Source organism: Eurosta solidaginis, chromosome 2 (assembly GCF_040869045.1).
Source record: "Eurosta solidaginis isolate ZX-2024a chromosome 2, ASM4086904v1, whole genome shotgun sequence".
Lineage (NCBI taxonomy): Eukaryota > Metazoa > Arthropoda > Insecta > Diptera > Tephritidae > Eurosta > Eurosta solidaginis.
The window spans coordinates 148,950,755-150,104,187 of NC_090320.1; the positions used below are offsets into that span (position 1 = coordinate 148,950,755).

The 1,153,433-nt window shown below is 39.0% G+C and overlaps 2 protein-coding genes, 1 long non-coding RNA gene and 4 pseudogenes across 9 annotated transcripts; 4 read left to right on the forward strand and 3 right to left on the reverse strand.

The window, feature by feature from the left end:
* The first annotated feature begins 3,293 nt into the window (after positions 1-3,293).
* Vps11 (vacuolar protein sorting 11) lies at positions 3,294-6,581 on the forward strand. The gene has a single exon (XM_067769702.1). It carries the CDS (start codon positions 3,360-3,362, stop codon positions 5,739-5,741), a length of 2,382 nt encoding a protein of 793 aa, XP_067625803.1. The 5' UTR covers positions 3,294-3,359; the 3' UTR covers positions 5,742-6,581.
* A 50,871-nt stretch (positions 6,582-57,452) lies between these two features.
* On the reverse strand, positions 57,453-58,589 carry LOC137241681 (ATP-dependent RNA helicase Ddx1-like; annotated as a pseudogene).
* Positions 58,590-213,756: 155,167 nt separating this feature from the next.
* On the reverse strand, positions 213,757-877,245 carry cad (caudal). Of its 7 annotated transcripts, none has more exons than XM_067766321.1 (4): positions 876,638-877,245; positions 785,496-785,607; positions 749,747-750,372; positions 213,757-214,275 (listed from the first exon to the last, which is right to left on the reverse strand). In XM_067766321.1, exons 3-4 carry the CDS (start codon positions 750,363-750,365, stop codon positions 213,812-213,814), a joined length of 1,083 nt encoding a protein of 360 aa, XP_067622422.1. In that variant the 5' UTR covers positions 750,366-750,372; positions 785,496-785,607; positions 876,638-877,245; the 3' UTR covers positions 213,757-213,811. The 7 variants fall into 7 exon arrangements, with proteins under 7 accessions (XP_067622422.1, XP_067622421.1, XP_067622425.1 ...); XM_067766320.1 differs by having other exon boundaries at positions 749,747-750,489; positions 785,470-785,607; XM_067766324.1 differs by lacking the exon at positions 785,496-785,607 and having other exon boundaries at positions 749,747-750,489; positions 876,840-877,245.
* Positions 747,560-861,478, forward strand: LOC137240277 (uncharacterized). The gene is made up of 5 exons (XR_010949674.1): positions 747,560-748,768; positions 859,094-859,295; positions 859,355-859,941; positions 860,000-860,161; positions 860,224-861,478. It is a non-coding gene; the product is annotated as an uncharacterized lncRNA (long non-coding RNA).
* A 75,102-nt stretch (positions 877,246-952,347) lies between the features above and the next one.
* Positions 952,348-952,792, forward strand: LOC137241682 (uncharacterized; annotated as a pseudogene).
* Positions 952,793-993,692: 40,900 nt separating this feature from the next.
* Positions 993,693-994,894, forward strand: LOC137241683 (phosphoacetylglucosamine mutase pseudogene; annotated as a pseudogene).
* Positions 994,895-1,069,556: 74,662 nt separating this feature from the next.
* Positions 1,069,557-1,070,501, reverse strand: LOC137241684 (uncharacterized; annotated as a pseudogene).
* Positions 1,070,502-1,153,433: the final 82,932 nt, after the last annotated feature.

Here is a 1,153,433-nt window from a genome sequence, read left to right on the forward strand (position 1 = left end):
CGCCGTGATCAGGAACGTTAGCCAGGAGCGGAAAATTTTTACCTATACATGCCAAACTTTCTTTTCGGCTTTCCCGTATTTTCCATCTATACAATCATGCACTCATACATTCATACGCTTACCGCTCCACACAACGAACACCTACACATATACATTTGGTTCGTGCCTTGACCGCTCACACTGATGCATTCACACGCTCATAGCCTTGCACAAATACATATCCACATACATAATACAGAACAAAACAAACACATAGGTGCATGGCATTCATCAATGTTGCTAAGTTATTAGCAGCATGGTGACATTTTATTTATTATAACAGCATGATGCCAAGCGCAACATCTTACTTCCGCTGCAACATTGTGTTCACTATCGGTACAATGTTGTCAATGTTAATGTTATTATGTTAATATTATGTTGATAGCAACATTGCGGCTAAGGCACTGCCTGGACACAAAACACCTAAACACATAGTCACATATACACGCTGCCACTCATTCAAGTCAGTATGGAGACAGGCTGTCGTTACAATGTTTATGCTTTAACACTTTGTTGTTTGTTTGTTTTTATTGAATTTAGCACTTTGTAGTTTTTTTTTTTTTTGTGTCCGTACCGATCGTTTTGTTTGTTCTGTATTTACATATATGTAAAATAAATGTTTGTGAAAAATTTTTATCTGTTTTTTCTTTTGCCGCTGGTTACCTTTTTTGGCACAAAAGGAAATAAAGTAAATAAAAAGCAAAAAGCATTTTTTCATTTTTGGCGGAATATAACATTTATGATAGTATAACAGTCAAACCTGATATCTACAGTAAACTATCATTTATGACACTTTTTGATAGTTAAGAGTGTCAGCACTGATCCAGGAAAAGGAATGGGAGTGAGCAGTACGGCTATATACTTAATCAGTAGGCCATGTTGGTGTATAAGAAGGAGACAAAAACTCACACGTACACAGTTGTTTACATCACATTTGAGCAAGTCCTCTTAAGTTTGTGATAGAAAGTTTGTATGAGGCGCTGATCGTTAGCTTGACATTGCTGACAATCAGATGATAGTCAGTACTCTTGTAGGGTATTTACTATCTACGCCAATTGGCATCAGTTATTGGTGCCTTAACCTAAGAATTGTGAAATTTTCATAAAAAAGAAGAAAACGCAAAAAATTACAAACATATACCACAAAAAATAATTCTCTTAGTCAAGACGTACCTAAAGCAATAAATAAAATCTAGGTAAGAAGTTAATAAATTCTCCAACTGAAAATTATTAGGTTATATTGCGAAAAACCAAAAACCAATTGCCCTACAAGAAACACTGATAGTTTTACTAATACACTCACACTTGTAATTGACAATGCTGATCCTGCGATGACGTAGACATTGATACTCAAATTTATGTATGTTCCTTTGTTCGCTCACGCATGTCCGCATGTTCCCAACGACAGCCTATAATCATGAAAAAGGACTCAAACTGGGAAAGCTTCGGACACCTGGTACAGAACAAAAGAACATACAGCAGACACCATTATGCATGTGAGACAGATACATAATTCTCAGCGGAATTTTATGTATGCGAGAACAGTTTATCCGATTTAATCATGTTGTCACTACTGACTGTCATATGACAATCAAATTATTATCACGGTTGTTTTGTTATTTTTTAAATTCCGCCATTTTCAACCGACGAAAACCATATAAAAAATAAGTTTAAAAAAAGAAAAAGAGAGCATTTCAAAGCTCCATGCTAAAAGAAAAAAAATCGAAAATAATATTAAAAAATGCCAAACGCTGTCGGAATGTATGGGGCGCACTAAAAAGAATTGATACGCGAAAAATAATAGTGGTTAGTGGTGATTCATTTTTAAATGTGTTTCCGCATGAGAAAAGCGCTCTCCTGTTCTTTTGTTATTTTCTGAATTTAAATTGAACATTCTGAACTCGAATTCTTATAAAACTATTTATTTTAAACAAATAAAAAAACACGTATGCTTTTATCACGTACAAAATTAAAATCGCATTGAAATAAAGTAAATAAAAAGCAAAAAGCATTTTTTCATTTTTGGCGGAATATAACAGTCAAACCTGATATCTACAGTAAACTATCATTTATCGCACTTTTTGATAGTTAGAGTGTCAGCACTGATCCAGGAAAAGGAATGAGAGTGAGCAGTACGGCTATATACTTAATCAGTAGGCCATGTTGGTGTATAAGAAGGAGACAAAAACTTACACGTACACAGTTTTTTAAATCACAGTTGCGCAAGTTCCCTTAAGTGAGGAGCTGATCGTTAATTTGACATTGCTGACAATCAGATGATAGTCATATGATAGTCGGTATTCTTGTAGGATGGTTGACTATAATATGCATATGTCTAGGGCGTTATGTTATGGCACCATTGCCCTATTACGTTGATTTGCATAAGGTTGGTTGGATCAGAAGTTTAATATAGTTATGGATACGTCAAGTTTAAGTTTGTCGCCCGCTATGCATTTACTCCTCTCTGCCCCGGCAAAAATTGTTAGATTACGTGTTCCATTTTTTTCATGTTGGAGTACTCTAACAATACTCCTTTGCAATGCGTTTGCGGACCACCATCAGCCGATCCTTGCTCGTTTTTTAACGACAGTGATCACGACACGATGACGATCTAACAGAGTTCCCAAAAGTAAAATATCGCAAGCAAATAACTAATAATAAAATTTTACTTTGGCAACTCTGATAAAATGCAACAGCGCACTGGTTTTATGTATACATACTATATTATGGAGAAATATTAGTTTCATTATTCACGCAAATGCTAACTAACATAAGAATATTCGTAGTATAAAATATAAAAGCTGTATTGTCCCTCTTCATTTAATTTCATTTTAAATTAAATTCACTTCGATAATTCTTTCCGACACAATTCCTCTTTAGTACTTTGGCATATGATCCTCTGTGGGTGCTCCATGGAGTACTACAGTGAAAGTACTTTGGAAAGTACTCTCAAGTATGTACTCTATGGAATACCCACAAACAAATCGAGAGTGGGATCACCTACTCCTCTCATAAGACATCGCAATGTTAATTGGAGCACATTTTTTGTATGAATACAGTTTAGATTTGGAGTAGGCCTATACTCCCGAAAGAGTATACCTTACGTTAATATAGAGTAATCGCGTTTTTTGAAGGGGCGCCCAATGCTGTATCAAAAGTTTTATGTGTCGGGCCTTTTAGTTCGCGACGAACGAAAAATCGATACAAAAGTATCGATATTATTTGACTTATTTTATCCCTATGTCCACCGTCATATATATCATATATTTTTAGATCGTTTCTCATTATTATATTATAGATAGTTTCTCATGATACAATAAAATGAGTGTGCTTGAATGGAAGAGTTATGACTTCTATGATTTGGTATTGCTTTCGGATTTATGTAAATTTCATGTCCAATCTAAATTAATCGCACATTGTGCTAACGGAGACATATATGTTTTTTGCGAAGATATTGGAAGGGTTCATGTTTGTTTCCGGAATGTATGGATAAAGAGTTTTCGTCAACGTTGCTCTGATATCCGAATGTGCACTCTTACTTCTAAAAACGAATACTTGGTGCTGGTATCACAAATAGAGTCTGAAAGCAAGTTGACAGTTGAAGTTTTAAGCATTTTCAGCAGTAATTACCAAGAACGGCTTACCTGTGTTGGCTCAGCGAATTTACAAATCCACGGACGAATATCAACTCTTCGAGCGTCTGTGTTTGAAAAGGGCTCTATATGTATTTCAATTGGATTAGATACTGGTGATCTGCTTTTACACAAATCCGTCATAAGTTTAAATTTGACTCCCAATTTCAACCATATATCTTTTGGGAAAACCCCAATAATTGGTATCGAGTTTCATCAAAAAAATGATGTTCACTATCTGTTCGTGGCTTCTGAAGATGTTGTTCGCTTGTACTCCATAGCAGATTTTAGTAAAATAGGCGTGGAAATAATTTTAGAATCGCCAACGCTTGCTATTAGTTGTTGCACGCGCCAAAATCTATGTAGCAATTCATTTTTATTAGTCGCTAGGGAGGATGCTGTTTATTGTTTTACTACAGATGGAAGAGGACCTTGTTACGCTATAAGGGGAAAGAAGAAAGCAATGGCTTCTTTAAAACAAAATATTGTTATCTTAACAAAATCGGAAGAGACACAAAGTAATGTTATTATTATAGATGTTTACCACAAAATGATAGTTTTCCAAAAAGATTTTAGAAAAACAACAAATATGATTGTAACAAATAAAATTAGTTGCTATATGTTGATAGGAAATGTAATTTATATCACCATAGAGAGGAGTATTCAAAGCAAATTACAAATGTTAATGAATGCTAACCTCTTTATGTTAGCTTTAAGTTTACTTGAGGACGTCAAACGAGACTTTCATGGATATGTGTTACTGAAATATGGTGATTTTTTTCTACATAAAGGAGATGACAGATCTGCAATTATAAAATATCGGGACACATCTATTTTAGTAGATCCATATGTTATTATAAAAAAAATTTCAGATTCCAAGTACAATAGTAACCTCTTTAGCTACTTGGGGCACATTTTAAATACTGGAGAAACGTCTGCAACACTAAATGAGCTTTTCAAAAGTTGTGGAGAAAGAATTGACTCAAGTAAAGAACACAGGGTAGTTTATAACCGTCTTTCTAGAACTTTGTTAACCTTTTTGAATTGTGTTAATGCTGTACTGGAGAATAATTTTAATGAGCTTGGTAATAGTTTTCGTAATGAAATTATAGTAAACTGCCCGAAAGTAACTTCGCATTATTGGCAAAACATTTTTAGAGTGCTTAAGATGTTTAAGAACCCTGAGAGTTTTATACCCCTCTTGATCGCTTCAGAGGAAAACTGTATTGAATTTTTAAAATACTCTGCTTTAAGTAGTGGAAGGAGTATCTTAGCATTCAGCATTTTACTAGAACAAAGTTTAAGTGAGTGGCGCAATAAAAGGAAGTGTAGTTTAGACATATTACAATTATTAGAAAATTTTTGGACTAGAAACTTGGAGCGAATTCTTATTTTATTTGTCAATAATTCATTCTGGCCTGGTTTTTTTTATTTAAATCAGCATTTTAAAATTTCAGAACTACAATTCAAATCATGTATAAATTATAGTGACTGTCCTTCGAATTTCAAGAAAATTGCATATTTTAATCAAAATACTACAGCGCAAACCTATGAAAACTTTAGCTCTAATTCTCGAGCTCAAACGGAATTCGCACATAAACTGTTTGGAACTCTTTCAAGTGAAAGAAAGCAAACTTTGCTCAAAGTAGCTCGTAGAATATCGGCTGGGAAATGTTTTAAAGTATTACACGTAAAGCAAATATTTTGTGTGGTTGATCCGGAGAAAACAGAGAATACATCATATGAAACAAAACTTTTGCAGAACTGCTTACAATCCCTTAGTGGCAGTTTATTAAATTTTAAAATATGTCCCATAGAGTTTAGGGAAAATATTTGTGTGATCTGCAAACTTAATTTACGCCTTCCAACAATTTATTTTTTATGCCAACATGCACTGCATGTAGAGTGCATTGTGCAAAGCCTGGTTGAAAATATATGCCCTATATGCTCATCGCAAGCTAGTTTCTTTTGCGATGCATCTCGAAACGTGGAACAGGAAATGGTTCCAAATAAAACCATTAACCATATATCAGTCATGTTATCAAAGAGGATTTTAAGTTCATCGATTTAAAGTCTATATCTACTAAACAAAACAGATAAAAAAAATGATGAATTATCAGAAAATTGGGATTGGATTTTAATGAATGCTAAAAAATCTGTTTGCAAGGTATAGATGTTGTGAAGCCTGGGTCGCATCGGGTTTGTGTGTTTCGAACATAGCCTTATGTGGTTTATAACTAGTTCTGAAAATAAAAAAATAAGGTAAAACGGAATACTACCAAAACAATTTATTTTATATCATAAGTGTACGAATAAAAATTAAAACAGAAGCTAAGACGTAAAAAGATAAGAAAACCATGATTGTAAACCATTATAACAACAAAAATTATGAGAAGCGCAAAAACACTAAAAATAATTTTTATATTCTCAGTCTAAAAAAAAAAAATCAGAAATTTCAATGAGTATGGAAAAAAGTTTTTAAATTATTTATGTCTAATTGAATAATATGAATCTTATCTTATGAAACGGCTCAATTGAAAAATTAGACCCAGTTAATTTTAATTATTAAATATTAATTTTAACTTCAAGAAATGGTTAGCTCTATGCTAAGCTACTGCCGTACAGTGGGCTTATCTAGATAAACTATAAAAAAAAAAACGTGGTTATTTATTAATTATAAGTTACGAGTGATTTGGTTAGTGGGAGTATTGTAATTAGAGTCTATAATTATTTGGGATTACATGCTTCAATGTTTATACATATATTAACATGCAATTCCAAATCTGCATTTAAAGTCAGACTAGGAATTGGGGTATTGAAAAAATTCTAAAGAGAATATATGTATGTGTATCAATTAATTCGCAAATACATTTATTTTACAATTATACAAAGATTTTCTTATTTCAAACTGCTTTTTTTGTTTTTTCTTTTACATAGATGCCTCTTTTTTTCTGAAGATAGGTCAGGGATAAGTTTTGTTGTTGTAGCGATAAGGACACTCCCCGAAGGCCTTATGTTGCGAATATGTTAAAAATCGTAAAACGCGTTCTTTTAAGATTCAAATTATCCGGATCAAAAAGTGACCATGCGAACCACCGCCTCTAACACCCCTCTCATTATGGTCCATCCCTGTTGAAACAGCAAGTTTCCTTGGACTCCCGTTAAAGGATATTGATGACAATTTGTGATCGGTCGCACCTATTGTATGGGGCGAAGCACTGCTACAACAACATGTTATGCGGATTACTTACTTAAAAAAATTAAGCATAAAATTCCAAAGTCGTTTTATTCGTTCAACTCGGAAAAGAAAAATCAAGAGGTTTCCAACCGTAATGAATTTTGACGATATAAGCTCTAATGATGACAATGAAATTGCCAATATGTTTCCTACCTTTAAATCTAATTACTGCACTGCATATGACTCCCCGCCATTGAACTATCCATTCAAACTGCCCTCGCTTAATTCAGCATTTGTTCCATATATTCATACGGAAGACGTTCTAAGACATCTGGAAAGGACAAAAAAAGCCAAACCTGATGAAATTCCATCTCTTGTGTTAAAAACGTGTGCTGAATTCCTGTATAAACCTCTTTAACGCATCCCTAAAGCAAGGGATATTTCCCAGAAAGTGGAAAGATTCTTTTATAATACCACTTTACAAAAATGGGAATAGATCATGTGGTTCAAAATACCGAGGAATAGCAAAGTTTAGTGCTATTCCCAAGCTCTTTGAATCGATCGTCACAAAGCAACTAGATCATAGGGTATCCCCAACCAGCAGTGTTTGGCAAGCGCTCCGGGTGTATTTCTGCCATGAAAAGTTCTCAGTGAAAACTCATCTGTCTTGCAGATGCCGTTCAGAGTCGGCATAAAACCCGGCCAATTTGTAGGGAAAGTCAAGAGGAGCACGACGCAAATTGGAAGAGAAGCTCGGCCTTAGATCTCTTCGGAGGTTATCGCGCCTTACATTTATTTATTTACATACGGCGAAAGGCTAAGCAGCGACATCTATTTTTGAAAAAGTAGTTTATATTAAAGGCCGCGTTGCCAACCTAAAAAGAAGTAATTAACAAATTGTCTGGCTCACAAATTTATCTGGCTCAAATCGTTGTTGCATTTACATGCAAAATTATTTATCTGGCTCAGGATTTTGCCACCGGATGATAGCTATCATACGATACTTTTTCAAAATTAGATGTCGCTGCTTAGCCTTTTGCCGTATGAGTTGAATGAAAAAAAGCGGCGACATCTGCCTATCACATTTCACGTGTGCGAAAATTTCACGACATCTGCTTCTTAAGTCTCTCAATGATCCAGAGCATTCCCGTGAGAATTGAGCGTGAGCCGGAGCTGTAAGACTCACTGAAAGACGGCAGAAATCTATTTTATAATGGCAAATATGTTGGTGATTGACATGTTGCGAATACGGAACACATTCGCGTGATCATTCCAATCCCTTGGAACTACCTAGCACCAAGTAAGAAATTGCTTAAGTGACAAATGATAAGCTTTAAATGAAGTTATTTTGCAGATTTGAATGGAAGCATTTTGTTCCTTACTAAACAAAATTAAGGACCATTCCCGCAAACGCTTTCGAGGGAAGGCTGTACCCCTATTTTAAAATTATGCGCCACACTCAGATTCCTTGCTGATGGCAGCTATCAAAAATGCTGTGGAATCCAATTGTCGGAATCGGATTTAAAAACGACAAAATAATTACTTTGGTGTCATGAAATCCAATGTTATCGGTTTAATGTTCGAATTTGAATTACAAGCCAACCTAATATAAACGCACGCAAGTCATTTTCTGTAAAAAATGTCTCATGCACAACTTGTATTGGAGCAACTCAAATTGAATTTGCTGCGTGAAAGCCTAACTCGATTTCCAATTTTTGTTCTGTGTGACATTTAGATTTGACGTTTGCACACATGCTTTACATTGTCGCAACGCATGCTTATTTGGGTTAGGGCAAAAAACGCCGGTTGTTTGCGTGCGCTAAAAAAAACGCAGTGCGGTTTTATTAGGTTGGCTTGTTAGTGTCGGTTTCAGGTGTCACAGAATCCGATAATATCGATTTTGCTATCGGAAACAATCCAATCAGTTAAATGCTGTTGGATTTCATTTTTTCCTAGTTGTATTTCTGAGTAACTTTGTCAATATATTCCCGTTTTCAATCTCGTCGTGAAAGGTTCGCTGAAATTCCTTGCAGCTCAACCATATGAAAAATTGGGCTTTATTGAGCACAAATCCAGACCGCAAGGAATTTCACAGCTTTACGCACAAATTACCGGATTATACATAACGCCACCGTGGATCAACGGAACAAAAAACGGGACTTCTACATAAATGTACATATATGTAATACTGAATCATACAACCATAAAGTGATATTGGAGATTGGAAAAATTTAAACAAAAGAAATTGGACAAAAATACAAACTTAAATTGAAAATAAACAAAAAGTGAAACTATTGTGATTTTGAAGATTTGAAAAAATATCAGCAAATTAATGACTTCTACCAAATTAATTGGACATAAATACAAATTTAATAAATAAAAAACATGCATATAACTGCTACGAGGACATATAACGGGATAGAAAATATCCTCATCTTTTAATGTACAGTCATGCACACATGACTAGAGTGAATGTGGAAAATAATTACAATAATTTAATGAATAATTAACAACTTAAGACAATTGAATATAACCTGGCGTGGTGCCATGAAAAAACCGAACCAAATTGAAAATAACCTGGCGTGGTGCCATTTTAAATACCAGTTTACAAAGCACGGATAATTAAATACAAATAGCAAGCTGCTTAATCATTTTATGCATTGGACAATAACCTGGAACTGGGACTTTCAAAGATAAGAAGGTCCTCTTCCATGCAATCAAATCACTAAAAAAAAAAAAAATAGTTGTATTTCTCTTGCAGTTAAGTATTTTCTAAAAATGTAAGTAAATAAAGGTTTATTTTATAAAAATAAATGTAAAGTTATATATATCTTCATTCTTAATAGGGGAAAACATAAAAATTTAATGCAAAACAATATTTTGACTGAATTTATGGAGAAACATCCAGATATTGCGAAGGGCTTCACGAAGCACATCATCTAAAATCGTTGACACCAACACTCATCCTAAAATGCTTGCCAACTGATCTTTGATAGGATCCTTCAGCTAAAAATCGGGTAATAGTCTACTTGACGGGTCGACTGCTAATACGCTACCAAAAATATCGAGTGAGATGTCAAAAGACGCGTACTAATCTCGAGAACAATAATCCGAAGGCTGAAGATCTCTGTCCGGAGATATTTGCAGTTGAAGTTGGCGATTTCCATGTGGTTGTTGTTGTGTTCGTACCCACAAAAAAAATTGTGCATCACCGTGGCCCAGGGTTAATTTTATAAGCGCGGCCGAAGGCCCCCCACGCAGAAAGGTGTTCTGCGCAAAAATACTATGGATCCGACCCCCGGTTTCGGAGGTACCCGCGGGTCTTTTTTCGGTTTTTCGTTAAAATCTTTTGAACGCGTTAAATTTTTATTTTCCGCCTTCGGATTATTAATACTGATGTCAAGACGCGTCGTTTGACACCTCTCGATATTTTTGGTAGCGTATTAGCAGTCGACCCCTCAACTAGACTATTACCAAAAATCGTAACGTAGCTGCTAGTTGCAGCACTGGCAGAACTTTCGAGCCAGTTAAGCGTCCTTCAGTGGTGTCCAAAACCATTCGCAAAGCCTCTTTGTTTATTCGATAGTATGCAATATAACTGCAAATACACTATCAAACCAATTCTAAACGAAAATTCCGTGCGAATTTTTTCCCTTCTCCCATTCCTCGTATTCTAAATAAAAATTCCTTTTGAGTTTTTTCACTTCTCACTTTCCTCCTATTCTGAACAATGTTCGAAAAAGCGGAAACCGGTTATGGGAGAAAAATAGGTATTATGAATGTGAGGGAGAGGGAGATTTCTCTGCCATTTCATAGGAGTTTTTTCGCTAGTTAAATTAAAGGGAATGCATCAAAATAGTTAAAGGAAATTGGTTATTTTAAGAAAGAACACTTATTTGTAAATTTGTGCTCAAATATGTATTTACATTCTACCACATTATTCTCACTGTTAATACAAAAACAACAACAATATTCTTTAAGTCGAAAAATATATCATAAGCAACGGAAGAGCTCTTCGCATATTTGATGCAGCCATCCAGAAATTGCGCAGGGATTTTTTAAGAAGGCTAAATAGATTTTGGCATATGGCGAAAGCCGAACTCAACTCGACTTGGCCGCCAGAAAATTGCTTTGCAGAATGAATGCAGGCAACTCCGGCGGATTTGTGTTATCCCGCCGGTCTTCTTATGCTCCTCTATTGATGTTGCTGTGGCACCAATTCATTACTCATTTCAGTGAATACCACATGAAATGCAATAATGTGCATTGTTTATACCTTATTTCTTAATTTCAAACAAATTGGCAACAATAATTAAACTTTACAATTTTTTAAACAAAATAAGAAATGCGCAAAGAAATTTCATATGACAAAACAGCTGACTTCGAAAATTCGAAATTCCTATTCCCCAATTATTCTTCTCACTAGGAGAACAGAATTGGAGGAATTTTTTCCGCGGGAATAAAAAAATCCGCGACAATATTTAGAATTGGTCTGTATAAATATTAAGAAATATGGTAATAGTCTAGTTGAGGGGTCGACTGCTAATACGCTACCAAAAATATCGAGAGAGGTGTCAAAAAACGCGTATTAATCTCGAGAACAATGATCTTGCAGTTGAAGTTGGCGATTTCCATGTGGTTGTTGTTGTGTTGGTACCCACAAAAAAAATTGTGCATCACCGTGGCGGTAGCCACGGTTATACCACACATCCGGACTTGGCATGGCGTAGCCCAAGGTTATTTTTTATAATCGCGGCCGAAGGCCACCAACGCAGGAAGGTGTTCTGCGCAAAAATACTATGGATCCCACCCCGGTTTCGGAGGTACCCGCGGGTCTTTTTCCGGTTTTTCGTTAATATCTTTTGAACGAGTTAAAATTTTTATTCTCCACCTTCGGATTATTAATACTGATGTCAAGACGCGTCGTTTGACACCTCTATCGATATTTTTGGTAGCGTATTAGCAGTCGACCCCTCAACTAGACTATTACCAAGAAATATTTTTAATTGCGCAGTCTCTGGCAACTTAAATGGATTGCTGCGATCTCTCAAAATTTTCCTTTTGACCCTCTCGCAACTTTCTTCTTCCCATAATATAAATTCTTCTTCCAATAATATAAATGCTACAACTGCTGATGCCATTTTGATGTCAATAAATTTGTTTATTTCTGTTTAAATGCACAAAACAACTATTTTATAAAATTTTGAAAAAAAAAAAATTAACATCAAAATTGCCGATGCATCGCAAAACAGTTGATTCGAACATCGCTTTTATTTACATTCGAAAAGAGCAAAACCAATGCGGTTTTATGACACCAATTTAATTCAATATTGGTTTGTAATTCCGACAAAACGCCAAACCGACTTGGATTCCATGACAGCCCTGATTATTGAGGAGCATATTTGTGCGAAGTGGATTAAAACCCAAATAGCAAAAATTGTATTTTACTTTAAAACAGGATTCCCAGGAGTAGTGATTAGTAGCAATGAGACTCACGTTCGCATAATTTCACCTATTTGGGCTGCATCCGAACTGCGGCCAGCTTCGTCCAACTTCGGAATGTCGCTCCATAAAGTAAAAAATTTATGCAATGTAATTCTTCGTTTAAACGTTGTTTTTTCTAATAAATGTGTACAAAATTGTTGATTATTGTTTGATTAAAAGAGGTTTAACTACCGGCTTCAAATTTTTTGTTTGTTTTTTTTTTTGGTAACGTTTTATGAGCCCGTGCACCATCTAACTGTTATAAAATGTGGTATCGAAAGACGCGTTTCGATCTCCGTTTTTAGGATTCGAACGCGGAAATTAAAAATTTTATTTCTGTCTAAAACATTTACATAAACCCACAAAATGGCCCGAGAGGCTCCGAAATATAAGGCCCGATCCACAGATTTTTGCACAGAACATCTTTTTGCGTTGGCGGCCTTTGGCCGCGATTTGTAAAAATAACCCTGGGTGGGTGCAAAGCCTTTCTGCATTAGTGTGTACAAAAATCTGGCAAAATACAACAACCACATGAAATTAGATTTTATTAGAAATAAAATTGTAAATTTTTGTTTTCGGATTCTTAAATCGGAGGTCGAAACGTGTCTTTTGATACCAACTTTGAAAATTTTTGTTAAAAATTAGGTAGTGAACCGTCTTGTAAAACGTTATATTTTTCCAAAACAACCGCAAAATTGTATGAGACAACTGCTAGTAATCAGTTGTAAGATTTTGACGTCTTTGACAACTACACCAACACAAGGTTGTAAACGGTAATGCCACAAAAAGTTGTTAGACTAGACAACTCAACCGAAATTTTTTTTGACAGGTTGAGTTTTAATCTGTAATACCAAATTGCGAAATTTCAACCTAACCAGAGTTGAGTTGTAAACGGTAATAGGGGTATATGTTATATTAAATAAATGTAGATCAGAATCTATAAATGTTACTTCTGGTGTTCCTCAAGGCAGCCACCTTGGTCCTTCCAAATGTTTTGAAGTACTGCAAGACGCTAATGTACGCTGATGATGTCAACTTCTTATGCCTATCTGCTCACTTGTGGATAGATCAAATCAACAATCGGATCTGAATAGCCTAGACGAATGGTGTTGTGTAAATATAATGTCACTAAGCCTGCCGAAGTGCAAGTTCATGTACTTTACAAGGAAATCATACTAATCCTACGAGTATATGATTGATGATTACACAATTAACTAAGTCATTAGCTTTGTAGACCCTAAACGTGACTTTAAATTGCATATAGAAGGTTGCGTGAACAGAGCCAAAGAACTTTGGCGTTCGTCAAACGATGGTTTAAGGAATTCGATGATCCATATATTTCTAAAACTATCTTTATATCTTTGGTGCGGCCTATAGTAGAATACGCTTCAATAATCTGGAACCCTCGTTACCAGACGCACTGCGACAAATTATAGTCGGTTCAAAAGCAATTCCTGATTTTTGCGCTAAGAGACTTACCGTGGGACCCCCAAGGATTCTTCCTCCCTATTCCTGCCGTTTAAAACTTATTCAGCTCCCTGCGTTACGGATTTGGGTGGGTGGCTTCAGTAACTTTGGGCGGGTGGCTTGGAATCATGTCCTTTCCAACCTCCCACACATCGCAGCCCTACTTGTTTTATAACATACATACATATACATCAGCTACTCGAAATCGCGTCCATTCCGACAGCATCAATAATCAATTCCCGTTGCTCGGCATCATAGTCCGTCCCGACATCTGATTTAATAATACATATACATATTTTATAATATAATTCTTTTCAATTTGTATGCTTCTGTAATTTATCTGTAATCCGTAACTATATTTAGTCAGTTAGTTGTTAAATTTGTAGACTAATAAATAAATAAATAAAGTGGAAGGCAGAAGAATGAAGTATATTGAAGGAATGATGGTCGGAGTTTTTTCAAAATTTGCCCAAAACCCTGAATCACTAAAAGGAGTTAAGTACGAAAATGTAAAAATGTAGTTAGGTTTTGCTGCTTTTTAGCTGGAAATTTTTATTTTAAAAATGTAATATACAAACAAAAGTTCATTCGATTACTCATTTTATCTATTAGGGCTTCACATGTATAAGGTTCATTATTATCAGCCCAATTCTAAACAAAAATTCCGTGCGAGTTTTTCCCTTCTCCCATTCCTCGTATTCTAAATAAAAATTCCTTGTGAGTTTTTTCACTTCTCCCTTTCCTCCTATTCTGAACAATGTTCGAAAAAGCGGAAACCGGCTATTGGAAAAAAGTAGGTATTATGAATGTGAGTGCCATTTCCTAGAAGTTTTTTCACTTGTTAAATTAAAGGGAATGCATCATAATAGTTAACGGAAATTAGTTCTTTTAAGAAAGAACACTTATTTGTACAAATTTGTGCTAAAATATGTACATTCTACCACAATATTCTTTATTTTAAGTCGAAAAGTATATCATAAGCAACGGAAGAGCTCTTGGTATATTTAATGCAGCCATCCAGAAATTGCGCAAGAATTTTTTAAGAAGGCTTATATGCATATTCAGACCAATTCTAAATATTCTCGCGGATTTTTTTATTCCCGCGGAAAAATTCCTGCAATTCTTTTTTCCTAGGGAGAACAATAATTGGGGAATAAGAATTTCGAATTTTCAGCTGTTTTGTCAATTGAAATTTCGTTTGCGCATTTCTTATTTTGTTTAAAAAATTGAAAAGTTTAATTATTGCTGCGAATTTGTTTGAAATTAAGAAATAAAATATAAACAATGCACATTATTGCATTTCATATGGTATTCACTGAAATGAGTAATGAATTGGTGCCACAGCAACATCAACAGTGGAGCATAAGAAGAAGACGGCGGGATAACGCAAATCCGCCGGAGCTGTCTACTTTTATTCTGCAAAGCAATTTTCTGACGGCCAAGTCGAGTTGAGTTCGCCTTTCGCCATATGCCAAAATCTATTTAAGTCTTCGTAAAAATTCCTTGCGCAATTTCTGGATGGCTGCATCAAATATACGAAGAGCTCTTCTGTTGCTTATGATATACTTTTCGACTTAAAATAAAGAATGTTGTGGTTGTTGTTGTATTAACAGTGAGAATATTGTGGTAGAATGTACATACATATTTTAGCACAAATTTGCACAAATAAGTGTTCTTTCTTAAAAGAACCAATTTCTTTTAACTATTTTGATGCATTCCCTTTAATTTAACAAGTGAAAAAACTCCTATCAAATGGCAGAGAAATCTGCCTCTCCCTCACATTTATAATACCTACTTTGCTTCCATAACCGGTTTCCGATTTTTCGAAGATTGTTCAGAATAGGAGGAAAGGGAGAAGTGAAAAAAACTCACAAGGAATTTTTATTTAGAATACGAGGAATGGGAGAAGGGAAAAAACTCGCACGGAATTTTCGTTTAGAATTGGGCTGATTGTCACTTGCGCAGCGAATGAAAATATCGGCGAATTTCGCAGTCTCGAATTGTAGGATGCGAGTCTCCAGCGAATTTGCCGAAAGTTGGCAAACGAGTGTCGAAAATGAATTCTTGTGTATTGTCACTAGCGAAACAAGCATATTCGCCTCGCCAAAACTGTCGAAGGCTTATTATGTTCGAGTTTACAAATAGAAAGGACGTTAGTAAATTTTAATCGCAGTTAATAAACTTTTTTAAATTAAATACAAATTTAAGAACGAAACGATTAACACAGCAGTTCCAAAAGCTTTTTTAATAAAATAAATATCTTTTAAATAAAAAAAAAAAAAATGAAACGAACAACAACACAGCAGTTCCAAAAGCTGGTTTCTCTAATGGAAAATAATACGAATGTCGCCAGACGAATGCCAAGTTTCGGTTCCGTAGCGGAAGCGAATGGAACAAGGTAAGAACTGATTTAAAAACTTAGAGTACCAACGGACACTTATATATTTGTTTTAGGTTTGGGTGGAATACAAACTTAAACTTAAAAGAAAAATTGGCGCGAACCGAAACAAAACTGTGGCCACAGGAGGAGGTCCGTATACTCAGCAAAGCTTATCTCCACTAGAGCGAGCCGTAGATGAGCTGCTCCATTTGCAAGATGCAGCCAACCCTACATGCTCTTCATATTGGAAGAACCTCAAGACGTGAATCCAGTAGCACGGTCATCAACTCCCCGGCCTAGGATGACTGTTGAGGATAGGGAAAACATTCGGATAAAAGCTTTAGAAAAGCAAACAGAAGTGCAAGATGCCATTTGCCAAGAAATTCTCAAAATGGAGAAAAAACTTGATGAGATCGCGAGATATACAAGGAAGAATTATGATTTAATAAAAGAAGAGTTGAAATTATTAAAACTAAAGGAAGAACGAAAGAAAGAAGAAAGTGAAAGTACTTTGGAAAGTACTCTCACGTATGTACTCTATGGAATACTCACAAACAAAGCGAGAGTGGGATCACCTACTCCTCTCCTAGGGCAATGTTAATTGGAGCTCATTTTTTGTATGAATACAGATTAGTTTTGGAACACTCCTATACTGTTGTTGTTGTTGTTGTAGCGATAAGGTTACTCCCCGAAGGCTTTTGGGAGTGTTATCGAAATAATGGTCCTTTGCCGGATACAGATCCGGGACGCTCTGGTACCGCAGCTTCATTAAGGTCCTAGCCCGACCATCTCAGGAAGGATTTATGTGGCCACATTAATCCTTCAGGCCATCCCCTCCCTCCCCACCCACAAGTTCCATGAGGAGCTTGGGGCCACGGGCATAAACGAGAGGCAACATGTGTCCATGGCAAACGCAGCAGTATTGTTGCAGGTGGCAGAAACAAAAGGCGCTAGCAGCACGACGTTTGCAGCAGCCCCAATGTTGCAGAAGGCTTAGCAACATTACGGAAAATACACGTATGATTTACATCTAAGGGCTAGTTAGTGTGAGTGTGTGGGTGTATAATTGTGTACGTGTGAATACGGGAAATCCGATAGGTATTTTGTATATGTACTTGTTAAAATTTTCCGTTTTTTACTAAACGTTCTATGCCCCAGCAGTAGGTATAAAAGAGAGAAGACAAGGCAACGGGCCAAAATGTAGTGATACCAACATACAGTGGTACAAAAAAAAAATGTTTTAAGTGAAAGTTAAGTGCGCGTATAATTTCACGTTAAAAGTGCGGGCGCAAAACAAGTAAGCGCGAAGCGCTAAAATTACCCAGAGCAGCCCCAGGGGCGTGTGGCGAATCCTCCCCAGGTATTGTCATGGCTATAGGCCCGATATAAAGGTAAGTGGTATCTGTGCTCTTTGTTGCTAGGTATTCCCTTAAAGCAAGGCAAATGAAACCCGCCACTGCTATAACTGTTGCTGGTAGACAGGCTTATGTCGATGCAAGCAACGGAAATCCAAGCAGACAGAGAAAAACAAAATAATTTTTTTGTGTGTGCCCACGTATAGTAGAGGCGGATATACATTTATATAAACCTAATTAGGACCTTTTCTTTGTATTTTTTGTTTTAGTTCACATCCCATCCATGAGGAAGGAAGGGCCATCAACTTGCACAACACCAAACAACAACAACTGAACAACTGAAATTTTTTTGTGTTAGTTAGGTTATAATTAAACTATACAAAGGATATGTGAAAGAAACCATAGTTTAAGACATATTTTAGTGGTAGAATTTTTTTTTTGGGCTTTAAAACACTTTATAAACTGAATTTGCCTTCAAGACTTGTAATTAAGTAGACTAGAAGAAACACAATTATATTGGATTATTATAGTTTAATTTTTTGCTGAGTTCGAATTTTATGGGATTTTTTTTTTTTATTAAATTTCTGTTTGTGAATATCTATTCCGGAGTTTTAATCGTAGAGATAGGATTACTTAGACTAGAATATACCTAGGTTTAAGAGAATTGTTTGTAAATAAACACCTGAATAATGTATCCTTGAACTACGTGATCTGCATTGAAATGCAGGGCTGAGGTAAAAATAATTTTGGTGTGTGGTTTGCCTTTGGGCGCGCTACGGCAGTTGAAGGATAACATGGAGGAGAAATGGCTGAGTGACATATAAGGAAAGAGGAGTCAGCACAGCGCCCATGGTTCAGCGCAAGCTGCGCTGAAGAGGGTGGGAAGACTCCACCTGGCAGGACAGGCCTTCAACCTTTTTCTTCCCCTCCTACTTTCCTCAGGATCCTCCTATTTATTTCTTTTCAGCTAGGCATGAACCACTCTTACTTTTGTAAAAGTAACTGCGGATAAGGAGGGCGTGCATAACCCACCCCATTCGGCGAGCTTGCAGGGGCTTGCAACCATGCCGCATGCCACCTCCGCCTTACCACCAAAAGCCAGTTACGTTACAATCTTCAATCCATTAGGTAGTCTTTTGAATCTGTATGTGCCATTTTCTGCTGTAAATGAGGTTATATCTCTTGAATCTGGGTGTAGTTCTGTTTGATGAAAATCTGACATAAGGTCTGCGCATGAAAAATATTTGGCTCTTCCAAGTTGGTCTAAAATATCATCAATTCTTGGGATTGGGAATTTATCTGCTGCTGAGTTTTTGTTTACTTGTCTGCAGTCCACTACAAGTCTCCATCTTTTTTCTGTCTTCCCTGGTAGTGCTTTTTTAGGTACTAGTCAAATTGGACTATTGTACTCTGACATTGAAGGTTCTATAGTGTCATCTTCGATCAACTTATTAACCTGTTTGCTTATTTCCCCTTTTTGTGTCTGAGGCAATCTATAGTTTTTTATGTATACCGGGGTGTCGTCTTTCATGTGTAGTTTTTGTTTGTAAAAATTATTAGAGTAAATTGGTTCTGTTTCTAGTGCAAATATGTCATGAACTCTATGCATAATGAAGTTAATTGAGAACTGATAAATTTTGGAAAGTTTTTGTCTTTTTAATTTTGCTGTATCATTGCTATTTTTATTGTGTGTGCTTGTTTCGATTAATGTGTAGTCATATAAGTTTTCAGTATTAATTTTTTAATTTTGTATAGTTGCGTTTTTATTTGTTGTATTAATAATTCTGATGAAAGTTTGATCTGTATTTGTGATTGTGTTTGTTATAAAAATGCCTTCAGATAATTGTTGATGGGGTATGAAGATGTTTTTACTATCAGTGTTTACTGTTACTTGTCTAATGACTTCAGATCTAGCAGGGATCGTAATTGTATTGACGGACAGACATTTTGTTAGGTGCATTGTTATTGTTTGAGGAAAATCGTACGGTCTTATGATTAGTTTATCCTCTGTTTTGCCATAATCTAGAATACAATTATATTTCTATATAAAATCTAGTCCTATTATTCCATCGCATGGGATTGGGAAGATGTCTTCTACAACGTGGAATTTATGATAAATACGTAAGTCATCACCCTTTAAATCAGCCTTCACTGTTCCTAATGTGCTGGTTATACCTTGGCCAATGCCCTTTAAGTCTGTGATTTGTTCTGTATTTATTTTAATATTATTACTGTTTGAGATTGGGAATAATTACCCAGAAGCACCCCTCTGCTAGTGCACAAATACTGCGCCCATCTTATCATACAGTTTCGCATATATTACATTGGTATAATATATAAGTACTGCATAACATATTTACCTACATACCTCTGTACATATCTATCACAGCACAGTTAATTGCACGAGAGTCGCACATTCCATTTCAATTCATATTTTCTTTTGTCTCTCTAAACACAATGTACATAAATAATATATACATATAATTTTAGCTAAGTCAATTTGACCTAACTGCATATCAAAAAGGCATATACAGTATATGCATCATGTTTTAAGTTTTAAGCACCGTTTGAATGTGAATTTGGTTTTTTGGAAAAATAAAGTCAGTTGCTGAAATGGTACAGGACAGTGAAGTCCAATTGAAAATTGATCGTGTTCCTTTTAATGTTATACATTTTTTGGTGCCCCCTGTGAGGTACCACGATCACCTACATATATCATCAGCTTATATTTTATGGCTGCATTAAATTTACGTGCCTCAGCACACTCGTCAATTGCGCGTCTTGGAAGGGAAATCCAAGATGAAAACTTCGACCCCGACGACGTGGAGTGTGAGGTGTTACTTGGCCGCGTAAACCAACACTTTGACCGGTTTGTACAGCATCACTTGGATCTAGTAGGCAAGGCCAAACAAGAGGAGGTTACAGCTCATGATGAATTATTTGCTTTTAAGGATTTATTCGAAACTTTGGTACATAACCGATCCGACTTGAACCCCGCCTTCAAACTAGGCAAGCTTCGTCAATGTGTTGACCAAGACAGCGTTCCCATGATTGGGGGATTGTATACTGGCGGCTACGATGAGGTGTGGTCAGAGTTAAAACGCCGTTATGACAATCCCCGTCTATTATTCCAGATAATCCAGCAGAGACTCCGCTTGCGCTGCGAAACATTGTCGATTGTGTGCGCAACTCATTCCGCGCCCTCGCCGTAATGGAAATTCCTGTGGAACACTGGGATGCAATTGCCGTTCCGGTCCTTTTGCCGAAGCTACCGACAACGACGCGAAACGAATGGGGTATGAGCCTCAAAACGTCCGACATACCGAAGCTAGAGGACTTACTACAGTTTATCGAGAGGCGTTCCGACAACATCAATTCTACACCAACGCCTGCTATTATGCAACCTGCGCTCAAGCGAGGCTCTGGACGTACCGTTAAGGCGCACGTTGGTACCGCAAACGCCACGCAATCATTGCGTATGTCACCAGATGCTGTATGCCCACAGTGCTCAGCTAATCATCGCCTAATGAAATGCCAACGTTTTCGCAACTTAGATGTACAACAACGCTGGGAGACTGTCAAACAGGTACCAGTATGTTTCAATTGTCTCCGGCCAGGGCATACCAGTCGGCAGTGCTCGACTTGGTGCTTAAATCTTCTGCAAGTTCTATATGGACGGCGCGTGAGGCCATACACACGAATACTGCCGCATAAGTCTTCGTCGTTACATTTGACCTCTTGCCACCCGTTCGTACATGAAATGGGCCACAATAATCGAGACCGCTGTTTGAAAACGGTGGGGCCACAAGTACTCGTTCTCTAGGCAGCGATGCCATTTGCTGCTTCTGAAGGATTCGCTGATGTCGCCGGCACACGCTACATCTCCAGACGTACGCCTTCACTTGTGACCGCGCGTGTATTACCCAGAATCTTTGTCTTAAATATTGTAACATCTGCTGAATACTTCCATGAAGGCATCGATGATGGGCATCAGCAATTATTAAATTGGCCAATGTACCCTTGGGGATAATAATTGGGTGCCGCTGCTCGTGTGGTATGTTGGCATTTTTGAGGCGTCCACCGACTCGAATTATACCTTCATCGTCCATGTATGGGTTAAGTGTCAAGATTTTACTTCTGCTATCGAGCCTGAAATTTGATTTAAGGGCACTAATTTCAGTTTTGTACTCCTTACCTTGCACTTGTTTAATAGTGAGATGAAGGGCCCATTCACGTTCTTCAGCTGTCACCGGTTTCGACCTCTGACCTTTGTAGAGTTTGAGGAATCGCCGTAGCCTCACTGTTGTGTTCAGGACGCGACCAAGTGTGCTAAATTTGTCAAGAAGAGGAATCCGATGACCAAATGCTACTGTTGTAAGTAATTGATGATCTGGGTTTATAGCTACTAATGCACGCAGAGGGTGACATTCCGCAGTATGCGATTGGTATTGATCATCAGTAAGTTCTGGAACCACAGCCTCATCATCATAACGAAGCTGGCAACGAGGTGGACCTGTCCACCACAATGGATGGCACTGGAGAGCGGAGGGCATAATTCCTCGGCTTGCACAATCAGCCGGGTTGAACTCGGAGCGAATGTGGTGCCAACATGTAACGTTGGTATTGGCCTGTATGAATGCCACGCGATTAGCCACGAATTGCTTTAATGACGCTGGCTGTTTGCGAATCCAATAAAGGACTATTGTCGAGTCACTCCAGAGTATATAAGGTGAATGTTCCAAACGCAAAGCATTCCTTACATGATTGAGGGTTGTAACAAGGAGGTGAGCCGCACATAGCTCCAAACGTGGTATTGTAATTCCCCTTACCGGTGCCACCTTTGTTTTAGCAGTAACAAGTGCCATCTTGGAATCACCACTTGGTGACACACTGTTCGCATAGATAACAGCAGCGTAGGCCCTGGAGCTGGCATCACAGAATCCATGTAGTGTAACCGATGCAGACGAGGACATGTATAAACAACGAGGTACCCTAACTTGCGCTAATTCCTGTAGACCGTTTCGAAACTCGAGCCATTGATCGCGCAAATCTGTGGGAAGTGGAGTATCCCAACTCAGGTCTGCCTTCCACAACAGTTGAATAAAAATTTTCGCCACAACTACAACAGAGGAGCTGTACACTACAATATGTGTTGCGTTACAGCGTCGTTTAAAACCTCCTGCTACTCAGGTGAAGTCTACGATAACCAACCATCAGGCTGATATGCGTCTAGTCCCTTTAACAATTCCTCGTTTTGATGGGAAATCAACAAGTTGGTTGGCTTTTAAGGATTTATTCGAAACTTTGGTACATAACCGATCCGACTTGAACCCCGCCTTCAAACTAGGCAAGCTTCGTCAATGTGTTGACCAAGACAGCGTTCCCATGATTGGGGGATTGTATACTGGCGGCTACGATGAGGTGTGGTCAGAGTTAAAACGCCGTTATGACAATCCCCGTCTATTATCCGAAACACATGTACAGAGCCTCCTTAATCTTCCAGATAATCCAGCAGAGACTCCGCTTGCGCTGCGAAACATTGTCGATTGTGTGCGCAACTCATTCCGCGCCCTCGCCGTAATGGAAATTCCTGTGGAACACTGGGATGCAATTGCCGTTCCGGTCCTTTTGCCGAAGCTACCGACAACGACGCGAAACGAATGGGGTATGAGCCTCAAAACGTCCGACATACCGAAGCTAGAGGACTTACTACAGTTTATCGAGAGGCGTTCCGACAACATCAATTCTACACCAACGCCTGCTATTATGCAACCTGCGCTCAAGCGAGGCTCTGGACGTACCGTTAAGGCGCACGTTGGTACCGCAAACGCCACGCAATCATTGCGTATGTCACCAGATGCTGTATGCCCACAGTGCTCAGCTAATCATCGCCTAATGAAATGCCAACGTTTTCGCAACTTAGATGTACAACAACGCTGGGAGACTGTCAAACAGGTACCAGTATGTTTCAATTGTCTCCGGCCAGGGCATACCAGTCGGCAGTGCTCTTCTGGTGTGTGCTCGATCTGCAAACAGAAACATAATACTTTAATCTGTCGTGGTGGAGATACAGCACAAGGAGTGAGCCAAGAAACTAGAAACTCGGTACCAGCAATAGCCAGCTCCACTTCGTCATCCACCGCGACAAATTCACCGGCACAAGGACCAACCCCGCCTCGAGTGTATTCGCGTCAGCAATGACATACAGACGAGGTCCAGTCATTCATTGTCCAAGGTGACCGGACTATCTTACTTGCAACGGCCAGAGTTCACCTGGCTAATTGCTATGGACAGCGACATCAGTGTCGGGCACTATGCGACATCGGATCTCAGGTGAGCTTCCTCAGTGAATCCATGTTTAAATTTTTGAATCTCCGCAGAACCCCTGGCGAGATACGAGTGGAAGGTATAGGGGCAAACGCAACAATTTATACTAAAGGCACCACGACGGTGCAAATGACGTCCCTCATCGATAACACGTTTTCAGTACAATTCGAGGTTTACATATTGCCAACCATAACGACTACGACACCAGTGTCAAAGGTTGACACCTTTGCCTGGAACCACATTTCAGGACTCCAACTTGCTGATCCAAATTTTGGCACGCCCGACAAGATCGATTTGCTTATTGGTGCCGATATTTGGCCAGCGTTAATAGCTGAAGGTATTTCTGAGGGATCTCTCGACGAGCCGTGTGCGCTGCGCACCCGCCTAGGCTGGGTTGTTTTCGGACCTGCGACAACAAATACACGATGCGAGTCAAAACGCGCTCTTTGTATCAGTAAATGCACCAACACTCAGCGACTGGACGAGCTTTTGCAGAGGTTTTGGCAAGTGGAGGAGATTGGCCCTGCAACCGACCTCTCAGTAGATCCATGCGAACGCATATTCATCGACACGGTACGGCGCATATCAAATGGCCGCTATAGTGTACAAATCCCCTTTCGCCCGGATGCGCCTGCTTTAGGTGAGTCATATCAGATAGCGAGACGTCAGTTTTTCAACCTTGAGCGTAAGCTAGCCGGCGATGTTGAACTTCGCAACAATTACATCACGTTTATGCGCGAGTACATCGCGCTTGGTCATATGAATGCAGTCGATTATGACTCGATTGACCCAACGGATTGCTACTACATCCCTCACCATGCGGTGACGGGAAAATTTCGTGTTGTATTTAACGCGTCTTGTAAAACAACCAATGGGTTATCTCTCAACGACACGCAGTTTGCAGGACCACAACTTCAAGATAATTTGATAGATATTCTTCACCGGTTCCGTCGATTCCGGATTGCCATAACTGCAGATATAAGGAAAATGTTCCGCCAGGTTGAGGTCAATCCATGGCATCGCAAATGGCAACGTATTTTGTGGCGAGAGTCTCCTTTAGATTCACTACGCATATTTGAGTTAGCAACGGTAACGTACGGCATGACAAGTGGTCCGTACAATGCGATCCGTTCATTACGCCAATGTGCCATAGATAATTTCGGCATTGTCGCCAATGATTGCCGCGCAGTTACAGCTAGAAATAGCATACTTAGTGCATTTTATGTGGACGACTACTTGGAGAGTTTTGATTCTTCCGAGGAAGCTGTTCATTGCGCCCGAGATGTGGATAAAGTACTTCGTCAAGGTCACTTCATTTTAAGCAAATGGAACTCCAACTGTGCCAAAACACTTGGAGCGATCACCGTTCCAGAGGAATCATTGGAAGACATCGAATTCAGCGATTCCAAGGCAACTGTTTTAGGCTTACATTGGGATCCACTAACCGATGAACTATTCTTTAAAGTCCGTATTTCCGAAATCCACACACCAGCGACTAAGCGGAATATTTTAAGTGACGTAGCTAAATTGTACGACCCGGTTGGTATTCTAGCTCCTGTTGTAGTTGTGGCGAAAATTTTTATTCAACTGTTGTGGAAGGCAGACCTGAGTTGGGATACTCCACTTCCCACAGATTTGCGCGATCAATGGCTCGAGTTTCGAAACGGTCTACAGGAATTAGCGCAAGTTAGGGTACCTCGTTGTTTATACATGTCCTCGTCTGCATCGGTTACACTACATGGATTCTGTGATGCCAGCTCCAGGGCCTACGCTGCTGTTATCTATGCGAACAGTGTGTCACCAAGTGGTGATTCCAAGATGGCACTTGTTACTGCTAAAACAAAGGTGGCAACGGTAAGGGGAATTACAATACCACGTTTGGAGCTATGTGCGGCTCACCTCCTTGTTACAACCCTCAATCATGTAAGGAATGCTTTGCGTTTGGAACATTCACCTTATATACTCTGGAGTGACTCGACAATAGTCCTTTATTGGATTCGCAAACAGCCAGCGTCATTAAAGCAATTCGTGGCTAATCGCGTGGCATTCATACAGGCCAATACCAACGTTACATGTTGGCACCACATTCGCTCCGAGTTCAACCCGGCTGATTGTGCAAGCCGAGGAATTATGCCCTCCGCTCTCCAGTGCCATCCATTGTGGTGGACAGGTCCACCTCGTTGCCAGCTTCGTTATGATGATGAGGCTGTGGTTCCAGAACTTACTGATGATCAATACCAATCGCATACTGCGGAATGTCACCCTCTGCGTGCATTAGTAGCTATAAACCCAGATCATCAATTACTTACAACAGTAGCATTTGGTCATCGGATTCCTCTTCTTGACAAATTTAGCACACTTGGTCGCGTCCTGAACACAACAGTGAGGCTACGGCGATTCCTCAAACTCTACAAAGGTCAGAGGTCGAAACCGGTGACAGCTGAAGAACGTGAATGGGCCCTTCATCTCACTATTAAACAAGTGCAAGGTAAGGAGTACAAAACTGAAATTAGTGCCCTTAAATCAAATTTCAGGCTCGATAGCAGAAGTAAAATCTTGACACTTAACCCATACATGGACGATGAAGGTATAATTCGAGTCGGTGGACGCCTCAAAAATGCCAACATACCACACGAGCAACGGCACCCAATTATTATCCCCAAGGGTACATTTGCCAATTTAATAATTGCTGATGCCCATCATCGATGTCTTCATGGAAGTATTCAGCAGATGTTACAATATTTAAGACAAAGATTCTGGGTAATACACGCGCGGTCACAAGTGAAGGGGTACGTCTGGAGATGTAGCGTGTGCCGGCGACATCAGCGAATCCTTCAGAAGCAGCAAATGGCATCGCTGCCTAGAGAACGAGTACTTGTGGCCCCACCGTTTTCAAACAGCGGTCTCGATTATTGTGGCCCGTTTCATGTACGAACGGGTGGCAAGAGGTCAAATATAACGACGAAGACTTATGCGGCAGTATTCGTGTGTATGGCCTCACGCGCCGTCCATATAGAACTTGCAGAAGATTTAAGCACCAAGTCCTTCATAGATGTGTATGATCGCTTTATAAGCCGCCGCGGAATTTGTGCTAAGCTCTTCAGCGACAATGGTACTCAATTTGTAGGAGCTGATAGGCAGATGCGTGATGATTTAAAGGCCTGGATGTCAACGTACACGCAGCAGCATGTAGCTTCATCGGGTACTCAATGGAATTTCATAGCACCAGCTGCACCACATCATGGAGGAATCTGGGAGGCGGCGGTTCGCTCGACCAAAAAGCATCTACTTCGCATCATGGGCAGACAATCATTACGTTATAATGACCTTAATACGCTTCTAACAAGGATTGAAGCCTGTTTAAACTCCCGGCCACTTATGGCATTACACGATGATCCGCAAGGTGTCTTGGCTCTAACACCGGGCCATTTTCTCATTGGCCGTCCTCTAAATAGCCGTCCAGAAAGGCCCCTGCCGGACATCCCCGAAAACCGCCTAGTGTACTGGCAACGGTTGCAAAAAATGTACGAGCATTTTTGGGCACGCTGGCAGAATGAATATTTGACCTCGCTCCAGGCACGCAGCAAGTGGATGAGGCCTGAACCAAACCTACAGCTCGATGATGTAGTACTTATTCGAAATGAGAACTTGCCACCGGCGTACTGGAGAATTGGTCGCATTATTGATACCCACCCTGGCAGCGATGGCCTTGTACGAGTGGTTACCATTGCATACAACGGAGACCAACTAACTTCGGAAGGAACATACGTCAAACGCCAATGTCAGCGACCAGTGCAAAAGGTTGTGAGGCTGACTGGAATAACCGAAGAAATTCTGAACCGCGAGGGTTCAGCTGGGCAGGATGTTTGAGATTGGGAATAATTACCCAGAAGCACCCCTCTGCTAGTGCACAAATACTGCGCCCATCTTATCATACAGTTTCGCATATATTACATTGGTATAATATATAAGTACTGCATAACATATTTACCTACATACCTCTGTACATATCTATCACAGCACAGTTAATTGCACGAGAGTCGCACATTCCATTTCAATTCATATTTTCTTTTGTCTCTCTAAACACAATGTACATAAATAATATATACATATAATTTTAGCTAAGTCAATTTGACCTAACTGCATATCAAAAAGGCATATACAGTATATGCATCATGTTTTAAGTTTTAAGCACCGTTTGAATGTGAATTTGGTTTTTTGGAAAAATAAAGTCAGTTGCTGAAATGGTACAGGACAGTGAAGTCCAATTGAAAATTGATCGTGTTCCTTTTAATGTTATACAATTACTGATTTGATTATTTTTAATAATGGACATATCCGCTCCGGAGTCTATTAAGAAATTTGAAATTGAATTATTTAGTGATGGTTTTGTAGATATGTAGCTGTTTAGGTGTAGGTTTAGTACACATATTTTCCTATATACTGATCTTGTTGAGTTCCTGGTTTTCCTGCTGGGTACAACTGCGCACGTTACGCGTCTGATTGTACTGCCTGTGTCATTTTGGGTTTGTGATCCTCTTTGGGCATTACTATTTGTTCGCGAATTATTTTTGTATCTCGGCTGTGGTCTAAATCTTCTGCCTCGGTAATTCCCATAGTTGTTACTTCGGTAACTTCCACGGAAATTACTTCGATGTTGATTTTGTTGCCGTATATTTAAAATTGTGTTCGAGCTGCTTGTGATTTCCGTGCAGCTGGTTTTGAACTTTAAAATTGAATCGTTCATTGTTGTGAACGTTCCCGCCTGCATGATCATTTTCACTTTATAACTGGAGCAGTTATTACACATAGCTTTGACTGCTGCTTGGGTAGCATATCTCGTTGCCAAATCTGGGTTTAATCCATCCGAGATATAGGCTCCCTCCAGTGACCTAGTTATCTTTTCTATCTCCTCAGTGTATTGGTTTGCGGTTTTGCTACGCTGTTGGATATTCAGGATTTTTTCTTTCAAAACCTCTACTGATTCGCCTTTGATTGCAGTTCTTAATTCTAGTTTTATTTGTGTAATTGTATTTTCGTTACTTTTGAAATTTCTTTCCGTGCCTTTTAGCTTGGTCTTTATCATGGTTATAGCAATGGCTTCATGATTATCTTTGATTTGGTCGAGGATACGGGGGCATCTAAGGAACTATGCAAATTTTCAGGCTTACCATCTAACTCTGGTAGCACTGATGAGGCGGTTTTGATGAATTCTACTATGGTTTGAGTCATTGTGATATTAATGAGTGGCAGATTTAGTGGTTTATTTTCTTCCACTGATGAAGTGTTACTCAATGCTGGTGATGGGGTGCGGTTTCGGGAAAGTTTGGTAAGAACTGAGCTAAATTTAACCTGGAGTTTGTCCTCTAATGTAGTTCATATAGGTGTATCTATGTTGTATCCAGCTAAATAGGATACTAATTTGTCTCGTACGTCTGTTTGGTATTCTTTGGTTAGTATATTATTTACCTTATTGATTACCTGCCTTATATTATTTAGGGCTTCTACGATCGTGTAATGTTTTATTATAGTTTCTGGTTTTATCGTGGTGTTTTTATTTATGCATTTGTATGCTTTTTCTGCTTTAGTTTTTTCTTCAGATAGCGCCTCATATATTTGTTCCCATTTGTACAACTAAGTCATCCATGTAAAGGAACGTTTGAGATGGTTTGAGACCTGCGAATGCTAGTGTCATCACTTTTTGGAATTAATTCGTTGCCACCTTGTAACGCCAGCCTTTTACCACACGGGCATAAACGAGAGGCAACATTTGTCCATGGTAAACGCAGCAGTATTGTTGCAGGTGGCAGAAACAAAAGGCACTAGCAGCACGACGTTTGCAGCAGCCACAATGTTGCAGAAGGCTTAGCAACATTACGGAAAGTACACGTATGATTTACATCTAAAGGCTAGTTAGTATGAGTGTGTGGGTGTGTGATTGTGTACGTGTGAGTACGGGAAATCCGATAGGTATTTTGTATATGCACTTGTTAAAATTTTCCGTTTTTTACTTAACGTTATATGCCCCAGCAGTAAGTATAAAAGGGAGTAAGACAAGGCAACGGGCCAAAGTTTCAATAATGGTGCTCATATAATGTCGCATGTTTGTAATAATTGCGAAGTTGCAAAGTTGCCACTACGGTTAAATGAATGCCCCATGGCAAACCGTGATGGCAAAACTATTAAAAGTCAGCTGTTTAGTTTGTTTATTGTCATTTGTAAAAAGTAAACATTTAGAAATGCCGAGAATAAGCGAAAAACAAAACCTGCTTAATTTATTACAAGTAGCAGCTTTAAATGATTTGATGATTGTCGAATTTTTGTGAGGACGAAGGTAATAACTTAAATTGTATTTTGCTTGATATGAGTAAAGTTTTATATTTTTTTCTAGAAGAGAAAGGAAGAAAAGAAGATAAAATATTGGAGGAACTTCTGTTTTTTTGTGCCCTAGGCGAAGAATGCAGATACAATGTGCGGTTTATTCAAAATAGCGTTCCAAAATGTAAGAAGTTTGTAAAAGAAGTGTTTTGGGAGCTTGATGAGAGTAGATTCAAGAAGATTACACGCGTAAGCTGGAAAACCTTCGATGTTATTAAATTTAATAAGGGATGATGAGGTCTTCAACCAATCACGTTCTTGTAAACAGTTCCCTCTGGAAACACAATTAGCAATCGTATTATATCGCTTAGGCTCAAGCGGTGGAGGTGCTACTTGAGTCAAGATTGCCGGTTTGTTTGGAGTTAGTGATGGTGGTATCATTCAAGTCAGTTTCCGATATTGTTTTGCCAATTGATTTTTAACCGTTCAATTTATCTTAGATTATGACCGAGAGAATTTTCAAAGCGCTATTAAAGTATTAAGATCGTTATCTGTTTTGGCAAAATGTCGATGAACGTAAAAAGCTCGTATCAGAGACCTGGCATGAACTACCGAATTGTGTGGGATACGTCGATGGTACAGAAATTCCATTCGCAGAAAAGCCTTCGCAAGGCCCAGAAGCTTACTTTTCACGCAAGCATCACTACTCTGTTAAAGTTCAAGCCGTTTGTGATAATAGGCTTCAAATAAGACATTTGGTGTTGGGTTATCCAGGTAGCGTTCATGATGCCCGTATTTTTAATAATAGTGAATTGTTCAATGAAGCTGATAAATTTTTTGGAGGAGCTGAATGGATCGCCGGCGACAGTGCCTATAAATTGTCTATCACAGTTATAACACCATTTAGAGAAAATTCTCGAGAGCTAACACAAAGCCAACGGACTTTCTTTAACAAAATATTCAGCCGCTATAGGATTAGAATTGAACATTGTTACGGCATGCTGAAGGAAAGGTTTGGCAGTTTAAAAACCTTGAGAATTCAAATAAAAGATGAAAATGGCATGAAAAAAGTGAACAAATGGATTATCTGCTGCGTATTGTTGCACAATCTTATGCTACAACAAGACGATCGTTTCGATTACGAACTTGAGCACGATGCTGGAGAGTCATTACTAAGTGCTCAAACTAATGAAGGGGAAGCAGTGCGACGAACCATCTACGAAATTTTAAGTTATGCACACAATGAATAAATAATTTGTACTAACACGTAAATGGTTTCTTACTTTTCCGAACTAAATTCAATATTCCATTAACATGTTTAATCGTCGTCGAAGGTCTATAACCCCATGTAAAAAATTGTTTATATACATTTACACAACCAAGAATATCCGGCAGAATTTGCTCTGCTCATTCTCTTCCATTTTATGTTCCATTTTTCTTCCTATTATTGTGTGTCCCTTATTCGATTTATCTTTCCACTGCAACTTCCACTCCATTACGGGAGCCCTGGAATCAACCCCGACGGCTGCACTGTATTCTATTCTGCACATTCCACCTGTAGACCTGGTAGCAAAGAACATAGCGTTAACAACTGCAACCAGGCTCGCTGCCTCGTGGCAGCTTGAGCGCCGACCATACGGCCATAGAAGTATAGCGTCATCAATCACAAGACCAAAAGGCCACCTGATTCCCTATCATGACAGCTTTCTGACTGGACACTGCCTTCTGGCTTCACGTGCCTTTAAATTAGGCTTGGTCAGTGATAGCAGATGTAGGAAGTGCGGGTTGGAGGAAACGATCGAGCACGTTCTGTGCTCGTGCCCTGCGCTTGCCAGGCTAAGACTCCAGCTATTGGGAGTGATACAGCTGTCAGATCTAGAAGCAGCAAGTGGCTTAAGTCCTAGGAAGCTTCTAGTATTTGCCAAGAGGACGGATTTATTTTATAACGTAGGTCCTGGTTTTTGATAGGGTTTTTCAGTTTGGTCGTTAAAGCAAACTTCTGGTCCGGACTCATTCAGTCTATGTGAGGTCCTCATGGACCGGTCAGTTCAACCTAACCTAACCTACCTTCCCTCTCATTAAAGTTGCGCCTAAGTAAGGAAAAATAATTGTTCAATTTCTTTTGCATTTAATTTAAAGAAGACCGTTAAACACTTATAAGCTTGTTAGGAATATCTACGAAAGCATTGTTCCCTCTAAATCTGTACGCAAAGCAGCAATCCAACAAAACCATTTTAATAGGAAACTAAAATAAATTTGAAACGCATTTATTTTGACAATAGATGTTCAATTATGGAGCTTTGCACTCCCAGCTTTTAATTTAATTAATACTGATTTAAATAATGTTTTTTAAGTAATGCTAATAATTTAAAAAATGCTTTACATTTTAGCAACTTATGGTTTATTAGAACTTTTCAATCTCTCGTGCTCCAATCTTATCTTTTCCATTTCGATTCTTTCTTCTTTCTCTATTTGTAGTTTCTGCAGCTTGAATTTGTTTTCCTCTTTTTCTTTTTCGAACTCCAGTTTTTGTGATTCCAATTCTACCTTTTTATTTGAATTTCAAGAAATAATGTAAATGGGTTCGAGTTGTGAGATCTCTTCAAATTTCTTTTTGGTGTATTGGTATTGCTTTTCGTGGAAACACTTGATGTGGTGGACGGAATAGACGGACTAATAACAGTACCTGATGTAGAAGGTAGCATAATAGACGGAATGACTAATGGACTCTCGGGCAAACTTGTTGACGATGTTTCGCCGTCAATTTCAGTAAAGATATCTACTTCAATAGGTTCCAGAAGTGAAAGTGGCATGCTCGATTGATATATGGCTGGTGGCTGCACGTTTACACGACGTCCAAAAATTGCGTGCAAGTCATCATAAAACGGACACATTTTTTTTATATACTCTTCAACAGTTTTCACATCTCCACTTTCAAGCAATCCTGCACCTGTTTCTCCCTTCCATTTCAATGCGGACGAAAAACTAGTTTTAAGGTGCCTCATTTTTGTGCGCATAACATCCCATTTAATGCTGCATAAATTTGATGAATTTTGCGTAATGCGCTCATAGAATTTTTGAGCAGTTGGTTTCTATAATAAGTTTATCACATATTAAACAACCTCTTATTGAAAAATGCAAAAATATTACCTCGAAATGTTCTGGATTAGCCTTTACAGTTTCTACTACATTCGCGAGCAAATCTTTGGTTTGCTGTTCTGTCCACCGAAAAGTGCCATTTATACGCCCACGTTTTTTCTGTAAATACGCGTATATTATGCATTAATTTTGTTGTTAGTTATTATAAGAATATTAAAGTTGAATATACTTACTTCATCCATTTTGCAGAAAATAAAATTAAAAAATTGCGCTTTTGTGTGAATTTCTTTGGTGATCAGCTAATATTGATTTGCGATAAAATGCCATGGATGCCACTCAAAACAGCCTCGCATAGTTGCCATTATGTCGCAACACAAATTCCATACATAAATGAGCTGGTGAGTTGCAACTTTGCGATTTTGCGACGTTTGCAACGAATTCAATAAGTATGCGACATTAAATGAGTCCCCTTAATAAATATGTGAAAGTGCGAAGTGTAGTGATACCAAACTACAGTGGTACACAAAAAAAAAAAAATTTGTTTAAAGTGAAAGTTAAGTGAGCGTATAAATTCACGTTAAAAGTGCAGGCGCAAAACAAGTAAACGCGAAGCGCTAAAATTAAACAGAACAGCCCCGGGGCGTGAGGGGAATCCTCCCCAGGTATTGTCATGGCTATAGGCCCGATATAAAGGTAAGTGGTATCTGTGCTCTTTGTTTGCTAGGTGTTTCCCTTGGCTTACGAACAGGGGCATGGACTGTCCAGTCCCCAACGTTAAAGCAAGGCAAATGAAACCCGCAACTGCTTTAACCGTTGCTGCTAGAGAGGCTTATGTCGATGCAAGCAACGGAAATCCAAGCAGACAGAGAAAAAATAATAATTTTTTTGTGTGTTCCCACGTATAGTATATGCGGATATACATTTATATAAACCTAATTAGGACCTTTTCTTTGCATTTTTTGTTTTATTTCACATCCCATCCATGAGGAAGGAAGGACCATCAACTCGCACAACACCAAACAACAAAAAAAAAAAAAACACACCAGAAAGACATATTTGCTTACCAAACAAGAAATACCTTTGGTAAGGATAGTTGCAAGCCTCGGACCTTCCGATTTCGCGGCTCCAAACTCCACATTAGATACACATACCGCCCGTATTTGGTCGCCTCTATCTTCTTTAATTTTTTGGCAGTTTTTTTTATTAACATTTTTTTTATTCCGATTTTTTAGTAAGACGACACATTACTGCTATGTACATATAATTGCGACCACATGGTGTCAAGCTTGTAATACCCCAAAGTTCATGATAGGTGATAGAGCGTAGTGATCACGCTCGCTTTATGTGTGTATGTATGTATGTATATTAGCATATGTGTTTCGAATTACTTTCTTCAGCAACAGGTGCTCAAGAGCGACGGTACCGGAGCGACGGAGTGACCAGGTGAGTGCAAATACAAAACATAAAAACATATATGCGCTTATGTATGCACATAGATTAAGCTAGGCGCTCCTAATTCTATGAAGTTTGAATGATTAGTAGCGAGAGCAAGAAAATAGATGTATGTGCATCCATTGTAGCTGAGAAAAAAAAATATTATACAAACATACATAAACATAAGCTCACCAGAAAAGCGATCTCGTTATTCCTTTTATTTTTTTTCAAAACAAGTTTTTTTTATTCTTTCCTCTCTCCGCAATTTCATATGCATTTTGTGGTAGGTCAGTAATCCTTCACATATAAAAATTTGCAATTATGCGTTAGCGTTAAGCTAAGAGAGATTGTATCTTTTAGATTCGTTAGGTTTGCTTGTGTAAACCAAAATATTAAGATGGGGCGATATTTATATAATAATAAGAATAAAAATAAATTTTTTTTGTGTTAGCTAGATTATAATTAAACTATACAAAGGCTATGTGAAAGAAGCCATAGTTTAAGACATATTTTAGTGGTAGAATTGTTTTGGGTTTTTAAACACTTTATAAACTGAATTTGCCTTCAAGACTTGTAATTAAGTAGACTAGAAGAAACACAATTAGATTGGATTATTATAGTTTAATCTTTTGCTGAGTTCGAATTTTATGGGATTTTTTTATTAAAATCCTATTTGTGAATATCTATTCTGGAGTTTTAATCGTAGAGATAGGATTATTTAGACTAGAATATACCTAGGTTTAAGAGAATTATTTGTAAATAAACACCTGAAGAATGTATCCTTGAAATACGTGATCTTTATTGAAATGCAGGGCTGAGGTAAAATTAATTTTGGTGTGTGGTTTGCCTTTGGGTGCGCTACGGTAGGTGAAGGATAACACGGAGGAGATATGGCTGAGTGACATATAAATACTTAGACGGACGTCAGGTTTGGGGGCGCTGTAAGGAAAGAGGAGTCAGCACAGCGCCAATTGTTCAGCGCAAGCTGCGCTGAAGAGGGTGGGAAGACTCCACCAGACAGGACAGGCCTTCAACCTTTTTCTTCCCCTCCTACTTTCCTCAGGATTTTCCTATTTATTTCTTTTCAGCTAGGCATGAACCACTCTTATTTTTGTAAAAGTAACTGCGGATAAGAAGGGAAACCCACACCATTCGGCGAGCCAGCAGGGGCTTGCAACCATGCCGCATGCCACCTCCGCCTTACCACCAAAAGCCAGTTACGTTACAACCTTCAATCCATAGTAGTCTTTTGAATTTGTATGTGCCATTTTCGGCTGTAAATGAGGTTATATCTCTATAAAATAAATTTTTTTTGTGTTAGCTAGATTATAATTAAACTATACAAAGGCTATGTGAAAGAAGCCATAGTTTAAGACATATTTTAGTGGTAGAATTGTTTTGGGTTTTTAAACACTTTATAAACTGAATTTGTCTTCAAGACTTGTAATTAAGTAGACTAGAAGAAACACAATTAGATTGGATTATTATAGTTTAATCTTTTGCTGAGTTCGAATTTTATGGGATTTTTTTATTAAAATCCTATTTGTGAATATCTATTCTGGAGTTTTAATCGTAGAGATAGGATTATTTAGACTAGAATATACCTAGGTTTAAGAGAATTATTTGTAAATAAACACCTGAAGAATGTATCCTTGAAATACGTGATCTTTATTGAAATGCAGGGCTGAGGTAAAATTAATTTTGGTGTGTGGTTTGCCTTTGGGTGCGCTACGGTAGGTGAAGGATAACACGGAGGAGAAATGGCTGAGTGACATATAAATACTTAGACGGACGTCAGGTTTGGGGGCGCTGTAAGGAAAGAGGAGTCAGCACAGCGCCAATTGTTCAGCGCAAGCTGCGCTGAAGAGGGTGGGAAGACTCCACCAGACAGGACAGGCCTTCAACCTTTTTCTTCCCCTCCTACTTTCCTCAGGATTTTCCTATTTATTTCTTTTCAGCTAGGCATGAACCACTCTTATTTTTGTAAAAGTAACTGCGGATAAGAAGGGAAACCCACACTATTCGGCGAGCCAGCAGGGGCTTGCAACCATGCCGCATGCCACCTCCGCCTTACCACCAAAAGCCAGTTACGTTACAACCTTCAATCCATAGTAGTCTTTTGAATTTGTATGTGCCATTTTCGGCTGTAAATGAGGTTATATCTCTTGAATCTGGGTGTAGTTTTATTTGATGAAAACCTGACATAAGGTCTAGGCATGAAAAATATTTGGCCCTTCCATGTTGGTCTAAAATATCATCAATTCTTAGGATTGGGAATTTATCTGCTGCTAACTTTTTGTTTACTTGTCTGCAGTCCACTACAAGTCTCCATATTTTTTCTGTGTTCCCTGGTAGTGATTTTTTAGGTACTAGTCAAATTGGACTATTGTACTCTGATATTGAAGATTCTATAGTGTCATCTTCGATCAACTTATTAACGTGTTTGCTTATTTCCCCTTTTTGTGTCTGAGACAATCTATAGTTTCTTATGTATACCGGGGTGTCGTCTTTCATGTGTAGTTTTTTTTGTAAAAATTATTATAGGAAATTGGTTCTGTTTCTAGTGCAAATATGTCATGAACTCTGTCCATAATGAAGTTAATTGAGAACTGACACATTTTGGGAAGTTTTTGGTTAGTCTTTTTAATTTTTCTGTATCATTACTATTTTTATTGTGTGTGCTTGTTTCGATTAATGTGTAGTCATATAAGTTTTCAGTATTAATATTTTAATTTTGAATAGTTGAGTTTTTATTTGTTGTATTAATAATTCTGATGAAAGTTTGATCTATATTTGTGATTGTGTTTGTTATAAAAATGCCTTCAGATAATTGCTGATGGGGTATGAAGATGTTTTTACTATCAGTGTTTACTGTTACTTGTCTAATGACTTCAGATCTAGCAGGGATCGTAATTGTATTGACGGACAGACAATTTGTTAGGTGCATTGTTATTGTTTGAGGAAAATCTATGGTCTTAGGATTAGTTTCTCCTCTGTTTTGCCATAATCTAGAATACAATTATATTTCTATATAAAATCTAGTCCTATTATTCCATCGCATGGGATTGGGAAGATGTCTTCTACAACGTGGAATTTATGATAAATAAGTAGGTCATCACCCTTTAAATCAGCCTTCACTGTTCCTAATGTGCTGGTTATATCTTGGCCAATGCCCTTTAAGTCTGTGATTTGTTCTGTATTTATTTTAATATTATTACTGATTTGATTATTTTTAATAATGGACATATCCGCTCCGGTGTCTATTAAGAAACTTGAAATTGAATTATTTAGTGATGGTTTTGTAGATATGTAGCTGTTTACGTGTAGGTTTAGTACACATATTTTCCTATATACTGATCTTGTGGAGTTCCTGGTTTTCCTGCTGGGTACAACTGCGCACGTTACGTGTCTGATTGTACTGCCTGTGTCATTTTGGGTTTGTGATGCTCTTTGGGCCTTACTATTTGTTCTCGAATTATTGTTGTATCTCGGCTGTGGTCTAAATCTTCTGCCTCGGTAATTCCCATAGTTGTTACTTCGGTAACTTCCACGGAAATTACTTCGATGTTGATTTTGTTGTCGTATATTTAAAATTGTGTTCGAGCTGCCTGTGATTTCCGTGCAGCTGTTTGTGAACTTTGAAATTGCATCGTTCATTGTTGTGAACGTTCCCGCCTGCATGATCATTTTCACTTTATCATTGGAGCAGTTCTTACGCATAGCTTTGTCTGCTGCTTAGGTAGCATATCTCGTTGCCAAGTCTGGGTTTAATCCATCCGAGATATAGGCTCCCTCCCATGAACTAGTTATCTTTTCTATCTCCTCAGTGTATTGGTTTGCTGTTTTGATACGCTGTTGGATATTCAGGAGTTATGCTTTCAAAACTTCTACTGATTCGCCTTTGATTTCAGTTCTTAATTCTAGTTTTATTTGTGTAATTGTATTTTCGTTACTTATGAAATTTCTTGCCATGCCTTTTAGCTTGGTCTTTATCATGGTTATAGATATAGCTTCATGATTATCCTTGATTTGGTCGAGGATACCGGGGGCATCTGTGAAACTGTGCAAATTTTCAGGCATGCCATCTAACTCTGGTAGCATTGATGAGGCGGTTTTGATGAATTCTACTACGGTTTGTGTCATTGTGATATAAATGAGTGGGAGATTTATTGGTTTATTTTCTTCCACTGATGAAGTGTGACTCAATGCTGGTGATGGGGTGCGGTTTCGGGAAAGTTCGATTAGAACTGAGCTAAAATCAACCTGGAGTTTTTCCTCTACTGTAGTTGGTATAGGTATTTCTATGTTGTATCTAGCTAAAGAGGATACTAATTTGTCTCGTACGTAGGAAAAGAATTGGTAAGCTTCTGTTTGGTGTTCTTTGGTGAGTATATTATTTACCGTATTGATTACCTGTCCTATATTATTTAGGGCTTCTACGATCGTGTTTAAATGTTTTATTATAGTTTCGGGTTTCATCGTGGTGTTTTTATTTATGCATTTGTATGCTTTTTCTGCTTTAATTTTTTCTTCAGATAACGCCTCATATATTTGTTCCCATTTTTTCATTTCAATCTTGGGGAAACATCAGTAAAAAAAATTCCAAATTTAAAGGGTTTTTATAAGGACAACCTGAGCATTCCAATTTAATGAAATTTTTTTTTTGTTTTGTAATGAGAATTTTCTTTATTTATTTTTTATTTCTTAAGTCTCTAATTTTTTCTTTTAATTTTATTCTATCTTCCTTATTGGTTGTAATATTTAATAGTTTAAAAGTTTCAGCTATTTCCTTCTTCTTTTTAAATTGTTTACCCGTTTTCTTCTTCTTTTTATTATCGGGGAAGATATTGTAGGACTTTCCTCCTTCTTGTAAAGCTTGTTCCGTCGCCGATACTCGTCTATTGTGATCGGTGTCGGACCTTGCTTAGCTGTTTAATTTTCACGACTTCTTCGGAGATTTTTATAAATTCCCTAATTGTGTCTTCACATTTTTTTTTAATTTTATGAAAATCTTCCTCCGTTGTAATCTCTTGCATAGTAAGGAAATAGCTGCAACCTTTAAACAAATTTTTTTTCTACTTATTTCAGAATTTTTATTTATATTTTTTTTCAAGGTTTTTCTATTAAGCTAGTCCTACTGTTTAAAAATGTATTTAAATGAAGGAAGAGAAGAAGAAAAAAATTCCCTAAGCAAAAACGGTGTTTTTGCTCATGGTTTAACGTCCATAAGGCCGCTCAATTGATTCTAAATTTTTATATACTTAATATACGTAAAACTTGTTGCCAATCTTGCTGTTAGCCGTACTGCTAATCGTGTCCTGCTGGTTTGCTATTAGTCTTTTAGTTGGTCTCCGGCCGCCATTCAGATGTTATATTTATTCCACTTCACATGCAATTGTGAAAGATAAACCATCGCATACAGTCCACTCCCCCTGAGCGGGAGAAGTCCACCCGCACCGCACAAGCGAAGTAATCCGGCACAACATTTTTTGGTCCTTCGAGCCAGATTATCCACCAGGAAAAGCTTTTCACCGCATACATTAAAAAACCGCAAATATTTTGCAAATACTATATACATATATACATAACTTATATATTTAATAATCCTGGCGCAACTCTACAATTGCAAGTACCAATCGACTTTCATTTGCTCTCTATATACATACATATTAACAAGGATTGCAAATTCCTTTTATGCTTTGTTCTTCGTACAAGTTCAACTCATACGACTTTAATTGCCCTCTAAGCGAGCAATCAAATACTAAGTAGCAGACTCCGCTTATACGTTTATACCCCCATGCAATTTTGATTAAAAGGTTACTTTTTCGCATTTTTTTGTAACAAATCGGCATTCTACGAATAGAATCACATACACTTCTTGGAATATTAGTAATACCTAACAACAATCAACATGTATGCCCGCATTTGTAAAAACACGCGATTATGCGCTCAATGCAATCAAATGTTGTATGACCAAAAGCACGGATATTGCATTAACTGTATACACCGATCAAGTTGAAAGTTGTTTGCAACTTTTGAATGAGCAATGGGCTCGATTCAACGCTGAACAAAATGAGGTGGATACTGCATGTGGTACAGAAAACGCTGCAGTTGAGGAGAGCACACGGACTCAAGCCGAAATTTGGTACGCATCGGCCCTAGCTAATTTTAATCCTGTTCGCAAATGTCGTGTAGAATCTTCAGGTTCAAACCATTCTACAACAGTTTCTGCCTCCATTCGTTTACCAAAAATGGAGCTACCAACTTTTTCGGGCGATTCAACCGAGTGGATCAGCTTTTATGATTCCTTTTGCTCGCTTGTTGATGGTAATGCTGCACTGTCGGACGGGCAGAAAAGGCATTATTTACGGAGTTGTTTAAAGGGGGAAGCGTTGAACGTGGAGAGAGGTTTCAAAATCTGTGACGCCAATTATAAGGAGGCATGGGACATGCTCAAGTCCCGGTTCAACATTATGCGAGTTATCGTCGAATCGCATTTCAAGGCAATGGCCGATGTCCGCAAAGCGACAAGTGACACCGCCAGTGCAATTAAAGCAGTTCTGAACCCATATCAGTAGCATGTTCGTGAACTCAAGGCATTAGGCCGCCATGTTGATTTCTGGGACGACTGGCTCGTTCATGAAATAGTAGGTAAATTATCTTTTGAAACAAGGAAGCAGTGGGAGCTTTCGCTTTTGACTGATGCACCGCCAACATTTGAGGAGCTAACAACATTTATTGAGACTCGATGTAGATCCCTGTCTATGCTGTCAGCAGCAGTGCCATTACAACCAAGTAAACCCATTACTGCTAACAAACATACCAAAGCTTTCCATGCTATGTCTGATTCCAACACTAATAGTTGCCCTTGTTGCAAGGGAGCGCACAAGATTTATAGCTGCGAAAAATTTATCAGCCTTGGTTCTATCTCTAGATCAAAGTTTGTTAAGCAGTCACATCTTTGCATAAATTGCCTAGGTTCGGGGCATTATAAACCTCGTTGCAATAGTTCTTCGTCATGCCGCAAGTGTTGCCAATGCCATCACACGCTATTATATGGAACGCCAGCAGCAACCAACAGTACCGACTCCGCCGAAAACCAGCAAACAACATCGAACTATGCCGCCGCAGATAACACTTCAGAGAATAGCACCACCGCGCTTTCCGCATCACTTTTTCAACCGATAACCCCGACCCTGAATGTGTGTCTTCGTGTTTAGACACGAATGCTGATCCGCTACCAGAGAACATAGCTATATTGTTGGCTACTGCTCTCGTTAAGGTACGAGATTGTTCTGGTCGCTTTCAACAAGCTTGTTTGTTGTTTGACTCTGGTTTGCACGCCTCCTTCGTAACTGAGTCGTGTGTCCGACGTTTGGGCTTACGTAGGAGCTCGTCTACCGCCATAATTGCAGGCATTGGGTCCTCACAGAGAGAACGCGCTAGAGGTCAAGTTTCGCTGTCACTTTCATCGAACTTTTCTGATCAATACTACGCTATCAATGCATTAATTTTACCAAAAATCACCGGGAATTTACCGACTCAAACCGTTAGTATAACTTCATGGCCACATATCCAAGGGTTGTCTCTAGCAGACCCACAGTTTATGAGGCCTGGTCCTATTGATCTATTGATAGGTATGGACGTAATGGAGACGTTAATTTGCTCGGAGATTCGAAAGGGTCCATATGGGTTGGACGATCTTTGGAAGTGTAGACAATCCATCAACGCCGTGTTTCCAAACATATTTTTGAGAGCTTTGACGAGGCTCTGGGAATTGGAAGACGCGCCGGAGAAAACGTATCTAACAAGGGAAGAACAATTTTGTGAAGAGCACTTCGAAGCAACGCATACCAGATCACCGGACAACCGTTTCATCGTCGAATTGCCGCTAAAGCCTGATGTACCCCTTGGAGAGTCTCGAAGCCAGGCGGTTCGTAATCTCTTACGCATAGAAAGGAAACTCGCCGCCGATAAAGATTTACGTGCCAGCTACAGTGAGTTTATGCTAGAGCTCATAAGCATGAAGCACATGGAAGCTGCTGTCGAAACGTCGAATCCCACATATTATATGCCCCATCACCCCGTTATTAAGGAGCCGAGTGTTACTACCAAATTAAGATTCGTCTTCAATGCATCCGCCAAGACAACAAATGGGAACTCTCTCAACGATGCACTGTTTGTCCGTCCGCAACTGCAACAAAGCTTGGTTTGTATACTTTTACGCTTCCGAACCCACCGATATGCCGTCACTGCGGACATTGCAAAAATGTACTGTCAGGTATGTGTTTCACCGAAACACGTAGACCTGCAGCGGATTGTTTGGCGAAGTAACCCATCACATCCCATTCAAGGCTACAGGATGCTTCGGGTAACGTACGGGGTCGCCGCCGCATCACATTTGGCTGTCAAGGCACTTCACCAAAGTTCACGTTATTCAACAAATATATGCGAAAATGCCGCTGCAATAATACAACAAAATGTCTCCGAAATCCTCATTGATAGTGGGTTTGAACTTCGCAAGTGGGCTTCAAATTGTGTGAAGCTTACCAACACTATCCCAGTGATTCAGAGAACATTGCTCATTACATCGCTGAAGGTAAAGATGTTCACGCGCTCGACCTCGTGTGGAACACGGAGGAAGATTATTTCACTTTCGCAATCAACCATAAGCAACCACCTAGGCTTGCTACAAAGAGAGCTTTTTATCGGATGCTAGCACGCTGTTCGACCCTTTAGGCTTGCTCGCCCCTACCATGATCAAATCCAAGATGTGGCTTCAGTACATCTGGCGCGCCGAGGTTGGTTGGGAAAAACAAATACCTGATAAAATAGCGGAAAGCTGGTGTGAAAATCGATCGGAGCTACAAAGTTTGACGGATCTAAAGGCGCCCCGTTGGGTTGTCTGTAAAACCTCTGAATCAGCAACTGAGCTTCACGTTTTCTCAGATGCATCGGAACGAGCCTATGCCGCCGTCATATACGCGCGTAGAGTATATAGTAACGGATAAGTCACGGTTTCCCTGATTTCGGCCAAAAACAAAGCAGCGCCAATTAAGTCTACCACATTACCGTGTTTGGAGCTCTGCGCAGCTCATCTCGCGTCTAAGCTATTACGAAGTGTACTACAAAGATGGGACGAACTTCGCTACCTGCTATATGCCTGGACTGATTCAACTATTACTCTGGCATGGTTGCAAGCTCACCCAAGTAGATGGGAAACATTCATTGCGAATCGTGTGGCCGACATACAAGGAATTCTACGGCCAGAGTGCTGCCACCATGTACGCTCAGAACGCAATCCGGCAGATTGCGCATCAAGAGGTTTAACGCCGTAAGATTTTATACAATATCAGCTGTGGTGGTCGTGTCCCGACCTTTTGTACAGCGAAGATCAGTTTTGGAAGCAATCTATGCCAGAGCCGCATTTAACTGAACTTGGTCTACGCAAGAAGGTTGCCGTTCACATAACGGTACCCGAGGAGTGCTGGTCAATCATGACTAATTATTCATCATTTTCAAAACTACGGAGGGTTATCGCATATGTATTAAGGTTCATTCACAATACTAGCGCTAGAAAGAACCGCACGCCAAAAATCAAAGATGGTACTCCTAATGGTCAAGAGTTAGCTGCAGCCGAACTAAGTTTAATTAGATATACCCAAAGTATGTATTTTAGTAATGAAATTTTTCATTGCAGGGAGAAAAAACCGATTATCCTGCGAAGTAGCTTGTTGCATCTGCAGCCGTATCTTGATCCGTCAGGTGTTTTAAGGGTCGGAGGTCGTCTAAAATCTGCGGATGTGGCGCTTGACGCGAAACACCCTATTATCTTACCAAAAAATTCACCGCTGTCGAAATTAACAATATCTGACATACATAGGTATACCCTACATGCTGGGCCATGCATAATGGCTGTCTTTTTCAACGCCGCTGTTGGGTAATTGGTGCCCGTAATTTGATTAGAAGCATATACCATAAGTGCGTTAAATGCACTTGCTTGAACCGCAATACATCCGTCCAGTCGATGGGCGATCTTCCTTCGTCTCGCAACACTTATGCTCGATGCTAGACGCGCACAGCTGTAGATTTCGCTGGTCCGTATACTTATAAATTTGCACATGGAAAAGGGTGAAAGTCAACAGAGGGCTACATTTCGTCGTTCGTATGCCTGTGTACTGGTGCCATGCATTTGGAATTTGTTGGAGATTTGTCTCAAGTGCCTTTCTCAACGCATTCAAAAGCTTTATCAACCGTCGAGGTTATTGCAAAGCTATGTACTCTGATAACGGTACGAACTTCGTTGGCGCTGACAGAGAATTGCGCGAGAGATATGAGAAGTGTATGGCAGATGAGAAGTTGCGATCGTTTTTCGCTGACTCCAACATAGAGTGGCACTTTAACGCGCCAATCGCGCCTCATATGGGCAGATATTGGGAAGTCGGTATTAAGCGCATAAAATACCATATCAAATGCATTCTAGAAGGTAACTTATTGTCTTTCGAAAAATTCAACACTCTGCTGACAGAAGTCGAAGCATGCGTCAATTCTCGCCCTTATGCACTGATCCGACCAGCGCAACCGATCTTGAAGCCTTAACGCCTGGCCATTTCCTCATCGGCGAGTCACTGAAGTCGATCCCAGAACCTGAGGGTCAAAGGTTCTGCGGAAATCTACTTAAGCGATGGCATTTAATCTCTTCTAAGCGACAATATTTTTCGCGCCGATGGCGTGATGAATACTTGCTAAATTTACAACGTCGAACTAAATGGTTTAGATCTGCACACAACTACGAAGAAGATGTCGTAGCTTTGTTTGATGAACGAACTCCACCTACGAAGTGGACACTTGCGAGGGTAATTCGTTGCCACCCTGGTACCGATGGAAACGTGCGAGTACGTTCGACCCGTAACCAGACTGTGCCTTTTACCTACAAAAGGGGACTTGTTTTCATCAGAAAATCCGTAATAATTATAAGGTTTTTGTATTTTTTCCATATTTATCTCGATTACTCAAGTTTGTAAAAATATTAAATTTTTCGAGATAGATTTTCAAAATAAAATTTTAAAGCTAATATTTTTAATAATTAAAAATGATAAGTAAATTTTTGTCGACAATTGAAGTTTAAAGTAAACCTTTGCGAAGTCAAAAATTTAAATTAAACTTCTTCGATTATTAAAATTTAAAAATGTTTGAGAGTTAATTAAAAATTGAATTTTTGTAAAGGTGAATATCTTTTCTAATAGTTATCTTAATAACTGAAGACTGAATTTGTAAACATATGATACTCAAAATACATAGTTTGTAATTTCTTGATATTTAAATATTTATTGTCAAATACCTTGAAATATTTATTATAAGATTAAGTTGAACATATCATATGTACATATATAGTTCAAGGGTGGCGGTATGTTGGATCTTAAAGTTATCTTAATAATCTTCGTAATGTTAATGGGGTAACTAGGTGTCGATATGGTAGTGCATCATATACGTCGATAAGGTGGGGTCATTTCTCGCTACTTGGCATTTGACGTTTGCTTTCTTACTTTGATTTTTATACTCAGTTGAGCAGAGCTCACAGAGTATATTAAGTTTGATTGGATAACGGTTGGTTGTACATATATAAAGGAATCGAGATAGATATAGACTTCCATATATCAAAATAATCAGGATCGAAAAAAAATTTGATTGAGCCATGTCCGTCCGTCCGTCCGTCCGTCCGTCCGTCCGTTAACACGATAACTTGAGTAAATTTTGAGGTATCTTGATGAAATTTGGTATGTAGGTTCCTGAGCACTCATCTCAGATCGCTATTTAAAATGAACGATATCGGACTATAACCACGCCCACTTTTTCGATATCGAAAATTTCGAAAAACCGAAAAAGTGCGATAACTCATTACAAAAGACAGATAAAGCGACGAAACTTGGTAGATGGGTTGAACTTATGACGCAGAATAGAAAATTAGTAAGATTTTGGACAATGGGCGTGGCACCGCCCACTTTTACAAGAAGGTAATTTAAAAGTTTTGCAAGCTGTAATTTGGCAGTCGTTGAAGATATCATGATGAAATTTGGCAGGAACGTTACTACTATTACTCTATATGTGCTAAGTAAAAATTAGCAAAATTGGATGAAGAACACGCCCACTTTTTAAAAAAAAAAATTTTTAAATTCAAATTTTAACAAAAAATTTAATATCTTTACTGTATATAAGTAAATTAAGTCAAAATTCAACTCCAGTAATGATATGATGCAACAAAATACAAAAATAAAAGAAAATTTCAAAATGGGCGTGGCTCCGCCCATTTTCATTTAGTTTGTCTAGAATACTTTTATTGCCATAAGTCGAACAAAAATTTACCAATCCTTCTCAAATTTGGTAAGAGCATAGATTCTATGACGGTAACTGTTCTCTGTGAAAATGGGCGAAATCGGTGGAAGCCACGTCCAGTTTTTATACACAGTCCACCGTCTGTCCTTCCGCTCGGCCATTAACACAATAACTTGAGCAAAATCCGATATATCTTTACTAAACTTAGCCCACGTACTTACCTGAGCTCACTTTTTCTTGGTATAAAAAATGGGCGAAATCTGACCATAACCACGCCCACTTTATCGATATCGAAAATTACGAAAAATGAAAAAAATGCCATAATTCTATACCAAACACGAAAAAGGGATGAAACATGGTAAATGGATTGGTTTATTGACGCAAAATATAACTTTGGAAAAACCTTTGTAAAATGGGTGTGACACCTACCATATTAAGTAGAAGAAAATGAAAAAGTTCTACAAGGCGAAATCAACAGCCCTTGGAATCTTGGCAGGAATACTGTTAGTGGTATTGCATATATAAATAAATTAGCAGTACCCGACAGATGATTTTCTGGATCACCTGGTCCACATTTTGGTCGATATCGCGAGAACGCCTTCACATATACATCTAAGGGCCACTCGCTTTTAAAACCCTCATTAATACCTTTAATTTGATATCCATATCGTACAAAAACATACCAGAGTCACCCCTGTCCCACCCTAATGGCGATATCTCGAAAAGGCGTCCACCTATAGACCTAATGCCCCCTCCCTCTTAAAATGCTCAGTAACACCTTTCGTTTGATACCCATATCGTACAAACATTCTAGAGTCACCCCTGGCCCACCCTAATGGCGATATCTCGAAAAGGCGTCCACCTATAGACCTAATGCCCACTCCCTCTTAAAATGCTCAGTAACAGCTTTCGTTTGATACCCATATCGTACAAACATTCTAGAGTCACACCTGGCCCACCCTAATGGCGATATTTCGAAAAGGCGTCCACCTATAGAACTAAGGATTACTCCCTTTTAAAATACTCATTACCACCTTTCATTTGATACCCATATCGTACAAACACATTCTAGAGTCACCCTGGCCCACCCTAATGGCGATATCTCGAAAAGGCGTCCACCTATAGACCTAATGTCCACTCCCTCTTAAAATGCTCAGTAACACCTTTCGTTTGATACCCATATCGTACAAACATTCTAGAGTCACCCCTGGCCCACCCTAATGGCGATATCTCGAAAAGGCGTCCACCTATAGACCTAATGTCCACTCCCTCTTAAAATGCTCAGTAACACCTTTCGTTTGATACCCATATCGTACAAACATTCTAGAGTCACCCCTGGCCCACCCTAATGGCGATATCTCGAAAAGGCGTCCACCTATAGAACTAAGGATTACTCCCTTTTAAAATACTCATTACCACCTTTCATTTGATACCCATATCGTACAAACACATTCTAGAGTCACCCTGGCCCACCCTAATGGCGATATCTCGAAAAGGCGTCCACCTATAGACCTAATGTCCACTCCCTCTTAAAATGCTCAGTAACACCTTTCGTTTGATACCCATATCGTACAAACATTCTAGAGTCACCCCTGGCCCACCCTAATGGCGATACCTCGAAAAGGCGTCCACCTATAGACCTAGTGTCCACTCCCTCTTAAAATGCTCAGTAACACCTTTCGTTTGATACCCATATCGTACAAACATTCTAGAGTCACCCCTGGCCCACCCTAATGGCGATATCTCGAAAAGGCGTCCACCTATAGACCTAATGCCCACTCCCTCTTAAAATGCTCAGTAACAGCTTTCGTTTGATACCCATATCGTACAAACATTCTAGAGTCACACCTGGCCCACCCTAATGGCGATATTTCGAAAAGGCGTCCACCTATAGAACTAAGGATTACTCCCTTTTAAAATACTCATTACCACCTTTCATTTGATACCCATATCGTACAAACACATTCTAGAGTCACCCTGGCCCACCCTAATGGCGATATCTCGAAAAGGCGTCCACCTATAGACCTAATGTCCACTCCCTCTTAAAATGCTCAGTAACACCTTTCGTTTGATACCCATATCGTACAAACATTCTAGAGTCACCCCTGGCCCACCCTAATGGCGATATCTCGAAAAGGCGTCCACCTATAGACCTAATGCCCACTCCCTCTTACAATGCTCAGTAACACCTTTCGTTTGATACCCATACCGTACAAACATTCTAGAGTCACCCTTGGTCCAGCTTTATGGCGATATCTCGAAAAGGCGTCCACCTATAGACCTAATGCCCACTCCCTCTTAAAATGCTCAGTAACATCTTTCATTTGATTCCCATATCGTACAAACACATTCTACAGACACCCCTGGTCCACCTTTATGGCGATATCTCGGAACGGCGTCCACCTATGGAACTAAGGATCACTCCTTTTCAAAATACTCATTAACAGCTTTCATTTGATACCCATATCGTACAAACACATTATAGAATCACCCCTGGTCCACCTTAATGGGGACATCTCGAAAAGGCGTCCACCTATAGACCTAATGCCCACTCCCTCTTAAAATGCTCAGTAACACCTTTCGTTTGATACCCATATCGTACAAACATTCTAGAGTCACCCCTGGCCCACCCTAATGGCGATATCTCGAAAGGGCGTCCACCTATAGACCTAATGCCCACTCCCTCTTAAAATGCTCAGTAACACCTTTCGTTTGATGCACATATCGTACAAACACATTCTAGAGTCACCCCTGGCCCACCCTAATGACGATATCTCGAAAAGGCGTCCACCTATAGACCTCATGCCCACTCCCTCTTAAAATGCTCAGTAACACCTTTCGTTTGATACCCATACCGTACAAACATTCTAGAGTCACCCCTGGCCCACCCTAATGGCGATATCTCGAAAAGGCGTCCACCTATAGACCTAATGCCCACTCCCTCTTAAAATGCTCAGTAACATCTTTCATTTGATTCCCATATCGTACAAACACATTCTACAGACACCCCTGGTCCACCTTTATGGCGATATCTCGGAACGGCGTCCACCTATGGAACTAAGGATCACTCCTTTTCAAAATACTCATTAACAGCTTTCATTTGATACCCATATCGTACAAACACATTATAGAATCACCCCTGGTCCACCTTAATGGGGACATCTCGAAAAGGCGTCCACCGATAGACCTAAGGCCCACTCCCTCTTAAAATGCTCAGTAACACCTTTTATTTGATACCCATATCGTACAAACAAATTCTAGAGTCAGCCCTGGTCTACCTTTATGGCGATATCCCTAAATGGCGTTCATCCATAGAACTATGGCCTACTCTCTCTTAAAATACTCTTTAATACCTTTCATTTGATACACATGTTATACAACCACATTCCAGGGTTACCCCAGATTGATTTTCCTTATTTTGTCTCCATAGCTCTCAACTGAGTATGTTATGTTCGGTTACACCCGAACTTAGCCTTCCTTACTTGTTGATATTATACTTCTTGCTGCTGACACGACCGCCCGTGCTAATTTTACTTGCCCAATTTCTTAATATTACAAGTTAAATTAAAAGTTGTATTTATGTACAGTAATTAAAGTTAATTGAATTAAATGAAAGTGAACTAAAATCACTCCCGCTAAGCCGGAGAAGTCCACCCCCACTGCACAAGCGAAGTTATCCGCCACAACAAACGTTAACGAGTAATTTGTAAACGCAAGCTGATTTTAAGTCGGCCATAACCGTTTAGACGGTTAAGTGCCAATTAAGTAAGTAAGTAAGCTGATTTTAAGTCGACACACTTAAAAGCCAGCCGCGTAAAATGAATTTCAATAAATAAGAATTTGATACGAAACATTACTCATAATTATAAATATACAAACATACAAAAATAGCATGAAAAAAAATTTAAATAACAAAGTCAGCGTATTAGAAACAAATGTATACAGAAAACAATGTAAACAGACTATTTACTTCCCATATCCAGTAACCCCTTTGCAAAAAGTTATAATAGAACTCAAAAGCAATTAAAATCTTTTTCTAACTCAAGCAAAACTCAAGTGGGTCCTTAAGGCTCTGAAAAAGTCAGATACAGCTGTCTCCAATTATATATGCCTTTTTCTTTTTAAGGTTGATGGTGTAGCATTATGTCAATACGTTTGTAGCACTCTACGCCAATGCACTTTCTATGCAGACCACACACACAGTCATATTGCATTCACATTAAAATATCGCCCTAACTACATTACGTTTACCCCAACGCAGCGGGAGTTCAACATCACATACTAATGCCGGTTACATTTATACTGGCGCATTGACCAATTCGTTAATAGCGTGACCGAGCGTCAATGACAATTTGTCAATATGCCTGCCAAAATATTTCTACAGTTACAATTTCTAAAATTAGTTTGAACTAATATGCTGACTGAGAATGTAAATGTTAAGAATGTATTGTATTAGTGTTATTGTAATTTCGTATGTGTAAAATAGATAATTTTGTATAAAAAGAAAGACATTTTTCTAATAAACTCAATGACAACTTTGCGCTACAAATCAGCGGACCTATTTTTATTTCGTACTACCGTCGGCAAGTGTAACGCCACACTTAACAGTTTCATATGCACATACCTCGAAATCCATTATACGTTTCAGATTTGTTATCGCTACGCTTGTTCGAGCGCATGAATCAAAATATGGCTTTCCAGGTACACCGGAAAGTTGAACGTTTGCAATCGGGATTTCAGTACCAATCGAAGTCGATAAGGAGTTAAAATTGACTGTGATATGCGTTGTTTTGGGTTTTTGTTTGCAATTCGTGCATTTGGCACGCGTCACACCGGGAGCATTGCATTCATAGTAAGAAAACACGGGCCTTAAAGCCACAGATTGCGCTATGTTAGCAACATGCATCTCTTTCGCTTCCTCGTTTTTCCTTTTCGTACATACATCCATGTTACGACCTTTCTTGCGGCAATAATTACAACGTCCTGAGTTGTTTGAAGTAGTGGAGAAACTATCTTTTGTTGTATTTTGCCTACGTTCTTGCCAGAATAACTCGGCTTCACGGGCTTCTTTTAGCAACTCATCAAAACTGTTTATTTTCGAACGGTTTACCCTATCGCGGATTTGTACGTGCAGTAACCCAAACAAAATATCTATTTGCTCAGCCTCGGCTGGCAAATTATTTAGTTGGGAGAAAATTGCGCGTTTTTTCCTAATAAAGATATCCGTCGATTCATCTTTCCGCTGCTTGCTATCAAAAATTTCAACGTATATGTGCCACGATAATTTAGGAGGAGCGAATGCTTCACCCAGCATTCGTATAATATCATCAAAAGCTTCGGCTTTAGATTTCACCCCACGCCGCCATTCTGCTGCATCAACTTCAAGGACTATGGGTATACCGCTAATCGCATCCGCATCGTTTATTTTTTTTGTGGGACGACGCTCTCCGCTAAAACGGGCGGTACAATTGGAAAAAGAACCAGGTCGAGAATTAAAATTACTGACGGCTTGTATAAGTCGTTCAATATGTTCTGCAGTGAGGGTCGCCATATTGAAGTTCTCTTGAAAATTTCGAAATTCGGTCGCTTCGGCGAAAAGGAGTGAAGAAGCCACTGGGGTTTGCCACGCAAAATAATGGCTACGCAGTTAGGCGCCAATTTATAACAAGGTGATTGGATTCTTCGATTGTGTAGTGTGATCACAATCAGAATTATACCAAATAATTTCTCTCACAATGGAAGAAGAAGAAGAGAAAACCAGTTTGAATGTTTATTTCAAAAATGTCAGGGTTTCACGTAGGTAGTTAACCTAAATGAACAAAATATACAAAAATTTCATATTTACATTAAACTAGGGTTCACCACTGTAACTAATATACAAAGAATTCAAGTACCGTTCAAGTGACCAGTTTTTCACTATTCGCCTTGTCCCGTACAACAATAAAAAAATATACCTTGTATTGGTAGCAATGGTCCTACAGCATAACAATGAATATACAAATTAACATATGGTGACGAATATTAGCAACGCTAAGGGATACTTTCATCTCTAAGCCAATATTAAGCAGTGACTTGTATGCACATCAGCAAATCAATCATTATGTCTATACATGTGTCCATGCAAGCAGCGGAGAGCAACGCACAAACACATGCATATATCTTAGATACTCCCAAAAGTAGGCAATCATCTATGAAAATATCAGCAAATCCAGCGGACTTAGCCAGCATAGGACTTCCAGCCACGGACCTAGTCGACAACCCTTTGTGGTGGCAGGGACGTTCTTGGCTGCAAGAAGGCAAAGCAAAATGGCCATCTCAAGGCGAACAGGAGTACCACACAGACATCGAAGAAAACGAGTACAAGTGCATGCAGCAACGACCATCAACAATAGCGAGGATATTATTGATCGGTTTTCCGATCTATCAAGAGCGTTGCGGGTAATCTCCTACATTATACGATTCTCGAATAGAACACGTCCAAAAACTAAAACGTCCTTTAAAGCAGAGTCTCAACAGATTTCGCCCGACGAAATCAAAGCTACGACTAGCCGTCTCATAAGGATATCCCAAACTAACTACTATGCCGAGGAAATAAACGCTCTGAGAAGCATGAAACCCACCTCGGTCAAAAGCGAGATTCTCTCTCTAGACCCCTTTATCGACGAAAATAATGTCCTTCGGGTGGGGGTCGGCTCAACGCATCCAGGGACGTTCCCGTCGACGAGCGTCACCCGATAATCCTCCCTTACGCCTGCCGACTCACCCGTCTTCTAGCCCAGTTTGTCCACACCATTTCCATACATAGTGGAAACCAACTCATGCTGCGGCTCCTACGCACGCAGTATTGAATACCTCGTGTCAAAAACATGATTCGATCCATCATTCACAACTGCAAGGCCTGTATGCTATTCCGCAAACGTTCCCCGACGCAACTAATGGGAATTCTCCCTGCGGAACGTACTACCTTTTCTCGGGCATTTACCAGCACCGGGGTGGATTTCGCCGGGCCGTTTGACATCAAGTCTTACAGCGGACGAGGATGCCGCATGTTTAAGGGTTACGTCTGCCTATTCGTCTGCTTTGCGACTAAGGCGATACACTTAGAGGCAACTAGCGACCTCAGCACCGCCGCGTTTCTCTCAGCATTTAGCCGGTTTGTCGCCAGACAAGGATGCCCGAAAAACCTCTATTCCGACAACGGTACGAACTTTGTCGGTGCGTCGAGGGCTCTCCGCTAAGAGCTCAAGGCATTCCTCGTTGATGCGCGCGACAAAACCCTCTTTAAGTATGCCCACAAAACCCTCACATGGCCGTTCATTCCAACAGCTGCTCCTCATATGCGCGGGCTGTGGGAAGCAAGAGTCAAGAGTTTCAAAACCCATTTCAAAAAGATCGCATCGGATTACAAATTCACTCTCGAGGAGTTTAGCACCTTCCTGTGTAGGATTGAATCTTGTCTCAACTCCCGATCCCTGAGCCCATCTTCAAATGACCCGTCTAACCTGGAGCCACTTACCCCGGGCACTTCCTAGTCGGGGGCCATCTACTAGCGCCACCCGAGATTGACGTCAGCGAGAATCGCGCTTCACTCGTCAACCGATGGGAAACACTTAAGGCGCTGCATCAAACCTTCTGCAAACGGTGGAAAACGGAGTATCTCACCGAATTGCAGAAGCGCGTTAAGTGGAAGCATCCACAATCAAACCTTAAACAGGGAGACCTAGTCGTCATTAAGGAGGACAATCTGCCCCCCAACGAATGGAGACTAGGTCGGATAGCCACCCTTCATTATGGCCCCGATAACCGAGTTCGAGTCGTCGAACTGGAAACGGCAAGGGGACAAACCACAAGACCAATCACGAAATTGGTCCTACTACCGCCCTCCAGTGAGGTTGAGGGAGACTTGTAACTCCCACCAGTTTTAAAAAACCCCGTAACCCAGCTCTGGTTCACCACGAACGAGGCCAACAGAAGCCTAAAGCAGATAAACTATCTGCCGCCGCATACCCCCTTTTTTATTGTTTGGCACGTTACGGCCACAACGCTGGTGCTCAACAACAATGAGAGCAACCACCTATCCACAATTCAAAGAATTCTCCCCCTCAGTGACACCTACTAAAGCCACAACAACGTATAAAAACGCGTCTCTTGTGCTTATTAAAATCTAAAGGGTCTTTTTTTTCCAAAAACAGCAGTCTGTGCAATTCATAATAATGCATACAATCTCACGTGACAGTATAATAGTAATTAAAAGTATTTCATTTGATCAATTATGTTGACAGCCGGCAATTATCATTTTTTCAATTGTTGATCCAAATGGAAATTCCGATATAACAGCACCAAATCTGTCTAGCTATCTATAAGATATTAAAAAACAAAATCATCAATATACGTAGAGCAACGAGAGTACTACACAGCCAGCATTACCTTTCTGTCTTCCAAATTCCAAAATGCCACATTACCATTGGTACCTGACCAACTCAACCCCAATCTTGTTTGAACTCATAAGCACCTCATCGAATTTAAAGTAAAGCACACCAATTGTGCCATCTTGATGCCCCACAGCAGCGACATCCAGTGCTGGTGCAGGTTCAATACAAGTGACTTTTTTACCCCACCCAGCCAACGGGCATACCAAATCTACTTTGTACACCATTAGAATGCGACTCACTTCTGCGCCGAAGTCTTCACGTTTTGCATATAACTTATGCGATACCACAACTGCAGGTATTCCAGCTTTTTGTCGCGCGTTCAATACCCATAAAATCGGGCTTATTCGATATAACTAATACCACATCGGCATGCACACCCTGCGATGTATCGCGACAAGCATCGATGAGTGCCATTGCCATTGTCAGATATGAGTACGACAACCCGTTTGCGTGGTTGCTTTGTAATTGTTGTACAAGTTGTAAACAACGTTTGGAACTTTTCACAACAACTTGAGGTTCGTTGGGATTACTGCGTTTATAAACCACACCCATACGTGTAGCCCGTTAACTATATTCAAGTCCCGCAAAAATGGTGTGCTCATGCTCGGGTGCAATCACTACAAAACCAATGCCGCAGTTAAGATTATCAAGAGGGACCTCATGATCCGGTGGTATAATACGTTGCACATCTGGCAGTAAGCCCGTAGTAATGTGCGATATGGCTTTGATTTCGCATTCCCTTAAGAGCACGAGTATTTCATTAACATAAATTCGTGATGGTTTACATAGTTCTTGACCTAATGTTTTACTGCCACTGCTAAATTCGCATTCTCTGATAAATCAATGTCTGCCATTTCTAGCTGTTTTCAACAAAGCATGAAAGCCTGCACAATGTAGGCTGGAACATAAGTGGTACCCACGACTTAATCTCCTCTTTCTCCCGACTTTGCGTTTCGAATGCAAATTACTATACAAGATACTGTCACAAAAAAAAAAAAAAAAAATAAAAACCACCCTCTCCTGCGGCGCTTGCGGGTGCCTCAACGCCTTTACAATGTTCTTAGCACGGCCTACCCAATTTCAATTTTTAAGTGCAACACGACAGTACCTACAAGTAAAGACCAAGTTAATATCATGTGTTTATATGTACATAAATACTCAAAAGACATATAATTTACTTATATGTATATAGTTGCATACGAAAACATATGCGCTAAAAAAAAATAATAATAAAATACATATATATGCGTCACTGTCATAGGACATAGCAAACGCTAAGTACATTGGGGTGGTCGGTCGTACGAACTAAAATTGCTTCAGTCCATCCACTAAAAAGCTCCCTTTTCCTCAAGAAAATAAGCAATAAAAGATTCATTTTTAGCGAATCTACAAAAATAAGAAAGCTTTATCCGATGGATTGTAAAGGTTGCATTTTCGCCGACTACTCTAGTGTACTCTAAGGCTTTTGCCTGAATTGACAGTCACTGTTCAACATAAATCAATATCAATTTGCATACCAATGAATACCCTTTGCACTTGCTTCATCATTGCCATGCCAAGTGAGTAAGTCCTCTTCCCCATGTTCTCTCCTCCACCTCTTTCCTTCTTAAACAACTCAATCTTTGTTAGTTTAAACGGGAAGTTGTGTGTTTCTTATCATCATTGCCACCAATATCATTGTCACTATTATACTTATACATTGCCGATAATCGTTGGCTTAATAGATCCCTGAAACACACTTGACAGGTTTTGCACAAAAGCTGGCCAATAATTAGTGAAACCGATATTGTAAAAGATTTGTAAACCCTTTTTGGAAAGTTTACCCGAACAATATATGGATTATATGCAAACGTGTGGCGAATATGAGGAAGACGATGATCAAGATTCATCACAAGGTCCTTCGTCATCACCAATGAAGGAACAACAGCAAGCCATACCGGTTATGACGCGTATGGTCAGCCAGAACCAATGTCCCCTAACAACCACTACAACAATTGCAAAAATTACCTTCATCCAGAAGAAAGAATCTGCAATATGTCAACGACACAAACCCACTACTAATCATCTCTTCAAGCCGTCCAGGTGTACCGACTACAATATGGACACCTTGTTGTAGTGAACTTTTCTGCGTTTCTAACTTAACACCACCAATCCGTAACAGCGAACGCACATCCGGATTGCTTAAATGTACTCGAAATTTTTCAATTTGATTATAAGTTTGTTCAGCTAATTCACGACTCGGCTCGATAATAATGGCCTGTGGTGCAATAGGTGCTGGCTTATTGGCTGCTGTATTTGTTGCAGGACTAGCAAGCGGATTTTCTTTAGGTGGATACTTAAATTCGCTTTTACCAAAATTAAATAACATTTCAGTATTTTTCAACACAACAGCTGGATAAAATGTTTCATTACGTTGATTTTCAGGTATACGAAAAACTACACCAAGACCTTTGGCATTCTTGGCAAACACAATTTCATTGGCCTGCAAATCGAGAAAACAGCCAATCACGTCATTTTTACCAAATGCTTCCCCATAATCATCAAATTGACGATTATTGGATTTTTTTCCTGTGCCACCAAAGCCATAACCATTACGACATGTACCAAGATCTAGATCGGCTTGCTCAGTAGACTAACCCACACGACAAAGGCCTTCGTCAGTGACAGTAGCTTCATAATAGAAATTTCCTTTGCCACGGACGCCGGTTGTTGCACGGCAACCATGCCATTCTTTTAACTCACGCGATTGACAACGAATTCCATCCGGTGTTACGGCAAGTGCTGCCCCACGATCAAAGAACGACATTGTCCATGGTGCAATAGCGCCACAAGCAGCAACAGTTTTGCTAACCTTTCCCTCCTCTAAATCGCGTAATGTTTCCCAAACTATTTGCAAAATAGGTAAACAGAAAGCTCCTGTTTTACCAGAACCAGTTTCGACAGCCATAAGTACATCGCCACCTCCGAGAATGAGCGGTATTGCTTCAGCCTGTACATCGTTCGGCAAGGTCCATTCCATTTCTTCGATTGCCTTGGCAATTTCCGGTAAAACACCAAATTCTTCAAAGGCAGTCATTTTCGGAGATACAAAAATTTTCACTATGGCTCTAAAGCCGCTGGACAAAATGTCAAATATCTAGAGCGACCGAGATGCTAACGAGCACGAATTCAAGCCAATAAAATTAAATGGTATAGTACGAACACCCACGCAAATAGCGTTGCTGCACAAAATGGTTATACTACTCGCCACCACCACCGTCACCATCAGCATTATTACGCCGCCGACTACCTGTTTTACGTCCCCGTTTGGCGTGCCATCAGTGGTAACTGTGCCTCTGCGTGTACCACGTTTACGTTTACTACGACTACCATAGGATTCTTCGAAGTCATTGTCCGATTCAAAATCCTCTTCGAAGTCATCCACATGATGATAATGTCACATATCAATATATTCATGGAACCAATCTTTTCAGCGTTGGCGTGTGAGTCTTTGCTATCGTTAACACCTGAAACACTCATCGAATTACCATCAGCAGCAACAATTGCTGCACTCTGCCGATGCATTGCCCGTTGCTTGATGATAAGGTGCGCACGATATTGATACGCTCTATAACTGTGATGATTTAGTAAGTACTGCCGCTTTGGTTTACGCCAACGTGCCGATGGATATGTTTATATTTGTCCACCACTAAATCCGGGAATTCGCTGCCGTTATTTCATGAATAGAGCACAATGGGACTGTGCACCACCGGTCTGTGGATCCGAAAATGGCATACGTAGACGGCGTTCCATACATAAACGTATATTAAAATTTTCGCTATGTTCTAGAATTTCCTTATAAGCCGAATCGTTGAGGAAATTCTGAATTTTCCCGAATTTATTGATATTTCCAATATCAGAGCGTGCTCTTGCGAAGGATTAGTAATCAGCTGAAATGAAAAAAAGGAATAAGAAATTAGAAAATGTTACAAATATATAAAAAGGGAACGATACTTATACTTACCCATAACACGTTTTTCTTCATAATGAAAATTCATTCAAAACGTCTGTATACTCATTTCCATGAATGAATGACATTTTTGAATGAACGAATCAAGGTTGCCACTCGATGACATTTGCTTTTGTCTTTTCTTACGCCGTAAACACATTGCGCGCGAAGCCATGAGATCACAAGTCGGATCCGCGGGATCCAACAAACTCGAGTATTAGTACCCGAACAGCTTTACCCTGGTTTTTGTAGTTTGAAGTTCCGATAAAGTTTCGTCAGTCCTTTTGGCCTGGAACCCAAGCAAGAATAAAGTAGTGCCATATATGCTCTAGATTCTACAAACAAGGGAGAAACTAAAATTTTTAGAAAAAATTATAAAAATTTATGTCGCGTCAGAACTCAGACGCGAGTTTTCCCTAAATAATATCGTGACATGACCATTATGTATAATTACACTGCCCCATGGGCAGCACCGCACAGCTGTCTCGCTCAACTCTGTGGGAGAGCTAACAGCTGATCGTTCCACCAATTACCGCACTCGGTAAGGTAGTATATTCCCGCCAGGGTTGTGTTGAAATCAACAAACACACCACAATTTGTGATTCTCAAAAAAAATGGCCAAAATCAACACAAAGAGTGTTCCAGGGCAGCGAATAAAGACCACTTTACATCTGTCGCACATTTATTTGCACGACGTCGCTTAAACGACAATCTGATCCACCAGCTCTGAATTACAAAGAGCCGTGACGACACACGGATTTACCAGCGCATATAAACGCTGAATGCCTGCATCAGGAAAGGAAACAAATGGGAGAAAATACAATTGCCTTAGTTTATGTTCGGTAACCCTATTTTCACTGGTTTTGATTATTTTCAATATAAAAATTGTCACCCTGTTGAAAATATTCAACAAAATAGAATATACATTTAGGCGTACTATCTAAATAAAGGTCTAATAGTGGTTTCAACCACAACAAGCATATAAAATCTCTGCAGAATAACCTAATAAGATTATGCATTCCAAGTTAATCCCTTATCCCGAGTACGCCAACCAATATGTCAGCCAGAATCGACCCCTGGTCTCCATCCATTAGCCACCCAACCAACCTATATTACTAAACGCTACCACTTCCAGACATGCCTGGATTTGCACTCAAACGCTCCAAAACCGAGGCGCGCCCCAATGCGTTCACCATCGCTTGCCGTCTGTGCACCAATCCGCACGGAGTGAGATTGTGCCCAATTTACCGTGGTATGTCGACTGAGGAGCGACTACGCGCAATACTCATTCACCGCTATTGTCCCAACTGCTTATCCCCGTTCCACCGCCTGGAAATATGCCCCAGCCAAGACCGATGCCGACGTTGCAGTGAACCACATCACACACGCTACATATGGACGAGGATCAGCCGTCGCCACCTCAAAGCAAGCACGACGACGACGATGCGAGCTCGGATGGGGTACTCTCCATCCATGTCACGGAGCAAACGAAATCTTGGGCCCAGCAAGTCGAGGAAGAGTAGAAAGAAGAAAGGCTGGCCAATTCAGCAGAGGTAGCCCAATCGGGCAGCTTAGAAACGCCGCGATTCCGTCCACCACTACGTCACGAGAGACCCGAGAACCGCTCGCCTATGCACGGCGCTTTCGCGCGCTTACAAATCGGGGATGGCGCGGAGACTCGTCCTTTCCGCCCATCGCACCGCCCTACTGGTAAACGGTGTGACGACGCGGAACCGCGTCCGTCCCGATCGTCATGACAGTTCACTGGGAGGGCGGCCCCTAATAAGATGCGCAACAACCATAGAGCTCTCGTGAGGCAACAACAAACCCCTACTGGCTTCAGGAGTGGTCGAATCCGGGACAATTTAGCGGCACCGGCTATAACTCGAGCATTGATCGCCATCGCGCCGACAGCCATAGTCCGAATTCAGGCAGGAGGCCGTTTACACCTGGTCCGCGCCCTGTTAGATGCCTGCGCTCCCACCAGCATTATCGATGCCAATCTATGCAAGGATCTACACCTGGAGCGTAACAATACCGCACGTCTTTCGAGGTGCACCGTCGTTCTTCGAGGGAAGTATGGGGTATCGGGAAGGATCACGACCCAAGCCACCGTAATAGCAAACTATGCCAGGTTAAACTCCACGGCAAATCTGGACCCATCGGTAGCTGCCCCATTCCAGTTCATGAAGCTGGCCGATCCGAAGTTTTACCGATCGTCGCCAGTGTTGCTCACTTTGGGCGCCGACGTCTACGCCAGTATTATGGTCTGCGGCACACCCGCGTCGACTGTCGGCGGGCTCCTCACCCAAGCCACAATTTTCGGCCTCGTCGTGTCTGGAGCCCACCCACTATAAAACCTTTAATTATACCAAGCAACCCCACGTACTTGAACACTAACGCTTTTTTCTTTCATCCACAGTTCATCGAGGCTGCCGTATTGAAAGCACGGGTGTCCAACGGAGATCGCACTTACCATACAACTATATATACATATCATATTTTTTTAATTTATTTAGTTTATCCTGCCTTGGGAAGGCTGCTGGCGTACTCACCGATTTTCAAGTTGCTCGCCGCAAGGGGGCCGGCATGTTTAGGCCACCAGCCTAAATATTTCGGACCACCCTAACATGCACTTTAGTTATTTTATTATTAATACCGGTAACGGCTAACACCAGCCGAGAGCTAACTTTGAAGGGGAAAAACTCAACGAAAGTTAGCTATCGGCAGGTGCCGCGGGCTTGTTCGCGGTCTTGGCTGCTTCTTCTATTTTGGAACGTTCACGAGCCAACAGCTAGCCCCAGGTGAGTAACATAAACCAACCATTTCCCACATTTTCCATTTTTTACTAAGTGCGTTTTTCATTGTAATTAATATTTGCAAATTAATAATTTTCATAAATGTGAATTTTCTAAGTGCACAGTGAATTGTCGATTTAATTGATATATATAGCTTTTCCGCATCATAATTGCGCTCATCCGTGGGCATTTTGAATTAGTAAATTTATAATTGTACGCTTTGAATTGCCAAGTGTAAATTTCTTATATCTTAACTACTTGCACTTGCAGTAAGATTGGAAGTAATCACTTTGAATGTGTCAAGTGCATTTTGTATTTCCATTAATTTCGTTCTGCACTACTGCATATTAAATCGGAATTGCTATTTATATTGTGAAATAATTAGCTTTCCTGATGAACAGGAAGTTTGTGAGAGTTGCATTTTTATAAACACATATTGTAGCTCGTCGCTAATTCCTTTCTTTATATTTTATAAATAAATTGTGATTACTCGGTATTAATTCTTCTTTTTTTATTTCGTTTATTTTCGTGCGATCGCGCCCTACGATACGGGTGCCACATTCCCCCCGCAACAGCTTCTGATCTTACAAGCTAATTTGTCGCCCTTATATACGATTTCGTACATCGGCGGACGGTTATTTCCTAAAAACAATTCATCAGTAATAATTCCTCCCTTATAAAATTATGTAGGACTGCGCGCAGGCAGTCAGTAATTTTACAATAACAATTATAAAAGGTGGAAATTTAAAAATCGAATACTAGTTTAACGCTACTTTTGCTCTCAGTGCTTTTGCTTTAAAAGCTCTCAGTGAAAACTCATCTGCCTTGCAGATGTCGTTCGGAGTCGGCATAAAACATGTAGGTCCCGTCCGGCCAATTTGTACGGAAAAACAAGAGGAGCACGACGCAAATTGGAAGAGAAGCTCGGCCTTAGATCTCTTTGGAGGTTAACGCGCCTTACATTTTTTTCTCTTTATACTTTCGATCATGTAGGATAATCCGCTATCCCGGCATTTAGTATCATAATTTTCGGGAGTATCATAATTTAATAGCGAACAGTGTAGCTAATCTCGTACATACATTTGTTGTATGCCTGCCGTGTTTTCCGATCTTCGCTTTACCTATTGAATTCAATCATTTGTGTTTATGCGTATGTTCGCTGTCGCTTTTCTCTGATGGTGCGTTGGCCGCGCTTCATGCTTTCGACTTCTGCTTACGGCGTGCGTTGGTGTGTCGTATGCTCGTGTGTAAGTATATATAGAAAAGTTCCAATTAGGAGAGGCGCTTATTTTGGCGACTTTTGCTGCTGATCTCCGTTTATCCAAATTATTATGTATGTTGTATTTGTAGTTGAGTGCACTGGATGCGCAAAGGGTTGGTTGACCGGCGCAATTTTATGTTTTGTGCGTATCCACTTCCCTTCAAAATGTTTTAGTGTATGTAGTATATTTGAAATTTATGTGGGCGAAAAATGTAAATATTTTGCTTGCGTGCAAAAGTGCGCAAGTCTGGTTTGTCCTTCACTTTAATAAATAATAATTCAATATACAACAGCATATATGTATTTTGACGTGTAATTCATAAAGCTATAATTCATGTCATAAAAATGTATAAATGTTAAATTCAGAGTTAAATTCAATTATTGTATAACATGTATGTGAAAAAATTAAAAAATAGGTATATGTTGTGGGGGTACAAAACCCTCTGTTTTGGGGTCCTCACACTCCCCCCTCACCTACCGCAGTGAAGCTTACGGTCACCATGCCGGTGTGCGTGATCCGTACGCGGAAGTAGTGTTCGCCCACTGGCCTCGCTGGCCATCAGGCTCAATATGTCGCTGTTGTTGTCGTTGAGGCTGCCTTTGACCTCGCTAGCCATACAGTTTAATATTTCACTGTCGCCGTTGTGTTCGTTGCTGGCGTTTCGCTGCCCTTCCCGTCGGTGGTATGTGTGATGCCAGTCTATACTGTAAATGAAAAACTGGTGGAATTTCCTTAGGGTGCTCTCACCGTATATGGTGGATTTAAAAAAAATGTTTTATATCATGAGCCTAGTTACAGGGTATATTAATGTGATTATGTAATTGTGGTTAGAGTTTACCGGGGTTCAGTGGTTGATCCGAAGTTCGGGTACTTCTTGAAATACAATTTCTTCGTGTATGATTTGATACCGTTCCGGTTGGGCGTGTACGTTACTACCGATTTGATTCGAGTTGCAGCAGAATCTCACGTCATAGTTCGTTATTCCGGAGTTGTCTCGGGTGTGTGTTCGTTTAGGGCTGCTATAGCAAACTGCCTTCCTAGGTATAATCTTGATCCAGGTATCGGTCCTCTGGCGATCTGTACTTGGGTTCCTCGAGCGACCTGTACCTGATTTTCTGGAAATGTTCGTACCTGATTCTCCGTATTGTTTTGCACTTGGGCGTCTCTGTATACTACCAGTTGTTGGCTTGTACTTTGGTTCTCTCTTTGTTGTTTCTCGGTCTCTTCGCTGACCCGTGTAAGCGTACCAAAAATGGTTACTTCGCTGTTCTCTCTGTGTTGTTGTACCTCGGAAATATTGTTTGTTGTTCGATTGGACGATGTTGACGGGATTTGATCTTTACTAGCGTTCTTCTTGTTGCTCTGTTTGTGACTTTGCATCCTGGATTCGTTGTTGTCGGCGGCGTAGGTTGCGTGGTATGGTTTCAGCTCACTTAAGTGGGCTGTCCTCCTCCTTCCTCTGAAAACTTTTTCTAGCTCTACGATCACTGGTGATACAAAGTTCGTTACCCGGTGGGGTCAACTGTACCTGGGCGCTAGTTTGGCTGCAAAGTTATCCACCGCTTTTGACAGCTGATGCTCCTTTACCAGGACTAGGTCACCTATAGCCGGTCGCCATTGCCTTCTTCTTAAATTATAATGCTTTCCTTGCTCTGCTGATGCTCGCTCTTGCTTCCGTCGTACCATCTCGAATATCTCCTTCATCGATATCTCCGCCGGATTAGCTACTCTCTCACCTGTACCGAATGTATGCTCGGGAATCCTTGGTTCTCTGCCTTGTACTACATATGCTGGACTGTACCCGGTCGATTCACATACGCTTGTATTTAATGCGAGTGTTATCTCTGGTATCCGCTCGTCCCACTTTCTCAGCTCATTCTCTGAAAACTGTGCTATCATCCTCTTGATGTTGCGGTTCGCCCTTTCTGTCAGATTCTCCTGCGGTATGTATGGTGATGTCAGCTGGTGTTTTACGCCAAGCTCCTCCAAATACTTCTTAAAACGTTTGCTCACGAACTGCGCTCCGTTGTCTGTGATTAATACCTTTGGAATGCCAAATCGTGCCAAAATTCTCTCTCTAAATCCTCGTATTACGCTCTCTGTTGTTGCTTTTCTAATTGCCATTATCCCCACCCATTTTGAAAATCTGCCAACGAAAATTAAGGCCATTGTATTACCATGTTTTGAGCGTGGCATTGGACCAACAAAGTCTGCACACACTGTTGCCCACGGTTTTTCTGGAATTTTAGTTAACATCTTACCCGCGGCCTGTTGTTGACTAGGTTTGTATACCTGACATCCATGGCATTGCTGTACGTACTTCCTTACGTTTCTGAACATTCCGGGCCAGTAATATCGTGTCGTCGCTCGTGCAATAGATTTTCAAACGCCCATGTGTCCTGCGCTTGGTGTGTCATGAATTTCCGCCAGCAGTCTGCGTCTCTGTGGGGTCGGTACACATAGCTTCCACGGTACTGCGTCTTCACCATCAACTTGACTCTCTATTCTCCTGTATAGCTTTCCGTCCTCGATCACATAGTATGGGAATTTCTCCGGAGCCTTTCTCACCTCTGCCGTCTTCGCTTTCAGCCACTTGCACTCGTCTTTGCCTTGCTCTACCGTCAACGTGCTTAGTTGCTCGTCCATCGGCTGTCTCGAAAGTGTATCTGTCACCACGTTTAACTTTCCCGTTGGATTCTTCGGGTAATAACTTTGTTTTATGGGGCGGCCGTCTTTCATCACTATCTTGTGTGTGGCCACGTTGGATAGCCCTGCTATATCCTCGAACATCTGTAATTCTTTGCTGAGAAATTTACTCACAGACTCGTCTGTATTCGCAACTTTTGGGCTGTTATATTCGTGCCTACTTTCGACCATTGTTATTCATGTAACCGCTTATTCATCCTGATCACCTGTTCTCAATGTTAGTGTTTGTTCTCCGCATCTCATCTCAATGTTCACCTTCGCCAGGTAATCCGCTCCAAGCACCACTTCGTCGACTAGTCCTGGTAGGATTAGCATTTCATTTCGCAGCATTTGGTTAGCCATTATCACTTCTACATCTGCCGCTTCTATGATCGTCTTAGGTTTGTCATCTCGCAGTATCACTCGCGTTTCTATCGTCTTGAATATACTTGTCTTCGGCCTTCTTGTCATTGTTCCACTTACAAAGCTTCGTGTCGCTCCTGTATCGATTTCGGCTACCACCTCTTTGCCATTTACTGTGATGCTTGCCATATTCTGGCCCTTTGTCTGTCGTAATATATTTAGTTTTCTCCATGGTTGCATATGGGGGGACCCCACTCCTCGGTGACAATTAGGTCTCTGGACGTTTCCTATTTGCGTCTACAACAGTTTCGTGTGAGTGTGCCTACCTTTCCGCATGTCCAGCAGAATTCGATGCGAGCACTACGGCAACCGTATGCGACATGGCCGCCTCCTCCGCATCGTCTGCACGCCGTACTTGTATCGATGTATCTTGGTGCCGGGTCTGACTTCTGGGATGGTTGTTACTCTGTCTGCTGTTCTCGCTCCTCCACCTGTATATATTGGTAACGTTCTTTTGGGCGCCTTGGTACAAATGGTCTTGCCGTTTGTCGCATCGGATTTCTGTCAGGGGTAATATTTTCATAATCTTCTACCAAACTTACCAATTCTTCCAGGCTGCTGACCTCGCCTCTTTTAACATAAAACTGGATTTCTCTGCGGGAGTTCCTGTATATGCGGTTTAGCTTGTGGTCTTCGGTGTAGGCGGCATGTCGCATCAGCCCTTGTAGTGCTAGCACATAATCTTTGAACTTCTCTCCTGTTCTTTGCATGCGTGCCCGTATCTCGTCGTCCAACTGTTCAAAATATCTGGCACTGAGGAAAATTTTTTGGAAATCCTTCTTGAATGAGTCCCACTCTTTCCAGCTCCAGTTGTTATTTCGGTACCAAACCAACGCTTTGTGCTTGAGTAGCCCCGGCAATGCTCTTGGTATAGAGTTGACGTTTATTTCGTATACTTCTGCTAGTTTTTCAACGCGTTCTATGAACCCCAGAGGATCCTTGCCCCCGTCGTATTTCAAACCCCATTTTCTTACCCGGTCCACAGTGGTTGCGTATATGCCTGGCTGTTGCATCGCATATAGTGGTGGTTGTGGGTGCGCCGGTTGTTGGTTGGGTGCGCCGGTTGTATTATCGTCGTCCGTATGTGGTATGTTTAGTGTAGATGTCGTCCTTGCGTGTTGTAGAGCTAGGTCTGTAAGCTGATCCTGCCATTTCTCGTTGTCCTTTTCTGCTTGTACGAACGCCACCAGTCGCTTCCTTAGTTCGTCTTCCGTGCCTGTATGATCCAGCCCGAACTCCGAGTGGTAACTTACCAGCTCCTCTCGGGTGAGATAATATACCCATGATACCTTTACCATTTTCTTATTTGTGTATCCTTTCCTTGTTAGTTTCTGTGCTTAGCCTTCGTTGTTTTGCTTTCCGTATATCCTTGTTACCTTCCTTTGAATATCCTTTATGTAAAGCCTTGACGATTTCCTTGATGTTTCTTGTCCTGCTCGGGCGCCATATGTGACGGACTTATTTCTGCTGAGGTATGTCCAGACCGTCCAGGGTTCCTATAATTGGTGGGAGAACATATTCCGATTGAAATAAATAAACAAAGGAGTTCCGAAAACGTTATAAGGTTTATTTAAAAATTCAATGTCCTTAATAGCTATTCCTATTCTCTGCCCCAGTCTAGATAAGAGTAGCTGAGGTAGAACCCCTCTGCTAAGCTCTCCTTCAGTTGGAGTAGAAACCTCCTACTGAATATAAAACATAACCACGAGATGAAGTAGAAGCCTTCAGGTCGTGTTCTGGTCAGTGGTAGAAGCCCGCTGACTCATATGCCTATCTCCTAGCTTCTGATCTTACAAGCTAATTTGTCGCCCTCATATACGATTTCGTACATCGGCGGACGGTTATTTCCTAAAAACAATTCATCAGTAATAATTCCTCCCTTATAAAATTATGTAGGACTGCGCGCAGGCAGTCAGTAATTTTACAATAACAATTATAAAAGGTGAGAATGCAAAAATCGAATACTAGTTTAACGCTACTTTCGCTGCATTCTATTAATACATACATACGCTTACATGCTAACATACGTTTTCTCTTCTTCCATTATCATGCCTATGGTTTGTACACATATATATATATATATGCATACTTTCGATCATGTAGGATAATCCGCTATCCCGGCATTTAGTATCCCCATTTTCGGGAGCCCTAATATACATAGCGAACAGTGTACCTAATCTCGTACATACATTTGTTGTATGCCTGCCGTGTTTTCCAATCTTCGCTTTACCTATTGAATTCAATCATTTGTGTTTATGCGTATGTTCGCCGTCGCTTGTTTCTGATGGTGCGTTGGCCTCGCTTGATGCTTTCGACTTCTGCTTACGGCGTGCATTGGTGTGTCGTATGCTCGTGTGTAAGTATGTATAGAAAAGTTCCAATTAGGAGAGGCGCTTATTTTGGCGACTTTTGCTGCTGATCTCCGTTTATCCAAATTATTATATATGTTGTATTTGTAGTTGAGTGCACTGGATGCGCAAAGGGTTGGTTGACCGGCGCAATTTTATGTTTTGTGCGTATCCACTGCCCTTCCAAATGTTTTAGTGTATGTTAGGGTGACCTATATTTGATATTTATGTGGGCGAAAAATTTAAATATTTTGCTTGCGTGCAAAAGTGCGCAAGCCTGGTTTGTCCTTCACTTTAATAAATAATAATTCAATATACAGCAGCATATATGTATTTTGACGTGTAATTCATAAAGATATAACTCATGTCATAAAAATGTATAAATGTTAAATTCAGAGTTAAATTCAATTATTGTATAACATGAATGTGAAAAATGAAAAAATAGGTATATGTTGTGAGGGTACAAAATCCTCCTCCTGAACCGCTTCCAGAGGGCTGGAAAAACATTTCAAGTGTTTGCGTCGTATGTTGAAAGGCTGGCACATTTTGCGAATGCGGACCCACCCGTGGAATACACCGAAAAGGTAAAAATACAGAGCTTTATTAATGGAATACGGGATGTCGAAACGAAGCAAGCGACTGATTCAGGAAACAGCGTCGCTTCTGTGTAAGCCAGTTTTCAAAGCACGCCGTGTGGAAGTGGAAAGACCAGACTGGGTGAACACAATATTGGAGACGCTGAAGGGATCACAACAGAAAAATGACGGAGTTATGAAGTGTTTCAAGTGCGTTAACCCAGGTCACATTGCACGTCATTGCAGCACCGGTCCTGGTAGTTCCAACTTGGGTGGCCGTAACTGCAAAGCTGGAGGAGATGAGCAAGAGCATGCCAGATGTAAATATCGAGAGCTAGCTCCAGCTGTTGAATGTCCTGTGATATCTATCTCTCAAATTGGAAGGAAATCAAGCAGTCTTACCGTCAGAGGGAGTGTGGATGGCAAAGAACGTGTACTGACTGTAGATACGGGCGTATTTCATTCCTTAATCCGATCTGACTTGGTCAGCAGGAGAGGAAAGCCATTACCTAGAGCAAGGTTGCGTACGTTCACTGGAGAGTATAACCAAGTCCAGGGAGAAGTCATATGTGAAGTCTTAATTGGAAAGGTCACGGTTCTATCCAAATTCGTTGTGGCGGAGATCGTTGAGGAAGTCATATTGGGAGTGGACTTCTTAGTTGACCATGACATGAGGATCGATATGCGGAGAAGGATTATGCGCTATGAGAACCAGGATGTGCCACTTAACTTCAGTTTGGAAAAAGGGTTCATAAGTAATCGAGCACTGGTGGAGAAGAGTCGACAAAGACCACGAAAGTCAAAGGTAAAAGTTGATGGAACGAATTGGCCAAACAAATAAACACCCAAGGTACCCGCGAGAAAAACATGGACAAACCCTAATGGATGCAGTAAAACGAACGACAGAATATCCCAGAAAGAATGCAATGGTGGTTTCAAGCCAGCGCGCACTACTGTTGTGAAACGTCAAGACGATACTGATGATGCAAAGTAAATCCGTCAAGATCAAGCTCTGCGAAGTAGTTCTTCATTGCCAAAGAACAGAGTGTGAGGGGACGGCCCAGGGTAATGAGTACTACGATGAAACATAGGTACGACGAGAACAAAAATTCGGAAGGTTTCTTGGAGGGAGATTTGGTACTTTTATACCACCTTCACCGGCAGAAAGGTGTTCCATCCAAATTTCGGTGCAGTTGGGAAGGCCCGCACAAAGTTGTGAAGAAGATCAGTGATACCATCTACAACATACAAACCATTGGGAAACCACGAAATAGAAGGGTGGTTTATTTGGAGATGCTAGCAGCGTTTAGATCAGGAAATTTGTCTGATCGGGACGATCAGACTTAGGTTTAGGGCAGTTAGACGACTACTAGCAACGCTAAGGGATACTTTCATCTCTAAACCAATACTAAGCAGTGACTTGTATGCACATCAACAAATCAATCATTATGTCTATACATGTGTCCATACAAGGAGCGGAGAGCAACGCACAAACACATGCAAATATCTGAGATACTCCCAAAAGTAGGCAATCATCTGTGAAAGTATCACTCACATATACACGCGCTGGGCTATGCGAGAAGCTATAACAATCGTGCATCTGTAGTTATAGCTGAGAAATTTATAGCCGGTAAACGAGTAGTAAATTCTAGAAATAGAAACGCCTAGAAGTATGCGAGCGAGCTAATCACAGAGTATAAAAGGAGTTAAAGCTGAGAATCAGTAATCAGTTTGATTTAAGCACGCTATCTGTTGAGAAGTAGAAGTGTTATTGTGAAGTACTTTAATAAAGGCGATTTTGCAGTATTGAATAGTGGAGTTATTTATTCAACAGTTTAGTGATTCGAACGTTAGTAGAGGATTTAAAATAAGCCGAATTTCCCAAAATTCGTTACAATATATACAAAACATACCTCTCGAGTGCACAGTTAATCACAACGTAAGGCCGCGGCATAATGACATTTTTCATATAGATGCGTTTAACACAAGCTTATGCGTGACAATAACAGTTCCACAAGCAATGATGCAAGATGGCGTATTTGTAAACAAAAGTCAGCTGATATTTATTTTCGCCAAAGATGCGAATTTGTTTATCTAAAAGAAAACTTTGCTTAAGTGTTATAATTAAATAAAAAAATGGAAGAAATAGAAGTAATTGTAATGATTTTCGAAGCCAATCGCAATATTCGTGGCTTTTTCACAAATCATTTCCCTTTTCCTGAAGAGTTTTGAAATAATATAAGAAGGGATAAGGTAACATTCAAGTGTTTGCTACGTTTAATACGAGAGAAACTTGTAAAGCATTCAAATCGGCCGTCCATTTCTGCTGAATGTCGGCTTTACTTAACCCTCAGGAAAAATATGTGCCTATTAAATATAGGATTTATATATGTAATAATGTGTGTTCATATTAGTTACTTGGCTCAGGGCGGAAGCAAACCATTCCATACATCCGCCGTAAAAATTGGACTTTCCACTATTAGGAACATTGTTGGAGAAACATGTGAACAAATTTCAAACAAATTTTTTATTTCCACGCACTGGCATGTGCAAAACACTAGTAGCTAATTATTTTGTAGGCGCCTACAATTCTGATGTGCAGAGATCAGGTGAGTGAGAAAACGAAGAAAAAAAAAAACAAGAAAAAATTATATTCTTCTCTTTACGTATATACGTACGCAAGCATTGACCTATATACATACCTATGTATATGATACCTTAGCCTAGGTCAGGAATTTGCATTAACTTTGGCTGCTTCGGTTTCTTATTGTAACGAATTTACTGCAAATCCTCTTATTTACAACCTTCTGCTAAGTTCGAATCACTAACCTATTGAATAAATAACTCCAATATTTAATAATGCAAAATTGCCTTTATTCAAGTACTTTCAAAATAACACTTCTATTGCTCAACAGATAGCGTGCTTAATCGAAACTGATTATCGCGCCTCTACTGCTGCTGCTTTTATACTGTGTGATTTCCTCGTTGCATCTTCAAGGCGCTTCCAGAATTTACTTAGTTACTGGTATATAATTATAACTACAGAATCACATGTGTAGCTCTCATATGCGCGTGTATTTGTGAGCGACACTTCCACAATTACAATTGCATACTTTTGGGAGCATCTCAGATAAGATAACTGCATGTGTTTGAGCGTTGCTTCTCCGCTGCGTGTACGTACATACACTCAAAAAAAATTTATCATCAAGGCGATGCCTTCTAGGCATCAAAGTGCAATTTTTGCTTATCCTTTTTTCGTCATCAATGATCTTATGTTATTAACATTTTCGAAATATTAGTTTGATACTTGTATTTGTCAAGTTAAAAGACTACATACAAATGTAATGCGTTTTATAATCAATCTAGTATTAAATGTTATCATAATAAAACTAGGAAATTTATACAGGTATCATTTTGATACATTTTAATGGCGAAACAAATATTTTCCATGGGCAAATCAAGATACAAAATTGATACTTTTAATTATACTTTTTATAATATTTATCGTTGCATTGATACCACGAAAATGATACCATTTATAGTTAAATTTTTGCACATCGTGTATTAAATTAATAGTGATACTTTTTTTTTTGAGTGTATGTGTACACATAATGTTTAATTCGTTTATGTAGATACATAATGATTGATTTGTGGATGTGCATACAAGTCACTCTTAGCATCGGCTTAGAGATGACAGTACCACTTAGTGATGCTAATATGCGTAACACTGCCCTTCACCTAAGTCTGACCGTCCCGATCAGACAAATCTCTCGATCTAATCGCTGCTAGCATCTCCAAATGAACCACCCTTCTATTTCGTGGTTTCCCAATGCTTTGTATGCGGTAGGTGGAATTACTGATCTTCTTCACAACTTTGTACGGGCCTTCCCAACTGCACCAAAATTCGGATGGAACACCTTTCCGCCGGTGAGGGTTGTATAGTAGTACCAAATCTACCTCCCGGAAACCTTCCGAATTATTTTTCTTGTCGTACCTGTGTTTCTTCTTACTGCTCATTACCCTGGGCCGTTTCCTCACACTCTGTTGTTTGGCCAATAAACTACTTCGTAGAGCTTGCGCTTGACGGATTGGCTTCGCATAATCAGTATCGTTTCCATGTTTCACAACAGTAGTGAGCCCGGGCTTGAAACTACCCTCGCATTCTTTCTGGAAAATTCTTTCAGTCGTTTTAGTGCGTCCATTAGGGTTTGTCAATGCCCAGTATTTCTCTCGCAGGTACTTTTAATTTCGCTTTGTTTGGCCCATTCGATCCATCAACTTTTAACTTTGACTTTCGTGGTCTTTGTCGAGTCTTCTCCACCAGTACTCGATTACTGCTGAACCCTTTCTACAAAATAAAGTTAAGTGGTATATCCTGGTTCTTATAGCGCATAATTTTTCTCCGCATATCGATCCTGATGTCATGGTCAACTAAGAAGTCCACTTCTAATATGATTTCATTAACAATCTCCGCCACAATGAATTTTTGTAGAACAATGACCTTTCCAATTAATACCTCACGCACCACTTCTCCTTGGACTTGGTTATACTCGCCAGTGACCGTACGCAACCTTGCTCCAGGTAACGGTTTTACTCTCCTGTTGACCAAGTCGGATCGAATTAAGGAATGAAATGCGCCCATATCTACAGTCATTACACGCTCCTTGCCATCCAGCTTTCCTTTGACGGCAAGACTGCTGGATTTTCTTCCAATTTGCAACACAGATATCACAGGGCATTTAATAGCTGGATATAGCTCTCGATCTCTACAACTTACTCGCTCTTGCTCATCCCCTCCAGCTTTTTTATTAAGACCACTCATGCTGTTGCAACCACTAGGATCCAGATCGCAATGACGTGCAATGTGACCGGGCTTCCCACATTTGAAGCATTTGATAACTCTCTCACTCCGCTTTTGCGATCCTTTCAGCGCCTCCAATATTTCGTCAACCCACTCTGGCCTTTCTACTTCCACACGGCGTGCTTTGAAAACTGGCTTACACAGATGCGACGCTGTTTCCTGAATCAGAGCTTGTGAAACCGTTTCTGCGAATGTTGGCTTTGGGTTTGCGTATGTAGCTAGCTTTGTTTCGACGTCACGTATGCCATTTCTAAAGCCCTGAATCTTTACCCTTTCAGTGTATTCCACGGGTGCGTCCGCATTCGCTAAATGTGCCAGCCTTTCAACTTCCCACGCAAACTCTTGCAATGTTTCACCATGCCTCTGGAAGCGGTTCAGTAACTCCATTTAGTATATCTGTCTCCTATGCACAGTTCCGTATCGTCTCTCTAGAGCACCCATCAATGCTTCATAATAGTTCCGTTCGCCCTCTGGAATGGTTTGTAAAATCTCAGCTGCAGGCCCTTTCAATGTCATGAACAGTGCAGCCATTTTATCTTCAGCAATCCAGTTGTTCACTGCTGCGGTCTTCTCAAACTGTAGCTTAAAGACCTGGAAAGGAACAGAACCGTCAAAGGATGGGGTTTTTACCTTTGGATTACTCGTTGAAACTGCTGGGCGATTTAGTTGCAACTTCTCGATACGTCCTCTCAGAGCATCCACCTCGGCCTCGATTTTTTTCTCAAACTGTAAAATCTTTGTATCTTGCGCCTCCAACTTCGACGAAATACGTCCTTCTTGCTCTTCCAGTTGAGCAGAGATCTGCGATGATATCTGTGCTGAAACTTGCGCTTACATTTCGGATATTTGTGCCTCTTGTGCTTCAATCTTCGCTGTTATACGGTTCTCATGCGATTCCAGCTGAGATGACATTTGCGACAACATTTCGGATATAAGTGTCTCCCGTGCTTCCATCTTGGACGTTATACGTGTCTCCTGTGATTCTAATTGTGATGACATGTTGGTCGATATTTCTGATGACATTTCGTACATTTGTGCCGATATTGCAGCCAATATCATGTTCAGGTCTGTGTTCGCCAATGTCTGCGGTGTTTCATTTTTCTCCTCCAATTTTGTTGTCTCATCGCCATCAAGATGAAAGACATACTCTTTCACGTCAATTCCTTCTAATTCTATTGCCTGTCGTAGTCGTTCCTGAAGTTCTAGTTTAATGCCGGTTGTATTCAATCCACGGCTCTCCAACTCCTTCTTCAGTTGCTGGATCTTCAATTCACTTAACTTTGCCATGTCCAAGTTGTATTCGAAATATCCAGAATTTATTCAACAATTCCTCTTCTGACACCAATTGTAACGAATTTACTGCAAATCCTCTTATTTGCCCCTTCTGCTAAGTTCGAATCATTAAATTGTTGAATAAATAACTCCAATATTTAATAATGAAAAATGGCCTTTATTCAAGTACTTTCAAAATAACAATTCTAAAGCTCGACAAATAGCGTGCTGAACCGAAACTGATTATCGTGCCTCTACTGTTGCTTCTTTTATACTGTGTGATTCCTCGTTGCATTTTCTAGGCGCTTCCAGAATTTACTTAGTTACTGGTATATAATTATAACTACAGATGCACGTGCGTAGCTCTCATATGCGCGGGTATTTGTGAGCGACACTTCCACAATTACAATTGCATACTTTTGGGAGCATCTCAAATAAGATATCTGCATGTGTTTGTGCGTTGCTTCTCCGCTGCGTGTACGTACATATGTGTAGACATAATGATTGATTCGTTTATGTAGATACATAATGATTGATTTATGGATGTGCATACAAGTCACTTTTAGCAGCGGCTTAGAGATGCCAGTACCACTTACTTACTTACTTAATTGGCGCTTAACCATATAAGCGGTTATGGCCATCCAACAAGGCGCGCCAGTCCCTCCTTCGCTCCGCCAACCGGCGCCAGTTGATCACACCAAGGGAGTTTAAATCGTTTTCCACCTGGTCCTTCCAACGGAGTGGGGGCCGCCCACTACCTCTGCTTCCATAGGCGGGTTCCGATAGAAACACTTTCTTGGCCGGAGCAGCATCTTTCATTCGCATAACATGGCCTAGCCAGCGCAGCCGCTGCGTTTTAATTCGCTGCACAGTACCACTTAGTGTTGCTAATATTCGTAACATTATTATGTATATACATACCGAAATATCTTTTTGCTATTTATTGAAAGGAAAGATATGACAATAATTTTTTTGTAGAAGCAAAGTATCTTGCTAATGCAGAGTGCATTATGGTGCGACGACTTGTACGCAACCCTCAGTATTGTTCATATACTTTTGTTTAAATTTTTTGTATATTTTTTTTGCTTGAATCTTGATTTGTCTGTGACTTCATCGTAGAAGAATTGCTTAAAAATTTCGAGTTTTTTTTGTTTATATAGGCATACTTTATTACTAAATAGAATTGTCAAAACATTTGTATTCCTTTTGTTTGCGATTATTTTTATATACGTATGATTAAGCCTTTCGGTTAGGGTAGCATATAGTTATTTTGGTTCCGGTATTATCATTAAATGAAAGAAATGTTTATAACGTTATCAAATCGTACAGGTTGAAATTAAAGTTATTTCTGTAATGGAGGGCTAATGTTCCCTTAGGTGTGGGTGTTGCTCGCGGTAGTATGAGGGGAAGCAGGGAGGGAGAATGTCGTGAAAGACCCTTAGACAGACGACCTTGAGTCAGGTATAGGGGGCACTGTAAAGTAATCGGAGTCAGCACAGTGCCCAAGGCTTCGCGCAAGCTGCGCTGAAGAGGGTGGATAGACTCTCCCTGACTCTGGACGGGCCTTCTTTTCTTGTTTCCACTTTCTACTTTCCCTCTATTTATGTGTTCTCCTCAAGGCATGAACCACTTTTTTGTTTAGATAACTGCGGGTAAGGCAGGTGCGCAAAACCCCACCCCATTCGACGAGCCCCTCCTACGCCTCACCACCAAAATCAGTTATCATAACAATGGCGCCCAATGAAACAGCCCGAATAGTTTTTTTTCCCGATTTCGCATAATATTTCTCCAACTTTTAGTCACCTCAATATCCCTTTTGTTATTTCTTTACTCACTTCTCTATCTTTATCTTTCACTACTCTCCGGACAGAGCTAGGGTTTTAGAGATTGAAACCACATATGTATATGCACCTCTAAATCCTCCAAGTACCACTAGTGCCAGTTTTGAAGATAGCAAAATGAACCTTGAAAGGATAGAGATACAACCCCCATCATATTTTATGATGGCTGCACATATCGCTTGCGACTGATCGCTAGTGATGTTGCAACCATGATAAAATATGATGGGGGTTGTATCTCTATCCTTTCAAGGTTCATTTTGCTATCTTCAAAACTGGCACTAGTGGTACTTGGAGGATTTAGAGGTGCATATACATATGTGGTTTCAATCTTCTTTTATTAAAATTTACTTTCCTTTTTTTTTGTTTTTTTTTTTACTATGTGCATGCAATTCCTGAAGCTACTGCACACTCGTTCCAGCAACAAGTGTGAATGAGGCTTGCAACATGCATTCAAATGGGGGTAGTTTTTCAAGGGCTGGATAAATGTGTTGCATACGTACATCAGTACCGAGTACTGGATATTGACGTGCGCCCTTTATAGTAGTATATAAGGGATTAGTTAACTGACGTGACAAGGACAGAATTATTCCGGACTGAAACCTCCCACAATGACCCCACCGAGGGCAACACCATACGCACCAAGAGTAACAACATAAACAGCTTTAGATAAACCAGGAAGGGCAGTTAAATCTGATATTTTTTTTTAAAAGAATCTTTTTAATATACATAGTGTAGCATTCACTCATTAAGTCATTCATTCATTTGTACAAACATATATCTCAACCCGTTTTGGCATGTCTTAAAATGCGTTGACTCTTACATACATGTTAATACATTTGTACATACATATATTTTGGCTCGCTTTGATACGGCCTGAGATTCATTGACACATTTATTCATTTGTACAAACATACATTTTCTACATGCCACGGTAACTAAGCCGTGCACTGTCTGGTAACCTGAACCTTGGTATGTTACTGTTTAGAGCTTGCTCTCCACAAGCCTTTACCTGTTAATAACACATGATTCATTTGTGCTTGCGTTGCTGATTCCACAGCTAATTTTATTTATGCTTAGAATGCAGTTCCCATAGAACTGAACTGAATGTATATATGTAATACACTTATAGAAATTTTGTATAAAAGAAACAGCTTTTTAATAAAGAACTCAATTCCGTCTGGTGCCGCTAAATGGGCACTACACCAAATCCAATTACTTTTTATTCCCATCAGTACATGGCGATCCTGTCAGTTCTGCTTAAAAATAGGCAAACTGCTATTTAAAATGCAGTCTGCTAAACATCTTTAGCAGGACGCCACCATCATTACATGGCGATGCTGCCTAAATTGGCATCCGACTGCCGACCCTAGTACCCCGCTGCCTTATTATTGGCATCCTACATCATTTTGGCATCCTGCCTATATTAGCACCCTGCCTTATTATTGGCATCCTCATCATCATATTAACAAATTAAACAACACTTGTTCCAGTAACTAGGGTTTAGGAAAACCAGTTAGATGATAACCGTTTGCATCTGCCACATTTGTCCACGCAATTGGTATACCTTCCATTGAAATGTATTGCACTACCGCGACCAAAAATGCCTCCACACCGACGCATAACGAAGTGGAATAAATAAGAGATCCTGTTTATGATCACCAGTTGGATGATAACCATTTGCATCTACTACATATGTCCACGTAATGGGTATACCTTCAGTTGAAATGTATTGCACTACCGCCACCAAAACCAACGCATAACGAAGTGGAATAAACAAGGGATCCAGCAAGCTAGAAAGAAGACAAGATCGTGGAGGACCAGCCAAGCAGAATTAGTTACGTTATTTTTAATTTAAGTATTTTAGAAGCATTTGGCAACCTAACGGCTGCCAGTTTATGGGCAAAAAGTAGATTTTTGCCAATAGAATTAAGAATTTTTTTTATCACTTAAATTTTTAAATGAACAATTTGACACAGTATTTTTGCGTTGTAATAGAATAATAGAAGAAGAAAAAAAGTTAGATTTCTTTAAATTCATAAAAATTCCTTAAATGTGAAATTTTTTTTTTTTTAAATGTTTACTGATGTTTTTCGAAAACAGAAAAATTTGTTTAGCCCAAAATGGCATAGAAAGCAAATTAGAAAAAGTAGTAGCAAAATTTTTACAATTATTGTTTTAAAATGGGAGGTAAAGAATCAAAATTAGAAGAGCGCAATGCGAATGTAATTAATTCCATTCAGGTCGTTGACCATAGTGAGGCTTTAGAATTTATCAAAATCTTATTAATAATTTTAACAATTTGTACTTGGCTCAATTTGTTTCTAAAATTATACTCAGCTCATAATAAATTTGTAAAGAAAAGATACATGAGCCGAGCAGATGGTCTAGACAAAGTCTAATTCTAAAGGACAAATATATACCCCAATGGAGAAATGGGAAACCATTCTAAACAAGCTTGTAGAAGAGAAGACCTTGGCGGAAAAATCTTATAAGAGTATCAACAAAAATACAACCATACAAAGATTTACTGTGTTGAAACACCTCACGACAATATTACAGTCGTTAAACTATATAGCAAAAATCGTACAAAGGGTATATAGCAATTTAACAGCTAAACATCAGATAGAAGCACAACAAATTTTTTCCAGTGTCAGGGATAAAGTGGTATCCAACTTTATTAGAAAAGGAAATATAAATAGATTTTGCTATCTTATTACCAGAAACTCAACCGAATTTAGGGGAAGCCCTAAAAATTGAAATTACTGATAAAAATTCGCAAACAGAAAGCGACAAAATGCCAAAAACAATAGTTGAATTTTTAAAGACTGCTTCGTCAGTTCTGCCAGAATTCGATGGTAAAGCTGAGAACTTCAACAGCTTTTTAGATGCTTTGGATATCCTAGAACAAATTAAGGATACCCATGAAGCTATAGCAGTTTCGATGATAAAAACCAAGTTGAAAGGAACAGCCATAAACCTATTAAGCACCGAAAACTCAATCGAAGCAATAAAACAAAAATTAAAAACAGCAATTAAAGGTGAATCAGTTGAAATTTTGACAGCAAAACTCGGGAACATTCAGCAACGTAGTAAAACGGCAGACCAATACATTGCTGAAATTGAAAGGCTTACAAAATCGTTGGAAGGCGCTTACATATCTGACGGACTAACACCAGAGTTAGCAACCAAGCATGCTACACAATCAGCTGTGAAAGTAAAAACTGCTCCAACGACAAGGTAAAAACAATTATGCAAGCTGGAACGTTCACAACAATGAACGAAGCCATATCAAAATTCACTAACAGTTGCACAGAGGTAACTGGAAATCCAAATTCAATACAACAAAATCAGTTCCGAGGTGACTTCCGCAGGAATTACCAAAACAATAATTATAGAGGAAATTATAGACGTTCTTGCAATACCTAATAATAACAATAATAGTAATAACAGACAAAATAACCAAAGATCTGGTCGAAATTTCGGATCGCGAGGAAATACCCGCAATAACACCAGAAATGTCCGAAATGTTACACAACAGGAAAACCAACAAACTCCACCTCAATAAATAAAAAATTATATATTTTCAATGTACACCTTAATAGCTACATATCTTCCAGAACAACTCTGAATGATTCCATATCAACCTTTCTAACCCATACGGAAGCGGATATTTCAATAATAAAAAAGGGTCAAATTGACAGTAATGTCACGATAAATAATTCTCAAAAAACAGATCTAAGAGGAATTGGTCAAGGAATAACAAGCCCTATTGGCACGGTTAAAGCAGATTTAAAAGATGATTACTTATTAATTAGACACAAATTTCACGTAGTAGAAGACACTTTCCCAATCCCATGTGAGGGAATATTAGGATTAGAATTCATTAAAAAATATAATTGCATTTTGGATTATCAAACAGAAGGTGACACTCTAATACTGAGACCATATGACTACCCAGAAAACATAATAATTCAGATGACTAACAAACCAACAATCAATAATATTTCAATTCCCGCTCGATCAAAAGTAGTTCGACAAATTCACATAGAAAATAAAAATTCAGATTTATTAATCCCACAACAAGAATTGTCTGAAGGTATTTTTTTTTGCAAACACACTAGCGAATTCACAGCAAAAATTTGTTAGAATTGTAAATACAACAAATAAAAATGCAACACTGCAAGATTTTAATATACGTACAGAAAACTTGAATGATTATACAATAATTGAAAATAAAAAACTCGAAAATGAGGCCAACAATAAGGAAAAATTATAAAGATTAAATAAAAATTTTCCAAAATTTGCAAAAAAATCACTTAATGCATTATGTGCATAATTCATTGACATTTTTTCATTGGAAACAGAACCAATTACTACTAATAATTTTTAAAACCAAAAACTTCATATGAAAGACAACAACCCAGTCTACGTAATAAATTATAGAATACCAGAACCCCATAAGAGTGAAATTAATAAACAAGTAAACAAATTAGTTAAAGATGACATAATAGAACCTTCAATTTCAGAATTCAATAGTCCAATTTTATTAGTACCGAAAAAATCACTACCGAATAACCAAGGAAAAAGATGGAGAATGGTTGTAGATTACAGCCAGGTAAATAAAAAATTAACCGCAGATAAATTCCCTTTACCAAGAATTGATGACATACTAGATCAATTAGGAAGAGCTAAATATTTTTCATGCTTAGATTTAATGTCTGGATTTCACCAGATTGAACTCGGCGAAGAGTCAAGAGATATCACATCCTTTACAGCGGATAATGGTCTTATCGTTTTAAAAGACTAACGTATGGCCTTAAAGTAGCACCGAACTCATTCCAAAGAATGATGACATTGGCATTTGCAGGCTTAAAACCTTCACAAGCATTCCTATACATGGACGATTTAGTCGTATTAGGATGCTCCGAAAATCATATGATTAAAAATTTACGAGATGTTTTCGCAACTTTTAGAGAATATAATTTAAAATTACATCCGGATAAATGCTTATTTTTCAACCAAGAAGTAACTTACATTGGTCATAAATGCACAAGCAAAAGAAATTTTACCAGACCCCAATAAATTCGAAATTGTTAATAATTTCCCAACACCTAAAAATGCGGATGAGGCGAAAAGATTCGTCGCATTTTGCAATTATTACAGAAGATTTATCCCAAATTTTGCAGAATATTCTAGAATAATAACAAGACATTGCAAAAAAATGTAGTTTTCGACTGGACAGAGGATTGCAAAAAATCCTTTGACTATTTGAAAGCTGCATTAATAAGCCTTAATATCCTACAATATCCCGATTTCAATAAACAATTTTGTATAACAACTGACGCAAGTGGATATGCTTGCGGAGCAGTATTAAGCCAAGAGTATGAAGGAAAACAATTACCAATTGCCTATGCATCAAGATCATTGACTAAAGGAGAAATTAATAAAGCAACAATTGAGAAAGAATTAGCAGCCATTCATTGGGCCATAACATATTTTAGACCATACATTTACGGTAGAAAATTTTTGTTCAAAACAGACCACAGATCCCTAACATTCATATTTTCGAAGAAAAATCCGTCATCAAAGTTAACTCGAATCAGATTAGATCTGGAAGAATATAATTTCGAGGTGGAGTATATCGCAGGTAAAGAAAATTATGTAGCCGACGCATTATCACGCACAGATATTAAAGTACTAAAACAAATATCGGTAGAAGGGTGTAAAATATTAAAAGTTACGACTAGATCGGAAACTAAGAAAAATTATAACAATAAAGATTCCAGTAGTAAAAATGAAGAAATAAAAAGTCACAAAGAGAACCCAATAATATTTGAAGCGCTAAATAAATGTGAAGTAAAGAGACTAGTCCAGCTCGTTTTCGATTCTCCGAAATTACGTTTCAAAAAAGGAAAGAAAATTTGTAGCGAAATTAATATAAAAAATCTAATCGTTGAGGCGAAGATTGATTTAGGTCAATTCTTCGCCAGGCTTATAAAAGAAGCCGGCAATTTAGGAATTAGAAAAATACAGTTGTCCTTAGGACAAAAATTGTTTAAAGATAATTATGCCCGGGTAGACACATTTAAAGAAATTGGTACCAAAGTTCTCAAAAATCGAATTATAGCATTAACTCCAGAAGTTATGCACGTGACAAATACTGAAAAAATTAAAGAAATTCTTCACAAATTTCATGACGATCCTGTTTTTGGTGGCCACCCAGGAATAAATCGCATCACAAATAAAATAAAACAAAAATACTATTGGAAAGGAATGAAAAACTATATCAGAAAATATATCAAAAAATTCACTTATTGCAATAAAAATAAAATAATAAAAAACTTGAAAGAACCTATGATTATAACCGAAACGCCCACAAAGCGTTCGACACAGTACAAATAGATACGATAGGCCCTCTTCCCAGGTCGGAAAATGAAAATGAATATGCAGTTACTATAGTATGTGACTTGACTAAGTATTTAGTTGCAATACCAATACCCAGCAAACACGCAAAAACAATAGCCAAAGCGATATTCGAAAACTTTATCCTAGTTTATGGTTGCATGAATACAATTATAACAGATATGTGAAGCGAATATAAAAATAGCTTATTTGAGGAATTATGCAAGCTTCTAAAAATAAACCATAAAACGTCAACACCTTACCACCATCAAACTTTAGGCACAGTTGAACATAGTCATAGAACATTCAATGACTATGTACGTTCCTACATATCCATTGACAAAAACGATTGGGATGAATATCTTAAATATTTTGCGTATTGTTACAATACTACCCAGGAATGCACCTTAACGTTAAGCTAATCCTTTATCAAAAAATTTCCACCGTTTCCGTTGAAACACTTCGAAATATTATCGATAAAGAAATTATCAAGATAAATTGTATCTCGTTTTTAACCGAAATGAAAAGTTTCGATAACGTTAAAAACGTTAACAAAAACGTGATACTTTATGTTTGAATTGTGCTGGCAATGCTATAGCCATGGTGAAGCCGTAAGGTGGTAACAGCGAGCGGACATACACACACAAACTCCATGTAATTTGTTTGTGTAATTCGTTGGTGGGAATGTCAAAAATACTCTGAGAAATGGTCGTACTGTCAAAAATCATTAGAAAAGTTGCAATCAGCTTGGCTAATGCTTTCACCTTTAATGACTCCGCCATCAATCAGCTTTGCCAGCATAGTTTGAAATTAATAATCAACATAAACGATTTGATTTCGTTTTGATATGGCAGAAAACGAAACAAAATCATTTCGTTAATTTGACGTTCTTAACGTTAATAAACGAAACGAAATGACTTTGTTTCGTTTATTAACGTTAATTATCGTAACGAAATGATATCGGTTCGTTGGTTAAGCATGCCTGATACTACCCCATCTACAGTTCATAATTATTGTCCATACGAATTAGTATTTGCCAAAAAACCCCAGACATACGAATTTTTAAGAGAAAATACAGTAAGCCCATTATACAATTATGAGGCTTACGACAAAGAAATTAAGTATAGGTTACAAATAGCGCAAGATAAAGCATATAAATTAGTAAAACAGGCTAAGGAAAAACAAAAAATTAGTTATGATAGGAAAACTAAATCTCCTATATTTAGTCGATAGCATAGGGTCCCGTGGAGTAGAAAGTATGGAAATCTAAATCATTAATCTTCATTATTTTTTTTGAAATATAAATATAAGTTTGACCTGTTTCATCTAGGAAAACCTCGCCTTTTAGAGGCCATAGATAGTAGAAATAAAGGTCCCTATAAGGTAGAAAAAATTGATAACAATAATAATGTTACTATAATTCCATTTAGAGTAGTAAATATCGATAAAAACAATGTAGAAAATAGAAACATAGAAAACATAAATCAAAATAATAATAATAAGAAAATTGTAATACAAAAAAATAGACTTAAACTCATAGAATAAGAGCACTATAATGTTGTAAACACTAAGAATATTTTTATTGTATGCAAAAGAAAAATACAATAAGAAAACAAAACAAAAGAGAAAAACAAATGTAAAAATCTTTAGAAATCAAGCTAAATGTCATAAAATACTAAATTTTCATTTGAATGTTATTACTTTTACTCATATCAGTTATTGGTATTACCACTTTAGCATACCAAATTGTATTGATAATTTGAATTGCAGAACTCAATTGTTGAATTTTTATTTTCGAAGAGCATTACATTTTATTTTTACTCTCTCGTTTTCTAATTTAATCTAGAGAACTTTGTTTTTTTTTTTTAATGTAGGATTAATTCAAGGTTCGAATCGAGCTCAAGGCCAGAACAATAATTTTTTTCTAATGATAATTATTGTTATTTTTTAATTTATCTAATTTTGAAAAATTGTATTTTGTTTTTGGAATAGTAAGTAGAAAATTTTTCAGACAACCTGCCATAGCTGCGCAGATAGAATCATTTCGAAGGGTGCTAAGCCTTCATCATCAGTACGCTTTAGGCATGCTGCGCTAACCATTTAGCTATACAGCGGTGGTTTGTTTGTCTGGCAAATTTGCTACATCTATTCCTTTTTACCAACTATATTTATTCAGTGTTGCGCCATCTGGTGCAAATCACTGATAATGCTGGATTTTTGTTTATTGGCAATTACTTTGTTTGTCATTCCCAAGTTCTCATTGTTTATTAAAAATTGTTTTTTTTTTTTTTTGTTTTTATCGGCCTATTGATAATTCATTCAAGGTTCGAATCGAGCTCAAGGCCAGAACAATAATTTTTTTCTAATGATAATTATTGTTATTTTTTAATTTTTCTAAAAAAAAAATTGTATTTTGTTTTTGGAATAGTAAGTAGAAAATTTTTCAGACAACCATAGCTGCGCAGATAGATCCATTTCGAAGGGTGCTAAGCCTTCATCATCAGTACGCTTTAGGCATGCTGCGCTAACCATTTAGCTATACAGCGGTGGTTTGTTTGACTGGCAAATTTGCTACTTCTATTCCTTTTTACCAACTATATTTATTCAGTGTTGCGTCATCTGGTGCAAATCACTGATAATGCTGGAGTTGTGTTATCATTAGAAAAAAATTATTGTTCTGGCCTTGAGCTCGATTCGAACCTTGAATGCTTTTTTTAAAAGGCCGATAAAAACAAAAAAAAAAAAAAAACAATTTAGGTTTAATATAATCTTGTATATTTGTTTATTCAACTTTTTATGTCGTTTTTTTTTGTTTAAGATTTGGAATTCTTTTAATTTTAGGGATTGATATCCGAAATTTTTTTGCCACTATCGAAATTATCTATTGGTTTTTTTATCATTTACGGATCTAACGTTAAGGTTGAATTCGTTTGAAATTGTTAAGCATTTTTTATTTATACATACATTTTTTCTAAGTTCCTGGGATTACCCGTTTTATTATCTTACCTAATTCTGCAAACATTTTTTTTTTTGGAACTTATATCTACTTTTATTTTCGGTTTAAATTTTATCTCGATAAATTTCGTTTTTAAACAGTTAGTTGAATTTTTCATTTGTGGTTTTTTTTTTGACATTTTAATTTTTGAATAACATTTTTTTAAACTTTAAAAATTTTATTTAATTTTTTTTTGAAATTTGTTTTGAATTGAACAATCATTAGATTTTTTTTTGCTGAGTTTACCTTATAAATATAATCCCTTTATTACCACTTAAATTTAAGTTTTACATCATTTTTTTATCAATTTTAATTTTCGAATTTTGAAATTAAATATAATTCTGAAGAGCTCTTTATTATTTTGAATTTTATTTTTTCAAATTTCTTTATTTTCTTTACTTTTGGTGTTAATCCAGACTCGAAAATTTACTTTTTATTTTTTGTATTAAATTTTTAGTTTTTTATTTTATTGTAAGTCTAAAGTTATTACCACTTAAATTTAAGTTTTACATCATTTTTTAAATTTATTTTAATTTTTGAATTTTGAAAATAAATCTAATTCTTAAGAGCTTTTTATTATTTTGAATTTAATTTTTTCAAATTTCTTTATTTTCTTTACTGTTAGTGTTAATCCAGACTTGAGAATTTACTTTTTATTTTTTGTATTGAATTTCTGAGTTTTTTATTTTATTTTAAGTCTAAAGTTTTTTCAATCGAAGTTTTAATATTGAATTTATACCTTTTTATTTTTATTTTTGCATTAAAATATTAAAATTTAATTCCTATAATTAAACTTTTTTTTCATTTTTATTATTTCTTCCTTGTCATCCCACTTGAATTATTTGTATTTTTTTTTCGGGAAACTTCTGTTTATTTTAAGTTACACTTGCTATTAAATCTTTAATTTGAATTTTGAGTAAATCACTAGAATTTTTCTTTTTTGTTCAATTGCTTTAGTTTCTTTTTTAAGTACTTGATTCAATTTCCTTGTATTTAGTAAATTTTTTTGAGTTATCGGTTAAGTTTTTATACTTGATTTTATTTTTGTTTGTGAAACTTTATTTACTTCTAAATTTTTTGGGTTCTGATTTTAAATCAGTTTTGTTTAAGTTGCTTACATTTTTTTGGAAGGAAAATTTAAGGTCATTTTTAAGTTTAGGGCGGTTGCTGCGTGTTTGAGATTGTGTGAATCCATAGAGTGTGTCTGGGTACATGTCTGACGGAGACAACAGGGAAGAAAGAGTTTATGGTGGTTTGGGCCTGTTCAGCGGAGACAGGCGTATCACTCGTGGCTTTGGGCGTGCCCTTGGAAATCAGGTGGTTGGGTCACTGTTCAACCAAATTGATACTGGTATTCAACACCCGGTAGATTTCATCCCTGTAGACTACTTTAACCAATGCACAGCTAGGATTTTCGGCTCATTGTGTCCATTGTGAACAAGGTAGTGGCAAATAGGTCCGAAGAAAACCTGAACTTTTCGAAAAAACTTGACGAGATTTTAGAGATGGCAGACGACGAACAGACCGGTGCTGAGAGGGGCATTGGTCCAGTAGGGAATCAGATGCCAGGGGTTCTAGCAGCTGGGGTTACGGCAACAACAGGAAACAGAATGGCTATCACCGAATCAAATACCGAACAACTAAGTCGTTTGATGGCCATGATGGCACAGCAAGGCAATTTAATGGCGCAGTGGACAAAACGAGCTCGGAAACATCAAGACGTATGTAGCCAACCTCTGCGGTCGAGTAGTAGAGATCGAATCACCGCTCCACTCAGGCATTGACGCCGCACAACAGAGGCCAAAGAAACTCAGATGGAGCAAGCAACAACACCAACAACGAGGAAGACGGACGGACGGAGGAAGTCAAGCCACACAGGATGCAGTGGATTGGAAGAAAATGGACCTGGAGAAGTGGCATATAAAGTTTGACGGCACGGACAAGGGGATTTCGGTGGAAAAGAGGACAGTTCTTTTTGTGTGTTCAAACCTCCTAAGGGAAATGGGAATCTGGCAGAGATGACCAGGGTACTCAGCCAGAAGAAGGAGCACCCGGACAACAAGCAATGAAAATTTTAAAAAGAGAAAATAATAATGAAAGAATAGAAAATAGTTTTATGTAAGAAAGAAGAGAGATATAAGAGTTTACATATAAGGAAACTAGAGTACGAAGAAGCCCGGAGGAGAATATTTAATGAGGAGATAGCAGAAAGAAAAAGAAGCAGAAACTTTAAAAAGATACAAAAGATGAGAGAAAAGAGAAAGATGTTTAGAAGAATCAGGAGCAAACTAATTTCGACAATAGTCACTTTAAAGGGTGTTAATAGATTTATTACGCAAACAAAGATAGGGGGTAAAAACGCATTAGCATTGTTAGATTCGGGAGCAGGAGCATGTTGTCTGGGGAAAAATAGTGAGAAGTTTTTAGAAGGGCACGAAGCAAGGATTATGCCAATAACACATCAATTTATTAAGACGGCAAACGGAGGAGAAACACCAGTGACAGGCGTGGTAGTATTATCAGTGATGTGGGACGAGATGTGCAAGGACTTACGAGTTTTTAATAGTACCAGGGCTCTAACAAGAAGTATATTTAGGGATTGATTTTTGGAAGGTTTTCAACCTAAACGTAGTAAGTAGAGGCCACACAGCTCGTCCAACCCACACAACAGTAGCAGAGCCCGCTCCGGCCGAGGGGGACTTGTCCTTCGACACCGTACAACATGTGTTATCCCTAGACCAGACGGTGGCCTTAGAGAGGGTAAAGGCGCAATTCCCATCGTTCGCTGTCTTAGGATTAGACCGTAACGGATTAGAAGAACATGTGATAGAGGTACGCGATGAGAACTTACCTGTTAAAAAACGCCACTATCCCATTTCACCAGCGATACAAAAATTAGTTTAGGCCGAATTAGACCGAATGCTTAGTATGGGGGTAATCGAAGAATCCAACAGCAGTTGGAACTCACCAGTTTCACTAGTAATTAAGGGAACTAAGAATCGCGGCCACCGTGGTGTGATGGTAGCGTGCTCCGCGCACCACACCGTATGCCCTGGGTTCAAACCCCGGGCAAAGCAACATCAAAATTTTAGAAATAAGGTTTTTCAATTAGAAGAAAATTTTTCTAAGCGGGGTCGCCCCTCGGCAGTGTCTGGCAAACGCTCCGAGTGTATTTCTGCCATGAAAAGCTCTCAGTGAAAACTCATCTGCCTTGCAGATGCCGTTCGTAGTCGGCATAAAAAACATGTAAGTCCCGTCCGGCCAATTTGTAGGGAAAATCAAGGGGAGCACGACGTAAATTGGAAGAGAAGCTCGGCCTTAGATCTCTTCGGAGGTTATCGCGCCTTACATTTATTTTTTTTTTTTTAAGAATCGACTTTGCCTTGATGTGCGTAAGGTAAATGAGCGTACCGTCAAGGAAGTCTATCCCCTCCCTCATATCAACGGAATGCTTAACCGGTTACAAAATACTATGTATACATCAGCCATAGACCTGAAGGACGCCTTCTGGCAGATTCCGTTGAAAAAATTCGAGGGAGAAGACAGCGTTCACAGTGCCAGGGAGACCCCTCTACCAATTTACAGTTATGCCTTTCGGACTGTGCAATGCGGCACAAAGAATGTGCCGATTAATGTACAAGGTTACACCCGCTTCGTTAAGTGAATGTGTGTTTGTGTACCTTGATGATTTGCTAGTTTTTTCCGAAGATTTTTCGGCCCATATATGTTTATTAGAAAAGATCGATCGGTGTTTGCACGAAGCAAACCTAACGATAAATGTACAGAAAAGCAAATTTTGTTATAAAGAAGTTCGATATCTTGGTTATGTTGTAGGTGACGGCTGCATTAGAACTGATGCAAAAAAGGTAGCAGCTGTGAGGGACTTTCAAGAACCAAAAACCCCAAAACAGTTACAACGGTTCCTAGGCATGTCAGGCTGGTAACGGCGCTTCATACAAGATTACGCGACTATTGCAGCTCCGCTGCACGACTGCTTCACCAAGGAAAAGATAAAGAAATTCGCTATGGCTGATGACGCTAGAAAGGCATTTGAACAACTCAAACAAAGCCTAATATCGGCTCCCATCCTAACGCATCCATATTTTAACAGACGTTTCTACATCCAATGCGATGCATCGACAGAAGGAGTGGGTGGGGTTCTTTTCCAACCCGACGAAGACAATAACGAAAGACCAATTGCTTACATGTCTTCAAAACTGAACAAAGCACAGAAAAACTACAGTGTGACAGAATAGGAATGTCACGCAGTGGTTCTAAGCGTAAAACGTTTTCGACCTTATGTGAAGGGCTTGCCTTTCACGATAATAACGCACACCCAAGCTTAAAATGTCTTATGAACCAAAAAGACCTTGCTGGACGACTTGCTAGATGGAGTTCAAAACTCAAAAGTTTCGATTTTAACATCGAACATAGAAAAGGCTCACAAAACGTTGTACCGGACACTCTTTCCAGAATGGACATGGAAGAAATAAGACCCAGTGACAGAGTCATGGACATATGTCTAGACTCCCCATATTTTGACTCAGACGAATACCGTGAGCTACAAAAAACAGTGACGGACAACACGGATAAATTGCCAGACTTATGTGTATCTGACGGATACGTATATAAACGGACACAGTTTGACCGGGGAGGTGTACTTCAAGCGGACCAAGCCTGGAAGCTTTGGGTTCCACCGGAGCTGCGATCGGGACTGGTAGAGTCTGCTCACAGCTTACCTTCAGCTGGTCACGGTGGAATCCACAAAACTTTGTCCCGTTTACGTGAACGATATTACTGGCCAGGAATGGTAACAGAAGTTTGCACTTCTATTAAAGGATGTGAAGTCTGCTCAGAAAGTAAAACGCGAAATGTTTGTCACAGAGCGCTAATGGGAAAACAACATGTAACCTAACGGCCTTTTCAACGTTTGTTTGTAGATTTTATGGGTCCGTATCCTCGTACGTCTGATGGTAATGTTTTTGTGTTTATATGTTGAGACCATTTTACCAAATTTGTATTCTTGAAACCTATGCGTAAAGCAACTTCAGCCGAGGTGGTGAAATTTCTTGATCGAGAAGTCTTCCATATATTCGGGGTACCGGAATACATCCATTCGGACAATGGAAGACAATTCGTTTCAGGAACTTTCGCCACCCTCCAAGAAAAATATGGTACTACCCATATCAAGACAGCGTTTCATTCACTGCAGGGAAACGCCGCAGAGGGGGTCAATCGGTCGGTTCTCCAGATCGTAAGATCATTTATTAACGAAAACCAAAAATCTTGGCACAGACATATTAGTGATGCGGCGTTTGCCCTTCGAAGTGCTGTCCACTCCGCAATCAACATGACGCCTTATCATGCCACTTTCGGTATGCCTATGATACTGCATGCAGCATCATACGAGCTATACCGAAAGTTGGGGTCGCTGAAGGATGTTGATTGCGAAGTGGAGACAAATGGTGATAGATTGCAATTATTGAGGGACAAAATTAAAAAGGAGCTGAAGTTAGCACATGAGCGTAGTAAGAAAGTGTATGATCCGAGATGTAAGGACGTTAGGTTTCAAATTGGACAAGTGGTATACCGCAGGAATTTTAAACAGAACTCCCAGATTGACAACTATAATGCCAAGCTGGCACCCAAACAAGTCAAATGTATAGTGCTTAAAACAATGGGAAATTCAATGTACGAGCTAGGGGATGCTAACGGGTAAAGAATCGGGGTATACCACGCGCAGGATATATGTACGAAGTAAATGTTATATGTTCCATGTTAGATGTTGCACGTTGAAGGTTAAATGTTATACTGTTTTCACACAGAAACTTAATGATCTCATTTCACCTTCTAATGAAATCGTAAATTTTTTGCTTTCACACATAAGTAGCTGCTCGATTAGTATGAAGGATGAAATGTCAAGCGAATAAAATGACAATGCTATATGACAGACAATGACATTTATTTTGACAAATGAAATTTTTAAGCACTGAACACACCAAAAACTAAGAAGCTGAACACTCCCAACAGAGTTGCATTGGGCTTTTGATTTCATTAGGCATCGATTAGTCACTAATGAAATAGTTATAGATCCGAATTTTGTATGGAAAGTTGAGCTCAATAAGCGTCTTAATGTAGAAAACTGCCTTTATTATTCAATAAGCTGTGTGTGTGAAAATAGTATTAACAATGTGATGTCAAATACCTGACTGATCTCCTACTTCTGACGACATAATTATTTATTTGCATGCTTGACGATTCCCATATCCGACTACCTTCCTATTGACGTATGATTTTTAGCCTTTTTACACCCAGTGATTTTCTATACGTACTTGACCATTTAGTAATTATTAAACCCCTTTTTATTTATTTGTGCAATTGTTTATTATACTCAGCTGAGCAGAGCTCACAGAGTATATTAACTTCGTTCGCATAACGGTAATTCGTAACGGCATAAACTAATCGAGATATATAGGCTTCAATATATCAATATGATCTGGGTGAAAAAAGAAATTAATTTAGCCATGTCCGTCCGCCTGTCCGTCCGTCTGTAAACACTTTAACTTGAGTAAATTTTGAGGTATCTTGATTAAATTTGGTATGTAGGTTCCTGGCCGCTCACCTCCGATCGCTATTTAAAATGAACGAAATCGGACTACAACCACGCCCACTTTTTCGATATCGAAAATTTCGAAAAAGCCAAAAAGGGCGATAATTCATTACCAAAGACGGATAAAGCGATAAAAATTGGTAGGTGTGTTGGCCCTATGACGACAAATAAAAAATTAGAAATATTTTGGACAATGGGCGTGGCACCGCCCACTTTTAAAAGAAGGTAATTTAAAAGTTTTGAAAGCTGTAATTTGGCAGTCGTTAAAGATATCATGATGAAATTTGGTAAGCACGTTACTCCTATTACTATATGTGTGCTAAATAAAAATTAGAGAAATCGGATGACGAACACGCCCACTTTAAAAAAATTTTTTTTTTAAAGTCAAATTTTAACAAAAAATTTAATATCTTTACAGTATAAAAGTAAATTATGTCAACATTTGGTTCCAGTAATGATAAGGTGCAACAAAATACAAAGATAAAAGAAAATTTCAAAATGGGCGTAACTCCGACCTTTTTCATTTAATTCGTCTAGAATACTTTTAATGCCATAAGCCGAACAAAAATTTACCAATCCTTGTGAAATTTGGTAGGAACAAAGATTCTATGATGTTAACTGTTTTCTGTGAAAATGGGCGAAATCGGTTGAAGCCACGCCCAGTTTTTATACACAGTCGACCGTCTGTCCTTCCGCTCGGAGGTTAACACGATAACTTGCGCGAAAAACGATATATCTTCACTAAACTTAGTTCACGTAAATATCTGAAGTCACTTTATCTTGGTGTAAAATATGGCCGAAATCCGATTATGACCACGCCCACTTTTCCGATATCGAAAATTACGAAAAATGAAAAAAATGCCATAATTCTGTACCAAATATGAAAAAAGAAATGAAACATGGTAATGGGATTGGTTTATTGACGCAAAATATAACCTTAGAAAAAACTTTGTAAAATGGGTGTGACACCTACCATATTAAGTAGAATAAAATGAAAAAGTTCTGCAGGGCGAAATTAAAAGCCCTTGGAATCTTGGCAGGAATACTGTTCGTGGTATGACATATGTAAATAAATTAGCGGTACCCGACAGAAGATGTTCTGGTTCCCCTGGTCAACATTTTGGTCGATATCTCGAAAATGCCTTCACATATACAACTTAGGGCTACTCCCTTTTAAAACCCTCATTAATACTTTTAATTTGATACCCATATCGTACAAACACATTCTAGAGTCACCCCTGGTCCACTCTTATTGCGATATATCGAAAAGGCGTCCACCTATAGAACTAAGGCTCACTACGTTTTAAATAATCATTAACACCTCTCATTTGATAAACATGTCATACAAACACATTCCAGGGTTATCCTAGGTTCATTTTGTTAAATGGTGATTTTCCCTTATTTTGTCTCCAAAGCTCTCAGCTGAGTATGTAATGTTCGGTTACACCCGAACTTAGCCTTCTTTGCTTGTTATACTCAGTTGAGCAGAGCTCACAGTATATCAACTTTGATTGGATAACGGTTGGTTGTGCAGGTATAAAGGAATCGAGATAGATATAGACTTCCATATATCAAAATCATCAGTATCGAAAAAAAATTTGATTGAGCCATGTCCGTCCTTCCGTCCGTCCGTCTGTCCGTTAACACGATAACTTGAGTAAATTTTGAGGTATCTCGATGAAATTTGGTATGTAGGTTTCTGGGAACTCATATCAGATCGCTATTTAAAATGAATGAAATCGGACTGTAACCACGCCCACTATTCGATATCGAAAATTTCGAAAACCAGAAAAAGTGCGATAATTCATTACCAAAGACGGAAAAAGCGACGAAACTTGGTAGGTGGGTTGACTTTATGACGCAGAATAAAAACTTAGTAAAATTTTGGAAAATGGGCGTGGCACCGCCCACTTTTAAAACAAGGTAATTTCAAAGTTTTGCAAGCTGTAATTTGGCAGTCGTTGAAGATATCATGAAGAAATTTGGCAGGAACGTTACTCCTATTACTGTATGTGTACTAAATAAAAATTAGCAAAATCGATGTGCGAACACATCCACTTTTAAAAAAAATTTTTTAAAGGTCAAAATTTTAGCAAAGAATTTAATATCTTTACAGTATATAAGTAAATTATGTCAACGTTCAATTCCAGTAATGATATGGTGCAACAAAATACAAAAATAAAAGAAAATTTCAAAATGGGCGTGGCTCCGCTCTTTTTCATTTAATTTGTCTAGAATACTTTTAATGCCATAAGTCGAACAAAAATTCACCAATCCTTCTGAAATTTGGTAGGGGCATAGACTCTATGGCGGTAACGGTTTTCTGCGGAAATGGGCGAAATCGGTTTAAGCCACGTCCAGTTTATATACACAGTCGACCGTCTGTCCTTAGGCTCGGCCATTGACACGATAACTTGAGATAAAATCGATATACCTTTACTATGCTTAGTTCACCTACTTAGCTGAACTCGCTTTATCTTTGTATAAAAACTGGCCGAAATCCGACTATGACCACGCCCTATTTTTCGATATCGAAAATTACGAAAAATGAAAAAAATGCCATAATTCTCTACCAAATATGAAAAAAGGGATGAAACATGGTAATTGGATTGGTTTATTGACGCAGAATATAACTCTAGAAAAAACTTTGTAAAATGGGTGTGACACCTACCATATTAAGTTCAAGAAAAGGAAAAATTCTACAGGGCGAAATGAAAAGCCCTTGAAATCTTTGCAGGAATACTGTTCGCGGTATTACATATATAAATAAATTAGCGGTACCCGACAGATGCTGTTCTGGGTCACTCTGGTCCACATTTCCGTCGATATCTCGAAAACGCCTTCAGATATTAACTTAAGGGCCACTCCCTTTTAGAACCCTCATTAACACCTTTCATTTGATACCCATATCGTACAAACAAATTCTACAGTCACCAGTGGTCCACCTTTATGGCGATATCTCGAAAAGGCGTTCACCTATAGAACTAAGACCCACTCCCTTTTAAAATACTCATTAACATCTTTCATTTGATACCCATATCGTACAAACACATTCTCGAGTCACCCCTGGTCCACCTTTATGGCAATATCTAGAAAAGGCGTCTACCTATAGAACTAAGGACCACTCCCTGTTAAAATACTCATTAACACCTTTTATTTGATACCCATATCGTACAAACGCATTCTAGAGTCACCCCTGGTCCACCTTTATGGCGATATCTGGAAAAGGCGTCCACCTATAGAACTAAGACCCACTCGCATTTAAAATACTCATTAACACCTTTCATTTGATACCCATATCGTACAAACACATTCTGGAGTCACCCCTGGTCCACCTCTATGGCGATATCTCGAAAAGGCGGCCACCTATAGAACTAATACCCACTCCCTTTTAAAATACTCATTAACACCTTTCATTTGATACCCATATCGTACAAACACATTCTAGAGTCACCCCTGGTCCACCTTTGTGGCGATATCTAGAAAAGGTGTCTACTTATAGAACTAAGGAGCACTTCCTGTTAAACTACTCATTAACACCTTTCATTTGATACCCATATCGTACAAACGCATTCTAGGGTCACCCCTGGTCCACCATTATGGCGATGTCTCGAAAAGGCGTCCACCTTTAGAACTAAGGCCCACTCCCTTTTAAATAATCATTAACCCATTTCATTTGATACCCATATCGTACAAACGCATTCTAGGGTCACCCCTGGTCCACCTTTATGGCGATATCTCGAAAAGGCGCCCACCTTTAAAACTAAGTCCCACATCCTTTTAAATAATCATTAACCCATTTTATTTGATACCCATATCGTACAAACGCATTCTACAGTCATCCCTGGTCCACCTTTATGGCGATATCTCGAAAAGGCGTCCACCTATAGAACTAAGGATCCCTCCCATTTAAAATACACATTACCACCTTTCATTTGATACCCATATCGTATAAACACATTCTAGAGTCGCGCCTGGTCCATCTTTGTGGCGATATCCCGAAATGGCGTCCACCTATAGAATTATGGTCCATTCACTTTTAAAATACTCTTTAATACCTTCCATTTGATACCCATGTCATACAAACACATTCCACGGTTACCCTAGGTACACTTTCCTACATGGTGATTTTCCCTTTTTTGTCTCCATATCTCTCAACTGAGTATGTAATGTTCGGTTACACCCGAACATAGCCTTCAGCTTTACTTGTTTTTTTTTTTATATTTTTTTAGTCAATTAGCAATAGTCAGCAATGTGTGATACTTTTTTTCTATGACCTTAATCCTATCTGCGATATTTACCCTAACAAATCTTGACTACTTAGTTTTTCTCTAACACTGTGATATTGTAACGAATTTGCTTGCAAATCTTCTTATTTGCCTTTTTGCTAAGTTCGTATCACTAAACTGTTGAACAAATAACTCCAATATTGAATAATGGAAAAATGGCCTTTATTAAAGTTCTTCACAATAACACTTATACTTTGCAATTAGCTGGCTTAATAACCAAACTCATAGCTTAAATGAAACTGACTTTCAAAATAATACTGCTATTGCTCGCTAGATGTCGTCTTAATCGAAACTGATTATAGCCCCTCTACCGCTGGTGCTTTTATACTCTTTGATTTCCTCGTAGCATCTTCTAGGCGCTTCCAGAATTTACTTAGTTGCCGCCATATAACTATAACTACAGATACACGTATATAGCTTCTCATATGCGTGTATTTGTGAGCGACACTTCAACAATTACAATTGCATACTTTTGTGAGCATCTCTTCTCTGCTGCGTGTACGTACATATGTGTAGACATAATGTTTTATTCGTTTATGTAGATGCAAGTGACTGTCTGCTTTATTGTTGTTGTGACTTTATTTACTTAGCATCAGACTAGGGATGTTAGTATCACCTGGTGTCACTCATATTCGTCACACTGCCCTCCACCTAAGTCTGATCGTCCCCATCAGACAAATCTCTCGACCTAAACGCTGCCAGCCTTTCCAAATGAACCGCTTTCATTTTGGTTCGTGGTTTGCCAATGGTTTGTATGCGGTGCACTACATCGTTGATCCGTTTTACAACTTTGTATGAGCCTTCCCAATTACACTGCATTTTCGGGGACAAACCTTTTTTTCGTTGCGGGTTGTATAACAGCAACAAATCTCCTTCCAGAAACCCTTCCGAATTAATTGCTTTATCGTACCTCGCTTTCATCTTGTCACTCATAATTTTTGATCGTTGCCTAACAAGATCGTGTATCTCTCTCAGCTCTTCTTCCAAATCACTAGTGGATTTCTTAACATTTTTCTCCGCATCTATCCCAAACTTCAAATCAGCTGGCAGTCTAAGGTCATTGCCAAAAATTTTTTTTGCAGGGGTTTGCCCCGTCGTCTCATGCACGGCTGATCGGTAAGCTATCAAGAATAATGGTATGCGGGTATCCCACTCTTTATGGTACTTGTCTACTACTTTCCTTAAGTGCTCCTCCAATGTTCTATTGAATCGTTCTTCCATACCATCGGATTCAGGATGCAATGCAGCTGTCCGTGTTTTTCGAATGCCCAATGATTTACACATTTCCTGGAAAACAACTGATTCGAAATTCTCGCCTTGATCAGAATGTAACTCCATTGGTACACCATACCTTGCAACTCAATTGTTTATAAACACTTCTTCTACCGTTTCCGCTTCTTGATTTGGGATTGGGTATACCTCTGTTTAATCTTCTCGAGCGTCTTCGTGATTCCAAGATGACCTCCGCTTGGACCATTATGCAGCTCGCTGAGCACGTCAGGAATCCTCTTTCTGGGAACAACTATTAGTTTCTTCTTGCATTTACCATCCTCACTCTCCCATACTCGATGAAGGCAACCGGATATCAATTCTAAACTGTTTCACTGTGCCCAATATGACTTCGCAATGGGACTCTCTGCTGACATCTCTTCTCTGTTTGGTCTTTCGTTTCGTTCGAGCCCTTGCATAACACGTGACAGATCTGTATCTTCTAGCTGACACTTTCTTAGCTGTTCCTTGTCCCATTCATCTGCACATGTTATAGTCATTAGCCGGACATCTATAATGTCTTCTTTAGCCTCGGCTTTTGAACAGTGCTTGCATTCCAAACTACATTGTCTTCGTGACATGGCATCGGCATTTCCATGGGTACTACCTTTTCGATGCTCAATGGAAAAGTCATAGCTTTGTAGTCGCTCGATCCACCGTGCCAATTGTCCTTCCGGATTACGGAACTGCAGAAGCCATTTTAAAGCTGCGTGATCTGTCCTGACACGTAATCGCTTGCCGTAGAGGTATTTGTGAAAATGTTTAATGCACTCTACCAATGCCAACAGCTCTCTCCGCGTAACGCAGTAGTTCCTCTCTGGTTTTCCAATCGAACGGTTGTAATATGCAACTACCTTCTCCTGTCCATCGACCAGTTGTGATAAAACGCCTCCTATAGCATATCCGCTCGCATCTGTATCTAGAATAAACGTTGCTCCTGGAATTGGATATGCCAACATTGGGGCAGTGCACAAACGCTCTTTCAATGTTTGGAAAGCTACTTCTTGCTCCTTCTTCCATTCAAAAACTTTATTTTTTCTTGTTAGCTCGTGGAGACTATGGGCTACGCTGGCAAAATCTGGTACAAATCGGCGGTAATATGTGCACAGCCCAAGGAAACTTCTTAATTCATGCAGATTCTTTGGTCTTGGCCAATCCTTTACTGCCTCTATCTTTTCATTCGCTGTACGGATACCTTCTGTCGTTACCTTGTGACCCAAATAATTTACTTCCTTTTTAAACAGCGCACACTTTTTGGAACTTAACTTCAGACCAGCGGCAGCTATTCTCTGGAAAACTTCATCTAAGTTTTTAAGATGTTCATCAAAGTTCTTGCCCAATACGATGACGTCGTCCAGGTACACCAAGCATGTTTTCCAATGTAGTCCTTTCAATACCTGATCCATGAGTCTCTCGAAAGTAGCTGGTGCATTACATAGTCCAAAGAGCATTACTGTAAATTGTCAAATACCATCTCCGACTCTGAAGGCTGTTTTCTCTTTGTCTTCCTCCTTCACCTCCACTTGCCAGTAGCCGCTTTTCAAGTCCAGTGTGGAAAACCATTTCGTACCAGAGAGCGAGTCCAGAGTGTCGTCAATTCTTGGCAATGGGTAGCTATCCTTTTTCGTAACGTCATTCAACTTCAGGTAGTCTACGCAAAACCTCATTTTTCCATCCTTCTTCTTTACAAGTACTACCGGTGAGCTCCAGGGACTAGCTGATGGTTCGATGACGCCGCTGTCGCTCATTTCTTGTATAATTTGACTCACCACTTCCCGCTTCGCCAGTGGAACACTACGTGGAGCTTGACGTATCGGCCTCGCGTCTCCAGTGTCAATTTGATGTTTCACAACATTGGTGCGGCCTGGTTTGGAACCATCCTGGTCAAATATGTTTGCGTACTTTAGGAGAAGTTGCTTTGCCTTACTCTGATAATCTTCCTCTAGCCCCTCCGTCCATTCCGTGATGTCATTTGAAAGATCAGTGTTACTAGATGAAACGTGTTCCTGGAGCTTTTCACAGTTAATAATTACTTCAGCCTCTTGGCATCTTCCCAAAATAGCTCCTTTGGTCAGTTTGAGTGGTGATTTGAACTCATTGAGTACTCTTACCGGAATACGTCCATCTTGTTTTGTCATAGCCAGGGTTTTTCCTACAAGTATGTTCGGTGCTGATTTGTTTGCTGCTTCGACAACCCACAATTTGTTTGTCCTAAAATCTCCATCAACCTTTGCCCAGATGACTGCTTCGGATTTTGGTGGTATTTGCTGACTCTCCTCCACCAGTACCCGTTTACTGCTGTAGCCTCTCTCGTAGCCGAAATTAGGTGGTAAATCCATGTTCTTATATCGCATCGTCTTGCTTTGCATGTCGATCTTGATGCCTTGGTTGATTAAGAAGTCCACTCCAATTATGATTTCATCAACAATATTTGCCACTATAAAATTGTGTAGTACCGTGACGTTCTCAATTGCTACTTCACATTCTACTTCTCCAATTACCTGGGTGTCCTCTCCCGTGGCTGTACGTAATCTTGCTCCAAGCAATGGTCTTATCTTTTTGTTGACAAAATCCGTTGGAATGATGGAATGAGATGCACCCGTATCTACAGTCAGTAAACGCTCCTTTCCGTCCACATGTCCTCCAACAGTAAGATTGCTCGATCTTCTTCCAATCTGCGAGATAGAGATTTTGGGGTATTCAATTGCGGGAGCCAGCTGTCGCCCCTTGCGGCTGACTCGATTTAGTTTAACGATTAAGTGGTCTTGGAGATTTGCTCATCACCTTCTGCTCTGCGTTTACGACCACCCACATTGTTGGAACTGTTAGGGTTGGTGTTGCAATAACGCGCAATATGCCCTGGCTTTCCACACTTAAAGCATTTGACTGCATCATTATTCTTCTGCTGCGTACCCTTCAATGCTTCCAAAATTGCGTCTACCCAGTCTGGCCTTTCCACATCCACGCGATGAGCTTTGTACGCTAGCTTACTCAAAAGTGAGGCTGTTTCCTGAGTCAGTGCATGCGATACCGTTTCAGTAAATGTTAGTTTTGGATTCGCATCCACATCTCGTATGCCATTTATGAAACTCTGGATTTTTACCCTTTCAGTGTATTCCACGGGTGCGTCCGCATTTGCAAGATGAGCCAATCTTTCAATATCTGAAGCAAACTCCTGCAATGTCTCATTTGCTTTTTGGTAGCGGTTTTGCAACTCAATTTGGAATATCTGTTTTCTATGCTCGCTTCCATAACGTCGTTCTACAGCAGCCATCAATGCTTCAAAATTGTTCCGCTCTCCTTCGTCTGCAGGATTTCCGCTGCTGGCCCCTTCAATGCCACGAACAGTGCAGCAACTTTATCTTCCGCATTCCAGTTTTTCACTGCTGCGGTCTTCTCAAACTGTAGCTTAAAGACCTGGAAAGGAACAGAACCGTCAAAAGATGGAGTTTTTACCTTCGTTTTACTCGCTGAAGCAGCCGGCCGATTAAGTTGCAATTCCTGTATACGACCTCTCAGCGCATCCATCTCTGCATCGAATTTTTCTTCAAACTGCGTTATTTTCTCGTCGATACGCGCTTCGAGTTTTGATGATATACGCGCCTCTTGCTCTTTCAGTTGTGTTTCCATCTTTGATGTAATCTGTGTCGACATTTCTGAAATACGTGTCTCATGTGATTCCAGCTGGGATGCCATATATGTCTTCTGCTCTTCCAGTTGAGATGACATTTGCGATGACATTTCTGAAATACGTGCCTCCTGTGCTTCAATCTTCGCTGTTATACGGTTCTCCTGCGATTCCAGCTGAGTTTCCATCTTGGATGTCATGCGTGTCTCTTGCGCTTCCATCTTAGATGTTACTGTCGATGTTTGAGCAGTTATTGCAGCCAATATCATGTTCAAGTCTGTGCTGGTAATTGTCTGCGATGTTTCGTTTTTCTCTTCAATTTTTGTTGTCTCCTCGCCATCAAGATGAAAGACATACTCTTCCACATCAATTCCTTCTAATTCCATTGCCTCCCGTAGTCGTGCCTGAAGAGTTTAATGCCGGTTGTATTCAATCCACGGTTCTCCAACTCCTTCTTCAGTTGCGGGATCTTCAATTCACTTAACTTTGCCATTTCCTTGTTGTCCTCTGGAATTTATTCCACAATTCCTCTTCTGACACCAATTGTAAGGAATTTGCTTGCAAATCCTCTTATTTGCCTTTTTGCTAAGTTCGTATCACTAAACTGTTGAATAAATAACTCCAATATTGAATAATGGAAAAATGGCCTTTATTAAAGTACTTCACAATAACACTTTGCAATTAGCTGGCTTAATAACCAAACTGATAGCTTAAATGAAACTGACTTTCAAAATAATACTGCTATTGCTCGCTAGATATCGTCTTAATCGAAACTGATTATAGCGCCTCTACCGCTGGTGCTTTTATATTCTTTGATTTCCTCGTGGCATCTTCTAGGCGCTTCCAGAATTTACTTAGTTGCCGCCATATAATTATAACTACAGATGCACATATATAGCTTCTCATATGCGTGTACTTGTGAGCGACACTTCAACAATTACAATTGCATACTTTTGGGAGCATCTCTTCTCTGCTGCGTGTACGTACATATGTGTAGACATAATGTTTTATTCGTTTATGTAGATACAAGTGGGCTCTGGGATGTTAGCACCCCATTTCTGGAATTTTATAACAAAACATATGCCAAATAATTGGTCACTAATTGGTCATAATTGGTCAGCAGGTTTCAGTAATTGGTCATCATTAGAAAAAATTTTATGGAAATTTTAAAATTTTCATGGTCCGGTGTGGGATGTCAGCACCCCATCGGTGGATTTTCGATTCGAAAGGTATGCCAAATAATTGGTCACTAATTGGTCATAATTAGTCAGCGGGTCCCACTAATTGGTCAGTCATAGAAAATTTGTTATGGCCATTTAAAGTTTTCCAAGGGAAAAACAATTTTCCTGTTTAAACACCCTGTATACATAAATTTTCCAAAAAAAAAAATTATGCCAATTAATTGGTCATAATTGGTCAGCAGGTTTCGTTAATTGGTCAGCCATAGGAACTTTTTAATAAATTTTAAAATTTTTCTTAGTTATCGGATGTTAACTTGTTATCGGATGTTAGCACCCCATCGGTGGATTTTGAAATCGAAAAGTATGCCAAATAATTGCTCACTAATTGGTCACAATTGGTCAGTGGGTCCCTCTAATTGGTCAGCCATAGACAATTTTTTATGGCCATTTAAAATTTTCCAAGGAAAATCAATTTTCCTGTCTAGACACCCTGTATACATAATCTATCCAAAAAAAAGTATGCCAGTTAATTGGTCATTAATTATTGGCCATAATTGGTCAACAGGTTTCGTTAATTGGTCAGCCATAGGAACTTTTTAATTAATTTTTAAACTTTTCTTTGTTATCGGATGTTACCTTGTTATCGGATGTTAGCACCCCATCGGTGGATTTTGAAATCGAAAAGCATGCCAAACAATTGGTCACTAATTGGTCATAATTGGTCAGTGTGTCCCACTGATTGGTCAGCCATAGAGAATTTTTTATGGTCATTTAAAGTTTTCCAAGGAAAATCAATTTTTCTGTCTAGACACCCTGTATACATAAATTTTCCAAAAAAAAAAAAATTATGCCAGTTAATTGGTCACTAATTATTGTTCATAATTGGTCAGCAGGTTTCGTTAATAGGTCAGCCATAGGAACTTTTTAATTAATTTTTAAAGTTTTCTTTGTTATCGGATGTTACCCTGTTATCGGATGTTAGCACCCCATCGGTGGATTTTGAAATCGAAAAGTATGCCAAATAATTGCTCACTAATTGGTCAGTGGGTCCCTCTAATTGGTCAGCCATAGACAATTTTTTATGGCCATTTAAAGTTTTCCAAGGAAAAACAATTTTCCTATCTGACACCCTATATTTTCAAAAAAAAATTATGCCAATTAATTGGTCACTAATTGATCATAATTTGTAAGCATGTTTCGTTAATTGGTCCGCATTAGACAAAATTTTATGGAAATTTTAAAATTTTCATGGTCGGGTGTGGGAAGTTAGCACCCCATCGGTGGATTTTCGATTCGAAAGGTATGCCAAATAATTGGTCACTAATAGGTCATAATTGGTCAGCGGGTCCCACTAAATGGTCAGCCATAGAAAATTTTTATGGCCATTTAAAATTTTCCAAGGGTAAAACAATTTTCCTTTTTAAACACCCTGTATACATAAATTTTCCAAAAAAAATTATGCCAATTAATTGGTCAGTAATTGGTCATAATTGGTCACCAGGTTTCGTTAATTGGTCAGCCATAGGAACTTTTAAATTAATTTTTAAAATTTTCTTTGTTATCGGATGTTACCCTGTTATCGGATGTTAGCACCCAATCGGTGGATTTTGAAATCGAAAAGCATGCCAACTAATTGGCCACTAATTGGTCATCAGTGGGTCCCACTAATTGGTCAGCCATAGACAATTTTTTATGGCCATTTAAGATTTTCCAAGGAAAACCAATTTTCCTGTCTGGACACCCTGTATACATAAATTTTCCAAAAAAAATTATGCCAATTAATTGGTCACTAATTGTTCATAATTAGTCAGCAGGTTTCGTTAATTGGTCAGCCATAGGAACTTTTTAATTAATTTTTTTAATTTTCTTTGTTATCGGATGTTATCGTGTTATCGGATGTTAGCACCCCATCGGTGGATTTTCAAATCGAAAAGTATGCCAAATAATTGGTCACTAATTTGTCATAATTGGTCAGAGGGTCGCACTAATTGGTCAGCCATAGACAATTTTTTATGGCCATTTAAAATTTTCCAAGGGAAAAACAGTTTTCCTGCCTAATCACCCTGTATACATAAATTTTGCAAAAAAAAATTATGCCAATTAATTGGTCACTAATTGGTCATAATTGGTCAGCAGGTTTCGTTAATTGGTCAGCCATAGGAACTTTTTAATTAATTTTTAAAGTTTTCTTTGTTATCGGGTATGTTATCGGATGATAGCACCCCATCGGTGGATTTTCAAATTGAAAAGTATGCCAAATAATTGGTCACTAATTGGTCATAATTGGTCAGTGGGTCCCTCTAATTGGTCAGCCATAGACAATTTTTTATGGCGAGTTAAAGTTTTCCAAGGAAAAACAATTTTCCTATCTAGACATCCTGTATACATAATTTTTCCAAAAAAAAAAAATATGCCAATTAATTGGTCACTAAATGGTCATAATTGGTCAACAGGGTTTGTTAATTGGTCAGCCATAGGCACTTTTTAATTAATTTTTTTCTTTGTTATCGGATGTTATCGTGTTATCGGATGTTAGCACCCCATCGGTGGATTTTGAAATCGTAAAGCATGCCAAATAATTGGTCACTAATTGGTCATAATTGGTCAGTGGGTCCCACTAATTGGTCAGCCATAGACAATTTTTTATGGTCATTTAAAGTTTTCCAAGGAAAATCAATTTTCCTGTCTAGACACCCTGTATACATAAATTTTCCAAAAAAAAATTATGCCAATTAATTGGTCACTAATTGGTCATAATTGACCAGCAGGTTTCGTTAATTGGTCAGCCATAGAAACTTTTTAATTAATTTTTAAAATTTTCTTTGTTATCGGATGTTACCCTGTTATCGGATGTTAGCACCCCATCGGTGGATTTTGAAATCGAAAAACATGCCAAATAATTGGTCACTAATTGGTCATAATTGGTCAGTTGTTCCCTCTAATTGGTCAGCCATAGACAATTTTTATGGCCATTTAAAGTTTTCCAAGGAAAATCAATTTTCCTGTCTAGACACCCTATCTACATAATTTTTCCAAAAAAAATATGCCAATTAATTGGTCACTAATTGGTCATAATTGGTCAACAGGTTTCGTTAATTGGTCAGCCATAGGAACTTTTTAATTAATTTTTAAAGTTTACTTTGTTATCGGATGTTTTCGTGTTATCGGATGTTAGCACCCCATCGGTGGATTTTGAAATCGGAAAGCATGCCAAATAATTGGTCACTAATTGGTCATAATTGGTCAGTGTGTCCCACTGATTGGTCAGCCATAGACAATTTTTTATGGTCATTTAAAATTTTCCAAGGAAAATCAATTTTCCTGTCTAGACACCCTGTATACATAAATTTTCCAAAAAAATTATGCCAATTAATTGGTCACTAATTGGTCAGCGGGTCCGACTAATTGGCCAGCCATAGAAAATTTTTTATGGCCATTTAAATTTTCCAAGGCAAACACTATTTTCCTGTCTAAACACCCTGCATACATAAATTTTCCAAAAAAAATTATGCCAATTAATTGGTCACTAATTGGTCAGCAGGTTTTCTTAATTAGTCAGTCATAGAAAATTTTTAATAGCCACTTTTTTATGGCCATTTAAATTTTCCAAGGGAAAACAATTTTCCTGTCTAAACACCCTGTATACATAAATTTTCCAAAAAAAAATTATGCCAATTAATTGGTCACTAATTGGCCATAATTGGTCAGCAGGTTGCGTTAAACGGTCAGCCATAGGAACTTTTTAATTAATTTTTAAAATTTTCTTTGTTATCGGGTTTTCGGATGTTACTCTGTTATCGGATGTTAGCACCCATCGGCGTATTTCCAAATCGAAAAGTATGCCAAATAGTTGGTCACTAATTGGTCATAATTGATCAGTGGGCCGCACTAATTGGTCAGCCATAGGAAATTTTTTATGGCCATTTAAAATTGTTCAAGGGAAAAATATTTTTCCTGTCTAGACACCCTGTATACATAAATTTTCCAATACAAATTATGACAATTAATTGGTTACTAATTGGCCATAATTAGTCAGCAGGTTTCGTTAATTGGTCAGCCATAAATTATGCTAATTAATTTGTCACTGATTGGTTATAATTGGCCAGTAGGTCCCACTAATTGGTCAGCCATAGACAATTTTTTATGGCGATTTAGAAATTTTCAAGTTAAATAAAATTTTCCTGTCTAGACACCCTGTACACATGGAATTTCCAAAAAAAATTATGCCAGTTAAATGTTCACTTATTCTTTATAATTTCTCAGTAGTAGGTCAATTATTTATCCCCTAACCATAAAGAAAATGATGTTAGTTTTTTCAACAAATTTTTCCGGTTGCACTAAAAACTTGGTTATTCCATAATGCTTTCTTAATAATTATTTTTATCTTACGTGACATCACAGTCGAAAAATGCGCGCAGAAAGCGTAAAGCTTAAATACAACATTGCTTATATTTGGAGAAAAGAAGCAATAGCAGAGATAATACGACTCGCGCCTGAATGGATTCGTTCGCAGGTTCTAATCCGTATATTTTATTTTTTTTTTTCATTTAATTCTTTTAACATATTATTTTAATTAATAATTTTATTATTTAAGTATTTTTTTTATTTAAAATATATTATTTTCCTTCCAAATTAAATATAACAATCATATGTTATAGACGTATACAACACAAACCTGCTTACAGCACCAAATTAAATACCTTTAGCTTAATCTCAAAAATAAACAATCATATAAAGCCAGTACAAGTATTGTTAAAATTGTTACAAAATCACTTAACAATAAAAAAAAGCAGCTAAACAGGGAATACAATATGAAATGTTGTTTAATTTGGTTAGAGAATTGACGTTTCACAAATTGATCATCCATAGAAGATTTTTTATTAAGGTTTAAACTTGATCGAGGTACCAAGTTACTTGTCCAGACACTCTGTATAGTTACATGTTTGAAAAAATATATATGCCAAATAGTAAGTCACCATTGGTTATGATTTTTCAATAGGTTTTATTAATTAGAAACTCTTCCATAAATTGTTTATATTTTTCGTTATCGGCTACATTTATACGAAAACATAAAACCCGTTTTGAATATGACAAATTAGTATAAAAATTCATTATATACAGACCAATAAAACCAACATAACATTATATTTTATATTTGGTAAAAGTTTGGTGAGACATGGAGTAACTTTAATTAAGTTTTAATAGCTGTCAGCTTTAACCCATACGTTTTTGCGGAGTATTTTCTTCCTGGGAATTTGAGCTTATACGAATGTTGGCATGTAACTAGATGCACCCCAGTGTTGCCGTTCTCAAATTACCCAAAAAATCAATTTTCAATTCCCCAAAATATCAAAATTTCGTCAAATAAATATTTTTGTTGCTTAGTGATAGGCAAAATAAGTTAACTTCGAACTTGTGACGACTGTAAATTACTTTGAAGCTGTAAAATAAATTGAAGCTAATTTCATTTTGACTATAGCAAGTTATGTTAGCCATTGTATCGTAAGCGCGAAATTATGGATTTCTATTTTTTTAAGTGAATACCTCGCAAGTGATAGTGTAAAATTTCGGGAAATAATAAGAAGTTTATTTTATTTTTTGGTTTGTTTGTGATTTCATGTCATCACAATTATATCGTATTTATGAATTTCAAAGTGTTCCTACTCATAAAATTTTGGACACAGGTCTTTACTTTCCAATGAAAATTGGGTGGGTATCATACCAAATATAATTGAACAATATTTCACACCCATTTTCTGCTCTTTGTTTCCTTTCTGAGATTGTAAGACAAAGGAAGACTTTCCGGTTACCCATATTTTGTATTTTGACATGTATTATTGTTGTTTACTTTAAACATTTTTGTATAAGCCATAAAAGCGACTAAGGCTTATAGCATATAAGAACATTGTAAAATAAGACATATAGGTTTCATAATTTGGTAATAGTCTAGTTGAGGGGACGACTGATAAGACGCGTCCCAAAATATCGAGAGAGGTGTTAAAAGACGCGTATTGACCTCGACAATAATAATCCGAAGTGGGAAAATAAAAATTTTAATTCGTTCAAAAGATATTAACTAAAAACCGAAAAATGACCGGCGGGTCCCTCCGAAACCGGTGGTGGTATCCATAGTATTTTTATCCAGAACACGTTTCTGCGTATAAAAAATTACCCTTGGTGGGTCCAACACCGGTTTAGAGACCAAAACTATATCCGCGCAAAACGCTTATGTTCACAATTTTTTTGTGGGTACTACAACATTACAACAACCACTTGAAAATCGCCAACTTAAACTGCAAATATCTCCGGACAGAGACACAATTTTTCTTTTTCGCCTTCGGATTATTGTTGTCGAGGTCAATACGCGTCTTTTGACATCTCTCGATATTTTTGGTAGCGTATTACCCATAATTTAACGCAATCACGCCAATACTGGCCATGACTTCATGGGGTCGGAATAAAAAAATTAGTTTCAGCCGTGAGCTTTAATAAATGCTGCAAACTACTGCAACTGTAGCCAACGAAACACGACGCAACCGAAATAGTGAAGTAAAAATTTATTTAAGACCTTTCATGGAACTCCGTGTCTTCATAGGTAATAAAGAAGAGCGTACTCGAAAATTACCCACGCGCTTTCGAAAATCCCCAAATTTAGCGAATTACCCAGAAAACGGCAACGCTGGCAACAATATAAAATCTAACTGTTTGCAATTAAACCAATATAACCCAGTTAGCATTAATATGATTAGAAAGTACAAAGTTTTATGAAAAAACCTGATTCCCTTTATTTTGTATATTTATACATATTTTATATATTAAAATGTTAACAAATGTTGATTAGGTAATAATTATTTATTCATATTCATCTCCCTTAATTCTGCCATCCCTTAAAGAAAGGGTTGATTTTTATGTAAATGGTTATTTAACTATATCAACCCCGATTACAGAGAATAAACTAATAAACATGTTTTTTACACGGATATACGTCTATGTTTGCGGTTAAAAAAACGCTCATCCTCACTCAGGTAATGGTTAGGAGACCCATCTAGCGGCAACTAACTACAGAACATGTTGTACCGAAAAGCGGAGACACGCACCTCTGTTGGCAATAGTGTATAACCTATAGCTGAATCGGTTGCGGTGAACAGTGGACACACACCATTTGTAGAGTTAATACATAGAGGTGAAACATAGACACATATTTCAGTTACAACTGAGTATAATGCGTATTGAAATTTAGGAGTACTAATTTTCTGTGCAGCAATTTCAGAAGAATTGTTACGGAGCCAACTGAGCCAACAAAATTTAAGTTCCTGTTTTTATTCGTATGGTAACTCTTATTATTATTAATTGTGACTTGAATTATTAAACCACTGTGAATATTGTATAATTCGATTCTTTGTAATATTGACCGTTTCCGCTTCCTTTTAAAAACGAACGGAGGAAGAGAAGCACGAATAAGTAAGAGGGAGATTTTGTCAAATTATATTGTATCAATCAATAACATTCTTCCAGATATTAAAACGCAACAAATTTTAGAAGTGTATATAAACTGTCGTTTTTAATATATTTGTGTTCTTATGCCACTGCCGAACATTATTTTTAATATTTATTCTGGTGACGCATGTCACGATACAATTTGCGAAACAAAATAATTTGGTCAACCGATAGTGCAAGCATAGACATGACAAATTCCGAACAAAGCTCAGAAAATGAGGAGGAGGTGAATCGCACCGTAATCGATCAAGAGGAGGCAATTTCCAAACTAAAGGAACAAATAAAGAATTTGCAATTTTCTCTTGCTGCTTCTGAGGAGGAGAGGTTATGTTTGAAACAAACACTTTCATTGACACAATTAGGTGCACCTGCCAGCACATCAAAGGCCACTGTCTCTCTTGCCGACATGAGCCACGCCAACACACCCGCCGCCACTAGAAGCTACAGTAGCGCAATAGGCTACTCCGCATATTTGCCAGCCGCTGTTGATAATTTTGCCGATCGTACAATACAATCAAATACTCCTATAAATAACGCCTACCTCAATCGTGCCGACGAAAGCTCCATACGAATGATAAATTCTACCGCCAATCTAAATGAAGTACAAATTTCTACTTACAATAACGCCGCCTCTTTCGCCGATTTACCAGTCTCAGCCAGTATTTTTACTACCAACGCCAATGCTGCTCATCGTACAACAGGTAATTTTCCTTCATTTTACTTGCCCAACGTTAGTTCTGCCGAAGTAAACGCCCCTACAAACACCCCACATAATTTGCCACTAAACAATCAAATAACGTGGACACCGTCGTATAATCAGCCGCCTATGCGAAAATTGCGAGATTTGCCAGAGTTTTCCGGTGCCGCAGAAGAGTGGCCAATGTTCTCGGTTGCATTTAAAGAAACTACAAGCGCATTTGGCTACTCAAATTTCGAAAATTTACAACGCCTCCAAAAATGTCTAAAAGGAGACGCCCGTATTAAGGTAGAATCTTTATTGATTCACCCTTCGAGCGTTAACGCAATCATGTCAATGCTCCAGTTTCACTTTGGCCGCCCTGAGTTGCTAGTTTGGAGTCAACTCTCTAAGGCACGAGCCTTTCCTGCTATCAGCTTCAAAAATATCAGCGAAATTGTTAATTTGTCCACAATGGTTTCAAATCTTGTTGCCTTTCTCGATAATGCTGGTGCCTTGCCCCACCTCTCAAATCCAATGCTGCTTGAAGAGCTTGTAAGCAAACTGCCGCAAAATAAACGAGAAGAATGGGCTCGTCACATATTCGCCATAAATAAATCATATCCAACTATACAAGAATTTAGCATCTGGTTGCAACAAATATCTTTATATATCGCTATGGCTACTGAAGTTAATACGTCAAAAACAAACAAAGATCAGCTTGCACAAAAAAGTAATAGAATTTCAAGATCAGTGTTAATGATAGGAGAAGAAAACCAAAGATGCCAGTTTTGTAATTCGAATCATAAATTGTACCAGTGTACTAATTTCAAAGATGCCGATTATAATAAACGTTGGGAAGTTGTAAAAAAGAATAGATTATGTTTTTCTTGCCTTTCTACAAGCCACAACATGCAAAATTGTCCTCGCCGGCGTGAATGTGGTGTATCAGCTTGCCGTAAATACCACCATAAATTACTCCATAACCACATAACAGCAACCCTACATGCTGGCAACGCCGCTAAAACAGAACAAGCTGTGGCAACTGTTAGCGAATGTCAAAAGAACAATCATCAAAACTATAATCGCAAAATAAACAAAGAAAACTTGCAAAAAGGCAATGAATGTGGTACTTTGCTTAAATTTTTGCCGATAAAACTGCATGGACCAAAAGGCAACTTGGAAGTAATGGCCTTTATAGACGATGGGTCGAAGGTTACACTATTAGAGGAACGCATAGCCAATCGTATAGGTTTGAGAGGTGCAAGTAATTTGTTGCACTTAAAGTGGTTCGATAACCAAACGACAACAGAAGTATCAAAGCGAGTGGAAGTGGAAGTTTCTAGTGCACACGAGTCAACGCGATTTCACATGAAAGATGTACGTACAATAAAGCAACTTCTTCTACCCCCACAGAGTTTATGTGCCGAGCAGTTTAAGCAAACCTATGAAGATTTAGGCAATATTCCTATTGAGAGCTATAAAAACGCTGTACCGCACATACCTGTCACATACCAATTTAGTTAGACCCCTGCGTGTTATAAAATTTGCTGAAGGTTATACGGATCACGAGACAAAGCTAGGATGGACACTTTTTGGTTCCAATGAGAATAGGGAGGATAACACTACCATTTGTCATGTGCATATTTAAGAAAATTATATGTGTAAGGTACAAAAACAAATATCTGATTTCCTTATGTTTGAGAATTACCAAACAAATGCTTTGCCTGAAATAAAATCTGCTAGTGATGTTAGGGCCGAAAAAATACTTGAAGAAACAACCAAGTTAATTGATGGTAGGTATGAGACCGGACTTTTGTGGAAAGATGATGGCGTGTCGCTTCCTGAAAGTTACAATATGGCGTTAAAACGTCTCCAAATAGTAGAAAGAAAAATGATGCTTGATGAAAGTTATGCCAAATGGTATAATGAAAAAATAAACGAGTACGTAGATAAGGGTTATGCTAGAAAGCTGAGTTCAGCTGAAGCCGGTCATGTAGATCAGCGAACATGGTATTTACCGCATTTCGCTGTGTACAATATGAATAAAAGTAAGAAACCTAGACTCGTTTTCGATGCTGCTGCAAAAATAAATGGAGCTTCGCTAAATTCAGTTCTCATGAAAGGGCCCGATTCTTATCAGCCAAAGTCATTGCAGTCGATTCTTTTTAAGTTTCGCGAAGGCAAGATTGGCGTTTGTGGATATATTCGCGAAATGTTCCACCGCGTGAATATACGCAAGCCAGATCAAAATTCTCAGCGATTCCTTTGGCGAGAAGGTGATCATGGTAGACAGCCTGATGTGTACGTTATGGTTGCAATGATTTTCGGCTCCGCTTGTTCTCCATGCTCAGCCCAGTACGTAAAAAACCTGAATGCGAGAAGATTCAAAGAAGAGTATCCGCGTGCTGTAGAAGCGATTGTTGATCGCCATTATGTAGACGATCATGTAGACGGCTTTTCTAGTGTAAACGAAGCTATACGCGTTACAGAGAAGGTAACTGACATTCACCAAAAAGCTGGGTTCGAACTTCGAGTCTTTGTATCGAACTCAAACGAACTTCTGCGAGCAATTTATAAAAAGCCGAAGCCGGAGGAATTTACTAATACTACGAAATATATGTGTAGTGGAGAATCAGTTTGAGAGAAAGTGCTAGGCATGCACTGGCATGCAAATAGCGATATATTCACGTTTAAACTAATGTTTTCAAGAATACCAAAGCAGGTTTTGGACGGTAAACGGCGTTCGACTAAAGCGGAACTGTTGGGCCTCACAATGTCAATCTTTGATCCGTATGGGTTTTTATCTAATATAACGTTAACACCAAAAATTTTGCTGCAAAAGTTATGGCAGTTAAATATTGACTGGCATGAACCCATACCGAATGAAATTAACGAAACCTGGTATCATTGGTACAGGTCTCTCACAGCGCTAACAGCATTTTATATACCCAGCTGTTATCATTTAGATTTCGGGGATCTCTCAACCGATATTCAGCTGCATTTATTCGTCGATGCGAGCGAGCTTGCTTACGCAGCCGTTGCATACTGGCGCATTTGCCACTCAAACCAAGTACGAGTTAGTTTTGTTGCTGGGAAATCCCGTTGAAGCCCACTAAAGCCGTTATCGATCCCACGTTTGGAGCTTCAGTCTGCAGTTCTGGGAACGCGAATTAAAGACGTTATTTTAAGCAGTCACACCGTAAAGCCACAAAAAATGGTGTTCTGGTCAGATTCAAAGACCGTAATCCAATGGATTCGTTCCGATGCGCGACGTTATAAGCAATTTGTGTCCAATAGAATATCTGAAATTCTTCACTCGTCTGAAGTCTTACAGTGGAGGTGGGTTCCTGGATCTCAAAACCCAGCTGATGATGCGACCAGACCGCAGAAGGAAGTTAAGCTTTCATCGAACTCCAGGTGGATTCTCGGGCCCTCGTTCCTCGAGTGCCCAGAAAAAAATTGGCCCGTTATGCCAAAAGAAGTGTCAATTATTTCAGAAGAAGAAGAGAAACGGACAAAGCAGCTCTTCACCATCCAAGCCGATGTAGACGTAATACCATTTATGAAGTATTCCAATTATTATAAATTTTTGAGAGTTATGACCTGTGTAAGATTTGCAATTTCCAAGTTCAAGACATATTTACGGAATAATACAACTACGCGAGAAGATTGCAAAATCAATACATATGAGTTAAAAAAGACGGAGTATATGTTAGTTCGGTTCGTGCAGGAAGCAACATTTTCTGAGGATATTGTTTTACTCCGAAATAACAAGACCCTGCCAAAGAATAGTTCACGTTTGAGTCTAACACCGGTGATTGATGGCGAAGGAGTACTGCGACTGGGTGGCCGAATCGACAATGCTCAATCACTTCCAATGTATACAAGACGGCCAATTATAACGCCAAAAAATCATGCGATGGCACGGTTAATTACTCGTCATTATCATGAGATGTTCTATCATCAAAATCAAGAAGCCATCATTTGCGCTATTAGAAGCAAATATTGGATACCCGATATACGAAACCTCCTACGGTCAGTACAGCATGAATGTCAGCTTTGTAAGAACAAGTCAGCAGCTCCGAATCCCCCACTAATGGGACAAATCCCCATAGATCGACTTACGCCGTATGTTAGACCATTTTCTTACACTGGCCTAGATTATTTTGGGCCCATTATGGTATCTATAGGCCGCCGGCGTGAAAAAAGATGGGTTGCTTGACAGTTCGGGCTATACACTTGGAAATAGCACGAGATCTATCTTCTGACGCAGTAATTTTTATTTAATTGTCTGATCAACGACATAGATTGAAAAGGAGTGTGATGACTAGTACCTAGGACCTACCTAATTATTTTCTAGCTTTTCGTATTATTATTACTTCATGTAAGTATTGTTTTCCATAAAACTTAAACATTTTTTTTTAATTATTTTATTTTCAAGTTTTTAGTCTCTATTTAATTGCCTATTATTTCTCATTCTATTAAGTTCTTTTAGTTACTCATTATTACAAGGACTCTTTCCTGACAATTTGTTACAACCTAAGTGCTCAGCCACCGTGGTGTGATGGTAGCGTGCTCCGCCTATCACACCGTATGCCCTGGGTTCAACTCCCGGGCAAAGCAACATCAAAATTTTAGAAATAAGATTTTTCAATTAGAAGAAAATTTTTCTAAGCGGGGTCGCCCCTCGGCAGTGTCTGGCAAGCGCTCCGATTGTATTTCTGCCATGAAAAGCTCTCAGTGAAAACTCATCTGCCTTGCAGATGCCGTTCGGAGTCGGCATAAAACATGTAGGTCCCGTCCGGCCAATTTGTAGGGAAAAATCAAGAGGAGCACGACGCAAATTGGAAGAGAAGCTCGGCCTTAGATCTCTTCGGAGGTTATCGCGCCTTATATTTATTTTAAGTGCTCAATACATAATCCTTCCAAAGACTTTACTCGACTCTGCGCCACGTATGCTTGTCCCTCCTCCAACTCCAAAATATTTTGATGTCACTTCTACCGGACTGTATGCAATATTTGTTCCAAATATGAGCCAAAGCGGGCATCATAGGTCGCTTTCTATTCATGTATCTATGTATTATGTGTTCCAAATATGGGCAAAATCGGACCACAAATATGATTTTTGTGAATATGTCGATCCTTCCGCCACCTAGCGGCGATTTTTTGTTGATAGGTCGCTTTCAATTCTTGTATGTATTAAATGTTCCAAATATGAGCCAAATCGGGCCACAAATACGATTTGTGTGAATATCTCGATCCATCGCCAAGTTTCATGCTTGTAGCTTATCGGGAAGTTACTTAAGTGTCAATTACAAGATTCGTTCACAACGGCCGTGCAGCCGTGCATGCGGCCATGCGGCCTGTCAAATCAAGCTAAATAAAACCGTTTACAAATCACTGCCCGTTTCCTTTACTGGTTTATCTCTAATCTTAAATGCAGCTACATACATATTTTTTAGTAAGTGTATTCGCAGTTTGTCGCTAAACGAAAACTAACATCATAACCAAAAAAAGAAAATTGACTTATTAACTGAATTCACTAAGTACCATTATATTATGATGTTCTTTGTTATACTTATTTTCGTAAAGTGGGCGTATTGTTTAGTTCTTTATGACATATTTAAACTTTCGGTTAGCGTGCATTCGACGAAAATATGGGCGTACAGGGGCTAAACTAGTATGGGTATTTCCATAACGTGCAAATTGTTGGTGAAGGGACTTATGTATATATCTATATGTGTATTAGCCTAGCATAATATTTTGCATGTAATCTCTAGCACATACATAATTCACCTAAGGCTAGCATGCTCAGACTACCTGCCGCTTCCATGTTCAAAACCGAATCTTAGGTTCAGATTCAGTTCAAAATATGTATATGTTTTTCGTAAAAGAACAAATAAGATATTTATTATAGATACAAGATTCTAGCTTTACGACAAAAAGGTTTCACATATACATAGGTAGGTAGGTTGAACTGGCCGGTCCATGAGGACCTCACATAGACTGATTGAGTCCGTAGTGTTACCAGAAGTTTGTTTTAACGACCAAACTGAAAAACCCTATCAAAAACCAGGACCTATGTTATAAAATAACTCCGTCCTCTTGGCAAATACTAGAAGCTTCCTAGGACTTAAGCCACTTGCTGCTTCTAGATCTGACAGCTGTATCACTCCTAATAGCTGGAGTCTTAGCCTGGCAAGTGCAGGGCACGAGCACAGAACGTGCTCGATCGTTTCCTCCTCCAACCCGCACTTCCTACACCTGCTATCACTGGCCAAGCCTAATTTAAAGGCATGCGACGCCAGAAGGCAGTGTCCAGTCAGAATACCCGTCATGAGTCTACAGTCCTCTCTTTTTAATGATAGAAGCAACTGTGTTAGTCTAAGGTTGTAAAACCTACACATAATCTTCGACACTTTACAGCCCCGCGCTTGAACCCACGCCTTTTCTGCTTGGTCGATCATGTGCACCTCTCGCATTGGCTTAATCTCGCCAAATCTAATTGGGACGTCTACGGAGCAAGCTTCAAGGCATGCGCCCTTTTTAGCTAATTCGTCCGCTTTTTCATTCCCATCTATTCCCATATGCCCTGGGACCCAATATAGATGTATGCTTCTCCCTGTCCCGATTCTCTCCAGAGACTGCTTACACTCTAACACGCATTTAGATGCTGTGCTATGTGAGATTATTGCCTTAATTGCTGCTTGACTGTCAATATAAAAGTTAACACGGTTGCAGCTTAAGCTATTCTCTTCCAGGGTTTCTACTGCTTTGGTTACGGCTAATATTTCCGCTTGGAAAACGCTACAGTAATCCGGCAGCCTGTAGGATCTGCTTAATTCCGGATCAGCGCAGTGTACCGAAGACCCTACTCCTTCCACTATTTTGGAACCATCGGTGTACACATGTATCGCCTCGTCCGCCATTTGCGCACCCTTGCGCCAACCGTCCACCTCTATTGTGGCCTTAAGATCTCCCTCAAAGTGCAGGTAGGGAATCATGTAGTCTGTTCGTCTTGTGACTGAGGACGCTATACTACTATGGCCATATGGTCGGCGCTCAAGCTGCCCCGAAACATCGAGCCTGGTTGCGGTCGTTAACGCTTTGTTCTTTGCTACCAGGTCTACAGGTGGAATGTGCAGAATGGCATACAGTGCAGCCGTCGGGGTTGTTTTCAGGGCTCCCGTAATGCAAAGCATCGATAGTCTGCATACCCCCTCTAACTTTTTGAGGTATGTTGTTTTTTGTGTGGCTTTCCACCAAACAAGAACTCCATAGTATAGAATAGGGCTTACAATCGCTGTAAAAACCCAATGAGAAAGAGAGGGCGATAGGCCCCACGTACACCCCAGCATTCTTTTACATGCATAGAGTGCCGTTGAGGCCTTCTTGACCCTCTCCTCCAAGTTGAGCTTCCATGACAGCTTACTGTCTAGGATGATTCCTAGATATTTTGTGCAAGGTTTCTCCTGTAAGGTCACCGCTCCTAACTTAGGCCTGGTCCAATTTGGGACCTTGTACCTCTTTGTAAACAAGACCATATCCGTCTTCTCCGCATTGACTTTCAGCCCGACATTAGATGCCCAGGTATGAATATCCCGAAGCGCCCGATCCATCAAAGAACTAATCGTTGGAAGGCATTTTCCACTTATGACAATTGCAACGTCATCTGCGTAAGCCGTAAGTTTTACGGGTCCCTCATCGAATTGCCTGAGCAGTTGGTTGATGACCAGTGTCCACAGCAGAGGTGATAGCACCCCTCCCTGCGGCGTGCCCCTGTCCACTGATTTCGTGGCCTCGTACAATCCCCATTGTGATGTAATCTTTCTGCAATTTAACATGCAGCCGATCCATCTGATTAAGGCAGGATGTACTTTAATGTAATTAAGACCATCCATAATCGCCCATTTTGCAACATTATTGAAAGCCCCGGCAATGTCCAAGAAGACTCCTAGAGCATACTCCTTATATTCCAGGGATTTCTCTATGCTTATTACCACCCTATGCAATGCGGTGTCTACCGACTTGCCTTTGGTGTACGCATGCTGTGTTGTGGAGAGCAGCTTTTCATCCACGTTGGACTTTATGTACACATCTATCAGCCTCTCAAAGGTTTTGAGCAGAAATGATGTTAAGCTAATGGGTCTATAGTCTTTGGGATACACGTGACCGATCTTCCCCGCCTTTGGTAGAAAAGCTACACGAGCAGTTCTCCAAGAGTGCGGTACATGATTCAGTCTTATGCACCCATCGAATATTATTTTAAGCCATTCCACGACCGCCCTACTTGAGACTTGTAGCATGGCCGGGAATATACCATCTGGGCCCGGCGATTTAAACTTAGAAAACGTCTTCACTGCCCACTCGATCTTGGTATCGGTCACCAAGCCCGGCACCACTAGCTCCGTGATCGAAGTGTGAGTGATGTCTGCTGGTTCTTCTAAACCGTCTCCCGATGGAAAATGTGTATCAAGAAGCACCTCAAGGGATTCCTCACTATCACGTGACCATTCCCCGTTCTCTTTCTTTATTAGTCCCTGGACTATGTTTCCCTTTGCTAGGACTTTTTTCAACCGTGCTGTTTCACTGGAGCACTCTATGTCCGTACAGAAACTTTTCCATGAGTTTCTCTTCGCCCTGGTAATTTCACGCTTGTAGATCCTCAGTAGATCCCTGTACTCGTCCCGACACGCTTCGCTTTCCGCGGTCTTTGCGAGTTTAAACATTTCTTTTACCTGTCTTCTTAGAAGACTCAGCTCATTGCTCCACCATGGCGGCTTTGCTTTTCCTCTGAATCTTCTTAGAGGGCAAGCTTTGTTATACGCAGCCATAAGCGTCCTTGTTAGGAATTCATTCGACTCCTCCAGTTCCTCTACATTAGCAACCTCTTTGGGTTGTCCCAGTTTCGTTTCTACATGTTTCTGGAATTTAGTCCAATTCGTTGCCCTAGGGTTTCTAAAGGTTCCTCCCTTCTCTACCCTCTTTAGTAGGATGCTGAAGCTTATATACGCATGGTCGGAGAAGGATGGTCTATCGAGAACCATCCAATCATACCTTGATATATCACGCTCGGAGCTCAATGTAATATCCAGAACATTGCTGGATGTTGGACCAATGTATGTAGGAACATTTCCCCTGTTGGCTATCTGCAAATTGGTTTGCAGGATGTAACAAAATAGAGATTCGCCTCTCTCGTTCGTATCTACTCCTCCCCACGCATTGCGGTGCGCATTTGCATCTGCGCCTATGACCAACCGCCCTTTGCGCCCTTCCTCCTGTACTAGCCTTTTGCACTCCATCGGTGGAACCTCCGCAGCATGGGCCATGTAGCAGGACGCCAGGATAAATGCCTGCTTATTCTTTTGCTCAACGGCCACCGCTACGAGATCCTCGGTGGTGTAATTAGGCAGCATATATGAATGCAGCTGTTTCCTTACCATTACTACAGCTCGCACCCGTCCTTCCGTTTGTGCGTAGTAAACGCCAAACCCGCGCGCGCTAAGTCCAGAAACCTTTCCTCCCGATGAGAGCCACGGCTCCTGGATCAGCGCCACGTCAAACGAACCCTCCGCAAGGGTTAGGAGGAGTTCGCTCGACGCCACTTTACTGTGTTGGAGGTTTATCTGTAGGACTCGCAGCACCATTGGGCTGTTTGTCCCCCTCCAGCACCTTCGTCTTGACGTCATCGTCCTCCTCTTGACCTTTTGGTTTAGAGTATTCGAGGCCCCCTTCAGCCCCTCGTGAATGTTGTGCCGTGTGTTCCTCTGTGCGAGTCACAGCACCATTTAGCGGTTGCTCCTCTTCTAGCACGTTCGTGGTGACGTCGGGGACCTCCACCTTTCTTTTTTCCCTTAGGCTTCTGAGGTCCTTTTCGACTTCGCCCACTTCCAGCGTGTTAGGATTTTTATCCTCGGGACTTCTTTTCCTGAGTCGCATGTAAATTTTGCCAGTGCCAAAGGACATTTTGCCAAGCTGCGTATACAAAATATCCTCCGCCTGCTTGTTTATTTGGAAGATGTAGAACTGACCATCCTCGGTAGGCCGAGATACAGTAAGTACCTTCCAATCCTGTGTCGGTATGTTCGGATTCTGATTCTGCAGAAGTCGCAGTGTATCCTCCGACTTCATCACGCATGGTATCCATACCTTAACTTTTGGTACCGTGGGGATTTGCGCTTTATCCACCACCTCAAAACGCGCATTCGTGCCTTGCCTTTGGAGGTTTGGAACGACTTCCTCCAGCCACCGCAAGCTCGCGATGTTGTCGCACGCTATCATCTTCACACCATTATACCATCCCCCCGAATCAAAGGTTGGAAGGGGCTTACTTGGTTGTTCCCGCATCATCTTAAGCATTAAGCTAATAAGCTCCCTTTCCACAGATCTCCACCTTTCAGTAGTCATTTGTCCGAACGGACTGCTACGATCAACCAGCGCCACAGTCAGTGACTGCTTTGCCACATCACTCATCTTCTCGGGAAAAGCAGGAGTCTTAGTGTTATCTCCCTTTGGAACCTCCGAGAACACCGGAGTCTTCGCGTTAACTCCCTTTAGCGCCTCCGAGAAAGCCGGAGTCTTAGCGTTATCTCCCTTTGGCTTATCTCCTACTTCCGTAGTTGGAACTTCCCTCTGACTGGCAGCTTTCGAGGTAGTTGCTACCTCGCTATTGGAACCCATCTGTCTTACAGCTTTGGGCCTACTTGTCTTGTCTATGCGACTGCCCTGCCTCGCGGCTCTAGGACTGGGTCCTTTCTGCCTCTTGAAAGCAGGCTTGTCGCCTTCTGCCGAACGTTGCCTCTTCATTCTGCCATTCGACGCTTCTTCCTCCTCGTACCGGTTGCAGAACCGAGGGTTTCTCGCAGCAAACATTTTGAACTGCCTTCGACCTACTTCTACCTCTTCATGGGCCCATTCCAAGCGCTCGATCTCCACTTCTGTTGGGTCGACCACTGCTCCCAAGCGTTGTACAATTCTTAGTGCTGCACGGTACTGCGAGAGAGCTCTTTTACTTCCTCTGCTCCGTACCCTTCTCCACTCTTCTACTCCGTTTTCATTTGTGTGCTTCTCCAACACGGAGTTCATTGAATCAGCACTACTCTCGCTCCCTGAGTCCGACGCATCGCTTAATTCGTATTTGTCGTCCTTGGATTGCGACTCAGTCCTCCTCTTTACATCCTCCTTATTACATTCAGGTAATGAGTTGTTCATCTTGGTCGTACGACCACCTGCCCGACAAGGCGGGCTCAGCGGTCCAGTATTATATACGGGGAAAGAACTGTCCGCCACAGCAGCGCCCCTTACTGCGGTAAGGCCATAACTACTTCCCGAGATGGCCCGGTATCGGGAAGGCTCCGTTCGAATACAGCCGAATTTATCCCCTGGCTGCAAATCGTCCAATAGGCACGGTCCGCATAACACCCTGGATTAGGGGGTTGGCAGTTCTTGGTCACCGACATCCCGCCGCCTTCCTATGAGGCGATACGGCGTAGATGTCAGTCCTAAACAGCTACGCCTCATAGTCGGGCGCTATGGAGTTCGGCTAAGCCCTCACACCAACGACAAGGTGCCTACCCTAGTGAGGGTCACATATACATAGCTTCGTAAATGAAATACAAACACAAAATATAAAAATGAATATGTTTAAAATCGGTTATTATTAGTAACTATTTTCCTTATAGATGTATAGATATGTACGAGTACTAACGTTGTTGCTACAGTAGTGATACTAGGTAATAACATAACAAAAACATAACCTACTCATTTGAAGCAAAGAAAACTTTTAAATGTCCTTACCGCAATAATTCACTATTTTCCTTATAGATGTATAGATATGTACGAGTACTAACGTTGTTGCTACAGTAGTGATACTAGGTAATAACATAACAAAAACATAACCTACTCATTTGAAGCAAAGAAAACTTTTAAATGTCCTTACCGCAATAATTCACAATTTTCCCAAAACAAAAGTACGTTTTTATTATTTTAATTTTAAAATAACCAAAATATTCAAAACTTGTCTACCACGTAGTGCTGTTATATTTTCATCTTATAGATCAGATTTATTTCAGGCACAAATTCAATTTCAGCTAGTGTGCAATCATAACAAAATTTAAACAACAGGTCTATTCATCAAGCGTGATTTATATTAGTTTGCCTGATTAAGGAATTGAATAGTGCACAAGATGGGATGTCCTTATTATACCGTCTCACAATGTGCGGCATGCCCAGCCGTAGGAGTATTATTCGTAAGCTACCCATGTACACAGGTAGTTACATTAGTCTCTTAGTTTTTCTGCTACATGCACAATAACGGAATTTAGACAATCGATCTCGCGACACAAGTATAAAACATTATATTTGTAGTAATTTGCGTAAGTTTAATGCTAATTATAGCGTTCATTATTATGTGCGAAAAAAGAGCCTTTCTATGACATTGAGGATTGTCAATCTTGCGAAATAATTGTATGTATCCATGTATATGCGTGGGTATAATCTTCGTCGAAAGAGTTGAATAGAAAAGGATCTACATTGGATGTATGTTTTTGGCTAACATTTAATGAGCTCTCACTGGTGGTGCTAAAGTTTTATTATTTTGAAAAATAAAAGATTTTCATGTTTGGAAAATTGCTATGGGACAAAACAAAATTGGAATCTGTACAGCGAGTGTAGGTTTTACGTGAGTGTCTGTCTTCGAAGACCTAACCTCACGCATGTACCAAGTACACAGGTCAAAGCGGGTCTGACCAGCCCCCAAGGCTCGCTTACCTTGGTACCAATCGATAATGTGAGTGGACACATCATCACCTTGGTGGGGTTGGAGGCCTATCTAACACCTCTTCCATTCTATGGGTCATGGCACCCGGTTGCAATGCAACTCCACATTCGAGCTGACCAACTCTTACCGCATTCGGATATCAACCACAGCCACCACGATGCTCCCAAAGGAGCCAACCGCAACCGAACAGAAACGGAGCAAGCTCCGCGGGCTATCTGTTCCCCGTGGTACCACTTTAAAGTCTTGGTCTGACTTTCGCAGCCGAAGCCACTTCCGGTTGAGTATCCACCTACTCCGGACCGGCCGCCTAGGGGTGAGGTGGGGTTAGAACCCCCCCCACATCCACGAACACACGCACGAGTTAACCACCACGGTCACCACCACGTCTCCTCCGTCTAAACACCTCCAAAGCATACCTATTGAGCAAATCAATAGTCCGACTAGTGGAGAGCGCTCCACTAACATCAACTCTACCTTCTTCAACATTAACCCCACAACTACCCAAATCCCTTATGTCCGAGTACTCCGGGCACTCGAACAACACATGCACCCAATCCTCACATGCAGCCCCACATACACACCCCTCCGTTTCGCTCAAGCTCCTCTTATGCAAGAATGCATTAAGAGGACCATGACCAGTAAGCAGAAAGCCCAGGCTCAGATTAAATCTGAAGTCTGGATTTTCCGCCACAAATGAAACGTCCCGGATGTACCCGTACGTTACCCTGCCGTTGGGACTATTGTCCCAGCGCTCCTGCCACTTCCCTCTAACCACCCCTTCTAATCGACGCCTATTCTCCAACCATCCACTCTCCACATTATCGTCGGCGGCCCATTCATCCTCCAAAAGCGGCAAACTTGCCCTCCTTCTCAGCCTGAAGGAAACAGCGAGCTGCATAACCACCAGGTCGAGAGGGGGTGCACCAAGAAGCACCTGCATCGCATCCGTGGAAACGGTACGACACAAGGGCAAGCATGGGAGCATCATGCACCTCTGTATGCTCAGCACGCGTCTCTGACCATGAGCAGTCATGACCGTTCGGTACCATATGGCGGCACCAAAAGTAGCACATGCTACGAATAGGCCACGATATATTGTGCGAACGGCACGGCGACTCAGGCCCCAGTCACTCCGAAGGATACGTCGTAACTGCCCCGAAACATTCTGCATCTTGTCCCTGACATCATCCAAGTGTGGTAGGAAGTTAAGTTCATTCGCTCACCCATTGTCAGCCCCAGGTATTTGACTTTCGTCGCATATCTGATGCTGACCCCGCCGATGCGGACAACCGGTGGGCGATTCTGTGACAATCTGCCTTTCAGCAGCATCATCACAGTTTTGTCCACCGAAATATCTACGCTAACATGGGCGCCCCAGCCAGGCACTATTTGACATAGAGACTCACTGGTACGCTCAATGCTGGCGCGAGAATCCCCCTCCACTAATAGGAGGAGGTCATCCGCATAGGCGCAGAGTTTGCAAAGATGCTCGAGTTGCCTTAACAGGGAGTCCATCATCATGTTCCATATATATGGACCACAGATGGATCTTTGCGGACAACCTCGAGCCACCTCCCTTTCCACACTGGAATCTGTACAATAAAAGCCAACTAGAAATTGGAATTACTTTGCGTGAATTTTCGCTTTTGCACTATGGTTTTGTTGTACATACTAGAGGTTTGCGCCGATCGCTTTATCGGCGGCGGCGGCGTAGGCTCTATTATATACCGGCGGCGGCGCTGTAGGCGGCGCGCCGGCGTACGCCGGTGTTCTTACTTTAAAACTTTATTTTTCTATTTAAAAAAATAATATTTAGGAAAGGTTTTGTTTATATGTATTTAAGGAAATCAACGTGTTGGCCATTTCGGAATTATCCGGGGGTTTTGCATCAAAATCTCGCAGACCATTCACACATTTTCAGGAGTAACTCCTTGCGAAGGGATTGTCCCTCGTTCGCTTGCTCCAGAGAGGCTTCGAACCTAACCCCGGTCTTTGGAATTGGTATTGCTGCGTCTGCTGAAAAGAAATAGGGATACATAATATAGTCACACTTTTGCCTGTATATCTCGTGCAAAGCGTAGTTTCACCTAGGGTTAACTCCTAATAATCGTCGCGAACACAATTTCTTTAAATCATTTGTCGCTCCTTGGCGGTCACGCATAAAGGCGACTTAGGGTTGCTATTAATGGTCTATTAATACTCATGACTTTCGTGGCACAGGGCGCCTCCAGTTTTTTCGGCTGTTTTTAAGAGCTACAATTCCCGATGTGCAAACAGTAGGAATCCCTACCACCAGTCGGTACCACGCCTCCTGAGCCTCACACCATATGCCAGTACAGAAGCTATAGGGCTGCGACTTCGAACTCATACCTTCGTCGACGTCACTTTCCTAGAAGCTCTAGGTTTAGCTCCGAAGACTTTCCAACGGATGCTTTTGTCGCGCTATGCTGCCGAGCTACACCAGAGAAACACCTTGAAACGTTAGGGAGTGACTTTTCGGCCAAGGATGCCGCCCTCGAAATCATAAGCAGTCTAAGTGGATGTCATTGCGACATGGGTGAAAATCGTATAATCCTCGGCGCATCTACATAATTAAAATTTTACAAGGACCCTGGGTAAAATTTTTAAAATGTAGACCAAAGATTGCAGACGTTTGTGTTCACAACATTGATTTCAATAGTCTTCGTTAAATTAAATTTAGAATGAAAGTCGACGCATTTTAAGTTGAAAGTTGTTAACTACTGTTTTCCGGCTTTACGATATAGGAGCTCATTATGGATGACCGCGTAGCTTCAGTTTTCAGACAAATTCGACTGTCCACTACGTTAGGGTAGTATCACACACGGTCATTAGTTCCACTGTCTTGGGAAAGCTTTTGCTTCACCACTTTGAGTGTTATTGCGAAGGACAAAGCCTCACCTGGTATATATATGTGCCTACGTATTCACATTTGTAAAAGGGGCCGTAACGTGTAGGTGATATTTAAACTTGGTTGATAGGCTATACTCAATGTGATTCACTCCAAGGGACTAGTTTTGGATAGGGCCGTCAACTTTAGGAAATCTCAAACCGGGAGACTTGGGTGTTGAAGGATTAAGTGTGAAAATCAAAATTCACATTTCATACGCTATTGTATAGTTTCGCAAATAAACAACAGATGTTTGAATGCAAGACTTAGTGATTTTTCAAACCCTTCTCATAAGTACATATATCCTCAACTTAAGTATGAGATAAGAATAATTTCGAAGGAGTGTTTATGCCCCTAGAACCTACCAAAGGATTTTGCATCACTGATTTCGCTTATTCTTGAGGACAATTTAAAAACATGTTCGCCTTGGGTCATTTTATTTGAATTAATTGTTCATTATTAGTTTTTTCAAAAATGCAAAGTGAGCATATAAATGTATTATATAACTTATCTTTTACCGTTCTGTTTTAATAACTTGCTGAATTGGGTGATGCAAAGTCCGTGTTAATCTGACATCGAAAGCGCCTGTTATTTTAAATAACTTTTGAATAGTTATAAAGGGTTAAATTTGGCAATTAGTTACTTATAACTGGCAGTGATACGCATCCGTTGATACCACTTTCGACCATATCCGACCAATTTTCGACATGAACAATAAATGGCCTAAACAGTCTTAAACGAGTAAAAAATATAGTAACGCGCCGACGCCGCGCCGCCGCGCCGATATTTTTGACATTCGGCGGCGTGCAAAAAACGACCAAAATCGGCGGCGGCGGCGGCGTTTATCGGCGGCGTATATCTCTAGTACATACCAATGTAATAATTTCAAAATGTTTATAAAGATTTCGAAAAAAACTTAAAAAGCTCTGTTTAGAAATAGAGTTTACTTAGAGAGAAATTATATGTAATGCATTTCTTTGATACATACTCAAACTGCGCCATCTTTCCTATTGCATCTACATCGAGGCGAATGTAATTAATGCACAAAATTTTTATTTTAATTCTTTATAATTTTATTATCACATAATTCTTATGTTAACGCTAAGTGGTACTGGTTTACATAGAAATAACTATGTAAAGATTTATTAATTTTCAGTATTATCTTTTATAAAAATTGCTCCACTTGGAGCTAACTTCTGGTCATTTACGATTGATACTGGTTTGTTGCATAAATCGTCATGTAATTCCCATTTTCCATTGCTTCTTCGGCAATACGCTCGGAAGTGTCCGGGTACATAATCAATTATACCTTTCAAACTGAAGGAAGAGATAAAAAAGAAAAGATTTGTTAAGTTTTGTTAATTTTGTATGAGGCTTAGATTTAACGCTGATATTTTTATATATCTGAATTTATTATTTTCGATTGAAAAGTTTATACTTTTTTCAATTTCCGACAACTTGCATGTTTGCAGCTCTGATGCTAAGTCTTTCCTTAGCTCCAACTCTACGAATACATGAGTGTTGAATGATGGTTTTACATAACATTCTTCACTACGTTTGGAGCATCGGGAAGTAAAATTTGTAGATATTTCGGCAAGGTGATTTCCTAGTGACTGATAGCCTTCTTCACACAACCTTTTGTGGTCCTTAATCCATAGTGTCGATACTTCTTTTGAATATTGACCACAATTTTCGCAGTTGTAGGTGTCATGTCCACTGGGGCAATCAAAAAAACATTTTTACCATACCGCTGATAACTTTGAGTACATATTTAATACTTTGGGAAAAAGCGGAAAAAAAGGTTTTGATGGCTTATCTTTTAGTTTGTCTTGAAAATAAATAAATAAATTGTACCTACTCTTGATGCGGTGATGAAGTCCACAATAAATTTCATAATTTTGGACCTACTCGATTTCGCGAAATAGTAGTAAGATGTGTGATCCATCGCTGCTGTTCCCAGTATTTGTATAATGGAGTTAAAGGGGCAGCTATTTTTAATGCTGTAGTGAGTATCACCCATAAGAACTGCTCTGAGTTTCCGTTTTCTAATACTGTAATTTTTTTTACTGCTACTTTAGCATCTGCATGCATATTAATGAAGGATATGCTGCGCTGACTTTGGAAGTAATAGCCGAGTTTCTTTTGCTTTGGTTCCTTCTTTAAAACATACTCCTCTATAGGTTCCTCAAAGTCGTTTCTCTCCCTTTTAGATTTATTTCTCCAATTGTCATAAGAATTTGCGTCTTCGTTGATAACTTTGGTAACTTGAAGTTCAGCTCCCTTCTCTTCTCGTTCTTCGGTGGCTTCTTTACTTATTTTTTGATATTCGTTTAGCAAGTACGTATTTAATATCGCTGATCCTCCGTGATGGTCTCGAAACTCAGTTTTGAGGAATTTATCAGCTCGTAAGAGATTTTTGTATCCCGACAGTACTCTATGCTTCTTGTCATCAAAATAAGCCTCAGCGTAACTTGTACTGGCATGGGTCTGCTGTCCAGGTAGACAAGCTGCTGACCAAAGAGGAAATTCCAAAGCACTTGTTTTAAAAAAGTCATCGATAAACCGTTTGTTATAGAATCCGTTGCTTTTTCTTCCTATTTCAGCAACTTCCTCTGCTGATTGCCGAATTCTACTAATCCATGTTCTCACAGTGGGGCTGCAATCGCTTAAGTTATCGTCCACATTTTGTCCAATTTCATCTGTGGGAGTATATCTATCTTCACTTAGATTGAAAGTGCGATCACCGATTGTCTTTCCATGAGATAAAGTGGAGTCATTATATTGATTTAAACAGACGATACAGAGACTTTTCAGAATTGATTCGAATTCGGCCAAAGTTTGAGCGTCAATCAACAATGCAATGCCAAATAGGTAAAACTTTCTTATCTGGCTGTTCTCTATTGCTTTAATGCACTTCCAATTTGCAATCATTTTAATAAAATGAGCTACGTCAAGCCTTATATATGTAGAGATTGCAGGCCGGTTCCTTCTCAATGGATCATCGGAGGCCACCAAAAATAATATCTCAATATATGCTTTTATATTTTGTTCATTGAACGCTAGAGATAGAGCATTAATCAACGCTCTCGAGCAATCACACGTCACCTCATCTGGCTTAGGAGCACCCATTCGTATCCACTTTTTCAGCCATAACTCTATTAAAATTGTGCTTTGATCATCTGTCAAAAGCTGGTGCACGGATATTGTGGATTGCCTAAAATTAATTACGATAACATATAAAAATATATGGCCACTTTGTTTCCCGTTTTCATATAAAATTTTTTTTTGTGCCTGTTCCATCTATGGCTAGACGACTTCTGCTTTTTAATTTTCATCAAATTGTGGTAACGCTTGTATGCATGCAGCTGGACGTTTGATCCGTAGAACACATACAATTTATCAATTTTTTCCTTCCCAATTCCCAACTTTCCATCGCGATATTCATTGACACACTTTTGAACGACTGCTGCTGTCGGAATAGTAGGAGGTATGCGTTGGGTTTGTAGTCCAAAAACTTGGCTTTTGAGCCAATTTTTAGCTCCAACAGAGGCAGCTTCTTCACCAATCCGAGCACGCTTCAGTTTTCGTGTAGGTCTACGGACATTCTCATGTTGTAGATAAAAAACCATGTTTCTATATCTGACACGCAACACTACAGGAAACGCCTCTGGAACGGAGTCAATAAATCCATAAAATGGATTGTTGCAAGCTTGGCTTTTGCACTTCCCCCGGATCGTTACGTGATGAGCTGCGCCCTCCCTCTCTTAGATCTTGGCATTTTTAAATACAAAGGTGCATTTGGACTCGCTTACTTTCAGGAATTCTTCCGTTATTTAATCAGTCCAAGCATATCTCTGCAAAACGGGGTAATTTCGGTCATCATAGTTAACACTATTATCCTCACGAAGTTTTTTGTAGAAGTTCTCAGATACTTTAATTTCGAAATCATCCAGATCGGGGGCCTCCCAATCTTCCTCACTGTAATTGTCGTTAAATGTAGTATCAATTTCGTTCCCAAAAGACTGCGTTGAATTGAAAGTATTCTCCATCATAGGGTTTGAGTCGGTTGTAGGATACAACTTTGTCCATATATCACGCCGATTTTCGCGGCATTCTCTGTAGACGTCTTGCTCTTTCCATTTTCCGTTGAACCTCTCGCTTATTTTCGACCAAATAGGATGCGATGGTCCCGGAAGCAGTGTTTTGTCTTGAGGTAGATGATCCAAAAACTCTCTAAGTACAGCCAGACAGTCATCTAGCGGCACTCTGGAAGCTCGGCCAGGCTTTTTCTTGGAGTAGCGATCCATTAAACAACTCGTTATCAAATAGCAACGATAGCTTCGCAATCAAATAGCAATGATTTTTTCCGCGAACACTTTAGCGAATATTTGGAATGTATATCTTAATATTCTGTATCGTAACAAAAACAGCTTGATTACGCGTTAATCTTTCAACAAGTTCATCAAAGACTGACTGAAAGTACTTCAGTTTCTTTGTTATTTATACAAAAATCCTTTTCTTTGTTTAAAAAAAAAAAAACGAATATTTGCTACCTAGGAAAAGGGTTATTTCAGAATATTGAGCATTTTTTAATATTTACCGCCTACCTATTACATGTTAGTGCACACGGCACTTGGTAAAGATTTGTTATCATCGACTACCTAAAACTAACCACATTTGAAAGTTCCTTCTTGAATTAATGTGTTCTGTGTGAGTATTTGTAATACAATACTAAAGTATTTAATTTGGCAAAATACCAGATTTAAAAACGCTAAGTTTATTTGTACCATTATAGTGGCGTTCATGACTAAAGCTGGAGACTTTGGTGCTTTATCGGTAACCGTATCGGTAACCATTCAGAAATGATTACGGAAGGGACCCAAAATGACCCCTAAAAGGTCCCGTAGTGATCACGGAAACCACCAAGAATTTATCTCTCAAATTACGCAAATGATCCCAAAAATACCCCGACGGGATGGCGGACGTATCCCGAAACCCATCCAGAAATGATGCCGGAAGGGTCCCCAAATGATCGCGAAATAGTCCCGAAATGATGCCGGAATAGTCCCGAAAATGTCCCAAAATCACCCCGACGGGATCTCGGACGGATCACGAAAACTATACAGAAATGATCCTGGAAGGGTCCCAAAATGATCCCGAAATAGTCCCGAAATGACTCCGGCGGGATCCGTCCTGAAAAAGTCCCGAGATTACCCTGACGGGATCCCGAAAATATTCCATATATTATCCCGGAGTGATCCCGGAATGATCCCGGAACAGTTCCGTAAAAGATGCCGGAAGGGTCCCCAAATGATCCCGAAATAGTCCTAAAAGAACCCTGACTTTATCCCGGACGGATCCCGAAAACCATCCAGAATTTATCTCTGAAGGGTCCGCAAATGATCCCGATATAGTCCGGAATAAGTCCCGAAAAAATCGAACGGGATCCCGGACAGATCCCGAAAATCATCCGGAAATGATCTCGGAAGGAGACCGAACCGACGGGATCCCAGATGGATTCCGAAAACTATCCCGAAATGATCCCGAAAAAGTTCCAAAATTACCCTGGAGGGATCCCGGACGGATCGCGAAAATCATCCAATCCACAAATGATGCTGGAAGGGTCCCAAAATCATCCTGAAAAAGTTCCAAAATCACCCTAACGGGATCATGAAAATCATCCAGAAACTATCCCTGAGGGGTCCCGAAATAGTCCCCAAATGACCCTGACGGGATCCCGGACAAATCCAGAAAACTATATAGAATTTACCTCTGAAGGGTCCGTAAATGATCCCGATATAGTCCGGAAAAAGTCCCGAAAAGACTCCGACGGGATCCCGGATAGATCCCGAAAATCATACAGAAATTATCCCGGAAGGATCCCCAAATAAACCCGAAATAGTCCCGAAATAACTCAGATTTTACCGAAATTACCCCGACAGGATCCCAGACGGATCCCGAAAACTTCTCAGAAATGATCCTGACGGGATCCTGAATACCATCTAGAAATGATCCCGGAATAGTCCCGAAAATGTCCCAAAATAACCCTGACGGGATCCCGGACTATACAGAAATGATCCCGGAAGAGTCCCAAAATGATCCCGAAATAGTCCCGAAAAAGTCCCGAATTTACCCCGACGGGATCCCGGACGGATCCTGAAACCATCCAGAAATTATCCCGGAGAAGTCCCAAAGTGATCCCGAAATAGTTCCGAAAAAGTCCCAAAATAACCCCGACGGGTTCCTGGACTATACAGAAATGATCCCGGAAGAGTCCCAAAATGATCCCGAAATAGTCGCGAAAAAGTCCCGAATTTACCCCGACGGGATCCCGGACGGATCCGGAAACCGTCCAGAAATTATCCCGGAGAAGTCCCAAAGTGATCCCGAAATAGTTCCGAAGAAGTCCCAAATTTACCCCGACGCAATCCCGAACGGATCTCGAAAACTATACAGAAATGATCCCGGAAGAGACCCAAAGTGATCCCGAAATAGTCCCGAAAAAGTCCCGAATTGACCCCGACTGATCCCGGACGGGTCCCAAAAGTCATCCAGAAATTATCCCGGAGAAGTCCCAAAGTTATCCCGAAATAGTTCCGCAAAAGTCCCAAAATAACCCCGACGCGATCCTGAAATTATCCCGGAAGAGTCCCAAAGTGATTCCGAAATAGTCCCGAAAAAGTCCCGAATCGACCCCGACGGGATCCCGGACGGATGCCGAAGACCATCCTGAAAAGATCCCTGAAGGGTCTCGATATGACCCTGACGGGATTACAAATAAGTTGAAGCTGATTATAACAGCATGTTAATAAGGCAGCAGGCGCGTTCAAACGAATGAAGAGTTACAAACAAACATACAATAAGGGGTCGTGGGACCCCCTCACCCATTTCCATGTTCGTAAAAAATTTCGCCAGTAAACTATTATCTCTGTCCCAAATTTCATCAAAATCCGTCTAGCCGTTCTCGCGTGATTCCGTCACAAAGACGAAAAAATACGGCGGGGACATCCCCCTTTTCAAAACAAATATAGCTAGTAGATCCTTCTAGACTATTGGCTATATGTGAGCTAAAATTCATCCAAATCCGTCCAGCCGTTCTTGCGTGATTCCGTCACAAAGACGAAAAAATACAATAATTATATTATAACTGTTGCTAGGGGGCGGGGACATCCCCCCTTTTCAAAAAAATATAGCTAGTAGATCCTTCTAGACTATTGGCTGTATGTGAGCTAAATTTCATCCAAATCCGTCCAGCCGTTCTTGCGTGATTGAGTCACAAAGACAAACGTCTGGACAAACATCCAAACATACAAACTTTCCCATTTATAATATATATTAGATTAGATTAGATTAGATATTAGATTCTATTATATATTAATATAAGATAATATAATAATATTAAGATTCGCAAACGTTAAGTGATAGGGAACTTAGCTGATATCAGAGGAAAAAAACTGGTGAAAATTACATGTCCTTTTCGTAGTTTTTCGATTTTGTATTTAGAAGTATTTATTATTTTGTTTAGGTTCGGTTAGGTTGGGTGGTAGCTTCCCTGATAGGGGAAGCTCACTTGGACAACATGAAGGTGCGTTGTGATGCCACATATAATAAACTAAAATAACGGTAAAGTAGATATTACTACTTAGAGAATCGTTGGGTAGCTACGATAAAGTTCCGAATGATCCCGATCTCAACCTTGGATAGCTCCTCGGGAGATCCAAGTGAGTCGCGACCGAAATACTTTCGCCTAGTTCTGGCTAAAGCTGGGCAATCAAGCATAAAGTGATTTGGTGATTCCACCTCATCATCCTCCATATAGCTGCAGCAGGATGGAGTTTTCAGGATATTGAGCCGTACCGCATGGATACCCATGGGACAGTGCCCTGTCAAAAACCCAATGACCATTGATAGGTGAGCCTTAGTGAACCCAATTATTTTAGCAGACCTCATGCCATCCACTTTCTGCCAGAAAAATCTTGGTACCCTGCAAGACGTAGTGTCCGCCCACCGTTTGCTGAGCTGACTCGAGGCCCAGCTGTGGAAGAGCAATCCACAGGTGGCTAGCGGAATCCCGAAATCCCTAGAGCCATCTTCATCCGGTTCAGTTGTACCGATTTGGGCTAAGAGATCCGCTTGACAGTTAACCGGAATATCACTATGGCCCGGGACCCAGATAATCTTAATTGTAAAATAATTCGATGCAATCGCAAGTGAGGTCAGGCACTCCCAGGCCACCCTCGATCGCACTGTAGTTGAGCTCACGGCATCTATAACCGCTTGGCTATCAGAGTAGATGTTAAATTCCCTAATCGTATTAGCGCTGGATAGCATTTCATCCACCGCATCCTTAATAGCAGCAACTTCCGATTGGAATACACTGCAGTAATCAGCCAACTTAAACCTGCGGCTTACATTTAGCCCTTGACAAAAGACCCTCCCGCCAACCTTTCCGTCCAAATTCGACCCATCCGTGAACAAATTAACTGGCCCCATGCCCCAGATAATTCCGCTTCCCCGCTCCTCCCTCGGGGGAATGACTGGGGTGAAGGTTGCATAGGGAGCGGATATCGGCATGCAATAGTCCGTCCTGTCCGGGATAAAGTCGAAACTAGTAAGAAGGCTAGAGTGACCGAAATCAGAAAGCATATAACCCATATCACGAAGCCTGACCAACGACCGGGCCGCGGCTGCCTTTCCCGCAATATCTACTGGATTTATATTTAGCATGACATTCAGTGCCAAAGTAGGTGTTGTTCTCAGAGCGCCACTGATACCAATAAGCGCCGTCCGCTGCACTGACACTAACATTTTGGAGGTGCTGCACCCCATAGAACAGAATCGGTTTGACCACCATCTCATAAAGCCAGTGTACTACTCCCGGCGAGAGCCCTCATCCCTTTTCGATAGCCTCCCTGCAGCAGTACAAGGCAACCGCGGCTTCCTGGCCCTATCTTCCACATTGGGCCTCCAGGACAGCTTCTTGTCCAGAAAAATCCCCAAATATTTAACCCTGTCAGTAAGTACCAACGGTACCCCTCCAATCGAAGAAGCTCTGAAGTCGGGTATCTTATATCTCCTTGTAAAAAGAACCAATTCTGTTTTTCCCGGGTTGACCGCCAATCCACATGATTCAGCCCACCTAGCCCTGCAGAACATCGCGCAGGGTGCCCAGGAATTTGCCTCTGACTAGGATAGCGAGGTCATCTGCATAGGCAACTACCCGACAACCATTGGCTTCCAGCTCCACAAGAAGCTCGTTGACTACCACAACCCAGAGCAGAGGAGATAGGACACCTCCCTGTGGCGTGCGCCTGCACACCTTCTCCTTAATTATGGCCCCTCCCCACTCCGCTGCTACAATTCTGCTGCATAGAAGATTGCTAATAAATTCAACCAGAGCCTTCGACTCCTAAACCCACCAGAGCTCTTTCGAAAAGCCCCCTCGATGTCTAGAAAGGCACCCAGAGCATACCCTTTGTGTTCTATGGACCCCTCTATTTGCTTTACAATCGAATGGAAAGCCGTTTCCGTCGATATGCCCTTGCAGTACGCATGCTGTGAAGCCGACAGTAACCCCCAGGTATCCTTTCCCGTAGGTACAGGTCAATCAACCGCTCAAAAGTCTTAAGAAGAAACGACGAGAGACTGATTGGACTGAAATCCTTAGGTGATACATGCGAGCTCCTGCCGGCCTTCGGATTGAAGATGACTCTAACCGTGTGTCACGACTTAGGGATATAGTTAAGCCTGAGACAGTTTGTGTAGATGATGGCCAACCAGCGGGCGGAAATTCCTGAAGAATTTCGAAGTTGCGCAGGAATGATGCCATCCGGGCCGGGTGACTTATAGGGCTTGAACGAACTTATAGCCTAGGATATTTTACTTTCCCGTAGTGGATTGCCAGGCATTTCTGCATATCCAGCAACCGCCGACCATGCAAGCGAAGATCCCTGCGCAACTGGGGCATCGGAAAAATGATTGTCCAGTAAAAGTTTTAGGGACTCTTCGCTACTCATCGACCAGTCCCCACCACCATCTCTCAGATACCCACGAGGGACGGGATTCCTAGAGAGAAATTTTCTAAGCCTCGCGGATTCATTGCAGCCTTCTACGTTTTCGCAGAAGCTTCGCCATGAAATCCTTATTTCATATTTATAAATCCCCAGACTCACCTTATAGAAATCCCAGTCCGAGAGTAATTTACTCTTCCTGGCTCTGTTAAAGAGCCGCCTACTGGACGCTCTTAGGTCGAGAATCACACTACCAGGGCGGCTTGCCCTTCCCCCTGTAAGTTTTCAATGAGCAGGACAGTTGAAAGGCGCTATTGCTTGCCGAGGTGAAATTTTCCACCTGACCGTCTATCTCAGATTCGGACAGGTCCGAACCAACGATAGGCGCCTCAGGCAATAGCTCTCCCAACTTCCTACAATACAAGTCCCAGTTGGTACTTTTAGGGTTCCTAAAAGATATTTTACCGGGACGTTCTTCGTTCACCGAGAATTGAATATATCGGTGATCAGAGAAGGAGTGGTCGTTAAGAACCCTCCAGCCAGATATCCGATCTTGCAGTTCTCTGCTAACCAGGGTGAGGTCCAGGACTTCCTCCCTTACCGCAGTAAGTAAAGTCGGGTCATTCCCCCTATTACATATACAAAGTCCCTCATATACAATAAAAGTAAATAAAGACTCACCTCTGGTGTTCGTATCAGAGCTACCCCATATGCTATGGTGTGCATTAGCATCGGCACCTATGATTACGCCAACGCCTATCCGCCTTGCTTCAGCGGTGATTTCGCCCAGTATGACAGGTAGTGGTCCCGTTAAGTCCCCATGGGGCGTATACGCTGAGGCCACCCACAATTCGTTACTGCCTCGCTCGAGGCAGACCGTGGTTACGTCAGAATTGCTGAAATTAGAGAGAATAAAAGCTTCAAATTCCTTTTTAATAAGCACACAGGATCTAGGCCTACCTGCATCCCCATGTACCAAGGTGTTGGATTTTTCCGTCCTTAATCCAGACATTTTTCCGCCGTTACTACTCAGCCACGGCTCCTGGACAAGGACTATATCCACTCCACCTTTCTCAAGACAGAGGAACAAGTTTGCGGAAGCCGCCTTAGAATGACGAAGATTGATTTGACGGATTTGCATCAACACCACTCTTCTTCTTCTGCACCCCATCCTTGCCGGATTCGCCCTCGGAGACTAAGAGATCCTCCTCCCCCCAAACAGACGATTTACACTGATGACGGATCCCGCCATCGATGATTCGCCCTCGGAGGCTAGGAGCTTCTTCTCTGCCCTATCAGCCAGACGACTAGCACTGATGACAGATCCTGCTATTGACGGGACATAAAGAGTGCCTTCGCCAAATTAGCGGGGTCAGCATCCAAAACCATGGGTTCTGGCTCCCCTGCGGACGCCTCCACCTGCCGAACAGTCTCTGGGGGAGAAGAACCATCTCCCCTGGAATCGGCGTGGTAGATTTTGAGAACCACACGCTCGAGACCATAGGAGATAACCCCCCTCGTGTCAGAGAGAGGACCGGTGGACTCTGCGTTTAGCAGAATCAGCACTTGCCGACGTGGCCCAACAGCCTCCTCTACTCTGAAGACCCTCCAGTTATGCGTTGGAAGGTTCGGGTTGCAATAACGCATTAACTTCAGTATTTTCTCCGGCTGAGAGGGCCCGACAGGTAACCACACTCGAACCCTCGGTCGAAGGGGGAGATCCCTCCGTTCCACGGCCTCGAGTTTGGCTCCCCTCCAGACCTCCCCAACCAAAGAAATTATTTTCTTAAAGATACAGGCCGACCGCTCGTCAGCACAAGTAATCAGTCTAAATCCATGATACCACCCCGAGTATTCGAAGCATGGCCGCGGACCTGGGCTCTCCATAACAGCGGTCATATAGACCGCTGATATGGCGCTGGCGACCCACGGCCACTCCTCTCGGAGTGGCACCATCCTCCCTACTCCTATCTAGAACCCCGAGGCTGATGGAACCCGCTCGTTTAGGGATTTCGCTAAACGCGGTCATATAGACCGCTGATATGGTGCGGGCGACCCACGGCCACTCCTCTCGGGAGATGGCACCATCCTCCCTACTCCTATCTAGGACCCCGTGGATGATGGAGCCCGGTCGTTTAGGGATTTCGCTAAACGCAATTGCGTCCCCACCTCCTCGGGCCCTTTTTGTCGTTGAGGCATTCCGCTCATCCGACTTTTGCCGCTTCCTAACCCCCAAACCCTGCTGCTCACCCGCATCGTTCGACACCGGTGTGTGGTCGTCGCAAGCTACGACGCTCCTGGCCCACTCCAGCGTCCGGGAATGCTTCTCAGAAATCTGAGCTGCATCCCATCCGCCGTAGCGCTCCAAGATCTTCTCATCTAGGCGCCGATCACCCAGAGCTTTCCTACGCGGCGTCGATCGCTTACCTTTCCTAGAAGGCTTCGACCCCAGGGCTCCCGTTGGGAAAGCTCCTCGCGACAAGGCTTCCTTACTGGTACTGGGCTGGTCCGTCGCATTCCCCGGACCTCTACTTTTCTCTGTCACAGCCCCATATGGGCCTGCATTGGGTGTCGGTTTCTACACCCCTCCACTAACCGAACTACCCGTACCTACGGGATTTGAAACCAAACCCCTGCGCTGATCCGTCTGATCAGCCCTTTTGACCCGCCGGGAGCTTTCTCGGGTGCCGGCGACCTGCTTCGGAGCGCTCTCCGCAGCTGTCGCGTCCCTCGCCCCATGACGACCTTCGCTGTCACTCCTACCCTCCTTTTTGTTTGTGTTCGTGTCCATTCTAAGAAGTCCTCCCTCAAGGTCGCTATCCGGAGCCGATTGTGTAGTCGCCCTTCAACGGTCCCGTGGTTATCTATGCTGCGCATGGAGGCCACCCGAAGGTTGGCGCATTATCTGGACAATGCGTTCAGAGCCAGACCGGACGCAAAGCGGGAAAATCTTCAACCACACGTACACCACCAACTTAACGGCGACGGAGCCGGAACGAACCTTGAGGCCCGCCACGGTTTTAACGGGACGTGGGCAGGTGCCTACCAGCCGTTTCGATAGGGTTTCACCCCGACCTACTAAGGTGGCAGAATACCGCACCTACCAGCCCAAAGTCATCAATTCCTAAACATAGTCAAAATCAAAGTCCCCAATAATCCAGTTCGTCACCGTTGTGGACCGATCTTGACCCTTAACAGGGTCCTCCCTCCCCTGAGCTCGGCACAATGACTCAGGGGTGCGGGTTTTATCGAGTTGTCCTCTCTAGATCCGCCATTATCAGTAGAAGCAGGGGCACCTCTTGCAGGACGTAATAACTAATCACATGTGACAATTCGTCACTATGGCCGGTCTAAGAATGATACCAGTCCCTGATCCAGAGCCTGGAACCACGTATTATATCCAAGACAAGTATCTTAACCCCCATTTTTATTTTGTTTAAATACTGAAGAAATTCATGCCTTTCTACATTCTTTTAAAATTACATATAAAATTTTAACATGATGGATAATAAGTGGGTCTTTTCCAGGTCTGGTAAAATTATGAAAAATCGGATTTCGTGGAACTGTAGAAAAATGTTGAAATTTGATTTTTGTACTGATAAAGTTTGAGTAAACCGCTGCTAAATAGCGTAAACCATTAGTGAGAGAAATCTCGTCGTTAGAAAGCTCTTCGTCTTGTTTCTTATATTTCCATTCATATTTTGGAAAAAATGTTAGCACAGGAATATAATATACGTCTGTCCAAATATTACAGCCAAATTGAACTGCTAAAGGCGATTTTATCTTCAGAAGGTGGAAGGTGGAAACTAAATATGTAATGGATGGCAGCATCTAATCCAAGCAGAGGTACACTCTTAAAGACCAAATTGATGTAATACATAAATAAAAAAAAAAAGAAGATACAAAATTTGCAAGTACATTCTTTATATAAATGGATCAAAATAAACGAAAAATGTCTCCTCAAACGAAATATAATATTTTTGACCTCTGATGTTCAGCATTTAATAAAACCACTTTAATAATATGTATGTATGAGAAACAAAGCTATAAAGGAGAACCGCACATTACCGAACCTCTATTTGCTTAAAATTGAGGTTGATTGGAAATTCCGTAGTAAAGACAATTGAAGGTACATTTATTGCGCTCCTCCTTTATATTTTTGTTCCTCCTAAATATTCTTATAGTCGTTATGTTGAAATTTGAATATCAAAGTTCAACAAGATTATGTCTGTATTTGAGAAGACGTTTTTCGTTTCTTTTGGTTTAAAGGAAACTCTTAGAAAATTGTTATCTTTTTTATTTTCTCCTTTTTTTTTGCATTGGCTTGGTCTTAAGAACTACAAATGTGTGAGGATGCAATTTTGTAGGTTAATGAGAAGTTACCTAAAATTCGCTCATTTGACTTGAAATTTCGTACCGGGCACCTCCTATTAGAGGTTATCCCCTTATATAATACACCATAATTGGGTTCTCATATACATATCAGTTATTAAGTTTGTAGCTCAGTAGGAGGTTAAATAAGGTTAGGTTTAATTGGCCGGTCTAAGAGGACTTCACATAGATTGAATGAGTCCATAATGTTACCAGAGGTCCACGCACACTGAGCCCAGAAACATTTCCTCCTGGTGAGAGCCATAAATGCCGTCTTGGATGTTCCTCTGTGCGACTCGCAGCAACATTTGACTCTTTGTCCTGCTCTAACACCTTCGTCGTGACGGATGGATTATTCCGGTCAATTTCTGAAAGGCTACCCAATGAACTCCAATCTTAATACCTCATACGTAGTTGAGAACCCGATGAAAATAATTAAATGAGGGTGAAAATCCAGATAGGTAGCGCCCGGGTCGAGATATAAAGAAATTACGTACCATACGGCGTAATCTTGCGATCATAGTTCATAGGACCCGAACAATGCAAACAATTAGAAATTTCATTCAAGCTAAGGACCTAAATTTAGAGCATGGACCAGAGATCAATGGCATTTTAACATGTGTGACAAATAGTTTTGCTAAGAGATGCCCGGCTCTAGATAATTCTGAAAATCGTACTGATTGAATTGAATCCTGCGATACAGTTTTGGGAGACTCCCCACTGAACTGCAATCTTAATACCTCATACGTTTAGTTCTATTTTCACAAATATTTCGACCCATGCGCCACCTAGTGTAAATTATTTCTACTTTTGTTGTATCATCACGGTGACCATAAGTAAGTATTCAAGTTTGAGAAGTTACTTAAAAATCGATCCCAAGATTCCACATGGTCTAATTGGATATTCCATATATCTTGCCTTATTTAGACTATTTTTATCCTAAATATTACGATCATATAAAGCTGTAGTTTATAAGTTTCACGTTCCTCGATTATCGGGAAGTCACCTAAAAACCGATCTCAAGATTCACAATTTCATATGAATCTTTCAATAAGCTCGACAAGTGCGGCATATAGGGGAAATTGTTTCTCTTTTTGTTGCATTGCCACGATGACCTGAACTATGTGTACGGTTTGATCTTTCTACCTCCAAATGGACTTTCTGTATATATCTTTATATATCGACCCCTTCCCCATCTAGATTTTTTTTATTTTGAATATTACAACCCTACTTGAAGCTTTGGGCCTACTTCATTTACCTAGGTTTTCGGGAAGTCACCATACAGGTGACTGGTACTTCAGATTTGATGTTTAATAAACAAAATACATGGAGTGCCTATGTTTTTGCGTATGTATGTCGCGCTTTGTCAACTGGAAAAGTTTCGCAAAGGGTTTCCCCTAAGTTTACTTCTTAATCTTACAGGATATTTGCCAACGGCATAGTGATGTACCAAACTTGCAAAGATTCGCCTTAAATATTGAAATTGAACTTTAATTACTATTCGATACCCCTTAAGCGGTTGCAATTAGGACCAATAGTTATATATTACTTACTTAATTGGCGCTAAACCATTTAAACGGTTATAACCGCCAAACAAGGCGCACCAGTCGCTTCATAGTTATGCGAACTGGTGTCAATTGGTTTCAAGAAAGAAATTTAGATCGTTTTCGACCTGATACTCCCAGCGGAGTTAGAGCTTCCCCTTCTTCTGCTTCCATAGGTGGGCTCCGATAAGAATAACTTTTAGTACGGAGCATCATCTTTCATTCGCATAACATGACCTAGCCAGCGTAACCGCCGTGCTTTAGTTCAGTGAACTATGTTAATGTCTGCATAAAGCTCGTAATTTAATCTTCCACGATACTCGCCATCGCTTATATATTATATAGCTTATTATAAAATTGTAGGATTTGGGAACTAAAAAACGAAAAAATTTAATTTGAAATTACCCTGACGGGATCCCGAAAACAACCCGGAAATTATCCCGGAAGGATCCTCAAATGATCCCGGAACGTTCCTGAAAAAGATGCCGAAGGGTCCCCAAATGATCCCGAAACAGTCACGAAATGACCCTGACGGGATCCAGAAATGATCCCGGAAGGTTCCCATATGGATCCCGAAAACTATCCCGAAATGTTCCCGAAAAAGCCCCGAAATGACCCTGGCGGAATCGCGGACGGATTGCGAAAGTCATCCAGAAATGATGTCTGAAGGGTCCCAGAATCATCCCGAAATAGTCCCGATATTACCCTAACGGGGTCCCGAAAATCATTCAGAAATTCTCCCGGAGGGGTCCCAAAATGATCCCGAAATAGTCCCGAAATGAACTTGACGGGACCCCGCACGGACGCCGAATATAATACAAAAATTATCCCTGAAGGGTCCCAAAATGATCCCGAAATAGTCCCGAAAAAGCAACGAAATAACCCTGACGGGATCCCGAACGAATTCCGAAAACCATCCAGAATTGATCTCTGAAGGGTCCGCGAAAGAGTCCCGAATAAGTCCCGAAATTATCCTGACGGGATCCCGAAAATAATCCAGAAATTATCAGGGAAGGGTCCCCAAATGATTCCGGAACAGTCCCGAAAAAGATGCCGGAAGGGCCCCCAAATGATCCCGAAATAGTCCCGAAAGGACCCTGACGGGATTCGAAAATGAGACCGAAACGATACCGAACCGGCGGGATCCCAGATGGATCCCGAAAACTATACCGAAATGACCCTGGGGGATCCCGGACGGATCGCGAAAATCATCCAGAAATGATGCCGGAAGGGTCCAAACTCATCCCGAAAAATTCCAGAAATTACCCTAACGAGATCCCGAAAGTCATCTAGAAATTAACCCGGAAGGGCCACGAAATGACCCTGACGGGAACCGGAATAGTCCCGTATGGATCCCGAAAGCCATCCAGAAATGATCCTGTAAAAGTCCAGAAATTACCCTGACATTGTCCAGAAAAAGTCCCGAAATTACCCCGACAGGATCCCGGACGGATCCCGAAAACTTCCCAGAAATGATCCCGGAAGGGTTCCAAAATGATACCGAAATAGTCCCAAAAAAGTCCTGATATGACCCGACGGGATCCTCTAAACCATCCAGAAATTATGCCAGAAGGGTTAAAAATTGACCCCGAAATAGTTCCGAGATTACCCTGACGGGATCCTGAATACCATCTAGAAATGATCCTGGAATAGTCCCGAAAAAGTCCCAAAATAACCCCGACGGGAACCCGGACGGATCCCGAAAACCATACAGAAATGATCCCGGAAGAGTCCCAAAATGAATGAATAATCCCACAGTGATCACGAAATAGTCCCGAAAAAGTCCCGAATTGACCCCGTCGGGATCCCGTATGGATCCCGAAAACCATCCATAAATTATTCCGGAAGAGTCCCAAAATGATCCCGAAAAGGTTCAGAAAGAGTTCTGAAATGACCCCAACGGGATCCCGGACGGATGCCGAAGACCATCTTGAAAAGATCCCGGAAGGATCTCGATATGACCCTGAGGGGATTACAAATAAGTTGAAGCTAATTATAAAAGCATGTTAATAAGGCAGAAGCCGCGTTGAAGCGAATGAAAAGTTATATACAAACAAACATACTGGTAATGCTAATAAAAGCGTGCTAATAAAAACAATTGAAGGAAGGCGGATGGCGGGAGGAGAAGGAGAGCACCACTGATCGTTATTCCAAAATTGTTTAGATCTCGATCTGTATGAGGCAGATACCAAAAATTATTGATTTGGGAGAAAATTTACATTGAGTTATAACAATTTATAGATTTTGCACCAGAGTGGTGAGGAGGGGCGGGAGAGGGGGGAGGGAGGTGTCACTGCTCACTTTGTAAGCCCACGACTTATTTGACCCATTGAGTTTGTAATATTGGTGAAGGTCATTTTGGGACCCTCCCGGGATAATTTCTGTATGATTTTCGAGATCTGTCCGGGATCCCGTCGGATTTTTTTCGTGACTTTTTCCGGCCTATTGCGGGATCATTTGCGGGCCCTTCAGAGATAAATTCTGGATGGCTTTCGGGATCCGTCCGCGATCGCGTCAGGGTAATTTCGGTACTTTTTCGGGACTATTTCGGCATCATTTTGGGACCCCTCTGGTATAATTTCTGGATGATTTTCGGGATCTGTCCGGAATCCCGTTGCAGTTATTTCGGGACTATTTCGGGATCATTTTGGTACCATTTCGGGATTCGTCCGGCATCCCGTCGGAGTTATTTCGGGACTTTTCCGGGATCATTTGGGGATCCCTCCAGAGTAATTTCTGGATGGTTTTCGGGATCCCGTCAGGGTCATTTCGGGCATTTTTCGTGACTATTTCGAGATCATTTGGAGACCCTCCCGGCATTATTTCGGGATGGTTTTCGGGATCCATACGGAATTCCGTCAGCGTACTCCCGGAACTTTTTCAGGGCTATATCGGTTTCCGTTAAAAACATTTCGGGACTTTTTTTGGGAGTGCTTCGGGATCATTTGAGGCTACTTCACGGATAATTTCTGGATGGTTATGGGGGTCGCGTCGGGGTAATTTCAGGAGTTTTTCAGGACTATTTCGGGGTCAATTGCGGGCTTTTCAGAGATCAATTCTGGATGGTTTTCGGCTTCCGTGCGGGATCCCGTTAATGGTTTTCTGGGACCTTTTCCGGGTAGTTTCGGGATCATTTGCGAGCCCTTCAGACATCAATTCTGGATGGTTTTCGGGATTCGTCCGGCATCCCGTCAGGGTCATTTCGCGACTTTTTCGGGACAATTTCGGAATCATTTTGGGACCCCTCCGGGATGACTTCTGGCTGATTTTGGGACCATTTCGGGATAATTTCTGAATGATTTTCGGGATTCGTCCGTGATGTCGTGGGAGTTATTTCGGGACTTTTCCGGGATCATTTGGGGATCCCTCCAGAGTCATTTCTGGATGGTTTCCGGGATCCCGTCAGGGCATTTTCGGGACTTTTTCGGGGCTATTTCTATATCATTTGGAGACGCTTCCGGCATTATTTCGGGATGTTTTTCGGGATTCATACGGAATCCCGTCAGCGTATTTTCGGAGCTATATCGGGTTCCGTCAAAAATATTTCGGGCCTTTTTTGGAAGTATTTCGAGATCAATTCTGGATGGTTTTCGGGATCCGTCCGGGATCCCTTTGGGGTCATTTCGGGACTTTTTCGGGGCTATTTCGGAATCATTTTGGGAACCCTCCTGGCTAATTTCTGCCTGATTTTCGGGATTTGTCCGTGATCCCGTCGGCATCATTTCGTTACTATTTTGGTATCAATTATTTACTATTTTATTTATTAACATATAAATATTTGTCCTGATACAACAATTTAAAACAGAATTCTTAAAGTGCCAGCTACGTGGGACCCTTCCGGGATCAATTTAGGTCTCTTGGCAACCGGTAGTTCAGCACACATGCCTTTTTAAGTTATGAGCTTTTATGGCCATGGATTTGCTGCAAATTATTGGTAATTAAAATTCGTTATATTTTATCTATAATATCGAACACAGCTTTTTCGTTCTATTTTTGAGTTTTCTAAATGAATCCTGTAACGAACTGCTATACCTATAATTACACTTTTTGTAATATTTTCATTAACTAAATACCCGAAAAAGCAACACTATTTTCATCCAAAATTCTCTTTGGTTTTAGCTAATTGTAGTTTCACTCCTTTGTTCTATGAGTAGTAATTCTTTAACCCCTGTCATATCAATTAATTTAACTTAAAAACAAAATCTATTTTTTTTTTTTAATTAGAAAAAACTGTATTGTACTATTCATGTAAGCGTGCCTTTCAGCTTATCAGCTCATTTGTTTCGTTTTTTTACTCTATTACAAAAATAAAATACATTAGACAAAAATAATTTTTAACCAGATAACTTGATAAGGAGGCAAACGTGCATAGCACATATATTTTATTTTCTCCTTGCGGACGGGGCCGCGGATAAAGGCTAGTATATATTATAAATGGGAAAGTTTGGATGTTTGGATGTTTGTATGTTTGGATGTGTGTCCAGACGTTTTTCTTTGTGACTCAATCACGCAAGAACGGCGGAACGGATTTGGATGAAATTTGGCACACATATAGCCAATAGTCTAGAAGGATCTACTAGCTATATTTTTTTGAAAAGGGGAAATGTCCCCGCCCCCTAGTACAGTTATAATATAATTAGAACGGCTAGACGGATTTTGATGAAATTTGGGACAGATATAGTAGTCTATTGGCGAAATTTTTTCGATCATGGAAATGGGTGAGGGGTCCCACGACCCCTTCGAATAATTACTTTTTAACAATTTTTACAAATTATAACTTTACGTATATTGACCTTCACCAATGTTACAAACTCAATGGGTCAAATAAGTCGAGGGCTTACAGAATGAGCAGATACCTACCTCGTCCGGGATCCCGTCGGGATCAATTCGGGACTTTTTTCGTGACTATTACGAGTTCGTTTTGGGACTCTTCCGGGATCATTTCTGTATAATTTTTGGGATCCGTTCAGGGTCCCGTCGGGGTTATTTTGGAACTTTTTCGGGACTATTCCTGGATCATTTCTAGATGGTACTCGTGATCCCGTCAGGGTCAATTCGGGACTTTTCAGGACTATTTCGAGGTCAATTGCGGACACTTCAGATAGCAATTCTGAATGGTTTTCTGAATCCGTCCGGTATCTCGTCGGGGTAATTTCGGGACTCTTTCGGGATCTTTGGAACTCTTCCGGGATCATTTCTGGATGGTTTTCGGGATCTTTGGAACTCTTCCGGGATCATTTCTGGATGGTTTTCGGGATCCCTCCGAGATCCCGTCGGAATCATTTCGGGACAATTTCGCGATCATTTTGTGAATCTTCCGGTTTTCATTTCTGTCCGGGATCCCGTTGGGGTTTTTTTTGGGACATTTTTGGGACAATGTCAGGGTTATTTCGGGACTGTTCCGGGATCATTTGGGGATCCTTCCGAAATAGTTTCTGGATGGTTTTCCGGATCCCGTCAGGGTAATTTCGGGACTTTTTCAGAACTATTTCGGGGTCGGTTGCGGACCCTTCAGAGATCATTTCTCTATGATTTTCGGGACCTGTCGGGGATACCTTCAGAGTTTTTTGGCGACTTTTTCTGGGATATTTTGCGGACCCTTTAGAGGTCAATTCTGGAAGGTTTTCGGGATCCGCCCGGGACCCCTCAAGGTCATTTCGGGACTATTTCGGAATCATTTTGGGACCCCTCAGGGATATTTTGTGGATGATTTGCGGGGTCTGTCCTGGATCCCGTCGGAGTTATTTCGGGTCATTTTGCGACCCTTCCGGGATAATTTCTGTATGATTTTCGAGATCTGTCCGGGATCCCGTTGGAGTTTTTTCGTGACTATTTCCGGGCTATTACGGAATCATTTGCGTACCCTTCAGAGATCAATTCTGGACGGCTTTCGGGATCCGTCCGCGATCTCGTCAGGGTCATTTCGGGACTTTTTCGGGACCCCTCTGGTATAATTTCTGGATGAATTTCGGGATCTGTCCGGGATCTCGTTGGAGTTATTTCAGAACTTTTTTGGGACTACTTCGGGATCATTTTTGTACCATTTCGGGATTCGTCCTGGATCCCGTCGGAGTTTTTTGGGGACTTTTCCGGGATAATTTGGGGATCCCTCCAGAGTAATTTCTGGATGGTTTTCGGAATCCCGTCAGGGTCATTTCGGGCATTTTTCGGGACTATTTCGAGATCATTTGGAGACCCTCCCGGCATTATTTCGGGATGGTTTTCGGGATCAATACGGAATTCCGTCAGCGTACTCTCGGAACTTTTTCAGGGCTATATCGGTTTCCGTTAAAAACATTTCGGGAATTTTTTTGGGAGTGCTTCGGGATCATTTGAGGATACTTCACGGATAATTTCTGGATGGTTATGGGGGTCGAGTCGGGGTAATTTCAGGAGTTTTTCAGGACTATTTCGGGGTCAATTGCGGGCTTTTCAGAGATCAATTCTGGATGGGTTTCGGCTTCCGTGCGGGATCCCGTCAATGGTTTTTTGGGGATATTTTCCGGGCAATTTCGGAATCATTTGCGAGCCCTTCAGACATCAATTCTGGATGGTTTTCGGAATTCGTCCGGCATCCCGTCAGGGTCATTTCGCGACTTTTTCGGGACAATTTCGGAATCATTTTGGGACCCCTCCGGGATGACTTCTGGATGATTTTGGGCCCATTTCGGGATAATTTCTGAATGATTTTCGGGATTCGTCCGTGATGTCGTGGGAGTTATTTCGGGACTTTTCCGGGATCATTTGGGGATCCCTTCAGAGTCATTTCTGGATGGTTTCCGGGATCCCGTCAGGGCAATTTCGGAACTTTTTCGGGGCTATTTCTATATCATTTGGAGACCCTTCCGGCATTATTTCGGGATGTTTTTCGGGATTCATACGGAATCAGCGTCCCCTTTCGACCCCTTCGAGCAATTACTTTTTAATTATTTTTACACATTATAACTTTACGTATACTGGCCTTCACCAATATCAAAGACTCAATGGGTCAAATAAGTCGAGGGCTTACAAAGTGAGCAGTGACACCCTCCGCTCCCCTCCCCCTCTTTCTATCCCTCTGGTGTAAAATCTATAAATTGTTATAATTCAATATAAATTTTCTCCTAAATCAATAGTTTTTGGTATCTGGCACATAATGATCGAGATCTAAACAATTTTGGAAAAACGAGCAGCGGTACTTCTCGTCCCGCCATCCGCCCTCCATCAATTGTTTTTATTAGCACGCTTTTATTAGCTTTACCTCTAGGTTTCTTTGTAACTCTTCATTCGCTCCAACGCGCCTGCTGCCTTATTAAAATGGTTCTACAATTAGCTTCGCCTTATTTGTAATCATTCTTGGATGGTTTTCGGGATCCGTCTGGGATCCCGCCGGGATCATTTCGGGACTTTTTCGGTACTATTTCGGGATAATTTTGGGACCCTTCCGGGATAATTTCTGTATAGTTTTCGGGATCCGTCCGGGATCCCGTCGGAGTTATTTTGGGATATTTTCGGGACTATTCCGGGATCATTTGGAGACCCTTCCGGCATTATTTCGGTATGGTTTTCGGGATCCATACGGAATTCCGTCAGCGTAGTCTCGGAACTTTTGGGCTATATCGGGTTCCGTCAAAAACATTTCGGGACTTCTTTTGGGAGTGCTTCGGGATCATTTGAGGATACTTCAGGGATAATATCTGGATGGTTATGGTGGTCGCGTTGGGGTAATTTCAGGACTTTTTCAGAACTATTTCGGGGTCAATTGAGGGCCTTTCAGAGATCAATTCTGAATGGTTTTCGGCTTCCGTGCGGGATCCCGTCAATGGTTTTTTGAGACCTTTTCCGCGCAATTTCGGGATAATTTGCGGGCGCTTCAGACATCATCGTCGTCCGGCATCCCGTCAGGGTCATATTGCAACTTTTTCGGGACTATTTTGGAATCATTTTGGGACCCCTCTGGGATGATTTCTGGATGATTTTGGGACCATTTCGGGATAATTTCTGAATGATTTTCGGGATTCGTCCGGGATGTCGTGGGAGTTATTTCGGGACTTTTCCGGGATCATTTGGGGATCCCTCCAGGGTCATTTCTGGATGGTTTCCGGGATCCCGTGAGGGTAATTTCGGGACTTTTTCGGGGCTATTTCTAGATAATTTGGAGACCCTTCCGGCATTATTTCGGGATGTTTTTCGGGATTCATACGGAATCCCGTCAGCGTACTTTCGGAGCTGTTTCGGGGCTATATCGGGTTCTGTCAAAAATATTTTGGTACTTTTTTGGAAGTATTTCGAGACCAATTCTGGATGGTTTTCAGGATCCGTCCGGGATGACATTGGAGGGACTGCGCATACAACAAAAACTACCAACAACGATTAACTTTAAAAAGGACGTTGATAATATTAATGCCTATGCGACGTCAATAACAAACAATGTCTGGAGGTGACAAGTGCAATATTGTTTTTAATGTTAATAGACGGTATTTTAATGTAGTAAATGTCGGTGTGATTTTTAATTATTATTCTTATCTTTTTGTTATTAATATGTGTACTTATATTTTTAAAGAAATGTTACAAAAACCACTGGTTTAAACAATGTAAGTGATTTAATATTGAACATTAATACCAATTATTGTATTTGTAACATATATGGTTTTCGTATTTAATAAATAGATTCCTTGAGGAAGACACGAAAATGTGTCGAAACGCGTCGAAAAATAAAAAAATTAACTTGTTTTATTTAATTAAATCGGCATAAAAGCTCCAAGTTATATTAAATAACTAAGCAAATATTTGGCCCAACTCAACCATAAAATTCGGTATGTTTTATTTTTTTTTTGCGGCCACCGTGGTGTGATGGTAGCGTGCTCCGCCTACCACACCGGATGCCCTGGGTTCAAACCCGGGGCAAAGGAACATCAAAAACTTTAGAAATAAGGTTTTCAATAGGAAGAAAATTTTTCTAAGCGGGGTCGCCCCTCGGCAGTGTTTGGCAAGTGCTCCGGGTGTATTTCTGCCATAAAAAGCTCTCAGTGAAAACTCATCTGCCTTGCAGATGCCGTTCGGAGTCGGCATAAAACATGTAGGTCCCGTCCGGCCAATTTGTAGGGAAAATCAAGAGGAGCACGACCCAAATTGGAAGAGAAGCTCGGCCTTAGATCTCTTCGGGGGTTATTGCGCCTTACATTTATTTTTTTTTATGTTTTATTTTTGATATCGAACACAGCTTTTTCGTTCTATTTTTGAGTTTTTTAAATGAATCCTCTTATACCTATAATTACACTTTTTGTAATATTTTAACCAACTAAATACCCGAAAAAGCAACACTATTTTCATCTAAAATTCTCTTTGGTTTTAGCTAATTGTAGTTTCACTCCTTTGTTCTATGAGTAGTAATTCTTTCACCCCTGTCATATCAATTAATTTAACTTAAAAACAAAATATTCGTTACATTGCCCTCCACCTAAGTCTGATCGTCCCGATCAGACAAATCGCTCGATCTAACCGCTGCTAGCATCTCCAAATGAACCACCCTTCTATTTCGTTGTTTCCCAATGGTTTGTATGCGGTAGATGGTATCACTGACCTTCTTCTCAACTTTGCACGGACCTTCGCAACTGCACCGAATTTTGGATGGAACAAATTTCCGTCGGTGAGGGTTGTATAGCAGTACCAAATCTCCCTCCAAGAAACCTTCCGAATTATAGTTCTTGTCGTACCTGTGTTTAATCCTACTACTTATTACCCTAGGCCGTTCCCTCACACTCTGTAGTTTGAACGAATGAACTACTTTGTAGAGCTTGCTCTTGACGGATTGGCTTCACATAATCAGTATCGTTCCGACGTTTCCCAAGAGTAGTGCGCCCTGGCTTGAAACCACCCTTGCATTCTTTCTGGGAAATTCTTTCGTTCGTTTTAGTGCGTCGATTAGGGGTTTTCAATGCCATTGTTTCTCTCGCAGGTACCTTCGATTTTCATTTGTTTGGCCCATTCGTTCCATCTACCTTTGTCGAACTACTTTCCTTCACTTTTGTGGTCTCTGTCGAATCTCCTCCACCAGCACTCGTTTACTGCTGAACCCTCTCTCCAAACTTAAGTTAAGTGGCACATCCTTGTTTTTATAGCGCATAATCTTTCTTCGCATATCGATCCTGGTGTCATGGTCAACTAAGAAATCCACTTCCAATATGATTTCATCAACGATATCCGCCAAAACGAATTTGTGTAGCACCATGATCTTCCCCATTAAGACTTCACAGATCACATCTCCCATGACTTGGTTATACTCGCCAGTGACCGTACGCAACCTTGCTCCAGGTATTGGCTTTACTCTCCTGTAGAGCAAATCAGATCGAATCAAGGAATGAGATGCGCCCGTCTCTACAGTCAGTACACGTTCTTTGCTATCCACATTCCCTCTGACGGTAAGACTATTTGATTTCCTTCCAATTTGCGACACAGATATCACAGGAAATTCAATAGCTAGGGCAAGTTTTCGATCTTTACATCTGACTCGCTCTTGCTTATCTCCTCCAGCTTTGCGTTTACGGCCACCCAAGTTGGAACTACCAGGGCCGGTGCTGCAATGACGAGCAATGTGACCTGGGTTACCGCACTTGAAACATTTGATTGCACCATTTGTATCCTGGGCCTCCAGTTTCGTTGATACCCTTATCTCCTGTGCTTCCAGTTGCGAGGATATGCGGGCCCCTGTGCTTTCAACTGCTCAGCCAAGTGAGATGTCATATATGTATTCTGGTCCTCCAGTTGAGATGACATATATGTCTTCTGTTCGTCCAGTTGAGATGACATTTGTCTTTCCTGGGCTTCAATCTTGGATATTATACGGTTCTCCTGGGGTTCTAGTTGTGTTTCCATCTTGGATGTTATACGCGTTTCCTGCGATTCCAGTTGCGATGTTATATTTGTCTTTTCGAGCTGTGCTGACATATTTTTGGATATTTGTGATTTCTGACATTTGTGCCGATATTGCAGCGAATATCATGTTCTGCGATGTTTCGTTTTTCTCTTCAATTTTTGTTGTTGATTCTTCCACATCAGGATAAAAGACATACTCGTCAAAATTAATTGGTTCCAACTCCAATACCTCTCGTAGCCGTGCTTGAAGGTCAATCTTATTGCCGATTGTATTCAATCCACGGCTCTCCAACTCCTTCTTCAGTTGCTGTATCCTCAACTCACTCAACTTTGCCATGTCCAAGTTATATTCGCAATCTTCGGAATTTATTCAACAATACCTCTTCTGACACCAATTGATACGAATTTACTGCAAATTCCTCTTATTTGCAACCTTCTACTAACGTTCGAATCACTAAACTATTGAATAAATAACTCCAATATTCGATAATGCAAAATGGTCTTCATTAGACTACTTTCACAATAACACTTCTATTGCGTGCTTAATCAAAACTGATTTTGTACCTCTACTGTTGCTGCTTTTTATACTCTTAGATTTCCTCGTTCCATACTTCTAGGCGTTTCCAGAATTTACTTAGTTACTGCTATAAAATTATAACTACAGATACAGTGTATAGCTTCTCATATGCGCGTTTGTATGTGAGTGGTACTTGCACAAATTATTGCATACTTTTGGGAGTATCTCAGATATATGCATGTGCGTTTTCGCTCCACTGCGTGTACGTACATATGTGTAGACATAATGATTGATTCGTTTATGCAAATACAAGTGGCTTCATTTACCTAGCATCAGACTAGTGATGTGAGTATTACTTAGTGTCACTAATATTCGTCACAATATATTGGATTAGATATTAGATTCTATTATATATTAAGCTTAAGATAAAATAAGATAAGATAGGATAATAATAATAAGATTCGCAAACGTTAAGTGATGGGGAACTTAGCCGATATCAGAGGAAAAAAACTGGTCAAAATTACATGTCCTTCTCGTAGTTTTTCGATTTCCTATTTAGAAGTATTTATTATTTTGTTTAAGTAAGTGTTAATTTCTTTAGATTCATGTCTTTCTACATTCTTTTAAAATTACATATAAAATTTTAACATGATGGATAATAAATGGGTCTCTTCCAGGTCTGGTAAAATGATGAAAAATCGGATTTCGTTAATCTGTAGAAAAATGTTGAGACTTGATTTTTGTACTGATAAAGTTTGAGTAAACCGCTGCTAAATAGCGTAAGCCATTAGTGAAAGAAATGAAAAGCTCGTCGTCTTGTTTCTTATATTTCCATTCATATTTTGGAAAAAATGTTAGCACAGGAATATAATATACGTTGTTACGGTCTGCGGTTATGGTCTGCTGTTACGGTCTACTTGAGAGAGTCGACGTGCGAACGCCCTAAGGGCGAGGATATGGAAAAAGGTGGCATCGCTGATTAATCCAATGATGTGGGAAAATTCCCGATGACTACCACCACCATGGCGTAAACATACAAGGGGACAGCTGACTCATAGTTTCATGCGAATTGACACCTTACCTTTCAGCGCAGTACGATTTTGACATTAGTCCATCGGTTCGTCAACACGAAATATATCGAACTCGTAATGATGGCCGCAGTATTGTCACCGCGGCTACCACCTGGTGTGGTTCCGCCATGGCAATGACAGTTAAATCACGCGATATTACGGCGCCGTTCCACTGCGCAGTCGCAGTAAAGAAAAAAAGAAAGAATGGAGGATTGGAAAAAAAAACGAATTGGATTTGTTGCAGTGGAAAAATTTTAAAATAAAGCACATGATTTTGTTAAAAATTCGAGACAGTTGCGGAAGATTTTCAGGCGGAGCTGAGCAAAAAAACAGCCCGAAAATTGTATTGTGCGCACAGTGAAGGAGTAGAACAAAATTTTAGAAAAAAAATGAATTTCTCTCAATGTAAAGACATACTTGGCATCAAGTGTATTTTAAATTAATAATCAACATCATACAAGTTTAATAGAAGAAAAATATAAACTTGAACTTTTATGTACATAAATACAATTAAAAATCTATAATCATGAATTCTAATAAAATCATAACGAAATTTCCTAATGAAGCAGCTGTGTATAAAGAGGAATACTTTTTCGAACATGCTTATTGACAATATGTGCATTCTTCAGTTAATCGTCACACATATCTGAAAGTGACTTTAAAATACATGCAGCTGAACTTGGAAGAATGGAACTCGAGAAGGCCAAATTTAGATCAACAAATTGAAGCGGTTATGTGTACCCGAAGGTGGAGGCAGTAAAGTTACAACCACCTGTTGCAGCCACGTTATATGCTCAGGTGCCCGTTGAAACGGCAACAACAACAAACCGGGAAAATTTTTTAAATTAATTGCAACTATATAAAATCGATTTTGTATTAAATACGTAAAACGGTCTTTGGTCACATGAACGTATTGGCACAAATAACAAATGGTAAGATTCAACAACAACAGCCAATGAATTGAATCGGCAGTATCAGCAACATCAACAACAGCAAGTTCAACCGCAGCAGCAAAGGCCGCTACCTATAGGCCCAACGAAATAAGCCGGGCACACCCAGAGCCGGCCACCTCAACCAGAACAACTACCGCAATAACCACATAAAGGGGTGAGTCCGTTCCAAAGCCCCTTGAGTGGAGCTTACATACACTCCTAGGTACACGTACATAAGGGTAGGCACACGAAACATAATATACGACACTAACACTATTTACATCTAATCGCCACCCATTTACACGTATGATTAGCTACCTAAATTGGGTATAGTTATATGCATATATAGACATATACCCAATTAGAGTGCGCGTTGAGTGCAGCCACCTAGAAAATATACCAAGGTGCGTAGTGAGTAGGGGTATATGTACATATAAGCATATGACCACTTAGGTTGCACATATGTATGCAACCCCCCCTTGTGAAATACTTGCCTAAGTTTAGTCAGCTGGAGAATGCCAGCCGTTGTATTACGTTTGAATTCCCCCACTATTGTACCTTTGCGTTAAATACGCAAAACTAATTCTATGCCTTGTGTTAACCCTAAATAAAATTTCGCATATGTCCTGGCTATGCCAATTTCTTATAGAATTTTCTGACTAAGATTAGGTAAGGTTTGCATTAACGAAAGACAAACAAGAAGGCATACCCAATTTGGAAATTTCGGATTATTAAATTTAAAATCAAAATAAATACAATTAAAGATTTGATATCAGATGCATACGCATGATGATAAATACCTTGACTATGTATGTATATTTAGCCTTAAAGGACTAGACATGCCAATTTGTATGTTATATACACATACTTGAAATGTAAAAGTTAAATATAATATTTAAAAAGTGTCAGATTATTTTTATTTGTTCTTATTGAAAATTAGTATATTCATACATACATATGTATATTGGAGTTTTCTTTATTTTTCAACTTCGCAAGTAAACATGTTTTAGATAATTAATTTAGAAAAGTCGGTCTGTATTCCCCCGATGGTATAGCGCGCCTAGTATTTATTTATTTTCTATATATTTTAATTTTTAAATAAAAACCTAATTTACACCGTACACCTATATAAAAATGTAAATTTTAAGTACAGACGTTGAAGTATTGCGTCAAACGCTAAACGTTTATTGGTCAATTCTAACCTGCATATGTTTCAGGGTATTTTGAAGAAAGTTCGTGGTTTAAAACAAGAGATTTGTAAGAACAAATAGGTCTGTCTTTACGTATAACTAAGCATATTCATTTAAAACAATGCTATTCGACATATGCCCACAACAAAGTGAGCAGGTATAAGGAAACTTCCATGTATACCCCTGCCTACCCTCCAATTGGGATGGTCTAATTTTTTTTTGAATTCAGTACCAAAGTAAATATGACCTGGATCTAAATCAAGTTTATATCAAAAGGAATGAATATATATACATACTTCTTTTTCTTACTAATCACTCCTAGTGAACCTCCTTTTTGTACGGCATCATTTCGTTCACTTTAATGTACCTAGCTGTAAACTTATATAAATTTAATCATAATCCTAAGTAATAAGCCGTAATGAAAATGAATTATAAATAAATTTGTAATTGAAATGGGAATGCTGGCGTCGCCAATTATTTAGAGGGCATAAGGTAAGACAGGTAAGGGGCCACCGGAATTTTAGGTGCGACGGTGGCCATGGATTTTGAGGGTGGGCATAGCACCGGGCGTCGCAACACCACCCGCGGCGCCCCTATATATATTCGGCCCTTTTTGTTTATTTTCCTTTTGGTTCTTTTATTTTATTTTCAGCAGTTTTTTTTGAATTTTGATTTCAGAGTAGTAACCGGTCATGTCCGGTTCGGTAATTTTTTTTTGCGTCAGTTTTTTTTTGAATTTTTTGAATTTAGATTTTGAATGCCAACGGTCTGTCCGTGACATCCGGTTCGGCCGGATGTTGTTTTATTTTGAATTTCAAGCGTTTTGAGTCGGTCTCTGCGCTTTTTGACAGCTAGTTTTGGATAGGCATGATAGGAACTTTTTTCTGTTTATGGCGCAGGAACAGTAAGGTTGGCAAGGACCCGCCCCAGCCGACAATGACTAGCCACTGTGCACCACAAAATCATGCCGACCGCCTTCCTTACTGCTTCCATCGTAAATGCGATACCATAACAGATGGCGCCCAGCGGGGCACCTAAGGCGCTGGCCGCGGGGGTCAGTCGGGCCAACCTGTGAGGTTGACCATCCCACCTGTCCGAGTGCGCAGCCACAGAAGCTGCCACCTACGTTGCGGTGGGATGGTTAGACGGATCAGGTTGTCCGGGCTGGTCATCGGGGGCAGTGGCCGAAGGAGCCACGGACTTTACGTCAAGTCTCCGGATTTTTTTTCATTTCACCCGATGAGGCAGTGCTGCACGCACTTGATTTTTTTTGTAGTTGGGATTTTGGTTTGCCGGATGTTTTGTCCGTTAGTCGGCCCTGGTAATAATATGTCCGCTAACTTGGGTTTTTTTTTGTAAAGTAGTTTTTTTTTAGGTTCCTTTAGCCGAATTTGTGTTGTCCAGGGTGAATGTGTGTGTGCGTGTAGTGAGGACCCCAGCTCATCCCATGTCCCAGGTGGTAGCTTGGAATACCACCTGGAGGGTGATGGGTTGAGCTGGGATTCCGAGTGGCACTCCTTCCTGTCACCACCAGACTGGGGAGCGGTTTCGAAACCGCTCCACCCATTGCGGCGGAGGAAGGAGGGGTGTCCAGGGAGAATGGACGGGAGGCCTCAACACCCCCAACCAGTCCCAGGGGCAAGCCCCTGGAGACTGCCCCTGCGTTGCGGCTGGGCGTGGTGAGACCAACCCGTGGGTGCCTGGAACGGACCCTAGTGGCCCCAACCAATCTCGGAGGGGCCTTAAGACCCCCCCTCGATTGCGGTTGGGAGCACTAGGGCCAAGTATGAATGTGTTTGTATCAATTTTTTTTTGCCTGGCCTACTGCCTTCTGATGATGGGATGTCAGCGTTCCCATCACCACCTACATTGTTCATATAAAATTTATAGATAACTAACCGTTTTCTTTTCAGCTTTTGAATTTTTTTTTCTATTTTGGTGCGATCATTGATAAATGATTGCATTAATTCTCGCACAATTTTTTTTATATATAGATATATAAACTTTTTTTCCTCTTTTAACAAACCATCTTCTGGGAACAGAAGGTTTTTTTTTCGAATACTATTTGACAAAGAATTTTTTTTTTCTAACGGATTATGTCGCGTGACCAGTCCTACGGGCAAACGGGCCGGAACACTCCGTTCGAGAGTGCGGGCAGTTTACGAGGGAACCAGCACCGGGGCGGTGCTAATAGGGGGGCTTTTTCGAAAGCAAGGCGTCCTTTGGTGGTGCATACCCCAGTAGGAGGATCCTACGGAAATCCCGCGGGGACTCATATAGGCCCAAACCGGAACGACGACCGCGACAAATTGGACATACCTGTAGGCACCAGCAATTTGAATGCATCGCTGCTAAACACACACAACATCTCGGGGATAATGACCAATGTGTCGAACTATGCACCAGATGGAGCGGGTGCCTTACCACCAAATCATGGGATTGGAAATTTCGGAGACGCTGCAAGTGATCAGGCGAACACCCTAGGAATGCAGGACGAAGCCACTCGTGGAGGCTCGTGGGTGGACGTGCTACACCAACTGTTCCAGGCTTCGCAGGAGGAAATGCGGAGAGAGATGGGCTCAATTAGAGCCAACATGGCCCAGCTCAACGCCGCTCTCGAATCCACGCAGCAAGCACACCAGCAACACAGGAACGCAAGCAGGATGGACCGTAACCCATTGCCATCGGTAGTACCGCCAATGTACCCGACTCCAAGCAGCATAGCAGTAAAACCGCAGGAGTGGAAAATCGCATTCGACGGCACTGGGAGTGTAAGCGATTTCCTCTTCAAATTAAACACCTTGTGTGAGCGCACACAATGCCCTGACGAACAAATAATGGCCAGTTTCCACTTATTCCTTTCGGGACGAGCCGAAGAATGGTACTGGCTGTTCACAAAACAAAACCCAAATGCGACATATGCCTTTTTGTGCTACTCCTTAAAAAGAGAGTTTGGCACCTTGAAAACGGACCACGAGATCATGATGGAGATCTCCATGCGCAAGCAAAAGGCAAGTGAGTGTTATGACGTGTTTCACGCGGACATAATCTCCTTGAACGCGCGCTAAAGGGAGCCGATGTCAGAGCTTCTACTGATTGACATAATAAAAAGGAACGTCAACAGTAGCCTTAAGCTAATGCTTTTTAATGCGGACGTAAGGAACCTCCATGATCTGCGCGATGTAGCACGCCGAGGTGAACAAGTGCTGAAAGAGAGCAAGCTGCTGGGAGCCAATTACCCAGGACGGCATGTAAGCGAGGCACGCGTGACAACCCCGGACATGAAGATGGAAGGCGAGGACGGCGAGATAGATCCCCAGATAGAGGCGCTGGAATATAGACGCAGCAGAAGACCGGACTACTCGGGAATCCAGTGTTGGAATTGCCAGGGAATGGGGCACTCCTATATATATTGCGAGGAACCCATAAAAAGTCCTTTTTGTTTTAAATGTGGGTATAAGGGTGTATTCACTCCTAAATGCCCTAGGGACCATCGCAGGCAGGGAAACCAGTACCCGAGCGAGAAGATGGGGGAACCTCGTTCGGCTTCATAGCTCCCACATCAGCCAGTGCTCGAGGCGTCGTCCCGTGCGCTGAACCAGAGGGCGAATCTCTGCGTGGAGGTGGTGAGCTTCCGAGGTGCAGTAGTACCCTGGCAGAAGAACCCTCGACTGTAATAATAACCTTCCCCGATAGTACTGACGATTCGAATAGTTCTGAATCCGAGAGTCGAACGTCCTCTTTCACGATGGGCGAGCAAATCAAAATTCTGCGACGCCAGCATAGGGATGTCGCGTGCCAAACGCAACTTTTCCCAACCCTAGAAGAAAGGGAGGATAGGTATGAACAAATAAGACATACCATTTTTGACCAATATCCGGTATCGGACAATATTTTGAAGTGTAGGAAGAGATACCACAGGAGAGTACAGGAGCGTAGACTGCTGCAAGCCACCACGTTAACGCTTACTGAGGCCTTTAGTAAAGGCTAAAATTAAAAATAGTTTTCTTGTAGGGTTGTTGGACTCGGGAGCCAACGTCTCCATCTTAGGGAAGAATGGATTAGAATTCCTAAAGGGTAACGGCTTCGAATATCAGCCCTTACATGCGTTCGTATATACCGCAGGCGGCAACAAGCAAAAAATTTTAGGCTCAGTATCTCTACCGGTCACTTTTAAAAATATCACAAAGATTATTCGTTTTTACCTTGTTCCCTCATTGCTCCAGGAAGCATACTTCGGGGTAGATTTTTGGAGATCATTTGCGTTAGCTCCCGAAATATTCCCGAGCGTAGAGTGCTTAGAGACTAGGCTTGAAAAGGAAGAGGAACTTAACCTCCATGAATTGTCACCAAACCAGAAATCAGAATTGCGAAAAGTCATCGAGACGTTTCCTTCGTACGAGAAGTTAGGCCTAGGGCAAACTAAATTAGTGGAGCATCACATCGACACCGGTGATGCTGTACCTATAAAAAGCAAGCATTTCCCTCTTTCGCCGCCGAGGCAAGCCGAAGCTTTTAGAGAACTAGACAGGTTACTACAGTTAGGAGTTATCGAAGAATCCAACTCCCCGTGGTGTAGTCCTGTAGTACTGGTCCGGAAACCAGGCAAAGTCAGGCTGTGCATAGATTCGAGAAAGGTCAACGCGGTGACTAAGAAGGATTCGCACCCCCTGCCTCATATCAACGGCTTATTGAGCAGACTCAAGGACACGCATTTTATTAGTGGCATTGATCTGAAAGACGCGTTCTTCCAGATCAAATTGACAGAGTCCTCTAAGGAAAAAACAGCATTCGCAGTTCCGGGGAGGCCTCTGTACCACTTCAAGGTGATGCCATTTGGTCTGTGCAATGGACCGCAGACTATGAGTAGGCTGATGGACAAGGCGATCCCTTCGCGTCTGCGAGAGAACGTCTTTGTCTACCTGGACGACCTGATGGTATGTAGCACTAATTTTGAGGATCATCTAGAATTGCTAGCGGAAGTGGCGAACTGTTTGAGAGATGCAGGTCTGACAATAAATGTGGAAAAAAGTAAATTTTGTCAGAAGGAAATACGCTACTTAGGGTACTTGATAGGCAGCGGGTGTCTGAAAGTGGATCCGGGAAAAGTAGAAGCAATACAAAACTTCCCGATCCCTAAATCCCCTCGGCAAGTGCGTAGGTTTGTGGGCATGGCGAATTGGTACCGAGCATTTATTACCAATTTTGCTGACTTGGCAGGTCCCTTGACCGACTGTCTCCGCAAGTCAGCAGGCCCGTTTAAACTCACTCCTGAAGCTATAGAGGCGTTCGAAAAACTAAAAGTAGCTTTGAGTTCCGCCCCTGTTTTGGCCCAACCAGACTTTTCAAGGGAATTCGTGATACAATGTGACGCTTCCAAAATAGGTGTTGGCGGAGTATTGTTTCAGGTCGATGATGATGGCGCTGAGCATCCAATCGCATTCGTGTCGAAAAAGCTGAATAATGCTCAACGCAATTATACAGTAACCGAGCTGGAATGTCTTGCAGCCATAATCAGCGTGAAGCGTTTCCGACCCTATGTCGAAGGATTACCTTTTCGGATTGTTACGGACCACTCCAGTCTCAAGTGGTTGATGACACAAAAAGACTTGAGCGGGAGGTTGGCGAGATGGTCACTCTTACTGCAAAGATACGATTTTAGAATGGAACATCGTAAGGGCATCCTGAATGTAGTACCGGACGCGCTGTCGCGTTTTGATGTTGACGAGTTAACTTTCACTACCACGCCCGGAGAAATAGATTTAGTCTCTCCCGAATTTTGCAGCAACGTATATTTAGACTTAATTCGGACCGTCACCGAAAACGAGGAATCACTTCCGGATTTACGAGTGGTAGACGGTGTAATCTTCAAAAGAGTTAAGTTTCGTAAGGGGTTGGAAGGGGAAGAAGACTCGCTGTGGCGTTTATGGTTGCCAAAAGGGTTGACTGAGGAAGCAGTGAGATTAGCACATGACGCTAACCGGAGTTACCATGGCGGATGGCTGAAAACCTTAGAACGTGTTAGGCAGAAGTACTTCTGGCCGCAGCAGGCTAAGGACGTCAGGGACTACGTCCAGCGTTGTGACACCTGCAAAACGGTAAAACCCACCAATCAGCAGTCGAGACCACCTATAGGGAGTGCCTTTGAATCCGAAAGGCCATTTCAGCGGTTGTATTGCGACTTTCTAGGGCCGTATCCGAGATCTAAGCGGCGAAATCAATTTCTTTTCATAGTACTAGACCATTTTTCAAAATACGTTTGGCTAAAGCCCATGCAGAGAGCTACCACTGTTAACGTTATAAATTACTTCGTTTCAGAAATTTTTCCGGCTGTAGGGGTCCCTGAGTTTATTCACAGTGACAATGGTAAACAGTTTATCTCGAAGGAAATGAACCAATTTTTAGGAAATTACGGGGTGACGCACGTGAGGACGGGGCTATATTCTCCCCAAGCGAACGCATCCGAACGCGTCAATAGAGAAATTGTTTCCAAAATTAGGATTTTCCTGAAGGATAAGCCTGACCACACCGATTGGGATAAGCATATACCCGAAATCCTATCAGTTCTGAGAAGTGATTTCCATACGGCGATCCAGTGTTCCCCATACTTTGCATTATATGGCCAAAACATGGTCCAACATGCCTCCACGTACAAAATTTTAGAGAAGCTCGGCAGCCTTCGGGAAGATCAAGTTACGATAGTAAGCAGAGCTGACAAGTTGACTAATATCCGTGAGCAGATCCGTAAAAATTTAGATCAGGCCAAGGATAGGGGAGCAATCACCTATAACAAGCGCTCTAGGCAAGTCAACTACAAGGAAGGTCAGGAAGTTTTCAGAAGAAACTTTGCCTTAAGTAACTTCAAACAGGGCATTAACGCCAAATTCTTACCGAAATACCTGAAGTGTCGCGTGCTTCGAAAAGTAGGCAATGCGTTGTATGATCTCGAGGACCTAAACGGGAAATTAATAGGTCGCTTCCACGCTTCGGACATTCGTCCGCAATGAACCAGAAAACGTTTCCTTACCAAATTACAATTTGATTTTTTTTTATATACACCTACCAATTGGACTTTTTTTTTGTCTGGGCGTTTTGGCGGTCGGGGACATCTCGCCCAGTATTCTCCCCGAGCACTGACCTCATAGGATGTTCACGCGCGTACTCACCGAGGACCGTGAACACCCTGGCAGTCCACGCTTAGGTCGGACTAGCCTTTCGGAGTTTGGACGAGTTCTCCATATCAAAATGTCTATATTTTTTTTGTCTTGCCTTTTGTGGGGGCGATAACCACTAAAACCTTTCGGAGTTTTGACGAGTTCTCCATAACAAATGTCTATTTGCCGCAAAGCCCTTAAACTAGGAAACAGAATTAATTCCCGATTTGACAAAAATTTTTTTTTTTTGATGGACCTATGTTGCCCGGCTAGCTACGTAGTAGGACGTTGAGACTCTTATCTCAGGGGTGAGTCGTGCCCCACGTTGATTGACAGTGGAGGTCCCTGGCAGTGGCTTCCCTCAGATGATCCGGTTCCCTGTTCGCTTCATCGTCAGGTCTTCAAAGCGAAGCAGGTTTGTTACGGTCTGCGGTTATGGTCTGCTGTTACGGTCTACTTGAGAGAGTCGACGTGCGAACGCCCTAAGGGCGAGGATATGGAAAAAGGTGGCATCGCGGATTAATCCAATGATGTGGGAAAATTCCCGATGACTACCACCACCATGGCGTAAACATACAAGGGGACAGCTGACTCATAGTTTCATGCGAATTGACACCTTACCTTTCAGCGCAGTACGATTTTGACATTAGTCCATCGGTTCGTCAACACGAAATATATCGAACTCGTAATGATGGCCGCAGTATTGTCACCGCGGCTACCACCTGGTGTGGTTCCGCCATGGCAATGACAGTTAAATCACGCGATATTACGGCGCCGTTCCACTGCGCAGTCGCAGTAAAGAAAAAAAGAAAGAATGGAGGATTGGAAAAAAAAACGAATTGGATTTGTTGCAGTGGAAAAATTTTAAAATAAAGCACATGATTTTGTTAAAAATTCGAGACAGTTGCGGAAGATTTTCAGGCGGAGCTGAGCAAAAAAACAGCCCGAAAATTGTATTGTGCGCACAGTGAAGGAGTAGAACAAAATTTTAGAAAAAAAAATGAATTTCTCTCAATGTAAAGACATACTTGGCATCAAGTGTATTTTAAATTAATAATCAACATCATACAAGTTTAATAAAAGAAAAATATAAACTTGAACTTTTATGTACATAAATACAATTAAAAATCTATAATCATGAATTCTAATAAAATCATAACGAAATTTCCTAATGAAGCAGCTGTGTATAAAGAGGAATACTTTTTCGAACATGCTTATTGACAATATGTGCATTCTTCAGTTAATCGTCACACATATCTGAAAGTGACTTTAAAATACATGCAGCTGAACTTGGAAGAATGGAACTCGAGAAGGCCAAATTTAGATCAACAAATTGAAGCGGTTATGTGTACCCGAAGGTGGAGGCAGTAAAGTTACAACCACCTGTTGCAGCCACGTTATATGCTCAGTTGCCCGTTGAAACGGCAACAACAACAAACCGGGAAAATTTTTTAAATTAATTGCAACTATATAAAATCGATTTTGTATTAAATACGTAAAACGGTCTTTGGCCACATGAACGTATTGGCACAAATAACAAATGGTAAGATTCAACAACAACAGCCAATGAATTGAATCGGCAGTATCAGCAACATCAACAACAGCAAGTTCAACCGCAGCAGCAAAGGCCGCTACCTATAGGCCCAACGAAATAAGCCGGGCACACCCAGAGCCGGCCACCTCAACCAGAACAACTACCGCAATAACCACATAAAGGGGTGAGTCCGTTCCAAAGCCCCTTGAGTGGAGCTTACATACACTCCTAGGTACACGTACATAAGGGTAGGCACACGAAACATAATATACGACACTAACACTATTTACATCTAATCGCCACCCATTTACACGTATGATTAGCTACCTAAATTGGGTATAGTTATATGCATATATAGACATATACCCAATTAGAGTGCGCGTTGAGTGCAGCCACCTAGAAAATATACCAAGGTGCGTAGTGAGTAGGGGTATATGTACATATAAGCATATGACCACTTAGGTTGCACATATGTATGCAACCCCCCCTTGTGAAATACTTGCCTAAGTTTAGTCAGCTGGAGAATGCCAGCCGTTGTATTACGTTTGAATTCCCCCACTATTGTACCTTTGCGTTAAATACGCAAAACTAATTCTATGCCTTGTGTTAACCCTAAATAAAATTTCGCATATGTCCTGGCTATGCCAATTTCTTATAGAATTTTCTGACTAAGATTAGGTAAGGTTTGCATTAACGAAAGACAAACAAGAAGGCATACCCAATTTGGAAATTTCGGATTATTAAATTTAAAATCAAAATAAATACAATTAAAGATTTGATATCAGATGCATACGCATGATGATAAATACCTTGACTATGTATGTATATTTAGCCTTAAAGGACTAGACATGCCAATTTGTATGTTATATACACATACTTGAAATGTAAAAGTTAAATATAATATTTAAAAAGTGTCAGATTATTTTTATTTGTTCTTATTGAAAATTAGTATATTCATACATACATATGTATATTGGAGTTTTCTTTATTTTTCAACTTCGCAAGTAAACATGTTTTAGATAATTAATTTAGAAAAGTCGGTCTGTATTCCCCCGATGGTATAGCGCGCCTAGTATTTATTTATTTTCTATATATTTTAATTTTTAAATAAAAACCTAATTTACACCGTACACCTAAATAAAAATGTAAATTTTAAGTACAGACGTTGAAGTATTGCGTCAAACGCTAAACGTTTATTGGTCAATTCTAACCTGCATATGTTTCAGGGTATTTTGAAGAAAGTTCGTGGTTTAAAACAAGAGATGTGTAAGAACAAATAGGTCTGTCTTTACGTATAACTAAGCATATTCATTTAAAACAATGCTATTCGACATATGCCCACAACAAAGTGAGCAGGTATAAGGAAGCTTCCATGTATACCCCTGCCTACCCTCCAATTGGGATGGTCTAATTTTTTTTTGAATTCAGTACCAAAGTAAATATGACCTGGATCTAAATCAAGTTTATATCAAAAGGAATGAATATATGTACATACTTCTTTTTCTTACTAATCACTCCTAGTGAACCTCCTTTTTGTACGGCATCATTTCGTTCACTTTAATGTACCTAGCTGTAAACTTATATAAATTTAATCATAATCCTAAGTAATAAGCCGTAATGAAAATGAATTATAAATAAATTTGTAATTGAAATGGGAATGCTGGCGTCGCCAATTATTTAGAGGGCATAAGGTAAGACAGGTAAGGGGCCACCGGAATTTTAGGTGCGACGGTGGCCATGGATTTTGAGGGTGGGCATAGCACCGGGCGTCGCAACACCACCCGCGGCGCCCCTATATATATTCGGCCCTTTTTGTTTATTTTCCTTTTGGTTCTTTTATTTTATTTTCAGCAGTTTTTTTTGAATTTTGATTTCAGAGTAGTAACCGGTCATGTCCGGTTCGGTAATTTTTTTTTGCGTCAGTTTTTTTTTGAATTTTTTGAATTTAGATTTTGAATGCCAACGGTCTGTCCGTGACATCCGGTTCGGCCGGATGTTGTTTTATTTTGAATTTCAAGCGTTTTGAGTCGGTCTCTGCGCTTTTTGACAGCTAGTTTTGGATAGGCATGATAGGAACTTTTTTCTGTTTATGGCGCAGGAACAGTAAGGTTGGCAAGGACCCGCCCCAGCCGACAATGACTAGCCACTGTGCACCACAAAATCATGCCGACCGCCTTCCTTACTGCTTCCATCGTAAATGCGATACCATAACAACGTCTGTCCAAATATTACAGCCAAATTGAACTGCTAAAGGCGATTTTATCTTCAGAAGGTGGAAGGTGGAAACTAAATATGTAATGGATGGCAGCATCTAATCCAAGCAGAGGTACACTCTTAAAGACCAAATTGATGTAATACATAAATAAAAAAAAAAAGAAGATACAAAATTTGCAAGTACATTCTTTATATAAATGGATCAAAATAAACGAAAAATGTCTCCTCAAACGAAATATAATATTTTTTGACCTCTGATGTTCAGAATTTAATAAAACTACTTTAATAATATGTATGTATGAGAAACAAAGCTTTAAAGAGAACCGCACATTACCGAACCTCTATTTGCTAAAAACTGAGGTTGATTGGAAATTCCGTAGTAAAGAGATATGCACAAAAATCGTACTTGTGGTCCAATTTGGCTCATATTTGGAACACATAATACATGGAAGAATGGAAAGCGACATATGAAAAAATCGCCGCTAGGTGGCGCAAGGATCGAGATATTCACAAAAATCGTATTTGTGATCCGATCTGGCTTATATTTGGGACACATAATACACACAAGAATAGAAAGCGACCTATGAAAACAAATCGCCGCTAGGTGGCGCAAGGATCGAGATATTCACAAAAATCATATTTGTGGTCTGATTCGGTCCATATGTGGAACACATAATACACACATGAATAGAAAGCGACCTATTATGTCCGATTTGGCTCATATTTGGAACAAATATTACATACAGTCCGGTAAAAGTGATATCAAACTATTTTGGAGTTGGAGGAGGGACAAGCATACGTGGCACAGAGTCGAGTAAAGTCTTTGGAAGGATTATGAATTGATGACTTATATTGTAACAAATTGTCAGAAAAGAGTCCTTGTAATAACGAGTCACTAAATGATCTAAATAGAATAAGAAATAATAGGCATTAAATAAAGACTAAAAACTTGAAAATAAAATCATTTAAAAAAAATTTTTAAGTTAAACTGGACCTACCTAATTATTTTCTAGCTTTTAGTATTATTATTACTTCATGTAAGTATTGTTTTCAATAAAACCGTTTAACTTAAAATTTTTTTTTAATTATTTTATTCTATTTAAAAAAATAATATTTAGGAAAGGTTTTGTTTGTATGTATTTAAAGAAATCAGCGTGTTGGCCATTTCAGAAATATCCGTGGTTTTTGCCTCAAGATCTCTCAGACCATTCAAACATTTTCAGGAATAGCTCCTTGCGGAGGGATTGTCCCTCGTTCACTTACTCCAGAGAGGCTTCGAACCTAACCCCGGTCTTTTGAATTGGTACTGCTGCGTCTGCTGAAAAGAAATAAAGATACATAAAATAATCACACTTTTGTCTGCATATCTCGTGCAAAACATAGTTTCATACCTTCGTCGACGGCACTTTCCTAGAAGCACTAGGTGTAGCTCCGAAGACCTTCCAACGGATGCTTTTGTCGTGCTATGCTGCCAATCTACACCAGAGAAACAGCTTGCAACGTTAGTGAGAGACTATTCGGCCAAGGATGCCGCCCTCGAAATCATAAGCAGTCTAAGTGGATGTCATAGCGTAATGGGTGAAAATCGTATAATCCTCGGCGCATCTACATAATTAAAATTTTACAAGGACCCTGTAGACCAAAGTTTGCAGACGTTTGTGTTCACAACATTGATTTCAATAGTCTTCGTTAAATCAAAACGATATTTTAGAATGAAAGTCGCCCATTTTTAAGCTGAAAGATGTTAACTGCTGTTTCCGGCCTTATGATATAAGAGCTCATTATGGATGACCGCATAGCTTCAGTTTTCAGACTAGTTCGACTGTCCACTACGTTAGGGCAGTAGCACAAACGGTCATTAGTTCGACTGTCCTTAGAAAGCTTTTACTTCACCACTTTGAGTGTTCTTGTGAAGGACAAAGCCTAACCTGGTCAATATATGTGCCTACGTATAAATATTTGTAAAAGGAGCCGTAACTTGTAGCTGATATTTAAACTCGGTTGATAGGATATAATCAATGTGATTCACTCCAAGGGACTAGTTTTGGATAGGGCCGCCAACTTTAGGAAATGTCAAACCGGGAGACTTGGGTGTTGAAGGATGAAGTGTGAAAATAAAAATTAAGATTTCAGACGCTATTGTATAGTTTCGCAAATAAACTACAGATGTTTGAATTTATGTTGGAAAATATTGTAATACGATTATTACTAAAATATATTTGGAGTTCATGATACGTATTATTGCAAGTGTGTTACAGTGGGTATGAAGCATAATGCTACATTACAGTGGGTATGACGTATAATGCTATACTATCCGCCTTAGAAAAAATAGTGTTATATAATTGTTTTGTGGACAATTGTACAAGAATCTTTGTCGTATTTTCAATGATTTTGATATTTTATTTTTATTTGATATTGTAGTGAAAGAGGTTGTTTGCTTTGCTTTTGATCTGCTGACCTTGCTGTTTTTATTGTTTATATTTTAATGCATATCCCTTTTTTTCAAAAATGTTTACATTTTACATCTATTTTTTTTTCTTTTGTTTTGTATACGTCCTTTTTGTGTAAGCCCAGTGTGTATGAATGTTACAGTGGGTATGAAGCATAATGCTACATTACAGTGGGTATGACGTATAATGCTATACCATCCGCCTTAGAAAAAAGAGTGTTATATAATTGTTTTGTGGACAATTGTATAAGACTCTTTGTCGTATTTTCAATGATTTTGATATTTTATTGTTATTTGATATTGTAGTGAAAGAGGTTGTTTGCTTTGCTTTTGATCTGCTGACCTTGATGTTTTTATACTCAGTTGAGCAGAGCTCACAGAGTATATTAAGTTTGATTGGATAACGGTTGGTTGTACATATATAAAGGAATCGAGATAGATATAGACTTCCATATCTCAAAATAATCAGGATCGAAAAAAAATTTGATTGAGCCATGTCCGTCCGTCCGTCCGTCCGTCCGTCCGTTAACACGATAACTTGAGTAAATTTTGAGGTATCTCGATGAAATTTGGTATGTAGGTTCCTGAGCACTCATCTCAGATCGCTATTTAAAATTAACGATATCGGACTATAACCACGCCCACTTTTTCGATATCGAAAATTTCGAAAAATCGAAAAAGTGCGATAATTCATTACAAAAGACAGATAAAGCGACGAAACTTGGTAGATGAGTTGAACTTATGACGCAGAATAGAAAATTAGTAAAATTTTGGACAATGGGCGTGGCAACGCCCACTTTTAAAAGAAGGTAATTTAAAAGTTTTGCAAGCTGTAATTTGGCAGTCGTTGAAGATATCATGATGAAATTTGGCAGGAACGTTACTCCTATTACTATATGTACGCTTAATAAAAATTAGCAAAATCGGAGAAGGACCACGCCCACTTTTAAAAAAAAAATTTTTTTAAAGTCAAATTTTAACAAAAAATTTAATATCTTTACAGTATATAAGTGAATTATGTCAACATTCAACTCCAGTAATGATGTGGTGCAACAAAATCCAAAAATAAAAGAAAATATCAAAATGGGCGTGGCTCCGCCCTTTTTCATTTAATTTGTCTAGGATACTTTTAACGCTATAAGTCGAACAAAAATTAACCAATCCTTTTGAAATTTGGTAGGGGCATAGATTTTATGACGTTAACTATTTTCTGTGAAAATGGGCGGAATCGGTTGATGCCACGCCCAGTTTTTATACACAGTCGTCCGTCTGTCCTTCCGCATGGCCGTTAACACGATAACTTGAGCAAAAATCGACATATCTTTAATGAACATAGTTCACGTGCTTACTTGAACTCACTTTATCTTGGTATGAAAAATGAACGAAATCCGACTATGACCACGCCCACTTTTTCGATATCGAAAATTACGAAAAATGAAAAAAATGCCATAATTCTATACCAAATACGAAAAAAGGGATGAAACATGGTAAGGTAATTGGATTATTTTATTGACGCGAAATATAACTTTAGAAAAAACTTCATAAAATGGTTGTGACATCTACCATATTATGTAGTAGAAAATGAAAAAGTTCTGCAGGGCGAAATAAAAAACCCTTAAAATCTTGGCAGGTATTACATATATAAATAAATTAGCGGTATCCAACAGATAATGTTCTGGGTCACCCTGGTCCACATTTTGGTCGATATCTGGAAAACGCCTTCACATATACAACTACCACCACTCCCTTTTAAAACTCTCATTAATGCCTTTAATTTGATACCCATATCGTACAAACTCATTCTAGAGTCACCCCTGGTCCACATTTATGGCGATATCTCGAAAAGGCGTCCACCTATAGAACTAAGCCCCACGCCCTTTTAAAATACTCATTAACACCTTTCATTTGATACCCATATCGTACAAACATATTCTAAAGTCACCCCTGGTCCACCTTTATGGCGATATCTCGAAAAGGCGAACACCTATAGAACGAAGGCCCACTCCCTTTTAAAAATATTCATTAACACCTTTCATTTGATACCCATATCGCACAAACAAAGTCGAGTCACCCCTGGTTCACCTTTATTGCGATACCTCGAAAAGGCGTCCACCTATAGAACTAAGGCCCACTTCCTTTTAAAATAATCATTAACTCCTTTCGTTTGATACCCATATTGCACAAACGAATTCTAGAGTCACCCCTGGCCCACCTTTATGGCGATATCTCGAAACGGCGTCCACCTATGGAACTAAGGATTACTCCCTTTTAAAAAACTCATTAAGACCTTTCTTTTGATACCCATATTGTACAAACAAATTCTAGGGTCACCCCTGCTCCACCTTTATGGCGATATCTCGAAACGGCGTCCACCTATGGAACTAAGGATTACTCCCTTTTAAAATACTCATTAACACCTTTCTTTTGATACCCATATTGTACAAACAAATTCTAGGGTCACCCCTGGTCCACCTTTATGGCGATATCTCGAAAATGCGACCACCTATACAACAACCACCACTCCCTTTTAAAACCCTCATTAATACCTTTAATTTGATACCCATATCGTACAAACACATTCTAGAGTCATCCCTGGTCCACCTTTGTGGCGATATTTCGAAACGGCGTCCACCTATAGAACTAAGGCCCACTCCTTTTTAAAATACTCATTAACACCTTTCGTTTGATGCCCATATTGTACAAACATATTCTAGGGTCACCCCTGGTCCACCTTTATGGCGATATCTCGAAACGGCGTCCACCTATGGAACTAAGGGTTACTCCCTTTTAAAATACTCATTAACAACTTTCTTTTGATACCCATATTGAACAAACAAATTCTAGGGTCACCCTGGGTCCACCTTTATGGCGATATCTCGAAACGGCGTCCACCTATGGAACTTAGGATTACTCTCTTTTAAAATACTCATTAACACCTTTCATTTGATAGCCATATCGTACAAACGCATTCTAGAGTCACCCCTGGTCCACCTTTAAGGCGATATCTCGAAAAGGCGACCACCTATACAACAACCACCACTCCATTTAAAACCCTCATTAATACCTTTAATTTGATACCCATATCGTACAAACACATTCTAGAGTCACCCCTGGTCCACTTTTATGGCGATATTTCGAAACGGCATCCACCTATAGAACTAAGGCCCACTCCCTTTTAAAATACTCATTAACACCATTCCTTTGATGCCCATATTGTACAAACAGATTCTAGGGTCACCCCTGGTCCACCTTTATGGCGATATCTCGAAACGGCGTCCACCTATGGTACTAAGGATTACTCCCTTTTAAAATACTCATTAGCACCTTTCATTTGATACCCATATCGTGCAAACGCATTCTAGAGTCAACCCTGATCCACCTTTATGGCTATATCCCTAAATGGCGTCCACCTATAGAACTATGGCCCACTCCCTCATAAAATACTCTTTAATGCCTTTCATTTGATACGCATGTCATACAAACACATTCCAGGGTTTCCCTCGGTTCATTATACTCAGTTGAGCAGAGCTCACAGGGTATATTAAGTTTGATTGGATAACGGTTGGTTGTACATATATAAAGGAATCGAGATAGATATAGACTTCCATATATCAAAATAATCAGGATCGAAAAAAAATTTGATTGAGCCATGTCCGTCCGTTAACACGATAACTTGAATAAATTTTGAGGTATCTCGATGAAATTTGGTACGTAGGTTCCTGAGCACTCATCTCAGATCGCCATTTAAAATTAACGATATCGGACTATAACCACGCCCACTTTTTCGATATCGAAAATTTCGAAAAATCGAAAAAGTGCGATAATTCATTACAACAGACAGATAAAGCGACGAAACTTGGTAGATGAGTTGAACTTATGACGCAGAATAGAAAATTAGTAAAATTTTGGACAACGGGCGTGGCACCGCCCACTTTTAAAAGAAGGTAATTTAAAAGTTTTGCAAGCTGTAATTTGGCAGTCGTTGAAGATATCATGATGAAATTTGGCTGGAACGTTACTCCTATTACTATATGTACGCTTAATAAAAATTAGCAAAATCGGAGAAGGACCACGCCCACTTTAAAAAAAAAATTTTTTTTAAGTAAAATTTTAACAAAAAATTTAATATCTTTACAGTATATAAGTAAATTATGTCAACATTGAACTCCAGTAATGATGTGGTGCAACAAAATACAAAAATAAAAGAAAATTTCAAAATGGGCGTGGCTCCGCCCTTTTCATTTAATTTGTCTAGGATACTTTTAACGCCATAAGTCGAACAAAAATTAACCAATCCTTTTGAAATTTGGTAGGGGCATAGATTTTATGACGTTAACTGTTTTCTGTGAAAATGGGCGGAATCGGTTGATGCCACGCCCAGTTTTTATACACAGTCGTCCGTCTGTCCTTCCGCATGGCCGTTAACACGATAACTTGAGCAAAAATCGACATATCTTTAATGAACTTAGTTAACGTGCTTACTTGAACTCACTTTATCTTGGTATGAAAAATGAACGAAATCCGACTATGACCACGCCCACTTTTTAGATATCGAAAATTACGAAAAATGAAAAAAATGCCATAATTCTATACCAAATACGAAAAAAGGGATGAAACATGGTAAGGTAATTGGATTATTTTATTGACGCGAAATATAACTTTAGAAAAAACTTCATAAAATGGTTGTGACACCTACCATATTATGTAGTAGAAAATGAAAAGTTCTGCAGGGCGAAATAAAAAACCCTTGAAATCTTGGCAGGTATTACATATATAAATAAATTAGCGGTATCCAACAGATAATGTTCTGGGTCACCCTGGTCCAAATTTTGGTCGATATCTGGAAAACGCCTTCACATATACAACTACAACCACTCCCTTTTAAAACTCTCATTAATGCCTTTAATTTGATACCCATATCGTACAAACTCATTCTAGAGTCACCCCTGGTCCACCTTTATGGCGATATCTCGAAAAGGCGTCCACCTATAGAACTAAGCCCCACGCCCTTTTAAAATACTCATTAACACCTTTCATTTGATACCCATATCGTACAAACATATTCTAAAGTCACCCCTGGTCCACCTTTATGGCGATATCTCGAAAAGGCGAACACCTATAGAACGAAGGCCCACTTCCTTTTAAAATAATCATTAACTCCTTTCGTTTGATACCCATATTGCACAAACGAATTCTAGAGTCACCCCTGGCCCACCTTTATGGCGATATCTCGAAACGGCGTCCACCTATGGAACTAAGGATTACTCCCTTTTAAAAAACTCATTAACACCTTTCTTTTGATACCCATATTGTACAAACAAATTCTAGGGTCACCCTACTCCACCTTTATGGCGATATCTCGAAACGGCGTCCACCTATGGAACTAAGGATTACTCCCTTTTAAAATACTCATTAACACCTTTCTATTGATACCCATATTGTACAAACAAATTCTAGGGTCACCCCTGGTCCACCTTTATGGCGATATCTCGAAAATGCGACCACCTATACAACAACCACCACTCCCTTTTAAAACCCTCATTAATACTTTTAATTTGATACCCATATCGTACAAACACATTCTAGAGTCATCCCTGGTACACCTTTGTGGCGATATTTCGAAACGGCGTCCACCTATAGAACTAAGGCCCACTCCCTTTTAAAATACTCATTAACACCTTTCGTTTGATGCCCATATTGTACAAACATATTCTAGGGTCACCCCTTGTCCACCTTTATGGCGATATCTCGAAACGGCGTCCACCTATGGAACTAAGGGTTACTCCTTTTAAAATACTCATTAACACCTTTCTTTTGATACCCATATTGTACAAACAAATTCTAGGGTCAACCCGGGTCCACCTTTATGGCGATATCTCGAAACGGCGTCCACCTATGGAACTAAGGATTACTCTCTTTTAAAATACTCATTAACACCTTTCATTTGATACCCATATCGTACAAACGCATTCTAGAGTCACCCCTGGTCCACCTTTAAGGCGATATCTCGAAAAGGCGACCACCTATACAACAACCACCACTCCCGTTTAAAACCCTCATTAATACCTTTAATTTGATACCCATATCGTACAAACACATTCTAGAGTCACCCCTGGTCCACTTTTATGGCGATATTTCGAAACGGCATCCACCTATAGAACTAAGGCCCACTCCCTTTTAAAATACTCATTAACACCATCCCTTTGATGCCCATATTGTACAAACAAATTCTAGGGTCACCCCTGGTCCACCTTTATGGCGATATCTCGAAACGGCGTTCACCTATGGAACTAAGGATTACTCCCTTTTAAAATACTCATTAACACCTTTCATTTGATACCCATATCGTACAAACGCATTCTAGAGTCAACCCTGATCCACCTTTATGGCTATATCCCTAAATGGCGTCCACCTATAGAACTATGGGCCACTCCCTCATAAAATACTCTTTAATGCCTTTCATTTGATACGCATGTCATACAAACACATTCCAGGGTTTCCCTCGGTTCATTATACTCAGTTGAGCAGAGCTCACAGGGTATATTAAGTTTGATTGGATAACGGTTGGTTGTACATATACAAAGGAATCGAGATAGATATAGACTTCCATATATCAAAATAATCAGGATGGAAAAAAAATTTGATTGAGCCATGTCCGTCCGTTAACACGATAACTTGAGTAAATTTTGAGGTATCTCGATGAAATTTGGTATGTAGGTTCCTGAGCACTCATCTCAGATCGCTATTTAAAATTAACGATATCGGACTATAACCACGCCCACTTTTTCGATATCGAAAATTTCGAAAAATCGAAAAAGTGCGATAATTCATTACAAAAGACATATAAAGCGACGAAACTTGGTAGATGAGTTGAACTTATGACGCAGAATAGAAAATTAGTAAAATTTTGGACAATGGGCGTGGTACCGCCCACTTTTAAAAGAAGGTAATTTAAAAGTTTTGCAAGCTGTAATTTGGCAGTCGTTGAAGATATCATGATGAAATTTGGCTGGAACGTTACTCCTATTACTATATGTACGCTTAATAAAAAATAGAAAAATCGGAGAAGGACCACGCCCACTTTTAAAAAAAAAATTTTTTTAAAGTAAAATTTTAACAAAAAATTTAATATCTTTACAGTATATAAGTAAATTATGTCAACATTGAACTCCAGTAATGATGTGGTGCAGCAAAATACAAAAATAAAAGAAAATTTCAAAATGGGCGTGGCTCCGCCCTTTTTCTTTTAATTTGTCTAGGATGCTTTTAACGCCATAAGTCGAACAAAAATTAACCAATCCTTTTGAAATTTGTTAGGGGCATAGATTTTATGACGTTAACTGTTTTCTGTGAAAATGGGCGGAATCGGTTGATGCCACGCCCAGTTTTTATACACAGTCGTCCGTCTGTCCTTCCGCATGGCCGTTAACACGATAACTTGAGCAAAAATCGACATATCTTTAATGAACTTAGTTCACGTGCTTACTTGAACTCACTTTATCTTGGTATGAAAAATGAACGAAATCCGACTATGACCACGCCCACTTTTTCGATATCGAAAATTACGAAAAATGAAAAAAATGCCATAATTCTATACCAAATACGAAAAAAGGGATGAAACATGGTAAGGTAATTGGATTGTTTTATTGACGCGAAATATAACTTTAGAAAAACTTCATAAAATGGTTGTGACACCTACCATATTATGTAGTAGAAAATGAAAAAGTTCTGCAGGGCGAAATAAAAAACCCTTAAAATCTTGGCAGGTATTACATATATAAATAAATTAGCGGTATCCAACAGATAATGTTCTGGGTCACCCTGGTCCACATTTTGGTCGATATCTGGAAAACGCCTTCACATATACAACTACCACCACTCCCTTTTAAAACTCTCATTAATGCCTTTAATTTGATACCCATATCGTACAAACTCATTCTAGAGTCACCCCTGGTCCACATTTATGGCGATATCTCGAAAAGGCGTCCACCTATAGAACTAAGCCCCACGCCCTTTTAAAATACTCGTTAACACCTTTCATTTGATACCCATATCGTACAAACATATTCTAAAGTCACCCCTGTTCCACCTTTATGGCGATATCTCGAAAAGGCGAACACCTATAGAACGAAGGCCCACTCCCTTTTAAAAATACTCATTAACACCTTTCATTTGATACCCATATCGCACAAACAAAGTCGAGTCACCCCTGGTTCACCTTTATTGCGATACCTCGAAAAGGCGTCCACCTATAGAACTAAGGCCCACTTCCTTTTAAAATACTCATTAACTCCTTTCGTTTGATACCCATATTGCACAAACGAATTCTAGAGTCACCCCTGGCCCACCTTTATGGCGATATCTCGAAACGGCGTCCACCTATGGAACTAAGGATTACTCCCTTTTAAAAAACTCATTAACACCTTTCTTTTGATACCCATATTGTACAAACAAATTCTAGGGTCACCCTACTCCACCTTTATGGCGATATCTCGAAACGGCGTCCACCTATGGAACTAAGGATTACTCCCTTTTAAAATACTCATTAACACCTTTCTTTTAATACCCATATTGTACAAACAAATTCTAGGGTCACCCCTGGTCCACCTTTATGGCGATATCTCGAAAATGCGACCACCTATACAACAACCACCACTCCCTTTTAAAACCCTCATTAATACCTTTAATTTGATACCCATATCGTACAAACACATTCTAGAGTCACCCCTGGTCCACCTTTAAGGCGATATCTCGAAAAGGCGACCACCTATACAACAACCACCACTCCCTTTTAAAACCCTCATTAATACCTTTAATTTGATACCCATATCGTACAAACACATTCTAGAGTCACCCCTGGTCCACTTTTATGGCGATATTTCGAAACGGCATCCACCTATAGAACTAAGGCCCACTCCCTTTTAAAATACTCATTAACACCATTCCTTTGATGCCCATATTGTACAAACAAATTCTAGGGTCACCCCTGGTCCACCTTTATGGCGATATCTCGAAACGGCGTTCACCTATGGAACTAAGGATTACTCTTTTTTAAAATACTCATTAACACCTTTCATTTGATACCCATATCGTACAAACGCATTCTAGAGTCACCCCTGGTCCACCTTTAAGGCGATATCTCGAAAAGGCGACCACCTATACAACAACCACCACTCCCTTTTAAAACCCTCATTAATACCTTTAATTTGATACCCATATCGTACAAACACATTCTAGAGTCACCCCTGGTCCACTTTTATGGCGATATTTCGAAACGGCATCCACCTATAGAACTAAGGCCCACTCCCTTTTAAAATACTCATTAAGACCATTCCTTTGATGCCCATATTGTACAAACAAATTCTAGGGTCACCCCTGGTCCACCTTTATGGCGATATCTCGAAACGGCGTTCACCTATGGAACTAAGGATTACTCCCTTTTAAAATACTCATTAACACCTTTCATTTGATACCCATATCGTACAAACGCATTCTAGAGTCAACCCTGATCCACCTTTATGGCTATATCCCTAAATGGCGTCCACCTATAGAACTATGGCCCACTCCCTCATAAAATACTCTTTAATGCCTTTCATTTGATACGCATGTCATACAAACACATTCCAGGGTTTCCCTCGGTTCATTTTCCTACATGGTTATTTTCCCTTATGTTGTCACCATAGCTCTCAACTGAGTATGTAATGTTCGGTTACACCCGAACTTAACCTTCCTTACTTGTTATTGTTTATATTTTAATGCATATCCATTTTTTTTCAAAAATGTTTACATTTTACATCTATTTTTTTCTTTTGTTTTGTATACGTCCTTTTTTCAAAATTTTAAATTTTTAGATATAGAATTTTTAAATTTTATTTATTTTATTTATCTTGTTTATTTTATTGCCGGATTTTAAATGTGTCAACCCATCTAAAATCCGCTTGTTTTTAGAATTTATTTTTAATATTTGTATGGAAATATGAAGCAGAAGAAAAAAAATTGTTTTCAATTGATTAGATATAAATTATTATTAAACAATTGAATAAATTGGAATGATTATTTGTTAAATTACCAAAAGATATTTTAAATGGGTTTAAGTCTATTTTTATGGATTATTAATTCCTTATCCCTATTGTTCTTATTACTAGACTCCTCTCTATGTGGTATTAAAGTAAAATTGTTATTTTCGTCAATTTTCTTTACTTTATACCGTCCTTTATATCTATGGTCTAGTTTATGGCTATCTTCTTCTCTTACTAATACTAAATCTCCTAATTTCATTTCCTTACTGGTGCTACTTTTATCATAATTAACTTTTTGTTTTTCCTTAGCTTCTTTTACCAATTTTCTACCTCTTTTTTTGTGCTATTTGAAGTCTATATTTAATTTCCTTATCATATGCCTCGTGATTATATACTGGGCTTATTTTATTCTCTTTTAGGAATTCGTACCTCGGGGCATTTTTCGCAAATATAAGCTCATAAGGGCAATAGTAGTGTACGGTCGATGGGGTCGTGTTGTAGCAGTACGCGAAATATTTTAGGTATTCATCCCAATCATCTTTGTCACTGGATATGTATGAACGTACATATTCATTAAACGTTCTATGACTACGCTCTACAGTGCCCAAAGTTTGATGATGGTATGGTGTTGAGTTTTTTGCTCAACTTTTAGCAATTTGCACAGCTCTTCGAATAATTTATTTTTGTATTCGGATCCCATATCTGTTAGGATTATTTTCATGGGACCATAAATCAAAATGAAATGCTCGAATATAGCTTTAGCAAGTATTAGCGCATGTTTGCTTGGACTGGGATTGCTACTAAGTATTTTGTGTGATCGCATATAATGGTAACTGCGTATTCGTTTCCGTTTATTGACCTTGGCAATGGTCCGACCGTATCGATTGTACTATATCGAAAGCTCTTGGAGGTGTCTCCGTTATTGTCATTGGTTCTTTTATATGCTTATTTATCTTGTTTTTTTGACAGTGAATGCATCTTTTTACATATTTTCTTACGTAATTTTTCATGTTTTTCCAGCTATATTTCTGCTTGATTTTATTTCTCATGCGATTTATTCCTGGGTGGCCACCACTAATAGGATCGTCATGATATTTTTGCAGAATTTCCTTAATTTTCCCGGGATTGGTCACATTTATAACCTTTTTGGTTAGTGCTATTCTTTGGCCTTAGAGAACTTTGTTAACAATTATTATTTTATAAATTCGCCTACTGCAGTAAATATTCAATTCTTAATCACCAATTTGTCCCTCAGGACAACTGTGTATTTTCTTATAATTTTCAAGTCCTGGATTGCCGGCATTTCTTTTATGCCTGGTCGAATATTGTCCTAAGTCAATAACTTCCTCAACAATCTGGTTACTTGAAAATTTTCTACGCTACTTTTTTTCTGTCTTAAGATGAAAAACGAGCACGACTAGTCTTTTATTGTAAATAGCGTTTTAATATGTTTATATGTTCTGTTTTGTGACTATTCTTCATTATTATTCTTTTTTGTTGTTATGGGCTGGTTTTAGCAGTTTTGTATTATTTATTTTTTGTTCTTAGTTTTTGCCCATTTCCACTGTCCTAGAATTTGCTATTGTTTCTTGACTAATTTTGTCAAGAGCATTTAGAGGTGTTATGCAAGTTTTTGGTTTGCTGTTCGCTTTAGGCAAGGCTGCCTTTACCGTCTATTGTGATATTTTAAGATTTTCTATTTGAGATTTTATTTCAATTGTTTATTACTCTTCCTCAGTGTGGAATTTGGAAACTTTGGTATGAGACACAAAGGATATTAGACGCGCTGTTGTACGTTATTCATTTGCCTATATTTAAATTTCATATAGGTTTTAAGTATAGCGGCTATCGCTATGGTTAACAGCACGATAATGCATATTAAAACTGCTAGCCAAACATCTGGAATGTTTGGAGCAGCCTTTGTTTCTGGTTCAGCTGGTGGTTCATATTTTACTATCCTGTTCTCTGATGTTTCAGAGTTTCCTTTTCCTACCTCGTAGCCAGCTATGGCTACCATAATGCCTTGGGCTATTTTTGTCCACCAAGACATTTTGAAATATAATTATTTTCCTGCTTCTATGAGTAATGAACTAAATTTAATTTTTAATAAAATTTTCGGTTTTATTCTCTTATCCTATGCGTTCCATTTTACTCTTGACATTAATAAATTTATCTTATTTAATTATTTGATATTTTAACAATTTACCTCTAAAATTGTAAGTTTTGTTTTACTTTAGAATTATTCATTTCCGATTTAAGTATTTTACATTTTTCCTTAAAGAAAATTTTAAGATTTTTATTTTCTTTTTTTTAAATAATTTTACAAAGTAACTAATATTTTTCTTAAATTTTTAGAAATAGTAATTTTTCTTCAAAATATTTTAAAATTAAATTTTGCTGATTTAGTTTTCTTTATTTAAATTTAATATTTTTGACATTTCTTAAAATTGAAAGGAAACAAAATTTCCAACAAATTTTTAAAAAAAAATTTCAAAAAAAATATATATAATTTACCTTGTTAAAATTTAAAGTAAAATTACTTTATGGAAAAAAAGAAGTAGAAGGAAAATTAAAATTTCTTAAATTCAAAAAAAAACTTTACTTAAATTTTTTAAATGTTAAAGTAAATTGGAATGTTTAGGACACTTCTTTAAAATAGTCAGTTAACTTCAGACAGTTTCACCTTTCCTTTTGAGAAAGCCTATAGGACATTTTTATAGATTTAAAAATAAAATTACTCTGTCAATAATAAATAAAAATGCAAAGAGACTCCTCGGACATTCCTATCTATTGGTGGGACGAAAATACCCGACACACTAGGGACCTACCCAAAGAATTAGATGGTTTAAAGAAATTGTGGAAGATAATAGGTATGGAAAGGGAACCCACAATTGAGGACATTATAAACCCCACTACCACGGTGGAAGAAATAATGCGTATGATGTACCGAATTTCGCAGAATACTCAAGAAAATTAACTAGGCTTTGCAAAAAGAATGTTTCCTTCGACTGGACAGAAGACTGTCAAAAAGCTTTTGTCTATTTAAAGGAAGCATTAATCAGCCCAAAACTTCTGCAATACCCCGACTTCAGTAAAGAATTCTGCATAACAACAGACGCTAGTGGGTATGATTGCGGCTCTGTCCTTACCTAGGAACATGATGGCAAACAGTTACCAATAGCTTACGCCTCTAGATCCTTTAGAAAAGGTGAAACAAACAAAGCTACTATAGAAAAAGAACTAGCAGCAATCCATTGGGCCATAACATTCTTCAGACCATACGTTTATGGTAGAAAATTCAAAATCAAAACCGACTATCGCCCTTTAACATACCTTTTTTCGATGAAGAGTCCTTCATCTAAGTTAACACGAGTAAGACTCGATTTAGAAGAGTACGATTTCGAAGTGGAGTATATTGCTGGAAAAGAAAATCACGTCGCGGACGCATTGTCTCGCATTAACATAACAAATTTAAAAGAAATGTCAGTGGAGGCATGCAAAATAATGAAAGTTTTAACTAGATCAGCAGCTAAAAATATAAAAAATAACATTAAAACTGAAGAAAGTCACACAAAGAACCCCAAAATATACGAAGCGCTAAATAAATTTGAAGTAAAAAGACTAGTCGAGCTCGTTTTCAACCCTTTGAAATTCTATTTCAAAAAAGGAAAGAAAATTTGTAGCGATTTTGATACAAGCAACCTAATTGTTGAGGATAAGATTGACTTAGGACAATTCTTTACCAGGCTTCAAAGAGAAGCCGGCAATTTAGGCCTTGTACGAATACAGTTGTCCTTAGGGGACAAATTGTTTAAAAGAAATTATACTGCAGTAGGAAAATTTATTGAAAAAGGAAACAAGGTTCTCAAAAAACTAACAATTGCACTAACCCCAGAGGTTATAAATGTGACTAATCCCGGGAAAATTAAGGAAATTCTGCAAAAATATCATGACGATCCTATTAGTGGTGGCCACCCAGGAATAAATCGCATTACAAATAAAATCAAGCAGAAATATAGCTGGAAAAACATGAAAAATGACGTAAGAAAATGCGTAAAAAGCTGCATTCATTGTCAGATAAACAAGATAAATAAGCATATAAAAGAACCAATGACAATAACGGAGACACCTCCAAGAGCTTTCGATATAGTACAAATCGATACGGTCGGACCATTGCCAAGGTCAATAAACGGAAACGAATACGCAGTTACCATTATATGCGATCTCACAAAATACTTAGTAGCAATCCCAGTCCCAAGCAAACATGCGCTAATAGTTGCTAAAGCTATATTCGAGCATATCATTTTGATTTATGGTCCCATGAAAACAATCCTAACAGATATGGGATCCGAATACAAAAATAAATTATTCGAAGAGCTGTGCAAATTGCTAAAAGTTGAGCACAAAAACTCAACACCATACCATCATCAAACTTTGGACACTGTAGAGCGTAGTCATAGAACGTTTAATGAATATGTACGTTCATACATATCCAGTGACAAAGATGATTGGGATGAATACCTAAAATATTTCGCGTACTGCTACAACACGACCCCATCGACCGTACACAACTATTGCCCTTATGAGCTTATATTTGCGAAAAATTCCCCGAGGTACGAATTCTTAAAAGAGAATAAAATAAGCCCAGTATATAATCACGGGGCATATGAAAAGGAAATTAAATATAGACTTCAAATAGCACAAAAAAAGAGCTAGAAAATTGGTAAAAGAAGCTAAGGAAAATCAAAAAGTTAATTATGATAAAAGTAGCACCAGTAAGGAAATGAAATTAGGAGATTTAGTATTAGTAAGAGAAGAAGATAGCCATAAACTAGACCATAGAAATAAAGGACGGTATAAAGTAAAGAAAATTGACGAAAATAACAATTTTACTTTAATACCACATAGAGAGGAGTCTAGTAATAAGAACAATAGGGATAAGGAATTAATAATCCATAAAAATAGACTTAACCCCATTTAAAATATCTTTTGGTAATTTAACAAATAATCATTCCAATTTGCTCAATTGTTTAATAATAATTTATATCTAAACAATTGAAAACAATTTTTTTTCTTCTGCTTCATATCTCCATACAAATATTAAAAATAAATTCTAAAAACAAGCGGATTTTAGATGGGTCGACACATTTAAAATCCGGCAATAAAATAATAAAATAAACAAGATAAATAAAATAAGTAAAATTTAAAAATTCTATATATAAAAATTTAAAATTTTGAAAAAAGGACGTATACAAAAAAAAAAATTTAAAATGTAAACATTTTTGAAAAAAAAGGGATATGCATTAAAATATAAACAATAAAAACATCAAGGTCAGCAGATCAAAAGCAAAGCAAACAACCTCTTTCACTACAATATCAAGTAACAATAAAATATCAAAATCATTGAAAATACGACAAAGAGTCTTATACAATTGTCCACAAAACAATTATATAACACTCTTTTTTCTAAGGCGGATGGTGTAGCATTATACGTCATACCCACTGTAACACACTTGCAATAATACGTATCATGAACTCCAAATATATTTTAGTAATAATCGTATTACAATTTTTTCCAACATAAATTATTGAACTAACCCAGACGGTTAACTAACATCAATGGAATGCCGAATATGAAACCCTTATCCGTTCACAGCTAATACATTACTTATTACATACAACCCATTATGGGAACTAACTAAAATACTCACATCGATATTCCAACGTTGCGAACAGGCATACAAACTTACAAACTTACGTGTATGCATAGCATTAACCAAAGTACTCACATTGATCTGCTGACGAAGCTAAATAACATATACAAAACTACATGTATAGAGTCATGCATACAAAACTACATGTATACAGAGACTGTATAAAAATTTACTTAGATTTAATGTTTGCACATCGAAGTCGTAACTTCTTTTCATTTTCTCCAAACATTTCATGGCGATCCTGCCATGCAAGTGTGTTACAGTGGGTATGAAGCATAATGCTACATTACAGTGGGTATGACGTATAATGCTACAGTAAGCCCAAGTGATTTTTCAAACCCTTCGCATACGTACATATATCTCTAACTTAAGTATGAGGTGAGAATCATTTCAAAGGAGTGTTTATGCTCCTAGAATCTACTAAAGGATTTTGCATCACTGATTTCGCTTATTCTTTTAGCCAATCGCAATATATAATTTTTTTAAAAATTGGGAACTTTTTTGGGTATTTTGCTTTTTTTTAACAACTTGAGGACAATTTGAAACATTTTCATTGTTTTTTTTATTAATTTTTTGAAAAAATATGCAAGGTGAACATTTATATTATTATATAATTTTTATTTTAGTGTTTTGTTTTAATAACTTGGTGAATTGGGTGATGCAAAGTCCGTGTTAAGCCGACATCGAAAACGCCTGTTTTTTTAAATAACTTTTGAACAGTTAGCAAGAGTTAAATTTCGCAACTAGTTTCTTAGAACTGGCAGTGATGCGCATCCGTTGATATCCCTTTTGACCATATCCGACCAATCTTCGACATGAAAAATAAATGGTCTAAACAGGGTTAAACGAGTAGAAAATATAGTAACGCGCCGGACGCCGCCGCTGCCGCGCCGATATTTTTGACATGCGGCGGCGGCGTGCGAAAAACGACCAAAATCGGCGGCGGCGTATATGTCTAGTACCTAGGACCTAACTAATTATTTTCTAGCTTTTAGTATTATTACTAATTCATGTAAGTATTATTTTCAATAAAACCATTTAACTTAAAAATTTTTTTAAATTATTTTGTTTATCCTGAATATTACAATCAAATAAAGCTATAGTTTATAAGTTCCACGTTCCTCGATTATCGGCAAGTCACCTAAAAACCGATCTCAAGATTCACAATTTCATATGAATTTTTCAATAAGCTCGACAAGTGTAAAAATTACTTGTAAAAGTGCGGCATATAGGGGAAATTGTTCCTCCTTTTGTTGCATTGTCACTATGACCTGAAATTTGTGTAAGGTTTCATGTTTCTACCTCCAAATGGATTTTCTGTATATTTCTTTATATATCGACACCTTCCCCATCTAGATTTTTTTATTTTGAATATAACAACCTTATAGGCACAAAGCTTCAGGTACCTAGGAGTTCGGGAAGTCACCATACAGGTGACTGGTACTTCAGATTTGATGTTTCATTTTCCGGCGCAGTACGACATTGACATAGAACCATGGAATTACATAAACAAAATATAGGGAGTCTCTATGTTTGTGCGTATGTATGTGGCCCTGCTGTCACCTTGAAAAGTTTCGCAATGGGTGTCGCCTAAGTTTACTTCGTAATCTTACAGGATATTTGCCAGCGGCATAGTGATGTACCGAACATACAAAGATTCGCCTTAATATATAGAAATTGAACTTTAAATACTATTCGATACTCCTTAACCGGTTCTAATTATGAGCAATAATTATATATTACTTACTTAATTGGCGCTAAACCATTTAAACGGTTATGGCCGCCAAACAAGGCGCACCAGTAACTTCAAAGTTGTGTGAACTGTGTGTCAATTGGTATCAAGAAAGGAAATTTAATCGTTTTCCACCTGGTCCTCCCAGCGGAGTTAAAGCCTCCCCTGCTTCTGCTTCCATAGGTGAGCTCCGATAAGAATAACTTTTAGTCCGGAGCATCATCTTTCATACGCATAACACGACCTAGCCAGCGTAACCGCCGTGCTTTAGTTCAGTGAACTATGTTGATGTCTGCATAAAGCTCGTAATTTAATCTTCCACGATTTTTATTTTCTTTTTTTTAAATAATTTTACAAAGTAACTAATATTTTTCTTAAATTTTTAGAAATAGTAATTTTTCTTCAAAATATTTTAAAATTAAATTTTGCTGATTTAGTTTTCTTTATTTAAATTTAATATTTTTGACATTTCTTAAAATTGAAAGGAAACAAAATTTCCAACAAATTTTTAAAAAAAAATTTCAAAAAAAATATATATAATTTACCTTGTTAAAATTTAAAGTAAAATTACTTTATGGAAAAAAAGAAGTAGAAGGAAAATTAAAATTTCTTAAATTCAAAAAAAAACTTTACTTAAATTTTTTAAATGTTAAAGTAAATTGGAATGTTTAGGACACTTCTTTAAAATAGTCAGTTAACTTCAGACAGTTTCACCTTTCCTTTTGAGAAAGCCTATAGGACATTTTTATAGATTTAAAAATAAAATTACTCTGTCAATAATAAATAAAAATGCAAAGAGACTCCTCGGACATTCCTATCTATTGGTGGGACGAAAATACCCGACACACTAGGGACCTACCCAAAGAATTAGATGGTTTAAAGAAATTGTGGAAGATAATAGGTATGGAAAGGGAACCCACAATTGAGGACATTATAAACCCCACTACCACGGTGGAAGAAATAATGCGTATGATGTACCGAATTTCGCAGAATACTCAAGAAAATTAACTAGGCTTTGCAAAAAGAATGTTTCCTTCGACTGGACAGAAGACTGTCAAAAAGCTTTTGTCTATTTAAAGGAAGCATTAATCAGCCCAAAACTTCTGCAATACCCCGACTTCAGTAAAGAATTCTGCATAACAACAGACGCTAGTGGGTATGATTGCGGCTCTGTCCTTACCTAGGAACATGATGGCAAACAGTTACCAATAGCTTACGCCTCTAGATCCTTTAGAAAAGGTGAAACAAACAAAGCTACTATAGAAAAAGAACTAGCAGCAATCCATTGGGCCATAACATTCTTCAGACCATACGTTTATGGTAGAAAATTCAAAATCAAAACCGACTATCGCCCTTTAACATACCTTTTTTCGATGAAGAGTCCTTCATCTAAGTTAACACGAGTAAGACTCGATTTAGAAGAGTACGATTTCGAAGTGGAGTATATTGCTGGAAAAGAAAATCACGTCGCGGACGCATTGTCTCGCATTAACATAACAAATTTAAAAGAAATGTCAGTGGAGGCATGCAAAATAATGAAAGTTTTAACTAGATCAGCAGCTAAAAATATAAAAAATAACATTAAAACTGAAGAAAGTCACACAAAGAACCCCAAAATATACGAAGCGCTAAATAAATTTGAAGTAAAAAGACTAGTCGAGCTCGTTTTCAACCCTTTGAAATTCTATTTCAAAAAAGGAAAGAAAATTTGTAGCGATTTTGATACAAGCAACCTAATTGTTGAGGATAAGATTGACTTAGGACAATTCTTTACCAGGCTTCAAAGAGAAGCCGGCAATTTAGGCCTTGTACGAATACAGTTGTCCTTAGGGGACAAATTGTTTAAAAGAAATTATACTGCAGTAGGAAAATTTATTGAAAAAGGAAACAAGGTTCTCAAAAAACTAACAATTGCACTAACCCCAGAGGTTATAAATGTGACTAATCCCGGGAAAATTAAGGAAATTCTGCAAAAATATCATGACGATCCTATTAGTGGTGGCCACCCAGGAATAAATCGCATTACAAATAAAATCAAGCAGAAATATAGCTGGAAAAACATGAAAAATGACGTAAGAAAATGCGTAAAAAGCTGCATTCATTGTCAGATAAACAAGATAAATAAGCATATAAAAGAACCAATGACAATAACGGAGACACCTCCAAGAGCTTTCGATATAGTACAAATCGATACGGTCGGACCATTGCCAAGGTCAATAAACGGAAACGAATACGCAGTTACCATTATATGCGATCTCACAAAATACTTAGTAGCAATCCCAGTCCCAAGCAAACATGCGCTAATAGTTGCTAAAGCTATATTCGAGCATATCATTTTGATTTATGGTCCCATGAAAACAATCCTAACAGATATGGGATCCGAATACAAAAATAAATTATTCGAAGAGCTGTGCAAATTGCTAAAAGTTGAGCACAAAAACTCAACACCATACCATCATCAAACTTTGGACACTGTAGAGCGTAGTCATAGAACGTTTAATGAATATGTACGTTCATACATATCCAGTGACAAAGATGATTGGGATGAATACCTAAAATATTTCGCGTACTGCTACAACACGACCCCATCGACCGTACACAACTATTGCCCTTATGAGCTTATATTTGCGAAAAATTCCCCGAGGTACGAATTCTTAAAAGAGAATAAAATAAGCCCAGTATATAATCACGAGGCATATGAAAAGGAAATTAAATATAGACTTCAAATAGCACAAAAAAAGAGCTAGAAAATTGGTAAAAGAAGCTAAGGAAAATCAAAAAGTTAATTATGATAAAAGTAGCACCAGTAAGGAAATGAAATTAGGAGATTTAGTATTAGTAAGAGAAGAAGATAGCCATAAACTAGACCATAGAAATAAAGGACGGTATAAAGTAAAGAAAATTGACGAAAATAACAATTTTACTTTAATACCACATAGAGAGGAGTCTAGTAATAAGAACAATAGGGATAAGGAATTAATAATCCATAAAAATAGACTTAACCCCATTTAAAATATCTTTTGGTAATTTAACAAATAATCATTCCAATTTGCTCAATTGTTTAATAATAATTTATATCTAAACAATTGAAAACAATTTTTTTTCTTCTGCTTCATATCTCCATACAAATATTAAAAATAAATTCTAAAAACAAGCGGATTTTAGATGGGTCGACACATTTAAAATCCGGCAATAAAATAATAAAATAAACAAGATAAATAAAATAAGTAAAATTTAAAAATTCTATATATAAAAATTTAAAATTTTGAAAAAAGGACGTATACAAAAAAAAAAATTTACAATGTAAACATTTTTGAAAAAAAAGGGATATGCATTAAAATATAAACAATAAAAACATCAAGGTCAGCAGATCAAAAGCAAAGCAAACAACCTCTTTCACTACAATATCAAGTAACAATAAAATATCAAAATCATTGAAAATACGACAAAGAGTCTTATACAATTGTCCACAAAACAATTATATAACACTCTTTTTTCTAAGGCGGATGGTGTAGCATTATACGTCATACCCACTGTAACACACTTGCAATAATACGTATCATGAACTCCAAATATATTTTAGTAATAATCGTATTACAATTTTTTCCAACATAAATTATTGAACTAACCCAGACGGTTAACTAACATCAATGGAATGCCGAATATGAAACCCTTATCCGTTCACAGCTAATACATTACTTATTACATACAACCCATTATGGGAACTAACTAAAATACTCACATCGATATTCCAACGTTGCGAACAGGCATACAAACTTACAAACTTACGTGTATGCATAGCATTAACCAAAGTACTCACATTGATCTGCTGACGAAGCTAAATAACATATACAAAACTACATGTATAGAGTCATGCATACAAAACTACATGTATACAGAGACTGTATAAAAATTTACTTAGATTTAATGTTTGCACATCGAAGTCGTAACTTCTTTTCATTTTCTCCAAACATTTCATGGCGATCCTGCCATGCAAGTGTGTTACAGTGGGTATGAAGCATAATGATACATTACAGTGGGTATGACGTATAATGCTACAGTAAGCCCAAGTGATTTTTCAAACCCTTCGCATACGTACATATATCTCTAACTTAAGTATGAGGTAAGAATCATTTCAAAGGAGTGTTTATGCTCCTAGAATCTACTAAAGGATTTTGCATCACTGATTTCGCTTATTCTTTTAGCCAATCGCAATATATAATTTTTTTAAAAATTGGGAACTTTTTTGGGTATTTTGCTTTTTTTTAACAACTTGAGGACAATTTGAAACATTTTCATTGTTTTTTTTATTAATTTTTTGAAAAAATATGCAAGGTGAACATTTATATTATTATATAATTTTTATTTTAGTGTTTTGTTTTAATAACTTGGTGAATTGGGTGATGCAAAGTCCGTGTTAAGCCGACATCGAAAACGCCTGTTTTTTTAAATAACTTTTGAACAGTTAGCAAGAGTTAAATTTCGCAACTAGTTTCTTAGAACTGGCAGTGATGCGCATCCGTTGATATCCCTTTTGACCATATCCGACCAATCTTCGACATGAAAAATAAATGGTCTAAACAGGGTTAAACGAGTAGAAAATATAGTAACGCGCCGGACGCCGCCGCTGCCGCGCCGATATTTTTGACATGCGGCGGCGGCGTGCGAAAAACGACCAAAATCGGCGGCGGCGTATATGTCTAGTACCTAGGACCTAACTAATTATTTTCTAGCTTTTAGTATTATTACTAATTCATGTAAGTATTATTTTCAATAAAACCATTTAACTTAAAAATTTTTTTAAATTATTTTGTTTATCCTGAATATTACAATCAAATAAAGCTATAGTTTATAAGTTCCACGTTCCTCGATTATCGGCAAGTCACCTAAAAACCGATCTCAAGATTCACAATTTCATATGAATTTTTCAATAAGCTCGACAAGTGTAAAAATTACTTGTAAAAGTGCGGCATATAGGGGAAATTGTTCCTCCTTTTGTTGCATTGTCACTATGACCTGAAATTTGTGTAAGGTTTCATGTTTCTACCTCCAAATGGATTTTCTGTATATTTCTTTATATATCGACACCTTCCCCATCTAGATTTTTTTATTTTGAATATAACAACCTTATAGGCACAAAGCTTCAGGTACCTAGGAGTTCGGGAAGTCACCATACAGGTGACTGGTACTTCAGATTTGATGTTTCATTTTCCGGCGCAGTACGACATTGACATAGAACCATGGAATTACATAAACAAAATATAGGGAGTCTCTATGTTTGTGCGTATGTATGTGGCCCTGCTGTCACCTTGAAAAGTTTCGCAATGGGTGTCGCCTAAGTTTACTTCGTAATCTTACAGGATATTTGCCAGCGGCATAGTGATGTACCGAACATACAAAGATTCGCCTTAATATATAGAAATTGAACTTTAAATACTATTCGATACTCCTTAACCGGTTCTAATTATGAGCAATAATTATATATTACTTACTTAATTGGCGCTAAACCATTTAAACGGTTATGGCCGCCAAACAAGGCGCACCAGTAACTTCAAAGTTGTGTGAACTGTGTGTCAATTGGTATCAAGAAAGGAAATTTAATCGGTTTCCACCTGGTCCTCCCAGCGGAGTTAAAGCCTCCCCTGCTTCTGCTTCCATAGGTGAGCTCCGATAAGAATAACTTTTAGTCCGGAGCATCATCTTTCATACGCATAACATGACCTAGCCAGCGTAACCGCCGTGCTTTAGTTCAGTGAACTATGTTGATGTCTGCATAAAGCTCGTAATTTAATCTTCCACGATACTCGCCATCGCTTATATATTATATAGCTTATTATAAAATTGTAGGATTTGGGAACTAAAAAACAAAAAAGTTTAATTTAAAATTACCCTGACGGGATCCCGAAAACAATCCAGAAATTATTCCGGAAGGATCCCCAAATGACCACGGAACAGTTCAGAAAAAGGCGCCGGAAGGGTCCCCAAATGATGCCGAAATAGTCACGAAATGACCCTGACGGGATCCAGAAATGATCCCGGAAGGATACCACATGCCGAAAACTATCCCGACATGATCCCAAAAAAGCCCCGAAATGACCCTGGCGGGATCCCGGACGCATTGCGAAAGTCATCTAGATATGATGTCGGAAGGGTCCCAAAATCATCCCGAAATAGACCCGAAATTACCCTAACGGGATCCCGAAAATAATTCAGAAATTATCCCAGAGGGGTCCCAAAATGATCCCGAAATAGTCCCGAAATGAACCTGACAGGATCCCGCATGGATGCCAAATATCATACAAAAATTATCTTTGAAGGGTCCCAAAATGATCCCGAAATAGTCATGAAAAATCAACGAAATAACCCTGACGGGATGTCGGACTAATCCCGAAAACCATCCAGAATCGATCGCTGAAGGGTCCGCAAATGACCACGAAAGAGTCCTGAAAAGGTCCTGAAATTACTCTGACGGGATCTGGAAAATAATCCAGAAATTATCAGGGAAGGATTCCCAAATGATCCCGGAACAGTCCCGAAAAAGATGCCGGAAGGGTCCCCAAATGATCCCGAAATAGTCCCGACGAATACCGAAAACCATCCGGAAATGATGCCGGAAGGGACCCCAAATGTTCCCGAAAAAGTCTCGAAAATACCCCGACGGGATCCCGAACGGATCCCGAAAACTATCCAGATATGATGCCGGAAAGGTCCCAAATGATCCCGTATTAGACGCGAAAAAGTCCCGAAATGACCCCGACGGGATCCCGGACGGATACCGAAACCCAAACAGAAATGATGCCGAAGAGGTCCCCAAATGATCCCGTATCAGTCGAGAAAAAGTCCCGAAATGACCCCGCCGGTATCCCTGACGGATCCCGAAAACCATACAGAAATGATGCCAGAAAATACCCTAAATGATCCCGAAATAGTCCCGAAATTACCCCGAAGGGGTCCCGGACGGATCCCGAAACCTATCCAGAAATATTGCCATAAAGGTCCCCAAATGATTCCCTAATAGTCCCGAAATGACCCTGACGCGATCCCGGACAGATCCCGAAAACCATCCAGATATGATGCCGGAAAGGTCCCCAAACGATCCCGTATTAGTCGCGAAAAAGTCCCGAAATGACCCCGACGGGATCCCGGACGGATCCCGAAAACCAAACAGAAATGATGCCGAAAAGGTCCCCAAATGATCCCGTATCAGTCGAGAAAAAGTCCCGAAATTACCACGAAAACCATCCAGAAATGATTCCGGAAGGGACCCAAAATGACCCCGAAAAAGTCCCGTAATGACCCCGGAAACCATCAAGAATTTATATCTCAAAGGTACGCAAATGATCCCGAAAATACCCCGACGGGATGCCGGATGGATCCCGAAACCCATCCAGTAATAATGCCTGAAGGGTCCCCAAATGATCGCGAAATAGTCCCGGAATAATCCCGAAAAGGTCCCAAAATAACCCGGCGGGATCCCGGATGGATCCCGAAAACCATCCAGAAATGTCCCCGGAAAAGTCCCAAAGTGATCCCGAAATAGTCCCGAAAAAGCATCTGGAAGGGACCCCAAATGATCCCGAAATGAACCCGACGGGATCCCGGACGGATCCCGAAAACCATCCAAAAATGATCCCAGAGGGGTCTCGATATGAACCTGAGGTCCAAATCCGTCCAGCCGTTCTTGCGTGATTGAGTCACAAAGCCAAACGTCTGGACATCCAAACATACAAATATCCAAACTTTCCCATTTATAATATATTAGATTAGATTAGATATTGGATTAGATATTAGATTCTATTATATATTAAGATTAAGATAAGATAGGATAATGGTAATAAGATTCACAAACGTTAAGTGATGGGGATCTTAGGTCAAAATTACATGTCCTTTTCGTAGTTTTTCGATTTTCTATTTAGAAGTATTTATTATTTTGTTTAAGTACTAAAAAAACGCATGCCTTTCTACATTCTTTTAAAATTACATATAAAATTTTAGCATGATGGATAATAAATGGGTCTCTTCCAGTTCTGGTAAAATTATAAAAATCGGATTTCGTGGAACTGTAGAAAAATGTTGAGACTTGAGTTTTGTAGTGATAAAGTTTGAGTAAACCGCTGCTAAATAGCGTAGACCATTAGTGAAAGAAATCTCGTCGTTATAAAGCTCGTCGTCTTGTTTCTTATATTTCCATTCATATTTTGGAAAAAATGTTAGCACACGAATATAATATACGTCTGTCCAAATATTACAGCCAAATTGAACTGCTAAAGGCGATTTTATCTTCAGAAGGTGGAAGGTGGAAACTAAATATGTAATAGACGGCAGCATCTAATCCAAGTAGAGGTACGCTCTTAAAGACCAAATTGATATAATACATAAATTAAAAAAAGAAGATACAAAATTTGCAAGTACATCTATATATGTAAATAAAAATGAATTTTGACATGTTTGTAAGTGAATCACTTGGTTCTACGCATAAAATTCGTTCTACCGCTGTTTTCTTATGCTGCGCTTGAATTCGGTTTTAGAAAAAAAAACTGGTGTTGCCAGATGTCTGATTTTTTTTTTGTTAATGATTGGCAACGGCTGAATTTCTTAAAAAAACATAAATAAATTCTAAATGAATAGCCGAAACAATGGGGTTGCTGTCTATCTTAGCGTACATTTTGTAGTATTAGCCGTGGTTGCTACAAGTACTTTGCCTTATCTATCTATATAAATAACAAGTAAGGAAGGCTAAGTTCGGGTGTAACCGAACATTACATACTCAGTTGAGAGCTATGGAGACAAAATAAGGGAAATCACCATGTAGGAAAATGGACCTAGGGTAACCCTGGAATGTGGTTGTATGACATGTGTATCAAATGGAAGGTATTAAAGAGTATTTTAAGAGAGAGTAGGCCATAGTTCTATTGATGGACGCCATTTAGGGATATCGCCATAAAGGTGGACCAGGGCTGACTCTAGAATTTGTTTGTACGATATGGGTATCAAATGAAAGGTGTTACTGAGCATTTTAAGAGGGAGTGGGCCTTAGGTCTATCGGTGGACGCCTTTTCGAGATATCGCCATTAGGGTGGGCCAGGGGTGACTCTAGAATGTTTGTACGATATGGGTATCAAACGAAAGGTGGTAATGAGTATTTTAAAAGGGAATGGGCTTTAGTTCTATAGGTGAACGCCTTTTCGAGAAATCGCCATAAAGGTGGACCAGGGGTGACTCTAGAATATGTTTGTACGATATGGGTATCGAATGAAAGCTGTTAATGAGTATTTTGAAAAGGAGTGATCCTTAGTTCCATAGGTCGACGCCGTTTCGAGATATCGCCATATCAAACGAAAGGTGTTACTGAGCATTTTAAGAGGGAGTGGGCATGAGGTCTATAGGTGGACGCCTTTTCGAGATATCGTCATTAGGGTGGGCAGGGGTGACTCTAGAATGTGTTTGTACGATATGGGTATCAAACGAAAGGTGTTACTGAGCATTTTAAGAGAGAGTGGGCATTAGGTCTATAGGTGGACGCCTTTTCGAGAAATCGCCATTAGGGTGGGCCAGGGGTGACTCTAGAATGTTTGTACGATATGGGTATCACACGAAAGGTGTTACTGAGCATTTTAAGAGGGAGTGGGCATTAGGTCTATAGGTGGACGCCTTTTCGAGATATCGCCATTAGGGTGGGCCAGAGGTGACTCTAGAATGTGTTTGTACGATATGGGTATCAAATGAAAGGTGGTAATGAGTATTTTAAAAGGGAGTAATCCTTAGTTCAATAGGTGGACGCCTTTTCGAGATATCGCCATAAAGGTGGACCAAGGGTGACTCTAGAATGTTTGTACGATATGGGTATAAAACGAAAGGTGTTACTGAGCATTTTAAGAGGGAGTGGACATTTGGTCTATAGGTGGACGCCTTTTCGAGATATCGCCATTAGGGTGGGCCAGGGGTGACTCTAGAATGTTTGTACGATATGGGTATCAAACGAAAGGTGTTACTGAGCATTTTAAGAGGGAGTGGACATTAGGTCTATAGGTGGACGCCTTTTCGAGATACCGCCATTAGGGTGGGCCAGGGGTGACTCTAGAATCTTTGTACGATATGGGTATCAAACGAAAGGTGTTACTGAGCATTTTAATAGGGAGTGGGCATTAGGTCTATATGTGGACGCCTTTTCGAGATATCGCTATTAGGGTGGGCCAGGGGTGACTCTAGAATGTTTGTACGATATGGGTATCAAACGAAAGGTGTTACTGAGCATTTTAATAGGGAGTGGGCATTAGGTCTATAGGTGGACGCCTTTTCGAGATATCGCCATTAGGGGTGACTCTAGAATGTGTTTGTACGATATGGATATCAAATTAAAGGTATTAATGAGGGTTTTAAAAGCGAGTGGCCCTTAGATGTATATGTGAAGGCGTTCTCGGGATATCGACCAAAATGTGGACCAGGTGATCCAGAAAATCATCTGTCGGGTACTGCTAATTTATTTATATATGGAATACCACTAACAGTATTCCTGCCAAGATTCCAAGGGCTGTTGATTTCGCCTTGTAGAACTTTTTCATTTTCTTCTACTTAATATGGTAGGTGTCACACCTATTTTACAAAGTTTTTTCCAAAGTTATATTTTGCGTCAATAAACCAATCCAGTTACAATGTTTCATCCCTTTTTTCGTATTTGGTATAGAATTATGGCATTTTTTTATTTTTCGTAATTTTCGATATCGATAAAGTGGGCGTTGTTATGGTCGGATTTCGGCCATTTTTTATATCGAGATAAAGTGAGTTCAGATAAGTACGTGTGCTAAGTTTAGTAAACATATATCGATTTTTGCTCAAGTTATTGTGTTAACGGCCGAGCGGAAGGACAGACCGTGGACTGTGTATAAAAACTGGGCGTGGCTTCAACCGATTTCGCCCTTTTTCACAGAAAACAGTTATCGTCCTAGGAGCCAAGCCTCTACCAAATTTCACAAGGATTGGTTAATTTTTGTTCGACTTATGGCATTAAAAGCATCCTAGACAAATTAAATGAAAAAGGGCGGAGCCACGCCCATTTTGAAATTTTCTTTTATTTTTGTAATTTGTTGCACCACATCATTACTGGAGTTGAATGTTGGCATAATTTACTTATATGCTGTAAAGATATTAACTCTTCTTTTAAAATTTGAATTTAAAAAAAATTTTTTTTAAAAAGTGGGCGTGGTCGTTCTCCGATTTTGCTAATTTTTATTAAGCAGACATAAAGTAATAAGGGTAATGTTCCTGCCAAATTTCATCATGATATCTTTAACGACTGCCAAATTACAGCTTGCAAAACTTCTAAATTACCTTCATTTAGAAGTGGGCGGTGCCACGCCCAATGGCCAAAATTTTACTAGTTTTCTATTCTGCGTCATAAGCTCAACTCGCCTACCAAGTTTCATCGCTTAATGCGTATTTGGTAATGAATTATCGCACTTTTTTGATTTTTCGAAATTTTCGATATCGAAAAATTGGGCGTGGTTATTGTCCGATATCGTTCATTTTAAATAGCGATCTGAGGTAAGTGCCCAGGAACATATATACCAAATTTCATGAAGATACCTCAAAATTTACTCAAGTTATCGTGTTAACGGACAGACGGACGGACGGACGGACGACTGTGTATAAAAACTGGGCGTGGCATCAACCGATTTCGCCCATTTTCACAGAAAACAGTTAACGTCGTAAAATCTACTCCCCTACCAAATTTCAAAAGGATTGGTTAATTTTTGTTCGACTTATGGCGTTAAAAGTATCCTAGACAAATTAAATGAAAAAGGGCGGAGCCACGCCCATTTTGAAATTTTCTTTTATTTTTGTATTTTGTTGCACCATATCATTACTGGAGTTGAATGTTGACAGAATTTACTTATATACTGTAAAGATATTAAATTTTTTGTAAAAATTTTACTTTAAAAAAAATTTTTTTTTAAAAGTGGGCGTGGTCCTTCCCCGATTTTGCTAATTTTTATTAAGCGTACATATAGTAATAGTAGTAACGTTCCTGACAAATTTCATCATGATATCTTCAACGACTGCCAAATTACACCTTACAAAAGTTTTAAATTACCTTCTTTTAAAAGTGGGCGGTGCCACGCCCATTGTCCAAAATTTTACTAACTTTCTATTCTGCGTCATAAGTTCAACTCATCTACCAAGTTTCGTCGCTTTATCGGTCTTTTGTAATGAATTATCGCACTTTTTCGGTTTTTCGAAATTTTCGATATCGAAAAAGTGGGCGTGGTTATAGTCCGATATCGTTCATTTTAAATAGCGATCTGAGATGAGTGCTCAGGAACCTACATACCAAATTTCATCAAGATACCTCAAAATTTACTCAAGTTATCGTGTTAACGGACGGACGGACGGACGGACGGACGGACGGACGGACGGACATGGCTCAATCAAATTTTTTTTCGATCCTGATTATTTTGATATATGGAAGTCTATATCTATCTCGATTCCTTTATATATGTACAACCAACCGTTATCCAATCAAACTTAATATACTCTGTGAGCTCTGCTCAACTGAGTATAAAAATGAGTTTTGCCATGTTTGTAAGCGAATCAATTTCGAACGGCTCTACGCATAAACTTCGTTCTACTGCTGTTTTCTTATGCTCTACTTGAACTCGGTGTAAGAAAAAAAAAATAAAAATGCTGTTGCCAGTTGTCTGATTTTTTTTTAATGATTGACAACGGCTGAATTTCTTAAAAAAAACATAAATAAATTCTAAATGAATAGCCGAAACAATGGGGTTGATATCTATCTTAGCGTACATTTTGTAGTATTAACCGTGGTTGCTGCAAGTACTTTGCCTTATATTTAATAAAATCAAATTCTTCGAGGACAAAACTCAAATTTATAGGTTCAGTTCAATACCATCGTGTGTTTTTCTATCTGTATGGCTATTTTCAGCTTCTTTTGAAAAGGTCTAGGTTACGGGTTTTCGCAATTCAAGTCCATTGTACACGTGAAAGAACGAATTTTCGCAGTAATAGGCAGATGAATTATTGGTGAGAAGCTTTTTCATGGCAGATCATATATATAACTACTGCAAAATCGGAATTAGAAAATGTCCATTTATAAAAATAATAACTAATAGCCAGATAATTGCAAGCACTGAACACTAGGAAAGTATATATTTGTCTGTATGTATGTCGGTCTGCTGCCACCTTACATATACTTACATACTTTCGGCATGTTCTACATTTATGCGGATTCAAAAAATAGCTATCTTGCAGCATACATTAAAAGCAGTACATTATTTTATCAAAATTGTAATTTACCAATTTAATTGTATAAAAAATTTCACATTTGCGTCATATATTGAGTGAAACCATGTGCCACAATTAATTATTCCTGAAGAGAAGCAGTGTTTTGGCTAAACTTTCACAAAAATGTTAATATGCAAGTAATAAAATAGTTCAGTTGTGAATACTGCATTAAAATAAAAGAGTTTTAATGTTAAATTTAGCGAATTTCAAGTTACATTTTCCCTGTGGTGAATTACCTACCCGTGATAATCTTGGTTTTGGTTTGTCTACTTTGCATGCATGGATAAGATGTTTTGAATGCTTGCTTCACATAAGTTATCGCCTCGAAGTAAAAAAATGGCAGCTTATGAATGAGGCAGATAAAGAGAGTGTAAAGCTACGTTCCAACGAAATCCAGAATAAATTTAAAAGTGTACTTGGATTGATAGTAGATAAACCAAAACCAGGTTTCGGCAATACCGATGACGACAACACTGCTCGTAGGTTGTTCGAAAATTCTGAGGCTAGTGCTGAGAATACGGGATTGGATGTAACGCTCATCAAAAGATTCGACACTCTCCTTCGCGCATTAGCATCTGCGTACAATATAAATATCTGAAAAATTTGCGGTTGAGACTAAAAAACTATATATAGATCTCTATCCATGGTTTAATATGCCTGTTACAGTTCATAAAATCTTAGTGCATAGTACTGATATTATAAAATCAGCAATTTTACCTATTGGTCAACTTTCTGAGGAAGCCCGTAACAAAGGTTTGAGACGATTCAGGGACGATAACACACAAAAGCAGTCGCGTGAAGCCACGAATAGAGATCTTATGAATATGTTGCTTATAATATCGGATCCTTTAGTTAACATTTTTTGGGAGATACCTAAGAAAAAATTTAAATGTCTGACTTCAGAAGTCTTAAATTTACTGTCCCCCTATAATGTTGAGGAGTCAAAAAATACCCCAGTTGTTTCAAGCTTTCACAGTAGTGTTGCTGATGCTCATGACTATGCCACAAGTGACTCATCGAATGAAAGTGATGATAGCGAATAATAACATAATTATAAAAGATAACCTACCCTATAACTTTTTGTTGGATCAGGTTTTATTTAATTTAAATCTATTGTCTTTTCTACTTTGTATGATACTTTACTTTTAAGTTTTTGTAATAAGTAATTTTCACATAATTAATTTAATTATTTACATTGTTATTATTATTATTGTAATTCACTTTTACATTCCTGACTGGTACTATAAAATAATTTTGTAAAAATTGTAGTGTCAGGATAAATACAGTCACTCACATAAATAAGCAGACACCCCTTTTTGGACAATTCTTACAATATTCGCTTTCGCAAATTTATTTTAACAAATTTCCCATAAGAAAATTTGTCACGATCTATAACAAAAACTAAATTATATTTAAAAAATTCGACGAATTTTTATAAAAATTTTTAATTTTTTTCGGAATTTTAAAAAATTTTTAGAGTATTGAGATTTGTAGTCCATTCAATTTAAGTACAATAAAGTAATATTCTTAAGTCCTTTAAATTTTTTTGGACCTATGTCACTTATTCACATCAGTTACTGTATATGAAATAAGCAAATGTATGCATATGAAGTAAAATTTTGGAAAAAAAATAAAAAAAAGAAAATATGGCTGAAAAAAATTACGTAGTTGTAATAAATGACTGCATATGAAACGGAAAATCTCATAAAATAATTTTGTCCAGCTAGCTTGTTTTACACGAAACACTGTGCGCCGGTTGAAATTGTCTTAAAAGAACTCAAAAAGTCTTTCTCTGAAGCAAATAAGTGTTCACCGTGTGAAAATTAAAACCATCACATGTAAATATTATACATTTTATCGGTATAATTATAATTTCTACTTTTACAAATTTATAACGATTTTCATTAAGACTTATGGTAACCTCGCAGGCAGAGTTAACGCATGAATTTTCTGTATACATATATTTTGTTGTTGTTTTGAAAATGGTTTCCTATGAAACGATGCAGTACTATTTGCACTTGGCTGTGAATTCCCTTATATGAAAAAATTTTGTTACCGGGGAACAGGAAGCGGATCATGAATTGGGATAGGTGAAATATACACAAACGAGGGAAACTAAAATTCCAGGCAGGACAACGTCTGCCGGGTTTGCTAGTTCTTTATATAAATGGATAAAAATAAACGAAAAATGTCTCCTAAAACGAAATATAATATTGTTGACCTCTGATGTTCATAATTTAATAAAACCACTTTAATAATATATACGTATGAGAAACAAAGCTATAAAAGAGAACCACACATTACCGAACCTCTATTTGCTTAAAACTGAGGTTGATTGGAAATTCCGTAGTAAAGATTATTGAAAGTACATTCATTGCGCTCCACCTTTATATTTTTGTTCCTCCTAAATATTCTTATAGTCGTTACTAGAAGACCCGGCAGAGTTGTCCTGCCCTAAATTTGGTCTATCTGCATACATTTTAATAAGCTTTTTCCGTCTGACTCTGCCCTCTCCCCCTCTTCAATTTTTCCTAATCCTTTTATTCACTCCTCCCTCCGTCTTTTTCGCTTCATCTATCTCTATCTTCGTCTCATTCTATCTCTTTCTCAATCCCTTCTCTTTTTTTCTGTTCTCTCAATTCCTTCTCATTCTTCTGCATCCCTTATTGCCTGTTTCAGAGGGTGGTATGTATTTTATTCCAGTCCCAGCCCCACTCCGAGTCTCAGTCCCAGTCCTAGTCCTAATCCCAGTCCCAGTCCGTCTCTGGATAATATATAACTCTGTACTAAAGCACTCTTCTACAGCTTTCATTTGATATCCATATTGTATAAACACTGTCTAGGCATTCACTGGCCCACGTTTTGGCCTATATCTCGAGACCCTAGTCACCCAGGGGTATGAAAATTACCCTCTACTAAAGCACTCATCAACAGCTTTCATTTGTTATCCATATTCTATAAACACATTCTAGGGGTACTGGGGTTCACGTTTCGGCCTATATCTCCAGACGATGTACGTCGATCGCAACCAAACCTATGTAGTGACCACCGCGTGAAGTTTACGCAACTTGTGTGAAAGTTTGAACAAAATCGACCGACGTATCTCTTCAAACACCGGCGACCAACTACCACATATTTTAGCCTTTCTTTTTATAAATATAGATTTTTATTTTTCACACTTCACTATAATATTAAAACGAAATGCAGATTTTCGTTGCTTTTGAAATGCGGCTTAAAATTTGCACATGGAACAACTACTCTCCTGAATTAAAAAAAAATGTCATAGTACCTCTAAATCGCGGGCCCCTCAGAACCCTCCCCCCCCCCCCCCTTTTTTTTTGGCGGGCCTGGTGATGTGCTATACTTGATATCATTCGCTATAATATTTTTTATTGATAAGCACGTTGTTTAATTAAACACCAACCAATTACACGGAAGTATATCCGCACCCCTGAAAATGTGAGTGCCGGTGAGTATACGTAATATGTTATTATTACGTATAAACAAATAAAAAAATTTGAAATAAAAGAATATTGCGACTGTAAACTGAGATATAACCTATCCTGTCTCTCAAGCTAGATCAAACTACACACGGGGTGCAGAACGAATTCAAAATCGGTTAAGTAGTTTAGGAGTCCATCTGCGCCAAACATAGTGACACGTGATTTTTATATATTAAGATGTTGAAATTTGAATATCAAAGTTCAACAAAATTATGTCTCTATTTGAGAAGACATTTTTGGTTTAAAGAAGCTCTTAAAAAATTGTTATCTTTTTTATACTCAGCTGAGCAGAGCTCACAGAGTATAATAACTTTGTTCGCATAATGGTAATCCGTAACGGCATAAACTTATCGAGATAGATATAGACTTATATATATCAAAATGATCTGGGTGAAAAAAGAAATTCATGTAGCCATGTCCGTCCGTCTGTCCGTCCGTCTGTAAGCACGATAATTTGAGTAAATTTTGAGGTATCTTGATGAAATTTGGTATGTGGGTTCCTGGGCGCTCATTTCAGATCGCTGTTTAAAATGAACGAAATCGGACTACAATCACGCCCACTTTTTCTATATCGAAAATTTCGAAAAACAGAAAAAGTGCGATAATTCATTACCAAAGACGGATAAAGCGATGAAACTTCGTAGGTGCGTTGGCCTTATGACGCAAGATAGAAAATTAGAAAAATTTTGGACAATGGGCGTGGCACCGTCCACTATTAAAAGATGGTAATTTAAAAGTTTTGCAAGCTGTAATTTGGCAGTCGTTGAAGATATTATGATGAAATTTGGTAGGCACGTTACTCCTATTACTATATATGTGCTAAATAAAAATTAGCGAAATCGGATGAGGAGCACGCCCACTTTAAAAATAAAATGTTTTTTAAAGCCAAATTTTAACAAAAAATTTAATATCTTTACAGTATAAAAGTAAATTATGACAACATTCGACTCCAGTAATGATATGGTGCAACAAAATACAATGATAAAAGAAAATTACAAAATCGGCGTAACTTTTAATGCCATAAGTCGAACAAAAATTTATCAATCCTTGTGATTCTATGACGATAACTGTTTTCTGTGAAAGTGGGCGAAATCGGTTGAAGCCACGCCCAGTTTTTATAAACAGTCGACCGTCTGTCCTTCCGCTCGGCCGTTAACACGATAACTTGCGCAAAAAACGATATATCTTAAGTAAACTTAGCTCACGTACTTATCTGAAGTCACTTTATCTTGGTATAAAATATGGCCGAAATCCGACATGACCACGCCCAATGCCATAGTTCTGTACCAAATATGAAAAAAGAGATGAAACATGGTAATTGGATTGGTTTATTGACGCAAAATATAACTTTAGAAAAAAACTTTGTAAAATGGGTGTGACACCTACCATATTAAGTATAAGAAAATGAAAAAGTTCTGCAGAGCGAAATCAAAAGCCCTTGGAATCTTGGCAGGAATACTGTTCGTGGTATGACATATATAAATAAATTAACGGTACCCGACAGAAGATGTTCTGGGCCACCCTGGTCCACATTTTGGTCGATATCTCGAAAACGCTTTCACATATACAACTAACATTAATACTTTTACATATCGTACAAACACTTTCTAGAGTCACCCCTGGTCCACCCTTATTGCGATATCTCGAAAAGGCGTCCACCTATAGAACTAAGGCCCACTACATTTTAAATAATCATTAAGACCCTTCATTTGATACACATGTCATACAAACACATTCCAGGGTTACCCTAGGTTCATTTTGCTAAATGGTGATTTTCCCTTATTTTGTCTCCAAAGCTCTCAGCTGAGTATGTAATGTTCGGGTACACCCGAACTTAGCCTTCCTTACTTGTTATTTTCTCCTTTTATTGCATTGGCTTGGTTTTAAGAACGACAAATGTGTGAGGTTGCAATTTTTTAGGTCAATGAGAAGTTACCTAAAACTTGATCATTTGACTTGACATTTCGTACCGAGCGCCTCCTATTAGAGGTTATCCAATTATATAATACATCATAATCGGGTTCTCATATACATATCAGTTATTAAGTTTGTAGCTCAGTAGGAGGTTAAATAAGGTTAGGTTTGATTGACCGGTCCATGAGGACCTCACATAGACTGAATGAGTCCATAATGTTACCAGAGGTCCACGCACACTGAGCCCAGAAACCTTTCCTACCGGTGAGAGCCATAAATGCTGTCTTGGATGTTCCTCTGAGCGACTCGCAGCAACATTTGACTGTTTGTCCTACTCTAACACCTTCGTCGTGACGGATGGAATATTCCGGTCAATTTCTGAAAGGCTACCGACTGAATTCCAATCTTAGTACCTCGCACGTAAATGAGAAATAATTAAATGAGGGTGAAAATTCAGATAGGTAGCGCCCGGGTCGAGATATAAAGAAATTACGTACCATACGGCGTAATCTTGCGATAATAGTTCATAGGACCCGAACAATGCAAACAATTAGAAATTTCATACAAGCTAAGGACCTAAATTTAAAACATGGATCAGAGATCAATGGCATTTTAACATGTGTAACAAAAAGTTTTGCTAAGGGTTGCACGGTTCTAGATAATTCTGAAAATCGTACTGATTGAATGGAATCCTGCGATACAGTTTTGAGGGATTTCCCACTGAGCTGTTATCTTAATACCTCATAGGTTTAGTCCTATTTTCGCAAATATTTCGACCCATGTGCCACCTAATGGAAATTATTTCTCATTTTGTTGTATCATCACGGTGACCTTAAGTAAGTATTCAAGTTTGAGAAGTTCCTTAAATATCGATCCCAAGTTTCCACATGGTCTAATTGGATATTCTATATATCTGCCTTATTTAGACTATTTTTTTATCCTGAATATTACAATCAAATAAAGCTCTAGTTTATAAGTTTCACGTTCCTCGATTATCGGGAAGTCACATAAAAACCGATTTCAAGATTCACAATTTCATATGAATTTTTCAATAAGCTCGACAAGTGCGGCACATAGGGGAAATTGTTTCTCCTTTTGTTGCATTGTCACGATGACCTGAACTATGTGTAAGATTTCATGTTCCTACCTCCAAATGGATTTTCTGTATATTTCTTTATATATCGACCCCTTCCCCATCTAGATTTTTTTATTTTGAATATTACAACCTTATAGGCACAAAGCTTCAGGTACCTAGGAGTTCGGGAAGTCACCATACAGGTGACTGGTACTTCTGATTTGATGTTTCATTTTCCGACGCAGTACGATATTGACATAGAACCATGGAGTGAGATAAACAAAATACATGGAGTGTCTGTGTTTGTGCGTATGTATGTCGCCCTGCTGTCACCTTGAAAAGTTTGGCAATGGGTGTCCCCTAAGTTTACTTCGTAATCTTACAGGATATTTGTCAGCGGCATAGTGATGTACCGAACTTGCAAAGATTCGCTTTAGTATATTGAAATTGAACCTTAAATACTATTCGATACCCTTTAACCGGTTCCAATTAGGACCAATAGTTATATATTACTCACTTAATTAGCGCTAAACCATTTATGGCCACCAAACAGGGCGCACCAGTCGCTTCATAGTTGTGAGAACTGTTGTTGTTGTTGTAGCAATGCTTCGCCCCACCTAATAGCTGCGACTGATCAAAAATTGTCAACACGGGTGGACCATAATGAAAGGGATGTTAGAGGCGTTGGTTCCACATTACAATTAAAGATATGGTTGGTGTCATGTGGATACACATTGCAAGCGGGGCATATATTTTGTATGTCGGGGTTGATTCTGGATATGTAAGAGTTTAACCTGTTACAGTATCCAGAACGAAGTTGAGCCAGCGTGACTCGCGTTTCCCTGGGGAGTATGCGTTCCTCTTCCGCAAGTTTTGGGTACTGTTTTTTGAGTACTGGATTCACCGGGCAATTCCTGGTATAAAGGTCCGACGCCTGTTTGTGGAGTTCACCAAGGACTTGCTTGTGTTTTTTTGTTCATACGGCTGAGTTTTCAGGTGCCGTATTTCCTCAAAATGCCTATGGAGGTGACTCCTTAAGTCCCTAGGCGGTGTTGGCTCATCAATCAGATGTCTGTTGGGATGCCCACGTTTCTGGGTATTCAACAGGAACTGTTTGGTTAGCATCTCATTTCTCTCCCTGTTGGGGAGTATTCTCGTCTCATTATGTAGATGGTGTTCTGGGGACATAAGAGGACAGCCCGTGGCGGTTCTGAGCGCAATAATTTGGCAGGCCTGTAGCTTATTCCAGTGGGTAATTTTTAGGCTTGGCGACCATATAGGGGAGGCGTAGCATGCAGTCGGCTGGCCAATTGCTTTTTAAGTGGAAATGAGCGTTTCTTTGTCTTTTCCCCAAGTACAGCCAGCAAGAGATTTGAGGATTTTATTACGGCTCTGGATTTTCGGAACAATTGCGGCTGCGTGCTCACCAAAATGTAGATCCTGATCAAACTTCACACCCAAGATTTTGGGGTGTAGGACAGTCGGTAGCGTAGTGCCATCGACGTGGATGTTCAAAATGGTCGACATTTGGGACGTCTAAGTTGTAAATAAGGTCGCGGAGGATTTAGTCGGTGATAATGCCAGGTTTTGCGAGGCGAAAAAACTGGAGAGATCAGGGAGGTGGCCGATTATTCTGTTGCAGAGCTCATCGATCTGTGGGCCTGGGCGTGTGGCCATTATTGTGCAGTCAGCGGCGTAGGAAACGATAGTAACTCTTTCTGGTGGCGAAGGTAGTTGAGATATGTAGAAATGTGGGGATAGGACACCACCTTGTGGCACTCCCTGTTTAATTCTTCTTGGTTTTGATGTTTCATTTATAAATGTCACCGATATCTGCATACCACCCAGATAATTTGCATTCCACCTTTTAAGACATGGAGGAAGGGTAGACCCCTCCGGGTCTTGCAGTAGCGTGCCATGGTTGACCGTATCAAAAGCTTTTGATAGGTCTAGCGCTACGAGTACTGTTCTATGGTTTGGATTTTGATTTAAACCGCAATTTATCTGGGTGCTGATGGCATTTAGCGCGATGATGGTGCTATGGAGTTTTCTGAAGCCATGCTGATGGCAGGCTAGCTGCAAATTTGCTTTGAAGTGGGGAGCAAAATGGCTTCAAGTGTCTTGGCTACTGGCGATAGGAGAGATATCGCACGATACGACTCTCCTATGTTAGCTGGTTTCCCAGGCTTTAGTAGCGGGACCACCTTGGCCATTTTCCATTTTTCGGCTATGACAAAGGTGGAAAGAGACAGGTTGAAGACATATGCTAAATATTTGATACCCTCTTTCCCTAGGCTTTTAAGCATCGGCATGGCTATGCCGCCTGGGCCCACTGCTTTGGATGGTTTAGCATGACCGATGGCATCCTCAACCTCTTTGGCGGTGATGGTAATTGGTGACGCAATGAATTTGTGTTTATGTGCGCGTCTGTTGGCCCTCCGTCTATCTTTTTCGACCGTGGAATGCATTATATATTGTCGGCAGAAAGCGCTCGCGCATTTTTTCGCATCCGACAGCACTTTATGGCCAAAGGCGATGGAAACTTTGTCATTGTGCCTAGACGGATTCGATAGGGACTTTACGGTGGACCAAAGTTTACCTACACCGGCAGAGAGGTTACAACCGCTTAGGTGCTCCTCCCATTTCTCCCGCTTGTGTTTATCCACAAGCAATATGATGCGTTGGTTTATATCCCTTATTTGGGGTTCGCCGGGATCGAGCTGTCTTATAAGGTCACGTTCTCTCGCTAAACTTGCGGCCTCCGCCGGGAAGTGTATTCTACCGGCGGGAATGAAACGAGCCGAGGCGGATTCAATGACCTTGCGGAAAGCACGCTCCCCTTGGCGGGCATCAGTTGCGATAGGGAGGACAGCAAAGCGGTTGTCTGTAAAGGATTTGTATTAGTCCCACTTTCCTTTTTTAAAGTTAATGAAAGTGCGTTTTTCTGCGACGATGAAGTCGGCGGAAGGCTCGAGCGAAATAAGTATAGGCAGGTGGTCGGATGCCAATGTTACCATCGGCTGCCAGTTGACGCAGTTTACGAGTTCTGCGCTCACGATTGAAATATCCGGCGAACTGTGACAGCTTCCTACCATACGTGTGGGGGCGTCTCCGTTTATTGTGCAAAACGTCGTTTCTTCTATTTGGTGCGCCAATATCTCACCCCTACTGTCCACCCGCAAGTTTGAGTGCCATAGATCGTGATGGGCATTGAAATCGCCTAAGATAATGCGATTGTTGCCAGTGAGTACGGCGTTGATATTAGGGCAGTATCCACTGGGGCAACAGGTGGCAGGAGGGATGTAGATGTTGATAATTTCTAGGTTTGCATCGCCCGACCGGACAGATAATCCTTGACGTTCTAAGACACTGTCCCTGCGGTCGATGTCGGGATCAAATATATGATATTGCACAGAGTGGTGTATGATAAATGCGAGGCCGCCTCCATTTCCGCTCTCGCGATCTTTTCTGTGGACATTATACCCAGAACAGGTCTGCAATGCAGATCTTGCTGTGAGTTTAGTCTCTTGAATCGCAGCAATGCGGATGTTGTGCCGCTTCATGAAATCGACTATCTCCGTGATCTTCCCAGTTAATACACTACAGTTTAACTGCAGAATTCTGAAGTGCATAGGGGGAGACGTCGTCACTCTGGGAGTAAGTGACGGGTGACTACGCCTGGATTGTTTAAGGCCAGGACGCGACTGCTTTTGTGGCCCTGGGACTGGACGTCCTTGGGTAAGCATTGGGGTACCCGGTGTATTTGGGCATGCGGCTTGGCAACATGGCCCAATTAAACCCGTCGGGGGTTCTCGTTACGGTGCAAAGGGAGGTAGGGACTAAGAGTCTGTTTCCTTCACCTACACAATTGCTGCCGGAAAAGAGGAGGGGGGGGAGGGGAAGACGGGGGCCGGGGCTGATACTCGGCATTGCTCGCGACTCTACTACGGAGATTTTAGGTATGAGTGGGAGCAGCCGTGTGAGTTGGTGGCGCAGTGGGGCGCGAGCAACAGCAGGTACTTGTTGTGGCTTGCTGAGCAGCGGGTCTGCTGGAAGATAGCGGGGGCGCTAAGGCGCAGAATATGGGACGTCCTTGGGCGTGAACAGCAAGGAGCCACAAAAGATTTATAGATTTACGTGCACGTCTGGTTTTGCGATCTAGCCCACAACAACCTGTTCGATGCAACCATCCCTTACACGAGACACATGACCGGGGTCAGGAGACGGACCTGGATTGGGTTCGATACCTTCCCGGAGCAAGAGAATATGGAGCAGTCCTGCTGCAAGGAGCTGCTGGGAGGATGACAATTTGTGGGAGGGACGCAACAAATTAAATGGGGTTATACTGAAATGGCCGTCCTTGGTCGGGAAAAATCCCGAGTCGCTCCGGTACATAGAACCGACGGCCTTGGGAAGCGTGCGAACTGGTGTCAATTGGTATCAAGAAAGGAAATTTAAATCGTTTTCCACCAGGTCCTCCCAGTGGAGTTAGAGCCTCGTCTTCTTCTGCTTCCATAGGTGAGCTCCGATAAGAATAACTTTTAGTCCGGAGCATCATCTTTCATTCGCATAACATGACCTAGCCAGCGTAACCGCCGTGCTTTAGTTCAGTGAACTATGTTGATGTCTGCATAAAGCTCGTAATTTAATCTTCCACGATACTCGCCATCGCTTATATATTATATAGCTTATTATCAAATTGTAGGATTTGGGAACTAAAAAACAAAACAATTTAATTTGAATTCTCCATAGAAAAATTTTAACTTTGACCCATGTGCGACACCACCCCCTAATCGCCTCCAATCGGGATCAAAGTTTATGTGTAGTATTATTTATCGTGGTATAACATTTCCAAAGGGTGAGAATTGAAACAAATTTTAACTTCATGTATAAGGACCACCCCAATATCCAGATATATTCTTTCTACTTGAAAAAGTAATCATAATATTGTCACAGCACCATTGAACTAACGCTAGCCACCGACGTAGACACCTGGCCCTGTTGTGTAGTAAATTGATTTGCTGGAGCTGCTGCCACTGCAAATGGATGGTGATGGCTCATATGATGTAATCCCATAGAAGGCATACTTATAGTGGTCATCGAATGCAGAGTGTGTTGGAGGTGAAGTCCTGGCTCAACCTTAGGCTTTGCTCCTATTGAATTTGAATGATCACAATGAGAAACTATGTTTGATAAAGAAGATGGGTCAGCATTCTTTTTGTTTAGCTTTCTTTCTTTGGCTCTACGATTTTGAAACCAAATCTTCACCTGCCGTTCGGATAGTGACAGAATTTGGGCCAACTCGGTTTTACGGCGTATAGTTATGTAGCGAGATGTGCAATATTCCTTTTCAAGCTCTAACCGCTGAAAATCAGTATATACAACCCTGTATTTGTCCTTGGTACGAGTTTTACCTGAAATTAAAAAAATATATCACATTTTAATGTTTTTTTGAAGTATAAAATTGGAGTAATGGCGACAGGTATGTACATATTTTAGTGTTTTTTCTTGTTCCATTGTCAGGATTAAATAGTTGATTATGAAAATTTTAGGCTGGGGGTGTTAAATAAAACAAATGTTTATTTTCTACTCCTCAAAATTTTTAAATTTTTCTTAGGGGAGTATATTTGTTAAAAATGCGGTTTGTTTTACAATCTGAAATATTGCACTGAGCAGAGCTCACAGAGTATATTAACTTTGATTGGTTAACGGTTGGTTGTACAGATATAAAAGAATCGAGATAGATATAGACTTCCATATATCAAAATCATCAGTATCGAAAAAAAATTCGATTGAGCCATGTCCGTCCGTCCGTCCGTTAACACGATAATTTGAGTAAATTTTGAGGTATCTTGATGAAATTTGGTATGTAGGTTCCTGGGCACTCATCTCAGATCGCTATTTAAAATGAACGATATCGGACTATAACCACGCTCACTTTTTCGATATCGAAAATTTCGAAAAATCGAAAAAGTGCAACCAAATAAGGATAAAGCGATAAAACTTGGTAGGTGAGTTGAACTTATGACGCTGAATAGAAAAATAGTAAAACTTTAAACAATGGGCGTGGCACCGCCCACTTTTAAAAGAAGGTAATTTAGAAGTTTTGCAAGCTGTAATTTGGCAGTCGTTGAAGATAGCATGATGAAATTTGGCAGGAACGTTACTCTTATTACTATATGTATGCTTAATAAAAATTAACAAAATTGGAGAACGACCACGCCCACTTTTTAAACAAAAATTTTTTTAAAGCCAAATTTTAAAAGAAAGTTAATATCTATACAGTATATAAGTAAATTATGTCAACATTCAACTCCAGTAATGGTATGGTGCAACAAAATACAAAAATAAAAGAAACTTTCAAAATAGGCGTGGCTCCGCCCTTTTTCATTTAATTTGTCTAGGATACTTTTAATGCCATATGTCGAACAAACCATTACCAATCCTTGTAAAATTTGGTAGAGCCTTAGATTCTAGAACGATAACTGTTTTCTGTGAAAAAGGGCGAAATCGGTTGAAGCCACGCCCAGTTAACACGACAACTTGAGCAAAAATCGATATACATATCTTTACTAAACTCAGTTCACGTACTTATCTGAACTCTCTTTATATTGGTGTAAAAAATGGCCGAAATCCGACTATGACCACGCCCACTTTTTCGATATCGAAAATTACTAAAAATGAAAAAAATGCCATAATAATATACCAAATACGAAAAAAGGGATGAAACATGGAAATTGGATTGGTCTATTGACGCAAAATATAACTTTAGAAAAAAAATTTGTAAAATGGGTGTGACACCTACCATACTAAGTAGAAGAAAATGAAAAAGTTTTGCAGGGCGAAATCAATAGCCCTTGGAATCTTGGAAGGGTAACTGTTCGTGGTATTACATATATAAATAAATTAGCGCTACCCGACAGATGATGTTCTGGGTCAACCTGGTTCACATTTTGGTCGATATCTCGAAAACGCCTTCACATATACAGCCTTTTAAAACCCTCATTAATACCTTTAATTTGATACCCATATCGTACAAACACATTATAGAGTCACCCCTGGCCCACCTTTATGGCGATATCTCGAAAAGGCGTCCACCTATAGAACTAAGGCCCGATCCCTTTTAAAATACTCATTATCACCTTTCGTTTGATACCCATATCGTACAAACAAATTCTAGAGTCACCCCTGGTCCAACTTTATGGCGATATCTCGAAAAGGCGCCCACCTATAGAACTAAGGCCCACTCCCTTTTAAAATACTTATTAACACCTTTCATTTGATACTCATATCGTACAAACAAATTCTAGAGTCAGCCCTGGTCCACCTTTATGGCGATATCTCGAAAAGGCGTCCACCCATAGAACTAAGGCCCACTCCGTTTTAAAATACTCATCAACACCTTTCGTTTGATACCCATATAGTACAAACGCATTCTAAAGTCACCCCTGGTCCACGTTTAGGGCGATATCTCGAAAAGGCGTCCACTTATAGATTTAAGGCCCAATCCCTTTTAAAATACTCATTAACACCTTTCATTTGATACCCATATCGTACAAAAAAATTCTAGAGTCACCCCTGGTCCACCTTTATGGCGATATCTCGAAAAGGCGTCCACCTGTAGAACAAAGGGCCACTCCCTTTTAAAATACTCATTAACACTTTTCATTTTATAACCATATTGTACAAACGCATTCTAGAGTCACTCCTGGTCCACGTTTATGTTGACATCCCGAAAAGGCGTCCACGAATAAAACTAAGGCCCATTCCCTTTTAAAATACTTATTAACACCTTTCGTTTGATACCCATATTGTACAAAAGCATTCTAGAGTCACCCCTGGTCCACGTTTATGGCGATATCTCGAAAAGGCGTCCACCCATAGAACTAAGACCCACTCCCTTTTAAAATACTCATTATCGCCTTTCGTTTGATACCCATATTGTACAAAAGCATTCTAGAGTCACCCCTGGTCCACGTTTATGGCGATATCTCGAAAAGGCGTCCACCCATAGAACTAAGACCCACTCCCTTTTAAAATACTCATTATCACCTTTTATTTGATACCCATATCATACAAACGAATTCTAGAGTCAGCCCTGGTCCACCTTTATGGCGATATCTCGAAAAGGCGTCCACCCATAGAACTAAGGCCCACTCCGTTTTAAAATACTCATCAACACCTTTCGTTTGATACCCATATCGTACAAAAAAATTCTAGAGTCACCCCTGGTCCACCTTTATGGCGATATCTCGAAAAGGCGTCCACCTATAGAACTTAGGCCCACTCACTTTTAAAATACTCATTAACACCTTTCACTTGATACCCATATCGTACAAACAAATTCTAGAGTCACCCCTGGTCCAACTTTTATGGCGATATCTCGAAAAGGCGTCCTCCTATAGAACTTAGGCCCACTCCCTTTTAAAATACTCATTAACACTTTCATTTGATACCCATGTCGTACAAACAAATTCTAGAGTCAGCCCTGGTCCACCGTTATGGCGATATCCCTAAATGGCGTCCATCTATAGAACTATGGCCCACTCCCTATTAAAATACTCTTTAATACCTTCCATTTGATACATATGTCATACAAACACATTCCAGGTATACCCTAGGTTCATTTTATTACGAGGTGATTTTCCCTTATTTTGTCTCCATAGCTCTCAACTGAGTATGTAATGTTCGGTTACACCCGAACTTAGCCTTCCTTACTTGTTTTTAACTATATATATTTGTTTGTAACTACCCTTTGCGCGCCTATCCTAGAGAGTTACAAACAAACATACATACAAGTGAAGCTAATATAAGCGTGTTAAAAGAGATACATCTACAATTAAAATTACAGACAAACTGGGTCGCCCCTAGGCTGTGTTTGGCAAGCACTCTGAGTGTATTTCTACCATGAAACGCTCTCAGTGACAACTCATCTGCCTTCCAGATGCCGTTCGAAGTCGGCATAAAACAAGTAGGTCCCGTCCCGCCAATTTGTAAGAAAAATGGAAAAGGAGCACGACGCAAATTGGAAGAGAATCTCGGCCCAAAATTTCTTGGGAGGTTATCGCGCCTTATATTAATTAATTAATTAGGCGGACAAATTAACCTTACTTGGCCGGACGCGGACGATAATTTTTCATAAAATTGATCCAAAAACCGTTATTAAGCAGACGCTTATATGTTATAACATATCAACTAAGTGCTTCTAAAAACGAGCACGCACCCCCAATAGGCTGACTACGTTTGGGTATGTGTGATTATATAAAAGAGGTCAACGAAATAACGTTAAATATACATATGTAGGTATGTGCAGAATCAAAGAACGCTGCAATGTTGCCGTATATATCTACTGTGTACAAAAAGAAATCTCAAAACATTGTTTATTATATAGTTTGGCAGCTTAAATTGAGGTTATGTTGCGATTAGAGTGGAAGGCTGTCGAATGGAGTGGAATGAAGAACACCAGAAAGAGCAGAGTTGTATTGCATCAATATACATACATACCTTCAATCTTTCTGTGAATATTAAAGACAAATGTTGAAAAAGTAACTTAATACTTGAATATAAGCAAACATTTTTTGTCAATTACTGCAAATAATTTGTCCTAAATGCTATATATTACAAAATGATCACATGTCTGCTTAAAAATTTTACCTGAATTTTCCTAAAGATTTTCGTAATATAAACGTTAGTAATGTTTGCGTGCGTATGCTAATTTTGAGCGATCAGCTGTTAGTTGATCTCATATATATACATATCAAGGATAGATTTAAAGAGGAATGTCGCGAATATTAAATGATATGAAAGATGAATTATACTACTCATACATATTCAAATATCGTTTTCGGTAAAAAGCTATAACGACAGCCTTTCATCAGTAGTGTAGGATTACGCGTGTATTTGTATGTGTGTTATCCGCGATGCAACCGCCCGAGTAAAAGCGTGTATGAATGTGTGGGTGTGTAGCTTGTCGCAGGCGTAGGTGCGATGATAGCAATTTGTTTGAGTGAGACAAATCACATCATCAGGCGGACGGAGCACCGATATCCACCAGCTTCCGAAAGCGATCGAACATTAGAAAATTTTAGTTTCAACGTGTCCAAAAAGTAATGCGGTTCGGTATGCTCCGTTGAATCTTGTAACTTTAAACGAGCAATTCTTGTATATTTGTATATTTGTATGTTTGTATACCCGAACGTTCTCGGGAACAGCTCAACCGATTTAAATGAAATTTGGCACAGAGATAATGTATCACCTTCTAAGACTTTCTACCTAGATGTTGCCACTCCGGATGTTTCACAAGGTTGCCAGCTATTCGAAATTTAAAAAAAATTGCATGTGATATGCCGATATGGGTATCAGACGAAAGGCATTTCACTCCGCATTACAATAGGGACATTTTTGAGTAGGGTTGCCATTTGTATATTTGTAGATATATTTGTATATTTGTATGTTTGTATATTTTTGTTTGTATAGCCGAACGATCTCGGGAACGGCTCAACCGATTTAAATAAAATTTGGCACAGAGATAATATATCACCTTCTAAGATGTCCTACCCAGGTGTTGCCAACTAGAATGTTTCATAAAGTTGCAAACGAAAGGTATTTCACCCGCATTACAATAGGAACTGTTTTGAGTAGGGTTGCCATTTGTATATTTGTATGTTTGTATAGCCGAACGATCTCGGGAACAGCACAACCGATTTAAATGAAATTCGGCGCAGAGATAATGTATCACCTCCTAAGACTTTCTACCTAGGTGTTGCCATTCAGAATATTTCAAAAGGTTGCCACCTATTCGAAATTAAAAAAAAATTGCATGAAATATGCCGATATAGGTATCAGGCGAAAGGTATTACACTCCCATTACAATAGGGACATTTTTGAGTTGCCATTTGTATATTTGTAGATATATATGTATATTTGTGTGTTTGTATAGCCGAACGACCTCGGGAACGGCTCAAACCAATTTAAAGGAAATTTGGCACAGAGATAATGTATCACCTTCTAAGACTTTCTACCTAGGTATTGCCCCTCAGAATGTTTCACAAGGTTGCCACCAATTCGAAATTAAAAAAAATTGCATGAAATATGCCGATATGGGTATCAGACGAAAAGTTTTTCACTCCGCATTATAATATGGAAATTTTTTAGTAGGACTGCCATTTGTATATTTGTATATTTGTATGTGTGTATATTTATGGGTATGTATAGCCGAACGATTTCGTGAAATGCTCAACCGATTTAAATGAAATTTGGCACAGAGATAATGTATCACCTTCTTTCCAACAGATTTTCTACCTAGGTGTTGCCACTCAGAATGTTTCATAAGGCTGCCATCTATTCAAAATTTAATTTTAACAAGGAAGGAAGGCTAAATTCGGATGTAACCGAACATTACATACTCAGTTGAGAGCTATGGAGACAAAATAAGGGAAAATCACCCCTGGAATGTGTTTGTATGACATGTGTATCAAATGGAAAGTATTAAAGAGTATTTAAAGAGGGAGTAGGCCATAGTTCTATAGATGGACGCCATTTAGCGATATCGCCATAACGGTGGACCAGGGCTGATTCTAGAATTTGTTTGTACGATATGGGTATCAAATGAAAGGTGTTAATGAGTATTTTAAAAGGGAGTGGGCCTAAGATCTATAGGAGGACGCCTTTTCGAGATATCGCCATAAAGGTGAACCAGGGGTGACTCTTGAATTTGTTTGTACGATATGGGTATCAAATGAAAGGTGTTAATGAGTGTTTTAAAAGGGAGTGGGCCTAAGTTATATAGGTGAACGCCTTTTCGAGATATCGCCATAAAAGTAGAGCAGGGGTGACTCTAGAATTTGTTTGTACGATATGGGTATCAAATGAAAGGTGTTAATGAGTTTTTTAAAAGGGAGTGGGCCTAAGTTCTATAGGTGGACGCCTTTTCGAGATATCGCCATAAAGGTGGACCAGGGGTGACTCTAGAATTTGTTTGTACGATATGGGTATCAAATGAAAGGAGTTAATGAGTATTTTAAAAGGGAGTGGGTCTTAGTTCTATAGGTGGACGCCTTTTAGAGATATCGCCAGAAAGGTGGACCAGGGGTTACTCTAGAATTTGTTTGTACGATATGGGTATCAAATGAAAGGTGTTAATGAGTATTTTAAAAGGGAGTGGGCCTTAAATCTATAAGTGGATCCTTTTCGAGATATCGCCATAAACGTGGACCAGGGGTGACTCTAGAATGCGTTTGTACAATATGGGTATCAAACGAAAGGTGTTGATGAGTATTTTAAAACGGAGTGGGCCTTAGTTCTATGGGTGGACGCCTTTTCGAGATATCGCCATAAAGGTGGACCAGGGCTGACTCTAGAATTTGCTTGTACGATTTGGATATCAAATGAAAAGGTTTAATAAGTATTTTCAAAGGGAGTGGGCCTTAGTTCTATAGGTGGACGCCTTTTCGAGATATCGCCATAAAGGTGGACCAGGGCTGACTCTAGAATTTGTTTGTGCGGTATGGGTATCAAATTAAAGGTATTAATGAAGGTTTTAAAAGGTTGTATATATGAAGGCGCTTTCGAGATATCGACCAAAATGTGGACCAGGGTGACTCAGAACATCATCTGTCGGGTACCGCTAATTTATTTATAAATGTAATACCACGAAAATTTATCCTTCCAAGATTCCAAGGGCTTTTGATTTCGCCCTGCAAAACCTTTTCCCTTTCTTTTACTTAATATGGTAGGTGTCACACCCTATTTGCAAAGTTTTTTTCTAAAGTTATATTTTGCGTCAATAGACCAATCCAATTTCCACGTTTCATCCCTTTTTTCGTATTTGGTATATTATTATTGCATTTTTTTCATTTTTAGTAATTTTCGATATCGATAAAGTGGGCGTGGTCATAGTCGGATTTCGGCTATTTTTTACACCAATATAAAGTGAGTTCAGATAAGTACGTGAACTGAGTTTAGTAAAGACATATCGATTTTTGCTCAAGTTATCGTGTTAACGGCCGACCGGTAGGACAGACGGTCGACTGTGTATAAAAACTGGGCGTGGCTTCAACCGATTTCGCCCTTTTTCACAGAAAACAGTTATCGTTCTAGAATCTAAGCCTCTACCAAATTTCACAAGGATTGGTAATGCTTTGTTCGACATGTGGCATTAAAAGTATCCTAGAAAAATTAAATGAAAAAGGGCAGAGCCACGCCCATTTTGAATATTTCTTTTATTTTTGTATTTTGTTGCACCATATCATTACTGGAGTTGAATGTTGACATAATTTACTTATATACTGTAAAGATATTAACTTTCTTTTAAAATTTGACTTAAACAAATTTTTTTTTAAAAGTGGGCGTGGTCGTTTTCTGAATTTGCTAATTTTTATTAAGCATACATATAGTAATATGCGTAACGTTCCTACCAAATTACATCATGATATCTTCAACGACTGCCAAATTACAGCTTGCAAAACTTCTAAATTACCTTCCTTTAAAAGTGGGCGGTGCCAAGCCCATTGTCCAAAATTTTACTAGTTTTCTATTCTGCGTCATAAGTTCAACTCACCTACCAAGTTTTATCGCTTTATCCGTATTTGGTAATGAATTATCGCACTTTTTCGAAATTTTCGATATCGAAAAAGTGGGCTTGGTTATAGTCCGATATCGTTCATTTTAAATAGCGATCTGAGATGAGTGCCCAGGAACCTACATACCAAATTTCATCAAGATACCTCAAAATTTACTCAAGTTATCGTGTTTAGAGACGGACGGACGGACATGGCTCAATCGAATTTTTTTCGATACTGATGATTTTGATATATAGAAGTCTATATCTATCTCGATTCCTTTATACCTGTACAACCAACCGTTATCCAATCAAACTTAATATACTCTGTGAGCTCTGGGTATCAAGCGAAAGGTATTTCATTCCGCATTACAATAGGGATATTTTTGAGAAGGGTTGCCACTTGTATATTTTTATATTTGTATGTCTGTATGTTTGTATATTTGTATGTTTGTATAGCCGACCGATCTCGGAAACGGCTCAACCGATTTAAATGAAATTTGGCGCAGAGATAATGTATCACCTTCTAAGACTTTCTACCTAGTTGTTGCCACTCAGAATGTTTCAAAAGGTTCCAACCTATTCGAAATTTAGAAAAATTGCATGATATATGCCGATGCGCTTCCCAAGCAGTCGGTTCTATGTACCGGAGCGACTCGCGATTTCTCCCGACCAAGGACTGTCATTTCAGTGTAACCCCATTTAATTTGTTCCGTTCCTCCCACAAATTGTCATCCTCCCAGCAGCTCATTGCAGCGGGGCAGCTCCATATTCTCTTGCTCCGGAAGGTTTTGCTGCGTCTGCCGCAAAAGAATCTTTTTAGGACGGTCATACTCTTGTCAGTGTGTCTCGTGCAAGGGATGGTTGCATCGGACAGGTTGTTCTGGGCTAGATCCCAAAACCCGACGTCCACGTAACTTTTAAAAATCTTTTGTGGCTCCTTGCTGTTCACGCCAAAGGGCGTCCCGTATTCTATGCCTTAGCACCCAAAAAATTTGTACTTTGCGAGGAAGGATCTCGAAAACTTTTTATTTTTTTTGCAGATTTTTTTTCTCTCTAAGCTCTGTTTTATTACAAAACAAAAAAAAAATAAACTTTCATTCAACAAAATCTATTAACTGATACAAAATTTATAAGCATTCAAATAAATATATCTATATAGTAAAACTTAAGTGCCCTACAAATAATAGCATATGTACATATGATTCTGTCTTAACTCTATGATCTTATTTTATAATTGAAAAAGATATGTGTCTTGTTTTGACGCTTATTTAGATTAGGATCGGTTTCTCTTATGAGAAACCAACAGCAGTCACCCATCATAGCGACATCCCAGAATCCTTGATACCGACGTTCAATAATTTTCATTTGCTGGTGAAACCTTTCGCCATGCTCGTCATTTTCGTCGCCAAGATTTTGCGGGAAAAAATTTAAATAGGAGTGTAGAAAATGAATTTTTAAAGACATATTTACTCCTGAAAGAAAATAATAAAGTAAATTAGATAAATACATAAGTGACACGTTAGTATATTATTTTCTTAGGCTGGATTTATCTTTCAATTCAGAACAAATTTTTTGTTTACATTTTTCTCGTTCTTGTTTGTTGGGAACTGGACGATGAATTCGGATTTAGGGCTATATATTCTCATGTAAATTAAAAAATTTTCATAAAAATTTTATGTTTATCGGGCAGATAGGTTGTAATATGTCTTGAATATGTTTTTTATTTACCCATTTCCTCATAGTTTTTGATTAAGTCGTTCACTATCATCTCGTAGTTAGGAGTTTTGCCTAAAAAGGAAGTAACGAGCTTTTCAAAAGAATCCCACGCTGCCGCCTCCTCTGGTGACAATAGTTCTTTGAAATGGTTATTGGTCATCATTTTACTTATTTGCGGTCCCACAAAAATCTCTACCTTTATTTTCTCTTCTGAAATCTCTGGAAAGATTGTCTTCAAGTGGTGAAAAGCTTCGTCTTCTTTGTCCAAAGTCTTGACGCTTGATGTGGAGCGGAGGTAGAATTATTTTTCCCTCTTTATAAGTGGGGAGTATTTTATGTTATCCACCCCAGCTTGAAACTCGATTCGTTCTGGCCAATTCTTTATGATGAGTTGACGAGCTCGGCTATCCCATTTGCATAGAAAGCAACAGTATTTTGTGCATCCACTTTGTAGACCACATATCATTCCAACGGCTTTTAAGCTCGGCACATATTTTCCAATCCTGTTCTTCGTATTTGATTAATTTGAGCAATCTTTGCATTATCTCATACGTTTCCTTCTTATTTACTGCATGCATGATCGGGATAGATGGCTTTTGGTTGCCAATATGTAATAATATGGCCTTTAAACTTTATTTATTGCCGTTTATGAACAATCACCACTCTTTTGAATTATATGGTTCACCAAACTGTTTGAATAGACCAGCAATGTCTTTGCAGTAACAAACGCTCCTTTGTATAGTACTTGGAAAATTGTTCGTGACGAGTTCTATAATATGTTACCTTAACATCAGATGAAACAAATTTAAATTGTTGCATACGAGAGGCGTGTAGTTCGGCCTTTTCCTTTGACAATTCCAAATCCCTAATCCAATCATTGAGTTGCGCTTGTGACAAAGAGTTTCTTTCGTTTTACGTTTGAAATCCAGTACAACATGATGCCGCGTAATCAGATACTGCTGTTGACAATGAAACTGGAGCCGGAACTAAAGTTAAATTTGATTCTGGCAATGTAGCTTCCGTTGAATTTAGTTCTGGTAATGACACTGTAGATACGCTCGCATAGGTTACTTTTCTTGACCTTCCAACCCCAAGTACTTTTGTAGTACAAATATAGCAGTGCGTTGAATTGCAAGTTGGTTCCCTCCACTTCATTGGTGTAATAAATTTCAAATAGATAGTTTCAGAAATTAGTCAGCTATGCATTAAAAGGGAGCAAATTCCTAATTTTTACAGCGCATCTTTTTGTTCCGGTTTCCGAAAAAATCAATTCGACTGGACTGTGTGGGTATTCGGTGTACATGGTTTTTCATTGTTTTTAGGCTCAATTCCAAAATACTTATAGTATGTAACTTTCAAAGGATTTGAAAACACACGTTGCATCCTTTTAAAGATAAATTGACCGCAGATGAAACAGAACATATCTGGATCCATGCGCGGTTCCAGGGGAGGGGGGAACTTTTTTTGTATTGACTGTAATGAATTATATAATACAAATATACATAGTAGTTTCTTATCAAACAACGGATTTTTAGATTTTTACTACTTTTTAAAATTTCTTGCTTTGTTACGTTCTAGGGGGGGGGGAACTTTTTTTAAATATATGTAATAATAACTAAAAATAGCAAGAAAAATTAAAAATTAGTAAAAATCCGTTGTGTGATAATAAATTACTATGTAGATTTGTATTATATACTTCATTACAGTCAATACAAAAAAAGTCCCCCCCCCCCCCCTTCTGGAACCGGGCATGTCTGTGTATTTGTACACTCAAACTCTCGCGCCCTTTTATTCATATTATATTTTTAAGGCAATGACGGGTTATAAACTGCAATTATAAACTGAACAGTATCCGGCGAGCCTTGCAGATATTATGAAGGAACAAGGCGCATGTACTATTATTTATAGTTAGATCAAGTAAAAATTCAAGCCTACCTAGACAAAAAGGTTCCCTAGTTCTACAAAGAAAACACTACCTGCCTTAAAAATATTCTCTTGCTTGAAATGTACCTGGGCTTGAGAAAACGACACTAACAGTTTTTTATATCTAATAACCCTTCGAAAATCTACCTGCTAACTAACTGATATAGAAATACTAACACATACATATGTACCAGTAGGGTACTTAAGTATTAAAAGCATATTTTACTTGAATGCTTATAACTTTTGTATTAGTCCATCGATTTTGTTGAATGAAAGCTTATGTTTATTGTAATAAAACAGAGCTTAGAGAGAAAAAAAAATCTGCAAAAAAATAAAAAGTTTTCGAGAACCTTCCTCGCAAAATATAAATTTTTTATATTTTTACAAAAAAAAAATTGAAAAATCCGTAATGATTGTTCGTTATCTTTGAATCTGCAGCCCTAGCAAAAAGGGTTGTACGCGCAGTTTATAGAAAATTGTATTGCCTTATAAAAGCTTCAAACCGTTTTGGAATTGCTCTATTCGTTCTTGGGATATATATGATTAAGTGGACCCAATTTTTTTTTTTTTTTTTTGAAAAAAAACGGTAATTCGTAAATGTCTCAAAAACGTTACCATAGAATTAAAAATAACCTGGTTTTTCGGAATCAGGGGGTGATTTTACATAGGAATTTCGTAATAGCGTCTCTGATGCAGAAAAAAGTTGGAATTTGTGATCCAGTGTATTTAGCACATGTCTTCAACCTGTCTCTTTCTACTTTTGTCATTCCCGAAAAATGGAAAAGGGCCAGGGTGGTCCCGCCACTAAAGCCTGGGAAACCAGCTAACATAGGAGAGTCATACCGCCCAATATCTCTCCTATCGACAGTAGCCAAGACGCTTGAAGCCATTTTGCTCCCATACTTCAAAGCGAATTTGCAGTTAGCCTGTTATCATAATTGCTTCAGAAAACTCCATAGCACCACCACCGCGCTAAATGACATTAGCTCCCAGATAAATTGCGGTTTAAATCAAAACGCCATAGAACAGGATTCGTTGCGCTAGACCTATCAAAAGCTTTTGATATGGTCAACCATGGCAATTTACTGCAAGATCTGGAAGAGTATACCCTTCCCCCATGTCTTAAAAGGTGGACCGCAAATTATCTGGGTGGTCGGCAGGCATCGGTGCGATTTAGAAACGAAACATCAAAAACAAGAAAAATTAAACAACACCCCACAGGGTGGGGTCCTATCCCCACTTTTGTTTAATTTCTACATATCTAAGCTACCTTCGCCACCAGAAGGAGTTACTATCGTTTCCTACGCCGATGACTGCACAATAATGGCCACAGACCCAGGCCCACAGAACGATGAGCTTTGCAACAGAATAAACGGATACCCCCATGATCTCTTCAGTTTTTTCGCCTCGCGAAACCCTGCATGAGGTAGATAGATACTTCTTTATTTCAAAATATTTAACATAAGTATTATGCCTTAAATCTAAACAAAATCGGTTGGATTTTCTTAAAAATATGTTTTGAAAAAAAAAGAATACGACAATGACTTGTTAGTCGTCTGTCGGAATTTTTGAATTTATATAAGTTTGGATTCTAGCTTAAATTTATTCACAATTATGAAAACACAAAGTCAAATTAATCTTAATATTCAAATTAAAAATTTTCAAATTCTGTTATTATTAGTTTCTGTTTTTCAGATCACCAGTAATATAGTTAATACATTTTTTCCAATCAGGGTCATTTTCCCCATTAAGCACACTGATTACTTCCTCATCCCCTAAATATTCTCTTTCAAAACAAACTCGTCTAAAAGGCCTTAATATAGGACATTTGCCTAAGAAATGGTGTATGTTTTCCGTTTCATTGAGGTTGCAGAGTGTACAGCCTCTATTGTACCTGCCCTCTAAATAAATTAAGTCTCATCTCGCCTTGAAAATCCACATTGTGGTCGCACGATCTTTAAAATACTGCGTCCCTAAATTAAGCACGGTATTTATAAATTCGATTTTCACTACTCAGTGATTTTCGCCACATTCTCACTCTTTTTCCAGCTTTTAAGTGCGATAATATTAAAAAATTAGTATTTTGCCATGCTTGCCTTGTCTTCATGCCAAACTAGGTTCGCCACATTTCCTAAAGCGTTTAATCTCTGTGCCCAAAATAAATTTTTCTGTAAAACTTTTTTTGACAATATTCTTGGCAATCTATTTTCACTATATTCAAACAATGTCTTGCAAACGTACCTCAGATGTAGATTTAGTGTGTACAAATGTCTCTTTTCCATATCTGATTCCACCATTATTGCGTAAGTTGGAGTGCAGTTGGGGAGCCTATAAATTCTTTTGAAGAAGTAACATTGCAATTTGTCTACCTCGTTAAACATTTCAGAACCCCATATTTGCGTTGCGTACCCTTGTGTAGCTCTACAGCATTGTACATTTGCCACTTTGCCTTCATTGAAATTTGGTCGTTATTTAAATACGTGCCCCAATTTGCATTTACGCTTGCCTTCGCAGAAGCATTCCTGTTTTCCAGATGCTGTGTAAATACCATTTTTGGTGTGAGCGTTACTCCTAAATATGTATATTCAGATACTATTTGGAGTTCTTCCCCTTTGTATATCCACATTTCCATGTTAGATAGCCTACCTCCTTTCCTAAACACCATAACTGCTGATTTGGCAAAATTTACCTCTAAATTCCAACTTTCGCAATATGTTTCAAGGTTACGGATAATTTTCCGTACCGTTTGTGCATAATCGGATAAAATTACTATAGGCTCATTCCATTTCAAGACACCCGGTCCGCGCAGGACATGATTTTTGATTTCGATGAAATTTTAATATGTTGGTCTTTGGTCAAAATAATGTGTACAATATCGTAGTGGCAACGGCGCGCACCCACGGAATTGTATAAGAATAGGATTGGGCGAAAAAGACAAGTGAAAAACACCAGAAAAGTTTCGTATTAATATTGTTACGAATGTTAGCAACACTAACGGGTACTGCCATCTCTAAGCCGATGCTTTTACAGCCGATGACGTTACAATTGGTGTCAGAAGAGGAATTGTTGAATAAATTCCGAAGACTTCGAATACAACTTTGACATGGCAAAGTTGAGTGAATTGACGATCCAGCAACTGAAGGAGGAGTTGGAAGTCCGTGTGTTGGCTACTTTTGGCGATAAATCGCAGCTACAAAGACGACTAAGTATAGCTATGGTATTTGAAGGAATCAATGCTGAGGAGTATGTCTTTCAGCCAATTATTTTGTGGGTTTCGAGCTTTCTTTACTTCGTCCACTCATGCATTCAATCTGAATGGTGCTTTAGTATTTTAGTACATTTATAATTCGACTTGTGTCGGTAGATGTCGCCGAAGTAGTTCTAAAATTTATTTTAGATTTGTGGTGAACTTTATTTTCACAAAAAGTGGCCTGGCATCACACGGAACCGGAAAGACTGTTCGAAACCAGGCAGAAAAGGTATAACAGAGTTGCGTTTCCACCATTCAATATTATTTTCCACGTGTATTGCCGATAATGTTGAGATTCGTGAAATTAAGTATATTAATGAATGATTGATCGCAAAATTTAGTACGCGAAACGTAGCCTGTAGTAGCGCATAAGATATTTTGACATTTGCTACGGTTTTTCACTTCCTGAATGGAAAAAAAGTCATTGATTTAAAGCACGCGGTGGTGAGTATATTTCTGAAATGCGCAATCTGGCCTTTTATTAATTAATTTTTCTTTTTCTTTTCAGATTTTCCTTTTAATGGCCTTTTGAATATCGAGGTGGCTCAATAGTTGATCTGACTATGTAGATAAGTCAGGAGCGCTTTCTGCCGACAATATATAATGCATTCCACGGTCGACAAAGATAGACGGATGGCCAACACACAAGCACAAAAACATAAATTCAGCACGTCACCAATTACCATCACCGCCAAAGAGGTTGAGGATGCCATCGGCCATGCTAAACCATCCAAAGCAGTGGGCCCAGACGGCATAGCCATGCCGATGCTTAAAAGCCTAGGGAAAGAGGGTTTCAAATATTTAGCACATGTCTTCAACCTGTCTCTTTCCACCTTTGTCATACCCGATGGAAAATGGCCAAGGTGGTCCCGCTACTAAAGCCTGGGAAACCAGCTAACATAGGAGAGTCATATCACCCGATATCTCTCCTATCGCCAGTAGCCAAGACGTTTGAAACCATTTTTCTCCCCTAGCTCAAAACAAATTTGTGCTAGCCTGTCATCAGCATGGCTTCAGAGAACTCCATAGTAGCACCACCGCGCTAAATGCCATCAGCACCCAGATAAATTGCGTTTTAAATCAAAACCCCCACCATAGAACAGTACTCGTTGCGCTAGACCTATCAAAAGCTTTTGATATGGTCAACCATGGCACGTTACTGCAAGACCTGGAAGGGTCTACCCTTCCCCCATGTCTTAAAAGGTGGACCGCAAATTATCTGGGTGGTCGGCAGGCATCAGTGCAATTTAGAAATGAAACATCAAAACCAAGAATAATTAAACAAGGGGTGCCACAGAATGGTGTCGTATCCCCACTTTTGTTTAATTTCTACATATCTAAGCTACCTTCGCCAACAGAAAGAGTTACTATCGTTTCCTACGCCGATGACTGCACAATAATGGCCACAGGCCTAGGCCCAAAGATCGATTAGCTTTGCAACAGAATAAACGGCTACCTCCCTGATCTCTCCAGTTTTTTCGTCTCGCGAAACCTGGAATTATTACCGACTAAATCCTCCGCGACCTTATTTACAACATAGACGTCCCAAATGTCGACCATTTTGAACATCCAAGTCGATGGCACTACGCTACCGACAGTCCTACACCCCAAAAATCTTGGGTGTGACGTTTGATCAGGATCTACAGTTTGGTGAGCACGCAGCCGCAATTTTACCGAAAATCCAGAGCCGAAATAAAATCCTCACATCCCTTGCTGGCAGTACTTGGGGAAAAGACAAAGAAACGCTCATTACCACATACAAAGCAATTGGCCAGCCGATTGTATGCTACGCGTCCCCTATATGGTCGCCAAGCCTAAAAATTACCCACTGGAAGAAGCTAGAGGCCTGCCAAAATACTGCACTCAGAACCGCCACGGGCTGTCTTCTTATGTCCCCAGAATACCATCTAAATAATGAGGCGAGAATACTCCCCATCAGGGAGAGAAATGAGATGCTAACCAAACTGTCTCTGTTGAATACCCAGAAACCTGGGCATCCCAACAGACATCTTATTGATGAGCCAACACCGCCTAGGGACTTAAAGAGTCATCTCCGTAAGCATTTTGAGGAAATACGGCACCTGAGAACTCAGCCGTATGGAGCAAAAAAACACAAGGAGGTCCTTGGTGAACTCCACAAACAGGCGTTGGACCTTTATGCCAGGAATTGCCCGGTGAATCCAGTACTCAAAGAACAGTACCCAAAACTTGCGGAAAAGGAACGCATATTCCCCAGGGAAACGCGAGTCACTCTAGCCCAACTTCGTCCTGGATACTGTAACAGGTTAAACTCTTACCTATCCAGAATCAACCCCGACATACAAAATGTATGCCCCACTTGCAATGTGTCGCCACATGACACCAAGCATCTCTTTAATTGTAATGTGGAACCAATGCCTCTAACATCCCTTTCATTATGGTGGACCCCTGTTGAAAACAGCAAATTTCCTTGGACCTCCGTTAGAGGATATTGATAACAATTTGTGATCGGTCACAACTGTTAGGTGGGGCGAAGCACTGCTACAACAACAACAACAACAACAACAACATTTACGTTATGTCACAACGACAACTGCTGCATACGTACATACACTATTATTTCTTATTTATATCGTTGTATGCCGAATTGAAAGGTCTTAGGACAATGTAAAAATACAATTTCAACATCGTTTAATCCCGTAAATCACCACTTATCAATCATTTCTATTATAAAGTAAGGTTATCTCTTATCATTATTATTATTTTTTTTTGGTGATATCGAGAAAACGTCCAATTTTATGGTTGTCCTTAAAAAATTTTTTTTTGAGTCGAATATTAACAAAAGATTTAATATCTTTACAGTATATAAGTAAAAACATTAATTCCAGTAATGATATGATGCAATATAATACAAAAATAATAGAAAATTTCAAAATGAGCTTTGCTCCGCCCTTTTTCATTTTTAATGCCATAAGTCGAACAAAAATTTACCAATCCTTGTGAAATTTGGTAGGGGCTTAGATGCTTGGACGATAACTGTTTTCTGTGAAAAAGGGCGAAATCGGTTGAAGCCACGCCCAGTCTTTATACACAGTCGACCGTCCGCTCGGCGGTTAACACGATAACTTGAGCAAAAATCGGTATGTCTTTACTAAACTCAGTTCGCGTACTTATCTGAGCTCACTTTATATTGGCGTAAAAAATGGCCGAAATCCGACTATGACAACGCCCACTTATTCGATATCGAAAATTACTAATAATGAAAAAAATGCCATAATAATATACCAAATACGAAAAAAGGGATGAAACATGGTAATTGGATTGGTTTATTGACGCAGAATATAACTTTAGAAAAAATCTTTGTAAAATGGGTGTGACACCTACCATATTAAGTAGAAGAAAATGAAAAAGTTCTGCAGGGCGAAATCCTGGAATCTTGGCAAGGTATACTGTTCGTGGTATTACATATATAAATAAATTGGCGGTACCCGAAAGATGTTGTTCTGGGTCACCCTGGTCCACATTTTGGTCGATATCTCGAAAACACCTTCACATATAAAACTACCACCACTCCCTTTTAAAACCCGCATTAATACCTTTAATTTGATACCCATATCGTACAAACACATTATAGAGTCACCCCTGGTCCACCTTTATGGCGATATCTCGAAAAGGCGTCCGCCTATAGAACTAAGGCCCACTTCCTTTTAAAATATCCATTATCACCTTTCGTTTGATACCCATATTGTACAAACGCATTCTACAGTCAACCCTGGTCCACCTTTATAACGATATCTCGAAAAGGCGTCCACCTATAGAACTAAGACCCACTCCCTTTTAAAATACTCATTAGCACCTTTCATTTGATACCCATATCGTACAAACAAATTCTAGAATCACCCCTGGTCCACCTTTATGGCGATATCTCGAAAAGTCGTCCATCTATAGAACTAAGGTCCACTCCCTTATAAAATACTCATTAAAACCTTTCATTTGATACTCATATCGTACAAACAAATTCTGGAGTGACCTCTGGTTTCCCCTTATGGCGAGATCTCGAAAAGGCTTCCACCCATAGAACTAAGGCCCACTCCATTTTAAAATACGCATTAACACCCTTCGTTTGATACCCACATTGTACAAACGCATTCTAGAGTCAAACCTGCTCCACCTTTATGGCGACATCTCGAAAAGGCGTCCACCTATAGAACTAAGGCCCACTCCCTTTTAAAATACTCATTATCACCTTTCGTTTGATACCCATATCGTACAAACAAATTCTAGAGTCACCCCTGGTCTACCTTTATGGCGATATCTCGAAAAGGCGTCCACCTATAGAACTAAGCCCACGGCCTTTTAAAATACCCATTAACACCTTTTATTTGATACCCATATCGTCGTATCTAGAGTCAGCCCTGGTCCACCGTTATGGCGGTATCCCTAAATGGCGTCCACCTATAGAACTATGGCCCACTCCCTTTTAAAATACTCTTTAATACCTTCCATTTGATACACATGTCATACAAACATATTCCAGGATTACCCCAGGTTAATTTTCCTACATGGTGATTTTCCCTTATTTTGTCTCCATAGCTCTCAGCTGAGTATGTAATGATCGGTTACACCCGAACTTAACCTTCCTTACTTATTTTGCTTTATTGTTGTCAAGATCACTAAACACTGCAGTAAATTCTAATGCTTCTGCCGTTTTATATACATCGATGGGTGCATGAAGTGCGGCAACCCAAGTTTATATACATCCTCCGAGTAGGAGGAGGTTTAACTTGCGTTGTTGAAACCTTGAGTCAAAACCATTCTTGCCTTCCAACGGACCCTATACACGTTTTAAGTAATAAACCAAGGGATCTTGACATACTTAGCCGTTTGCTGACACGTACGTATGAATGATTTTTACATTATTAAATGTGAGTATTGATCAGGTACGATAAAAAAGTGAAGAATATGAGTACATAATACGAGTTAAACCCCGATACTTTGCCATCTTACGCTGAGGGCACATCCCTGCGATTAGGTTGAATATAGTTAATTTTGAAACCGGTTTAACTTGATTACAAAGCGGATAATCCATAGCATGTGCAGCTTACGCGTTCCTACTCCGTAAAGGAAATGAGTGGAAACCTACACCCTGCATATAGACAGGTTTTGAAAATATTAAGCTGATTTGCATTGTATCCGTCCAAACCTGTCAAATCAAGACTGCCGTACCAAAAGTGAGTTATTAAAAGTTTATAAAAAGGATTGAACACTGTTTCGATTTTCATATGCTGGTAATACATTTAACAGAAAATCGGGAGGGGGGAGGGGGGGGGGTGATAACTATATAATCGGATGAATAAACACGCAAGTTAAGAAGAAAAGACGCGTATTCCATGCTTTAAGGCAAATCGTAAGACGAATTTTCGTTTCCTCAAGTTCTTTTTAACTGGCCGAGCCGGAAATACATTGAAGCACGGTAATGATCACAGAATTGAGGGATTTTGCAATAGGCAAAGAGATTTTCCTTCCGTTTGTTATGAATTCCTCTTCATATCAATACAATTTGGTTACTTTGTCTGACCAAATAATGAGTTACCATACACCTGAACAAAAGAAATAACCAAATATGAATACTTTGCTGATCAAAAACTGAATATAGTTTTTCGATCATCTTTTGGAAACATATTTGAATCAGGTGTGTTTATTTTAGGTGATCAACAATTTTTAATCCTTTTCGTTCAGCTTCCCGAATCTTTTCTTCTTATATTTGTTGACTGAGTCATGAGTATTCTACTTGTTAAAATTTTACTTCTCATTGAAGATTTTATTTTGCATGAGATACGAAGAATGAATGCATGATAATCGTATGCGAAAATCATTCATACATCTCTACCAAAACGATTGAAAAATGTTCATGAACATGATATGCAAATGACTGTGCAAAAACAGTCAAATATCACTCCAAAACAATTAAAGCTCACTTTGACAATGATATCACTTGTGAATAAAGCGTTTCGACATATGAAATGCTTATTCAAGAATAGTCACATTTAAGGTGCATTTTCTTCCCCACGATACATTAATTTTTTAATCGAAAATACTTTTAAATTTGGACGTTTAGTTCATATGGTATATGATATTTGGGGTTGTAATTTCTAGTTTAATTGCGGATTCTGTGGCAGATAATGAATTTGCGTTAGGGTATGTTGGCCTCGTTCAGGGGAACGAGAGCAGGATTATCGTGTGTTGGCCTCGTTCGGGGTGAACGAGAGCTGGGTTATCTGGGATAGCGGATTTTGGGATCTTAAAGTTCATTTTCCTTGTCGTGGCCGGAAGTAGTACCACTTTTGCGATTGGTCGGGTATTTGTCCTTTAATTGTATTGACGTCAACAACACGTACACGGTTATCGGGACCTGGGTGTGTGTTGACGACTCTCCCCATTCCCCACTCGTTTGATTGTAGGTCATCCTCCTTTATGACGATTAGGTCCCCGGGTTTTAAGTTGGACTGTGGATGTTTACACTTATACCGTTTCTCGATCTCGGTGAGATATTCTGATTTCCATCCTTTGCAAAATGTTTGATGAAGGGCTTTCATCTTTTGCCATCGGTTTACAATTGAGGCAGGGTTTTCATTACAATCGAGTTCAGGTGGCCTGGAATAAGCGGCTTCAGGTCGGAAGGGTCGTTGGATAAGGGACTAAGAGGCCTAGAGTTGAGGCAGGCCTCAATACGACATAAGAGGGTCGTAAACTCTTCGAAAGTATATTTATGATCGGACGCGACTTTTTAAAATGGGTCTTAAAACTTTTTACCCCCGCTTCCTACAAGCCTCCCATGTGCGGAGCGCTTGGCGGTATAAAATGCCATTCTAAAAGGTGATGGCTATATTTATTCAATGTGTCGTCCTTGCTTCACGCAGAAATGCCTTAAACTCAGATCGTAAAAATGGCGAAGCTCCGACAAAGTTAGTACCGTTGTCGAAGTAAACGTGTTTCGGACAGCCTCGTCTGGATACAAATGTGGCAAAGGTAACTAGGAAGGAACCGGTACTAAGGTCGTTTGTCGCTTCTAGATGGATGGCTTTCATCGAAAAGCAGACGAACAGACAAACATATCCTTTTGAAATTCGACTTCCCCTCCCTCGGTAGGATTTTATATCGAATGGTCTAGCGAAATCTACCCCAATGTTGGTGAAGGCCCTAGTAAAGGTGGTGCGCTCTTTCGGAAGGATCCCCATAAGTTGCGTTTATGTCCGCTTTCTGTAAATAGTACAGACCTTACAGTTGTGGATAGTAGTGTGTTTATGTATGTTCTGCACCACATTTTGTATCGAAAACTGGGATCATGTCTCACTCTAAAAACTCTTACTTTTGGTTTAGTCTGTCCCCAGTCTGGCCTTAGGAATGGGAAAAGTTCTTTATTTTCGCCCAGTCTGGGTAGAGTCTGACCGAAGGAATGAATCCAGGTCTATATTTATTTTGACCTGAAATTTTTAACACCTCTCAAGATCATTCAACAATTTCGTTGCCTACATTTAGGCGCACATATTCTTAAGCTTGGAGCTTTTTGCATTTTATATAGAAAAATTCGGAACATGACTCACCCTATCAACTCATCATTCGTTCTTCCGGTTTGTGTTCTGGCTGATGTATAAGAAAAAGCTTAGAGCTTTTTGCCTTTAGCAGAGCTTAGCCGTTCAGGAGAGGATCGAGCTCAGATTTTAAATGGGGGGTCCTAAATTTTTAAAGGGCCCCTAATTTTTAAATAACCCCTCATATTTCTAATGAGCCCTAGACTTCGCCCGAGCTGTTTTAAAGAGTCCCTTAGATTTTTAAAGATCCCCTTGTCTTGTGTACATACTGGCCCATATATATGCATGTGGGAATTTCATAATTAACTAAAGGGTATCTTAATATTGAACTTATGATTTCCATTTGAGCTCCTTAAACATGACAGCATATACATACATTTTAATTGTTTAAATATGAAGATTGGACATTTTGTTTAGCATTTGATTAGATTGTAAGTTTGTGTGTGTACATGCTATCCCATATATATATGCATGTGAGGATTTCATAATTAACTAAAAGTTATCTTAATATTGAACTTATGATTTCCATTTGGGCTCCTTAAACATGACAGCATATACATAAATATAATTTTTTTAATATGAAGATTGAACATTTTCTTTTGCATTTTATTATATTGTAAGTTTGTGTGTACATAGGTTAGGTTGAACTGGCCCATCCATGAGGACCTCACATAGACTGATTGAGTCCGTAGTGTTGCCAGAAGTTTGTTTTAACGACCAAACTGAAAAAACCTATCAAAAAACAGGACCTATGTTATAAAACAACTCCGTCCTCTTGGGAAATACTAGAAGCTTCCTAGGACTTAAGCCCTTGCTCTTCTAGATCTGACAGCTGTATCACTCCTAATAGCTGGAGTCTTAGTCAGGCAAGTGCAGGGCACGAGCACAGAACGTGCTCGATCGTTTCCTCCTCCAACCCGCACTTCCTACATCTGCCATCACTGACCAAGCCTAATTTAAAGGCATATGACGCCAGAAGGCAGTGTCCAGTCAGAATACCCGTCATGAGTCTACAGTCCTCTCTTTTTAATGATAGATGCAACTGTGTTAGTTTAAGGTTGTAAGACCTACACATAATCTTCGACACTTTACAGCCCCGCGCTTGAATCCACGCATTTCCCGCTTGGTCGATCACGTGCACCTCTCGCCTTCGCTTAATCTCGCCCAATCAAATTGGGACGTCTACGGAGCAAGTTTCAAGGGATGCGCCCTTTTTAGCCAGGTCGTCCGCTTTTTCATTCCCATATGCCTTGGGACCCACTATAAATGTATGCTTCTCCCTGTCCCGATTCTCTCCAGAGACTGCTTACACTCTAACACGCATTTAGATGCTGTGCTATGCGAGATTATTGCCTTAATTGCTGCTTGACTGTCAATATAAAAGTAAACACGGTTGCAGCTTAAGCTACTCTCTTACAGGATTTCTACTGCTTTGGTTACGGCTAATATTTCCGCTTGGAAAATGCTACAGTAATCCGGCAGCCTGTAGGATCTGATTATTTCTGGATCAGCGCAGTATACCGCAGACCCTACTCCTTCCACTACTTTGGAACCATCGGTGTACACATGTATCGCCTCGTCCGCCATTTGCGCACCCTTGCGCCAACCATCCACCTATATTGTTGCCTTAAGATCTCCCTCGAAGGGCAGATAGGGAACCAGGTAGTCTGTTCGTCTTGTGATTGATAACGCTATACTACTATGGCCATATGGTCGGCGCTCAAGCTGCCCGAAACACCGAGCCTGGTTGCGGTCGTTAATGCTTTGTTCTTTGCTACCAGATCTAGAGGTGGAATGTGCAGAACGGCATGCAGTGCAGCCGTCGGGATTGTTTTCAGGGCTCCCAATGCTAAGCATCGATAGTCTGCATATCCCCTCTAATGTTTTGAAGTATGTTGTTTTTTGTGTGGCTTCCACCAAACAAGAACTCCATAGTATAGAATAGGGCTTACAATCGCTGTGAAAACACAATGAGAAGGAGAGGGCGATAGGCCCCACGTACACCCCAGCATTCTTTTACATGCATAGAGTGCCGTTGAGGCCTTCTTGACCCTCTCCTCCACGTTGAGCTTCCATGAAAGCTTACTGTCAAGGATGGTTCCTAGATATTTTGTGCAAGGTTTCTCCTGTAAGGTCACCGCTCCTAACTTAGGCCTGGTCCAATTTGGGACCTTGTACCTCTTTGTAAACAAGACCATATCCGTCTTCTCCGCATTGACTTTCAACCCGACATTAGATGCCCAGGTATGAATATCCCGAAGCGCCCGATCCATCAAAGAACTAATCGTTGGAAGGCACTTATGACAATTGCAACGTCATTTGCGTAAGCCGTAAGTTTTACGGGTTCCTCATCGAATTGCCTGAGCAGTTGATTGATGACCAGCGTCCACAGCAGAGGTGATAGCACCCCTCCCTGCGGCGTGCCCCTGTCCCCTGATTTCGTGGCCTCGTACAATCCCCATTGTGATGTAACCTTTCTGCAATTTAACATGCAGCCGATCCATCTAATTAAGGCAGGATATGTTTTAATGAAATTAAGACGATCCATAATCGCCCATTTTACAACATTATTTAAAGCCCCGGCAATATCCAAGAAGACTCCTAGAGCATACTCCTTATATTCCAGGGATTTCTCTATGCTTATTACCACCCCTATGCAATGCGGTGTCTACCGACTTGCCTTTGGTGTACGCATGCTGTGTTGTGGAGAGCAGCTTTTCATTCACGTTGGACTTTATGTACACATCAATCAGCCTCTCAAAGGTTTTGAGCAGAAATGATGTTAAGCTAATGGGTCTATAGCCTTTGAGATATACGTGACCGATCTTCCCCGCCTTTGGTAGAAAAGCTACACGAGCAGTTCTCCAAGAGTGCGGTACATGATTCAGTTAAGCCGTTCCACGACCGCCCTACTTGAGACTTGTAGCATGGCCGGGAATATACCATCTGGGCCCGGCGATTTAAACTTAGAAAATGTCTTCACTGCACACTCGATCTTGGTATCGGTCACCAGCCCGGCACTACTAGCTCCGTGATCGAAGTGTGAGTGATGTTTGCTAGCTGTTCTAAAACGTCTCCCGATGGGAAATTTGTATCGAGAAGCACCTCAGGGGATTCCTCACTATTACGTGACCATTCCCCGTTCTCTTTATTTACTAGTCCCTGGACTATGTTTCCCTTTGCTAGGACTTTTTTCAACCGTGCTGTTTCACTGGAGCACTCTATGTCCGCACAGAAACTTTTCCATGAGTTTCTCTTCGCCCTAGTAATTTCACGCTTGTAGATCCTCAGTAGATAAATGTACTCGTCCCGACACGCTTCGCTTTCCGCGGTCTTTGCGAGCTTAAACATTTCTTTTACCTGTCTTCTTAGAAGACCCAGCTCATTGCTCCACCATGGCGGCTTTGCTTTTCCTCTGAATCTGCTTAGAGGGCAAGCATTGTTATACGCAGTCATAAGCGTCCTTGTTAGGAATTCATTCGACTCCTCCAGTTCCTCTACATTAGCAACCTCTTTGGGTTGTACCAGTTTTGTTTCTACATGTTTCTGGAATTTAGTCCAGTTCGTTGACCTAGGGTTTCTAAAGGTTTCTCCCTTCTCTACCCTCTTTAGGGGGATGCTGAAGCTGATATACGCATGGTCGGAGAAGGATGGTCTATCAGAACCATCCAAACATACCTTGATATATCACGCTCGGAGTTCAATGTAATATCCAGAACATTGCTGGATGTTGGACCAATGTATGTAGGGACAATTCCCCTGTTGGCTATCTGCAAATTGGTTTCCAGGATGTAACAAAATAGAGATTCGCCTCTCTCGTTCGTATCTGCTCCTCTCCACGCATTGTGGTGCGCATTTGCATCCTTTTGCGCCCGTTGCGCCCTTCCTCCTGTACTAGCCTTTTGCACTCCATCGGTGGAACCTCCACAGCATGGGCCAGGTAGCAGGACGCCAGGATAAATGCCTGCTTATTCTTTTGCTCAACGGCCACCGCTACGAGATCCTCAGTGGTGTAATTGGGCAGCATATATGAATGCAGCTGTTTCCTTACCATTACTACAGCTCGCACCCGTCCTTCCGTTTGCGCATAGTAAGCGCCAAACCCGCGCGCGCTAAGTCCAGAAACCTTTCCTCCCAATGAGAGCCACGGCTCCTGGATCAGCGCCACCTCAAACGAACCCTCCTCATGGATTAGGAGGAGTTCCCTCGACGCCACTTTCCTGTGTTGGAGGTTTATCTGTAGGACTCGCAGCACCATTGGGCTGTTTGTCCCAATCCAGCACCTTCGTCTTGACGTCGTCGTCCTCCCCTTGCCCTTTTGGTTTAGAGTATTCGAGGCCCCTTCAGCCTCTCGTGACTGTTGTGCCGGGTGTTCCTCTGTGCGAGTCACAGCACCATTTAGCGGTTGGTCTTCTTCTAGCACGTTCGTGGTGACGTCGGGGACCTCCATCTGTCTTTTTCCCTTATTCTTTTGAGGCCCTTTTCGTCTTCGCCCACCTCTAGCGTGTTAGGGTTTTTAGCCTCGGGACTTCTTTTCCTGAGTCGCATGTAAATTTTGCCAGTGCCAAAGGACATTTTGCCAAGCTGCATGTACATATCCTCCGCCTGCTTGTTTATTTGGAAGATGTAGAACTGACCATCCTCGGTAGGCCGAGATACAGTAAGTACCTTCCAATGCTGTGTCGGTATGTTCGGATTCTGATTCTGCAGAAGTCGCAGTGTATCCTCCCACTTCATCACGCATGGTATCCATACCTTAACTTTTGGTAACGTGGGGATTTGCGCTTTATCCACCATCCTCCAGCCACCGCAAGCTCGCGATGTTGTCGAACGCTATCATCTTCACACCTTTATACCGTCCCCCCGAATCAAAGTTTGGAAGGGGCTTACTTGGTTGTTCCCGCATCATCTTAAGCATTAAGCTAATAAGCTCCCTTTCCACAGATCTCCACCTTTCAGTAGTAATTTGTCCGAAAGGACTGCTGCGATCAAGCAGCGCCACAGTCAGTGACTGCTTTGCCACATCAGTCATATTCTCGGGAAAAGCAGGAGTCTTAGTGTTATCTCCCTTTGGCCTTTCGAGAAAGCCGGAGTCTTAGCGTTAACTCCGTTTAGCGCCTCCGAGAAATCCGGAGTCTTAGCGTTATTTCCCTTTGACTTATCTCCTACTTCGGTAGTTGGAACACCCTCTGACTCGCAGCTTTCGAGGTAGTTGCTACCTCGCTATTGGAGCCCATCTGTCTTACAGCTTTGGTCCTACTTGTCTTGTCTATGCGGCTGCGCTGCCTCGCGGCTCTAGGACTGGGTCCTTTCTGCCTCTTGAAAGCAGGCTTGTCGCCTTCCGCCGAACGTTGCCTCTTCATTCTGCCATTCGACGCTTCTTCTTCCTCGTACCGGTTGCAGAACGGTACCGGTTGCTTCTCCAACACGGAGTTCATTGAATCAGCACTACTCTCGCTCCCCGAGTCCGACGCATCGCTTAATTCGTATTTGTCGTCTTTGGATTGCGACTCAGTCCTCCTCTTTACATCGTCCTTATTACAATCATGTAATGAGTCGCTAATCTTGGTCGTACGACCACCTTCCCGACAAGGCGGGCTCAGCGGTCCAGTATTATATACGGAGAAAGAACCGTCTGCCATAGCAGCGCCCCTTACTGTGGTAAGGCCATAAATACTTCCCGAGGTGGCCCGGTGTCGGGAAGGCTCCGTTCGAATACAGCCGAATTTATCCCCTGGCTGCAAATCGTCCAATAGGCACGGTCCGCATAACACCCTGGATTAGGGAGTTGGCAGTTCTTGGTCGCCGACATCCTGCCGCCCTCCTATGAGGCGAAACGGCGTAGATGTCAGTCCTAAATAGCTCCGCCTCATAGTCGGGCGCTATGGAGTTAGGCTAAGCCCTCACACCAACGACAAGGTGCCTACCCTAGTGAGGGCTGTGTGTACATACTAACACAAATGTTTGTACATGGGAATTTTATTAAACCAAACTGATACGAAACCTTACCCGTACAACATTGGAACATATTTATATGTATGTATATAAGTATATGGAGGGTGGAGCCGTGTGTAGAAGTCCACGAAAGTGGGGAAAGCTTCTGACCGTCATTCACCTGGGAATGGCCAAAGCGATTCTTTTGCATGCAGTTCAAGCAGCTCAATACTGCCGGTCGCTTGCGGCCAAGGATCCTCTGGGCAGCCGCTAAACATCCGTTTAGCGGTGAGCTAATGTGAGAAGGCGACAACCTGGCTAGGCCACTCGGACATAATCGGTTTAAGGGCTATCCGGGGGAGATCTAATCGGCAGCGTCTGTACACCTCTAGGTGCGGCTGCAAGTGGGCGTCTGTCTTGGAGCAAGCGGCTCGCTATATAAACGTGCAAGTAACATTTTCACCCCGCTGAGCGGGTTGTGCGCTGGGCTTGGGACCCGCCACGTAAAACCATACTCCAATGAAATATAACAACAAGCTTCGGAAAAATACACTCTCTATTGATGACGACCATGGCAAACGTTTGAAGGAAAACGAATTGAGGGCATGCACATGGAACGTCCGCTCTCTGAATGGAATTGGTGCAGATGCCCGGCTGGTTGATGTCCTCGTCAAAGCAAAATCTGACATCACCGCCATCCAAGAAATGCGTTGGACGAAGCAAGGACGAAAGAAGATCAAAAATTGTGACATCTATTGGAGTGGCCATACGAATAAGCGCAGTTTCGGCGTCGGGTTCGAGGTGGGAGGGAGACTTTGTCGCCAAGTGCTGGCGTTCACGTCTGTGGACGAGCGTCTCGCCGCTATCCGAATAAAATGAAAATCTTTTAATATATCTTTCATCTGCGCCCATTCGCCGACAGAGGAGAAAGACGATGAGGTGAAAGACACTTTTTATTAACAATTAGAACGCACACACGAGCGCTGCCCCCGTCATGATACAAAAGTCGTGCTTGGTGACTTTAACGCCAGGGCGGGCAAAGAAGGTGTTTTTGGCCCTACAGTCAGAAAGTTCAGCCTACACAATGAAACTTATCCTAACGGACTGAGGCTTATTAACTTTGCTGGTGCTCGAAACATGGTCATATCCAGCACGAGGTTCATGCATAAAAATATACATCAAGCTACATGGCTGTCTCCTGATCGAAATACTCGCAATCAGATCGATCACGTTGTGATAGACGGACGGCATGCCTCCAGTGTTTTAGATGTGCGCACGACCCGAGGACCTAACATCGACTCGGACCATTATCTCGTCGCAGCCAAAATACGCACCTGCCTCTGCGCGGTTAAACCAAGGAAGAAAAAACACAAGGAAAGCTAGACGTCGGAAAGCTTCAATCACAACAGACTGCCAATGATTTCGCAACTCGACCCTCACATCTGCTCTCTGAGAGCACAACTCATCCTGAAGGAATACAGGAGCAGTGGGAGCATATCTCCAAAGCACTTCGTACTGCCGCCGAAAAAATTGGTTACCGGCGGCCACGAAAAAACAACTGGTACGATGAAGAATGCCGTGTTGCAACCGAAAGAAAAGACGCTGCCTACAGAGCTACGTTAAAAGCGAGCACGACAAGAGGAGTGTGTGAACGCTATCCTGAGTTGAAAAGGGAAGCGAGAAGCCTTTTCAGGAAGAAAAAATCAGAAGCAGAAATGCGTGAGTGCGAGGAGCTTGAGCTGCTTGCCACCAGGAATAACGCCCGAAAATTTTACCAAAAAATGCGGCGACAGACGGAAGGTTTTAAGACCGGGGCACACTCCTGTAGGATCGAAAACGGCGACCTTATAACTGATGTCCAGAGAGTGCTTAGATTATGGAGGGAATACTTCTCTGCTCTCCTAAATGGAGGCAGCAATTCACCGCGCAGAGATGAAGAACCCGATCCCGCAATCAATGATGATGGAATATATGTCCCCCCGCCCGATTATGACGAAGTTAGAATAGCAATAACCAGATTGAAAAACAACAAGGCCGTGGGCGCTGATGGACTGCCTGCGGAGCTTTTCAAGTACGGCGGCGAGGAGTTGGTAAGGCGCATGCAGCAGCTTCTTAGCAAAATATGGGCGGACGAGTGCATGCCCGACGGTTGGAATCTAAGTGTTCTTTGCCCAGTCCACAAGAAGGGGGATACTGCAAAATGCACCAACTATCGTGGAATCAGCCTTCTTAATATCGCATATAAGGTCCTTTCAAGTGTATTGTGCGAAATATTGAAGCCCACCGTGAACCGGCTGATTGGACCTTACCAGTGCGGCTTCAGACCTGGTAAATCTACCATCGACCAGATTTTCACAATGCGCCAAATCTTGGAAAAAACCCGTAAAAAGAGAATCGACACACATCACCTCTTCGTCGACTTTAAAGCCGCATTCGACAGCACGAAAAGGAGCTGCCTATATGCCGCTATGTCTGAATTTGGTTTCCCCGCAAAACTTGTACGGCTGTGCAAAATGACGTTGAGCAACACCATCAGCTCAGTTAGAGTTGGGAAGGACCTCTCCGAGCCGGTCGAAGCTAAACGAGGTTTCAGACAGGGTGACCCCCTATCGTGCGATTTCTCCAATTTGATGCTGGAGAAAATTATACTAGCTGCAGAACTTAACCGCACTGGAACAATATACTATAAAAGCGTGCAATTACTGGCATATGCTGATGACATTGATATCATCGGCCCAAACACCCGCGCTGTTAGTTCTGCTTACTCCAAACTGGAAAAAGAAGCGGTAAAGATGGGTTTGATTGTGAATGAGGACAAAACGAAGTACCTTCTATCATCCAGCAAAGAGTCAGCGCATACGCGCCTTGGCAACCACGCTACTGTTGGCAGCCATAATTTCAAAATAGTAAAAGACTTCGTTTATTTGGGAACCAGCATCAACACTAGCAACAACATCAGCACTGAAATCCAGCGAAGAATCAATCTTGCCAATAAATGCTACTTTGGACTAGGTCCTGATATATAGGGCAGAAGCAGAAAAAGAGAGAGAAAAGTTCTTAATGATGAGCTGTACGAGCTATACGCAGACATCAGCATTGTCCAGCGAATTAAAACGCAGCGGCTGCGCAAGCTAGGTCATGTTATGCGAATGAATGATGATGATCTGGCCAAGAAAGTGTTTCTATCGGAATCCGCCTATGGAAGCAGAGGTAGAGGGCGGCTCCCACTCCGTTGGAAGGACCAGGTGGAAAACGATTTAAACTCCCTTGGTGTGACCAATTGGTACCGTTTAGACGGTTAAGCGCCAATTAAGTAAGTAAGTAAGTATATAAGTAAATAAAACTTCATGCTGTATTTCATTTAATTAAATTCGTTATCAGATTTTCCGTAAGTATAAAACATAGAACACCGATCACTTCCCATTTAGTTGAGCTTTACACCTATTCCAAAATTAGCTAACCGTTCAGTTGAACTTTAGCCCGCGCTTCAAAAATCGAGCCGACAAAAACATCAAAAAAGGAACCAAACATAATAAAAACTCTAGAAAAAAGAAAAAAAAAATTGCATGCCTTCATTTGTGTGCGAGTATTGTAACAAAGAATTTAAATATGATCGCAATTTAAGGCGACATATTAGAAACTATCATGTGAAAGAAGTGAGTTGTAATGTATGCAAACAAAAGTTTAATAACATTCAAATGTTGTTAACACATAAACGTTTACAACATACAACTAACGCGGATGACTCTATATATTGTGATGTTTGTGCAAATAATATCGCAAAGAAACTGTCGTCATATCACATACGGACTAATACACACAAACAAAAGGCTAGGCAGAACTTCATTTCTAATGTTAAAAGCATTAAATCAGTATTCAATAAGCGAATCGAAACATTTGTATTTGAAAATAATGTAAAAGAGAATTTGATTGTTCAACACTTTATTTTAACAATAAAAATAGAAATTTGTAAAATTTTAAGAGAAAAACTAACTCATTATCAAAACATTAAGTTTAATTGCGAGCTGTTTCGTAAATATATTTTGATTAAAGAGAGTGTTTGATGGAATTGAAATCACATCAAACCAAGATGATTTTGCTTGAATCAACTTCTACGGAAAATGATATTGATCTGTTTTCCGAGGACCAGTGTGCCATTTTATCTTAAAAAATGAGTGAATTTCAAGAAAGAAATAGTGGTTGGTCACTAATTGAGATATCACATCTAGAAGAGAATATAAATAAATATGAGCCTATTAAAGGCTCAAAATATATACCTTTACCACCAACAATGCAGAACAAACATTCGTGTATAATAGGGCCGGTCGATTTAAAAATCGCTCATTGCTCTGCGAAAATCGTATTCTAGGGATCAAAATAAGAAACTTTGCCGAACTTTACCTCTAAAACGAATTCTGATGTCCCCCAATTGTCCCCCTAGAATATGATTTTCACAGAGCAATGGATTATTTTTTATAAATAATCGAAAAACAGATGAATACTGTTTCAATTGGGAAATTATATCAGCTCTATATCCTAGAAGTTTTCACACAATTTGATGTTCATCATATGAAGTTGATGATATAAAAGCAGATGTGATATAACTGCGAAACAATATTACAATCAACTTCCATAATCTAAATTTTCCACTTGCGGTTACACAAATCAAAATATTTGAAGAAAACAATCCCGGCATTAGTGTCAACGTGTTCGGTCTGCATAATACCACTATAGTATTTTACAAAGGAACAACGAGAACATCATATAAATTTATTGTTGTTAGAGGACATTAACAACTTCCATTACGTTTGGATAAAGAACATTTCGGGGTAAGGCACTAAGAAAAACTATTACATCAAACAAAGTTCGTTAAAACAATTTTTATTTTTATATATTTTAAGCAGTCAATTAAAAAAATGTACAAAGAAAGTGTTCACATGCAACACATGTTTAATCCACTTCCATACAAACGAAGTTTTAGCATACCACAAGGATTATTGCAATAAAATAGTAACAGAGATGCCTTCCGACTTTAGTAATTTTAAAAAACAATTGCATGTGCTCTTTTTTATTTATGCAGACTTCAGTGTATTCTAGAACCAATAGATATTCAAAATTCTAGCAAAATTAAATCAGTTCAAAAACATATTCCTTACGCTTATAGTTACTACATCAAATGTTTTTATGACAGCAGTTTAGATAGTTTTAGAAGATATAGTGGTGAGGATTGCACAAACCATTTTTTCAAAAATTTAGTTCAAGATGTTTTGAAAATCTATGGTATTATAAGTAAAAAAATACCGATGATCCGTTTAACTCCCTCTCAAGAACAATTTCATAAAGAATATTCAAAATGTCATATTTGTAATGAGTTTAGCAATTTACTTAACCGATGGAGATTTACATATTATAAAATCAGTTTATAAAAATAACGATGAATTTACACTAATGAAGCGTAAAGGTGTATTTCCTTATGATTACCTAAACTCGATAGACCGTTTAAAAGAAACAGAATTATCTCCTCGTTCATTTTTATACTCAGTTCAGCAGAGCTCACAGAGTATATTAACTTTGATTGGATAACGGTTGGTTGTACAGGTATAAAGGAATCGAGATAGATATAGATTTCCATATGTCAAAATCATCAGTATCGAAAAAAAAATTTGATTGAACCATGTCCGTCCGTTAACACGATAACTTGAGTAAATTTTTAGGTATCTTGATGAAATTTGGTATGCAGGTTCCTGGGCACTCATCTCAGAGCGCTATTTAAAATGAACGATATCGGACTATAACCACGTCCACTTTATCGATATCGAAAATTTCGAAAAACCGAAAAATTGCGATAATTCATTGCCAAAGACGCAGAATAGAAAGTTGCTAAAATTTTGGACAACGGGCGTGGCACCGCCCACTTTTAAAAGAAGGTAGTTTAAAAGTTGTGTTGATAAGCTGTAATTTGGCAGTCGTTGCAGATATCATGATGAAATTTGGCAGGAAAGTTATTCCTATTACTATATGTATGCTTCATAAAAATTTGCAAAGCCGGAGAACGACCACGCCCACTTAAAAAAAAAAATGTTTTTTTAAGTCGAATTTTAACAAAAAATTTAATATCTTTACGGTATATAAGTAAATTATATCAACATTCAACTCCAGTAATGATATGGTGCAACAAAATACAAAAATAAAAGAAAACTTCAAAATGGGCGTGGCTCCGCCCTTTGTCATTTAATTTGTCTACGATATTTTTAACAGGGATGCACCTTAACGTTAAGCTAATCGTTTATCAAAAAATTTCCACCGTTTCCGTTGAAACACTTCGAAATATTATCGATAAAGAAATTATCAAGATAAATTGTATCTCGTTTTTAACCGAAACGAAAAGCTTTCGTTTACGTTAAAAACGTTAACAAAAACGTGATACTTTATGCTTGAATTGTGCTGGCAATGCTATAGCCAGGTTGAAGCCGTAAGGTGGTAACAACGAGGGCACATACACACACAAACTCCATGTAATTTGTTTGTGTAATTCGTTGGTGGTAATGTCAAAAATACTCTGAGAAATGTTCGTACTGTCAAAATTCATGAGAAAAGTTGCAATCAGCTTGGCGAATGCTTTCACCTTTAATGACTCCGCCATCAATCAGCTTTGCCAGCATAGTTTTAAATTAATAATCAACATAAACGATTTGATTTCGTTTTGATATGGCAGAAAACGAAACGAAATCATTTCGCTAATTTGACGTTTTTAACGTTAATAAACGAAACGAAATGACTTTGTTTCGTTTATTAACGTTAATTATCGTAACGAAATGATATCGGTTCGTTGGTTAAGCATGCTTGATTTTTAATGCCATAAGTCGAACAAAAATTTACCAATCATTGTGAAATTTGGTAGGGACTTAGATTCTAGAACGATAACTGTTTTCTGTGAAAAAGGGTGAAATCGGTTGAAGCCACGCCCAGTCTTTATACACAGTCGACCGTCTGTCCTTCCGCTCGGCCATTAACACGATAACTTGAACGAAAATCGATATATCTTTACTAAAATAAGTTCACTAACTTATCTGAACTCACTTTGTATTGGTATAAAAATGGCCGAAATCCGACTATGACCACGCCCACTTTTTCGATATCGAAAATTACGAAAAATGAAAAAAATGCCACAATTCTATACCAAATTCGAAAAAGGGATGAAACATGGAAATTGGATTGGTTTATTGACGCAAAATATAACTTTTGAAAAAAACTTTGTAAAATGGGTGTGACACCTACCATATTAAGTAGAAGAAAATGAAAAAATTCTGCAGGGCGAAATCAAAAGCCCTTGGAATTTTGGCAGGTATACTGTTCGTGGTATTACATATATAAATAAATTATCGGTACCCGAAAGATGATGTTCTGGGTCACCCTGGCCCACATTTTGGTCGATATCTCGAAAACGCCTTCACATATACAACTACCACCACTCCCTTTTTAAAACCCGCATTAATACCTTTAATTTGATACCCATATCGTACAAACACATTCCGGAGTCACCCCTGGTCCACCTTTATGGCGATATCTCGAAAAGGCGTCCACCTATAGAACTAAGGCCCACTCCATTTTAAAATACTCATTAGCACTTTTCATTTGATACCCATATCGTAAAAACAAATTCTAGAGTCACCCCTGGTCCACCTTTATGGCCATATCTCAAAAAGGCGTCCACCTATAGAGCTAAGGCCCACTCCCTTTTAAAATACTCATTAAAACTTTGATACTCGTATCATACAAAAAATTCTGGAGTGACCCCCGTTCCCCCTTTATGGCGATATCTCGAAAAGGCGTCCACCTATAGAACTAAGGCCCACTCCATTTTAAAATACTCATTAGCACCTTTCATTTGATACCCATATCGTAAAAACAAATTCTAGAGTCACCCCTGGTCCACCTTTATGGCCATATCTCGAAAAGGCGTCCACCTATAGAGCTAAGGCCCACTCCCTTTTAAAATACTCATTAAAACCTTGATACTCTTATCATACAAACAAATTCTGGAGTGACCCCCGTTCCACCTTTATGGCGATATCTCGAAAAGCTTCCACCCATAGAACTAAGGCCCACTCCCTTTTAAAATACTCATTAGCACCTTTCATTTGATACCCATATCGTACAAACAAATTCTATAGTCACCCCTGGTCTACCTTTATGACGATATCTCGAAAAGGCGTTCACCTATAGAACTAAGGCCCACGCCCTTTTAAAATGCTCATTAACACCTTTCATTTGATACCCATATCGTAGAAACAAATTCTAGAGTCACCCCTGGTCCACCTTTATGGCGATATCACGAAAAGGTGTCCACCTATAGAACTAAGGCCCACCTCTTTTTAAATACTCATTAACACCTTTCGTTTGACACCCATATCGTACAAACAAATTCTAGAGTTAAACCTGCTCCACCTTTATGGCGATATCTCGAAAAGGCGTCCACCAATAGAACTAAGCCCACGCCCTTTTAAAATACTCATTAACACCCTTCATTTGATACCCATATCGTAAAAACAAATTCTAGAGTCAGCCCTGGAACACCTTTATGGCGATATCCCTAAATGGCGTCCAAACATAGAACTATGGCTCACTCCCTTTTAAAATACTCTTTAATACCTTCCATTTGGTACACATGTCATACAAAAATATTCCAGGGTTACCCTAAGTTAATTTTCCTACATGGTGGTTTTCTCTTATTTTGTCTCCATAGCTCTCAGCTGAGTATGTAATGTTCGGTTACACCCGAGCTTAGCCTTCCTTACTTGTTCTTTAACAAATTAAATAATGAATACCCTACAAGTAGCGTGAGCAGAACGCTGATGTGTTCACCAGCACATTCACACAAAAGTATTGCGATTACTAATACATACAAACTTGGTGTTGTTAATTTTTTTTTCATGTTTGCCCGAAACTGTGCGTACCTGTCCATAAATAACTCAATTTGTGTTCCCTTGCATTATTTTCGGTCAGTTTTGGGAACACGAGAACGATATTTGGAGAATATCAGAACAAAGCTATTATTTTCTAAAACGCAAAAGACTTAAAAATTTCAGAGCGCGACGGGATTTTTAAATTAATTAATTAATAAATAAAATAAAGGTTAATATAATAAAAAAAATATGAAAAGAAGGCATTTTGCTAATTGCTTATCGAAAGAGAAAAAGCTCTTTGACGATAACGTTAAAATGTTTAAAGAACTTGAGAAGTCCTCTCAAGATAAAGTGCAAAGTGTTGCTAATTCTTTGGAAAGTGTTGCTAATCCTTTGGAAAGTGAGGTTAATCCTTTGAGTAGTGAGATTTTGCAAAGTCAGTGTTTGGTCGTTTAGGTCTGAGGCTGATGTTGCTCAAGATATATTAGAGCATTTCGTCACGCAGTTCAGTGTAATGTTTGGGAAAGAAAGCGTTACTTTCAACATTCATGGTTTATTACACTTGTCAGAATGTGTCAAAGATCTTGGTCCTTTAGATTCCTTTTCTGCTTACAGGTTTGAAAATTTTATGCAATTTTTAAAAAAGATAGTAAGAAAACCAAATCAAATATTGCAACAGCTGTTTTTAAGGTTGAAAGAAAGGCAGGATGTATGTTCATCGATTCACAAACCTTCCAAGCTAGGCTTTTTCGATTTTGTATTAAAGAAAGATAAAGACTGTTTTTGTTATAGCAAAAAAGTCGGCCCTATAAAGGTAGTAGAACTTATAGGGTCAGGAGAATTGGAAATAGTGCAATGTACTGTTTTTCGGAAAACGCAAAATTTTTTCGATGTACCTGTTAGCTCCTCCGATAGTTTAGGTATTATTGTTGCAAGTGAGCCAAGCTTAAATTTGGTTGATTTAAAGAGAGAAGATCTTGATTACAAGGACTTCTGTATCCCTCAGGAAAGCAAATTTTTGCTTATACCCTTTCTTCACCACTTATTCCACGAGTTTTCCAATTAAGCCACTTTTTCCTAACCCTTGTTTCATAAACTTTCAATAAAGTAACACTTTCCACACTTTCGAATAAATAAATCTTAAAAATATAATTAAAACGTATCCTTTAGCTTTTGATTCTAAAATTTTTGAAGAGTCCAGTTACAAGAAGAAGTGCAGTTATGGAATCTACAAATAATGGTAAGAAAATCTCTTGTACATGATTTGTACATAAGTTAACTTTCTATAATTTTCAGCGAATTCTTTCAATAAAGTGTTTGCAACGAATAGACGTTTTAATGCGGCTACATCTGAAGCCGAAGGTGCTGCCATTTCCTCAGCAGGAATGGTAGTCGATCAGGCTGAAGGACTGCTACAAGGAGATCAGGCTGAAGATGTTGGAACCAACCAAATTGAACTGAACCTGGCAGGACCTAATGGAGGTAAATTTTTTAAATTTTCATTTTGTTTTAAACCCCCCTTCTAGAGTATTAAAAATAAATAAATAAATGTAAGGTGCGATAACCTCCGAAGAGATATAAGGCCGAGCTTCTCTTCCAATTTGCGTCGTGCTCCTCTTGATGTTCACTACAAATTGGCCGGACGGGACCTACATGTGTTATGCCGACTCCGAACGGCATCTGCAAGGAAGATGAGTTTTCACTGAGAGCTTTTCATGGCAGAAATACACCCGGAGCGCTTCCCAAACGCTGCCGAGGGGCGACCCCGCTTAAAAAAAATTTCTTCTAATTGAAAAACCTTATTTCTAAAATTTTGATGTTGCTTTGCCCGGGGTGTGAACGTAGGGCATACGGTGTGGTAGGCGGAGCACGCTACCATCACACCACGGTGGCCGCAAGAGTTTTACCTTTCGTTTATACACAAATCATTTGCCCACATATAGTTAAAAATCAAATATTCCCATGTTATTTGTAGTTGAAAACAAAAATCGTGATAATACACTACATTAAAATTAAAAGCTTAAATGTTCACAGCCATCTCTTTGAATGTCCTTAACCATATTTTCACTATACCAAAAGAGAAAGCTTTGTATTTTTCAGCCCGCCCCAATACATTTGCACATCGATTGCTGCCCTACCTCAGAATGGGATTGCACACCGACCTATTTGAGACTTATTTTTTAGGAAAACAGATAATCCAGATGCAATATTTCTATATTTTTCCACTGTCCAAGCAAAGAAAAGATTGCCAAGATGAAAGCCCCATGTAATATCATGCCAGAAGTTACATTTACAAGTATAGATGCACCCTTTAATACAAAGACGGGTATAATATCCAGGTGTAACATGATAATTAAATTTAATAGCGCAGGAATGAATAAAGGGCCCTCTGGTTTAGCAAAAGAATTCCCACATTGCAACAAGTCATAACTGGAAACATTCCCCGACATAACGTCGCTGCACTTTCCACCACTATTAAAGCAGAACCAGATATAGTAATCACAAAGAAATTTGCTATGTAGAGCACCCCATTGCGGTAATTCTTTACTTTAGCTCACAACTGCTAAAACTCGACCGCGTTTTGATCCCAGGACCATGAATCCGAAAGCGGAAATTCAAAGTTTTATTTCTGTCAAAAGATATTTCCAAAAAACCAAAAAATGGCCCCGGAGCACTGCGAAACCGGGGGTGGGATCCATATTTTGGTAGTAGTGCAGTTTACGGTACCCACCCTAAAGTTGGGCCAAGTCTTTCGAGTGAGGTATTAATCTCGAGAACAATATTCCGAAGGCGGAAAAGAAAAATTTTATCTCTGTCCGGAGATATTTGCAGTTGAAGTTGGCGATTTTAATGTGGTTGTTGTTGTGTTGATACCCACAAAAAAAATTGTGCATCACCGTGGCGGTAGCCACGGTTATACCACACACCCGGACTTGGCATGGCGTAGCCCAGGGTTATTTTTTATAAGCGCGGCCGAAGGCCGCCAACGCAGAAATGTGTTCTGCGCAAAAATACTATGGAACCCACCCCCCGTTTCGGAGGGACCCGGGGTATTTTTTCAGTTTTTCGTTATTATCTTTTGAATGGATAAAAAAAGTTAACTTCCGGATTCTTGATCTAGACGTGAATACGCGTCTTTTGATACCTCACTCGATAATTTTGGCCCAAATTTCGGTGGGTACCGTAAACTGCACTATTACCCATATTTTTTGCGCAGAACACCTTTCTGCATTGGCGGCCTTTGGCCGCGCTTTTAAAAAACTACTTTGGGTGGGTCCAACACCGGTTTGGAGACCACAACTATATCCGCGCAAAACACTTTTACCCACAGTTTTTCTTGTGGGTACCACAAAATCATCAAAACAACAACCACATGAAAATTTTAAAATTTGTTTGCAAATATCTCCGAAACGAAATAAACTTTTGAATTCGTGATCTTGGGTCCAAAGCGCGTCTTTTAACACCTCTCCTGATATTTTTGGACGAGTTTTAGCAGTTGTGAGCTAAAGTAAAGAATTACCGCCCTTGCTATCAATTCACTGCACTATTTATTTATTTTGCATTATAACAAAAGTTTTTTGGGCTTGAGAACTGTCTCACATCCAGTTTGATATGGGTTAGAGTTATTTAATTACTCTATACACCAAGTTAATCACCAGTAAAGTTTTTTTCATTCCTAATACTGTTTTCACACAGACGGCTTATTGAATAATAAAGGCAGTTTTCTACATTAAGACGCTTATTGAGCTCAATCTTCCCTACAAAATTCAAATCTATTATTATTTCATTAGTAGCTAATCGAATGCCTAATGAAGTCAAAACACAATGCAACTCTGTTGGCAGCGTTCCACATCCGTTTCCGCTTCTTAGTTTTCAAATCAAATGTCATTGCTGCATGGCGGAACTATACAAGGTGGCAGCATCGAACAGCTGATTATAACCTTTTTTATTTGATTTGATACATCAACTACCGCCGCAGTACGATTTTGACATTTGTCCATCGAATTTACAAGTACATGGAATTTTTTTGTTTGTAGGTATGTCACCATGCTCCCACCTTGTATCGTTCCGCCATGATTGTCTGTCTCATCCTTCATACTAATCGAGCAGTTACTTCTGTGTGAAAGCAAAAAATTTACGATTTCATTAGCAGGTGAAATGAGATCATTAAGTTTCTGTGTGAAAACAGTATAAGTGTCTTTTAAACTTGTATGAATATTTTAGCCAAAGGTAGATATGTGCAACAAAATTAGCTTGATCAGCTGACTTCTATCGTTTTCAATGCCCCAACAAGAAAGCTATCAGTTAGGTAGCTGTGATGTGTATTACATATTGCGGCATATTCATAGACGAAATTTAGTTGGTACATAAATTTAGTTGAAGCTTTTTCGACAGATAGCTAATAGAAAATTATGTCAAAAAGCTGTAATTAACTTTTAGTTCTTAACTAAGTTTGACTATGAATACGCCCCATTGTTTTGTATAAGATATTAAACATATATTATTCTTTTTATAGATGTGCTGAGAGTTTTGATGGAGATTATTTATAAGATGGATCAAATTGAACAGAATGTAAGAAGTAGGGTAATAGGAGACGGAGGAAAAATAGCATTAAAATTCAGAATGATTTTTTATTTAACTAGATATTTGTATTTTACAATATTCATGCAAAGTACTTTTTGTATTCTTTAAACTTAGCAACGTACACTCAGCTATAATCAAAGCGTACTAATGAAAATGGTGGAGGAAATTAAGCAAGATGTAAGTATTGTTTTTATTTAATTAATTTAACTTTTAACTTCAATTATTCTCTAATGGCTTAGGCTTTTTTGTGTGTATACAAATCTTTGCTATGCAGAATATTAGTTTCATTCCCCTAACGATAGATTACTTACTTCTTACTTAATTGGCGCTTAACCGTCTAAACGGTTATGGCCGTCCAACAACGATAGATTATTATCTTAAATATACAGCCCAATTCTCCATATTTTCCCCGGGGAGATTTCTCCCGTTATTTGCCATCCTCAACCATTTTTTTATGGAGAATGGGAAAAAGATTGAAAATTGGGCTGATAACGAAAAAAGGTACCGACCATATCTTAACCAAACTACTTTGTTGCTAAAGCTCACATCTCAGTATATAATGTTTTGTAACACCGATTTTCAACTCGTTTCTTGTTAATATATATACTTTAACAATAAACCTTCATTTTAAACAGGCGGTACCAAAGAGTGAAGTTTTGGCGCAACAGCACTTAATGCGAGAGTGCAAGGTGACGCTGAAGAAGGTGGAAAGCTCTGTGTGCAAAATTACTGGGGAAGTCAGAGACAAGTACATGGATGAAATTGCCAGCGCATTGCCTCTCCAGAATGTATTAGAGGTTCTAAGGGTGGAAGAAAGATTGAAGGTAGAGGAGTATGCTGTAGCAATGGTAATTTGGCTCAAAAAGTTCTCTTTTACCATAATTTAATTTCGCTTTCATACTTTAGAAAGCTCATATGTTCAAAATTAAGGGCATTTCAGAGGACATACCCCGAGTAGTAAAATAAATTTTTAGTGATACGTTGATGGAAGTGTACAACTGGGCGGGAGCAGCTGGAAAGAAAAGTCTTTAAAAGCTTTCCTTGTTCAAGACATTTCTTCGCGGTAAGATGTTATAAAGAGAGATGTGTTATAAATTGTATTCCTATTTTGATTTTTGGTACGTTTTTAGATGTATTCATACACCAAGGACATGCATCGTATGAAAAAGGAATGAGAAAGGCAGTTGAACTCAGCCATCACAGGATGGCACAAAGGAAATTCGGCAAAAAACAAAAATTAGTTACTGCACAGACAAGTCCACCAGCGTAATGAAATTTTTCCTCTTTTCTTTTTCATTTAAGTTGTAGCTTTTGAATTTTCGGTTTTTTATATGTTTTTGAATTTTTTTAGTTTGCGGAATATATTTAAGTTAATTAGTTACAGTTTTTAAGTTAGGCTAATGTAATATATAAATGAAGTTTTTAAGTTTTCGTTATATTTTTTAAGTTAGTCAGTTACTTTTTTTAAGTTAGAATAATGTCATATTTAAATGAAGTTTTCTAAGTTTTCAAAATATTTTTTAATTTAGTCCCAATGTTTAATTGAATTTTTTATATAGTTTTTATCATAACTACCTGAGACAAAAAGGACAAATAACTAATAAATAAAAGCCTTTTTGACAAAAAAGAAATGAAATTTTAATTAATAATGAACACATAAAGAAAAGCAATCTGATAAATATGTAAATAGCTTAAGTTAAAATTAAAAATGCAATTTATGTTTTTTTAATGAAATAAAATTTTTATGAATACTGAATCCATAAAAAAGTAATGAGATACACATTTAAATAAGTAAAAGTTATAATATATAATGCAATATATATATATTTTTTATAGCTTTTTTATCATAAGTACCTGAGAATGAAAAGACAAACAATTATTAGCTTTTTAAAGAAATGAAATTTTAATGAATACATAAAGAAAAGCAATGTGATATATATGTAAATAGGTAAAGTTAGAACAAATAATATACTTTATTTCAAGAAATGAAATTTTAATGAACAATGAAAACATTAAAAAAAAGTAATCAGATATACAAGTAAAATTAAGTTAGAATAAATAATGTGATATATATATTTAATTGGACGTTTTGAGATCTTTTTATAGTCTTTTATCATAAGTACTATATAAAAGTGCACATATATTGAATAATAAACGAATTTTTATATACATCTATATGTTTTTTATTTATTATGATGCATCCTCTGTGATTGATTTGCACATCCGGTTTGATGGATCCGCCCTGACTAATGTTTACATCAGGCATGATGCCTCCGCCCTGACAATTGTTTACATCCGGCATGATGCCTCCGCTCTGACGAATGTTTACATCCGGCATGATGCCTCCGCTCTGACGAATGTTTACATCCGGCATGATGCCTCCGCCCTGACAATTGTTTACATCCGGCATGATGCCTCCGCTCTGACGAATGTTTACATCCGGCATGATGCCTCCGCCCTGACAATTGTTTACATCCGGCATGATGCCTCCGCCCTGACAAATGTTTACGTCATGTCTGAAGTCACACGTATACAGCCAAACCCATCAGGTTTGTCATACTGCTAGAGCAAACCTGATGGGATATTCGTACTGCGCCCTGATGTGACTTTCTTACAGCACTTCCTGACAGATGATCAATCATCTGATTGCAGCTGATTACGAACATGCTCAAAAAGTGTGGAATATATTCAAATGCAAAAACTTAATGGATTATTTTTTGTTATATTTGAAAGTAGATGTCTTACTATTATGTGACATTTTCGAAAATTAAAAAAGTATGCAAAGATATATATAACTTAGATCCATGTCAATAGTATATCAACCCAAGTTTATCTTGGGATGCTATGTTGAAGACAACAAAAATAAATTTAGAACTAATAACCGATAATAATATGTATAGTTTTATAAAGCGGGGTATTAGAGGAGGAATTGTTCAATGCAGTAAGCGATATTCAATAGCAAATGACTGTCATAAAGAATCAAATTATCTCACTTATTTAGATGTAAACAATTTGTATGGTTTTGCTATGTCACAATATCCTCCAATTAGAAATTTTGAATGGGTTGAAAATATTGAAGGCTTTAATGTAAGCAATATTGCAAATGATTCGGAAATTGGTTATATATTAGAAGTGGATTTAGAATATTCATCTAGTTTACATTATTATCATAATAATTTTCCATTCTGTTCAGAAAACAAAAAAAAAAAAAAATAAAATATGAAATATACTAAGCTGATAACAGACTTATCCAAAAAAGAAAAATATATAATACACTATAGAAATCTTAAACAATGTATAAGGCATGGATTAGTTTTAGTTAAAATACATAAAATTCTAAAATTTGTTCAATCAGTTTGGTTGAAAAAATACATTGATTTGAATAACCACCATCGAACATTAGCCAAAAATTCATTTGAACAAAATCTTTTCAAGCTATTAAACAATGCAGTTTATGGAAAATGTTGATAAACGAAAAGATATAAAAATAGTGACCGAATGGGGGAGTAGAGGTAGGAGATTAGGAGCTAGAGCTCTAATAGCAAAGTTTAATTTTCATAGTTCACAACAATTTACTGATAATATGATTGCAATACCATTGAATAAAGGATTCACAATTTACAATAAACCTATTTATATAGGTTTTACCGTTTTAGAACTTCCTAAACTGAAAATGTATGAATTTCATTATGATTATATTAAAACAAAATATTGTGAAAATGTTAATCTTAACTATATGGATACTGACTCCTTTATTTACGATATTAAGACAAATGACTATTATGATGATATTCGTAAGGATATAAGCATGCAATTTGATACATCTGCATACCCAAATCCAAATCTCTTTGATTTTCCATTATTAAACAAAAAGGTTTTGGGTATGATGAAAGATGAATGTAATGGTAAATTAATGAAGGAATTTATTGGTTTGAGAGCAAATATGTATTCTATTCGCATCGATCAAGAAGAAAAAGATATTAAAAAAATTAAGGGTGTTAAACCATGTGTTACTCCCAAACTTTCTGCAAATGATTTTAAAAGATGTTTATTCGAAAAGAAATTATACTTTGACTCAATGTATATTTTTAGATCAAAATATTATGAATTGTATACACAAGAAATAAATAAATTAACATTAAGTTTTTTAGATGATAAGAGATTTGTAAAAAATAATGGAATAAAAAACATAATTCAGTTTTATCTTATTTAGCGCTTCGAAAAAGAATATTTTCGGAATGGCATCATCGTCTTCTCTAGGAGCAGCTAGGTTAATTATTCTTTTCTTGTTTAAATTAATGGTTTTATTTCCGTCTAGAATTGTTTTCGTTTTCGGTCTTCTATTATCAAATGAGGAAGGTCCAAATTTATTTATACGCATATTACTTAATAATGTTTACTTCTCGCGACTCTTCAGTGATTGATATAATCTCGTTTTGATGGTTGTTATGACCAGCACTTGTTGAAGAAGATATAAGCAACCTCAATCTATCCACCAATTGAGTCCAGTTCTATATTTATCTTAACCTGAAATTTTTACCACCTGTCAAGATCATTCAACAATTTCGTTGCCTACATTTAGGCGCACATGTTCTTAAGCTTAGAGCTTTTTGCATTTGTATGGTGTGTGTTCTGGTTAGGCGCATACGTATGAAACCGCAAAACAGCAAAATAATTTCGTTGCCTTCATTTAGGCGTATCCGTTCAAAACCGCAAATGCGTGTGTGTGTGTGCGTTTGAACTTTGTGAACCCAGCAAGAAATCGAGCGACTGATCAGATACTGAACAGAGACTGAACGGATAATGAACAGATTAGTTTCAGTTCAGTATCTGATCAGTCGCTCGATTACTTGCTGGGTTCACAAAATTCAAACGCACACACACACACATTTGCGGTTTTGAACGGATGCGCCTAAGTAGGCTACGAAATTGTTTTGCTGTTTCATACGTATGCGCCTAACCAGAACACTCACCATACAAATGCAAAAAGCTCTAAGCTTAAGAACGTGTGCGCCTAAATGTAGGCAACGAAATTGTTGAATGATCTTGTGAGGTTGTAAAAATTTCAGGTTAAGATAAATATAGAACTGTTCTCAATTGGTGGATAGATTGATGTTGCTTATACATATCTTCAACAAGTGCTGCTCATAACAACCATCAAAAGGAGATTATATCAATCACTGAAGAGTTGCGAAAAGAAAATATTATTAAGTAATATGAGTATAAATAAATTTGGACCTTCCTCATTTGATAATAGAAGATCGAAAACGAAAATAATTCTATACGGAAATAAAAACATTAATTTAAACAAGAAAAGAATAATTAACTTAGCTGCTCCTAAAGAAGACGATGATGCCACTTCGAAAGTATTCTCTTTCGAAGCATTAATTAAGATAAAATTGAATTATGTTTTTTATTCTTTTATTTTATAATGATTCCAAGCGTAGGTATTCATTCCATTATTTTTTACAAATCTCTTATCATCTAAAAAAACTTAATGTTAATTTATTTATTTCTTGTGTATACAATTCATGACGTTTTGATCTAAAAATATATATTGAGTTAAAGTCTAATTTCTTTTCGAATAAACATCTTTTAAAATCATTTGCAGAAAGTTTGAGAGTAATACATTGTTTAACACTCTTAATTTTTTTAATCTCTTTTTCTTCTTGATCGATGCGAATAGAATACATTTTTGCTCTCAAATCAATAAATTCCTTCATTCGTTTAATACTACATTCATCTTTCATCATACCCAAAACCTTTTTGTTTAACAATGGAAAATCAAACACATTTGGATTTGGGTATGCAGATGTATCAAATTGCATGCTTATATCCTTACGTATATTATCATAAAAGTCATTTGTCTAATATAGTAAATAAAGCACGCAGTATCCATATAGTTAAGATTAACATTTTCACAATATTTTTTAATATAATCATAATGAATTCATACATTTTCAGTTTAGAAAGTTCTAAAACGGTAAAAGTTATATAAATAGGTTTATTGTAAATTGTGAAACCCATATTCAATTGTATTGCAATCATATTATCAGTAAATTGTTGTGAACTATGAAAATTAAACTTTGCTATTAGAGCTCTAGCTCCTAATCTCCTACCTCTACTCCCCCATTCGGTCTCTATTTTTATATCTTTTCGTTTATCAACATTTTCTATAGTCTTTCCATAGACTACATTGTTTAATAGCATGAAAAAATTTTGTTCAAATGAATTTTTAGCTAATGCTCGATGGTGGTTATTCAAATCAATATATTTTTTCAACCAATCTGATTGAACAAATTTTAGAATTTTATGTATTTTAACTAAAACTAATCCATGCCTTATACATTGTTTAAGATTTCTATAGTGTACTATATATTTTTCTTTTTTGGATAAGACTGTTATCAGCTTAGTATATTTCATATTTTTATTTTTTTTGTTTTCTGAACAGAATGGAAAATTATTTTGATAATAATGTAAACTAGATGAATATTCTAAATCCACTTCTAATATATAACCAATTTCTGAAACATTTGCAATATTGCTTACATTAAAGCCTTCAATATTTTCAACCCATTCAAAATTTCTAATTGGAAGATATTGTGACATAGCGAAACCATACAAATTGTTTACATCTAAATAAATGAGATAATTTGATTCTTTATTACAGTCATAATCACTCATATATTTAATATTTGCTATTGAATATCGCTTACTGCACTGAACAATTCCTCCTCTAATACCTCGCTTTATAAAACTATACATATTATTATCGGTTATTAGTTCTAAATTTATTTTTGTTGTCTTTAACATAGCATCCCAAGATAAACCTGGGGTGGTATAATATTGACATGGATCTAAGTTATAGATATCTTTGCATACTTTTATAAAATTTTCGAAAATGTTCCATAATAGTAAGACATCTACATTCAAATATAACAATAAATAATCCATTAAGTTTTTGCATTTGTATATATTCCACACTTTTTGAGAATGTTCGTAATGAGCTGCACTACACGATTCATTACTTAATTTGTTAAAGAAAAATGAACGAGCAGGTAGTTCTGTTTCTTTTAAACGGTCTATCGAGTTTAGGTAATCATAAGGAAATACACCTTTACGCTTCATTAATGTAAATTCATCTTTATTTTTATAAACTGATTTTATAATATGTAAATCTCCATCGGTTAAGTGACTAGCTAAACTTTGTAAGCTAGATGGCATAAATCTGTATGAATCCAAAAAACGATGTTCGATAGAATCTTTTTCAGTTATGCATATTCTCTTAGATATGGATATATATAACTCTTTATTTAAGGGAATAACTTTAATGTCGCCTTGTGTTGTCGAAAGTTCTCTTACAAACAAATGGCAGTCGTAGGACGAAAGATTGTGAAATAATATTGGCCCGAAGCGCGAAATTTGATATTCTAAATTGCATTTGTTATGAGCAGAACCTCTATATTCACCAGTTAAATGACAATGATCTGCAACTCTGCCATCTTCATTAAAATTTTCATTACAAATATGACATTTTGAATATTCTTCATGAAATTGTTCTTGAGAGGGAGTTAAACGGATCATCGGTATTTTTTTACTTATAATACCATAGATTTTCAAAACATCTTCAACTAAATTTTTGAAAAAATGGTTTGTGCAATCCTCACCACTATATCTTCTAAAACTATCTAAACTGCTGTCATAAGAACATTTGATGTAGTAACTATAAACGTAAGGAATGTTTTTGAACTGATTTAACTTTGCTAGAATTTTGAATATCTATTGGTTCTAGAATACACTCAAGTCTGCATAAATAAAAAAGAGCACATGCAATTGTTTTTTAAAATTACTAAAGTTTAATACTTTATCATTTTCGGAAGGCATCTCTGTTACTATTTTATTGCAATGATCCTTGTGGTATGCTAAAACTTCGTTTGTATGGAAGTGGATTAAACATGTGTTGCATGTGAACACTTTCTTTGTACATTTTTTTAATTGACTGCGTATTAATCTGAAAATATATAAAAATAAAAATTGTTTTAACGAACTTTGTTTGATGTAATATTTTTTCTTATTGTCTTATCCCGAACAACAATAAATTTATATGATGTTCTCGTTCCTCCTTTGTAAAATAATATGGGCTCACTATAGTGGTATTATCCAGACCAAAAACTTTAACACTAATGCCAGGATTGTTTTTTTCAAATATTTTGATTTGTTTAACCGTAAGTGGAAAATATAGATTATGGAAGTTGATTGTAATATTGTTTCGCAGTTTTATCACATCTGCTTTTATATCATCAACTTCATATGATGAACATGTATTTTTGTGACAACTTCGAGGATATAGAGCTGATATAATTGCCCATTTGAAACAGTATTCATCTGTGTTTTGAATATTTATACAAGAATGTTTGTTCTGAATTGTTGGTGGTAAAGGTATATATTTTGAGTCTTTAATAGGCTCATATTTATTTATATTCGCTTCTAGATGTGATATCTCATTAGTGACCAACCACTATCTCTTTCTTGAAATTCACTCATTTTTGAAGATCAAATGACACACTGGTCCTCGTAAAACAGATCAATATCATTTTCGGTAGAAGTTGATTCAAGCAAAATCATCTTGATGTGATTTCAATTCCATCAAACACTCTACTCCTTCTTTAATCAAAATATATTTACAAAATAGCTCGCAATTAAACTTAATGTTTTGATAATGAGTTAGTTTTTCTCTTAAAATTTTACAAAGTTCTATTTTTATTGTTACAATAAAGTGTTGAACAATCAAATCCTCTTTTACATTATTTTCAAATACAAATGTTTCGATTCGCTTATTGAATACTGATTTAATGCTTTTAACATTAGAAGTGAAGTTCTGTCTAGCCTTTTGTTTGTGTGTATTAGTCCGTACGTGATATGACCACAGTTTTTTTGCGATATTAATTGCACAAACATCACAATATATAGAGTCATCCGCGTTAGCTGTATGTTGTAAACGTTTATGTGTTAACAACATTTGAATGTTATTAAACTTTTGTTTGCATACATTGCAACTCACTTCTTTCACATGATAGTTTCTACTATGTCGCCTTAAATTGCGATCATATTTAAATTCTTTGTTACAATACTCGCACACAAATGAAGGCATACTATTTTTTTTATTTTCTTTTTTCTAGAATTTTTATTATGTTTCGTTCCTTTTTTGATGTTTTTGTCGGCTCGAGATCTAAATCTTAATAAAAAAATCTGTTTTTTGTTTTTTTCTCCGATTTTTGAAGCGCGGGCTAAAGTTCAACTGAACGGGTAGCTAATTTTGGAATAGTTGTAAAGCTCAACTAAATGGGAAGTGATCGGTGTTCTATGTTTTATACTTACGGAAAATCTGATAAAGAATTTAATTAAATGAAATAGAGCATGAAGTTTTATTTAATTATATACATACATATAAATATGTTCCAATGTTGTACGGGTAAGGTTTCTTATCAGTGTAGTTTAATAAAATTCCCATGTACAAACATATGTGTTAGTATGTACACACAAACTTACAATATAATAAAATGCCAAAGAAAATGTTCAATCTTCATATTTAAAAAATTATAATTTATGTATATGCTGTCATGTTTAAGGAGCCCAAATGGAAATCATAAGTTCAATATTAAGATAACTTTTAGTTAATTATGAAATTCTCACATGCATATATATGGGCCAGTATGTATACAAGACAAAGTCAAGGGGATCTTTAAAAATCTAAGGGACTCTTTACAACGGCTCGGGCGAAGTCTAGGGCTCATTAGAAATATGAGGGGTTATTTAAAAATTTGGGGCCCTTTAAAAATTTAGGACCCCCCATTCAAAATCTGAGCTCGATCCTCTCTTGAACGACTAAGCTCTGCTAAAGGCAAAAAGCTCTAAGCTTTTTCTTATATATCAGCCAGAACACAAAGCGGAAGAACGTATAATGATTTGATAGGGTGAGTCATGTTCCGAGTTTTTCTATATAAAATGCAAAAAGCTTCAAGCTTAAGAACGTGTGCGCCTAAATGTAGGCAACAAAATTGTTGAATGATCTTGAGAGGTGGTAAAAATTTCAGGTCAAGATAAATATAGACCTGTTTTCATTCCTTCCGTCAGACTCAGCCCAGACTGCCCGAAAATAATGAACTGGTCCCATTCCTAAGGCCAGGCTGTTGACAGAGTGAACCAAAAGTAAAGAGTTTTAGGGTAAGACATGCTCCCAGTTTTCCATACAAAATGTGGCCCAGAACATACATAAACACACTACTATGGATAAAAGACCTTACCATGATTTTAGCGCGGGATCCAGTACTGAGCGCGGATATGACGTAGCATCAGCTGGTTACCTCCATGCAGGGTGGTGTTATGAGAGGATTTAAGTATAAGTCTGGATAACCTGCAAGTGTAAGGAAGGATAATAGGATGACTTTCGTTATGGGACATGTCTTTGGATGCCCCAGTCCGCCCCCCAGTTCGAATGATGCCTTCTTCGTCTATATATGGATCCAGGGGTAAAATCTCACTCTTACCATTTATTAATTTTCCTTACTTGAAATTTGCATACTATTCTTGATAATGTTGCCTTTGGTATATTGTTATCAATCTTTGTGTTGTTTTTTCTATTTCGTCAGGGGCTATCGAATGAGATTACCTTTTAAAGGAGGCTTTAGTTTTTGTGTGCGTTTTCTGGAAAACCCGTAGAATATAAGACATAACCCGCAAGGCCCTTGGTGAATCGGAAAACCTATCCAGAATATCAAAGTTATTTTAGACCGATATTGCATGAACTTTAATCCTCTTTTCCTCGATATTCGTGTTATAATCTTCTTCTTTTGTTGGCCAATTTTCGTTGTCTTCTTGTAACCAAGAAGGTCCTTGCCACCACAAAGAATTGTCGATTAGATCCGAAGCAAGGAGGCCTCTGCTCGCCAAATCTGCCGGATATGACGCGGATTCTACGTGCCGCCATACTTTGTCTCCTACTTTCTCGACGATTTTTGTTATTCGATGTGCCACGAACGTTGACCACGAACATGGTGGTTTTCGGATCCATGCCAGCACTATAGTTGAATCTGTCCAGAGTGTTACTTTAATGTTCGAAAGTTTAATGTTTTCAATCACATATTCTATTATTTCGGCTAATAGAACTGTACCGCAGAGTTCGAGTCGGGGAAACGATATGGTTTTGACCGGGGCTACTCTCGTCTTGTCCATCAGCAAGTTGGTGAAGACTTGATCCTTGGTTTGTACCCTTAAGAAAACCATGGCGGCGTATGCCTTTTCCGAAGCATCGCTGAATCTATGTATTTCGACGCTGTCCTTTAGAGTAAAATGAACCAATCGCGGTATGCGGATATCGTTGATTTTTCCGTATTCTTGCATAAATGCTGTCCAACGATCTAAAGTAGTTTAAGATACCTCTTAGTCCCAACCCGTGCCTTCCAACCAAATATTTTGCATTATAATCTTGGCTACAATTATCACTGGTGCGAGCCAGCCAAGGGGGTCGAAAAGCTTTGCAATCGCAGAGAGAATTGCCCTTTTTGTGATGGCATCGCTTTCAAAAGGTTTAGCAGTAAAATCGAAAAGGTCGGAATGTGCGTTCCACTTAATAACTAGAGCTTTAACCATACTAGTATCTTCAAACTCTAGAAAGTTCTCTGTTAAAAAATGCTGCTTCGGTATATCCTGCAGAATTTTCTTACAGTTAAACGTCCACTTCCGTAATGGAAAACCTGCCGATTGTAGTGCTTCGGTTATTTCATCCCTGGCATGAAGCGCAGTTTCGATGCTGTGTCCCCCTGCGAGTACGTCATCAACGTACATGGAGTTTTGGAGAATATCCGCCGCCCTTGTATGTGAGGTCTCCACTTCATCAGGTAGTTGGTGTTGTGTCCGAATCGCAAGGTAGGGAGCGCAATTCACTCCAAATGTTACTGTTTTCAGTTCATAAAGGTTGATTGGATCCTTGGGGCAGTTGCGAAATACGATTCGCTGAAATTTTGTTTGATTTTCATTAACCCATATTTGGCGGTACATTTTTTCTATGTCGCTGTTAAATACGAATTTGAACAGCCACCAAAGTAGTATAAGGATTGTTAGGTCGGATTGGAGTATTGGCCCTGGGTAAAGGGCATCATTTAAACTTTTCCCGTTTGTGGTAGGACATGATGCGTTAAATACGACTTTGACTTTTGTCGTTGTACTTCCCTACTTTATAACAGCATCGCGAGGTAGGAAGTAACAGTGATTTGGCGAAATATTACCTATTTGTTTCAAGTGCCCTAAGGTTTCATATTCGGATACAACTCTATTGTGTTCTGTTTGTAGGAATTTTTAGCTAATCGTGCCTCAATGCGATAAAATTGAGAACACGCTCTTCTTAGAGAGGCACCTAAGCTAAATTCTTTCCGAACTGTTGTGCATTTGTATAGCTCCTCGCAGTAAGCGTCAATGTTATTGATGCTCCTTTTCTTTGGAATTTCCTCTATCTCCCAAAAGGCCGCCAGTTGTTTATCTAAATTGACCGCGTTGAAATATGAAACTAAGGTTTTATTTAAATCAACCGCATCTGTACGGCCTGTCAGAATCCAGCCGAACACTGTTTCCTGCGCTATTAACGTGTTTAGCACATCTTTCCTAATGCCGCCTAACATAATTTGGGGGTATATGTAGTGCTGGAAGTAGACTGACGGACTTTTCACTTGTACTATTAACAACTTTACTGATCAGGTATAGAATATAGCAATCTTAGATTTTGAACTTACGTTTTTTTTGAATAGAGAAAAAGTAGTACCATTAAGGCAGCTTATAAAATAAGATCGTTTTACATATTAATACAGATCACCAAATTTTAAAAACCGAATTATAATCGAAATACTTAAATGAATTAATGTTAATTTAAAAAAAAAAATAAAATAAATGTAAGGCGCGATAACCTCCGAAGAGATCTAATGTCGAGCTTCTCTTCCAATTTGCGTCGTGCTCCTCTTGATTTTCCCTACAAATTGGCCGGACGGGACCAACATGTTTTATGCCGACTCCGAACGGCATCTGCAAGCAGATGAGTTTTCACTGAGAGCTTTTCATGGCAGAAATACACCCGGAGCGCTTGATAAACACTGCCGAGGTGCGACCATGCTTAGAAAAATTTTCTTCTAATAGAAAAACCTTATTTCTAAAATTTTGATGTTGCTTAGCACCGGGGTGCGAACCCAGGGCATACGGTGTGGTAGGCGGAGCACGCTACCATCACACCACGGTGTTAATTTAGTATTGTTAAATAAAGCGAATTAAAAGAATCTAAAACTTTATATTTGGATAAATATTCCTACAAATTGGGGGCTCAGCCGGTATATTTGCCAAAGGAAATAGCTACAAAAAGACTGAATCGAACTCAGATAGGTAATAATACATGTGCTACCAGAAGTCGCAGAGCATTTTTGTGGAAGATACGCGAAGATAAAAGGCAGGAAAGGGCATTGGACAGCCGGAAAAGAACATCACCAGTCGAAGCAGAGCAGCAGTAGCGGTCGAAGTCGAACTGTATGTGAATAAACACGGCAAAATCAAAAATGAAAGCAACCTGGACTAAAGTTTAATTTGAAAACAATCTTATTTTAAAAAGTGTTTCTCAAAAAAAAAAAAAAAAAGTAAGGAAGGCTAAGTTCGGGTGTAACCGAACATTACATATTCAGCTGAGTGCTATGGAGACAAAATAAGGGAAAATCACCATGTAGGAAAATTAGCCTAGGGTAACACTGGAATATGTTTGTATGACATGTGTTTCAAATAGAAGGTATTAAAGAGTATTTTTTTTTTTTAGGGATATCGCCATAAAGGTGGACCAGGGCTGACTCTAGAATTTGTTTGTACGATATGGGTATCAAATGAAAGGTTTTAATGAGTATTTTAAAAGGGTGTGGGCTTAGTTCTTTAGGTGGACGCCTTTTCGAGATATCGTTTTAAAGGTGGACCAGGGTTGACTCTAGAATGTGTTTGTACAATATGGGTATCAAATGAAAGGTGTTAATGAGTATTTTAAAAGGGGTGGGCCTTGGTTCTATAGGTGGACGCCTTTTCGAGATATCGCCATAAAGGTGGACCAGGGGTGACTCTAGAATTTGTTTATACGATATCGGTATCAAAGGAAAGGTGGTAATGAATATTTTAAAAGGGCCAGGGACTTATTTCTATAGGTGAACGCCTTTTCGAGATATCGTCATAAAGGTGGACTAGGGGTGACTCTACAATTTGTTTGTACGATATGGGTATCAAATGAAAGGTGTTAATGAGTATTTTAAAAGGGGTGGGCCTTGGTTCTATAGGTGGACGCCTTTTCGAGATATCGCCATAAAGGTGGACCAGGGGTGACTCTAGAATTTGTTTATACGATATCGGTATCAAAGGAAAGGTGTTAATGAATATTTTAAAAGGGCCAGGGACTTATTTCTATAGGTGAACGCCTTTTCGAGATATCGTCATAAAGGTGGACTAGGGGTAACTCTACAATTTGTTTGTACGATATGGGTATCAAATGAAAGGTTTTAATGAGTATTTTAAAAGGGAGTGGGCCTTTCTTTCTATAGGTGGACGCCTTTTCGAGATATCGCCATAAAGGTGGACCAAGGGTGACTCTAGAATTTGTTTGTACGATATGGGTATCAAATGAAAGGTGTTAATGAGTATTTTAAAAGGGGTGGGCCTTGGTTCTATAGGTGGACGCCTTTTCGAGATATCGCCATAAAGGTGGACCAGGGGTGACTCTAGAATTTGTTTATACGATATCGGTATCAAAGGAAAGGTGTTAATGAATATTTTAAAAGGGCCAGGGACTTATTTCTATAGGTGAACGCCTTTTCGAGATATCGTCATAAAGGTGGACTAGGGGTGACTCTACAATTTGTTTGTACGATATGGGTATCAAATGAAAGGTGTTAATGAGTATTTTAAAAGGGGTGGGCCTTGGTTCTATAGGTGGACGCCTTTTCGAGATATCGCCATAAAGGTGGACCAGGGGTGACTCTAGAATTTGTTTATACGATATCGGTATCAAAGAAAAGGTGTTAATGAGTATTTTAAAAGGGCCAGGGCTTATTTCTATAGGTGAACGCCTTTTCGAGATATCGCCATAAAGGTGGACCAGGGGTGACTCTAGAATTTGTTTGTACGATATGGGTATCAAATGAAAGGTGTTAATGAGTATTTCAAAAGGGAGTGGGCCTTAGTTTTATAGCTGGACGCCTTTTCGAGATATCGCCATATAGGTGGACCAGGGGTGACTCTGGAATGCGTTTGTACAATATGGGTATCAAACGAAAGGTGTTAATGAGTGTTTTAAAATGAAGTGGGCCTTAGTTATATGGGTGGAAGCCTTTTCGTGATATCGCTATAAAGGGGGAACCAGGGGTCACTCCATAATTTGTTTGTACGATATGGGTATCAAATGAAAGGTGTTAATGAGTATTTTAAAAGGGAGTGGGCCAGTTCTATAGGTGGACGACTTTGCGAGATATCGCCATAAATGTGGACCAGGGGTCACTCTAGAATTTGTTTGTAAGATATGGGTATCAAATGAAAGGTGCTAATGAGTATTTTAAAAGGGATTGGGCTTAGTTCTATAGGTGGACGCCTTTCGAGATATCGTTTTAAAGGTGGACCAGGGTTGACTCTAGAATGTGTTTGTACAATATGGGTATCAAACGAAAGGTGATAATGAGTATTTTAAAAGGGAGTGGGCCTTAGTTCTATAGGTGGACGCCTTTTCGGGATATCCCCATAAAGGTTAGCCAGGGGTGACTCTATAATGTGCTTGTACGATATGGGTATCAAATTAAAGGTATTAATGAGGGTTTGAAAAGGGAGTGGAGGTAGTTCTATATGTGAAGCCGTTTTCGAGATATCGACCGAAATGTGGACCAGGGTGACCTAGAATATCATCTTTCGGGTACCGCTAATTTATTTATATTGTGAGGACCCCAAAACCGAGGGTTTTGTACCCTCACAACATATACCTATTTTTCATTTTCATGTTATACAAGAATTGAATTTAACTCTGAATTTAACATTTATACATTTTTATTACATGAATTATGCCTTTATGAATTACACGTCAAAACAAATACATGCGGTCGCATATTGAATTATTATTTACTAAATTGAAGGATAAACCAGACTTGCGCACTTTTGCACGCAATCACAATATTTACATTTTTCGCCCACATAAGTTTCAAATATAGGTCACCCTATCATACACTAAAACATTTGGAAGGAAAATGGAAATGCACAAAAACATAAAATTATGCCGGTCAACCAACCCTTTGCGCATCCAATGCACTCAGCCACAAATACAACATACATAACAATTTAGATAAACAAAGATCAGCAGTAAAAGTCGCCAAACTAAGCGCTGCTACTAATTGGGACTTTTCTCTACATACTTACGTACAAGCATACGACACACCAACGCACGCCCTAAGCAGAAGCCGAAAGCATCAAACGAGGCCAACGCACCATCAAAACCAAGTGACAGCGAACATACGCATAAACACAAATGATCGAATTCGGTAGGTAAAGCAAAGACTGGAAAACACGGCAGGCATACAACAAGCGTACGTACGAGATTTGGCACATTGTTCGCTATGTATATTAGGGCTCCCTAAAATTGGGATATGAAATGCCGGGATAGCGAATCGCCATACATGATCGAAAATATGCATATATGTATATATACCGATGTACCACCATATGTATGATAATGGAAACAGGGAAAACGCATGTTAGCATGTAAGCGTATGTATGTACCAGTAGAATACAGCGAAAGTAGCGTTAAACTAGAATTCGATTTTTGCATTTCCAACTTTTATAATTGTTATTGTAAAATTACTGACTGCCTGCGTGCAGTCCTACATAATTTTATAACTGAGGAATTATTACAATGAATTGTTTTTAGGAAATAACTGTCCACCGGCGTACAAAATCGTATATAAGGGCGGCAAATTAGCTTGTAAGATCAGAAGCTAGGATATAGGCATACGAGTCAGTGGGCTTCTACCACTGACCAACACGACCTGAAGGTTTCTACTTCATTTCGTGAATTATTTTATATTCAGTAGGAGGTTTCTACTCCAACTGACGGAGAGCTAGCAGAGGGGTTCTACCTCAGCTACTCTTATTTAGACAGGGACAAAGAATAGGAGTAGCTCTTAAGGATATCGATCCTTTTTTTTAAATAAACTTTATAACGTTTTCAGAACTCCTTCGTCTATTTATTTTCATCGGAATAGGTTCCCCCACCAAATATAGGAACCCTGGACGGACTGGGCATACCTCAGCAGGAATTAGTCCGTCACATATGGCGCCCGAGCAGGCTTATAAATAAAAACACATATGGCACCCAAGCAGACTTAAATAAAATCAAGGAAATCATCAAGGCTTTACATAAAGGAAGGTAATAAGGATATACGGAAATCAAGTCAAAACAACGATATACGATGCAACAACCAGGTACATACGCAACCACTATGGACCGGGTAAGAAAATGGGGTTTAAAATACGACGGGGGCAAGGATCCTCTAGGGTTCATAGAACGCGTGGAAGAACTGGCAGAAGGATACGAAATAAACGTCAACTCGATGCCAAGAGCATTGCCGGAGCTACTCAAAGACAAAGCGTTGGTTTGGTACCGAAATAACAACCGGAGTTGGAAAGAGTGGGACTCATTCAAGAAAGACTTCCTGAAATTTTTCCTCAGCTCCAGATATTTTGAACAGTTGGACGACGAGATACGGACACGCATGCAAAGACCAGGAGAGAAGTTCAAGGATTATGTGCTAGCACTACAAGGGCTGATGCGACATGCCGCCTACACCGAAGACAAAAAGCTAAACCGCATATACAGGAACTCCCGCAGAGAAATACAGCTGTATGTAAAAAGAGGCGAGATCAGCAGCCTGGAAGAATTGGTAAGTTTGGTAGAAGATTATGAAAATATTACCCCTGACAGAGATCCGATGCGACCAACGGCGGGACCATTTGTACCAAGGCGCCCAGAAGAACGTTACCAATATATACAGGCAGAGGAGCGGGAACAGCAGACAGAGAAACAACCATCCCAGAAATCAGACCCGGCACCAAGACACATCGATACAAACACGGCGTGCAGACGATGCGGAGGAAGCGGCCATGTCGCATACGGTTGCCGTAGCGCTCGCATCGAATTCTGCTGGACATGCGGAAAAGTAGGCACACTCACACGAAACTGTTGTAGACCAACGCAGGGAAACGGCCAGAGACCTCATTGGCACCGAGGAGTGGGGTCTCCCCAAACGCAACCTCGGGAAAACTAAACACGTTAAGAAATACAAAGGGCCGGATCTTGGCGAATATTACGGTGAATGGCGAAGAGGTAGTAGCAGCAATCGACACAGGGGCGACGCGAAGCTTTGTGAGTGGAACATTGGCAAGAAGGCTGAAAACAGGTATAATCAAGGCGATAGAAACACGAGTGATACTGGGAGATGGCAAACCGAAGACGATCATAGAAGCGGTAGATGTAGAAGTGAGAATGAGTAACCAAGTTCTGCGAAATGAAATGCTAATCCTACCAGGACTAGTCGACGAAGTGGTGCTTGGAACGGATTACCTAGCGAAGGTGAAAATGGAGATGAGATGCGGAGGACAAACTCTAACCTTGAACACAAACAATCAGGAGGAGGATGCGGTCACTTGTACAACAATGGTCGAAAGTAGAAATGAAAGTAGTCACAAAGATAACAGCCTAAAAGTTGCGAACACAGACGAGTCGGTGAGTAAATTTCTCAACAAAGAATTACAGATGTTCCAGGAAATGTCAGGTGTATCCAACGTGGCCACGCACAAGATAGTGATGAAAGACGACCGCCCCATAAAACAAAGATATTACCCGAAGAATCCCAAGATGCAAGAGATTATTAATAAGGAAATCGATGAGCTTATCGAGAAAGGTTGCATCGAACCTTCTAGAAGTCCGCACAGCGCACCAATAGTTTTGGCAAGGAAGAAAAATGGTAAGTGGAGATTATGCGTAGATTACCGCCAACTAAACGCAAGGTCAGTACCAGACGCATACCCATTACCCCGTATCCAACACATCCTGGACAGATTGAGAAGTGCTCGGTTTATCAGCAGCCTCGATTTAAAAAACGGATATTGGCAAATCCCCATGGAAGAAAACAGCAAACAATACACCGCATTCACTGTACCCGGACGTGGGCTATATCAATGGAAAGTAATGCCGTTCGGTCTGCACTCAGCCCCAGCAACTTTCCAGAGGGCACTTGATCACGTTATAGGACCAGAGTTGGAACCTTACGCATTCGCATATCTAGATGACATCATCATTACGAGCAAAACATTGGAAGAACACATAAGACACCTGGCGGAAGTATTTCGACGGCTGCGAAGAGCAAACCTTAAGATAAACCCGGAAAAATGTGAGTTTTTTAAGAAAAATTTAAAGTATCTAGGTCATGTCGTTAGCGAGGAAGGCATTCACACGGACCCGGACAAGATAGCAGCCATCAAAGAGTTGACACCGCCAAACAATTTACGCGAACTACGGAGATTCCTAGGAGTGGTATCGTGGTACAGGAGATTCGTCTCAGACTTTTCACAAGTTTCACACCCGTTGACGTCAATGCTAAAGAAAGGAAGGAAGTGGAAGTGGTCGGAAGAGCAGCAGTCGGCATTCGAAGCATTAAAAGCCGCACTCACCCAAGCACCTGTACTAGCTTGCCCAGATTTTTCGAAGAAGTTTTGCCTACAGACGGATGCAAGCGATTTTGGCCTCGGAGCAGTGCTCACCCAAGGATCAGGCAGCGAAGAACGAGTGATTGCTTACGCGAGTCGCCGACTTAACAAGGCAGAAACAAATTATTCCCCGACAGAGAAAGAATGTTTGGCAATAGTGTGGGCGATAAGGAAGATGAGACCCTACCTAGAGGGATACACGTTCACGGTAATCACAGACCACCTAGCTCTAAAATGGTTAAACGCAATAGACAGTCCGACGGGACGGATTGCTAGATGGGCACTAGAACTACAACAATACTCATTCGACGTACAGTACCGGAAAGGAAAGCTAAACGTGGTGGCAGATGCACTTTCGAGACAGCCGATGGACGAGCAACTAACTACGTTGACAGTAGAGCAAGGCAAAGACGAGTGCAAGTGGCTAAAAGCGAAGATTACAGAGGTAAGAAAGGCTCCGGAGAAATTCCCAGACTATGTGATCGAGGACGGAAAGCTCTACAGGAGAATAGAGAGTCAAGTTGATGGTGAAGACGCAGTACCCTGGAAGCTATGTGTACCGACCCCACAGAGACGCAGAGTGCTGGCGGAAATTCATGACACACCAAGCGCAGGACACATGGGCGTTCGAAAATCTATTGCACGAGCGACGACACGATATTATTGGCCCGGAATGTTCAGAGACGTAAGAAAGTACGTACAGCAATGCCATGGATGTCAGGTATACAAACCTAGTCAACAACAGGCCGCGGGTAAGATGTTAACTAAAATTCCAGAAGAACCGTGGGCAACAGTGTGTGCAGACTTTGTTGGTCCAATGCCACGCTCAAAACATGGTAATACAATGGCATTAGTTTTCGTTGACAGATTTTCAAAATGGGTGGAGATAATGGCAATTAGAAAGGCAACAACAGAAAGCGTAGTACGAGGATTTAGAGAGAGAATTTTGGCACGATTTGGCATTCCAAAGATATTAATCACAGACAACGGAGCGCAGTTCGTGAGCAAACGTTTTAAGAAGTATTTGGAGGAGCTTGGCGTAAAACACCAGCTGACAGCACCATACACACCGCAGGAGAATCCGACAGAAAGAGCGAACCGCAACATCAAGAGGATGATAGCACAGTTTTCAGGGATAGAGCAGAGAACATGGGACGAGCTTATACCAGAGATAACACTCGCATTAAACACAAGCGTATGCGAATCGACAGGGTATAGTCCAGCATATGTAGTACAAGGCAGAGAACCAAGGATTCCCAATAGCCTTTACGACGAGCATACATTCGGTACAGGTGAGAGAGTAGCTAATCCAGCCGAGAAATCAATGAAGATGAAGGAGATATTCGAGATGGTACGACGGAAGCAAGAGCGAGCATCAGCGGAGCAAGCAAAGCATTATAATTTAAGAAGAAGGCAATGGCGACCGGCTATAGGCGACCTAGTGCTGGTAAAGGAGCATCAGCTGTCAAAAGCGGTGGATAACTTTGCAGCCAAACTAGCGCCCAGGTACAGTGGACCCCATCGGATAACGAACTTTGTATCACCAGTGATCGTAGAGCTAGACAAAGTTTTCAGAGGAAGGAGGAGGACAGCCCACTTAAGTGAGCTGAAAGCATACCACGCAACAGACGCCGCCGACAACAATGAATCCATAAAGCAAAGGAATGAACAGGGTAACAAGAAGAACGCTAGTGAAGATCAAATCCCGTCAACATCGTCCAATCGAACAACAAACAATATCCCCGAGGTACAACAACAGAGAGAGAACAGCGAGGTAGCCATCTGTGGTACGCTCACACGAGTCAGCGAAGAGGCCGAGAGACAACACGAAGAGGACCAAAGTCCGAGCCAACAACTGATAGTATATAAAGACGCTCAAGTGCAAAACAATACGGAGAATCAGGCACGAACATTTCCAGAAAATCAGGTACAGGTCGCTCGAGGAACCCAAGTACAGATCGCCAAAGGACCGATACCTGTAGCAAGATTACACCTAGGAAGACAGTTTGCTATAGCAGCCCTAAATGAACACACACCCAGAGACAGCTCCGTAATAACGGATTATTACGTGAGATTCTACTGCAACTCGAATCAAATCGGTAGTAACGTACACGCCCAACCGCAACAGTATCAAATCATACACGAAGAAATTTCATTTCAAGGAGTACCCGGACTTCGAATCAACCACTAAAGCCCGGTAAGCTCTAACCACAACTACATAATCACATAAATGCACTCCTTACTAGGCTTATTACATACCACGTTTTTACGCAAAAAAAAAAAGAAAAGGAAAAAATCCACCATATACGGTGGGAACACCCTAAGGAAAATCCACCAGTTTTTCATTTAAAATACAGGCTGGCATCCTACATACCACCAACTGGAAGGGCAGCGCCGAGCAACAACATAGCAACATCCTGATGAAAGTTACAATAACTAATTTGGTAAGAAGGATTGGGTGATACCCGCTGCCAGGAAAAGTACCGTCTAGCGCGTCAGAAGAAAACATATATAAGCCCGGCCGCGGCAGTCCAAACCTCAAAGTATCGTAAAGCGAGTAATAATGGACACACATAAGTATTCCGAAAAACAAAGTGAAGGGTGCGAGTGGGCCCCATTGAAGATGCGGCTGCGACGAACGGCACCGGCTGCCACGTACGAAGAGGAAAGCAACGACGACAGTACCGAAGAGTATAGGTCCGAACCCGAGGAGTGGGCCGTCGTTCGGGACCCTACACCAATCCCCATCTCCTCAGAGAGCGAGGACGAAGATGTCAACGAGCCACCACCAAAGCAGCAGGGTGAGCTCTCGATACGCCAGAACGATGAGGAGGTACAGGGCCGGGGGTTCGTCGAGTACAAGCGGCACGTCACCCTCCGAATGCGGATATACGACCCCAACACAAGGATGGAACCCCCGACCAAGGTGAGGATCGCGGAGGCGATAGGCGAAGCACCGAACCAAGACGACAGGAAAATATTAAGCCGTAAGGCCAACGGGGTCAACGGCAGCCCCACTGACAACAACGAGGACGATAACAAAGGATTTAGCCGTACGGCCAGCGGGGTCGACGGCAGCCCCGAAGACAGAGATAGCGACGCATTGAGCATAATGGCCAGCGAGGCTGACGAAAACCACGACGACGCAGGCAGTATCGCAAGGGAGATAAGGCGCTGGCTGAACGAAGCCCAGACCAACCCACCGACATGCTGGGACAACCAATCCGGCATTGACCCACTACCCCAGGAACTCGTAGAGGAAATACAAAGGCACCTGGACCAACCAGAGCGACGTACCCGACAATCCTTCCGACGCAGTGTGGGCAAGCATTGCTTCCGCGTACGGATCACACGCACCGGCACGGTGACCGTAAGCTTCGCTGCGGTAGGTGAGGGGGGAGTGTGAGGACCCCAAAACCGAGGGTTTTGTACCCTCACAACATATACCTATTTTTCATTTTCATGTTATACAAGAATTGAATTTAACTCTGAATTTAACATTTATACATTTTTATTACATGAATTATGCCTTTATGAATTACACGTCAAAACAAATACATGCGGTCGCATATTGAATTATTATTTACTAAATTGAAGGATAAACCAGACTTGCGCACTTTTGCACGCAATCACAATATTTACATTTTTCGCCCACATAAGTTTCAAATATAGGTCACCCTATCATACACTAAAACATTTGGAAGGAAAATGGAAATGCACAAAAACATAAAATTATGCCGGTCAACCAACCCTTTGCGCATCCAATGCACTCAGCCACAAATACAACATACATAACAATTTAGATAAACAAAGATCAGCAGTAAAAGTCGCCAAACTAAGCGCTGCTACTAATTGGGACTTTTCTCTACATACTTACGTACAAGCATACGACACACCAACGCACGCCCTAAGCAGAAGCCGAAAGCATCAAACGAGGCCAACGCACCATCAAAACCAAGTGACAGCGAACATACGCATAAACACAAATGATCGAATTCGGTAGGTAAAGCAAAGACTGGAAAACACGGCAGGCATACAACAAGCGTACGTACGAGATTTGGCACATTGTTCGCTATGTATATTAGGGCTCCCTAAAATTGGGATATGAAATGCCGGGATAGCGAATCGCCATACATGATCGAAAATATGCATATATGTATATATACCGATGTACCACCATATGTATGATAATGGAAACAGGGAAAACGCATGTTAGCATGTAAGCGTATGTATGTACCAGTAGAATACAGCGAAAGTAGCGTTAAACTAGAATTCGATTTTTGCATTTCCAACTTTTATAATTGTTATTGTAAAATTACTGACTGCCTGCGTGCAGTCCTACATAATTTTATAACTGAGGAATTATTACAATGAATTGTTTTTAGGAAATAACTGTCCACCGGCGTACAAAATCGTATATAAGGGCGGCAAATTAGCTTGTAAGATCAGAAGCTAGGATATAGGCATACGAGTCAGTGGGCTTCTACCACTGACCAACACGACCTGAAGGTTTCTACTTCATTTCGTGAATTATTTTATATTCAGTAGGAGGTTTCTACTCCAACTGACGGAGAGCTAGCAGAGGGGTTCTACCTCAGCTACTCTTATTTAGACAGGGACAAAGAATAGGAGTAGCTCTTAAGGATATCGATCCTTTTTTTTAAATAAACTTTATAACGTTTTCAGAACTCCTTCGTCTATTTATTTTCATCGGAATAGGTTCCCCCACCAAATATAGGAACCCTGGACGGACTGGGCATACCTCAGCAGGAATTAGTCCGTCACAATATATGTAATACCACGAACAGTATACCTGCCAAGATTTCAAGGGATTTTAATTTCGCCCTGCAGAATTTTTTCATTTTCTTCTACTTAATATGGTAGGTGTCACACCCATTTTACAAAGTTTTTTTCTAAAGTTATATTTTGCGTCAATAAACCAATCCAATTACCATGTTTCATCCCTTTTTTCGTATTTGGTATAGAATTATGGCATTTTTTTAATTTTTCGTAATTTTCGATATCAAAAAAGTGGGCGTGGTCATAGTCGGATTTCGGCCATTTTTTATACCAATACAAAGTGAGTTCAGATAAGTTAGTGAACTTAGTTTAGTAAAGATATATCGATTTTCGCTCAAGTTATCGTGTTAACGGCCGAGCGGAAGGAGAGGCAGTCGACTGTGTCTAAAGACTGGGCGTGGCTTCAACCGATTTCGTCCTTTTTCACAGAAAACAGTTATCGTCCTAGACAGTTATCGCCCGTACTAAATTTCATAAGGATTGGTAAATTTTTGTTCGACTTATTGCAGTAAAAATATCGTAGATAAATTAAATGAAAAAGGGCGGAGCCACGCCCATTTTGAAATTTTCTTTTAATTTTGTATTTTGTTGCACCATATCATTACTGCAGTTGAATGTTGACATAAATCTTGATTAACTCTTTAACTAGTTTATTAAATTTTTTGTTAAAATTCGACTTAAAAAAAAATTTTTTTTTAAGTGGGAGTGGTCGTTTTCCGATATTGCTAATTTGTATTAAGCATAACTATAGTAATAGGAGTAACGTTCCTGCCAAATGTCATCATGATATCTTCAACGACTGCCAAATTACAGCTTGCAAAACTTTTAAATTACCTTCTTTTAAAAGTGGGCGGTGCCACGCCCTTTGTCCAAAACTTTACTAACTTTCTATTCTGCGTCATAAGTTCAACTCACCTACCAAGTTTCATCGCTTTATCCGTCTTTGGTAATGAATTATCGCACTTCTTCGGTTTTTCGAAATTTTCGATATCGAAAAAGTGGGCGTGGTTTTAGTCCGATATCGTTCATTTTAAATAGCGGTCTGGGATGAGTGCCCAGAAAACTACACACCAAATTTCATCAAGATACCTCAAAATTTACTCAAGTTATCGTGTTAACGGACGGACGGACGGACGGACATGGCTTAATCAAATTTTTTTCGACACTGATGATTTTGATATATGGAAGTCTATATCTATCTCGATTCCTTTATACCTGTACAACCAACCGTTATCCAATCAAAGTTAGTATACTCTGTGAGCTCTTCTCAACTGAGTATAAAAATACCAAGACGTGTCAAGTTGATGAAATTTAAAGAGAAGAGAAAGGATTCAAAATAAGAAGAAAATGCAGAAGAAGTTTATATTTGAAGAAAACAAGGAAATATAAATTGAAGAAGAATTTAAAAGAAGCAAACAAATACTAATTTAATGTTGAAGAGTTGCGAAGAAATCAGAAGAAAATAAGACGAATTTGATGTATATTTGAACAAGAGGGATATTGAAGATTTAGAGAGTTGATGTGATGTGAAGGCTAAGCAGAAGGGAGAAGAGAAGACGAGGGCAGATCCAAGGTTGGTCGACATTATAAGAAGTTAATGGTGCTGAATATTTAAGAAGAAAACATTGAAATGTGAGGACGACAGGAAGTGAAAACAAGGGATATATAAGATGCACCGAAATTTGGTATAGGTAAAATACAAAAACAAATACATATAGGGGGTAAAGTATATCAACCGTTCCACTTAAAAAGCTTCATCGCTTCGATTTGAATGAAATTTGGTGAAATGGCTGTTCTATATAGTAGTGTTAATTTCACTTAAGTTCGCTCCTAAATTTTGGATTGTTACGGAGATATAAGCTTCTGAATTCTCAATTTTTTTTGTGGAAGCCTTTTTTCTATAAAACATAAGTCGTGTAATTGGCTTTCTAAGAAGAAATGAATAAAACGGTTTCGAAAGTATTTTTTCAATTCTTTTCGAATATAAATATAATCGAATATAAATATAGAAAAATTTTAGTAAAAATTTTATTAAAAAAATTTTTTTTCAAAGAGGGGCATTTTTAATTTTTAAATAAAAGCTTGATATTTTTCCTTTAAAATGATACCTATTTTATTTTGGCACGTGAAAATTTCTTTAATACATTTTTATTTTAAACATATAGAGTTCCAGCTAAAATTCACCCATAAATTTTATAATTTTTATTTTTTATTTATTTTTTTTTCTAGTTTGAACATTTTACGTATTTTTATTTCTATTTTTAAATAAAAGCTTGATATTTTTCCTTTAAAACGATACCTATCTTGTTATGCTGCCCGAAAATTTCTTTGATACATTTTTTTTTAACATAGAGGTACAGATAAATGTATCAATTTTTTTGCACGCTTTAACTAGTTTTTTTTATTTTAAAAGGAAAGCTTTCTCATTATTTCATTGTACAAAATAGTAATAAATTGTAATAAAAATAAAGTTTTGTACAAATAAATAAATATAACTCACATGTTCACTAAGTATTAAGCAAAATATAATACCACAATGAAAAAACTGTAAGAACATAAAAAGCAGGCATACCTAATTTTTTACTTTCGTAAAATGAGTCTTGACCTTTACCGAAAGAAATTCAAGGGTTTAAAACTCATACGTATTGAGACCTTATACTGTTTCACATAAAAGTATGGCAATTTTATCAGATAGTCTGAAGCATGACACAGTAGCTGTATATGCTTCCAACAACTACTGATGAAGTATCTAACTAACAACTTCAAAGTTACAAGAATTATATACTTTACTGACGGGGCAGCACAACATTTTAAAAACAAGTATAACTTTCAAAATCTTGTACATCACGAGGAAGATTCAAATTCTTAATTGCGATTCTTTTTATCAGTGGGCCAAAGGAAACTTACTTCAAACAGAGATTTTGTTCAGTTCTAAGGAGAGTGATGCAACAACAGGCAACAAATTAAAAGATTGTTTTCATTCAGCTGAACCAATACCTGGAACACAAAAATTTCATTCATACTAGCAGCCAAGAATTTCCCAAAAAAAAAAAAACATTAGTATGTACAACTCTACTATATTGACTTTGAACTGATTTGATTTTAATGCCAGTATGTATAATTTTAGATTCAATTTATTCACTAAACTAGCATAGTCTGTAAGTACAAACTGTAGAATGAAATAAATAAAATGGTTTTATACACAGAATAATATACAGGTGTTCAAATGATTATAAAATTAATATAATAGCATTATGTGGGTGAATTTTTATCTGTACCTCTATGTTAAAAAAAAAATGTATCAAAGAAATTTTTGGGCAGCATAACAAAATAGGTATCGTTTTAAAGGAAAAATATCAAGCCTTTATTTAAAAATAGAAATAAAAATTCATAAAATGTTCAAACTTGAAAAAAATAAAAAATAACAAGTAAGGAAGGTTAAGTTCGGGTGTAACCGAACATTACATACTCAGTTGAGAGCTATGGTGACAACATAAGGGAAAATAACCATGTAGGAAAATGAACCGAGGGTAACCCTGCAATGTGTTTGTATGACATGTGTATCAAATGAAAGGTGTTAAGGAGTATTTTAAAAGGGATTAATCCTTAGTTCCATAGGTGGACGCCGTTTCGAGATATCGCCATAAAGGGGACCAGGGGTGACCCTAGAATTTGTTTGTACAATATGGGTATCAAAAAAAGGTTTTAATGAGTATTTTAAAAGGGAGTGATCCTTAGTTCCATAGGTGGACGCCGTTTCGAGATATCGCCATAAAGGTGGACCAGGGGTGACCCCAGAAGTTGTTTGTACGATATGGGTATCAAATTAAAGGTATTAATGAGTATTTTAAAAGGGAGTGGGCCTTAGTTCTATAGGTGGATGCCTTTTCGAGGTATCGCAATAAAGGTGGACCAGGGGTGACTCTAGACTTTGTTTGTACGATATGGGTATCCAATGAAAGCTGTTAATGAGTATTTTAAAAGGGCGTGGGACTTAGTTCTATAGGTGGACGCCTTTTCGAGATATCGCCATATAGGTGGACCAGGGGTGACTCTAGAATCTGTTTGTACGATATTGGTATCAAATTAAAGGTATTAATGGGAGTTTTAAAATGGAGTGGTGGTAGTTGTATATATGAAGGAGTTTTCCAGATATCGACCAAAATGTGGACCAGGGTGACCCAGAACATTATCTGTTGGATACCGCTAATTTATTTATATATGTAATACCTGCCAAGATTTCAAGGGTTTTTTATTTCGCCCTGCAGAACTTTTTCATTTTCTCCTATTTAATATGGTAGGTGTCACAACCATTTTACAATGTTTTTTCTAAAGTTATATTTCGCGTGAATAAACCAATCCAATTACCTTACCATGTTTCATCCCTTTTTTCGTATTTGGTATAGAATTATGGCATTTTTTTCATTTTTCGTAATTTTCGATATCGAAAAATTGGGCGTGGTCATAGTCGGATTTCGTTCATTTTTTATACCAAGATAAAGTGAGTTCAGATAAGTACGTGAACTAAGTTCAGTAAAAATATGTCGATTTTTGCTCAATTTATCGTGTTAACGGCCATGCGGAAGGACAGACGGACGACTGTGTATAAAAATTGGGCGTGGCTTCAACTGATTTCGCCCATTTCACAGAAAACAGTTAGCGTCATAAAATCTATGCCCCTACCAAATTTCAAAATTTTTGTTCGACTTATGGAATTAAAAGTATCCTAGACAAATTAAATGAAAAAGGGCGGAGCCACGCCCATTTTGAAATTTTCTTTTATTTTTGTATTTTTTTGCACCATATCATTACTGGAGTTCAATGTTGACATAATTTATTTATATACTGTAAAGATATTAAATTTTTTGTTAAAATTTTACTTTAAAAGTTTTTTTTTTTAGTGGGCGTGGTCCTTCTCCGATTTTGCTAATTTTTATTAAGCGTACATATAGTAATAGGAGTAATAGTCCTGCCAAACTTCATAATGATATCTTCAACGACTGCCAAATTACAGCTTGCAAAATTTTAAATTACCTTCTTTTAAAAGTGGGCGGTGCCACGCCCATTGTCCAAAATTTTACTAATTTTCTATTCTGCGTCATAAGTTCAAATCACCTACCAAGTTTCATCGCTTTATCTGTCTTTGCTAATGAATTATCGCACTTTTTATGTTTTTCGAAATTTTCGATATCGAAAAAGTGGGCGTGGTTATAGTCCGATATCGTTCATTTTAAATAGCGATCTGAGATGAGTGCTCAGGAACCCGCATACCAAATTTCATCAAGATAAAGATACCTCAAAATTTACTAAAGTTATCGTGTTAACGGACGGACGGACATGGCTCAATCAAATTTTGTTTTCCATCCTGATGATTTTGATATATGGTAGTCTATATCTATCTCGATTCCTTTATACCTGTACAATCAACCGTTATTCAATCAAACTTAATATACTCTGTGAGCTCTGCTTAACTGAGTATAAAAATTATAAAATTTATGGGTGAATTTTAGCTGGAACTCTATATGTTTAAAATAAAAATGTATTGAAGAAATTTTCGCGTGCCCAAATAAAGTAGGCATCATTTTAAAGCAAAAATATCAAGCTTTTATTTAAAAATAAAAATAAAAATATGGAAAATGCTCCTCTTTGAAAAAAAAAAAAAACAAAAAAATTTTAATAAAATTTTTACTAAAGTTTTTCTAAAAAAATTTGTTTTTATTTATATTCGAAAAGAATGGAAAAAATACTTTAGAAACCGTATTATTCATTTCTTCTTAGAAAGCCAATTACACGACTTATTATATATAGAAAAAAGGCTTCCACAAAAAAAATTGAGAATTCAGACGCTTATATCTCCATAACCATCCAAAATTTAGGAGCGAACTTAAGTGAAATTAACACTATCCAAATATTCTACTGCGCGATATTCGGCATAATAGATTATTTATCGAAATAATTCATAAAACGAATTATGCTATTAATGTACCTATAACTAGGACTATACATCTAGCAAATCGATTCAGCAGTGTTATTAATTTTAATAACAGCTTACATAAGTTTAAGCTTGAATTCTTTTCTATTTTTAACTAGTCTGTAAGAAAGCATGTAGATATCGACATGTAAGAACTGAAGTGGATTATGATCAGCGCAAAGCATTTATCATTCACCAAAGGCATGTCTCAATTAGGTGAACCCAATTTCAAGAGGTTGTGTTCGCAAGCCTCTCAAGGGTTGACTTAGCACATTTTTTTTAACAACTGACGACTTAGCACATGTACACATCATTTCCAAAGCACGTATAAATGAAAAATAAAAACATTTTTTTTTGCGATCGATGTATTTTGAATTCAGTTTTAAAATTGCATTAAAATACAATTTTTCAAAAAAAGTGACTTAGCACTTTTCACATTAAGCTAGCGATATAGATTTACATTGCTTAACATATATAGAATACATACAAAATTTGTTTTTAAAGATGGACTTAAATCAAATAATAACTCTGACAGTAAATTTGCTTAGGGAAAAGTTGAGAGAATTTAATTTTTCTACATCAGGCCAAAAACCAGAATTACAGGACAGACTAATCCAGCATTACGGATTATCAAGAAGTGATCCAATAGATGATGAGTCGAATCAATCAGTATATGATAACGTGCAAGAAAATAACGTCCTGCAGTCTTCTCCGATCCTGGTACGACAACAGCATTTTACATTGAAAGATATGAGTGATTGTATTAATCCGTTTAATGGCGAGGAGTCTTTAGATGTTAGGTTTTGGGTAAATGAGTTCGAGCTAAATGCCGATATTGTAAATTGGAATGATTTACAAAGATTTGTTTATGGAAAGCAGCCTATGTGTGGAGCAGCCAAGCTTTGCGTCAGAAGTAAAAATAGAATTTTTAACTGGGACAGTTTAAAAGAGGCATTAGTATCGGAATTTGGTTCGAAAATTTGCTCGTCAGATGTTCATAAATTATTAAAAAATAGGCGCAAACATGCTAATGAAAACTTTCGGGAATATTTATATAGTCTTATGGAGATAGGTAAACAGATAAATTTAGATGAGGCAAGTTCATAGACTACTTTATTGGGGGTATTCCTGACTCTAGATTTAATAAGTCTATGTTGTACCAAGCAAAGAATATCGAAGATTTAAAAGAGGAATTGAAAGTGTATGAGAAGATACGCAAAGCATATTCAGCGCCGGTCAAGGTAGCGTCAAATGTACCAATGGGAGAGACTAAATTAGGTATGGGAGGATCGAAAGAGGACACGTCAAAGAGGTGTTTTAAAATAGAATTTTTAACTGGGACAGTTTAAAAGAGGCATTAGTATCGGAATTTGGTTCGAAAATTTGCTCGTCAGATGTTCATAAATTATTAAAGAATAGGCGCAAACATGCTAATGAAAACTTTCGGGAATATTTATATAGTCTTATGGAGATAGGTAAACAGATAAATTTAGATGAGGCAAGTTCATAGACTACTTTATTGGGGGTATTCGTGACTCTAGATTTAATAAGTCTATGTTGTACCAAGCAAAGACTATCGAAGATTTAAAAGAGGAATTGAAAGTGTATGAGAAGATACGCAAAGCATATTCAGCGCCGGTCAAGGTAGCGTCAAATGTACCAATGGGAGAGACTAAATTAGGTATGGTAGGATCGAAAGAGGACACGTCAAAGAGGTGTTTTAAGTGTGGAGATAAATCTCACATGACAGCGCAGTGTCCACAAAAGCAATTTGAGTGTTTCAAATGCAACGAAATGGGTCATCGTTCATTTGAGTGTAAGGGTAAATCCAAGGGATCTAAAGAAAAAGAAGGAACCGATCACAGTTAACACTTTGAGTGTAGTCAGAGAACATGATATTCAATTCGCAGAGATAAGGAAAAGCAATTTTGAGGGATGTCGATATTATTTTAACTGAAGAGGAAGTTGTTTTCAAAAGTAAGGATTCGCTAGATAAATATAAAAATGTGGTGCTAAGTGAATCTGATGCTGATCTAAAGCCTAAAAGTTTGATAAAAGAGTTCGATGTAATGAACTTGAATGAATTAAAAGAAGTTTAGACACTAGATGTGGATCATTTAAACAAGAGTTTAGCCAGAGAGGTAACTAGTTTAGTTAATGAATATGCACCAATGGGTAATTGCGAATCGCCTATAAAAATGCAAATTTTTTTGTGAAATGAAGTACCAGTTTATCAACGTCCGAGGAGGATGTCATATGAAGAGCGTCGCTTCGTTGATAATCAAATAAAAGAGTGGTTAAGGGATGGAATAATTGTTCCTAGCAATTCCAACTACGCCTCCCCAATTGTGGTTGTTTCAAAGAAAGATGGGGAAAGCGCTTATGTTGTGATTACAGGCAATTAAATAAAAAAATAGTAAAGGATAACTTTCCGATGGTTGTTATGGATGATGTTTGAGATAAATTGCAAGGTGTTTTAGTTTTCGCAACCCTAGACTTGACAAATGGGTTTTTCCACGTTTCAGTACAACCAGAATCTAGGAAGTATACTGCAGTTGTAACTAGCTATGATCAATACGAGTTTTGTGTGGTACCATTTGGTATTTCGAATTCCCCAGCTGTTTTCTGTAGATATACAAATGTGGTATTTCGGACGCTAATCCATGAAGGCATACTGATAACGTATATGGATGAATTGATAAGCCCGACAAAAGACGAAAATGAAAGTATTGATAAGTTAAAGAATGTTTTGAAGGTTAGTTCTGAATATGGATTGAAGATTAGGTGGAAGAAATGTCAATTCCTAAAACGCAAAGTAGAATTTTTAGGATATATTATAGAAAATGGTACCGTAAAAATTTCAGAAGAAAAAACCAAAGCTGTCCAGAATTTTCCAATTCCAACGGGCAAGAAGTGTTTACAGAGATATTTAGGGCTAACTTCCTACTTCAGAGGGTTTATAGAAAATTTTGCTATAATTGCCAGACGTTTATCAGACTTGTTAAGGAAAGATGTTGTTTTCAAATTAGGAGATAAGGAAATATTAGCGTTTCAGGAACTGAAAGCTCATTTAAAAAAGTCGCCAGTGTTACAATTATTTTCACAAAGTGCGGCAACTAAAGTCCATACTGATGTCAGTAAGTACGGATATGGAGCTATTCTGCTGCAGAAGGATCCGGATGATCAACATTTACATCCGGTAAAATATATGAGTCGGAAAACAAAACCGATAGAGGAGAATCACCCGTCATATGAGCTTGAAGTATTGGCTATAATTGAAGCTTTAAAGAAGTGGAGAATATATCTATTAGGTTTAAATTTAAAATTAAAACGGACTGTAATGCATTTACAATGACTATTAAGAGCAAGAAAGTTCCCCCTAAGGTTGCGAGATGGTCTTTGTTTCTGCAAGATTTCAATTATGAAATTGAACACAGACCGGGAACTCGAATGAAGCATGTTGACGCGTTAAGTAGGGTATATTTTTTAATGTTGGAGGACTCGCTAAAGCACCGACTTAAGCACGCACAATTAAAAGACGAATGGACAAAAGCAGTTCGCAAAATTTTAGAAAAAGACGTGTATGAGGACTTTTATGTAAAACATGATATCCTCATTACAAAAAGAGTTAGAGATATGGAAGAAGAGGTCATAAAAATGGCACATATGCAAGGGCATTTCTCGAACAGGAAACCCCAAGTTGGTGCTAAAGTAGGGCAGGTGGTGCGAGGTTGCATTAAATGTATAGTAAATGAAGCAAAGTTAGGAAGGAAAGAAGGATTTTTGAATACTATTAATAAGGAAGATAAAGCGTTAGGGTCGTATCACGTTGACCATGTAGGATCACTAGAAACGACGAGCAAATTGTATAATTATATATTTGTGGTTGTAGACATATTCAGCGAGTTTGTGTGGCTGTACACCACAAAGAATACTGGAGTTGACGCAGTAGTTGACAGACTTCAGAAAAAAGCAGCGATATTTGGTAACCCAAAACGTATTATTTCCGACAGAGGAGCTACTTTTACTTCAAATTTGTTTAAAGAGTATTGTGAGGGTGAAAACATTCAGAATTTAATAATTACCACCGGAGTACCGCGTGAAAATGGACAAGTGGAGAGAATGCATAGGATAGTAGTTCCTATGTTATCGAAGCTGTGCACAGAGACACCAAGCAGTTGGTACAAGCACATAGATATATTACAACAATTTATAAATAATTCACCTCCACGAAGCACAAGGCATGCTCCATTTAAGATTCTAACGGGACTTGATATCCGTATGGAAGATGCAGCTTTAGATGAGTTAAATGGAGTTCAACAATTAGTTCGTAATGAAGCTATAGAAAATATTTCTCGTATTCAGCAGGAAAACCGTAGATCATACAATTTACGTAGAAAACAAGAAACGAGTTATGAAATTAATGATTTGGTAGCTATAAAAAGAACCCAGTTTGGAAGTGGACTAAAATTAAAGCCGAAATTCCTAGGGCCGTATAAAAAATTAAAAAGCTTGACCATGGTAGATATGAAGTCGAAAAGGTAGGAAATCACGGGGGACAGGGGAAGACATGTACTGTGGCGGAATATATGAAAAAGTGGACTAACTCGTTCGGGGTCGAACGAAATCAGGATGGCCGAATGTAGTGCTGGATGTAGACTGACGGACTTTTCACTTGTACTATTAACAATTTTACTGAGCAGGTATAGAATATAACAATCTTAGATTTTGAACTTACGTTTTATTTGAATAGAGAAAAAGTAGTACGATTCAGGCAGCTTATAAAATAAGATCGTTTTACATATTCATACAGAACACCAAATTTTGAAAACCGAATTATAATCGAAATATTTAAATGAATTAATGTTAATTTAATATTGTTAAATAAAGTGAATTAAAAGATTCTAAAACTTCATATTTGGATAAATATTCATACATATATGTCTCCGCCCAGAATTAGATCGACTGGCTCATTGGCAAAGAATCTTTTGTCAGCCAGTACTAAGTCAGGGTATGCTTGCCTAGTCATTGCGTTTATTTGACAAGTTGGAAGATTCCCTGTTAATTGTGGTAAAACCAGCATGATCGTATTGATCTCGATTAGTGGGTCTGTTGGTGACCGCAGTTGTATGTTTCACGCTTCTTTTACTTGTGCAGACATTGTATTATTGATGCCCGAAACTTGGGCATGCAGGTGTCTGCGTGGCAGATTAATTCTGCGCTTGAGTTTCTCGGTAATTAATGAACATTCAGATCCCGAGTCTATTAGGGCTCTAGCTGAATAGTAATACCCCATTTACTTGTATTAGCAAAACATGACTTCACATTATTAATCGAACTGTTTTCTTTTTCAGCATTGCGACGCGCTTGATGCTCCGATCGTATCTACCGAATTTGTGGTTTTGGCATGATTCGGAATGTGAAGCAGCTTATTGTGTCTTAAATGACATGTGGCACAGTTCATTTGACTGGTGCACTTTGTGACAGTATGTCCAGCCGATAGGCAGTTTAAGCATCCTCGAATGCTTTTAATGTGCTCAAACCGTTTATTTGGCGTTAAGCGAAGAAATTTTTCGCATTTTGCGATTCGATGTGCAGAACTTTTGCACATCTTGCACGTAGGTTTGGCTACACTAGCCTGATACGATCCCAGCCGTTTCGACGATGTATCTGCAAAGGAACGAGAAGCTTGAGGCTTAGAGGGTTTTGAGCCTGTATCCCCTCTTATATATAAGACGGTTTCCAACGTTTGGAATTGCTGGATAAGAATTAATCCATGTCTGCCCATTTGAAAATCTCTGTTTTATTTTCTATGGTTTATTCCCATAGACCCCGTGTGGTCTCTGGCAGTTTTGTGAAGCACAAATACGTTAAAATTGCATCCCAGTTTGATATGTCAATCTTGTGACATTGAAGCGCTGAGATGCAATTGTTTATTTCCCGCTGCAGTTTCTTAATGGAACTACCGCATTCTCTCTCAACTGCTTTTAAACTTAAAAGGATTTTTAATTGGGCATTTACCAAGATACATTTGTTCTCGTATCGGTCACATAAATTTTTCCACGCTGTTTCGAAACCGTCTGTCCTTAAGGAGCACCGTTTCATTATTTCTTTGGCCTCCCCTTGGGCTTTTTGCCTTAAATAGTATAGTTTTTGTACTGCATGGAGTTTACTATTATTAATATATATGGCAGTGAACATGTCCCTAGAGGACGGCCATGGAATATAGTCTCCTTTGAAAATATCCCTATCACACGTTGGCAGGCGCACATGATATTCAATATTATCTGAGACTCCTATTTTCTTCTCTTTTTTCAAAATCTTCCAAAAGCTCAGCTATTGCTGCCTGACACTTTAGGAAGCTGAAATAGCACATTTTATGCTTGTTTTTAATAGCCGATAGGTCCTTTAACTTAAGCTCTGATGAACCTACGAGCTTTCCGTATGTCATCTTCGTAGTTTCCCACAGAGTTTTTAATTCATCCCTTTGGTATATTAGGGAGTGTTTACTGTGTTGTGAAGGTGACATATCGTTGAAGTAATTTTCATACTCCGCCACTGCATCTGCTTGGCATGTATAGGTCTCCATTGTGGATACAAATGAAAACCGAAAAATTTATAAAAAAATTAAGAAGAAATTGCCTTTGCAGAGAGTAATGAGTGAAAATATCTTAAATTCAAGGATTTTGTTCGAGAGAAGCTTGCGAGAAGGCTAGTAGTTTAAAGGAATATACAATTGCGTGGTGGTGAGATTGATTTCTCGTGGAAGTGGCCTCGAAGCTTGCGAGAAGGCTAGTAGTTTAAAGGAATGTACAATTGCGTGGTGGCAACGGCGCGCACCCACATAATTGTTAAAAGAATGTGCTACTGCAGATGTGCTAATGAATTGTATAAGCCAATACGTAATGGCTAGTGAAAAGTGGTGTTAGTTTTTTTCGAAATATGAATTTTTGAATATTAATCTTTTTTTCGCCATATGTTGATGCAATACATATCAGCATACAAGGCGATCAATGCCAAATGCTTAAAATTAATTCAAATATCATATTTATTATTGAACACATTGATTTGCTGTTATTTTTCAGAATTACAGTGATTTTGTAGCTGGACATGGCAAAGGCTCTTGTATTTTGCCATATTCTGAAAAATAACAACAAATGAATGTTTTCAATAATAAATGTGATATTTTAATTAATTTTAAGCATTTGGCATTGATCGCCTTGTATGCTGGTATGTAATGCATCAATATATGGCGAAAAAAAGATTAATATTCAAAAATTCATATTTCGAAAACAACGAGCGTTGGCCAATGGATATTTACCCAAGTTGAAATATAAACTACTCACTCGATATAGAAAAAGTTTAAACAAAAAACAATAACCGTTTTTTGAAATATTAATTTTTGAAAAAAAAGTCATACATTTTTACTAAATACTAAAAAAATAATTTTTTTTTAACTATATGCAATTGTTTATAAATTTATATAAAATTAAATGTAATAGCGAACATTTCTAAGAAAAAAGCATGAGAATCGGTTAATTTTTGACAAATTTATTGTATGCTGATATGCTTTGCGAAAAAAAAGATTAATATTCAAAAATTCATACTTCGAAAACAACGAGTTTTTGCTAAGTTGAAATATGAACTGTTCAATCAATATAGAAAAAGTTTAAACAACAAAAAAATAACCTTTCTTGAGAAATTAATTTTTGAAAAATTCATAAATTTTTACTAAATACTAAACAACATTTTTTTGTTAAACTATATGCTATTGTTTATAAGTTTATATAAAATTAAATGTAATAACGAACATTTCAAAGAAAAAATTATGAGAATCGGTTAATTTATGACAAAGTTATTGACAGTTGAAAAAATAGGTGAATAAAATACCGATTGCATTTTATGGAATTCAATTGCCGATAAATCCGAAAAAAAATTTTTTTGAGGCAAAAAAAAACTTGTGTTTCATTATTTTAACCAAAGAACAACATATTAAAATTTCATCGAAATCAAAAATCATGTGCTGCGCTGACCGGGTGTCTTGAAATGGAATGAGCCTATATCATCTGCATATAGCAGAAACCTTATGTTCAGTTCTTCTATTTGCAAACCACCCCTAAATACTCATGCAAGTCATTTAGATATAATGCAAATAGAAAAGAGGGGAGTAAACAGGCTTTGTTTGACACCAGAAGTTGTGTTAAAGCTATCGGACACTTCGTTTCCGTTCCAGACTACCAAATTTGTCGTCTCATTATACCTGCTCAATAAAATCTACGAATTTGCTTGAAACACCTATGCTTCTTAGTTTGTAAATAAGTAATTTTCTAGAGATTTTATCGAACGCCGCCTTAAGATCTATGAATACAACGTATACTTTCGCTTTTTCCTTAAATTTCAACTTTAGGATGGAGGCTAAATTGTAAAGGTTGTCTGTCGGCTGTGGAATAGTTTTTACGAAATCCTGCTTGATACTCTCTCATGATATTATTGTATTCAACCCAACACGACAGCCTTTCATTGAGCACACCCATCATTATTTTTGCATTTGTATTCATAAACGACACTCCCCTATAATTGGCCGCAGCCGAGCAGTCTCCCTTCTTGTATATTGGAAATATTATACTCGTGGTGGCCACCGTGGTGTGATGGTAGCGTGCTCCGCCTACCACTGCGTATGCCCTGGGTTCACACCCCGGGCAAAGCAACACCAAATTTTAGAAATAATGTTTTTCAATTAGAAGAAAATGTTTCTAAGCGGGGTCGCCCCTCGGCAGTGTTTGGCAAGCGCTCCGGGTGTATTTCTGCCATGAAAAGCTCTATTGAAAACTCATCTGCCTTGCAGATGCCGTTCGGAGTCGGCATAAAACATGTAGGTCCCGTCCGGCCAATTTGTAGGGAAAAATCAAGAGGAGCACGACGCAAATTGGAAGAGAAGCTCGGCCTTAGATCTCTTCGGAGGTTATCGAGCCTTACATTTATTTTTTTATTTTTTTTATACTCGTTGCAGAGTTTAAATCTGCCCTTCCTGAGTCATACAACTTATTGTATACCTTCGTAAGTTGCTCTAAAAATTCAGTATTTGCATTTTTTTAAAATTCATATGGGATTCTATCTAACCCTGGCGCCTTCCCGTCTTTTGCTTTTTTTAAGACTTTCAATATCTTCCCGGTGGCCACCGTGGAGTGATGGTAGCGTGCTCCGCCTACCACAGCTTATGTCCTGGGTTCACACCCCGGGCAAAGCAACATAAAAATTTTAGAAATACGGGTTTTCAATTAGAAGAATTTTTTTCTAAGCGGGGTCGCCCCTCGGCAATGTTTGGCAAGCGCTCTCTGTGAAAACTCAGATGCCTTGCAGATGCCGTTCGGAGTCGGCATAAAACATGTAGGTCCCGTCCGGCCAATTTGTATTTATTTGTTTAAATATCTCCCCCACCGTTATAGTTTGTCAAGCTCGTCGATTTCTATAAGGTTTGGAGCATACTGCACATTTTTCGCCGTTTGCCTGTGATTAAGTAGACCTCCAAAGTGCGTCTTGAATTCGTTTGGCGCGATCCGTACCTCATTTATTGACGGCACATTTCTTAGCTCTTTAGCCAGCTTCCACCATTCCTTGCCACTTTTAATCGTGTTTATGCGTGTCTCCATATTTCTATAATATTCAGCTTTACATTTCCTACATACCTCTTTATATTTCTTATTCGCTTCTAAATATTTTACTCTATCAGTGCTGTTTTCTGTTCTTCTATATTTTCTCAATAAGCGTTTAACCTTTTTCTTCGCGAAAAAACATCGGGAGTTATACCACTTTGATTTTTTGATAGATAATGCCTTGCATTTTTGTACTCTGGGAGCAGATTTGTATATTACGTCCGTTAAGTCTGTTAGATCCAGGTGTGTTTTATCTTGCAGCTTCGCCCTTATTATACTCAGCTGAGCAGAGCTCACAGAGTATATTAGTTTTGTTCGCATAACAGTAATCCGTAACGGCATAAACTAATGGAGATAGATATAGACTTCTATATATCAAAATGATCTGGGCGAAAAAATAACTTCCTTTAGCCATGTCCGTCCGTCCGTCCGTACGTAAACACGATAACTTGAGTACATTTTTAGGTATCTCGATGAAATTTTGTATGTAGGTTCCTGGGTACTCATCCCAGATCGCTATTTAAAATGAACGAAATCTGACCATAACCCACTTTTTCGATATCGAAAATTTCGAAAAACCGAAAAAGTGCGATAATTCATTACCAAAGACGGATAAAGCTATGAAATTTGGTAGGTGGGTTGAACTTATGACGCAGAATAGAAGATTAGTAAAATTTTGGACAATGGGCGAGGTACCGCCCACTTTTAAAAGCGGGTAATTTCAAAGTTTTGCAAGCTGTAATTTGGCATTCGTTGAAGATATCATGATATAATGTGGCAGGAGCGTTACTCCTATTACTCTATGTTTGCAAAATAAAAATTAGCAAAATCGGATTAGAAAGACGTCCACTTTTTAAAAAAAAAATTTTAAAAGTAAAATTTCAACAAAAAATTGAATATCTTTAGAGTATATAAGTAAATTATATCAACATTCAACTCCAGTAATGATATGGTGCAACAAAATCATCATTTAATTTGTCTAGAATACTTTTAATGCCATAAGTCGAACAAAAATTTACCAATCCTTGTGAAATTTGGTAGGGGCATAGATTCTGTGACGATAACTGTTTTCTGTTAAAATGGGTGAAATCGGTTGAAGCCACGCCCAGTTTTTATACACAGTCGACCGTCTGTCCTTCCACTCGGCTCTTAACACGATAAATTGAGCAAAAATCGATATATCTTTACTGAACTTAATTCACGTACTTATCTGAAATCACCTTATCTTGGTATAAAAAATGGCCGAAATCCGACTATGACCACGCCCACTTTTTCGCCATCGAAAATTACGAAAAATTAAATAAATGCCATAATTCTATACCAAATATGAAAAAAGGGATGAAACATGGCAATTGGATTGGTTTATTGACGCAAAACATAACTTTGGAAAAAACTTTTTAAAATGGGTGTGACACCTACCATATTAAGTAGAAGAAAATGAAAAAGTTCTGCAGGGCGAAATCAAAAGCCCTTGGAATTTCGTCAGGCACAGTATCGTGGTATTACATATATAAATAAATTAGCGGTACCCGACAGATGACGTTCTGGGTCACCCTGGTCCACATTTTGGTCGTTATCTCGAAAACGCCTTCACACATACAACTAAGGGCCACTCCCTGTTAAAACCCTCATTAGTACCTTTAATTTGATACACATATCGTACAAACACGTTATAGAGTCTCCCCTGGTCCACCTTTATACTTTTATGTCGATATCTCGAAAAGGCGTCTACCTATAGAACTAAGGCCCACTCCCTTTTAAAATAGTCATTACCACCTTTCATTTGATATCCATATCGTACAAACACATTCTAGATTCACCCCTCGTCCACCTTTATGGCGACATCCCGAAGTACGTCCACCTATTGAACTATGGCCCACTCCCTTTTAAAATACTCTTTAATACCTTCCATTTGATAGCCATGTCATAAAAACACATTCCAGGGTTACCCTAGGTTAATTTTCCTACATGGTGATTTTCCCTTATTTTGTCTCCAAAGATCTCAGCTGAGTATGTAATATTCGGTTACACCCGAACTTAGCCTTTCTTACTTGTATTTTCTTTAAGTTTTTCGCAATATTGTACCCTATTTGTATCTTTCCATTCGAAGATCGGAAGCAGTTTTTTTCTTTGTGCGGTTGTCTCGCATTGTAATCTTAACTCTTATACCAGACGCATATGATCGGACCATTGTTTTTCCTCTACCGTAAGACTTTCTACATATAATATCATTTCTTGAGAAACTGTGCATATGTCTTTTACTGAAGAACCGTTCCTGCTTATATATGTAACGTTGCCTTCTTTATCTCCTACCATTCTCCCATTGAGCACTATTTGTCCGTAATCCCGGCACATTTCAATGAACTTTTTTTTTCCTCTGCTGTTATGATCCCGTCTTTTGATTTTCTAAACTCAATACCTGACTTAAATTCAATTAAAAATATTTCCTCAATGTTTTGTTGCATATTTCCTATTCTTACATTTAGATCTTAATAGGCGATGTATTTTCCATATTCTTCTCTACCAAATGATTAGCTTACCCCAGCGGGTTAGGGGGTCAGAATATTCCCGCGGTAGGTATGCCTGTCGTAAGAGGCGACTAAAATACCAGATTCAAGGGGCTGTGTAGCGCAACCCTTCAGGTTGCCAGCGCAATATATAGCTTCTCCAAACCCAATTGTCAACCTCACCTATCCGCGGCGAATCCTGTTTCACTAACAGACGAGGCTCTGGCGACCCCAAGCTCCTCATAGATCTTGGGGGTGGGGAGGGAGGGAATGGCCTGAAGGTTTAATGTGGCCACATAAATCGTTCCCGAGATGGTCGGGCTAGTACCTTAATGGTGCTGTGGTACGGGAGCGTACCGCATCTGTATCCGGCAAAGGACCATTACATCGATAACACTCCCCAAAGCCTTCGGGGAGCAACCTTATCACTACAACAACAACAACAACCAAATGATTAGCCAATTGTTGGAATTATTTTCCCAATCGTTACAATTTAGGTATGATGGAACTACTTTGAGATCTGTGGATTTTGTTTTTAAATTTATTATGTGGATATTATTTATATTTCAAAACTGTTCTCAAAGCCAGCGCTCCAGAGCTCGCAATTGGCCAGCCGATTGCATGCTACGCGTCCCCTATATGGTCGCCAAGCCTAAAAACTACTCATTGGAATAAGCTACAGGCCTGCCAAAATACTGCTCTCAGAACCGCCACGGGCTGTCTTCTTATGTCCCCAGAACACCATCTACATAATGAGGCGAGAATACTCCGCATCAGGGAGAGAAACGAGATGCTAATCAAACAGTTCCTGTTGAATACCCAGACATCTCAACAGATATCTGACTGATGAGCTAACATCGCCCAGTGGCTTATAGAGTCATCTACGTAAGCATTATGAGGAAATACGGCACCTGAGAACTCAGCCATATGAAGCAAAAAAACACAAGCAGGTCCTCAATGAACTCCACAAACAGGCGTCGGACCTTTATGCCAGGAATTGGCCGCTGAATCCAGTACTCAAAGGACAGTACCAACAACTTGCGGAAGAGGAACGCACACTCCCCAGGGAAACGCGAGTCACTCTTGCTCAACTTCGATCTGGATACTGTAACAAGTTAAACTCTTACCTATCCAGAATCAACCCCGACATACTAAATGTATGCCCTGTTTACAATATGTCCCCACATGGCACCAACCATCTCTTTAATTGTAATGTGGAACCAACGCCTCTAGCACTCCTCACATTATGGTCCACCCCTGTTGAAACAGCAAGTTTCCTTGGACTCCCGTTAGAGGATATTGATGACAATTTGTGATCGGTCGCACCCATTGGATGGGGCGAAGCACTGCTACAACAACAACAACAGATATGCCGATATTGGTATCAAACGAAAGGTATTTCACTCCGCATTACAATAGGACATTTTTGAGTAGGGTTGACATTTAGGGTTGGGGTAGTTAGACGAAATAGTACTCTACTTACTCATATTCTATTAAAGTTTTAAAGGAGAATATTACTGTTAAAAATCTTCGTAAAAAATCTTACACATGGTTCGAGTTAATTTTCTTAATTTCACACACGCTAATAAAATTGAAAAGCAATATCAGAGCGCCGTGGCAAATTCTAGCAAAATAAATTTAAATGCATATTTTTGGCAAATATGAAATGAATAATTGCAATTTCTCACAGATTACTATTAGAAAGATTTCTCTCCATAGCAAAAAGGTATCTCACCATGGTAATTTGCTACCGTTGAACACTAGAGGCATATGTTCCATTTGAAAAAGATATCTAACCATTTAACTACTTACCAACAGATGGCGCTAAGGGAAGTAAGTTGACATTTAGTAAACTTAACTGATAGTTGTCATTCGGAATGTACTAAAATTGTGAGACTTTCATAGTGTATAACTAAAAAAATGTTTGAAATTAATAATTTTATTTTTAAGGAAATCAAATATTGGTAAGTAAAAATATATAATATATGTCCATATAAAACAAGTAGAGTTTGATTAATGATGACATGTAGAAAGTATGTTGTGCGGCATACTCGAAGATTGCCGAGCAAAGTTCGGTTGCCCAGGTACTGTATACTTAAAGTCTTCAAGTTAAGCAGTACAGTGAACTAGCAAAAGAAAAATATACTTATAAAAAAAAACAGAAAAAAGGGAAAGTTAAAAAAATACTAATTATACATATATTGTATATTGCATGCGTAGTGATGACAGTGCCAAAATAAAATACCGTACAAATAAGTCCTAAATGCACTGCATTATTAGGATAATTTCACTTAAATTATACTTATACACATACATATGCTTAATCATAAATATGTATTGATTTTCTTTTTTTATGTTCTTGTGAAAAGGAGGCAGTAACCTCGGCATTTTTTCACCGGTCACAGAGCACCGTAATACTGGCTACTAAGGATCAACATTAACTTCACCCCTCAACAACAAAAGCACAAGTTAACATACCCGAATTACATAAGTGCCCACGCCTTAACACCTTATTAGGCAAGAGCCCTACCTGTACTTTGTCACACACATCCTATAAATTACCATCGATCAGGCGTTTCGGTAGTTGAGCCGGAAAGACTGACCACACATACCCTATAAATTACCATCGATCAGCCGTTTCCGTGGTTGAGCCGGAAAGGGGTCAGTCTTTCCGGCTCAACTACCGAAACGCCTGATCGATGGTAATTTATAGGGTATGTATGACAAAGTAATATTTATTAAAATTGAGAGCGATCGATTTAGAGAAAAGGAGGAGCAAGAAGGCATCGGAACATCGTGGACTGCAGAAGGGAGAGAGAGCGAGAGTGAACGAAACTACGGTGAATATAGTTTCGACACTCTTAGGTTTTTATTTTTTGTTTTTGCAATTCAATCAACTTGAACATTTTTTTGCATTGCCTTCCACCTAATATTTTACATATAAGTATTGTTATTGTAGTTACTCATATTTAAGTCGTGGTATCGTAGTTTCTCATACTTAATTAATGAGAGTTTTTAACGTACCTTTGCTTTAGATGTTTTCTTATTATTTCATGTAGTTCTCATTTTTTATTTATTTTGATTTGTAAAGCTACCTCTTTTCTCAAAAGATTTAATATCTCGCTAATAGCTTAGCTATATGTACCTGCATGTATGAATGCAGGGCTATTAGCCTATCTATTTTATTAATTTATTTATTTGCTAGCCTTTACCCGCAGTCCCGTCCGCAAGGAGAAAATGAAACATATGGGCTATTCACGTTAGCCTGCTTATCAAGTGATCCGTTTAAAAAAAATTTTCTGCCTAATGTATTTAATTTTTGTAATAGAGTAAAAAAATAACTAAATGAGCTGATAACCTGATGGGGTCCCCAAATGATCGAAAGCCACGAAACGACCCCGGTTACTTGTTCCCTGATGAATCCCAAACCCCATCAAAAAATATCCCGGAAGGGTCGCTAAATTATCCCGACATAGTCCAGAAAAAGTCCCGAAATGACCCCGAAGGGATCCCCGACGGATACCGAAAAACATCCAGGAATGACCCCGGAAGGGTCTAAAAATTATCCCGAAATAGTCCCGAAATGACCCCGATGGGACCCTTGCGGAAATGATCTGTAAGAGTCCCTAAATGATTTCCGAAATGGTCAAGAAAAAGTCACGAAGTGACCATCCAGAAATGATCCAAGAAGGGTCCCAAAATGATTCCGACGGGATCCCGGACGGATCCAGAAATGATATCTGAATGGTCCCTAAAAAATTCCTGAAATAATCCAGTAAAAGTAACGAAATGACCACGACGGGAGCCCGAAAACCATCTAGAAATGATGCCAGAAGGGTCTCCCATTGATATCGAAATAGTCCCGAATAAATCCCGTTTTGACCTAGACGGGATCCTTGGCGGATCCGGAAAACCATCCAGAATTGATCTCTGAAGGGTCGGGAAATGATCCCGAAATAGTGAAGAAAAAGTCACGAAATTACCCAGACAGTATCCCGGACGGATCCCGAAAACCATCCAGAAATGATTCCGGGAGGGTCCCCAAATTACTCCGACTGGATTACAAATAAGTTGGAGCTAATTATAAAAGCATGTTAATAAGGCAACAGTCGCCTTGAAGCGAAGGAAGAGTTACAAACAAACATACAGGTAAAGCTAATAAAAGCGTGTTAATAAAAATGGTTGAAGGAGGGCGGATGGCGGAAGGAGAAGGAGAGCACCACTGATCTTTTTTCAAAATTGTTTCGATCTCGATCTGTACCAAAATTCTTGAATTAGAAGAAAATTTATTTTGCACCAGAGGGTGAGAAGGGGGGAGGCGAAGGGTTGCACTGCTCACTTTGTAAGCCCTCGACTTATTTGCCCCATGGAGTTAGTGATATTGGTGAAAGTCAGTATACTTATTAAAAATTAATTGAATGGGTCGTGGGACCTGCCCCCCTTTCCATTTTCGAAAAATATTTTGCCAGTAGACTATTCTCTATCTGTGTCCCAAATTTCATCAAAATCTGTGTAACCGTTCTGCCGCGAATCAGTCACAAAAGACGAAAAAATATAATTAAATTATAACTGTTCCTAGGGGGCGTGGACCTTCCCCCTTTTCAAAAACATATAGCTGGTAGATCCTTCTAGATTATTGGCTATATGTGTGCTAAATTTTATCCGAATCGGTCAAGCCGTTGTTGATTGATTGAGTCCCAAAAACAAATGCCTGAACATCCAAACATCCAAACTTTCGCATTTGTAATATTATTAGCCTTTACCTGCGGCCCCGTCCGCAAGAAGAAAATAAAACTTATGGGCTATTTACGTTAACTTGCTTATCAAGTTATTTGTTTAAAAAATATTTTCCGTCTAATATATTTTATTTTTGTAATAGAGTAAAAAAGTAACTTAATGAGCTGATAACCTGATACGATCCCCAAGTGATCGAAATTATCCAGAAAAAGCTACGAAATGTCCCCGACGCTATCACGGACGGATCCTGAAAACCATCCAGAAATTCTCCCGGAAGGGTCTCATAATGGTCCCAGAATAGTCCAGAAAAGTCCCGAAATGACAACGATGCCATTCTAGACCGATCCAGAGAACTACACAGGAATGATCCCTGAAGGGTACCTAAATGATCCCGAAATAGACCCGAGAAAGTTCCGAAATGACCCTGACGGTCTCCCGGATGGATCCCGAAAACCATCCAGAAATGCTGCCGCAGGAGTCCCAAGATGATTCCGAAATAGTCCCGAAATTACCCTGACCGGATCCTGGATGGATCCAAAAAATCATCCGGAAATGATGCCGGAAGATACCCAAAATGATCCCGAAATAGGTCCGAAATGACCCTGACCAGATCCCGGAAGAATCCCAAAAAACATACAGATATGACGCCAGAAGGGCACCCAAAGGATCCCAAAATAGTAACAAAAATGTTCCGAAATGACCCTAAAGGGATCCCGGACGGATCCTCAAATGATATCAGAAGGGGCCCCAAATGATCTTGAAAGCCTTCGTCTTATTTGACCCATTCAGTTTCTGGCGTGATTCAGTCACAAAGACAAAAAAAAATACAATAATTAAATTATAACTGTTCCTAGGGGGGCGGGGATATCCCCCCTTTTCAAAGAAATATAGCTAGTAGATTCTTCTAGATTATTGGCTATATGTGTGCGAAATTTCGTACAAATCCGTCCAGCCGTTCTTGCGTGATTGAGCCACAAAGACAAACGTCTGGACATCCAAACATCCATACTTACCCATTTATAATATAACTAGCCTCTACCCGCGGCCCCGTCCGCAAGGAGAAAATAAAATATATGGGCTATTCACGTTAGCCTGCTTATCAAGTTATCTGTTTAAAAATTATTTTTGTCTAATGTATTTTATTTTTGTAATAGAGTAAAAACAAGAACCAAATGAGCTGATAACCTAAAACACACGCTTACGTAAATGGCATACAGTTTTATCGAATTAAAAAATACATTTTGTTTTTAAGTTAAATTAATTGATATGACAGGGATACTGTTCATAAAGCCAAGGAGTGAAACTACAATCAGCTGAAACCAAATCGAATTAAAAAATACATTTTGTTTTTAAGTTAAATTAATTGATATGACAGGGATACTGTTCATAAAGCCAAGGAGTGAAACTACAATCAGCTGAAACCAAAGAGAATTTTTAAGATGAAAATAGTGTTAAATTTTCGGGTATTTAGTTGGTCAAAATATTACAGAAAGTGTAATTATAGTTATGACAGTTCGTTACAGGATTCATTGAAAAAAAACTGAAAAAGAGAACGAAAAATCTGTGTTAGATATTCAAGATAAAACATACCGAATTTTAATTACAATTAATTTGCAGCAAATCCGTGCTCTATAAAAACTTATAATTTGAAAAGGCATGTGTGCTGATGTAACGGTTTCGAAGGGTCCTTAAATGATCCCGGAAGGGTCCCAAATTAATACCAAAATAGTCCCGAAAAAGTCAAGTAATGATCCCGATGGGATCCCTGAAAGGTATCCAAATGATCCCGAAATAGTCCCGAAAAAGTTTCAATGACGGGATCCCGGACGGAACCGAAAACCATTCAGAAATGAATCTCGGAAGGGTCCCAATATGATCCCGAAATGACCCCGACGGGATCCCGGGCAGCTCCCGAAACCATACAGAATTGATCTCTGTAGGTTCCGCAAATGACACCGAAATAGTAGAGAAAAAGTGCCGGAATCCAGAATGATGCCGGAAGGGCCCTTAAATGATCCCGAAATAATACAGAAAAAGTCACGAAATGTCTTCGACGGGATCCCGAATTTCGTCAAGAAATGATGCCTGAAGGGTCTCCAAATGACCCCGAAATAGTCCCGAAGTTACCCTGACGGGATCCCGGACGAATCCCGCAAACCATCCAGAAATGATCTCGAAATAATCCCGACGAAATCCCGAAATGATCCTGACTGGATCCAGGACGGATCCAAAACCATGCAGAAATGATTCTTGAAGGGTCCCTAAATGATCCCGAAAAAGTCCCGAAATTACTCTGACGGGATGCCGATAGTCACCAAGAAATATTTCCGGAAGGGTCCTCGAATGATCCCGAAAGTCCCGAAATTACCCAGACATGATTCCGGACGGATCCCGAAAACCATTCAGAAATGATTCCGATAGGGTCCACAGATGTTCCCGAAAAAGTACCGAAATGACCCTGATGCGTACCTGGACGGATCCCGAAAATCATCCAGAAATTGTACCGGAAGAGTCCCAAAATGATCCCGAAATAGTCCCGAAATAGCCCTGACGGGATCCCTAAGGCCATCCAGAAATGGTCCCGAAAGGACCCCAAGTGACCCCGGAATACTCCCGAAAAAGTCCCGAAATAACCGCGACGGGATCCCGAAAACTATCAAGAAATGATTCCGTAAGGATTCCAAAATAATCTCGAAATAGTCCCGAAAAAGGCCTGAAATTACCCTGACGGGTACCCGGACCGATCCCAAAATCATCCAGAAATTATACCGAAAGAGTCCCCAACTGATCTCGAAATAGTCCCGATCCCGGCGGGATCCCGAATACCATCCAGAAATGATCCCGGAAGGGTCACCAAATTATCCCGGAATAGTCCCGAAATGACCCTGACGGGGTTCAGAAATGCTCGCGGAAGGGGGTCCCAAAATCATCCCGAAATAGAAGGATCGCCAAAAGTACGCGAAAAAATCCAGAAATTACCCTGACGGGATCCTGGACGGATCCCGGAAATCATCCAGAAAAAGTCCCGAAAAAGTTCCGAAACCATCTTAACGGGATCCCGAAAATTATCAGGACATGATACCGGAAAGATCCCCAAATGTTCCTGATATACTCCGAAATGACCCTGACGGGATCCCGGACGCATCCCGAAAATCATTCAGAAATTATCTTAGAAGGGTCCAAAATGATCCCGAAATAGTCCCATAAAGGCCCCGAAATAATCCCGACGGGAGGCCGGACGGATCCCGAAAACAATTCAGAAATGATCCCGTTAAGGTCCCGAAATGACCCTGACATAGTCCAGAAAAAGTCCCGCAATTAGCACGATGGGATGCCGGGCGGATCCACAAAAATACCAAGAAATGATCCCGGAAGGGTCCCAAAAGATACCGATATAGTCCCGTAAAAGTTCCGATATGACCCCGACGGGATCCCGGACGGATCCCGAAAACCATCCAAAATTGATATCTGAAGGGTACGCAAATGATCCCGAAATAGTCCATTAATATTCCCTAAATTACCCCGACGGGATGCCGGAAGGATCCCGAAACCAATGTAGATATGATGCCGGAAGGGGAGATGGAGGAGATGGAGGGTGTCACTGCTCACTTTGTAAGCCCTCGACTTATTTGACCTATTGAAATTGTAATATTGGTGAAGGTCAGTAAACGTAAAGTTATAATGTCTAAAAATTATTAAAAGTAATTGTTCGAAGGGTCGTGGAACCCCCTGTCCCCCTTTCCATTTTCGAAAAAAAATTTCGCCAGTAGACTATTGTCCACCTGTATCCCAAATTTCATCAAAATCCGTGTAGCCGTTCTGGCGTGATTCAGTCACAAAGACGAAAAAATACAATAATTACATTATAAGAGGTTGGGATCCCCCTTTAAAAAAAAAAATATAGCTAGTAGATCCTTCTAGGCTATTGGCTATATGTGTGCCTAATTTCATCCAAATCCGTCCAGCCGTTCTTGCGTGATTGAGTCACAAAGACAAACTTCTGGACAAACATCCAAACTTTCCCATTTATAACATATATTAGATATTAGATTAGATTAGATTAGATACTGGCCTTTATCCGCGGCCCCGTCCGCAAGGAGAAAATAAAATATATGGGCTATTTACGGTAGCCTGCTTATCAAGTTATCTGTTTAAAAATTATTTTTGTCTAATGTATTTTTTTTTTTGTAATGGAGTAAAAAAAGAACTAAATGAGCTGATAACTTAAAAGGAACGCTCACGTGAATTATACAGTTTTTTCGAAAAAAATTCATTTTGCTTTTAAGTTAAATTAATTGATTTGACAAGGGTGAAGGAATTACCGTTCATAGAACAAAGGAGTGAAACTACAATCAGCTAAAACCAAAGGGAATTTTTTACATGAAAATTGTATTGCTTTTCCGTGTATCTAGTTGGTTAAAATATTACAAAAATTGTAATTATAGTTATAACAGTGCGTTACAGGATTCATTTAAAAAACTCAAAAATAGAACGAAAAAGCTTTGTAAGATGTTAAAGATAAAACATATGGAATTTTAATTACGAATAATTTGCAGCAAATCAATGCTCCATAAAAACTTATAATTTAATAAGGCATGTGTGCAGAAGTACCGGTTTCGAAGGGCCCTTAAATGATCCCGGAAGGGTCCCAAATGATACCAAAATAGTTCCGAAAAAATCCCGTAATTATCCCGGCGATATCCCGAAAAAAATTCAGAAATGATCCCGGAAGGGTCCTCTAATGATCACGAAATAATCCCGAAAAGTCTCGAAATGACTCCGACTGGATCCCAGACGGATACAGAAATGATTTTGTAAGGGTCCCAAAATGATCCCGAAAGAGTGCCGAAATTACCCTGACGGGATTCCGGACGGATACCGGAAACTATCCAGAAATGATTCCGGGAGGGTCGCAAAATGACCCAGAAAAAGTCCCGAAATGACCCTGACGGGATCCGTCCGGGAAAACAGCTAGAAATGATTCTGGAAGGGCCCCAAAATGATCCAGACAAAGTACCGAAATGACCCTGACGGGATCCAGAAAATCATCCAGCAGTGAAGCCGAAAGGGTCCGTAAATGATCCCGAAAAAATTCCGAAATTACCTTGACGGGATCATGGATGGATCCCAAAAACCATCCAGAAATGGTAACGGAAGGATCTCCAAATGAAAATGAAAAAATAAATAAATGACCCTAGCGGGATCCCGGACGGATCCCAAAAACCATCCATAAATGATTCCGGAAGAGTCCCCAAATTATCCCGAAAAAGTCTAGAAACGACCTTTTTTGAGCCCGGACGGATCCCGGAAACCATCCAGAAAAGATTCTGAAAGGTCCCCCCTGACGGGATCCCCAAAATCATCTAAACATGATCCCGCAAGAGTCCCGAAATGATCACGGAGAGATCGCAGAATGATCCCGAAATAGTCCCGAAATCACCGAGACGGTATACCGGGCGGATCCCGAAAACCATCAGGAATTTAATTCTGAAAGGTCCCCAAATTACTCCGAAATAGTCCCGAAATTACCCAGACAGAATCCCAGACGGATCCCGGAAACCATCCAGAAATGATTCCGATAGGGCCCCAAAATTATCCCGGAAAAGTCCCGAAATGACCCTGACGCGACCCGTCCATGAAATCATCCAGAAATGATTCCGGAAGGATCCGCAAATAATCCCGAAATTACCCAGACACGATCCCGGACGGATCCCAAAAACCATACTGAAATGATTCCGGAAGAGCCCCGAAATTATCCCGAAAAAGTTCCGAAATGATCCTAAATGACGGGATCCGGAAAACCATCCAGTAGGGAAGTCGAAAGGGTCCCTAAATGATCCCGAAAAATTTCCGAAATTACCTTGACGGTATCCCGGACCGATCCCGAAAACCATCCAGAAATGATGCTGGAAGGGTTCACAAATGATCCCGAAAAAGTTACGAAATGACTTCGACGGGATCCCGAATTTCGTCAAGAAATGATGCCTGAAGGGTCCCCAAATGACCCCGAAATAGTCCCGAAGTTACCCTGACGGGATCCCGGACGAATCCCGCAAACCATCCAGAAATGATCTCGAAATAATCCCTACGAAATCCCGAAATGATCCTGACTGGATCCAGGACGGATCCAAAACCATGCAGAAATGATTCTTGAAGTGTCCCTAAATGATCCCGAAAAGTCCCGAAATTACTCTGACGGGATGCCGATAGTCACCAAGAAATGTTTCCGGAAGGGTCCCCGAATGATCCCGAAAGTCCCGAAATTACCCAGACATGATTCCGGACGGATCCCGGAAACCATTCAGAAATGATTCCGATAGGGTCCCCAGATGTACCTGGACGGACACGAAAATCATCCAGAAATTGTACCGGAAGAGTCCCAAAATGATCCCGAAAATGTCCCGAAATAACCCTGACGGGATCCCGAAGACCATGCAGAAATGATCCCGAAAGGACCCCAAGTGACCCCGGAATACTCCCGAAAAAGTCTCGAAATAACCGCGACAGGATCCCGAAAACTATCTAGAAATGATTCCGTAAGGTTTCCAAAATAATCCCGAAATAGTCCCGAAAAGTCCTGAAATTACCCTGACGGGTACCCGGACCGATCCCAAAATCATCCGGAAATTATACCGAAAGAGTCCCCAACTGATCTCGAAAAAGTCCGAAACTATCCTAAGGGGATCCCGAAAATCATCAGGACATGATACCGGAAAGATCCCCAAATGTTCCTGATATACTCCGAAATGACCCTGACGGGATCCCGGACGCATTCCGAAAATCATTCAGAAATTATCTTAGAAGGGTCCAAAATGATCCCGAAATAGTCCCATAAAGGTCCCGAAATAATCCCGACGGGACGCCGGACGGATACCGAAAACAATTCAGAAATGATCCCGTTAAAGTCCCGAAATGACTCAGACACGATCCCGGACGGATCCCAAAAACCCTACTGAAATGGTTCCGGAAGAGCCCCCAAATTATCCCGAAAAAGTTCCGAAATGATCCTAAATGACGGGATCCGGAAAACCATCCAGTAATGAAGCCGAAAGGGTCCCTAAATGATCCCAAACATTTTCCTAAATTACCTTGACGGTATCCCGGACGGATCCCGAAAACCATCCAGAAATGATGCTGGAAGGGTTCACAAATTATCCCGAAAAAGTCTCGAAATTACCCTGACTGGATTCCGGAAACCATCCAGAGATTATTCTGGAAGGGCCCCCAAATGATCCCGAAATTACCCTGACGGGATCCGGAGAACCATCCAGTGGTGATGCCGATAGGATACCTAAATGATCCCGCAAAAGTCCCGAAATTACCCTGATGGGATCCCGGATAAATCCCGAAAACCATCTAGAAATGACTACGGAATGATACCCGAATGATCCCCATATGATCCCGAAAAGGTCTATAAATTACCCTGGCGGGATCCCGGATGGATCCGGGAACCAATTCAGATCCCTAAAGTCCGGAAATTACCCAGACTGGATCCCGGACGTATCCCGAAAACAATCCAGAAATGATTCAGGAAGGGTCTCCAAATGATCCCGAAAAAGTCCCGAAATGAACCTGACGGGATCTCGGACGGATCCCCGAAACCATCCAGAAATGATTCTAGAAGTGCCCCCAAATGATCACGAAAAAGTCCTGAAGTGACCCTGACGAGATCCCGAAAACCCTCTAGAAGGGGTGCCGGAAGGATCTCCAAATGATTCCGAATTAGTCTCGAATAAGTGCCGAAATGACCCTGACGGAATCCCGAAAACCATCTAGAAATGATCCCGGAGGGATCCCAACATAGTCCCGTAAAAGGCCCGAAAACACCGAGACGTACCCGGACGGATCCCGAAAACCATCCAGAATTGATCTCTGAAGGGTCCACAAATGATCCCGAAGTGTTCCAGAAAAAGTCCCGAAATTACACCGACGGGATCCCGGACGGATCCAACTATACAGAAATGATCCCGGAGGGATCCCAAAATGATTCCGAAAAGGTCAGACAAACATCCAGTATTTAAATCTGAAGGGTCCGCAAATGATCTCGAAATAGTCCAGAAAAAGTCCCGAAATTACCCAGACAGTGGGTAGGTCAGTATACGTATAATTTGCAGGAAATCTATGCTCCATAAAAACTTATAATTGAAAAAGGCCCTGACGGGATCCCGGATAGATCCCGAAAACTATCCAGAAATGATCCCGGAGGGACCCCAACATAGTTCCGTAAAAGGCCCAAAATCACCGAGACGGTACCCCAGACGGATCGCGAAAACCGCCCAGAACTGATCTCTGAAGGGTGATCCCGAAATAGTCCAGAAAAAGTCCCGAAATTACACCGACGGGATCCCGGACGGATCCAACTATACAGAAATGATCCCGGAGGGATCCCAAAATGATTCTGAAAAGGTCATACAAACATCCAGTATTTAAGTCTGAAGGGTCCGCAAATTATCTCGAAATAGTCCAGAAAAAGTTCCGAAATTACCCAGACAGTGGCTAGGTCAGTATACGAATAATTTGCAGCAAATCCATGCTCCATAAAAACTTATAATTTAAAAAGGCAAGTGTCCTGAAGTACCGGTTTCGAAGGGTCCTTAAATGATCCCCATAGGGTCCCAAAATAGTCCAGGAAAAGTCCCGTAATGAGCCCGATGGGATCTCGAAAAGCATCCCGAAATAATCCCGGAAGGGTCCTCTAATGGTCCCGAAATAATCCAGAAAAAGTCCCGAAATCACCTTTATGGGATCCCGGACGGATCCCGAAAACCATCCAGAAATGATTCTGGAAGGGCCCCTATAAGATCCCAAAAAAGTCCCGAAATTACCCTGACGTGATCCCGGATTGATCCCGACAACCATCCAGAAATGATCATGGAAAGGTCCCCAAATGATCCCAAAATGATCCCGGGAAGGTCCATAAATGTCTCTAACGGGACCCCGTACGGATCCCGGAAACAATCAAGAAATGTTTCCGGAAGGGTCTCCGAATGATCCCGAAAGTCCCGAAATTATCCAGACATTATCCCGGACGGATCCCGAAAACCATTCACAAATGATTCCAACAGGGTCCCCAGATGTTCCCGAAAAAGTCTAGAAAAGACCCCGATGGGAGCTCGGAAGGATCCCGAAAACCATCCAGAAATGATTCTGGAAGAGCCCCCAAAAAGTCCCTAAATGATCCTGACGGGATCCCGAAAACCATCTAAAAATTAAATTACACCGTAAAAGTCCCGAAATTACCCTGACATAGTCCGGAAAAGTCCCGAAGTGACTCTGCGGGATCCCGGAAACCATCCAGAAATGATGCCGGAAGGTTCCCGAAATGATACCGAAATAGTCCCGAAAAAGTCCCGAAGTGAGCCTGACGGGATTCAGAAAATCATAAGGACCCCAAATGATCCCGGAATAGTCCCGAAATAATTCCGACGTTATTCCGGACGAATACCGAAAATCATCCAGATCGGGTCCCAAAATTATCCTGAAAGAGTCCCGAAATAACTCCGTCGGGATACCGGACAGATCCTGAAAATCATCCAAAAATTATACCAGAGGGTCCCGAAATGGCCCCAAAATAGTTCCGATAAAGTCCAGAAATTCCCTGACGGTATCCCGGACCGATCCCGAAATCTATTCAAAAATCATCCCGGAAGGATCCTGACATGATCCCAAAAAGTCCATCAATGACACTGACGAGAGCGCGGACAGATCCCGAAAACGATCCAGAAATGTTTCCGGAAAGGTCCCCAAATGATCCCGAAATAGTTGCGAAAAAATCGCGAAATGGCGCTGACAGGATCCCGGACAAAACCCGTAAACCATCCAAAAATGATCCCGTAAAAGTCCTGAAATTACCCTGACATAGTCCAGAAAAAGTCACGAAATGACCCCGTCGGGATTCCGGACGTATTCCGAAAACCATTCAGAAATGATCCCGAAATAATCCCGGCCGGATCCCAGAAACCATCTAGATATGATCCTTAAAGAGTCCTCAAATTATCCCGAAACGACACTGACGGGATCCCAGATTGATCCCGAAAGCCATGCAGAACTGATGCCGGCAAACCCTCCAACTGATCCCGAAATAATCCAGAAAAGGTCACGAAATGACACCGACGGGATTCAGTAAACCGTCCTGAAAGAATCCCTGAAGGATCCCCAAATGACCCCGGAATTCTCCCGAATAAGTCCCGAAATAACCCGACGGGATCTCGGACGGATATCCAGAAATGATGCCGGAAAGGTCTCAAAATGATCCCGCAATAGTCCCGAAATGACCTTGACGGGATCCCGGATGGATCCCAAAAACCATCCAGAAATCATCACGGAAGGATCTCCGCTAATTTATTTGCTGATTTTTTTTTTGCTCCAACTTTGAATCTGAATTGCGCTCTGATTCAAGTTTTTCTTCCACGAAGGATTCTTCTATTAATTTCGGGTCTCTACGTGTGTCCGTTTCGGATGTTATAAACGGCATAAGGAAGCTTAAGTCGTCAAGAAAGGCCTCTCGGTCATGTTGCTAAAAAGTTGTCTGTGTTTGGCAATGCCACTCACAATAATTTTCAACACTTCTCTGGCCACTGGTCTTTTTGTGGATGACTGGAAATTGGCAACGATTTCACCTATATTTAAGAGCGGCAATAAAAACGATGTTCATAATTATATACCAATTTCGAAGCTATCTTCGGTGTCCAAACTTTTTGAAATTATTGTCAATGACAAATTGTATTTTGCGGTTAAAAGTTTAATCACTATCAACCAACACGGTTTCGCACCAAATCGCTCAACTGTAAGGAATCTAGCAGTGTTTAGTGAATACAGCATTTCTGCTTTTCATAATAGATTTCAAGTTGATACAATTTATACTGACTTCTCGAAGGCATTCGACAAAGTTTCTCTCAGAATACGTTTACTGAAGCTGGCTGCTATGGGTTTTACTCTACTTTTTTGATGTAGACCACATCCCGTCTGTTCATTGCATCCTCTCTCTACGCATCTAAACTATAACATAACTCATAATGCTTGCGGTCATACGTCGTAACTGGTCCGCATTCACCAGCCCTTACACAATGAAGTCACTATATTGTGCCTTTGTCAGATCGAGGTTGGAGTATGCGGCTGCCATTTGGAGAACTTACCAAATTGGCCTCTCTAATCGGCTTGAGCGTGTTCAGAAAGTTTTTTTAAGATTTGCTCTTCGATCTTTAAACTTTTCTAAACCAATGCCTTCGTATGAATCTCGATGCCTTTTAATTCCACTAAACGCGCTTGAAAATAGACGTTCCAGTCTATCTTGCTCATTTGTCATTGGCATAATTTCAGGGACCGTTCATTGTCCATCACTTCTTGATAAAATTCAGTTTAATGTACTATGCAGAAACCCCCGACAGTTTGAACCCTTAAAAATTGGGTTTTCCAGAACTATTTATGGTGTAAATGCTCCTATTTCTAGGGCTTGTGCTGATCTGAATACGTTTTTTAACTCCTCACGTGCTGACTACACTTTTCTTTACGCTGCGTTAATTAACAATTTAAGATCTTACTTTTCTTAACATTAAGTTAATGTAAAAACTTACATAATATAGTCTGTAAGAATCTTAAAATTCAAAGACTCAACTTATATAAATAAATAATTGATCTCGAAAAAATACATAAATGACCATGACGGGATCCCGGACCGATCCCGAAAAAAAATTCAGAAATGTTTCCGGAATAGTCCAGAAAAAGTCCCGAACGCCCCAAATTACCCCGAAGGTACAAGTGGTCGGATCCCTAAAATCAGAATTGCTCCCGGAAGGGTCTCCAAATGGTCCCGAAATAGTCCCAAAAAAGTCCCGAAATGACAGCGACGCGAATTTAGACTGATCCAGAGAACCACACAGAAATGATCTCTGATCCCGAAATAGTTCCCAATTGATCCTGGCGGGCTCCCGGACCGATCCCAAACAGCTTCCAGAACATATCCCGGAAGGGTCCCTACATTACCCCGACATAGTCCATGAAAAGTCTGCAATGACCCTGACGGGATTAGGAAAAAAATTCAGAAATGATGCCGGAAGAACACCAAATGATCCCGAAAAAGCGCCGAAATAACCCTGGCGGGATCCCGAAAGCCATCCAGAAATGATACAGGAAGGATCCCCAAATGATCCCGGAATAGTGCCAAAAATGTTTCGAAATGATCATAACGGAATCCCGGTCGAATCCTCAAATGACCTCAGAAGGGTCCCCAAATGATCTTGAAATAGTCCAGAAAAAGTCACGAAATGATCATAACGGAATCCCGGTCGAATCCTCAAATGATCTCAGAAGGGTCCCCAAATGACCTTGAAATAGTCACGAAATTACTCCGACGGAATTCCGTAAACCGTCCAGAAAGAATCCCTGATGGATCCCCACATGACCCCGGAAAACTCCCGAAAAAGTCTCGAAATAACCCCGACGGGATCTTGGACGAATCCAGAAATTTATCCAGAACTGTTGCCGGAATGGTCCCAAAATGATCCCGCAATAGTCCCGAAAAAGTCCCGAAATGACCCTGACGAGTACCCGAACTGATCCCGAAAACCGTCCGGAAAGGATCCCTGAAGGGTCCCCAAATGATCCCGAAATGACCCTGACGGGATCCGTTAAAACATCCAGAAATGATTCTCGAAGTGCCCCCAATTGATCCCGAAAAATTTCCGAAATCACCTTGACGGAATCCCGGATGGATCCCAAAAGCCATTCAGAAATTATCACGGAAGGATATCCAAATGATCCTGAAAAAATCCATAAATGACCCTGACGGGATCCCGGACCGATCCCGAAATCAATCCAGAAATGTTTACGGAAGGGTCCCCAAATGATCCGGAAAGCCCCGGAATTACAAAAACAGGATCCTGGACGGATCCCGAAAACAATTAAGAAATGGCCCCGGAGGGAACCCACAATGATCCTGAAATAGACCCGAAAAAGGCACGAAATCACAGAGACTGTACCCCTGGATGGATCCCGAAAACAATCCAGAAATGTTTCCGGAAGGGTCCCCAAATTATCCCAAAAGTCATGACCCCGGACGGATCCCGAAAACCTTCCAGAAATGGTACCGGAGGGATCCCAAAATGATCCCGAAAAAGGCCCAAAATCACAGAGACGGTATCCCTGACGGATCCCGAAAACCGTCCAGAATTTAGGTCTGAAGGGTCCGCAAATGATCCCGAAATAATCCAGAAAAAGTGCCGAAATGACGGATCCCGGAAACCATCCAGAAATGACTCTGCCCCAAATGATCCCGAAAAAGTCTCGAAACGACCCTGACGGGATCCGGAAAACCATCCAGTAGTGACGCCGAAAGGGTCCCCAAATGATTCCCAAAAATTTCAGAAATTACCTTGACGGGATTCCGGATGGATCCCAAAAACCATGCGGAAATAATCACGGAAGGATCTCCAAATGATCCCGAAAAAATTCATAAATGACTACGGAATGATACCCGAATGATCCCCATATGATCCCGAAAAGGTCTACAAATTACCCTGGCGGGATCCCGGACGGATCCGGGAACCAATTCAGATCCCGAAAGTCCCGAAATTACCCAGATTGGATACCGGACGTATCTCGAAAACAATCCAGAAATGATTCAGGAAGGGTCTCCAAATGATCCCGAAAAAGTCCAAAAATGAACCTGACGGGATCTCGGACGGATCCCCGAAACCATCCAGAAATTATTCTAGAAGTGCCCCCAAATGATCACGAAAAAGTCCTGAAGTGACCCTGACGAGATCCCGAAAACCCTCTAGAAGGGGTGCCGGAAGGATCTCCAAATGATTCCGAATTAGTCCCGAATAAGTGCCGAAATGACCCTGACGGAATCCCGAAAACCATCTAGAAATGATCCCGGAGGGATCCCAACATAGTCCTGTAAAAGGCCCGAAGCCACCGAGACGTACCCCGGGCGGATCCCGAAAACCATCCAGAATTGATCTCTGAAGGGTCCACAAATGATCCCGAAGTGTTCCAGAAAAAGTCCCCAAATTACACCGAACTGATCCCGAAAACCGTCCGGAAAGGATCCCTGAAGGGTCCCCAAATGATCCCGAAGTGTTCCAGAAAAAGTCCCGAAATTACACCGAACTGATCCCGAAAACCGTCCGGAAAGGATCCCTGAAGGGTCCCCAAATGATCCCGAATTGACCCTGACGGGATCCGTCAAAACATCCAGAAATGATTCTCGAAGTGCCCCCAATTGATCCCGAAAAATTTCCGAAATCACCTTGACGGGATCCCGGATGGATCCCAAAAGCCATTCAGAAATTATCACGGAAGGATCTCCAAATGATCCCGAAAAAATCCATAAATGACCCTGACGGGATCCCGGACCGATCCCGAAAAAAATTCAGAAATGTTTGCGGAAGGGTGCCCAAATGATCCGGAAAGCCCCGAAATTACAAAAACAGGATCCTGGACGGATCCCGAAAACAATCAAGAAATGGCCCGGGAGGGAACCCACAATGAACCTCAAATAGACCCGAAAAAGGCACGAAATCACAGAGACTGAACCCCTGGATGGATCCCGAAAACAATCCAGAAATGTTTCCGGAAGGGTCCCCAAATGATCCCAAAAGTCATGACCCCGGACGGATCCCGAAAACCTTCCAGAAATGGTACCGGAGGGATCCCAAAATGATCCCAAAAAAGGCCCAAAATCACAGAGACGGTATCCCTGACGGATCCCGAAAACCGTCCAGAATTTAGGTCCGAAGGGTCCGCAAATGATCCCGAAATAATCCAGAAAAAGTCCCGAAATGACGGATTCCGGAAACCATCCAGAAATGACTCTGTCCCATATGATCCCGAAAAAGTCTCGAAACGGCCCTGACGGGATCCGGAAAACCATCCAGTAGTGACGCCAAAAGGGTCCCCAAATGATTCCGAAAAATTTCAGAAATTACCTTGACGGGATTCCGGATGGATCCCAAAAACCATGCAGAAATAATCACGGAAGGATCTCCAAATGATCCCGAAAAAATTCATAAATGGCCCTGACGGGATCCCGGACCGACCACGAAGACAATCCAGAAATATTTCCGGAAGGGTCCCCAAATGTTCCCGAAAGTTCCCAAACAGGGTCCCGGACGGATCCCGAAAACAATCCAGAAATGGCCCGGAGGGAACCCACAATGACCCCGAAATAGTCCCGAAAAAGGCCCGAAATCAGCGAGACAGTATCCCGAAAAGATCCCGAAAACCATCCAGAAATGATGCTGGAAGGGTTCACAAATGATCCCGAAAAAGTCTCGAAACGATCCTGACTGGATCCCGAAACCATCCAGAAATGATTCTGGAAGGGCCCCAAATTATCCCGAAATGACCCTGATAGGATCCGGAAAACCATCCAGTAGTGATACCGAAAGGGTCCATAATGATCCCGCAAAAGTCCCGAAATTACCCTGATTGGATCCCGGATAGATCACGAAAATCATCCAGAAATGGCCAAATTACCCTGGACGGATCCCGGAACCAATCCAGAAGCGTTTCCGGAAGGATCCCCAAATGATCCCGAAAATCCCGAAATTACCCAGACAGAATCCCGGAAGGATCCCAAAAATAATCCAGAAATGATTCAGGAATGGTCCCCAAATGATCCCGAAAAAGTCCAGAAATGACCCTGACGGGATATCGGACGGATCCCGGAAACCATCCAGAAATGATTCTAGAAGGGCCCCCAAATGATCCCGAAAAAGTCCTGAAATGACCCTGACGAGGTCCCGAAAACCATCTAGAAGTGATGCCGAAAGGATCTCCAAATGATTCCGAAAAGTCCCGAATAAGTGCCGAAAGACAGTGGGTAGGTTGGTATACGAATTATTTAAGCAAATCCATGCTCCATAAAAACTTATAATTTAAAAAGGCATGTGTGCTGAAGTACCTGTTTCGAAGGGTCCTTAAGTTACAAACATACAGGTAAAGCTAATAAAAGCGTGCTAATAAAAACAACTGAAGGAGGGAGGATGGCGGGAGGAGACGGAGAGCATCAACGATCGTTTTTCCAAAATTGTTTAGATCTCGATCTGTGTGAGCCAGGTACCAAAAATTATTGATTTGGGAGAAAATTTACATATATTGAGTTATAACAATTTATAGATTTTGAACCAGAGGGAGCAGGGGGGGGGGGGGGGCGGGGGTGAGGAGGCGGAGGGTGTTACTGCTCACTTTGTAATCCCTCGATTTATTTGACCTATTGAGTTTATAATATTGGTGAAGGTCAGTAAACGTAAAGTTATAATGTAAAAATTCTTAAAAATTGTTCGAAGGGTCGTGAAACCCCCTGCCCCTTTCCATTTTCCAATAAAATTTCGCCAGTAGACCATTGTCCACCTGTATCCCAAATTTCATCAAAATCCGTGTAGCCGTTCTTACGTGATTCATTCACAAGGACGAAAAAATATTAATTAAATTACATATAGCTTCAGAGTTGTACAGTACCAATTGTTCCATTCGTATGGGAGGTGCCACGCCCCTTTTATATATCCAAATTATTTTTAGCTTAAAACCTTCGTGTTGATCTAAGGAACCTATGGCTAAAATATTGTGATGATTGAAGTGTGGGAAATGCGTTTCCATAGCTAGTACACACACACAGAATTTGATTTTTATATATTGTAACGAATATTAGCAGCACTAAGGGATACTATATCTCTAAGCCGATGCTAAGCAGTGACTTGCATGCACATCAATAATTCAATCATTATGTCTACACATATGTAAATACACGCAGCGGAGAAGCAACGCACAACCACATGCATAAATCTGAGATACTCCCGAAAGTATGCAATGGTTGTGCAAGTGTCGCTCACAAATACAAACACATGCAGATATCTTATCTGAGATTCTCCAAAAAGTATTGTATTCACACATACACGCGCATATGAGAAGCTAAAAACGTAGTAATTTTATAGCTGATGGCCAACTAGTAGATTCTGGAAATGGAAGCGCCTAGAAGATGCGAACGAGAAATCACAGAGTATAAAAAGCAGCAATAGTGGAGGCGGGACAATCAGTTTCATTTAAGCAAGCTATTGGTTGTGAAGTATCAGTGTTATTGTGAAGTACTTTAATAAAGGCCATTTTGCATTATTTAATATTGGAGTTATTTATTCAACAGTTTAGCGATACGAACGTTAGTAGAAGGTTGCGAATAAGAGGATTTGCAGTAAATGTAACGAACGAATTGGTGTGAAGAGGAATTGTTGTCAGAAGAGGAATTGTTGAATAAATTCCAGAGGAAAACAAGGGAATGGCAAAGTTAAGTGAATTAAGGATCCAGCAATTGAAAAAGGAGTTGGAGAACCATTGATTGAATACAACCGGCAATAAGACCGAACTTCAAGCACGGCTACGAGAGGTAATGGAGTCGCAAGGAATTGATGTGGACGAGTATGTCTTTTATCCTGATGGGGACGAGACAACAACAAAAATTGAAGAAAAACGAAACATCGCAGACAGTTACGAGCACAGACTTGAACATGATTTTGGCTGCAATATCTGCTCAAACATCGACAATGGCATCCGAACTGGAAGAACAAAAGACAAATATATCATCTCAACTGGCAGAACAGAAGACATATATGGTATCCCAAATGGAATCACAGGAGGCACGTATATCCGAAATGTCGTCACAAATAACATCCAGGATTGAAACACAGGAGGCACGTATATCCGAAATGTCGGGACAAATTTCAGCACAGGTAACATCGCAGATCTCTGCACAACTAGAAACCCGTACGAACGAAAAAATAATGCAGTTTGAGAATAAAATCGAGGCTGAGGTGGATGCTTTAAAAAGTCGTATACACGAGCTGCAACTAAATCATCCAGTTGTTTCAGCAAGCAATACGAAGGTAAAAACTCCATCTTTTGACGGCTCTGTTCCTTTCCAGGTATTTAAGCTCCAGCTTGATAAGACCGCAACAGTGAACAACTGGAATGCTGAAGATAAAGTTGCTGCACTATTCGTGGCATTGAAAGGATCTGCTGCTGAAATCCTACAGACGATTCCCGAGGGAGAGCGGAACAACTACGAAACTTTGATGCGTGCTCTAGAGAGGTGATACGGAAGCGAGCATAGAAAACAGATATACCAAATTAAGTTGCAAAACCGTTAATAAATAAATAAATAAATGTAAGGCGCGATAACCTCCGAAGAGATCTAAGGCCGAGCTTCTCTTCCAATTTGCGTCGTGCTCCTCTTGATTTTCCCTACAAATTGGCCGGACGGGACCTACATGTTTTATGCCGACTCCGAACGGCATCTGCAAAGCAGATGAGTTTTCACTGAGAGCTTTTCATGGCAGAAATACACCCGGAGTGCTTGCCAAACACTGCCGAGGGGCGACCCCGCTTAGAAAAATTTTCTTCTAATTGAAAAATCTTATTTCTAAAATTTTGATGTTGCTTTGCCTGGGAGTTGAACCCAGGGTGTACGGTGTGATAGGCGGAGCACGCTACCATCACACCACGGTGGCCGCCGTTACCGTTACCATAAAGTAAATGAGACATTGCAGGAGTTTGCTTCGGATGTTGAAAGGTTGGCTCATTTGGCAAATACTGACGCACCCGTGGAATACACTGAAAGGGTAAACATTCAGAGCTTTACAAATGGCATACGGGACGTCGAAACAAAGCGAGCTACATACGCAAATCCAAAGCCAACATTTGCAGAAACCGTATCACATGCATTGACTCGGGAAACTGCCTCACTATTGAGTAAACCAGCATACAAAGCTCATCCTGTGGAAGTAGAAAGACCAGAGTGGGTAGACACAATTTTGGAAGCTTTAAAGAGAACGCGACAGAAAAATGATGATGCAGTAAAATGTTTTAAGTGTGGTAAGCCAGGGCACATTGCACGTTATTGTAATACCAACCCTAATAGTTCCAACAATGTGGGTGACCATAAACGCCGAGCTGAAGGAGATGAGCAAATCGCCAAGTCCACACAATTGTTAAACTAAAGCGAGTCAGCCGCAAGGGGCGACAGCTGGCTCCCCCAATTCCATGCCCCATAATCTCTATCTCGCAAATTGGAAGAAGGTCAAGCAATCTTACTGTCGGAGGACATGTAAGAAAAGGAACATTTACTGACTGTAGATACGGGTGTATCCCATTCCATCATTCGATCAGATTTAAACAAGAAGATAAGACCATTGCTTGGAGCAAGATTACGTACAGCCACGGGAGAGGACACCTAGGTAATTGGAGAAGTAGCATGTGAAGTAGCAATTGGGTACGTCACGGTACTACACATTTTTATAGTGGTAGAGATTGTTGATGAAATCATAATTGGAGTGGACTTCTTAATCGACGAAGGCATCAAGATCGACATGCAAAGCAAGACGATGCGATATAAGAGCATGGATGAGCAACTTAATTTCGGCTACGAGAGAGGCTACAGCAGTAAACGAGTGCTGGTGGAAGAGAGTCAGCAAATACCACCAAAATCCTAAGCAGTAATCTGGGCAAAGGTTGATGGAGATTTTGGGACAAACAAATTGTGGGTTGTCGAAGCAGCAAACAAATCAGCACCGAACATACTTGTAAGAAAAGCCTTGGCTATGACAAAACAAGATGGACGTATTCCGGTAAGAGTACTCAATGAGTTAAAGTCACCACTCAAACTGACCAAAGGAGCTATTTTGGGAAGTTGCCAAAAGGCTGAAGTAGTTATTAACTGTGAACAGCTCCAGGAACACGTTTCATATAGTAATACTGATCTTTCAAATGACATCACGGCATGTACGCAGGGGCTAGAGGAAGCCTATCAGAGTAAGGCAAAACAACTGCTCCTAAAGTACGCGAACATATTTGACCAGGATGGTTCCAAACCAGGCCGCACCAACGTTGTGAAACATCAAATTGACACTGGAGATGCGAGACCGATCCGTCAAGCTCCACGCAGTGTTCCACTGGCGAAGCGGGAAGTTGTGAGTCAATTCATACAAGAAATGAGCGACAGCGGCGTCATCAAACCATCAGCTAGTCCGTGGAGCTCACCGGTAGTACTTGTAAGGAAGAAGGATGGAAAAATGAGGTTTTGCGTGAACTACCGGAAGTTGAATGACGTTACGAAAAAGGATAGCTACCCATTGTCAAGAATTGACGACACTCTGGACTCGCTCTCTGGTACGAAATGCTTTTCCATACTGGACTTGAAAAGTTGCTACTGGCAAGTGCAGGTGAAGGAGGAAGGCAAAGGGAAAACAACTTTCAGCGTCGGAGATGGTCTTTGGCAATTTACAGTAATGCCTTTTGGACTTTGTAAAGCACCAGCTACTTCTGAGAGGCCCATGGATCAGGTATTGGAAGGACTGCATTGGAATACATGCTTGGCATACCTGGACGACATCATCGTATTGGGCAAGAACTTCGAAGAACATCTTAAAAACTTGGAGGAAGTTTTCCAGAGAATAGCGCTGGTCTGAAACTAAGTCCCAAAAAGTGTGCGCTGTTTAAAAAGGAAGTAAATTATTTGGGTCACAAGGTAACGACAGAAGGTATCCGCACAGCGAATGAAAAGATAGAGGCAGTAAAGGATTGGCCAAGACCACAGAGCTTGCATGAATTAAGAAGTTTCCTTGCGCTGTGCACATATTTGTGGCGATTTGTACCAAACTTTTCCAGCGTAGCCCATAGCCTCCATGAGCTTACAAGAAAAAATAATGTTTTGAATGGAAGAAGGAGCAAGAAGTGGCTTTCCAAACATTGAAAGAGCGTTTGTGCCCTGCCCCAATGTTGGCATATCCGTTTCCAGGAGCAACCTTTATTCTAGATACAGATGCGAGTGGATATGCTATAGGAGGCGTTTATCCCAACTGGTCGATAGACAGGAGCAGGATGTTGCATACTACAGCCGTTCGATTGGAAAACCAGAGAGGAACTACAGCGTTACACGGAGAGAGCTGTTGGCATTGGTAGAGTGCATTAAACATTTTCACAAATACCTCTACGGCCACCGATTCCGCGTCAGGACAGATCACGCAGCGTTGAAATGGCTTCTGCAGTTCCGTAATCAAGAAGCACAATAGGCACGGCGGATCGATCGACTAAAAAGCTATGACTTTTCTATTGAGCATCGGAAAGGTAGTTCCCATGGGAATGCCGATGCAATGTCACGAAGACCATATAGTTTGGAATGCAAGCACTGTTCAAAGGCCGAGGCTAAAGAAGACATTATAGATGTCCGGCCAATGGCTATAACGTGTGCGGATGAATGGGACAAGGAACAACTAAGAAAGTGTCAGCTAGAAGATACAGATCTGTCACATGTTATGCAAGGGCTCGAACGAAACGAAAGACCAAACAGAGAAGAGATGTCAGCAGAGAGCCCCATTGCAAACTCATATTGGGCACTGTGAAACAGTTTAGAATTGATATCCGGTTGCTTGCATCGAGTATGAGAGAGTGAGGATGGACAATGCAAGAAGGAACTGATAGTTGTTCCCAGAAAGAGGATTCCTGGCGTGCTCAGCGAGCTGCATAATGGTCCAAGCGGAGATCATCTTGGAATCACAAAGACGCTCGGAAAAATTAAACAGAGATTTTATTGGGTTGGTTGCCGTAAGTCGGTCACTGAGTGGATTGCGAACTGCGAGGTTTGCAGCAGAGCGAAAGGGCCCAAAACCCGAAGTCATGGCCAGATGAAGCAATATAACTCAGGTGCGCCATTTGAAAGAATCGCTATGGATGTCGCAGGTCCATTTCCTACTAGCAACTGCGGAAGCAAATATGTACTGATGGTTATGGATTATTTCAGCAATTGAGTATACCAATCCCAAATCAAGAAGCGGAAACTGTAGCAGAAGTGTTTATAAACAATTGGGTTGCAAGGTATGGGGTACCAATGGAGTTACATTCTGACCAAGGCAGGAATTTCGAATCAGCTGTGTTCCAGGAAATGTGTAAATAATTGGGTATTCGAAAAACACGGACAACTGCATTGCATCCTCAATCCGGTGGTATGGTGGAACGTTTCAATAGAACATTGGAGGAGCATTTAAGGAAAGTAGTATACAAGTACCATAAGGAGTGGGATACCCGCATACCAATATTCTTGATGGCTTACCGATCAGCAGTACATGAGACAACGGGCCAAACCCCTGCAAAGGTAATTTTTGGCAATGACCTTCGACTGCCAGCTGATTTGAAGTTTGGGATAGATGCCGATGCGGAGAGAAATGTCAAGAAATCCACTGGTGTCTTGGAAGAAGAGCTGAGAGAGATACACGATCTTGTAAGGCAACGAGCAAAGACTACGTTAAAGCAATTAATTCGGAAGGTTTTCAGGAAGGAGATTTGGTGCTGTTATATAACCCACAACGAAAAAAAGGTTTGTCCCCGAAATTGCAATGTAATTGGGAAGGCCCATACAAAGTTATAAAACGGATAAACGATGTATACAAACCATTGGCAAACCACGAACCAAAATGAAAGTGGTTCATTTGGAAAGGCTGGCAGCATTTAGATGGAGAGATTTGTCTGATCGGGACGAGGTGGAGGGCATATATGGAGGGCGAATATTAGCAGCACTAAGAAATAGATGTAGATGTGAACGTAGAAGTAGATGATAAGCCAGATGCGGAAGTTGTAATCGAACCCGCAGTGCTAGGCTACTTACGACGTTTGTATGTTTGTTTGGTATTAACATTGTTTTATTCACAGCGCCATCCATACAGGTAACATTAGAGTTATTAGCCTGTGATTTAAGAACCGAAGCAAACGATCTACCACTATTAGCAGAGTTGTTAACAGAATTATTCTCATAGGTTTGAGACACAGCTGTGGTGGTAGAATTGTTAATAGATATTGATACTGAAGAATTATTGTTGTTGTTTTCAACGTTCATTGCACTATTTTTAACAGTAGAACCAGCATCAACATTGGTAGCCATAGCACAAGTAGTAGCAACTGCTATATGTTTAGAAGCAGCAGGCAAAGCAAGAAGAATAACTACTTTTTCACTTGTCGTGTGTGAGGATGAGGAAGTACCATTAGAATGAGCAGCACCATTATACCCACATTCAAACGAACGTTGGAAACAGCAGCAATGCAAGATTCAGAGGAAGAGCGAGAGCGACAGGTAGCCAGCGGCAAGTCACAGAGCGCATTCTGCATAGAGTTTAACTTAACTTGCAGGTCGCTGACTTGTCGACGTAAACTATTACTATTGATGTTTCAAGCAGACGTAAAATTTTCTCTTCATTGCCTTTTAGCACAGCAATATCACACACTACCGACATCAATGTTTTTTCGATATTGCACAAATTATCGTGATTGCTTTTGTTTTGTATATGATCACTGAGTGAACCAGCAGGCAGCAAGGGAAATTAATTTACAATACTCGATGACGCTTTGTTAGTAGATGATGATTTAAGAGAGGAGGGCGGCGATCGAATCGACCCACGACTCTCACGCACAAACTTTACAGTAAAAACACTATTAGATTCTCTTAAAAAGTCTAAGTCAGCCTCCAAAACACCCACACAGGGAAGATGAAAAAACACCGAACACTTAGCACATTGAACCTTAGGTTGAGTGCGCTCAACCCTAAGATCACAAATACGAGGCATTAGAGTAAAACAAGCAACAAAAGCGATTAACTATGTCACAGTACATATATAGCAACAAATGCGATTAACTATGTCACAGTACATATAGGAAATACAAAATCGTTGCAGAGCGATTAAAAAACACGTCCGAGCAGTACGACTGTTCACTGATTATTGTGCCCGTTTTATAAATATGTATTTCTTCGGTAGATGCGGCAGTGCTAGTCTCTACGACCGAATAAAGGACTGTCTCTCCGCAAGGAGCTACTCATTGTATGACAAATTTTGAACGATAGGCGAGAAATTGTGCCATGCTACATTGATATGCCATGCTTTGGTCCCGGAAAAAACCACTAATGACTCCAGTACATATACCAAGCTACAAGTGCAGGTGCATATTTTGTACGTATGTGTTTTTTTCTTTTTTTTCAGTAGAAACATGCGTATATATGTGTTGGGGGTTAAACAACATAAAAACAAATAAAGACGGGACTGTCTTCGTTTGTGCCCAAGACTTCATACCTTTCATGAATGGGGCTGAACAATAATATTATCCCGTTCGTAATCCCCAAATAATCGGATGTATAAGATAAGAAATATATAGTGAACAGATGTACATACCTAAACGATTTTTTAAGATAAATATAAAATAAAAAATGGCAAAAAACCCCCTTATCTGTACGATCGGTTGTATGGGATATATATTATATAGCTCCGATCGAAATGATTTTTACAGGAAATCTTCTATGATATATTAGAATACATATCACCAAGTTTTACGTTTTCATATTGAAAACTAAGGGAGAAATGACCAAAAATCTTTCTATCTGAACGATCGGTTGTATGGAATAGGTATATGCTATATATATAGCTCCGATCAAAGTGATTTTTTCAGGAAATCTTCTATGATATATTAGAATAAATATCACCCAGCCTAACGTTTTTATATTGGAAATTAAGGGAGAAATGGCTAAAAATCTTTCTATCTGAATGATCGATTGTATGAGATATATATTATATATAGCTCCAACCGAAATGATTTTTTCATGAAATCTTCTATGATATAAGTTAACCCGTTGTGGGTTTAAAACTTAAAAAAAATTTTTTTGCCGGCTTATGCCGGTGTTTTTCACTTTATTACTTTTTACACGAGCAAAATACAACTGAAATACAACTGAGCTTAAAACTATATTAGTATGGCTTTTTATTAATTCTTAGCGACGGCCCAATTGCAGAGGCGTCGTAGCGTTGTTGGTATTTTCATATGTTGCAGTGGTATCGTATCACTGCCAATGTTCCCATCCGCTGGTGACGCTAAGGTATGCGCAGTACTGGCAGTGCGAACTACATATGTTCCCACGGAGCGGTAGTGAGGCATCAGCATTTATTCCGTATGCATGCGCGTTTTGTAACTGGAGTGAAGAATGCAGGTGGCTTATGTTGTCGATATCATATCACCAGTAATGTTCCCATGATGTGAATATGCTTAGTCAGCGTTTATCGCATGCTCGTGTGCTGCGATGTGACTTAGAGAATGCAGGCAACCCACTATGTGAATGTTTGTGAAGTTTGAATGTGTGTGGTGTTAACTTATATTAGAATAAATATCACCAAGTTTAACGTTTTTATATTGGAAATTAAGGGAGAAATTGCCAAAAATCTTTCTATCTGAACGATCGGTTTTATGGGATATATACTATATATAGCTCCGATCAAAGTGATTTTTTCAGAAAATCTTCTATGATATATTAAAATATATATCACAGAGTTTCACGTTTATACTCTCTAAATTAAGGGAGAAATGGCCATAAATCGTTCTATCTGAACGATCGGTGGTATGGGATATAACTATATATAGCTCCGATCAAATTGATTTTTTCAGGATATCTTCTATGATATATTAGAATTTATATCACCGAGTTTCACGTTTATACTTTCTAAATTGTGGCAGGAATGACTAAAATTGTCTTATCTGAACGATCGGTTGTATGGGAGATATATGTTATAGTGCTCCGATCATACCGGATCCGACAAATGTCTAATATAATGCAAAAATACATATTTGTACCAAATTTCATTGAGATATCTCGAAATTTGAGGGACTAAATTGCGTTCAAACAGACAGACGGACGGACAGACGGACAGACGGACGGACAGACGGACATGGCTATATCAACTCAGTTCGTTGCCCTGATCAATTCGGTATACTTAATGGTGGGTCTATATTCTATATTTCTCAACGTTACAAACATCGGACCAAAGTTAATATACCATTTCATGTTCATGAAAGGTATAAAAAGAATGAAACAAGATTACGATCAATACATCGTGCAATTGTTTGTATGTCCCTTTTAAAATCAAATATTTCTGCTGAAATAGTAAACAAAAATTACTTTTACTTATTTTCAGCAAGTAATTCGAAACCAGAATTTCGGCTGTTGAAAAACTGAAAAATGTTTACTTAAAAATAATTGATCATGAAATATTTATAGCTTCAAACCACAGTAAAGTATTCAAGTTTTTTTTTCTGCTGACGACGACAGCTCGCATCCATTCAAGTAATATCTGAAGTAAAATGAAAAAAAAAAATAAAATAAATTTGTTTGCTTTGTTTTTCTGTTGCTGAAATATTTTTCAAATTTAAATTCAAGCAATTTTGGAATACTGAAAATAAGTTCAGCATTTTCAAACCCTGTATGATACATTCTTTCTTAATTGAAAAAATTTTAAATTAGAATAGGAGAAAGAAAAAAATTTAGACAACTGCCAAAACTCGTTGTATAGATCCATTTCGGGAACTGCTAAATTCCTTCACCGGCAACGTTTAGGCGCCGCTGCTATAACCATTCAGCTATCACAGTGGTTGTTTGTCTTCATTATTTCTACTTCTACCCTGTTTCTTGCCAATTGATATTAACAGCACTGCGACATCTGGTGTAGAATGGATGTGAAAATTGGACTTGTTTCATGGCAATGATGCCATAGTGTCATATTTATTGACACTTTTTCCCCGGGTTCAGGGATGTATTAACAATTTTTGTTGTTTCAATTAAGAAAAAGTATATCATAACATTAATAATGATAAAATGATTATTGTTAGGCCTTGAGCTCGATTCGAACCCGAGATCTTTTGAATTTCCAGTATTAAAAAGAAAACGAAGTCTTTATATCTTTTCCTGCGTTTCCGATATGGCTCGCCTCCAGCTGGAAATTGCTGCAGGTTTGTTTCTATTATTGCCTGCAGGCCCAACGAGAGGGGTGGGGGGAGGGGGATTCCCCCAGGCCCGGAATTTCTCAGGGGGCCCGCGACTTAGAGGTACTAAGACATTTTTTTAAATTCAGGAGAGTCTTTAGTTGTTCCATGGGCAAATTTTAAGCCGAATTTCAAAAGCAACGAATATTGATAATGATTCTTTGCCTGGGCCTGAGGAGACAATAAAAACATCAAACAAAAACGTGTTTGTCAGGGGGCCCGCGATTTATAGGTACTAAGAAATTTTTTTAAATTCAAGAGAGTCTTTTATTTGTTCCATGTGCAAATTTTAAGCCGAATTTCAAAAGCAACGAATATTGATAATGACTATTTGCGTGGGCCTGAGGAGATAATAAAAATATTAAACAAAAATGTGTTTCTCAGGGGGCCCGCGATTTAGAGGTACTAAGATTTTTTTTTAATTCAGGAGAGTCTTTAGTTGTTCCGTGTGCAAATTTTAAGCCGAATTTCAAAAGCAACGAATATTGATAATGATTTTTTGCCTGGGCCTGAGGAGACAATAAAAACATTAAACAAAAATTTCTTTCTCAGGAGGCCCGCGATTTAGAAGTACTAAGACATTTTTTTAATTCAGGAGAGTCTTTAGTTGTTCCATGTGCAAATTTTAAGATGAATTTCAAACGCAACGAATATTGATTATAATTATTTTCCTGGGCCTGAGAAGACAATAAAAACATCAAACAATAGTGTATGTTTACATGAATCCGACAACGAAATAATTCGTCGAGGTCATCAAAAGTGTCCTGTTATTTTTCCACGTTATTGTCATGATGAGGCATTTCCTACCTCGTTGTTAAACAGAATCTTGCCAAATGGAGAGAAAGTGGAGCGTGACTGGTTAGTGTGGAGTGCCAGTAGCAATGCTTTTTATTGCATACCATGTCGTATATTAAGCATCAATACTTTAAATCGACCTAAAATTTGTTCTGAAGATTGTCGAAATTCCAGGTATGGAAGAAGCTATACGATAAACTACCATCACACGAAAATACTCAAGATCACCTTAAATGTTATATTCAATGGCGATCTTCACAAAATCTAATTCAAAAGGAGGCTACAATTGATACACTTATCAATGACCAGCTAATCACTGAAACTAAAAAGTGGAAAGAAATTTTATATAGAGTTTTGGACACTATTTTCTTTTTGGGTGAAAGAGGCCTAGCTTTCAAAGGCGAAAGTATATATCTTGGTGAACAAAACGATGGACATTTTTTGGGCATCTAAGATCTCATAAGCCAATATGATCCGATACTTAGAGATCATTTGAAGAAAGTTGGGATTTCAAAACAGCAGCACAAATGTTTACAAGTTCACTATCTTTCCCCAGACATTCAGAACGAGTATCTAGAAATTTGTGCAAAGCACGTGAGGGAAACTATATTAGATCAAGGCAAAAAAGCCAAGTATTTTGTTATTATCGTGGATGCTATGCCACGTTGACTACGCTCATTTTGCGAAAGCAACAAATTTTAAAATTCAAGAACGGTTTTTGGCTTTCGTGAATTGTAACCAAAAAATTGGTCAGAAAATCGCTGATATAATTTGCCATACTTGATTGAAGATTGTCGTGCACAAGGGTACGACAACGGCGCCAATATGAAAGGAGCTTACAACGGATCACTACGTCACGTTCTTGACAAAAACTCGAATACTGATTACTCGCCTTGTGCAACCCACAGCCTCAATTTATGTGGTGTTGATGCTGCAGAATTTGGTACGGCTGCAATTACTTTCTTCGGAGTTGTACAAAAATGTTTTAATATTTTCACCAGCACTTCACAACGATGGGACATCCTCAAAAAAAATGTACCGAGCTCTCTTCAGCCAAAAGCCAAAGTTGACTGCGCAAGCATACGGCGATGTTACCGGCATTCTCAAGTACATCAACAAATTCGAATGTATCTTGCTTTCCTCAATTTGGTTCAAAACACTGACTAGCATTAATGAAAGAAACGTGGTCCTCCAAGCTAGAGACGCCACTATAGATGTTGAGGTCCGACATCTAGATGCCTTATTAGCTGATTTGAAGTTGATCAGGAACCAATGGGAAACAATTTCAAACGAATGCAAAACAATTGCTATTCAATTGAACATCTCGCCAAAGTTTCCGGACATTCGAAAGAGAAAACCAAAAAGAAGTTCTGAAGATAATTTAAATGAGATGATTACGGATGATTCAGAGTCTGATTTTAAAAACAATACATTCTTGGTAATCATGGATTCAGTAATCACTGGCATTACTGAACGATTTGCAGCTATGAGAAATTTGAACGAGACGTTTTCCTGTTGTTTTTGTTTTTATCGGCCTATTGATAAATGATTCAGAGTTCGATTCGAGCTTAGGGCCAGAACAATAACTTTTTTCTAACGATAATTATTGTTATTTTTTAATTTTTCTAAATTTGAAAAATTGTATTTTGTTTTTGGAATAGTAAGTAGACAATTTTTTCAGACAACCTGCCATAGCTGCGCAGATAGATCCATTTCGAAGGGTGCTAAGCCTTCATCATTAGTACGCTTTAGACACGCCGCGCTAATCATTTTCCTCTTTGTGGCAATATGAAGACATGGATGAAACTACGGTTCGGGCGAGCGCACCAAAATTTGTCGAAAAATAAAAGTCGGATATTTCTCAAAGCTTAGAATGCGAAATAATTCACTTGAAACACATTTACGAAGCAAATTTTGATAAAGATCTCTCATCATTAGAATTGTTAAATGCGATCTACATATGTTCAAAATCTGTATACGATTTTCCCCAACATTTGTGTTGCTTTACGTATCTTTTGCACTATATCTGTCACTGTAGCTAGTGCAGAACGTTCCTTCAGCGTCCTTTCAAGAATCAAAAGCTTTGTGTTGAATCCGTTTTGGATTTTAAATTTTGATATTATTATAAAAATTTTGCAGCGAAAAAAGCAAGTAAAGCCACTCTTTGATATCCAAACTTTCTATATTGAATAATTAAATGTTTGTATGTTTAATGGTGTGCTCAATTTTTACTTAAGATTTTTAAGAATTAATGAGCTTAACACCGATAAATGATAATGGTTATTTAATTATTATTTTAGTTTTATTGGGAAAAACTGAAAAGAAGGAAACATTTACTGGCATATTGCGATGGTACCATTTCGCAAACCGCCACGTCATCATCGTCAGGCAATTTCGTAATGTTTTTATTTATTTCAACAGGTTTCACCGGGGATCGAACCGCGGTCAAACTGCTGAAATCACAATCGCCTAACCATTGGGCTACTGTGTTGTATTTGCTTTCTTGGCTAATGCTAAATGTTTCCTTCTTTTCAGTTTTTCCCAATAAAAACCAAAAATAATAATTGAATCACAATTATCATTTATCGGTGTTAAGCTCATTAATTCTTAAAAATCTTGAATATTTAAGATTTATAATCTTCATTAAATTTGTCAGAAATGTATTAAAATGTCACCAAATAACTAGAAAAGATTATTTGAGACTGTTGCGTACAACAAGCAAAACTAATGTATGTTGGGTTATGAAATTATAATGTATACGAACTTAGATACAGGAACTTCTTATTGTACGCAACTTTATGCATTTGTAACAATAGCGGGTGAAAATGAAGTAAAACACTCTAGTTTTGTATAAACTTTTAATTAATTACTTCAGCAGGTTGCACTACGTAAACTACATGCGGTGAAAAGCAAAGCAAGAAGAGATCTCAAAAAAATGACATTTCATATTCATGTCTTTTCTTTCACTACATTCCTTCGCATTGAAATAACAGGGTTGCCAAATGGGCACGAACACACCGGCGTGCTTGAGCGACCGATAAGAGTTCGAAATTAAATTCATGTTTACAAATTGAATTCACATTTCAATTACTAAAAAATCTTCCATAGTTAAATATTTAAATTTCAAATGCGTATGATTTAAGAGATCAACATTCCAGTACAGACTCATCTTGTGTTGGCAGCAACGTTAGTTTCGCTATACGCCGAACCAATTCACCATCGGCAGTCTTCAGTCTTACTACACGTACTAATCCATCTGCGCCAGGATGACACTGAATGACACGTCCAAGTCGCCATTTAGTAGGTGGGCTAGTTGGATCGTGAATGATAACGACGTCATCTTCCTTTAGATCGCAAATCTAGGAACGAAACCATTTAGCCCTTTGTTGTATGTTGACGAGATATTCGTTTTGCTAACGGGTCCCAGTAGCGCCTTGATTGGCTCACCAATCAAGAAATGACCAGGAGTGAAAACTTCCAGGTCATCAGCATTAGCAAAGTGCCAATAGAGCGGTCGAGAGTTGATGCAAGCTTCAACTTCCGTCAACAGCGTAGAAAATTCTTCGTATGTTAATAATGAATTACCCAGAGCTCGTTTTCAAATAGTACCCAATGTACGTACCTCATCGCCATCAGCCAACAACTGCGAAATTTGCTTCGATGCGTGTGGTATATTTTTCTTAAGCTCATTGCAATTTGTAGCCTATTTACGTAACTCGAACCCAGCGTTAGATAGAACTACGGTTATATGACTTTGCAGCTTCATAAGTTCGTCGATAGAAAACGATCCCGTGAGGAGATCGTCCATATAAAAATCGCGCATGATGACTCTAGCGGCTCTTTGTGCTCTTCATCGGCATCTAAAGCTGCTTGGCGCAGAGAACGTACGGCCAAGTGTGACGCCGAAGCGACGCCGTAAGTTACACGGAGCATTCGATAGTCTCGAATAGGTTCGGTTGGTGCATCACGCCAAACTATGCGTTGGTAGTCAGCATCTTCTTCATATACATGAACTTGCCGATACATTTTTTCGACGTCGGCCATCATAGAGTAGCGATGAGTCCGAAAACGTACCATTATAGAGAACAGATCCTCTTGTAGCTGTGTGCCTATTATCAAAGCATCGTTTAGCGAGAAACCGGTCGATGTTTTCAACGAAGCGTTAAAAACCACTCTAAGTTTAGTGGTGGAACTAGTATCCTTCACCACAGCATGGTGCGGCATGTAGTAGCTGTTATGCAGTGACGCGTCACCCACGAGTTCCATTTGTGACCCATACTTAAGAGCTCCCGCATAAACTCGGAGTATTGTCGACGTAGCTCGTCATCCATAGCGAAACGTTTTTCTATTCGTAGCAAACTTCGTATAGATATGCTTCTCGACTCACCTAAAGGTACAGACTCCTTAAAAGGCAGGCGAACTATATAGCGGCCGTCTTTTGCGCGGCGGCAATGCTGGCGAATGTGCTTTTCGCAAGCCTCTTCTTCAGCAATTAAAAATTGCTTAGGCGAAAACTCCTCGAGTTTCCAGAACTTACTCACCATTCTAATGAGTGGCACATCACAATGAAGTGAGAGAATCTCAGTATTGGGACTGGATGAACGCATGGCTTTTCTGAAAAGTACCCAACCGAAAACTGTGTTTTGTGCCATAGGTGTATTAGGCGGCCCCTTGCAGAGCCCAGATAGCAAAAAGTTGTCCATTTCGTCCATCCTTATTAAAACATCGATAGGGCTAGGTTTGGCGTAGTGGCGATCAGCGAGATCGAGATTTTGTATGTGCGGCCAAGATGGCATTTGTACACAAACGCTAGGTAGATCGTTTGTGATCTTCGATAATATAAGCGAATTGATTGTAAAATTCGTAGTAAGAGATCGAGGTGCGAGTGAGAGCACGGTCTCTTCTTTAACTTGACCACCATCTAACGAACCAATCCCAGGGACATGAGCTACCGAAGGTTTTCTAGGTAAACGAAGGCGTTGGATGCAGGCCTCTGTCACGAAGGATGCATGTGAGCCGCTGTCAAACAACACTCGTGCGGGTTGCCATCGACCTGCATGGCCTTGCAGGTAGACTTCCGCAGTTGCCAACAAGATGACCTTGTCAGCTTAAGCGGGGTGAGATGCTACACAACCAAGATGCGGTGCCTCAGGGTTGGCATTTATAGACGACGTTACGGTTGAATCATTCATTGTTGAAGACGTAGAATTTTGTATAAAAAGATTGCTTTGCGGCTTTACGAACGGAGAAGCATGCACACTTAGATCAGCACCGGAGGTGTTACTTTCATTGCCACAATGAAGTATGGTGTGATGTCGACGTCGGCAGATGTTGCATACTGACGAACTACGACACTTTGCTATAAAATGACCTTTGCTCAAAAAATTTAGGCAAGCGCTGTGTTTCTTAATAACTGCAAACCTAGAAGCGGCATCTAATTTACGAAAACTTGGGCAAGCGTAGATGTTGTGTTTGGCATTGCAATGCATACAGGGTGCTGCGTTCGCTACGGCACTAGAGTTGGAAGACGGTGTGTGCTGCTTACCAACCGCATGAAGGACGTTTGTTGTAGTCTTCGCTGCTACTTTGAGCTGGCGCGCTCCTTGGGATGTCGTCGACAGTGTAGTAGTCGTCGGCAACATTTCAAGCAAGCGAGCGCGCATTTCTAAAAATTCGACCAACCCTTCGAAGGTAGGCAAAGCAGCTTTGACTAACGAAAGCTCCCATTGTTTTCTGGTCTCGTAAGTCAGTTTTGAAACCGTGGTGTGAATCAGCCAGGCGTCCCAAAATTCTACAGGCCTACCTAACGCACGAAGCGAACCAACGTGCTGCATAGTGACGTTTAGAATTTGCTTAATAGCCTTACCAGTATCTCGCGGTGCTTTTTCGATCGCGAAAATAGCTTTAAAATGAGCGTCGACCATGACACGCAAAACTTTGTACCGTGCGGTGAGTAACTCCCAAGCCGCACTGTAGTTTTCATCGCATATTTGTAGACTAATTACAAGTCGACGTGCCTCACCTTGAAGACAGTTACGCAAATAATGCAATTTCTGACTATCAGTCAAGCTCGCATTTTTATGTACGAGTGACTGAAAGGCGTTGTGAAAAGCCAGCCAATTTGTAGGATCACCGCTAAAAGTGGGTAACTGTAACTTGGGTACTTGAACTGGAGACGATGAAAAACTTGTTGCCGTAGGCAGACGCGGGGTTTCAGGGGTTCCGGTGAGACGTTTGAAATTCGCCTTTGCGGTAATGTACCATTCTTCTGCCTGTGCACGTGATTGCTCTTCAACCGTTGCGTTCTCTTCACCGCACGACAACTCTACTTCTTGTTGAGCGTCAGCGAATCGGAGCCACTGCTCCTCGAGAAGTTGTAGATATGTTTCCACCGATTCCTTATCTAAGGCTAACTCATCCTTTTTGCTTGTTATCACATATCGCTTGATTGCATTCAATGCAGAATCGCGCACCTTAAGTTTTGACATGGCGTGATTTGCAAATTTGGGGTTATGTTATACACGTGAAAATGTTACTACTAAATGTGTATTTAAACCCGCACTTGTACCAGGAAAAACCTTTGATTAGCTTTAGAAAAGTTTTACGTAGGTTTATAACCTTTTTTCAGCATAAAAAATTCAATTCCGATGAAATTTAGTTGTAGATTGTGACTCGCAACTATGTATGTATGTACGTGTGCCAGCACTATCCGGCTCGAAGGACCAGCTTGTTGCGTACAACAAGCAAAACAAATGTATGTTGGGTTATGAAATTATAATGTATACGACATTAGATGCAGGAACTTCTTAATGTATGCAACTTTATGCATTTGTAACGATAGCGGGTGAAAATGATGTAAAACACACTAGTTTTGTATAAACTTTTAATTAATTACTTCAGCAGGTTGCACTACGTAAATTACATTCGGTGAAAAACAAAGCAAGAGGAGATCTCAAAAAATTTCATATTCATGTCTTTTCTTTCATTACATTCCTTCGCATTGGAATACCAGGGTTGCCAGATGGGCACGAACAGAAACAATATGTGGCTGTTACAAGAGAATTTTTTATTACTACGTTACAATAAAATAGTATAAATAGTAAGTATTCTGTGTTAATTTTATTGTCAGCTCTTAGTCCAAAAATCATTTAGTTGATGTGGCAAACATTTTTTTTTTGATGTAATCCATCAATAATGATTCATGCATGAGACGTCGTAAGTTCAAGTTAATCAAATGTATTAGTGGATTTTTTATAGGGGGCCCGTAAATTGTTTAGTCCCGGGCCCGGATTTTCTCTCTACGGCCCTGATTGCCTGTTCGTTTTTTATTATACTCAGTTGAGCAGAGTTCACAGAGTATATTAAGTTTGATTGGATAACGGTTGGTTGTACATATATAAAGGAATCGAGATAGATATAGACTTCCATATATCAAAATAATCAGGATCGAAAAAAATTTGATTGAGCCATGTCCGTCCGTCCGTCCGTCCGTTAACACGATAACTTGAGTAAATTTTAAGGTATCTCGATGAAATTTGGTATGTAGGTTCCTGAGCACTCATCTCAGATCGCTATTTAAAATGAACGATATCGGACTATAACCACGCCCACTTTTTCGATATCGAAAATTTCGAAAAATCGAAAAAGTGCGATAATTCATTACAAAAGACAGATAAAGCGACGAAACTTGGTAGATGAGTTGAACTTATGACGCAGAATAGAAAATTAGTAAAATTTTGGACAATGGGCGTGGCAACACCCACGTTTAAAAGAAGGTAATTTAAAAGTTTTGCAAGCTGTAATTTGGCAGTCGTTGAAGATATCATGATGAAATTTGGCAGGAACGTTACTCCTATTACTATATGTACGCTTAATAAAATATAGCAAAATCGGAGAAGGACCACGCCCACTTTAAAAAAAAAAATTTTTTTAAAGTAAAATTTTAACAAAAAATTTAATATCTTTACAGTATATAAGTGAATTATGTCAACATTCAACTCCAGTAATGATGTGGTGCAACAAAATACAAAAATAAAATAAAATTTCAAAATGGGCGTGGCTCCGCCCTTTTTCATTTAATTTGTCTAGGATACTTTTAACACCATAAGTCGAACAAAAATTAACCAATCCTTTTGAAATTTGGTAGGGGCATAGATTTTATGACGTTAACTGTTTTCTGTGAAAATGGGCGGAATCGGTTGATGCCACGCCCAGTTTTTATACACAGTCGTCCGTCTGTCCTTCCGCATGGCCGTTAACACGATAACTTGAGCAAAAATCAACATATCTTTAATGAACTTAGTTCACGTGCTTACTTGAACTCACTTTATCTTGGTATGAAAAATGAACGAAATCCGACTATGACCACGCCCACTTTTTCGATATCGAAAATTACGAAAAATGAAAAAACTGCCATAATTCTATACCAAATACGAAAAAAGGGATGAAACATGGTAAGCTAATTGGATTGTTTTATTGACGCGAAATATAACTTTAGAAAAAACTTCATAAAATGGTTGTGACACCTACCATATTATGTAGTAGAAAATGAAAAAGTTCTGCAGGTCGAAATAAAAAACCCTTAAAATCTTGGCAGGTATTACATATATAAATAAATTAGCGGTATCCAACAGATAATGTTCTGGCTCACCCCATATTTTGGTCGATATCTGGAAAACGCCTTCACATATACAACTACCACCACTCCCTTTTAAAACTCTCATTAATGCCTTTAATTTGATACCCATATCGTACAAACTCATTCTAGAGTCACCCCTGGTCCACCTTTATGGCGATATCTCGAAAAGGCGTCCACCTATATAACTAAGCCCCACGCCCTTTTAAAATACTCATTAACACCTTTCATTTGATACCCATATCGTACAAACATATTCTAAAGTCACCCCTGGTCCACCTTTATGGCGATATATCGAAAAGGCGAACACCTATAGAACGAAGGCCCACTCCCTTTTAAAAATACTCATTAACACCTTTCATTTGATACCCATATCGCACAAACAAAGTCGAGTCACCCCTGGTTCACCTTTATTGCGATACCTCGAAAAGGCGTCCACCTATAGAACTAAGGCCCACTTCCTTTTAAAATACTCATTAAATCCTTTCGTTTGATACCCATATTGCACAAACGAATTCCAGAGTCACCCCTGGCCCACCTTTATGGCGATATCTCGAAACGGCGTCCACCTATGGAACTAAGGATTACTCCCTTTTAAAAAACTCCTTAACACCTTTCTTTTGATACCCATATTGTACAAACAAATTCTAGGGTAACCCCTGCTCCACCTTTATGGCGATATCTCGAAACGGCGTCCACCTATGAAACTAAGGATTACTCCCTTTTAAAATACTCATTAACACCTTTCTTTTGATACCCATATTGTACAAACAAATTCTAGGGTCACCCCTGGTCCACCTTTAATGGCGATATCTCGAAAATGCGACCACCTATACAACAACCACCACTCCCTTTTAAAACCCTCATTAATACCTTTAATTTGATACCCATATCGTACAAACACATTCTAGAGTCATCCCTGGTCCACCTTTGTGGCGATATTTCGAAACGGCGTCCACCTATAGAACTAAGGCCCACTCCCTTTTAAAATACTCATTAACACCTTTCGTTTGATGCCCATATTGTACAAACATATTCTAGGGTCACCCCTGGTCCACCTTTATGGCGATATCTCGAAACGGCGTCCACCTATGGAACTAAGGGTTACTCCCTTTTAAAATACTCATTAACACCTTTCTTTTGATACCCATATTGTACAAACAAATTCTAGGGTCACCCCGGGTCCACCTTTATGGCGATATCTCGAAACGGCGTCCACCTATGGAACTAAGGATTACTCTCTTTTAAAATACTCATTAACACCTTTCATTTGATACCCATATCGTACAAACGCATTCTAGAGTCACCCCTGGTCCACCTTTAAGGCGATATCTCGAAAAGGCGACCACCTATATAACAACCACCACTCCCTTTTAAAACCCTCATTAATACCTTTAATTTGATACCCATATCGTACAAACACATTCTAGAGTCACCCCTGGTCCACTTTTATGGCGATATTTCGAAACGGCATCCACCTATAGAACTAAGGCCCACTCCCTTTTAAAATACTCATTAACACCATTCCTTTGATGCCCATATTGTACAAACAAATTCTAGGGTCACCCCTGGTCCACCTTTATGGCGATATCTCGAAACGGCGTCCACCTATGGAACTAAGGATTACTCCCTTTTAAAATACTCATTAACACCTTTCATTTGATACCCATATCGTACAAACGCATTCTAGAGTCAACCCTGATCCACCTTTATGGTTATATCCCTAAATGGCGTCCACCTATAGAACTATGGCCCACTCCCTCATAAAATACTCTTTAATGCCTTTCATTTGATACGCATGTCATACAAACACATTCCAGGGTTTCCCTCGGTTCATTTTCCTACATGGTTATTTTCCCTTATGTTGTCACCATAGCTCTCAACTGAGTATGTAATGTTCGGTTACACCCGAACTTAACCTTCCTTACTTGTTTTATTTATGCAATTAAATATGTTAGGGTGTGTCCCAAACACACTTCGAATGACGTTGTGCCACATTTCGATGGAATTATTTGTACGGACTTCACCCAATTTGGTGATATTACTTATACATATTCCATAATTCAATTGAATATAACGCCTTCTTTCGACGTTGCTGTGTTCCAGGCTGGAAAAAAATTCAGAAGTAAAATTTCAGAAGTAAAAATTCAGGAAGTAATCAGACAGCAAAAAACATTAAATTTTGTAAAGGACAGAAGCGTAAAATAAAGGGCTGTTCTTTGAAATAAAGGACGGATGGTCAGCGTGGTTATACGACTAATGAGTGGAGACTCTTTATTGATTCTTCAGTAAATAGTCTAAAAGCAGTGTTGTTGCACAACACAAAAGAATATACCCCTATTCCGGTGGATCATTCTGTAAAAATTAAAGAAAATTAAGATCCGATGTCACTAGTTCTTCATGCAATAAAACACTCAGAACATTCTTGGTTACTTTGTTGTGACTTGAAAATAATAACCATGATTCTGGGACAGCAGCCTGGTTATACAAAATTACCGTGCTTCTTATACGAATGGGAAAACCATTATTTGAAAAAAGTGTGGCCGAAACGTATGTTTTTACAACCTGGTTCTAAGAATGTTCTTAAAAAGCAGCTTGTTGAGCTTTCCCAAATTTTACTACCACCTCTCCACATCAAACTCGGTTTGATGAAACAGTGGGTGAAAGCTCTAAATAAGGAAGGGGAGTGCTACGGTTCCCTGAGGGAAAAGTTTACAAAAATAACAGAAGAAAGATTGAAGTAAGGAGTATTTGATGGTCCCCAAATACGGAGAATGATCGGCGATGAAATTTTCGTCAAGAAAATGATAAAAGAAGAAAAGGATGCGTGGCTAAGTTTCAGAAGTGTTGTTAAAAATTTTCTTGGAAATAATAAAACCGAAGATTACGCTAAAATAGTAGTTGCTATGGTAAAAAAAAAAACTATAAAAAACTCGGTTGCTTGATGAATCTGAAATTGCACTTTTTGGATTCTCATTTAGATTACTTCCCGGAAAATTTGGGCGATTTTAGTGAGGAACAAGGAGAAAGTTTCCATCAAGACATTAAGTCTATGGATAATCATTATCAAGGTCGGTGGGATATCAATATGATGGCTGATTTTTGTTGGTGTCTCAGATAATTTGAAAATAAGAGAGTGAGATACTACAAACAGAAAGAATAGGTGCAACGACCATATATAATACCTATAGACTCACGATTCATTTTATTCGCTTGATAAGTCAGTCGAGTTTATGATAAGGCTAAGCTACTAGGAGCTTCGTTTGCTCAGTTTCTTTAGACTTATAAGTTATACCGCCTTTTTGCCACTTTCCTCATTGTGTCTAACATTACTTCAACTATAATACCACAGATGAGGTTAGGTTAGGTTAAATTATGTTGTGTCAAGCTAGGTTAGCTTAGGTTAGGTTAGGACGCTTTGTAGGTTTAGGCGCATTAGACGAATTTTGTTTTCGTTATACGTTCGTGGTAGATCATAGGATATCAACTAGGTTAGGTCAGGTTAGGTTAGGTTAGGTCGCCTTGCAGGTTAAGGCTTACGAGCTACAATTTTTTTCTATCTTGCTGTTTGTAAGTTACAGCATATCGAGTAGGTTAGGCCAGGAAAAGTTAGATTATGTAGGGTCAGGATAGCTTTGGGTGCGTTCTGTTACGTTTTTACGCTCATAGGTTTTTTCTGCGCTGTGGATTTTTCTGTCAAAGTATTAAGCCCGCGTCATTTAAGAACAAAATTCCACGGTATTCTTGATCAAATTTTACTGTTTTTAGGTTGGGATTAGTTAGTTTGAGTCACAAATAATGTTTTGATATATGTCAATATCCAAGGTCATTATTGTATTAAGTTACGAAATTGAACTCGTGAATTGTTCCTATTAAATCACGAGCTGATTTATAATTGTAATTCAATGAGATGTGATTTATTTTCACAGTTGGCACAGTAACAAAGATATTTTAAACTTACTTTGTTATGAACTAGTGGAGAGGGTGCAAAAAGGAAACGATTGCGGGTCGTTCGAAGGGCCGGTTAAGTCTTGTCCTACGACTGCCGCGTGTGCACTGGCTCGTTCCCGGAGCTTCAGCCTGGGGCAGGGTATTAAACAGCTGCAGGACCCAGACACCTTCTCCCTAATCCCTACCCCGAAGAAGACATAATATAATATTGCACACGACTCAAAAAAAAAAAACACCCATCGACTTACCCATTGACATCCACACTTTCTCCTTCAGAGCTTCGACGCCCATCACCTTGCAGCACAGCTAGATGTTTTGGCTGTTTTGGCCACCCAACCATGGCCTTTAAGGTGGTTAAAGAGGCCCCAATAAACCCACTCTCACAATCCTTGATCAGACCAAACTAATAGATTTATGTACTCATGTTAACAATATTTTTATTACAATTCAGAGCATGATCAATCTTAACATTAGAAGTGAAGATAAGAAGTCAAAAGCTTTCTTATAAGTTGTACAAACTACGAATTCCAAATTTAGAAAAACAATTACATTACTTAACTTCTAACAATTTTTGTTTGGGGGTACTTAAATGCAAATCCCTAACCTACCTCAACAGCTCATCTGTATATGCATGGTCATTGAACTATCTTTTTCAAGAGGAACGAAAATCATATGTACAGGTTACATATTCATTCACATACATATGCTTGCGGAGAGCGAAAAAATTAAAAAAAGGAACTAATATGTATGTAGCTGGGATTGATGACTTTGTCACCAAAAGAAAATAGGTGGAAAAAGAAAAAAACCCACTTGTTGATCACTAACTTTGGCAATCGCAACTAGAGAAAGAAACTCATCCATGTGTACATATGTATGTATATATGTATGTGGGGACGCTTACCTTTTCTACCCCTGTTTCTCCGTGTTTCAATTAAAGTTTAACACTTTTGAGTTAAATAATAACATAGGTAAGTTTAATTTCAGTTTTTAGTTTAGTTTAAATTACATTGTGTATTAAAGTAAAGTTTAGATTATTCACAGTAACATATGTAAGTAATTATATTAGTTATAAAAAACACACAGACACAGAAAACTGGCGCGGTAGTGGAGCGTTCTTGTAAAAAACTAACTATTCAAAATGTTCTGTTGGCTTTGCGGCGACGCGAAAGGGTTGCGCAAGTGGTCAACCAGTGCTAATATTATTGGCACGTATGCAAATGTTGCCAGATATTGATAGCAAAGCGCGACACAAAGATGTCGCCTACGTATGACCATACAGTCGCTGCCGCTAATATTATCCTACAAACTCGGCTATCCTGACTATCGTTCGTCCTCGGACGATGGCTCCCATCTCTTCATCTGCTCAGCCACTGTTGAAGTAGACCTCGGACCCTCATGTTCGCCTACCTTGGTCACTTCATATCTACCGTGACGTAAAACTCTGGTCACCTTATAAGGACCTAAAAACTTTGGTCTCAATTTAAGGGCTGTTCCGAACTGTGTTCGTTTAATAGCTACTAGGTCATCAATGCGGTACTTTGTATCTGCGCGCCTCTTCGAATTAAATGTTTTCCGATTTTCGGCCTGAATCTTCTCAATATTCTCTTTGGCTTTCTTACGTATACTTTCCCTCTCATCCTCAAACTGCTTAGTGGCGTCTTCCTTCAACATCTCCTGCAAATCTGTAATACCCTGAATTCGCATATTAACCCCTGTTAATAGCTTAAATGGAGAAACCTTCGTACTCCTTGGCGCTGTATTATTTATTGTTTTCTGCACGTTGTCTACATACTTGTACCAAGAGCTCGGACTATCACCACAACTTTTGGCTAGCATTGGTACTACCACTTTATGCATCCGTTCTACTTGACCGTTTCCTCTTGGAACCCCAGTAGCTATGAGAAGATGCTGTATATTTTCTTCTTCACAGTATCTTTTAAATGCATTAGACGTGAACGCTGCTCCCCTGTCCGAAATAATACGCCTAGGGTTACCAAATACTGCTGCCTGTTTTTTCAACTTATCAAGGACCTCGTCGGTTCCCGTTGTTCTTGTTGGGTAAAGCCATACAAACTTGGAGAAACCATCTACAATTACGAGTATGTAAGTATAACGCTTGTTTGTTGCCTCCATCGGCCCGACATGATCTATATGGTAAGTTTCCAACGGTACGTCCTCTTTCTGAATTGGTGACAGAAATCCTTCTTTCTTACCTTTTTTGCTCTCTGATACTATACATTCTATGCAACTCTTTACAAGTTTTACAACTTTAGGAGCTAGATTTGGAATATAAAAATTCTTCTCTACTGCCTCTTGGGTACGCATGGCTGCAAAATGACCCTGCTTATGCGCTAGTCTGATTATTTCATCTTCCATAGAGCTCGGTACCACAACAAGTTCCTTGGTTGGATCCTTAAATAATACCCCCTGTTTTAGATAAAAATCTTCGTACTCCTCTCGTCCTGCGACCTTATGCACTGCCCTAACCCAGTCGTCACTTAACTGTGCCTGCCTTATCCGATGTTGCAATGAGTCTTCCAACATTAGACAGGAAACCCTGCTTAATGCGTCCACGTGACGCATTTTGCTACCTGCTCTATGCTCGATTTCGTACTCGAAATCCTGCAAAAATAATGCCCACCGCGAAATCCTTGCAGGTACTTCCTTCTTATCCATTGTCATAGCAAACGCGTTGCAGTCTGTGATAATTCTGAATTTCATACCCAACAGGTACACTCGCCATTTTTTCAAAGCCTCTACAATAGCTAGAACCTCAAGCTCGTAAGAATGATAACCCTCTTCTGCTGGCTTTGTTTTTCGGCTCATGTACTGTATGGGATGAAACTCTTGATCGTCGCTGCATTTTTGCAATAGCACCGCGCCGTAGCCGTATTTGGATGCATCTGCGTGAACTTCAGTCTGAGATTTTGGATTGTAAAGGTTAAGAACAGGTGCGTTAACTAATGCCATCTTTAGTTGCTGGAATGCTACAATCTCTAGTTCCCCCAAAAAAAATTTTTTATCCTGCCTAAGGATATCTGATAATGGCTTAGCTATTATTGCATAACCAGCAATAAACCGTCTAAAATAAGAAGTTAGTCCCAAAAATCGTTGAACGGACTTACGATCGTGAGGTAATGGGAAGTTATCTACGGCACGTGTTTTCTCTACCGAAGGTTTGATAGTGCCGTTCTCTATAACATAACCCAAAAATTCCACCTTTTCCTGTAGAAACTGACACTTCTTCCACTTTATTTGTAAGTTATATTCTTCAGCTCTTTTTAATACCCTTGCCAATTTCTCTATACCCTCGTCTATATTTTTTGAAGGAATGATTATATCATCCATATATGTGATTAATGTACCATCTTGAACCAAATCCCTCAGAACTGCAAAGATGTACCGCGAAATACCGAAAGGCACGTATCGAAACTCGTACTGACCACAATGAGTCACAAATGATGTGTATTTGCGCGAACTAACTTCAACAGGTACATGAAAGAAACCATTTGCTAAATCAAGTGTTGTGAAAACTAGCGAACCTTGTAATTTGTCGACTACATCGTCTATGAGAGGCATAGGAAAATTATCTCTCATAATCTTTTTGTTGAGACGCCTATAATCACAACAAAGTCGTTTACTCCCGTCTTTCTTTTTCACTAAGACGATTGGGGACGCATACTCTGACGTGCTTTGCTGAATTATACCCTTCTCGAGCCATTCCTGTACTTGGTTATCTACCTCACATTTCTCACTATAAGCAATTCTTCTTGGTCCCTGATAAACTGGTATATCATCTACTAACGTAATCTTCATCTCTACCGGTGATTCGTGTTGCATTTTCGGAGAATAATTATTTACCAAATGTTCTACTTTCGCTGATATCTTTTTATCGAGATGTTCTAGATTAAGATTTGCCAGCTTACTGTCGCTAATATCTTCAGCTATGCACAGACTTTCAAACTCTTGGAGAACTTCAAGCCTCTGCTCATTTTTAGCTGTATTGCAGACTCCCATGTCAACTACCTCAGTACTTTGTTTTTTCCGAAAAACTACCTCATCTTCTGTTACTAACAAGTCCACCAATTTTAATACATTGTTCCCTATAACCGCTGCATAAACGATATCTTTTTGCTTGACGACATGGAAGTTAATTGTGTTCGATTATCGCCGTGAACGGACGTGTTTGCTTTGTGCTGTGGGGTGCGCGCTTAGTATACACGACTGAAAATCTCTTGTTTGCTACAAGGATTAATAAAATATTGTTTTTTAAGTGTTTCATACACATCTCCACAAAACTTTAACTATTTAAAAAATGAACTGTGTAGTGTGCAGAGAAAAGGTTGATCGCTTTGATTTAACAAAAATTAAATGCAGAGATTGCAATAGTTATTTCCATGGCCTGTGTGTCAAAATGAACGCCGCGGAAATAGAGTTCATGAAGACACAGAATGTGAAATATCGCTGCAAAAAGTGCTCGTCTGAGCGCCGAAACTCTTTGAGTCGAGATACATTGGCACCAAATCAACCTTTGAAACAACTAACTAAAACCAGTTTTTCAGCTGAGCAGCTACAACAAAATACCACACAAAATTCCAATAACACAACAAACCAAATGCCAATTAGCGGCACTACGGCAAATGCAGAGAAAAGTGATAAAAACATAACACTTGAACTCTTGTATAACGAGATAATGAGTCTCAAAGCAATAAACATTGATTTTTTGGAGACAATCAATAGACTGAAAGGGGAGAATATCGCGCTGAAAGAAAAAGTCGCAAAGCTGGAACGTCAAGTAAATTGGAGTGAGCAGAAGCGACTGGAGAGAGACGTTGAAATTGTTGGGATTCCTAACATAGCCACCGACAACATAGACGAGTGCATTGGAAAAATAATTGTAAACGCTTTGGGTGTTTCTGTGTCGCCTGGTCAAATTGAGAGAAGTTACATCAAGCAATACAATGACTCTTCCTCTTCACCGCGCAAAATTCTTTGTTTGCGATTCTCTTCGCTTGAGTTTAAGAAAAAAGTAATGAGTGCAAAAAAAGTGGCGAAAAAGAAACTAACAACCGAGATTTTTACGGGCGCCAGCAGTAAGCACAAGATATATATTAATAACAGCCTCACACCCTCTAACAGAGCTCTGTATAATGCTGTTAATAAAATTAAAAAGGAAAAAAAATATAAATATGCGTGGTTTAGTAATACTAAGTTTATGTTGAGAAAAGCTGATAATGATGCAGTTGTTGTTGTACGATCGTTTGATGATCTGTCTGGTATTCCAGACTAACTTTATATTTTTATCGTTTTTATTATTTTGTTTTGAGTTCTTTAACTTATAATGAATTTCAATGATCTCTACATCGACAACCCTATCAATAACAGCCCTTTAAATAATGTTAACCAGCTTTCTTATATTGAAAATTGTATTTATATATTGCATCAAAACATACGTAGTCTGCGGCAAAACTTCGATTCTCTAATGTGTAATGCAGAATCGTTTCCAGTCTACCCAGACATAATAGTTGTGTCGGAGATATGGATATATTCTCATGAGAATAGCTTTTATGATATTCCTAATTATAACTTTTTTGCAACTAATAATGACGATTATTCTGCTGGAGGTGTGGGAGCTTTTGCGCGAAACACGTTTGATTGTACTATTGCTAAATACAACGTGCAAAGTGCTGATATTTTGAAAGTTTTGCTAAAAAATGGTGAAAAAACTTTAGCCTTAATATGTGTATATAGGTTACATTCTGAAACTAGTCAGGCCTTTCTGGAAGAGTTCTCAGATTTTTTAAATGGTTTAAAAGAGAGGGATGTAGTTATATTAGGTGATTTGAACATAGATATAATGCAGTTGAATGCGGTATCTGAAAGCTACCTAGCACTATTGGCCAGTCACGGTTTTACGTCGTACTTAAATGAGCCGACAAGGAACTGTTCTGGCACTTGTCTGGATCATATTTTTTGCCGTCTTAGCAGCGTGTGTGCGTGCACTGGTATTAATTTGGAACTAGGTATTACAGATCACAGTATGACTGGTGTCAAACTTGAGTTCCATGTGAAAAAGAAAGATTTAACGAGCAATACAAAAACGAATATGATAAACTATTCCATGCTTAATGAAAAGCTGCTTTATGAGGATTGGGTTGTTGTCTACGCTGAGAAAGATATTTCAAAAGCATACTCTCTGTTTATAAATATATTGCATGGTCACATAGAATTCTCTAGTTTCACTTGTGCTCGACGTAAATCCAAAACCAAGCTTAAACCCTGGATGCATTCTGCCCTTTTAAAAAGTATTAAATTGAAAAATAAGTTAGGTGTTAAGTGTAGAAAGCATCCAAGAAATCTTGCGCTTCGATCGCGTTACAAAAAGTTGTGCAAAAAATTAAATAAAGACATAAAATCACACCGAGATACTTATTTCCGGAGTAGACTATTGAGCTGCCATGGGAACACTAAAAAAGAATGGGAAGTTGTAAATAGCATTATCAACCGAAATAGCTCTGGTAGTGAACGGGTTATTGCTCTGAATAATTGTGGCAATATGATTGACGACCCCTCTGTTGTTGCTGATATTTTTAATGATTTTTTTGTGTCTGTTGGTCAATGCAATACTTCTTCCTGCAACTGCATCATGTCCAGTGGTGACGCATCTATTTCTAGGTGCAGTTTTATGTTTGAACCCTTCACAGGCACTGAGCTCCTTGCAATAATAAAAAGTCTAAGCAACTCTGGCTCTAGTGGATACGACGGTATTTCAAATAAACTTCTTAAAAACATAGCCCTTAATATGCTGGATGTACTAAAGCATCTATTTAATACTAGTGTTTTTACAGGAATTTTCCCCGATGCCTTGAAATGTGCAATTATTATACCCGTGTTTAAAAAGGGTAACAGGGAAGATAAAAATAACTATAGGCCTATTTCACTTCTATCCTCTATATCTAAGGTCTTTGAAAAAGCTCTTAAAAATCGAATTATGCAGTTTCTAGAAAGCAGAAGCTTTTTTAGTCCAAGGCAGTTTGTTTTTAGAGCAAACCGCTCTACTGAAGATGCTCTACTAGAATTCTGCTCTTTTATTTATCAAGAGTTGGACAATAAAAAAAATTGCGCTGGTCTTTTCGTAGACATAACCAAAGCTTTTGACACGGTAGATCATGCTATTTTAATAAATAAATTGTATGATGCCGGTTTTCGAGGATTTGTACATAAGTGGTTTCAATCATACCTTTCTGAAAGGGTACAATGCGTCAGAGTTTGCGGAAAGCTGGGGAAGACTAATCCAATCACGAGAGGGGTTCCGCAAGGCTCCGTGCTCGGTCCCATCTTATTTTTAATTTATCTTAATTCAATTTTTGATATGCCCTTCTTGGGGGAAGTCACTGCATTCGCAGATGATCTTGCGATGGCCTATAGTTCTCCTAACACCTTTGATTTGATAAGTAGTATAAACCATGATGTACATCTACTGAGAACTTGGTTTGCAAAACATAAGCTCGTCGCTAGCAATAAGACCAAACTCATGAGTTTTAGTCTAAATATAAAAAAACCACCGGATGTAAGTATTGTTTTTCATTCTGCGATTTGCGAGCGATTTGCTTTACATGACAATATGTGCCAAGTTTTTCAGTCCGGTACCTTCGCCTCGCTTGTGGCCTGTAGTAAGTACTGCTTCACGATAGACTATGTTGATGAATTTCAGTATCTGGGTGTAACGGTTGATACGAATATGAGCTGGGGTAACCATATATCCCGTCTAAAAAAATATCTTTAATTCTCTTTGCGTTGTCTTTATCATCTCAGAACTTCCGGTTCCAACAATCTTCTCAAAATAGTTTATTATGCGGTCTTTCATTCTAAATTAAAATACGGAATCAGCTGCTGGGGTGGCGCCACCCTTAACAAAACCCAGCCGTTACTAGTATTGCAAAAGTATGCTGTTCGAAAAATATCTAATGTTAACCGGCTGCATCCATCGAGAGAACTTTTTAGAAGTCTAGGGATTCTCCCAGTCAAGGACCTGTATTATTTCAAAGTTTTAAAAATTTTTTTTATTAGATGTGGCTATCTGCAAAGTATGAGGTCGGAAGCATATAACCTGAGGACAAACTCACAAACTAGAGTCGTTGTACCTTCGACCAGAACCACACATTCAAGCAAGTTTTTCACAGTTGTTTCACGAAAACTCTTCAATATACTTCCCACCGAAATACGTACTTTACGGAATCTTCGGCAATTTACAGAAAGTGTTAAGTCCTTCCTCTTAGGCCTCGCACACAATGAAATCGAACTTTTGCTTCAGCCAGCTACATAAACCGTCTATAATAACAAATACTTCATAATTTTAATTGCTTTTCCTTTCATTTACCCATGGGTTTGTTGGAATTTTAGCTGAATCTTTTTATATACTATAATTAAATTAAACAACCATTTATAATTTAATCACTTTATTTAACAGTTCACCCCACTGTATTTTTTATATTTGCTATAATTGACATTTGTCACTATGCTGAATTGGCATAAAAATGTCTTAACTTTTCCTATATCTACTTGTACATATATCCCATATATATAAGATTAAATTGTTTGCTTTTACGATGTTATTTTAATATGTACATACATAGATATACGGAAAATGCCTAATAAATGAATGAATGAATGAATGAATATTCAGTCTCAAGCCATCGACTACTACATCCATTACAAAACTACCCATTGTTGCGATTGTTCCTTCGCCAACACCCATCAAATTTCTTATATCCTGTTCTAATTCGATATTACCAAACCTTTTCCAAACATCTTCCCTGACCAAAGATAAATCGCTACCTGTGTCTAACAAGGCTCCGAAGGTGACCCCCTTGTACAAAATGTCCTTAAAAATCGAACAATTTCCTTTACCAAAAACCCTACGGTACCATTCGCTACTCATTATATTGGTCCTGTTTTTCTCGAGTTTTGGTTCTTGTTTAACGTCTTTGCTATTTGATGTACATGCTGAAGCAAGGTGTCCAGCCTTGCCACATTTAAAACAATTATTCGATGATTTCTGACAATCTTTAGCAAGATGACCAACTTTGTTGCATTTAAAACATTTCCTATCTTTTTTGGCGGCATCAGAAGTTGACTGATTACTGCCAGTTCGTTGGAATTCACCTGCCTTAAAACCTTGTTTACCCACCTGAATTTTTTCATAAATTTGTATTTGATCTTTAAGTTCCTGCAGGGTGCGTGCTTGGTATAAGTTACTTTTGCCCATTTTTGAATCAGGAATACCTTCGATAAAATATTCGATTAAGCTTTTCTCATCTAATCTAATTGGCGCACCTATTTCCATTAAGCTGTACAAATATTCCCTATAATCTCCGTTTGCTCGCTTACGGCGATTCTTTAATGCCCGATGAACATCTATAGAGGAAACATACACCCCAAATTCCTGACGCAGTGCTTCTTTAAGCATGTTCCAATTCAAGACGTTACGTTGACTCCTAATAAACATCTTGGCTGCTCCCTTTAATAACTGTTTAGAATAAATTTATTTCTGCAGCTCATCCCAACCAACAGCCGTAGCATTGCTTTCAAACTCAAAAAGCCACTCCTCGATTGATTGGTTACTATTGCCACTGAATGAGGTCAGTGAATCTTCAATATGACGCAAAGTAAAATTGGACCGCCCTAATACTGCCTGAGGAACTGCGCTAACACATGAATGAGCTGAAGCATCATCGCCCGAGTCCGAGCCATCATCATTTAATAAGCCGTAATATTCGCAAAGCCTATCTTGAAGAGTTGCTTTCGGCCGGTAGTCGAGCATCCTAATTCTTCTAATTTTTTCTTAAGCCCGTCTACCGTCAATCTAAAAATTTCTTCACTCTCCATTACGACCAGTTAAATTAAAAAAAATGCTTCAATATTTAAAAATTCAATTAAATTTTAAATGGTAAATCAGTTAAATTACTAGTAAACTAGCTAAATACAATATATTATTGTACGGTTATTTTAAGTTAATCTAATTTTATCTTTTATTTATTAGTTCTTATTATTCAAAGAGTACTGTAGAATATACAACAGTAGAACTATGCTAAGCAACAGACAACAAACAATTTCACTCGAGAATGCTTCTTTAAAAATTTTCTGTTTCTTTTAAATCTTTGCAAACTGTTTTATATTCTTTTTTCCTCCTTATTAATTTCTTGTAGATTTATTCTTTCCTTTACATTAGCTCTAGACATTTTCGTTTTAATTTATTCTTTACTTTAGCAAATTTTATTTAATCAACTTTAATTAGTTTTATGTATTTGTTAAAAAAAAAATTAAAAGGTAAGTACTATATACATAGAATTAATTTTCTGTACTACAAAACATGCATTCTTTACTCATACGTATCTTATATATTTTGCCACCAACTGTATCCGCTGCTACTGTTGCTTCTGCTGATATTCTTTCTTTGCTTAACCTCTGCTCGCTGCTTACTTCGCTTATGATGTCATATGTTGATGCTTATATGACGCTTACATTACTGTACACACAGCACAGTCAAGTTGATTTTTGATTATATTTTGTTTTTGTATGAGAATATTTGCAATGACGTATTTGAATTTTTTGTTTTTACTCTCACTTTCTCGCTCACACCACTTATAGTGCTTTATCCTTCGAACTTAAATCGACAAATTCAAGCCAAACCTTTTGTTGCTATGCACAGTTTCAGAGAGTTGCTATGGTTTTTTTGTTGACGCTGCCCACTATCTCTCTCTTATGCACTAGTTATTATTTTCGTTTTTCTTTTTCTAAACTACGCCACAGTTTGACGCTCGTTTACCGTTTTGTGGGCTCGAAGCCTACTTTTCCCGTTCGTGACCTGGTGCCACTTTTTAAAACTGTACTTTCGAATGTATAGATTTTTCACAATATGACCGCCTTTTTCTTTTTTCACGTACAGACACTGTACCTACTATCGTACTTGCTGACAATTTACAGCACTTTTCCCTCTAACAGGAAATTTCAAAATTATTCCCCGCAATATGCATTTACATATATGTGCTTACACGTCCACTAAGGACTATTCTTACGCAAATTTATTTGCCACGTACCGTATACTCGAAGTATGCCGGCACCCAATTGTAATATGTTCTTTTACATATATTTACCGCGCACAATCTTACTTTTTTGCACGCCACTGTTTCTTAGTACACTGAAATTTGTGCATCAAATCTGCAGCTGTACATTTATATATTTTTTCTCGCACGCTCAAATGCATGCCCTGCCTACAACAATTGCAAAATGGTGGTTATCGCCAACCTAATTTTCCACTTCATGAAAAATTACTTTTTCCGTACAACTTTTCCGCACTTCCACTTACCGCTGACCGCACAAACTATCTTGAGAAATTTCTTTAAAATGTTTTTTCTATTTCTTCACATTCAGTATTTTTGATTTTTAATGTAATTTTCGTTTTCTATTAACTTGAAAAATTTGTGTATCTATTTTTGTGCACAGTACTGTATTGCTTCTTAGAATCTTCGATTCTTTTCTAAAATTACTTTTTACTTTTTAAAAAGGCTTTAAAGTTATTTTCTTTAACACAAATACTTCGATAGGCTCTTTTTAGAAAATTTTTCTTTTTTTTTAAACTTTTTCTTAACTTTTCTTTCACTTCTGACACCACTGTGGGGACGCTTACCTTTTCTACCCCTGTTTCTCCGTGTTTCTATTAAAGTTTAACACTTTTGAGTTAAATAATAACATAGGTAAGTTTAATTTCAGTTTTTAGTTTAGTTTAAATTACATTGTGTATTAAAGTAAAGTTTAGATTATTCACAGTAACATATGTAAGTAATTATATTAGTTATAAAAAACACACAGACACAGAAAACTGGCGCGGTAGTGGAGCGTTCTTGTAAAAAACTAACTATTCAAAATGTTCTGTTGGCTTTGCGGCGACGCGAAAGGGTTGCGCAAGTGGTCAACCAGTGCTAATATTATTGGCACGTATGCAAATGTTGCCAGATATTGATAGCAAAGCGCGACACAAAGATGTCGCCTACATATGACCATACAGTCGCTGCCGCTAATATTATCCTACAAACTCGGCTATCCTGACTATCGTTCGTCCTCGGACGATGGCTCCCATCTCTTCATCTGCTCAGCCACTGTTGAAGTAGACCTCGGACCCTCATGTTCGCCTACCTTGGTCACTTCATATCTACCGTGACGTAAAACTCTGGTCACCTTATAAGGACCTAAAAACTTTGGTCTCAATTTAAGGGCTGTTCCGAACTGTGTTCGTTTAATAGCTACTAGGTCATCAATGCGGTACTTTGTATCTGCGCGCCTCTTCGAATTAAATGTTTTCCGATTTTCGGCCTGAATCTTCTCAATATTCTCTTTGGCTTTCTTACGTATACTTTCCCTCTCATCCTCAAACTGCTTAGTGGCGTCTTCCTTCAACATCTCCTGCAAATCTGTAATACCCTGAATTCGCATATTAACCCCTGTTAATAGCTTAAATGGAGAAACCTTCGTACTCCTTGGCGCTGTATTATTTATTGTTTTCTGCACGTTGTCTACATACTTGTACCAAGAGCTCGGACTATCACCACAACTTTTGGCTAGCATTGGTACTACCACTTTATGCATCCGTTCTACTTGACCGTTTCCTCTTGGAACCCCAGTAGCTATGAGAAGATGCTGTATATTTTCTTCTTCACAGTATCTTTTAAATGCATTAGACGTGAACGCTGCTCCCCTGTCCGAAATAATACGCCTAGGGTTACCAAATACTGCTGCCTGTTTTTTCAACTTATCAAGGACCTCGTCGGTTCCCGTTGTTCTTGTTGGGTAAAGCCATACAAACTTGGAGAAACCATCTACAATTACGAGTATGTAAGTATAACGCTTGTTTGTTGCCTCCATCGGCCCGACATGATCTATATGGTAAGTTTCCAACGGTACGTCCTCTTTCTGAATTGGTGACAGAAATCCTTCTTTCTTACCTTTTTTGCTCTCTGATACTATACATTCTATGCAACTCTTTACAAGTTTTACAACTTTAGGAGCTAGATTTGGAATATAAAAATTCTTCTCTACTGCCTCTTGGGTACGCATGGCTGCAAAATGACCCTGCTTATGCGCTAGTCTGATTATTTCATCTTCCATAGAGCTCGGTACCACAACAAGTTCCTTGGTTGGATCCTTAAATAATACCCCCTGTTTTAGATAAAAATCTTCGTACTCCTCTCGTCCTGCGACCTTATGCACTGCCCTAACCCAGTCGTCACTTAACTGTGCCTGCCTTATCCGATGTTGCAATGAGTCTTCCAACATTAGACAGGAAACCCTGCTTAATGCGTCCACGTGACGCATTTTGCTACCTGCTCTATGCTCGATTTCGTACTCGAAATCCTGCAAAAATAATGCCCACCGCGAAATCCTTGCAGGTACTTCCTTCTTATCCATTGTCATAGCAAACGCGTTGCAGTCTGTGATAATTCTGAATTTCATACCCAACAGGTACACTCGCCATTTTTTCAAAGCCTCTACAATAGCTAGAACCTCAAGCTCGTAAGAATGATAACCCTCTTCTGCTGGCTTTGTTTTTCGGCTCATGTACTGTATGGGATGAAACTCTTGATCGTCGCTGCATTTTTGCAATAGCACCGCGCCGTAGCCGTATTTGGATGCATCTGCGTGAACTTCAGTCTGAGATTTTGGATTGTAAAGGTTAAGAACAGGTGCGTTAACTAATGCCATCTTTAGTTGCTGGAATGCTACAATCTCTAGTTCCCCCAAAAAAAATTTTTTATCCTGCCTAAGGATATCTGATAATGGCTTAGCTATTATTGCATAACCAGCAATAAACCGTCTAAAATAAGAAGTTAGTCCCAAAAATCGTTGAACGGACTTACGATCGTGAGGTAATGGGAAGTTATCTACGGCACGTGTTTTCTCTACCGAAGGTTTGATAGTGCCGTTCTCTATAACATAACCCAAAAATTCCACCTTTTCCTGTAGAAACTGACACTTCTTCCACTTTATTTGTAAGTTATATTCTTCAGCTCTTTTTAATACCCTTGCCAATTTCTCTATACCCTCGTCTATATTTTTTGAAGGAATGATTATATCATCCATATATGTGATTAATGTACCATCTTGAACCAAATCCCTCAGAACTGCAAAGATGTACCGCGAAATACCGAAAGGCACGTATCGAAACTCGTACTGACCACAATGAGTCACAAATGATGTGTATTTGCGCGAACTAACTTCAACAGGTACATGAAAGAAACCATTTGCTAAATCAAGTGTTGTGAAAACTAGCGAACCTTGTAATTTGTCGACTACATCGTCTATGAGAGGCATAGGAAAATTATCTCTCATAATCTTTTTGTTGAGACGCCTATAATCACAACAAAGTCGTTTACTCCCGTCTTTCTTTTTCACTAAGACGATTGGGGACGCATACTCTGACGTGCTTTGCTGAATTATACCCTTCTCGAGCCATTCCTGTACTTGGTTATCTACCTCACATTTCTCACTATAAGCAATTCTTCTTGGTCCCTGATAAACTGGTATATCATCTACTAACGTAATCTTCATCTCTACCGGTGATTCGTGTTGCATTTTCGGAGAATAATTATTTACCAAATGTTCTACTTTCGCTGATATCTTTTTATCGAGATGTTCTAGATTAAGATTTGCCAGCTTACTGTCGCTAATATCTTCAGCTATGCACAGACTTTCAAACTCTTGGAGAACTTCAAGCCTCTGCTCATTTTTAGCTGTATTGCAGACTCCCATGTCAACTACCTCAGTACTTTGTTTTTTCCGAAAAACTACCTCATCTTCTGTTACTAACAAGTCCACCAATTTTAATACATTGTTCCCTATAACCGCTGCATAAACGATATCTTTTTGCTTGACGACATGGAAGTTAATTGTGTTCGATTATCGCCGTGAACGGACGTGTTTGCTTTGTGCTGTGGGGTGCGCGCTTAGTATACACGACTGAAAATCTCTTGTTTGCTACAAGGATTAATAAAATATTGTTTTTTAAGTGTTTCATACACATCTCCACAAAACTTTAACTATTTAAAAAATGAACTGTGTAGTGTGCAGAGAAAAGGTTGATCGCTTTGATTTAACAAAAATTAAATGCAGAGATTGCAATAGTTATTTCCATGGCCTGTGTGTCAAAATGAACGCCGCGGAAATAGAGTTCATGAAGACACAGAATGTGAAATATCGCTGCAAAAAGTGCTCGTCTGAGCGCCGAAACTCTTTGAGTCGAGATACATTGGCACCAAATCAACCTTTGAAACAACTAACTAAAACCAGTTTTTCAGCTGAGCAGCTACAACAAAATACCACACAAAATTCCAATAACACAACAAACCAAATGCCAATTAGCGGCACTACGGCAAATGCAGAGAAAAGTGATAAAAACATAACACTTGAACTCTTGTATAACGAGATAATGAGTCTCAAAGCAATAAACATTGATTTTTTGGAGACAATCAATAGACTGAAAGGGGAGAATATCGCGCTGAAAGAAAAAGTCGCAAAGCTGGAACGTCAAGTAAATTGGAGTGAGCAGAAGCGACTGGAGAGAGACGTTGAAATTGTTGGGATTCCTAACATAGCCACCGACAACATAGACGAGTGCATTGGAAAAATAATTGTAAACGCTTTGGGTGTTTCTGTGTCGCCTGGTCAAATTGAGAGAAGTTACATCAAGCAATACAATGACTCTTCCTCTTCACCGCGCAAAATTCTTTGTTTGCGATTCTCTTCGCTTGAGTTTAAGAAAAAAGTAATGAGTGCAAAAAAAGTGGCGAAAAAGAAACTAACAACCGAGATTTTTACGGGCGCCAGCAGTAAGCACAAGATATATATTAATAACAGCCTCACACCCTCTAACAGAGCTCTGTATAATGCTGTTAATAAAATTAAAAAGGAAAAAAAATATAAATATGCGTGGTTTAGTAATACTAAGTTTATGTTGAGAAAAGCTGATAATGATGCAGTTGTTGTTGTACGATCGTTTGATGATCTGTCTGGTATTCCAGACTAACTTTATATTTTTATCGTTTTTATTATTTTGTTTTGAGTTCTTTAACTTATAATGAATTTCAATGATCTCTACATCGACAACCCTATCAATAACAGCCCTTTAAATAATGTTAACCAGCTTTCTTATATTGAAAATTGTATTTATATATTGCATCAAAACATACGTAGTCTGCGGCAAAACTTCGATTCTCTAATGTGTAATGCAGAATCGTTTCCAGTCTACCCAGACATAATAGTTGTGTCGGAGATATGGATATATTCTCATGAGAATAGCTTTTATGATATTCCTAATTATAACTTTTTTGCAACTAATAATGACGATTATTCTGCTGGAGGTGTGGGAGCTTTTGCGCGAAACACGTTTGATTGTACTATTGCTAAATACAACGTGCAAAGTGCTGATATTTTGAAAGTTTTGCTAAAAAATGGTGAAAAAACTTTAGCCTTAATATGTGTATATAGGTTACATTCTGAAACTAGTCAGGCCTTTCTGGAAGAGTTCTCAGATTTTTTAAATGGTTTAAAAGAGAGGGATGTAGTTATATTAGGTGATTTGAACATAGATATAATGCAGTTGAATGCGGTATCTGAAAGCTACCTAGCACTATTGGCCAGTCACGGTTTTACATCGTACTTAAATGAGCCGACAAGGAACTGTTCTGGCACTTGTCTGGATCATATTTTTTGCCGTCTTAGCAGCGTGTGTGCGTGCACTGGTATTAATTTGGAACTAGGTATTACAGATCACAGTATGACTGGTGTCAAACTTGAGTTCCATGTGAAAAAGAAAGATTTAACGAGCAATACAAAAACGAATATGATAAACTATTCCATGCTTAATGAAAAGCTGCTTTATGAGGATTGGGTTGTTGTCTACGCTGAGAAAGATATTTCAAAAGCATACTCTCTGTTTATAAATATATTGCATGGTCACATAGAATTCTCTAGTTTCACTTGTGCTCGACGTAAATCCAAAACCAAGCTTAAACCCTGGATGCATTCTGCCCTTTTAAAAAGTATTAAATTGAAAAATAAGTTAGGTGTTAAGTGTAGAAAGCATCCAAGAAATCTTGCGCTTCGATCGCGTTACAAAAAGTTGTGCAAAAAATTAAATAAAGACATAAAATCACACCGAGATACTTATTTCCGGAGTAGACTATTGAGCTGCCATGGGAACACTAAAAAAGAATGGGAAGTTGTAAATAGCATTATCAACCGAAATAGCTCTGGTAGTGAACGGGTTATTGCTCTGAATAATTGTGGCAATATGATTGACGACCCCTCTGTTGTTGCTGATATTTTTAATGATTTTTTTGTGTCTGTTGGTCAATGCAATACTTCTTCCTGCAACTGCATCATGTCCAGTGGTGACGCATCTATTTCTAGGTGCAGTTTTATGTTTGAACCCTTCACAGGCACTGAGCTCCTTGCAATAATAAAAAGTCTAAGCAACTCTGGCTCTAGTGGATACGACGGTATTTCAAATAAACTTCTTAAAAACATAGCCCTTAATATGCTGGATGTACTAAAGCATCTATTTAATACTAGTGTTTTTACAGGAATTTTCCCCGATGCCTTGAAATGTGCAATTATTATACCCGTGTTTAAAAAGGGTAACAGGGAAGATAAAAATAACTATAGGCCTATTTCACTTCTATCCTCTATATCTAAGGTCTTTGAAAAAGCTCTTAAAAATCGAATTATGCAGTTTCTAGAAAGCAGAAGCTTTTTTAGTCCAAGGCAGTTTGTTTTTAGAGCAAACCGCTCTACTGAAGATGCTCTACTAGAATTCTGCTCTTTTATTTATCAAGAGTTGGACAATAAAAAAAATTGCGCTGGTCTTTTCGTAGACATAACCAAAGCTTTTGACACGGTAGATCATGCTATTTTAATAAATAAATTGTATGATGCCGGTTTTCGAGGATTTGTACATAAGTGGTTTCAATCATACCTTTCTGAAAGGGTACAATGCGTCAGAGTTTGCGGAAAGCTGGGGAAGACTAATCCAATCACGAGAGGGGTTCCGCAAGGCTCCGTGCTCGGTCCCATCTTATTTTTAATTTATCTTAATTCAATTTTTGATATGCCCTTCTTGGGGGAAGTCACTGCATTCGCAGATGATCTTGCGATGGCCTATAGTTCTCCTAACACCTTTGATTTGATAAGTAGTATAAACCATGATGTACATCTACTGAGAACTTGGTTTGCAAAACATAAGCTCGTCGCTAGCAATAAGACCAAACTCATGAGTTTTAGTCTAAATATAAAAAAACCACCGGATGTAAGTATTGTTTTTCATTCTGCGATTTGCGAGCGATTTGCTTTACATGACAATATGTGCCAAGTTTTTCAGTCCGGTACCTTCGCCTCGCTTGTGGCCTGTAGTAAGTACTGCTTCACGATAGACTATGTTGATGAATTTCAGTATCTGGGTGTAACGGTTGATACGAATATGAGCTGGGGTAACCATATATCCCGTCTAAAAAAATATCTTTAATTCTCTTTGCGTTGTCTTTATCATCTCAGAACTTCCGGTTCCAACAATCTTCTCAAAATAGTTTATTATGCGGTCTTTCATTCTAAATTAAAATACGGAATCAGCTGCTGGGGTGGCGCCACCCTTAACAAAACCCAGCCGTTACTAGTATTGCAAAAGTATGCTGTTCGAAAAATATCTAATGTTAACCGGCTGCATCCATCGAGAGAACTTTTTAGAAGTCTAGGGATTCTCCCAGTCAAGGACCTGTATTATTTCAAAGTTTTAAAAATTTTTTTTATTAGATGTGGCTATCTGCAAAGTATGAGGTCGGAAGCATATAACCTGAGGACAAACTCACAAACTAGAGTCGTTGTACCTTCGACCAGAACCACACATTCAAGCAAGTTTTTCACAGTTGTTTCACGAAAACTCTTCAATATACTTCCCACCGAAATACGTACTTTACGGAATCTTCGGCAATTTACAGAAAGTGTTAAGTCCTTCCTCTTAGGCCTCGCACACAATGAAATCGAACTTTTGCTTCAGCCAGCTACATAAACCGTCTATAATAACAAATACTTCATAATTTTAATTGCTTTTCCTTTCATTTACCCATGGGTTTGTTGGAATTTTAGCTGAATCTTTTTATATACTATAATTAAATTAAACAACCATTTATAATTTAATCACTTTATTTAACAGTTCACCCCACTGTATTTTTTATATTTGCTATAATTGACATTTGTCACTATGCTGAATTGGCATAAAAATGTCTTAACTTTTCCTATATCTACTTGTACATATATCCCATATATATAAGATTAAATTGTTTGCTTTTACGATGTTATTTTAATATGTACATACATAGATATACGGAAAATGCCTAATAAATGAATGAATGAATGAATGAATATTCAGTCTCAAGCCATCGACTACTACATCCATTACAAAACTACCCATTGTTGCGATTGTTCCTTCGCCAACACCCATCAAATTTCTTATATCCTGTTCTAATTCGATATTACCAAACCTTTTCCAAACATCTTCCCTGACCAAAGATAAATCGCTACCTGTGTCTAACAAGGCTCCGAAGGTGACCCCCTTGTACAAAATGTCCTTAAAAATCGAACAATTTCCTTTACCAAAAACCCTACGGTACCATTCGCTACTCATTATATTGGTCCTGTTTTTCTCGAGTTTTGGTTCTTGTTTAACGTCTTTGCTATTTGATGTACATGCTGAAGCAAGGTGTCCAGCCTTGCCACATTTAAAACAATTATTCGATGATTTCTGACAATCTTTAGCAAGATGACCAACTTTGTTGCATTTAAAACATTTCCTATCTTTTTTGGCGGCATCAGAAGTTGACTGATTACTGCCAGTTCGTTGGAATTCACCTGCCTTAAAACCTTGTTTACCCACCTGAATTTTTTCATAAATTTGTATTTGATCTTTAAGTTCCTGCAGGGTGCGTGCTTGGTATAAGTTACTTTTGCCCATTTTTGAATCAGGAATACCTTCGATAAAATATTCGATTAAGCTTTTCTCATCTAATCTAATTGGCGCACCTATTTCCATTAAGCTGTACAAATATTCCCTATAATCTCCGTTTGCTCGCTTACGGCGATTCTTTAATGCCCGATGAACATCTATAGAGGAAACATACACCCCAAATTCCTGACGCAGTGCTTCTTTAAGCATGTTCCAATTCAAGACGTTACGTTGACTCCTAATAAACATCTTGGCTGCTCCCTTTAATAACTGTTTAGAATAAATTTATTTCTGCAGCTCATCCCAACCAACAGCCGTAGCATTGCTTTCAAACTCAAAAAGCCACTCCTCGATTGATTGGTTACTATTGCCACTGAATGAGGTCAGTGAATCTTCAATATGACGCAAAGTAAAATTGGACCGCCCTAATACTGCCTGAGGAACTGCGCTAACACATGAATGAGCTGAAGCATCATCGCCCGAGTCCGAGCCATCATCATTTAATAAGCCGTAATATTCGCAAAGCCTATCTTGAAGAGTTGCTTTCGGCCGGTAGTCGAGCATCCTAATTCTTCTAATTTTTTCTTAAGCCCGTCTACCGTCAATCTAAAAATTTCTTCACTCTCCATTACGACCAGTTAAATTAAAAAAAATGCTTCAATATTTAAAAATTCAATTAAATTTTAAATGGTAAATCAGTTAAATTACTAGTAAACTAGCTAAATACAATATATTATTGTACGGCTATTTTAAGTTAATCTAATTTTATCTTTTATTTATTAGTTCTTATTATTCAAAGAGTACTGTAGAATATACAACAGTAGAACTATGCTAAGCAACAGACAACAAACAATTTCACTCGAGAATGCTTCTTTAAAAATTTTCTGTTTCTTTTAAATCTTTGCAAACTGTTTTATATTCTTTTTTCCTCCTTATTAATTTCTTGTAGATTTATTCTTTCCTTTACATTAGCTCTAGACATTTTCGTTTTAATTTATTCTTTACTTTAGCAAATTTTATTTAATCAACTTTAATTAGTTTTATGTATTTGTTAAAAAAAAAATTAAAAGGTAAGTACTATATACATAGAATTAATTTTCTGTACTACAAAACATGCATTCTTTACTCATACGTATCTTATATATTTTGCCACCAACTGTATCCGCTGCTACTGTTGCTTCTGCTGATATTCTTTCTTTGCTTAACCTCTGCTCGCTGCTTACTTCGCTTATGATGTCATATGTTGATGCTTATATGACGCTTACATTACTGTACACACAGCACAGTCAAGTTGATTTTTGATTATATTTTGTTTTTGTATGAGAATATTTGCAATGACGTATTTGAATTTTTTGTTTTTACTCTCACTTTCTCGCTCACACCACTTATAGTGCTTTATCCTTCGAACTTAAATCGACAAATTCAAGCCAAACCTTTTGTTGCTATGCACAGTTTCAGAGAGTTGCTATGGTTTTTTTGTTGACGCTGCCCACTATCTCTCTCTTATGCACTAGTTATTATTTTCGTTTTTCTTTTTCTAAACTACGCCACAGTTTGACGCTCGTTTACCGTTTTGTGGGCTCGAAGCCTACTTTTCCCGTTCGTGACCTGGTGCCACTTTTTAAAACTGTACTTTCGAATGTATAGATTTTTCACAATATGACCGCCTTTTTCTTTTTTCACGTACAGACACTGTACCTACTATCGTACTTGCTGACAATTTACAGCACTTTTCCCTCTAACAGGAAATTTCAAAATTATTCCCCGCAATATGCATTTACATATATGTGCTTACACGTCCACTAAGGACTATTCTTACGCAAATTTATTTGCCACGTACCGTATACTCGAAGTATGCCGGCACCCAATTGTAATATGTTCTTTTACATATATTTACCGCGCACAATCTTACTTTTTTGCACGCCACTGTTTCTTAGTACACTGCAATTTGCGCATCAAATCTGCAGCTGTACATTTATATATTTTTTCTCGCACGCTCAAATGCATGCCATGCCTACAACAATTGCAAAATGGTGGTTATCGCCAACCTAATTTTCCACTTCATGAAAAATTACTTTTTCCGTACAACTTTTCCGCACTTCCACTTACCGCTGACCGCACAAACTATCTTGAGAAATTTCTTTAAAATGTTTTTTTCTGTTTCTTCACATTCAGTATTTTTGATTTTTAATGTAATTTTCGTTTTCTATTAACTTGAAAAATTTGTGTATCTATTTTTGTGCACATTACTGTATTGCTTCTTAGAATCTTCGATTCTTTTCTAAAATTACTTTTTACTTTTTAAAAAGGCTTTAAAGTTATTTTCTTTTACACAAATACTTCGATAGGCTCTTTTTAGAAAATTTTTCTTTCTTTTTAAACTTTTTCTTAACTTTTCTTTCACTTCTGACACCACTGTGGGGACGCTTACCTTTTCTACCCCTGTTTCTCCGTGTTTCAATTAAAGTTTAACACTTTTGAGTTAAATAATAACATAGGTAAGTTTAATTTCAGTTTTTAGTTTAGTTTAAATTACATTGTGTATTAAAGTAAAGTTTAGATTATTCACAGTAACATATGTAAGTAATTATATTAGTTATAAAAAACACACAGACACAGAAAACTGGCGCGGTAGTGGAGCGTTTTACTTTTCGATGTTAATGGTAGCGGATCTTGTAAAAAACTAACTATTCAAAATGTTCTGTTGGCTTTGCGGCAACGCGAAAGGGTTGCGCAAGTGGTCAACCAGTGCTGATATTATTGGCACGTATGCAAATGTTGCCAGATATTGATAGCAAAGCGCGACACAAAGATGTCGCCTACATATGACCATACAGTCGCTGCCGCTAATATTATCCTACATGTACATATACAGGTTCTCACTCAAATTATTCAAGTCAAATGAGATTATTAGATAAAATAACCAAAGCTAGGCACACTATCGTCAGGTGTATAACCACACGTAAATATATGCATAAATATGTACATAGATCAAAGCGACTTAATATTTTATTTGCTTACAAAAGAAAACATAATAACCATGTTACTTACATGTGGAGCATTTCGACGTAGCGTTGAGGCCTCCTCGCTGCGACGTAGTGCTGAAAATGAATGCGTTATCTCGCCTAACTCTCTAATAATTACTGCTTCGGGCAACTAGTTATTACTTTCTTTTAAATCAAATAGTGGTTCTTTTTATGTATTTCTTCCTTATATGACGAAATTTCGCAACATAACGAAGAGATTAAAAAGAAACAATATTTATCCTAGGGAACCTTCGAGTCGTTTCGTGGCTATTTTTATTTACGCCACTGTAACTACTTATTTGAGTGAGCGCCGAGTGAGTGAAAAACTCGAAGCGCTAAACAAATCAAGGTTTAAAACGAAAATATTTATATGAGAAAGAAGCAAAAAAAACTTCGATTTCTCATTTAATAATAAATATATATGTACATGGGTATGTAACCTATAAGAATTCCGCCAACCCAGAGAAAAGACAAAAAACCAACAAAAACAATAAAGATATTGTGTGAGGAAGGCTAGTGATTACACTTGTTCTTGATGGACAAAATCTGAAGCATCGCTCGGAAAGAAAAATTGTGAAATATCCATTCGAACTTAAATGCGTATTTTTATATACTACAATGGATTACAATGTTCCGTGATGAAAAATTATTTGAAAATTCTAAATACAAACTTTGATATTTTTATGAAACGTTTTCGAGCAAACTTAAACTTAAAATGTATTTTATTAAACTTAAATGGGTAAGACTTAAACAACGCCGTATTAAAGTCTTTGAAAATTCGAAATGTAAGCTTCGAATTCGTTTTCGAAATCGGGTTATAAATTTAAGGCAACGTTTTTGGAATTGCAACTAAAATTTATAAAATCTCATCATTTACGCTGCTATTTATTTGCTTACAAGTATACATATACACTCACAAAACTTGGCACAGCAATTTTTATGTTCGTCACTTTGTTCACGTATTCTGGGGACGCTCAAGCAAGACATTGCAAATTTCAAATGGCTATAACAAAAGATGCGACTTGAGAATGCGGCTAGCTTTTGAATTTTCATGGGTCCTTATCTATGAACCAAAGTTGAGGTTATCCCATCCACTGACAATGAATTGGGATTTTAGGTATGCAACGAGAACATCAATGTAGCTCGGAAGATTCTATTAAAAGAAACAAAAGTTTTCATGCCCAAACTCGATTATTTAGCACCATCCTTTGATTAGAAATTAATTTGACGTCGGCGAAACTACACAGCTGGGATACGGCTCCTGGTGGTCCAGCGGCGATAGGTGGCCTCGTGGCATGCACCTTGGATGGGTCTCTTGATATTTGCGTGTCGGCTTCAGCGTGGGATCAGTGGAGATGATTTTAGGTAGCGAAACCGATTGTAGATTACGAGTAGGTATACTTTTTACCCTTTACTTGCGGTCTTAAATAAACTTTGCGCACGCGGGCAGATGGAATTTATTAGAAAGCACACTTGTGTGTGCATATGTATATGAAAAAGAAAAAAAGCAAATCCGCCTAATCTCCACTGATCTTACCTCCTCAATATCTCGTTCAGAAAAGAAAAAAGCCCAAAAACATGTTTCCTTCCGAAAGTCTAGCTACGCTCCTTTTTTACAGCTAGCAGTCAGTCGTTTTTGAAGTGGTATCAAATGATATAAAGGAAGTGTTCTGATCGTGGCGTGATGAGTAAATTTCTTGCACCGGAATGTATACACCGGAAGTGAAGACTACTCAAACACGTACCCGATATGATTTTAGATATAAAATTATATTAAATGGAGGAATTTTAACTTTTCCAGGTACACCAGTGAAATTTTCTCGATTGACGTAACCATTAGGATGATCTGTGCCTTTATACACCTTGTTGTCCAGTACCTGTAAGTCCGGAAGTCGAGTTTTGTGGGTTTGAACGTGTTGTACAAGCTTATTGTACTCTTACGACAAAAACTCGGGTGAGCTAAGATCCACCAGTGGACGGACTTCTAGTTCAGTTATTTCGTCGAAGTTCTGGCGCGATAAACTATCCGGAACAACATTAAACGAACCTTTACGATGCTCTATTTTAAACCTAAAGCCCTGTAGTTTTAATGCCCATCGAGCCAGTCTACTTGACAAATGCGTCTTTCGCATGAGCCATTGCAAGCTGGCGTGGTCTGTTATGATGGTAAAGTCCTGACCCTCTACATAGGCTCTAAAATTCTTGAGGCTGAGAATTGCAGCGAGGCACTCCAGTTCAGTCACACTATAATTTGTCTGAGCCTGGTTCAGCTTCTGAGAAAAGTAGGCAATAGGGACTTCGGTTCCTTCATCATTTCTTTGTGCCAAAACGGCACCAACACCAAGCTTACTAGCATCACACTGGATGATAAACGGCTTTTCGCACAACATATTTTTGAGTTTGTCGAACGATTTCTGGGCCTCCTCGTTCCACGTGAAATTTTTGCTCTTTTTTAGCAAATTTGTTAAAGGTGTGGTAATGGCTGCGAAATTATCCACAAAACGTCGGTACCAGCCGGCCATTCCGAGGGACCTTCGCAATGCCTTTACAGTGTTTGGAACGGGATAGTTCGTTACGGCAGAAATTTTGTCGGGGTCAGTGCGAAGCGTACCATTCCCTATTATGTAGCCGAGGTATTTAACTTCGCGGATGCAAAATGAGCTTTTTCCCACGTTTATATTTAGGCCCAATTTCCTTAAGTGTTGAGCAACCTCTGCGTGAACGGACATGTGGTTTTCGAAAGTCTCTGATAGAATCAAGAGATCATCCAAATAAACAAAAACTTGATTTTTCAATTGAGGAGGGATTACGCGATCCATCAGTCGACAAAGCGCCTGTGGAGCATTACATAGACCGAAAGGCATAACGCGGTATCGGTAAAGCGGACGATTAGGGACAGTAAAACAGGTGTAATTTCGGGAGCTTTCCGCTAAGGGAATTTGCCAGAAGGCACGACGTAAGTCGAGGGAACTAATAAATTCAGCCTTTGGTAATCTGCTTAATATACCATCAATATGAGGGAGGGGATAAGCGTCCTTAACGGGGACACTGTTGTGCACACTTTTCGCGAGTCGAGACCCAGACGGACTTTATTAGCCTTTTTCACTAACACGACCGGACTGGACCATGGACTATTTGGAGCTTCCTCGACCACACCTAATCTAATGATTTTATCAATCTCTTCGTGTACTAACTTTTCCACTGCAGGAGATATCGGAAAATATCGCTGTTTTATCGGACGGACGTTGGGTTCAAGCTCGATAACATATTCCATTAAGGAAGTTTTTCCCAGACCATCTTTTTCGAAGCTAGGAAACCTATTCGTAATTTGGTCTAATTGGCACTGTTGGTCCACACTTAAGGAAATACGATTTGCATCATTTGCATCAGGGGTTTGGCAAGTCGAAATTTCCGAAATAATATTTGGAGCAATTTGGAATGTTGCTTAAAAGTCGACGCCAAGAATGAATTGTTGGGACATAGACGGGATAAAAAAAAAGTGAATAGTCTTTCGTTTTCCTTGAAATTGAACATCTAGGTCGATACAACCATACACGAATTGTCTCTTCCCATCTGCGGTGCAGATTGAAGTGGCATGTTCGCGTAGTTGATTTTTGGCTTTCACCGTATTCGCTAACGAGGAGCCTAAACAAGATACCTGTGCTCCGCTGTCTAACAGACCCAAATACTCACAACTTAGAACCTCTATCTTAGCGTATGGTCGTAAGCCGGAAGATTTCTGGTAGATGGAGCTAACCACGCTATTTAAAAGTTTGTGGTCACGTTTGACTTATTCCCAAAAGTTCTTGCAACGTACGGACGATCGCTTGGAGTTGGTTGGTTTAATATCCTCTGCAAATATCCTATTCCTAATTTTATTATAGTTTTTGAGACGCTCTTCGTATGGGATTATTTCCCGGATGGGTGAATTAGGTTCACTGAAATCGCTCTCGGAAATTTTATTAGGACGGACGGCTATCCTATTTGGGGCTACTTCCGGTCGTCGCGAGGAATCTTCCTGAGACCCTCGCTCGGTTTCGGGTTTTCTGGATTGCACTTACTACATTTCGGCCGGTAAACGTTTGGTGCTCCACATCCATAGCAAAACACTGTCCGATGTTCGAGGCAGTCAAAGTACCTATGGCCTCCGCCTTGGCAATTCCAGCATATTTGTTTCGTCTTGGATGCTTGCTTTGATATTTCGTCGATTTCCGGTTCAGCTTCGATTTCGGTGTTGTCACGTGGTATTTCACTAACATAACGGCGAGTAGGTTGTCGAATATTCCCTTCTGGCATCGGATTAGCAACCCTACTGATTTCGCCAGCAAGACTTTCTCCCTTGAGACAGAGTCTACGTAGATCCGCTAGCGAGCTTATTTGAACATATAGAAGCTGCTATCTTATCCGAGGTCGCAAGTTGTGTTGGAGGATTTCCACCAATTCGGCTTCAGGTAGTGGTGACTGCAAAGGTTCTGCTATCTTCAGAACGGCATTAGGGAATTCGTCAAAAGTTTCTGTCGGTCCTTGTTTTCTGCTACGTAGCATCTCTTTAATTTCAAAATCCGTACGATGCTGCTGAAAATTAATACGTAAGGCTTCACAAAGGGATGGCCACGTAACTCTTTCCACAGTACCACGGTATCGCCAATACCAATCCTTGGCTTCATTAAGAAACAAGCATTGAATGTGCTCGCAGAGTAAATTAAAGTTACCCCCTAAAGTATCTGAAACCTGACATTCAAGCCTATAAAGAAAACTATCTACAGATAATTTCGATGAACCATCAAACTTTATATCCCAGTTTGATATCAGCTGGGCAACCCTACCTGCATTTGGAACACTTGAAATGTCACTAAAGCGAAGCTGGTCAAGTTGCTGGTGAAAGTTGGGGTTGGAATGGTATGGTAAATTCGGTATATCTCTAGGCCAACGTGGAGTTGAATGGTTCCGGTGCATACTAGGTTGCGGAGCCACTCTTTCGGGACTAGGGACATTTAATTGTTGAGCGCGTGGAGCATTGAGGTTCAGCCTATTCATTAGTTGAGAAACTACACCCTCAAGTTTTTGTTCGATCAAATGTGATACGCGAATTTCGAGATTATTAAAAATGGTAGCTTGCCTTGCCGATACCACCGCAGATACGATGTTGCGGATACGATTGTCGTCATCATTTCCCTCGTTATTTCCAACTAGGGCATTCAAGACAGGCAAACTGGCAGCACCTTCGGACTGCTGTTGCTCATTTTGGGCTCCCATGGTGAGACCTACTTCCCTACTTCTATTTTGCTGGTTGTGCTGATTGTGCTGAGGAGGTTGGTGTGAACGCGTCTTCATCCGTGCGCCGGTGCTTTGGCTAAAATCTCGACTGTGACATTTGCTGCGGCATTGTGGACAGGTCGAGTTCCTTTTCAGCCAATTCAAAAGGCAAGCGCGGTGGAACTGATGTGAACACCCAGTTATTAGTACATCGTCTGCCTCAGAGAACGCGTCGCGACATATCGTACATATATTGCGCTACTGTAACACATGCTCATTACTGTGGCGCAGGGCCATTTTCGCAGTTTAACCCGAACGTAACCAAAATCCAACCAAATAAAATTAAAAGGGTTTAAAAAAGTCTTTAAAGAAAAGGTCGACTTGTAATCTCCGATATTTATATATTATAAAAACAATATTCACTGGCACGAAAGAAAAATTTCCGAACAATATGAAATCTCAGAACTAAAATCTCCTCCTAAAATCAAATTCGCAAATCTTTGATTTTAGTGTCTATGCATTTATGCATTTTAGGCCGTATCTTGAAAAAAAGGGATATTCAATTAATTTTGTTTTTTTTTTTTTGTTTTTTTTTTTTAATTAATAGCTAAAAGGGTATATAAAAAAATCAGCAAAATGTTACTATGGTCTGATTCTCCGGAAGTGAGAGAGGCAGAACTGGTGATGGGTAGTCTGAGGACTGGAGAGTGCATGGTCTTACTGCCAACAGGCTTTAGCCATGGAAAGAAATTTTTGAAGCAAAATACTTCTATGTATCAAAAGAAATGATTAGGTAAAATGAAGAAAAAAAAATCACATAAACTTTTAAAATGTGTCAATTTTACTGGTGTTGGTAAGCCAGCGGGCATTTAGCCATACTGCAGCTAAACTCCTAACAACGGCCAAAAAGAAAATCAGAAAAGTGAAAAAAAAAACATTAACTAGAAAAAAATTTCAACTTAAATTTTATCTAAATACACAACATCCAAAAGCGGTAAACTCCCCAGATATTCAACCTTGTCAGAGTTAATTGCCAGCTGGCGGACGTTTGCGTATGAATTACATTTTGAAAGTAGGTTATGATGCCAGAACAACTTTACAAAAGCTGGTCAAAACCGAATGCATATAGCTATCAGTCTTGAGGTCCGAAACTTTGTGGAAGTTCCACTAACCAAAATTTATAGACTAATAAAAATAGTTTAACGTCGGACAAACGAAAACGAATTCCGATACGGGAATAAAAATATGGGGGCATGAGGCTGTTATTCATCGTCTCTTCAGGTCCCTGCTCGGGCGCCATTTCTTTTATGAACTAGTGGACAGGGTGGAAAAAGGAAACGAATGAGGGTCGTTCGAAGAGCCGGTTAAGTCTTGTCCTACGACTGCCGCGTGTGCACTGGCTCGTTCCCGGAGCTTCAGCCTGGGGCAGGGTATTAAACAGCTGCAGGACCCAGACACCTTCTCCCTAATTCCTAGCCCGAACAAGACATAATATAATATTGCACACGATTCAAAAAAAAAAAAACACCCATCGACTTACCCATTGACATCCACACTTTCTCCTTCAGAGCTTCGACGCCCATCACCTTGCAGCACAGGTAGATGTTTTGGCTGCTCTAGACCCACCCAACCACGGCCTTTAAGGTGGTTAAAAAGGCCCCAATAAACCCACTCTCACTATCCTTAATCAGACCAAACTAATAGATTTATGTACTCATGTTAACAATATTTTTATTACAATTCAAAGCATGATTAATCTTAACATTAGAAGTGAAGATAAGAAGTCAAAAGCTATCTTATAAGTTGTACAAACTACGAATTCCAAATTTAGAAAAACAATTACATTACTTAACTTCTAAAAATTTTTGTTTGGGGGTACTTAAATGCAAATCCCTAACCTACCTCAACAGCTGATCTGTATATGTATGGTCATTGAACTATCTTTTCAAGAGGAACGAAAATCATATGTACAGGTTACATATTCATTCACATGCATATGCTTGCGGAGAGCGAAAAAATTAAAAAAAAAGGAACTAATATGTATGTAGCTGGGATTGATGACTTTGTCACCAAAAGAAAATAGGTGGAAAAAGAGAAAAAAAACCCACTTGTTGATCACTAACTTTGGCAATCGCAACTAGAGAAACAAACTCATCCATGTGTACATATGTATGTATATATGTATGCATGTACAGGTTCTCACTCAAATCATTCCAGTCAAATGAGAGTATTAGATAAAATAACCAAAGCCAGGCACACTATCGTCAGATGTATAACCACACGTAAATATATGCATAAATATGTACATAGATCAAAGCGACTTAATATTTTATTTGCTTACAAAAGAAAACATAATAACCATGTTACTTACATGTGGAGAATTTCGACGTAGCGTTGAGGCCTCTTCGCTGCGACGTAGTGCTGAAAATGAATGCGTTATCTCGCCTAACTCTCTAATAATTACTGCTTCGAGCAACTAGTTATTACTTTCTTTTAAATCAAATAGTGGTTCTTTTTATGTATTTCTTCCTTATATGACAAAATTTCGCAACATAACGAAGAGATTAAAAAGAAACAATATTTATCCTAGGGAACCTTCGAGTCGTTTCGTGGCTATTTTTATTTACGCCACTGTAGCTACTTATTTGTGGGAGCGCCGAGTGAGTGAAAAACTCGAAGCGCTAAACAAATCAAAGTTTAAAACGAAAATATTTATATGAGAAAGAAGCAAAAAAAAATTTCGATTTCTCATTTAATAATAAATATGTACGTACATGGGTATGTAACCTATAAGAATTCCGCCAACCCAGAGAAAAGACAAAAAAACCAACAAAAACAATAAAGATATTGTGTGAGGTAGGCTAGTGATTACACTTGTTCTTGATGGACAAAATCTGAAGCATCGCTCGGAAAGAAAAATTGTGAAATATCCATTCGAACTTAAATGCGTATTTTTATATACTACAATGGATTACAATGTTCCGTGATGAAAAAGTATTTGAAAATTCTAAATACAAGCTTTGATATTTTTATGAAACGTTTTCGAGCAAACTTAAACTTAAAATGTATTTTATTAAACTTAAATGGGTAAGACTTAAACAACGCCGTATTAAAGTCTTTGAAAATTCGAAATGTAAGCTTTGAATTCGTTTTCGAAATCGGGTTATAAATTTAAGGCAACGTTTTTGGAATTGCAACACAGACAATGAATTGGGATTTTAGGTATGCAACGAGAACATCAATGTAGCTCGGAAGATTCTATTAAAAGAAACAAAAGTTTTCATGGCAAAACTCGATTATTTAGCACCATCCTTTGATTAGAAATTAATTTGACGTCGGCGAAACTACACAGCTGGGATACGGCTCCTGGTGGTCCAGCGGCGATAGGTGGCCTCGTGGCATGCACCTTGGATGGGTCTCTTGATATTTGCGTGTCGGCTTCAGCGTGGGATCAGTGGAGATGATTTTAGGTAGAGAAACCGATTTTAGATTATGCGTAGGTATACTTTTTACCCGTTTACTTGCGGTTTAAATAAACTTTGCGCACGCAGCCAGATGGAATTTATTAGAAAGCACACTTGTGTGTGCATATGTATATGAAAAATAAAAAAAGCAAATTCGCCAAATCTCCACTGATCTTACCTCCTCGATATCTCGTTCAGAAAAGAAAAAAGCCCAAAAAACATGTTTCCTTCCGGAAGTCTAGCTATGCTCCTTTTTTACAGCTAGCAGTCAGTCGTTTTTGAAGTGGTATCAAATGATATAAAGGAAGTGTTCTGATCGTGGTGTGGTGAGTAAATTTCTTGCACCGGAAGTGAAAACTACTCAAACACGTACCCGATATGATTTTAGATATAAAATTATATTAAATGGAGGAATTGTAACTTTTCCAGGTACACAGTACAACTTATTCACTTTAAGTTCCCGTGATTTGTCAATAGTGACGAGTGCATGCAGGGATGCATTCTGCACATACGTGTGATGTATGTGGGGAAAACTGCGGGAACATGAGTCACAGCAATACTGATAGACTCTGCACATGAGCGTGAGTCATGGGCGAAAAAAGAAATTCATTTAGCCATGTCCGTCCGTCCGTCCGTAAACACGATAAATTGAGTAAATTTTGAGGTATCTTGAAGAAATTTGGTATGTAGGTTCCTGGGCACTCATCTCAGATCGCTATTTAAAATGAACGAAATCGGACTACAACCACACCCACTTTTTCGATATCGAAAATTTCGAAAAAACCAAAAAGTGCGATAATTCATTACCAAAGATGGATAAAGCGATGAAACTTGGTAGGTGCATTGACTTTATGACGCAAAATAGAAAATTAGTAAAATTTTGGACAATGGGCGTGCCACCGCCCACTTTTAAAATTAGGTTTTTTAAAGGTTTTGCAAGCTGTAATTTGGCAGTCGTTGAAGGTATCATGATGAAATTTGGCAGGCACGTTACTCATATTACTATATGTGTGCTAAATAAAAATTAGCAAAATCGGATGACGAACACGCATGTACACTGTATATCTTTACAGTATATAAGTAAATTATGTCAACACTCAACTCCAGTAATGATATGGTGCAACAAAATACAAAAATAAAGGAAAATTTCAAAATCGGCGTGGCTCCGCCCCTTTTCATTTAATTCGTCTAGAATACTTTTAAGGCCATAAATCGAACAAAAAGTTACCAATCCTTGTGAAATTTGGCAGGGGCATAGATTCTATTACGTTAACTGTTTTCTGTGAAAATGGGCGAAATCGGTTGAAGCCACGCCCAGTTTTTATACGCAGTCGACCATCTGTCCTTCCTCTCTGCCGTTAACAGGATAACTTGAGCAAAAACCGATATATATTTACTAAACTTAGTTCACCTACTTATCTGAACTCACTTCATCTTGGTATAAAAAATTGCCGAAATCCGACTACGACCACGCCCACTTTTCCGATATAGAAAATTACAAAAAAGGAAAAAAAAATTCCATAATTCTATACCAAATATGAAAAAAGAGATGAAACATTGTAATTGGATTGGTTTATTGACACAAAATATAACTTTAGGAAAAACTTTGTAAAATGGGTGTGACACCTACCATATTAAGTAGAAGAAAATGAAAAAGTTCTGCAGGGCGAAATCAAAAGGCCTTGGAATCTTGGCCGGCATACTGTTCGTGGTATTACATATATACATAAATTAGCGGTACCCGACAGATGATGTTCTGGGTCACCCTGGTCCACATATTCATCGATATCTCGAAAACGCCGTCACATATACAACTATGGGCCACTCCCTTTTAAAACCCTCACTAATACCTTTAATTGGCGGCCACCGTGGTGTGATGGTAGCGTGCTCCGCCTATCACACCGTATGCCCTAGGTTCAACTCCCGGGCAAAGCAACATCAGAAATAAGATTTTTCAATTAGAAGAAAATTTTTCTAAGCGGGGTCGCCCCTCGGCAGTGTCTGGCAAGCGCTCCGATTGTATTTCTGCCATGAAAACCTCTCAGTGAAAACTCATCTTCCTTGCAGATGCCGTTCGGAGTCGGCATAAAACATGTAGGTCCCGTCCGGCCAATTTGTAGGGAAAAATCAAGAGGAGCAAGACGCAAATTGGAAGAGAAGCTCGGCATTAGATCTCTTCGGAGGTTATCGCGCCTTACATTTATTTATTTTTTAATACCTTTAATTTGATACCAATATGATACAAACACATTCTAGAGTCACCCCTGGTCCACCCTTATGGCGATATCTGGAAAAGGCGTCCACCTATAGAACTAAGGCCCACTACGTTTTAAATAATCATTAACACCTTTCATTTGATAGCCATATCGTACAAACGCATTCTAGTCACCCCTGGTCCACCTTTATGGCGATATATCGAAAAGGCGTCCACCTATAGAACTAAGGCCCACTCCCTTTTAAAATACTCATTAATACCTTTATTTGATACCCATATCGTACAAACACATTCTAGAGTGACCTCTGGTCCAGCGATATCCCGACATGGCGTCAACCTATAGAACTATGGCCCACTCCCTTTTAAAATACTCTTTAATACCTTCCATTTGAAACCCATGTCATACAAACACATTCCAGGCGTACCCTAGGTTCATTGTGCTAAATGGTGATTTTCCCTTATTTTGTCTCCAAAGCTCTCAGCTGAGTATGTAATGTTCAGTTACACCCGAACTTAGCCTTCCTTACTTGTTTCAAATAATGGTTTTCCGATCTCGGCTATCCCATTCGTATAAGAAGCACGGAAATTTTGTGTAACCAGACTGCTGTCCCAGAAGCATGGTTTTTATTTTCAAGTCACAACAAACCGACCAAAATGTTCTGAATATTTTATTGCATGCAGATCTTGTGACATCGAATCTTAATTTTATTTACTTATTTTGTTTAAAGCTGGCTTCAGGTCAAATTGAGTAAAACACAATATGCTTAAGTTTTACTACCAATATATTTCGGCTACTCTTCCCGTAACCGTCTTCAGGGCGTAACTATTGACAAAATCAAAACAAAATAAAATAAAACATTGTCAATTGCACATATTAAAAATTATAAAATTGAACAAAATATATGTACATACATTGCATTTATTTACACGTCTGTTCTGTCTGACGTGGAGCTGTGTACTGTCTTGTGGGAAAGTAAATATTTGTAGCTGTGCACGCAGTTCGCTATATCTGTCTTATAATTGAGCCTAATGTTTGTATCTTTGTCGACGATATGTAACATTTCTACAGTGAAACGTTTGCTATAATGCTGTTCTTGCTGGAGAATCTTTGTTTCTTCAAAATTTGGTGTATGTGCTCTCATTTTACAGTGCATCATGAGTGCTGTTTTTTGATTCATTACATTATGGCAATGTTTTAAATCCGACTTGTGTTGGGCAAGTCTACTTTTCAATTTTTGTTTGCTTGTTCCTACATAAACACTATGGCAAGGCTCATTGTTTTTACCTCCTTTGCATGGAATTTCATAAACTACGTTACTTTTTTCCATTTCGGGTATTTTTGATTTTGTTTTGTTGAAAAAGTTTTTCTAGGTATTTATGGGTTTGTGTGCTATTTTAATATTTTCTTTATTGTAACAATCTGACGTCGCGAGTCGTTCAGAGAGTTGAGGTACATAAATAACTGATTTGAAAATTACTGGATTTTCGGATTTTTGCTTTTGGTTTTGATGTTTTGATTTATTTAATAAGCTTTTAATAGTTTTATCGGGGAAATCGTTATTCCTTAGTAATACAAATATTTCTTTTTCTATTTGGTTGTGGTACATCTCATCTGAACTTTGTAACATCCTTCGAATACAGCCCATTGCTGTATTTCGTATCATCGCCTTTGGGTGTTTAGAAAAAAAGTTGACGATTCGTCCTGATGCCGTCGGTTTATTGTACCACTTTAATTTGAGTACATTTCCATACTTGTTTATCATTGAATCCAGATAAGGTAATTTTCCGTCTTGTTCTAGTTCTATGGTGAATTGTATACTTTTGTTGAAAGAGTTTAGCGCGTTTAAAGTGTTTTGTACCTCCTTTTCACTTACTATTGCAAACAAGTCATCGACATATTTTGTAAGCAATCTCGGTTTGCATCCCAATTTTTGCATTGTGTTTTCCAAAAGTTTTTCCATTATTATGTCTGCAATCACTGGCGAAGCAGATGATCCCATTGGCATGCCGTTTATTTGCGTATATATAGTGTCGTTGTATTTAAAATATCTACTTTCCTAAATACAGAATTTTACTATTTCCATAAATAATTGCTTTGGTATCATTGTGTGTTCTTGTATTATTGTCCATTTTTCTAAAATAACGTCAAGTGCTAATTGTATAGGTATACTCGGGAATAGGGAAATAACATCAAATGATATAAGTTTTTCGTCATCACCTATATAGGCATTGTTTACTCTTTCTTTGAAATCTAGTGTGTTTCGTATATTATATATGGAGTTCGCTGTTATATTTTTGAGTATATCCGTAATATATTTACATAATCCGTACGATGGCGATCCGATTGCCGAACATATCGGTCTAAGTGGTAATCCTTCCTTATGTGTTTTGGGTAAGCCATAAATTCTGGGCGGTAACGACGTATTAGATGTAAGTTTGCTTCTTTCGGCCTTTGTTATAAGTTCCCTTTTAAACAGCTTTTCGACTAGATTATTGTTCCTGGCTTGTAATCGTGATGTGGGATCTTTATTTAGAATTCTATACGTATTTTTTTCATTTAAAATATTTGTCATTTTTTTCATTATATTCGTCAATTTCCATTGCCACCGTTTTTTTACCTTTGTCCGATGTTAAATTTTTATGTTTTTATTTTTGCTAAGAAAATTTCGTGTTTGCTCCACTGTATCTGTTATTGTTCTATCTATTGCACTTTGCCGATGTGTTCTCGTGTGTTTTTTTTATAAGCCACGAGAATTTCGTGCGGGCATCTTCTTGCTGCTCTTTGTTGTTAAGAGTTTGTATCAGTTCCTGTCCATCCGCTAAATATTTGAAGAGAGGAAAGCTCTTCTTGTCCACTGGTAGACCAAACTTTGGTCCCTTTGCTTTCTAAACACCCAAAGGCGATGATACGAAATACATCAATGAGCTGTATTCGAAGGATGTTACAAAGTTCAGATGAGATGTACCACAACCAAATAGAAAAAGAAATATTTATATTACTAAGGAATAACGATTTCCCCGATAAAACTATTAAAAGCTTATTAAATAAATCAAAACATCAAAACCAAAAGCAAAAATCCGAAAACCCAGTAATTTTCAAATCAGTTATTTATGTACCTCAAATCTCTGAACGACTCGCGACGTCAGATTGTTACAATAAAGAAAATATTAAAATAGCACACAAACCCATAAATACCTTGAAAAACTTTTTCAACAAAACAAAATCTAAAATACCCGAAATGGAAAAAAGTAACGAAGTTTATGAAATTCCATGCAAAGGAGGTAAAAACAATGAGCCTTGCCATAGTGTTTATGTAGGAACAAGCAAACAAAAATTGAAAAGTAGACTTGCCCAACACAAGTCGGATTTAAAACATTGCCATAATGTAATGAATCAAAAAACAGCACTCATGATGCACTGTAAAATGAGAGCACATACACCAAATTTTGAAGAAACAAAGATTCTCCAGCAAGAACAACATTATAGCAAACGTTTCACTCTAGAAATGTTACATATCGGCGACAAAGATACAAAAATTAGGCTCAATTATATGACAGATATAGCGAACTGCGCGCACAGCTACAAATATTTACTTTCCAACAAGACAGTACACAGCTCCACGTCAGACAGAACAGACGTGTAAATAAATGCAATGTATGTTCATATATTTTGTTCAATTTTATAATTTTTAATATGTGCAATTGACAATGTTTTATTTTATTTTGTTTTGATTTTGTCAATAGTTACGCCCTGAAGACGGTTACCGGAAGAGTAGCCGAAATATATTGTTAGTAAAACTTAAGCATACTGTGTTTTACTCAATTTGACCTGAAGCCAGCTTTAAACAAAATAAGTAATTAATTAAGAGGTCGCCAAAATCACAATTAATTTTATTTAATTTTTACAGAATGAGCCACCGGAGTCGGGGTATATTCTTTTGTGTTGTGCAACAACACCGCTTTTAGACTTTTTACTGAAGAATCAATAAGGAGTCTCCACTCGTTAGCCGTATAACTACGCTGAACATCCGTCCTTTATTTCATAGGACAGGCTTTATTTAAGCTTCTGTCCTTTACAATTTTTACCAATATAAAGGACAGCGTTTATCCTTTATTTTAGAAGCTGTCCTTTAAATTATCCAAAATTGCCTTTAAAATAGTTAAAGCTATCCAAAGGTGAATTGCAATGTGCTTGTAAATACGTTCCTATCGAAAAATTCGTTGCCGTCACATGAACGCGTATGCAGCTCGGGACTTTAAAAACAATTCTGCATACCTCTGTTTCGAACAGCTGATTACTCACACAAGTAATAAGTATGTTCTTCCCTTCATAAAACGCGTGTACTATCTAAATAGTGTAAAGAATACTCCTTTAGGACTATAGGAGTGCTCTAAAACTAACTAGTAGGTGATCCCACTCTCGCTTTGTTTGTGGGTATTCCATGGAGTACATACGTGAGAGTACTTTCCAAAGTACTTTCACTGTAGTACTCCATGGAGCCCCCACAGAGGATCAAAGTACTCCAGAAAAAATACTCTATGGAGTATCGGCTGAACAGTACTCTCTAAACTGCTCCTGAAAATTACTCCATGGAATACCGACAAGAGATTACTTGCGAAACTGCTCTCAAAACATTACTCCTTGGAATACTAGCAAAAAAGTACTCATTAAACCACCCTCGATAGATTACCTAATGGAGTACCTACAGGAGATTACTTAAGAAAGTGGAAGAGTACTTTTAAAACCATCGCTAGAGAAGAAGCCAACCAAAATAAAACATAAAATTTATAAAAAACTCATATTAGTTTCTGTATTCACGCAAATGCTAAACAACATAAGAATATTCTTAGTATAAAATATAAGATGGCGAAAAATGATTGCCTACTGGTGCTATGCTATGAGAGCTGACCAATTCGATAACCTCTGCTCCTGCGGCATAATTTGGAGTTTCAATTTGGGGCGTCGCATTTTTTCCATCTTTCAGTCTACGCGCAAACTTTTCCCTCTCCATTTTCTGAATACGTCTTTTGCCACGTGCGCTGTATTCCATATTTTATCTTTACATATTTGGTTATAATTATTTTATTTTTTACCAATAAAATTGTTTGTCTTTTAAATTAAATTCACTCCGATAATTCTTTCCTACACAATTCTTCTTTGAATATTTCTCTATACTATAGTATGTATACATAAAACCCACAAATCACACACACAAGATTGCGCATTGCACATGTAAACAAAAGATCAGCTGTTTTTTATGGGCAATTTTTACGTCATTTTCCTTTATCTCTTGTTTTTTTCTCTCTTTCTTTCATTCGGACACGCAGTCAAGTGTGACGTAGATGCGCAGAACGAAGCAATTTTGAACTCGTGAATGCGCAATCTTCTGTGTGTGATTTGTGCATAAAACCAGTTGCGCGGTTGCATTTTATGAGAGTTGCCATAGTAAAATTTTATTATCAGTTATTTGAATGCAATATTTTACTTTTAGCAACTCTGTTCGATCGTCATCGTGTCGTGATCACGGTCGTTAAAACACGAGCAATGATCCGCTGATGGTGGTCCCCAAACCCAATGCAAAGGAGTATTGTTGGAGTACTCCAACATGAAAAAAATGGAACACGTAATCCAAAAATTGTTGCAGGGTTGTGCAACCCGTTTTCATCGCTTTAATGGCCATAAGCACGAACTCTTTTTATACTCAGCTGAGCAGCGCTCACAGAGTATATTAACTTTGTTCGCATAACGATTACCGTAACGGCATAAACTAAAAGAGATAGATATAGACTTTTATAAATCAAAATGATCTGGGTGAAAAAAGAAATTCATTTAGATATGTCCGTCCGTCTGTAGACACGATAACTTGAGTAACTTTTGAGGTATCTTGATGAAATTTGGTATGTGGGTTCCAGGGCGCTCACCTTGCTATTTGAAATGAACGAAATCGGACTACAACCACGCCCACTTTTTCGATGTCGAAAATTTCGAATAAGCCGAAAAAGTGCGATAATTCATTACCAAAGACGGATAAAGCGATGAAACTTGGTAGGTGCGTTGAGCTTATGACGCAAAGTAGACAATTTTTAAAATTTTGGACAATGGGCGTGGCACCGCCCACTTTTAAAAGAAGGTAATTTAAAAGTTTTGCAAGCTGTAATTTGGCATTCGTTGAAGATATTATGATGAAATTTGGTAGGCACGTTACTCCTATTACTATAAAGAAAAATATTAAAATAATAAAAAAATTTTTTTTAAGTCAAATTTTAACAAAAAATTTAATATCTCTTCAGTATAAAAGTAAATTATGTCAACATTCGACTCCAGTAATCATATGGTGCAGCAAAATACAAAGATAAAAGAAATTTTCAAAATGGGCGTAACTCCGCCCTTTTTCATTTAATTCGTCTAGAATACTTTTAACGCCATAAGTCGAACAAAAATTTACCAAGCCTTTTGAAATTTGGTAGGGGCTTAGATTCTAGGACGATAACTGTTTTCTGTGAAAAAGGGCGAATTCGGTTGAAGCCACGCCCAGTTTTTATACACAGTCGACCGTCTGTCCTTCCGCTCGGCCGTTAACACGATAACTTGCGTAAAAACGATATATCTTAACTAAACTTAGTTTACGTACTTATATGAGGTCACTTTATCTTGGTATAAAATATGGCCGAAATCCGACTATGACCACGCCCACTTTTCCGATATCGAAAAGTGTTCTTTGCCCAGTCCACAAGAAGGGGGATGCTGCAAAATGCACCAACTATCGTGGAATCAGCCTTCTCAATATCGCATATAAGGTCCTTTCACGTGTATTGTGCGAAAGATTGAAGCCCACCGTGAACCGGCTGATTGGACCTTATCAGTGCGGCTTCAGACCTGGTAAATCTACCATCGACCAGATTTTCACAATGCGCGAAATCTTGGAAAAAATCCGTGAAAAGAGAATCGACACACATCACCTCTTCGTCGAATTTAAAGCCGCCTTCGACAGCACGAAAAGTAGCTGCCTGTATGTCGCTATGTCTGAATTTGGTTTCCCTGCAAAATTTATACGGCTGTGCAAAATGACGTTGAGCAACACCATCAGCTCAGTCAGAATTGGGAAGGACCTCTCCGAGCCGTTCGAAACTAAACGAGATTTCAGACAGGGTGACCCTCTATCGCGCGATTTCTTTAATTTGATGCTGGAGAAAATTATACTAGATGCAGGACTTAACCGCACTCGAACAATATACTATACATTGATACCATCGGCCTAAACACCCGCGCTGTTAGCTCTGCTTACTCCAAACTGGAAAAAGAAGCGGTAAAGATGGGTTTGATGGTGAATGAGGACAAAACGAAGTACCTGCTGTCATCGAGCAAAGAGTCAGCGCATATGCGCCTTGGCAACCACGCTACTGTTGGCAGCCATAATTTCGAAATAGTAAAAGACTTCGTTTATTTGGGGACCAGCATCAACACTAGCAACAACATCAGCACTGAAATCCAGCGAAGAATCAATCTTGCCAGTAGGTAATTGAAAAGTAAAGTCCTCTCTCGGCGAACGAAAATCATACTCTACAAGTCACTTATCGTACCCGTCCTGCTATATGGGGCAGAAGCATGGACCATGACAACAGCAGATGAAGCGGCTTTGGAAGTGTTCGAGAGAAAAGTTCTTCGAAAGATTTATGAACCTCTACGCGTTGGCGATGGCGAGTACCGAAGAATATTTAATGATGAGCTGTACGAGCTATACGCAGACATCAACATAGTCCAGCGAATTAAAACGCAGCGGCTGCGCTGGCTAGGCCATGTTACGCGAATGAAAGATGATGCTCCGGCCAAGAAAGTGTTTCTATCGGAACCCGCCTATGTAAGCAGAGGTAGAGGGCGGCCCCCACTCCGTTGGAAGGACCAGATGGAAAACGATTTAAACTCCCTTGGTGTGACCAATTGGCGCCAGTTGGCGGAGCGAAGGAGCGACTGGCGCGCCTTGTTGGACGGCCATAACCGTTTAGACGGTTAAGCGCCAACTAAGTAAGTAAGTAAGTATGAGTAAACACAATTTGTGTTTGCTTTGCTAAGCGTTCCCCATAGCTCTGCAGCTGCCGAACGAAAATTTTTTGAATTGAGTCTGAGAAAGACAAAATTGCCAATTAAAATTTTTTTAAAACACTTAATAATGTTATGCTCTCCGAAGCGCTTTTCATAGGATATAGTGACGCTTGGACGGAAAGTAAAATTTTTTAAATCAGTTGGTCAAAATATTAAAACGTATATATTTTTTAATAATTCTTAACTACTATTGATCCTTTATGAAAGGAATTGTGGACATTTTATATTTAAAAGAAAAAAATGTTATATGTTTTAAGTTTTTTTATGTTTATACATACACATATTTATAATGAAACCCGTTTCTGGGTAAATTTATTTCAGCAGATGAACTGCTTAAAATTGTTTTAATAAATATTATATTGTTTGTCTAGCAAATTATTTGGTACGTTTTAAGCAAACGGCAACCGTGTTCACAACGCGACAATGTACATATTTCGTAATGTCGAAAAGTATCATACCCCAAGATGATTAAAAACGTTCAAATTTAAAAGCATTTTCTGTTCGAAAATAAATGTATTATTGGGAGAAAAATGTACGTTAAATGTGATTATTCCTGAATAATCATTTATGATTCCTATTTCGAAACGCTTTTTATTTATATAAGATATCATTGTAAAATTGAGCCTTAATAATATTAGAGTAATATTTGACTGCTTTTCACAGTGAATATATTTCAATCGGCGTGGATGAGATTTTTGAATGCCATTATAATGCATTTATCCTTCATATCTCATTCAAAATAGGATACTGCATAATAATTTTATTTGATCAGGGGAAGAAAGCAAACTTGACCGATATACACCTGCGACTACGACATCAACCATCAGCATTATCGTCTGCACCTTAAAATACGGATACGATACGGGATGTTGAAGCCGTATCCAGGTATATCAAGATAGTTTCACTTACCTGGGGTTCAAATAGCTCCTACGTATTGTCCAATCATTATGTATTTTCTGGGAAGCTGAAGGGGAGAAATGGTTGGGGAAATCTTCGTTCACGAGCACCATTACATTATTTTTGTCTTGAAGAATATCTTTTGCATAAATAATAAAGTTTTTATATATTTTTTCTTAGCTTCATGATTAAAAAAATATGTGTATGTGAAAAAAATAAAATTTTTAATGAAAAGTAAAGTTTCAACAAGTATAAAATTCATTATTCAGTCAACAAATATATTCTTAAAAGATTCAGAAAGCTGAATGAAAAATGATTATAAATTTTTGATCACCTAAAGTAAACACATTTGATTCAAATATGATTCCAAAATGTGATTGAAAAACTATATTCAGTTTTTGATCATCAAAGATAAGCATATTTGATTATTCTTTTGGTTGATTTTTATGAAATATTAAAATTTAGTCATTAAAGGACTTCAAAAATGATTCCAAAAAGTGATCGAAAAATGCTTTTTAGTTTTTCATCATCAAAAGTATTCATATTTGATTATTTCTTTTGTTCAATTGTATGATAACTCATTATTTAGTCAGAAAGAGTAATTAAATTGTATTGATATGTAGGGAAATTCAAAATTTATTCACCTAATTGCTGATCTTGCATTTGAGAACACAGTTGCCACTTCATTCCATTTGGAACAAAATTGGTCCCTTCCAACCCCGTATGGTTGGCTGGTCCCTTTTTCTCAATTTTGGTTTTTCGGCACGGTTTTGGTACGTTTATTTCTTTTTCACTTAAACTGAAATAAAAATTCAAAATACTGCTAATAAAATTTTCGGCAAATCTATTATCCACAAATAATTTTCAATGGAATTCTTACCACGAAAATTCCTCTATGAATAAAATGTAACATTTCACTTGGGAGATAATTTAGGCGAGGCATTAAAAAGGGAAGTGTAGATGTTCGGGCAAACATATTGTCATTAATTTTTGATGAAACAACGGACTTATCAGGAAAAATACTTGTTTTAGTGATTAGATATTTCGATCGGTATTCAGTTATTATACAGTTGAAACTTTTAAATCGCTTCATTTTTAGTCTGAGTTCAAAACTCACATTTACTGAATCCATGCTCTGGTATGAAGTTTAAACTGTTGGGGAAAATGTAAGCATATATAAAAATAGCATTAACACAATTGCTTAGTTTCATTTGCGATTTTTGAGTTTGCCACAACGCAAATATTTTAACCGTTCCTTACTAAAACCTAACTGCGCTATACATTTAATTTCATTTCAATCAAGCAAAACTAGGTTCACAACGTTTGATTGGTGAAAGACATAGTCTTATCCTAGACATTTGAAAATGTAATACCTAAAGGTACACTTTATTTTTGTTTGTGTAGTTTGAACTAAAGCCAAGTGTCTCTTTTATTAAAATTTTATATAGGAAACCACTGAAACATCCTACAATTTTTGCTTTTTACAACAAATACGACACTCTAGTAACTTACCGAACTGTTTATATACCAATAAAATAAAACTAAAATATTGTCCTCTTTTTGAGGTCTGGTCCTTTTTTCGATGAATTTTGGTCCCAAATGAAAACATAGTATGGCAACCGTGTTTAAGAATGCATGTGACAAGGTTGCCTTTTTCTCACCTAAATTTTTTTTTAAATAATGAAATAGTAGTATGCAAGCGACTGTCATAGTAGTAGACATGGACATTAATATTCCCGACAGGCATTTCTGTAAAGTAGCTTAAAGAAAAAAACTTGCTTTGTAAAACGATATAAGAGCGTTTTCAGTATTAAATATTATTTAACTTCTTTCAGAAAACGTGTTGTAAGCGTTGGACGCAAAAGTTTATAAATAATTGAATTCTGAAAGCAAATTGTAAATGTTTACAAAAAACACGAAAAAACTGGTTGTCAATGTGTTTTAACATGGAAGGTATCGAATAATTTTCAAAAACGTTTGTACATGGAAGCGAATGGCTGCTTTATCCCGCTCCTTGAGTTGTCCAAGAACTTGTTTGAATTACAGCTATACTTCCTTTAATGAATATATGAAATTAGGAATTTATGTTTATATATCCATATATTATTGCGTGTACATATATAATATTAAAATTATCAATTGAAATAAAAATTATCGCTTAAAAAAAGTTTACGAAACTACGTCTCGTGTGTGTCTTGCCTAAGTTTAACTTTTAACGAGATCCAACAATTTGAATTAATAATGATAAATAACACGAGAAGCAACGAAGCTTAAGGCGAATTTTGCGTTGTTTTGGCGCTTGCGTTGCATCTACATCTGACTTTGAACACAAGCGCTTTAATTGCTATGTTTCAATCCATAAACAACGCAACGCCAACGTCAAAACAGCACACAAATAATTAAAAAAAACTTACGTTTTTCTAGCGTTATCCATAAATTTTTGAATTTTCCTGCATTTTCTGAAAACAAGCGAGTTTCTATCGCCGTTCAAATAAATAAAAACACAATTTTGTATTCATGTCGATTTTGTGATCGATCTGCAGAGACGGCGGAACATATCCTACTGGAATACGACGCAATCTGATGCGGGTACAACAGACCAATGGGAGCAGTGCAATCCTCAATAAATTGTATATCTATCTGCGGCTGGGAAACTTTTAACTTGCTTTTTTTCAAAGTCACACTTGATTTGACAAATCACTCGATTTCTTTCAAATAAATTGCTTGTTAGCGTTAACCGAAGGTGGTAAAAACGGCCCCTGGAATTGTTAACTTATATAGCGAGAAAGTTAAGATATAATGCACAGGTATAAAATGCTTGCATGCATAAAATAATTTTTATTATATAAAAGTAGTACGACATTGGGATTTTAGTTCTGCTATTTTTAACACAGAGTTATTTTTTAACATAAAGTAAGAAGTAAAAAACATGATTAATGACTACATTTATAGGTGTTTCATTTATTTTCATTGAGGAATAAATCGTAAAAATAAAAATCATGTTATTATAAAGTATATGTGAAGCCCCATAAAAAAATCAGTAATAGAATGAACATTGGTTTATATATTACATTTTTAAAATGAATATCTTCTAAAAAGTACTAGAGTGAACATTGGTTTGTACATTACATTTTTAAAATGAAAATCTCCTGCTAAAAAAGGAGCAAAACCTAACTACATTTTTTCATTTTCGTACATACCTACACTCCCTTTTGTGATTCAGGATTTGGAGCAAATTTTGAAAAAACTCCGAACATCAATTCCTTCATTATATTTCATTCGACTGTATTTTTTCACGTCCTGCGAGTGCCTTCCACTTTATTCAATTTAAGCTGCCAAACTATATAGTAAACAATGGTTTTTTCTCTTCATTGTTTTTAATTTAAATAATTTTTCTCGGCCGCGCGGATGTGATTGATTCAGTGAAAAAAACAATAAAAGTGAAAAATAAAAATGTGGCAGTGCTGATATGAAAAAAATCAGTTAAAAAGATATTAATAAAAAAAATTATTATAATATCATATAATTATAATAATTAATATAGTGCTGATATGAAAAAAATCAGTTAAAAAATATTAATTGCAACAAAAATTATTGGTTTTTGTTTCTAAATGAAATGAATTGAATTGAACCCAAAGTGTTAAAAAAAAATTTGAATTGAAGTTAATTTATATTAATTAACTGAATTGATTTAATAAAAATAAAAGTTCTGTTAACTTAATTAAGCGCCAATTTTTACTTTTCACTTCAAATTAATAACTGAATCAAAAATTATTTTTACTGGATGAGAAAAAAATCTCAGTAGAAAACAAATGACAAGTGGCGGAAATATGTAGATGTGAGCATGCGACGATAGTGACTCTCCCAGTCGCTCACTTAGTGGGTGTTGCTAACGATCTCTTTCGTGGTGGATATTTCTGGTGAGTGGTGTTGCGCTCATAAATTGTTCTGTGGTTGCGGATGTTCAACTACCGATGTTTCTTGTGGCGTGTTGCCTACCGCCGTATATAATGTTGCTAGACTGTGTGTGGTGGCAGGTATTTGCCAAAAATGTTGCCTTGTGTACATGTTCGTGGATAATGTGTGTAGTGTTAATTTCGGTTTTTGTTTTACCTTGGTGTATGTGCGTGTATATTGGTGACTACTCGTTGTATTCTTGTTCCGGCGAATATTGTTGTGTTTGTGGTTATTGTTTCTACTGCCCCAGAAGAAATATCTTTTTTTTTTTGTTTATCCTTGTGTGGAAGCAAAAAAACAATGATGCAGCTCCTCCAATTCCCAATCCTTTAGTTCAGTTGTTGTTGTGGGATTTCGTGCCAGGTTATGTGGATCCTTGAGAGAATTTGAAACCGTGTTGTCGTGAATTTTTGTTGTTACTCGTTGTGGTAATCGTTGTAGTTGCTATTGACTTTTAATTTTATTGTTTTTTATACTTGTCGCGGCCTATGGCTGCCCCGGGTATCTGAAATATCAAAAATACGTTTTTCATGAAATATAAGGGAAAGCTAATTTAAAAAAATTTCTACAAATATGTGCACTATTCACGTCCGTGTGTTCATCGGGTCATCTGGTTACGTGGTCATATGCGTTTACTTTATCACAAAAACAAAACAAAACTGAATCTGACCTCACCGGTTCTTAGCCAGATAACTCGATGAACATGTGGACACGCATAGGCCAGCACATTCTTTTACTTCTAAGAAGTCCCCATTCTCACATTTCTCACTACCAACCACCAATTCTTTTACTGCAAAAAACACACCGTGACTTACCTGATTTCAACTGACAATCAGTTCGCTCCTTCGGTGCGCTCGTTGCGCCAGCAGGGTGGCGGTAATCCTTAGGAAAATTCCCAGGTATTCTGACTCGCACTGAATTTTATCGACGCGAAACTTTTCGGAAACCACGCACTTTAAAATAAATCTTTAAACTTTTTGCTGTTCACACTCGAGTTTGAAACGCGCACTATTGACTCGGCACTTGGCACTTTAAACTTTAAACACTTTAACTTGGTGCAAGCAGCGGGCCCCCTTTATAAGCACTTTTACCTTGCGGTATTTCCCTGGTCACCTTTCAGCCATGGTCAAGCTTATTTGTGTTCGACGCCTTAGCGGGTGCACCTATGCACGTATATGCATCCCACTAATCAACCACTAACACCTGCGCGTATTTGGCGAAGTATGTGTAAGTTGAAAAGGAAAGAAAACTTTCGTATATCCATCTGTTCCTATACCCGGCAGCATGGAATCAAACAAAATTTTTGGGTTAAATACAAAGGATGTCGTAACAGGCTCGCATCCGCCGATGGTGCCTGCGTCATGGAGCGTGTGCGTAAAAGAAATTCATAACGCAGCCTTGGGTTTGGTTTTGTGTATTGTGGGCCCACGTGTGGCCTCGACCCAATCCCTAAGCCGGGCTTCTTTATCCTCTTCCTGCAATTTTTTTCTTGCAATGCACTTAAATTTTAACACATATTTAAATTACTACTGTCAATGGGCTTAAATCTATCACTGGGTTGTCACTTACTACGCTAATATCACAGATCTTCTATAACTACAATGCTAATATCACAGGTTATTGGTCCTAAACCTATATCACAGATACATGTTAAAAAAAAGGTTATTTAGTAAATAAGGGTATAAAAAAGGGTTTGTATAATTACAAAAAAAAAAAATAAATAAAATCAAATAAAGATAAATACAAAAATGCAAAACAAATAAACAACTAATTACAAAAAAAAATCTTATGGTTAAATCAATTAAGTGGTCATCCCTGCATCACTACATCGTAGGTCGTCTAATCGAATCTACGCGATATCCCAATGACGAGATCACAACACTTAACATCTAAGAAAAGGACTACACATAACATGCAGCTACGATGCCAACAAGTCCTTGGCGTGGTATATACCTATCTTCTTGCCACTAACGTCGCCGAGCTCATGCATCGCTTTCCCTATCCCTTTCTCAACACTGTGCATTTCACCCGTTTCGGTGCCAGTTTTGCGTTGAAATTATCAATTTTAGAGCTTTGCTTGAAGTTGCGCCGGTAAACAGTTTGACCAACTTTGAAAACCACATCCTTCGCTCTCGTATCGTAAACTTTTCTACTTCTCTCGTGTGCCAACTTCAATTCTACCATTATATTGTTTCTGAGCATCTCCAGCCTATCTTCCTTTGGCGCTACTTTGCAATCTTCATCCTTCAGTGCGCTTAATTTCCGGCTCAGTTCGTAAGATGCTCCGTGTTGCATCATCGGAAAACCAAATACTGCCGCATATGGTCAAGTGTTAATCGCAGCATGTACCACACTGCGTCGCTCACATACTTGACCCAATTCTTTTGGTTTTCCTTTATATATGACCGAACTATCTGCAACACGGAGCGGTTAACCCTTTCAGCCGCATTTGTTTGTGGTGAATAGAATGCCGTTCGAACATGTGTTGTGCTATACTTCTCCAGGAAAGACGTGAACAATTCTGACGTAAACTGCTTACCACTGTCCGAATGGACATATTCGCGAACTCCAAAAATGTGAAATACGTCTCTTTCTAAATATTTTACAACATCTGCTGACGCGGCTTTTCGCATCGGCTTAAGAAACACAAACTTAGAAAAATGATCGACACATACAAACACATAAACATTACCATCACGAGTACGTGGGTAAGGAACCATAAAATCGATAAACAAACGTTGAAAAGGGCGTTCAGTGATACGTTACACATTTCGCACGTTGTTAGATATGCGTGTACGTCAGCCACCATACCTGCGAGCGTTTGTACACGTACCCGTCTGATTCACAAAGTTCTGGCAATCGATCTTTGTTGTCGATCACTGTCTTCCGCAGTTCAACGTATTCGTCAGATTCGAAGTGAGGTGATTTAAGGTCAATGTCTAACATTCTGTCATTAGTTATAATCTCATCGATGCTCATCCTTGATAACGCGTCAGGCACTATGTTTTGGGTTCCTTTAAGGTGTAGGATCGTGAAATTATATCCTTACAGCTTCAAGCTCCATCTCGCCAGTCGACCAGCCAGATCCTTTTGGTTCATAAACCACTTCAGGCTCGCGTGATCCGTTATCACCGTAAAGGGTAAACCCCCCACATAATGCCTTAACCTTTTTATACTAATTACAGCCGCGTAACACTCTAGCTCAGTTATACTATAATTCCACTACGCTTTATTAAGTTTGGCTGAAACATAGGCAATTGGTTGTTCGTTACCTTCGTCGTCGAGTTGGAAAAGTACTCCTCCAACTCCGTTCGTTGATGCGTCCAATTGTATGTAGAAATGTCTGTCAAAGTCCGGATGCATTAGTACTGATGCCGATATCAGTTTTTGTTTCAACGTCTCGAATGCCTTTCTGGCGTCCTCTGTTAAAGTGAATTTCTTTATGTTTTCTTTCGTCAGTCGGTCATGTAGGGGTGCTGCGATGGTGGCATAATCCTGAATGAAACGTCTATACGATCCTGCATTCCATAGGAACCTTCTGAGCTGTTTCGGGGTTCGTGATTCGGGAAAGTCCCGCATTGCTGCTACCTTTCTATCATCCGTGCGGATGCATCCATCCCCAACCACGTATCCGAGGTAACACACTTCCTTAAAACAAAATTTGCTCTTTTCAACGTTTATCGTCAATTTTGCAGCACGAAGACATTTGGCTACTACAGACAGCAAATACAAATGAGACGAGGAATCATCGGAACATACAAGTAAATCATCTAAATAAACGAACACAGACTCTCGAAGGGAAGCAGATATCACCGTATCCATCAGTCGGCATATTCGCTGTGCAGCGTTGCACAGCCCGAATGGCATGACTGTGAAATGATACAAGGGTTTACCAGGTACAGTGAAAGCAGTTTACTCCCTGGACTTTCGCTCTAAGGTTATTAGCCAAAACGCGTCCTTCAAATCAATGGCAGATATGTACCTGGTATTCTGAATACGACTTAATATTCCATCGATGTTAGGGAGAGGGTAGGCATCCTTAATGCTTCGTTCATTTAACTTTCTTACATCCAAACACACCCCGTTATTCGTTCCTTTAACGAGACGGGGGAATTCCACCAGCTGTTGCTTTCTTCGATCACTCCCATTTCCAACATCCGGTCCAACTCTGCGTAGATCAACTTTGGTATGGCCGGAGAAATCGGATAATGGCGCTGTTTAACCGCAAGGTTTTCATCCGTAACCTCGATGATATGCTGCTCAACATCCGTTTTACCTAACCCAAGGATTGCGAATGAGGGAACTGCGCTTTAACTCGGTCTAAAGCCATTGTTTCATCAAAATTTAACACGTGTTGCACCGCCTCGAATGACAAGTCTCCTTCGGCGGGTGCGAGCTCTGACACGACCAACCCATTAGACGTAACACTCGGACTTCTGCTGACTACGTTCAGCTGAAAGGCTTGCCAGAAGTCGATCCCTAGGTATACCTCTTGTTGTAACCCAGGCACTATAAGGAACTCCAGCTCTTTAGTGGTATTGTCCCACCACACTGGAAGACTGACAACCCCTACGACTGTGGTTTCACCCCCCCCCCCCCCCCCCCTTGGCTGTCTTCACATTTTGTCCCTGGATCGGCAGAACCAAATGTTCTTTCCCTGATAAGATTTTGTCGGAATTCTTCCCTAAGCAGCTTGCCCCGGCCACTGAATCTAAGAGTGCTAGCACTTCGTTTCCACCGATTCCGTTTTCGCGAAAAACCTGTTTTCTCCCTTAACCGTCACAATAGCTGCAACAATTTTCTGTCGTATACGTTGAAACCTTTTATGTTTTTCCCTAATCTTCTGTATTTTTATAAAATTTTTGTTACTACTCTGCTTAGCCTTAATCCCTTCGCAAAATATTCGTCTACGTGCTTCATCATATTTCATTTTTCGCACATGTAGACTTTCACTTACAGGCTCGTGTTTCTTTACAATTGTATCACTCAAATTCACCCCTCTATCTCTCTTTAAAATTGTCAACCTCTTATCTCCATCTAAATATCCCCCGGGTGATTTGGAGTCTGGACAGAGTGCTCGGTCATCTCTGCCAGTGCCCAGTTTCCCGCTTCAGGCTTAAAGACACAAAACGACGAGTCACCGCCACACGCAAAACATTTCATGAAGTGGAAGGACGATTTACACTTAGTGTTTTTCCCTGCTTCTGCCGGATTCTTTATGTAAAAATCTACCGGCATTCCACAGGAAAAGCACAACATTAGGTGCAATGGGGAAGGACAAAACATTTGATTGGGGTTGGCACTGGGGTTAGCACTTTTATTAGGGACATTAGACGAAAACCTACACTAGGACGATTGGAAAGGGTTCGAAAAGTGGGTATTGGCGGTTCTCGCGTGCCTGACGCAACTGGTCGGTTCTTATCCTTGCTGAAAGCTTCCAGCCAGAATCGAAAAATTCACAACAAAAAAATTTAAATAAAGATAAAAATGTGCGTATGGATAAACGACACTAATAATAAAAAAATTTTAATCGAAAATAAAATACCTTGATGAGTTACCGAAACAATATTTGATCAAATTCCAAAAAAATAACAAAGTTCAAAATCTCCTCACTAAAATATACAAATATTAACTAAATACGCTTATGTATAGATATGAATGTATGCAAATTATAAAAAATGTATTAACATGTTAAAAAAAATCTACGACAAAAATGCGCAAATAGTAGAAATCCAAGCGCAAATAAACTTCAAAAAAAAAATAAAAATTATAATACAAAAATATAACTATGAATGTATGTATGTACATTAATAATTGTCAAAGAATTTAAAAATTCATAACAACAAAATGATAAGATAACTAAAATTGTATATGTAACAAGTAAGGAAGGCTAAGTTCGGGTGTAACCGAACATTACATACTCAGTTGAGAGCTGTGGAGACAAAGTAAGGGAAAATCACCATGTTGTAAAAAGAACCTAGGGTAACCCTGGCATGTGTTTGTATGACATGTGTATCAAATGGAAGGTATTAAAGAGTATTTTAAAGGAAGTGGGCCATATTTCTATAGATGGACGCCTTTTCGATATATCGCCATAAAGGTGGACCAGGGGTGACTCTAGAATTTGTTTGTACGATATGAGTATCAAAAGAAAGGTGTTAATGAGTATTTTAAGAGGGCGTGGGCCTTAGTTCTATATGTGGACGCCTTTTCGAGATATCGCCATTTGTACTATATGGGTATCAAATGAAAGGTGTTAATGATTATTTTAAAAGGGAGTGGGTCTTAGTTCTATAGGTGGACGCCTTTTCGGAATATCGTTATAAAAGTGGACCAGGGTTGACTCTAGAATGCGTTTGTACAATATGGGTATCAAACGAAAGGTGTTAATAAGTGTTTTAAAAGGGAGTGGGCCTTAGTTGTATGGGTGGACGCCTTTTCGGGATATCGCCATAAACGTGGACCAGGGGTGACTTTAGAATGCGTTTGTACAATATGGGTATCAAATGAAAGGTGTTAATGAGTATTATAAAAGGGCATGGGCCTTAGTTCTATAGGTGGACGCCTTTTCGAGATATCGCCATAAAGGTGGACCAGGGGTGACTCTAGAATTTGTTTGTACGATATGGGTATCAAATGAAAAGTGTTAATGAGTATTTTAAAAGGGAGTGGGCCTTAGTTCTATAGGTGGATGCCTTTTCGAGATATCGCCATAAAGGTGGGCCAGGGGTGACTCTAGAATTTTTTTGTACGATATGGGTATCAAATGAAAGGTGTTAATGAGTATTTTAAAAAAGATTGGGCCTTAGTTCTATATGTGGACGCATTTTCGAGATATCGCCATAAACTTGGACCAGGGGTGACTCTAGAATGCGTTTGTACGATATGGGTATCAAATTAAAAGTATTAATGAGGGTTTTAAAAGGGAGTGGCCCTTAGTTGTATATGTGAAGGCGTTTTCGAGATTTCGACCAAAATGTGGACCAGGGTGATCCAGAACATCATCTGTCGGGTACCGCTAGTTTATTTATATATGTAATACCACGAACAGTATTCCTTCCAAGATTCCAAGGGCTTTTGATTTCGCCCTGCAAAACTTTTTCATTTTCTTCTACTTAATATGGTAGGTGTCACCCCCATTTTACCAAGTTTTTTTCTAAAGTTATATTTTGCGTCAATAGGCCAATACAATTACCATGTTTCATCCCTTTTTTCGTATTTGGTATATAATTATGGCATTTTTTTAATTTTTCGTAATTTTCGATATCGAAAAAGTGGGCGTGTTCATAGTCGGATTTCGGGCATTTTTTACACCAATACAAAGTGAGTTCAGATAAGTACGTGAACTGAGTTTAGTAAAGATATATCGATTTTTGCTCAAGTTATCGTGTTAACGGCCGAGCGGAAGGACAGACGGTCGACTGTGTATAAAAACTGGGCGTGGCTTCAACCGATTTCGCCCTTTTTCACAGAAAACAGTTATCGTCCTAGAATCTAAGCCTCTACCAAATTTCACAAGGATTGGTAAATTTTTGTTCGACTTATGGCATTAAAATTATCCTAGACAAATTAAATGAAAAAGGGCGAAGCCACGCCCATTTTGAAATTTTCTTTTATTTTTGTATTTTGTTGCAACATATCATTACTGGAGTTGAATGTTGACATAATTTACTTATATACTGTAAAGATATTAACTTTTCTTTTAAAATTTGAATTTAAAATTTTTTTTTCTAAACAGTGGGCGTGGTCGTTCTCCGATTTTGCTAATTTTTATTAAGCAGACATATAGTAATAAGAGTAACGTTCCTGCCAAATTTCATCATGATATCTTCAACGACTGCCAAACTACAGCTTGCAAAACTTCTAAATTACCTTCTTTTAAAAGTGGGCGGTACCACGCCCATTGTCCAAAATTTTGAAAAAATTTTCTATTCTGCGTCATAAGTTCAACTCACCTACCAAGTTTCATCGCTTAATCCGTATTTGGTAATGAATTATTGCACTTTTCGATTTTTCGAAATTTTCGATATCGAAAAACTGGGTGTGGTTATTATCCGATATCGTTCATTTTAAACAGCGATCTGAGATGAGTGCCCAGGAACCTACATACCAAATTTCATCAAGATACCTCAAAATTTACTCAAGTTATCGTGTTTAGAGACGGACGGACGGACGGACGGACGGGCGGACGGACATGGCTCAATCGAATTTTTTTTCGATACTGATGATTTTGATATATGGAAGTCTATATCTATCTCGATTCCTTTATACCTGTACAACCAACCGTTATCCAATCAAAGTTAATATACTCTGTGAGCTCTGCTCAACTGAGTATAAAAATATGTATGTATGTAAATTAAAAACATATAACTGAAATGATCAAAAATTCACAACAAAACTACGATAATGAATAAAAGTGCATATGCATACACGTATATAATAATAAAAAAATTCAAAAATTCAAAAATTTAAAATTCCAAAATTAAAAATATTAACAATATTACTAACTAAAAAAATTAGTTGTTGCTTAAATTCAAAAATAAATCAATTCAAGTTGTGTGTGTATGCGTGTATACACTTTCGTTATCTAACAAAATAATTAAATAGAGTGTGTGTGTGCAACTTATGCTAACTAAAAACAAAAAAAATGTATTCGTAAAAGGAAAGTTAAGTTTTACGATTCGTTTTTATATGTGTAATGATCAAAATTCTATATTCAAACTGTAATGTCCTTATATTTATTCTGTCATGTCACCCTTTTATTATACCATGCTTATTATACCATGCATTTCTGGCAGATGGTAAATGTCACTTGCTGGCAGAAATGCAGCCAACTTCGCTTTTGCTCTGGTTCCTGCTTCTTCCGGTGAACATCAGAGAGAAAAGTCGAAAAATAATAGGCAGCGACAATAAAATCTTAAAATAAATTATCAATCGTATTATTTTAAAAGACAAGATTTCAGCCTCAGGTGTGGGGTGTTTCCCTACTGCTCCCACATTAATATTTCGCTATTTGAAAAAAAAAAAAACTTAACCTATGAAAAAAATGCATAATACACGTTCCAATATGAAAGCAGCAGTCAGCGGTAGTGCTATTCAAAGCAAAAAAAACCGGCCAAAAACCTGCAGATGTTAAAAATGTAACTGCTGCCTCCGTTTACAGTGTTCCTGGTGCACCCAGTCTTTCAGCTGCCACCGATGCCACTTCTGTTCATACCGCTGCCACTACCAATTATGCCGCTGCCACTACCAATTCTACCGCTGCCAATATTATCATTGCCGCTCTTGCTACAATCACCGATGTTAGTACAACCACCACCGCTACCACTACAAATTCCGCTGCTGTCAGTACGATCACCACCAATGCTATTCCAAATGCCATTACTTTTGCTACTGCCATTGCTGCAACCAATAGGGCTATTTTAGCTGCTAGCCCTGAAATCGACGTTGGTGATGGCTCATTTATGTTTAACGTCGACCGTGTCACTCCTGGCGTTTCAGTGCCTGCTGTTAGCTACAATGCAACCCAAATGGTTCCGTCCGATGAGGTAAACCACCTTCAGGAGCAGCTAAAAATTTTGAAACTAAAACTCGAATTAGCAGAGCTGCAATCTCTAGTGCCACAACCAGGCATTCATTCTGACATACGCCTCCGTAAATTTATTCATTTTTATGAGCTCGATGGTCCATAAATTCAGTGGTGAAAACCATTACGACATATATAAGTGATTTTTGTTATTTGAGGACTACGCCGACGCTAATAATTTTAGCGAACGACATAAGTGCTTAGCTCTGAGGCGATGTATGTCTGGCACAGCTAAAGGGTTCGTATTGAGTCAAGGGCTTGCAGATTATCCAACACTAAAAACGTTACTATGTGCTATGTTCAAACGCAATTGCTCCCGGCAAGAGGTTTACCGCCAGCTACGAGCCCGTAATTTAAAATCGTCAGAATCTTGCGTGAGTTACGTCGTTGCAATGCAGTCAATCGCCGCACAATCAGAGATAGCAGAGCAGGAGTTAGTCGATTTAATCATTGACGGGATCCCGGACCATACCAACAGCATAAGCATTTTATATGGCGACAACACGGTGAGTGACTTAATCCGACGTATGGAGCGGTATGAACAACGGCCGCAGAATGCTACTTTGCGTAGGCCATCGAATACTTCTTCGATACGTACCGAAACAAAAGTGGGTGCTTCGGAAGATCTCTCTGCGGTACGCTGTTTTAACTGTTCACGTTTCGGGCACTACAAAAGCAGCTGCCCGAAACCACAGCGAGCCAGACGACCAGTGTTGCAGCTGTTTCCAGTGATGAATATGATTATCTAGAATCTAAGCAAGAGGTAAATGTGGCCTTTTATGAAAAAAATCGAGGTAGATGGTCACGGTTTACAATTACTATTTCTCCTTTTGATTCCGGCAATTGAATTAGTATTGTACGGAAATCGATTGCTGAACGATTTCTGAAGCTATCAAATATTGCAAATCCTACGAAATTCGTTGGAGTCGGTAGAAGCAGAATTCCTTCTTTTGGCACTATACTGTGTGCAGTAAAATTTCAAGAAACTATTAAACACATCCACATACTTGCAGTTCCAGATGAAACATTAACTATACCTTTAATTCTTGGTCGAAAATTTTTGACACAATTTAATATTCACTTAATAAAAGTAAATCTCTCCAGCTCTGAATTTAATAAAGGGGAAAATAATCTATTGAAAATAAATGAATTTAATAAAGAGAAATGTAAACCTTATGCATATAATTCGATTAATTGTAAAGCTGATGTTAATTGTGGTAAAGTATCGGTTGATAATAAGGAAATATTAGACAATGTGTGTGAGAAATTCGATCCGGAATACGATGAGAAAAGGGACTTAGGAAAATTTAAAGATTGTTCAGATAACGAATATGATTTGTTTGATTTAGCCGTGAGGGATATAGATGCCATCGTTGAAAGTGTAGTCCAGTCAGAGGTAGACATAGGACCAGGGCCCTATTCCACAAAACAACTTATCAACTTTTCACTTTGCACTTATCGATTTTTATTTTATTGCAAAGTGAAAAGTGTTTCTGTTCCACAATATTCTTTGCAAATCTCACTATGTGTTGAGCTTAGTTTTGCAAAGGCTTTGCTAACGGAACATATTTTTGCAAAGACTTTTCACTCTCTGCAAAGTCTTTGCGTTTTATTGAAAAGTGGGCGTGCAAGGTGTTCCACAAACCACAGAAACGTCTTTGCATTTGTTTTGATTCTTTTCACTTTGCATTGTGTGATCATGAGCCGAAAATTAAAAATAGAAAAAAAATTTGCCGTACTAAAGCTAATTAAAGAAAAAAAAGATATTTTATTTGCTAGCTTTCAAAAGAATAAAGTAAGTATATTTTTATAAAATTATTGTGAGTATTTAGAACATATTTAAGCTTATATTTCATTTTGAAGGTTAATAAATTAGATAAGCAGGCAGCCTGGGAGGAAGTTTTAAATAAAGCCCAGTCACTGCAACTGGCGTCGGCTCAAAAAACGTGGACTTATGCGAGGGATAACTTGCTTGGGCTATGGAAGAGTCGAACATTGGTTGTTTTTGTTAGAATATGTATTACTTGTACCTAATACAATACACAAATCATGGTGGAGTGCAATAACGGCCACGGAAATAGCGCCGCTGATGAAAGTCAATTAAGACCGCGCGCGATATTTGCCGAGTCATTTTGCATAATGTTTGTTGCTGTAGATTGGCTTTTGCTTAATTGTTGTTGTGCATTTTTTGTCTATCTTTCCTACTTTTATCACAGCTGTTTGCGGTTGTTTTTTAAGTGTCCGAATACAGTGCATCTCAAACTGCTCGTTACTGAATCTATTACTTATTGCTTATTGTCAGTGCTGATTTTCTTTTTAGTAATCTTTCTTACTTTTATTCCATTTTACTACCTTTAACTTTTTTAATTTTAACTAATATTAATGAACATAATGTCGTGCTTTGTCGTTATAGTTAATGAAAATTTGGAACTAAAAATCGCCTGAACAGTTTAAAAATATCGTGCGCTTTTTTATTCCAAATTTTCGCCTGTGGCGCTATATTTTATGACTGTGGAAGGCCCACGGGCTTTATTTACTGTTAAAAGGAAAGAACGCCTGCGGGCTTCATTTCTTCTCCGAAAGGGAAATAACGTCCACTGGAAAAAGGAAATAAAAACCTCGGGTTTTAATGCTTTTTCAAAGAGGAAATAATGCCCGCCGGCCCTATTTCTTTTTTAAGAAATAACGCCCAGGGCGCTATTTCCGCGGCCGTTATTGCACTCCACCACAAATCATTATTATTTTTATTACACAAATCATTATAAAAGACCATAAATACATTCAAACGCAATATAGCATCCCACCAAAAATTTTGAACCTTATATAAGCCTTTTTCCATTCGCAAATAAGGTTTATACAATAAGGCCTTAAATTCCTAAGGAGTTTTAATAGTATGAAAAATTCCTTATAAAACACCTTATTTTCTTGTACTCATGTCATTGGGCATAAAGTTTGTCTGAAAGATAACTTATATATAAGGCTTTATGCCCATACAAAATAAGGCTTACAATAGGCATGAGATGCATTTGAAAACTAACGCTTGCTATTTGAGTGTAGGGTTGCTTCTCAAATGCATCTCAAATTGAGATTTAATAAAAATGTTTGTTGGGTTATGATTGTTTAAAATACACTCAATTCTCTTTTTACATGGTAGATGCGTTCCTAAAAAAAACGCGTAACAAATTAATTGAGTGTAATCAATAATGTTTTTTGCAGACTAAAAGGGATAACGCCCGAAAAACTGGGTCCGCAGGTGGGAAGATTTGCATTATGGATGAAGGAGACTTGGCCATCCTAGATATTCTGGAATCAGACTCAGCTGTGGTAGATGGACTGAATTTACCAGAAAGCTATGGAATTTCAGAAAGCCTTCCAACATTTGAGTCTGATTCCATAATATCGAACGCACAGGAAGTACCTGCAAACCCAACTGCACCCATAAGGAAGAGGAAGAGCTCTACCAAGTTTCCAAGTGAAACTTTGGATAGAGAAAAAAAATGTCGACTGGAGCTTCTCGAGGTTGAAGTTTATTACAGGAAACTTCAATGCCTGAAACTGGAGAGGGAGCTTCAACTTCCACCCTCTGTTGTTACAAAAGGACTCACAGTGGCAGAAATTGCAAGGATTGAAAACACCCTTTTGTTGGAGGAGTTTTAAATATAGTTGTAATTTTTTTATTCTAAAAGAATTGTTCTTTTTTCGTTTGTAAATGAACTTGTTATTTTGTTTATTATAATTATAATATAGTATTTTCGTCAATAGACATTAAGTGAACTTCATATATTTGCTTTTATATTATAATGGAAATATTTGACCAACAAATAAAAAGGGATATGTCTCTTCTTGCGAAATCTGAGACCATGGCCAACTACGGTACAGGGTCATTAGTGTGAAGAGGTAGCAAAAACTGGTTTTTCGCCTCTAACTCAAGATTTTGGGGGTTCCCCGAAAATTTCTTGTATGCAGATCTACCAGAAAGTGGTATGACTTCCAGTGGCGTAACTATAGAAATGGGGGCCCCAGTTGGACTTCCACTAGGGGCCCTTACCAGGAACATTTTTTGAATCATTCAAACTTTTCGAACAACTCCTTCAGTCTTGCATAATAATTCAAATTACAGATACAGACCAGAATCGCCTAGGCGTTTGAGCGCCAATAAATGATGATGATGCAGATACAGATGATGTTGAAAAAAAAAAAACGGATCACACGTTAAACATTTTACTTTTATTGTATAATACTGAAATAAGAAACAATGAAGAAAATGGACAACATCTAAGATCGCTTCCCAGGTTCTTTTAACTTTCTGTTTCGTAACACCGTGTTATTTATTTTCTGAAACCTATATCTAAAACCATAAACCTGCCCTCAAAGGAAACAACGTTTTGGAGTAGAAAAATATCATAGTAAAAAAAAAATTTGTTTCAATACAATATTTTAGTAGTTTCGTAGTCAAAAAAAAAAACAATTTTAGTATTTCAGTAGTTGATATTATGAAAAGTACTGCAGCAGAGAAGTAAGCCTTTCCATTCCACTCGCATCATACATATTATTTTCATTTTCTTCTTCAGCATTTTCCATATCCATTTCACTACCATTGTCTTCAATGGTTTGCATGCTTTCAGTACTTCTTCCGATTCTGCTGGCAATATTGTGTAAAATGACACAAACAAGGACCACCTTTCCTGCAAACTCAGGCCTCAGTCGCAAATAATTTAAACACGGGAATCTTTCTTTAAGAATACCAAAACTATTTTCAATTATACGCCGTGTTTTTTTATGACAACGATTGAAAGCACCTTCAGCAGGATTATCGGGATTTCGGCGTAATGGTGGTATCAACCAGTTTTTCAGTCCATAGCCACTATCACCCAAAATAACAGCATCCGGAAAAAGTCTCCATCCATTTTCAAGTCTTTGACTTACAGCCGAATTCCGTAGCACCCTTGAGTCATGAACGCTGCCCGGCCAACTTGCATTTACACTGTAAAATGTGTAGTCTGGACCGCATATCATCATTACATTCAATGAGTGGTTTCCATGCCGATCCACATATACTTCCTCGTGTAATGAAGGCGGATCAATTTTGATGATTGTACCATCAACGCAACCACACACACAAAGGAATCCACCCATAGTAAGAAACTTTTCAGCAATACTATTGACGTCATCGGGCCACCGCATTGTGTTTTGAAATAAAACGTCTATTACAACATCGACAACTCTATGAACGACTCTGCAAACTGTTGATTTTGAAACACCATGCATAGCTCCGATACCATGGTACTGGCAACTATTTCCGAGCCAATGTAAGCACAATAGAAGTTGATTTTCAGCCGACAAAGCATGACTGCGCTGTGTTTTGTGCTCTAATTTTTCACCAACTTTATTTAAAATGAAATCAACTTGTGTTTGGTTTAAACGGAAGCACTCTTTAAAATTAAAGCTTTGTAGTCCCGAAAAATTAATTCGGTCTCTATAATTTCTTCCTATAACCGCGTCTTCACTATCCTCGAACAAAAACTCACGTCTTAACATTTTGCAAAAATTCACTAGTAATAACAATGTGAATTGGCAAAGCGATCGTTTACCTAGCAAATTTTTGACAAACTTGTCAAAGTTGGCTTTGCAAACATAGAGCGCATTTATTTGCAAAGTCTTTGCAAATTACACTTTTCAATATTAGCTTTGCACTTTGCACAAGAGAACGTACGTGGAACGGAAATCGAAAAGAGAGTACAAAAACTGCAAAGACTTTTCAAATTACACTTATCAACTTCAGCTTATAACTGATCAAATTTTACACTTCTGAGGAACACAAAGTTTTGCAAATTGACGAAAAATTTGCAAAGTGCAAAGTGAAAAGTTGATAAGTTGTTTTGTGGAATAGGGCCCAGGTTTAAATAAATGTGAACGTGACGCCGTAGCGCAGATCGTAGTTAGCGATTATTTGTAGGAGCGGCCTAGTCTTTGGCACGTAGATGCCGTCAGCAGAAGCCCATTGTCAGGAAAAGAGTGCTACTATAAAACCTGAGCTGCTGCCCAACTATAAAGTTAATAGAGATTTTAAAGCGATAATAAACAAATTGCTGTCGCAGATTTGGACGATATAGACATTCAGATTCAGATCGCGCAGAATAGGGACGAGAAGCTCAAAGAACTTATGAATAAGTTTGTAACGAAGCTTTTCCTTGCCCCGGTGCTTCTTCAGTAACTGCTGGGGTATACTCGCCGTGTCCAAGGTTCGTTTACAATGAATTTGTATTTCGGGGCGCCTTGCAAATCGTTTTCATTTAATTCACTTTATTGGTAAATTCCCTAAACTATAATATAAAATGTATAAAATGTGTATCTATAATTCACTTAATTTCATTGCTTGCTTTATAATTTGTGATGGGCTAGCGGTCCCTCGTGTCCCGTTAGGAACGTTCTGTTAGGGCGCCGTACTGGTCGCCGTCTAGGTATGTGTGAATGTGTCTCGGTGACGCCTTGCGCCGGCGTGTTCCTATTATGGTTAGTGGCAGTGCTAAGCCTGCTGCGGCCAGCGTCGTATGCCTGCGTATCTCTGCTGCGGCCAACGTCGTATGTACGCGTAGTTCTGCTGCTGCCAACGTCGTGCGTATTCGTGGCTCTGCCAGCGTCGTATTTTTGGGTGGCTCTGCTGCCAACGTCGTGTGTATGCGTGACTCTGCTGTGGCCAACGTCGTATATTTGCGTAGCTCTGCTGCGGCCAACGTCGTATGTAAGCGTGACTCTGCTGTGGCCAACGTCGTGTGTATGCGTAACTCTGCTGGCGTCGTGTGTATGCGTGACTCTGCCGCCGAGTCTTATGGCGATGGCGCGCGGGCTCGTGACGTTGTGGGCCTTCGCTTAGCGGGGAGCGAGCATAGTTTAAGGCGTTGTAGAGCGGTCAAAACCCACAATCCTCAACCCACGGCTCTCTCCTATGACGGGAACTGTCTTGCGATGGTCAAAACCGATACGCCTTTCAGATGCCCTTCAATTGCTGCTCAGGTGACAGTCGCAACTTTGCGCCCCGTTAGGTGAGACCCGTTAGCCTCGGTACAGTCACGTTGTTGCGTTTCACCTCGACTCACTCCTACTGCGGTTGCCGACGTACTTCTGCCGCGGACGACGTTTGGCTGAGCGCGGGATCACGATGCTGTGGAGGGCGTTTGCTTGCGAGGGAGCAAGCGTGATCTAAAGCGATATGCCTCCACGGAGAGCGCTCCAATAGTAGCTCCGGTCGCAACCACAACCGCGTGCTCACTGCCTCCTGTCTTCTCGTGTTGCCCTTTTTATAGCCAATGCTCTTGATGTTGCTAGCATAGTTCGTTGCGTTGCCATGGTTACGGTGTTGCTGTGGCGTGTTGCGGCAACTTGTTGCGCTAGTGATGTTTCTGACACTTGTTTGTGTCCCGTGTTGTGTTGGCAATGTTGCTAATCGTGTTTTTATGATGTTTCAGAGACTTGTTTGTGTCTCGTGTTGTCTGTGGTACTGCTCCTGTGTTATGGGGTGGTGGTTTTGTGTGGGCCAAATTAATGGATTCTATTTGGTCCTCACACTCCCCCCCTCCCCACTTCGGCGATTTAAACCCCCGTGTCTGCTACTTGGATCGTTACCTTCCTTCTCTTCATCGTGATTTTGTACCTATCGGTTCGGAATTTCACCCGGGGGTTGCACCTCCCTTCGGCGATGTCGGTGAACAACTTTCGTACTTTGTTTGCCACCTCCGGGAATTGTTCTAGCGCTGGGCCCTCTGCATCCTCGGCGAGTATTATTGTTCGGCCGTATTCCGGTCCCTCCGCTGGATTTGAACCAGGTTCTGCCTGCGGCGGCTTATGGCTGGGCTGGGCGCGCACTGTTTTGGCGTGTGTTTGTGCTACAGGATATGGCTGGTCGACGGTAGTGGTGGTATGTGGTCGTTTTCTGTTCGGCGCATGGCTGCGGCGGATCGTGGCTAAGATTTCTGTGCGTTTCCGGGCTGCCATCTTCTCCGTAAACGGCTGCTGTATGAGCCCAGGTCCCCCTTCTCGCCGTCCTGTATAGCGTAGGACTCTGTCGATGCTTTCCAGCACGTATATGCCACAGTCGTTGTCATTGCTCTGCTGCGGCACGGCTAACTGTAACTCCTGGGCCATGAAGTCCGAACTCCCGTATCTCTGCTGGTACTCCCACCGCAGGAACTTCAGCCACGCCTCAGTCGCGTATGTGACCTTGCCCCTGACCCTGGAATCGGCTATCCATATGTAGCGCTCTTGCCAGCACTCCACATCAGCCACGTGGTGGGTCATTTCCCGATACGCTAGCGCCAGTAAGTACCAATGGTTCGATACATTGTGGGGTGCCAGTATGATGCGCTTACCAAACAGGTCCGTATTCCTCAGCCATCAGTGTATGCGCCGATGGTTTTCATCCTCGTTATCCTTCTGGGTGAGTTGCCAAATTACGAATGGGCTTAATGTTGTACCCTGTTGCCCGTACATGATCTCCAGTTCCTTCGCCCACGCGTCGATGACCGTGTCGGTGAGCCAGCGGCTTCCCTCGAGGGAACGGAGATCGGTCGCGTAGAGTGCGATACCTCGTGGTCCCGGTGGGAAACTTATCTCCGGCCCTTCCTTCTCCTGCGCTAATTGCTCATCGTCCGATGATAGCTCGATCGTGTCGGCCTGTTTTATTGGGCTATGTGGCCGGTTGGCATTGCCCTTGCCAATTGTGGCGGCCTGGTCTACCCGTACCCTTCCCAGGATGTTGGTTGTTGTCGGTGGTCCGGTTGTTGGCATGTCGGCCTCGACCGAGGCAACCTCCCGTACTGCTGCGAGTGTGGCGTTCGCAAACGAAGCAATTGCGCGTCTGGCTATGGATCCGGCGATAGCTGTGTTCACCGTGACTATTCGTGCTGTCTGCGCGTATGAGACGGAAGCGCGTCGGGCGTTCGCTACGATGGTGGCTGCGTTTGCCGCAGCTATACGAACGGCGTATACGGCTGCCTTGGGATCACTGTCGGCGTCCTGAGCGGTTGCGCGTGCTGCGGGGCGGATATCGTCGGCGGTGGCGTTCCGGGCGTCTGCGTGTGCCTGCATACCGGCGGCGCTGGCGTAGGCAGCGATCGCTGCTCGGTCTTGTTCCGTAGTACGCGTGCCGTTGGCGTCGGTGTTCGCAGCATTTGGTGGTGTAATGGTGCGTGCGACGTCAACGTACGTATTTGCACGAGTAGTTGCACGCATGTTGTTGACGTCGCCGCCCGTAGTTTTCAGTGGTGTGATGTTGCGTGCGACGTCAGCGTACGAGTTTGCGTGTGGAGGTCCACGCGCGTTGCTGACGTCGGCGACAGTAGCTCCCTCCAGCAGCACGACCCTAGGGCGTTTTGCTTCCTCCTCCTCGTAGCGCTGGCGCATATGCTTGGCGCTGTTGGATAATTTGGCGTTATAACCCTCCATTGTAGATTGTTGGTTTGTCAAGAAATTCGTAGCAAAAGAACTTGTTGTCACCTCGGTGGTTTGCGATAGAATGACCGGTGCTTGCTTATCCTCCCATCCTTGGCATTAATTAATATATGTTTGTTTTCCCCTGAATTTATTTTAATTTCGATTGTGTTTATTATTTCCTGGTTTCGTGGTCTCTCCGGTCTCCGATGAATGGTATGCCTTTAGTTCGGCAATGCTTGCCGTCTTCTCCTTCCCGCTATCGATTTTCCTTAGTTTGACAATTACTGGGGAGACATACCCCAGGATTTGGTAAGGGCCAACATACTTGGGTGCCAATTTCGCTGCAAATCCCTCCGCAGCCTTTGACAAGTGGTGCTCCTTGGCAAGGACCAACTCGCCGACTACGGGGGTCCATTTTCTCCGCCGTAGGTTGTAATGACGTGCTTGATCTGATGCTGCCCGCTCCATATTCTGCCTCACTATTCTGAAGGCCTCCTGCATTCTGTTGGACTTCTCCTCGGCCGTAGCGAGAGCTGCACCCGTCCCAACGTTGACTTCATCGAATAGGGCTCCTGGCAGTCGTGGCTCTCGTCCTTGCACGAGGAAAGTTGGGCTGTAGCCTGTAGAAGCGTTTATCGCTAGCCCAATTTCCGGGAGGAGGTCGTCCCATCGCTTATGTTTTGAGTTGGTGAGCTGCGCTATGATCCGTTTGATGGTCCTGTTTGCTCGTTCTGTTGGGTTTTCTTGGGGAGTATAGGGTGCGGTGTATTGTTGTCGTACGCCAACTTCCTTAAGGTAGCGCTGCCAGAGCGTGCTACAGAACGGTGCGCCGTTGTCGGATATGAGTACTTTGGGGACGCCAAACCTTGCGAGTATCCGTTCTCTGAAAGCTCGGCGAAGGCCGTCTGCGGTAGCACGCCTCATGGGGATCAATTCCACCCACTTGCTGAATCGGTCGAAAAATACCAGTAACATGGTGTTTCCGTGTGTAGACCGTGGTAGGGGTCCAACGAAGTCGACGCAGACCATGGCAAATGGTTCCTGGGCTACCTGTGAGAGCATCTTTCCGGCTGGCTTTTGTTGTGTTTCCTTGTATTTCTGGCAGGATTCGCATTGACGTACATACCGGCTGATGTCACGGAACATACCGGGCCAATAATATCGGTTGGCGACTCGTGCTACTGTCCGGCGGATACCCATGTTTCCCGCGCTTGGTATGTCATGATTTTCCTGTAACACTCGCTGTCTGAGTGGTGTGGGCACACACAATTTCCATGGTACCGCCTCTTCGTCGTGTGACCGGCAGGGAATAGGGCGGTATAAGTGTCCATTCTGTATCGTATAGTCGGCGTATTTCTCCGGGTTGGTGCGTACCTCGCTGACCCGCTTGTGCCACCACTTGCATTGTGGTTCCGTCGTCGTGGTAAATCGTAATGCTTCCAGCGGCTGTCGAGATAGAGCGTCCGCCACCAGGTTGAGCTTTCCCTTACGATACTCAATGTCGAAGGTGTGCTGCTGTAGTTCTAAGGCCCATCGCGCTATGCGGCCAGAAGGGCTCTCAATGGAATTTAGCCACCTTAGTGACATGTGGTCGGTTATTACTTTAAATTTGTAGCCTTCCAAGTATGGCCTCATCTTACGGATTCCCCAAACGATGGCCAGACACTCCTTTTCGGTGGGTGAATAGTTGACCTCTGCCTGGTTGAGCTTCCGGCTGGCGTAAGCGATCACTCGCTCGCCCTCTTCTAACTCCTGTGTCAGCACTGCCCCAGGCCGTAGTAACTCGCGTCCGTCTGCAGGGTGAACGTTTTCGTGAAATCCGGGCGTGCAAGTATGGGTGCTTCAGTGAGTTTCCGTTTGATGATGTCGAAGGCTTCTTGCTGCTCGGTTCCCCATCTCCAATGCTTGCCTTTCTTTAACAGGGCGGTGAGCGGCTGGCTTATAGCGGCGAAATCGGGCACGAAACGGCGGTAACACGAGGCTATTCCTAGGTATTGGCGTACTTCTTTCGCGCTGGTCGGTGGCTTCAGTTCCTGAATAGCGGCAACCTTTTCTGGGTCCGTGTGTATCCCTTTATCGCTGACCACGTGGCCCAGGTACTTGAGTTCTTTCCTAAAGAAATCACACTTCTCTGGATTGATCCGGAGGTTGGCGCGCTGTAGTCGTAACATCACCTCTCTTAAATTTCGGATGTGTTCCTCTAAAGTTGTGCCTATGACTATAATATCATCCAGGTACGCAAAAGCATGGGGCTCCATTTCTGGCCCAATGACCTGGTCGAGCGCCCTCTGGAACGTTGCGGGTGCCGAGTGAAAACCAAAGGGCATGACACGCCACTGTAACAGGCCGCGTCCGGGTACCGTGAAAGCCGTGTAGGGGCGACTGTTTGATTCCAGCGGTATTTGCCAGTAGCCGTTCTTCAGGTCGAGGCTACTTATATATTTCGCTTGTCGTAGTTTGTCCAAGATGTCCTGTATCCTTGGCAGCGGGTATGCGTCGGGAACTGACTTGGCATTGAGCTGCCGGTAGTCCACGCAAAGCCTCCACTTACCGTTCTTTTTCTTAGCTAACACGATCGGGGCGCTATGTGGGCTGCAGGATGGCTCGATGCATCCCTTCGCGAGGAGCTCGTCGATCTCGTTGTTAATTATGCTCTGCATCGCTGGATTGCGCGGGAAATACCGTTGCTTGATGGGACGGTCGTCAGTCAGGATGATCTTGTGTTCGGCTACCGTCGTCACTCCGCTCATGGCCTCGAACTTTTTGAGTTCTACTGCCAGAAATTCTCGTATGCGATCCGCCTCGCCTTCTATACCACTATGTTCATTGCTGGGTGTGTCGCCGTTAATTCCGTTCCTGACGTCGTACTTGCCGTTCCTCGCACTCGGTGGTGTTATACTCTGTATGGTCTCCGCCGTGGCTCCAGGAGGCGGTGTGTGCTGAGCAAGGGGTCTGGTTAGCACGAGGTGTCCTCCTCCACATAATATGGCTGCTCCTAGGCTCCCCAACGTATCTAGGCCAAGTATAATGTCGTCGATTGCCCCGGGCATCACATGTAGGACTGTGTGCAATGACGAATCTCCGAGGCGTACCTCTTTCCTTACGGCATCGAAAATCGTAGTGCTGACTTCGTTGGCCATTGTTATTTCGATGGCCACTCTTACCCTCTCCCCGCTTCCATAACTCACCACGTGATTCGCGAGGGTGGCTGAAACGAAGCTCCTTGAGCCGACTGCGGTGATGAAGGTATAGTTTTGTCACCAACGACGTGTCTCGCTATTTCGCGACGTGATCCATCTGATGTACATCGGTAACCTTCGTGGATACCTTCATATTCCTCGGCGAGAGAGATGAGTTCTCCTAGGGTGTTGAAATCTCTTCGGCGAATGTAGAGTAAATAATCGGGGTGGCCAGGCGTTGCTCGTTGCTGTATCCGGCGTGTCTCATCAAGCTTTGTATCCCTAGGACATAACCTTTATATCTTTCGCGGGCGTGCTGCCTTCGTTGCCGTATTTCGTCCTCGAGACGCTCGAAGTACCTGGCTGGTAGAAAGAAGCTTAAAAAGTCGCGCTTGAAGGTCGTCCAGTTGCTCTAGTGTACGTTGTTATTGCGGTACCATTGAAGAGCGGTGCCACCTAGCAATTCGGGCATCGTTTTTGGGAGCAAGTCTACGTTTAGCGTATAGACATCGGCTAGTTCTTCCAGCTGTTCGACGAAAGCTAGAGGGTCCCATCCACCTTCATATTTCACTGACCACTTTCTTACCTGGTCGATGATGGGTGCGAATATAACGGTCGGTACCTGAGATGCACCGTTGGGTGGTACCGCTACTCCGGATGATGCGCACTGTTGTGGGGGTACTGTGTTCCTGGGAGGGAACGCAAACTGGTTGTGCTCAGCTGGTCTATCGGCGATATTCATGGCTCCGCCTCCGTTCGGCGGGATCGGTGTCTTAGACTCATTTTCCTCACTCGTGTTTGCTGTATTTTCCTTCCTATACGCGGCTTCTAAGGATAAAAATTTTGTGTGTATTTCCGAGTCAACATTTGCTTTTGAAGCCATGGCTGCTATGCGCTTTCTGATTTCTCGGGTGGTGCCTGTCTGCTCAATGCCCAGCTCCTGTGTAATGGATATCAGCTGCTCCTTTGAAATATTGTCTAGCCACGTGGTGTCAATCTGGTCGGCCATTTTTCTGTTAGGTTTCTAGTCAGGAATGTTCCTTCTGACGTTGTACGATTTGCAGGGACCCTGCTCGGGCGCCAATTGTAACGAAGCTTTTCCTTGCCCCGGTGCTTCTCCAGTAACTGCTGGGGTATACTCGCCGTGTCCAAGGTTCGTTTACAATGAATTTGTATTTCGGGGCGCCTTGCAAATCGTTTTCATATAAATTCACTTTATTGGTAAATTCCCTAAACTATAATATAAAATGTGTATCTATAATTCACTTAATTTCATTGCTTGCTTTATAATTCATGATGGGCTAGCGGTCCCTCGTGTCCCGTTAGGAACGTTCTGTTAGGGCGCCGTACTGGTCGCCGTCTAGGTATGTGTGAATGTATCTCGGTGACGCCTTGCGCCGGCGTGTTCCTATTATGGTTAGTGGCAGTGCTAAGCCTGCTGCGGCCAGCGTCGTATGCCTGCGTATCTCTGCTGCGGCCAACGTCGTATGTACGCGTAGTTCTGCTGCTGCCAACGTCGTGCGTATTCGTGGCTCTGCCAGCGTCGTATTTATGGGTGGCTCTGCTGCCAACGTCGTGTGTATGCGTGACTCTGCTGTGACCAACGTCGTATATTTGCGTAGCTCTGCTGCGTCGAACGTCGTATGTAAGCGTGACTCTGCTGTGGCCAACGTCGTGTGTATGCGTAACTCTGCTGGCGTCGTGTGTATGCGTGACTCTGCCGCCGAGGCTTATGGCGATGGCGCGCGGGCTCGTGACGTTGTGGGCCTTCGCTTAGCGGGGAGCGAGCGTAGTTGAAGGCGTTGTAGAGCGGTCAAAACCAGCTTACCCACAATCCTCAACCCACGGCTCTCTCCTATGACGGGAACTGTCTTGCGATGGTCAAAACCGATATTCCTTTCAGATGCCCTTCAATTGCTGTTCAGGTGACAGTCGCAACTTTGCGCCCCGTTAGGTGAGACCCGTTAGCCTCGGTACAGTCACGTTGTTGCGTTTCACCTCGACTCACTCCTACTGCAGTTCCCGACGTACTTCTGCCGCGGACGACGTTTGGCTGAGCGCGGGATCACGATGCTGTGGAGGGCGTTTGCTTGCGAGGGAGCAAGCGTGATCTAAACCGTTGTAGAGCGGTCAAAACCTGCTTACCCACAATCTTCAGTCCACGACTTTCTCCTATGAAACGCACTGGCTTGAAATGGTCAAAACCGATATGCCTTCCAGAGCGCTCCAATAGTAGCTCCGGTAGCTTCGGAAATAGGTCACTTAGATACAGAAAAGTGCTATAATCAGATACGTAAAATTTATTGGTTCGAAAACATGAAAGATAAAATAAACAAATTCATACACAATTGTATAAAATGCATTGTCTACTCTGCACCAGATCGTTCTAATGAGCATAATATGTGTAATATACCCTAAAAGCCTATACCTTTTGACACTCTTCATTTTGACCACTTTGCCGCCCTGCCGGCAATTAAGTCGAAACGCAGGGACATACTCGTTGTTATCGATGCTTTCACGAAGTTTGTCAGGTTGCACCCCGTAAATACTACTAGTACTAAAGAAGTGTGTTGTTCTCTAGATAAACACTTCAGTTATTATAGCCGCCCATGGCGTGTCATAACCGATCGAGGTACTTGCTTCACCTCTCTCGAATTTAGTGACTATCTGCTGAAGAGGAACATAGGCCATGTGAAGGTAGCAGTGGCATCGCCACAAGCCATTGGTCAGGTCGAGAGGATGAATCGTGTTCTAAAGGCCATGTTGAGTAAACTTACTCAGTCCACCGAATATGCTGACTGGACTTCACATTTGTCCCAGATAGAATATGCCATGAACAACAGTGTCCACTCCACAACGAAGCTTTCACCAAGTGAACTGCTCTTTAATGTAACCCAACGGGGATGCATTGTCGATGAGTTTGCGGAACTTTTAGAAGATAAGCTGTCCACTGAAACTACTAGGGACCTTGATGGAATCCGACAGCGTGCACTAGGAAATATAGAACGATCGCCAGAGTACAATCATCAGTACTTCTTAAAACACAGTGTACCTACCAAGTCATATTCGATTGGAGATTTTGTTGTAATAAAACACGTAGACACAACGGTAGGAACTAACAAGAAACTTATTCAGAGATATAGGGGTCCATACGTTATACATAAAGTGTTGCCCAACGACCGCTATGTTATAAGAGATATAGAAAATTGCCAACTGACACATTTGCCATACGACGGCGTTGTCGAAGCCATTAAAACTCGAAAGTGGTGCTTGCCCAATAATATTGTAACCGAATCTCCGCAGTCATCAACAGTTTAAGGCCACACCACTTGAATGAACTTTAAACTGATTGAGGTCAATCAATAAGTCAGATTGGCCGAGATGTAATGTCCTTATATTTATTTTATCATATCACCCTTTTATTATACCATGCTTATTATACCATGCATTTCTGACAGATGGTAAGTGTCACTTGCTAGCGGAAATGCAGCCAACTTCGCTTTTGCTCTGGTTCCTGCTTCTTCCGGTGAACATCAAAGAGAAAAGTCGAAAAATAATAGACAGCAACAATAAAATCTTAAAATAACTTATCAATCGTATTATTTTAAAAGACAAGATTTCAAAAACCAAATTAATAAACCTTGAAACTTTACGAGTTTGAATTAAAATGCGACAAAAATATCTTTTTAATCAAATGTGTTTAACTGTTGGTGCCTGCTAGGTGTTTTCCTCGCCTGAATGCCTCAGTGAGTTGATTTTTGCTGGAGTGTTTTCTATCCGAAGTCCAAGTCAAGAAATCTCCTTTTTTACGAGTTGTGGCACTACAGCATCTTAAGTGCTGGCTCAAGAAGTGGCTGCCACAAATCTCCCTTACCCAAAAAAACAAAATCTACATCCGATGCAAAAAACCAAAAGCCTCATATGTGTACCGTGCTGGAACATACGCATAGTAGCTTATGTTGCATCAACAAAACATCAAAAACTAAATACATTACAATACAAGAAAAAACAAATACATTATTATCCCCCAAGTTTTGTTACTCAAACACATATCGCTCAATGCTGACACTAAGCGATGTTGCCTTCATGACCATAAATCTGTCCGGAAAGATTGAAATGAAAAAAAGAAAGGTTAATAGGATTAGATTAATAAGAGAAGTTAGGTAGTTATGGGAAATGAAGTAAAAAGGCCTATTTCGTTGGGCGCCATTGTTATATAAATGCGTGGTGTTGGGAGAGGAGGAGTGTAGGCTCGGCATGGTTGCAACCCGGCTGAGGCTCGTCGGCTTAGGGGCGCGGTTCTTGCCACAGCTCCTTCCCACAGTTACATAGCAAAAAGGGTTCATGCCTAAATGGAGTATACTAAAAGAAGAGTTGATAGTCTAAAAGCGGGAGAAATACTGTCCCTGTCAGGCTGGCAACTCCACTATGGCACCATCACCCGAGTGGAGTTCCCTAGTTCCTGACAAGCGTCCGTCACTAAGTCAGCAGTCCATGTCCCTCACTCCCTCAACCGTCTCAACTCACCTTACATCTTGCCACAAGGCAGCACCCGCACCAACAAAGGAAAAGACTTCAGCCTGACATATTATTTATGTTTTGACTAATGAAAAACCTCAACCCATGGACAACTAAATCGATAGCTAGTTTCGAAAAAATATACAAATTCTTATATCTATAAAAATTACTTCAACTTATGGTATTTAAAAGTAAAAAAATAAAATTATGAGAACTTAATTAAAAATTTTTATCCAAAGACTTATTTACTTGTGTTTCCAAAAAAAATCTGACCTTGCCTAATGTTCCTTTACCCAAGCATATGCACAAAAACCTACTTCACTTAAATATGTAGATACGTTTGTACACTTGACAAACAAAAATTAAATATATGTAAATGTGGTATGTACATATATGTATGTTTACCTTAGCATGCGCTCACCTCGCTTTTGTCACCAGAGTTTGGTACCAAAGACGGCATATGAAGCTGAAAGTAGAGATTAAAGAAAAGGTACAACAATAATACATACAGTGTATTCCGCTAATAGGGCAATGACTGAGTAACTAAAATCAAGGAAAGTTTAAGTTCTTGATGTTCTTACTCTTCTTTGCTTTTTGGTTTTAATAATTTTTCTCGGTCGCGGGGATGTGAATTATTCAGTGAAAAAAAAACAATATAAGTGAAAAATAAAAATGTGTCAGTGCTGATATGAAAAAAATCAGGTAAAAAGATATTAATAACAAAAAAAGTTATTGGTTTTTGTTTCTAAATGAAATGAATTTAATTGAAACCAAAGTGTTAAAAAAAGGTGAGAAAAATTAACAATCAAAACCAATAGTGAAGGAAAATTTGAATTGAAGTTAATTTATATTAATTAACTGAATTGATTTAATAAAAATAAAAGTTCTGTTAAATTAATTAAGCGCCAATTTTTACTTTTCACTTCAAATTAATAACTGAATCAAAAATTGTTTTTACTGGATGAGAAAGAAATCTCAGTAGAAAACAAGTAACAAAGTTCCGAGAAAAAGGAAAAAAAGGAAATTCCTTAAGTGACTTAGGTGCTTTTGCACACAAGTGAACGCATACGAATATGCTTGTGCAGGTGGAAATCTCAAATGGAAAGTAAAAGATTAAGGTGCATTACTAAAAATTCAAAGCAAAAAAAAATTTTGCAAATTATAAAAAAAAATCCTTTAGCTTATGACTACGGTTAATATATAAAGTTTCATTAAAAATTATTAAAAACAAGAAAATGTAAAATATGTGAACATATTTCAATAATAAAATTTTATGAGCAATAAAAATTTCATAACAAAATGTGGTGTTTTTTTTTTCAGGTGCACACTAATATTTCGCGCTAGTGTGGTGGAAATGTGTAGCCGTGAGCGTGAGCATGCGACGATAGTGACTCTCCCAGTCGCTCACTCAGTGGGTGTTGCTAATAATGATCTTTTCGTGGTGGATGTTTCTGGTGAGTGGTGTTGCGCGCATAAATTGTTTTGTAGTGGCGGATGTTTAACTACCGATTTTTCTTGTGGCGTGTTGCCTACCGCCGTGTATAATGTTGCTAGACTGTGTGTGTTGCCAGGTATTTGCCAAAAATGTTGCCTTGTATCGTGTATGTGTACGTGTTCGTGGATATCGTGTGTAGTGCGTGTGCGTGTGGTGACTGCTCGTTTTATTCTTGTTCCGCCGAATATTGTTGTGTTTGTTGGTTATTGTGTTTACTGCCCCAGAAGAAATAACTTTTTTTTGTTGATCCTTGTGTAGAAGCAAAAAAACAATGATGCAGCTTCTCCAATTTCCAATCCTTTAGTTCAGTTGATGTTTTTGTTGTGGGATTTCGTGCCAGGTTATGTGGATCCTTGAGAGAATGTGAAACCGTGTTGTCGTGGATTTTTGTTGTTACTCGTTGTGGGAATTGTTGTAGTTGCTATTGACTTTTAATTTTATTGTTTTCTGTACTTTCCGTGGCCCGTGTCTGCCTCGGGTATCTGAAATATCAAAAATACGTTATTCATCAAATAGAAAGGAAAGCTAATTTAAAAAAATTTCTACAAATATGTGCATTATTCACGTCGGCGTGTTCATCGGGTTATCTTGTTACGTGGTCATATGCGTTTACTTTATTACAAAAACAAAACAAAACTGATTCTGACCTCACCAGTTCTTAGCCAGATAACTCGATGAACATGTGGACACGCCTAGGCCAGCACATTCTTTTACTTCTAAGAAGTCCCCATTCTCACATCTCTCACTACCAACCACCAATTCTTTAAAATATATTCTTTTACTACAAAAAAACACACAGCGCTTACTTGATGAATTGACAATCAGTTCGCTCTTTCGGTGCGCTCGTTGCGCCATCAGGGTGGCAGTAATCCTTAGGAAAATTCCCAGATATTCTGACTCGCACTGAATTTTATCGACGCGAAATTTTTCCGAAACCACGCAATTTAAAATAAAACTTTAAACTTTTTGTTGTACACACTCGAGTTTGAAACGCGCACTTTTGGCTTGGCACTTGGCACTTTACACTTTAAACAATTTAACTTGGTGCAAGCAGCACAGACCGCGACTTTCGACTTTAATGATTAAACTTTGAAGCGGACCCCTTTTATAGGCACTTTTACCTTGCAGCATTTCTCTGGTCACCGTTCAGCAAAGCCTTTCAGCCACGGTCAAGCTTACCTGTGCTCGACGCCTTAGCGGGTGCACCTATGCACGTACATGCATCCCACTAATCAACCACTAATACCTGCGCGTATTGTGTGTAAGTTGAAAAGGAAAGAAAATTTTTGTATGCCGTTGCATACCTATCTGTTCCTATACCCGGCAGCATGGAATCAAACAAAATTTTTGGGTTAAATTCAAAGGCTGTCGTTACAATGCTGGTTTGACTAGACTTGAAACGTTGGCATAGTCGATAGCTAACTTTTTTTCCGTGCATTCCACTCAGGTTTGTCATACAAAAGTAGTAGTCCTTTCTAGTTAACGGTCTTTGCAAACAGCAGGAATTTTAATACTCATTTGCTTTTTGACAGTCTCTGATCTCTTCAACATCATACAGCAACTGCTACATATATTCTGATAGACCCAGTCACAGTTTGCATCTACAATTTCCAATCCGAAATATTTCTTATATTGATCTCTCGTATGTTGAATTATTAATCTCTGATTTTTTGGTGTTTCGTACCGGCTGCAAACGTAGCAAAAAGTGTCTTTTTTCTTATCACATATATGATTTGGATTCGTCTTGTATTTGATGCACTTGTCGCATTAGATTCCATGGGAGCCAAGTTATCCACCTCCATAGAACTGCGGTCGCGTGATGACGACGACTGAGGATCCGCTTTCCCACCCTTACCAGTCGCCGATAATAGGTTTTTTGATCCTTGCATCGTACATTTGTTTCTTTTTCCCCGGAGTTTTGCCAGCATATATATATGTTGCCCACCGTCACCACGTGGTATTTTTGATAAAATTTGACCGTTTTTAGGTTAGGATTAGTTAGTTCGAGTCACAAATAACGTTTAGATTAGACTGAGTTATCAATATCCAAGGTAATTATTGTATTAAGTTACGAGATTGAACTCGTGAATTGTTCCTATGTCTCAAAAACTCGAAAAACGGGAGTTTTTTGAGGTCATAAAAAAACAAGGTCTAACTTTTGAATTCTGGCAACGGATTCGTATTCGGCGACCAAAAATTCATAAGAATTTACCTGTCTCCTCCGTTGAACATTCCACTTTTTTTTCTGTGGGGCTGTGTAATCAATGTCACATTTACATATACTGCTCTAATACGTGATAAGGCATCGGCGACGACGTTATTTTTTCCTGGTAGATACCGAATATCTGTAGTAAATTGGCCTTGGCGATGCTTTATCCAGCATTTGCTAAAATACGAACTAGAGCGGCTTATGATCCGTGAATAAACAAATACTTTGACCCCAAAGCATGTGTCGAAAATATTTGACTGCTTTGTACGCGCCCAATAGTTTACGGTCATATGTACTGTAGCGTTGCTGCATCGCTTTAAGGCGTTCAGAATAGAACGGCCTCGAGAGCGTTGCTAGAAGCGTCCACTGTAAGTGATAGAGGTAGGAGGTAGGCTTCGGGAAACTAGCGAAGTTGCTTCAGCAAGCTCTTTTTGCATTGCTCAAAAGCACTAACTGTGGTTTTATTCTATATAATTTTTGTAGTGTCATTTTTTTGTTGCCTTTTATTAGCGCGGAAAGTACGCTTTGGCTTGTTGCTGCCTTTGGCAAAAAACGTCGAAAGTAGTTGAGCATACCCAAAAATCGTCTATCTCATTGATAGCCCGGTCGGGCGGGCTTTGGAGGGCTTAATCCGTTGGGTATTATTATTATTATTATTATCTCAGCTGGTGGCATATCCTCGTCTTTGCTGACTAGGCAACCCAAAGATGATATTTCAGACTTGCCCCAAATGCACTTAGATGGGTTTATTATAACACTATACTCACATAATCTTTTAAATACGGTAGAAAGGTTCTGCCGATGCTGCTCTTCATCTCTAGATGCAACTAAGATGTCGTCTACGTAAACCCATGCAAAATCCAAGTCCTTAGTATGTGGTCCATAAACCGTTGCAACGTTTGACTAGCGTTGCGAAGTCCAAAGCACACGAAAACAATTTCGAATAACCCAAAAGGTGTCGTAATCGTCGTTTTGGGAGTGTCTGCTTGCTCCACTGGCAGTTGATGGTATGCACGGCGTAGGTCTATTGTCGAAAAGATAGTGCAACCGTGCAAGTTGTGCGTGAAATCGTGCAGATGCGGAACCGGTTAACGATCAGGCTCCGTTATACTGCTCAACCGCCTAAAGTCTCCACGCGGTATCCACTTGCAATTCTTCTTTCGCACCATGTGGAGCGGACTTGTCCAGGGGCATCTTGATGGGCGACAAATACCAGCGTCCAGGAGCGATTGGATTTCAGCTTCAGCAGCCTCGAGTTTATCCGGTGCTAAACGTCTACGCTTGGAAAACACTGAGAGTCCTTTAGTTACAATATGATGTGCAACGACGTGTATTACGTTCATAGGTGGTATACTTGCATGCGCAAGTCTTTAAATTCTGTCAATATGTCTGAAAAGGCATATCAGTTGATACGACAAGAAGCTTATAATGTGCTAGAAAATCAGCTCCTAATATGGGCTGAGAAATGTCAGCTACAAATAAATCCGAAGATGTTTGAGGTATTACGCTAAATTTTGCCCCGGCGTCTAATAAAAACTGCAGTTTGCTCTATCGGTCGACAATCAAAAGACGGTGGTTTTTCGATACACATACTGCCGTGTGTTCGAGGGTTTTCAGTTTAACGACTGAGAAAAAGGTGACCGGCATTTGGTTGCTTTTTCACCGAATGTTTTATGGTACCAGCAAATCGTATCGCCTTTGTAAGGGTACTCGAGCGCCTACGCGATAGCGACCGTCGTGCTTGCCTGCTACGTTGCTTTAGCCAACGATTATCGAAAATAAATATGTTGCAGGCGCACACTTCGGTGGAAAGCAGCGGAGCGTAACAAAATTCTAGTAGGTCACTTTCAACACACCAAAAACTTTAACACAATTTTTAACATAATTTAAGCACAGAAATACACTGATTGGTGTTTTAGAGAGTAAAAGTTAAAATTCTGAATACATTAGCTGAATAAAAAGTGTACAAGTAATTGTTAAATAACAAATACAGACAGTGGTAGTTTAACAAATTCTGCTGTGGTAAGTGGTGAATGTGACCAAATAGAATTTTGTGAAGCTTGCTTCACACGATTTTTCGTCCCTGCAACATCTTTATTTTCGATAATCTTTGCTTTAGCTGAGACTTCAATTCAGCAACCTCTTTTGTTAATGCCGCCGTTTTGAAAGTCATGTCCGAGCGGCCATCGTCACTATGTCCTGCGACTGCATGTATGGCCCGCAAATCGCTTATCTCAACAATTTTGTCGGCTAACAAAGCGACTTTTTCAAGTGGCTCGCTGCTAATTGAACTATAGAGCGCACATTCTGTGGTAACCCGTTCAGCCAAATTGATCTCAACATGCTGTCATTCATTTCATATCCTGCCAAATGCGGCATCTCACGTAGCAAATGTGACGGTTTCATGTCGCCCAGCTCAATATCTTGTAATAATTTTTTGATTCGTTTTTGTTCCGAATAGGCAAACTGCTCAAGAATGCGCGTTTTTAACATTTGATGCATATCGTTAGCCGGTGGACGCAATATTAAATCGCTTATTGTGCTTAAATCGCTTATTTGTGTGAGTTCATTACTCTCGGGACTCTCAGCCCTCAGAAAGCTTACTGGATAGGATAATAGACAGCGAAAAGATCAGGTTTGCCATAAATGGCTTCTCTCCATTCAAATCGCCCGGTCTTGATGGCATTATCCCGGTAATGCTACAAAAGCTAGGTGATGCAATGGTCCTCTGGCTGGAAGTGGTGTACAGACCGAGTATCGCCCTGACCTATATCCCACAAAGCTGAGAAAAACCAAAATAATCCTTCTGCCAAAAGCGGGCAGACGCACACACGAAAATCCCAAAGACTACAGGCCAATAAGCCTCACATCCTTCATGCTCAAGGTCCTTGAGGGGCTTCTGGATATATATATTAGATCAATAATAACAGGACCAAACCTGTCAAAGGCACAGCACGCCTACATGAAGGGAAGATCTACGGAGACCGCCCTACATGAGCTAACGGGCTTTGTGGAAAGATCACTACACTACAAGCAATTCACACCAGCAGCTTTCCTAGATATAGAAGGCGCCTTCAACAACATCGAAAACGGCACAATTGTGAAAGCCCTGCAAAGGGCCGGAGTTGACAACCACATTTGTGGATGGACTCAATCAATGCTGGAAAATAGAACCATACAAGCGGATATGGGCTCAGTGACAATGACCCGCAAAGTTGGTAGAGGTACACCCCAGGGCGGGGTCCTCTCGCCGCTACTCTGAGTCATTGCACTGAGAGATATACTACTCGAACTCGACAAGAATGGTGTTAAGGCAGTAGCATACGCAGACGACGTGGTCATTGCAGTCTCGGGGGCTTTTCCCTACACGCTAAGCGACATCCTTCAGGGTGCGCTAAGCAGGCTACAAACCTGGGCGGCATGGTACGGCCTCAACATCAACCCTAGCAAAACAGAACTGATACTGTTCAGTAACAGAACGAAAATACCAACATTTCGACTGCCCTCACTAGATGGTACGGAACTCTCTCTCTCAACAAGAGTTAAGTACCTAGGCGTCGTTATAGACAACAAGTTAAATTGGAAAACCCATATCGAAAAAAGGGTAGAGAAGGCGTATATCGCATACTACTCGTGCAAGAGAATAGTCAGCAGAAATTGGGGGCTAAAGTGAAAACTCATGATGCTCTATATGGCGGCCATAAGACCTATCCTGACGTACGGAGCCATAGATTGGTGGCCTGCCCTGAACAAGCAGTACAGCACTAAAAAACTAGACAAAATACAAAGGGCAGCATGCGCAGGGGTAACAGGTGCACTTAGATCGTGCTCGACGGACGCACTAAATATTATACTTAACCTGCTGCCACTGGCCCTCCACATCAGATATACAGCGATCAGCACAGCCATCAGGCTAAGGGAGTCTAGATGTTGGCCAGAAAAACGATATGGCCACAGTGACATCCTAACAAGGCTCGCCGATGTGGATTCGACAAAAGATTACCTCTCAAAAACACTGATCTTCCACAGAAATTACAAGGTGCAGATACCCTCTAGAACGGATTGGTCGGCCGACAAAGTTGGCAGGGAGGGGTCACCTTACTCTATACTGACGGACCCAAAATGGACTGCGGCGTCGACGCAGGTGTCTTCTTCAAACAACTAAATATCGCAATCCCCATCCGCCTTCCAAACACAGCTAGCATCTTCCAAGTAGAGCTGCAAGGAATAGAGAGGGCCTGCATCTTCCTGCTGCAGAACCGGATAGACGGTAAGGTAGTCATATACTCCGACAGACAAGCGGCGCTAAAAGCGCTAGAATCACCGTACACATCCCGTCGGTAACTGTAAGAGGGTGCTATGTGAAGCAGGCAGCTATCACACTCAGCTGGGTAGCCGGCCACAGGAACATTGACGGCAACGAAAAAGCGGATGAAATAGCAAAGGCGGGAGCATCGTTAGACATCACGGAAGCAGTCGTAGTGTATCGACCACTCACATCAATTAGAAGAAACATTCTCACCTATCTTAGGAAAATAGCAATCCGTGATTGGTACTCTGCGGCCACCGTGGTGTGATGGTAGCGTACTCCGCCTATCACACCGTATGCCCTGGGTTCACACCCCGGGCAAAAGCAACATCAAAATTTTAGAAATAAGGTTTTTCAATTAGAAGAAAATTTTTCTAAGCGGGGTCGCCCCTCGGCAGTGTTTGGCAAGCGCTCCGGGTGTATTTCTGCCATGAAAAGCTCTCAGTGAACAGTGCCGTTCGGAGTCGGCATAAAACATGTAGGTCCCGTCCGGCCAATTTGTAGGGAAAAGCAAGAGGAGCACGACGCAAATTGGGAGAGAAGCTCGGCCTTAGACCTCTTCGGAGGTTATCGCGCCTTACATTTATTTTTTTTTATGATTGGTACTCTACAGACAGCTGTCGAACCACCAAACTAATCTGGCCAGAGTACAAAAAGAAAAGAACCGATGATCTACTAAATAGGTCTAGGCAGGAAATATATAGAATCACGGCACCTATTACAGGGCACTGGCCGTTTGGCCCGCACCAGAGTAGAATGAGTATTCCCTACAATGAGAGGTGTAGGAGCTGTAGACAGGAGGGTGCCGAGAAATCGGTTACCCACTTCCTCTGCGAGTGCCCAGCCCTCGCGAATTTTCGGTCCCGAACTCTAGGCAACTATGTGTTTCCGGAATTAAGAGCGGTGTCAAACTGCCGCATCAAGGACATCAGTAAGTTTTTAGTTTTAATCAAGTGGTTTGAGTAAAGCAATACGCAGGGTACCTCAGCCAACATATAATTGGTTCCAGGAGAAGGTGCATCAAAATGGCGCCTATAGCGCTACTTGGGCCCAGCTCCATAGACAGCAACCAACCATTACTTTCGATAGCGGCTACGACGGTATGATATTTTGCTCTATCGCTGCTGATTCCCACTGCAACAAATTGAGATTCCACCTGTGCTAACCACAACTCGGGCTTTGCATGCCAAAATGGTGGAATTTTCACCGTGACACGTGATATTTCGATTCCATTAGCTACAGGGGGTACTGTTGCCGAAGAGGGTGGCATGGTTTGGGAAGTCGTATGTTGGTTGCTCTCCTTTTTTTCTTGGAGCATTTTGACTGTCGGGGTCACCAATATGTAATCATAACACGTTTTATACTTAACTATATTATATTTATTCTGATATCATCAAGAAAAATGAAAATTTTACGAACTTTATTTCATTTCAGTACGCACTTGCCGTTATGACGAAAACGAATAGAAGAAGAAGTACGAGAAAGTGCGAAGAAAAAGAATAAAAGGAATGTCATGCCACAGTGCCGTATTTTTGATGTACTATTTTTATTTTACTTATTTACTGAGCATGTTCGGCTGAGTGCTCCACAAGTCCTTTCTCGGAAAACGAAAGTGCTGATCTACGAGTCACTTATCTCATCCGTTTTGCTATATAGTACAGAAGTGAGGACACTGGCTGCATCTGATGAGGCGGCTCTGGGAGGGTTCGAGATAAAAAGCTTTTCTAAAGATTAATTAACGTTTAACGCGTTGGCTATGGCGAGTAACGAGAAATATTTAATGATGAGCTGTACGAGCTTTACGCAGACATCAACATAGTCCAGCGAACAGCGGCTATGCAGGCTAGGCCATATAATGCGAATGATGATGATCCGGCCAAGAAGGTATTCTTATCGGAACCCGCCCCTGGCGAAAGAAGAAGACGCCCACTACGATGGCAGGACCAGGTTTTTCCTTAGAGTAAGCAATTAGCGTCAGTTAGCACAGTGAAGCGGCTGGTAGGACCAATTAAGGAGATATTTAAACACTGACTTATAATAATACGTAATTAACAAAATTTATCTAGATCTGTGAAATAATTTTCCCCGGTATTTTCTTCTTTGTTTAGTTTTCGTTATTTTTAGAAAAAGCTTCAATGACATGTAATACGGCGGCAGCCGTGGTCTGGTAGTAGCGTACTCCGCCTCCCACACCGAAGATCCTGGGTTTACGCCCCGGGAAAAGAAACATCAAAATTTTTGAAATATGGTTTTCAATAAGAAAAAACTTTTCTAAGCGGGGTCGCCCATTGGCAGTGATTTGGCAAGCGCTACGAGTGAAAACTCATCTGCCTTCCAGATGCCGTTCGGAGTCTGGCAAAAATATGTAGGTCCCGCCGGCCAATTTGTTGGAAAAATTAAAAGGAGTACGATGCAAATTGGAAGAGAACATCGACCTTAAATCTCTTCGGAGGTTATTGCACCTTATATTTATTTATTAATTTACTTCGAAGGGTGTTACGATTTCTTCTGAAGGGTGTTTACGATTTTTTTTAATGCAAAATTTGTGTAGTTTTATTTTTAATTTTTCCGCAAACTCTAGAAAAAATTCAAAATTAAGATTAACAAAAAAATACACAAGATTATGGAATTAGCATCAGATAATGTAGGCACATTTGATGAAGAAAAATATGCCGAAAAAATGTCGATGTCAACGCCGATACCGATATTCGGAGCCTATCTGGCCCTGGCCAATTTATCGGTCGGTTTTTGAGAAAATTTTGCGCTCAACCACAGCAGAGTTTATGTACACATCGAGTATGTAAGTATATAGCTGTGGATACAACTGTTCTAAATTTTCGATGGATTTAATTCTAATCGGGAATGTTATATTTGTGTAGGCAATATATGTACACAGGGGCGTAGCGACGGGGAGCTTTTGGTGGTTTAACCACCCTCCCCCCCCCCCCCCCCCTTGCCTCAGGGTCATTTGATTTTTTAGGTCGTTATAATTCAAATATTTGATGTTTTTATGTTTAAGTTAATAAATTTCTTTATAGTTCTGCTACGTATTTACTTTGTTGGTGATATTATATTTTTAATATGCAAGCAAATGTATGTACGAAGTGAACACTTATATATTTTAATCATATTCTGTTTCATAATACCTCTGCAATTTATTAAATATACAAATGTACATGTTAAGTTTTACTATAATTTCATAAAGAAGTTTCTTTGTAAATTTGCCTAACGACCACCTACATACATATCAGAGAACAGCAAAAATCGAACACAACAACGTTCGATTACATTAGACAACTTGATCGTGTTCAATGATCCAACTTGCTTAAACGAACATAATCGACATTGATTTAAAATCAACCAACTTATTGCATGCTTGAATATAATCAATTCAAGCGTTTGCTCGTTTGCCTCAACAGCGATTACATTAATCGGAATGAAAAGGCAAATATGAAAACTGCATGCGTCTGAATATTTGCATGATTCTTCTGCCCTTTTGTCACGGCGACAATCTACATATAAGCCGTGTTTTTTTACACGCGTATACGATTCGTTTGCGGGTGAAAAAAAACGCCCATCCTCGCTTAGATAATGCTTAGGAGACCCATCTAGCGGCTGTGGTTAAACAACTAGCTACAGCAACAAGGTGTACCGAAAAGCAGAGACACAACCCTCTGTTGTATTTCTGTGTATAACATATAGCTGAATAAGTTGTGATAAATAGTGGACGCGCATAGAATCCCTGCAGTCAAACCAACTAGTTGTATACTAGAAGAATACTAGTTTGCCAAAAATCTCAACTAGTATGAGTTCTGTCTTTTTCCATATTACCAACTGGTATTTTTAGCACGGCGATGTCCTACGAAATATCAATTGCCAGCCTCTGCATCAGCATCATACCAATTGACAAACTAGTCATTATATACACCAACATCATACCAGATGACATATTAGTCAGCATACCCATCAGACTCATACCAATTAACATACTAGTCAGCCTTTGCGCCATTATTATACCAGACGGCATACTAGTTATTATATACACCAATATCATACCAATTGACATACTAGTCAGTAGACTGGGTTGGTCCCCATACAAAAAAAAATTTGAAGATTATGTTGAGAGGGTTTCGGAAAAATTTTTTTAATTTTTTTTGATCCTTCGAAATACAGCCAAAAAGGTTTTTTCGTTGTAACTTGGTTATTTGATGACCAATTTTTAAAATTGATATATTATTATTTTGGTCTTGAGAAGCTCCACATTTCCGTTTAATGTCCCTTTAAGCTATGAAGTCGTTTTCACATGATTAGGTCAGCTAACAAAAAATAATCTTCAAATTTAGGGGCGGGCATTAGCAACTTTTTTTCGACCCAGTCTACTAGTCAGTGTATTCAACATCAACATACCAGTTGGCATACTACTCAATCTATGCATCAATGTAATAACAGTTGACATACTAGTCGATATTTCCATCAGCATCCTACTATTTATTATACTAGTCTCAGTTGGGTTGAAAAATTACTTGAAAATTGATAAATTGGCTCAAATTTATGTTATTCATTATATTTCATATTGTTACGAATATTAGCAAAACTAAGGGGTGCTGCTATCTCTAAGCCGATGCTAAGCAGTGACGTGAATTCACATCAATAATTCAATCATTATGTATCTACAGAAACGAATCAATAATTGCGTTTACACATATGTACGTATACGAACAGCGGAGAAGCATCAGCGGTAGAGGCGCTATAGGCAGTTTCGATTAAGACGCTATCTAGCGAGCAATAGCAGTATTATTTTGAATAGTAGAGTTTCATTTGAGCTATCAATCAGTTTGGTTGCTAAGCAAGCTAGTTGCAAAGTATAAGTGTTATTGCGAAGTACTGTAATAAAGGCCATTTTTCCATTATTCAACATTGGAGTTATTTATTTAACAGTTTAGTGATTCGAACTTAGCAGAAGGGCAAATAAGAGGATTTGCAAGTAAATTCGTTACAATATATATAAAAAGGTATGTATATTTATACATATGTATTAGGGCGGGTCACTTTAAAAATCGTTCATTGCTCTGTGAAAATCGTATTTTAGGGATCAAAATAAGAAACTTTGCCTAAGGAACCATACCTCTAAAACGAATTCTGATGTCCCCCAATTTGGGTCGAACTTTTGGGTAGGGGCAAATTTTGAAAAATCTCACTTTGATCCATTTAGAGTGCTCCAATCGAGTCGAAATGTATGACCGACCCCTACTAACTTTGGAGGCCCGATGCCAGTGGCACACCCCCTGGAACCCCCCTGGGGGTTCACCATACAAACATTTCAAAAAATCGCCGGTTTTGCACTTTACATGAAAAAATCAGCGAAATGCCTATGATTTTTCTTTTTGGAGTTTATCTTTCTCTTTAGAAATTTATTTAGTCAGAACATATGTAAATGAAAAAATGAATTTAACTTAGTAATAGAAAAGAAATTTAAAAAAATTATTAGAAATTAGCGTTTTTACAACCCTTTTGAAACCAAGGCATTACTGTGATGCATTTGCATGTCGTAAACATAGTTGTGTGGGTTTTTATTCAACCGTTTTAAAAAATGAAGGTATCACTGTGACACAATTGCAGATCGTAAAATTGCTTGTGTTGTTTTTTTTTAAGCCACCACAAGACACAGCAGGTAGAATTGAAATTACCATTTCATTTTTATTACCTCGTCTCGTAGACCATATATAACGCAACAGTTTTTGTGAATGCATTATGTCGTTGTGAAGAACTCAAAGTGTGAAGTGCTAATTTCAGATACAAAAATATTTCAAAAAAAATAATAAGTGAAGTGACCATTCCAAATCAAAAAGTTTACAATGAATCCACCATCCTCAACACCGCAAGATAAAGCAACTACATCAACAACTATCGAAAACCCAATGAGTCATATACCCAAGCATGATGTTACTGTTTTTGGTGTGTCTACTGATTTAACTGATCTTAATTTACCAGCCCATCTGGATATCTTGAGATATTATTTTTACTTAAGCGAACGTGCTAAAACAGAACAAAAAAAGTTTTCCCATAAATCATTCACTATTCAAGTACAAGATAAGTTGATTGGAATTTGGGAAAAACTTAGTATGTAAATAATGCTGAAAAAAGTGTATTTAATAAATTGCTTGACAAGTATCAAGAGCAAATCAAGAGAAGAAACAACACCCAACAATTTACAGAGTATGTAAAATCTCTGGAAACAATTTTTTACATTGGAACATGTAAATGCGATTTGAAGGCAGCTCCATGTGCATGCGGCTGGGTTCCCGAATGCCTCAAAGAGTTCATGCACGATGAACATAATCAGAGAAGACTAACAATGGATGCATTTATGATGGAAACTGAAGAGCAAGGAGCAACGTCTATGTCATCAATGCCAACATACCAAGATCCCGATGATTCAACATACGCACCGCCATCGGTTCAAGAAGATATGGATAGAAGCACAAATTCACAACACAGAGAGATACGATTGTTTTAACTTTGCCTTGATATGTGACAGATTTGGTGTGCCTGACAGAGTAGCATCAGCATTGAGAACCGCTCTTTTGCAAGATTTTAAATATAAAGATAAGCATGGGAAACCTCTCATCATGGATAAATCGAAAGTTCGCAGAGAAAAAGAGAAATGCAGACAAGAAGTGCTTCGCAAACGGTTAGATGATACCAATTTGTTAGCGTTTTCATTCGATGGCAGAAAAGATGATGCTTTAACTATAGATAAAATTGATGAGAAGTATCATACTAGGATGGTAAAAGAACCTCATCTTGTTATTTTGAGAGAACCCAATTCTGAATTGATTGGTTACGTAAGACTGGAACATGAAACCGCTGAATACAAAACAACCAAATTAAATGGGTTTTTCAACGATAAAAATATATCACTGAATGCATTAATTGGAATATGCACTGACGGTGAGCCAACAAACACTGGCCCACACGGTGGAATTATACGACGATTCGAATTGCTGTTAAAAAGACCATTGCATTGGTTCGTTTGCCTTCTACACTTCAACGAACTTCCGTTTCGGCATTTGTTTGAAGCTTTGGATAAATCAACCAGCACTGGACCAAGATCGGCAACCGGAAAACTGAGCCGTCAAATCGAAAATTGTGAAACTCTTCCGGTAAGTTATTGCTATCACTCATTTATTATAATTGTCAACCATTTTTAATTATTTTATTATTATATATTTTCAGGTGTTGGACGGCTTCCAGAAAATTGAGTTGCAAAATATGCCCCCTGCTCCAGAAAAAATTGAATTTTCCACCGATTCGAAGTACTTATACGACATGGCCCATGCAATTTCTAGCGGCGTGGTTCCTGTGGATCTGGCTAACATCAAACCAGGGAAAATTGTACATTCTCGGTGGCTCACCAAGGCCGCTAGATTATTGCGAGTATATGTGATAACGGAAAATCCAGATGCAAATTTAAGAATTCTGGTTGAATTTATAATTAAATGTTATGTGCCACTGTACTTCAATATCAAGTATTACAGCTCTGTCGTGTACGGCAGTGCATTATTTTTCAAGTTCATTGGTTGGTCACGATTTCTAGAACCTCGTTTACGCAAAATTGTCAATCAAGTCATTAAAGATAATTCATATTATGCGCATTCGGAAAATATCTTGTTATCAATGTTGTTTGATTATAGCAAAGAAAAGCGCGACTGTGCCATCAAGAAAATTCTACGCTATCGAACCGATGTTGACGAGCCAATGGAACTTAAGAGTTTATAAAAAACTAGATATAAACTTTAATTGCACAAGTTATACGGAAATGATCAATTTGAATGATATAAATATCGTATTTGAACCACCATTCACGCGAAGCATTCCGTACGATACATTGAAAGAATATTTAAATCAAGATGATCGACCGTTTAATGATCCAAAAATTCCATCACACATACAAGGAACGGAACGACATGTTCAATTGCTAGCTAGCGTTTCCAAACGGGTTATACCGGAAAATGTAGAGGCTGTTATGGCGACGACATTAGAGAGCCGTGCGAAATTGCCCAGACTTGAAAGTAAAAAAGACTTCAAACAATAATTTTTTTTAGTTTCTTTTCTATAACTCACTTAAATTAATTTTTTCATTTACATATGTTCTGACTAAATAAATTTCTTAAGAGAAAAAATAGATATTATTATAAATAAATAATAAATTTTATTATAAATAAATAAATAAAAATAAAGAAAAAACATAGCCATAGTGGTTGACTGTGTAAACGCCGTCCTGTTATGAGTGTTAATGGAGTTCAGAATGGTGGTAGTGATATGCACTTTACGAAAGTCATGCTTATGGCTGGATAACCGAACAATATCATTTAAATGAGGGAATCATAACGGATTTAAACGTTTCCTTTACTGACTAAAGGGATAATATCGGTAGATACTGGCTGGGTTTCCGGTCTTTCTCTGTTATTCTGGAAACGCATAGGCTTTTAACGACAAGTAGAATAAATGTCCTAGGCTACTGATGCCCTCATGGAACAGGTGTTTTGGCATCGGTATAGGTCTTCCGTCTGGGACTATTGATATGAATGGCTTGGCCTTTTCAATAACTTCTTTAACCTCTGTTGAGGTAACGGTGAGGGGTGACTCGTCATGCTTGTGTTTATGTGCCCGTTGATTTGGACGATATCTACCATTGTCACCTGTCACTCGCGCACTTCCTCGAGCCGACAGACGAAATTCTAGTCAAATGAATTATTTAAATACTAACTAGTATTAATAACACCACAAAATTATAGCCAATGAACCATTCTAAAACTGACCAGTATGATGAACGCCACACAATTCTAGTCAATTAACTACTCATACACTAACTAGTATGAATAACACCACAAAATTATAGTCAATGAACTATTCAAAAGCTGACTAGTATGAATAAACCCACAAAATTCTAGTCAATGAACTAGAATGTTTTGTTTGCTAACTACTTTGGCTTTTGACTGCAGGGATACAAAGAATTAGTGCAGAGGGTGAAACATAGACACATATTTCAGTTACATCTGAGTATAATGCGTATTGAAAATTAGTACTAATCTTATGCGTAGCAATTTCAGAGGTGTATTTAAAGTTTGTCGCTTAGCAATCCATATAAAGTTTAAGCGTAAACGTATATAGATGAGAAAAAAAAAACACAGCTATAAACATACATATAAAAATAAATATAAACATTGCTTACGATTATGTTTGTTTGCCGAACTAAACCATACTAATTCTCGTGCTTTGATTTTTCTCCACATTTAAATAATGTTAAATTTACAACATTTTTTTGAAGTACACATTTCCTATTTTGAAATATAATGCAAATTTGACAATATTTTCCATGTGGAAAACACATTATTATAATGTAATATCTACATTTTTTTCATGTCAAAAACCCATTTCAAAAATGTAAAATTCAAATTATTTGATAAATGAAAAAATAATGTGTTTTTCACATTTTAAAATGTGTTTTTTTCCGTGTAGATATGACTTTTTTGAATTACATTTTTACTAATTGAATAAAAAAAAAATATATGTAAGGCGCGATAACCTCCGAAGAGATCTAAGGCCGAGCTTCTCTTCCAATATGCGTCGTGCTCCTCTTGATTTTCCCTACAAATTGGCCGGACGGGACCTACATGTTTTATGCCGACTCCGAACGGCATCTGCAAGGTAGATGAGTTTTAACTGACAGCTTTTCATGGCAGAAATACACCCGGAGCGCTTGCCAAACACTGCCGAGGGGCGACCCCGCTTAGAAAAATTTTCTTCTAATTTAAAAACCTTATTTCTAAAATTGTGATGTTGCTTTGCCCGGGGTGCGAACCCAGGGCATACGGTGTGGTAGGCGGAGCACGCTACCATCACACCACGGTGGCCGCCAGAAAAATTGTAAGTTTACAAACGGCGATGGTTACTAGGACATGTTTCTGAATTTCACTTCTTCATCAGCTAGCTTTTCGGGAGCTGAGCGTTGAACTCGAATCTCCAACATTCATATCAGTGCAAGCCTTTTAGCTGCTAAGCCATATGAATGTCCCGTTGTTCGCTGTACAATTGGTCTCTAAAAGTTGCCTTTTTTGTTTATATTCCTTTTGATCACCATGTAGGCACATACACTCTGTATGTAGTTTATTCTTAATGGTGGGGATATGATTTTTAGGCGCGCTTTTGAAAGCTTAGTAACATTTGTTCGGATTTTTAAAGTATTTATTTTTAATACTTCCGCTGTTACTATTATATCAATATGATCATATGTATTTAATTAGCGAGCTTTGCTCATATTGCTTTATACAATGGTTTTTGTAATTGATATTAGAGAAAAATGAATGATATGAATGTTGGAGATTCGAGTTCAACGCTCAGCTCCAGCTGATGAAGAAGTGAAATTCAGAAACATGTCTTAGTAACCATCGCCGTTTGTAAACTTTCAAATTTTCTCTAATATCAATTACAAAAAACATTGTATAAAGCAATATGAGCAAAGCTCGCTAATTAAATACATATGATCATATTGATATAATAGTAACAGCGGAAGTATTAAAAACAAATACTGTAAAAATCCGAACAAATGTTACTAAGCTTTCAAAAATCATATCCACACCATTAGGAATAAACTACATACAGAGTGTATGTGCCTACATGGTGATCAAAAGGAATATAAACAAAAAAGGCAACTCTTAGACACCAATTGTACAGCAAACAACGGGATATTCATATGGCTTAGCAGCTAAAAGGCTTGCACTGATATGAATGTTGGAGATTCGAGTTCAACGCTCAGCTCCCGAAAAGCTAGCTGATGAAGAAGTGAAATTCAGAAACATGTCCTAGTAACCATCGCCGTTTGTAAACTTACAAATTTTCTCTAATATCAATTACAAAAACCATTGTATAAAGCAATATGAGCAAAGCTCGCTAATTAAATACATATGATCATATTTTTCTATTCGATCAGTTTCTTTCTTTTGAATTTTATATACGTATACGTTAGATCTCTTGCATAGGCACAAAAGCATGAATTCTGCTTATTCCCGAAGGAGGTACTTCGGTTTTTTTTACCAATTTATCTATGATTAATTTCACAGGAATGCGATTCTGTGGCTTTTCCTAATGTTCACATGTTGTTAAAAATCTTGTGTACTCTTCCAGTAAGAGCGGCAACGAACGACAGATCTTTTCACCTCTTAGGCTGATTAAAAACTATTTGAGAAACACGATGAGTGAAAATCGATTGAATGGCTGTGCATCACTAAGCATCCACCGTGATCAAATTGTTACCGTTGATGAAATTTTAGATGAAATGGCAAAGAAAAGCCGACGTATGCGCTTGAGTTTTTAATGTAACCTTTTTCATATCATATTCTAAATACACATACTTTAATGTTAAAACTAAAGACAACATTTTATTTATTTATTTAACTAAAAAAATTTTTTTTTTAATATTCAGACTGTAACCTCACATAAACATCTTGGATGGAAATAATTTATATGTACAAAAAAACGAAAATTGAAGAAATTATTTTAACTCCAATAAACTGTCAGTATCTTTGAATAGAAATAATACCAAATTTTTTCACAAAAAGCTGGTCATATTTATACATTGATGAGAACATGTAGGAATGGGAAAGACTTTTCACTAGTATTCTCAATAGTCACTACTCTGACTAGTATATTTCAATGGCCATTTTAGTACTCTACCCAGCCCCCCCCCCCGCCCCCCCCGCTATTCCATCTTGATCCAACCCTGGTATATATAAAGGTACCATCAACCTAATTACCACTTTGTTAATTACTTTGACGATACGTAGGTATACATATTACTCGCTTAAAGTATAAACCTGCTAAGCGACATAAAAAAATTGTAAGTGTAAGGAAAAACCTATTGTATTTTTTTTCTTTGGAAACAATGGAATTAAAATCATAAAGTTGCTCACTTGGTTAATAGACGATATATGATGTTAATTTTTTACTTGGTTGATGAGGTACCTCCAAACTATATCCAAAAGTAATTTTTGACAAAAATGGTACTTAGCGGGTTTACACTTTAAGCCGACGACATGTACATTTCAACCAGCAAAACAATCATAATCCGGTATTCGTGAGTAAATAACATTGCGTCAAGATAACACATGCTACGCAAACTATAAAAGCAGTCACAAGCTAAGAAAAACAAAAGTAAAACACTGATGTGTATGTTATCAATGACTGATTTCAAAGGAAAGTAGAACTGAAACCCGCATGCTAACAAATTAATATAAGCATGTGCAGTGGCGGATCGACAAGAGGCAGCTGCGGAAGAGTTCTTCCTCCCCCAAAAGCCATCGAAGCTCTGTAAATCTGTAACAGAGATATCAGTTCTTTACAAATACATTTTTTTCCAAAAACAAAAGAAAAACCTATCTAATATGCATGTGAAATTTTCTTCGTTATTAAAAAACAATCATATAATAAATGGAGGAAAAGTTTCTTTGCCTATTGCAAAAATCCTCCAATGTTATCTTCTGAGTGTTTATTTCATATTTGGCACATTGGTAGCCATGACCGCTCATTGTCTATAGTACGAGCATTCCATGGAAAGCATTAATTTTCGCCGATTTTCGAACTGCCCTTCTTATTAATTTTCAATGCCAATATATTTTAAATATATCATACCTCAATGCACCAAGGAGGACGGATTTAAAATTAGTACCAGCTTGTGGAAAAAAAGTAAAAAAAAAATGGTTTGGAAAAAAATCAAACATCAAATTATTCTCAAATATTTCTTAGTAGCAATTTTGTTTATTCCTTCATATCAATTAGGTTAAAAAATGCGGAATGTCCACATCTGAAAATAGACTAAGCCTGTACCTGGCGGTAGCCGTGGTGTGATGGTAGCGTGCTCCGCCTACCACACCGAAGATCCTGAGTACACGCCCGGGCAAAGCAACATCAAAATTTTTGAAACAAGTTTTTTTAATGAGAAGAAAATTTTTGTAAGCGGCGTAGCCCCTCCGCAGTGTTTGGCAAGCACTCCGAGTGTATTTCTCCAATGAAAAGCTTCTCAGTGAAAACTCATCTGCCTTGTAGATGCAGTTCGAAGTCGGCAAAAAACAAGTAGGTCCCGGCCAATTTGTAGGAAAAACTAAAGGGAGCGCGATGCAAATTGGAAGAGAAAATCGGCCTAAATCACTTCGGAATTTATCGCGCCTTATATTTATTTATTTTTATCTGTACCTGGAATATTTATGTGAGTATAAGTAAACTGGAGCTCATTTCTAGGTATAAGCATTGCTTTAGATAACCACTGCATCCATTTTTATACTCAGCTGAGCAGAGCTCACAGAGTATATTAACTTTGTTCGCATAACGGTAATCCGTAACGGCATAAACTAATCGAGGTATATACAGACTTCTATATATCAAAATGATCTGGGTGAAAAAAGAAATTCATTTAGCCATGTCCGTCCGTCCGTCCGTCCGTCTGTCCGTTCGTCTCTAAACACGATAACTCGAACCGTGAATCACATGGTGAAACTGCAGTAGCCTTTAACCACTAAGCCATCCTGCTGGTATTTGTTTTCATGCTTAATTCAGTTTTTCTCATTTCTACACTAACAACACAATTGAGACATTTTGTCTCTATATTAATTTTTGTGCCATGTAGATTTGTTTTTGTAAAGTTCTTCTTCGTTGCGAATAAGAAGCTTTGTAAACTCGGGCTCAGTTGTACATATTTATGTATGTTTGTTTAATGGTGTGTTCAGTTTATACTTATATTTAAGAATTCATAAGCTTAACACCGGCTTATAATAATTGAATTTCAATTATTATGTTTTTCTAAGAGAAACTGAAAAGAAAGAAACATTTACTGGCATTTTGCGATGGACCCATTCCGAAAACCGCCAACGTAATCATCATCACGCAATTTTGTAATGTTATCAAAGGTTTCACCGGGATTCGAACCGTGAATCACATGGTGAAACTGCAGTAGCCTTTAACAACTAGGCCATCCTGCTGGTATTTGTTTTCATGCTTAATTCAGTTTTTCTCATTTCTACACTAACAACACAATTGAGACATTTTGTCTCTATATTAATTTCTGTGCCATGTAGATTTGTTTTTGCAAAGTTCTTCTTCGTTGCGAATGAGAAGCTTTGTAAACTCGTGCTCAGTTGTACATATTTATGTATGTTTGTTTAATGGTGTGTTCAGTTTATACTTATATTTAAGAATTCATGAGCTTAACACCGGCTTATAATAATTGAATTTCAATTGTTATATTTTCTAAGAGAAACTGAAAAGAAAGAAACATTTACTGGCATATTGCGATGGACCCATTTAGAAAACCGCCAACGTAATCATCATCAGGCAATTTTGTAATGTTATCAAAGGTTTCACCGGGATTCGAACCGTGAATCACATGGTGAAACTGCAGTAGCCTTTAACCACTAGGCCATCCTGCTGGTATTTTTTTTTTCATGCTTAATTAAGTTTTTCTCATTTCTACACTAACAACACAATTGAGACATTTTGTCTCTATATTAATTTGTTTGCCATGTAGATTTGTTTTTGCAAAGTTCTTCTTCGTTGCGAATGAGAAGCTTTGTAAACTCGTGCTCAGTTGTACATATTTATGTATGTTTGTTTAATGGTGTGTTCAGTTTATACTTATATTTAAGAATTCACGAGCTTAACACCGGCTTATAATAATTGAATTTCAATTATTATGTTTTTCTAAGAGAAACTGAAAAGAAATGGGTCCATCGCAATATGCCAGTAAATGTTTCTTTCTTTTCAGTTTCTCTTAGAAAAACATAATAAGTGAAATTCAATTATTATAAGCCGGTGTTAAGCTCATGAATTCTTAAATATAAGTATAAACTGAACACACCATTAAACAAACATACATAAATATGAGCCGTTTATTTTGAAAGTGGCATAAGTCATTTCCAACTCATGGTCCTAAATGCATTGTTATTTTTGATCGAATGCATATATAGATGGTTCTACAATTATGAAATAATAATAAGAATTGCATCTTTTGGATATTTGACTCTAACAAACTGGAGGCGAGGAGAGATACAAACAAATTATCACTGAACCTAAACGACATGAAATGACTTATGCCACTTTCAAAATAAACGGCTCATATGTACAACTGAGCCCGAGTTTACAAAGCTTCTCATTCGCAACGAAGAAGAACTTTACAAAAACACGTCTACATGGCAAACAAATTAATATAGAGACAAAATGTCTCAATTGTGTTGTTAGTGTAGAAATGAGAAAAACTGAATTAAGCATGAAATCAAATACCAGCAGGATGGCCTAGTGGTTAAAGGCTACTGCAGTTTCACCATGTGATTCACGGTTCGAATCCCGGTGAAACCTTTGATAACATTACAAAATTGCCTGATGATGATTACGTTGGCGGTTTTCGAAATGGGTCCATCGCAATATGCTAGTAAATGTTTCTTTCTTTTCAATTTCTCTTAGAAAAACATAATAATTGAAATTCAATTATTATAAGCCGGTTTTAAGCTCATGAATTCTTAAATATAAGTATAAACTGAACACACATTAAACAAACATACATAAATTATTATTTTCGGTTTACCATACATATTTCATGCTCCTTTAATGACAAAAGTTTTAAGGACTGGGTAACTGACGTAAAGAGTTTGGGAGAAGACGAACCCGATATCCCGATCGCCGATGATGAAAAATATGCTCCGGCATCCAAATATGGCGAAGAGAGAATGGCAATATCACGGCTAAAAAATGATAAGGTGCCAAATAATGACGGGATACACGCCGGACTGTTCAAACATGGAAGCGAAGAGTTGGTATAAGATAAAGAAGCAAAAAAAATGGTTCTTGGAGTAAATGTGGACAATACGAGGTATTTGCTGTCATCGTGGCCTTTGTAGCCACGTCACTCGTCACTGTTGACGGATATAAATTCGAGATTGTGAAGGATTTCGTCTGTTTGGGAAGCAGCATTAAAAGCAAAACCAATGTCGGCCTAGAAATCAAACGGAGAATAACTCTTGCCGACAAGTGCTTCTTTAGGCAATTGAAAAGTAAAAGCTCTCTCTCGACGAACAAAATTCTCCCTCTAGAAGTCACTCATCATACCTATCCTAATGTATGTCTCGGACTCAAGGAAGGTGTTGAGAGTAGATGAGCTGGCTCTTGGAATATTCGAAGGAAAAGTTTTCCGGAAGATTTACAGCCCTATCCGTGATGTCGTCGGCCGGTATCGAAGGAGGTATAATGATGAGCTTTTCGCAGATATTACAATAGTGCAGCGAATTAAAACAGAAAGCTTCGCTAGCTAGGTCACGTTATGCGGATGAACGAATACGCTCCGGCAGTTTATAAACAGAGGAAAGGGAAGACCTTCACTAAGTTGGGAGAGACAGTTGGAGGAAGATTTGACCTCGCTTGGTGCTCCCAATTGGCGACTGTTATCGCAAAATAGGGTTAGCTTACCTCACTGACTCAATGTACCTACTTAATTTTTATATAAAACTTTAAGAAGTGCTGTATGTTGAATTTTGGCAGGATTTACAGATCACGCCGGACAAATTTTTTACAGTTTACATTTTACTCCTTCTATTCTCATTCCGTACGAAAAAAATACAAAAGCTGTGAGTAAAATGTGAACAAACATGTCTGAAGATACGAACAATGAATTCACGTCATTTCATCCAATCATCACTTTTCATACATATACAATGAAAACTTCAACCAAAAGATATTAGGTAGTAATACTATTAAGTTTTCAACTCGACCCAAATAAACCTTAGAGATAAAGAATGTAGTAGGAGGTAAGAGCGGAGTAAAAAACTCGGATTGGAACAAAGTCTGAACACTGCGTCAGCTATGAAACATGTTGTCAAAAGCGTGACGTCACACCGAGAAAATTTATTTCACAGCTAACTATGATTTTTTTCTCTCTCATTTCTTAATGCGAGATCTGTTTATTAGTTCATGGATATACACTGTATATTGATTAAACTATATATTTAAAAGAAAAACCGTAGTTCCGTGTTTAAAAGAAATTTTAATAATAATATTTTTTTTTTTGAAAAGACAAAATTTAAAAAGATAGAAGTGTAAAAAAAATTTTCAAAACAAAGTAAAAATTGGTAAGAGTGTTTGCCACATTACACCCTTCCTAGTTTAACATAAATTAAACGAAACAGATTTAACCTTTGTATTTGTGCAAACTGATAATGGACTTAAAAAACTACTATTGTTTACCGACAAAGATTTTAAAAAAACTAGTTTTAATCTGTCGATGGAAATTGTATCTTCTTTTCGACCAACTTGAATTTTAAAATATTTGGAATTCCCCTCAACAACTTTGAAAGGTCCATTATATCGAAAATCTAACCCCTTTTGATGTTCTGATCTCACCACACATATGTGCAATCTTGTAAATCTTTGTAAACAAAAGGCTTGAGACTTGAATGGTTACTAGCTGGATTGGTTTCGTTTCTACCATTAACGCCCCGATTCCGAGCGTTAAGGGCGAATTAATGGTGACTTATAACCATAAAGCCATAACCAGATAAAACAGCTGATCACACCTACCTTATGGAAAACAATGTAATCGAGTTAGCGTTATGGTATGGCACCATTAATTGATTACATTGATTTCCTTAAGGTAGGTTCGATTAGCTGTTTTATCTGGTTATGGCTTTGTGGTTATAAGTCACCATTAATTCGCCCTTTACCGGTACAATAGGGCCCAGAACATTATGTAACCGAATATCGTTACCAGTTATTTTATCCGCGATTCTGACCCAAGTGGTAATGCTGTCATCACCGAAAAACTCACCAGTGTCTGTGGAGAAATTTGAAAGGTAGTTTCCTTCTCTTCCACGGTTGCCACTTTGGTCCATTTGGACCAAAAATGGTCTTGGTCCGCTGGTCCTTTTTAGGCAGTAGCCACGATTGGTAATTTTCTTTCTTGTTCACTCAGGTAAAAATTCACAATATTGCCCGAAAATTCGCCACACTTTCGTTAGCCCCCATATAATTTTGAATTTACTTCAATGGAACCCTCACCATAAAAAATTGCTCAGTCAATAAAATGTACCAGAACAATAACATTTCACCTAGGATATAATTTATACCAGGCATTAAAAAGAAAAGTGTTTGCAAACACATTGTCGTTAATTGTTGATGAAATAACCGACTAATCAAAAAACTCTTGTTTTATAATAATATTAACAACGGCTAGATATTTCGATCGGCTATACAACACTATGTAAAATATATGAAAATAAAAATTGCTTCTCGCCTAACATAGCTTATAGCGAGCACTTTGCCGTGAGCCTAACACTTTCAAAACTTATACAAAGAAATTCTATGCATTACTTTACGTTTGGCATGTTGATATTTAAATCTTTCTCACCCAGCTCAATGAGTTCAAGGAATTCCAGGACAATTGTGGTGTTAAGCCAAGCAAGGTAATTTAAAACTAAGTATCTTGGCACAAGAAATATTTTAACTCGAAGACAGAAGGAAGCAAATACAAAAGAGATTTGATTTCGGAAGAAATGTTTTGTATAAAATTATTCCCGTAGGTGCTAGCAGATCCCCTGGGGCCTGGGACCAGATTCACACTTACTGAATCTAGGCTCTGAAGTTTAAACGATAAGGGAAAAAGTAAGCATCTATAAAAATAGCACTAACAAAATTGCTTAGCTTCATTTATGATTTACTGAGTTTTCCACATACATAGTTCGGCAACACCAGAACGCAAATTTTGAACCGTTTCCTACTAAAAACTAACTGCACTATACAATTTATTTCATTGCAATCAACACCATAATGATAGAACCAAGAGCTTTATGACCAAAACTAGGTTCACAACGTTTGATTGGTGAAAGACAAAGACTTATTTTATGTCAAAATATAGTACAATTTTTGGTTGCATGCACATATATTTGTTTGTTCAGCTGTAATTAAAGGAAAGTCTTCATTATGTTTAGTAAAACTTTATATGGAAGCATCCTAAAATTTTGTATTTTATACTAATAAAATAAAACAAAAATGTTGTCCTTTTTTTCGATGAATTTTGGTCCCAAATGAAAACATGGTGTGGCAACCATGTTCGCTTTTCCGAAAATGTCTCACTTGTAGATACGAGGTTAACGAAAAACGGGACGATGTGTATATGGATATTATGTATGATAAGTTTCTACATAGGTATATTGTAATTTATTCTGTGAAAGTACATAATGTAAACAAATATGTATAGCAAGAGGCAACACTTTTTTACTATTATCTTTACTTATTTGCGCTTACAATTCTTTATTTTTCAGTTTTGCCTTTTTCTAAACAACAGCTGTTGTGTGGTTATTTCGATGTAACCACCTACTCTTGTGGGTAAAAAATTATCCGGCTACGCTTATATATACATTACAGAATAGCAACATATCGAACACATATGCGGAATTGGTGAAGGGCAGAACCCTGACATGCAAGCTGATTAAACGTCTCGACGCCAAGTATCAGTCGAAGAAATTTGAGGTCTGGAACGAAGCTGTTATTGACATGCATAGGTCAGCCCTCGAGAGACACTGGGCGTCGTTCAAGCTTAAATAACTGGCCATTGCCGAAATCAGGGAAGCCTCTCGAGACCGCAATGAAATAGTAGCCATCAAGATGGCAAGCGTGTACCATGGAACTAAACAACGATTATCTGCCCTTATGGTCGTGGCTAGCCCAAATCATAATCGTCCTTGCCCTAAATATCGGAGCTCAAACTGGGAAAATTTGATGGGAATTAAAAAAATTGGGGTCCTGGCGTACGCAATTCTCGAGCAAGGTTTTGGAAACTGAACTGTCTCCAGGGACGAAAATCTATCTGCTAAAATCAGGCACGCAAATGTGCGGGTGAGGCCGAGTACCGCGATATGCATGACTTAGATATAATCTGGAAAAATTTGGGTGAAACATGTGACAATCCATATCAAATCGTGACTGCATATGTAAACCAGATCATCGATGTCCCTACAATGGAGTTTGGGAAAGTGGGTAAGTTACGCTCAATTATCGGTACGGTCGAGTAGGAATGTAGATTGCTAAACCGGTTTTATTGCAACACGGACTCTGTGGGGCCATTTATGGCGTATATATATTGCGTAAGCTGGATAAATCAACAAGGGCTGTCTGGGAAATGGACAGGAATCCAACGACTCCCCCGGCGCTAACCAAGTTACTGCCATTTTTAGAAAGGCGCATTTTTGCCATTCGCAACTTGAAAGCGAATAACCCCCACATACCAGGCGATTCGGAAAATCCATGGTCGAGTGATTACAAAGGTAAAAGACAAATGATTGATAGAGATGAACAAAATGCCAAGCGATCCAAGCTTACCAACGGGTCGCTAGGCAGTCGTCAAGAAACAAACCCGTTCTCGGGAAGCAAGGGTGGGAAACCCTATTCGAACTGCAAGGGTAGCCATCGCACTTGGAACTGCGGCAAATTTTGTAGTATGGACTATAATGGCCACATGAAAAAGAAGAGATGAGCTCAAGAGCTGCACGTGGAAGGATTGCAAGGAATGTGGTTATGCAAAGCATAACCGTATGAACTGCCCCAAGTAGCATATACACCAACGAACACGCGGTGCTCCACGCTGTCACACTGCGATATCGGGAATTGAACAGTCAACTGATATTCATCCACCCAAAGAAGGATTGCCGGTCAATGGAACGGCCTTATGCCGCCTGCGACAAGACAAGGGAACATTAACCGGAAACATTCGCATCTTGTGTGATAGTGGATCACAAGTGAATCTCACTACGCAGAAAGTATACAGAAGTGGAATCTTGATCTGAAGCCAAGCAGCATCTCGGTGGGGAATAGGAGATACAACGGCGATACGATCGTACGGGTTTATAGACTGTCTTCTGTGCTATAGGGACAATTTAGAAGCCTCTGAGATGGTACGATTTATAATTGTCCGAAGAATATCCGGTAGAAACCCACAAACAGCGTACAGGTGCCACCTCAATTATCAATCAAATCAAGCAGAGCTCGCAGATCCTACTTTCAATAAGTCCGGTCAAATTGAAGGGTTCATCGGCGTCTCAACCTGGGCTTCACTGATACGTGACGCGATAGTACGCTCGGGGACAGATGATCATTTCATAGCGCAAAACTCCATGCTGGGGTGAGTCATCTCACGTTTCATGTGACCGACTCTGAAAATATGTTAGATAAGCAGATGGCACAATTGGGTCAGTCGATGATAAACCGTCGCTGGGGGAACAACGCGCAGAAGATATCTTTACGTCATCCAACTTAAGGGATGAAGAGGGACCTTAATCGTAATGATACCATTAAAGCCAGATGCAATGAAGTTGGGACGTTCTAGGCAAGCATCCTTCAACAGATTTGTTGATTTGGAGAATAGACTCAAAAGAGATTATAGCATGGCAGCCGCATGCAAGGAATTTATGCTGGACTATATTAAAGAAGGACACATGGAGCCAGAGGGAGAGGATTTATAAATATACACTACACGATGCACGATTGCTGATAGGACTAAGAATCATCGTTTACCGCAGAGTATTCAACAGTCTGGCAACCGTGGCGCTAATATACAAAATTACTCATATGTTATTCCTTACTTTTGGACATACGTTTTAATGTCATGCAACAAAGTGGACATATGTAACCATGATTCACTTACTAGAGGTTTGTTCTCCAATGATGACAGAGCTTTGACACTCCCAAGTTTAAAAATCTGGGCGCGTTGCTTTTACGAAGTAAAGGAAATGGGGAATAATTCAATCCTCTTGAGCGAAAATTGTAGTAGAAAAGTACCTTTAGAAGTATATTAGTAGTGATAGTAAATTTTAAATGCCAACAGGTTTTGAGGGAAATAATTAATTTTCTACTAAATATTTCGCGAATTGATAGAGTTATGTTGGTTTGCTCATTCTTCCACAATTTGTTTTGAAGAATGCCGTACGCCAGAATTTTATTCAATTATACACTATCTCGAAATTTGTTTCAAAAACTCCCTATCTGAACATGAGTTCAATGCATTTTGACATGAGAGGAAGTTAATGAAAAGTATTCTGATATAAGGTGTTTTTCAACCTAATTCTGAAATAGGAAATGTTTGAAAAATATTTTGAGATACGACCATTTCGAACTGGCAGCCGACATGGGGCGATACTCTACTCAGTAGCCGCAATGAACTGACAAAAATAAATAAAAGAAACTGTCTTGTTGTTTTAGAACTTTATATTCCGGCCTTTAATTTGACAGAAGAGTTAAGCTTTTCTGCGGTGCTGCTACACAGGGTGTATTTATTTCATTTATTTATTTCGGAAAATTATTTTCCGTTTGAGTGTTCATGGAAGTGAACGATGAATTTTAAATTGGTTTAGGTTTCGTATGTTCATAGGTTTACGAAAATGCACGATTCCTTGGTGTCCGCACTTTTCATAAAATTACATATGTTCAGCCTTAAATTAGGCTTGGTCAGTGATAGCAAATGTATGAAGTGCGTATTGGAGGAGGAAACGAAGGAGCACGTTTTGTGCTCATGCCCTGAGCTTCTCAGGCTAAGAAAAGGCTCCAGCTATGAGAAATGATACAGCTTTCAGATCTAGAAGCAGCAAGTGGCGTAGGTCCTAGAAAGCTTTTAGTATTTGAGAAGAGGACGGAGTTATTTTATAACATAGGTCCTGGGTTTGATAGCGTTTTTCAGTTTGGTCATTAAATAAACTCGGGTAATACTGCGGACACATTCAGTCAATGTGAGGTCCTCATAGACTGCTCAGTTCACCCTAACCTTACCTATGTTCAGCCACACTAATAGATCATGACATAGTTACCAAATTCGTCATAAAATTAAAAAAAATCGTTCTAAGAAATTGTAGAGTTCAGTACTTATCGGGTATTTGTAAACTGATTGCCTCCTATTTCCACTACTAATACTTTTCGAAAAATCGCAAAGAAACAACACAGTTAACGGATGTCAATTCGATTTGGGAGCAAGATGGCTGCAATTGTCAAAAAATGTGTCAGCCGAGCAAGCCTCTTGTGATTGAATCATGATATGAAACATTACATTTTTGAACTGAGAACGGCCGGTTGGTTTTTTATCTGTGTCGTGCGTTTGTCATTTGTAATAATTTGGGTCAACCAACCCAACAATGCCATGTTTTTTTACCGAAAAATGTGTGGAATATTTGCAGGCGTACTTCAAGAGCTTAGTAGCATTGGATTTTGAGCAGTGATTTATAAGCAATGCTTCCGCTGTTGTCTATAATAACAGTTTTATTATGTGTATTTAGTAACCGAGTCAGGCTCATATTTCTTTATATTTATTGTTTTTGCTCTTGTTGATATTAGAGAACAAGTAAGGAAGGCTAAGTTCGGGTGTAACCGAACATTACATACTCAGCTGAGAGCTTTGGAGACAAAATAAGGGAAAATCACCATTTAGCAAAATGAAACTAGGGTAACCCTGGAATGTGTTTGTATGACATGTGAATTAAATGAAAGGTGTTAATAATTATTTAAAAGGTAGTGGGCCTTAGTTCTATAGGTGGACGCATTTTCGAGATATCGCAATAAGGGTGGACCAGGGGTGACTCTAGAATGTGTTTGTACGATATGGGTATCAAATTAAAAGTATTAATGAGGGTTTTAAAAGCGAGTAGCCCTTAGTTGTATGTGTGAAGGCGTTCTCGAGATATCGACCAAAATGTGTACCAGGGTAACCTAGAACATCTTCTGTCTGTACCGCTAATTTATTTATATATGTCATACCACGAACAGTATTCCTGCAAAGATTCCAAGGGCTTTTGATTTCGCCCTGCAGAACTTTTTCATTTTCTTCTACTTAATATGGTAGGTGTCACACCCATTTTACAAAGTTTTTTCTAAAGTTATATTTTGCGTCAATAAACCAATCCAATTACCATGTTTCATCTCTTTTTTCATATTTGGTACAGAATTATGGCATTTTTTTCATTTTTCGTAATTTTCAGATAGGTACGTGAACTAAGTTTAGTTAAGATATATCGTTTTTTGCGCAAGTTGTCGTGTTAACGGCCGAGCGGAAGGACAGACGGTCGACTGTGTATAAAAACTGGGCGTGGCTTCAACCGATTTCGCCCATTTTTACAGAAAACAGTTATCGTCATAGAATCACAAGGATTGGTAAATTTTTGTTCAACTTATGGCATTAAAAGTATTCTAGACGAATTAAATGAAAAAGGGCGGAGTTACACCCATTTTGAAACTTTCCTTTATCTTTGTATTTTGTTGCACCATATCATTACTGGAGTCAAATTTTGACATGATTTACTTTTATCCGATTTCGCTAATTTTTATTTAGCACACATATAGTAATAGGAGCAACGTGCCTACCAAATTTCATCATGATATCTTCAACAACTGCCAAATTACAGCTTGCAAAACTTTTAAATTACCTTCTTTTAAAAGTGGGCGGTGCCACGCCCATTGTCCAAAATTTTTCTAATTTTCTATTTTGCGTCATAAGGTCAACGCACCTACCAAGTTTCATCGCTTTATCCGTCTTTGTTAATGAATTATCGCACTTTTTCGGTTTTTCGAAATTTTCGAAAAAGTGGGCGTGGTTGTAGCCCGATTTCGTTCATTTAAATAGCGATCTGAAATGAGCGCCCAGGAACATACATACCAAATTTCATCAAGATACATCAAAATATACTCAAGTTATCGTGTTTACGGACGGACGGACGGACATGGCTAAATGAATTTCTTTTTTCGCCCAACACTAGCAACAACATCAGCACTGAAATCCAGCGAAGAATCAATCTTGCCAATAAATGCTACTTTGGACTAAGTAGGCAATTGAAAAGTAAAGTCCTCTCTCGGCGAACGAAAATCATACTCTACAAGTCACTTATCGTACCCGTCCTGCTATATGGGGCAGAAGCATGGACCATGACAAAAGCAGATGAAGCGGCTTTGGGAGTGTCCGAGAGAAAAGTTCTTCGAAAGATTTATGGACCTCAACACGTTGGCGATGGCGAGTACCGAAGAGATTTAATGATGCTCCGGCCAAGAAAGTGTTTCTATCAGAACCCGCCTATGGAAGCAGAGGTAGAGGGCGGCTACCACTTCGTTGGAAGGACCAGTGGAAAACGATTTAAACTCCCTTGGTGTGACCAATTGGCGCCGGTTGGCGGAGCGAAGGAGCGACTGGCGCGCCTTGTTGGACGGCCATAACCGTTTAGACGGTTAAGCGCCAATTAAGTAAGTAAGTAAGACGATGACTATTGTCCATGTGTATTTTTTTAAATATTTAAAAAACGTTATAATGAAGTCATATTTTCTGTTTATATTCAGCAACGAACACGAAAATAGCAGTGGAAATTTTTTTAATAGAACTTAATTTCAGAAAAAAATGTTGTGAATTTTGTCAATCCTGAAACCGTTCTCGAAAAAAATGCTAAATTCGAGAAATATTTACGAAAATTTTGAATGCAGTTTTGTTGCCCGAAGTGCACGTTATAGCTCTCGAAAATTTGATAAAAATGGGAGTCGCAATTGTTATCAAATTTTTGAGAGCTATAACGGGTACTTGGGGCAACAAAATTTTTCTGTTCGTAGGTGTACATTTGTTTTCTATAAATAAAATGAATTAAAAAAAAATATAGACAAAAATTTAAGTTCATTCAACTATTTATTATTTATTAATTTTTTCGAATTATTTATGCTTACTCAGGGCCGTAGAGAGAAAATCCGGGCACGGGACTAAACAATTTACGGGCCCCCTATAAAAAATCTACTAATACATTTGATTAATTTGAATTAATGACGTCTCATTCGTGAATCATTATTGATGGATTACATCAAAAAAAAAAAAAATGTGTGCCACATCAACTAAATGATTTCTGGACTAAGAGCTGAAAATAAAATTAACACAGAATATTTACTATTTACACTATTTTATTGTAACGTAGAAATAAAATTCTCTTTTAACAGCCACAATTGTTTCAAATAATCTTTTCTAGTTATTTGGTAACATTTTAATACATTTCTGATAAATTTAATGAATTAATGAATAAAATTTATATTTAATTATTCAATATAGAGAGTTCGGATATCAAAGAGTGGCTTTTCTTGCTTTTTTCGGTGCAAAATTTTTTTATAATAATATCAAAATTTAACTGTCTCGTCAAAACGGATTGAACACAAAGCGTGGCAAGTCCTGAAACTCGCTATTGAGCTGAACACGATCTATGAAAATTTTTGATTATTGAAAGGACGCTGAGTAAAGTTCTACACTAGCTACAGTAACAGGTATAGTACAAAAGTTACGTAAAGCAACACAAATGTTTAGGAAAATCGTATACAGATTTTGAACATATCGCTCATTTGCTGCAACGTCGTCATAACTCAAAAAACATGACTTTTGAGTTAATAACATATAAACGTACCCAATATCATGATCTATGTTGTATAAAAAAATCTTCGTGATCAGTTAAAAATTTAGCACGTGTTATAAAAATGAAAATATGCCTTTATATGCGCAACATATGGCAGTTAAAATCTTTGAATGGCTCTCCTGGAAAATTGCGTTTTTTGAGTTATGACGACGTTGCAGCCAATGAGCGACATGTAGATGGCATTTAGCAATTCCAATGGAAACAAACCTTTATCAAAATTTGCTCCGTAAATGTGTTGCAAGTGAATTATTTCGCATTCTAAGCTTTGAGAAATGTTCGACTTGTATTTTTCGACAAATTTTGCTGCGCTCGCCCGAACCTTAGTTTCATCCATGTCTTCAAATTGTCGCAAAAAGGGAGACGTCTCGCTCAAATTTCTCATAGCAGCAAATCGTTCAGTAACGGTGAATCAACGATCACCAGGAATGTATTGTTTTTAAAATCAGACTCTGAATAATTCGTAATCATCTCATTTGAATTATCTTCAGAACGTCTTGGAAACTTTGGCGAGATGTTCAATTGAATGGCATTTAGTTTGCATTCGTTTAAAATTGTTTCCCATTGGTTCCTGAAATCAGCTAATAAGACATCTAGATATCGGACCTCAATATCTATGGTGGCGTCTCTAGCTTGGAGGACCACGTTTCTTTCATTAATGGTAGTCAGTATTTTGAACCAAATTGAGGACAGCAAGATACATTCGAACTCGTTGATGTACTTGAGAATGGCGGTAACATCTCCGTATGCTTGCGCAGTCAAATTTGGCTTTTGGCTGAAAGACTATGAAGAGACCTCGGTACATTTTTGTTTTTTTGAGGATGTCCCATCGTTGAGGAGTGCTGTTTAAAATAGTAAAACATTTTTGTGCAAGTCCGAAGAACGTAATTGCAGCCGTACAACATTCTGCAGCATCAACACCACGTAAATTGAGACTGTGGGTTGCACAAGGCGAGTAATCAGCATTCGAGTTTTTGTCTAGAATGTGACGTAGTGCTCCGTTGTAAGCTCCTTTCATATTGGCGCCGTTATCGTCCCCCTCTGCACGACAATCTTTTAATGGGATTTCATGTTTACCTAGAGTATGGCAAATTAGATCAGCGATTTTCTGACCAGTTTTTTGGTTACAATTTACGAAACCTAAAAACCGTTCTTGAATTGTAAAATTTATTGCTTTCGAATTGAAATGGAGTTAGGGTAAAATGAACGTAGTCAACGTGACTAGCATCAGACCTACCATCAACGATAATAACAAAATACTTGGCTTTCTTGTTTTGATCTAATATAGTGTGACGAATATTAGCATCATTAAGCGATACTATCATCACTCAGCCGATACTAAGCAGCCACTCGTATGTACGTAAACAAATCAATCATCACTTACACACATGTATAAAAGGCAGCGGAGAGATACTCACAAACGCATGTCATCATCAGCCGACGCACAGTGTTTCGTGTAGAACAAGCTAGCTGGACAAAATTATTTTATGAGATTTTCAGTTTCATATGCAGTCATTTATTACAACTACGTCATTTTTTTCAGCCATATGTTCTTTTTTTTATTTTTTTCCAAAATGTTACTTCATATGCATACATTTGCTTATTTCATATACAGTAACTCATGTGAATGAGTGACATAGATCCAAAAAAATTTAAAGGACTTAAGAATATTACTTTATTCGTCGAATTCTTCAAACATTTTTTAAATATAATTTAGTTTTTGTTATAGATCGTGACAAATTTTCTTATGGGAAATTAGTTAAAATATGAAAATTCGTAGCATTTTTCAAACATTTTTTAAAATTTAGTTTTTGTTATAGATCGTAACAAATTTTCTTATGGGAAATTAGTTAAAATAAATTTGCGAAAGCGAAAATTGTAAGAATTGTCCAAAAAGGAGTGTCTACTTATTTATGTGAGTGACTGTACATATGTACATACATATATTGTATTTATTTGAGTATTTATCCTGGCACTACAATTTTTACAAAATTATTTTATAGTACCAGTCAGGAATGTAAAAGTGAATTACAATAATAATAATAACGATGTAAATAATTAAATTAATTATGTGAAAATTACTTATTACAAAAACTTAAAAGTAAAGTATCATACAAAGTAGAAAAGGCAATAGATTTAAATTAAATAAAACCTGATCCAACAAAGAGTTATAGGGTAGGTTATCTTTTATAATTATGTTATTATTCGCTATCATCACTTTCATTCGATGAGTCACTTGTGGAATAGTCATGAGCATCAGCAACACTACTGTGAAAGCTTGAAACAACTGGGGTATTTATTGACTCCTCAACATTATCGGGGGACAGTAAATTTAAGACTTATGAAGTCAGACTTATAAATTTTTTCTTAGGTATCTACCTAAAACTGTTAACTAAAGGATCCGATGTTATAAGCAACATATTCATAAGATCTCTATTCGTGGCTTCACCGACTGCTTTTGTGTGTTATCATCCCTGAATCGTCTCAAAGTTTGTTACGGGCTTCCTGTGCTTCCTCAGAAAGTTGAACAATAGGCAAAATTGCTGATTTTATAATATCAGTACTATGCACTAAGATTTTGTGAACTTAACAGGCATATTAAACAATGGATAGAGATCTATGTATAGTTTTTTAGTCTCGACCGCAAATTTTTCAAATCTTTGGATATTTATATTGTACCCAGATGCTAATGCGCGAGGAGAGTGTCGAACTTTTGATGAGCGTTACATCCAATCCCGTAATCTCAGCACTAGCCTCAGAATTTTCGAAAAACCTACGAGCAGTATTGCCGTCATTGGTATTGCCGAAACATGGTTTTGGTTTATCTACTATCAATCCAAGTACACTTTTAAATTTATTCCGGATTTCGTTGGAACGTAGCTTTTCACTCTCTTTATCTGCCTCATTCCTAAGCTGCCATTTCTTTACTTCGAGGCGATAACTTATGTGAAACAAGCATTCGAAACATCTTATCCATGCATGGAGAGTAGACAAACGATTATCTCGGTTAGTCGTAAAGTCCCGTAACTCATTATTCATATCTTTTAGAGTGGCACCACAAATATAACACTTTTGTGCGGAAGAAGTTTCAGTCAAAGCATTTCAAACTTTTCCGTCAATCATTGTTAGAAGCATATTGTGATTTACGGAAACTTCGTATTCTTCGAGCATGTATTTTGTTGGCAACAACGCATTTATCTCGTTTCAAAAACAATAAAATCTTTTGTTTCTTTAGAAAAAAAAAATGTAATTGGACGACAATACATGGTAGAAGAAGGTCGAGGATTCTGCCAAACAATGTTACCTTTTTCATCCTGTAATTGAAGAGGAACGAAAGAAAATATAAACAAAAACTCATCAGTGTCAGAACTACATGTAAACTTTTGCTTATATGTTCTATGGCCAGAGCTTCCATCGCAACCCCACTTGCTGACTAAAGTATACATCAAGTTTGTAGGTAATAAACTAACAAAAACTTCTTGATTTGCTAAAACTAAACGCTCAATATTTTTATTTAATACGGACTGGACTTTAATTTCCGCACGTGTTTCACCCACATCAATTTCATTAGGATATCATTCTGCCTTAGCTTTTCTTAGACTATAAAATGATGGATAAACCTTATGACCTGCTTTGATGCTCCACTTCCGAGTCGTTTTGGACCCATGAGTCGTCGACTTGCTATCTACGTAGTATGCTAAAGCTTATACACTGCTTAAGCATCTTGCATCTGGCTCACATGTTGCCGGATCTTTGAGTGGTTTCCTGTAATTTTTTTTAATGTTAGCAACATTTCTGTTGCCGGACATACGCGTTGATACTTCTGCCGCATAAAGTAACTCACCAGGACTTCTAGATTGCAAGAGGTCATCCACTCGACGCCGTTTGGTTTTTTCACTGCAGCTAACAAAGTCCTTCTTTCGTCTTCCGGGGTCGCGGTTACCTGAAGAAGTGGTTGTTTGGTCTGGTGGCAACTTTGAATCACCGTTATTGTAAATGTGAAGTCTGGAGCCGAAAGCCACTCCGAGTTTTTATTCAAAAATCGCTCCTTATGTCTTCCAGAAGTGTTCCACTTTTGATCCAGCTTCGACGAATATGCCGATATTTGTAAGCTTAAACTTTTTATCGAATACTCGGCTGCTTCGCTTAAATCGTACTTAAGTACAACAAAACTCAATAATTCTTTATATCTGGTTTCTTTATATCTGGTTTGCTAAGCCTTCATCATCAGTACGCTTTAGGCATGCTGCTGCAAATTTGCCAGTCAAACACACCACCGCTGTATAGCTAAATGGTTAGCGCAGCATGCCTAAAGCGTACTGATGATGAAGGCTTAGCACCCTTCGAAATGGATCTATCTGCGCAGCTATGGCAGGTTGTCTGAACAATTTTCTACTTACTATTCCAAAAACAAAATACAATTTTTCAAATTTAGAAAAATTAAAAAATAACAATAATTATCATTAGAAAAAAATTATTGTTCTGGCCTTGAGCTCGATTCGAACCTTGAATGATTTATCAATAGGCCGATAAAAACAAAAACAATTGTTAATAAACCATGAGCACTTGGGAATGTCAAACAAAGTAATTGACAATAAACAAAAATCCAGCATTATCAGTGATTTGCACCAGATGGCGCAACACTGAATAAATATAGTTGGTAAAAAGGAATAGAAGTAGCAAATTTGCCAGTCAAACACACCACCGCTGTATAGCTAAATGGTTAGCGCAGCATGCCTAAAGCGTACTGATGATGAAGGCTTAGCACCCTTCGAAATGGATCTATCTGCGCAGCTATGGCAGGTTGTCTGAACAATTTTCTACTTACTATTCCAAAAACAAAATACAATTTTTCAAATTTAGAAAAATTAAAAAATAACAATAATTATCATTAGAAAAAAATTATTGTTCTGGCCTTGAGCTCGATTCGAACCTTGAATGATTTATCAATAGGCCGATAAAAACAAAAACAATTGTTAATAAACCATGAGCACTTGGGAATGTCAAACAAAGTAATTGACAATAAACAAAAATTCAGCATTATCAGTGATTTGCACCAGATGGCGCAACACTGAATAAATATAGTTGGTAAAAAGGAATAGAAGTAGCAAATTTGCCAGTCAAACACACCACCGCTGTATAGCTAAATGGTTAGCGCAGCATGCCTAAAGCGTACTGATGATGAAGGCTTAGCACCCTTCGAAATGGATCTATCTGCGCAGCTATGGCAAGTTGTCTGAACAATTTTCTACTTACTATTCCAAAAACAAAATACAATTTTTCAAATTTAGAAAAATTAAAAAATAACAATAATTATCATTAGAAAAAAATTATTGTTCTGGCCTTGAGCTCGATTCGAACCTTGAAAAAAAAAAAAATTTAAAATAGATGTGCAAGGAATTCGCAATGGTTTTTTCTTTCGGCTATTAGAGAATACTTGCGACTAGAACATGAGTAAAATTTAGCCCCGATGTCCGCGGATGTATGTAACTTTTTTGTCCCTAAAATTAAAAATATAGAGAAAAAATAATTTTTCTTCTTAATAACGGAATGTTATATATATTGAAAATACTCTAATTGCGAAAGAATTACTATAAAAAAATGTTACTTACCTCCGAGCTTAGAATCCATCAAAAAAATTATATTATAAAAAAATGTTCACTTAAAAGAAATATGAAGCTTAATATTCAACAAGAATTTTGCAAATTAATCAATGCATTTTACGGCTACTCCTGCCTTCTTACTTCAATTACTCAATATGTATGAGCAAAAATATCAAAAATAGCTAAACTCCCGTTATTTTGTTTGTTTTCTTTCATTTCTCTTTACACTTTTCTTGGAATAAGAACTTTGTTTTTGTCCAGCTAGCTTGTTCTACACGAAACACTGTGCGACGAAGTACTCACATAACAAAGCATGAAGTTCATGAAATTACTAGGCCTTAGGAGAAATGGGTGAACGAGGAAACCGAGAGTATAAAATCAGCGCAGGCTGAGGCATGACTAAGCAGTTTGATTTAAACACGCCATTAATTGTGAAGTATGTGTTATTGTCAAGTACTCTCAAAGTAGTATAATAAAGATCATTTTGCATTATTGAATATTGGAGTTATTTATTCAACAGTTTAGCGATTCGAACGTTAACAGATGGTTTGGAATAAGCGGAATTTCACTAAATTCGTTACAATAGTTTCCCTCACGTGCTTTGCACAAATTTCTATAAACTCGTTCTGAATATCTGGGGAAAGATAGTGAACTTGTATACGCTTGTGCTGCCGTTGTGAAATCCTAACTTTCTCCAAATGATCTCTAAGTATCAGATCATAATGGCTTATGAGATCTTAGATGCCCAAAAAATGTCCATTATTTCGTTAACCAAGATATATACTTTCGCCTTTGAAAGCTAGACCTCTTTCACCCAAAAATAAAATAGTGTCCCAAATTCTATATAAAATTTATTTCCACTTTTGAGTTTCAGTGATTAGCTGTTCATTAATAAGTGTATCAATTGTAGCCTCCTTTTGAATTAGATTTTGTAAAGATCGCCATTGAATATAACATTTAATGTATTTCGTGTGATTACAGTTTATCGTATAGCTTCTTCCATACCTGGAATTTCAAATATCCGCCAGGACAACAAATTTTAGGTAAATTTAAAGTATTGGTGCTTAACAGACGACATGGTAGGCAATAAAAAAGATTGCTACTGGCACTCCACACTAATCAGTCACGCTCCACTTTCTCGCCATTTGGCAAGATTCTGTTTAATAATGAGGTAGGAAATGCCTCGATATGACAATCACGTGGAAAAATAACAGGAAACTTTTGATGACCTCGACGAATTATTTCGTTGACTTTTCCTCAGATCGCAAAAACTCATTATTCACGGTACCGATATCGAAGTCGTTTAAATAATCTGGACTTTTATACAGAGTTGGTGTCATTGTTGGAAGACTTTTTGAAGATAAACCTTCATCAGTGTCACTACGAAAACTTTACGATTTCGGATTCATGTAAACATACATTTTTGTTTGATGTTTTTATTGCCTCCTCACTGTTCGAAGGCCCAAGCAAAAAAGCATTATCAATATTCGTTGCTTTTGAAATTCGGCTTAAAATTTGCACATGGAACAACTAAAGACCCTCCTGAATTAAACAAATTTCTTAGTACCTCTAAATCGCGGGCCCCTGAGAAACCCCGGGCCCGGGGGAAACCTGGACCAGAATAAATTGAATAAATATTATATAACATCAAAGCCATTCTTAGAATTTTTATACCAATATTTGTGTAACCTAGAGCTCGAATAAAAAGTGTTTAATAAAAAAGAAATTCAAGGCATACACAGAAGCAGTTATCTAATTATATGTAAGTCATCACATTCAGTTTTGGTTACTTAAAACTAAGATAAATATGCGAAAAGAAATTAAAAAATTCATATTTTAACATTGATATTACGTAAATTTCATCACATTCCATATTGCTTATTAAAAACTAAACTAAATTCTTGGAAATAAAACAAAAAATAATTCATATTTGTACTACAGTTTGACAAAAAAAAGGTATTCACACAAGCACCTTTTTGCAGTTTTCACCTAGTTTTGCTTAATAAATTTTTTTCGCAATTTTTTTATGAAACATGTACATATATGTATTAAAATTAATATAAACCAAAGCTCAAAATTTTATCCGAAATTTCGAATTGAAAAATTTGTGTCTTCAGAAAAAATTTTAAAATTTTCAACAAGACTTTTTAAAATTGGTCTGAGTATGCAGCTTTTTAGCTCATTGAAATTTAGTACAATGAAGTTTTAATTTTTATTCTCTAAAACGATTTCGTGATTTTTTAGAATTTTTCAGTTCCACTCATCTGAGAAAGAAAAATGGTAAAAAATCACGAAACTCTTTTAGAGGATAAAGATTAAAACTTCATTGTACTAAATTTCAATGAGCTACAAAACTGCATACTCAGAAAAATTTTTAAAATTCTTGTTGAAAATTTTCAAATTTTTTCTGAAGACACAAATTTTTTAATTCGAAATTTCGTGAATTTCGGATAAAATCTTGAACTTTGGTTTATATTAATTTTAATACATATTTGTACATGTTTTATAAAAAAAAAGCGAAGAAAATTTATTAAACAAAACTAGGTGAAAACAGCAAAACGGTTCTTGTATGAATACTTAAGCACGTATGTGTAAATTAATTTTGGCGTTGCATTGCAATCAGCTCTTGGATAGCCCCAGCCAACGATGTTAGCCCATTCCCTAAATTGTCAAGGGATTGAGGCAGTCGTGCTTGCTCTTGTCGTCTCTCTCTCATCTCCTGTTGCACAGTGTTCAATTTTTCATCCCGTACATCTCTCTTCCTGTTGTTGCAAGATTAGAAGTTCCCGACTCTAAGGAAGCTTCGCTGTTGGGCACTGGATTGGTAGTGACAGGGGATGAGGAAGCACGGTTGGTGGGCACAGGGTTTGTAGGAGCAGGGCTTAAGGGAGCATGGCTAGGTAACTCACACATTACTATGCAAAAGTTTGAAATTTCTTCCGCATCTTCATCACCAATCAACTCCTTGAGAGCAGTACAGCTTGGTCCCACTTCTGGTGCTGGCGTTCTGTAATAAAAAATAAAATTAATTTCATAAATATTTTTGGTAATAATAGTACTATCTGTACCAGTGTAATATTTCTATATACCTATTACAAATTGGTAGACATGCGTTGCCCTTGCTATACATATTTGCTTACATCATGTACCTTCTCAAAATAAATTACAATGTACCGATGTATATATGTACATATGCATTTCATGGGAGACAATGAAATGCATCAATTATAGAAATATTACACATGTTGAAAGCACTTTAGTTACATACGTTAAAGCCAAGCCTCGAGTTTGAGTGACCTTCTACAGCAGCAATTCTAAAAGTCTCCAACGCTTGCTGCCCGAAGTCACTGAGCTCAGCCACAAGATTTACTCCTCCACCAGTTCGTCGTCGGTCGCTAATGAGCTTACGAGCCAAAGCACACAACTGCTTCCGCCAGTTTCGCAAACTCTGAAAATATACCTACAACGTTTGATATATATATGTATCTACGATCCAACTACTGCTTTTGTGGTCAGTGCAAAATTTTAACAACAAAAAAGCCGTGATCCATCTGATTTATTTAAAGCAAAGAGTATAATAGTATGTTGTTCAATTTCGCACTTTCCCCAAAAATACTACAAATGCTACAGGCAATATTAAATCAGTCGGAAAAAACTCCGGAACTCCGCAAATAGTAATTCGCACAGATTTTGAACTCTCATAAATACTATTTAACACAAATTAGCGGAATATCTATACGTATTATTTAAATTTCTTTACCTCTCGCCAAGCGTCAGCAGTCCTTGCTGGCCCCACCATTGAATTCAAATTTGTGGAAATCTCTTTCCACAAATCTTGAATTTGGTTCGGCGATTTGGGGCAGTTTTTTCCCTGCATTAGTTCGGGGTGGTCCTTACAAAATGTGATATACCATCGCAGCTGGGCTTGGGTAGTGCGTGCATACTTTCTAAAATTATATGCATTTATTAATTTACTGAGAACTTTCAAAAATTTTCACAGAATTTACTTACTTGTTCATCTCCATTTTGCCGCTTTTATTGTTTGTTTACACACTTATATATTGTTAGCTTAATGTGAAAATGTGCTAAGTCACTTTTTACGAATTTTACAGGAGACGAAAAAAACTGAATAATTTTTGAAATAACTTTTTTTTTCAAAACTGTGAATGAGGATACCTTAGTTGCAATACTTTTGAGTGTAGAATCTTTGAAAAAGATAAACAAAAATCATGTATGCTAACCCAGCAGCTATTTTATGACTTAGCACACTTTCCTCACTCAAAACAAATTTTTTCTCCTGACTTAGCACTTTTACTCAATATATTTCCCCATCACTCTTCCCCTTTAATGATTCAAATATAACACCTACACCCTCAAATATCCGCCTACCACACCGAATGCCCTGGGCTCACACCACGGGCAAAGGAACATCAACATTTTAGAAATAAGGTTTTTTAATTAGAAGAAAAATTTTCTAAGCGGGGTCGCCCCTCGGCAGTGTTTGGCAAGCGCTCCGATTGTATTTCTGCTTTTAAAAGCTCTCAGTGAAAACACATCTGCCTTGCAGATGCCGTTGGAAGTCGGCATAAAACAAGTAGGTCCCGTCCCGCCAATTTGTAGGAAAAATTAAAAAAAGGAGCACGACGTAAATTGGAAGAGACGCTGGGCCTGAAATCTCTTCGGAGGTTATCGCGCCATAAATTTATTTATTTATTTTATTTCTAACGGTTCTGATCTGGACTCTTTTACCGAATGGTGCGCAGACAATAATTTATTTTTAAATTCAAACAAATGCTGTGTTGCGTCTTATTCCATAAAGACAACTGCCACATACTTTATCTACAAACTAAATGCTAAATGTCTTAATCGTTGTCAATAGAGTAAAGACTTGGGTGTAATTTTTGACTCCAACTCTCTTTTTCTAGTCACATTGATTTCGTTGTTTCAAAATTTGTTGCAATGGTTGGGTTCAGTAGACGTAACACCAGTGACTTTAAGGACCCTATGACGTGGAAGGCACTTTATATATCCTTGGTCAGAAGTGGTGTTGAATATTGCTCAATAATATGGAATCCTTTCTATATATCTAACTCCTATAAAATTGAGAAAGTTCCAAAATTGTTTACAAAATTGCTTTACGTATGCTTCACCGGCCAGACGGCCTCCCATCATATACTAGTAGACACAAATTGCTTGGTATTCAGGCTTTGCATGACAGAAGAACTTTTATCTCACTAATGCTTGCCTATAATGTAATAACTTTAGCACGAATTGCTCTGATTTATCTACTTTGTTCATTCCATATATTCCACTGCGTGATCTTCGGCATAATAGATTATTTATGGAAATAACTCATAAAACAAATTATACTATGAATGAACCTATAACTGGGACTATACATCTAGCAAATCGATTCAGCAGTGTTATTAATTTTAATAACAGCTTATATAAGTTTAAGCTTGAATTGTTTTCTATTTTTACTAGTCTGTAAGAAAGCATGTAGTTATCGACATGTAAGAATTGAAGTTGATTATAGTCGGCGCAAATCATTTATCATACACCAGAGGCATGTCTCAATTGGGTAAGTCCAATTCCAAGGGGTTGGGTTCGCAACTCTCTCAAGGGGTTTCCAGCACAATATATAGCTACTCCAACCCAATCGTCAACTCACCTAACCGTGGCGAATCCTGTTTCATTGACAGCCGAGGCTCTGGCGACCCCAAGTTCCTCATGGAACTAGGGGGTTTGGAGGGCGGGATGGCCTAGAAGGTTTAATGTGATCATATAAATCGTTCCCGAGATGGTCGGGCTAGTAGTACCTTAATAGTGCTTTGTTACCGGAACGTACCGGATCTATATTCGGCAAAGGGCCATCAACATCGGTAACACCCCCCAAAGCCTTCGGGGGTGTCTTTATCGTCAATACAACAACAACAACTTTTCGACTGAATGAATTAAATAAATAAATAAAATGCGCGCACAAAGAAATGACTAGTAATTCAGATTGATATTATTGATAGGTTGATTTAGCACATTTTTTTTAACAGCTGACGACTTAGCACATTTACACATCATTGCCCACAGCACGTAAAAATGAAAAATTTTTATATTTTTTTTTTTGTGATCGATGTATTTTGAATTCAGTTTTAAAACTGCAATAAAATACAATTTTTTCAAAAAAAGTGACTTAGCGAATTTTCACATTAAGCTAACGATATGTCTGTATTCTATTTTAAATTTCCCCAAAGACACTGGTGAGTTTTCTCGTGATGACAGCGTTACCACCTGGGTAAGAATCGCGAATAAAAGTACTGGTAACGATTTTCGGTGACAAATTTATCGGTAACGTTCAGAATCAGGCCGTAAGTATTACCTTGTTTGCTGCTATTCATTTTGTATACCATTAGGTACCTACCGGACATTGATATCATCCGGCTGAACACCTGCGCTGTTAGTTATGCTTACTCCAAATTGGAAAAAAAGAAGCGGAAAAGATGGGTTTGATGGTGAATGAGGACAAAACGAAGTACCTGCTGGCGCCTTGGAAACCACGCTACTGTTGGCAGCTATAGTTTCGAAAAGACTTCGTTTATTTGGGAACCAACATCGACACTAGTATAGCATGGTCCAGAAGCATGGACCATGACAACGTCAGATGAAGCGGCCCTGGGAGTCTTCGAGAGAAAAGTTCTTCCAAAAATTTATGGACCTCTACGCATTGCTGATGGCGAGTACCGAAGAAGATTTAACGATGAGCTGTACGAGCTCTACGCAGACATAACATAGGCGACTGGTGCGCCTTGTAGGACGGCCATAACCGTTTAAACTGTTAAGCGCCAAATAAGTAAGTAGGTACGTACCACGTATACCATGTGTTTTTTTTAATGCAAATTGAATCTCTTGTAGGGTCACCCCCCTAACTGAGGCCTGGTCCAATTCGGGACCTTGTACCTCTTAGTAAACAAGACCATATCCGTCGTCTCTGCGTTGGCTGTCAACCCGACAATATATGCTCAGGTAAGAATATCTCAAAGCGCCCGATCCATGAAAGAGCTAATCGTTGGAAGGCACTTTCCACTTATAACAATTGCAAGGTCATCTGCGTAAGCAGTAAGTTTTACGGGTCCTCATCGAACCGCCCAAGCAGTTGGCTGATAATCAACGTCCACAGCAGATGTGATAGCACCCACCCTGCACCGTGCCCCTGTCCACTTATTTCGTGGCCTCATAAAATCTCTAGCGTGAGGTAATCTTCCTGAAATCTACCATGCAGCCAAGCCGTCTGATTAAGGCAGGATATACTTTAATGACCATCCATGATCACCCGGAAATGTCTAAGAAAACTCGTAGAGCATACTCCTTATATTCTAGGGCGCTCTCTTTGTTTATTATCACCCTATGCAGGGCAGTGTCTATTGGCTTGCCTTTGGTGTTGTGGAGAGCAGCTTTTCATTGACATTGGACTTTATGTACACATCTATCAGCCTCGCAAAGTTTTTGAGGAGAAATGATGTTAAGCTAGTGGGCCTATAGTGTTTGGGATACACGTGACCGACCTTCCCCGCCTTTGGTAGGAAAGCGTCGCGAGCGGTTCTCCAATAGTGCCGTACAGCATGACCGTGTAGCATGACCAGGAATATACCATCTGGACGGATGATTTAAACTTAGACAACGTCGCCACCGCCTATCCTATCTTTGTATCGGTCACCAATTCTGGCACTACCCGCTCCGTGATCGAAGTGTCTGGCTCTTCTGAATCACTTCCAGATGGGAAATGTGCATCGAAACGCACCTCATAAGGCTCCTCACCATTCTCCGTTTTCTTTCTTTATTAGTCCCTGGACTACGTTTCCCCTTGCTAGGACTTTTTCAACCGTCCTGTTTCGCTGGAACACTCTATATCCGCAAAGACATTTTTCCATGAGATTCTTTTCGCCCTGGAAGTTTCACGCTTGTAGATCATCAATAGATCCCTGTACTCGTCCCGGCACGCTTCGCTTTCCGCGGTCTTTGCTAGCTTAAACATATATTTTACCTATCCTCTTAGAAGACTCAGCTCATTGCTCCACCATGGCGGCTTTGCTTTTCCCCTGAATCTTGCTAGAGGGCAAGCTCGTCCTCCTTAGGAAATCAATGGTCTCTACCAGTTCCCCATCGGCAACATCTTTGGGTTGTCCCAGTTTTGTTTCTACATGTTTCTTGAATTTCGTCCTGTTAATTGACCTAAGGTTTTTAGAGGTTGCTCCCTATTCTACTCTCTTTATGGGTATGCTGAAGCTGATATATGCATAGCCGGGGAAGGATAGACTAGTAAGAACCACCCAATCATACCTTGATGTATCACGTTCAGGGCTCAATGTCATATCAGGAACATTGCTGGATTTTTGCCCAATGTATGTGTGCAAATTTGTTTGCAGGATGTAATAAAATAAAGCTTCGCCCCTTTCATTCGTGTCTCTTCCTCCCCACGCATTAAGGTGCGCCCTTCGTCCTGTACTAGCCTCTTGCACTCCACCGGTGGGACCTCCGCAGTATGCCAAGATAAACGCCTGCTTATTCTTCTGCTCAACGACCACCACTGCCAGGTCCTCCTCGCCACGGCAAACGAACCCTCCTCGGGGGTTAGGAGGAGTTCGCTCGATGCCACGTTACTGTGTTGGAGTTTTATTTTTGAGGGATGTGAGAAAAATTTAATATTGAAAAAAATATCAAACAAAAATATTAAAATTTATTTTCCATTTTTTTAACGTATGTTTCTTTTAATTAATAATAACTGTATTTCGTTGCTAACTAGTACAATTAAAACATTAGCTAGCTTACCGAATTGCATGGAAAGCAACAATAAAAAGTAATCGAGTTGAGTTGGCTAAGCGCTTTCAGTTGAAACCGTTTAGGTAATTGTTGACCTGATGGATAGTGTTGTATAGTGTTGCATATTCAAAAATAGGGCACTATTGTGAACGAGCGAATGAAATGAACATACGAATGTGCAGATAAACAAAATAACAGCGTGGCGGCAGGGTGACATCCATACAAACAAACACACGCATTTCATGTATTTTGTTTTTGTAATTCTCTGGTTGAGTGTCAAAAACATACTGCGCTAGAAGTAGAAATGTCATAGCAGCGCAACAAGTAACAATTAGCTGACCATCTGTATGGTTTTGGCATATCGAAACTGTTTAGCTAGTTGCAGCGGTTTCTTCAAGCTCGCTTGAAAAAAATACACCTAATAAAACAACTTAAAGTTTTTGACATGCTGAACTCGAATATGTAAAAATGGAGTATCGCTTCTCACAAAAATGTTCACTTAAGGTACGAATGAAGTTTAAATATTGGTCTGTTTTACAATTTACATGATCGAATTTTATATCGTAACAAATTACATATTATATCTGAAGAATTTTCAAATACTGCCTCCAAGTTAGTATAGTTTTCAATATAAAAAAGGCAAATGCAATTGAAAGTTTCAAAAATTAGTATTCAAAAACTTGTTTGAAAACGTATTTTTGCCAACTTTTAATTCCACATCAAGTTTTTTATTGATTTTGAGATGCTGTAACCATCAGTGAATGAGGCTGGTAAGGAAGACCCTGGATTTCCCTCGTACTCCAAATGAAGTATTCGAAAAATCCTAAGTACGCCGCTACCTGGTGGGGAAAGTCATGAAAGCTAAGTATAATTGTTTGTAGCTAACAGAAAATTCGATTGGGACCCATTTATCAAGGCTATGCTTCAGTGGCTGGGGAGGCTCTTGGCTAATCTATAAGCTATCCACACTACTACATTTTATTATAGAGTCCCTGGAAAAAAAATTCTTAAATCGATCCAAACTAACTAAACTGAAAAATAGACCAAAACGTTACGTTAAACTGGAACAAACCAACTTTAGGAATTCGATGATTGTAGGTCTCAACAAAGCCCGATTTTTAATGTTAAGAAACATAATGTTAAGTTGATAATAAAAAAATCTGTTATATATGTTTTATTGAGGTTGACATTTAAACCTTGATATGGGATTTCCACAATTCTCAAAAATGCGAGTCCTCTCGTTTATTTCTCTCGTAATGTCAACTCAGTAAAAATAATAAGAAATCAATACAAAAGATAAATAAAAGAGAGCACTTACCGTTCTACAGCAACCCGTTGAAAGGATTTCCTTGTTGTCGCTGCAGACAAGGTACAGCTGCTTCAAAGTTCATTAGTTGGATGGTATGATTTTTTTATGTCGCCATTACCCTAATTCGTTATCATAATCGTATGATGACATATTAGGCGAACATAGGTTTGTGTGTCACCGGTTATGATACATAGTATGTATCTATTAAAAAATCACACGCGTCTTTGGTTCTTTTGTTGTAGTTTTATATGACTGTTTTTTCTCACGATTATTTTTACCGAATGTTTGTTTGTACGTATATACATAAAAACCAAATGAAAAATTTAACCCGATTTATAGGAAGTCATTTATTAATATATATCCATATATACATATATATATATATATTGACTTTTATAGAAAAATTTAAAATTTCCAAACCTTCACATATATACGTATACACATATGCATTCAACTAATAAAATTTGTCCTTTCTTTTGTTTAATTTTTCAAATATTGAAAATACTTTCTTGCTTTTTTTTCTTTTCTTTTAATTTTAGGTGCACTAAATTTCCTTATTTGTGTACTTTTAGTGTTATTACTTCAAAAATTGTTCATTATAAATTCAAAAATTCTCTTTCTTTTCATAAGTTTTAGAATTTTTTTCATCTTTTTGAAGAAATATATATATATGTACATAAATGTATCTCTTATTAAATTTTATTTTATTTTATTTTATTTTTTTTTTATGAAAATAAATAAAAAAGTTCTTTAATTCTGAATTATGGTGGCTTAAAAAATTCTTTAAAGTTATACAATTTCACATTTCATCTGCACTTTTATTTGCATATAATAATACTAATAATACCCAACGGATTAATACCCTCCAAAGCCCGCGTAACCCACGCGCGGATTTGTTTTTGCCGAGTTGTTGATAGGCGGAGGTTTGTTAAGTGTTGAGATCTAAAACTGCTTAGCTACAGAATAAAAATCATCAGCTGAGTATTATAAACCGGGGTGGGCGTGAGCTTAGCACCTGCTAAGCGACCATATATGTATACGATAAGCGAGAGCACAATGGCTACTTCGTCAAAATCAACGACAGCTCTTTTAGTTTGATTTCGATGGTCGTACAGTGAGGAAGTGTCGCACGCGCGCTTAAAACAAAGTACCAAAGAGTGCGTGTGACATGTGTTCGCCGTTCAACCATTGAAATCAAACTAAATAAATAATTGATTTTGCTTTCGTGCTCGCTACGCGTTCGTGTTTACTAACACATTCTCAATTTGGTAACCGTGTAAATGTAGTGGTGCCCACCGCTGATTATAAATAACATTTAGAAATTATGCATATACTACATTGTTACGTAAGGAACTGTTTAGTACGTAGAATTTTTATTTTTGTATACCTATCATGAAAATGAAATGGTATATTAATTTCGTGACGAATCCCAAAATTGTAAGTCCTTAAAGGAAAATAGATAGACCCACCATTAAGTATACCGAAATAATCAGGATGAAGAGCTGAGTTGATTTAGCCATGTCCGTATGTTCGTCTGTCTGTTTGTATGCAAACTAGTCCCTCAATTTTTGAGATATCTTAATAAAATTTGGTGAGCGGGTGTATTTGGGTGTCCTATTAGACATTTGTCGGAATCGGCCGGATCGGACCACTATAGCAAATATCCTCCATACAACCGATTTTTCATAAAAAGAGGATTTTTGTCATATCTTCCTCAATTTATCAGATTGAAGCTTCAAACATCATCATATGCTTTCGTATATTGCACATATTGTAGTCTGAAAAATGGATGTGATCGTTCTATATATAGTATATATCCCCCACAACTGATTGTTCAGATAAGAAACTTTTCGTAATTACTGTCCCATTTTAAGAGCTAGAGGCTTCAAATTTCAACGAATGCAATATATAGCATATATTGTTGTCTAAAAAAATCATAGAGATCGGTGGTATATATGTAGTATATATATGGTGGTGTATGTAGTATATATATATTTTCGCAATTTCATCAGCATCAAATTTCACCAAATGCTTACGTAAATAGCATATATTGTTGTCTGACAAAATTATAGAGATCGGTGGTATATATAGTATATATCTCATACAACCGATTGTTCAGATATACCAAATTAAGTTGCAAAACCGTTACCATAAAGCAAATGAGACATTGCAGGAGTTTGCTTCGGATGTTGAAAGGTTGGCTCATTTGGCAAATGCTGACGCACCCGTGGAATACACTGAAAGGGTAAAGATTCAGAGCTTTACAAATGGCATAAGGGACGTCGAACCAAAGCGAGCTACATACGCAAACCCAAAGCCAACATTTGCAGAAACGGTATCACATGCATTGACTCGGGAAACTGCCTCACTATTGAGTAAACCAGCATACAAAGCTCATCCTGTGGAAGTAGAAAGACCAGAGTGGGTAGACGCAATTTTGGAAGCTTTAAAGGGAACGCGACAGAAAAATAATGATGCAGTAAAATGTTTTAAGTGTGGTAAGCCAGGGCACATTGCACGTTATTGCAATACCAACCCTAATAGTTCCAACAATGTGGGTGACCGTAAACGCCGAGCTGAAGGAGATGAGCAAATCTCCAAGTCCACACAATTGTTAAACTAAAGCGAGTCAGCCGCAAGGGGCGACAGCTGGCTCCCCCAATTCCATGCCCCATAATCTCTATCTCGCAAATTGGAAGAAGGTCAAGCAATCTTACTGTCGGAGGACATGTGGAAGGAAAGGAACATTTACTGACTGTAGATACGGGTGCATCCCATTCCATCATTCCATCAGATTTAAACAAGAAGATAAGACCATTGCTTGGAGCAAGATTACGTACAGCCACGGGAGAGGACACCTAGGTAATTGGAGAAGTAGCATGTGAAGTAACAATTGGCTACGTCACGGTACTACACATTTTTATAGAGGTAGATATTGTTGATGAAATCAATTGGACTTCTTAATCGACGAAGGCATCAAGATCGACATGCAAAGCAAGACGATGCGATATAAGAGCATGGATGAGCAACTTAATTTCGGCTACGAGAGAGGCTACAGCAGTAAACGAGTGCTGGTGGAAGAGAGTCAGCAAATACCATCAAAATCCAAAGCAGTCATCTGGGCAAAGGTTGATGGAGATTTTGGGACAAACAAATTGTGGGTTGTAGAAGCAGCAAACAAATCACCACTGAACATACTTGTAGAAAAAGCCCTGGCTATTACAAAACAAGATGGATGTATTCCGGTAAGAGTACTCAATGAGTTCAAGTCACCACTCAAACTGACCAAAGGAGCTACTTTGGGAAGATGGCAAGAGGCTGAAGTAGTTATTAACTGTGAACAGCTCCAGGAACACGTTTCATATAGTAATACTGGTCTTTCAAATGACATCACGGCATGGACGAAGGGACTAGAGGAAGCCTATCAGAATAAGGCAAAACAACTGCTCCTAAAGTACGCGAACATATTTGACCAGGATGGTTCCAAACCAGGCCGCACCAATGTGTTGAAACATCAAATTGACACTGGAGACGCGAGGCCGATACGTCAAGCTCCTCGTAGTGTTCCACTGGCGAAACGGGAAGTTGTGAGTCAAATCATACAAGAAATGAGGGACAGCCGCGTAATCGAAACATCAGCTAGCCCATGGAGCTCGCCGGTGGTACTTGTGAAGAAGAAGGTTGAATGACGTTACGAAAAAAGATAGCTACCCAATTCCAAGACTTGACGACACTCTGGACTCGCTATCTGGTACAAAATGGTTTTCCAAACTGGACTTAAAAAGTGGCTACTGGCAAGTGCAGGTGAAGGAGGAAGACAAGGAGAAAACAGCTATCAGTGTCGGAGATGGTCCTTGGCAGTTTACAGTGATGCTCTTTGGACTATGTAATGCACCAGCTGTTTTTTAAAGACTCATGGATCAGGTACTGAAACGAATACATTGGAAAACATGCTTGGTGTACCTGGACCACATCATCGTATTGGGCAAGAACTTTGATGAACATCTTAAGAACTAGAAGGAAGGTTAGGTTAGGTTGAACTGGCCGGTACATAAGGACCTCACATAGACTGATTGAGTCCGTAGTTTTACCAGAAGTTTGTTTTAATGACCAAACTGAAAAACCCTATCAAAAACCAGGACCTATGTTATAAAATAACTCCTCTTGGCAACTACTAGAAGCTTCATAGGACTTAAGCCACTTGCTGCTTCTAGATCTGACAGCTGTATCACACCTAATAGCTGGAGTCTCAGCCTGGCAAGTGCAGGGCACGACCACTGCTTCTATATCTGACAGCTGTATCACTCCTAATAGCTGCAGTCTTATCCTAGCAAGTGCAGGGCACGAGCACAAAACGTGCTCGATCGTTTCCTGCTCCAACCCACACTTCCTACATCTGCTATCACTGACAAAGCCTAATTTAAAGGCATGTGACGCCAGAAGGCAGTGTCCAGTCGGAATACCCGTCATTAGTCTACAGTCCCCTATTTTTAATAATAGAACCAATTTATTATTATTTTTCTCAACGGCCACCACTACGAGATCCTCAGTAGTGTAATTAGGCAGCATGTATGAATGCAGCTGTTTCCTTACCATTACTACAACTCGCACCCGTCATTCCGTTTGCGCATAGTAAACGCCAAACCCGCGCGCGCTAAGTCCAGAAGCATTTCCTTCCGATGAGAGCCACGGCTCCTGGACCAATGCCACGTCAAACGAACCCTCCTCAAGGGTTAGGAGGAGTTCGCTCGACGCCACTTTACTGTGTTGGAGGTTTATCTGTAGGACTCGAAGCACCATTAGGCTGTTTCACCCCCTCCAACACCTTCGTCGTGACGTCGCCCTCCTCCCCTTACCCTTTTGGTTTAGAGTATTCGAGGCTCTCTTCAGCCTCTCGTAACTGTTGTGCCGGGTGTTCCTCTGTGCGAGTCACAGCACCATTTGGCGGTTGGTCGTCTTCTAACACCTTCGTGGTGACGTCGGGGATCTCCGCCTGTGTTTTTTCCCTCAAGCTTTTGAGGTCCTTTTCGACTTCGCCCACCTCTAGCGTGTTAGGAGTTTTATCCTCGGGACTTCTTTTCCTGAGTCGCATATAAATTTTGCCAGTTCCAAAGGACATTTTGCCAAGTTGCGTGTACAAAATATCTTCCGCCTGCTTGTTTATTTGCAAGATGTAGAACTGACCTTCCTCGGTAGGCCGAGATACAGTAAGTACCTTCCAATCCTGTGTCGGTATGTTCGGATTCTGATTCTGCAGAAGTCGCAGTGTATCTTCCGACTTCATCACGCTTGGTATCCATACCTTAACTCTTGGTACCGTGAGGATTTGCGCTTTATCCACCACCTCAAACCGCGCGTTCGTGCTTTCCCTCTGAAGGTTTGGAACCACTTCCTCCAGTCACCGCAAGCGCGCTATGTTGTCGCACGCTATCATCTTCACACCATTATATCATCCCCCCGAATCAAAGGTTGGAAGGGGCTTAATTTGTTGTCCCCGCATCATCTTAAGAATTAAGCTAATAAGCTCCCTTTCCACAGATCTCCACCTTTCAGTAGTCATTTGCCCGAAAGAACTGCTACGATCAACCAGCGCCACAGTCAGTGACTGCTTTGCCACATTACTCATCTTCTCGGGAAAAGCAGGAGTTTTAGTGTTATCACCTCCGAGAAAGCCGGAGTCTTAGCTTTAACTCCCTTTAGCATCTCCGAGAAAGCCGGAGTCTTAGCGTTATCTCCCTTTAGCTTATCTCCTACTTCCGTAGTTGGAACTTCCCTCTGACTCGCAGCTTTCGAGGTAGTTGCTACCTCGCTATTGGGGCCCATCTGTCTTACAGCTTTGGGCCTACTTGTCTTGTCTATGCGACTGCCCTGCTTCGCGGCTCTAGGACTGGGTCCTTTCTGCTTCATGAAAACAGGCTTGTCGCCTTCCGGCGAACGTTGCCTCTTCATTCTGCCATTCGACGCTTCTTCCTCCTCGTACCGGTTGCAGAACCGAGGGTTTCTAGCAGCAAACCTTTTGAACTGCCTTCGACCTACTTCTACCGCCTCATGGGCCCATTCCAAGCGCTCGATCTCCACTTCTGTTGGTTCGACCACTGCTCCCAAGCGTTGTACAATACTTAGTGCTGCACGGTACTGCGAGAGAGCTCTTTTACTTCCTCTGCTCCGTACCCTTCTCCACTCTTCTACTCCGTTTTCATTTGTGTGTTCTCCAACACGGAGTTCATTGAACCAGCACTACTTTCGCTTCCCGAGTCCGACGCATCGCTTTATTCGTATTTGTCGTCCTTGGATTGCGACTAAGTCCTCCTCTTTAGATCGTGCTTATTACAACCAGGTAATGAGTCGTTCATCTTGGTCGTACGGCCACCTGCCCGACAAGGCGGACTCAGCGGTCCAGTATTATATACGGGGAAAGAACCGTCCGCCACAGCAGCACCCCTTACTGTGGTAAAGCCATCAATACTTCCCGAGGTGGCCCGGTATCGGGAAGGCTCCGTTCGAATACAGCCGAATTTATCCCCTGGCTGCTAATCATCCAATAGGCACGGCCCGTATAAAACCCTGGATTAGGGGGTTGGCAGTTCTTGGTCACCGACATCCCGCCGCCGTCCTATGAGGCGAAACGACGTGGATGTTAGTCCTAAATAGCTCCGCTTCATAGTCGGATGCTATAGAATGACTAAGCCCTCACACCAACGACAAGGTGCCTACCCTAGTGAGGGAACTTGGAGGAAGTTTTCCGGAGAATAGCTGTCGTTAGTCTGAAACAAAGTCCCAATAAGTAAGGAAGGCTAAGTTCAGGTGTAATCGAACATTACATACTCAGCTGAGAGCTTTGGAGACAAAATAAGGGAAAATCACCATTTAGGAAAATAAACCTAGGGTAACCCTGGAATGTGTTTGTATGACATGTGTATCAAATGGAAGGTATTAAAGAGTATTTTAAACGGGAGTGAGACATATTTCTATAAGTGGACGCCTTTTCGAGATATCGCCATAAAGTTGGACCAGGGGTGACTCTAGAATGTGTTTGTACGATATGGGTATCAAATGAAAGGTGTTAATGAGTATTTTAAAAGGGAGTGTGCCTTAGTTCTATAGGTGGACGTCTTTTAGAGATATCGCCATAAAGGGGGACCGGGGGTGACTCTATAATGTGTTTGTACGATATGGGTATCAAATTAAAGGTATTAATGAGGGTTTTAAAAGGGAGTGGCCCTCAGTGGTATATGTGAAGGCGTTTTCGACATATCAACCAAAATGTGGACCAGGGTGACCCAGAACATCATCTGTAGGGTATCGCTAATTTATTTATATATGTAATACCACGAACAGTATTCCGGCCAAAGATTCCAAAGGCTTTTGATTTCGCCCTGCAGAACTTTTTCATTTTCTTCCACTTCCATTCTACAAAGTTTTTTCTAAAGTTATATTTTGCGTAAAAAAACTAATCCAATTACCATCTTTCAGCCATTTTTTCGTATTTGGTATAGAATTATATCATTTTTTTCATTTTTCGAAATTTTCGATATCTAAAATGGGCGTGGTCTTAGTCGGATTTCGCCCATTTTTAATACCAAGATAAAGTGAGTTCAGATAAGTACGTTAACTAAGTTTAGTAAAGATGTATATATTTTTGCTCCAGTTATCATGTTAACGCCGAGCCGAAGGACAGACGGTCGACTGTGTATAGAAACTGGACGTGACTTCAACCGATTTCACACATTTTCACAGAAAACAGTTATCCTCATAGAAGCTATACCCTTACCAAATTTCACTAGGACTGATAAATTTTTGTTCTACTTAAGGCATTAAAAGTATTCGAGACAAATTAAATGAAAGGGCGGAGCCACGTCCACTTTGAAATTTTCCTTTATTTTTGTATTTTGTTGCACCATATCATTACTGGCTTGAATGCTGACACAATTTACTTATCTTCTAATATATAAAATTCTTCTGTCACGGTGTTAGAGGCTTAACTCCTCCGAAACGGCTGAACCGATTTCCATGAAATTTTGTGAGCATATTGGGTAGGTCTGTGAATCGGCCAACGTCTACCTTTTTTTTGCTACGTGCCTAGGGTCTTGAGATCAAAACGTGGACCCGGGTACCCCCTGAATGTGTTTATACAATATGGATATCAAATGAAAGCTGTTGATGAGTGCTATAGTACAGGATAATTTTCATACCCCTGGGTGACTGGGGTCTCGAGATATAGGCCAAAACGTGGACCCTGGTACCCCTAGAATGTGTTTATACAGTATGGATATCAAATGAAAGCTGTTGATGAGTGCTATAGTACAGGATAAGGGAGGCTAGGGTCTCGAGATATAGCCCAAAACCTGAACCCGGGTACCCCTAGAATGTGTTTATACAGGATGGATATCAAATGAAAACTGTTGATGAGTGCTATAGTACAGGATAATTTTTATACAACTGGGAGGCTAGGGTCTCGAGATATAGCCCAAAACGTGGACCCGGGTACCCCTAGAATGTGTTTATACAGGATGGATATCAAATGAAAACTGTTGATGAGTGCTATAGTACAGGATAATTTTTATACAACTGGGAGGCTAGGGTCTCGAGATATAGCCCAAAACGTGGACCCGGGTACCCCTGGAATGTGTTTATACAATATGGATATCAAATAAAAGCTGTTGATGAGTGATATAGTACAGGATAATTTTCATACCCCTGGGTGACTGGGGTCTCGAGATATAGGCCAAAACGTGGACCCGGGTACCCCTAGAATGTGTTTATACAATATGGATATCAAATGAAAACTGTTGATGAGTGCTATAGTACAGGATAATTTTCATACAACTGGGAGGCTAGTGTCTCGAGATAGAGCCCAAAGCGTGGACCCGGGTACCCCTAAAATGTATTTATACAATATGTATGTCAAATGAAAACTGTTGATGAGTGCTATAGTACAGGATAATTTTCATACAACTGGGAGGCTAGGGTCTCGAGATATAGCCCAAAACCTGGACCCTGGTACCCCTAGAATGTGTTTATATAAGATGGATATCAAATGAAAGCTGTTGATGAGTGCTATAGTACAGGATAATTTTCATACCCCTGGGTAACTAGGGTCTCGAGATATAGGCCAAAACGTGGACCCGGGTGCCCCTAGAACGTGTTTATACAATATGGATAACAAATGGAGGCTGTTGATGAGTGATTTAGTAGAGGATAATTTTCATACCCCTGGGCGACTAGGGTCTGGAGATATAAGCCAAACGTGGGCCCGTGAACGCCTAGACAATGTTTTTACATTGTGGGTATCGAATTGAAGCTGTTGATGAGTGCTTTAGTACAGGGTAGTTTTCATACCTATTGGTGACTAGGGTCTTGAGGTATAGGCCAAAACGAGGATCAGGGTAACACTAGGATGTGTTTTTACATTATGGGTATCAAATTGAAGCTGTTTATGTGTGCTTTAGTACAGAGTAAGTTTTATGCCGCTGGGTGACTAGGGTCTCGAAATGTAGGCCAAAACGTGGACCAGGATACACCTAGAATGTGTTTTTACATTATGGGTATCAAATTGAAGCAGTTAATGTATGCTTTAGTACAGAGTAAGTTCTACACCGCTGGGTGGCTACGGTCTCGATATATAGGCCAAAACATGGACCCGGATACCCCTAGAATGTGTGTGTATTATGGATATCAAATGAAAGCTGATGCTGAGAGCCCTAAAGTTCATTGTGATATTCGATTTAGTCGCATCAACCTGACAAAACTGATAAATATGCATGCGAAGCCGAAATAAAGACAAAAATTAATAATACCCACATACGTCCTATTCGATTTGCCTGATATTTCGTATATAAATTTGCCTATATTAGTATTTACGATGCTTTTATCCGGGAAGTATACCAGAGACGGACTGGGACTGGGATTAGGACTAGAGCTGGGACTGAAACTGAGACTCGGAGTGGGACTGGGACTGAGACTCGGAATGGGACTGGACAAAAATACATCCCACCCTCTGGGACTGGCAATAAGAGATGAGGAAGAAGGAGAAAAACTTGAGAGAAGAGAAAAGAGAGAAGGAGACTGAGAAGAGATAGAATGAGACGAAGATGGAGATGAAGCGAAAAATACGGAGGGAGGAGTGAATACAAAGATTGTATAGGGGGATAGGGCAGAGTTAGACGGAAAAAGCTTATTAAAATGTATGCAGATAGGCCAAATTTAGGATCTGCCGGGTCTGCTAGTATACTGTAAATATATTTAATTTTTGTTAAAATTTGACTTTACAAAAATTTTTTTTTAAAGAGTGGGTGTGTTCGTCATCCGATTTTGCTAATTCTTATTTAGAACACATATAGTAATAGAAGTAATGTTCCTGCAAATTTCATCATGATATCTTCAACGACTGCCAAATTACAGCTTGCAAAACTATTAAATTACCTCCTTTTATTAAGTGGGCGTTGCCACTACCAGTGTCCAAAATTTTGTAATTTTCTATTCTGCGTCATAAGATCAACCCACCTACCAAGTTTTATCGCTCTATCCGTCTTTGGTAATGAATTATCGCACTTTTTCGGTTTTTCGAAAATTTCGATATCGAAATAGTGGGCATGTTTATAGTCCGATTTCGTTCATTTTAAATAGCGATCTGAGATGAGTGCCCAGGAACTTACATACCAAATTTCATCAAGATACCTCAAAATTTACTCAAGTTATCGTGTTTATGGACGGACGGACATGGCTAAATGAATTTCTTTTTACGCCCAGATCATTTTGATATCTATATAGAAGTCTATATCTATTTCGATTAGTTTATTCCGTTACAGGGTACCGTTATGCGAACAAAATTAATATAGTCCACTTAAATATTTGATGTAGTGAGTACCGTGTCTCCGCTATTAAACACAGCTTCTTGTAGCGAGTTATTTAACCACTGCGGTAAATTGGCGCTAGATGGGTCTAATACTCCTTTGCGCGCCCAGCCTAGAGAGTTACAAGCAAGCAACATGCAAGCGAAGCTAATATAAGCGTGTTAAAAAGATAGTGTATTTCCTGCTGCTCCTTAATACCCGTCTCATTCTATTTTATTTGAATACGAAAACGCGATATTATTCCAATTTTTTCACTTGAAATGCGCTATTTATGCGCTGCATTAACTTAGGACAACAATTACTATTGCATTTTTTGAAGCGCAAAATTTTGTTCACTATTGTGGTGTTAAGGCACACAAGATATTTGGCACTCCTTTTGTCTGTTGGCTTATGCTGGAAAATATCTTAATAAATTTGTGGTGTGATGGTAGCGTGATCCGCCTGCCACACCGAAGATCCTGTGTTCACGGACAAAGCAACATCAAACTTTAAGAAAAAATGTTTTTCAAGTATAAGACAATTTTTCTAACGGGGCCACCTCTGGGCAGTGTTTGGCAAGCACTCCCAGTGTACTTCTGCCATTAAAAGCTTACAGTGAAAACTCACCTGACTTGCAGATGCCGTTTGGAGTCGGCATAAAACAAGTAGGTCCCATCCCGCCAATTTGTAAGAAAAATAAAAGGAGCATGGCGCAAATTGGAAGAGAAGCTCGGCCTAAAATCTCTTCGGAGGTTATCGCGCCTTACGTTTTCAAATGTAATCTCTCGGAATTGTTCGGAGTTTCCTCCGGTGTACCTCAGGGAAGTTACCTATCCACGACATTTTGTATTTACTTACTTACTTAATTGGCGCTTAACCGTTTAAACGGTTATGGCCGTCAAACAAGGCGCGACAGTCGCTCCTTCTCTCTGCCAACCGGCGCCAATTGGTCACACCAACAGAGCTTAGATCGTTTTCCACCTGGTCCTTCCAACAGAGTGGAGCCCGCCCTCTAGCTCTGCTTCCATAGGCGGGTTCCGGAGCGTCATCTTTCATTCGCATAACATGGCCTAGCCAGCGAAGCAGCTGCGTTTTAATTCGCTGAACTATGTTGATGTCTGCTTATAGCTCGTACAGCTAATAGTTAAATCTTCTTCGGTACTCGCCATCGCCAACGCGTAGAGGTCCATAAATCTTTTGTAGAACTTTTCGGCGCGATCGTAAAGCAATACTCTTTGCCGGAACACAATTTTTCATTAGCATGGGAAGCGCTAAAAGCCCGATTCGAGAACAAACATGATGGACAAACAATTGAAATTGCTTTTCAACATTCCTCAAGCTACCTCGGAAAGTATCGAAGGAATTCAAAAGGTACAGAACACCATCAATGATTGTCTTGTGATCCTAAATTCACAAGGAATTTCCGTTTCCGAGTGGGACCCCATTTTAATTTATTTGTGTTCCTCAAAGCTACCAGAGGAAACGATGCCCTGGTGGGAACAGTCACTAGAATCTAGAAAAGAACTTCCTAACTGGTCCCAGATGAACCAGTTTCTGACCAAGCGTTACGAAGTGGTTGAGCGCCTACATGAATATAAAGGCATTAAATCACGCACTTCGTTCCCATCGAAATCCGCGCCTAAAATCCAATCTTATAACTCTCAATAAAAACTTGCGTTTACTTGTAGATTGTGCAACGCCAGTCATCCCTTGAAATCTTGCCCCGAATTCCGAAAACTAAGCGTATCAGAGCGTACCAAATTTGTGAAAGATATACGGTTTTGCACGAATTGCTTTGCTTACAATCATTTATCTACCAACTGTCCCAGTGCCTTCCCCTGTCTGCACTGTAAGCCATCACACAATGTTACACCCTCCCGCAACCAACCAGCCCGAATCAAAGGCCATGCCTAACACACCTTCAAAAACTGCAACCAATCTACTACATACCGAATCTTCCCAAGATTCGAGGCATCCAATCTTCAATCTAACCGAGGGGAATTGGGAAAAGTCTCCATCATCCAAAAAACCTGACTCCGTAGTTCAGGCTAATTGCTCCAATAACAACGAGAAAACCCTCCTTCCCACTGCCCTAGTGAGCATCGTGCACAGGGGTTCTATTTTCACGCCACGAGCACTATTTGATCAAGATTCACAAAAAACCCTCGTGTCCGAAAAAATACAACACCGTTTACAACTACCTACCTATAAAGAAAACTTCTGAGTCACTGGGATGGGCGGAAAATTAGTATAAAACGCTAATCGTGTCTAGCAGCTCACGTTAGTATCGAAACTCAATCACACCCGTATCCATACAAACGCCATCGTCTGCTGATCAGTTTTCTTCACTCCTTTAAACTATCAAAACCAAATCTTTCGGAAATTCAGTATTTAGATCTTGTGGATCCATATTTGTACACCCCCGGTCCCATTTATCTTGTCTTTGGCACTGGCCTTATACCACAGATCCTCATACAGGGAATAAGACATGGAGTTTTTGGACGTTTGCTTGCGCAAAATATCGTTCTCGGTTGGTATCTGAGCGGACCACTAACCTCAACTCAATGTTCTACCTTTCATAATAATACCATGTTACATCCTCCAGTGACAAAAAAAACCCGGATCAAAGGCCAAATCAACAACACTTTCTACAAATACCGCCAACCTATTGCGAACCGAATCCTCTCTGCATACCACACATACCATCCTCCATCTAACCCAAAGCAATTGCAAAGAGTCATCGTCTTCCAAAAAGTCTGAAATTCAGGCAAATGTTCCAACAAAAACCAAGAAGAAGAAGAAACGTTATCGTCAATATAGATTTACATAATTCATTGTTAAAGTTAAGATTTGAATTCAATAAATGAATCAGAATTGGATTAAAGTACATTTACGTCAAAGCGTTTACCACGCTTTATATTGTTACGTTCAAAATTAATAAGATTCGACGAGTGGAAAGATATAGAATTTTGAATGTGGGCAAGTTTGCTTACCCATCGAATCTGAGCACATGCAGATTTCTGAAAAAAAAATCCAGGAAATCCTGATACAGGTATTTGCTTATCTCGTGCGAGCAACTTAAAAAAAAGTTTGAGCCGAATAAAAATTACGAAATCTGAAAAGTTGTCCGATTTGTATAATAATGACACATATACATACATCATAAATACAGTATTTTTGAAACATGACCACGTGAAACATTTTCGCATTTTGATATTTAAATCACCACAAATAATATGTGCTCAGCAGAACTGTGATTGTTAATATTTTGCAAGAGGATTTCGTAGTCATATGATTTATGTATGTAGGTTGGAAATACTGTGGCGAATCTTCAGATCACTAAATAAATGCACAACAACAAAAACATTAAAGCATGCTACATAAACACATTAATCATCATTTACCAAATACATACAAGGCAACGAAGAGAAAACTCACACACAGATGTAAACATCAGCCGAAATAATACTCACATATACACACGCATATGGCTATGCGAGAGGCTATAAACTACAAATACACACGCATATAGCTGGTAACCAAGTAGGAGATTCCAGAAGAACATTTGGAGAAATATGCGGACAAGGCTACAGAGAGTATACAAACAGCACAATATGAGTAGTCAGAAATAAGTTTGATTTAAACACGCTATCAGTTGCAAAGTGAAGTATAATTGTGAAGTAAAATTTTTCTACTGCCAAAGTAATCTAATAAAGACCATATTGCATTATTAAATATTGGAGTTATTTATTCGACAATCTAGCGAGTCGAATGTTAGCAGACGTTGTAAAATAAGCGGAGTTTCCCAAAGATTCGTTACAATTGATATCAGAAGAGGAATTGTTGAATAAATTCCAGATTTGCAGAGTACAACAAGGACATGGCAAAGTGGAGTGAATTGAAGATCCCGCAACTGAAGAAGGAGTTGGAGGGCCGTGGATTGAATACAACCAGCAATAAACTCGAACTTCAGGCACGACTACGAGATGCAATGGAATCAGAGGGATTTAACGTGGAAGAGTATATAATTCATCTTGATGGCGATGAGACAAAAAAATTGGAGGAGAAAAATGAAGCACCGCAGACAATGGCGAACACAGACCTGAACATGATATTGGTTGCAATATCGGCACAATTATCGGAAATGTCGTCACAAATATTCACCAACATGTCATCGCAACTGGAATCACAGGAGACACGTTTAACATCCAAGATGGAATCACAGGAGACACGTATAAAATCTCAACTGGAATCGCAGGAGACTCGTATAACAACAAAGATTGAAACACAGTTAGAAGAACAGAAGACATATATGACATCTCAGTTGGCTGGGCAGTTGAAATCACAGGAGGCCCGCATATCTCGCACCTGGGGGCACAGGAGATAAGGGTATTATCGAAGCTGGAGGCCCAGGATACAAAAATTTTATAGTTTGAGGAAAAACTCGAGGCCGAGGTGGATGCTTTGAGTGGACGTATCGAGCAGTTACAACTAAATAGCCCAGCAGTTTCAGCGAGTAATCCAAAGGTAAAAACACCATCCTTTCTCGGTTCTGTTCCTTTCCAGGTGTTTAAGATTATGTTTGAGAAGACCGCAGCAGTGAACAACTGGAGTGCCGAAGATAAAGTTGCTGCACTGTTCGTGGCATTGAAAGGATCTGCTGCTGAGATCCTACAGACGATTCCCGAGGGAGAGCGAAATAACTACGAAACTTTGATGGGTGCTCTGGAAAGGCGATAGGGAAGCGAACACAGGAAGCAGATATACCAAACAGAGTTGCAAAACCGCTACCAAAAAGCTAATATGACTTTGCATGAGTTTGCGTCAGATGTCGATAGGCTTGCATATTTGGCGGATGCCGACGCACCCGTTGAATACACCGAAAGAGTAAAAATTTAGAGCTATATAAATGGCATACGGGACGTCGAAACGAAGCGAGCCACATATGCAAACCCAAAGCCAACATTCACAAAAACGGTATCACATGCATTGACTCAGGAAACTGCCTCACTATTGAGTAAACCAGCATACAAAGCTCATCGTGTGGAAGTGGAAAGGCCAAATTGGGTAAGCACAATTTTGGAAGCACTAAAGGGATCACAACAGAAAAATGCCGGAGTTATGAAATGTTTCAAGTGCGGCAACCCAGGCCACATTGCACGTCATTGCAGCGCCGGTCCTAATAGCTCCAACAATGTGGGTGGCCGTAAACGCAGAGTTGATGGAGATGAGCAAATCTCCAAGTCCACTCAATCGTTAAACTAAAGAGAATTAGATGCAAGGGGTGACAGCTGGCTCCCTTAATTGAATGCCCCATAATCTCTATCTCGCAAATTGGAAGAAGGTCAAACAATCTTACTGTCGGAGGACATGTGGATGGAAAGGAACGTTTACTGACTTTAGATATGGGTGCACCTCATTCCATCATACGAGCGGGTTTAGTCAACAAGGAGATAAGATCATTGCATGGAGCAAGATTGCGTACAGCCACTGGAGAAGACAGCACGGTTCTAGGAGAAGTAGCATGTGAAGTCGCAATTGGGAACGTCACGGTAGTACATAATTTTATAGTAGCATTGTTGATGAAATCATAATTGGAGTGGACTTCTTAATCGACCAGGGCATCAAGATCGACATGCAAAGCAAGAAGATGCCATATAAGAATATGGATGTACCACTTAATTTCGGCTATGAGAGGGGCTACAGCAGTAAATGAGTGCTGGTGGAAGAGAGTCAGCAAATACCACCAAAATTAGAAGCAGTCGTCTGGGCAAAGGTTGATGGAGATTGTGGGACAAACAAATTGTGGCTTGTCGAAGCAGCAAACAAATCAACACTGAACACACTTGTAGGAAAACCCTTGGCTATGAAAAAACAAGATAGACGTATTCCGGTAAGAGTCCTCAATGAGTTCAAGTCACCATTCAAACTGACCAAAGGAGCTATATTGGGAAGATGCCAAGAGGCTGAAGAATACTGATCTTTCAAATGACATCACGCCATGGACGGAGGGGCTAGAGGAAGACTATCATAGTAAGGCAAAACAACAGCTCCTAAAGTACGCAAACATATTTGACCAAGATGACTCTAAACCAGGCCGCACCAACGTTGTGAAACATCAAATTGACACTGGAGACGCCAGGTCGATCTGTCAAGCTCCACGTATTGTTCCACTAGCGAAGCAGGAAGTTGTAAGTCAAATCATACAAGAAATGAGCGACAGCGGCGTCATCGAACCATCAGCTAGTCCATGGAGCTCAACGTTAGTATTTGTAAAGAAAAAGGATGGAAAATGAAGTTTTGCGTGGACTACCGCAAGTTGAACCACGTCACGAAAAAGGATAGCTATCCTTTGCCAAAAATTGAAGACACTCTGGACTCGCTATCTGGTACAAAGTGGTTTTCCACACTGGACTTAAAAAGTGGCTACTGGCAAGTGGAGGTGAAGGAGGAAGACAAAGAGAAAACAGCCTTCAGTGCCGGCGATGGTCTTTGCCAATTTACAGTGATGCCTTTTGGACTTTATAATGTACCAGCTACTTTCGAGAGACTCATGGATCAGGTATTGAAAGGACTACATTGGAAAACATGCTTGGTGTACCTGGACGACGTCATCGTATTGGGCAAGAACTTTGATGAACATCTTAAAAACTTAGAGGAAGTTGTCCAAAGAATAGCTGGCGCTCGTCTGAAACTAAGTCCCCAAAAGTGTTCGCTGTTTAAAAAGGAAGTAAATTATTTGTCGCAAAGTAACGACAGAGAGCATCTGTACTGCGAATGAAAAGATATGTAGAAGCAGTGAAAGATTGGCCAAGACCACAGAATCTTCATGAGTGAAGAAGTTTCCTTGGGCTGTGCACATATTATCGCCGATTTGTACCAAATTTTGCCAACGTAGCCCATAGCCTCCACGAGCTAACAAGAAAAAATAAAGCTTTTGAATGGAAGAAGGAGCAAGAAGTGGCTTTCCAAACATTGAAAGAGCGTTTGTGCACTGCCCAATGTTGGCATATCCGATTCCAGGAACAACGTTTATTCTAGATACAGATGCGAACGGATATGCTACAGGAGGCGTTTCGTTACAGCTGGTTGATCGACAGGAGAAGGTAGTTGCCTATTACAGCCGTTCAATTGGAAAGCCAGAAAGGAACTATTGCGTTAATCGGAGAGAGCTGTTGGCATTGGTAGAGTGCATTAAACATTTTCACAAGTACTTCTACGGGCAGCGATTCCGCGTCAGGACAGATCACGCAGCGTTGAAATGGCTCCTGCAGTTCCGTAATCCGGAAGGTCCATTGGCACGATGGATCGAGCGACTCCAGAACTATGTCTTTTCCATCGAAAAGGTAGTACCCATGGAAACGCTGATGTCATGTCACGAAGACCATGTAGTTTGGAATGCAAACACTGCTCTAAAGCTGAGGCTAAAGAAGACATTATAGATGTCCGGCTAATGACTATAACGTGTGCGGATGAATGGGACAAGAAACAGCTAAGGAAGTGTCAGCTAGAAGATACAGATCTGTCACATGTTATGTAAGGGCTCGGACGAAACGAGAGACCAAATAGGGAGGAGATGTCAACAGAGAGTCCTATTGCGAAGTCATATTGGGCACAGTGGAACAGTTTAGAGTTTATATCCGGTTGCTTGCATCGAGTATGGGAGATTGAAGATGGTCAATGTAAGAGGAAACCGATAGTTGTTCCCAGGAAAAGGATTCATATGGGAATCACGAAGACTTTCGAGAAAATCAAGCACAGATTATATTGGGTTGGTTGCCGTCCGTCGGTTACTGAGTGGATTGCCAACTGCAACGTTTGCAGCAGAGTGAAAGGGCCCAAAACCCGAAGTCATGGCCAGATGAAGCAATATAACTCAGGTGCGCCATTTGAAAAGATCGCTATGGATGGCGCAGGTCCATTTCCTACTAACAACTGCGGAAACAATTACCTTACTTATTTGAAAAACTAAATTTGTGTCAGTCCACTCGGACCCTAAATCTATTGGTCCCTAAGTTTAAATACACAACATCCTCAAGACTGTTCTTTGTCAGTACAATCTATCTATGGAACTCACTTCCCTTCAAAACAAAAACTATTAAAGAAGCAGGATGTTTCAAACTAGCAGCATTTTCGTTTCTTAACTCTTAAGTTACTCTAAATCTTCAAAGTTTTAAGTGAATGTTTGATAATATATGCTATTGAAAATTTGTATGTATTTAACTTTTCTGTTTTTTATATATGCTTTGTTATATCTTTAGATGAATAAGTAAATTTCTTTTTCTAACATTTAGGTATAATTACTTAATCGGATTGATGTACTGCCTAAAAGACTAAGTCTTCCTTGTACAAACACTAACTAAATAAATAAATAAATATGGATTATTTTAGCAAATGGCCAGAGGTATACCCAATCCCATATCAAGAAGCAGAAACATTAACAAGTGTTAACAAACGAGTGGGTTGCAAAGTATGGTGTACCAATGGAGTTACATTCTGACCAAGACGGGAATTTTGAATCAGCGGTGTTTCAAGAAATTTGTAAGGAATTGGGCATTCGAAAAACACGGACAACTGCATTGCATCCTCAGTCCGATGTTATGGTGGAACGATTCAATAGAACATTGGAGGAGCACTTATGGAAAGTAGTAAACAAGTTCCATAAGGAGTGGGATACACGCATTCCATTATTCTTGATGGCTTACCGATCGGCAGTGCATGAGACTACCGGCCAAAAGGCCCGCAAAGGTAATTTTTGGCAATGACCTTCGACTGCCAGCTGATTTGAAGTGTGGGATAGATGGCGATGCGGAGAGAAAATCCAATAAAACCACTGGTGTCTTGGAAGGAGAGATGAGAGAAATACACGATCTTGTAAGGTAACGAACAAAAATTGTGAGTGAGAAAATGAAAGCCAGGTACGATAAAGCAATTAATTCGGAAGGTTTTCAGGAAGGAGATTTGGTGCTGTTGTACAACACACAACGAAAAAAAAGGTTTGTCCCCGAAACTGCAGTGTAATTGGGAAGGCCCATACAAAGTTGTAAAACGAATCAACGATGTAGTTTACCACATACAAACGATTGGCAAACCACGAACCAAAATGAAAGTGGTTCATTTGGAAAGGCTGGCAGCGTTTAGATCAGGAAATTTGTCTTATCGGGACGATCCGACTTAGGTGGAGGGCAGTGTGGCGAATCTTCACATCACTGAAGAAATGCACAATGACAAAAATATTAAAGCAAGCTACATAAACACATTAATCATCATTTACCAAATACATACAAGGCAACGAGGAGATAACACGCACACATATGTAATCATCAGCCGAAGTAGTACTCGCATTTACCCACGCATATGGTTATGCGAGAGGCTATAAACTACAAATACACACGCATATAGCTGGTAACCAAGTGGGAGGTTCCAGAAGAAGAAACGTCTAGACATTTGGAGAAATATGCGGACAAGGCAACAGAGAGTATGAAAGCAGTACAAGCGGAGTAGTCATTATATAGTTTGATTTAAAGACGCTATCAGTTGCGAAGCGAAGTGTAACTATAAAAATAAATAAATGTAAGGCGCGATAACCTCCGAAGAGATCTAAGGCCGAGCTTCTCTTCCAATTTGCGTCGTGCTCCTCTTGATTTTCCCTACAAATTGGCCGGACGGGTCCTACATGTTTTATGCCGACTCCGAACGGCATCTGCAAGGCAGATGAGTTTTCACTGAGAGCTTTTCATCACATCCTATGCATTAAAGTATTGTATGAAACCTTTTCAAAAGATTGATGTCTATGCCGGTTATGCCTGATGTTATTTGAGGATCTCCAAAGAATATTCTCGCAGTGTTGCCATCATTTGTGTTGCCGGTTTTTTGTTTTGGCATATCAATCAAAAGACCAACATCTTTCTTGAATCTATTTTGGATATTTTCTTTCTTCTTTTTCATCTTTTCCTTATTTTAGCTGTGTGTTTTTTTTTTTTTACTTCTATATACGTCTACGCTTAAACTTATATGGGCTGCTAAGCGACAAACTTGAAATACACCTCTTAAATTGATCCGCATAAAATTTGTCCTACTAAATTTCAACACGCGTTATACTGAGATGTAACTGAAATATATGTCTACACTAATTCTATGTATTCTATGTGTGTCCACAATTCATTGCAACTGATTCAGCTATATGTTATACCCTATGGCCACCAGAAGGTTGTGTCTCCGCTTTTCGGTACACCCTGTGCTGTAGCTGTAGTTATTTAACCACTGCCGCTAGATGGGTCTCCTAAGCATTATCTAAGCGAGGATAGGCTTTTTTTCTCGCGCAAACGTAAACGTATACGCGTGTAAAAAAAACACGGCTTTTCTTCGCCCCGCACACACCAGATTTTTATTTCCATTCGATAAGCGATGTGTAGCATACATTCCCTGCATCGTGCCGAAGAATGTAAAGGGGAAATTCCGCAAGCAAGCATGCTTTTTTCAACATTTCGCTCTGACAGGGCTCGCATATTGTTCATATCTTTTGGAGAAGCCCCACATATATAACACTTTTGCGACGATGTATATGCCGACAGAGCGTTGCCATCAATAATGCGCAACACAAACGTTGATTTCACCAGTAAGTTTAGGTTATCTGTTTGAATTGTTGTAGGACGAAGACTGGAAATTTGGTCTTTGACAGATTGCACCTCCTTTGAAATGACATCTCGTGTTTCTTTTGTAAAAACAAATTTTATCGGGCGGCAGTATCTCGTGGAAGATGGAGCAGGATTACTCCAAACTATAACCTTTCGTTTGTCAACCATGTATACACTTGAAGGAGTACTAGTGAAATGAAAATAATACTGGTGTCCGATTTGCTTTCTTCCGAAAATTTTTGTTTGTAACAGCTAACGTTTATCCATCTTTGCTTTTTAGCCAAACTTCAAAAAGTGCATTTCGTGAAATAGCCATAACTAGTTGACGATATAGGAAAATTTGGTACAGTGCAGTTGGTTTTACTTCAATGCAGTCCGTCTTTGGTATGATTCATTTTTAGTTTGTTCTCTATTTATATAGTCTTAGCCCAAGCGTTTTATTATATCACTTGTCATAGAATGAGAAACGGGGTTTTTACGGGAAAATAATACCTGCTAATGCTTAACAAAAATATACTTACCCATTTCTTTGTTTTAAAGATCTACCTAAGATCTAAAACTCCGAGCGAACTTTAGGTAGGCGTTTATGTGATGAATACATACATATATATATTCCCGAAGCACTCAACTGCTTAGAAGTATCACCCATAATAGACGACCCTCAGGTAGGCATGCATACATAACATAAATTGATGGGATAAGTGCACAATTCGTTAACTATGGGAAAACTCATATGAAAAACAATGAAGGCTATTCAGTGCACAAATTTCCTTTTTCTGGGTTTTTACCATTTCAGGTATAACTGTCTTTTTTTGGAATCTAGTATTGTAGATTTGAATTGAGGACATTCCATTGTTAGGTCACTGCGCTTCATACGTGAGCGAGGGCATAGAGACCTTAAGTTGGCGATTACAAAGAAAAACGCAAAATTTCGCAATAGTTTTTTCTTTTATCTGAAACTATATGAAATTCCCTTTATCGAAAAATCCACCACGTGGCCACAAAGTTGGTCAAAAATTTTGGATTGTGAAATGATTTTTACACTTGTTTTAGTTATCCAAGTTTCATAATGCTTCTCATGGTGATAGTGGGTTTTTACTTTGCTGTGTATCCATTTTCTTAACGGTTGGTTATTAATCTGCTGCATGTCAAAACATTTTTGAGATTGGAGAACATTGTTTTTTGGACTTTTGGCATCCTAAAAGTGAAAAAGTTACACTGTGCAGCGGCAGAGACATGATCAAATAACTTATTTGCTTACGAGTATTTTATATGGAGTTTTATATTAAGGGCCCCACATAAAACATAACGCTCATATTCTACTAAAAACATAGACAAGTTTGCAAAAAGGCATTTTCTATCAAACAGCATACGTACATAGAACAGAGAAAGCAAATATGAGAGATAGAGAAGAGTTTGTTTAACATCTAAAACACTGTAAACTAATATAAACATAACATTATTTAAACAAGTAAGCTTGTCTAAGATAGGGTGTAACAGAACATAATATACTCAGCGTGAACTTCAATTGTACAGTACATTTCAGATATTTTACTTTTTTCGAATTTTGTCACGAGACATTTTTTTTTTTGAGGGTCTCCAAATTTCCTCTTACGCTAAAGCTTGGTAAGTTAAATATCATTGATGCAAAACAGATATAGCTTATTATTCTAGTCTATAGTGTACGTAGTCTTAAAACGATCCCGCCCATTTTTATTAGAAATATTTTCTGCTATAAGGAAAGTATGTAGTACCATTTTTATTACGATATGTTAATTTCTCTTCGAGTTATGGCTCCCGAAACATAGTCGAAAAAGGGACAATGCCACGCCCATTTTCGAAAGTTTTAGTATTTTCTAACTCTTTGTTATAATACCATTTAGAAAGTAAAAAACCATTGAAATATAGCTCTTCTTCGCAAAGTTATTACTTATTATATTCGACTTAAACACTTTTGAAAGTCTTTTATATAAAAGTAAGCGTGGTCCTTAACCGATTTCGTTAATTTTTCTTCGAAGCATTCTTTATAGTAAAAGCAACCCCTCTGTCGAATTTTGTTATTATAGGTTTAACGGCATTGGTTTATAATTAATAATATTTGTAAAATTAATTTTATCACAAGTGAGTGCCCCGCCCATTTTCAAAAAATTTCTCAAATTTTTGTCAAAAGTCTCAATGTCAGTCCACACATCAAATTTCACCATTCTAGTTGTATTATTTACTAAACAATTAGTTTATTTGTGTTTTCCAAAATTTTATATATTTAAAAGTGGGCGAGGTTATCATCAGATTTCGCTGATTTTAAATAGCGATGGGAGATGAGTGCCAAGGAACCCATTTACCAAATTTCAATAATATATCTCAATATTTACTTAAGTTATCGTGTGCACCGACAGATGAACTGACAGACGGGCGAACATGGATAAATCAATATCTTTCTTCATCCTGAGCTTTTTGATATATAGAAGTATATATTTATCTTGTTCCGTTTACGCTCTTACGACCAAACGTTATGCTACCAAATTTAATATACTCTGTGTGCAAAGCACGCCGAGTATAATAAAAAGCAAGCACCATAACTAATTTTGTATATATTAATGTGCTCAAGTGCCGATAAAAGCATTTTAATCAGATCCGCTGCTTTCTTCTTTTGACTTTCATTGGGTTTGACATATAGATTTTTCCAAGCAGAGGCCATACATTTATTACGCCTTAGCTCAGACGCATATGGCATGAAATCCCGAAACGTTTTTGGCACGCTCTCGTGCACATAAATCGACCCGTACCCAGGCACATCAACATCAGATAAGGCCAATGATCTCTTCTTGCTTTTGCAAAAAACAGCAGCAGATTTTAAGAGATGGCTTCGTTCATGGGCAGAGAAAGCCAGTGGGAGCATTATTCTTATTTAAATTGCTCATCGTACTCCGCAGTCGAAATGCTTCTCGCAAAGGTGCAGCAAGCGGCTCTCTACGAAGTGCAGCAACCTCAGAGCACATTTTCTCCACCGATGTTACTCTTTTATCTATTATTTTTAGGGGCATCTCGTTGTGTCGATGATGTTCTGACGTAAAAAGGACATCCCGTGGCAGTTCTAAACGCCATGTTTTAACAGGCCTGCAGCTTCCTTCACTGTATTTCTCTTAAGCTCGACGACCGAATCGGAGATGCGTAGCACTAGCGCGGCCAATTGCTTTCTAAGTAACTATGATCGTTTTGTCCCAAGTGTTGACAACGAGGGGCTTAAATATTTTGTTACGGATCTAAGCTGTAGGTACAATTGCGGCTGCATTCTCAATAAAATATATGTCATCGTCGAACGCCATACACAATATTTTCTCCCGGTCAGTTGGCAACGTAAAGCCATCGACGTGGATATCCAACATTTCCCACATTTGCAACAACCATGTCATAAAGAAGCTATAGATGCTTTGAGATGAAAAATTAACCCGAAATAACCCATGATTACCATATGGTAACGCAAAAGGTGTTGCTATATTTCCACGAATTAAATCTGAACTGCAAAACAAATTTACAAATGAATAACGCTATTTTATACAGAATATCCGTGACTTTCCGCAAAACAAAGCTTTGGTCAATCTGGGTTCAAATAGTTAAGCTATCGTACGTCAAATTTAAGTGAGAAAAAGAAAAGTTGAAAATTCCCGTTTTTCAATATGGCACGTCTGTAAGTACGCGATTATAGTAATAGTTTTTAAGAACATTTAAATAAAAACTATAAAAGTCGGTAACTAATGAAATAAGTTATTTAATTTAAGTTAATTTTTTGCTGGAATTATTTAATTTCTAGTTCTCTTTTACGTTTTATTTAAGGCGTTACCATATGGTAACCGTGGGTCAGCTAGGGTATAGGTTTTTTTTTTTTGTATTTCATGCGATTTTATATGCTAGGGTAGAGTTTTCTACGCGTTTCAATGGCTTTTCTGTGCCTTTTTGCAAATTTATCTGATATAATCTTCAGAATTTTTTAAATACTACGACTTTCAGATGTTTATCGTTGCAACAAACACTTGATTACATTCAAGATATACCAACCACTCTTTATATCTTGCGAAGATGATGCTGAAGATCATTGTGCTGGAATCCCTGATAACGTATGATCCGCTCAGCAAAAAGGCGGCTGTGAAGTAGTAATGGTTAGTGGATGGCGTTTCGCTTATCCGCTCTTGGCTTTTCTCAATTCATGTGGATATAATGCTAAGGGAACAGTTCGTGAAAATAGAATTTCAGCAAGCTGCCCACTGGTGCATAAAAAATACTTCAAGTCAATGTAATGAGGTTACTCGCAATCAATTGCGATGAAAAACACTGAGATATGTTTGGTGAAATAGAAAGATAACAATGTTGTGTGCATGTTATCTACCAGCTTCGGTGAAAATCCGAATTCAATGGCACATCGTTATTCGAAGGTAAGTGGAGCCAAAATAAATGTACCCTGTCCTTGTGCGATCACGGATTGACGGATTCGATCAAATCTTGGCGCAATATCGCACCGCAAACAGGGGAGAAAAGTGGTGATTAAGAATTTTTACCTGGCTGTGAGATGGCTTATTAAAAATGCTTGGTAGCTTTATCGGAAAGTGCAACCGACAATGTCTCAATTAGATGGCCCGATTCCATCCCACAGATAGATATGTTCTACAACCAGGTCGAGTGGAACACACTCTTCGTTTTGATCAGAACGGATAAATTGTAGTACCATCGAATCGTAGCTGTTGTTCCTTTGAAAGATGCATAGTTAATGGACGTAAAGCATGTATGAAATGCATGTTGTTGTTGTTGTTGTTGTAGCTATTAGGTTACTCCCCGAAGGCTTTGGGGAGTGTTATCGATGTGATGGTCCTTTGTCGGATACAGATCCGATACGCTCCGGTAACACAGCACCATTAAGGTGCTGGCCCGACCATCTCGGGAACGATTTATATGGCCACATTGAACCTTCAGGCCATCCCTCCCTCCCCACCCCCAAGTTCCATGAGGAGCTTGGGGTCGCCAGAGCCTCGTCTGTTAGTGAAACGGGATCCGCCGCTCGAAGGTGAGGTTGACAATTGGGTTGGAGAAGCTATATGTTGCGCTACACAACCCCTTGAAGTCGCAGGACTTGGTTTGAAGTGTTTTGCAAGTTACCATACCAAACCATGTTTTCAACCACAGTAGATGGTATCGTTTTATTTTATATTTTTAATCTTCTATACTTTTTAACTTTTGTTCTTTTAAATTATGTTTTATTTCTTTAATTTAATGCCGTAATTCAAATAATTGCTCCAGAAGAAGCCAAGGAAATATGGCGAAACGTCGAGCTGTTGTTTTATTTGCACTACTCCCGAATAGATCGGAAAAGCTTACCAAAAATATATAAAAATCGATCAAACCGATCGGAAACCAATATATAAAACACCTATATTTTAGTTCAGAAAATGTCTTTCTATTATATTTTTATTAACTTATTCGTTCCTTATTTACGGTTTAATAAAAATGTTCAAAAACCTCTATTATTTGCGAAATAAAATTAAAAAAACCATGTCCAAAATAATTTTTTCTTTCATCAAAAACCTGTACCCTAGACGACCCAGGATTACCATATGGTAACGCTAGATTTCCGGATTTTCCGGAAAAGCGTAACAGTGGATTAAAAAATGGACATCATTTTCGTGTTCTGGAGGTCAAAATCTATAAGACAGCTTCTTTCCAACTAAATACAAGACAAAAAAAGTTATGGGAACTACCGCGTTAAACGAAAGTGTGGATAGGATATAGTCGCAGATTTGTGGTAAAATAGGTCAGCGCAACAAAAAAGTACTAAAAATTAGACTTCAAAAAATGTCTATTTACGTCAAAATTTTCGAAATGAATTAACCTTAAAATGCTTATACCATGTACTGAGATGTCCTTTGCGGCAGAAGTGTAAATAAGAATGAAACAATTAAGGGGTATTCTCTCTGCCTAGAGTAACAGAAAACGTGGAAAGTTTCAATTTTACTGTCAAGAGTTTTCTATATGGAACAACAAAACACGTTTGTGAAAAATTTTCTACGGTTTCTACATTTTCTATATTCAAACCCATCACCAAATACATGGAAAGAAGCGGTAGAGATTATAGATTTCGAATATATATGTGTGTTCTATATGTGTTTTTTTCTTTTTTATATAGAAAAAGGGCGTGGTAATCAACCGAATTTGTGGTTCTTGTCTAGGGCAATTCTATTTAAAAAAATGGTTATAAATAATATTACAACTTCTTCAACCGATTTTGAAGTCGCCACGGCCCTTTTTAAGATAGTCATATACAGTTCTTAAGTCAACATTACCAAGTTGGAGTATTAGTCGGTCAGAAGGAGTAGTGTGTTATTGCAAAAAAACGTGTGGTGATGACTGCACGGACAAATAGACTGACGAATATACCGATGAAGGAATGAGCAACATAACATACACTTTTTTTCTGTTGATACTACCGATTATTCCGGTTGACTTAAGTAGGATATAAAAAAAATCGCTAGGCGCTACCACCGATTAAGTCGACAGTGGCTACCGAAAAAAAGTATTTTTTTTTTTCGAGAAGTTCCCCCACCCCCAAAATGCCTCTCTGGATCCATGTTAAATTATAGAGGTCCACACCGAAACCCAAAATTTACATTATTTTAAAAATTGCTTTTTCATGCAGATCCCTTCCACTTAAAGATATTTACAAAATTTCGAATGACGAATTTAAAAAATGCAACCAGCTCTTCATTACGTTGACTTCAAAGCATCATGTAGGTCAATTTCTCCCTATTTTCCACTTAAAGTATAGATTTAAACTACTTTTTTACTAATACATTATCACTCAACTACCAAGGTCGCTAATCTTGAGGATGTATATTTTTGCAACAATTTGATTTTTCCTATTTGTATGGAATTGTCTTTGGAGATTCATATCAAAACGACACATTTACATACTGGTCGCACCAAAACTTAACGTTTAAGGTCTAATTATACTTACAGTGCATTGCATGACAAAGCAGTACATAGCATTGATGAATGGATTTGCAACTCTTTGTTTCGAGAGAGCGCTGTCAAAATGCACATTTTTGTCAATGATGCCACTCCAAACAAAAATAAAAAGATCTGAATAAGGGGATTTTTGACATATATTTCGGGGATTATAGTTTTAATGATTTAGTAAAATGATAGTCGTAAAATATTCATTTCTTTAAACTTATTTTACAATAATACGACTAGTTAGAGGTAAATATAAACAAATCTAAGTAAAATTTACATTTTGATTAAATTAATTATTCAAATATTGTAACGCATTTATTTGTGAAACCATATATTCTTTTGAAATTGCAGTAAATCGGACCTATGATATAATAGTTAACATCATTTAATGGATAGGGCTTATCCTACATGTCTGACGTTCCAGGTTCTGTGATCAAAATGGACTGGTTGCATCGGGACTTCATATTTACAAAACCTGTTTTTAGTGATAAATTTTGAATGGGAAATAATATTTAACCTACGCCTTCGAACCAATAACACTAAAGCATGTATTTTTATCCTTTTTCCCATAATTTTTAAACGCTATTCTACAGTTGTAGGTCAAACTAAAGTTTACCGAAATTTTCGGCACGTTTGTCGTTTTAGCTGGCACATTTTTTGTTCTGGCATTCGCTTCAGCTGGCGCGAGGGATTTATCTGTGATTGTTGCCAGCACAAATTTGAGATAAATCACTCGTGAGAACGCAAAAAATGAGAGAGTTTCGTATCAAGTCATCTTTGGTACATACTTAGCATGTGAAACATAGACCTGGTTATACTTTACGTAGAGTACATAGACCATCGCTAACAAGAAACACACACACAAATAAAGGGGTTACCGCCTTTATCCCCAAAATCTAAATCCCCAAATCAAAATCCCCAAAATCAAAATCCCATAACCAAAATCCCCAAAATCAAGATCCCATAATCAAAATCCCCAACACGAAATCCCCATTTTCTCGCGGCGATTTTAAACCTAATTTGAATGTTTTTCACACAGAAAAATAATAGTTATGTTTATTCTATTTCCAAATTAACACTTCAATATTGATGATTTCACAAATATTTAATGGGCACATTAAAGAAAATACAGTGCAAAGCAATATCTTATAAATACAATAAATATAGTATTTATATAACAAAAAAATTCCAAATTCATTGCATTGCAGATAAACACCGGAACATTTTTTTTTTGTTTTTACAAATTATAAATACATGTACATACATATATTTTTATGTATATATTGTATTACAAAACCCTGCCAGCAGTTTTCTGATAATTTTATCGTCTATCGCCAAGAAGTAACTAATTCGATACATTTTGCAGTTAATAAGGCGATAGAAATTCATTTGACAAACAAAACTTATACTTTAACGGAATTTTTTCTCCAAGAAGATATTTAGGCGATGGAGATCTGTAACGTTTTGAATTTTCCTTTTTTCAACTATTTTTAGAACTTTTGCAGTTTGCTTTCGTAGTTTCCTTCTATTCAATAGCTATATTAGTGATATTATGCTAATTTTACGATATTTTCTCATCGTCGCTTCACTACCAGATATAGGGTTTTCATTCAAATTTTTTAATATTTTTCACAGTATTTTTAATAATAAATTTACAAACCAAAATTAAATAAATAGAAAATAAAATTTAAATCCGTGATTTGGCATTGAACCGACGACATTTGCACGGTAGGTGAAGACCTAAGCCTCTGTGCCACTGATGTACATAAGAAGTTGTTGTCAAATTCAGAATATAACATTGACATGGTTAGAACAGAATGAAGATATGAAAAAACAATGGAAATAGATCGTGTACCGTTAGGTTATTCCCCATAATTTTACTTGATGCTTATATATTTTATCATACTTACATATATATAATTGCGTAATTATGTTTATACGCGTCAGAACTTTACTCTATGATTTAATTAAAATTTTTGTCATTTTGTGTTCGAGGTTTTTTGATGTTTCCTCAAAAAAGGTTTCGGGATTTAGCCCCAAAAAAAGTGCAGGGATTTTGTGTTGGAGATTTTGTTTATGGGATTTTAAATTTGGGGATTATGTATTTGGGATTTTTTTTAGCTGGGGATTCTGTGTTTGGGGATTTTTTTTGGGATTTAGGGGCACTCCTAAATAAAGTTAGTATGTAAAATATACATAAACACAACCAAGCAATATGTGCTACTCTGAGAGTAGCTACTCATTTTTCCGCTCTTTGCAATAACAATGTTAACAGCACGAAGAGTAAAAGAGTCACGCGCATAGCGCATACATGGAAATCAAAACTCAACAGACTTCCATCATGCATGGTGGAACGATACAAGGTGGCAGCATGGCGACATACCTACAAATATAAATAAAAATTCCATGTACTTTGCTTTTGTAAATTCGGTGGACAAATGTCAAAATCGTACTGCGCCTGCGCCGGAAGTTAATGTACCTAACCTAACCTAATGTATCAAATCAAACAAAAAAAATTATAATCAGCTGTCCCATGCTGCCACCTTGTATCGTTCCGCCATGCTTCCATGCAATGCAATGCACTGCGTAGTCTAAACAAGAACACGCAAATCCCATTGAACAGATATTGTTTGTGAGAGCATTGTTGCTGTGCCCTGCTATGCTATGCAAATATAATTGGCCCTTTACATTTTTAGCTTATAATGGCTAAAGCGACATATTTATGTAAAATGCAAGTAAACTCTTCGTTCTATGCTTATTAATGCAAACTTACTTCATAAAAAAACCAACTTTTGTTTGGTATCAGTAGGGATGATGACCCCTCGGAAAAATAGGCTCACGGATAGACCGATGAATGGATGAGCAATGCCAACATAAACTTTTTTCCGTTGAGACTACCGATTTTCCAGTTGACCTGAGTAGGATCTTAAAAAAAATCGCTAGGCGCTACCACCGATCAAGTCGATATTGGCTACCGAAAAAATCGAATTTTTTAAATTAATTTCTTATGGAGTGTTTTTTGCTCGGTTGAATCCCATTTTCGGGTTAGATTTCGCCGATTTCGGGACGGCAGCCGATTGGCTCAAAAAGTTTTGCCGATTTCATTACTATCGTAGTGACCGCAACGTTAATAAGAAGTTATGAGACTGGTTTCTATATTTCATAATAAAATGTGTCTTAAAATGTTTAATTAAAGTTAGACTGCAGAGCGATTCTTTTGCATGCGGTTCAAGCAGCTCACTACTGTCGGTCGCTTGCAGCCAAGTATCCTCTGGGTAGCCGCTAAACATCCGTTTAATGTGAGAAGGCGACAACCTGGCTAGGCCACTCTGACATAATCGGTTTAAGGGCTAGCCGGGGGAGATCTCATCGGCAGCGTCTGTACACCTCTAGGTGCAGCTGCAAGCGGGCGTCTGTCTTGGAGCAAGCGGCTCGCTATATAAACGTGCAAGTAATATTTTCACCCCCGCTGAGCGGGTTGTGCGCTGGGCTTGGGACCCGCCACGTAAATCCAATGAAATATAACAACAAGCCTCGGATAAATACACTCTCTATTGATGACGACCATGGCAAACGTTTGAAGGACAATGAATTGAGGGCATGCACCTGGAACGTCTGCTCCCTGAAAGGGATTGGTGCAGATGCCCGGCTGGTTGATGTCCTCGTCAAAGCAAAATCTGACATCACCGCCATCCAAGAAATGCATCGGACGAAGCAAGGAAGAAAGAAGATCAAAAATTGTGACATCTATTGGAGTGGCCATACAAATAAGCGCAGTTTCGGCGTCGTATTCGTGGTGGGAGAGAGACTTTGTCGCCAAGTCCTGGCGTTCACGCCTGTGGACGAGCGTCTCGCCGCTATCCAAATAAAAGCAAAATTGTTTAATATATCATTCATCTGCGCCCATGCTCCGACAGAGGAGAAAGACGATGAGGTGAAAGACACTTTTTATGAACAATTAGAACGCCACATACGAGCGCTGCCCCCGTCATGATATAAAAGTCGTGCTTGGCGACTTTAAAGCCAGGGTGGGCAAAGAAGGTGTTTTTGGCCCTACAGTCGGAAAGTTCAGCCTACACAATGAAACTTCTCCTAACGGACTGAGGCTGATTGACTTTACCGGTGCTCGAAACATGGTCATATCCAGCACGAGGTTGATTCATAAAAAGATACATCAAGCTACATGGATGTCTCCTGATCGAAATACTCGTAATCAGATCGATCACGTTGTGATAGACGGACGGCATGCCTCCAGTGTTTTAGATGTGCGCACGATCCGAGAACCTAACATCGACTCGGACCATTATCTCGTTGCAGCCAAAATACGCACCCGCCTCAACGCGGCTAAAACCAAGGAACAAAAAACACAAGGAAAGCTGGACGTCGAAAAGTTTCAATCACAACAGACTGCCAATGATTTCGACACTCGACTTTCACACCTGCGCTCTTAGAGCACAACTCATTCTGAAGGAATACAGGAGCAGTGGGAGCATATCTCCATAGAACTTCGTACTGCCGCCGAGGAAAAAATTGGTTACCGGCAGGCCACGAAAAAAAAACTGGTGCGATGAAGAATGCCGCGTTGCAACCGAAAGAAAAGACGCTGCCTATAGGGCTACGTTAAAAGCGAGCACGACAAGAGGAATGTGTGGACGCTATCGTAAGTTGAAAAGGGAAGCGAGACGCCTTTTCAGGAAGAAAAAAGCAGAAGCAGAAAGGCGTGAGTGCGAGGAGCTTGAGCTGCTAGCCACCAGGAATAACGCCCGAAAATTCTACCAAAAAAATACGGCGACAGACGGAAGGTTTTAAGACCGGGGCAAACTCCTGTAGGAATGAAAACGGCGACTTTGTAGCTGATGTCCAGAGAGTGCTTAGATTATGGAGGGAATACTTCTCTGCTCTCCCAAATGGAGGCAGCAATTCACCGCGCAGAGATGAAGAACCCGATCCCGCAATCGCTGATGATGGAATATATGTCCCCACGCCCGATTATGACGAAGTTAGAATAGCAATAACCAGATTGAAAAACTACAAGGCCGTGGGCGCTGATGTATTGCCTGCGGAGGTATTCAAATACGGCGGCGAGGAGTTGGTAAGGCGCATGCAGCAGATTCTCAGCAAAATATGGGCGGACGAGTGCATGCCCGACGGTTGGAATATAAGTGTTCTTTGCCCAGTCCACAAGAAGGGGGATACTGCAAAATGCACCGTGGAATCAGCCTTCTTAATATCGCATATAAGGTCCTTTCAAGTGTATTTTGCGAAAGATTGAAGCCCACCGTGAACCGGCTGATTGGACCTTATCAGTGCGGCTTCAGACCTGGTAAATCGACCAGATTTTCACAATGCGCCAAATCTTGGAAAAAACCTGTGAAAAGAGAATCGGCATACATCACCTCTTCGTCGACTTTAAAGCCGCCTCCGGCAGCACGAAAAGGAGCTACCTATATGCCGCTATGTCTGAATTTGGTTTCCCCGCCAAACTTATACGGCTGTGCAAAATGACGTCGAGCAACACCATCAGCTCAGTCAGAATTGGGAAGGACCTGTCCGAGCCGTTCGAAACTAAACGAAGTTTCAGACAGGGTGACCCCCTATCGTGCGGTTTCTTTAATTTGATGCTGGAGAAAATTATACTAGCTGCAGAACTTAACCGCACTGGAACAATATACTATAAAAGCGTGCAATACTGGCATATGCTGATGACATTGATATCATCGGCCTAAACACCCGCGCTGTTAGTTCTGCTTACTCCAAGCTGGAAAAAGAAGCGGTAAAGATGGGTTTGATTGTGAATGGGGACAAAACGAAGTACCTGCTGTCATCCAGCAAAGAGTCAGCGCATACGCACCTTAGCAACCACGCTACTGTTGGCAGCCATAATTTCGAAATAGTAAAAGACTTCGTTTATTTTGGAACGAGCATCAACACTATGAACAACACCAGCACTGAAATCCAGCGAAGAATCAATCTTGCCAATAAATGCTACTTTGGACTAGGTAGGCAATTGAAAAGTAAAGTCCTCTCTCGGCGAACGAAAATCATACTCTACAAGTCACTTATCGTACCCGTCCTGCTATATGGGGCAGAAGCATTGACCATGACAACAGCAGATGAAGCGGCTTTGGGAATGTCCGAGAGAAAGGTTCTTCGAAAGATTTATGGACCTCTACGCGTTGGCGATGGCGAGTACCGAAGAAGATTTATTGATGAGCTGAACGAGCTATACGCAGATATCAACATAGTCCAGCGAATTAAAACGCAGCGGCTGCGCTAGCTAGGCCATGTTATGCGAATGAAAGATGATGCTCCGGCCAAGAAAGTGTTTCTATCGGAACCCGCCTATGGAAGCAGAGGTAGAGGGCGGCCCCCACTCCTTTGGAAGGACCAGGTGGAAAACGATTTAAGCTCCCTTGCTGTGACCGATTGGCACCGGTCGGCGCAGCGAAGGAGCGACTGGCGCTCCTTGTTGGACGGCCATAACCGTTTAGACGGTTAAGCGCCAATTAAGTAAGTAAGAAAGTTAGACATCTAAATACAAAATACAAATTAGAAACAAAGTTACTAAAGTAAAATGTTAAAATGTATATAATCATCGTTAAAAATTTTAATTTTAAATCAACCTTGCGTATTTTATGCATTTTTCGAAAGCTCCGTAAATTTATTAAACGACAAATTAAAGTGGAGGCGATGCTGCTTATAATAGCCGTGTTTTTTTTACACGTAAACGTCTATACGCTTACACTTTATATGGACTGCTAAGCGTCAAACTTTAAATACACCTCTGAAATTGCTGCACATAAAACGTGTACTACTAAATTTCAGTACGCATTATACTCAGATGTAACTGAAATATGTGTTTTTGTTTAACCCTCTACACTAATTCTATGTGTGTCCACAATTCATCGCAACTTATTTAGCTATATGTTATACCCTATGACCATCAGAGGATTTTGTCTCCGCTTTCGGTACACCCTGTGGCTGTAGCTAGTTATTTAACCACTGCCGCTAGATGGGTCTCCTAAGCGTTATCTAAGCGAAGATAGGCGTTTTTTCCCGCGCCAATACAAACTACACTCTAAAGTGAAAATCGTAAATGTACTACCAAAATGGTAGGCAACACTTTAACCGCTATAAATGTGTAATATTGTTCATTGGGACAGAAAAATCTTGCCTGACATTTTAGGTTCACAAAAAGTAGACACTACCAGTGCTAGTTTCCTATGGTGATGGAAATGAGAAACCGTTGGGGGAGCCAAAATTGACTAGTGTAACAGGTACGAAAACTGGAGATGCAGTACTTAAAACTCTTAAGATATGGCATCTCGATGATAAAGTCATTGGTATGGGCTTTGACACAACTAGCGTCAACACCAGTATGGAGAATGGTGTATGCAATTTCATTGAAAAACAGCTGAACAAAGAACTTCTATGGTTGCCATGTCGCCATCACATAATGGAAATAATTTTGAGCAAGTTATTTACATTAGGTTTGGGACCTTGAAGCTTCTCCTGAAATTCCCATATTTAAAAGGTTGAAGGAAACATAGAATGAAGTTGATCGATCAGACCACACACCATTAATTTTTTGCCATCGGGTCCTTCCTTTATCATCTAGAAGAAAGATCATACTCGAGATTACTACCTCGAACATATTGAACTGACGCTGTTGGTGTTGGAACAACCAATAGACAAAATGCACTGGAGAGTACCTGGGCCAACACAACTCCCTCGATGGATGGCTAAACTTATTTATGCATTTAAATCGCACCTTTTCCAAAATCAAGGATTTATCCGTTTTGGAGCACTTCTGTACGTGAAAAACTGGGTAGAGACTCCAATCAGCACCAATGCAGCTTTCAATGACTTAATGTTTTGGAAAGAGGCTGGGAAATACTGCGCAATTGATGAAGAGATAGCTAAAACTATCAAAAAAAATGTGCAGTCACATTTGTGGTACCTATGCGATGAGCTGGTCGGATTATCACTTTTTTCCACAAAAGTCAGTCATGAAAACAAATTAAGCATTTTGAATAAGATGTCTCTCCCTGCACCGGAGAGGGTGATTAGAGGAAATGCCAATTTACTAAGTGATGAATGTGAATTGGCAGATTTTGCTAATAGTAGAACAATGTTGTTGTTTACTAAGTTAAACATTAAGCAAAGCTTTTTATTTATATATTTATTTATTTCAAAAAAAATCTAGGACAAATTAAAATATCCTTACAGACTATTTACAAATTATTAGCTTAAATATTATTTTTGACAAATACCCAAGTGAATGGGAACAGAAGCCAGAGTTTAAAGAGGCAAGAAATATAATTAATAAAATCAAAGTGGTCAATGACATCGCCGAAGGAGCCGTTAAACTAATTCAAGATTTTAACAAACTCATAGCAAATGATGAGGAGGAAAAACAGCTGTTGCTGCAGATTAGAGAGGCTACCCGAAAATAAGTTCCGACTAAACCAACAAAGAAAGTCGTTTTGGAAAGCATACAGAAACCGTCCACTTCCGAAAGTAAAATATAAAGACTTCATATTGTTTATTTATATTCACAGTAAAATGTAATTATTTTAAATTTAATTTAAAACATGCATATATATTAAGGTGCGTGTATCATAACATGTCTAATCATTTTTTTCAGAAATTTTAGAAAAATTCCAGTTTTCAGATTTTAAACAGCATTGAGCTCTGCCTTCCAAATGACCTATGACCCTGAAATTTTGTCTCCTCACTTCTTTTATCAAATATAAAAGAATTGGAAGGTCACTTGGCCTTAACATTCAACTTGGGTTTTTACTATTGCATCTTGAACCATCCTACTGTTCGTGGTTCGATTTGCTTGAAATTTGGTAAATAGGTAGTCCTTTACCTGGATTAGGAATTACGATTCTTTTTTTCGGGAAGTGGACCAGGGACCCATCTATTGAAACAAATTCTATTAAACGTTTGATTTGCCTAAAATGTGGTATATTGGTAGACCTTTGCCTAGATTAGTATTTACGACACTTTTATTCTAGGAAATGGACCAGGGACCGACTGGGAGTGGGATTGGGACTGGGCCTAGAAATTTAACTGGGATTTTGACTGGGACTGAAACTGGAACTCGGACTAGAACTGGGTGGGGTGAGGTAAGAGTTAAAAACTTCTTAAGAGATATGGAGACATACCAAGGTTAGGGAGGAACAACGTCTGCGGGGTCTGCTAGTCTTTCAAAAAGTAATAACACAGTTTTTCAAATCATCCTGATCGAGATTTTTGAAAGTTTCAAGCATCAAAAACCCGAAAACGTCGTTTATTTCTTTTAATACTTCCGCTCTTTCTTGTAGTGCGGTAGTCATTGAGTCCAAAACTTCATAGTAGTCCATTCGATGTTTTGCATGAGATTCTAATGCTGAATCGGCAGTCTTCTCATCCAACATTTTCCCGACCTTACGTTTTCTGATAGTGGAAAAATCAGCATTTTCCCAGCCTATTTCTAGCCATTCGTGCCTAGCTTTCAGCACGAAATTTTTATACGTTCGTTCATCTCTCAGATCTCTAATTTTTTTTAAAGCCATTGCCATGCATCGCTGCGCCTTAATTATATCGAGTACCCTTTTATGTAATTGAATTTGGACAAAATTGGTTGCGCTAAGAACTGAACGACACCATAATAAGTTTTGTAAAAACAACCGAAGCCTTTCGACATATCCGCAAAAAAACGAAAAATGACCCCAGGTCCATCCAAAACAAGTGGCCGAATCCATAGTGTTTCTGCGTCGAACACCTCTCCGCATAACACTTTTACCCACAATTTTTTTTAGTGTATACAACAACCACATTAAAACTTGCACTCGAGAACTATCAGGTATATCAGGTTTCCGACTTCGGATTCGAGATCCTGTAGCCGAAACACATCTCTGGGTACCACTCCTGGATTTTTAGCTATTTTTTTAACAGTTATAAGTCAAAGGAAACAAGTACCAACCTCACCTTCGGTTAAAATAGATTTGTGAATCAATGTACTTGAAGATGTATCCTGACTTTCAGCCTTCTTTTTTTTTTTGTTTTTGTAAATTTACAGCATCCGAACTAGTGGCAATGACAAATCGAACGAGCTTAGATTGTTTTGGTGTTTACCAAGATTCGTAACATCACTATGCAACACAAGTACCTAGAAACAATCAATATAATGACAAAACAACCGCGCGCATATAAATAACATTAGAAAAAAATATTATGCAAATAGAAAATACAACAACGTTATCAGCGAAACTCATATATGTAATACTTCTATATCACTACTACTGAACTGTGCAGCCTGTCAAACATTACAGTACAGATATACAACGAGAGAAGGAGACAAAATCTCAAGGCTGTCGTTAAATTTTTGTAAAAAAAAGGCGCTTAAATATATGTATACTAGCAGACCGGCAGACGTTGTTCTGCCCTAAATTTGGTATATCTGCATACATTTTAATAAGCTTTTTCCGTCTAACTCTGCCCTCGCCCCTCTACACTTTTTCCTAATCTTTGTATTCACTCCACCCTCCGTATTTTTCGCTTCATCTATCTCCATCTTCGTCTCATTCAATCTCTTTCTCAGTCTCTTTCTCCTTCTCTTTTCTCTCAAGTTTTTCTCATTCTTCTTCATATCTCATTGCCAGTCCCAGAGGGTGGTATGTATTTTGTTCCAGTCCCATTCCGAGTCTCAGTCCCAGTCCCACTTCGAGTCTCAGTCTCAGTCCCAGTCATAATCCCAGTCCCAGTCCGTCTCTGGTCTACTTCCCGGAAAAAAGCATCGTAAATACTAATATAGGCAAATTTATATACCAAATTTCAGGGAACTCGAATAGGACGTATGTAAATTGGTATATGGGTATTATTAATTCATGTCTTTATTTCGGCTTCGCATGTATATTTATCAGTTTTGCCAGGTTGATGCGACTAAATCGAATATTACAATGAAACTTACTTAAAAGCTCTCAGCAACAGCTTTCATTTGATATCCAAAATACACACACATTCTAGGGGTATCCGGGTCCATGCTTTGGCCTATATCTCGAGACCCTAGTCACCAATAGGTATGAAAACTACCCTGTAGTAAAGCACTCATCAACAGTTTTCATTCGATATCCATATTGTATAAACATTGTCTCGGGGTATCCGGGTCCACGGTTTGGCCTATATCTCGAGACCCAAGACACCCAGCGGTATAAAAAATTATCTGTAGTAAAGCACACATCAACAGCTTCAATTTGATATTCATAATGTAAAAACGCATCCTAGTGTTACCCTAATCCACATTTTGGCCTATATCTCGAGACCATAGTCACCAATAGGTATGAAAACTACCCTGTATTAAAGCACTCATCAACAGCTTTCATTTGATATCCATATTGTAAAACACATTCTAGGGGTGCCCGGGTCTACGTTTTGGCCTATATCTCGAGACCCTAGTCACCAATATGTATCCTGGTCCACTTCCCGGAAGAAAAATCACCAGATATTTTATTCTAGATATAACGCTACCTACATACCAAATTTCAGGCAAATCTAGCCATATATACGATATTTCAGAATAAATCGGTCCTTGGTCCACTTCCCGAAAAAAACACTCTCCGGGTTCCTACTAAGTTATCCTGAAAATTTGAATAAAATCGGCGTGGTAGTTTCGGAGTCCATAAGCCTCATACAAACATACATACATACATACATCCTATTTTGTATATATAGATTTCAACAAGCCGTATTGCTTTCATCAATATTGTAAATTAAGCTATTTCGTTCAAAAAAGGAAAATGAAGGTACAAAAGAAAATAAAATGTTCCACATACCAAGGGCAATTGATAGGTGATGAAATGCTTTTACTTTCAGCGCACAAAAGTAAAGGTCCGTTTATCGCACCATCTGTAGACGTATGTAATATTTGTATAGTGTCAGAGAAAGCTTTAAGACAAGTTCTCAAGGCATGCCCAATTAGAAATGCAAAATTAAGTTTAATAAATAAAATTTTTCAAAATACAAGTGATGCACTCTCCAATAGTATCATGGGCGATCACATAGCCATCGAAAATTTATTTAGCAATGACATCTTTAATAATCACCGGACGCAGCTGTGTAAGGAAGTAATAAGTTTTTATTTCGATATTCGTTTGATTTTTGAAACGAAAAAAAGCACGGACGAGAAAGAATATGTTAGAAAAAAATTTACAAAATTGATATTATTTCAACACCAATAGCAGCCAGTGAGTACTGGACTCATATTTTGTTTACTTCATCAAAAATGTACATCATTAAAAACTCAAAACTTTTAAAGAACTTGTTAGGATGTATGTATAAGTATATTTTTATACATGTATATTTAAATTTTTTTCATTTTAGAAATATGAATTCTTCGCCTTGTTTTGTTGTTTTACTATTTATGTAAATAATGTACTTTGTATGGCTGCCGCCCATGTTTAAATAATAAATACACCAAGCCTTGTATTGTATTTGTTGGCCTTTCATTGTTTAATCGACTAAACTGAGATTTTATAACAATTAGTATGCATAAGTTGGGTAAAGGGGATAGTGACCCGTTGTTACCCCTTTAATACTTTTTTTACACACGCTACTACAATTCACTAACATTAACAAAGCCCGCGCATGCGCAGAACATACATTTGCACAGTTTCAGCAAATAATGATTGACAGAAAATTTGCACATTAGGAAGATAGGAAGGTATTGATATAGAAGTATTATATATATGGCGAAACGCCAGATATTTTGTTTAAATTTTCATCTTTAGTTTATACGCACTACCTTTTGATAAACCAACTTTTTTAAAAATAGATGTCGCTACTCCGCATGATATACAAATTGTTATTTAGGGCCAAATTAAGTGTAACGCCTAAATAAAAATTGCATAGTAAAATTACTAAGTAAGCCTAAGAGCCGTCAACTGGAGGTTGAAAAAAGGTAATTTTACTATGGAATTTTTATGTAGGCAAAACAAAGAAAATAATTCTATCTCTATTGCAAAATTCTGGAAAGACGGTGAAGTTAATAATTATAAGGCTAATCATATACAAATTATCAAGGCATGCTTAACCAACGAACCGATATCATTTCGTTACGATAATTAACGTTAATAAACGAAACGAAGTCATTTCATTTCGTTTATTAACGTTAAGAACGTCAAATTAACGAAATTAACGTCAAAACCGAAATCAAATCGTTTATGTTGATTATTAATTTCAAACTATGCTGGCAAAGCTGATTGATGGCGGAGTCATTAAAGGTGAAAGCATTAGCCAAGCTGATTGCAACTTTTCTCATGAATTTTGACAGTACGAACATTTCTCAGAGTATTTTTGACATTACCACCAACGAATTACACAAACAAATTACATGGAGTTTGTGTGTGTATGTCCGCTCGCTGTTACCACCTTACGCCTTCACAATGGCTATAGCATTGCCAGCACAATGCAAACACAAAGGATCACGTTTTTGTTAACGTTTTTAACGTTAACGAAAGCTTTTCGTTTCGGTTAAAAACGAGATACAATTTATCTTGACAATTTCTTTATCGATAATATTTCGAAGTGTTTCAACGGAAACGGTGGAAATTTTTGATAAACGATTAGCTTAACGTTAAGGTGCATCCCTGAAATTATCCATGGAGATTAACCTCATTACATGGGCGGAAGGGTTGAAGGCCCTTTTAGCCTACTTCTGAGTAGGGCCCAGTCGGCAGTTTTGACACTATTACGCGTCACCCAACTACAGAGCGAATCAATGATAGGGAAATTAGCAATAATGCACACCCAGGAAGGAAAGGGCTAGGGACGATTATATCAGAAAGCGGATTGACCTACATCATTGAAACCTTAAGTTCGTTGGGTCACAGAAGGGAATGACGGTCGAAAATTTTATTTTTGGGGTAGGCAGGTTGAGAGGGCAGTACCATTTGGGTCACTAGCAGATCCGTTCAGATTTTCACTCTTTGGTGACTGGTTCAGCACTCAAGTTGTAGACTATTATTCTACAAATCCGGCTAAGAGGGCAAAGGATAGTAAATGTAAGTCCTTAGTCCACTTTATGACGTGTTTTACCTTTGGTAGTGATTCGTCCTTATGTCTGCTTAAACCTGAGGCGGGAACCGGAGTCTGGCGGATAAGTCCGCGCACTCTGTCCAAAACATGACAACTCGGGGTATGGGGAAATAAATTAGACGTAGTTGTTAAGTTAATAAAGCAAAGTATAACAAGACCAGGAGGGCCGAGCAACAAAACTTTTAGTCGAGAAAGATAGTTTATACTAAACCGTTCCTTATATAGACTTTTTTTTTGCAAATATTAAGTATGTCGTTTGGAATATAATAAATTATGATCTAAAAATTAGTTGTGCAAAATTGCAGTCGAATTGGATAACATTCAATATAAAAATGAATAACCGTTGATTAGTTAATCATTTATTTTGTGAAAAAACCCACAGAATTAGATTTTATAGGTAAAAATAAGAAGCCCAATGTTATCGACTTTCAGAAACGCCATTTTGGTACTACCCAAAATATCTCCAGTTAACCCTTTCGCTATATTGTTGCCATATATATATAATAAGAATAATATAATAAGAATAATGCAAAGAGAATAGACGCGTATTCGGTTTCGCTGCAGTAAATTAATATTTAATTATAAATTGACGTCATATTAATTCCTTGAAATACGCGGACGTTCTTTGTAAGGCAATCTGTGATAAAAGTGTGAAAGCCTATTGAAAGTTGTGTTGCTTCTGTGCTTGTTTTATTAATATTTCAATTTTAATTTGACCGCCAATATGGCTCCGCCGATGAAAAAAATCACAACACGGCAAACGGCTAATTCTCCGCTTCACACACCAAAATTTGTTAAGCCTACGAAAATTGAGAGCCCACCGGCAGTTTCAGGTGAGATTTCGCGCCTTGAAGCAAAACTTATACTGTGGAAAGAGAGCATGTTAGAGGAGATTGCAGAAAAAGTAAGGGATCAACTAAGAGAATCGGAACAGCGGGTTCTTCAGAAAGTGGGTGAGTTGGCTGCTGAGATCTCGAATTTAAAGAGCAGCTTCAGCAGTCTGCAGTCCAGAGTACAAGCAGCGGAAAGTGAATGCAGTCAGCTTCGATCTGATGTCAACTCATTAAAGGCTCAGTTGAATGAATGCCAAAACAATGCCGTGCTATCTGATGTGCTGGTAAGTGGAGTCCCCCAAACACCAAACGAAGATTTAGGTGAAGTCTTCACAAAAATATGTAACTCGGTTCAGTTGACCGCGCCGTCAATACGCTCTGCATTTCGCATTCAAAAGAGCAAGAACAAAAACGGTAGCTCTCCCATCATAATAAAACTAAATTCACCCACTGACCGTTCCTTGCTTTTAAGAGCAATTTCAAATTTTTGCAAATTAAATAAAAGATCTGTGACTCTCAGTGATATTGGGCGCAACGAAAATGGAAAGATCTTTGTGCATGAGTGCCTAACTAAGAACAATCGCGAAACACTGCAGCATGCACTGCAACTAAAAAAACAGAGAAAACTTACTTCTGTTTTCTCTATACGTGGAGATGTATATGTGCGTACACGTCAACAAGGTGAAGCAGTGAAAATCAGTGACAAAGAGAGCGCTGATCGAATTGCTGTTAGCGAGCAATGACAACAACAATGCATACTTATATTGGCAATGTAATGCTTTATGTGTTATTAGTTTTTAGTTTATTTCCATTCTATATTGTTCTTTTCTTTTTTCTACTTCCCCCCTCATACTGCTTTGTTGATCACATTTTGCTTCGTTGCTATGAGTTTGGTTAACTTGACCAATAATTGCACTGACAGTGGACATGTGCGATGCATTTTGAGTCAAATTTGTAAAAGTCATAACAGATTAAATATGTGTCACTTAAATGTGCGGAGTCTTACGACTCAGAAACTTGATTACCTTTCGTATTTATTTGCCGATCAAAATATTCATATAATTTGCCTTACGGAAACCTGGTTCAGATCCAACGTTAATGATGATTCGTATTCTATAAATAAATATGTACTGCTGAGGAATGACAGAAAAGATAACATTCGTGGTGGTGGTGTTGCAATTTACTGCAAAGATGTTTTAAATCCAAAAGTGGTTTATCGTTCAGAGCATGCAAACGAGGTTGAATGTATTTTTATTGAAATAGGCGATGCCAGTACAAAGTGTTTTGTGGTATGTGTTTATAACCCCAATAGGTCTAACGATTTAACACACCTTTTTCACAAAATAACAGAGTTTTCTTTAAATTATGACCACGTCATTATTTGTGGAGATTTTAACGTAGATCTGCTTAACTGTGATTCCCGTAGTAAAAGTATTATTAATAATTTTCAGGCGTGTGACTTTAAAATTATAAATAAATTTGCAACCCGTTTTGCTCCTAATAGTAAGCCTAGTTTGCTAGATTTAATGTGTGTTAACAATATAAATTATATCAATCATACTGACCAGCTTCCGATGGATGGTATCTCTGACCATGAAATGCTCTTCTTGTGCTATGATTTGAAATTTAATACAGCAGAGCCCGAATCTGTCATAACCTACAGAAATTACAAAGCTGTTAATATGGAACTTCTTAATGAAGAAGCCTCTCGTCTTGATTGGAGTGGCTGCTTGTCAATTTCAAATTTGGACGAGAAGGTAAAATATTTTAATAACCTGGTTTGGTACCTTTTCGATAGATTTGTTCCGCTAAAATCTTTTAAAATCCAGTGCCATAAAAAGCCCTGGTTCACACCGGAGGTTTTGAAACACATAAAAAAACGGGAGAGGGCTTACAGGGAATGGAAGAGATATCGCGATGATAAGCACTGGGAAGATTACCGCCTTCTGAGAAATCAAGCTACCCTTTTCATTCGGAATGCTAAAGTAGCATACCTGAATTTTAAATTTAATACAAATTTGCCAACGAGAATGCTCTGGAAAAATCTTCGATCTTTCGGAGTCTGTAAAAAGCATAACATTGAATGCAGCCACGACCCAAATGTTATGAACTCTTATTTCTTGTGTGGTAATACAAACAATATTGAAAAAAATAATGATGTGAATAAGAATGATATCGATGACAGAATCGCTGTAACCTGTGTAGACAGAAGACTGGATATAAGTGCCTTTGATTTTTCAGTGGTCACCGAAAGCGATGTGCTGGATGCTATTTTTGCTATAAAGTCTAATGCCGTGGGAATTGACGGTATTAGCATACGATTTATAAAACTTATTCTACCTTACGCCACCGCTTCGCTAACACATATCTTTAATTTCTGAATTATGTCCAGTAGGTTTCCTAGTCAATGGAAAATTGCAAATATTATTCCGGTTCCTAAAACGAGGTCTCCGTGTCCTTACAAAGAATTTAGACCAATAAGTCTGTTACCTGCCTTATCTAAGGTGTTTGAGAAGCTATTAGCAATGCAAATAACTCACCATATATATAATAATAATTTGCTATCCGAAGCCCAGTCGGGATTTAGAAGGGGGCATAGTTGTGCAACATCTATGCTTAAGATTCTTGAAGATATACGTCCGGCCTTTGACAATAATGAACTTACCGTGCTCGTGCTTTTGGATTTCTCAAGAGCTTTTGACATGGTTGATTTTGAAGTACTAATTCACAAACTTGAAACTAGTTTTAACTTCAGCCCATATGCCATAAAGTTAGTGCAAAGCTAACTCTGTAACCGGTTTCAACAAGTAAAATGTGCTGATAAAGTCTCAAATTTAAATTCCATAAAATCTGGTGTTCCGCAAGGATCTATCCTAGGTCCAATACTCTTTACGCTTTTTATTAATGACATAGTCGCCTGTTGTCGCAATGCCTCCATTCATCTTTATGCCGATGATACTCAAATATACATGTCTCGTCCAATTGGTCTTTCCGAAGACCTATTTTTCGGGCTGAATGAAGATTTAGCACGCATAGGAGAGTGGGCTCAATTTAATAAACTTTCTCTTAATGCAACTAAATCAAAGGCAATAGCAATATCGAACACCTCGTATGACTTAAACAACCTTCCTGAAATTATGCTTGATGGAGACAAAATATTCTTTCACGATGTGGTTACCAATTTAGGATTTAAAATCAACTCCACTCTGACTTGTGTTGATCATATGAACCTTGTCATTGGTAAAATTTATAGGTCTCTACGAAGTTTATACGTAACTGCCTATTTGTTGTCGCGAGACACCAAGATGAAGCTGGTGAAATCTCTTATTGTACCTCATATTTCCTACAGCGAATTTATATACGGTAACCTTGACTCGATATCGCTAAACAAATTACAATTGGCCTTAAACAATGCGGCCCGGTTCATTTTTTCTAAAAGGAAGTATGATCATATATCTTCATTTTCTACACAAATCCTCGGATGCGATGTATATAATTTCTTAAAAATGAGAAATCTTTGCTTCTTGCATAAGCTATTGTATTCCCAAAATCCACCTTACTTATTTAAAAAACTAAAGTTGTGTCAGTCTACTCGAACTATGAATCTTTTGGTTCCGAACTTTAGGTACTCATCATCATCCAGAATGTTCTTTGTCAGTTCAATCCGTCTATGGAACTCACTTCCGTCTAAGATAAAAGCTATACGAAAAGCAGGATGTTTCAAACAAGCAGTAATAACTTTCCTCAGCTCTTAACTTATCCTAGACGATAGTTCGATCTCTGATTCTTAATCTGTGTACCGAAAATGTTTTTGTGTTAAAATGTATAATGCTATTTTTAAGATATTAATGTAATTAGTATTATTATGATTTTCTTTGTATTATTTCTTTGGAATTATATTTATATGTGTCATATTTCCTTTGTAATCTTTAAGACTGATTGATGTACTACCTAAAAGACTTTAGTCTTACTTGTACAAATTGTTTATACAAATAAATAAATAAATAAATATGGCAACATCAAACTTTGGGACGGCGTAGTTTCCACCACTTAAAAAAAACTAGTAATTTTATGAACAATTATGTTTTCTAAACCTTTAAGTAAAATACAAAATTACAAAAAACCAATTTTTGGTGTATTGTAGTTCATAGAGTGATTTGAAAGAAGGTAGTCCCTTCATTGCGATTTTTTTCAATAAAAGGCACTTTTTTGTTTTCCGGCTGGAAAAAATATTTTATAACTTTTTTAAAAATTGTTGATTAAAATATAACCATAAATATTTGCTTTAGAGACTGCTATTGAAATTTGGATTATAAAGCTTTGTGTCGGGCGCTATAATTTTTTAAAATGTGTATCTTGCCATTTGGCAACATATGCCTTGTAAGGTGTTCAAAATTTCAATAACGTGCGGCCAATTTTTAAATTGCATACATTCATTTGCGCTAGTAACTCATAGCGATCAGACGTTTTTTTTTTTTGAGCTTTAGCAAACATTTTTTAGCCATGCCACGGAAAATGAGAGAAGCTGATATCGAAAAAATTCTGATAAATTTTGACGACTCGGATATATCCGACACAGAGCACTTACAAGAAACAGAAACTTTTGATAATTTACTAAATGCATTTGACGAAAATGAAACTTTTTTGATCGAAGAGCTTTCCCGGCAAGATCAATATGAAATTAATATTTCAAATATTGACGTCGAAGAAAACGTAGGTGTGGGTGAAGCTACAATAGCTGAACCTAGCTCTATTTCACGTCAAGTTTTAAAAGTTCATTCCGAAAAAAAATTGTGAGTTCCGATGGAAGAAAGCACCATGGTCTCCTCTAAATGCGTGTTTTACTCAGACCTACCCAAATTCTTATACGAAAGTCCCCGTGGTTTACTTCTTGGAGTATTTTTCTGAAAATTTCCTTGACCAAGTTGTACAAGCCACTAATCAAACATCTTTATTGCAAAGTGGCACATCCGTAAATCTCTCTAAGGAAGAGTTTCTGAAATTTCTTGCTTTAGAGATAACAATTGGAACATTGGGCTACCCTAGATTGGATATGTACTGGTCAAAGGCCACAGCAATTCCGGTCTTCTCTCAATGCATAACAAGACCACGATTTCATTCCATACGAAATAATTTAAAATTTACAAAAGTCACAATCAATAGTGATAAACTGTTTAAAATTCGACCACTCCTGGATGCTTTTACGCAAAAACTTTACACTATCCCCAAAGACGAAAATCTTTGTGTTGATGAAATAATGATTCCATTTAAAGGAAGGACTGCATTAAGGCAATATATGCCTAAAAAACCTATAAAATGGGGTATTAAAGTATTTTGTCTTTGCAGTTCGAAAGGCATAATTTACGATTTTGAAATATATCAGGGTAAGGGAACTGTTTCGATTAATCAAAATCTAAGGTTTTGCTCTGATATTGTAATGCATTTAACGAAAACTATATCTGATAATACAAATTTCAAGCTGTTTTTTGACAACTATTTTTCTTCTCTGAATTTGTTATTATGTTTAAAACAAAAGGGAATTTGGGCCACTGGTACCATACGAGGAAATAGGATTAGTAAAGTACCTCTCAAATCTGAGAAGGAGTTGAAAAAAGAAGGGCGGGGAAGTTTCGATTTTCGTATAGAAAGAGAAGACAATATCTTTGTTATGAAATGGCTTGATAGTGGTACCGTTCAACTTGTGTCTTCAATTTATGGGGATGAACCTTTACACAAGGTTACAAGATTTTGTTCGGAACAGAAGAAAACTATTGAAATAACTTAGCCTAACATTGTCAAAGTGTATAATAAAAACATGGGTGGAGTGGATAAAATTGACTATCTTTTGTCACTATACCGTATATCAATTCGATCGCAAAAATGGACACTCAAGGTGTTTGACCACTTTATAGATATGACTATATGCAACTCATGGCTAGAATATAAAAGAGACTTGTTCAGCATTGACCCAAATACTCAAAAGCATATGGACCTTTTAGAATTCCGACAAGATGTTTCTGATGGGCTAATTTCTCTGTCCAACAAAAATGAGTGTTCTAGAAAACGTGGGCGGCCAAAAGGGGCACTGAGCGAAGAACGTATAGCTAAATCAAGACGTACGAATGAAACAGCTCCTGCTGTTTCCATACGATATGATGAAAACCAACATTGGCCGGAGCATACAGAAAAGAAAAGCAGGTGCAAAATCAACGGATGTTCAGGATATACCAGGTTCAAGTGTTCAAAATGTCACATTCACCTATGCCTCCCTAATGCAGCTCGGGATTGCTTCAAGGACTACCATTATATAAGCTAAATATCTATAACTATCGTAATAAAAATATGAATTCTTATTATTATTTTTAATATTATTATTTTTATTATTATAATTATTGTTATTATCACTATTATTTCCACTATTATTATTCATTATCTTCATTACTTTTTGATTTGGTTTTAGTAATTACTTAAACTGAAGTGTTAATAAAAATGTTATATGTATGTATTCATGTTTATATGAATATTTTTGAAGTTCTGATTTTATATTTTCATTTCCAGCATTTTATGTCATAAATAAAACAAAATAAATTGAATAAAACATCTTTGCTTCAAATATTACATATGTGTGTTTTTCTGTACCTTTAACGAAATTTGTTGCCATATGGCAACATTGAAAAAAACTGTTTTCCGAAAATAATTTTTTAATTTTTTTTATTTATTATTGCTAATGGAACCAATAAGAGGTCTCGCGTTAGATTTTTTTGACTACTCTATAAAAAGTTGTACTGAAGGGGTTAATTACATGGAGCTGCGAAAACAATTTTAGCCCCAGTAAAGCTCGCTTTTCCCCTTAACATCCCACCATATAAGGATTTAAAATCAGAGCAATGGTTTATAAACTGTTTCTAGACTTCTATAAGAATTTCAAACAAATACTCGTGTGGGTTGTTTGTATCAAGTTTTCGATTGATGTTTTGTACAGTAGCGATATGCTTAAAGTAGATATATAGTTTTACAACATTTATTATAACTTGGTAATCTTTAAACCGATTTGTTGATTGTTTGAACAAACATGATTGGTATTGATAAACCTTTGACATTTCTTCAAAAATTAGGCAAAATAGTTGTTCTTTGTTGAGGTATTTTGCTACATATTATTATACGAATCAATATCGTGCTCTATTTCCCGCACAAAAGGACGGATATCTTCTTAGATATTTCTCTGATTGAAAAACATTATCAGACGGGATGTTTGTGAAAAAAGCTCTCTAGTAGGGTGAAAATCATTTACGCAGCTCCATATAAGAAATTAGAGATTTTATGAGTAGTACGAAAGTGAAGTTTTCATGTTTTTTGATAACTTCATGAAAGCTCCAACCCAATATTATTATTCATATTTTTACTTTCATAATCTAATTCTGTGAGTTTTATCACATAATAAATGATTAACTAATATATTGTTATCAAAGCCAACTTTTCGCATACAAGATTTTTTCCGGACACCTCCAAAATCGGAAGTTACGGGTAAAATAAATTTTTTCGTACCTTTGGACTCTTGTGAGCCTATATTTTTGTTGGCTAGAAACGATTTCTCAGAGGAAATTTAGACCTTTCGAACGATATATATGTCATTTAGGAAAATATAACACAACTGTGCAAATTTTCCCTATGACAATTTTTTTCGTATTGACTGAATATGTAAAGCAACGGCATTGCCCCACATCGCACAGTGGCGCCTCTGCCGTTACAGCAAGGCAAAAATCAAAAAAAATCACGAAAGCTTTCGCTAAATCTAATACATGTAGAGAACTTTCCAGGGATCAAGAATATACAACTTTTTTTCACAGAAAATTATAGTTTACCAGGTAGAGCCGCTCAAAATTGACCAATTTTCAACATTGGGAAAAATTAGAAATTTTTCTTCTTTTTCGTTGTATTTAAAATGGTTTTGTGAATAAATAAGGCGGCCGGTTGTCGTTTTCTTGTATAGCAATTAAAGATAATTTAATTTAGGATTGAAACAAAAAAAAATTGTTTTTTTTTTGTTAAAAGTTGGCGGATATACCTGTTTTTCGAAATGCCAATTTTTAGGCCTTTTTTAAAACTTTGATGATAAAAAAAATGTTAAAATATGTGCTCCGTCAAATTAACAGTAGTTATTTGTGAAATATTCAGTTACCTAAATTCATAAAGTCTACCTGCGTCCAGCTGCAACTTCATTTTTTACATCAAATAAAGTTAAACAACCTTGGGCATAAATACGCGCCTGAGCAGGTATATATAATCCAGTACGGCCGTAAGGTCGTTTTTGTTATTGGAACTTGTTAACAACATAAATTTTTTTAGTTACAAATTGTATACCTGAAATTCATTTTTATAATTTGAGTAGGTATATAAAGCTATTATCATTCGTCTTTTGAGATTAAGGAACTAAGTAAGAAGGCCTGGAAGAAAAAAATTGGTTTACAATACATTATGATAGAAAGAAATTGGAAGGACGTCTATCGTAACAATTCAAAATTTCTAAGTAAGCATGACAAGTGGCTAGCTGACAAAACTTTTTTGGACGAAGAAACGCCTAGCACGTCAACCAATCCAACTAGAGGAGACCAAAAAAACCCATAGAAGATTGTTCTACCTACACATGGAAAAGGAAGCTGTCCGATACCTCAAAAGCTATGGCCACGACTCATCTTTCAGAAGCACTGGCTATTTAATATAAGAAAGACGAAGAAAACGTGAAGTCTCATATAACAGAAGCAGTTGCGGTAGCAAGTCCAGTGCGACTGATGAGGATCAAAACAGCATTCCCACACCACCAAATGCTCTACCTGGGAAATACGCTCCCGAAGAAGCTTTGGAGCTGTTTATAGATATCGGTTTAACGAAGAAAAAATATATTATATTGCGTAAGTCATTATTACAACGTTATGCCGATATTTTACCTGGATACAAAAAAATTACTCAAGCCAAGAAGGAAACAGTTCCTCTAAGTCCCAAAATAACCTAAGTATCAGCTGAAATTGAGCTAAAAAACCTAATGTATCATACGTCTACACGACTCCTTCAAAGTTTTACTGAAGAAAAGTTGAAATCACTGCCAAAGGAGCTAGCATTGATAACTAAGTGGGGCTGTGATGGATCATCAGGACAAAGCGCTATAAACAAAGAATAAATGTAGACGATGTAACAATTACAGATAGTAATATGTTTATGGCACTATTGTTCTATTACGACTAAAAGATGAAGCTTCAGAATATTGGAAAAATCTACGTCCGTCATCAACTTTATTGTGCCGCCCGATATTATTTAAATACGAGAAGGAGTCTTCGGAACTCATAAAAGCTACAGTGAGTGATAAAAAAAATCAAATTGCCAAGTTAGAACCAACAATAATTGAAATTGAAGAGGGGAATGTCATTACAATAAAGCATGATTTTCTTCTAACAATGGTCGATGGAAAAGTTTTGAACTTAATAACAAATACGACATCTACAATGAAATGTCCAAGTTGTAAGAAGAGTCAAAATGACTTTGAAAACATTGATGATTCAATAACTGACGAACTATATTATGAGTATGGAATATCTCCTTTGCATGCTAGGATAAGATGTATGAAATTTGTTTTGAAGCTGGCTTATACACTACCACAACAAGGAGAAGTTTTCGACGACAATACAACATGTAAGGAGAAACAAAACAGGAGAAAAAAAAATAATTCAGGATGCATTCTATAAAGAGATTGGCCTTAGAGTTGACTGTCCAAAGTATGGATACGGAAATACAAATGATGGTAACTCCTCAAGAAGATTTTTTGAAAACGATGAAGTGACTTCCCGCATAACAGGAGTTGATAGAGATATTGTGAAAAGATTGGGAGTAAATTTAAATATTTTAAACTGGCACGAAACAGTTAATGGACCCAAATTTGGAGAATATGCATCTAAAACTACAGAGTTGCTGCATCAAAATTATCCTGAGAAGAAACTTATACCAACGGTACATAAAATTTTAGCACATGGAAAAGATTTAATACCGTACCAGTGCTTACCATTAGGAGAATTGTCTGAAGAAGCTCAAGAATCTAAGAATAAGGACTACAAAAGATATAGATGTATGAACACCTGCCAAGTATCACGAGTTAGACAAAACGAAGACCTTTTCAACATGTATCTATCTCATCTGATCCAGTCATATGGCCTGAAGGTTTAATGTGGCCACATAAATCGTTCCCGAGATGGTCGGGCTAGCACCTTAATGGTGCTGTGGTACCGCAGCGTACCGGATTTGTATCCGGCAAAGGACCATCACATCGATAACACTCCCCAAAGCCTTCGGGGAGCAACCTTATCGCTACAACAACAACAACATCCAGTCATATCATCTATGAGGTATGTAAGAACACAAAAAGATCTTACAGATGCGTATAGCTCAGAAATGGTTGCTTTGTTAGATATATATTCCAGTGACGATGACTATGTTAAGATAAAATAAGTTTCTCACTTCTTATCACAACAATGAAAAAGAGATTTACTAATCAATTTTGTTACTTTACTGACAAATAAGATATCTATGTACAAGTTAATTTTTTATTTCAAATAAAAGAATTAATTAATTTAGTAATTTATAAATATATACTTTTCGTTATTGCATTTCTGTAAAGTTTATCAAATTTATTTTAAAGCTTAGGCATTTCGCCTTCAAACGAGTATTAAATTTTTATAGAAATCAATACGTCTATCGAGTTTGGTACAAATTGGTAAAGCTACTAAAGTTACTAAGGTCAAACTTTTTAGCATAAATGGGCAGTGTCACTCCCCTTTTACAAAATTCGTTGGCTGTTCTATCTTTAGCTCAAATAAAATTTCATTGAACCACTTTCAATAACTTTTAGTTATTAATACAATACATATTTGGCTTGTAAATTAAACAAAAAAACATGTAAAATTTTACGATGAATTTTGAAGCACCTTGTTATTGTGGCACCAAAGAAGGACATTTGAGTTTTATAACAGTATTGCCATTTAAAAGAAACAATCGGTCTATCGATTTTGGTAGTTATTGATTACGTGACCACTTAGATAAAACTTTTTATCATAAGTGGGCAGTGCCACGCTATCTTATCAAAATCATTAGTTTATCTTATTTAATGCATGAATACGTCATTATAAGACAAATCTCATTTTAATTTTTTTTATTTTTTACTAAAAACATTTTGTTTTTGCATTTTTCTAAACATTTTCGATTTTGACGATTTTTTTTTTTGAAGCACCCTGTATCTGTGATATTCTGAGCTTTGACACGATAAAAATACAAAGAATTAGCTTTCATTTGCATTTTAAATTTTCAAAATATCTTCATTGGTTCAAAAGTTATGATTTTTGCAAAGAAAAAACTCAAAAGGCGCCACTGTGCATCGTCTGCTAATCAGATGTTAATATTCAACTCTATCACATGCTAGAAATGGGAGTCATAGAAACGTGCAACAACTGCTGGAAATCTCCTGTGTCCTTGATGATCAAGGGAACCAAGAAGAGGCTGTGTCTCGATGCCCAGATCGTCAACAGACGCACCATGAAAGACGTTTACCCACTCTTTCACATCGATGGTATTTTAAGCCGACTACAAAATATCCGCGTTCACTAATGCCTTTTGGGCTGCCAACGCTGCACTTCGCATGTGTCATTTAATGGACAATGTCTTACACGATTTCCTTCGTGAATCCGAATTGTGTATTTAAAAAATTTAATCTGTATCTGTTGAAGCTGACGATCAATCGCGGACGGGGATGGATGCATCCGAACAGGTGATAGGAAGATTGTGTCAATGCAAAACATTCCCGAGCACCATTTTTTTCGTTTGTTTACCGTTTTTTTAATTTTCTCAAAAATCAACTAAAAGCTGGTTTTTCATAAGAATCGGTTCTAATATAGATTATGAGTTGCAGAAATCTCGTATGTAAAAATAGTATAGGATACAACAGAAATTTTCACTTTAAAAGTCCCCAAAGTTCAAGCCATTGTAGGTTTACAGTGCATTTTTATAAGCGATTATTTAACTCTTTTCAAATTAACGAGAAATCCTAGGGAGTTCTCGCTCATATAAATTGCACCTAAAACGATGGCATACACATTGGTAGTACTCCCATGATAAAACAATATAAATTAACTTTGGTAAATTAAGGATTTTCGTCAAATACCAAGTTATACCAACGACGTTTATTATTTTGGATAGCCTAAATCCTTAAGTTTTTTATGCATAAGGGGCTAACATTAAAAAAGTAAAGTTCCGCGCCTAGAAAAGGTCAGAACAAAAACATGCAACAAGTACGTAGATTAGGTTATGTTGAACTGGCCGCTCAATAAAGAACTCCCATCACAAAAATTTTGCAAATAATATATTGTCTTGTATTAGCAATATACATATTACATATATGGTTTCATCATTGCTTACAACTTTTCACAATTGTGTTCACTTTCCAGAAAATCAATGAAAATTCGTTGACACAGTTGATGTGGTTTGATTCACTACCATTGGCTATTGTGTTTAATATAGAAAATTTTAGATGTGTTAAATCTACATTCAGCAATGCATACTTGCCTACAAATATACAGGAATATGCATTTGTCTACATCTGTGCTATCCCTCTTTATATGCTGAGAGCATTTCTATACACACGTTCGTCAACAGGTTTAATCTCCAGGGGACTTATTGGAAAGCGTTTGTGCCTTACGCAATGTGTACAGAAAAAAACTATTGCGAACAGTTGTGTACAATAGTACATTTAGGAGTTTATATATGTATAAAGAGGTGTGGGGCTTTAACTATTTCTATGAAACAAGAAATATGTATGTGCCACACATCGTTGATTTACATTTATGTGCTACTTCCATATAAATTCTGTGATAATGACAATTGCCATATACCCTGCAGAGAAGTTATTACCAAATGGACGGCAAGTAAGTAGAGAATCGCTATAGCCAATTTCCGAATTAAGCGAAAGTGAGTCAGTATTGCATTATATTTTTCGTAGTGGCCACGATAGAAAAATTGTGCCGGTAGAAGGTTCTATGCACAATTTCCGGGAAAAGTAACAATAATTATAAATAAATTTGGTTTAATCGGGCTTGACAAACTCTTCCATTTTATATTAGTATAAAGTTCCTCAACAAAACTCTATCAGTCTCTTGCAGATGTCAATAAGAGTCGCTATAGAACATCTACTTATAATCTTCTGGTTTCAGTGGCTGATCCAGTTCCTAAAAACTTTTTATTTTTAAATAAGGCCAGGGGTAACCTTGTTGGTATTGGCAATGTCAAGTTCAAGGTATCATGTATGTAAATTTGATACTTCACAAAAGGCTTCTCGACTTTTATCAGCAATTTTCAATTGTTATGCCTTTGAGTTGCAAATTGCAGTTGAAGAATTAAGAACTGTGAGAAACCACAAAATTAGCAGAAGACGCTTTGAAAGAATTCAAGGAAAAGCGACAAACCTGGACCCATTCTTTCATATTTTCTTTGAGAAGGTTGTATTCCAATACGACATTGAAATCAAATAGGCGCGTTTATGCAATCATCAAAAAACTACTGCTCCAATATTGGACCTCAATCGATTGAGGATTACTATAGAATCACATTTTATGTGGAATTTTTCGACACTTGAATTTTCCACTTTCAAAGTCGCATCGAAAAGCACAAATCAATTTTCCAAAGCTTTGGCCAGTTATTTCTCAAGCAGGAAGTGCAACTTTCGCTTTTTTCAGGTAGTAAATGTGATCGCATTCAAAAATTACGTTATTGCAAGTTTTGGCAGTATTGCTAGTTACTACAGCAACTCCAGAAGGTTCATTTTCAACCTTGATAAGAATGCATCCGCCCCTGTATGATGTATAAAAATCTCGTGTCACGTGATATAAACCTAATTGTTTAACAAAGGGTAAGTGTTTGATAGAGGGTCAAATATTAGGATTTTCCTTATACTTGGTTTTCAAAAAAATAATTTAAAAAAATGTTTAAGTTAAACGGTTTTATTGAAAACAATATTTACATTAAGTAATAAGTGTGTGCGTGAAATTTCTAAAAATGTCAAGAGTGGCATAACCTGATTAAGGTTCAGTTGGTCTTACTTCTGACTATCAATAGAAATTTGACGCGTTGAGGAGTGTGATTACTAGTACCTAGGACCTACCTAATTATTTTCTAGCTTTTAGTATTATTATTACTTAATGTAAGCTTTTGTTTTTCCTGATACCTCATTAAATCATTTTATTGATGAAACTTTGTTTCAAAATATGTTATAGAAGACACAACAATATTGTGTCATTTCGACTTGACTATTAAAAATAAAATAATATGTTGTACGTAAAACCCGCTGGTATATAACTTACGCTTCATCTATTTGGCAGCAATAATATCGTGAAATTCCATAACAGGATTATTTTTAAAAATTGAGCGTTTCGGAAATATATTTTAGCTCAAAAACGATAGAAATATACATTAAACTGGGTAAAAAGTTAAAAAAAGGTCGCTTCTAAAATTGTTTTAATGGGGTTCGGGTATATGAATTTTATTGTCCAACGATATATCGTACGGGCATAAACGAAACGTAAGCGGCATAAATGATATATACTACTATCGTTTGAAGTGCCATTAATTTATAAATTTTTTTCAAATTACATGTTTTACCTTATTCTCAACTTATATGTGTACAAATAAATTGCTTTAGGCATATAGTTATTGTCCCAGATAACCGATGTGTTTTCACCCTGAAAGAAATCAACAAACTATGAGACACTTCAAAAATCCCCAAATTTCAACAAATTTTGAGTGGAACTACGTTCTTTTTATACCATGGTTATAGGTGGCATTGGAAATTCTCTTGTTATTTCTATAACATAAGGGGTTACTAGCGTGCTCGCCGATCACACCGACGATCCTGGGGTCACGCCCGTGCAAAATCTTAGAAACAAGTATTTCCAATTAAAAGAAAAATTTTCTAAGAGTGTTTGGCAAGCACTACGAGTGTATTTCTGACATAAAAAGCTCTCAGGGAAAACTCATCTGTCTTCCAGATGCCGTTCAGAGTCGGCATAAAACAAGTAAGCCACTCCCGACAAATTTGTAAGTAAAATTAAGAGGAGTACGACGCAAATTGGAAGAAAAACTCGGCCTAAAATCTCTTCGGAGATTATCGGAGCTTACAGTTTGAGAAGTTACTTATTTGTTAAATCGATGTAAAAAAGATTTGTGCATGAAATGGTTCTAGTGGCATGAACCTCTTCGTTGTCTGTGTCAAGATTTCAATAATCACTGCAATAATATTGATACTTGTGACACACTTTACAGTATAAAAAAATATATGCTCACTGCCTTGAACTCATAACTTATTCAAAATTAACTTGTTAAACTAAATCTGTTACCAGCTCCAGTTACTTTGGGCGGGTGGCTTGGTATCACGTCCTTTCTAACCTCTCACGCATCGCAATCCTACTCATTGTGAGTGTACATCAGCTGCTCGAAATCACGTCCATTCCGACAGCACTAATAATCAATAGTTACGTTGAGCGGGTGGCTTGGAATCACGTCCTTTCCAGCCTCCCACACATCGCAGCCCCACTCATTGTGTGTTAAGTATACATCAGCTGCTCGAAATCACGTCCGTTCCGACAGCACTAATAATAAATTCCGTTGCTCGGCATCATAGTCCATCCCGACAACTGATTTAATAATGTATATACATATTTTATAATATCATTTTGCTCACTATGCTTGCTTCTGTAATTTATTCTGTAATCCGTAATTATATTTTGTCTGATAATTATAAAATTTGTAGACTAATAAATTAATAAATAAATAAATAAAATAAATAAATAAAATTAGTAATATTTAGTTTCTGGAAAGTTTGAGGTCATGAATATTTTTCCGCAAATTCGGAAGAAAAACTGCTAAGTACTAGAAAAAGTAGCTCTACCAAAAATTTTAAAGATGATGGTTAAAATATAGCATTGTAATTTATTTAAAACAAAAATGGTTAAAATATCTTTACCCATTCAGAAGTTATGACGAATACAAGAAATGATAATCCCACTTTAAATTCGCAATTTTTTCCAAATATTGGACCCTCTATCACACAAGGAAACTATTAAAGTAATCCAAAGAAAAGTTGCTTTAGGTGGCCCGCAATAGATATTTTGTCCCATAAGATTTTGTTGTTGCCAAAGCAACCTTGTCATGTCGAATGTGATCCTCAAGGAAGTTTTGTTTAGTTTTCTTTAACTGCATCCTACATATTTATGCGGTGAAGTGACTTTGCATAATTACGATTTTTTGGAAAAAGAATTATTAATTAATTTGATACAATCAATAAAATAAACACAAATACCCCACGAAAATGTATAGAAGGCGTTTTTATAAATACATCTGACAAAAACAAACCAACGACCATGAGTATGCCATCTTTCCCTACACTTAAAAGCTTTCTCCTTACGTAATCTCCATAGCATATAGGGAGGAAATTAGCGGTTCCATATATTCAACATCTAATATATCTAATATCTATATTCTAATATACATTATAAATGGCAAAGTTTGGATGTTTAGATGTTTGGATGTTTGTCCAGACGTTTGTCTTTGTGACTCAATCACGCAAGAACGGCTGGACGGATTTGTATGAAATTTGGCATGCATATAGCCAATAGTCTAGAAGGATCTACTAGCTATATATTTTTCAAAAGGGGCGTGGTCTCCGCCCCCTAGGAACAGTTATAATTTAATTATTATATTTTTTTGTCTTTGCGACTGAATCACGCCAGAACGGCTTCACGGATTTTGATGAAATTTGGGACAGAGATAATAGGCTACTGGCGAAATTTTTTTCGAACATGGAAAGGGGGAAGGGGGTCCCACGACCCCTTCGAATAATTACTTTTTAACAATTTTTACACATTATAACTTTACGTATACTGACCTTCACCAATATTACAAACTCAATGGGTGAAATAAGTCGAGGGCTTACAAAGTGAGCAGTGATACACCCCCCCCCCCCCCCCCCCTTTCCCCTCTCGTGCAAAATCTATAAATTGTTATAACTCAATGTAAATTTTGTCCTAAAATCAATAATTTTTGGTATCTGGCTTATACAGATCGAGATCTAAACAATTTTGGAAAAACGATCAGTGGTACTCTCCTCCTCCCGCCATCCGCCATCCTTCAATTGCTTTTATTAGCACGCTTTTATTAGCTTTACCTGTATGTTTCTTTGTAACTCTTCATTCGCTCCAACGCGCCTGTTGCCTTATTAACATGGTTTTATAATTATCTTCACCCTATTTGTAATCCCGTTTGGGTCATCTCGAGACCCTTCAGGGATCATTTCTGGATGGTTTTCGGGATCCGTCCGCGATCCCGCCGGGGTCATTTCTGGACTTTTTTGGGACTATTCCGGGATTATTTTGGGACCCTTCCGGGATCATTTGTGTATAGTTTTCGGGATCCGTCCGGGATTCCGTCGGGATTATTTTGGGACATTTTCGGGACTATTCCGGGATCATTTCGGGACTATTTCGCGATCATTTGGGGACCCTTCCGGCATCATTTCTGGACGGTTTTCGGGATCCGTCCGGGATCCCGTCGGGGTCATTTCGGAACTTTTTCTCGACTAAGACGGGATCATTTGGGGAGCCTTTCGGCATCATTTCTGAATGGTTTTCAGGATACGTCCGGGTCCCGTCGGGGTCATTTCTGGACTTTTTCTCGACTGATACGGGATCATTTGAGGACCCTTTCGGCATCATTTCTGGATGGTTTTCGGGTTCCGTCCGGATCCCGTCAGGTTCATTTCGGGGCCCTTTCTCGACTAATACGGGATCATTTGGGGACCCTTTCGGCATCATTTCTAAATGGGTTTCGGGATCCGTCCGGGATCCCGTCGGGGTCATTTCGGGACTTTTTCTCGACTAATACGGGATCATTTGGGGACCTTTTCGGCATCATTTCTGTGTGGTTTTCGGGATCCGTTCGGGATCCCTTCAGGGTCATTTTGGGACTTTTTCTCGACTAATACGGGTTCCTTTGAGGTACCTTGCGGCATCATTTCTAGATGGTTTTCGGGATCCATCAGGGATCCCGTCGGGGTCATTTCTGGACTTTTTCTCGACTAATACGGGATCATTTGGGGTAGCTTCCGGCATCACTGCTAGATGGTTTTAGAGATCCGTCCGGGATCCCGTCTTGGTCATTTCGGGACTTTTTCTCGACTTATACGGGATCATTTGGGGACGCTTTCGGCATCATTTCTGGATGGTTTTCGGGATCCGTCCGGGATCCCGTCGGGGTCATTTCGGGACTATTTCGGGATCATTTGGGGTACCTTCCGGCATCATTTCTAGATGGTTTTCGGGATCCGTCCGGGATCCCGTCGGGGTCATTTCGGGACTTTTTCTCGACTAATACGGGATCATTTGGGGACGCTTTCGGCATCATTTCTGGATGGTTTTCGGGATCCGTCCGGGATCCCGTCTTGGTAATTTCGGGACTTTTTCTCGACTTATACGGGATCATTTGGGGACCTTTTCGGCATCATTTCTGTATGGTTTTCGGGATCCGTTCGGGATCCCTTCAGGGTAATTTTGGGACTTTTTCTCGACTAATACGGGTTCATTTGGGGACGCTTTCGGCATCATTTCTGTATGGTTTTCGGGATCCGTCCGGGATCCCGTCGGGGTCATTTCGGGACTATTTCGGGATCATTTGGGGTACCTTCCGGCACCATTTCTAGATGGTTTTAGGGATCCGTCCGGGATCCCGTCAGGGTCATTTCGGGACTATTTCGGGATACCTTCCGGCATCATTTCTGGATAGTTTTAGGGATCCATCCGGGATCCCGACGGGGTCAATTCAGGACTTTTTCTTGACTAATACGGGATGATTTGGGGACCTTTTCGGCATTATTTCTGGATGCTTTTCGGGATCCGTCAGGAATCCCGTCGGGGTCATTTCGGGACTAATACGGGATAATTTGGGGACCCTTTCGGCATCATTTCTCGATGGTTTTCGGGATCCGTCCGGAACCCGTCGGGGTCATTTCGGGACTTTTTCTCGACTAATACGGGATCATTTGGGGACGCTTTCGGCATCATTGCTAGATGGTTTTAGAGATCCGTCCGGGATCCCGTCTTGGTCATTTCGGGACTTTTTCTCGACTTATACGGGATCATTTGGCGACCCTTTCGGCATCATATCTGGATGCTTTTCGGGATCCGTCCGGGAACCCGTTGGGGTCATTTCGGGACTTTTTCTCGACTAATACGGGATCATTTGGGGACGCTTTCGGCATCATTTCTGGATGGTTTTCGGGATCCGTCCGGGATCCCGTCTTGGTCATTTCGGGACTTTTTCTCGACTTATACGGGATCATTTGGGGACCCTTTCGGCATCATATCTGGATGCTTTTCGGGATCCGTCCGGGAACCAGTCGGGTACATTTCGGGACTTTTTCTCGACTAATACGGGATCATTTGGGGACGCTTTCGGCATCATTTCTGTATCGTTTTCGGGATCCGTCCGGGATCCCGTCGGGGTCATTTCGGGACTATTTCGGGATCATTTGGGGTACCTTCCGGCATCATTTATAGATGGTTTTCGGGATCCGTCCGGGATCCCGTCAGGTTCATTACAGAACTATTTCGGGATCCTTTGGGGTACCTTCCAGCATCATTTCTATATGGTTTTGAGGATCCGTCCGGGATTCCGTCGGGGTCATTTCGGGAATTTTTCTCGACGAATACGGGATCATTTGGGACGCTTTCGGCATCATTTCTGGATGGTTTTCGGGATCCGTCCGGTATCCCGTCGGGGTCATTTCGGGACTATTTCGGGATCATTTGGGGTACCTTCCGGCATCATTTCTAGATGGTTTTCGAGATCCGTCCGGGATCCCGTCGGGGTCATTTCGGTACTATTTCGGGATCATTTGAGGTACCTTCCGGCACCATTTCTAGATGGTTTTAGGGATCCGTCCGGGATCCCGTCAGGGTCATTTCGGGACTATTTCCGGATACCTTCCGGCATCATTTCTGGATAGTTTTAGGGATCCATCCGGTATCCCGACGGGGTCAATTCAGGACTTTTTCTTGACTAATACGGGATGATTTGGGGACCTTTTCGGCATTATTTCTGGATGCTTTTCGGGATCCGTCAGGAATCCCGTCGGGGTCATTTCGGGACTAATACGGGATAATTAGGGGAGCCTTTCGGCATCATTTCTGGATGGTTTTCGGGATCCGTACGGGATCCTGCCAGGGTCATTTCGGGACTATTTCGGGATCATTTGGGGTACCTTCCGGCATCATTTCTATATGATTTTGAGGATCCGTCCGGCATCCCGTCGGGGTTATTTCGGGACTTTTTATCGACTGGTATCGGATCATTAGAGGACCCTTTCGGCATAATTTCTGGATGGTTTTCGGGATCCGTCCGGGATCCCTTCCGGGTCATTTCGGAACTTTTTTGGGACTATTTGGGGATCATTTGGGGTATTTTCCGGCATCATTTCTGTATGGTATTCGGGATAATTTGGGGTCCCTTCCGGCATAATTTCTGGATGGTTTTCGGTCATTTCGGGACTATTAGGGGATCTTTTGAGGACATTCCGGCATCATTTCTGGATAGATTTTGGGATCCGTGAGGGATCCCGTCGGGGTAATTTCTGGACTTTTCAGATATTGTTTCGGGATTATTTTGGGTTTCCAGGATCATTTCTGGATGGATTTCGAGATCTGTCCGGGATCCCGTCAGGGTCATTTAGGAGTCCGTTCGAGATCCCGTCAGGGTCATTTCGGGACTATTAGGGGATAATTTGAGGGCCTTTCCGGCATCATTTCTGGATAGTTTTCGGAATCCGTCTGAGATCCCGTCGGGTTCATTTCAGGACTTTTTCGGGACTAATACGGGATCATTTTGGGACCCTTCCGGAATCATTTCTGTATGGTTTTCGCGATCCGTCGTGGATCCCCTAAGGACCCTTCCTGGATATTTTCTGGATGGTTTTTGAGAACCGTCCGGGAGCCCGTCAGGGTCATTTCGGAACTTTTTCGGGACTATTTCGGGATCATTTTCGTACCCTTCAGGCATCATTTCTTTGTGGTTCTCTGGATAAGTCTAGAATCGTGTCGTTGTCATTTCGGGTTTTTTGGCACTATTCCGGAAACTTTTGGAGACCCTTCCGTGGCATTTCTAAATGGTTTTCGGGATCTGTCCGCGATAGCGTCGGGGTCATTTCGGGGATTTTTCTGGATAATTTCGGGATCATTTGGGGATCCTGTCAGGTTATCAGCTCATTTAGTTCTTTTTTTACTCAATTACAAAAATAAAATGTATTGGACAGAAACATCTTTTTAACCCTCAAACGGGCAAACTCGTAATACTCTTCAAATTAAGTTCATATTTTGCAGGCATGTAAATGTTGGCTATATATGCTTATAAATAAGTTTTCAGTAAAAAATAATATCTGGAAAAAAATTTATGGGAAGAATAGTGAACACCGTCTCCAGACGGTCTTGCCGGTTCACGTGTGTATAAAATTACAAAAAAGTAGGCACGTGTTTTTAAAACATTTTTATTATGAAAAGATGGTAATTCAAACAATTTTCTTTAAATAAAACTTACAAAAACATAAACTAATAATGCACTAAAGCTTGGCGTTATCAATAAAGAGGAACACAACGTAGATATTTTTAATACATTTCGATATATAATGGGGGATGGTCTCATCTTAAAATTTATTTATTTTTGTGATGGTAATCCCAGAAAAAATTTTTGTCTGTTGTGCAACATAAATGCAGATTACATTTGGAACAAGTGGCTTGGGTATCCGACTGTTTGCAATGTTTGCACCGTCTTTTCCCGTTCCTGTCCATCCACTTTAGGAAGTGATCACGACCGTCAAATCGAACATCATCGACAAGATAAAGAGCCCTTTTTCCAACCATTGAGAGACCAGCCTGTTGAGATAGTGAGCGATCAATACTTTGCGCCGATGACTGTCTACCAACTGTCCTATTTTCTTTGAAAAGGACAAGACCAGCAGCTATTTCCTCACGGAATTGCGGAAGATTGTACTGGGTTTTGCCTTCGGACACATTGCTCGAATCGTTTGCTTCCTCAGCGCGCATACGTTTATACAAAACATAAGCATTTGTTGCTGCCATATCCACAAAGTGATAAAAAATCCTAGTTATAATATTTCGGCTTTTAGCCTGAATATGGTGTCGACCGATAAGGCTATCCATCAGATCGACTCCGCCCATGTGAGCATTGTATTCTCTAATGATTTGTGGACAGTTTACTTGCATGAAAAGTTTTTGTTTTCTATCATATCTTGATACTTTCGCTGGTTGAATATCAGTATTCGCTCTCAAAAAAGGTTCAATACCAACATATGTAGATGTTAGACGTACGCATTTATTATCCTTCCATAACACCGTAGTAACATCGACTCCTTGAACTGAGGTAACATATTCCACGGAAAATCCTCTGCTTTTTTTGCTCACGTCAGCGTCAGTTGGCAGCTTGCAACCAGGAATACGATTGGCTGTAAATAAAAGATAGTATTCACGTTTAAATAAGACTGCAATCCAAGACCACCAAAAAATCTCTTACCTCTCACTGTACCCAAACTATATATTCCACGAGCTCGCAAATATACTAACAGTGGTAATGATCTATAGAAATTATCAAAATATAGTATGTGATGTACAAAATCGGGAATCGATTGTGATAAGCGAATGACAATATTTGATGTGGCTCCAAGATCTTGTGTGTTAGGCAAGACAATATTATCGCCGGCACCATTGTAGATTTCGAAACGGTAGGCAAAGCCGTTCGTGTCACATAGCACAAATAATTTTACACCCCATTTGTGAGGCTTATTTGGCATATATTGGCGGAGATGGTGTTTTGTCTTTGTGCTGCACATCATTTCATCGACACAAAGTCGTGCTGCTTTTGGGACTAAATCGAATCTTTCGTTAAGTTTGTTGGCCAAAGTACGGATACGGAAAAGTGGATCATAACCAGGCTCTCCCTTTTTTATTCTCTGTGATTCATCTTGAAATGATAAATATTTTTTGATAGCAATAAATCGTTTGACTGTCATACAATTTTGAATTGGTTTGAAAGCATTTTGTCCCCAGTAGCTTTCTATATTTGGATAGTGATATACAGACATATATATCATAATTCCAATATAATGCATTATTTCACTAGATGTCGTTCGAAAAGTAGTGTTAATATTTTGCTCTAAAGCACAACGGTTTGTCTGTTCAGCTATCATTTCTAGAATTTCCGAAGTAAAAAAGAAATTAAAAACTTCCATTGGTGTTTGCAGCTCTTTTATAGTTGTTGGGAGTGATGAATTGCCACAGAAACCCACTTCGTTGACATGTAAACGCAGAGATCTTTTACGCCAGATCAACTTCGACACGTCTTTATTCGATATTGCAGTTAGCCCTTGAATTAATATATTAGTAAAATGAATAAAATTAAAATGGGGCATGGATTTATACCTTCTCCACTAAAGCCACCAGAACTAGGTTGAACTGATGGTCCAGTAGCTTCGACTGTTGGTAATGGAGATCGAGGTCTTTTGGATGATCCAAAGGATCTTTTTGCTATAGGTGTAGATGATGTGTATGGGGCTTGTGAACTAATCGATTCGTCGAAAGTTAGTGTTGAACTAGCTACTGGTTGTTCGATTGAACTTATATTCAGCGATGAATTTACAGCTTCCGTAATAAATGCATCCGTATTCTCAGCCTCATCCATTTTGTTTATGCATTCTGCAATTATCTGTTCAGCTGAGTTATTACCCTCAACGTTATCAACGACATAGTCAGGGTCATCGATACTGTCATCACTGCTAAAAGTTTCGTCTACGACTTCCACGGAATCGATGAATTCCATCAGTTCTTCATCGGATAATGCTTCTAAATTTATTTTCCTTTTATAAAAACGTCCAGAGCGATCTATATTTTCCACAAAACTATGTATTCCCCTGCAATGAAAGCATATCTTTATGTCAGTATGGAATAATTTTTTACCCATAAACCGCCAAGACCGCCTTGAGACGGCCTTGCATTTTTTGAATCCAAAACCCACTTTTAATTACTCTTTCACTTCAAGCCATTTTTAAAACTGAAAAAGAATATGTAAGGTACTTACCGTAAAATTATGAACTTGATTCTTTTATTCTAAATGTGTCTTTTTTTTTAATCAAAAATGCAAAACTGAATAAATAATTTTTTACGCTACTTCACTCGTTGCACGCACTTCAATGAGAATAACTCTGAAATGCGTTGTCACAATATACTCCATAATGCATCAATATACTACTAAAAGTAATTTTCACTTATTTACCGTTATTTTGAGCGACAAAAATGTGTATTCTGGACTCTGAAGGCAAAAAAAAGAAGACTGTCTTGAGACGGTCTTACCCGTTTGAGGGTTAAACAGATAACTTGATAAGCAGGCTAACGTGAATATCCCATATATTTAATTTTCTCCTTGCGGACGGGGCCGCGAGTAAAGGCTAGTATATCATAAATGGTAAAGTTTGGATATTTGTCCAGACGTTTGTCTTTGTGACTCAATCACGCAAGAACGGCTGGACCGATTTCGATGAAATTTCGCACACATATAGCCAATAGTCTAGAAGGATCTAATAGCTATAGTTTTTTGAAAAGGGGGGATGTCCCCGCCCCCTAGGAACAGTTATAATTTAATTATTGTATTTTTTCGTCTTTGTGACCGAATCACGCCAGAACGGCTACACGGATTTTGATGAAATTTGGGACACGGACAATAGTCTACAAGCGAAATTTTTTTCGAACATGAAAAGGGGGTGGGGGTCCCACGACCCCTTCGAACAATTACTTTTTAATAATTTTTACACATTATAACTTTACTCAATGGGTCAAATAAGTCGAGGGTTTACAAAGTGAGCAGTGACACCCTCCGCCCCCCTCCTCTACCCCTCTGGTGTAAAATCTATAAATTGTTATAACTCAATATAAATTTTCTCCAAAATCAATAGTTTTTGGTATCTGGCACATACAGATCGAGATCTGAATTTTGAAAAACGATCAGTGGTCCTCTCCTTCTCCTCCCGCCATCCGCCCTCCTTCAATTGTTTTTATTAGCACGCTTTACCTGTATGTTTCTATTTAACTCTTCATTCGCTCCAACGCGCCTGCTGCCTTAATAACTTGGTTTTATAATTAGCTTCACCTTATTTGTAATCCCGTTAGGGTAATATCGAAACCCTTCCGGGATCATTTCTGGATGGTTTTCGGGATCCGTCCGGGATCCCGCCGGGGTCAATTCGGGATTTTTTCGGGATCATTTTGGGACCCTTCCGGGATCATTTCTGTATAGTTTTCGTATAGTCGGAGTAATTTTGGGACATATTCGGGCCTATTTCGCGATCATTTGGGGACCCTTCCGGCATCATTTCTGGATGGTTTTCGGGATCAGTCGGGGTCATTTCGGGACTATTAGTGGATCATTTTAGGACCTTTCCGGCATCATTTCTGGATGGCTTTCGGTATCCGTTCGGCATCCCCTCGGGGTCATTTCGGGACTTTTTCGGGATCATTTGGGGACCCTTTCGGCATCATTTCTGGATGGTTTTCGGGATCAGTCGGGGTCATTTCGGGACTATTAGTGGATCATTTTAGGACCTTTCCGGCATCATTTCTGGATGGCTTTCGGTATCCGTTCGGCATCCCCTCGGGGTCATTTCGGGACTTTTTCGGGATCATTTGGGGTCTCTTCCGGCATCATATCTGGTTGTTTTTCGGTATCCGTCCGGGATCCCGTTGGGGTCATTCCGGGAAATTTTTGGGATCATTTTGGGTCCCTTCCGGCATCATTTCTGGACAGTTTTCGGGATCCCGTCGGTGTCATTTCGGGACTATTTCGGGATCATTTGGCGTAGCTTCCTTCATCATTTCTATATGGTTGTGAGGAACCCGTCTCGGGACTAACACGGGATCATTTGGGGACACATTCGGCATCATTTGTGGATGGTTTTAAGGATGCGTCCGGGATCCCGTCAGCGGTCAGCGTCATTTCGAGACTATTAGGGGATCATTTGGGAACATTTAAGGCATCATTTCTGGACAGTTTTCGGGATCCGTCCGGGATTCCGTCGGTGTCATTTCGCGACTATTTCGGGTACCTTCCGGCATCATTTCTAGATGGTTTTCGGTATCCGTTCCGGTTCCCGTCGGGGTCATTTCGGGACTTCTTTGGACTAATACGGGATCATTTGGGGAGCCTTTCGTCATCATATCTGGATGGTTTACGGTATCCCGTCAGGGTAATTTCGGGGCTAATACGGGATCATTTGGGGACCCTTCCGGCATCACTACTGGATGGATTTCGGGATCTGTGCGGGAACCCATCAGGGTAATTTCGGGACTTTTTCGAGACTTTTTTAGATCATTTGGGGACCTTTTAGGGGTAATTTCATAACTTTTTCTGTATTATTTCGGGATCATTTGGGGACCCTTCCGGTATCAATTCTTGATGGTTTGTCGGATCCATCAGGGTCATTTCGGGAGTTGGGATCATTTCGGAACCCTTTCCGAAGTCATTTCTGGATCCGTCTGGGATGCCGTAGGAGTCATTTGGAGATTTTTTTTGCTACTTTTTCGGGATAGTTTTGGGACCCTTCCGGAATAATTTCTGGATCCGTGCGGGATCCCATCGGGGTCATTTCTGGACTTCGGGACCCTTCCGGAATCATTTCTGTATGGTTTTCGCGATCCGTCGTGGATCCCCTAGTGGTCATTTCGGAACTTTTTCTGGACTATGTCGGCATAATTTAGGAACCCTTTCTGAATGGTTTTTGAGATCCGTCCGGGAGCCCGTCAGGGTCATTTCGGAACTTTTTTGGGACAATTTCGGGATCATTTTTGTACCCTTCAGGGATCATTTCTGTGTGGTTCTCTGGATAAGTCTAGAATAGTGTCGTTGTCATTCGAGTTTTTTGGGACTATTCCGGGAACTTTTGGAGACCCTTCCGGGGCATTTCTGGATGGTTATCGGGATCCGTCCGCGATAGCGTCGGGGTCATTTCGTGGCTTTTTCTGGATAATTTCGGGATCATTTGGGGATCCTATTAGGTTATCAGCTCATTTATTTCTTTTTTTTACTCAATTACAAAAATAAAATGCATTAGACAGAAAAAATTTTGTAAACAGATAACTTGATAAGCAGGCTAACGTGAATAGCCCATATATTTCATTTTCTCCTAGCGGACAGGGCCGCGGGTAAAGGCTAGTAGTACATATAGACAAGGACAAGCAACTTATATTTGAGTCAATTCGAATTAATCATGCCTAAAACTTTCAGAGGACAATATGGGGAATCCGAAATACTTGTTGCCTGTAGACACACATACTTATTAAAGGGTTTATAAGCGGAAATACTTTGAATCGTGTAGCCGGTTTTATACCGATCCAGCGATTTTGTTTTTAAATCGGCCGAAGGCCGTTAATGCAGAAAGGTACCAGCTAAAACATTTCGAAATTTTCGCCTCAATAAAATTTTCTTAAAAAGACAGTTGATATAACCAATGCAGATATTTATGGAGTGTTTTTGAACTATCGCTGTGCAGTTGTGTTTTTATTTTGTTTGTGCTATTTAAAGTAAAAACTATACTTTTGAATGATTTGCATTTTGTTATCAAAGGAAGTGTGATGCTTTGTGTGTGAAAAATAATATTTTATTTTTTATTTTGCTTAAGGTTTTATACTTTCTAAAACAAAACATTTTTTGTGCCGAGTCATTTTTGCATATTCTATTAGTTGCTATTGTTAGGCTAATTTTTTAATATAGAATTTTTGTTGTTGTGGGCACATTTTGTTTTTCTTATTCTTTTGCGGTGAGGATTGTTGATCGTCATAATATAGTGTATCTAAACCTGCTAGTCCAGTGTTGCTTGTTTGTGCTAATACGAAAGGCCTACGTGGCTTGCTGGCTATGCGAAGGGCTTGTCCATGTATAGTGTGCTGGTTTAACAGACTTGGCTTTACCTAATCCTCTTTCTGTGAAGGCATCAACATCAAATAGTGCCAAAACAAAGCCCTCCTATAGAAAAAAAATCGAGCTTAAAAATATTCCAACTGGGTTGGGTCAAAAGCCTAGAAGCTGGTTGTGGTACTATTTCACTATTTCATATCTTCAAAAATTAAAGCAGAGGACATAACAATTAGAAAATTTTATTTCGACTATCGGCGAAATATTTCCTCTTAAAATTGATGTAAGCCAAAAAGATTACGACGCACTTTTAAGTAGTTCGTTTTGGCCGTCTGGAGCTTTTCCGCTAATTTGAATAAAGGCCGAACAGTAATTCCTATAATATAGCCTTAGTAAATTTGATATCCTACTAAACTGTGTATTACCAGAATGTAAACAAACTGATCTTTATTAAAAAACTTGATATTGTGACTATAAGATTATTTTCTTTACAGAAGCGTGGTTAAAACCAAACGTTTTTGATTCTGAATGTATTTCTAGCGATTACCAAGCATTCAGAAATAATCACCATGATAAAATCGAAGGTTGTGTTCTACTCGGCGTAGATTCTACATTAACGACCGGTGAAATAAATGTTTCTTTCATTGAATCGGTTGAGTTTCAACGTATCTGCATCATATATATTTAGCTGTCTGTTACATTCCGCCCTTATCTGATATTTCAGTGTACATGCAACTCACCTCTCTGCTTAAAAATATTAATTTAATGATGAAACCCTGTGATTCTATTATTGTCTTGGGAGACTTCAACCTTGCTCACATTTCTTGAAGTATTTTTGATGGTAGCATTTTACCAAGATCATCAAAAATAAGACACAACGATTTTCTTGACGACATAGCCAATCTCTACGTTAACCAGATTAACGTTATGCCTAACAACTTTTGATGAATCTTAGATTTAGCATACGTTGACGACACATCTAAATTTTCTTTTATCAATTGTGATCTTCTGTTCTTACCCGAAGAAGCTTACCATCCTTCTTTAGATAGAGTATACGAAATTATAAAAAATCTTAAGGACTGCGGTACTAATTCCGTGTGCTTTAGACTTTGGGTTTGACTTTAATTTTTCTAAAGCCAATTTTAAAAAACTAAACCGAGAATTATTTAAATTCACGTGTCCTGAATATATTGAATATGTTCCTAAATGATGTATATTGGAACGATTTTCCGTCATCCCTTGTCAAATTTGGTTTTGAGACAAGCCGGTTGCGGCGTTGTGCCATCGTCACTGACGGAAAATCGTTCCAATATACATCATTTATCTACCCTGTCAAAAAATCAACCAAACAAGATAAGTATGTTCCTAAACGTAAATCCGTTGAACCAACCCAAGCATGGTTAACTAAACAGGTGAAAGCTTAAAAAAATTAAAAAAAATCCGGTCACTTGAATTATCAAAGAAGTCAGGTTTAAGCATTTTGTGTCAGTAGTATTTTGAACTCACTAAAAAGTGTTAGACTTATATCTGTGAGATGGAAAAGAATATTATCCGCAACTCAAAGTCGTTTTATGGTTTCGTAAACTCCAAACGCAACTCAAAGGGTTTCCCTGAAATACTGAGATTTTATATCCAACGATAATCAAGATATTGCTAATTTTTTTGTACAATTTTTCAAATCTAATTATTCTATAAATGGCTCTCCTCAAATTCACAATTATCCCTATTAATTGCACACTCACAACTTAATCACCACGCCAACTATATCTCATGAAGATGTTCTATTTTATATCAGTACCTTAAAGGAATCTTCCAAAACCGGTCCTGATACGATTCCCACATGTTTTTTAAAAAAAAGGCGCAGGCTACCTACATTAGGGTGGGTCGATTTGTATGGACAAAAGTTAACCGATATCGCGCCATCGATTTTCCGATAGGAGTTGGGACCAGGAAAAAAAAGTTCCACTACGCATATCCAAAAACATAATTGTCGAGCCTGCGAAATTTAATTTTTTTGAATTTTTTCGACTTTGATTTTTAAGGTTTTTTTATGATCTACTAAAAAAGTTTTCATATGTATACCCTGTCCGACCCAAATATGTTCGCTAAAAACGTTGTCGATCGTTGTTATCGCCAACGTTTTTAGCGGATATTTTTGATTCGGACAGGGTATATATGAAAATTTTACAATGAAATGAAAATTCGTTTAGTAGGTCATGGAAAAAACCCTTAAAAATCAAAGTCGAAAAAAAATGAAATTTCGCAGGCTCGACAATTATCTTTTGGGTATGCGTAGTGGAACTTTTTTTCCTGAGCCCAAATCCTATCGAAAAATCGATGGCGCAATATCGGTTCATAAATCGACCCAGTCTAATCTACATATCTTACTTTTTTAATCTATCTTTGAAGTGTGGAATCTTTCCATCAGCGTGGAAAGAGTATTTTCTGATTCCTCTTCATAAGAGCGGAAGGTCTTTCATCGAAAACTATCGCGGCATAGCTAAGGTGTCCGCTATTCCAAAATTATTTGAAGCTATTGCTACCAGCCAGCTCATTAATTGCTAGTTGCCAACACGGATTTTGCAAGGGAAAATCTACAATTACGAACTTTCTTGAATTCACAACTTATGTCTCAATGGTAAAGAGTAAAGCGTTTGACAAAGTATGTCACTAGTTACTTTTACTAGTTAAACTGGATATGTTGGGCTTTCATCCATTAGCTATTATCTTATTGTATCTACTTATTGTATTTTCACTAATGTACTAATGTTAAAATCTGTTAAATTTCATTCATAAGATAATACTGAATAATAATAAAAAAAAAATTAAAAAAAATAAAAAAATTCCTTTGAAGTAGGGGAGCAAAATGGCCCACTGCTTTGGATGGTTTAGCGTGACCGAAGGCATCCTCAACCCCTTTGGCGGCGATGGTAATTGGAGACGCGCTATTTTTGTGTTTATGTGTGTGTCTTTTGGTCCTCCGTCTATCTTTGTCGACCGTGGAATGCATTATATATTGTCAGCAGAAAGCGCTCACGCATTTTTTCGTATCCGACAGCACTTTATCGCCAAAGGCGATGGAAATTTTGTCATTGTGCTTAGACGGATTCGACAGGGACTTTACAGTGGACCAAAGCTTACTTACACCGACAGAGAGGTTACAGCCACTTAGGTGCTCCTCCCATTTGGGCCGCTTGTGTTCATCCACAAGCAATCTGATGCGTTGGTTTATATCCGTTATTTGGGGGTCGTCGGGATCGAGCTGTTTTATAAGGTCACGTTCTCTCGCTAAATTTGCGGCCTCCGCCAGAAAGTGAGGCCGAATTTCAATGACCTTGCGGAAAGCACGCTTCCCTTGACGAGCATCAGTCGGGATAGGGAGGGCAGGAAAGCAGTTGTTTGTAAAGGATTTGTATTCATCCCACTTTCATTTTTTAAAGTTTATGAAAGTGCGTTTTTCTATGACGATGAAGTCGGCGGTACGCTCGAGCGAAATAAGTATAGGCAGGTGGTCGGATGCCAATGTTACCATCGGCTGCCAGTTGACGCAGCTTACGAGTCCTGCGCTCACGATTGATATATCCGGCGAACTGTGACAGCTTCCTACCATACGTGTGGGGGCGTCTCCATTTATTATGCCGAACGTCTTTTCTTCTATTTGATCCGCCAACATTTCACCCCTACTGTCCGCCCGCAGGTTTGAATGCCATAGGTCGTGATGGGCATTGAAATCGCCTAAGATAATGCGATTATTGCCAGTGAGTAAGGCGCTGATATTAGGGCGGTATCCACTGGGGCAACAGGTGACAGGAGGGATGTAGATGTTGATGATTTCTAAGTTTGCATCTCCTGACCGGACAGATAAGCCTTGACGTTCTAAGCCTCTGTCCCTGCGGCCGATGTCGGGATCAAATATATGATATTGCACAGAGTGGTGTATGATAAACGCGAAGCCGCCTCCATTTCCGCTATCGCGATCTTTTCTGTGGACATTATACCCAAAACAAATCTGCAGAGCAGATCTTGCTGTGAGTTTAATTTCTTAAATCGCAGCAATGCGGATGTTCTGCGGCTTCATGAAATCGACTATCACCGTGTTCTTCCCATTTAATCCATTAGAGTGTAACTGCAGAATTCTGAAGTGCGGCGGGGGAGACGTCGTCACTCTGGGAGTAAGTGACGGGTGACTACGCCTGGGTAGGGAAAGGCTAGGACGCAACTGCTGTTGTGGCACTGGGACTGGACGTCATTGGGTAAGCATTGAGGTACCCGGTGTATTTGGGTTTGCGGCCTGGCAACATGGCGATATGAAACACGTCGGGGGTTGCCGTCGCGGAGACCAGAACATCTAGGAAAGTGGCACCGTCCAAGGCAGGAGCTTAATTGGGCGGATGTCGCAAACATATATATTCTGTGCTGGCAAACGGTGCAAAAGGAGGGAGGGCTAAAAGTCTGTATCCCTGACCTACACGATTGCTGCCGGAAAAGAGGGGGAAGAAGACGGGGGCAGGGGCTGATGCTAGGCATTGCTCCCGACTCCACTACGGAGGTTGTAGGTATGAGTGGCCGCGGCCGTATGAGTTGGTGGTGCCGTGGGGCGTGAGCAGCAGCGGGTACTTGTTGTGGCTTGCTGAGCAGCGGGGCTGCTGGAAGGTAGTGGGGGCGCTAACGCGCGTAGACTATGGGACGGCCTTGGGCGTGAACAGGCAGGAGCCACAAAAGATTTATAAAAGTTACGTGGACGTCGGGTTTTGGGATCTAGCCCAGAACAACCTGCCCGATGCAACCATCCCTTACACGAGACACACTGACAAGAGTATGACCGTGCTAAAAAGATTATTTTCCGGCAGACGCAGCAAAACCATTTCTCAGGACCGGGGTCATGGGACGGACCCGGATTGGATTCGATACCTTCCCGGAGCAAGAGCAGTCCCGTTGCAAGGAGCTACTGGGAGGATGACAATTTGTGGGAGGGACGCAACAAATTAAATGGAGTTACACTGAAATGACAGTCCTTGGTCGGGAAAAATCCCGAGTCGCTCCGGTACATAGAACCGACTGCCTTGGGAAGCGTTGACCCGATTTTGTTGTTCTGCTGTTTATAAACGATATTTCTACAACCATACAGTTTTCTAAAATTATTATGTAAGCTGATGATGTAAATTTTTTTTTAAATATATAGTGGTAACGTAAAATAGTAGACCAAGCAAGAAAAATTTAAAATTAGAAAAAATCCGTTTTGTGATAAGAAACTCTATGTAGATTAGTATTATATATTTCATTACAGTCAATACAAAATACAGCCCCCCCCCCCCCCCCTGGAACTGCGCATGATAATATGGTACAATAATTTGGAACCCGAGCTACCAGGTTCATATTGATCGGCTAGAGTCAGTCCAAAAATAATACTTACATTTTTCCTTAAGAGATTTTCATTGGGATTATCTACATACGTATAATCTGCCACCTTATACTAATCGCCTGAAACTTATTAATTTCCCCACCCTTGCTAATCATAGGGAAATGCTTGGAGTTGTATTTATGATTAAATTACTGAATTTTACTGAGCGAAGTAAACTTTAATGCCCCTTCCGGGCTTCAAGACATTTTAAACTTCTTTACATTAAACATTGTAGAACGAATTTCCTTCCGCTGTTTGTGTCAAAACTACAATTCCCAATCTAGCACATTTGATATTTCGGACTCGCTTCTAAGCTTTAAAAAATCTGTTCTTTCTTCTTTTTATATAGTCTAAAAACCCGTGACGGCCATGCCTTCAATAAAATCTAAACGTTTCTCTGTGTCGCAGTGGCTTTGGCAGGCAACAGGTAGTAAAGGTGTGTAAAATTGTGTTCCAAATTTAGTATAGTATAAAGCTCAACTAATTGTATTCATTTACATATCAATTCAATTTCTACAAATTCTATCCATCTTTCTAATTACTTCTTTATATTATTACTATTACAGCACTTATTTTCCTTAGCTTCTCTGTAGCTGAGCATTTTTGGATCTCGATCGTTAAAAAACCATTGCTTTACAATGACTAGGCTTGAACAGGATGAGCCTGGTGTCATTATGTGCAGTGCGCTGTCGCAATGTCCATTAAAAAAAAAAACTAGAATTTCGGTCTGTTTCGGAACCAACGAAACAGTACTGAGAAAAGAAATAGATGTCAGCTGCAAATTTTTATACCAGTGTGGAACTATCGAAAAATTGCCAATAAGCCAACTATGTAGTTCTAATATGGAAATTTTTATCTAACTCGGAACTACAGAAAAGTTAATGCAGCGGAAAGATTTCAACCGCATGAAACATCGCCATGTTAAATTCGCTAGTTTGAAGCATGTAAAAGAATTAGAGGGCGAACTAGTAGGTGTTCCGAATGCACGAATTAGAGATTAGAGATTTTCCCCACAGTTACTTACTTCCCTGCAGGGAAGGCATTCCCTATATACGTAGTGTTACCAGAAGTTTATTTCAACGATCAAACTGAAAAACCCTATCAAATACCAGGACTTATGTTATAAAATAACTCCGTCCTCTTACCAAATACTAGAAGATTTCTGGGGCTTAAGCCACTTGCTGCTTCTAGATCTGACAGCTGTATCACTCCTAATAGCTGGAGTCTTAGCCTGTCAAGTGCAGGGCACGAGCAGAGAACGTGCTCGATCGTTTCCTCCTGCAACCCGAAATATCTACATCTGCTATCACTGAGCAAGCCTAATTTAAAGGCATGTGACGCCATAAGGCAGTGTCCAGTCAGAATACCCGTCATGAGTCTACAGTCCTCTCTTTTTAATAACAGAGGCAACTTTGTTAGTCTAATGTTGTTAGACCTGACATTTTTCATCCCCGCGCTTGAAACCACGTCTTTCCCGCTTCGTCGATCATGTGCACCTCCCATATGCACTGGGACTCAATATAGATGTATGCTTCTCCCTGTCCCGATTTTTTCCAGAGACTGCTTACACTCTAACACATTTTTAGATGCTGTGCTATGCGAGTTTATTGCCTTAATTGCTGCTTGGCTGTCAATAAAAAAGTTAACGCGGTTGCAGTTTAAGCTATTCTTTTCCAGTGTTTCTACTGCTTTGGTTACGGCTAATATTTCCGCTAGGAAAACGCTACAGCATCTGGCAGCTTATAGGATCTGTTTATTTCCGGACCAGCACAGTATACCGCATACCCTACTCCTTCCAATACTTTCGAACCATCTGTGTACACATGTATCACCTCGTCCGCCATTTGAGCAAATTGTGTACTGCGAAACTGGTGATCTTAGTGAATACTTATCTGCCATTTCACTGCAGGAACACCCTCTACATCTCCATTTCATTTAACATATATGTAAATAATCTAGAAAAACAAAGTCGGTGATAATTTTCAAATGACAGATCATTGAAGCACAAGAAATGCGTATTTCAGAAATGTCGACACAGATTACATCCAAGATGGAATCCCAGGAGACTCGTATTAGAAACAAGATGGAAACAAGCTCGCATATCCTCGCAGCTGTCAGAACAGGAAGCAAGGATATTATCAAACTGGAAGCGCAGGATGCAAAAATGGCTCAATTTTAGCCAGAATTCGAGGATTTAAAAGGTCGTATGGAGCAGTTATATCTGAATCACCCAGCTGTTCCAGCGAGCAATCCGAAGGTAAAAGCTCCATCTTTTGACGGCTCTGTCCCTTTCCAGGTATTAGATATTCAATTTAAGAAGACGTCAGCTGTGAACTACAGGAATGCTGAAAATAAAGTTGCTGCACTGTTTTTGGCACTGAAAGGGCCGGCAGCTGAAATCTTACAGACTATTCCAGAGCACGAACGGAACAGTTATGAAGCATTGATGGGCGCTGTCGAGAGACGTTACGGAACCGCGCATAGGAAAAAGGTATACCAAATAGAGTTACTGAACCGCTTCCAGAGGGCTGGTGAAACATTGCAAGAGTTCGCGGTGGACATTGAAAGATTGGATCACCTTGCAAATGCGGACGCAACTGTGAAATACAATAAGAGAGTTAAAATTCAAACTTTCAGACTCATCTACAAAAGTCATCATCACTCAGATTTTTCCAGTTTTTGCTAAGTTTTGCTTCGACCTTCATTATTTTCGATATTTTTACAAAAATATGTATTATTATATAACACCAGCAATTCAAATATACACTTAAGACTTTTTAGAAAATTCGGGAAAATTCCGCAAATTGTCATACAAATTTTTAGCTTTCAGTAAGAATTTCTTCTCGAAAAGCTTAAAATTTGCATGAAATTTAACTTTTCGGAGTGCTTGCCAAACCACTGTGGAGGGGTTAGAAATGCTCTTTTGCAATTGAATGAACTTTTTTCTTAAATTTTGATATTGCTTTTGCGCGGTTCTTGAACCCAGCACCCTCGGTGTGGTAGGCGGAGTACGCTACCACTACACCACGGCGCCGCCAGTCTTGAACCAGCAAAAGCAATAAGTTAAGCTTAAATTCCTCATTTTTTTTGATCTTGATGAGAAAGTTTATGCTTCATGAAATATTTACGCTTATTGTGAACCCTAAACAACCTATTGGAAAGGATATCTTATTATTCCGTTTTTTTCGGGTCGTCTATTGAAAGCTCTTATACAGGGTTTGAAACATTATAAATGTCTCAATTAGGCTAATTCACGACTATTTTTATTAGTTATCTTAGCTAAAAAATGTGACCCGGCCTATGAAAAGGTGGCTATTAGCTCAAAAAAGAAATTGCGAGAAACAGCTGTTAAAGATAAGCAATGCATTTCTTCAGTTTCTTAGTAGTAGTAGTTTTTTTTTAGTCATAAGCCACCTTTTCATAGGCCGGGTCACAAATACTAAAAGTTTGTCCACATTTAAGCAACTCTCCACATTGTTAATAAAGTACGAGCTCTCGACTTCCAAAGAATTTCTGCTGCATTAACCGAATTTCGGGCCGGAGGAAGGCAGGTTACATCAACTACTAAGAGCTGCCTAAAGAATTATAGGTTGACTTAATTTTACATTTTTTTTTTATCTTTATGTAGAATTGTTTACAGTATAATTCAGAGCGTGCCACAATTCCCAAAATAATGGAGATTTCCTGGCGTGAATGTATTACTGCTGCCAAATAGTGACACATTAACGCGATGTAGGGACTGAAATACGCGAAGGCTTTTATAAATAACTTTTTTGTGAGATTTTAAAAATATTGGTCCCGCTTTTGTTTTTTCAAAAGGAATTTTTGTTCAGAAAAAAGATGAGGTGTGGCAACCGTGATCATGAAATAGTGACCAAGGCTGCCAAATTTCAGCGAAAAGTATGCAATTCTTTCTTCAAATACCAGAATGGTACATCGCCCCCTCGCCACCCCCCTGGATCCTCCACTGACTCAGGAAACAGCATCGCTTCTGTGTAAATCAGCTTTCAAAGCACGCCATATGGAAGTAGAAAAGCCAGACTGGGTGAACAGAATATTGAAAGTACTGAAAGGAACGCAAAAGCAGAGTGACAGAATAATCAAATGCTTCAAATGCGGGAAGCCAGGTCACATTACACGACATTGCGTTTTTAACCCTAGTAGTTCCAATAACATGGGTGGTCTTTAGTGCAAAGCTGGATGGATGATCATGAGCCAGCCAGATGTAAGGATCGAGCGCCAGCTCCAACTGCTTAATGTCCCGTTGTTTCTGTATCAGAAATCGGAAGAAAATCGAGCAGTCTTGCCGTAAGAGGATATATGGATGGCAAAGAGCGTTTACTGACCGTCGATACGGGCTCATCTCATTTCATAATCCGATCTGATTTGGTCAACATCAGAGTAAAGACATTACTCGGAGCAAGATTTCGTACGGTCACTGGCGAGACCAACCAAGTACAGGGAGATGTGGCATGTGTGGTCGTAATTGGGAAGGTCTTGGTTCTGCAAAAATTCGTTCTGGCAGAGATTGTCGATGAAGTCATATTGGGAATGGACTTCTTAGTTGACCACGGCATCAGGATCGTTGTGCAGTGCAGAATTATGCGCTATAAGAACAAGAATGTGCCAATTAACTTTAGTTATTTGAAGAAGAGGCTCAGCAGTAAGCGAGTGCTGGTGGAGGAGATTCGACAAAGACCATAAAAGTCAACAGCAGTAAACCGGGTAAAGATTGGTGGAACGAATGGAACACACAAATCAATATCGAATGTACCTGCGGAAAGAACACTGGCATTGACAAACTCGAATGGAAGCACTAAAACGAAGGAAAGAGTTTCCAGGAAAGAATGCAAGAGTGGCGTTACGCCAGGGCGCACTATTGCTGTGGAACGTCAGAATGATACTGATTATGCAAAGCACATCCGTCAAGCTCAACCTCTTCGAAGTAGTCCAGTGGCCAAACGACAGAGTGTGAGGCTTCGAACTCGGAAGATTTCTTGGAGGGAGATTCGGCGCTGTTATACAACCCTCACCGGCGGAAAGTTGTTCATCCAGATTTCGGTGCAGATGGGAAGGCCCGTACAAAGTTGTGAAGCAGATCAATGATGCCGTCTACCGAATACATACAATTGAGAAACCACGAAATAGAAGGGTGCTTCATTTGGGACGATCAGACTTAGGTGGAGGGCAGTGTGGCGATTGTTGACATGACTATGCTGTTAGTAAATAATCACAACAACAAAAACGGAAAGCAACCACAATTATATATAAGGCAACAAAGAACATTCCACACATAACCAGCAGCTTAAAGCAAAGAAATTATCTCATACACATACGAGTCATCAGCTAAAATACGACGTTCTCACTCACACATACACACGTATATAGCTAAATAACGAAGTATGCGATGCGGCTAATCCATCTCCGTGAAAAGTTTAGATCTTAGGAGAAGTATGCGGACGAAGCAACAGAGAGTATAAAAGCAGCGCAAGCTGAGGAATAAGTAATCACTTTATTTAAACACGCTATTAGCTACACTGAAAGAAAAAGACTGGTAAAATCAACCGAAATACGGGTCAATTCAACAGAAATTTCTGTTAATTTTTATCCATCGCAACAAGATGATGAATCAACTGCGCACAAATCGTTGATTCGTAAAAAAGTTGTTGCGACAGCATTGTACGAAAGTACCTATGTTGCCATATAAATAAATAAATGTAAGGCGCGATAACCTCCGAAGAGATCTAAGGCCGAGCTTCACTTCCAATTTGCGTCGTGCTCCTTTTTACTTTTTCTTACAAATTGGCGGGACGCGACCTACTTGTTTTATGCCGACTCCAAACGGCATCTGCGAGGCAGATGAGTTTTCACTGAGAGTTTTTTCGTGGCAGAAATACACTCGGAGCGCTTGGCAAACACTGCCGAGGGGCGACCCCGCTTAGAAAATTTTCTTCTAATTGAAAAACCTTATTTCTAAAATTTTGATGTTACTTTGCCCGGGGTGCGAACCCAGGGAATACGGTGTGGCAGGCGGAGCACGCTACCATCACACCACGGTGGCACTTACTAACCGAACGTCAATCGGGCTTACATCAAATATGCTGGCACACATTAAACATTAAACATTAAACACTTTATTATTTGTTTTATTAAACGTACTTTCACCACATTTTATATTTTATAATTTATTTAATTCAGAGTTTTGAACTTCGCTTTGCAAATAGAAATGAAAATAGTAGTCACAAAACTGATTCTCAATTCTTTCGGTTGCAGCTCAGCTCATTCTCAATTTTTTCTCACGCATGTAGTTGCCACACTTGATTGTTTCGCACAAAACTTGTATAAATGTTTGATATAACATTTTAAATTGAGAACTTGTAAGTTATAGAAAAGTAAAGAATCAAATCGCTAGAAGGTAATTCACCACTGGAGTAACTTTACATGTAATTCGGAAAGTTTAATTTTCCTAACACTACACTGAAGCGATTCCAAAACAACTCAAACTTTTATGTTGTCGGAAACATCAACATTAAAAAGGATGTTTTTATTATCTTATTAAATTCGTTCGCGTGAGTAAAAGTTCGTAAAACTTGAACAAAATGTTACTAACTTTGGAAAAATCCTGTTCGTTCAAACAAAACTTTTGCAACAAGAGTGCGCAATTTTGCATTTCGCTTGGAGAAGAAGTTGCAAAATTGTACCCGATAAATAGGTGTCCCGGTATCTCATAATTTTTTGCACAGTAAATTCAAAAAAGGGTTTTTCGTTTTGTATTGATAACTGAAAAACTAGTATTTTGTTGTTTTCCCATTTTGTGTGTTTTTTCGATGTGGTGGTTTTCTTATTTTGGTATTTTTTTTAAACAAGTGGCACCATCGTCATAAGTACAAACTAGAGAGCGCAGTGAGCGTAAAATTCTCTTTGAAATTTGCTCATGTATTGACTGTTGATCGCTGTTGAAATGACCAGTGAGATCAGTTGTGTTAACAGAAAAATCAGTTAGATTGACCAGGTATCTGTCAATTTTACAGAATTTTGTTAACTTATGAGCGACAATTTCTCTTCTGTTGAAATGACTAAACTAATTTGTTCGTTTGACAAAGAACTCGGTCGAATTAACCGTAATTCGATCAATTTCAGCGAATATCCGTTAAGTCAGGAACAACAGAACCGATTTGTTAATTTTACTAGCACCATTTCTTTCAGTGTAGTTGTGAAATAATACTCCCAAAGTAGTCTTATAACGACCATTTTGCAATACTGAATATTAGAGTTATTTATTCGACTGTTCAGCGATTCGAACGTTAACATAAGTTGGTTACAGATATCTGTAACTGCTAGCTACAGAAAAAACTAATTAGCTGAGTAATATAAATAAATAAATAAATGTAAGGCGCGATAACCTCCGAAGAGATCTAAGGCCGAGCTTCTCTTCCAATTTGCGTCGTGCTCCTCTTGATTTTCCCTACAAATTGGCCGGACGGGACCTACATGCTTTATGCCGACTCCGAACGGCATCTGCAAGGCAGATGAGTTTTCACTGAGAGCTTTTCATGGCAGAAATACACCCGGAGCGCATGCCAAACACTGCCGAGGGGCGACCCCGCTTAGAAAAATTTTCCTCTAATTGAAAAACCTTATTTCTAAAAATTTTGATGTTGCTTTGCCCGGGAGTTGAACCCAGGGCATACGGTGTGATAGGCGGAGCACGCTACCATCACACCACGGTGGCCGCGGAGTAATATACAAATAAGGTAAAAATACAAACGTAAATTCATAACGGCGTATTACTAAGAGAAGATAGAACAGTTTTCTTTGTTTAATAAAGCTAGTCCGAAACTTAAAATTTTTGTTTTAGAAGAATAGGTATAAAATGCATTGACACTCGAAAACATTAAAGTATATTTCATTCAAATGAAATGGGCTGGAGAGGGATCCATTTAATAGTTTAGTCATAAATATCACATATTACATTTATCCACGACTTGCGAAAGTGGGAAGGTTAATCAGTTTTAACTGATTCGTATGAGGCGGAAGGTTATACAGAGTTCCACTGAAACTTGCTCAGAGCGAAAAGTGAAAATTGGTTTGGGATTAATTCTAGCTTATCTACATGAGCTTGATAACGCGGATTCTAGATTATCGAGCCATATCCTAATATCGGTCTAACCCAGTGACGGATCCAAAAAGGCATTTCCTTCTTACGAAAAAACGGTAGCCTCAACCGAAAAAAAGGTAATATTAGCATTCCTCATCCATTCATAGGTCTATCCGTCAGGCTATTTTTCAAGGGGCCATCATAACACGTTTTTTTGCAATAACTTAAATTTAAAGAAATATATTGTGATGAAATTCAACTACTTTCTCAGACCGAGGCTAATACTCCTGTAATAAATAAATATTATTTCAAAATGAAATATAATTCTAAGCTATTTCAAAATTTAACAGTATATTTCAGTCATTTATAAAGCTACAATGCTAAAATTTTATATGAACAACTCCGTAAGATATACTTAAAAACTGTACTTAACTATTTAAAAAAAAAAAAGCGCGTGGAAACGTCTACCGAGGCCGAACGAATTTTTGAAAATCTCTACATTGACTTCAAAAACGTTTGAAGATGTAATGAAATTTATTATCCATCTTTCCTTTTCAAAATAGAATGGTTATGGCAAGGATCACAAATCGGTTGATTACCACGCTCATTTTCTGTTTTAAAATGAAAAATACATATATAGAACACACATACAAATTCAAGATCTGTAGCGTATTCGTCTTTTCCCATGGTTTTGAAAAATGTGCATATATTGTTTATTTAAAATAAAAATGTTAACAATAATTCGCCGGAAAACAGAATGTTTCAAGTCCGAGTGAAATTTCTGACAGTACGAATAGGAATGTTCATAGGGTGGTTACATTCTAGAGGGAAGTTTTTTATGTCCTCCTAAACGAAGACATCGTTGAAGAACCCAACGAAGGCGATAATGTTCCATCCGCTCTTCACAATAATTGCTACTGAGAGATTCCGCGATTGAGACAATCGTACACATAAAGAAAAACTATAACTTTTTCAAACACAATATTTAGTGCATCAATATTGTCTAAGTAAGAACAGAAACCTGCTATTGAAATTTTTGTATGTATTTTTGATTTGACAGAAACGCTTTAAAAGTTCTGGAACAGATGTCCCAGTGTTGTGAATATCAATTGGCACGAACCAGAATGGAAGTAGGATTAATGAAGACAAACAAAAAAACCGCTGTGATAGCTGAATGGTTATAGCAGCGGCGCCTAAACGTTGCCGATGAAGGATCTATACAACGAGCTTTGGCAGTTGTCTAAATTTTTTCTTTCTTCTATTCTAATTTAAACATTTATTCAATTAAGAAAAAATTTATCATAACAATAATAATGATAAAAAATTATTGTTAGGCCTTGAGCTCGATTCGAACCCGCGATCTTACCAATCAGTAGGCCGATATAACAACAAAAATTGTTAATACAGCCCAGAGCACGGGGAAAAAAGTGTCGATAAAATAAGACACTATGGAGGCATTGCCATCAAACAAGTCCAATTTTCACATCCATTCTGCAACAGATGTCGCAGTGTTGTGAATATCAATTGGCACGAACCAGAAGGGAAGTAGGATTAATGAAGACAAACAAAAAACCGCTGTGATTGCTGAATGGTTATAGCAGCGGCGCTCAAACGTTTCCGATGAAGGAATTTAGCAGTTCCAGAAATGGATCTATACAACGAGCTTTGGCAGTTGTCTAAATTTTTTCTTTCTTCTATTCTAATTTAAAAATTTTTTCAATTAAGAAAAAATTTATTATAACAATAATAATGATAAAAAATTATTGTTAGGCCTTGAGCTCGATGCGAACCCTCGATCTTACTTTTACCCTGTATAAAATGGCGGTGTGGCAGTGCGACTCTGTGAAACTCTCAATTCGCTCTTGAGTTCCACATATACTCTGCTAATATGAGTGCAGATCACATACCAGATTGCGCATTCACGAGTTCAAAATTGCTTCGTTCTGCGCAGCTATGTCACAGTTGACCGTTTGAGCGAATGAAAGAAAGAGAGAAAAAAACAAGAGCTAAAGGAAGATAACGTAAGAATTGCCCATAAAAAAGAGATTATCTAATGTTTACATGCGCAATGCGCAATCTTCTTGTGTGATTTTTGATATGAGTGAATATGGTGCACTATAAATGTTGACAATTTTCTGGGGTAGGAGTAACACTATTAAGGCTTTACCATTTACTTAGGCAACAATTTGTTTCAGAAAAGAAAACGCTATTATTTTTAGTCATTTTCTGAATGATGTGTTTAATGAGTGCGAATTTGTCACTATGCATGCATACGCTGATGATACTCAGCGTTATTTTTTCTGATAGTTTTAGCTATAAGCGTGATCTCTGCAAAAAAATAAATAATGATTTATCGGCTATTTTATGTTGGGCGAATGACATTGACCTCAGCCTCAACGCAGCTAAATCATCACCCTTATTGTCATTGTCGTCGTCGCCATCACACAACGCCATTTCTGTCGACGCTGTTTTTTCTGACGAGAGAAGGAAAATTTGTAAGTAAATCATTTCTTGTTTAATTATTAAATATACAAATATGTAATATGCATTGTTTTTTTTAGATATTCAACATGAATATAACGAGTGCGCAATAATTCGAAGTTCTTGTACCTTAGCTAGAAAAAAATCCTTGCCTAGCAAAAGGCTTCCCAAGAGGTATGGCACCAGCAAATTTGAAACAACAGTGGGAAGCGATCAACATAAAATTGAATTCTTTGGAACCACCTTGAAGAGACAGCGACGGTTGTAAGAAAGTAATCAAAGTAGGTAATTCAATTAATAGAGCATAGTTTTTAATGAAAATATACTCTGCCGGTATGGCGAGATATATTTTTCCAAGCTGCTCTTTATTATTTTAGTCACTATAGCTCGCATTTAAACAAATCTCAAATCGCGAAAAAAGATACAGAAATAGTAAAAAAATCTAACAGCTGATCAAAAATGGCAGATATGGTATATTTTCCTTTCGTTTAATTGAAAATTGTTGTCGTCGTCCCAATAAGCTTGGCCAATACCGATTTGGTGTGGAAGTGACGACAACGTCGATACGATGTGACGTCGACTGAAAAACGACGACGATGTCGATGACGGCTATGACAATATGGGTGCATATCTTTTGCCTATTGCCAAAAGAAGTATCGCTAGTCTGACAGTACTTGTCTTAAGCAATCGAAGTGCTACAGTGAAGTTCGTCAGCAAAGTTAGAAACCTTGGAGTTATAATGAATTCTAGCGCTACTGCTATTGATCATATAAACTCCGTGGTAGAAAAGGTGTATGGTACTCTGCGCAACTTACACCAGTTCGCGCTCTATACACCATATCATATCAGGAAAAAGCTTGCCATTCAACTCGTTTTACCCCTTTATTATGTATTCGGATCTGATTTACAACTCAGGATCTGATTCAAAATGGAGATTGCCTTTAACCACTTCACTCGATATGTCTATGGGTTAAAGAAGTTTGACCATATATCCGTTTGGACCTCTAGATTTCTGGGCTGTAACCTGTCTGACTATCAGAAGGCCAGGAGTTGCATTTTTCTGTTACGCTTGATCCTCAAAATAGCACCGGAAAACATGTACAATAAAATTTTGATTAATATATCTCTCTCCGTTCATGCACTCTATCCATACCTATTTTCAACTTTGCTCCCACCACTAGGTTTATCTTTGTCAGTACCACGTGCCTCTGGAATTCAATCCCAGCTGCTGTGAGAAACTCCTTGAACCAACACAACTATAGACATATTTTTTAAGGCTATTTTGCTAATTTTGAAACTTAATTTGGCTACCTAAAATTATTTTTAACTACATGTGTACCTTTCCCAATACTTCTTCTATTTAAATTTTTTAAGCCGTTTTAGTTTTTACTTCCTTTATATTTATCTATTGAATGAAACTTAAATGTACTTTTAGGCATATTTTGTTTTTATATACTATATACTTGATTGTTGTACGAGAAAAGGTTTCATTATTTAATGTACTAATGTTATATTAAATAAGTACAAAATTCAAAATACAAATATGTGTGTGGAAAGACCCAAATAAGTATGCATTTCTACGGGACAGCAAAAAATACCGGATTTATGATCACAATAAATCAGTTGAAACTTCATTGAAGCCATCAATATGTGAATAAACAAATTCTACAATTCTTCTTATACCAGGGTTTGTTAAAATTATAAAAAAAAAATTAAATGCATGGGGTTATTCAAAAAACATTGTGTTTAAAAATAAATTATTTGTACGGGACACGTGTGAAATAAAGTTTTTAAATTTCGATTTCGTCTTATATTACACTTAAAGAAAAAGACTGGTAAAATCAACCGAAATACGGGTCAATTCAACCGTAATTTCTGTTAATTTGTATCCATCGCAACAAGATTTGAATCAACTGCGCACAAATCGTTCATTCATAATTGGCCGTTTTAGTAGTCAAATAACAAAAAAAGTTGTTGCGACAGCTTTGTACGAAAGTACCTATGTTGCCATATAAATAAATAAATGTAAGGCGCGATAACCTCCGAAGAGATCTAAGGCCGAGCATCTCTTCCAATTTGCGTCTTGCTCCTTTTTAGTTTTTCTTACAAATTGGTGGGACGCGACCTACTTGTTTTATGCCGACTCCAAACGGCATCTGCAAGGCAGATGAGTTTTCACTGAGAGCTTTTCGTGGCAGAAATACACTCGGAGCGCTTTCCAAACACTGCCGAGGTGCGACCCCGCTTAGAAAAATTTTCTTCTAATTGAAAAACCTTATTTCTAAAATTTTAATGTTGCTTTGTCCGGGTTGCGAACCCAGGGCATATGGTGTGGCAGGCGGAGCACGCTACCATCACACCACGGTGGCACTTACTAACCGAACGTCAATTGGGCTTACATCAAATATGCTGGCACACATTAAACATTATACACTTTATTGTTTTTTTTTTTTATTAAACGTACTTTCACCACATTTTATATTTTATAATTTATTTAATTTATAGTTTTGAACTTCGCTTTGCAAATAAAAATGAAAATAGTAGTCACAAAACTGATTCTCAATTCTTTCGGTTGCAGCTCAGCTCATTCTCAATTTCTTCTCTCGCATGTAGTTGCCACACTTGATTGTTTCGAACAAAACTTGTATAAATGTTTGACATAACATTTTAAATAGAGAACTTGTAAGTTATAGAATAGTAAAGCATCAAATCCCTAGAAGGTAATTCACCACTGGAGTAACTTTACATGTAATTCGGCCAGTTAAATTTTCGTAACACTTTAAGTTGAAACGATTCCAAAACAACTAAAACTTTTATGTTGTCGGAAACATCAACATTAAAAAAGGATGTTTTTTATTATCTTATTAGATTCGTTCGCGTGAGCGAAAATTCGTAAAAGCTTGAACAAAATGTTACTAACTTTGGAAAAATCCTGTTCGTTCAAACAAAACTTTTGCAACAAGAAGGCGTAATTTTTCATTTCGTTTGTAGGATAAGTTGCAAAATTGTACCCGATAAATATGTGTCCCGGTATCTCATAATTTTTTGCACAGTAAATTCAAAAAAGGGTCTGTCGTTTTGTATTGATAACTGAAAAACTAGTATTTTGTTGATTTCCCATTTTGTTTGTTTTTTCGATTTGGTGGTTTTCTTATTTTGGTATCTTTTTTTAAACAAGTGGCACCATCGTCATAAGTACAAAGCAGAGAGCGCAGTGAGCGTAAAATTCTCTTTGAAATTTGCTCATGTATTGACTGTTGATCGCTGTTGAATGACCAGCGAGATCAGTTGTGTTAACAGAAAAATCAGTTCGATTGACCAGGAATCTGTCAATTTTACAGAATTTTGTTAACTTAAGAGCGACAATTTCTCTTCTGTTGAAATGACTAAACAAATTTGTTCGTTTGACAAAGAACTCGGTCGAATTAACCGTAATTCGAGCAATTTCACCGAATCTCCGTTAAGTCAAAAACAACAGAACCGATTTGTTTATTTTACTAGCACCATTTCTTTCAGTGTATAGTGTAGCATGCTTCGCGTACCACACCGGAGATTCATCGTTCAAGGCCCTGGCAAAGCAACATCAAAAATTTAGAAACAAACTTTTCAATTAGATATCTTTCTAAGCAGGCTCGCCCCCTCGGCAGTGATTTGATAAGCACCCCAAGCCATTAAAACTTTGTCAGTGAAAATTCATCTACCTTGCAAATGCCGTTCGGAATTGCCGTTAAACATGTAGGTCCCATTTCGCCAATTTGTAGGAAAAATTAAGAGGAAAATTACGCAAATTGGACGAGAAGAGAGCGAATAGAAGAGACCAAGTCTCAACTCTCTTCCGAGGTATATCGCGAAATATCTATATATATAATAAGGCTTAGCCTATTCTTAGAAATGAACATACTGCAATTTTATACTCAGCTGAGCAGAGCTCACGATATCGAAAATTTCGAAAAATCGATAAAGTGCGATAATTCATTACCAAAGACGGTTAAAGCGATGAAACTTGGTAGGTGGGTTAAGCTTATGACGCAGAATAGAAAATTAGTAAAACTTTGGACAATGGGCGTGGAACCGCCTACTTTTAAAAGAAGGTAATTTCAAAGTTTTGCAAGCTGTAATTTGGCAGTTGTTGAAGATATCATGATGAAATTTGGCAGGATCGTTACTCCTATTACTATATGTGTGCTAAGTAAAAATTAGCAAAATCGAAATACGAACACGCCCACTTTAAAAAAATTTTTTTTAAGTCAAATTTTAACAAAAAAAGTAAATTATGTCAAAATTCAACTCCAGTAATGATATGGTGCAACAAAGTACAAAAAAAAAAGAAAATTTCAAAATGGGCGTAGCTCCGCCCGTCTAGCACACTTTTAATGCCATAAGTCGAACAAAAATTTACCAATCCCTGTGAAATTTGGTAATGGCATAGATTTTATGACGTTAACTGTTTTCTGTGAAAATGGGCGAAATCGGATGAAGCCACGCCCAGTTTTTATACACAGTCGTCCGTCTGTCCTTCTCGGCCGTTAACACGATAACTTGACCAAAAATCGATATATCTTTACTAAACTCAGTTCACGTAATTTTCTGAACCCACTTTGTATTGGTATAAAAAATGGTCGAAATCTGACTATGACCACGACCACTTTTTCGATATCGAAAATTACGAAAAATGAAAAAAATGCCAGAAATCTATACCAAATGCGCAAAAAAGGGATGAAACATGGTAATTGGATTGGTTTATTGACGCAAAATATAACTTTAGAAAAAGCTTTGTAAAATGGGTGTGACACCTACCATATTAAGTAGAAGAAAATGAAGAAGTTCTGCAGGGCGAAATCAAACGCCCTTGGAATCTTGGCAGGAATACTGTTCGTGGTATTACATATATAAGTAAATTAGCGGTACCCGAAAGATGATGTTCTAGGTCACCCTTGTCCACATTTTGGTCGATATCTCGAAAACGCCTTCACATATACAACTAAGGGCCACTCCCTTTCAAACCCCCATCAATACCTTTAATTTGATACCCATATCGTACAAACACATTCTATAGTCACCCCTGGTCCACCCTTATGGCGATGTCTTAAAAAGGCGTCCACCTATAGAACTAAGGCCCACTACGTTTTAAGTAACCATTAAAACCTTTCATTTGATACCCATATCGTACAAACACATACTAGTGTCACCCCTGGTCCACCTTTATAGCGATATCTCGAAAAGGCGTCCACCTATAGCACTAAGTCCCACTCCCTTTTAAAACACTCACTAACACCTTTAATTTCATTTCATTTCATTTCATTTATTTATTACGGCAAAAAAGCCTAATTCATAAATTAAATTATATTACAATTTACTATCTTATTGCTAAGGTTTTACAATATTCATAAAGTTTTGCTTTAAAAGCCCCGATTTCATTACAACTTTTTATATCTATAGGCAGTTCATTGAAACTTTTTAGACCTTTATAAAAAAAATTTTGCTGATCTATTTCAGTTCTGAATAAAGGCAGTTTGAAATTGTGTTTATTCCTTGTATTAATGTTATGTGTTTGCTTAACTAATACTACGTTTTTACTTAGATATTCAGGTACATTTTCACTTTTAATATTAAATATAAACTTCATAGCGTGAAAAAAAATCTTTTGCTTTACACTTAACCAGTTCAAACTTCTCAGCATATCAGCCGTACGAGTATCTCTAGGTTTTTTAAGAATAAATCTCATACATCTGTTTTGCATCTTTTGAAGTTTATCTATTTCTTTGTCTGACACAATGAATAGAATAGATGGGCAGTTTACAAAGTGCGGTTCTATAATGGACTTATATATAATTATTTTGTACTTTTTTTGAATATATTTGGATGTTCTCTGCATAACCCCAATTTTTTTCGCAACTTTCTGGACTGTGTAGTTTATATGTTCTTCAAACTTGAGTTTGTTATCAATTATAATTCCCAAATATTTTATACTGTCAACTTTTTGTATGCTTTCATCATTTATTTTTAAACCAATTATATCCTCATTAACGTTCCTCCTTGTTATTATCATAAATTTCGTTTTATTTATATTAAGTTTCAGTCTATTTCCGCACAACCATTTATACAGGTTATTCAGTTCATGTTGTATTTTAGAAAGTGCAGAATTAATATTATTCTCACTAATCATTATTAATGCATCATCAGCGAATAGTTTAATTTCACAACCTTCAATAGCGTTAACTATATCATTAATATAAATTAAGAACAGTATTGGTGCCAAAACTGAGCCTTGTGGTAACCCTATGGGTACTTCCAATTCATCAGACATCACGGTATTTATAACCGTTTTCTGTCTCCTCTGCTTCAAATAGCTGCGAAACCAGTCAAGTTCTATACCAGTTATACCAATACGTTCCATTTTTTTGATTAAGATCTCCCTATCCACTGTTTCAAAAGCTCGTTTGAGGTCTAGGAAGACTGAAACAACCACTTTTTTTTTATTTAACTCTTCTTTCCAGTCATGTATCACCAAATTAAGAGCTGTCTCACATGAATGTTTCTTTCTAAAGCCTGACTGCTGGTGGGCTAGTATATTATTATCTTCAAGGTATTTCGTTAACTGGTTCTTAACATAAGCTTCAAGTATTTTACAATCACTAGGCAGGGTGTTTATGGGTCTAAGTTCTTCAGGTTTTACTGTCTTTTTAACTTTTTCCACTGGTATCACCGTTGACGTTTTCCACTTTTCTGGTACAAGACCCTCTTCTAGGCTGTTATTGATTATTTGTGCGTAGAAATATCCTGTATATGATATACAGTCTTTAAGTACTCCATCAGATATAAGTTTTCTGCCGCCTATTTTATATTTGAACTCTTTCAGAATATTAATAACTTCATCTGTTGTTATTTTGGCAAACTTTAATCTAGAATTGACTTGTACATCACTTAGTGCTATACGGCAAGGTTCTATGATGTTATTAATTTCTATTACGCTATTTATAAAGAACCTATTTAGACCATTTGCCAGCTCAGTTTCATTTTCTACCATCATACCATCTATTATCGCCTTTTTAATCCCTTCGTTATCTCTCGTTAAGCAAACCGCTTGCTTATACTAGGTTCAAACACACACCAAATTGGCAATTTATACTATTTGGGCAATTTATTACGCAATTTGTCATATAATAAATTGTAATAATAAATTGCCAATTTAAACAAAATTGCGTAATAAATTGTTTCAAACTGCAAATGCAACATTGTAAAGTGTGTTTATTGAGTATATTTTAACGTCAGTTACGCATGGCTGAACTATGTGGTTGGCTCATCTCATCAGCTGATTTTATGTCTTTCATTTCACTGGAGTAGGGATTGTCAAAAGAAGATGGCAAACTCAAAATGAAACCAAAACATTGAACACATTTTCTTACAACACACAAAAATTTCAAAGCTTTATGTTTTCATTCCATTTCATTCGCCTAATAATGTGCGTGTTCATTTTGACAGTCTGAACAAAGGTATGTTCTTGCTGTAGAGATGAGCCAACCAGCTATCAAATTACTATTGTGTAAGCTAAATCGAGTTGTATGAACAGCACTCAATTCAAATCGAAATTTCCTCAATTTATTTTTCTGTTTGAACATAGTATTAAGATGTTTCCACATTTCTCTGGCGTTATTTTCATTCATTTCGACTTTATTTTCCATATATTTAACTTTCTTTATTTTTACTAGCTTTTTGTAGATACGATTTATATTTTTATATTCGTTCCAATCACCTGTTTGTATCGCAAGCTTATAATTATTATATTTGCATTTATTCATTTGCGCCAGTTCTCTGTCGTACCATTTATTCATAAGCTTGATATGAACTTCTTTTTCATACGTTAAACTTTCCATAGCTTGCATTATTATGTTGTTCACTAATTCGACTTTCTCATCAATTATAGGTTTTCATTTATGTTGAAGTTACATGATCTCAGGATGCTTATTAAGATTTCACTATTATATTTATCCCAAGCTGTGATTTTCTTGGTCATTCTCATCTGGTATGATTTAGACGTTTTAATATTGAACATTATTGTTTCGTGATCTGAAATTTTGTATGCAGGCAAATTATTGCACTGTATTTCATCTGAATTTGAATATAATAAATCAATTTTAGATGCACTTGCATCTGTAATTCGAGTATTAAATTCTACTTTTTGGGTCATACCCATCACAGAAAATATCTCATTCAATTTTGTACTATATGTTGATATGTAGTTCATGTTTATATTAAAATACCCGATTAGTATATTACATTTACTTCTTTCAAATTTATGGATTAATATTTCATTTAGGTACTCGATAAACGCTTCATCACTTGTGCTTGGTGAATGATACAGAACCCCTATTTGCCACTTTTTATCGACCTTTTTCAATTTTATTATAATGCACCATAAGTTCATATTGACACTAGCATTATAAATTACATTTATCTCCAATGTCCTATGAACATACACTAGTACTCCTCCTGTATGCCTGCTGTGCGAGTCGCATCTAACCATATTATACGATGCTATTTCTAATTCGCTGTCTTCAACATCTTTCGTTGTACACGTTTCCGAACATAATATGATACTTGGTGTATGTACTTCAGCCAACACTTCCAGTTCACATTTGTCTGCTATTGCACGAGTGATTGACATCTAGTCCTAGATTTAACTTCTCATTTGCCTTTATGCAGTTTATACACTTGTTTGCTGGTTGTTCATTACATTCAATGGTCTTATGCTTACCCAAGCATTTGGTACAAACTTCCTCGTTTTTGCATTCAGTCGCCTTGTGATTGTATCCTCTGCATTTGAAACACGTTGTCACATCAACGCCATCGTAAACTTTGCACTTTTCCCATCCTACGTTGAGCTTATCCAATTTTAAAGCATTAGTAAACATTTCCTCGTCCACCTCCAATATTGCGTTGTAATAGTTTTTGTTGCTAGTTTTAACATTATATTGCTTAATAATTTTTATTTCACCCTGTTCTAGGCATTTGTTTTGCTTTCTTAGACACTCGATCAGGTCATCTCTATTCTTTTCAAACTGCATGCCTGTTATAAATAATTTTGGTTTATAGTCACGTGGTATCTTTATTTCATATTCATCACTTATTTTTTTATCCATAATTTGTTTAATCTTATTTCTTTCATCTTCATTAATACTATCGATCACCATAATACCATTATGGCCCGCTTTAATGTCTGTTATCTTTAGCTCGTTAGGGTTAATTTTATTATTTAGATCTTGCCTTGTTCTTTCACTAGTTTGTTTTGCCTTCGGTTTAACAATAATAGGAGCCCGTTTCTTAAGCTCTGGAACGGCCCTAGCTGTGTTTTTATTTTCACCCGTTCTTAGAATATTTGCATATGTTTGTTGTGGTATCCCATCGTTTTTCTCCTTTACTATTGTTTTTATTTCGCTACAAAATTTCTCATTCTCCCTCCCCACTACTTCAGCTTGATTTTTTATTTTCTCTGCTATCTCCCGCACTTTCTTAATTTCAGCTGCATTTTTAATATACATTTCTTGATGCATTTTAAGGTCGCCAAACGTTCATTGTATTTTTCCTCCATTGTTTTCATTAACGCCCGCATCTCTTTTTGGTTGGTTTTTAAAGCTTCTTCAAATTCGTTTTTGTATTCTTTTAAATAGCCACTGTTCCTATTAACACTCTCTTGCATGTCTCGCAATACCAGATCAATATTATGTATGTATGTAATACACTCTTCGCAAATAAAATTCACCATTGGATGTGTTCCTATTACAGTAGCTTTATAGCTATCCAAGCCGGAACATTTTGCTGCCGAGTGGTATACTTTCGCACACACACCCACACATCTAATTCCCGTCTCCCCGCGAATTGCAAGTTTGCACTTGTCACACTTATTTTCGCTTTCAGACATATTGCCTTTGTTATCGTTTTCACTATGCCGTTTTCGTTTTGTGTTAATTTGTAATTATATATGCATATGTATGCGTTTCTATTCGCTAGACTTGAGTCACTTTCTCACCGGTATAAAATTATTAAATATTTATATGGTATTTCACTAGGTTTTGAATCGTTATTGATATTAGATTTTGTTAAATTAAAAGTGAACTGATCTTCTTACAGAGTCTCTATCTCACATATTTGTCACTTTTAATAATTATTCAAAGGGTTTCACCATTTTTGCAAACAAAATTCAACGAGCGATCTTAAACACGTCCTTTCCTCTCGACTTCTCGCTTAATTAATTAATTTGATACCCATATCGTACAAACACATTCTAGAGTCACCCCTGGTCCACCTTTAAGGCGATATCTCGAAAAGGCGTCCACCTGTAGCACTAAGGCCCACTCCCTTTTAAAATACTCATTAACACCTTTCATTTGATACCCATATTGTACAAACACATTCTAGTGTCACCTCTGGTCCACCTTTATTGCGATATCTCGAAAAGGCGTCCACCTATAGAACTAAGGCCCACTCCCTTTTAAAATACTCATTAATACCTTTCATTTGATACCCATATCGTACAAACACATTCTAGAGTCACCCCTGGTCCACCTTTATGGCGATATCCTGAAATGGCGTCCACCTACAAAACTATGGCCCACTCCCTTTTAAAATACTCTTTAATACCTTCCATTTTAAACCCATGTCATACAAACACATTCCGGGGTTACCCTAGGTTAATTTTGCTAAATGGTGATTTTCCCTTATTTTGTCTCCAAAGCTCTCAGCTGAGTATGTAATGTTCGGTTACACCCGAACTTAACCTTCCTTACTTGTTCTAGCTGTAATATGAGGAATAAAAAATTGGTTGGTAAGGAATTTTTAATAATTATTTGATTTTTATTATTTTTTTTTTCTCAATCAGATATTAATTTTAAGTTCTTCTTCCTTGGCACGTTGAGGTGTGATTTATATATATAAAATATATTGGCATTTAAAATTAATAAGTATACAATTCGAAAATCGGCGCAAATTTCCAATTTTATATGAAATGCTCGTGCTCGACTTCGTTATTATACTTCTAAACGAGATTTTTATTCGCCACACTTAAGCAAAATATTGTAACGATTTTACTTGCAATTCCTCTTATTTGCAATCTTCTGCTGAGTTCGAATCACTAAACTGTGGAATAAATAACTCCAATATTTAATAATGCAAAATGGCCTTTATTAAAGTACTTCACAATAACACTCAAACTTTGCAACGAATAGCTTGCTTAATAACCAAACTGATTGATAGCTCAAATGAAACTCTACTATTCAAAATAATATTGCTCTTGTTCGCTAGATAGCGTCTTAATCGAAATCTCAAATCAAACTGAATTCCAGCGCCTCTACAATTGCCGCCTTTTATACTCTCGGATTTAAACGTTCGCATCTTCTAGGCGCTTCCAGAATCTACTAGTCCAGCAGTTCTCAAACTTCTCAGCTATAACTACAATTGCATGATTTTATAGTTTTTCTCATTGCATACTTTCAGGAGTATCTCCGATATATGCATGTGTTTGTGCATTGACACTCCGCTGCTCGTATACGTACATGGTACATATGTGTAGACGCAATTATTGTTTCTTTTATGTAGATACATAATGATTGATCTATGGATGTGAATTCACGTCACTGCTTAGCATCGGCTTAGAGACGATAGCATCGCTCAGTGCTGCTAACATTCGTTACAATATGTTTAAGCACTAGCTGTAGTGGCTGCCAATGTGGCAAATAAAACATATACACTCAAAAAGCTTCAAACATTGGATTCTTTTTTTGCAATAGGCAACAAATGGTTTCCTCAATTTATTTTATGATCTTTCATAATAGTGAAGAAAATTTCCATGCATGTTCGATAGGTTTGTCTTTTAATTTTCGAAAAATTTTATTGTTTTGAGGAAACATCATTCCCACGTTGAAAAAAAATTTATTTGAGTGTGAAATTGATATCTGCGTCACAGATTTACAGAGCTTCGAAGGCTATGGGGGAGGGAAGGGGGCCCTCCACAAGTTCCCCCGTGCATCCACCACTGGTCTAACCAATGTTGTAAAAAGGGTTTTCGTAGCGTAAGGGTCGCTAAACTTCTTTGACCCCCCTTTCATAAAAAATCCAACAATTTTTGCTCTATCGACAGTAGCGTTTATATGAGAGTTGAAACCAACTATGCAGTTCATTTTAATTCTGAAGTCGACAAAAACATTCATAGTATCAAGCTTGTTAATTGTGTAAGAAACTGGTGGCAAACTACGCTAAAACACATATATATAATCACATTTTTGAGGATTAAATGGCATTGCAACAAGTAACTAAATATTATAAGTCCGCCAGAAGTCAATAACGTTTTTCCATCAACCCGTACTTATAGCGTTTTCTTTTCTGAAAAAAATTATTGCCTAAATAAATTACTTAAATTCTCAATATGTTTTTTGTTCTTGCCATTATTCTTCTTCCTTTCATTTTATATGTAGTTTTAGGCAAATTTACATGGCACATGCTATTGTTTATTACTCTTGTTTTTTGCTTTTGCACTTTCTGGTAATCATTTAACATGAATTTATCCAAATCAACTATTAATACATAACTGATGTTAGATATATTATGCATGCAGTCGAATGGTCTTAACGTGGTTCATTTTAATGCACGCAGCCTGAGCGCTGATAAAATGGACTGTGTTAGACACATTTTTGATCAGTCTTCAATAGATATTATCTCTATCTCTGACACCTGGTTTGGTGAACGCATCAGTGATCTTCAGTGTTGTATCAATAATTACAATGTTGTACGAAATTATCGCAAGCACAAAAAAGGGGGTGGGTTAGCTATATACTGCAAGAAATCGTTCAAAATCAAACTTCTTTCTAAGTCTGAAAGTTGCGGTACAAAGTATATAGTTTCAGAGATATTGGACGGTTTAGCCAAAGCACTTGTTTCATGTGTGTATAATCCGAATAAATGTCAAACGTTAGATGGTTTCTTTTCTGAACTAACCGTTTGTGTTCTGACTACGAATATTATGTTATATGTGGGGACTTCAATGTCAATATACTTGTCAATGATTCTATTAGTGTCAAACTGCGTGATCAAACCTCAGCAGCAGGCCTAACTATAGTAAACAATGAAACTCCCACTAGATATGCGAGAAATGCTAGACCGAGCCTTTTAGATTATTTTATTACCTCTGACTTGACCCATATATTAAAATTTGACCAATTATTCTTTATATCAGACCATGATTTGATTTTTTGTATTCTCGATGTAGTGCTTGAACGTCCCCCTAGTGGTGTTGCATTCTCGTACCGTGCCACCGTTCTGTAGACACCAGTGCACTGTTTTCTGATTTTAATGCTATTTGTTGGAATGGATGTTGGAATTACGAGTCGGTAGATGAAAAAACTTGAACTCCTTAACAAAAATTTGATTGCCCTTTTCGATCGGCACATCCCCCTACTTACTACTAACATTAATAAATCTTGTCCTTGGCTTAATAAAAAAGTGAGCGCTGCGATTCGTAAACGTAATAAATTACATGCCAAGTGGAGAAAATCGAATACGAGTGCAGCGTGGCATGAGTATAAAATTGCACGATATACAGCAACAACTGTGATTAGGCAAGCAAAAAAATGGTATTGTCAACAAAAACTAAATCCCTTTCTTCCATCTAGAAAACTATGGAACAACCTAAAGAAACTGCATGTCTATGGAAAAAATAGCCCGCAGTGTGAAATTGACCCGAATGGCCTTAAGTAGTTCTTTACTTGTTCGGTAAACTACAACAATATTACTATTGCCGATGAAATATCTTTGAACAATGCAAATCAAGAATTCTTTGAGTTTTTTTTGTGTTAGTGAACATGGTGTGCAAAGGGCTGTATTGGAAATTAATTCTGAGGCTGTTGCAAATGATGGGATATACTTACGCTGACCATCCGTCCTATATTTCAAAGGACAGTTTTTGTCCTTTATTTTAGAAGCTGTCCTTTAAATTATCCAAAAATTGCCTTTAAAATAGTTAAAGCTATCCAAAGGTGAATTGCAATGTGCTTGTAATTACGTTCCTATTGAAAAATTCGTCGCCGTCAAATGAACGCGTATGCAGCGCGAGACTTTAAAAACAACTATGTATACCTCTGTTTCGAACAGCTGTTTACTCACACAAGTAATAAGTGTGTTCTTTTGCAACCCGTTTTCATCGCTTTAATGACCATAAAGCGATATTTTTACAACTGGCTATAAGCAACCTAACAGAAAGAACATATTCGGGCGACTTCGGGGTACGATCAACCTCATTTGGGGGAAAAGACACACTAAAACTTTTATCTTTGGAAATCAGCTTTTAACAACATTCCGAAAAGTAAGTTTATATTTAATGAATACATACATAAATTGATGTAAACTAGCAACTTTACTTGGTGATATTTTATAATACAATCAAAAATTGTTTTTGTTTTTATCGGCCTATTGATAAATGGTTCAAGGTTCGATTCGAGCTCAAGGTCAGAACAATAATTTTTAGCGCAGCATGCCTAAAGCGTACTGATGATGAAGCCTTAGCACCCTTCGAAATGGATCTATCTGCGCAGCTATGGCAGGTTGTATGAACAATTTTCTACTTACTATTCCAAAAACAAAATACAATTTTTCAAATTTAGAAAAATTAAAAAATAACAATAATTATCATTAGAAAAAAATTATTTTCTGGCCTAGAGCTTGAATCGAACCTTGAATCACAATCAAAAATGATTTCTGAAACTAACAATTGTTTTATTTAGGAACATGCTACCAAAGAGGAAGTGTCGCTTCAATAGCGAGCTTGAGAAGGAATTTCCTTCTTTTTAGCTACTACAAATGACTTGCGGTGTCTGAAATGCTCTTCTATTTTTTCCATTACAAATTGTGGAAAATCGGCTATCAGCACCTTCAGAACATCAATTCAAAACATAAACGTGCTGAAGTTTCTGCATCCTCCAGCCGCTCCTTAAATATGTTTGTAAGGAGTACACATTTCAACTCTAAAGGAGAGACAGAATACGTTACATGAGGTAACTTGGGCCTATCATTCCATTCAGCACAACCACTCATTTAGATCCAATGATTGCACTACGAAATTAATAAAAGCTTGCTTTGATCAGGGTTATGCATGTGCTAGAACAAAATGCGAGGCTATTGTGTGCAATATCTTTGCCCCAATGTCGCTGAGAAAAACTAAAACTGAGTTACGTCCGCTGTTGTTGATTATTCAGATTGTTCAAACCACGGAAACATTAAACTTTGTAGAATTTTAGTGAGATACTTCTTAGAACGACAGGGCATGCAAGTTAAAATATTGGAAATTGATAAACTTTATGTTCAATGTCATACCGAGGTTTGAATTACGCGAAAAGGTAGTTGGAACTTGTGCTGACAACACTAATACTAATTTTGGTGGTGGGTTAAGGCGAGGCAAAAACAATGTTTTCCATAAAAAAAAGATCGTCTTAATAGAATCCTAATTGGCGTTAACTGCGCTGCGCATATTTTGCACATTTGTATTCAAACTGCCATGGAATGCCTACCAATCGATATTGAAGTTATTATTGTAAAAATATACTCCTTTTTATATATTTATACGGTTCGATTGGAGCAATTCAAATCGATTTGTAATTTTGCAGATGTGGAATACCATAGGTTATTAACGTACAGCAAAACTCGATGGCTTACTTTGATGCCAGCATTAGAAATAATGCTTAAACTATTTAAACCACTTAATGCGTTCTTTTTTGGGCAAAACCAGTGCGCAGCAGTTTTGTTCAACATTTTTTTGATCCTTCTGCTGAAGCATAGCTATTTTTTGCACATAGTTAATCTGCATTATTTCATTTTCCTATAACACAGATTGAAAAGCAACATATTTCAATGCCAGCAGTTTCATATATAATAAATGATTTACTTCTCAAGTTGAACGACGGAAGAAGACAAACTTTCATACCGATAGCTTCGAAAAACTTATTAATCGAATTCAATAATGGAAGAGATAATAGTGGAACAAACTTTTCAGTGTATGCTAACAAATTCTGTGAAAGATGTGAACAATATGTTTGCCAATAGAATTCTGCATTTATAGAAATAGAAATTTTAGGATGGGTTTTACTTCGTGAAACACAAATTTGGTCGAATGTTGAAAGCAGCTTGATATGTATTAACCCGAAAACTCCGAATGCAATTCTTAATGATAGCGAGCTTTCGACGATCTGTCTTGCCTTAAACCACCGATGGGCAAAACGGCTCGTATGAGCATTTTGCTCATACGGGCAAGCTTTGCACATTTAAGTGCTAGGTGAGGGACGATCAAGTGCAGGTATATGGGGCGAAGAACACAGAAAGAGAATAATATACAAGCACGCTGTTCAGGCGAGCGATTAGCGCACGCACCTTTCTTGAATTCCCTTTATATATATATATTGAATTTGTACTTATTGAATTAATAACCCCAATCACCACACCACGGTAACACACCCAACACCTTATATGCGTGGTTGGCAACGCATGCGCTACTCGCTCGCCTGAACGAGCAACAGCTGTCAATCATGTTAACATTTTATATTATATCTTTTTCACACAAATAAATTAGATTCGATCCGCAATTGTGCAAATCATCTCGGTGTACCGAAAAACGAAATTTTTAATAAAACCCATTGTAAACTAAATGAAAAACAGTTGTGTTTCAAAATTAAAGAAAGTGCTCTAGAAGTCTTGAAGGTTATCCAGTGCTCCATACCGACAATTTTACTTGTGGTTTCGTGATACTGCCCACTTAAGGATTGCTCTCATAAGCCACCACATCGCCGCCATCCATTCGCCACCGTCACCGCTCTCAACATCACCACCGCTGCCGCTAGCCGTATCAGACCCTGCATCCCCAAGAACTGCAGCAACGGAGCTGTAGATTTGGTCCTTCGTCGCCACTTTTGGACCCAGCGTAGAAAAATAAGAGGAAGTATCCCAAAAATCGTGAGTAGAAATTAAATTTTTTAGTCCCCGCTCACGCCCCGACATAATTAAAAAGCTAATATTTGTGGAGTTTTGCATTTGAATATTGTACATACATATATGTATCTATAGAATTATTCATTTGCCCTCATAGCGATAAACGCATTAAATAAATTAAGATTAACTTGCCCCCTCTCTCCCTCCACCCTTCATGCATATAAAATTAAATTATTCAAATAATAACCCACAAATTTAACAAATAATACTCCCTGAAATAAATAATATTCCCCATTATTAATTAAAGTTTGATATTTGTGGATTTCCCAATAGGATTCATAAATACATACATATATATCCCCAATCATTTTTTGCAATCATAAATTTTAAGATTTCGTAAATACATATATAAGTCCCGTATTGCAAAAAGGAAAGGCAGTTCACCCCCAAAACAGTGCAATTCCAATATACTTATTGGTTTCTCATTCGTATGTATGTATGTGCATATGTAATAATTAACTGGTAGACAGGGAGCCAAAATAAATTTATAAAACTCTCACTTTTTCAAATTTCTTTAATTAGCGTTTTCAACTTCTCTTCCCAAATACTCACAAATATTAAAAATCCCTCAAATATATAACAATTATATATCCCCTTGGAAAAAAAAAATATTTTTTTTTCACTCATGTATATATATACGCATATATACTCATATATACACACGTTTATAAGAGTGCGGTACGGTGATACAATTTTAATTTTGTTGCTCTCTCAAGCGGGTACAGTGGTACGAATTCACGGTTCGCGTTATTAAATATAATATCAAAGGTCAAAAAGTTTATTTCTCTTGTCGTGAAATTTGCATTGCGGTGATAAATCTTTCTTTAAGTCGTGAACTCACTCTCTCTCTCTCCGGCTCTCTCCCTCGCTTGTTTACTTTATGTTAGGTGTCCCCCAAAGAAGCCAATCAAAAAGCCCCACAATGAGTGACGACGAAAAATCCCAAGGCAGTTCCAAAGATCGACGCCAAACGCGCCAAACCACAAAAAAACAAGCAAATGTTCACGGCAAATAAATTCATCTCGGAAACGGATAATTTCACGGACTACTGTGCTCGATTCAGGTCCACGCCAATTAACGAAAATACGGAATCGTCCCTGAAAATTAAAGACACCAATATTGATAGGTTTTGGGACCGGGTCCAAACCTCCCATGACGCAGTATTAGATACAAACGATCTAGATCTCCCAGATGACTTCAAACCGGTCGCGTTTAATAAATACCGGTCATGACTAATTATCTATGGGGACACAAAAGCCCAGATAGGGGACTAACTTATGTTGCTCCAACAACAAATACTCCCATAGTCGCCCCCACCGCATCACTTCCCAGAGATGGAACAGGTTTCGGCTTAAAAATCCCGCCTTGTGATACAGAAGTATTTTATGGAGGTTATGAACAATGGCCGTCATTTCGTGACATGTTCACGGCGGTCTATATTAACCACCCAAAACTAACAAAAAAAACCCAGAAATTATACCACCTCCAGTATAAAACACAAGGCAAAGCCGGCCAAATAGTCAAACAGTTCCCACTCAGTGATGCCAATTTTGAACTGGCGTGGGAAGCCCTAAGGTCGCGATATGAAAATCGCAGGGTTTTGGTCGACAACCAAACAAAAACCCTTATGAATTTAAAACCAATTCCCATCTAAAATAGCGAGGATACACAGAAATTCTCGCTACCCAGCAAGTTTCAACAGAAAGTTGGGACCCAATCCTCATTTATCTGGTCACCTCTAACCTCCCGGAGAACACGGTAACCCTGTGGGAACAGTCTCTAACCTCCAGGAAAGATCTCCCCAACTGGTTCCAAATGAACCAGTTTCTGACTACTCGCTATGAGGTGGTAGAAAGATTAGACCAATGGCGCCCCTCTAAACCCACAGCGGCCCCCGCTAGCACAAGCTACTCTAAACAAAGTAATTATGCATTCAGAGGCAACAATCACGAAAAATCCAATCCGAGGATTCAATCCCATGCTACAGAACACCGCACAATGTACAAATGCGCATATTGCAAAACCTTCGAGCACCCCCTGTACAGCTGTGCAAAATTCGCTAGAATGCCAGTTCATGATCGGAACAAGTTCGTGAACAGGTGCTTTAACTGCCTATCCTAGTCCCACGTTCTAAGAGATTGCAAAAGCAACTTCAAGTGTGTTCACTGCCGACAACGGCACAACTCTGCTCTCCATGATGATGCGACCTCTAGCACATCATCAACACCCAGAATGCATAAAGCCACAGCCCAAGTAGCAACTACCACCCCCACTGATGTTAGTCACCCAACTCCCCACTCTCCGGAAGACAACCGCGATCAACCCACGTGTTCAAAAAATTACCACGTACAATCTTTCTACTCGGACAATGAAAGTAAAGTACTACTCCCGACGGCAATCGTCTCAGTAGAACACCGAGGTGAACTCTTCAAACTCAGAGCCCTAAATGACCAAGGTTCAGAACGGAGCTTTATCGCCTCCAAAGCTCAAATCAAACTGCGTCTACCATGCAGAGCATCTAATTTCGAAATCTCAGGCATGGGTGGAAGAGTAGTTCAAACATCGAACAAACTATGCGCTCTAACTCTAGTCTCGAACGATTTAACCACAAGGATCCAAGCACAAGCCATTTTCCCACCCCAGTTAACCAAGGTGTTACCTAAATTTAATCCCACCCAACGACAGCGTGAAAAATGGGCGCAAATAACCCTCGCAGATGCAAACTGCCACTCTCCATCCCAGATTGACTTAGTCATTGGCAGAGACCTTATCCCGCAGATCATGCTAGAAGGTGTTGAAAAAATCTCCCCGAACCTTCTAGCGCAAAACACCATATTTGGGTGGATCCTTAGTGGTCAAGTCCCTAGCAAAGTAATTTCGTTCTCAACCCAGGTGGAGGAAGTATCGAACTCCCTCGATTCGCAGCTCAGAAAATTCTGGGAACTGGAAGAAGTATCCACCCCCAAGTGTCTTAATGTTGAAGACACTATATGCGAAGAATTGTACCAGTCCACCACCACTCGTAGAGATGACGGTCGCTATGTAGTGCGACTCCCCTTTAGACGCAGTTTCCCAGAACAGGTAGCCTTAGGTAGATCACGCACCTCAGTTCTCCAGCAATTTCTTAGCATGGAAAAAATCTTCTCAAAAAAGGCGAGCTTAAATCCCAATATGACCAAGTCTTAATAGAATATCTCACCCTAGGTCATATGGAAGAAACCACTTCCTATGAAAAATGCTCAGACAACAAATACTTGTCGTTCTACCTACCCCATCACGCGGTTATAAAGCCCGAAAAAAGAACTACCAAGGTACGTGTGGTCTTTAATGGATCAAAGAAATCAACTTCCGGTAATTCTCTGAATGATGTTCTCTATACCGGTCCACCCTACAACCCGATTTGATGCTATTAATACTCAAGTGGCGCACGTACCAATTTGTTTTCAACGGCGATGTAGAAAAAATTTACCGCCAAATTCTCTTACATGATGAGGACCTAGATTACCATAAAATTATTTTTCGCTCAGCCCCGAATGGTCCAATTCAAGACTTTAAGCTGAAAACCGTCACATATCTTGCAATACGTACCTTGCACGAACTCTCTAAGGACGTCAATAATACTTTCCCTAAAGCATCTCAGATATTAAAAGACGAGACATATGTAGACGACATACTTTCTGGCGGGCACTCCATCCTCTCAGCTTCAGAGTCCACCTCGCAAGTCAGGTAAGCCCTTACCTCAGCAGGCTTCCCCCTTAGAAAAATCACGGCAAACCATCCTGAAATGATTGAAACTATTCCCACAGCAGACTTGCTGTATTCCCAGTTTCTCGAATTCGAAAAAGCAAGTACGACGAAAACGCTCGGGATTCAATGGAATGCCATAAAGGACTCATTTTCGTACACCGTTGAATCCATCCCAGTAACCACCGCGAGCACAACGCGACAAATTCTCTCTTCCGTCGCAAAACTTTTCGACCCCGCAGGATGGCTAACGCCGATAATGATTCAAGGCAAAATTCTCTTGCAAGAGCTGTGGCTTGACGGAATTGATTGGGACGAACAGGTGAAACCCCTCCGCCTCGTAAAGTGGACGCAGTTCGCACATAACCTCCACGCCATAACGGGGATTCAAATTCCTCGTTGGGCCAATTACTCCCCTGACCAACCCACGGAGCTGCATGGCTTTTGCGACGCGTCGGAGAAAGCTTATTGCGCCAGCATTTATTTCCGAACGACGGTAGGACAAAACATCTCCTAGTCTCTAAAAGCAAAGTGGCACCCTAAAATCCACTAGCTTGCCACGACTGGAATTGTGTGGAGCTCTGCTCCTAGCGAAGCTAGTCTCCGTCGTTCAATCCCAACTCAATCTCAACCCGCATACCTTGACGCTGTGGTCGGACTCCGAAATAGGTCTCGCATGGCTAGAAAAGCCCCCCTATACATGGACAACTTTCGTAGCAAATCGAACCGCGCAAATAATCGATCTGGTTGGAAACGCCACTTGGCGAAATTTACGCAGTTCCGATAACCCCGCCGACATGGGCACAAAAGGATGCAAACCTCTTGATTTGGCAGCTTCCTCCCTGTGGTGGAAAAGCCCAGAATGGCTCATCAGTCCCCCGGAATCATGGCCCAAAGACTTGCGCCGCCCTTCCGTAAGTCCACCCGAAGTCCGCCGAATCGAAACGTTACATGCCAGCGAAGAAGATCCCGACATTCTGGATAGATTTTACTCGTTTCCGCGTGCCCTGAGAGTCTTAACTGACGTGTTGCGCTTCATACGCACCCTTAAAACCCGCGCGGGCCACATACCAACTTCCCCGTTAACCCTTACACACGACGACTTCCGAAACACGAAACTCAAGCTAATCGCCTTAACTCAGTCGCGATATTTCCCCAAGGAAAAGGCATCGTTGTTAGCATCGAAGCCTATCGACAAACGGAGCCCCCTTCTCACCCTTAATCCATATTTGGATGAAGATGGATTGCTCCGAGTCCGCGGTCGCCTAGTTGACTCAACACTAACCTACAACGAAAGCCACCCCATTATTATCCCGGAAAAATCCCGATATGCTGCACTTTTCCTACGCTTCCTGCGTGAACTTTTCTTGCACGCCGAAGTCCGTCTCATGCAGCAAACAATTAGACAAGAACTTTACATTCCTCGACTTAAGCCACTCATCAAAAAATGCATTTTTCAATGCAAAACATGCACCGTCCACAAGCAGCAAATGCGCTCCCAAATAATGGCAGCCTTGCCACCCGCACGATGCACTTTCGCTCCTCCCTTCACCACAACGGGTGTTGATTTTGCTGGCCCTTTTTTGATAAAAGCATCCATGCTAAGATCGCCTACCCTCGTGAAGGGTTACGTGGCCGTTTTTGTTTGCTTCACGACAAAAGCGGTACATCTCGAGTTGTACTCAAATCTCACATCTGAAGCCTTTTTGGCTGCATTTGCCCGTTTTGTTGGACGTCGAGGCTATCCCGCAACTATGATGAGCGATAATGGCACAACCTTTGTAGGTGCCAAAAGAGCTACGGAAAAGGAATTTGTGACCTTCTCCAACGAAGTATCCCAAGAAGTCGTCAAAAAATACGCCGCTCAAGGCATAAAATGGAAGTTTTTACCCCCCAGCGCTCCTCATGTGGGCGGCTTATGAGAAGCTGCGGTCAAAAGTTTTAAAACCTACCTCAAGAAGACAGTCGGATCGCATACATTCACTTTCGAGGAATTTACTACCCTGCTAATACGAATAGAGGCCGTGTTAAACTCACGCCCCATCTCCCCGCTATCTCAGCATCCCTCGGACTTTACCGCGCTCACCCCGTGACATTTCCTTAGGGGAACCCCTTTATTAGCGATTAGCGATTCCTGAACCCGACCATGAGAACCTATCTCTGCTCAACCGATGGGAAAAGGTTAAGGTTATCCATCACCAGTTTAGTCGAAGATGGAAGGAGGGCTACCTCAAGGACCTCCACAAACGGTATCGTTGGAAAGACACCCGCATTGAGCCAAAAGTCGGTGAGTGTATCCTCATCAAGGACGATACACTTCCTCCCACCGAATGGCGCCTCGGACGCATCGAACGAGCACGCCCCGGCCCGCATGGCCACATTCGTGTCGTCGAGGTGCGCACCCAATCCGGCATTCTCACACGGCCGATAGTAAAACTATGTTTTTTGCCCTCGGCGGATCGTCCGCCCAGCCCACAAGCGACCGTGTAGATTTTCGTTACCACCCCTCTCACAAGACCGCTTAGTCCTAAAGATTTATCCCGTGAAATCACCGTATCCGCCTAATCCCAAAAACAACAATTAAATTCCCGCTTCATTTCATAGTTACAATTATCAATATACCCCTCACTAAAGTCATATGAATACGACTCGTTTCAGACGAATATGGATGTAACACCAACTCCAACTCCAAGGCCAAGAACGTCGATACGCTCTCAGGTGGTGGTAGCTAGCAATCACGCCGAGCGCTAAAACAACAACTCCAACAATAATTTCATGCAATGCCGCGTATGCGCTAGCCATCATGCGCTACGTACTTGCCCACTCTTTTGGGGCATGCAGCCGCCGCAGCGATACCTCCTGGCACGAGCCCTTGGGTATTGTACCAATTGTCTGGCGCTATCACACGCGACGAGTGAATGTACGTCGCCCATTATGTGCCGCATTTGTGCACTTCCACACCACAATATGCTCCACCAGGCTCCACCACCACCAACACCATCGAGCCACGCCGTACCAACACCCCAAATGCCTCCGACACCAGCACCACGCACTAACTCTCGCCGCCGCCGCCAACGCCCACAACAACAAGCTGTCAACAGTCGTTACAATCCAACCACAGTCACGATCCCAAAAGCACGGACCGTTCGGTGCTCAGCAGCAGGCCTTCAGACGGCTTTACACCGAGGCAAGGTAGCAAATATCCTCATTAACGAGGCCATCAGGCGAGCGATTAGCGCACGTACCTTTCTTGAATTCCCTTTATATATATATATTGAATTTGTACTTAATGAATTAATAACCCCAATCACCACACCACGGTAACACACCCAACACCTTATATGCGTGGTTGGCAACGCGTGCGCTACTCGCTCGCCTGAACGAGCAACAGCTGTCAATCATGTTGACATTTTATATTATATCTTCTTCACACAAATAAATTAGATTCGATCCGCAATTGTGCAAATCATCTCGGTGTGCCGAAAAACGAAATTTTTAATAAAACCCGTTGTGAACTAAATGAAAAATAGTTGTATTTCAAAATTTAAGAATGTGCTCTAGAAGTCTTGAAGGTTATCCAGTGCCCCATACCGACAATTTTACTTGTGGTTTCGTGATACTGCCCACTTAAGGATTGCTCTCATAAGCCACCACATCGCCGCCATCCATTCGCCACCGTCGCCGCTCTCTACATCACCACCGCTGCCGCTAGCCGTATCAGACCCTACATCCCCAAGAACTGCAGCAACGGAGCTGTAGACACACATAAGATTGATAAAGAGAGAGTATTTGGCCTTATACATATGTGGAAAATAGAGCTGCCAGCGCTCTTATTATGTTCAAATTATTAAGCGTTTTAGGATAAACTAGTCTTTATTTACCGGCGGCTTCGCTCGCACTAAAGGCTCAATTAATGGTGACTTATAACCATAAAGCCATAACCAGATAAAACAGCTGATCGAACCTACCTTATGGAAATCAATGTAATCGATTAATGGTGCCATACCATAACGCTAACGCCATAACCATACAATAGCCAACCAATTGGTTTTTGGTTTTTCGCCATATCCATAACCTAAAAATATTTGAGTTGGTGAATTTATTAACTTTTTGTATATTTTATTTATTGTTTTGGATACGTTTTGACTAAGAGACTTATTTTTTGCGGAATATGTTTACAATTTTTTGCGTTTTCTTCATTTTTATGAAATTTTCACGATTTTTGAGTTAAGGCACCATTAATCGATCACATTGGTGATGGATATGGATATGGGTATGGTTACTACTATGGCGTTAGGGCTAAGGAAGTTTAATTTGGCCTTAACCCTTTCGCTACGGCTTTCGAATACGTGAGTTATGATTCAAATTTGAACTGATTTCATTTAAGGGATGTAGTAGAAGGCAAAATATGTTAGTATATTTTTTCTGAGAATAAAGGCCTAGGGTGGGGGCCCTGGTACATGTATGTAGCATCCGTATTTTATGTGGTACATATATGTACCAGCAGGGCTGTCTGAACTATAACAAAATACAAACTAAACGGATGAGCTCAAACAATTTTTTTATTATTTTGGTAACGATCTCGTGCTATTGCAGATTTTATTAACGGATTACCCAAAGAGGGATATTTTGACCAATAATCCGCGATAGATGGAGCTCTGTTGTAAGACATAATAAACATACATCCTAATACTACTTGTATTTCACAGCTATTAGTTCTTAGAAATGTTGGTCTTTTTCGCATCGATTTCTCGGCGGTATCTAATCTTTCGTTTGTGCACTGAGCAATGTACATTAGCAAGGATTTCGGGAATAAATTTCCAAAGAAGTGGCATTGCGATGTATCGATGCTGAACACCTTCGCGAAGTACTGATTCGTGGTTGTCAGACCTTAAAGTAATACCAGTGTTTTCCTCAGGTAAACTAACTGGTGGCTCATTACTTTCAGGAGAAAAGTCATCCTCGCTTTCTCCATCGCTTTCGTCTCCAAATGCTACCTTCTCAAACTCTTCTGACGTAACTGAATGCTCATCAATTGGGCTAAGTGGCTCGTAAGCATCATCACCTCCATCTGAAAATTCACTCAAGCTTTCTTCATCAGTATTATCTTCAAATATTATTCGCTCAATTTCATCCAGATTCGTTATGTAATAGTTTTCACTAAAAAAAAAAAATTATAAAATATACAAAAATCTGCATATAAACTTGTTGGTTACTATCTGTACCACAGTAAAATACGGATGATACATAAAGGTACCAAGAGCTAGTTATTACAAAAATTCGGAAAATGAAAGTAATTTTTATACTTACTCTAATCAAAATATAAAGGAAATTAAATTTTCATTTATGAAAAACCACTTTCACAGATTATTTTCCATTTTTTGAATCACTTTAAATAATAATACATCCAACTCCTTTGCGCAATAAATGCCATATTTTCAAAGCACTTGACGTTGTTGCATATTGCTAAACGGGGAATTCCCATTCTTTTTAAATAGCTACAAACTTTAAAATACGGTTTGGTACGTTATTAACCTACTTACAACACATAGTTTCTGACCGCCATTCACCTGGGAATGGCCAGAGCGATTCTTTCGCATGCGGTTCAAGCAGCTCACTACTGCCGGTCGCTTGCGGCCAAGTATCCTCTGGGTAGCCGCTAAACATCAGCTTAGCGGTGAGCTTTTGTGAGAAGGCGACAACCTGGCCATTCCACTCAGACATAATCGGTTTAAGGGCTAGCAGGGGGAGATCTCATCAGCAGCGTCTGTACACCTCTAGGTGCGGCTGAAAGCGGGCGTCTGTCTTGGAGCAAGCGGCTCGCTATATAAACGTGCAAGTAATATTTTCACCCCCGCTGAGCGGGTTGTGCGCTGGTCTTGGGACCCGCCACGTAAAACCATACTCCAATGAAATATAACAACAAGCCTTGGATAAATACACTCTCTACTGATGACGACCATGGCAAACGTTTGAAGGACAATGAATTGAGGGCATGCACCTGGAATGTCTGCTCCCTGAATGGGATTGGTGCAGATGCCCGGCTGGTTGATGTCCTCGTCAAAGCAAAATCTAACATCACCGCCATCCAAGAAATGCATTGGACGAAGCAAGGAAGAAAGAAGATGAAAAATTGTGACATCTATTGGAGTGGCCATACGAATAAGCGCAGTTTCGGCGTCGGATTCGTGGTGGGAGAGAGACTTTGTCGCCAAGTGCTGGCGTTCACGCCTGTGGACGAGCGTCTCGCCGCTATCCGAATAAAAGCAAAATTTTTTAAAATATCATTCATCTGCGCCCATGCGCCGACAGAGGAGAAAGACGATGAGGTGAAAGACACTTTTTATGAACATGATATAAAAGTCGTGCTTGGCGACTTTAACGCCAGGGTGGGTAAAGAAGGTCTTTTTGGCCCTACAGTCGTAAAGTTCAGCCTACACAATGAAACTTCTCCTAACGGACTGAGGCTGATTGACTTTGCCGGTGCTCGAAACATGGTCATATCCAGCACGAGGTTCATGCATAAAAAGATACATCAAGCTACATGGCTGTCTCCTGATCGAAATACTCGCAATCAGATCGATCACGTTGTGATAGACGGATGGCATGCCTCCAGTGTTTTAGATGTGCGCACGATCCGAGGACCTAACATCGACTCGGACCATTATCTCATTGCAGTCAAAATAGGCACCGCCTCAACGCGGCTAAAACCAAGGAACAAAAACACAAGGAAAGCTAGACGTCGAAAAGCTTCAATCACAACAGACTGCCAATGATTTCGCAACTCGACTCTCACGCCTGCTCTCTGAGAGCACAACTCATTCTGAAGGAATACAGGAGCAGTGGGAGCATATCTCCAAAGAACTTCGTTCAGCCGCCGAGAAAAAAATTGGTTACCGGCGGCCACGAAAAAACAACTGGTACGATGAAGAATGCCGCGTTGCAAGCGAAAGAAAAGACGCTGCCTACAGGGCTACGTTAAAAGCGAGCGCGACAAGAGGAGTGTGTGAACGCTATCGTGAGTTGAAAAGGGAAGCGAGGCGCCTTTTCAGGAAGAAAAAAGCAGAAGCAGAAAGGCGTGAGTGCTAGGAGCTTGAGATGTTAGCTTAGATTATGGAGGGAATACTTCTCTGCTTTCCTAAATGGAGGCAGCTATTCACCGCGCAGAGATGAATAACCCGATCCCGCAATCGATGATGACGGAATATATGCCCCCCCCCCCCCCCCCCCGCCCGATTATGACGAAGTTAGAATAGCAATAACCAGATAGAAAAACAACAAGGCCGTGGGCGCTGATGGATTGCCTGCGGAGCTATTCAAATACGGCGGCGAGGAGTTGGTAAGGCGCATTCAGCAGCTTCTTAGCAAAATATGGGCGGACGAGTGCATGCCCGACGGTTGGAATCTAAGTGTTCTTTGCCCAGTCCACAAGAAGGGGGATACTGCAAAATGCACGCATATAAGGTCCTTTCAAATGTATTGTGCGAAAGATTGAAGCCCACCGTGAACCGACTGATTGGAATTTATCAGTGCGGCTTCAGACCTGGTAAATATATCATCGACCAGATTTTCACAATGCGCCAAATCTTGGAAAAAAACCGTGAAAAGAGAATCGACACACATCACCTCTTCGGCGACGTTAAAGCCGCCTTCGACAGCACGAAAAGGAGCTGCCTATATGCCGCTTTCTGAATTTGGATTTCCCGAAAAACTTATACGGCTGCGCAAAATGACGTTGAGCAACACCATCAGCTCAGTCAGAATTGGGAAGGACCTCTCCGAGCCGTTCGAAACTAAACGAGGTTTCAGACAGGGTGACCCCCTATCGTGCGATTTCTTTAATTTGATGCTGGAGAAAATTATACTAGCTGCAGAACTTAACCGCACTGGAACAATATACTATAAAAGCATGCAATTAGTGGCATATGCTGAGGACATTGATATCATCGGCATAAACACCCGCGTTGTTAGTTTTGCTTACTCCAAACTGGAAAAAGAAGCGGTAAAGATGGGTTTGATGGTGAATGAGGACAAAATGAAGTACCTGCTGTCATCGAGCAAAGAGTCAGCGCATACGCATCTTGGCAACCACGCTACTGTTGGCAGCCATAATTTCGAAATAGTAAAAGACTTCGTTTATTTGGGAACCAGCATCAACACTAGCAACAACATCAGCACTGAAATCCAGCGAAGAATCAATCTTGTCAATAAATGCTACTTTGGACTAGATAGGCAATTGAAAAGTAAAGTTCTTTCTCGGCGAACGTCCTGCTCTATGGGGCAAAAGCATGGACCATAACAATAGCAGATGAAGCGGCTTTGGGAGTGTTCGAGAGAAAAGTTCTTCGAAAGATTTATGGAACTCTACGCGTTGGCGATGGCGAATACCGAAGAAGATTTAATGATGAGCTGTACGAGCTATACGCAGACATCCACTTAGTCCAGCGAATTAAAACGCAGCGGCTGCGCTGGCTAGACCATGTTATGCGAATGCAAGATGATGATCCGGCCAAAAAAGTGTTTCTATTGGAACTCGCCTATGGAAGCAGAGGTAGAGGGTGGCCCCCACTCCGTTGGAAGGACCAGGTGGAAAACGATTTAAACTCCCTTGGTGTGACCAATTGGCGCCGGTTGGCGGAGCGAAGGAGCGACTGGCGCGCCTTGTTGGACGGCCATAACCGTTTAGACGGTTAAGCGCCAATTAAATAAGTAAGTAATTTAATTTAATGTAAATTTCAAAAAACGGTGCTGCACATGTGTACCAGTCGTAGCGAAAGGGCTAAAGGCCACAAATATGTAATGTCGCTTTTGTGTTTCACAACTCGAACTGAATTTTCAGTTGTAATCATGGCTCAATTATATGGTTGGCTCATCTCATCAGCTGATTTTATTTATTTCATTGCATGGTCGATGGGATTGTCAAAAGGAGATGCCAAACTCAAAATGAAACAAACACATTGGCAACATTTTCTTACACGTACAAAAACTTATTAGTTTTATGTTTTCATTCCATACCATTTGCGCCAACACCACTACACGGATTTTGACAATTTGAACAGACATATTTTGTTATCGTACAGATGAGCCAACCATATAGTTGAACCATGGTTGTAATATTAAAAGTTCCTTTATGATTCAAATCAGAGCCGGCCAAAAGTTGCACATTGTGCATTTGAGTTCGTATTTTCACACAGACACTAACGATGTGCGATCACGATCGTTTGCTTTCGCTTGCCACTCACTAAAATCAACAGTTAATGCAAAAAGAAAAGTCCATGCTACTTTTTGCGCACATAATAAAAACAATATACTGCAAGATTAAAGTGACTTTTAATACGTTTTAGTTAGTATTATTAAGTTCCTTTGAACGTATTGACAATATAAATATTAATAATTAATAATAATTAATTAATTATTAATAAATATTGAAAATTCAATATACGTACCTTTTTGTACGTTCTACTTAGTTTTATTAATTTTTATACATTTTTTTTTTTTATTGAATAACTTTATGTTTTGAAAATATATATTTCTATCTTTACATTTACTTTGTTTTATAATTCTTTCTTAATGAAAAAGTGATTTTTTAAGTAAATTTTGCATTGAAGAAACACCATACCTTCTTTTATAAAAAAGTTTTATCTGGCTAGCCCGACCTCCGCGTTCTTACTTATATGAATATAAGTAAATATTGTTAGGATTAGCTTGAAACCAAATAACCAGAGTCATTTTTAATTTCGAACTTCACAGTCCACATTTTCTTTTAGCACACTGTGTGGAGTTGTCACTCAATTTTTACACACACTTATGCAATTGTTTTAGTATTTGTTTGGCCGGCTCTGACTCAAATCATAAACAAAGCAAGTTTTATGATTAGAAAAATGGTCGGCGTAAATTAAACACACATGCTCCAACAATTTTTGCAGTTTGGATTTAACGATATGTGTATGTGAGCTGAAGAAATTTGAAAATTCCTCCATAATTTGAAATTTATAAATGAAAGGTTATGTTTATAATAAACCTGGTAAAATTAGTCGTTGTTTATGCGATTGGTACCTTTTTTATTTGTAAACTGATACATTTCTTTCTAGGCTCACGGCAACATTGCCAACAAGTCTGAAAAGGGTTTCGTTTTCCCACGATTGTATACGAAACGTGCATTAGTTCGTTTTTCTACTACTACTTCCTCTAATGCTACTACTTTAAAAATACTTTTTTAAATACTTTTATGTATATATTGCAAAATGAATCGGTTTGCATATAATTAAATGTATGTGAAGGCGAAATGAATGTCAATAATGCGCTGCTTAACATAAAGTCGACTTCAGTCTATGGTTATTCCGTTTTTCGTATTTCTTGCCAAAAAATGTTTGTTTTTGTTTTCGTACTATTGCAACACAGTGTGGGAATTGGTTTTCGAAGTTGAGAGAGAATATTTTCATTTCAATTTTTTAGTGTTTCCGCAACTTTCTTGCGATGAATATCGTTTGAGGCGAAGCGTACGATATTTTCAATGTATTTTTTTACTCCCCTAATACCCCAAAACAAACAATCGTCTCACCTAGCACTCGCTGACACTGAAATTGATTTAGGAGCCGAAAATGGGCCCATCCCTGCCATAAATATTATTTAACTGCAGCAAAAATAAATGAGTGGCAAACTTGTTCCAAGCCAGTTGATCAGAGATGGGTTGAAATTTACGCGCACTTAATACCAAAAATCTTCCTAAATTTGCTAATAATAGTTAATTTCCGTTTGTGTTTGCCAGGCAGTAATGCTCCTACTGAAAGAGTTTTTTTTATTAATTAATAATATGTGGACAAACGAGAAATCGCCAATGAATGTTAGTACAGTAGTGGGAGTTATTGTAATGAAATTTAATACCAATAAAACATACCAAGAATTTAAGGACTTTCTTAATTAGAATGAAGGTATTTTAAAGAGTATTAATTCTTCTCAAAAATATCAAACGCTGTATTAAAATTTTTTAATTATTACTCTCTGTAACGAAATATTTTTATTACTACATAGGGTCATTTGTACCATCTTCAGTTCAGTTAGCAATTAACTACAGAAATGCCAACTTATCAATAGTTCGGTCTCGTTCTAGTCAGATATAGTGCAAACGATTCATAGTATCATTTAAACGCAAAAAGTTTTTGTAAGTTGAATTGACTTATTACTAGTTATGTTTAGTTCTAGTTATTTTTATTTTATTAATACTATCGAAATATACATATATGAATATACATTGCTTTGGAAAATGTGTCCCTTATTTTCAATAAAAGAATATGGTCTCTGTAGATATACTTGAAATTTGTAAAAATTGTGTTGCCGTTTATTTTAGGTGAATTTGCTCATACCAAAGACTCTCTAAATATAAGATGGCACATTGTAGAGTCCTAAAGCTTTGTGGAAATTGTGGAACGGCTGTACGAGGAATTCACCATACTTTTTGCTATGCTGTCCGCCTCAACATAGTTGATTTTTTAGGCTGTTTAACTCTGTAATCTTTGCTGTAATTTATTTTGCTTTTGGAAAAATTACCTATTTGAAATAAGCTGGCTGAAAAATATTGGCATAACAGCTTAAATTAAATCAACAATGGAAAATCTTGGAAAATTTGAGCAGATGTGGTAATTTCGCGCTATTGAGTGAAACGACTTTTGTGTGTCAGGCGCTAGCTTGGTGTTATTGGTGTTATTGGCGCTACTGGCAATGATGACACTGAACTGATGACGGTAGCGCTGGTAGTTCAGCTTTTGAATCAGAGAAAGTACTGGTGACCCGTGTAAACTATTATGGCTTTGGCTATTATTGGCTGTGACTTTGAACTAAATAAATGCTGCGGACATAACAACCAGAGTAATTTTTTAGTTTTTTATTTTAGATTTAATGCACAATTAATATGGGTGTGTTTGAGCAGCAAAATAATAACAGTAGTATTGCTAAAGTGCTGCTTAGTTGATGGAATGTAGCTAATTTCCTAGATCAATGATCAATAGATTGTCAACATTTCGTTCAACGAACGCGCGAAATTACCACATCTGCTCAAATTTTCCAAGATTTTCCATTGTTGATTTAATTTAAGCTGTTATGACAATATTTTTCAGCCAGCTTATTTCAAATAGGTAATTTTTCCAAAAGCAAAATAAATTACAGCAAAGATTACAGAGTTAAACAGCCTAAAAAAATCAACTATGTTGAGGCGGACAGCATAGCAAAAAGTATGGTGAATTCCTCGTACAGCCGTTCCACAATTTCCACAAAGCTTTAGGACTCTACAATGTACCATCTTATATTTAGAGAGTCTTTGCCTATTCCAAAAAAACCCCATGCGTTCACCCTTTGTGACTATAGACCAATAAGTATCCTGCCAGCGTTTTCTAAAGTATGCGAAAATATGATGGCCAAACAAATTACAGAGCACATCCAAAAAAATAACTTGCTCTCTCCATTGCAGTCTGGCTTTAGGCCAAATCACAGCTGTTCTACTGCTATGGTAAAAATTTTAGATGATATTAGAATGTATTTCGACGTTGGAGATCTTATTATTCTTTGCCTCCTAGACGTCTCTAAAGCTTTTGATTCAGTAAACAATGGCATGTTATGTTGGAAACTCAGGAGCTTTTATGGGTTCTCTGAATGCTCATGAGTTTCATGGTTTAGTTATCCCATTGGAAGGGTTCAAGGAGTGAAAAGTGAAAATACATCATCAGAGTTTAAGGCTATTAAGGCAGGTGTCCCGCAGGGATCTATCCTTGGCCCGCTTCTGTTCTGTATGTTTGTTAATGACGTTTTTTCTGTATGTCAATTCGTTAGTGTTAATGCGTATGCTGATGATATTCAGTTATACCTTTCCGATCGTATTGGTCTTGTGTAAGATCTATGCTATAAAGTGAATAGTGATTTGTCTGCTGTGTTGTCCTGGGCGCGGAAGAATGATTTACGTTTGAATGCAGCCAAATCGTGTCTCATGCATATTTCTAAAAGCGATATAAATCCAAACGACATTCCGCCTGTGAGCATTGATACATCTACCCCTGTGATCACGGATAAAATAAAGAACCTTGGGTTTATAATAAATAATAAGCTTAGCTGCTGTGATCATATCAATAAATTAATTAGCAATGTCTATGTAATTCTGCGTAGGTTTAGATTCTCTGCGGCGTTTACCGCACAGGAAACACGCCGAAAACTCGCCCTCCAATTAATTGTACCTCATTTCACATATGCAGAAATAGTCTATAGCAAACTTGACTCACAATCTATTAACAAGGTGAATGTAGCCTTCAATAATGTAACGAGGTATGTTTATGGCATAAGTCGTTATAGTCATATATTATTTGGCCGCAAAAAACTGCATTTTCGTATACAAGCTGTTAGAGTGGAAACCCCCTAAATATCAGTTTAGCAAGCTTCAACTAACCAGATCTCAAAGATTCAATACCTTGGTAATTCCCGAACATAGTACACTAACATCCAGCCGAATGTTTTTGATTAGCGCTATCAAAATGTGGAACATGATTCCAGAAAGTGTTAAAGCTCGTTTGAAAAGACACATCTTTAAAACGGAAATATACAGATATTTTTGTGATCTTGCCTTCTGACTACATACCACTTACTGCCAATATCTTCCTTTTTCTTTTCTCTCGTCTTCTATCTTCAAAACTTCCTTTACTATCTGTCTTATTTCCTATTTTCATTTATTAAATTCTATTGTATTAGTATTAAGCGTTGCATTTTTTACATAAATTTGTATTATTATTATTAATTTTCCAACTATTGTTAGAATAAGATAATATCCATTTTCTGATGTACATATAAAAGACCTATTAGTCTTAGTTGTACAAAAAACGAAAAAAAGAAATAAATTCAAATTCAAAATAAATAAATGGTAAAACCTTAATAGAGTTACTCCTACCCCCAAAAAATGTTCAACTTTTATAGTGCACGAAAAGAACATAAATGGCTACGCCGTGCACCACCTGATTTTTAAAAACGCACTGTTAATAATAATAAAATTTCGTTTGGAATTAGTGCTTTGCACACAGTGTATATTAACTTTGATTGGACAACAGTTGGTTGTACAGGTATAAAGGAATCGAGATAGATATAGACTTCCATATATCAAAATCATCAGTATCGAAAAAAAATTTGATTGAGCATGTCCATCCGCCCGTCCGTTAACAAGATAACTTGAGTAACTTTTGAGGTATCTTGTTGAAATTTGGTATGTAGGTTCCTGGGCATTCATCTCAGATCGCTATTTAAAATGAACGATATCGGACTATAACCACGCCCACTTTTTCCATATCGAAAATTTCGAAAAATTGAAAAAGTGCGATAATTCATTACCAAAGCCGGATAAAGCGATGAAACTTGGTAGGTGAGTTGAACTTATGACACAGAATAGAAAATTAGTAAAATTTTGGACAATGGGCGTGGCACCGCCCACTTTTAAAAGAAGGTAATTTAGAAGTTTTGCAAGCTGTAATTTGGCAGTCGTTAAAGATATCATGATGAAATTTTCCAGGAACGTTACTCCTATTACTATATATGTCCTAAATAGAAATTAGAAAAATCGGATGAAGAACACGCCCACTTTAAAAAAAAAATTTTTTAAGTCAAATTTTAACAAAAAATTTAATATCTTTACAGTAAATTATGTCAACCTCCAACTCCAGTAATGATATGGTGCAACAAAATACAAAAATAAAAGAAAGTTTCAAAATGAGTGTGGCTCCACCCTTTTTCATTTAATTTGTCTAGAATACTTTTAATGCCATAAGTTGAACAAAAATTTGCCAATCCTTGTGAATTTTGTAGGGCATATCTTCTATGACGGTACCTGTTTTCTGTGAAAATGGGCGAAATCGGTTTGAAGCCACGCTCAGTTTTTATACACAGTCTACCGTCTGTCCTTCCGCTCGGCGACAACTTGATCAAAAATCGATATATCTTTACTAAACTTAGTTCACGTACTTATCTGAGCTCACTTTATCTTGGTATAAAAAAGGCCGAAATCCGGCTATGACCACGCCCACTTTTTCGATATCGAAAATTACGAAAAATGAAAAAATGCCATAATTCTACAGCAAATACGAAAAAGAGGATGAAATATGGTAATTGGATTGGTTTATTGACGCAAACTATAACTTTAGAGAAAACTTTGTAAAATGGGTTTGACACCTAACATATTAAGTAGAAGAAAATGAAAAAGGTATGCAGGGCGAAATCAAAAACCTTTGGGATCTTGGAAGGACTACTGTCGTGCTATTACATACATAAATAAATTAGCGGTACCCCACAGATGAGGTTCTGGGTCACACTGGTCCACATTTTGGTCGATATATTGAAAACGCCTTCACATATACAACTAAGGTCCACTCCCTTTTAAACCCTCATTAATAGCTTTAATTTGATACCCATATCGTACAACCACATTATAGAGTCACCCCTGGCCCACCTTTATGGCGATATCTCGAAAAGGCGTCCACCTATAGAACTAAGGCCCACTCTCTTTCAAATAATCATTAACACCTTTCATTTGTAACCCATATTGTAAAAACGCATTCTAGAGTCACCCCTGGTCCACCTTAATGGATATTTCTCGAAAAGGCGTCCACCTATATAAATAAGGCCCACTCCCTTTTAAAGTACTCATTAACACATTTCATTTGATACCCATATCGTACAAACACATTCTAGAGTCACGCCTGGTCTACCTTTATGACGATATCTCGGAAAGGCGTACTCGTATAGAATTAGGGATCATTCCCTTTTAAAATACTTATTACCACCTTTCATTTGATACCCATATCGAACAAACACATTCTAGAGTCACCCCTGGTCCACCTTTATGGCGATACCCCTAAATGGCGTCCACCTATAGAACTATGGCCCACTCCATTTTAAAATACTCTTTAATACTTTCCATTTTATACCCATGCCATACAAACACATTCCAGGCTTACCCTAGGTTAATTTTCCTACATGGTGATTTTCCCTTATTTTGTCTCCATAGCTCTCAGCTGAGTATGTAATGTTCGGTTACACCCGAACTTAGCCTTCCTTACTTGTTTTTTTGCAAAAAATTTGTGAAGTTACGAAAATAAATTTCACGATCAGTTGGTTAGGCAGGGTTACACTGCCGCACCGTCATTTTATGCGGGATGAAAGTGCAACGCTTTCGTGCTGCGAGCAGGCAAGAATTTTCACAAAAGAACGAAATAGGTACCACGTAGTGGCGTTGCTTGCTTGTTAGAGTAGAACAAAATATGTACATATATTTACAACCTTCGCGCGGCGTATAAAAAGCGTAACCTTTTTTCAGGAAAAGAAAACGCTATTAAATAATTTATAACATGGGTCAACACAAAATTTGACTTTGACTTCAAGCATTAAATTTCAATCCTTTAGTTCGTAATTTGACGAAAAAAATATATGGCTTGAAAAAGTTTGCTTTCCTATTTAGGAAACCGCTTGAACGAAATTTTTCAAAATCTGTGGTTTTAATTTTTTACTTGAAAATGAAACAATAAAAATAAATATTTTTATTAAGTCTTAATATCGAAATAACTTATAAAAGAGTGGAAAATGATTTAAAAGTGCAAACTTTTACTTTTTCTTTTATATTCATACGTACTATCCCTCAATAAACCCCAAATATAGTCTCCCATCATGTTTTCATTATATTGGCCTTGATAACGTTGTTCGAAGAAGAGCCTAAAAGCTCTGCTTTACTTTTTGGTAAATTTAAATCTCTAATCAAATCATTAAAATCTTCAGTAGTGATGAAATGTTGTTTTGGTTGTTCTGTTGTCGGTAAAACTCCTTATCGGCATTGCTTTTATAAGAACTAAGAGATGAGCCAGAGCAGAAGAAGATTCAAGATCAGAATATTTGATAGGTTTTGCATTTTTACCTCTACGTATTTTACTCGGATTCACAATGCAAAAGTAACAGTCTTTAACGTGGTCTCATGGTTCTCGCAGATTCTTGGTATTGCAAATTTCATAGATCTTTTTTCACCTCGATACCAACCTAAAATATAGAAACAGATATCAATATGTCTACTTTATTTAATTTACTATTTGAATAAAATTAGCTTACCTTCCAAACATCTTTTACAATAACTACAAGCAACATGTGGAGCCCATGTCTTGTCTTGATTCCAAGCAGGACAGACAAAATATGCTGCGTAGGCTTCACAGAGCATGAGAGATGTATTTAATTCATATTTTATATTTCGAACTTTAATAAATTGATCGCATATATAACAAAAATTATCAGCTTCATATAAACACTTTTGTGACGACATTTTAGGTTATTCTAAGTAGCGCAACTAACAGCTGATTGGTGAAAATTCGCACATTCACACGCACAGTTCTCGACTCAGTTTCAAAAAAAACTTTAGATTATTTAGCTTAAAATTTAAAGTGAGATAATCCTTACGAACTTATGTATGTATATATAGAATATATAAGGCGTTTTGTTGTTATTAAAATAATCTTTTTATTTATATTAAAGTTTTTGTCATTTTTTCAACTTTATTTTAACAATTTAATGCGTTTCTAAAGCATTTTCGAGCATATAAATACAACCAGGTGCATATATGCGTTTTGACATCACATTTCATACACCTTCGTTTTTGCCAATGTCATTGTATGTTAATTCGTAAACAATGGCTGCAGTCATTCGGTGTGATTATGCGAAAATATTTATTATTTTTGTGACATTTTATACTTAATCTGTGGTATTGTGGTGGTCAAAAAAGTTTTATGCAACAATACTTTGCCTCACAACGCGACAATGTATTTCGTAATGTCGAAGTACTTATATGTATATGTGTTTGATGTGGAAGCTTGCATTTCAGAACACGGTTGATACTTCCGTCCATTTGAACCAATAATGGGCCCCACCAACCCCGTATGCTCCACTGGTCTCTTGTTCTCAATTTTGGTTCTTTTTCGGCACAGTTTTGGTACTTTTATTTCTTTTTCACTGAAACAAAAATTCAAAATACTTCTAAAAAAAATTTGCCACAAATCTATTACCCACATATAATTTTCATTTTGTTTTAATGGAATTCTTACCATCTATCAATAAAATGTAGAAGAACAATGACATTTCACCTGGGAGATAATTTAGGCGGGGCATTAAAAAGGGAAGTGTTGAATGTTCGGGCAAACAAATTGTCATTAATTTTTGATGAAACTACGGACTTATCACACACGACTTGTTTTAGTGGTTAGATATTTCGACTGTTTTTCAGTTATTACACAATTGAAACTTTTAAGACGCTTCATTTTTAGTCTGAAAAACTCACACTGAATCTAGGCTCTGGTATGAAATTTAAACTGTTAGGGAAAAAGTAAGCAGCTATAAAAATAGCCTTAACACAATTCCTTAGTTTCATTTACGATTTACTGAGTTTACCACAACGCAAATGTTTAACCGTTCCTTACTAAAACCTAACTGCGCTATACATTTTTTTCCTTGCAATCCAGCAAAACTAGGTGCACAACGTTTGATTGGTGAAAGACATAGTCTTCTCCTAGAAATTTTAAAATGTAATACCTAAAGATACACTTTTTTTTTGTTTGTGCAGTTTGAACTAAAGCCAAGTGTCTCCTTTATTAAAATTGTATATAGGAAATCACGGAATCATCCTACAATTTTTGCTTTTTGTAACGAACACGACACTCTAGTAGCTTGCCAAATTGTTTGTACACCAATAAAACCAAAATTTGATTCCCTTTTTTTGAGGTCTGGTCCTTTTTTCGATGTATTTTAGTCCCAAATGAAAACATGGTGGGGCAACCGTGTTTGAGGATGCATGTGACAAGGTATTATTTTTCAGAACTAAAAGTTTTTGTTGAGCAGAGCTCACAGAGTATATTAACTTTGATTGGATAACGGTTGGTTGTTCAGGTATAAAGGAATCGAGATAGATATAGACTTCCATATATCAAAATCATCAGTATCGAAAAAAAATTGAGCCATGTCCATCCGTCCGTCCGTTAACACGATAACTTGAATAATTTTTGAGGTATCTTGGTGAAATTTGGTATGTGGGTTCCTGAGCACTCATCTCAGATCACTATTTAAAATGAATGAAATCGGACAATAACCACGCCCACTTTTTCGATATCAAAAATTTCGAAAAATTTAAATAATTCATTACGAAAGACGGATAAAGCGATGAAACTTGGTAGGTGAGTTGAACTTATGACGCAGAATAGATAATTAGTAAAATTTTGGACAATGGGCGTGGTACCGCCCACTTTTAAAATAAGTAAATTTAGAAGTTTTTCATGCTGTAATTTGGCAGTCGTTGAATATATCATGATGAAATTTGGCAGGAACGTTACCCCCATTACTATATGTATGCTTAATAAAAATTATCAAAATCGGAGAACGACCACGCCCACTTTAAAAACATTAAACTCCAGTAATGATATGGTGCAAAAAAATACAAAAATAAAAGAAAATTTCAAAATGGGCCTGGCTCCGCCCTTTTTCATTTAATTTGTCTAGGATGCTTTTAATGCCATAAGTCGAACAAAAATTTACCAATTCTTGAGAAATTTGGTAGGGGCTTAGATTCTAGAACGATAACTGTTTTCTGTGAAAAAGGGCGAAATCGGTTGAATCCACGCCCAGTTTTTATACACAGTCGACCGTCTGTCCTTCCGCTCGGCCGTTAACACGATAACTTGAGCAAAAATCGATATATCTTTACTAAACTCAGTTCACGTAATTATCTGAACTCACTTTGTATTGGTATAGAAAATGGCCGAAATCCGACTATGACCACGCCCACTTTTTCGATATCGAAAATTACGAAAAATGAAAAAAATGCCAGAATTCTATACCAAATGCGAAAAAAGGGATGAAACATGGTAATTGGATTGGTTTATTGACGCAAAATTAACTTTAGAAAAAACTTTGTAAAATGGGTGTGACACCTACCATATTAAGTAGAAGAAAATGAAAAAGTTCTGCAGGGCGATATCAAAAGCCCTTGGAATCTTGGCAGGAATACTGTTCGTGGTATTACATATATAAATAAATTAGCGGTACCCGACAGATGATGTTCTGGGCCACCAGGTCCACATTTTGGTCGATATCTCGAAAACGCCTTCACATATACAACTACCACCACTCCCTTTAAAACCCTCATTAATACCTGCAATTTGTTACCAATATCGTACAAACACTTTATAGTCACCCATGGTTCACCTTTATAACGATATTCCGAAAAGGCGTCCACCTGTAGAATTAAGGCCCACTCCCTTTTAAAATACTCATTAACACCTTTCGTTTGAATCCCATATTGTACAAACGCATTCTAGAGGTACCCCTGGTCCACCTTTATGGCGATATCTCGAAAAGGCGTCCACCTATAGAACTAAGGCCCACTCCCTTTTAAAATACTCATTAACACCTTTCATTTGATACCCATATCGTACAAACAAATTCTAGAGTCAGCCCTGGTCCCACCTTTATGGCGATATCGCTAAATGGCGTCCACCTATAGAATTATGGCCCTCTTAAAATACTCTTTAATACCTTCCATTTGATACACATGTCATACAAACACATTCCAGGGTTACCCTAGGTTCATTTTCCTACATGGTGATTTTCCCTTACTTTGTCTCCATAGGTCTCAACTGAGTATGTAATGTTCGGTTACACCCGAACTTAGCCTTCCTTACTTGTTTAATAATGAAATTGTAGTGTGCAAGCAACTGCAATAGTAGTAGACATGAACATGAATATTATGAACAAAGTTTAAAACTAAAAACTTTTTCTTCGAAATTTAATCTAAGAGAAAATGGACACGAGGCGTAGCTTCATAGATACGTATTAGGCACAGCATAAGAAATTTTGAGGCGTAGAGAGATCTTAGCTGTATGCCATATTTTGTACGCGTCTACGAAGCTACGTCTTGTGTGTATCTTGCCTAAGTTAAACTTTTTACGAGATCGAACATTTTAAATTAATAATGATAAATAAAACGTAAAGGTAACTTTTGCGTCATTTTGGCACTTGCGTTGCGTCTACATCTGATTTTGAACACACGCGCTTTAATTGCTTCACATGCCAACCTAATATAAACGCACGCAAGTCATTTTCTGTCAAAAATGTCTCATGCACATACAACTTGTATGAGAGCAACCCAAATTGAATTTTCTGCGTGAAAACCTAACTCGATTTCCAATTTTTGTTCTGCGTGACATTTAGATTTGACGTTTGGAAACATGCTTTACATTGCCGCAACGCATGCTTATTTGGGTTTGGGCAAAAAACGCCGGTTGTTTGCGTGCGCTAAAAAACGCAGTATGGTTTTATTAGGTTGGCATGTCAATCCATAACATAGATTATCGAAAAATCGTGTGAAACAAGCTTCAAAAAATTCTAGTAGGTCACATTCACCACTTACCACAGCAGAATTTGTTAAACTACCACTGTCTGTATTTGTTATTTAACGATAATTTGTACACTTTTTATTCAGCTAATGTGTTCATAATTCACATTTTAACTCTTTAAAACTCCAATCAGTGTATTTCTGTGCTTACATTGTGTTAAAAATTGTGTTAAAGTTTTTGGTGTGGTTAAAGTGACCTACTAGAATTTTGTTACGCTCCGCTGCTTTCCACCGAAGTTTGCGCCTGCAACATCTTTATTTTCGATAATATTTGTCCATAAGCAACGCAACGCCAACGTCAAAGCAACACACAAATAAATCAAAACTTACACACTGACAAATCACTGAACGATTTCTTTTAAATAGTGCTTGTTAGCGTTCACCGAAGATGGTCAAAACGGCCCCTGGAATTGTTATCTTATGTAGCACAAGAAAGTTATTCATACGGAAAGCAAAAATTAGCCAGCACCAAAACGAAAAGTTAGAGAAAATTCAAGATATAATGTATAGGTATAAAATGCTTGCATGCATCATTTTTATTATATAAAAGTTGTATGACATAGAGATTTTAGTTCTGCTATTTTTAACACAGAGTTATTTTTTAACAGAAATTAAGAAGTAAAAAACATGATTAATGACTACATTTATACGTATTTCATTTATTTTCATTGAGGAATAAATCGTAAATATAAAAATCATGTTATTATAAAGCATATGTGAAGCCCCATAGATAAATATAATGGACATTGGTTTATATATTACATTTTTAAAATGAAAATCTCCTGCTAAAAAAGTAATGGAATGAACATTGGTTTGTATATTACATTTTTAAAATGAAAATCTCCTGCTAAAAGAGGAGTAAAACCTAAGTACATTTTTTCATTTTCGTACTTAACTACAGTCCTTTTTGTGATTCAGGATTTTGGGAATATTTTGAAAAAAACTGTTCAAACTCCTTCATTCTACGTCATTCGACTGCCTTCTTTTACTGCCTTCCACTCTATTCGCTACGTAACCTCAATTTAAGCCGCCAAACTATATAGTAAACAATGGTATAGCCACTTATTACTTTTGTTATTTCGGAAAACTTTGCAGTGCATTTTTTTGGAATAATATCGTTTCAACGAGCTGGCAATATTGCATGAAACAACTGACAATTGTAAATTAATGAAAACAGCGTTAAACGATAAAAATAAATTTTATTGTTAATATTTTTAATTGCCGAATATTAACCAGTTGCTTGCTAGGGTGTCGTTTTGCGCAAAAACTATTTACCTTTTCTATATGCTCCTTTATATTGAGCTCTTTTGCATAACTGTTTAATGTGGAACATTCCGTGGTAATTACGAGGGCAGTGTTTTGGCAGGCTTGCAGCCTTTTCGAGTGTGCGTTCCTAAATTAAACTGGCTACACGTAGCACATAAGCGGTTGACCTTTGTATGTTGCTAGCAATGTTTCTTTAAATCGTTCTAAAACGACCGAAACAAGTTCAAAATGAAGAACATTCGTCGACAGAAGTCTTTTAAATACGTTTCTTCTTAACTCCTTGTCTTTACACAAGAGGATATGTTTGCTACTATAACGGTTTGTAAAATTCATGTATGTCTTCTTTCTTTCGAAAATCAGAGAAAAGTTTGTATTTCGTATTTGTATTTTCCTGCTTGCGCGCAGGATTTCTCATAACGGGTACATATTGTAACGAATATTAGCAACACTAAGGGTACTGTCATCTCTAAGCCGATACTAAGCAGTGACGTGAATGCACTTCAATAATTCAATCATTATGTCTACACATATGTACATATACGCAGCTGAGAAGCAACGCACAAGCACATGCATATATCAAATATTATCGAAAAGAAAGATGTTGCAGGGCCGAAAAATCGTGTGAAGCAAGCTTCACAAAATTCTAGTAGGTCAAATTCACCACCTAACACAGCAGAATTTGTTAAACTACCACTGTCTGTATTTGTTATTTAACAATTATTTGTACACTGTTTATTCAGCTAATGTGTTCAGAATTCACATTTTTACCCTCTAAAACTCCAATCAGTGTATTTCTGTGCTTAAATTATGTTAAAAATTGTGTTAAAGTTTTTGGTGTGGTGAAAGTGACCTACTAGAATTTTGTTACGCTCCGCTGCTTTCCACCGAAATTTGCGCCTGCAACATCTTTATTTTCGATAATCTTTGCAGATATCTTATCTTAAATGCTCCTAAAGGTATGCAATTGTGATTGTGGAATTGTCGTATATGGGGTATGAGAGAAGCTATAAAAATTATACATCTGTAGTTGTAGCTGAGAAATTTATAACTAACTAGTAAGTTCAGGAATTAGAGGAGCCTACAAATATGCAACAAGGAGGTCGGAAAGTATAAAAGGGCGACAACAGTGGAGGCGAGAAGTCATTTTCATTTGAGCTATCAATCAGTTTGGTTATTAAGCAAGCTATTCGTTGCAAAGTATAAGTGTTATTGTGAAGTACTTTAATGAAGGCCATTTTTCCATTATTCAATATTGGAGTTATTTATTCAACAGTTTAGCAATACGGACGTTGGCAGAAGATTGCAAATAAGGGGAATTGCAGTAAATTCGTAACAATTGATGTCAGAAGAGGAACTGCTGAATAAATTCCGAAGATTTCGAATACAACAAGGACATGGCAAAGTTACTTGAATTGAAGATCCAGCAACTGAAGAAGGAGTTGGAGAGCCGTGGATTGAATACAAGCGGCATTAAACTCGAACTTCACGCACGGCTACGAGAGGCAATGGAAGCAGAAGGAATTAACGTGGAAGAGTATGTCTTTCATCTCGATGTCAACGGGACGACAACAAAAATTGAAGAGAAAAATGAAACATCGCAGACAGTTACGAGCACAGACTTGAACATGATATTGGCTGCAATATCGGCACAAATGTCGGAAATGACATCACAAATATCTACCAACATGTCATCACAATTGGAATCGCAGGAGAACCGTATAACAGCGAAGATTGAAGCATAGGAAACACAAATTTCATCACAGCTGGAAGAACAAAAGACATATATGGCAACTCAACTGAAAGAACAAGAGACACGCATAACAGTACAACTAGAAGCACAAGAGGCGCGTTATTCACCAAAACTCGAAGCTCGCATGGACGAACAAATAATGCAGTTTGAAGAAAATTTCTAGGCAGAGGTGGATGCTTTGAGAGGTCGTATACAGGAGTTGCAATTAAATCGCCCAGCTGTTTCAGCAAGCAATCCAAAGGTAAAAACACCATCCTTTGACGGTTCTGTTCCTTTCCAGGTCTTTAAGCTACAATTTGAGAAAACCGCAACAGTGAACAACTGGAATGCCGAAGATAAAGTTGCTGCACTCTTCGTAGCATTGAAAGGACCAGCTGCCGAAATCTTACAGACCATTCCAGAGTACGAACGGAACTCCTATAAAGCATTGATGGCCGCTGTCAAGAGACGTTATGGAAGCGAGCATAGAAAACAGATATTCCAAATTGAGTTGCAAAACCGTCAACAAAGAGCGAATGAGATTTTGCAGGAATTTGCCTTGGATGTTGAAAGGTTGGCACATTTGGCAAATGCGGACGCACCCGTGGAGTACACCGGGAGGGTAAAAATCCAGAGTTTTATAAATGGCATACGGGACGTAGAAACGAAGCGAGCGGCATATGCAAACCCAAAACCCACATTCGCAGAAACGGTATCCCATGCACTGACTCAAGAAACAGCGTCTCTTTTGAGTAAGCCCGCCTACAAAGCTCACACACACAATTTTGGAAGCATTGAAGGGTTCGCAGCAGAAGAATAATGATGCAGTCAAATGCTTTAAGTGTTGAAAGCCAGGGCACAGTGTGCGTTATTGCAACACCAACCCTAACAGTTTCAACAATGTGGGTGGTCGTAAACGCAGAGATAAAAGAGATGAGCAGATCTCCAAGACCAATCAATCGCTAAAATAGAGCGAGTCAGCCGCAAGGGGCGACAGCTGGCTCCCTCAATTGAATGCCCCATAATCTCTATCTCACAAATTGGAAGAAGGTTAAGACCATTGCATGGAGCAAGATTGCGTACAGCTACTGGAGAAGACAGCACGGTTCTAGGAGAAGTATCATGTGAAGTCGCAATTGGGAACGTCACGGTAGTACACAATTTTATAGTGGCAGAGATTGTTGATGAAATCATAATTGGAGTGGACTTCTTGATCGACCAGGGCATCAAGATCGAGATGCAAAGCAAGACGATGCGATATAAGAACATGGATGTACCACTTAATTTCGGCTACGAGAGAGGCTACAGCAGTAAACGAGTGCTGGTGGAAGAGAGTCAGCAAATACCACCAAAATCCGAGGCAGCCATCTGGGCAAAGGTTGATGGAGATTGTGGGACAAACAAATTGTGGGTTGTAGAAGCAGCAAACAAATCAGCACTGAACATACTTGTAGAAAAAACCCTGGCTATGACAGAGTACTCAATGAGTTCAAGTCACCACTCAAACTGGCCAAAGGAGCTATTTTGGGAAGATGCCAAGAGGCTGAAGTAGTTATTAACTGTGAACAGCTCCAGGAACACGTTTCATATAGTAATACTGATCTTTCAAATGACATCACGGCATGGACGAAGGGGCTAGAGGAAGCCTATCAGAATAAGGCAAAACAACTGCTCCTAAAGTACGCGAACATATTTGACCAGGATGTTTCCAAACCAGGCCGCACCAATGTGTTGAAACATCAAATTGACACTGGAGACGCGAGGCCGATACGTCAAGCTCCTCGTAGTGTTCCACTGGCGAAACGGGAAGTTGTGAAACAAATCGTACAAGAAATGAGCAACAGCGGCGTCATTGAACCATCAGCTAGTCCATGGAGCTCACCGGTAGTACTTGTAAAGAAGAAGGATGGAAAAATAGGTTTTGCGTGGACTACCGGAAGTTGAGCGACGTTACGAAAAAGGATAGCTACCCATTGCCAAGAATTGACGACACTCTGGACTCGCTATCTGGTACGAAATGGTTTTCCATACTGGACTTGAAAAGCGGCTACTGGCAAGTTGAGGTGAAGGAGGAAGATAAAGAGAAAACAGCCTTCAGTGTCGGTGGTGGTCTTTGGCAATTTACAGTAATGCTTTTTGGACTTTGTAATGCACCAGCTACTTTTGACAGACTCATGGACCAGGTACTGAAAGGTCTACATTGGAAAACATGCTTGGTGTACCTGGACGACATCATCGTATTGGGCAAGAACTTTGAGGAACATCTTAAGAACTTGGAGGAAGTTTTCCAGAGAATAGCTGGCGCTGGTCTGAAGTTAACTCCCAAAAAGTGTGCGCTGTTTAAAAAGGAAGTAAATTATTTGGGTCACAAGGTAACGACAGAGGGCATCTGGAAGGAACAACTAAGAAAGTGTCAGCTAGAAGATACAGATCTGTCACGTGTTATGCAAGGGCTCGAACGAAACGAAAGACCAAACAGAGAAGAGATGTTAGCAGAGAGTCCCATTTCGTAGTCATATTGGGAACAGTGGAACAGTTTAGAATTGATATCCGGTTGCCTTCATCGAGTATGGGAGAGTGAGGATGGTCAATGCAAGAAGAAACTGATAGTTGTTCCCAGAAAAATGATTCCTGACGTGCTCAGCGAGCTGCATAATGGTCCAAGTGGACGTCATCTTGGAATTACGAAGGCGCTCAAGAAAATTAAGCAGAGATTCTATTGAGTTGGTTGCCGTCAGTCGGTCACCGAGTGGATTGCGAACTGCGAGGTATGCAACAGAGCGAAAGGGCCCAAAGCACGAAGTCATGGCCAGATGAAGCAGTATATTTCAGGTGCACCATTTGAAAGGATCGCCATGGATGTCGCAAGTCCATTTCCTACTAGCAACCGCGGAAACAAATACGTAATGGTGGTTATGGATTATTTCAGTAAATCGCCAGAGGTATACCCAATCCCAAACCAAGAAGCAGAAACAGTAGCAGAACTGGTTACAAACGAATGGGTGGATGGTTACATTCTGACCAAGGTAGGAATTTCGAATCAGCTGTGTTCCAGGAAATGTGTAAATCATTGGGTATTCGAAAAACACGGACAACTGCATTGCATCCTCAGTCGGATGGTATGGTGGAACGTTTCAATAGAACATTGGAGGAGAATTTAAGGAAAGTAGTAGACAAGTATCATAAGGACTGGTATACACACGTATCATTATTCTTGATGGCCTACCGATCGGCAGTACATGAGACAACGGGCCAAACTCCCGCAAAGGTAATTTTTGGCAATGACCTTCGGCTGCCAGCTGATTTGAAGTATGGGATAGATGCCGATGCGGAGAAGAATGTCAAGAAATCCACTGGTGTTTTGGAAGAAGAGCTGAGAGAGGTACACGATCCGGTAAGGCAACGAGCAAAGATTACGAGTGACAAGATGAAAGCGAGCTACGATAAAGCAATTAATTCGGAAGGGTTCCAGGAAGGAGATTTGGTGCTGCTATACAACCCACAACGAAAAAAAGGTTTGTCCCCGAAATTGCAGTGTAACTGGGAAGGCCCATACAAAGTTGTAAAACGGATCAACGAATTAGTGTACCGCATTCAAACCATTGGCAAACCACAAATCAAAATAAAAGTGATTCATTAGGAGAGACTAACAGCGTTTAGATCGAGAGATTCGTCTGATCGGGACGATCAGACTTAGGTGGAGGGCAGTGTAACGAATATTAGCAACACTAAGGGTACTGTCATCTCTAAGCCGATGCTAAGCAGTGACGTGAATGCACATCAATAATTCAATCATTACGTCTACACATATGTACATATACGCAGCTAAGAAGCAACGCACAAGCACAAGCATATATCTTGTCTGAAATGCTCCTAAAGGTATGCAATTGTGATTGTGGAAGTGTCGCTCACACATACAAGCGCATGGGGTATGAGAGAATCTATAAAAATTATACATCTGTAGTTGTAGCTGAGAAATTTATAACTAACTAGTAAGTTCTGGAATTAGAAAAGCCTAGAAATATGCAACAAGGAGGTCGGACAGTATAAAAGGGCGACAACAGTGGAGGCGAGAAGTCATTTTCATTTGAGCTATCAATCAGTTTGGTTATTAAGCAAGCTATTCGTTGCAAAGTATAAGTGTTATTGTGAAGTACTTTAATGAATGCCATTTTTCCATTATTCAATATTGGAGTTATTTATTCAACAGTTTAGCGATTCGGAAGTTGGCAGAAGATTGCAAATAAGGGGAATTGCAGTAAATTCGTTACAATATGTATGTGGGACGGGAACACCGCAGTGAATGTGGGACGGGAACACCGCAGTGGACGAAAGACCTAAACTTACATACCTTAAAATACAACCTTGACATAGCAACTAAACAACACTGCTTAACGAAGCGTCTTTTCAACAGAACAGTTTTGCAAGTTCAATTTTAGACAGTTTCAGTTCTGTCCAGCTCGCGAATCATCACGCTTCAACACTCACATAAAATAGACATTAAAAATAGTTTTAAACCTAAATCTAAGTGCATATTAAATACATTTAAATATAAAAATAAATATTTAAATATGAAATAAATATTTGAACATTAAATAAAGATCTATTTTACTACAAATTGGTGTCAGAAGTGGGATTCGGTTTCTTACGCGAGCGGCGACGCGAAATACTTAGAAAGTGTCAGTGATAATGAAAATGCAAAGCCATCCTAAGTACAGTGACATGCTTGCAAATGGAAAATTTCTAAAAAAAATGTCTACTGTATGTGGCAGTCGACCGAAATATTAGTGACTGTTCATATGAAAATTATTTAAACTTTTCGTAAATTCAAAATCTAAGGTGTGCAAATTCGCTTTAGAAATTTGACAAAGAGTAACATTTTGTTGAAAGCGTGGTAGTGGCCGAATAGCGCTATCGTGTGTGTATGCAGTTGCTAAGAGGCATACAGTACTTGTTGTTGGCTTTGTAACAGCGTGGCAGAGGCCGTACAGCGCTAGTGGTGCGAATTGCGATTTGTGTGGCAGAGGCTGGAAACACGAAATCGGGTGAATTCGAGTATCAAAAGCTGCAACAACGAGCTACGTGTGACGTTAATTTGAAAATCAAAGAGAAGTTGTTGGTGTGGTGTACAAGCAATTGAAATTCAACAAGAAGTTATTGGGGTGTATACGAAAAATTCGTTTAGTGCTGTGGAAGGAGCAGAACAAGTGAAGCGGCAATACAATACACTAATTAGAACCAAATATCGGCAAGCAAGGCGGTGAAAGTGAAGTTGGAGAAGGCGAGCGGTAGAAGAGTAAGAGTAGATTAGCAGATAAGCGAGTAAGAAAATAGAACATTTTTATAAATTCTTAACGTAAATGTAGTTATTTCTATTTCACTTTATCAACCCTGATTTCGTAGAGTAGCCGGTAATCAAACAAAAGAGAGCAAAAGAAGTAGATCGTAAAATCAAATTGAAACTCCTGTCATTTCAATCTAAATATGTAGTTGCACTTTAAAACTTTTATAAATTCATGTATGTTCCTTTTGAAAGCTCTAAGCACAACATAAAACGAAAATTTGTGTCGAAAGTATATGCGTCTCTAAAGATTGTATTTTAATGGTTTGATTTATGTGAACGAGAAGAATAAGAAGGATTAACTTATGATTTCCTTAAAATATCGGAAAATATATGTATGTTTGTTTATTTCTTGCATTGTCCAATTAGAAAAGCTCTCGTGGTGAAGTTGAACTGAGTTAAATTGTGTGCATACATAAATGCGGTGAATTAAAAATTAAAGCAGAATACCTGTGTATATGTAATTGAGCAATTATAGAAAATCTGTTGACAAATTGGTGAAGTGTAGCAAAGCAAGTACACTCATGTAAAAAACATATTAAACTTATGCAAAATTAGATATTCGTAAATTTTTAACGTAAAAAACAAAATTGTTTGGAAAGTTTCTTGTCAATATTTCGTCGTGTAAAACCGCATAATAAAAATCATTTCAGTCGAAATAAGTTTTCTCATAATAAGAAGTTGAAGTGTGACGAGTCACAATGAACAGGGACGATATTTTAAAGTTAAAAGTAGATGAATTAAAGGAAAAGTTATCTGAGTTGGGGTTGTCAACTACAGGACGAAAGATGACTTTACAAGATAGGCTTCTTGAGCATTACGGCCTTACTGTAGATGATGGCAACGGTGTCGAAGGCTCTGAATATGGCGATGCTGGTTCTTCACCTCCAAGTGAAAGCCAGTTCCAAACATTATATCGTACGCCATTTACATTACGCGATATTGCAGATTCATTAACGTCTTTTAGTGGTTCAGGGTCTTTGTCGGTCGAAGATTGGTTGGAAGATTTCAATGAAAATGCTGAGGCTGTTCATTGGAATCCGCTACAAAAATTTATATATGCAAAGCAATTGCTTAAAGGTGCGTCTAAACTTTTTATACGAAGTCAAAGAGGAATTGTTAGTTTTGATACATTAGCGCAGGCCTTAAGAGCTGAGTTTGGTATTGCAGTGTCCGCAGCTGAAGTGCATCGTACGCTAAGAAATCGCCGGAAGCGTCAGAACGAAGATTATAAAGAGTACCTTTATAGTCTCATGGAGTTAAGCAAACCAATTAAACTAGACGATATGAGTTTAATTGAGTTCTTTATAGAGGGTATACCTGACTCACGGCAAAACAAAGTTAATTTGTATCAGGCAAAAACAATATCAGAGCTAAAGGAGCAAATTCGGGTCTACGAAAAGGTAAGATCTAGTCGCCATCAAGTGGTTAGTTCAAGCTTTGGCCAAACAGCCGATAAAATGACCTCGAATTCCAAGTCAGATGAACAAAAAGTAAAGATCAAACGATGTTTTAAGTGCGGTGATGCTGCACATATAGCAAAAGATTGTAAACAGGTACAGATCAAGTGTTTTAAGTGTGGACAACCAGGTCATCGTGCCGCTGATTGTAGCGATATGAAACGTTCGGTCAAAATCGAAAACGGTAGCGTAAATACGTTGGGGGTGAGTCATGCCCAACAGCAGGTGAAATAGGGCGATGCATTTTTAAGGATTTGGTGTACAATGGTATAACCTTGTCGGCATTAATCGACACCGGTTGCGACCTTTGTTTGATACGCTATGACATCCTACTTATGTTCGGTGGGGATATCGAATTGAGCAAGGATAGACGTAAGCTAAGAGGTATAAGCGGTAGTGTTCTTAATACATTAGGTAGCTTTATAATTCCCGTTCAAGTTGACGATTTACAGCTTGAAATTACTTTCCATGCTGTGAGAGAGCATGACATGCATTACTCGGCGATAATCGGCAACACCATACTCAAGAAGGTAGATATAATTGTGTCGGAGGAGTCGGCTAAATTTAAAGCCAAAAGTGAAACTGAAAATAAGTCACAAAGCGGTAGTATTTTAGGAGATCCGGATACGTGCGTGAGGGGAAGGAAAAGCAGCAAGGAAAGCTGGAAGTGCTAGAAGAATTTAAGAGTATGTGCTACATAGTAGAAGAATTTGAGACTAGTGAACCAGATGTTGACTTGTCACATTTGCAGATTTCCGAGCTCAATGTTGTGAAATCGTTGATTGTTAGTTATAAGCCGGAAATGGTGAGTGAATCTCCAGTCAAAATGAAAATTCTACTTACCGATGATATTCCGATCTATGAAAGGCCTAGGCGTATGTCTTTCGCAGACAAGAAATGCGTAGATGACCAGGTAGCAAAATGGCTAGAAGTAGGTATAATTCAACGGAGCACATCAGAATATGCATCCGCTATTGTGTTAGTGTCCAAGAAGGATGGTAGTAAGCGCCTTTGTTGTGACTATAGGCGGCTAAACGCGAAAATCGTTAGAGATAATTTTCCAATGCCCCTATTAGATGACGTTATTGAGAGATTGCAGGGTGCTCTTGTTTTTACTACTCTCGATTTAGCCAAAGGATTTTTCCATGTACCGGTCGAGGGTAGTTCTAGAAAATATACGGCTTTTGTAACCCACAACGATCAGTTTGAGTTTTGCTATGTCCCATTCGGAATTTCAAATTCGCCTGCAGTGTTCTCGCGATTCATATTCGCCGTATTTAGGGATTTGATTCAGAATGGCACAGTCGTGGCTTATATGGATGACCTCATTATTCCCTCCAAGGATGTAGATGAGGGCACCCAGAAGTTAGAGCGTGTGCTAAATAGAGCGGCAGAGTACAATTTAAAAGTAAAATGGATTAAAGTTAGATTTCTCGTGCGTAGAGTGGACTTTTTGGGGTACATAGTGGAAAATGGTACCATAGCACCATCAGAGGCAAAAACTCAAGCCGTTGCGAATTTTCCTATACCTCATGATAAAAAGTCTTTGCAGCGTTTTCTCGGCTTAACGTCGTATTTCCGGAGATTCATAGAAGGTTACGCGGTGGTAGCTAAACCCCTTTCGGATAACCTTAGAAACGATTCAAAATTCGAATTGAGAGATGCGGAGATAGCCGCTTTTCAGTAGCTGAAGGCAGCTCTGATGAAAGCACCCGTTTTAAAACTATACAATCATAAGGCAGTTACTGAAGTGCACGCAGATGCCTGCATCTTTGGTTATGGCGCTGTTTTGATGCAAAAAGACACAGATGACCAGGCATTTCATCCTGTGCAGTTCATGAGCCGTAAGTGCAAGCCAGCTGAAGAAAGATACCATTCGTATGAGCACGAAGTGTTGGCTATAGTAGAGGCCCTCAAGAAGTGGCGCGTTTATTTACTGGGTATCAGATTCAAGATCATAACTGATTGCAACTCCTTCACGATGACGATGAAAAAGCGCGATATTCCGTCAAGAGTATCTCGCTGGGCAATGCTTTTGCAGGACTACAGTTATGCGATTGAACACCGCAGTGGCTCCAAAATGAAGCACGTGGATGCACTGAGCAGAGTGTCGTGTTTGATGCTTGATGATACGTTGATACATAGGTTTCGGCAGGCACAAAATGATGACCATTGGGTAAGGACAGTTTGTACAGTGTTGGGAAAGGTTAGCTACGAAGATTTTTATCTTAAGTATGACATCCTCTACAAGGATCCCATCAAGGAACTAATAGTCGTCCCATCGGCTATGGAGGATGAAATATTTAGGATGGAACATAGGCAAGGTCATTTTTCTATTGCAAAAACAAAAGACGCACTTGAAAAAACGTATTATATTCCTCAAGCGACCCCTATAATCACCAGGATTGTAAGGAGCTGTGTGGAATGTATTGTAGGAGAGAGCAATTCAGGTAAAAAGGAATGGTTCTTAACCCCGATAGATAAGCAGGACAGACCTTTGGGTACCTACCATGTCGACCACGTAGGCCCAATGGAGCAGACCACTAAATACTATAGTTACATATTTGTGGTTGTTGACGCATTCTCTAAGTTTGTGTGGCTTTATCCAACCAGAAATACTGCGGCAAATGCTGTCATAGACCGACTCAAAAGGCAGGCTTCTGTGTTTGGAAACCCAGGAAGAATTGTATCGGATCGAGGAGCCGCATTTACCTCAAATTCGTTTAAGGAGTATTGCGAAGCGGAGGGTATCGAACACCTTTTGATTGCTACCGGCGTACCCCGTGGAAATGGTCAAGTGAGCGCATCCATAAGATCATTATATCGATGCTATCTAAGCTTTGTTCAGAAAACCCAGGTCAGTGGTACAAACACGTAGAGCGTGTTCAGCAGACCGTAAACAATTCTCCACCAAGAAGCACGAAATTTACACCATTTAAGCTGTTAACTGGAGTCGAGATGCGAGTGAATACTGAACCTAGGCTGGCTGAATTGCTGGAAGATGCAGCTATACAAGAGTTAGACGAAGAGCGTGAGAATATAGGTAAAGAAGCACAAGCAAATATTAGCAAGATTCAAGAAGAGAATAGGAAGACGTTGAATAAAAACAGGAAAGAAGAGAACAGGTACCGTGTAAATGATTTAGTAGCCATTAAGCGAACACAATTCGGTGCTGGATTAAAGTTAAAGCCGAAATTTCTAGGCCCGTATAAAATCAGTAAAGTTTTAAAGCATGGGATGTATGAGGTTGTAAAAATAGGAGACCACGAAGGCCCTGGCCGTACAATTTCTGTTGCTGAATTTATTAAGAAATGGGAGCCTTCGGTTCAACCTGAGCAACCATTCGAGCCGAATGAAGCGTCAGGAGGGCCGAATGTGGGACGGGAACACCGCAGTGGACGAAAGACCTAAACTTACATACCTTAAAATACAACCTAAACATAGCAACTAAACAACACTGCTTAACGAAGCGTCTTTTCAACAGAACAGTTTTGCAAGTTCAATTTTAAACAGTTTCAGTTCTGTCCAGCTCGCGAATCATCACGCTTCAACACTCACATAAAATAGACATTAAAAATAGTTTTAAACCTAAATCTAAGTGCGTATTAAATACATTTAAATATAAAAGTAAACATTTAAATATGAAATAAACATTTGAACATTAAATAAAGATCTATTTTACTACATGTATGTGCTTTAGGGTGCGCCGAGAAAAACGAGTTTTCAATTTCTATCCTCTCAAATGTTTCTATTTTATTAAAAAAAAAAACCTCACCAAAGATGGATCCTATAACTCTACTCTACGTAGTAGGATTTTTTTATTTTATTTTCCCATTTCGTTAACATGGGAAAAATTATTTTTTGTCCTAAGTTGAATTTACTCAACTTTTTACGAAAATCTTTTATGTGACGTTTTGCTTACTTTTGAGGTCTTGTACAGTTTACAAAAAGGTTTTATGATTTTTTTTCTAATCATATAATTTAAAAACACTCTTAAGATATTGAGAAATTAATTAAGAATTTATGTTATTATTATATTATGTATTTTAGTTATAGCTGTTTGAATTTATGCTTTATCATTTCAATACACTTTTTAAGTGTCAAATAACTGTTTACACAATTTCGTTAAAGAACATAACTTCAAATAGCCATGACTTATGGAAAAAAATCGTAAGATAAGATATATTGAAGAGTGTTTATAAATGATATGATTAGAGAAAAAATAGCTGTGTTTTTATAACGTCTATAAGCGTTTACGCTTACACTTTATATGGACAGCTAAGCGACAAACTTTAAATACACCTCTGAAATTGCTACGCATAAAATTTGTACCACTAAATTTCAATAGCATTATACTCAGATGTAACTGAAATATGTGTCCATGTTTCACCCTCTGCACTAATTCCATGTATTCTATGCGCGTCCACTATCTATCACAACAGATTCAGCTATACGTTATACACAGAAATACAACATTGGGTTGTGTCTCCGCTTTTCGGTACACCCTGTACCTGTAGCTAGTTGTTTAACCACTGCCGCTAGATGGGTCTCCCAAGCATTATCTAAGCGAGGATAGGCGTTTTTTCACGCGCAAACGAAACGTATACGCGCGTAAAAAAAAACACGGCTAATAATAAAAATTTTTTGTAGCCTGTACAAGACCTTAAAACTAAACGGTCACAAATTTAAATTTCGTAAAAATTAATTTTTTCGTTGCGATTGTTATTTTCAAATCGGGTATTGTATCAAAATATGAAATTTTGGAGAGTGACTTCGATAATGACCAACATTTTGGCCACCATGTAGCCGCAATTGTAGCTCAAGTTCAGAGCCATAGCAAAGTCCTCAAGTCCCTCGATGGCAGCACTTGGGGCAAAGACGAAGAAACGCTGTAGCTACCTTTGAGGCAATTGGCCAGCCGCTTGTACGCTACGCGTGTCCAATATGGACACCGAGCGTAAAAGAAACACACTGGAGGCAGGCCTGTCAAAACACCGTACTCACAAGAGGCGAAATAGTCCCCATAAAGGAAATTAACGAAACGACGAACAAATAATTTCTGTTGAAAGCTCAGAAACTTGGCCATCCTAACAGACAACTGATGGAAGAGTCCCCTCTCCCAGGGACGTAAGAAGTCACTTCTGCAAGCACTACAAAGAAATCCGTCACACAAGAAGCCTTATGAACCAAAAGACTATAAGGAAGGTCGTCAGAGTCATCTTCAAAGAATCGGTAAGTCCTATGACGGTAAGTGCCCGCCGAACCTCGTTCTCAGAGTCCAATAACCGAAACTTGCAGTTGAGGAAAGCAGAATCTCCAGAGAGTCACTTTGGCAAAGCTTTGATCTGGATACATGAATCATAGACTGACGACGCTCAATACTGACCACTCGTACTGTGGAGGAAAGGACATTAATGTTTCGCAATTTTGAGTTTTGTGAACTGTTTATCGAAATTTTTTGATATATAAATTTATAATCTAAATTCAAATTTCATGATACAAAAAATATCAATAAAAATCTAAGTCAAATATATTTGTTTTTTGTTGTCCTCTTTTATTACATTTTACTTAATGTGAGGACCCCAAAGCCGAGGAGTTTGTATCCTCACAACATACACATATATATTCATTTTGAAATAACTTGGAATTTATATTTGAATTTAGCGCTTATACATTTTATATGAAATATACATATGTATATTCTGTTGTACATTGAATTGATAATTACTAAATTGAAGGACAAATTAGACTTGCGCACTTTTGCACGCAAGCAAAATATTTACATTTTCGCAAACATAAATTTTAAATATAGGATCACCCTAACACGCATTGAATATTTGGAAGGGAGGTAGATACGCACAAAACATAAAAATGCAGCGGTCAATCAACCCTTTGCACACTCAAAATCCAATACACCCAGCTACAAATACAACAAACCTAATAACTTATGTGAACGGATATCAGCATCAAGTCGTCGAAATAAGCGCCGCTACTAATTGAAATTTCGCTATACATACTTACACACTAGCATACAACACACCAACGCACGCCATACAACAGAAGGGAGAAGCATTAGGCAAAGCAAAACACAACGTTAGAATCAGGTGACAACAAACAAATGTAAAAACACACAATAATTAAAGCAAAGGCAGGAAAGCACGGTATGAGCAAATACAAGGGCATTGTATTCAATAAGGAGCATTATGGTGCGTGGATATTCACGGAAAGAAATATTCAACGGAATAACAGTTGTTTTATATTGTTAATATTATTAGTTAGAAATTGTTATTTTAATATAACCGTTTGCCTGCGTGTATATAAGGGCGACGAATTCGCATTAAAATTCAGAGATTAGGAGACAGGCATACGAGTCGGTAGGTTTTATCACTACCGACCAAGAGTACACCTGAAGGTTTTTGACTTCATTTGTACTAAAGCATATTCGTCTGGAGGCTTTATTACTCCATTCGATCGCAGAGGTTGGCCGAGGGTTTTATCAACTCACTCACCTCTTACAAAGTAAGGGAATAAGCTAGGAGTAGAATTAGATTTAATGAAATAAATACTTATAACGTTTTTTACTTGAAATAAACAGGGCTATTCTTTTAGAAGGACCGGTAGGGAATTTTACTTTCAGGAACCATGGACGGACTGAGGCCAAGCCCGGCAAAGTCAAAACAAAATTCCGTCACATTTTGGCGCCCGAGCAGGTTAAATAAAGCAAATTTTAAGATATACTTTCAAAGCATCAGAAACGAAGAGGGAAACAAGATTCACACACTTCTGAGTTAATACTACGAGGATATAAAGCGTAACAATGGTAAAGGTATCGTGGGTATACTATCTCACTCGAGAGGATCTGGTAGCCTACAGCACGGAATTTGGGCTAGAGGATGGCGGAACGGTTGACGAGCTCAGAAAACGATTGGCGGCATTCATCCAAGAGGAGAAGGATAACGAAAACTTACAGGATGGATTCACAGAGTTGGCGATTCGGCATGTGCCGCTAACAAACCCACAAACAACAAAGACAAGCAGCGAACTAAATTCACGAGAAATGACAGGCAGACAAATGGTGCATCCAATCAACTGGAGGTCGGACAACCACCGATACATTATATTAAGCAGCCTGGTATGTACGCAACGACAAATTATATTCAACAGCCTGGCACCTATACAACGACCATGGACAGAGTAAGGAAGTGGGGATTAAAGTACGACGGAGGCAAATATCCCCTAGGAATCATCGAAAGAGTGGAGGTGCTAGCAGATGGGAATGAAATCAACCGCAACACAATTCCGAAAGTGCTGCCGGAGGACAAAGTGTTGGTATGGTACAGGAATAACAACCGGCATTGGCAGGAGTGGGACGTCTTCAAGAAGGACTTCTTGAAGTTATTCCTATGGTCCCGATACTTAGAGCAATTGGAAGATGAAATTTGAAAGCGCGTACAACGACAAGGTGAGCTATTTAAAGATTATGTCTTAGTACTACAAGGACTCGTGCGTCACGTGAGCTACACCAAGGAGCAGAAATTAACCCGCATCTGCAGAAACTCGCGCAGAGAGTAGCAACTATATACAAAGCGAAGCGAGGTCAGCAATCTTGAGGAGCTGGTAAGTTTAGCTCAAGATTATGAAAATATTACTCCTGACAGGGAACTAATACGACCAAACACAAGGCCATTCACACCACGGCGTCAGGAAGGTCAGTACCAGTGTCTCCAGGCAGAACAAAGACATGAGGAGCGAGTAGAAGTCCAACAACAGCAGAGGTCAGAGCCACAAGAAGAATATGTAGATACAAAAGCGGCCTGCAGACGATGCGGAAAAGGCGGTCACTTTTCATACGGGTGACGAGGCATAAGAAGAGAATTTTGCTGGACATGTGGTAAGATAGGCGTGCTCACTCGCGCTTGTTGTAGAAGCCACAGGGAAACGACCAGAGACCACATTGGAACCGAGAGATGGGGTCTTCGGAAGTGCAACCTCGGAGAAATTAGACATATTCAAATACACAAAGAGTCGCATATTGGTAGCAACGTATGTGAACGGAGAAGAAGCGGTAGCAGCGATTGAAACGGGAGCGACGAGGAGCTTTATAAGTGATGCAATGGCGAGAAGATTAAAAACTGGCAAATTCAAGGAAGTAAAGACACAAGTAAGAATGGGCGATGGCAGAGCAATAATAATCAAAGAAGCGGTAGATGCAGAATTAAGAATAGGTGATAAATTACAGAAGAACGAGATGCTAATCCTACTGGGACTGATGAGGTGGTAATTGGCACGGACTATCTGGCGAAGGTAAACTTGGAGATGAGATGTGGTGGTCAAGAAATAACGTTGAGAGTGGACGAACAGAAGCAAGAGGTAGTGACATGTACAGCTATGGTCGAAACGAATAGCGAAGATTTCAAGGAACACAACCCAATGGCGGCGATAGCAACTAGCAAGAGAGAAGATGCGGTGAGTAAATTTCTGAGCCAAGAGTTACAGGTGTTCGCAAAGATGTCAGGAGTATCCAACGTGGCCACACACAAAATAGTTATGAGGGACGACCGTCCAATTAAACAAAGGTTCTATCCGAAGAATCCGAAAATGCAAGAAATTATCAACAAGGAAGTCAACGAGTTGATCGAAAAAGTTGCATTGAATCATCGAATAGCACGCACAGCGCACCCATAGTTCTAGCAAAGAAGAAGAATGGCAAATGGAGACTCTGCGTAGACTACCGTCAACTAAACGCAAGATCAGTACCAAACGCATACCCCTTACCACGTATACAACATATATTGGACAAATTCAGAAGCGCGAGATTTATCAGTAGCCTGGACTTGAAAAATGGATATTGGCGAATTCCTATGGAAGCAAGCAGCAAGCAATACACCGCATTCACACTACCTGGGCGTAGACTATACCAATGGAGGGTAATGCAATTTGGCTTGCACTCAGCCCCAGCAACTTTCCAGAGAGCACTTGATCGTGTCATAGGACCAGAATTGGAACCATACGCGTTTGCTTTTCTTGCCGATATTATCATTACAAGCAAAACATTGGATGCAAGTGATTTTGGTCTTGGTGCAGTACTTACGCAAGGATCAGGCGACGAAGAGAATGTAATAGCATACGCAAGCCGCAGGTTAAACAAGGCAGAGATGAACTACTCACCGAAAGAAAAGGAGTCTTTGGCAATAGTTTGGGCAATACGAAAGATGTGGCCGTACGTAGAAAGATACACGTTTACAGTAATAACAGATCACCTAGCGTTGAAATGGTTGAATGCGATAGAGAGTCCGACTGGTCGGATTGCGAGATGGGCGCTGGAACTACAGCAATACTCATTTAAAGTACAGTATCGAAAAGGAAAGTTGAACGTTGTGGCAGATGCATTAATTATCAAGGCAACCGATGTACGAGCAGTTGGGTACGTTGACGATGGATGACGGAAAAGCCGAGTGTAAGTGGATTAACGCAAAGATGGCAGATTTAAGAAAGGCCCCGGAGAAATTCCCAGAGTACGTTATCGAGGATGGAAAGTTGTTCAGACGCATAGGAAGTCAAGTGGATGGCGACGACGCAGTGCCACGGATGCTGTGTGTGCCGACTTCACAGAGACGCAGAGTGCTAGAGGGGATTCACGACACACAGAGCGCAGGGCATATGGGCATCCGAACATCGATAGCAAGAGCAACAACACGTTATTGTTGGCCAAGAATGTTCAGGGATATAAGAAAGTACGTACAGCAGTGTCACGCATGTCAAATATACAAACCGAGTGAACAGCCAGCCGCGGGTAAGACGCTAACGAAGATTTCACAAGAGCCTTGGGCAACAGTCTGTGCAGACTTTGTTGGTCCAATGCCACGATCGAAGCATGGCAACACAATGGCATTAGTCTTCTTAGACAAATTTTCAAAATGGGTAGAGGTAGTACCAATCAGAAAGGCAACGACAGAATATTTAATAAGAGGATTTCGAGAGAGGATTTTGGCACTGTTCCGCGTCCCAAAAGTATTTATTACGGACAACGGAGCGCAGTTTATCAGCAGACGTTTTAAGAGATTTTTAGGGGAACTCGGCGTGAAACACCAATTAACGGCAACGTACATACCGCAGGAGAACCCGGCAGAGAGAGCGAACAGGAATATCAAGAGGATGGTAGCACAATTTACGGGAAAAGAGCAGAAGACATGGGATGAGTTGTTACCAGAGATAACGCTGACACTGAATACAAGTGTATGTGAATCGACCGGTTACAGTCCGGAATACGTAGTACAAGGGAGGGAACCGAGAATTCCCAACAGCCTTTACGATGAGCAGACCTTTGGTACAGGTGAGAAATTAGTGAACCCAGGAGAGAAGTCAACGAGGATGAAAGAAATATTCGATATGGTACGACGGAAGCAAGAGACAGCATCTATGGAGCAAGCGAAGTATTACAACTTAAGAAGAAGGCAATGGCGACCGGCGATAGGCGACCTAGTGCTGGTAAAGGAACATCAGCTGTCAAAAGCGGCGGATAACTTTGCAGCCAAACTAGCGCCCAGGTACAGTGGACCTCACCGGGTAACGAACTTTGTGTCACCAGTGATCGTAGAGCTAGACAAAGTCTTCAGAGGAAGGAGGAGGACAGCCCACCTAAGCGAGCTGAAAGCATACCACGCAACCGACGCCGCCGACAACAAGGAATCCAGCAAGCAAAGTCATAAACAGAACAACAAGAAGAACGCTAGCGAAAATCAAACCCCGCTAATATCGTCCAATCGAACAGCAAGCAATATTTCCGACGTACAACAACAGAAACAGCGAGGTAGCCATTTGCGGTACGCTCACGCGAGTCAGCGAAGAGACCGAGAGACATCATGGAGAGAACCAAGGTACAAGTCAACAGCGTAGCATAAATATAATAAGCATTAGCAAAAATATAATAAGGTATCCTATGTGGTTGGGGCTTTAGTGGTACTTCACAGTCGCGCGCAGTGGCAACACGCATGTCAAGTACAACTGCAGCCAACGTCACACAAAACAACATATAGATAAGATAGGTAAAAGAAACGAGGGACATTCCAATTTTGATTGTACATCGTGCAAGTTCATCGAATAAATTAAACGCAGTAATTAACAAGTAAGGAAGGTTAAGTTCGGGTGTAACCGAACATTACATACTCAGTTGAGAGCTATGGTAACAACATAAGGGAAAATAACAATGTAGGAAAATGAACCGAGGGAAACCCTGGAATGTGTTTGTATGACATGTGTATCAAATGAAAGGCATTAAAGAGTATTTTATGAGGGAGTGGGCCATAGTTCTATAGGTGGACGCCATTTAGGGATATAGCCATAAAGGTGGATCAGGGTTGACTCTAGAATGCGTTTGTACGATATGGGTATCAAATGAAAGGTATTAATGAGTATTTTAAAAGGGCGGGGACCTAAGTTCTATAGATGGACGCCTTTTCAAGATATCGCCGTAAAGATGGACCAGGGGTGACTCTAGAATGCGTTTGTACGATATGGGTATCAAATGAAAGGTGTTAATGAGCATTTTAAAAGGGAGTAATCCTTAGTTCCATAGGTGGACGCCGTTTCGAGATATCGCCATAAAGGTGGACCAGGGGTGACCCTAGAATTTGTTTGCACAATATGGGCCTCAAACGAAAGGTGCTAATGAGTATTTTAAAAGGGAGTGGGCCTTAGTTCTATAGGTGGACGCCGTTTCGAGGTATCGCAATAAAGGTGGACCAGGGGTGACTCTAAACTTTGTTTGTACGATATGGGTATCAAATGAAAGGTGTTAATGAGTATTTTTAAAAGGGAGTGGGCCTTCGTTTTATAGGTGTTCGCCTTTTCGAAATATCGCCATAAAGTTGGACCAGGGGTGACTCTAGAATGAGTTGGTACGATATGGGTATCAAATTAAAGGTATTAATGAGAGTTTTAAAAGGGAGTGGTGGTAGTTGTATATGTGAAGGCGTTTTCCAGATATCGACCAATTTGTGGACCAGGGTGACCCAGAACATCATCTGTTGGATAGCGCTAATTTATTTATATATGTAATACCTGCCAAGATTTTAAGGGTTTTTTATTTCGCCCTGCAGAACTTTTCATTTTCTTCTACTTAATATGGTAGGTGTCACAACCATTTTATAAAGTTTTTTCTAAAGTTATATTTCGCGTCAATAAAACAATCCAATTACCTTACCATATTTCATCCCTTTTTTCGTATTTGGTATAGAATTATGGCATTTTTTCATTTTTCGTAATTTTCGATATCGAAAAAGTGGGCGTGGTCATAGTCGGATTTCGTTCATTTTTCATACCAAGATAAAGTGAGTTCATATAAGTACGTGAACTGAGTTTAGTAAAGATATATCGATTTTTGCTTAAGTTATCGTGTTAACGGCCATGCGGAAGGACAGACGGACGACTGTGTATAAAAACTGGGCGTGACATCAACCGATTTCGCCCATTTTCACAGAAAACAGTTAACGCCATAAAATCTATGCCCCTACCAAATTTCAAAAGGATTGGTTAATTTTTGTTCGACTTATGGCGTTAAAAGTATCCTAGACAAATTAAATGAAAAAGGGCGGAGCCACGCCCATTTTTAAATTTTCTTTTATTTTTGTATTTTGTTGCACCATATCATTACTGGAGTTGAATCTTGACATAATTTACTTATATACTGTAAAGATATTAAATTTTTTGTTAAAATTTTACTTTAAAAAAAATTTTTTTTTAAAAGTGGGCGTGGTCCTTCTCCGATTTTGCTAATTTTAATTAAGCGTACATATAGTAATAAGAGTAACGTTCCTGCCAAATTTCATCATGATATCTTCAACGACTGCCAAATTACAGCTTGCAAAAGTTTTAAATTACCTTCTTTTAAAAGTGGGCGGTGCCACGCCCTTTGTCCAAAATTTTACTAATTTTATATTTTGCGTCATAAGTTCAACTTATCTACCAAGTTTCGTCGCTTTATCGGTCTTTTGTAATGAATTATCGCACTTTTTCGGTTTTTCGAAATTTTCGATATCGAAAAAGTGGGCGTGGTTATAGTCCGATATCGTTCATTTTAAATAGCGATCTGAGATGAGTGCTCAGGAACCTACATACAAAATTTCATCAAGACCATCATCAAGACACCAACCGTTATCCAATCAAACTTAATATACTCTGTCAGCTCTGCTCAACTGAGTATAAAAACAAAAACGGTTGTGTTCTTTATTTAATTTATTGGAGATAGTAAACCACCGAATGTTCTGGAGAAGAAGGCCCCCTCGGCTAACATAATTATGATCCTAAAAATGCCAACAATTTGGAGGCGGCGTCCTCCCAAAAGAAGGAGCGTTGAAAAGGTAACGCCGCATGGCGGCGCACGAAGAAGGCTTCCATTTTGGAACACCACATGGCGACCGTGAGGCTGGAGCCTCGGTCATTTTAAATTTGGCAGTCTAAAATTGCGCGGTGAGTAGAGTGGAGTGAAAAAGTGAAAAGTGGGGGTGCAGTGAAATACAATCAAATTTAACACAACCTAATAAATTTAAAATAATCAAAAATAATAATATCAAGCTCTTAATTTAACAGAAATAAAAGAATATAAATTAATTTATAATATAAAAACCTAAAGTCTACGGAGATAATCAAAAATAATAATATCAAGTAATAAATTTTACAGAAATAAAAGAATATAAATTAATCTATAATATAAAAACTTAAATTCTACGGGGATAATCAAAAATTATAATACCAAGTACTAAATTTTACAGAAATAAAAGAATATAAATTAATCTATAATATAAAAACCTAAATTCTACGGAGATAATCAAAATTTTACAAAACTAAAGTACAAAATTTAAGTACGGCAGAAATAAGACAATTATAAACGAAATTTTTAATGAGAAAGGAGGTAACAAAATTTAACAAAAGAGTAAAACCATAATACAAAAATTTTTATCGAAACGGAAATAACACAAAATCTTGGAAATAATAAAACCAAATAAAACAAACAGAGATAATACAAAATTAAGAAAAGCAGAAAAATCTTCAAAAATTAATTTATACGAAAATAATTTAAAGTGCGGAATTAATTCTCAAACTGTACCACCAGTCACCAAATTTCATAACGGCACTCCTCCACTTGCTCATACAATGGCACGAAAACCACGCCATATACTTACATATATACGCATAACGGCACGAAAACGACGCCATATAAAATTTGTACACCAGCAGCGCATAATACTGGCAGCGCAGTAGCAGCAGCACCAACATCGCAGCAGAAGAAGCAGCGGCGACTAAGGCAGAACTTCGGAAGCAGCATTTAAGTATATTACTTACATATGTGCGGCCACCGTGGTGTGAGGGTAGCGTGCTCCGCCTACCACACCGTAGGTTTTTAAATTAGAAGAAAATTTTTCTAACGGGGTCGCCCCTCGGCAGTGTTTGGCAAGCGCTCCGGGTGTATTTCTGCCATGAAAAGCTCTCGTGAAAACTCGTCTGCCTTGCAGATGCCGTTCGGAGTCGGCATAAAACATGTAGGTCCTGTCCGGCCAATTTGTAGGGAAAATCAAGAGGAGCACGACGCAAATTGGAAGAGAAGCTCGGCCTTAGATCTCTTCGGAGGATATCGCGCCTTACATTTTATTTTTATTTTTACATATGTATATACAAATTTTTAATATTTTCAAATTTCTAATTTAAAAACTTCTCAACTCATTTTACAAATTCCCATACTCTCAAGCTTCAATTTTAATTTCAAATTTTCAAATCATTTCACACATCTTTCATTCAAAGTTTCACATGTCTTTATTTCCATTTCTCAAATTTTCATTTTACTTCAGTTTTTTTTAATACGTATATTCTCCATAAAATTTTCAACATATAAAACTGAGTGAACTAGATAAGGAGTTTAAGTGTAATCTATAAATTTTGGAATTTTGATACAAACGGTGGTTTGTGGAAAACCAATTCAGATTTTTTTCTATATAAGCGGTGGTTAAAAAACCAAAGTGAGATTTTTTTGATATAAACGGTGGTTCCGTGAAAAACCAAATGAGATTTTATTGAACAAAGCGGTGCGTCCGTGATTACCACATTACTGAGATTTTTGCCAATTCATACTTATAAATTTTTGAGCCCATTTTAAATTCAATTTCTTTCTCTCATCATTTCAGCTTCAATTATACATTCAAATAAGCGCTTCATTAATTTCAAAGTAGTGTAAACCAATTTCCTTTACTCTTCTTATAACTACATATGTACAACTTGAGAGATAGGAAGGTAGGTAGGTTGAACTGGCCGGTCCATGAGGACCTCACATAGACTGATTGAGTCCGTAGTGTTACCAGAAGTTTGTTTTAACGACCAAACTGAAAAACCCTATCAAAAACCAGGACCTATGTTATAAAATAACTCCGTCCTCTTGGCAAATACTAGAAGCTTCCTAGGATTTAAGCCACTTGCTGCTTCTAGATCTGACAGCTGTATCACTCCTAATAGCTGGAGTCTTAACCTGGCAAGTGCAGGGCACGAGCACAGAACGTGCTCGATCGTTTCCTCCTCCAACCCGCACTTCCTACACCTGCTATCACTGACCAAGCCTAATTTAAAGGCATGTGACGCCAGAAGGCAGTGTCCAGTCAGAATACCCGTCATGAGTCTACAGTCCTCTCTTTTTAATGATAGAAGCAACTGTGTTAGTCTAAGGTTGTAAGACCTACACATAATCTTCGACACTTTACAGCCCCGCGCTTGAACCCACGCCTTTTCTGCTTGGTCGATCATTTGCACCTCTCGCCTTCGCTTAATCTCGCCCAATCTAATTGGGACGTCTACGGAGCAAGCTTCAAGGGATGCGCCCTTTTTAGCTAATTCGTCCGCTTTTTCATTCCCATCTATTCCCATATGCCCTGGGACCCAATATAGATGTATGCTTCTCCCTGTCCCGATTCTCTCCAGAGACTGCTTACACTCTAACACGCATTTAGATGCTGTGCTATGCGAGATTATTGCCTTAATTGCTGCTTGACTGTCAATATAAAAATTAACACGGTTGCAGCTTAAGCTATTCTCTTCCAGGGTTTCTACTGCTTTGGTTACGGCTAATATTTCCGCTTGGAAAACGCTACAGTAATCCGGCAGCCTGTAGGATCTGCTTAATTCCAGATCAGCGCAGTATACCGCAGACCCTACTCCTTCCACTATTTTGGAACCATCGGTGTACACATGTATCGCCTCGTCCGCCATTTGCGCACCCTTGCGCCAACCGTCCACCTCTATTGTGGCCTTAAGATCTCCCTCAAAGTGCAGGTAGGGAATCATGTAGTCTGTTCGTCTTGTGACTGAGGACGCTATACTACTATGGCCATATGGTCGGCGCTCAAGCTGCCCCGAAGCATCGAGCCTGGTTGCGGTCGTTAACGCTTTGTTCTTTGCTACCAGGTCTACAGGTGGAATGTGCAGAATGGCATACAGTGCAGCCGTCGGGGTTGTTTTCAGGGCTCCCGTGATGCAAAGCATCGATAGTCTGCATACTCCCTCTAATTTTTTGAGGTATGTTGTTTTTTGTGTGGCTTTCCACCAAACAAGAACTCCATAGTATAGCATAGGGCTTACAATCGCTGTAAAAACCCAATGAGAAAGAGAGGGCGATAGGCCCCACGTACACCCCAGCATTCTTTTACATGCATAGAGTGCCGTTGAGGCCTTCTTGACCCTCTCCTCCACGTTGAGCTTCCATGACAGCTTACTGTCTAGGATGATTCCTAGATATTTTGTGCAAGGTTTCTCCTGTAAGGTCACCGCTCCTAACTTAGGCCTGGTCCAATTTGGGACCTTGTACCTCTTTGTAAACAAGACCATATCCGTCTTCTCCGCATTGACTTTCAGCCCGACATTAGATGCCCAGGTATGAATATCCCGAAGCGCCCGATCCATCAAAGAACTAATCGTTGGAAGGCATTTTCCACTTATGACAATTGCAACGTCATCTGCGTAAGCCGTAAGTTTTACGGGACCCTCATCGAATTGCCTGAGCAGTTGGTTGATGACCAGTGTCCACAGCAGAGGTGATAGCACCCCTCCCTGCGGCGTGCCCCTGTCCACTGATTTCGTGGCCTCGTACAATCCCCATTGTGATGTAATCTTTCAGCAATTTAACATGCAGCCGATCCATCTGATTAAGGCAGGATGTACTTTAATGTAATTAAGACCATCCATAATCGCCCATTTTGCAACATTATTGAAAGCCCCGGCAATGTCCAAGAAGACTCCTAGAGCATACTCCTTATATTCCAGGGATTTCTCTATGCTTATTACCACCCTATGCAATGCGGTGTCTACCGACTTGCCTTTGGTGTACGCATGCTGTGTTGTGGAGAGCAGCTTTTCATCCACGTTGGACTTTATGTACACATCTATCAGCCTCTCAAAGGTTTTGAGCAGAAATGATGTTAAGCTAATGGGTCTATAGTCTTTGGGATACACGTGACCGATCTTCCCCGCCTTTGGTAGAAAAGCTACACGAGCAGTTCTCCAAGAGTGCGGTACATGATTCAGTCTTATGCACCCATCGAATATTATTTTAAGCCATTCCACGACCGCCCTACTTGAGACTTGTAGGATGGCCGGGAATATACCATCTGGGCCCGGCGATTTAAACTTAGAAAACGTCTTCACTGCCCACTCGATCTTGGTATTGGTCACCAAGCCCGGCACCACTAGCTCCGTGATCGAAGTGTGAGTGATGTCTGCTGGTTCTTCTAAACCGTCTCCCGATGGGAAATGTGTATCGAGAAGCACCTCAAGGGATTCCTCATTATCACGTGACCATTCCCCGTTCTCTTTCTTTATTAGTCTCTGGACTATGTTTCCCTTTGCTAGGACTTTTTTCAACCGTGCTGTTTCACTGGAGCACTCTATGTCCGTACAGAAACTTTTCCATGAGTTTCTCTTCGCCCTGGTAATTTCACGCTTGTAGATCCTCAGTAGATCCCTGTACTCGTCCCGACACGCTTCGCTTTCCGCGGTCTTTGCGAGTTTAAACATTTCTTTTACCTGTCTTCTTAGAAGACTCAGCTCATTGCTCCACCATGGCGGCTTTGCTTTTCCTCTGAATCTTCTTAGAGGGCAAGCTTTGTTATACGCAGTCATAAGCGTACTTGTTAGGAATTCATTCGACTCCTCCAGTTCCTCTACATTAGCAACCTCTTTGGGTTGTCCCAGTTTCGTTTCTACATGTTTCTGGAATTTAGTCCAATTCGTTGCCCTAGGGTTTCTAAAGGTTCCTCCCTTCTCTACCCTCTTTAGTGGGATGCTGAAGCTTATATACGCATGGTCGGAGAAGGATGGTCTATCGAGAACCATCCAATCATACCTTGATATATCACGTTCGGAGCTCAATGTAATATCCAGAACATTGCTGGATGTTGGACCAATGTATGTAGGAACATTTCCCCTGTTGGCTATCTGCAAATTGGTTTGCAGGATGTAACAAAATAGAGATTCGCCTCTCTCGTTCGTATCTGCTCCTCCCCACGCATTGTGGTGCGCATTTGCATCTGCGCCTATGACCAACCGCCCTTTGCGCCCTTCCTCCTGTAGAGAGATAGGAAGCGAGTTCACAAAACTTCAGATTCAGAACCAGATTCCAATAAATTAACGTCAATCTCGGAAAGTTTAACTTCATCGTCGACCGAAAAAGTCACAAAACAGGAAAATAAATTATCCTTGTCAGCAGATTTTCCAGGCTTCGAAGATTCTTCTAGCAAAAATTTAACTTCTAATTTAGAGTCAAATCTCAACGATTCAAATAGTGCAAAATTAACTTCAACTTCTTCTAACTTAACCCCAGATCTTAGCGATCCAATTAGTCCAAACATTGCCTCAACTTCTTCTAATTCAGCTCCAGATCTAAACGATCAAATAATGGCAACACTTGAGGAAAAGAAATCTTTCATTAGCATGTTTGCCACTTCGGTTTCAACGTTAGGTACAGTAAATACAAATTTAAGTGCATCACATTTTTTCATTCTTACTACACGTAGTAAGTGACGATTTTAACATACCTTCAGACGGCATATTCGGCAAAGATTTTCTAAAAACATATAAGTGCATAATCGACTATGCAACCAATAGCATAGCAGTTAGCATTGGCACAGAAACTCATAGTATAAAAATTTTACATGTTATGACCACAGACACTTTAGTGATTCCTCCAAGATGTGAAGTTTATCGGTTGTTTGATTTGAAAAAATATAAAAATCCTGTTTTTGTAGACGCGCAAGAAATTTGTAGTGGTGTTTTTACTGCAAAGTGCATTGTTGACACAAATAACCAAATTTTATAAATTTTTATTATAAAATAACCGTATTTTGGCTAAACGGATCGCAAACTGAATTTTATAAAATTTTACCAACGCTCAGTTTTAAATAAACGTCGTTGTCATAAAGGTTTTTCTATTTAACATATCGAAACGTGTTTATTTAAACGTTTTTGTTATTTAGGTATACGTTTTTTAACAATCACTACTTATTTTAAACAAAACTAATACCAACAAAATTCCCTATCTGTGCTTCGAGGGCGATCTTAAGACCACAATAGAGGTGGACGGTTGGCGCAAGGGTGCTCAAATGGCGGACCAGGCGATACATGTGTACACACAGATACATACAGATCCTACAGGCTACCGGATTACTGTAGCGTTTTCCAAGCGGAAATAATAGCCGTAACCAAAGCAGTAGAAACCCTGGAAGAAAATAGCCCAAGCTGCAATCGTGTTAACTTTTATATTGGCAGTCAAGCAGCAATTAAGGCAATAATTTCGCATACCACAGCATCTAAATGCGTGTTAGAGTGTAGACAGGGAGAAGCATACATTTATATTGGGTCCCAGGGCATATGGGAATAGATAGGAATGAAAATCGGATGAATTAGCTAAACAGGGCGCATCCCTTGCAGCTTGCTCCGTAGACGTCCCAATTAGACTGGGCGAAATTAAGCGAAGGCGAGAGGTGCACATGATCGACACAAGCAGGAAAGGCGTGAGTTAGCGCGGGGCTGTAAAGTGTCGAAGATTATATGCAGGTCTTACAACTTTAGACTAACAAAGTTGCTTCTATCATTAAAAAAGAGGACTGTAGACTCATGACGGTTATTCTGACTGGACACTGCCTTCTGGCGTCACATGCCTTTAAATTAGGCTTGGTCAGTGATAGCAGATGTAGGAAGTGCGGGCTGGAGGAGGAAACGATCGAGCACGTTCTGTGCTCTTGCCCTGTGCTTGCCAGGCTAAGACTCCAGCTATTAGGAGTGGTACAGCTGTCAGATCTAGAAGCAGTATGTGGCTTAAATCCTAGGAAGCTTGTAGTATTTGCCAAGAGGACGGAGTTATTTTATGACATATTAGAAAATATTGTTGAGGACAACGAAAAATTTAGCCTGTAAAAATTGCAGCTTTTAATTTTAATGTTAAGAGGTGGATCATGTAAATCTAGTTTTCTCTTACAAATTACAAGGGGAATTTATTCGAACTGTGCCTACGTTTTAATGCCTTTACTTAAATGGTCTGGAAAAGTTCCACCAAAAAACTTATTCGCCTGGAATATATGGCAAAAGTGCGTAAGATTATCTTAAAATAAAATAATAAAAAAAAAAATTTAATTAAACGGTTTTATTGAAAACAATACTTACATGAAGTAATAATAATACTAAAAGCTAGAAAATAATTAGGTAGGTCCTAGGTACTAGTCATCACACTCCTCATCAATCTAGGGCGTTGAGCAGAAAATTAAATAAAAGCGTTCTAAAAAATGTGAAACGTAGCATAACCTTATTAAGGTTCAGTTGGTCTTAGTTATAACTATCAATAGAAATTTTCTAGCTTTTAGTATTATTATTGCTTCATGTAAATATTGTTTTCAATAAAACGGATTAACTAAACATTTTTTTTTAATTATTTTATTTTCAAGTTTTTAGTCTTTATTTCTCATTCTATTTAGTTAATTTAGTGACTCATTATTACAGGGACTCTTTCCTGACAATTTGTTACAATCTAAGTCCTCAATACATACTCTTTCCAAAGACTATATGGAGCAAATCGGTCCACAAATATGATTTTTTTGATCTCGATCCTTGCGCCACCTAACGGCTATTTTTTTACATAGGCCGCTTTCTATTCAAATCGGACCATAATACGATTTTTTGAAATATTTCGATCCATGCGACACCTATCGGAGCTTTCTTTTATTATTGCATTATCATCGAGTTCTGAACTATATTCCAAGTTTCAAGCTTGTAGCTTATCTGGAAGTTATTTAAATTTCAATTACAAAATTCGTGCCGCCCAGCCAGCCAGCCAGCCCGCCTGTCAAATCAAGCTAAATAAAACCGTTTAAAAAATGTTTAAAAATCAACACGGCTTCTCAGCTACTTGAAACTCACACTTTGTCGTATTCAAATTTAATTGGCTACAACACTGCATAACCAGAATTCTTCTTAAGAGCCTAAGTCAATGGTTCAAAGTTTAGTGCAGTTCTTTGCATTTGGGGTTAACATTCAACCCAGAATATCTTTTAAACGATTCATCTTAGTGAAAAATCCCTTTAGACCTTTTTTCTAGATCGTCCAATGTTTTATACGAATGGGTATTGCTCATCATTTAAGATCCAGTCGTTGCAGCGCGGGTACACTTCAAATAAAAAATCAAAACCTTCCCATGTAATTTTGTATCGAGAAACTAAAATCGCGATGAGGCACTTATTAAAATAAAAATTAAAAGCTGCAACTTTTAAGGACCATCTTTTTTGTTGTCCTGAACAATATTTTTACTATACCAAAAGAACAAATTTAACTTTTTTTATCTGGCCCATCCTAAAGAACATAAATTATGAAATACATCTTGCTCTTCTATCCTCTTCATTTACATCTACATTTGTGGTTAAAAAAACGCTTAGATAATGTTTAGGAGACCCATCTAGCGGCAATTATTGAAGACTCGCGGCATTGGTAAATAACTTGCTACAAAACGGGTTGTTCTGAATAGCGGAGACACGCACCCTGAATCGGTTGCGATTAATGGTGGGCACACGCCCTTTTTCGGTCATAGAAGTGGAGAATGACGCAGAGATAAAATGTAGACACATTTCAGTTGTAACTGAGTATAATGCATACTATAATGCAATTTAATTTTAGGCGCAAAAATTTCATAATAGATAAAATAACACCTTTAACAGTCCATATATATATACTTGCAAAAAAAAAACCAGCTATAGAATGAAAACCATACCATTTAGAATTTCACTACTACTTTCGTGTTCACAACTGTACAAACATACATGTAGCGTGCATACTTGCTACTACTGTTGCCAATTTGGCCCTTCCAACCCCATTTGGTCCGTTGGTCCCTTTTTTCAACTTTGGTCCTTTTTAGCAAGTAGCCACGATTTTGGTACTTTTCTTTCCTTTTCACTGCGGGTAAAATTCAAAATACTGCTCACAAAATTTGCCGCACACTCGTTAACCCACATATAATTTTCAATTTACTTCAATGGAATTCTTACCACAAAAACTGCTTAGTCAACAAAATGTAGCAGAACAGTGACATTTCACTTACGAGATAATTTAGGCGAGGCATTAAAAGGGAAGTTTTGGATCTTTGGGCAAACACATTGTCATTAATTTTTGATGAAACAACCGACTTATCAGAAAAAAGTCTTTTTTTAATGACTAGATATTTCGATCGGTTATCAAACACTTTTCGTGATAGATTTTTGTCACTAGTGGAGCGAAAAAAATGTATTTCAAATACACGTGTGTCTCCAAGCGATACGACATTGAACTGAAAACTAAGTAAAACAACGAAACTAGGTAGTTTTATATTATTGCCACTCAATTCATGGTCAAGCATACCGAGAGATATTGAGAGTTTGTAAAGGACAACGTGTCAAACAAAAGTAAAACCTTTAAAATTTTTGACAAAAAAATTCTATGCAAAAATTTTAGAAGCGATAGTTCTTGTTTGGAACGTCGATATTTAAATATTTATAAGCCAGCTCAAAATAACTCAATGAGTTCAAGGAATTCCAGGAATACATTTCTTGGTACTAGAAATACTTTAACTGGAAGTAAGACAGTAAGTGATAACTTTTTAATGTTCAACGAATTGCGATTAAATGCATTTTTTGATCAGGTTTTGAAGTATATGCAAAAAAGATTTGATCTCGAAAGAAGTATTTTGTGTAAAATTACTTTTGTGTGTAATTACTCATAATACTCCGTTATTGCACAGTTGGAACTTTTTCGACCCTTGATTTTTAATCTGAGGCCTCGGGACAGATTCAGTAAATGTGAGTTCAAAACTCACACTTATTGAATCTAGGCTCTGGTATGAAGTTCAGACGTTTAGGGAAAAAGTAAGTTTCTATAAAAATAGCATTTACATGCTTGGTTTCATTTGCGATTTACTGAATTTGACACAAAATTTTGAACTGTTCCTTACTAAAACCTAACTGGGTTATACATTTTATTTCATTGCGATCAAGAAAAACTAGGTTCACAACGTTTCGTTGGGGAAAGACATAGGCTTATCCAAGAAATGTGGATATGTTATACCTAAATAATTAATGTAGTATTTGTATACTTCTAATATTTCTTTTCTATTTATTAATTTATACTCAGCTGATGGTATCTATTTTATAGGTGAGCAATTTTCGGTTTCGAAAATTAAAAAAAAAACAAATAGAACAGAAGTAGTATGCTCTCATTGGGCCCCTTGAGGGCGGTGCGCTGTCACAACGTCCATTAGAAAGAAAAAAGTACACATTATTTTCTTTGTGCAGTTTGAGTTAAAGCCAGGTGTTTATTAATTATTTTTTTGTAGGAAACCAAAGAAAAATCCTAAACTTTATACATTTTACAACGAAACGAAACTCTAGTAAATTGCCGAATTGTTTGTATAACAATAAAATAAAATAAAAATGTGGCCCTTTTTTGAGATTTGGTCCTTTTTTCGATGAATTTTGGTCTCAAATGAAATCATGGAGTGGCAACCATGGTTACTACAAATTATTTAAGTAATGCATAAATTTAGCTGCATAAATATGTTGATTGTATATATGTTAACACAAAAGGAAACGTTTGCTACCATAACGGTTTATAAAATGCATCTCGTTCTTCTTCCTTTCGAAACTCAGAGAAAAGTTTGTATTTCGATAAGCTTCAAATGGCATGCGAGATTCGTTGCTTACGTCGCGGCGGGACTTTTTAAAAAGGAATATATAAACCAAAGGCAGAATACGCTTAAGAAAATCAACACGACTGACTAGGGTGTAACTCTGAATCAAACTGAACTTTCACTTTATTACCATCAATAATGAAACTTACAATTTGCTGATAATAATATTAATACTTATTGCTAACTGAATGATATTATTGCTTACTAAGTAGAATTAACTAGCTGTGTACTTAATATTTTGTTAAATAGCAGAATTCCCAGAATTGCCAGTTTGCAACTTTAATTTAGACCGGATATTAATACTTTTGTTTATTTGTGATTTTTAAAATGAATTGGTCAATATCGTCTGCTGCTGACTCTGCACTTATATAACTTGGCGAGCTATTGACCTTATTTGGTAGAGTAGCGGAATTATACGTAACTACCCTCCCTTTTAGATTGGAATTCTCCTGAATTCTACTATTTAATTTTATAATTACTTTGTTATGTTTAAAAATTGAAAATATTACAACCATTATTATTATAATAATTATGCTTACGATGCATACATATGAAACTTTGCTATGGTTATACAAGCTTGCAATACTCTGTAAATTTATTTTATTAAGTTTAATGACATCCGTTAAAGTTATTTTTTCTGTAAAATTGCGTATCATTTCATTTTGAATGTATATCGTTTTTTCTTCAATATTTTCTTTTGAATTTGAAAAATAATAATCATTTATTTTTAGTGAACAGTTCGTATATTGTAACAAATTATTTTCTACTAGAATAACCGTGTTTTATGTACAAGTTTGATTTATTAATAAGTTTCGGGCATTCTTAATAAGAATTGTATCTATATCAATTTCTATTATTTCTAGCTCTTTGTTTTTAGTAAATTGGCAATTTGAGTTTAAAATACAATGTGTGCTTGGTTTTAATTTTGCTAGCTGTTTATTTTCTTCAAATTAAACGTTTTGTTGTTGTATTCAAAAATTTCTTCGATTTCGTAGTCAATCTCATGATAGGAATCGTTTGGTATTGGTATAATGTATCTAACTTGAACATTTACAAAAGTTACAGGTATTTTTATACTAAGTATTAGAAATGTATTATTAAAAAATGCTGTTCCAGATTGTAGGTATTTTAGCTTATCGTAGTCAATATCATACTTCATTATTTCATTACTTGTTAAGATATTAGGGTGTATTATCTTGTACTTGGCTGCCACTACGCTATCAAGTATCTGTTCTATTCTAGTTTTCAGCAGTTGAATTTTTGTTAATTGCTCTAAATATAAACTTCTTTCATATTCCTCATCAAGTGATTTTTGTATAAGGTTGAGTCCTTTTTCTATTTTAATTTTATCGTTATTTATAATCTCGTTAATCTGTTCTAGGGTGCTGCTAAAATAATCGTTTATAAGGATCTGTTTATTAATTTTTTCTCCTGTTTGTAAGAGGTGATTTTTTATATCCTGTCTATCCTCGTCGTCCATCGTACCAAATATCCATTTTGATAATGTACCGCCTGCATTTATCAGCCCTCGTTTGTGTCGTTTGTTTTTCGGTCTTAGCGTTAGTAATTTGCTCCTTGTGTCTGCTATTTCGAGTAATAAGAGGTCTTTGTATTTTGCTTTCGTTAATACTACGTTGTCCGTCATTTTGTTTAAAATGTCTTCTATCCTGGTTATGTTAATCATGTGTAAGATAATTTCAGTGTCTTTCACGATTTCTTGCGTCTTAAATTGAATGTCTGTAAATCCTGACTGATCCCTAATTTTAGTCACGACGATCTCACAATAGGATTTAGACGCCCATTGTATCATTAATATTATCATCATTAATATCTGTAAATTTAAGAGGTCTTTTAATATTACATGGGTGAATACCCTTGAGACTTTTCTTCTTATATTTTGGTTGTTCCTTGTGCCTTAATGCTTTATAATTTTTTATAGAGCCTCTTCTCCTAGTTTCTACGTAGCTTTCTCGTTTCTTGTTAAGTTTATTTATAAATTTTCCCTTAGATAACTCCATATTTTGTCTAACTTTTTCTTTACTAATCTTGCCATTTTGTACTTCTACTGGGATACCTTTTATTGTTGAATGATATCTTTCATTATAAGTTCTTATTGCTTTTTGCATAATTTGATTGATTGGTAATTTCTTGTTCAAATAATATATTATCCTAAATATCTCAGCCACAGAGTTGTGCATTCTTTCAATATCTGCATTTCCTGTGTGGCTATTAGGTTTCGTCAGGTGTAGTTCGATTCCTTCTTGATCTAAAAATTCCTTCAAACGTACTGTTTTGAATTCATTATCCGCGATTATTTTCTCTGGTTTGCCTATTTTCGCAAAATGATTTTCTAACTGTTCAATTATTGTAATGTGATTTCTATCTGTTAAGGCATATACTGCTCCAAATTTGGAGAATTTCTCTATTATTGTTAGAAAACGAAACCGCTTTATAACGTAAGTGTCTATATGTATTACTTGATTTATATCCGATGGTGTTTCAGTGTAAAAAAATTTAGGTTTGATGGGATTTCGATCATACTTAACTTCTTTACAAATGTCACATTGGTTAATGACTATTTGTACCAATTCCATTAACTTTGGAAAATAAATTTTTTCTTTAATTTTATTATATGTCTCCTGGATGCCTGAATGCATACTCTCTTTTACATGGTACAGTGATATCTGTTTCACTGCCTCTACCTCCGTTTCAATGTCCTTCGCCCTCATTGTACATTTATAGAATTTTATTTGATTGTCATCTGAAAACATTTCCCTTAACTTCTGTTGGACAATGTTATATTTCGTATCGGTAAGCTCTGAGTATATTCCAACTGATCCTTTGGTGATATACTTTCTAAAGATTTCTCCCATTGTATTAAAATCGCTTTCCGCTATAAAAATTATTCTTTTTCCATGTAACTGTTTCATTTCTTCGATCTTGTTATTAGTTAAAATAATTTGTGTTTTATATTTGTTTACAATTTCTTCTTTGATAAAAAAATGATCTTGAAGATTTTCTTCGGCTGAATGCATTGTAGCCATCGTCTCATCTTCTAGGTTATTTATCGTTTCCGAATCAATTTTCATATCCTTGACTATTGGTAAATCCCTACATTTATCAATTTCTTTCACACTTTCCATTTTGTCAACTTCATTATCTATTCTACTCAAAAAGTCTGCTACTTGATTTTCCTTCCCTTTTAAGTATTCTATGTTGAACTGATACTCTCCTAATTTTAGAAGCCATCGTTGATGTCTAGGTGACATGTCCTTTCCTTTATATTTAGCATGCAGGTATTTTATTGGCTGATGGTCTGTAAAAATTGTAAACTTTCTTCCGTAAAGGTATGGTCGTAAATAATTAACACTCCATAAAATCGCTAGAAATTCTTTATCTGTAGCAGAGTAATTTTTTTCGTGATCATTTAGTGTTCTGGAAATATAGCATATCGGATGCCCTTCTTGTGACAAAACAGCACCGATTGCATAGTTCGACGCATCAGTAGTTAGAGTAAATGGTTTATCAAAATTAGGATATCTCAAAATTGGGTGAGAACTAATTAGTATTTTCAATTTTTCGAATGCTTCTATATAAGTTGGATCCTTAGTATTGATCTTTACGTTTTTCTTTAAGTATTTTGTTATAGGATGTGCTACTCGTGCGTAGTCTTTTATAAATTTCCGGTAGTAACCTGTCACTCCTAGGAAAATTTTTATTTGTTTCTCCGTTTTAGGTAACTGTAACGCTTCTATTACCTTTATTTTATCCGGATTTGGTTTTAAGCCATTTTCTGTTAAAATGTGCCCCAAAAATTCAGTTTCTTTTTTCATGAAATTACATTTGTCCATTTGAACCTTTAAATTTGCTCTTTCTAGCACCTTAAAAATTTCTGTTATTGTCCTTACATGCTCCTGAAGGGATGTACTAAATATCAAAATGTCATCTAAGTACACCACACATGTTTTATTGATGAAGTCTCTTAGAGTTTCATTCATTAGACGTTGAAATGTTGCCGGAGCATTTTTCAATCCAAATGGCATTCTAATAAATTCATACAACCCGTGAGGTGTTGCAAACGCCGTTTTCTCTCTATCCTGTTCCCTTATTAAGATTTGGTGATAACCTTTGGCTAGATCTAATGTTGTAAAATATTGTGCTTTACCCAGTTTGTCCAAAATTGAATTAATATTAGGAAGAGGAAATTTGTCATCTATTGTTACTTCGTTCAGTTTTCTGTAATCTATCACAATTCTATATTTCCTTTCTCCCGAGTTGTCGATTTTTTTTGGTACTACAATTAAAGGACTGGAATATCGGGAGCGACTTTTCCTAATAATCCCTTGGTCTTCCATTTCCTTTATTTGCCTTCGTACTTCTACTTCATGTTGCGGAGGGTATCTATATAACTTACTGTTTATTTGCTCATTTGTCGTTGTCCTGATTTCGTGTACTACCTTCGTAGTGCTGGTTAATTGATCTCCTTCTTTAAAAAATAAATTTTTAAATCTTTTTACGATTTTTACTACTTCTTCTTTTTCTTCCTTGTTAAGATGATTCATATTAATTCTACCCCAATCGAATTCTTTTGCTTCTAATGCATGAATTTCTAAATTGGTATACGGATTACTCTCAAAATAGGTGGTTCTTTTATTTAGCATTATACAACCATCCACCAAATTTATTGTTGTGTTGAAACAGTTAAGTAAGTCAATGCCTATAATGAAACTATACTTTCGAACTCTTAGCTGAGTCATTTTCCATCTTATTTCTGCATAATGTGGAAGATTGAATTCTTTAGGTGCATCTGTAAGCACCTCATATTTAATAACATCGCTTTTAGTTATTGTGCTAAATGTAATAGCTTTTTTTAATAAAATTCTTTTGAAATCATTTATACTACTGTCAATTAAGCTTATGCTTGCTCCAGTATCTATGAGAGCTTTAAATTTTTTCTTTTTAAACGTTAAAGTTATGGTGGGAAGACAGTCCGAGCTGGTCCCTCGAAAAAATTTTGCTCTTCATCATTAACTAGGCTTTTATTTTCCTGATTTCTGCAACATTCGCATGAATTTAATTCAACAAAATCTTCTTGTTTTTCTTTATTTATATTGTCAACTTCCATCGGTTCCTCTCGGTCTTGCCTAGGTTGATTCCAGCGATTTTGGCCGGAATTTGGCCTAGGGTTTCCTACCTTTGGGAACCTGTGAAGTTGTCCTGAATTTCCCGAGATTTGGGGATTATTTGAAGGTCCCTGCCTTCTTTGGTAAGACATATTGTTTTTATTTTGGTTTGAATATTGGTGGGGTGGCCTGTTTTGCCCTGAGCTAGCTTGCCTGTGATAAGTATTTTGATTAAAATTCTGTCTTACTTGTCCTGAAGTTTTGTCGTAATATCCTGTATTTTTATTAGTAGTATATTGAGGTTTTTGGTAGTCGTATCGGTCTGTATTTAGATTCTTCCTTGTCCATTCATCTCTTCTATTTATTTTCCTGTATTCTGGTCTTATGCATGTATCCTCAAATCTTCTATGGTTCATAATTTTTATTATCTCCCCTAATTGTGTACACTCGTATATTTTATCTAACAAGGTACCCTGTGTCATCTCTTTTGACGTATTTACTAACAAACTTTCGATATTGGTGAGGTCGATACCTTGTCCTCCTCTATAATACACAATCAATTCATCTGCCTTATATTTTATATTTTGTAATTCTACCGCTAGTTCACTCACCGTATTTACCCGCAGGTTAGTTACTTTCCGGTATATTTCATGCGGCTCCGTGTCAGGTTTGAATCTCATTTTTAATGTGTCCTTTATCATCCCCCAGTTGTCCGGTTGAGGTATGTTAATGATGACATTTTTTGCTTCGCCTTGAACAGTTTTATAAAAAATTGTCCTTACTGCCTCCTTCTTCAGTTCTTCATCGTTGATTGTTGATAGTAAATATTCCGTACTGCAGAAGAATGAATTCACTGTTACATCGCCTTGGCCGGTGAATATAGGAAGTTGGTTGATGCTTTTAAATAGTCTATCAATTCGGTGTTGGTCCGCTGTCTGTCTTTGAGGTTGCCGTTGTTGTTGGTGTTGTTGTTGCAACTCGATATAGGCATTTCTAAGCTGCTCTATTTGCTGTTCTCGCCTGGCCAGCTCTTCCACCAGGTTTACATCTATTAGTTGAGCTGGATCCTGAGCCATTACCCTTCTTAAGTCGTATTCTCGTTGCCTTGCTGTGCCTATTTTTTTTTTTTTATTGCACTATCACTTTTTATTTATGTCCGCTATTTGTGGGTGGTGCACTGCAATCCTGTTGCGTTCACTTCACTGCCACTTATTTCAATATTTTGTGGGTGGTGTTCTACAAGTTTATTGCGATCACTGCACTGCCACTTATTTCAATCTTTTGTGGGTGGTGTTCTACAAGTTTATTGTGATCACTGCACTGCCACTTATTTTAATCTTTTGTGGGTGGTGTTCTACAAGTTTATTGTGATCACTGCACTGCCACTTTTTGTTGCTGATAGCAAGTTTTATTTTGTTTTTATTTATTTCATATCCTAGAGGGTCCGGCCAACTCCTGAGTTGACTACGGAATCGCAGGATTGTATACGGGTGTTAATTAGTATTATATATTTTAAGGGGAACGTTTTCCGTAACCGATCCTTTTTATTTTAAAAGGACTTTCGACTGCGCCAGATTCGTTGCTTACGTCGCGGCGGGACTTTTTAAAAAGGAATATATAAACCAAAGGCAGAATACGCTTAAGAAAATCAACACGACTGACTAGGGTGTAACTCTGAATCAAACTGAACTTTCACTTTATTACCATCAATAATGAAACTTACAATTTGCTGATAATAATATTAATACTTATTGCTAACTGAATGATATTATTGCTTACTAAGTAGAATTAACTAGCTGTGTACTTAATATTTTGTTAAATAGCAGAATTCCCAGAATTGCCAGTTTGCAACTTTAATTTAGACCGGATATTAATACTTTTGTTTATTTGTGATTTTTAAAATGAATTGGTCAATATCGTCTGCTGCTGACTCTGCACTTATATAACTTGGCGAGCTATTGACCTTATTTGGTGGAGTAGCGGAATTATACGTAACTTGCGCGCAGGACTCCTGCTCTAACGGGTATGCGTGGGGTATGAACATATGAATGTTTTTTTTAAGGAATTATCATGTAGTACAATTTTTTGATGGTTTGCACTTATTCGTTGCCGAATTCGATGTTTTATTGTTTCGCGATTTGTTAACTAAAGAGGTTGCTCTGAGGAATATCTTCAGTTGTAAATAGGCTCAAAAAGTAGTGCGTTCTAAATAAATGTGATAAAAAATTATTTATTAATAAAGTGAATTTTGTGTTATTTTTATACGAATTTAGTCGAAATTTCTTTAAACCGCGAGTGTGAAAAATTGTATCAAGAAGTAAGTATTTTTTAATTTATATCGCAACATTTAATTATAGCACAATGTACTAAACTTTTGTTTTCATCAACATTTTAAGTTAGATGGCAGTGGAGATATTTTCCAGTTTTACAAAAATTGATTGAAAACTATGAAAAATATTATTTTCCTCTTTCTATTTACCTATTCCTTGCTTGATGTATAACTAGAAATTTTTAATATTCAGCAATTTTATTGATTTTCAAATAATCGATAATTAATTTTAGAAACTTAAAAACACTCTTTATGCAATACATAAATCACAGGTTGATTTAATTATCCGCCTTTAAATAAAAATTAGGGCATATCACATTTCATATAAAAAGCTAAATTCTTCCTTTTGGTATAGAGAAATTTTTTTCAGGACAACGAAACATTTAGGCAACAAATAAGGCATAAATTACTGTAGTCGGAACTGTACGTCGTGTTGTCACGAAGTGTCTGCTGGCTTGAGTCTTAAGCTAGCAGACACTCACTTTTCACGGAACCGGACTCAGCGATATATTTTTTTTCTTTTTAGGTAATCACCCTTATTGTCATTGTCGTCGTCGTCGCTAAACGACGACGTGTTAAATTCGATATTGCCATTGTCCTTTTCGATAACTATTGACGACTATCGACACATGTGTGGTATTGGCTAAGCAAATTTGCTGCCGTCGTCGCCATCACACGACGCCATTTTCGTCGACGCTGTTTTTACTGACGACAGAAGCGGCCACCGTGGTGTGATGGTAGCGTGCTCCGCCTACCACACCGTATGCCTTGGGTTCACACCCCGGGCAAAGCAACATCAAAATTTTAGAAATAAAGTTTTTCAATTAGAAGAAAATTTTTCTAAGCGGGGTCGCCCCTCGGCAGTGTTTGGCTAGCGCTCCGGGTGTATTTCTGCCATGAAAAGCTCTCAGTGAAAACTCATCTGCCTTGCAGATGCCGTTCGGAGTCGGCATAAAACATCCGGCCGATTTGTAGGGAAAATCAATAGGAGCACGACGCAAGTTGGAAGAGAAGCTCGGCCTTAGATCTCTTCGGAGGTTATCGCGCCTTACATTTATTTTTTATTTTTTAGAAGGAAAATTTGTAAGTAAAACATTTCTTTTTTAATTAGTTAAACATACAAGCATATAATATGCATTGTTTTTTTAGATATTCAAAATGAAAATAACGAGTGCGCAACATTTCGAGGTTTTTATAGCTGAGATAGAAAAAAATCCTTGCCTAGCAAAAGGCTTCCAAAGAGGTATTGCACCAGCAAATTTTAAACAGCAGTGGGAAGCGATCAACATAAAATTAAATTCTTTGGGACAACCTTTAAGAGACAGCGACGGTTGGCAAAAAGTGATTAAAGTAATTCAATTAATAGAGCACACTTTTTAATGAAATCATACTCTGCAGGTATGGCGAGATTTAAAATTTAAAGTGAAGAAAAAACGGGCTAAAAATATGGAAGAATGCAATGCAACAGGTGATGGCATGAATAAACAATTTACGCTAAGTCCGTTGGAAGAGGCCGTGGCCAACTTGCTGCAATTCGACAGGCAGTCTGATGTTCAACTGCATCCACCGGGTTTTCCTTCCGAAGATTGCCCGAGTACTTCAACGGTCGAAAGAAGCAAATCCCAAACTCCTGCTGCTACTAGGGTATACAAATCTAAAAAAAAGGCAGGGACGATCTTTTAGAGAAGTACAGTAGCATGCAAGGGAGGGACCTTACCGATGCCACGAACAGGCTAAGTTCAATTAAGTACCCTTTACGCGATACGGCACGGTACCAAAAAAAATTCTCGCAATTGAGGAGGAAATGCTAAAGATATTAAAGAAAAAAGAATGTAGGGAAGTAGAACTTCACAAAATGAATATGGATTTAAAAGCCATAAAAATTAAACTAGCAAAAACTAAACTTAAGAACTTAGAAAAAAAACAGGAAGACTGATTTTTATGTATATACTTTATTTTTAAGAAAATGAATTTTTTTCCGTTTATTTGATGTACATAGTTATTTTATTTAAAGTACCTGAATTACTTTTTATTTTTAAAGAACTGAATTATTTTTGTTTTGTGATATTAGTTATGAAGACGACTGAATTTAATATATATATGTACATAATTAAAAATGAATTGAAAGTTTCAGTCTGAAACTATACAAAGCAGGTTTTAATTTTCTCTCTAATCTGTGATGCTCCCATATTCACGATACTTTCTACATCATCAATATTTTCACTATTCTCTATGTTCTGCTCTTCACTGTGTACATCATCGTTTGCAGGGCGAGAACTAAAATCAATGCATATGTTATGAAGAGCTGCACATACATTAGCAATTTGGGTGGCTTTAGGTGGCGTATAGTGATGTTGACGTGTAGCTAGCAAACAGCGAAAATGGTTTTTAGTACGCCAATAGTACGTTCAATTATGTTTCTAGCTTTTGCGTGCTTGGTATTAAAAATAGCCTCGGGACTTCCTTCTGTTGTGCTTCGATACGATGTCATAATAAATTGTTCTAGAGGATTGCCCGCATCACCTACAAATATAAAAAAATTATATATAACTATTACATGATTTAAATTGTGTGTAGTTGGTTCTTACCTAAAAGCCAGAAGTTACGCCCTCTAGCATCGTATCGTTCTCGCAGAATTCTTCTAGCATTGCTAATGTTCCATATGAGGGAATCATGGCCCGAACCCGCATGCCTAGTATCCATATACCTTATTCGCAACTTATGATCACAAATCTGTTAAATTGTTTGTTAAAAAAATTATTATTTAGCCAATTAAAAGTTTATCTCTTCTTACAATCATGGCATTTAAACTAAAAAATCCCTTTCTGTTGTAGTACAGATGCAGGTCTTGTTTTCTAGGGGCCAAAATTTTTATTTGAGTTCCACCGACGCAGCCAATAACTCCTGGAAAGCCAGTTTTTTGGAAAAAATACTCTTTGCATTCTGTATGTTCAGCCCCTTTCATATGAAATTTTATCCAAAGAGGACATATAACCGATTCCAAAACTGATTGATAGGAACCTTGCCCCAAAAATCGCAGCGTTGCTACCAATTTTATTGTTTTTGAAATCGCCGTTGTCCTGATTTCGTTTTTCATATGAGGCTGAATCGTTTCCAGAACATATCTGAAAGCAGATTTATTGAGATGAAAAGTCTTCAAATCTGAAATAAAGTAAAATATTTCCAGCTGAAACGTTAATAAATTCTAAAACTCCCGAAAGTTGTTATACTTGTTGTCTGGCAAACGAAATACATCGGAGCTATTCCTAATTTTTTTCTACTGAGTCTAAGCTCCTCTTTATTATTTTCGTCAATAGAACTGGCACTACTGTCATAAAAAAATATTTTTGTAAAATCTTGAAATTAATTTTTAAACAAATCTCAAATCGCGAAAAAAGATACAGAATTAGTAACAAAAATCGAACAGCTGATCTAGAAATGGCATATTTTCCTTTCGTTTTATCGATAAATTGTCTTCGTCGTCTCAACAAGCCTAGCCAATACCGACTTAGTGTCGAAGTGACGACGACGTCGATACGATGTGACGTCGACTGAAAAGCGACGACAATGTTGACGACGACAATGACAATAAGGGCGAATAAATTGCCAATAAATGCAATATAAACTATTCAAGTCGTTCGGAAACTGTAGTTCGTGTTTTCACAAAGTGTCTGCTGGCTTTAGTCTTAAGCCAAAATAGTGTGGTGATATTTTGTTCTAAATATTATTAAATTCAGAATTTTCATTCACACATTATTTATATAAAATGCAGACGAAATGACTCAAAAACTATGTATCAATCTGGTGAAACGAATTGATAAATTTTTTTTAGATTTGATAAAATTTGGAACAAAAAAAATTGCGCAAGTGGCAACGCTGGAACATACATTCATGCTAGCGAGTACACTTACCATTGTGAATGATGACTAAGTGAGATATCTTATCTGTCAACTGCCTGACAGGATGTTCAATATGGCTACTTTTTAGCGTTTTGACAGGGTGTGCAATATGGCGGCGCCTATCTTCAGCGGGTGATAGAAAGAGATACAGAATGAGACAGCGATAGTCAATTACAAATCAGGTGATCCAATCACTTTGGAATTTTGACGTCTATGCAGAAGATGTCACACTTAGTTATCATTCACAATGATACTTACTACAAATGATTTGAGTAAATTTAGTTGCATGAATGTGTTGATTGTGTATGTGTTAGCACAAAATGATACGTTTGCTACTATAACGGTTTATAAAATACATCTCGCTATCCCATTTTTCGAAAATCAGAGAAAAGTTTGTATTTCGAATATGCACTTTTTCATATGTGGGTACATATGAAAAAGTGCATATTAGGGTGCTTCAAAAAAATGTTGTCCAACTTCTATCCTCTCAAATGTTTCTATTTGATGTAAAAATAAAACCCTCACCAAAGTTTGGTCCTATTACTCCACCCCAAGGGGTACCCGAAAAACAGATTCTAGGACCAAATTTTTGTTTTAATTTATTAGTAGGTACGTGAATTAAGTTCAGTAAAGATATATCGATTTTTGCTCAATTTATCGTGTTAACAGCCGAGTGGAAGGACAGACGGTCGACTGTGTATAAAAACTGGGCGTGGCTTCAACCGATTTCGCCCTTTTTCACAGAAAACAGTTATCGTCCTAGAATCTAAGCCCCTACCATATTTCACAAGAATTGGTAAATTTTTGTTCGACTTGTGGCATTAAAGGTATCCTAGACAAATTAAATGAAAAAGGGCGGAGCCACGCCCATTTTGAAATTTTCTTTCATTTTTGTATTTTGTTGCACCATATCATTACTGGAGTTGAATGTTGATATAATTTACTTCTATACTCTAAAGATATTCAATTTTTTCTTGAAATTTTACTTTTACAATTTTTTTTTTAAAAAGTGAACGTCTTTCTAACAGTCGACAGTCTTTATACACAGTCGACCGTCTGTCCTTCCGCTCGGCCGTTAACACGATAATTTGAGGGAAAACCGATATATCTTTACTAAACTAAGATCACCAACTTGTCTGAACTCACTTTGTATTGGTATAAAAAATGGCCGAAATCCGACCATGACCACGTCCACGTTTTCGATATCGAAAATTACGAAAAATGAAAAAAATGCAATAATTCTATACCAAATACGAAAAAAGGGATGAAACATGGTAATTGAACTTTGTAAAATGGGTGTGGCACCTACCATATTAAGTAGAAGAAAATGAAAAGTTCTGCAGGGCGAAATCAAAAGCCCTTGGAATCTTGGCAGGTATACTATTCGTGGTATTACACAAATAAATAAATTAGCGGTACCCGAAAGATGATGTTCTGGGTCACCCTGGTCCACATTTTGGTCGATATCTCGAAAACGCCTTCACATATACAACTACCAGCACTCCCTTTTAAAACACTCATTAATACCTTTAATTTGATATCCATATCGTACAAACACATTATAGAGTCACCTCTAGTCCACCTTTATGGCGATATTTCGAAAAGGTGTCCACCTATAGAACTAAGACCCACTACCTTTTAAAATACTTATTATCACTTTCCGTTTGATACCCATATTGTACAAACGCATTTTAGAGTCAACCCTGGTCCACCTTTATAACGATATCTCGAATAGGCGTACACCTATAGAACTAAGCCCACGCCCTTTTAAAATACTCAATAACACCTTTGAAATATTCGAAGTAAATGAAAATAATGTTTGACTTTGGAAGTCTGATAATAATTGAATTTATTAAAGAAATTCTTTCTCGACCATAATGTTGCTTTTAGTGCAAGTAAAACTCCACTATTACGTCCCAACGTTTCGCTAAGCACCTTAGCTTCCTCAGGGGCGAAACTGCATTTATTTAAATATTTTTTTCAATTTACCAACGTAATTTAACATGAAATTATAAAAATGGTTGTTTAAAATTTCAACAATGTCCAAAAATTAAAACCAAACAAAAAACAATAAACGAAAATGGACTTACATACATATACATATATGTTAAATTTTCTATCACAAAAACATATCGCTAATACCATCTATATGTGGTACAATTGTCAAATTAAACAACAGAATTTAAAGGCATAACAAATAAGCCGCGGAAATGCAATCCGTGTCTTCTTTTATGTTTACTGTTTTGTTCCTTTTCTCCATTATTCGTAAGCTCTCTATAGTGTATCTGATTTTTGCTCGTTTCTCTTTGTCTAATATTTTGACATTTTTCATATCAGCTGAGTGACCGCTTGATGTGGTGTGTTGCGATAGCGCTGTGTTGATTTTCATTTTCCTTATGTCTGCTTCATGCTCATTTAGACGGACTCCCAGACTTCGCTTAGTCGTGCCTATGTATATTTTATCGCAGCTTTCGTTTTCTTTACCTTTGCATGGTATTTCATAGACAATGTTATTTTGTTGTGAAGTTTTGAGAAGGGTTTTGGTTTTTGTGAAGATACTAGATAATGTATTATTCGATGTTATTGTTGTTAGGCGTAATGTGTTTGTAGAAGTATTCGGTTAATCTAGGTATGTACTCAACACTGTAATACTGTTTGGGTTGATCAGCTGTGGTTCTTGTTGTATTTGTATTGATATTATTTTCAACATTTGACATTTTCTCTCGAATTAGGCTGTCTATAAGTGTTTTTGGAAAGTTATTGATTGTAAGAATTTGTTTAATTTTTCTTATGTTTGCTTCCCAGAAGTTTTGATGGCTAATAGTTAAGACTTTGTTGATAAGATTTTTTGCGGTATTTATTTTGTATTTGAAGGGTTGGGCTGATAAGAAGTTTATCAGGCGGCCAGACGAGGTAGGTTTTGTGTGCCAATCTAATGTCAGAATGTTATTATATCTATGAACCCGTGTATCTAAAAAGGGTATGCTAAAATTCGTTTCGGTTTCAAGATCGAACTTTAATTTATTGTGGTACTTATTTAGTGTATCTAGGATAGTATCCACATCATCTCTTTTCACTATCGCGAAGATATCGTCTACATATTTAACCAGTAATTTTATCTCGATATTGTGTAGTGTTTTTAGTTTAGACATGGAGTCGTTGAGTAAGTCGTCCATGACTATATCTGCGATGGTTGGTGACAGAGGGTTGAACATGGGCATCCCAAATGTTTGGGCATACAGTTTTTCACCCCAAACGAAGTAGTTGTTTTCTTTAAGACAGAATTCTAACATTTGTTGGAAATTTCTCTTTTGTATGCCCAAACATTTGGGATGCCCATGGGCAACCCTCTGTCGCCAACCATCGCAGATATATTCATGGACGACTTACTCAACGACTCCATATCTAAATTAAAATACTACACAACATCGAGATAAAATTACTGGTTAAATATGTAGACGATATCTTCGCAAACAGACAAAACAGTAAACATAAAAGAAGACACGGATTGCCTTTCCGCGGCTTATTTGTTATGCCTTTAAATTCTGTTGTTTAGTTTGACAATTGTACCACATATAGATGGTATTAGCGATATGTTTTTGTAATAGAAAATTTAACATATATGTATATGTATGTAAGTCCATTTTCGTTTATTGTTTTTTGTTTGGTTTTAATTTTTGATACATTGTTGAAATTTTAAACAACCATTTTTATAATTTCATGTCAAATTACTTTGGTAAATTGAAAAAATATTTAAATAAATGCAGTTTCGCCCCTGCGGAAGCTGAGGTGCTTAGCGAAACGCTGGGACGTAATAGTGGAGTTTTACTTGCACTAAAAGCAATATTATGGTCAAGAAAAGCCTATCATAACACAGAAATTCTTTCTCTTTTATAGCTAATTTCTTAACCTACACATTCATAAATATCCTAATACTAACAAACTAAAAATATGTACATTTGTATTACTATGCATACATGTAGATTTGTATTACTACTATACATACAAGTAGATTTGTATTAGTACTATGCATACATCTAGATTTGTATGCAAAGTCAGCAGATTGATATTCATGTAAAATGTTTGTATGTGAATATTTGGTTAATTCACATTATTGGTTGTATGTAAATATTTTGGTGACAAACTAATATTGACGATCGGCAGTGTATTGACCGGAGTATGTGACTAGGCAGGATTCGTTAGGTGTGAACTGACAAAGGTTTCATATTCGGCATTGGCAATATTGTAATATGATTATGCTATTACTAAAATGTATTGCCATAGAAACTCATGGTGCATAATACCGCAAATTTTTTGCATAGGTGGGCATGACGCATAATGCTACACCATCCGCCTTAGAAAAAGAGTATTATATAATTGTTTTGTGAACAATTGTATAAGACTCTTTGTTCGCATTTTAAATGATTTTAAATGATTCTAATTTTAAATGATTTTGGTATTTTGTTGTAATTTGATATTATAGTGAAAGAGTTTGTGTACTTTGTTTCTAATATGCTGACCTTGATACTTTTATTATTTTTACATTTTTTTAATATATTTTTTCAATGTTTTACACAAATCTTTTTTTTTCAAAAATTTTAAATTTTAACGATTATTTTACTTATTCTATTTATTTTACAGCCGGATTTTAAATGTGTGCACTCACTTAAAATCCGCTTGTCTTTAGACATTTTTATTAACTAAGCGAGTAAATTGGAATGCTTATTTTACGATTATGTTTTAAGTTTTAAGTGGGTTTAAGCCTATTTTTATGGACTATTATTTCCTTATCTGTATTGTTCCTATCATTATTTAGTAAATTATGCAAACTATTTTCCTATCGAAATTTTTCTATGTATATAAGTTACCGTAATAATTTTTATTGTTTATCTATCTACCGAGGCTTAGATTAAAAATATTTTCCTACTAATATGTTCTAATCTATTGGGGTTAAAGTAAAGTATTTTCCTAATATGTAAAAATATGACCTTATGAGACCTAGGCAATAAATGATTGTATTCATTTTATTTTATTAAACTAATTCCGCATATTATTCAAGGAAAGAAAAAAATTTTTTTTTTCACTTGAATTTTTTTTTTTTTCATTCATAATAAGGTAAATCTGTAATAAATTGTATATACAATACAGGGGTTGCTGATGGAAGAGCGGGGTAGCTACGTATTGATAGTAGTTCTATTAATGGATGAGTGGAAGGTATTTTTAGTGGTGTTATTTTTATATTTTCGATAATTTCCCTATTTTCCAGCAATATCTTTGATCTTGTGTGTCATGCGATTTCTGCGGCGGCCACCAAGACAGAATCGTCATGACTTTTATGAAGAATTATTTTTATTTCTATACCGGGATTGTCACATGCACAACCTCGTGGTTAGTACAATTATTTGATCTTAGAGAACTTGGGTACCAATTATTATTTTATAAATTCGCCTACTGCAGTAATTATTCAATTATTTTCACCAATTTTTCCCTCAGGACAACTGTGTTTGCCTTATAAATTTCAAGTCCTGGATTGCCGGCATTTCTTTTATGCCTGGTCGAATATTGTCCTAAGTAAATAACTTCCTCAACAAAATTTTCTACGCTACCATTTTTCTATCCTAAGACGAAAACGAGCGCGACTAGTTTTTTATTGCAAATTGCGCTTTAATATATATATATATGTATATAGGTTCTCGTTGTGACATTTTCTTCATGCTTGTTGTTATGAGCTGGTTTTTAAAATTTTTGTATATTTTGTTTCTTGGGGTTTGCTTATTTCCACTGTCCTAGAGTTTTCTATTGCTTCATGACTATTTTTGTCAGGAGCATTCAGAGGTGTTATGCAAATTTTTGATTTGCTGTTCGCTTTAGGCAGAGCTGCCTTTACTGTCGATTGTGACATTTTGAGACTTACTATTTGAGATTTTACTTCAATTGTTTATTGCCCTTCCTCAGCTTTGAGTTTGGAAACTTGTGTAGAAGAAAAAAAATTTTAGACGCGCTGTTGCACGTTATTCATTTGCCTATATTTAAATTTCATATAGTTTTTAAGTATAGCGGCTATCGCTATGATTAATAGCCCAATCGTGCATATTAAAGCACCTAGCCATATATCTGTCGTTTTTGTGTCTTCTTGGGCTTGTGGCTCATATTTTATCAATTTGTTGTTAACTATTTCCTCTTCAGAGGTTTCTTTACCGAATTCATAGCCAGCTATCGCTATCATTATGCCTTGGGCTATTTTTGTCCACCAAGCCATGCTGAAAATTTTCTATAATTATCTTTCTGAGAAATGAACTAAGTTTAATTTTTAATAAAATTTTGTTTTTATTATTTATCTTATGTTTTTATTAGGTTTATTAGCGTAATATAGTTTATAAAAAAATTTTAGAATTAATTTTAATTTTCAGAGAAAAAAAAATATTAGGTGCTACTATAGCTTAACATTTAGAATTTTCGGGGAACACTCTCCTAACCATTCTCATTATTTCTTCTTTCTCGGTTGTGGGATTTATTATATCTTCTATTGTGAGTTCCCTTTCCATTCCTATTATTTTCTACCATTTCTTTAACCCTTCTAATTCCTTTCCCTAGTGTGTAATGTATTTTCGTCCCACCATTGGAGGGGAAAATGTGGAAAGTCCCTTTCCATTGGAAAAAATTTCTAAAATGTCCTATGGGCTTTTTCCAAAGGGACAGATGAAACTATCGGAAGTTAACTGACTTTTTTTTTTTTTTAAATGTCCTAACCATTCCATTTTACTTGTTATCTAGTTAGCTTAAAAAAATTTTAGCATTTTATTATTATTTTTCTTTTTCAGTTTACAAAATATTAATTTCTATGTCATTTTCATCGATAGTGTAAAATTTTCTTTAGCTTTTAATATTTAAAATTTGCTTTTTAATTTTATTCCTACTTAGATAGATGAAGAAAAAAAAATCCTAAGCAAAAACTTTCGTTTTTGCTAATGGCTTAGCGTCCCTGAGGCCGCTCAATTGATTCTAATAAAAATTATAAAGATTTTTATACATAATATAGCTGCCAGTTTGATGTTAGTCAGGATTGGAATTGTTGCTGTACCGTCCTTTTTCTCCGAAATATGTATTCCACTCAATTGCATTCGCTGCCATGCGTGCCTTTGGATCCGAAGTGTATATTCCACTCGATTATGCATTCGCTGCCATGCGTACCTTTTGGATCCGAAGTGTATATTCCACTCGATTATGCATTCGCTGCTATGCGCCCGTTGTTATAAACTTTTTGTAAAATGGGATCACTTCCAACCTTTCAAATAAACTTCTTGTGAAATGGGATCACTTGCATCCTTGCAAACAAACTTCTTGTGAAATGGGGTCACTTGCATCCTTGCCAACAATTAAATAGTTGTTTTCGAAAAAATTCATTTGAATCCTTTTTGGGATTTTGATAATTACTTTTAATTACCTTAGCCTTTCAGATATTTAGCAGGATCTGGCAGGCTCTTCCTTCAAGATGATCGCCTTTAGCAATTTTCCGCTTATTCAGCAAATTTTATGCTTAAAGGTTGAATTGGCAGGATCTTTTCCAGTCAGATCGTTTTAGCAGTTGTGCTGATGTTTGATCTGAGCTGGCAGGATCTTTTCCTCCAGCAAGATCTTTTAGCAGTTTTTGCAGATTTCTGATCAAGCTGGCAGGATCGCCATGAAATATTCGAAGTAAATGAAAATAATGTTTGACTTTGGAAGTCTGATAATAATTGAATTTATTAAAGAAATTCTTTCTCTTTTATAGCTAATTTCTTAACCTATACATTCATAAATATCCTAATACTAACAAACTAAAAATATGTACATTTGTATTACTATGCATACATGTAGATTTGTATTACTACTATGCATACATGTAGATTTGTATTAGTACTATGCATACATGTAGATTTGTAGGCAAAGTCAGCAGATTGATATTCATGTAAAATGTTTGTATGTGAATATTTGGTTAATTCACATTATTGGTTGTATGTAAATATTTTGGTGACAAACTAATATTGACGATCGGCAGTGTATTGACCGGAGTATGTGACTTGGCAGAATTCGTTAGGTGTGAACTGACAAAGGTTTCATATTTGGCATTCCATTGATGTTAGCGAACCGCTGTGTTAGGTCAATGTAATTTATGTCGCATGATATTGTAATATGATTATGCTATTACTAAAATGTATTGCCATAGAAGTTAATGGTGCGTAATGCCGCAAATGTATTACATAGTGGGCATGACGCAAAATCCTACACCTTTCATTTGATACCCATATCGTACAACCAAATTCTAGAGTCAGCCCTGGTCCACCTTTATGGTGATATCCCTAAATGGCGTCCACCTATAGAACTATGGTACACTCCCTTTTAAAATACTCTCTGATACCTTCCATTTGATACACATGTCATACAAACATATTCCAGGTTTACCCTGGGTTAATTTTCCTACATGGTGATTTTCCCTTATTTTGTAATCAATTTATTAAAAACTTGGTCAAACTGACTTTGACTTTGTATGTCGTCTTCGGGGAACACAACTCAATAATTAGTAAAAAAGTTTTTACAGCAAAAATTTGAAGTTTTGCTTGTCAATAGGCAGCCGTTAGGTTGCCGGAATATTGTTAGTGTTACCTACTTAAAAGTAATTATTATTATAATAAATATTTCCTGCTCGTTGTATTGTTGTCCTCTTTTTTTTTTTTGCTTCAAACCGCCTCTTTTAATTATTCCACTTCGTATGCATCGTATTGGCCTTTCCTGGATGGCTATGGACGTAGATTTGTGTTTAGCACCAACTTCCCTTGCTGTGATTCCTTTTGTATACCAATTCAAACGTTATATATGATGCCTTTGGCTGGCCGTCTTTCTTAAATATTATTCCACTTCGCATGCTTCGCATTGGACATTTCTGACTGGCTAAGGACGTAGATTTGTGTTTTTGTACCAACTTCCTTTGCTGTGATTCCTTTTGTATACCAATTCAAACGTTACTGTTGCTCGTTTTATTCATGAATAATCCACCAGTAATTTTTAAAAAAGCAATTGTTCAATTTATAGTTAGGCTGAATAATCAGCCAGTTCAATCCTTGTTAATGAACTTAGGCTGAATAGTCAGCCACCAGAATCATTAGCAGGATCGCCATATAGTATGGAAAAGCAAAACTATTGGGGGATATTCATAGTCCTGAGTTAGAGTATGCTTCACTTGGTGCGGCACTAAAAAGATAGAGTATATTTCATTTCTAAGTATAGCATAGTCAGTTTAGTGGCATGCTGTAACGGAGCCTATTTTAGGCAAAATTCTATTGCATAAAAAAAATCGATTACGCAATGCTGTCAAATCACTCGTCTGACGTTTGCTTGTTGTTATTTATTTCTTGTGCCTGTTTGCTAAAAATGCAGAAAGTAAGTACTTTGTTAATAAAAAATGTATTTTAACCTCGTTAATTAATTGAAATTTGTATTTATTAATATAGAACAATAAAAGAGAACAAAACTGGAGTAAGCACGAGAAAGACTGCTTGCGGGAACTATAAAACTGCCACATATATGTTATTGAAAATAAGCAAAAATATTTGCGAATGGTGACGAATAAAAGAATGCGTGGGAGGCAATCAAAAAGGATATGCAGGCATCTTGGATTTGAAAGGGATATTCTACGAATGAAGCAACAGTGGACATGGATGAAAATAGAAGCTCGAAGGGCAGTTGCAGAAGTGCGAAAAGCTACCGCGACTACAGGTAATGTTGCAGAAATTCCGAATTTGGATGAGGGTGATTTGCTAACGCAGTCAATGATAACGTTGCAGTTGGAGGAAAACAAAATTCTTGTGGATAGCGACACAGTGCCAAATGTGGATACCTTGCCAGGGTCTAACACAGATGAAACATGTTCGCAACCACCAAATTCGACAGATTTGCAAAATCAAGATCATCCAAGTGCTTTAAATGCAGTACCTAGCTGCAGCAATATATTGGTAATGGGACTGCAGAATCTCCCTAAAAGAAATGCCAGAAAGGTTGATGTTATTAACGAAAGACAGCAGCAGATTGCCATAGAAATGTCTAATATTAACGAAATTCATTTGCTAAGGCTATAGCAGCTTATGTCACAAACTGACCATAAGTCGAAAATGCAAAAACCTGTAGAAGAGCAGTCCGAAGATCTGCATTTTTTGAAAGTTAAACTCTTGCAGATACAAATTCAAAAAGAAGAGGTTAACACTAAATGGCTACTATGCATATATAGATTATTAGGCTGAATTATGTTTGTGGTTTCTCAGGAAATTTGTACTTACAGCAAAGAACAGAAAAATTGGTGTGGCAATGCTTACCAAATTTCGCCAATAAAATTATTTTATTTTATATTATCCATATTTTAAGAAAAAACTTCAATTATCTGGAGTTCGCTAAATTTTTTTGAAAATGCCTTTTTGTAGCCCAATAAACTTTTAGGTAAAAAAGTAAAAATTAAAGGTCTTTCTGATTTTTGGGTGTTGTTTTCGACGCGTGTTTTAGATTATTTTCCTTACAAAGTTGTTGGTTATATGGGAGAAAATCTGAGTACGCTTCGGGACAAAAATTATCAAAAATCAATGCGAATTTCTAGAGAATTATAAAATATTGCGCTTTTTAAAATAGAATTGTTTGAGCTATAATATTGCATACTTAAAGAAATTCATATAGCTCCAAAAAAAGGTCGAAGTTTTCGTAAAATTTTCTCGAATTTTTGTCGAAAACGGGTTTGATATTCTTGCAAATTTAGTTTCAAGCTTAATAGAAGGTTTTTTTAAATATCGAAAGTGAAAAACAAAAGAGTTTAATTGACGTCATTTAATAAAAATTGCACTGCCACTTTTCTGTTCGCTGCTTCATATGTATATATACGCATATCTGCTTGGAAGAATGATTTCGTTTGAGTATTTTGTAGTAATAAGTTTTCTTATTCATTTTATACACAAATCCAGATACAAATACAATAAGAAGTGGTTAGCACCAAATGATAGAACGGTGTTAACATGTAGTATATTTGAAATATTTAGATTGAATTACGATTTGTTATTTATATTAGAGAGATGGTTACAAGCACTTGTTTCTGAATTTCACTTCGTCATCGTCTTGTTTTTCAAATGCAGGTTTAGTTCGAAGCTCGCCATCCGATGACGAAATTCAGAAACATGTTCTAGTAACCATCGCCGTGTGCACTTTTTGTCTAATACCAAAAAGAATACAAATTGTATTAAATAATGAGCTTTGCTCTCAAAACGAATTGTTTTTAAACGGTTTTATTTAGATTGAGTTGACAGGCAGGCCGCATGCACGGCCGCACGGCCGTTGTGAACGAATCTTGTAATTGAAATTTAAGTAACTTCCCGATAACCTACAAGCTTGAAACTTGGAATATAGTTCAGAACCCGATGAAAATGCAATAATAAGAAAAAAATCGCCGCTAGGTGGCGCAAGGATCGATATATTCGCATTTGTGGTCCGATTTGGCTCATATTTGGAACACATAATACATGCAAGAATAGAAATCGACCTGTGAAAAAAAATCGCCGCTAGGTGGCGCATGGATCGAGATATTCGCAAAATTCGCATTTGTGGTCCCATTTGCTTATATTTGGAACACATAATACATGAAAGAATAGAAATCGGCCTGTGAAAAAAAACGCCGCTAGGTGGCGCATGGATCGAGATATTGACAAAAATCGTATTTGTGGTCCGATTTTGCTCATGCTTGGAACACATAATACACACATGAATAGAAAGCGACCTATCAAAAAAAAATCGCCGCTAGGTGGCGCAAGGATCGAGATATTCACAAAAATCGTGTTTGTGGTCCGATTTGATTTGGTCCACATCTGGAACACATAATACATGCATGAATAGAAAGCGACCTATGATGCCCGATTTGGCTCATATTTGGAACAAATATTGCATACAGTCCAGTAGAAGTGACATCCAAATATTTTGGAGTCGGAGGAGGGACAAGCATACGTGGCGCAGAGTCGAGTAAAGTCTTTGGAAGGATTATGTATTGAGGTCTTAGGTTGTAACAAATTGTCAGGAAAGAGTCCTTGTAATAATGAGCCACTAAATGAACTAAATAGAATGAGAAATAATAGGCAATTAAATAAAGACTAAAAACTTGAAAATAAAATAATTTAAAAAAATTTTTAAGATAAACGGTTTTATTGAAAACAATACTTACATTAGATTAGATTATTATTTATTTCATTATTCTCATAAGCGTATGTACATATTCGATAGCTTAATTTTACATGTCTACAATATCATTACTTAGAGAATAGTTAGTGACATCTTTATTTTATATAATAAAAATAGTGTTGTATGTCACATCATGTTTTAACAAATTCCATTGTATAAATAGTAGTAGTGGGGTGAACAAAAAAAGAATACAAGATATATATAAAAACAATTTATTTAAAATGAGAATAAGATATTTCAAGCATGAAATAATAATAATACGAAAAGCTAGAAAATAATTATGTAGGTCCTAGGTACTAGTCATCACACCTCTTATCAATCTAGGGCGTTGATCAGACAATTAAATAAAAGCGTTGGACCCGTCATATTTCTATTGATAGTCATAAGTAAAACCAACTGAACCTTAATCAGGTTATGCTACGCCTCACATTTTTAGAAATTTCACGCGCCCAACGCTTTTATTTAATCGTCTGATCAACGCCCTAGATTGATAAGGAGTGCGATGACTAGTACCTAGGACCTACATAATTATTTTCTAGCTTTTCGTATTATTATTATTTCATGTAAGTATTGTTTTCAATAAAACCGTTTAACTTAAACATTTTTTTAAAGTTATTTTATTTATACTCAGTTGAGCAGAGCTCACAGAGTATATTAACTTTGATTGGATAACGGTTGGTTGTACAGGTATAAAGGAATCGAGATAGATATAGACTTCCATATATCAAAATCATCAGTATCGAAAAAAATTTGATTGAGCCGTGTCCGTCCGTCCGTCCTTTGACACGATAAATTGAGTAAATTTTGAGGTATCTTGATGAAATTTGGTTTTAAAATGAACGATATCGGACCATAACCACGCCCTCTTTTTCGATATCGAAAATTTCGAAAAATCGAAAAAGTGCGATAATTCATTACCAAAGACGGATAAAGCGATGAAACTTAGTAGGTGAGTTGAACGTACGACGCAGAATAGAAAATTTGTAAAATTTTGGACAAAGGGCGTGGCACCGCACACTTTTAACAGAAGGTAATTTAGAAGTTTTGCAAGCTGTAATTTGGCAGTCGTTGAAGATATCATGATGAAATTTGGCAAGAACGTTACTGCTATTTCTATATGTATGCTTAATAAAAATTAGCAAAATCGGAGAGCGACCACGCCTACTTAAAAAAAAAAATTTTAAGTCAAATTTAAAAAAAAAGTTAATATATTTACAGTATATAAGTAAATTATGTCAACATTCAACTCCAGTAATGATATGGAACAACAAAATACAAAAATAAAAGAAATTTTCAAAATGGGCGTGGCTCCGCCTTTTTCATTTAATTTGTCTAGGATACTTTTAATGCCATAACTCGAGCAAAAATTTACCAATCCTTGTGAAATTTGGCAGGGGCTAAGACTCTAGGACGATAGCGGTTTTCTGTGAAAAAGGGCGAAATCGGATGAAGCCACGCCCAGTTTTTATACACAGTCGACCGTCTGTCCTTCCGCTCGGCCGCTAACACGATAACTTGAGCAAAAAACGATATATCTTTACTAAACTCAGTTCACGTAATTATCTGAACTCACTTTGTATTGGTATAAAAAGGGGCTGAAATCCGACTATGCCCACGCCAACTTTTTCGATATCGAAAATTACGAAAAATTAAAAAAAATGCCATAATTCTCTACCAAATACGAAAAAAGGGATAAAACATGGTAATTGGATTGGTTTATTGACGCCTAATATAACTTAAGAAAAAACCTTTGTAAAATGGGTCTGGCATCTTCCATATTAAGTAAAATAAAATGAAAAAGTTCTGCAGGGCGAGATCAACAGCCCTTGGAATCTTGGCAGGAATACTGTTCGTGGTATTACATATATAAATAAATTAGCGGTACCCGACAGATGATGGTCTGGGTCACCCTGGTCCACATTTTGGTCGATGTCTCCAAAACGCCTTCACATATACAACTACCACCACTCCCTTTTAAAACCCTCATTAATACCTTTAATTTGTTACCCATATTGTACAAACACATATAGAGTGACCCCTGGTCCACCTTTACGGCGATATCTCGAAAAGGCTTCCACCTATATAACTAAAGCCCACTCCCTTTTAAAATACTCATTAGCACCTTTCATTTGATACCCATATTGTACAAACGCATCTAGAGTCACCCCTGGTCCACCTTTATGGCGTTATCTCGAAAAGGCGTCCACCTATAGAACTATAGCCCACTCCCTTTTAAAATACTCTTTAACACCTTTCATTTGATACCCATATTGTACAAACGCATTCTAGAGTTACCCCTGGTCCACCTTTATGGCGATATCTCGAAAAGGCGTCCACCTATAGAACTAGGGCCCACTCCCTATTAAAATACTCTTTAACACCTTGCATTTGATACCCATATTGTACAAACGCATTCTAGAGTCACCCCTGGTCCACTTTTATGGCGATATCTCGAAAAGGCGTCCACCTATAGAACTAAGGCCCACTCCCTTTTAAAATACTCATTAACACCTTTCATTTGATGCCCATATTGTACAAACGCATTCTAGAGTCACCTCTGGTCCACCTTTATGGCGATATCTCGAAAAGGCGTCCACCCATAGAACTAAGGCCCGCTCCCTTTTAAAATAGTCTTTAACACCTTTCGTTTGATACCCATATTGTACAAACGCATTCTAGAGTCACCCCTGGTCCACCTTTATGGCGATATCTCGAAAAGGCGTCCACCTATAGAGCCTCTGTTGAATTTCATTTACTGCCAGGCTCCACAGAAGGGGTGCAGGATGCCCCCTTGTGGACATCCCTTCGTTGTTTTGATCTCTACTGTACCGTCCCCACTTGAGTTATCGGCAATCCTCGTACGCAATAGGGCGTTTATCCACATACGGCTTGGACGTTGTATCTCTCTTCTCTCGAGTGCCCAATTCACACTCCTGTGGGCCGTGTTGTCGAATGCCCCCACTATGTCCAAAAATGCGCATAGCGCAACCTCTCCGCACTCCAGCGTACTTTGGATTTCTGTGGACAGCTGATACAATACAATTTCTGCCGACCTGTATGTCCTATATGCATGCTGATCTCGATGTAGTGGTATTCTATCGAGAGCCTTTGATCTAGTCTCGTGGTCTACAATCTTCTCCATTGCTTTCAGAGCAAAGGATGTCAGATGATGTAGTGAATAGCCAACTTAAATTTGCGGCTTACATTTAGCTCTTGACAAAAGGCCCCCCACCAACCGTTCCGTCCATAGTCGACCCATCCGTGAACAAGTAAACCGGTCCCCTTTCCCGGATGAGTTCTCTTCACCATTGCTCACCCGGGAAATAACTGGTGTGAATGTTGCACAGGGAGCAGTTATCGGCATACAATAGTCCGTCCTGTCAGGGATGAAGTCGAAGGCAAGAGTGTCCGAAGTCATAAAGCCCATAGCCCATATCAGTGGATCTCCTAGTGAATAATAAACAACTTTTTAAAGAATTTTGGCAATTAGTGCGTCTAATTTTTTATTGGTTTCTTTTTGGGCATTTAGCATCCCTTTAGCTATATGAAGCCTTCGCCGTTTTATATCTAATGCCTCTCTTTCCATCTCTAGGAACCGATCCCAATCTGGCGCGTTGCATGCTGAGCGAACTCTCCTCCACTCCCTTTCTACTGGAGCAAGCTCCTCCAAAGTTTCGGGATCAGGACCATGCCTAACCGAGGTTTGGCCCATTTTAGTCAGGGTTGGATCAGAATTTGTCATTGATGACTTCGTATTTACAGCTGCGATTTCTTCGTTGATCTGAAAAGGCATAAAGAAACAATGACATTTACTCATATGTGCAAATTATAAAATAAGCACGTTGGCATGTTTTTATACACTGCCCTCATCCTCATTCTTATGGCTCTTCCTCTTCTCCATTTTTTAATCTCCCTCCCTCTCATTCTCCTTCCCTCGGTCTCTCCCTCTCCCTCCGCCTTTCCTCTCCTCTCACTTTCTTTTCCCTATTCCTTCCCCTTTTCCTTTTCCGTTCCGTTTTTCTTCTCCTTTCCTCCTTTCCTTCGCCTTCTTCTCCTTTTCCCGTTCCGTTCCGTTTTTCTTTTCCTGTCTTTCCCCTACTTTTCATTTACTTTTTCCTTCCCCTTTTCCTTCTCTTTTCTCTTTCCGTTCTCCTTTCCTTCCCCTTTTTCTTCCCCTTCTCCTTTCCATCTCTTCCATCTTTTTATCCCTCTCCTTCTCAGCCTCTCTCTCGTTCGCCATCCCGATCTCTTACCCCTCTCCATTTCCTTTTCCCTTTAATTTTTAATTTTGTTTCCGTTCCCTTTTCCTTCTCTTATGCCTTCTTCCTCTCCATATTCCTATGCTTAGGAATTAGATAAGGGTGGAATTTTCTGTATTTTTGTATCTGTTCTTATTCGTATTCCTACCCCTATACCAATTTCTAACCAAAACAAACATTCCTTTCATATATAATATATATATAGCAGTGATAAAGAGTGATGCATACCACTTGAGGTAAACCCACTTCTGGGGAATGGTCCCCATCCATTGGATGCCTGATGTCCAATTTTTAGGATTCTCTCCTCCATATCGGACAAGGGTCTTTGCCGTGCAATATTTACGCCACTTTGGCCATTTTAAAATTTTTTTGTTTTAATTTAAATTTTTCACGGGCAAATTCAACGTTGAAAAAATATTCGTTAAATGAAAAAATTTGATAGTAAATATCACTTTTTTTTCAAACTGAATCGCATATCAGCTGTAGTGGCGAAAAATGCTTTCACTTCACAACTTCATAGAATGTGAATTGACCCCCTGAGCTCTGGAAATCTGTGACACAGATATCAATTCTACACTCAAAAAAAAACTTTTTCCATAATGGTAATATCAAATAGGAACTTCTTCTCAAAACAATAAAATTTTTTTCGAATCAAAAGAAAACCCTTTCTAATATGCATGGACATTTCCTTCATTATTATAAAAATTCATATAATAAATTGAAGAATAAAAGTTAAAAAAACTGGTATAGAAAAATTAATTTGGAAAATCAAATAATTCTCAAAAATTGCTAAGCAACAATATTTTTTATTTCTTCATATTAATTAACTACAAAATGTAGAATGTTCATTTCTGTACATAGACTAAGCCTGTACCTGAAATACGTACATATGTGAATATAAGTAAACTGGAGTAAATTTCCAGAAGAGAATTTAGGCCTAGCTTCCCTTCCAATTTACATCGTGCTCCTTTTATTTTTCCTAAAAAATGTATGGTCCTACATGTTTTACGCCGACTCTAAACGACATTAGCAAGGCAGATGAATTTTCACAGAGAAATTTTCCACGGCAGAAATACCTAGACTCGAAAACTGCCGTATTTAAATTTTGTTTGTTATTTTAACAAATTTATACAACTAGTACCAATTTTAGTCTTTGTTTTTGTTCTTTTTTAATAATAGTAATAGTTTGGCTGAAGTTTCACCTGACTATCTGTCAGTCATCAGCTTTTATGCGACTTTCCACACACGTGTACAAAAATTTCAAGTACAGGTTATTATTTTTGTTTAGATACATAGTTTTTAACGATCCTCTGATCGGAAGGGACGTCTCAGCATTGAAGAAGTCAAAAATAACGTGTTAGTAAATGAAAAACCCGTTTTTTTATATACTGTGAAATAAAGCTTGTGCAAAAAAAAGGGTAAACCATCCGAAAAAACAGGGCACACATCATGTCCAATTATTGAATATGGCAACACAAGAAAACTAAGTTTTATCACTGAAGGACCAAGATACCTTATAATGTCAGGAATTGATAGTGAGGAATCATTAAAAAATGTATCGCAATTTTTTATCAAAAAAGTGATAGATACCACGTGTTCTGGTGAAGTGTATATGTAACGGGTCCATAATAATCAAAACGAAAAACGTCGACCAAGCACAAAAGCTAGTTGCTATGATTTTCCTCTTACCCTCGTTAAAAATAGAAATAATAGAGCACAAGATACTCAATTTTTCAAAAGGTGTAATATATTCAAACTGTCTTAGAGGAATAAAAGACAACTTTATTGTTTAAGAACTTAAAGGACCAAAAGTAATTAGTGCAAAAAATAAAAATAAAGAAAAAAGTGAATGACTGATTAGTTGAAACTGGACTCCTCATTATAACCTTTGCCACGCCATACCTTCAATAAGAACTTTCCATTGGTTACGAAAAAGTGAAAGTTCGTCCACATATTCCATTACCACATCGTTGTTTTAATGCTTCCGATATGTTCACATAACGAAAGCATGTAAAAGCGAGAAAATTTTCCCACACTGCTCTACCAACTCACATTTGTAAATACCCGGTAAATTGGTCATATATGGTAAAAATGGGTAAACACACAAATATTTACCCAAAGAAGGGTAAAAATAATTTTTTGAAATGTAACCGATTTCTAATATATTGGTGGGTAGTTATCCATTGCGCTATCGGTTGAACTAGTTTTAATCCGTAATCCAGCGTTTTAAATAAATCTTTACCCGATTATGCATACCGTTGTCCAAATTTTAGTTAACCCAGAAAAAATGTTAAGTCAAAAAAGAGTCAGGAAAAAATATCTAAATTGGAGCGTTTACAGTCGCTATGAGCTCATTTGGGAGGCCGAAACGAGTGTATTCTCTTCTTGCAATGGTCGTCCTATATGAACCTATTAACGTATATCATTTGAGCCTAAATAACAGTCTGACATAAGCCTTAAAAGGCTATTAAACAGCTCATATTATACTCTACTGGAACTCTTTGCGGCATCATTTTTCACTCTAATAAACTCTGATTATATGACACCTATTTGGCCTATTTATTAGGCATCGTCAGCTCTTATTGGGGGCATATATATATATATACAGCCCAATTCTAAATATTCGCTCGGAATTTTGTTTTCGCGGATTTTTTTATTCCCGCGGAAAAACTCCTCCAATTCTTTTCTCCCAGGGAGAACAATAATTGGGGAATACGAATTTCGAATTTTCGAAGTCAGTTGTCTTGTCAATTTGTAATTTCGTTGCGCATTTCTTATTTTGTTTAAAAAATTGAAGAGTTCAATTAATGTTGCAAATTTGTTTGAAATTAAGACATAAAATATAAACAAAGCACAGTATTGCATTTCATGTGGTATTCACTGAAATGAGTAATGAATTGGTGTCAAAGCAACATCAACAGAGGAGCATAAGAAGAAGGCGGCGGGATAACACAAATCCGCCAGAGTTGCCTGCTTCCATCCAGCAAAGCAATTTTCTGGCGGTCAAGTTGAGTCCTTGCGCAATTTCTGGATGACTGCATCAAATATACCAAGAGCTCTTCCGTTGCTTATGATATACTTTTCAACTTAAAATAAAGATTATTGTAGTAGAATGTACATATTTTAGCACAAATTTGTGCAAATAAGTATTCTTTCTTAAAAGAACCAATTTCCCTTAACTATTTTGATGCATTCCCTTTAATTTAACAAGTGAAAAAACTCCTAAAAGCGCCGAAACATAAGCAGTTTTTCATATAGATGAGTTTAACACAAGCTTATGCATTATGAGTAGATTGCTCGTATTTTTATGGAGAACGGTAGAATCAGCGACACTGGTGCCATCTGATATTGAAAAGTACCCAACTCCCAAATTTTGTTGCAAGCAAATCATAAGAAGAATAATTTGACATATGCTTTGGCTAAGGGTGTTGGCACACTTTGCAAGTGAAATTATTTTTCCCACTGGTTGGTAAATTTTCTAAACATTTTCGCAATTAAAAACTGCAATGTAAAAATCAAATACAACACAAAATATGTTAGCAAGTATTTTTGTTGTATAGGAAGAATGTTTATAACAGTGCTTCGCGAAATTTTGTATGTGAATGGGCAAGGCGGAATAACCCTGCAGTGAAATAACCTAGTTGCATACTAGAAGAATACTAGTTTGCCAAAAATCCCAACTAGTATGAGTTCTGTCTTTTTTCCATATTAGCAACTTGTATTTTTAACACGGCGATGTCCTACGAAATATCAATTGCCAGCCTCTGCATCAGCATCATACCAATTGACAAACTAGTCATTATATACACCAACATCATACCAGATGACATAATAGTCAGCATACCCAGACTCTTACCAATTAACATACTAGTCAGCCTTTGCGCCAGCATTATACCAGATGGCATACTAGTTATTATATACACCAATATCATACCAATTGGCATACCAGTCAGTGTATTCAACATCAACATACCAGCTGGCATACTACTCAGTCTATGCATCATTGTAATAACAGTTGACATACTAGTCGATATTTGCATCAGAATCCTACTATTTAATATACTAGTCTCAGTTGGGTTGAAAAATTACTTGAAAATTGATAAATTAGCTCAAGTTTATGTTATTCATTATATTTCATATATATAAAAGGTATGTATATATATACATATGTATATAACTTTAAAATTTATCACTTCAATACATTATACTTTGGAATAAATTTTAATAAAAATACGTACATATATGTGAATACTAAAAAGTAACGGAATAACACACGAATGTGACGCAATCTCAAGACCCAGGACTAAGTTTATGGGTTCACCATGGCCAGAACATTCCCACATTAAATCCCTCAAGCCAAGAGAATTGCTAGGGTTCATCATGGAAGTCGGATGGGATGAGGTGCTGACCAATGGTCGCAGTGCAATCCTCAATAAATTATCTATCTATCTAACGGAGAAGCAACAAATCAGTAGTGGTTGACTGTGTCAAAACAGGCCAAGCTGCACTAGCGCCGTCCTGTTATGAGTGTTAATGGAGTTCAGAATGGTGGTAGTGATATGCACTTTACGGAAGTCATGCTTATGGCTGGATAACCGAAAAATTTCATTTAATTGAGGGAATCATAACGGCTTTAAACATTTTCGTTACTGACTAAAGGGATAATATCGGTAGATACTGGCTGGGTTTCCGGTCTTTCTATGTTATTCTGGAAAGGCATAGGCTTTTAACGACAAGTAGAAAAAATGTCCCAGGCTACTGATGCCCGCATGGCCAAGGTGTTTTGGCATCGGTATAGGTCTTCCGTCTGGGACTATTGATATGGAAGGCTTGGCCTTTTCAATAACTTCTTTAACCTCTGTTGAGGTAACGGTGAGGGTTGACTCGTCATGCTTATGTTTATGTGCCCGTTGATTTGGACGATATCTAGCATTGCCAACTGAAGTATGCATTGCAAATTGGCTACAGAAATCACTCGCGCATTTCCTCGAGCCTACAGACGAAATTCTAGTCAAATGAATTATTTAAATACTAACTAGTATTACTAACACCACAAAATTATAGTCAATGAACCATTCTAAAACTGACCAGTATGATGAACGCCACAAAATTCTAGTCAATTAACTACTCATACACTAACTAGTATGAAAAACACCACAAAATTATAGTCAATGAACTACTCAAAAGCTGACTAGTATGAATAAACCCACAAAATTCTAGTCAATGAACTAGAATGTTTGCTGACTACTTTGGCTTTTGACTGCAGGGAAACTTCAATTGCAACATCTTGGTTGATTGTGGCGATGTTATTGGAATGCATAAGCTTGTGTTAAACGCATCTATGTGAACAATGTCATTGTGCCGCGGCCTTAAGAAATGACAAAGAAATCTCCCCCTCACTCACATTCATAATACCTACTTTTCTCCCACAACCGGTTTCCGCTTTTTCAAACATTGTTCAGAATAAGAGGAAAGGGAGAAGTGAAAAAACTCACAGGGAATTTTTATTTAGAACACGAGGAATAGGAGAAGGAAAAAAACTCGCACGGAATTTTTGTTTAGAATTGGGCTGATAGTTCTACACACCAGGACAGAGTGCGGCAGCTTTGCGGTCACATTAAAAATGTCGAGAAGCATCTATGAGCTGAAAAACGTCGTTGATTATACAAAAAAATAATAGCAAGTGTTACAATCATGATGTAATAAAGAGAAGGTGGTATATGTAGTGACAGCTCATTTTGAAAACTCCCATACAATACGAATGATGAGAGAAAGGGGAAGAACAGAAGAGGCCGTTTTGTGAAATAGTATTAAATATGGTACTTTTTTGTGTCAAAGCACTAAGTGCATTTTTTTTTACATTTGTCATTAAAATATTAATAAAAGTTTATGACAAGCTCTCCGAATATACTTCAAGTTTGCCATACTACACATGAATTCAAGAACATTAGGTACAAGAACCATTTGAAGAAATGATAGAGATATATCTCTAAGGGGCAGGCCTTGCATGTTTTATGCAAACTCCAAACTGCATCTGCTAGGGCTGCTAAGTTCGCGCTCAGAAACTTTTTAGAGCAAAACCAGAGATGCGTCGCTTAGTGTGTGTTCTGAAGGGCAAAATCTATATATACAAAAAGAAAGGCTAAAATATGTGTTAGTTGGTCGCCGGTGTTTGAAGAGATGCGTCGTTAGATTTTGTTCAAACTTTCACATAAGTTGCATATACCTGCGGTGGTTATTACATAGGTTTGCTTGCGATCGACGCACAAATGCTAGGGTCTTGAGATCAAAACGTGGATCTGGGTAATCCTGGGATGAGTTTGTATAATATGGGTATCAAATGGAAGCTGTTTATGAGTACTTTAATATCGTGTATTTTTCGTACCCCTTGGTGACTAGGGTCTAGGCCAAAAAACACCCGGGTACCTCTAGAATGTGTTTATAGAATATGGATAACAAATGAAAGCTGTTGATGAGTGCTTTAGTAGAGGGTGATTTTCATACCCCTGGGTGAATAGGGTCATGCTTGGGTATATGACTCATTGGGTTTTCGATAGTTGTTGATGTAGTTGCTTCATCTTGCGGTGTAGAGGATGGTGGATTCATTGTAAACTTTTTGATTTGGAGTGGTCACTTCACTTATTATTTTTTTTTTGAAATATTTTTTATCTGAAATTAGCACTTCACACTTTGAGTTCTTCACAACGACTTAATGCATTCACAAAAACTGTTGAGTTGTATATGGTCTACGAGACCAGGTAATAAGAATGAAATGGAAATTTCAATTCTACCTGCTGTGTCTTGTGGTGGCTTAAAAAAAACAACACAAGCAATTTTACGATCTGCAATTGTGTCACAGTGATACCTTCATTTTTTAAAACGGTTGAATAAAAAACCCACACAACTATGTTTACGACATGCAAATGCATCACAGTGATGCCTTGGTTTTAAAAGGGTTTTAAAAACGCTAATTTCTAATATTTTTTTTTAATTTCTTTTCTATTACTAAGTTAAATTCATTTTTAGCACGCTTTTATTAGCTTGGCCTGTATGTAACGGAATCTTTGAGCTTAATTTTCACCGGTTTCTAGAAGTCTGATTAAGTTGAAACTTTGCATACGTATCAAGGACCGATGACAATGCATTAATGTGATGGTGTGGTGACATAAGGTTAACGGCCTTGAAGAGATTTAAAAAAAGGTATAATCGAAACAGCTTTCGCCTTGTCCATCCTGATGTTACGTTGGTAAAAATTTTCCCAAATTATTAAATAAAGTTAAGAGGTTACGGAAAATGAGTTAAAAAAATTTATAAAAAATGTGTTTTTTTTGAGGGGATAATATTAAAAAGTCGCCCCGGTGACTCGTCGGCCAAACTAGGGTTAAGGAGAAAAGTAAGAATTGTTTTTGGGCTGATTCTAGACGATCAATATGAACCTGGTAGCTCGGGTTCAAAATTATTGCACCATATTCTAATATCGGCCTTAATAATGTTGTAAAAAGAGCTTTAGTAACTTACGGGTCGCTGAATGCTTTATACCATCGCTTTACAAACGCCAGAACGCCTCTAGCCTTATTAACAGTTGCAGTAAAACGAAGGTTGAAGTTAAGTTTACTGTCCATATTAACCGCAAGGTCTATAAAACCGTATACCTGTTCAAGAGTATAATTATTAAGAGTGTAGGAACCTGGCTGAAGTAATGTACGAGAAAAGCAGATAAATTTGCATTTTTTAAGATTAAGTGGCATATAGTCGTAAAGTTGATTGTAAAAGAGACATTTTTTCGCTTGACGCATAGGATACAAAAAATTTACATCATCAGCATACATCAAAATTTAAGAAAATTTTATTGTTGTAGAAATACCGTTTATAAACCGTAACAACAGAATTGGGCCAAGATGACTGCCCAGTTTGTGAATATGTAGCGAGTGACATATTTTGTCAAACGCTTTACTAAAATCTGTGTATAGAACGTCTGTGTGCATGTATTCTCGAAACCCATTTGAGACTTGAGTTGTGAGTTCAAGCAAAATCCGTGTTGGAAATTAGCAATTAATGTAGAAATCGGAAGTGTGAGCTGGCTGGTAACAATAGCTTCAAATAATTTTGTAAAAGCGGAGAGCTTAGCTATGCCTAGATAGTTTTCAATGAGAGGCCTACTCCGTTTTATGAGAAAAGATTCTTTCCACGCTGATGGAAAGATGCCACACCAAAGATAGATTAAACAAGTTAGACCAAGGCTTATAAATATAATCTGCGAATTTTTTTAAAATACATATGGGATTCCTATAAAGACCGCTTTTGGAAGATTCCTTAAAGGTCCTGAGATAAAATAAAACATCATCATGAGAGTTATTTGGCGTAGGTAGTGATTAAGTTGTTAGAATGCAATTTATAGGGATAATTGTGCGACTGAGCAACGCCATCTGTGGAATAATTAGATTTAAAAATTCTGCAAAGATATTTGTAATATCTTGATTGTCGTTGGATATAAAATCTTTGTATTTCATAACTGAAGGGAACCCCCTTACGTTAGGTTAGGTTGAACTGACCAGTCCATGAGGACCTCACATAGACTGAATAAGTCCGTATTGTTACCAGAAGTTTGGTTTAATGACCCAACTGAAAAACCCTATTGTAGTGTAAACAGTCAACAATTTCAATGCCATATGAGTAAATCAGTTAATATGGTACCCTGTAACAAAAAGAGTCTAAATTTTAATCAACACAAAAAGGGCATTTGCTAATTGTTGCTGACAGAGCAATTCACACGATTTAATACAGTTGTGTGCACAACGCACGACTAAACCAAATTTGCATTCAGGCAAATTTGCTGACATTGCGTTTCCCACAGACGTCACAACTCAACACAAATATGTAGGTACATATTTGCGTCGATTTGTATGTAGGTATGTAACTATGTATAATTAAAGTAAATATGTATGTAAGAATATGTTTAGAATAATTTAGTATACACTTACACCTCACAAAATAGACAATTCCTTTTCCACCCTTATACTATCAAAAACCAGGACCTATGTTATAAAATAACTCCGTCCTCTTGGCAAATACTAGAAGCTTCCTAGGATTAAAGCCAAATGCTGCTTCTAGATCTGACAGCTGTATCACTCCTAATAGCTGGAGTCTTAGCCTGGCAAGCGCAGGGCAATAGCACAGAACGTGTTCGATCGTTTCCTCCTCCAACCCGCATTTCCTACATCTGCTATCACTGACCAAGCCTAATTTAAAGGCATGTGACGCCAGAAGGCAGTGTCCATTCAGAATATCCGTCATGAGTCTACAGTCCTCTCTTTTTATTGATAGAAGCAACTTTGCTCAATTAAAAAGTTAACACGGTTGCAGCTTGGGCTATTTTCTTCCAGGGTTTCTACTGCTTTGGTTACGGCTATTATTTCCGCTTGGAAAACGCTACAGTAATCCGGCAGCATGTAGGATCCGTTTATTTCCGGATCAACACAGTATACCGTAGACCCTACTCCTTCCATTACGTTGGAACCATCTGTGTATACTTGTATCGCCTCGTCCGCCATTTGAGCACACTTTCGCCAACCGTCCACCTCTATTGTGGCCTTAAGATCGCCCTCGAAGCGCAGATAAGGAATCAGGTAGTCTGTTCGTCTTGTGATTTATGACGCTATACTATTATGGCCGTATGGTCGGCGCTCAAGATTCCCCGAGGCACCGAGCCTGGTTGCAGTTGTTAACGCTATGTTCTTTGCTACCAGGTCTACAGGTGGAATGTGCAGAATGGCATACAGTGCAGCTGTCGGGGTTGTTTTCGGGGCTCCCGTAATGCTAAGCATTGATAGTCTGCATACCCTCTCTAATTTTTTGAGGTAGGTTGCTCTTTGTGTGGCTTTCTACCGCCATAGTATAGGATAGGGCTTACAATCGCTGTAAAAACCCAATGAAATAGAGAGGGTGATAAGCCCCACGTACACCCCAGCATTCTTTTACATGCATAAAATGCCGTTGAAACCTTCGGTAGGGTCACCCCTCCTAACTTAGGCCTGATCCACTTTGGGACGTTGTACCTCTTTGTAAACAAGACCATATCCGTCTTATCTGCGTTGACGTTCAACCCGACCCGTGGCCTTGTACAATCCCCATTGTGATGTAATCTTCCTGAAATTTAACATGCAGCCGATCCATCCGGTTAAGACTGGATGTAATTTAATGTAATAATCCTATATAGAAACATTCTTGAAAGCCCCGGAAATGTCTAAGAAGACTCCTAGAGCATATTCCTTATATTCCAGGGCTTTCTCTATGCTTATTACCACCCTATGCAATGCGGTGTCTACCGACTTGCCTTTGGTGTACGCATGTTATGTTGTGGAGAGCAGCTTTTCATCCACGTTGGAATTTATGTACACATCTATCGGCCTCTCAATGGTTTTGAGCAGAAATGATGTTAAGCTAATGGGTCTATAATTTTGGGTATACACGTGACCGATCTTCCCCGCCTTTGGTAGGAAAGCTACACGAGCAGTTCTCCAAGAATTCCGTACATGATTCAGTCTTTTGCACCCATCGAATATTATTTTAAGCCATTCCACGACCGCCCTCCTTGAAACTTGTAGCATGGCCGGGAATATACCATCTGAGCGCGGCGATTTAAACTTAGAAAACGTCTTCACTGCCCATTCTATCTTGGTATCGGTCACCAAGCCCGGCACTACCCGCTCCGTGATCGAAGTGTGAGGGATGTCTGATGGCTTTTCTAAACCATTTCCCGATGGAAAATGTGTATCAAGAAGCACCTCAAGGGAGTCCTCACTATTACATAACCATTCCCCGTTCTCTTTCTTTATTAGTCCCTGGACTATATTTCCCTTTGCTAGGACTTTTCTCCACCGTGCTGTTTCGCTGGAGCACTCTATGTCCATACAGAAACTTTTCCATGAGATTCTCTTCGCTCTGGAAGTTTCACGCTTGTAGATCCCTGTACTCGTCCCGACACGCTTCGCTTTCCGCTGTCTTTGCTAGCTTTCTTTTACCTGTCTGTTAAGAATACTCAGCTCATTGCGGCTTTGCTTTTCCTCTGAATCTTCTTAGAGGGTAAGCTTTGTTATACGCAGTCATAAGCGTCCTTGTTAGGAATTCATTAGGCTCCTCCAGTTCTTCCACATGGCAACCTCTTTTGGATGTCCCAGTTTCGTTTCTACCTGTTTCTGGAATGTAGTCCAGTTTGTTTACCTAGGCTTTCTAAAGATTCCTCGGGTCTCTACCCTCTTTAGGGGGATGCTGAAGCTGATATACGCATGGTCGGAGAAGGATGGTCTATCAAGAACCATACAATCATGCCTTGATATATCACGTTCGGAGCTCAGTGTAATATCCAAAACATTGCTGGATGTTGGACCAATGTATGTAGGGACATTTCCCCTGTTGGCTATCTGAAAATTGGTTTGCAGGATGTAACTGTTTAACGCATTCATGCAAATGGATTTTAATTCAATTCTAATTCATTTATTAAATTTAACACTTAAAATTAACAATTGGAATTTCAAGGCTGATATTTCAAATAGCAAATATGATAATTAATTCCACAATGGAAAGAAAATTGGATTGAATGAAACTTGATTAGTTAAGTCGAAGAATAGACAACTCAGGATTTATTCCGTCTTGCTCCGCGAAAGGGCTAGGTGGGATTAGAGAAATAAGATAACGCGAGTATTATGGTGACCGCGCAAGGGTTAGATAGAATTCAGGGAGTAATGCAGCGCAAGTGCTACCTCGGATGATTTTATATTTAAAGATATAACTTACGGTTGTTGGTGATTACTTCGTTTTCTTTTTTCTGGAGTTGGATGTGGCGTATATGATGATATTAGTACTTACTCCGTAGTTGGTGATCCGATTAAAATTTGATAAAAGTAGATGATACTGGTTGATGATATGTGTTTAGTTTTCCACGTAAAAAGGAGAGTGAGATAAAGCATCGCACTTGTATTTATAGTAAGAAAAAAGATTGATGGAAGGCAACTCCAACAATTTTGACTGGAAGCACTGGATGGCAACTCCAATCTACTCTACAGCCAGGGTTGTATGAACGCAAGTCATAACTAGTGAAGTGAACGCAAGTCACTGGAGAAGTGATCGCAAGTCACAGGTGGGGTTAGATGAAAAAAGGTCAATTTAGGACAGGAATATCATTTGCTATTTAAGTGAGCACAACTCAACCAAACAGTAAAAAAATGAAGATTCGCCTCTCTCGTTCGTATCTGCTCCTCTCCACTCATTGTGGTGCGCATTTGCATCCGCGCCTATGACCAACCGGACTTTGCGCCCTTCGTCCTGTACTAGCCTCTTGCACTTCATCGGTGGAACCTCCGCAGCATGGGCCATGTAGCAGGATGCCAGGATAAGTGCCTGCTTATTCCTTTGCTCAACGGCCACCACTACGAGGTCCTCAGTAGTGTAATTAGGTAGCATATATGAATGCAGCTGTTTCCTTACCATTACTAAAGCTCGTACCCGTCCATCCGTTTGCGCATAGTAAACGCCAAATCCGCCCGCGCTAAATCCAGAAACCTTTCCTCACGCCACGGCTCCTGGATCAGCGCCACGTCAAACGAACCCTCCTCAGGGGTTAGGAGGAGTTCGCTCGACGCCACTGTACTGTGTGGAGGTTTATCTGTAGGACTCGCAGCATCATTGGGCTGTTTTCCCCCTCCAGCACCTTCGTCGTGACGTCGTCGTCATCCCTTTCCCTTTTTGTTTAGAGTGTTCGAAACCCCCTTCCGCCTCCTGTATCTGTTGTGCCGGGTGTTCCTCTGTGCAACTCACAGCACCATCTGGCTGATGGTCCTCTATCTAATACCTTCGTGGTGACGTCGCCTACCTTTGCGACTTCGCCCACTTCCAGCGTGTTAGGATTTTTATCCTCGGGACCTTTTTTCCTGGGTCGCATATAAGTTTTGCCTGTACCAAAGGTCATTTTACCAAGCTACATGTACAATATATCCTGCGCCTGCTTGTTAATTTGGAAGATGTAGAACTGACCTTACTCCGTAGGCCGAGATACAGTAAGTACCTTCCAATCCTGTGTCGCTATGTTCGGATTCTGTTTCTGCAGAAGTCGCAGTGTATCCTCCGACTTCATCACGCATAGCATCCATACCTTAAAATTTGGTACCGTGGGGATTTGCGCTTTATCCACCACCTCAAACCGGGCGTTCGCGCCTTGCCGTTGGAGGTTTGGAACCACTTCATCCAGCCACCGCAAGCTCGCGATGTTGTCGCACGCTATCATCTTCACTCTATTAAACCATCCCCCCGAATCAAAGGTTGGAAGGGGCTCACTTGGTTGTTCCCGCATCAAGCATTAAGCTAATAAGCTCCCTTTCTACAGATATCCACCTTTCACTAGTCATCTGTCCGAAAGCACTGCTAGGATCAACCAGCACCACAGTCAGTGACTGCTTTGCCACAACACTCATATTCTCGGGAAAAGCCGACGTCTTCGTGTTAACTCCCTTTGGCACTTCCGAGAAAGCCGGAGTCTTAGCTTTAACTCCCTTCAGCACCTCCGAGAACGCCGGAGTCTTAGCGTTATCTCCTCGCTATTGGAGCCCATCTGTCTTACAGCTTTGGGCCTACTTGTCTTGTCTATGCGAGGGCCCTGCCTCGCGGCTCTAGGACTTGGTCCTTTCTGCCTCTTGAAAGCAGGCTTGTCGCCTTCCGCGGACATTGCATCTTCATTCTACCATTCGACGCTTCTTCCTCCTCGTACCGGCTGCAGAACCGAGGGTTTCTAGCAGCAAACCTTTTGAACTGCTTTCGACCTGCTTCTACCGCCTCATGGGCCCATTCCAAGCGCTCGATCTCCACTTCTGTTGGGTCGACCACTGCTCCCAGCCGTTGAACAATTCTTAGTGCTGCACGGTTCTGCGACAGAGCTCTTTTACTTCCTCTGCTCCGTACCCTTCTCCACTCTTCTACTACGTTTTCATTTGTGTGCATTTCCAACACGGATTTCATTGAATCAGCACTACTCTCGCTCCCCGAGTCCGACGCATCGCTTAATGCGTATTTGTCGTCCTTGGCTTTCGACTCAGTCCTCCTCTTATCATCCTCCTTATTACAATTTGGTAATGAGTCGTTCATCTTGGTCGTACGACCACCTGCCCGACAAAGCGGGCTCAGCGGTCCAGTATTATATACCGTGAAAGAACCTTCAGCCAGAGCAGCGCCCCTTTACTGTGGTAAGGCTATCAATATTTCCCGAGGTGGCCCGGTATCGGGAAGGCTGTAATGTATTCGGTTCGAATACAGCCGAATTTATCCCCTGGCTGCAAATAGTCCAATAGGCACGGTCCGCATAACACCAGATATTGGGGGGTTGGCAGTTCTTGGCCACCGACTTCCCGCCGCCCTCTTATGAGGCGAAACGGCGTAGATGCCAGTCCTAAACAGCTCCACCTCATAGTCGGGCGTTATGGAGATCGGCTAAGTCCTCATACCAACGCCAATATGCCTACCCTTTACGTTGCGTTTGCAATTTATGAAACCACAAAATGACTTTGGGTTGCGGATAATATTCTTTTTCATCTTACAGATATAAGCCTTATTACACTTTTTATTGAGTTCAAAATACATACTTCTGACGTAAAATTTAATACCACAAGTCAGGGCCGGCGAAACATAAAAATCTGGGTGGGTAATTTTTCGAAACGGAAAAACTTCCCCTTTGTTTTGACTTTTTATGTCATTCTTATAAAATTTTAACATTATACTGTTTTCAACCAACTTTATTCTTCAATTTAAGTTACAAAAAATAATTTTGTTTGTAAATTGTCGAGCTCGAGGCCATACAATATTAAATAACACACAAAGAAAACTTTTTATTTGTATATGTTATATATTGTCGTTTTTTATTTATCGATATTTCGACTTCAATTAGAAGTAATCTTTAGGATTAGAAATACAAAAATAGAAGTGTTATAATAAAAGACACAAAAGTACATGTATACATTTGACTTACATCGTTGGATGTACCAGATCGACTAATTTAAAATTTGATATGACAAAAACGAAAATAAACGTAAAAAGTAAGCAAATAAAGAACCGTAATTATAAACAAAATTCTTAACTAACAACAATATAGCATAAAAAGTTAAACTCTGAGCGACACCCATAGCATAATTATGTATTAAATTCCCACCAGGTAAATGTCGTTGTATAACACTCTCAGCATTAATTTTTGCAATTTATCTTTATCAATTGTCTGTATGCGTGAGCGCATTTGTCTGTGTCTGACTTAAAATTCATTCTTTTATCGTTGGGTGTGCTGATTATAGCCGGAGTCATTGGTGCCGTATGTCGTATCGCTGTATCCGTATCCCTAACGTAATCAGCTGTTTATCGTTACGACGGTAAACCAAAACCCAATTGGTCGGCTACGATACGGTTACGACCTTAGCGGCACCAATAATCGATTGCATTGATTCTCATAAGATTGGTCGAATCAGCTGTTATAAGGTTACCGATACGGTTACCGATAAAGCACCAATGTCTCCAGCTTATGTGAAGCATCTCCAAAATATAGCGTTTCGTATAATGTTTTTCTTCTCGTAGAATTTCTACCTCATCGAAATCCGGAGAGTGTCTAGTTGTTTTTCAATGCTGAGTGAGGGCCGTTTTGTTATCATTGGTGTGGTCCCTATTTTTTATGTTTGATTTGTGAGCGGAAATCCTTGTCTTTAGTTTGGATTTAGTTGTCCCCACATACATATACTTTATTGCATACGTGGGACCCGTCGCCGTTGCATTTAATTTTATATATAACGTCAGATTTCTCATATTTTTTTCCCCCTCACTAGGGTAGGCACCTTGTCGTTGGTGTGAGGGCTTAGCCGAACTCCATAGCGCCCGACTATGAGGCGGAGCTGTTTAGGACTGACATCTACGCCGTTTCTCCTCATACGAAGGCGGCGGGATGTCGGTGACCAAGAACTGCCAACTCCCTAATCCAGGGTGTTATGCGGACCGTGCCTATTGGGCGATTTGCAGCCAGGGGATAAATTCGGCTGTATTCGAACGGAGCCTTCTCGATACCGGGCCACCACGGGAAGTATTAATGGCCTTACCACAGTAAGGGGTGCTGCTGTGGCGGACGGTTCTTTCCCCGTATATAATACTGGACCGCTGAGTCCGCCTTGTCGGGCAGGTGGCCGTACGACCAAGATGAACGACTCATTACCTGGTTGTAATAAGCACGATCTAAAGAGGAGGACTGAGTCGCAATCCAAGGACGACAAATACGAATAAAGCGATGCGTCGGACTCGGGAAGCGAAAGTAGTGCTGGTTCAATGAACTCCGTGTTGGAGAAGCACACAAATGAAAACGGAGTAGAAGAGTGGAGAAGGGTACGGAGCAGAGGAAGTAAAAGAGCTCTCTCGCAGTACCGTGCAGCACTAAGAATTGTACAACGCTTGGGAGCAGTGGTCGAACCAACAGAAGTGGAGATCGAGCGCTTGGAATGGGCCCATGAGGCGGTAGAAGTAGGTCGAAGGCAGTTCAAAAGGTTTGCTGCTAGAAACCCTCGGTTCTGCAACCGGTACGAGGAGGAAGAAGCGTCGAATGGCAGAATGAAGAGGCAACGTTCGCCGGAAGGCGACAAGCCTGTTTTCATGAAGCAGAAAGGACCCAGTCCTAGAGCCGCGAAGCAGGGCAGTCGCATAGACAAGACAAGTAGGCCCAAAGCTGTAAGACAGATGGGCCCCAATAGCGAGGTAGCAACTACCTCGAAAGCTGCGAGTCAGAGGGAAGTTCCAACTACGGAAGTAGGAGATAAGCTAAAGGGAGATAACGCTAAGACTCCGGCTTTCTCGGAGATGCTAAAGGGAGTTAAAGCTAAGACTCCGGCTTTCTCGGAGGTGCCAAAGGGAGATAACACTAAAACTCCGGCTTTTCCCGAGAAAATGAGTGATGTGGCAAAGCAGTCACTGACTGTGGCGCTGGTTGATCGTAGCAGTTCTTTCGGGCAAATGACTACTGAAAGGTGGAGATCTGTGGAAAGGGAGCTTATTAGCTTAATTCTTAAGATGATGCGGGGACAACCAATTAAGCCCCTTCCAACCTTTGATTCGGGGGGATGATATAATGGTGTGAAGATGATAGCGTGCGACAACATAGCGCGCTTGCGGTGACTGGAGGAAGTGGTTCCAAACCTTCAGAGGGAAAGCACGAACGCGCGGTTTGAGGAGGTTCTTCCGGTTCTTTCCCCGTATATAATACTGGACCGCTGAGCCCGCCTTGTCGGGCAGGTGGTCGTACGACCAAGATGAACGACTCATTACCTGACTGTAATAAGGACGATGTAAAGAGGAGGACTGAGTCGCAATCAAAGGACGACAAATACGAATTAAGCGATGCGTCGGACTCGGGGAGCGAGAGTAGTGCTGATTCAATGAACTCCGTGTTGGAGAAGCACACAAATGAAAACCGAGTAGAAGAGTGGAGAAGGGCACGGAGCACAGGAAGTAATAGAGCTCTCTCGCAGTACCGTGCAGCACTAAGAATTGTACAACGCTTGGGAGCAGTGGTCGACCCAACAGAAGTGGAGATCGAGCGCTTGGAATGGCCCCATGAAGCGGTAAAAGTAGGTCGAAGACAGTTCAAAAGGTTTGCTGCGATAAACCCTCGGTTCTGCAACCGGTACGAGGAGGAAGAAGCGTCGAATGGCAGAATGAAGAGGCAACGATCGGCGGAAGGCGACAAGCCTGCTTTCAAGAGGCAGAAAGGAACCAGTCCTAGAGCCGCGAGGAAGGCAGTCGCATAGACAAGACAAGTAGGTCCAAAGCTGTAAGACAGATGGGCTCCAATAGCGAGCTAGCAACTACCTCGAAAGCTGCGAGTCAGAGGTAAGTTCCAATTAAGGAAGTAGGAGATAAGCCAAAGGGAGATAACGCTAAGACTCCGGCTTTCTCGGAGGTGCCAAAGGGAGATAAAACTAAGACTCCTGCTTTTCCCGAGAAGATGAGTGATGTGGCAAAGCAGTCACTGACTGTGGCGCTGGTTGATCGTAGCAGTCCTTTCGGACAAATGACTACTGAAAGGTGGAGATCTGTGGAAAGGGAGCTTATTAGCTTAATGTTTAAGATGATGCGGGAACAACAAATGTATAATGGTGTGAAGATGATAGCGTGCGACAACATCGCGAGCTTGCGGTGGCTGGAGGAAGTGGTTCCAAACCTCCAAAGGTAAGGCACGAACGTGCGGTTTGAGGTGGTGGATAAAGCGCAAATCCCCACGGTACCAAAAGTTAAGGTATGGATACCATGCGTGATGAAGTCGGAGGATACACTGCGACTTCTGCAGAATCAGAATCCGAACATACCGACACAGGATTGGAAGATACTTACTAAATTCCAGAAATATGTAGAAACAAAACTGGGACAACTCAAAGAGGTTGCTAATGTAGGGGAACTTGAGGAGTCGAATGAATTCCTAACAAGGACGCTTATGACTGTGTATAACAAATCTTGCCCTCTAAGAAGATTCAGAGGAAAAGCAAAGCCGCCATGGTGGAGCAATGAGCTGAGTCTTCTAAGAAGACAGGTAAAAGAAATGTTTAAGCTCGCAAAGACCGCGGAAAGCGAAGCGTGTCGGGACGAGTACAGGTATCTACTGAGGATCTAAAAGCGTGAAATTATCAGGGCGAAGAGAAACTCATGGAAAAGTTTCTGTACGGACATAGAGTGCTCCAGCGAAACAGCACGGTTGAGAAAAGTCCTAGCAAAGGGAAACATAGTCCAGGGACTAATAAAGAAAGAGAATGGGAAATGGTCACGTAATAGTGGGAAATCCCTTGAGGTGCTTCTCGATACACATTTCCCATCGGGAGACGGTTTAGAGGAGCCAGCAGACATCACTCACAGTTCGATCACGGAGCTAGTAGTGCCGGTCTTGGTGACCGATACCAAGATCGAGTGGGCAGTGAAGACGTTTTCTAAGTTTAAATCGCCGGGCCCAGATGGTATATTCCCGGCCATGCTACAAGTCTAAAGTAGGGCGGTCGTGGAATGGCTTAAAATAATATTCGATGGGTGCATACGACTGAATCACGTACCGCACTCCTGGAGAACTGGTCGTGTAGCTTTTCTACCAAAGGCGGGGAAGATCGGTCACGTGTATCCCAAAGACTATAGACCCATTAACTTAACATCATTTCTGCTCAAAACCTTTGAGAGGCTGATAGATGTGTACATAAAGTCCAACGTGGATGAAAAGCTGCTCTCCACAACACAGCATGCGTACACCAAAGGCAAGTCGGTAGACACCGCATTGCATAGGGTGGTAATAAGCATAGAGAAATCCCTGGAATATAAGGAGTATGCTCTAGGAGTCTTCTTGGACATTGCCGGGGCTTTCAATAATGTTGCAAAATGGGTGATTATGGATGGTCTTAATTACATTAAAGTACATCCTGCCTTAATCAGATGGATCGGCTGCATGTTAAATTGCAGAAAGATTATATCACAATGGGGATTGTACGAGGCCACGAAATCAGTGGACAGGGGCACGCCGCAGGGAGGGGTGCTATCACCTCTGCTGTGGACGCTGGTCATCAACCAACTGTTCAGGCATGAGGGACCCGTAAAACTTACGGCTTACGCAGATGACGTTGCAATTGTCATAAGTGGAAAGTGCCTTCCAACGATTAGTTCTTTGATGGATTGGGCACTTCGCGATATTCATACCTGGGCATCTAATGTGGGATTGAAAGTCAATGCGGAGATGGTCTTGTTTACAAAGAGGTACAAGGTCCCAAATTGGACCAGGCCTAAGTTAGAATGGGTGACCTTGCAGGAGAAACCTTGCATAAAATATTTAGGAATCATCCTAGACAGTAAGCTGTCATGGAAGCTCAACGTGGAGGAGAGTGTCAAGAAGGCCTCAACGGCATTCTATGCATGTAAAAGAATGCTGGGGCGTACGTGGGGCCTATCGTCCTCTCTTTCTAATTGGGTTTTTACAGCGATTGTAAGCCCTATTCTATACTATGGAGTTCTTGTTTGGTGGAAAGCCACACAAAAAACAACATACCTCAAAAAATTAGAGGGGGTATGCAGACTATCGATGCTTAGCATTACGGGAGCCCTGAAAACAACCCCGACGGCTGCACTGTATGCCATTTTGCACATCCCACCTGTAGACCTGGTAGCAAAGAACAAAGCGTTAACGACCGCAACCAGGCTCGGTGCTTCGGGGCAGCTTGAGCGCCGACCATATGGCCATAGTAGTATAGCGTTATCAATCACAAGACGAACAGACTACATGATTCCCTATCTGCGCTTCGAAGGAGATCTTAAGGCCACAAAAGAGGTGGACGGTTGGCGCAAGGGTGCGCAAATGGCGGACGAGGCGATACATGTGTACACCGATGGCTCCAAAGTAGTGGAAGGAGTAGGGTCTGCGGTATACTGCGCTGATCCGGAAATAAACAGATCCTACAGGCTGCCGGATTACTGTAGCGTTTTCCAAGCGGAAATATTAGCCGCAACCAAAGCAGTAGAAACCCTGGAAGAGAATAGCTCAAGCAGCAATTAGGGCAATAATCTCGCATAGCACAGCATCTAAATACGTGTTAGAGTGTAAGCAGGGAGAAGCATACATCTATATTGGGTCTTAGGGCATATGGGAATAGATGGGAATGAAATAGCGAACGAACTAGCTAAAAAGGGCGCATCCCTTGAAGCTTGCTCCGTAGATGTCCCAATTAGATTGGGCGAAGTGCGGGTTGGAGGAGGAAACGATCGAGCACGTTCTATGCTCGTGCCCTGCACTTGCCAGGCTAAGATTCCAGCTATTAGGAGTGATACAGCTGTCAGATCTAGAAGCAGCAAGTGGCTTAAGTCCTAGGAAGCTTCTAGTATTTGCCAAGAGGACGGAGTTATTTTATAACATAGGACCTGGTTTTTGATAGGGTTTTTCAGTTTGTTCGTTAAAACAAACTTCTGGTAACACTACGGACTCAATCAACCTATGTGAGGTCCTCATGGACCGGCCAGTTCAACCTACCTACCTCTCATATTTTCTGATTTTGCTTTTTGTATTTGTAAATATTTTTTGTGTTTACCATTGCAGACTTGTCGTGTTTCGAATAAAAGTTTAATAATCTACCGGAGGCAGTAGGCTTTCTATACCAATCGAAAGTGAGGTGGTTGTTGTTTTTTATTACCAGTGTGTCCAGAAATGGCAATTCTCCACCTTTCTCAACTTCTAATGTAAATTTTATAGATCTGTTGTATTCACTTAAGTTAGCCAGCATTTTCTCAATATGGTCCGTTCTTGCAATGGCAAATAGATAGTCTACATATTTAGTGAGGAGGCATGGTTTATATGTTGTATCTTCCTCAAATTTAGTTAGCAGTTCTTCCATCACAATATCGGCTATGACCGGGGATGCCGGTGAACCCATAGGCATTCCTGCACGTTGTTCATAAATCTTATTGTTGTAGTTGAAGTAACTGTTTTCTTTAATACAAAACCGTACTACCTCAAGGAAGAGATCTTTGGTTAGATTTGTATGCTTTTTAATTTGGGTCCATTTGGACGAGATGATTTCCAAAGCATGGTCTACTGGAATGATAGGGAATAATGAGACAACATCGAACGAAACTAGGCTCTCATCATTAAAGACATATGTATCCTTAATTTTATTTTTAAATTCAACGGAATCTTTTACATTGTATTTTGATTCTTTGGTTATATTCTTCCAAATATTTACAACGAATTTACATAGGTTGTACGAAGGCGAATTGATGGAGGAACATATAGGCCTCAATGGGATACCTTCTTTATGAATCTTCGGTAGTCCATACAGTCTTGGTGCATTAGCGGTCTTACTCAAGAGTCGGTATTTTTCTTTCAAGTCCATCAAATTGTTTTTAAAGAGCTTTTCCACGATCGCATTGTTTCTGTCTTCGATCTTTGTAGTTGGATCTTGTTTTAATATTTGGTATGTGGAAATTTCATTGACGATGCGTTGTAATTTTGTTTCGTAATCATCCCTTTGCATCAAAACTGTCGCACTTCCTTTGTCCGCGTTTAGAACTAACAATTCTTAATCATTCCTAATAAATCTTTTTGCCGACTGTAGGGTATCTAGAACAAACCTGTCTCTCGCGCTAATATGAGCTTTTTGGTGATCTCGTATAATTGTTTTAAAATTATTTCTCTCTATTTCTTGCTGTTCTTTGTTTTTGATTGTATGTATGCAGTCTTCGCCATCTGCTATAATTTGAAAAAGGAGGAGGCTATTCTCCGTTGTTGGTAAAGAGTATTTTGGGCCTAGTGAGAGAATCCACTGAACGTCTGGTGGTATGGTAGTACTTGTTGTATTATGGAACCACTGCGGTACGTTTTTATGTTAAGTAATTGCTTTTGTTTTTCTCTAAGCTTCTCATATTTGTTCGTTTGTGTTTTCCTTATTTTTGCGGTAACCTTTTGAGCTAACACTTTTTAGCTCTCGAAAAACATGTTGGAATCATCCTCACTAAGTCTTTGTTGTAATTTATAATTTAATGTATTTACCTCTTTTATTTTTTGTTGTTGTAGTTCATGTTTTATTTGTATTATGAGATTCAGGACCTTCTTATGCACATTTTCTAAATACCTCGATGTTGAGTTGGTGATTTTCTTTGATATTCTATTTTTGCCGATGTTGCAGTGGACAACATAAGAAATAGTATTAGTAGCGTTGCTGATAAAACTTGGTGTAATTCCACTCTTTCTACATTTCCCAAGGAATTTAATCGACTCAGTCGAATCAGCACACCCAACGATAAAAGAATGAATTTTAAGTCAAACACAGACCAATGCGCTCACGCATACAGACAATTGATAAAGAGAAATTGCAAAAATTAATGCTGAGAGTGTTATACAACAACATTTACCTGGTGGGAATTTAATACATACTTATGCTATGGGTGTAGCTCACAGTTTAACTTTTTATGTTATATTGTTGTTAGTTAAGAATTTTGTTTATAATTACGGTTCTTTATTTGTTTACTTTTTATGTTTATTTTCGTTTTTGTCATACCAAATTTTAAATTAGTCGATCTGGTACATCCAACGATGTAAGTCAAATGTATACATGTACTTTTGTGTCTTTTATTATAATACTTGTATTTTTGTATTTCTAGTCCTGAAGATGACTTCTAATTGAAGTCGAAATATCGATAAATAAAGAAACGACAATATATAACATATACAAATAAAAAGTCTTCTTTGTGTGTTATTTAATATTGTATGACCACGAGCTCGACAATTTACAAACATTTTTTTGAAAAGATGTACATACCTAAACGATTTTTATGATAAATGTAAAATAAAAAATGGCAAAAAGCCCCCTTATCTGAACGATCGGTATGGGATATATATTATATATATCTCCGATCGAAATGATTTTTACAGGAAATCTTCTATGATATATTAGAATATATCACCAAGTTTCACGTTTTTATATTCGAAACTAAGGGAGAAATGGCCAAAAATCTTTCTATCTGAACGATCGGTTGTATGGGATATGTATATACTATATACATATAGCTCCGATCAAAGTGATTTTTTTAGGAAATCTTCTATGATATATTAGAATAAATATCACCAAGTTTAACGTTTTTATATTGGAAATTAAGGGAGAAATTGCAAAAATCTTTCTATCTGAACGATCGGTTGTATGGGATATATACTATATATAGCTCGGATCAAAGTGATTTTTTCAGGAAATATTCTATGATATATTAGAATATATATCACAAGGTTTCACGTTTATACTTTCTAAATTAAGGGAGAAATGGCCAAAAATCTTTCTATCTGAACGATCGGTTGTATGGGATATATATTATATATAGCTCCGATCGAAATGATTTTTTAATGAAATCTTCTATGATATATTAGAATAAATATCACCAAGTTTAACGTTTTTATGTTGGAAATAAGGGAGAAATTGACAAAAATCTTTCTATCTGAACGATCGGTTGTATGGGTTATATACTATATATAGCTCCGATCAAAGTGATTTTTTCAGGATATCTTCTAAGATATATTAGAATATATATCACCGTGTATACTTTCTAAATTGCGGCAGGAATGACCAAAATCGCCTTATCTGACCGATCGGTTGTATGGGAGATATATGTTATAGTGGTCCGATCCTACCGGATCAGACAAATGTCTAATATAATACAAAAATACATCCTTGTGCCAAATTTCATTGAGATATCTCAAAATTTGAGGGAATAGTTTGCGTTCAAACAGACAGACGGACGGACATGGCTATATCAACTCAGTTCGTCGCCCTGATCAATTCGGTATACTTAATGGTGAGTCTATCTTCTATATTTCTCAGCGCTACAAACATCGGACCAAAGTTAATATACCATTTTATTTTCATGAAAGGTATAAAAAATAATTTTCGTAAAACTACAATATAAACTAATCTCATTGTTGAAGCGGGAATATTGCAGCTCGCTTAGAAATAAAATTATTCAGAAGGGTTTCAAGATCAAGCTCGACAGTTTCCTTTGAATACGGATGTAGAATCGCGACATAGTTCAGTCGGTTTTGCGCCATAGTCGATCTCAAATAATTTTTTACTCTACGTAAAACAGAGAAACTTCTCTCCTTAGAGAAGTTGATCCCGGAATAGTAATGACCAGCGGTGGGCACCACTACATTTACACGGTTACCAAATTGAGAATGTGTTAGTATACACGAACTCGTAGCGTGCACGAAAGCAAAATCAATTATTTATTTAGTTTGATTTCAATGCTTGAACGGTGAGGACGTGTCACACGCACTTTTTGCTACTCTGTTTTAAGCTCGCGTGCGACACCTTAATGTTCGACCATCGAAATCAAACTAAAAGAGCTGTCGTTGATTTTGACAAAGTGTCCATTGTGCTCTCGCTTATCGTATACATATAGGGTCGCTTAGCAGGTGCTAAGCTCACGCCCACCCCGGGTAATGACCAATTGTATAAAACTTAAATATTAAGGAGCAAGTCTTCTACAATAATTATTTTCTTTCATAAATTGCACAATATCCTTCAATCCTTTTGGAATTTTTTTTGTACGTTTCATTAAATTCAATGTCACAACTCTGTCACTGACTAACCTGAACTCGTCGAAATCACCTTTATAAAACAGGATGATTTTTTCCACGTCAACTGTTTCACGACAGAAAATTGTCCCAATGTTCGAAAAAATTTGGCTGAATCTGTGTGAGATCTACTTCTCAAAGAGTAAAGCACTTGGTCATAAATTTCACAGTAAATTTTACGATAATATTCTTTTGGAGTGTTGAAAACGTGGTCGTTGTCATTTTCGCTTTGAAATTTTCGTCGACGTGGGAAATTCGGTTCCCTGATTTCAAAAAAGAAAATTTAGCAGAATGTGTTCGCCTGTTGCCCTCGGATTATCAATCCGAACAAGAAAATCTTCTTTTTACAATTTATTTTGAAATTGTACTTTAAAGTAAAGTATTACTTTCTATACGGGTTTTTTGTGATAACCGGTTACTTTATAGTACTATGCAAAGCGAACGTGGCAATGCCGGCAGTCAGCTGTGACACAATACTTTTTCGATCTGACAATAGAACAAAACAAATGAATGGGAATGCATATGATATGTTCAGTCTATTCCCGTACTCCAAGAAACAGTCAGAAACAGTCTGTCCAGGACCAGGCAATATAAATACGATGGTACGATAAACGAAGTTGTAGCGAACGGACGTGTTTTTAGATTGCTCCTCAAATAACTGCCAAAAGTAAGGTCAAAATAGGTTATACATTGTCTTATTGCAAAGACTCCGATATATTAAAAGCTGGAGTGTTTCAACACTAGTGTTCATAAGTGACATTCAAATATAATCAAATTAAAATAACCAAATAAAAATAAAAATACTGGTTTACAGCCAAAATTCAGCAGAGATGCCATTATGAAATTCCTAGGTAAAATCACCTCCTGATTTCGAAAATCAAGGTTATTTTTAATTCTATGGTAACGTTTTTGATATATTTACGAATTACGGTTTTTTCCAAAAAAAAAAAATTGGGTCCACTTAATCTCAAGAACGAATTGAATATTGAAATACACTGTGCATACAACACTTTTTGCTAGGCCCTGCAGATTCAAAGATAACGAACAATTGTTACGGATTATTTTTTGTAAAAATATAAAAAAATTTGTACTTTGCGGGGAAGAATCTCGAAAACTTTTTATTTTTTTGCATATTTGTTTTTTTCTCTCTAAGCTCTGTTTTTTTACAAAAAAAAAAAATAAGCTTTCATTCAACAAAATCGATGGACTCATACAAAAGTTATAAGCATTCATGTAAATATTCCCATTTAATACTTAAGTACCCTACTGGTACATATGTGTGAGTATTCGTACATCAGTTAGTTAGTTTTTGCAGATTTTTTTGTTTTCTCTCTAAGCTCTGTTTTATTACAAACAAAAAAATAAGATTTCATTCAACAAAATCGATGGACTAATACAAAAGTTATAAGCATTCAAGTAAATATATCCACCAGTAGGGTACTTAAGTATTAAATGGATATATTTACTTGAATGCTTATAACTTTTGTACTAGTCCATCGATTTTGTTGAATGAAAGCTTATTTTTTTGTAATAAAACAGAGCTTCGAGAGAAAAAACAAATCTGCAACAAAATTAAAAGTTTTCGAGATCCTTCCTCGAAAATTACAAATTTTTTTATGTTTTTACAAAAAAAAAAAATTTAAAAAATCCGTAGTGATTATTCGTTATCTCTGAATCTGCAGGGCCTAGCAAAAAGTGTTGTATGCACTATTTATAAGAAATTTTATTACCTTTTAAAAGCTTCAAACCATTTTGGAATTGCTCAGTTCGTTCTTGATATATATATGATTAAGTGGACCCAATTTTTTTTTTTTTTTTTTGGAAAAAATCGTTATTCGTAAATATCTCAAAAACGTTAACATAGAATTAAAAATAATCAGGGGGCGATTTTACATATGAATTTCATAATGGCGTCTCTGGTGCGAAAAAAAATTGAAATTTGTGATCCAGTGAAATAAAAAGTTCGCAAGAAAAGAAAAACAAAACAGGTGATAACAGCGAGAAAATATGTCTATCAACGAGCAAAACACAACAACAATGCAAACCGATGACTACCGCCGCAGCGGCCGACAACAAACAAAGTCATCAAAGACGTCATCATCATCATTAACATCACAATCTGCGGCCGACGCAAAGCAATAACTGCAAAAACTTACAGCAACACAAACACCAATATATCAAGCCGAGGCCAACATGGAGCAAAAAGCCGGGGCAAATGAAAATGCTGATATTAGAAATAACCAAGGTGACTTAGATTCACTTTCAGACATAAAAAATGAAATGCTTTCTCTCAGGCCTTATGTGGGTGAGCTGAAAACCGATACTGAAGAAATAAAGCGCCTTATAGAAGATTGAACAAAAAAGCTCTCACAGGCACAGAGCCAACTGAAGAAAGAAATATTCGATACACAGCGCAATGCCTCCATAACACAGCTAATAAAACAGATAGGCGAATTATCGGAGAATGGCGTAAATAATGAAAATCGACCAGCAGCAATGGAATGTAAAATCGACGAACTTGAGCAGCGCTCTTTTGAGTGCAGCACATTGCGAATATTGCTAACACAAATTTGGACGCATGTGACATTGATGATGCGTACCGAATGAAAACAAAAAACAACAACACAGTAATTAAATTCTCTTCAGTACGCAAGAAAAAAAAGCTTCTACTGAAATTACGCGGTAAGAAGATCAAAGCCAGCGATATCGAAAACAATGCGAGTGGAGATAAGAGAATTTACATCGGCAATCAGCTCACAGTAGCGAAACGACGACTGTTATGGACAGCAAAAAATAAAGCACGGGCGTCGGGTAGGAAGTTTGTCTGGGAAAAGGAGGGTAAAATCATGGCAAGGAATGAAGAGTATAATATATTTATTTATATTAATACAGATTTAGATATAGATTTAATTATTTAATTCAATCCGTCTTAAACATGTTTATCTTTTTAATTCACTTTTAATTAATTTCTTATTATCTATTACCATATTGATCTCATTTTTTCCAATACCACTCAATATTCAAATTTTAATGAAATTAGTACAATAAGCTTTAAGAAACATCCACTTCGCTGCATTTACCTCAATATCAGATCGCTTAGAAAAAATTTTCATGCCTTCCTTGCAGAAATAGCTCAACTAATAGACTGTATAGATCTTCTCGTTTTGGCTGAAACTAATATAAAAGCAGACGAGCAAAACCTATTTCATATAGAGGGATTTTGTTCTGAGTTCTATAACCGAGAGGAATGTAGAGGAGGCATAATTGCGATGTACATAAGAGAAAATTTGGCTTATTAGTGCAATATTGGCTGAGCGACTGTCGCATTCGTTTTAAGCAAAACATATTTTTCTTAAAAATGAATTTAAATGAATTACGGAATTATTGAATTTATAGATATATAACGTAGTTACGTGTAGTAACTAGGCTACATACATGTAAATATGTATTATAATATATGTATACTTGAAATGTTTATACATCGAATATGTATAGAAACTATAGTAAGTAAGACTCACGACTCACACTAATCAGTTGGGGTAAGTTTTGCACCATTTTCGATTTCGCCCATCTGGCAACCCCAACGATGAGTTGACAGTTGATATGTACGCATGTACATACATATATATTTGTTATGGATTATTGACATATCTACTTATTATTATCACTCGAATTTTTTCTCCATCTCGCGTGTGAAGCAGAAAATAAAATTGTGAACTCCTTTTTAATTAAAAAACCCTTGTATAAAATTTGCGCATTAAGCACGTCGGTGTAAAGTAAGTTCGACTTCCAAAATTTAAGTTTTTCTTTATTCCGCGATCCATCGCCACTTAATTTGGCCACTGCCGCTACGCAACCAGTACACAAATTGGCTAAAGAAGTCAATTGTCATCACCGTCATATCCAACCACGACGCCGCTATATCGCCATCATCATCGACACCGCCGCATCCACCACAGCTACATCCCACAACAAGGAAATGAAGGTAACATCTATACTGTGCCCCCCTATTGAGTGGTCCTTCGACGCTACTTAAAAGCCAGGGCAACGCAACAAACAAGAAAAATAAAAGTACCCATCCTAAACGAGAGTATTAAATGATATAATACACCCCCATCACGGAAAAAATGTACATAAACGAAAAATTAAGGCATTTTCCATTTTTCGCGGATTATTATTTCCCGCCAAAAATCCTCATTTCCCACCAAAACTTGCACATACCATTTCGTATATATACACATATATATACACATATGTATATAGAAATAATACATATATGTAATACTCCTTATTGCTAATAGAAAATGCTCGCAATGTCTTTTGAATTCGAAATCAAAACAAGACAGCCTATAAAATTTTTGTGATTGCAGCAGCATAAGTGTGACAAGAAAAAATTAAAACTTAGGTACATTCGATTATTGAATACAAAAACAAAAACGTTTAAACAGCAATATATCAGCACTCTGATGTTTGGGAATGTACCTAGCTTTTTGTAGCAATATAGGAGTATTACATATATGCAATAATCCCATATTGCAAAACTCAGTACGGTATAGGTGCAAGGTTAATAAGAAAAACTCATTAGTTAGCTACAGTGGGCACACTCGCTAAAACTACCCCTTAAATTCCCTCACTAGGGTAGGCACCTTGTCGTTGGTGTGACGGCTTAGCCGAACTCCATAGCGCCCAACTATGAGGCGGAGCTGTTTAGAACTGACATCTACGCCGTTTCGCCTCATAGGAGGGCGGCGGGATGTCGATGACCAAGAACTGCCAACCCCCTAATCCAGGGTGTTGTGCGGGCCGTGCCTATTGGACGATTTGCAGCCAGGGGATAAATTCGGCTGTATTCGAACGGAGCCTTCTCGATACCGGGCCACCTCGGGAAGTATTAATGGTCTTACCACAGTAAGGGACGCTGCTGTGGCGGACGGTTCTTTCCCCGTATATAATACTGGACCTCTGAGCCCGCCTTCTCGGGCAGGTGGTCGTACGACCAAGATGAACGGCTCATTACCTGATTGTAATAAGAACGATGTAAAGAGGAGCACTGAGTCGCCATCCAAGGACGACAAATACGAATTAAGCGATGCGTCGGACTCGGGGAGCGAGAGTAGTGCTGATTCAATGAACTCCGTGTTGGAGAAGCACACAAATGAAAACGGAGTAGAAGAGTGGCGAAGGGTACGGAGCAGAGGAAGTAAAAGAGCTCTATCGCAGTACCGTGCAGCACTAAGAATTGTACAACGCTTTGGAGTAGTGGTCGACCCAACAGAAGTGGAGATCGAGCGCTTGGAATGGGCCCATGAAGCGGTAGAAGTAGGTCGAAGGCAGTTCAAAAGGTTTGCTGCGAGAAACCCTCGGTTCTGCAACCGGTACGAGGAGGAAGAAGCGTCGAATGGCAGAATGAAGAGGCTACGTTCGACGGAAGGCAACAAGCCTGCTTTCAAGAGGCAGAAAGGACCCAGTCCTAGAGCCGCGAGGCAGGGCAGTCGCATAGACAAGACAAGTAGGCCCAAAGCTGTAAGATAGATGGGCTCGAATAGCGAGGTAGCAACTACCTCGAAAGCTGCGAGTCAAGCCAAAGGGAGATAACGCTAAGACTCCGGGTTTCTCGGAGGCGCTAAAGGCAGTTAACGCTAAGACTCTGGCTTTCTCGGAGGTGCCAAAGGGAGATAACACTAAGACTCCGGCTTTTCCCGAGAATTTGGGTGATGTGGCAAAGCAGTCACTGACTGTGGCGCTGGTTGATCGTAGCAGTCCTTTCGGACAAATGACTACTGAAAGGGAGCTTATTAGCTTAGTTCTTAAGATGATGTGGGAACAACCAAGTAAGCCCCTTCCAACCTTTGATTCGGGGGGATAGTATAATGGTGCGAAGATGATAGCGTGCGACAACATCGCATCTTGCGGTGGCTGGAGGAAGTAGTTCCAATCCTCCAAAGGCAAGGCACGAACGCGCAGTTTGAGGTGGTGGATAAAGCGCAAATCCCCACGGTACCAAAAGTTAAGGTATGGATACCATGCGTGATGAAATCGGAGGATACACTGCGACTTCTGCAGAATCAGAATTCGAACATACCGAGACATGATTGGAAGGTACTTACTGTATCTCGGCCTACCGAGGATGGTCAGTTCTACATCTTCAAAATAAACAAGCAAGCGGAGGATATTTTGTACACGCAGCTTGGCAAAATGTCCTTTGGCACTGGCAAAATTTACATGCGACTCAGGAAAAGAAGTCCCGAGGATAAAAACCCTAACACGCTGGAGGTGGGCGAAGTCGAAAAGGACCTCAAAACCCTAAGGGAAAAAAGACAGGTGGAGGTCTCCGACGTCACCACGAACGTCCTAGAAGAGGACCAACCGCTAAATGGTGCTGTGACTCGCACAGAGGAACACCCGGCACAACAGGCACGAGAGTCTGAAGGGGGCCTCGAATACTCTAAACCAAAAGGGCAAGGGGAGGATGATGACGTCAAGACGAAGGTGCTGGAGGGGGACAAACAGCCCAATGGTGCTGCGAGTCCTACAGATAAACCTCCAACACAGTAAAGTGGCGTCGAGCGAACTCCTCCTAACCCTTGAGGAGGGTTCGTTTGACGTGGCGCTTATCCAGGAGCCGCGGCTCTCATAGGGAGGAAAGGTTTCTGGACTTAGCGCGCGGGTTTAGCGTTTACTACGCGCAAACGGAAGGACGGGTGTGAGCTGTAGTAATGGTAAGGGAACAGCTGCATTCATATATTCTGCTTAATTACACCACTGAGGATCTCGTAGCGGTGGCCGTTGAGCAAAAGAATAAGCAGGCATTTATCCTGGCGTCCTGTTACATGGCCCATGCTGCGGAGGTTCCACCGATGGAGTGCAAAAGGCTAGTACAGGAGGAAGGGCGCAAAGGGCGGTTGTTCATAGGCGCAGATGCAAATGCGCACCACAATGCGTGGGGAGGAGCAGATACGAGCGAGAGAGGCGAATCTCTATTTTGTTACATCCTGCAAACAAATTTGCAGATAGCCAACAGGGGAAATGTCCCTACATACATTGGTCAAACATCCATCAATGTTCTGGATATTACATTGAGCTCCGAGCGTGATATATCAAGGTATGATTGGATGGTTCTTGATAGACCATACTTCTTCGACCATGCGTATATCAGCTTCAGCATCCCCCTAAAGAGGGTAGAGAAGGGAGGAACCTTTAGAAACCCTAGGTCAACGAACTGGACTAAATTCCAGAAACAGGTAGTAACAAAACTGGGACAACCCAAAGAGGTAGCTAATGTAGAGGAACTGGAGGAGTCGAATGAATTCCTAACAAGGACGCTTATGACTGCGTATAACAAAGCTTGCCCTTTAAGAAGATTCAGAGGAAAATCAAAGCCGCCATGGTGGAGCAATGAGCTGAGTCTTCTAAGAAGACAAGTAAAAGAAATGTTTAAGCTCGCAAAGACCGCGGAAAGCGAAGCGTGTCGGAACGAGTACAGGGATCTACTGAGGATCTACTAGCGTGAAATTACCATTGCAAAGAGAAACTCATGGAAAAGTTTCTGTACGGACATAGAGTGTAGCAAAGGGAAACATAGTCCAGGGACTAACAAAGAAAGAGAACGGGGAATGGTCACGTAATAGTGAGGAACCCTTGCGGTGCTTCTCGATACACATTTCCCATCGGGAGACGGTTTAGAAGAGCCAGCAGACATCACTCACACTTCGATCACGGAGCTAGTAGTGCCGGGCTTGGTGACCGATACCAAGATCGAGTGGGCAGTGAAGACGTTTTCTAAGTTTAAATCGCCGGGCCCAGATGGTATATTCCCGGTCATGCTAAGAGTCTCAAGCAGGGCAGTCGTCGAATGGCTTAAAATAATATTCGATGGGTGCGTAAGACTGAACCATGTACCGCACTCTTGGAGAACTGCTCGTGTAGCTTTTCTACCAAAGGCGGGGAAGATCGGTCACGTGTATTCCAAAGACTATAGACCCATTAGCTTAACATCATTTCTGCTCAAAACCTTTGAGAGGCTGATAGCTGTGTACATAAAGTCCAACGTGGATGAAAAGCTGCTCTCCACAACACAGCATGCGTACACCAAAGGCAAGTCGGTAGACACCGCATTGCATAGGGTGGTAATAAACATAGAGAAATCCCTGGAATATAAGGGGTATGCTCTAGGAGTCTTCTTGGACATTGCCGGGGCTTTCAATAATGTTTCAAAATGGGCGATTATAGATGGTCTTAATTACATTAAAGTACATCCTGCCTTAATCCGATGGATCGGTTGCATGTTAAATTGCAGAAAGGTTACATCACAATGGGGATTGTACGAGGCCACGAAATCAGAGGACAGGGGAACGCCGCAGGGAAGCGTGCTATCACCTCTGCTGTGGGCGCTGGTCATCAACCAACTGCTCAGGCAATTCGATGAGGGACCCGTAAAAGTTACGGCTTACGCAGATGACTTTGCAATTGTCATAAGTGGAAAGTGCCTTCCTACGATTAGTTCTTTGATGGATCGGGCGCTTCGGGATATTCATACCTGGGCATTTAATGTCGGGTAGAAAGTCTATCGCCCTCTCTTTATCATTGGGTTGTTACAGCGATTATAAGCCCTATTCTATAATATGGAGTTCTTGTTTGGTGGAAAGCCACACAAAAAACAACATACCTCAAAAAATTAGAGGGGGTATGCAGACTATCGATGCTTAGTATTACGGGAGCCCTGAAAACAACCCCGACGGCTGCACTGTATGCCATTCTGCACATTCCACCTCTAGACCTGGTAGCAAAGAACAAAGCATTAACGACCGCAACCAGGCTCGGTGTTTCGGGGAAGCTTGGGCGCCGACCATATGGCCATAGTGGTATAGCGTCATCAATTACAAGACGAACAGACTACTTGATTCCCTATCATCGCTTCGAGGGAGATCTTAAGGCCACAATAGAAGTGGACGGTTGGCGCAAGGGAGCGCAAATGGCGGACGAGGCGATAAATATGTACACCGATGGTTCCAAAGTAGTGGAAGGATTAGGGTCTCTGGTATACTGCGCTGATCCGGAAATAAGCAGATCCTACAGGCTGCCGGATTACTGTAGCGTTTTACAAGCGGAAATATTAGCCGTAACCAAAGCAGTAGAAACCCTGGAAGAGAATAGCTTAAGATGCAACCGTTTTAACTTTTATAATGAAAGTCAAGCAGCAATTAAGGCAATAATCTCGCATAGCACAGCATCTAAATGTGTGTTAGAGTGTAAGCAGTCTCTGGAGAGAATCGGGACAGGGAGAAAATACATCTATACTGGGTCCCAGGGCATATGGGAATAGATGGGATTGAAAAAGCGGATGAACTAGCTAAAAAGGGCTCATCCCTTGAAGCTTGCTCCGTAGACGTACCAATTAGATTTGGCGAGATTAAGCGAAGTGGAGAGGTGCACACGATCGACCAAGCGGGAAAGGCGTGGGTTCAAGCGCGGTGTTGTAAAGTGTCGAAGATTATGTGTAGGTCTTACAACCTTAGACTAACACAGTTGCTTCTATCATTAAAAAGAGAGGACTGTAGACTCATGACCGGTATTCTGACTAGACAATGCCTTCTGGCATCACATGCCTTTAAATTAGGCTTGGTCAGTGATAGCAGATGTAGGAAGTGCGGGTTGGAGGAGGAAACGATCGAGCACGTTCTGTGCTCGTGCCCTGCACTTGCCAGGCTAAGACTCCAGCTATTAGGAGTGATACAGCTGTCAGATCTAGAAGCAGCCAGTGGCTTAAGTCCTAGGAAGCTTCTAGGAGTTATTTTAAAACATAGGTCCTGGTTTTTGATAGGGTTTTTCAGTTTGGTCGTTAAAACAAACTTCTGGTAACACTACGAACTCAATCAGTCTATGTGAGTCCTTATGGACTGGCCAGTTCAAGCTAACCTAACCCCTTAAATTTTAATTGCGACAAATCTCTAAATATTTAAAAAAGTTTAATTTTAAATTAAAATATCTCTAGTCGGTAATTAAATATATTGCAAAACCTCTGCAAGCGTCTGATTTGCCATTTTAACAAATATTAAAAAAAACAAGTTTTTCTTACGTTGCAATTATATATAATTAATTACACAAATCGACATAAGCGGTAAAGTATCCTCATACAGTGGTGCAAGAGTGGTTCGGTGCGTACATTAGCATGAAAACAAAAAAAAGTAAATAAAATAAATAAATAGATATATTCTCTCTTGTAAACCTAAAAACTCCCCGAATATATATTATTTTCACTCTGTATTCCTCTTTATACAGTCCACAAAAATATCGATAGTGAAAATCTTAAGAAATAATTACTCATATTTACATATATGTATATATATTTGTATTTCTCCCACGCATATTTAACCCTCACGCATATATACACATTAAATACAGTGCACCGCGGCACAGTGGTCAACTTTGTCTCGTCGTACCCTCAAATTTCAAATTAATTAAAACCTCTTTACTTTTGAAATTTGTCCCCTCTCTCTATTGGGTTTAACACAAATTCAAGCCACTCAAATAAAATTTAACTTAAAAGCTTTTATTTTAATTTGAAAATTATTCTCTCTTGCTATTTAACGTGAATATTTAAACGTAACTCCCTCACACAGTTAAAAGCAAATACTCTCTCTTCAAAAAAATATAAAAGTTTTTTCTCTCTTAAGTTAAATTTCGTTATAAAATAAGCTCAAAAATGAGTGGCGAGGAAACCAGAACGACACAAAGTGGCTCCAAAACTCAGGGAGTTAAAAGATTTAAATTCTCGTTTGCCCTAAAAAGTTCACTACCAACACGAATATTTTCATGGACTATTGTGCTCGGTTTAAATCAGCCTCCCTCCAAGATAATACTGAGTCGTCCCTTAATGTTAAGAACTCGAATATCGACCAATTTTGGAACAGAGTCCAAAAAGCGTTCGATAAAGTGGTAGCAACCGAGGATCAGGACATGCCCGACGAATTTGCAAAATCTGTCCACAGCAAATACATGACCTGCCTCGTAACTTATGAAGACACGAAAGCCCAGATCGAAGACCAGCTTCAGTTGCTTAAACAAGCAAATGCAACCGCGCCCCCTACCGTCACAACAGCTCCATCTAACAACTCTGGTATTTCGCTAAAAATCCCTCCCTGCGATACCGAAATATTTTATGGTGGTTATGAAAAATGGCCCTCATTTCGTGGCATGTTCACAGCGGTCTACATTAACCACCCCAAACTATCCCAAGCGCAAAAGTTGTATCACCTCAGATACAAAACCCAAAGAAAGGCAGCTCAAATAGTCAATCAATTCCCCTTGACTGACGCCAACTTCGCCTTAGCGTGGGAAGCCCTAAAGTCCCGATACGAGAACAGACGAGTTCTCTTAGGTAACCAAATACGGGCCCTGATGAACTTAAAAACTATCACTACGGAAAACAGTGAAGACATCCAAAAATTGCAATCCTCAGTCAATAATTGTCTTCAGATTCTCGCCACGCAACAGGTGTCCACGGAGAATTGGGATCCAATATTAATATACCTCGTTACCTCTAAACTCCCGGAAAATACAGTCGCGTTATGGGAGCAGTCTCTGACTTCAAGAAGAGCACTTCCTCACTGTGCCCAAATGGACCAGTTCCTCACCACTCGAGTCGATCAGTGGCGACAAAATAAATTTAAAGCCACACCCAAGCTAGGCCATCATTTAAACCCAGCAGTCGCATCCCTTTCAAATAGATCGACCTCCCATACCCAGTCTCATATGACAGAGCAGCGGACAATGTACAAGTGCGCTATGTGTAAAACCTCATCTCACCCCCTTATAAGTTGCTGTCGACCTCTGGTCGCAGAAGGTCTGTGAGAGAAAACAATATGTGTTTCAATTGCCTCTCTCAGTCACACATATTGAAAGACTGTTCCAGTACTCAAACTTGCAATCAATGTCCAAGTCGGCACAACTCAGTTCTTCACGAAGACACGTCTCAAGTGCTGAAAAGACAACCCTCCCGATTGCAAAAGACAGTCTCACAAACCACGACCACGAAATCCAGAATCTCACCCGGTAACACTCCCGATAAAGCGAATCCCCTGGATGAAAGCCCTTCATGCTCGCAAAAAAGGCAAGTCCAATCGTTTTATTCCGAAAACCATTGTGAAATAGTTTTACCCACGACTATCGTACCCGTAGGGCACAGGGGAGAAATTTTCTAACTCAGAACTCTTGTAGATCAGGGATCTAAACGAACCTTTATCTCTACCAGAGCCCAACATAGATTCAAAGTCCCACTCAAACCCTCTAGATTTGAAATATCAGGGATGGGCGTCAAGGAAGTTCAGACCTCCAACAAATTATGCTCTCTGACATTGGTATCCCCCGATTTTAAAACCAGAATAAGTGCAGAGGCAATAGTATTACCCCGGCTAACAAAAATGCTCCCCTCGCTTAAGCTCACTAGCGAGCTCCAAGCAAAATAGGCACACCTCAACCTCGCAGACTCGAACTGTCACCCCAGAAGTGTGCACAAGAAATGGGATCTAAAGACTCAATATGATAGTGTCCTAGAAGAATACCTCACCCTCGATCATATGGAGGAAACCGGCTCCTATGAGAAATTTTACGGAGGAAAATGTCTCTCATTTTATCTTCCCCATCACGCAGTTATTAAGCCCAAGAAAAAGACATCAAAGGTGCGGGTCGTGTTTAACGCCTCAAAGAATTCGGCATCTGGGCATGCGCTTAACGACGTTCTTTATACCGGCCCTACCCTCCAACCCGATCTAATGCTTCTGATTCTCAAGCGGCGTACATACCAATTGGTTTTCAACGGAGACATAGAGAAAATGTACTGTCAAAGTCTAATGCATGAGGACGACAGAAACTATCGGCGGATCATCTTTCGGTCATCTCCACGCGATCCCATAAAGGACTACCGGCTTGAAACCGTCACCTTTAGCGTAAACAAATAACTACTGTTACATATATATATTAACATTTATTTTTTCCATCAAAGTTTTAAAAAGGGCCTAAAAATAGGCATTTCGAAAAACAGGTATATCCGCCAACTTTTACCAAAAAAAAAAAAACAATTTTTTTTTGTTTCAATCCTAAATTAAATTATCTTTAATTGCTATACAAGAAAACGACAACCGGCCGCCTTATTTACTCACAAAACTATTTTAAATACAACGAAGAAGAAGACAAATTTCAAATGTTGAAAATTGGTCAAATTTGAGCGGCTCTACCTGGTAAAGTATAATTTTCTGTGAAAAAACAGTTGTATATTCTTGATCCCTGGAAATTTCTCTTTTAGAAACATGTATTAGATTTAGCGAACGCTTTCATGATTTTTTTGATTTTTGCCATGCTTTAGCGGCAGAGACGCCACTGTGCGACGTTCGTACGCAAACCGGCACCCTCACACGACCACTTGTCAAGCTCTGTTTCCTCCCTCAGACTGAAAGCCCACCATCTCGGGCAAACCCGGAGAATTTGTGACCCTCAAACCACCTCTAGCCACTCTTACCACATCACCGTCATTAATATGTCTTATTTCGCAACATAACGCCAGCTTAAACCCCCTGCATTAGTATTTCTCTCCTCCAAAATATTTGTACACCTGTACTTCCAGGTCGCTATGGATCGTGCAGCTCGATCGGCATCGCGAAGACCAGTGCGGTCGGAGATCCTTGCTCCCAACTGCGCCAATGGATCACGCAGCTCGACGCCATTAACTGATTACAGACGGTGCCGCATATGCACCCGTCATGCTTGCATGAGCCCATAAGTTCTGCCCAAATTGCTTGGCATTATCCCACGTCACCAGCGAATGTAGTTCGTACGACAGATGCCGGATCTGTGGAACGCGACATCACTCCCTACTCCATCGGCGGGTTGCTACCCCAAGCGCCCAACGCGCCATCCAGGCACCCCGGCATGGCAGATCCGCCGTACTAACTCCGGCATCTGCACGCGCCGCCCAGGCATCCCGGCCTGGTCGACCAGCCGTACCGGCACCCCCGGCCGCCACCGGGCGACCTCGATCTCGCCCGGGAAACAACAATATTGCCTCATCAGCACCTAGCATCGCCCGACGCACCATTCGATGCACCGCGCAAGGGCTACAGACTGCCAACGCCAGAGGAATAGTGTCCGAAATCCTCGTGCGAAATGCGTTGCGGACCCTTAAGGAGCTACAGGAGGCTCTAGCTGCTGAACGCCCCTAGGACGGGGACGATGGCTGAGCGACTGTCGCAGTCGTTCTCAGCAAAACATATTTTTATTAAAAATGAATTACGGAACTATTAAATTTATAGATATATAACGTAGTTGTAACTAGGCTACAGACATGTAAATATGTATTATAATATATTTATACTTGAAATGTTTATACATCGAATATGTATAGAAACTATAGTAAGTAAGACTCACGACGCACACTCATCAGTTGGGGTAGGTTTTATGCCATTTACGATTTCTCTCATCTTGCAACCCCAACGATGAGTTGACAGTTGATATGTACGTATGTACATACATATATATTTGTTATGGATTATTGACATTTCTACTTATCATCACTCGATTTTTTTCTCCATCTCGCGTGTGACGCAGAAAATAAAATTGTGAACTCCTTTTTAATTAAAAAACCCTTGTATAAAATTTGCGCATTAAGCACGTCGGTGTAAAGTAAGTTCGACTTCCAAAAGTTAGTGTTTATAGATGGACCAATTTATAATATTTGTGTTTGCTAGGTTGAGCACATATGGTCAAAAATTAAAAAACAGTTGTTGTTGTTTTTTCCCGACGCGCTTCAACGTTCTTTTTTCACGTCATTTTCTGGGGATTTCTGTAATGATAAATATGCAGAAATAATATACATATTAACATTTTGATACTTTTTTCAAACACTTTCTAACAATTAACATGAAACTGACACATCACACAAATTTTTTATTTACTTACATTAATTGTATTATAATTAAATTAACTATTGCACTTTATTTTAACAAATATACATAAACAGTTCGCACTTGCATTTTTGTTTACTTTGATTTACATCTCTGAATAGCAGCTGAGTAGACGCTGCTGATATTGTCAAAGTCTTCTTTGAAATTTAGTGTGTTGTGTATTTGTTGTTGTATTCGTATGCTTTCAAGAGACATTCTCGTTTTTTCTCTTTTTTCGATATCTAATATTTCAACATTTGAAAAGTCCGCTACGTGGTTGCTCTTTGTTAAGTGATGAGCTAAACCGGTGTTCGTTTTTTTGTTACAGAACTCAGAAAATACACAGCAAGCAGAATAGAGAAAAGACGCAGCAAACAAAAAAACGAAGACCGGTTTAACTCATCACTTAACAAAGAGTAACCAAGTAGCGGACTTTTCAAATGTTGAAATATTAGATATCGAAAAAAGAGAAAAAACGAGCATACGAATACAACAGCAAACACACAACACACTAAATTTCAAAGAAGACTTTGACAATATCAGCAGCGTCTACTCAGCTGTTATTCAGAGATGTAAATCAAAGTAAACCAAAATGCAATGTGCGAACTGTTTATGTATATTTGTTAAAATAAGTGCAATATTTAATTTAATTATAATACAATTAATGTAAGTAAACAAAAAATTTGTATGATGTGTCAGTTTCATGTTAATTGTTAGAAAGTCTTAGAAAAAAGTATCAAAATGTTAATATGTATATTATTTCTGCATATTTATCATTAAAGAAATCCCCAGAAGATGACGTGAAAAAAGAACGTCGAAACGCGTCGGGAAAAAAACAACAACAACTGTTTTTTTTTAATTTTTGACCATATGTGCTCAACCCAGCAAATCCAAAAGTTAAATTTTTCTTTATTCCGCGATCCATCGCCACTTCATTTGGCCACTGCCGCTACGCAACCAGCAGTGCACAAATTGGCTAAAGGAGTCAATTGTCTCCGCCGCCTCATAAAAGAGGAGCTGGACATTCCCGCCATCACCGCCATATCCAACCACGACGCCGCTATATCACCATCATCATCGACACACCGCCGCATCCACCACAGCTATATCCCACAATAAGGAAACGAATGTAACATCCATACTGTCCCCCCTATTCAAATATAATTCAGGCTACCTCTTTCGAAATTCTCCAAATTAAAATTTTCGAAAGTAACAACAAATTTGCATACACTATGCACGCCATCTATCGGCCTACGCATAGCAACGTACGTACTTTTGTAAACGAACTTGAAAGCGTTATACGAAAGTCAAGTAAAGAAGAATGCGAAATAATAATAGGAGATATTAATATCATACACTTAACACAGACAGTGGATATTGTTACTTTTTATTTAGATATGCTCTCTTCACTCGGTATGGAAAGAGTAATACAGACTGTACAAGAGTTGATATTAAGCGAGGGACAAGTACTTGTATCGACCATATATTTGTAAAATGTAATAATGCTGATATAGAATCTGCCACTGTTGAATGAAATATAACAGACCACTATTCATTAGTGTTTGGAATATCTAAACATCACATAACCAATGCAAAAAGGGTATAACCCCCTTGAATATTTTAGATACCACAAAAATAAAGCAACAGATTTGCATCGAAAACTGGAGTGGTGCTCTTTTGTTGAATGACGTAGATGAGTTGTGTGAAAATATAAACTCCAAGTTTAAAACAATGTATGAAAACTGTACTCGCAAAACAAAAAATTAACAACAAATAATAAGAAATGACTGGATGACTAGAGAATTAGAGACGCTATGCTATAACAGAGACAAATTGTATCGTAAGCTGGAAACCCGGCCTAATGATAGTATAGTAGAAGTGCAATATAGAAGTTTTAGAAATTATTTCAATAAGCAGATCCATAGAACAAGAAATAGTTATTATTTGAATAAATTTTCAGAATGCAAACACGATATCAAAAAAACCTGGCAGATAATAAATGAAATCGTTGGCAAAAAGCGCATTAGGTTAGACGACACTATCACCAAACATTTAAAAAATACCGACATAAGAAACATTTGCGATACTTTTGCGAAAACGTTTGATGATGGGGTAAAAAGTGCAGTTCATGTCTGTGATGGTAACACAATAAGTGCATTAGAACAAAAGGTACCAAACTCACTATATTTTGATGAGGTTAGTGAAGAAGAGATTTGCCATATCATTAATAAAATCGATGACTACAAAAGTCCTGGATTTGACGGCATCAGACCGAAATATCTTAAGCAAAATGCACCTTTCATAGCTCCAGTGATAGCTAAGCTAGTTAACCTTAATTTAAGATATGGCGTCGTACCCATAGCCCTAAAAATCTCGGTAATAAGGCCTATATATAAGTCAGGACAAAAATCTGATCCAAAAAATTACTGTCCAATAGCAATATTACCTGTTATTAAAAAAATATTGGAAGAAATTGTAGTCACGGGACTGACAAAATTCATTGAAAAGTACAAAATAATTGAAAATAGTCAATATAGTTTCCAAAAACAAAAAAACATCAACCAACTTCTCGGAAATTTTGCTAACAAAATCAATGAAAATTTAGGAAAAAATATCTACAATCTTGCACTTTTTATATATTTTACCAAAGCTTTTGACACTTTAACACATTCAAAGCTACTGGAAACCTTGGAAAATGCAGGAATAAGAGGAAACTGCTTACAATGGTTTGAAAGCGGGGTACTTCTGGGTACCACCCAGTTGCTATTGCCAGTGACCAAATCGCATTATTGGTTTCTAGCATTACGTCATTGCAAGCATGTGTAGAAGCGCTGCGAAGTGATACAATTCGTAGCAGGCAAGAAATCGGAGTCAGCTTTGACAACGCTGCAACTCCCGAAAACATGCAGTCGCCAACGCAAACGTCAACGCCTATGCAAGCGCAGTCAGCGCAAAATCAGTCGCAAATGTCACCGTCAAGTTATGCGCATTTATTAGCGCAAAATCAGCCGTCAATACAACAACAAGAAATACTTCAGCCGACACCGATGTCTCACTTCGGACTATACAAGCCAACGTATTGCAGCCAACGTCGACTGCGCAGTCACACACAGTAACACGTAACAATGGGTCTGCTACAAATTCTACACGCCGAGTCCTGTATAATACCGAGGTACAGTCTGAAACGAAAGGTACATGCATAAAGTAAGGATAGTCACACAAACTAGAAGATTGGCGTCAGTTTCCACCGGGTGATATACCAACAAAATGGAGTTTTTTTCAAAAACAACAGATTATGCTTTGGGTGCTTTCGTAAAGAGCATAGTCTGGGTAATTGTCGTCAACGTAAAGAATGTTCATATAATGGCTGTAAACGGATGCATCATAAGTTGTTGCATTTGGATGCATCTCAATTAGCTCCAACCCCTGAAGAAGTGCAACGTGTATTAAATTGTCATGATAATAAACAATCAACACTTTTTAAGATATTGCCAATAACATTGTCTGGGCCAAACGGGAGCATATCTGCATACGCAATGTTTGATGAGGGTTCATCTATCACTCTTTTAGAAGAGAACGTCGCTAACAAATTAGGTCTACGTGGTCAAACCATACCTCTGACTTTGCAATGGTACGGTGAGAGTCAGGTTAAAGAAAATTCTAGAAAGGTTTCAGTCGCAATCAAGAGTAGTTATGCCGAATATAATATTAAAAATGTTCACACGGTAAGGTCGCTTAATTTACCAAGACAGTCGTTTGAAAAAGAAAACTTTGCTCATCTTCGGTCGTTGCCCGTAACAAGCTATTATAATGCCAAACCTGTAGTTTTACTGGGTCTCGACAATAGTTATTTGGGTATTTCCCACAAAACGGTCGATGCAGGGCCAAACAAGCCAATTGCAATAGCAACTCAGTTGGGTGGTTAGTATATGGACCACTCAAGCAAAGTCAAGAAATGCATCCACGCGTGTTGCATGTCCACAAGAAACTGTCATTACAAGAGTTGCATAAACTGGTGAGTGAGTACTACTCAGTTGATAGTTGTGGTGTACGTAGCACTAACATTAAATTGGAGTCCGATGACAATCGACGTGCCAGAGTGATTTTAGAAGAAACAACGAAAGAATTGGATCAAAAATACGAAGTTGGATTGTTGTGGCGCAGTGATCACACAACACTTCCATTTAGTTTTGACATGGCATATCAGCGCTTGAAAAACCTAGAGTCGCGTATGTCAAAAGATAGTAATTTCAACACAAGATATAGAAGCGAAATTGAGAAGTATGTTCAAAAAGGGTATGCTAGGTTATTTTCGTGAAATGAGGTTGCGTAAACAAGTCCAACCACATGGTATTTGCCACATTTTGGGGTAGTAAATCCACATAAGCCCAACAAGCTTCGAATGTTTGACACGGCCGCTGCCACATCCAATGTTTCACTTATCGCCGTAATATACAAATTCCGTCAAGGCTCTGTAGCAGTAGCGGCCGATATACAAGAGGTGTTTTCCCAAGTAGCCATAAGGGATGTCTATCAGAACTCACAGCGATATTTGTGGCGTGATGGGGATCCGTCAGAGCCCGTTCGAGTATACGTAATGCAATCCATGATTTTCGGAGCCGTGTGCTCGCCATGCTGTGCAGAATATATTAAAAACTTAAACGCCAAGAAATATGAGTCTGTCATGCCACGAGAAGCCACCGTCGTTGTTAATAATATGTATGTCGATGATTTGGTAGTCAGTTTTGCGAACTCAATCGAAGCTGAGGAAGTCGTAAGAGAAGTCATATGCATTAACTCAGCAGCAGGTTTCAAATTGCGAAACTTTCTGTCAAATGACAAATCTTTACAAGCCAAACTGGGGGGAGAAGGTGACACATCCATAACATATGTTGATATGGAACATAAATCCACTGCCGACAGAGTTTTGGGCATGTTTTGGAATACACTTAACGACACCTTCGAATTCCACGTTAAATTTCACAAAATTTCACGTGATGTACTAAATTGCAAACAACCGCCTACGAAAATAGAAGTTCTCGGTATCGTTATGGCCATTTACGATCCGTTTGGGTTTCTCGCAAATATAACAATATGCATCAAACTTTTGCAACAGTCACTCTGGAGATGTCAAATCGAATGGGATGAGCCACTGCCACAACAGCTTAACATTAAATTGACGTCATGGTGGGAGTTTTTCCAAAAGGTAAATTTTTGTAAAGAAGGTTCTTAAATATATGTTTGTATATTTCAACAAGCCGTCTTGCTTCTATCAATATTGTACATTAGGCTAGTTCATTCTCCAAATGAAAAAGTAAGGTTTTGTTTTCCATTAGTATTATAAAATTTTTATTGTTTTAAGAACTCTTTCTTTTCAGTTTCTCTTAGAAAAACAATAATTGAATATTCAGTTATTATAAGCCGGTGTTAAGCTCATGAATTCTTAATAATAATTATAAACACAATTAAAACCACCAAACGGAGAATAGAATTACCGATTTGTGCTGAGTGCGCAGATATACGTATGTAAATGAGCCCTTAGTGACCAAAAAGCGACAAAAAAAGCCAACTGATAACTACGAATATACCTATGTATAAATATATTTTTATACATGTATATTTGAATTTTTTTCATTTCAAAAATATGAATTCTTCGCCTTGTGTGTTTTTTTTTTTTTATTTATTACATAATGTAAATAATATACTTTGTATGGCTGCAGACCATGTTTAAATAATAAATATATCAAGACTTGTATTGTATTTGTTGGCCTTTTCATTGTTTAATCGTCTTATCTGAGATTTTATAACAATTAATATGCAGAAGTTGCGAAAAGGGGATAGTGACCCGTTGTTATCCCCTTTTTACTTTTTTTGCACACGCTACTACAATTTACTAACACTAACAAAGCTCGCGCATGCGCAGAACATACATTTGCACAGTTTCAGCAAATAATGATTGAGAGAAAATTTGCACATTAGGTAGATAGGAAGGTGTTCATATAGAAGTATTATATATATGATTGATATTAATATATCTAATTACATATATGAAATGTAATAAAAATGTCATGTACAATTATGACAGCTGTGTCGCAATTTGCACTCCCTTGTGGCGTTACTTCTGCTAATGTGCAAACTACCAATAATGCTGAGTTATTGTCGATTCCTTTCGTGCCCTCTAATTCGCTTGATTCTGCCATGAATGCAGTCAATGCTTGCTTAAACAACAATGCCGTGGAAGAGGATGCTGATTAGGGTGGCCACAAGGAATCAATTTTAGATTTTCCGCTGGGGCAGCCCCATAAAATACGCCAATAGATTAGAAAATGATACATACAAAGTTTCAGGTCAATCCGATAATATTAACACGTGCTTTATTGAGGTCAAAGATAGGAAAACAGCGATTTTTCAGAAAAATTTTTTTGTGTTTCGTCAGTAAAAGTGAAACCATTTGTGCCAGGAACTTGACTCGTATATATTGGCCTGAAACTTTGCAATAATCATTTTCTGATCTATTAGCATATTTTAAGAGGGGGCCCCGAAAGCTAGAACAAAAATTAAAATTCACCATATACCTTGTAACCACCCTAATGCTGATGCAGTAAATACCAATTTCACGCCGAATCAAAACCTGAATTTGCAGTCATCAGATAACAACAATGCGTGGAAGGTGGTGAAAAACAAACAAAACAAGTAAGGAAGGCTAAGTTCGGGGGTAACCGAACATTACATACTCAGATGAGCGCTTTGGAGACAAAATAAGGGAAAATCATCATGTAGGAAAATTAACATAGGATAACCCTGGAATGTGTTTGTACGATATGGGTATCAAATGAAAGTGGTAATGAGTATTTTAAAAGGGAGTGGGCCTTAGTTCTATAGGTGGGCGCCTTTTCGAGATATCGACATTAAGGTGGACCAGGGGTGACTCTATAATGTGTTTGTATGATATGGGTATAAAATGAAAGGTGGTAATGGGTGTTTTAAAAGGGAGTGATCATTAGTTTTATAGGTGGACGCCTATCACCAAAAAGGTGGACCAGGGGTGACCCTATAATGCGCTTGTACGATATGGTTATCAAATTAAATGTTTTAATGAGGGTTTTAAAAAGGAGTGGGCCTAAGTTGCATATGTGAACAAATTTTCGAGACCACGACCAAAATGTGGACTAAGGTGACCGAGAACATAATCTGTCGGGTACCGCTAATTTATTTATATATGTAATAACACTAACAGTATTCCTGCCAAGATTCCAAGAGCTTTTGATTTCGCCCTGCATAACTTTTTCATTTTCTTCTACTTAATAGGTAGGTGTCACACCCATCTTAAAGATTTTTCTAAAGTTATATTTTACGTCAATAAACGAATCCAATTACCATGTTTCATCCCTTTTTTCATATTTGGTGTAGAATTATGGAATTTTTTTCATTTTTCGTAATTTTCGATATCGAAAAAGTGGACGTGGTCATAATCGGATTTCGGCCATTTTTTATATCAAGATAAAGTGAGTTCGGATGAGTACCTGACTGAGTTTAGTAAAGATATATCGGTTTTTGCTCAAGTTATCGTGCTAACGGCCGAGCGGAAGGACAGAAGACATACTGTGTATAAAAACTGGGCGTGGCTTCAACCGATTTCGCCCATTTCAAATTAAGTTAAATAGGGCGGAGTCACGCCCATTTAGAAATTCTCTTTTATTTTTGTATTTTGTTGCACCATATCATTACGGGAGTTGAATGTTGACATATTTTACTTATATTCTGTAAAGATATTAAATTTTTTGTTAATTTGACTTAAAAAAAAATTTTTTTTTTAAAGTGGGCGTCTTCGTCATCCGATTTTCTAATTTTTATTTAGCACACATATAGTAATAGGAGTAACGTTTATGCCGAATTTCATCATGATATCTTCAACGACTGCCAAATTACAGCTGTCCCGCTTTATTTATTTGTATCTTGCGTCATTCAAACCTGCGGTTATGCCGGGAATTTCATAGAGCATGTAGCAAAATATGCGCATATTGTAATAAAAAAAGAGAAAGATTTGCATTCTCTCAGATATGTCAATTTCAAATTGGGTGTGGCTGAGCCTGATTATGACAAGCTTATGAAACCTGAGGTTTGGCCGGTGAACGTTTCAATTCGCCCATTTCGTTTTTTTCAAAAAGGAGAGAAGTAGCCTCTCCGGACCTAACTGTTTCAGCTATTGCTAAGAAAATCAAAATTTATTATCAAAACACCTTTGGTCTCAGAAGTAAAACTAGCAATGTCTGCATGCTTAGCTCTCTCTTAAAATATGATGTGTTTGTTTTAACTGAAACATGGCTTCTTTGATGCCGATTATTTTAATTTGAGTCTTTTTGGCGATTTCCGCTGTTCATGTTAAGACTGGCTGTAGCAAAGGAGGTGCCGTACTGGTGGCCATTTCCCTCCCCCCCAAAAGGTAGAGAAATTTTATTTTTCAAATACTTTACAGATGAAATATCCAAAGAAAACAAATATTCAAATGTTCAATACTTAATTTTGGCATTTCACGATGTACGGCACCATATAAAGACTTAACCACTAATTTAGTATTTGGTTAAGTAACAATTTAAAAGTATTTTCAGAGTAGGAAAAGTCCAAAATTGACGAATTTGAGAGCAAGTTAAACTCTTTAAGAGCTCTGGAAAGAGGAGCATTTGCAGCATAATTAGTTCTTGCCAATCCCACAAAAAAATACGCATTATTTCTTAGGCATATATGTGGAATAGCAAGGAAAATGCGTTCTAACAGGTACGGACAATCAACAGCCCCACGGATTAAATTAAAAACAAATATTAAAGAGAGAAAAGTTCTCCTGCAGTTCAATGTCTTAATATTGATAAGCAAACATCTGGATTCATAGGAAGGAAAAGGAGGATCAAAATGAAGGGGACGTAGAGCGTACTTAATAAATACTTTTTGAATTTTTTCCAGACGATAAATATGACAAGCATAATACGGCAGCCAAATAAATACGGCATATTCCAATTTCGAACGTACGAAAATAGTATATAGTGATTTTAAAGTATATGGGTCAGTGAAATCAGAACTGAATCGTCGAACAAAAGCCAACATCGAGTAAGCCTTAGCCATTGTAAAGTTTAAATGACTATGAAAAGAAAACTTAGAATCAAAGACCACCCCAAGATCAGTGACCTCGGACACAGTGCTTAGTTGCGCGCCCCCAATGTGGTAGGAAGTAGGAATGAGTAAACGGGATTTATAATAAGGGACATGATAGCATTTTTTAATATTTAACGCAAGTTTATTATTTTTGCACCAAGTAACTACATTATCTAGGTCCTTCTGAAATTTAATTGAATCGGAGGGGCATGTAATCTTGTTGAAAATCTTCATATCATCTGCGTATAGCAGGAATTGCGAAGATTCAAAACAGCTGGCAATATCATTAATGAAAATCACAAAAAGAATAGGGCCCGGTATGCTTCCTTGAGGAACGCCTGAAGAAGCTATAAAGGGATATGAGGTCATACCATCACCTACCACGGTACAACTACGGTTGGAGAGATATGATTTAATCCATTTCAAAAAAACAGAATGAAAACCAAAACAATGTAATTTCGATAGTAGAATACTATGATTAACTTTATCGAAGGCTTTTGAAAAGTCGGTATACACGGTATCTACTTGGGCTCGATTAGTAAAAGCGTCGATGCAGTATTCCGAAAACACTGCCAAGTTAGACGTGGTTGATCTTCCCGACATGAAACCATGCTGATCTACAGAGATTATACGACTTATTGACAAAATAATTTTTTCTTTTACAATACATTCGAAAATTTTTGAGACAGTAGATAATTTAGAGATCGGTCTGTAATTAACAATATTGTTTTTATTGCCAGTTTTGAAAATGGGAGTGATAAACGTAATTTTCCATGCATCAATGAACTCACCTTGCGCGAGGGATTTATTAAAAAGCAGCCATAGAGGGTAGGCGATAGCAGAACTGTTTTTGAAAAGGAGAGACGACAATCCATCAACATCAGTCTGTGATGACAATTTTACTTGTTGAATCCCCCTTTCAACATCGTCTAAAGTGAGCTCGAGACCACCAAAATTTAACATAGAATCAGCAGGAGGAAGCCAGTTATTACTCACGGCCGAGTCTGGGTCAAAATTTGAACTAAAAAAATCAGCGAAAAGAGTCGCAGCATCAGATGAAGAGTCTGCTTGCTTATCAGTGAAGAACACAACGGAGGGAATACTTGAACAGGATTTTATAGACTTAACATAACACCAGAAAGGATTCAATTTTATATCTGCCTCAAAGTTACGCACATATTTCTTCTTCAAATCCTTGCTCAATGACTTAAACTCTTTTAAGTACTGCAAATACTTTTCTTTATGAGAAGGCAAGTTTGATTTTTTAAATTTTTTATAAAACTTGTTCCTTAAATTCTTAAGTTTTTTCAACTCCTTAGTAAACCATGGAATTTTATAAGCCCTTTTTTGGCTCTCGGGATGTTGTCACTACAGATAGTGCTTAAATTATTCTTAAATATATCAAAACAACCTGAGACTTCAACCCTAGTAAATAGCATATCCCAGTCAATAGAATCAATTGCCGTATTGACAACATCGACATCGTAATTTTTAAAGCAAAATTTTGAAAAAGAGTCCTCACAATAAGTATTAAATTCATAAAATTCCAAATGAAGAACAAGCGGTACATGATGCAAACCAGGAGTAGACAAAGGGTCGAGGCACTCCTGGATAGAAAAATTTATATCGCTTAAAAAGATAATGTCCAAAATTCTATGAAAAGTATTATAAAAACTGTTGACTTCACTAAGGTCACATTTTGAAAAATTATCAATCAAGTATGTTTCAGCAAAAGTATTAATAGATTTTGGGTAGAGCCCAAGGCCACCCTTTATATTAGACCATTCTAATTTGCTAAGGTTGAAATCTCCGATTACGCAAACGTTTTCGTGATCAGATGCTAAGGCTACAATATTATCAACATGATATTTGCAAAGCAAATCCCCACTAGTTGGCGGTATATAAGAAGCACAAATTAATAGTTTGGAAGATCCATGTACTGTAATGCATAGCTGATCCAAGAGAGTATCGTCATTGGGTAGTGGCATCAATGTTGAGCGATATTTTCGCTGAACAGCAATTAAGACGCCCCCTCCTTTTGAGAGACCAGTTTTAGAAAAGTTACGATCTTTACGAAAAACGCAGTATAATTTCTCATCAAAAAACTCACTATCCAGGAAATTGTCATTTAACCACGACTCTACAAGAACAAAGATGTCGTAATCCATGTGGGAACTCATAGTATGAAGATCGTAAGACTTGGTCCTGAGGCCTGATACATTTTGATAATAAATTTTAAGGTCCTTAGGAGGAATAATATGCGTCACATCACTAACTACGGCACTTGACGAGGTGTCACCTCCTTGCGAAAAGACCGGAACGGCCGAATTTGGACATTTGTAGGCCAATTTAGCGTGCTTTGAAATATACGTTACAATTTCTGCACTGGTCACATTTGGAGAGAATGATGATAGGTGCAGCCATGCCAATCTGGGGGCAACAAGTAATTCCTGATTTTCACTAGATCCAATCACAAGTGGCTTACTTAAGGTTATTTGTGAACTATGCACAGATTTCCTATTGGGTACTTTTGAAACAGAAGATGGAGCCGAATTCACTACGTTAGCATTCTCCACCGTATTCCGTTGAGCAGATGGATCAGGAGAGACAGGCATCATAATCCGGCGATGTTAGAAGTTGAATTCTTAGAGTTCTTTAAAACTTCCCCTGCTTTGGCTAAAGGGTCTTTTAATTTTAATCGTTGCGATTTTAATGATATGGATGTTGAGTTGAGCAAGCTTGACTGGGAGTCCTCTTTTAAAAACAACGAAGTTGCAGCCTGTTTTAACATTTTTAAAAGCTCTCTGGCTTCGCTGTGTAATAAATTTGTCCATACTTTTAAGAGCAAAATTTACAAGTTTCCCCGAACTTGAACATCTTAAAAATTTGAGAAATAAGTTTTACAACAAATATAAAAATAAGGAAAGATCCAACTACTTTGAGTTGCATGTTTCTTGTAATAAAAAATTCAATGATTTTAATAAGTAACTTTACTGGAATTATCTATCTAACTTTGAAAACAATATTAAAAATAATCCCAAAAGCTCCTGGTGGTATATAAAGGCTAAAAAAATAGTTCCAGCATTCCTAAAACTGTTTTTTATAACGATGCCACAGCATCTCCAATTAATGAGGCCGCTCATTTATTTTCAAAATTTTTCTCTTCAAACTTTGTGTCAGAAGGGGAATTAACGGCCAACGAACGTTCCGCTTTACGTCTTAGTACAAAAGACCTATCCTCCTTCTCTATTAACTTTGGGTCCCTGGCATTATCAGAAAATGATGTTATCGTAGGGTTGAATTCCGTATAGGATTCCTCTCAGACGGATGTTAACGGGCTTCCCATGAAACTCTTGAAGAATTGCACCTCGCTTGTGAGGCCTCTCATGTATATTTTTAATCTTCTTTATCTTCTGGAGTGTTCGTTGATGATTGGAAAACCACTTCTACCATTCTAAATTCTAAATTATCATCTGTTGCTAAACTGTTTGACTGCATCGTGAAAGAGAAACTTTATTTTCTAGTGAAGCATCTAAATTGTCCAAATCAACACGGATTCGTACCTGCGAGCTCAACTGTTTCCAATCTTTCGGTCTTTACCGAGGATTGCCATTCATGCTTTCGGAATGGCCTTCAAATTGACACGATTTATACTGATTTTTCCAAGGCATTCGACAAAACTTCTCATAGTATTCTCATTGAAAAAATCAGTTTTATGGTTTCCTTAAGTGTATCAAGTCTTATTTGCATTGCAGGAGTTGCACGGTTGCTATAGACGGTGAGTTCTCGGAGCCATTCTGTGCTACATCTGGTGTACCACAAGGTAACATCTTAGGGCCTTTATTATTCATCTGATTCATAAATGATATCTCTTCTTGTTTCAAAACGTCCAAATATCTTTTGTATGCAAATGATATTAAAATTTACTCCGTGATAAGTGGATCACATGATTTGTTAGTGCTCCAAGGGGAGCTTAATGACATTTTTGATTATTGTGTTTTGAACATACTCTCTCTTAATATAAATAAATGCCACAAAGTGACTTATTCGAAAATGATTACACCGGTGGAGACGTGCTATTATTTAGCGGACTGATGCCTAACCGAGGTTAGTGAAATTGAGAATTTAGGGGTGCACTTTGATAGTATACGTAGTTTCAACACGCATTTAAATTATATATAATCGATTGGAGAGAGTTCAGAAGTGCTTTATTCGTTTTGCATTACGCTCTCTAAATTTTTCTGACCCGACTCCGTCGTACGTTGCTCGTTGCCGATTAATCGGTTTATTATCTCTATCTGATAGAAGATCGCTCTTGTCAATATCTTTTATAATTGACCTTGTGTCTGGAAAGATTGATTGTCCTTTTATGCTTCAGCTTATTAACTTTAATGTGCCGTGCAGAAACTTACGAAATTTTGACCTTTTTCGTGTTGGAGTTAACAGAACACTTTATGGTTCCAATGCCCCATTGTGCAGAACAATTTTTTAGATATAGATTTAACCTACTCTAAATCGGTAATTCATTTAAAATTAAAAACTTGTTTTTTAAGCAATTTTGAACTAGCGTTATTATATACCTTAATCTTAAGTGTCTGCTGTATTTTAGACATAAATAAATGGTCTCACGACAATGGACTGATAGTAAACGAATTAAAAACTAAAGTCATTCATATTAGACCACCACATCTACAAATTTCAAATATCAATTTAAAATTCCTTAGCCACGATTACTTACACAAAACTCTAATGCCTTTCAATAGATAAAGCATAATATAGTATTTTATTATCTAATCCCTTACTGTTCTAAAAACAAATTAAATTTTAGTTTTAATTCTTAATAATTGCGATTTGAAGCTACATACTTCTTCTATCAAATATTTACTTGTTTATGAAGCATGTTGTACAATTATTTTACCCGCAGACAAGCTCACAGCTTCGCGGGTTAAGTGTAATCCTATTGAAAGTAATACGAAATAAAATAATAAATAATACAAATACGACTACAACCACGCCCACTTTTTCGATATCGAAAATTTCGAAAAAACGAAAAAGTGCGATCATTCATTACTAAAGACGGATAAAGCTATGAAACTTGGTAGGTGAATTGACCTTATGGCGCAGTATAGAAAATTAATAAAATTTGAGACCATGAGCGTGGCACCGCCCACTTTAAAAAGAAGGTAATTCAAAAGTTAAGCAAGCTGTAATTTAGCAGCTGAGTATGTAATGTCCGGTTACACCCGAACTTAACCTTTCTTACTTGTTAAAATTGGCTTTGGCAAAATTAAAGTCAAACCCAAAGTCTGAAGCACACATATTAGTACCGCAATCTTTAACGTTTTTTTATAATTTCGTAAAATATCTCTACAGAAGAACGGTAAGCGTCTTCTGGTAAGACCAGAGGATCACACCGGCTCAAAGAAAATTTAGATGTGTAGTCAACGTAAGCTAAATCTAAAATTTTTCCAAAGTTGTTAGGGATAATATTAATCTGGTTAATGCAGAGATTTGTCATATCGTCCAGAAAATCGTTATATCCAATTTTGGATGAAACTGGTACCAAAATTCCATCAAAGATCACCAAGCAATGTGAGGAAGGTTAAAGTCCCCCAAGAAAATAATAGAATCACAGGGTTTCATCATGAAATTAATAGTTTCAAGCAGAGAGGTGAGTTGCATGTAAACTGAAATATCAGATGAGGGCGGAATGTAATAGACAGCTAAGTATACATATATGATTGTTTCCTAACTGGATGCGGATACATTTTAGCTCAATCGATTCAATGAATGGAGCAATTATTTCTTCGGACGTTAATGTAGAATGTACGGCGAGTAAAACACCACCTCCGATTTTGTCCAGGCGATCATTTCTGAATACTTGGTAATCGCTAGAAAAACATTCAGAATCGAAAACTTTTATTATTGCTCAATAGTGTTTTTCAAAAATTTTTGTAGACGACTGGTTTATTGCATTATTTACATATTTGAAAATTTTTGCTTAATTGGGTGCTTAGATTTTATCTGTTAACTAGATTTTAGAAATGAATATTAATATGTAGTCTGGTTTTCAGTATACGCATTTAAAAGTATCTCTGATTTGAGACACAAATGGGCAATTCATGGCAGTTCAATTTAATAAACAAACCTATCTTCCATTATTTGGCCATTCGCGACAGCCATTCTCCCTGTCAGCTATTATTTGACAGGTAGGTATGGCAATGGAGGAATGGAAAGGTTTTTCACTTCTATGAATTCACAATGCACAAGAGGTTTGCTCGGCTGAAACATTTTTTGACAATTGCAGCCATTTTGCTCTCTAATCGAGTTGACATCCGTTAACTGTGTTGTTTCTTTGCAATTTTTCGAAAAATATTAGTAATACAAATAGCAAGCACTTAGTTTACATATACCCGATAAGTACTGAACTGCAAAATTAATTAGAAATTTTTTTTTAATTTTATGGTAAATTTATTAACCACGCCATGATCTATTAGTGTGGCTGAACATAAGTAAATTTATGGAAATTATGGACACCAAGGAATCGTACACTTTCGTAAACCTATGAACATACGAAACCTAAACCAATTTATAATTCATCGTTCAACTTCAAAAACTCGTCTAGTAAATCGATTCACGTAAAAGTGTAATTAGTAAAAAATGGAGATACCATAACGAAATTTACGCATTGAGCGTGTTAACTTATTCGTTCCGTATGTTCGGAACATATATTTATTTATTTTAGTCTACAAATATAAGACTTAATCAGACTACATACAGTAATGGATTACAGATAAATTACATTCGTCTGCATTTAAGAATTTGTGGAGTCGTTTTATATTTAGAATATTATGTATATACTTATTTGGAATATTCGGACCTCGTGAGGTAGTATCAAACAAACGTGTTCCGAATATTCTAAATTAACGGTTTATCCGGAACAGTTTCATGAATACTTAAACGGAAAAGAGCTTTCCAAAATTACAGAATAAAAATGTAAATTCTCCCTAAGTACCACAAAAGCTTAACTCTTCTGCAAAAGCCAAGGCCGGAATATAAAATTCTAAGTCAATAAGGTGTTTTCTTTAATTTTGTTTGTCAGTTCGTTGCGGCTGCTGAGTAGAGTATCGCCCCATGTCGGCTGCCAGTTCGAAATCGTCGTATTTCAAAATATTTTTCAAACATTTCGTATGCCGGCTGCCAAATCGTCCTATCTTAAAATACTATTCAAAGAGACTAAACAGTTTTTTATTTATTTAGTTACAAAATAATGTCCAATCTTCTTTTATTATTTGCCATTGTATCTAAAATTTCGTAAGTTTTCACTTCTATATCCCTGTGAACGTTGAGTAGTGCTAGACCATTAAGCCTCTCTCCCCTGGTTTTCTTTCTTAAGTATGTTTTCAATCTTCGAAGCGACAAAAATGAGCGTTCGCTTGAAGCTACAAACACTGGCAACGTTGCACCAATCTGCAAGAATCGATTTATTGATGCAAATATATTTACATCACAACAGTTCGTGGATTCTATGTTTTACGCTGACTAGTCTGATTCAAACAGTGCCTAAAAATATAATTAAAAAAAAAATTTGAGATTTTCAGCATATGGTATTGTACAACGGCGAATCAGAAAATACGACGACGATTGCATACTTTAATATTTATATAATCTAGCGTAATAATGCGTTTCAGATATATATATATATATATATATATATATATATATATATAACCTATAATATTTATCCTACCTCCTCCATATTTTGAACTCAGCAACGAAATCTTCAACGGAACCTGCAATATCATTAGGCCATTGTGATTCTAAAACTCGAACTGTCTCCCGTATTTGTTCTTCATTCACACGCATTTATTTGGCAAAATATTTTCAATTTTTGAGAGCAAACTGCGATGCTTCAAAAATCGTGATTGAAGTATGTTCCAGAAAATTATCCAAAAACGGTATATAAACCGACCGTCGGAAGTATTCTTCAGGTTCGCCTTCCTAGCTATCTTGATGGCTTTGCCTACTAACCAAACGCGGAGTTTGAATTTCTACATCTACTTTCAAAGCAATTTTTTTTCACATTTTCATAAATTTGTCTAAACGATTGCACGGAATCCTCGCAAATGCCACTTAGTTTAATATGTAAATTATTTGCAAAATCAATGCAACTGCGCAAGTCGCAATCTACTTGTTGCAAAAATTTACTTAAATTTTTGGACAAAGAGAAAATGGGATTTAGCACTGCCAAAGCAATAATAATGGCGGCCACCGTGGTGTGATGGTAGCGTGCTCCGCCTATCACACCGTATGCCCTGGGTTCAACTCCCGGGCAAAGCAACATCAAAATTTTAGAAATAAGATTTTTCAATTAGAAGAAAATTTTTCTAAGCGGGGTCGCCCCTCGGCAGTGTCTGGCAAGCGCTCCGTTTAATTTTTAAATTTCGTCTGATTGAAAAAACTGTTTTCTAAAATTTTGATGTTGTTTTGCCTGTGGCGTGAACCCATGATGTTCGGTGTGTAAGCGGAGCACCCTACCATCACACCACGGCGGCCAATAAGTATAAAGAATTAGTAAAAATGGTTGCTAAGGAGTTTTTGGTAGTTATTTAATTAATTTATTTTTTATTTTTCTATACCTATTTTTCCAAGCTGATACTGATTTTAAATTCACTTCATTGAGGTGTGAAGAGGCTTTTAAAATATGTATACTGGCATTGAATATCAAAAGTAGAGCATTTCGAAAAACGGCAAAAATTTTAAATTTTCCATGGAATGCTCGTACTATAGACTTTGTTATTGTACTTCTAACTCAAATTTTTATGCGCCACATGTAAGCAAAATTCGTTTAAGCACTAGCTGTCGTGGCTGCAGCATTTATTTCGTCCAATGACAGTCAAGACTGTTAATATCAGCCCTTTCCGGGGCGTTAGTAACCGCGCTGATTTCTATATTGTTAAAGGCTGTGTCTAAATATGCAGTCAGAGTGTATTTTTTGTAGTGTAAGGTTCCATCTATGGTACCTATGAGCTCATGGAAGCGGTTTTCTGCCCTTCATGTATGCATATTATGCCGTAGAAAGTTTGGGTTCATCTAGGACCGACCTTATGTGGATATATAAGAGCCTTTCCAGAACCTACAGCATGAATAAGGTAAGGCAAATTGGTCTGTATACTTTGGCGTATTCATATGATCTTCTGCCTTCTTTAGGAAAATGACTTTAACCTTTCTCCAGCTTTGAATAATATACACTGGAGCGATGCTCGTTCTATACATCCTTTCCAGCCATGGGATAATAAGATCACGGAGTTTCTGGAGCGTCACCGGGGTGATACCGTCGGGCTGGTACTTTCAATGGAGAGAAACTATTAATAGCAAGTCTTATTTTTCCCCTGTTAATGACCGAGTCCAGCAACCTGACTGAAGAAAGCAGCGTTCTCTGCGTATCGGACAGTTGTGGGGCTACCGCAGTGAGGGAAATTAGTGTTCAAGGGGATGTCCAGTGATTCATCAGCAGATTCCGTCTCTCCTATCACAAAGTGATCGTTGTGATGTTGCTTGGACAGAATCTTGCTGAGCCTGCACGACTCACGGCTGTTTACCGCTCGACAAAGATGGGGATTTTTGCCTTTTGGATGCTGATCCGGATAGATTTGTTGTAGGATATTGTGAGAGCGCGCTGTAGATTATCTTTCCGCACCGTCCAGCTCTTGCGAGTTGGTCATAGTTCGGGTATGCATATAGCGCTCAGAGGGTTTCTTCGCTTTCTCTTTCACATGGAGTTTACGCGACAACTTCCTATCTATTATGTTCCCTGATATTTAAAGCAGTACTTTTCCTGTAGGACTACCCCTCCCATCTAAGGCCTAGTCCAATTCGGGACCTAACACTTCTTAATAAATAATATAAGATCGAACTTTTCCGGGTTGGCGGTTAACCCGACTACGGATGGCCGGTATGTACGTTCCGAACCGCGAGGATAAGAAACGGTTCTTTTTTCGCCTGCATTGCTTCCGCGACGACGTCCTCAATCCTGAAGTTAGATTGCATACACGAGTATACTTACCTGTTTCTTTAGCGTGACTTCAACTCAAAACCTGCTTTCGGTATTTGCCTAAAAAACGCTGAACCCGCTCGTGCTGATTCCAGAAACCGTTTCTTCGATGAAAGCCATGGCTCCTGCATCAGCGCCACATCAAACTAATCCCTCTCAAGAGTTCGGAAGAGCTCGATCGATGCCACTTTACCATGTTGGAGGTTTTTCTGTAATTTTCCGATTTTTTAGGGTTCTCGAGGCTTTTTTCTACCTCCTCACTTTAAGCGTATTGGGGCTATTGTACTCGGGACTCCTCTTTCTATAAATACTTCCAGGGCACCCATACATTGTCCTCCCATTCCTTATTAATTAATTTATTAAATTCAGTCAAATAAACAACAAGTATTTTTATCGGAACCCGCCTATGGAAGCAGAGGAAGAGGGCGGTCCCCACCGCTTGAAGGACCAGGTGGAAAATGATTTAATCTCCCTTGGTGTGACCAATCGGCATCAGTTGGCAGAGTGAAGAAGTGGTTATGGCCGTTCACTACTTTATTATCACTTTTATACACTAAACTACATACTATTTCTCATTGTCAGTAAGAACTTGTTGTTCATTTACTTACTAACTTAATTGGCGCTTAGTCGTTTAAACGGTTATTTTTTTTTTGTTTTTTTTTTTTTTTTTTGTGTTTCTTGGAAGGAGGAAATGCTTTAAGCACTGACCGGGATATTTAAACCTCACTGCGAGATTCTCCGAGTGCAGGACTCCCTTCTTCCATGAAGGCCTACCTACTAAAACCTAACCTCCCACGGCCCGCGCGAATCCCCGCACCTGGGACCGCGTTTAACATTACTTCGAGAACAGGTGCGCGCTACGTGAGCTCTATGGCTACTCTCACGCTAATGGGCTAGGCATCCATCTTCTCGTTTACTGATAAGTATATGCTTCACATAAGTGCTGACCGTATCCCATCTGTCTCTTCGGCAGGTCATGTTATTAATGACACTGCCCAGGGATAGGTCGCCAAGTACCTCTTCTACCCTCCTTCGCTCATCGGAGAAGTGCCTGCATTCGAAGAAGGTGTGGCGTACATCGTCTATTTTCCCACAGTACAGGCAGCTCGGGTTATCAACCTTACCCATTCTGTCTAGGTATTTGCGGAAGTAACCGTGTCCCGTTAGAAACTGGGTCAGGTAAAAGTCTACCTCTCCGTGTGGTCGCTTCAACCATGGATTCAGTTCAGGGATTAGTTCCCTAGTCCACTTTCCTACGATGCTGTTGCTCCACTGATCTCGCCAGCGTCATGTCCCTGGTAGTGGGAATACGTCTCTTTGTGAGGATGACGATCTCCGTTTTTGCTGTTGCTAACTGGAGACCGTGCTCAGCCATCCACCTATTTACATTACGCATGCCCTGGTTTAATTTTAGCTATGCCAGCTCGCAGATTGGTGCTGTTATCACAGCTGCCACGTCGTCTGCAAAGGCAACGAGGAAGGTGCTTTCTGGCATGTCCAATCGAAGAAGACTGTCGTAAGTTATATTCCAGAGATCGGGACCTAGTACCGAACCCTGGGCTGCTCCACCTGTTATTTTTAGCTTTTTTTGACCGTGAGTGGTTTCACATATTAGATACCTGTCTCTTAAGTAGTCCCTTAAAATTTCTAACAAATATTGCGGCACTTTGAAAGTGCTTTCTAGTGCCTCAAGCATGTCCTCCCACATAGCTGAGTTAAAAGCGTTTTTGACGTCCAGCGTGACCAGCAACACTATAGGTCTTGCTCTGTGGCACACTTTTTGGGTTTTCTTGACTGCGTATATAACTTCACAGTCATCCGCTGTTCTGTAACGCTCTGGTGAGGCGTTGCTTCAGGAGACTCTCCATCAATTTCCCTGCTGTGTCCAACATACATAGGGGACGGTAGGATGATGGAGAGTTGGGATCTCCTTTCCCTTTTGGAATGAGAACCAGTCGTGCTGTCTTCCATATGGTGGGGAAAGTTCTTTCTTCGAGACATTTGTTGTACATGTGCAACATGTTTAGCTGTGTTGATCGGAGACTAATACATTCCGACAGCTTAAAATACAAATATAATTGAAAAATATAAGTTTCAAATTTTGTTGCCTTAAGCTGGCAGTACTGGAGGATTGGAAACGCGCCCTTTCCAACCTTCCTTAAATGAGTGGCTCCCAGGCTCGTCCGTTTGTCACGCCAGTAAATATGCTGATCGGAATCACATGGCATTCCAACAGCATATTCAATAGAAATAAGTGATTATAATAATGAATTGTACTTAGTAGTTTAAGTTTTAGGCATAAACAGCCGTAATAATAAATAAATTAAATTAAACATAAGTTCTGGGCAGTTATTTTCAGCTAGCCTAATTGCATCCGCCGGTATTCCGTCGGGCCCAGGTGCTTTCCTAGGTTTCATAGTTCGCACCGCCGTTTTAAGCTCTTCTTCTTAGAATGGTTCCACGTTGCGATCTTCATGGGTAACGTACCCGTCCTCCCTAGGCAGTTGGATGGGAAACAGGACATCCACATTTTTCTTTATTTTGTTCTCGTCCATCAGCTGGCTTGGCGAACGGAACTTCTTCATTACTATCTCAAATCTCTGCCCTCAGGGGTCTCGAATCACTTCCTCGCAAAGCGATTTCCAGCACGTAAACTTGCTTTGCTTAATGGCAGCACTAAGAGCTTTCTTCGGTCCTACGCTTCCGACTTTTGTAGAGCCTCAGGCCTGCCGGGCGCGTAGGTAGCTAGCCTTCGCATAATGTAGCATATTTTCCGCAGCTCCGCGATTTCGCTGTTCCCCAGTATACCTGATTTTTACCCCTCCATACTCCTCTCCGTGGCATAGAGAGATTGCAAGCGTGGCGAAGACAGCTCATTGTCTTTTCAACCGTCTCTTCCGTCACACTGGAGTTGTTGATTATCCGTCGAGCTTCCGCCAGTACTGATGCGGAGAACGTGGCAGAGTCGACCTTGGATGCGTCCCATGCTATTGTTCTGCGTGGCCTGTTCGGAATCTGCCTCTGACCGGGATCGTTTAGGTGGAAAGTGATGTAGTTGTGATCGCTGCCAGTCAGATCCTCTATGACTCTCCATCTAGCAGCAGTCAGCAGCAGGCTTTGTGACACTAGTGTTACATCGGGGATGGATTATCCAAGGTCTGGCCGTCGGTATGTAGGGGTCGTACCAGTGTTAAGCACGTTCAAACCGAGCCTGGCTGCCATCTCAAGGACTAACCTTCCACGAGTGTTAGTCTGCGGCATTCCCCATTCGACGGCTCTGGCGTTAAAGTCTCCCGCCACAACCAGGTTACTAGTTAATTCCCTCAGGTCGTCTTCAATAAGTTCAAGCTTGTCCCTGAACGTTTGAATGGGATCATTCGGGGACAAGTAGCAGCTTAATATTGTGGTATTATTCGTAGTTAGGCGGACGTAGCCTTGTCCGGCAACACGATTCACAATATTGGCGTTTGCATCTGCCATCCAGATTGCGGCGGTGCCGGTGTTGTCTATGTGCCAATCATTTCGGGCTTTATAAGGTTCGCTGATGATAACGCAGTTAGCTTTATGGTCTAAGACCAACTGTTGTAGTAGCTCATCAGCAAGCCTGCTCCGGTTTAGGTTGCCTTGGATAAAACTAATCACTATTGAATTGAGATTTTGGCCTTTGCAACAGCGAGTGCCGCTCTGAAAATGTTGCATGCTCCAGATCCAGGGACATGATCGAGCTTCTGTGTATTACACAGGTAACATTTTGGAGCTGTGGTACAGGCCGAAGCTTTGTTGCCGCTTTGCCCACACTTCCAGCAGGCGTTACTCCTGTCTGGACCTTTGCATTCAGTCTTCCGGTGTCCGTAGCCGAGACACCTAAAACAGCGTTGCACTTCTGCTCGCTGTCTCATTCGGCACTGTATCCATCCGATAGGAATTTTATCTATTTTGAGTAGGACGTTGCCAATATTCTCGTCCACTTCGACGACCGCCATTTTCTGTTCTCTTTGGTTTGCTGCGAACACAGAGACACGGAGAGGTCTAATAATTTCTTCTTCTCCGACCTCGCTTCTTATTGCGTCTTGGATTTCTGTTTCAGTTGTGAGATAGTCCATGCCAAGTACTTCAAACTTCATCCGCTTGGAAAGCTGTTGTGCTTCACCGACCTCTCCTACTGCACTACCTATAGCTGCTCTGAAGGCCGTCTGGTCACTGCAGCGTGCCGTTGCAATCAGTACGTTACCAGATTTGGTTTTTCGTACTGACGGTACCACCGTACCTATGTCATTAGGGCGGAGCTGGCCGCGTATGGCCCCTAGTACCGGGGCATAGCTTTTGCCTTCCACAGGTTTTACCACAAAAGTTGCTGCTTGTCTCCTCTTTCTCGCCCGTTTTTGAGCTTTAGGAGCTTGGAGGGGGGTTGCCTGCTTGGCTGGCTGGGCCCGCTGTTTCAGCCTCCGGCGCGCTACATTGGCCCAAGCCTCACCTTGTGAAAGCGTATTTGTTCTTTCATCTCGTTTCTTTTTGGCTTCCAAGTCCTCTGCATGGGAATCTGAGCTCGTTCGTACCCTCTTGTTTTTTCGGTCCGATTCTCTGCTCTCATCTACCTTTTTGGCCCTTAACGATCCCATGCAGCTTAACGCTTCTTCGAGAAAAGCCATGCCGATTTTTATGTCCTTGGACACGGTCTTCTGCTTGAGAGCGGTTTCCTGCATCTCGCGCAGCACTGATACCGCGTACTCCAGCAGCTCGTCGTGGCTCTTCCCTTCGAGGCTTGTGAATGAGAGTTAGCCTCTTAGTGAAGTCGCACGTTTCTCCTTCCCAACAGCGCGCTGTGCAACGACACTGGGTCAGCTGACCGGCGCTTTTTCCCTAGCAGTAGCAGGGAGGCCACGCGTGGGTTGACGCAGGTCCTTATGGGAGTCTGTGTACAGAGCCAGAATGCAGCGTTAGTCAGGAGTCGTCTCAACTGAGCCTGCACCACCAACTTAATGGCGACGTGCTTCGAACGTACTTGAAGACCTGCCAAGGTTTTAACGAGAGGGAGACGGTGACGATATTAACCTACCAGCCGTTTCGGCAAGGTGTCACCCTAGCTTATTAAGGTAAAAGCCTATCATATTTCCAGTTCTGGTCAACAGGATATTACTGGTCTCGATCCTGTGGATGCTTGATGGGGATGCCCTTAGAGCAACACATTCCCATTTTTCCACTAGATTGCTCATTTTGGTTCGCCATGAGTACTTAATTTCCTCAGTGCCTCCCGTCTTGTGGGAAGCGTTCCTCTATCCACCACCTGAGGAGGCGCCCGGTAGGGGACCGATACCCCAGCGGTTATGGCTGCCTTGTTGAATGGCATAAGTAAGTAAGTAAATGAACAACAAGCTCTAACTGACAATGAGAAATAGTATATAGTTTAGTGTATAAAAGTGATAATAAAGTAGTGAACATAATTCCAGGTAGGATCAGGACAAAATTTCAAACATTATATATTTCCCTAAGTGCTCTCATAAATATTGCATATTAAAAATAGTTAGATCTTACAAGATTACGGTTGGGGACATTGAACTATATTATTTCCAAGATATTAGGACAATCGCCAGAACCTGTTATTATATTAGCGGCAAAAATAGGTGCAAGAAATGAGAATCTACTTATTACCGGTTAAGTATTGAGAAGTAGAGAGCGAGACTTATAAGATGGTATAGGTTCAGTGAAATTCAAATATAATAGTGCAAATTCGAAAAAACTTTCTGAGCCCTTTTTAGGCGACTAGTGTTCTGAATATATCTTAAGGTCATCTGCATGTAACAGAAACTTGGAAAGCAGGATAAGTATAAAAATGATGCACAATAAGGGCTCCAAGATGTTGCTTTGAGGAACACCAGAAGTTACCAAAAAATATTTAAGGGTATATTGCCAACATTATAGGGCTTGTTTGAAAAGTATGACTTTATCCACTTAAGAAAAGTGGGATCAAGATCTTGTGTGAGACTCTCAAGAACACTTTTGAGAAATCTGTATACATCGAATTGACTGGGAAGCCTTTTTGGAATGCTGTATTTGCCACGGTGGACCTCCCTTTAACAAAACCATGCTGATTAGTGTATATCAGATTACTTACTGCCAAAAGCAGATTTTCGTTAACATAAAGCTCGACAATTTTATATAATTTTGAAATCGGCCTGTAGTTGGATACATCATCCATAAACCTACCTGAAAATTTGTATTACCGTTGCCGTAATATGACACTTTTTAATGATGATTGCTGCAAGCCCATCACTGTCTAATTATTTTGCGTATTTTATACCGGACATGCCTTTCATGACCTCTTTTTCTACCAGTAAACTCCTTTTCTATGAGTAAACTGAGTTCGAAAGAGGACTCCAGTCGTTTAACTTTTTGCACTGCATATCTGACTTTATCTACTTAACTCAAAACACTTAAATAATATTTCCATTTCAACTAGCGACAACCAGCCCTTGATAGATCAGCAGCTTATTATAATTTTTAGACTCATTTTGACATTTGCATAGTTGTCGTTTGAGTGAAAATGTTTTTTAGTCACTGATCGTAAAACATAATACCTATTAATTGCGTTAAGAGAACGCAAATAAATTAAAACAAGTAAAGGTGTCTAAGTTCGGGTGTAACCGAACATTATATACTCAGCGTAAACTTCAATTGTACATTTCATTTCAGATAAATTACTTTTCTACATAACACGTGGCACTGCCCGTTTAAAAAAATATCTCCCATTTCCATTTACAATAAAACTTGATAAGTGAAATATCATTGATTCAAAACTATTGCTTGCTAAGTTGTACCTTATTATTCTAGTCTACGAACCTTTCAAAATTGTTTTATATCTAAGTTGCCATGGTCTTTAACCGATCCCGTCCATTTTTACTAGAAATATTTCCTGCTATAGGAAAAATTTGTGTACCGAATTGTATTACGGTCCGTTAATTTTTCTTCGAGTTATGGCTCCCGAAACAGAAAATTCCTTAGTCATAAAAGGGGTGGTGCCACACCCATTTTCAAAAATTTTAGTGTTTTCCAATTTAATGTTATAATTCAATTTTGAAAGTAAAATTCTATTAATACAAAGCTGTTTTTCGCTAAGATGTAGCTTATTATTTTCGTCTACGACCCTTTCAAAAATATTTTATATAAAAGTGGGCGTGGTCTTCAACCGATCTCGTCCATTTTTTCTTGAAATATTTCCTGCTATAGGGAAAATTTGTGTACCCAATTTTATTGCGATCCGTTAATTTTTCTTCGAATTATGGCTCCCGAAACATAGAAAAGTGCTTACTCATAAAAGGGACACCGTCCATTTTTTTAAACAGGGATCGCCACGAGCTTCTCATGGAAGCGTGACCACACCTACTTTGAAATCCAAAAATAAAAAAATGGCGACGGAAGAAGTAAAAAGTACACTGCAAAAACCTCGAAAATTCATAAATTAAGATTTTTTTAATACCTCTATCCTTGCGCCACCTGGCGGCGATTTTTTCCTTATGTCGCTTTCTATTCATGTATGTAATATGTGTTCCAAATATTAGCCTAATCGGAGCACAAACAGTGTTTAAAAAACTGTGTGAGCAGTCATGTTATTTGATTTTGCTTGTGCTTGCGCTTTTGAGAAAAACAACAGTCTCAGTTCTAGCACAAGCAAAAAACGAAAAGCGAAAGAAATGAAATGCCGTAAACAGTCGCGCCCTCGTATATTTAAATATTGATATTACTGCGGCTTTCCTCAGTGGCCACAGTCGCTGTAATATTAAAAGTGTTGATTTTAACAGTCGCAAAAATCAACAGTCGCAAAAAGCAGCAGTCGTGAAATATGAAAATCAACGCTTTTTGCAAACTGCAAGCGACTGATTTTTGCGGTTTTCTTATGATTTTTGTTTACTGAGACGTGGCGCTACAGCGTTGTACGTAATATGCTGTACATACGTATGGACATACATGCATTTCCATTTCAAGTATATTAAAAAAAAATAGAATGTATGAGATATTTCTGCATACATATGTACATCCGAACATTGGTAGGAGTTAGCTTTTGCGTTAGTTCCCGTATTTATAACGGTGTCTTTTTTTGTTTGGTGGTCAATATTGCTGCTAAAGATTTAGTAAAGATGTAAAAAATTTAGTATGATTTGGTGCGGTGAGCTATTCATTTCGCGATGACAACTAGAAGTAATATTTGGATGTATTTCGAAAATAATACAGACACTGGTTTAACTATTTGTACAAAATGCCAAAAGAAGCTTAAAAATAATAGAGTGTCTAATTTAAAAGCGCACTTAATTAATTTGCACAAAATTTATTTAAACGAAAGTTAAGTGGAGTCGTCAAAAAGTTTAGTTAAAACCATACGCAAAAAGAAAATTAAAATTGAAGTCAATAAAAAACAGTTAATGAGGTCATATATAGGATTGGTAACTGATGACTGTATTCCATTTAACATTTTAAATTCACCAAATCTTCGAAATTTCATTGATCCTATATGTGATGGTCTTGCTGCTGTGGATGGAAAAAAATGACTTTGAATGCATCAAACTGCAAAAAAACATTACATACTATTTCTAATAAAATTAAATTGGAAATCGCCAATGAAGTTAAAGGTCGGTTGTTATCCTTGAAAATAGACAGCGCTACACGACTATCCAGAAACTTATTTGGTATAAGTGCTCAACTTATTAGTGCCGGTCAAATAAAATCTATTATTTTGGGAATGATAGAATTAAAAGGAGCTGGATCTAGCACATCCAAAAATTTCGCTGTTTAAGTTTTAAATGTGCTCAACCGGTATGACATTAAATTCAATAAAATAGTCTCGATAACATCTGGTAACGGTGCAAATATGCTGAAGGCCACAAATATTTTATCTTTCGTGTCTGAAGAGGATGTAGAAGAAAACGATGAGTTATATACAAATGATGAATATATAAAAAAATTGAACTTGTGAAAAGTGTACCAAATGTTTTAATAGGGAATATACAAGTTTGTCGCTGTGCAGCACACACAACACAGCTAGTGGCTCTTGATGTTACCAAATACTCCGACGTAGCTAAACTCCTTTGGAATTGTCGTAATCTCACAAAATATATAAGGAAAACGTCAAATGGATTTCGTGAAATATTTGAATTTAAAAACTTTAAAATGCCCCAACTTGATTGCCCCACTAGATGGGGATCCATATATTCTATGTTATAGGATTTATTAGCAGCCAAACATAAGCTTACAAGGATTCACTCAATCAAAAATGTTTCTGAAGATGAAACTTTCGAAGTTGATGCATCGTTTTGGGGTTTTATTGAGTGTTACTGCATAGCTTTTCATCCCTTACAAAAAACAATAAAAATATTTCAAGAAGAGCAACTACACTATGCAGATTTTTATGCATAGTGGCTGAGACTAAAAATTAAAACTGAAAATCTTGTTAACGACTCAAGTCGGGAGCTTGTAAAAAAAATTGGAAGCATGATATTGCAGTCGATTGAAAAAAGAAACAAAATTTTATTTGATAATAAATTCTTAGTTTCGTGCTTGTTTTTGGACCCTCGATTCCACCATTCTTTAACCCCTCGACAGAAAAACGAAGCTATTTCTCACTTGAAAACAGTTTGGGATAGAATTTATGAAATCGGCTTAATTGAATCGCTATAATCACAACCAACTTCTACTTGGGTACAGGCTGACAAAATTATATTGATGAGGAAGACGAACTAATGTATAACTATTTAGTTCAAAGCGGTCAAGTGGAAACCAAAGGGCATCTCGACGCTCATACTAAAATGGAAAATTTTAAACTCCTCTTTAAAAGAATTGATGATGTGTTTAAGTTTTGGAAGGGAAAACAGTATTCCGGTCCAGAGTTGATCGCTATAAGCAATGTTTATTTCGCAGTGCCACCAACTCAGGTAAATATAATGATTTTATTCTACAATAAGATTTCAAATAAAGCTGTTTTAATATTGCAAGAGTTTTAAACCATTAGAGTTATGTTACCATTCATTCATTTATTAAAAAATATGGAACGAACTCATTTTTATTTCATAAGTATATACCTCTGAATAAGCGATCAACTTTATTTTCGTTTGTTATTATTTAGTATTCACAAAATAAGTAATACTAGCATGTGCCTAGATAACCATATAACCATAAATATTGACGAAAGCTGTAAATATTTTCATTTGTTCCAGGTCACCATTGAACGAGCATTTTCAACACTGAGGCTGGTGCTTACTGACTACAGCAATCAACTCAGTGAAGAGACACTGGAATATATTTTATTAGTAAAACTTAACCCAAGTTTTCTTGACACAGCCATAGAAAATTTACCCCTTTTTGACCATAAGGATTTTTAACTATCGTTTTACTTTATTATTTATTTATTTATATTTCAATTAAAGACAACTACATGAATTTAAATTTAAAATGTTTCAAAATAAAATATAACACTTGTACAAGTTAATTTAGACTGCACTAAATTGTTTAAAAAAATATTTTTTTCTACGGCAGGAAGCCGTATGTTTTTATTTAATGTCAAAAGTAGAACTGAATTACAATTTGGAAATATGCTTAATTATATACCCTGATCTTCGCTGTCGCGTCACTGCTTGGTGAATATTCGTTGTTGCGCCGCAGCTCAGAAAATATGGCCTTGATTCAAGATATCTGGTGTCCAGACATGCAGTCAGCAGTTTTGGCGATTGCGCGTTAAGGCATCTTGTGTAGACATGCCGTCAGCACTTTTGGCGATTGCGCGTTTAGAATTGCAATATTTGCATATGGATACTTTGTATCAGCGTGAGAGAATGAATTTCTGGTTCTTAAATGTTTGCTATGTTAACTCCTCCCTCCTTAAAAACGCTTGTCCCCAAGCGTCTGAAAAATTTGAAACGCTCTTGTTGAGGGTGTGGGAACTTCTGACATAGCCTCTTCTTCTTGATCTGCCTGTCCAGTAGTTTCCGATGGCTGTTTTAACGGCTTACTTGTTTTGTGCCTTTTATAGCAATATTTGCCAAAACTAATCATCAGGACAATAATTAATATAAGGGTAAGCCCTGAAGAGAATCGGTTTATTACTCTTTCTGTTTGGAGTGACTGGATTTCAATGGTATTGTTTATGTGTAGCTCACTGAGCGCTTCTAATGACAGAAGTTTAGTCAGGCTCTCTTCTATTGGATTTGGTTGTGCTATCGCTGGCAATATCCTTAAAGGGGGTGCTTCGAAATTCCTATATGTTCTCCCATTGACTACAATTGTCTCATTTTTAAAATTTACGATGTAGGTCCCATTCATGTATCTCACGTCGCTGCTTGTGGTAATATTGCCATTGTAGTTGTTTAGGAAAAGCATTCCGCGCGCAACAAGCTCGTCCTTTGGGATGTGGTGGCAGTTGATGAAGTGACACGAAGAGTTGAGGCTTTTTATTAACTTAGGTATACAAGAATCATTACTTAAATCTATTAACTCATTTTTCTTACATATGCTTATTTTTTTATACTTTCTACAATCATTTGTTATGCCGAATATACGGTCTTTATTTTTTATGACATTATTATATTTTAGGTCAATTATAATATTATTCCTTATAACAGCTTTAATTATTAAATTTTCATATATATCCATGGTGGTTAACGGTATTTTAACAATATATAAAATTGATGAAATATTTCTAAGTACACTTACTTCAGCTAGTTCTAATGCCTCCTCGGCAGTATCAAATGGCATATGTTCTTTATTCATTTCTCCTATAGCTAAACCAATTTCCAATTTATTTAATATTATTGGGCTTACAATTCCAATTCTTGCCCATTGTATGGCGTACTTAACATTTACGATTTCTTCTTTGATTAATCTTAGCTTATTTTGGAGGCTTACTGCTACCTCATTTGCTATGACATTCTTTTTTATAGCATTTAACAAACTATTAGTAATTTCAGTAATTTTATTTACTTGGTGTTTCAACACATTATTTATAATAATTTGTTTATTATTGTTTATAATCAATTTTCCCAAGTTAGAATTTATAATATTGAGGTCATCATGGTCGGGGCTTCCCGCTATGTACTTCCAAGCGGTACCGAGAAAATCTAGGGATCTTCGGGTTTTAGTATTTCGGATGGGTTCAATGAGTTCCAACATCTCAATAGCTTGTTGGGCCTCATGCTGCAGGGTAGGATATAAAGGATTCGATGGTGGTAAATTTTTTCCTATGGTCACCGTTATATTTTCCAAAAGGTTTCTGTATGTTTGGGTGTTAATAATGTGGATGAAGTTGAGGGTGCCATCTTTGATTTTTGAGAGGCCGTTATCTATAGTTATTAAGTGGGATGATGAATAATCGTGGATTTGGATATCCGCATGTGCCATGCAGGCAAGGAGACTGAAAAAGGGGTTTATTTTTTTTTAATGACCATGAACACTCAATTATTGCTTATATCTAAAATCGTACGCCTATGGCATATAGCTCGACTTGACTTAAATTATTGCTAGAATAGATCGCGAGCCTATGGCATTTTTCTCGATTTGACTTAAATTTAAGAAGATTAATTGTATTGAACTTAAACTTCTCTATATTAAATATTTATCATTATTATTATTAGTAATTATGTTTCTTTGGTCATATAAGACCCGCATAATCAGAGCATTCCTTAAACCTTCCTGTACTATCCTTTTTATTATTATTATAATTTGTATTTTTTATTTTTATTCCTTTAACTGATTAATTTTTAGAAGACAAAAACTTCCTTCTTCCTTCTTCTTTTGTTTCTTTGCTTTTTGAAAAGTTTGTTTACTCTTTTTTAATTTTTTATTTATTTATTTTTTTTTTTTTTTTTTTGGCCTTAATATGGCTTTTATGCACCGACTTTCCCGACTGAGTCGTAATTGTATTTCCCTTGTCCTCAAGTACCATTTCCTTCCTGTAACGGGGTGACAATTTATTTCCTATTCGCTTGTTTAATTTTACATAAACAACGTCATTGGCACTGTATGTCCTGAAATCTGTTCTTTTCTTATTGTGGACCTCTAAATCCCTTCCCTGTTTAGTTTTCAAGTTTTGTATGTTTTCCTCATTGTCCAGGTCGACTGGGTGCGGTCCAACTGTCCGTCCAAAAAATAATTCTATAGGCTTTCGTTTAGTAGTGGAATGAATTGAGAAATTGTATTTGTATAGGGATCTATCAAGGAGATCGCGGAAATCGGAGTGAACATTTTCTGCTTTGGTACATCGCAATAACTCCGACAAGGTGGAGTGGAATCGCTCTATCTGTCCGTTCACTGTGCTTTTATATGGTGGGGTTCTGAATATTTCTATTCCGAATCGATTTTGCAGCATGAAGGTTATGGGAGCCGAATTCAGTGATTTTTCATTATCTATCACAATGTTTTCGGGAAATCCAAATATCTCCAACAAATCTCTTAAAGGGGTTTTTATATCTTCGGATGATCTGGACTTTACAATTTTTGCTTGGGCGTATTTTGAGAATTTGTCTATTGCTGTTAACACTATTTTATTGCTGGTATAATACAGGTCTACGTGAACAATATGTCCTGGGTAATTGGGGATTGGAGTGGCTTTTAGAATGGGGTTTACTGGGTGTCGCTCGTACTTATTTTAAGGCAAATCCTACACGGCTTCGCAATTTTTTTTTATTTTCGCGTTCATCTGGGGAAAAAAGCATCTCTCCAAAAGTTGAGCTTTATTTTCTGTTGGGTTGCGATGAGCTCTGTTGTGTTCGCAGATAATTTCTCTTTCCTGTTCAGACTCGGTAAGGATATCCTCCACAAAATTTCGCGTGTAGCGCACCCTGTATCTACTGAAGTGGGTTTGGTAAATGGTTTGGATTCTTCCTAATATACTGTCTTCTGTCTTTATGCAATTTGTAACCGAGGGATTCAAATATCTTTTTAATAAAGCAATAATACTATCTTCCGTGAATTCTCTCTCCACCACAGTGTGCCTATGATAGGTTGGGAAAATTATTTGAAACTGGTATGAGGAGGTTTCACCTATGGAAATGAAAAGTTGGTTCTTGAATGCGTTGATGGGTGCGTCTGTATAGGGTATCAACGTTTGAACTGAGCTGTCGTCGCTATGACGGGTTGCTGTTAGGGAATTTATCTGTTCTTGTTGCGGTGGTCTAGATAGTCCATCCGCAACTACGTTCATTTTGCCAGGTTTGTAATTCAATTCGTAATCATATTCCTCAAGTATAGCTTTCCAGCGTTTCATTTTATTGTTGTTATTTTTGTTGCTTAGAGCATAAGTTAAGGGCTGGTGGTCTGTGAAAATTTTGACTTTTGCCGAACCGTAAAGATAGTTACGCAGAGATTTCAATGCCCATATAATGGCAAGCATTTCCTTCTCGTTGGCTGCGTAATTTTCTTCTGTTTTTGAAAGGGTCCTGGATATGAATGTGATGGGTCTGTCTTCCTGCGACAGGACTGCGCCTATTGCGTAATTGGAGGCATCGGTTGTCAACTCAAAGGCTGTGCTCAAGTTGGGGTAGGTCAGCATTACTTCTTCTGAGACAAGAACATTTTTAAGTTTCGTAAACGCCACCATTGCGTCCTCATCAAGGGTAATCTGTTTTTTTGCCGATTGATTTTTGGACACGCGTCCCTCCTCCCCTCTTAAAAGGGCTGTAAGGGGTTTAGCTAGCTTCGCATAATCTTTAACGAAGCGCCGGTAATAACCCGACAGACCCAAAAAGGATCTGAGCTCTTTGAGGTTCCGTGGAACTGGGAAATTTTGAATAGCCTCTATTTTTGAAGGATTTGTTTTGATTCCTTCTGGCGTTACAATGAATCCCAGAAATTCGACCTCCTTTTGAAAGAACTTGCACTTATCCAGTTGTACCTTCATGTTCGCATCTTCGAGTGTGCCGAAAATACTCTTTAGATGAGCTGTGTGATCCGCATCAGTTTTGCTGAATATTATGATGTCATCTATGTAAACGTAGCAGCAATGTCCTATGTAGTCTCGTAAAATGTCGTCCAGCGTTCTCTGGAAAATTGAAGGGGCATTCTTTAAGCCAAATGGTAGCCTGGTGAACTCATACTTTCCGTTATTTATGGAGAAAGCGGTCTTTTCTATATCTGAATTTTTTAAGGGAATTTGATGAAAGCCGCTCTTCAGGTCAATGACCGAGAAAAGTTTATTGCTCCCCAGTTGGGAAAGGACCTCGTTAATTTCGGGAATAGGGTAACGGTCTGCTAGTGTTACAGAGTTCAACTTCCGATAATCTATAACCAGTCTGTATTGCTTGTTGCCCAAGGAATCTGGTTTTTTATCCACTATCCAGACAGGCGAATTATAGGGTGATCGTGATGGCCTTATGATGCCGTCCTCCAGGAGTTTATTAATTTGTCTTTCGACTTCTGATTTTAGGAACATTGGGTATGGATAACTTCGCGAGTAGACAGGGTTGTCGGTCGTCGTCCTAATTTCTGCCTCCACTACAGTGGTATATGTCAGTTTTTCATCGGGTTCTGCGAAAAGTTTTGAGTGCTGGTTACAGAGATCATGAAGCCCTCCCCTTTGTTCTTCTGTTAGGTGCTCAGTTTTTATTTCTAAATTATTTACCGATTTTGATAACAATTGCTTTATTCTGATTTTTTTACCATTTTTAATAATCATGTAATCCCTAGAGGTATGAATTACCGCATTCAATTGTTTGAGGCTGTCATTCCCAATGATGCCGTGGAATGACACCAATGAAGGCAAAACGAAAAACTTAAAGCGTTCCTCGTTCAAACCGAAAAGATTAAAAAATATATGATGCGATACTCTTACTTTACCTCCGACAGAGTTCGCGTAAAAAATGTTTTCGTTTGGTAAGGGGTTCTTCGCCAATGAAGGCTGTATGTAGTTTTTATTGGAGCCAGTGTCTATAAGGAATTTTAATACCTCTCCATTGCCGGTTTTGCACTGGATGTAGGGCAATGTCGAGTGCGTCAGCCTAAAAAATGAACGTCGCAAAACTCTTCGCCTTCTTTTTCGCTATCATGTGCGTACCGCGAATAATCCTGATAGTAGTCTTCCCAGGATTGTGTTTCTTCTGCGTTCAGTTCGTCAGTTTCGCGTCCGTATGTACCTGCTTCGTATTGCTGTGCTTCGGGTACGGCAGCGTCAGGTGATGGTTCTATGTGCTCTATCCTTTGAAGTTTAGGAGCAGCATTTCTATTGAATTGCCCTGTGTTCGCCGGGGGTGGTCGTTTCGACGCCACGTTGCTGTATCCTGGCCTGTTCATGTAATTGATATTTCTTGTTCGCATCGATTGGTCCACGTCCATAGGTGTGGGTGGTTTTGGTTGTAATGGCCTTGGCGGTGGATTACCGTAATGCATGGGTCCTTGGGTATTCGGTGCATTTGCGAACTGTAGATATGGGCGTTGATATTGTTGGTATTGAGGTTGCTGATACTGTTGTTGCTGATGGTATTGAGGTTGCTGTGGAAATCGGGTAAATGGAGATACTGATTGGGGAAATGTGCAAGGTGCGGGTAAAATGGTTGATTGGGTTGTTTCCTCGGTGGAAGTGCAGGCTTTAGTTGGTATGTGCCAAATGATGCTGCAGGTAGCATTGGTCTTCTGGGTAAATTGTACTGGCTGTTAGCGTGAGCAGCTCTAAAGTTCTGGTTTTCCAGCTTAATGCATAAATGCAAGGCTTCGGGCAAATCAGACGGCTCCTTCATGCCGAGGAGTCTGGATAGGTCACCCGATAATCCTCGAACAAAGGTATCTAATGCCTTGTCACGGTATGTACGCGTAAGGACACGCATGGCCTCCCCGCCAACATCCATGCAGGATACTTTGTTGAGTATCAGCGAAAGGTGGGAATACACCTCCGCGTAGAACTCCTGTACCGATTTCCTGCCTTGGACCAAACAAGTCATCTGGTACTCCAGGGTGCTTAAGTCCCGCTTGTCAGCATAGTGTGCTGTGAGGCACTGGGAAATTGCTTTCCAAATTAAGGGGGTGTTGTAGGATTCGAGTGCAGCGTCTGCACTGCCTACAATCTTGTTGCGAATCACGCTTAGAATGCCAAAGAACTTAGGTGAACCTATACTTGGTTCATAAATCTTCAGGATTCGCTCTACACTTTTTTTCCAGCTACTGAATTCTGCTGGGTTGCCACCGAACTCGCGCAGGGATCTCACGACGTCGGGCACTTTGTCCATGTCTGAGAGGTTACTTCGAAATTGTTCGTCAATTAGTTGGTCCGTTAAGGGTTGTTGTGTGGGATGAAGTACGCTCCTAACTATGTTATTCTCGTCCGTCACCAGAATTTCGGTTATTAGATCCTTAATAAGGTTCCTAAACTCAGGGGAGGCACACACCGATTGGGGAATGCCAGCTGGTTGCAGCTGAGGTTGTGGTTGTACTGGTGCCCCTGCTGGAGGTGCACCTGCATTACCCAACAAGGGTGGTCGTAGCACATTATTTTGTGCCATTTTTGCTCTAAGTTATTGATGTATTTTCCTTTAACAATCTCTGGAGGGTCCCTTTTCAGGTGAATCGCAGAGTTGGATTTGTGTTATTTTTAATTGCCTATTTAATTTATGAGCTGTACGAGCTCTTTATTATTCAGTGCAATTAGGGATAAAAAAAACTCTGAAATGCAAATTTTAATAACCTATTTGCAATATCTCCCTAAAACTGTTAATTTTATACAATTAAAATACCTATTTTTTTTTTTTTTTTTTTTTTAAATAATTTCACTTAAATATTCTTACGATAAGACAGCAAGCATGGATTTTCGATTTCTTCTCTTTTCCTTCCGGGTACTAAAGATCGGCTATTCCACTTGAATTACACTCGCTTGCTGCCCCTTCCTCAAGCGTGGGTAAGGGGGTGAGTTCTTGGTCCTTTGTCCGATGGTAACGGCGAGCCTTTTTGGATCGACTTATGCACTTTTTATTTCGCGACTAGACCCTTTGACGTTGGGCGCCAGTTAATTTAGACTGCACTAAATTGTTTAAAAAAATATTTTTTTCTACGGCAGGAAGCCGTATGTTTTTATTTAATGTCAAAAGTAGAACTGAATTACAATTTGGAAATATGCTTAATTATATACCCTGATCTTCGCTGTCGCGTCACTGCTTGGTGAATATTCGTTGTTGCGCTGCAGCTCAGAAAATATGGCCTTGATTCAAGATATCTGGTGTCCAGACATGCAGTCAGCAGTTTTGGCGATTGCGCGTTAAGGCATCTTGTGTAGACATGCCGTCAGCACCTTTGGCGATTGCGCGTTTAGAATTGCAATATTTGCATATGGATACTTTGTATCAGCGTGAGAGAATGAATTTCTGGTTCTTAAATGTTTGCTATGTTAACTTACATATGTACATATGTATGCAGAAATATCTCATATTCTATTTTTTAATACATGTATGTACAAATATATGTACAGCGTATTACTTACAACGCTGTAGCGCCTCGTCTCAGTAAACAAAAATCATAAGAAAACGCAAAAATCAGTCGCTTGCAGTTTGCAAAAAGCGTTGATTTTCATATTTCACGACTGCTGCTTTTTGCGACTGTTAAAATCAACACTTTTAATATTACAGCGACTGTGGCCACTGAGGAAAGCCGCAGTAATATCAATATTTAAATATACGAGGGCGCGACTGTTTACGGCATTTCATTTCTTTCGCTTTTCGTTTTTTGCTTGTGCTAGAACTGAGACTGTTGTTTTTCTCAAAAGCGCAAGCACAAGCAAAATCAAATAACATGACAGCTCACACAGTTTTTTAAACACTGTTTGTGCTCCGATTAGGCTAATATTTGGACACATATTACATACATGAATAGAAAGCGACATAAGGAAAAAATCGCCGCCAGGTGGCGCAATGATAGAGATATTAAAAAATTTTATTTTATGAATTTTCGAGGTTTTTGCAGTGTACTTTTTACTTCTTTCGTCGCCATTTTTTTATTTTTGGATTTCAAAGTAGGTGTGGTCACGCTTCCATGAGAAGCTCGTGGCGATCCCTGTTTAAAAAAATGGACGGTGTCCCTTTTATGAGTAAGCACTTTTCTATGTTTCGGGAGCCATAATTCGAAGAAAAATTAACGGATCGCAATAAAATTGGGTACACAAATTTTCCCTATAGCAGGAAATATTGCAAGAAAAAATGGACGAGATCGGTTGAAGACCACGCCCACTTTTATATAAAATATTTTTGAAAGGGTCGTAAACGAAAATAATAAGCTATATCTTAGCGAAAAACAGCTTTGTATTAATAGAATTTTACTTTCAAAATTGAATTATAACATTAAATTGGAAAACACTAAAATTTTTGAAAATGGGTGTGGCACCACCCCTTTTATGACTAAGGAATTTTCTGTTTCGGGAGCCATAACTCGAAGAAAAATTAACGGACCGTAATACAATTCGGTACAAAAATTTTTCCTATATCAGGAAATATTTCTAGTAAAAATGGACGGCATCGATTAAAGACCATGGCAACTTAGATATAAAACAATTTTGAAAGGTTCGTAGACTAGAATAATAAGGTACAACTTAGCAAAAAATAGTTTTGAATCAATGATATTTCACTTATCAAGTTTTATTGTAAATGGAAATGGGAGATATTTTTTTTAAACGGGCAGTGCCACGTGTTATGTAGAAAAGTAATTTATCTGAAATGAAATGTACAATTGAAGTTTACGCTGAGTATATAATGTTCGGTTACACCCGAACTTAGACACCTTTACTTGTTTTAATTTATTTGCGTTGTCTTAACGCAATTAATAGGTATTATGTTTTACGATCAGTGACTAAAAAACATTTTCACTCAAACAACAACTATGCAAATGTCAAATTGTGTCTAAAAATTATAATAAGCTGCTGATCTATCAAGGGCTGGTTGTCGCTAGTTGAAATGGAAATATTATTTAAGTGTTTTGAGTTAAGTAGATAAAGTCAGATATGCAGTGCAAAAAGTTAAACGACTGGAGTCCTCTTTCGAGCTCAGTTTACTCATAGAAAAGGAGTTTACTGGTAGAAAAAGAGGTCATGAAAGGCATGTCCGGCATAAAATACGCAAAATAATTAGACAGTGATGGGCTTGCACCAATCATCATTAAAAAGTGTCATATTACGGTAACGGAAATACAAATTTTCAGGTAGGTTTATGGATGATGTATCCAACTACAGGCCGATTTCAAAATTATATAAAATTGTCGAGCTTTATGTTAACGAAAATCTGCTTTTGGCAGTAAGTAGTCTGATATACACTAATCAGCATGGTTTTGTTAAAGGGAGGTCCACCGTGGCAAATACAGCATTCCAAAAAGGCTTCCCAGTCAATTCGATGTATACAGATTTCTCAAAAGTGTTCTTGAGAGTCTCACACAAGATCTTGATCCCACTTTTCTTAAGTGGATAAAGTCATACTTTTCTAACAAGCCCTATAATGTTGGCAATATACCCTTAAATATTTTTTGGTAACTGAGACTGTTCTCTTTTCTCAAAAGCGCAAGCACTAGCAAGTGTTCGTGTTTATAAGTCGACGAAAAGTAAAGTCTATGAAAAGCGACATTTTGGTGATTTTTACTATTCCGACTGCAGTTTTTTAAACACTGAGCACAAATACGATTTTTTGAAATATTTCGATCCATGCGCCACCTAGCGGGAGTATTTTTTTCACAAAGCGATTTCTATTCCCGTATGTAATACGTGTTCCAAATATGAACCTAACTGGAGCACAAATACGATTTTTTTAAATATTTCGATCCATGTGCCACCTATCGGAAATGTTTTTCTTATTATCGCATTGTCATCGGGTTATGAACTATTTTCCAAGTTTCAAGCTTGTAGCTTATCGGGAAGTTACTTAAATTTCGATTACAAAATTCTGTTCGCTACACAGAGTCAAGCTAAATAAAACTGTTTAAAAAAAACATCTTAAATTATCTTCTTACTTCAAACGTTTCACTAGTATGTATATTCCATATTCAATTTTTTAGTTCAAGTGAGACGAAATAAATTTTTGTCAGTGCACGTCTATTCATCAGTTTGTTTTCTAAAAAAGTAGCTACTACCAATTAGTGCACGTTCATTCTTCCTTTTGTTTTCTAAAAAAAAAATAGCTACAACCAATCAGTGCACGTCTATTCTTTATTTTGTTTTGTAAAAAAATAGCTACAACCATTCAGCGAGCAGAAATGGCGCTGGCACGTACACAAACCCAGTCGGACTTGGTAGATTTCAAAATTTACGTATCGCATTGTTTTCTTGAATGCATTTAAAAATACTTCTACGTGCGTTCAATTCAAATTTAGTTTAATTTAAATTTTAATTATTAAATAAATCAAACAAAGCTTCATTGTTTTCGTACAGGTGAAACAAAAATATACTCAAAAATATTACTTCAAAAGTCATTTTACACGAAATTATAGCAGTTTAGTTCCTAATGGGTACAGCAGAATACATTCGGTTGGAAGAGAGGATAGAATTCTTGCGCGCGGGGATGTGTGGTGCGCTTGCCTGAGCGTTTTACAAAAACAATTGCGTGAAAGCGCTTTCGGGGTGGCGATCACTGTTTTTAAACTTGAAGTTTTTCCTATTTATTGTTATGAATCCACTTGGCAAATGAAATTCCATTGATATAAAGCTCTTTTTTGCAAAGATATAGCTTATTTTATTCGTTCACGACACTTTTAAAAATATTTTATATAAAAGTGGGCGTGGTCCTTAACCGATTTCGTTAATTCTTCTTCAAAGCATTCCTTATAGTAAAGGCAATATCTCTACCGAATTTTGTTACGATAGTTTTAACAATTTTTGATTTATAATTAATAATATTTGTAAAATTAATTTTATCACAAATGGGCGGTGCCACGCCCATTTAAAAAATTTTTTTCTAATTTTTATCAAGAGTCTCAATACCAGACCACGCGCCAAATTTCAACAGTCTAGGTGTATTATTTACTAAATAATCAGTTTTTTTGTGTTTTTGTAGGACTTACTACTATTTCTTTATTGTCACCTAAGATCCCAACTGCAATAATTAACTACTCTCAATACACATACATATACGTAAATATATATGCATATTAAAATGTAATACCTTTGTGCATTCTATTTTTGAATATTGCTTTTACTTCCAATAAATGAATTGAACTAATCGGTCGTGTTTTATTTTCGTGCGCTACTCTAATAAATGGTTATGGGCCCAGACCCATTTTTGTATTAAAATTAAAAAATAATAAAAAACATTTTTTTGGCGTTCGTCGCGATTTTAATACGTTTGCTAAATAATTGTCGTTTGTCGGCCGGTATTGAATTTACTAAATATTTTAGTGTGAATTATGAGTTCGCTGGCACATATTGAAAAACTCAGTGCCGAAAATTACAGCACTTGGGCCATCCATATGAAGAGCCTGCTCATCACGTTGGAGTATTGGGAAGTCGTGGAAACAAAGTGTCCAGCTGATGACGATGCAGACGGAAAAGCTAAGTGGGAATCGACCGATAAAAAGGCACTGGCATATATAACTCTTTGTGTGAAGCCGTCAGAATTGATTCACATAAAGCAATGTAAAACTGCGAAAGAAGCTTGGAAAGTGCTAAACAGTGTATATAGCGCTGATGGTCCAGCGCGAAAAGTTAACTTATTTAAAAAGTTGGTACGCTTCAGATTTGATGCAGGTGAAAAAATGGCCTTGCAAATGCAAATGAACGAATTTAGCACTATTTTGGACAAACTCACATCGATTGGCGTTGAGGTGCCGGAAGATTTGCTGTGTGTTTTGTTGCTTTGCAGCCTACCACACGAAATTGATAGTTTTGTTGTTGCAATTGAAAGCAGAGACAGTTTGCCAACATTCGAACAATTGAAGGTCAAAGTTTTGGCAGAGGAAAGGCGGAGAAATGAAAAATTTGGCGGTAACAATGAGAGTGTATTTTCGGCGAATTCCAGCAGGTGGGAGAAAAGGTGGAAAAGAAAGAGCGGCAGAGTGTAATTCCAGTAAAATAACTGAACAGCCGAAAGTAAATGATTGGAGTACAGTTAAATGCTACTCTTGGTTACCCCAAGGGGTCATATAAAATCACAATGCAAAGCGACAAAGAAAGAAGCGGTAATGAGTATGAGTTCACATGTAAAGTTGCGAGATAGCAATATGTGGGTATTGGATAGCGGCGCTTCCTCCCATATGTGTAATGATTTACAATTTTTCTCAAAAATAGAAGAGTGCGAACAAACGGTTACACTTGCAGCAGGTGATTTTGTTGTCGCTAAGGGCATAGGTAGTGTTAACATTAAAAGAAGAATGCGAAGTATAACATTCACTGATTAACATTAAAAGTAGAATGCGAAGTATAACATTCACTGATGTGCTTTATGTTCCAAACTTACATGGAAATTTCCTGTCGGTAAGTAAATGGTTACTGTGTACAGTTTAATAAAAGGCTGGCCGAAGTGAAGTCAAAAAACAAAGAAGAAATTTTTACAGCAAAGGCAGATAATGGTATTTTCTATACTAACTTTGGTGAGGTTGAGTGCGTGAATGCGGCGGTAAATGAAAACAAAAATAATAATACTGACATTTGGCACAAAGGATTTGGACATTTAAATATAAAAGATATTTGTGATTTATCGAAAGAGAACATTGTGTACGGACTAAAAGTTAATATGCCTAAAAATATTGCTTGTTCAACTTGTGCGGTATGCAAAATTACTTAAAAACCTTTTTAAAAAAATTTTCAAATATTTATACGGGTGATGTGCTTGAGTTAGTGCACGCAGATATTTGTGGGCCGATGAGAACGGCATTCCAAGGTGGCTCGCGATATTTTATAACGTTCATAGACGATTACTCGAGATTTGTTGTTACAAAATTTTTACGCCAAAAATCCGATGCATTCGAGGCGTTTAAAGACGTTATGTTTGAAGCAGAGAAACAGACTGGTTGTAAATTGAAATGCGTGCGTACAGACAATGGTCGCGAATATGTGAATACAAAATTTGGGAGTTTATTTAAGCAACACGGTATACGCCATCAAACCACGGTTAGTTATACCCCGCTACAAAATGGGGTTGCTGAATGAGCTAGTCGAACGCTCGTCGAAATGTCGCGGTGTATGTTAGAGACTTCGAAACTTCCTCAAAGCCTGTGGTCAGAAGCTTTAAATACTGCCACCTATATAAGAAATCGGTATCCTACAAAGTTAATAAAAGGTATAACGCCATACGAACGTTGGACCGGCAAAAAAACGTCGGTATCGCATTTAAAGGTTTTTGGTTGCGAAGCGGTAGCATTGTGTAATAGGTCAAATAAGTCAAAGTTTCAACCAAAAGGTACGAAGTTGACGTTTGTTGGATATGCGGATTTGACTAAAGGTTATAGGTTGTATAATCGATCAAACCGATCAATTACGATTGCGCGCGATGTAATATTTTTGAAAATACATTTGGAACAATGAATTGCAAGATGCTGATCTTTATAATTTTATTTATTGTGAAGAGGGTATAAAACCTAATCAAAGTCCAATCACAAAAGAAGAAGAAAAAGAAGAAGAAAAAGCAGAACAAGAAGAAGAAAAAGAACTAGAAGAAGAAGCAGAGAAAGGGCCACATCAAGATGAAGCTTTAGCACCTTATAAAAACCTGTACAAAAATGAAACTGATTCGAGCGAAAGTAGTTATGAAGAAGGTGAATACGTTGTCGTAGCGAAACGCAAACGAGGAAGGCCGAGAATAGTTAGAAGTGGTAGTGTTGGACGACCGCGAAAAAAAATACGTGATGGAAGAGACTGAGAGTATAAACTCAGTTTCCGTGACAAGTGCGTTAAATTCGGCAAACGGCGAGCAGTGGAAAGCAGCTATGCAGGTGGAGTATCAATCGTTGGTGAAAAATGATACATGGGAGTTAGTAGATTAGCCAAAAGGCAAAATATCATCGGTTCGAGGTGGGGTTTTTCAAAAAAATTTAACCAAGATGGTACGGTTGAGAAATTCAAAGCTCGCTTAGTAGCGCAAGGTTGCTCGCAGATTTATCGTGAATATTTCGACGAAACTTACGCACCTGTCGCAAGAATATCGACAATTCGCTTGGTATTTGCACTTTCTGTCCAATACAAGTTATTTGTAAATCACATAGATATCGTATCAGCATATCTAAACGGCGAATTAGAAATGTTCATCGACAAAGATTACCCGCATAATGTATGCAAGTTAAAAAAATCAATTTATGGGTTAAAGCAAGCAGGCCGAGATTGGAACAACAAAATAGATTTTATTTTAAATGAGTTGGGATTTTGCCGGTGCAAGTCTGACAATTGTGTGTATATGAATCGAAACGAAAACGAGTTAAATATAATACTTATCTACGTTGACGATATAATTTTGGCGTATACATCGAAAATTGCAATGAATGAAATTATTGACAAATTGAGCGCTAAAATTGAAGTCAAAGACCATGGACCAATTAGTTATTACCTTGGCATGCATATCGAACGAGAAGGTGAATGCGGGGCGATCACTATTCATCAAGAACAAGTAAGGAAGGCTAAGTTCTGGTGTAACCGAACATTACATACTCAGTTGAGAGCTATGGTGACAACATAAGGGAAAATAACCATGTAGGAAAATGAACCGAGGGAAACCCTGGAATCTGTTTGTATGACATGTGTATCAAATGAAAGGCATTAAAGAGTATTTTATGAGGGAGTGGGCCATAGTTCTATAGGTGGACGCCATTTAGGGATATCGCCATAAAGTGGACGCCGTTTCGAGATATCTCCATAAAGGTGGACCAGGGGTGACCCTAAAATTTATATGGGTATCAAATTAAAGGTATTAATGAGGGCTTTAAAAGGGAGTGGTGGTAGTTGTATAGGTGGTCGCCTTTTCGAGATATCGTCATAAAAGTGGACCAGGGGTGACTCTAGAATGCGTTTGTACAATATGGGTATCAAACGAAAGGTGTTAATGAGTATTTTAAAAGGGAGTGGGCCTTAGTTCTATAGGTGGACGCCGTTTCGAAATATCGCCATAAAAGTGGACCAGGGATGACTCTAGAATGTGTTTTTACGATATGGGTATCAAATTAAAGGTATTAATGAGGGTTTTAAAAGGGAGTGGTTGTAATTGTATAGGTGGTCGCCTTTTCGAGATATCGTCATAAAGGTGGACCAGGCGTGACTCTAGAATACGTTTGTACAATATGGGTATCAAACGAAAGGTGTTAATGAGTATTTTAAAAGAGAGTGGGCCTTAGTTCCATAGGTGGATGCCGTTTCGAGATATCGCCATAAAGGTGGACCAGGGGTGACCCTAAAATTTGTTTTTACGATATGGGTATCAAATTAAAGGTATTAATAAGGGCTTTAAAAGGGAGTGGTGGTAGTTGTATAGGTGGTCGCCTTTTCGAGATATCGCCATAAAAGTGGACCAGGGGTGTCTCTAGAATGCGTTTGTACAATATGGGTATCAAACGAAAGGTCTTAATGAGTATTTTAAAAGGGAGTGGGCCTTAGTTCTATAGGTGGACGCCGTTTCGAAATATCGCCATAAAGGTGGATCAAGGGTGACTCTAGAATGTGTTTGTACAATATGGGTATCAAACGAAAGGTGTTAATGAGTATTTTAAAAGGGAGTGGGCCTTAGTTCTATAGGTGCACGCCTTTTCGAGGTATCGCAATAAAGGTGGACCAGGAGTGACTCTAGACTTTGTTTGTACGATATGGGTATTAAATTAAAGGTATTAATGAGGGTTTTAAAAGGGAGTGGTGGTATTTGTATAGGCGGTCGCCTTTTCGAGATATCGCCATAAAGCTGGACCAGGGGTGACTCTCGAATGCGTTTGTACAATATGGGTATCAAACGAAAGGTGTTAATGAGTATTTTAAAAGGGAGTGGGCCTTAGTTCTATAGGTGGACGCCGTTTCGAAATATCGCCAAAAAAGTGGACCAGGGATGACTCTAGAATGTGTTTTTACGATATGGGTATCAAATTAAAGGTATTAATGAGGGTTTTAAAAGGGAGTGGTGGTAATTGTATAGGTGGTCGCCTTTTCGAGATATCGTCATAAAGGTGGACCAGGCGTGACTCTAGAATACGTTTGTACAATATGGGTATCAAACGAAAGGTGTTAATGAGTATTTTAAAAGAGAGTGGGCCTTAGTTCTATAGGTGGACGCCTTTTCGAGGTATCGCAATAAGGGTGGACCAGGGGTGACTCTAGACTTTGTTTGTACGATATGGGTATCAAATGAAAGGTGTTGATGAGTATTTTTAAAAGGGAGTGGGCATTCGTTTTATAGGTGGTCGCCTTTTCGAGATATCGCCATAAACGTGGACCAGGGGTGACTCTAGAATATGTTTGTACGATATGGGTATCAAATGAAAGGTGTTAATGAGTTTTTTAAAAGAGCGTGGGGCTTAGTTCTATAGGTGGACGCCTTTTCGATATATCGCCATAAAGGTGGACCAGGGGTGACTCTAGAACCTGTTTGTACGATATTAGTATCAAATTAAAGGTATTAATGAGAGTTTTAAAAGGGAGTGGTGGTAGTTGTATATGTGAAGGCGTTTTCCAGATATCGGCCAAAATGTGGACCAGGGTGACCTAGGACATCACCTGTTGGATACCGCTAATTTATTTATGTATGTAATACCTGCCAAGATTTCAAGGGTTTTTTATTTCGCCCTGCAGAACTTTTTCATTTTCTCCTACTTAATATGGTAGGTGTCACAACCATTTTACAGAGTTTTTCTAAAGTTATATTTCGCGTCAATAAACCAATCCAATTACCATGTTTCATCCCTTTTTTCGTATTTGGTTTAGAATTATGGCATTTTTTCATTTTTCGTAATTTTCGATATCGAAAAAGTGGGCGTGGTCATACTCGGATTTCGTTCATTTTTTATACCAAGATAAAGTGAGTTAAGATAAGTACGTGAACTAAGTTCAGTAAAGATATGTCGATTTTTGTCCAAGTTATCATGTTAACCGCCATGCGGAAGGACAGACGGACGACTGTGTATAAAAACTGGGCGTGGCTTCAACCGATTTTGCCCATTTTCACAGAAAACAGTTTGCGTCATAAAATCTATGCCCATACCAAATTTCAAAAGGATTGATAAATTTTTGTTCGACTTATGGCATTACAAGTATCCTAGACAAATTAAATGAAAAAGGGCAGAGCCAAGCCCATTTTGAAATTTTCTTTTATTTTTGTATTTTGTTGCACCATATCATTACTGGAGTTGAATTTTGACATAATTTACTTATATACTGTAAAGATATAAATTTTTTTGTTAAAATTTTACTTAAAATTTTTTTTTTTTTAAGTGGGCGTGGTCCTTCTCCGATTTTGCTAATTTTTATTAAGCGTACATATAATAATAGGAGTAACGTTCCTGCCAAATTTCATCATAATATCTTCAACGACTGCAAAATTACAGCTTGCAAATTTTTAAATTACCTTCTTTTAAAAGTGGGCGGTGCCACGCCCATTGTCCAAAATTTTACTAATTATCTATTCTGCGTCATAAGTTCAACTCACCTACCAAGTTTCATCGCTTTATCCGTCTTTCGTAATGAATTATCGCACTTTTTAAATTTTTCGAAATTTTTGATATCGAAAAAGTGGGCGTGGTTATAGTCCGATATCGTTCATTTCAAATAGCGATCTGAGATGAGTGCTCAGGAACCTACATACCAAATTTCATCAAGATACCTCAAAATTTACTCAAGTTATCGTGTTAACGGACGGACGGACATGGCTCAATCAAATTTTTTTTCGATCCTGATGATTTTGATATATGGAAGTCTATATCTATCTCGATTCCTTTATACCTGTACAACCAACCGTTATCCAATCAAACTTAATATACTCTGTGAGCTGTGCCATTGAATTGCTGAAAAGGTGGAATATGCAAAATTGTAAAGGTGTTTCCACGCCATACGCGCAAGGTACCATGCTGGAAAAATGTGCACAAAAGGGTTGCAGTGGTTTCAACGTGAAAGAATACCAGTCACTACTAGGAGGTCTAACATATCTGGCCATCACATCCCGACCAGATATAGCGTACGCGGTGTCCAAACTGTCACAAAACCACAGTCATCCACATCAGTAGCATTTTGTCGCAGCGAAGCGGATACTACGATACCTTAAAACTAAGCCTAAGGGTATGTTGATGTATTTGCCAAATAATAAAAATTTAGTTTGCTTCACAGATTCCGACTGGGGTTCAGACCAGTCTGATCGTAAGTCAATGAGCGGTTATGCGTTGTTCTTTAGTGGATGTTTAATTGCATGGGAAGCCAAAAAACAGCATATGGTTTCTTTAAGCACTATGGAGGCGGAATACTTAGCTATGTGCCAAGGGACGAAAGAAGTTGCATTCCAGCGTAATTTATTGAAAGAATTGGGTTTTACCATGCTTATAAAAACTCCGACTACTATCAAATGTGACAACCAAGGTGCACAGTTTGCGGTTCGCAATCCAACAGTACACAAGAGGAGTAAACATATAGACATACGTTTTCACTACATACGAGAAAAGTTTTATAGTGGTGACATCGATATATAATATGTACAATCTTCAGAGAATGCAGCCGATATTTTTACCAAACCATTAGTCTCAAGTAAACATGAAAATTGTTGCGAAATTTTAGCGTTGTCTTTGAAATAATTTTGCAAAAGCATGAATTTATTATTTAATGTCTTGTTATCTTATTTTGATAAAAAATGTAAAACGGAATGAAATTTATAATGAAAAAGAAAACTTACGTATACATATATACATAAAAAAAAAAAAATCGAAAAATTGCAATCGGGATGAGGCGGAGTTTGTAGGACTTACTACTATTTCTTTATTGTCACCTAACATCCCAACTGCAATAATTAACTACTCTCAATACACATACATATAGGTAAATATATATGCATATTAAAATGTAATACCTTTGTGCATTCTATTTTTGAATATTGCTCTTACTTCCATTAAATGAATTGAACTAGTCGGGCGTGTTTTATTTTCGTGCGCTACTCTAATAATTTTCAAAAATGTTATATATATAAAAAGTAGGCGTGGTTACATCCGATTTCATTTTCAATACCAATCTATCCTGGGTCCAGGTAAGCTCGTGTACCAAATTTGGTGAAGATATCTCAATATATACTCAAGTTATCGTGTTAACGGACGGACGGACATGGCTCAAGACATTTTTTTTTCGATACTGATGATTTTGTTATATGGAAGTATATATCTATCTCGATTCCTTTATACCTGTACAACCAACCGTTATCCAATCAAAGTTAGTGTGTGCAAAGCTCGTTGAGTATAAAAAAAGTAAAATCGCGGAGAAAATTGAAAACAATTATTGACGATTAAACTTTATTAGGAAGATATATTGCTGGCCTCTCTTCTTGGTGCCATATTTATATACTTGGGTTTTTGTGCAACATGTTTAGTGTGTCCTCCGGCTTCGCCACACGTGGTATCCAAAACATTGTCTCTGGTATCGTGGGAGTCAGTGCCCTTCAACCTTACGTATTCTTGCCTTCGAAGGTCTGGAGCCACTCTCAACAGCCTTTTTCGAAGGCTAGTAGCAGTTTACTTGGTTCAATATACATTATTTTAATCAAAATACTAATCAGCTCGCCTTTCCAGATTTACTTGGTGGAGTCGCCCACGGCACCTAAACACTGCACAATTCTTAATGCTGCCCGCTCCCGTCCTAATGTCAATTCTTTGTCCGAGCTGGCAGACTGTTCTTTTAAAGGGCACACTGACTGCACACATTCCTTATTATCCGCGTCCGAATCATCGCTGGTAGCGATTTCCTCTTCCCCGACTTGTGACGCTATCGCCTATTTCGCCGCATCCTTGCATCTGAAGTTCTTAAGTTCATACAACCACCTATCCGACAAGGCAGACTCAGCGGTCTAATATTAAATTAATTATAGCAAAATAAAATTCTACAAATTACTTAAAAATAATCAGGTAAACCAAAGTTGATCAGGATAAAGTCTGCCGGTTTCGGTAATATCCTTTATACATATACATATGTCGCAACATCCCTACTGTATAATTTTTCTATACTTATTACTTACCGGGTGCTGGTTGGGCAGGATAGGATGGTTTTTTCATCCATTCAAAATATTGTGCCTTTACAGGCGATGTATTGTATCCAATATTGCTTATGCTTATGTTGTTACTATTGCTGCTCGAAATTCGATGTGGTGATGTTGTCAGAGAATCTTCAGGACTGGGAACACTGCTGCCTGATATAGTGAGAGAAGGTGATGGTAAACTTTCGGCAATGTGGTGCTCATTTATGCTTCGCCTGGTTTCATTTAACGTTGATATTTCTGTGGCACTGTGGGCCGTGGAGTGCCTGCTACGGCCTGAGCTAGTACTACTTCCTACAACAGCCCCATCATTTGATTCGTTGCTGATCTGTGGCACATTGGGAGCACTTTGTAATAAATTTTCAGTAGCGGAAAATGGAGAATGCCATTCAGCGCTGGAATTGCCTGCTGAATGAAACATATGATGCGGATTATAATACACCTGATGATGACTATGTGAGGACTCCAAGTCCGTGAGAAGCTGATGATTTGCTGATGTAGGATAATTTGATGGCCACTGCCAAGGTTGAGTAGCGGGATAATTTAAGTTACTAGCAGTATGCTTTTGGGTGTATGAAAGGGGATTGTAGTATGATACCATTGCGCTGCTGTATTGGGATGATTATTTTTCAAAGTACTTATTGTATGTACCTAACTTTAAATATTTACACAACTTCCATAATTACAGATATGTTCATCGTTTATAAATTGTATTAGTAACATGCCTGTATGTAAATTCGAATGGCAAATTTGATTTGGTTAAAATGTTAAAGTAGGGCCCGAAAATTTTATAATTTTTTTTTTAATTTCCAGCTAAGTTTGTTACATGATAAAAAACACTACAAGGTATAACCGTTGCGTAATTTGATATAAAAAAATCAATTTCTTAACAAAAGGAAATAAAAATATAAAGCAAAATAAAATATTTTTTGAATTCAATTTTATTTTATTTTTTTTTGTATGGGGAATAACTTCAATAATGCCAGAAACGGTTGTGTGTGTTGTAGTGTTGTTATCAGGGTTGCTTAATGTTTGTAAAATAATCAAAAACGGTGTTTTCCTTTCTGGAAAAAATGTTCCCATTTTGTGCACTCCTAAATTCCAACTTTTGAACTGGGTCAGCTGGCGCTATGCAAAATGGCTCTATTTATAAGTAAGACCCTCTCTTTATTCAGTGGAAAATAATTTATGAAAGGAACACACAAACTTACGAGAGTCCTGAGAAGAACCATCAGCACGATGTTATTTTCAGAAAAGAAAATGCTATAAGCTTGGGTGAAACCCAAAATTATATACAGCGTGTGTTCTCGTATACATGCATATATAATAGGGATACATTTACGAGAAATGTGACGAACATTAAATGATATGAAAGCTGGAAAACGTTTTATAAACCCTGTTTTAAAAAAATATAATAAATGTAAGATAACTTCCGAAGAGATTTTAGGCCGAGCTTCTCCTCCAATTGCGATGCGTCGGACTATGAACTCCGTGTTGGAAAATCATACAAATGAAAACGGAGTAGTAGAGTGGAGAAGGGTACGGATTAGAGGAAGTAAGAGAACTCTCTCGAAGTACCGTACAGCACTAAGAATTGTCCAACGCCTTGGAGCAGTGGTCGACCCAACAGGCACTTGGTTCTATGTAGCGGACGACTCGGGATTTGTCCCGAACAATGACTGCCATTTCAGTGTAACCCCATTTAATTTGTTATGTTATGAGAAATGGTTTTGCTGCGTTTGCCGGAAAAGAATATTTTTAGGACGGTCATACTCTTATCAGTGTGTCTCGTGCAAGGGATGGTTGCATCGGACGGGTTGTTCAGGGATAGACCCTAAAAACAGACGTCCGTAATTTCTATAAATCTTTTGCTCCCTGCTGTTTACGCCCAAGGGCGTCGCGTAGTCTGAGCCTTAGCGACGACCAGTCCCAGGGTCACAACAGCAATTGCGTCCTAGCCTCTCACAACCCAGGCGTAGGCACCCGTCACTTACTCCTAGAGTGACGACGTCTTCCCCGTTGCACTTTAGAATTCTGCAGTTAAACTGTAATGGATTAACTGGTAAGATCACGGGGTTAGTCGATTTCATGAAGCGGTACAACATCCGCATTGCTGCGACTAAACTCACAGCAAAATCTACTTTGCAGGCCTGTTCTGGGTACAATGTCCACAGAAAAGATCGCGAGAGTGGGAATGGAGGCGGTCTCGCGTTTATCATACACCACTCAGTGCAAAATCATATATTTGATCCCGACATCGGCCGCAGGGACAATGTCCTGGAACGACATGGCTTATCTGTCCGGTCAGGCAATGTAAACCTAGAAATCATCAACATCTACATCCTTCCTGTCACCTGCTGCCCCAGTAGATACCGCCCTGCAAAACAAACGGAGACGCCCCCACTCGGATGGTAGGAAGCTGTCATAGTTCGCCAAATATATCATTCGTGAGCGCAGGGCTCGTAAACTGCGTCAACCGCATCCGACCACCTGCCAATACTTATCGGCTCGAGCCTACCTCTGACTTCATCGTCTCTGATAAACGCACTTTCATAAACTTTAAAAAAGGAAAGTGGGAAGAATATAAATCCTTTACAGATAGCCGCTTTGCTGCCCTCTCGACTGGTGCTCGCCAACGTGCTTTCCGCAAGGTCATTGAATCCGCCGCGGCTCGCTTTATTCCCACTGGAAGAATCCCCGAAATTCGGCCTCAATTTCCGGCGGAGGCCGCAATTTTGGCGAGAGAACGTGACCTTATAAGACAGCTCGATCCCGGCGACCCCCAAATAAGAGATATAAACCAACACATCAGATTGCTTGTGGATGAACACAAGCATTTAAGGAGCTGTAACCTCTCTGCCGGTGTGGGTAAACTTTGGTCCACCGTAAAGTCCCTATCGAATCCGTGCAAACACAACGACAAAGTTTCCATCGCCTTTGGCGATAAAGTGCTGTCGGATGCGAAAAAATGCGCGAGCGCCTTTTGCCGACAATATATAATGCATTCCACGGTTAACAAAGCTAGATGGAGGGCCAACAGACACGCGCACAAACATAAATTCAGCGCGTCCCCAATTACCATCGCCGCCAAAGAGGTTGAGGATGACATGGGTCAAGCTAAACCACCTAAAGCGGGGTGCCTTGACGGCATAGCCATACCGATGCTTAAAAGCTTAGGAAATGATTGATTTCAGTCAGTAATTGTTTCTCTCAATAGCTGATGTGTTTTGAACAAAGTTCACATCAAGATACTTTATACGTGAAAATGCAAGACAAAAGGGAAACTTATAGCAGACCCTTATTTTTTAGGGGTAAATTTATTAGTATTTTTTACATTGTTTAATAATTTCACACACATATTCGATTTCATTTAGTTATTCAAATTAACAATAGTACATCCAATTTTTTGAAATCATTTTTATCTTCTACATAGTTCATATTCACACAGTAAATTTAATTGTATGCTTCCCTTTTTTACATATCTTTCAATTATATGATCAATGTCAATCTCAATATCGAAATGGGTATTTAAAAGTGCAAGACCAGTGAGTCTGTTCTGGGACATTGTGGACCGTAACCACGTTTTCAACCGGCGAAGTGTCGAAAAACTCATTTCAGCACAAGCATTGCTAGCTGGAAGCGTGGCCAGAATTTTGATAAGAGCATTTATTGATGGAAACGCATATTCATTGCAATCATTTAAAACTTTTTCAGCTGATAGTGGAATTGATTTTTTGTGTTGCTTATCAGGCCAGCGTTCTGACCACACTTCGTACTCTCCATCTAGATTAATTTTATTTCCTCCAATAAGAGATGCGTATCGTTTACCAAGATCTTGCACAAGCTCTTTTGTAGTGTATTATCTTTGATGATTCGCGATGGGAGTAGCAAATTAAGATTAAAAACTTGCAATGTATCTTCAGGTAAGCTACCCTGTAAATCAAGAATGATATGATCAAGAAGAGGTATATAAATTGCTTTTCGATAATACTCTTCAGCGTCTGATGAAGTGTAATTCGCTCGATGTATTTGCTTTTTAGCGATTCGTGGGAGGACAATATCAAACTTCAACTCATCTGCTAAAGCGACTATTTTTTTGTAAAGTCCCGAAAAACGACTTCCTGTTTCAAGTCTATGGTTTTTTAGTGTTCGCAAAGTGTCACTCAATGCTTCAGAAGCTTGATTCAAATCTATCGACGGTGTTTGCAAAAGTAAGCTTAGTGGTCGTGTAACAGAAAGTACATTGCTGATTTGTTATCATTGAAATCACGAACTCTGTCTCGAAAATAGATTTCAACATAGAACGGGCCTTAGAACTTGTTGTTGAATCTTGCCAAGTAGAAATTTCTTGAAACGAAGCAACAATTTTTGTGATGTTTTCTTCAAACTGCATTATACCATCATGTTTTTCAGACCAGCGCGTTTCACATAGTCCACTTAATGATTCCTGCAGATGTTTTTTGAAAACCATGGTACGTTTCGGAGACTGATTTGGAAAACTGATAATTTTTTTCATCAACGCAATACAATCCTTTTAGAAGAACTTTCGACGTTTTCGCAAGCAAGTTATTAAGACAATGGTTGAAACACGGACAATGATTAGCGATGGTACATATTTTAAGAAGTTCCTGTACATCTCCCCTAACTTCTGATGTCATTACAGAACATCCATCCGTTCCAATTCCAACGCAATCTTCGAAGGGTAGCCCTAAATTATTAAAAATATCGATCACTATGTATGCCAAGGCAACACCTGTCAATTTTTTTTCTCCATTTATAACATCTTCTTCTTGGATCGAATCGTACGCATCAAGGAAAGTTACAAAATCTTCTCTAAAATTGACATCATATAAGATTCTGAATAAACTTTATTCAATAAAGTAAGGTTTGATTCGGTATGTTATCAACAGCGTAAATATTTCTGAGCATTGGACTGATTTGCATGAGCATTCTTACTGTTGAGCGCTAATATTATTTGAAAATTGATACTCGATTAAAGAATGCATACAAAAACTGCATTACGATCAAATATCTATAATTATATTTATACAAATACTGCATATAAATAGTGGGTTTCTGTGACTTCGTGAAAAAAAATTTTGTTCCGAATAAATTTTGGAAAACAAAATCTAGTCTGGGATGCGAAGGGGCGGTCGTCCCTCAACCGTGACACGTTATTGTAAGACCTGGAAGGGTCTACCCTTCCCCATGTCTTAAAAGGTGGAACGCATATTATCTGGGTGGTCGGCAGGCATCGGTGCAATTTCGAAGCGAAACATCTAAACCAAGGAGAGTGAAAGAAGGGGTGCCAGAGGGTGGTGTCCTATCCCCACTTTTCTTTAACTTCTACATATCTAAACTACCTTTGCCACCAGAAGAAGTCACTATCGTTTCCTAGGCCGATGACTGCACAATAATGACCACAGGCCCAGGCCCACAGATCGATGAGCTATGTAACAAAATAAACGGCTACCTCCCTGATCTCTCCAGTTTCTTCACCTCGCGAAACATGACATTATCACCGACTAAATCATCGGCGACCTTATGTTGTGTCCCCACAACACCATCTACATAATGAGGCGAGAATACTCCCAATTAAGGAAAGAAATGAAATGCTAACCAAACAGTTTCTGTTGAATACCTAGAAACCTGGGCATCCCAACAGACATCTGATTGATGAGCCAACACCGCCTAGGGGCTTAAGGAGTCATCTCCGTAAGCACTATGAGGAAATACGGCACATGAAAACACAGCCGTATGAAGCCAAAAAACATAAGCAGGTCCTTGGTGAACTCCATAAACAGGCGTCGAACCTCTATGTCAGGAATGGCCCGGTGAATCCAGTACTCAAAGAGCAATACCCTAAACTTGCGGAAGAGGAACGCATACTCCCTTGGGAAACTCGAGTCACGCCCTGCTTGCAATGTGCCCCACATGACACCAACCATATCTTCAATTGTAATGTGGAACCAACGCCTCTAACACCTCTCTCATTATGGTCCACCCCTGTTGAAAAAGAAATTTTCCTCGAACTCCCGTCAGAGGACATTGATAACAATTTGTGATTGGTCAGACCTTTTGGATGGAGCGAAGCACTGCTACAACAACAACAACCCAACAGAAGTGGAATGGGTCCATGAGGCGGTAGAAATAGGTCGAAAGCAGTTCAAAAGGTTTGCTGTCGAATGGCAGAATGAGAAGGCAATCCTGAGACAAGCCTGCTTTCAAGAGGCAGAAAGGACCCAGTCCCAGAGCCGCAAGGCAGGGCAGTCGCATAGAAAAGACAAGTAGGCCCAAAGCTGTAAGACACATGGGCCCCAATAGCGAGGTAGCATCTACCTCGAAAGCTACAAATCAGAGGCAAGTGCCAACTACGGAAGAAGGAGATAAGCCAAAAGGGGATAACGCTTCGACTCCGGCTTCCTGGGAGGTGCTAAATGGAGGTAACGCTAAGACTCCGGCCTTCTCGGAGGTGTCAAAGGGAGATAACACTAAGACTCCAGCTTTTATCGAGAAGATGAATGATGTGGCAAAGCAGTCACTGGCTGTGGGGTGGTTGATCGTAGCAGTCCTTTTGGACAGATTACTACTGAAAGGTGGATATCTGTAGAAAGGGAACTTTTTAGCTTAATGCTTAAGATGATGTGGGAACAACAAAATAAGCCCCTTCCAACCTTTTATTGGTGTGAAAATGATAGCGTGCGACAATATCGCGAGCTTGCGGTGGCTGGAGGAAGTGGTTCCAAACCTCCAAAGGCAAGGGTGCGAGCCCTTTGACGGATAAAGCGCAAATCCCCACCGTACCAAAAGTTAAGGTATGGATACCATGCCTGATGAAGTCGGAGGATACACTGCGACTTCTGGAGAATCAGAATCCGAACATTCCGGCACAGGATTGGAAGGTCAGTTCTACATCTTCCAAATAAACAAGCAGGCGGAGGATATATTGTACAGGCAGCTTGGAAAAATGTCACCGCGAAGGTTTTAGAAGAGGACCAACAGTAGAATGTTGATGCGAGTCGCACAGAGGAACACCCGGCACAGCATATACGAGAGGGACTTCGAATACTCTAAACCAAAATGTCAAGGGGAGGACGACGACGTTACGACGAAGGTGATGGAGGGGGACAATCAGCCCAATGGTGCTGCGCGTCTTACAGGTAAACCTCCAACACAGTAAAGTGGTGTCGAGCGAACTCCTCCTAACCCTTGCGGAGGGTTCCTTTGACGTGACGCTGATCCAGCAGCCGTGGCTCTCATCGAGAGGAAAGGTTTCTGGACTCAGCGCGTGCGCATTTGGCGTTTGCTACGCGCAAACGGAAGGACGGGTGTGAGTTGTAGCCATGGTAAGGAAACAGCTGCATTCATATATGCTGCCTAAATACATTACTGAAGACCTCGTAGTAATGGCCGTTTAGCAAAAGAATAAGAAGGCATTTATTCTGACATCCTGCTACATGGTGCTGAGGTTCCACCGATGGAGTGCAAGAGGCTAGTACAGGACGGATTGCACAAAGGGCGGTTGGTCATAGGCGCGTATGCAAATGCGCACCACAATGAGTGGGAAGAAGGAGATACGGACGAGGGAAGCGAATCTCTATTTTGTTACATCCTACAAACCAATTTGCAGATAGCCAACAGGGGAAGTGCCCCTCACATACATTAGTCCAACATCCAGCAATGTTCTTGATATTACATTGAGCTCCGAACGTGATATATCGAGGTATTATTGGATGGTTCTTGATTGGCCATCCTTCTCCGACCATGCGCATATCAGCTTCAGCATCCCCCTAAGGAGGGTGGAGAAGGGAGAAATATTTAGAAACCCTAGGTCACCGATCTAGATTAAATTCCAGAAACAGGTAGAAACAAAACTTGGACAACCCAATGAGGTTGCCAATGTGGAGGAACTGGAGGAGCCTAATGAACTCCTAATAAGGACGCTTATGATTGCGTATAACAAAGCTTGCCCTCTAAGAAGAATCAGAGGAAAAGCAAAGCCGCCATGGTGGAGCAATGAGCTAAGTTTTCTAAGAAGACAGGAAAAAGAAATGTGTAAGCTAGAAAAGACCGCGGAAAGCGAACCGTGTCGGGACGAGTACAGGGATCTAATGAGAATCTACAAGCATGAAATTTCCTGGGCGAAGAGAATCTCATGGAAAAGTTTCTGTACGGACATAGAGTGCTCAAGCGAAACAGCACCGTTGAAAAAAGTCCTAGCAAGGGGAAACATAGTCCAGGGAATAATGAAAAAAGAACGGGGAATGGTCACGTAATAGCGAGGAATCCCTTGAGGTGCTTTTCGACATTTATTTCCCATCGGAAGATGATCTAGCATAGCCAACAGACAGCACTCACACTTCGCCCAGATGGTATATTCCCAGCCATGCTAAAAGTTTCAAGTACAGCGGTAGTGGAATGGCTTAGAATAATATTCGATGGCTGCATAAGACTGAATCATGTACCGCACTCTTGGAGAATTGCTCGTGTTGCTTTCCTACTAATAATGGCGGGGAAGATCGGTCACGTGTATCCCTAAGACTATAGACCCATTAGCTTAACATCATTTCTGCTTTTGAGAGGCTGATAGATGTGCACATAAAGTCCAACGTGGATGAAAACTGCTCTCGACAATACACCATGCGTACACCAAAGGCAAGTTGGTAGACACCAATTTGCATAGGGGAATATGCTCTAGGAATCTTCTTAGACATTGGCGGGGCTTTCAATAATGTTTCTAAATTGGCGATTATGGATAGTCTTAATTACATTAAATTACATCCATCCCTAAGCAGATGGTCTCCTGGAAGTTAAATTGCAGGAAGATTACATCACACACAGAGGCACGCCGGGGGAGGGGTGCTATCACCTCTGCTGTGGACGCTGGTCATCAACCAACTGCTCAGGCGATTCGATGAGGGACCCATAAAACTTACGGCTTACGCAGATGACGTTGCAACTGTCATAAGTGGGAAGTGCCTTCCAACGATTAGCTCTTTGATGGATCGGCCGCTTCGGGATATTCATACCTGGTCATGTAATTTCGGGTTGAAACCCAACGCGGAGAATACTGATATGGTCTTGGTTACAAAGAGGGTGACCCTACAGGAGAACCCTTGCGCAAAATATCTAGGGCTTCATTCTAGGCAGTAAGCTGTCATGAAAGCTCAATGTGGAGGATAGGGTAAAGAAGGCCTCTACGGCACTTTATGCATGTAAAAGGAAGCTGGGGTGTACTTGGGGCTTATCGTTCTCTCTTTCTCATTGGATTTTTACAGCGATTGTCATATTCTATACTATGGAGTTCTTGTTGGAAAGCCACACCTACCTCAAAAAATTAGAGGTGGTATGCACACTATCAATGCTTAGCATTGCGGGAGCCATACGGCCAGATTAGTATAGCGTCATCAATCACAAGACGAACAGGCAAATTGATTCCCTATCTGCGCTTCGAGGAAGATCTTAAGGCCACAATAGAGGTAGATGGTTTGCGCAAAGGGTGCTCATATGGCGGACGAGGCGATACATGTGTACTAAGCTGGGTTGATTTGCATGGACGAAAGTTAACCCATATCGCGCCATCGATTTTTCGATAGGTTTTGGGCTCAGGAAAAAAAAGTTCCACTAAGCATACCCTGAAAAAATAATTTTGAGCCTGCAAAATTTGAGTTTTTTGACTTTTTTTCTTTGATTTTTAAGGTTTTTTTCATGACCTACTTTAAAAATTTTCATTTCATTCTAAAATTGTCTCCATAGAAACCGAAAAAGAAGAAGAAAAGTGAATACATACCTACTTTTAAACCGCTAGTGTTTTTTCTCGAGAACATACAAATTTTTTCTTTTCGTTCAGTGCCTTCGAGTATGTTTTGTATACGTCAAAATTCGTAACAATTATGTACCTAAGTATTTTTACAGAGTTCTTTTTCATACATCTCGTGTGGGTTCCTTCAATACAAAATAATATGAATGAATAGGTATAACAAATAATTTCACTTCTCCATAAAAAGACATTGGTTATAAGGGGTCATCCATAAATTACGTAAGGCAAATTTTCGAGCTTTTTTGACCTCCCCTCCCCCCTTTATCACAAACTGTCACATCTGCTTTGTATAATTGTTTGTTTCAAATACGTATTTTACGATAAATTAGCAACAATTTAGACAAGCTTTTTTCCATGGGTAGTGTGGATACGTTTCAACATTTTCTCCAGTTGGTATCTTGGAGAACTGGGGTCAAGATTGGCGATGCGTGACACAAGATCGGCCGGCCTATTGCTTTGAAGGTCGTCATCATGGTTTATTTACTTTTAGCGCAAGTGCTGCCGGCAAGCGAGTTGAGAATATTGTTGCGACCCTATACTTTAGAAGCAATTTCGTGTGTGTGCGTCCGATAATGTAGACCCTGGTCGAATGTCACCCCTAAGAGTTTAGAGGTGTTGGGAGCGTGACGCCGTTGACGTGGATGTCCAATTGTTCACTTTGTTGCTCCGTCCACGTCGTAAACAATGTGTCTGAGGATTTTGTGGGTGTGAATTTCAGGTTGCGCGAGGCAAAGAAACTGGAAAGACATGGGGGGTAACCAGTAAAGTCTCTGGTCAGTACGTTCGATGAAATTAACAGTCAGTGCTAAAAATTCGTAACGTCACATGCTTTTAGGTCATCATGTCCTGCAGGACCCTCGAGAGACAGAGATGTAGGGAGAAAATTGGAATCCGGTGCATCAAAAAGAAAAATAAAGGCTGAAATTGCTATATCCAACCAAACTCTGAGTACCATTGTGATGAAATTTCTTAAAAAGCCTTCTTCAGGTGTCACTGCTTCAGAGTTATGTGATAAAACTTTACTTTCTGTAACAGAGCCAGCATCACGGTTGAATGAAACTTTTAGTTAAATTTCTGATACAGCTTTACCTTCAACATCGAGTGAATCTGCTGTGACCCAAATTTCTGAATCCAATAAAGAGTTAGAAAGTGAGTATATGTGTGACTCAGAAAATCAAGTGCAGGAAGTTCATTTAAGCGAGCCATTAATAGCCTTAGATCCGGGGAAGTGGGTATTTCGATGCGCAGCGCCATGATAATTCAAAACGGTCCTGATCAAGACCTAGAGAAATCTGATGAAAATTACCCAAAAGACGCAAGTAAAAGACATTTTTCTAAATTTCATTTTATTAGAAAATTGATTAATGGCGAAACGCAACATCACAGATGGTTAACTTACTCCACATGACAAGATAAAGTTTACTGCTTTCCATGTAGACTTTTTTCACATTTGCAGACACAGATGGTAAAAGAAGGATGTTGTGACTGATCCCTGAAATGGAACGATAGCAAAAACTCTGGCAAATTTCTAGACTTGTTATCCAAATATAATCTGACACTACGGGAGCACATGAAACGTATTAATGAAAAACAACTCACTCAACATTATCTGAGCCACGACATCTTCTAATTGAAAACCCGTATTTCTAAAATTTTGATGTTGCTTTGCCCGTGGTGTGAACCCTGGGCATACGGTGTGGTAGGCGGAGCACGCTTCCATCACACCACGGTGGAAATTATACACAGAAATTAACAAGCAAAATACCAAGCCATCTTGCTCAATTGTACCAGGGATGTAAGCCGTGTTGAACAAATGTCAATAATATTAAGATTTTGAAATTTATCAACTGGAGCGATAGAGGAACATTTTATGGGGTTTTTTGCCGTCGAAAAAACAACAGGAGAATATTTAACAAAATCAATATTACAAGAACTGGAAAGAAATGATCTAGATATCCAAATCTGTCGAGGACAGGGATATGATAACGGCGCAAATATGGTCGGCATTAACAAAGGTGTCAGAACAAAAATACTCAATATAAATCCAAGAGCAATCTTCACGCGGATGCCACATTGGGAATTTACTTTTGATATATGCAGCTAATTCGTCAACGACAGCCAAAACATTTTTCGGCTTTACCAATAAAATCTATGTGCTGTTTTCAAAGTCAAGCAAGCGTTGGGAGATTGTAAAAAGTAAATTAAAATTGACATTACAACTTCTGTCTGAACCAAATGGGAGCAGTAAAAGCAATATTTTTACAATTTGATGATGTCATCGAATGCGTGAATGATCTGAAAAATAAAGCTGATGATTCCGAAACTCTAAGCGACAGTGAAGCAACCCTTAACGAAATGCTAACTTTTGAGTTTGTTGTTGCTATATACGTGTGGTATGAGGTTTCGCTACGTGTGAATAATATAAGCAAACTATGGAAACAGATTACTCAAACTAAATTTAAATTTTGCGTCATATAGACAACCTACTCATCAAGTTTCTTCGATTTATTTATCTTTGTTTATGATTTATAGCATTTTTCCATTTTTCAAAATTCTTGATATCGAAAAGGGCCAGGGTCCGTATCGTGACGTGAAGTATCTAGTTCACATATGCCGTTATTCGGCGTCACGATTTCAGAGCTATTTTGATTTAATGTGTAAGTGAAAACTTGATTTCCATACGAATCGCAACACACGACACAGATCCAGGTTATCGTTCGATTTCGAAAAACTTTCAATACCAAACTGTTCGGAGTCAATACAATCTACCAAACTTCGTAAATATAGAAGTTGTTACTCACACATATGTTATATGCGTGTGATAACTAGAAGGCAAAAGTTAATACCAGATACATAAAAGAGAAACAACAAGTAAGGAAGGCTAAGTTCGGGTGTAACCGAACATTACATACTCAGCTGAGAGCTTTGGAGACAAAATAAGGGCAAATCAGGAAAATGAACCTAGGGTAACCCTGGAATGTGTTTGTATGACATGGGTATAAAATGGAAGGTATTAAAGAGTATTTTAAAAGGAAGTGGGCCATAGTTCTATAGGTGGACGCCTTTTCGAGATATCGCCATAAAGGTGGACCAGGGGTGACTCTATAATATGTTTGTACGATATGGGTATCAAATTAAAGGTGGTAATGAGTATATTAAAAGGGACCTTAGTTCCGTAGGTGGACGCCTTTTAGAGATATCGCCATAAAGGTGGACCAGGGGTGACTTTATAATATGTTTGTACGATATGGGTATCAAATTAAAGGTATTAATGAGGGTTTTAAAAGGGAGTGACCCTCAGTTGTATATGTGAAGGCGTTTTCGAGATATCGGCCAAAATGTGGCCAGGGTGACCCAGAACATCATCTGTAGGGTATCGCTAATTTATTTATATATTGTAACGAATTTACTTGCAAATCCTCTTATTTGCAATCCTCTGCTAAGTTCGAATCACTAAACTGTTGAATATATAACTCCAATTTGTAATAATGAAAAATGGCTTTTATTAAAGTACTTCACAATAACACTCAAACTGTGCAACGAATTGCTTGCTTAATAAACAAACTGATTGATAGCTCAAATGAAACTCTACTATTCAAAATAATACTGCTATTCTCGCTAGATATCGTCTTAATCGAAACTGCTTGACAACTCAAATCAAACTGAATTCCAGCGCCTCTACATCTGCGGCCTTCTATACTCTCTGGTTTCCTCGTTCGCATCTTCTAGAATCTACTAGCATTGTCCATGAGCTCTCAAACTGCTCAGCTATAACTACAATTGCACAATTTTATAGTTTTTGTCATTGCATACTTATAGGAGTATCTCAGATATATGCATGTATTTGTGCATTGACTCTCCGCTGCTCGTATACGTACATGGTACATATATGTAGACGCAGTTATTGTTTCGTTTATGTAGATATATGATGATTGAATTATTGATGTGCATTCACGTCACTGCTTAGCATCGGCTTAGAGCTGGCAGCACTCCTTAGTTTTGTAACAATATGTAATACCAGGAAGGGGTGGAGCCGTGTGTAGAAGTCCACGAAAGTGGGGAAAGCTTCTGACAGCCAATCATCTGGGAACGGCCAGGGCGATTTTTTTGCATGCGGTTCAAGCAGCTCACTACTTCCGGTCGCTTGTATCCTCTGGGTAGCCACTAAACATCCGTTTAGTGGTGAGCTAATATGAGAAGGCGACAACCTGGCTAGGCCACTCTGACATAATCGGTTTAAGGGCTAGCCGGGGGATTTCCCATCGGCAGCGTCTGTTCACCACTAGGTACGGCTGAAAGATGCTTTTTATGAACAATTAGAACGCACATACGAGCGCTGCCCCGCCATGATATAAACGTCGTGCTTGGAGACTTTAACGCCAGGGTGAGCAAAGAAGGCATTTTTGGTCCTACAGTCGGAAAGTTCAGCCTACACAATGAAACTTCTCCTAGTGGACTGCGGCTGACTGACTTTGCCGGTGCTCGAAATATGGTCATATCCAGCACGAGATTCATGCATAAAAAGATACATCAAGCTACATGGCTGTCCCCCGATCGAAATACTCGCAATCAGATGGATCACGTTGTGATAGACCGACGGCATGCCTCCAGTGTTTTAGATGTGCGCACGACCCGAGGACTAACATCGACTCGGACCATTATCTCGTCGCAGCCAAAATACGCACCCGCCTCTGCGCGGCTAAAACCAAGGAACAAAAAACAGAAGGAAGGCTAGACGTCGAAAGGCTGCAATCGCAACAGACTGCAAATAATTTCGCAACTCGATCCTCACACCTGTTCCTTGAGAGCACAACTCAGCCTAACAGAATACAGAAGCAGTGGGTGCATATATCTAAAGCACTTCGTACTGCCGCCGAGGAAAAAATTGGTTACCGGCGGCCACGGAAAAACAACTGGTACGATGAAGAATGTCGCGTTGCAACCGAAAGAAAAGACGCTGCCTACAGGGCTACGTTAAAAGCGAGCGCAACAAGAGGAGTGTGTGAGCGCTACCGCGAGTTAAAAAGGGAAGCGATACGCCATTGCAGGAAGAAAAAAACAGAGGTAGAAAGGCGTGAGTGCGAGGAGCTTGAGCTGCTAACCACCAGGAGATGGCGGCCCCACCACGTTATGATAGACCGACGGCATGCCTCCAGTGTTTTAGATGTGCGCACGACCCGAGGACCTAACATCGACTCGGACCATTATCTCGTCGCAGCCAAAATACGCACCCGCCTCTGCGCGGCTAAAACCAAGGAACAAAAAACAGAAGGAAGGCTAGACGTCGAAAGGCTGCAATCGCAACAGACTGCCAATAATTTCGCAACTCGACCCTCACACCTGTTCCTTGAGAGCACAACTCAGCCTAAAGGAATACAGAAGCAGTGGGAGCATATATCCAAAGCACTTCGTACTGCCGCCGAGGAAAAAATTGGTTACCGGCGGCCACGAAAAAACAACTGGTGCGATGAAGAATGTCGCATTGCAACCGAAAGAAAAGACGCTGCCTATAGGGCTACGTTAAAAGCGAACGCAACAAGAGGAGTGTGTGAGCGCTACCGCGAGTTAAAAAGGGAAGCGATACGCCATTTTAGGAAGAAAAAAGCAGAGGTAGAAAGGCGTGAGTGCGAGGAGCTTGAGCTGCTAGCCACCAGGAATATCGCCCTAAAATTTTACCAAAAAATTCGGCGACACACGGAAGGTTTTAAGACTGGGGAAAACTACCGTAAAAACGAAAATTGCGACCTTGTAACTGAATTCCAGAGACTACTTAGATTATGGGGGGAACACTTCTCTGCTCTCCTAAGTGGAGACGATTTACCGCACAGAGATGACGAACCCGATCCCGCAATCGATGATGATGGAATAAATGTCCCCCACCTGATTATGACGAAGTTAGAATAGCAATAACCAAATTGAAAAACAACAAGGCCGCGGGCACTGATGGATTGTCTGCGGAACTATTCAAATACGTTGGCGAGGAGTTGGTAATGCGCATGCATCAGCTTCTTCCCAAAACATGGGCAGACGAGTACATGCCCGACGATTGGAATCTAAGTGTTCTTTGCCCAGTCCACAAGAAGGGGGATACTGCTAACTGCACCAACTATCGCGGAATCAGCCTTCTTAATATCGCATATAAGGTCCTGCCAAGTGTATTGTGCGAAAGATTGAAGCCCATCGTGAATCAATTGATTGGACCTTATCAGTGCGGCTTCAGACCTGGTAAATCTACCATCGACCAGATTTTCACAATGCGCCAAATCTTGGAAAAAACCCGCGAACAAAGAATCGGCACACATCACCTTTTTCGTCGATTTTAAAGCCGCTTTGACAGCACGAAAAGGAACTGCCTATATGCCGCTATGTCTGAATTTGGTTTCCCCACAAAACTTATACGGCTGTGCAAAATGACGTTGAACAACACCATTAGCTCATTCAGAATTGGGAAGGACCTCTCCAAGCCATTCGAAACTAAACGAGGTTTCAGACAGGGTGACTCCTATCGTGCGATTTCTTTAATTTGATGCTGGAGAAAATTATACTAGCTGTAGAATTTAACCGCTCTGGAATAATATTCTTTAAAAGCGTGCAATTACTGGCGTATGCTGATAATATTGATATTATCGGCCTAAACACCCACGCCGTTAATTCTGCTTACTCCAAAGTGAAAAAGAAGCGGTAAAGGTGGGTTTGATGGTGAATGAGGAAAAAACGAAGTACCTGCTGTCATAGAGCAAAGAGTCAACGCATATGCGCCTTGGCACTACTGCTGGCAGCCATAATTTCGAAATAGTAAAAGACTTCGTTTATTTGGGAAACAGCATCAACACTAGCAACAACATCAGCTCTGAAATACAGCGAAGAATCAGTCTTGCCAATAAATGCTACTTTGGACTAGGTAGGCAATTGAAAAGTAAAGTCCTCTCTCGTCAAAGGAAAATCATACTCTACAAGTCACTTATCGTACCCGTCCTGCTATATGGGGTAGAAGCATGGACCATGACAACAGCAGATGAAGCGGCTCTGGGAGTGTTCGAGAGAAAAGTTCTTCGAAAGATTTATGGAACTCTACGCATTAGCGATGGCGAGTACCGAAGAAGATTTAATGATGAGCTGTACGAGCTATACGCAGACATCAACATAGTCCAGCGAATTAAAACGCAGCGGCTGCGCTGGCTAGGCCATGTTATGCGAATGAAAGATGATGCTGCGGCCAAAAAAGTGTTTCTATCGGAACTCGCCTATGGAAGCAGAGGTAGAGGGTGGCCCCCACTCCGTTAAAAGGACCAGGTGGAAAACGATTTAAACTCCCTTGGTGTGACCAATTGGCGTGGTTGGCGGAGCGAAGGTGCGACTGGCGCGCCTTGTTGGACAGCCATAACCGTTTAAACGGTTAAGCGCCAATTAAGTAAGTAAGTAATACCACGAACAGTATTCTTGCTATGATTCCAATGGCTTCCGATTTCGCCCTGCAGAACTTTTTCATTCTACTTAATATGGTAGGTATCACACCCATTTTACAAAGTGTTTTCTAAAATTATATTTTGGGTCAATCCAGTCACCATGTTTCATCCCTTTTTTCATATTTGGTATAGAATTATGGCATTTTTTTAATTTTCGTAATGCGACAGCAGAAATTTGAGGCATGATATCATCATCTAAAATATCAGTTACTTTATTACACTTAATTTTGTCAGTAGTTATGTTATAAATTTGAAATTTTCTTTCTAAAACTGCAAACCACAAATTTGGATCATCCTTCCAAAAGCTAGATACGATTAGTAATTTAGCCGATTTGTTTTCCAAAGTCTGCGGGTATTGCATGTATTGGGAAAATCCGCCAAACTTTGGTTTTTTTGGAGAAAAAAATTTTTTTTGAAACATGGTATCACGCAAATATTTTTTTGTTAGGAACATTGAGGGGTAAATTGGAGCTATAGTGCATCGCCGTTACTCGTCTTTCATAATGCCTCAAAAAGATATAGTCAAAAGATCGAGCAAAATATATATAAACTGTGATCGCAATGTTAAATATACATTTATTTCAACACTTCTGCACCGATTATATCGAAATTTTAACAAAATATGGAGATATATGCAGCTGTTAGCTATGTAAAATTTTTTTGATACACGAAACCCGATTTTGTAGATATCGGTAAAAATATAAAACCGAATAACCGCCAAATATTTTTTACTGCAAAGTTTGCAACACATTTATTTTAACACCTTTCTACCGATTCTTTTGAAACTTTAAAAACATATAGATATGTGAACGAAGTATGTTTAGGTAAAAAAGTTTTAATACCCGAGATCCGGTTTTGGAGATATTGATAAAAATATAAACCCGGAAAATCTTATTTTTTATTTATTTAAACATTTCTTAACCGATTGTGTTGAAATTTTACCAGGATGTACATATCTATGTGGGGTATATTCAGGTACAATTTTGTTGATACCCGAAAGCCGGTTTTAGAGATATGGGCAAAAATATGAAACCGGGTAACCGTCAAATATTTCATTCCCGCTTGTTAATTTTTTCTCTACACCACAGTAGTATACCATCAACTGCCTCATCTTGGAATATTCACGCAAGAAAAGTTGTTGATGTTTGTACATGGGGCAAATATACGAAATTTTCGCCAAAAATTGGCAAACGTCTATGAGGTGGGTTTTGTCTAAGGCAGAGTCAAGTAAAGGTCCCACAAACCCCTACTGAATAAATACACGATATTTATGTGTTACGAACACATGCACACACGGCTGGAGATACTAGGCGGGCAGCAGCTTTCCGTCTTAAGATGGCGAGGGGGCGGAGCGGCGGCTAACGGTCGTTGGAATAGAGGAGGTTCGGTAGGGCGGTTGAACGGTCGGGTAACAGACGGACTGGTACGGCGGTACGGAAGCAGCGGCGGGATAGAAGCAGCGGCTTGACGGCGATAGGATGGTAGGCGGCCAACGGTCGTCGTAGCAGCGGCGGGACGGATGCAGCGGCTTAACGGCGGTAGAGTGGCGAACGGCCAACGGCCGTTGTAGCAGCGGCGGGACGGGTGCAGCGGCTTAACGTCGGCAGGATGGCAAGCGGCCAACGGTCGTCGTAGCGGCGGCGTGACGGATGCAGCAGTTTAACGGCGGTAGGATGGCGAACGGCCAACGGTCGTCGTAGCAGCGGCGGGACGGATGCAGCGGCGGGACGGATGCAGCGGCTTAACGGCGGTCGGATGGCAGACGGCCAACGGTCGTCGTAGCAGCGGCGTGACGGATGCAGCGGCGGTGGGCTACGGAGCGCTTACCAGGGCCGTGGTGAGAGGGGAGATAGGCTGGCGACGGGGTTTACCTGGAAGCAGGATCGAGCTGATCGAACGCCTTCCGCAGGCTCGGTAATCGGCGGGGCCAGTCACCTGCGGGAGAAACTGCGAGGACTAGGTTAGTGCTGGTTTCACCGCTGGACACCCCCGCCTCCCTACTTGCACGCTAATAGAAGGTGCGTAAGGGGGGCGGGGCTGTACCAGCCGAGACACCGTGTGTCGATCCGTGCGCGGAGGGGAAGTGCACCTTAACGGCACAGCGATAGCCCCTGTGCGCACGCATCGGATCACGGCTGAAACCAGAGCTATGGAGAGGGGTCGGGCGGTCGTTCTGGCTGCGGGTCAGAGCAGGGCGACGGAGGGAAAAGTAACCCACTCTCGTCGTCCTGGTGCAGCAAGGGTTGACTCACGCCACGGCCGCACCCTCTTCTCCCTAGCTAACTAGTGGGAGTGGTCCCACCGCTCCGGCCAGCCTATTAAACCAGAGCTGGGGGAGGGGTGCTTTGGGTCATTGAGGCAGCGGGCCGCTCAACACCAGGGTGGGCGACGGAGGGAAAAGTAGTCCGAAGACACCGCTCTCGTCGTCCAGCCCTGGTGGAGGGTGACCCGCGCCATGACGGCAACCCTCCCACGCAACCCGAGCAGAGGGGGAAGGGGGCAGCATTGAGGCAGCGGGCCGCTCAAGCACCAGGGTGGGCGACGGAGGGAAAAGTAGTCCGAAGACACCGCTCTCGTCGTCCAGCCCTGGTGGAGGGTGACCCGCGCCATGACGGCGCCCCTGCCACGCAACCCGAGCTGAGGGGAAAGGGGGTATGAGGTCATTGAGGCAGGGGGCCGCTCAAGCACCAAGGTGGGCGACGGAGGGAAAAATAGTCCGAAGACACCGCTCTCATCGTCCAGCCCTGGTGGAGGGTGAGCCGCGCCATGACAGCGCCCCTTCCACTCAGCTGGCTAGCCGGAGTGGTTATTTTGTCTTTAACAAGACAACCACTCCCGCTGGCTTACCTGCGAGGACTGAATTGCAAAAATGTAAATTCGATGTTTATATGGGTGGTGCCGCAAACTGGTTGAGAAGTCAACGCACCATTATTGCGCTTTTCATTGGTTTGCTATCAGTGGTTGTTGACTATGCTATACAAGTGGTTTTTGGCTATGCTATAGAAACTGGTTGAGAAGTCAACGCACCATTATTGTGCTTTTTCATTGGTTTGCTATTAGTGATTGTTGACTATGCTAAGCATAAGTACAAGGAGGTTCAGGTTTAAGTGAATAAGGAAATAGAGGGGGTGGTTACGTTATTGTAACGCTACGTTACAGTCCCCCTCCCACTTCGGTTGACGGAAAGCTGCGGTGGGGAGAGATGGATCACAAGGCATGACCTAGGTATTGAACCGGTGTGCGTGTGGGCGAAGCACTTTATTTAAAAGAATATTTTTTTTTTTCCAAAAATATACAGAGTCATTCCGCTTAAGTTATAACAGAGTTAATATTAAAATTTCAAGGTGAATTTCAAAAAAATTATATTCGACTTAAATAGAAAAATTTTTACTTTTTTTTTTGTCGGGGGTGGAGGCGTACTAAACTGTGTCCGTTTTCGTACTTCTCTTGTTCCCTTTTTAATGTTATATGGTTGTTTTTTGTTTTTTTTTTTTTGTTTTTTTGTAATTTGAAAAATAATTCATACTTCATTTTTATTTTTGTCTTAAATCTAACAAGCATTCTTGTAAGTGCATATAAAAATAGATTTGTTTGGCCTCCTGTGTTGATGTCTTATTCGATTGGTACCATCTGGTTAATTCCCATCAGAGAAACTTTCGCTTGGTTCTCGCCCATCATTTTTACTTTAACCCGATGGTTCTTCCAGTGGAACGTCCAGGTTTTCTTTCCCCCTCTTTTCGGTCGCTTCAGCCTTAGCTCTTTGAAGAATTCCTCGGGGTCCGGCAATTTGTCTTGCGTTGTTTTTGTCGTTTCGCCGGTTTGGGGGGCGCGGCGTTCTTGCGGCTCTGTTGCCGACTCCTCCTCCCGGATGGCCATTAGGTGGTCGTAGATCGGTGGTCTGTGAAAAATTTGTATTTTTTGAATTTTTGGCTTATTCGCCGGCCATAATGTTGCCTCAAATGGTGGAGGCCATGGGCGGATAGGTTTTGGTGAGTCCGGTGGTGTGGGTTGCCGGTGTTTGTGACTCATGTCGGGCGGTTTGGTTTCTGGAATGAATACGTAAACGGGTTGTTTAGGATTCGTACGGCTTCAGGTCTTGCAAATGTGAGTGCGCGTGGTGACGCTTTGGTCGCTCCGGGTGGCTTAGTTTCACCGTGTTCGTAGAAACATATTCCATCACCAAGTATGGGCCGGAAAATTTTGGTGCTAACTTCTGATCGAATTTGTCTGCCGCGGAAGGGAGTGGGTGGTCCCTTTCATCACCTGCTCGCCTATGCGTAGTTTCCATTGCCGCCTGCGTAAGTCGTAGTGTTTTTTCTGTCGCTTTGAAGCTTTGGCTAGGTGCCCTTTTATCTCGTCCCATAACTTGGTGATGGACGGTGGTACGGTTGGTGGCTCTGCTGGTACTGCTCCCTCCGTGCGCACTTGCTGCGGTGCCGTAAGATGTCTACCGAAATTGATTTCTGCTGCCGATGCTGTTGTAGATTCGTGGCTAGCCGTGTTTATCGCGAATGATATTTGCGGAATATCCTGGTCCCAGGTGCGGTGATCGTCCTTGCATCGCTGAGCTATCATGGTTTTCACTTTGGTTGGTTCGCTCGGTGGGGTTTTCGTGCAAAGCGTAGGCTGCCGTAAACTTGTGATCGATGCGGTGGTCGTTCAAGACGTTGCTAATGCCTTCCCGACGAATTGTTTGCCATTGTCGGTGAGGAAGGTTTTCGGGCAGCCAAATCGATATATGACTCTTTCTTGGAGTGCTTTGATCACGCTTGCCGTTGTCGCCTGGCGCACTGGGATCAACTCCACCCACTTGGAGAATTTATCCACCATGACGAGGAGACACGTATTTCCTTGCTTGGAACGAGGCAGTGGTCCCACGAAGTCAGCGGTTACTATTTCCCACGGTCGTGATGGTTGCATAGTTGCCATCAATCCTGCTGGGCGTCTTTGCTCGACTTTGTATTCCGCGCATCTGATACACTTCCGTACGTGTTTTAGTACGTCGCGGAACATCCCGGCCAGTAATAGTTCTGCTGCGCTCTTTTGAGCGTTTTCTTCACTCCGAGATGTCCAGATGCGGCGGCATCATAGACTTCCTGCAGTACTTCGTTTCGTCGGTCGGCTGGGACGCACAGTTTCCATTGCGGTGCCCGCGAGAGTTGATTCCTCGGGGAAATGTGGCGGAAGAGTCGGTTTTCGACGATCTGGTATCCTGGATGTACCTGCGGCTGTTCCTGCACTTGCCTTGCTTTCCTCTCGTGCCACTCGTTTGTTTTGTTGGTTATGGTGTACAAAACATCGTCGTCCGCGAGTTGTAGCGGGCATCGGGAGAGCGCGTCGGCTACCACATTTTGTGCCCCTTTCGTGTATTCTATTTCGAAGTTATATTGTTGTAAATCCCGTGCCCATCTTGCCAGACGTCCAGAGGGGTTTTGGAGCGAGTGCAGCCATTTTAGTGAGTGGTGGTCGGTGATGACGGTGAAGTGATACCCCTCCAGAACGGTCTCATCTTACGGATGCCCCATAGCACGGCGAGGCATTCTTGTTCGGTGGCCGAGTATCGCTTTTCCAGCTGGGTTAGGCTTCGGCTGGCGCCTCCCATTTCCAGACTTGTCCCTTTTTCAGCAGCTGGTTAAGCGGCGCGGCGACCGTAGAGAAGTCTGTCACGAAACGGCGGTACCAAGACGCGAGTCCAAGAAAACGGCGGAGCTCTTTGAGCGTTTTCAGTGCGGGCATCTCCTGTACAGTGGTTACTTTTGCTGGATCGGTGTGAATTCCCTTCGAACTGATGATGTGTCCTAGGTAATGAAGTTGTTGCTGGACGAAGCTGCACTTTTCGAAATTTACTTGCATCTTGTGTCTTTGTAGGCGCTCGAACACTTCCCTCAAAATCGCCAAGTGTTCTGCGATGGTATCTCCCAATACGATGATATCGTCCAGGTAGGCGAAAACTTTTGGTTGGAGTTCGGGCCCCAGTATCGAATCCAGAGCGCGTTGAAAGGTAGCCGGAGCAGAGTGTAGGTCAAATGGCATGACTTTCCACTGGAACAATCCCCTGCCAGGAACTGTAAATGCGGGGTATGGTCGAGATGCTCTGGCGAGCGGGATCTGCCAGTAGCCGTTCTTCAAGTCAATGGTAGAGATGAATTTCGCTTCTTTCAGCTGGTCGAGAATGGCTCCAATTTGCGGAACGGGTAAGCGTCTGGTTCGCTGGCGGCGTTAAGCTGACGGTAATCTATGCATATCCTCCAAGTGCCCTGTTTTTTGCGGACTAGCACGATTGGCGAGCTGTACGCGCTTCGTGATGGTTCTATTCTTCCTCCTGCTAATAACTCGTCTACCTCTTCGTTGATGACTTGTTGCATGGCCGGGTTGCGAGGGTAGTATCGTTGCTTCAGCGGTCGGTTGTAATTGAGACGAATCTTATGCTCGGCTGCAGTGCTTGGTCCAATGATTTCACCAAACCGCTTTTGGTGATGTGCCAGGAAGTTTACCAGTTCTGTGTTTTGGTCGTCGCTCAGGTGTTCTCGGCTCGTCAATGCACATAGCGTATCCAGTTCGGGTGCTCTCTTGGTCACGGTGGCCTCCAGCGGCTGACCATCCAACGTGAGGATGATTCCCCTTTTTCTTAGGAAGCCCATTCCAAGGATTACCTGTTCGGCCAAGTTTGGGATGACGGACAGCATCGCGTCTGTGGCTCGTCCTTGATACACAATCCTTGCCGGGTAGAGTTCGAGGTAAAGACACACGTTTGGTCTGCCAGCTGGATGCTTCGCTTGTTGGGGCGCGCCTTAATGTTGTTCTTTTCTAGGTGTTTCCGTACGGTGTCATCTACATAGGATAGGGTGGCGCCGGTGTCCACTAGTGCGCGCACGCTCATGCCCTCGATGACCACTGGTATGTAGAATCGGCCATCTACTTGTGTTTTTGCGGTTGATTTGCCGGCGGGTGGTTCCCTCGGCTTCCCTGGTCGGACGTACGGTGCTTGGCGGCTTCCTTTAATAGCGTTGGGCGGCGTTCGGGATGCGTTCTCGGTACTTGGGCTAGTCGGAGGGCATGGTCAGTCCCTGGAGAGGATGTTGTCTTGGCCACACCTGGAGCAGAACTTCCTTCAGGGGCCCTTACATTGGAAGCGGTGGTGTCCGCGTTCCTTGCAGCGCCAACAGCGCTCCTTGCTGTCGTATTCCATGGGTAGGTGGTATAGGCTGTGGACCACCATTTTCCCCTGTTTTGCTTCCTCGCCTCTTAACAGCTCATACTCTTCCGTTAGCTCCAGGAGCTCCTCGATCGTCCTAAACTCCCTGCGCTTGACGAAAAGGCGGTATTCCACGCGTAGACCATCGTAGATCCGTTCGAGGTGATTATCTTCGCACATCGTCGGGTGTTGGCGGATCAGCGTTTCCAGTGCGAGGATGTAGTCCTTGGCCTTTTCCCGGCCTTGCTGTTTGCGTTGTCGGATGGCCTCTTCCAAATGTCGTATGTGTCGCTTAGGTAGAAAAAAATTTTGTACCTCCCTCCGCAGATCGCTCCAGCGGTGTATGTGTTGCTTACGGACGCGGTACCATTGCAGTGCTTTCCGCGTAGAAGCTCCGGCAGCGTTGGGAGGAGCCGGTCGACGGGGATGCGGTAGCATTCGGCGAGCTCCTCTATCCTCTCAAGAAATTCGTGCAGTGACTCCTCTCCGAAAAGTGCAAATCCCAGCGGCGAACGGTATTCATAAATTCACCGTCGCTCATTTCGTCTCGTTTCGGTGACGCGTTCTCTCACTTTCCTCCGTGCGGTTGTGGGCTGTGGATCTGGATTGAAGGGATCGGCTTTGTTGTTGGCTGAGGTAGCATAGCGGACTTCCCCTCTTCCTCGTTCACTTCTTGTTCCAGCTCTTTCAGCAGGTCTTCACTGGATTTTCTGGCGCGTTTCGCTCGCACGTAAGTACTCAGTGCGCGACGCAGCTCGGCTACGGTTTGGTGTTCCACGTCGATTCGGTGTTCCTTACACTCCTCGATCAGCCTCTCCCTCCTAAGTAGGTAGATCCAATTGAGCGAGTCGGTGTTCAGCAGCGTGCCTTCCGGAGCCTGTGTGTGTGTTGTTTCTAGCGGTGTGTTCGTTGAACCCGCCCCGGCAGTGTTGGTGGTGGTTGTAGTTGTTTTTCCACGGCCATCTGCGGAGGAGGGTCCCTGCTTGGGCGCCATTTATGAGGTGGGATTTGTCTAAGGCTGGGGTAACGCTCAGTCAATACAGAGTCAAGTATAAGTCCAACAAACACTTACTGAATAAATACACGATATTTATGTGTTACGAATACACGCACACACGGCTGGAGATATTAGGCGGGCAGCAGCTTTCCGTCGCAAGATGGCGAGGGGGCGGAGCGGCGGATAACGGTCGTTGGAGTAGAGGGGGTTCGGTAGGGCGGTTGAACGGTCGGGTAACGGACGGACTGGTACGGCGGTAAGGAAGCAGCGGCTTGACGGCGGTAGGATGGCAGGCGGCCAACGGTCGTCGTATCAGCGGCGGGACGGATGCAGCGGCTTAACGGCGGCAGGGTGGCAAACGGCCAACGGTCGTCGTAGCAGCGGCGGGACGGGTGCAGCGGCTTAACGGCGGTAGGATGGCAAGCGGCCAACGGTCGTCGTAGCGGCGGCGTGACGGATGCAGCAGCTTAACGCCGGTAGGATGGCGAACGGCCAACGGTCGTCGTAGCAGCGGCGGGACGGATGCAGCGGCTTAACGGCGGTAGGATGGCTAGCGGCTAACGGTCGTCGTAGCAGCGGCGTGACGGATGCAGCAGCTTAACGGCGGTAAGATGGCGAACGGCCAACGGTCGTCGTAGCAGCGGCGGGACGGATGCAGCGGCTTAACGGCGGTCGGATGGCAGACGGCCAACGGTCGTCGTAGCAGCGGCGTGACGGATGCAGCGGCGGTGGGCTACGGAGCGCGTACGAGGGCCAGGGTGAGAGGGGAGATAGGCTGGCGACGGGGTTTACCTGGACAGCGGCTGCGTGTTCCGGGCGGGATAGGAGGCGCGTACCAGCGGGCTTGTGTTGGTCGGTCGGCTTCGGCAGGATCGGGCTTATCGAACGCCTTCGGCAGGCTCAGTAATCGGCGGGGTCAATCACCTGCGGGAGAAACTGCGAGGACTCGGTTAGTGCTGGTTTCACCGCTGGACACCCCCGCCTCCCTACTTGCACACTAATAGAAGGTGCGTAAGGGGGCGGGGCTGTACCATCCGAGACACCGTGGGTCGATCCATGCGCGGAGGGGAAGTGCACCTTAACGGCTCAGCGATAGCCCCTGTGCGCACGCATCGGCTCACTGCTGAAACCAGAGCTATGGAGAGGGGTCGTGCCGTCGTTCTGGCAGCGGGTCAGACCAGGGCGACGGAGGGAAAAGTAACCCACTCTCATCGTCCTGGTGCAGCAAGGGTTGACTCACGCCACGGCCGCACCCTCTTCTCCCTAGCTAACTAGTGGGAGTAGTCCCTCCGCTCCGGCCAGCCTATTAAACCAGAGCTGGGGGAGGGGTGCTTTGGGTCATTGAGGCACCGGGCCGCCAACACCAGGGTGGGCGACGGAGGGAAAAGTAGGCGGAAGACACCGCTCTCGTCGTCCAGCCCTGGTGGAGGGTGACCCGCGCCATGACGGCGCCCCTGCCACGCAACCCGAACTGAGGGGGAAGGGGGCATGTGGTCATTAAGGCAGCGGGCCGCTCAAGAACTAGGGTGGGCGACGGAGGGAAAATAGTCCGAATACACCGCTCTCGTCGTCCATATGATGGTATACCACTGTGGTGTAGAGAAAAAATTAACAAACGGGTATGAAGTGAGAAAAGTAAAATTGTAGCGCAACCAAGTGCTTCCACTTTTCTGCCTCTACCTTCAAAACTGAAAAGGGCACATCGAATTTGAAGCCCCAGATATTTCTAGTCCCTGAGAGGCTATTATCGTGCAAATTTCAATACTCAGTTGCCTCAAAAAGCTACAAGCAAAAAACTGTCAATATAGAAAATGACAAAAAAAAAGTATCGCTATTTTGATTGATGATAGTTTTGAGTATTGGAGGAGCACATTAATTTTGCTCATACTTTTAGAATCTCCGTCTCAAAAACAACATTCAGTTTAAATTACATAGCGTTTCAGCGATGCCTCAAAATTTTATCGAAAAAATTCAAAAAAAAATCAAGGGTATCGCTTGAAAAATTGTAAAAATCCACGTTTTTTACGTTTCGAAGTTCTGAAAAAACTTACTATCAACTTTCTTGATTTTTAAAATCATCAGATCGGATAGTCAAAAGGTCAAACTTAATTTCCTTGTACTTTTTTCTAGCCTTAAGTTTTTTGTCCGTGTGTAAAATCCGAGTATCCAAAAAAGTAAAAGTTTTGGGGATTTGCCCATATGCTATCTGTCTTGTCTTCGTCATTATTGCTGATTTCTGGTGGTTCTGTTTCGGCGGTGTTTACTCTTCTTGGCGTTCCATTCATTTACAGCAGGCTGTTATCAACGATGGTTTCTCTGTACCCAAATTCTTGCAAAACTGTAGAGAAGTCTGCCTTGTTGATATTAGCTTCAGTCGTATTAGCTTATCAGCTTTTGTTCCAGAAAGTGATTGGTTAAATTTTGGCAGTAAGAAATTTAATTCTTCTGCAATAAGTGCGTGAATATGATCAGTTATGAGGTCACCAATTACGGTAAATTATAATAATTATAACCATATTCTTAACTGTCATTACAATTTATTATGGTAAATTACAACCAATACAATGAAATTACAATCCCTTAATAATTAATATATGAAAAGAATGAAAAAAGTTTAAAACTAATAATTGAAAATAACTTCAATGAATTCTGGTAACATCCAGCTAAGTGTTTAAGGACCAAGTGGTTGTACCACAATTATATGAGCGAAAATTCCAAAAATCTGGTTTATGTCTTTTTTCATTTTTTTAATATTTTTTATATTATTTTATTTTATATTTCTCAATGAACGTTGCCAATTTCGTGACAATCATTGCTGAATTATACAAGGTTTGCTAGTCAGAAATATTTTTGTCAGTTTTCTGCTTTATTATGACTTACCAAACATTGCCTTGAGGTGTTGCTTCTTTTCGAATTTATACAAAAATGGTACTAAAAGCTGAAGATTTCAATGTAAATAAATTTTCGGCAATACTGGCGCCATAAATTATTTTTTCCAAAAAAAGGGTGGTCAAAATTTTAATGGATGGACAAATTTAGGAATTTTAAAGAAATATTTTAACAGCAATAAAATATCTTTTTCAAAAATGTACGGTTTTGTCGAAAATTCGGGGAGCAGTTGATATGGCCCCTTTAAATAGCACCAGTAAGTTTTTGGACTGTTCGGCAGACATTTCAATCTTCACCGCAGGACTCATAAACTGCGTCGAAGAGCAGCCGCTGATTCCGTAAAGTGTCAAGATCGGTACCCAACAGTGACGAACTGGAATGTTAGGGTTTTTGATTTTGATTTCGCTTTGGACTTGATCACTTTCGTTAAAACCGTGGCGGGCCTCAAGGTACGTTCCGGCTCCGATGCCGTTAAGTTGGTGGTGTAGGTGCGGTTGAAATCTTCCCGCTTTGCATCCGGTCCGGCTATGAACGCATTATCCATTACGGCGAGGGTCGTCATGGTGCGATAGGCGCGACAGACACGGAGAGCGCTCCGAAGCAGGTCGCTGATAGGCGGGAAAACTTCCGGCGGATCAAAAGGGCTGATAAGACGGATCAGCGCAGGGGTCTGGATTCAAACCCCGTAGATACAGTTAGCTCGGGTAGTGGAGGGGGTCGAAACCGACATAAAATGCAGACCCTTATGGGGCAGTTACTAGGAAAGGAAGAAGACCGGCGAATGCGACGGACCAGCCTAGCACCAGTAAGGAGGCCCTATCGCGAGGAGCTTTCCCAACGGGAGTCTTGGGGTCGAAGCCTGCCAAGAAAGGTAGGCGATGGATGCCGCGTAGGACAGGTTTGGGTGATCGGCGCCTGGCCGAAAAGATCCTGGAGCGCTACAGCGGAAGCGATGCAGCTCAGATTTCGGAGAAGCATTCCCGGACGCTGGAGTGGGTCAGGAGGTGGCGAGGATCACACACCGGTGTCCAACGATGCAGGTGAGCAGCAGGATGAGAGGAATGCCTCAACGACCAAAGGAGGTGGAGACGCACTTGCGTTTAATGAAATCGAGAGAAGTGACTATGCGTCGCCAGCGCCAGATCAGCGGCCTATTTGACCGCTGTTATGGAGAGCCCAGGTCCGCGGCCAGGCTTCGAATACTCGGGATGGTATCATGGATTTAGATTGATTGCTTGTGTTCACGAGCGATCGGCCTATATTTTTAAAAGAATAATTTCTTTGGTTGGGGAGGTCTGGACGGGAGCTAGGCTCGAGGCCGTGGAAAAGAGGGATCTCTTCCTTCGACCGAGGGCTCGAGTGTGGTTGCCTGCCGGACCCTCTTAGTTGGAGAAAATTCTGGAGTTGTTGCGATACTGCAACCCGAATCTTCCGACGCATAACTGGAGGGTCCTCAGAGTAGAGGAGGCCGTTGGGCCACGTCGGCAAGTGCTTACTCTGCTAAACGCAGATTCCACCGGTACTCTCTCTGACATGAAGGGGTTATCTCCTATGGTCTCGAGCGTGTGGTTCTCAAGATGTACCACGCCGATTCGAGGGGAGATGGCCCCTCTCCCCCAGATACTGTTCGGGAGGGGGGGGGGGGGGCGTCCGCAGGAGAGCCAGAACCTATGGTTATGGCTGCTTATCCCGCTAATTTGGACAGTGAAAACACTGTTGACGTCTCGTCGATGGGAGATCTGTCATCAGTGTTGGTCATCTGGGTGATAGGGCAGAGGAGGAACTCCTAGCCTGCGAGGGTCAATCATCGATGGAGGGACCCGTCATCAGAGTAAATCGTTTGTTTGGTAGGGAGGAGATCCTAGCCTCCGAGGGCGAATCAGTCAAAGATGGGGTGCGGAAGACTGGTGTTGATGGAAATCCGTCAGATCAATCTTCAGCACTCTAAGGCGGCTTCCGCTAGTTTTTTGCTCTGCCTTGAAAGAGGCGGAGTGGATATAGTCCTTGTCCAGGAGCCGTGGCTGAGTAGTAACGGCGGAAAGATTTCTGGATTAAGGACGGGAAAATTCAACACCTTGGTGCACGGAGAGGCAGGTATGCTCTGTGCTTGTTAAAAAGGAGATTCTTTAATTTCAGCAATGACGACATAACCACGGTCTGCCTCGAGTGAGGCAGGTATGAAAAGGGGTGGTCTCAGCCTACATGCCACATGGGGGCGTAGCGGGACCACCACCTGCGATAATGGGCGAAATCATCGCTGAAGCCAGGCGGAAAGGTGTTGGTGAGAATATAAGCGTCAATGCTAATGCCAACCATAGCATCTGGGGAACTTCGGATACCAATATTAGAGGTGAGTCTTTATTTACTTTTATTGTAGATGAGGGACTTTGCATATGTAATAGGGGAATGCCCGACTTCTATTACTGCGGTAAGGGAGGAGTTCCTGGACCTCATCCTGTTTATTAAAGAACTGGAAGACCGGATATCGGGCTGGAGGGTTCTCAACGAGCACTCCTTCTTTGATCACAGATCCGCTGGTTGGCCATCATATAAACTAACTGCCTCAGCCTTACCTATATCTCGAAGTCTTGGTACACGGTCGTGGTTACGGATTACGATGGAAACGGCTATCCATTCGATTGTAAAGCAAATAGAGAGGTCCCTGGAATACAAAGAGTTTGCTCTTGGTGCCCGTGGTGATTGAAATCACTTTTATATTTAGATATATTAAAACTTTTATTTAATTTAATAATACGCCTAAATGTATGCGTATACAATATTTTAAATTTTTCACTCTGAATGAAAATTTGTGATAACTGAAAAATCAAAATAATGAAAATAAAATTATTGAATAAACTAATGAAATTACAAAGTATATAAAGTTAAAGTACATTACTCCCCGTTCAAGAAAATTTAACATTAAACAAATTGAACGTAATTCTCTTTTTATGTGAATTCTTGGTGTTGTTTGTGTTTGTTGTTTCAATTATTACCGGTTTTAATCTGTTAATTGGAAAAGTTTTAATATTATTATTGATTTCAAATCTAAAACATTTTTGGCCTTTTTCCACAATTTTGTAAGGTTCTATGGTGGTTGTAATGAATGTTCATTAATAACCCGATCTAATGTAAATTTTCAAGTCTGAAGATCTTTTGGAACATAAATTCCAGTATCAGAATCTTTATGATGACTTAAATTAGATCTAATATTTCGAAAATGTTCACGTAAATTACTTAAAACTTCAGTTGATGAGAAATTTTCAGCTGATGGCACAACTAGTTCCCCTGGCAAACGCAAATTTTGGCCAAAATCCTTTTCCGCTGGTGTAGCCGAAATATCTTCTTTATAAATTGATCTTAAACCCAGACGTATGACAGGTAATTCATCATACCAAGTATTTATTCCATCCCTAGCCATAATAGTAGCTTTTAGCTGTCTATGAAATCTCTCAACAATACCATTACTCTGAAGGTGATATGTAGACGTTGTTATTTGATGACTAACAAGTAATTTATTTAACTCTGAAAATAATTTTGATGTAAACTGACTACCTTGATCAGTAGTAACTTTCAATGGAACTCCGAAAGAAGAAATATATTCTCTGAAAAATTTGTTTGCAAATGTAGTTGCTGATATATCTTTTAAAGCGTTCTGACCAGCGAGAAAACCTTTCAATAATTGTCAAAATAAAACGATGTTCTTTAGAAACTGGCAAAGGACCAACTATATCTAGTGGATATGGATATGTTCAAATCTGATTTTTGGAATTGGAATTTTGCTAATGGGAGACTTAGTATGATGATAAATCTTTGATTTTTACAGTTAAGACACTCTTTCGCCCAAATATTAATATCTTTGGTCATATTAGGCCAATAATATTTCTTAACAATTCGTCGCCGTGTACCTCTCGTAACGGGATGTGCAATTCCATGCAACATGTCAAATACTGTCTTTCGTAATCTACTGGGTAGAAATGGCCTAGGATTATCTCCTGAAATTTCACACCAAATATTGAAATTTAAATTTCAGTTCAATAGGGATATTAACTAACTTTAAATTTAAAAATTGAGGATCAGTTATAAGCTCGTTTAAATCACTATTATACTGTTGGTCCGTTTGTAAAAATTTAATGTTCAGTTCGGAATTCTGTATTGCGCTAACTTCAAGGGCTTTGGACAGTGTATCCGCTACAACATTGCATTCTCCTTTAATATACTGTATGCCATCAGTGAACTGTGCTATGAATTCCAAATGTTTCGTTTGTCTGGGACTCCGTTCTGTTTTGAATTTAAAGCAGTGGTCAATGTCTTATGGTCCGTAGGTATAAACTGTAAACTGTCGTCCTTCCAAAAGATATCTAAAATGTTTTATATTTAGATAAATTGCCAGCAATTTCCTATCAAAAGGACTTTACTTAATTTCAGTTGGAGACAGTTTTTTAGAAAAGAATGCAATGGGCTCAATTTTATTATTGTAATTTTGTTGTATAACGCCCCCCAATCGCTGTGTTAAATGCATCTACTGTTAAAAGATAATTTAGAATCTTTGTTAAAATGATTTAACAATATCACAGATGCAAATTTATCGTTAATGCATACAAAAGCTTCACTCGAATTCTCGTCCCATACCAAAGTTTTGTCACGTTTCTTAGTTACTCTGTTAATAAGATCATAAATTTTGTTCGTAAATTCTGCTAGTTTTGGAATGTATCTATGGTAGTAATTTACCATACCAATAAATTTCTGCGAATAGCTGATACCTTTTCATCAGAACGTCGAATACCTGTTCCGGAAACGTTATGTTCTAAAATGTCGATGGTTGTCACAACAAAAGTACATTGACTTGGTTTAATGTTTAAACCGTACTCTGTAGGGCTTTGAAAAAGGACACGTAAATCTTTTAAATATTGTTCTTCGTTTTTACTTGCAATAAGAAAGTCGCCGATGTAAGCATACACAAAATCTAAGACACCAACTACCACATTTATGAATCTTTGAAAGGCTTGTGCAGAATTTCTAAGTCCGAAAGGCATTCTCGTAAATTCTAACATACCAAAAAGAGTTGTAATAGCAGTTTTATAAATGTCTTCCTGAGCCATAGGAATTTGGTGATATGCACTAACTAAATCTAATTTTGAAAATATATTTTTTTTATGAATATTAATATTAAAATCCTGAATGTAGGGTAAGGTATAACGATCGGGAACAGTTACAATATTTAATCTTCTAAAATCACCACATGGAGGCCAATCATTTAACTCTTTTTAGGTACAAGGTGAAGTGGTGATGCTACTGAAGAATTTGAAGAAATGCCTGTTTTAACTAAAACATCAAAGTCCGTTTTTGCAACTTTGTATTTTACCGGATCCAATCGCCTGTGCTTAGAAAATGGAAGACTACCTTCTGTTACAAGTCGATGTGCTTTTGCATGCTGGCCCGACGAGTGGGGAATGGGGGCATTTCCCCGGGCCCGGGCTTTCTGAGGGGGCCCGCGATCTAGAGGTACTAAGACCGTGGTGTGATGGTAGCGTGCTCCGCCATCCATACCAAAGATCCTGCGTTCACGCCCCGGGTAAAGCAACATCCAAAATTTTAGAAACAATTTTTTTCAATTAGAAGAAAATTTTTCTAAGCAGGGTCGCCCCTCGGCAGTATTTGGCAAGCACTTACAGTGTATTTCTGCCATGAAAAGCTCTAAGTGAAAACTCATCTGCCTTGCAGATGCCGTTCGGAGTCGGCATAAAACAAGTAGGTGCCGCCCCGCCAATTTGTAGGAAAAATCAAGAGGAAAAAATCGGAGGTTATCGCGCCTTACATTTATTTGTTTATTTTAAGACATTTTTTTAATTCAGGAGTGTCTTTAGTTGTTCCATTTGCAATTTTTAAGCCGAATTTCAAAAGCAATGAATATCTGCATTTCGTTTTAATATTATAGTGAAGTGTGAAAAACATTTTGGAAAGTCTTTTTCCTTAAAATTTAGGAATAAATATTTCAATTGGCAGCTGGCGCAAAACGCTGTTTATAAATTTCAGCAAAACACGTGAGAAAAACTACATCAACGCAGGAAAGGCAAGTATTTTGCTATTATCGTTGATGCTACGCCTGATGCTAGTCACGTTGACAGACTATGTTTATTAGACTGGGTCGATTTATTAACCAATATCGCGCCATCGATTTTTCGGTAGGATTTGGGTTCAGGAAAAAAGTTCCACTACGCATACCCTAAAAAATAATTTTAGAGCCTGCGAAATTAAATTTTTTTGACTTTTTTCGACTTTGATTTTTAAGGTTTTTTCATGACTAATAAAAAATGTTCATATGTATACCCTTTCCGACCCAACAATGTCCGCTAAAAACGTTGGCGATAACAGTTTTTTGAAAAAAAAAATATTACATGAAAATTTTACAATCAATTACAATTTCGTTACAAATTATAAAAAGTTCTATTTGGTACCTACATATATTTGTATGTATGTATGTATATGCTAATGTCTGTGCTCTAAGGAGACTTAATTCTCCTATATACATATTTTTTATGCTAATTTGTATGCTGATCATAAATACAAAATGACTGAGTATTAGTTTTTTATACTTCTTCATGGCAGCCGTAAATGTGTTTTTTTACGAATTTTCTTATTAAAATTTGTTCGTAAGTGTAACAACTCAACCTAATATAAACGCGCGCAAGTCATTTTCTGTCAAAAATGTCTCATGCACATACAATTTGTATAAGAGCAACCGAAATTGAATTTGCTGCGTGAAAACCTAACTCGATTTCCAATTTTTGTTCTGCGTGACATTTCGGTTTGACGTTTGCATATATGTTTTATATTGTCGCAACGCATGATTATTTCGGTTCGGGCAAAAAACGCCGGTTGTTTGCCTGCGCTAAAAAAACGCAGTGCGGTTTTATTAGGTTAGCTTGTAAGCTGTGCTCATAGTGAATTAATTTTATCATAACAAAAGTGTTATTTTTTAAACAAAAATAAATAGCCCGAACGAAACGATTACAGGTGACCAATATTTTTCGTAAATAAAGTTTAAATGATCGCGTACATGTATCAAAATAGTTGCAAAGGTGTTCGGTGAGCTTTTCTGAAAAAAAAAAATAAAAGAAAGGAAAGTAAAGTAAAGAAGAGTGTTTACGCGGTGTAGGCTATCATCCGTCCCATCTCTCTCCTTTTTTATACGTAGCTCTATGAATTTATATATTTAACCCGTACTTGGTATTATATTCGATTATTGAATTGTATTGTATCGAATATCTATGAATTTATATATAACCCGCGTCTTGCATGGTATTCGATTATTGACTTATATTTCTTATATTGAATTACCCACAAAATCAATGAATTGTATTTACCCTTAAATTCCCTATTGGGTCTCCTCATGGACGTGTGGCAGCCTCCACCGCGAAAATCCACCAAGTTCAATTCGCCGCAAGTACAGAATGGCGATATGGCATGATCGCCGACCTGTCAGAAAACAACAACTTTTTGGTCATATAAATTTTTTATTATTGTCATTGTGCAGAAATCAAAATCCTGTTTTTTCCTGTGCTGCAAAAAAAAAGTATTATAATTCTTGATAATCATAGTTTGTATGATAAATCACATTAAGTCAGATTATCAAGTCACCGTTTATTGTGCTACAATTAACATTCCCATTAATTATATTGTGCGGAAATCTGCAAGTCACCGAGCATTGTCGGTTTCCTGGTAATCCATTATACTAACATAATTTCTGGAGTTAATTCATTTTGTAAGAGTCCAAAATAAAATCGAGCGAGTAGTTTGAAGATACAGTCAAAGGTGATACTGTTCGCGGCTTTAAATAATAAACAAGTGTTCTTTCCTTTGATTAATAACCTATGCACGTACATGAAAGGTGCATTGCGGTGTACAAAAGGAAGGTTTAATTGCAACATTTTCCGTGGTCCTATGGAATCTGGCTTCGACCTTCGCAAGTCAGTGTGAATACAAGATATCTGTGGTCAAATCATCTGCTGTACAGGATTTGTTACCAGCGTCATCGCCATAATCACCACATCATCGCCAGCACCGCATTTGCAGTGGGAGTACCTAAACAACAGGTGAGTGGTGTCATATCCCTTAAGGTGTATCTAATGGTCCTTCGTCGCCATTGACGGAACCAGCGTTTTTCATATACATATATTCGGTATATCCCCACGAATAAATTTTGGTGGCTCCCGCCAAATACAAATTTCTCCCGCCAGAATTAGATTTTCCCGCCAAAAAATACATTTTATATATGTATATGTACATTCTCACCCCAAACTTTAATTTATTTATTTATTTATTTATTTAAATTAAGTCTACAGTACAGGATACCTTACAGACTAGAATAATGTAAAATAATCTCGCGCAAATGAGAAGAAGTATGTATTGTGATTGATTGTTATAACTTATAGACAAATTGAATTTAGAATTCTTACAAAATCCGATTTTGATAGTGCAAAGTCAAGCTTAGTTGATGAAGAGAACAAAGCATTTAATTCTCTTAGTGCCCGAGCAATAGGCGCATTGCTAGCATATGTTGTTCTAAAGTTTTCCAAATAAAAAGGGTAGAACTTACGAAGATTTCTCTGAGGAATATTAAAACTAATCCGCTCGAGTAACATTGGGCAATCGATAATGCCATTAATAACATTGAAAGCAAAAGAAAGCGAGAGAATTTTCCTTCGTTTTTCCAGCGAATCCAAATTAATTAGCAAACGCCGGGAATCGTAGGGTGGGACAGGCTCCTCAAACCTTAAGGAACGTAGAGCGTGTTTTAGAAAGACCTTTTGAACTCGTTCAATTCTACTTATCGAGAGTTGATCATATGGTCTCCAAATGAAAACAGCATATTCTAAATGTGATCGAACAAGTGAGGTAAATAGTTGCTTAAACGTATAGGGATCAGAAAACTCCGTGGAGTTGCGACGAATGAAACCGAGAACGGAATACGATTTTGAGAGTATTAAGTTTATGTGGCCGTTGAAAGTAAGCTTAACATCAAATACCACGCCCAAGTCCTTAAACTCTGTTACATTTTGCAGCACATCATTAGCAATCCGATACGATGTATCGAGGATGCTTAGACACCTGCAATATGTCAAATGGAAACATTTCTTTATGTTAAGGGAGAGGCGTGACTTCTCACACCATCTATGAAGATTATCTAAATCGGTCTGCAGATGAAAGGCATCTGATGTGTCTCGAACATTCGAAAAAATTTTTAAATCGTCAGCATAGAGCAAAAATGTTGAGTGCGAAAAGCATTGACTGATGTCATTAATAAAAATTATAAAAAGGAGCGGACCTAGAATGCTTCCTTGAGGAACGCCTGAAGTGGCAACAAAAGGTTTCGAGAGTGCACCATCAATGGTAACTACGCAACTTCTACCGGTTACGTATGATTTGAGCCATAATAAAAAAGATGAATGGAATCCAAGGCATACCAATTTATGTAATAGAATCGTATGAGAGACTTTTTCAAACGCCTTTGAAAAATCCGTGTAAATGCAATCAACCTGGAGTCCTGACGAAAACGAAGAAATACAGAATTCGGTAAAGACCGCTAAATTAGAGGCCGTTGAACGACCCTGCACAAATCCATGTTGATTGGGATTTATCATAGCCTTGACAGTAAAATATATTTTTTCTTTAACAATCCATTCAAGCAACTTCGAGATGCTTGAGAGCTTGGATATTGGCCGATAGTTCCGAACGTCGCTTTTTCTCCCACTTTTGAAAAGAGGTGTTATTGTCGCTAGTTTCCAATCGTTCAGAAACGTCCCTGAAGAAAGGGATTTATTAAATATAATCTCCAATGGAGTAACTAATGCTGGACAGTTTTTGAGGAGCATTGCTGATAGTCCATCACAATCTGTCTGAGAAGAAGACTTGAGACAAACTAAACCCTCCGTAATATCGTTAGCTGTAATTTGAAGCGCACCGAAATTAAGAAATGACGGAATATCGCCAGAGAAATCAGGAGACTCTCCAACATCAGATACGTAATTTGACTTAAAAAAAGTCAGCAAACAGATTTGCTGGTTCATATGGGTTAGTAGCGAAGTTATTATCGTACTCAACCGACGTGGGAATACTTGAGGCCGCCTTTTTGGATTTCACGAAGTTCCAAAATTTCTTCGGATTAGATTTAATATTTCTCTCCGTACTACTTAAATAGTTTTTATACAGCTTGTTATTCAGAGACTTGAATTTCTTCTGAAAATGGCGGTATTTAACAAAATATGCTGAGATACGAAATGCCTTATATTTCTTAAGAAACTTGTTTTTGAGATTTTTTAATCGTTTCAGGCGCGTGTTACCCCATGGTGATTTGTAACATCGCTTCCTCTTTAAAGATATATTATTGAGACAAAATTCATTCATTATTAGTTTGAACTTAGAGAAACAATTGTTAACGTCATGGCCAGAGAGTAGCTCCGCCCAGTTGAATTCTAGAAGAGAATTGTTTAAGCTTAGATAATCACACGAGGTGAAATTAAAAGCTACTGTATCCGTATGTGATAACGGTAAAAATTCGTAAAAAGTATCTTAATTTCAAGAGCGGCATGATGAATACTTTCATCCGATAAAGGAGACACACACTTAGATACGACAGAATTCACATTCTCGGAAACAAAGATAAGATCTAAGAGTTTATTAAGTTGATTAAAAATTCCATTAATTTGCTTCAAATTTATACTCAGAATACTGTCAATAAAATATGATTCGTGGTGATTAGTTATATTGTTAGCTAAAAGGTTTGAATTTGCAGAATCACCATTCCAGATAATATTGCTAAGATTAAAATCGCCCAAAACGCATAAGTGGTTGTCTCCCAAATTATCTAATGCTAGGCTAGTCACATTATCCACATGCGCTTTATATAAATCCACGTTACTCCCTGGTGGTATGTACGAGGCAATCAGAAACAAGCAGCCGTTTGTCTCAGCTCCGTTAATGCATACACATAATTGATCAAGCAGTGAGTCATTATTAGCGAGCTCAACAGAATATGCGCGAAATACTCTTCTCACCGCAATTAGAACACCGCCACCTCTTAAGCAACCCGTCTTGACAGCGTCACGGTCTTTACGAAACACGTCGTAAAGTTGCGTATCGAAAAACTCACTGTCGTAGAAATCAGAGTTTAGCCACGTTTCAACTATTACAATTATATCGAACAACTCTTCTGTACTGAATTGATAAATTGTGTTGGACTTAGTACGTAAGCCAGATATATTATGAAAGTAGATACTGAGGGCACTGTTAAAATCACGAGAAACACTGTTATCTAGCGTCACGTTTCGTAGTTTTGAACGGCTTGTTTCCGAAAAGAATGAAACGGCTTCACTTTCACATTAGCCGGCCAAAGAGATGGTTGTAGGATACTTTGGAGGTTAGTTGAGGGAATACCCAATTTAAAATTCACACGCCTATGCTTGCCTACTGGGTCATCTTTTTTACACCTGTAAATAAAAGCGGTGCATTAAAAAATTTCGAGGCAAATCCCACACACTTGCAGAAAGTTAGCTCATTGCCCTTTAATACTTGTGTCCCTTGCGGTATAATTTAAATACATATCCCCACATCTGTATTATTATTTGCGATACCCAGCAAAAAATTCAGCCACATTCACATAGTTTGAAATACCCAGCAGCAAATTCTGCAGGTCATCCCAACTGGTCCCAGACTAATCCCAATTGAGTCTAACTGGTCCTAGCCTACCACACTCTCGACCAATAGGAAAACATATCCCTTTGGTTTTCCCGTATAAATAAACACTCGGCATTCTCTAAATAACCAAAATAGCTAAAATAAAATTAAGCAAGTCCCTCTTCAGAATGGCTAGCGTGGTCGAAAGTAAATTTATATCCGAAACGGATCTCTTTTCGGATTATTGCGCTCGGTTCGGTACAACCGACATCCAAGATAACACCGAGGCATCCCTAAAAATAAAAGACAAAAATATCGATGTGTTCTGGGAAAGGCTACAGAGCGCATATGACGCCGTCGTAGAATCGGATGACAACGATCTTCCCCTCGACTTTAAGGCCTCAGCCTTCAATAAATACCGCGACTGCCTTATAGCATATGAAGACACAAAGGCAAGAATAGGCGATCAGCTCCAGCTAAGGGTACTAAGCAATCCCGTCCCCGCCACAACGACCACTCCCCAAGAAAGTTCCGGGATGCACCTCAAAGTACCCGCCTGTGACACCGAAGTATTTTACGGGAGTTATGATCAATGGCCGTCCTTCCGTGACATGTTCACGGCGGTCTATATCAACCACCCCAAACTTTCAAGCGCCCAAAAACTGTACCACCTCAGGTACAAAACCCAAGGAAAAGCCGGCCAGATAGTAAAGCAATTCCCACTTAGCGATGATAACTTTGCTCTGGCTTGGGAAGCTCTGAAATCCCGATACGAAAATAAAAGAGTCCTGGTCGACAATCAAATAAAAGTCCTCATGAACCTCAAGCCCATTCCGACTGAAAACAGCGAAGACATTCAGCGACTGCAATCTTCCGTTAATAACTGTCTCCAGATATTAGCAACCCAACAAGTCTCGACAGACAGTTGGGACCCCATATTAATATATCTGGTAACCTCAAAACTGCCGGAAAATACAGTTGCGCTTTGGGAGCAATCTTTAAGCTCCAGAAGAGACCTACAGAACTGGTCCCAAATGGATCAGTTTCTGACTACTCGCTACGAGATAGTGGAAAGGGTGGATCAATGGTGACCAGCCAAATCCCGATATAATCAACCCCCCTTTAATTTCTCAAAGCCTCCCTCAAGTCAAAACAATCCCCAGTTCAGGCAGGCTCAAACCCCTAACCAAAACCGCAACCCCCCGCAGAACAACAACTACTCTCAAAATCGCACAAATGCTCATGTGGCCGAGCATCAAAAAGTATACGCCTGCAGAAAGTGCAAGCAGAACTCCCACACGCTACAAAGCTGCTTGCATTACAAAAAGCTGGCAACCCCTGAACAGAAAAAATTCGTGAGAGAAAGCAATCTCTGCGAAAACTGCCTGTCCCAAACCCACCTCGTAAAAGATTGCACAAGCACAAGAACGTGTCTCTACTGCCAAGGTCGCCACAACTCCACCCTCCACGATACCGGAATATCACACCAAACCAATGGCCCTCGAAGAGCGGCAGCCCAAGTAGCAACTAGTCAGGACGTTACCAACCCAGATCCCAACGAGGAACTTCCCACCACCTCAAACGCTGCCCGCATCCAATCGTTGCATACAGAAAACGAAAGCAAGATTATTCTCCCCACAGCGATAGTGTCCATAGAACACCGAGGGGACTGCTTCAGGCTCAGAGCCTTAGTGGATCAAGGGTCAGAACCTAGCTTCATCTCGTCGAAAGCTCAAATGAAGCTAGGCCTCCCATATACCCACTCCCTATTTGAAATATCGGGAATGGGAGGCGGAGTAGTGCAAACCTCCAACAAGCTATGCTCACTGACCCTAGTCTCAAATGATCACAAGTTGAAAATAAAGGCCCAGGCAATAGTGCTACCTCGGCTCACTAGGCAACTCCCACACAGGCTAAATAACGACCAAATGCGTAAATGGTCCCATCTCAAGCTAGCAGACCAGAACAATCAGAACCCCTCCCAAATTGATCTGGTATTAGGCAGTGATCTTATCCCACAAATAATGCTAAATGGCATAGAAAAGATCTCGCCCACACTGCTAGCACAAAACACGATATTTGGCTGGATAATAAGTGGCCAAACCCCCGAAAAGGTCGGATCACACTCCTCTCAAGCGTGGGAAGTGACGAATGTCCAGCTGAATGAACAGCTAAGGCAATTCTGGGAAATCGAAGAAATACCCAGAACGCGAGTGGAAACCCCAGAAGATAAAATGTGCGAAGACTTTTATCAAAGCACAACCACTCGCATGGATGACGGTCGATATATGGTTCGGCTCCCCTTTAAACCAACATTCCCGAACGATATTGACCTAGGTCAGTCCCGTACTGCAGCCTTACGACAATTCCATGGCATGGAACGTACTCTCGCAAAAAAGGGCGATCTCAAGCAGCAATACGACAAGGTACTCGAGGAATATCTGTCCCTAGGCCACATGGAACAATGCAGTCCCAATGAAATAAAATCCCTGGGTAAATACTGCTCATTTTATCTCCCTCACCATGCAGTCGTAAGGCCAGACAAAAAGACAACAAAAGTCAGATTTGTGTTCAACGCCTCCAAAAAGTCGGGTTCCGGTCACTCCCTCAACGATGTTTTATGTACCGGACCAACCCTCCAACCCGATCTCCGACTTATGTTGCTGAAATGGCGAACATATAAATATGTGTTTAATGGCGACGTCGAGAAAATGTACCGCCAAATTCTCTTACACCCCGATGACCGAGACTACCAACGGATAATATTCCGAACCCCCGAACACAGTCCAATAAAGGACTACAAGTTAAAAACGGTCACCTTCGGGGTTAACTGCGCGCCTTTCCTGGCTATTCGCACTCTACACGAGCTGGCGAAAGACATAGCCGATTCCCATCCACGCGCAGCCCCAATACTAAAATCCGAGACGTATGTTGATATTTTATCTGGCAGTCATGATCTTCAATCAGCCGAGCAATCCCTAACAGAGACTATAGACGCTCTCAATTCAGCCGGCTTTCCCCTAAAAAAGATCACGGCAAACCATCCCAACATCCTCCAAAAAATATCGAAAACTGATCTGCTGGAAACAAACTTTCTCGAGTTCGAAAATACTAGCACCGCCAAGACCCTGGGCATCCAGTGGAACGCCCTACCGGATACATTCTCGTATACCGTTGACTCAAATCCGGCATCCACTGCAGCCACGAAGCGGCAAATCCTCTCCTCTATTGCGAAACTTTTCGATCCCGCAGGGTGGCTGACGCCCATAATTATCCAAGCAAAAATCTTGATGCAAGAGCTATGGCTAGACGGGACTGACTGGGATGAGCCAGTGAAACCCCTCCGTCTCATCAAGTGGGCGCAGTTCGGCGAAAATCTCCCAACGATCTCGGAGATTCAAATACCACGCTGGATAAACTACAACCCCGATAAACCAGTTGAGCTCCATGGCTTCTGCGACGCCTCGGAAAAGGCTTATTGCGCGACACTTTACGTAAGAACCACCGTAGGAACTCAAGTCTTCTCTCACCTTTTAGTCTCTAAAAGGAAAGTGGCCCCCCTAAAAACCATAAGTTTGCCACGACTAGAGTTATGCGGCGCGGTCTTATTAGCCAAGTTAGTCGCAGTTGTCCAATCCCATCTCGGCCTCAATCAGCGAAAATTAACCATGTGGTCTGACTCCGAAATCGTTCTAGCCTGGCTTGAGAAACCACCTCATTCCTGGAAAACCTATGTCTCCAATCGAACTGCGCAGATCATCGACCTCATCGGCAATGCCACTTGGCGTCATGTACGCAGCAAGGATAATCCCGCAGATATGGGCACCAGAGGATGGACCCCACTCGAGCTAGCTAACTCATCGCTATGGTGGAATGGCCCAGAGTGGCTTTCCCGACCCCCCGAGGACTGGCCAACACCAAAGGCCAGAAATATTGTACCCCCCGAACTTCGCCGAGTCGAATCACTGCATGCAGCGGAAGAGTCAGAAGACTTCTTGGAACGGTTCTCCTCCTATCCCCGCGCCCTACGCGTAACAGCGTACATGTTGAAATTTGTAACTCGGCTTAGAAATGCTGTAGGAGGTAATCGTACCCCTAACGAACTCGCCCTCTCTTACGCCGACATCATGCGCGCGAAAACCCGTCTGCTGAGCTTGACTCAGTCGAGATTCTTCGCTTCCGAAAGAGCCTCCCTCGAAAATTCAAAACCAAACGGAAAGCGAAGTCACCTACTGGCACCTTACCCCTTCCTGGATACAAACGGGATTCTCCGTGCCAACGGAAGACTAGTAAACGCCGACATGACCTACAATGAGTGTCATCCCATCATTCGCCCCGAAAAGGCTAGATTTACTACCCTTTATATAAGGTTTCTGCATGAGAGCTTCCTCCATGCGGAAGTCCGCCTCCTGCAACAAGCTATGAGGCAGGAATTCTATAGCCCACGACTCAAACCTCAGCTGAAAATATGTATTTTCCAATGTAAGGTCTGCACCATTCATAAGCGACAAACGCAATCCCAAACAATGGCAGCTTTACCCCCGCAACGATGCACTTTCGCGCCCCCCTTCACCACTACTGGCGTAGACTTCGCTGGCCCGTTTCAAATCAAGCTTCGATGCTCCGATCTCCAACCCTCGTAAAAGGTTATGTGGCCGTTTTCGTTTGCTTCACTACCAAGGCGATCCACCTGGAATTGTGTTCGGATCTCACTAGTAAGGCTTTTCTCGCTGCCTTCGCCCGGTTTGTAGGACGTCGAGGGTACCCGAAGCAAATGATGAGCGACAACGGCACAACATTCATTGGTGCTAAGCGAGCTACCGAAGTAGAGTTCGTCACCTTCCCCAACGAAGTCTCGACCTATATTGTCCAAAAGTATGCGCCACAAGGCATCGATTGGAAATTTATACCCCCCGGCGCACCCCACATGGGCGGATTATGGGAATCTGCCGTCAAAAGCTTTAAAACCCATTTTAAAAAGGTTGCCGGAACACACAGCTTCACCTTTGAAGAATTCTCAACTCTATTAATTCGTATCGAGGCCGTTCTCAATTCTCGCCCTATCTCCCCGCTTTCCCAGGACCCAGCGGATCTCACCGCCCTCACACCTGGCCACTTTCTCCGAGGCGCACCCCTCCTCGCCATCCCCGAGCCGAACTATGAACACCTCTCTATGATCAACCGTTGGGACCGGTTGAAAGTTTTACATCACCAATTCAGCAAGCGCTGGAAGAATGACTATCTCATGGAGTTACACAAGCGTTATCGATGGCAAACCGCTCAGCCTCCCCCTAAAATCGGCGATCTAGTCGTCATCAAGGAAGACAACCTACCCCCTACCGAATGGCGCCTAGGACGCGTGGAAGACACCCATCTAGGAAGAGACGGCCATATCCGAGTAGTCGACGTACGCACCCAGAATGGCGTTCTCACCAGGCCGCTGACAAAATTGTCCTTCCTGCCACCACCAGAGCCCGACTCAGATCCCCATGGTTCCCTATCATCGCCCCAACCAACTACAGTCCACTAAGCTTACCTATCGACACTATTTCAGAACCCAACTGAATCGTCCCGTGTCTCTCACAGGCAGTCCCATCCTCCCTCCTCCAATTGTTTTTATTAGCACGCATTTATTTGTTTACCTGTATGTTTGATTCTAACTCTTCATTCCCTTCAACGTGCCTACTGCCTTATTAACATGCTTTTATAATTTGCTTCACCTTATTTGTAATCCCGTCAGGGTCATATCGAGACCCTTACGTGATCATTTCTGGATGGTTTTCGGGATCCGTCCATGGTCATTTCGGGACTTCCGGCGTCAATTCTGGATGGGTTTCGGGATCCGTCCGGCATCAGGTCGGGGTAATTTTGGGAATTTTTCTGAACTATTGCGGGATCATTTGCGTACCATTCAGAGATCAATTCTGAATGGTTTTGGGGATACGTGCTGGATCCCGTCGGAGTTAGTTTTGAATTGAATTTTTAATTGAATTGAATTTATTAAACTTTTCCTCATTTTACAAATACAAAAACAACATACGATAAAACACGCCAAGCTTAAGTGCTTGTCTGCAGGTTTAAATACAAATATTTAACAGTATATGTGTACATAAATTTTCAATTGTGAAATAATAGCTTCATGTGAAAACGTGAACATGAATTTTTACAAAATTTTTATTTAAACAATATTAAGTGATATTAAAGAGCTTTTATACATAATTTCCACAGTCGGTTTTATATATTTTTAGGCTGAGAGCTTTATTATAGTAAGCTTTTAAAATGATCTTTAAGTAGTTGTTTTCTTTTCAATGTATTTGGTAAATTGGTTAAACTCATTGGTAGGTCATTAAAAAGTGTGGGAAGTAACACGCATAGAGATCTTTTTGTATAATTATTTAGAAACTTTGGTACTACTAGTATATTCTCCTGGCGCCTTCGTGTGCAATGACTGTGAGATAGTGGGACTTTAAATTCATTTTCATCATAAAGTTCATTTAAAACAGTTAGTTTAAAATAGCGCTGACATCTTGTAGTTTTAATGCGCTCTTCAGTTAAATATTTGGTGTGTATATATATTTTTCTTGGCCAGGATTTTCAAATTGAAGTTTTGACTTTCCTGCAGTGTGCTGAAGTTCCCCATGCGGTGACCCCATGTCTTAGATACGATTCAGATAGAGCTAAATATGCCTGATGTAAAACGTCGTAACTGGTGCAATAACTCAGATGTTTTAAGAAGTAAGAATTTTTCGGGACTATTCCGGGATCATTTGGGGATCCTTCCGGTATTGTTTCTTGATGGTTTTCGGAATCAGCCTGTGATCCCGTCGGGATAATTTGGGGACTATTCCGGGTTCATTTGGGGATCCTTTCGAGGTAATTTCTGGATGGTTTTCGGGATCCCGTCAGCGTCATTTCGGGACTATTTCGGGATGATTTCGAGACCCTTCCGGCATCATTTCTGGATGGTTTTCGGGATCCGACTGTGATCCCGTCGAGGCAATTCCGGGAATCTTCCGTGATCATTTCTGGATGGTTTTCGGGATCCTTCCGCGATCCCGTCGGGATTATTTCGGGACCATTATGGGAACATTTTGGGACCCTTTCGGGAAAATTTCTGAATGTTAGTTCGGAACTTTTTCGGGATCATTTGGGGATCCTTCCGGTATCATTCCTGGATAACTTTCGGGATCCCGTTAGGGACTTTTTCTTGACTATTTCAAGCTCATTTGGGGGTCCTTTCGGACTAATTTCTGGATGGTTTTCGGGATCCCGTTAGGGTAATTTCGGGACTTTACGGCATCATTTCTGGATGATTTTCGCAATCCGTCCGGGATCCCGTAAGGGTCATTTCGGGACTTTTTCGCGATCATTTCTGGATAGTTTTCCGGATCCACCTGGGATCCCGTGGGGTTATTTCGGGACATTTTCGGTGTCCTTCCGGGATTATTTCTGTACTCCGTCAGGGTCATTTCGGGACTTTTCAAAAACCTTCCGGCATCATTTCTAGATAATTTTCGGGATCCGTCCGGAACCCCGTGTGGTTTATTTCGGGCCTCTTTCGGGAGTATTCCAGGATAATTTGGAGATCCTTCCGGAATCATTTTTGGATGTTTTTCGGGATCCCTTCGGGATTTTTTCTGGACTCTTTCGGGATCATTTGGGGACTCTTCCGGTATAATTTCTTGATAGTTTTCGAGATCCGTCCGGGATGATGTCGGGGTAATTTTGAGACTTTTTCGGGACTATTTCTGGACTATTTTGAGACTCTGCCGGGATCATTTCTGCATAGTTTTCGGGATCCGTCCGGGGTTATTTTGGGACTTTTTCGGGACTATTTGAGGGATCATTTGCGTACCCTTCAGAGATCAATTCTGGATGGTTTTCGGGATCCCGTCGGAGTAATTTCGGGGCTAATTAGGGATCTTTTTGGGGCACTTCCGGGATCTTTTCCGGATAGTTTTCGGGACCCCGTCAAGGTCATTACAGTACTTTTTCGGAATGATTTGGGGACCCTTCCGGCATCGTTTCTTGATGGTTTTCGAGATCCCTCTGGGGTTCCGTCGTGATAATTTGGGGACTATCCGGGTTCATTTGGGGATCCTTTCGGGGTAATTTCTGGATGGTTCTCGGGATCCCGTCGGGCCATTTCGGGACTTTTTCGAGATCATTTTGGGACCCTTCCGGTATCATTTCTAGATGGTTTACAGGATCCCGTCTGGGTCATTTCGGGACTTTTAAGGGACTATTTCAGGATGATGGTTTTCGGGATCCGTCGGGATAGTTTGGGGATTATTCCCGGGTCATTTGGGATCCTTTCGGGGTAATTTCTGGATTGTTTTTGGGATCCCGTCTGGGACATTTCGGGACTTTTTCGAGATTATTTCGTGACCCTTCCGGCATCATTTCTGGATGGTTTGCAGGAACCCGTCAGTGTCATTTGGGGAATTTTTCGGGACTATTTCGGGATGATTTGGGGATCCTTCCGGCATCATTTCTGGATGGTTTTCGGGATCCGTCTGTGATCCCGTCGAGCCAATTTCGGGGCTCTTCTGTGATCATTTGGGAATCTTTGAGGATCATTTCTAGATGGTTTTTGGGATCGTTCCGGCATTCCGTCGGGATTATTTCGGGACCTTTTTGGGAACCTTTTGGGACCCTTCCGGGATAATTTCCTAATGTTTTTCGGGATACGTGCGGGACCCCGTCGGAGTTAGTTCGGAACTTTTTCGGGACTATTCCGTGATCATTTGGGGATTCTTCCGGTATCATTTCTGGACAATTTTTGGTATCCCGTCAGGGTCATTACGGGACTTTTTCTTGAATTTTTCAGGATCATTTGGGGCCTCTTTCATAATAATTTCTGGATGCTTTTCGGGATCCCTTTAGGATAATTTCGGGACTTTTTGGGACTATTTCGGGATGACTTTGGGACCCTTCCGGCATCATTTCTGGATGGTTTTCGGAATCCGTCTGTGATCCCGTCGAGACAATTTCGGGACTCTTCCGTGATCATTTAGGAATCTTTCCAGATTATTTCTAGGTGGTTTTCGGTATCCTTCCGGCATCCCGTCGGGATTATTTCGGGACCTTTTTGGGACCCTTGCGGGATAATTACTGAATGTTTCTCGGGATACTTCCGGGATCTTTTCCGGATAGTTTTCGGGATCCCGTCAAGGTCAATTCGAGACTTTTGCGGGACTATTTCGGGTTGATTTGGAGACCCTTCCGGCATCGTTTCTTGATGGTTTTCGGCATCCGTCTGTGATCGCGTCGGGATAATTTGGGTCTATTCCGGGTCATTTGGGAATCCTTTCGGGGTAACTTCTGGATGGTTTTCGGTATCCCGTCGGGGTTATTTCGGGACTTTTTCGAGATCATTTTGGGACTCTTCCGGGATCATTTCTGAATAGTTTTGGGATCCGTCCGGGATCCCGTCAGGATTATTTTGGGACCTTTTCGGAACTATTACGGGATCAGTTAGGGACCCTTCCAGGATCCATTGTTGGATGATAATTGTGATTAGTCCGGGAATTCCACAGGCTCATTTCGGGACTATTTCGCGATCACTTTAGGACCCCTCGGGGATCATTTCTGGATAGTTTTCGGATCCGTCCGGCATCCGTCAGGGTCATTTTGAAGATTTTTTCGGGACTATTTCGGGATCACTTGGGATCCTGACGGGATCATTCCTGGATCGTTTTCGGGATTCCGTCTGGGTCATTTCGAAACTTTTAAGGGACTATTTCGGGATGATTTGGGGATCCATCCGGCATCATTTCTGGATGGTTTTCGGGATTCGTCTGTGATTCCGTCGGGGTAATCTCGGATTATTTCTGTATCATTTTAGTACCTTTCAGGGATCATTTCTGTGTGGTTCTCTGGATCAGTCTAGAGTCGCGTCGTTGTCATTTCGGACTTTTTCGGGACCATTTGGAGACCCTTCCGCGGGCATTGATAACATACTGAATCAAACCTTACTTTATTGAATAAAGTTTATTCAGAATCTTCACTCTCACTCTACACATTTTTCACCACTTTCTACTGGATTTGTCATCTCTGTAGAAATTGCAGTGCACATGTTCAATTACAGTAGAATCGCGAGAAAGTTAATCGCCAGTGTTCGGACTTCTACCACTAAAGTTGTAGATCTACAACTATTTTTCTTTTATTTGAAGTTCTACCACGCAAGCTCAAAAATTTGGTAGTTTTTTTATAAAAGTTTTTTGAAGAAACCTTTGCTTTTCCACAATTTTTGAGAGAGAGAAACAATAATATTTGTAGAAGAGTAGTTTGCGATGCTTTGATCACCATTTAATATCTTTTCCTTTAGGTTTTTAGTACATAACTGCCACTTCCACCTACCTATGTATATATAGGAAAAGAAGTGCGTAATATTCACTACTTAAAAATATTTCAAATATAACCCAATGCTACCACTTTTTTCATAAAGTAATAGATTTATTTTCTGAAAAATCTACCACTAAACAAAATTTTAAAGTCCGCACACTGTGAATCGCTCGGCTAAGTTGATCGAGTATGAGCGTCTACGTCCCGCTCTAAAAAGTTAACTATGTATTGGTTAACTTTTCTGAGCTCATCAATTTTTTCAAATCTAACCGTTTGTTTGGCAATAAAAATAAGTGCAGGTATTCCCCGAATTCCTGTGTGAAAAATTATTTTCGGTGTGGCGTGGCGCAAATGTAGTTAGTCATGGGCATTTAAACCTGTGAGTTGTGTACTTTTGTTAACTTTTGTTAAAGCTTATGTTTTCGTTAAATTTTTCGAGATTCTACTGTATTAACCTTAGAATATTAAAAAATGTAACCTAATTCATTCGATTTACCGACTCGTCCGGCATCGTGAACTATTAAATCTGTTTAATTAATCGACAATTGGAAGTTCGAGTGACAGATAACCAGCAAACTAAAACCGAGGGCGGAGGAACTCGAAAATGGTAAGTACTAATTTTCCATTAAAGTGTGATTCGGGTTTTTCCATCGAGCATACATTGCTATTTTCATATAATCGTTAAACATTTAATAACATTTCATGAATCAGATTGCTTTTTAACAGTCGAATATAAATAACAGTAGCGAGCAATATATTTGCACCAGCTATTTTCGTGAAATCACTCGGATATAATATGTTTATGCATATACTGAAGTCGCGGCAAGAAAACAAATGCATATATCTTGTTTCTATAGCTTTTTTTTTAATATAAAAAGAGAAATCTTGTGTTTACGTATTTCTCATTCGGTACGTCAATCAGCATGAAAAAAAATTCAAGTAGATAAACTTCACAACATGCAAATATTGCTCACTGCTTCTACGTGAATCAAAGAGAATTCTTGAATAACGTGAAATAAATATTTACAGGACGGATACTCTGAAGGAAAGATAATAAGAAGCGACGAGCTGTCAAGAGCATCAAAGAATATTTTTGCAAGCTGCCAAAACTTCAAGACCAGTCTGCGATGATACAAATGAGAAAACGGAAGTACTGTATCACTCTTAACTCATACTGATCGCGACGCTAATAAATTCTTGGTTGATAATAATAATGAGAAAACGTTGCATTCAACATCTATGAATACTGAATCGGGTTCGAATGTACCTATATCACTTTCACAAAACTCTACTGTTGTAAAGTACGACATAGGTAATTTTGTATTGAAAAAACATTTATTAGATGATTATACGAAGTACAACTTACTAAAATATCATTCGGTACCACCAAAGGACTATATCTTCCCTTTTTCGGGTCATAGTCAAAAAGGAAAAATAGAAAAGCGATACTTTAAACATCATTTTTTAACTAAATATGATTGGCTTGTTTATTCTGAACAAAAAAAACGATGTGTTTGTAAATATTTTTTCTTATTTTCCAATGATACTGGTGACTCGAAATCGAATGTTCCTCTCAATGCACTTGTCAAGTTCCTGTGACATCGTTGCAAACTTGTCCGGCAAATAAGGTGTACTAAATAACCACGCTATTAACAAATATCACTCTAAGTCAGCCCTTTTTAGTCAAGATTTCATAAATGCTTATGAAAATCCAGGAAAGGAAATCACTAACTTGCTTTCTTCTCATCGCATGGAATAAGTTGAGAAAAATAGAAGATTGTTGGAGATTATTATAAAAACTATTATTCTTTGTGGGCGACAGAATTTAGCATTAAGAGGCCATAGAGATGAAGGTAAACTTAACTTTTCTGAATCAGCAACGAACGAGGGTAATTTTAGGGCAATTTTGAAATTTTTATTCGTTGCAGGTCATAAAGAGCTTGAAGAACTTTTAAATTCTACACATCCAAGAGCTACTTATATAAGCAACACGACACAAAACGATCTTATTCAATGCTGGAAAGATGAAATTCAATCTATTTTGATAGAGAGGTTTAAAGAAAGCTAGATTTTTTGCAATTATTTTCGATGAAACTACTGATTGTAGTTATACTGAGCAACTCAGCCTTTCTTTGCTGTATTTATATGATGACAATATAAGAGAAGATTTTGTAACTTTCCTTGATGCGTACGATTCGATCCGAAAAGAAGATAATATAAATGGAGAAAAAAAATTGACAGGTGTAGCCTTGGCATACATAGTGAAGATAGCGTTGGAATTGGAACGGATGGATGTTCTGTAATGGCATCAGAAGTTAAGGGAGCTGTGCAGCTCTAAAATATGTACCAATGCTAATCATTGTCCGTGTTTCAACCATTGTCTTACTAACTCGCTTGCGAAAACGTCGAAAGTTCTTCAAAAAGGATTGTATTGCGTTGATGAAAAAAATTATCAGTTTTCCAAATCAGTCTCCGAAACGCTCAGTCTGTGAAACGCGCTGGTCTGAAAAACATGATGGTATAATGCAGTTTGAAGAAAACATCACAAAAATTGTTGCTTCGTTTCAAGAAATTTCTACTTGGCAAGATTCAACAACAAGTTCTAAGGCCCGTTCTATGTTGAAATCTATTTTCGAGACAGAGTTCGTGATTTCAATGATTTGTTTGAGCAATGTACTTTCTGTTACACGACCACTAAGCTTACTTTTGCAAACACCGTCGATAGATTTGAATCAAGCTTCTGAAGCATTGAGTGACACTTTGCGAACACTAAAAACCATAGACTTGAAACAGGAAGTCGTTTTTCGGGACTTTACAAAAAAATAGTCGCTTTAGCAGATGAGTTGAAGTTTGATATTGTCCTCCCACGAATTGCTAAAAAGCAAATACATCGAGCGAATTACACTTCCTCAGACTCTGAAGAGTATTATCGAAAAGCAATTTATATACCTCTTCTTGATCATATCATTCTTGATTTACAGGGTAGCTTACCTGAAGATACATTGCAAGTTTTTAATCTTAATTTGCTACTCCCATCGCGAATCATCAAAGATAATATACTACAAAAGAGCTTGTGCAAGATCTTGGTAAACGATACGCATCTCTTATTGGAGGAAATAAAATTAATCTAGATGGAGAGTACGAAGTGTGGTCAGAACGCTGTCCTGATAAGCAACACAAAAAATCAATTCCACTATCAGCTGAAAAAGTTTTAAATGATTGCAATGAATATGCGTTTACATCAATAAATGCTCTTATCAAAATTCTGGCCACGCTTCCAGCTAGCAATGCTTGTGCTGAAATGAGTTTTTCGACGCTTCGCCGGTTGAAAACGTGGTTACGGTCCACAATGTCCCAGAACAGACTCACTGGTCTTGCACTGTTATATACCCATTTCGATATTGAGATTGATATTGATCATATAATTGAAAGATATGTAAAAAAGGGAAGCATATAATTAAATTTACTGTGTGAATATGAACTATCCAGAAGATAAAAATGATGTCAAAAAATTGGATGTACTATTGTTAATTTGAATAACTAAATGAAACCAAATATGTGTATGAAATTATTAAACAATGTAAAAAAATAATAATAAATTTACCCCTAAAAAATAACGGTCTGCGATACGTTTCCCTTTTGTCTTGCATTTTCACGTATAAAGTATCTTGATGTGAACTTTGTTCAAAACACATCAGCTGTTGGGAGAAACAATTACTGACTGAAATCGCCCACCCTCCCCTCAAAAAGCAGCCTGGAACCGCCACTGGTTGGAAGCAGAGCACTTATTTTTAGCAACAACACTGCTCGAAGTTTAGTAGGCTGACATAACAAACATATTGTGTAAAATGTTAGTGAGACGTTAATTTCCTAGAGATTCAAACGTCTGTTCATTTTTCCCATATTCGTAAAGCTCAAAAAGTTTTATACGGCTTCTGTGTTAATATAGAGATTGCGTAAATTTTTTTTTTGCGGTTTGGAAAACGCCTAATGCCCCATAATTGCTGCCGTCGATACAACTGCGTGTCCGTGGACTAAAGACCACCCAATTTTGAACTGACGCCTTCTCCGGGACCGCTTTCACAAAACTTTAAGTGACTTTCCATATCTATCTATCTATATATTAAGAGCCTTCCGTTGTTCCTGCGTCCTGGTTCCAATTTTTTGCTCTGAGTTTGGTTTCTACGAAGTAGTTGATTTGTTGCTACTCTTCTAGGCTGCTCAGCATTTTTCCTGTAATATTATCGGCAGTGATTTGGGCGATTCTTTCCTCCAGCATTTGTCACTTCTGGCTTCATCGCAAGCATTTGAAGAAAGTATGTTCTGCATCACCGTAAACGCAGTTAGGATCTTCGACCTTTTGTTATTTGTCTAATTTGGTTTAGGGTAGAGCTGGATTCGATTCGATTTTTTTAAGAATCGATTTTTTCGATTCGATTCTAGAAAAAAATCTATTTGATCGATTAAATCAAACCATGCAATCGTGTATAGTACAAAACAGTAATAATTACATAAAGTTCATTTAAAAATATACTATATAAAGCGAAAAACATATACAAAAGAATAAAAAAGTAGTTGAAGTAAAAAATTTCGTATTTATTCACTGTTGAGTAAAGAGAAAAATTTACCATATTTATTGGCTATCAGTCAACAAATGCACTCTTCTAGGTACCGAAAAAAAATCTCCTACAACATTTTGGACATCAATCTTGACATCCCGATGTATATTCAAGGATGCTAAGCCGTTTAGCCTATCTTCAGTCATATTTGATCTAAGATACGACTTCAGACGACGTAATGTAGAAAAGGGTCGTTCATTCGTAGCTGTTGTTACAGGCAAAACTGCCATAACGCAAAGCATTTGGTTGACATTTGGAAACGCATCTTCATTACAAATATCAAGTGATTCAAGTGAGTTTTTTATGTGTAGTACGGCAATGCGTTTCCGCCACAGTTGTACTTCGTTCACCCAGATTTCACGGGAATCGTCGTATAAAATTGAACTGTAAGGTTGAAATAGTTGAGCGCAGGACTCTTCTTCGAAAATTGCCATTTTGTTAGGGAAAGGCAAGCGAATATTGCGGTGATTCAAAAATCGATCATGCAGCTGTGTCAGAAAGGAATAAATGTATGGTATGTAGATTGTTATAGGGAAATAGTCTTCAACCAAGTCAGTTTGCACGTTGGAACGCTGGGTCTGTTTCGACGCAATCCTTGGCTTTCGCAATTCAAATTGGTATTCCCCGCTACTTTCCTTCACGGTTTTGAAAATTTGTTTGAACCCCTCTTTGGCGTTTTCTCTTCTTTCCATCAAAACTTGACTAGCAGCATCCACCAATTTGAAAGTCTCGGCAAGATCTTGATTTTTCAGAGACAAACTGAGAGAATGCACCGGGCTCAAAATATACATGGATATCTGAAAATTTGCGGTTTTTATAGCTGAAAGCAGTTGAAAAGCTCCAGATGAAGTAGTTGGGTCTTTCCAAGTGGTAGAAATCACTTCAAGAGCGCGAATTACTGCTGGTTGCAACTTCAGATAAGTTGCGACAGACTCGTGTTGTTCTATCCATCTGGTTTTACAAAAATTTTTTAGTTTCTTTAATCGACTTTGCGAAAGATGTTCATTTTCATTGATCGCATCTTGAAGAGCATTTTGGCGATTAGTATGGATGAAAAAAGTGTGAATATTCTCTAGAGTTCCCAAACAGTTTTTGATTGCTGTTATATTGCATGCAGAGGTGGCCGCCAAATTGAAGCTGTGAGCAGCACAATGGGAGTAGAGCGCGAGTGGATAACTTTTTCTGACGACAGCCGCGGCTCTTTGGAATTCTCCGCCAACCGCTTTCGCACCGTCATATTCTTGTCCAAATAAATACGTGCAATCCAGTCCAGAAGATTTTAGGAAATCGAGGTAGGCAGTTCCTATTCCCTTTCCAGTGAAATCGCTGATAGGAATGAAACACAAAAAATCTTTGTGAATGATGAATTTGTCCTCGTGTTTATCCAAGTACCGAATGCAAATTGAACTTTGTTCTACTCCTGCAATGTCTGGCGTGTCATATCCGAGAAGAGAAAAGTCCATCGATTTGTTCACTCGGTCGATGTTGTAATTCATGATGAGTCGGTGACAAATGTTGATTATTTCATTCTGGATACGGTTGCTTATGTACATATCATTCTTTGGCGAATCACTCAGATGTTTTTTCAACTCCTCATCAGTTTTGGCTCGATATCTCAAAATAACTCGTTCGTCACCAGTTCCTCTCCAGAAATTCTTCCCGTATCTCTGAAACCCCTGAGAGCAAGACCTTGTCGGCCACACAGGATAACACTTTCAATAATTGGGATCATTCGTAGTTTGCTTTTATTCAGAAAGTAATTTTTTTTTATTCCACAGTTGTATATCAATGGGTAAAGCACCTCAATGGATTCCTCACTACAACGTGACCATTCCCCGTTCTCTTTCTTTATTAGTCCTTGGACTATGTTTCCCCTTGCTAGGACTTTTCTCAACCGTGCTGTTTTGTTGGAGCACTCTATGTCCATACAAAAACTTTTCCATTAGAAATTTCTTCTTCGCCCTGGAAATTTCACGCTTGTACATCCTCAGTAGATCCCTGTACTCGTCCCGACACGCTTCCGCTTTCCGTCTTCTTAGAAGACTCAGCTCATTGCTCCACCATGGCGGCTTTGCTTTTCCTCTGAATCTTCTTAGAGGGCAAGCTTTGTTATACGCAGTCATAAGCGTCCTTGTTAGGAATTCACAAGACTCCTCAAGTTCCTCTACATTGGCAACCTCTTTGGGTTGTCCCAGTTTTGTTTCTACCTGTTTCTGGAATTTAGTCCAGTTCGTTGACCTAGGGTTTCTAAAGGTTCCTCCCTTCTCTACCCTCTTTAGGGGTATGCTGAATCTGATATATGCATGGTCGGAAAAGGATGCTCTATCAAGAACCATCAAATCATACCTTCATATATCTCGTTCGGAGCTCAGTGTAATATCCAAAACCATGCTGGATTTTGGACCTATGTATGTAGCGACATTTCCCCTGTTCGCTATCTGCAAATTGGTTTGCAGGATGTAACAAAATAGAGATTCGCATCTCTCGTTCGTATCTGCTCCTCTCCACACTGTGGTGCGCATTTGCATACGCACCTATGACCAACCGCCCTTTGCGCCCTTCTTCCTGTACTAGCCTCTTGCACTCCATCGGTGGAACCTTCGCAGCATGGGCCATGTAGCAGGATGCCAGGAAAGGTGCCTGCTTATTCCTTCGCTGAACGGCCACCACTACGAGGTCCTCAGTAGTGTAATTAGGCAGCATATATGAATGCAGCTGTTTCTTTACCATTACTACAGCTCGCAACCGTCCTTCCGTTTGTGCATAGTAAACGCCAAATCCGCGCGCACTAAGTCCAGAAACCTCTACGCCCAATGAGTCACGGCTCCTGGATCAGCGCCACGTCAAACGAACCCTCCTCAAGGGTTAGGAGGAGTTCGCTCGTCGCCACTTTACTGTGCTGAAAGTTTATCTGTAGGACTCGCACCACCATTGGGCTGTTTGTCCGCCTCCAGCACATTCGTCGTGACGTCATTGTCCTCACCTTGCCCTTTTGGTTAAGAGTGTTCGAAGCCCCCTTCAGTCTATTTTAACTGTTGTGCCGGGTGTTCCTCTGTGCGACTCGCAGCACCATCTGGCTGTTGGTACTCTTCTAACACCTTCGTGGTGACGTCGGCTACCTCCACCTGTCTTTCTTCCCTTAGGCTTTTGAGGTCCTTTTAGACTTCGCGAGGATTTTTATCCTCGGGACTTCTTTTCCTGAGTCGCATATTAATTTTGCCTGTACCAAAGGACATTTTTCCAAGCTGCGTGTACAATATATCCTCCGCCTGCTTGTTTATTTAAAAGATGTAGAACTGACCTTCCTCTATATGCCGAGATACAGTAAATACCTTCCAATCCTGTGTCGGTATGTTCGGATTCTGATTCTGCAGAAGTCGCAGTGTATACTCCGACTTCATCACGCATGGTATCCATACCTTAACTTTTGGTACCGTGGGGATTTGCGCTTTATCCACCACCTCAAACTGTGCGTTCGTGCCTTGCCTTTGGATGTTTTGATCCACTTCCTCCAGTCACCGCAAGCTCGCGATGTTGTTGGACGCTATCATCTTCACACTGTTGTCTTGTCTACGCGACTGCCCTGCTCCGCTGCTCTGGGCATGGGTCCTTTCTGCCTATTGAAAGCAGGCTTGTCGCCTTCTGCCGAACGTTGCCTCTTCATTCTGCCATTCGACGCTTCTTCCTCCTCGTACCGGTTGCAGAAGCGAGGGTTTCTCGCAGCAAACCTTTTGAATTGCCTTCGACCTATTTCTGCCGCCTCATGGATCCATTCCAAGCACTCGATCTCTATTTCTGTTGGGTCGACCAACTGCTCCCAGGCATTGGACAATTCTTAGTGCTGCACGGTACTGCGAGAGAGCTCTTTTACTTCCTCTGCTCCGTACCTGTTGAAGATACCAACACGCAATACCGAAATATAATAAATTCGAGTATTTATTAAAGTATATTTGAGCAGATAATTTTCACACGTTTATTGAATTCAGATGTTTATCAAGAATTGAACATCAGCTCATTATTAGTATGTATATCAGAACGAATGTAAAAGGAAATGTCAAAAACAAGAGTTTCCATTAGTGTACTAATTTCATTATACATAACATTTTCCCTCCTCTCTCGGATTCATAAGCTGGTATATCTTAGGTGATCCACCGGTTTTTGATTTCGTTCGGAACGTTGCAGCTGAGGTGTCTGCGGCTGTGCGTCATCTACTTCGGTACTCACCGGTAGACCTGAAGTTTGATGGGCTTGCGGTCCTTTGGTTGGTAACGTATTTGGCTTGACACTGGGTGCCGAAGACTCGATATCCCAATCGGCCGATTGGGGTTGAAAACTTGTATAAGGTTGTTTTTTTGGAACTTGTATTGGTGCTCTCATTGTCGTTCCTCCTTATTTGGTTTTAGTGACGACGAGTGGTATATTTAGGTGTCTCTTGACATATATCATCCTCCAGCAAGTTTCAATGATTTTACCTTGTATCCAGTGTTCTCTCTCTGCATAATTACGAGCGTAAACGAGTTGTCCCACTTGAAACTTGGATTGCTTGGTTTTACTATGGTCTTCCTTCGGTAGTAATGCTGAGAAAAACGTACGTGGTTGTCTTCCATGTAATAACTCCGCTGGTGATTTTCCCGTGCTCGGGTTTCGAGTGGCTCTATAAGTTATGAGATATTTTAAGAGGGCTGATTCGGTGCTTCTTGTTTCTTTTAACAATTTCGTTATCGACTCCTTGCAAGTCCTTACAAACCGTTCGGCCAGTCCGTTAGATGAAGGGTGGAACAGTGCGCTTTTCAAATGCTCGATATTATTTAGCTTACAAAATTTTTGGAACTCCGATGAGGTCAACTGACTACCATTATCTGACTAACGTATGAGGTAGTCTTTCAATTGCAAAAATTTTTTGTAGCGTGGAAATTGTTGCGTCGGTTGTGGTAGAGTTCATTTTTACTACATACGGAAACCTAGAGAACGCATCTACCAGGATGATCCACATAGATCCACAAAAAGGACCAGCAAAGTCTACATGTACCCGTGCCCACGGTGTTGTGGCCTCAGGCCACGAAGAAAATTCCCGTTTCGGTAGACTAGCCGAAGAGTGGAAAATAGTGCATACTCTACCCACTTTTTCGATAGCCTTTTCAATTTCCGGAAACCACACATAGCGACACGATATCTGCTTCATACGCGCAGTGCCCCAATGACCATGACCATCGGTAGCATGTTTAATGTGCACTGCTGTAACTTTTTTGGTATGACTACTCGCAGATACTCAGTTTGTAGTAGAATAACGCCATCTTGGCATGACAGCTGGAAACGACGTTCAAAAAAAGGTTTCAATATTCGTTGCGATTCATTTAGTCGAGCAGGCCATCCCTCTAAACTCATTCTTTTAGCGAGTTTAAGGTTTTCGTCCTTTCCAGTATGTTCCGCTATGACGGCAGCACTGAGCGGAATAGACTCAATGACGACTGAGTTTATTTCTTGCACATATTGCATTGTGAATTCCTTCGAATCGAAGTCCTTGTCGCCTCCCGCTGATAATCTTGAAAGAGCATCTGCGTTTCCATGTAGATACGTATGTCGATATTTGATAGAATAATCGTAGGCCTGTAAGAGAATCGCCCATCTTTGAAGACGGTGCATGGTCATAAAAGGGAGTTTCTTATTTGGACTGAAGATCGTTGTTAAGGCCTGGTGATCGGTGAGTAACCGAATATGATGGACAGGGCCTCTTTTTCAACTTGCGAGTAGTTCGCCTGACTTTGTATAAGTATTTTGGACGCAAATGCAATTGGTTTTTATTGGCCATCGGGGTAGCGGTGAGATATCACTGCCCCAATGCCATTTTTAGAGGCGTCGGTTGCTAAAATGATGGGCAGATTTCCGTCATAATGCACTAATAGTGTGACTTTAACAATTTTATTTTTCAAGGTTTTAAAAGCTTCTTCTTGCTCACTGCCCCATTGGAATTTCGCTGTCTGCCTACGTAAGACATTCAATGCGCTAGACTTTGATGAAAAGTTAGGAATGAATTTGTTATAATAATTAAGTTTTCCAATGAATGTTTCCACTTCTCTAACACTCGTAGGCCTAGGCATCATTTTAATTGCTTCAAGTCTTTTTTCGGATGGTTTAATACCCTGACAGCTAATTACGTGACCCACATATTCTATACGTTCGCTTGCAAATACACATTTATTGTATTCGCAGCGAAGCCCATATTTCACAAATCGTGTAAAAAGCTCACGCACGTTTTCGACGTGCTCCTTATGTGTACGTCCTGTAACTATAACATCATCTAAATACGTAGTATTTACCTTTTTATTCTGAAATTTCGGAAAGCTCTTTTCCGTTTAAACAAAATTATTTTTTATTTATTATTATACTTTAAGAAACCTGTGCCATAGGTACTTGTTTTTGTCTACCTCACAACATAAAAGTTAAATTAGCTAAGGCTCTGATTGTGCCTCAAATAAACTATTTAGAAAATGTGTATGGAGATTTAAACTGCGAACCTAAAAATATGCTAAGCTTGACTATTAACAACGTGGCATGATTTATCTATTGTAAAATAAAGTTTGACCACATTTCACCATACTAAAACAATATACTTGGGTTTAGCATAGAAGTATATCTAAATGTCCGAAATGTTTTGTGTTTATATAAAGTAGTTAATTAAATTTCGACAACCTAGATATCTTTATGAGAAACTAAAATTTGTACAATTTTCGCGAACTTACAACATCGTAGTCCCCAGGCATAACACAGTAGCGGCTTCTAGATTTTTCTATGTTAGTGCTGTGAAATTGTGGAATTCTCTACCTATTCCAACAAAATGCATTAACGTATGGATGCTTCAAAACGAGAGTAACAGATCTCTTCAAACACTAACCCTCTCCTCCTGTTCAACCTACCTACCTACCACGCCAGTTTCCGCATCGAAAACGCTACAGTAATCTGGCAACTTTTAGGATCTATCTATTTCCGGGTCAGCACAGTATATCGCAGACCCTACTTCTTCCACTACTTTGGAACCATCTGTGTACATATGTATCGGCTCGTCCGCTATTTGAACACCCTTGCGCCAACCGTCCGCCTCTATTGTAGTCTTAAGATCTCCCTCGAAGTGCAGATAGGGAATCAGGTAGTCTGTTCGTCTTGTGATTGATGACGCTATACTACTATGGCCGTATGGTCGGCGCCCAAGCGGCCCCGAGGCACGGAGCCTGGTTGCAGTTGTTAACGCTATGTTCTTTGCTACCAGGTCTGTGCAAGAGTGGTGTACAGTGCAGCTGTCGGGGTTGTTTTCAGGGCTCCCGTAATGCTAAGTGTTGATAGCCTGCATACCCCCTCTAATTTTTTGAGGTAAGTTGTTTTTTGTGTCGCTTTCCACCAAACAAGAACTCCATAGTACAGAATAGGGGTTACAATCGCTGTAAAACCCCAATAAGAAAGAGAGGGCGATAAGCCCCACGTACACCCCAGCATTCGTTTACATGCGGATCAGATGCCCAGGTATGAATATCCCGTTCCATCAAAGAGCTAATCGTTCGAAGGCCCTTTCCACTTATGACAATTTCAACGTCATCTGCGTAAGCCGTAATTTTACGGGTCCCTCATCGCCTGAGCAGTTGGTTTATGACCAGCGATATCACCCCTCCCTGCGGCATGTGCCTGTCCACTGATTTCGTAGCCTCGTACAATCCCCATTGTGATGTTATCTTCCTGCAATTTAACATGCTGCCGATCCATCTGGTTAAGGCTGGATGTACTTTATTGTAATTAAGACCATCCATAATTGCCCACTTAGAAACATTGTTGAAAGCCCCGGCAATGTGTAAGAATACTCCTAGAGCATATTCATTATATTCCAGGGCTTTCCCTATGCTTATTACAAGCCTATGCAATGTGGTGTCTACCAACTTGCCTTTGGTGTACGCATGCTGTGTTGTGGAGAGCAGCTTTTCATCCACGTTAGACTTTATGTACACATCTATCAGTCTCTCAAAGGTTTTGAGCAGAAATTATGTTAAGCTTATGGGTCTATAGTCTTTGGGATACACGTGACAGATCTTATCCGCATTTGGTAGGAAAGCTAAAGGAGCAGTTCTCCAAGAGTGCGTTTAATGATTCATTCTTATGCACCCGTCGAATATTATTTTAAGCCATTCTACGACCGCTCTACTTTAAACTTTTAGCATGGCCGAGAATATACCATCTGGACTCGGCGACTTAAACTTAGACAACTTCTTCACCGCCCGTTCGATCTTGGTATTGGTCACCAAGCCCGGCACTACCCGCTCCGTGATCGAAGTGTGAGTGCTGTCTGCTGGTTTTCTAAATCATCTCCCGATGGGAAATGTGTATTGAAAAGCACATCAAAGCATTCCTCACTATTAGGTGACCCGTTCTCTTTCTTTATTAGTCCCTGGACTATGTTTCCCCTTGCTAGGATGAGTCTTCTAAGGAGACAAGTAAAAGAAAGAAAATGAATCTTCTTAGAGGGCAAGCTCTGTTATACACAATAATAAGCGTCCTTGTTAGGAATTCATTAGACTCCTCCAGTTCCTCCACATTTGAAACCTGCTGGGTTGTCCCAGTTTTATTTCTACCTGTTTCTGGAATTTAGTCCTATTCGTTGACCTAGGGTTTCTAAAGGTTCCTCCTTTCTGTACCCTATTTAGGGGGATGCCGAAGCCGATACCATGGTCGGACAAGGATGGTCTATCAAGAACCATCCAATCATACCTCGATATATCACGTACGAAGATCAATGTTTTATCCAGAATATTGCTGGATATTGGACTAATGTATGTAGGGACACTTCCCCTGTTGGCTAACTGCAAATTGGCTTGCAGGATGTAAAAAAAAGAGATTCGCCTCTCTCGTTCGTATTTCCTCCTGCCCACGCATGTGGTGGGCATTTGCATTAGCGCCTATGACCAACCGCCCTTCGCGCCCTTCCTCTGTACTAGCCTCTTGCACTCCATCTGTGGAACCTCCGCAGCATGGGCCATGTAGCAGGATTCCTGGATAAATACCTGCTTATTCTTTTGCTCAGGGGAGTCCTCAGTATTGTAATTAGGCAGCATATATTTAATTTAATTTATTCCAGAAACCTTTCCTCCCGATAGGAGCCACGGCTCCTGGATCAGAACCACGTCAAACAAGCCCTCCTCAAGGGTTATGAGGAGTTCGCTCTATGCCACTTTATTGTGTTGGAAGTTTATCTGTAAGACTCGCAGCACCATTGGGCTGTTTGTCCCCCTCCAGCACCTTCGTCGTGACGTCATTGTCCTCCCCTTGCCCTTTTGGTTTAGAGTATTCGAGGCCCCCTTCAGCCTCTCGTAAATACTGTGCCGGGTATCCCTCTGTGCGACTCACAGAAGCACTTGGCTGTTGGTCCTCTTCTAACACCTTCGTTGTGACGTCGGCCACCTCCACCGGTCTTCGCGCACTTCTACACTCAGAGAAAAAATCGTTCTAAAACGAATGAAACGGTTTCAAAATAAAGAACATTCGTTGACAAAAGTCTGTTAAGTACGTTTTTTCTTAACTCTTGACCGGTGGTGATATTTCCAATTAGTACCCATTTATTTATTTATTTTTATTAATAATAATTTTTTTTGTAATGAATAAAAAATATTAATAACAAAAAAGCTATTACCAAAAGATGAAAAAAACGCATAACATGCATTTTTTCATGTTGTTTAGGCCCCTCCTTATTGTTCAACCTACGCCGCACATGCATTTCCAACCAGTCTTCGAATTTGCATTACTCTCTACTTCGCACATACATACATAGGTACATACCTACGATTCTAACGTCACATCATCGCTGCCGTTGTCGTTGCGTGCATTTAGCTAATTTCTTCGCTTTATGCTTAACCCACTGTCCATCTACCGTCGTCATCGCCTTAGTTGCTGCAGCATTCATACATTTGGGTTGTTGGATATACATATAATTTTACATATGCACACATAACATGCATAGTTTTTGGTCTCTTCGCACTTATTGTTTTGTTTACCTAATTCAAGAAATCATACGAGATTCTCCACAGTAATTGTCAATGTAATATAACAGAGCTTTTCCATGGAATATTCCTACATATTTTTTCTGCTAGCATTGAATTCGTTTTTAGCTTTTAAGATTTATTAACTTTGTAACCATCGAAGAGTGAACTCCAATAATGAAAATTATTAAATTGAAATTGTTCGGAACCATTGTTTAATTGAAGAACCTTTCGTAAGTTTTTTGAAGGTCAAAGGTTGTAGAAAACGCTCTACAACTCATCCATAGGTCCTTCGAGCCGGATTACCCCGGCTCGCATCATTAACAAGATTCATCAGTCAAAATGTCACAGACCAACGAAGATCGATCATTTGATGCGAATGCCCAATTGACACCAATAGCATCTAATGCCAACAACATACACGTCAAGGAGCTGCAACGAGAACAACTATGTCGCCGAATCTCCGAACTGTGTGAAAACGCGCAGCAATTAAACACTTTGACGTATTCACAGCTGGAATCTAAACTTGCGCTTTTGGAGCATCATTTCACAACATTTGAAAGACTACAATCGGAGTTGGAGCATCTTGATGAGTCTCAGTTTGAGCTAGATCACCGATTAACTTTCGAAGAGTCGTTTTGTGAAGTAAAAAGCATCATAATCGATTGTATAGCTGCACTTTGTCGGAGTGATGGGTTTAGTAGCACTATAGTCCCTACACCGAATTCTTCGTCTTCGTCATCGCAACCAGCATCGCACAGATTACCTAGCTGCAGCTAACGAAATTTAGTGGGAAACACACGGAATGGCTTGACTTTTATAATATGTTTAAGGTTATAGTACACAACAACACAGGACTTGATGAGGTGGAGAAGTTCCAATACCTACGCTCTTGCTTAAGTGACAGTGCATTTCGCTTAATACAGTCGCTGGAAGTTACACACGACAATTATCATCGGGCTGTAGAGTTACTTGTTAACCGCTACGATAATAAGCGGTATATTTTTCAATCGCACTTGCAAGCCATCTTCGAAAACGGAGCTATCAGTCACCCGACGGTTGCCTCTTTACGAGAATTCATCGACTCCATAAATGCTCATCTTCGTGATATGCAGTCATTGGCAACACGCACCCAAATCGCCGATGGTATTTTACTGCACCTCATCGTTGCCAAATTGGACCATGAGACACAGTTGAAATGGGAGAAGGAAGTGTCAGTCAAATGGGATAGTGCTACAACCAATGCCTTTCAACTTCCATCATGGGATGATCTGGTCTCGTTCATCGAGCGCCGTTGCCAAACAATAAACATGGTAAAGACCAGCAACAACGTATCAAGTAAAAACAGCTCATCTAAATTCCCAGCGCGTCCATCAAAGGCTGGCTCAGTATTGGTCACCACATCGAATAACAATAAATGTCCACTGTGCGATGAAGTGACCACACATAGTGCTTTTAAATGTAGTATATTTGCCGCTATGGACCCATTGCAGAGGTATGACGTCTCTAAGAAAAGGAATCTTTGTTTGAATTGCCTGGGTAAAAATCATCTGGCTAGCAAGTGCCCATCAACCAATCGATGCCAACATTGCAAGGTGAGTCATCATACCCTGCTTCACCGTAATTCGCCATCGACACTAACATCACCAGCAACGTCACTGCATTCACATGTGAAGAGCAATGATGTAATCCTTGCTACAGCTGTAGTACAACTTCACAACAATAAAGGTAATTCAATTACGGCTCGAGCGCTGCTCGACTGCGCACCTCAACTTAATTTCATATCAGAACGCATCGCCAATATGCTGAAATTATCTCGAACCAAAATTGCTATCGAAATCAGCGGAATAGGCGCACTACGAATGAAAGCAAACTACGTGGCTCTTATTGGAATCAAATCCATGCACACTGGATTTACGTCACTAGTGGAAGCTGTCATCACGCCATCGATTTCTTCGTGTCAACCACGATGCCCTATAGAGATTGCTGAATGGGGGATACCTCAAAACATCAACTTGGCCGACAAAACATTTCATATCCCTGGTGTCATTGATTTGCTTCTTGGTGCCGGCATTTTCTTCGACATCCTGTCTGTGGGGCAAATAAAACTGCAGAAACACTTACCTACTCTGCAAAAGACGCAACTGGGTTGGGTAGTGGCTGAAGCCCTCACTACTTCTTCTTCTCTCTCATTATCCTCGGTGTTTACTTCATCCTCAACAACGTACACCGAGTCGTCGTCACTAACGAATTCATCGCTTGAATCTGTTCTGGAAAGATTCTGGAATGTAGAAGACGTTTGCTACAAACCACTTGTCGATAACGCAACAACTGAGCATGAGTGTGAAAAACATTTTCGAGAAAATACGATACGTTGCTTGGTTACGAAGAAGTTCATCATACGTCTCCTGCTGGGTTAGGCAACTCCTTGGAAACGGCACGTCGAAGATTTTTCGCCATGGAAAAGAGAATTCAGAGTAACCGCATTCTTCAGCAAGAGTACACGGCATTCATGCAAGAATACATTGAGCTACAACATATGGTACCAGTCGATCCGGGCGCGTTAGCTTCGAAGGTAGGTACCTACATTCCCCACCACTGCGTTGTAAAGGTGGAGATTTCGACAAACAAATTGCATGTAGTATTCGACGCTTCATGTCGCACTTCAAATGGGCGGTCCTTAAACGAAATTCTACACGCAGGGCCCACACTACAAGACGATATTCTAAAAATTCTGCTTCGGTTTCGAACTCACCGGTTCGTTCTTATGGCCGACATCACTAAAATGTATCGGCAAATCATCGTTGATCCACGCGATGCAAAGTGGCAGTGTATATTGTGGCGTAACTCTCCTGCAGAGCCTCTAACAACATATCAACTTCACACGGTAACGTACGGTATCAGCTGCGCCCCATTCCTAGCAGTTCGCTGCTTACAACAACTTGCACGTGAAAACCTCGAAAGCTACCCTATTGGATCGCGAGTCACTCTTCGCGACTTCTACGTCGACAACCTCATGACAGGGGGGAAAAAATAGGGGAAGTGCTAGAAATCAAGACTGAAGTTACCGCACTACTAGCATCAGGTGGGTTTCCACTTCGTAAATTCGCGTCCAATTTCAACGAAATTATTGAAGACATACCAAGCGCTGACGTTGAAGAAATTATCACAACAGATGAAATGAGTTACATAAAGGATCTGGGACTGAAATGGTCACCAACAAACGACAAATTCATTTTCTCCTACCGCTCATCGCAACATAATTCATCGAAGCTAACCAAACACACTATATTGGCACAAGTAGCAAGCTTCTTCGACCCGCTAGGAATACTTAATCCTATCATCGTTAAGTGCAAAATCTTGTTGCAACGCCTCTGGAAACTACGTTTAGCATGGGATGAGAGTGTACCGCTTTCTAATCACACATAATGGGAGAGTATCTGCCATCAACTGACCCTCGTCAATCGGATCAAAGTGCCACGGTACATATACTTGAACAATAACACTAATTTACATGCCTTTGCAGATGCAAGCAGTAAGGCTTATGGGGCATGCATCTATGCCGTTTCTTGTGATGAAAATGCTATCCATTAAACTCTTATCTGTGCCAAGTCACGAGTTGCGCCAACGAAGGAGATAACCCTACCTAAATTGGAGCTTTGTGCTGCTCTGTTGCTTTCAGAGCTGCTTCATTCGATTTTAGAAACATTCAGCTCACAGAAGAGCAATGTACACTGTTGGTCTGACTCAACTATCACCTTGTCATGGTTGCAACGTGAACCACATTGCTGGACAACATTCGTCGCCAATCCAGTTGCAAAAATACAACACATTACTGCTGACTTCACATGGCATCGTGTCCCATCCGAAGAGAATCCAGCAGATTTAGTATCGCGTGGAACGTTATTAGAGGCCCTCATCGATAATAAATTGTGGTTCAGTGGGCCAGATTTTTTGACAAAGGAAAGCGAGTTCTGGCCACGCAACCCAGTTGCCGCTTCGCAAGAACTTCCAGAACAGCGCGCACTTTGTGTTTCATTAACATCTTCGCCACAATAAGGTATCATATCTGAACACAAATATGTGAATAGGTACGGAAAACTGCTTCGGATATTTGCATACGCTAAACGTTTTATTTCATCCCTTCGTCATCGCTTCGTGGAATCGGGACCAATCACGGCCAAGGAACTAGGTGAGTCTCTAATGACTGTGTGCCGATATATCCACAGTGTAGAATTTGCCGAAGATTACAAAACACTACATACATCTGAGGTCAATCGTAATTCCACACTCAATCAATTATCGCCATTTCTGCACGATGAAATTATCAGAATGGGTGGAAGAATTTCTAATTCATCACTGCCGTGGTCTACGAAATACCCAATTCTCCTTCCCAAGGCACACCCATTCGTGCGAACCCTCGTTGAAGCTACGCATCGTCAACACCTCCATGCTGGTGGCCAAACTCTCTTGAGCATCCTTCGTGACAAGTACTGGATTATCAACGCTCGAAATATAGTTAAGCAGGTAGTTCACAAGTGCATTTTATGCTATCGCAACAAACCCAAGCTAGAACAGCAACTCATGGGAGCACTTCCTCCAGAACGAGTTCAGCCTGCTTATCCATTTGAAATTGCTGGGGTTGACTATTGCGGTCCTTTATCAATAACTCAAAGAATTAGAAGCAAAGGCCCTATCAAAGTATACATAGCATTGTTCATTTGCTTCACAACAAGGGCCGTGCATATGGCGTTGGTGCCAGACCTGAGTACTGCCGCTTTCATTTCTGCTCTCAAGAGATTTTTTGCACGCAGAGGCAAATGCCGCGCAATTTTCTCAGATAATGCAACAAATTTCGTCGGAGCAAATCGAGAGTTGAAGGAGATGTTATCGGAATTTACATCACAAAAATATATTAATACAGTCCAATCAGCTTGTGCAGACGAAGGCATAGAATGGAGATTCATACCGCCACGGTCACCGCATTTCGGCGGACTTTGGGAAAGCGCAGTAAAATGTGCCAAATATTATCTTCGACGGGTTATCGGCGCAACATTGCCTACATTCGATGAGCTAAGTACAGTTTGTTGTCAAGCTGAGGCAATGATCAACAGCCGCCCGCTTACACCCTTGTCTACTAGCCCTGACGATCTTCGTGCGCTTACTCCTGCTCATTTTTTGATTGGCAGAAGTCTCACCACGGTAATTGAACCATCGGTCCAACAAATTCCTACTGGGTTGTTATCAAGATACCAAATGGTACAATCAATGCAACAAAACTTTTGGGAACGCTGGCGGCACGAATACTTAAAGGAATTAATGGTTCGTACCAAGTGGAGGACAACATATCAAAATTTAAAAATCAACGACATGGTTCTTATTAAGGACGATTCCACACCACCCCTGAAGTGGCCACTAGGTAGAGTTGTTGATACTTTCATTGGAACTGATGGCATAGTACGAGTGGTTCTTATCAAAACTGCTGAAGGAACATACAAAAGAGCAGTCACTCGAGTATGTAAGCTACCAATAGAAACATCATCATCTCAACAGTAACAATTTAAAGCAAGCTTTCAAGGGGGGTGAATGTTTACGCCCCCCCCCCCCCCTTATTGTTCAACCTACGCCGCACATGCATTTCCAACCAGTCTTCGAATTTGCATTACTCTCTACTTCGCACATACATACATAGGTACATACCTACGATTCTAACGTCACATCATCGCTGTCGTTGTCGTTGCTTGCATTTAACTAATTTCTTCGCTTTATGCTTAACCCACTGTCCATCTACCGTCGTCATCGCCTTAGATGCTGCAGCATTCATACATTTGGGTTGTTGGATATACATATAATTTTACATATGCACACATAACACGCATAGTTTTTGGTCTCTTCGCACTTATTGTTTTGTTTACCTATTTCAAGAAATCATACGAGATTCTCCACGGTAATTGTCAATGTAATATAACAGAGCTTTTCCATGGAATATTCCTACATATTTTTTCTGCTAGCATTGAATTCGTTTTTAGCTTTTAAGATTTATTAACTTTGTAACCATCGAAGAGTGAACTCCAATAAAGAAAATTATTAAATTGAAATTGTTCGGAACCATTCTTTAATTGAAGAACATTTCGTAAGGTTTGTTGAAGGTCAAAGGTTGTAGAAAACGCTCTACAACTCATCCACATGTCTTTCTCTTTTAGCAGTGCATATATGAGTGGAACTGAACGAAAAATAAGAGTTAAAAAATAGAATATAAAAAAAATTGTTTTAAAAAACTTCAGAGTTTGACGGTGATGGAACTCGCGCCACACGATCGCAACCGCAACATCGTAGCCGCTGGGCCACTACAACTGCTTGATAGCTTGTGCCAAATCTTGTATTTAACATTTTAGTGCACACAAATTATACAAATTCTTTTTTCTTCAACTTAATTTAAGAACATTGTTCTTAATTTAAGAACATTGTTCTCATTAGTAGAACATTTGTTCATATTTTAAGACCAGCCGTTCTCTTTTCAAGAAAATGGTAGTCAGTTCAAGAACAAGGTTATTGTTTTGAGAACAGGTCGTTCGTTTTTCAGGAACAAAAATGTAAGAATATGAAAAGCTTGAATTGAGTCCGGTGGTGCTGGATTTTAGAACGGCGTTTTTCTCTGAGTGTAGCGTGTTAGGTTTGCTATCCTCGGGACTTCTTTTCCTGAGTGGCATGTAAACTTTGACTGTGCGCTAGGACATTTTGCCAATCTGCGTGTACAATATGTCCTCCGCCTGATTGTTTATTTCGAAGATGCAGAACTGACATTCCTCCGTAGACCGAGATACAGTAACTACCTTCCAGTCCTGTGTCGGTATGTTCGGATACTGATTCTGCAGAAGTCGCAGTGTATCCTCCGACTTCATCACGCATGGTATCCATACCTTAACTTTTGGTACCGTGCGCTTTATCCATCACCTCAAATCGTGCGTTCAAGCCTTGCCCTTGGAGGTTTGGAACCACTTCCTCCAGCCACCGCAAGCTCGCGATGTTGTCGCACGCTATCATCTTCACACCATTATACCACCCTCCCGAATCAAAGGTTGGAAGGGGCTTACTTGGTTTTTCTCGTATCAGCCTAAGTATGAAGCTAATAAGCTCCCTTTCTACAGAGCCCCACCTTTCAGTAGCCATCTGTCCGAAAGGACTACTCCGATCAACCAGTGCCAGCCTTCGACCTATTTCTATCGCCTCATGAGACCATTCCAAACACTCGATCTCCACTTCTGTTAGGTCGACCACTGCTCTCAAGTGTTGGACCATGCTTTGCGCTGCACGGTACTACGAGAGAGCTCTCTTACTTTCTCTGCTCAGTACCCTTCTCCACTCTACTACTCCGTTTTCATTTGTATGCTTTTCCAACACGGAGTTACTTTAATCAGCGCTACTCTCGCTCACCGAGTCCGACGCATCGCTTAATGCGTTTTTGTCGTTCTTGGCTTGCGACTCAGTCCTCTTATCATTGTCCTTATTACAATTAGGTAATGAGTCGTTCATCTTGATCGTATGACTACCTGCCCGACAAGGCGGACTCAGCGGTCCAGTATTATCCAGTAAGGCCATCAATACTTCCCGAATTTTCCCCTAGCTGCAAATCGTCCAATAGGCACGGTCCGCATAACACCCTGGATTAGGGGGTTGGCTGGTCACCGGCATCCCGTCGCCCTCCTATGAGGACAAATGGCATAGATGACAGTCCTAAACCGCTCCGCTTAATATTCTGGCGCTATGAAGTTCGGCTAAGCCCTCACACCAACGACAATGTGCCTACCCTAGTGAGGAAAGCTTGACTGCATAAGTCAATCAAGATATCATCTCTCACGGCCCATTGGTGATGCCCAATGAATTGAACTCGCCGTCTAGTTGAAACTCGTTTGCCGATTTTGATTCAAGTTCACCGGGATCGATAGATTGTAATACTTGGTTTGAGTTGGAGTTGCACTTCCGAAGGGCGAAATCGCCTGTTTCGAGAAGAGCTTGTGATTCTTCACGTCGCCTGCAAGCAGCTGTTATACTATCTGCCCCTGTCAGTACATCATCAATGTAGAATTCCTTGAGTAGGATCTGAGCAGCGTCAGGATAACGGCAGCCTGCGCCACCAGCTAAAGTGTTCAGCACTTTGATGGATAAATGCTGTAGGTGCTTGCTGCGTTTTTGATTGCCAAACAATGCGTTGCAGATCTATATCTCTGTCATCAATTAAGATCTGATCTACATTTTTGGGGTGATTTTAGTGATTTGCCACTGTTGCAGCGCCTTGAAGCATTAAAAGCAACTCTCAATTTTGTAGTGCTGCTCGATGCCTTCCAAACCCTTGGTGTGGGAGGTAACAGATGGGCGTTGCTCCAGGGTTTTCCCCATTGAATCTTACCATATGCTTACGGTGACCATCCGTTCTGATTTTGGCAGAACATATCTGTTTTTAACGCGCTTGTTCTGAGTAGTTTTTTTACAGACGGAAATAACAAAAATGTTCTGTTTTTCGTAAATGTTCTGTATTTTGTTCTGCTTTCATGAACTATACTAAACCAGGCATGCTTAACTAACGAAACGATAACATTTGGTTACGATAATCAACGTTAATAAACGAAACGAAGTCATTTCGTTTCGTTTATTAACGTTGATTATCGTAACGAAATGATATCGTTTCGTTGGTTAAGCATGCCTGTACTAAACACATATTTTTGTGGCGGCAACCCTTTTATCAAATTAAGTTGTTAATTAGTTATTTATTAATTAATAAAACAAGATGGTTAACTTTGAAGCCAGCAATTGAACGAATTTTATAACTTTTCAAGCCACTAAAGAAATATTTCTTAGAACTATCTCACTGTCCAAGCATTCTAAAAGCATTCTTTGAAAATCTTACCTCAGAAATGTGGCTTTTGTTTACACATTGTCAAGCATCTGTTTTCCATAATTACTTACTTACTTACTTACTTAATTGGCGCTTAACCGTCTAAACGGTTATGGCCGTCCATCAAAGCCCGCCAGTCGCTCCTCCGCTCCGCCAACCGGCGCCAATTGGTCACACCAAGAGAGTATAAATCGTTTTCCACCTGGTCCTTCCAACGGAGTGGGGCCGCCCTCTACCTCTGCTTCCATAGACGGGTTCCGATAGAAACACTTTCTTGGCCGGAGCATCATCTTTCATTCGCATAACATGGCCTAGCCAGCGCAGCCGCTGCATTTTAATCCGCTTCCCAAGGCAGTCGGTTCTATGTACCGGAGCGACTCGGGATTTTTCCCGACCAAGGACTGTCATTTCAGTGTGACCCCATTTAATTTGTTTCGTCCCTCCCACAAATTGTCATCCTCCCAGCAGCTCCTTGCAGCAGGACTGCTACATATTCTCTTACTCCGGGAAGGTATCGAACCCAATCCGGGTCCGTCTCCTGACCCCGGTCATGAGAAATGGTTTTGCTGCATTTGCCAGAAAAGAATCTTTTTAGGACGGTCATACTCTGTTCAGTGTGTCTCGTGCAAGGGATGGTTGCATCGGAAAGGTTGTTCTGGGCTTGATCCCAAAACCCGACGTCCACGTAACTTTTATAAATCTTTTGTGGCTCCTTGCTGCTCACGCCCAAGGGCGTCCCGTAGTCTACGCCTAAGCGTATCCCCACTACCTTCCAGCAGCTTCGCTGCTCAGCAAGCCACAACAAGTACCCGCTGCTGCTCGCGCCCCACGGCGCCAACAACTCAAACAGCTGATACCACTCATAACTACTACCTTCGTAGTAGAGCTGGTTGCAATGCTGAGCATCAGCCCCTGCCCCGTCTTCTTCTCCCCCCCTCTTTTCTGGCAGCAATCGTGCAGGTCAGGGAAACAGACTCTTAGTCCCTGCCTCCGTTTGCACCGTCTGCCAGCACAGAATATATAGGTTTGCGACATCCGCTCAATGCAGCTCCTGCCTTGGGTGGTACCACTTTCCTAGATGTTCTGGTCTCCGCGACGGCAACCCCCCGACGGGTTTCATCGCGCCATGTTGCCAGGTCGCAAACCCAAATCATCCGGGTACCCCAATGCTTGCCCAAGGGCGCCCAGTCCCAAGGCCACAACAGCAATTGCGTCTTGGCCTTCCACAACCTAGGCGTAGTCACCCCTCACTTACCCCTAGAGTGGCGGCGTCACCCCTCGTGCACTTCAGAATTCTGCAGTTCAACTGTAATGGACTAACTGGGAAGATTACGGAGATAGTCGATTTCATGAAGCGGCACAACATCCGCATTGCTGCGATTCAAGAGACTAAACTCACAGCAAGATCTGCATTGCAGACCTGCTCTGGTTATAATGTCCACAGGAAAGACCGCGAGAGCGGAAATGGAGGCGGCCTCGCGTTTATTATACACCACTCTGTGCAATATCATATATTTGATCCTGGCATCGACCGCAGTGACAATGTCTTAGAACGTCAAGGCCTATCTGTCCGGTCAGGCGATGCAAATCTAGAAATCATCAACATCTACATCCCTCCTGTCACCTGTTGCCCCAGTGGATACCGCCCTAATATCGAGGCCTTACTCACTGGCAGCAATCGCATTATCTTAGGCGATTTCAATGCCCATCACGACCTATGGCATTCAAACTTGCGGGCGGACAGTAGGGGTGAGATGTTGGCGGATCAAATAGACGAAACGACGTTCTGCACAATAAACGGAGACGCCCCCACACGTATGGTAGGAAGCTGTCATAGCTCGCCAGATATCTCAATCGTGAGCGCAGAACTCGTAAACTGCGTCAACTGGCAGCCGATGGTAACATTGGCATCCGACCACCTGCCCATACTTATTTCGTTCGAGCGTACCGCCGACTTCATCGTCACCGAAAAACGCACTTTCATAAACTTCAAAAAAGGAAAGTGGGAAGAATATAAATCTGCAACAGACAGCAGCTTTGCTGCCCTCCCTATCCCGACTGATGCCCGCCAAGGGGAGCGTGCCTTCCGTAAGGTCATTGAATCCGCCTCGGCACATTTCATTCCCGCCGGGAGAATTCCCGAAATCCGGCCCCACTTCCCGGCGGAGGCCGCGAGCTTAGCGAGGGAACGCGACCTTATAAGACAGCTTGATCCAGGCGACCCCCAAATAAGGGATATAAACGCATCAGATTGCTTTTGGACGAACACAAGCGGGCGAAATGGGAAGAGCACCTAAGAGGTTGTAACCTCTCTACCGGTGTAGGTAAACTTTGGTCCACCGTAAAGTCCCTATCGAATCCGACTAAGCACAAAGACAAAGTTTCCATCGCCTTTGGCGATAAGGTTCTGTCGGATGCGAAAAAATGCGCGAGCGCTTTCTGCCGACAATATATAATGCATCCTACGGTCGCCAAAGATAGACGGAGAGCCAATAGACACGCACATAAACACAAACTCAGCGCGTCACCAATTACCATCACCGCTAGAGAGGTTGAGGACGCCATTGGTCGCGCTAAACCATCCAAAGCAGTGGGCCCAGACGGCATAGCCATGCCGATGCTTAAAAACCTAGGGAAAGAGGGTTTCAAATATTTAGCGCATGTCTTGAACCTGTCTCTTTCCACCTTTGTCATACCCGAGAAATGGAAAATGGCCAAGGTGGTCCCGCTACTAAAGCCTGGGAAACCAGCTAACGTAGGTGAGTCATATCGTCCGATATCTCTCCTATCGCCAGTGGCAAAGACGCTTGAAGCCATTTTGCTCCCTTATTTCCAAGCACATTTGCAGCTAGCCCCTCATCAGCATGGCTTCAGAAAACTCCATAGCACTACCTCCGCGCTAAATGTCATTAGCACCCAGATAAATTGCGGTTTGAATCAATATCCCCACCATAGAACAGTACTCGTAGCGTTAGACCTATCAAAAGCTTTTGATACGGTCAACCATGGCTCGTTACTGCAAGACCTGGAAGGGTCCACCCTTCCCCCATGTCTTAAAAGGTGGACCGCAAATTATCTGGGTGGTCGGCAGGCATCGGTGCAATTCAGAAACGAAACATCAAAACAAAGGAGAATTAAACAAGGGGTGCCACAGGGTGGTGTCCTATCCCCGCTTTTGTTTAATTTCTACATATCTAAGCTACCTTCACCACCGGAAGGAGTCACAATCGTTTCCTACGCCGATGACTGCACAATAATGGCCACAGGCCCAGGCCCAAAGATCGATGAGCTATGCAATAAAATAAACGGCTATCTCCCTGATCTCTCCAGTTTTTTCGCCTCGCGAAACCTGGCATTGTCACCGACTAAATCTTCCGCGACCTTATTTACAACATGGACGCCCCAAATGTCGACCATATTGAACATCCACGTCGATGGCACTACGCTACCGACTGTCCTACACCCCAAAATCTTGGGTGTGACGTTTGATCAGGATCTACATTTTGGTGCGCACGCAACCGCAATTGTTCCAAGAATTCAGAGCCGTAATAAAATCCTCAAATCCCTTGCTGGCAGTACCTGGGGAAAAGATAAAGAAACGCTCTTGACCACATACAAAGCAATTAGCCAGCCGATTACGTGCTACGCGTCACCCATATGGTCGCCAAGCCTAAAAACCACCCACTGGAAGAAGCTACAGGCCTGCCAAAATACTGCTCTCAGAATCGCCACGGGCTGTCTTCTTATGTCCCCAGAACACCATCTGCATAATGAGGCGAGAATACTCCCCATCAGGGAGAGAAATGAGATGCTGACCAAACAGTTTCTGTTGAATACCCAGAAACCTGGGCATCCCAACAGACATCTGATTTACGAACCAGCACCGCCTAGGGGCCTAAGGAGTCATCTCCGTAAGCATTTTGAGGAAATACGGCACCTGAGAACCCAGCCGTATGAAGCGGAAAAACACAAGCAGGTCCTTGGTGAACTCCATAGACAGGCGTCGGACCTTTATGTCGGGAATTGCCCGGTGAATTCAGTACTTGAAGAAAAATATCCAGAACTCGCAGAAGAGGAACGCATACTCCCCAGGGAAACGCGTGTCACTCTTGCTCAACTTCGTTCTGGATACTGTAACAGGTTAAACTCTTACCTATCCAGAATCAACCCCGACATACAAAATATATGCCCTGCTTGCAATGTGTCCCCACATGACACCAACCATCTCTTTAATTGTAATGTGCAACCAACGCCTCTAACACCCCTTTCCTTATGGTCCACCCCTGTTGAAACGGCAAGTTTCCTTGGACTCCCGTTAGAGGATATTGATGACAATTTGTGATCGGTCGCGACTATTAGGTGGGGCGAGCATTGCTACAACAACAACAACAACAACGTTGATGTCTGCGTATAGCTCGTACAGCTCATCATTAAATATTCTTCGGTACTCGCCATCGCCAACGCGTAGAGATCCATAAATCTTTCGAAGAACTTTTCTCTCGAACACTCCCAAAGCCGCTTCATCTGCTGTTGTCATGGTCCATGCTTCTGCCCCATATAGCAGGACGGGTACGATAAGTGACTTGTAGAATACGATTTTCGTTCGCCGAGAAAGGACTTTACTTTTCAATTGCCTACCTAGTCCAAATTAGCATTTATTGGCAAGATTGATTCTTCGCTGGATTTCTGTGCTGATGTTGTTGCTAGTATTGATGCTGGTTCCCAAATAAACGAAGGCTTTTACTATTTCGAAATTATGACTGCCAGCAGTAGCGTGGTTGCCAAGGCGCGTATGCGCTGACTCTTTGCTCGATGACAGCAGATACTTCGTTTTGTCCTCATTCACCATCAAACCCATCTTTACCGCTTCTTTTTCCAGTTTGGAGTAAGCCGAACTAACAGTGCGGGTGTTTAGGCCGATGATATCAATGTCATCAGCATATGCCAGTAATTGCACGCTTTTATAGAATTATGTTCCAGTGCGGTTAAGTTCTGCAGCTAGTATAATTTTCTCCAGCATAAAATTAAAGAAATCGGACGATGAGGGGTCACCCTGTCTGAAATCTCGTTCAGTTTCGAACGGCTCGGGGAGGTCCTTCCCAATTCTGACTGAGCTAATGGTGTTGCCCAACGTCATTTTGCACAGCCGTATAAGTTTTGCGGGGAAAAAAATTCCGACATATCGGCATATAGGCAGCTCCTTTTCGTGCTGTCGAAGGCGGCTTTAAAGTTGACGAAGAGGTGATGTGTGTCGATTCTTTTTTCACGGGTTTTTTCCAAGATTTCGCGCATTGTGAAAATCTGGTCGATGGTAGATTTACCAGGTCTGAAGCCGCACTGATAAGGTCCAATCAGCCGGTTCACGGTGGGCTTCAATCTTTCGCAAAATACACTTGAAAGGACCTTATATAGGATATTAAGTAGGCTGATTCCACGATAGTTCGTTCATTTTGCTGTATCCCCCTTCTTGCGGACTGGGCAAAGAACACTTAGATTCCAATCGTCGGGCATGGACTCCTCCGCCTATATTTTGCGAAGAAGCTGCTGGATGCGCCTTACCAACTCCCCGCTGCCGTACTTGAATAGCTCCGCAGGCATTCCATCACCGCCCACGGCCTTGTTGTTTTTCAATTTGGTTATTGCTATTCTGACTTCGTCATAATCAGGGGGGGGGGGGGGGGGGGGGGGGGGACATTTATTCCATCATCATCGATTGCGGGATCGGGTTCGTCATCTCTGTGCGGTAAATCGTCTCCATTTGGGAGAGCAGAGAAGTGTTCCCCCCATAATCTAAGTAATCTCTGGGATTCAGTTACAAGGTCGCCATCTTCGTTCTTACAGTAGTTTGCCCCGGCCTTAAAACCTTCCGTGTGCCGCCGAATTTTTTGGTAAAATTTTAGGGCGATATTCCTGGTGGCTAGCAGCTAAAGCTCCTCGCACTCATGCCTTTCTATCTCTGCTTTTTTCTTCCTGAAATGGCGTATCGCTTCCCTTTTTAACTCGCGGTAGCGCTCACACACTACTCTTGTTGCGCTCGCTTTTAACATAGCCCTGTAGGCAGCGTCTTTTCTTTCGGTTGCAACGCGGCAGTTGTTTTTTCCTGGGCGCCGGTAACCAATTTTTTCCTCGCCGGCAGTACGAAGTGCTTTGGAGATATGCTCACACTGCTCCTGTATTCCTTCAGGCTGAGTTGTGCTCTCTGAGGGCAGGTGTGAGAGTCGAGTTGCGTAATAATTGGCAGTCTGTTGTTATTGAAGCTTTTCGACGTCTAGCTTTCCTTGTGTTTTTTGTTCCTTGGTTTTAGCCGCGATGAGGCGGGTGCGTATTTTGGCTGCAATTAGATAATGGTCCGAGTCGATGTTAGGTCCTCTGATCGCGTGCACATCTAAAACACGGAGGCATGCCGTCCGTCTATCACAACGTGGTCGATCTGATTGCGAGTATTTCGATCAGGAGACAGCCATGTAGCTTGATGTATATTTTTATGCATGAACCTCGTGCAGGATATGATCATGTTTCGAGCACCGGCAAAGTCAATAATTCCATAATTACATTACTCAAATTGAACCACAGAGTATTTGTATGGTTGAAGTGTCTTTATTTATAAAAGAACTTAAATTAAAAATTACAGAACGCAGGAATACAATCTTTTTACCACTCATGGTGAAGCAAATAATTTCAGAGTTTGAGAACACAGGAACTGAAAATGTAAATAAAATTAAAGATCATATTAAACAGTTTTATATTAATTGCACTGAATATTTAAAGCAGCGAGATAATGCATTTAAGGAGGTTGAAGTGATGGAATGGGCAGTTATGCGTAAAACGCCTTCTTGGCAAGATGTTGAAAGAAATTTGAGTTTTATTATGGAAAAGAGAAATCACCATGGTGTGATGGTAGCGTGCTCCGCCTACCACACCGTATGCCCTGGGTTCACACCCCGGGCAAAGCAACATCAAAATTTTAGAAATAAGGTTTTTCAATTAGAAGAAAATTTTTCTAAGCGGGGTCGCCCCTCAGCAATGTTTGGCAAGCGCTCCGGGTGTATTTCTGCCATGAAAAGCTCTCAGTGAAAACTCATCTATCTTGCAGATGCGGTTCAGAGTCGGTATAAAACATGTAGGTCCCGTCCGGCCGATTTTTACGGAAAATCAATAGGAGCAGGACGCAGATAGAGAAGCTCCGCCTTAGATCTCTTCCGAGGTTATCGCGCCTTACATTTTTTTTTTTTAGAAGTCAAATTAAAATTAATGTCAGCGAATTATTTGATGAGTTCACTTGCGTCAAAACTAATGTCACTCGAAGTAAACTTATGTCTCACAAAGTAAAGTAAACTAAAAGAATGGACGGACGGAGGAAAGTTAGTTGACAGTAAATGGGTTGAAATATTTCAACATTTTATGAAAAATTCTATACCTTTTAAAAATATTTTGAAAATAGTTGAATTTAACTTGTGTCTACCGGGGCCAAATGCTCCCACTGAAAGAATATTTTCTATACTAAACAATATATGGACTGATGAAAAAAACCAAATGAAAATTGAGACTGTTAAAGCTATTTTAATAACAAGTTGCAACTATGGACTTAGCTGCTCAGAATTTAAGGAATATTTACAAAACGAAGAAAATATAATTAAACAAATGTATGCTTCAGAAAAATACAAGTGATTTGCATTTTATGCATTTCAGTTATGTAATTGTTGATTTAAATAAACTCGAATGAAATGTTATTTATTTTTTTAATAAATTATATATTATAAAAAAAGATCTCTTTTTTGTTTAATATGAACTTATGGTCATCGTACATACGCTGCAGTGAAGCATATTCGTCCATGAACTCTTCATACATATCTCGCATATTCGGATCTCGCGACAAGCGCCGATTTAGATGGGCGAGAAGCACAATTACATCATTTTGTGATTGGGCTAGTTGTGTAAGGTCAACATCTGGTTTGACTGGCAAACGGACAATGTAGCGACCATATGCCGCTTGGTTGCCGTTGAAATTGACCTCTAGTAAGCGATCCTCTTGCGATAAACTAGGTGCTGAGCTAATTTCTTCCACCTCCCAAAAGCGGCTCAGTGTTTGGTCAAGATCAAGTTGGCTGTTATAGGAGTCAATCACAGCTCGCATGGCGTTAGGATATTCACTGTTGGCAGAACTGTTGAATATCACCTAGTCGTGTACTTTGAGCAATCAAATTACTGTTACCACTACGCTGTATTCCACCTAACAACACAGCGGCGTAGTCTCCGGCGTTTAAAATTACATCAATCGGCTGCGGCAAGTTCCACGTAGGATCAACAAGGTCCAAAACACTAAAATGTGTAACGTCGTTGGATTTAATATGTACTGATGGGGTGCAGTTCCAACTCGAGGCAACACTAAGGCGATGCAATCAAGCTCATAGTCAGACTTCAACGACTGTACATTAAACCGTACTAACCCCTTAGATGTAGATACTTTTTCCCCATTGGCACCATTAATAGGTACCTTTACATTCGATTTCACCAAATGTAGTAGGTTGACAGCGGATTCGCTTATGAAAGTTGCTTCTGCCCCACTATCCAACAAAGCTCGCAAAACGACCGTATGTCCACACTCTGGCCTAGCCTCAATAAGTGCAGTGCCGATCGAAACAAGCGGCAATATGTGAGTGGAATGAGTTGCTGAAGCTGCATTATGAGAATCAGTAGGTTGCTTACCAACGTTGGTCGTATTATTTGAGAAATATTCATGTAGGGGTATATGGTGTTTGGCTTGACAGGTTTTGCATCGTTACTCAGAGGAACAATTTGATTGCTGGTGGCCGCCGTGTTAACAACTAATGCACAGGTTAGCTTGCAGTGCATAGCTTTGGCGCATGCGGCGCGTTTTTGCCAAAAGCTTCAAAAAACAGCAAAATGTGCTTATCGCCGCAATTAGAACAGCGTCCAGATGCAGCGTGATATCCAGAAACACCCGATGTGATGCCCCCTTTCTTTGGAAGATGCCCTTTCACGGCTTTTAGCTACTTCAAGTGATTGGGTTCTTCTTGTAAGAAACTTTGGTAGTTCATTAGAAGTTGGAATATTGTCATTTGACTTCAGGGAAAACTCCCACGCCTTGCGAGTGGTCGCATCCAATTTGTCGGTTATTGTAAAAACTAACCAATCATCCCAGTGTTCAATGGGCCGGCCCAGATTTTTTAGCGCGTGAATGGACGCAGCTATCGCATCAATGAATTGTCTCAGCGCTGAAGCAGATTTCTTTTGAACAGCTGGCAATTTACTAATCGTTGCTAAATGAGTGCTGATTATTAACCGGTTATTTTCATATTTTGACTGAAAAGGGATGAAACTTGGGTTGACCTTATGGCGCAGAATAGAAAATTAGTAAAATTTTGGACAATGGGCGTGGCACCACCCACTTTTAAAAGAAGGTAATTTAAAAGTTTTGCAAGCTGTAATTTGGCAGCTGAGTATGTAATGTTCGGTTACACCCGAACTTAGCCATCCTTATTATTTTTTGTAGTAAACCAGAACTACCTTCCGGAATCCCGTAAAATAATCCGCTAGTTATATTTGTTTAGAAATAGCACTACATACATCTGGCAACTCTGCTAATGGGAAAGCTTTGCTCTTTTCCTCCAGCACATTTCTAGCACTCTGTGTTGCGAATGTGCTTCTCTGCCGCCCGCCCCTAGATTGAACATATTTGTCTTTAATTTTATTATGGTTTATTATACTAATACAAGTTGTTGGCATTTAAAGAAGGGAATTTGGTTACAACGTTATACAACTGTTTGTTTCACACATAGAATTTAAAAATTATTTTAGAAAAATGTCCACTAAAATCTATCTCTTTTAACGGGTTATTAACCTCATATATCCTTTTAGATTACGGTTTTTTTTTATTTTTTTATTTATTTGTTTAAGTCTATGAATTTTAATCCTTACAGACTATTATGATAAAATGAAAATTTAAAAAATACTTATGCCTAAAAGTAATCGGTTTACTTAGAAAGCAGACTTCAAAATATTCATAAATTCAGCTCTTTGTATAGAAAAATCAAGAGCAGCGGAATTACTTATTGAGTTAAGCTCCCGAATAGCACGCGTAATGGGAGCATTACCAGCGTAATTCGTTCTGAAATAATCGTAATAAAATGGAAAGGAATTTCTGAGAGATCTTTGGGGAACATTAAATTGAATCCTTTCCAGCAAATAAGGGCAATCAATGTAGCCATTAATAACATCATACATGAATGACAAGCACAGTATAGATCTACGATTTTCCAAAGACTTGAGGCTTAAAAGTAAAAGACGTGCAGAGTAGGAAGGAATCGGCTCCGAAAAGTTTAACGGCCGAAGGGCATATTTAAGGAAAATTTTTTGAATTCTCTCAATTCTGCAAATGGCCGTTTGGTTGCTTGGTCTCCAAATGAAGACAGCATATTCAATATGAGATCTAACGTATGACGTGTAGAGCAGCTTAAAGGTATAGGGGTCTGAGAATTTTGAAGCATTGCGCCGTACAAATCCGAGCATAGAATATGCTTTCGATGTTACGTAGTTAATGTGATTAATGAAGGAAAATCTTTTGTCAAAAACGACACCCAGGTCTTTAATCTCATCAACACATTGAAGTTCACAGTTAGATATACTGTATTTTGTAGACAAATTGTTAGTTGATTTTGAATAAACTATTTGGAAGCATTTTTGCGTATTTAAAGAGATACAGGAATTCAGGCACCATTGGTGAAGCCTATTTATATCATCCTGCAGCTTTATGGCATCTTCTTGCGATTTAATAGCTGAGAATATTTTTAAGTCATCTGCATAAAGTAAACACTTTGCAAACGAAAAACAACTGCTGATGTCATTAATATATAATATAAATAAAAGTGGGCCTAGTATACTTCCCTGGGGAACGCCAGAAGTCGCAACGAACGGACTAGACATTTTCCCATCAATGGTAACAACGCAGTGTCTATTACTTAAATAAGAACGAATCCACAAAAGAAACGTTGAATGAAAACCGATACAGCTTAATTTTTTTATCAGAACTGTGTGAGGAACTCTATCAAAAGCTTTGGAAAAGTCAGTGTAAATGCAATCAACCTGTAGTCCAGCAGAGACAGAATCTACACAGTATTCGCTAAAAACAGCAAGATTTGAAACCGTGGACCTATCAGCAACAAACCCGTGCTGGTGGGGTGATATAAGGGATTTAACAGCAAAACTCAACTTGGCATTCACAGCATGCTCAACAATTTTAGAGATTGTGGACAGCTTGGATATTGGTCTATAGTTACGCACATCGTTCTTATTTCCACATTTGAAAACGGGCGTAATCGAGGTGAGCTTCCAATCATCGATGAACGTCCCAGATGATAATGATTTATTGAAAATCAGAGTCAACGGATAGACCAAGGCTGGACAGTTTTTTAACAAGACAGAAGAAAACCCATCAACGTCAGTTTGGGATGAGGATTTAAGTATAATAATAGCCTTACTAACATCCTCACAGGAGAGAGTAAGCGTACCGAAGTTCAGGATACTAACGGCACAAATGAAAAATCAACCGCTTTATTATTATCATCCTGAGAAAAATTTGACTTAAAAAACTCAGCAAATAAGTTCGCTGCCTCACTTAGAGATCGCGCAGGCTGATCATCAAGGAAAACTCCAGAGGGTACACTGGAGCCATCTTTTTTGACTTTATATAGTTCCAAAAAGTTTTAGGATTTGATTTAATATTCGACTCAATATTATAAATATAGTTATTGTACAGAAACTTATCAAAATGATTAAATATCTTTAAATATTGCTTGTACTTAGTAAAGAATATATGATTCTTTGAGCGTTTCAAGTTACGCAAATATTTTTTTTATGTTCTTCAGTTTGTTTAATTCTTTCGAATACCACGGAAGTTTATACGGCCTCTTTCGCTTTACCGGAATTTTATCCAAACAGTGACAAATTGAATGGATTTGAACGTGGCGAAGCAGTTAGAGGTATCAAGTCCCTCCAGTAATTCGCCCCAGTTTATTTCCATTAAAAAATCGTTAAATCTAGGAAAATCGCACGAATTGAAATTGAACGTTAATCTGCTATCTGAAGTATCCGACGCATAATAATAAAAACTACAAGTAATGACCAGGGGTAGGTGATGCCTATCCTTGGGAATAACTGCATTAAAGCATTCGCTGACTTCACAATTAATGTTGTCACTTATAAATACTAGATCCAATAATCTATTTAGGGCATTAACACTTTTACTAATTTGCTTTAAGTTGAGACTCAATAAATTATCAATGAAATACAGTTCGTGATTCAAAGAAAGATTATTAGGTGTGAGACCATAACTAGAAACATTTGTCGACCAGTGAATATTACAAAGGTTGAAGTCTCCAAGCACGCAGAGGTGGTCATCATTAAGGTTTCGTAAAACAAGAGAGATTATGTTATCAGCATGTGCTTTGTATACATCAAATGCGCTGCCTGGTGGAACATACGAGGCAAGCAGATATAGGGAGCCTTGTGCACCAGAACCAGAACCATTTATACATACGCAGATTTGGTCAAGTAGCTAGTCGTCATTGTTGAGCGGAAATAAAATTAACGCAGCTGGCGCTTGACAGCAATTAAAACACCACCACCGCAAATGCAACCAGTTTTCCCAGCATCCCGATCCTTGCGATAGACATTGAAAAGATTTGAGTCAAAGAACTCACTATCAAAAAATTTTTCATTGAGCCATGTCTCGATGAAGACAAAGATATCATAATCCATTTGCGCACTAAAATTATACACAAGATCAGACTTGGTTCTCATGCCAGATACATTGTGAAAATATATCCTTAAGTCGTTATTGCTGTTATTAGCGGGACGATTTCTCCCTACTGTGTGCGAGGAGGCTTTTTGTGAGCCTTCCGAAAAAACTGAAAAGGCTTCACCGTAACATTAGTCGGCCAAATTTCGGAGCTGAGCAATTTGTTAAATGATGACTCAGGAACTCCCAACTTGAAGCTAACTCTATTCAGATTTGCCAACGCAACATCTTTTTTTACTAGCTTCGTACAACTTAATGCGGTTTTATTTAAATTAGCTTGCCTAGCCACATATTCAATTATATTATCTTCAGTTACAGATGGCGAAAAGGACGATATATGTAGCCATTTGTAACGATCAGCAACCACCAGATCGCTCGATGCGTTAGATCCTCTAATAAAAATTCGAGAATTAGTATTTTTCATTTTAGTTCTAGTTTTAGACACATTTGCCCCCTGTCCATCATCCTTAATAGACGCATGAGTGGATGAAGAAGAAGCCGAAATATCCGTCATTGGCACGGCCGTAATTATGGATGCATACGTATTGCGAGAATTATTTGAAGTTGAAATAACACTCTGAGGCGTCGACGTCACAGCATTGGACACCGTTGTATTAGTAATGCAAGCAGCAGCAGTACTAATATTTGAGATAGCACTATTCGATATTACAGATGATTGAGGATTCATAGGCACTGACGTCACAACACTAGGCGTTGAAGTTTTAGTAGTGCAAGCAGCAGCACTAGCCGATAGTACGGATGGTTGGGCACTCACTGGCACTGACGTCACAACATTATTATTTATTGTATCCGCATGCACTGACGTCACAACACTAGGCGACGTTATTGTAATGGCACAAGCAGCAGCATCAACAGCAACAGGCAAGCGAGCATTCTCATGCACTAACGTCACAACGTTCGTTGTATTAGAAGTATTTGATATGTTAGCACTCTCATTAGTTGTGGGTGGCAGATGAGAGGGATTACCATTCCACACTTCGGCATTACTCATGACTTGTTTAACTGCGACTTCAAAAGAGCCGCGTAAACAATTTATTTCCGCGATGATGGAAGCAATTGTATTGTCTTTTTCTACCATATCGCGCTGAAACGCCAGGAGAGCTGAGTGCAAGCTATTCAATTTTAACGAGAGTTTGTTGTTATCATCTTTTAGAGCACTGACCACATTAACAACACGAGCATTCTCTGTCCTAAGAGAAGATATTATATTAAATAAAGATACCAATGTCGGTTGTTGTTTGTTGACGTTGTTATTACTGTTTTCACTTTTTATCGCATTATCAGGCTTAGATTTCGTAGATTCTGAAGAATTACTTTCTGACAAATTCGAATTTTTGGCAATAGCCTTTTCATCCATCACGAGAGTTGGGGGAGGAGAGCGAAGGGAATTCCGACGCTGAGTAGCACAATTTTTACAAAAAAAAACTCTGCTGGGAGTTCAATAAAAAATCGACGTCTGACTGACGGATATCAACACAATGTATGTGAAAGAGATTGTTGCACTTAGCGCACTGCACTTTCGGTTGATTTCTATCAACTTTTTGACCGCACACACAAGGCATTTTAATTAAAAGTTTAAGTAATAGGAATTAATAACGATAATTTCCAAAAGTCAGCGATTTGTCAAATGTGTTACCATTGCAAAGGCACTTTTACTTTCACAACACGGTGGATTTATAGATTTATGAAAGATTTATGAAAGAGCGTATTAAAGACACGTCCGAACTGCACGAGAGCGCAGGTTTTGTTACGATATTTATATGAAAATACAATAAAAAGCAGTAAAAAAAATATATATATATATATATATTTTTTTTTTTTCATTTTAATTTTATGCGTTTTTAAAACCGTTCATTGCAGTACAAACGTGGTAAAAGTGAATTATCTCATCCGAATTTAAATAAATTTGCCAAATCTGCCGACGTCCGAACACAGAATTGACAACAGTTTATTGAGTGCTCTTTTGAATATACTGGTTAACAAATTAGTCAAGAAATCCGTTATTTATAGAGAATTATGGAAAAATTTAAATTTTCTATGTATTTTCTAAAAAATTTTATGACACTATGACAAAGTTAGTTAAAAATGATTAGATTCTCCCTTTTCGATGACAAAAAAGTTTTTTTAGCAGACTCAACAGAATCCATGGTTCAATTATATGGTTGGCTCATCTCGTCAGCTGATTTTATTTATTTTATTGCATGGCCGATGACACTATGACAAAGTTAGTTAAAAATGATTAGATTCTCCCTTTTCGATGACAAAAAAGTTTTTTTAGCAGACTCAACAGAATCCATGGTTCAATTATATGGTTGGCTCATCTCGTCAGCTGATTTTATTTATTTTATTGCATGGCCGATGGGATTGTCAAAAGGAGATGGCAAACTCAAAATGAAATCAACACATTGACAACATTTTCTTACACATACAAAAACTACTAAGTTTTATGTTTCCATTGCATACCATTCGCACCAACACCAATACACAGATTTTGACAATTTGAACAGACATATTTTTTTGCTTTACAGATGAGCCAACCATATAGTTGAACCATGACAGAATCTTAGATTATAAGGCTCTAGTGAAACTTCTGAGTATACATTTTTTGTTTACTCCACTAGACCTATAAATTGATATAGGTATGTCTCTCAAAAAGTGTTAGCAATTTTGTGTGAGCTTATTAGCTAAGAACTATAAAAAATATATAAGAAATCAAGCCCATTCAACGAAACATAAACTACGTACATTTAGATTTATGTTGTATTCCTGGATTGAGTGTAAGCCTTAAGATCGTAGGCCTTAATTTAAAGTAAAAAACGTGTTACTCATTTTACTATTTTCATAATAGTTGCAAACAGAATAATTTTAATAATTAATATCTCAAGCACCCCACGCTTTTTATTCTGCAAAAGCTAGCTGATGAAGAAGTGAAATCCAGAATAATGTCCTAGTAACCATCGCCGTTTTTAAACCTTAAAATTTTTCTCTAATATCAATAACAAAACCAATGTATAAAGCAATATGAGCAAATCTCACTAATTAAATACATATGAAATTTTTTTTTAGCTTTTCGTAATCTTTCTTAAAGGGGCAATTACCGAGTTGGTGTTCTTTGCTTGCACAGCGGGAGTAGGATGCGCTTTGAGAAGTACGTTTACTCTTGGTGTGTCCAAATTGGAGACATCGAAAACATTGTAGAAAAACACTAAAGTCGGATATGTTAACACGCTGATAGTCAATGTTAATACGCTCAGACGCAAGCATGGTTTTACGAACTAGGGGACTTCACAAAGCGCAGTTTTATATCGCTTTCTTCCATCATGGCTGAGCCTACATTGGGGTTTTGGTTCCTAATAATCGGAACGAGATTCTCTACTTTCACTTTCGGTATTCCTTTTATAATCAATAATAACCTTCTAGTTTTTGTATTATCTGCTCCAATGTCAGATACATTTGATAACTTATTCATTGCTGTATTGTTATTTGACACATGGGGCTATTTTGAATGGAGCAAAGTTGGTATCTTTAAATGATACACTTTTTTTAAAACTATTTAACGAATTCGATTGATTTTGATTATCCTTAGCTGAGCTGATTACAATCGCAGGATTGCATTTTTTATCTCCTGATTTGGCTACATTTGCATAATTTGCATTAGGGGACTCATTGTATGAATTCAATGATTGCATAAGCTGAGAGAACTCCTCTCTTATTGTGGCACGTATATTTGCCGAGGTGATGGTGTGAAGATGATAGCAAAGCCACCATGGTGGAGCAATGAGCAGAGTCTTTTAAGAAGACAGGTAAAAGATATGTTTAAGCTAGCAAAGGCCGCGGAAAGCGAAGCGTGTCGGGACGAGTACAGAGATCTATTGAGGATCTACAAGCGTGAAATTTCCAGGGCGAAGAGAACCTCATGGAAAAGTTTATGTACGGACATAGAGTACTCCAGCGAAACAGCACGGTTGAAAAAAGCGCTAGCAAGGGGAAACATAGTCCAGAGTCTAATAAAGGAAGAGTGAGTAACAGTGAGGAATCCCTTGAAGTGCTTTTCGGCACACATTTCCCATCGGGAGACGGTTTAGAAGAGCCAGCAGACAGCACTCACACTTCTATCACGGAGCGGGTAGGGCCGGGCTTGCTGACCGATACCAAGATCGAATGGGCAGTTTCTAAGTTTAAATCGCCGGGCCCGGATGGTATATTCCCGGCTATGCTACAAGTTTCAAGGAGAGCGGTCGTGGAATGGCTTAAAATAATATTCGATGGGTGCATAAGAATCATGTACCGCACTCTTGGAGAACTGCTCGTGTAGCTTTCCTACCAAAGGCGGGGAAGATCAGTGACGTATATCCCAAAGACTATAGACCCATTAGTTTAACATCATTTCCGCTTAAAACCTTTGAGAGGCTGATAGATGTGTACATAGAGTCCAACGTGGATGAATAGCTGCTCTCCACAACACAGCATGCGTACACCAAAGGCAAGTCGGTAGACACCGCCTTGCATAGGGTGGTAATAAGCATAGAGAAATTCCTGGAATATAAGGAATATGCTCTAGGGGTTATTGTTGTTGTTGTTGTTGTTGTAGCAGTGCTTCGCCCCACCTAATCGTTGCGACCGATCAAAAATTGTTATCAATATCCTCTTACGGGAGTTCAAGGAAACTTGCAGTTTCAACAGGGGTGGACCATAATGAAAGGGGTGTTAGAGGCGTTGGTTCCCCATTACAATTAGAGAGATGGTTGGTGTCATGTGGGAACACATTGCAAGCGGGGCATACATTTTGTATGTCGGGGTAGAATCTGGATAGGTAAGTGTTTAACCTGTTACAGTATCCAGAACGAAGTTGAGCTAGAGTGACTCGCGTTTTCCTGGGGAGTATGCGCTCCTCTTCCGCAAGTTTTGGGTAAAGTTCTGTGAGTACTGGATTCACCGGAAAATTCCTAGCATAAAGGTCCGACGTCTGTTTGTGGAGTTCCCCAAGGACCTGCTTGTGTTTTTTGCTTCATACGGTTGAGTTCTCAGGTGCCGTATTTCCTCAAAATGCTTACGGAGATGACTCCTTAAGTTCCTAGGCGATGTTGGCTCATCAATTAGATGTCTGTTGGGATGCCCAGGTTTCTGGGTATTCAACAGGAACTGTTTGGTTAGCATCTCATTTCTCTCCCCGATGGGGAGTATTCTCTCCTCTTTATGTAGACATTGGTCTGGGGACATAAGAAGACAGCCCGTGGCTGTTCTGAGAGCAGTATTTTGGCAGACCTGTAGCTTCTTCCAGTGGGTAATTGTTAGGCTTGTCGACCATATAGGGGACGCGTAGCATGCAATCGGCTGGCCAATTGCTTTGTATGTGGTAATGAGCGTTTCTTTGTCGTTTCCCCAAGTACTGCCAGCAAGGGATTTGAGGATTTTATTACGGCTCTGGATTCTCGATACAATTGCGGCTGCGTACTCACCAAAATGTAGATGCTGATCAATCGTCACACCCAAGATTTTGGGGTGTAGGACAGTCGGTAGCGTAGTGTCATCGACGTTGTCGTTCAAAATGGTCGACACTTGGGACGTCCATGTTGTAAATAAGGTCGCAAAGAATTTAGTCAGTGGTAATGCCAGGCTTCGCGAAGCGAAAAAACTGGAGAGATCAGGGAGGTATCCGTTTATTCTGTTGCAAAGCTCATCGATCTGTGGGCCTGGGCCTGTGGCCATTATTGTGCAGTTATCGGCGTAGGAAAGGAGAGTAACTCCTTCTAGTGGCGAAGGTAGATTAGATATGTAGAAATTAAACAAAAGCGGGGCTATGAAACCACCCTGTGGCACCCCTTGTTTAATTCTTATTGGTTTTGATGTTGCATTTCTAAATTCCACCGATGCCTGCCGACCACCCAGATAATTTCTTCCAGGTATTGCAGTAACGTACCATGGTTGTCGTATCGAAAGCTTTTGATAGGTCTAGCGCAACGAGTACTGTTCTATGGTGGGAGTTTTGATTTAAACCGCAATTTATCTGGGTGCTGATGGCATTTAGCGCGGTGATGGTGCTATGGAGTTTTCTGAAGCCATTCTGATGACAGGCTAGCTGCAAATTTGCTTTGAAGTAGGGGAGCAAAATGGCTTCAAGCGTCTTGACTACTGGCGATAGGAGAGATATCGGGCGATATGAGTCTCCTATGTTAGCTGGTTTCCCAACTTTAGTAGAGGGACCACCTTGGCCATTTTCCATTTTCGGGTATGACAAAGGTGGAAAGAGACAAGTTGAAGACATGTGCTAAATATTTCAAACCTTCTTTCTCTAGGCTTCTAAGCATCGGCGGGCTATGCCGTCTGGGCCCACTGGTTTGGAAGGTTTAGCATGACCGATTGCATCCTCAACCTCCTTGGCGGTGATGGTAATTGGTGACGGGCTGAATTTATGTTTATGTGCGTGTCTGTTGGCCCTCCGTCTATCTTTGTCGACCAGAAAGCACTCGCGCAATATTCCATAAAGACAACTGCCACATACTTTATCTACAAACTAAATGCTAAATCGCCTAATCGTTGTCAAGAGAGTAAATACTTGGGTGTAATTTTTGACTCCAAACTCTCTTTTTCTTGTCACATTTATTTCGTTGTCGTCGTCGTTCAGTAGACGAAACACCAGTGACTTTAAGGACCCTATGATGTTGAAGGCATTTTATATATCCTTGGTCAGAAGTGGTGTTGAATATTGCTCAATAATATGGAATCCTTTCTATGAATCTAACTCCTATAAAATTGAGAAAGTTCCAAAATTTTTTACAAAATTGCTTTACGTATGCTTCACCTGCCAGACGGCCTCCCATCATATACTAGTAGACACAAATTGCTTGGTATTCAGGCTTTGCATGACAGAAGAACTTTTATCTCACTAATGCTTGCCTATAATTTTAGCACGAATTGCTCTGATTTATCTACTTTGTTCATTCCATATATTCCACTGCGTGATCTTCGGCATAATAGATTATTTATCGAAATAACTCATGAAACGAATTATGCTATGAATGAACCTATAACTAGGACTATACATCTAGCAAATCGATTCAGTAGTATTATTAATTTTAATAACAGCTTATATAAGTTTGAATTGTTTTTTAAATTTAACTAGTATGTAAGAAAGCATGTAGTTATCGAAATGTAAGAATTGAAGTAGATTATGGTCAGCGCAAAGCATTTATCATACACCAAAGGCATGTCTCAATTGGGTAAATCCAATTTCAAGGGGTTGTGTTCGCAACCCTCTCAAGGGGTTTCCAGCACAATATATAGCTTCTCCAACCCAATTGTCAACTCACCTAACCGTGGCGAATCCTGTTTCATTGGCAGTCGAGGATCTGGCGACTCCAAGTGCCTCATGGAACAAGGGGTGGGGAGGGCGAGATGGCCTAGAAGGTTTAATGTGATCATATAAATCGTTCCCGAGATGGTCGAGCTAGTAGTACCTTAATAGTGCTTTGTTACCGGAACGTACCGGATCTATATGTGGCAAAGGGCCATCAACATCGATAACACTCCTCAAAGCCTTCGGGGGGTGTCTTTGTCGTTAATACAACAACAACAACAAAGCATGTACTTTTAGACTGAATGAATAAAATTAATAAATAAAATGCGCGCACAAAAATAGACTAATAATTCAGATTGATATTATTGACAGGTTGACTTAGCACATTTTTTTTAACAGCTGACGACTTAGCACATTTACACATCAATGCCCACAGCACGTAAAATTAAAAATTTAAATATTTTTTTTTTTGTGATCGATGTATTTTGAATTCAGTTTTAAAACTGCATTAAAATAAAATTTTTCAAAAAAAGTGACTTAGCACATTTTCACATTAAGCTAACGATATATGTGAGTATAGTTTGTGATATGTTATTATGAAACAATACTGTCTGCAACTGAATACAGGTGAGTTTAAATTTCAGGTATTTAACTTAGCATACAGTAAAGAATATTTGTTATTGCAATGAATTAAAGATTTTTAGTGTACTAAATATATTACTAATAAATTTCTTGAAAGACTCTATCAATTCTTGATTTTGTGAAATATCTATTATGTTGTATGGTTGTATGTTGAGCTCTTCGCAAAGGGTTTCATGAATTCTTCCCACATTCTGTTACCTAGGACACGAGTAGATTAAATTACTAATTGACTCTGCTTCTCCTTCGTCGCAAGGATATAAGTCTGTTTCAATAATATGGAAAAGCTTCATGTAGGCTTTGCAGAAGCTGTGACCAGTTAAGCACTGCGTCATTTCGAATGAAACGCCGAATGTTTCACTATATATCTCTGCTTCATTTGGCGACTGGAAGAACAGTTTTGTGGTACTGCCTGTCGATTCAACTATGAATTCACGATGCCATGCTTCTTCCGTTTCTTGCTGTATAATTGCTTTAGTATAGCTCATGTAAACAGAATTTGTGGTCAGCCCTGTCGCTTCCTTGCCTGCTTTATCTGATTGCTCATTTCCGTCGATGCCAGCATGAGCTTTTACCCATGAGAAATTAATTTGGTTTTTTGACGTAAGAAGCACAACCCTTTAGAGCCCATTACTGATACTTAGCATAGACCTGACTTGACTTGGCGTAAACTTGGCAACTTAGCCACGAATATACTCCACTTACACAATCTGCCATCGTAATCAGCTATTTTCCAGGTTTGAAATTTATTTTTAAATAAATGTCAATTTGTATAACAAAATGTCAAAATGACATGGAAACAAACAAATGGCAACTCAAAATATAAACGTCACTTAGAACTTACATAGAAAATCAAAATTCAACAGACTTCTAAGTCAAGTTAAGTGTTGCTTAATTTTGAGTAATCAGTAACATGCAATGTTCATTTAACAGAACTGTAAGTGACAGTTGTCAAGTCAAGTCTGTCCTAAGTATCAGTAATGGGCCCTTTTATGTATTGACGCTATTAATGGTGTCGTATTGCTCCTGTTTTAGATAGCTTCAAGACATGATTGGCTATCACTAAAAATGTGTAGGTTGTTTGTGTGTTGTCGATTGCGTACGCTTCAACTTAGATATTTTTTATAAATATTTATTTTTCAGAAGTTTCATCTGGAGGGATGATAACAAAGGTGGATCTGCATTCTTCCGTTTCTAGTTTGCTTCCACCTGTAAAGATCTGTGTGGAATGAAGTGCTATTAAGCTGTCAATTTCAGCCTGTCTGCTGATTTTCATATATTTTCATATTTCAATGGATTGCGGATCGGCTGCGGATATATATCCCTACCTAAATCCACTTCTGCTAGTAGCCCAGTTTTTCCGCCTTGTTTTTTGAACTCGTATATTTTGCTTATTTCTGCAACTTTAATATGAAGATGAAGGTGAAGTGGCGTGAACGCATTTAGTGCTAGTGCAGAAGTAGCGGACACAGTGTGAAAGCCACGTATCGCCCTAACAGCAAAACTTCTTTTAAAAGATCGTATAAGCTTACGGACGCAATAGTAGTCAGTTGCTCCTCCCCAGATACTTGATGCGTAAGTAATCGTGGACTCTACAACTTTTCTGGAGATTATAGCAACATGTTCGGCATAAATTCCCCATGTAGGTCTCCCATATTTGCATATATTATTAAAAATTCGTTATATTTTCCCAATAATATAGTGTGCATGGTTGATAAAATTTAAATTGTTATCTATTATAACTCCTAGAAATTTTATAGATTCAACGAACGGCATGTTAATTCCATTTAAGTAAATTTTCGCTGTTCTTGATTTTTGTGTAAACGCTATTGCCTTTTGTCGTCACCAAATTGTAGTTTGACATCGTTTCCCCATTGATATATTTGGCATAAAACAACATTGGCTATACATTCAAACTCCGCGCGTGTTTTTGCGGTAATGAGCACATCATCGGCAAATGCTTGAATTTCGCATCCATTTGGTAGTGGCATGGTCTATAGGCTATCTAAAATTATGTTCCAAATCGTAAGACCACATATGGAGCCTTGGACACACCCTTTTGACATTGATTTTGTGAGAGTGGCATCAGCATATTCTAATTTAACCAATCGGCTATCTAGGTAGTAGTGATGGGCGATACAGCGATTTTGAACTATCAGTGAAAATAGTGATGGCGATTTTTTAATCGCGGCTATTTTTTATATATAAAGAAAAAATATGTACCTTTTATTGTAAACTGATGTAATGTGAAATTCTAATTTTCTGATATATTAAGGACATATTATGATATATATTATTAATTGGCTGACGACACCTCGTATTACACTCAATGAGATGAAACTAGCGGAAATAGATGTCTATGCATCCTTGTTTTATAAATTTTGCAAATTGAAAATGCTTCTATCTTTAAAAGTAAGATGAATCAACCCTAAATAAATCTGTATATGTAACACCATATTTACGATTATTTTTATACTACACCGATGTATTCAGAAATACTCCGTATGAATTTATGCTGAAAGTTGTATTTGGCTGCATAATGTTGTTATAGTAAAGTTAATTAATTTTTAATGAAAAATGCAGAGCAAAAATATAGCAAATTCTTCAAACTATTATACAAATATTCTTTAACAGAAAATTAGCCACCCACTTCAGTGCCCTAGAAATTAGCCGGAGAATTCAACCATATAATATGACAAAAAACTTAAATTTTGAGTTAATCTATTTACAATAAGACGAGTAATATATCTTATATATGTATATAAAAATGGTGTGAAAAATTTATAGCAATTCATCAATTGAGAACGGCAGGACCGATTTGGCTCAAATTTTTTTTCAGTTCTTCGTAATTGCTAGGAGAAGGTTTTTACGAAAGAAAATTTTGGGAAAACCTTGCGGAAAAGTCGGAAAATTGGAGAAATGGAAAATTGAGAACGGCAGGACCGATTTGGCTCAAATTTTTTTCAGTTCTTCGTAATTGCTAGGAGAAGGTTTTTACGAAAGAAAATTTTGGGAAAACTCTGCGGAAAAGTCGGAAAATTGGAGAAATCGAAAATTGAGAACGGCTGGACCGATTTGGCTCGAATTTTTTTTCTGTTCTTTGTAATTGCTAGGAGAAGGTTTTTACGAAAGAAAATTTTGGGAAAACCCTGCGGAAAAGTCGGAAAATTGGAGAAATCGAAAGTTGATAACGGCAGGACCGATTTGGCTCAAATTTTTTTTCAGTTCTTCGTAATTGCTAGGAGAAGGTTTTTACGAAAGAAAATTTTGGGAAAACTCTGCGGAAAAGTCGGAAAATTGGAGAAATCGAAAATTGAGAACGGCAGGACCGATTTGGCTCGAATTTTTTTTCAGTTCTCCGTAATTGCTAGGAGAAGGTTTTTACGAAAGGAAATTTTGGGAAAACCCTGCGGAAAAGTCGGAAAATTGGAGAAATCGAAAATTGAGAACGGGAAGACCGATTTGGCTCAAATAACAGATTTTAAACAGAATTGCATTTTGAGTGGAGAAATTAACGAGATAAATAACAGATGGCGCTGTGCTTAGGTTGAGCGTAATTTGACAGGTGCACTTTTCTCAAAGTGAGGTTATCTTCTAGAACTGCGGGCATATATTGCGATACATTCATTCCGTAAGTATTTTTTTTTAAGAGTTTTCTTGTTAATAGGATTAGTCAAAAATTACTTTATTGCATTTTAGCTAGAGTTATTTGCTTGACTAGTGCCTCCTATTAGACGATCAAAACCTTGGACGACGTACACGCCGTGCAATAATTAGTCAGAATATCCGTGATAATCAAACGCAAGAAGAACGTGCAGAAGAAAATGAATGGAGACGTGCCCATGTTGCACAAGCTCGCGCTGCACAATCACCACAGCAAATTCAACAAAATGTTGTTACAACACCAGTCATAAATGTAGATTTGAATCGCGCTGCTTTCGAATACGATTCCGCAATAGCCTACAAAGATCTGCGCTGCGTTGATATCGGCTCATTGTATGTCGTATGCCAGCATTGCAATGCTTTGAAGTTTCAATCAGAAACCCCCGGCTTATGCTGCGCTGGTGGCAAAGTGAAATTACCCGCCAGAGCCATTTTATTCGTACTCTATGGAAATACAATCCAATCAAAACATTTTCTAGAGAATACACAAAAATATAACGGATGCTTCCAAATGACATCATTTGGGCCCAAGTTGTTGATGTACCTGGCTACAATCCCACTTTTAAAGTAATGATGTCCCATTATTATCAAAATGAACAATTATTGTTATATTTTTTCGAAATTGCTTCCAAACATTCAGATTTAAGGGCAAATTCACCATCGAGCGGGCGCTTTGTTACCACTACCGAACGAAGATCATAAGTTCCTTCAGATCTATTTCGTTGGTGATTCGGCAATTGAACTGTATCAGCGTTGTGCAACTTTTACTGCTACTAAACGTGAAATGATCGAACAATTACAAAATCTTCTGCATGCTCATGCCCGTTGATGTTCTGTCGTGGAGAGGATGGATATCACTTCAATATAAAGATGGTAAATCCATCGACAGGTTTGTTTGCAAGTCATCACTTCTATTTTATTTTGCAACCGAGTTCGAATTCATAATTCAGGAGAAGAAACGAATAAGAAGGTCAACTCAATGAATTTTTATGCGTATCGTTTGATGATTCGGCGCGATGTTGACAATCATCTGTTGAGATATCGCCAGTTGTTTCAACAGTACTGCGTTGACATGTACGCATGTACGTCAAGGCCGAAACGGAGCGCCTCAATTGCATTCGTTTCAATCAGTCCAAGTTACGATCAGATGAATACATACACCTGCGTGATGCCATGCATACTGAAGGAGATGCAACCAACATCGGTTCTTTGACCATTCTTTACGCTACTTACGTTGGAAGCCCGAGCCACATGCATGAGTACGCTCAGGATGCCATGACGTATGTTCGGAATTACGGACGGCCGGATTTATTCATCACGTTCACTTGCAATCCGAAATGGCCTCAAATTACGTATCTCTTGCTGACAGGACAAACATCCAGCGATCGACATGATATCATTGTACGAGTGTTTAGACAAAAGATCAAAGTACTCATGGATTACATCGTTAAGCATAAGGTTTTTGGCATAATCCGTTATTAGATGTACTCGGTTGAATGGCAGAAGCGTGGCTTAACACATGCACACATTTTGCTTTGGATGCTCGACACGATCCGTCCAGATGATATTGATTCGATCATTTCGGCCGAAATACCAGATCCAGAAACTGATCCGGAGCTGTATTCCATTGTGACAACGAACATGATCCGTGGGTCTTGCGGAGTCCACAACCCAGACTCTCCGTGCTTGGAAAACGGAAATTGCACAAAACGTTTCCCCCGTCCCTTGGTGGCTGACACATTCTCTGGAATCGACGGATATCCATTGTATCGGCGTCGTTCTCCAGATGACAATGGCAGATCAATCGTGATGAAAGTGAAAGGAAACAATGTCATCGTCGATAACCGCTGGATCGTTCCATATTGTCCGCTTTTGTCGAAAACGTTCTCAACTCATTGCAATGTTGAGTACTGCAATTCCATTAAATCCATCAAATACTTTTGCAAATACGTGAACAAAGGGAGCGACATGGCGGTATTTAGCATTGTTGAACCGAATGCAAACGACGGGATAACGAAATTTCAACTTGGACGTTACGTGAGTTGTAACGAGGCAATTTGGCGGCTGTTTTCGTTTCGGATTCATGAACGGATTCATGAACCTTGCGGAAAATTCGGAAAATTGGAGAAATCGAAAATTGAGAACGGCAGGACCGATTTGGCTCGAATTTTTTTTCAGTTCTTCGTAATTGCTAGCAGAAGGTTTTTGCGAAAGAAAATTATGGGAAAACCCTGCGGAAAAGTCGGAAAATTGGAGAAATCGAAAATTGATAACGGCAGGACCGATTTGGCTCGAATTTTTTTTCAGTTCTCCGTAATTGCTAGGAGAAGGTTTTTACGAAAGAAAATTTTGGGTAAACCCTGCGAAAAAGTCGGAAAATTGGAGAAATCGAAAATTGAGAACGGGAGGACCGATTTGGCTCAAATAACAGAGTTTAAACAGAATTGCATTTTGAGTGGAGAAATTAACGAGATAAATAACAGATGGTGCTGTGCTTAGGTTGAGCGTAATTTGACAGGTGCACTTTTCTCATTGTCATTTTTTATTAAACAAATGTGCTATTTTTCTTGCTGCAATTGATTCGAGTTTTTCTGATTTTCGTGCTCATCGATTTATTTTTCTGATTTCGGATAGTCATATATCGCGTATCACATCCACAAACGGTACAAGCATTACGATCAGTTGAAATTCCATTGCGATATTTATCAATTCGATTATTTTTTAAGAAAATAAGTTGTTGTAAAAAGTGAGGTTATCTTCTAGAACTGCGGGCATATATTGCGATACATTCATTCCGTAAGTATTTTTTTTAAGAATTTTATTTTTAAAAGGATTAGTCAAAAATTACTTTATTGCTTATTAGCTAGAGTTATTTGCTTGACTAATGCCTCCTATTAGACGACCAAACCTTGGACGACGTACACGCCGTGCAATAATTAGTCAGAACATCCGTGATAATCAAACGCAAGAGGAACGTGCAGAAGAAAATGAATGGAGACGTGCCCATGTTGCACAAGTTCGCGCTGCATAATCACCACAACAAATTCAACAAAATATTGTTAGAACACCAGTCATAAATGTAGGCTTGAATCGCGCTGCTTTCGAATACGATTCCGCAATAGCCTACAAAGATCTTCGCTGCGTTGATATCGGCGCATTGTCTGTCGTATGCCAGCATTGCAATGCTTTGAAGTTTTAATCAGAAACCCCCGGCTTATGCTGCGCTGGTGGCAAAGTGAAATTACCCGCCAGAGCCATTTTATTCGTTACTCTATGGAAATACAATCCAATCAAAACATTTTCTAGAGAATAGACAAAAATATAACGGATGGTTCCAAATGACATCATTTGGGCCCAAGTTGTTGATGTACCGGGCTACAATCCCACTTTTAAGGTAATGATGTCCCATTATTATCAAAATGAACAATTATTGTTATATTTTTTCGAAATTGCTTCCAAACATTCAGATTTAAGGGCAAATTCACCATCGAGCGGGCGCTTTGTTACCACTACCGAACGAAGATCATAAGTTCCTTCAGATCTATTTCGTTGGTGATTCGGCAATTGAACTGTATCAGCGTTGTGCAATTTTTACTGCTACTAAACGTGAAATGATCGAACAATTACAAAATCTTCTGCATGCTCATGCCCGTTGATGTTCTGTCGTGGAGAGGATGGATATCACTCCAATATAAATATGGTTAATCCATCGACAGATTTGTTTACAAGTCATCGCTTCTATTTTATTTTGCAACCGAGTTCGAATTCATAATTCAGGAGAAGAAACGAATAAGAAGGTCAACTCAATGAATTTTTATGCGTATCGTTTGATGATTCGGCGCGATGTTGACAATCATCTGTTGAGATATCGCCAGGTGTTTCAACAGTACTGCGTTGACATGTACGCATTTACGTCAAGGTCGAAACGGAGCGCCTCAATTTCATTCGTTTCAATCAGTCTAAGTTACGATCAGATGAATACATACACCTGCGTGATGCCATGGTTACTGAAGGAGACGCAACCAACATCGGTTCTTTGACCATTCTTTCAGCTACTTACGTTGGAAGCCCGAGCCACATGCATGAGTACGCTCAGGATGCCATGACGTATGTTCGGAATTACGGACGGCCGGATTTATTCATCACGTTCACTTGCAATCCGAAATGGCCTGAAATTACGAATCTCTTGCTGACAGGACAAACATCCAGCGATCGACATGGCATCATTGTACGAGTGTTCAGACAAAAGATCAAAGTACTCATGGATTACATCGTTAAGCATAAGGTTTTTGGCACAATCCGTTGTTGGATGTACTCGGTTGAATGGCAGAAGCGTGGCTTAACACACGCACACATTTTGCTTTGGATGCTCGACACGATCCGTCCAGATGATATTGATTCGATCATTTCGGCCGAAATACCAGATACAGAAACTGATCCGGAGCTGTATTCAATTGTGACAACGAACATGATCCGTGGGTCTTGCGGAGTCCACAACCCAGACTCGCCGTGCATGGAAAACGGAAATTGCACAAAACGTTTCCCCCGTCCCTTGGTGGCTGACACATTCTCTGGAATCGACGGATATCCATTGTATCGGCGTCGTTCTCCAGATGACAATGGCAGATCAATCGTGATGAAAGTGAAAGGAAACAATGTCATCGTCGATAACCGCTGGATCGTTCCATATTGTCCGCTTTTGTCGAAAACGTTCTCAACTCACTGCAATGTTGAGTACTGCAATTCCATTAAATCCATCAAATACTTTTGCAAATACGTGAACAAGGGGAGCGACATGGCGGTATTTGGCATTGTTGAACCGAATGCAAACGACGAGATAACGAAATTTCAACTTGGACGTTACGTGAGTTGTAACGAGGCAATTTGGCGGCTGTTTTCGTTTCGGATTCATGAACGTCACCCGACTGTGGTACATTCGGCAGTACACTTGGAGAACGGCCAGCGAGTCTACTTTACGGACGCAAATGCAGCGCAAAGAGCAGAACAACCTCCATCTACAACGTTGACAAATTTCTTTTCGGCATGCGAAACCGATCCGTTCGCAAGGACTTTACTATATTCGGAAATGCCACGCTATTATACATTTAGCGTTGCATCAAAGAGGTTTCAACGCCGGAAAAAAGGTAATGTTGTTGCTGGCTTTACTGATGTCTATTCCACCGATGCTCTCGGATGAATATACACAGTTCATCCACGCCAAGACGAATGCTTCTATCTTCGCTTGCTTTTGGTTAACATCAGAGGCCCCACATCCTTCGATTCGCTGCGTACTGTGGATGGTGTGCTATGCGCCACTTTTCGAGAGGCTTGCCAACGTTTGAGTTTGCTTGAAAACGATACACATTGGGACTCCACTCCCGCCGATGCAACTGTTTCTTCGCCAGCGAATCAAATTCGTACATTGTTTGCGATCATCATAGCCGCATGTCATCCATCGAATCCGACCGAATTGTGGGACAAATATAAGGACGAGATGGCTGACGACACAGGAAAAGTTTGTAAAGCACTGGAAGGAATATTACCGGGCAGGATAACATCTGCCGAGCCAGCTGGTATTTATATAATCCTTTTGTTTTTCCATCAAAAACACAAATTGTATAAAACTGCTAACGGCTGCCTACAAGTAGCAGCGTAGGAATTACACAGGCGACCAATCTTAAACCAAGCCCAAAGACCAATCTTAAACCAAGTCCAGACCCAAATAAATAAATATATAAATTATCACCGGGCTTTGCATGCGTTTCATTTATAGGTTCATAAAATTGCCACATTTCAATTCTTTTTTTAATATAATTTGCTGTTTGTCATCTTTCAGTCGGTATTAAAACGGATTTTTAATAAATTAATGCAACCCAATTTCTGCAGCCAACGAGATCAAAACGTCGTTTATGAAAATAGCAATTCAAAATAACGTCACCTCAAAGAGCAAACTAGCTAAAACTAAGCACAACCGAGTGCTGCCAGAGGTGATTTTCATTCTTCACGAAGAAATATCGCTATTGGCGAAATGCTGACAGAGGTGATTGTCATTCAAAAGGATCGAATGAAGGAAAATCGCCAATCACTGATATATTTGGATAGCAATAGCTATCACTAGCCGTGTTTTTTTTACACGCATATACGTTTCGTTTGCGCGTGAAAAAAATACCTACCCTCGCTTAGATAATGCTTAGGAGACCCATCTAGCGGCAGTGGTTAAACAACTAGCTACAGCTACAGGGTGTACCGAAAAACGGAGACACAACCCTCTGTTGTATTTCTGTTTATAACATATAGCTGAATCAGTTGTGATAGATAGTGGACGCACCGGGTTTTTTTACACGCGTATACGTTTCGTTTGCTCGTGAAAAAACACCTATCCTCGCTTAGATAATGCTTAGGAGACCCATCTAGCGGCAGTGGTTAAACAACTAGCTACTGCTACAGGGTGTACCGAAAAGCGGAGACACAACCCTCTGTTGTATTTCTGTGTATAACATATAGCTGAATCAGTTGTGATAGATAGTGGACGCACACAGAATACATGGAATTAGTGCAGAGGGTGAAACATGGGCACATATTTCAGTTAAACCTGAGTATAATGCGTATTCAAATTAAGTAGTACTAATTTTGTGCGTAGCAATTTCAGAGGTGTATTTAAAGTTTGTCGCGATTTTTCTTTCGGGTCGATGCAATCACGGTTAGTGAAATATCGTCCATCACTACTAGGTAGCTTTTAATAAAGTTATAGATATTTGATGGAGTATGTTTCTGAGTGGAAAGTCAGACGCTTAGTGAGTAGTTTTCCCCAGCACTTTGCCTAATATGTGTAAAAGCCCTATTGGTCTGTATGATTATATCTCTTCAACCACTTTATTGGGTTTCGGTATCACTATGACATACGCTTCTTTCCATGCCTTCGGAAAGTAACCAATCTTTAAACAAGCGTTTATAGGTAAGTGATTAAATCAGGATAATCTTTGATTACCTCCAAACATATGTATATCCGATGTCAGGTGATCTAATCCAGGAGCTCTATTAGGATTCATTGTATAAATAGCCTCGACGACCTCGGCTTCTGTGAAGTCTTTGTCCTCAGGTGTACTTACGCTATTTTTTACCTGACTGCGGATTTCACACTGGCGTATGTTTGTGTCTTCATAATCGTATGGGTAGAAGTGCTGCAGTAGAACGTTTGCTGTTTCGATACTGGTCTCTGTGGTACTTCCTCCATGGTGCAGTGTCGTGGGCGGACGCTGTACGGGACGCTGTGGTATTTGGCTAAAAAATTTAAATATTTCCTATTCTTTTTAAGGAGGAAACGCACTTATTAAGGAAAATTGTTCTTATAATGAAAGAAGATTTGTACTTAGCACAGATAAATCAATGTACCTAACTCAAGATTGAATAAATTTTTACTAACTTCAAGGAATTTATGAACATATTAAGTAAATAATTGCCCTGAAGTTGAAAAGCGGTGTAAATTTATAATAAAGCTATTTTTTACTGAATATAATAGCGCATTTACTTGTACTCGCTGCCAGCGCAAGTTTTACTAGATTTTAGGAATTTATAATAAAATATGTAAAAAATTTTTATAAAAACCCAAATAGCTATTAAGGCAATGCTTTACTTAATTTAAGAGCATATTTACTTGTCTTCTCTACCGATGACCAAAATTGCACTGCTTATAACATTGTATGTACGTACATACATACGTGCTGTAGCAAGTTCAAAAAGTCCCGTTGTTTTGTTGCGCGTCATTTGTCGCTTTTTCTGTTTCAATGAAATATTTGGCAGTTGCAATTTCACTGTTCAATATGAGGAACGCAGACTTGTTAGATATTTTGTTCCAATTGAAAGGTGAAATATTTTTTTATTTATTCAAATGAGAGAAATACCTTATTTAATAATTTTGGAAAAATTTAAACAACGTGACATAAGGACGGACAAGGGGACAGCTGTTTCGATTATACCTTGTAAATCTCTTCAAAGCCTTTTCTCCCGGGAGTGGGAGTCGAACCCGCACTCCTACGATAGTTGAAATGGTTACACACGCATTCAGCTAAGTCATGCCTTAGTTCTAAAGTTTTTCCCAATTGCCTTCTTTCGCATATATAATCTTCTACACATCACGTAGTTCGTATGTAGTTATGTGTTGAAGTTATGCATGTTTGTAAGGCGGTTTCATAGAAACTTGGAATTATTGCTGTTTTTGTTCTATTTATAGAACTACAACGAATTAAACAAATGTTGTCTCTTTATATGAATTAATCGGAGATTGCCCATTTTGCTTTAAATGTATGAACATTTATTTTAAGAAATTTTTAATTTTATAATTTATTTCATAATTTGGGAAAAATTTAAACAACGTGACATCAAGACGGACAAGGCGACAGCTGTTTCGACTATACCTTGTAAATCTCTCCAAAGCCTTTTCTCCCGGGAGTGGGAGTCGAACCCGCACTCCTACGATAATTGAAATGGTTACACACGCATTCAGCTACGTCATGCCTTAGTTGTTGTAAAGTTTTTCCCAATTGCCTTCTTTCGCTTATATAATCTTCTACACATCACATACTTCGTATGTAGTTATGTGTTGAAGTTATGTATGTTTGTAAGGCGGTTTCATAGAAACTTGGAATTATTGCTGTTTTTGTTCTATTTATAGAATTACAACGAATTAACCAAAGGTTGTCTCTTTATATGAATTAATCGGGGATTGCCCGTATTGCTTTAAATGTATGAACATTTATTTCAAGCAATTTTTAATTTATTTAATAATTTGGAAAAAATTTAAACAACGTGACATCAGGACGGACAAGGCGACAGCTGTTTCGATTATACCTTGTAAATCTCTTCAAATCCTATTCTCCCGGGAGTGGGAGTCGAAACCGCACGCTTACGATAGTTGAAATGGTTACACACGCATTCAGCTACGTCATGCCTTAGTTGTTGTAAAGTTTTTCCCAATTCATACATTTAAGGCAATACGGGCAATCCCCGATTAATTCATACAAAGAGACAACATTTGGTTAATTCGTTGTAGTTCTATAAATAGAACAAAAACAGCAATAATTCCAAGTTTCTATGAAACCCCTTACAAACATGCATAACTTCAACACATAACTACATACGAAGTATGTGATGTGTAGAAGATAATATATGCGAAAGAAGGCAATTGGGGAAAACTTTACAACTACTAAGGCGTGGCGTAGCTTAATGCGTGTGTAACCATTTCAACTATCTTAGGAGTGCGGGTTCGACTACCACTCCCGGGAGAAAAGGCTTTGAAGAGATTTACAGGGTATAATCGAAACAGCTGTCGCCTTGTCCGTCCTGATGTCACGTTGTTTAAATTTTTCCCACATTATTAAATAAATTAAAAATTGCTTGAAATAAATGTTCATGCATTTAAAGCAATACGGGCAACCCCCGATTAATTCTTATAAAGAGACAACATTTGGTTAATTCGTTGTAGTTCTATAGATAGAACAAAAACAGCAATAATTCCAAGTTTCTATGAAACCGCCTTACAAACATGCATAACTTCAACACATAACTACATACGAAGTATGTGTTGTGTAAAATATAATATATGCGAAAGAAGGCAACTGGGAAAAACTTTACAACAACTAAGGCATGACGTAGCTGAATGCGTGTGTAACCATTTCAACTATCTTAGGAGTGCGGGTTCGACTCCCACTCCCGGGAGAAAAGGCTTTGAAGAGATTTACAAGGTATAATCACGTTGTCTAAATTTTTCCCAAATTATTAAATAAATTAAAAAATTAAAAATTGCTTGAAATAAATGTTCATACATTTAAAGCAATACGGACAATCCCCGATTAATTCATGGAAAGAAATACCGTTTTCACACAGAAACTTAATCGAATCACAATTCCATTTAATGAAATAATTAAGTTTCCCTTTTCATACAGAGCCTTTTGCTTCATTAAGCGAACATCTGTCAGCAGCCCTAAAAAAATATTTCGTTTTTATAAAAAATAGTTAAAATGGAAAAGAGCCGTTTCCTTCTGAACTATAAATATAATCAAAATAAAATGCATGTGCAACTACCCATAGATGTTGCACCTAACCAAATATGTACCTATTTTGAAGCAAATGCAGCGAAAATTTAATTTTGAACTTTATTGAAAATAATTAATTTTTGATTGTCATTTGTTACAATGACAATAAAATTCGAATCTCCAAGCAAAACCGACTGGATTTTTCACTCGATGAGGCATCCAATAAAGCAATAATGAGATAATTAAGAATTTGTATTTTATATGGAAGATTTAGTTCAATTAGGGCTTATGTAGAAAACTTGACTAATTATTTCATTTAGCCTCTGTTTCAAATTGGCATAAAACTATCATAAATGAAGTTTTCAATAATAGAAAAGTATTGTGCATGTTTTTCTTAAAATATACAAGTCTTGTAGTATAGGTGAAACAAGAAAAAAATCGGAAATTTAAAATTTGCTTCTGTCATGAAATATTTGCAAAAGAAATTGAACATTTTCATGTGGTTGTTGTAATTTTGTCGTACATAGAAAAAAAATTTGCAGAAAGGTATTTCGGTCGGGTTTAATTTGATCCCCAAACCGGTGTTGGAGAAAAACACAATGGATCCCACCTCCGGTTTCGGAGCGGTACGGGGTCATATTTCGGTTTTTTGAGAATATATTTTGACAGAAGCAAAATTTTTAATTTCCGGCTTCAGATTCGCGGTCCTGGGTCCAAACATCTCTCCCAATATTTTTGGAAGTGTATTAATAATGTCGTGCTGTAGTATAGATTTACGGGAATATGTACAAGACTTGTATTCTAGAGAAAGGGGCCTGCTTCTGAGCAAGAAAGTTAAAATTTATTTATTCACTTTTTGTCTATTTATTTTGTTTTGCTTATTTTTAAATTTTATTTTATTTTAGTTTATTTCATTTTACTTTTTTCTTTTTTATGTTTATTCTATTAGAGAGCATAATATTGCATTAAATGCCCTAAAATATTTAAAAAGCAGCCATTTAAGCGAAATTGTACCAAAAAATTTATTTGGAATCCGCGTCATATTTGAGCACCATTTACGACTTTGGCAAGTAGCAGAACGTGTCCTTGATGAAGTTCATAGTGAAACCCCACTATCAGAAAATCCCAGTTTTTGCAATGAAATTAATAATGTAAATATTTATTTACTATTCCATTTGACTTTAATTATTTCACACACATTTTTTTTTAGATTCCCATTTTAGATATTTTGAAATCCAGCCAAGTCATTCGAAAAAACTAACAAGTTTACTGAAAGCGAAAGAAAACGTTTAAGCTCGTTCATTGGGAGCACATTGATAATAAAAAAGCAACAAGGCCGAAAGTATTTAAGCAAATTTCGGAACAAATTGGTTCATTTTTTTAACAGAAACCAAGGCGCTTAGTTGTCGAAATAACTTATTTTTTTTATCTTAAACTAACCGTAACAATATCACTTTCAATTTTTTTTTAGGAAACGTATTATTTATACAGGAAAGGGAAAACCGGGGGCTTTCTTTGTGCAAAATACCATAATGCTGTTTATCGATTACGAAAATAAAATGTAGGTCACCCCAATGTTCTCCAAACTAATATAGAAAGCCAACAAGCAACAACAAGCGATTTTTCATACGAAGAAAGTAAAACCTGGCTGCAGTACAACATTGCTCCCTAAGAAGAAGTTTTAAAAAATGGGAGGAGTGCTTTTCCAATAGAAGCAACATTTTAAAATCAGCGGCTTCTACCTCAGATATCTTATCCGATTGGCCGATTTTCAAGAAAGGTTTTGGCTTTTCTTTGGTAAGTTCCTCAACAATTTTTTTCGTATCCTTTATGAATCTGTTGTTGTTCCCAATAGATCGGACAGGACTTTGCAAAACTTCTCCAGGGAAAGCAAAATTTGGTTATTGAAAATTGGGATCAATTTGTTAAGAACGTGGGCCCAATATTAAAAAGGTCAATAAAGGACCTTGGTCATTGGAATTGCTTAATCGCTTAGACAGAGAAAGCTTGCAAATAGGTAATTGTATTTTTAATTATTGCAGGCCTAGCGAATGAATGAATGAATGATTATCACTTTAGATGATCGAGATGTTGTTGTTTCCTTTTGCTTGCCAGCCCTCTTTAAGCCGAAAAGCCGAAATAACAAAAAGAAAACTACTACTGCAACTTCCAGAGACCCATTTGTTTGTATCGCAAATTAAGGCGATAAAGGACGAGTGTCTTAGCCAAAATACTTCTGTACAGCCTTTCGTGTGTGCAATTGGGGATGAGATCCCTGAATTAACCGAGGTTTTTTGTTTATTTTGCAGGAATTTATTATAAGCAAAGTAATATTGTATGTAGCATCGATATATGCTTAAATGTGTTCGATTTAAAATATCCAGAAACCTGTAAGTTAGTATGGACATTCTTAGATCAGTTTTTTTTTTTTCTAATGACAAAGAGAGTTTAGTATCCACTATAATTAACGTTCTAAAATGAAGTGCTCAGTATGTGATAAATTTTTTTCAAATTCCGAAGACTTATTTATTCATTTAAAATATTACCACCAAAAACAGCAAACAGATACTTTTAAACGTGGATTTATTAATTGTTATCAAATTATAACGAACATCAGACCTTTCCGTAGACATATGCGTAGTACTAGTATTCATGAAATCAAAACACTGGAAGTAGAAAACGCGCAATTTCAAAATGTTTGTAGTTATCCTCAATTTAAAAGTCGTGCAATTAGTTACAACTCAATCAAAAATTGTAAATGCATTAATGCATTAGATGAAATCGTGTCATTTCCCATTAAATTTCAAATTAAAAAGTTCTGATCACATAGAACTATATAATGCCTTGGGCAAACACACAGCTTCAATTTTGACAGTTTGCTATTGGTTCCCAACTTTTCCCGTTAATTTAAAACTTAAATTAGATTTAAGTTTTCCATCTGCTCTTTTTAAAAGTGAAGACATAAAAACATATGGCACAAAGGTGTTTGTACAAATTAATAGAAATTCGTAACGATTTAGAGGAAAACGGAGTAGAATTAAATATAAATAATTCACCAAAGTTGTTTACTTACTTCTCTTTGGCATTAATACTTGGAGATAACTTGGCACTAAACCACGTTTTTTTGTAAAGCAAAGAAAGAGGAAGCAAAAGCTATGTGTGAAGAAAATCCGTTAACCATCCAAAAAAAAAAACATAGGCAATTAAAGGCTTATGCAAAAAATATGACTTTTCGTCAAAATATAGTTTTATCTTGGGTTATAAATTCTCCATAAATTTTTCAAACTTCATATCTAAATTTAAAACCGACTTGTATACGTTTAGCAAAAAGCAACATGATCTCATATCTTCAAAAAACATATCAGTTTTAGAAATATTTTATACAAAGGAAATTCTAGATATATGCACATGCTTTGAGTTCTGTAAAATAAATGGCACAATGTTCCAATCAGACATATGAATAGGTTTTTGTGTTAAAACCTACATTTATCATTTATAAAATCAAAGAAGTTTTCAAGTTGAATGAAGAAGTTGATATGCTTTTACAGAAATTTTTGTTAAAATATAATAACATTTGTTATGTTGTTGTTGTTGTTGTAGCAATGCTCGCCCCACCTAATAGCCGCGACCGATCACAAATTGCCATCAAGATCCTCTAACGGGAGTCCAAAGAAACTTGCCGTTTCAACAGGGGTGGACCATAAGGAAAGGGGTGTTAGAGGCGTTGGTTCCACATTACAATTAAAGAGATGGTTGGTGTCATGTGGGGACACATTGCAAGCGGGGCATACATTTTGTATGTCGGGGTTGATTCTGGATAGGTAAGAGTTTAACCTGTTACAGTATCCAGAACGAAGTTGAGCAAGAGTGACACGCGTTTCCCTGGGGAGTATGCGTTCCTCTTCCGCGAGTTCTGGATATTTTTCTTCAAGTACTGGATTCACCGGGCAATTCCCGACATAAAGGTCCGACGCGAAGATGGAGTTCACCAAGGACCTGCTTGTGTTTTTTCGCTTCATACGGCTGGGTTCTCAGGTGCCGTATTTCCTCAAAATGCTTACGGAGATGACTCCTTAGGCCCCTAGGCGGTGCTGATTCGCCAATCAGATGTCTGTTGGGATGCCCAGGTTTCTGGGTATTCAACAGAAACTGTTTGGTCAGCATCTCATTTCTCTCCCTGATGGGGAGTATTCTCGCCTCATTATGCAGATGGTGTTCTGGGAACATAAGAAGACAGCCCGTGGCGATTCTGAGAGCAGTATTTTGGCAGGCCTGTAGTTTCTTCCAGTGGGTAGTTTTTAGGCTTGGCGACCATATGGGTGACGCGTAGCACGTAATCGGCTGGCTAATTGCTTTGTATGTGGTCATGAGCGTTTCTTTATCTTTTCCCCAGGTACTGCCAGCAAGGGATTTGAGGATTTTATTAAGGCTCTGAATTCTCGGAACAATTGCGGTTGCGTGCGCACCAAAATGTAGATGCTGATCAATCGTCACACCCAAGATTTTGGGGTGTAGGACAGTCGGTAGCGTAGTGCCATCGACGTGGGTGTTCAATATGGTCGACATTTCGGGCGTCCATGTTGTAAATAAGGTCGCGGAAGATTTAGTCGGTGACAATGCCAGGTTTCGCGAGGCGAAAAAACTGGAGAGATCAGGGAGATAGCCGTTTATTTTATTGCATAGCTCATCGATCTCTGGGCCTGGGCCTGTGGCCATTATTGTGCAGTCATCGGCGTAGGAAATGATTGTGACTCCTTCCGGTGGTGAGGGTAGCTTAGATATGTAGAAATTAAACAAACGTAGGGATAGGACACCACCCTGTGGCACCCCTTGTTTAATTCTCCTTGGTTTTGATGTTTCGTTTCTGAATTGCACCGATGCCTGCCGACCACCCAGATAATTTGCGGTCCACCTTTTAAGACATGGGGGAAGGGTAGACCCTTCCAGGTCTTGCAGTAATGAGCCATGGTTGACCGTATCAAAGGCTTTTGATAGGTCTAGCGCTACGAGTACTGTTCTATGGTGGGGGTATTGATTCAAACCGCAATTTATTTGGGTGCTAATGACATTTAGCGCGGAGGTAGTGCTATAGAGTTTTCTGAAGCCATGCTGATGAGGGGCTAGCTGCAAATGTGCTTGGAAATAAGGGAGCAAAATGGCTTCAAGCGTCTTTGCCACTGGCGATAGGAGAGATATCGGACGATATGACTCACCTACGTTAGCTGGTTTCCCAGGCTTTAGTAGCGGGGCCACCTTGGCCATTTTCCATTTCTCGGGTATGGCAAAGGTGGAGAGAAACCCTCTTTCCCTAGGGTTTTAAGCATCGGCATGGCTATGCCGTCTGGGCCCACTGCTTTGGATGGTTTAGCGCGACCAATGGCGTCCTCAACCTCTCTAGCGGTGATGGTGATTGGTGACGCGCTGAATTTGTGTTTATCTGCGTGTCTATTGGCTCTCCGTCTATCTTTGTCGACCGTAGGATGCATTATATATTGTCGGCAGAAAGCGCTCGCGCATTTTTCCGCATCCGACAGCACCTTATCGCCAAAGGCGATGGAAACTTTGTCTTTGTGCTTAGTCGGATTCGATAGGGACTTTACGGTGGACCAAAGTTTACCTACACCGGTAGAGAGGTTACAACCTCTTAGGTGCTCTTCCCATTTCGCCCGCTTGTGTTCGTCCACAAGCAATCTGATGCGTTGGTTTATATCCCTTATTTGGGGGTCGCCTGGATCAAGCTGTCTTATAAGGTCGCGTTCCCTCGCTAAGCTCGCGGCCTCCGCCGGGAAGTGGGCCGGAAGGCACGCTCCCCTTGGCGGGCATCATTCGGGATAGGGAGGGCAGCAAAGCTGCTGTCTGTTGCAGATTTATATTCTTCCCACTTTCCTTTTTTGAAGTTTATGAAAGTGCGTTTTTCGGTGACGATGAAGTCGGCGGTACGCTCGAACGAAATAAGTATGGGCAGGTGGTCGGATGCCAATGTTACCATCGGCTGCCAGTTGACGCAGTTTACGAGTTCTGCGCTCACGATTGAGATACTTGGCGAGCTATTACAGCTTCCTACCATACGTGTGGGGGCGTCTCCGTTTATTGTGCAGAACGTCGTTTCTTCTATTTGATCCGCCAACATAGGCCTTGACGTTATAAGACATTGTCCCTGCGGTCGATGCCAGGATCAAATATATGATATTGCACAGAGTGGTGTATAATAAACGCGAGGCCGCCTCCATTTCCGCTCTCGCGGTCCTTCCTGTGGACATTATACCCAGAGCAGGTCTGCAATGCAGATCTTGCTGTGAGTTTAGTCTCTTGAATCGCAGCAATGCGGATGTTGTGCCCCTTCATGAAATCGACTATCTCCGTAATCTTCCCAGTTAGTCCATTACAGTTTAACTGCAGAATTCTGAAGTGCATGAGGGGTGACGCCGCCACTCTAGTGGTAAGTGACGGGTGACTACGCCTAGGTTGTGGAAGGCCAGGACGCAATTGCTGTTGTGGCCTTGGGACTGGGCGCCCTTGGGCAAGCATTGGGGTAGCCGGATGATTTGGGTTTGCGACCTGGCAACATGGCGCGATGAAACCCGTCGAGGGGTTGCCGCCGCGGAGACCAGAACATCTAGGAAAGTGGCACCACCCAAGGCAGGAGCTGCATTGAGCGGATGTCGCAAACCTATATATTCTGTGCTGGCAGACGGTGCAAACGGAGGTAGGGACTAAGAGTCTGTTTCCCTGACCTGCACGATTGCTGCCAGAAAAGAGGGGGGGAGAAGAAGACGGGGGCAGGGGCTGATGCTCAGCATTGCTACCAGCTCTACTACGAAGGTAGTAGTTATTAGTGGTATCAGCTGTTTGAGTTGTTGGCGCCGTGGGGCGCGAGCAGCAGCGGGTACTTGTTGTGGCTTGCTGAGCAGCGAGGCTTCTGGAAGGTAGTGGAGGGGCGCTTGGGCGTAGACTACGGGACGCCCTTGGGCGTGAGCAGCAAGGAGCCACAAAAGATTTATAAAAGTTACGTGGACGTCGGGTTTTGGGATCAAGCCCAGAACAACCTATCCGATGCAACCATCCCTTGCACGAGACACACTGAACAGAGTATGACCGTCCTAAAAAGATTCTTTTCTGGCAAATGCAGCAAACCCATTTCTCAGGACCGGGGTCAGGAGACGGACCCGGATTGGGTTCGATACCTTCCCGGAGTAAGAGAATATGTAGCAGTCCTGCTACAAGGAGCTGCTGGGAGGATGACAATTTGTGGGAGGGACGAAACAAATTAAATGGGGTCACACTGAAATGACAGTCCTCGGTCGGGAAAAATCCCGAGTCGCTCCGGTACATAGAACCGACTGCCTTAAGAAGCGCGCTGGTACGAATGTTGGAAATTCGAGTTCAATGCTCAGCTCCCGAAAAGCTAGCTGATGAAGAAGTGAAATCCAGAATAATGTCCTAGTAACCATCGCCGTTTTTAAACCTTAAAATTTTTCTCTAATATCAATAACAAAACCAATATATAAAGCAATATGAGCAAATCCGGTTAATTAAATACATATGAAATTTTTTTTAGCTTTTCGTAATCTTTCTTAAAGGGGCAATTACCGAGTTGGTGTTCTTTGCTTGCACAGCGGGAGTAGGATGCGCTTTGAGAAGTACGTTAACTCTTGGTGTGTCCAAATTGGAGACATCGAAAGCATTGTAGAAAAACACTAAAGTCGGATATGTTAACACGCTGATAGTCAATGTTAAGACGCTCAGACGCAAGCATGGTTTTACGAACTAGGGGACTTCACAAAGCGCAGTTTTATATCGCTTTCTTCCATCATGGCTGAGCCTACATTGGGGCTTTGGTTCCTAATAATCGGAACGAGCTTCTCTACTTTCACTTTCGGTATTCCTTTTATAATCAATAATAACCTTCTAGTTTTTGTATTATCTGCTCCAATGTCAGATACATTTGATAACTTATTCATTGCTGTATCGCGTTGCTCTAAGTTGTCGAACTCGATTTTAACTTGGTTATTTGACACAGGGGCTATTTTGAATGGAGCAAAGTTGGTATCTTTAAATGATACACTTTTTTTTAAAACTATTTAGCGAAGCCGACTGATTTTGATTATCCTTAGCTGAGCTGATTACAATCGCAGGATTGCATTTTTTATCTCCTGATTTGGCTACATTTGCATAATTTGCATTAGGGGACTCATTGTTTGAATTCAATGATTGCATAAGCTGAGAGAACTCCTCTCTTATTGTGGAACGTATATTTGCCGAGGTGATGGTGTGAAGATGATAGCAAAGCCACCATGGTGGAGCAATGAGCAGAGTCTTTTAAGAAGACAGGTAAAAGATATGTTTAAGCTAGCAAAGGCCGCGGAAAGCGAAGCGTGTCGGGACGAGTACAGAGATCTATTGAGGATATACAAGCGTGAAATTTCCAGGGCGAAGAGAACCTCATGGAAAAGTTTATGTACGGACATAGAGTACTCCAGCGAAACAGCACGGTTGAAAAAAGCCCTAGCAAGGGGAAACATAGTCCAGAGTCTAATAAAGGAAGAGTGAGTAACAGTGAGGAATCCCTTGAAGTGCTTTTCGACAAACATTTCCCATCGGGAGACGGTTTAGAAGAGCCAGCAGACAGCACTCACCCTTCTATCACGGAGCGGGTAGGGCCGGGCTTGGTGACCGATACCAAGATCTAATGGGCAGTTTCTAAGTTTAAATCGCCGGGCCCGGATGATATATTCCCGGCTATGCTACAAGTTTCAAGGAGAGCGGTCGTGGAATGGCTTAAAATAATATTCGATGGGTGCATAAGAATCATGTACCGCACTCTTGGAGAACTGCTCGTGTAGCTTTCCTACCAAAGGCGGGGAAGATCAGTGACGTATATCCCAAAGACTATAGACCCATTAGTTTAACATCATTTCCTCTTAAAACCTTTGAGAGGCTGATAGATGTGTACATAAAGTCCAACGTGGATGAAAAGCTGCTCTCCACAACACAGCATGCGTACACCAAAGGCAAGTCGGTAGACACCGCATTGCATAGGGTGGTAATAAGCATAGAGAAATTCCTGGAATATAAGGAATATGCTCTAGGGGTTATTGTTGTTGTTGTTGTTGTTGTAGCAGTGCTTCGCCCCACCTAATCGTTGCGACCGATCAAAAATTGTTATCAATATCCTCTTACGGGAGTTCAAGGAAACTTGCAGTTTCAACAGGGGTGGACCATAATGAAAGGGGTGTTAGAGGCGTTGGTTCCCCATTACAATTAGAGAGATGGTTGGTGTCATCTGGGGACACATTGCAAGCGGGGCATACATTTTGTATGTCGGGGTTGAATCTGGATAGGTAAGTGTTTAACCTGTTACAGTATCCAGAACGAAGTTGAGCTAGAGTGACTCGCGTTACCCTGGGGAGTATGGGCTCCTCTTCCGCAAGTTTTGGGTACTGTTCTTTGAGTACTGGATTCACCGGGAAATTCCTAGCATAAAGGTCCGACGTCTGTTTGTGGAGTTCCCCAAGGACCTGCTTGTGTTTTCTTGCTTCATACGGTTGAGATCTCAGGTGCCGTATTTCCTCAAAATGCTTACGGAGATGACTCCTTAAGTTCCTAGGCGATATTGGCTCATCAATTAGATGTCTGTTGGGATGCCCAGGTTTCTGGGTATTCAACAGGAACTGTTTGGTTAGCATCTCATTTCTCTCCCCGATGGGGAGTATTCTCGCCTCATTATGTAGACATTGGTCTGGGGACATAAGAAGACAGCCCGTGGCTGTTCTGAGAGCAGTATTTTGGCAGACCTTTAGCTTCTTCCAGTGGGTAATTTTTAGGCTTGGCGACCATATAGGGGACGCGTAGCATGCAATCGGCTGCCCAATTGCTTTGTATGTGGTAATGAGCGTTTCTTTGTCGTTTCCCCAAGTACTGCCAGCAAGGGATTTGAGGATTTTATTACGGCTCTGGATTCTCGGTACAATTGCGGCTGCGTACTCACCAAAATGTAGATGCTGATCAATCGTCACACCCAAGATTTTGGGGTGTAGGACAGTCGGTAGCGTAGTGTCATCGACGTGGACGTTCAAAATGGTCGACATTTGGGACGTCCATGTTGTAAATAAGGTCGCAGGGGATTTAGTCGGTGATAATGCCAGGTTTCGCGAAGCGAGAAAACTGGTGAGATCAGGGAGGTAGCCGTTTATTCTGTTGCAAAGCTCATCGATATTTGGGCCTGGATCTGTGGCCATTATTGTGCAGTCATCGGCGTTGGAAACTATAGTAACTCCTTCTGGTGGCGAAGGTAGCTTAGATATGTAGAAATTAAACAAAAGCGGGGATAGGACACCACACTGAGGCACCCCTTGTTTAATTCTTATTGGTTTTGATGTTTCATTCAATTGCATCGATGCCTGTCGACCACCCAGATAATTTGCGGTCCACTTTTTAAGACATGGGGGTAGGGTAGACCCTTCCATGTCTTGCAGTAACGTGCCCTGGTTGACTGTATCAAAGCTTTTGACAGGTCTATGGTGGGAATTTTGATTTAAACCGCAATTTATCTGGGTGCTGATGGCATTTATCGCGGTGATGGTGCGCTGGAGTTTTCTGAAGTCATGCTGATGACAGGCTAGCTGCAAATTTGCTTTGAAGTAGGGGAGCAAAATGGCTTCAAGCGTCTTGGCTACTGGCGATAGGAGAGATATCGGGCGATATGACTCTCCTATGTTAGCTGGTTTCCTAGGCTTTAGTAGAGGGACCACCTTGGCCATTTTCCATTTTTCGGGTATGACAAAGGTGGAACGAGAGAGGTTGAAGACATGTGCTAAATATTTCAAACCCTCTTTCCCTAGGCTTCTAAGCATCGGCATGGCTATGCCGTCTGGGCCCACTGCTTTGGAAGCATTAGCATGACCGATGGCATCCTCAACCTCCTTGGCGGTGATGGTAATTGGTGACACGCTGAATTTATGTTTATGTGCGTGTCTGTTGGCCCTCCGTCTATCTTTGTCGACCATAGAATGCATTATATATTGTCGGCAGAAAGCGCTCGTGCATTTTTTCGCATCCGACAGCACTTTATCGCCAAAGGCGATGGAAACTTTGTCATTGTGCCTAGACGGATTCGATAGGGACTTTACGGTGGACCAAAGATTACCTACACCGGCAGAGACGTTACAACCACTTAGGTGGTCCTCCCATTTCGCCCGCTTGTGTTCATTCACAAGCAATCTGATGCGTTGGTTTGTATCCGTTATTTGGAGGTCGCCGGGATCGAGCTGTCTTATAAGGTCACGTTCTCTCGCTAAACTTGCGTCCTCCGCCGGGAAGTGGGCCGAATTTCGGGAATTTTACCGCCGGGAATGAAACGAGCCGAGGCGGATTCAATGACCTTGGGGAAAGCACGCTCGCCTTGGCGGGCATCAGTCGGGATAGGGAGGGCAGCAAAGCGGTTGTCTGTAAAAGATTTGTATTCGTCCCACTTTCCTTTTTTAAAGTAAATGAAAGAGCGTTTTTCTAAGACTAAGGCGCAGACTACGGGACGTTTTAGGGCGTGAACAGCAAGGAGCCACAAAAGATTTATAGAAGTTACGTGGACAGCTGGTTTTGGGATCTAGCCCAGAAAAAAAAGCCCAGATGCAGACTATCAATGCTTAGCATTACGAGAGCTCTGAAAAAAACCCCGACGGCTGCACTGCATGCAATTCTGCACATTCCACTTGTAGACCTGGTAGCAAAGAGCATAGCGTTAACAACTGCAACCAGGCGCGGTGCCTCGGGGCAGCTTGAGCGCCGACCATACGGCCGTAGTAGTATAGCGTCATCAATCATAAGACGAACAGACTACCTGATTCCCTATCTTCGCTTCGAGGGAGATCTTAAGGCCACAATAGAGGTGGAAGATTGGCGCAAGTGTACTCAAATGGCGGACGAGGCGATACATGTGTACACAGATGGTTCCAAAGTAGTGGAAGGAGTAGGGTATGCGGTATACCGTGCTGATCCGGAAATAAACAGATCCTGCAGGCTTTCGGATTACTGTAGCGTTTTCCAAGCGGAAATATTAGCCGTAACCAAAGCAGTAGAAACCCTGGAAGATAATAGCTTAAGCTGCAACCGTGTTAACTTTTATATTGACAGTCAAACAGCAATTAAGGCAATAATCTCGTATAGCACAGCATCTAAATGCGTGTTAGAGTGTAAGCAGTCTCTGGAGAGAATCGGGACAGGGAGAAGCATACATCTGTATTGGGTCCCAGGGCTTATGAGAATAACTGGGAACGAAAAAGCGGATGAAAAAAGGGCGCATCCCTTGAAGCTTCCTCCGTAGACGTAAAGTTGCTTCTATAATTAAAAAGAGGGGACTGTAGACTCATGACGGATATTCCGATTGGACACTGCCTTCTGGCGTCACATGCTTTTAAATTAGGCTTGGTCAGTGATAGCAGATGTAGGAACTGCGGGTTGGAGGAGGAAAGGATCCAGCACGTTCTGTGCTCGTGCCCTGCGCTTGCCAGGCTAAGACTCCAGCTATTAGAAGTGATACAGCTGTCAGAACTAGCAGCAGCAAGTGGCTTAAGTCCTAGGAAGCTTCTAGTATTTGCCAAGAGGACGGAGTTATTTTTGACAGGGTTTTTCAGTTTGGTCGTTAAAACAAACTTCTGGTAACACTACGGACTCAATTAGTCTATGTGAGGTCCTCATGAACCGGCCATTTCAACCTAACCTAACTTTGCCAGCTGGCGCCAACAGAGCTTACGTTCCACACTTGTATTTCTGACAGTTTTCTGTTCCACGTCTTACCCTATCAGCTGATTAGGCGAAGGCGCATAAAAATATGTGGGCGACAATTTGTATTGTTGTTGTTTTTCTTAATGTTACTTTTACATATGCTTCTTTTTTTTAAAATGGTTTATTTTTTGAATTCGCCCTAGAGCTGGGACAAGAACAGTCTCGATATATGTAGCAAAACCACCTTTTACTCTTTGTAAACTTTAGAAATTTTATCTCTACTTTGGATATGAAAGGAAACACGTCTGACTACTACGAGTGTTGCCAACTAATCCCCGTGGTAGTTCTGAGTGCAGTATTTTGGCATATCTGCAACCTTTTCCAGTATGTGTTTTTTAAGTCGAGAAACCAAGCCAGCGACGCGTGTTACACGAGCGTCCGATCAACTGCATTGTAAGTTGCGCTGCCACATGCGACTTGGATATTTTCATGCGGCTTTGTACTTTAGATACAATATCGGAGGTCTGTGTCTTAAAGGTGATGTCGTGTTACACCTAAGTTGCTTGGGTGACTGCGTCACCTGTTCCTTGCACATCTAAAACAGAGGGGCATGAACTTAATGGGATCGCCCGAGGGAAAAAGAAGAGTAGTAGATAACTATTTATTTTTTAAACCAATTGGTATATTGAGGGGTCTGGGCCTGTTCCCACTATCGTGTAGTCTTTGGCATAGGAAATGTTGGTAGCTCGTTTAGTTCTCCTAGGTTTTGGGGGTCCGTTCTTGATTAACCAATGCTTGCGACCACTCAGATAATTTGTAATCCATCTGTTTAAACAAAGTTTAAGGGTGAACTTTCTATTCTTTGGATTAGTGCGCGGTGGCTGACTGTGTCAAAATCTTTTGACAGGTCAAATGTAACGAGCACCGTCCTGTGGTGCAGTATTGGGTGGTTAAGTCCGCCATTTATCTCGGTTTTAATGGCGTTTAGTGCGGTGGTAGTAGTATGCATTTTATCCAAGCCATGCTGATGGCCAGTACGAAAGTGGCATAGGCCCTAGAAAATTAAAGTTTTTACCACAAGGACGAAGTTATTTTATAACAGAGTTCCTGATTTTAAACATTGTTTTTCAGTTTGGTCGTCAAACAAAGTTCTGGTTAACCTTCGGACTCATTCAGTTTATGTGAGGTCAGTTCATTTTAACCGAACTTTATTTGATCCTTGCAAAATAAAGCTGAACTTTTTTTGCTATAGTAATTTGGTTACTTGATATCTAATTTTTAAATTTGATATACTATTATTTTGTCTTGTTTTTATAGTAATAATAGGTAATGATTAACCCACCATATCTCTTTATTTTGAATGCTGCTGACACATAATTAGTTTAGTAGGATAATCAGGTGGGTAGGATAATCTAGTACCTGTTTTTTGAAAACGGTAAGGTTAGGTTAGGTTGAACTGGTCGGTCCGTGATGACCTCACATAGACTGAATAAGTCCGTAGTGCTACGAGAAATTTGTTTAACGACGAAACAGGAAACCCTATCAATAACCAAGACCGATTTTATAAAATAACTCCGTCCACTTGACAAATACATTCAACTTACTAGGACATTTGCCACCTGCTGCTTTTAGATCTGACAGCTGTATCACTCCTCCAGCCCTGCGCTTGGGTCTAGGCCTTTCCCGTGGAGCTCTCGCCTTCTCGTAATCTTGCTCAATCTAGTTGGGATGAAGAAGCTCCGAGAGATGCGCCCTTTTCAGCTAGTTCATCCGCTTAGTCGTTCATAACTATTCCCATATGCCCTGGGACCCAATATAGATGTATGCTTCTGCCTCTCCCGATTCTTTCCACGGACTTCCTACACTCTAACACACTTTCAGATGCTGTGCTATGTGAGACTATTGCCTTAATTGTGGCTTGGATGTCAATATAGAAGTTGACGCACTGCAGTTTAAGCTACGTATTTACTTCCAACTTTTCTACTGGTTTGGTTACGACTACTACTTCCACCTGAAAAGGATTACAGTGATCTGGCAGCTTGTAGTATCTGTTTATAGCTGGATTAGCACAGTATACTGCAGACCCTACAGCTTTAGACCCACTTGTCTTGTCTATGAGGCTGCCTTGTCTTACGGCCGTGGGACCGGATATTTTCTGCCTCTTGAAACCAGGTTTGTCGCCTTCCACCGAACGTTGCATTCTGCCGTTCGATGTTTCTTCCTCCTCGTACGGGTTGCAGTGCCGAGGGTTTCTCGCATCAAACCTATCCAACTGCCTTCGACCTATTTCTATAGCCTCACGGGCCCATTCTAACCTCTCGCTCTCCAGTTCTGTTGGGTCGACCACTGCTCCCAAGCGTTTGAAAATTCTTAGTGCTGCACACTCTCCACACTACTTCTCCGTCTGCACTTGTATTCTTTTCCTGCATGGAGCTTATTGGATCTCTACTGCTCCCGCTCCCCGAGTCCAATGCATCGTTTAATGCGTTTTCGTCTTCCTTGGCTTGTGACTCCGTTCTCCCTCTTTCATCCTCCTTATTAAAATTAGATATTGAGTAGTTCACTTTGGTCGAACTCAGCGGTTCAGTATTAAATATGTAGGAAAGAACCGTCCGCCACAGTAGACCCCTTACTGTGGTAAGACCATCAATACTTCCCTAGGTGGCCCGGTATCGAGAATGCTCCGGTGAAATACAGCCGAGTATATGTCCTGGCTGCAAATCGTCAAACACGCACGGTCCGCATAACACAATAGATTAGGTGGCGAAACGGTGTAGATAACAGCCTTAAACCGCTCAGTCATATAGTTGGGCACTATGGAGCTCGGATAAGCCCTTAAAGTTGCCAAAAAATGTATATTGTTCATGAAAATACATTTACAGAGCAATTTCAGATAATAATTAATGGTGTGAGGACTATCTACTTTGAACTTAAAAGATCCATAAAGCTACATGGCTATCACCCGATCGAAGAATACGGCACAGAGTATAGAAAAAATCTAAAATTTTTACAAAAATAAGCCGAAAGACAGAAAGAAGGTTGCAAGCCCAGCTCAAAATTCTTTCAGAACAATTAGGGCGACATCGTAACCATTGTTTAGAGAGTCTTAGAGGGCAGTATTCTATGTCCTCTTCAACAGAGGCAGCGATGATAATGTTCCACCCGCTCTTCACAATAATTGCCACTGAATGATTCAGGCATGCTTAACGAACGAAACGATATCATTTCGTTACGATAATCAACGTTAATAAACGAAACGAAGTGATTTCGTTTCGTTTATTAACGTTAAGAACGACAAATTAACGTTAATTTGACGATCTTAATCGTTAATTTGTCGTTCTTAACGTTAATAAACGAAACGAAATGACTTCGTTTCGTTTATTAACGTTGATTATCGTAACGAAATGATATCGTTTCGTTCGTTAAGCATGCCTGGAATGATTCCACAGTTGGTACGAGACAAATCGTATGCATTTTTTTCATTTTTAGACCTTAACTAAAGAAAGCTATAACTTTTTCAGACAAACTATTCAGTGTACTACAATTGTGTTGTACATCTCTAAGTAAAAGTGGGAACCTGCTCTTGAAATGTATGAATAACTATGTGAAAAGTCCCAAATTCCATGCGTTTGTACACATATATTCAGGTATAGGCTTGATCAATTTTCAAATATGAACATTATGCATTTTTCCAGCTTATTAATATGAAGGAATAAAAAGTTGTTGCTAAGAAAACTAGGGTTGGTGCTTATTTGATTTTAAAAATAATGTTTTATGGGTGAAATTTTCTGAAGTTTAAATATTTTTCTATGCTCGATGGTTTTTTATGATTTTTGGTTGACATGAAAAAAATTTTACAAATTTAATATTTTTTTGAAACTCGAGGGTTTTAGTGTTATAGCACTTTTGGTTTGGTGAACAAGTTAAACTTTTTTTTATAACTCGTGATAGCGCCGACCTGTTTATGTCTTTAAAAATTAAAAAAAATTTTTTTTGGCTAAAGTTATGGGGGAATTTAATAATATGTATAACTTCTTCATGAACTAAGACGGTTTTGGCGGTTCTTAGCCTTTTTATGTAGAGGAAAAGCGTAGGTGCACGAAACTAAGCCACTTAGTTATTACAATTTTTGATAGAGCTTACGATTTCTTCTCGAACACAAGCGAGATTTTCGAGACCCGCGAAATCGAGAACTCGACTTCTCACGAGATTCTCTTCTCTCAAAGTGCTCGTAAATCTCCCGATTCTCTCGACATACACTTAGTCGTTGGATGGACAGTATTTATATACTTGGTTTCATTTTCGTGTGACTTCTTACTTGATTTTATTGCTTTCCAATGACACTTAACTCAAAACAAATTTATTATACATATAATTTTGTTAACAATATTTTATTTTTTTAACGAGACATCGAGAACGCGGCTTCTCGGGAGATTCTCGAATCTCGAAATACTCGTAATACTCGCAAGCTTATTGACTTTCATTGCAGTCGCTGTGTTTAAGTGACTTAAACTATGAACATTTTTCTCTCGTTTGTTTCATTAGCCATTGAGTGCGCTTGTAATTCTCAACTGTTTAGTGAAATATTCTAAAGACACAGTTTGAAATTTATATCCCAAAGCGGGGTTTTTCAAAGCAAAATAAGATGGCTCAACCCGCAGCCAATACTTTAGAGCCCCCAGTGCTCGCCCTAATGAATACATACAAGGTGAACGAGCGCATAGCAACCTCTCTCTGAACAATAAAATAATATACAGTCCACTAAAAATAACAAAATAATATAATTATAAAAAATCCGATTCGCCCGCCTGCATTGGTAGTATTCTGTACATTTCGGGGTTTTTTACTTGTGATTTTGTGGACATTTTCGCTTGTGCTCCAGAAGAAATCGTAAGCTCTATATAAAACAGCCAATGAATTGATTAAATTGAATGTCGAGAAGCCCGCGAGCCTTACGAGTAGTTCGAGATTCAAGAATCTCGCGAGAAGGCGAGACTCGCGAGAAATCTCTTTTCGAACAAGTTCGAGAAATCATAAGCTCTAATTTTTGAATAGAAAATAAGTAAATTAACGTAAAATATATATTTGTAATGTTTATTAAAAAAAAAAAAAATTGGAAACATTCGAACCACCGATCTCTCGACTGCAAGTTAAGCTCTCTAACTAGAGCACATAAATGAAAATGAGTCGAAAATTTTCGACTTGAAAGCGAGTCGGAATTGATTCGAACAAAACGGACATCGGCTCGATAGCGGCTGACGCTGTCTGAAACCTCTTTTAGTGACTGAATTGGTGGTATTTCTCAACATCATTTTACACAGCCTTATAAGTTAATAACTTAGATTGGCTTTTGGTATTTTAGTGACGAAAATTTTAAATAGCATATGGTACAATTTTATAATATTTACAATATGGCTTTTGGTATTTTAGTGACGAACATTTTAAATAGTATATGGTACAATTTTCACCCACTTTTACACATAAACGTTTATGTTTAGAGGATGCGCATTTGGACTACTTTTGTAAAAGTGGGTGAAAATTTTACCACATACTATTTACGTTTATGTTTAGAGGATGCGTATTTTGACTACTTTTGTAAAAGTGGGTGAAAATTTTACCATATGCTATTTAAAATGTTCGTCACTAAAATACCAAAAGCAATATTATGGTTCTTGTACATACATATGTAAATACATCACTCGCACTCGGGGAGCGATATTTAGCTACTAAAAAACAAAAAAATTTTAAAAATTAAGGACCCTAATATACATACCAATTTTTTATCACTGATTTCTCATTTACATATATTTATATATGTATATATGTAAATACTTTTGTATTATGTTCGTTTTATAAGTTTATATACATATTCCCGATTTTCAGCGAATAATACATTATTTATAAAAAAAACAATACTTTGATTGATATATTATTTAACACAATATTTATTATTTATATTTTTAGAAGGCAATTACACATAATGTTTAGATACACTTCAGGAGCTCTTACACCGTTGATACGACAGCTTTTTCGAAACTTAAAATAAACTGTTTATTATATAAAAGTGCAACACAACATAGGTATTTTCAACTGGCTTCCCTTAATACAGGTCCCGTTTCTAATGATCTTACATCTGCCGTTTACTTCTTTAAACACAAGCATATCCATACGTACATATATATATCTACCAATCCTAACAGGAACACCAATCAGAAGTACTGAAAACACGCTCGTCCGCCTTTCATCCATTCTAAACATTATTATAAATATATGCATATATGTATATGCATGTACATATATGCTTCCTTCTAGCTACCCAATAACCCACTAACGAAATGAAATCTACTGTTCCTTTCGCGCACCGGGTTGAAATCTAATTGGTTGTTGGAAACCACACCTCTGCCAACTTGTAGGCATGCCACCATTTTTTAACTAGTTCTTAATATTGCCGCGACTAATTTGAAGAATGCCATTATATAAATGAATATGGGCATGCATATGCGTGTGGAAACTGATATAACTATTTAGGATATATAGTTTTGGACTAATTAAGGCCACTAAATGCAACATTACATGCAAAAATATATAGATTAGAGTCCACATCGAATCTAGTTTCGAGTCTGGGAGGCCTATGATCTGTAAAGATCAGGGACAGAAAATAATAATTTTTTTTTCGGAGTCGAAAAAGTCCTGGTCAAAAATAGTCCTAGGTGAAAATGTTTGAGTTCACAGGTATCCCTATAGCAATATCTTGTCGAATCATGCATCCTTTTTATTTTTCCAACTTTTTCCAGAAAAGTCCACATATAAAAGTAAAATCTGTATTTTTATTTTTTTAGTCCGATAGAACTAGTTACACTCGGACTTTTAAAAATAAAAGTCCTAAAATAAAAGTCAGATCAAGACTTTTATTTTTTAAGGCCGAAATAAAAGTCCCGCTTGATAACAAAGAAACGGCTTATCCGAATTAAGACAAAAAAATGTATTTCGGATAAGCCGTTTCTTCGTTATTAAGTGGGACTTTTATTTCGGCCTTAAAAAATAAAAGTCCTGATTTAACTTTTATTTCGGGACTTCTATTTTTAAAAGTCCGAGTTTAACTAGTTCTATCGGATTCAAAAAATAAAAATCTGTAAATAATTTTCATCTTGATCCAAATATATTTAAAGTCCAAAATTAATAGTTTTGCAAGGACTTATATTATAAAGGGAATAACAGTTTCAGCCCCTGGTAAAGATAGGTTTACTTTCTATTTAGTATGATATTAGTGCATGTAAATTTATGGACTCTTTTGAAAGATTACACTGGCATAAAAAACGAAATAAGTGGCGGGGACATACATTATGAGCTAATTTGAAACTACACTTATTTCAAAAAAATTTTCCATACTCCATTTAAACACATATTTTCATTACTTTTTCAACAACTTTATGAAAAAAAAAGAAAAAATTCTGTGTGTCTGTTTCACTAACAGACGAGGCTCTGGCGACCCCAAGCTCCTCATGGAACTTGCGGATGGGGAGGGAGGGATGGCCTGAAGGTTTAATGTGGCCACAAAAATCGTTCCCGAGATGGTCGGGCTAGCACCTTAATGGTGCTGTGTTACCGGAGCGTACCGGATCTGTATCCGGCAAAGGACCATCACATCGATAACACTCCCTAAAGCCTTCGGGGAGCAACCTTATCGCTACAACAACAAAAACAGGCGTCTGTACGCTTTAGCCAAAATTTACATTACCAGGTATGAAATAGTGAATATGTATTAGCATTTATGGCAAAGTCTAATGCTGTTCATTCTAGAATTTCCTTTGGCTATGAAATGTGTTCAAAGAGAAAGCAGAAAGGAACGCAACACTTCTACCACTTACCTGTTTGGATAGCTTAGGATTGAAACTAAATTTAGAGCAATTTAACTAAAAACCTTAGAACGGTGAATTTAATACTCGTATTATAGATAACACAAAAGCAAAATCATTAAAGTTAAATCTTGAATGTTTACAGCAATCCTTGACGTTTTAAATTTTCATATGTTTTTCGATTTACTACATTCCCTAACGAAGCTTTAAACTCTTCTTCCTGATCAGCTATCCAACGTTCACTTTGCTAGCTCTTCCCATCTGTAAAATGCAATGCATCTAAATGAGCTCCAGTATTAGCTAAAGTTGATTCAGTCACATTAGATGTCCAACGTGAAAAATAAACACAATAGAATGTAAGTATAAAACCAGGCCCTGTATTACGTCGTCAATCAGCGACAAAATAAAGCGTACAAGACGATAGAGACACTCCCCGAACGTTTTAGGGAGTGTTATCGATGTTGATGGCCTTTGCCGAATACAAATCCGGTATGTTCCGGTAATAAAGCACCATTAAGGTACCAGCCCAACCATCTCGGGAAAGATTAGCATGAGCATATTAAACCTTACCGCCATATTATGCAGGCAATGAGTTTTGAATTCGAAATCAAAAAAAGGTATGTAGCTGCCTACAAAATTTTTATGATTGTGTAGTATAAGAACTAATCACATAATAAGGTCTTCGGGAGTAAAGAACACGCATTCATAAAAACAAATAGTGTTGAACATTTACAAAACTGTTGACTGAATATATTGACACAGCTGCCAACTCATTGTGGATAAGTACACTATATGCCAACTTATCAATGTGAATCTGTTGTAAGCGTAAATATCTGTTTTTATTAGTATAACGTGATTATTATACTTTTACTTACAGTTGAAAAGAATGTATGCCGCTTCATTAATACGTACATAGAAAATCAAATTGGAAAAGCGGCCGAAGCTATTAGTTACTCTGTACAAGAGAAAATTTCAGATGGTGATGTTATACTAACAATTGACTGGTGAGTTCAAACATCTATCGCATATACATATCGTTGGTGAAAGTAAAAAAGTTGCATATTATATTTAATACCGAGATAGTGTAGCATTACAGCATTGCTTGGAATGCACCTCACTTCAATTGCTGTTAATAACACTAATATACATACAAACAAACGTTCATATTTTACTGACTCAGAGTTCATTTGCATTTGCCAAACTGCCCAATTTATCGGTAAGCCCCACCTACGAACTTATGTACGGAACATATTGACAGTATGTAGGTCAATACAATAATATGCTGACAAACCATTATTCATTATGAAATCATGTACTTTAATATGTATGCATTAATATAAGTGTATGTGTAGTTTAAGATTGTATAAATAGAAATAAATTTCTTCAATAAAGTGAATTTTGCTTTACACGCTAACCATTGGCGTTTTTAGTTTATTTAAAAAAACTTCATGGCGATCCTGCCTGTTTAGATTAATATCGGCAAAACTGCTAAAATAATCTAACTGGTCAGAGGTCCTCATCAGTAAGTCCGAATCATACAAAAGGACATACAAATGGAAGGTTAAAGGCTCGAACAAGGCGTTTGTTAAATTCATTTGGCATATTCATCTTCATCATTCCTTGAGCAATTACTGCGTTTGGCATATTCATGAGTATTGGCATATTCATCTTCATCAGCCCTTGAGCAATTACTTGAACGCAGCAAGGCAATCCTTGATATGTTATCAAACTTCTGAGTAGGATACACTGGGTCATAAAATTTTTTCACCTCGATGTCACCTATACCTACTTGGGAAGGCAGAAATGTTCCATTATTAAACTCGAACCAAAATCTACAAGTATCGGCACATATGGGAGTTGCTATTTTCTCATCTGCATAAAAGAAGTGGAAGAACTGGGATACAACGTTGACTGACAGCACGACTGGCAGCAGGCAGCAGAATTATTTTAAGTATAAACAATTAGAAAAAAATTGAGCGTCCCTAGGGATGCTTACCCACGAGCAAAAATTTTATTTTTGCTTAGGCATTTTTTTAAAAGTCAGGAATGGTAACTTAAAATTAAAAAAATATTTCAAATTTGTTATGTTAAAAGTTAATTAATTTGTTCGGCTAAAATTTAATGAACAATGATTTGAAAAAAAAAACAAGAAATAATTAAATGTTAAAAAATGAATTAAAAATTAAATTCCAAAATTTAAGTTCGTAAATTGGAATGCTAGGGACGTTTTCATAAAGCCTCTTAAAGAAAAAAAAATACTCTGTTAACTTTCGCTACATATACACAGTTGCAGTTATTTCCTTTGTTATGAATGAAATTACCACATAGGAGGAGTTTGATAAAATTGTTCAACAGTGTGAAAACACCTACCCTAAAAATCCAAAGAAGGAAGCGGGAAGGCAGACAATTTACGAAAAGAAAGGAAATAGCTGAAACTTATAAACTCCTAAATATAACAACAAATACGTCAGATAGGATTAAATTAAAAGAAACAATTCAGGAGTTAAGAAAAATAAAAACTTGACAAAATTGTGAAAAAAATTGTGTTTAAAATGTTTATTATTAAGTAAATTGGAATGCCAGGGAAATATTGAGAACACCCCATTAAATGGGAGATAAAGTAATTTTAGATCAGGGCTATTAATTTCATAGCACAATTGTGCCCTCTCAATTCACACGCACATGATTCGCTCTGTCGTCGTTAAAGGCGGTGTCACAATGACATTTTTTATATAGATGCGTTTAACACAAGCTTATGCATTCCAATAACTTCGCCACAATCAACAAAGATGTTGCGTTTGTAAATATGAAGGAACTTCAGACGTGGCAATTGAAGTTTATTACGCCTTACCCATTCACATACAAAATTTCACGAAGCAATGCTATAAACATTCTCCCTATACAACAAAAATACTAGCTAACATATTTTGTGTCGTAATCGATTGTTATATTGCAGTTGTTAATTGCGAAAAATGTTAGAAAATTTACCAGCCAGTGGGAAAAATAATTTCACTTGCAAAGTGTGCCAACACCCTTAGCCAAATAAACTGTCAAATTCTTCTTCTTATGCTTTGCTTGGAACAAAATTAGGGAGATGGCTACTTTTTAATATCAGATGGCGCCAGTGTCGCTCATTCTACCGTTGTCCATAAAAATACGTGCAATCTACTCATAATGCATAAGCTTGTGTTAAACTCTTCTATATGAAAAACTGCTTATGTATGTGTCGGACCTATAATTGAGTTATGCGGCAGTTAATCACGAACGTACGTACCAAAAACGTGTCAGCTGACACGACCTATCTTATGAGTGTGCAATGTAAACGAAAGCTCACCGACGTGCAACGCCCGTACGTACGTAGCCCGGAATGTAGAAATCAAAACAATTTTGATTTTTTCCGTAAGAACGTGTCAGCTGATCGCTCTCTCACTAGACAGAGTTGCCTAGTAAACTTTTTTGCGCTAATTTTTGAACTTTTGCAATTTTATGCAAAAACACCTAATTAAAGTTTGAAAAATTGTGAAAATAATTCGAAATAATTATGTAAAAGTGCAGATTATAAATATGTAATCTATTTATACTTATTTAATATTTATTCCGGCCTTTTACAATATCAAAAATTAAATTGGAAAAAGTTGATGTTTCCATAAGCATACATGCAAAATGGTCAATGGCAACAGTGCTTATCTGTAAACAATACAAACACAAATATGTTATGTGCATATACACAGACGCACACATTGAATCCTACGGGCTTGAGAGTTCGGTCAAACGTGCTTCGTACGACAAAAGTCCGTACGTAGGGCACACGTCGGTGGGTAACTGCCGCATTAGTCGTCGCTTGGCACTTGGCGTAACAACAACGATAATGAGTATCAACTGATCGGTATTAACATATGTATGAAAAATTATGCGCGATACATATGCTTGTTGTTAGCTCGTTGCTTGCTAGCATAGTACAGGTTTACAAGTATGAGAAGGAAACAATTCCTTTCTCTTTCTAACACATTGCAGTTTGACACTTCGGTCAGTGTCAAACTAGCGTGGAACATGCGTTTGACACTGAACGAAGTGTCAAAATTACCGGGGTTGCTGTCGTGGAAAGCGACACAGGGAAACAAAAAATGGAGCGGAATATCATATATGGGTTGTTGTGATGGTAAATTTTTTTGAACGAATTTAGTATGAAAATGTAGTGCACCTAAATTGGTCCTACAGGAAATTATACAAAAGTCTGGAATTGGGATATCTAAGGACGCGTAGTTATTCCAGTATTAAGAATACAAACACGGGTGCTAAGTTTTTCTACCCGATCAAAAGTTCTCCGCGAAAAAAAGTTTTAAATCGAGGTCGACTGCAATAACCCGTCCAAAAACGTGGAAAGAGAAATAAAAAGACGCGCTTTGTCCTGTTATCAATAGTCCAAAGAGAAAAAGTATTCGAATTATTGGAAGCGAGGCCAAAACGCATCTAGTAATACCCCCCCCCCCCCCCCCGATTTTGGTCGTGTTTAAGCAATCGTCCCCGGTAATAAAGTATCACAATTTGTTAATTAAAATTTTCCAAAACATATGGATTTTAAGGAGAGATGTAATTAAGTGTTCGTTTGAAAGCACATAAGGATATTTATTTGTAATATAACAATTAAAATTTTACGCAGTTTTCGTTACCACCTACTACACGTTTTTTTGACCTAAGAAGTACAACAGTGCCAAATAGCATCCACAAAAAAACGAACAAGAACAAGCATTTAATCAGGTGAGCGTGGCTGTGTATGTGCGTGCTGCTACATATCCTACTTGTAGACCTGTACTATGGCTTGCTAGTAAGAGACTAAATGAAAAATCAATTCACCCGCACGATTGCGCTCTCACTAATACAGGTGCACTTTCAGTTTTGTATAGCCCTGTTTTAGATGCAGGAAACAATTTTGATTTTTTCCGTAAGAACGTGTCAGCTGATCGCTCTCTCACAAGACAGAGTTGCCTAGTAAACTTTTGTGTGCTATGTTTGGACCAATTGCAGTTATTATACAAAAAGGCCTAATGATTGTTTAAAATTTTGTTGAAATATCCTAAAATTATTATATAAAATTGGAGGATACAAATAAATGAACTAGAAATTGTCATTCAGTATTTGTTTCTGCAATTTGCACCGTGAAAAATTGTAATTCCAAAAGTTGATATTTGCATAAGCATGCATGCAAACTGGTCAATGGCAACGGTGCTTTGCTGTAAACAATACACACACAAGTATGTTATGTAGATGTACACAGACGCACAAATTGATTCCTACGGGCTTGAGGGTTCGGTCAAACGTGTTTCGTACGACAAACGTCCGTACGTACGGCACACGTCGGTGGGTAACTGCCGCATTACAAAAACAAAATACATGAAATGCGTGTGTTTGTTTGTATGTGTGTCACCCTGCCGCCCCGCTGTTATTTGTTATTTTTGTTTATCTGCATATTCGTATGTTCATTTCATTCGCTCGTGTTCACAATAGTGCCCTATTTTTGAATATGCAACACTATACAACATTATCAATCAGGACGACAATTACCTACATAAGTGGTTTCAACTGAAACCGCTTAGCCAACTCAACTCGATTACTTTTTATTGTTGCTTTCCATGCAATTCGGTAAACTAGCTAGTGTTTTAATTGTAATAGTTAGCAACGAAATACAGCTAATATAACAGTTATAAATAAAATGGATTATTTAGGATAAAGAAAAAAATCAAAGAAATTTTATTGAAGTTTACCCCGTATTTACTGAAGCAGGAAGCAATTACAGAAGTTTCAAAATTTCTTGGTGGGCAAAAAAACCCAAGGCATCATGATAGCAATAGCAGAGTATGAATTAAGGAAAGAAAGCTCTGAAACAACAGAGAACAGGATAATCAAATATGAACCACCAATAGAAACAGATACGAAAACCGTTTCAAACATCCTCGATGTTTGGTTAGCAGTAATAATTTGCGTATTCATGCTATTTATTATTACAATAGCTATGATGCTCAAAAACTATTTGAAGCACAAATATAGTCAGTTAAAACCCGTCACAGGTCGTATCTAAGAAACACTATTCTTTGCAACCCAAAACGGAGGAAGAGCAATGGATAATTAAAATAAATCAAAAAAGTAACCTTCAAAATGTCTCAATTGACAGTAAAGTCAGCTTCATTAGCCTCGCCTAAATTCAATAGCAAATCAAGAATTTGCATAATCTCTTTGAATGCTCTTGATATTTTTGAAGACAAAGATAGTCATGAAGCAATAGAAAAATTCTAGGACGGTGGAAATATGTAAAACACTAAATACTAAAAACCAGACAATAATAGTAACAACAAAAAAAAAACCATGAAGAAAAGTCACAAAGAAAACATATATATATATATGTTAAAGCGCTATATAAATTTGCAACAAAAGACTAGTCGCGCTCCTTTTCATCTTCGGATAGAAAAAAGGTAGCGTAGAAAATGTTCAAGCAACCTGATTGTTGAGGAAGTTATTGACTTAGGACAATATTCGACCAGGCTGAAATAAGCCGGCAATCGAGGACTTGAAAATAAGGAAAAACATAGTTATCCTGAGGGACAAATTGGTGATTATAATTGAATATATACTGCAGTAGGCGAATTTATAAATTAAAAAGATACCCAAGTTCTCTAAGATCTAATAATTGAACTAACCCCACAGGTAGTGAAAGTGACAAATCCCGGTAAAAAGTTAAATAATTCTTCATAAATATCATGACGATTCTGTGACCGCCGCAAAAATCGCGTCACATTAAGATCAAAGATATTGCTGAAAAATGAAGAAGAATATTTAAAGATATGAAAACTTTTTGCATCCACTGTACCTTCCAGTTACCCATTAGCTGAACTCGCTCTTCCATCAATTACATCTCCTAAAATTCTGCATAATTAGTTAAAGATTACTTCTTTTATATGATCTAAGTTAAAAAAAAAATCCTTGTGTTATAAGAATTTTATACGGCATTAGGGTAAGAAAATAAAAGAAAATATAAAACATTATTCTCTTTTAATCGTTAGAAATGCCATTTTAAATAAATAAATATATGAGAGTTAGTTAGAGAAGAAGCAGCTCATAAGTTAGATAATAGATATAAAGGAAATTATAAGGTAAAAAGTATCGATAAAAATAATAACTATACGTTAATACCTAATAGAATAAGAAATAGTGATAGGACAAACAAAATCAAAGAAAGAGTAATCTATAACCATTGGCGTTCTTAGGTTCTTTAAAAATATTTCAATAGCGACATAATCACTTAACCTATTTTGTGACTAAGAATTAATTAATGTCACGATTAGTTTTTTAGTCAAGATCGTTTCCTCGACTATTGGACTGTAGAACAATTAAAACTTAATTAACAATTAACTTAACTGTCCAAGTCAAAGAAAATGTGGCTGTGACGTTCGATCAGGATCTTCATTTTGGAGAGCATGCAACCGCAATTTTACCCAAAATCCAGAGCCGCGCAAAAGAGCACGAGCAAGTCCTCAGTGATATCCACAAACAGGCGTCGAACCTCTATGCCAGGAATTGCCCGGCGGATCAAGTTCTTAAAGAAAAAACCCAGAATTCGCAGAAGAGGAACGCACTCTCCCTGGGGAAACGCGAGTCACTCTAGCTCAATTTCGATCTGGATACTGTAACATGTTAAACTTTTACCTATTCAGAATCAACCCCGACATACAATATGTATGCCCCGCTTGCAATGTGTCCCCACATGACACTAACCATCTTTTCAACTTTATTGTCGAACCAACGCTTCTAACACCCCTCATTATGGCCCGCCCCTGTTAAAACGGCAGTTTCTTTGGACTCCCGTTAGGGGACATTGATGACTATTTGAGATTGGTCGCACCTATTGGATTTGGCGAAGCACTGTACAACAACCACTGGTCTATTATGCCCTCATCTCCTTCACAGCACCTCATCCAAGCCGACTTCCTTGATGAACCCTAGAAGTTCTCTTGGCTTGAGGGATTGAATGTGGAAATGATCTGGCCATGGTGGGCCCATAAACTTAGCCCTACGTCTTGAGATTGCGTCGCATTCCAGGAGGATACGGATCACAAAATCAGCATGTACTATTCGATAGTATGCCCAGTTTCTGCACACTTTCAGTTCTACAATGTTCTGTAAAATAGCTGTTAGGATTCTTTGGTTTTCCTTCGAGAGGCCTATTTATACCCTGTAACGACTTGTGTTATAACCTCATAACAGTATTGCGCCAGTGTTCTTTTCTCTTTTCCTCTCTTCTACTAATAAATGCACATGTGAGCAAACAGGTAGGAATGGGTCGGAATCGATGTGTCGGGAAGTTGCTGCCTCTCTCTCTGTCCAGGTTGTCCGCCTGCTCATTACCCTCTGTTCCCCTATGGCCTGGGACCCAGGCCAACAGTACTACGGTGTGTGCTCCTAATTAATTCAGCTTTTCTACGCACTCAAGGACCAGTGCTGAATTTATTTCGAACGCCGCAATTGCTATTAGTGGGGCCTGACTGTCTGACTGAGTTTGACAATTGTTTTATTGGGAGTATCCGCGCCGAAGATTCAGCTCAGCGCACTGACTTATGGCTTTCCGCTTGATAAATGCTCCGGTGTGTTTTCAGAGGTACTGGTATTTTGGGTCGGAAGACTCCGGCTCCAATCTCCTCTGGTGTCTTCGAGCCATCTGTATACCATACGATCTTGTGTAGCCGTTGGATGCTATCCAGTTTCCTTTCATTCCGTTTAATCGTATCTCCCTATTCTACTTTGGATTTTTTCTCAAAAAGTACCTGCCTGACGATATCATACCTCGGGATTTGAGAGATTGAGATCTTCTCTCTCTTAATACCTCCGTGTTCCAGGACGTGATAACTTTAATTTTCCCGAGCCCTCCTTGGCGATATTCAGGGGAGTTCGCTTGGCTGACTGCTTTTTCGCTATGTTCAACCAACAGACTAGTAATGCATTGCACCCGCCCATAATTATACAGCCGTACAAGAGTCGGAGCAGCCCATTACATATTCAAACAACCGGAGCACTGCTGGAAGTTTAATCTATAATCCAGCTATGCATTCAAAAGTGTCTGTACCAGCGCCTGGTGTACATCAGACTGGACCAATGTATGCTATATTGATGCCAGCACAAGTACCAAGCAATGTTTATATGTAAATAATGTTACCACTGAATACAAGATGGAACCCCACAAAACCAACATGGGGATGTAGCCTCCGATCAGGTTGTTGTAAGAGCTTACTTTAAATATCTTATTCATAAATACTGATTCTTACATTTTGTTTTGGTTTTTACTTTAGAGTCAACCGGTTATGTAAGCGAGGTCAGCTATGCCTGTAACTTAAGCGCCTTCAAATGTAATAGTTACAGCTCGCTGATTTGAGTAATCGTGGCACTAGATGCGGGCGTAGTCGTGGGAGTAGCTCACTACGTGGAGATTACACTAATCAACGACTTTCAATATCGGAAGGTAGACCAGCACCACAACAACAACAACAACAGTCGCGAACAACTGGATCCCGTTTAGCCAATATTTTTTAGATGGTTTAGCAAGTTTGATGGCTTTTTCAACCTCTTTGCCGATGATGGTAATGGGAGCCGCAATATAATGGTAATGTGCGCGCTCCGTGGCCTGCCGCCTGGATTTAGTTGGATAACCCAGAGTGGGACAATATAGAGGTTCCAAGTTTTATCGATGTTGATAATCCTTTGCCAGATATAGATCTGGTCCGTTCAGGTAACAAGCACCATTGAGAAGCAAGCCCGACTATCTCGAGAGCGATTTAACATGGCCACATTGAACTTTCTTGGCCATCCCGCCCCCCAGGAACCTGGGGTTGCCAGAGCCTCGTCTACTAAAGAAACAGAAAGGAGAAGCTACAAATTGCGCTAGCAGCCCTTGAATCCTTTCGGTGGTGCATCAAACAAGTATATTCTATACTAGCATATTATAAACTTGGAGACAACCAAACGTTTATTTTCATGTCCAACACGGATCTGGTGCTCGACCCTGCAGCTTAAGAAGGATAGGCGTAGTCATATAAATTCGTGTCCGGGTTACTCGGGGAAAGCAGTTTTAGCAGTACTCTGTCCTTTTCAAATTGAATATCCATTGAAGAACTTCAGATAATTTATTAAACAGTCATCTGCATTTATTTGTTTTTGTAGCACGTCTAATTTACTTCGTAGCATCAATCAATTATCCCTTTTTATAATTTTATGTTCTCTATAAATGCAATAGCGAAGTATCTTCGGGTACCCCTGATTCTGGGTATGTGAAATCTCCTTGAGTCCTTTGTGCCATTGGCCTCTCAGGAAATAGCTAATTGTGGAGCCCTATTTATAGAATACTTTTCGGGTTACATATATGAAAAACTTGTAATCTATCCTTACTGATATTAGTTTCTTTCTCACTCTAGGTAATTTGATTTTGACGACGTGCGCATAGCAATATCCCAAATATTCAAGCTGTGGCTGTAAGAAGAACATACATTTGCTCAAATTAAACGAAAACTGCGACAACTATCCATCCGACTTTTTGGTACCACATATAAGGCCCTAACAAGTATATTATGGGAAAGGGTCAAGACCAAAGGCTCAGCATCATCGGTATTATACCTACAAAACTCATATTGCTCTCCAAACTGATGTTGAATGACACCACCAGCGCAGGAAAAATTGAGCAGCATCACTCTGAGTTTCGAAAAAAGGTTTCAGAAAGGGCACGACTATAAATAGACGTTAATGTATTTATGTAGCTTGTACATTAGACTGGGTCGGCCCCAATGCAAAAAAAAAAAGTTGCTAATGTACGCCCCTAAATTTGAAGATTATGTTGAGAGGGCTTCGGAAAATTTTTTTTTTAATTTTTTTTGATCCTTCGAAATACAGCCGAACCGGTTTTTTCGTTGTAACTTGGTTATTTGACGTCCGATTTTTAAAATTGATATGCCATTATTTTGGCCTTGAGAAGCTTCACATTTCCCTTTAATGTCCTTTTAAGCTATTAAGTCGTTTTCACATGATTAGGTCAGCTAACAAAATTTGACCCCCGTAATGTATGTTTTTTTCCTTACCAAACGAAAGTAATTCAAAATTCAAGAAAATGTTGCTTTGAAACCATATTACTAAAATAATAAACAACGAAGTTATAGCACTTTCAGTATTTACTGCAACTGTTATTTTACCTGATTCTTATTATATTTAGACCTAAAACTCAAGATATTTTTGGAAGAAAAATTGCAGGGTTTGCATTGAAAAGTTAATAAAGATATGCCAAATATCATGAATAGGGGAACTCAAAGTAAATAAGTGAGTCAAACCTGTTGTTTCGTATTTATAATAATAACAGTATGCGACAAAATCAACTTTTTTTCTGGGTATTGGACAAAACCCACTTTTTCGTAGAGACTGAGGCTTAAGTCAACAAAGTACTATCTCCGTTTTTCGAAGTTCGCCTCCAAAAAACAGATATCGGCTTTCGAAGTTCGAAATTCTACATTTCGAATTTTTTTTTTTTTTTGTTAACGCGTTCAGCAAGGGTCCGCTATTTTCCGTTATTTGAAGGGCTGAATTCTTTTTTTGAGAAATTTAGTAAAACAGCTGTTATACGAGGTGAAAAGTTAGAAGTCAGATTCTGACTGTATTCAGAAGTCAGAGTCTGAATTTTCACCTCGTATAACAGCTGTTATACTAAATTTCTCAAAAAAAAATCCTCCCCTTCTAATAAGGGAAAAGAGCGGACCACGTCCACATTTTTACTTTTTCAATTTGCTGAACGCGTTAACAAAAAAATAAAATAAAATTTCGAAATGTAGAATTTCGAACTTCGTAAGCCAATATCTTTTTTTTGGAGGCTAAGTTCGAACAACATTTTCTTGAATTTTTAAGTACTTTCGTTTGGTAAGGAAAAAAACATACATTAGGGGGGTCAAATTTTGTTAGCTGACCTAATCATGTGAAAACGACTTCACAGCTTAAAAAGACATTAAACGGAAATGTGAAGCTTCTCAAGGCCAAAATAATGACATATCAATTTTAAAAATCGGACGTCAAATAACCAAGTTACAACGAAAACCCCGTTTCGGCTTTATTTCGAAGGATCAAAAAAAATTAAACAAATTTTTCCGAAACCCTCTCAACATAATCTTCAAATTTAGGGGCGGAAAAAAAAGTTGGCAATTTTTTTCGACCCAGTCTATTGTACATATCATCATACACATATGTAAAGCTTACTAGAGTAATAAGGAAATAATTTAAATTGTAAAAAACATTGTAAATATGAATTATTAATAATTGAATATTATTTAAACAAAAAGGACGCGCTTCATTCATCCAAAAAGCGATTTGACAGAAGGTAACCGGTACGGGTAACCGGCAAGCCAGTTACCCGTGTTGTTGTTGTTACGTATGTTTTGGTTAGCGATAACGAAAGCATACCTAAAAAAGTATCTTCACAATTTAAATAACATCGAGCGAGAAGGAATGTCGAAAACACAATAGGTAAGAGCGAGAAAGCGAGTCACACGTACACTATTTCGAGAGAGCGTGTGAGTTACTTTTCGCCCGACATCAATGTAAAAGTGAGTAAGAGGATAATTGCTGACCAAGTTATCGGTGACGGTTAAGTAATCGAGTAGGTAACGAGTACCTGTCTTGTAGGGAAAATGTAATTTGACATTTGCCCATTAAACTTAATTCTCATACATTGACCTTTAGCTACAGTTTATGTCCGAATATACATACCTTATATACAATTTAAATATAAACATCAGGCAAATAATCACAGGCATATATTGTCGGTGAAAAAGCAAAACCGCACATACCTAACACATCTGCAAAACCTCGTAAGCGTTATACATACATAAATTTTACAGAAGAAACTAAAAACTGTTTTATTTCAGAGTTAGAGAAACTTCTTTCAGAATTTATTTTTTTTGCTCAAAAAATAACTCATGAAAATCAAAACTCATCATTAATGAATCACTTTTTTAAATTAAAATCAAAATGTGATCATATTTTAGCTAGCTGTGGCGAGAATAAAATAAAATTATTATCAAATCATAATCCTTTTAAATGAGGGTCTTACAATATAATTGCCATTCGCTTAAAGCCAATGCAGATTATATTGAATACATATTATATTAATAATAATAATATTGATATTGCATGTTTAAATGAAATTTTTTACTCCAGATTAAATAATAACAGAAACTTTATTAAATAACTTTCCTAAAGCTTTTAGATTTTTTAAAATTGCTTATAAGAAAGTTAAACTTATAGTACTTCTTTTGCTTACAGGAAAAATAAGTCAGCAATTTGTATTAATCAAATTCTTCTTCAAATTAGTATATTTAAAAGTCAAAATAAAAATATTATTCTTAGTTCGACTGATTTTAGTAATGCTGTCACAAACAACGTAATAAAACGGCACGGTCTGCAGCAGCCAACTTAAGACAATTGAAGATAAACCGCCAAAGAAAAGACACCAAATTTTGAGTGTGCTTTGTGTATTGTACTTTGACTATTAAATTGCCTTATACTTGTCATATATGTATGTAACATTAATATTTGTATCCGTGAAATTCATTCGTTTTGCATTAAATGTATTAAACCTCTAAGCGTTTTGAAGTTTTCATTTGCCGGTCGTCATTACATTCTGAAAATTTGTCTTTTGCGCGGTACATTAGTCATTGCCGCTGACGTCGTACAACAGCCATCTTTGCAATAACCAGCTCGGCAAATCGTCACATACATTGGAAGTTAAATTGTCTTCAAATTGCACAATATAATACATCAATTATTGTTTTATCATAAGCTGAATATATGTTAATCTTTCTTTGTTACAGCGGTCGACAACATGTAACATAAATTTGTCAAATTACAGTCGCCGCCGTACAGAATCGTCCAGAACTTCAATTTTCCAAATCATCATCGCCGATTTCGTAGCAGCCATTTTGCAACTTCGGCTCCGAACAGTTTAAGCCGAATTTATGGAAATGGTTACTCAGTACCCTTGCCGCCATACAATAAGCAAAATTAGAATTTCGCCAATTATTGCCGACGATCGTTTATAGCCATAATTCTGCACCTAACCTTAACTAACGCAAACAGTATTGTGGCCGTGGTGGCAGTATTTCGTATGAACGCAAACACAGTATTTTCGAAGCCATACAAATCTCGCAGATAATTGCCGCCGTATAAATTAGCACTTGATACTTTGTCGGTTAGTCATACCATCGAAAGCCATTCTGCGATTTTAAATCCGAACAGCATAAGCGGAATTTATGAAAAATTACCAACAATATTTTTGCGCCAGTAAATCGTCGTCAACGATTGCCCAAACGTTAGAGGTTCAATATACGCCAAAACATACAATTTATTACAGTCGCCGCCACAAAATTGTCCAACTACAATAATCATATTTATAACGCACCATCGATACAGTTTGTCTGCAAATAGCTAGTTGAATAGATAATCTGGTAAAGGGATTACAAATTTATTTTGATAGTTATGGCATTCGGTATTAATGATAACTAGATTAAAAATGAGTCAGCAACGTAGCGCGAATTCGGAGGGAGATTCAGAACTGAACGAATCTGTCATACCAGCAGCGGGATCTCCCACAGTTCAACATCAAACGATACAAATATTCAGCGAGCGGACATTCAACAATAACGTGAACATATTGAAATCGACCAAGCGGAAGCTGCGCCACAAGATACACGGACGATCCAGTCAGGGTGGGGACAGGAAGTCGGTGTTTATGCACACCGCCATCAATCGTCGTCTTCAGCGACGTCTCAGACACAGCCACAGTCAAATGACGCACCAGTCCTAATGGATAGTGCCGAAACAAGATTATATCCACTACCTATATTTGAAGGAGTGCAGAGGACTGGCCCTTGTTTATTGCTTGCTATAACGATACCACGACCGATTTTAATTACAACCACAGACAATACCTTATTCGGCTCAAAATGGCATTGCGAGGTGAAGCAAGGCGCGCGGTTACATCACTTCTAATATACCCCGAAAACGTTGAACTGCAGTTCAACTTTGGCCGACCGGAATTGTTGGTTCGCTCCCAACTAAACAAAGTGCAGAGTTTCCCAAACATTCTGGAGAATCGTCTGGACATAGTCTTGGAGCTAGCCTCAAAGCTACGTAATATAGTTGCATTATTTAAATCTTCTAAATGTGACCATCTCCTTGCTAACTCAACATTTTTGGAGTCACTATTATCAAAACTTCCCCCTTCAAAGCAATTTCAATGAGCAGGCGGGCCGCCGAAAATGCGTCGTATCCAACTGTGGAGTGTTTCGCGAAATGGCTGAGTGAGTTAGCCAGAGTAGTAGCCTTGATGCCAAAGTTTACCGACAGAAGTGCTACCGTACCAGCTACACGACCGCCAGTCAATAACAGCCAAGCCATAGCAGGAGTGGTACTCTCCGACTACTACATAAACAAGAGATGCCAATTGCTTGTATTTGACTAAATGCATCAGTTAACAGAATGTCGTCAGTTTGCGTCCAATAATGTCAATAAAAGGTGGGCTGTGGTAAAACGTCACCAGTTATGTTTCGGTTTTTTGGTCAAAGGTCACAATCTAATAACATATCCGAAACGTAAGGCGTGTGATATTAATGGATGCGAACGTAAGCACCACCAGCTCCTACATGCCCAAAACGAGTCTTGTCATAATGCTGGCAAAGGCCAAGCAAAACGCGTGTACAATTGTCGTCAAGACAGCCAATCAATTTTATTTAAAATCATACCTGTAACATTGGTAGGGCCCCGAGGTAAGATGGATATCTACGCTGTGATCGACGAAGATTCTTCGATTTAGCTTATCGACGACAAAGTTGCCAACAGCCTGGGCTTTCGAGGCCAATCGTCATTGCTATCGTTACAAAGGTATGGTGAAAATAAAACCACCGACAAGTCGCGTAGAGTAACAGTAGAAATTCGGGGGCAACCAGACAGCCAAACATATATAATTAAGAATGTACGAACTATAACCAATCTTAATCTGCCAACCCAGTCATTCAATAAAAACAGCTTTGATTATCTGACGTCAGCACCACTGCCAAGTTACGAGTCTGTAAAGCCCGATTTTCTGCTAGGCCTTGATAACTCCTTCCTAGGTATCGCGCATGAAGCAGTCTACAAACGACCTAACTAACTTGTCGCTTCCAAAACAAAGTTGGGTTGGGTAAGGTACGGACCGTCAGGAAAGTATGCCAACAGGGAGACTCGTGTGATGGTGGTGAGAGAACCAACAACGATGAAGCAGCTACATAAAATGGTAGAAGAGTATATTACGGGTGATACGCTAGTCCTAAGGCTATCACACAATACCACAATTGAGTCTGACAATGATAGCAGGGCCAGAAAAATTCTCTCTGATACCACAACATTTGACGGAGGTAGATACGAAGTAGGTCTATTATGGCGCGAAGACGACGTCAAGTTACCAGAAAGTTGCGACATACCACGAAAAGAGATGGCGAGTTTGCAACTAAATACAAGCGTGAGATTAACAAATACATAGACAAAGGCTACGCCAGACTGCTTTCAACTGAGGACGCTAATAAAAACAAGCCAATCACATAGTACTTAGCTCACTTTTGGGTCATAAATTTTCATAAGCCGGAGAAATTGCGCATCGTGTACGACGCGGCGGCAAATATATTGTGCCGAATATTAGTGACACTAAGTGATACTCACATCACTAATCTGATACTAAGTAAATAAAGCCACAACAACAATAAAGCAAGCTGCCACATTTGTATGTATGTAAACAAATTAATCATTATGTCTACACATATGTACATACAAGCAGCGGAGAGATACGCAAAAACACATGCATATATCTGAGATACTCATAAAAGTATGCAATCATCATTACGCACATATACACGCGCATATGGCTCTGCGAGAAGCTATAAACTACAGAATACACACGCGACGCGTATAGCTGGCAACCAAGTAGAAAGTTCTAGCAGAAGTATGCGAACGAGATAGCAGTGAGTATAAAAGGAGCGAAAGCTGAGTAGGGAGGAATCAGTTTGATTTAAGCACGCCATCAGTTGCGAATTATAAGTGTTATTGTGAAGTATTTTCAAAGTAGTCTAATAAAGGCCATTTGGCATTATTGAATATTGGAGTTATTTATTTCAACAGTTTAGCGATACGAACGTTAATAGAAGGTTGCAAATAAGCGGAATTCCCGAAATTCGTTATAATTGGTGTCAGATGAAGAAGGAGTTGGAGAGCCGTGGATTGAATACAACCGGCAATAAACTCGAACTTCAGGTACGACTACGAGAGGCAATGGAATTAGAAGGAATTAACGTGGAAGAGTATGTCTTTCTTCTTGATGGCGAGGAGATAACAAAAATTGAAGAGAAAAACGAAACATCGCAGACAGTTACGAGCACAGACTTGAATACGATTTTGGCTGCAATATCTGCACAAACATCGACAGTAACATCTAAGGTGGAAGCACAGGAGGCACGCATATCAGAAATGTCGTCGCAAATGTCATCCCAACTGGAATCGAAAAAGACAAATATAACACCCCAACTGGAAGAACAGAAGACATACATGGCATCGCAGATGGAAACACAGGAGACACGTATATCCGAAATTTCGTCACAAATAACATCCAGGATTGAAACACTGGAGGCACGTATATCCGAAATATCGGGACAAATTTCAGCACAGGTATAATCGCAGATCTCTGCACAACTGGAAGCCTGCATGGACGGAAAACTAATGCAGTTTTAGAACAAAATCGATGCTGAGGTAGATGCTTTAAAAGGTCGTATACAGGAGCTGCAACTAGTCACCCAGTTGTTTCAGCAAGCAATACGAAGGTAAAAACTCCATCTTTTGATGGTTCTGTTTCTTTCCAAGTGTTTAAGATTCAGTTTGAGAAGACCGCAGCAGTGAACAACTGGAGTGCTGAAGATAAAGTTGCTGCACTATTCGTGGCATTGAAAGGATCTGCTGCTGAAATCCTACAGACTATTCACGAGGGGAATGGAGCAACTACGAAACATTGATGAGCGCTCTATAGAGGCGATACGGAAGCGGACACAGGAAGCAGATATATCAAATAGAGTTGCAAAACCGCTACTAATGAGACTTTGCAGCAGGCATGCTTAACCAACGAAACGATATCATTTCGTTACGATAATCAACGTTAATAAACGAAACGAAGTCATTTCGTTTCGTTTATTAACGTTAAGATCGTCAAATTAACGAAATGATTTCGTTTCGTTTTCTGCCATATCAAAACGAAATCAAATCGTTTATGTTGATTATTAATTTCAAACTATGCTGGCAAAGCTGATTGATGGCGGAGTCATTAAAGGTGAAAGCATTAGCCAAGCTGATTGCAACTTTTCTCATGAATTTTGACAGTACGAACATTTCTCAGAGTATTTTTGACATTACCACCAACGAATTACACAAACAAATTACATAGAGTTTGTGTGTGTATGTGCGCTCGTTGTTGCCACCTTACGGCTTCACCATGGCTATAGCATTGCCAGCACAATTCAAACATAAAGTATCACGTTTTCGTTAACGTTTTTAACGTTAACGAAAGCTTTTCGTTTCGGTTAAAAACGAGATACAATTTATCTTGATAATTTCTTTATCGATAATATTTCGAAGTGTTTCAACGGAAACGGTGGAAATTTTTTGATAAACGATTAGCTTAACGTTAAGGTGCATCCCTGCTTTGCAGGAGTTTGCGTTGGATGTTGAAAATTGGCTCATCTCGCAAATGCAGACGCACCCGTGGAATACACCGAGAGGGTTAAAATTCAGAGCTTTATAAATGGAATTCGGGATGTCGAAACGAAACGAGTTACATATGCGAACCCAAAGCCAACATTTGCTGAAACGGTATACCATGCACTGACTCAGGAAACAGTGTCACTTTTGAGTAAGCCCGCTTACAAAGCTCATCGCGTGGAAGTGGATAGGCCAGATTGGGTAGACACAATTTTGGAAGCACTCAAGGGTAAAGATCGAGAACTTGCCTCAGCTATTGAATGCCGTGTTATACCTATCTCGCAAACTGGAAGGAAATCCAGCAGTCTTACCATCAAAGGGAATGTGGATGGCAAGGAGCGTGTACTGACTGTAGATACGGGCGCATCTCATTCCTTAATCCGATCTGATTTGGTCAACAGGAGAGTAAAGCCATTACCTGGAGCAAGGTTGCGTACGGTCACTGGCGAGTATAACCAAGTCCAGGGAGAAGTGATCTGTGAAGTCTTAATTGGGAAGGTCATGGTTCTACACAAATTCGTTGTGGCAAAGATCGTTGATGAAGTCATATTGGGAGTGGACTTCTTAGTTGACCATGACATCAGGATCGATATGCAGAAAAGGATTATGCGTTATGAGAACAAGGATGTGCTACTTAACTTCAGTTTGGAGAAAGGGTTCAGCAGTAATCGAGTACTGGTGGAGAAGACTCGACAAAGACCACGAAAGTCAAAGGTAAAGGTTAATGAAACGAATGGGCCAAATAAAGCAAAACCGAAGGTACCTGCGAGGAAAATAATGGCATTGACAAACACTAATGGACGCACTAACACGACTGAAAGAATTTTCTAGAAAGAATGCAAGGGTGGTTTCAAGCCAGCGCGCACTACTGTTGTGGAACGTCAACACGATACTGATTATGCAAAGCCAATTCATCAAGATCAAACCCTAATCGAAAGGTGTTCCATCCATATTTTTGTGGAGTTGGGAAGGCCCGTGCAGAGTTGTGAAGAGGATCAGTGATGTCATCTACCGCATACAAACAATTGGGAAACCACGAAATAGAAGGGTGGTTCATTTGGAGAGACTAGCAGCGGTTAGATCGAGAGACGATCAGACTTAGGTGGAGGGCAGTATGACAAATATTAGTGTCACTAAGTGATACTCACATCACTAGTCTGATACTAAGTAAATAAATCCACAACAACAATAAAGCCAGCTGCCAGAATTGTATGTACGTAAACAAATTAATAATTATGTCTACACATATGTACATACAAGCAGCGGAGAGATACGAACAAACACATGTATATATCTGATATACCCACAAAAGTATGCACTCATAATTACTCATATATACACGCGCATATCAGGGAAGCATCGCCGTTGCTGGAGATATCGAGGAAATGTTCTCCCAAATACGAATCAGATGGGAGGACCAAGACTGTCAACGTTTTTTGTGGCGAGGTGACGACTCAAGCGAGCCAGTTCGCGTTTATGCTATGACGTCAATGATCTTTGGAGATGCATCGTGTTGTGCAGAACATATAAAGAACTTAAATGCCGCCAAATTTAGTTGCGATATGCCGAAAGGTGTCGACGCAGTCTTGAAGAAAACTTACGTTGATGACCTTGTCATTAGTTTTAACGATTTTAAAGAAGCCGAAGGAACCGTTCGTGAAGCCGTTGAAATCAACGCCGCAGCCGGTTGCGATTACGGACGTTCACAGCCAAAGATAAATTCTTGCAAGCCAGCCTTAATGGTGAAAGTAATACACAGGCAACGGTTGTCAATATGGAAAAACAAACAGCCACCGATAAAATACTCCGCATGTTTTGAAATACAGCAACATATACGTTCAATTTTGATTTTAAATTTCTAAAAGTATCCAAAGATATTCTGCGCTTCCAGCGGTTGCCGACGAAGAGAGAATTGTTGGGCATTGTAATGTCCATTTACGATCCATTCGGATTTTTGTCACATGTCACTGTAATGACAAAATTAATTTTACAATCATTATGGAAAGAAAACATAACATGGGATGAAGAACTGCTTCCACAGCTTTCCACAAAGTGGAATAGCTGGTGGTCGAAGTTCCAGTCTGTCAGCTCATTATTGATACAGCGCTATTTTTCGGAAGTGCTACCAAAAGCCGAAAACATTCAACTGCACATTTTTGTTGATGCAAGTACAAGTGCGTACGCTGCTGTCGCTTACTTACGCGTGGAATTGGAAGATACAGTAGAGGTGTCATTGGTGTGCGCCAAGTCGGCATGTGCTCCAATCAATCCAATGATAGTTCCACGATTGGAACTGCAAGCAGCGGTTCTCGGGTGCCGCCTAGTAACATTAATAGAAGAAAGTCACGAGTTTCGAATCAACAGTACGACATTTTGGTCGGATTCACAGACAGTTATTCTGTGGATACGTTCCCACTGACGATCATATAAGCCATTTGTAAAACATAGGATTACAGAAATTCTGACAACAAAAACAGTCAGTCAATGGCACTGGGTGCCAACAGCTTTAAATGTAGCAGACGATGCTACAGGCGTTATGTCAATACATACGTTCCCTCAGAATACCCGTTGGGTTTGCAGACCTGAATTTTTACACCAGGATGAGGAACGCTGGCCTCAAGAAACTACGCGTACGTCCGTCGAAAGTGGCAGCGAAGAACAAACTAGGCGACACTTGTTATTTTGTGGAACAGGTGAGAAGTTTACCAATTTCACTAATTTATCTCTTTTCTTAACCTAGTGAGAGTGGTTGCCTGGGTACGCTGTTTCATTAACAACGCCAGAGGTGATAATCCCACAGACGAATTAAGAGCCGACGAGTTAATCGCTGCCGAAAATCTGATATGCAAATTAGTACAAAGGGAAGTTTATCAACATGAAATCGAATTGCTGCAAAATAAAATGGTCATACCTAAAGACAGTACTCTATACGCATTGACGCCATATTTGGATGATGATGGTTTACTACGAATCTGTGGAAGAATAGATGCAGTTTCTGTTTGCCAATGTATGCGCGTCGTCCGATTAGTTTGCCATCGAATCACTACGTCACTAAATGAATTGTTACGCAACATCACATAAAGCGACACCACCAGAACGAATGTCTAATAATCAACGAAATTCGTCAGCGATATTGGATCCCAGCAATTCGCAACGTTTTCAAGTCCGTTAAGAAAAAATGGTCAGAGTGCATATACGATAGACCACAGCCGGCCGCACCACTAATGGGTCAGCTGCCAGTGGACCGTTTAACACCGTATGTTCGGCCTTTTACATACAGTGGAGTCGACTATTGTGGACCGTTTCATGTTGTTATTGGTCGCAGGAGATAAACACGCTGGATTGCCTTATTTACGTTATGACAACGAGGGCAGAGGAAGAACCTCTCACAAAAAATCATTTTCTGCTGGGCTGTCTAAACTCGACGCAGACACCGCATCCCGAGGAAGAGCGTCTATGTCTTAGTGAGCAATGGAGGATTGCTCAAAATTTAAAAGATCGCGCATGGAAAAGATGAACGATAGAGTTTTTACCTCGACTCCTATGTAGGTCCAAGTGGAGAGATGATGGTAACACGGTCAAGTCTGGGGCGATTGTTATCTTGTGTGATCCTTCAGCACCTCGTAGGCTAGCCGCCTTAAACATTTGCTAATCCTCAGATGATTCACCAGGAGGTGGAATGTCACTAACAACGTAATAAAACGGCACGGTTTGGCAGCGTCACCGACTATACGAAATAAACGCACAATCTGATAGCGCCCGTAGATTGAACAGCAGCCAACTTAAGACAATTGAAGATAAACCGCCAAGGAAAAGACACCAAATTTTCAGTTCCTTTTATATTGTACTTTCACTATTAAATTGCCTTATAGATGTCATGAATGTACCATTAATATTTGTATCCGTGAAATTCATTCGTTTTCCATTAAATGTATTAAACCTCTAAGCGTTTTGAAGTTTTCGTTTGCCGGTCGTCATCACAAATGCCTATAATTGTGTTAATATTTGTATTCTTAAAAATTTATTGTTTGAGTTTGATATTGAGGTAGGATATATAAATTGGATTATTAACTTCTTAGCTTTCAGGAGACTTAAAATTAATAATGATGTTGTTGAAATTTTTAATGGTTTACCACTGGGTAGTTGTTTATCTCTTATTTTATTTGACATATACACTGCTAAATTTCATGATTTAAATGACTGTAATACTCCTGTTTTTCAAATTGCTGATGATTTCTTTATTTTATCTGCTGATAACAAATTCGAAAAAGCTAATTTAAATCTTCAAGGTAAATTAAATGAATTTGCAAATTTATGTTCTTCTTTAAATTTATCTTTTAATGCTTCTAAAACTAAAGTCATGCGTATTAGTAAAGGTTGTAAAAAGGTTATGGTTAATGGTACTACTGTAACTCAAGTCAATTCTATTAAAATTCTTGGTCGTATTTAAAAAAAGTCTCATTCTGTAAATGATCATTATGATGAGATAGTAAAAAATTCGAATGCAAATATAAACTTATTCAAATATTTAACTAATATTAAGTCTGGTCTGCATCCCTAGAAGGCGCTGAATTTATACAAATCCTTAGTTAGATCTAAAATTTAATACTCGAATACATCTTTGGTAAATACTTCATCTTCTTCTTCTATTAATATACGCACTTTACAAAATAAATTTCTTAGCTATTTGGGAGTCACTCCTCCTACTCCTATTCATACTATTTATGCTTTATAAAATGAATTACCGCCTATTGAACGTTCTAAATTGCTTATGACTAAAGAAATAGTTAAAATCTTTGCGTATAATGATCCAGTTAAAGCTTCTATTGTTGATTATATGAATTGTAATTCTAGCTATTCTTCTCTTTATGAAGAGTATAAGTAAATTTTTGATAGTATTGATGTGATTATTCGTGATTTCTCTCGATCAAATTTGTTAATTATTGATAAAACTTGGGTTATGAAAAAATCATTGTTGCCAAATAATATTATTAAGAATCATTACAATGAAATGTTAATTGATTATAAATCTCGTAATTTTTGAAATTTTCATACTGATGCTTCCCTTTCTGATGATAATACTGGTTGTGGAATTTTTTATTTATAATTTAGTTGCATGTCAAATTTTAAAAAATAATAATACTCTTAATTCTATTGCTAATATAATTCATAAGAAAATTACTGATAGTAAATTTGATAACATACATATTATTTGGACACCTAGTCATGTTGGCATTTATGGTAATGAGAAAGCTGATGAATTAGCTAAAAAGGCTATTAATGATGGTGTTTTTAAAAATGTAATGAGTAATGTATGTTTGGAGCTGGTCTTATGACTTTGAAATACAAACAAGAATATCAAGTTTGGAATTTGTGTCAAGAATTAATTCAATAAAAAATATAAGAATACAAGAACATTTTTAAATTTGCAAGATTATTCGATACATATCAAGATTGGAATTTTTTGTCAAGAACTAATTGTACAATACTATTTTTGAATTATTTCTAAAGTTTGAATAATTACCTGGCATTGGGACCAATCTTTCCAGCCATGATATCAAATCTCAAAAAAAAAAAAAACCAAACAATAGGTATTTTATGGGATAAATTCCAACAAAGGTATAGAAGTTTTGAATATCAAATTTTGATTTTTTTATTAGCGACCTTTAGTTGAAAACAATAATTTTCTTTAAGCTGGCTCTAGGTCATATGTATTAACCACAGGATTGTTTTTGTTCTCCAATATATTTCAATCCCCACCGGAGATCGTCATCAGGGCTACAACAACAATTAAAGTTTTATTTAACAAGAGTTATCCCATAGTGTATACATATGTATTAACAAATATATGTACATGTTTTACTAGCATACATACATTGGCTGTTAAACAGACAGCACCTAACCAGTTCAAGATGTTGTTTCGAACTGATTTTTGCGAATCAAGTAGGTGGCGGTATAAGTGAGCGACCGTTTCGGAGTCTTTTTTGTAGTTAAAGCTGGAGACATTGGTGCTTTATCGGTAACCGTATCGATAACCTTTTAACAGCTGATTCGACCAACCTTATGAGAATCAATGCAATCGATTATTGGTGCCGCTAAGGTCGTTACCGTATCGTAGCCAACCAATTGGTTTTTGGTTTACCGTCGTAACGATAAACAGCTGATTACGTTAGGGATACGACTACAGCGATACGACATACGGCACCAATGACTCCCGCTTAAGTCTCTTGTTCTCATTCGTATTAATTATGTGGAGCATCTCCAACGTAAAGCGTTTGTTATAATGTTGCTCTCGCTGTAGTATGCTCACAGCGTCGAAGTCAGGTTGATGTCCACTCTCAGCACAGTAGGCTGCTACTGCTGTTTTATGCGTGGAATTTGATTTTAAGCATTTCATATCTGATCGATGTCTCGCTATTCTAGTTTTGAGCTTATTTTTCGTGGTTCCAACATATTCTTTGTTGCATCTGTTGTTTGCATCTCCTGCACAACGTATCTTGTATATGATATTATTTTTATCCATCTTATGAACTTTGCTTTTCATATTGTTGAAAAATATATTATTTGTGTTCGTTGGCTTGTGCGCTATTCCAATTCTACCTCTGTCATAAATATTAGAGCGTATTAGAAAGGTTACAAGGCTCTAATTGCCGATATAACAACAAAAATTGTTAAAACTTTAATTGTTGTTGTAGCCCTGATGACGATCTCCGGTGGAGATTGAAATATATTGGAGATAAAAACAAAAACAATCGTGTGGTTAATACATATGACCTAGAGCCAGCTTAAAGAAAATTATAATTTTGAATATCTTTCTAACAAAGTTTTTAGTTTTTATGAGAATAAGGTAATAAAGGAGATATTCTCATTCATTACATCATATGTGGTTTTGCAATTTTTATTTATTTTTTTTTTTTGTAGACTTTTACCGTAATTTGTAATAAACTTCATTTATACTCAGCTGACCGAAGCGAATAGCAATAGCTTGTAACGACTTGTTAGACCAATCATCCCTTCGTCTGTGTCACAACAAATTGACTTAATCTCTGGATATTTTAAGGAAATTTGATTTGTGGATTCCTTTGCTCACATCTCCGACCAATATTTTTAATGAGCGATTTCGAATGGATATACTTTTTTATTTTTTATTTTTTTTTTTTTTAACTTATGACAAATTCATTTCTTCAGTATCAATTCGGCTAATGGAACATTTTCTGACATATATCACAGCTTGTTATAAATTGAATAAAATAAAATAAAAAAAGGTCTATCCCATATATATTTTTAGGGCCCCCCTATATTACCAAAAAATATAATTTTATATATTCAAAAATTAATAAACCAATGAAGTCGTAGGCTGAAGAATGTTACGAATATTAGAAGGTAAAATCGGTGAGTCAAATGACGTTCAAAAAATTTTTTAAATTCTCACGGCTCTCATATTTTGTTATTTTATTTTGATTTTTGTTTTCATTACAAAAAAATTTACCTAAACACACATTACATTTTTATTTTATTATATTAAATATTTTTACGTTAAGCTCAAACTTTTTCATGAGAACCCCCGAATTCTTAATCGTTCGAGTGTAATCATTTTGGTGGGAAAGCCATCATAACAGTGGGAAAGTCATGATAGCTCTGGCACCCTCATCCTGAAATATAGGAAACATTGCCCCTTTGCTAAAGGATAACAACGGAGGAAGTTTCATTCCTCGGCGGGTTGAAAGGCTTAGAGGAGGAACTTAGTTGCAGACTGGAATCAACAAAAGAAAACTATGCTGCAAAATAAACATTTATATCCCTTGTCTCAGATCACACTGATTTAATGGACATATGGCCATATTTTTCACGACGTGGACCTTGCACATTACACAAAAACTCGATAGCCACTTCGATGGCATAACTTTACTACTGTGGAGCCCCAACAACTTTTAGTTGTGACGTTCAAACACAGACTCTGCTTCAATACAAATGCATCCGAAATTGTCTACAATGCACAAAAATGCATCAAAATTTGGTTGCAACAAACGCTAATTTATGATTTATATATATATTATTCTCACAATAAAAAACTTCAAAAAATTCGATTAAATTTTCCCGCAATACAAATTATAAACTTCTGAAAAAAGTTAAATGATCGCTTTGCTTTAATTCATTTGCAACCACACACTCATATGACCATATACATATTGTTACGAATATTAGCAAAACTAAGGGGTGCTGCCATCTCTAGGCCAATGCTAAGCAGTGACGTGAATTCACATCAATAATTCAAACATTATGTATCTACATAAACGAATCAATAATTGCGTCTACACACATGTACGTATACGAGCAGCGGAGAAGCAATGCACAAACACATGCATATATCTTATCTGAGTTGTCACAAGAGAGGGCAATAATTTCTGCAAGTATTACTCAAATGAGAAATTATACATCTGTAGTTGTAGCTGAGAAATTTATAACTAACTAAGTAAAATTCTGGAAGCGCCTAGAAGATTCCACGAGGAAATCACAGAGTATAAAAGCATCAGCGGTAGAGGCGCTATGGGCAGTTTCGATTAAGACGCTATCTAGCGAGGAATAGCAGTATTATTTTGAAAGTCAGTTTCATTTGAGCTATCAATCAGTTTGGTTGTTAAGCAAGCTAGTTGCAAAGTATAAGTGTTATTGTGAAGTAATTTAATAAAGGCCATTTTTCCACTATTCAATGTTGGAGTTATTTATTCAAAAGTTTAGTGATTCGAACTTAGCAGAAGGGCAAATAAGAGGATTTGCAAGTAAATTCGTTACAATTTGAAGGGCAAATAAGAGGATTTGCAAGTAAAATCGTTACTATTGGTGTCAGAAGGGGTATTGTTGAATAAATTCCGAAGATTGGGAATACAACTTGAACATGGCAAAGTTGAGTGAATTGACGATCCAGCAACTGAAGGAGGAGTTGGAAGTCCGTGGATTGGCTACTTTTGGCGATAAATCCCAGCTAAAAAACGACTAAGTGTAGCTATGGTATTTGAAGGAATCTTCAATGCTGAGGAGTATGTCTTTCATTATGATAGCGACAAACCAACAACAAAAATGGAAGAAAAAAACGAAACACCGCAGACAGTGACGAACACAATATCTGTACAAACATCGACAATGGCATCTCAGCTGGAGTCACAGGACGCACGCATTTCAGAAATGGCGTCACAAATGTCATTTCAATTGGAAGAACAAAAGACATATATGTCATCTCAACTGGAAGCGCAAGAGGCACGTATATCTGAAATGTCGACAAAAATTTCGGAACAGGTATCATCACAGCTCTTTGCGAAACTGGAAGAGCAGGATGCAAAAATTGTACAACTCGAAGACAAAATTGATGCCGAGATAGAAGCGTTGAAAGGTCTTATGCAACAGTTGCAACTAAATCGCCCAGCTGTTCCAGCGAGCAATCCGAAGGTAAAAACTCCATCTTTGACGGCCCTGTTCCTCTCGAGGTATTCAATCTTCAATTTGAGAAGACGTCAGCAGTGAACAACTGGAATGCTGAAGATGAAGTTGCTGCTCTATTCGTAGCATTGAAAGGGCCAGAAGCCGAAATCCTGCAGACGATTCCCGAAGGAGAGCGGAACAACTATGAAGCATTGATGGCCGCTGTCGAGAGACGTTATGGAAGCGAGCATAGAAAACAGATTTACCAAATTTAGTTGCAAAACCGTTACCAAAAAACAAATGAGACATTACAGGAGTTTGCTTCGGATGTTGAAAGGTTGGCTCATTTGGCAAATGGGGACGCACCCATGGAGTACACCGAGAGGGTAAAAATTCAGAGTCTTATAAATGGCATACGGGACGTAGAAACGAAGCGTGCGACATATGCAAACCCAAAACCCACATTTGCAGAAACGGTATCCCATGCACTGACTCAGGAAACAGAGTCACTTTTGAGTAAGCCGGCATACAAAGCTCATCGCGTGGAAGTGGAAAGGCCAGATTGGGTAGACACAATTTTGGAAGTACTGACGGGGTTACAACAGAAAAATGCCGGAGTTACGAAGTGTTTCAAGTGCGGTAACCCAAGTCACATTGCACGTCATTGCAGCACCGGTCCTGGTAGTTTCAACTTGGGTGGCCGTAAACGTAAAACGAGAGGAGATGAGCAACAGCGTGCCAGATGTAAAAATCGAGAGCTAGCTCCAGCTGTTGAATGTTCTGTGATATCTGTCTCGCAAATTGGAAGAAAATCGAGTAGTCTTAACGTCAGAAGAAATGTGGATGGCAAAGAACGTCTACTGACTGTCGATACGGGCGCATCTCATTCCGTGATCTGATCTGATTTGGTCAACAGGAGAGTAAAGCCATTACCTGGAGCAAGATTGCGTACGATTACTGGCGAGTATAACCATGTCCAGGGAGAAGTGGTATGTGAAGTATTAATTGGGAAGTTTATGGTTCTACACAAATTCATTGTGGCGGAGATTGTTGATGAAGTCATATTGGGAGTGGACTTCTTAGTTGACCATGACATCAGGATCGATATGCGGAGAAAAATTATGCGCTATAAAAACCATGATATACCACTTAACTTTAGTTTGGAGAAAGGGTTCAGCAGTAATCAGGTACTGGTGGAGAAGACTCGACAAAGACCACGAAATTCAAAGGTAAAGGTTGATGGAACAAATGGGCCAAATAAATCAAAACCGAAGGTAGCTGTGAGAGAAACACTGGCATTGAAAAGCCCTAACGGACGTACTAAAACGAAGGAAAGAATTTCGCAGAAACATTGCAAGGGTGGTTTCAAGCCAGGGCACACTACTGTTGTGAAGCGTCGGAACGATACTGATTATGCAAAGCAAATCCATCTAGCGCAAGCTCTACGAAGTAGTTCAATGACCAAACAACAGAGTGTGAAGGAATGGCCCAGGGTAATGAGTCGTAAAATGAAACACTGGCATGACAAGGACTTTAACTCGGAAGGTTTCTTGGCGGGAGATTTGGTACTGTTATACAACCCTCACCGGCGGAAAGGTGTTCCATCCAAATTTCGGTGCAGTTGGGAAGGCCGGTACAAAGTTGTGAAGAAGATCAGTGACACCATCTACCGCATACAAACCATTGGAAGAGTGGTATATTTGTCTGATCGGGACGATCAGACTTAGGTGGAGGGCAGTGTTACGAATATTATCAAAACTAAGGGGTGCTGCCATCTCTAGGCCAATGCTAAGCAGTGACGTGAATTCACATCAATAATTCAATCATTATGTATCTACATAAACGAATCAATAATTGCGTCTAGACATATGTACGTATACGAGCAGCGGAGAAGCAATGCACAAACACATGCATATATCTTATCTGAGTTGTCACAAGAGAGGGCAATAATTTCTGCAAGTATTACTCAAATGAGAAATTATACATCTGTAGTTGTAGCTGAGAAATTTATAACTAACTAAGTAAAATTCTGGAATCGCCTAGAAGATGCCACGAGGAAATCACAGAGTATAAAAGCATCAGCGGTAGAGGCGCTATGGGCAGTTTCGAATAAGACGCTATCTAGCGAGCAATAGCAGTATTATTTTGAAAGACAGTTTCATTTGAGATATCAATCAGTTTGGTTGTTAAGCAAGCTAGTTGCAAAGTATAAGTGTTATTGTGAAGTAATTTAATAAAGGCCATTTTTCCATTATTCAATATTGGAGTTATTTATTCAACAGTTTAGTGATTCGAACTTAGCAGAAGGGCAAATAAGAGGATTTGCAAGTAAATTCGTTGCAATTTGAAGGGCAAATAAGAGGATTTGCAAGTAAAATCGTTACAATATATCGATTCTATGTTAAATTCTATAAAAAAAAAATACATTTACGAATCAAAAATATTTGGTTTTGTAGAAGTTATAGCAATTTGAAAATATTGCATTTTTGCACCAGGCTAATGTAGGTCCTTTCGCGCTATTTCAGCCAGTAGAGGGCGGCGGGTAGCAGCGATGCATCGAAAAAAGATCTACTTAAAGCACAACATACTCATCTTAAAAAAAAAAAGCAAAAAAATGTGGCTGAGAAACAGGAGATAAAGGATAAGGAAAAAGGAGATAAAAGGTCCCAAATACAAATGATTTTAGGTAGATTTGGCAATTCCTTAAGTACATATTAAGAAACTCATCGAAACTTTTACTGACGGATTGGTAGGCCTAACAATAGAGCATGCCAGCTACCTGATAGCGTTTTTGTAAGTAAAATTTTTTTCAAGAAGCTGTAATTTCTTGGGTCACTCGTTGTGGGTGACACTATGTTTTTGCATATCACAGAGGAATGATGTCTTCGAGAAGTTGTAAACGAGCGGCTAATTCGTTTTGCTATATATGTGGCGAATGTATTAAAAGAAGACAAAAAAAGTTTGATTTAACTAAAAACACAAGGATTTGCGAGACCTACCTAGCCTACTTCGGTCTACCTGTTAAAAACCAGGACAAAAAATGGGCTCCACATATTTCATGTAACTCTTGCAGAAGCATTCTGGAGCGTAAGTTTATTTTCTCTTTTTTATTGTACTAACTGTTTATATATATACATATATCTACATATATATAATTGCATAATAACTGAAATTTGTATGAAATGCTTTACGTTTTATTATAGTTTGGTACCAGGGTGAGAAAAGAGCCATAAAGTTCGCAGTGCCGAGGATTTGGAGGGAGTAATCATGACACTGATTGCTATTTTTGTGTAGTGAAACCACTGGAAGGGAAACGTTTAAGGAAAACAATATATCCGGAACTACCATCGACATCCGCTCCTGTACCACATTCGGAACAATATCCTGTACCTGATCCACCTGTGTTGGAGAAGCAACTATTCCCTCAAGGCAGCTTTCAAACACCGAGTTCATCTGCATACGTACATTCCGAATTTGTTCCTCATTTGAACCAGGAATACCACATCTCATCAACTCTGAAGATCTCAGTGACTTAATTAAATCGCGGCTTGAACAACGAAATTTACTTACTTCTGATGTTCGAATATATCGGCAAAGAAAGCGTCAGAATTTTCTTGTTTCTACAGTAAGGAAGATGGACTCTGTTTTTGCTATGACGTGAAAGGTTTATTTGAAGCAATTGATATTCTTTGTAATACAAATGAATGGCGCCTCTTTATCGACAGCTCAACAAAAAGTCTAAAAGCAGTTCTACTACACAATGGGAACAAATTTCCATCTATTCCACTGGCACATTCTATACATCTCAAAGAAAATTATAACAGTATTAAAATGCTATTAATTGCAATCAAATATACGGAATACAAGTCGGAAGTTATTGGAGACTTTAAGATGGTTTGTTTTTTTTACTGGAATGCAAGGTGGATATACCAAACACTCCTGTTATCTTTGCCTATGGGATAGCAGAAATGATGCCGTCCACTATCGCCAAAAACATTGGCCTGAACGTACTGAGTATGGAGTGGGAAAATTTAATAATAAACATGAAGCAGTTGTCGATCCTAAAAATATATTGATGCCGCCATTGCATATTAAATTGGGCCTTATTAAACAATTTGTGAAGGCTCTTAATATTGAGTCTAAAACTTTAAAATATTTGCAGACTTTTTTCCAAAGCTGTCAGGGGCGAAAATTAAAGCTGGAGTCTTTGTTGGCCCTCAAATAAAAAAAATTATGAACTGCGACATTTTCCCGGACCTACTTAGCAATAAGGAGAAACTACCGTGGAACAGTTTTAAGGCAGTAGTTCATGGCTTTCTTGGAAATCATAGGGATGAAAATTATGATGAGCTGATAACTGGCATGATTACGAATTTTTCCGCCATCGGATGTAGAATGTCGCTAAAGATGCACATGTTACATTCATAAAATAAATAAATGTAAGGCGCGATAACCTCCGAAGAGATCTAAGGCCGAGCTTCTCTTCCAATTTGCGTCGTGCTCCTCTTGATTCTTCCCTACAAATTGGCCGGACGGGACCTACATGTTTTATGCCGACTCCGAACGGCATCTGCAAGGCAGATGAGTTTTCACTGAGAGCTTTTCATGGCAGAAATACAATCGGAGCGCTTGCCAGACACTGCCGAGGGGCGACCCCGCTTAGAAAAATTTTCTTCTAATTGAAAAATCTTATTTCTAAAATTTTGATGTTGCTTTGCCCGGGAGTTGAACCCAGGGCATACGGTGTGATAGGCGGAGCACGCTACCATCACACCACCGTGGCCGACATGTTACATTCACATCTGGATAAATTCAAACATAATTTGGGAGCTTATTCAGAAGAACACGGGCAGCGATTCCATCAAGATATAATGGAGTTTGAGAAACGCTACCAAGGCCAGTATACGGAAAGCATGATGGGGGACTATATTTGGACGTTAATAAGAGAAAATGTTACCGAATATGGCAGGAAAAGCATTTTTAAACATTTAAACTCTATTCTAAAACTAAATTTATAAGAATAAATCTTAAATTGATTTTTTCTATACTATAATAATTCAAATCTATGTCAAATTTTGATGAATTTTCATGTTTTTCGTTTTTCTCATTTTTTTCGAACAAAACCAAACCAAAAAATTTTTTATGTTCATATTCTTATTTCTGGGTGCAAAATCAATAAAAAAATATACGCACGACCACTATACAAAAATGTTGTTGACCAGTGTAATATTTGTTGTTGTGCACATTCGCGAACTTTGGCGAAAGAAAAGAAAACTCACTAAAACAATGCACTAAAAATCCATGTGAAATTATTTATTTTTGTATTATTTTTTTGTTAACACAATTTTTTTTTCTTATACTTTTGTTTGAGAGAATTTCATTCGGTTAATTTTTGCTTTTCTTTCACTTTTGGTTCTTCTTCTTTTGTGCACTAGGTATTTTGGTATTTATTTAATCACTTTTAAACTTTTATTTTTTATTTTTCTGAACAATTTATTTTCTTGTTTACACGCACCCCTTTTTTCGTTTTTGTGATGTTCTGGGTTTCCCCCAATTTTTTTCTCCTTCTTTTCTTTGTAGTTGTTGTCTTTCCCGATTTGTATTTGCTTTTTCCTATGAGATTGTATTTGTTGAATTTAGCCGATTGCTACTGTTGCTATGGCCTCGTCTGCTCGAGGACCAAATGTTTGTATGCACAAACAAAATTTAGTGCCGGTTCGAACTCACGGCAACTCGAAGAAACGGGAAGAAGGAAATCAAACAAAGGAATTAATAAAAGATAATATATAAAATTCTTGTTTATTTAAGAAGAAGAAACCGCATATACGAAGATATATGCGGATGAAAAATCGAAGTGAAAATCAAAAATATAAATATCTACAGCTATAATAATTTACAAGGTTCAACATTACCATAGCTTGATTGCTGCTTTCGAACGCTATCTCAACTGCTGTCATCGTGAAAGTAGACTACTACCTTGCAGTTGAGCGCACTGTTCTCGAACCCTAACTTCGAAAGAGAACCACCGGTGGATTTCCAAAAGCAGTGCAGCTTTGTGGCAAACAGCTGTAAATGAAGCTACACAAGAGGTTCCCAACTATTGAAGGCGTTTGGCTTCAACAAAATCATCAAATCGCTGCAACGGAGAATTTGCAGGGCTACCACATTTCCCACTTAGAACTGAAACGGAATATCTTTCTAAGACGTCTGAGCGCCGAGGCATCCCAAAATAAAATTGATTCATGTAAATGCGCCTCCAAGGCAGATAAGAGGACATCTGGATAAGCCCTATGACGAGATCTGGAGTAGTATGATCTAGAGCAATTCGAACGCAGTCTGTGATTTCTTTTCAGGCCACCGGTTTTCCATACATCGCCGTAGAAGAATGCACACTTCCGAAGGATATGCGCGTTACTCTGCCCCAACTTCGATTTCTATGTGTGGCACCATCCTGGTGTAAAACACAAATCGTCTATTCGTCTGTAATATGAAACAGAAATCTGTAATAGCAACTTCTTTTTGGGAAAACCATATTGGAACTGCTCGATTCCTTTGACCTCCGTTAGAGGATTTTATTTGAATTTTCTTGAGTGTTCTAGCCTATTAACCCAGGCGAGGGATTTGTACAAAAAAAACTAAGAACCATACATGTACGGAAAATGAGAGAATGGTTTTACCTTCTTATATTTTTATCATGGGCTGAAACTATCATCTATAAGTAGACTCCAATACATATTTAATAATAGTATGATTGTAATACATTAGTAAAACTAATATCTATGTGCAAATTTTGCTTAATTTGAGGTAGCAAATATATCAATGATATCATCAAAATTTATCATTTCAAATTTTTCTTTTTCCACACTTAATAATGTTAGGTCTTTTAGGCGACCTTGCATCATCGTTGATCGTAAATATGTCAAAATAAGTTTTAACTTGCTGATTCGCAGCTAGCAATTGATACTGAGATATTCAATAGTATTTGAAGTCCTACTCGCAAGTTTGGAAAAACATCTTCATCATAAGAGATTATAAAAATAAGTAATTCTAACGGAGTTTTATTTTCTATTTATTTTCTACGAAGTACTATTTTGCAGTCACATATTTTGATAAAAAGTTCTGTTCCATCGAAATCCGTATTATAAAATACACCCAAGTTCATACAATTTCTTCCTAAGACGTTATTATCCGTGTTTAAAAAATTTCCAACGTCTGAGAGAAATCCAAATCTAAAATTAAGGTAATTTAGAAAATTTCCAACGTCTAAGAGAAATCCAAATCTAAAATTAAGGTAATTTAGTCGTGGAAATCTGAACACTCGTCTCATAAAAGTACTTATTTGGTATTACGTGTTACGTGAACGAATAGCTGCAATCGAAGTTCAGTATTATGTGTTAGTAAACGTACCCAACAAATCGTAAACGTCAAAAATTTTCATACGATATCAAAAAGACGTTCGAGCGCGTTTAAAATTGGTTGTAGTTTGAAAATTAAACGAATTAATTAATAGTTGTTACGTTTTAAGTTTCTTTTTAAAAAAGAAAAGTGATCTTAGCACAACTAAAAAGGAAAATTTCAAGATTAATAATGTAAGTAAATAAATATAAAATTAGTTAAAAGTATTTATAATATAAAATATTTGTTTCCCGAAAGGACGCACCAATACAAGTTTAATTATAAGCAAAAGGAGATTATGGGAGAATTTATGCAGCAGCACCCCAACCTGGCCGAAAACATTGCACCAAATTGTGCCCAATGAAAGGTGATATCTCAACGATTGTGGGAGGCTCTCTCAAAAAACTTAACACTGTAGGCCCACCTATGAAAGATGCAAAAATATGGAGAAAGAAAAAGCAAACAACTGATCGGAACACTCATCTGTTAGTATTATAATTTGTAATTTTTTAATATTTATAATTTGTAGGCATATGCTGACCAAAAATACGAAGCAAAGCGAAAACTAACTTTTAACCGGAGCTCAAAGTCTCGAACTGGTGGTGGACCTTACAGGAGAAATTGATAACATCAGCGGAGGAAAATATAATTGAAGCAAGCGGGTTAAAAGCGTCGGTTGAGGGTCTGCAAACAGTGCACACCTGGGGTAACATATTGAAGGGTTCTTCCCAACACCTTCTTGTATCTCCAGACGAGGTAAGCAAGGACTTTGGCGCCATTGAGTATTTGCAGGAGGAGATGCCTTCAATTGAAATTGATGTGGATAACAACTCAACAACTTCGACAAATTTACTGATTATGACATTGAAGAATATAATGCCCCGCCCACTTCGAAAAGGAGGAGAAAAGTTGGTGATGATCCAAAATTAACACTTTTTAAGCAAAATTTAAAATCGGCAAATGAGGCAAGGCTCAATATATAAGTTAATTTTTATTGCACGTTTGTGCTTAATTGAGCTACATTTAAAACTGATTCTATTAGCTACCCTAACTGTCCACCTAGCCCACGACGTCGCGTAACGCTGCTGCTACTCTGTTGGCGGCTAGCGACGTTGACACAATCGGACAGTGTTTCGTGTAGAACAAGCTAGCTGGACAAAAACAAAGTTATTATTCCAACAAAAGTGTAATGAGAAATGAAAGAAAACAAACAAGTAGCGGAATTTTTGCTTTTTTTGATATCTTTGCTCATATATATTGAGTAATTTAAGTAAGAAGGCAGGAGTGGCCGTAAAATGCATTGATTAATTTGCAAAATTATTGTTGAATATTAAGCTTAATATTTCTTTTAAGTGAAAACTTTTATATAATTTTTTTAATGGATCCTAAGCTCGAAGGTAAGTAAAAATTTTTAATAGTAATTCTTTCCCAATTAGAGTATTTTCAATATATTTAACATTCCGTTATTAAGAAGAAAAGGTATTTTTTCTCTATATTTTTAGTTTTAGGGACAAAAAAGTTACATACATCCGCGGACATGCGGGCTAAATTTTACATATGTTATAGTCGCAAGTATTCCCTAATAGTCGAAAGAAAAAACCATTGCGAATTCTTTGCACATCTGTTTTTAATTTTGTTTTTTTTGTAGATTTAGTTATCTCTACATATAAAATAGGATGTATGTACGTACCAGTTCCGACGAGATATTTGAACCTTTAAAGCTGATCTACAAACGGCAAAACCAATTCCCAGGTACAGGGAACAAACACGTAGCCATAAAACACACAAAAATAAACGCCCAAGTCAACAAGAGCACACCAAAAGCAAAAAGGCGAAAATCACTGAATTCAACCTGCCACAACCTACCGCACCAGTCCCCAAGGCATAAAAACAGGTACCTACAAAGCAATCCTAATGCAGGTATAACCACACAGGAATGCTACACAAAACAACCCCATTTGGTAGCATCTACGCCAATACGTGAATGTAATATAAATACTGCACAACTGATAACAAATCAGAACGTTGAACGACACTTAAGATGGCAGCACAACAATCATCAACTATTCACCCTGTCGGAAAATCAACAACACAAAGCAGTTTAGTTATAAACGTACCAAGAACGAAGTTTTTTGACATTTGGGTTCAACATTCAAAGGAAACCAGATATAAACAATTATTAAGTTTTGTTGTACTTAAGTACAATTTAAGCGAAGCAGCCGAGTATTCGATAAAAAGTTTAAGCTTACAAATATCGGCATATTCGTCGAAGCTGGATCAAAAGTGGAACACTTCTGGAAGACATAAGGAGCGATTTTTGAATAAAAACTCGGAGTGGCTTTCGAGTCCAGACTTCACATTTACAATAACGGTGGATTCAAAGTTGCCATCAGACCAACCAACCCCTTCTTCAGGTAACTCCGACCCGGGAAACGAAAGATGGACTTTGTTAGCTGCAGTGAAAAAACCAAACGGCGTCGAGTGGATGACCTTTTGCAATCTAGAAGTCCTGGTGTGTTACTTTATGCGGTAGAAATATCAACGCGTATGTCCGGCAACAGAAATGTTGCTAACATTATAAAAAAAATTACAGGAAACCACTCAAATATCCGGTAAAAAGATGACATGTGAGCCAGATGCAAGATGCTTGAGCAATGTAGAAGCTTTAGCATACTACGTAGATAGCAAGTCGACCACTCATGGGTACACACCGACTCGGAAGTGGAGCATCAAGGCAGGCCATAAGGTTTATCCATCATTTTATAGTCTAAGAAAAGCTAAGGCAGAATGCTGTCCAAATGAAATTGATGTGGGTGATACACGTGCGGAAATTAAAGTCCAGTTCATATTAGATAAAACTGTTGAGCGTTTAGTTTTAGCAAATCAAGAAGTTTTTGATAGTTTATTACCTACAAACTTGACGTATACTTTAATCAGCAAGTGGGGTTGCGATGGAAGCTCTGGCCATAGCACATATAAGCAAAAGTTTACATGCAGTTCTGACACTGATGAGTTTTTGTTTATATTTTCTTTCGTTCCTCTTCAATTACAGGATGAAAAAGCTAACATTGTTTGGCAGAATCCTTGACCTTATTCTACCATGTATTGTCGTCCAATTAAATTTATTTTTTCTAAAGAAATAAAAGATTTTATTGTTTTTGAAACGAACAAAGTTTTAGAGCAGATTAATTCGTTGTTGCCAACAAAGTACATGCTCGAAGAATACGAAGTTTCCGTAAATCACAATATGCTTCTAACAATGATTGACGGAAAAGTTTGCAATGCTTTGACTGAAACTTCTTCCGCACAAAAGTGTTATATTTGTGGTGCCACTCCAAAAGATACGAATAATGAGTCACGGGACTACGCCTACTCTCCATGCATGGATAAGATGTTTTGAATGCTTGCTTCACATAAGTTATCGCCTCGAAGTAAAAAAATGGCAGCTTAGGAATGAGGCAGATAAAGAGAGTGTAAAGTGACGTTCCAACGAAATCCAGAACAAATTTAAAAGTGTACTTGGATTGATAGTAGATAAACCAAAACCAGGTTTCGGCAATACCAATGACGGCAACACTGCTCGTAGGTTTTTCGAAAATTCTGAGGCTAGTGCTGAGATTACGGGATTGGATGTAACGCTCATCAAAAGATTCGACACTTTCCTTCGCGCATTAGCATCTGGGTACAATATAAATATCCAAAGATTTGAAAAATTTGCGGTCGAGACTAAAAAACTATACATAGATCTCTATCCATGGTTTAATATGCCTGTTACAGTTCATAAAATCTTAGTGCATAGTACTGATATTATAAAATCAGCAATCAATACCTATTGGTAAACTTTCTGAGGAAGCACAGAAAGCCCGTAACAAAGATTTGAGACGATTCAGGGATGATAACACACAAAAGCAGTCGCGTGAAGCCACGAATAGAGATCTTATGAATATATTGCTTATAACATCGGATCCTTTAGTTAACAGTTTTAGGGAGATACCTAAGAAAAAATTTAAAAGTCTGACTTCAGAAGTCTTACACACTGTGTGATCGCATTTCTGCTGATCTAGCTAGTTGCATGAAGTGGCATGCTGTCGTAATTTGGCTGAATGTGATTGACCTGGGCGAAGGCTGGGAAGGCAACTGTGGCAATTGGTTAATGACATCTGTGGGAATAAACTTATGATAACTCTTCCCCTTCTAAGTGAGGGACGTCCACGGAACTTGCGGTGGCACTTTCAATAATGGCCTTGATGGCTTTGGCTAAAGACATTTTCTTTCTGTTCGCAACTACTCTGTGAAATGCGTATGCGAGCATTCCTATAATGAGTAGGGCACCCAAAGCAGCGAAACTCACCAGGTTATTGCGTTTGACGCTCTGTTGCAGGTGTTTAATGTGCTGAAGGTTTTGCTGATTTACGTGGCGAAGGTAAGGTGCGCTTAGGATTTCTATGTGCTGTGTCAGGTTGATATCTGGGGACCATGGTGCTTCAGGTTTTAAAGGCGTCGTGGAATTTTCGTCATAAAATAGAGTACCATTAACTTTCACTTTTTTTTCGAAGGCTACTAGGTACGTTCCCTTAACTGTGATTGGAGCTTCATCGTTTTCTTCTATGACTGCCGTTTGGTCGTTAATAACAATCAAACCGTCACCTATCGATGTAATAGGTGCAAGATTATTGTATGTTGTGCCGCAGTTGGCTGTATTGCGTGTCATTAGATGTAGAGCGCATGATGTTGCTGATGATGCTAGGCAGAATGTTGGGGTGCTACTACAATTTCTTACCGCTACAGTTTGGTTGTCGCATGTAGCTAAGGTGGGTTCTTGCAAATGTAGAATGTGATGGTCGTGGGCTACTGGAAAAATTCGAATTTTTTTACATCTAAATCTAGGTATGGGATACTTCATAAAAAAGTAGATTACGATATTATAGTGGACTATTTTAATCTTAACTAATGGTATGATATCGGCTATCGTGAAGTTTGTGAAGTGCTTTGTTTTGATTATTTCATTTATCTCTGAGTTATCCAAAATAATAGGATTAAGTTATCTAACTTCATTATCATTGCCCTATTTCTGGCCATAAGAATGTCGTAAAGGTAACCTGTGTCTATTTCTCTTTGTTTTGCTTGTTTTAGAATCTTATTCACTGTGATAGTAAGGCTGTTAATTTCTTTATGCACCTCCATATTAATAATGAACTGCCTGTCCTATGAGTCGATTAATTGTTCCTCTGTGCTACTTAGTCTGTCGAAATCATGGTGGTCAGGAGTGCCTGTAATATATTTTAATAATGTCCCGAGAGCGTTTAAACTTCTCACTTGCCTATGGTGAGTATTTATCAGTCGTAGAAGTCTATCTATTTAGCTTATGTCTGCGTGTAATATTTTCTTCATGTGTGATTGGGGGAAATGATCTGTGGCGTTAAACGTTTCGTCTCGTAGCAGTTCGTAAAGAGTTAGGTTGGTGATATGCTTGATGTGTCCGAAATGTTCGCAGATTATAATGTCTCCATCTACCACTGGGATGTATTTTGCGTTAGTGCAGTCCATTATCCGTCCTGTCGTCAACGAAGCCGATAACATTGTAAAAAATATCAAGAAAATCCTAAAAGAAATAAATATCTATTAGTAACGGCATAGGTTACTTAGCTTGTGCGAAGGTTGTCCTTTTGGACCCTCTTATAAGCACCGCAGTGCCGAGATCTTTTTCAACCTCCTCTTCATTGTAGAGAGGCGTCAGTTTATTTCCTAGTTTTCTATTGGTTTTAACCAATACCTTCTCGCCCACCGCAAACTCTCTATCTTGTCGATTTCTATTATGCATTTCCAGCTCCTTATCTTGTGCGTTCTTTAGGCGAGATGTTACTAGTTCATCCTCTTTTCCTGACTGAAAAATTGTAATAGGTTTCATTTTTGTTACCGTATGAATGGACCTATTGTATTTGATTGTGGCCAAAGGAATTATTTCTTCAATGTCTTCCATATTTGTATCTAGTTTGAGGCATCGCGATATTTCCATCAATGAGCTATGGAATCGCTCCACCTAACCATTTGATGTACTGTGAAGAAGGGGTGGAGCATTCGCGATGTCAATATTAAAATGATTGTTTAGCATAGATTTGATGCTGTGAGAATTCAGTGTTTTTTCATTGTCACAGTAAATGGTTTTTGTACCTGAAATCATGTTGAGTAGCTGGAGAAGCTGTGGCCTTACGTCTACTATTGTCCTGGACTTTAAGGACTGTACTATAGCAAACTTTGAAAACTTGTAAATGCAAGTTAAGAAATACTTGGAGCCCGTTGAAAATATTTCGATGTGGAGGATCTCCCCAGTATATGTGGGAATGGGCGTCTGAGCAATAAGTTGCTTTTTTGGATGGCGATCGCACTTTGCCTGAGAGCATATGTAGCAGATAGAGGCAAATTATTTGGCTTTTCTCTCCATTTTGGGGAAAAAATAGTCCTCCAATATTTGTTTTACATTCTCTTGGGCCGCTCGATGTGCCCGATTATGTTCGGCAGCGATAATTTCTTGCTGCTCATTCGGGTCTGTTATATCGTTGACAAATTTTTCCGTATGTTTAAATTTGACCCTTGGAAAAAGTTCAACCAGTTTGTCCTGAAATTTTGCTAGTGTATGTCAGTCGCAATATATTATTTTAACAACATCTACTTTTACCGCTTCTTGTAGGAGGCTTATTAAATCCTATTACTCTTATACGAAATTAGGTGCCTGGTTTTTTTTTCAGAAATTATAAACGTTCTCTTTCTCTATTGTTTTAACAACATCTACTTTTACCGCTTCTTGTAGGAGGCTTATTAAATCCTCTTACTCTTATACGAAATTAGGTGCCTGGTTTTTTTCCCAAAAATTATAAACGTTATTTTTCCCTGTTCTATACCTTCTTCAGCTAGTATCTGATTACGAAAGCAGTTCACTGGTTTATGAGTTCTTTCAATCGTGTTAGTTGACTAAACTTCGCTATAGATTGTTTCATTGCTCATATTATCCAGGGCGTTCATGTGTTGTCTGGACAATGCATCCGCGACTACATTCTCTCTACCCGGTTTGTAAATGAGTTTTGCGTTACACTCGTCTATGAAGGCTTTCCTTCTTCTAATTTTTGAATTTGGGTTTCTGTCTGAAACCGCAAAAGTAAGCGGTTGGTGATCCGTATGAACCCAAAGATCTGTTACGCCATACAGGTAATTTCTAAGGGTTTTAAGTGCCCAAACGATGGCCGTTAGCTCTATTTCGTTTGTGGCAAAATGTTCCTCACTACTGGTCAAAGTACGGGATATCATTGTTATATGCTTCCTTTCTTGTGACAGGACAGCACCTATTGCGTGCGACGACGCGTCCGTGGTTAAATCGAACGGTTTATTAAAATCAGGGTAGGTTAGTGTCACCTCCTCTGATGCTAATATTTCTTTTAAGGTAGTGAAGGCTTTTTTCTGTTCCTCAGTCAAATCGATTTCGATTTTTTTCGACTGTGACGCAGTAACACGGCCATATTCACCCCTCTATATACTTGAAAGTAGCTTCGCTGTTTTATCGAAATCCTTAACGAAACAGCGGTAGTACAGCGCTAAACCCAAAAATGATCTTAGCCCCCTCAGAGTAGTGGGCTCCTGGAAATTTCGAATGGCATCCACTTTATTCGGGCACGTCTTGATTCCGCCCTATGAAACTAAAAAATCCAGGTATTCAACTTCGGTTCTGAAAAATTAATATTTTTCAGCTGATGCTCTCTTTTTAAATCAAGGGTAGTAAAAAATTTACTTCCACCTAGATTTGAAAAAATTTCCGTGATATCCGGGATTGGATATTTATCGCTGATGGTTTTTTCGTTAAGCTTTCGAAAATCAATAACCATCCGCTTTTTTTGTTGCCCAGTTTCGTCAAGGCCTTTCTTTTTAACCACCCATATGGGATTATTATATGTGACCTGGATGGCCGAATAATGCCGTTTGCTAGCAGTTCTTGAATTTCTTTGTTTACGACATCCGAGACGCCTAATGGGTACGGGTATAGCCTAGAGATTGTATTTGTTGAATTTAGCCTATTGCTACTGTTGCTATGGGCTCGTCTGCTCGAGGACCAAATGTTTGTATGCACAAACAAAATTTAATGCCGGTTCGAACTCACGGCAACTCGAAGAAACGGAAAGAAGGAAATCAAACAAAGGAATTAATAAAAGATAATATATAAAATTCATGTTTATTTAAGAAGAAGAAATCCCATATACGAAGATATATGCGGATGAAAAATCGAAGTGAAAATCAAAAATATAAATATCTACAGCTATAATAATTTACAAGGTTCAATATTATCATAGCTTGATTGCTGCTTTCGAACGCTATGTCAACTGCTGTCGTCGTGAAAGTAGACTACTACTTTGCAGTTGAGCGCAGCGTTATCGAACCTTAACTCGAAAGAGAACCACCGGTGGATTTCAAAAGCAGTGCAGCTTTGTGACAAACAGCTGTAAATGAAGCTACACAAGTGGTTCCCAACTATTGAAGGCGTTTGGCTTCAACAAAAACATCAAATCGCTGCAACGGAGAATTTGCAGGGCTACCACATTTCCGTATAAGAATGCACACTTCCGAAGGATATGCGCGTTACTCTGCCCCAACTTCGATTTCTATGTGTGGCCCTATCCTGGTGTATAACACAAATCATCTATTCGTTTGTAATGTGAAACAAAAATCTGTAATAGCAATTTCTTCTTGGGAAAACCATACTGGAACTGCTCGATTCCTTTGACCTCCGTTAGAGGATTTTATTTAAAGTTTCTTGAGTGTTCTAGCCTATTAACCCAGGCGAGGGATTTGTGCAACAAAAGTAAGAACCATACATGTACGGAAAATGAGAGAATGGTTTTACCTTCCTATATTTTTTCATGGGCTGAAGATATCATCTATAATAGACTCCAATACATATTTAAAAATAATATGATTGTAATACATTAGTAAAACTAATATCTATGTGCAAATTTTGCTTGACTTTGAGGAAGCAAATATATCAATGATATAATCAAAATTTATCATTTAAAATTTTTGCTTTTTCCACACTTAATAATGTTAGGTCACTTAGGTGACCTTGCCTCATCGTTGATCATAAATATGTCAAAATCAGTTTTAATTTGCTGATTCGCAGCTAGCAATTGATACTGAGATAGTCAATAGTATTTGAAGTCCTACTCGCAAGTTTGGAAAAACATCTTCATCATAAGAGATTATAAAAATAAGTTATTCTAACGGAGTTTTATTTTCTATTTATTTTCTAGGAAGTAATATTTTGCAGTAACATATTTTGATAAAAAGTTCTGTTCCATCGAAATCTGTATTATAAAATACACCCAAGTTCATACAATTTCTTCCTAAGTCGTTATGATCCTTGTTTAAAAAATTTCCAACGTCTAAGAGAAATCCAAATCTAAAATTAAGGTAATTTAGTCATGTAAATCTGAACACTCGTCTCATAAAAGTACTTATTTGGTATTACATGTTACGTAAACGAATAGCTGCAATCGAAGTTCAGTATTATGTGTTAGTAAACGTACCCAACAAATCGTAAACGTCAAAAATTTTCATACGATAGAAAAAAGACGTTCGAGCGCGTTTAAAATTGGTTGTAATTTGAAAATTAAACGAATTAATTAATAGTTGTTACGTTTTAAGTTTCTTTTTAAAAAAGAAAAGTGATCTTAGCAAAACTAAAAAGGAAAATTTCAAGATTAATAATGTAAGTAAATAATATATTGGCGGCCACCGTGGTGTGATGGTAGCGTGCTCCGCCTATCACACCGTATGCCCTGGGTTCAACTCCCGGGCAAAGAAACATCAAAATTTTAGAAATAAGATTTTTCAATTAGAAGAAAATTTTTCTAAGCGGGGTCGCCCCTCGGCAGTGTCTGGCAAGCGCTCCGATTGTATTTCTGCCATGAAAAGCTCTCAGTGAAAACTCATCTGCCTTGCAGATGCCGTTCGGAGTCGGCATAAAACATGTAGGTCCCGTCCGGCCAATTTGTAGGGAAAAATCAAGAGGAGCACGACGCAAATTGGAAGAGAAGCTCGGCCTTAGATCTCTTCGGAGGTTATCGCGCCTTACATTTATTTATTTTTTTTTTTAAATAAATATAAAATTAGTTAAAAGTATTTATAATATAAAATGTTTGTTTCCCCAAAGGAAGCATATATACAAGCTTAATTATAAGCAAATGGAGATTATGGGAGAATTTATGCAACAGCACCCCAACCTGGCCAAAATTATTATACCCAATTGTGCCTAAGGAAAGGCGACATCTCAACGTTTGTGAGAGGCTCTCTCAAAAAACTTAACACTGTAGGCCCACCTATGAAAGAAGCAAAAATGTGGAGAAAGAAAAAGCAAACAACTGATCGGAACACTCATCTGTTGGTATTATAATTTGTAATTTTTTAATATTTATAATTTGTAGGCATATGCTGACCAAAAATAGGAAGCAAAGCGAGAACTAACTTTTAAACGGATCTCAAAGTCACGGACTGGTGGTGGACCTTACGAGGGGAAATTGCTAATATCAGCGGAGGAAAGATAATTCAAGCAAGCGGGTTAAAAGCGACGGTTGAGGGTCTGCAAACAGTGCAAACCTGGGGTAACATATCGAAGGGTTCTTCCCAACACCTTCTTGTATCTCCAAATGAGGTAAGCAAGGACTTTGACGCCCTGAGTATTTGCAGGAGGAGTTGCCTTCAATTGAAATTAATGTGGACAGCAACTCAACAACTTCGACAAATTTACTGATTATGACATTGAAGAATATAATGCCCCGGCCACTTCGAAGAGGAGGAGAAAATTTGGTGAAGATCCAAAATTAGCACTTTTTGAGCAAAATTTAAAATCGGCAAATGAGGCAAAGCTCAGTATATAAGTTATTTTTTATTGCACGTTTGTGATTTATTGAGCTACATTTAAAACTGATTCTTATTAGCTACCCTAACTGTCCACCTATCTCACGACGTCGCGTAACGCTGCTGCTACTCTGTTGGCGGCTAGCGACGTTGACACAATCGTAGTGCTAACGATGTTTACCTGATGATGTTGTAATAGCTGCTTTTGCTGAGTCAGCTAAGCATGATGGAAAGAATTGTGGCGCTTGTGATGTTGTCATAGCGCAATGGCCACAGTTGATAGCAATAGCTACTTTACCTGATGATGTTTTAATAGCTGCTTTTGTTGATGCAGCTAAACATGATGAAGAGAATTGTGGCGCTTGTGATGTTTTCATAGCGCAATGACCACAGTTGATAGCAATAGCTATTGCTTAGCTGACACAGTGACATGTGCCAACCACGATATGCGATCATACCGTGTTATCGCATTTCTGCTGATCTAGCTAGTTGCATGAAGTGGCATGCTCTCGTAATTTGGCTGAATGTGATAGACGTGGGCGAAGGCTGGGAAGGCAACTGTGGCAATTGGTTAATGACATCTGTGGGAATAAACTTGTGATAACTCTTCCCCTTCTAAGTGAGGGACGTCCATGGAACCTGTGGTGGCACTTTCAATAATGGCCTTGATGGCTTTGGCTAAAGACATTTTCTTTCTGTTCGCAGCTACTCTGTGAAATGCGTATGCGAGCATTCCTATAATGAGTCGGGCACCCAAAGCAGCGAAACTCACCAGGTTATTGCGTTTGACGCTCTGTTGCAGGTGTTTAATGTGCTGAAGGTTTTGCTGATTTACGTGGCGAAGGTAAGGTGCGCTCAGGATTTCTATGTGCTGTGTCAGGTTGATATCTGGGGCCCATGGTGCTTCAGGTTTTAAAGGCGTCGTGGAATTTTCGTTATAAAATAGGGTACCATTAACTTTCACTTTTTTTCGAAAGCTACTAGGTATGTTCCCTTAACTGTGATTGGAGCTTCATCGTTTTCTTCTATGACTGCCGTTTGGTCGTTAATAACAATCAAACCGTCACCTATCGATGTAAAAGGTGGAAGATTGTTGTATGTTGTGCCGCAGTTGGCCGTTTTGCGTGTCATTAGATGTAGAGCGCATGATGTTGCTGATGATGCTAGGCAGAATGTTGGGGTTGTGCTACCACAATTTCTTAACGCTACAGTTTGGTTGTCGCATGTAGCTAAGGTGGGTTCTTGCAAATGCAGAAATTTGATGGTCGTGGGCTACTGGAAAAATTCGAATTTTTTTACATCTAAATCTAGGTATGGGATACTTCATTAAAAAGTAGATTACGATATTATAGTGGACTATTTTAATATTAACTAATGGTATGATATCGGCTATCGTGAAGTTTGTGAAGTGCTCTGTTTTGATTATTTCATTTATCTCTGAGTTATCCAAAAGAATAGGATTAAGTTTTCCAATTTTAGTGAAAGTAATGGATGTGATCAAGTTATCTAACTCCATTATCATTGCCCTATTTCTGGCCATAAGAATGTCGTAAAAGTAACCTGTGTCTATTTCTCTTTGTTTTGCTTGTTTTAGAATCTTATTGAATGTGATAGTAAGGCTGTTAATTTCTTTCTGCACCTCCGTATTAATAACGAACTGCCTGTCCTGTGAGTCGATTAATTGTTCCTCTGTGCTACTTAGTCTGTCGAAAGCATCGTGGCCAGGAGTGCCTGTAATATATTTTAATAATGTCCCGAGAGCGTTTAAACTTCTCGCTTGCCTATGGTGAGTATTTATCAGTCGTAGAAGTCTATATATTTGGCTTATGTCTGCGTGTAATATTTTCTTCATGTGTGATTGGGGGAAATGATCTGTGGCGTTAAACGTTCCATCTCGTAGCAGTTCGTAAAGAGTTAGGTTGGTGATATGCTTGATGTGTCCGAAATTTTCGCAGATTATAATGTTTCCATCTACCACTGGGATGTACTTTGCGTTAGTGTAGTCCAATATCCGTCCTGTCGTCAAGGATGCCGATAACATTGTAGAAAATATCAAGAAAATCCTAAAACAAATAAATGTCTATTAGTAACGGCATAGGTTACTTATCTTGTGCGAAGGTTGTCCTTATGGACCCTCCTCCCTCTTAGCGGTAAAAGTAGATGTTGTTAACGCAATATATTGTGACTTACATACACTAGCACCGTAGTGCCGAGATATTTTTCAAGCTCCTCTTCAGTGTAGAGAGGCGTCAGTTTATTTCCTAGTCTTCTATTGTTTTTAACTAATACCTTCTCGCCCACCGCAAACTCCCTATCTTGCCGATTTCTATTATGCATTTCCAGCTCCTTATCTTGTGCGTTCTTTAGGCGAGATTTTACTAGTTCATCCTCTTTAAAATAAATAAATGTAAGGCGCGATAACCTCCGAAGAGATCTAAGGCCGAGCTTCGCTTCCAATTTGCGTCGTGCTTCTCTTGATTTTCCCTACAAATTGGCCGGACGGGACCTACATGTTTTATGCCGACTCCGAACGGCATCTGCAAGGCAGATGAGTTTTCACTGAGAGATTTTCATGGCAGAAATACACTCGGAGCGCTTGCCAGACACTGCCGAAGGGGCGAACCCGCTTAGAAAAATTTTCTTCTAATTGAAAAACTTTATTTTCTAAAATTTTGATGTTGCTTTGCCCGGGGTGCGAACCCAGGGCATACGGTGTGGTAGGCGGAGCACGCTACCATCACACCACGGTGGCCGCCAGTTCATCCTCTTTGCCTGACTGAAAAATTGTAATAGGTTTCATTTTTGTTACCGTATTAATGGACCTATTGTATTTGATTGTGGCCAAAAGGATTATTTCTTCAATGTCATCAATATTTGTATCGAGTTTGAGGCATCGCGATATTTCCATCAATGTGCTATCGAATCGCTCCACCTGACCATTTGATGTACTGTGAAGGGGTGGGGCATTCGCGATGTCAATATTAAAATGATTTCTTAGCATAGATTTGATGCTATGAGAATTCAGTTACTTTTCATTGTCACAGTAAATGGTTTTTGTACCTGAAAACATGTTGAGTAGTTGGAGAAGCTGTGGCTTTACGTCTACTATTGTCCTGGACTTTAAGGACTATACTATAGCAAACTTTGAAAACTTGTCAACGCAAGTTAAGAAATACTTGGAGCCCGTTGAAAATATTTCGATGTGGAGGATCTGTCCAGAATATGTGGGAATGGGCGTCTGAGCAATAAGTTGCTTTTTTGGATGGTGATCGTACTTTGCCTGAGAGCATATGTGGCAGTTAGAGGCAAATTTTTTGGCTTTGCTCTCCATTTTGGGGGAAAAATAGTCCTCCAATATTTGTTTTACCTTCTTTTGGTCCGCTCGATGTGCCCGATTATGTTCGGCAGCGATAATTTCTTGCTACTCATTCGGGTCTGTTATATCATTGATAAATTTTTCCGTATGTCTAAATTTGACCGTTGGAAAAAGTTCAACCAGATTGTCCTGAAATTGTGCTAGTGTATGTAAGTCGCAATATATTGTTTTAACAACATCTACTTTTACCGCTTCTTGTAGGAGGCTTATTAAATCCTCTTACTCTTATACGAAATTAGGTGCCTGGTTTTTTCCCAAAAATTATAAACGTTCTCTTTCCCTGTTCTATACCTTCTTCGACTAGTATCTGATTACGAAAGCAGTTCACTGGTTTATGAGTTCTTTCAATCGTGGTAGTTGACGAAACTTCGCTATGGACTGTTTCATTAGTCATATTATCCAGGGCCTTCATGTGTTGCCTGGACAATGCATCCGCGACTACATTCTCTCTACCCGGTTTGTAAATGAGTTTCGCGTTACACTCGTCTATGAAGGCTTTCCATCTTCTAATTTTTGAATTTGGGTTTCTGTCTGAAACCGCAAAAGTAAGCGGTTGGTGATCCGTATGAACCGTAAGATCTGTTACGCCATACAGGTAATTTCTAAGGGTTTTAAGTGCCCAAACGATGGCCATTAGCTCTCTTTCGGTTGTGGCAAAATGTTCCTCACTACTGGTCAAAGTACGGGATATCATTGTTATAGGCTTCCCTTCTTGTGACAGGACAGCACTTATTGCGTGCGACGACGCGTCCGTGGTTAAATCGAACGGTTTATTAAAATAAGGGTAGGTTAGTGTCACCTCCTCTGATGCTAATATTTCCTTTAAGGTAGTGAAGGCTTTTTTCTGTTCCTCAGTCAAATCGATTTCGATTTTTTTCGACTGTGACGCAGTAACTCGGCCATATTCACTCCTCATTATACTTGAAAGTGGCTTCGCTATTTTAGCGAAATCCTTAATGAAACAGCGGTAGTACCGCGCTAAACCCAAAAATGATCTTAGCCCCCTCAGAGTAGTGGGCTCCTGGTAATTTCGAATGGCATCCACTTTATCCGGTAACGTCTTGATTCCGCCCTGTGAAACTAAAAAACCCAGGAATTCCACTTCGGTTCTGAAAACATTTGATTTTTCAGCTGACATTCTCATGTTGGCTTCGAATAAACTTCTTAAAATCACTTCCACATCATCCAAATGTTGTTCTTCGTCTTTGGAAAATATAATGGCATCATCCATATAGACAAAACATTTGCTTCCTATGTTTTCTCTCAACAAATCATCTATTGCCCTCCGGAAAATGGCAATCTAAAAAATTCATACTTTCCATCTTTTACGGGAAATGCTGTTTTTTCTCTGTCCCGTTCCAGCAGGTTGATCTGATGGAACCCAGATTTCAAATCAAGGGTAGTAAAAAATTTACGTCCACCTAGATTTGATAAAATTCCCGTGATATCCGGGATTGGATATTTATCGCTGATGGTTTTTTCGTTAAGCTTTCGAAAATCAATAACCATCCGCTTTTTTTCTTGCGCAGTTTCGTCAAGGCCTTTCTTTTTAACCACCCATATGGGATTATTTTATGGTGACCTGGATGGCCGAATAATGCCGTTTGCTAGCAGTTCTTGAATTTCTCCGAAATCCGAGTCGCCTAATGGGTACGGGTATAGCCTTGAATACACGGGGTCTTCGTTTGTAGTGCGAATCGTTGCCACTCCGTTTGTGTGTTATGGTAGTACTTCATTAGGGTCTGCAAACACTCCATTTATGCTACCAATCATTTTTGAGAATGCTTCTTCTAGATTTTGTGGGACGTTTTTCGCCTGCAGTCGTAAATGGCTAACATCCTCGCTAGATACAAATCTCCTTACCAAAATCATGTGTTATTGTATTTGTTTTTAAATTAATAGACGCATGCACTTTGTTCAATAAGTCAAAACCAATTACACCGTAAAATGAAGTATGATTGGGTAGCAGAAAAAATTCTGCTACTATCCCAAAAATTTTAACCTTTCATTTATGTTTGACGCCGTGAATAGTCTTTGCTAAAAATTAGTTTTCTACTGGTTTTATTCCTTCTAGTCCTTGGAGAGGCCTGATATAGCTCCTTAATGCCCCTGTGTCGACAAGGAGCTTGACCTCTTTCCCTCCTATTGACCTTGAAATCCAAGGAAGGAGGGACTTTGCTCTTAAAAATTAACCTCATCGGATTCGATGCTGTCGGCTGCCTGCTCCGCTTCGCTATTGTATTTTTCCTCATTTTGCGACTCTTGCTCATCAGTAAGATGGCTTACGCGCTGCATTTTAAGTCCTGTGTACCGTCCTGAGTTCGCTGCACGTTTTTGCACGTTCCCTTTTAGCCTACCGTATTGTTCCTGGCTATGGTTACTTACTTGGTTTTTAAATTGGGATATGGAGGGATCTACTTCCATAGGTTCAATGCACCTTTGGCCCGAATAATTACTATCGGTAAAAGGTTTTTGGGTATTTCCATAATTTTGTGGGCGACTGGCTTATTTATTTTGTTAACCTACTGAAAAATGCGGGATTTTATGACCCACACCGTGCTCGTAGTTAGGTGTCTTTTGAATGGCAGGATTCTGACTTCCGCCAGGTTTTTCCTGAGATCTGTTCCCTAAATTCATCGCGAAAGCGTAACGCTCATTGTTTGCATCTACCTCTTGTGCCAAAGACAAGGCAGATGGGAGGTCAGATGGCCAAGATGCGAACAAGATGTCACATAATGGATTCCTTAAGCCTGATATAAACACTCTGAGTGCATCGGCACTATATTTCTCATTTATGGTGTCTGCTACACCACTTTTATAAGACATTGCGGTCTTTTGCTAAAAGAGTTAGCTTATTTTCTACTTCATCATAGAATTCCAGGCATATCATTGATCCCTATCTCAGAGTGGATAATTCCTGCTCGATTAAGTATATCGGCCGTTTGTCCGCGTAGTTAAAGTCGAGTCGGGATATAATAGCACTAAAGTTAAGTACTGTGTTAAAAGAAGAAAATACTGCGTTGGCAGCACCTCTCACTTTGTTCCTATTAATGGTAACAGCTTGGTAGTGGCATTCACTGCCATCGTACCTCTTAAATAACTTGTAAGTATTGTGTGCGGCTTCCCGCCAGGACACATACGTGCTTGGATGTCCAAAAAATTCCGGAAGGGATTTTATCGCGTCTAATGTAATTTCGCAGGTAGTTAGGGGGTTAATTGTTACCCTACTATATTTCTCTACCTTAGGTTTGTTTATTTTACCTGATTCTGCGAAGCAAGAAGCTTCCTGTCAAACTCCGTTTTTTGTTCGTCTAAAGCTCTCCTCACCTCTGCTCTCACTATCTCGCTGCTAAATTTAAATTCTTGAAGAGGTCCTCTAACACCTCAGTCATCACATTCAAACTTTTCTTATAAAATTTTCACAAAGGACACATAGGTTTATTTAGGACCTTTTGTTTGTTATTTATATATATTTTTTTCAATTTCGGTTTTGCACTTTCACTAAATTCTTTTAGAGCACTTCACTTACACCTACTTAGGTGTTATCTTAGCCTATATTAATTCTTGATTTTCCTCTTTGCGTTGTAACGACTCTTGTTTCGGAAGGAGGTTGTTGCTTGCTACTCCCCAGTCTGCTTCATTAACTTCTTATTCACCAAGATGCTTGTTTTAATTTCTGCTAGTAAAGCGTAATTTGTGATTTACTATTTGTCCATCAGGATCAAAATAATTATTGTTTTTCCAGCCCCACGTTGGGCGCCAGTTAATTTTCATTGCACGTTTTTGCTTTATTGAGCTACATTTAAAACTGATTCTTATTAGCTACCCTAACTGTCCACCTAGCCCACGACGTCGGGTAACGCTGCTGCTACTCTGTTGGCGGCTAGCGACGTTGGCACAATCGTCGCGCTAACGATATTTACCTGATCATGTTGTAATAGCTGCTTTTGCTGATGCAGCTAAACATGATGAAGAGAATTGTGGCGCTTGAGATGTTGTCATAGCGCAATGACCACAGTTGAAAGCAATAGCTATTGCTTTGCTGACACAGTGACGTGTGCCAACCACGATATGCGATCATACCGTGTGATCGCATTTCTGCTGATCTAGCTAGTTGCATGAAGTGGCATGCTGTCTTAATTTGGCTGAATGTGATTGACCTGGGCGAAGGCTGGGAAGGCAACTATGGCAATTGGTTAATAACATCTGTGGGAATAAACTTATGATAACTTATATGACAAGCTTGTCAGACTCGTGGATCAAATTTTATACACCTGTGTCCACAAAAATAGCGACAATAAGTTTTATCATATTGAATTCATATAGTTTTTTTTATATAACTACCTTCTTCACTCCCAATCCCATTCTCTTGTACTATATTTTTCTTCTTATTCTTCTCCATACCTTATTCCATTTATCTCTCTCCCATTCCAAAACGCATCCCCACTCCCACATCTACTCAAGCTCCTAGTCCCTCTCACTATCCCACTCACACTCCCATAACAATTCCTATTCTCATACCCACTCCAGCTCCCATCCCAATCCCCCACTCTCCCACCTCAATCTCTTCATATATGGAATCCCCATACCAAATATTGAATACCTGTTTAAAATAATTGCGGAAATGTAGCGAATTAAAATTTTTCATAATAGGGGGCGTGACACTGCCCATAGGTTCTGAGGCTGTACAAAGTTTGCCGGGTCAGCTATTTCATGATATTTTTATTATATACCCAACAAGCAAAGTAAAGGTAATGTAAATTTATAAAAAGTTTTCACAAACAAACAAAGCGTCAGTAAATAATAATATTACATATTTATACTTTTATTTATTTGAAATGTTTCTTTCTTTCTACAAAACAATATTTATTTTTCTTGTTTGTTTTGCCATTTTGTTTAGGATTTCTTCGTGAGTTACTTCAATAGTAGAGTGGATGTTGAGTAGAGCCAGCCCATTCATCCTCTCCTGGCCCATTGTATTTCTTAGATAAGTTTTTAACCTTCGAAGGGAAGAGAAGAGGGTTCGCTAGGAGCAACGGAAACTGGAAGCGTCGCAGCAATTTTTATATATCGATGTACCGTAGGGAAAAAAGACGCGGAACAATTATTTAATGCATTACTGAACGTGCTTGGTCGCTCCTCCTTTGGGATTGTCAAACAATGCCTGAAAAAGTTTTGCTATGTTTTTTATTACGGCGTAATACAAAAAAAATATTCTTGATCATATTTTCATTTGATTTACTTGATGAGAGATTTCTTTAATTGCATTTTTATTGAGAGGTGGTAAAGCCGCGTCAAAACCGTACATTTTTTTAATTGATTTCTAGAATTTCAACAACGAAGCGTAAATGTATAGGTAATGTCGATACAAAATTACAATTTTTGAGACTCCTCTTCGTTTGCAAGAAAACATTTTTTTTAATGCAACTTTTTAGTGTAAAGTTAATAACTCGCCTGTATATACTTTTTGTAGACAAAACATTTGCCTAGTCTCAAAAAAAAAATTTATAGAGTTATTGCAAAAAGCCTGTGAGTTATTAACTTTTCATTAAAATATTCCTTATTTTTTTTTTTAAACACTGTATCTTGCAAACAAAGCGGAATCTCGAAAATCGCTCAAGTGTATTTTTGTATCGACATTTCCTACATATCTTTGCAGTCTTTGTTGAAATCCCAGAGATCAATGAAATTACATTGGCGGCTTTGTCGTGGCTTTACTCAGTTGAAACATACGATAAAGAGATGACTGAGCATGAAAATAATGCAAAATTCGATATTTTAAAAGGAGCGACTACCAATAACTTCTCTCAGTGTGAAATATTATTTAATTTTATTCTTTCGCATTTTAAAACACAAGTGTTTTTCTTTTCTAACCAATATATTTCGGTTACTCCACGGTAACCGTCCTCAGGGTAAAAATTAATTTTCACGTCTGCCCTGTGTGACGCGTCACAATTTTTACCCTGAGGACGGTTACCGTGGAGTAACCGAAATATATTGGTTAGAAAAGAAAAACACTTGTGTTTTATTTTTACGAAAGTTGACCTAAAGCCAGCCTAACAACAAAGTTTAGTTACATAAAGGTCGCCAAATAATTTTATTTACTTTCGCATTTTCATTATTGCTATTAATGCTGTTTTCTTTACAGCGGTTTTAAAAGCGAATAGAGTAATTATTCTAGTACAGACGTATATTTTTGAATTTTCGGAAATTCGGGGGGGTTTGAACCCCGCCCCCCCCCCCCCCTGAAAACGCGCCTGCTTTTTATAAATGATAATTTTTATTTCAATCATTTCAATAATATTAACAAATACATATGTGTATGTAAATATACATATGAACTAATTCTGAATTTCATGCATACAATAAATGAAGAATGGCTGCCATTCTAATAGGTTGTAGGAGAATCCAGGAAATGGTTAAAATGAAGCCATTCCCTCTCATGAATAAACGTTCATGAAAATAAATTTTAAATTTTCCAAGTTGAAAAATATTGAAAAATAGTTTTCTCGTCTTTTTTTTTAACATTTACAATTTACTTTCAAACCTAATAATTTAGTAAAATTTTCTCTCAAAACATATAAAATTTATATATATATATATTTATTACTGAAAAAGTTTACATAACGTTTAACACAACAAGTTGAATTTAAGTTACAAAACATTTACAGAAATACCTGTTGGGTATGTATATAAGAACTGAAATGAAAATCTTGAACTGTTGCGGGGTGAATGTGGCACCCGTGTCGTAGGGCGCGATCGCACGCAAATAAAAGAAATAAAAAAGAAGAGTTAGTACCGAGTAGATAACAATATTTATTCACTTTATCAACAATGGAAAATGCAATATTAGATGCACGAGATAGAATAATTTATTCACATTACAAATGACAAACTCCAATTTATGAAAGTGATTTACTTGCCGAGAGTAAGGAAATGAAAAAGTTATGAAATTAATTCACTGCACAATTCGCAATGCACTTGGCAAGTTAACACGTACGAAAATTACTAATAAGAATATTAATTGAAATGACAATATCAAATTCTCACTATTAATTAAAATGACACTTTCAAATTACTAAGGCAAAAATATTAAAAGGAAAATGTGGAAATGATTTGGCTCTATATTACTCACCTGGGGCTAGCTGCTGACTCGTGAACGTTCCAAAATAGAAGAAAGAGTCAAGAATGCGAAAAGGTCCGCTGCACCTGCCGATAGCTAACTTTCGTTGAGTTTTTCCCCTTCAAAGTTAGCTCTCGACTGGTGTTAGCCGTTACCGGTATTAATAATAAAATAACTAATGCGCGCGTTAGGGTGGTTCGAAATATTTATGCTGGTGGCCTAAATATGCCGGCCCCCTTGCGGAGAGCAAGTTGAAACGCGATGAGTGCGCCAGCAACCTTCCCAAGGCAGGATAACCTAAATAAATTAAAAATATGATATATATATATGGTTGTATGGTAAGTGCGATCTCCGGTGGACATCCGTGCTTTATATAATGCAGCTTCGCTGAACTGTGGATGAAAGAGAAAAGCGTTAGTGTTCAAGTACGTGGGGTAGCTTGGTTTTTAATGCACCTGGTTAATTAGATGTAATTTTTTTTTTCTCTCTCTAGGTGTGAAGGATAGGTATTATATAAAAGCCGGATGTAGCTGTAGACGCGTAAGAACGCTGCCAGACCGTTATGGCTAGAACGCTCCTGAAACGACCAGTCCGAAGATCGTCGGCTGCGTGAGGAGCCCATTGACCGTTGTTAGGGTTGTTCCACTAACCATAATGGTGGCGTACACGTCGGCCCCGAGTGTTAAGAGAACCGGCGCAGATCGATCGAACGTCGGGTCAGCGAGTCTCATGAACTGGAATGGTGCGGCGACCGAAGAGTCAATCGTCGTGGTTGGGTTGATACGCGTATGTTGTGCGACCACCGTTGCCTGAGTCGTGATTCGATTCGTTACCCCATATTTCCCGCGCAACACTAGTGTGCACTTCGTAAGTCTGGCCGTATTAAACCGTTCGAGTTGGAGGTCGTTGGCCAGATGCGCATCTATCATTGACGTCGGCGCGCAGGGATCAATGAGTACGCGCATCAGATGGAGGCGCCCCCCTGCGATCATACGAATCGCTGTAGGAGCAATAGCAATGAATGCTCGGGTGAACGTCATTGCGTCGTGGGTTTCCCGTAAGCGCTCCCGGGCCGCTCTGCAAGTTGAGCGTCGGGTCGAGCGGAACGGACGCGGCTCCGCGCCGCCCCGGCGCCTACTGACATTGCGGTGCGATGGGCGGAAAGGACGTATCTCCGCGCCATCCCCGTGTTCCATGTGTCTCTGATCGCGTTTCTGGTTCTGGATTGCCTTCCGATTGTCATGCTGAAGCAGTGGTCGGAAGGATCGTGCTTCTCCACTGGTCGTTGGGGCGATGGCTAAGGCTGCTGCACTTCTCGTGAACTCTTCCATCTCTTCCTCCTCTTCTGCTACCTGTTGTGCCCATGATCGGGTGTCCTCCGTTATATGTATAGAGAGCACCTCGTCGGCACTTGCTTCCTCGTGGTGCTCGTCGTGGTAGGTAGGGCGTGGCTGCGGTTGCTCCTCCTCCATATGCAGCGTAGTGTGGTGTGGTTCTCGGCAGCGGTGGCACCGGTCGCTGCTAGGGCATATCTCCAACCGATGGAACGGCGATAGACAATTGAGGCAGTGCCGGTGTATAAGGACGGCCAGGAGGCGTTCTTCTGCCGACATTCCCCTGTACAGCGGGCATAGTCGTATGCCATGATTCTTCTGGCACAACCGGCAGGAGACGGTGAAGGAGTAAACGCGTTGCTCCGTCTTGTTGCGTTTGACCGAGAAACCCGTCATTCTGGAACGGGAACTTGTTATTATTTGTTTTGCATTCTAAGGGGGTTGGGTGGCGTATGGGCGGAGAGTAGAAACTTGATTGGTTGAACTTGTGGTTGGCGTACTCGGGATAAGGGATTCACGTGGAGTGCATAATCTTATTAGGTTATTCTGCAGAGATTTTATATGCTTGTTGTGGTTGAAACCACTATTAGACCTTTATAAAAGACTTTTATTTAGATAGTACGCCTAAAACATATCTTTAGTTTTGAAAACATTTTCATCAGAATAAAAATTCTGATGTTGAAACAATCAAAAGAGTGAAAAAAATAAAGATTATTGACCAACTATATTTTTTGTTGGTTGTTTACTGCATGCAAAACGCGGTTAGATGCACTATATCACGGTAAATCCGTGTATTGTCACGGCTCTTTATAATTCAGAGCTGGTGGATCAGATTGTCGTTTAAGCGACGTCGCGCAAATAAATGTGCGACAGATGTAAAGTGGCCTTTATTCGCTGCCCTGGAACACTCTTTGTATAGATTTTGGCCATTTTGTGTGAGAATCACAAATTGTGGTGTGTTTGTTGATTTCAAGATAACCCTGGCGGGAATATACTACCTTACCGAGTGCGGTAATTGGTGGAACGATCAGCTGTTAGCTCTCCCACAGAGTTGAGCGAGACACCTGTGCGGTGCTGCCCATGGGGCAGTGTAAGGATACGTAATGGTCATGTCACGAATATATTTAGGGAAAACTCGCGTCTGAGTTCTGACGCGACATAAATTTTTATAATTTTTTCTAAAAATTTTAGTTTCTCCCTTGTTTGTAGTTTCTAGAGCATATATGACACTACTTTATTCTTGCTTGGGTTCCAGGCTAAAAGGACTGACGAAACTTTATCGGAACTTCGAAACACAAAAAAGTTTCTATCATGAAAGCGAGACCACTGTTCCCCAAAATTCAGGGAGTTTGACATGTTTTTGTTTATGTTTGACATTTTGATTTTGCACTAATCTTTTAACAATGAATACAATGAAAATAAACGGCGAATATTATTTCGGTCTCGAGTGGTTCAATTTTTTTCACAAGAAAGTTGATTTTGAGTGTGTTTTTATGCACCACATTGCCAAAATAAAACAAAATTTTCATTTGTCGGAAAAAGGGGTAAAGCTGTTCGGGTACTAACACTCGAGGAGAAGAAAGCAAGCGGGAGAAGACCGTCCGTGTCAGGTGGAGTCATCCCACCCCCCTTGTTCATGAGGCATGAACAACCTTGAACTCCACTTTGACTCCGATAACCGAGTGGAGTTCCCATCTCCTGACGTTCGTCCGTCTGTAATGGTCTAGTCTAAATCATCGTCCGTCAGTAGGTTGCAACACCTAACTCATTCCTAGTGTGCCACAAAGGCAACACCCACACTAACACAAAAGGAAACTTAGAGGGCCTGCATTTTTCCTAATATTGTTTCAACTAATAAAATCACCATAACTCATTTCCTCTTCATACAAGTTTATTTTCACAAATTCCAAGTTTAATTATATACTAGTGGTTTGTGTTGGTAATTCTAAATTCATTTATTTCTTATCCTGATCAAAATAATTATCAATTTATCAATCAACATAACCAAAAAGAGTACTGCATATAATTTTCAAAGTTTAAAAGAAATGAAATAGATAACAAAAAAAATAAGATACCCTAGACGGGAACACCCTTTACTTACGATCTCTATTTCTTGCTTATGTTAAGAAATAGTTAAAGCGCTCACTTAAATATGTGCATACAATAACATGTTAGGCAAAGAATCAATAAAAAAAAGAGATTACAACGATGATGTAAAAACATTGCCATTCATCATATGTATATACTCATTCACTTACTCATCTCCTGACGCTCGTCTGCAGTCCAGGTACCAAGGCTGTAGCAGCGGGAGCTGAAAGAAAAGAGACATAAAGAGCAGAAAAAAACCCTATTCCATGTACTTTTGTACTTTATATACTATTACCTCGTGGAACTTTCAGTTCCGGTTTGCAATAGTAAAAATACGTACACGTTTTTCGCGATCGTGGTATTTAATAAAAAAAAACGTAAAAAAAAATAAGATAAAAAGGTAAAAAGAATCGCGAGCTAAGTGAGAAGTACCCTTTTATGAAAACGTTTTAGTTTGTGAAAAAAAAGTGATTGACAATAAAAAATGATTTGCCAGAAAAAAAAATGCGTTGCAAAAAGAAGAAAGAAAAAAAGGAAAGTGCCACATGTGTATGGTAAGTGTTCAGGCAGATCCTCCTTTTTCTTTCTTCCAGAACAACAGAATCCTTATCCAAAAAAAGTAAAAGAGAATTCCCTATAACATCAAGAAAATTAAATATGAATAAGAAATTCTCTACATATCATATTACAAAAAAATGTTGTGTAAGAATCAGGGTGTGACAAGAAAATTTCATATAATAAAAAAGGAAATGCTCGCAAAAACAAATCAGAAAAGAAAATAGATAAGCTAATCCTGAAATACTACGGTAATTGTGCAAAAAGAAATATATATCCTTAGAGGTGATAAAAAAAATGTTTGTGAAATGCGTGTATGTGTTTTTGGGTAAGTGTGTATACAAAAAATGTATGTATAAAATTAGGAAATCGAAAAAAATATTTTAAATTCAATTAAGAAAAATATTTCATACATCGGGATTAAAAGGAAATTCAAAAAAAAATTAAAAAGGAAACTTATAATCTAAAAAGTTATTTTAAACCAAAATGAAAACTAAGGTATATTCTCGGTCCCCTTCGTGGTGGTGTGATGTTGGCGTTGTTGCGGAGAATTGGGCGAGATGCTGAGGATACTCTCTACCTTTTGAGATGTCTTCTCACCACAGCGCGCTGGTGCAGCAATCCACACCAGTGACCGACTATATGTAACTCACCGCTAATTGTAGTTTGTGATATGATGTGATACAACGTGATGTGATGTGATCTGATGTGATGTGATATGTTGCGTGCTCTTGTTCGGTGTGGTGTGATGTGTAGCCTTCTCTTTGCATGTGTTTAAGTTGTGTTTTGGTAAAATAGCCTTTCACGCGCTAATAGCTTTGGTTGTGTTTGTGCTTACCGTGTATTTTGATGGATGGTTGGAATTGCTTGATGTTGGTTTTACTATTTCCGTGTTTGAATGTTTTGTATCAGAAAGTATGTAAAAATGTGGTCGTGGTGTTTTTGAGTGTAGCGTGGTTATTGTTGGTGTGGTTGTGTGGTGGCCGCTGGTGTGTTTGTGATCGGCAGGTGTGGTTGCTGGTTGGATGTTTCGTGGTTAAGGTTATGCGTGTATTTCTGAGGTTGTGGTTTTGAACGTGGATCTGCGGTGTAGTAGTTTATCTATGTATCGGTGGTTGGTTGCAAATGCGTGTTTGAATATGGATGTATGCAATCTTTTGGTATAGATGTGATTTTTCTTACTTTTTTTTTTTTTTTTTTTGGTTTGGACGAATGAGAGTGTTTTATGTAGTACTGGTGGCTTAAGTGTTCGGTGTGGTTTGTTGTAGCTTTTGGTGTTTGTTACTCGGTGTGGTGTCTGTTGGTGGCTGTGACGCGGTGTGGTTTGTAGTTGGTGGTTGGGGTGCCTCGCGCCGTTGCTTTAAGCGAGTCTTCTTGTGGTGATGGGGATTCGTTGGTGGATTTTGGTGCTTAGCACTGACGGTGATGGTTGGTTTCCTTTGCGGACTCCTTCAACAGAAACGTTGCTGGTGGTGCTGGATCTGTTGATGGCAGGAATACTATTTCTGTTTGGATGTTGTTTTCACATAACCGCTTCTATACGGTTTATCACTTTTTATAAACTTTTCTTTTTTTTCTTTTTTTGTATTTGCACATTCACTGCACTCGCGTTGTGGATTCGACACCGTTTTCAATACTTTTTAATGGAAAAGAACGGGATGGTGGCCCTTTTATAGACAACTTTTCCTGTTGCCACTACCGTTTTCGGTTTACTGTCAACCCACTTTAGCCCAAAGTCACTCAAAGTTCCTGGAAGGCTTCCCAAATGTTAGCTACAACGATTGATTCTATATTCACACACATACACACATAATACGCAGTTGCTTTGCAGACACTTGGCATTGTTATTTGCAGAGACAGTGGTGCGCGTGCGTGTAGGCGCACAGGGGCGTAGGTTGTTAAAAGGATGTCGTTACAGGCTCGCATCCGCCGATGATGCCTGCGTCATGGAGCGTGTGCGTAAGAAAAATCCATTACGCAGCCGCCGATTATTCTTTATTCTGGCCCAACATGTGGCCTCGACCCACTCCCAATGCCGGACTTCACAGAGTGGTACCCTTTACGCTAATATTAATACATATAGACATAGGGACAACTATTCTACTATTAAAATCACTGGGTCTTAAAACTACTTATCTGAGGTATCACTTGTTAAGAAAATCTAAGTCTATATTGAAGGTTAGCCTAAACCTATATCACAGATTAATCTAAATCTATATCACAGGTCAATCTTATTCTATATTACAGGTTAATGTTGTTAGGCGATAGTGTCCATCGTCGGTGTAAAAAAAAAACAAATTTAAATGTATAAATACTAAAATAATCACACAAATAAATAAATAAATAAATGAATCGATCAATAAATAAACAAAATGGTTAATAAATACATGGTCAAGTCGGATACTTAGTCAGAGTGTGTTGTTGGTCTAGAGAATTTCTACCGTCGTTAACAATAAATAACATACAACATGATTTGAGAACAAGCTACACTTTACATTGGTTACAAGGACTACATAGAACATATATCTTAAAATCTACATAGAACATATATCTTAAAAGCGAAAAGATCCTTTCCGTGGTATATCCCGATTGCTTTGCCGCTAGTATCTCCTAACTCGTACGTCGAGTTGCCAACGACCCTAAGTACAATGCACTTAACTTGCTTTGGTGCAAGTTTTGCGTTAAAATTATCTACTTTTGAACTTTGTTTAAAATTGCGGCGGTATACCATCTGCCCTACTTTAAAAGCTACTTCTCTGCTTCTGAGGTCGTACGTCTTCTTACTTTTCTCGTGTGCCAATTTAAGTTCCTTCATGATCTTTTCCCTGAGTATGTGCATCTTATATTCTGTTGTCTCTACCTCGACGTCAGCATCTTTCAGGGCACTCATTCCTGCATAATTCGTATGACGCGCCGTGTTTCATCATCGGGATTCCAAACACAGCAGCATATGGCGACGCACTTACTGCTGTATGTACGACACTGCGAAGGGCAAATGCTGCGTCGCTTACAGCTCTATCCCAATTCTTTTGGTTTCCTTTAATGTATGACCGAAGGATTTGCAACACGGAGCGGTTAACCCTCTCTGCAGCATTCCGTTGTGGCGAGTAAAATGCTGTCTTTATGTGCGTCGTACCATACTTCTTCAAGAAGGAGGTAAATATATCTGACGTAAATTGCTTTCCGTTGTCTGAATGCACATACTCAGGTACTCCGAAAATATGGAACACCTCTCTCTCTAGATATTTCACGACTTCGGCAGAGGTGGCTTTTCGCATTGGCTTAAGAAAGACAAATTTTGAAAAATGATCTAAACATACAAATATATAAACGTTACCATCACAAGTAAGTGGGTATGGACCCATGAAATCGACGAACAGACGTTGAAAAGGGCGTTCGGTGAGGTGCTGCTTTCCCATTGTTGGTTTGTGGAAGGCGTTTTGCGTTTTGTTCCTTTGCATATTTCACATGCTTTTACATGTGCATGCACATCTGCAACCATACCGGGCCAATAATATCTTTCGCGGATACGTGCTAGGGTCTTGTGGATTCCACCGTGTCCAGCCGAGGGCGATCCATGCGCTGTATCCACCAAACTCACAGCTCAGTTGGGACCCAGAGTTTCCAGGCATGGTCTTCCTGTAGTTCGTCTCCCCTGTTAAATTGTGTTCGTCTGTACACGTAGCCGTCTGAAACGCACAGCTCTGGTAGTCTGTCTTGGTTCTCTGTTATAGTCTTTTGTAACTCTGTGTATTCGGGCGACTGGAAAGCTTCTGAGTTAATGTCAATGTCCAATTTTCTATCCAGAATGTCGATTTCGTCCATGTCCATTCGCGATAGGGCATCAGGCACTAGGTTTTGGGTCCCTTTACGGTGTTCTATCTTAAAATCATACGCCTGTAGCTTAAGGCTCCACCTTGCCAGTCGACCTGAAAGATCTTTTTGACCCATAAGCCACTTCAAGCTAGCGTGATCTGTTATCACCGTAAAAGGTAGACCCTCCACGTATGGCCTGAACCTCTTTATGCTGATTACTGCAGCGTAACATTCCAGTTCCGTAAGACTGTAGTTGCGTTGCGCTTTATTTAGTTTAGCTGACACATACGCTATCGGTCGTTCGTTGTTTTCGTCGTCCAGTTGGAATAGTACTCCACCCACCCCGTCTGTCGACGCGTCACACTGTATGTAAAAATGTCTGTTGAAGTCCGGGTGAGTCAGCACTGGTGCCGATATCAGGCTCTGTTTTAGGCTGTTAAACGCCGCCTTTGCATCCTCCGTCATTTCAAACTTTCTTATGTTTTCTTTCGTCAGTCTGTCGTGTAGTGGTGCAGCAATCGTGGCATAGTCCTGTATAAATCGTCTATACCATCCCGTCATCCCCAGGAACCTTCTAAGCTGTTTCGGAGTTCGTGGCTCCGGAAAGTCTCGCATCGCCGCTATTTTACTATCGTCTGTGCGGATGCATCCGTCCCCGACCACGTATCCGAGATAGCGCACTTCCTTGTAACAAAATTTGCTCTTCTCAACGTTGATCGTCAATTTCGCATCACGAAGACATTTAGCTACAACAGATAACAAATATAAATGAGACGAAAAATCTTCTGAACAAACAAGTAAATCGTCTAGATACACAAACACTGATTCACGAAGGGAAGCGGGTATCACCTTGTCCATTAGTCGGCACATGCGCTGTGCAGCGTTGCGTCTTTTAGGTCGATGGCAGATATATAGCGAGTATTTTGTAGTCGGCTTAAAATACCATCAATATGTGGGAGTGGATAGGCATCTTTAATGGTGCGTTCATTAACTTTTCGGGCATCGAGGCACAGTCTGTTTTTGGTTGCTTTGATTACGAGGGACACAGGTGAGTTCCAGCAGCTGTTGCTCTCTTCTATTACTCCCATCCCTAGCATGCGATCGCGCTCGTTAATTAATTTCGTATATTAATTTCTGTATTGCGGCTGAAATAGGATAATGCCTTTGCTTCACGGGTAGGTGTTCATCAGTGACTTCAATAATGTGTTCCTCCATGTCGGTTTTTCCCAGTCCCAGAACAGCAAACGACGGAAACTGCGCCTTGATGCCCTCTAACGCTTTGTTTTCTTCCGGGCTTAACACGTGTTGCACCGCATCAAAACACAGATCATCCTCGGCGGGCGCAAGTTCTGATACGACAGCACTTTTAGACGTGTCACTTCGTCCCCTACTAACAACACTAAGTTCAAAAGCCTGCCAAAAATCAACACCTAGGTAGACCACCTGCTGTAGACCAGTGACAATCAAGAACTCCAGATCCCGAGTCATACCATCCCACACAACTGGCAATGTAATAGCCCCTTGCACGGGGGTTTCGCCCCCATTAGCCGTTCTTATGTTTTGACCCTTGACTGGCAATATTAAATGCTCCTTACCATTTAAGATTATATCTGCGTTTTTGCCTAAACAACAAGCTCTGCACCTGAGTCTAACAACGCTAATGCCTCTTGACCTCCTATAACAGTCCTTGCAAAAAACCGATTATCTCCTTTAACTGTCACTATGGTTGCTATTATCTTATTCCTAATCCTCTTAAAATTCTTTTTCTTTTCTCTCATCTTCTGTATTTTGGTGTAATTCCTATTTGTATTTCTATTTCTCCGTTTATCTAGCTCCTCGCATAATATGCGTCTGCGGGCTTCCTCATACCTAATTTTCCTACTGTGCAGACTATCTTTTTCCATCCTTGGTTTCTTTTTCATTTCTTCTCTATCCACTACCCCTACTATCTTCTCACGTTGCAAAATCTTAATGCCTACCTCTCGGCTTAGTTTGTTTGCTGCCTTTCCGGGTGTTCCTTGTTCTGGACAGAGTGCCCGGACATCTCCGCCAGACCCCGGTTTCCCGCCTCAGGTTTAAACACACAGAAGGACGAATCTTTACCACACGCAAAACACTTCATAAGGTGAAACGAGGACTTACATTTATTGTCCTTCGCTGCTTCAGCCGGGTTCCTAATATAGTAGTCCACCGGCATTCCACAAGCAAAGCACAACATAAGGTGAAATGGTGACGAACAAAACGTTTGATTTGGGACACTACTAAGATTTTTACTATTATAAATGGACGATTCACACCCATTTGGGTTAGGGTTGTAGGACGAAGGATTAAAGGAAGGAGGATTGGGTTTCGACGTAGCAGACAAAGAGGCGGGACCGGGCTTCGTTTTGTTAGGCCTTGTCATGTTCCTAGTGTTCCTATCAAACGCCTCGAGCTCTACTTCCCCCTTTGATTATGTAGGCCAAATCCTATCACTAACTTCTAGCTCACTAACTCCTTTAAATCGTGCCCTATTTTCTTTCATGAGCTTCTCTGCTCGCTTACACTCATGCTTTAATTCAGCCAGGGTCGCCAATTTGGTGGCAAAAGTTAAATTGGCTAAGAACGGCTTAAGGTTCTCTTTAATGATATTTACCAGTTCTGGCTCCGGAATCCTTGCTCTCAGGGGGAAAGTGAGATCATGGATGCCAGCGTAGAATTCGTCAAAAGTCTCATGTGGAAGTTGCTTCCTCTCCATGATCTCGCGGATCACCTCATAGTCCGAGTCCGCCGATTTGAACTGAGCCAAACGTTCCGCTTTCAGGCGAGGGTAGTCGAAGTTTGGGTCATCCGCATTATCTTCTAAGACCTGCCAGTACCATTTGAGTGCCGAGCCAGTGACTAAACAGTGAAAATCTGTAAGGATCTGCTCGTAACTCAACTGGTACTGCATTCTCATCCTCTCTACCCTGAAAACAAAACTTTCGACTGTCATTCCCTTCGGCGACCCATCGAACTTAAGGTTCCACTTATGCAGATCGATCCGCTTTTTGCCGTAATTGTCCCCAAACCTATCCTCCCGTTGCTGATTATTACTGCTGTTTCCCCTACGTGTCCTCTCGTTGTTGTATCCTGGAGTTGAGGTAGATGTTGGTGGATGTGGTGCTGCTGCTGGTGCTTGTATCGATGTTTCTACTTCAGCTACCCGGTTACTTAAACGCGATACGTCAGCTCTCATTTTACGGAACTCGTCCATTGCCTCTAGTACGATTTGATTCTGTTGGGATATCGTTTCCATGATTGCGGTCAAGTTATCCATTTGACCCGATCGCTGCGCTATGTCTTCTTGTCTTCTTTCCCGTCCGGTGTTGCTGGGTGGCCTCCGTGGTATAGCTCCCCCGAATGCTCCTCCTGCCGCCAGACCCTCCAATGGATCGGACATCTCTAACATTGACAATTTTCGCGAAAAACTAAGCAACTTTTCTGCGTCTTCTACCAACAACGTGTTTGTAACAGCGAACTATTTCCTCCCCTTGTCAGGATGCTCAAAGTTCCCAAAAACTCTGGCAGCACAACGATTCAGGAAGTCGGTCGGCAGGAAGTCTACCGGAATCTCTATACCTGTGTCTATCTGTGTGAATACAGACCCAACTACCTGGTTCTCGAGTGCCCTAGTAATGCTTCGAGTGACTGGCCTTCGTCTGCTACAACTGAAAAGTCCTAACCCTGGTCTTAATGCTTCTTCTTCTTCGCGACGCCTATCCATGTACCACCGAGACGAGATACAACAAGGAAATAACAGAAACAACAAGAATCCGCAAAATTGTCAAAAAAAAAACTATAATTAAAACGAAAGATGGTTTTCTTTAAACAAAAATTATAAAAATTGCAAAAAAAAAAAACTGCGACAATACCGTAAATCACAGGTTGTAAATTCAATGAAAGGTATGTGTACGTGTATCAAAAAAACGTGTAATATTTATAAAACTTAAAAAAAAAAATTTTAAATTCAAAAAATAAAAAAATATGAAATACTACGCATAAATGTGTATGGGTAAAATATATGGGTGTAATATGTTTGTAAACTTTCTTAATCTAGAGAGGTTAAGAGAAATTCGATATGAAGAACAACATTCACAATATGGCCGATTTAACTTCCTTATAATTATCAAAATTGAAACAAGCAATGTATAAAAAAACAAATATTAAAGAAATAAAAGGACTAACAATTCAGTATCCACTTTAAAATTCGGTTTGTGGTTGATTAACTATTCTTGCTTTATCGCTGAGAACGATGAAATTTTTGTAAAAAAAGTAAAACGTAAAATAAAGCAATAGGTAGAAAACAATGAATTAAACTAAAAAGGACAATCCGAATCTAAATCTAAAATTTGGTGGCTTATGTATCTCCTAGATACTTGCTAAAAAAATTCAATAAAAATATGTAAGAAAATTTGAGAAACTAAAATGAAAACGGTAAAAATATTAAAAACTTGAGCTCTATTTAAATTAAACTCAAATTTATTTGGAAACTAAGTAAACGCTGATTTTATGGTTTTATAGTAATTTTAACTTGCAACGGTAAAATATTCGTTAAGTGGTTAGTGTTTATCGGTGTTGACCTCGCGAAGGAATTGAAACTTAGGTCGGTGCTGCTTACGTCCGTCAGTTCTCAGTCCGAAGTCATGTCAGCTAGTCCCCCTTTTAATTACCCTATTCGACACTTCAACGGTCAGAGCACTTGCTCCAGCCGTGGTTGCCGAACATCTTTGAATAAAAACCCAAATCTACCTCCAGTGCTCAAAAGCTGCAAACCTCACATGTAGGTGTTGCTGGAACATCTACATGGCAGTTTGAGCAGCTTTGCCAGAAACAAAAAACGTCTTGGACTGTGCTAGTCTCGGCTTCGAATACCACCTTATCAAGACGTTGAAATCGAGGAAAGGGAACTTCGAAGTCGGACTAACACTACCCCCGTCTATCTAAATGTCACTTAGGCACAAACCACTTCACCAACTTGGAAAGTGCTGCTACCTTCGTAACCCTATCCTGTCCGAGAGAAGGAAAATAAATTAGTTAGAAAATTTTACTTGACATGAGATCGTTCGTTGGTTAATGAACTGAAAAAAAAGGAATACAAAATAAAAATAGTAAGTTATGGAGGGAAAGGAAGAGTTGGGCTATTCGTTGGAAATTTGAAGAAAAGAACTGAAAGAAAACTTAATAGAATGAAATGTGAGAAAAAAAATAAAAAGATGATCGAGCTATTTCCGTTGGGCGCCATTGTAATGTAACTGCTTGGTCCGGGGCGAGAAGGGTGGCGGTTAGGCATGGTGGTAGCCCGGCTGAGGCTCGTCGGCGTTGAGGCGCGGTTCTTGCCACCTTCCTCAACCCACAGTCACAAAAACAAAATTATAATTATCATCCATGAGAAAAACATAGGGACCTGTAGAAGATAAGGAGAAAGAAAAGGAGAAGAAAGCAAGCGGGAGAAGACCGTCCGTGTCAGGTGGAGTCATCCCACCCCTGAGGCATGAACAACCTTGAACTCCACTTTGACTCCGATAACCGAGTGGAGTTCCCATCTCCTGACGTTCGTCCGTCTGTAATGGTCTAGTCTAAATCATCTGCCGTCAGTAGGTTGCAACACCTAACTCATTCCTAGTGTGCCACAAGGGCAACACCCACACTAACACAAAAGGAACCTTAGAGGGCCTGCATTTTTCCTAATATTGTTTCAACTAATAAAATCAACATAACTCATTTCCTCTTCATACAAGTTTATTTTCACAAATTCCAAGTTTAATTATATACTAGTGGTTTGTGTTCGTAATTCTAAATTCATTTATTTCTTATCCTGATCAAAATAATTATCAATTTATCAATCAACATAACCAAAAAGAGTACTGCATATAATTTTCAAAGTTTAAAAGAAATCAAATAGATAACAAAAAAAATAAGATACCCTAGACGGGAACACCCTTTACTTACGATCTCTATTTCTTGCTTATTTTAAGAAATAGTTAAAGCGCTCACTTAAATATGTGCATACAATAACATGTTAGGCAAAGAAGCAATAAAAAAAAAGAGATTACAACGATGATGTAAAAACATTGCCATTCATCATTGTATATACTCATTCACTTACTCATCTCCTGACGCTCGTCTGCAGTCCAGGTACCAAGGCTGTAGCAGCGGGAGCTGAAAGAAAAGAGACATAAAGAGCAGAAAAAAAACCCTATTCCATGTACTTTTGTACTTTATATACTATTACCTCATGGAACTTTCAGTTCCGGTTTGCAATAGTAAAAATACGTACACGTTTTTCGCGATCGTGGTATTTAATAAAAGAAAACGTAAAAAAAAAATAAGATAAAAAGGTAAAAAGAATCGCGAGCTAAGTGAGAAGTACCCTTTTATGAAAACGTTTTAGTTTGTGAAAGAAAAAAGTGATTGACAATAAAAAATGATTTGCCAGAAAAAAAAATGCGTTGCAAAAAGAAGAAAGAAAAAAAAGGAAAGTGCCACATGTGTATGGCAAGTGTTCAGGCAGATCCTCCTTTTTCTTTCTTCCAGAACAACAGAATCGTTATCCAAAAAAAGTAAAAGAGAATTCCCTATATCATCAAGAAAATTAAATATGAATAAGAAATTCTCTACATATCATATTACAAAAAAATCTTGTGTAAGAATCAGGGTGTGACAAGAAAATTTCATATAATAAAAAAGGAAATGCAGCTCGCAAAAACAAATCAGAAAAGAAAATAGCTAAGCTAATCCTGAAATACTACGTTAATTGTGCAAAAAGAAATATATATCCTTAGAGGTGATAAAAAAAATGTTTGTGAAATGCGTGTATGTGTTTTTGGGTAAGTGTGTATAAAAAAAATGTATGTATAAAATTAGGAAATCGAAAAAAATATTTTAAATTCAATTAAGAAAAATATTTCATACATCGGGATTAAAGGGAAATTCAAAAAAAATAAAAAGGAAACTTATAATCTAAAAAGGTATTTTAAACCAAAATGAAAACTAAGGTATTTTCTCGGTCCCCTTCGTGGTGGTGTGATGTTGGCGTTGTTGCGGCGAATTGGGCGAGATGCTGAGGATACTCTCTACCTTTTGAGATGTCTTCTCACCACAGCCCTGCTGGTGCAGCAATCCACACCAGTGACCGACTATATGTAACTCACCGCTAATTGTAGTTTGTGATATGATGTGATACAACGTGATGTGATGTGATCTGATGTGATGTGATATGTTGCGTACTCTTGTTCGGTGTGGTGTGATGTGCAGCCCTCTCTTTGCGTGTGTTTAAGTTGTGTTTTGGGAAAATAGCCTTTCACGCGCTAATAGCTTTGGTTGTGTTTGTGCTTACCGTGTATTTTGATGGATGGTTGGAATTGCTTGATGTTGGTTTTACTATTTCCGTGTTTGAATGTTTTGTATCAGAAAGTATGTAAAAATGTGGTCGTGGTGTTTTTGAGTGTAGCGTGGTTATTGCTGGTGTGGTTGTGTGGTGGCCGCTGGTGTGTTTGTGATCGGCAGGTGTGGTTGCTGGTAGGATGTTTCGTAGTTAAGGTTATGCGTGTATTTCTGAGGTTGTGGTTTTGAACGTGGATCTGCGGTGTAGTAGTTTATCTATGTATCGGTGGTTGGTTGCAAATGCGTGTGGTTGTGAATATGGATGTATGCAATCTTTTGGTATAGATGCGATTTTTCTTACTTTTTTTTTTTGTGGTTTGGACGAATGAGAGTGTTTTATGTAGTACTGGTGGCTTACGTGTTCGGTGTGGTTTGTTGTAGCTTTTGGTGTTTGTTACTCGGTGTGGTGTCTGTTGGTGGCTGTGACGCGGTGTGGTTTGTAGTTGGTGATTCGGGTGCCTCGCGCCGTTGCTTTAAGCGAGTCTTCTTGTGGTGATGGGGATTCGTTGGTGGATTTTGGTGCCTAGCACCGACGGTGATGGTTGGTTTCCTTTGCGGACTCCTTCAACAGAAACGTTGCTGGTGGGGCTGGATCTGTTGGTGGCAGGAATAATATTTCTGTTTGGATGTTGCTTTCACATAACCGCTTCTATACGGTTTATCACTTTAAACTGTATAACTTTTTATAAACTTTTCTGTTTTTTTTTTTCTTTTTTTGTATTTGCACATTTACTGCACTCGCGTTGTGGATTCGACACCGTTTTCAATACTTATTAATGGAAAAGAACGGGATGGTGGCCCTTTTATAGACAACTTTTCCTGTTGCCACTAATGTTTTCGGTTTACTGTCAACCCACTTTAGCCCAAAGTCACTCAAAGTTCCTGGAAGGCTTCCAAAATGTTAGCTATAACGATTGGTTCTATATTCACACACATACACAAATAATACGCAGTTGCTTTGCAGACACTTGGCATTGTTATTTGCAGAGACAGTGGTGCGCGTGCGTTTAGGCGCACAGGGGCGTAGGTTGTTAAAAGGCTGTCGTTACATATATTAGTATCGTTCCCTTTTAATAATTTTATAAATTTTCTAATTTCTTTTCATTTTATTTATTTTTATTTTCAGGTACCCTGCTACAACTTGGGTGGTTTGCTGGCACCACCTGAGTGAAAAATTCGATTTCTAGAGGGTGGTAAATACAATAATATGAATTCGCTATGCCACACACAATCTCCCCACTGATAACTGTCAAATTTACAATTGCACTTTTCTTCATCATGCATTTTGTCTACGGGGAAAGTGATGGCATCCGTGTGAAAAGACCTAGAAAGTGTGAAATAATACAATTTTTTAAATTTATTTTTTGATGATACCAAAAAACACCAAAACTAGCTTTCTGGAAATTAATAAAAATATTGGTTGTTGTGGAATCAGCTTGCTTTGCGGCCTCCTATGCTGTGCATTACCGCATGAATACGAATCGTGAATTCCGGCACTACATAAACGAAAATTTCCCATTTGTATTGAACTACTTCTATAAAGTGGGCGAATTCTTGGGCGACAGCAAGCAACGTTAAATAGATTCTGCCATTTGGGCTGCAGAACAAAAAGCAAGAATAAACATTTGGTTTCGGCAGGTGGCATTGGGTACGGACTTATGCGGCTTACCGAACCATCTCAAAAAACCTTGATCGCGTAAAAGCAACTTGTAATTCAACACATCTTAGTGACGAAGAACTTAAAAAACTGCAATTAATGCGACATATGCGTGCAGCAGCTAGTGGCGAAACACCACCAATTTATATGCAGAAAAAAGAAAAATAAATTACAGAAATTTGCTGAAAAGCAAGAACAAACGAGTAGAATGAGTACCGAGCTAAGCAGCAGTAATATCATGCTAAGCGGTGCTGATAATGCTGATATAAAAAAGGAGACCATATTGGAACGTTTAAATAAACACAACAAAGAACGTCAAAATTGTCTAGATGTTAAACTAGAGCAACGTAATAAAGAGAATGTACAATTGGAAGGCGCTGATTATTTTGCATTTACATTCGCTGAGCGAGTGCGTGCAATAGAGGAACAGTTGCAGAGAATAACTGAAGGTGCAGATGCTGCTGCTACAAAACTATCATCTCCTATCGCCAACACTAACAACCCTGATTTGACATGCCTCTTCGCTGATATATAACCAATACCAGGCAAACAATATTCTGTTGGACGACGTGCTTCTGATACAGTTTTACGCCATTTCCATTTTATGAAACGCCAGTTTGGTATCATAAACGAGGTTGGTATGCTATGTTCAAAATTTAATAACGTTTGACGTACTGTTTGTATAATGCTATCCAAACTACCCATTGTTGCACCAATCTATTTAAATTCTGATGTGGTAGTCAATGAAAATTTGTGTGATAAATGTCGACGTTTATCGCGCTCTTCGTTGCGTTGTGGCGTATTCAACGCAATTGGATTTGATGTATATTGATTTATGTAATTTTTAAAACCATTTTCCATACCCAATTTAAAATGTGTTTTGACTTGTTTTTAGGCGTGTCATTTTGTTGTCACCACCGCCGCCGCTGATGGCATTTTCACTTATATCAACATCTTGGGGGGGGGGGGGGGGGGGGGGGGGGGTTGTAATTATTGATTCAATGGTATTCTGTGGCAGATAGTGGATCTGCGGTAGGGTTCTGTTGGCCTCGTTCGGGGTGAAGAGGTGCCGGGGTTTCGGTTCGTTGGCCTCGTTCGAGTGAACGAAAGCGGGTTAAGTGGATTGTTGGCTTCGTTCGGGATGAACGAGAGCTGGGTTAAGCGGGTTTTTATAACGGTTGGAAGAGCGGGGTGATCGGTTTGTCTGATGGGATGTTGTATGTGAACTTGAAGAGTGTACTGCGATATTGAAAATGTATGATGTGCTGTTGACTGTAATGGACTGTATGATGTTATGACCTGTGATAATTAATGGATTGTATGTGATCATAATGGACTCTGACTGATGAGTGTGATGATGATGAGATTGTATGTGATGTCGTGTGGACTGTTTGATGTTGTGCGCTGACGTGATGTGATTTCGATTTGACGATGATATTAGTGGAATGTATGAGTGATAATGGACTGTATGATGATGTGATCTCGATGTCAATAGACTGTATGTGATGATTTGTGACTGTATGTGTGCTCGCTTGTTTTGTGTTTTCGCTGGTTTTTATGTTGTTGGAGATAATAAATAACCTCTTTCGATTGTGTTCGCTTTATCCAAACCATTAAAATTGGCAAAATTTTAAAAAAGTGCTGTTTTCTCTGGGATTTTGAAGTAAGGACCAAATGTTGCGGGGTGAATGTGGCACCCGTGTCGTGGGGCGCGATCGCACGCAAATAAAAGAAATAAAAAAAAGAAGAGTTAGTACCGAGTAGATAACAATATTTATTCACTTTATCAACAATGAAAAATGCAATTAGATGCACGAGATAGAATAATTTATTCACATTACAAGTGACAAACTTCAATTTATGAAAGTGATTTACTTGCCGAGAGTAGGGAAATAAAAAAGTTATGAAATTAATTCACTGCACAATTCGCAATGCACTTGGCAAGTTAACACGTACGAAAATTACTAATGTGAATATTAAGTGAAATAACAATCTCAAATTCTCTTAATTAAAATGACACTTTCAAATTACTAAGGCAAAAATATTAAAAGGAAAATTTGGAAATGATTCGGCTCTATATTACTCACCTGGGGCTAGCTGCTGGCTCGTGAACGTTCCAAAATAGAAGAAAGAGTCAAGACCGCGAAAAGGTTCGCGGCACCTGCCGATAGCTAACTTTCGTTGAGTTTTTCACCTTCAAAGTTAGCTCTCGGCTGGTGTTAGCCGTTACCGGTATTAATAATAAAATAACTAATGCGCGCGTTAGGGTGGTTCGAAATATTTAGGCTGGTGGCCTAAACATGAACCTTATTTAAATTTTGAACGAAAAAAAGTTTCTATAGTTTTAAAGGATAGTATTTATTATATATAGTTATTTTTAAATACTGTAACGAATTCACTGTAATTCTGCTTATTTGCGAAATTCCGCTAAGTTCGAATCACTAAACTGTTGAATAAATAACTCCAATATTTAATAATGCAAAATGGCCTTTATTAAAGTACTTCACAATAAATAACTCTACTATTGCCCGACAGATTGCGTGCTTAATTAAAACTGATTGATAGCTCAAAAGAAACTGATTTTTCGCCTCTACTGTCGCGCCTTTTATACATTTTGATTTCTCATTGCATACTTCTAGGCTTTTCCATTCCAGAACTTACTAGTTAGTGATCAGCTACAAAGTCGCCAGCCACAACTACGTTCATAACTTCTCATTTGAGTAATACTTGCACAAATTATTTCCCTCTCTTGTGAAAACTCAGATAAGATATATGCATGTGTTTGTGCATTGCTTCTCCGCTGCTCGTATACGTACATATGTGTAGACGCAATTATTGATTCGTTTATGTACATACATAATGATTTATTTATGGATGTGCATGATATCACTGTTTATCATCGGCTTAGAGATGGCAGTACCCCTTAGTGTTGCTAATATTGTAACACTGCCCTCCACTTAAGTTTGATCGTCCCGATCAGACAAATCTCTCGATCTAAACCCTGCTAGCCTCTCCAAATGAACCACTTTCATTTTGGTTCGTGGTTTGTCAATGGTTTGTATGCGGTACATTACATCGTTGATCCGTTTTACAACTTTGTATGGGCCTTCCCAGTTACACTGCAATTTCGGGGACAAACATTTTTTTCGTTGTGGGTTGTATAGCAGCAAAAATCTCCTTCCTGAAACCCTTCCGAATTAATTGCTTTATCGTACCTCGCTTTCATCTTGTCACTCACTCCACTAGACATCAGTGGATTTCTTGACACTCCTCTCCGCATCGGCATCTATCCCATACTTCAAATCAGCTGGCAGTCGAAGGTCATTGCCAAAAATTACCTTTGCGGGAGTTTGGCCCGTTGTCTCATGTACTGCCGATCGGTAGGCCATCAAGAATAATGATATGTGTGTATCCCAGTCCTTATGGTACTTGTCTACTATTTTCCTTAAATGCTCCTCCAATGTTCTATTGAAACGTTCCACCATACAAGCGTACTGAGGATGCAATGCAGTTGTCCGTGTTTTTCGAATGCTCAAATTCTTGCACATTTCTTGGAACACAGCTGATTCAAAATTCCTGCCTTGGTCAGAATGTAACTCCATTGGTACACCATACCTTGCAACCCATTTGTTTGTAACCACTTCTGCTACTGTTTCCGCTTCTTGGTTTGGGATTGGGTATACCTCTGGCCATTTACTGAAATAGTCCATAACCACCAGTACGTATTTGTTTCCATGTTTGCTAGTAGGAAATGGACCTGCGACATCCATGGCGATCCTTTCAAATGGTGGACCTGAAATATACTGCTTCATCTGGCCATGACTTCGTGTGTTGGGCCCTTTCGCTCTGTTGCATACCTCGCAGTTGGCAATCCACCCGGTGACCGACTGACGGCAACCAACCCAATAGAATATCTGCTTAATTTTATCGAGCGTCTTCGTGATTCCAAGATGACCTCCACTTGGACCATTATGCAGCTCGCTGAGCACGTCAGGAATCCTCTTTCTGGGAACAACTATCAGTTTCTTCTTGCATTTACCATCCTCACTCTCCCATACTCGATGAAGGCAACCGGATATCAATTCTAAACTGTTCCACTGTACCCAATATGACTTCGCAATGGGACTCTCTGCTGACATCTCCTCTCTGCTTGGTCTTTCGTTTCGTTCGAGCACTTGCATATCATGTGACAGATCTGTATCTTCTAGCTGACAACAACTAAGAAGTTCCTTGTCCCATTCATCCGTACACGTTATAGTCATTAGCCGGACATCTATAATGTCTTCTTTAGCCTCGGCCTTTGAACAGTGCTTCCATTCCAAACTACATGGTCTTCGTGACATTGCATCGGCATTTCCATGGGTACTACCTTTTCGATGCCCAATGGAAAAGTCATAGCTTTGTAGTCGCTTGATCCACCGTGCTAATTATCCTTCCGGATTACGGAACTGCAGAAGCCATTTTAACGCTGCGTGATCTGTCCTGACACGGAATCGCTGGCCGTAGAGGTATTTGTGAAAATGTTTAATGCACTCTACCAATGCCAACGGCTCTCTCCGCGTAACGCAGCAGTTCCTCTCTGCTTTTCCAATCGAACGGCTGTAATATGCAACTACCTTCTCCTGTCCATCGACCAGTTGTGATAAAACGCCCCCTATAGCATATCCACTCGCATCTGTATCTAGAATAAATGTTGCTCCTGGAATCGGATATGCTAACATTGGGGCAGTGCACAACCGCTCCTTCAATGTTTGGAAAGCCACTTCTTGCTCCTTCTTCCATTCAAAAGCTTTATTTTTTCTTGTAAGCTCATGGAGGCTATGGGCTACGCTGGAAAAATTTGGTACAAATCGGCGGTAATATGTGCATAGCCCAAGGAAACTTCTCAATTCATGTAGGTTCTGTGGTCTTGGCCAATCCTTTACAGCCTCTATCTTTTCGTTCGCAGTGCAGATACCCTCTGTCGTTACCTTGTGACCCAAATAATTTACTTCTTTTTAAACAGCGTACACTTTTTGGGACTTAACTTCAGACCAGCGCCAGCTATTCTCTGGAAAACTTCCCCCAAATTCTTAAGATATTCATCAAGGTTCTTGCCCAATACGATGATGTCGTCCAGGTACACCAAGCATGTTTTCCAATGTAGTCCTTTCAGTACCTGGTCTATGAGTCTCCCAAAAGTAGCTGGTGCATTACAAAGTCCAAAAGGCATCACTGTAAATTGCCAAAGACCATCACCGTTACTGAAGGCTGTTTTCTCTTTATCTTCCTCCTTCACCTCAACTTTCCAGTAGCCGCTTTTCAAGTCCAGCGTGGAAAACCATTTCGTCCCAGATAGCCAGTCCAGAATGTCGTCAATTCTTGGCAATGGGTAGCTATCCTTTTTCGTTACGTCAGTCAACTTTCGGTAGTCCACGCAAAACCTCATATTTACATCCTTCTTCTTTACAAGTACTACCGGTGAGCTCCATGGACTAGCTGATGGTTCGATGACACCGCTGTCGCTCATTTCTTGTATGGTTTGACTCACAATTTCCCGCTTCGCCAGTGGAACACTACGTGGAGCTTGACGTATCGGCCTCGCGTCTACAGTGTCATAACATTGGTGCGGCCTGGTTTGGAACCATCCTGGTCAAATATGTTTGCGTACTTTAGTAGCAGTTGCTTCACCTTTCTCTGATAATCTTGATCTAGCCTCTCCGTCCATGCCGTGATGTCATTTGAAAGATCAGTATTACTAGATGGAACGTGTTCCTGGAGCTGTTCACAGTTAATAACTACTTCAGCCTCTTGGCATCTTCCCAAAATAGCTCCTTTGGTATAGCCATGGTTTTTCCTACAAGTATTTTTATTGCTGATTTGTTTGCTGCTTCGACAACCCACAATTTGTTTGTCCCACAATCTCCATCAACCTTTGCCCAGATGACTGCTTCGGATTTTGATGGTATTTGCTGACTCTCTTCCACCAGCACTCGTTTACTGCTGTAGCCTCTCTCGTAGCCGAAATTAAGTGGCACATCCATGGGCTTATATCGCATCGTCTTGCTTTGCATATCGATCTTGATGCCTTGGTTGATTAAGAAATCCACTCCACTCCACTTGATTTCATCAACAATATCTGCCACTATAAAATTGTGTAGTACCGTGACGTTCCCAATTGCTACTTCACATTCTACTTCTCCAATTACCTGGGTGTCCTCTCCCGTGGCTGTACGTAATCTTGCTCCAAGCAATGGTCTTATCTTTTTGTTGACTAAATCCGCTCGAATGATGGAATGAGATGCACCTGTATCTACAGTCAGTAAACGTTCCTTTCCATCCACATGTCCTCCAACAGTAAGATTGCTCGATCTTCTTCCAATCTGCGAGATAGAGATTATGGGCATTCAATTGCGGGAGCCAGCTGTCGCCCCTTGCGGCTGACTCGATTTAGTTTAAAGACGGAGTGGTCTTGGAGATTTGTTATCTCCTTCTGCTCTGCGCTTACGACCACCCACATTGTTGGAACTGTTAGGGCTGGTGTTGCAATAATGCGCAATATGCCCTGGCTTTCCACACTTAAATCATTTGACTGTATCATTATTCTTTTGCTGCGTACCTTTCAATGCTTCCAAAATTGTGTCTACCCAGCCAGGCCTTTCCACTTCCACGCGATAAGCTTTGTATGCGGGCTTACTCAAAAGCGACGCTGTTTCTTGAGTCAGTGCATGGGTTACCGTTTCTGCGAATGCTGATTTTGGAATTGCATATGTCACTCGCTTTGTTTCTACGTCTAGTATGCCATTTATGAAGCTCTGGATTTTTACCCTTTTAGTGTATTCCACGGGTGCGTCCGCATTTGCAAGATGAGCCAATCCTTCAATATCTGAAGCAAACTCCGGCATTGTCTCATTTGCTTTTTGGTAGCGGTTTTGCAACTCAATTTGGAATATCTGTTTCCTATGCTCGCTTCCGTAGCGTCTCTCTAAACCGCTCATCAATGTTTCGTAGTTGTTCCGCTCGTACTATGGGATGGTCTGTACGATTTTTTTTGTATCTTAAAGACCTGGAAAGGAACAGAACCGTCAAAGAATGGAGTTTTTACCTTCGGATTAGACGTTGAAACGACTGGGCGGTTCAATTGAAATTCCTGCATCCTATCTTTCAAAGCATCCATCTCTGCCTCTATTTTATCCTGTCGACCACTGAAGCCTTCATGAAACTGGGTTAGTTTTTCTTCCATATGCGCTTCCAGTTTCGATGATATACGGACTTTCTGCTCTTCTAGTTGTGTGGAGATCTGAGATGATATCTGTGCTGAAATTTGTGCCGACATTTCGGAAATACGCATCTCCTGTGCTTCAATCTTAGATGTTATGCGTGTTTCTTGCGATTCCATCTGTGATGACATATACGTTTTCTGTTCTTCCAGTTGAGTTTCCATCTTGGATGTTATGCTAGTCTCTTGCGATACCAGTTGGGATGCCATATTTGTGGATATTTGTGATGACATTTCTGTTATACGTGCCTCTTGCGCTTCCAGTTGGGATGCCAATTGCGACGACATTGATGCTATTGTCGATGTTTGTGCAGATATTGCAGCCAATATCATGTTCAAATCTGTGCTGGTAACTGTCTGCGATGTTTCGTTTTTCTCTTCAATTTTTGTTGTCTCCTCGCTATCAAGATGAAAGACATACTCTTCCACGTTAATTCCCTCTAATTCCATTGCCTTTCGTAGTCGCGCCTGAAGTTCGAGTTTATTGCCGGTTGTATTCAATCCACGGCTGTCCAACTCCTTCTTCAGTTGCTGGATCTTCAATTCACTGAACTTTGCCATGTCCTTGTTGTCCTCTGGAATTTATTCAACAATCCCACTTCGACACCAATTGTAACGAACTTACTGTAATTCTGCTTATTTGCAACCTCCCGCTAAGTTCGAATCACTTAACTTTTGAATAAATAACTCCAATATTTAATAATGCAAAATGGCCTTTATTAAAGTACTTCACAATAAATAACTATACTATTGCCCGACAGATTGCGTGCTTAACCCTAGGACTTATACCCAACTTTTACTACGACTTCTTATACCCGGGTACAGGTGTGGCCAGTAGCCTGTTTTACCCGTTTTTTATCATTTTTTCTGGGAACAAGTTATTTTTTTTAATGCAGTGTTGTAGCTGACTGTCTTACGAACATTTTAAGTAGTTATAAACATATATTTGTAGCCTGCTTCTAAGAATTGCGCGCATTCTAAGTTACTTCTAAGAATTCAATAATTTCTATTGTTGTTAGAATTTTTAGAATACAACCTTTTTCGCGCACTCTTAATTATTTAGAAGAAGACATTATATTGTACCCTTACTAGAATTTGCTGACAAACAACATTTGATATAATCCAACTACCTCGCAGGTAAGAAATGCTTCCAGAAACTTAAGGGTTGCAGCTATATAAACGGCAGTTTTGCGAGTTTATATTCATTGTAAACCGTTCTTTTGAAGTGTGAAGTTCATTTATATTTGTGAAAATAACAAGTCAGAAAAAATTTAAAATATTACAACATGGATAGCGGAAGGAACATGGAATATTTGTCTTCGAATCAATATATGAGGTAAATACAAATAACTCAAATATAATTTCATAAATGGAATAAAAATTAATTATTTTTATATAGATTATCTGACGCTGAAAAACAGCAGTACATACAAAACCTGTTTGACGAAATCTCAGATGATGAATTATTTTCCGATCCTGAAGGGGATGAAAGCGAACAAGTAGCAGTAACAGATGGCGTGGTTGAATCGGATGTAGAAGACCCTGATTACACAATTGACAATGCCCAGGTAGATGAGGCTGATTACGAAGAATCTGACAATGAATCCGATGCTGCAGATGATTCTGAGGAGATTAATTTGCGTGCAGCTGAATTCGTAGCACGTGATAGTACCATATGGAGCTCACAGCCACGACTTGCACGCCAAACTAGGCAACAAAATATTTTGCGACAGCGAAGTGGGCCCGCAAGATCAACTACTATGATGTCAATAGTCAATACATATAAATATTTTATGACTCCGGAAATGGTGGATATTATTATAGTACGCTACACCAGCAAAAAAGCAGAAGCTACATATGCGGAATTAAACGCAAAGCATCCAGAGGCGGAATCAAAAACATGGAAGAAGGTTACTTTGACCGAAATGTATGCGTTCATTGGAGTGCTTATTATGACTGGCGCTAACCGCAGCAATGCCGAATGTGCGCCGGACTTGTGGTCGGTGGAAAATTGTCCATTATATCGTGCGTCAATGGGCATTAAACGCTTTCAGGCCATACTGCGGTTTATAAGGATTGACGATGGCAACACACGGGCACAACGTTTGGTAACTGACAAAGCTGCACCAATATCTTAGCTGTGGACCATGATGAACTACAACTTTGAGCAGTCATATAAGCCAAGTGAATATCTAACGGTAGACGTGCAGCTCTTTCCATATCGTGGCCGCGCCCGTTTCACGCAATACATCCCATCGAAACCGGCAAAATATGGCATCAAAGTGTGGTGGGTATGTGATGCCAAAAACGCATATCCACTGCATGGACAAATATATACTGGCCAAGCACCTACGGGACGGGAAATTAACCAGGGTGAACGCGTGGTCAAGGATTTAGTAAGCCGCTTTCATGGAACCGGCCGAAATAAAACGATGGACAATTTCTTTACATCCCTAAATCTACTGGAAAGCTTGTCATCCATGAATTTGACGGCAGTTGGAACTCTGCGGAAAAATAAGCCCTACATACCAAAGGAGATGTTGGCACACAAAGATCGTGAAGAGAGGTCAAGTACATTCGGTTTTAGGCCCAACATATCCATTTGCTCCTATGTGCCGAAAAAAAAACAAGGCAGTTATATTACTATCATCCAGGCATGCTTAACGAACGAAACGATATCATTTCGTTACGATAATCAACGCTAATAAACGAAACGAAGTCACTACAAGGAGAGAAAGTTTCTTCAAATATAATTTAATAAAGATGATTTTTTTAATAAATTAGTTTTTATTACTAGTTCTCTTGGCTGGGATACCCAGGTACCACTAGTAGTTTTCACGTAAATAATAAGTGATTGCATTTTAAATTTATAAATAATATGAAAAGGGTTATAAGTTTTCAAATCTTAACACTCAGGACACTTATTTTTAATATGACTAAGGCAAATTGGTTTTTCACAAGTGCTGCATACTCTATGAACTGCCTTGTGGTACCGGGTACCCAGCCATGCGAACTAAGAAGAAAAATTATTTATGAACATGACGGTTAACCATGTTAAAATGGGATACATATTTCGTGTACGTGTGAGCTGTCAGTCTGCAACTACTGCATCATAATGTAATGATAGAAGGTGGCGGAAGATTTGACAGCTGTCATATCGAAAGCCCTTAGCTTCAGTGAGCTCCAGGTTGTATTTTGGAAGTACAAGAGAATGGGGCATAAAAGAGGGCCCGATTTTTAAAATAGTACGTAATTTCATACTTTTTTATTTAATGTTAGAATTGGATTGCAAAGTAAAGAAACGATTTTAAATATAATTTAAATAAAAACACATATTTTGTTTCGGCTTAGCAATCACTAGCGATTTTTTTTATATTGAGAAAAAGTATGAATTATAAGTCCAATGCGCTTTACTGCTTAAATTAAAATTAAATTTAAAAGGAAAATCAAGCGCTGCGTTGGTTAGATAGAGAATCAAAGAACAAAATGCAAATATACCAAGCTATCTAAAAATAGGATTGGCGCTTAGTAGAAACGAATTTATTCAAAGGTACAGTAATCATTTCCATGTATCTATGTAGGTTGCCAAATTTTAAGAAAAAAACACTAATTTGAGCCATAAAATTGGCGATCCGTTAAAGTTTTATTTATGTTTTAGATAATTTTAACGTTAGAAAAAACTACTTTACATCAAAATTGACATACGACTAGCATTATTTACAAAATACGTATATCCTATTACAAAGTTTTTCCTTTAATTTAATTTTACCAAGTTTTTGAAATTAATAAATTGAGTTAAATTAAATTAATAATATGTTTACATTAATTTTAATATTTATTTGTATACATTTTGGAATAAGTGATGATGGAATAATGGCGGTTATGACAATGCTAACGACTAAGATAAGGTGACTTTTTTGAATTTGGTAATAAGGGCAATAAAAATATTTTTTTTTCTGCGCTACCATGAAACCGGTTTCGCATTTCGTCTACACTCTCTAGTAGAAAAATACGCGGATTGCTAAAGTTGCAGCACTTGTTAGTACTTATAAGCTGTTTGATAATAACAGAATTAAGTAATGGTTGAAATAAATTTGAGTAAGTGCGATAAGGCAAAAAAATTCACACTTATGCGGCTTTTCGTTACAATGAATAAGTTGATGCTTATTTAATTCAGATTTTTTTACACCTTTACCACAAATTTCGCAAGGCTGTCGTTCGAATATTTCGAATAGATTCGCTGCAACGGAATTTTCGGGGACTAAAGGGGCACCTGAAAGGCTATCTTCACCATGACCGAGACGGTGTCTATTCAGGTTGCTGAGTATTGTTTATAGATAACAAGCGAAACATTTATTAATTCAACAAATTTACGTTTTGAGATATTCGAGTTTTAAACATTTAAAGTGCTATAATTTTTTGTAGTATTGAAATTTTTTTAATAAGCAGCGGCCGCCGTGGTGTGGTGGTAGCTTGCTTCGTCTACCTCATCGAAGATCCTGTGTTCACGCCCCGGACAAGACAACATTAAAATTTTAGAAACAAGTTTTTTTTAACTAGAAGAAAGTTTTTCTAAGCGGGGTCATCCCCTCGGCAGTGATTTGGCAAGCACTTCGAGTGAATTTCTGCCATGAAAAGCTTATCAGTAATCATTTATTTATTTATTTAAGACAGTCAGTTGCCCAAGATTTGGTAGTTGACCATGTCAGGTTTCGCGAGGCGATGAAACTGGAAAGGCGAGGGATTGTCGTTTATTTTGTTGCATAGCTCATCAATAGGTGGGCCGCGATCTTTAGCCATTATCGGGCAGTCATAGGCGTAGGATACAATGGTAACTCCTTCAGATGGCGAAGGGGCTTCGATATATAAAATTAAACAAAAGCGGCGCCTGCCGTCCATGACAGAAAATTTGAAGTCCACCTTTTGAAACTAGAGGAAGGGTGGATCCTTCAAAATCATGCAGCATCGTTCCGTGATTTAGTGTATAACAGCAATAACTCTGGCGCTACGAATACTGTTCGGTGGTGGGATCTTGATTCAATCCGCATTTTATCTATGTGTTGATGGCAAAAAAATTACAAATTTAAGTAAGTTTAAGTTTAGCCTATTATAATTCGGGCCCACATTTAATGGGTTTAAAACCCAATGGTGCAGTCATATCAGTAATGAGCCCATTTCTATTTACTTAGTGCGACGTTGGAAGAGCTGACTTTCACACACAGGCAAACTAATATCAGGTGTAACCTCTTCAATTGTGGGCGATTCTATGGGGAATGTGGCAAATTCAGATTTAATGCCCAAGCGACCTGTAGCAGCCGTTTTTATTTTGTTTAGCTTTAGCGAATGCAGTAGCTGCTGAACTACTTGTTGTCGGTTCATCGTCCTCAACTAAATTAATTGTCTCAAGTGGCACATTTGAAAACTCGCTTTTATCGCGTATACGCATAGGTGATTGTAGCGAAAGTGGGTGGGCATTCTCAATGTCATGTCTCTTGCTGCGCTTGTGCTTACCATTTGGAGATTTTTCCGTATTCATAGCTTCGACATGTGAACGTTTGTGCGATTTCTTTTTCATCTTTCTAAGCTTTTTATGTGCCTTATTGTAATGCATTCACGTTGTTCTAATTCTTTCAAAAGATCGCTAAAAAAAATCATTATTTACAACATCTTCAAGACGCTCTGCAGCATGATCAACAAGTAAATCAGCACAAACGTTGTCTGGTATGTTCGCTGATTGTGTTGGTTCGGGCGCTACTCCGTTAAGAGACGGTTCACTTTTTACTTTAAATTCATTATTGGCTTTAATTACTGGGGTTGGAGTAGCTACTGCTGCTGGTACAAGCGATTGTAATGCAGCTGCAGTGATATCATCAGCATTTTGTAATAGATCGTCAAAGAAACTCTTTGGTAATGTTTCGTCATGTTCGGCAGTTTCTGTGTTTTTATTGGAAGCAGAAGTAGTTGGTAGAAGAGGTACAACTGGGGCTATAGTTGCTCCTTCTCGAAACGTGGCAGAATTTGGTGTTATTGCAGTTGTGCTCTGATCTGCAGCTGCTACATTTTTATCTGTTAGTTCTGATTTAATATGTATTCCTAGCACATTTTCTTGTTGACTTTGTACGGCAGGAGCTTGTGCTTCCTTAGCCTTTGCACTTTGGTTTCAACATTCATCCGTTTGTTCACCATCTTCAAGAGCTTGATTCCTAACTCTTATTACGCTATCCGGCATTAGTGTTGTCGTGGGTTTTACGGTTATTTTATTAATCGCAAAAGACTCAGCTATCGCATATGCTGCTGACGTAGTTGCAGAAGTTTCCAGTGCATTCTCAGAGCTACTTATTCTTGTTAAACCATCAGCGCTACTCTCAATATTGTCGGTTGTTAATCTTCCGCCACCTATCATTACATTATGGGTATAACGCTTCGTTCAGTGCATGCAAGGCGAAACCTACAAAGAAAGATGCAAAAATATTTTTAAAACATTAATGATCGAGTTTATATTAATATTGCAACATCTTACCATCATTCAATGCAGAAAATATGCGATTTTTAATAATTTTGTTCAAATAAACAAAGTCATTAAATAGAATTGTCACACGTTTGAATTATAGAAAAGTTAACACAAAGCGGAATTTGAGAAAAAAAGTGATGCCGTTATATATATATCTTCAGAAAAACCGATTTGTATAGTTTTACATACATTTTTTCCTCTGAATAAAAAAGGAGTTTTGTAAAGCGGCCATCTTCTTATATCTAAGGGCGTTCCAGATGGCGGCGTTAGAGCGAGAAACTGCTTACATCCGCCACCTTCTATAATTCCATCATGTACTGCATACTTTTACACAGCTTTGAACCTGAATATGCAGTGTTGACAGACCGTTTTCCTTATACCCAAAAATCCCACATTCTCCAAAAGTTTCCACAAAAATGCTCCAAATTTGTTATTCATTTTTTTATATAAAATAAATTGCCAACAAAATGTTCCATACTTTTTATTAATTTTTTTTTAAATACAAGTTTCATATAAATCCCACCGTGGTGTGATGGTAGCGTGCTCCGCCTGCCACACCGTATCCCATGGGCAAAGCAACATCAAAATTTTAGAAATAAGGTTATTCAATTAGAAGAAAATTTTTCTAAGCGGGGTCGCCCCTCGGCAGTGTTTGGGAAGCGCTCCGGGTGTATTTCTGCCATGAAAAGCTCTCAGTGAAAACTCATCTGCCTTGCAGATGCCGTTCGGAGTCGGCATAAAACATGTAGGTCCCGTCCGGCCAATTTGTACGGAAAATCAAGAGGAGCACGACGCAAATTGGAAGAGAAGCTCGGCCTTAGATCTCTTCGGAGGTTATCGCGCCTTACATTTATTATTTATTTAATTAACATTTTAAATAAAAAAATTTAAATAAAATAATAATAGAAATAAAATTAAATAAAATTAAAGATGATACAAAAAATAACATCAAATAAATTAAAATAAATTGAATTATTAAATTAAAATGAAGGAAATCAAAACAAAATAAAAAATAAAAGAAAATTTAATTAAACTAAATACATAAAAATAAAACAAAATGAAGCAAAATAAAATAAATAAAGTAAAAAAATAAACTGGAATGAAACTAGAGCAAATGAAATAGAATAAAATTAAATAAAGTGAATTGGCATAAAAAATAGAGTGCAATGAATCAAAAGAAAAATAAATTACTTAGAATTAAATGGATTGAAGATGAAACAAAATAAAATTAATCGGAAAGAATGTAACATCAAACAAAAAAAATTAATTAAAACGAAAAAATATGAAACTATATGAAATTGAACGGAATGAAATGATATGGAAAAGAGACAAAAATGAATCTATATGAAACGAAACTGAATGATATAAAATAAAATGAAAAAAATATAAATCATATGGAAATGATATGAAATGAAATGAAATGATATGAAAAGAAATGAAATGATATGAAATGAAATGATATGAAGTGAAACGAAATTAAATGAAGGAAATTAATTGAAATTAAATAAGATAAAATAAAATGACATGGAATTAAATGAAATGAAACGAAATGAAATGGAATGAAGTGAAATAAAACTAAATGAACAAAATATGTAACGAAATACCCTCACTAGGGTAGGCAACTTGTCGTTGGTGTGAGGGCTTAGCCGAACTCCATAGCGCCCGACTATGAGGCGAAGTTGTTTAGGACTGACATCTACGCCGTTTCGCCTCATAGGAGGGCGGCGGGATGTCGGTGACCAAGAACTGCCAACCCCCTAATCCAGGGTGTTATGCGGACCGTGCCTATTGGACGATTTGCAGCCAGGGGATAAATTCGGCTGTATTCGAACGGAGCCTTCCCGATACCGGGCCACCTCGGGAATTATTTATGGCCTTATCACAGTAAGGGACGCTGCTGTGGCGGACGGTTCTTTCCCCGTATATAATACTGGACCACTGAGCCCGCCTTGTCGGCCAGGTGGTCATACGACCAAGATGAACGACTCATTACCTGATTGTAATAAGGACGATGTAAAGAGGAGGACTGAGTCGCAATCCAAGGACGACAAATATGAAACCCTCGGTTCTACAATCGGTACGAGGAGGAAGAAGCGTCGAATGGCAGAATGAAGAGGCAACGTTCTGCGGTAGGCGACAAGCCTGCTTTCAAGAAGCACAAGGACCCAGTCCTAGAGCCGCGAGGCAGGGCAGTCGCATAGACAAGACAAGTAGGCCCAAAGCTGTAAGAGAGATGGGCTCCAGTAGCGAGGTAGCAACTACCTCGAAAGCTGCGAGTAGGAGGGAAGTTCCAACTACGGAAGAAGGAGATAAGCCAAAGGGAGATAACGCTAAGACTCCGGCTTTCTCGGAAGTGCTAAAGGGAGTTAACGCTAAGACTCCGGCTTTCTCGGTGGTGCCAAAGGGAGATAACACTAAGACTCCGGCTTTTCCCGAGAAGATGAGTGATGTGGCAAAGCTATCACTGACTGTGGCGCTGGTTGATCGTAGCAGTCCTTTCGGACAAATGACTACTGAAAGATGGAGATATGTGGAAAGGGAGCTTATTAGGTTAATGCTTAAGATGATTCGGGAACAACCAAGTAAGCCTCTTCCAACCGTTGATTCGGGGGGATGGTGTAATGGTGTGAAGATGATAGCGTGCGACAACATCGCGAGCTTGCGGAGGCTGGAGGAAGTGGTTCCAAACCGCCAAAGGCAAGGCACGAACGCGCGGTTTGAGGTGGTGGATAAAGCGAAAATCCCCACGGTACTAAAAGATAAGGTATGGATACGATGCGTGATGAAGTCGGAGGATACACTGCGACTTATGCAGAATCAGAATCCGAACATACCGACACAAGATTGGAAGGTACTTACTGTATCACGGCCTACCGAGGATGTTTAGTTCTACATCTTCCAAATAAAACAGCAGGCGGAGGATATATTGTACACGCCGCTTGGCCAAATGTCCTTTGGCACTGGCAAAATTTACATGCGACTCAGGAAAAGAAGTCCCGAGGATAAAAAACCTAACACGCTAGAGGTGGGCGAAGTCGAAAAGGACCTCAAAAGCCTAAGGGAAAAAAAAGACAGGTGGAGGTCGCCGACGTCACCACGAAAGTGTTAGAAGCGGTCTTAATTACATTAAAGTACATCCTGCCTAAATCAGATGGATCGGCTGCATGTTAAATTGCAGAAAGATTACATCACAATGGGGATTTTACGGGGCTACGAAATCAGTGGGCAGGGGCACGCCGCAGGGAGGGGTGCTATCGCCTCTGCTGTGGACGCTGGTCATCAACCAACTGCTCAGGCGATTCGATGAGGGACCTGTAAAACTCACGGCTTACGCAGATGACGTTGCAATTGTCATAAGTGGAAAGTGCCTTCCAACGATTAGTTCTTTAATGGATCGGGCGCTTCGGGATATTCATACCTGGGCATCTAATGTCGGGTTGAAAGTCTATGGGGAGAAGACGGATGTGGTCTAATTTACAAAGAGGTACAAGGTCCCAAATTGGACCAGGCCTAAGTCAGGAGGGGTGACCTTACAGGAGAAACCTTGCACAAAATATGTAGGAATCATCCTAGACAGTAAGCTGTCATGGAAGCTCAACGTCGAGGAGAGGGTCAAGAAGACCTCAACGGCACTCTATGCATGTAAAAGAATGCTGGGGTGTACGTGGGGCCTATCGCCCTCTTTTTCTCATTGTGTTTTTACAGCGTTTGTAAGCCATATTCTATACTATGGAGTTCTTGTTTGGTACACAAAAAACAACATACCTCAAAAAATTAGAGGGGGTATGCAGACTATCGATGCTTAGCATTACGGGAGCCCCGCCGGCGGCACTGTATGCCATTCTACACATTCCACCTGTAGACCTGGTAGCAAAGAACAAAGCATTAACAACCGCAACCAGGCTCGGTGCCTCGGGGCAGCTTGAGCGCCGACCATATGGCCATAGTAATATAGCGTCATCAATCACAAGACGAAGATACTACCTGATTCCCTATCTGCGCTTCGAGGGAGATCTTAAGGCCACAATAGAGGTGGACGGTTGGCGCAAGGGTGCGCAAATGGCGGACGAGGCGATACATGTGTACACAGATGGTTCCAAAATATTGGAAGGAGTAGGGCCTGCGGTATACTGTGCTGATCCGGAAATAAGCAGATCCTACAGCTGCCGGATTACTGTAGCGCTTTCCAAGCGGAAATATTAGCCGTTGCCAAAGCAGTAGAAACCGTGGAAGAGAATAGCTTAAGCTGCAACCGTTTTAACTTTTATATTGACAGTCAAGCAGCAATTAAGGCAATAATCTCGCATAGCGCAGCATCTAAATGCGTGTTAGAGTGTAAGCAGTCTCTGGAGAGAATCCGGACAAAGAGAAACATACATCTATATTGGGTCCCAGGGCATATGGGAATAGATGGGAATGAAAAGCGGGAAAGGCATGGGTTCAAGCGCGTGACTGTAAAGTGTCGAAGATTATGTGTAGGTCTTACAACATGACTAACAAAGTTGCTTCTATCATTAAAAAGAGAGGAATGTAGACTCACGACGGGTATTCTGACTGAACACTGTCTTCTGGCATCACATGCCTTTAAATTAGGCTTAGTCAGCGATAGCAGATGTAGGAAGTGCGGGTTGGAGGAGGAAACGCTCGAGCACACGTTCTGTGCTCGTACCCTGCACTTGCCAGGCTAAGACTCCAGCTATTAGGAGTGATACAGCTGTCAGATCTGGAAGCAGCAAGTGGCTTAAGTCCTTGGAAGATTTTAGTATTTACCAAGAGGGCGGAGTTATTTTATAACATAGGTCCTGGTTTTTGATAGGTTTTTAGTTTGGTCGTTAAAACAAACTTCTGGTAACACTACGGACTCAATCAGGCTATGTGAGGTCCTCATGGACCGGCCAGTTGAACCTAACCTAACCATGTAACGCAATGTGATGGAACAAAATTAAATTAAATGAAGTAATATAAGGAGTAATGAAAAGAAACGAAACAAGATTCAATGAAATTCAGAGTATAGAAGTTAAAGGAAATGAATTGGAATAAAATTAGACGAAATAGAATAAAATAAAATAAAGCAAAGTAAAATAAAAAAAATTTAAATAAAATAAGATTTTATAAAATGATAAATTTTTTTTTTTTATTTAAACAAAATATTATCATTTACCGCAATAACAACCGTGGCAGAAATGCATGTATTCTTTGATATGGGCTCTTTACAAAAATTCATCCCTTGACGGCTGTTGTCCTCACACTTAACTACACATATACCATATATGGCAACGTCAGAACTACCTGCACTATATTTTGTTGCACACTTTCTGGTGGACCTGATCTCTAGTTCAAACTTCATTTCATGCTGCGTAGTTCAAACTTCATTTCAAGCACTGGTTGATTTGTTAATTAATAATTTAATGGGATTTGGCCATGGGGAAACGTCCTGGGCACATATCTATGCCTTTCTTTGCTTATTCAGCTATGTTTTTTGTGAAACCTGTTGAAAAACTAAATTTATGAACTATCTTTATTTAATAATGATTAAGCATTTTATGAAAAAATGTTTACCTTTATTTGCCATTAAACTGAATATATTTCATTTGAATGTTTATAGGCTTTCCTGATCTTTTCGATTTGAAATGAAAACACTAAAAAACTTTAGTTTTCTTCCATTTTTACCCAACGTTTCGCCAAACTCCTTGGCATCATCAGGGGTAAAATCTTTATTCTGCACCGAAAAATAATAGAACAAAATTAATTTTGACATGTTTTATCACTATAACGAACATTTTTTTGACAAAAACTTACATACAAAGAAATAATTTAATACATATCTATAAAATCACAAAAACAAAGTGATTATAAACTAAAAAAGATTTATCGGTACCATCATCTTTAGGTACACTTGTCGTACTTAGTGTCATAAGCATGCCAAATAGCTAGCAGCAATAAATTTTGTGTCCTCTTTTTTGTTCATTGTCCTCTCCCTTTTTTGTAATATGTGTAGACTTTCCAACGTGAATCTCGTTCTTTCCTTCTTTTCTATGTCTATTATTTTCGCGTTCTTTATATCAGCTGTGTGTCCATGTGATAATACGTGTTGAGCAAGAGCTGTGCTGGTCTTGTTCTTCTTAATGTCAGCGTCGTGCTCTGCCAATTGGGTTCCTAGTGCTATTTTTGTTGTTCCAACGTAGATTTTGTCACAGTTCTCATTGTCTCTCCCCCTGCATTGAATCTCGTATACCACGTTGTTTTGTTGTAGGGGTTCTATGGGGCTTTTTGTTCGTGTAAAGATAGTTGAAAGTGTGCTGTTGGATTTGTAGGCGAGGGATATATTTCGTTTTTGTTTCTTCATGTTATGGTTGAAGTTTTCAGTAAACTTGGGTATGTATGTGACACTGTGGTATTGCTTTGTCTCCGTTGCGATCTCTGTTGATGCTTTATTTCGTTTTCTATTTCCTTCTGATAGCTCTTGTTTTATTAGTGATGTAATTAGGTGACTCGGGTAATTGTTATTGGTGAGTATGGAGTGTATTTTGGTTTTGTTTTTTTCCCAGAACTTTTGGTGGTTTATCGTAAATATTTTGTGTATTAAATTTTTCGCTATGTTTAATTTAATATTTTTTGGGTTGTGATGATATGAAATTTATAATACGTCCAGAGGCGATGGATTTGGAGTACCAGTCAAGTATGAGTTTGGAATTTTTCCTGTGGATAAGAACATCCAAAAAGGGTATAACCGAATTTTCCTCTTTTTCCATGGTAAATTGCAGCTTATTATGGTACTTATTTAGCGTGCTCAGAATAATATCCAGGTCGTTTCGTTTGACAATCGCAAAAAAGTCATCCACGTACTTTACTATGAATTTCATCTCTATGTTGTGAAGTTGTTTTAGTTCGGAGATGGTATTTTCCAGTAAATCATCCATTATTATATCTGCCATGGTTGGAGAAAGTGGGTTTCCCATTGGCATTCCATAGCTTTGTGTGAAAATTTTGTCATCGTAGATAAAGTAATTGTTTTCGTTCAGACAGAAATTCAAAAGTTTAAGGAACTTGTTTTTTGGGATGTTCGATTGCAGTTTGTTAAATTTGGTCATAATGATTTTTATGGCTAAGTACGTTGATATGTTAGTAAATAACTATACCACTTCGAATGACACTAGTATCTCGTCTTCACTAATATTTATGTTTTTCAATTTATCTTTTAGTATGTAGGAGTTTTTAATGTTGTATTCGTCCGAAGTTAAATTATTTAATATTTGACCAATGTATTTTGATAACCCGTAACATGGGACGCTGACAGATGATGCTATTGGATGTAAAGGAAGGTTTGGTTTATGGGTTTTTGGTAGACCGTAGAGTCTAGGCGCCGTGGCTGCGGTGCAGGTTAGTTGCCTTTTCTCTTCGAAACTTATTATTTTGTTTTTGTAAAGATCGTCGACTAGTTGGTTATTCTGTTTTTGTAGTGTCTGTGTTGGGTCATTTCTCGATGTTTTATACGTGTTTTTGTCTTCAAGTAACATTTCCATTTTGTGTTTGTAGTCAGTTTTGTACATTGCCACTGTCTTATTTCCTTTATCCGAGTTTGTAATAATGATGCTATCTTTGTGTTTCTTTAGAAATTTGGTAGTTTTTCTGTACGCTTCTAAGATAAATTTGTCCGTTGGGTTATGCTTAGTGTGTCGTTTGTATTGCATTATTCTGTTACTGAGCTTGGTTCTTTCGATTTCTTTCTCTCTCTCATCTTCTATTTGCTGTATGATCTGCTCCATTTCAGCAATAATCTTTAAAGGTTTGAAGCTAGTGTTTGTTGTAGGTAGTATAAAATTTCTACCGAGAGAGAGTAACCATTTTACTTCCTCGGGAAAGTGTATTTTCGTCTTGTTAACAAACCAATCGCTGTTCACTTTAATTCCAAGTTTAGTTAGTTGTGTTTGTTTAAGCCTCTCCAACTTTGATGTTTGTGTTGCTTCTCGTTCGTTTGCAATTCTTTGGTTTTTTAGTGCTTGGTTGTAAACGACGGAGTTGAAATCAAAATCACTCAGAATTCGCTTCAGTTTTCGTTCTGTATACAGCATATGGCCTTTTGTAGATTTTATGTTGATGTTTGTTTGTGTTATCTCTATGTTAAGGATTTTCTTGAGAAATAAACGTTTCTCCTTTTCTAGTTGATTTTGTATATTTTTCGTTGTTGTTTTTATAGCTATGCGCTTTGTTGGATTTGTCAAGTAGTCAGGTATTAAGTCGTATCTTCTGCATTCCAATAAGAAATTTAGTTGCGATGTCTGTTGAGTTAGTTTTTGTTTTTGTTTGCTGTGATCTTTCAGCGTTATGCAAATAGCTTCTCCGTACTTGTGTTTCATATGTGCATAAAAATTCTTCATGGTTGTGTTTGTATTTTTGTTGGTGCAATAAAATAAAGATAAATGCGATTGTATATCGGCAAGCCTTCCGAATAAATTTGCTTCTTTTAATCTTCTGACCAGTTTTTAATTATTTGAATGTTTATAGGCTTTCCTGATCTTTTCGATTTGAAATGAAAACACTAAAAAACTTTAGTTGTCCTCCATTTTTACCCAACGTTTCGCCAAACTCCTTGGCATCATCAGGGGTTAAATCTTTATTCTGCACCCAAAAATGATAGAACAAAATTAATTTTGACATGTTTTATCACTATAACAAACATTTTTTTGACAAAAACTTACATACAAAGAAATAATTTAATACATATCTATAAAATCACAAAAACAAAGTGATTATAAACTAAAAAAGATTTATCGGTACCATCATCTTTAGGTACACTTGTCGTACTTAGTGTCATAAGCATGCCAAATAGCTAGCAGCAATAAATTTTGTGTCCTCTTTTTTGTTCATTGTCCTCTCCCTTTCTTGTAATATGTGTAGACTTTCCAACGTGAATCTCGTTCTTTCCCTCTTTTCTATGTCTATTATTTTCGCGTTCTTTATATCAGCTGTGTGTCCATGTGATAATACGTGTTGAGCAAGAGCTGTGCTTGTCTTGTTCTTCTTAATGTCAGCGTCGTGCTCTGCCAATCGGGTTCCTAGTGCTTTTTTTGTTGTTCCAACGTAGATTTTGTCACAGTTCTCATTGTCTCTCCCCCTGCATTGAATCTCGTATACCACGTTGTTTTGTTGTAGGGGTTCTATGGGGCTTTTTGTTCGTGTAAAGATAGTTGAAAGTGTGCTGTTGGATTTGTAGGGGAGGGATATATTTCGTTTTTGTTTCTTCATGTTATGGTTGAAGTTTTCAGTAAACTTGGGTATATATGTGACACTGTGGTATTGCTTTGTCTCCGTTGCGATCTCTGTTGATGCTTTATTTCGGTTTCTATTTCCTTCTGATAGCTCTTGTTTTATTAGTGATGTAATTAGGTGACTCGGGTAATTGTTATTGGTGAGTATGGAGTGTATTTTGGTTTTGTTTTTTTCCCAGAACTTTTGGTGGCTTATCGTAAATATTTTGTGTATTCAATTTTTGGCTGTGTTTATTTTATATTTTTTGGGTTGTGATGATATGAAATTAATAATACGTCCGGAGGCGATGGATTTGGAGTACCAATCAAGTATGAGTTTGGAATTTTTCCTGTGGATAAGAACATCCAAAAAGGGTATAACCGAATTTTCCTCTTTTTCCATGGTAAATTGCAGCTTAGGTCGTTTCGTTTGACAATCGCAAAAAAGTCATCCACGTACTTTACTATGAATTTCATCTCTATGTTGTGAAGTTGTTTTAGTTCGGAGAATATATTTTAATTTCGTTCCCTTAATTTTTAAACTTTGTATAAATATGTAAAATATTTGTTTGCGGATGAGAGCTGCTTTCATTCCATATTTTAGGAATTTTTTTTTATTTGCCTTAGCATACTTTTAGGGCCTAGTGGAATTTCGAAATACCCATAAATGTGCGATGGTGTTAGAAATTAAAAAAAAAAAATATGAGATTTTGTTGGAAGTTGAGGTGAAAACAGCAAAAGGCGGGTAGCGTTGGTTGGCAGGGATGCTGCAGTTTATTGATCTCTTGTTGCATGTTAGATTTTTCTTCTATGAGTAATAAAATTATCAGATTCAAAACACTTTTGAGCCAAAGCATCTCGTTCTTCCTGCAATATTTTATAATCGAAATTAGCTATACTTGGCGAACTACGAAGTGCACAGTCTCCATGCCTAGTTGAATGAAGATCTTGCAGTGCTCGTACTATATTTGCTTGAAGTGATTCTTCTAAGCACATTATATGTCGTACGTACATTATCTTGCATGGCAGCAAAATTTACTGCGCAACCTCGTACAAGCTGTAATATATGCTCGAGCTCACCATGATTACATTTTCGTCAATACGTTGAGCATCAGATCGAGGAAAATCTGCCAATGAATAACTTAATACATCGCTTTAATAATCATATACATCTTCAATAAATTTCTTTAAGTTGCTCATTCTCAAGCGCCAATTTATTCCTGTGTTTATTATGAACAACCAAGCACCTGTAAACGTAAAAGGATTATTATAGTTTACTTAGTTATTTCTCCTGAATTTCTCACACTTACCTGTAAAAACGTCTGGAGCGAATTGGTTTAGGGCTTGTGCCAGATCCACTCCACCGGAAAGTTCTCAACTTACATTGCCTATATTATATTGAAAGAATAGCGAAAATATTTCATCTTAAGCCAAACTTGCTAATATTATCTTTTGTGATTGGCCATTTGTATTTTAATTAACAAGGGATTGCTTTATTTGGTCCGTCCGCAGGATTTCTGTACGGGGTTATACACCAAGGTTCAAGTGGATAGCCGGACCCACCTAATTAAATGAAAGTAGAGAATAAATGCCCGTAGTTCATACTAGTTGATTAAACAAATTCATACCAAGTAACCACGAATTATTGTTAGAATTTATTTCAAATTGCTCTTCTAGCATTATCCTTTGTTCGGATTGCTTCCATACGAAGGAATCATATGCAGCCCCTCCATATCTAGCATTTATTGCATTAATATTGTATTAGTGATCGCATATCTGTAACAAGATACATGTTTATTCGGATAAAATAATTGCTTCGATCGAAATATTTTTTTTTTTTTGGTTTTGTTTTTGCCGAGTCTTTGATGGGCAGCTGTTTGCCAAGCGTCGCGATATGAGACTGCTCAGCTACAGAAGAGATTTAATCAGCCAAGCGTAATACTTAAAGAGAACAGAAGCAAACATATTATGTATTAATTATTTAGAGAGGTAAGAACAATCTTTTTTTATAGAAAAAAGGGAATCCGAGCTTTCAAATGTGTTTGAGTAAGAGTTATAATCTTGGCATAAATGCCGAAAACGTTCATTTTGTTCGAAATTCGTTCTACATTGTTTCAGCAGAAGAGGTTTGAAGTGTCTCGATGTCTGAGAGGGAACGCAAAAGTTCACTTCGCTCAGAAGGAATGGGCTCGAAATGCACCAGGTAACCAAGTGATTTAAATCCATTTGAAGCAAGGAATGTTCCTCAACCGAGGCATATGATTTGAAAAGTTTTACATCGTCTGCGTACATCAAGATTTTTGAGTACACTGAAAGAAATGGTGCTAGTAAAATCAACAAACCGGTTATGTTGTTCTTGACTTAACGGAGATTCCGTGAAATTGATCGAATTATGGTTAATTCGACCGAGTTCTTTGTCAAGCGAACAAATTAGTTTTGTCACAGAAGAGAAATTGTCGCTTTTAAATTAACAAAATTCTGTAAAATTGACAGATTCCCAATCAATCTAACTGATTTTTTTGTTAACACAACTGATCTCACTGGTCATTTCAACAGCGATCAACAGTCAATACATGAGCAAATTTCAAAGAGAATTTTACGCTCACTGCGCTCTCTACTTTGTACTTATGTATGATGTGTACTATATGTATGCACATATTTACGTATGTATATGGTGGCTGCCGTGGTGTGATGGTAGCGTGCTCCGCCTACCACACCGAAGACCCTGGGTTCACACCCCGGGCAAAGCAACATAAACATTTTAGACATAAGGTTTTTCAATTAGAAGAAAATTTTGCTAAGCGGGGTCATCCCTCGGCACTGTTCGGCAAGCACTCCCAGTGTATTTCTGTAGTGAAAAGATCTCAGTGAAAACTCATTTAATTTGCAAATGCCGCAACATAGGTACTTTCGTACAAAGCTGTCGCAACAACTTTTTTTTGTTCATTTGACTACTAAAACGGTCAATTACAAATCAACGATTTGTGCGCAGTTGATTCAACATCTTGTTGCGATGGATAAAAATTGACAGAAATTTCGGTTGAATTGACCCGTATTTGAGGCCTTTTTCTTTCAGTGTATTTAATTGTATTAGATATATCGTTTATGAACAACAAGAACAGAATCGGACGAAGATGGCTGCCCTGAGGAACACCAGAAGAAACATCGATGACCCCAGAAAGTATATTTTTAAACATTACTATTTTTAAATCCAACGTTTTATACGGGGTTGAAAACCAAGTTGACCGAGCTTATGAATAAGTAATGAGTGTTATACTTTGTCGAAAGCTTTACTGAAATCGGTGTAAATTACATCGGTGTTACGACGTTCTCTAAATCCATTAGAAACGTGAGTGGTAAATTCCAGTAAATTGGTGATAGTTGATTTGCCTTTACAGAACCAGTAGCGCATTTAAGGGGGGGGGGGGGGGTGATCGCCTCCCCCCAGGCTAGATTTTATTCGGAACAAAATTTTTTTCACGAATTCCATGAATATTTGATCGCTACTTTTCATAATTGAGTAAACTTCGTGCAAGACGGTTGTGATCGTGTGGTGCTCACTTAAAAGTCTGCCAAACGAAGTATTTAATATTTTAAAGTGCAATATGAGTTGCATAAATTGCAAAGAAAAAGTCAATCGTTATAGTGCGAACAAAATTGATTGCGTAGAGTGCAAAAATTACTTTCACTGTAAATGCGTGAACTTAAAATCTCAAGATGTTGAGTTCTTCAAGGTAAACAACCAAAAATACCGATGTGACAAGTGCAGTGTCATGCGAAGGAAAACATTGCAAAACGCAACAACAACTACCCAAATAGCGCAAAGTCACAATAAACATTTGCTTACGCCGACGGATTTGAGCCAACCAACACGCGACCAACGCAAGGCAGAGTGTAATGCAGAGAAAGAAGTGGACAAAGCAACAAGCAGTGACAACAATGACAACAATGTAACTCTTCAACTTCTGTACGAAGAGATTCTCAACCTTAAGCAGATGAACATTGATTTTCTAGCAACAGTGTAGCAGCTAAAGAAGAGAACAAAGAATTGAAAACCAAGGTATCAAAGCTGGAAAGCAAATTGAATTGGAAGGAGCAAAAACTATTAGAAAATACAGTTGAAATAGTGGGAGTGCCGATTGCAGATAAAGAAAATGCCAAAGACTGTGTTGACAAAATTTTCAGGGATGCACTGGATGTAGTGGTTTCGGAGGAAGAAATAGAGGAATTTAGCATTAAGGGAAAAAACGTGAGGGAATCTTCGTCGGGCAATAATTTTATTCATAATCAGGCAGGTTCTGAAATTCGAGTGAAAGTGAATATGAAAATGAATCTTAAAACGAGTGAATTTAAATTTGGTGTCCTGAAAAACGAATGTTTCGTTCATTTTGGAGCTCGTTTTAATTTCATCCCAAAATTAATGTTTGACATCTGACAGCTATCGTTTGGAGAGTGAAAAAATTATTTGATAAATATTTAAAAATAAAAATTAAACAAAAAATGAGCGCTACAACTTCTCTTGCATTTATTTTGTTGGACAATGAGGCGCGTGGTGTTGAAGAAGCTCTTAATAGAAAGATTTTGCGGAATCATTCAAATCCTTTAGAAGTGCCTGAAGCTGTGTAAGTTTGTAGTGCTTGCGTTTTGTTCTGCTTTATATAGCAATGTTCTTTACAGTTTCGTGTCCAGCTATCGTGTTAACAAAGATGCATTTATAATGCTGTTAAATGTTATTGAACCTCATATAAAAGGCACATCCATTCCAACTGCATTGCAAATGGCTGCAACACTGCGATTTCTAGCCGAAGGAGGTTTCCAAAAAGCTGTGGACACGGATAGCTACATCGTGATGGGCCGAAGTACTATAGCAAAAGTACTGAAGCAAGTGTTGCGAATTTTGGAAAAATACTTGTGTCCCAGGTGGATTAAATTACGAATGACGGAAAATGAGGTGACGTAATCCAAACAACATTTTCAGCAAAACTTTGGGATTCCTGGAGTCATTGGCTGCATTGATGGAACGCATATTCCAATAACCAAACCACATATAGACCACAGCGCCTTCTATAATCGCAAAGGATATTTTAGCATGAATGCACTGATTGTAAGTAGTAATGTCAAAAATAAAAATATTCATTAAAAATAATTATAACACAAATTTTTGCTTTTAGATATGTGATTAGAAAATGGTTATTAGAGCTGTTGACGCTCGCCACCCCGGGTCATGTCATGACGCAATGATAAGGAGTGTGAGCAAAACAAATGACCATTTTCAACGAGGCTACGACAGTAGAGAGCGCGGTTCATGGCTTTTGGGTGACGCGGGATATCCTATTCAGCCATTTTTGCTAACACCATTTAGGAGTCCACACCCTGGCACAGCAGAGCATACAGTTAATTGAAAACATTCTTCCGGACGTAATATAATTGAGAGAACAATTGGTGTTTTAAAAAGTCGATTTTGATGCTTAGCCCGCACTCTTCAATAACAACCACAAAAGGTGATACAAATAACAAATGTTTGCTGTGCCTTACAAAACGTTTGCAAACACTACAATGTGCAGGATACAGTTGAAATTTACGTAGAAAATATGGAAGATGTATCAGCTATTGCTGAAGAAGTATCCAACGATACTACGCATAACCGCGAAGCTGTAATAATCAGGGGAAATATTGCATCCCGACTTCACAGAAATTCTTGAAAATTTAATGAAATAAATAAATAATTTAAATACACACAAGTATTACTAAAAAGTTCAAATATTGATATTTTATTAATGCACTTTTAAAAAAAAAAACATTTCATAACATGTCATAAAATTAATCAGCATCAGTTGCGTTTAGGATTTAAAAAAATTAAATTTTAGTTGTTATCGCTTTTATTTCTTTTGGAGTTGTATTTCAGGTTCATTTTTAACTCCGCCAATTCGTTGTCTTTAAGCTTCAGCTCGTTCTCTGTCTGCCGTAGCCTCTCCATGTGAAGATGGTGTCTTTTATCCTCAGCGTTGCCCTCCTTTATAGCAGTTGTCAATGCTGTCACTGCTTCACAGAGACTTTCAACCGCGCCGCTCACATATATTGTGCCCTCTATATTTCCCCTAAAGCCATTGACAAGGTTTTTCATATGCATTGTTTGCTCGGCCATGTTCGATTTAAGGCAATCAGTAACAGGGGGCTCGGATCTTCGGGAGCGGGATGACGCAGCAGCACCACTTGTTGAAGGCCGATTATCATCTTCGCTGGAGGTCTCTGAAGGTGTCTCATCATCTGTTGCTCCACAGTCTTTTGATTTTGGAACACCTCCTACGGTAGTGTGTATTTTGCATGCCGAGCAATTGCATCTTCGGTTGGCGTCAATACATGCTTATTAAAAGGGCCGCCTCTTGTTTCCCCAGCCTCTTTATTATTATGGGCAACTTTTTTCCTAACAACAGCTCTCCAATCCAACCAAACCTGGAAAATTGTACACACAGATATATGTAAAAATAACACACCATCACAGAAAATTTTATTTTGCACCTTCTTCCAGCCAGAAATGTCTTTATATGGTGGACCATGGTTATTTAATTCTGCCACAACCTCCGCCCACAATGCATTCACTTTCACCTTATCACCTTTTATGAAGCCGTCTGCAATTTCTGGATGATTTTTCATAAATTGAATGAGAACTGTCTCTTGGCGTACATTTTTATGTTTACCCCTAAAAATATAAGAAAATAACCTGTATCATTTGGTTTTATGGTAAAAATAATTTTGTATATTCTTACAGCAATTTAATTGACTTACATGTTTTATGGCACCAAATCCACGAATTCAAATTAAAGTGAATGCTAACCGAATATTTTCTAGAGAATTCGTTTTCTGGAACACTTATATTCACTCGCAGTTCATTTAAGAAAAATATGTGAAAAAGAAAATGTGAAAGTGAAACTCAGAACAGGGTGATACGGATTCACAGTGAATTTAATAGATTTTCAATCGGAAGTGAATTTCAGAACCTGCCTGAATATTCTAATAAAATTCAAATCTAACGATATCAAGAAGAAAATTATGTTGGCCAAGAGGACTGCGCGTAAGAAACTAAATACCTCTTTATTTCCAAATAATAGCAACAATGTTAAAAACATTTTTATCAATAACTCCTTAACCGGTTATAACCGCGCATTATTTTCAGCTGCTAGTAAGATTAAAACGGAGAAACATTTTAAGTATTTGTGGTTCAAGAATTCAAGATTACATATAAGAAAGACCGAAAATGATAGAGCTGTTGTAATAAATACGTTTGAAGATCTAGCTGATCTGTCCACTTAATTAATTAATTTTTAAATGAACAGTAGACATTTTTTTATAAATGACAGCCCTATCATAAACGTCGTAAACGAACCAAATATTTTATCAGGAGCAACAAAAACGTTAACTAGCGCACATCAGAATGTGAGAAGTCTGCGTCAGAATTTTGATTCATTATGTTTAAACCTGGAGGCCTTTGAATATCTCCCAGATATAGATTTTGTATCGAAAATTTGGATTTTCTCCTACGAAGTGGATGATTACCGTATTCCTTATTACTCCTTTTTCGCTAATGCCAACGACTCCTACTCAGCTGGTGGTGTTGGAGTTTTTACTCATACCAAGTATGAGTGCGAGGTAACACGACTCTGCCTTACCAGTGCGGATATTATGAAAATAGATATAAAAGTATGTGATAAGCTACTGAGCCTCGTTTGTGTGTACAGACTTCACTCTGTTCCCTTACATTCATTTTATGAAGAGTTTTCATCGTTTTTAGATAAGGTAAAATCAACAAATCTAGTTATTATAGGAGATTTCAATATTGATTTATTCGGCAATAACTCTGCAGTAGATAATCATCTTTAGTTAATGACAAGTCATGGTTTGTCATCGTTTATTAAATGTGTTACTCGACCTGACTCTGGCACATGCTTATACCATATATACGGACGCTTCGACGATTCTACTTTTTACCCATGTGTGGCTTTAAACCTTGATCTGTGAGTTTCCGACCATTGTATGATCGGTCTGCAAATTACTTGTTTAAATTTATTCTTAATAATAACCGTAAGAGGATGACAGCTGTCAGGAAAATTAATTTCAGAGACCTTCTGATATCACTTCGTTATGAAAAGTGGGAAAATGTTTACGCAGAACAGGACATAAGCAAGGCGTAAAATTTATTTTTGTCTACGCTTGAAGCTCATTTAAGTAAATCCTCTTCTGTAACTTTTCCAAAGCGTTCGGATGTGATTCTCAAGCCCTGGATTAACCATAATTTACTCAAAAAAATTAAACTAAAAAATAAATTACGAGCTAAAAGTTACAAACCTTCCAGTAACAGTCGTCTCCGGAAGAGTGTGAACCGTCTTACAAGCAGGTTGCATAAAGAAACTCGTTTAAGTCAGGAACTTTTTTATAAAAATAGGCTAATAGCTGCATATGGTAACCTCAAAAAAAGAATGGAATGTGGTTTATGACATCCTTCATCGGAATTCGGTCACCAATGCTAATTCTATTGTTTTAGATATCAACGGGATGAATGTTTATCACCCAGTGGACGTTGCTAATCACTTTAATGACTTTTTTGATACAATCGGAAAAGCTTCCTTGCCCAATAATAGCCCTATTAACTGCACATGTAACATCAACCATTTTGATTCTGGAAATACTTCTCCAGGAAGTAGCTTCGTTTTTGGCCCTATCTCTGGCACAGAGATCCTGAGGTTAGTAAACTCTTTGAAAAACAATAATTCATCTGGAAATGACGATATTTCGAATTGCATGTTAAAAAGATTGCTCTCTATGTTGTTGACATTTTAAAGTATTTATTTAATTGTAGTATAGTCTCAGGAGTATTCCCAGAGGATCTGAAATGTGCTGTTGTTATACCACTTTATAAGTAGGGAAATAGGAAAGATAAGAACAACTACAGACCTATTTCTCTTTTGACATCAATTTCGAAAGTTTTTGAGAAAGCTGTGAAGTGTAGGGTCATGGCTTATTTGGAAAAAAATTGATATTTCAGTCCTATGCAATTCGGTTTCCGGTCAGGAGCTTCTACTGAAGATGCTCTTCTTGACCTATGTTGCTTTATGTATAAGTCCATGGACGAAAGAAAGTATTGTGGTAGTCTTTTTGCTGATATAACAAAAGCTTTTGACATGGTTGACCATAATATTCTTCTAAGTAAACTACATTCAGCTGGCATTCGTGGAAATATTCTTGATTGGTTTAAATCATATTTAAATACAAGAATACAAAGGGTCAGAATAGACAATTCTTTAAGCACAGCTAGATCGATAGATTTGGGCGTCCCTCAAGGCTCACTCCTTGGTCCAGTTTTATTTTTAATTTATATAAATTCTATATTTTCAATACCTTTCCTGGGAAAAGTCACTACTTTGCAGATGACTTGGCTATTGCATATGCGACAAACAATGCATTCAACCTTTTTGCGGATATAAATCATGATGTGCACCTGCTAAGGCAATGGTTCGCTTCTCATAAGCTGATTGTTAGCAATAAAACCAAGCTGATGTGTTTCAGCCTCTCAGGCAAGGAAGTGCCAAGCAGAGATGTTACTTTTCATTCTGCAAGTTGTATGCGGTATGAACTTTATACTCATACTTGTATTGATTTGGGGTTTCGAGTTGGTTATGTACCTGAATTTGACTGCGACGGAGAATGCTTTAAGATCGAAGTAGTATCCAATTTTAAGTACCTGGGTGTTATAATAGATCAAAATTTGAGTTGGTCGTCCCATATCTCTACTATGAAAAAATATCTGTTATCCACTCTGCGCTCATTTTATCGTCTTAAAAAATTGTGTTCACGCAGTGTGCTGAAAATGGTATACTTCGGACTAGTACAATCTATAATAGTAAAACTCGTCCGCTCTTAATTCTGCAGAAGTGTCTCATAGCAAGGATATGTAACGCGAACACAATAGTGTCCTGCATGGTTTTCAATAACCTTCCTGAAGCTATACAAAGCATTAGGAGACTATCCGTTTTCTTGAAGGTGTTGAAATTATGGCTCCTTCGTTTGAATCATGATGATATAGAAGTTCTGTTGCGGCCTGTTACGTAAAGTGTTTCCCTTTTAAAAATTTAAAAAAATTTATAATTAATTAATATAATTACTAGTATTTTCATTATATTTTTTGTCTTTCACTACCTCTGTATAATTCTTTCGTAGTAAGCACACTTGTAAATTGGAATTTGTTTAATTCTTCAACTTCTGTAACTATTTTTACTTCATTACATAGATTTTGTATTGCACCCCACAATGTTCAACATAGCAATATAGTTATTTATGGAAATGGTGTTACCTCTGTCCTGCTAGTGTCCAACACTAAACACCACCAACTGTTATCTTTTGCAAATTTTATATACATAAGTATACTTATGTTTTATGAATTGTATAAATTTAAGATTGCACAAGACAATAATAAATAAAAATGAATGAAAATGAAATAATGCAGTTTTTGTATGCATGCTTTAATTGAGTATCAATTTTCAAATAATATTAGCGCTCAACAGTAAGAATGCTCATGCAAATCAGCCCAATGCTTAGAAATATTTGCGCTGTTGATAACGTACTGAATTAAAACTTACTTTATTGAATAAAGTTTATTCAGAATCTTATATGATTGCAATATAAGAAAAGATATTGTACCTTTCCTTGATGCGTAAGATTTGATCCGAGAAGATGTTTTAAATGGAGAAAAAAATTGACAGGTGTAGCCTTGATACACACAGTTATTTAATAATTTAGGACTACCCTTCGAAGATTGCGTTGGAATTGGAACGGATGGATGTTCTGTAATGACATCAGAAGTGAAGTGAGCTGTGCAGGAACTTATTAAAATATGTACCAATGCTAATCATTGTCCGTGTTTCAACCATTGTCTTAATAACTCGCTTGCGAAAACGTCGAAAGTTCTTCAAAAAGGATTGTATTGCGTTGATGAAAAAATTATCAGTTTTCCAAATCAGTCTCCGAAACGTACCATGGTTTTCAAAAAACATCTGCAGGAATCATTAAGTGGACTATGTGAAACGCGCTGGTCTGAAAAACATGATGGTATAATGCAGTTTGAAGAAAACATCACAAAAATTGTTGCTTCGTTTCAAAAAGTTTCTACTTGGCAAGATTCAACAACAAGTTCCAAGGCCCGTTCTATGTTGAAATCTATTTGCGAGACAGAGTTCGTGATTTCAGTGATTTGTTTGAGCAATGTACTTTCTGTTATACGACCACTAAGCTTACTTTAGCAAACATCGTCAATAGATTTGAATCAAGCATCTGAAGCATTGAGTGACACTTTGCGAACATTAAAAAACCATAGACTTGAAGCAGGAAGTTGTTTTTCGGGACTTTACAAAAAAATAGTCGCTTTAGCAGATGAGTTGAAGTTTGATATTGTGCTCCCACGAATTGCTAAAAAGCAAATACATCGAGCGAATTACACTTCATCAGACGCTGAAGAGTATTATCGAAAAGCAATTTATATGCCTATTCTTGATCACCTGATTACCTGAAGATACATTGCAAGTTTTTAATGTTAATTTGCTACTCCCATCGCGAATCATCAAAGATAATACACGGCAAAAAAAAAAAAAAAAATTTGTCTAAAGAGCTTGTCCAAGATCTTGGTAAAGGATACGCATCTCTTATTGGAGGAAATAAAATTAATCTAGATGGAGAGTACGAAGTGTGGTCAGAACGCTGGTCTGATAAACAACACAAAAAATCAATTCCACTATCAGCTGAAAAATGTTTAAATGATTGCAATGAATATGCGTTTCCATCAATAAATGGTCTTATCAAAATTCTGGCCACGCTTCCAGCTATAAATACTAGTGCTGAAAGGAGTTTTTCGACACTTCGCCGGTTGAAAATGTGGTTACGGTCCACAATGTCCCAGAACAGACTCACTGGTCTTGCACTGTTATATACCCATTTCGATATTGAGATTGATATTGATCATATAATTGAAAGATATGTAAAAAAGGGAAGCATAGAATTAAATTTACTGTGCGAATATGAACTATGCAGAAGATAAAAATGATGTCAAACAATTGGATGTACTATTGTTAATTTGAATAACTAAATGAAACCAAATATGTGTATGAAATTATTAAACGATGTAAAAAAATACTAATAAATAAATGTACCCCTAAAAAATAACGGTCTGCTATACGTTTCCCTTGTTGTCTTGTCTTGCATTTTCACGTATAAAGTATCTTGATGTGAACTTTGTTCAAAACACATCGGCTATTGGGAGAAACAATTACTGACTGAAATCGCCCCGCCCCCCCTCAAATGGAGCTCTGATTGAATAATACGAATCAATATGGTATGGGTATTCATTAGGCGAAACGTTGGTCTCAACGTAATTTGGAAATATTATCTTGGAATTTGATGGATGATGGAAACCATTTCACCCCTCGTTTAGAGTTTACGAATCCGTAAAATGCCTTCGGGTTGCAAGTTATTTTCCTTACATTTTACAAAGATAAGCTTTGTTACACTTTTTGTTCAATTTAAAATACTTGCAGAATCGAGTACTCTAAGTAATGGTTATGTAAACCCGTCTTTTTGAACAACTTGAAAGGCCGAGACTTTTTATTATTTAAATATTTCAGCTCTTTGGTGAACCATACTTGGCTTGTATCGTAATGTACACAAATCCGCTTCGGTACGTATTTTTCAAAGAGACAGTAAATGGCATTGTAAAAGTGAGAAACGCTTTGCTCCACATCAGCATTATATATTGGCCACACTGTCCGAGATAAATAACGATTTACGATTAAAAAAAACATATGTTCGTTTTCGAGGCCAATATGTGTACCGTCAATACATGCAATTACTTTAGGAGGGACAAGTGTAGGCGCATCTAAAAAATCCATTTAATTTTCTCACCTTGTGGTATCTTATACTTCTCGTAGGTGTAAAACGGATATGTTCTGGACATAGTTTTCTTTCTATTTCAGTCGCCACTTGGGTGCTCAATTTTTAAACCAACCTTTGACTCATTCCCATAAGGTAATCCTCCCCTACCGCCCGCTGGTAACTGCCACTTCCAAGAAATGAAAGCGTTATTGCCAACTGGCGGATGGGCGGCAATAGAAATTTGTATTCCTCAGGACATAATTAAATGATGCTTTATTAAGACGAACCTCTTTAATGAACCTAAAAATTAGCCAGTTATATAAACGATTCGATAACAGTTCTTAAATGTTGAAGTTACCGTGAAATTATAGCAAAAGATTCCAAAATAAACGAACTTACGCATTTTCAGATAAAGAAAGAGGATAACTGTTAACGCTTAGCTGCCGTCTTACAACCTTCTGATCATGCCCATTCACGTCTTCGTCGGAACTTTCTAAAAAGGAAAGTAGTTCCGGCTCCATGTTTTCAACTCTAGAAAACTACAACTGTTAGTTTCCTTAATATTTCTTCGAGTGATAGAGCTTATTGGTTAGGGCGAAGTACTGTTGCAACAAAAACTAAAAATTATCAACATCTGCATCCCTCCTGTCACCTGCTGCGCCAGTGTATACCGCCCTGAAGTCAGCGCACGACTCACCGGAGAAAATTTCATAATTCTAGGCAATGCCCACCACGATCTATGGCATTCTGATCTACAGGCGAACAGAAGAAAGGAGAAATAGCGTTCTTGATAAAGTCCCGTGCGTATGGTAGGAAGCTCGGGAGAAATCTCCATCGTATTGCAGGACTCGTTAACAGCGTCAACTGGCAGCCGATGGTAACATTGGCATCCGACTACCTACCCATACTCCTCCCGATCTCGCGATCAGCCGAATTCATTATCCCAGAAAAACGAACTTTCATAAATTTAAAAAAAGGAAAATGGAAAGACTATAAAAAATACACAGACAATAGCTTTGTGCTCTCCCTATCCCGAATTACGCCCGTAAAGGGGAGCGTGCTTTCCGCAAGGCCATTGAAACCGCTTCGGTTCGTTTTATTTCCGCCGGAAGAATCTCGGAAATCCGGCCACATTTTCCAGCGGAGGCCGCAACTCTGGCAAGTTAGTAACCAATTACCATTACCGCCAAAGATATTGAAGATGCTATCGTTCATGCTAAACCATCTAAAGCAGTAGGCTCAGACGGCATAGCCATGCCGGTACTCAAAAAACTAGGCAAAGAGGGATTTAATTATCTAGCGCATGTCTTCAACTTGCCCCTGTCCACTTTCGTCATCCCCGAAAAATGGAAAATTGCCAGAGTGGTTCCGCTATTAAAGCCTGGGAAACCAGCTAACATAGTAGATTCTTATCGTCCGATATATCTCCTATCGCCAGTAGCCAAGACACTAGAAGCCATTCTGCTTCCGTATTTCACTGCAAATTTGTGTCTTGCCAATCATCAGCATGGATTTCGAAAACTACATAGCACTACCATCGCGCTAAACGCCATTAACACGCAACTAATTTGCTGATTAAATCAAATACCCCACCATAGGCCAGTACTTCTTGCACTAGACCTGTGAAAAGCTTTTGATACGGTCAACCACGGCACGTTACTGCAAGACCTGGAAGGGTCCCCCTTCTTCCAAGCCTCAAAACGTTGACCGCAAATTATGTCTGGTCGACAAGCATCGATGGAAGTCAGGAACATAACATCTAAACCCAGAAGAATTAAACAAGTGGTACCACAGGGTGGTGTCCTATCACCACGTGCACAATAATGACCACAGGCCCAGGCCCACACATCGATAAGCTTTGTAATAAAATAAACAGCTGATCTCTCCAGTTATTTCGCCTCGCGAAACCTGACATTGTCACCGACCAAATAATCGGCGACCTTATTTACAACATGGACGCGCCAAATTTCGACCACATTGAACATCCACGGTGATGGCATTATGCTACCGACTGTCTTACACCCAAAAATTTTGGGTGTGACGTTCGATCGGCATCTACATTTTGGGTAGAATCCAACTACAATTGTTTCTAACATATATAGCGCCATAATAAAATCCTAAAATCTCTTGCCGAAATCCCTTGGGGTAAAGACAAAACAAAGTTATTATTAGCCTACAAAGCAATTGGCCGGCCGCTTGCATGCTACGCGTCCCCGATATGGTTGCCAAGCCTAAAGGTTACTCACTGGAAGAAAATACAGGCCTGCCAAATTACTACCCTCAGAACCGCAACGGGCTGTCTTTTTATGTCCCCAGAATACCACCTAAACATTGAGGCGAGAGTACTCCCTCAACCTCCTCTCAACAGACATCTGATTGAAAAGCCCACACCGCCAGGGGCTTAGGAAGTCATCTCCCCAAGCATTATGCGGAAATACGGCACCTGAGAACACAGCCGAATGAAGCAAAAAAGTACAAGCAGGACCTCAGTGAGTTACACAAACAGGCGTCGGACCTCTATACCAGGAATTGTCCTGCGAACCCAGTTCTTAAGGAAAAATAGCCAGAACTCAAAGAAGAGGAAGCACACTCCCTGGCTCAACTTCGATCTGTATACTGTAAACTGTTGAATTAACCAGAATCAACCCCGATAATAATAATCTATGTCCTGCTTGCAGCGTTTCCCTACATGACGCCAAACATCTCTTTGGTTTCAATGTGGAATCAACGCCCCTAACACCCCTTTCACTCTGCTCCACCCCTGTTTAAACTGCAAGTTTCCTAGGACTCCCATTAGAGCCTATTGATAACAATTTGTCGCACCTATTGGATGCGGCGAAGCACTCCTACAACAACATTCACGTAAAGGAAGCCTAGAATACCGGTTCTTCGAACACCTTATAAAAGTTGTTGTCATCTTTATTACAATAACGAATAATTTACAAGAAGGACGACTGCTAATATACTTCCAAATGTATCGCGAGGTGGCAAAGGACGCACCTTGACCCCTCTATCATTGATCCGAAGGCGGAAAAAACATATTTTGTCTATCAAAAGATATTCACGAAAAACCGAAAAATTACCCATAGTATTTTGCGCAGCACACCTACATATATGCATGGGCGGGCTTCGGCCGCATTTATAAAATACCACCCCTGCTGGTGTAACACCAGTTTGGGGTCAATATTGAAGCCGTGCAAAACCCTTTTATACACAATTTTTTTTACGTGAACAACATGTCGTTTGACGCCACTTCCGATATTGTTTGACGTTGTATTAGCAGTCGACCCATGTTGTAAATTGTTACATATAATATTTACATATAACAAAGAGTACATAAATCTCTATTATATGCATAAGGGGAATGTATTCCAGCGTAAGCGGCACAGATTGGAATCTTCCCGCAGGTAGAATTGTCTGGACAAACTACTTTTCGTTCCGGTAATTCTATACGACAACATAACACTCTTATTACACATCCTAAAATATTGAGAAGGGTGTCAAAAGACTCGTTTTAGATCCATGGTCGCGAATCTGAAAACGGAAGCTCACAACTTTGCCCCGCTGTCTTTAAGATTAGCACAAGTTGTTTTAATATTTTAATGATGAATTTGTCATGCTGCCGTATAGAATTGGACTACAATTCCATTCGTGCACCATTAACGAGAGCGGACAAGATTATTTTATTGAATTCATTAGGTTTAAGTAAATTAAAATTTGTCCGAGCAAAAACTAGAAGCATCAGGAAAATGAAAAATTTAGTTTTGGCAACTAAGAGGATCTCTCTACCACCTCTTTTTTATATTTGTTTTGCGGGGCAGTGGACCCGGGGAAGACGGGCGTGTGCGTTGCAAATAAAAAGAAATAAAACACCGAATTAGTATCAAAACAATAACAATTTATTCACTATGTAAAGAAGATGTGGTTATTAATTATCAAAGGTTCGCTAAGGTAAAAGTTCAAAACACAAAAGGTGTGCAAGAGTACACTCGCGGTATGTAATGAAGGGGCCTAATCAATTCCAACTCAAGTATTGGGTAAAGAAAGAATTAATCAGACGCACACTTCCCTATGCACAAATAATTACTTGCAATATTAATTCACGGAATTTAAAGATGGGAATTAATTAAAGCACAAGGATGAAAATAATTATTTGCGCACACTTCAAGATACAACTTATTACCGCGTACAATATGCACTTGGCACATTCAAATTCATGCGAATGAATTGCAAAAAAAGGCAAATTGAAAATTAAACGTTATGTGACAATGGCTAGGAGCCAAAATTGTACAAAATAAATTCAATAGCAATTCAGATTTGTAACATTAATTATTTGCAAATCTTAACTTACTGACACTCGCACTGTATGAAATGGTTGGTTTTTTATCTTACTCACCTGGGGCTAGCTGCTGGCTCTTTGACGTTCCAAAATAGAAAGAAGGATCAAAACCGCGAACAAGTCCGCGGCACCTGCCGATAGCTAACTTTCGTTGAGTTTATCCCCTTCAAGGTTAGCTTTCGGCTGGTGTTAGCCGTTACCGGTAATAATAATAAATAAATAACTAATGTGCGTGTTAGGGTGGTCCGAAATATTTAGGCTGGTGGCCTAAACATGCCGGCCCCCTTGCGGCGAGCAACTTGAAACTCGGTGAGTACGCCAGCAACCTTCCCAAGGCGGGATAAACTAAATAAATTTAAAAAAATATGATACGTATGTATAGTAGGATCGTAAGTACGATCTCCGGCGGATATCCGTGCTCGCAGTAATGCAGCCTCGCTGAACTGTGGATGAAAATGAAAATAATAATGGCAAACTGATTTAAGGAAAATTACTGTTTTGCTTATTTTTTTTTTTAATGTTTTTTTGTTTTTGATACAAGGAAGCCCATGATAAGCAAACCAGAGCGCGCCTTCTTATCTAGATCTATATTTTTGCGATTAAATGTGTATTCCGGTTTTGTTCACGGACTAACACCCGGATGTGTTGGATCTCATGGATCCGAGTTGTGATACTCTTTGGATCGCGTGCAATTTGCTTACTACGCAAGAACCAAAGAAACGAATGTCATCGAGTGGCAACCTTGATTCGTTCATTCAAAATGTCATTCATTCATGGAAATGAGTATAGAGACATTTTGAATGAATTTTTACTATGAAAAAACTGGTGATGGGTAAGTATAAGGATGCCAGTATCGTTCCCTTTTTTTATAATTTTATAAATTTACTAATCTTTTATTCTTTTATTTCATTTCAGGTACTCTTTTTATTTCATTTCAGGTACACTGAAAGGGTGTCCAAATCATTTTCAATGGGGAATTGCACAAAGGTGGATGTCATCAATAAAGGTGATGGCAAGATCAATGAGAATTATGGCGCTGATTACGTTAAAGTAAAGCAAATGGCTCCCACTGGTATGCCAACTGTGGAGCCATATACTCGTTTTGTGAGCGTGGATGGTGGTGCTGATCGAGTTTTGTACTTTTTCACTGATGATGCAGATAAATTTCGGTTATTGGATGGCGATCGTATAGCTACCTTAGTGGCAGATTATCTTATGGATATAGTGAAAGGCTGTGGTATTGCTTTAAGTATGGGTTTGGTGCAAACAGCATACGCTGATGGTGGCTCCACTCATTATATTACCGATACGTTGAAAGTGCCGGTGGCATGGGTACCTACTGGCGTAAAGCATTTACATCATAAAGCGTTACAATACGATATTGGTGTGTATTTTGAGGCCAATGGCCATGGTACTGTTATTTTCAGCGACAATGCCAAAAGTTTGATAAAAGCGGCGTCGGAAACGAATGCTCATGCTAACATGTTATTGCAGATAATAGATCTGATCAATGAAACTGTTGGTGACGCAATATCTGATATGCTGTTAGTTGAGACGATACTAAATCATAAAGGTTGGGATGTCAAACAGTGGTGAGCCACATACGAGGATATGCCTAATCTACAATTGAAAATTAAGGTTCACGATCGGAATGTGATTAAAACACCGATGCGGAACGCGTTTGTGTAACACCTGTGGGTCTGCAAGAAGGCATCGACAAAGTGGTAGCCAACTATAAACGTGGACGCGCATTTGTGCGACCCTCTGGTACGGAAGATGTTGTTCGCGTTTATGCTGAAGCCGCTACAAAGAATGAAACAGAAAGCTTAGCTTATGAAGTATGCATTTTGGTGCAACAATTAGCTGGTGGTGTCGGACCTGAGCTTATACATCCTAGCAAGACAATAAGTGCTCACATCTAGACCTCATATATATTTCTTCTTTAACTGCTAATGTCGAACCGGTGTTGCCCTTTGCGGCGAAACGGTTTTTAAGCATTAAAATTCACGATTTTCATGCCTTTAAAGTGCCTACATGCATATGCCCTAATTAGTAATAATAAGTAGATGGTAATCGATGCGTTCATTTGCTTTCATCTGTTGTTGTTGTTGTAGTGATAAGGACGGTACCCTTTCGGTAACACGCACCATAAAGGTACTAGCCCGACCATCTCGGGAACGATTTGGTATGAACACATGAGACCTTCTAGGCCATACCGCTGTCCCGCTCCCTAGATCCATTTGGAGTTCAGGGTCGCCAGAGCCTCGCCTGTTAATGAAACAGAATTCGCCACTGGTAGGGGTGAGGTTGACATTGGGTTAAAGGAGCGCTGGAAACCTCTTTAAAGGGTTACGCTACCCCTTGAATCAATTTGGTAGTTTAGTCGCCCCTTTCGGCAGGCATACCGACCGCGGTTGCATCGTTAGCCCCCTAACCCGCTGGGGCATTTGTTTTCATCTCTTTTCTAACTGTTCTGTTATTTTATTATTTTGTGACAGCAGCTGGATACCGGAACTTTGTTGGAAGTTACAGAAAAAGCGAAGGATGGGGCCATTATGCATGGTATTGCTATGCGCTCTAAAAGAAATTTTATTCCAGATGCTTTAAATTTCGCTCCATTCATTTTAATACCGTTCATTCCCACGTAAGGAATTTGAAAATGCTGTAAATTTACAAACCGTCATTAATCAGCTAATGCATAGTGTACAAATGGAATTAAAAAATATTCAAAACGCTTGACTGCAATGTGTCGCGTCCATTGCCAATACATTTCTTGAGTCGTTTTCCCAAAGCAGCCAACGTGGAAGATAACCATCATGCAATGGCCATATTTCCTCGAATTAACATCGATAGGGTACGAGTTTGCATCATATAAGCCATCAAGGACTGCATGATGTGATGCCAATGGATGTGTTTGATGATGTGATGAATCGATGGACTGTATGTGTGTGTGAATTAACGAGTTGCTTGCTTTTCAGGTTTTTTTTTTTTTTTTTGCTCCCTCGCTGGTTTGTGGATAATACTTTTGTTCAAGTAAATTATAATTTCCAATTCCCAACTTTTCCAAATGTTTTTATTTTCTGGGTTTTTGCCACAAAAATATGCTCAAATTTTTTACTTTCCTCGGCGCGTAAGGACCAATGTTTTGCAGGGCAGTGGACCCGGGGAAGTCGGGCGTGTGCGTTGCAAATAAAAAGAAATAAAACACCGAATTAGTATCAAAACAATAACAATTTATTCACTATGTAAAGAAGATGTGGTTATTAATTATCAAAGGTTCGCTAAGGTGAAAGTTCAAAACACTCGCGGTATGTAATGAAGGGGCCTAATCAATTCCAACTCAAGTATTGGGTAAAGAAAGAATTAATCAGACGCACGCTTCCCTATGCACAAATAATTACTTGCAATATTAATTCACGGAATTTAAAGATGGGAATTAATTTAAGGCACAAGGATGAAAATAATTATTTGCGCACACTTCAAGATACAACTTATTACCGCGTACAATATGCACTTGGCACATTCAAATTCATGCGAATGAATTGCAAAAAAAGGCAAATTGAAAATTAAACGTTATGTGACAATGGCTAGGAGCCAAAATTGTACAAAATAAATTCAATAGCAATTCAGATTTGTAACATTAATTATTTGCAAATCTTAACTTACTGACACTCGCACTGTATGAAATGGTTGGTTTTTTATCTTACTCACCTGGGGCTAGCTGCTGGCTCTTTGACGTTCCAAAATAGAAAGAAGGATCAAAACCGCGAACAAGTCCGCGGCACCTGCCGATAGCTAACTTTCGTTGAGTTTTTCCCCTTCAAGGTTAGCTTTCGGCTGGTGTTAGCCGTTACCGGTAATAATAATAAATAAATAAGTAATGTGCGTGTTAGGGTGGTCCGAAATATTTAGCCTGGTGGCCTAAACAATATTTATTATTAATTGTGCACTCATCACTAGAATTACCTGCGTTAATTTCTTTAAAATCGCCACTTGTTTTTCCCTTTTTCTTCCTTCTAAAGATTTCTTAGGAATTTATTCCACATGTAAATAAATAATTTTTATTATTTACAAATAGAAGATGGCATTTAATTGTCAAAATATATATTACAAATCACCATTCAATCTATTACTGTCTGTCATAAATTACGATACGTTACTGAACGTACCTCATAATACCAATATTGCCATACGTACGATCAGTCACGTAATCTTTATTCGTACGTTTGCCGTTTCGATCACGGAAAGTAATTGGAGCCATTGTACGTATTTCTTGTTGCAGACGATCGAGAACACTTTTCATAACGCGAGAAATTTCACATTCTGCGGAATAACCAACATCTCTAGCCGATTCTCTAGGCATTTTGCGGCGTCTTCTTACACGTTTTACTATATCAATATTCCAATTTTCACAAAGAGACTTCGATTTTTCTATTGCTTCTTCACAGATTGTCTCGAACTTCGGATAGTTCAGTCGCTAATGATTTAAGATCATGATACGCTTCTCTAAAATTCATCCCCGAATCTTGTAATCTGAGCTACTCTCGATCAATTCCACTTAAGATATCGTACCCAAAATGAATTTTATGAAACTAAAATTTAGCATATTTTGCAACATAACTGCAGCTTCGCCTCTAGCGTCCTCTGCTCAGTGGCGTAGTGAAGTTTTCTTGCATTGCATCCTCAGTCCGATGGTATGGTGGAACGATTCAATAGAACATTGGAGGAGCACTTAAGGAAAGTAGTGGACAAGTTTCATAAAGAGTAGGATACTCGCATACCATTATTCTTGATGGCTTACCGATCAGTAGTGCATGAGACAAAACCCTGCAAAAATAATTTTTGGCAATGACCTTCGACTGCCAGCTGATTTGAAGTTTGGGATATATGCCGGTGCGGAGAGAAATGTCAGGAAATCAACTAGTGTTTTGGAAGAAGAGCTGAGACAGATACACGATCTTTTTTAGGCAACGAACAAAGATTATGAGTGACAAGATGAAAGCCAGATACGATAAAGCAATTAATTCGAAAGGTTTTCAGGAAGGAGATTTGGTGCTGTTATACAACCCACAACGAAAAAAAGGTTTGTCCCCGAAATTGCAGTGTAATTGGGAACGCCCATGCAAAGTTGTAAAACGGATCAATGATGTAGTGTACCGCATACAAACCACTGGCCAACCACGAACCAAAATGAAAGTGGTTCATTTGGAAAGGTGGCAGCGTTTAGATCGAGAGATTTGTCTGATCGGGACAATCAGACTTAGGTGGAGGGCAGTGTGACGAATATTAGCAACACTAAGGGATACTATCATCTCTAAGCCGATACTAAGCAGTAACTTGTATGCACATAAACAAATCAGTCATTATGTCTACACATATGTCAATACAAGTAACAGAGTTGCACACAAACACATGCGTATATCTGAGATACTCCCAAAAGTAGGCCATCATCGGTGGAAGTATCACTCACATATACACGCGCATGCGAGAAGCTATAATCGTGCATCTGTAGTTACAGCTGAGAAATTTATAGCTGGTAAACAAATAGTAAATTTTGGAAATGGAAACGCCTAGAAATATGCCAACGAGGAAACCTAAGAGTATAAAAGCAGCACCAGTTGAGGCACGACCAATCAGTACTTCCAGCACGGCTACGAGACGCTATGGAGTCGGAAGGAATTAATGTTGAACAGTACGTCTTTCATTTTGATAGCGACGAGACAACAACAAAAATGGAAGAGACAGTTACGAGCTCAGACTTGAACACGATTTTGGCTGCAATATCTGCTCAAACATCGACAGTAACATCCAAGATGGAAGCACAGGAGGTACGCATTTCAGAAATGGTAAGTGTCATCTCAACTGGAAGAACAAAAGACAAATATAACATCTCAACTGGCAGAACAAAAGACAAATATAACATCACAATTGAGGCACGTATGTCGGCACAAATTTCAGCGCAGATATTATCTCAGATTTCTAAACAACTTTAAGAGCAGGAAGTCTGTATATCATCAAAGCTGGAAGCACAGGATACAAAAATCGCTCAATTTCAGGCAGAAGTCGAGGATTTAAAAGGTCGTATGGAGCAGTTTCAGCTAGTAATCCAACGGTGAAAACACCATCCTTTGACAGTTCTGTCCCTTTCCAGGTCTTTAAGCTACAGTTTGAGAAGACCGCAACAGTGAACAACTGGAATACTGAAGATAAAGTTGCTGTATTGTTCGTAGCTTTAAAAGAACCAGCTGCGGAAATCTTACAGACCATCCTAGAGTAGGAACGGAACAGTTATGAAGCATTGATGGCTGCTGTAGAACGACGGTACGGAAACGAACACAGGAATCAAATCTACCAAATAAAATTGCAAAACCGCTACCAAAAAGCTAACGAGACTTTGCAGGAGTTTGCCTCGGCTGTTGAAAGATTGGCTCATCTAGAAAATGCGGACGCACTCGTGGAATACACTGAAAGGATAAAAAAACAGAGTTTTATAAATGGCATTCTGGACGTGAAAACGAATCGAGCGACATATGCAAACCCAAAACCCACATTTGCAGAAACGGTATCACATGCATTGACCCAGGAAACTGCCTCCCTATTGAGTAAACCAGCATATAAGGCTCATCGTGTGGAAGTAGAAAGAAGACCAGAGTGGGTAGACACAATTTTGGAAGCATTGAAGGGTACGCAGCAGAATAATAATGATGCAGTCAAATGCTTTAAGTGTGAAAAGCCAGGGCGCATTGCGCGTTATTGCAACACCAACCCTAACAGTTCCAACAATGTGGATGGCCGTAAACGCAGAGCTGAAGGAGATGAGCAAATCTCCAAGACAAATCAAGCGTTAAACTAAAGCGAGTCAGCCGCAAGGGGCGACAGCTGGCTCCCTCAATTGAATGTCCCATAATCTCTCTCTCACAAATTGGAAGAAGGTCAAACAATCTTACTGTCGGAGGACATGTGGATGGAAAGGAACGTTTACTGACTGTAGATATGGGTGCATCTCATTCCATCATTCCATCACTCGAGCGGATTTAGTCAACAATAAATTAAGACCATTGCATGGAGCAAGATTGCGTACAGCGACTGGAGAAGACACCACGGTTCTAGGAGAAGTATCATGTGAAGTCGCAATTGGGAACGTCACGGTAGTACACAATTTTATAGTGGCAGAGATTGTTGATGAAATCATAATTGGAGTGGACTTGTTAATCGACCAAGGCATCAAGATCGACATGCAAAGCAAGACGATGCGATATGAGAACATGGATGTGCCACTTAATTTCGGCTACGAGAGAGACAACAGCAGTAAGCGAGTGCTGGTGGAAGAGAGTCAGCAAATACCACCAAAATCAGAAGCAGTCATCTGTCCAAAGGTTCTTGGGGATTGTGGGACAAACAAATTGTGGGTTGTCGAAGCAGCAAACAAATCAATACTGAACATTCTTGTAGGAAAAACCCTGGCTATAACAAAACAAAATGGACGTGTCCCGGTAAGAGTACCCAATGAGTTCAAGTCACCAATCAAACTGACCAAAGGAGCTATATTGGGAAGATGCCAAGAGGCTGATGCAGATATTAACTGTGAGCAGTTCCAGGAACACGTTTCAACCAGCACACCAATGTTCCTAAAGTACGCGAACATATTTGACCAAGATGGCTCCAAACCATGCCGCACTAACGTTATGAAACATCAAATTGACACTGGAGGTGCGAGGCTGATCCGTCAAGCTCCACGTAGTGTTCCACTGTCTAAGCGGGAAGTTGTGAGTCAAAGCATACCAGAAATGAGCGACAGCGACGTCATCGAACCAGCAGCTAGTCCATGGAGCTCACCGGTAGTATTTGTAAAGAAGGATGAAAAAATGACGTTTTGTGTGGACTACCGCAAGTTGAATGACGTTACGAAAATGGATAGCTACCCATTGCCAAGAATTGACGACACTCTGGACTCGCTATCTGGTACAGAATCGTTTTCCACACTGGACTTGAAAAGCGGCTACTGGCAAGTGGAAGTGAAGGAGGAACACAAAGAGAAAACAGCCTTCAGTGTCGGTGATGGTCTTTGGCAATTTACAGTGATGTCTTTTGGACTATGTAATGTACCAGTTACTTTTGAAAGACTCATGGATCAGGTACTGAAAAGACTACATTGGAAAACATGCTTAGTGTACCTAGACGTCATCATCGTATTGGGAAAGAACTTCGAAGAACATCTGAAGAACTTGGAGGAGGTTTTCCAGAGAATAGCTGGTGCTGGTCTGAAACTTAGTCCCAAAAAGTGTTCTCTGTTCAAGAAGCAAGTTAATTACTTGGGTCATAAAATAACGACGGAGGGCATCTGCACCGCGAATGAAAAGTAGAAGCAGTGAAGGATTGGCCAAGACCACAGAATCTGCATGAATTGAGAAGTTTCCTTGGGCTGTGTACATATTACCGGCGATTTGTACCAAATTTTGCCAGCGTAGCCCATAGCCTCTACGAGCTAACGGAAAAATAAAGCTTTTGATTGGAAGAAGGAGTAACATTGAAAGAGCGTTTGTGCACTGCCCCAATGTTGGCATATCCGATTCCAGGAGCATCGTTTATTCTAGATACAGATGAGAGCCGATATGCTATAGGGGGCGTTTTGTCACAACTGGTTGATGGCCAGGAGAAGGTAGTTGCATATTACAGACGTTCAATTGGAAAACCAGAGAGGAACTACAGCGTTACACGGAGAGAGCTGTTGGCATTGGTATAGTGCATTAAACATTTTCACAAATACCCCTACGGCCAGCGATTTCGCGCCAGGACAGATAACGCAGCGTTGAAATGGCTTCTGCAGTTCCGTAATCCGGAAGGACAATTGGCACGGTGGATCGAGCGGATGACTTTTTGAGCTATGACTTTTCCACTGAGCATCGGAAAGGTAGTACACATGGGAATGCCGATGCAATGTCACGAAGACCATGTAGTTTGGAATGCAAGCACTGTTCAAAGGCCGAGGCTAAGGAAGACATTATAGATGTCCGACTAATGACTATAACGTGTAAGAATGAATGGAGCAAGGAACAACTAAGGAAGTGACAGCTGGAAGATACAGATCTGTCACATGTTATTCGAACGAAATGACAGACCAAACAGAGAGGATATGTCAGCAGAGAGTCCCATTGCGAAGTCATATTGGGCACAGTGGAACAGTTTAGAATTGATATCCAGTTGTTTGCGTCGAGTATGGGAGAGTGAGGATGGTCAATGCAAGAAGAAACTGATAGTTGTTCCCAGAAAGAGGATTCCTGACTTGCTCAGCGAGCTGCATAATGGTCCAAGCGGAGGTTATCTTGGAATCGCGAAGGCGCTCGAGAAGATTAAACAGAGATTCTATTGGGTTGGTTGCGAACTGCGAGGTTTTCAGCAGAGCGAAAGAGCCCAAAACCCAAAGTCATGGCCAGATGAAGCAATAGAACTCAGGTACGCCATTTGAAAGAATCGATTGGATATCGCAGGTCCCTTTCCTACTAGCAACTGCGGAAACAAATATGTACTGGTGGTTATGGATTATTTCAGCAAATGGCCAGAGGTATACCCAATCCCAAATCAAGAAGCGGAAACAGTAGCAGAAGTGTTTATAAAAAATTGGTTAGCAAGGTATGGTGTACCAATGGAGCTCATTCTGAGCAAGGCAGGAATTCCGAATCAGCTGTGTTGCAGGAAATGTGTTAATCATTGGGCATTCGAAAAACACGGACAACTGCATTGCATCCTCAGTCCGATGGTATGATGGAACGATGCAATAGAACATTGGAGGAGCACTTAAGGAAAGTAGTGGACAAGTTCCATAAAGAGTGGGATACCCGCATAACATTATTCTTATGTAAGAACTCACATAATTATGCACAAACATACATACTTACGTATAAAAGTAGCGGCAAATTCATGAACAAGGCACTCTTGGCTTAGAAGTCGTAGAGTGAGCTATAAAAATGGCTGTGTTGAACATCCACTACGGGGTAGCTGGTGGTGTCGAACTTCAGCTGTTTATCATAGGTATACCGCCGAGTCGTGTAAAACGTTCGACGACTACGTATTTTCCTAGGAATCCGGTGAGTTGTGTAAAACGCTCACCGATTACGTATTTTACTAGGGATCCTGTGAGTTGTGTAAAACGTTCACCGATTACATATATTTACCGACCGAATTTGGATTCAACAACAGCGGAACCGTCGACGAGTTGAGGAAGGAGTTCGCCCAATTTGTTAACCAAAATCCTAGCTACGAAACACGTTTTGCAGAGTTGGAAACAAAGCAGTCAAAAACAACATTAACCACTCATCAACAAGGTCAATGCAACAATGGAACCGCTTCTGGAAGTAAACATACCTGCGATACCTAATATGTCATATCAATTTGCAGGACAACTTACCCAACCTCCGTCTACCGTCTGCGTAATGGACAGTGCACGAAAATGGGGAATTAAGTACGATGGCAAAGGTGACCTACTGAGTTTCGTCGAGAGAGTAGGAGAGCTGGCGGAGGGATATGAAGTGAACCTTAATTTTCTCCCGCGAGCGCTACCAGAATTATTCAAGGATCGAGTCCTGGTATGGCTGCGGAACAATAATCGTCACTGGAGCGTATGGAACAGTTTTAAACACGACTTCTGACGCTTCTTCTTGAGCGCATCATACTTCGAAAAACTGGAAGACGAGATACGTCAGCGAACACAACGACCACGAGAGTCGTTCAAGCATTACGTTTTGGAACTACAGAAGCTCGTGCGACACGTGCACCTCACCGAGGAGCAAAGACTGCAAAGAATATACCGAAACTGCCACGGTGAGTATCAATTATATATAAAACGAACTGAATTTCAGACGCTCGAAGGCTTGGTGAGTCTGGCAGAGGACTTCCAAAATATCACGAATGACAGAGATGCGCAGAGAGTAGTGACCAGAGCACTTCCAGCAAGGCGTCAAGATGACCGGGATTTTGTCATACAAGAATTACCAGATGTAGAACCAAGTAGCAGGATTGGCAATGGCAATACGCAGCGAAGTAACCCACCAACAAGACAACTGTATACGAATCACAGGACCGCGTGCAGGCGATGTGGTGAAAACGGACATCGTGCCTATGCGTGCCGCAATGAACGTCAAGACTTTTGTTGGAAATGTGGTCGGAACTACATTCTCACAAAAAATTGTTGCCGTGCATCATCGGGAAACGACCGGAGACTCGATCAGACCCGAGGGGTGGGGCTCCAGCAATACAAATTCGGGAGGTCTAACTATTTTGAAGCAAATAGGAGGGCGTATTTTGACCGACGTAAAGATAAATGGCTGCAAAGTAATAGCAACAGTAGATACAAGAGCGACAAGGAGTTTTATGAGTGAGACATGTTCGAGGAGATTAGGAAAGGCGATTTGGAAACAGGTAAGAAACCGAGTGGTATTGGGCGATGGTAGAGCCAGCACGATAAAGGAAGCAATAGTGGCAGATGTAGAGATCGAGAAAGAGAAGTACAACAGTGAAATACTTTCCAGGGCAAACACATCTTTAAGTTTCGGCGGTCATACGGTAACGCTACAAGCAGAAGAGGCAATCAAAGACATGGTTATGTGCAGGACAATAACTGAGGCAGGCGAGCCCGATATAAACGATACGGAAGGACTAACTACGGACCAACAAAGCCCGTCTGAAAACACTACAAGAGTTAAGGATTTCCTCGACGAACTGGCTCTTAGCTTCGAAAATATGACTGTTACCACAAATATCGCGTCGCATTATATAAACATGCGTGATGATCGGCAGATAAAACAAAGATACTTTCCACGGAATCCGAAGATGCAGGAAACCATTAATATGGAGATAAACGAGCTATTGGAGAAGGGGTGCATCGAGCCATCACGAAGCCCGCACAGTGCACCGATCGTATTCGTAAAGAAGAAGAATGGTAAGTGGAGGTTATGTATAGACTATCGCCAGCTCAACGCACGCTCAGTCCCCGATGCATACCCACTACCGCGGATCCAACACATACTAGACCGGCTAAGAAACGCGAAGTACATAAGTAGCCTGGATCTGAAAAACGGCTACTGGCAGATCCCTATGGAGGAAGGAAGTAAGCAATATACGACATCTACTCTACCTGGACGCGGGCTGTTTCAATGGCGCGTGATGCCATTTGGTCGTCATTAAGCACCCGCAACATTTCAACGGGCATTAGGTCAATTAATCGGCCCCGAATTAGAACCGAACGCATTCGCATACCTAGATGACATCATAATTACAAGCTCAACGCTGGAGGAGCATATTAAACATCTAACGGAAGTGTTTAAACGCCTACGAAAGGCAAATTTAAGAATCAACGCCGAAAAGTGCGATTTTTTCATGGAGCAACTGAAAGAACTGGGACATGTCGTAAGCGAAAAGGATATACACACGATAAAGTAGCAGCGATTAAGGAATTGCAAGCACCAGCAAACGTAAGATAATTCGTACCAGAGTATTCAAAAATAGCTTGTCCGTTGATAACCATGTTAAAGAAGGGTAACAGATGGAAATGGACCGAAACACAGGTACAGTACAGGAAAGGTAAGCTGAACGTAGTAGCGGATGCACTATCACGACAGCCGCAAGACGCACAACTCAACAGACTGGAACACGAAAACGAGACATCGTGTAAATGGCTTGAAAAAAGGAAGGAGGAAGTTAAGCGAAAACCGGAGAAGTTTCCAGACTACATAATTGAAAACGGTGAGTTATATCGGCACATAGCTGTTCAGATCGACGATCAAGACGCGATCCCGTGGAAGCTATGTGTGGCGAGACCACAACGCGCTAAAGTATTACAGGAAGTGCACGATAGTCAAAGCGCCGGACACATGGGTATCCGGAAGACAATAGCTCGAGCAACCACAAGGTACTACTGGCCAGGAATGTTTCGCGAGATAAAACGGTATGTACAACAATGCCCAACCTGTCAAATTTACAAGCCTAATCAACAGAAAGCAGCGGGGAAAATGTTAACCCAAATTCCAGAAGAACCGTGGGCAAGGGTGTGTGCAGATTTCGTTGGACCATTACCACGTTCAAAGCACGGCAATACCATGGTTCTAGTATTTATAGATCGTTTTACCAAGTGGATAGAGATCGTACCATTACGTAAGGCAACAGCGGATAACCTCACCAAAGCATTTAGAGACCGTATATTATCACGATTTGGAGTTCCGAAGGTCATTATTACAGACAATGGCGCCCAATTCACGAGCAGACAATTCAAACATCAAACGTGTGTTAGCAAATTCACGGGAAGAGAACAACGCGACTGGGACGAGTTATTACCAGAGATAATGTTAGCACTAATTCGAGTGTGTGCGAGGCAACAAGGTATATCCCGGCATTCTCGGTACAAGGACGAGAGCCACGGATCCCTAACGCTCTATACGACGAGCGAGAATTTGGCACAGGCGAGGCCACAACAACGGCAAATGAAAAAGTAGCGAAAATGAAGGAGATATTTCAAATGTTACGAAGAAATCAACAACGTACGTCGGCAGACCAGGCACGACATTATAATTTGCGGATAAGGAAGTGGAAACCGGCAATAGGAGACATAGTTTTGGTAAAGGCACACCATCCGTCTAAGGCAACCGACAACTTTGCTGCCAAACTAGCACCAAAATTCAGCGGGCCCCATAGAATCACGAATTTTATTTCGCCAGTCATCGTCGAACTGGACAAAACGTTCCAAGGTTAAACCATTTTATGAAAACAAGTTAATCAACGGAGGAAGCGAAAGCGCAACAAAACCCTCCACAGATGCCCATCTACATCTCTTCAAACACAACCGAAAAGTAAAATCACCGAAAACTACAAAGGAAGGTGTAGCACGAAGAAATCTGATGATAAATCACAATATGAACAAGTTTCATAAATTTCAATCATTGCTCTAATAATTATTACAATTACATTAATTTTATTTTCTATAATATAATTAATAGTTTTAATAATAATGCTCTAATAATCATACTAGCACTATTGATGATCATAGTAATAATCATAATAATAGTAACCATCACATTTATATTATAATACTGGTAATAAAATTATTCGGCAACCCTAATTTGGTACACGCCAAAACAACGCTTATCTACTCCGTCTACCATAAACAGCATCCCCAAACAAATCACAGCCGACTAACAATAACAAGGAATAAAGAAATGCAATGATACAACAACAAACAACACATGCAAAAAACGAAATATAAATGCAGTGGTACAACAACAACAACATACAAGCAATACAATAAAGGGAAAATGCACGCGCATACCAACAGTAACTAACATAAGTAATAGAAAATATCGCAGCTACATGGTACAGCACAAACAACACAAGCAAGCACGAAATGAAAAGATACAGTGGTACAACAACAACAAACCCAAGCATCACAAGAAAGGGCAAAGACACGAGGATACCGACAGCAACTAATATAAGAATTGCAAGGTATTAAAGCTACAGTAGCACAACAATAAAAGTCAACGTAACTTAAGAAGGAATAATTATTTGGTGACAACAACAACAAGTAAGAAATTATCAAACTCACACGTACATTTATACACATAAACATACGAAATTTTTCGAAATGGGAAACCTTTGGAAATTTAAAAAAGGAAATACCAACACGGTTCGGGTTATGATTAGATGGGGTTGGACAAAATTTACAGCTCTCGCGCGATGACAACGGTTCAACAGAGGCGGCGAGGTAACACGCACTTCGCTTTAAATGTTTCTGGCTGCTTCCTTCTTCGCACCTTATCTTTATTAATAAAACAAAACCTTTTTACTTTACAATGTGTATATATCGTCTTTTATTCGATTCAGTTCTTTTTGTGTGTTTAATTTTAGGTTGATTAATTTTTCTCACTTTAAAATAATTTTCCTTTTTACTTTTCAATCCGCCTCGTTCAGTCCAAAATTGTATAATCATTCTGTCGGCCGAATTGCTCTGTGTTCAAGTTGTTCTACACCCGTGGGTAGACAACGGGTGTTGCAGCAACTTGAACATAGGGTCACATTTTATTATCTATTAAGGCTCTGTTACATCATCCTTTTTGGGGAAAAGAAGAATTGACAAAGTGATCAATTTTGTCACATTCTTCTTTTGCCAAAAACTTATAAAAATTGTTGCGAACAAACGAATATATATTTATATTAGGGTGTACCTCCCCTTTTTAATTCGTTGGTTCGGAACCATTTTTATAAATAATTGAAAAAAGATTTTATACATCGAATAGTTAAATTGTAGTTACATTTTTATAGTTTATTGTAACTTAAATAAAAGGTATAAATATTAATAATATTTTAGTTTACGTCAAAATATGTTGAATGTTTTTTTTTTTTGTAAATATTTGTGTTTTACATATTCAGTTTAAAGTTTTACATTTTACATAAATATGTATTTTGGTGTTACGGACAATTTTAAGAAATAGGTTTTTTTTTGAATATACAAAATTTGTGTTATTTTCTCTTTTTGCTTTTTGTTGTATTAACAGTTTTTAAGCCTTCGTGGCTGCTTAAATGCTAGTAAGTAAATTTTGGATTTGTTTTTTTAATCAAATTTAAAGTGAAAGTATTGAGGTAATGTTAGTTTACTTTACTTAGGCGGTTTTTATGTACTACTTTTTCCTTGTTTTTAACTTCATCGAAATAGTTATGTTAGGTTCGTTAATTTTAGTTATTGTAAACGGACCTTGATAAATATTTTCGTGTTTATGATGTGGTTCTTTCTGTAAAAGTACTTTATCTCCGATTTTGACAACTAAAGGCCGTGCCGTTTTATCGTACAGATTTTTACTTTGTAGTTTACTTTTATGAATTAGATTTTGTGCCATTTTGTGCGTTTTCTGTATCCTATACTTAACTTCTTTGGCATAGTTTTCGACATTATAAATTGGGTCAATTGTTTCTTTTGTCAATTCATTAGGCAAAGTTGCCTTTTTCCCAAAAACTAACTCGAAAGGAGATTGATTGTCGAAAACTGTGCTACTCGTAGTGTTGTGTAGGAAAGTAAAGTATTTTAAATAAACATTCCAATCAGAAAAAGTGTCTTTTAGATATGCACGTAAGTATTCATTAAAAACTCTATGATTACGTTCAATCGTGCCAACAGTTTCATGATGGTATGCAGTTGAAAAATTATGTTGAATATTTAAAGTTTTGTTAATTCTTCGAATAATTCATTTTTAAATTCAGTACCTAATCTGATTTTATGGCATTCATTGTGCCGTAAGTTAAAATGAATCCTTCAAAGATTGCTGAAGCGTTTGTTTTTGCCGATTTGTCTGGCACAGCGACTGTTACCAGGTATTTAGTCATGTCGCAAATCATGGTAAGTGCGAACTTGTTACTATATTTGGACTCAGGTAGGGGTCCTATTGTGTCAATTACTAGTATATCAAATGGTTTACAAGGAGTTGGTGTTAAAACAAGTTTTTCTTTTGTTTTAGGTTTAACCTTGTTTAAAAGACAATCATTGCAAATTTTGATATATTTCGATATATCGCGAGTCATATCTTTCCAATAAAATTTTGTTCGCAATTTTGCGTAAAGTCTTTTCATTCCGCAATGTTCACCAGAAATGGCATCATTATGGTAAATTTTCATAAGTTTTAATTTTGTATCTTCGTCTGTTACTGTCTCCACTGGATCTGTTAAAATAATTTCTAATGATTTTAAAATTTTATTTCCAATATTTTTGAAATTTGTAATAGTATAAGGTTCGAACAAAATATCGTTTTTAGGCCATTCAATCTTCTTAATTTGCATTTGCCGGCTTCTGATTCAAGCCTCGAAAGTAATTTCTCTAAAGTCATTATTTCGTTAACAAGCTCAAAACTAAGTAACTCGAGTTTCTTATGTTTAATATGCGCAAAATTCTCAAATTTGTTGTTTTATTATTTTTATTACGTAATTGCAGATCTTATTCGTGGAACTTTTTTCGAAAAATTAAATGAAAATTTGCGTAGACATGTAAAGTAAGTTGTTTTTCATCGTTTTTGTATGTTTTCCTATGTAAATTTTTGCCTTTGCCTTTTTTGTCATGGCTCTTGTCTGTACTGCCAAAATTTGTTTGTTAGCTTCTTTAATCTCATCGATTGTTATACGCGATAGTGCATCAGCACAAACGTTTGATTTACCTTTTATATATACAATAGTAAAGTTATATTCAGATAGTTCCAGTCTTATTCTTGAAAGTTTTGAAGATGGGTCTTTCCTATTGAATAAGTATACTAGACGTCTATGGTCTGATTTTACAATGAAATGGGTGCCATAAACGTATGGTCGAAATTGCTTGATTGCAAAGTAAATAGCTAAAAGTTCTAATTCTATAATGGTTTTTTTTCTGTTCGGCTTTATTAAATGCTTTAGAAGCGAAACAAATTGGTAAATCACTACCTTGTTGTTCTTGACTCAAAATAGCGCCACATCCAGTTGTGGAAGCATCAACGGTAATAATGAATTGTTTAGTAAAATCTGGATATTGAAGTAATTTTGGTGAAAGTAACGCTGCTTTCAAAGATAAAAATGATCTTTCGCACTCAACATCCCACACAAATTCAACTCTTTTTCTGCTTAATCGGTTCAGAGGCGCTGCCAGAGACGCAAAATTAGGTATAAACCGTCTGTAATAGTTTGCAAACGCGACAAATCGTCGTACCGCGTCTTTGTCAGTCGGTTTTGTATACTTTTTAATTGCGTTTATTTTAGAGTCGTCTGGCAACAAACCTTTGGCTGAATATTTGTGACCTAAAAATGTAACCTCTGGTCGTAAAAAGTTGCATTTATTTGGGTTAAGTTTGAGATTGAAAGACCTACAAGTATCGAAAACTTTTGAAAGATTTTTAATGTGGTGTGCTTCACTACACCCTATGACGACAATATCGTCGACGTATAAAAATGCGACATTGGGTGGTATACCCGAAAAAGCTATAGTCATCATTCGCGAGAATGAATTTGGTGCTATATTTAAACCGAATGGAAGCACTTTCCATCTAAATGCGCCACGGTCAGTGCTGAAAGACTTAATGTCACGAGAGTCAGGATGCAAGGGGATTTGATGAAATCCTGAAAAAAGATCTAATGTTGAAAAATACTTTGCTCTACCGAGATTGTCTAAAATATCGTCAACTCTAGCTAGTGGGAATTTATCAGCAATGAGTTTTTTGTTTACTGCGCGAAAATCTACGCACATACGATATGCTTTTTGACCATTTGTATCTCTCTTTGGGACTACAATCAAAGGACTATTGTAATTCGAATAACTGGGTTTAATCAAATCATTGTCTAATAATTTATTTACTTGGCGATTTATTTCTTCGCGCTGAGAGTATGGCAATCTATAGTTTTTAACATATACCGGTTCGTTGTCTGTCAGTCTTAATTTTTGCTCGTAAAGTTATTTAAAGTCATTTGTCCGTGTCAAGAGCGAAAATGTCGGCATAATCTATGCAAAGGTCAATTACTTTACTATGATCATGTTGAGGTATTTGATTTTTTAAAATTGAAGTCAGTTTTTTCGTACGTTTGTCTTCCGTTGCTGTCTTGTTAATTGTATAAACATTGTAGTTTGAAAGTTTTTCTCTCCGAATACTTTTTCTTTTCACATACTTTATATCATCCGTGGTATTTATAACTTTAATTATTGGGTTACTGGAATTAACAATGCTGAGGTAATACCAATCAGTTTGGTTCAAGCACGCTATTTTTTTGCGAAGTATAAGTGTTATTGTGAAGTACATTAATAAATACCATTTTGCATTATTGAATATTTGAGTTATTTATTCAACAGTTTAGCGATACCAACGTTAGTAGAAGTTGCAAAATAATAATGAATTCATAAGTATCGTTACAATACATTAGTAAAACTAATATCTACGTGCAAAATTTTGCTTTATCATATACAATTTTTCTTTTTCCATACTTAATAATGTTAGGCGACCTAGCCTCATCGTTGATCGTAATAAAATAAGTTTTAATTTGCTGAATGAACGTTAGCAGCTAGCAATTGATACTGAGATATTCAAGAGTATTTAAAGTGCCACTCGCAAGTTTGGAAAAACATATTCTCCATACGAGATTTTAAAAGTAAGTAATTCTAACGGAGTTTTAGGTTCAATTTCTTTTCTGCTACAAAGTAATATTTTGCAGTCACATATTTCGATAAAAAGTTCCGTTCCAACGAAATCTGTATTATAAAATCACCTAAGTTCTTACAATTTATTTCTAGGTCGTTATTGTTGTTTAACAAATTTCCAACGTCCAAGAGAAATTTAAAATAAAGGTCGTTAGTCGTGTAAAGGTTGTACGTATTTCTTTTTGAAGACGATCGAGAACACTCATAACGCAAGAAATTTCACATACTGCGGAAAGACCAAAATCTCTATCCGATTCTCCGGATATTTTGCCGCGCCTTCTTACACGTTTTATTATATCAATATCCCATTTTTAACAAAATACTTCGCTTTTTCTATTGCTTCTTCACAGAGAGTGTCTCCAATTTCGGATATTTCAGTCGCTAATGATTTAAGATCATGATACGCTTCTCTAAAATTCATCTCCGGATCATGCAATCTGTGCTGTTCACCATCAATCCTCTTTAAGATTTCATTCCAGAAATGAACTCTTGCTGTGAAACTAAAATTAGTATGTGGAGATTAAGTTTCCTTTAAGCTATTCTGATCTATTTCCTTATAGTACGAATAAAAACAAGGTTTATTCCACCTTACGGCCCAACGTTCCGCCAAATTTCATTGGCATCATCAGGGGCGTAATATTCTATTTATTTTTGCATAAAATAAAAACAACAAGAAATGCAAAAAGTTACAATAATAAAATTTTTAAATGCTTATGAATATACATATATCCACAGACAAGACACAGTGGAACAGATTGAAAAATTACAACCTACATACATACTTCTGAAAACCAACTTATTTTAGATGTGGAGGTAGACAAAACTACAAATGAAAAATAAATAAAAGTTACAAAAATTACACCATTAATTAATGGTACCATCGATTTGTGGTACACTTTGTCACATTAACCACTATAAACATAATAAATAAGCTGCGGCAATATTGTCAGTATCTTCCTTCCTGTTGATTATCCTTTCCATGTATCGTTTTCTTTCTCCCATTTCATTATCTAAAACTTTCGCGCTGCAAAGTCAGCTCTGTGATTATTTGTTATTGCATGCTGCGCTAATGCTGTGATTTGTTTTTGTTTTCGTATATAGGCTTCATATTGAGATAGTCGCGTACCTAAAGCTCGTTTGGTTATCCCGATATAGACTTTGTTGCATTTTTCATCGTCGTTTCCTTTGCATTGCATTTGATACACTACGTTGCTTTGTTGTTGGAGATCTACAGGGCTTTTTTGTTTTTGTAAATCAAGTCGTCAAAGTGCAATTTGATTTAAAAGCCAATGTCTTGTTTGATATTTTTATAAGATCAGATCTCGCGCGAAGTTTTCTGTGAGTCTAGGAATATATGTGACACTGAAGTATTGCTTTGTTTGGTTGCTGTTGTCTGGGTGTGTTGTTTGAAGTCTAGCATTTTTGATGTCCATTTATTTTTCCTTGATTAGGTTTGATATCAAGTAGTCGGAGTAATTATTCTTTCTAAGTGCCATTTTGATTTTTCTTATATTAGCGTCGTGAAATGTTTGATGGCTGATTGTCAATATTTTGCTTATAAGGTTCTTTTGGCAGTATTTATTTTAGATTTTAAAGGTTGCGATGAAAAATAATTTATTAGGCGCCCAGAAGCAGTTGGTTTGGAATACCAATATAATATTAAAACGTTGTTATTTCTATATATTGGGAAGTCTAAGAAAGGGATACTGCCGTTTTCTTCTTTTTCTATGATAAATGATAAATGATAAATTTTTATTTTTTGTGGTTTTGTTCAATGTATTTAAAATTATATTTGTGTCTTTTCTTTTGATTATGGCGAATATGTCATCAACGTATTTTATACGGAACTTTATTTGTATGTTGTGTTGTTTTTGGCGAATATGTCATCAACGTATTTTATACGGAACTTTATTTGTATGTTGTGTTGTTTTTGGAGTTCTGTGAAAGTGTAGTTAAGTAAATCGTCCATGACTATATTTTCGATGGTTGTAGAGAGTGGTTGCCCATCGGCATTCCATGTGTTTGTGTGTTTATATTGTAGAATTCTTCCGATGAGTTTTGACAAATCGTAACATGGAACATTGGTGGTCGAGACAATTGGACGCAATGGACACTCAGGTTTATGGATTTTTGGTAATCCATATAACCGGGGGGAAGTTGCTGCTGAGCTGGTCAATTGTTATTTTTCCTTTCCAAAGCTCCTGTACTATGTTATTGTTTTTTCTCTGTAGTGTATTTGTCGGGTCACTTCTTATTGCTTTGTAAGTATTCTTGTCTCCTAACAATTTGTCTATTTTCATATTGTAGTCATTTTTGTAGAGAACGACAGTTTTGTTACCCTTGTCCGCGTCTGTTACGAATATGTCCTCTTTGTGTGTTTTTAGAAAAAGCTTTGTTCTGTTGTATGTTTCTATAAATAATAAAGAATTAAAATTAAAACACCTTATAGTCGTATATATATATATATATGTATATATATATATAATTCTTTATTGTGTGAGTCGTTAAACGCTCTATATTAATTATTTAATTAATGTATGTTTCTAGTATAAATTTTTCTATCGGAGTATGTTTGATGTTTTGTTTAAATTATGTGATTGTGTTGTTTAAATTCTGTTATTTCTTGCTAATTCTTTTCCATTTTCGTTTTCTAGGGTTTCAAATACTTGTTCCATTTCGGCTATTGTGTGCACGGGCGAAAAGTTATTTTTGTTGTTGGTACTGTAATATTTTACCTAAAGACAGCAAGCAGCCACTTTACATCTTCGGGAAAAACTATGTTTGTGTGGTGTACAAACCATTCGTTTTGATGGATAGTGTCGTTTCTTTCTGCTTACCGATCTTGTTGCTTAGACAGTTTTGTTTTACGATTCTAGATTTAAATTCTTCTTCATTGAGAGTACTGCGTATTTGTTGTTGCGCGTGATATATTGCATTTTTGGTACTTTTGATGTTTATATTTGTTTGTTAATTCAATGTTAAGTATTTTTAAAAATAAGTTGTGTTTTGTTTTTTCTATTTGTTGTCTTATTTTACCCGATTTTGTGTTTATTATAGATCTTTTTAATGCTAGAAATATAGTTTGGAATGAGTCCGTACCTTTTACATTCTTATAAAAATTTGAGTTGTTGCGTTTGTTTTGTAGGTTTGATTTTCTGTTTGCTGAAGTGTTTAAGATACATGCACGTATGCTTACCATGTTTGTACTTCATGTGCTTGTAGTAGTTCTTCATTTTAAGGGATTTTTCTTGATTTGTTGTTTTTATTGTTATACTGAAAATGAATATTGCTTATGCTGATTTGCCAGCTGGCTTTCCGTGAGTGATAATTGAATAATTTTCTTCCGATCAGTATGCCGTATGTGGAGATTATGTTGGGACGTAAGGTGGAATAGACCTTGTTTTTTTCGCACTATAACGAAATAGATCGGAATAGGCTAAAGGAAATTTAATCTCCATATACGTGTTATGTAGCTGGCTTTCAGTGGTAAGACAGCCTTACCAAGAACTACACTAGCAAAAAAAATAGGGTTCATGCCTAAGTGCTAAAAAGAAAACGGGGAAAGCTGAAAGAGATACAATAGTCGTAAGGGGAACAGAGAGAGAAAGGAAGGGGAAATAAAAAAAAGGGGGAAAAAAGGCGGAGGCCTGTCAAGTCAGGTGGAGTCTACCCACCCTCTATATGACTCCTCTATTTCTACGGCGCCCCCTGTACCAAAGAGGGGTTTGGGATCTCGAACTTCGGATAGTTCAGTCGCTAATGATTTAAGATCATGATATTCTTCTCTAAAATTCATCCCCGAATCTTGTAATCTGAGCTGCACTCGATCAATTCCACTTAAGATATCGTACCAAAAATGAAGTAATGGTATGCAACTAAAATTTATTATATTTTGCAGCAGAACTGTAGCTTCGCTTCTGGTGTCACTTGTGGTATTAGTGTCCTCTGCTCAGTGGCGTAGTGAGGTTTTCTTGCGATCGGGGTGCCCCTCCCCAATATTTCCAACACATATATATTCAAAAATTAATAAACCAATGAAATCGTAGGCTAAAGAATTATATAAATATTACAAGGTAAAACCGGTGAGAATCAAATGACGTATACAAAATTGTTTTAATTCTTTTGTTATGTTATACTGATTTTCATTTCATTACAAAAAAAATTTACATAAAGAAACATTACAACCCTCATCCTGAAGGCCAACAATGGAGGGAGTTTCATTCCCGGCAAGTTGAAGGGCTCTGAAGAGGAACTTAGCTTTGTCCGGCAGCTTCATGACTCCACGAATGAAAAATAACACAACTTCGATGGCATAACGTTGCTACTGTCGAACCCCAACAACTTTTGGTTGTGACGTTCGAACACAGTCTATGCTTCAATAAAATGCATCCGAAATTGCCTACAATGCACAAAGATGCACCAAAATCCTCAAATCGCTGCAACGGAGAAAGTTGCAGGGCTACCAAATTTCCCACTTAGGACTGCCACAGAATACCTTCTTAAGACGTCTGCGCACCGAGGCAGCCGAAAGGCCATTGATTGATGTAGTTGCGCCTCCAACGCAGCTAAGAGGACATCTGCATAAGCCCTATTACGAGATCTGGTGTAGTATGATCCAGTGCAACACGAACGTAGAGTCTGTGCTTTCCTTCAACCTCAGGCTGCTGCCTTTACAGACATCGCCGAAGAAGAATGCACACTTCCGAAGGATATCTGCGTTACTTCGATCTCTTTGTATGGCCCATCCTGGTGTATAGCAGAAGTCATCTATTCGTCTGTAATGTGGAACAAAAATATATAAAAGCAACTTCTTTTTGGTAAAACTGGTCGATTTCTTGGACCTCCGTTAGAGGATATTAACCCAGGCGAGGGATATAAAAAAAATAAATAAATGTAAGGCGCGATAAACTCCGCAGAGATCTAAGGCCGAGCTTCTCTTCCAATTTGTATCGTGCTCCTCTTGATTTTCCCTACAAATTGGCCGGTCGGGACCTACACGATAGAGGACAACTCGATAAAACCCGCTCCCCTGAGCTCGGCACAATGACCCCTGTCGGAGGACCCTGTTAAGGGTCAAGATCGGTACACAACGGTGACGAACTGGATTGTTAGGGACTTTGATTTTGACTATGTTTGGGAATTGATGACTTTGGGCTGGTAGGTGCGGTATTCTGCCACTTTTTTAGGTCGGGGTGAAACCCTATCGAAACGGCTGGTAGGCTAATGCTGCACCTGCCCACGTCCCGCTAAAACCGTGGCGGGACTTAAGGTATGTTCCGGCTCCGTCGCCGTTAAGTTCTTGGTGTAGGTGCGGTTGAAGATTTTCCCGCGTGGCGTCCGGTCTGGCTCTGAACGCATTATTCATAAGGTAATGCGTCAACCTTCGCGTGGCCTCCTATGCGACCGTTGAAGGGCGACTACACAATCGGGTCCGGATAGCGGCCTTGAGGGGGACTTCTTAGAATGGACACGAACACAAACAAAAAGGAGAGTAGGTGTGACGGCGAAGGTCGTCATGGTGCGAGGGACGCGACAGGTGCGGAGAGCGCTCCGAAGCAGGTCGCTGGCAGCCGGGAAAGCTCCCGGCGGATCAAAAGGGCTGATCAGACGGATTAGCGCAGGGCTTTGGTTTCAAACCCCGTAGGTGGTAGTTCGGGGAGTGGAGGGGTGTCGAATCCGACACCCAATGCAGGCCCATATGGGGCTGTAACTGGGGAAAGGTAGAGGTCTGGCGAATGCAACGGACCAGCCCAGTACCAGAAAGGAAGCCCTGTTGCGGGGAGCTTTCCCAACGGGAGCCCTGGGGTCGAAGCCTGCCAGGAAAGGTAGGCGATCGACGCCGCGTAGGAAAGCTCTGGGTGATCGGCGCCTGGCTGAGAAGATCTTGGAGCGCTACGGCGGAAAGGATGCAGCTCAGATTTCTGAGAAGCATTCCCGGATGCTGGAGTGGGCCAGGAGCGTCGTAGCTTGCGACGACTACACACCGGTGTCGAACGATGCGCATGAGCAGCAGGGTCTGGGGGCTAGGAAGCGGCAAAGGTCGGATGAGCGGAATGCCTCAACGATAAAAAGGGCCCGAGGAGGTGGGGACGCAATTGCGTGTAGCGAAATCGCTAAACGAGCGGGCTCAATCATCCTCGGGGTCTTGGATAGGAGTAGGGAGGATGGTGCCATCTCCCGTAGGAGCGGCCGTGGCTCGCCAGCGCCATTTCAGCGGCCTATATGACCGCTGTTATGGAGAGCCCAGGTCCGCGGCCACGCTTCGAATACTCGGGGTGGTATCATGGATTTAGACTGATTACTTGTGCTGACGAGCGGTCGGCCTGTATCTTTAAGAAAATAATTTCTTTGGTTGGGGAGGTCTGGGGGGAAGCCAGACTCGAGGCCGTGGAATGGAGGGATCTCCCCCTTCGGCCGAGGGCGCGAGTGTGGTTGCCTGTCGGTCCCTCTCAGCCGGAGAAAATACTGGAGTTGATGCGTTATTGCAACCCGAACCTTCCGACGCATAACTGGAGGGCCTTCTCTCTGACACGAGGGGGTTATCTCCAATGGTCTCGAGCGTGTGGTTCTCAAAATCTACCATGTCGATTCCAGGGGAGATGGTTCCTCTCCCCCAGAGACTGTTCGGGAGGTGGAGGCGCCCGCAGGGGAGCCAGTACCCATGGTTGTGGATGCTGACCCCGCTAGTTTGGACAGCGAAAGCACTTTTGACGTCCCGTCAAAAGCGGAATCTGCTATCAGGGCTAGTCGTCTGGCTGATAGGGCAGAGGAGGAGCTCCTAGCCTCCGAGGGCGAATCATCGATGGCGGGATCCGTCATCAGTGTAAATCGTCTGTTTGGAGGGAGGAGGATCTCCTAGTCTGCGAGGGCGAATCCGCCAAAGATGGGGTGCAGAAGCAGAAGAGTGGTGTTGATGGAAATCCGTCAAATCAGTCTTCAGCATTCTAAGGCGGCTTCCGCAAACTTGTTGCTCTGTCTTGAAAAAGGCGGAGTGGATATAGTTAATGTCCAGGAGTCGTGGCTGAGTAGTAACGGCGGGAAAATTTCTGGATTTAGGACGGGAAAATTCAACACCTTGGTGCATGGGGAGGCAGGTAGGCCTAGATTCTCTGTGCTTATTAAAAAGGAATTTAAAGCATTTATTCTTTCTAATTTCAGCAATGCTGACGTAACCACGGTCTGCCTCGAGCGAGGCAGTAACGAGATGTGGGTGGTCTCAGCGTACATGCCCCATGGGGACGTAACGGAACCACCACCTGTGATACTGGTCGAAATCACCGCTGAAGCAAGGCGGAGAGGCGTTGGCGTAATCACAGGTGCCGATGCTAATGCACAGCATAGCATATGGGGTAGCTCGGATAAGAACACCAGAGGTGAGTCTTTATTTACTTTTATTGTAGATGAGAGACTCTGTATATGTAATAGAGGGAATGACCCGACTTTTATTACTGCGGTAAGGGAGGAGGCCCTAGACCTCACCCTGGTTAGCAGAGAATTGGAAGATCGGATATCTGGCTGGAGGGTTCTCAACGAGCACTCCTTCTCTGATCACCGATTTATTCAGTTCTGAAGAACGTCCCGTTAAAATATCTTTTAGAAACCCTGAAAGTACCAACTGGGACTTGTATTGTAGGAAGCACTGTTGACGTCCCGTCTATTCCCTGAGGCGCCTATCGTTGGTTCGGGCCTATCCGAATCTGAGATAGACAGTCAGGTGGAAAACTTCACCTCGGCAAGCAATAGCGCCTTTCAACTGTCCTGCTCATTGAAAACTTACAGGGGGAAGGGCAAGCCGCTCTGGTGGTGTGATTCCCTTGACGACCTAAGAGCGTCCAGTAGGCGGCTCTTTACCAGAGCCAGGAGGAGTAAATTACCCTCAGACTGGGAGCTTTATAAGGTGAGTCTGGGGATTTATAAATATGAAATAAGGATAGCCAAGCGAGATTCATGCGAAAACGTAGAAGGCTGCAATGAATCCGCGAGGCTTAGAAAAATACTCTCTAGGAATCCCGCCCCTCGGGGGTATCTGAGAGATGATCGTGAGGACTGGTCGATGAATAGCGAGGAGTTCCTAAGACTTTTACTGGACAATCATTTTCCCGATGTCCCAGTTGCGCAGGGATCTTCGCTTACATGGTCGGCGATCGCTGGCCATGCAGAAATGCCTGCCGTTCCACTACGGGAAAGTCAAATATCTTTGGCTATGAGTTCGTTCAAGCCCTATAAGACACCCGTTCCGGACGGCATCATTCCTGCGCAACTTCAAAAGTCTTTAGGGATTTCCTGCCGCTGGTTGGCCATCATATACACTAACTGCCTCAGGCTTTATCACTAAGTCGTGGCACACGGTTAGGGTCATCTTCATTCCGAAGGCCGGCAGAAGCTCTCATGTATCACCTAAGGATTTCAGGCCAATCAGTCTCTCGTCGTTTCTTCTTAAGATGTTTGAGCGGTTAATTGACCTGTCCCTACGGGAAAGGATACCTCGGGGGTTACTGTCGGATTCACAACATGCGTACTTCAAGGGCAGATCGACGGAAATGGCTCTCCATTGGATTGTAAAGCAAATACAGTGGTCCCTAGAACACAAATAGTATGCTCTGGGTGCCTTTCTAGATATCGAGGGGGCTTTTAACAATGTCTTACCGGGGGCAATCGAAAGAGCTCTGGTGGGTTTAGGAGTCGAAGCGGCTCTGGTTGAATTTATTAGCAAACTTATATGCGGCAGAATTGTCGCAGCGGAGTGGGGAGGGGCCATAATTGAGAGGAAGGTGTACAGGGGCACGCCACAGGGAGGTGTCGTACCTCCTCTGCTCTGGGTTGTGGTAGTCAACGAGCTTCTTGTGGAGCTGGAAGCTAATGGTTGTCGGGTGGTTGCCGATGCAGATGACCTCGCTTTCCTAGTCAGAGGCAAATTTCTGGGCACCCTGCGCGATGTTCTGCAGGGCTACCTGGATACTGTGGCTAGGTGGGCTGAATCATGTGGATTGGCGGTCAACCGGGGAAAAACAAAATGAGTTCTTTTTACAAGGAGATATAAGATACCCGACTTCAGAACACCTTCGATTGGAAGGGTACCGTTGGTACTTACTGACAGGGTTAACTATTTTGGGATTGTTCTGGACAAAAAGCTGTCCGGAGGCCCAATGTGGAAGATAGGGCCAGGAAGGCCGCGGTTGCCTTGTACTGCTGCAGGGGGGCTATCGGAAAGAGATGGGGCTCTCGCCAGGAGTAGTAAACTAGCCTTATGAGATGGTGGTCAAGCCGAATCTGCTCTATGGGGTGCTGGTCTGGTGGAACGCACTGAACACGTCGAGCACCTCCAAAATGTTAGTGTCAGTGCCACGGACGGCGCTTTTTGGTATCAGTGGCGCTCTCAGAACAACACCTACCTTGGCACTGAATGTCATGCTGAATATACATCCAGTAGATATTGCGGGATAGGCAGCCGCGGCCCGGTCGTTGGTCAGGCTTCGTGATATGGGTTATATGCTTTCTGATTTCGGACACTCTAGCCTTCTTACTAGTTTCGACTTTATCCCGGACAGGACGGACTATTGCATGCCGATAACCACTCCCTATGCAACCTCCACCCCAGTCATTCCCCCGAGGGAGGAGTGGGGAAGAGGGATTATCCGGGGCATGGGACCGGTTAACTTTTTCACGGATGGGTCGAAGCTGGACGGAAAGGTTGTCAGTGGGGTCTTTTGTCAAGAGCTAAATGTAAGCCGCAAGTTTAAGTTGGCTGATCACTGCAGTGTATTCTAAGCGGAAGTTGCTGCGATTAAGGATGCGGTGGATGAAATGCTATCCAGTGCCACTACGGTTAGGGAATTTAACATCTACTCTGATAGCCAAGCGGCTATAAAGGCTTTGAGCTCAACTACAGTGCGAGCGAGGGTGGTCTAGGAATGCCTGACCTCACTTGCGATTGCATCGAATTATTTTACAATTAAGATTATCTGGGTCCCGGGCCATATTGATATTTCGGGTTACTGACAAGTTGATCTCTTAGCCCGAATCGGTACAACTGAACCGAATGAAGATGGATGTAGGGATTTCGGGATTCCGCTAGCCACATGTGGATTGTTCTTCCATAGCTGGCCCTCGAGTCACTACTTTTACAGGGTAGCAAGATCTTTCTGGCCAAAAGTGGATGGCAGGAGGTCTGCTGAAATAATTGGGTTCACTAAGGCTCACCTATCAATGGTCATTGGGGTTTTGACAAGGCACTGCCTCATGGGTATCAATGCAGTACGTCTCAATATATTGGAAACTCTATCCTGCTGCAGCTGTATGGAGGATCACTTTATGCTTGATTGCCCAGCTTTTGCGAGAACTAGGTGAAAGTATTTCGGTCACGACTCTCTTGGATCTCCCGAGGAGCTATCCAAGGTTGAGATCGGGATCATTCGGAACTTTATCGTTGCTACCCAACCATTCTCTAAGTAGTTATATCTACTTTACCGTTATTTTAGTTTATTATATGTGGTATCACAACGGACCTTCATGTTGTCCAAGTGAGCTTCCCCTATCAGGGAAGCTACCACCCAACCTAACCTAACCTACCCTGCTTTCAAACGCATGTCCGATTCTGAGGGCGATTCAAGCGATAAATCAAGCACTAAAGGAAGGTGTTCACTTGATCGCCAAGAAGATTTTTTAAGATTTAGTAACTCAGATATCGTAGCAACCAATAGTTCAAGTTTTCAGCCAATAACTAATATTTTACATTCTCAGTCTTCAGCAAATTCGTCAAATAATTCAGACAACTTACCAACTAGTACTTCCAATTTTCAATCAGTAGCTGAATTTTCCTATTCTCATTTTACTTCATATCCTTCTAATTTGCCTTCAATAAATAACTCTTCAAATTGCCAATTTTCAAATAATTCTTCAAATTTACAATTGAATAACAATATTTCAATCATGGCAACCCCAGAACAGAAAAAATCGTTCATTACCACCTGCGCTTCAATTATTAGGGAAAACTACAGCAGCGATCCGCTGGCACTAGAATCTTCTATAGCCAAAATAAAAATAATAATAGAAACAATTCAGTAATAATAATTACAGGTAGAATAATTTTAATAGAAGTAATAATGCCAGATATAGCACTAATAGAGACAATCAGCCAAGTAGTAGTAACATTAATGCTAATAATAATAATAGACATTAAGATTCATGAAGTAATGCCAATGTGCGCTCTTTAAACGTGAGCGAACACCGGGCGATCGGGATCACGATTTAGACAATTAAACGAATCTTCTTCAAAATATCAAAATCCATCTACTGCTTGAACCTTAATTATTCAGATTTTATTGAACTTCAATGTAGCGATTCCCACTAACCTTGTACTTTTCTAGTAGGTTCTCAAGCATATATTTCTTTAATCAAAATTTCAAGTTTATCTCAAAATTGTAACTTTAACGTAACAACTAAAACAATTTCAACTTTAGGCACCTTAAAAACCAACTTAATTGCATATAATTTTTTAATACCGCATACTTTACATATAGTTAACGACGCTTTTAATATACCTTCAGACGGAATACTCGGCAAGGACTTTTTAAAATTAATTATTTAAATTACCAATCCTGTTTTTGTAGACTCGCAAGAAATCTGTAGTGGTGTTTTTACGGCAAGTGCATTGTTCATTGTGAATGATAACTAAGTGTGATATCTTCTGCATAGACGTCAAAATTCCAAAATGATTGGATCACCTGATTTGTAATTGACTATCGCTATCTCATTCTGCATCTCTTTCTATCACCCGCTGAAGATACGCGCCGCCATATTGAACACCCTGTCAAAACGCTAAAAAGTAGCCATATTGAACATCCTGTGAGGCAGTTGACAGATAAGATATCACACTTAGTTATCATTCACAATGGCATTGTTGACACTAATAGCCATCATCCAGTGGCAAAGAGCCTGAGCCAGATAAATAATTTTGCATGTAAATGCAACAATAACCCTGCAAAAAACGCGAGTACTCCATAAATAATGTAAGGAATACTCCTTTGGGAGTATAGGGGTGTTCCAAAACTAATCTGTATTCATACAAAAAATGTGCTCCAATTAACATTGCGATGTCCTAGGAGAGGAGTAGGTGATCCCACTCTCGCTTTGTTTGTGAGTATTCCATAGAGTACATACGTGAGAGTACTTTCCAAAGTACATTCACTGTAGTACTCCATGGAGCACCCACAGAGGATCATATGCCAAAGTACTAAAGAGGAATTGTGAATTGAGAATTATCGGAGTGAATTTAATTTAAAATGAAAGTAAATGAAGAGGGGCAATACAACTGTTATATTTTTTACTACGAATATCCTTATGTTATTTAGCATTTGCGTGAATAAGGAAACTACCCTGCAAAAATTGTCGGATTACGTGTTCCATTTTCTTCATGTTGGAGTACTCTAACAATACTCCTTTGCAATGCGTTTGCGGACCACCATCAGCCGATCATTGCTCGTTTTTTAACGACAGTGATCACGACACGATGACGATCGAACAGAGTTGCCAAAAGTAAAATATTGCATGCAAATAACTAATAATAAAATTTTACTTTGGCAACTCTGACAAAATGCAACAGCGCACTGTTTTTATGTATACATATTATATTAGTTTCTTTATTCACGTATGCGTATGCGTATTATATTAGTTTCTTTATTCACGCAAATGCTAAATAACATAAGAATATTCGTAGTATAAAATATAAAAGTTGTATTGCCCCTCTTCATTTACTTTCATTTTAAATTAAATTCACTTCGATAATTCTTTCCGACACAATTCCTCTTTAGTACTTTGGCATATGATCCTCTGTGGGTGCTCCATGGAGTACAACAGTGAAAGTACTTTGGAAAGTACTCTCACGTATGTACTCTATGGAAAAGCGACAGTGGGATCACCTACTCCTCTCCTAGGACATCGCAATGTTAATTGGAGCACATTTTTGGTATGAATATAGATTAGATTTGGAGCAGTCCTATACTCCCAAAGGAGTATTCCTTACATTATTTATAGAGTACTCGCGTTTTTTGAAGGGTAATATTTCTCTAGACTATAGTATGTATACATAAAATCAGTGCGCGGTTGCATTTTATCAGAGTTGCCATAGTAAAATTTTATTATCAGTTATTTGTATGCAATATTTTACTTTTGGCAACTCTGTTCGATCGTCATCGTGTCGAGATCACGGTCGTTAAAAACGAGCAATGATCGGCTGATGGTGGTCCGCAAATGCATTGCAAAGGAGTATTGTTAGAGTACTCCAACATGAAGAAAATGGAACACGTAATCCAACAATTTTTGCAGGGAACGATTTGAGCCAGATAAATCCAGATTGAAGTCTGGTTCAATTTATGAGCCAGATAGTTGGTTAATTACTTGTCTTTAGTTTGGCAACGCTGCCTTTAATAAACCTACTTTTTCAAAAATAGATGTCGCTGCCTAGCCTTTCGCCGTATGAGTAAAATGAAAAACAGCGGAGGCAACTGCCTATCACATTTCACGTGTGAGAAAATATAACGACATGTGCTTATCAAGACTCTCAATGATCCAGATCATTCCCGTGAGAATTGAGCGTGAGCCGGAGCTGTAAAACTCACTGGATGATGGCAAATAATCCAGTCATAAAAATTTTAAATGTTACGGACGAAGTAAAACATGTCAACAATTTCAATATCGTAACAGAAGATATCATAGTACAGGTTTACAAGTATGATATGTGTGAGAAGGAAACAATTCCTTCCTCTTTCTAACACACTGCCGTTTGACACTTCGGTCAGTGTCAAACTATTGTGGAACTCAGTGCAACCTGAGTGGAACATGCGCTTGACACTGAAGGAATTGTCAAAACTACCGGGGTTGCTGTCGTGGAAAGCGACGCAAGGAAACAAAAAAGGACCGGAATATCAGATATGCGTTGCTGTGATGGTAAATTTTTTTGAACGAATTTAGTATGAAAATGTAGTACACCTATATGGGTTCTACAGAAAATTATACAAACGTCTTGAATTGGGGTATCTGAGGACGCGTAGTTATTCCAGTATTAAGAAAACAAGTTTTTCTACCCGTTCAAAAGTTCTCTGCGAAAAACAGTTTGAAACCGAGGTCGACTGCAATAACCCGTCCAAAAATGTGGAAACAGAAATGAAAAGACGCGTTTTGTCCTGTTATCAATAGTCCAAAGCCGAAAAAATTTTCAAATTATTGGAAGCGAGGCAAAAACGTGTATATTAATGCCTCCCCCGACGGTTTTGGTCGCGTTTTAGCAATCGTCCCCGGTAATAAAGTATCACAATTTGTTAATTAAAATTGTCCAAAACATATGGATTTTAAAGAGACATGTAATTAAGTGCTCGTTTGAAACTAAATAAGGGCATTTCTTTGTAATTTTACAATAAAAATTTTAGGCAGTTTTCGTTAGCAGCTACTACACTTTTCTTGGACCTAAGAAGTACAACAGTGCCAAATAGCATCCACAAAAAAAAACGAACAAGAACAAGCATTTTATCCATAGTAAATCTTACCAAGAAGCGCAACTAACAGCTGATCGCTGAAAATTCGCACATTCCCACGCACAGTTCTCGACTCAGTTTCAAAAAAAACTAGATTATTTAGCTTAAATTTTAAAGTGAGATAATCCTTACCAATTGATTTATATATAGAATACATAAGGCGTTTTTGTTGTTATTAAAAGAATCGTTTTATTTATATTAAAGTTTTTATCATTTTTTTCAACTTTATTTTAACATTTTCATGCGTTTTTAAAGCATTTTCGTGCATATAAATAAAACCATGTGCATACACGTTTTGACATTACATTTCATACACGTTACTATTTGCCATTATCATTGTTTCTAAATTCGTAAACAATGACTGCGAATATTCTGCGTGATTTTTCGAAAAAATTTATTATTTTTGTGAAATTTTATATTTAATCTATGGTATTGTGGTAGTCAAAAAGATTTTATGCAACAATACTTTGCCTCACAACGCGACAATGTATTTCGTAATGTCGAAGTACTTATATGTATATGTATTTGATGTGGAAGATCCCTTCAAAAAACGCGAGCACTCTATAAATAATATAAGGAATACTCCTTTGGGAGTATAGGACTGCTCCAAATCTAATCTGTGTTCATACAAAAAATGTGCTCCAATTAACATTGCGATGTCCTAGGAGAGGAGTAGGTGATCCCACTCTCGCTTTGTTTGTGAGTATTCCATAGAGTACATACGTGAGAGTACATTCCAAAGTACTTTCACTGTAGTACTCCATGGCGCACCCACAGAGGATCATATGCCAAAGTACTTAAGAGGAATTGTGTTGTCGGAAAGAATTATCGGAGTGAATTTAATTTAAAACGAAAGTAAATGAAGATGGGCAATACAACTTTTATATTTTATACTACGAATATTCTTATGTTATTTAGCATTTGCGTGAATAAAGAAACTAATATTTCTCTATACTATAGTATGTATACATAAAACCAGTGCGCTGTTGCATTTTATCAGATTTGCCAAAGTAAAATTTTATTATCAGTTATTTGTATGCAATATTTTAACTTTGGCAACTCTGTTCGATCGTCATCGTGTCGTGATCACGGTCGTTAAAAAACGAGCACTGATCGTCTGATGGTGGTCCGCAAACGCATTGCAAAGGAGTATTGTTAGAGTACTCCAACATGAAGAAAATGGAACACGTAATCCAACAATTTTTGCAGGGATTGCATTTGGGAACACGGTTGCCACTTCAGTCCATTTGTACCAAAAATGGTCCCTTCCAACCCTATATGGTCCGCTGGTCCCTTTTTCTCAATTTTGATTCTTTTTCGGCACGGTTTTGGTACGTTTATTTCTTTTTCACTGAAACAAAAATTCAAAACACTGCTAAAAAAATTTGCCCCAAATCTATTACCCACATATAACTTTAAATTTACTTCTATGGAATTCTTAACACGAAAATTGCTCTATCAATAAAATGTAGCATAACAATGACATTTCACCTGGGAGACAATTTAGGCGAGGCATTAAAAAGGAAGTGTTGAATGTTCGGGCAAACACATTGTCATTAATTTTTGTTGAATCAACGGACTTATCAGAAAAAGACTTGTTTTAGTGGTTAGATATTTCGATCGGTATTCAATTATTATACAGTTGAAACTTTTAAGACGCTTCATTTTAGTCTGAGTCAAAACTCACACTTACTGAATCTAGGCTCTGGTTTTGAAGTTTAAAATGTTAGGGAAAATGTAAGCATCTATAAAAATAGCATTAACATTTTAACCGTTCTTTACCAAAACCTAACTGCGCTATACATTTTATTTCATTGAAATCAAGCAAAATTAGGTTCACAACGATTTATTTTTGTTTGTGCAGTTTGAACTAAAGCCAAGTGTCTCCTTTATTAAAATTTAAAATAGGAAACCTCTGAAACATCCTACATTTTTGCTGTTTACAACACATACGATACTCTAGTAATTTGCCGAATTGTTTGTATACCAATAAAATTAAAGTAACTTTTGATCCTTTTTTTTTGAGGTCTGGTCATTTTTTGGATAAATTTTGGTCCCAAATAAAAACATGGTGGGGCAACCGTGTTTGAGAATGCACATGATAAGGTTGCATTTTTCCGAACTTAATTTTTTTTTTAATAATGAAATAGTAGTATGCAAGCGACTGCCATAGTAGTAGACATGTACATGAATATTATGAACAAAGTTTAAAACTAAAAAATTTTTCTTTGAAATATAATCTAAGGGAAGATGGACGAGGCGTAGCTTCATGGACGCGTATTAGGCACAGCATAAGCAATCTTCCATAAGCAACGCCACGCCAACGTCCAAGCAACACACAAATAATTAAAAACTTACGTTCTTCTTGAAGTTTATTGAATTTTAGCAAAAAAAAAAAGATTTTCTATCGCCGTTCAACTACATAAAAAACATAATTTTGTATTCATGTCGATTTCATGATCGATCAGCGCAGACGGCGGACCATATCCTCCTGGAATGCGACGCAATCTGATGAGGGCACAACAGACTAATGTTCGCAGTGCAATTCTCAATAAGTTTTCGATCTATCTGTGGCAGGGAAACTTTTATTTTCATTGAGGAATAAATCGTAAAAATAAAAATCATGTTATTATTATTAAATAAATAAATAAATAAAAATATATGCGAAGTCCCAGAGATAAAATGAGTAATAGAATGAACATTGATTTACACATTACATTTTTAAAATGAAAATCTCTGGCTAAAAAAGTAATAGAATGAACATTGGTTTGTATATTACATTTTTAAAATGAAAATCTCGTGCTAAAAAAGGAGCAAAACCTAACTACATTTTCGTACTTAACTACACTCCCTTTTGTGATTCAGGACTTGGGCATATTTTGAAAAAACTCCGAACATCATTCCATGATTATACATCATTCGACTGCCTTCTTTCACTGCCTTCCGCTCTATTCGCAACATAATAACCTCAATTTAAGCTGCCAAACTGTATAGCAAACAATGATTTTATCAGGTAAGCGTGGCTGGGTAAATGCGTGCTGCTACATATCCTACTTGTAGACCTTTACAATGGAATATATTACCAACTACAATGTCTACAAAATCAATGAAACTTCAAAAGATCAAAAACGCTTAGAGGAATTAACAAAAATTTACAAAAAACAATTGTCAGGTTATGCTCAAAAACAGTTGCTAGATTTATGCTTAAAATATGCCGACGTATTCGCTTTAAAAACTGATCGTACCTTTAAATAACTTTTACGAACAAAAACTATGTTTAACTGACAAAACTCCAGTCTATATAAAAAAATTATCGTTTACCATATACACAGCGCGAAGAAATAAATAAACAATGTAGCGCGGCAGCCTGTGGGTTAATGGAGCTTTACTTACATTCGAACATCTGAGTTTGTATCTGTGGCCTTATACCAGTACAACTACGTTTACATTTGTTAGTAGCTCGTAGAAAGCAAACACATGTATATACCCTGCTAACCATGGCTAACCACATTTTGTTTTTTTCACCTCAAACTGCAACACTATCTCAATTTCTTTTTGGACACAACTAACACCAACTCACATTTGTGGGACATTTTTCATAATTGTGGTAAATTTCTAAGATGTGCGAATGAAACAGTAGTATGATGTAGGAATGAAACAATAAGATACTACAGATTTCGCCACCATTTTTGAAAATTTTTTAAGCAAAACGCGTCTCATTGCGAAATAATTTAATAAAAATTGAATTTTGCAAGTGCTCAAGTGAGTAAGAACATTAAAAAAAAATATATATATATAACAGAAAAGTGGGCGACATTATTTTCGCGCAATAATTCGGGGTTCGCTAAAGAAAAACGGGCAAACGTTCAAAAAAAAGATCTCCAGCATAGCAAACCAGCTGTCATCAGCTACAAAAGGGCTTCTCCAAGACGCCACTAACACCTTGGATTATCCGAGGTAAGCAAATGTTTAGTTATTTTAGTATAACTAATTTTTTGTTGTTGTAGCAGTGCAAATTTGGAAATATATTGCAGAACTTACCCTTATTATGAAGATACTGTCATGGAATCGCATCTCTGATGGAGCAGAAAGGAAGGCAGTCGGCATAATCTGGGGGTGCTCAGTGGCTAGTCATGTCGCTTGGGCGCGGTCCTTGCCAACCTTACTGTTCCTGCGCCATAACAAAGAAAAGTTCCTATAATGCATATCAAAACTAACAGCTGTCAAATTCAAGAAAACCCGACAGAAGCGCAGAGACGACTCAAAACGATTATAATTCAAAATAAAGCAACATCCGGCCGAACCGGATGCACGGACAGACCGTTAACATTCAAAAATTTATATTCAGAAAAAGTAACCGCAAAAAAAAATTACCGAACCGGACATGACCGGTTACTAACGCTGAAAATCAAAGAAGAAAAAAATGCTGAAAATTAAAGAAAAAGGGGGATAAACAAAAAAGAGCCGAATATACATAGGGGGCGCCGCGGGTGGTGTGCGACGCCCGGTACTTTGCCCACCCTCAAAAACCATGGCCACCGACGCACCTAATTTTCCGGTGGCCCCTTACCTGAATTACCTGTGTCCTCTAAATAAGGGGAGACGTCAACATTCCCATTTTAATTATAATATTTATTCACAATTCATTTTTAGCTTCACTATTAACTATATTAGCAATCAAAAATAACATATAGTAGGGGGGGGGGGGGGGGGGGGGAGGGGGAAATAGGCCAAATGAAAATTTTATATATATATAATAATGAATAGATAAACTAACAAGGAAAAATTACCAATTCTTGTTTGGTTGTACGTACTATTAAATATGTCTTAGTAGTATTGTTTTATTTATATTCCAGGCTTATAATAACCGTGGCCTTAGGATGCAACAATGCTTAGTTGTACATACATAACTTGGAAAAAAAGAAAAAAATATAAATACGTGGAGTTTGTATGTAAAAATGAAATTTGTGCAGTAGGCCTACTCACAGTCAAATTTATTGCAATTCCTACATAATTCCCACTCCAAAAAAAAATGCAAACGCTCAACTTTGTTCCAAATGGCATATTGAAATATCCTTACTAATAATACAGACATTTGCTTTATCATAAAAAATACTATATATATATAGGTATATATCGATAATCCTTAGTTTTAACCAAATTTGTTCTCTTCAAAGTAAGTAGTATGGTGATAAAACGCTGGTTCTTTCCGTTTACCAACACATTTGGAGAAAAAAAAAACGTAAAGCGAAGTGGAACGTTAGTTAAGAGCTGGAAAATGCGAGCCTACATAAAACTTTAAAGAGAGCAATACAATTGATTTATGTTTATAAAGATAAATCATTAACCCACGTTTGGTCTCAACGCTTGCACAAAGATTAATGAAGAAAATTAAAAATTTATTTAATATTGAAAACGTTTGCTTCGCTCATTTTGTAAACTGACTTAAAGTTATTCCTAAAATTATTTACAGAAATTCTTGTTGGGTGATATCTTTAAATTAAGTGTCTGTATAATTTGGTATGAATAGTTTTTAATTTGTAAGGTACATAACTAAATAGCTAGTTTCTAACTACGTTGGCAGCGACTCACCCGGTATGCTGGTACTTAGTTAGCCGGTAAGAGGCTGTAGTGTGGACTTCTGCCGGCGTGTTTGCTGATGACGTTGTTGTTCTTGTTGTTGCTGGTGAGGTGTTTGGCGCTGTTGTTGCTGCAGGCCTGTGATGGCGACCCTGCTGTTGTTGTTGTAACTGGTGGTTTTTGTAAGTCTGGTGGTTGTTGCGCGTGTGTTTGGCACGTAATGTTGCGCTGATGGTGGTGGTAAGGTATCGTGGGGCCGTGCGCTATTACTAGTGGCTGAGCGAGGCGGTCGGCGCCGACGATGTGGTGGAATTCGCTGCGGACGCATGCACCACGATTAGTATACCGGGAAGCATCGTTAAGTACTTATTTAGCTACCAGTTCACAGCGCTTTGGAATTCTTATTCGTTTATATTGCCCACTAAATATCAAGAGTGCGACAACCAGTATAATCACTGTGGTTTATATAACTATATATATGTATATATATTTATTCTCTAAAAATTGCTTTAGTTATATTAAATAAGTCTGCTAATTATTCGTGTTTTGCTCCCTTTTTTAAGTACGTGGGCCGCCAGAAATATGGCTGCTACTGGAGCTCCTCTCCCTTGAAACTCTTTGTAATATTTGCTAGTTTCTTACCATTTTCGTTGTCTATGAGTGAATTTGAAAATCCTCTGGTTGTTTAGTAAGCCAGCCTTTTCCATTTTCAATTAATGCTCCTCTTCGGATCGATGATCTTTCTTTACTTAGAAATATGTATTGCCAGTAGCTTGACACAGTGACCCAATTCGGGATTCGATTACTGGGTTTCTCGGATAACATTACCTTCGTGACAGCGAACACTTTGGTACCATGTAAAATTTTCATCTCCCATCGTAGTTTTACAAGTTTTTACAAATTTTTTCACTTCCAATTCTGTATCTAAGGCTTTTGTTTCTTTTGTTCGTTGTCGCTAGAAAACTATTAAATTGTGCCGTTGACAAGAAAAACTATTCAATAAATCCTTAGAATTTCAAAATTTTCTTTTAAAAAAAATCAATTAATTATAATTGGCGCAGGTGTGGTTGGTGAATGTCGGCTTTTTTCCTTTTCCTTTTTTGATTTCCCGGAAACAGCATGGTTCTTACTAGAGATCATCATTTTCGCGGCCGTGGCGACCTCTAGTGTTCATTTCGATCAACATGCCATGGAACCATGTATTTGCCATCACTAGCCACTAGGTGCCTTCCAAAGGTGACTCCCCCAAGTGGACCATAACAAACCTGCTTCGCTTGGAAGACCTGACGATGAAGCGAACAGGAAACCGGATCATCTGTGGGAAGCCTCTGCCAGGAACCTCCGACGACAGCAACGTGGGGCACGACTCACCCCTAAGATAAGAGTCTCAACGTTCTACCGCGAAGGTAGCCGGGCAATATAGGGCCATCAAAAAAAATTAAGTCAAGTAGGGAATTGATTTTTGTTTCTTAGTTTAAAAGGCTTTGCGGCAGTTAGAAATTTGTTATGGAGAACTCGTCAAAACTCCGTATGGTATTTTCTAGTGGTTATAGCCCCCACAGAAAGGCAAAAACAAATATGGGTGTAGACATTTTGATAAGGAGAACTCGTCCAAACTCCGAAAGGCTAGTGGTTATCGCCCCCACAGAAAGGCCAAAAAAAATGTATGTGTGTAGACATTTTGATAAGGAGAACTCGTCCAACTCCGAAAGGCTAGTCCAACCCAAGCGTGGACGGCCAGGCTGTTCACGGTTCTCGGTGAGTACGCGTGTGAACATCCTATGAGGTCATTACTCGGGGAGAATACTGGGCGAGATGTCCCCGACCGCCAAAACGATCAGACCGGTAAAAAAAATTAAATCTGTAAGTAAAAAAAATCAGTGGGTAAATTTAGCAAAACGTTTTTATTGGTTTATTGCGGACGAATATCCGAAGCATGGAAGCGACCTATCAATTTCCCGTTTAGGTCCTCGATATCATACAGTGCATTGCTATTTTTCGGAGCACGCGACACTTAAGGTATTTTGGCAAGAATTTGGCGTTAATGCTCTGTTTGAAGTTACTTAAGGCAAAGTTTTTCCGGAAAACTTCCTGACCTTCCTTGTAGTTGACTTGTCTGGAGCGCTTGCCTATCCTTGGCCTGATCTAAATTTCTACGGATCTGCTCACGAATATTAGTCAACTTGTCCGTTCTGCTCACCATCGTAACCTGGTCTTCCCGAAGGCTGCCGAGTTTCTCTAATATACTGTACGCTGAGGCATGTTGAACCATATTTTGGCCGTATAATGCAAAGTATGGAGAGCACTGAATCGCCGTATGAAAATCACTTCTCAAAACAGATAAAATCTCGGGTATATGCTTATCCCAATATGTATGGTAAGGTTTATCTTTCAGGATAATCCTAATCTTCGAAACGATTTCTCTATTAACGCGTTCGGATGCGTTCGCTTGAGGAGAATATAACCCCGTCCTCACGTGCGTCACCCCGTAATTTACTAAAAATTGGTTCATTTCCTTAGAGATAAACTGTTTACCGTTGTCACTATGGATAAATTCAGGGACCCCTACAGCTGGAAAATTTTCTGAAGCGAAGTAATTTATAACGTTAACAGTGGTAGCTATCGGCATGGGCTTTAGCCAAACGTATTTTGAAAAATGGTCTAGTACTATGAAAAGAAATTGATTTCGCCGCTTAGATCTCGGATAAGGCCCTAGAAAATCGCAATATAATCGCTGAAATGGCCTCTCGGATGCAAAGGTATTCTCTATAGGTGGTCTCGACTGTTGATTAGTGGGTTTTACCGATTTGCAGGTATCACAACGCTGGACGTAGTCCCTGACGTCCTTAGCCTGCTGCGGCCAGAAGTACTTCTGCCTAACACGTTCTAAGGTTTTCTGCCACCCGCCATGGTAACTCGGGTTAGCGTCATGTGCTAATCTCACTGCTTCCTCGGTCAACCCTTTCGGCAACCACAAACGCCACAGCGAGTCTTCTTCCCCTTCCACCCACTTGCGAAATTTAACCCTTTTGAAAATTACCCCGTCCACCTCTCGTAAATCCGGAAGCGATTCCTCGTTTTCGGTGACGGTCCGAATCAAGTCTAAATATTCGTTACTGCTAAATTCTGGAGAGACTAAATCTATTTCCCCGGGTGTGGTAGTGAAAGTCAACTCATCGGCATCGGGTACTACATCGGGTACTACTACTCCGCCAACACCTATTTTGGACGCGTCGCATTGGATTACGAATTCTTTGAAAAAGTCTGGTTGGGCCAAGACAGGAGCGGAACTCAAGGCTAATTTAAGTCTTTCGAAGGCCTCTATAGCTTCAGAGGTAAGCTTGAACGGGCCTGATGACTTACGGAGACAGTCGGTCAAGGGACCTGCCAAGTCAGCAAAATTGGTAATAAATGCCCTGTACCAATTCGCCATGCCCACAAATCTACGCACCTGCCGAGGGGATGTAGGGATCGGAAAGTTTTGTATCGCTTCTATTTTCCCTGGATCCACTTTCAAACACCCGCTGCCTATCAAGTACCCTAAGTAACGAATTTCCTTCTGACAAAATTTGCTTTTGTTTACGTTTATTGTCAGACCTGCGTCTGTCAAACATTTTGCTACTTGCGCCAGCAATTTCAGGTGGTCTTCAAAATTTGTACTACATACCATCAGGTCGTCCAGGTAGACAAAGACGCAGACGCTAAGGGATTGCCTTGTCCATCAGCCTACTCATAGTCTGCGGTCCATTGCACAGAGCAAAGGGCATTACCTTGAAGTGGTACAGAGGCCTCCCCGGAACTGCGAATGCTGTTTTTTCCTTGGAGGACTCTGTTAAGTTGATCTGGAAGAACGCGTCCTTCAGATCAATGCCACTAATAAAATGCGTATCCTTCAGTCTGCTCAATAAGCCGTTGATATGAGGCAGGGGGTATGAGTCCTTCTTAGTCACCGCGTTGACCTTCCTGGAATCTACGCACAGCCTAACTTTACCTGGTTTCCGAACCAGTACCACAGGACTACACCACGGAGAGTTTGATTCTTCTATAACTCCCAATTCGAGTAACCTGTCTAATTCGCTAAAAGCTTCGGCTTGCCTCGGTGGCGAAAGAGGGAAATGTTTGCTTTTTATAGGAACGGCATCGCCGGTGTCAATGAGATGCTCCACTAACTTCGTTTGCCCCAGACCTAACTTTTCGAATGAGGGGAATGTCTCTATGACTTTTTTTAATTCTATTCTCAGGGTTGGCGACAAATCATGGAGATTAAGCTCTTCTTCCTTTTCATTTCTAATCTCTATGTACTCTCGGCTTGGGAATATTTCGGGAGCTAACGCAAATGCTCTCCAAAAATCTACCCCGAAGTAAGCTTCTTGGAGAAGTGAAGGAACAAGTTAAAAACGAATAACCTTCGTGGTATTCTTGAAAGTGACCGGTAGCGATACTGAGCCTAAGATTTTTTGCTTGCTGCCACCCGCGGTATATACGAATGCATGTAAGGGCTGATAATCGAAGCCGTTATCTCTTAGGAATTCTACTCCATTTTTTCCCAATATGGAGACGTTGGCTCCCGAGTCCAACAACTCTAAAATGAAACTATCTTTTATCTTAGCCTTTACGAGAGGCCTTTCATCCTCTGTAAGCGTTAACTGGTGGCTTGCAGCAGTCTACGCTCCTGTACTCTCCTGTGGTATCTTTTCCTGCACTTCAAAATATTTTCTGATACCGGGTATTGTTCAAAAATGCCATTTATTATTTGTTCGCACCTAGGTTCCCTTTCTTCTAGACTTGGTGAAAAATGCGTCTCGCAAGCGACATCCCTATGCTGGCGTCGCAGAATTTTGATCGGCTCGCCCATCGCGGATGAGGACGTTTGACTCTCGGATTCAAAACTGTTGGTATTATCCGTACTGTCTGGGAAGGTTACGATTACATTTGGGTGTTCTTTCGCCAGGGTACTACTGCACCTCGGCAGCTTACCACCTCCATGCAACTCGGAATCTGCGAGAGATCCACCCTCTGGTTCAGTGCACGGGACGACGCCTCGAGCACTGGCTGGTATGGGAGCTATGATGCCGAACGAGGTTCCCCCGCTTTCTCGCTCGGGTACTGGTTTCCCTACCTGCGATGGTCCCTAGGGCATTAAGGAGTAAGTACTCCATTATACCGACATTTAAAACAAAAAGGATTCCTAATGGGTTCCTCACAGTATATATATGAGTGGCCCATTGCCTACCAATTCCAGCATTGGATTCCTGAATTGTCCGGTCTCCTGCTGCGTCGATATTCCAGCGCCTCTATCTGCGGATCCGCTTCACAATCCTCGCCTTCCAACCTCATGTCCGGGGTTGTCACACGGGCTTCGTTCACATGCCGTCCTGGGTAAGTGGCTCCCAACAGCTTGCTTTCCTTCAGCACTTGTTCTCCTCTGCGTGCTACATCGCGTAGATCATGAAGGGTTCTTACATCCGCTTTGAAAAGCATCAGCTTAAGGCTACTGTTGACGTTCCTCTTTATGATGTCAATCAGCAATACCTCTGACATGGGTTCTCTAAGCGCGCGTTCAAGGAGATTATGTCCGTGTGGAATACGTCATAGCACTCACTTGCTTTTTGCTTTCGCATGGAGATCTCCATCGTGATCTCGTGGTCAGTTTTTAAAGTACCGAACTCTCTTTTTAGGGAATAGCACAAAAAGGCATAGGTCGCATTTGGGTTTTCTTTTGTGAATAACCAGTACCACTCTTCGGCCTGCCCAGAAAGGAATAGGTGGAAGCTAGCCATTATTTGGTCGTCGGTGCATTGTGTACGTTCACACAGGGTATTTAGCTTAAACAGAAAATCCGCCACGCTTCCAGTGCCGTCGAACGATATCTTCCACTCTTGAGGTTTCACTACTATACTGCTCGGAGCAGGGTTCATTGGTGGTACTACTGCTGGAAGGGGGTTGCGTTCCATTCTCTTCCCGTTCCTATTCAAATTTATGGACTGCTGAGCAGATTCGAGCGCGGCGTTAAGCTGGTCCATATTGTTCCGGATTGACCCCATCTCCCTCCGCATCTCTTCCAGCGAGGTCCTGAACAGCTGGTACAACACTTCCACCCACGAGTCCCCACGAGGAGCTTCGTTATGGATCCCTGGAGTATTCGTCCTGTCACTTGCAGCTTCTCTAAGATTTCCAATTCCGTGATTTGGTGGTAAAGCACCAGCTCCATCCAGTGCGTTGGTCAACACGTTGGTCATTAGCCCCGAGATATCATGCGCATTTAGTAGGAGCGCGTTCAGGTCCGAGCCTGCGTTCATCCTCGCGGGGTCTATACTGGCCATCTATTGGAGTATGCATCACCAGGGGACGTTTAGTTTTTGAAAAAGCCCCCCTATTATTTCCGCCCCGGTTCTGGTGCCCTCACTCCCGAACGGAGTATGCCAGCCCGGTGGCCCAAAGGACTGGTCACACGACATTATAATTCGGTAAAAAAATTTATTTGTTAGGTCGTAGTTTGGTATTTTATATACTTCTGCTTAAACAAGATGTAAAGCAGTTAGGTTCACCCTATATCCTAAACATTGATTGTTTTAAAAAAAATGTATAAATATATAAAAAAATATTGCGCGAGGGAATAAGGAAAAATTGCGAGAATAAATATTAACACTATTTATTCGATAATCGTATCGAAGAATATTCCAAGCTGAAAAAAGGTGATTAGTTAAATATATATATATTATACAATCAATGGGAATGCTGACATCCCATCCTCAGAAGGCAATAGGCTACAAAAAAAATTAAACCCAAAAATTCGTTCATACTTGTCCCTAGTGCTCCCAGCCGCAATGCGAGGGAGTCTTAAGGCCCCCTTCGAGACTGGTTGGGGCCACTAGGGTCAATTTCCTACACAGACAGGTTGGTCCCAACACACCCAGCCGCAACGCAGAGGCGGTCTCCAGGGACTCGCTAGTGGGACTGGCTGGGAGTGTTGAGGCCTCCCGTCCATTCACCCGGGACACCCCTCCTGCCTCCCCCGCTATGGGTGGAGCGGCTTCAATGCCCGCTCCCCAGGCTGGTGAGACAGAAAAGGGTGCCGCTTTGAATCCCAGCTCAACCCGTCACAATCCAGGTGGTGTTCTGAGTTACCACCTGAGACGTGGGATGAGCTGGGTTTCTTGCAATTCATACACACACCATTCATACTAACAACACAAATTCGGCTAAAGAAAAAGTTATAAATATTTAAACATTACAAAAAAAAATTATTTAAACCCAATTAGCGGACATATATTTTTCCAAAGCCGACTAACGGACAACTTCCGGAAAACTTAAATCCCACTTACCAAAAAAAATTTTAAGTGCGTGCAGCACTGCCTCATCGGGTGAATACAAAAATCCGGAGACTGACGTTAAGTCCCGTGGCTCCTTCGGCAACTGCCCCCGATGACCAGTCCGGACAACCTGATCCGTCAACCATTCCACCGCAACGCAGGTGGCTGCTCCTGCGGCTGCTCACCTCGGACTGGTGGAATGGTCAATTTCACACGTTGCTCGAATTGACCACTGAGATCAGCGCCTCCGGTGCCACGTTGGGCGCCATCTGTTATAGAATCGCATCTCTGATGGAGCAGTAAGGAAGGCAGTCGGCATGATCTGGGGGTGCTCAGTGGCTAGTCATGTCGGCTGGGCGGGGTCCTTGCCAACCTTACTGTTCCTGCGCCATAACAAAGAAAAGTTCTTATCATGCCTATCAAAACTAACATCTGTCAAATTCAAGAAAAACCGGCAGAAGCGCAGAGACGACTCAAAACGCTTATAATTCAAAATAAAACAACATCCGGCCAAACCGGATGTCACGGACAGACCGTTAACATTCAAAAATTTAAATTCAGAAAAAAATAACCGCAAAAAAAATTACCGAACCGGACATGACGCTGAAAATCAAAGAAAAAAATGCTGGAAATTAAAGAAAATAGGGGGATAAACAAAAAAGGGCCGAATATACATAGGGGGCGCCGCGGGTGGTGTTGCGACGCCCGGTGCTTTGCCCACCCTCAAAAACCATGGCCAGCAACGCACCTAATTTTCCAGTGGCCCCTTACCTAAATTACCTGTGTCCTCTAAATAAGGGGAGACGTCAAGATTCCCACTTTAATTATAATATTTATTCACAATTCATTTTTAGCTTCACTATTAACTATATTAGCAATAAAAAATAATATATAGTAGGGGGGGGAACTAGGCCAAATGAAAATTGTATATATATAATATAATAATGAATAGATAAACTAACAAGGAAAAATTACCAATTCCTGTTTGGTTGTACGTACTATTAAATATGTCTTAGTAGTATTGTTTTATTTAAATTTCAAGCTTATAATAACCGTGGCCTTAGGCTGCAACAATGCTTAGTTGTACTATGATTTTCTCTTCATATACGTACATACATAACTTGGAAAAAAAAGAAAAAAATATAAATACGTGGAGTTTGTATGTAAAAATGAAATTTGTGCAGTATGCCTACTCACAGTCAAATTTATTACAATTCCTACATAATTCCCACCCCAAAAAAAAAAATGCAAACGCTCAACTTTGCTCCAGATGGCATATTGAAATATCCTTACTAATAATTCGGACATTCGCTTTATCATAAAAAAGACTATATATATAATGTATATTGGAACGATTTTCCGTCATCCCTTGTCAAATTTGGTTTTGAGACAAACCGGTTTCGGCGTTGTGCCATCATCAGTGTCGATTTTCGTTCTGATCTGTTGTTGTCATTTGTCCTGTATTTATAGTTCGTAGGTATATGAGCAGGTATTGTCAAATTGATGCTTGTGTATATTTAGTTATGTGTATGTGATGTGTGTTCGTTCAGAACCGAGGGTGGTTTACTAATCGATTTGTGTGGCTGACTGGGGTAGGTAGAAATCTGTGATTTTAGTCGTTTGACCTTCTTTGTCGGTTTTTTGTTTTGGTGTGTTAATTGTTTTGTGTTTATTTGTTGTTGTGTGTTTGTCTGTTGTACCTGTGTGATTAAGTTGTTTCCTGTAAACAAGTTTTAAAGGCTCGAATATTGTGTCAGAAATTGTGTTTATCTGCTCGTTTATTATTCTACCGTCGAATGTTTTCTGTTTGTAGATTTCCATGTTTTCGAGTACGTTGAGACGTCGGCCCTTTTCTTGTATGAGAAGAACCCTAACTGTTTTATTGATGTTTGCTGGGGAACATTCATTCTCGACCATGTGATTCGCGAAGTTAGACTCGGGTATAATGTTTGGATTCCGTATTTTTTTGTTGTAATCTCTAATATGTTCTCTGAACCTCGTTCTTATTTGCCGTCCTGTTTGTCCTATGTAACTATGCTGGCATCCGCAGGTAAGCTTATATACGCCGTGGCTGCTAAACGGATCCTCTGAGTTAATGTTAGTTCTTAGTTTTCGCCCTATATTGTTCGATGTTTTGAATGCTGTGTTAATGTTGTATTTTTTAAAGAAGTTTGCCAATTTATATGTTGCTTTTCCAGTATATGTCATAGTCGTCCAGTTATTATTTTCCTTTTCATTATTTCTTTTTGGTTCTCCATTTGTCCTCCTGAGCTTATCTACTAGTGCTTTTTTATATCCGTTGTTTGCAGCGATATTATATATGACCTCAAGTTCTCTCTTATATGCCTAAACAAAAAAAAAAATAAATAAATATTTATCGTGAGGTCTAGATAGTTGATTCCTCCGTCTTTTTCGGTTTCCATTGTAAATTTTATATTGCCGTGCTGTTTGTTGAGGTACTCCAGTACGAGCTTTTCGTTATTAGTAGTTAAAACGCATATTATGTCATCCACGTATCTAGCATAAATTGACACGCCTAATTTGGACTTCAGCTCCTGTATGTACTTTTCTTCCAGATTTTGCATGAACACTTCCATAAGAATTGCTGATGTGGGGCTTCCCATTCCAAGACCGCTTGTTTGTCTATATATTTTATTGTTGAATTTAAAATAGTTTTGACGTAAAGTGGTTCTTAGCGTATTTGTGATTTGCATACTTTTCACTTTGTTTTTTGTGTTATGAACTATTGTTGAGCTAACTATGTCCAAAGTCTCCGATAGTGGTATAGATGGGTATAAATCTTTTATGTCAAAAGATACCAATTTGCTGTTTCTTGTTAGCTCTACGGTCTCGAGTCTCTCCATTAGTTCTGTTGTGTTAGCTATTGAATATTCTATCCTTAGCTCCAGAGTATCTATCAATATCGTTTTTAAATATTTGGACAGTTTGTAACATGGTGCCGATTTAAAATTAATGATGGGCCTCATTGGCGTGTCCGGCTTGTGGATTTTTGGTAGCGCAACCAGTGGAGGAGCCGAAGGGTTCATTTGGACCAATCTATGTGCCATGTTAGAATCTACTATATTTGTTGCATTTTTTATAGCAACTTTGATTTGTTTTTGGTATTCATCTGTGGGATCCTCTCTCATTCTACGACATTTCATTTCCTCTATGAGATCCTCGGTTTTAGATATATATTGCTCTTTTTCGATTAGCACAGTGGTGTTTCCTTTGTCCGCTTTCGTTGTGACAATATTGTTTTTCCTTAGTTTATGCCGTAGATTCTTTATTGTTTTCTCCTCTGTATTCGGTTTTTGTCCTTCCTGTGCTTTCACCTCCTTTTTTATGATTTCCCTGCACATGTGTATATATCGATAATCCTTAGTTTTAACCAAATTTGTTCTCTTCAAACTAAGTCGTATGGTGATAAAACGCTGGTTCTTTCCGTTTACCAACACATTTGGAGAAAAAAACATAAAGTGAAGTGGAACGTTAGTTAAGAGCTCGAAAATGCGAGCCTACATAAACTTTAAAGAGAGTAATACAATAGATTTATGTTTATATAGCTAAATCATTAACCCACGTTTGGTCTCAACGCTTACACAAAGATTAATGAAGAAAATTAAAAATCATCGGCCTAAACACCCGCGCTGTTAGTTCTGCTTACTCCAAGCTGGAAAAAGAAGCGGTAAAGATGGGTTTGATGGTGAATGAGGACAAAACGAAGTACCTGCTGTCATCGAGCAAAGAGTCGAGTTGGCAACCACGCTACTGTTGGCAGCCATAATTTCGAAATAGTAAAAGACTTCGTTTATTTGGGAACCAGCATCAACATTAGCAACAACATCAGCACTGAAATCCAGCGAAGAATCAATCTTGCCAATAAATGCTACTTTGGACTAGGTAGGCAATTGAAAAGTAAAATCCTCTCTCGGCGAACGAAAATCATACTCTACAAGTCACTTATCGTACCCGTCCTGCTATATGGGGCAGAAGCATGGACCATGACAACAGCAGATGAAGCGGCTTTGGGAGTGTTCGAGAGAAAAGTTCTTCGAAAGATTTATGGACCTCTACGCGTTGGCGATGGCGAGTACCGAAGAAGATTTAATGATGAGCTGTACGAGCTATACGCAGACATCAACATAGTCCAGCGAATTAAAACGCAGCGGCTGCGCTGGCTAGGCCATGTTATGCGAATGAAAGATGATGCTCCGGCCAAGAAAGTGTTTCTATCGGAACCCGCCTATGGAAGCAGAGGTAGAGGGCGGCCCCCACTCCGTTGGAAGGACCAGGTGGAAAACGATTTAAACTCCCTTGGTGTGACCAATTGGCGCCGGTTGGCGGAGCGAAGGAGCGACTGGCGCGCCTTGTTGGACGGCCATAACCGTTTAGACGGTTAAGCGCCAATTAAGTAAGTAAGTAAGTTGCTTCGCTCGTTTTGTAAACTCACTTAAAGTTATTCCTAAAATTATTTACAGAAATGCTTGTTGGGTGATATCTTTAAATTAAGTGTCTGTATAATTTGGTATGAATAGTGTTTAATTTGTAATCCTGGTACATAACTAAATAGCTAGTTTCTAACTACGTTGGCAGCGACAAAAATTTACTTAATATTGAAAGCGTTTGCTTCGCTCATTTCGTAAACTCACTTAAAGTTATTCCTAAAATTATTTATAGAAATGCTTGTTGGGCGATAGCTTTAAATTAAGTGTCTGTATAATTGGCATGAATAGTGTTTAACTTGTAATTCTGGTACATAACTAAATAGCTAGTTTCTAACTACGTTGGCAGCGACTCACCCGGTATGCTGGTACTTAGTTAGCCGGTAAGAGGCTGTAGTCTGGGCTTCTGCCGGCGTGTTTGCTGTTGAGGTTATTGTTCTTGTTGTTGCTGGTGAGGTGTTTGGCGCTGTTGTTACTGCAGGCCTGTAGTTGTTGTCGTATCTGGTAGTTGTTGGCGCTATTGTTGCAGCAGGCCTGTAGCTGTTGTTGTTGTTGTTGTAGCGATAAGGTTGCTCCCCGAAGGCTTTGGGAGTGTTATCGATGTGATGGTCCTTTGCCGGATACAAATGCGGTACGCTTCGGTACCATTGCACCATTAAGGTGCTAGCCCGACCATCTCGGGAACGACTTATGTGGCCACATTAAACCTTCACGCCATTCCCTCCCTCCCTACCCCCAAGTTCCATGAGGAGCTTGGGGTCGCCAGAGCCTCGTCTGTTAGTGAAACAGGATTCGCTGCGGATAGGTGAGGTTGACAATTGGGTTTGGAGAAGCTATATATTGCGCTGGCAACCTGACAGGTTGCGCTACACAGACCCTTGAATTTGTTATTATAGTCGCCTCTTACGACAGGCATACCTACCGCGGGTATATTCTGATCCCCTAACCCGCTGGGGTCCTGTAGCTATTGTCGTATCTGGTAGTTGTTGGCGCTGTTGTTGCAGCAGGCCTGTAATGGCGGCCCTGCTGTTGTTTTTGTAACTGGTGGTTTTTGTAAGTCTGGTGGTGGTTGCGCGTGTGTTTGGCGCGTAATGTTGCGCTGATGGTGGTGGTAAGGTATCGTGGGGCCGTGGGCTATTACTAGTGGCTGAGCAAGGCGGTCGGCGCCGACGAGGTGGTGGAATTCGCTGCGGACGCATGTACCAAAATTAGTATACCGGGCAACCTCGTTAAGTACTTATTTAACTACCAGTTCACAGCGCTTTGGAATTCTTATTCGTTTATATTGCCCACTAAATATCAAGAGTGCGACAACCAGTATAATCACTCGTGGTTTATATAACTATATATATGTATATATATTTATTCTCTAAAAATTGCTTTAGTTATATTAAACAAGTCTACTAATTATTCGTGTTTTGCTCCCTTTTTTTAAGTACGTGGGCCGCCAGAAATATGGCTGCTACTGGAGCTCCTCTCTCTTGAAACTCTTTGTAATATTTGCTAGTTTCTCACCATTTTCGTTGTCTATGAGTGAATTTGAAAATCCTCTGGTTGTTTAGTAAGCCAGCCTTTTCCATTTTCAATTAATGCTCTTCTTCGGATCGATGATCTTTCTTTACTTAGAAATATGTATTGCCAGTAGTTTGACACAGTGACCCGATTCGGGATTCGATTACTGGGTTTCTCGGATAACAATACCTTCGTGACAGCGAACACTTTGGTACCATGTAAAATTATCATCTCCCATCGTAGTTTTACCACTTTTCACAAATTTTTGCACTTCCAATTCTGTATCTAAGGCTTTTGTTTCTTTTGTTCGTTGTCGCTAGAAAACTATTAAATTGTGCCGTTGACAAGAAAACCTATTCAATAAATCCTTAGAATTTCAAAATTTTCTTTTAAAAAAATCAATTAATTATAATTGGCGCAGGTGTGGTTGGTGAATGTCAGCTTTTTTTCTTTTCCTTTTTTGATTTCCCGGAAGCAGAATGGTTCTTACTAGAGATCATCATTTTCGCGGCCGTGGCGACCTCTAGTGTTCATTTCGATCAACATGCCATGGAACCATATATTTGCCATCACTAGCCACTAGGTGCGTTCCAAAAGTGACTCCCCCAAGTGGACCATAACAATACCAAATCAGTGTTACATATTATGGACCTGACCGAGATCAGGAATATTGTATGGTATCGTCATAATAGGGGGACTCATGAAAGCATATAAACTTATAAGGTGTAAAATTATATCAATTTACACACGCGGTTATATGAACGCAACTAGTAATACTCTTGACAAACTTGATTGTTTATCAGCTGTATTATTGCCAAACAAAATTTTTTTGATTGTTATACAAATTAAAAAATGCCAAGATTAAGTGAAAAATCAAAACTAAAACGCCTTTACTTGCTGATGTTGGAGATTCCTGATGAAAATGCCTGCTGTAATGTCTGCAAGGTTGCATTCCTTTGAGTTTACCGCGTTTACACAATGAAATGTGCGCGTAAATTTATACAAATTGTGTAATGATTTTTCATACAAAATTTGACAGCTCGTTTACGCACTAGATAAATTTATACGTTTACACACTTTATAAGGCATTTATACGGTTACATGAGTCCCCCTAATATGAATGGTTCTGAGTAAATACGGGTATTATGGTGATAGCCAAATTAGTTGAAGTTTTGTCCGTCCAACGCAGGACTGACTTTGTTTTTGATAACCATAATATGGGTATGTATATAACTATAGTTATATACATGCATATGTTTGATAGCAAAATTTTTGCTGGTAATTTTTTTTTTCTGCACGGTAATTCTTTTCTTTAGAACACAACTGCTAAAACTAGTCAAAATATATCGGGAGTGGTGTCAATAGAAGCGCTTTGATCTCAGAACAACGAATCTAAAAGCGGAAATTGAAAATTTTTATATCTGTGCAGAGATATTTGCAGTTACCCAAAATGTATTAACAAAAACCCGAAAATGACCCCTGCTCCCTCCGAAACCGGCGGTGTGATCCATAGAATTTTGGCCTTCGGCCGCGCTTATAAAAAAGTACCACCAAGGAGGTGGAATCAAAATTAAATCAGTGCAAATTCCCTTCGTACATAAAATGTTTTCCTGTGCACAACATTACAATAATCACAAGAAAAATGCCAACTTTAACTAAAAATATCTGCACAGATATAAAATTTTCAATTTCCGCTTTCAGATTCGATGTCCTGATTCAAAGGCGCCTCTTGACACCTCTCCCGATATTCTTTGACTAGTTTTAGCAATTGTGAGCTAAAGAAAATTGTTTTTTTTTTTTTTATAAAAATGTGAAATAAATAGTTATTATGTTCCGCTTATTTAATACGGGAGCAAACGCTTGCCTTTTTATACCACCCTCGAAAGTGTTAGTCTGCTTGGGGTAACAAGCAGACACTACGGTGTCATTTCTTTATGATCTTGTTGGCAAAGAAAAAGAATGTGGACATATTTAAAGACATGTATGTTAATTAATTTAGGTAATTCTATACACTCTAAATAAATCAGTGCTATAACAACAACAAAACTCTAAATAAACGTCCAAAAATATCGGGATATGTATCAAAATATGCGTTTTTGACCCAGAAACGCCAATATAATTGCAACTTTTTGTGTGGTTGTTGTAATGCTGGTGTACACAGGAAATAATTTTGTGTAAAAGGGATTTTTTGCGCGGATTAAATTTTGATTGCACCCCATTGGGGGACCGGCCAGCGTTTTTTGACACCCTTCCCGATATTTTTGGACATGTATTATGAGTGTCATGCTTTCGTATAGAATTGCCATCATTTGAACGACTCAAAATTTTTGTTTTCCGTTTTCGGATTCGCGTCTTGGACCCAGAAACGCGAATATAAAAACACAAATTTTGAGTCTGTGAAGAGATACTTGCAAAAGAAATTGCAATTTTTCGTGTGGTTGTTGTAATGTTGGTGTACACAGGAAATAATTTTGTGTACAAATGGATTTTGCACGGATTAAATTTTGATTGCACCCCATTGGGGGACCGGCCAGCGTTTTTTGACACCCTTCCCGATATTATTGGACGTGTATTAATAGTGTCATGCTTTCGTATAGAGTTACCATCTTTTGAACGACTAAAAATTTTTGTTTTCCATTTCCTGATTCGCATTCTGTGTCCAAGACGCATCTTTTCATACATCTCCCGATATTTTTGGACTTATATTTATAGGGTCATGCTGTTGTATAGAATTACCTAGATTAATTCACAAACAGTATCTTTTAATATGTATGTCCACATTCTTTGTTTGCCAACAGGATCAAATAAATGAATATTTTCTTGGGGTAACATACTTAACACCAACACTTTCGAGGGTAGTAGGCGAGCTTTTGCCTCCGTATTGAATAAACGTAACATCATTGTAAATTTTACCAAGTAGTGCAACTAACAGCTGATCGGTGAAAATTCGCACATTCACACGCAAAGTTCTCGACTCAATTTCAAAACAAAACTTTAGATTATTTAATTCAAATTTTAAAGGGAGATAATCCTTACAAATTTATGTATATAGAATATATATGGCGTTTTTGTTGTTATTAAAACAATAGTTTTATTTATATTAAAGCTATAAAATCTCCGAACACCATTCCTTCATTATATGACATTCGACTGCCTAGTCCACTGCCTTCCACTCTATTCGCAACATAACCTCTACTTAAGCTGCCAAACTATATAGTAAACAATGCGTAACATAATTTTATTTCTTTAACATTTTTATACAAAATAAAAAACTTGGATCATTGTTTACTATATAGTTTGGCAGCTTAAATAGAGATTATGTTGCGAATAGAGTGGAAGGCAGTGGACTAGGCAGTCGAATGTCATATAATGAAGGAATTGGTGTTCGGTGCTTTTTAAAAATTTGCCCGAAATCCTGAATCACAAAAGGGAGTGTAGTTATGTACGAAAATGGAAAAATGTAGTTAGGTTTTGCTCCTCTTTTAGCAGGAGATTTTCATTTTAAAAATGTATTGTACAAAGCAATGTTCTTTCTATTACCCATTTTATCTATGGAGCTTCACATGCACTTTATAAAAACGTGCTTTTTATTTTCACGAACTTATTCCTCAATGAAAATAAATGAAACATGTTTTAATGTAAGCATTAATCATGTTTCTTACTTCTTAAATGTTTTTCTTAAATATTATAAATGTGTTAAAAGTAGCAGGACTAAAATAATATTGACAAATCTGATATGTCAAACTAATTTTATATAATAAAAATGATTTCATAAATTGCATGCATTTTATACATATGCATTATATTTTAAATTTTCTCTAACTATTCGTTTTGTGCTGACTTAATTTTGATTATGCATAACTTTCTTTGGCTACATAAGCTAACAATTCCAGGGGCCGTTTTCACCATCTTCGGCGAATGCTATCAAACACTTTATTTGAAAGAAATCGTTCAGTGATTCGTCCGATTCGTCGGACGTTAAAAGTTCCCCTGTCACATAAGGAAAAATGAAATACAACTATTTTTATTACATGAAGATAGATAGAAAATTTATTGGGGATTGCACTGCGACCGTTTATCTATTGTGCCCTCATCAGATTGCGTCGCGTTCCAGGAGGATATGTTCCACCGTCTCTCCTGATCGATCACGAAATCGACATGAATACAAAATTATGTTTTTTATTTAGTTGAACGACGATAAAAAATTGTTTTTTTTTTTTTTTAAATGCAAGAAAGTTCAAAGAGAACGTAAGTTTTTAATTATTTGTGTGTTGCTTTGAGGTTGGCGTTGCGTTGCTTATGGGTTGAAGCAATTAAAAGCCTCCTGCGATTTACAACCAGAATGACTGAATTTTGTGTGCGTTAGTGCAGTCGGGTGGCTTCGTGACACACGTATTTGTTGTCGGCTACACGAAAATCAAAACATTTTGATATTTTCATTTTCTTATTTGATAGTCGCGGGGTGTAATTGATAAAACAGCAGTGTTGTATTTAGTTTGTGTCGACATTCAAAATGAACAAGTGCGCGGAAGAACAGCAATTCATATTAAAATTTATTGAAAATTATCAATGTTTACCAGCTTTGTGGAATGTAAAGCTTTTATTATTATTTAATAAAATTTTTATTAATTTTTTTTATTATTTAATAAAACAGCTGTATTTGCAAGTAAAAAAAGTCATCATCCGATGACGACATATTCACGACCCAACGCTACGGTTTCTCAATGCAAATGTTGATTGATGGCTTTTTATTTGATAGTCGCGAGGCAAGCGTCAAATACCCGACACGCACACATACAAAAATTCAGTCAATCTGGTTGTAAATCGCAGGAGGCTCTAAAGCACGTGTGTTCAAAGTCAGATGTAGACGCAAAGCAAGTGCCGAAACGACGCATAAGTCACCTTAAGCGTATTTGCTTTAGGTGTTATTTATCATTATTAATTAAAAATGTTAGATCTCCTAAAAAGTTGAACTTAGGCAAGATACCCAAGAGGCGCAGCTTCGTAGACGCCTGCAAAATATGGCATGCAGGTAAGATCTCTCTACACCTCAATATTGCTTATGCTGTGCCTAATACGCATCTATGAAGCTACGCCTCGTGTACATCTTCTCTTGGATTATATTTCAAAAACATTTTTGTAGCTCTAAACTTTGTTCATAATATTCATGTAGATGTCTACTACTATGGAAGTCGCTTGCATACTACTATTTCATTATTTAAAAAAAAAATTTAGTTCGGAAAAATGCAACCTTATCACGTGCATTCTCAAACACAGTTGCCACACCATGTTGTCATTTGGGAACAAAATTTATCGAAAAAAGGACCAGACCTCAAAAAAGAAGGACCAAATTTTAGTTTTATTTTATTGGTATACAAACAATTCGGCAAATTACTAGAGTATCGCATTTGTTGTAAAAAGCGAAAATTGTAGGATGTTTCAAGGGTGTCCTATATAAAATTTTAATAAAGGAGACACTTGGTTTTAGTTCAAACTGCACAAACAAAAATAAAGTGTACCTTTAGGTATCACATTTTCAAATTTTTTAGGATAAGACTATGTCTTTCACCAACCTAACGTTGTGAACCTAGTTTTGCTTGATTAGGCTCTAGTAAGGAACAGTTAAAAAATTTGCGTTGTGGCAAACTCAATAAATCGTAAATGAAACCAAGCAATTGTGTTAATGCTATTTTTATAGATGTTTTCATTTTCACTCACAGTTTAAACTTCATACCAGAGCCTAGATTCAGTAATTGTGAGTTTTAAACTCAGACTAAAAATGAAGCGTCTTAAAAGTTTCAACTGTATAATAATTGAATACCGATCGAAATATCTAAACACTAAAACAAGTCTTTTTCTGATAAGTGCGTTGTTTCATCAAAAATTAATGACAATGTGTTTGTCCGAAGGGAATGGACTGAAGTGGCAACCGTGTTCTCAAATGCAACCTTCCACATCAAATACATAACCTTCAAAAAACGCGAGTACTCTATAAATAATGTAAGGAATACTCCTTTGGGAGTATAGGACTGCTCCAAATCTAATCTGTATTCATACAAAAAATGTGCTCCAATTAACATTGCGATGTCCTAGTAGAGGAGTAGGTGATCCCACTCTCGCTTTGTTTGTGAGTATTCGTAGTAGAGTACATACGTGAGAGTAACTTCCATTCCTGTTTCACCATGGAGCACCCACAGAGGATCATATGCCAAAGTACTAAAGAGGAATTGTGTTGTCGGAAAGAATTATCGGAGTGAAGTTAATTTAAAATGAAAGTAAATGAAGAGGGGCAATACAAGTTTTATATTTTATACTACGAATATTCTTATGTTATTTAGCATTTGCGTGAATAAAGAAACTAATATTTCTCTATACTATAGTCTGTATCAGGCATGCTTAACCAACGAAACGATATCATTTCGTTACGATAATTAACGTTAATAAACGAAACGAAGTCAAATCGTCAAATTAAATGACTTCGTTTCGTTTATTAACGTTGATTATCATAACGAAATGATATCGTTTCGTTGGTTAAGCATGCCTGGTATGTATACATAAAACAAGTGCGCATTTTATCAGAGTTGACATAGTAAAATTTTATTATCAGTTATTTGTATGCAATATTTTACTTTTGACAACTCTGTTCGATCGTCATCGTGTCGTGATCACGGTCGTTAAAGAACGAGCAATGATCGGCTGATGGTGGTCCGCAAACGCATTGCAAAGGAGTATTGTTAGAGTACTCCAACATGAAGAAAATGGAACACGTAATCCAACAATTTTTGCAGGGTATACATATAAGTACTTCGACATTACGAAATACATTGTCGCGTTGTGAGGCTAAGTATTTTTGCATAATAGCTTTTTGACCACCACAATACCACAGATTAAGTATAAAATTTCACAAAAATAATACATTTTTCGAAAAATCACACAGAATATCCGCAGTCATTGTTTACGAATTTAAAAACAATGAGAACGGCAAATACGAACGTGTATGCAATGTAATGTCAAAACGTATATGCACATGGTTGTATTTATATGCACGAAAATGCTTTAAAATCGCATGAAATTGTTAAAATAAAATTCAAAAATAAATGATAAAAACTTTAATATAATTAAAAAGATTCTTTTAATAACAACAAAAACGCCTTATATATTCTATATATATATCAAATGGTAAGGATTATTTCACTTTAAAATTTAAGCTAAATAATCTAAAGTTTTTTTTTGAAACTGAGTCGAGAACTGTGCGTGTTAATGTGCGAATTTCACCGATCAGCTGTTAGTTGCGCTACTTGGTAAAATTTACTATGACTTGGATTCTCTTGAAATTGAATTGTTTGCTGCTTGCAGATGATCGCTTGCAAATTACCATCCTCAAAAATATTGCGTTTACCCCAATAAGCCCGAAGTGTGTTTCGTGAATTATCTGGGGATTATGCGCACTTAGGCAAGGTGCACATGAGGCTACACGTAATCGACGCGTACACGATATTTCATGTAGCTACAATTATTCTACGCTTCAAGATCTGCGTCGCTACAAAAAAAAAATATTTCTAAAAAAATAAACAAATTAATTTATACTGTATAATTGCAATTATACAAAAGTTGATTGTGTATAAAATTAAAACGGAAAGTTTTCACTATATCTTTATAGCAACAGAAGCACAGCACACAATTTTGTTAAAATGTGAGGCGTAGCATAATCTGCACACGATGCTACGCTTCATAGACGCGTAGTAGACGCTGAAGGCGAAATCTGTACGCTTTGATGTCGAACACATGTACTTTTCTTTGCAAACTTGCTAAAGTTCTTTTTTTCACTTATGCGCGGCGGTGAGAAGTTTCCATTTTAATTTAATACACAATCAACTTTTGTTTTATACAGCATAAATTAATTTGTTTAATTTTTTTAGAAATATTTTTCATTTTGTAGCGACGCTTGGAAGTAGCTACGTATGCAGATCTTGAAGCGTAGAGGAATTGTAGCTTCGTGAAATATCGCGTACGCGTGGGTGACGCGTAGCCTCGTCTGGACCTTGCCTACGAGAACACTAATCTCGTGTTCCCATGGTACATGAAGCAGATACGGATAGAGATTTAACATCCCTGCAAAAATTGTTGGATTACGTGTTCCATTTTCTTCATGTTGGAGTAATCTAACAATACTCTTTTGCAATGCGTTTGCGGACCACCATCAGCCGATCATTGCTCGTTTTTTAACGACCGTGATCACGACACGATGACGATCGAACAGAGTTGCCAAAAGTAAAATATTGCATACAAATAACTGATAATAAAATTTTACTATCGCAACTCTGATAAAATGCAACTGGTTTTATGTATACCTATAGTATGTTTATAGTACAGAGAAATATTAGTTTCTTTATTCACGCAAATGCTAAATAACATAAGTATATTCGTAGTAAAAAATATAAAAGTTGTATTGCCCCTCTTCATTTACCTTCATTTTAAATTAAATTCACTCCGATAATTCTTTCCGACACAATTCCTCTTTAGTACTTTGGCATATGATCCTCTGTGGGTGCTCCATGGATTACTACAGTGAAAGTACTCTCACGTATGTACTCTGTGGAATACTCACAAACAAAGCGAGAGTGGGATCACCTACTCCTCTCCTAGGACATCGCAATGTTAATTGGAGCACATTTTTTGTATGAATACAGATTAGCTTTGGAACACTCCTATACTCCCAAAGGAGTATTCCTTACATTATTTATGGAGTACTCGCGTTTTTTGAAGGGATGCAAATGCAACAAAAATGTGATCCATATGGTTCACATTGTTGTTGCATTTGCATGTTAAATCTCAATCAGTATCTGGTTCATGTACCATTGGAACACGAGTTAAGATTGCTCAAATCAGCTGTTATGGCAAAATAATAAACAAACTGCAGAAACAGGAAATAGTCAATTATTTTGTCTTTGTATTATCCAAAATATATTTTGTTGTGTTACCAGTGCTTCACTCCATTCCAAGTTTTTGGGGTTTGACATGGATTTGAGTTAGAAATGACTTTGGAAGTGGTTTGATTTTGCTGTATACACACAAATGGTGAAAGGTTTCAGGCGTTTTTTATTTTGATTTCCAATTCGATGTTAGACAAAGGGTGATTTTTTTTAAGCGGCCTTCGGGCGACCGCCAACGCAGAACCACTATGGATACTTCTAGGATCATGTTGTTGTTATGTTAACAATGCTGTACGTGCTGTAGATGTACGAATATGTATCTGTTAGTATAACCCTGCTAACCATGAGTGGATAAAAATTTGGGTAATCATATACTGACGCTACCCAAAAAATTGGATAATAAGTTGGATAATTTTGTTCGGCGAGGCGCCGATATTATCCATGGTGAAATGGGATATTTCCTGTACGTGTGATCTTCCATCTCTGTCGCACTCATTCAGAACCACCATATCAAAAATGAATAGCTGAACTGCTCTCACAATGTCATTTTAAAGAGGCTGCATACTTTTAGGCACTTCAGAGTTGCCAGCCCAATGATAAATTAATCCATAATGCGAATTCAAAATACCTAAAAATTTGCAAAAACCCCACAAAATAACCAAAAACCGCCCAAAAAATGTCCAAGATTTTTCATTCTGTGTTTTTATTGAGAAATTACGTTTTTCAACTTAAAAATACAACGAAGTCATTTTAAGTAAGTATGAATAATTTAGATATATGCATATTTTAGATATTTACATTAAAAAATATTTACAAAAATTCGTTCTAGTTCATTCATTATGTTAAAATACATTTATATATTAATACATTTAATTTTTTTATAGATTAATATTATGTTTTGGTTTTGATTTAAAATTCAAATAAATATTTTTCTTATTTAAAATATAGATGTACAATAATATAAAATTTAATAAAATAAAAAAAAATAAAAATGAATACTTTTACTTTCAAAATTTAGTTTTAATAATTTCAGAACAGTTGCAAGTTTTTAAAAAATAAATATATAAAACTATAAACATAGTTAAGCTCGAAAAAAACATGAAATTTGTTAAATATATTATCCACTGACTTTTTGTACTGGGTATTTATAAGATAGAAAAGTGTTTAACATAGGAAAGGAGTTGTGATGAGAATTCAAATAGAACGCTTTGTCGAATGCTTCGCTTGGACTTGGCATAAGTTGATCATAATTTAATATTCAAATAACTTTGTACAGCAAAATTTATATCGAAGGAAGCGAGGGATGCTACAAAACGTTCTATGTAAATCGGTATTAGGAATTGGAGGTTATTAACAAAAGAGCAATATAATCATAAATGGTGGACTTGACTATTTATTATATTATAAGTAATTTAACGTAATATTCGGGATCGGAAGTTGAAAAAAAAAAAACAAAATATAAAAAGAAAAAGTGGATTTCACAACTTATTGTTAGTTAACTATACTAATCTTAAAGTAAATAATATAAAGTAAAATAAAATAGTTTAATAAATAATATAAAGTAAAGTAATATTAGGAAGTTATTTACACATTTAAAGAATAAAAAAGAGGTTTGACTATTAATATTGTAACTATACTAATCCTAAAGTAAGTAATATATAGTAATATTACGAGGAAGTTATGTACAGTTAAAGAATAAAAAATACTTTTGTCTAATAACAGCAACTATCGCCACTTTTATTCATTCGTCGTCAGTTCAGCAGGTAATTTCATTTAATACTTTGTATATTTCACTCTCATTTACGCCATAGTGAATGCGATAGTCGCTGTTATTACACAAAAAATTGCTATGCATTAAAAATTAAACAGTCGAGTTACTAATGCTATTTTGTAGTCAGCAATTTAACCCCAGATTTTTTTTTTCACGTGACATGCTTAAATCTATTGCGACTTAAAAGTACATACTCCTACGCCAACTCGTCAGTAAAGAGTGACACTGATGACATGATATGAAACTTTTATTCTCTCGCAATTCGTTTCCAGGAATGGGTCTTGAAGTTCATTCGATTGTAAACAAAAGTTCGTTCGTTTCCAAGAATGGGTCTTGAACATCAGATGGCTATAGAGTTGCCTAAACTACCAAAAAAAAAAACTCCAAGAAATCCGTTCGGTTTCATTATTTTGAAAAAATCAGCAAGTAAGGTGATAAAAACTTATTAAAATTTATAAAAAAGGCAAAGTTTTGTAGAAATATTTTGTAGTAGATAAGTGAAAAATATGAAATAATATATTTCGATTGCGTTGCTTTGCTTTGTTGTGCTGGCACCGCCATAAGATAACAATGAACGGCTAGCCCCTTTTCCACTTTGATGCGACCAAAATGTTTATTTACATACATATGTATATCCACATACAATAAAAAACGCAAATAATTTATAAGAAATTACGAAATTATATCACTTGGTGAAGTATATGCGTTGTCGTCCGTAAAAGGCTGTTAATTATACATGTTGCGTTAACATATACGTATACCCACAATTTATCTCAGCTGTCAAAAGTGGAGTGTTGCAACGCTCTACAAAAACCTGGCCTTTATGCATCCATTTACATCAATGCGAAGACTAAGAAGCTGACTTTTTCTCCAATCGAAAGCTGCTATGTTGTTGTTGTTGTTGTAGCAATGCTCGCCCCACCTAATAGCCGCGACCGATCACAAATTGTCATCAATATCCTCTAACGGGAGTCCAAGGAAACTTGCCGTTTCAACAGGGGTGGACCATAAGGAAAGGGGTGTTAGAGGCGTTGGTTCCACATTCCAATTAAAGAGATGGTTGGTGTCATGTGGGGACACATTACAAGCGGGGCATACATTTTGTATGTCGGGGTTGATTCTGGATAGGTAAGAGTTTAACCTGTTACAGTATCCAGAACGAAGTTGAGCAAGAGTGACACGCGTTTCCCTGGGGAGTATGCGTTCCTCTTCCGCGAGTTCTGGATATTTTTCTTCAAGTACTGGATTCACCGGGCAATTCCCGACATAAAGGTCCGACGCCTGTCTATGGAGTTCACCAAGGTTCTGCTTGTGTTTTCTCGCTTCATACGGCTGGGTTCTCAGGTGCCGTATTTCCTCAAAATGCTTACGGAGATGACTCCTTAGGCCCCTAGGCGGTGCTGGTTCGTCAATCAGATGTCTGTTGGGATGCCCAGGTTTCTGGGTATTCAACAGAAACTGTTTGGTCAGCATCTCATTTCTCTCCCTGATGGGGAGTATTTTCGCCTCATTATTCAGATGGTGTTCTGGGGACATAAGAAGACAGCCCGTGGCGATTCTGAGAGCAGTATTTTGGCAGGCCTGTAGTTTCTTCCAGTGGGTAGTTTTTAGGCTTGGCGACCATATGGGTGACGCGTAGCACGTAATCGGCTGGCTAATTGCTTTGTATGTGGTCATGAGCGTTTCTTTATCTTTTCCCCAGGTACTGCCAGCAAGGGATTTGAGGATTTTATTACGGCTCTGAATTCTCGGAACAATTGCGGTTGCGTGCGCACCAAAATGTAGATCCTGATCAAACGTCACACCCAAGATTTTGGGGTGTAGGACAGTCGGTAACGTAGTGCCATCGACGTGGATGTTCAATATGGTCGACATTTGGGACGTCCATGTTGCCAGGTTTCGCGAGGCGAAAAAACTGGAGAGATCAGGGAGATAGCCGTATATTTTATTGCATAGCTCATCGATCTCTGGGCCTGGGCCTGTGGCCATTATTGTGCAGTCATCGGCGTAGGAAACGATTGTGACTCCTTCCGGTGGTGAAGGTAGCTTAGATATGTAGAAATTAAACAAAAGTGGGGATAGCACACCACCCTGTGGCACCCCCTGTTTAATTCTCCTTGGTTTTGATGTTTCGTTTCTGAATTGCACCGATGCCTGCCGACCACCCAGATAATTTGCGGTCCACCTTTTAAGACATGGGGGAAGGGTAGACCCTTCCAGCTCTTGCAGTAACGAGCCATGGTTGACCGTATCAAAGGCTTTTGATAGGTCTAGCGCTACGAGTACTGTTCTATGGTGGGGTATTGATTCAAACCGCAATTTATCTGGGTGCTAATGACATTTAGCGCTATCAAAACTCGTTTCGTGTGCAGCCCTTCGATGAAAGGTGTTGTCACTGATAAATTTTCCACGGGTGAAAAATAGTTATTTTGTCTTCGGATTTGTAATCCTGACAAAAATTCGAGTTTTTTGATATCCCATTTGACAATCTTGAGTAAGTTTTCAGTGAAAATTATAAATTAAACCTTTACCATGTAAAATACCCCAAAGTTATTCTGAAATGCCCAAATTTGATTTTGAGCATGATGGTATCTATGGCCAATATTACAAAAAATGCACATTTTCACGCGCTCTCAGAGAGCGAGAAGTTTCATATCATGTCATCTGTGAAGAGTGACTGCATGACACTCTCGATTGACCCTTTTGTGCCTTTTAGCCGAAAAATGATGGCAGACTATAAAATTATAAGATTATATATATATATATATATGTATATATTAGGCCGGGTCGAAATCGCCCATTGCTCTGTGAAAATCATATTCTAGGGATCAAAATAAAAAAAATTATTAGAAATTAGCGTTTTTACAACCCCCTTTTAAAACCAAGGCATCACTGTGATGCATTTGCATGTCGTTAACATAGTTGTGTGGGTTTTTATTCAACCGTTTTAAAAAATGAAGGTATCACTGTGACACAATTGCAGATCGTAAAATTGCTTGTGTTGTTTTTTTAAGCCACCACAAAACACAGCAGGTAGAACTGAAATTGCCCCTACCCAAAAGTTCGACCCAAAGGGGGGGACATAAGAATTCGTTTTAGAGGTATGGTTCCTTCGGCAAAGTTTCTTATTTTGATCCCTAGAATACGATTTTCACAGAGCAATAAGCGATTTTTAAATCGACCCGCCCTAGTATATACATATATATTAGATCTAGTAAAAATAGGGGCATACCATAGAATCAGCGTGAGCATTATTGGTAAGGCACTCTTTCACCTTCAGCAACGTTTCTTCCGATGACATAGGGAGCAAACTTTGTAAAAAGGTTTTTTCCTCGCTACACACGTCTCCGGAGATACGGCCGATGCTTATTTGCGTTTTGGCGGAAAGCACCTTAACCTTACTCAGAACTTGGCCTTGAGTCTGCACCTCTGCACGTTCGGGCATCTAAAATTTAAGTTGAGTTTCATTAAGGTAAAATTTCACTTATGGACAAATCAGGATAGCGGTAGACCATCGGTGCAAAGGATTAAATCAAACGCCAAAGGTTTATCAATTGGTTGTGAAATAATGCCAGCACTATCACTCTATGGACTGAATTTATTAAAAAAAACCCACCTTGTCGGCAATCACTTTTTCTAAGGCGGCTAGTCGTCTCAACATTTCTTCTTGCCGGGCTTCTATCCTTGAAACTCCAGCCAAAACGCGTTCCATTTGAGTGTCCTCTTCAAGGTCACTCTTTTCAGTCAGTGGTTGGGTGGCAGCACGTTGGTAAAATGGTTGCGAAATTTTAAAGCGTCGCGATACTAAAGCAAAGAAGTATACAATTAGAAAGAACTTAATGAGAATAATCATTGTGATAGGCACAACTAAGAATAAAAAAATTGCTTTACCATTTGCCTGACTGGTTCCCGGCTCCTCTTCTTTGATAGAATTTTAATCCATATTTGACCTATGAAAAATTATAAAATAGATTATGTAATAATCGAACTGAAATAAATGTATTGCCTACTGGGATTGCAAAATACTTAAAGTCTAGGTCTTCCTTACTTATGCTATAAATGCTCTCATCTATAATCTGACCTACTAAAATACCTAATCCAGATGAGGAAACAATGGGCTCTCTAAGAACGTCTCCAACTTGTGTCAAAATTACAACATTAAAAGTGTTCCCTTCGCTCTGTTGGTTGACTATTTTTAGGGAACCATTTTTACTGCTATAAAAGAAACTATCCCTGTTTTTGGTAGAACTTATAACAAATTTATCCATACTTGAAATTTTGCTGAAATCCGTAAAATTTCGCCTTTCTTCAATTCTTAAAAATAATTACTGCAGTATGTTATTTGGACTATTTATTATTTTCTTAATATATTGCATATAATTTTCGAATTTATATGCTGAAAAATTATCTAGTGGACCGAACTATTTAACGCAATCAGTTAAATGTAAAAGCCCGTGAACATTAAAGCTAACAAAATCCGCGCCGTATAATTCAGCAAACACTAACAAATTCTTCTAACATTTCATTCGCGACATTGGATTCCACTCTACAGGACTTCTCAGAGAGAAGTCTAATACCGCAATGTAATAGCAAAAAGTGAGAATACAGGTTGTCTGAAATGCAGTCTTTAAAACGAAAAAGCCTGAATACAATAAAAATTGGCGGTATTCTTTTGACTTCCAGTTTTTTACTTGATCTAAATCTCGGGTGCGTCTAGGCAATTCAGAGGGAACCTAACTGTTGAGCAACTTCAATTTTGCATCCATTCTTGTTACTTTCCCTCTTGTAACAAGTTTTTCAAGTAGTTTCTCATTACTCCCAAGTCCACTAAATGCATAGGTTCTAAAGGGAACTGAGAAACCATGGCTATATTTACGGATTCTAACACATTTTCGTTATCCTTGAATTGATCTAAATGATGTTGTATATCTACTCTATTCTTAAAAGAAATATCTGTTCTGGGTTCTACTACAACTTGAGAAAAGCTCATCCTAGCACCGAACCTCTGACCTACTTGTTCACATTTAGGGCAGCTTCTTGCCCCCGTGTGTGACTTGACACCAGTTACAAAAGATCGCGCTGGTGAATGGCAAGTGAAAAGCTTATATCAAATTCTTTTGAAACTTCAGCGGATCCTACCTTTACTCCGTTCTGACGTAAATTATTTACTTCTGCGCAAAATTCCTATAAAAAACTATTTACGTCCGGCGGCTTACTCATTCCTGAGTAGCAAGCGATGAAAAAGGGCCTTGATTTGGGAAACTCTACTACGTGGCCTAAAATTGGCCATAATGCCCTATTAGAACTTTTGAAAATTTTCAGTCCGTCTATGCCTACATCAAAGAAATCCGTTCCAAGTCTTGTAAAAAATTTAATTCTTCAAATGCGAAATGTTACTGTATTCCCAAATACAATAGCTCTCCCGCGGGAAAAGGTCTAATATAAACTGCTTCCCTACTTGTTCCCATAACTGTTCGAGCATCTAACGGTAGTGCGGCGCCCTTCAAGGAACGTAAAAGGTCGGTAAGGCTGATTTGAGTTGTTTTTTGCCGGATCGCCCAATCTTTCAACGCTGATCGTATTCTGTCTGTCAGGCTTAATGTATCCTCCAAACTTTCTACCAACTCATCGTCGTCAAATAAAAACCTCTCACTGTCGCTATCGCTATCGATATATTCTTCGTCAGTATTTAAGTAAAAAGTAGTGGCCTCCGCATTGGGAAGTAGCATATCATCGCTTGCTACTCTGAGAAAGTAGTAATTCGATTATCGTCGTGAACGGACGTGTTTGCTTTGTGCTGTGGGGTGCGCGCTTAGTATACACGACTAAAAAGCTCTTGTTTGCAACAAGAATTAATAAAATATTGTTTTTAAGTGTTTCATACACATCTCCACAAAATTTTAACTTTTTAAAAAATGAACTGTGTAGTGTGCAGAGAAAATGTTGATCGCTTTGATTTAACAAAAATTAAATGCAGAGATTGCAATAGTTATTTCCATGGCCTGTGTGTCAAAATGAACGCCGCGGAAATAGAGTTCAAGAAGACACAGAATGTGAAATATCGCTGCAACCAGTGCTCGTCTGAGCGCCGAAACTCTTTGAGTCGAGATACATTGGCACCAAATCAACCTTTGAAACAAATAACTAAAACCAGTTTTTCAGCTGAGCAGCTACAACAAAATACCACACAAAATTCCAATAACACAACAAACCAAATGCCAATTAGCGGCACTACGGTAAATGCAGAGAAAAGTGATAAAAACATAACACTTGAACTCTTGTATAACGAGATAATGAGTCTCAAAGCAATAAACATTGATTTTTTGGAGACAATCAATAGACTGAAGGGGGAGAATATCGCGCTGAAAGAAAAAGTCGCAAAGCTGGAACGTCAAGTGAATTGGAGTGAGCAGAAGCGACTGGAGAGAGACGTTGAAATTGTTGGGATTCCTAACATAACCACCGACAAAATAGACGAGTGCATTGGAAAAATAATTGTAAACGCTTTGGGTGTTTCTGTGTCGCCTGATCAAATTGAGAGAAGTTACATCGAGCAATACAATGACTCTTCCTCTTCACCGCGCAAAATTCTTTGTTTGCGATTCTCTTCGCTTGAGTTTAAGAAAAAAGTAATGAGTGCAAAAAATGTGGCGAAAAGGAAACTAACAACCGAGATTTTTACGGGCGCCAGCAGTAAGCACAAGATATACATTAATAACAGCCTCACACCCTCTAACAGAGCTCTGTATAATGCTGTTAATAAAATTAAAAAGGAAAAAAAATATAAATTTGCGTGGTTTAGTAATGCTAAGTTTATGTTGAGAAAAGCTGATAATGATGTAGTTGTTGTTGTACGATCGTTTGATGATCTGCCTGGTATTCCGGACTAACTTTATATTTTTATCGTTTTTATTATTTTGTTTTGAGTTCTTTAACTTATAATGGATTCCAATGATCTCTACATCGACAACCCTATCAATAACAGCCCTTTAAATAATGTTAACCAGCTTTCTTATATTGAAAATTGTATTTATATATTGCATCAAAATATACGTAGTCTGCGGCAAAACTTCGATTCTCTACTGTGTAATGCAGAAACGTTTCCAGTCTACCCAGACATAATAGTTGTGTCGGAGATATGGATATATTCTCATGAGAATAGCTTTTATGATATTCCTAATTATAACTTTTTTGCAAATAATAATAACTATTATTCTGCTGGAGGTGTGGGAGCTTTTGTTCGAAACACGTTTGATTGTACTATTGCTAAATACAACGTGCAAAGTGCTGATATTTTGAAAGTTTTGCTAAAAAATGGTGAAAAAACTTTAGCCTTAATATGTGTATATAGGTTACAGTCTGAAACTAGTCAGGCCTTTCTGGAGGAGTTCTCAGATTTTTTAAATGGTTTAAAAGAGGGGGATGTAGTTATATTAGGTGATTTGAACATAGATATAATGCAGTTGAATGCGATATCTGAAAGCTACCTAGCACTATTGGCCAGTCACGGTTTTACATCGTACTTAAATGAGCCGACAAGGAACTGTTCTGGGTCTTGTCTGGATCATATTTTTTGCCGTCTTTGCAGCTTGTGTGCGCGCACTGGTATTAATTTGGAACTAGGTATTACAGATCACAGTATGACTTGTGTCAAACTTCAGTTCCATATGAAAAAGAAAGATTTAACGAGCAATACAAAAACGAATATGATAAACTATTCCATGCTTAATGAAAAGCTGCTTTATGAGGATTGGGTTGTTGTCTACGCTGAGAAAGATATTTCAAAAGCATACTCTCTGTTTTAAATATATTGCATGGTCACATAGAATTCTCTAGTTTCACTTGTGCTCGACGTAAATCCAAAGCCAAGCTTAAACCCTGGATGCATTCTGCCCTTTTAAAAAGTATTATATTGAAAAATAAGTTAGGTGTTAAGTGTAGAAAGCATCCAAGAAATCTTGCGCTTCGATCTCGTTACAAAAAGTTGTGCAAAAAATTAAATAAAGACATAAAATCACACCGAGATACTTATTTCCGGAGTAGACTATTGAGCTGCCATAGGAACACTAAAAAAGAATGGGAAGTTGTAAATAGCATTATCAACCGAAATAGCTCTGGTAGTGAACGGGTTATTGCTCTGAATAATTGTGGCAATATGATTGACGACCCCTCTGTTGTTGCTGATATTTTTAATGATTTTTTTGTGTCTGTTGGTCAATGTAATACTTCTTCCTGCAACTGCATCATGTCCAGTGGTGACGCATCTATTTCTAGGTGCAGTTTTATGTTTGAACCCTTCACAGGCACTGAGCTCCTTGCAATAATAAAAAGTCTAAGCAACTCTGGCTCTAGTGTATACGACGGTATTTCAAATAAACTTCTTAAAAACATAGCCCTTAATTTGCTGGACGTACTAAAGCATCTATTTAATACTAGTGTTTTTACAGGAATTTTCCCCGATGCCTTGAAGTGTGCAATTATTGTACCCGTGTTTAAAAAGGGTAACAGGGAAGATAAAAATAACTATAGGCCTATTTCACTTCTATCCTCTATATCTGAAGTCTTTGAAAAAGCTCTTAAAAATCGAATTATGCAGTTTCTAGAAAGCAGAAGCTTTTTTAGTCCAAGGCAGTTTGGTTTTAGAGCAAACCGCTCTACTGAAGATGCTCTCCTAGAATTCTGCTCTTTTATTTATCAAGAGTTGGACAATAAAAAAAATTGCGTTGGTCTTTTCGTAGACGTAACCAAAGCTTTTGACACGGTAGATCATGCTATTTTAATAAATAAATTATATGATGCCGGTTTTCGAGGATTTGTACATAAGTGGTTTCAATCATACCTTTCTGAAAGGGTACAATGCGTCAGAGTTTGCGGAAAGCTGGGGAAAACTAATCCAATCACGAGAGGGGTTCCGCAAGGCTCCGTGCTCGGTCCCATCTTATTTTTAATTTATGTTAATTCAATTTTTGATATGCCCTTCTTGGGGAAAGTCACTGCATTCGCAGATGATCTTGCGATGGCCTATAGTTCTCCTAACACCCTTGATTTGATAAGTAGTATAAACCATGATGTACATCTACTGAGAACTTGGTTTGCAAAACATAAGCTCGTCGCTAGCAATAAGACCAAACTCATGAGTTTTAGTCTAAATATAAAAAAACCACCGGATGTAAGTATTGTTTTTCATTCTGCGATTTGCGAGCGATTTGCTTTACATGACATTATGTGCCAAGATTTTCAACCCGGTAACTTCGCCTCGCTTGTGGCCTGTAGTAAGGACTGCTTCACGATAGGCTATGTTGATGAACTTCAGTATCTGGGTGTAACGGTTGATACGAATATGAGTTGGGGTAACCATATATCCCGTCTAAAAAAATGTCTTCAATTCTCTTTGCGTTGTCTTTATCATCTAAGAACTTCCGGTTCCAACAATCTTCTCAAAATAGTTTATTATGCGGTCTTTCATTCTAAATTAAAATACGGAATCAGCTGTTGGGGTGGCGCCACCCTTAACAAAACCCAGCCCTTACTAGTATTGCAAAAGTATGCTGTTCGAAAAATATCTAATGTTAACCGGCTCCATCCATCGAGAGAACTTTTTAGAAGTCTAGGGATTCTCCCAGTCAAGGACCTGTATTATTTCAAAGTTTAAAAATTTTTTTTCATTAGATGTGGCTACCTGCAAAGTATGAGGTCGGAAACATATAACCTGAGGACAAACTCACAAACTAGAGTCGTTGTACCTTCGACCAGAACCACACATTCAAGCAAGTTTTTAACAATTGTTTCACGAAAACTCTTTAATATACTTCCCACCGAAATACGTACTTTGCGGAACCTTCGGCAATTTACAGAAAGTGTTAAGTCCTTCCTCTTAGGCCTCGCACACAATGAAATCGAAGTTTTGCTTCAGCCAGCTACATAAACCGTTTATAATAACAAATACTTCATAATTTTAATTGTTATTCCTTTCATTTACCCATGGGTTTGTTGGAATTTTAGCTGAATCTTTTTATATACTATAATTAAATTAAACAACTATTTATAATTTAATCACTTTATTTAACAATCCACCCCACTGTATTTTTTATATTTGCTATAATTGACATTTGTCACTATGCTGAATTGACATAAAAGTGTCTTAACTTTTCCTATATCTACTTGTACATATATCCCATATATAAGATTAAATTGTTTGCTTTTACGATGTTATTTTAATATGTACATACATAGATATAAGGAAAATCCCTAATAAATGAATGGATGAATGAATGAATAAAAGCATCCCTGCTAGTAGATGATATATCATCACTGCCTACTAAAGAAGATTCGTTTAAGCCTATAAGTGCTTCCCTACTAGTTGATGGTATATCATCACTAACTACTCTAGAAAAGTCGTTGAGCCTACGAAACTTGTTTACAGTTTCATCATAAACTACCTTCTCCTTCCCCAAAAGTTTGTTAGATGTTTTCCTATTCATGTTTGTTTTAATGATAAATAGCTAATAGTTATATAAAAAAGATAAAAATAACTATGATTATAATAATTAAAATAAAACTAGTAATATTATTAATAATAATGATAAGAATAAAAATAACAATAATAATAATGGCTAATATAATAATATTTGTGATAAAAATTGATAATGTGGTGTATGTTTGTGTCCTTTATAATTGTCCCATAAATGAACTGCAAATAAGAAAATTAAGAGAAAAAATTAGTAAAATTTACAAATAAAAAAGAAACAAACACATAATGAAAGCTACAGATGAATTAAAATAAAGTAAGGAAGTCTAAGTTGGGGGAAACTGAACATTTTATACCGAGCCGATTTAAGCACACAAAAAAAACTGAAATTGTTCAATATACTACTTACGGTCTAATTCTGATAGTAATCGGTAACATAAAAAAGCATAGTTTCGCGATTGAAATAAAACTAAAAATTAAATAAATGCTTCTAAACTACACCAGTACTCCAATGCTCACCCAGGGACGTCCTGTCCCAGGGCAACAACAGAGTCCTGACCTACCACAACTCAGGCGTAGTCCCCCCGTCACTTACCCCTAGCGTGACGACGCCTCCCCCGCTACCCTTCAGAATTCTGCCGTTAAACTGTAATGGATAACTGGGAAGGTCACTGAGATAGTCGATTTCATGAAGCGGTACAACATCCGAATTGCTGCGATTCAAGAGACTAAACTCACAGCTAGATCTGCTCTGCAGACCTTCTCCGGGTATAATGTCCACAGAAAAGATCGCGAGAGCGCAAATGGAGGCAGACTTGCGTTTATCATACACCACTCTGTGCAATATCATCTGTTTGATCCCGACATCGACCGCAAGGACAGTGTTTTAGAACGTCGTAGCCTATCTGTCGGGCCAGACGATGCAAACCTAGAAATCATCAACATCTACATCACCCCTGCCACCTGTTGCTCCAGTGGATATAAGAATAAACGCTTGCAAGAGTCATATCTATGACCTGTCCAAAGCTTTTGACACAGTGAACCACGACATGCTACTCCAACACATAGAAGGTTCACACCTTCCCCCTTGTCTTTACAGGAACAAAACCGGTAAACAGGTGGTGGTGTTGATGGTGGTGTCGTATCCCAGCTTATGTTTAATTTATACATACCAAAGCCCCCTTACCACCGTATCCTATGCCTACGACCTGGAACCATTACCAACTAATTCTTAGGCCACTCTGCTTATTTGTTGCACTATGTATGGATAGGATTTTACTGTACTAATTTATACTATAAATAGCTGAACTGAAAAATTCTACACCCTAAATGGAGAGATGTATTTAATGATGGGTAAAAGGATTTACGAAAATATAATAATCAACGGTTGGCTTACATTATTATCTTTTATAAAAATTATGTATAGTAGAACGTGTATATACGGGTTCTTCAGTTGTCATAAAACCATTTTCAATTTGTTGTTTACGATAAACTTCGATGGCACGTAGGACACGCTTTTCATGTGTTTTCAGATGTTTGGGTAAAGCTTTAGCGTAAAGGAAACGCAGTCCACACACTACATTCGCCAGTATGTGTCATTTAATGCATTTTGCAAGCATTCGATTTACCAAACGTTATCCCACAATACTGGCATACATACACTGCAAAAATTGTTGGATTACGTGTTCCATTTATGTTGGAGTACTCTAAAAATACTCATTTGCAATGCGTTTGCGGACCACCATCAGCCGATCATTGCTCGTTTTTTAACGACCGTGATCACGACACGATGACGATCGAACAGAGTTGCCAAAAGTAAAATATTGCATACAAATAACTGATAATAAAATTTTACTATGGCAACTGTGATAAAATGTAACCGCGCACTGGTTTTATGTATACATACTATAGTATAGAGAAATATTAGGGGGACTCATGAAAGCATATAAACTTATAAGGTGTAAAATTATATCCATTTACACACGCGGTTATATGAACGCACCTAGTAATACTCTTGATAAACTTGATTGTTTGTCAGCTGTATTATTACAAAACAAAATTTTTTTGATTGTTAAACAAATTAAAAAATGCAAAGATTAAGTGAAAAATCAAAACTAAAACGCCTTTACTTGCTGATGTTGGAGATTTCTGATGAAAATGCCTGCTGTAATGTCTGCAAGGTTGCATTCCTTTGAGTTTACTGCGTTTAGACAATGAAATGTGCGCGTAAATTTGTACAAATTGTGTAAATGATTTTTCATACAAAATTTGACAGCTCGTTTACGCACTAGATAAATTTATACGTTTACACACTTTATAAGGCATTTATATGGTTACATGAGTCCCCCTATTAGTTTCTTTATTCACGCAAATGCTAAATAACATAAGAATATTCGTAGTAAAAAATATAAAAGTTGTATTGCCCCTATTCATTTACTTTCATTTAAAATTAAATTCACTCCAATAATTCTTTCCGACACAATTCCTTTTTAGTACTTTGGCATATGATCCTCTGTGGGTGCTCCATGGAGTACAACAGTGAGAGTACTTTTGGAATACTCACAAACAAAGCGAGAGTGGGATCACCTACTCCTCCCCTAGGACATCGCAATGTTAATTGGAGAACATTTTTTGTATGTATACAGATTAGTTTTGGAACACTCCTATACTCCCAAAGGAGTATTCCTTACATTATTTATGGAGTCTCGCGTTTTTTGAAGGGTGGTCCTTAATTTTCTCGTGCACTATTTTTACATGCATGAGTAAATTGTGTTTATTATGTGATGCGTATGTGCATTGTGGACAGTTGAATTTTTTTCTTGCGTATGGGTATTAATATGATTATTCCATTCTTGTCGAATCGTTTTACCAACACCACAATATGGACAAACATATCTTTTAATGCCTAACTAACTATCACTACTCCTATCCTAATGCTTAACTATCAAATGTTTCGTCGTGGCAATGCTCCATAAGCAAACGAAGGCCATTAGCCGTAGTAAAACCTTTGCGACATGCTTCTTCCGTACACTATAGGGTAGCTTGTCGTTGTGGCGACGCATATGGTCGTCATAACGTTCCGTTTTTCTAAATTTCCTCTGGCAAATATGGCAATCAATACATTTAGCCGAATTATCGTCACCTACTTGTTCAACACGCTTCATTGTCTTTGCTTTCTTCTTCTTTAACATTTCATCGAAAGCTTTCCCATTTAAGCCATCTTCGATAATACCTTCCTGTCGTCGTAAAGCTTTTTTTGATTGGCGAGATTTCAGTAAACGCGCTGCCAACGGTTTTTCATCATCACTATCGGCATTGCTTCTGTTCGCTTCATCTGTCATACCGAATGGTTCAAAATCTCTTGTGTCAAAATCATCAAGCTGGAAGTCTTTCATCGCCGACTGTGCACTTATTATCGTCTCCTTATTCACCAACTTATTTGTCTACAGTTTCAAGCATTTTGAAAACTTCTTCACAGTTTCCTATTAGCCCAAGTTTGGTATTTAGAAGTGGATTAAAACCTAAAGGCTCATCTTCATCATTACCAGCGTTTCACGTATCCTCATCATCAGCTTCTAATACGGCTACTTCAATTATTTCCTCGATGTTTGGATTATTTTCTGCCATCTTCTGAAACTTATCAGCTGACTTGTTGCACATTTTCTGGAATTCCTGCAGATTATTTAGACGCGTATAACAATCGCCACAGATATTCTCTGGGAATCCGTCATGAGCCTGCACTGCAATTGTTGTAAATTTGGTCAGCTTTTTGGCTAAACCGGGTATGACGAACAAACCGTAGCTAGATCCATTCTGCTTCTTTTTTAGGCAAATCCGACAAATCGAATTTATAGTACACGTTTTTCCTCCTTCATTGTGCATTAATTGTTACTAATTTTTACTTCCATTTATTTACAAATACGTTATCTTTCCAAATTTTCTGCCCTGTCAATTACGTCAATATCGCACGAATTCAAGTCAAAGAATAATAAGGAAAAAACAGATGTTGCGAGTTGCCAGAGAACTGCTATTTGGAACAGTTGGCTGTTATATTACATATGTAAGGTTTAGTTAGGCAAGGTGCACACGAGGCTACGCATCATAGACGCGTACAAGATATTTCATATAGCTACAATTTCTCTACGCCTCAAGATCTGCACACGAAGCTACTTTCGAGCGTCGCTACAAAAAGCAAACAATTATTGAAAAAAATAAAAAATTAAATTTCTTCAGCTATATACGTCCCCGACACCAAAGGAAAATAGGTATTAAACGTTGTTTGCATCTTCCATAGTGTATATAGGTACACTATGGCATCCCCGTGCCTTTGTAAATTATGAAAGGCAATTGTTTACGCCCCTCCTTATTGTTCAACCTACGTCGCACATGCATTTCCAACCAGTCTTCGAATTTGCATTACTCTCTACTTCGCACATACATACATAGGTACATACCTACGATTCTAACGTCACATCATCGCTGTCGTTGTCATTGCTTGCATTTAGCTTATTTCTTCGCTTTATGCTCAACCCACTGTCCATCTGCCGTCGTCATCGCCTTCGTCGCTGCAGCATTCATACATTTGGGTTGTTGGATATACATATAATTTTATATATGCACACATAATAACACGCTTAGTTTTTGGTCTCTTCGCACTTATTGTTTGGTTTACCTATTTCAAGAAATCATACGAGATTCTCTACGGTAATTGTCAATGCAATATAACAGAGCTTTTCCATGGAATATTCGTACATATTTTTACTGCTAGCATTGAATTCGTTTTTAGCTTTTAAGATTATAAACTTTGTAACCATCGAAGAGTGAACTCAAATAAAGCAGATTATTAAATTGAAATTGTTCGGTTAACCATTCTTTAATCGAAGAACCTTTCGCAAGTTTTGTTGAAGGTCAAAAGTAGTAGAAAACGCTCTACAACTCAACCATAGGTTCTTCGATCCGGATTATCCCGGCTCGCATCATTAACAAGATTCATCAGTCAAAATGTCACAGACCATCGAAGATCGATCATTTGATGCTAATGCCCAATTGACACCAATAGCATCAAATGCCAACAACATACACGTCAAGGAGCTGCAACGAGAACAACTATGTCGCCGAATCTCCGAACTGCGTGAAAACGCGCAGCAATTAAACACTTTGACATATTTTTAATGGTGTGTTCAGTTTATACTTATATTTAAGAATTCATGAGCTTAACACCGGCTTATAATAATCGAATTGCAATATGCATTCTTATGCATATTTAAATACCGACCACACACGGTCATACTGCACTCATATTACAATGTTGACCCACATAAATAATGTTCACCCCAACACAGGGGGAGTTCAACGTCATATGAATGCCGACAATAACAAGAATATCCATATGCATTTCTTTGTAAACACTTGTTCAATGAGTCACACTGACAAGCACACGTGCCAGTCACAATGTCCGATCGCCAGTGTCTCTTTGTCAATGTAACGTCATAAGAAATATTTGCTGAGTTGGCACATATGAAATAGAATGTAGTTATTTCTAGTATGTAAGTATGTATATAATATTTGTAATAGTATTGTAAGACCGTTTACTATAAAAGAGGAAGTATTTCAGTAATAAAGACAATCATATTCTGACGCTCAAACTTAGCATTTAATTGCATATAATTATGGTAATAGATCAGGACGGCTCCAAGCTAAACGATAGAGTTGGAGGAGGAGTATACTCAAGGGACCTTGACCTTCAGCTCTCCTTCAGACTACCCGACCACTGCAGTGTATTCCAGGCAGAAGTTTCAGCCATCATGGAAGCCGCAGGATAGGGACATACAGTAACGGCAAAGAAAGCTTTATTTTCAGCGACAGCCAGGTTGCCATAAAATCTCTTGGCTCCTACTCATTCAATTCTGAACTTGCACTAAACTGTCGCCGATCTCTTTAAGAGATGGCCCAACAGAACCGGCTAGACCTCACATGGGTCCCTGGACATAGGGACATCGAGGGCAACTGAATTGCAGATGAACTTGCTAGGCTGGGTACAACCAAGCAGATTCTTCCTGATCAAGAACGCTTAGGTATGCCCTGGCCAACACAACAACAACCTGGGTAAACGTTCCGGTTAGTGTTTTGATTTTAGACAAAATTTCCTTAGGATTGGACTGAGGGTTTATACACTCAGTGAGGGTTTCGAAGCTTTTCCGTTGAGCTTCTTTAAGCTTCCTTTTAAATATGGCGTTTGCCTTATAATTTAAAAGGTTTGTGTCTGAGCGATACCTTTTATAAACCTTCCATAAACCACATTGCTCATCTCTTATGGAAGATAGATATTCTGACCCATATGGGACTATTTTTTATGTAATTTGTAATGAGTTTGCGGTATAGGGTAATGAGCAGCATTGCGGAGAGCTTTTTGTATTCCTCTTGCTTCTTTATTAACATTATTTGAGATTGGAATATTGGTTAAGAAATCGATTATGCCAACTTGAAATTTTTCCCAATTTGCCTTATCTGTAATAAATTTTGGAGCAGGTCGACTGGTATAGGAGAGATTGAGGTCATTTTTGTTATTAGAGCAAAATGATCCATGTAATTCATGAAGAGTGGTGCACATTAATTTATTGACAATTTCGGCTGTGCACATAGCAACATCTACGTCCGTGAAGGTTCTTCGTGTGGAGAAATGTGTTGGAGCGTTTTCGTTTAAAACGATTAAGTTCTCTGAGAGAATAAGGTCCTCTAATACTTCTCATTTGTTATTGGAGTCATTCGTTCATATCGCCTACGATGATGGGATCTACATAGATATGACGGTAAATTTTATACCGAGGTTGATTTCAATAGCTATTGTTGCCAATGGAGATTGTATGTGCATATGCTTTTGTGGAAAATATTTGAGAATGATAGCAGTGATTCCTTGCTTATTTGAGTTGTTCTGTGGCAAATTTGAGAAATAACTGACATATCGTTTTGATATATGTATAGATTTATTGAAACACAAGAGTGTTTCTTGCAAAGATATGAAAGAAGGATGGAGTTTGTTGATTAGGAGCTTAAGTTCAAGTTGTTATATAGCCCTTTGATATTTTATTGCACAATGTTGAATGACATTGATATATTTGTAGATCAGAGGAATAATTACTGTATACCAATATCGGAATCCTGAGATTCCGTGTTTTTATATTCAAAGTATGTTTGAGCTCTAGGCCAATATATACATATGTTTATTAAAATACAGCAAATGTGTTTAAACAATGTATATTTATTTGTCGAATGGTTTGTCTTGCCAATATTTCGACTTCAATCTGAAGTCATCTTCAGGACTGAGAAAAAAAAAAAACGAAAAACATTTATAGAGACATTGGTACATACATACATAATTATACAATTGTCGCAAGTGCCAACTTACACTTATGATTGCACCTGGTCGACTAACTTTATATTTTATATTTTAACAAACAAGGGTAAAAGAACATTAAAAACATAAACAATAATATACAGTAATCGTAAACAAATTTTATACAAACAACAATACATTAATTCTCCAACCGTAAGCGACGCTCACATCAACAGCAGGTGAACAATTTTGCAAACGAAGTCACACTCTTATTATAAGCCTTTTTTATTGTTGTTGATAAGTTCTCTATAGGCGTAGGCGCAATGGTCTGTGTCTGATTTGAAATTTATGCGTTTGTCACTTGGTGTATTTATTATGTGTAACATTTCAAGTATATAGCGTTTATTGCTGTTTCTCTCATGCTGCATTATTGTTACATTTTCCAAGTCGGGAGAGTGTCCAGTGGTTCTGCAATTCTGAGTTAAAGCTGTCTTATTGTCATTAGGGTTGTCACGATTTTTGATATTTGATTTATGTCCGGAAATCCTCGTCTTCAATTTCGTTTTAGTTGTCGCCACATATACTTTGTCGCATACGTGGGACCCATCGCCATTACAATTAATTTTATATATAACGTCCGATTTATCAAATTTCTCTATTCTGCTTTTCATATTGCTAAAAATCCTCCGTTGCAACGTATTGTTGTATGTGAAAGCTAATTTTAATCTCTCTCTGTCATATATGTTTGAATATTTTATTCTATTAGACAGACCAGATACAAATGTGGTCGATTTATACATTTTCTTTGTATCATTAGTTGGTTTATTTGTATTTAATTTTACGAAATAATCTCTTATATAGCTCTGTATTATATGTGTTGGAAACTCATTATTTTCTAATATATTTTTTATTGCTTTTATATTCTCCTCGTGGTAGACTTCATCACTAATGGAGAGAACTCTTCTGACAAAATTCTTGGCTGTGTTGACTATCGTTGCCTTGTCATGATTCGAGTTATAATTGATTAGCCTACCCGATGCAGTGGGCTTCTTGTACCAATCAAATGAAAGTTGGTTATTCCTTCTTATTATTAAGGTATCTAAAAATGGCAGCTGTCCATCAGTTTCGACTTCAACAGTAAACTTGATGCTCCTATTGTATCCATTCAAAATATTAAGCCTATCTTCCACGGCATCCGTTTTTACGATGGCGAACAAATCGTCCACATATTTCGTTAATAAACGTGGCTTGTGATGTGAATCTTCTGCGAATTTCTGTAACGATTCTTCCATCACAATATCCGCTATTACAGGAGATGCTGGTGACCCTATAGGCATTCCTGACCGTTGCTCATAAATTTTATTGTTGAACCCAAAATATCTTTTATCTCTTATGCAGAACCGAACCATATTGATAAAAAGTTCCTTAGTGAGAGTTGTATGGTTCTTTATATCATCCCACTTGGAAGCTATAATTTCCAAGGCATGATCTACCGGGATGCTTGGAAATAATGAGACAACATCAAAGGAAACGATACTCTCGTCGTCAAAGATGTAGGTATCTTTAATTTTGTTCTTAAAGGCGATAGTGTCTTTTACGTTATATTTAGATGTTTTAGTTATATTTTCAAGGACATTGACAACATATTTACATAACTTGTATGATGGGGAATTGACAGACGAACAAATGGGTCTCAATGGTAATCCTTCTTTATGGATTTTAGATAAGCCATATAGTCTTGGCGCGATGGCCGTTTTGGTTATTAATTGGTATTTCTCTTTCGTATCGATCATTTTATGTTTAAATAGTTTCTCTACAATTTCATTATTTTTTTCTTGAAGCTTATTAGTGGGGTCTCGTTTTAGGACTCTGTAAGTGGAAATGTCGTTAACCATCTGTTGTAACTTCTTTTCATACTCATCCTTATATATTAAAACCGTAACATTGCCTTTATCGGCATTCAGAACAAGTACATTTTTATTGTTTTTTAGGAACTTATTTGTGGAGTGTAGTGTATCTAATACAAATTTATCTCTCACGCTACTTTTAGACTTTCTCAGCTGATCCCGTATTAGTGTGGTTAGATTATTCCTCTCAATTTCTTGCTGCTCTTTATCTTGAATAGTTTGAATGCAATCCTCTCCATCTGCTATCAATTTGAATAGCGGGAACTCAGTGCTAGCTATAGGTAAAGAGAATTTCGGACCTAAGGAGAGGAGCCACTGGATGTCTGTCGGTATCTCCATTTGTCGCATTGTGTAACCACTTCGGTACGTTTTTAATGTTAAGAGACTGTTTTTGTATATGTTTAAGTCTGTCAAATTTGTTTGTGTCTCACTAAGGAACTTTTTATGAATATGGTTCGGTTCTGCATAAGAGATAATAGATATTTTAGTTTCAACAATAAAAATTTATGAGCAACAGTCAGGAATGCCTATGGGGTCACCAGCATCTCCTGTAATAGCGGATATTGTGATGGAAGAATCGTTACAGAAATTCGAAGAAGATTCACATCACAAGCCACGTTTATTAACGAAATATGTGGACGATTTGTTCGCCATCGTAAAAACGGATGCCGTGGAAGATATGCTTAATATTTTGAATGGATACAATAGGAGCATCAAGTTTACTGTTGAAGTCGAAACTGATGGACAGCTGCCATTTTTAGATACCTTAATAATAAGAAGGAATAACCAACTTTCATTTGATTGGTACAAGAAGCCCACTGCATCGGGTAGGCTAATCAATTATAACTCGAGTCATGACAAGGCAACGATTGTCAACACAGCCTAGAATTTTGTCAGAAGAGTTCTCTCCATTAGTGATGAAGTCTACCACGAGGAGAATATAAAAGCAATAAAAACATATTAGAAAATAATGAGTTTCCAACACATATAATACAGAGCTATATAAGAGATTATTTCGTAAAGTTAAATACAAATAAACCAACTAATGATTCAAAGAAAATGTATAAATTGACCACATTTGTATCTGGTCTGTCTAATAGAATAAAATATTCAAACATATATGACAGAGAGAGATTTCAATTAGCTTTCACATACAACAATACGTTGCAACGGAGAATTTTTAGCAATACGAAAAGCAGAATAGAGAAATTTGATAAATCGGACGTTATATATAAAATTAATTGTAATGGCGACGGGTCCCACGTATGCGACAAAGTATATGTGGGGACAACTAAATCGAAATTGAAGACGAAGATTTCCGGACATAAATCAAATATCAAAAATCGTGACAACCCTAATGACAATAATACAGCTTTAACTCAGCACTGCAGAACCACTGGACACTCTCCCGACTTGGAAAATGTAACAATAATGCAGCATGAGAGAAACAGCAATAAACGCTATATACCTGAAATGTTACACATAATAAATACACCAAGTGACAAACGCATAAATTTCAAATCAGACACAGACCATTGCGCCTACGCCTATAGAGAACTTATCAACAACAACAAAAAAGGCTTATAATAAGAGTGTGACTTCGTTTGCACAATTGTTCACCTGCTGCTGATGTGAGCGTCGCTTACGGTTGGAGAATTAATGTATTGTTGTTTGTATAAAATTTGCTTTCGATTACTGTATATTATTGTTTATGTTTTTTAATGTGCTTTTACTCTTGTTTGTTAAAATATAAAATATAAAGTTTGTCGACCAGGTGCAGTCATAAGTGTAAGTTGGCACTTGCGACAATTGTATAATTATGTATGTATGTACCAATGTCTCTATAAATGTTTTTCGTTTGTTTTTTTTTTTCAGTCCTGAAGATGACTTCAGATTGAAGTCGAAATATTGGCAAGACAAACTATTCGACAAATAAATATACATTGTTTAAACACATTTGCTGTATTTTAATAAACATATGTATATATTGGCCTAGAGCTCAAACATACTTTGAATATATTAACTAAAAGGCCGGAATACAAGAAATTAATTCCGTGTTTTTAGTATAATAATCATTATTTTGGATTAGATGTTGTGTAAGAGAGGTGATGGGAGAGAGACAATTTGATAATGACGGCAGATATGTATTATTTGCCGTATTTAATAATGAATTTGTGGCTGTATGGAGAGGAGTGCCTAAGCGTTTGCTTGGGGTTGTGAGGACTTTGTAGTTGTGTTATCGGTGGGGTTGTGACTGAGTTGTTGGTTTGATTTACCATAGTGATGGATGGCGTTATTTTTTAGCTGGCTAGCTATGTAGCCGTTGGTCTTATGCTGCTTATAGCAGCAGTTTTTGTACACTCTTTTGTCTTTTTAGTTAGTTTTATGGAGGATGGCGATTCGGACGCGACGCTCACGGAGGAGAGCGCAAACAAACAGTGATTCGGATCCTCCAAATAAATCTGCATCACTGCAAAGTAGCATCAGCTGCACTCCTACTGCACCTGTCTTCAGGTGCGGTAGACATCGTACTAGTCCAGGAGCCGTGGATCGCTGGCAATAGAATCTGTGGCCTGCGGACACCAACGTATAAGCTTTATAGCGCTCAGGAAAGGAGTAAGCCTCGCACATGTATATTGGCTAAGTCTACTCTTAATTTTTTTCTTCTACCCAATTATAGCGATGGGGATCTGACAGCGGTTAGCGTCGAGGTGCTAGGGAGGAGCTTTAAACTTGCTTCGTTCTACCTAGCGCACGATCACCAAGGCTCATAACCACCGGATAATTTCAGGGATTTCGTAATAGCGCCAAATCCACGAAACGATTTCATCCTACTCGGAGGCGACGCCAATGCTCATCACGCCCAGTTGGGCAGCAGTGATACAAATGACCGAGGTGAGTCTTTATTTAACTATCTGTTAGGCACTAATCTAAGTATATGTAATGGGGGAAATTATCCCACTTTCATTACGAGAAACCGCGTGACATAACACTGTTCACAGACTCTTTCAGTGACCTGATCGTTTCATGGAGAGTTCTAAAAGAGCACTCCTTTTCTGACCATAGATATATAAGTTTTTCTATATCACAGGCGCACGCAAGTCCTAAGTACATACAAAATATTAGAAGAACGAACTGGGGCTACTATAGGAAGATTATAGGTAAAAAGCTATCTGAAGAGGTACGAGCCCAGAAAGCGAGGAGGAGCCAGACGTGTTTGTAAATAATTTCAGTCAAAAGTGTAGGAATTTTTTAGATAGGGCTTGCCCGACTAAAAAGGTTTTGGAAACTCACAAACCACCATGGTGGTCGTCCGATCTTGATAAGCTTAGGAAGTCATGTAGGGCGGCATTTAATAAAGCAAAGCATGATGGACATGAATCCTCATGGGCTGCTTATAAAGTGAAAGTAAATATATATAAAAAAGCAATCCGAAATGGAAAGCGATCCTCCTGGAGGGATTTCTGCGGCAGGATTGAATCCACATCCGCGGCCTCCCGGTTAAGGAAGGTGCTATCGAAATCTTCAACTCAGCTTAGTTACGTCCAAAAGCCGGATGGGCACTGGACGGACTCCAGCGCTGAAACCATAAACTTGCTAATGGATGCGCACTTCACAGCAAGTACGGGCGTGTCTTCAAGTATTGTCAGCGGAGGGCCACCTAATGATCAGCTGATAAGCGAAATCACAGATGATAAAAGGATAGATTGGGCTTTACAGACCTTCAAGCCCTATAAATCGCCGGGGCCGTATGGAATTTTTCCGGCTCAGCTCCAGTATACTGCCGAACTTATAAGGCCCTGGATTAAAGGGATGTTTATAGGTTGTCTTCGGCTCAATGACGTACCAGTATCGTGGAGGGAAGTCAACGTGGTCTTTATCCCCAAGGCAGGGAAACCCTCCCACTCTAAACCAAATGATTATAGGCCTATAAGCTTATTTTCTTTTCTGCATAAAGCGCTCGAAAGACTCCTAGAGGACTACATCAGGAGGAGGAGTGAGCCGGCGCTTCTTTCGCAAGCTCAGCATGCCTATACTAAGGGCAGGTCAACTGACACGGCCTTGCACTCACTGGTATCCGCTATCGAATGGTCACTAGACCTCAAGGAATACACATTGGTGGCATTTCTAGATATAGCGAGTGTCTTCAACAACGTTCTCCCGGAGGCCATCACCTCGGCGCTGGCCGACGCGCTGGGGGTGGACGCGTGACTGGTGGAGTTTATATACAATCTGCTTACGCGTAGGCAGATTAAAACTTAGCTAGGTGGATGCGTGATCCGCAGGCCGGTCGGCAGAGGCACTACGCAGGGAGGTGTTCTCTCTCCGCTACTTTGGGTGTTTACCGTCAACCAACTACTGCGCCTCATGGAATCAAAAGGTCACCAAGTGATCGCGTATGCAGATAACATCTGCGTCACCATGCGGGGGAAATTTCCGCAAACTCTTTGCAACCTAATGGAAGCGGCACTATCCAAAATTTCGCACTGGGCCACAGCCACAGGTTTGGAAGTCAACCCGGATAAAACCGAGCTTGTCCTCTTCACGAGGAGGTACAAAGTGCCAAATTTAACACCGCCAAGAATTGGGGGTACGTTTTTAGCGTTTAGCGATCAAGTAAAGTATTTGGGAGTAATTCTGGATAGGTAGCTATTATGGAGTGACCATATAGTGTAGCGATGCAAGAAGGCAGCAGCAGCGCTGTTCACCTGCAAGAGGGCAATTGGCACCACCTGGGGATTCTCCCCCAAAGTGACATACTGGATTTATACAGCCATTGTGCGCCCGAATCTTCTTTATGGTGCCTTGGTCTGGTGGCCTGTACTAGCTAAAACTACCTATCTTAAAACGCTTCAAAAGGTGCAACGGAGTTCGGAGCTCTGCATCACCGGGCTCTCGGCTCCACTCCATCTGAAGCACTCAACAAAATGCTATACCTTACACCACTTGACCTGGTGGCGAAGGAAATAGCGGTCATCGCCGCTCTACGCATAAGGGAAACAGGTCTCTGGTCAAATGGATCTAGTGGACACGCAACAATCCTGGGCACGAACGCCCATTCCCAATACCGGTGCGCACTGACTACTGCACGCCAAAGAACGTCACGTTAAAAACTATAGTATATATATACCATCGCGACAGGACTGGAATACCAGACAACATACGGTATCGGGTCATCAACATATTCACGGATGGTTCTAAGCTTGACGGGAAGGTGGGAGCAGGCCTTCTTTCACCGGATCTGGGTCTAGAGGTCTCTTTTCACCTACCAGATCACTGTAGTGTTTACCAAGCGGAAATGCTGGCAATACACAGGGCTGTGAACCAAATAGGGTCTGTGCCTAAGGATGGTAAACGGGTGTTTATTTTCTCAGACAGCCAGGCCGCATTAAAGGCCCTGGACTCATTCGTCGACAACGCAAAGTTGGTCACTGAATGCCACAGATCTCTTAACGAGATGGCTCAGCACTTCAGTATCAGCCTTATATGGGTACCTGGTGAAGTATTAGGAATTAAAAGACGTTGCACGTTTGATGGTGCGACATTAAATCTTCGCTTTATTAAATAAATTCTTGTCTTTTATAGTATTTGACTTAACCTATACATTCATAAATATCTTAATACTAATAACTAAAAATAAGTATATAGGAAATGGAGTATGCATACATGTACGTTTGTATACAGTCTTTGTATACAGGTAATTTTGTATGCATGGCTCCATACATGTAGGTTTGTACATGTTGTTTAGCAACGTCAGCAGATCAATTTGAGTGTTTTGGTGTGAATGGATATGGGTCTCATATTCGGCATTCCATTGATGTTGGTTAACCGTCTGGGTTAGTTCAATAATTTATGTTGGACAATATTGTAATATGATTATTACTAAAATATATTTGGAGTTTATGATGAGTATTATTGCAAGTGTGTTACAGTGGGTATGAAGCATAATGCTACATTACAATGGGTATGACGTATAATGCTACACCATCCGTCTTAGAAAAAAAAATTGTTATATAATTGTTTTGTGAACAATTGTATAAGACTCTTTGTCATATTTTCAATGATTTTGATATTTTATTGTTACTTGATATTGTAGTGAAAGAGGTTGTTTGATTTGTTTTCGATTTGCTGACCTTGCTATTTTTATTGTTATATTTTAGTGCATATCCTCTTTTTTTCAAAAATGTTTACATTTTACATATATTTTTTCTTTTGTATAGTTCTTTTTTCAAAAAAATTTTTGAGTTTTTACATATAGAGAATTTTTTAATTTGTTTTTGCATAGCCGGTCTTTAAGAGCGTCGACTCACTTAAAAATCGGCATGTTTTTACAAATTGAGTAAATTGGAATGATTCTTTACTTTAAGTTATGAATGTATGGACTGCTATATCCTTATCTTTATTGTTCCTATCATTATTTTCTAAATTATTTTTATAGTTCCTACTATTATTTATGATTTTATGCAAAATATTTTCCTATCGAATTTTTTCTATGTAAATAAGTTATTGAATAATTTTTATTATTTATCTACTTAGGGTTAGAGAAAAAGAAATTTTGCTATTAATAGTTTCTAATCTATTGGGGTTAAAGTAAACTATTTTCCTAATATGAAAAAATATGGCCTTATTAGACCTAGGCAATAAATTAATGTATATTATTTTATTTTCAAACTAATTCCGCATATTATTCAAGGAAAAGATTTCTTTTTTTTTCGCTCGACATTTTTCATTCATAATAAGGTAAATCTGTAATAATTTCATAAAAAAAATAGAGGGGTTGCTGATGGAAGAGCGGCAGTTATGTATTGGTAGTGGCTCCATTAATGGATAAGTGGAAGGTACAGTGGGTGCAAAAAAAAAATTTTCGTATTTTTAAATGTTCTTGTTTTTTTTTTTTTTATTTTCCATAATTTCATATTTGCCAGCTATTTCTTTGATCCTATTTGTCATGCGATTTCTGCGGCGGCCACCAAGACAGAATCGTCATGACTTTTATGAAGAATTTATTTTTATACCGGGATTTGTCACTTTCACAACCTTTTTGGGTTTGTGCAATTGTTTGATCTTAGAGAATTTGGGTACCTACTTTTATTATTTTAAATTTGCTTACTCGAGTAAATAATCATTTTCCACCAATTTGTCCCTTAGGACAATTGTGATTTTCTTATAAATACCAAGTCCTAGATTGGCGGCATTTGTACAACGTGTGTACAGCCTGATAAGTAATTGTCCTAAGTCAATTTTATCATCCACAATCAGGTTTCTTGTGTTTCCTACGCTACCATTTTTCTATCCTAAAATGAAAACGAGCGCGACATGTCTTATTGCAAATTTGTATAGCGCTTCACTTATATTTTTATAGGTTCTCTTTGTGACTATTCTTCATCATTTTTTTTTGTTGTTATGGGCTGGTTTTAAAAGTTTCTTAGTTTTTGCCTATTTCCACTGTCCTAAAATTTCCTATTGCTTCATGACCATTTTTGTCAGGAGCCATAAAAGGAGTTATGCGACAATTTTTTTTTTTTTTGATTTGCTGTTAACTTTAGGCAGTGTTGCTTTTACTGGCGATTGTGACATTTTTAGGTTTACTATTTGAGATAACAGCAGTGCTGGTTGTTGCAAATAGACCAATGGGCAGATCACTCCGGTTGTAAAAAGGAAACAATATTTTAAGAGCTTTTTGTAAAAACGCTTTAATTTAATAAAGTTTATAATTCAAGTAATAATTGGGTTGAATAAACTTATAATTTGCACAGCCGAAATTGTCAATAAATTAACGTGTACCACTCTTGATGAATTACATGACAGCGATCATTTTCCTCTAATAACAAAAATGACCTCAATCTCTCCTATACCAGTCGACCTGCTCCAAAATTTATTACAGATAAGGCAAATTGGGAAAAATTTCAAGTTGGTATAATCGATTTCTTATCCAATATTCCAATCTCAAATAATGTTAATAAAGATGCAAGAGGAATACAAAAGCTCTCCGCAATGCTGATCATTACTCTTTACCGCAACCTCATTACAAATTACATAAAAAATAGTCCCATATTGGTCAGAATTATCTATCTTCCATAAGAGATGAGCAATGTGGTTTTTGAAATGTTTATAAAAGGTGTCGCTCAGACACAAACCTTTTAAATTATAAGGCAAACGCCATATTTAAAAAGAAGCTTAAAGAAGCCAAACGGAAAAGCTTCGAAACCCTCACTGAGTCTATGAACCCTCAGTCCAATCTTAAGGAATTTTTTTCTAAAATCAAAACACTAACCGGAACGTTTACCCAGGTTTCAATAAAGGTTATTCAAACGCCCCCAGGAGCAATTTCTTCTCCGGAATATATAACAAACTATTTGGCATCCACTTGGTTTAACTATTCCAACGACTCTAATTTCAATAATGAATTTTAAGGATCAAAAAAATAAGATGGTGATCATTACACCTGCAATCCTTTGAGTATAATTACCCAAGACTTGCAAAGTCCCATTACTTTCTTCGAATTCGAAACCACATTTTCTACAATGTCCGGGAAAACACCAGGTAGAGACAGGATCTCATTTCCAATGCTGAAGAATACTCCATCATCCTCTAAAGATCGCATAAATAGTCTATACAACAGTAAATATAAAGTTTATAATTCAAGTAATAATTGTGTTGAATAAACTTATAATTGGCGCCCAACGTATTAGAATTTCGGATTTCACGAAATACTGAAAAGCTAAAACAAACACGTGAATATTGCTGTTTGCTGACCAAAAAGGAACCCGTCCACAGAAGAGCTTAAACCACGTTTTTCCTTTTTCTTAAAATTGAATGATTTGGGACGAAAACATGAAAATCTAACCATTGCTGAAAAAATCACTGAGTTCTACCAATTTTTGAAACACCTGCTGTGTGGTATCTTACGGCCTTGGCTGACCTTTGGAAAAATTATCTTTATGAATGTAACAAACTAAACCACATGCTTAGAGAAAGTAAATTACGTAAGTGACTTGCTCAGTGCCTTTTTTCTTAATAAATATATTTAAATACTATGATCATCATTGGAATTCAATGTATTTTCGAAAACTTTTTATAAATTTAACTTGATTTGTGATTGAGGTATATTATTATACCGGGTTTTTGCGCGGTCAATACTTTAATGTGCGACGAAGATTTAGCGAGCCTTTTAAATAGGTTAGTTCTGAAAGATAAAGATCTACCAAAAATGAATACTGAGGAGTTAACTGCTATAGTAACAGCTGCGCTATAAGCCGCCTTAAGCTCACAAAAAGAGGAATTCGACAAAAAGTTGAACGAAATCTCAAAAAGATTTACAAGTACGTCGACAGCTAACGTAGAGAGTTTCGAAGAGGTTAGGATTTCAGGTACCGTGCGTTGCGAGGAAACTCTTGACCTAGTTATATCTTTGCCTGAATTCGATGGTAGGCAAGAGACTTACGTCTCATGGAGGCAAGCCGCACATACGGCCTATAAATTATATGAACCTTATGATGGAAGCGCTAAACATTATCAGGCAGTGGCCATTATAAGGAATAAAATTAGAGGAGCTGCAGATGCTGTTTTAGCGTCTTTCAACACTGTTCTTAACTTTAAGGCTATAGTGGCAAGATTAGATTTCACGTACGCTGATAAGCGGCCAATATATTTAATTGAACAGGAGCTAAGTACCTTGAGGCAAGGAAATCTGACAGTGTTGAATTTCTACGACGAAGTCGAAAGAAAGCTTACGTTGCTTACCAATAAAACTATCATGACATATGAGAGTCATATAGCTAACTCAATAAATGATAAATATAGGTTAGATGCATTACGTGTTTTTGTCTCTGGCCTTAGGAAGCCCCTTTGCGATATACTCTTTTCCACTCGTCCAACAGAGTTGCCTTCCGCTTTGGCACTTGCCCAGGAAGTAGAAGCAAATCATGAACGATACATGTTTGCATCAAATTACTCTAAACATCTTGAGGACAAATACCGGGGTCACCCTTCAGTTAAGAGGATAGATGATACCAAGAACAACCAAACAGAATCACGTAGCGGTCATAAAAACCCCTACTTCCAAAACAGACAAGAAAATTGCAATCTTTCGAGTAATAATAGAGATCAGGGCACTGAACCAATGGACATAGATCCATCCACATCTCGTCTCCGCTGCTCATCGAAGTTCGAGTACCACAATCCCACAGGAAATTTTTTACAACAAAATAAGTCCCAAAATATACAAACCTCTAATAATCGGCAAATCCCTTTTAATACAGGCAATCAAGGTCAACAAGTTAAGCGACCTCCTGTATCAGATAGAAGTACTGGCCCAAAAGTCCAGAGAATCCACCACATATCAGATACATCGGAAGATGTAGAAACAAAAACTTCGTACGATAGTATTGTGGAACGGGAAGTCGAAAATATCGACGAAATTAATTTTTTAGGGAGGGTGCCCAGCTCCTAGCCAGCGAAAAAATAACGCCATCCATCACTATGGTAAATCAAACCAACAACTCAGTTACAACCCCCACCGATATCACAACTACAAGGTCCTCAGCAACCCCAAGCAAACGTTTAGGCACGCCTCTCCATACAGCCACAAATTCATTATTAAATTCGGCAAATAATACATCTCTGCCATCATTATCAAATTTTCTCTCTCCCATCACTTTTCTTACACAACAACTAATCCAAAATAATGATTATTATACTAAAAACACGGAATCTCAGGATTTCGATATTGATATACTCTGATCTACAAATATACCAATATCATTCAACATTTTGCAATGCAATATCAAAGGACTATATAACAACTTGAACTTAAGCTCCTAATCAACGAACACCATCCTTCTTTCATACCTTTGCAAGAAACACACTTGCCTTTCAATAAATCTATACATATATCAAACCGATATGTCAGTTATTTCTCAAATTTGCCACAGAACAACTCAAACAAGCAAGGAATCGCTGCTATCATTCTCAAAGATATTCCAAAAAAGCATATCCACATATCCAGACACTACGTTCCTTTCTATTTACCCCTTTGTCGACGAAACTTTGCTAAAAATAATCCTTTTCTTATCTGGTGCGCGCACTACAATGACTTGTATAGCTGCATCAGTCTTGAATGTACTTTTGCCACTATACGTAATGCAATACTTGCCTATCTAATTTAAGAGATGCAAGCTAATTTAATTTGCCGGCATTTTATTCCTTCGATAAAAAACAGGAACTATCTCGCTTAAGGATGGAGGAACATTTATCAACATGTATCATTAAGAAGGAACAAGACAGTACTGTGTTGATTGGAATCTGGTGCATTCCAACAACGTAAAAAACATGCTTTTTCATGAGTCACTGACCGGAATCGTATACAGTCCGGAAGTATAATCTTATGGGTCAGGCATCGAGCTGATTGGAATCCGGTGCATTCCAACAACACAGGTCATGTTATTTTTTTATGCCTTGTGATGGCGTATCCTCATTACACTACTCTTAGCACTGCCGTATTCCCATGACATGCTGATTGGAATCTTGTTGCATTCCAACAGGGAGATTGGAATCCACTGCATTCCGAAATCATGCTGAGCGGAATCTGATGCATTCTGCCAGTATAAGATTTCGGCATAAGATCTTATTTCTGCTCATATTTCTTATTATTATTATATTCTGAAATTAAATAGTAATGTTCATTGATCTTTCTTTGTTTGTAATATAACATTGTTGAAAGCTCGATATATCTTAAATTTTATCTTTTGAGTTGTATATTTATATATCTTTTATATTATGCAGTCGACCATAGTTTGTCGTCGACTTTAAATAATAAATAAATAAATAAAAATAAATAAATATAATCTCCATTGGCAACAATAGCTATTGTAATCAACCTCTGTGTAAAATTTACTGTCATATCCATGTAGATCCCATCATCGTAGGCGATATGAACGCATGACTCCAATAACAAAAGAGAAGTATTAGAGGACCTTATTCTCTTAGAGAACTTAATCGTTTTAAACGACAACGCTCCGACATTATTCGCATAAACCTAATTGTTGGAGAACAGTGATTGCATACGACTTAACATAACCAATAGTTCGAAAACAAGCGTGGGCGAACTAATGTGAGAGCGATCAGTGTATTCAACAGCAAACGACTCCAATAATAGTTTGATTGAATAATTGTGAGAGCAAGCAGAGCAGCCGGCCGCGAAATGTGACAGAGAGTGAGGTTCAGCTATTTCCAATTAGAATTAACAGCAGTGCTGGTTGTTGCAAATAGACAGATCACTCCGGTTGTAAAAAGGAAACAATATTTTAAGAGCTTTTTGTAAAAACAGTTTAATTTAATAAAGTTTATAATTCAAGTAATAATTGTGTTGAATAAACTTATAATTGGCGCCCAACGCATTAAAATTTCGGATTTCACGAAATACTGAAAAGCTAAAACAAACACGTGAATATTGCTGTTTGCTGACCAAAAAGGAACCCATCCACAGAAGAGCTTAAACCACGTTTTTCATTTTGCTTAAAATTGAATGATTTGGGACGAAAACATGAAAATCTAACCATTGCTGAAAAAATCACTGAGTCCTACCAATTTTTGAAACACCTGCTGTGTGGTATCTTACGGCCTTGGCTGACCTTTGGAAAAATTATCTTTATGAATGTAACAAACTAAACCACATGCTTAGAGAAAGTAAATTACGTAAGTGACTTGCTCAGTGCCTTTTTTCTTAATAAATATATTTAAATACTATGATCATCATTGGAATTCAATGTATTTTCGAAACCTTTTTATAAATTTAACTTGATTTGTGATTGAGGTATATTATTATACCGGGTTTTTGCGCGGTCAATACTTTAATGTGCGACGAAGATTTAGCGAGCCTTTTAAATAGGTTAGTTCTGAAAGATAAAGATCTACCAAAAATGAATACTGAGGAGTTAACTGATATAGTAACAGCTGCGCTATCAGCCGCCTTAAGCTCACAAAAAGAGGAATTCGACAAAAAGTTGAACGAAATCTCAAAAAGATTTACAAGTACGTCGACAGCTAACGTAGAGAGTTTCGAAGAGGTTAGGATTTCAGGTACCGTGCGTTGCGAGGAAACTCTTGACCTAGTTATATCTTTGCCTGAATTCGATGGTAGGCAAGAGACTTACGTCTCATGGAGGCAAGCCGCACATACGGCCTATAAATTATATGAACCTTATGATGGAAGCGCTAAATATTATCAGGCAGTGGCCATTATAAGGAATAAAATTAGAGGCGCTGCAGATGCTGTTTTAGCGTCTTCCAACACTGTTCTTAACTTTAAGGCTATAGTGGCAAGATTAGATTTCACGTACGCTGATAAGCGGCCAATATATTTAATTGAACAGGAGCTAAGTACCTTGAGGCAAGGAAATCTGACAGTGTTGAATTTCTACGACGAAGTCAAAAGAAAGCTTACGTTGCTTACCAATAAAACTATCATGACATATGAAAGTCATATAGCTAACTCAATAAATGATAAATATAGGTTAGATGCATTACGTGTTTTTGTCTCTGGCCTTAGGAAGCCCCTTTGCGATATACTCTTTTCCACTCGTCCAACAGAGTTGCCTTCCGCTTCGGCACTTGCCCAGGAAGTAGAAGCAAATCATGAACGATACATGTTTGCATCAAACTACTCTAAACATCTTGAGGACAAAGACAGGGGTCACCCTTCAGTTAAGAGAATAGATGATACCAAGAACAACCAAATAGAATCACGTAGCGGTCATAAAAACCCCTACTTCCTAAACAGGCAAGAAATGCGCAATCTTTCGAGTAATAATAGAGATCAGGGCACTGAACCAATGGACATAGATCCATCCACATCTCGTCTCCGCCGCTCAACGAAGTTCGAGCACCACAATCCCACAGGAAATTTTTTACAACAAAATAAGTCCCAAAATATACAAACCTCTAATAATCGGTCAATCCCTTTTAATACAGGCAATCAAGGTCAACAAGTTAAGTGACCTCCTGTATCAGATAGAAGTACTGGCCCAAAAGTCCAGAGAATCCACCACATATCAGATACATCGGAAGATGTAGAAACAAAAACTTCGTACGATAGTATTGTGGAACGGGAAGTCGAAGATATCGACGAAATTAATTTTTTAGGGAGGGTGCCCACCTCCCTTGGGTCAAACGAACAATAGGAGCTGAGGGCAAAGAGATAAAAATGTTAGTGGACACAGGAGCTTCAAAAAGATATATAAAGCCCCTTACTGAATTAAAAGGCATTGTGCCTTTAACGAGACCGTTCGTAGTTAAGTCAGTTCACGGCGAGAGCAAAGTAGGGCAAAAATGTAAAATTAACTTGTTTGGCATAGCTTCGGCTTTTACAATATTATCAAACTTGATAAACTTTGACGCGATAATTGGGCTTGACCTGCTAACGCAAGTCAACGCAGTCGTAGACAGGGAAAAAACAGCCGTTTCCGTTAGCAACGGAAAGTATGAATTTTGTAGGCTACCTTTCGGATTAAAAAACGCTTCGAGTATTTTTCAAAGAGCTATAGACGACATCTTAAGGGAAAAGATAGGAAAAAGCTGCTCTGTTTACGTGGATGACGTTATTATTTATTCCGAATCTAAAGAACAACACATTAAAGACATAGACTGGGTCTTGAAGAGTCTATGTGACGCTAACATGAGGGTGTCAGTCGACAAATCCAAATTTTTTAAAACTGAAACAGAGTACCTCGGATTTATTGTATCAAGGATGTCAGACGTGCCCTGATAAAGTTAGCACAATGCTGAACTTCCCAACCCCCGAAACCTTGTACGGTCTCAGATCCTTTCTAGGATTAGCAAGCTATTATAGATGCTTCGTGAAAGACTTTGCCAGTATTGCCAAACCATTGACTGATATTTTGAAGGGGGAAAATGGAGGAGTCAGCGCTTACAGATCCAAAAGAGTGAAAATATTTTTAAATTCAAAACAACACCAAGCATTTGAAACACTTGAAACATATTTTAGTATCGGAAGACGTAATGCTCGCTTACCCCGATTTTAAAAAACCATTTGATTTAACTACAGATGCGTCCAACCATGGCCTGGGTGCTGTTCTTTCTCAGGAAGGCAGACCAATAACTAAGACAATGAACTTCACTTTGCCACTAATGAAAGGGAGCTTTTGGCCGTAGTCTGGGCACTAAAAAACCTTCGTAACTATCTTTATGGTGTACGCCAATTCAATATTTTTACTGATCATCAACCGCTAACGTTTGCGGTTTCTGACAGAAATCCAAATGCAAAAATTAAACGTTGGAAAGCATTTATCGACGAGCATAATGCGAAGCTTTATTATAAGCGTGGAAAAGAAAACTACGTTGCCGATGCTCTTTCGCGTCAGCAAGTCAATATGATGGATGAAAATATGAACTCAGATTCAGCCACGATTCACAGCGAAAAATCGTTAACGCACAGCATAGAGGTAGTTGAAAAACCTGTTAATTGTTTTAGGAACCAAATAATTATTGAAGAAAGTGAGTTTCCATCAAAACGAACTTTCATTATTTTTGGGAATAAAGCTAGACACTGCATACAGTTTTGTGACAGAAGCACGCTCTTAGGAACTATTCAGGACATTGTGAATACCAATGTAGTTAACGCAATTCATTGTAATTTATCCATACTAGCCTACATTCAGCATGACTTGGTGCAAATGTTTCCAAGTACAAATAGCTACGGAGCATAATCGTGCACACCGTGCAGCACAGGAAAATGTTAAGCAAATATTGAGGGACTACTTTTTCCCAAAGATGGAAAAGAAAGCCAAAGAGGTTGTGGTAAACTGTAGGATCTGCTCTAAATCGAAGTACAATAGGCAGCATCGGAAACATAAAATAGCATATACATCCATTCCACTATACTCAGGAGAGATCCTGCATATTGACATTTTTGCTACCGACTCAAAGTATTTCTTAACTTGTGTAGACAAGTTCTCAAAATTCGCAATCGTTCAGACCATAGCGTCAAGAACAATTTTGGACATAAAGTCCCAATTAATACACATTTTGAACATTTTTCCAAAAGCAAAAACTATTTATTGTGACAACGAAAAATCGTTGAACACTGTCAGACAACTTCTTTCCAATCATTTTGGTTTTAATATCGTCAATGCTCCACCTTTGCATAGCTGCTCCAATGGTCAGGTGGAGAGGTTTCACAGCACTTTAATTGAAATTGCTAGATGCCTGAAGTTGGAAAGATGTATTGATGACACGGTGGATCTAATCTTGCTATCAACCATTGAATATAACAAAACAATACATTCTGTTACTAAAATGAGGCAAATATGATGAACCGAATAATGAAATATCTGAACGTATTAGATGTTCGCAACAAGAAGAGCTCACAAGTCACAACAAAAACAGAACAGAGCGTGTTTTCAAGAAAGGAGATAAAGTTATGGTAAAAAGAAATACTAGACTAGGTAATAAGTTAACACCACTTTATGAGGAACATACAATTGAAAAAGACCTAGGGAGTACAGTTTTAATTAAAGGGAGGGTGGTCCATAAAGACAATTTGAAATAAATACTACTCTGGCCGCATTTCTTCTTTGAAACTCCAATAACAGAAACCTAGGCTTATTACAAAAAATTAAATTTTGCTACATCGACTTTTATGGTGACTAGGTAACTGAGCATTTCACGAATATTCATTTGCACTATGTAAAAATTCTGTACTTTGAAATTTTTGTTAACTATAATGAAATGGAAATTAATGTTAAGTTATAACGATAGTTAGTAGTTTTAAGAAAAACCGACTTGGCAACCACGTTTTGCAACTTACTCACAAATACCAGCATATTAGAGCTCTCATGGATTTATCATACCGCTGCTAAACTGCTATTAAATTTCTCAATGCTCGAATACTCATTATCGTCGTGCTCGCTATCTCAGTCATTAACTTGTAACTCACTTCTGTTACAATCTATGTATGGGTCTGCGGAACTAAAGCCAAAAGTAAAGATGACTCAACCATAATCATACAAAGTTATAACTCAACCTATTCTATGTGCAACACTGTAATTGCTCAGAAGTTTATGCAATAATATCGTTGTGATAACCTACCAAACCAATCATACAAATTAAATTAATTTTGGCATTATTGTTGAGGATCGCGGACGTCCCTCATTTAGGAGGGGAGGAGTTAAGCAATAATAACTGCTGGTCACCCACGTAAAAGGTTCTGCTCTCTGATGCCCTCCATCTAGTGAACATGACGAGCATACAACCATACAGCATTCCCAAAACCTGTTAGGCAAGTGAACACCGAACGCTGTGAGAGCGATCACTGTAGTTAACAGCGATAACGACATCATCTCATACTACTTTACATCCCAGTAGTTGTAAAGCAAGTGCGAACCAATTGCCGTGACAGCGATCAGTGGATAACAACAGCAAAGGCATTCTTCGCATAAACCTAATTGTTGGAGAACAGTGATTGCATACGACTTAACATAGCCAATAGTTCGAAAACAAGCGTGGGCGAACTAATGTGAGAGCGATCAGTGCAATTAACAGCAAACGACTCCAATAATAGTTTGATTGAATAATTGTGAGAGCAAACAGAGCAGCCGGTAGCGAAATGTGACAGAGATCGAGTTTCAGCTCTTTCCAATTAGAATTAACAGCAGTGCTGGTTGTTGCAAATAGACCAATGGGCAGATCACTCCGGTTGTAAAAAGGATACAATATTTTAAGAGCTTTTTGTAAAAACACTTTAATTTAATAAAGTTTATAATTCAAGTAATAATTGTGTTGTATAAACTTATAATTTGCACAGCTGAAATTGTCAATAAATTAACGTGCACCACTCTTGATGAATTACATGACAGCGATCATTTTCCTCTAATAACAAAAATGACCTCAATCTCTCCTATACGACCTGCTCCAAGATTTATTACAGATAAGGCAAATTGGGAAAAATTTCAAGTTGGCATAATCGATTTCTTATCCAATATTCCAATCTCAAATAATGTTAATAAAGAAGCAAGAGGAATACAAAAGCTCTCCGCAATGCTGCTCATTACTCTTTATCGCAAACTCATTACAAATTACATAAAAAATAGTCCCATATTGGTCAGAATTATCTATCTTCCATAAGAGATGAGCAATGTGGTTTTTGGAATTTTTATAAAAGGTGTCGCTCAGACACAAACCTTTTAAATTATAAGGCAAACGCCATATTTAAAAAGAAGCTTAAAGAAGCCAAACGGAAAAGCTTCGAAACCCTCACTGAGTCTATGAACCCTCAGTCCAATCCTAAGGAAATTTTGTCTAAAATCAAAACACTAACCGGAACGTTTACCCAGGTTTCAATAAAGGTTATTCAAACGCCCCCAGGAGCAATTTCTTCTCCGGAATATATAACAAACTATTTGGCGTCCACTTGGTTTAACTATTCCAACGACTCTAATTTCAATAATGAATTTTAAGGATCAAAAAATTAAGATGGTGATCATTACACCTGTAATCCTTTGAGTATAATTACCCAAGACTTGCAAAGTCCCATTACTTTCTTCGAATTCGAAACCACATTTTCTACAATGTCCGGGAAAACACCAGGTAGAGACAGGATCTCATTTCCAATGCTGAAGAATACTCCATCATCCTCTAAAGATCGCATAAATAGTCTATACAACAGTATCTTTTACCAAGGCGTCATCCCACAAGCATGGAGACATGCCATTGTGGTGCCTATTCAAAAACCAAATAAACCAAGCACTGACGTCTAGGGTTACAGATCAATCAGCCTTCTCTCTTGCTTAAGCAAGTTTATCGAAAAAATTATATCCAAAAGAATAATTTGGTTTGCACTGAAAGACGGCTTCCTAAGCCCACATCAAACAGCATTTAAAGAAGGGCAAGTTACCATTGATGTTTTGCTGCTGTTCGAAGATTATACATCGAATTCCATTTCAACAAAAAATCATGTTTTTACCCTCCGCTTCGATTTTGAAAAAGCATACGATCGGTTTGGCATACACGTAGTATTAAGACAATTGGCAAGATGGAAAATTGGACCAAAAATATACAGTTTTGTAAAAGCTTTCCTGACCAATAGGACCTTAGCTGTCAGATACAACAATAAATACTCAAATTCAAAACGGATTTATAATGGAATACCTCAGGGTTCCCCCTTTCGTTGGTGTTATTTATAGTAGCTTTCGACGAAATTAACAGTATACTTTTAAATTTTAAAATAATATCGCACATAACCTACACGGACGATGTAGTACTGTTTATCAAATCTATGGATCGCAACCTGGTTAGACACGATTTTATTCAAATTCTCACAGCAATTTCCAATTGTACAGAAGCTTCAGGGGCATCCTTCGCATATAATAAATGTAAGACTCTACACTTGTGTAACAAGCGTAACTCCCCGCGGGTTAGGGGGTTAGAATATACCTGCGGTAGGTATGCCTGTCGTAAGGGGCGACTAAAATACCAGATTCAAGGGGTTGTGTAGCGCAACCTTTTCAGGTTGCCAGCGCAATATATAGCTTCTCCAAACCCAATTGTCAACCTCACTTTCGAGTGGCGAATCCCGTTTCACTAACAGACGAGTCTCTGGCGACCCCAAGCTCCTCATGGATCTTGGGGGTGGGGAGGGAGGGATGGCCTGAAGGCTTAATGTGGCCATATAAATCGTTCCCGAGATGGTCGGGCTAGCACCTCAATGGAGCTGTGTTACCGGAGCGTACCGGATCTGTATCCGGCAAAGGACCATCACATCGGTAACACTCCCCAAAGCCTTCGGGGAGCAACCTTATCGCTACAACAACAAATATTGAAAACCTTGACAGCGTAAAAATATTAGGAATAGTTTTCGACAAAAGATTTACATTTAGAGATCACTGTAAATATCTTAAGAGAAGAGCTGAGCAAACGACTCAATATTATATAATATCTACCATCGAAACATTGTTTGATACATCCGTCTACACTCGTCAATATCACAAAAGCCCTCATCATTTCGAAGATGGATTACGGTTCACCAATATACGGGCAATGTGCAAGGGCAAACATAAAAATTATACTTCCACCATACCATGTGGCAGTAAGAAGGAGCATTCGCGCCTTCCCTACATCACCAATTGTGTGTATGCTTTCGGAGGCAGGCTTACCTTCAATACAAGAGCGCATCGCATTCGCAACAATGAAGTTAATACCAAAGATCATTCAAAGCAATAATCCTCTGATTCGAAAAGTAGCAAAAACGCAAACAATAAAGAAACGACCTTCACGACATCCGTCCACAATAGCGAGATGTATATCAGCATCAAAAGAACTGGGAATCCACTTAAACATAAAAAATGTGGGTGTCAAAAGCCCTCTACCCTGGCAATCGCTGGAAAGCTTCATCTGGTCGAACTTAGTAAAATGTCGGAAAAACGTAACAAGTCCAGAGGTATACCAACAACATTTCAATAAGACCGCAACAAACTTACAAAAAAATGACGGGAAAATACTCTACACAGACGCGTCCAAAACCAAATCCCAAACAGCGTACGCAGTCTTTTCCCCTTTTGCTCGACATATACGGCAGAAGCAGTTGCAATTTTAGAGGCAGTGGATACATACAGAACCACAGTTAAATTTTTCATATGTACCGATAGCCTCGCCACAATCAACTCGCTTACCAACGCGAAAGTAAAAAACAACTTACTCAACGAATGATGTATATTGGAACGATTTTCCGTCATCCCTTGTCAAATTTGGTTTTGAGACAAACCGGTTCGTTCTGATCTGTTGTTGTCATTTGTCCTGTATTTATAGTTCGTAGGTATATGAGCAGGTATTGTCAAATTGATGCTTGTGTATATTTAGTTATCAGATCAGAACGAAAATCGACACTGATGATGGCACAACGCCGAAACCGGTTTGTCTCAAAACCAAATTTGACAAGGGATGACGGAAAATCGTTCCAATATACATCATTTATCCACCCTGTCGGAAAATCAACCAAACAAGATAAGTTACTCAACGAACTTCGGTGTAAATTGCTAGAGTGCAAAGGATCGACTAGAATCATGTGGATCCCCGGTCACGTAGCAATCAAAGGCAACGAAGCGGCGGACCAGAGAGCCAAACTTGCAACAAATGAACCACTTTGTACAACCGAATGGATCCCTAAGGACGATATGATTCGCCTGGCATACACACACTCCAAGGAACTAAGCTCTTAACTGTCAGTAAACCCGCAACATCATTACAGCAAGTTTGGCACAACCGATAGGAAACTTATTTGCACCCCAGATATCTCCTGGAGCAATCAAAAATGTTAACTCGCTTACGAATCGGACACACTATCGTGACACATAGCCACATACTTAAAGGAGAAAACCGACCACCGTGCCCGTAATGCTGCCTGAACCAACTTTCCGAAATCCACCTGCTTGGCGAATGCCATCACTACACCGAAATCAGAACAAATATATTTGGAAGCAGTCATCGACTAACTCTCGCCGTGTATAGACGTGTATTAACTTGCGCTAAGTTAAAGTGACTTTGTTTAGTTATCATACTACAACAGTCACGCGTTTTTCTTTTTTCCGTTTTAACCTTCCTTCCGCAAAATCATTCGATTATCTGAACCAGGCATGCTTAACCAACGAACGGATATCATTTCGTTACGATAATTAACGTTAATAAACGAAACAAAGTCATTTCATTTCGTTTATTAACGTTAAGAACGTCAAATTAACGATTTGATTTTGTTTCGTTTTCTGCCATATCAAAACGAAATCAAATCGTTTATGTTCATTTTTAATTTCAAACTATGCTGGCAAAGCTGATTGATGGCGGAGTCATTAAAGGTGAAAGCATTAGCCAAGCTGATAGCAACTTTTCTCATGAATTTTGACAGTACGAACATTTCTCAGAAGTTTTTGACATTACCACCAACGAATTACACAAACAAATTACATGGAGTTTGTGTGTATGTCCCCTCGCTGTTACCACCTTACGGCTTCACCATGGCTATAGCATTGCCAGCACAATTCAAACATAGAGTATCATGTTTTTGTTAATGTTTTTAACGTTAACGAAAGCTTTTCGTTTCTGTTAAAAACGAGATACAATTTATCTTGTTAATTTCTTTTTCGATAATATTTCGAAGTATTTCAACGGAAACGGTAGACATTTTTTGATAAACGATTAGCTTAACATTTTTTAAAAATTATTATTGGCTTTAAATTTATTAAACTATTTTATGAGCTCGAGGCCTTATCCAAATAAAAACGCAGTATAAATATTTTATATTTGTATTTTTATTTTATATTCGATATTTCGACTTCAGTCTGAAGTCATCATCGGGACTGTGAAACAAAACAAAAACAAAAACAAAAATTATAACAATTTCAAAAATCAACCATAAAACAAATATCACTTACACAATTGAGTATGTTATACAGACTAACAATATGTGGGAAAATTAAGATTGTTGGAGACAAATAATCATACAAAAATATAAACAATATTTCAAAGCACCGTTAATATAAACAAAATTTTGCAAAAACAAAAGTACATGGAGTGGCTAAAAGTACGACATACAATTATACGTATGTCATCTGATTTTCCTATTGTTGTGGGAGAGATCTTCCTACCGCGCATTGTTGTTGCCTTAAAACTAAGTTCCGATACACATGTGCGCAGTGGTCAATGTCCGCTTTAAAATTCATCCTAGTACTATTAGGGGTGTTCGCTATATGAAGCATTTCCAAAGTAAATCTTTTATTATAATTTCTCTCCTCCTGTAAAATAGTTACATTATCGAAGTCTGGATAATGCCCCGTATCTTTACAATGGGCTGACAAGGCCGTCTTATTTTCTGAATAATTGTTTCTTAACTTAATATTAGATCTGTGAGCGGAAATCCTTGTCTTGAGTTTTAATTTTGTTGTCCCTACATATACCTTGTCGCATACGTGGGACCCGTCACCATTACACGGGTTTCTATAAACAACTTCGGATTTCTCATGCTTTGGTATTTTATGTTGTTGTTGTTGTTGTAGCGATAAGGTTGCTCCCCGAAGGCTTTGGGTAGTGTTATCGATGTGATGGTCCTTTGTCGGATACAGATTCGGTACGCTCCGGTACCACAGCACCATTAAGTTGCTAGCCCGACCATCTCGGGAACGATTTATGTGGCAACATTAAACCTTCAGGCCATCCCCTCCCTCCCGACCCCAAGTTCCATGAGGAGCTTGGGGTCGCCAGAGCCTCGTCTGTTAGTGGAACAGGATTCGCCGCGGATAGTTGAGGTTGACAATTGGGTTTGGAGAAGCTATATATTGCGCTGGCAACCTGAAGGGTTGCGCTACACACCCCTTGAATCTGGTATTTTAGTCTCCTCTTACGACAGGCATACCTACCGCGGGTATATTCTGACCCCCTTACCCGCTGGGGATTTGGTATTTTATCTTTTGTACTGCTGTAGACATTTCTAAGAGTGTGATTATATGTCGATGCTATTTGGTATTTTTCCCGATTGTAAAGATTTGAGTATTTTATTCGGTTCGTTACGCCCGGCACATGTACTACTGATTTATATATTTTATCTCCCGTAGTTTGTCTAATTTTATCATTGTTCAACCTGATCACGGAATTTCTGAGCAATTTGCTAGTTATCTTTATGGGGAATTCATTATTTCTCAGAGTTTCTTTGACAATTTCGATATTCTTCTTGTGAAAAATCTTGTCACTTATTGAGAGAACTCTTCTTATGAAGTTACTCGCCGTATTAATAATAGTTCTATTTTCGTGTTTTGAGTTAAAGTTTATGAGTCTACCTGATGCGGTCGGCTTTTTGTACCAGTCAATAAGCAGCTTGTTATTCTTCCTTATAACAAGTGTATCCCAGAATGGTATTTTTCCATCCTTTTCTAATTCTATTGTGAATTTTATTGATTTGTTGCAGCTATTAAGATTTTTAAGCATATTTTCCACCTCCTCTGTTTTAACAACCGCAAACAAGTCATCCACGTACTTAGTTAGTAAGCGCGGTTTGTTGGTGGATTACATTACGAATTTGGATAATAGTTCCTCCATTACTATATCCGCTACGACAGGTGCTGCTGGCGATCCCATGGGCATCCCTGAACGCTGTTCATATATTTTATCATTGTATTTGCAATATCGGTTCTCTTTAATGCAAAACTTGATAATTGTTATAAATAGTTCCTTTGGTATACGTGTATGTTCTTTTATATCATTCCACTTAGAGGAAATTATCTCCAAGGCCAATTCTACTGGAATGCTCGGAAATAAAGAAACCACATCAAATGACACTAAAGTCTCATCATCATGAATAAATGTATCTTTTATTTTGTTCCTAAACTCAATTGAGTCTTTAACGTTATACTGGGAGGTGTTTGTTATATTCTTAAGTATGTTTACTACATATTTGCATAAATTGTATGACGGCGAGTTTATGGACGAGCAAATCGGTCGGAGAGGTACCCCTTTTTTATGGATTTTTGGCAAACCATATATTCGTGGAGGGTTTGCACTTTTGCAGACCAGATGATTCTTTTCCCTTAAATCAATTATATTCAGATTGAACATTTTTTGGACTAACTCGTTATTCTTTTCTTGGAGTTTGCTAGTAGGATCACGCTTCAAAACTCTATAGGTTGAAATATTATTAACTATTGTTTGAATTTTTCTGTGGTATTCAGATTTGTCCATCGCTACTGTTACATTACCCTTATCGGCAGTAAGTATTAAAATATCTTTATTTCTTTTAAGAAACTTTCTTGTGGAATGTAAGGTATTTTGTATAAATTTATCTCGCGCTGACAAGGTATTCTTATTAAGATAATCGTGTATGAGCTTTGTAAAATTGCTTCTTCCTATTTCCTGTTCCTCTTTATCTTCTAAAGCATGTATAATATTCTCCCCGTCTGCAATAAGTTGGAAAAGTGGAAACTCCTTATTTTGGATTGGAAGAGCATACTTAGGGCCTAAGGATAAAAGCCACTGAATGTCATTTGGTATTTCTAAATATGTTTTATTTTAAAACCATTCAGGGATCACCCTAATATTTAACTTTTCTCTTTGTTTCCTTACCAGTTCTTCGTACTTTTTAATTTGTGTATTTTTGATACATTCCGCGAGTTTGTTTACTAACATATCCTCACTTCGAAAAAATTGAGTAGAATGATTCAACTCCAGAGACTGAGTAATTTGGGTTCTTAATATATTTACCTCTCTTTCCTTTTCTCTCATGAGTTCATGCTTAATATTTATAAGTTTTCTTTGCACTTTTTCTACAAATGCGGACACTACGTTGCAGAATCTCATGGGTATTTTGTTGTTACTTGTATTATTGGTGATAGGGTAAATTATGTTCTTGGTTATGTTGCAGATAAAGTTCGGAGTTAAGCCGCTTCGTCTGCATCCAAAAATTTTGTTGATGTTGTTAGTCTTGTAACTTGCTTTGTAGTATGTTGGTAGCGCTTTATGTATTTGTTGGTTGTGACGTTATAGATTTCTTTGATATTTTTGTACACTTTGAATGTATTGTTTTTCTGACGGTGTGCTCTCCGTTTGAACATATTTTAAAAATTATTATTGGCCTTTAATCTTTAAAATTTGTTAAACTATTTTATGACCTCGAGGCTTTATCCAAATAAAAACGCAGTATAAATATTTTATATGTAGTTCTTCAGCTTTACTGATCTATTAGGGTCAAGTGCAAATAAAATGTTATTTATTCCACCATTTAGCCCAACGTTTCGATAATTATCCTTATCTTCTTCAGGGGCGGTCTATATTTGTTTATAACAAAATACAAAAGACAAAAACAACATTAGAAATAAAATTAAGACTTTATGGTTTACCCAAAATCCACAAACCCGAATGCCCCTTACGTCCAATTTCGTCTTCTATAAATGTTCCATATTATGAATTGTCCATATATTTAGGAAAAATCTTGACGCCACTAATATCAGAAGACTACAACACTAAAAATTCATTTGACTTGAAAAATAGATTAGCTGATGTAAATGTATGCAATGATGATGTGTTAGTATCGTTCGATGTCGTCTCGCTCTTCACCAACATACCGACGGCTTTAGCAATAAAGATAGTCATGAAAAAATGGGAAAAAGTCCAACAACACACAAACATACCGAAAAACAAATTTTTAACCATATTAGAGTTCTGCTTAAAAGAAAATAACTATTTCATGTACAATAACAATATTTACCAACAAACTTTTGGAATGCCGATGGGTAACCCACTTTCCCCCACCATAGCGGACATTGTGATGGACGACCTTATACACAATATGTACTCTGAGCTGAACCAACAACAAAACACTGGTATCAAATTTCTTGTCAAATACGTAGACGACGTATTTGTAATAATAAAATGAAGCGACACGGAAATTATCTTAAGTACACTGAACAAATACCACAATAGATTGCAATTTACCATTGAAATGGAAAAAAACAACAACATCCCCTTCTTAGACACCCGCATATATAGAGCTAACAATAAAATTATACTTGACTGGTACACAAAACCTACATCGTCTGGTCGCCTAATAAATTTCTTTTCATCACAACCCTTTAAGTATAAATTAAATACCGCCAAAAATTTTATACATAAAGTACTGACCATCAGCAATCAATGTTTTCATAACGCTAATATAGAAAAAATCAAAATGACGCTACCAAGTAACAATTATCCCAATAAATTAATATGTAATCTAATTGACCGTAAACAACAAGAATTAATAAATATTCCCACACAAACCACAACGAAAGAGTCGCCGAATGAACCAAAACAATATTTTAGTACGACCTATATTCCCAGGCTCTCAGAAAATCTAGCACAACACATAACAAAAAACCCAAAAGTAACACTGGGTTACAAATCAAACCACACTCTATCAACATTCTTTACAAAAACAAAAAGCCCGATCGACATACAACAACAAAGTAACGTGGTATACCAAATAGATTGCAAAGGAAATGAAACTGAACATTGCAACAAAATATATATTGGCACTACGAAGAGGGCGCTAAACACACGACTTGCAGAGCACCAAGCCGATATCAACAAAGAAAAACACAGCACGGCGTTATCACAACACGCGGTAAACAACAAACACACAGTAGATTTCACAACAACAAAAATAATAGACAAAGAGACGAGAGAAAGAACAAGGTACACACTCGAGGGCCTAAGAATAATGCAAAACAGAGAAAAGGCAATGAACAAGAAAGAAGATACACAAGACATAGCCGCGACTTACTTATTATGCCTATGACACAGATAATTAGTTTTTGTTTGACAAGTTTACCATATAGTGCTGGTAGAATTTAATTAATTTTTTTGTAAAGTAATAATAAAATCGTTTTTTAAATACCAATGTGAGTGAATATAAATAATTGTTTGTGAAGTATTATTTCATGTAAAATTCAAATTTATAATTGTGAAAAACTTTGTTTGAAACTATGTAATTTAGATCGTTTAATTTTATTTCTAATGTTGTTTTTGTCTTTTGTATTTTGTTATAAACAAATATAGACCGCCCCTGAAGAAGATAAGGATAATTATCGAAACGTTGGGCTAAATGGTGGAATAAATAACATTTTATTTGCACTTGACCCTAATAGATCAGTAAAGCTGAAAAACTACATATAAATTAATAAAACTGATCGGAAATTACCATTAAATATTTTATATTTGTATTTTTATTTTATATTCGATATATCGACTTCAGTGTGAAGTCATCATCAGGACTGTGAAACAAAACAAAAACAAAAACAAAAATTATAACATTTTCAAAAATCAACCATAAAACAAATATCACTTACACAATTGAGTAAGTTAGACAGACTAACAATATGTTGAAAATAAAGAGGTCATTCACCTCACTATTTGTAGCGAAAGCGTTTATGGGTGGATAAAAAACCGGCGTGTTCTTCAGGAACATTCCTTCTCAGACCACCGGTATATTGAAGAAATGTTAAAGTTCTTCGTTGATCAGCCTATTGCGAGACGTAACCCATGTAATACAAACTGGGAACTACATAATGAGCTGTTAGCGGGCGGACTATCAGCACTGCCCTCACAAAGTCCCTCATCAAAGGAGGAGCTAGAGGGTCTGGTAGAAACCTTCTCATCGGCATTCTCAAATGCCCTAGAACATGCTTGTCCAATGCCAAAACCACGCGGTAAGCGTAAACCTCACTGGTGGTCCCATGATCTGGACTTACTTCGTAAATCCTGTAGAGAACAGTTTAACAACGCCAAATTCCTTGATAATGGGGCACAATGGCTAGAATACAAGGGCAAACTAAGGACCTACAAAAAAGTCCTGAGATAAGCGAAAAGAACTTCGTGGAGAAACTTCTGCACTGGAGTCGAAAGTGTCGCTGACACATCAAGGCTACGGTGCATGCTTTCTAAGACGCAAACAGCTATTAGCTTTCTGCGGAGACCAATGGTACCTGTACAAGCACAGGAGGGGAAACCACAAATTTCCGGGGAAACATGAGGAGCACTAAACAATGCTTTAACGAGTCTGGATGAAAATAGACCCCTAGTGGGACTGATCGATCAACTACTCAAGGGAAGGAAAGTACTTTCTTCACTGGGGAAGGTTTATATAACACGCTTTGTCGCAAGGGGCACATCGCAGGATGGTGTTTTCTCCTCTACAATGGAACCTAAAGGCAAACTCGCTACTAAGAGATACTAGTTGGAGGAGCGGGAAGATTGTGGCATATGCTGATGATCTAGCGATTGCTTACAGAGGCAATTTCCGTCAAACTTTATGTAACTTGATGCAGGTAGCATTGCGAGAGGTTTCCCTATGGGCCTCCCGATGTGGACTCGGCGTCAATTCCGACAAAGTTGAGCTTTTCCTACATACCAAACCATACAAAATATCATCGTTAAACCTACCAGAACTAAATGGTGTACGCCTAAGCCTGGCAGAGAAGGCCTAATTTCTTGGCGTAGTTTTGGACAAAAAGCTGAACTGGAAGGATAACGTCATTCAGCGACAAAAGAAAGCTTACACTGCATTATATACGTGTAAAAGAGCCATTAGCAAAAAATGGGAGCTCACCCTCAACATATACAGATGGATTTATACCGCGATTATCCCACCCATACAACTGTAGCACTGTATGGGATAGTCGTATGGTGGCCAGCCTTGAGTAAGGCGTCAAACCAAAACTTTGTGGGTAAAGTCCACAGATCCAGCATAATCAGCATAAGCAGCTCTCTAAGAACAACACCTAGCGAAGCTCTTCAGGTCATTCTTGACATCCTTCCATCAGATCTAGCTGGTTATCGCACGGCGGCAACTTCAGCCCTGCGCCTAAAGGAGTTGTCGTGTTGGAACAGCAAGACACAGGACACTCTGGTATAATAAACAAATACAGTTTTCTCCCATCTAGCATGTATCGCTGTGTGACAACAGTTGCGGAAGCAAACTTTAAGATAAACATTCCCAATAGGGATGAGTGGACGGAGTCGGATAGGTGCTTTGCTATTGACGGCAGCATTTTCATATACATGGACTGCAGCATTATGCATTTTATGCCAGTGCATTTCAGCATGTTTATCATGACCTCCTATGCGAATGCATTCTTAGGCATATTTAAATACCGACCACATAAATTATGTTCACCCCAACACAGCGGGAGATCAATGTCATATGAATGCCGACAACAACAAGAATATCCATTTGCATTTCTTTGTAAACCCTTGCTCATTGAGTCACACTGACAAGCACACGTGCCGGTCAGAATGTCCGATCGCCAGTGTCTGTTTGTCAATGTGACGTCATAAGAAATATTTGCTGACTTGGCACATATGAAATAGAATGTAAATAGTTCTAGTATATAAGTATATATATAATATTTGTAATAGTATTGTAAGACCGTTAACTATAAAAGAGGAGGTATTTCAGTAATAAAGGCAATCATATTCTGACGCTCAACCTTAGCGTTTAATTTCAATTCATATGGTAATAGTTCATGGCGATCCTGCCAGTACAGATCAAAATTGGCACAACTACTAAAAAAGGTCTGACTGCCCAGAGAGCCTAACCATTTTTTTTAAGTATATTATAAACCGGATAAAGGACAACACAAACAGAGATTGGAATTTTAACAATGCACCACTTGCCTTTTCCTTCGGATTTTTTCACCAGAGGACCAATTAGTAAAAAGATTAGTATTATGCATACAACGGAAAGGATTTGGTAATAGTTCATGGCAAAAACAGAACACTAAATATTGGCATTGATGACCAGCGAGCATAAGAAGAAGTGGCATACAATTTGGCATTGAAACTTGGACATGATTGTACTGAAATTTGGACATGATGGCAATGAAATGATTGGCGGAAAGCAGAATGACATAAGTATTTAAGTATAGAATCAATTGAGCGGCCGTTACGGACGCTAAACCGTTAGCAAAAACGAAATTTTTTGCTTAGGAATTTTTTTTAAAAACTAGGACTATGTTAATTGAGAAAAAAAAATTATTAAGTAAATTGAAAAGCTAAATGTTAAAATTTAAAGAAAAATGTTAAAAAAAAAAAATTTGAAAATTCTGTAAGAAAATTTTAAATATCTGAATTAGAAATGTTAAATTAAACAAAATTTTTCTTTAAGAATAAAATTTTTTTCAAATAATAACAATGTTAACTAAATATGGGAAAAATAATAAAAGTAAAATGGAATGCTTAGATAAAAATAAGGAAAATTTTATTGAAGTCTAAATTGAGTACACCTTTTGCGGAAACAGGAAAATAATTATAGGATTTCAAAATGTCAAAATCAAGTATGAACCACCAATAGAATCAGATACGAACAACGTTCCAAACATTCCAGATGTTTGGTTAGCAGTTATAGGTTGCGTATTCATGCTATTGTTACGAATGTTGGCGGCACTAAGGGGTACTGCCATCTATAGGCCGATGCTAAGCAGTGACGTGAATTCACATCAATAATTCAATCATTATGTCTACACATACGCGTGCACGCGGCGGAGAAGCAACGCACAAGCACATACAGATATCTTATCTGAAATGCCCCTAACGGTATGCAATTGTGATTGTGGAAGTGTCGCCCACACATACAAGCGCATGGGGTATGAGAGAAGCTATAAAACTTATACATCTGTAGTTGTATCTGAGAAATTTATAACTAACTAGTAAGTTCTGGAATTAGAAAAGCCTAGAAATATGCAAGGTCGGACAGTATAAAAGGGCGAAAACAGTGGAGGCGAGTGATCAGTTTCATTTAAGCTATCAGTCAGTTTGGTTATTAAGCAAGCTAGTTGCAAAGTATAAGTGTTAGTGTGAAGTACTTTAATAAAGGCCATTTTCCATTATTCAATATTGGAGTTATTTATTCAACAGTTTAGTGATTCGAACTTAGCAGAAGATTGCAAATAAGAATATTTGCAGTAAAACCGTTACAATTGGTGTCAGAAGAGGAATTGTTGAATAAATTCCGAAGACTTCGAATACAACTTGGACATGCCAAAACTAAGTGAATTGAGGATCCAGCAACTGAAGAAGGAGTTGGAGGACTGTGGATTGAATACAACCGGCTATAAGATCGAACTTCAAGCACGGCTACGAGAGTTAATGGAGTCGCAAGGAATTGATGTGGACGAGTATGTCTTTTATCCTGATGGGGACGAGACAACAACAAAAATTTAAGAGAAAAACGAAACATCACAGACAGTTACGAGCACAGACTTGAACATGATTTGGGCTGCAATATCTGCACAAACATCGACAGTAACATCAATGTCGTCGCAAATGTCAGAAATGTCGTCAGAAATAACATCGAAGATTCAAGCACAAGAAACGCGCATCTGACTGGAATCGCAGGAGACACGCATAACATCCAAGATGGAAGAACAAGAGGAGCGCTTATCATTGTAGGTGGCACAAATGTCTTTGCAGTTAAAAGCACAGGAAGCAAGGGTAACATCAAAGCTGGAAGCGCAGGATGCAAAAATCGCCCAATTTAAGGCAGAAATCGATGATTTGAAGGGTGGTATGGAGCAGTTACAACTAAATCGCCCAGCTGTTTCAACGAGTAATCCAAAGGTAAAAACACCATCCTTTGACGGTTCTGCTCCTTTCCAGGTGTTTAAGATTCAGTTTGAGAAGACCGCAGCAGTGAACAACTGGAGTGCTGAAGATAAAGTTGCTGCACTATTCGCGGGATTGAAAGGATCTGCTGCTGAAATCCTACAGACTATTCCTGAGGGAGAGCGGAACAGCTACGAAACATTGATGAGCGCTCTAGAGAGGCGATACGGAAGCGAACACAGGAAGCAGATACACCAAATAGAGTTGCAAAACCGCTACCAAAAAGCAAATGAGACATTGCAGGAGCTTGCTTCAGATATTGAAAGATTGGCTCATCTTGCGAATGCGGACGCACCCGTGGAATACACCGAGAGGGTAAAAATCCATAGTTTTATAAATGGAATACGGGACGTCGAAACAAAGCGAGCTAAATACGCAAACCCAAACCCAACATTCGCAGAAACGGTATCACATGCTCTGATTCAGGAAACAGCGTCGCTTCTGTGTAAGCCAGTTTACAAAGCACGCCGTGTGGAAGTAGAAAGGCCAGAGTGGGTGGACGCAATATTGGAGGCGCTGAAAGGATCGCAAAAGCGGAGTGAAATAGTTATCAAATGCTTCAAATGCGGGAAGCCCGGTCACATTGCACGTCATTGCGATCTTGGTCCTGGTAGTTCCAACTTGAGTGGCCGTAAACGCAAAGCTGGAGGAGATGAGCAAGAGCGTGCCAGATGTAAAAATCGAGAGCTAGCTCCAGCTATTGAATGTCCTGTGATATCTGTGTCGCAAATTGGTAGGAAATCAAGCAGTCTTACCTACAGAGAGAATTTGGATGGCAAGGAGCGTGTACTGACTGTAGATACGGGCGCATCTCATTCCTTGATTCGATCTGATTTAGTCAACAGGAGAGTAAAACCATTACCTGGAGCAAGGTTGCGTACGGTCACAGGCGAGTATAACGAAGTCCAGGGAGAAGTGATATGTGAAGTCCTAATTGGGAAGGTCACGGTTCTACACAAATTCGTTATGGCGGAGATCATTGATGAAGTCATATTGGGAGTGGACTCCTTAGTTTACCATGACATCAGGATCGATATGCCAAGAAAGAATATGCGCTATGAGAACCAGGATGTGCCACTTAACTTCAGTTTGGAAGAAGGGTTCAGCAGTGATCGAGTGTTGGTGAAAGAGATTCGACAAAAACCGCAAAAGTCAATGGCAGCAGATCGGGCAAGGGTTGATGGAATGAATGGGCCAAACAAATCAAAACCGAAGGTACCTGTGAGAGAAACACTGGCATTGAAAATCCCTAACGAACGTACTAAAACGAAGGAAAGAATTTCGCAGAAAGAATGCAAGGGTGGTTGTGAAGCGTCGGAACGATGCAAAGCAAATCTGTCCAGCGCAAGCACTACGAAGTAGTTCATTGGCCAAACAAAAGAGTGTGAAGGAACGAACCAGGGTATTGAGTGACCAGATGAAAGCCAGATACAATAAAGCAATTAATTCGGAAGGTTTTCAGGAAGGAGATTTGGTGCTGTTATACAACCCACAACGTAAAAAAGGTTTGTCCCCGAAATTGCAGTCTAATTGGGAAGGCCCATACAAAGTTGTAAAACGGATCAACGATGTAGTGTACCGCATACAAACCATCGGTAAACCACGAACCAAAATGAAAGTGGTCCATTTGGAAAGGCTGGCAACGTTTAGATCGAGAGATTTGTCTGATCGGGACGATCAGACTTAGGTGGAGGGCAGTGTTACGAATGTTGGCGGCACTAAGGGGTACTGTCATCTCTAGGCCGATGCTAAGCAGTAACGTGAATTCACATCAATAATTCAATCATTATGTCTACACATACGCGTGCACGCGGCGGAGAAGCAACGCACAAGCACATGCAGATATCTTATCTGAAATGCTCTTGAAGGTATGCAATTGTGATTATGGGAGTGTCGCTCATACATACAAGCGCATGGGGTATGAGAGTAGCTATAAAAATTATACATCTGTAGTTGTAGCTGAGAAATTTATAACTAACTAGTAAGTTCTGGAATTAGAAAAGCCTAGAAATATGCAACGAGGAGGTCGGACAGTATAAAAGGGCGAAAACAGTGGAGGCGAGTGATCAGTTTCATTTAAGCTATCAGTCAGTTTGGTTATTAAGCAAGCTAGTTGCAAAGTATAAGTGTTAGTGTGAAGTACTTTAATAAAGGCCATTTTTCCATTATTCAATATTGGAGTTATTTATTCAACAGTTTAGTGATTCGAACTTAGCAGAAGATTGCGAATAAGAGGATTTGCAGTAAATTCGTTACACTATTGATCATCACAATAGCTATGATGCTCCAAAATTACATGAAGCATAAGTACAGACAACTATACGTCCAAGATCGTATGTAAGAAATTTCACTTCTAGCACTCTATTATGAAAAAAAACTCTATTATTTAAAAACTTGTCCCTGATGATGATTTCAGATTGAAGTCGAAATATCGACCAAAATTAAAATTTATGAATATAAAACAAACCAAAAGGAAGTTTTATTCATTACCGCGGCCTTTCAGCTCAACTAATCTAATTAATTGCAACATTCAAGGCTACTAAATTTATCAAAATAAAAACTTTTTATTTAAATTTAAACCTCAACTTGGTTTTAGGGAAGAGCAACAAACATTTGAAAATAAATTTTTAAATAATATCGCGGGTTCGAATCGAGCTCAAGGCCTAACAATAATTTTTTATCATTATTATTGTTATGATAAATTTTTTCTTAATTGAAAAATTTTTTAAATTAGAATAGAAGAAAGAAAAAATTTTAGACAACTGCCAAAGCTCGTTGTATAGATCCATTTCGGGAACTGCTAAATTCCTTCATCGGCAACGTTTAGGCGCCGCTGCTATAGCCATTCAGCCACCACAGCGGTTTTTTGTTTGTCTTCATTAATCCTACTTCTATTCTGGTTCGTGCCAATTGATATTCACACCACTGCGACATCTGTTGCAGAATAGCTGTGAAAATTGGACTTGTTTGTTGGCAATGCTGCCATAGTGTCATATTTTATTGACACTTTTTTTCCCCGTGCTCTGGGATGTATTAACAATTTTTGTTGTTATATCGGCCTACTGATTTTAAGATCGCGGGTTCGAATCGAGCTCAAGGCCTAAAAATAATTTTTTATCATTATTATTGTTATGATAAATTTTTTCTTAATTGAAAAAATTTTTAAATTAGAATAGAAGAAAGAAAAAATTTTAGACAACTGCCAAAGCTCGTTGTATAGATCCATTTCGGGAACTGCTAAATTCCTTCATCGGCAACGTTTAGGCGCCGCTGCTATAGCCATTCAGCCACCACAGCGGTTTTTTGTTTGTCTTCATTAATCCTACTTCTATTCTGGTTCGTGCCAATTGATATTCACACCACTGCGACATCTGTTGCAGAATAGCTGTGAAAATTGGACTTGTTTGTTGGCAATGCTGCCATAGTGTCATATTTTATTGACACTTTTTTTCCCCGTGCTCTGGGATGTATTAACAATTTTTGTTGTTATATCGGCCTACTGATTTTAGGATCGCGGGTTCGAATCGAGCTCAAGGCCTAACAATAATTTTTTATCATTATTATTGTTATGATAAATTTTTTCTTAATTGAAAAATTTTTTAAATTAGAATAGAAGAAAGAAAAAATTTTAGACAACTGCCAAAGCTCGTTGTATAGATCCATTTCGGGAACTGCTAAATTCCTTCATCGGCAACGTTTAGGCGCCGCTGCTATAGCCATTCAGCCACCACAGCGGTTTTTTGTTTGTCTTCATTAATCCTACTTCTATTCTGGTTCGTGCCAATTGATATTCACACCACTGCGACATCTGTTGCAGAATAGCTGTGAAAATTGGACTTGTTTGTTGGCAATGCTGCCATAGTGTCATATTTTATTGACACTTTTTTTCCCCGTGCTCTGGGATGTATTAACAATTTTTGTTGTTATATCGGCCTACTGATTTTAAGATCGCGGGTTCGAATCGAGCTCAAGGCCTAACAATAATTTTTTATCATTATTATTGTTATGATAAATTTTTTCTTAATTGAAAAAATTTTTAAATTAGAATAGAAGAAAGAAAAAATTTTAGACATCTGCCAAAGCTCGTTGTATAGATCCATTTCGGGAACTGCTAAATTCCTTCATCGGCAACGTTTAGGCGCCGCTGCTATAGCCATTCAGCCACCACAGCGGTTTTTTGTTTGTCTTCATTAATCCTACTTCTATTCTGGTTCGTGCCAATTGATATTCACACCACTGCGACATCTGTTGCAGAATAGCTGTGAAAATTGGACTTGTTTGTTGGCAATGCTGCCATAGTGTCATATTTTATTGACACTTTTTTTCCCCGTGCTCTGGGATGTATTAACAATTTTTGTTGTTATATCGGCCTACTGATTTTAAGATCGCGGGTTCGAATCGAGCTCAAGGCCTAGCAATAATTTTTTATCATTATTATTGTTATGATAAATTTTTTCTTAATTGAAAAAATTTTTAAATTAGAATAGAAGAAAGAAAAAATTTTAGACAACTGCCAAAGCTCGTTGTATAGATCCATTTCGGGAACTGCTAAATTCCTTCATCGGCAACGTTTAGGCGCCGCTGCTATAGCCATTCAGCCACCACAGCGGTTTTTTGTTTGTCTTCATTAATCCTACTTCTATTCTGGTTCGTGCCAATTGATATTCACACCACTGCGACATCTGTTGCAGAATAGCTGTGAAAATTGGACTTGTTTGTTGGCAATGCTGCCATAGTGTCATATTTTATTGACACTTTTTTTCCCCGTGCTCTGGGATGTATTAACAATTTTTGTTGTTATATCGGCCTACTGATTTTAAGATCGCGGGTTCGAATCGAGCTCAAGGCCTAACAATAATTTTTTATCATTATTATTGTTATGATAAATTTTTTCTTAATTGAAAAAATTTTTAAATTAGAATAGAAGAAAGAAAAAATTTTAGACAACTGCCAAAGCTCGTTGTATAGATCCATTTCGGGAACTGCTAAGTTCCTTCATCGGCAACGTTTAGGCGCCGCTGCTATAGCCATTCAGCCACCACAGCGGTTTTTTGTTTGTCTTCATTAATCCTACTTCTATTCTGGTTCGTGCCAATTGATATTCACACCACTGCGACATCTGTTGCAGAATAGCTGTGAAAATTGGACTTGCAACAGATGTCGCAGTGGTGTGAATATCAATTGGCACGAACCAGAATAGAAGTAGGATTAATGAAGACAAACAAAAAACCGCTGTGGTGGCTGAATGGCTATAGCAGCGGCGCCTAAACGTTGCCGATGAAGGAATTTAGCAGTTCCCGAAATGGATCTATACAACGAGCTTTGGCAGTTGTCTAAAATTTTTTCTTTCTTCTATTCTAATTTAAAAATTTTTTCAATTAAGAAAAAATTTATCATAACAATAATAATGATAAAAAATTATTGTTAGGCCTTGAGCTCGATTCGAACCCGCGATCTTAAAATCAGTAGGCCGATATAACAACAAAAATTGTTAATACATCCCAGAGCACGGGGAAAAAAAGTGTCAATAAAATATGACACTATGGCAGCATTGCCAACAAACAAGTCCAATTTTCACAGCTATTCTGCAACAGATGTCGCAGTGGTGTGAATATCAATTGGCACGAACCAGAATAGAAGTAGGATTAATGAAGACAACAAAAAACCGCTGTGGTGGCTGAATGGCTATAGCAGCGGCGCCTAAACGTTGCCGATGAAGGAATTTAGCAGTTCCCGAAATGGATCTATACAACGAGCTTTGGCAGTTGTCTAAAATTTTTTCTTTCTTCTATTCTAATTTAAAAATTTTTTCAATTAAGAAAAAATTTATCATAACAATAATAATGATAAAAAATTATTGTTAGGCCTTGAGCTCGATTCGAACCCGCGATCTTAAAATCAGTAGGCCGATATAACAACAAAAATTTTTAAATAATAAATTCAAAATGTCTCAGATGACAGTAAAAAATAGCTTCATTAACACTGCCTAAGTCCAATAGCAAATCAAGAATTGGCACAAATTCTTTGAAAGCTCCTGATATCATTGAAGACAAAGATAATCAGGAAGCTGCACAATAGTAGTTCCTATGAATGTGTAAAAGCGCTATATAAATTTTGCAACAATACTACATTTCGCTCTCGTTTTCATCTTAGGATAGAAAAATGCTTACTTACTTAATTAGCGCTTAACCGTCTAAACGGTTATGGCCGTCCAACAAGGCGCGCCAGTCGCTCCTTCGCTCCGCCAACCGGCGCCAATTGGTCACACCAAGGGAGTTTAAATCGTTTTCCACCTGGTCCTTCCAACGGAGTGGGGGCCGCCCTCTACCTCTGCTTCCATAGGCGGGTTCCGATAGAAACACTTTCTTGGCCGGAGCATCATCTTTCATTTGCATAACATGGCCTAGCCAGCGCAGCCGCTGCGTTTTAATTCGCTGGACTATGTTGATGTCTGCGTATAGCTCGTACAGCTCATCATTAAATCTTCTTCGGTACTCGCCATCGCCAACGCGTAGAGGTCCATAAATCTTTCGAAGAACTTTTCTCTCGAACACTCCCAAAGCCGCTTCATCTGCTGTTGTCATGGTGCTGAGAGACAAATTGGTGGAAAATAATTGAATATTTACTCGAGTAGGCAAATTTAATATGATAATAATTGGTACCCAAGTTCTCAAAGATCGAATAATCGCACTAACCCAAGAGGTAGTGCATGTGACAATCCCGGTAAAAACTAAAATAGTTCTTCATAAAAATCATGACGATTCTGTCTTGGTGGCCGCCGCAGAAATCGCATGACAAATAAGATAAAAAAGATACTTCTGGAAAATAAGAAAAATAAATTAAAAGTTATGAAAAATTGTTGCACCCACTGTACCATCCTTTTGCCCATTAATTGGACTACTATCAATACATAACTACTTTGCTCTTCCACCAATCAAAACCCCTATTTTTTTCTCGCATAAATAATGATAGATTTCTTACTTTATGTGTACTTAGTTAAGTAGAACTCGACAACCAATGAAAATCGTTGTTTAAAAAAAGGGTAATACAAAAATCATTCATCTCTAGTTAATAGAAATATCACATTAAATAAATAATTATAAACTTACAAGCCCGGGTTTCATTTAAGAAAACCTCACAATTCAAGAGGTCATAATTTTACATAATAGAAAAAATATTTAGCCACCGGTAGAATAAGAAATACTAATAGGGAAATATCTTTTATTCTAAATAGAATAGAAATAGTAATAGAAAATAGTTTTACTTCAAACCCCCTACAGAATAGAAAATAGTAATAGGAAATATTTTTACTTTATGTATGTTTGTTTTTAATGGTGTGTTCAGTTTATACTTATATTTAAAAATTCATGAGCTTAACACCGGCTTATAATAATTGAATTTCAAATATTATGTTTTCTAAGAGAAACTGAAAAGAAAGAAACATTTACTGGCATATTGCGATGGACCCATTTCCAAAACCGCCAACGTAATCATCATCAGGCAATTTTGTAATGTTATCAAAGGTTTCACCGGGAAACCTTATAATAATTGAATTTCAATTATTATGAGGCTGAAAAGAAAGAAACATTTACTGGCATATTGCGATGGACCCATTTCCAAAACCGCCAACGTAATCATCATTCCAGGTGAAACCTTTGATAATATTACAAAATTGCCTGATGATGATTACGTTGGCGGTTTTCGAAATGGGTCCATCGCAATATGCCAGTAAATGTTTCTTTCTTTTCAGCTTCATAATAATTGAAATTCAATTATTATAAGCCGGTGTTAAGCTCATGAATTCTTAAATATTTTTACTTTAACCTAAAAAAAAAAATATAAGGAAATAATAATCCATAAAAATAGGCTTAAACCTGTACTCAGACTTATAAACATACACACAAGAATCCAAAAAACCCAAGTCAGCATAACAATGAAAAATTAAAGCAAATGTAAAAATAAGGAACGCATAAAAGAAAAATAAAAACAACATGGCACACTTCTATGGCAATTGGATGACCGTATGTAGTTAGGCGCCAAACTATATACGTTCCTCCCTTAAAAGCATATGGAAGTGTGCACATGAACGAAAGAAAACACAAAATGCATGTTAACAAAAAATATATAAATAACAACATGTTACATTGAAAAAAAGCACAAAATCACACATGTAAGGCAGATGCAAACGGATAATGACTAAGTAAACAAACTCTTCAATCGCAATAAATTACTAAAAAAAAAGGGGATTAAAATTATATGAATTCAAACAAACCTCAAGTGGTCTCTTCAAGAGTCATATATAATTTTTTTCAAATCATAGACGACTCTTTTTCTAAGGAGGATGGTGTAGCATTATGCATTACCCCTTTTTTTGCCAATGCATTTCAGAATGTGCATCATGACCTCCTATGCGAATGCATTCTTATGCATATTTAAATACCGACCACACACGGTCATACTGCACTCATATTACAATGTTGACCCACATAAATTATGTTCACCCCAACACAGGGGGAGTTCACCGTTATATGTATGTCGACAATAACAAGCATATCCATATGCATTTCTTTGTAAACACTTGTTCAATGAGTCACACTGACAAGCACACGTGCCAGTCAGAATGTCCGATCGCCAGTATCTCTTTGTCAATGTAACGTCATAAGAAATATTTGCTGAGTTGGCACATATGAAATAGAACGTAGTTATTTCTAGTATGTAAGTATGTATATAATATTTGTAATAGTATTGTAAGACCGTTTACTATAAAAGAGGAAGTATTTCAGTAATAAAGACAATCATATTCTGACGCTCAAACTAAGCCTTTAATTGCAATTAATTATGGTAATAGATCAGGACGGCTCCAAGCTAAACGATAGAGTTGGAGGAGGAGTATACTCAAGGGACCTTGACCTCCAGCTCTCCTTCAGACTACCCGACCACTTCAGTGTATTCCAGGCAGAAGTTTCAGCCATCATGGAAGCCGCAGCTAGGATAGGGACATACAGTAACGGCAAAGAAAATTTTATTTTCAGCGACAGCCAGGTTGCCATAAAATCTCTTGGCTCCTACTCATTCAATTCTGAACTTGCACTAAACTGTCGCCGATCTCTTTAAGAGATGGCCCAACAGAACCGGCTAGACCTCACATGGGTCCCTGGACATAGGGACATCGAGGGCAACTGAATTGCAGGTGAACTTGCTAGGCTGGGTACAACCAAGCAGATTCTTCCTGATCAAGAACGCTTAGGTATGCCCTGGCCAACACAACAACAACCTGGGTAAACGTTCCGGTTAGTGTTTTGATTTTAGACAAAATTTCCTTAGGATTGGACTGAGGGTTTATAGACTCAGTGAGGGTTTCGAAGCTTTTCCGTTTAGCTTCTTTAAGCTTCCTTTTAAATATGGCGTTTGCATTATAATTTAAAAGGTTTGTGTCTGAGCTTTACCTTTTATAAACATTCCATAAACCACATTGCTCATCTCTTATGGAAGATAGATATTCTGACCCATATGGGACTATTTTTTATGTAATTTGTAATGAGTTTGCGGTATAGGGTAATGAGCAGCATTGCGGAGAGCTTTTTGTATTCCTCTTGCTTCTTTATTAACATTATTTGAGATTGGAATATTGGTTAAGAAATCGATTATGCCAACTTGAAATTTTTCCCAATTTGCCTTATCTGTAATAAATTTTGGAGCAGGTCGACTGGTATAGGAGAGATTGAGGTCATTTTTGTTATTAGAGCAAAATGATCCATGTAATTCATGAAGAGTGGTGCACATTAATTTATTGACAATTTCGGCTGTGCACATAGCAACATCTACGTCCGTGAAGGTTCCTCGTGTGGAGAAATGTGTTGGAGCGTTTTCGTTTAAAACGATTAAGTTCTCTGAGAGAATAAGGTCCTCTAATACTTCTCATTTGTTATTGGAGTCATTCGTTCATATCGCCTACGATGATGGGATCTACATGGATATGACGGTAAATTTTATACCGAGGTTGATTTCAATAGCTATTGTTGCCAATGGAGATTGTATGTGGATATGCTTTTGTGGAAAATCTTTGAGAATGATAGCAGTGATTCCTTGCTTATTTGAGTTGTTCTGTGGCAAATTTGAGAAATAACTGGCATATCGTTTTGATATATGTATAGATTTATTGAAAGGCAAGAGTGTTTCTTGCAAAGATATGAAAGAAGGATGGTGTTTGTTGATTAGGAGCTTAAGTTCAAGTTGTTATATAGCCCTTTGAAATTGCATTGCACAATGTTGAATGATATTGATATATTTGTAGATCAGAGGACTAATTACTGTATATCAATATCGGAATCCTGAGATTCCGTGTTTTTAGTATAATAATCATTATTTTGGATTAGTTGTTGTGTAAGAGAGGTGATGGGAAAGAGAAAATTTGATAATGACGGCAGAGATGTATTATTTGCCGTATTTAATAATGAATTTGTGGCTGTATGGAGAGGAGTGCCTAAACGTTTGCTTGGGGTTGCTGAGGACTTTGTAGTTGTGTTATCGGTGGGGTTGTGGCTGAGTTGTTGGTTTGATTTACCATAGTGATGGATGGCGTTATTTTTTAGCTGGCTAGGTATGTAGCCGTTGGTCTTATGCTGCTTATAGCAGCAGTTTTTGTACACTCTTTTGTCTTTTTAGTTAGTTTTCTGGAAGATGGCGATTCGGACGCGACGCTCACAGAGGAGAGCGCAAAAAAACAGTGATTCGGGTCCTCCAAATAAATCTGCATCACTGCAAAGTAGCATCAGCTGCACTCCTACTGCACCTTTCTTCAGGTGCGGTAGACATGGTACTAGTCCAGGAGCCGTGGATCGCTGGCAATAGAATCTGTGGCCTGCGGACACCAACGTATAAGCTTTATAGCGCTCAGGAAAGGAGTAAGCCTCGCACATGTATATTGGCTAAGTCTACTCTTAATATTTTTCTTCTACCCAATTATAGCGATGGGGATCTGACAGCGGTTAGCGTCGAGGTGCTAGGGAGGAGCTTTAAACTTGCTTCCTTCTACCTAGCGCACGATCACCAAGGCTCATAACCACCGGATAATTTCAGGGATTTCGTAAGAGCGGCAAATCCACGAAACGATTTCATCCTACTCGGAGGCGACGCCAATGCTCATCACGCCCAGTGGGGCAGCAGTGATACAAATGACCGAGGTGAGTCTTTATTAACTATCTGTTAGGCACTAATCTAAGTATATGTAATAGGGGAAATTATCCCACTTTCACTACGAGAAACCGCGTGACATAACACTGGTCACAGACTCTTTCAGTGACCTGATCGTTTCATGAAGAGTTCTAAAGGAGCACTCCTTTTCTGACCATAGATATATAAGTTTTTCTATATCAGAGGCGCACGTAAGTCCTAAGTACATACAAAATATTAGAAGAACGAACTGGGGCTACTATAAGAAGATTATAGGTAAAAAGCTATCTGAAGAGGTACGAGCCCCAGAAAGCGAGGAGGAGCCAGACGCGTTTGTAAATAATTTCAGTCAAAAGTGTAGGAATTCTTTAGATAGGGCTTGCCCGACTAAAAAGGTTTGGAAACTCACAAACCACCATGGTGGTCGTCCGATCTTGATATGCTTAGGAAGTCATGTAGGGCGGCATTTAATAAAGCAAAGCATGATGGACATGAATCCTCATGGGCTGCTTATAAAGCGAAAATAAATATATATAAAAAAGCAATCCGAAATGGAAAGCGATCCTCCTGGAGGGATTTCTGCGGCAGGATTGAATCCACATCCGCGGCCTCCCGGTTAAGAAAGGTGCTATCGAAATCTCCAACTCAGCTAAGTTACGGCCAAAAGCCGGATGGGCACTGGACGGACTCCAGCGCTGAAACCATAAACTTGCTAATGGCTACGCACTTCCCAGCAAGTACGGGCGTGTCTTCAAGTATTGTCAGCGGAGGCCCACCAAATGGTCAGCTGATAAGCGAAATCACAGATGATAAAAGGATAGATTGGGCTTTACAGACCTTCAAGCCCTATAAATCGCCGGGCCAGATGGAATTTTTCCGGCTCAGCTCCAGTATATTGCCGAACTTATAAGGCCCTGGATTAAAGGGATGCTTATAGGTTGTCTTAGGCTCAATGACGTACCAGTATCGTGGAGGGAAGTCAACGTGGTCTTTATCCCCAAGGCAGGGAAACCCTCCCACTCTAAACCAAATGATTATAGGCCTATAAGCTTATCTTCTTTTCTGCTTAAAGCGCTCGAAAGACTCCTAGAGGACTACATCAGGAGGAGGAGTGAGCCGGCGCTTCTTTCGCAAGCTCAGCATGCCTATACTAAGGGCAGGTCAACTGACACGGCCTTGCACTCACTGGTATCCGCTATCTAATGGTCACTAGACCTCAAGGAATACACATTGGTGGCATTTCTAGACATAGCGAGTGTATTCAACAACGTTCTCCCGGAGGCCATCACCTCGGCGCTGGCCGACGCGCTGGGGGTGGACGCGTGACTGGTGGAGTTTATATACAATCTGCTTACGCGTAGGCAGATTAAAACTTAGCTAGGTGGATGCGTGATCCGCGGGCCGGTCGGCAGAGGCACTCCGCAGGGAGGTGTTCTCTCTCCGCTACTTTGGGTGGTTACCGTCAACCAACTACTACGCCTCATGGAATCAGAAGGTCACCAAGCGATCGCGTATGCAGATGACATCTGCGTCACCATGCGGGGGAAATTTCCGCAAACTCTTTGCAACCTAATGGAATGGGCCACAGCCACAGGTTTGGAAGTCAACCCGGATAAAACCGAGCTTGTCCTCTTCACGAGGATGTACAAAGTGCCAAATCTAACACCGCCAAGAATTGGGGGTACGTTATTAGCGTTTAGCGATCAAGTCAAGTATTTGGGAGTAATTCTGGATAGGTAGCTATTATGGAGTGACCATATAGTGGAGCGATGCAAGAAGGCAGCAGCAGCGCTGTTCACCTGCAAGAGGGCAATTGGCACCACCTAGGGATTTTCCTCCAAGGTGACATACTGGATTTATACAGCCATTGTGCGCCCGATTCTTCTTTATGGTGCCTTGGTCTGGTGGCCTGTACTAGCTAAAACTACCTATCTTAAAACGCTTCAAAAGGTGCAAGGGAGTTCGGAGCTCTGCATCACCGGGGCTCTCGGCTCCACTCCATCTGAAGCACTCAACAAAATGCTATTCCTTCCACCTCTTGACCTGGCGGCGAAGGAAATAGCGGTCATCGCCGCTCTACGCATAAGGGAAACAGGTCTGTGGTCAAATGGATCTAGTGCACACGCAACAATCCTGGGCACGAACGCCCATTCCCAATACCGGTGCGCACTGACTACTGCACGCCAAAGAACGTCTTCGTTAAAAACTATAGTATATATATACCATCGCGACAGGACTGGAATACCAGACAACATACGGTATCGGGTGCCATCAACATATTCACGGATGGTTCTAAGCTTGACGGGAAGGTGGGAGCAGGCCTTTTTTCACCGGATCTGGGTCTGGAGGTCTCTTTTCGCCTACCAGATCACTGTAGTGTTTACCAAGCGGAAATGCTGGCAATACACAGGGCTGTGAACCATCTAGGGTCTGTGCCTAAGGATGGTAAACGGGTGTTTATTTTCTCATACAGCCAGGCCGCATTAAAAGCCCTGGACTCATTCGTCGACAACGCAAAGTCGGCCACTGAATGCCACAGATCTCTTAACGAGATGGCTCAGCACTTCAGTATCAGCCTTATATGGGTACCTGGGCACAGGGATATTGAAGGCAATTGCAGAGCAGACGAGCTGGCCAGAAGAGGCAACACCGACCATATCCTTTCGGGAAATGATTAGGTAGGCATACCCATGGCCATTTTCAGGCTTCGTGTGAACACAAGCACTATAAGAATCGCAAATGGACTATGGTCAGCCTTATCATCGTGTGAGACATCCAGGCAAACCTTGCCCTCTTATGACAAGGGACGCACAGAAGCGCTTCTGATTTTGAACAAATCAGTTCTATCGTCCCTGATAAGGGTTCTAACAGGGCATTGCTTAATAGGCACGCATGGTGCTAGAATGGGGGTAACGACCTTCGACTATTGTCGCAGCTGCAGATGTACAGAAGAGGAAGAGAGTGTCCAGCACCTTCTCTGTCATTGTCCAGCGCTTAGTAGGCGTAGGTTGGCCATCCTTGGTAAACCTTTTCTACATGACCTCGCTGAGGTCTCTAGCTATGAAGTAAAGGCTCTAGCAAAATTTATAATTTCCACGAGATGGTTAGACCCGCTTTAGGCAGGGTAGGGGTCCTATTTGAGACCGTATAGGGTATTACAATGGGCCCACTGGTGGCCTAAGTAGTGAGCTGTTACCATAGTGTCCAGCTCAGCCCTTGCAACCTAACCTAACCTAAGTCTTTTAGTTGGTGGCTCGAGCAGTCATACCGGCATAGGCTGAAGTTGATGATGTAGGTACGTGGAAGTTGTGAAATATAGATTGACTTTGCTTGCTTCATCGAGTATTTTTGTTGGGTTATGATTTTAATAACCTCTTTTTGTTGGATGTACTTGGTGCATTTATTATATTTGATGGATGCTCCTCAGCGCAGTTTGCGAGTTTAGTACGTATACAGTAGAGATATACGCCGCCGATTAGGGTCATTTTTCGCACGCCGCCAAGGAATATCAAACATATCGGCGCGGCGGCGTCCGGCATGTTACTATATTTTCTATTCGTTTAAGACTGTTTAGGCCATTTATTGTTCATGTCGAAAATTGGTCGGATATGGTCGAAAGTGGCATCAACGGATGCGCATCACTGCCAGTTATAAGAAACTAATTGCGAAATTTAACTCTTCCTAACTGTTCAAAAGTTATTTAAAAAAACAGGCGCCTTCGATGTCAGCTTAACACGGACTTTGCATCACCCAATTAACCAAGTTATTAAAACAAAACACTAAAAGAAAAGTTATATAATAAATTTATATGCTCACTTTGCATATTTTTTTTTTTAAATTAATAATGAACAATGAATACAAACAAAATACCCAAGGCGAACATGTTTTCAAATTGTCCTCAAGTTGTTAAAAAAAGCAAATTAACAAAAAAAAGGCGCAGAGTTTAAAAAAAATCTATATTGCGATTGGCTGAAAGAATAATCGAAATCAGTGACGCTAAATCCTTTAGTAGGTTCTAGGGGCATACTCACTCCTTTGAAGTGATTCTTACCTCATACTTAAGTTGCAGATATATGTACGTATAAGGGTTTGAAAAATCACTTTGCGAAACTATACAATAGCATATGAAATGTTAATTTTGATTTTCACACTTAATCCTTCAATACCCAAGTCTCCCGGTTTGAGATTTCCTAAAGTTGGCGGCCCTATCCAAAACTAGTCCCTTGGAGTGAATCACATTGATTATAGTCTATCAACCAAGTTTAAATATCACCTACATGTTACGGTTCCTTTTACAAATGTGAATACGTAGGCACATATATTTACCAGGTGAGGCTTTGTCCTTCGCAAGAACACTCAAAGTGGTGAAGGAAAAGCTTTCCCAAAACAGTCGAACTAAGGTCCGTGTGTGCTAGTACCCTAACGTAGTGGACAGTCGAACTAATCTGAAAACTAAAGTTACGCGGTCATCCATAATTTCGTAAGGCCGGAAAACAGAAATTAACATCTTTCAACTTAAAATCGGTCGACTTTCATTCTAAAATACCGTTTTGATTTAACGAAGACTATTGAAATCAATGTTGTGAACACAAACGTCTGCAAACTTCGGTCTACATTTTAAAAATTATTACCAGGGTCCTTGTAAAATTTTAATTATGTAGATGCGCCGATTTTCACCCATTACGCAATGACATCCACTTAGACTGCTTATGATTTCGAGGGCGGCATCTTTGGCCGAATAATCACTCCCTAACGTTTCAAGGAGTTTCTCTGGTGTAGGTTAGGTTAGGTTGAGGTGGCTGCCCGAGGGTACACTTAGGCCAGTGATATTAGACCCGTTGCGATACCACGAATAAACATCATTGCCTTAGGTTGTACACGTGATGGGATGTTTTAGGATCCCATTTTGGCCAGGGTTCCTTCGATATTCGAACTCCCGGCGCGCCGCCCACGCCGCAACCGCCGGTGTTCTCACTTTAAAAAGCTTGATTTTTCTATTTAAAAAAATATTTAGGAAAGGGTTTGTTTGTATGTATTTAACAAAATCAACGTGCTGGCCATTTTGCCTCAAGATCTCGCAGACCGTTCAAAGATTTTCAGGAGTAGCTTCTTGGTGAGGGATTGTTCCTCGTTCGCTTACTCCAGAAAGGCTTCGAACCTAACCCCGGTCTTTGGAATTGGTACTGCTCCGTCTGCTGAAGAGAAATAGAGATACATAAAATAGTCACACTTTTGTCTGTATATCTCGTGCAAAACGTAGTTTCACATAGGGTTAACTCCTAATAACCGTCACGAACACAATTCCTTTAAATAATTTATTGCTCCTTGGCGGCCACGCACAAAGGTGACTTACGGTTGCTACTAATGGTCTTTTAATACTCATGACTCTCGTGGCACAGGGGGCCTCCAGTTGTTTCAGCTATTTTTAAGAGCTATTCCCGATGTGCGAACAGTAGCAATCCCGACCACCAGTCTCTAACACACCTCCTGACCGTCACACCATATGCCAGCACAGAAGCTATAGGACTGCGACTTCGAACTCATACCTTCGTTGACATCACTTTCCTAGAAGCTCTAGGTGTAGCTGCGAAGACTTTCCAACGGATGCTTTTATCGCGCTATGCTGCCGAGCTACACCAGAGAAATGACCTTGAAATATTAGGGAGTGACTATTCGGCCAAAGATGCCGCCCTCGAAATCATAAGCAGTCTAAGTGGATGTCATTGCGTAATGGGTGAAAATCGGCGCATCTACATAATTAAAATTTTACAAGGACCCTGGTAAAAATTTTTAAAATATAGACCAAAATTTGCAGACGTTTGCGTTCACAACATTGATTTCAATAGTCTTCGTTAAATCAAAACGATATTTTAGAATGAAAGTCGACCGATTTTAAGTTGAAGGATGTTAACTTCTGTTTTCCGGCCTTACGATATAAGAGCTCATTATGGATGACCGCGTAACTTCAGATTAGTTCGACTGTCCACTACGTTAGGGAGTAGCACACACGGTCCTTAGTTCGACTGTCTTGGCGAAGCTTTTCCTTCACCATTTTGAGTGTTCTTGCGAAGGACAAAGCCTCACCTGGTAAATATATGTACCTACGTATTCACATTTGTAAAAGGAGCCGTAACATGTAGGTGATATTTGAACTTAGTTGATAGTCTATAATCAATGTGATTCACTCCAAGGGACTAGTTTTGGATAAGGCCGCCAACTTTAGGAAATCTCAAACCCGGAGTTTGGGATTTGAAGGATTAAGTGTGAAAATCAAAATTTACATTTCAGATGCTATTGTATAATTTCGCAAATACACAATAGATGTTTGAATGTAGCCCAAGTGATTTTTCAAACCCTTATACGTACATATATCTTCAATTTAAGTATGAGATAAGAATCATTTCAAAGGAGTGAGTATGCCCCTAGAACCTACTAAACGATTTTGCGTCACTGATTTCGCTTATTCTTTCAGCCAAACGCAATATACATTTTTTTTAAACTCGGCACCGTTTTTTTGTTAATTTGCTTTTTTTAACAACTTGAGGACAATTTGAAAACATGTTCGCCTTGGGTATTTTATTTGAATTCATTGTTCATTATTAATTTTTTGAAAAAAATATGCAAAGTGAGCATGTAGATTTATTATTTAACTTTTATTTTAGTGTTTTGTTTTAATAACTTGGTGAATTGGGTGATGCAAAGTCCGTGTTAAGCTGACATCGAAAGCGCCGGTTTTTTTAAATAACTTTTGATCAGTTAGGAAGAGTTAAATTTCGCAATTAGTTTCTTATAACTGGCAGTGATGCGCATCCGTTGATGCCACTTTCGACCATATCCGACCAATTTTCGACATGAACAATAAATGGCCTAAACAGTCTTAAACGAATAGAAAATATAGTAACGCGCCGGACACCGCCGCCACCGCCGCGACGATATGTTTGATATTCCGCGGCGGTGTATATCTCTACTGTAGACGTACTAAACGCGCAAACTGCGCTGAAGAGCATCCATCAAATATAATAAATGCACCAAGTACATCCAACAAAAAGAGGTTATTAAAATCATAACCCAACAAAAGTGCTCGATGAAGCAAGCAAAGTCCATCTATATTTCACAACTTTCAAGTACCTACATCATCAACTTCAGCCTATGCCGGTATGACTGCTCGAGCCACCAACTAAAAGACTTAAGAGTGTACGAAAACTGCTGCTATAAGCAGCATAAGACCATCGGCTACATACCTAGCCAGCGAAAAATTAACGCCATCCATCACTATGGTAAATCAAACCAACAACTCAGTTACAACCCCCATCGATATCACAACTACAAAGTCCTCAGCAACCCCAAGCAAACGTTTAGGCACGCCTCTCCATACAGCCACAAATTCATTATTAAATACGGCAAATAATACATCTCTGCCATCATTATCAAATTTTCTCTCTCCCATTACTTTTCTTACACAACAACTAATCCAAAATAATGATTATTATACTAAAAACACGGAATCTCAGGATTTCGATATTGATATACAGTAATTAGTCCTCTGATCTACAAATATACCAATATCATTCAACATTTTGCAATGCAATATCAAAGGACTATATAACAACTTGAACTTAAGCTCCTAATCAACGAACACCATCCTTATTTCATACCTTTGCAAGAAACACACTTGCCTTTCAATAAATCTATACATATATCAAACCGATATGTCAGTTATTTCTCAAATTTGCCACAGAACAACTCAAACAAGCAAGGAATCGCTGCTATCATTCTCAAAGATATTCCACAAAAGCATATCCACATATAATCTCCATTGGCAACAATAGCTATTGAAATCAACCTCTGTGTAAAATTTACTGTCATATCCATGTAGGTCCCATCATCGTAGGCGATATGAACGCATGACTCCAATAACAAAAGAGAAGTATTAGAGGACCTTATTCTCTCAGAGAACTTAATCGTTTTGAACGACAACGCTCCAACACATTTCTCCACACGAAGAACCTTCACGGACGTAGATGTTGCTATGTGCAAGTTAAGCACTAATAACTGCTGGTCACCCACGTAAAAGGTTCTGCTCTCTGATGCCCTCCATCTAGTGAATATGACGAGCATACAACCATACACCATTACCAAAACCTGTTAGGCAAGTGAACATAGAACGCTGTGAGAGTGATCACTGTAGTTAACAGCGATAACGACATCATCTCATAATACTTTACATCCCAGTAGTTGTAAAGCAAGTGCGAACCAATTGCCGTGACAGCGATCAGTGGATAACAACAGCAAAGACATTATTCGCATAAACCTAATTGTTGGAGAACAGTGATTGCATACGACTTAAGCTGGAGACATTGGTGCTTTATCGGTAACCGTATCGGTAACCTTTTAACAGCTGATTCGACCAACCTTATGAGAATCAATGCAATCGATTATTGGTGCCGCTAAAGTCGTAACCGTATCGTAGCCAACCAATTGGGTTTTGGTTTACCGTCGTAACGATAAACAGCTGATTACGTTAGGGATACGGATACAGCGATACGACATACGGCACCAATGACTCCAGCTTTAACATAACCAATAGTTCGAAAACAAGCGTGGGCGAACTAATGTGAGAGCGATCAGTGCATTTAACAGCAAACGACTCCAATAATAGTTTGATTGAATAATTGTGAGAGCAAACAGAGCAGCCGGCAGCGAAATGTGACAGAGAGCGAGGTTCAGCTCTTTCCAATTAGAATTAACAGCAGTGCTGGTTGTTGCAAATAGACCAATGGGCAGATCACTCCGGTTGTAAAAAGGAAACAATATTTTAAGAGCTTTTTGTAAAAACACTTTAATTTAATAAAGTTTATAATTCAAGTAATAATTGTGTTGAATAAACTTATAATTGGCGCCCAACGCATTAAAATTTCGGATTTCACGAAATACTGAAAAGCTAAAACAAACACGTGAATATTGCTGTTTGCTGACCAAAAAGGAACCCGTCCACAGAAGAGCTTAAACCACGTTTTTCATTTTGCTTAAAATTGAATGATTTGGGACGAAAACATGAAAATCTAACCATTGCTGAAAAAATCACTGAGTTCTACCAATTTTTGAAACACCTGCTGTGTGGTATCTTACGGCCTTGGCTGACCTTTGGAAAAATTATCTTTATGAATGTAACAAACTAAAGCACATGCTTAGAGAAAGTAAATTACGTAAGTGACTTGCTCAGTGCCTTTTTTCTTAATAAATATATTTAAATACTATGATCATCATTGGAATTCAATGTATTTTCGAAACCTTTTTATAAATTTAACTTGATTTGTGATTGAGGTATATTATTATACCGGGTTTTTGCGCGGTCAATACTTTAATGTGCGACGAAGATTTAGCGAGCCTTTTAAATAGGTTAGTTCTGAAAGATAAAGATCTACCAAAAATGAATACTGAGGAGTTAACTGCTATAGTAACAGCTGCGCTATCAGCCGCCTTAAGCTCACAAAAAGAGGAATTCGACAAAAAGTTGAACGAAATCTCAAAAAGATTTACAAGTACGTCGACAGCTAACGTAGAGAGTTTCGAAGAGGTTAGGATTTCAGGTACCGTGCGTTGCGAGGAAACTCTTGACCTAGTTATATCTTTGCCTGAATTCGATGGTAGGCAAGAGACTTACGTCTCATGGAGGCAAGCCGCACATACGGCCTATAAATTATATGAACCTTATGATGGAAGCGCTAAACATTATCAGGCAGTGGCCATTATAAGGAATAAAATTAGAGGCGCTGCAGATGCTGTTTTAGCGTCTTTCAACACTGTTCTTAACTTTGAGGCTATAGTGGCAAGATTAGATTTCACGTACGCTGATAAGCGGCCAATATATTTAATTGAACAGGAGCTAAGTACCTTGAGGCAAGGAAATCTGACAGTGTTGAATTTCTACGACGAAGTCGAAAGAAAGCTTACGTTGCTTACCAATAAAACTATCATGACATATGAAAGTCATATAGCTAACTCAATAAATGATAAATATAGGTTAGATGCATTACGTGTTTTTGTCTCTGGCCTTAGGAAGCCCCTTTGCGATATACTCTTTTCCACTCGTCCAACAGAGTTGCCTTCCGCTTTGGCACTTGCCCAGGAAGTAGAAGCAAATCATGAACGATACATGTTTGCATCAAATTACTCTAAACATCTTGAGGACAAAGACCGGGGTCACCCTTCAGTTAAGAGGATAAATGATACCAAGAACAACCAAACAGAATCACGTAGCGGTCATAAAAACCCCTACCTCCAAAACAGACAAGAAAATTGCAATCTTTCGAGTAATAATAGAGATCAGGGCACTGAACCAATGGACATAGATCCATCCACATCTCGTCTCCGCTGCTCAATGAAGTTCGAGCACCACAATCCCACAGGAAATTTTTTACAACAAAATAAGTCCCAAAATATACAAACCTCTAATAATCGGCAAATCCCTTTTAATACAGGCAATCACAGTCAACAAGTTAAACGACCTCCTGTATCAGATAGAAGTACTGGCCCAAAAGTCCAGATAATCCACCACATATCAGATACATCGGAAGATGTAGAAACAAAAACTTCGTACGATAGTATTGTGGAACGGGAAGTCGAAAATATCGACGAAATTAATTTTTTAGGGAGGGTGCCCAGCTCCCTTGGGTCAAACGAACAATAGGAGCTGAGGGCAAAGAGATAAAAATGTTAGTGGACACAAGAGCTTAAAAAAGCTATATAAAGCCCCTTACTGAATTAAAAGGCATTGTGCCTTTAACGAGACCGTTCGTAGTTAAGTCAGTTCACGGCGAGAGCCAAGTAGGGCAAAAATGTAAAACTAACTTGTTTGGCATAACTTCGGATTTTATAATATTATCAAACTTGATATACTTTGACGCGATAATTGGGCTTGACCTGCTAACGCAAGTCAACGCAGTCGTGGACCTTCAAAAAGGTGAAATAGTTCATGATTTTGGAATCGAAAAATTATTTTTTATAAAAATTGATAACATTAATGCTTTGAAAGTTGAACAGGAAAGCGTACCTCTTGCAATAAGGGGGGATTTTTCAAATATGATTAAAAAAAAGGTCACAGGCTTTCGCCGATCCCAATGAATCTCTGCCCTATAACACAAATGTAGTTGCTAGGATTCGCACAAAACATGAAGAACCGATTTATTCTAAAATGTATCCTTATCCAATGGGGGTAGTTGACTTTGTTAACAATGAAATAAAAGAGCTTTTACGAAATGGCATTATAAGACGATCTAAGTCTCCCTACAATAACCCCATTTGGGTCGTGGACAAGAAGGGCGTTGATGAGTTTGGCAATAAAAAAAGCGTTTGGTGCTAGATTTTCGCAAACTGAACGAAAATGCCATTGACGACAAATACCCAATACTAAATGTCATTTCGATTTTATCAAATATGGGACTTGCACAATACTTCACAACCCTTGATTTGAAGTCTGGATTCCACCAGATCGAGCTCGCTGAGCGAGACAGGGAAAAAACAGCCTTTTCCGTTAGCAACGGAAATTATGAATTTTGTAGGCTACCTTTCGGATTAAAAAACGCTTCGAGTATTTTTCAAAGAGCTATAGACGACATCTTAAGGGAAAAGATAGGAAAAAGCTGCTTTGTTTACGTGGATGACGTTATTATTTATTCCGAATCTAAAGAACAACACATTAAAGACATAGACTGGGTCTTGAAGAGTCTATGTGACGCTAACATGAGGGTGTCAGTCGACAAATCCAAATTTTTTAAAACTGAAACAGAGTATCTCGGATTTATTGTATCAAGGGGTGGCATTAAGACGTGCCCAGATAAAGTTAGCACAATGCTGAACTTCCCAACCCCCGAAACCTTGTACGGTCTCAGATCCTTTCTAGGATTAGCAAGCTATTATAGATGCTTCGTGAAAGACTTTGCCAGTATTGCCAAACCATTGACTGATATTTTGAAGGGGGAAAATGGAAGAGTCAGCGCTTACAGATCCAAAAGAGTGAAAATATTTTTAAATTCAAAACAACACCAAGCATTTGAGACACTTGAAACACATTTTAGTATCGGAAGACGTAATGCTCGCTTACCCCGATTTTAAAAAACCATTTGATTTAACTACAGATGCGTCCAACCATGGCCTGGGTGCTGTTCTTTCTCAGGAAGGCAGACCAATAACTATGGTTTCCAGAACCCTAAAAGACAATGAACTTCACTTTGCCACTAATGAAAGGGAGCTTTTGGCCATAGTCTGGGCACTAAAAAACCTTCGTAACTATCTTTATGGCAGATACACTAAAACATATGTAACGGACTTTTTGACCCGAATGATCAGCTGGAAATAATAGCTACGGAGCATAATCGTGCACACCGTGCAGCACAGGAAAATGTTAAGCAAATATTGAGGGACTACTTTTTCCCAAAGATGGAAAACAAAGCCAAAGAGGTTGTGGTAAACTGTAGGATCTGCTCTAAATCGAAGTACAATAGGCAACATCGGAAACATAAAATAGCAGATACACCCATTCCACTATACTCAGGAGAGATCCTGCATATTGACATTTTTGCTACCGACTCAAAGTATTTCTTAACTTGTGTAGACAAGTTCTCAAAATTCGCAATCGTTCAGACCATAGCGTCGAGAACAATTTTGGACATAAAGCCCCAATTAATACAAATTTTGAACATTTTTCCAAAAGCAAAAACTGTTTATTGTGACAACGAAAAATCGTTGAATTCAAACACTGTCAGACAACTTCTTTCCAATAATTTTGGTATTAATATCGTCAATGCTCCACCTTTGTATAGCTGCTCCAATGGTCAGGTAGAGAGGTTTCACAGCACTTTAATTGAAATTGCTAGATGCCTGAAGTTGGAAAGATGTATTGATGACACGGTGGATCTAATCTTGCTATCAACCATTGAATATAACAAAACAATACATTCTGTTACTAAAATGAGGCCAATATACATATTTAGATCCACCATTGATGAACCGAATAATGAAATATCTGAACGTATTAGATGTTCGCAACAAAAAGAGCTCACAAGTCACAACAAAAACAGAACAGAGCGTGTTTTCAAGGAAGGAGATAAAGTTATGGTAAAAAGAAATACTAGACTAGGTAATAAGTTAGCACTACTTTATGAGGAACATACAATTGAAAAAGACCTAGGGAGTACAGTTTTAATTAAAGGGAGGGTGGTCCATAAAGACAATTTGAAATAAATACTAGTCTGGCCGCATTTCTTCTTTGAAACTCCAATAACAGAAACCTAGACTTATTACAAAAAATAAAATTTTGCTACATCGAATTTTATGGTGACTAGGTAACTGAGCATTTCACGAATATTCATTTGCACTATGTAAAAATTCTGTACTTTGAAATTTTTGTTAACTATAATGAAATGGAAATTTATGTTAAGTTATAACGATAGTTAGTAGTTTTAAGAAAAACCGACTTGGCAACCACGTAATTGCAACTTACTCACAAATACCAGCATATTAGAGCTCTCATGGATTTATCATACCGCTGCTAAACTGCTATTAAATTTCTCAATGCTCGACTACTCATTATCGTCGTGCTCGCTATCTGAGTCATTAACTTGTAACTCACTTCTGTTACAATCTATGTATGGGTCTGCGGAACTAATGCCAAAAGTAAAGATGACTCAAAGATATAACTCAACCTATTCTATGTGCAACACTGTAATTGCTCAGAAGTTTATGCAATAATATCGTTGTGATAACCTACCAAACCAATCATACAAATTAAATTAATTTTGGCATTATTGTTGAGGATCGCGGACGTCCCTCATTTAGAAGGGGAGGAGTTAAGCACTAATAACTGCTGGTCACCCACGTAAAAGGTTCTGCTCTCTGATGCCCTCCATCTAGTGAATATGACGAGCATACAACCATACAGCATTACCAAAACCTGTTAGGCAAGTGAACACCGAACGCTGTGAGTTAACAGCGATAACGACATCATCTCATACTACTTTACATCCCAGTAGCTGTAAAGCAAGTGCGAACCAATTGCCGTGACAGCGATCAGTGGATAACAACAGCAAAGGCATTATTCGCATAAACCTAATTGTTGGAGAACAGTGATTGCATACGACTTAACATAACCAATAGTTCGAAAACAAGCGTGGGCGAACTAATGTGAGAGCGATCAGTGCATTTAACAGCAAACGACTCCAATAATAGTTTGATTGAATAATTGTGAGAGCAAACAGAGCAGCCGGCAGCGAAATGTGACAGAGAGCGAGGTTCAGCTCTTTCCAATTAGAATTAACAGCAGTGCTGGTTGTTGCAAATAGACCAATGGGCAGATCACCCCGGTTGTAAAAAGGAAACAATATTTTAAGAGCTTTTTGTAAAAACGCTTTAATTTAATAAAGTTTATAATTCAAGTAATAATTGGGTTGAATAAACTTATAATTTGCACAGCCGAAATTGTCAATAAATTAACGTGTACCACTCTTGATGAATTACATGACAGCGATCATTTTCCTCTAATAACAAAAATGACCTCAATCTCTCCTATACCAGTCGACCTGCTCCAAAATTTATTACAGATAAGGCAAATTGGGAAAAATTTCAAGTGGGTATAATCGATTTCTTATCCAATATTCCAATCTCAAATAATATTAATAAAGATGCAAGAGGAATACAAAAGCTCTCCGCAATGCTGATCATTACTCTTTACCGCAAACTCATTACAAATTACATAAAAAATAGTCCCATATTGGTCAGAATTATCTATCTTCCATAAGAGATGAGCAATGTGGTTTTTGAAATGTTTATAAAAGGTGTCGCTCAGACACAAACCTTTTAAATTATAAGGCAAACGCCATATTTAAAAAGAAGCTTAAGGAAGCCAAACGGAAAAGGTTCGAAACCCTCCCTGAGTCTTTGAACCCTCAGTCCAATCTTAAGGAATTTTTTTCTAAAATCAAAACACTAACCGGAACGTTTACCCAGGTTTCAATAAAGGTTATTCAAACGCCCCCAGGAGCAATTTCTTCTCCGGAATATATAACAAACTATTTGGCGTCCACTTGGTTTAACTATTCCAACGACTCTAATTTCAATAATGAATTTTAAGGATCAAAAAAATAAGATGGTGATCATTACACCTGCAATCCTTTGAGTATAATTACCCAAGACTTGCAAAGTCCCATTACTTTCTTCGAATTCGAAACCACATTTTCTACAATGTCCGGGAAAACACCAGGTAGAGACAGGATCTCATTTCCAATGCTGAAGAATACTCCATCATCCTCTAAAGATCGCATAAATAGTCTATACAACAGTATCTTTTACCAAGGCGTCATCCCACAAGCATGGAGACATGCCATTGTGGTGCCTATTCAAAAACCAAATAAACCAAGCACTGACGTCTAGGGTTACAGATCAATCAGCCTTCTCTCTTGCTTAAGCAAGTTTATCGAAAAAATTATATCCAAAAGAATAATTTGGTTTGCACTGAAAGACGGCTTCCTAAGCCCACATCAAACAGCATTTAAAGAAGGGCAAGTTACCATTGATGCTTTGCTGCTGTTCGAAGATTATACATCGAATTCCATTTCAACAAAAAATCATGTTTTTACCCTCCGCCTCGATTTTGAAAAAGCATACGATCGGTTTGGCATACACGTAGTATTAAGACAATTGGCAAGATGGAAAATTGGACCAAAAATATACAGTTTTGTAAAAGCTTTCCTGACCAATAGGACCTTAGCTGTCAGATACAACAATAAATACTCAAATTCAAAACGGCTTTATAATGGAATACCTTAGGGTTCCCCCTTTCGGTGGTGTTATTTATAGTGGCTTTCGACGAAATTAACAGTATACTTTTAAATTTTAAAATAATATCGCACATAACCTACACGGACGATGTAGTACTGTTTATCAAATCTATGGATCTCAACCTGGTTAGACACGATTTTATTCAAATTCTCACAGCAATTTCCAATTGTACAGAAGCTTCAGGGGCATCCTTCGCATATAATAAATGTAAGACTCTACACTTGTGTAACAAGCGTAACTCCCCGCAGGTTAGGGGGTTAGAATATACCTGCGGTAGGTATGCCTGTCGTAAGAGGCGACTAAAATACCAGATTCAAGGGGTTGTGTAGCGCAACCTTTTCAGGTTGCCAGCGCAATATATAGCATCTCCAAACCCAATTGTCAACCTCACTTTCGAGTGGCGAATCCCGTTTCACTAACAGGCGAGTCTCTGGCGACCCCAAGCTCCTCATGGATCTTGCGGGTGGGGAGGGAGGGATGGCCTGAAGGCTTAATGTGGCCATATAAATCGTTCCCGAGATGGTCGGGCTAGCACCTCAATGGAGCTGTGTTACCGGAGCGTACCGGATCTGTATCCGGCAAAGGACCATCACATCGATAACACTCCCCAAAGCCTTCGGGGAGCAACCTTATCGCTACAACAACAAATATTGAAAACTTTGACAGCGTAAGGAATAGTTTTCGACAAAAGATTTACATTTAGAGATCACTGTAAATATCTTAAGAGAAGAGCTGAGCAAACGACTCAATATTATATAATATCTACCATCGAAACATTGTTTGATACATCCGTCTACACTCGTCAATATCACAAAAACCCTCATCATTTCGAAGATGGATTACGGTTTACCAATATACGGGCAATGTGCAAGGGCAAACATAAAAATTATACTTCCACCATACCATGTGGCAGTAAGAAGGAGCATCCAAGCCTTCCCTACATCACCAATTGTGTGTATGCTTTCGGAGGCAGGCTTACCTTCAATACAAGAGCGCAACGCTTTCGCAACAATGAAGTTAATACCAAAGATCATTCAAAGCAATAATCCCCTGATTCGAAAAGTAGCAAAAACGCAAACAATAAAGAAACGACCTTCACGACATCCGTCCACAATAGCGAGATGTATATCAGCATCAAAAGAACTGGGAATCCACTTAAACATAAAAAATGTGGGTGTCAAAAGCCCTCTACCCTGGCAATCTCTGGAAAGCTTCATCTGGTCGAACTTAGCAAAATGTCGGAAAAACGTAACAAGTCCAGAGGTATACCAACAACATTTCAATAAGACCGCAACAAACTTACAAAAAAATGATGGGAAAATACTCTACACAGACGCATCCAAAACCAAATCCCAAACAGCGTACGCAGTCTTTTCCCCTTTTGCTCGACATATACGGCAGAAGCAGTTGCAATTTTAGAGGCAGTGGATACATACAGAACTACAGGTAAATTTGTCATATGTACCGATAGCCTCGCCACAGTCAACTCGCTTACCAACGCGAAAGTAAAAAACAACTTACTCAACGAACTTCGGTGTAAATTGCTAGAGTGCAAAGGATCGACTAGAATCATGTGGATCCCCGGTCACGTAGCAATCAAAGGCAACGAAGCGGCGGACCAGAGAGCCAAACTTGCAACAAATGAACCACTTTGTACAACCGAATGGATCCCTAAGGACGATATGATTCGCCTGGCATACACACACTCCAAGGAACTAAGCTCTCAACTGTCAGTAAACCCGCAACATCATTACAGCAAGTTTGGCACAACCGATAGGAAACTTATTTGCACCCCAGATATCTCCTGGAGCAATCAAAAATGTTAACTCGCTTACGAATCGGACACACTATCGTGACACATAGCCACATACTTAAAGGAGAAAACCTACCACCGTGCCCGCAATGCTGCCTGAACCAACTTTCCGAAATCCACCTGCTTGGCGAATGCCATCACTACACCGAAATCAGAACAAATATATTTGGAAGCAGTCATCGACTAACTCTCGCCGTGTATAGACGTGTATTAACTTGCGCTAAGTTAAAGTGAATTTGTTTAGTTATCATACTACAACAGTCACGCGTTTTTCTTTTTTCCTTTTTAACCTTCCTATCGCAAAATCATTCGATTATCTGAACCAGGCATGCTTAACCAACGAACCGATATCATTTCGTTACGATAATTAACGTTAATAAACGAAACAAAGTCATTTCATTTCGTTTATTAACGTTAAGAACGTCAAATTAACGAAAAAATTTTGTTTCGTTTTCTGCCATATCAAAACGAAATCAAATCGTTTATGTTCATTTTTAATTTCAAACTATGCTGGAAAAGCTGATTGATGGCGGAGTCATTAAAGGTGAAAGCATTAGCCAAACTGATAGCAACTTTTCTCATGAATTTTGACAGTACGAACATTTCTCAGAGTATTTTTGACATTAGGGGGACTCATGAAAGCATATAAACTTATAAGGTGTAAAATTATATCAATTTACACACGCGGTTATATGAACGCACCTAGTAATACTCTTGATAAACTTGATTGTTTATCAGCTGTATTATTGCCAAACAAAATTTTTTTGATTGTTATACAAATTAAAAAATGCCAAGATTAAGTGAAAAATCAAAACTAAAACGCCTTTACTTGCTGATGTTGGAAATTTCTGATGAAAATGCCTGCTGTAATGTCTGCAAGGTTGCATTCCTTTGAGTTTACCGCGTTTACACAATGAAATGTGCGCGTAAATTTATACAAATTGTGTAAATGATTTTTCATACAAAATTTGACAGCTCGTTTACGCACTAGATAAATTTATATGTTTACACACTTTATAAGGCATTTATACGGTTACATGAGTCCCCCTATTACCACCAACGAATTACACAAACAAATTACATGGAGTTTGTGTGTATGTCCGCTCGCTGTTTCCACCTTACGGCTTCACCATGGCTATAGCATTGCCAGCACAATTCAAACATAGAGTATCATGTTTTTGTTAACGTTTTTAACGTTAACGAAAGCTTTTCGTTTCTGTTAAAAACGAGATACAATTTATCTTGTTAATTTCTTTATCGATAATATTTCGAATTGTTTTTGTTTTTATCGGCCTATTGATAAATCATTCAAGGTTCGAATCGAGCTCAAGGCCAGAACAATAATTTTTTTTCTAATGATAATTATTGTTATTTTTTAATTTTACTAAATTTGAAAAATTGTATTTAGTTTTTTGGAATAGTAAGTAGAAAATTTTTCAGACAACCTGCCATAGCTGCGCAGATAGATCCATTTCGAAGGGTGCTAAGCCTTCATCATAAGTACGCTTTAGGCATGCTGCATTTAGCTATACAGCGGTGGTTTGTTTGACTGGCAAATTTGCTACTTCTATTCCTTTTTACCAACTATATTTATTCAGTGTTGCGCCATCTGGTGCAAATCACTGATAATGCTGGATTTTTGTTTATTGTCAATTAATTTGTTTGACATTCCCAAGTGCTCATGGTTTATTAACAATTGTTTTTGTTTTTATCGGCCTATTGATAAATCATTCAAGGTTCGAATCGAGCTCAAGGCCAGAACAATAATTTTTTTTCTAATGATAATTATTGTTATTTTTTAATTTTTCTAAATTAGAAAAATTGTATTTTGTTTTTTGGAATAGTAAGTAGAAAATTTTTCAGACAACCTGCCATAGCTGCGCAGATAGATCCATTTCGAAGGGTGCTAAGCCTTCATCATCAGTACGCTTTAGGCATGCTGCGCTAACCATTTAGCTATACAGCGGTGGTTTGTTTGACTGGCAAATTTGCTACTTCTATTCCTTTTTACCAACTATATTTATTCAGTGTTGCGCCATCTGGTGCAAATCACTGATAATGCTGGATTTTTGTTTATTGTCAATTACTTTGTTTGATATTCCCAAGTGCTCATGGTTTATTAACAATTGTTTTTGTTTTTATCGGCCTATTGATAAATCATTCAAGGTTCGAATCGAGCTCAAGGCCAGAACAATAATTTTTTTTCTAATGATAATTATTGTTATTTTTTAATTTTTCTAAATTTGAAAAATTGTATTTTGTTTTTTGGAATAGTAAGTAGAAAATTTTTCAGACAACCTGCCATAGCTGCGCAGATAGATCCATTTCGAAGGGTGCTAAGCCTTCATCATCAGTACGGTTTAGGCATGCTGCGCTAACCATTTAGCTATACAGCGGTGGTTTGTTTGACTGGCAAATTTGCTACTTCTATTCCTTTTTACCAACTATATTTATTCAGTGTTGCGCCATCTGGTGCAAATCACTGATAATGCTGGATTTTTGTTTATCAATAGGCCGATAAAAACAAAAACAATTGTTAATAAACCATGAGCACTTGGGAATGTCAAACAAAGTAATTGACAATAAACAAAAATCCAGCATTATCAGTGATTTGCACCAGATGGCGCAACACTGAATAAATATAGTTGGTAAAAAGGAATAGAAGTAGCAAATTTGCCAGTCAAACAAACCACCGCTGTATAGCTAAATGGTTAGCGCAGCATGCCTAAAGCGTACTGATGATGAAGGCTTAGCACCCTTCGAAATGGATCTATCTGCGCAGCTATGGCAGGTTGTCTGAAAAATTTTCTACTTACTATTCCAAAAAACAAAATACAATTTTTCAAATTTAGAAAAATTAAAAAATAACAATAATTATCATTAGAAAAAAAAATTATTGTTCTGGCCTTGAGCTCGATTCGAACCTTGGATAATATTTCGAAGTATTTCAACGGAAACGGTGGACATTTTTTGATAAACGATTAGCTTAACATTTTTTAAAAATTATTATTGGCTTTAAATTTATTAAACTATTTTATGAGCTCGAGACCTTATCCAAATAAAAACGCAGTATAAATATTTTATATTTGTATTTTTATTTTATATTCGATATTTCGACTTCAGTCTGAAGTCATCATCAGGACTGTGAAACAAAACAAACAGAAAAAACAAAAATTATAACAATTTCAAAAATCAACCATAAAACAAATATCACTTACACAATTGAGTATGTTATACAGACTAACAATATGTGGGAAAATTAAGATTGTTGGAGACAAATAACAATACAAAAATATAAACAATATTTCAAAGCACTGTTAATATAAACAAAATTTTGCAAAAACCAAAGTACATGGAGTGGCTAAAAGTACGACATACAATTATACGTATATACATATATCATCTGATTTTCCTATTGTTATGGGAGAGATCTTCTTACAGCGCATTGTTGTTGCCTGAAAACTAAGTTCCGATACACATGTGCGCAGTGGTCAATGTCCGCTTTAAAATTCATCCTAGTACTATTAGGGGTGTTCGCTATATGAAGCATTTCCAAAGTATATCTTTTATTATAATTTCTCTCCTCCTGTAAAATAGTTACATTATCGAAGTCTGGATAATGCCCCATATCTTTACAATGGGCTGACAAGGCCGTCATATTTTCTGAATAATTGTTTCTTAACTTAATATTAGATCTGTGAGCGGAAATCCTTGTCTTGAGTTTTAACTTTGTTGTCCCCACATATACCTTGTCGCATACGTGGGACCCGTCACCATTACACGGAATTCTATAAACAACTTCGGATTTCTCATGCTTTGGTATTTTATGTTGTTGTTGTTGTTGTAGCGACCATCTCGGGAACGATTTATGTGGCCACATTAAACCTTCAGGCCATCCCCTCCCTCCCGACCCCAAGTTCCATGAGGAGCTTGGGGTCGCCAAAGCCTCGTCTGTTAGTGGAACAGGATTCGCCGCGGATAGTTGAGGTTGACAATTGGGTTTGGAGAAGCTATATATTGCGCTGGCAACCTGATGGGTTGCGCTACACACCCCTTGAATCTGGTATTTTAGTCTCCTCTTACGACAGGCATACCTACAGCGGCTATATTCTGACCCCCTTATCCGCTGGGTCTTTGGTATTTTATCTTTTGTACTGCTGTAGACCTTTCTAAGAGTGTGATTATATGTCGATGCTATTTGGTACTTTTCCCGATTGTAAAGATTTGAGTATTTTATTCGGTACGTTACGCCCGCCACATGTACTACTGATTTATATATTTTATCTCCCGTAGTTTATCTAATTTTATCATTGTTCAACCTAATCACGGAATTTCTGAGCAATTTGTTGGTTATCTTTATGGGGAATTCATTATTTCTCAGAGTTTCTTTGACAATTTCGATATTCTTCTTGTGAAAAATCTTGTCACTTATTGAGAGAACTCTTCTTATGAAGCTACTCGCCGTATTAATAATAGTTCTACTTTAGTGTTTTGAGTTAAAGTTTATGAGTCTACCTGATGCGGTCGGCTTTTTGTACCAGTCAATAAGCAGCTTAATATTCTTCCTTATAACAAGTGTATCCAAGAATGGTATTTTTCCATCCTTTTCTAATTCTATTGTGAATTTTATTGATTTGTTGCAGCTATTAAGATTTCTAAGCATATTTTCCACCTCCTCTGTTTTAACAACCGCAAACAAGTCATCCACGTACTTAGCTAGTAAGCGGGGTTTGTTGGTGGATTCCATTACGAATTTGGATAATAGTTCCTCCATTACTATATCCGCTACGACAGGTGCTGCTGGCGATCCCATGGGCATCCCTGAATGCTGCTCATATATTTTATCATTGTATTTGCAATATCGGTTCTCTTTAATGCAAAACTTGATAATTGTTATAAATAGTTCCTTTGGTATAAGTGTATGTTCTTTTATATCATTCCACTTAGAGGAAATTATCTCCAAGGCCAATTCTACTGGAATGCTCGGAAATAAAGAAACCACATCAAATGATACTAAAGTCTCATCATCATGAATAAATGTATCTTTTATTTTATTCCTAAACTCAATTGAGTCTTTAACTTTATACTTGGAGGTGTTTGTTATATTCTTAAGTATGTTTATTACATATTTCCATAAATTGTATGACGGCGAGTTTATGGACGAGCAAATCGGTCGGAGAGGTACCCCTTCTTTTTGGATTTTTGGCAAACCATATATTCGTGGAGGGTTTGCACTTTTGCAGACCAGATGATTCTTTTCCCTTAAATCAATTATATTCAGATTGAACATTTTTTGGACTAACTCGTTATTCTTTTCTTGGAATTTGCTAGTAGGATCACGCTTCAAAACTCTATAGGTTGAAATATTATTAACTATTGTTTGCATTTTTCTGTGGTATTCAGATTTATCCATCGCTACTGTTACATTACCCTTATCGGCAGTAAGTATTAAAATATCTTTATTTCTTTTAAGAAACTTTCTTGTGGAATGTAGGGTATTTTGTATAAATTTATCTCGCGCTGAAAAGGTATTCTTATTAAGATGATCGTGTATGAGCTTTGTAAAATTGCTTCTTCCTATTTCCGTTTTATCTTCTAAAGTATGTATAATATTCTCCCCGTCTGCAATACGTTGGAAAAGTGGAAACTCCTTATTTTGGATTGGAAGAGCATACTTAGGGCCTAAGGATAAAAGCCACTGAATGTCATTTGGTATTTCTAAAGATGTTTTATTTTGAAACCATTCAGGGATCACCCTAATATTTAACTTTTCTCTTTGTTTCCTTACCAGTTCTTCGTACTTTTTAATTTTTGTATTTTTAATACATTCCGCGAGTTTGTTTACTAACATATCCTCACTTCGAAAAAATTTAGTAGAATGATTCAACTCCAGAGACTGAGTAATTTGGGTTCTTAATATATTTACCTCTCTTTCCGTTTCTCTGATGAGTTCATGCTTAATATTTATAAGTAAATTTATAAGTTTTCTTTGCACTTTTTCTACAAATGCGGACACTACGTTGCAGAATATCATGGGTATTTTGTTGTTACTTGTATTATTGGTGATAAGGTAAATTATGTTCTTGGTTATGTTGCAGATAAAGTTCGAAGTTAAGCCGCTTCGTCTGCATCTCTCCAAAAATGTTGTTGATGTTGTTAGTCTTGTAACTTGCTTTGTAGTATGTTGGTAGCGCTTTATGTATTTGTTGGTTGTGACGTTATAGATTTCGTTGATGTTTTTGTACACTTTGAATGTATTGTTTTTCTGATGGTGTGCTCTCCGTTTGAACATTTTTTAAAAACTATTATTGGCCTTTAATCTTTAAAATTTATTAAACGATTTCATGAGCTCGAGGCCTTATCCAAATAAAAACGCAGTATAAATATTTTATATTTGTATTCGATATTTCGACTTCAGTCTGAAGTCATCATCAGGACTGTGAAACAAAACAAAAACAAAAATTATAACATTTTCAAAAATCAACCATAAACCAAATATCACTTACACAATTGAGTATGTTATACAGACTAACAATATGTACGAAAACTAAGATTGTTGGAGACAAATAATCATACAAAAATATAAACAATATTTCAAAGCACCGTAAATGTAAACAAAATTTTGCAAAAACAAAAGTACATGGAGTGGCTAAAAGTACGACATACATATATACATATATCATCTGATTTTCCTAATGTTGTGGGAGAGATCTTCCTACCGCGCATTGTTGTTGCCTTAAAGTGGTCAGTGTCCGCTTTAAAATTCATCCTAGTACTATTAGGGGTGTTCGCTATATGAAACATTTCCAAAGTAAATCTTTTATTATAATTTCTCTCCTCCTGTAAAATAGTTACATTATCGAAGTCTGGATAATGCCCCGTATCTTTACAGTGGGCTGACAAGGCCGTCTTATTTTCTGAATAATTGTTTCTTAACTTAATATTAGATCTGTGAGCGGAAATCCTTGTCTTGAGTTTTAATTTTGTTGTTCCCACATATACCTTGTCGCATACGTGGGACCCGTCACCATTACACGGAATTCTATAAACAACGTCGGATTTCTCATGCTTTGGTATTTTATCTTTTGTACTGCTGTAGACCTTTCTAAGAGTGTGATTATATGTCGATGCTATTTGGTACTTTTCCCGATTGTAAAGATTTGAGTATTTTATTCGGTTCGTTACGCCCGGCACATGTACTACTGATTTATATATTTTATTTCCAGAATTTTGTCTAATTTTATCATTGTTCAACCTGATCACGGAATTTCTGGGCAATTTGTTGGTTATCTTTATGGGGAATTCATTATTTCTCAGAGTTTCTTTGACAATTTCGATATTCTTCTTGTGAAAAATCTTGTCACTTATTGAGAGAACTCTTCTTATGAAGTTACTCGCCGTATTAATTACAGTTCTATTTTCGTGTTTTGAGTTAAAGTTTATGTGTCTACCTGATGCGGTCGGCTTTTTGTACCAGTCAATAAGTACCTTGTTATTCTTCCTTATAACAAGTGTATCCAAGAATGGTATTTTTCCATCCTTTTCTAATTCTATTGTGAATTTTATTGATTTGTTGCAGCTATTAAGATTTTTAAGCATATTTTCCACCTCCTCTGTTTTAACAACCGCAAACAAGTCATCCACGTACTTAGTTAGTAAGCGGGGTTTGTTGGTGGATTTCATTACGAATTTGGATAATAGTTCCTCCATTACTAAATCCGCTACGACAGGTGCTGCTGGCGATCCCATGGGTATCCCTGAACGCTGTTCATATATTTTATCATTGTATTTGCAATATCGGTTCTCTTTAATGCAAAACTTGATAATTGTTATAAATAGTTCCTTTGGTATAAGTGTATGTTCTTTTATATCATTCCACTTAGAGGAAATTATCTCCAAGGCCAATTCTACTGGAATGCTCGGAAATAAAGAAACCACATCAAATGACACTAAAGTCTCATCATCATGAATAAATGTATCTTTTATTTTATTCCTAAACTCAATTGAGTCTTTAACGTTATACATGGAGGTGTTTGTTATATTCTTAAGTATGTTTACTACATATTTGCATAAATTGTATGACGGCGAGTTTATGGACGAGCAAATTGGTCGGAGAGGTACCCCTTCTTTATGGATTTTTGGCAAACCATATATTCGTGGAGGGTTTGCACTTTTGCAGACCAGATGATTCTTTTCCCTTAAATCAATTATATTCAGATTGAACATTTTTTGGACTAACTCGTTATTCTTTTCTTGGAGTTTGCTAGTAGGATCACGCTTCAAAACTCTATAGGTTGAAATATCATTAACTATTTGTATGATATAATAATCGGGGATTGCCCGTATTGCTTTTTTTTAAATGTATGAAAATATTTATTTGAAGCAATTTTTTAATTTTATAATTTATTTAATAATTTGGGAAAAATTTAAACAACATGACATCAGGACGGTCAAGGCGACAGCTGTTTCGATTATACCTTGTAAATCCCTTCAAAGCCTTTTCTCCCGGGAGTGGGAGTCGAACCCGCACTCCTACGATAGTTGAAATGGTTATAAACGCATTCAGCTACGTCATGCCTTAGTTGTTGTAAAGTTTTTCCCAATTGCCTTCTTTTTGCATATTTTAATCTTTTACACATTGCATACTTCGTATGCAATTATGTGTTAAAGCTATGCTTGGTACGGCGGTTTTCAAAGAAACTTTGGTTTTTGTTGCTGTTTTTGTTCTATTTGTAGAACTACAACGAATTAACCAATTTTGTCTGTTTGTATGATTTAATAATCGGGGATTGCCCGTATTGCCTTTTTTTAAATGTATGAAAACATTTATTTGAAGCAATTTTTTAATTTTGTAATTTATTCAATAATTTGGGAAAAATTTAAACAACGTGACATCAGGGCGGACAAGGCGACAGCTGTTTCGATTATACCTTGTAAATCTCTTCAAAGCCTTTTCTCCCGGAATAGGGAGTCGAACCCGCACTCCTACGATAGTTGAAATGGTTATAAACGCATTCAGCTACGTCATGCCTTAGTTGTTGTAAAGTTTTTCCCAATTGCCTTCTTTTTGCATATTTTAATCTTTTACACATTGCATACTTCGTATGCAATTATGTGTTAAAAATATGCTTGGTACGGCGGTTTTCAAAGAAACTTTGGTTTTTGTTGCTGTTTTTATTCTATTTATAGAACTACAACGAATTAACCAATTTTGTCTGTTTGTATGATTTAATAATCGGGGATTGCCCGTATTGATTTTTTTTAAATGTATGAAAACATTTATTTGAAGCAATTTTCTAATTTTATAATTTATTTAATAATTTGGGAAAAATTTAAACAACGTGACATCAGGACGGACAAGGCGACAGCTGTTTCGATTATACCTTGTAAATCTCTTCAAAGCCTTTTCTCCCGGGAGTAGGAGTCGAACCCGCACTCCTACGATAGTTGAAATGGTTATAAACGCATTCAGCTAAGTCATGCCTTAGTTGTTGTAAAGTTTTTCCCAATTGCCTTCTTTTTGCATATTTTCGTATGCAATTATAAGATCAAAATATGCAAAAAGAGGGCAATTGGGAAAAACTTTACAACAACTAAGGCATGACGTAGCTGAATGCGTTTATAACCATTTCAACTATCGTAGGAGTGCGGGTTCGACTCCCACTCCCGGGGGAAAAGGCTTTGAAAAGATTTACAAGGTATAATCGAAACAGCTGTCGCCTTGTCCGTCCTGATGTCACGTTGGTTAAATTTTTCCCAAATTATTAAATAAATTATTACCTATTGTTTGCATTTTTCTGTGGTATTCAGGTTTATCCATCGCTACTGTTACATTACCCTTATCGGCAGTAAGTATTAAAATATCTTTATTTCTTTCAAGAAACTTTCTTGTGGAATGTAGGGTATTTTGTATAAATTTATCTCGCGCTGACAAGGTATTCTTATTAAGATGATCGTGTATGAGCTTTGTAAAATTGCTTCTTCCTATTTCCTGTTCCTCTTTATCTTCTAAAGTATGTATAATATTCTCCCCGTCTGCAATAAGTTGGAAAAGTGGAAACTCCTTATTTTGGATTGGAAGAGCATACTTAGGGCGTAAGGATAAAAGCCACTGAATGCCATTTGGTATTTCTAAAGATGTTTTATTTTGAAACCATTCAGGGATCACCCTAATATTTAACTTTTCTCTTTGTTTCCTTACCAGTTCTTCGTACATTTTAATTTGTGTATTTTTGATACATTCCGCGATTTTGTTTACTAACATATCCTCACTTCGAAAAAATTTAGTAGAATGATTCAACTCCAGAGACTGAGTAATTTGGGTTCTTATATATTTACCTCTCTTTCCTTTTCTCTGATGAGTTCATGCTTAATATTTATAAGTAAATTTATAAGTTTTCTTTGCACTTTTTCTACAAATGCGGACACTACGTTGCAGAATCTCATGGGTGTTTTGTTGTTACTTGTATTATTGGTGATAAGGTAAATTATGTTCTTGGTTATGTTGCAGATAAAGTTCGAAGTTAAGCCGCTTCGTCTGCATCTCTACAAAAATTTTGTTGATGTTGTTAGTCTTGTAACTTGCTTTGTAGTATGTTGGTAGCGCTTTATGTATTTGTTGGTTGTGACGTTTTAGATTTCTTTGATGTTTTTGTACACTTTGAATGTATTGTTTTTCTGACGGTGTGCTCTCCGTTTGAACATTTTTTAAAAACTATTATTGGCCTTTAATCTTTAAAATTTATTAAACTATTTCATGAGCTCGAGGCCTTATCCAAATAAAAACGCAGTATAAATATTTTATATTTTTATTTTTATTTTATATTCGATATTTCGACTTCAGTCTGAAGTCATCATCAGGACTGTGAAACAAAACAAAAACAAAAACAAAAATTATAACATTTTCAAAAATCAACCATAAAACAAATATCACTTACACAAGACAAGTCCTTATAAGTGTAAGGAATATATTTTTGAACTGATTTAACTTTGCTAGAATTTTGAATATCTATTGGTTCTATAACACACTCAAAACTTGCCACAAATACCATTCTGAGTGGATAGTGGTTGTAGATATATCTATACCTTGTGTACGATCCGTATGTGTAGTATTACTAGGAGGGCTTGAGCATTTTACAGCACCAATAACATCGGTTGATGTCTATTTTTAATATCACATATATTTAGTCAGAGTCGTAATATGACTGTTCATTGAAATATTTTAACCTGAAAATGCAAAAACAAAATTGATTAATGAAAAGAAAATAAAATTAATTATGGAAAATATTACAATTCACTAGCTGCCATACTCACCACCGCGTGTTTTAAAATCAATGAATTATTTTTCATTCAGGAAATGAAAAAATTGTAGCAAATGTCAAATGTCTACACTTTACTTCTGACAGTCAATGCATGGCTACACCGACATTAGGCCTCATGCGCAATCATCTCGCGCACTACACGTCACGTACTACATGCCGCACTACACGTCACGCATTACATGCCGCACGACGTATCGAGCACAATACGCCACACATGTCGCGTATTACATATCTCGACCAATCATTCATTTGGTCGAGATTTAAAATACTTAATTCAACATTATCGACAATACACGTCAAAAATAATGTTGAATGGTGGAAGTGCAACTCTGTAATACCTTTTCAGCCAGGTTTGGAACCGTTCCGTGTGGTGGCAGGCCACTTGTTGTGAAAACAAAGTTCACCACAAATCAAAAGTAAATTTTAGGACTACTTCGGTGACATCTACCGACATAAATCAAATTATAAAATGTACTAAAGGCGCTAAAGCAACAGCCACATTGCATGGATGCGTGCGAAATTCGTTTTTTTCTTCCTTTCTTTGCGCGCATAAGTATTTACTTATGGCCTTAAATTTTTTATTTCAATTAAATTTTATTTCAATAAAAATGTTTTTTTCTTCTGCGAAAATATATTAGAGATACTTTTTTTGTTTACGCCACCCAAACAACATTCCGCCAACCTCAATTTGGGCATGATCAATGATACCAATATTCTTTCAGATCATGACCCGTTACCAAACCTTATTGGCCAAGTCAGAGGGAGGCGCAAAACGTTTCGACGTTGCTTGCCAGTTCTGCGGCAGGGATCATAGCCTTAGGATCTGTGCCGAATATCGAAAAAAATCTCCAGAAGAGAGGTTGCGGGCAGTACTTCTGCATATGTATTGTCCAAACTGTCTGTCGCCCTTTCACCGCGTGGACAGATGTAACAGCAAGTATCGCTGCAAGAGGTGCCAAGAGAAGCACCACACCACGCTTCATTTAGATGAGCGTCGAGCGGTATGCGACGAGACGACCACAAACGGCGAAGACAACACGTCCGACAACGCGTTGTCAATCAACCTCTCGGGACCGGCTAAATCCTGGGCTCAGCAGGTGGAAGAAGAAGAGATGGAAGAAGAAAGAGAGAGAGCGGAAAAAGAGCATGCGAAAGCGGAAATGAGGCCGTCAACGAGCAGGAGTGGAATGCGCAGTTTCCGACCGCTGTTGCAGCACGAACGAAGGGCGGAGGAAGAGAAAAAAGCTCGAAACCAACAAAATAATTGGCGGCACCGTGAGGTCGGACCCCATCGAAACTCAGCTAAATCGTCCAAACTCGCAAGGCAGCAACGGCGAAAGAAATCGACGCCATACTCTCTCGAAGTCCAAAGTACAATGAAGCTAACGCGCGAGACGCCAGAAGGCTTCCGGACAGGGCGGCTGCTCCAGGCTACACCATCGCCCATCATGCGGCCTTTCGTGCCCATTGCGCCGACGGCCATCGTACGAATCGAATCGCGTGGGCATTTACACCTGGTTCGGGCCATTATTGATCCCTGCGCCACCAGCACGATCGTCGATGCGGAGCTGGTACGCGACTTACAATTGGAGCGCCAAGGGCATGGACAATGCACCCTCATACTGCGCGGCAAATTCGGAGCGTCGACGCGCATAACAACCCAAGCAGCCGTCGTCGAAAGCTATTTCCGTTTGAGTCCACCGTCCAATGTGGACCCCAAGATTGCCGCGCCCTTTGAGTTCATGCGGCTGGCGGATCCGCAATTAACTACACACTAACATACTAACAATATGTGCGAAAAATAAGATTGTTGGAGACAAATAATCATACAAAAATATAAACAATATTTCAAAGCACCGTAAATGTAAACAAAATTTTGCAAACACAAAAGTATATGGAGTGACTAAAAGTACGACATACAATTATACGTATATACATATATCATCTGATTTTCCTATTGTTGTGGGAGAGATCTTCCTACCGCGCATTGTTGTTGCCTTAAAACTAAGTTCCGATACACATGTGCGCAGTGGTCAGTGTCCGCTTTAAAATTCATCCTAGTACTATTAGGGGTGTTCGCTATATGAAATATTTCCAAAGTAAATCTTTTATTATAATTTCTCTCCTCCTGTAAAATAGTTACATTATCGAAGTCTGGATAATGCCCCGTATCTTTACAATGGGCTGACAAGGCCGCCTTATTTTCTGAATAATTGTTTCTTAACTTAATATTAGATCTGTGAGCGGAAATCCTTGTCTTGAGTTTTAATTTTGTTGTCCCCACATATACCTTGTCGCATACGTGGGACCCGTCACCATTACACGGAATTCTATAAACAACGTCGGATTTCTCATGCTTTGGTATTTTATCTTTTGTACTGCTGTAGACCTTTCTAAGAGTGTGATTATATGTCGATGCTATTTGGTACTTTTCCCGATTGTAAAGATTTGAGTATTTTATTCGGTTCATTACGCCCGGCACATGTACTACTGATTTATATATTTTATCTCCCGTAGTTTATCTAATTGTATCATTGTTCAACCTGATAACGGAATTTCTGAGCAATTTGTTGGTTATCTTTATGGGGAATTCATTATTTCTCAGAGTTTCTTTGACAATTTCGATATTCTTCTTGTGAAAAATCTTGTCACTTATTGAGAGAACTCTTCTTATGAAGTTACTCGCCGTATTAATAATAGTTCTATTTTCGTGTTTTGAGTTAAAGTTTATGAGTCTACCTGATGCGGTCGGCTTTTTGTACCAGTCAATAAGCAGCTTGTTATTCTTCCTTATAACAAGTGTATACAAGAATGGTATTTTTCGATCCTTTTCTAATTCTATTGTGAATTTTATTGATTTGTTGCAGCTATTAAGATTTTTAGGCATATTTTCCACCTCCTCTGTTTTAACAACCGCAAACAAGTCATCCACGTACTTAGTTAGTAAGCGGGGTTTGTTGGTGGATTCCATTACGAATTTGGATAATAGTTCCTCCATTACTATATCCGCTACGACAGGTGCTGCTGGCGATCCCATGGGCATCCCTGAAAGCTGTTCATATATTTTATCATTGTATTTGCAATATCGGTTCTCTTTAATGCAGAACTTGATAATTGTTATAAATAGTTCCTTTGGTATAAGTGTATGTTCTTTTATATCATTCCACTTAGAGGAAATTATCTCCAAGGCCAATTCTACTGGAATGCTCGGAAATAAAGAAACCACATCAAATGACACTAAAGTCTCATCATCATGAATAAATGTATCTTTTATTTTATTCCTAAACTCAATTGAGTCTTTAACGTTATACTTGGAGGTGTTTGTTATATTCTTAAGTATGTTTACTACATATTTGCATAAATTGTATGACGGCGAGTTTATGGACGAGCAAATCGGTCGGAGAGGTACCCCTTCTTTATGGATTTTTGGCAAACCATATATTCGTGGAGGGTTTGCACTTTTGCAGACCAGATGCTTATTTTCCCTTAAATCAATTATATTCAGATTGAACATTTTTTGGACTAACTCGTTATTCTTTCTTGGAGTTTGCTTGTAGGATCACGCTTCAAAACTCTATAGGTTGAAATATTATTAAATATTTGTATGATTTAATAATCGGGGATTGCCCGTATTGCTTTTTTTTTTAATGTATGAAAACATTTATTTGAAGCAATTTTTTAATTTTATAATTTATTTAATAATTTGGGAAAAATTTAAACAACATGACATCAGGACGGACAAGGCGACAGCTGTTTCGATTATACCTTGTAAATCTCTTCAAAGCCTTTTCTCCCGGGAGTGGGAGTCGAACCCGCACTCCTACGATAGTTGAAATGGTTATAAACGCATTCAGCTACGTCATGCCTTAGTTGTTGTAAAGTTTTTCCCAATTGCCTTCTTTTTGCATATTTTAATCTTTTACACATTGCATACTTCGTATGCAATTATGTGTTAAAGCTATGCTTGGTACGGCGGTTTTCAAAGAAACTTTGGTTTTTGTTGCTGTTTTTGTGCTATTTATAGAAGTACAACGAATTAACCAATTTTGTCTGTTTGTATGATTTAATAATCGGGGATTGCCGGTATTGCTTTTTTTTAAATGTATGAAAACATTTATTTGAAGCAATTTTTTAATTTTATAATTTATTTAATAATTTGGGAAAAATATAACAACATGATGTCAGGACGGACAAGGCAACATCTGTTTCGATTATACCTTGTAAATCTCTTCAAAGCCTTTTCTCCCGGGAGTGGGAGTCGAACGCGCACTCCTACGATAGTTGAAATGGTTATAAACGCATTCAGCTACGTCATGCCTTAGTTGTTGTAAAGTTTTTCCCAATTGCCTTCTTTTTGCATATTTTAATCGTTTACACATTGCATACTTCGTATGCAATTATAAGATTAAAATATGCAAAAAGAAGGAAAGGAAGGGGAAAAACTTTACAACAACTAAGGCATGACGTAGCTGAATGCGTTTATAACCATTTCAACTATCGTAGGAGTGCGAGTTCGACTCCCACTCCCGGGAGAAAAGGCTTTGAAGAGATTTACAAGGTATAATCGAAACAGCTGTCGCCTTGTCCGTCCTGATGTCACGTTGTTTAAATTTTTCCCAAATTATTAAATAAATTATTACCTATTGTTTGCATTTTTCTGTGGTATTCAGATTTATCCATCGCTACTGTTACATTACCCTTATCGGCAGTAAGTATTAAAATATCTTTATTTCTTTTAAGAAACTTTCTTGTGGAATGTAGGGTATTTTGTATAAATTTATCTCGCGCTGACAAGGTATTCTTATTAAGATGATCGTGTATGAGCTTTGTAAAATTGCTTCTTCCTATTTCCTGTTCCTCTTTATCTTCTAAAGTATGTATAATATTCTCCCCGTCTGCAATAAGTTGGAAAAGTGGAAACTCCTTATTTTGGATTGGAAGAGCATACTTAGGGCCTAACGATAAAAGCCACTGAGTGTCATTTGGTATTTCTAAAGATGTTTTATTTTGAAACCATTCCTTACCAGTTCTTCGTACTTTCTAATTTGTGTATTTTTGATACATTCCGCGAGTTTGTTTACTAACATATCCTCACTTCGAAAAAATTGAGTAGAATGATTCAACTCGAGACTGAGTAATTTGGGTTCTTAATATATTTACCTCTCTTTCCTTTTCTCTGATGAGTTCATGCTTAATATTTATAAGTAAATTTATAAGTTTTCTTTGCACTTTTTCTACAAATGCGGACAC

Bases quoted from the DNA above. Each gene is read 5' to 3' on its own strand.
- Vps11 (XM_067769702.1), top strand. From the start codon at position 3,360: ATGAGTGTGCTTGAATGGAAGAGTTATGACTTCTATGATTTGGTATTG.
- cad (XM_067766324.1), bottom strand. From the start codon at position 750,365: ATGGTATCATACTACAATCCCCTTTCATACACCCAAAAGCATACTGCT. The intron at 214,276-749,746 runs GTAAGTAATAAG...TTTTAATTTCAG, and splicing joins TCCTGCCCAACCAGCACCCG to GTAAAACTCGTACCAAGGAC.